The 1,016,934-nt window shown below is 38.7% G+C and overlaps 6 protein-coding genes and 2 long non-coding RNA genes across 11 annotated transcripts; 5 read left to right on the plus strand and 3 right to left on the minus strand.

Annotated features, from left to right (window-relative positions):
- The first annotated feature begins 153,110 nt into the window (after window positions 1-153,110).
- On the plus strand, window positions 153,111-154,599 carry LOC5565685 (lipase 1). The gene is made up of 3 exons (XM_001649986.2): window positions 153,111-153,856; window positions 153,919-154,074; window positions 154,139-154,599. Exons 1-3 carry the CDS (start codon window positions 153,179-153,181, stop codon window positions 154,520-154,522), a joined length of 1,218 nt encoding a protein of 405 aa, XP_001650036.2. The 5' UTR covers window positions 153,111-153,178; the 3' UTR covers window positions 154,523-154,599.
- Window positions 154,600-206,732: 52,133 nt separating this feature from the next.
- LOC110675783 lies at window positions 206,733-207,695 on the minus strand. Of its 2 annotated transcripts, none has more exons than XR_002499792.1 (3): window positions 207,396-207,695; window positions 207,220-207,330; window positions 206,733-207,160 (listed from the first exon to the last, which is right to left on the minus strand). It is a non-coding gene; the product is annotated as an uncharacterized LOC110675783 (long non-coding RNA). The 2 variants fall into 2 exon arrangements; XR_002499791.1 differs by having other exon boundaries at window positions 206,733-207,163.
- An 84,425-nt stretch (window positions 207,696-292,120) lies between these two features.
- On the plus strand, window positions 292,121-292,378 carry LOC110676697. The gene is made up of 3 exons (XR_002500630.1): window positions 292,121-292,170; window positions 292,232-292,295; window positions 292,353-292,378. It is a non-coding gene; the product is annotated as an uncharacterized LOC110676697 (long non-coding RNA).
- A 34,105-nt stretch (window positions 292,379-326,483) lies between these two features.
- Window positions 326,484-934,594, plus strand: LOC5577732 (mucin-2). Of its 3 annotated transcripts, XM_021845835.1 has the most exons (14): window positions 326,484-327,757; window positions 906,466-907,016; window positions 907,074-907,279; window positions 907,461-909,878; window positions 910,185-910,354; window positions 910,421-910,626; window positions 910,694-910,740; window positions 910,933-911,136; window positions 912,130-915,642; window positions 930,350-930,448; window positions 930,512-930,931; window positions 931,001-931,293; window positions 932,143-932,486; window positions 932,557-934,594. In XM_021845835.1, exons 1-14 carry the CDS (start codon window positions 327,697-327,699, stop codon window positions 932,725-932,727), a joined length of 8,703 nt encoding a protein of 2,900 aa, XP_021701527.1. In that variant the 5' UTR covers window positions 326,484-327,696; the 3' UTR covers window positions 932,728-934,594. The 3 variants fall into 3 exon arrangements, with proteins under 3 accessions (XP_021701527.1, XP_021701529.1, XP_021701528.1); XM_021845836.1 differs by lacking the exon at window positions 912,130-915,642 and having other exon boundaries at window positions 326,510-327,757; XM_021845837.1 differs by lacking the exons at window positions 910,933-911,136; window positions 912,130-915,642 and having other exon boundaries at window positions 326,508-327,757.
- Window positions 563,777-565,344, minus strand: LOC5577726 (lipase 3). Its single transcript, XM_001663452.2, has 2 exons — window positions 565,263-565,344; window positions 563,777-565,206 (listed from the first exon to the last, which is right to left on the minus strand). The coding sequence occupies exons 1-2, from the start codon at window positions 565,341-565,343 to the stop codon at window positions 564,127-564,129; spliced, it is 1,161 nt and encodes a 386-aa protein (XP_001663502.2). The 5' UTR covers window position 565,344; the 3' UTR covers window positions 563,777-564,126.
- On the plus strand, window positions 572,293-573,755 carry LOC5577731 (lipase 1). The gene is made up of 2 exons (XM_001663454.2): window positions 572,293-572,465; window positions 572,524-573,755. Exons 1-2 carry the CDS (start codon window positions 572,385-572,387, stop codon window positions 573,592-573,594), a joined length of 1,152 nt encoding a protein of 383 aa, XP_001663504.2. The 5' UTR covers window positions 572,293-572,384; the 3' UTR covers window positions 573,595-573,755.
- A 42,270-nt stretch (window positions 934,595-976,864) lies between the features above and the next one.
- Window positions 976,865-995,402, minus strand: LOC5577727 (ionotropic receptor 21a). Its single transcript, XM_021841554.1, has 5 exons — window positions 994,314-995,402; window positions 994,094-994,255; window positions 978,604-978,845; window positions 978,209-978,542; window positions 976,865-978,146 (listed from the first exon to the last, which is right to left on the minus strand). The coding sequence occupies exons 1-5, from the start codon at window positions 995,387-995,389 to the stop codon at window positions 977,114-977,116; spliced, it is 2,847 nt and encodes a 948-aa protein (XP_021697246.1). The 5' UTR covers window positions 995,390-995,402; the 3' UTR covers window positions 976,865-977,113.
- An 8,209-nt stretch (window positions 995,403-1,003,611) lies between these two features.
- On the plus strand, window positions 1,003,612-1,004,118 carry LOC5577728 (astacin). Its single transcript, XM_021839604.1, has one exon. The coding sequence runs from the start codon at window positions 1,003,612-1,003,614 to the stop codon at window positions 1,004,116-1,004,118; it is 507 nt and encodes a 168-aa protein (XP_021695296.1).
- Window positions 1,004,119-1,016,934: the final 12,816 nt, after the last annotated feature.

Genomic DNA, 1,016,934 nt, shown 5'->3' on the forward strand with positions numbered 1-1,016,934 from the left:
AAATTTTGGTACAATATTTCTGCACATCTTAGTGTTACTTTCAAACAATATAATGTGAAATGATAATCATGAAAAATCATAATCCAAACCTCTGATAGAACGATTTTTTGATGGACAATGTGTACTTGGTTCGCTCTGACTGAACTAAAGACCACCATTCAGTGAGTTGGTTCACTCTGACTGAACAATTTCTAGAAAAATAACAATCATTCAATGCTTGTATGGTTAAACTGGGTGCAAATCTCTAATATAAACAGATTATCAAGACCCTTCGACACAAGCATCGTAAATTCTTCAATAATCCATATCGTCAATACCAAAATCAGTGGCATTACGATAGCTTGAAAATTATGGTTTTGCAGGGTCAGTGCATTGAAGACCAGAAATATTCAATAATGCGTTCAATCAGAGTGGACCAAGTGAAAATCTTGTGTACCGACCAAGATACGCTGATCCAAAAAGCGGGTTCTACGACATTCCATAAATACACCATAGAACTGCCATAAACTTCTATCGGACTCTGAAATCGACTCAAAAATGCGTCGCTTCGTACCAAACCGTTACAGGCTTGGCGTAATGGCACGAAACGAGATCCGGCCAGAACAGCGTGGGACCACGGCGAGAGTGGAGGAAGGGCAGCAAGCACTTCTGCAAACATTCCTCTCGATAAATCTACCCGTTCATGGTACCAGTTGTAACGAACGGTTTGCTGTACCGTCCGCATTCGCAGATTGTCGGCCACAACAGGTACTTCTTCGCGAATTAGTCCATTTTTTTCTTCCGGAAACTCCATGCGGGACGTACCGACAAAAAAATCGAGGGTGGGGATTTGTTTGGTGTCCGCCTTGATGTATGTCTCGTCGTCCATGACGAAACAGCCTGGCTTGATCAGCCACTCACGGTACAGCTTCCACGCACGCAATTTGGCCACCGTGTTTTGCTGGTCAGTCCGGTTTGGCGCCTTCCTGATCCTAAAAACATTTAGCCCAGACCATTTCATGGTCTGCTAAACGAAGCACTTCGACGAATAGATCTCTTTGGTCACGTCTCGGGTGAACGGTTCGGATTATTCTTGAAGTTCTGCCTTTTCTACCGCGCCTTCTCTGGGTATTTCGTCTTTGGTTTATTGCCGCTTCCAGCGCGCCGCTCCTGGAACATCTTTACAACACGGGACATGATGGAATGTTGAATTTCAAGCCATTTGCCAATCCATCTGTGCGACTGACCAGGATTATCTACCACAGCGCCCACGATTTGCTGACGCATCGCTTCTTGTTTCGAATGCATCTTGAAAACTACTTGACAGATCGCGATACAATTTTGCGCACATAAACATAAAACTCTAAACCAATATTACCCAAAATTTAATTAATTTTTACCCACGCGATAAAAAGCTACACCCAAAACAAAGTGTCGCATTTTTTCCGAGTCCAATCTTTAGTCTTGAAATGACAGTATCGTGCCCATACTTTCAAGGATACCCTGTTTGAAAATATTCAAAAGGAAACCGTTTAGCATATTGACGAATAAAAGTTGGGTTATGTTTCTGAATATTTGGAAATTGAATTAGTTAATTCTGACTTGCTGTCGCCTTAATGATGGAAAATTTGTCAAGATTCTAATGAAAAACAATTTTCCCACATTTTCATCACAGTTTAAGTTGTCTGGAAAACGCTAATTTTGAGTTTTCAAAATAGATTTTGCAAAACTTAACCTCATTCTTATTTGTCAATTGAATCATTCGTGCCAAAAAGAATTTGTGAAGTAGTTCATAAGGCTACAGCTCTAAATTTTCTAAATAAATTTCTGAAAGAATAGCTTTAATAATTCTCAAAGTTATTCGCGAAGGAGCATTAAAAAATGGTAATTCTTGACAAGTTATGCCCTAGAGAACTGCTTGAAGGTTATTTTGGTGAATTTCTTTGAAAATTGGAATAAAAATATTCAACACATTTTCGCAAGAATTGCTGGTAAAACGTTTCAATTGAAAAGCGTTTTTATTATTTCACTAATTATATTGAATAATCTTCGAAAAAATGTTCAATGAAATTGCTAAAAAAAACTCTTGAAAAATCCAGAAGCAAAATAAGCAGAACTTCAGGAAAATGTGCAATTAAAGAATTAGTATGTCTCGAAAGTATATCTTATTTATAAGAGAAGAAAAAAATCTGATTACAACATTAGCAGCAGTAACTCCAATAACTTTTTCGACGGTATTACTATGAAGAACAGCGTTGAGTTGTGTTTGATCCTTCGACCTTGACGCTTGCTTCTGCGGGAGCCGGCGATGAGGGCAGGATCAAACATGTCGCGCGTCGGTCGAGTGAAATTGAAAAAGTGGCGTGATCGTTTAGTTGTGTTTGATCCTTCGACCTTGACGCTTGCTTCTGCGGGAGCCGGCGATGAGGGCAGGATCAAACATGTCGCGCGTCGGTCGAGTGAAAGTGAAAAAGTGGCGTGATCGTTTAGTTTTGTTTGATCCTTCGACCTTGACGCTTGCTTCTGCGGGAGCCGGCGATGAGGGCAGGATCAAACATGTCGCGCGTCGGTCGAGTGAAAGTGAAAAAGTGGCGTGATCGTTTAGTTGTGTTTGATCCTTCGACCTTGACGCTTGCTCCTACGGGAGCCGGCGATGAGGGCAGGATCAAACATGTCGCGCGATCGGTCGGGTAAAGTGAAAAAGTGGCGCTTTCGATTAGTTCTTTTTGATCTTTCGAAGTTGACACTTGCTCCTGGGCAGTGCAGCAAGAAAGCCCGAGCAGTCGTCAGTTGTTTTCCCTCTCGGGTCGTGCGCCTATTTTCTCTGAGTGCTTTTATATAGCCGATCAAATGAGTGAAGCTGAAAGTGGATTGTTGCTGCTCAAGGATGACGGATCAATTGGTGAGCTTGTTTCATGCTACTATTTCTAATCTATAAAATATGTATGACTGCACCTTTAATCGTTACAACGGTGAGACGTAAATATGATTTTTCAACAAACTATGAAAGGTTCGTGACGAAAATGTGTCGACATAAACTCTGATTCATAAATTATTAATGTCTAATTTTTTTTTTCAAAACACCTTTTTCCTTTTACATTTATTTTTGTAATTAAAAAAAAAACTTTGAATGGTTCGACACTACGAGTGTAGACTTGCGAAAGGTTCACTTTATTCAACAAACTTTGAAAGGTTCGTCACGTCAAGTGTCGGCATAATTGTTCATATCAAATGAAAAAATAATATTTACATATAAGCATGTTTATATCTCACCAATAATTATTTATCATGGTCTAATCGCTTATCAAAGTGAATCCTGTGACCCAACGATCCTCCCCATTAACAAACATCCCTCCCAGTAACCTTTGTGGAGATGCAGAGGCAAACACGGTCTCCAAATAGTAAAGGTTACACACTAACATTCCTTCCCCCAATCCCACCTGACTGCAAGGACGTGGCCGGCGCCGTTATTGACCATGTATAAATAGAGGCACTGAATTATGCACACTGAAGAAGATTATGGCCAATCCCAGCCGATCTTCTAGTTGATTCTTTGTGCATTTTCACTGACTCCGGTCAATCACGGAATAGCAACCATTGATATGTGTAGTCAGTCTAAGCTAAGCTAAGCTAAGCTAAGGTATTACTATGAAGAACAGCGTTCAATTTAAAGGAGGGATAATTTCTGATGAAAAATCAACCAGTTATATGAGTACAAACAAACTCAAAAGATGAGCAGCAGATCATGTACAGCGGCGTCGTTCTCATTCTTGGTATTACGCCCCAACACAAATTCTTAACTTAGTGTTCTAGGATCACTTCCAAAGTTATTAATCAGCTATGTATTAATGCTTTGCCAAAGTAGCCATATTGCATCCTTATTTGTGCACGAAGCAAGCACAATTGTACTTCATGCCCAAGGAAGTGAAGAAACGGAAGAAGTTCTGCATCGACTAGGAAACAAAATGAGATACCTTTGGCATGGCTTTGCAGAAATAGAAATTGAACTAAGAGGATTCACAACTATTTATGGGACGACTGCAAGGCAATCGCATTTTAAAGGACACATTTTTGAGCAGACTTTTTTGATAATAGTGAAGGGTAATTATCTAAAAGTCTGCTCACATTTCGCATAAACGATTTCAATTTTCATTTTTGAAATTATGCCTATCGTCTATTATGCCTAACATCCGTTATGCCAAACCTCCATTATGCCTATTGTATTTATGCCTATCGTACTTATGCCTAACATCCTTATGCCTAACGTATTTATGCCTGACGTCGTGTACCCGAGATCACAGGGATGTCCATTTCGCCCCGTTTGTCCATTATACCCCTACGCAAATTTAATCTATAGAAATTTGTAAACGTTTCTCTCCAAATATTTCGATCGATAATCTAAGAATAATATACTTAAATCATGGAAATTAATTCAATTTCATTACAGCAGTGTTATCAATTTTCATTGTGCTTTGAAAGGTATTCTGGATATATCTCATTTTTTTCTATTGTGCTTTAAGTATATGTGGGGACTTAATAAGCAACTTTATGGAGGCTTATATGTTAATTTTCATATAAAGTTTGTACGTACGTCAGGACGTACTTTTAATCTTTAAAAAACTATTCATTTCAATATCTGTTCTGTTAAAAAAAAAATTAAGTAATCGGTGATAATTGTATGTATGATACTTGATATGATATCTGGAAAACGATTAGTCCAAAAATTAGTCCTAAAATTTTAAATGAAATCTTGTTTTTATTCAATAAAACGAAAGAGCATCTTACTGCAATTACTTTAGCAATTTTTCCCGCTCAAATAAGGGCTATATCATGTTTAAACTTTAATTTAAAAATTGGGTCCATAAATGAACCTTGACACTTAAGATCATGTTTGACGTTCGCTTAGTGGACAAAAACACCACAGGGGTTTCAGTTTTAACACTGGGGTTGTTCCTATCTGACATTTCGGAAGGGGCACGGAAAACAAAATACACCCAAAATTTGAGTTTAAGCCAAGGGGTGTGACAAAATCTTTAAACAAGTTTTTTTGGGCTCAAACCAACATTAGAAAACATTAGAAAATTGAGTAAACCTGTGTTTTTGGCATAAACTTAAGCGTTTGGCACTAAAATTGGGACAGGGCTTTAGGACCCTATTGTATGTATGATACTTGATATGATATCTGGAAAACAATTAGTCCAAAAACATTTAATTTTTTTTTAGTAGGCTACTTATTGATGATGCTTTTGAAGAACAAAAGCAAAAAAAGATTGTCGAATATTTTAGTCATTTTCAAGTAATCATTGATTTTGATAACCTTTCAATAGTCGTATGAAATTCAAATATTTTGGTGGTTTCATTGATATCGAAACATCGTACAATACAATTCGTCGAATGATGTACTTAAAATCAATAGCGATTACACTAATAAATTTTGGAAGTTGTTAGACTTCCAAAATTTAATGTGGATTTTATAGAGCAAAATAAATTGACATCGGTTCTACATGCATGCGTGTGATTTTACTGGAAGGTGAGAATCGCTGTGAATCGTTTGCAAGAAAAATGGCAATCTCGCGAAAAACGTATTTTCTACATATGGTCTCGTCTGCAAATATTTTCCAAGGCCAAAAGTTAACTCAGGAAACATCAACAAGGTCGATGGTAGTGGCAGAAACGGAAAACATGTTCCAACAAGAAAAAAAAATCACCGTGGACATGCAAACCAGTTTCACCAAAATTTCATTCATTCATGAGTCCTGTAAACAGTTTCCGCAAACATTTCAAATTTTTTTATATTTTGTTGATGTTGATGGACACTGAAGAGTTATCTGTGTGTGAAACGCCTTGAAATATACATCAGACGTTACACTCCCATCTAGTGTCAAACAATCAAAGCAGATATCAAATCGTTCGTTCATTGCTGGCTGCACTACAAAATATTACTAGTATGATGATAGTGGTTGATATACATTTTTGAAATAAAAAGAAATTGACTTATTTTACATTGAAAGTGTGTTATTTTACTAAAAAATGAATTATTCATGAATAAAGAATCATTATTAATGTATAAAAGGGAGTCAGAGAGAAAAGTAATTTTCAAAGTTTTAACAAGATGATCCAAGTGAAAATTTGTTAGGGTGAGAACGACTTTTTCTTCTTCAGTCACAGTGCTGGTGAAGTAGCTGCTCAAAGTAAAATATTGTTTGGAAGATATTAGATATGGTAAGGCAGTGGCAGTTTTATGATACGTTTTGCACTATCGTGCGGATGCATATTCGATTGTTGGCAATTATGAATCTAGTGAATGTATAAAAGACCATAATTGGTATGAACGTCTTTGTGCATTGAATTTATGTTAATATTCATATTCGCATTCACGATACATTCTCTTAGGGGTCCGAATCTCCGCAGGGGTAAACGTGCCGCCAGCAAGAACATGCTGAAGATGGCGGGTTCGAATCTCGTCGTTCGAGTATATAAATGGATTTGAAATGATATTGACTGCCCAGTATCTTTGTGCTTGCCACAAAATGCTAGAATGTTTTTTTTTGTCCAAGAAAGCTCTCCGTTAACAGTGCACTCAACCAAAGTAACCATACAAAATTTACATTTACAAAATAGTCAAACAAATTCCCGGTTATAAAACATAATGTTCGTAATATTTTATTTGTATGAGTTCCTAAGAAAGTGCAACAAATTTACTTTATTTTTACGTGGGGTTCCGGAAATTCACGGGAAATGAAAATTTTATTTCCCGTTTCCTGGGAAGTCGATTCCCAGGAATAATAATTGGAAACCCTATTAAGAATGTCTTAAAAATACCTTATGAAAAATGTTTATTACTTTTCATAAGACAATAAATCTTTGATTATGTGTCTCTAGTAAATTTTGGGTTACTGAATGTGTTGCAGATTTCAGGAATGTTCCAGCACGTCACTTTTTGAGCTACAGGTCGTCAAAATTGTATAAAGCACTAGTTCTATGGGTGTATCCTTGAAATTTCAAGTATGGTTTATCATACTTTTTAGTGATCTAGTCCCCCAAGCATGCAAAATAGGACTTCAAATTTAATTTAGGATACAATTAGCATTAGCATTAGCATTAAGCAATTTGCACAAATTCGTAGGTGGTACAGTCCTAGACTGTTGTATCAGGGTTGCCTCCTACCCGTCCGTTACCAAAGTCAAAGATTTAGGACTAATCCTTGACTCTTAGGCAAGATTGACGCATCCTTCAACAGTTGAGAGCTGTCTTGCCCACGTTCTTGCGATAGCTGAGGAATGGGAAGGAATTATAAATTGAACAGCTACTTAAAAAAGATGCTGAGAACTCTACGACCTCTCATAGGTGTTACGGGATATGAAATGTTAATGGGATGGGAAAGGCCATAGGATACGTTTGGTAGACGTTCTGGCACATATAGATAACATTTGGACATTGGTTCATATTGGAACAAACGCAACGAATTCTGCATTTGAAATCTATCTGTGATGAATCGACCGTCCAATAAAACATGTCCTCCCACGGGTTTGTGTAAACGATCCTGATGGCATAGATTGCGATTTACATAAAGGATTCAAATGATATTTTGTCAGTATACTGGCTCACATATCTTATTTTTAAAAGTGACCAGAGGATTTCAGGAATGTTCCTGTGGCCGGAGTTATTCTAGTGGGTTACTTGGTCAGGTCGGGTGAAAAGGGTGCCGTGGTTTTCTGCCCCTGTAGGTAGGCAAATTTCACGTCACAGATAATTTCCAGAATCGATTATAATGTGGCCACTATATCAAGAAGTTTTAAGTAAAACGCATCAGCGTAAAACTTTTAAGAAACGATTGAATTGGACAACCATATGTCCTGCATTTGTTTAATCCTTCAAATGATCATTTTCGGATCCTCGGGCGCCTCAAATTTACAATAAAGTGACCAATTTGTATCTAAACATCCGTGTTAAGATTATGGGAACGCATTGAAACGGTTTAATATCCAACAAATCTATAGCCGTTTTTTTCGGGCATTAAGTCCGAGTGGCCACATCTGGTAAATTTTAAACGGTGAAAAACTCTTCATTTGAGATGTTGATTATCAGTTCTTAATGATTTATGCAAATTGAAATGATTGCCATTAAAAATAAATAAAGCTAACTTGGCATGTCCCAAAAATCGCTCATTTTTACCTGACTTTACCCAGTGACCCACTGGAATAACTCCGTCCACATGAATATTCCCGAGTTCCTCTGGCCACTTTTAAAAACTAGATAATTGAGCTCGTATACTGACAAAATATTATTTGAATCCGTTATGTATTCGCTGAGCGGTGAGAGTTTTAGTATTTTTGCTTTCACTCAGGCCTATACGGGTTAAATTTAGAATAAATCGACTTTTTTCAACATGCTGGCAGTCTCCTCACAAAATTCACCTTTTCTCTTAGGCGCCATCCACAAATTACGTAACGCTCAAGGGGGAGGGGGGGAGTAGGCTCAAGCGTTACGGCTCATACAAAAATTTAAAATTTTTCATACAAAAAGCGTTACGGAGGGGGGGGGTGGGGTCAAAAATTTCCAATTTTAGCGTTACGTAATAAATGGACGCCGCCTTATATGACAAAATACAATAGGGGAAGTGGTGGCAAAATGATCAGGGGTGGTAAAATGAACACCGTGCCTTTTACCGAGAAAAAACAAATTTGATTGAATTTTTATTACGCACTGACGATTAAGAGCATAAGTCGGAGTGTTCTAGTTGATACAAAGGTCAATTGAAGTGAAAATGTCAACGAAAGCTAATATGTTAGAAGACCCCGCTTAAAAATTAGAACTGGCGTAACTTTTAGCTCGGGAGTCTTGAGGTTTTTCAGTGAGGTAAATATTGTTATGATATGTTGCCAAATCTGATACCTTTAGATTTATTTTTAAATGGGATACAATCATTAATGGTTATGTTTTCTGATATGCAATGAAAATTTTCAAAAATATTTGTTTTGCTCACGTTTTTTGCATGATGTTCATTTTACCCACATAGTGCAGATAAAATGAACAATGAACCAATGCACGAGTTCATTTTTTGACATTTTAGCGGTGCAGTGTTATTTGTGTAACCATGACAACGAGTGAATTCGGCACCGCTCAAACGTCAAATTAGTGAATTCGTGCATTGGTCCATTGCATCATTTTTTGCTAGCGATAAAAATATGTAAAAATTTAATTATTTCAGTCTGAATTTGTGTCGCTGCTATAGATAACATCCCTATGTTTGATGTTATGCGATAGAACTGTACAAATTTTACGCTTTTCTATCAGAAACAAGATGATATCCTTAAGGTGTTCTTTTTACCACCCCGTCCCCTACTTTTCTTACCGTTCAAAAAATAACTTTAGAGCATCAAAAGTAATATGAATTTTATTGATAAGAATTTGATTGATTGTGTAAAGTGAAATTAGAATGCTGTGACTAATCAAGCAAAGAGATGGCAAACTTGCAAGCAAGTTGACTGCAACCGTCAAATTCTATACTTTCAACAGCCAATATTTTTGAAAACAGCAACGGATTCAGCAATCATATATTAAGTTAGCAGCGGTATTTTAGTGTTTGAGACAAAAAAAAAACAAAACAAAAAAGTTTCACATGGTAAATTTTAAAAAGCGTGTATTAAAAAGACGTAGTCTCCCCAATTTCAAAATATTGTATTTTCTAGAAAAAAAAACTTGCGCCCTTCATTTGAGGATTGACTAATATAAAAAATAACAACTACCGAAAAGCTTTGGATTAAATGGACAAATTGATGTGAAGTTTTGCGAAAAAGTTACACGTCTTCTCAGTGAGAATAGAATTCACGACTCCCTGATCTCTAGTTAGGGCGCGTTACCCCTACGCCATGAATATTATAAAAAAAATATAATATTGGTTTTTCTTCCAAACTCAATTATCTTTCTTTTAGTAAATTTGTTAAAAGGGGATAACATTTCATTAAAACTTTTTTGATTGCTTCTTAAAACATGTTTTTTAGTTTTGGTAAGCTTATCAACATTTTAAAACTATCCCGTAATTAATAACATCGCAAAACATGTTCACTGGAGAACCTGTGCAAAAATCTCGTCAAATTTAAATTTACCTGCAGAATTGCAACTGCATTAAGAAAAAAGATCAAATCTTTCTATTCTTCCTATAAAATATTTGCAACGTTTAGTTAGTGTAATTATATATGCAATTTTTTGTTAAAATATTTACTATCATTAATTAGATAATACTTCTTAAGCTTCCTCTATAGTCACACTAGTTTTCCAAATCATTTGCTGCTTCATTCTCCATTACTTTCCCGCAATGTTCGATTAACTGAAAGTCCCCAGTCCTCTTACATAAATTAGCATGCATAAGAATGGTCACGTTTTGCTGTTCCACCCGCCCGCATTATCGCCTATCAAAGCCGTAGGTCCGCATAATACCCCTCGTGCATAACTTCCTCTCCCCGGTTGAGAAAGGTCCTGGACCACAACTTCAATCAAGTCAACCTTTGAGGGGAATGACGTCGATTTCCAGCTCCCGAGTAAGAGCACGGGCGCTAATAAACGACCTGAACGTTCCCCGATTCATGCAAAAACCAAAGTTTTGTGGATATTCGCGCACTCTCGCATAAATATTACGTAAGCGAATGTAGAGCAATCAACAAACTAAACTAGCAGTGTTGAAGCGGGTGCAAAGAGACCAGTAGTAGCTGGACCAATATGAAATTGGCATTTTTTGCGCGCTTTCTCATGCCTACCGGCGACTTTCCTGTTCTGTAGGTTCGTGGACTTTCCTCCCCGGTTGTTGTTTGGTTGGGATGTGAGAGCTGGAGAACTGGCACGGGCTCCCTGGCGCATGCCGCGCCGTTTCGATTTGAGTGGAGTGAGGAAATTATCTCAATTTAAGCATAAATCTACACTCGATTTTGGCCTCCCGCGTGGAAGCTGGATCATTTAGACTGGTTTGGGATGTTTGTGGATTTTAAAATTGTATGCATTAATAAAACAGGGTGTAGAGATTAAACATAGATCAGATATTCAGTATTAATTAAAATTTCGTCAAAATTGCGGGTCATGATGTCTAGCAAAATTGTTCAGTAGATGAAGGCTATACTGCGCTGGTCATTGAAATGCGGAATTCTGCCACTAGGTAGTGCTAGTGGGAATCGAAATTTAGTTTTTTTGATATACTAGTGGTCCCGGCAAACTTCGTCTTGCCATCAAGTAGGCTGTTGAATGCTATGGATCGTCCCATACAAAATGACATATCCGTTCACACTTGTTTTTCCGACTTTCCCGGTGAATATCCTGGGATTTTTATACACGCAAACACGTCGGAACACTTGACGAACAAAACGGAAAAATAATCATTCAAATCGGTTGACCCGTTCGGAAGCCATTTCGTGACATACAAACACCACTCCATTTTTATTTATATATAAGATAAGGATCCTAAGTTCTTAGAAAGATAATATCTTCGGAATTTTGCGGTACTAGTGAACATAAAACTTTTGTTTTGCAGATATCTCAGAATCCTACCAACTTAGAAAGATGATGCCATCGGAATTTTTTTCAGTAACTAGAGTTTCCAATCCCGGGAACATTTCCCGGGAAATGAGATTTCCCGGGATTCCCGTTTCCCGGGAAATGATTTTCTGTTTACCGGGATTCCCGTATTTCCCGGGATTTCTGTAGTTCCCGGGAAGCTCTATTTAAATACAGAATTGACCATTTATTTTCAAATAAAAACATCGCACAATTTACTTTTCATATCATATCAAACAATGTCCTCACTAGAGATGCGACGTGTTTGTGAATTAAAATTTTGGGTAAAATCAACCGAAAAAAGGGAACAAATCGGGATGCATTTCACTGACATTTTGTAGGTGATTTTTGCATGGTTTATTTCACAGCCTACTACTTGGCAGTACAAGTTTGCAATACAATATAAAGAAACTTTTGAGGAATCTATTTCATGATTTGAGTAGGGTTATAAAGCTTTCAAGATTTCTATTTGTTTGTTTTTTATTATAGTGTTGAAAAGATGTTTTAAATGTTTGCAAATATTATAACTTCATACGATTGGGTAAAAATGACCTCCACATATAATTTTACTTAATTTTATTATTTTTTGGTTATAAAGCCTAGCAAAAAACAAAGCCAACATTCTTTAGGAGAAAAAAAAAAATGACTCAGATCCAATACTCTGAAATTGACCATTTTGTATGGAAAATCGAAAAAGCAAATGTTTTGTTCAATACTGTAAATAAATTACTCACAAAAAAAGAGAAAAACAATCGTACAAATGCAATGGGCTAAAATATAATAGACATAAAATATAAATTATTTGAAAAAAATTTCGAACATTTCGAAAAAATAAGCCGCACCCTACTGACCACTCAGAACAACGGCACTTCGGCAACTGATAGAGACGTCTAGTCAAGTTAGAGGGCAAGTAAGTAATGAGGTTTATTATTCAAATTTAAATCGTCGCTTACTATGATCTAACATCCCCCCTTAAGCGGAAATTTTATGAATACCTAACATTTTTCTATCTTCAAACAGCTTTGTGTTTGGTAAAAATATCTGCTGCCTGAAGATCCGATGATACATGGTTCAAGCAAATGGCCCTAGATGCTAATTGTTCCCGTACATAATGGTGTCTTATATCTATGTGCTTGCTCCTTGAAGAGTAGCCCACGTCCTTCTCCGCCAGGTTGATGGCGCTCTTGTTATCGCATTTGATCGGCTCTGGCATTTCCGCACCATGGAGTTCTTGACGGAATCCTCTCCACCATGCCGCTTCCTGGGTAGCCGAAGAAAGTGCCATGTATTCAGCTTGGGTAATGGACAGTGCTACGGTGGATTGCCTCTTCGAGCTCCACGAAACTGCACCGCCGCTCTGCATGAACACGTACCCAGAGATTGAACGCCGAGTCTCGACATCATTCGCCCAATTCGCATCGCTGTAGCCTTGGAAATCCTGTTCTGGGTCAGCTCGGTACACTAGCTTGTGATCCTTCGATCAAATATCGTAGAATTCGCTTTGCTGCCGTCCAGTGTGCTGATCCCGGGTCGCTACTAAAGCTGCTGACAACACTCACCGCGTAGCTGATATCCGGCCGAGAGCATTGGGCAAAGAATTGCAAACCACCAACTAGCTCCTTGAACGGAATACTGCTCATCTTTTCTCTTTCTTCCGCAGATGCCGGCTTCATCGCTTTGGTCAGCTTCTGATTGACGTCCAAGGTTGTCGCCACAGGGTTTGACTCCTCCATCCGGAACCGTTTCAGAAGCTCCTCGATCTAATGCTCCTGATCAATGGCCACCATGCCATTGGATCGCGTAACCTGCATTCCCAAGATCTGCTTGACCTGCCCCAGGTCCTTCATTTGGAATTCGGAGCACAGCTGCTGCTTCACCTCGTCCACCAGCGCTTGATTGTTGGAAAACAGCAGGAAATCGTCAACGTAAACCGTTACACAGTGAGAAAATCGGGCTCCAAAACGCGACCAAATGCAATATCTCAGCTGGGTAACGGTTCCAGGAAATGATTTTGGCCATTCTAGATCGGAAAAAGGCTGCTGAATCGATTGGTGGCTGTCCCATTGACCGGAGACTTCGCCCTGGCCACCTAGAGCCCTGGAATCATCCTGAGTTCCTTACAGCAAGTTGAATTAATGGAACTGAAATAAACTGTCATGATTATGTTTTGCTGTGAAGCCGCACACGAAAATATTCTTACATGGGGGATTTAGTGAAATGAAGGATTGACCGTTATGGCCATTTTATGGTTCCGGAGCAAACCCGGAACATCCGTAAAATTGGAAATATTAAAAAAATATATTCTGATAGTTCCTTTGTCTCTTGTTTGTTAGAAATAAGAATTCTTACAATTCGTAGTTAATAATCTGAATGTTTGCCCATTACGACCATTTTATGGTTCCGGAACTAACCCGGAACATCCGAAAAAATGGAAATACTGAAAAAAAAAAATTTATAGTTCCTTTGTCTCTTGTTTGTTAGAAAGAAGTACTCTTACAATTCGTATTTAGTGATCTGAATGTTTGACCATTACGGCCATTTTATGGTTCCGGAACTAACCCGGAACATCTGTAAAATTTTCCATATTGAAAAAAAAAAGATTATTCATATGTTCCTTGTTGATTAAAATTAAGTATTTTTTCATATTGGATTTAGTGATATGAATGTTTGATCACTTTGACCATCTTATGGTTCCGTAATTATCCCGGAACACCCGTAAAATTGAAAAAAATGTTTTGATAGTTTCTATGTTCCATGTTAGTTTTAATGAAGCATTCTTAAATGTCGAAACAAGTTATTTGAATGTTTCATCATTATGGTCATTTTATGATTCCTAAACTAACCCGGAACAACCGTAAATACTCCATATTGGAAAAAAAATCTGATAGTTCAGGAAGAATGCTAAGAGAAATCTTTGAAAGAACTCCTGGAAGTATTCCTGGAATAATTCCTGAAGAATCTTCAGGAGAATCCCTGAAGGAACCCCTAGAAAAACAACTGGAGAAATCCATAAAGTAAAATCTCTGGAGGAACTTGAAGAAATCCTATGAAGGATTCAAGGAAGAATTGTTGGAAGAACTCCTATGGGATCTCTAGCGGAACTCCTTTAAGAATCTCTCATGAAACACTTGGAGGAATCGCTGGAGAAGTTCCTGGAGGAATTTTTTAAGGGACTCCTGGAGTAATTCCCGAAGTAAATCCTGAAGGAAAATAACTCTGAAGAAATTCCCGAAGGAACTCTTGGAGCAATATTTGGAGTTATATTCAAAAGAATACTTAGAGAAACTCCTGGAGGAATTTTCGAAGAACCTCCTGGAGGAATTCCTGAAAGAACTCCAGGAGGAATTCCTGAAGGAACTCCTAGAGAAATTCATGAAAGAATTTCTGGAGGTATTACTGAAAGAATTCCTGGACAAAATCATGGAGATACTCCTGGAGGAAACTCCAGAAAGAACTCTAGAAAAAAAAAACCTGAAGGAACTTCTGAGGGAATTTTTTGAGGAACTGGATGAATTCCTGGAAGAACTCTTGGAAAAATTCATGAAGGATATATATATATACATATATATATTTTTTTTTTTGATATGAACTCCTGGAGGAATTCCTTAAGGAACTCTTGGATGTATTACCGGAGAAACTTGGTAGAACTCTTGGTAAAATTCCTGAAGGAACTCCTGAAACCCTGTAGAAATCTCGTGAAGGAATTTCTGAATGCACTCTTAAAGAAATTCCTGAAGGATTATCCTAAACGAGCTCCTGAAGTAATTCCTGAAGAAACTCCTGGAGGAATCCCATAAGGGTTTCCTAGTGGAACTCTTGTAGGAATTCCTGAAGGAACTTCTAGAACAATTCCTAAAGGAACTTTTGAAAAAATTCCTGAAAGAACCCCTGCAGAAATTCCTGAGAAATACCTGAAGAAACTCCAGTAGAAATTCCTGAAGCTACTACGGGAGGAATTCCTGAAAATAACCCTGAAGGAATTCCCGAAGGAACTCCTGCAGGAATATTTGGAGTAAATTTGAAGGAATATCTGGAGGAACTCCTGGAGGAATTTCCGAACAACCTCCAGACGGAATTCCTGAAAGAACTCCCGGAAAAAATCCTGAAGAATTCCTGGAGGAATCCCTAGGAAACTTCCGGAGGAATTCCCGAAGGGTTTCCTACAGGAAGTCTTGAGGAATTCTTGAAGGAACTCCCTGATGGAATACGTGTAGGAAGTCCTGAAGTAAATCATCGAAGATTTCCTGAAAGATTTCCTGGAGTAAATCCTGAAGGAACTCCTGGAAAAATTCTTGAAGGAAATTATGGATGAATTCCTGGAGGAATTGTTGAAGGAAACCCTGGATGATTTCCTAAAAGATCTTCTGGAGGAATTCCTGAAGGAACTTCTGGAAGTATATTTGGAGGAATTCCTGGGTGAATACCTGGAGGAACTCCTGGACTAATCTCAGAAGAAACTCTTTCAGGAATTCTTGGAGGAACTACTGAAGGTATAACTGAAGGAACTCCGTGATGAATTCCTGGAGATACTCCTGGAAAGGCTCCTGAAGGTGCTCTTGGAATAATTCCTGAAGGAACTTCTTAAGGAATTCCTGTAGAAACTTCTGATGCAACTCTTGAGGTATTACAGAAGAAACACCTGGAGAAATTCCTGAAGATTCTCTTGGAGTAATTCTTGAACGAACTCTTGGTAAAATTCCTGAAGGAACTCCTGGGGCAATTCATGAAGGAGGAAATCTTTATAGATCCCCAAAAGTAATTTATGAAGAAATTGTTAGAGGAATTCCTGAAGATATACCTGTAGTATTTTCCCGAAAGAACTCATAGAAAGACTTATGGAGGAATTTCTATAGAATTTCCTGGAGGAATTCCTGAAAGCACTTCCTGCAGAATTCCTGGAGAAATCCCTTAAGAATTCCTGGAGATATCCCTAAGATATTCCTGGAGCAATTCCTAAAGGGTTTCCTAGAGAAACTCTTGGAGTAATTCCTGAAGGAACTCCTAAAAGAATTTCTGGGGGTATTCCGGAAGAAAATCCTGGAGTAATTCCTGAAAGAATTCCTGAAGTAAATCCTTGAAGATTTCCTGAAAGATTTCCTGGAGTAATTCCTGAAGGAACTCCTGGAAGAATTATCGAAGGAATTCATGGCGGAATTCCTGAAGGAGTTTTTGAAGGAAACTCTGGAGGATTTCCTGAAAGATCTGCTAGAGGATTTTCTGAAAATGCTCATGGAGGAATTCTTGAAGATACTCCTGGATGATTTTCTTGAATGAACTCTTGGAGGAATCCTAAAAAAAACTTCCTTCAGTAATTTTACCAAGAGTTCGTTCAAGAATTACTCCAAGAGAATCTTCAGGAATTTCTCCAGGTGTTTTTTTCTGTAATACCTCAAGAATTACATAAGAAGTTTCTACAGGAATTCCTTAAGAAGTTCCTTCAGGAATTATTCCAAGAGTACCTTCAGGAGCCTTTCCAGGAGTATCTCCAGGAAATCATCGCGGAGATCCTTCAGTTATACCTTCAGTAGTTCCTCCAAGAATTCCTGAAAGAGTTTCTTCTGAGATTAGTCCAGGAGTTCCTCCAGGTATTCATCCAGGAATTCCTCCAAATATACTTCCAAAAGTTCCTTCAGGAATTCCTCCAGAAGATCTTTCAGGAAATCATTCAGGGTTTCCTTCAACAATTCCTCCAGGAATTCATCCATGATTTCCTTCAAGAATTTTTCCAGGAGTTCCTTTTGGATTTACTCCAGGAAATCTTCGATGATTTACTTCAGGACATCCTACACGTATTCCATCAGGGAATTCCATCAAGAATTCCTCCAAGACTTCCTGTAGGAAACCCTTCGGGAATTCCTCCGGATGTTTCCTAGGGATTCCTCCAGGAATTCTTCAGGATTTTTTCCAGGAGTTCTTTCAGGAATTCCGTCTGGAGGTTGTTTGGAAATGCCTCCAGATATTCCTTCAAATTTTACTCCAAATATTCCTGCTGGAGTTCCTTCGGGAATTTCTTCAGGGTTATTTTCAGGAATTCCTCCCGTAGTAGCTTCAGGAATTTCTACTGGAGTTTCTTCAGGTATTTCCCAGGAATTTCTGCAGGGGTTCTTTCAGGATTTTTTTCCGAAGTTCCTTTAGGAATTGTTCTAGAAGTTCCTTCAGTAATTCCTACAAGAGTTCCACTAGGAAACCCTTATGGGATTCCTCTAGGAGTTTCTTCAGGAATTACTTCAGGAGCTCGTTTAGGATAATCCTTCAGGAATTTCTTTAAGAGTGCATTCAGGAATTCCTCCACGTGATTTCTACAGGGTTTCAGGAGTTCCTTCAGGAATTTTACCAAGAGTTCTTTAAGGAATTCCTCCAGGTGTTTCTCCGGTAATACGTCCAAGAGTTCCTTAAGGAATTCATCCAGGAGTTCAAATCATAAAAAAATATATATATCCTTCAGGAATTTTTCCAAGAGTTCTTTCAGGAATTCATCCAGTTCCTCAAGAAATTCCCTCAGAAGTTCCTTCAGGTTTTTTTTCTAGAGTTCCTTCTGGAGTTTCCTCCAGGAGTATCTCCGTGATTTTGTCCAGGAATTCCTTCAGTAATACCTCCAAAAATTCTTTCATGAATTTCTCCTTCAGGAATTCTTCCTGGAGTTCTTTCAGGAATTCCTCCAGGAGGTTCTTCGAAAATTCCTCCAGGAGTTCCTCCAAGTATTCTTTTGAATATTACTCCAAAAATTCCTCCAGGAGTTCCTTCGGGAATTCCTTCAGATTATTTTCCTTCAGGGTTTACTTCGGGAATTACTCCAGGAGTCCCTCAAGAAATTCCTCCAGGAACTTCTCCAGCGATTCCTCCAAGCGTTTCACGAGAGATTCTTAAAGGAGTTCCGCTAGAGATCCCATAGGAGTTCTTCCAGGAATTCTTCCTTGAATCCCTTAAAGGATTTCTTCAAGTTCCTCCAGAGATTTTATTTTATGGATTTCTCCAGTTGTTTTTCTAAGGGTTCCTTCAGGGATTCTCCTGAAGTTTCTTCAGGAATTATTCCAGGAATACTTCCAGGAGTTCTTTCAAAGATTTCTCTTAGCATTCTCCTGAACTATCAGATTTTTTTTCCAATATGGAGTATTTACGGTTGTTCTGGGTTAGTTTAGGAATCATAAAATGACCATAATGGTAAAACATTCAAATAACTTATTTCGACATTTAAGAATACTTAATTAAAACTAACATGGAACATAGAAACTATCAGAACATTTTTTTCAATTTTACGGATGTTCCGGGTTAATTACGGAACCATAAGATGGTCAAAGTGATCAAACATTCATATCACTAAATCCAATATGTTAGAATACTTAATTTTAATCAACAAGGAACATATGAATAATCTTTTTTTTCAATATGAAATATTTTACAGATGTTCCGGGTTAGTTCCGGGTTAGTTCCGGAATGGCCGTAATGGTCAAACATTCAGATTACTAAATACGAATTGTAAGAGTACTTCTTTCTAACAAACAAGAGACAAAGGAACTATAAGAATTTTTTTTTTCAGTATTTCCATTTTTTCGGATGTTTCGGGTTAGTTCCGGAACCATAAAACGGCCGTAATGGGCAAGTAATTGTAAGAATACTTATTTCTAACAAATAAGTGACAAAGGAACTATCAGAATATATTTTTTTAATATTTCCAATTTTACGGATGTTCCGGGTTTGCTCCGGAACCATAAAATGGCCATAACGGTCAATCCTTCATTTCACTAAATCCCCCATGTAAGAATATTTTCGTGTGCGGCTTCACAGCAAAACATAATCATGACAGTTTATTTCAGTTCCATTAATTCTACTTGCTGTAAGGAACTCAGGATGATTCCAGGGCTCTAGGTGGCCAGGGCGAAGTCTCCGGTCAATGGGACCGCCACCAATCGATTCAGCAGCCTTTTCCGATCTAGAATGGCCAAAATCATTTCCTGGAACCGTTACCCAGCTGAGATATTGCATTTAGTCGCGTTTTGGAGCCCGATTTTCTCACTGTGCGTTATAATGACCGCCTTCCCATCTTCGAATCGGTAATAAACGCACGAGTCATACTGCGATCTCTGGAATCCAATCGCCTTGAGCTTTTGATTGAGCTTCTGATTCCAGACGCGACTGGCCTGCTTCAAGCCATATAAAGCCTTCTTGAGACGGCATACCTTTTTCGGAGCTCGTGCGTCCCGGAATCCCTCCGGCTGCTCCATATAAATCTCCTCTTCCTGCAGCTCGCCCTGCAGGAATGCAGTCACCGCATCCATTTGGTACACCAGGAGATCGTACTTGGCTGCCATCGCCAAGAGGTACCGCACGGTCGCATACCGTACGACGGGAGAGTAGATCGCATCGTAGTCCACGCCTTTGACTTGTGAGTATCCCTGTATCACGAGTCGAGCCTTACGACGCTGGATGGAGCCATCCGCACTGGTCTTCAGTTTGTACACCCACTTGCTCTTGAGTGCTTTCCGACCTGCCGGTAGATCGACGAGAGACCACGTGTAGTTGTCGCACAACGATCGATGCTCGGACTGCATAGCTTCGATCCAGCAGCTACGGTCTGGTCGGTCCAACGCATGTTGGAAGGTGTCCGGCTCTCCAGAAATCTGTGGAATAGATGACGACGAAAGCATACCACTGCAGATCGAATTATTATTCCACTTGCCTCCGACTGGGCGCTCCCAGTCACTGTGCCCAGAATCGTGTTGCGGCCATGGACGACCACGCTGGGTCTGGACGATTCTCTGAAAGTGCAAGTTTCTGAGGAAGGATACTGTACGTCACCTTGAATTCAGGATACTTGCCCTTGCGCTCCCTCGCGTTACGCCTCGTGGTAGGTTGTGAAGCGTTCCGAGTGGGTTGCTGCACTACAACTGGAATGGGAACCTCTTCGTTCTCTTCGAAGATGGCCACCGGGGATGGCACTGTTGTCGGATCCAGATCATCAATCATCTCGTCATCTTCACGCTTCACATCTTCACTCAGGATAACCACGTTGCGGTTGTCGAACACTTGTTTGGTCGCCGGGTCGTACACTCTGTAGCCTTTGGAACAGTCGGCGTAGCCAACTAGAATACACGGCATGGATTTCGGATCCCATTTCTTCCGATTCACTTTCGGGACATAGGCCATCGCACTCGATCCGAACACCCGCAGGTCTGAAACATCTGGCTTCCGTCCGGTGAATTCTTCAATCGGTGTGACTTGCTTACCTTTTGTCGGCGATCGGTTGATCAAATACACAGCCGTGGACGCCGCTTCAGCCCAAAATCGCTTGTCTAGACCAGAATCGAACAACATGCATCTGGCACGTTCTTCAATCGTCCGATTCATCCGCTCTGCTATCCCGTTCTGCTGCGGATTGTAGGCCACAGATGTCTTATGACGGATGCCGCTTGCCTTCAGGAACTGTTCAAACTTATTACCGACATATTCGGTTCCGTTGTCGGTCCGGAAGCGTTTGATGGACCTACCAGTCTGCTTCTCGACGTACGTCTTGAACTCCACAAATGCGTCAAAAACTTCTTCTTTGGACTTGAAAAAATACGGCTGGCATCGTCAATGAACGTGACGATATATTTGCTTCCTCCTATCGATGGCTTCTCCATCGGTCCGCATAGGTCTGAATGAACCAGACTCACTCGACCGGTTGCCAGTTGCCTTGAATGGAAGTTTGTGGTGCTTACCTTCAGCACACCGGTCACATGCGGGGATATCCTTCTCACGGACGTCGATACCAGTCACCATTGACGGCAGACGCTTCACGCTGTCCAAGTTGAGATGTCCGTATCGTCTGTACCACAGCCCAAGGTTCTCTCCAGGTTTTGCAACGCACGCCTTTGGTCGGTCGTATTGCTTCAGCTTGTACAAACCGTCCTCCACTGTACCGGTTGCGATGGTTTCACCGGTGGATTCGCTGCTAACCTCGCAAGAGTCCTTTGAAAAGCTTACACGGAACCCTTTATTGCATATACGGCTCACCGAAAGCAAGTTGACCGCCAGGTCTGGAACATACAGAACATCAGCAATATATAAAGTGCTACACGTACCTTCAACATCAGCATCAAGTTTGACCCTGCCGACGGCCGAAACGGGAACTTCGGTGGCATTCGCTACAAAGATGCTCTCCGTGACTTCTCTCTTGTCAATCAGCGCTCGCTCAGTCGAACACATGTGCCGACCTGCTCCAGAGTCCAGAATCCAGTCTTCCCCTTCGAGCTTCGGTTTCTTGCACGCCAACAACGCCGTTTGCTTTCCGTGGAATCCTTTTTCGGGCTTCGACTTCGGCTTCGCTTGACATTCGGACGCGTAGTGCCCGAGCTTGTCGCACCTGAAGCATTTAACGCTGGACTTATCCTTCTTCTTCTGGACCTTCTTCGGACGAGTGGCAAGTTTTCACCATGTCCGCTGTGAGCTTGATCCCTGAGGCGTCGAGCCCCATGATCATTGGCTCGTACTGCTTCGGTAGTCCCATGAGCAGGATCAAAGACAGCCATTCATCGTCCAACACGAAACCGATTTCTTCCAGCTTGTGGCTCGTCGACACGATCTCATCAACGTACTCCTCGACTGACGATCAATCCTCCAACTCCAGCCTGGTCAATTTCCGCAGCAAACTTATCTTCCTGGACCGTCCACAATCTTGAAACGCTGTTTTCAAGCTGTTCCAGGCTTCCTTTGCTGTCTTGGACCGCTGGACGAGGCTATAGTTATACAGCTCAATGCTGAGGCATATGGTTGCCAGCGCCCTGTCTGACAAATCCGGATCCACTTGATAACCCTCCGGGTGATCCAGCGCGCACCAGGTGCCCTCGCGGATCATCACACATGCGCATCGCAAAGGTCCACGTTTCGACATAGTTCTCCCGTCCTTTTAGTTTAGGCACTGCCGGAAGCGAAATGCTGCTGCTTGCGATTTTCGGTTCACTCACCATCTGCACATGCTGATTCCCATCTTCATGTCCTGCGGCCTGGTTTCCTGGAGGATCCATATTCTCCACGGAACGCCGGATCCTTGGCATCGCTTCTGTTCTTTAGTGGCTTCTAGAAAAAAAAACTTTCGGCCGATAACAACTTCCGTTGCTACGGAAACATGGCCGGGCTCATAACCTGATAGAGACGTCTAGTCAAGTTAGAAGGCAAGTAAGTAATGAGGTTTATTATTCAAATTTAAATCGTCGCTTACTATGATCTTACAGCAACGTTGTTCAGTTACTCAAGGTTTTTAACTATTTGTGCCAAAAGTCTCTAGATTAAGCCAACAGGTGCCGCTAATGAGTATAATAATTTTGTTTCTTAGATATCTCAGAACCCTGACTGGCGTTTTTAGTAGAGTTGTTCAATTGGTTACAAGACATTATTATTTTAGTAAGTAGATTTGAAAAACAAAAATTTTATGCTCACTGGTGCCACTTGGTGGCGAAATCTTGGTTCTCATGGCCGTGCGTCGGCTGAACTGATAACCCTTGGGTTACTGAGTAACTTTGCCGAAGACACCGCATTGGGAGGATCGAAGTGTGCCGTGAAAGAAAATGGAAACGAAAATTTTTCTCTGCCGTCAAAAAACTGTTTCATTCTGCTTATTTATGTCTTTAGAATGTGTTTTAATTTAATTATTATGTACCAGAAAAATATAGTGGACAGAAGTGAAAGTGCAGCGACTTACTTAATTTGGGTTTCTGATGCTGAGATTCTGCTGGATTTTGGCTGCCGTAATGTCTAAGGCGGAATGTAATTCTGCATCCAGAGGCGAAAGACGATTACAGCAAATCAATCCGGTGAGTTTGGTCCATTATTTTAGCTACGGATTACTTGAAACTAGCATTTTAAAACCTGTTTGATTTTTGCCTTCCGGTATGCATGACGGAGTGAAGTAATTTCGTTTTTTTCGCGTCTTCCGTGTGTTGTTTGTTCGGTATACGCGTTTCAACAAGTCATTGTCGCGGAACTGGTTGTGTGTTGTCGTTTCTACCCCAATATTTTTTTCTCGCTCGTTTTGTTTTTTTTTTCACGCTCGATTGTGAAAATGAAAATGTGGTTCGATTTGCACGTTCCGGACGATTTATTGTTAGGCAGCTGATGAGCGATCTGCTTGCTTGATTTTTGATCGCGTATATATTCAGAATGTTTCTTTTTCTTTTTGTTCGTCACTTTTTTTGTTTTTTGGAACCATCCGATGACCCTGGAGAATCTGTTCTGCTCTGTGTTCAATACTGAGTAGAAAACTAATTATCATCACTGTTAATTCATTATTTTTATCTCTTTTGATTGTCGGTCATCAAAAGATTAAATTGAAACCACTTTAACAACAAATGTCCTGGGTCCATCGCCAGCTTTCAAAGTGGATCATGACCTAATAAATACCTCTCCCAACTTCCTCCTCCGTAACACTTATGAGGTCGTCGCTGAGTCGGTGGCCTCTCAGTAAGTGCTACATCAACAAACTCAACCCCTATCCCAAGTTACGGTAAAGATGGGCGTGGCCAAGAATAGCAATATTCATGCGCTTGGTAATATTGTTCAAGATTGGGTCAAAGTTTTCTCAGCCTTGTTACTGAAAGCAGTCTGGATGAGAATATCAAACGAAACATTAATGTTGCTACAGTCGACTCTCCACATCTCGATGTTCTACATCTCGATATCTCTCCCTATGTCGATGATTTTTTCGGTCCCTTCATTCTGCATACACTTCCACTCTCCATATCTCGATATCCTCCTTATCTCGATATCTCCCTTTCTCGATGTGATTTTCGTTCCCATTTTTCTCTCCGTATGTCGATATGCCCAGTAACCTTTGATACTAGACTAGATTTTAGAGATTCAAAACAATTTGCGAAGACGAAATGACATCTGTTTGTTTTTGATTTTCCTGGCAACGGAGTGATTTTCAATCTAGTATTCGTTAAAAATTTGTTCTATGTCTCGATCTCTCCCTATCTCGATGGTCCCTTCGATATCCAGATGTAGAGAGGCGACTGTAGTATCCAATCTACGAAGTATACCGTAACTACGCTAACGCTAGCTTTGCCGAAGACGCCACATTTCTTAGTGATCAGGCTCCTGATATCTGCAAAACAAAAATTTTTCACTGGTGCCGCTTGTTGGAAAAATTTTGAATCATCCGACTCGAAGAATGCTGTTCCTTGATTTACTATATAAGTTTGCCAAAGACGCCATCTTGAAAAGTTGTCTTGATCTTGAAACATCCGTAAAACAAAAGCTTTATGAACACTAGCACTTCCTGGTGGTCAAATTCCGTATCTGAATGTCCTCCGCATATCAGCCTTTGGCCGATGAAACAACTCTTCTCAAGACACCAACCTTCCAAATCATCAGGATCTAGAGATATCATATGTTCCAATGATTACCTTTTTATCCCACAAGCTTCATAGGGTGCAAGTTCGACAAAGCGCCCCTACCGGCCAAAGTCTCAATTAAAAGTATCATCTTCAACTTCTAAAGGTAGACCGTTTGGAGTACTGAAAATTCACCGAATACAGTACAGTCCTAACAAATAGGGTATCCGTTCTATTATGGAGGACCTAAGCATGGTGTTAAAATTTAAATCGTATTTCAAGGTCCAAAACCTAAATATTGTAGTATTATGCAATGTGAAGTATTGAAACTATCCTTTATCTGGATTATAATGAGGTAAAGAGGGGAATTTCAAAATCAAGCAAACATTTTTTTACTCAAATCTGAAGCTCTTACTTTGTTCTATTATTGCAGTATTTCGTCCCTATCCCCTTTTGAATTCCGGCGAACAATTTATTCGAAGAGAAGAAATTTTCTTACATTACGCACCTGCAAGAAAATTTTCTTTTCTTCGAAGAAAATACGCGTCGGAATTCGCCTACTGGTCACTAAAATAACTTTTTTCAGCACCATTTTTTGCTACTAGCCCTGACCACAGACAAACAGACGTAATACTAATAGGCATTTCACGGCGAAATAGGGTCCTAAAATGTTCAATGAAATCTTGTTTTTATTTAATAACACAAAAGAGCATGTTACTAAAACTACTTTAGCAATTTTTCCCGCTCGAATAACGGCTATATCATATCTGAACTTTAATTTAAAAATTGAGACCATAAATTAACCTTGTCACTTATGATCATGTTTGACATTCGCTTAGTCGACAAAAACACCACAGGGGTTTCAGCTTTAACACTGGGGTTGTTCCTATCTGACATTTCGCAAAAATATTTTTTGGACTTAAACAAACAAAAAACATTGAAAATTGAGTAAACATGTGTTTTTGGCCTTAACATAAGCGTTTGGCACTAAATTTGAGACAGGGCTTTAGGACCCTATTCTCTCTCTTTCGCTCCTCAACAAAACGAATGATTGTTTATATTCTGATTCCGTTCGAGTGGCATTCGGGTTTGAGTGCTGATGAGCGTTCACTGATTGGCAATCCACACCACGGAATGGTTCAGTGAGGGGGAATCCGCTCAGTCAGTTCAATGCATTCGACGAATGGATGCCAAATACGTTCACTCGTGCCTCGCAGATACAAGTGTAGTGGTATTAACTTTACTTCGTGTTACTTCCGATTCTCGCTTTTACCCAATCGGTTTCGACTCCACCCAGTACGGGTCAGCTATTACTGAGTGTTCGGTAGCAGCAGACTTTTTGCTATTTTTTGTCGGTGGCGTTAGGGTGAGTGAGTGAATTTTCCCAGGATTGTTGTCAGCTACGACAAAATTTAGAATCTTTCATGAAAAACTGCATTAGAGTTGAAGAGAATCCTTATTTTCTTTTTTATACATCTTTCAGTTATTTAAAACATATTTTGACAGAGTCTGATGTGAACAATATCATTTTCATGTTAACTCCATTGAGAAATCTTAGATCCTCAGTGTTTAAAGTTACATTAGATCGAAATTCCAAACGTGAGTTCATAATTGTTTCTTTCTTGTGATGTTATTGGATCAATCAACCTCCCTATCAACATAAATACTAAATCTAACTTTATTTGTTTTTTTTTTTCTTTGTATTTAGTAAGATGTTCATTATACCACCCCTTTTAATTTTACTACCTCTGTTCATTTTACTACCAATGTTCATTTTACTACCAATGTTCATTTTACTACCAATGTTCATTTTACCATTCATTCCCTATTCAAATTAAAATAAATCCAAATTACCATTTCAAGGATATTTGGAACTTTACATGGAAATATCGAATTGGTCGCGTTGCGTTGTAACGGAGTATTTCGTAGATTGCATACTGCAAACTGCCATGTTAATTACTGTACCACTCTAATTCCAATTGTTTATGAACAACTATTTTCCGTTACAAGGAAAGGAGGAAGGATAATGATGATATGACACTTAAAGAGAGGCCAGCAACTCACCGGCGCCCTCATAGATGTCAAGGAAATGGATGATTGGGAAGGGAATGGTCTAAGATTCACTATAAGCGAGTGATACGACCGGATTTTAATTGTTGGGAGTGACGTTGCTAAGAAATTTAATGTCGCTCCATGCGCGTGTTCTCCGAGGTTGGGGCACAGGTATTTCCACCTTGTGCCCGAGCTAATGAGTTTTGGTTAAAGCACCATTGCTCGCTCTCTGAAACGAAAAACAAATTGACCCTACCCTCTGAAATGGCCCTAGTTTCAGTGAAAGTATGTAATTCAATTGGAACAAACTCATCAAATCTGATTCAAGCAAAGATTCCACTAGTCACGCGATTGATCATCGCCAAAAGCAATGCGTTGGTCATTGAAGTTCATTTATTTAGTTAACATCTAGACAGATAACACTGAATCAACAATTTCACGCCACACTACTCGGTTCGTGGCCGCATCTCTCCATCCGCGGTTCTGCCCCACGCTCGCCAAATCGTTATGCGCTTGATCCGCCTACCAAGCTCGCTGCGCTCCACGCCTTATTGTACCAACCGGATCCAAAACGAATAGGGTTGCTGTCCGGTATTCTTGCAACATGCCCTGCCCATCGTATTCTTCCAGCTTTGGCCACCTTCTGGATACTGGGTTCGCCGTAGAGTTGGGCGAGCTCGTGGTTCATCCTTCGCCGCCACACACCGTTTTCCTGCACACCGCCGAAGATTGTCCTAAGCACCCGACGTTAGAAGACTCCAAGTGCTTGCAAGTCCTCCTCGAGCATCGTCCACGTTTCATGCCCGTAGAGGACTATCGGCCTTATGAGCGTTTTGTACATGGTACATTTGGGCGGGCGTGATTCTTTTTTGACCGCAGCTTCTTCTGGATAGACCTGTGCGCCGAAATAGTTTGATTCGGCGGCAGCGTGAGAGCATTTTTATACCGGCGGCGGCGGCGTGATCGGCGCCACGCCGTTAACAAGATTCGGCGGCGGCGGCGGCGGCGGCGTGCAACGGCGTGGAGAAAATTGGACATCAAAATGTTTGAGTTTGTCTTCTTTTTTCTGGCGTTACGTTCCTACTGGGACAGCTACTTCTTAGCTTAGTTTTATACAATCACTTTCACAGTTGTTAAGTGAGAGTTTTCCTTGCCAAAGTTTCCATTTTCGTATAAGTGTTTCGCGTGGCTGGTTCGATGGCACTTTATACCCAAGGAGAGTATGAAAATTTCCTAATATACGAAAAAATCCTGAACTCGCCGGGGACATTGCCATTAGCCTAAGAAAGGCCTCCAAGAAACTTTATGTATTTAAATGTCAAGAAAATCAGGATTCACCTTGGTAAGTGATGCGATTCATGTAAACTGAAACATGTAAACTGAACCGGACAGCTTGGGCCTTCGCAAAGCACTATCCAAGCAAACGAAGCCAACCGAAAAAAAACACTCCGAGCGCGCGGAAAACGAATCGGACAGCTTGGACCTTCGCAAAGCACTCTCGAAGCGAACCGACAAAACACTCCGAGCGCGCGAAAAACAAATCGGACAGCTTAGGCCTTCGCAAAACACTCATAATACTACATTGATACAGTATATATACTATGGAAAATAACCGAAACTCTAGCGAGAATGCAAAATTGAACCAGCTATTGACTTTGTTGTCATGTTATTTCATAAGAAAATTGTTATTATTTTCTATATTAACAGAATTCCTAGTTCAATAAAGTCAAGTCAATAACAAGTATAGAAATCTATCATTCAACCGCTTGGATAGAACGATAAAAATGTATATAAAATTATATGTTTGAGTTTATTTAAAAAAAAGTGGTATTTTTAGCTTGTGAAACCACTGTTTAACATTTTTCTGATGGAAAACAAGCTGTGTTTAGTGAATTACTTTCTTTAGCAGTGTTAGCTTATTTAGTTTATCAATCCATTAGAAAATTATGAAATGAAATTTTTTGAAAGAATTTTCGTTGAAATTTGCAAAGGAATTTTTGAAAGTACATTGGAAAATCGAGTTAAATTTACTAGATAGTTCTAGAATCCTAGAACAAGCTTTGAAGTATTTTCCTTGGAAATATTTTTGAATGAACATTTGATGGATAAAATCGAAGAAGTATCTTCGGTGGTATCCCGGGAGAAGTCGATGGAGAAAATCCACGTGAAAATTACTGGAAAAACTCTAGGTGATTTGATTGAGAATGTTCTGAATAAATTTCAAAAGTGATTCTCAATGGATTACCTACTCACAAATGAAATTGAGAAATGTAGGCATCCTATATCCATGATATCCTTTGAGAAATTCCAGACTGCTGGCAGAAATCTTGAAGACATCTTTGTAATAATTTCTCGATAAATCCCTATAAAAACGTTCGAAGTTATTACTAACGGAATTTATGAAGTGTTTCTTGATCAAATAATTGGAGGAATAAGTGTCGAAATATATGAAAAAAAATCCCGGAAGAGTTCTTTTCTTGTAGGTTTATAGAAGTATTCCTAAAAGGTTTTTTTTTTGAAGAAACCCCTGTATTATTTGCTATAACACAATTGTTTAAAAAAAAATATTGTAGGGTAAATCTCTGAAGTAATTTTTGAGAGAATATTTAGAAGAATTCCTTCAGTTTCCCGGAAAAGAAATTTCAAATCAGTTCTATAAGAAACGCCAGGGGAATCTTAGAAATATATGTGAAATTATATAGGAAGAAATCAACAAGCATATGAGGGAAAACTTTGAAAAAACTTCTTTGGCAATAATTCCTGGGCAAATATTTGCTTCAATTATTTGAGAAATATTTGATAATCTTCCTATGGGGCTGTCCATTAATTATGTAAGGGTTTATGGGGAAAGGGGGGGTTTGAGATTTCTTACGCGCCATACAATTTATTTTTAACTTTCATACAAAAAATCTAACCATGGGGGGAGTGGGGGGGTTGGTTTGAAAAACCTCGAAAATTGTTTTACATAATTAATGGATCGCCCCTATAGAGTTTCCTGAGTAGTGTCTTGGAGTAACTACTGGAAAAAAAACAATTGATTTTTATCGAGGATTTTTTTGAGATTCGTTGAAAGCTTACTGATGGAATCTGTGTAAGCATTCTTAGAGTATTTGCTGGTCTTATAAGAATTCTAAAGTAATATCTTGAGCAATTCATACAAGAAACTCTGAAGGAGTTCAACTAAAAATCCGTGTATGTGTTCCAGGATAAATTCCTGAAGAATCTCTGGATGGTTTCAAGATGGAGTTGATAGATAAATTCCTGAAGTTCCCAAAGAAATACATAGAGGTATTCTTTGATTAATTCCTTGATGAATGTCTGTAAGAATCCCTATAGGAATTCCTTAAGCAACATTGAATTATTTTGTAAAGCATTTTTTTGAAATACAATTATCAAATTTTACGAGCCGAATTATTTATCGGCGTGAAAATACAAAATTGGCGGCGAAGTGCTTATCGGCGTATGTGACGTAAAATTGATCGGCGGCGGCGGCTTGGCGCGGCGGCGCACAGGTCTACTTCTGGAGGCCATAGTAGGCCCGACTTCCACTGATGATGCGCCTCCTTATTTCACAGCAAGGATCCAAGGTAGACGAACTCGTCGACCACCTCGATCGTATCCCCGTCTATCGTAACACTGCTACCTAGGCGAGCCCTGTCGCGCTCGGCCCCACCAGCTAGCATTCACCACCAGTCTTACTTTTGCTGCCTCGCGTTTCAGGCGGGTGAACAGGTCTGCCACCTTTTCAAACAATGTCCACATCATCCGCGAAGCAAACAAATTGACTGGATATCGTAAAAATCATACCCCGGCTGTTAAGCCCGGCTCTCCGCAATATTAAACAACAGGCACGAGATTCCATCACCTTGTCGTAGTCCCCGGTGGGATCCAAACGAACTGGAGTGTTCGCCTGAAACCTTCACACAATTTTGCACACCTTCCATCGTCGCTCTTGTCAGTCTCGTGAGCTTCCCGGGAAAGCTGTTCTCGTCCATGATTTTCCATAGCTCTACGCGGTCGATACTGTCATATGCCGCCTTGAAATCTATGAAAAGGTGATGCGTTGGGACCTGGTATTCACGACATTTTTGGAGAATTTGCCGTACAGTAAAGATCTGATCCGTTGTCGATCGGCCGTCAAAGAAGCCGGCTTAATAACTTCCCACAAACTCGTTTCCTACAGGTGACAGGCGACGGAAGATGATCTGGGACAATACTTTGTAGGCCGCATTTAGAATGGTGATCGCTCGAAAGTTCTCACAATCTAACTTGTCGCCTTTCTTGTAGATGGGGCATATTTCCCCTTCCTTCCACTCCTCCGGTAGCTGTTCTGTTTCCCAGATTGTGCCTATCAGCCGGTGCAGACAAATGGCCAGCTTCTCTGGGCCCATCTTTATGAGTTCAGCTCCGATACCATCCTTACCAACAGCTTTACTGTTCTTGAGCTGATGAATGGCATCCTTAACCTCCCTCAAAGTGGGGGCTGGTTGGTTTCCACCGTCCGCAGTACTGACGAAGGCATTTGCTCCGTTGTCCCATCCTACATTACTGGTGCTCTCAGCGCCATTCAGGTGTTCATCGAAGTGCTGCTTCCACCTGTCGATCACCTCACGCTCGTCCGTCCAAATGCTCCCATCCTTATCTCTGCACATCTCGGTGCACGGCACGAAGCCGGTCATCTTTGCTTATGCTTATTCGCAGCGTTAAGTGCTTGGTGGTTATTTGGGTAGTTTTAGTTGTAATTTAGATAACCTTATACGGAGCAAAACAGTGTGGCCAGCTATCTACTAAATCTCTAGTCCTATTTATCCACTCCTTCAAACAGTTTCGATAAGTAGTTGTTATTAAGTTCATGGTTATTGGTTTAAAATTATTGAGATTTATTCAAATCTAATGCTAGAATGCTTATTAGCTCGAGCTTATGGTACAAAAAAAATTGGGTGCTTCATTATGACCCTATTCGCTCACAAAACGAAAATTCGTCCGCTGGGGTGTGCTGCTATCGTCATGATTATGGTTTCCGAGGGCAATGTCAATGTCATTCATTGTTTCAAAACATTCGGAACAAAATATTTATCTTCACCGCTTAAATGAAGTATTGTATGAAATTGAATGAGATACAATGGTGGAGAATTCTTTTCTCTACCCAATGGTATTTTTAGAGGTGGCGAAGAATGTTCCAAAACGTGTTTTATTCAAGGGCAAACATTGCTCAGGCAAAAGTTACAATGAAACTAACCTCACATATCCTGGTTTTCGAACCTCAAACTAGTGCTTTTACCAGCAGGATCTTAATTTTTATGAGAGTAGTGGAATAATATAAGAAACAAACGAATGTAGAGCTTAGAGCTTGTATATTTCTATCTTTTCAGCTGAACCGTTTCACTGTTGACCGCCTTTTATCAAGAAAATAAAACATTTCCCCCCACAGAGACATGTGATGAATTCGTGAAAAATCAAATATCTCATCCACTGACTAGTTGCGCTACTAAAGTATAGATGGCTAACAGTATGTTGCACAGTATGTTATCACGAAACATTGGAGGCGTATTTGCGTGTTTCGGTTGAATGATATACTAATGTTGGCCAGGTCAGTCGACAGCTATCGTTCGTAGCGTACGGTTGTGCTTTTCAACCTGCCTGAATAGAGTGCGAGTCTATTGTTTCAATACAGTAGTGATATAGTAGAGCGGTGCCTGTAGGTAACAATTGTGACTCGGTGCTCCCCAAACTACGGGGCCAATTCATTTCAACGTTGCGAAAAGTTTGTTGGGACTAGCGGGGCCCAAAGCGTAACTGCCTGCTGTGGAAGTGCAAGTCATCATATCATCACCAACGATCATCCGAAGTGTGCAAATAGGATACACCACATAAAAAGGTCATCCCGTTCGCTAGCATGGCGCTAGCGAACGGTTTCCCACCCCTTCTGGGGGATCCAGGGGGACCTGGAGGAGGAGGAGGTACAGGTCCATCAAATAAAATCAATGGTGAGTACACTGGACGTTTACTACCAAGCTTTATGGACCATGCTGGAACGTCGGGAGAGTTACGGTTCTTGAAGATGGAGGCGGTTTCCGGCTCGCTCCCACAGGATCCGTTTCTTTTGCGTCTATCCGTGGAGAAATTTATCAATGGACCAATCGACGGCGCGTACAAGGAGAACAAAGGAATAGCATATGTCCTCAAGGTCCGGAGCAAGGCGCAGGCTGACAGCTTGCGTCGCATGACGAAATTGGCCGACGGAACATCGATTCGAATCAACGAACACGATACTTTGAACCAGCGAAAATGCGTGGTGTCTAACTACGACACCATTGGTCTTACGGAGGAGTACTTGCAAAGTCAATTATCTGCGCAAGGTGTTAAGGAAGTCCGCAGGATCAAACGCAACACACCAACGGTGATTCTCACAATATGTGGTACGGTAATCTCCTCGCACATTGACTTCGGTTGGAATCGATTTAAAACGCGCAATTTTTACCCTGCTCCCATGCTTTGTTTCCGTTGCTGGGAGTACGGGCATACGGGCAAGCGATGTCGAGAGCCTCATCGCATATGTGGGAAATGCAGCAAGGTGCATCCGGAGGACAGGATCGTAACCACAGCTCCAGATTTAACTGAAGAACCAACAGTCTTAGCTGGCAGTAGTAACCCGCAATCCGCTATTGAACGCAATCGAACGCCATGTCTTGAAGCTGTTTTCTGCAAGATCTGCCAGAGCGACGATCATTCAGTGTCGAGTAGAAAATGCCCCGCGTACGTTAGAGAATGCGAAATTCAGCACATTCGTGTGGACATGGGCATATCATATCCCCAGGCCCGCCGTGAATATGAATCCCGTCAATCTGCTAGTAGTTGCAGTACCGCATATACCGGAGTAGTTAATGCCAGTAAAGACAAGGAAATTGCCGATTTAACAGCGAAGGTCCAGAAACTGCAGTCTGACACAAAGATGAAAGAGCGACGCATAGAAGAGATGGAACGCCAACTCCAAAACAGAGGTGTCGGAGATAGACTGGAGACAGTGCAGCAAAACGGAACAATTGAAGATTTGATCCGGAAAGTGACAGCTCTTACGGCCACCGTGGAGAAACTAGAGGAAGCATTAGTGAAAAAGGACGAGACTATAAAAAGGCAGAAGAAAGAAATAGCGCTATTCCGAGCCATGGAAACTAAGTCTGAATGCTCTAACGTCACCATTCCTGAAACACAGTCGTCAACGGAGACAGAGTTGATTATTCCAGGTACCGTCGAACAAGAAACAACCGAACAAGTTGCCGAATGGGTCAAATGTAACTCTAGAAAACAGCCAGAAAAAAACTGCCAAAAATCCCCAAAAAATATAGACAATAGCCTCGCTGTGAATTCGATGACGGACTTGCATGGAACGCGGAATTTGAATACACCACACGCCTTAAACCTCCCAAAGAGAAATCGCGAAGAAGAATCTAGTGGAGACTCATTATCCATCAAAGCCCCAGCCATCAAGCGAAGTATTAGAGCTCGCAAGATGAAGGGAAACCAAAAGTAATCCGATCCTTCGATACGCTATGAACAGTCCAACCTTAAACAGCCTCTTGATAGTCCTCATAAAATCTTCACCTCCGACGAAGAAGACGAATGCTCTACAAGCAAAGAATTGACTGAGCAATACGAGACACAACCTGACAAAAACGTTGCGACTTTTGTAAAAGAAAGACACCACGAGAGCAATACTAATACAAACAATCAGCTACTTCCCGACCAAACGAACCACAGCACTGGTGAAACAATGCCAAGACGATACCCACTGCGTACTCGTCGTAAGCCCCTGCGTCTCAGATACCCCATCCGTGAAACAAAAATTGCTAAATACTTTCCCCCCCTTGGTGAAGATGTTTCCAATGCCCATTGATATGATGTACTACATAAGACCCGCTATGGACCATCTGCGTCTATTATACCAGGTACGTCTAGACTTACTCACAAAAAAACCAATGCCCCATCGTTTTTTCCAGCTGCAGATCCCGGATGGAATTCTTTTCCTGACGAGACTGTATGCTATACCCAGATTACAGAACATGCTCCTTTGCAAGTATCAGACTGCTGTTCAAGGGATGCGTTGCAAGGACACAGTAGTAGAATCTCATCCGGCTCAAGCAAGCATAGTCGAACAGTCTTAGCAATACAATGGAATATTAACGGGTTTTTCAATAACTTGGCTGACTTAGAACTGCTAGTTAATAACATGAAGCCTGTTGTCCTAGCCCTACAAGAAATACACAAAGCGTCTGTATCTTCAATGAATAATAAGCTAAGGAAGGGATACAACTGGATAGCAAAATCCGGTAACAATATATACCATTCGGTCGCGCTGGGTATTTCGTCCGAACTCAAATTTACTGAAATCCCCTTAGACACCGATCTTCCTATTGTTGCAGCAAGACTAGATTGGCCCTTTCCGGCATCGGTAGTATCCTTTTACCTACCGAATGGAAATATTCCAAATCTAGAAAATCAGCTAAGAAATGTAATACTATCAATCCCTACACCGATCATTATGCTAGGTGATTGCAATGGGCATCATCAAGCATGGGGAAGTCATGATTCCAATGCTCGTGGTTCACTTGTAGCTGAACTAGCCAGTTCATGCGAACTTTCGATTCTAAATGACGGTTCACCCACCTTTATCAGAGGTCTAGCTGAGACTGCTATAGATATCTCTCTTATTTCGACTGGAATACTAAACCGAATTCATTGGACGGCAGGCACTGATCCGTTGGGAAGCGATCATGTACCCATAACCTTGTATTTGGACACAGCAACTCCAGAAACGTCTCGTCGACCTAGATGGTTATATGAAAAGGCCAATTGGGCTGAATTTCAATCTTCTTTTGAAGCAGCGATTGAAAATTCCAAGCCAATTTCGATAAATGAGCTTACTGATTTGATTATTGAAGTCGCTACAGCTACAATTCCTTAGACGAGTAGTACACCTGGTCGCCGAGCCCTTCCTTGGTGGTCGGACGAAGTGAAGGCGGTGGTGAAAGCTCGTAGAAAAGCTCTTCGAGCTTTTAAGAGGCTGCCTTCTAGTCACCCTGAAAAAGAAGCAGCAAGCCAGCGATACCGTGAAACCAGAAATCAATGTCGACAAACAATTAGGGAATCAAAGGAAAAATCGTGGTCCGAGTTCTTGAACGGTATTAACGAACATCAATCCACCACAGAACTGTGGAGTCGCGTAAATAGAATCCATGGAAAAAGACGGGTGAAGGGCATGGCTTTAAAAACAAATGGAATAATGACCAGGGATCCGGCATTGATTGTAGACGCGCTTGCTGACCATTTTTACGAACTTTCTTCCATTAAAAGATATCCTGAAACATTTCTGAGAAAACATCCTTCACCTGATAAGGCGATAAAGAATTTTGTGGTTCCACCTGGAATGGGTCAATGTTTTAACCTTCCTTTCACAATGACGGAATTGGATTTTGCCCTCCAAAAGGCATCAGGGAAGTCGGCGGGTCCCGATGAAATAGGCTACCCGATGCTTAAACATCTTCCAACAGAAGGAAGAATAGTGTTACTGAATGCAATAAATAAAGAGTGGATAGACGGTACCCTTCCCGATGGCTGGAGGCATGGTTTTGTGGTGCCTTTACCCGAAACCTGTGGTCCAGCAAATGACGTCAAAAGCTACCGACCAATTGTGCTCACGAGTTGCACTGCAAAACTTATGGAACGAATGGTTAACAGGCGACTCGTTAAATATTTAGAAACCAATCGTAAGCTTGACCGAAGACAACATGCATTCAGACCAGGCCAAGGTACAGGAACATACCTGGCTACGCTTGGACAAGTCCTCAACGATGCTCTATCACGGAACGAACATATAGAAATCGCATCATTAGATTTATCAAAGGCTTACAATCGAGCCTGGACTCCAGGCATACTACGACAGCTAGCTCAGTGGGGTATCACGGGAAACATGCTGACATTCATAAAAAATTTCCTGAATGAACGTACCTTCCAGGTAATGGTGGGCAATAGTAAATCAAAATTAGTAGCAGAAGAAACCGGTGTACCACAAGGCTCTGTTTTGGCGGTAACCCTGTTTCTTGTGGCAATAAATGGGGTTTTCAAAGTTCTCCCCAAAGGTATTTATATATTCGTCTATGCGGACGATATTCTTTTGGTAGTTTGTGGAAAATACCCAAAAGCTACTAGGAGAAAACTTCAATCCGCAACAAACGCAATCGGTAAATGGGCTGACCTCTCTGGTTTTGATATTGCATCTGAAAAATGCGCCAGACTTCATATTTGCTCCAGCAACCACATCCCTCCCCGAAAACCAATCACAATCCACGGGAAACCAGTCCCCACGAAGAAAACATTGAAAATCCTTGGAGTAACACTAGATCGTAACTTCTGCTTCAAAGAACATTTCGAAACAACCAAGAAAAAATGCAAAAATCGACTTAATCTCCTAAAGGTTATTACCAACAGATGTACCAAAAACGACAGAATGACCCGAATAAGAGTTGCGGAGGCGATTATATGCAGTCGGCTCACCTACGGCATGGAAATAACCTGCCGGGCTTCGGACCGTCTCATCCAACAACTAGCGCCAGTATATAACAATGCCATAAGAACTATAGCGGAGTTGCTGCCATCAACGCCGGCCGATGCGGCCGTTGTGGAATCCGGTGTCCTTCCCTTCAGATATAAAATAACCATTGCCATCTGCAATAGGGCAGTTAGTTTTCTGGAACACACCAAAGATGACGGATCGGTGGCTTTCATTGCCATTGAAGCCAACCGAATCCTGGATTCTGTGGCCGGTGTCACACTCTCCCCGGTGGTAGGACTCCACCGCAACGGACCAAGGAGTTGGCAGGCCAATCTTCCTAAAATTGACAAAAGATTGAATGTCACGTCACCCCTCTGCAACAGTTCAACTGTGGGCGATGAATACTGTGGACACCACGGTGGTCGATTGTTTCGACCAATGCAGTGACTGGAGGTCTGATGATAGCTATCGTAAAGAATCATAGGAGAATGAGATGAGGAAAAAAACAATGACTAATAGATTTAGTGTACACAACTCAATTTCACATGCAATTCTTATCCTTACGTAAAGTTAATTAAAATACTAGTGAATTCATCTAAATTAGGCTTAATACTACTTGAACTATAACTAATTGTTTATCCTATACATGAAAACTACAAGTGAATTGAAATATTTATTATTACGAAGCAAAATCAGCATTCATCTATCTGCTCATAGGTAAAATGCAACTATCAATGGATTTCATTATACATTTAACCTAAAACAGAACTTTTCAGTTCGACGGAAAGACCCGAGCGACAGTATAGAAATAAAGCACAAATAAGCCTAAAGTACTGGATTGAAAAGTAAGACATTACACCTTATTTTCTAAACATGCAGTTTTGTAAAACTTATAATTATAGTACGGATAGCGTTGTGTCTAGGCCTGAGGAGTTGAGATAAGATACCTCTAGAACTTGGAAGTTCACCAAAATATGTAAGAAATTTGTTACACTATCATATAACATGCTAATAAATATTCGTTTTAGCTTTAAGCTAACCATTCATAAAAACTGGTTTGCTATTCAGGACTTTGGACGACTTCCCCACAACAATCTTAAAGATATTTTGTACGTGGGTTGAAACGATGGATGTACATCACAACCGATCAGAATTTACGTGCAAATTATGCCAAAAGCCGGATTCGTCAGAAGCACACATGATCGCCTGTGATCAATGCCGCCGGTGGGAGCACTTTGATTGCGCGGGAGTAACTGAATCCCTGCAGAGCCGTCCGTTCGTCTGCCCGCAGTGCAGAAGTCAGGGTGCAGCAGGCTCCACTATCTCCACCCGTCTACGGTCTCACACGAAACAGGCATCGTCCGGTAAAGTATCGGTAAGCAAAACCACTTCGAATGTAGCAAGTAAGATGTCTTCGATTGCCTCAAGCAGTCGATCGTCAATTGTAAAAGCGCAGTTAGAATTGATCGAAGAGGAAGCAAATATGAAACAAATCGAGCTTGATGAAGAAGAAGCACTCAAGAAATTGGAGCATGAGGAAGCGCAACGTCAGCTGGAAGAAAAGAAGAAGCAGCTCGAAGAGCAGAAGAAACTTGCAGAGGAAGAAACGGTTTTGCGACAACGGCAATTGGAAGCGGAAAAGATGCGTCTACGGAAGCAACAATCGATCCGAAGAGAGTCGCTTGAGAAGAAAAACGAAATTGTGCTACAGATTTCCGAACGCGGCAGTGTGGTTGAATCTACAACGAACTCCCAAGAAAAGGTTTCAAATTGGCTGTCGAGCAACATATCCCTAGGGACGACCGGTGGGAAAACTTTGGGGAATCATATCAGACCTCAAATTGAAATGGTTCCTCCGGCCCCTAAAAAAGTTCCGACACTGATAATTGAAGCGCCAATCGGCTGTACAAGTAAACCAAAACTACCGGCAGTGGAGTCCCACAATCGAGATGTAACGAATCTCCAACGTTCGTCCCAAGCGCCTCCCTATGGTCGAACTACCGCTTCAAATCGAATAGTCAGCGGTCGGGAAATTCGTTCAGCCACCATCAGGGAGCCTTTCCAGCAGTATGTGTCATCTTCGAGGCCAGTCGCAGCATTGCCCGCTACAATATATTCCTATCCACCAGGGAATTATTCACGCGAACCACATGATAATGGAAGTGTTCACGCTTGGCGATCGTGTCATCAAGAGCCGTCTTGGAGTACTCCCAATCGGTACGGCAATCTACCCAATCTCCAAATGGAGGCAGATCATCCAATGGAACCGCACTTTGTTCAACGCAATTCGCAACAGGAACGTGTTCACTCTGGGCACGGTCTGGATATAGAATCTTCGCCGATACATGCATCGTTAGTTGCGAATCCCACAAGACAGAGCGAGATACCCGGAGTTCTCAGCTCGCAACAAATAGCTGCGAGACAAGTTGTCGGCAAGGATCTTCCACACTTCAGTGGGAATCCAGCCGACTGGCCACTGTTTATAAGTAGCTTTGAGCAGTCTACGCTTTCATGTGGATACTCTGATGCGGAGAATTTTGTGCGTCTTCAACGGTGTCTCACAGGACATGCCCGAGAGGCAGTGCGAAGCCGACTCCTACTTCCTGCCAATGTGCCACAGGTAATCAACACACTCCGCACAATCTACGGTCGTCCAGAGCTGTTGGTTCGAGTATTGCACGAGAAGATACGACGGACTCCAGGCCCGAGATACGATCGTCCCGAATCAATCTTAGAATTCGGGTTGGCCGTGCAGAACTTCGTTGACCACCTACAAGCAGCTCATCAAGAGGAGCATCTTGCAAACCCTATGCTCATGCAAGAGTTGGTCGAAAAGCTTCCGGGGCCCATGAGAATGGATTGGGCGACCTTTAAAGGTAGACAATTACGGCCTACCGTTTCTACGTTCGGCGATTTCATGGCAAAGCTCGTTTGTGCAGCAAGTGAAGTGAGTTTCGAATTGCCGGGCCTACAAAAAGGAGCGCACACCGAAGGCCAGCAGCGATCGAGGGAAAAAGCAAGGATACAGACGCACTCTAGTGAGAATCTTCCGTCGCTCAAATCAGCGCCACCGATACGAAGCAATCGCAAACCATCTAAGCCATGCGCAGCTTGCGAGCGCGAGGGACATCGAGTAATCGAATGTTCCAACTTCAAGCAGCTCAACTTAGAGGAACGTTTGAAGAAAGTGCAGGATAAGGGTCTCTGTCGAACATGCTTAAACAACCACGGCAAATGGCCATGCAAATCATGGCAAGGATGTGCCATTGAAGGTTGTCGACTCAAACATCATACCCTTCTTCACGCGCCTTCCGCTCCAGTCACATCCACCCACTCTGTTAATGTATCAGCAGGCGAATTGGCATCGGATGATGGCTATACGCTTTTTCGTGTGCTGCCTGTTGTTCTCTATGGGAATGGTAAAAGTATGATGGTTTTCGCATTTATCGACGAAAGCTCCCAAATAACAATGCTGGAAGAGAAGATTGCTGAAGAGCTAGGCGTCTTTGGTACTAAAAAGCCGCTAACTTTGCAGTGGACCGGGAACGTACACCGTAATGAACTAAGATCAGAAGAGATTAGTTTGGAAATAACAGGGAAACATAGTAAAACTCGCTACGAGCTCCGCAATGCGCGCACAGTCAGCTGTTTATTACTACCAGCCCAGCGGCTGAACTACAGGGAAATGGTAGCACGTTTCCCGTACTTGAGAGGTCTACCGATTGAGGATTATGATCTAGTGCAACCAAAATTGCTTATCGGCCTAGACAATCTTCGTCTCGGTGTTTCATTGAGGATTCGCGAAGGTGGCTCATTCGACCCCATAGCCGCCAAATGCCGGCTTGGATGGTGTGTTTATGGTCGGGCTTCTACAGCTACGATTCCAAGGGTGAACGTCAACTTTCACACCGCTGCAGCAACGACTAATGACGACATGCTAAATGCGCAGTTGCGCGATTTCTTCACCTTAGACAACCTAGCTTGAATCAAACGAAGACAGGAGAGCGAGGCAACTACTTGCTGAGACAACCCGGCGTACAAGGACTGGGTTTGAAACAGGTCTCCTGTGGAGGGTTGAAGATCCGTTGTTCCCAGATACGTACCCCATGGCGATTCGAAGAATGAAGTCACTAGAGAAGAAGTTTTGTACAAATCCAGCGATGATGCAACGAATCAGCGAACAAATCCACGAGTTTGAACGAAAAGGGTACATTCGTAAGGTCAGCGAATCTGAGGTAGCTACAATCGACTCACGGAAGACTTGGTTCCTTCCCTTAGGAGTGGTCGTCAACCCTAAAAAAACAGGAAAAATACGACTGATTTGGGACGCTGCAGCCAAAGTAGACGGAGTTTCGTTCAATTCTTATTTATTGAAGGGTCCGGACTTACTTACTCCTTTGCCGAGAGTGCTGAGTGGCTTTCGTTTATTTCCGGTGGCTGTATCAGGAGACATCAGAGAGATGTTTTTGCAGATCAAGTTGCAAAAAGGTGATAGAAACACTCAAATGTTTGTGTTCCGTCACAATCCCGCCGAACCAGTGCAGATCTACGCAATTGAGGTCACAATGTTCGGTTCTACCTGCTCACCTTCCTCCGCTCAATTTGTTAAGAATGTAAATGCCGAACAATATGCTCTTCATTACCCTCGGGCAGCTGCCGCAATCAAGGAGCACCATTATGTTGACGACTACCTGGACAGCTTTAGGACAATCGAAGAGGCAATACAGGTGGTGAATGACGTTAAGTTGGTGCACGCAAAAGGAGGTTTCGAAATTCGAAACTTTCTGTCGAACGAAAATGAAGTTTTAAAGCAAACTGGAGACAACGAGCGAAGCTCGTCCAAAGATTTTGCTCTTACCCGTGCTGAATCAGTAGAATCAGTTCTGGGCCTACAATGGATCCCAGACGACGATGTCTTCACATACACGTTTGCCATGCGCGGTGACTTACAGCCTATTTTGCACGAAGACCATGTCCCAACGAAGCGCGAAGTCTTGAAAGTGGTCATGAGTCTCTTCGACCCTTTGGGATTCGTCTCATTCTTTTTGGTACACGGCAAAGTGCTAATGCAAGACATCTGGGCCTCGGGAATCAATTGGGATGAGCATATCAGCGAGCAAATCCACGTCCGTTGGCGACAATGGATTACTTATTTCCCCCGACTGGACACCTTGCGAATACCTCGCTGTTATTTCAGTTCTCCGTTCCATAAAAACTTCGGCCGACTGGAGCTTCATGTGTTTGTTGATGCCAGCGACTCTGCTTACGCCTGCGTAGCTTACTATCGGCTGGAAACGGAGAATGGCGTCCAAGTGTCACTAATCTGCTCCAAATCCAAAGTAGCGCCGCTCAAAGTGCTATCTGTTCCCCGATTGGAGTTGAAGGCGGCGGTTCTCGGAGTTCGGATAATAGAATCCATCGAAGGTTACCACACTTATGCTATTAGCCGTCGATTTCTGTGGAGTGATTCTAGCACCGTACTGGCCTGGATTCGATCAGAGCATCGCCGGTACAATAAGTTCGTGGCAGTCCGTATCGGCGAAATCCTCACCGTAACCGACGTAAAGGAATGGAGATGGGTACCATCCGGGATGAATACTGCTGACCTTGCTACCAAGTGGAAAAGTGGACCAGATTTCAGCTACGGTAATCCTTGGTTTAATGGGCCGTCGTTTCTGTACCAATCGCAAGAATTTTGGCCTCAAAAAGCACATGTCACAACAATGTGCGAAGAACTTCGTCCAAGTCACTCTCATGCTATGGTTTTGCCGTTGATTGATGCGTCGCGTTTCAGTCGGTGGTCCCGTCTTCAACGGTCGATGGCGTTCGTGTTCCGATTCATCGATAATTTACGTCGCAAGCGGAATGGTTCAGCTCTACAGATAGGTGTATTAAACCGAGACGAGCTTAGTCGAGCGGAAGTGGCCCTCTGGAAGATAGCACAGGCCGAAACCTATCCTGAGGAAATCGCTGTTCTGTTGGAAACTCAAGGGAGCTCTGATGGTCGTCATCGTCGTGTCGCTAAATCTAGTCCGATATACAAAAACCAGCCTTACCTTGACAAAATGGGTGTAATACGACAACTCGGACGAATCGGTGCCGCAAAATTTGCATCCGAAGAAGCAAAATATCCCGCAATCCTGCCGCGACAACACCGAGTAACCTACCTGATCACGGACTGGTACCACCGTCGTTTCCGCCATGCTAATCTAAAAACGGCCACCAATGAAATGCGGCAACGCTTTGAAATTGCCAAACTACGTTCTCTGGTGTCAAAGGTTGCGAGGAACTGCATGATGTGTCGAATAAAGCAAGCTCTACCAAGTGCTCCAACAATGGCACCACTACCTGCAGCCCGACTACAGCCTTTCGTCCGACCTTTTACATTTGTTGGAGTGGACTACTTCGGACCAATATTGGTTAAAGTGGGAAGGAGCTGCGTAAAACGATGGGTAGCCTTGTTTACTTGTCTAACCGTTCGCGCGGTTCATCTGGAGGTAGTCCACCGTGTCATGCATTATGGCAGTGCGACGGTTCATAGCACGCCGTGGGTTTCCGGCTGAGTTCTACTCGGACAATGGAACTTGTTTCCAAGGTGCGAGTAAGGAATTGAGAAGGGAAATGGAAAATCGCAACAAGTCTCTAGCTACAGCGTTCACGACTGCTAAAACACGCTGGTGCTTCAATCCACCGTCTGCCCCACACATGGGAGGTGTGTGGGAATGCCTCGTGCGCTCCGTTAAGGTAGCCATAGGTACCATAGCAGACGCCTCACGTAAACCGGACGACGAAGTCTTCGAGACGATTTTACTCGAGGCCGAAGCTCTAATAAATACTCGACCACTTACGTACATTCCACTTGAATCAGCAGACGAAGAAGCCCTAACACCCAACCATTTTCTCTTGGGAACTTCTAACGGAGATAAGTTACCACCAACCGAACCTGTTGATTCATCAGTGATACTGCGAAGTAGCTGGAGACTGGCACAGGCCATTACACAACGATTTTGGGCACGCTGGGTGAAAGAATATTTGCCAGTGATCACGCGTAGGTCCAAGTGGTTCAAAGATGTTCAAGATATAAAGGTTGGAGATTTGGTGTTGGTAGTAGGTGGGATATCGAAGGATCAGTGGACTCGATGACGAGTGGAAGTGGTGATCCCTGGGCGCGATGGAAGAGTCCGTCAGGCTCTGGTCCGAACAGCATCTGGCATTCATCGACGACCAGCAGTAAAGTTGGCAGTACTCGACGTTCTTGGAAGGAGTGAACCTAAGAAGGAGATCCCAGATGAACAGGAAGTTACTAAGGTCCACGGGAGGGGGGATGTCACGTCACCCCCCTGCAACAGTTCAACTGTGGGCGATGAATACTGTGGACACCACGGTGGTCGATTGTTTCGACCAATGCAGTGACTGGAGGTCTGATGATAGCTATCGTAAAGAAGCATAGGAGAATGAGATGAGGAAAAAAACAATGACTAATAGATTTAGTGTACACAACTCAATTTCACATGCAATTCTTATCCTTACGTAAAGTTAATTAAAATACTAGTGAATTCATCTAAATTAGGCTTATTACTACTTGAACTATAACTAATTGTTTATCCTATACATGAAAACTACAAGTGAATTGAAATATTTATTATTACGAAGCAAAATCAGCATTCATCTATCTGCTCATAGGTAAAATGCAACTATCAATGGATTTCATTATACATTTAACCTAAAACAGAACTTTTCAGTTCGACGGAAAGACCCGAGCGACAGTATAGAAATAAAGCACAAATAAGCCTAAAGTACTGGATTGAAAAGTAAGACATTACACCTTATTTTCTAAACATGCAGTTTTGTAAAACTTATAATTATAGTACGGATAGCGTTGTGTCTAGGCCTGAGGAGTTGAGATAAGATACCTCTAGAACTTGGAAGTTCACCAAAATATGTAAGAAAATTGTTACACTATCATATTCGTTTTAGCTTTAAGCTAACCATTCATAAAAACTGGTTTGCTATTCAGGACTTTGGACGACTTCCCCACAACATTGAAGAATCATTTCCGCAAGGGTAATAACCCAATCGAGGCACGAGCGCTGTTTTTTGAACAACTGAGAAGCCGATACTCAAATACTGAAATCAGATATTCTGATGGCTCTAAGGCTGTGGGTAAATTAGGAATTGGTGTGTGTGGCACAGGACTGCGCGAACACCGCAGTCTGGCCGATCAATGTTCCGTATTTTCAGCCGAAGCTGCAGCTTTGTTTATAGCAGCGCCCAAACCGAGTGATAAACCGGTTCTGATTGCCACTGACTCGGCTAGTACTCTGCTTGCACTGGAATCTCCTAGAACCAAACACCCATGGATTCAGGCAACCCAAGTACTTATCGATGACGAAACTAAGAATATAACTTTTACTAGGGTTCCGAGTCACATTGGCATACCCGGTAAAGAAGATGCGGACAAACTAGCAAATATGGGGAGATCGAGCCGTCGTCTCACACGCAAAGTTCCTGGATCAGACGCAAAGCTTTGGGTAAAAAACACCGTTCAAGACGCATGGGAAAGAGAATGGAGAACGAACCGCCTTCTTTTCATCCGAAAAGTTAAGGGAACAACCAGAATCTGGGACGACAGACCGGACAGAAGGGAACAGGTTGTGCTATCTCGACTCCGCACAGGGCATACGAGGTTATCACACGACTACACTGGAGGCCTTCCTTTTCGGCCAACCTGCGAGACGTGCGCGGTTCATAACACGGTGGAACATATAATCTGCGAATGTCCCACCCTGGAACAACTCAGAACGCGCTACCAACTAGGTAGCATCCGAAATGCTCTTAACAACGATAAGGCAGGTGAGACCAGCTTAATATGTTTTTTAAAAGATGCAGGCTTATTTTCACAAATTTAATCCCAAAACAAACAGCAACACACCTCACCGGATGTGGGTCCCATTTGGAACCTACATCTGGCAGCCACGAAACGAACCAACAACCAGCGAAAACAGACCTATGGCATGAAAATGGACAGCGATAAGGAACCAAAGATACCCACGACACAGATGAGGATTTATTTTAGTTTAACGCCAGATAAATCAAATAATGACTGTCTCTTTCTATGCGAAGGTCCTTCTGATCTTCTTATCTCTATTTGTACCATTATATAATATGTTCATTTGATTCAAACAAACTCTGTACATACACATTATTCGCGAGGTTGAATCCTTCAGGTTCCTCCTCCTTTTTTATATTTTTGTCGAGGTGAACCAGCCACGGGCTGAAAGCCTCGTTAATAAAGACAATAATAATAATAATAATGTTGGCCAGGTGTCGGTCAGGTGACTTTTAATTTATTTATGAACCATCCTAATCCCGCTCATACAGGTCCGCATTGTCCACGAAAAAGGCTTCTACACTGCGCTACGCGAATCATGCTGGGCAACATTATGTTATGATATTACAGCTTTGTTTGCCGTTTGGTTATGTCGGTATACTACAGCTCGTTCTACTTGGGTGCTGTCACTTTTATGTGTCATTTCGGATTTTAGTAGGTACACAGTTACAGTCGCGCGAATTGGTAGTAGCCGACAATGAAAAAAAAAAAAACCGTAATGACAACCAGCAACGTGTTACACTTTTAATCCTACCCGGGGACAATCGATTTTATCAGTGAATGTGGAACGATTGGAAATCTTTCTGAGGCACGAACCCTATGCTCTCTGTCCGGCGTAACATATTTACTGCCTCAGCTAATTGGAGCGAAAGGGTGCATAAGCAAAGTATCCCTCTGGGTGAAATTGGGGGAGTGCATATTGCTGCCTGTGAAGCTTAGCCAATTGCTAAACGTTAACCGAGGAAGGAACGGGCTATTTAAAAACTGCCATTAGAAATAGTTTAGCTCATTATCTGCTCTGCAGAAATGTTTTGTATGAGCGTAATTTAAAGTGCACTTTTATTTAGTAGAATATGATTGCTTTTGCCCTATGGCTTAAGTTATGTAAATAACTTGCTGATGGAGATCCAAGTGATAATCAATTGATAAATTCATTCAATTTCTTGCTCAAGATTCCTGTGTTTGCTCTCACTTTCAATCACGTTTTACTGTTTTGATTTCGCTATGGACCGCTATGGTCTTTCGATTCCATGGCATGCTCTTGCAGGGCGAGCGACGGAATCAAGACCAATTGTTTTCGGTCCACGTGGCGCGAGTGCGAAAAAAGATTCGCGTTTCTCAGTTAGTATGTATGCTTCAAATAAAGCTGAAAATTGTGGCTGCTCAATCAAGGATGAAGGATCAATTGGTGAGCTCGTTTCATGCTTTTTTTATTTAAATCTAAAAAATATGTATGACCGCACATTTAATCGTTAAAACGGTGGGACATAAATATGATTATTCAACAAACTATGAATGGTTCGTCACTGTAAGTGTCGGCATAAACTCTAATTCATTTTTTTATATATAGAATCTCTTGCCTTTTACCTTTATTTTTTATAAAAAAAAGCTTTGAATGGTTGGGTCTGTTTGTCTGTGCTAGAAGTATAGACTTGCAAAACGTTCATTTTATTCAAAACACTTTGAATGGTTCGCCACTGTAACTGTCGGCATAAGAATATTATGTGATGGTCCAGCCAATCGATTTATTTTTTCAATTTGAGTAGAATATTGTTACACATCTTTCGTCCTAACAGCTGTAGGAATGTTGCTTTTAGCTATTTGTTCAACAACTGTTGAATGGTTCGTCACTTCAAGTAACGACATTATTTATTCCTATTTGGAAATTTTCCATGTCAATTGAATATTCCTAAGCATGTTAACAAATAATCGTTTATCATGGTCTAATCGCTTATCAAAATGAATCCTGTGACCCAACGATCCTCCCCATTAACAACCATCCCTCCCAGTACCTTGTAAGATGCAGAGGAAAACACGGTCTCCAAATAGCAAAGGTTACACACTAACATTCCTTCCCTCAATCCCACCCGACTGCAAGGACGTGTCCGGCGCCGTTATTGATCATGTATAAATAGAGGCACTGAATTATGCACATTGAAGAAGATTATGGCCAATCCCAGCCGAACTTCTAGTTGATTCTTTGTGAATCTTCACTGACTTTGGCCAATCACAGAATAGCAACCATTGATATGTGTAGTCAGTCTAAGCTAAGCTAAGATCATTTTTTGATTCATTTTAAACATTACGTTTATTTCTTATATTAAGGTGTTCTGTGTCAGGCAACAATATCTTCCTTATTTGGTCAAACCAAATTAAGATTTCATTAATATTTTGTTGACAACATATTACATTTCATTTACCGTAGCAGTTTAGATTTTTTATAGGTGAGTTGATTTCACCTGCTGATAAGTGACAAAAAATGCTTGCAATTAACTTATCCTAAAAGTATAACATTTATCGTGGCAATAGACAATTGGAACTTTTTTTCTCTAAAATTATTAATAATATTATTCGACGTTTGTTCCAAAGTTTCAACAATGGATATTTTATGTTATTCATCAGTCATACAAGGGCGGGAGCTTCAGAATCATTTACAAAATTTTATTTTGCAGCCTATGCTTCCTGGTACTACCTTGGTATTTCTGGTTGGGGAAGGGGTGGTAAAATGAACACCTTAAGGAAATCATCTTGTTTCTGATAGAAAAACGAGAAATTTGTATGTTCTATCGCACAACATCAAAAATAGGGATGTTATCTATAGCAGTGACATGGATTTAGACTAAAATAGCTAAATTTTCACATATTTTCATCGCTATCAAAATGCTATACAAATGTTCATTTCACCTGCACTATGTGGGTAAAATGAACAGCGGTTGGTGGTAAAACGAACACCATGCAAAAAATCTGTGCAAAACAAATATTTCTAAAAAATTTTAATGCCCCACCGAAAATACATCCATTGATACTAGTAACCCATTCAAAAAGAATACTAATGATATCAGATTTGACATCATATTATAACGATATTCACCTCACTGAAAAACCTCAAGTCTTCCGAGCTTAAAGATACGTCAGTTCTAATTTTCAAACGTGGTTTTCTAAAATTTTAGTTTTTGTTGATATTTTCACTTCAATTGACCTACATGTCAACTCGAACACTTAGATTTATGCTCTAAATCGTCCGTGCTTGATAAAAAATCATCGAATTTTGTTTTTTCTCGGTAAAAGGCACGGTGTTCATTTTACCACCCCTGTTCATTTTACCACCACTTCCCCTATTATGAGTGAAGAACTAACCGAACGAGTTAAAATTCAAACCAATAAAGTAAAAACAATTCCTGGTATTACAACAGTTGGCACATATTGGTACAGGTACAACATGGAAATTTGTTTGAAGATCAAAAGCTTGTCCGTACGACTAAGTATCAATTTCCTGTTAATGAGTGTATACTAGGGCGATTCAAATTTTAAAAATGTTTGAAAATCCAACCTCCCATATGCTCCTTACCATCGTTACCATAAAAATAGTGTTCTGTTAAATCTTAAGCTTTCTAGGTGGTGATTTAAAGGTGGCCCAAAGACAATGTAGGTTTAGATGTAAATTACTGTGGAGATTTGTTTCTTCAGCAACATCCTCCATTAAGGTTTGTAGAATGAGTTTTCAATATGGGATGATAAGTTTCTACTTACATTACAGTTGTTGGATAGTAACTCTATCACAACTTTCCCTTCGGATACGAATAGCCAGCGATTGAGACGTGAGAATGTACATCTCTCTCTTAGGTAGATCTAAGTTATTAAAAAGCAGTTCTTTCAGTCCCGGTTAGGTCTTCGAGGCAAAGAGAACGTCCTACCGTCTCATATTTTAATGTGTTCAATGTTCATTTTGTTATAACCGACAGCTTCGTAAAGCTTCGTAAAGCGCCTTATGTTATTACATAATAATAAGAACTGTAAGTAACTGAAGAAAAGTGATTTTTATGTGTATCACCTACTGGCAGACTCAAGTGGGCTGGTCGCAGATTATGAATCACTTAGAAAATAGGTTGGTCCCTAGTTGAGATACTGGTGGAGATTAATGACCTCATACGTTGCGAATGCATGACCAATGACCATCCCGAGGTAATTCAGCACGTACGTTAGACCTTAGCAGGGGTATAGGATAATATGGGATTTAGGGACGAAGATGGAGCTCTGGAATGTATTCGGTTTGTTGCTGACCTGTTTTTTTATTCAAATGATCAAGGCAACATACACGATGACATATACAAAAACATTTTAATGTTGTTCAAAAATGTTGCCAAAAACGGAATCCCATTGTATTTTATCTTAACTAAAGATCGTTTTAGTTTTGGAAAACTCCAGGAATTCCTCAAGAACACATAGCAACCATTATATTACCATAATCATTTTTTTTAATGATTTAAACATAAATATATAGGGTGTCCCAGAAAGTATGGGCGATACTTCACCATACTGCCATTTCAAGACTAGTGAAGATAAAAATCTGATTTTTACATATTTGATTACTGTATCCAATGAAAGGAGATTGCGATTTATTAAAGAATATTTTTATTAGGCCGGAACAAAATCAAAAAAAAAAAATTTTTTTTGTTTCCCCCCCTTCAAAATTTTCAAAAAGTCAGAAGGAGAAAATACCGTTTTGACTCATATTCCGAACACTTGAGGCCAACAGTGACTTCAAATGCATCTGATAGGCATAAATTAGCTGATATTTGTGAAAATTTCAAATTATTCGCTAAGTCTAACTGTTAGTTGTTGGGTGTGACAATGAAATTGTTTATTTTGGCTTACTTAGTATTGTGTTTACGTTAAAGTATGCAACACCATTTTGATTCAAATGCCGAACACTGTGTTCATTCTGTCTCATATTCCGAACACCTTGATTCAAATTCCGTACAGCACGAATAAATCGTAATCAAATGAATAATTTCGCAAATAAATTTATCTGAGCTAGTTCTACTGGTCTCAAACTTGAGAATCATCACTACTCCAGAGGTATAAAATAGATTGGAAGACGTTAAAATTGAATTGCAATTGACTGCAATTTATTTGTAATTTGATGACATATTTCAGCGAAACATTTCAACCACATCGCCATACAAAAACCGAGTGTTCGGAATATGAGTCTGTTCGGAATTTGAGACAAAACGGTAAATAAAATATCTTATTTTCAGTGTAGATTTTTATTATTCTTCGTGTTTTTTAGCTAGCTTTGTAATTGTTTTTTTTGTAGCTTAACTGTATTATATGAGATAACAGGTGTTATTGGATTACAAGTTCTCAATCTGTTTGTTTTACTGTACCAGTGTGGCCTATGAAAATAGATTTTGTTTTATGATATACATGAATTCTTCTTCTTCTTGGCTTTACGTCCCCACTGGGACAGAGGCTGCTTCTCAGCTTAGTGTCCTTATGAACATTTTCACAGTTATTAACTGAGAGCTTCCTTTGTCAAAGTTGCCATTTTCGCATTCGTATATCGTGTGACAGGTACGATGACACTTAATGCCCAGGGATCTTAAAATCCTTACCATAAAAATAGAGTTCAGTGAAATTTTCAACTTTCTAGGTGGCCCAAAGACGATGTTGGTTTATATGGAAATAACAATGGAGAAATGTTGAAAAATGTTCTAAGCAGGTTAGTACTGGAATGTAAGTACAAATTTATCACACCATAATAAAAACTCATTCTTCAAACCATAATAAAGAAGTTTGTTGAAGAGAGCAATTCAATCCGACCGATAGGAGAAAAGATATTCATGAGTTTGTTAGCTATTACTTAGATTCACAGCCCTACAAACATCTACAAAAATCCCAAACAAAATAAGCTCAAAATGCATTTGTTTCTTCAGCAACTTCCTTCATTAAGACTCGAAGAATAAGTTTTCCCTATTGGATGATATGTTTGTACTTACAGTAATAACGTAATTTTCAGACTTTCTGCATATTGATTTTCATATAAACCTACATCGTCTTTGGTAGGTGAATCACCACCTAGAAAGCTGAAAATTTCACAGAACACTATTTTTTTTGAAGATTATGAGGAAGATGGATGAGAGATTGGATTTTCAACATTTTTAAAATTTGAATCGCCCTAATGTTACATACATGTTGGACCAAATTGATACAATCAAAATATGATTTCAAGTTGCATATAAGTGCAACATTTTTGCAGTCTTCTTGAAATTGGTAATAGCTAGAGTACAATTTGAAAGCCGTTTTATGAAAAATGTTATGCCATCGATGTTACGAACAATTAAAAATTTTCGTGTTTAATATTCAAACATTTTGATTTGACGGATACATGTGGCAAAACATGGTTTTTCACCATATGAGAATAAAAAATGATGAATTTCCCTGAATTTCCATTTTATTATTTTTGTCCCCCCCCCCCCTCATTTTGACACATTTTGATGGAAGGTGACAAAAGAAGATTTTAATATTTGTTCCGGCTTTATTAATGAGCTGATTACGTTACATTTCTTTGAAGCATCTTTTATCAGTCTTGCACAAATCGCGTTATTTTTGAGCGACTTTTTTTGTACAAAATTTGTTGTATGAGCGGTTCCATTTAAATTCGAATGTCGGTTTACTTTTGTATTTTTTGATTTGGCTGAAATTTGGCATATGCTTCCTTTATACTCAAAAATGCCTATTTGCATCATCGCACTGTGTTTTATTTTCTCGTTTTCATGCGCTTTTTGAATAGCGCCCTAACCGTTGATTTAAGCGATATAGTTTGTTCGGAGATGTTTCTTGGTATATTAATGCGCAACTTTTGACGGAAATAGTTTTGTGATCAATCCACCTAGCAGTGAGATAGAAAAACTATTTTTTCAAAACATTTAGATAGACATATGGTGTCTTCGGCAAAGTTGTAGAATTGGCAATTTGAAACAACTTTGTCGAAGACACGATTTTTCTATCTCTTATACTTTTTGAGATATATGCCGTTGTATGTGAATGACCCCTAAAATCATATTTTTTATCATAACTTTTTTCCAAGATTTTTAACATTTTTTGTGTTTTGTACAAAGTTGTTTTTCATAGAAAAACCCGTGTTTTTGCTGAACATATCATCACCCTATCTTTTGAAGTAACAAAGTTATTCATGAATTACTCTTTTTTCAAGGGGTAGTTTAGGCCTCTATAACTGGCTTCGGCGCAAAATGGCGCAGACAACTCTTACAAATCATGAAAGTACCATATCTCCCCTTTCGGCAGTTGATAAAAACTTTTGTCTATAAGCGTCTTTGCATGGGTTTTTACTATCAAACAAATAAGCCTTATTAAAACGAATTCGACTGATTATTATTTTACTTTAAGAGATAGAGAGGTGCGATGTTCAGCAGAAACACGCTTTTTAAGATGTTTAACAACTTTGTACAAGACATGAAAAATGTTAAAAATATTGTAAAAGAGTTACGAATTTTTTAACAAATTTGTATAAAAAAAATCGTAAAAAAACATTTTCGTTTATAACTTTTACTTAAATTTTTAACATTTTTCATGTCTTCTACAAAGTTGTTAAACATCTCAAAACGCGTGTTTTTGCTGAACATTGTTCCTCTCTATCTCTTAAAGTAAAATAATTATCAGTCGAATTCGTTTTAATAAGGCTTATTTGTTTGATAGTAAAAACCCATGCAAAGACGCTTATAGACAAAAGTTTTTATCAACTGCCAAAAGGGGAGATATGGTACTTTCATGATTTGTAAGAGTTGTCTGCGCCATTTTGCGCCGAAGCCAGTTATAGAGGCCTAAACTACCCCTTGAAAAAAGAGTAATTAATGAATAACTTTGTTATTTCAAAAGATAGGTTGGTTGGTTGGTTGGTTTGACTTTATTAACGAGATTTTTAGCCCTGGGCTAGTTCATCTCGGGACCAACGGCTTTACTTCCCTTCCGAAGGAAGTCGTCGCTATAACTTTTTACGTCATAAGTGACTATGTCGGGGATGGGATTCGATCCCAGGTCCTTGGCGTGAGAGGCGAGTGTTCTAACCACTACACCAGGTCCGTCCCCTTCAAAAGATAGGGTGATGATATGTTCAGCAAAAACACGGGTTTTTCTATGACAAACAACTTTGTAGAAAACACAAAAAATATTAAAAATCTTGGAAAAAAGTTATGATAAAAAATATGATTTCTAGGGGTCATTCACATACAACGGCATGTATCTCAAAAAGTATAAGAGATAGAAAAATCGTGTCTTCGACAAAGTTGTTTCAAATTGCCAATTCTACAACTTTGCCGAAGACACCATATGTCTATCTAAATTTTTTGAAAAAATAGTCTTTCTATCTCACTGCTAGGTGGATTGATCACAAAACTATTTCCGTCAAAAGTTGCGCATTAATAAACCAAGAAACTTCTCCGAACAAACTATATCGCTTAAATCAACGGTTTGGGCGCTATTCAAAAAGCGCATGAAAACGAGAAAATAAAACACAGTGCATCGGTTCGCCATTTTCACCCTAGCGTTACTCTTGAGAAGTGTCTAAGAAAAAAAGCCTTACCAATTTTCAAAAAATTAAAACTATTTGTCTGATCGGTTTGGTGTCTTCCGCAAAGTTTTAGGTTATTGTTGGAACTATCTGGAAAAAATATACACTGTAAAAAAAATGTTGTAATTTTTTTTTTATTTCGAAAATAAAGCTTAAAAATTCATTTTCTCAAAAATCGTAATTTTGTTTTTATTTTATTTTTTTTTTTATATTTTAAAGTAGACAAAAAATGGAGTCTTTTGCACAGTGGGTCAAGATAGAGAAATCATAAACAAAAAAGTTATGATATTTTTTAAAGTTGATTTTTCAATATGGTCTAAATAAACTTTTTGAATGCTTTTCGACTCGATTTTATGAAAGTACGCAAAATTTGCAACAAAAAAGGTATATGAGAATTTTTTTTTCTAATTGCTTATCGTTTCCGAGATACAGCGATTTTAAAATTAAATTTACTGAAAATTCACAACTTTTGGTTGTTTTCGGATGTTTTTCACAATGTTTTTACAATGATGGAGCGTCCTATTTTGATACAGATTTCTTACTTTTTCATAATGTTTACAATATTTTTACTATCATTACAGTTTGAAAATTTCCTAACTTGTCTATCTAAATCATGTGGTATCAATTTTTCTAACTTTTGAATGAAATAGGAAACAAACTCCTCCTTCTGTTTTGTGAACGTCTCTATATAGCATTTATCAGTTGTGACCCATTGTTTCATCCATTTCTTCTAATAACTTTTTTTCTAAGGAAGTTGTGTCAATGCAATTTTCACATCGGCGTAAAAAAAAAATCTACTGTTGCATTTTCACAAGTCAAACTTTCTGTAAACACTTTTAATTCATTAGATAAACCGTATTTTTTTAAGCTGTGGGTTATGAGATTCACATTTTCGTGAATGGTACATACACAAACGTTGTGAGTTACCGAGCTAGTTAAGAGTTTACAGTTTTTAGGCCGAAGTGTAGCAAAGGATGAAAATCCGATTTGTATTTCAGTGTTCAATTCCTGGAATCGGTTGTAGGCCTCTCGCAATGTGGTAGTCATGAGCCTTTTCTGAACAGCTTGGCGTTTTTCGTCCTTCCTAATTGTTACACAATCACGCTGACCTGGCATTGCTCGACTGGTTTCATCATCCGCGTAAAATTGCATAACCGTGTGCTTGATATTTTCATCCAGTCCAGTGGTTGCCCTCGGACCAATAGTAGAATGCACGCCGCTTTTGTTCAGTAATATTTAGTGATATTTTTTCGTGACATATTTAGTAGAACTAATTTTTGACTTATCGATCGGCGCTACGAGTAGTACTTATTGAAAATATCGATATTCACTTTTTGGATGTATTCAAGGACGTTGGAATCCGTTGTCTCAATCGATGTTGCTGACTTTGCTTCTAATGTCTCCTTACTAGAAACATTCAAGTTGGAGTTCGTTGATTCTATTAAAGTTGCTGACGTTGCTTCCAATGTCTCCTGACTAGGAATATTCATGTTGGAATCCGTTGACTGTATTGAAGTTGCTGATGCTTCTATTGTTTCCTCTTCCATGCAAACATCTTCCTCTTCACTACTTGATAAGTCATCACTGCTTGATAATGCTGTTCTTTTGGCCAAATGTAAACGACACGAATTGCAAATTTTAAATTGTTTATTACGCTGATTTTCATCTGCAAATCCTAGTTTAACTAATTTGGCAATATTACTTTCCGTGAGATTTCGGTAACTTTTTGAACACTTTTTTATGAACACATTTACACAACCTTTGTTGATGGTGTTCATTTTATACTTCATTGTTCTAAGCTATCTTTTACCTTTCACTTGATTATCACTTGCTTGTGTCTTTGCTGCATTAGCTCTTTTTTATATCAACATGGGTACTTGAATCAACTATTAGGTACGTTTCTGTCCGACCACAAAAATATACCAACGTGCTGTACTTTAAGAAAACATCAGGTATATTTGTGTGAGATAACTGGGCACGTTACTCCTCTACTAATAAGGCTTTTGTTTTCGAATGGAAATATTTCATTATCTTAAATCGATATGAAAGCATTACACGTATTGATTGCTTTATATTCGTTATTTTGTTATTTGTTAACATTTAACATTTTGTTCCATATTTTCTTGATAATTACATATCAAAATATCACAATGTTGAATGTTGAAGTTGTGTTTCGTTAAAAAAATAAATAAATCATTTTTACATGGCACATTTTCTATTTCGCCTCATACCATGAAAAATTACCAAATCAATATTTTTTCAAACATTTTAGTCAAAAATTATCTGTTCTTTCAGACAATCAACAAATTTCTAGGCTTATGAGCCTCGAAAAACATTCGAAAATGACCGAAAATTGAAAATTATATCATAATTTTGTATTAAAATCGCTGTATCTTTAAAACGGTAAAAGTTAGCCTTTTTTCCGGAATATCTTTTTTGTTGTAAATTTTGTGTACTTTCATAAAATCGAGTTGAAAAACATTTAAAAAGTTTATTATGACCATTTTCAAAAATTCACTTTTTTTTTTAAATCATAACTTTTTTGTACATGATTTCTACATCTTGACTCACTGTGCAAAAGACTTCATTTTTTGTCTACTTTAACATTTAAAAAAAAAAAATCAAAAATACGATTTTTGAGAAAATTGATTTTTAAGCTTTATTTTCGAAATATAAAAATTACAACATTTTTTTAACAGTGTATATTTTTCCCAGATATTCCCAACCTGGGAGGGAGGCACCGATACTACACACGAAATATAGAACAATGTTTGTTTGAACTGCAAGATAATTCCAGCTTGCCAACAACAATCAAGGCATGCTTGGGGAAAATCGCTAGTTTTCTTTTGTTGTGTACTTTCGATTTTTCCTGACAAACATGCAAAAAAGGCCACAGTTTTATATGCACTAAATATTCATTTTTATTGGAAAAAGTAAAACGATGCGTTTTTCATTGCATTATATTCAATCCGATTGAAAGGTGCTCACGTAACATTACTTGCATTGTGTGCATGAATTGATTTTCATTCTATTTTTGTCGCTTTTGATGAAATGCGAAAATGTGTTAATCAGTTACGCGCTTTTTCCATGTTAGTCCAATGTTTGAGATCTGGTCTCACAGTGCCAGTTCGTGACAGCGGAATCCCGGCTCACTATGACGTACAGAAATTTTGTATTGGTTTCTCCCTCCCAGGTCCCAACAATAACCTAAAACTTTGCGGAAGACACCAAACTGATCGGACAAACCGTTTCCAAGTTTTATTTTTTTTGAAAATTAATTAGGAATTTTTTCTTAGGCCCTTCTCAAAAGTAAGGCGAGAGTCATAATGGCGAACCGATGGTGCAAAGAGGCATTTTTGGGCATGGTGCAAAATTTCATCCAAATCAAAAAATATAAAAATGAAATTTGGGAAAAAAGTCGTCATTTTCTGTGGAACCACTCGTATGTCAGAAAGTGCGTATGATAAAAATCTGAAAAAATATATTTATCAGCGACAATATGATAAGTGATCGGACTATCACTTGTTCAAATTGAAATTGAAACTTAAGCATGTAAAATTTGTATTGGAACTAAAATTCCAGTTCCAGCCGTGGTCGATTTGAAAATGGTCAAAAAGAAAATCCGTATGTTTACGTAAAAACATGAATGAATCAAAAATTAAAGTTGCCTATCCAAGAGAATAAAGATCAACCTTTCGTAAATCTGAAATGTATAATTTTTATTACTATTTAAAATGCCTGAAGAGTTATAACTTCGTGATGTTGTCTTATGTGGAGGGAAAAATACGAGATTTTTAGAATTTTACCACTTTTTCAAGTGGTCTCTAACAAAGCCAAATAAAATTTTGAACAAAAATTTATGTAAAACATCTTCGATACGAACAACAAGGTGGAAGATTTTTATAAAACACATCTTTTACTAGTTATTTTTCAACAAAAACGAAATGAAAGGTCTGTGCTGACCAGGTAAGAATTGATTTTCTAAAATCAAAATCTTCAATATAAACGATTATTAAATCAAACAAATTTATCATAGATGCTGGTTGAAATAGCCTATAGAAAAATACAAAAATATAAAATTATTTGATTGTTTGGAAAAGTACAACAATTTTTATTGTCAAAGTCGTGCCCATACATTCTGGGACACCCTAAAATCATCTCGAACCTTTCGAAGATTACTGTTGCTTGTTGGAAAACAAAAGGGATTAAGCAGTTTTGGAAATACAAAATGAGTAATGGGGGTATACGAAATATTGATAATCTGCAGATTACACATATTGAAATGGACAAATTAATTTGATGAGGTATAACACACATTAGCTTCTGCTTACGTCGTGAAAGGCACATAGGTGACATATGACACCTATGAACCTAATCACGGTCTAGACAACACCTTAAGATTTTTTTCATATCGAACTACTCTCATTGCTCACCCGCCATCCGTTGCCTAGAGCGATCGCCGCCCAACATTATTGACATTAAAATGAGCTATGCAACTAAAACTACGCCTCGTGGTTTGTAAATTAGGTAAAATAAGAAACCAACCGAATCAGCCACTATGTGTCCTTCCATACGCTGCAGCCCATAAGGTCTGTGTATCTCCCCGATAGGCAATTTTCTCAGTCGATTTAGACTTAGGCTCCAGCGATCGTTGGAGCGAGCCCGCGTCGCACTTTTAGGCGATCTCTCTCTCCCTCTCGATCTGGAAGGCGTGTGCCTTCGGAGGAATGTGTTTAATGTCGCGCGCGGGCGCGTGGTTATGCTCTCGCCTCACCGAGGTACATACATAGGAGGGAGGCCCCCGTGGCTGCCGTGTCAATACCGCTGCTGTCACTCTTGTCAAAAGTCGTGAACATAATGTTGCACTCGTTGTCTCACGTCGCCGTTGTCGCGCTGCGCTAGTATCCATATAAATGTGGCTACGGATAGTAGCATAGTCGAAGAACGTGTGCGCTATCAAGCTTTGCGAACGGCATTAGCTCGGGATTTTGCATCATTTACATTAAACCTCTGAGAGGCCTTGCATTTTTGGCGCGGCTGATTTACTGGCGCCTCGAAGTTCGGAGTGAAGGGACATGCAAGTGAGGGAAAAAATCTGTGCCAAATCGGCCTCGCTTGGTGGGATGACTAATGTTCTTGGCGTTCGAGGCGCGCGTGCTGATTTTAAATTTTTGAAAACATGAAACAAGAAATGCTCAAATAATAGCAATAGGAATAGGAATAGGGATATGAATAGAAATTGGCGCTTCAAAGTTCGGTGACGGGATTCACAAGTGAGAAAAATATGTTAAGGGAAGACTTATGTTGTTGGCTTTCGAGGCTAGTGTGCTGATTTCAATTTTTAAAACCCCCAGGGCGAAAAGGTCTCAAACAATATTTGTTTCAATTCAGCGTAGGTGTACGACTGACACCTACCAATTTCCTCCTCACGTTGATGGGCCCCCATTAGTGTGTTATGCTACTCGATTACAACTTTCGCTGACATAACGCTTCTGTTCCTTCTCCAGCAATTCACATTGACGGAGCATTTTTCAAGCGACCGCTATCGAATAACACAATTCACACACATGGCGAGGCACTCTGCAGAGCAAGACGAATTAATATATGTATCATTGATGATAATAATAGGAACCCGCTCTCACACACGCCTCCGCCTTCGTCATTCATCTTCCGATAGTGCACTGCGCATTCATTCAAAAAGGGGAGTAATTATGGGTGGGCGCCACTTCGCCATCCACCTTCTTGCACTGCCTTCGATCAAGTTAGGCGCGGAGCTCACATTTCACGCATTGCTTTTGATCTTCTGCAGTCGGCAGCAGCGCAAATCATTAATGAGCCGCTCGCTGCGATAAGATTGGAGGTTTGCTCTGCCACACATGCGGTGTCGCAGTGCTCCCTAGGTCAATACTATAAGAAAAAACTCTCCATCAGCATTTTGGACCAATATTGTACACTTACATCTGACTTACCATCAAGCTACCATTCACCGTGCATTTAAGATAAATCAGCACTACAAAAAATTATATGATTTTTCCAAATAATTTCAAGTGGACTAGAATACCAATACTGAAGTGCAAATATACCATAATTCAGAGGAAAATAAGTGACGCATAACAAAACAATACTCAAAAAATGTGTTCATAAATCTCATGTTAAGGTCACCTCGTACCGTGCTATGCAATCATTTACCGTGCATGTTAGAGCACCATTTAAGGTGTGTCTAAATTTTGGTCACTATATAATTGCGAACCTTGAAAAAAAAAACGTTGTTGGTGGAACAATTATGACGCTAGTAGTATGCGCACTAATTTTTAAGGGTATTCAAATCACAATTTATAAGAAAAGCCATTGGGCCTTCCTTAGCCGAGTGGTTAGAGTCCGCGGCTACAAAGTCAAGCCATGCTGAAGGTGTCTGGGTTCGATTCCCGGTCGGTCCAGGTTCTTTTCGCAACGGAAATTTCCTTGACTACCCTGGGCATAGAGTATAACCGTACCTGCCACACGATATACGAATGCAAAAATGGCAAGTTTGGCAAAGAAAGCTCTCAGTGAATAACTGTGGAAGTGCACATAAGAACACTAAGCTGAGTAGCAGGCTCTGTCCAGTGAGGACGTTAATGCCAAGATGAGGAAGAAAAGCCATAGAAAGTTAAAAACATGGCTAGACCGTTATTTTTTTTTATTAAAATCGTTATGGGAGGTTTAACTGTATTGTCCAAACCATTTCAAATTCCCCCAGAAACTAAATATGAAGTAGTCAACCCCTGTACCGGCAGTTTTTTTTACCATAATAAAAATATTCAACCTTGATAACTTTTTTGTTTCTCTATATTTTTGCACCATTTTTTCACAAGTAGGTTTCCAAAAAACTCTTATAGTTTAAGAATGTATGTCGATATTTGTCATTGCACTATGGGCCTCGAGGTGAGCAATTTATTTTGTGAATGAGTTACTTTTAAAACGGAAAATCAAATATTAAAGCATATTCTTATCGATATCTTAAAATACTAAAATTTCAGAGCTTACGATCTCTTGTCCGGAGCTTGTAGATTTGTTTTAAAGCGGGAAATTAAATTTTGAGCTTCCGAAAAATTGTGACAGATGAATTCGAGATGAAATCCAAAGCCAGCTTGTACTGTGAGCAGATATAATAATTTCATGAAATAATAATAGTTATTTATGCAACAAGTTGCAAAATGATGATTTTTTCAGCACGAGTTGTACATTTATCCAACGAGGCTCGCCGAGTTGGATAAATACAACGAGTGCTGAAAAAATCGAGTTTTGCAACGAGTTGCATACAACATTTTTTGCTATTTCGAAAAATGCCGTTTCAACTCGATGAACTCTAAAAGCACAAACAAACATTGCAAGAGAACCCACATGGGCATACAGCCATGCGTAGTTTCTATTCAGTATTTTTCAATCACGTAGGCTGTAACACAGTAGTACCCATGAATGTCACAATTCTTCTCGTTCCCATCGGTATCATGCAGATCTATGAACCAATGCACGAGCTCACTAAATTGACGTTTGAGCGGTGCCGAATTCATTCATTGCGATGGTCACGTAAATAACACGGCACCGCTCAAACGTCAAATAGTGAACCCGTGCATAGGTCCATATTCCCTATTAGAGGAATGAACAGGTAAGAAAGCACAGTGACTACAAATGCTGGACGATCCGACCCCTCATCAGTATCGCCAACCTGTGTCGGAGCCTGATCGCACAACGGATGTAGACTCTAGTGAAGTGACGCATCGTGTAAACCAAATGGAAAGTCACTCCGCTCGAGTCGACAATTCTCACCTCACGCCAGACATAGAACAAACTCAAGAATCAGATGCAATTGTGCTTTTCCTGTGCGGCATGTAAGGCAAGACGAGTCGGTGAGGTGTCGACTCGCTACCATTTGATTAACATTAGTCGCATCACGTCACCCGAGGTGAGAACGACTCGTCTCGACTCACACGCCGCGCACAATAAGCATGGCATGAAGAGACTAGGACACTGGGTTATTTGGTTGACGCCTACCAAAACAGTACTGAAAAGTGCTACTTTTCAGCACCGAAAAGAGTGCTAAAAAATAGCACTTTTCAGTACTGTTTTATTTGGTAGGAAAAGTAGGCCGTTATGTTGATCAACTTCTCAATGAAAAGTTGATTGATTTGCAACGGAATTGCAAAAAATATATTTTTCTGCTAATTTTAAAATACACTCAAATATTTGCCACGAAAACATTAATTGCGTAATGAAAATAAAAACGAAAAAGAAAATTAAAAAATCTCAAAAACACCAAAATATACCTCTCTGAAATTTTGACATTCGTTTCATCAAGTATTGTTTAAAGTTGCCTCAAAATTTGAGCTTGCAATTTTTTGCGGTTTTGAAGATATTAAGGTTCAAAAATTGCTCTATTTTTCGAGTTTTTTTCTTAGGAAATCGGGTTTTCACTTTGAAGTTTTTAAGACCTTTATTTGGCCAGCGTGCTACCAGACACATGAATGCCCATTACTCAAAGATACCATGCCCACACAGTTACGGATCACCCACAGTGACGGATCACTTTGGCGTTCAACATCGGATAACTCGCTCGAAACATAAACGTTGACGTAAAACATATTTTTCCCATGTTATACTATTTGTCTTCTAGCATTTGTAAAGTTAAGCACAACATTCAACCGCTTAATAACGGTGTATTTGACAAATGTTTAGTTGGTACCACACAGCTATCATTATATGGTCGTTTTCTGTAAGAAGTGCCGTCAGCATTCATAAGCTCCCACAAGTGGTAAAATTCATATGTTATAGCATAAAACATGCTCTTTCGCTTCGATTTAGTGTGAATTCATCTTTAGAAAACAGTTTTCTTGATTCTTGATTCTAAATACCGAATATTAGCACTTCTAACTAGTGATCCATAATATGGACCAGGAAATGATTGTTTACCACGGTTATGGATCACTTCCAAAGAATGCAGATTTCTACCATTTTAAGCATTGGATTCGACATTTTCAGACAATAGCACTAAGGATAAAACTAATACAACTTCAAGGTTGGTAAATTTCATTTTAAGCAGACAAAAATGGGTGGAAAACTTGGTGTTGAGCGAAAACAGTTCATGCCTCAGTTACTACAATGCAGTATATCACAAAAAAGGGCATTTTACCCTTGTTTCCAGCTCTAACAATGCTATTTTTTGCAGTAATATGTGACACATTGTTAACTTTCACCAAATCATGCAATACAGATGCATTGAGTTTAAAATCTCTTGATTTTGCGCACTGATCCGTAATATGTCACAATTTGATCCATAATATGAAAATTGATCCATAATATGGTTTTCAGAAATCAATGCAATTTTTAATTTTTATGTAATCCTATGTAAATATTACACTCAAAACAGTTTACTAACCGAAGTTCCAATTTGAAACGATTCAATTTGTGCTTTTCAATTACAATTTTACGTTTTCCATGTCGTTTTATTGAATTTTATAGGTTGGACTCTACACTATTTGATCCATAACTGTGGGGTCATGGTATCTGCACCAAATTGTTTCATTTTTTTTTTTAATTTTGCCCAAACATGCAGCTTAGTCATAGAAATCCACTGGTGATTACAGCTCTGATGAAGATTTTTCCTGATTGTAACGGTCTGAGGAGCACCGTGGGTGTGAATGGGCAAATGTTAGCAAGAAAGTATAAGTAGATGCCCCTCACCTTTACCGAATCATGTAACGTTTTGCAGAGGGCCCATAATTAGGTGCCTTTTTGCGCTTATCAATTACGACGACGACGATCGAGCGTACGATGATAGTTGTAATCATTGTTTTGTATGGGCGGGGGGCTTCTCTCGCATTGATTGATTGCTCTTCGGTTGCTGGGAAAAATCACCTGTGTGTTACACACCGAGAGCAATGCAATATCTGCTGACGAGGGTTTTACACACCACCGGCTGGAATGCGCATCATGACTGACTGAGACTCCCGCTGTCAAATTCGTACGAAGCTACCGTTTGCATAATTGTTTGAAAGTGAATTCCATTTCGTTTGGGGGGGAAAGGTAATCAACATCTGCACAATTGGTTTCAATTAGGTGGTATCACTGCCACGGAGTTGGTTGTTTTTGCTAATCAGTTGTAATAACATCTGCCATGTGTATGATGAGCTAATACCTGTGATTGATTCACGTGCACCAATGGGTATTATAATTGAACTTCCTTACTTTGCTTTCTCAAAGGGGAAATTAGTTACTTTTTGATTTTATTAATTGATTTATTAGCTGTGATCTGCATAATGTTGATGTAGGCATCCGAAAACCTGATTTAATCACTCAACGGCAAAAATGCCTTTTTACTGAATACACATGTGAAGAGTATTAGAATGACATTTCATGCTTAGAGCTATGTTTTTTTTATTATTTTAAACATTACATTCATTTATTATTTATTTATTTTATTATTTATCATTAGGTGGCAAATAGGCAGCTTCTTCTTCTTCTTCTTTCTGGCGTTACGTCCCCACTGGGACAGAGCCTGCTTCTCAGCTTATTGTTCGTAGCACTTCCACAGTTATTAACTGAGAGCTTACTATGCCAATGACCATTTTTTGCATGTGTATATCGTGTGGCAAGCACGAAGATACTCTATGCCCTGGGAAGTCGAGAAAATTTCCAACCCGAAAAGATCCTCGACCGGTGGGATTCGAACCCACGACCCTCAGCTTGGTCATGCTGAATAGCTGCGCGTTTACCGCTACGGCTATCTGAGCCCCAAATAGGCAGCTATGAAAGTATATTTACCTAGCTTTGTTTCAACAGAAACGCTCACCTTTTCAAAAACTTTGGTTCAAATAACGAAAAATGTTGATGTTTTATATGAATGATGATTGCAACTCCCTCACATGCCCCATCAAGTGGATCATTACGATAATTTCTTTTGAGTTTAAATCCAGGTTTCGAATAAGTTTCAGTTATAAATGCTATATGTATGTTAGCTGTTCGAAAATTAAACAGCTCGTCCTGTTTACCATTCGAAGAACGAGCATTCCAATTCAACATTTAACATGAGTTATCTTTAAATGCGAATAAATTTGCTCAAATTCAACCTGTTTTGGAATGCTAAGTTTTGCACATTGCACCCATTTAAGTCCAATACGAACATTCGTCAAAATATCCCGTCCAGCCGTAAAAGGTAACAACCTGTAAATTTCAGTTTCTACTGACACACCGATTAGCCCCCGCATGAGAGTTTAGCCTTCCGCCTTCATCAGCAGCACTAAACCAACGAATGGCGGTCTGCAGCTTACCATGACGAACGATGGCGACGAGCGACGACGGTTCAGCTCAACTGCATTGGTCGTCGACTATTTGCCAATTTTAATTTCAATTTACAACTCTCATTTCGAATTGCAACAGCTAAACTGCTGCTACCCGGCTGCGAACATAAATATACAATCCGAATCAACAATAACAACAACAGCAATACCAAACTAGCAAATGCATATTTCATGCATCAATCAGATCAAATAACAAACTTTGGTCTTACGGACGGGTGCTCTGGTTTTACTCGGAGACCAACCGGTGGTGCTGGTCAATTGACATCAATCTGTTTCGGGTAAGGGATGGTGGTTCAAAATGCTTACTTAAGTTCAATCGCATATTACAGAGATATAACAAAGATTTACTACAAACGTGGGAATGTTTCAGAGTAAATTACAATGTTTCGTATGGCAGCATTGAATATGTTTTAAGAAAAAAAAAAACAAACAGTTTATTCAATTTTTGCCAATGAACAGTTCGGATTCCGACATGTACATTCGACCACTCATCAACTTATACATGTAACAAACTTAATGCGTTCCAACAAATGTACTGGTCTTGCTCTTCTAGACATAAACAAAGCATTCGACAGTGTTTGGCACGAAGGCTTCATTGTAAAATAAAAAAAAAAAAATTCCAATATACATTGTTAGTACACTTCAGATTAATTATCAGAACTTCAAGTCTGAAAGACTTTCTATAAAAGCCAATATAATATAAAATTTTCACATCTGACTTACCTGAGTTACCTCAGGGATGTCAAAAATCTTTGATTGCTGATGACACAGGCCTTTCCGCCAAAGGATGAAGCCTGCAAGTCATCTGTTACAGTAGTAGATTGCAAAAAACTTTTGGATATTTTTTCTTCATACTATCCAGCATTTTACGCTAGCATGCCATAATTTTTGAATCACTCCTTCCTGACATTTCTTGCAAACACTATAATTTTTTTTTATATCTGAATCAAAGTAAGCTCTATTGTTGTTTTGACACTGGAACGCGAAAAGTTTTCACTTTTGTGTTTTGAGAACGACAATTGAAAACTTAATTCATACTTTATTTTAATTAATTTAATTAATAATTAAATTAATTTAATTTTAATTTTTATTTCCCTCTAATAGAGCACAGAAATAAATGCAACCTATGTAAATGAACGTTGTTTGTCTTAACTATTGTCAAATTGCATGTTGTGAAGCTTTTTGTGTTAAGGAATATTTATTTCTATGAAAATAATTGAAAATTCCATAATTGTTCCATAATACCACACAGAACTGGTATTGGCACACATCAATAAACTTATAGTTTTAAACAAGGACTTGGACATGGTGCCAACCTGAAAATTTGTAAGGATGCTTGAAATATATCCCCAAAACGAATTTTATCACCAAAATTCGTACCAATTTGTTCATTTTCTTGTAATAATTGAATTTTTTATTGATATCAGAAGATTCCTTCAGAAATTGCCTACATTTAGGCGTTTTCTGCGATATTTCTGAAAATTAATTGTTTATTATTTCCATAAATTATGCATTGTTAAGAATTTGGCAAGCATATTTGGATTCAGGAGGCTCAAATTAAATAAGTAAAGTTGTTTTCAAAACTAACAATAATGGTTTTGACAGGTGATCAATTTCACCCCGAAATGGAATTCCTTGTTTTTTTTTTTTATTTTAGAGACGATTTTCAGCACTAAAATCACAACTGTATGAAAATTTGAGTATATAAATCAATGAGGCTCACTGTCGTACTTGTTTTCCTGCATTAAGTTGTTTGGAATTGGCAAAATCATAGAAAACAGACATGGAAAACAGTGAAAAGTGATCAATTTCACTCGAAATTACGTATGCTCTTTTAGATTCATTATATGCGGACATTAACGGAATAAAGGATCGACTATGGATACAAATTAATAGGAATCATATTTGTGGTTTGAGAACTACAAACATAATCCTGGACTAATTGAAAAGCAAAAGGAGTTGAAGATTTATGAATACAATTCAACAATCTGATTTCTGTTAAGATGCCATTTCATAAGATTTTTCCCGCTTGGCGATATACCATATTGCGATTTTTAATAACCATTTGTTGAAATAAACATGTGAACCTCTCGTTTCCCAACGGTTGCGCATTTTATTTGTACTCAACATATTCACAACCACATTTCTGTGCAATGCAACTAATGGAAATGCCCATGCCTGAAAACCCCCTAACTTTGCGTGGTAAAATATTCGTCATATATGGATTATCAATATGCGTTGCTGCTTATAATATAAGATTGAATTAAGCTGGAAAAGTTTTAAGCACCTGATTTGTCTATTTACGAATTGCTCTAGAGATTTTTTCACAACTTTATTAGCTAATATTTTCTGTAATATATGTTTTTTGTATGCAATTTTTAGAGCTTCATTAAGACAGCTGTCCGGTGTAGCAATAAACGTCGAGATGGTTGGCAGATAGCATAACGATGGAGTATACTGTTGTTCAGAGGAATTTGTCTTTGTCATATTTACTTCTTTCACAAGCTTCGGGATTTTTATGATGCCTAAAACTGTACTATACCTAAAACTGTACTATACCTAAAACTGTACTATTAATTTGAACATCTAGTCACCCTAGAATCGTGTGTCTGGTTACCTTTTTCACTGATTTCTTTTGATTCTGCGCTCCGTTCCACAGCGTTCCATTTCACTTCACTACGTTCCATGAGCTAAATGACGTTTGAACCATTTTTAATCTGAACGATGTGCAAATTAGCGGGGTACAAATTAAAAAGTGTTCAGATTAAATGTGGTCAAACCAACGGGGGTACCCGGTATTTTAGTAATTTATAAATTTATTATGAATTTTAAGGTGGTTCAAGGTGGTTTTAAGGTTTCCAGATCCGTGCTCTTGAAAATTTAAAGTTTGACTTCGATTTATCTTTGCCTTAAAGAGTTAAAATTAGCTGCAAAACAAATGCTGTGGAAACACGAGTGAAAATTTTTGACAGTCGAATCAACAATCTCAATACATAGCCTACTTTGACCAAACTATAAAATTAGTACGTAAGAAATGTCAAAATCGAAGCACCCCCTGTCGTTTTATAGCTAGCGTAAAAAGCTGGATAAATAATACAGTGAAACCTCCATGAGTCGATATTGAAGGGACCATCGACTCATGGAAATATCGAGTCATGGAACAGCAATCCTTTGGAAAGCTGTTTGAAGGGACCATCATAGTAACCATGAAATTTTGTTTCCAGTATGGTTCCATGAGCCGATATCGAGTCATGGAACATCGACTCATGGAGGGATCACTGTATTAATATCTATGTAAATTAAAAATGGAATGATGTTTGTATGTCACGAAATGGCTGGAGAACGGGTGATTAGACTTACATGATTCTTTCACTGTTCGTCCAGAGCTCCGACGTGATTAAGAAAGTCCCCGGAATAGTGGGGAAAACGGGAGAAAACTAATCTGACATTTTCTACACGGGACTTGCATAGCGTTTTTCAACAGCCTACTTTATGGCAAGACGAAGTTTGCCGGGACCACTAGTTTTCATTAAAATGTAAAATAGGCCATTTCACCCCATGAGTGCATTTTGAACAACTTTGCCCTACTGCTGAGTGTTACGCTAACAAACCTTCTATCAACCGTTGTTTTAATAGCTCTCCCCCTCAGCACTGGACTCGGGTGCAACAATGTGTCAATTTGATAGCCACAAACGAGGAAAGGTGCATTTCAGCACATGCTGCGAGAGCTGAAACTGATTTGATTAGGACAATTTCTGCACCGCACAGCATATGGATGACGAACGCGCCCTCCGGACCCTTTCGGAGCATGCATTTCGCGCCGCAATCAGGAAACAAAGTATAAGACGAGGCTTCCAAGATGCCGCCAAGACTTCGGAGCTGTCAACACCTTCTCGGTTGTTGCTCTTTCGGCGAAATTTAAGCTACAATGGAGGTTATGCAATTTATAATTGGCGCATCGTTGCCTATACCGAACACGCACGCATAGTTTTTTTTTCCACGCTTCCTACGAAACTGGCGAATTGTTCAAACCGGCAACCGAATGATGCGTGAGTGTATGAAGTGGAAATCGAGTTTAATAGGAGGTGAGTTCATTTTTTGTTTACCCAAAGATATTTTAATGCAGATCAAAAATCAGTCATAACTTCACTCCTAGGCTGTTCACTGTCTATGAAATGTATAAAATTCGGTAATTGACCCTAGCTTAATTTGGAACTAAAGGCAGTCATGGTCAAATTTTCGGCCTGGGGCTAGTTTATCTTTGGTACCGCAAAGGATGTTAGGTACCTGGGGCAAGTGGGACCTAAACACGATATTTCAAACAAATTGTTCAGTAAAATTTTCAAATGTTAATATTTTGCAAATCCTACAACACAGTCACATTTTGGCAATACCTTTGCTGGTGTGTGCATGAATTTGATCGAATAGTTTCGGAATTCTGGAAACCTCAGAAGAAAGTAGTAAAATGAGCCATTAGACGCAGTTACCTCGCTAAACGGGACAGTTTCATGCGTCAATTCTCATCAGTAAGGCAACCACTGCAATAGTAGGATTAATAAAACATATATTTTTAATTTTGAGTACATACATAAACATTAAAGACCAACCATAAAATACGTATTGCTTTAGGATGAAAACGTTATTTTGATAGTATGTCACATTGCACTTAATATTAACTGGAAGTTCCATATTAAAAGCGTAAAGAGGAAAAGAGCATGAGCATGATTGACTACCAGCAGATGCTACTCTGTTATTGCAAGAACAGCTGTACTTACACAGGGAACCAACAGACACTACTCGGGATCAGAAGCATCCTCAATGTGTAAGTACTGGTGCTCTCATTACACAGCGCAACAAAAATGACATTTTCGCGTGTCTCATGAATCAAACTATGTGTCTCTAGTAGATTTGGGGTTGCTGAATCTGATACCGTTTTCAGAAATTTTCCAGCACGTCACAATTTTTAGCTATAGGTCACCAAAGTTGTATAAAATATTGGTTTTATTGATGTTTACCTAAAATTTGAAGTATATTTTATCAATTTTTATTGTGATCTTATCCACCAAGCATGTAAAAGAGGACTTAAACTTTCGTTTTAGATATATTTTGATTGAAATTTCACGATTAAATTTAGATCAGTGGTCACCAAACTGCGGCCCGCGGGCCGCATGCGGCCCTCGTAAAGGTTTTGTGCGGCCCGCGAACACATTTTGAATGTTGATGTGAAGTGGCCCGCGTGTTACATAAAAGAAATAACGAGACTTGTATTCTTTTGTCTTTGCAACTATGTTTTCGAAAGTTGATCATTATTATATGAAAAATTTTCCTGTAGGATATAATTAGGTATTTATCAGCTCAGATATGCTCAGATATAACCAGTAAAGTGACAGAAGCTCCTATTCGATGCAAAAATGAGGCGGTTTCGAGGTTCTCCTGATAATTAAAAATTTAACTCACAATTCTCAACACGAATCCTCAAACGATTCGAGTGGGAGTGCATCGATATGTGAGGATTTTTGCTGAACTCTTCCTCTCTTGTTTCTATGCTCATTCTTACTGCCACTTTAGGATAACACTTAAATGACTCGTCCAAACAAAACAGGCCTCGTGGAGTAGCGATTGCACTCTTTTTTGATGGGATTTTCCTGCGTTATGTTTTATGTCGCATCTTCCTCGGTCATTTTTATTGCCTCTCTGCTTAGTATATTTTCGCTTCCTTACAAAGAAGCAATGACAGCACGCTAGTCTAGAGCATGCTTTCGAACTCTGGTGATGCTGCGGAGTATTATCAAGCCTGGGGATAACTAGAAATCTGTTGAGACCCTATCTCTTGAATCTATCTTGAATCGAGAAATCTTAGATAAGCCAAGGGTTTAAAATAAGCTTCAAGTGCCTATAAATGTCTTCGCTTCGCGAAAAATCTTCGCATCGGTTTAGTGATAAAATTTTAGTTCTTTTGAAGCAATGTAAGCATCCAAATTTAAGGAAGGATTTCAGGGAGCCCAACCCGTATTTATTTGGAGTCTGATTTTTTTATGGGACAATACTTTCTGTATTGTTTTGGTAAAGAACTTCTTGTACAAGAGATTCTCGAAGGATCACAAAACTCATTTCCGTGTTAATAGAAAAAGGTTCATAATTTTGCACTCTCATTGAAAATTTCAAAAATAAATTCTCAAATACGTTGTGGCCCGCGTTATGTTTTGAAAACACCTAAGTGGCCCGCTTAAACATACAGTGAGAGGCAAAATAAAGTGCCCACCTTACCAGTTTTCGAATTTCTCTCATTGATTTGGTTCAAATTAAAGTTAACACACCTAAATCTTTTGTGATATTTTATTTTTGATGTTCTTTTAAAGTTGCACTTACGAAATTTTGATAAAAAAAATAATTTTACTTAAAGAAAAAGAAAATCAATTTGTATTGAAAAAAAAGTAGTGACAAAAATAAGTGCCCACTTCCTTCTTGGCCCCAGAAAAGATGATTTAAGAAAAATAAAAAGCAATTTAATAGTTAATGTGTCCTCCTTTGGCCTTAAGGACTTGCTGGAGGCTCTTCGGCATGCTTTTCACCAGGTTTTGTAGGTGTTGTGGATCTAGTTCTTCCCAGGCGCGCTCCAAGGCTTCAAAATAATTATTTTTGTTGGTAACACCAGTTTTTTCAACCCTGGCATCGAGAATCGCCCACAAATTCTCGATGGGGTTGAGGTCTGGGCTTTGTGGAGGCCATTCCAGCGGTTTAATCCGACAAGACCGGAAAAAAGACTTGGTCTTCTTTCCAGTATGCTTCGGGTCGTTGTTCTAGAGAAATATGAATTTCTCTTCAAGGCCCGTCTGGATCAGCGAAACCTCCAGATTTTCCAGCAAGATGTTAATGTAGGAATCTGCCATCATTATTCCGTCGATTTTCACGAGGTTTTCTACTCCACTCCATGAAAAACACCCCCAGACCATCACATTTCCTCCTCCATGCTTCACCGTTCCTTGGATGTGGTGCTCTGCATCACACACGAGCCCGCCGCTCTCGGTTAGACAGCTCGAGCTTCAGGAGCGCCACATCCAAGGAACGGTGACGCATGGAAGTGTGATGTGATGAAATGTGATGGTCTGGGGGTGTTTTTCATGGAGTGGAGTAGGAAGCGTCGTGAAAATCGACGGAATAATGACGGCAGATTCCTACATTAACATCTTGCTGGAAAATCTGGAGGTTTCGCTGATCCAGACGGGCCTTGAAGAGAAATTCATATTTCTCTAGAACAACGACCCGAAGCATACTGGAAAGAAGACCAAGTCTTTCTTCCGGTCTTGTCGGATTAAACCGCTGGAATGGCCTCCACAAAGCCCAGACCTCAACCCCATCGAGAATTTGTGGGCGATTCTCGATGCTAGGGTTGAAAAAACTGGTGTTACCAACAAAAATAATTATTTTGAAGCCTTGGAGCGCGCCTGGGAAGAACTAGATCCACAACACCTACAAAACCTGGTGAAAAGCATGCCGAAGAGCCTCCAGCAAGTCCTTAAGGCCAAAGGAGGACACATTAACTATTAAATTGCTTTTTATTTTTCTTAAATCATCTTTTCTGGGGCCAAGAAGGAAGTGGGCACTTATTTTTGTCACTACTTTTTTTTCAATACAAATTGATTTTCTTTTTCTTTAAGTAAAATTCTTTTTTTAATCAAAATTTCGTAAGTGCAACTTTAAAAGAACATCAAAAATAAAATATCACAAAAGATTTAGGTGTGTTAACTTTAATTTGAACCAAATCAATGAGAGAAATTCGAAAACTGGTAAGGTGGGCACTTTATTTTGCCTCTCACTGTATAAGCTGAGGACCACTGATTTAGATTAAACCGATTTTTTCAACATGCTTGCAGTCCCCATACAAAATTCTTCGTTACTCTTATATGGCAAAATACAATACTTTTCTAAACCATCCAAAAATAACTTTTCCGCATGAAAAGTATTATGAACTTTGATGATAAGTATCGTTATACACATAAATATTGAATTCTGTGGCAAATTAAGCAAATAAATTTGCTTACAAGCTGGCAAACTTGCATGCAAGTTGGCTGAGATAGTCATTTTTTGCATTTTCAACACCTAATATCTCAAAAACTAGACGTGCTATGATAATTCTGTAAACGGCAATGGATTCAGCAACCCTTAATTAAGTAAATAGAGGTATTTTGATGCTGGAGACAAAAACGTGTTCCGCAGTGTTATTATAACAAACAATAACGGCGCCGGCTGCGTCCGAATGCAGGTCAATAGGGTAACGACTGTTTATTTTGATCTTAATCGCTAACAGTTGGCGCCAGTGGCAAAAAGTACAGACAACAACCCTTCGAACATTCAGTTTATCTGTGCTGGCCGCCTAGCGGCGACACTGATGTGTGTATTCCTTTCACTGATCGCGCTACGCTAGATTCTCAAATTTCAAACACAAGCGCATGGAAGAATGGTAGTCGGTGAACTGTCAAAATGTATGGAAAATAATGAAAAACGTAAATTACTTGCAATTAGGAAACTGGATCGAAAAAGTAGTGATTAGAAATCAAGCGTAATATGAATACATAACTTTTTGTGTTTAGTTCATCTTCCATTGTGCTTTCTTTGCTTCAGGATTTCGTTTTTACTACCACTGAAAAAGAGTCATCTATTGGCTTTTCAGTTTTGAATATCGCCCTATTAGAGTATGGGAGGGAAATGTTAACGTTTAATTGCTTTATGGAAGCCGAGGAGTCCTCTGCACTTTCACAAGTAGACACTAGGAGTTTGGATATGGAAAAGGTTTGGGTAAAGGATTCGTTTTGGTAAACGATAAACATATAATTTGAAATGAATGTGCCTAATCGGATTCGCGATAATACTCGATAAAAGCATTGAACGCCGAACAAGTGTTCGTCGCTCGCCCCACAGGAGTAAGCGACAAGATTAAAGGATCAAACACTACTAACGCGATCTATGATACTATTCCATCATGGTAAACTCGATACTGTTGTTTGCGATACTGCTGTTATTTTTGTGCTTTACTATTGAATTAGCTTCATAAGCCAATTAGACTGCAACTATTGTTCATTGAATTCATGTCCAGAAACTTAATTAGGTTAGGATACTTCATTGATGATACTGTTTCATATCTGCTGCGACTGTTATATGGGTTTCTTTTGAAGTTCGTTCTATTTTTCGTATATGATAATGGCTAATTCACATAACAATACCTCTGCGTCTATGTTGATTCCAAGAGCAGTTTTTAACACAATTTTAGACAAAAATGCAATAAATATTTGCCATATAAACGTACAAAGCTTATGTGCTAGAAATTTTTCCAAGTTTCATGAACTCAAAGCTAATTTTTTCAACAGTAAAATGGATATAGTATGCATGACGGAAACTTGGCTTGGTAATGTCGTTACAGATCAGATGATTTCTATTGAAGGATACAACTTATTGCGAAATGACCGTGATCGACATGGTGGAGGTTTGTGCATATATATTAGAAACAATTTGTCTTTCAAAATACTACAATCGTCCATTCCATGCAATCCAATGAATTCTACATCAACAACTGAGTTTCTGGTGATTGAAGTGCGGAGTGGCTTAGAGCCATTCTTGTTATCTTTGTATTACAATCCTCCCAATAATGACTGCTCTGAACTCTTAAGAGTGCATTTCGAACAGTATACCGTCAAATACAATCATACATTTTTTATCGGAGACTTCAATACAGATCTTTTAAAAAATAATTCTAGATCTCATCGTTTTCGGGACACGTTGTCTTCCATGTCGTACACATGTCTCAATAGTGAACCAACGTTTTTCTATACAAGTGGTTGCTCTTTACTAGATCTTATCATAACTGATTCTCCCAGCATAGTCTCAAGTTTTAACCAAGTTTCAATACCATTTGCTTCCAGGCATGATCTTATTTTTGCTTCGTTAAACATCGCCAAGGCTGATGATAAGATAGATATTTACAGAGATTACAAAAATTACAATGAACGGAGCTTGCATGACGCATTTCATAATATGAATTGGGATTCCTGTTATAGCATCACAGATAGTAACATTCTTCTTGCTGTATTAAATAATCGTTTAAAATTCTTACATGATGAATTCATTCCTTTACGGAAGCAAAAACATAAAACCAATCCTTGGTTTAACCGGGATATCGAGCTTGCTATTGTAGACAGAAATATTGCTTATTCTAACTGGATACGCAGTAGGGATGCTTCTGATGAGCTCCATTTTAAACGACAAAGGAATAGAGTAAATCTGTTGATACGTGATGCCAAACGACGATATGATTCCAATAAGTTTAACGCAAGTTTGCCTTGTAAGCAATTATGGTCTAATATAAAGAAATTAGGAGTTTCAAAAACTAATTCTTCGGAAAAAAATCTTGACTTTTGTGGAGATGATATTAATAGCTATTTTACTGAGAATTTCACAGTAGATGATTTATCTACACCGACTGTAAGTTATAGATCTGAAGGATTCAGATTTCGCTTGGTGGATGACACTGAAATAATTTACGCCATCAATACAATAAAATCGGGTGCTGTAGGTTTAGATGGAATTCCTATAATATTTATCAAAATAATGCTACCACTTATGTTGCCGTATTTTAAGCATTTGTTCAATACTATAATTTCTAGTTCAAAATTTCCGAGTGGTTGGAAAGCAGTGAAAATTATTCCTATTAAAAAGAAACCTAGACAAAACTCGATCAGTAACCTTCGGCCTATCAGTATTCTGTGTGCTCTTTCCAAAGTTTTCAAAAAACTGTTAAAAGCGCAAATTTCTGCCTTTGTTTCTGAGATGGAATTCCTACACCCATTTCAATCAGGATTCAGACAACATCATGGTACAAATACAGCCTTAATGAAAGTTCATGATGATATTGCCAAAGTTATAGATAAAAAAGGAATCGCTATTTTGCTGCTGATTGATTTTGCAAAAGCATTTGATCGAGTGTCGCATCGAAAGCTTCTATTGAAATTAGGAGAAGTGTTCCAGTTCTCTCATGCGGCAACTAAGTTAATGCATTCATACCTAACTGATCGATCTCAGGCTGTTTTCTGCAATGACAAGTTATCTCGCTTTGAGAGTATTGTATCTGGAGTTCCCCAAGGATCAGTACTAGGGCCATTGCTTTTTTCATTATTTATTAATGATTTGCCCTCCACCTTACGCTACTGTTCAGTTCATCTCTTTGCTGATGATGTCCAGATATATTTGTGTGAATTGGAGCCAAGTAATTATGGTTCCTTGGGAGAGAAGGTTAATTATGATCTACAAAGAATTTTAGATTGGTCACAGCGAAATTTGTTACCAATCAATCCAGCAAAAACTAAAGCAATGCTGATAAATAGAGGTAGGAATATTTTTGAGTGTCCGGATTTGGTAATGGATGGAGAAAACATAGAATTTGTTGATCGTGTAGAGAGTCTAGGAATAATCATAACGTCTAAACTTAATTGGGATGATCAGATAAACTCACAATGTGGTAAAATATATGGTTGCCTAAAAAGATTAAATTTAGTTACCAGACATTTTAGTATCCCTATCAAACTTAAACTTTTTAAAACTTTACTTCTACCACATTTCATTTATGGTGATTTTATTAATTTGAATGCGTCGGTTGCTTCGCTAGATAAGTTGAGACTTGCTCTAAATTCTTGTGTAAGATACGTTTATAATTCGTCGAGATTTTCAAGAGTGTCTCATCTCCACAAAGAACTCATTGGTTGCAGTTTTTCAAACCTTTATAGATATAGGTCATGCATAACAATATTCAAAATTCTATTGTTGAAAAAGCCAGAATATTTGTTTACAAAACTTTCTCCTTTGCGATCCGATAGAAATAGAAGCCTTTTAATTCCTCAACATCGTTCTGCATATTACAGTCAATCTTTGTTCGCAAGAGGTATTGTCTTCTGGAACCAATTGCCACTACATATTAAAACAAATGTCTCAATGGTGAATTTTAAAAGGGACCTAAAACAGTTGTTGGCAGCATGATTCAGGGATTTGATGAAGTATAGTTTGAATTAACATTGAAAATTAAATATTAGAATATCTTTGGCGAATTATTTTCTTATCAAGTGTAATGATTTACAAGGCTTTTAGCCTTATATTACATGAATTCACAAACAAATAAATAATAAATAAATAAATAAATATGCGAACGACGCGCGCACGACATGTTTGATCCTGCCCTCGTCGCCCGCCCCCGCAGGAAGGATTAAACACTACTGTAAAGAGGAAAAAAACATGTTCAAAGTTATTTTTAAGTTATTAATTAAAAAGAAGCATGTTAATTTTCAATACTTGTAGAAATTGTAAAGATGTTCTGTTATTATTGTTACGCATGGCAGAAAACCACTTAAAAGGAAAGAATTTTGTTCCACAACTACTAAATTTTGTAGAAATTACAAATAAAGTTTAAGTAAAACAAAAAAAAAAATGAGATGTATTTTAAATTTTATCTATCTTCTTCTTCTTCTTGGCATTAACGTCCTCACTGGGACAGAGCCTGCTTCTCAGTTTAGTGTTCTTATGAGCACTTCCACAGTTATTATCTGAGAGCTTTCTCTGCCAAAGTTGCCATTTTCGCATTCGTATCTCGTGTTGCAGGTACGATTATACTCTATGCCCAGGGAAGTCAAGGAAATTTCCATTTCGAAAAGATCCTGGACCGACCGGGAATCGAATCCAGACACCTTCAGCATGGCTTTGCTTGGTAGCCGCGGACTCTAACCACTCGGCTAAAGAAGGTTCATCTATGCTTTTGTTGAATTTAGAATTCGTAAACAAAAACAAAAAATAAGTAAAAATAGACATTCTTGCTTCTTTTTAAATAAATACGTAATTTTTTTTTATAACATTCATTTTTTTGAATGTTTAAGTTCAAGTCCTTCGGAAAACTTTTGAAACATGTAGGAAAAGTTTTGATTCTGGTGCTTGTTTTTATAGGTCCCACTTACCCCGGGTATAATGATACTTTAGGATAATTTTGACTATAGAAATTTCCATATGAAATGGAATCAAAATTGCTGTTTATTGTAAGCAGTTTTTAAAAATACTTAAAATTAGCTTACTGATGGTAACACAATTATTTTTGCGAGCCAATGCAAAACGTGAAACGTGTCACAATTTATCATTTAGGTTAAAAAAAGGTGTTCGATATCTGTTACATGGAGCATATGGTATTAGAAATAACAATATTTTTTTAACTAAACACATTCGGTATCATTGTACTTTTCAAGAAAAATACCCCCTTGGAAAAATGTTTACTAAATGAGCTATGACGGAAGGCTACACTTACCCTGGATTTTCATTTGCCCCGAGGTACCTAATTTCCCTTCCGAAGGAAGTCATTACTTCTCGATCATATGTGACTATCTCGGAAATCGGATAGAATACCAGGTCAATTTTTCGGAGGAATATATTCAAGGTAATAACCTATATTAGCTTATTGAATCATACTCTTCCAAGATTTGAGTTCAACGGCAGCCTAAGTTTAGCGAAGAACATCTTGGAGTACTGATCATCAGATCTACAAGCGTAACGAATGACTTTTCAGAACATTGCGAACTTGAATAGTACCCGTAGGGTAGCTAATGTATTCATGCATATTGGACAGATTACATAACGGACTTATACATTATTACCAGTGGCATAGCCTAGGGTTTTCGGGGCCGGGTGTGGAGTCAGATTTGGAGGCCCTTCTAAATATTAGTATGCGCCGCTAGGCAACAATTGAGAAACCAGACTGGTAACGCCTAGTATTTTAAAGTAAGAACTTGGAGACCTCAAGCCTGAAAACTTGATGAAAAGGTATTGATCTGGAATCACGTTTCAATAAGGATTATTTATAGAATCCAACCAGTCATCTCTCTGTGTCTTACTAAGAAGTTCTCGTGACGTTACGCCAAATATTACTATCTGTATTTAGGGGAATGTGGGCAGTTTGGCCACCTTAAGGAAAAATCGATGAAAGTGCTGGAAATATTATGGTATCTTCGTATTTTAGCATGATTTCTATATCCGAATGATTTACGTTGTCTAATAAAGGTCACGAGTAAAAGAATAAGTTTTCAAAATTTGTCATTTTTCGTTTCAATTTTTTACTGATGGGGTGATATGGACACCCTACAAACTGAGTCTAAATAGATTAAACAATACAAGTAATGAATAATATTTTTGTTTCATTCACATTTTCTATGTAAAAACTACCATACTGACCATTTTCGCATTTTTTTATGGGCCATACTGTATGTTTGGTTGTAAAATTATCTCATATAATCTATAAATTAAATTATTTTTCACTACACTTGAAAGTTATTAGTATACTCTTAAAAAATAACATGTAAAATTAAATTCAACAAGATGCACATAAAAGAAGCGAAACTTTTGACTTTTTTTTATGTCCGTTCGTAAAATTACATGATATAGAAAAACCAAAAAAAATACACGTCATGACATAAAAGTAAGATTTAAGACTTGCTTTTACATCATGACGTGTTATTTCTCTAGAAGAGCTTTTGTTGTCACATTATGCATACAATGTAAGAACAGAAAAACTTACCTTTCACTTAATAATAGCATATTTTTTCCCTCGCGGAAATGCAGCCTGTATTCACTACCCACTTACGAACCGCTCCTGCAGAACACAATTTCGAGCAGCACTTGCAAAATCGCGCCAATATTTTCGATCACAGAATAACACTTTAACAACCTCACGTAATTTTTCACTTCAGTAATGCAGAAACTGGGATTCTCCTGAGATCAGGCCGTTTATGACACTCCAAAAAGCACATTATTTAGTTTATCCAAATTGGCTTCGATAATTCCAACAGCACTTTAATTCTAATGCCATTTCCGTTATGGTCTTGTATACACATATTTTTATATAATTGCTTCACGATGGCACCTTGAGACGAGGTCTCCAGGAAGTGAAATCCAGATGAAAAAATGCAACTTTCAATTTATTGCATTATGATTGTCACCGTATTTCTTCGACCATTCGCGATAGCAAGAAAAACGACACAAGAACTACCACAAATGAATTATTTTGCAAACATTATACATTTTATTAATGAAAATCACTCAAATAAAGATGCATTTATTGAATAATAGCTTCTATTTAGAATTGAATCACTCGAGAACGTCTTACCGCGGCCATGTTTGAAAACGGACTTGACGATTTGCATGACGCCGTCAGCATGTTGAGAATCATGTAAATTCACGTTCTTATGCATACAAATTTAAGTGTAACAATGAACTCTCAAAGCTTAATATATCTAATTCAAAAGATCTATGTTTATTATTTATGCTCATGTAAAAATAGACATAAAACAATGAGATTTTCTGATACATCAATAAAAACGTAAAAAAATATCGTTTTTGAGTTTAGGTCACAAAATATTAAATTATATTGTGTTTTACATCACCCGTAAGTCTCATTATTTTTAAGAGTGTAGTTATGAACACTCCGTAAAAAAAATAGAATTTTAAAGCAGTTTTAATTTTTTTCTATCTATAATTCGAAAGAGCCATTCGGGGCAATTTGGGCAGTTTTTTAGAATATTATTCATTTCTTTTTATTTGTATTTTGAACACTAACTTATAACATGCCTATTGCTTCATTACCTTGTCAGTTTTTTTTCAGATAAAATTTCAGGAATTTATGCAGTTTTCAAGGGATGCTCATTCCACCCCATTGGTGGAACTGCCCCGACTACCCCTAATGATTTCCTGAGAAGAGAAGAGAAGAGAAGAGATTTCAGATTATCATAACCTTTCCGCATTACAAATATCGAATAATTGAAATCGTCCCTCGTTGTTTAAATTCATTCTTTTTATCTGGCAGGATACTGCCCATAACTGCATGTTTGCCACATTCGACATTTTTGACAATTTCGAGTTAATACCGGGGAGAGTCATCAAATGATAAATACTTTCGATCAACTTACTGAAATCTGTGAGATTGTTCTAGAAAATTCTAAAAAAAAAAACAAGTTGTTTGTCACATTGGTAAGTGTAACCGCACAACAGTCACATTGAGATTATACATGAGCCTCATAATGTAGTAGCAATGAAATTTCTATCAGAATTATTTTCTAACTCTTCACCCAGTGTGTGATATGAGTTGTACAAAATTTCAGCCTCAAATAAGCACTTTTGAGTTCTTGGTAATTTTTAGAAATTTTAGTTTCCTCCCATACTGCCATAAAATGCAAACTAGGTATTCCATTTACTCAAAACCTACTTTGTCGAATGTTACAAATATGCAGTTATGGGCAGGATATGTAAAACTGAAATTGTAGCCAACCAGAGCGAACCATAAACCTAAGCTTGTCATTGGAGGTAATTTCAAAACGGCATTTTTTTTTCAAATTATTTCCAAAAACATTGCACACTGGTCATTCCGGACAACATACAGGTCCAACACCAATGGATTTTAGTATGTAATGTAAGCGAACGACTATGTAAAATAAACTATTGTTTCGGTGGTGCTGATGTATTTTCATTGAAATTTTGTTCAGCTACACCGTACCAAGTACCAATTATAAAGTAGTGTTTGCTCCTTTGACCTTGACGCTTGCTCCTGGGCAGTGCGTCAAGAAAGCCCGAGAAGTCGTCATTTGTTTTCTCTCTCGGGTCGCGCGCCTATTTTCTCTGAGTGCTTTTATATAGCCGAGCAAACGAGTGAAGCTGAAAGTGGATTATTGCTGCTCAAGGAAGACGGATCAATTGGTCAGCTCGTTTCATGCTACTGTTTCTAATCTATAAAGTATGCAGAACTGCACCTATAATCGTTACAACGGTGAGACGTAAATATGATTTTTCAACAAACTTTGAAAGGTTCGTCACTGCACACTGGGCCAGGAGCAGAATTTAGCCAGACAAAACCTCTAGCGCTTTTGGAGTGCATCAAATCTTAACTGACGCAATGTGTCAAAAATCTTGTAGTACAATGATAAAATTAATAATAAGTCCATTCTGTTAATATGAAGAGATGGTATTTTTGAATTTAGATAACTCAAATATATCAAAATATACATCTGGCAAACTTTGACATTTGGTAGATGAAATATAGCGTATTTCGGAACATTGATAAGTTTTTGCAAAAACTGGCAACTTTTTGAGTAAAGTTATGTTGAAAATTATGATATGTTTACAATAATTTGTTCCAAAATTCAAATATTCATATAAAAATACGATTTTTTTTTCCATACAGTACATGCATGTTATTGAAATTAAGCGACGCATGGTTTTTAAAATGAAACATTTTATGGTTTTGACGTAAAAAGTCGAAAAAACGTAAAATTTAAGTGATTTACACATTTTTTACCTTAACTTTGTTATTTGAAGTCCTAGAACTTTGGTGTCTTCGACAACTTGTCGTATTTTTACACGTTCTAAAACATTGCCGAAGACGAGAAAGCTCTAGGACGCAAAACAAAAAAGTTTGCATCGCAGCGCCACCTTTGCGGCGAAATTCTCAACTAACTTTTATCATCAAATTGAAGAACAAACAAATTCAAGATAAGTCTCCTTTGACACCAACCCAAAAAAATGCACTCCTAAAGCGCTAGAGGTTTTGTCTGGCTAAATTCTGCTCCTGGCCCAGTGTGCACTGTGAGTGTCGACATAAACTCTGATTCATAAATTATTGATGTCTATTTTTTTTTTTCAAAACTCCTTTTTCTTTTAATTTTTTTTTGTAATTAAAAAAACTTTGAATGGTTCGACACTACAAGAGTAGTCTTGCGAAAGGTTCACTTTATTCAACAAACTTTTAAAGATTTGTCACCTCAAGTGTCGGCATAATTTTTCTCTTCATAGATATTGTTCATGTCAAATGAAAATATTATATTTACATATAAGCATGTTTATATCTCACAAATAATTATTTATCATGGTCTAATCGCTTATCAATGTGAATCCTGTGACCGAACGACCCTCCCCATTAACAAACGTCTCTCCCAGTAACCTTTGTGGAGATGCAGAGGCAAACACGGTCTCCAAATAGCACACTAGCACACTAGTTACACACTAACATTCCTTCCCCCAATCCCACCTGACTGCAAGGACGTCGCCGGCGTCGTTATTGACCATGTATAAATAGAGGCACTGAATTATGCACACTGAAGAAGATTATGGCCAATCCCAGCCGAACTTCTTGTTGATTCTTTGTGCATTTTCACTGACTTCGGTCAATCACGGAATAACAACCATTGATATGTGTAGTCAGTCTAAGCTAAGCTAAACTAAGCTACACCGTACCAAATATCATTTATATGAAAATCGTGTTTTTGCATGAAGAAAAGGTATCAACATACGCTAAACGCTAGTCTCTGCTTTTTATATAATATGTTGATGGATCCATGTAGATCCTATTTGCCTCAACCTGCTATTTAAAATTGCTTGATTATCGACCTAAAACTAAAGGAAAAGCGTGAAATGATTGAAAAAAAAAAAAAGATTGTACGCCGTGTGTTGGTGTTGTCTCGCTCTCTCTCTTAAGGGCAACAGCGCGCACAGTAAAAGTCAAACGTTTTATAGCATGCATAGGCTCATTGGAAGTTAACCACAAAGCTTGCTTGCTTGAGCTTAAAAAAATTATAGTGTAAGCAAGAAATTTCAAAAGGGGCTGATTCAAAATTTATGGCAAGCTAGCGTAATCTATCGAATTTTCATTAAGACCACTGTTTAGTTTTCTAGATTTTTGCTTTTATTGTTCTCGACGTTATGGTGGATGACGAAGCACAGTTCTGTCAAGTCGTATATACACAGTGTCAAAATCTCGATCATTATTGAACTTTCACGTACCGTAATCCGATGCAAATTTATAATATTCAACTGCCTTAGACGTCTCTTTAGTGGCTTGACGACTTAAACTGATGATTTGACTTTTCTATTAATGATTTCCATGAGCTGTCCGGTATTGGAATCAAAGTGTCCGGATTATGAGGCAAAAGTGAACAAGTGTCCGGAATAAGAATCATGAAAAGGCCACACATTTTCATTTATTCAAAATAATTCAACTTGCGGAAGCGTATTCTTTACCCACCATTCGAAAGCTAAGGGTTTCCGACGCTCGATAACGCTGAAAAATCATACAGAATGATTTATTTTGTATGCTCTATGCTGAGTCATACTTCACTAAGGCCTTAAGTGTCCGCAATATGAATCAAAACGGTTTATTCATGAGCAAAAAAATAGGCTTTTTGAAAAAAAAAAATGAGTTTCATTCATACGTAAATTTTTCAACTTAAAAAAAACAACAAGGATTTCCATAATTATCGATGACACTACCTAACATTCATGTCTCACGTGAGTTCTGCAAATGATGTAAGCAAGGAAAATGTAATTTTTACTAAAAATGGCATTGCCAAAAACGTGGTCCTCCGGAAATCTAGGGGGTTGGTGTCAGGCCCTGCAAGCCAACCGTAAAAAATCAAGCAACGAATAATCAACGAGAGAATACGAACCGGGACAATCGGCGAAGACCACAGCGACGTAAAGGGACTAGCAATTGGAAGCTCGGTAGGTGGAACTGTAAATCTCTCAACTTCATCGGGAGCATACGCATACTCGCCGACGTGCTGAAGGACCGCGGATTCGGCATCGTAGCGTTGCAGGAAGTGTGTTGGAAGGGATCAATGATGCGAGCATTTAGAGGTAACCATACCATCTACAAGAGCTGCGGCAATACACATGAGCTGGGAACAGCTTTTATAATGATGGGCAGGGATTGAATCCTGAGAAAATTGAGAGAAGCAACCGGATGTTGCAGTGGCATACGCGCAGCAACTCGAGGCTGCATTACCGGAAGAGGGTGAGCTGGACGAAGCCCCTCTTGAGGACTGCTGGAGAACAGTAAAAGCAGCCATCAACGATGTAGCTGAGAGCAACGTCGGGTACGTGGGACGGAGTCGACGGAACGATTGGTTCGACGAGGAGTGCCAGGAGGTTTTGGAGGAGAAGAATGCAGCGCGGGCGGTCGTGCTGCAGCAAGGGACCCGGCATAACGTGGAACGCTATAAACGGAAACGGCAACAGCAGACCCGCCTCTTTCGGGAGAAAAAACGCCACCTGGAGGAGACGGAGTGCGAGGAGATGGAACAGCTGTGCCGGTCTCAAGAAACGCGTAAGTTCTATGAGAAGCTCAACGCATCCCGCAACGGCTTCGTGCCGCGAGCCGAGATGTGCAAGGATAAGGATGGGAGCATTCTGACGGACGAGCGTGAGGTGATCGAAAAGTGGAAGCAGCACTTCGACGAGCACCTGAATGGCGCTGGCAATGAAGGACGGGACAACGGAGGAAATGCCTTCATAAGTACTGCGGAGGACGGATACCAACCAGCCCCCACTTTGAGGGAGGTTAAGGATGCCATTCACCAGCTCAAGAACAACAAAGCTGCTGGTAATTGGTTTATTGGTATCGGAGCTGAACTCATAAAGATGGGTCCAGAGAGGCTGGCCATTTGTCTGCACCGGCTGATAGGCACAATCTGGGAAACAGAACAGCTACCGGAGGAGTGGAAGGAAGGGGTAATATGCCCCATCTACAAGAAAGGCGACAAGTTAGATTGTGAGAACTTTCGAGCGATCACCATTCTAAATGCGGCCAACAAAGTATTATCCCAGATCATCTTCCGTCGTCTGTCACCTGTAGTAAACGAGTTCATGGGAAGTTATCAAGCCGGCTTCGTTGATGGCCGATCGACAACGGACCAGATCTTTACTGTACGACAAATCCTCCAAAAATGTCGTGAATACCAGGTCCCTACGCATCACCTTTTCATCGATTTCAAGGCGGCATATGACAGTATCGACCGCGTAGAGCTATAGGAAATCATGGACGAGAACAGCTTTCCCGGGAAGCTCACGAGACTGATAAGAGCGACGATAAAAGGTGTGCAAAATTGTGTGAAGGTTTCAAGCGAACACTCCAGTTCGTTCGGATCCCACCGGGGAGTACGACAAGGTGGTGGACTCTCGTGCCTGTTGTTCAATATTGCGCTAGAAGGTGTTATGCGGAGAGCCGGGCTTAACATACGGGATACGATTTTTACGAGATCCAGTCAATTTGTTTGCTTCGCGGATGATATGGACATCGTCGGCCGAACATTTGAAAAGGTGGCAGACCTGTACACTCCTGTACCGGTAGTCCTCTACGGGCATGAAACGTGGACGACGCTCGAGGAGGACCTGCAAGCACTTGGAGTCTTTGAACGTCGGGTGCTTAGGACGATATTCAGCGGTGTGCAGGAGAACGGTGTGTGGCGGCGAAGAATGAACCACGAGCTCGCCCAACTCTACGGCGAACCCAGTATCCAGAAGGTGGCCAAAGCTGGAAGGATACAATGGTCAGGGCATGTTGCAAGAATGCCGGACAGCAACCCTGCAAAGATGGTGTTCGCTTCGGATCCGGTTGGTACAAGAAGGCGTGGAGCGCAGCGAGCTAGGTGGGCGGATCAAGTGCGAATCGATTTGGCGAGCGTGGGGCAGATCCGAGGATGGAGAGATGCGGCCACGAACCGAGTATTGTGGCGTGAAATTGTTGATTCAGTGTTATCTGTGTAGATGTTAACTAAATAAATGAATGAATACCGTCAAGCTACCATTCACCGTGCATTTAAGAAAAATCTGGACTTCAAAACATAGTATAGTTTTTCCAAATAATTTATAGCGTACTAGAATACCACTACGAAGCGTACATTTATACCATAATTCAGGAAAAAATCTAAAACTAGTGATTCATAACAAAAAATACTCAAAAATTATGTTTACAAATATCATGTTAAGGTCGCCTCGTACCGTTCTATGTCACCATTTACCGTGCTTACTAGTGCACCATTCACCATGCGTATAGTTTGGTGATGATTTAATTTTGTATCTTGAAGATACGTTGTTGGTGAAACAACTATGTCGCTAGTAGTGTGCGTACTCATTGTTAAGAGTATTCAAATCGTTACTTGCAATAAAAACCATGGAAAGTTTAAAATATGGCTAAATCATTAATTTTTCGTTAAAATCGTTATAGTGGGTTCGACTGTATTGTCAAAACCATTCCATATTCGCTCAAAAACTGAATATGAAGTAGTTAAATCACGACATAACAATAAATCTAATATTACCCAATAATTTCATGCCTTTTACACTAATGCACGGTAATAGGAACCATACATATTGAGAAGGGTCCATTCACAATACATCTTGCTTGTAGTATCCACAGCGAAAACTTGTTGAAATTATGGAAAATTTGATACTCTAACGTTAAAATGAAAAATGCGTATTTTTGGCGTTTCTACTAAGAGTGTTAAGAAATCTCATTATTAAACAGAATTCACATGATTTTGACTACTTAAAATAAGTTTTTCAAAAAGCATTGTTACAAGAACTACTTTATTTCATCAGTTTTGTATTATTTTGCTAACAAAACAATAATTTGAATAATTTTTATAAATATTCTGTAGGAATTTGTATATGTGCACGGAGTAGTGTGTGATCCTTTGACCGTGCCGCTTGCTCCTGCGGGGCGGGTGAAGCGGTCAAGCAGGATTAATCGTGATTCGCGCGCAGTGCAGTGGGGGGGGGGAGAAAAGTGGCGTGATTCGCGGAATTATTTAGTAGTGTGTGATCCTTTGACCGTGCCGCTTGCTCCTGCGGGGGCGGGTGAAGCGGTCAAGCAGGATTAATCGTGATTCGCGCGCAGTGCAGTGGGGGGGGGGAGAAAAGTGGCGTGATTCGCGGAATTATTTAGTAGTGTGTGATCCTTTGACCGTGACGCTTGCTCCTGCGGGGGCGAGTGAAGCGGCCAAGCAGGATTAATCGTGTTTCGCGCGCAGTGCAGTGGGGGGGGGGGAGAAAAGTGGCGTGATTCGCGGACTTATTTAGTAGTGTGTGATCCTTTGACCGTGCCGCTTGCTCCTGCGGGGGCGGGTGAAGCGGTCAAGCAGGATTAATCGTGTTTCGCGCGCAGTGCAGTGGGGGGAGAAGAGTGGCGTGATTCACGGGATTATTTAGTAGTGTGTGATCCTTTGACCGTGCCGCTTGCTCCTGCGGGGGCGGGTGAAGCGGTCAAGCAGGATTAATCGTGATTCGCGCGCAGTGCAGTGGGGGGGGGGGAGAAAAGTGGCGTGATTCGCGGAATTATTTAGTAGTGTGTGATCCTTTGACCGTGCCGCTTGCTCCTGCGGGGGCGGGTGAAGCGGCCAAGCAGGATTAATCGTGTTTCGCGCGCAGTGCATTGGGGGGGGGGGAGAAAAGTGGCGTGATTCGCGGAATTATTTAGTAGTGTGTGATCCTTTGACCGTGCCGAGTTGTGTTTGATCCTTCGACCTTGACGCTTGCTCCTGCGGGGGCTGGCGATGAGGGCAGGATCAAACATGTCGCGCGTCGGTCGAGTAAAGTGAAAAAGTGCCGCGTTCGAATAGTTCTTTTTGATCTTTCGACGTTGACGCTTGCTCCTGGGCAGTGCGTCAAGAAAGCCTGAGCAGTCGTCAGTCGTTTTCCCTCTCGGGTCGCGCGCCTATTTTCTCTGAGTGCTTTTATATAGCCGAGCAAACGAGTGAAGCTGAAAGTGGTTGTTACTGAGGATGACGGATCAATTGGTGAGCTCGTTTCATGCTAGTATTTCTAATTTATAAAATATGTATGACTGCAGCTTTAATCGTTACAACGGTGAGACGTAAATATGATTTGTCAACAAACTTTGAAAGGTTCGTCACTGTGAGTGTCGACATAAACTCTGATTCATAAATTATCTATGTCTAATTTATTTTTTCAAAACACTTTTTTCCTTTTACCTTTATTTTTGTAATTAAAAAAAACTTTGAATGGTTCGACACTACGAGTGTAGACTTGCGAAAGGTTCACTTTATTCAACAAACTTTGAAAGGTTCGTCACGTCAAGTGTCGGCAAATTTTTTCTCTACATAGATATTGTTCATATCAAATGAAAATATTGTATTTGCATTTAAGCATGTTTATATCTCACCAATAATTATTTATCATGGTCTAATCGCTTATCAAAGTGAATCCTGTGACCCAACGATCCTTCCCATTAACAAACATCCCTCCCAGTAACCTTTGTGGAGATGCAGAGGCAAACACGGTCTCCAAATAGCAAAGGTTACACACTAACATTCCTTCCCCCAATCCCACCTGACTGCAAGGACGTGGCCGGCGCCGTTATTGACCTTGTATAAATAGAGGCACTGAATTATGCACACTGAAGAAGATTATGGCCAATCCCAGCCGAACTTCTAGTTGATTCTTTGTGCATTTTCACTGCCTTCGGTCAATCACGGAATAGCAACCATTGATATGTGTAGTCAGTCTAAGCTAAGCTAAGCTAAAAATGGCATTGCCAAAAACGATTCCGTTGTCAAAATTTTCATAAACATTTTCAATTCAGCAAAATTGACGTAATATTATAAAGAATTCAGAAATTCCTTAGGGAATTGTCTACCTGTAGGCGTATACCGCGGTTCATGGTGTTTTTATTTTTTAAATAACTTATAAAGTAAATAACTTAGTTTGAAGTAAGAGTTTGGCCTTCATATTCGGTTGCAGGGGCCAAGATTTTAGTATGTAACGTCATTCCCCGTAATACTGATCATTGTTTACTTGAGTGATCAATGTCACCCCATATCAGCAACATTAAAAACCTCATAAAACGTTATTTTCTCAACTTGCTCAAATCTTTCAGAAAACAAAATATACTATATAGTCACGAGCGATGGGTGCCAGTACTAGTTTCAAAAATATACAACTTCGTACATTTGCATTTTCAAATGAAGTTTTTTATAAATATCGAGAAAAACTGATTAATGTTACCCCGGATTATGGTACTACGTATATTTTCCAAAATCGTTCAATATTTGGGCTAATATTTTGTAATTTGAAGGTAATCAATATTCTGCTGGAGGATATTTCCCCATGCAATTTGTATGGGACAGTTCAAGCTGCAATTTTTTTTTAGTTTGTTGGATGGAAAATAACTCCTGAAGTTCAAGCAATCCAATTTTTCGCGTCAGAATATTCCAAGACTTTCAGAGTGTGAAGTTTTATCGGGAGACTTATTCTCGTCGAATATAATGTGAGGAACATGCTACTTCAATAATAATTGCTAATAAGAATCTATCACGAAATTTATCTAAATAATAGATATCTCCGTGAGTGCTTATGGTTAATCCATTCAAGCACATCAATAAACCTTAAAATATTTTCCATAGAAACTCGCTCAGTTGTTCAAGCGAGGACTAAAGACACTAATTTTGGAATATCTGACGTGAAACCAAATATAGTTTCATTTAGATATTCAACTCTCACAAGTTTAGTCTTTAAGCCTGAAATTGAAAGCTTGCTTAATAAAAAAAGTCATTTTTGATTAGATTTAGAAATTTAAAAAAAAATCAAAATTAAAGCCAAACCTCAAATTTGCTCGTGCAATATTCTGAAGATCCGAACATCCTTTTTAGTTGAAAACTTGATCGCTAAGTCACCAACAGCAAGAGCCCAATCGATCAAATTATCAGCTTGAACAAATGTTTGGTTCTCCAGGTTTGTCTTCTTGAAATATGCTTCGATTATTCTTCCTCTAATGAAAGATTGGCCAACATAAATGTTTCTTCACGATTTTTCGTGGGAAATATAGGACCGATTTAGGCGTGTACTTCCCCTACTGTACCTTATATGTTTTGAGGATGAAAATCTATCCGCCATACACCATGTTATCGAAGCGATTCAATGTTGAACTTAGCCAAATCATTCAACATTTGGCCAAGCTCAATTTCCCACCACCTCTAGGCCGTTTGAAAACCTTGTTACTAAATTCTGAACACTTCACAACACTTTGGTCATAGCCTTTAGGTCGAAAGGCTTGTAAAAATAAAGAGCCGGTACTCATCTTGCCTCGACCGCTTATCTTTTCTCTGTCCTACTCTAGTCCCTATACACGCTAACGAAAGGTCTGGTTTCGATTACCCAGCAGCTGACCTCATCCCCTGTTAGGTCTCAGATGTCTCAAAAAGTTTGCTAATTTCAATTGACGTTAACATCAATAGCGTCTCGTAGACAAGACCTACCTCCACTTTAATTCTTTTGTATTTCGTCAAGCAGGTCAGCTGGAGCTCGCGCGCGCCCATCATCGAGTGCAACTAATGCTCATTGAAAAAAAAAAAAAAATAACTCGATCTCTTGTAATGTACCCTTACTGAATTACATCTGTCAAGTTTCAAGTAGGCATCGACGACGACGCTGGCCACTCGATCTTGCCGGTCAGACTCCGACTGAATTGGACCATCCAGTTCGACGCCGATTGAGAGAAGGTGTGAGCCCATTTTCGTTCCCGTCTCTCACTTTGAAGTGGCAAAAGGTTTTGGCGACTTTAAAAAAAACTTAAAAAAAAACGTTACATTCATTTGTTATATCTAGATGTTCTGTATTAGAAAACACTGTCATTCCAATTTGGTAGAACTAAATTAAGCTTTTATGAACGTTTTGTTAACAACATATTATATTTCATTTACCGTAGCAGTTCAGAATTTTGACAGATGAGTTGATTTCACCTGCTTCTAAGGGAGAAATAAAAAACGCTCTCAATTTACTTAACCCAAATTAAACTAAATATATGATGGAAATTTTATATGACATTTGTTTCAATGTTTCAACATTAGATATTCTATGTAACGCATTAGTTCTATACCAGGGAGGAAGTTTCAGCATAATTTTCAAAATTTTATTTTGATTTCTCTGCAGATCTTCATTCCTGGTACTACAAAAACTAATCCATATTGGTAAAGCATACAACATGGCTGGCCTGAAAATATGCTTGAAGCTTGTTATTAAGTTTTGATTTTCTGTTAATGAGTGGATAAAGAGATTTTATATGCTTGTTGAATTTGGCTTGAATTCCCTCAATGTGATTTTTGAATGTTAAGTTTAAATAAATGCATTGTTTTACCGGTTCCATTGAAGTTATTTACGGAGTTCTTCTTCTTCTTCTTGGCATTAACGTCCTCACTGGGACAGAGCCTGCTTCTCAGCTTAGTGTTCTTATGAGCACTTCCTCAGTTATTAACTGAGAGCTTTCTTTACCAAAGTTGCCATTTTTGCTATCGTGTATCGTGTGGCAGGTACGATGATACTCTATGCCCAGGGAAGTCATGGAAATTTCCGTTACGAAAAGATTCTGGACCGACCGGGAATCGAACCCAGACACCTTCAGCATGGCTTTGCTTGGTAGCCGTGGACTCTAACCACTCGACTAAGGAAGGCCCCATTGATTTTTTATGGAGTTACTTTATTTAGTTTTGGAACTATTTTCGAATTGTAATGCTGAATTACTGATTTTTTATGGAGCGGTTTCTAATATTTATTTATTTATTTATTTATTTATTTGTTCCATCAACAGGCTAATACTAAGCCCTAATGATATTATATCTACAAAAAACTCTTTTAAAATTTTGCTTGATCGCTTCTCTAGACAGATGGAAATCGAAATAATCTGCAACTCTATTAAAAAGCCTTAGAAGACCAACAATGGCCCCATAAGATCCGTAATTCGTACGCCGAAGGGGAATTTGTAGAAAACTCCGGTTTCGAAGGGTTCTTGGTTGGTTCTATGCACCATTTTCATTTTTTTATTGTTGCATTTTTTAGGCTGCCCTGTAGAGTGCTCTGGCTGGAAGCCTTTGTTTGACGCGTGAAACGGTAAAAGCATCCACCAAAGTCCCCATCCATTTGGCAATCCAGGTCAAATTACAGTTCAGATTAGTTTGTTGCAAAAACAGTTGACGCTGGAATTTTTTTTTTTTCTTTATTAAAGTGATTTTAAGTGATTGACGCTGGAAATGTCGATCACATGAAAAGAGCTGTAACGTATGGATAGAAGCCACATTTTAATCTAATTTCCGTGAAAATGTCGATACAAACGATTTGCCTAATAATGGTCCATATCTGAAATTAGAAGCACCACTGCATCGGCGTGGGGCTCGCTTAGTATCATTATGCATAGCGAAAATGCCCCCGTCATTAGCAAGTGGGCAACAATGTTCGAAGATTGATATCGCCCGAATGGTGGAACCTACATGGCGATCCTATAGCTTGCAATTTAACTCTTTCACTAGAGCAACTAAAACGAATCGTCGACACACTGAAGAACACAAAACGTGGGGGCCCAACCCTTCGCGGCATAGCAATTAGTCGCTCTAATATCAGCGTAATTTTTCTTCTCGTGCTTTGAATGAAGTCGCGGAATGGAACCGAACGACAACAGTGTTGCACTTTTCATATTGTGAATGTTATACCTACATATCACTTTTAGAGTGAGTAGGCGGAAAAAAGACCCCGTGCGAAAAACTCTCGTTTTCTTGACCAAACTTCCGGTACGATTCGTGGTAAAATTACATCGATGTCGTGTGGCGAAGTTTTGCTAGCGCTTACTCCATGAGGTCGTACGTATAATGAAAATCACAGTAAATTCAACTGTTCCGACGAGTTATTAGTAACAACTTATAATACATAAATCAAACTAATTGTAGTTGCATCTTCTATTTATTATTTTTCTGCATGGCATTACTTTTCCACTGGAATAGAGCCTATGCTTCTCAGTGCAGTGTCCTATGAGCACTTTCACTGATAGTTTGGGAAGTCAACGAAATGTTTGCTATGAAAAGATCCTGGAGAGATCGGGAATCGAACCCAGTTATCATGGCTTCGTTACCAATGACGTTACCACTAGGCTAAGGAAGGCCCCACCTCTAGAGGCATCTGTGTATTAAATTCAAATCAACTACGCTGCTATTAAAGCCTAACTGTCCCATATGAAAAAAGGAAGCGTTGAAAAAAAAATAGCGTTCTGTTTGAAGCTTGCCTTCTCATAAAAATGTACCATGCCCACACAGTTACGGATCACCCACAGTGACGGATCACTTTGGCGTTCAACATCGGATAGTTATCCATCGCTCAAAACATAAAAGTTGACGTAAAACATATTTTTCCCATGTCATACTATTTGTCTTCTACCATTTGTAGTGTTAAGCACAACGTTCAACCGCTAAATAGCGGTGTATTTGACAAATGTTTAGTTGGTAGCACACAGCTATCATTATATGTTCGTTTTCTGTAAGAAGTGCCGTCAGCATTCATAAGCTCCCACAGCTGTGCACAGGTGGTAAAATTCAAATGTTATAGCATAAAATATACTCATTCGTTTCGATTGAGTATGAATTGATCTTTGGAAAACATTTTTCTCGATTGTTGATTCTAAATATCGAATATTAGCACTTCTAACTAGTGACCATAATATGGACCGGGAAATGTTTGTTTACCACGGTTATGTATCAGTTCCAAAGAATCTAGATTTCTGCTATTTTAAGCATTGGATTCGACATTTTCAGACAATATCACTAAGGATAAAACTAATAAAACATCAAGGTTTGTAAATTTCATTTTTTAGCAGACAAAAATGGGTGGAAAACTTGGTGTGGAGCGAAAACAGTTCATGTCTCAGTTATTACAATGCAGCATCACAAACAAAAGGCATTTTACCCTTGTTTCCAGCTCGAACACTGCTATTTTTTGCAGTAATATATGACGCATTGTTAACTTTCTTCAAAACATGCAATACATATGCATTGAGTTGAAAATCTCTTGATTTTGCGCACTGATCCGTAATATGTCACAATTTGATCCATAATATGAACGTTGATCCATAATACAGTTTACAGAAACCGATAATTTTTTTAATTTTTATGCAATCCTATATAAATATTATACTCAAAATAGTTTACTAACCGAAGTTCCAATTTGAAACGATTCGATTCGTACTTTTAAATTACCATTTTTCGTTTTCCATGTTGTTTAATTGAATTTGATAGGTTGGACTCCACACTATTTGATCCATAACTGTGGGGTCATGGTAAATAATTTTGTAGTACGATCTTGTTTGGGAGATTGTACGTGTAAATCTTTGGGCGAGCCACGAGCCAAATCAAGGACTCATGGGAGACGGTGACCTCAGTGGGCCGCCAGATCGAAGCTGTGAAGGGATACGAGCGACTAGTCTACACCGTCCCAATCGAAACGTCATCAATATCAGCTAAGCGATTGTGCTGCCATCTCTACCTGGAAGTTATAAAATATTGATAAAGATAGGGTTTAAGAAACGCAAAATGGCAAATCAATGTTCTGCATGTGAAGTTGAATTTTGCGCTGAAGACATGGTATAGTCAACTTTTATCGTTGCACTAAACCGGTAGCCCACCTAGTGAAAGACTTTCACTAATCAGCTGAGTTTTTAGCTGTCAAAATATTTAATACAATAGAAAATCAGGGCTACCAACATTGATAAATCGTGATTTATGTCAAAAAGTGACGTTTGTCTTCGTTTTAAGACGAAGTAGGCCGTCATTTTTGGCATAGTAAGCTCTCAGTTAATAACTGTGGAAGTGCTCATAAGAACACTAAGCTGAGAAGCAGGCTCTGTCCCAGTGGGGACGTAACGCCATAAAGAAGAAGAAGAAGAAGAAGAAGAAGAAGGCCGTCATTGAAATTTGTACGCGTCGTTGATGATTGTTGCTATACGTCTAACGTCGAATGTAGAATCGTTGCAGCGAAGACTAGAGTTTCACCACTGAAATTCGTCAATATTCCCCGATTAGAACTACAGGCTGCAGTAATCGGTACTAGGCTGGCCCATACGATCATTGATGCACTGTCCATAAAAATAACTAAAAAGTATAATTGTACCGACTCTCGTGATGTACTCTGTTGTTTGAACTCTGACCACCGGCGATACACACAGTTTGTGCTTTCGGTGTAAGTGACATTTTGGAGACAACGGAAACATATGAATGGTACTCCAATCATACTCCATCCAAGATGAATGTGGCTGACGACGGTACCAAGTAGAGCCCTCTGCCAGATCTCTCTCCTGACAGCAGATGGTTTGTAGGCCCAGAATTCTTACGTCTTCGTGAAATAGACTGACCTCGGCAGGCCACAAAGAACATCGCCCGAATTTCCTTGCGTATCAAGTCCCCTGCAACTCTACAATCGATCCAAAAGACTTTTCTAGTTGGAACCGTATGTTGAACGTCACTGCCTTCGTCTTCCGATCCCTTACTAACTGTCAGTATGAACTATGTGAAAAAACCAAAGGTTTTCGGCCTACTTACCGCGGAAGAACTAGTTTCCGCTGAAGCTTACATCCAGCGTTCAGCTCAAAAAGACGGTCGTCCAGAAGGAATGGCAAAGAAAAGTCACAGCATAACACCAATAGCCCAAAACCTATTCCAAAAGAGAGAAGCCTTTACCAGTTAACGCAAATCGCTAGATAGCAAAGGACTAATGCGAATGAGGACGAGGATTGCAGACTGCCAATACGCCACAGAAAACGCAAAGAAACCAATTATTTTGCCTCGTGATCACCCCATCACCAACTTGATAATTCAGCACTACCACCAACAGTTCCATCCTCAAAATCACGAGTCAGTAATTAATGAACTGCGTCAAAAATTCAGTATTTCACACATCAGTGCAGCGTACACCAAAGTAAAGAAGAAGAAGAACTGTGAACGATGTAAAATTGATCAAGCTGATCCACGCCCACCGATCATGGCCGACCTTCAGACTGCCCGGCTTGCAGCGTATTCACCGCCATTCACACACACAGCCCTCGACTTCTTCGAACTCTATGAGGAAATGCTCGTTACGTGCCTGACAGTTCAGGCGATTCATATAGAAATTGTACATTCCACTGATTCCTGCATAACAGCGGTACGGTCGTCTGGTGCACCATCAAGGGAAGTCGGGCCTGCTATGGCCATCAGAAGAAGCTGCGCTCAAGAAAGATTCACACCCGCACCAAATGACGATCTTTTGCGGCGTGCAGGAGAACGGTGTGTGGCGGCGAAGAATGAACCACGAGCTCGCCAAACTCTACGGCGGACCTAGAATTCAGAAGGTGACCAAAGCTGGAAGGATACGATGGGCAGGGCATGTTGCCAGAATGCCGGATAACAACCCTGCAAAGATGGTGTTCGCTTCGCATCCGGTTGCTACAAAAAGCCGTGGAGCGCAGCAAGCTAGGGTAAGTGTATCAAGTGCGTATCGATTTGGCAAGCGTGGAGCAGAACCGAGGATGGAGTTGCGGCGTGAAATTGTTGATTCAGTGTTATCTGTTTAGATGTTAATTAAGTAAATTTAATGATTGAATATAGAGGGTCGATGTACCAATAGCCGCATATTACTAACACATATTGATTTCTCATTGAATTATATGACAAATTATCACTTTTTGAATGATTTTTCTCACTACGTTAGTCGATAATTATCTTATCTTTCATTACATATCGGAAAATTTAAAACTCCGTGCCAAATTTCATTAAAAATATTGATATCGTTGTCACGTGTCTTTGTGCCTATAGTAGCACTAATGTTCCTATAGTCGCACTAATGTGTTCCTATAGTAGCACTAGTCGAAGTACTTCAAATTTATTTAAATTGCCGTCAATAAACTATTAAGGTACAAGTGACATTCGATTATTCTTCTTCTTTTTAGCAAAACGTTCTCACTGGGACACAGCCTGCTTCTCAACTTTAATTAACTGAGAGCTTGTTTTTGCCAAAGTTGCACGTTTTGCATTCGTATATTGTGTAATAGGCAGTGTCGTAAAAATTCAGCCGAATGATACCCGATCAGTGCGAAAAAGAACAAAAACAAACTCCGCTAGCAAGAAGCCAACCTGACTTCGAGTGCGAATGCGACGAGAAAGAGAGTGGGTGCAACACACGCACACATTCAGTTTCACCCACTGTTGGTGTCATTTCAAAATTCAATTTCACCTAAAGGCGCTGAAATTGAAAATTGAATATAAAAAAATGCATATGAATTTTATATTACTGGTTCAAGAAAACGGCAATATGATGCCTCCAGTTGATGAATCATGAGTGTCTTTTAATAAAAAATACAACTTTTGCAATTTGCGAATGTTTTTGTGGGGTATTCTGAAGGAAATGATATTTTTCACTAGCGGAATTGAATTTGCTGTCAGTAGGTGGATGAGAATCAGTGGGGAAAAAGTAATTGAAAAACTGAATGCACGTTATACCATATTCGTGCATGTATTGTCAAAAAAACATTCACACAAAGAAGAATTCAACGATGACGGATCCTACTGAGGATCGGCGTTGTTGACTGTATATTGAAATATGCAGACACTGGTAACAGGTACACTATGCCAGGGAAGTCAAGGAAATGTCCATCACGAAAAGATCCTGGACCGACCGGGAATCGAACCCAGACCCCTTTAGCATGGCTTAGCTTTGTAGCCGCGGACTCTAAACACTCCGCTAAGGAAGACATTCGATTATTCAACATTTTAAATTGCCCTTTGTTGTTTTTTTTTGCCGGATCAGGTACATTTGATTTAGTTCCGTTCGGAAACATTTTTTAGTTTTTTTTTATTTTATTAATTCAAACAATTTTGAGGTTCAACGTAACAAAAACGTCATTGGGAGGAACGCCTATCCCAATTTAAGCGATTGTAACAATTCCTTATTCTTACGTTTCTTGAAATCAGTTTCTGCATATTTTTCTTTTTTGAAATTCTCTTTCATTTGTTTCTTCATCAAATTTTCTTGCTTCTTCCGTTCACGCATTTCAACCTTCAGCTTCTTCCACTTTTCAGCTTCTAATTTGGCGAGCCTTCGCTTTTCTGCTTTTGCCTGCTTTTCCAAAATGGTATTTTGCTTCTCATCCTCGATTCGTTGAATTTCCTGAAGTCTTTCTTCGGCAGTTAGGATTGGGTGGTATTTTTTCTTATAGTTGCGGTGTTTCACATTTCGTTTTGAGGTGGATGGAGTTTTAAGGAAGTCTGAAATGCTCATCTTGCGTGCTGAAATGTTCTGCTTGTTCCTTCCGTCTTGAAATACACCACGCTGATCTTCATTCACCATTTTGTTGCCCACACTAATATTATTGGTGTGCTCAGTGATGTTTTCGTTATTTTGAAGACCATGTTCTAGTAGTGTGCTGTTAAATTCTACACCTACCAAACTCTGATCCATTACAGGCTCGCTACAGTGTTGTTCCAGATCTGCACAGTAAACGGTATTCTAAGGAGCGATATCTTGAACGGGTTCCTCTAACTGATCATCACAATCACGCTGTTACACTTTCCGGAGTTCACATCGTGATTTCACCTTTGTGTCTGTCGAGAAATCCTAAAAACCTTTTACGCCCTACCATTTTTTGGTTAAAAATATTGTTTCAAATAAAAAATAACTGAAAACATACCAGGGACATTGTTCTTCAACGGGTTCACTTTTGCGCTGTTTTCAAGGTACATTTTGACCTTATGTAGGAGTGATTCTTGAACTACCGGAAAACCCTTGCATTCCATCTCCTTCAGCCACCGAATAATCTTCATCTCTTCTTCCGGGAGCAGCACTGTTGGAGGTCCCTTTCGAATATTTTTGGTCCACTTCTCGCTTAGACGATAACGAATCAAAGATACTGGAATTCCGAATGCTTTGCTGGCGCCGTACATCGATTTTTCTCCGCTTGTAGTCGAAGCCAGGCATCTCTGCATCAGGTTTTCATCGTAAACGCGATAAATATTCTGGCGGGGATTTTTTTCCGTTTCGCTCATTCTATAACGGGGAAATCGAGATAATGCAGTGTTACTGTAAGAAACTTAATGTTACTTACATGAAATTCACCAGCTTTTGTTAGTTGTAACACCAGTTTAATTTTTTTTTTTTTTTTTTAAATCTTTATTAGAGTGTATTTTAACGCACGAGGGCTAGTTCTACACTTACACCAGTTTAATGAAAATTTAGTAAAATTATCGTATGTCAACAAAACTGCCCATGGATTTTGCAAATGAATGTCAGACGATCAACATAACCTCACTTTTGATTTGGGAAAATAGGGCAATTATAGGAATACAGAAGCAAATAATAAACCAATAGTGGCACATCGTAGAAAACATAACAAAAACATATTTGTTCTTGATACCGTCGATGGGGGTGACAATGGGTCTAGGGGGTGAGATTGGGTCAAAACGGAAAAATATGATTAATGAAATATTTCAGCTAATAACGCTGATATTACTAAAATTAATAATTCATGTGTTAGGGAACATATTATTACACATAATTCATCACAATACACATTTTTAGAAATAATGGTTTTTTTTTACTATATCAATAAAGTTGTATGTTGAAACTAGATAAAATTTACAACATTAAATTTCTTCTGTGCAAAGTATCACGCATGTACTGTAAACTCTATCGTTATATTAGTAGAAGGTTTAAAGTCTTTTCATGACACTTCACACATATTTTCCGGAATCTATTTGATTTTTCCACAAAAATTTCATTTTTTTCGGTACGGTGTCTAAAACATCGAAGATGGGGGTGAGATTGGGTCAAGCTAGAACGATAGTAAATGAAATTGCAAGTCCACTTTTTTGACATTTTACGGTGCCGGGTGTTCTCTTTTTTCATTAAGATGTTGTTATTCTATCGAAATACAGCATCTCTGAAACATCAAACAAGTCTACTTGAGTATTCCGTGCATTGAATAACAATGCACCGCATTTCGACAACTTCTCAAACCAGCAACTGTGTTTTGTGCCCAGCAACATCGTAAAATTTTATCAAATGGATTTTTTTTAAATTTATTTATTTATCAGTGTTTCCATATTATAGAAACATCTCACGGAAGTACAAGTGAGTTGGATCGCAGAAATACCGGGACTATGACGTCAATATCTGCCTGAAATGTATTGATCGTGGAATGTCGCACCGAACTTTAACTATTTGCAAAGGTTCAAAATAATCACTGTCTCAGTACACCTTTGGGGCAACTGAATAGGCTTTATGGCAATGGGGATGAGATTTTGAAGACAATTTGAGGGAAAAAAAACAAGAAAATTTATGTAAACTTGTCGATAAATGTTGGGTTTACATATTTTTTCTCATAGCTCTTTAATTTTTTGGTATAATCGTTCTTTTAAGTGGGTTTATCATACTTGTGAAACATCTTAGATATCTTTTAGTCTTGTTTGCATCGTATTTCATCAATATTTTTCAGCTTTGAATGGTTTTGCAATCATATTCGCAAAAACAAGTTATTTTAATTACAGTGACCCAATGTCACCCCCTCTATGGGGTGAGATTGGGTCATTTTTCATTCACTTGTGGTGCCGCTGTGAATAAATATTTTTCTTTAATTTTTTGAATAGTTGTTAATGTACCATCAAAGTACATACACACCAAATTTGAAGTTTATTGGAGATAAATTGCGATAGTTATTCAACAAATAAATTGTACATTTCTCTTTTTGACCCATTGTCACCCCCAACGACGGTACCATTTAATATTTGATTATTTACGAACGTGGCTGCACATTTTTCTAGCTGATTGAACTCGAAATAGAGGAGATTTTTTGTTAGGAATCTAGAACACTTTTTTTAGGAAGATGGACCGGACACATATTTTTACAAATTTCAATATTAAAGGATGTTATGTAAGCTTTGTACATTTTTAACTCTAAAAATGTGTAAAAATACATATACAATGGCAAAGATTTTTTGTAATATTTTTTGGAGTTCCAATTAAAAGCAAATATTTAGTTTTATTACGGTAGTGCCACTATTGGTACACATCTACTAAGGGAGCTCGCACCCTAATAAGCCGAAAAAAAGTACAGAAAACCGATGGCAATTGCATTGATAAATCATGAAGATATAGCATGTACCAGATACCCACTTCATACAATGAACAGATTGTGCTACTTTTCCCCGATTGGCCCGTTTCCTCGAATGTTATTTCCCCGAATAACCCGTTTCCCCGAAAAGTGGTGCAGTTTAAATGGGCGCTGTTATAGTCTTCAGTGGCTAGATGGTGAACTAGGAAGAACGATAAGCAATCAAAAGAAGGAGGTGCTTTCATTCTCGGTTATACATATGTTAGAAAAAGTGCTGAGGACGGTAAAACTCGAAAGAACCACCAACCAAATAAAGAAGGGTGTATATTAGATGACCAGTTCGTTCACCACCCTGAAATTTATAAAGGTGCGACAATTATGAGTGCCAAAAACTTTCGGGGAAGTGGGCTGTTCGGGGAAACGGGATATTCGGGGAACTGGCATTCGGGAAACTGGCGCTCGGGGAAACGACATTCGGGGAACCGACATTCGGGGAAAAGTAGCACAACCCAATGAACAATATGATCCGTTGCAGATTCTTCACGAAATATTTTAATGATTTTCGACACAAACCAAATTTTTTGTTGGGCAAGATGTTCATATGTTTTGCTTTTTTTAAATATGAATGAATATGTGAACCAGTTAAACAAAATACATACCTTCGTTACAAACCATTTCATTTTCAACATACTTTCTGTCGCCCAAGAATGTAAACGCCCGCCCCAAGGGCAATCTGTCAAGTCCACCCACAACAGCCATAAATAGATTTAATCCTTCTGCTGATAATATTAGACATTGTTGTGCCGTTGGCAATCCACACCCAGATTGCACGAGTTTCGATAATTTAATTTTGAGGAGAGTCCCCTCGAGAGAACATGTGTCAAACGCTTGCTTGGCGGGTACGACACCTTTCGGCTATCCGAAATCTGCTACTGGCAACGCCCAATCCCTCGAACCATGTTTTGTTGGGACAGGGCTTGAATCAACTTCGCACCATTTTGCTGTCACCATGTTTTGTCACATTTCACTTAGATATAATACAATATCTACCCGTGGGGTGGTAAGCTTCGGTTTTAGATTGGAACCGTTTCATCATACCCTCGCGCCATGATCAGGCGAAATTGATACTCACGATTCGAAAGGATGTCTGGTCTGGGGTAACTGCCAAAACCGTTTAATCGGGACAATCGCTGATACCGGAGACCCGGAGTCGATGTCCATTTCAGAAACACATTTAGTTCACGAACTGTTTGCAATGTTGTGGGTATGCATACATAATTCACAATCTCGTGCCCAAAACGTCCCACATCTCGGTATGGGTTCGGTTCAACGCCGCACTATGGGGTATTTGGTGAATTTAGCTGGACAAATCTGTTTTGACATTTATAAGGTTTAATCACCACATGACTTTATTATTATGAAAATTTATTGGCTTTTTTCGGTGAATACAATACCTATACTCAGAGTGAAAGGGAGTAACGAAAGTAATGAAATGACAAGATGGATAGAATCGCAAGCGAGCGACGAGAGAAGTGAATAGAAGTTGAAAATTAGTTTTAACAGAGTGCCATATGTGAACAACACAATCGAAACGACAAATCGTTGCCTAACGTCTTGGTCTTGAACGGCTAGATGATGTAGTGTTGGTCACTACTAACACTAGACAGGAAAAAATTTGTCGCCTCGACCTGTTAACTATCTTGTTCGGCGTATGTAACAGTTCTATCGATCGTTGGCATATTTTCGGAGATTGATACGAAATTGACGTTACTTATTGGATTTTTTCGCGTCTTATATCGCATACCCCTAATTTGCCCAAGTGATCATTCGAACTGAAGTTAGATTCCTTTACCAATTATATTCTACATTTATAAGGTTTAGAAATGACTTCTGGCCAGCTAGACTCGCCAAATACCCCTTAGTGCTCCGTTCAAAGCGTTCCAGTCTGGATCACGGCGCAATGATCAATTTAGCCAATAAACCAAACCAAACGATCTCGCGGCGATGATGATGATGGCAATGCGCATGGACAACACTTCTTAAGAAGGTGCTTTGAGTGTCGCGCTGTCATATGGGGCCATGCGGAATTGAAGCGACCCAACAGAGCCGAAGCCCAGGAATGTAACGCGCGCGCTGCACTTCTGGCCCAACTGTACCAATATCGCCACTTCAAAATGTCTGTTATTAAATTTAACCTTTCGCGATCTACCAACAAACCTAGTATGCGGTACTTGAAGGAAAAAAAAATCGGAGCATAGTACTAGGGCGACACATCGGCAATCGATCGCTGGACAAGTTTTGCCGGTAGAGAGATAGCGATGCATTTAAATGCGTCACCTTTGGCGTAAGACCGCGCCTCTGAAGACGACGAGAGGAATGAGTCGAAAACTTTTGGGCGGTTCGTGTGACACTTCAAAATCGCCAAATGTAGATCTTTAGACCGTAAGTTAATCTTTATTTAATTTCACTCTGGCGATTTTTGATTGAATTAATGTTTTGTGGATATTATTTTTTTGAGTACCGTGGTGAATCAAAATCCGGACGGTACCAATATCCGGACACTCTGATAATATTGATTAAATGAACGAAAAGTTATATGTTAATATGTTAAATTGTGTGCTTCACTTTTACCTTAACATTGTTTATCATTTTTATGAAACATGTGATCTAGTAATCATTACCAAACAATTGATAGAAATAAAAACAGAAAAGTTGTTCCAGTCAGACACTTTTTCTTCGCAGTGCAAGTTCTTCTCGGTTAAGCGTCGATGGAAGCTCCATCAAGTTCGGATTGAAAATATTGTGATCAATTTCAATTATTTGAATGGAGTATTTAGTATAAGTGCAAACGGGACTATACATTAACAATACAGTGACACAAAAATGGATAAATATGGTGAAAATACTACTTTATAAGTGTTGGAATAGACTGTCCGGGATTGAAGACCAGTGGCTCGAAATCCGGACGAGAGGAAATGTTCCTCAATTTGCATATGTTAAAGAACATTTTTAATGTGATATAAAGAGAAAACTTGAAGCTATTTCAATACAAGTGTTTTGTTATGTGTTCACTTCGTTTTAATTTAAAATAAGATGTGCGATTTATGTATTGCTGCAGCTTAAAGACACAAGCGTCTAACCGGATATCTATGACTTCGACTGAGGTAAGTAAAACTCTAATTTACATACATTTCACATTTTGTGAGCAACGTAGAGTAAATGAGTGCATCAAAAGCGTAACAATGTGGAGTTTAATTGGATTAAGGTAAGCCTATTATCTATTTTACACAAATATTTCATGATGTAATTCTGCTGTCCGGATTTTGATTCACAAGTGTCCGGATTTCAAGACAAGGCTTGTTCCAAGTGTCCGGATTTAAGGACAAGACAAGCATCATTAATTTGACTATTTAAACGATAAAATCTTCATTTTCAATCAAACACACATTATCGTCACTTAAACAAGATGTGAATGAATGTGTAGCAGCACAGAACATTATATATTTCTAGAAAAAATCTATTTAAAATAGAATTTGAACATTGGTCCCAGCTTAAGCGTCCGGGTATTGATGCAGCACGGTAAAGACCTAGTTGGTGATCGATAACCTACTTTCTGCAATTTTCTTAATGAGGATTAGAAAATTTCATCATTGCCAAGGGATGTAATACTTTTTTATACTATTCACGCTTCTTTGAAATCAGTCCTTTAAGAAATGTCGAAAATATTATTTTAATTGAGAATGATTTCAAAATCTTTAGCAATTTAATTTTCAATTGAACTACTGTGACCTAAATTTAAATTGTGCACAAAAAGAGTATAGCAAGTTTTTGAGCTTTTCCGCAGTAATAAATTAATATATTGCAGTATTTCTAAAATATATCTTTGCAAAATTTTAGGTTATTTCCAAAAAGGCATAAGACAAAGATCCAATTGTGATATTTTATTTTATTTTTTTTTATTTTTCGAAGCAGAAAATTGTTTTTAAGTTGGATTAAGCATTTAAGATCATCGTCTATAACAACTGATTCAAATTTCACTTCACGTTTGGGTAATGCTCAGAGTATGGATTTTTTTTGAGTCGATACAAAACGAAACGATACGCGGAATATCTTGCACTGCTAATGACCAAATGGAAGTGAAACGCATTACTAAAATGTTTCATGATACTCGATACGTAATCAAATACGGCATGGAATTTTTCAAAGCGAAACGAAATTTTGATTTAGTTTCACGGAACACATTTATTTATTGTCGTTATTTCTGGATTTTTACAAAAGGAAAACACCTTTATTAATCCTTCAACCAATGGCTTGTAATTAAAAATGAAATCTCATTTTCAGTACGGATATATGAGCCGTAGCCGTATTTCAAACTGTTGAGCAGGAAAAGACTCCGGAACGGTGTCTGATAATAGAATATTATTTTATATAAGAATAACCAGCCCACCAGAATGACAAGACATTCCGGACAGTGTGGGACGACAGTCAAAGATCCGAAAACCCCAAGTTGTACATCAAGTGTGTATTGTTACTCCACTTTCTGCAAATCATACCTCAAGTTTTTAACAATTCAAAGTCCAAACATTACATAATTACGAAGTTCTGCTGCACTCGGCACGACCACCGACATCTGAATGGTAAATGGCTAAATGTCGACCTACAATCGAAAGCAGACCCCGTTCTCCATTCGATTCTATTTCCTTCGAAATCAGGCCCTCGGACAAAGGTAAAAGGGTAGCCGTTTTGTTCGTTGCGCTGGCTGTCTGTCTTGAAGGCAACCAACGGCAAACGCCTTTCTGACTGCGATCAGGTTAACTGTGGTGCCGGGTGGTGTGCAACCTTTGCACGAATCTCGAACCGCGCCCAAAGACACCCCAAACAAAGCTAAATACCTACCTTTCGACAGCCCAAAGGAGTAAAACGGTGAGCACTGGCAACCCACCCTATCTGGGCTTTGCTCCATATTGATAGTTGTTTATTGCTTTGCACATAGGACTGAGACACACTCGAGGGTTTGCGGACCAAAGGGATCGCCGCTGAACCACCTGACTGCACAGTGGTTCAATCTTGTATGAATTTCGGCCAATATCTTATGGTTTTATTTAAACGGTAAATATTATTGTACTTTTGTTTGACTTATATATATGTTTATTTCTTTCATATTTAAGCATTTGAACTTCTAGTTTTAAATACTTTTTGTTTAAGAATAATATGATTCTTACATATACCTTTTGTTAGTTCGAATATAAATCCTCAATCCTGAACATTGTCACTATCGTTCTGCTATGATAATTTATTTATTTATATGTATTTCTTCATCTGACGTAGGTCTTAATGAAGTATGGCTGGAAAAGCCTGAAATAGACATAAAATTCGCATCTTTATGAGACAAGTAACTCAACAACTTACAAGAAAGGACACTTTTAATCTAATACTAACAAACAAAGTGTTGAAACCTAATATTACAACATAAATACATTAAATAATATCAAACCGTTTGGAAACTCCATTGAGACGAGCAAACATGTGTCTAATTGGATCATGTTGCCCATATCGGCTATTGCGCGCATCCATACTGAGAAGGTTGCGTCGTCTCAAAGGGCATTCTGGGACATATATACGCAACTCGGAGAGAAGCTGGAGCATCAACTTCGCCATTGAAAATCTTGTCTATTAAACTTGATTGCATTGAAACTCTCCCACTTTCCAAAGTATCCAGCCCAAGCAGCATTTATCGGTGCTCATACGGAGGAAGATGAATTCTATCACGCCATGGAAGATTCCTGAGAGCTAGACGCACGAACTTCCGTTGTACAGCCTCGAAACGATCGATTCATACTCTATTGTAGGGCAAAATGGTCCAAAATGCCACTTTAAGGATTTGTGTCGTTTTCTCCTAATGAGATCCACATTTTAACGCCATTCGAAGTCCTCACAGTAACTTTACAATATTTGCTAGCTGCCATCATGAGAACATTTCCCAAATTTGAGTTTTTTAATCGTGTAGAAAAGTTGGTTGAAAAATGGGGGTGGTTCAAAATGACCAAATGGATGGGGTAGAATGCCATTTAGTATGGAGAACTACTAGTTAGCAACCATGTTTCTCCATGAGTTTGCTCTGTGGTATGGAAACGCTTATTCCTTTATGAAATCATCGGAAAACCTTAATGTTTAGGCAAAAAAAGGAAAAATGTTGAATTTCACCGGAAAATTGAGGAAAAATCTATAAGTTTGTGTTCAAGGGTTGTGGCGGCAACTTTTAGCTAAACATATTTTAACTTCGTTTGGCAAAGAATACAAATTGAATAGATCTAGGAATGATTTAATGACGTGGGCCATTTTGCCCTATCAGTGCGTCTTGGACCATGTTCCCCTACGGGTACTAAACTATTAAAGCAGCTTCCAAAATTGAGCGACCTAAGGCACAGTATAATGGGTGCACGACGCACACTGGGGCAGATCGCTGTTTTCGACGGCCAAAGCCTCTAGTACTCTGGATATGCATGCACCCTACAGGATTGGAAAGTGTTTTGGAATAACTTGTACTATGTTTTGACACATTCAGATTTGATCTAGATAAACTGATCTAGATCAGTTTTATCTTTTGATAGGAGCGTCGTAGCAAAATTTTTTCTTCTGCAAAGTTGTTCATTGAGGCATTTTTAACATTTCTTCGGAAGACACTTACACTCTATCACTGACGTGGATTGCGATAGATGACAATTTAGTAAAAACAGTCAAAAAATCGATTTTGACCATTTTTTCATACAAAATAAATTTTAAAAAATATATTGTCATCAAGTATGAGAATCTTAACTATAGCATATCTAGAGTACTAGAGGTTTTGGCCGTCGAAAACAGCGATCTACCCCAGTGTGCGACGTTAGGCATAAATACGTTAGGCATAAGGACGTTAGGCATAAGTATCATAGGCATAAATACGATAGGCATAATGGACGTTTGGCATAATGGATGTTTGGCATAATGGATGTTTGGCATAATGGACGTTAGGCATAATGGACGATAGGCATAATTTCCAAAATGAAAATTGAAATTAATGATGTGTAAAGTGAGCTGACTTTTCTGATGCTTGTGAAGGGCTTCAGAGATCAAAAGTGCGTCCTTTGGAATGGGGTTGCCTAGCAGTCATTCCATAGTTGTGAATCCCTTGAGGTCAATTTATAACACCAAACTTGATGAAATGACCAGCATGACAATGCTATACAGGGTCATCATTACCTTTGTAATTAGTTCCGTGATTATAAAGCTAAGCTATGCTGGAGGTTTCTGAGTTTGTTTTTTAAACGATCCCAGTACGCTTTGGCAAAGCAAGCTTTTGGTTAATAAGTCAGGAAGTGCTTATAGAACACTAAGTTACAAATGTGTACTGTTGGAAGGTTTTGAAGCTTACATGTACACGAAAAACACATTTCATATGTACAAATTGAAATTGAAACTGCGAAAAGCAACCACGTGCTCCGGTGGGGATCGAACCAACGACTCTTTATTCGCTAGATGGGCGCTTCAACCTACAAGCTGTGGAGCTTCTGGAGAGAACCCGATGCTCGGGGAACAAATTTGTGTTGAGCGTAATACCAAGAATAAGAGGAAGAATAAGAACAACGCTGTACACGACATACTGCTCTTTCAAGTTTGGTTGTACACATATAGGCTAACAGGCAATTTTCCCATAAGATATTATCCCTTCTTTAAATTAAAGGCGGTTCTTCATAGTTAGACTATCGACATTTCATGAACTCATGTCATTATTGCTGTAAATGTTTCCATTATATAGGGAAAGTGTACCAGTTATGGCCATAGTGGTTCCCTATTTGGCCATATGCGAAATTCGGATAACTTTCACATTTTTAATCTTTTCGATAGTTTTAACATCAAAATATATCCTATATCTTACTTCTAAAACACAAAAAAACTTTTCAAAATGTTGAGACATTCAAGTTATCACGTATGGCGAAATAGGGAACCACTATGGCCATAACTGGTACATCTACCCTATTATACCTTTTTTAAAACATATTATTTATACTTTTAAAGACTGTAGGAAAAGGCTGTTTAAAATTCACCTTCTTTCATTATTATGCTGTTCTTTGGATTCTAATAGTTATAGGAATTAAACATGTAAACATTTCCATCAATAACTTTCACATTGACTAGCTCTTGAATGATTCTGTGGATGACTTGGAAATCCTAAGTTGTAGGAGCTCTATGCAATAAAATCAAGAATATAATTTGAACCTGAATGCCATGCTTAATGCTGAATAGTATGCTACGTTTAATTCGAAATTGACTTCTGTATCTAAAGTATTTACTTTATCAAATTATTTTTTCTAACTCGACGAATTCAAAATATTTTTAAAGTGATTTATGTAAAACTGGCATAATGAAAAGCGACTGATAAAAATTGATTAATAATCGTCATAAATGGTTTGAAGAAGAGGCAAAGGCAAAGGCACTTAATTGATATGCTGACTCAGAGCAGGAATGTAACCCCACCACCAGATTTTTTTTTTTTTGAAAATTGTGTCACTAAACATAACATTAATTTTTGACCTGATTCTTGATTGTTGTCTTTGAATGAACCATTTGCATTATAATTACTTATATATTTATGGAAGATTTACCCTTCTTTAGAATTAACGCAAATATGCAATAGAAACATAACAAAACATCATATACTCACTAAAATAAACATCTACTAGAAACAAATAACATATTAATTGCGCATCGCAAATATAAATGGGTATTAGCAAAAATAGATTGAGCTAGATTCTATAATGATGACAATGAACATGATAACAATATTCTTCCATGTCTAGCGATAAAATTCTCAAATTTCCATTATGCCTAACGTATTTTATGTCTAACATCCGTTATGCCTAACGTCAATTATGCCTAACATCCTTATGCCAAACGTCCTTATGCCTAACGTCTTTATGCCTAATGGGGTATACTCCAGTATAATTATTTGAAGCACAAAGGATTCGAGATACCTTCTGCCATCTTGAAGATTGAACTAAGCTGCTTGTTTGCTCTAGAAAGAACGTCCTCATAGTGCGGCCTGAATATCAGCTCTTTATCCAGTGTAACTCCGAGATTCATAACTTCGTTTTTACGTTTGAATGTTTGACCGGACAACGAAAAATTAAAATGGATTGGATTACGTTTTCTGCTAAAAGTGACTGAGTTGCATTTCCTTACACAGAGCTCATGGTTATAACGCCTGCTCCAGCATTCGAAAGAATTTGAGGTCACCTGCAGTGCTGGGACTGGTAATAGTAGTAGGCTTTAATTTCGAGAAACTCACGTGGCTCTTCTCAGTACATTGCCGTTGTACGCATAATTGTCCCATGTTCCAAAATATGCAATCGAGAAAAACGCATTTAAAGATTTTTAACACGTTTAGGCCTCGTATTGACCAGGTGTGTGGTAAACTAAATTAAAATCTTTACAATAGTACAAAGAATAGCGTGTTCATTTGAGTCAAGAGTTTGTATTATGGGAATAAAGTAAATTTAGCTACGAATTTTAAAGTGGGTCTGTTATGCCTAGAAATACGGGGTTTTTGGTGAATTTCTACGCATAACAGTCCCACTGACAGTAGTGACCAATTATGTGCTAAGCATACTACTGTAGATGACCGTTCTTACGTATAGATTGTACCAAATATAGAGGACGTATATCCTCAAGACTACGTTAAGGAACCTAATGAAGGCGCAAGTGACATGTGCCAAGCGGAGCCACGTGTGAAGAAGTGAAGAAATACGATTTTACAGCTTGGGATGGAAAGCAAAGTTTTCTGTATGTGTGATAATGAGAAAATGTATGAATTTAGTGAAAGAAAGAGTGGATGAGTAAGGTAGAGAGTTTATAAGATGTAATAAATTCCTATATCGACTCTTCCAGCTGCAGTTTTGACAGAAACTCGTCTGCGGTTATTCTGCGGAGTAAATATTCAACTAAAAAATCACGACACCAAATCTTCACACGATTTGACATTTCTTTGGACTTAGTTTGAAAAATCAAATTTGATACATCAAAAATTAAGTTTTAGAACCGCCAACATATTTGCCACTTGCACCGAAGAACCAGTTATCCGGAATATCCCAGTATGTGGCCAGGTCATCCAAGACCACTTGAACTTTTTTTTCTTTTGACTTGGTTTGCAAACTCATGAAGTTTGATGTGGCGCAAGATAGATCTCAGAACCGCCAATATAATGGCCACTTCCTCTGGGGAACAGGGTATCCAAAACAACCTGGTATGTTATCAAGTCATCCAAGAACGTTTGAATTACCCTTCTTTAGCCTTGATTTGGGAATTTATGAAGTTTAATGTTGCAAGCTAGTTTTCAGAACCGACAGTTTAGTAGCCATTTCCCCCAGGGAACCGAGAATTCGGAACAATCCCACATGTGGTCAAATCGTTCAAATACATTTGAACCACCTTTTGAACTGATTTGCAAATTCATGAAAATTGATACATCGCAAGCAAGGTTTCAGATTCGCCAATATAATGGCCACTTCCACCAGTGAACCGGTATTTGGAACAACCCAGCATGTGGCCAAGTCATCCAACAACGGCCAAAATATTTTTGCTTAGAATTGGTTTGCTTGAATCATGAAGTTGATTTGATAAGTGTGATAATTTGGCTTTCTTTCTTAGACCAAATGCGTTGGTTGTTAACTTCAGACTGACTATTTTTTATTACACTACTCTTATTTATAACTTCTTATGACTATTTGGAGCACATATTTGAGCGTCCCTTTTGAGTTTGGCTTGCACGCTGTTTATTTTCTCATGCTTCGTTTTCATCATCATGTTTATCCTCTCGTCCTTCTAAGAAAAGAGAATAAACATCTAACGCATAACCGTATATGCATCTACGGTTGCATCTGGCTTATTTATGGTGTCGTAAAGATAACGAAAGTCAAAGGCAAAGATAACGACACCTCAAAACCGTTCGAAATGCGTGAGAATATAATGCGGCTCGCCACATAAGTCATGGACTAGAAATTAAAGTGGTTACTGATTCTTCAAGTGGGATTACTTCAGTACTCCCCGTGATGAATCCAAAATTACAGTAAAGTTCTAATCGATGATCGCGGTTCCACAAACTAGAAGAATTTTGTGATCGACCCTGAAAATTCAACTGAAAATCATTGAAAAACGGATGAGAAATAATATTTTGGCTCGCTTGAACACATAAAACAGGTTGTGTTCCACATGGGATGTAAAGCCAACGTAAGAAGATGTTCGAAACGATTTTCTCAAACACCAGCTAATCAAAAACTGCCTACTGAACATTTTGTTCGAGATCAGCGCAGCGAATTGTATAGTGTGACAATTATGCGTGGAAATTCAACAATGGGACAATTTGAATTGGGTTGCTTTTCATTGAGTTTCCGAACAAAGTTAATTTTTGGTAAGTGTTTTCCAAAACTATGCGTAAAAATAAACTGTTTGATGACGAAAAGTCTAAATGCACAAAAAGCAACATGGGACATTTATGCGTATAACGGCAGTACAGTAGTTCAAAAACGTGAATCTCATCAAGTGGCCTATTTTGGGTGCATGAATTTTCTAAAATATTAGTGTCATTGAAGGCTCTAAACGCGGGAAATGCGGCGGAAAATAAAACATTTTTCTACAGTAATTTTGCGTTGCCCTTAGCAACAGATGTTTTGCTATTTTCAAAGCTTTTTGCCTACAGCAGCGATGGGCGTGAGTTTCACTGGATTTGTTGACTGTGATTAGTTTTGCTTGGCTACTGTAGAGTGAACTTCAACATTTTTCCCAACCCTGGTCACCTGTAATGCCAAACAATCCTCAACGCTATTGACCACCATGGAAATTTTAACGTCATCTGCGTAGAGGACTCGTTCTCCACGAGACACAATAAAGGCAACATTGTGGATGAACAGAGAGAACAAGAGAGGTCCTAAATTGCTTCCCTGTGGCACTTCTGAAGGAATAGCAAAAGAATCCGAATGAACTGCCCAAATCCGTACTTTCATTGATCGGAACAGTGGATTCTTCGTACTTGCCTGAGTTGTTACTGGCAACTCTTCATAACTCAATATCCCTTGTTTCGGTATCAAATTATATAAATCCATAGGCCTCTGCACTGTTTTCATTTTGTATGGGATTTTGACTTTTACTGGCCTTGTTGTTTACAAATTTCATGAAAGAGTGTGGAGCTCCCAGACATTTTTAAAAAATATGAATAGTTCTAACATAGACTGACGCGTCCTCCAAAACCGAGCAGGCTTTGTAAAATTTAACGATCATACGAGCCAGTGCCGGATTTGTGCTTCGGGGGGCCTGGGTCAGATCTCTTGACAGGGCCCTTGGTACAAAATGAGCGGGAAACGCTCAGTATAGAATCATGAACATAAAATATCCGGAAAACTACAAAAAAAATATAATGTTGCTTGAATTAGGCTAATAACATTACTTCGTGCAGGTTGCATATAATAAATCATCTGTATAATAAACTTTAAAAGTCGTACATAATCGATGATAAAATTGAATTTTGGATAAATCGTTCTCAATCAAGTCTAAAAACAAAAATGTTCCAGTTGGAAAAAGACTGTACATTTCATAGTCATATTTTTTTTGTTTCGCTGCAGATATATTGGAGCAATATCGATTAACTATTTTATTACATTGTGTAGAAATGTTCAACCTTTAAGAATGTCCCTCCTCCCCTCCGAGACTGGATTAAACAATACGAATTTTATTACTCATGTGGAATTTTTTAACGGTAAAGGAACAAACGATTGTCTAACGTTGCTTTAATCAAATATTCAACTAGTCTTTGGGGACAAGGAGCAATTACTTTCAGAATAGCACTTGACCTTCTTTTTCGGTTAACTAACAACTTCCAAAATTTGTTATATGAGCTAAGGCTCATCACTTTGTTCCATGTTTTATAATTTGAATATTGTGGATATTGACAACAGTTTGAAAGAACTATGCACGCTTAGACAAATTGTAGATGATGCTTTAGTCTCTGTAAACAGCCATCGAGAGGAAATCATGCAAAGAATGTCCGCCAGAATTTCAGATGTTAATTCATTAAATTGTGTTTCACTTTATTTCACTTCTCAGGGCTCCCCTTGATCGGGAGACCCGGGGAATTTGCCCTCTAGGCACAGCACAGCTAGATGTTGACTACGCTAGAAGTGGGCCTGGGAAATTCACTCACTCACCCGAATCCGAAGTATCTGCTGCCACCGAATGTTCAGTGAATACCGAACGCTACTAGGGTGAGCGCAATTCGCTCTGACGAAGGTACGGTGCTGCCATTTTGAAAAAATTTACTCTGTCCATGAAGCGTCAAAAATTTTACCCGACAAGGTATAGGAAGTGAAATTTCAAATGCTTATATAAAATTTGAAATCTTTTCAGTACATGTTGGCAAACTTTTGATGGGCTATATTATAGACATAATATATTGATTTTTATATTTTCTCCTCAATATTCTGCGGATTCTATAGCTTATCATAAATCTAACCCCGTACACTTAACAGAATTTAATTTAATTATTTTTTGAATCTTTTAGAAGCATTTGAAAATTGACTTCCTATGCTTTGCCACGTAAAAAAATCCGAGCTTCACGCATAGGGTCAACTGTAGTAATTGCCTTCGTCATCGCGAATCTCGACGAATCGCAAATGATTGAGATAAACCGAAAATCTAAAGATTCACGGAGTGAAGAGAGCACCAATCCGCTCTTAAATGGGAGACACGAAAGAACGCGTTCGCCGTTCAATCACTGAATGCTTTCTGCGGAATGTATGGATTTCGCGTTCACTGAATCATTTTGCCGGGTGTATTACCAGTTAGTGAACGCTCATCAGCGCTCAAACACGAATGATACTCGTGCGGCATCGGAATGTTAAGAATAATTTTTTTTTTAATTTCTTTATTAGTATCATTGCAAACATTCCATTCATTTCTTATATATTCTGTGTTATTAGACAACACTATCATCCTAATTTGGTAAAACAAATTTAAGATTTTATTAACATTTTGTTAACAACATATTACATTTCATTTGCCGCAATCGAATGCCTTCGGCACACGGAGTCGGTAGTGAATCATTCTGTTGCCGTTTTTGTCTAACTTGTCGCTCGGCGAACAAGTAGAAAGCGCTTTGGAAATTGAAATACTCAGATTGGTTGTAGAAACGTCAACCTCGCTCTTAACTGCGTGTGGAAGTGAGCGAGAGAAACGCAATAATCGAGTGAATGTTTCTCATGCTTGGCCATAATTATATCCCATCTATCCACCTGCATTCACACAACAAGCACGATATTTATCGTTTGTGGTAAATAACTGTTAGATTTGTTTTACTAAGCCTATTTGAACTTTAACTATGGTAAGATAGATCAAGGTCCGTGACTGGTTTGAAGGTTTAGGAGATAGACAACTGTTTCTAGCTAGCACTCGAATAGTAGGGCAAAATGGTCCAAAATGCCACTTTAAGGATTTGTGTCGTTTTCTCTTAATTAGATCTACATTTTAACACCATTCTAAGTCATAACAGTAACTTTACAATATTTGCTAGCTTTCACATTGAAAACATTTTCCAAATTTGAGGTTTTTAATAGTCTAAAATCGTGTAGAAAAGTTGGTTGAAAAATGGGGGTGGTTCAAAACGACCGAATGGGTGGGGTAAAATGCCATTTAGTATGGAGAACTAGGAGTAAGCAACCATGTTACTCCATGAGTTTGCTCTGTGGTATGGAAACGCTTATTCGTTAATAAAATCATCGAAAACCCTTAATATTTAGGCGAAAAAGTGAAAAATGTTGAATTTCACCGGGAATTTAAGGAAAAATCTATGAGTTTATGTTCAAGGGTTGTAGCGGCAACTCTTGGGTAAACATATGTTAACATCGTTCGGCAAAAAATACAAATGGAAACGCTGTAGGAATGATTAAATGAGGTGAGCCATTTTACCCCATCAGTGCGTTTTGGACAATGTTCCCCTAATGATTTATTTCTCTTTTCCGTTTGACCAACAGACCTCTCGTTTGTCGCTTCTGATTGTTCTTGAAAACATCGCATTTCGTTTAAATCAGAGTATGCGTAAGGCAAAATGGATACACTCAAAATGGAAACACATCAATAACAAGCCACGAAAGGAAAAAAAAACGATAGATACAAAACACCCACTGTTTGGCGACGATCACTGTGTGTCAACACAGCTGATAGGTACATTCTTATTCTGATCAAGAAATAGTTGCGAATATTTTCCTTTTTCAGTGCTATGTTTGCAAACAAAGGAGTGTTCGATGATCCAATAGATTAGAATTAAGTTGTATAAGGTTGCATTTCCAGAAAATATGAAAGTTATTACCAATTTTTTTGCAAAACTGAAACCCGAATGATTCGATACCGTTGTAATCTGTGAGAGTTGGTGCTCTTGAACGCTCTATTGCTACGTACCAAACGAGAGAGTGAATATCAACATTCAAATGTAATTTTGTGAAAGCTATTATGGTTTGTACACTTGTACACCAAAAATGCAATTAAACTACTGTATTTCGATAAATAACTTCAGTTCAATTACCCACTTTGCACTTTTTGACTGAAATCGCATGAACGAACACGATTTTTGTTTGAATATCAAAAGCTTGTTTTTAAAACAATGTTTTGATTTTCTATTAATGAGGGGATGAAAACATTTTATATATTTGTCACATGAGCATTAGATACTTAACTTCATCTGACCAATTTATTGGATCCCCTCTCATCGTAACAACATGTCTACTTAAAGGTTTCGAATAAAGAGCTTTTGGTTTATGTGGAAATATTCTAATTTGAGTTTTGGAAGCATTAGTAGAAATCTTCCATTGTTGCAAGTATGAAGAAAAAATATCCAAACTTTTTTGCAATCGGCTACAGATGACACGCAGACTTCGTCCTTTGGCAGAGAGGCCTGTGTCATCCAAAAACAAGGATTTCTGACATCCCTGAGGTAACACAGATGGTCCCAAAATGCTGCCTTGAGGAACACCAGCTCTTATAGGAAGTCTTTCAGATCTGGAGTTCTGATAATTAACCTGAAGCGTACAATTTGACAGATAACTTGAAATAATTCTAACAATGTAGGTTGGAAAATTAAAGTTTTTTAATTTTACGATTAAGCCTTCATGCCAAACACTGTGAAATGCTTTTTCTACGTCTAGAAGAGCAAGACCAGTAGAATAGCCTTCAGATTTGTTGGAACGGATCAAATTTGTTACATGTAAAAGTTGATGAGTGGTCGAATTCCCATGGCGGAATCCGAACTGTTCATTGGCAACAATTGAATTTTCGTTGATGTGGACTACCATTCTGTTCAAAATGACCTTTTCAAGAAGTTTACTGATGGAAACAAACAAACTGATTGGACGATAGCTAGAAGCTTCTGCAGGATTTTTGTCTGGCTTTAAAATTGGTACAACCTTAACATTTTTCCATTTGTCAAACATGAATATGGAAAATATGCCAACTAAAAATATTTGTCAAATATATCAACTAAGAATGATAAGCTACTTTCTGAAAGTTTCTTTGTGATGAGGATGTAGAAAATTCCATCATCGCCAGGAGCTTTCATACTTTTGATATTTTTAATAATAGTTCTCACTTCTTCAAAATCAGTCTACCTGGAATTTTCGAAAACGTTCTCTTGATTGAGAATATTTTCGAAGTCCTGAGTAACATGATTTTCAATTGGACTAGTAAATCCTAAATTAAAATTGTGCGCGCTTTCAAACTACATAGCAAGTTTTTGAAATTTTTCGCAATTAATTAGTAATAATTTGTTTTCCTAATAATTTGTTGCCGCTATTGGCTCCTAAGGTTTTTAAAAAATTTTAAATGAGAAATTTAATTTTCAAAATTTTTGTTTCTTAATTGTGAAAAGCGTTTCATGATTTCTTTCTGCAAATCCTGCCATATAATTTTCATAGCAGGATCGCGAGTGCGTTGAAATTGCCTTCTCCTCACGTTTTTGAGACGGATCAAGAGTTTAAGATCATCGTCTATAATCACGGATTCAAATTTTACTTCACATTTTGGAATTGCAATGCTTCTGGCTTCAACAATGGAATTTGTTAAAGTTTCAAGAGTATTGTCAATATCAAGTTTCGTTTGTGAAGAAATGTTAACAGCTAGATAAGTGTCAATATTTGTTTGATATATATTTTAGTCGGCTCCAAAATAATTGAAAGTGGAGCTGATAGGATTTAGAATCGCTTCATATTTGAAATGTAACAGGGACATGATCAGAATCAAAATCAGCATGAGTAATCAGTTGGCTGCAAAGATGACTAGAGTCGGTTAAGACCAAATCAATCGTAGATGGGTTTCTAGAAGAGAAAAATGCAGCATCGGTTTGTATCAGCATTATTCACTGCAATACTGGGAAAATTGTAGGTTCTCACTGATCAATGCTCAATACGATGGATATCCTATACATTTTAGATTTAACTCATAGAAGTGTTAAAAAAGCCGAGAAAAAAAATTACCGTTTGAAGAAAACTACTTTGATTCGAACCACTGTGTGGACTGGGCGCCCATGTGGAGTGATACAGTTTTACCTTTTAATGTCATTTCGTCACTTGATCATTCGGGCAACTGGGGGTTTGAGAAGGGCCTTCTCAGCCTTTCGTTCGACCTGTTGGATTTGAATGAGCTGCTGCTGCAGTGCACTGACAGATGTTGGCGGGCGGTAGGTCCAATCCTAATGGCAAAGGTTTCGGCAGCTCATAAAACTGACCAACCGCTGTCTATTAGCTGCCACTAACGGTGATTACATGAATCTTGACAATGTGTCGCATAAACAATCATAGGTACAAACATTGAAGTTCATTCCAAGGCACCAGTTGCGCTGTCGTGAAACAAATGAGCTGGAAATTGGTTAGACGATTTATTCGCTTAATTCGTTGACAAATGTTGACAAATCGTTGGGCAGTGCAGGTTTCATAAATGGAAAGCTTTAACACTGAATAAGACCGCTGATTAGTGAAGGTCTAAGATATCTAGGTTGATAGGTTAATGACTGTTATCGATGCATTTAGGAATTACTGACCTAGCTTCAATGGAGTTATTTTTTTTCTAGCAAAGGTTCAAGATAGAAACCCCTATCATAATAAATAAAAACAATGTTCAATAGACGTTCCTTAAAGCAATCATGTCGATTAGGTCCAATTTCCTTTTCGTTTAAAAAAAAAACTATGCGGAAGAAACTTTAAAGGAATCAAAGCTGGAAGGATACAATGGGCAGGGCATGTTACAAGCATACCGGGCAGCAGCCCGATTTGACGAGCGTTGGGAAAAACCGAGGTTGGAGAGATGCGGTCACGAACCGAGTATTGTGGCGGGAAATTGTTAATTCAGTGTTATCTGTTTAGATGCTTACTAAATAAATTAAAATGGGGGCGTTTTTTTGAGGCATTTTTCGAGAAAGCAACAAAGGAATAACTAAAAATCCCTAGAAGAATCTCCGAATTATTTTCTGAAGGAATAGCTTCATGTATTTTGAACATCCATGATATAATACAGGAATTTCTGGAAGAATGTAAAGAAAAATTATTGTATAAAATCTTGGATGAACTCTTTGGCAGATCTCTTGAAAAATTCTTATGTGTAATGGAATCAAATTGTTGAAATTCCTCAAAATAAATTCGAAAACCATTTCGTGAATGTAATATATTTTCGTTCAGAATCCCTGGAAAATCCAGTAGGAATTGAATAGAAAAGAATAAATTAATAGATACATTGCATTTTTCTACAAATTTTAACATTTCCATTCAAACTATAATTGGCATGTGTATATCAACTTTACTTCTAAATCAATTGAATACGTCAGCATGAAGGATTAATGATTTCAAAATTTGCATTACTCTGCATAATTGCTCAAATGCAGGGAAATGCGCTTCAATTGAAAGTGCACTTCTCCCCGAAACGATTGCCACATAATATTTCTCAAGGAACTACGTAATGGAAGAGAAGTGACAATCCAACACGTTCCTAACTGACCCTCGTTTACTCACCGTTGGAAGGCAGAAAAATATAATTGAAGTCGGAAATCTAATTCATAACAATCTCCAACCCGAGTGCTTTCCTCACGGCCAGCGTAAAACAATCTTTCCATTAAAGCTCACAGGGCGTGTAATTACGACTGCAGTTCCTCATCTGGAGAGTACTGTCTTTCTCTTTACACATTGTCGAAGGAGTTGTTTGTCATTGACGGACAAACGGGGTACTTCGATCCAGAGTCCATCACATCCGATACATCAACAGGCACTGACCAAAGCCGGCCCGGTTGAGGGCAATTTGTTGTGCTACAGTTTCAAACCTCTGCCACCCGCATGCAAAAATTGCTCGGTGCGAGATTTATGAGACACGTTCGATGCTGGAGTAATTTGTCTTTCACTTTCAGATAGATAGAGTGTCTCTTTCGCTACGTTTGAAACCGGATAAGCGCAGCACCGGCTTCTAGCGTCGGCATTGACTGGTTGGAAGGAATATTTTAATAAAGACATACGATAAGCGCACAAATAAGGCCGACCTTGCTCGTTTGACGGTTTCTGATTTCACAATACGCCGCTGAAAAGGTTTAGAATTGGTTGAAGAAAAGCACATAAGCACTGCTTATTCCAGCGGTCGTAGATTCAAGAATGCTCCGAAGTTGGTTACACTAAAATCTCGTTTTACGATGTCTTTTTTACGTAAGTTCAATTTACTATTGAACACCATAATGGAAATTTCCTTGTCTTCCCTAGGCATAGAGAGTATCATCGTACCTGCCACACGATATATGAATACGAACATGGCAACTAAGACAAAGAAAGCCCTCAGTTAATAACTGTGGAAGTGCTCATAAAAACACTTAGCTGAGAAACAGGCTCTGTTCCAGTGAGGACCTAATGCCAAAAAGAAGAAGAAAAAGAAGACGGCATAAGTTCGTTTTACAAACTTATTCAATTTACGAACCCTCGACCCAATTCGTAAAATGAGGTTCCAGTGCACCAGTTTCTAAAATAGCACGCCACAGGCTGGTTATTGAATTGTTGCTGCGATTTTTCCTTTCGCCTAGAAGTGTGCATTCAACGCCCCAGCTCGAGAGTTGGAGTAGGTCGTACCGTATCATGTTCTTACCAGCCAACAACTTCGTCTGCGATCGATCGCTCAGAAGGATACTGCATGCTAGTTGAAAGCAGCCCTCGTCTCGGTGCATGCCTAATAAAATTGTTCTAAATTCGTGACATGAAGTTTTAGTGTTTTGAAGCAGTCCGCCCCTTTCGGCTCTGCGGGTTTGTGAACACTTATTGGAAAAAACAAGCCTCAGCTCAGCCAACGGAACCCGGCGTCGGTTTATTGCTCATTTTAGCACGAAATTTGCCAGATGGGCCTGTGTTGGGCGGTTATTAGCGTGGCAAATCACCTCCGATTAGAACTATATATTTTTTCGCGTGACCGGCGTCAAATTGGGTTTGGGTTTCGTCAGATGAGAGTTGGGCGATCGCCGCTTTGTTTGAAACCAATCGGGGAAGGCGTGTTTCAAAATTGAATTTGTAAATTGAAGACGGCCGTAGGTTGTGGTTTATGACCGCTGTTTAAGTTTGAAATGACCTGGCACAATGCTATAGCAGATTCTAATTGAGATTCTCTATGGCGCATTCGAATAACAATGATCTATTCTTATTTCGTAGGTATTTTTTCCAAAAACAATTTTTTGAATTTTGTACACTAAATTTTAATAGAGACATTTTTCAAAAAACACACTAAAAACATGGCTTCTTTCCTCAGCAATGGATCGACCAAAATTTTAAAATCAATAGTTTATTAGAACGCAATGTTATATTCTTTGAAGAGCACGTGCGAAATTTTGACGGAAAAATCTGAAAACTATTCAAAATCAATTAAATAAACATTCAAGTCATCGTGCAGAAGTTTGGGTTCATCTGAACTTACTTAAAACACGAAAAAGCTCACTGTGCAGACTTGGGTATGAAGATAATCAAAAAAAAGACGGCGGTCAGATTATTCACGTATGAATAACGTGATAGACGAAAGTTTTTCAATTTTATGAGAGTAGAAACGGGGACAACCGTACCAACCGTTCTGTTTAAGGGGAGGTAAGTGAAATCGTTGGAAGTGCCTTTGCTAAGAATATTAATGCACACTTCTTTTTTGCTTCTTTCCAAGAATGGGACATAGGTATTTCCCCCTCATGTCCTAGATGAAAAAGCCTTAGCTATAGCGCCATTGCTCGCTTTACAAAAAAAAATGTTGCTTGCAAATCGTTGCAAAACTCGATTTTTTCAGCACTCGTCGTATTTATCCGTATGTACAAATCTTGCTGAAAAAATCTTCATTTTGCAATTTGCTGCTTAACTCTTGAAAGGCGTGGACGACTTTGTTTCACGTTTTTGATCATATCTATTGACTCAATAAACTAATTCTCAAAATTTGAACAGTATTGTGGAGGTTTTGCACCTTCATATGCATTCAAAAGGATTTGGATACCGGTGGCCAATCCGGATACATGGCCGGAAATGTAGTGTACACCTCGTATTCCAAGATTGATTCTTGGTAAAATTTCATTATATTTTGAATGTATTTATGTATTTCAATTCATCCATACATCATTTATACAATTGATCTGAATTTCGTAATGAGGTCAACTAGGTTCTGGTCTTATATTTGTTTGACGAACAGAATTGAGTCGGATTCGAATCGTAGATTCGTATGTAGAATCAGGAGTTAGTTGACTGTGAGGGATTCTGAGTTGAAATTGGACGTAGAGGAGACAGTAGAATACGTAATTTTACTACAAAAACAGACAGGAGCTTTATGTGATGAAAGCCAATTTAGCACACGAGTTACTAATGATATGGCTGAAAATTGTATACGGCCTCTTATCTTACCTTATTGAGAAATAACGCATGTTACTACGCATGAATGCCCATGTAGGTTTTCCTGAAATATGTTTGAGCTCCAAGAACAAATCCAACTGTAACGGCATTTTTGCTATTTCTTATCGTAATTGGCTGTTTTTTATCACGCCAGTCTGTCATGGAACGGCCTACTTTCCTGCACTGAAGTATGCAGTGCGGCAATAGTCATTACGCAACTGAAACCAGTGCTGTAATGATTCATTACGCAATGCTTTCTCATTATGCAACTGTTTTCAGTTGCGTAATGAATCATAACACAACAATTTTTCAGAAATTGTAAAATAATGGTGAATGCATTCCGATATAATTTCTGATACCCTCAAGTGGTCTTCTATGAAGTTTCAAAGAATGTTGTACTCAACTCGTTTCAGAACTCGACTGTTATTGCTCTTGAGGTAATTATTCAACTCGGCAAGCCTCGTTGGATAAATGTACGACTCGTGCTGTAAACATCATTATTATTCGACTTTTTGCGTAAGCTACTATTTTGTGATTGAAAAAAATGTTGTATACAACTCGTTGCAAAACTCGATTTTTCAGCATTCGTCGTAACGTGCGACTCTTGCTTGCAAATTCATTTTGCAACTTGCTCCATAAACAACTATTTCAAAATTTTTGTTTCTTCATTGAGAAAATCGTTTTGCATGTGTGTTTGAATTACCTTCTCCTCTCGTTTTTAAGACGGATCAAGAGTTTAAGATCTATAATCATCTATAATATTTCAACAATGGAATTAGTTAAAGTTTCAAGAGCATTGTCAATATCAAGTTTTGTGTGTAAAGAAATGTCAACATCAAGGTTACTATCGATACAAGCTTCATATGTTCTTCCATCTCGGCTCGAAAATAATTGAAAGTGTAGCTGATAGAATTGAAAATCGCTCCATGAGATATTTGAAATGTAACAGTTGGCTACAAAGGTAGCTAGAGTCGGTTAAGATCAACTCAGTCATTGAGGGGTTTGTAGAAGAGGAAAACCAAGCAGAGCTCAGGGTATTGTATTAAGAAATATCCTGAAGAGCACTCATCAAGTAGAATTCTGCAGTTGGAATTGCTTTGCGAATTATTCCATAAGCGATGTGTGGCATTAAAGTTATCAATAAAAATACAATAAACTTATTGCGAGTCAATTTTCGCAAGTCAGTTTGGAGAACATTAACTTACTGTCCAGAATATTGAAAAGGCAAATAGGCAGCTATGAAAGTATATTAAACAGAATCACCAAAGGTTCAGAAAACTTAAGTTTTAAATGACCAAAAAAAAAAAATGATGTTTTATATGCCTATGAATTATGATTACAACTTCCCCACATGCACCATCAAGTTGATCATTACGATACACAGAAAAGTTTTGATCTCTTTTGAGTTTGGATCTTGGTTTCTTTATGCATGTTATTAGCTGTTGAAAAATTAAATAGCTCTCTTTACCATTCAAAGGTCGAGCATTTCAATTGAAAAAAAAAAGTTGTGTTTATCGGAGAAACGTAATCCGTCAAAAATTTATTAAGTTAATTTTACACCAACTTGGACTGCTACAGCCATTGTGGTAGTTTTTAACTTTGCGTCAATCATTTGATTCAATTGTTCAGTTAAAAAAATCAAAATCAGAGCCAGACATTTTACTAGAAGTAGGTGCATTTTTTGTTGGGGTTATCCGTTAAAGAAGAGATGGAATTGAAGTTGCCTGCGGCGGCAGGGGGTTTTCAATTTAATTTAAAATAATTAGAACGGTACCGTAGGACAATTTGAAGAGAAGAGAGAATATGAAACTGCCTTCTACAATATCGGCATACGAGTTTGCTTCGGTAAATCCGTTCGAAAATAAAAGATTCAAACGGCTACCCGACGGAAGAAAATAGGCTTGTGAATGAACATGATTGTCATTTACCTGATGGGTATGATTCTTAAGGGGGGTGATCCATTTCGCATAAAAACGTTTCGCATAAGGACGTTTCGCATAAAGCAGTTTCATACAAGAACATGTAGCATTTTAAAGAAGGCATATTATTATGATTATGCCAAATGTCCATTATGCCAAACATCCGTATGCGAAACGTCCTTATGCAAAACGTCTTTATGCGAAATGTCCCACCCCCATTCTTAAGCAAGTGATCGTTAACTCAAGCGTGTGCTAGAATAAGGGCGTAAGTCGCATGATCGATTTCTCTTCATCGATCCTCTCTTCTGCGAATAAAGGTGACAAGACGCAAGTTTGTCAGCATTTTTTCAACTCAGTAAGTAAGATTGCATAATTGACAAGCGGTCTGAAGTGAAAAAATGCTAACAAACCTGCATTTTGTCACTTTCATTCACAGAAGAGAGGATCGATGAAGAGAAATCTATCATGCGACTTTCGCCCTTATTCTAGCACACGCTTGAACTGAAAAAAGAGCATTGTTGGAGATTCTGCCTGGGGAATTCCGGAAACTAAAAACGTTACCGTTAATTTGCCTGGTACGAGTCTCGACGATTCGTTCACGCGAAGGCAATCTCAAACGTTAGACTTATGGTTGCCACAACCCCCCCCCCGCAATTTGCATTACAAACTTTTTGGTATCTCCCTTCATAGGACAGACGTCCTTAGCGTGAGAAGAATCTCCACAAATCATGCATTTAGCATCTATGCGGCAATTTTTTGTTGCATGACCCCACTTTTGGCACCGACGGCACTGAGTGGGATTCTAAAAATTTCCTCCAGGTTTCTGGTCTTGCTTTTTCTAAAGCTTGCATATTATTTAGAGCTTTTTTGTTAAAGTGAACTAAATAATATTCTTGAGAAAGCCCTCTCCGAAGAATGCCAGATTGGATTCTCTTTCACATAATGATTACTTGAACTGGAGAAAACCCAAGTAAATCATTTATTCCATTTTTGATCTCTTCACGTGACTTGTAGTTACTTGAGAGACCTTTCAATCAAACTTTGATCAAACGTTCAGCTTTGCCGTCATAAGTGGAAATGTGCTTCTTCTCTTCATGATGTTTGAAAAGAAGTTTGCGATCTTTAAGAGTTTCCGGCAAAACGCGACAGTCTCCTTTATTTTCGATTTGGAAGGAAACCTTGATTCCCCTAATGGAGTTCAAGATTTGTTGCCTAATTTCGTTCTCCAAATTCGGAACAACTGATTACGATAGGCAGCACCCTTTGCTTCCTCCCTTGAATCAAAGAGCCTGGGCTAGAGGCTGCTTCGAATTGGTGTTCGGAAAATTGGTCTAGAGCCATCGAACTCATTTCAATGCAATTATCAACATTGACCATTTCACCCTTGGAAGAAAGCGGGCATTTCGGAGAAACATCCTTGCTTCCATTTTTCGCATGTTTATTTTCAGTTTCAAATCCACTTTTTTGGAAGGAAGTTGTGAATTCAGAGATTCACCCTTCCTTTTGTTTGTGGTTGCAACCATGTTTAGTGAATAAACGGAAGAAGAAGAGATCCTCTAAGAATGTTTTCTCCAATACGATGTCCAAGAAGGATTACCACCGCTAGCTCTCATTAACGGATTCATCGAAAAATTGAAGGCACGTGTCCTAACAAGGGTCGTAAAGAGATCAATAGTAGAAAATAGTACTGTTTTAGTAGCAGTATTTTTTGTAGCACTGAGAAACACTATTCTATTGCTTTAGGTAGTTTTAAAAATTTCCGAGAGCAGAGAGAAATTTTGTACGCACTTCGCGAAGGTACGATGCGCACTGCGATGTCAAAAAACTTTGTTTGCGGATAACACAGGCCAAAACTTAAAAAAGAATGCCAAGGGATGACCAAAACACGGGTCCATGGGTACTTTTAATTAAAAAGTACTAATTGCCAAATGCATTTCACTTCAAACCTATTAGTCGATTGATACCACGGAGCCATAGTTTAGTTGCTTCCTTCCGAATATCTCGAACTCCAACGATTTCATCAGCCGGCAAGCGACCTTGCCGTCAAACTTTTCCAAACTATTTGCTTAGCCCACCCATACTCGACTCGACAAGTGGTATGCAGGCTTCTCAACCGAATTACCCGCAAATGTTCCAGTTGATCGCATTTTGCTATTTCAAGAATTCTCAGCTCATTATGCTTTTTATTTCGAGCTGGAGGGCGGCACCTACCACGTGCATCCACTCTCGAAACACTTTTGGACCGGCGGCGGTGTGATCGGTCAGTCCGTTGAATGCCATTCCACAATGAGCGAAAATTGCACACTGCATTATTTCGGAAAGGGCCGCTCAGAACCTCCCAGTAACGGAACCAACCGAAACTGTCCCACTTAACCCTATCAAGACGGATGTCTCATAATGGCCCAGCTGCTATATTTGGCAGTAAAAATCAGGGATGAAAGATAGCCCAGTCAACATATTGGTTGGTATAACTTTTGTTATACATCATTCTATATGAATCAATTCAATCGTATAGAATGCATGAAAAGCCTATATACCTACCAAAGTGGAGGCTATATGCGTACTTGGCACGACTTTTTCAGACTTTCTGCGATCAGATATACGATGCCACAAAATTTGGATGAAAATAAAAAAAACCTCCAGCGAGTCTCGAACGCTGGACCTCTGGATCAGGAATCAGACACCTTACTACTGTACCACCAAAGGTTTCATGGGTGATGAGTGATTATTTGCCAATATTAATACATGTTCCATGTAAAGCGACACATACTTTGTTGTTCTTTGAGGCCCATCGTCAGCAGATACCTACCAAGTTTGGGTGGTAATTTTTGCTAAGTTATTGCGATTTCATACGATGATTTCTGGATTGATATATGATCTGTCAGTTTATATAACTTAACGCGATTTTAGGCTGCACTAATTACGACATGTTTTGTTGTCAACGCAGATTGTCGTTTATGAATCGTATTGGGGATTTATATACAACTTGTGTTGACATTGATAACGCTTCATTTGGCATCTTGTGCGAATTTGATTTTGGACGCATGCATATGTGATTTTGGATGCACATTCTTATACGATACTCACTGGGAGATGTCTGCCTACTTTTTTTTTTGGCAAAGTTGTGGTTTCAGCAAAAATATGAACCAAAATGCATAAGAAACATTCGGAATTTTTTGATATTGGAGAAAGCATTTGAATGTTATATGTAAACTTATGTACACTTGAAGAGTAGCCCATAAACTTAATGAATCTACATTTAATGTTCTAATGATTCAATGGGACTTCCTCTGCATACTTTAGTAGAATAGAAGTTGTTTAACCATATTTCATTTACCTATATTATCGTTGATACTTCAGAACAGTTTGGACGTCCCTTAAAATCTACCTGAAATTTATCTAGAAAAAAGTCGCCCTGAAAGGGTTAATGGGGGGTGTTTCTCTCGAAACGTTTGTTCATTGTCACGTGAAAGGCGTTGGTCAGCGCAGCCGTGGCAGCGTTGTTGCTCCAAATGACCAGACACAAATATATTTTTTTATCGCTTCTAAATAATGAACAAAATCGAAGGTTTCTGGTGAAGTGGACGCGCGCGTGTCTGCCTTCTCCGTCCTGCCGCGCGTGGACCTAATATTTTATAATGACCGCAAATGTAAGTGCGTAAGAGTCTGCGACCGAGGGCTGCCACAGTCACACCACAGAAGAAGGTGACTCGAAATTAACGGCTCTCGGGGAATCGGTTTCAACAGCATCATTGAGCTGTCAATTGTGTTCGGTCGTCGATTTGGAAGAGTTTTTCTGCTGCTCACAGAGGAGTAACTAGAGCAAACTGTGGCCATAATTCCAAACTGGAAGAGTTGAAATTTTTGATTCAGCTATGTATTTTGACATAGCTAGTTTTACATATTACATATTGAGAAACACAATAATAAAACTTTATCCAAGAAATCCTTTATACAGCGCTGGTAGCAAGTCACTTTTTAGTGACTTAGTACTTTTTCCAACAAGTTACTAAAGTCACTTATTTAGAAAAATGGTCACTAAAGTCTTTATTTTTGTGATCTGATGATAATGGAAGTGAAAGCTGGCTTAGCTATTCTAACCGAAACAGCGAGAAATAGATATTTATTATTATGAAGACAAATATTTTCCAGGGGCTTGATAATTTAATGACGTATGATCTAAATTTTTCTATAGAATTACTTCAAGTGGATACGAGTAACTGGAACTGAAGAAGACGGCAAGAGGTACTCGTAATGCGCGTATCTGTCTAAGATAAGCATTTAGGGCGGAATTAAAAGGTACAAGGTACTCCAATCTACTATTTAGTATAGTCTCTATTTAGATTCTGCTCAGAGGATTCGAATACAGCCAGTCAACATTTTAGTTGTTATAACTTTTGTTATAAGTTAACTCTCCCTTACTCGATATTCCGTATCTCGATATCGAGTTGGAGAACCATAGTAAAAGTTGATTTTCGTGGCTAACTCGACGGTTCCTTGGATCGCAGTTGCACTGGTGTTGTGTTCTATAACTCGATGGTCCCTTCAATATCGAGTTAGGGACAGTTGACTGTACATCATTTTGTATGAGCCAATTAAATCGTATAGAATGCATGAAAAGACTATATGCGTACTATGAACGACTTTTTCAGACTTTCGGCGATAAGATATATTGCCGTGAATCGCAAGTCAGTCCCATCTGTAAAAAGTAGGCATTGAGAAAATGGGCTGTGAAGTTTCCAAACTCGTTTTCTATACGAATATTCTAAAAATTACAGACCATTGGAACATATTCATATCTTAATGAAACTTTCACAATTTGCTTTGAACTACGATATCTTTCTGAGAAAAATATAAAGATGATCAAAACATGGTTCATTTTTGTGTTACAAGGTGCGGAAATATGTAGTGGGACTGATATGCGGTTACTTTTCATTATGGGACAATTTGACTTGCTGTTTTTTTCCTACTTTTTCTGAACAAATCTTATTATTTCATTAGGACAGCTGAAAGTGTATAAGAACATATATGTTAAAAACTAAACTTAACTCAATTTTGACGAAAATGCAGATAGGACTGACTTGCGATTCACGGCAGTATACGATGCCACAAAATTTTGATGAAAATAAAAAAAAAGTTTCCAGCAAGCCTTAAACGCGAGACCTCTGGATAAGGAACCGGACACCTTACAACTGTACCACCAAGGGTTACATAAGATATACGTGATTAAGGACTGTTCATTTAAGAAAGTGGACACCTAAATATTAGCATTTTGGTGTAAAAATTCCATAAAAACAAATAAAATTTTGTTTCAGTTTGATCTCAAGTGTTTATTTTGACAGCAGACAAAAGTTGACATAAAAAAATTATAAATTCTAAACGACGGGTCGAATTGACATGGCGACTCTCAATTTTTTTCTACACAAATGGTGTACAGAAAAACTGCCGTTCCGAGATTTGGCTTAAATCGCGAAGTGTCCAAATTGAATTTTTTCAACGCTGTGGCCAAAACAGATATTCCTGACGACGTACGATACATCCCAACAGAAAAAATTGGGAAAAATGATTTGGTATGGCAAGCAATTTGCTCCTGCGGTATGAAAGTACTACATATTTCACGACGGGTTCAATCAACGGCGAAAATTACAGAACTGAATGCCTGAATGCTTCTGCCCATCTACTGAAAGCATACCATGCCTCCATTGTTTTTGCCAGACCTAGCATCGGCTTACTATGCTTCTGCTACTTTGGAGATGCTCAAGAAGGAATAAGTCGAATTTGTAGAAAAATGATCGAATCCATCAAATTGCTCAGAACTACGCCTCATTGAAACATATTGGGCAATAATCAAACGGCATCTTAAGAAGGATGGAATAGAAGCAAGCTCCATCGATTTTTTCAAGAAAATGTGGTCAGCAGTTCAAAAAGCAGTTCGAAAAGTTCCGAAAAAAGTTGTGCAGAATTTTATGGGAGGTATCAAAAGAAAAGTAAGAGGAATCTCCAGCAATGCTCAATAAATGTTCAAATTTATGTGAATTTGATCGAAATTACGTTGATTTCCATGTATTTTAGGTAAACTCATGAATTTGTTCGAAAATAAACAGTTTACTGTAAAAAACACGTGTCCACTTTCTTAAATGAACAGTCCTTATTTGCCAATATTATTGCATATTTCATTTACAGCGACACTTGCTTTGTTGTACTTTGAGGCCCATCGTCAGCAGATACCAAGTATAAGTGTCAATTTTTGCTAAGTTATTGCGATTTCATATGATGCTTTCTAGATTGATAAATGATCTGTCAGTTTATACAACTTAACGCGATTCTATGTTGCAATATTTACGACATGTTTTGTTGTCAACACAGATTGTCATTAATGAATCGTAGTGGGAATTTATATACAACTTGTGTTGACATTGATAACGCTTTATCTGGCATCTTGTGCGATTCTGATTTTTGACGTACGAATATGTGATTTTGGATACACATTCTTATACGATTTGTGGTTCACTGGACATTTAAAAAGAGTAACTTCAAGTGATTCCTGCAGGAATGTCTCCTACGGAATTCCTCAAGGAATATCTACAAGGAGTCTTCTATGAATCTTGCCAGGTTTTCTCTAGGGATTATTTCAGGTATGCTTATAGGAATCCCTCCAAGAATCGTCTAGGGATTTACCCAGAGTGCCCTTAAGCAATTCTTTCAGAGAATCTTCCAAATATTTCTTCAGGGATTCTCTAGGGTTCTCTTCTTCGATTCCACCAACAAATTCTTTTTTTTTTTATTCTCCCAAGTATTCCTTCGGAAAGTCTTAAAGGGAATGCTACATAAACTTGTCAGGAAATACCTCAAGCGATTTCCCCAGAAAGTCACGCAGGGATTCTTTAAGACCTTCTATGAATACTTCCATGATTCCATCAGGAATTCATCTGGCGAATTCCTCTTAAGGTTTCTCCAGCGAATTTTCCAAGAATTCCTCCAATTGAATCCTTGTCCTCTAAATATTCTTTTAGATGTTCTCTACGAATTCTTTCAAACAGTCATCCTTTCTTCAGGGATTCCTAAAGGGATTATTTCACAAATCCCTGGATTTTACCAGTACTTTCTCACAGTTTCCTTAAAAATCCATCAGGGATTTCTCCAAGTCCTCTTTTCCCTAAATTCCTACAGAAACTTTCCAAGGAATTCGTGAAGATCCCACTGAATTTCTTAGAGAAATCACTGGAGGAAATACGGTTTTTAATAATGCTTGAACAAATACATGAATATCTGGATGATTCTCAAATCAATCTCTGATGATTGTTTGGATGAATTTTAAGAGGAATTCCTAGAATGATTCCTGAGGAAAACACGGAATAATTGCTATTGAAATGCGTAGAGGGATTCTTGGAGATTTTTTTTATGAAAAATCTAAAGAAATTCCCGGAGCTTTAATAACAGGTCCGTCCCACTCGGGCTCGGATTGGGTACCACTTCTAGTACTGCATTTGGTCCCTCGGTAGTGCAAAAGGTACCCAAGTTTGACAGATCGCAGTACACTTTTCGCGGCATTCTAGATCAGTGCTGGGAATGGTAATAGTAGTAGGCTTGAATTTTCGCGAAAATCACGTGGCTCTCCCTGTACAGTAGTTTAAAAACGTGAATCTCATCAAGTAGCCTATGTTGGGTGCACGAATTTTCTAAATCATGAGTGTCATTGAAGGCTCTAAATGCGGGAAATGCAGCGGGAAATAGAACATTTTTCTACAGTAATTCTGGGTTGCCCTTAGCAACGGGTGTTTTGCTATTTTCAAGGCATTTTGCCTACAGCAGCGATGGGCGTGAGTTTCACTGGCTTCGCTGACTGTGATTGGCTTTGCTTGGCTACTGTAGAGTGAATTTCAGATTTTTTCCCAACCCTGTTCTAGATTACCTTATGAGCCATAAAATTTTGGGCAACTGCATGGGACATGGAGGTCTTTAATGTGTCTTTGGTAATAATCTGGAGTGCGTGGAAAAATTTGGAAAGAAATTCCCATAGGAATTTAAAATGGAATACCTTATGAAATTTTTCAACTAAGGTATCGCTATTCTCTAGGAATCTCTGGAGGAATTCTTGCTGAAAAAAGCGAAATTGATGTCAGCAAGCTGAATTCCTGAAGAATTTCTGTAGAAATTCTCGTTGGAACTACCGGACGAATGCTTGGTGAAATATGTCGTGGAATTTACGATGGAGTTCCTGGCGAAACAGTTGAAGATATTCCTGGGGAATCCCTGGAGGCATTTCTGGCGGACTTAGGAGTTCTTGCTGTTTGCGTAGTCATCTGCTACGTAGTGGAACAACTGCCGGAATTTATCGTGACATTTTCGGAGGATTGGGATTGTGACTTAGGAATTATTGGAGGTAGTCTTAAGGAATACTTGAAGGAGATCCCAATCAAATTTTGAAATGAACTTCCGGGAACGATATCCTCAGAAACTCTTGAAAGATCTCGTGAAACTTCAGTGGTTCCGAAGGATTTTTTTGAGGAACTCCCGGAAGAATTCCTGGAGACCTCCTGGAGAGTCTCGTGGAGAACTCTCTGGGGCAATACCTGTAGAATACCCGGGATGGTTCCTTTCCTGATGGAACTCTCGGAACAGACAAATTCTTGAAGGAACTCCGGAGTTATTCCTGGAGGAACTACTGGACATACTCTGAAGGGTTTCCCGGAGGAAGTCTGATGGGGTTTTTGGAGGAACTTTTAGTGTTTTTGTTTGGAAAAACTTTGCAGGAATTGAGGTGCTAGAGGAACTTCTGGATGAATTTGGAAGGTATTCCCGGACGAACTCTGGAAAATTTCCTGAAAGAAATCGTAGTGAAATTTTAGGAGATGCTCCGAAGAAAATCCTGGAGGAACTCTGAAGAAATTCTTGTTGGAATTCCCAAAAGAACTCTGGAAGAATTCTCGAAAGAGATGTTGATAATTTCCCGGAGGTAGTACGGAGGAATTTTTGGATAAACTCTGGAAAAAAAAATCGCGGAGGAACTTTGAAGGAATGCCCACAGCCCTGAAGGAACTCAAAGTAAACCCTGGATGAACTCCAGATTAATTGTTGAAGGAACTCTAGAGGAATTGCTGGAGCAACTCCGGAAAAATTCCTAGTGGAACTATGGAAATCCTAAGCAATTTCCGGTGTAGCTGAGATTGAATTTCCGAAGGAAATTTGTAAGAATTCTCCGAGATTCTTCAAAGGAGTTCCTGGAGAAACTCTGAAACAATTTCTATTGGAACTTCAAAGAATTAAGTGGAACAACTCCGGAATTGCTCCTGGAATCGCTCCAGATTTGGTCCAGGATTTTTTTTCTAGTTTTTCAAACAATTCCTCCGGAGTTTCTCCAACAATTCATCCGGAGGTGCTCCAGCAATCTCTTCGGAGTTCCGCCAGAGATTGCTCGAGAATTCTTTGTGTATTTCTTCGGAGTTTTTAAATAAATTCCTTGAAAATCATTCCTTTCAATTTCTTTCAATTTCTGCCAGGGATCACCCCGTATGTCCTCCAGAAATCTGGAGTTCTTCCTGGAATTCCCTTGGAAGTGCTTCAGGAATTCTTCCGGAATTCAAGGAATTCATCCCCATTTCATCCAGAAATACCATCCAGAAATTCCACCTGGAGTTTAGCTGGTGTCTTCAAGAAATCTAATGGAATTTCTCTGAAGTTTTTTCCCACGAATTCCCTCCGTGAATTCATTCAGATATATTCAGGAACTAACTCTGGCTTTGCTTCAGAAATTCCTACAGAGATCATTTGTGAACTCCACCCTTGGAAGATCTTCCGTGGATTACTTTGGAATTCCCAAAGTAATTTTTTTTGAGATCCTCTGGGAATGCGTCCGAAAGCCCTCCAAAAATCCTAAGATTTCCCTTCCGGAATTCCTGTGGATTTCCTTCAGGAATTTTTGCGGATTTCTTCCAAGAATTCTTGCAAATTTCCTCCGGAGTTCTTATAGGAATTTCTTCGGAGTTTCCACAAGAGTTCTTCCAAAGATTCTCCGAATTTGTCTTGATTCCCCAGAAATTTCTTCGAAGTTCGTGTTGGGATTCATCGAAAAATCCTTCAGTAATTTCTCCTGAATTCGTTCGTGAGTTCATTCGGATTTATTACAGGAATTCTTTCAAAGCTGCTCCAGGAATCTCTCCGGTTTTTTTTTTTCTAAGAAATCCTCCAGAGTTCTTCCAGGATTTCTCTTAAACGTTTACAGGAACTCTTATGGAGTTCATCCAAGAATGCCTCAACAGTTCCTCTAGAAATTGCTCGGGAATTACTCTGGAGTTCTGTTATGAATAACTCCAAAGATCATTTGGAAAGAATCTCCGGAGGAATTCCTGGGTGAAATTTCTGAAGAAAATCCTCGGATTAATTACTGATATAAATCCACGAAGGAATTTCTGTAGGAAATCCCCAGAGGAACTCTGGACGAAAGTCCCCGGTGGAATTCCTGGAGAAAATCCTCCGAGGAATTCCTGAATAAAAATCCGGCGGAATTCCTGGAGGGATTCCCGAGAGGAAATCTCCGGAGGAATTCCTGTTGCAAATATCTGAAGGAATTCCTCGAAAGAATTCCTGGAGTAAATCCCCGGAGGAATTCCTGGATGAAATCTCCGGAGATCCCTGGAGGAAAGAAAATTCAGAAGGAATCACTAGAGGCAATCTCGGAAGGAATTTCATGACAATATTCCTGGAGGAATTAATTCCTATAGGAAATCCCCGGCGGAATTCATGGAGGACTTGACGAAATCCTCGGAGAAATTCCTGAAGGAAAATCCGTAGCAAATCTTCGGAGCGATTTCTGGAGGAAATGTCTGGAAGAAAATCCCGGAGTAGTTTTTGGAAGGTATCCCCAGAAGAATTTCTGGATAATACACTCGGAGGAATTCCTGACGGAAATCCCGAAAGGAATTCTTAAAGAAAATCCTGGAAAAAATCATCGCCATTTTTTTTCAAAGGAGGCATTCTTGGAAAAACTCCGTCTAATATTCAATATGGATTAAAAAATTTACCAAACCGATGATTTCACCAGTGAAATTGCCCTAAGAATGTCTCAAGGAATTTTTGGACAAATTTCAGCAACAATTTTGTTAAAGAATACTCAAAGGATGTCTCTGAGGATTTCCTGAAAAATGTTTAAATTACTTTCTGGAGAACTTCTACTTGAAAATTCTTGGAGAAATCACAGGAGATTTTTTTTATAAAAATTTTAGGAGTTACTCCTGGAAGAAGAGTAAAATGAATCTTAAAAAAAAACTGTTAGAATATCCCAGCAGAAACTTTTGGGAAAAAAAATCCTCGAGAGTCCTGAAAGAAACCCTGTTAAAAATAAGTTGAAGATTCCCTGTAGAAATCACTTGTGGAATATCTAGAAGAATCTCGGGAAATTCTAGCAGCAATAACTAAGAGAACTATTCTTGGAAAATGGATAATTTCTGAAGTAACCTTGTATTAACATCTTAAAACTTAAGAGGAATTTGTGGAGGAATCTCTAGATATTTTTTTATCAATTCATATGAGAGATTCCTCAGCAATTCCCAGAAGTATTACTGGTGGAATCTCAGAAAGAACCACCAGCAAAATCATTAGTAGAATCCTATGAGATTTTTTTACAGAATTACAACGAAACATTCCGAGAATTATTGAAAAAACCTTAGTCAAGGTCCTTATTTAAGTTCTACAAACATTCATGGAAAATGTCCTAAATTCTTGATCTTCAATGATTGTAATAGAACGTCAACCGAAATTTGAGTTAACCCACGGAATAGCCGAATTGAGTCGGAAGAAGTCAAAGTTAGGTTGATTTGTGGCTTCGTGTATATAAATAAAGACCTCAATGCGACGGCGCTCGGACATCAAAGTCAGTTTGCATTTTTGCCAACTGCAAACTGATCTTCATATAAATACTTGGAATGTAATTACTTCGTGAAGATTTGTTGGCCATGGTACAGAATGGGACATTAGGGTGATCTATCATAATTATTATGCCATGTATCCGTTCGAAATTATTCCTAGTTAAGCTTAACCCTATTTTTAGGCAATATAAAATATAAAAGGATCATCAAGGGCATAAAATAATTTCGGCCATGATTGACTCAAACTACCCCCTGTGTGCACGTAGAGAATTAATTTCCAGGCGGTTGTCTCTTAAACTGCACGCGTTTAGCCGATGGAATGTGCCACCATGGATGGAATTTTTTGACGTCGATTGATTGTCCGTTGGGCAAAATCATAAATCACGGGCTGTTGGAGTTATTTTTTTTTGTTTTAGCAAATGAGTTGATTGTGTTGTGCAGTCGTTGAAGGGGGTGTGAAGTGCTCTGATTGCACGCGCAGGAGACACTGTCTGTGAATGTGGACCAAAAATAAGTCGGTTGTTTCAATTGCTTGATTGGACACACCTTGGGTCGAATTGTTTGTGGACATTAGCATGGCGTTGGGCGTGGAAAAACTGATTGTTGAATGATTTTTATGAGATCTTAATGATATATTGTTTGTAACACTTGGTTCATTAATCATAGTTGGGTTGTTTAGAAAATCGCAGGAAAAAATAACTTAAAGTTTTTATAAAAGCCTTAAGGCAATGATAGATTTCTCCTCATCAATTATGTATTTCATTATTGTGGCTGATACTAAATTTGTTAGATAGTTTATATCATTTCGCTTGAAAAAATCAGCAGGTTTTTAGAGTACATACTGAAATATAAATGTTTATCAAAAGTAAATCCATTCTCGGTTGAGCCTCACACTCGTCAAATCGTTATGCATCAAGCACTCAACGCTCCACGACTTACTGTTTCACCGGATTTGAAGTGGAAATCGTCTATAGGGTTGATGCCTGGCAGACTTACAACGTGCCCTGCCCAGCGTATCCTCCTCGTTTTAGCCAACTTCAGGATACTGGGTTCGTCGTAGAGTGAAGCGATCACCACTCCTGAAGATCATTTTTGGTCTTACACAACACAATTAACAGAACGACCATTTGTTTTTCAAATTCCTTCAATAGTATGATTTTATATTTATATTTATATTTATTTATTTATGGCAACAGGTAAAATATTTACCTCAGTGACTAGTTAAGCACGACATTAAAAGTAAAATAATAAAATTACGAACACGAAAAAAAAATAACAAAAAATTCTACGGAAGTTACACTTATTTGTTACGCGGGACATATTGAAGTCAAAGACACGATTACATTGATTGAAAACACGGCACATGCTACGCATAGGTTCAGGCGATCCGCATTAATTTCTTATATCTAGGTGTTTTGTGTTTGACAACACTGTTATCCAAAATTGGATAAACTTAATTACGCTCTTATTAACACTCGTTAAAAAATCTTGCCGTAGCAGTTTCGAAATTTAAGAGGTGAGTTGATTTCACTTGCTCATAACGGAAAAAGATCGCTTCCAATTAACTTAACCTTTCTTAACCTTAATATATAAAATTTTAATCGTGGCAATGGAAGATTGCAAGGATTTTTATCTTATTCGACATTTTTTTCAATGTTTCAACATTCGATATTCTATGTAATTCTATGTAGTGAGTTACAATACCAGAGAGGAAGGATAAGTATCATTTTCAATATTTTATTTTGAATCCTTAGCATAGCTTTTCTTCTTAAGCTTGTTCTTAATATAAAGTTTTGATGTTCTTGTAATAAGTGAAGAAAGACATTTTATATATTTGTTACATTTGGCTTGACTCTTGGCTTGAATGCCCTCAATTTGATTTTTAAAGGTTTAATTTTTATTTAGCATGAGTCCTAGATACTGATTTAGGTTATGTTTCAGATAAAGAATTTTTGGTTTATTTGGGAACATCATAAGTTGTGTTTTGGAAGCATTAGGAGAAATCTTCCATTTTGGCAAGTATGAAGAAAAAACTAGCCACACTTTTTTGCAATCTACTACAAGATTTTAGACATCCCTAGGGAAGCTCAAAAATGCTGCCTTGATAAACATCACCTCTTACAAGACTTTCAGACTGGGAGTTCTACCCAGTCAACATATTGGTCGCTATAACTTTTGTTATACATCATTTTATATGAATCAATTCAATCGTATAGAATGCATGGAAAGGCTATATACCTATCAAAGTGGAGGCTATATGCGCACTTGACACGGCTTTTTCAGACTTTCTGCGATCAGAAATACGAAACCACAAAATTTGGATGAAAATAAAAAGTTTACATCAAGCCTTGAACGCGAAACCTCTGGCTTATAAATCGGACACCTTACCACTGTACCACAAATAGGTACATAACTAGTGATTATTTGCCAATATCAATGCATGTGTCATGTACAGCGACACTTGCTATGTTGTTCTCTAAGGCCCAAGTTGATGCGATTTCATATGATGCTTTCTGGATTGATATATGATATGTTAGTTTATACAACTTAACGCGATTCTATGTTGCACTATTTACGACATGTTTTGTTGTCAACACAGATTATCGTTTATGAATAGTAGTGAGGATTTATATACAAGTTGTGTTGATATTGATAACGCCATATTTGGCATCTTGTGCGATTTTGATTTTTGGTAGAAGTACTATACCATTTTTAGTTTAAGTACTGTACCATTCAATTCCACTAGAATGTAAATCCTTTGACAGACACGCGTATTTCGACCTCAACTGTAAGGCAGTCTTCAATGTCTTGTACTAGACTCGATTCTTTTGGCTTATTTTAACAATGTATGTTGGAAAATTCATGGTTTCAATTTCACAATCAAACCTTTATGCCAAACACTGTATAATGCTGTTTCTATGTTTAGAAGAGATAGATCAGTTTAAGATTTGTAGGAACGAATCAAATTTAACTCTCAAACCCCCAACGTCTGACTTTTCATTAAAAATGAACTTTAAAAAATCATAACTTGGCCAATTATTAATCAATTTTGGATCTTTTGGTCTCAAACAAACCGCATACTCCTCAAAATTTATTGTGTTCTGGAAGAAATGGGATTGGCCACTTGGTTCCGGAGTTATTCCGGATTCAAATGGGGTATATTCGTTCCGGAAGTGATAGTTCCCTTAGATTTTTCAAGATTAGCGGTAAGAAAATTATTCATTGTGTACTTTTTATAAGTAAAACGCTGCCACAAGGTCGAATGACATTGGTTCTCATTGATTCTGGCCATTTCGGATACCCGGTTACCTGGCACCGGTTCCTGAATGTACCCAGAGAGGACATTTTCTGAAACTCAAAGAATACTACCGTGCGACGGCTCAAAATTCCTGATTTTTTATCCGGTACATCATAGATATAATGCCAAAGACCAATATGAGGTTCTGGCCACATCCGGAAACCCCGGAATCGGTTCCGGGAGGGCCTCAGTAGGACACTTTTGTAATTTAACTCACTCATATCGTGCGACGGCTTAAAATTCATGATTTTTTGTCCGGAACATCATAGATATTATGCCAAAGACCAATATGAGGTTCTGGCCACATCCGGATACGCCGGAATCGGTTCCGGGAGGGCCTCAGTAGGACACTTTTGTAATTTTACTCACTCATATCGTGCGACGGCTTAAAATTAATGATTTTTTGTCCGGAACATCATAGATATTATGCCAAAGACCAATATGAGGTTCTGGCCACATCCGGAAACCCCGGAATCGGTTCCGGGAGGGCCTCAGTAGGACACTTTTGTAATCTTACTCACTCATATCGTGCGACGGCTTAAAATTCATGATTTTTTGTCCGGAACATCATAGATATTATGCCAAAGACCAATATGAGGTTTTGGCCACAGCCGGATACCCCGGAATCGGTTCCAACAGGACCTCAGTGGGACACTTTTGTAAATCTTCTCCATCATATCGTGCGACGGCTCAAAATTCATGATTTTTATGCTGCACATCATAGCTATTATGCCATGGATCAATATAATATTCTGGTAACATGCGATTACTCCAGAATTGTTTTGATAAGACTCATATGCACTCTGTGTAATCTTCGTTGAATCCATTGAGATAGCTTTGGATCCTTATTGATTAGTCCATGAGACATTTCTGGCTAACCGTTTTTGTCAACATAAAAAAAAACACGATAAAAAACCGTGTTTTTATTTTATTTCTTTTATCGCGGATTTAAATGTTGTTTTAGCGATTCGATTATCGAGTCCGACCTGTATTTGAATCTACAGACATATTAAGATTAGTTTGTATTTCATTACACAATGCAACTAAATTATCTATTGATACTACAGATCGGACTCGAGTATCGATTGTTTTTCACTTCGGATAATCGAATCCTCCAGATAATCGAATCACTAAAAAAAGTTGGAATCTGCGAATAAAGAACTCAAATATTTTTCATTCGTCATTATATTTATATGATGCAGTGGCGTAGCAAGATATTATTTCTAGGAACATTTGGGGGTCTTGAGAAGAAAAAACATTTTTTGACCAACGTACACAAAATAAAACTTTTTCAAACCACCGTTGTGTTTTTTTTTTTCAAAATAATTAAATTTAATCCGTGTTTATAAATACAAAAGTATGAATAAAAACAACTGTTTGATTTTGACACGGTTCGATATTGGCAACATGATTTTTTTCTGGATTTCTGACAAAATCAAACGGCACTATACCTTATCAAAATTTATAGAGTCCCTTTCATAAATGTTGTTGAAAAAAAATAATATTTAGAGAAAATTCTAAGACATGTGCGCTACAAATTCTTTTGACTATTTCATCCTATATATCCTTTATGACAACATGTCGTTTTTAAAAGACAATTTAAAGATTTCGTTCGCAATGCTCAATACATTCTTATACACTTTATTGTTTACCTTGATGCAATTGACTAGAGAAAAGTATAATTTTATTTTTAGAATATCAGTTGATCTTGGGGCAGAAGTGCTCCAAATTTAAATAATAAAGAAATTTTAAAATGTCTTTGAAAGTCATATAATGAAGCTTTGATGCTGGTTCATAAACTACATCATTTTATTAATTTGTATTCGTCCTTAAAATGAAGCCATTTTTTTACACCTTCAAACTTAATTTAGAATGCCGAATCTAGGCTAATTTTAACCAAGATCCGCACAGCCGAGAAGTCGGCAAACAAATTTCCTGGGATCTCAGTAAATAAAAGCCGAGTATCAGTAAAGCATGCTTCGTTGTTAAGCAACCGGACAAACTGTTAGCTGAGTCTCGGTTAAGATCGGAAAACCGAAATTCGCACAGCCGAGCTCGTGAAAAAAAATCTAAGTGTGTTGTATCCCTTATTATACAGTCAACTCTCCACAACTCGATGTTCTATAAATCGATATATTCTATAACTCGATGAATTTTGCGGTCCCTTCAAATTCACATACATCATGCTCTCCATAAGTTGATGTTTCTATAACTCGATGTTTCCACTAGTCGATGTCACGTGGGAGGAAAACTTCCCTCCATAACTCGATATTCATCTAAAACCCATTTTCATACAGGCAGACATGGACCATTTCTGGTTTGGCTTTGAATAAAGGACTTGCAAGTTGTAATAAAAGTTTAAAAACATAAAAATTAAAAAATATAGAAAAAATAAGGGATTTTTCGAATATTTTGAAAGTGTACAAAGATATTTTTTCAAAATACTATCAACAAAATGATATTGTCTGCTTGCAGAAGTGATCATAAAAGTAAAGGGAATATAGAAATTTGAGCCTTTGATTTTAAAAGTTTTGTTATCGGTATGTTCTATAACTCGATAATTCTATAAGTCGATGGTCCCTTGAATATCAAGTTATGGAGAGTCGACTGTAGTTGCTAACGACAGTATTGAAATTAGTTGCCAATCTCTTCCGTGAGCTCCTCCCAACCAAATTCACCTAGCATCAATTTTTCCAGACTACCAAGTTACTTCCAACACTGTTGACCAGTTCCTTAGATGAGTCAGCATTCGCATCACGCTGAATTTGTTCAACGCGTATTGACCTTCAAATCTATATTAGATTTTCGTCCATGCTAACTCTTCCTCCACGGCTCAGCCTCCAGGCTATATCTCCACGAAGAGGTTCTGCTTCCGCGTCCAGGCTCTGTGTCTTAGTCCAGGTTCTGTTTCCTTCGAACCAGCCTCAGCATTTCGCTAAGATTTCAAGTATCTAGTCAGAACCTTTATATTGATTTATGGAGTGATGCTGTTGGATAAACAATTCGGGGTATCCGGATGTAACCAGAACCTCATATTGGTCCACGGCAATATAGCTATGATGTGCATGATGACAATTCATAAATGTTGAGCCTTCGCACGATATGAGTGAGTAGGATTACGAAAGTGTCCTACCGAGGCCCTCCCGGAACCGATTCCGGCCAATCCGGATGTGGCCAGTACCTCATATTGGTCTTTGGCATTATATCTATGATGTTTCGGATAAAAAATCATGAATTTTGAGAAGTCGCACGATATGAGTGAGTAAGATTACAAAAGTGTCCCACTGAGGCCCCACCATAACCGATTCCGGGGTATCCGGATGTGACCAGAACCTCATATTGGTCTTTGGCATTATATCTATGATGTTCTGGATAAAAAATCATGAGTTTTAAGCCGTCGCACGATATGAGTGAGTAGGTTTAAGAAAGTGTCCTACTGAGGCCCTCCCGGAACCGATTCCAGGGTATGCGGATGTGGCCAGTACCTCATATTGGTCTTTGGCATTATATCTATGATGTTTCGGATAAAAAATCATGAATTTTGAGAAGTCGCACGATATGAGTGAGTAAGATTACAAAAGTGTCCCACTGAGGCCCCACCATAACCGATTCCGGGGTATCCGGATGTGACCAGAACCTCATATTGGTCTTTGGCATTATATCTATGATGTTCTGGATAAAAAATCATGAGTTTTAGGCCGTCGCACGGTAGTCTTCTTTGAGTTTCAGAAAATGTCCTCTCTGGGTACATTCAGGAACCGGTGCCAGGTGACCGGGTATCCAAAATGGCCAGAATCAATAAAAACCAATGTCATTCGACCTTCTGGCAGCTTTTTACTTATAGAAAGTACACAATGAATAATTTTCTTACCGCTAATCTTGAAAAATCTAAGGAAACCATCACTTCCGGAACGAATATACCCCATTTGAATCCGGAGTAACTTCGGAACCAAGTGGCCAATCCCATTTCTTCCAGAACACAATAAATCTTGAGGAGTATGCGGTTTGTTTGAGACCAAAAGATCCAAAATTGATTAATAATTGGCCAAGTTATGATTTTTTAAAGTTCATTTTTAATGAAAAGTCAGACGTTGGGGGTTTGAGAGTTTATGAGTAGTTGTTTACCGTCAACTCTTCCTTACTCGATATTGAAGAAACCATTGAGTTAGGGAGGTACCGTTAGCAAACTGAAATATTTAACATCGAGTTAGAGAGGTCCAAGTGAACCACGTATCGTATAACAATGTGCGGTAAAAATCACATATTTGTACACCGAAAATCAGAATAGCTCAATATGCCAAAATAAAATGAATAAATGTTAATACAAATTGTATATACTTATCCATTACTATTCCATGCCGTTAATAGAATAATCTATGATCGTGCCAAGTTGTACAAACTAGTTGTACAAACCTTTATCAGCATACAATAGAATCGCAGAAACTTAGCCAAAACTTGTCATTCAAGCTTAATATCTTTTGACGATTGGCTACTTATGTCGAATTAGTTTTTGAACCCAGATTGGAACTAGCGAAATCCGTCCTTATTCACATTTTCAACGATTCCCGATTCAGGTTCGATCGAACAACAATGTGCAAGTCGTTGATTTTTTACGTGTTGATTACCGACCCAGTTCCCAAAATCGAAAACTACATTTGAATGACAAATCAAGTATCGCTGTATAGGCAACATGCATTCATATTGGAAAATAATCGCTTTATTATGATGTATCACTTAGTGGTTTAGCGGTAAAGTAGTGGATTCTGAATCCAAAGGGCATCCCCGAAATTTTGCGGCATCGTATTGCTGACCAAGGAAAGTCTGAAAAAGTCGTGTGAAGAGCGTATATGGCCTCCACTTTGGTATGTATATAGCCTTTTCATGCATTTTATACGAGTTAGCTGATTCATATAGAATGATGTACGGCACGTCAGTTTCACTTCTCGGTCCCCTACACCTAAAAATGTAGACCCCTTTTTCCCCTATGGTTTTGCCACCACATTGTGGTGAATTTAAGATCAGCTGGCATGACCAGATGATTTTTGTTTATGTTTTCATTCATCATAATGGGCTCCGCTGGGTTTCACTCCCTCCTTCCTTCACGGTTCCTGAAGACTCCGTAATCATCGCTTCGGCCGGTTATGACCGCACCCGGCGAACACTACACGGTTCTGTAACGCAAGGATTATAGCCAACCGATGTCTGATCTCTTTGTTTTGAACCGACGACGATTGAATGAGTCGGAAGATTCCCGCCTAGAGGCAGCAACAGCCGCTCAAAATTTCCTTGCGCGGCTGTTGCTGTCTCAAGGCGGTAATCTTCCGGATCAACATCCAACAGATAGATTTAGGCATTTGCCGGCATAAATAGTTAAAATAGCCTCTAATAGAACTAGCGGTACCGTAACTGTTGGGTGGATGAGAGATTAGTTGTTAGGGGGTGGTTTTGAATTTTGAATCTGTGGAGGAAAATATATTTTCCTAAACCTGAGTCGGGTTGGAATTGAAACTGTGATTCAAAACGGGTTGCGCCAGTTCCAACCTGGTTCAAATACGTTTGTTTGATTAATTTCAGGTTAGCTTCGTTGGCGCTCCTGTTTGGAGCACCCTGACCGGGATTATGGTCAGTTTGAGCGCGCAACTGATTTGACGTTTCCAAATGTAAACAAGCATCCCAATGCAGGGGTGGAATCGAAAAACTGTTGCATAATCACCACGCTGATACCCATCCTGACTAACCAGTCTTCATAATTCTTTATAGATCTTTAACCAACGATGGCGATCGCTAACGGTTCAAAACGAATCTATATCGATCGCTATCGAAAATCACTGACTGGTTGATCGGGATAGGGTTGAACAAACTGTGCCGCATCTCGAATTACACCCGATTCTGTTTTTGCACGGATTTTTTTTACACGGCCGTGCAAAAAAAGTTTCCATACATTTTTTTCCGCCAAAACCATATTTATGCATGAAACGTCGAAAATGATGTTACTTTTTGCACGGTTTTTGAAATTTTGAACTGAAAACTTTTTTTGCACGGTACGCATCCCCCGTGCAAAAACAGAATCGGGTGTATTTATCAAAATGTGGTGAGTATCCATTGTTTTTATTCCAAATTTTTTTAAGAATATCAGGAGCGCATATAAACAAAATCTGAAAGCGTTAACATTCATTGAAAATGATTGTCTTTCGAAGAAAAGTACAAAAACTGGGGGTTAGATCTGACGAAAATGGTCTATTCTCCTACGGGATGTTACACGTTTTCAAAAATAATACGAAAATTATTTTAAAAATTTTCTCAAAAATTAATGTAAGGTTCATCAATTTATCAAAAATTGTTATTATGAAGTACTATTGATAAACATTTTTGGATTCTGACGTACTTGTCGACACCATTTTTCAAAGATTTGTAATTGGAATTTTTTTTAACTAAATGAAAGTTCGCCTGAAAACATTAATAAGACTTCTTTTGGGGATTGTTCAAGAAACTGGTTGGTAGACATACACTCAAATCTCAATCAATGGATTCTCCTGAGAGAGCAGACTCAATAGCTTCAAAAATCTCATACAAAACCACTCAGTTACACGTCGAAAATTATTGAATTTACAAAACTTCTGAAAATCATGGCTTTGTGCGAGAAAACTGTGTATATTCGATGGAATAAATCAAACAGGTAAGGTATCTATGATTTATTTTTATTGCTGAGTTGTGTGATTGGAAAATTTCAAGCATGAGACATGAGAATTTGAGTTTTTCGCAATACAAGTACAGTAATTATTGTTATTTTGTAATTTTATAATCTTGTAATTTTATTTTTGGTTACTGACGAATTCCATCCAAATTGAGTCAAAATTATTAGAAATCGTGCCCGATGATCTTCGATATTGATTAAATTTCACCATACAATTTAGATAGCAAATAGGACAACATTTCAAAATAACAACTTTTTAATAAGAATATTTCGTTACTAAGAACTTTTGGTCAATTTTCATAATCTGAGGTTTATTTAAATAAAGATTAATATTTGGTCATAAAAGAATCTTAAAATTATCATGAACCATAATAATGATCATGATCACTTTTCTTGAAATAGTCATTTACGTAAATTACAGTAGACGTAATTCACGTTATGCCTGAATGACACATGATGTTTGTGTTGAAACGACACAAAATGAAAATGGCCTATTTTGAAGTTTAATTACTGTCAACGCTCCCTTATTTTGTATCTCGATATCGAGATAGAGAACCATAGTTAAAAATGATTTTCATGGCTACCTCAGTTTCCTTTCTCATTTGCACTGGTTTTGTGTTCTGCAACTTGATACCTTCCTAACTCGATGGTAATATTTATGGTTCAGAAAAAATACAAGATTCCTATTTAATCTTAAAAACGTATTTATTTTACCAAAAATAAAAAATGGAAATCAATCAAAAGTTGTTAAAACGAAATCTTTTTTGTTGGCATTAAATCGCATTTAATAAAAATTTCCGAAACCATAGCTCGAAATAGTCTTCCAATAAGGGGATTTTTTTTATTTCCGTACGGATTTGGGCCGAAAGGTCTCAGATTTTCATGAAACTTTTTCCACAGGCAGGGCTCATCAATATATGAATAAAAAAATAAATTGAGAAAAATTCAATGTCGCCTATTTTCCCGGAAAACTCAGTTGGAAAATTTTTTGTTTTCCTCTGACACTACTTACTTTGAAAAATCATAACTCAAGAACGAAGCATCATAGAAACAAAGTTTTTTTTATGAAAATGAAAGCAAATTAATAAAAAAAATATATTAACTGGAAATAGTTTTCCGCAAAATTTTCCACCGTTGAGAAAATTCGTAAAGAAAAGCCGGAAAAACTATGTACCAATTAGTGGAAAACTTTCAAAAATATTTTTGAGAAGGTAATTTCATAAGCTTTAATCGCTGAAATTTTTGAAACGTTTTTTATTTTCGTTTTTGAGTTATGGCCAATTTTGTGGAAAATGACCATATAAGGCAGCGTCCATTTATTACGTAACGCCAAAAATGGAAATTTTTGACCCCCTTTCCTTCGTGGGTGACGCTTTTTGTATGAAAAATTTATTTTATTTTGTATGAGCCGTAACGCTTGAGCTTCCTCCCCCCTCCCCCTAGAGCGTTACGTAATTAATGGACGATGCCTAAGCCTTTTCTTTGAAAACCCATATTTCAATCAAAGCATCGGAAAAACAAAGATTTTTATCAAAGCAATTGCAAATTTTTTAAAACATTTGAAAAAAGATATGGGATTGGTTTTAATGAAGTATAAGTTGGAATGGATGATATTTTTCCTGAAAAATTACACTGCGAAGAAAAACTGAAAAAAAAACTGTTACTGCCTCAATTTTTCATTGAACTGAAAAGGGATTCTTTTTTTTCTATGGAACAAATAAGATTATTATTATTATTTTTAAATTTTATTTATTCAATTATTCAGTATATAACTTACATTTTCATCTTAATACTATCTATTTTTTCAACCCAGTCGGCAAGTTATTCTTCCGGAATTTATCTAGGAACATTCGCAAGGTAAACATCTGGTCCGTTATCGAGCGGCCCTCGCGAAAATCAGTTTAATATTCGCTGACGAAGAACTCCTCGAGCGGTCTCAGTATGTTAAATAGGATGCGCGACAGAATTTTGTGCGCCGAATTCAACAGGGGGATTCATCTGCAATTGGCACACTCAAGCCTGTGCCTTTTCTTGTAGATTGAGGCCATCCAACCAGCTAGTGAGCACTGGGCATTTCTTCATCCTTTCATACTTTCAGAAGTACTCAGTGGATCGACTGGTAAAGCTGCTCACTACCGAGCTTCAGAAGCTCGACCGGGATCTCGTCTTTCCCAGCAGCCTTACAGTTCTTCAGCTCACTGATAGCCTTTTGAACCTCTTTTATGGTCGGTGGGTCCAAAGCTTGGTTGTCATCATCATAGTTCATCCTGTTTCTCGTTACATTTTTATTTTCAAGGTTCACCAATTGCTGAAAGTGCTCCTTCCTTCTGGCAGCCACCGCCATTTTGTCGGTCAGCAAATTCCCTTCTCGATCATTACACATGGCGGGCACTGGTACGGTATTGTGCCGCTCGCCATTGACCGTTGCATAAAATCTCCGCATATCGTTCCTGTTCATGCTATTCTGGGCTTCAGCTACCATATTTTTTTCGAGCTACATTTTATTTTGGTGGTGGATTCGCTTTTCCTTAGCTCTCGCTGCCCTGTACCATTCTGGCACTCTTCATCTGCCACTCTCTTGCACTCTTTATCGAACCAGTTGTTTCGTCTTTGGTGTTGACCAGTGCCAATCATTTCCCGCGTCATTGTTGTCACAGATTCGTGGATAGGGTCCCACAGGCTGTCGACATTTACAGAAACCTTGATTCAACCCAATTGCTCGTTCAGCTGCTGGCGGTACTGTGCAGCAACCCCATCAGTCGACAAGCGTTGGATATTGAAGCGCAGCGTTCTGCTAGTTCTGGAACTCGTGACACTGGTTAACCGTGCCCGAATTTTTCTATGACTAGATAATGATCCGAGACAATATTGAGGATTCGGAAGGTCCTAACTTCCATGATATCTGAGAAATGTTGGCCATCAAGTGGTATATTTGGGACCAGGTATCGCACCTCGGGTGTCGCCAGCTGTGTTTGCGGATATTCTTACGTGCGAAGCAAGTACTGTTAATTGTCATCCCTCTAGTAGCAGCAAAGGGTACTTGTCGCAAGTCGCTATCATTGGTAGCGGAATGGAGGCTTTCCTTTCCAATAAACAAGTGTCTTCTTTACCGATTTGCACATTTGCGTCGTCGATGACTATCTTGACATCTTGTTTTAGGCACTCTCCGTAGGCCTTATCTAGGATCTCATAAAACCCATCCTTCATGTCATCGGGCTAATCGTACGTGTGCCCTTCATTTTCAACAATCAGATTTAAACGCTTAACGGTTTCCTTCGAACAGCACACGCGCGGGCTCATTCAAAGTTCTCACTTTCCATGATCCGACTTTCCAATCGTTGTCCTTTATAAGTTTTCGAGTATGTTGCCGTAAAATCAGTCACCTTTATCAGAGCTTTGGACCTGTAGCTTCTTCTTCTTGGCATTGACGTCCAAGACAGAGCCGGCTTTTCAGCGTAGTGTTCTAAGAGCACTTCCACAGTTATTAACTGAGAGCTTCTTTGCCAAAGTTGCCATTTTCGCATTCGCATATCGTGTAGCAGGTACGATGATACTCTATGCCCAGGGAAGTCAAGGAAATTTCCATCACGAAAAGATCCTGGACCTACCGGGAATCGAACCCCGACATTTTCAGCATGGCTTTGCTTTGTAGCCGCGGACTCTAACCACTCGGCTAAGGAAGGGACCTGTAGCTCTGGTTTTCAATAGTTTCAAGTTTTATCGGGCATGCTATTATGGTGAGCCGTCATGCGCTAGCGCTGTTAGTGATCTTAATAACTTTGTCAATTCTCTGCCAGTGTTGCTACTGGTACAAATAATTTCATGAGTCCTATGAAATAATAATGAGTTGAGAAATTATTCTCAAGTAGTCGTAGCGTTAAACGTCTTGTGTTGTTTTATCTACCAAATTTCATCTCATATCCACGCAGTCGATCAACATTCAAGCAGATGCCTTTTTTGGAACGATTCATCCTGCTGAAGCCCCGTGTCCACGGAATCCTTCGAACGCCGTAGTGCCGGATGACAAATGAGAGAAAACCGAGCACTTTACAAGAGAAGCACGCTTTACAAATATAGAGATGGTGGGTGTGAGCGGTATTCTTCTTAATTCAACACTATTTGAAGTGTTATCTCTTAAGAGAAACACTTATTGAATTTCCAGTTAAACCTTTAGAAACTTACTTCAGAAATGTGCCCTATTTATGGAATTTGTTCCTGCCCTTAAGTTCAAGTACCCCTTCAATCGGACAACCTTGATTGAAAACTGATAATGAAAACATATTCGGAAGCACTTACTATAACTGCAAATTGATAACCATAGATAATGCAAATCTATATCTTGATACGATCGGGGTTGTAATCCAACTGCAAATGACTGATAAGAACACGTTTTAGTTTATTTTTGATCGCTCTAAGTAGTTTAAAGAACAGTACGAGTTAAGCTAGTGTTGACGACAGTTGTCATATTTAGAAATGTGGTCTCTCGTCATTGCCATCTCCTTGCTTGCTCTTCTAGTAAAATTGGAAGCATTTGTTCTGCTCGATGAGAAAAGTCTTCAGGTTGAAGACGCAGACGCAAAGTTGAGTACCGTGGAACTTGCCACGAAGTACGGTTACCGAATCGCGACACATCACATCCAGACCGACGATGGATTCCTTCTGGAGTTGCATCGCATAACCGGAAGTGGATCAACGATGTACGACAAACGGCTTCCGCCGGTGCTGCTGATGCATGGATTGTTCGCTTCCTCGGCTGACTGGGTTCTACTTGGACCGGGGAATGCACTGGCTTATCTCCTTAGTGATATGGGATACGATGTGTGGCTCCCGAATGTCAGGGGAAATAGGTACTCACGGAAACACATCAGCTACACTCCGAATATGAATAAGTTTTGGGATTTTTCGTGGCACGAAATCGCAACGTATGACCTTCCCGCTATCATTGACTATACCTTAAATGTCACATCCAAGGAGAAGCTCCACTATATAGGTCATTCCCAAGGCACGACGGTGTTCTTCGTAATGTGTTCCGAGCGACCGGAGTATAATGAGAAAATTTTGTTGGCTCAGGGACTGGCACCGATAGCCTTCATGGAACATATGAATAGTCCTTTGTTGAAAGTTATGGTTCAAAACCTTGATGCAATTTCAGTGAGTATATAGAGAAGCAATATCGAGAAATAATGTACTTAGAAAAACCTCAAATTTCACAGACTATTGCAGATTTCTTCAGTTTAAATGAATTCAAACCCATTCCATCAGTGGTCCTCGAAGTAGCAAAGTATCTCTGCCCGCAATCAAAACCTGACAACCTGTGCGTGAACATTCTTTTCCAAATTACGGGTGCCAATCCCGATCAAGTTGATCCTGTAAGCGTGCATTGCTTAGCTTAAAATGTATATTGGAATCTAATTTTTATCTCCTGTTTTACAGAAAATGGTTCAACTTCTTTTGGGGCATATCCCAGCAGGATCATCCACCAAGCAGATACTTCACTTTGCACAGGAGGTGCGATCGGGCCTTTTCCAGCAGTATGACTACGGAAAGTTGAAGAACATGTTTGTGTACAATCAACCGGAACCACCAGTGTACAATTTGTCTGAGGTTGTGGCGACTGTTAGCCTCCACTATGGACCCTATGATTATTTGTCTGTCGAGGAGGATGTTCTGCGGTTAGCGAAGCAGTTGCCCAATTTGGTTGAACTCAATCGGATAGATATGGAATTGTTCAATCACTTGGATTTTCTGATAGCTAAAGATGTGAAAGAAATATTGTATGATAAATTGATTTCAAATATTGAACAATACAATTATTGAATAGTAAGTTCTTGATTTACATTCAATATATCGGGTCGCAAGGGTATCCAAAATGTATGCCTTTTTCGTGTATTGCACGAGTGGATCATGTTTATGTCATTTTACTTCACTACACCTACCCAACCGCAAAGCTGTCTAAATATTTAGCGACCTTGTAAAGGAAACTATAATCATATGACCTATCATGAACTTTCAACGATTTTACTTCCCCAATCTCCAGAACATTTTTTCACGCCTCGTTTAATGCCCATATTTGCCAAACGGTACCAGCCCCGATCGATCGACAATAAAACTTTAATGTCACTAATCCATTCACCTTTCGTCAAAGTCGCAACCCGTTGAAGTGTCGATGTTTGTCCAATCCAAAATTAGATCATGTGCCATGCTCTCGCGTATGCCGTTGTATTGTTGAACTACACGAAAAAAAGAGATTATTTGATCGTTCGCGCTTTTGAGCAAGGTCTCCGACTGCGAGGCGTGTTCTTTAGCCAAATCAATTGAACTGTGGCAGTTTTTTGTGTGTGTTGAAACAAATAGCAGCGACCAAAATGGCCTTGATTTAGCGCCACCGCCTTCATCACCGTCACGAGAGCTAGATCACAAGAGATCATTATTCGATGGTTCAGGCACGTTCCTCAGATGTCCGAGTTTTGCAGCAGGCCAAGTGGCCAACTAACCGTGCGTTTCTGACCTCCTACAGGCTTATGTATATTAACAGTAGAGTCTCGCCAATGAACATTGGGTCAGATCGCAAAATTTGGAGGAGAATATTATTTTGAAAAATGTGCCTTTGGCAAAATTATTAAGGTACCGTTGGGTAAGTGGATACAGAAAAATCAATAGTCAACATCATTTTTATGTACAGCTAACTTTAATAATGTAATTCAAACTTTTTTCTGTGGATGACAAATGAGGGACTATTATACTTCAAATCGTCAATTATTTTGATTTTTCTGATTGTTATGTATTGAGCATGAGGTACTTGAAAATTTGCGTCAAATGATCAACTTGCTCCGCCATGGTGGGGTAAGTGGATCACCTATAAAAAAAACTCTATTCTCAAAACAAATGTGATGTAATCATGTATAGTAAGAATGATATTACTGTCATTCTTGTTATAAGTGCTATGTTATATATTTTGATAGCTTCAAAATTAAAAAAATACTTTATTTTATCAAAATATTATGGGAAATATTTGTACATTAGTTTACACTTATTCGAACAAAAACAAAAGATGTAACTAGAATATTTTGGAGAAAATTCATCAATTTTATACACCTGAGTTATACAAAAGAATTGAGGATTATTCCAAACGATCTTTTCGAAAGACACTCGTAGTTTAAAATATTAATTACATTTACTTTTGTTCAACATACTGAAATCTTATAATTCTATTTATGGACATATTTATATCATCTGTCTAGAACAATCAATATGGTCAAAAAACGTACGATAATATGCTTTTAGCTGGAGAATTTGTATATTTTGCTCTTCTGCATTTCAGCTTAGGAAAACCACGAAAAATTTTGTTAGAAGTTTTCAATTTTCATTTTTTTGTACTAGAAAGACTGTACAACACTTTTAGGTGGATTGATTGAAATTTTCTCAGGTCAATTTGGCAAATTTAGGCTAGAAATGAAAAATGTAAAAAGGAAAACAACACTTGATGACACTAAAGCTTATTCAAATCCGCGTAAGTAGTCTGCCAATATTCGATAACAATAGTTGATCCACTTACCCCATCCCGTTAAAAAGTGCGGGTAAGTGTACAATGACCAATATATCTGTATTTATTTACAAAAATTACATTTTTTTCATTGTGATTCATACAATTAGAACTGAAATGTTCATCATGTGTTGAAAAACTATTAGTTTTTGATTTTAGGCAGAGATACAATGGATTTTTTATCGACAGAAAACAACTTTAAAATGAATTGTTTTTTGCAGTTAGCAAGTTTGCTTGTATTAGTGCACGTGTAGTATCAGTTTTGCAGTAGTATCAGTGTGTACGTGAGAATATAACCTTAAATTAAGCAAAGGTGTAAAAACATTCGAAATATTAGAGTATTTATTCTTATTACGGACAAATGATCCACTTACCCCACTGCTACACTTCCCCCACGGTACCTTACATTGAACCTTCTATCTGTGCGAAAAATAGTTACATTACCCAAATTTGAATCGCGTTTTTCAAAGTAATTTTCATGAAACTATTTTTCTACTATTGATCCCTTTACGATCCTTGTTTGGACCCGTGCCTACGATTTTTCGTTGGACTCGTTAGTGAATGCTAGCGATGGTCATTCTTTCTCGGACACCGTCTTGGAAAAAAACCCTCTTAGAAGGTCTTTTGTTCTTTCGTTTATTCACTAAACATGGTTGCACAACTTGCTTCTAGATAAAATCAGGATGTAAAACTGTCACTAAACTTGGCAATGATGGAAGAAAGGACGTATCTCCGGAATGAGCGCTTTCTTCCAAGGGTGAAATGGTTAATGTTGATAATTGCATCGAAATGAGCAATCAGACAAATTTTCAAATGTAGTATTTCCGTCTAATTTTACGATCTGGCCCAACGTGCAGTGTCAGATCTTGATGCGAGCGCGCGAGGGTGCGGTCGTCATCGGATGAAGCGGGCGTGAAACGAAAATTGGAGCACCCAACTTGGTGATCGTTTTTTTTCGGCAACGATGATGATATTCTTAAGCGCGATTGCGCTACACTTATCCGCGCCAAACATTCATGCGGGGTTGGTCTCTTTTATCGCTGCGCTCCCAACGTGTGCATTATGGCACCGTATAATTACCGCCCTGGCGGAGTGCTGACTCAAACGTGACACGGACATGTTGCGCCTGGGTTCAAAGTGCTAACGGGAATGTGTTGCTCTGTGGTCAAGATCTAGATCGATCGCTCAAATTGTGCGGGGTGACTCAAGACCTCACCAGAAGCGGCGTTGAGGGTGGCCGACCGGCACAGAAGAAAATAGCCGGGTTCGAAAAACAATGTCGATTTAAAATTATGGTACATGATTCGTATGGAGTCGTACCGTTGTTGATGAGGTGATCAATTGGTTACGGTTCATTCAAGGTCAGTTTCGTTGAGTCATGCACATCGAGTTGCTGTCGTGATTATCCGGTGTGTGAGTATAGGTACCAGTCGGAATCAGATTTTGAACGCAGGCTTGAGGTTCTTAATGTCTTCGAGTTAACATGGTTCAGACCATCAACTACAACCACAAATTAATGGAATAGGAAATACAGGCTTCCATCAGTTTTTGTAAGATTTCATCTCAAATTCCTTACACTCTCATGGGGTTTGTCACCATTTCAAATGTTCGCCTGATATTGTCCATATCATCTGCGAAGCAATCAAATTAGATGGGTCTGTTGAAAATCGTACTTAAGCTGTTTAACTTAACATTCCGCATAACACCTTATAGGGCAAAATTGATCAAGAGACAATTTAGAAAATCAATTCTTATCTAACCTGCACAGACCCTACTTTTGTGGTTTGTTGAAACTTAACTATTTATTGATGATTTTTTTCAAAATCCTTCGATGTGGTGAGTTCAAGTACATTGTATCAAGGACGTTCCACAAGAATGTTTGCTTAAAATTTCATTTGGCCTTTCTAGAAACCATTTGACAAAATTGTAAAAATCTAAAAAATCATATTTTTTTCTCTCCACACGATAACTTCACCAAATCATAGTATTTCAGGTGTTTTTGATATAAATAAAATTATTTAATTTCAAATTTACTTACGTCAAATATCTATACTTTTGGATAGGCAACAAAAATTTTAGGTTTTTACATGTTTTGTTGGATATACACGGATTTGGTTTTGATCCTTTCGAAAATCGACCACAGCTGAAATCGAATTTCTTTTTTCTATTCACATTTCATATACTCAAGTTTATAATTTCCAATAGAATAAGTGATACTCTGATCATTTATCGTATCGGCAATGATAAATATAATTTTCAGATTTTTATTGTACGTACTTTATGACCCAGTACAAATTTAGTACAACAAAGTCGCTCAGAAATAACGCGATTTGTGCAGAACTGATAAGAAGAGCTTCCTGAAATGTTCTTCTTCTTCTTGGCATTAACGTCCTCACTGGGACAAAGCCTGCTTCTCAGCGTAGTATTCTTTATGAGCACTTCCACAGTTATTAACTGAGAGCTTTCTTTGACAAAGTTGCCATTTTCGCATTCGTATATCGTGTGGCAGGTACGATTATACTATATGCCCAGGGAAGTCAAGGAAATTTCCTTTACGGAAAGATCCTGGACCGACCGGGAATTGAACCCAGACACCTTCAGCATGGTTTTGCTTTGTAATGTTACACCATCTAAAAACAGGTAGCAGGAAAAATCGTTGAAAATTCAAAATCGACTCTTGATAAGTAAATGAATGAAATGTGTGAAAATCTTATTTTTATCTGCATTAGTCTCGAAATGGTAGTATGGTGAAATTGTGCCCATACTTTTTGGGACACCCTATATTATGTATGGAAAAAAACATTGGAGCTTAGCTGAAACTATCTTTCGCTTTGAAAATCTTGTTGGTTAATACAGGCAACCAGAATCAGTTTTGGCCAGATATTTAGCCTCGGTTTCTAAATTGACCAAACACATTGATATTTCAAACTCATAAAACTCACGATGCAGCACATCCATAAAACCGTTGTTTTTTGTTCTTCAGGGTAAGAACCTCATGCTTGATTAGTTCGATATTCTACCACTAGTTTCCAAAAAAAAAGTTTATTAGACCAAGAGTTGTACGCTGTTCATCTAATATGTTCCACATAAGTAATGCCGCTTGGAGGCGCTAGTGAGTACCAAATTTCTGCTCTGAGGTCATATTGATCCGTAAAACTATAAGTATTATTCACTCAAATGCATGATTTTTTTACTTACCTACTACACTTATCTTGCTCCCTATTGCAATTTTGCTATTGCACTCATACATTGGTTAACGCTAAATAAAAGCTATCGTATAGTGAAGTGCGCGATCCACATTGCTCTCGAAATTTCACGGTCCTAGAATCGAGTTCTTGACAGTTTTCCGCGGTCAAGCCCAGCTTGTCCGTAATCGAAGCTCTCCCACACGTGTCCGAAAGTGTCGACGGCCAGAGTCCGGTCGTTTTCGTCGAATTCGCAATTGTAACACTTTGTAATAATCAAAAGTTAATGTTTCAATTCTTCTATTTATAAACTTCCTCATCAGCTCAGAACAAACAAATAGACAAATGTAATAATAATAGTGAAATTCATATTATAGATAGGATCTTAATATAGAAAAGTGCCTGTAGTAGACTCACCCTTAAATAAAAAAAAAGTTGTAAATCTCAACGGAGCACCCTTAGATATGTGCCATAGAGTTAGAAAAAAGCTCTCTCAAAATTTCAACTCAATTGGTTACTCTATCTGCTGGCGCATTCAATTCGAATTTTGTATAGAATATTAGTTTCAAATATATTGAAAATCGACTCTATTTCAAAGCGAGTGTTTGAGTGTATCATGTTTCCTACATTTGATTGATCCTAACCCTTGCATTACCAACCCCCCTGAACAAGTGTTGGAAAAAACACGTTTTGGGCTGTAACTTTTTTGTTTTTTTGATATTTTTAAACCAAATTTTGACACAAGAAGCGCATATTTTTCTAGTTTGGAGGCTTGGACAAAATTTTAGGATTGGTCACCTGGTTCCGGAGTTATTCCGGAATCAAAATGGGTGTTTCGAAATGGCCACTTTCGAAAAAGTGTATTTGCAATATGAAATCAGCTGATTTTTTACAATTATACGATCATACGACACATCAAACTTCATTATTGTTCAAATAATTGCATACTATGACTGAGCTGCACAGTTCAGAACCCATTTGGCCACTTTGGAACTGGTATCTGGGTTTCCGAGGAACCGGTTCCGGGGTCAATTATCAAAAATCAGCAAACACTGTCATGCGACACATCAAACTTCATGATTTTTCAAATGATTGCATTCTATGACTGAGTTGCACAGCTCTGAACCCATTTGGCCACTTTGGAACTGGTATCCGGAGTTATGGAAGATTAAAAAAATATATAAGACATCGATTAAGTTAAAATTCATTTCAAGCCCTCAAACTAGAAGGATATGCGCTTCTTGTGTCAAAATTTTGTTTAAAAATATCAAAAAACAAAAAAAAATACAGCCCAAAACGTGTTTTTTTCAACACTCGTTTAGGGAAGTTGGTAATGGAAAGGGTAATGGAAAAAAAAAACATTTTCGGGTCCCGGGACAGCTCAAATTTCAGATGAAACGACCAATTTTTATGTAAACATTTGTGCCAAGCTTATGGGAACGTTTTTCAGTAAAATATTATGCTTGATCTCTACTTTTCGAGAATTGAAAAGCTTCAGTATCCAAGAAATCTATAGCCGGTTCTTCCGGGCATTAGATCCGAATGGCCACATCTGGTACATTCTAAACGGTCCAAAACTCTTTATTTATAATGTTGAACATCAAATCATAATAATTTTTGCAAATTCTGATGAATGCCATTGCAAATAAAAAAAAGATTATTAGGCGTGTCCCAAAAAATAGCCGTTTTTAACACGACTTGACCCAGTAATCCACCGGAATAACTCCGTCCACATGAATATTCCCGAATTTCTCTGGCCACTTTTAGAAACTAGAAATGTGGGCCAGTATACTGACAACAAATCATTTCCATCCGTTAAGATTTCGCTAAGCGGTGAGTGTTTTAGTATTTTTGCTTTCACTCAGGCCTAAACGGGTTATTGAAATCTCTGAGCAACTTCGATTGCTCTGGTCAATTACGCTACTCCGTACTACGAATTGTGCGATCATCTATGCTCATACTCATGCTTATGCTCACAAGGAGAGTGTCATCCTTTTGCTTAAATTCCTAACTGTAACGAAGTTTAAGACTTGGTTCGAATGCAATTTACGTATCTTAAAAAAGGACCTAATTATTTAGATATTTATATTTATTATGAACACTACTCTATCGATCACACAGCAGAGCTGGTAGTGTTTAAATGCCTTGAATATAGGAACTTTAAAAATCTCTAGTTTAAGATTAAAAAAAAAAAGATTAAAAAGATACTGAAAATGGGCCAAACAGAAAAAAAAATGTTAAAATGAACCAGAAGATAATAATTTGATTGTTCGTCATAGAATCAGTCAAATCCTTAGAATCTTTTTTATTCTAGGTGACATTAGGAAATTATTACTCCGGATATTACTGTTTATATGTTTTTATGACTTTTTCTAGGAATTTCGTGCGAATTTAGGTACTTTTATATGTGATTATGTCTCGTTAATTTTCCGAAGGAATTTCTCTAAGAAATTTGTTTCGAATATCTCAAGAATATATCCTTCATTTTTCCCAGAGATGCCATCCGGAATTTCTCCAAAGATGCGTTGAATATTTTTCAAAGTAGGCCTAAGTCCACCAGGATTTTATCTGGTGATTCTTTCATCCATTTTATCAGTAACAACTGTAGAATTCGGATGATGGAGTAGTGAAAAAAATATCAGGAGAAACTCCTAGTATAGCCTTTGGAAAAAAAATAAATGGGGTAATCCCTCAGGAATATAATGGAGATAGATACTGGAGAGATAATTTTGGACTAAATCCTCTAAGCATCCTTCGAAAAATCGCTGGAAAAGTTTGTGATAGAATTGGTAGAGGAGTCTCTAGATAAATCTCTAGAGATATCCCTATATGAGTCCTTACGGTATTTCAGATGAAATCTCCGAACAAGTTACAAAAAGATTTCTCGAAGCTTCCTTGCTTCTCTTGTCTCATGAGAACGAAATTCTTAAAAAAAACTGGCTGAATAGCCGCGTTGAGATCCCAATAAGAAGAGAATATACTACTTATCTAATGTTTTAAGTTACCTTGAAAATCGCGTAACAAATATGCATATAAAGCCAGTATAACAAACAACATTTTGCGTTGATTCAAAACCGAATGCACCTATCAACTGTTAGTTGTAGTAAAATGATTTATTAACTTCAGTTTCATTCTAGAAATTCAATTTCCGGTAAAAATTGAGAAAACTGATTTTAACTTAGTAGACTAGTTTTGATTTTAGATATATGCCCAAAATGGTGTTCCACAAACTTTTCATAAATTTAGATCAAAGGGCATAATACTGAAAGTTTTAGAATTGATTGAAAAATAATGAAAATGTGTAAACTTCAATAAACGTCATATATTACTCTATTTTACTCTATGTTCAGGGAAGTCAAGGAAATTTCCATTACGCAAATATGCTGGACCGATCGGGAATCTAATCCAGACACCTTCAGCATGGTTTTGCTTTGTAGCCGCGGACTCTAATCACACACTAAGGAATCGAGCTAGAAATCTTTAAAATAAACTCTTACCTTACTTGAACATTTGCCCCTCTTTACTCTAGAATTACCCCTATATAACCCAATTCAATATTGAAATTGACCATCCTATCAAACTTGTTTGCTAGGAAGATGCAAAGCTAAGTTTCTTATTTATTTATTTATTTATTTATTTATTTATTTATTTATTTAATTTCATCTGACTCTAAGTCTTACTCAAAGAAGCATAAAAAACCCCATATCTTTTCTTCACAAAACAAGCATTCTTACAACTTATATCTAACAATGACAATTAAGCACACAAAAAAACATATTAAAATCAATTAAACATAATACCAATCGCCAAACAACTGTATCAAGAGATCTTGCCCTTCGGTACCGTATTACGTTGCAAGCTATGTCGAAAGGCGAGAGCTGATCGGTTGAAGTCAAAATGCTCGTAGTACTCGTTGAATCTGGCTGACATAAACCGTATTGGATCGTGCAAGCTATAGTTGGCGGATCGGTGTCCAAGGTTAAGAAAAGCTCTGGAACGGAGATTCCTGGTTGGAGCGTATACCTCGAATTCGTCCAATAATGCGGGAGCATCTAATTCTCCTAACAAGGATTTAGCTGCAAACACTGCTTGGCTGATAGCTCTTCTCTTCTGTAGAGTTTCAAGGCCCAAAAGCTGACATCGGTCTTCATTAGGTGGCAAATTAACAGGATCGTCCCAGGGTAGCGAGCGTGGAGCATAGCGAATAAATCTTCTCTAAATAGCCTCAATTCGAGTAATCCAGGTTATTTGATATGGACACCAAACTACATCACTAAATTCTAATATTGACCGGACGAGGGAGCAATATAGAGCTTTCAAACACAATGGATCACGAAATTCGCTAGCAATTTTGAAAATGAATCACAGTTGCCTATTTGCTTTAGTGATGATGTCCGAGTAGTGAATGTTGGAAGTCAAAGCTCTGTCGAGATGGAGTCCTAAATCACGAACGTTATCAACTCGTTGTAATAGTTGACTGCCAATCCTGTATTCATGTAGAATTGGCTTCAGCTTGCGATGAAAGGTGATAACATTGCATTTTGATGTACTCAATGTAACGAAGTTAGAAGAGCATCATTGCTCAAAGCAGTTTATCATATTTTGCAACCGAAGGCAGTCTTCAGCGCATCGAACTACTAAATATAATTTGACATCGTCAGCATAGAAAGAGCGACACCCTCGTGGATGGTCCTAGGTTACTGCCCTGAGGCACCCCTGACTGATTAGTAAATGTGTCAGACTGAGCAGAACCAAGTTTCACACAAAGAACACGATCAGTTAGGTATGCTTTGAACCATCGAACCAACTGTGAGGACACGCCTAGTTTTTCTAACTTTGCCAGCAGTATCACATGATCAACACGGTCAAACGTTAACGATGATTTCAAACACTTTTGAGCAGGCGCTAAGTGATGTGATGCCTCGGTAATTTTCTACGTTTTGCTTATCGCCTTTTTTTGTATACTGGGAACATGAAGGATGTCTTCCATTGTCGCGTAAATTCGCCATGCCGTAAGGAGAGGTTGAACAACATCGATAAAGGTTCGGCTTACTCTGTTGAACACTTTTTCACTATACAGGATGGAACACCGTCAGGACCAGAAGCATAAGAACTTTTCAGCTTTTTGATAGCAGATTCAACAAGAGCTGGAGAAACTTCAAAGACTGTAAAGTTGAATGCATCAATAGGAGTTGCTCTTGTAGCCTCCTCAGCATAAGCCTGTGTTGCAAAGTAATCGTTGAATACGCTTTTGAAGTGTTGAGCCAGAAGATTGCTTTTCTCCAGCGGCGTCTGAGCCACCAATTGTCCCAGATGAATTTCAGTTGGGAGGCCTCCCTCATTTCCTTTTTTCATTGACGAACGACCAGAACTGCTTGGGGTTTCGTCGGAGATTTTCCTGTGTGCGACGTGTGTAAAGCATATACCGTTTTGATTCATATTACGGACACTTAAGGCTTCAGTGAACTTCAACTAATCGAAAAATATATAAATTGAATTGTTCCCTATACAACTTTAGCGTAATCAGGCCTTGCAAACACTTAAATTTCGAATGCTGGGTAAAGATTTGGATTCCACAGCTTTAATTCACTTTAATCAACAAAAATGTTCGGCCTCTTCATGATTTTAATTCCGGACACAATCACACTTTTGCTTCATATTCCGAACACATTGATTCGAATTCCGGACAGCTCATGAAAAACACAATTAGAATAGTCGAATCATTACCTAAATGCACTAATCCGTTAGAAAGACGTCAAAACTAGTTGAACATTGTAAATTTTCATGGATTGCTATGTAAATTGTTTATAAAAATCATCTTTCAAATTGGGAACTTTTTGACGGCCCATTTTGAAACATTACGAGTGAAATCTTTCCCATACAAAGTAGAGTGTCCGGAATTTGAAGCTGTCCGGGATTCGAATCAAAACGGTACCGGTATCTGTTGTATATCCGATATTCATTGCTGGACAAAGAGAACACTCGCTTATTGTATGGGTTACGAGATTTACAGTATTTTCGTAGTGCTTTAGAACACTGACGCCGCAAATGACGTAGATGACTATTGCTCCATTGAGGTTTCGGAGCAGGTCTGCGCGCAGAGGGGTAGAAATCGAAATAGCTTGCATTAAAACCATAACAAAGTACCGTTTTTATTCATATTACGGACAGCTTCAAATTCCGGACACTCTACTTCGTATGGGAAACATTTTACTCGAAATGTTTCAAGTTTTGTAGTTCAAAAGTTCACATTTTCAAGGCTCGTTTGAATTCATTCCTTGCTGTGCGCTTGAACAAGCCAGTTCAGTTTTTGGCAGTCGGTAGTTTTTTGGTTTTTTCTTCCACCGCCCGTGTGGTTTTTACCAGTGCAGTATTGTACCGTAGTGCTTTAAACCGCGCATCGTGAAGGAAGCGAACCAGATTGGCAAGGGTCAACTGGTATCGTGCCACGAGAAGATATTGTCACCCTCATCCCCCGGTGATTGGATCCCCCGTTTGCATCAGCAGCGAAAACGACGACACGTTTTTTCTGCCTACCTACGGTGTAGAAGACCAGCTGCGGTCATCGAACGGGAACGGATAAGTATCAATTGTATACCTACTCCACATCCTTTTGAATTGCTTTCGCATCTCCGAACAAACAAGGTTGAGTTCAAGGTTGTTTTTCGGTTCACTTCTGTCTCTCTCCCGGTGCCAGTTTTGCCCGAATAGGGGAGGCTTGTACAAAACAGCCCTAATCGGTTAAGTTTTTTTTTTCTCGATATTTTTTTTTTTTTTTGTTATTATTTTTTTTGCCCGTATAGGGGAGGTGCGTACAAAATAGTCCACTGATAAGTTATCTTTAAGCATTTTTTTGTTTTTTTTTTTTTGTACTTTATTATTATTATAATTTTTTTTTTTACTTTTTTGTTTTTTTTTATAATTATTTGGTTGCGGTTGATTCTTATCCCGCATGGACGAATCGGATGGAGGCGATACGCCTCCTAAAGATCTCGTTGCTCGAACGCGGTTTTATCAACCGTCTTCGGCTGGGCCTTGGGTTGTCTATTTCCGGCGCAAAAATAAGATTTTGAATGTGCTCTCGATCTCTAGAGAGCTGACGCGTAAATATCCTGGGACCGTTATTCACCAAGTGAAGCAATCCAAGCTGCGTGTAACTGCACCTAGTTACAAAGCAGCGAATGAGATTGCTCAGCATGAGGCTTTTACTGTGGAGTATTTTATCTACATACCTGCCAGAGAGGTCGAGGTGGAAGGGAAAATTATCGACGTGAGTCTGACATGCGAAGACATTAAGACTGGCAAAGGTGTTTTTGAGAACCGGTCCATTCCTGATGTGGCTATACTGGATTGTAAACAATTACAATCAGTTTCCATGGAAGGAAATAAAAAAGTGTTTTCGCCGTCAGCCTCGTTTCGTGTAACTTTTCCTGGTTCCGTCCTCCCGAAATTTGTTTGCATTGATAGTGTTTTTTACCCAGTGCGCCTTTACGTGCCGAAGGTATTCAATTGTACCAACTGCAAACAGCTTGGTCATAGTGCTAGCTTTTGCGACAACAAGCCCCGTTGTGGCAAATGCAACCAAGCTCACTTGGAAGATGATTGCACACAGGAAGCTGAAAAATGCAGCTACTGTCGTGAGGATCTTCATGATTTGCAGAAGTGCCCGGCATACAAAAGGCGCATTCGAAATGAGAGTCGCTCCATTGTGAAGCGCTCCAAGAAGACGTATGCGGAAATGGTGAAAGCTTTAAATCCGCCTGCAAAAGAGTCTTCATCAGCCATCCCAGTTGGTAACTCTTTTCAAGAGTTGTCTTCCGACGAAGCGAACGACGACGAAACCGATGGGGGAGATTCTTCGGAGGTACACGCACCCGGAAAACGAAAGTCTCCATCTTCTCCGGGACTGCGCCGTAAGGTAATGAAATCTTCCCTCAAAAGTTTGCCGAATTCTAAAGGAGGTGGGGCAAATTTGAAATTGCCGAAGAAACAGGTCTTTGCTGCTTCCGTTCCGTGTTGCAGCAAAGATCTGCCGCCCCCGCCTCCGCCGATTAAATATACTTCGAAAAGAAGCTCTAGACAAGATAGCAAGAAAAAAGCTACTGAAGTTCCTCGCTCTTCCTCGAAAACCCCCCGGGCCAAGCGAGGACTGATAACTTTTACGGCCCTTGTGGATCGCATATGTGATGCCCTCGGAGTTTCAGACTCATTCAGAGGCATACAGGGTGTCCGCAAATTATCCGTACAAACTTTGAAGACATGGCTCTATACGATCAAGCATAATAAATTCAATATTCTTGCATGGTTGTAAACATTGGCTTATTATATTCTTATGAAGTAAGTTTGACACATTTCCGATTTAAAATATTTGAAAAACCAAGTCAAATGTATTGAGGTGTCTTAAAAGGAACTGTTTTTCGAGCCTTATGACGGAAGAGAAATGTCCATAGAACTCACTGGATTTGAACCGTATAATTTTCTATTTCCAGTCGAACTTGAAGCCTCTAAACTGCAGGTAACTTCAAATAATAATAGGACATTTAGATTCATCTCTTTTAGATTTTAGGGATAACACATCTCCAGTATGACTAGCGGCCCTCAGGAAAAACGTCTACGAGAAATTTCAATTTGCCTATCTCAGTCACAAGCAATCGTTTCGAAATTATTTGAAGTTGTATTTTGTGTTAACATATTGATGTATTGTAAAAGGTACATGAACATTGATTTTTCATTGTTTTCAATGTGAGATCATCTTTTCAATATTTTGCTGTTCGGGTAATTTGCGGACACCCTGTACTCGACCTTTTTCTCCCCGCAATAGAAGAGTATCTCAGGGAATTGACTATCTCGTGGCCCCTCCTTGCTTCGATCATATCTTTCGATGGATAATTCATCGAGTGAGGTACAAGATATGATCACTGTGTTACAGTGGAACTGTCATAGTCTAAAACCTAAATTAGACACATTTAAGTTTTTGCTTCACAATTCAGATTGTGATATATTTGCACTTTGTGAAACATGGCTTTCTTCTGAAGATGATCTTAACTTCTACGATTTTAACATTATACGCCAGGATCGAGATGATAATTACGGGGGTGTGCTTTTAGGGATCAAAAAGTGTCACTCATTCTACAGAATCCCCATCCCGACTCATCCAGGCATAGAAATCGTTGCTTGCCAAATAAGCGTAAAGGGTAAAGACCTTTGCGTAGCTTCTGTTTATATTCCTCCAAGAGTTTCAATAAACCGCCGTCATCTCTGGAATGCAGTCTCCATGCTCTCATCTCCAGTTTTAATACTGGGTGATATGAACTCACATGGTACTGGATGGGGCGAATCTTATGACGATTATAGAGCGGCTATTTTCTATGACTTATGCGACGATTTCAACTTGAACTTTTTGAACACAGGTGAACTGACACGTATTTCATCCGACGGCAAAGGAAGCCGTCTTGACCTGTCTTTAGGATCAAGCTCACTATCATTCGATTGCATGTGGAAGGTTATCGATGATCCCCATGGTAGTGATCACTTGCCCATAATAACCTCTATCAGAACTAATTGTGAAAGGTCAGAACAGTCAATTCAGGTTCCTTTTGACCTCACTAGGAATATCGATTGGCAAAAATTTGCATCAGCGGTAACTTTTGGTAATCATTCAACACTCTCCCACCGTTGGATGAGTATCGATTCCTAACAGAATTGATTTATAAAAGTGCATTAGAATCCCAAAAGCAACGAGTTCCAAGTGCATCCTTCAAAAGACGACCAGCCACACCTGGTTGGGATGATGAATGCACTCAGTTGTATCGAGAAAAATCTAATGCCTTTAAAGCTTTTCGTAGATATGGTACCTCAGAACTTTATTTAGAGTACTCGAAGCTCGAAAAAAGACTGAAGAATCTTATTAAAGCGAAGAAGCGTAGCTATTGGCGACGTTTCATCGATGGCCTCTCACGAGAAACTTCAATGACGACGCTTTGGAGAGTGGCTCGCAACATGCGAAACCGCTCATCCTCAAATGAGAGTGACGAATACTCCAATCGTTGGATATTCAACTTCGCAAAAAAGGTCTGTCCAGACTCAGTTCCAGCTCATCCGCCTTTTTGGGAAACTCCAAGAGACGATGCTTTGGATAGACCATTCACTATGCTGGAATTTTCTATGGCTCTTCTTTCATCAAACAACTCCTCTCCGGGAAGCGATATGATTAAGTTCAATCTTCTTAAAAATCTCCCTGATATCGCTAAAAGACGGTTGCTTGACCTGTTCAACTCATTCATGGAACACAACATTGTTCCACCTGAATGGAGACAGGTCAAAGTAATAGCTATTCAAAAGCCTGGGAAACCAGCGTCTGATCATAATTCGTACCGCCCGATCGCTATGTTATCATGTTTAAGGAAATTGTTAGAAAAAATGATCCTATCCCGACTCGATCATTGGGTCGAATCAAACAACATGCTTTCCAGTACACAATTTGGCTTTCGCAAGGGCAAAGGAACAAACGATTGTCTAGCGTTGCTTTCATCAGATATTCAACTAGCCTTTGCGGACAAGGAGCAATTGGCTTCGGTTTTCTTGGACATTAAGGGCGCTTTTGATTCAGTTTCCATAGAAATATTGTCAGGAAGCCTGCACAATAGTGGACTACCTGGAATGTTGAATAATTTCTTGTACAATTTGTTGTCAGAAAAACACATGAGCTTCACTCTCGGTCAACTGACAACTTCCAGAATTAGCTATATGGGTCTTCCCCAAGGCTCATGTCTAAGTCCCTTGCTTTATAATTTTTATGTTAAAGATATTGACAACTGTTTGGAAGAACCATGCACGCTTAGACAACTTGCAGATGATGCTGTGGTCTCTATGAAGGGTCCACGAGCGGAAATCCTGCAAAGACCATTGCAAAATTCCCTTGATAATCTATCCACTTGGGCTAGAAACTTAGGGATCGAGTTTGCTCCGCAAAAAACTCAACTGGTTGTATTTTCTAGGAAGCGGAATCCTGCCCAACTGAAGCTTAAGCTTTTGGGAACAGACATCGACCAGTCTTTGACTTCAAAATACCTTGGGGTCTGGTTTGATTCAAAAGGCACTTGGCGAACCCATATTAGGTATTTAACGGAAAAATGCCAACAAAGGATCAATTTTCTACGAACAATTACCGGAACATGGTGGGGTGCTCACCCGGAAGACCTCATAAAACTCTATAAAACAACCATTCTCTCTGTTCTAGAGTATGGCTCTTTCTGTTTTCTCTCAGCAGCAAACTGCCACCTGATTAAATTGGAACGAATTCAATATCGTTGTTTGTGTATCGCCTTAGGGTGTATGCACTCAACACATAATGCGAGCCTAGAGGTTCTGGCAGGGGTTTTACCGCTACAGAACCGATTCTGGGAGCTCTCGCTAAGAATACTGATCAAGTGTGGAGTGAGCAACACACTCGTTATCGAAAATTTCGAAGAATTGCTCAAACTGAATGCTCAGTCAAAATTCATGAGAGTTTATCTCTACTACATGTCATCTGACATTAGCCTTCCATGTTACAACCCCCCACGTGTACGCTTCACCAATGACAGTTCCTCTGTTGAATATGATCTGTCCATGAAACAAGCTATTCATGGAATTCCAGATCAACTTCGATGTATTACTATCCCACGTATTTTTAACGCAAAGTACCAGAATGTCGATTCCTACAGGAGATATTTCACTGACGGGTCCCGTATAAATGGATCCACTGGCTTCGGTGTCTTCAATGAAAACTCTTCCGCCTTCCGAAAACTTCAGGAACCTTGCACGGTTTATGTTGCTGAGCTGGCAGCAATCACCTTCGCTTTGGGGATGATCTCAAACATGCCCGCAGACCACTTCTTCATCTTCTCGGATAGTCTCAGTTCTATTGAGGCTCTCCGATCGATGAAACCTGTAAAGCATGCATCTTACTTTCTTACAAAAATAAGAGAGCAGATGTGTGCACTGGTCGAAAGATCATATAAGATTACCTTTGTATGGGTCCCCTCACATTGCTTAATTTATGGCAATGAGAAGGCGGACTCTCTCGCAAAGGTGGGCGCTGAGGAAGGTGAGATTTATGATAGACGAATTTCACACGATGAATTTTTTCATTTAGTACGTCAAAATTCTCTTCACGGTTGGCAAAGCGATTGGCTAAATGACCAACTGGGACGGTGGTTACATTCCATAATTCCTAGAGTTTCCTTGCGAGCCTGGTGGAAAGGTTTGGACATAAGTCGAGATTTCATTCGCGTGATGTCAAGACTTATGGCCAACCATTACTCGCTAGATGCACATCTACACAGGATTAACCTCGCGCTGAGCAATATTTGTAGTAGGTGTGGTTCCGGTTATGATGACATCGATCACGTAGTTTGGCAGTGCCCGGATATGGACGCCTCCAGAGCGCAACTTTTGGATACCCTTGCGGCCCGAGGTAGACAACCCTATGTTCCAGTTAGAGATGTGTTGGGCACCCGCGATTTCACTTATATGGTCGCAATTTACAATTTCCTTCGCTTGTCTTGTATAAAAGTTTAATTCTCTTGTGTTCTCTTCTCCAGTTTTTTTTTCTCTGTGTTGTCCCTTTTGTGTTGGATTGAGGATCCTGGCCATCCGGCAGACGAATACCGGCAAGAAATTGGTACCAACGCCATGACACGATAATAGAGCTACCACGCTTTACCTCCCGGATGAGCTGCAGAGAACCCTAAACCCAATCCTTACCATGTCCTTCCCTTTCAAAATTGTGACCATTAACCTCGAGTTGCCACGAGTACCCTGGCTCCATCCCATACTAACTTTGGTAATGAAAATGTAAATAAATTGTAAATAGTACAAAAACGAACTTCGGCTCCGTAAAGCGTTACACGCATTTGAGCCCCAAATAAACGAACTAGGAAAAAAAAAGGCTCGTTTGAATAAACTTTTTCCATAAAAATGTGTGCAAACTTATAATACCTAACTGCGTTAGACGTCTCTTTAGGCGTTGAATGATTTCAATTGATGATTTGACTTATTTATTAATGATTTTCACGAGCTGTCCGGAATTCGAATCAAAGTGTCCGGAATATGATGCAAAAGTGAGGAAGCGTCCGGAAAAAGAATCAATAAAAGGCCATACATTTCGATTTATTTAAAATTATTTAAGTAGCAGAAACGTATTCTTTACCCACCATTCGAAAGTTAAAGGTTTTCGAAGCTTGATAACGCTGAGGAATCATTCAGAATAATTTATTTTGTATGCTCTATGATGTGTTATACTTCCCTGAGGCCTTAAGTGTCCGTAATATGAATCAAAACGGTAATCTACTGCTTCATTAACGGAAGTGCACATTTCGAGTGCATGCCAGTCAGCATTGTTGAGGATACGTTTTAGGGATTCGTAATCTGTTCTGTGAAAGTCCAGTTGAGGCAAATCAGCCATCTCTACGAATTGAGTAGGCAAGGGCAACCTCACAGACGTTTCTAACGCAGGATGATCTAGATCAAGGCTGACCAACGGTTCTAACGCTTCGAAAACTGTGCAGAATGGTAGAACAGATTCATTCGTAAGCACAAGACCAAACATACGCAAATTTCTATTGAGAATAGAATTGATTTGTGTTAAACCGTTGAGATTAAATCCGTCAAGGAGATTGCTGCAACCAATTGGAAAGTGTGACCGCAAAACATCAATGGAAGGAGCTTCGTTCGGTGATGTGTTCCACAATAATCCAGATTGGTTGTAATCGCCAAACAGAAGCGCGAAATCATTTACTTCCAAATGCGAGAGTATAGAATTAATCGAATCAATGTGGCTCTCAATGATGCGCACATCGGATTTGCGATCAGGGGGTAAATGCATAACACCAATACTTGTAGTTCTGTTCGGGGTCTTGATTTTGATCCACAAATGTTCCAAAGAAGAGCTAACCGGTGTAGGATCAAGACAACAACTTAGTCGCCTGGACACAGCAATCAGGACACCCCAACCATGAGTTTTAGTACTGTTGAGATGGTTCCTGTCGTTTCTAAAAACCGTGAATTGATTGTTGAATAGCTGGGCCGAAGTAATTCTATCGTCGAGCCAGGTTTCGGTGAGAACGATGACTTCGTATTGCGAATCAGTTACTGCTAGGAAAAAATCCTCAATCTTAGTACGTAACCCACGAATGTTTTGATAGAACATCGTTAGCACGTTCACTGGGGCACTGGGTTGAGGTGAATGATTGCCAGAGGGTTGACTGAAAGTCGAACAACGATCAAGCAGAGCATTGTTTCTTATGGACGGATACTTGCCTGATAAGGAAGCTTGGAAGACCTCGTCATCGATCTCAATCACAGGACCAGAACGACTTGGAAGAACTGCATCAGGAAGCACGACTAGATTGAGTGGGTCAGAAGCTTCCTCAGTGCGGCAGGCAGTGCGTTCACCTGAGATTTCCGTTGACCATTCGAAAGCAGATGTTGTATTTTCCACGTCATTGATGAAATATCCAGGGCATGAGACAGCGTTGGAAGTCGAATGTTGGAAGACCCCATCTTTACTTCCGAACACATCAGTGATGAAGCTGAAAGCCGGAAAACTATTGGACGGCCAAAAATCATGATGGAATAGATATCCACCTGCAGAAGGGTGTTGGAAGCCCCGTCTCCACATCCGACACTAGGACCGGGACGACTGTGATGACGGGAATCTGTTGAAAGCTCGACTAGGTCGCAGGGATAAGGGGCTTCCATTAAGCTGGATACAGTGCGCCCCGGTGTTGAAACGGAGAGTAATGTTGAGTTCAAATCGGCGACAGTACTAGGAATTGAAAACTTTTCAGGTGTCGATTGAATGTCATTAAGCGGGTACTTGCCTGCAAATGGAGTTTGGAAGACCCCGACACCATCCTCGACCTCAGGACCAGAGCGACTTTATTGGCATAATGACACGAGCACGACTGGGTCGGGAGGATTAGGGGCTTCCATAAAGCTACAGGCAGTGCGCTCTGGGTTGATTGAAGGCGATTCTACTGGACTCCAGTATTCGGCGGGGCTGCCGCGGTTGCAACCTTGACTACTTGCCGCTGGTTTTTTGAATAGCTCACGGAAGTGCACATTTTCCGGCCAAGTGTTATTCGATAAAGCGATTTCACGAAGGTTTTTGCTTAGTCCAGTTTTGAACGTGATGAAGCTTAGTGTAGACACGTCTTTCACTTTTGGAACCAGTTTGACAACTTTGGGGTTCACATTAGAATACATACCCAGGCATTCTCTCGCTAGGTTCGTAATATCACTATCGCTGGTGCTAGGATCAAAAGCCGATAGGTACACTACCCGCCATAAGTATGGAATCGCATCATCTAGTATTGCAACACCTCAATTGAATATTGCAGCACCCCCCAAAAAGTTTAGCATCACCCGTAAGCTATTACACTAATGACGCAATATCTTGGAAACCTTACATTCTAGAAAGCTGCGGTCTTCAGCAAAGTTGTTCAGAAGCTATACGGCGTTCATCAGCTGAAATTTTTAATGCGCCATTTTGCCGCTACGTGGCGCTAGTGTGCATGTAATTTGGTCATATTTTAGACGGCTCTAGCTCATGAACCTGACCACTTAGAATGTTCGTGTCTTCAGCAAAGTTGTTCAGAAGCTTAAAAGCAATCTGCATCCAAAGCAGATCCTCTGGTGGTGAAATAGTTTTCACTGTTGTTGAGGCTGTTTTAGTACCACATTGGACGGGGCGTTCGATAACCGGTTGTATTTCCATTCTCGCACGTTTTGGTGTATTAGGTGAAGTACGTTCAATTCGACCAACTGCTCGCCAAGGATTTTTGAGGGTCGGAGTACGGGGATTGCAATCAACTTTAGCCGAAAGTTCACAGAAAGCATGCTTCAGGCCTGCGATGTCATCCTTGATAGACTTGATGGCGGAAATGTCTGGTATTTCATTATTGCTGCAACCTGCAGTAAGTTGACGAAAGTGGTCTCGGGAGAATAAATCAGCATAATCATTACACATCCAGAAAAAATTCCGCTCGTGAGTAGCCAAAACCTCACGAAGGTCGTAGTCAGCATTGACGCAATTCATATGGAATGACTTGTCACAGTAGCCGCGACACGAAAAACGGTCCGAATCCGAAACGGCTTGATGACAAATGTTGCAAACCATATTTTCTGCTTCGCACAAACGCCTTTAGGTAGGCTTCCGGTAATAGCAACAACTTGCGTTCAATACGAATAGAAGATGTGACGTAAGCAAGTCGACAGAACGTTTGTTGAATATGAGAATGAATCTCAACTGTGCACAGAATACAAGAGATCAAGAGATTACTAAACTCGAGAATCTTAATCAATCAAACAATCCTCTATGATGTTTAATAAACGAAAAAAAAACACAAAACATCGGAAAAATGCTTCAGGTAAAAAATTGTCAACAACTATTACGACAGTGATGCCAAGTTACTTAATAATAGGCAGTATCTCTGAAAATACCATGCGTCTAAGACCGAAGAGAAAAAAGCTCCTTCTGCCAAATTGCTCAATCGGACCATTGTGCAATAAGGTTGATATTGGTGGTCACTTATTACGTATCCAACTCATTTGAATTCCCACATGTCTCTGTATTACAAGCCGAAATGCCCTTACAAGCCACCTACTAGAGATACTTATCGTCCGATCTCATGTTTGATAGCAACACAAAGCACCAGCTCATAATCCGCACAAGCCAGCGCCAACCTTTTCCCTCTGGACCACACTGGGCGCCATGAGAGCCAACTTTACCCGAAACGTTTGGAGCCCACACGAAGCAGGAAGAAATATAAATATCGCTAACAAAATGCTGAAAAAGTAGCTTAGATTAGACGTGATTATGAATAACCAACAATCAGTCTTTCTGGAAGTTGTTAGGGCAGCGGTTGCCAATTACTGCCGGCAATAAACTGCTCGACTCATTGCAGTTGCACACGACGCCTCACATTATCCCAAACGAGGAAGTAATAACCGACAGCAAAACTGTATCAAAAAATGACTGCAGCTCTCGAGATCATAAAATACATGCTGTGGGGGAAAACGAGATTCGATTGTTGTTGGTAGCTCGGTGATGATCATGCTATTGGTACTTGATGAAAAAATCTATCTGTTATGTGATTTACACCACAGTCAAATGTTTGCTATAAAGGAGAAAATGGGGCAAGATCGTCCATCTAGGCAAACTATTTCAAACGTGGGATTTGAACTTCTACGTGTATTATGCCACGGATTTAAACATTGTTAACAGAATCACTTGCGAAATATGTTGTTATAGGAAAACAAATTATTTCGAAATAATTGCAAAAAAGCTCTAAAACTTGTCATATACTTTGAAAGCGCGCACAATTTTAATTGAGGACTCGCTATTCCAATTGAAAAACAAGTTACGTAGGCTTTAAAAAGAATTCTCAATCAAGAGAACATTTTTGACAATTCCTGGGGAACTTAAGAACCTTCCAGAAAGTAGTTCATCATTCTTGGTAGATATATGGAACAAATATTTCAGTTGGATTTTTTCCAGACAAATGAAAAAGGCCAAGGTTGTACTAATTTCAAAATTGGACAAAACCCCTGCCGAAGCTTCGATAGCTAGATAGTTTGATTAGCTTGCCCTATCTATCAGTAAAATTTTGTTGAAGACGTTTCAAATTTTTATTTTTACCAGCATACAGTTCGGATTTCGTCATGCACATCCGACCACAAATCAACTTTTACGTGTGACGAATTTTATTCGTCCCAAAAAAAACCTGAAGGCTTTCAAACTGGTTTTGCTCTTCTAGACATAGAAAAAGCATTCGACAGTGTTTAGCATTTTAGATGTAAAAAAAACTTCAATTTCCCAACATACATTGTTAGAACAATTCAAAGTTATTAGTCAAATCGTACACTTCAGGTTAATTATCAGAACTCCAAGCTAAGGAAGTCATTTATCCTGTAAGATTTGAATATTATGATAGAAATGACACTAATTGAGGAATTAAAAAAAAATTGATTGTGTTTCAATACGACCTGTGCATCTTGCCTCATATGGTGATTTTGCCCCACTCATCCCTATTGCCTATTGACTCGTTAGATATCCAGTGGGCTCAGAGATTGCCAGGTAAGTGTTCGAAATCATTTGCAAATTTCAAACGATGTGAAAGCAATCTTGGACCTGCTCGTCAGATGTCTTACTCCGCTCTTGATCGCCATCAATTTTTCAATCGACGTTAGATTTGATGGCGTTTTCCAAATAAATATTATGCCACTTTCCGCGTGGCCAAAACTACGTAAGCTTCAACGATCGAAAAACCAAAACACTAGCAGCAAGCGAAATCGAAACAATGGCAGATCAACATAATCAACGGTCTGACCAAAAATTACCCAAACCCAATCGCCCAATTCACCAGCGGCTGAGATAGGTAAGCAGATATATTTTTGCCCAAGAGAGCTTGTCCAGCTCAAAACGCAAATAAAAGTGGCGGTTTCAGACCGACTATTTTCAATCTTAATGAAACTTTGCGCATGCATTCGATATGACATTTCCCATCGAAGTTTTACTGAATTCTAAAGACTTCGTTTCGAAAAGAGCCAATCTACTAAAAAAGATTTTATAATTTGAAAATGTTAAACTCAAAAACGTTCATGTTTTCGAAGAAGTTTTTAAGTAAATAACAAGGGTAATTGGAAAACCATATACTGACAGAAAACACCAAAGAATGTTAGAAAATACTTACATGAAGCCGATTTCATCAAATCCAGACTATTCATTTTTTTCCTTTGGAAAACTTAAGTATAGTCCTAAGTTTGACCAAATAGCCTAGGATGATCAGATGCTTAAAATTATTTAAGCAAATAGTTTGAAATAGCAGATCAATAGTATGCTTGGTGTTGAAATTAATTATATTTTGATTCAAATTTGTTGTATTATTTTTCGTCTATCTGTTACCGTTTCTAAATTTCTTGGATAATCATTATTAGAACACTGATAAACCCTCCATTGCAGTTCTACAGCAAAAATAACAAAAATAGACTTGGAGAACATGATATTGAACAACTATTTTACATATTGTCTTCAGTGCTGGGAATGGTAATAGTAGTAAGCTTAAATTTCGTGAAAATCACGTGGCTCTCCCAGTACAGTAGTTCAAAAACGTGAATCTCATCAAGTAGCCTATGTTGGGTACTTGAATTTCTCTAAATCATTAGTGTCATTGAAGGCTCTAAATGCGGAAAATGCAGTGGGAAATAGAACATTTTTCTACAGTAATTTTGGGTTGCCCTTAGCAACGGGTGTTTTGCTATTTTCAAGGCTTCTTGGCTACTGTAGCGATGGGCGTGAATTTCACTGGCTTCGCTGACTGTGATTGGCTTTGTTTGACTACTGTAGAGTGAATTTCAGATTTTTTCTCAACCCTGATTATCTTACACAGTTTTACGATGATTGATTTTATTAATGTATAACTTGTTTTTCAAACTCTCATAGCTTTTTTTTTGAATAAACTTCTAGATTTGCGGCTCAATTGCAAAATGATCCAATAAACCTACATCAGTAAAGAACGTGTCTCGTGGCAGTTTAATAAGTTGTATAGCATCTAAGAGATGAACAGAGTAGGTATTATGCAGCATAGTTCTCCACAGCTCATTCGAAAATTGTGTCTCATTCGTCGCAGGGTGTACGCAATTGACGTTTTGAGTTAAAAATAATTTTATTTTTTAATGCGTTTATTTTCAGCACAAAATGTGAATCTCTTAGAAACATCGTGAATATCTGTTGCTATCCATAATTATATTGGTTATTGAACCACTGTCAATTTCCTAGAGTATTGTGTTTGTTTTTAAAAACAAACTTTTAAAAATTAAATTTGTGTATTGACACTTGTTAAGAATAGCTCATTCCCAAATGGAACGCCAGGAATAAGAAGAAATAAATCGAAATAAATTGACTTTTGCGTTAACGAATTTCAGTTTTGTTTTTTTCAAAACACAGTCGGCTTGCTTAAACTGTTAGAGTAGGGCGGTTCAAATTTTAAAATGTTTAAAAATCCTATCTCCCATATGTTCCCTACCATCCTTATCAGAAAAATTGTGTTCTGTGAAATTTTCAGCTTTCTAGGTGATGATTCAATGGTGGCCAAGGACAATGTAGGTTTATATGGAAATTACTATGGAGAAATTTTGAGAAATGTTCCAAACACGCTAGTACTGTAATGTAAGTATAAACTTATTATCCCATAGTGAAAACTCATTCTTCAAACCATAATTAAGAAATTTACCGAAGAGAGGAATTCAATCCGACGGATAGCAGAAGAGACATTCATGAGTTTGTTTGCTATTATTTAGCTCAATATGGGATTATAGCCCTGCAAACATGTACAAAAATCCCAAACCAAATTAGCTCAAAAGCTATTTGTTTCTTCAACAACATCCTTCATTACAGTTTGAAGAATGAGTTTTCAATATGGGATGATAAGTTTCTACTTACATTACAGTACTAGCGTGTTTGGAACATTTATCAAAATTTCTCTATATTTATTTCCATATAATCCTACTTTGTCTTTGGGCCACCATTAAATCTCCTCCTAGAAAGCTGAAAATTTCACAGAACACTATTTTTATGGTAAGGAGCATAAAGGATATTGGATTTTTAAACAATTTTAAAATTTGTATCGCCCTACTGTAAGAGGCATGACAACCCTAGTTACGGAAATTAATTTGTTTTTTTTTTTTTGCATCCAAATAATAACTACACTAAGAATAAATAACGTGGATCCACGCTTAACACTATATTAAGTCTATTTTCTCAAAACACATCCTCCAATGACTGATATTGATAAATTTTGATTTTTTTCAATACATTTGTTTTAGAGTGTTCTTCAATTCATAGAATTGAAGTATGTTCCCTTTTTAGTGACGCTTGGATTTTGTCGCGTTTCGATTTCTTCATCAAATTATTTCGTATTTACCAACACACAGAAATTGTTTTTTATTTAATTTACAAAAATCCTTAGAATATAAACTTAATTTGAAGCAATTCGAATGTATATTTTTTTTGCAAGTAGTTTTGGTTGCACCTACGATACATGGTAGGCAGGGTTCTGAATTTTCATATCAATGATGCGATATCTACGATTTTTCGCACGTAAAGAGAATGCATTTTTCGTTTCCTCTCGTGAACATCTTTTTTCGCTCACACTAATTTTCCATAGAGCAACGATGGAGGATAACCGAATATCATTCCACTCTGGGGATAATTTATTTTTCACTCCATCATATTTTCGCACACCAACTGCTCCTGAGAATTATCACTAGAGTGATGTGCTAGTATCCATCGTATTAAGCATTGATCAGTGAGAACTGCAATTTTCCCAGTATTGCAGTGAATGATGCTGATACAAACCGATGCCAAACAATTGTTTCTCAAAACGGCTTAAACGGCATTGTACAGTATGATTTTGATAAATATTGATTTCTTTTTGGAAATAATGCAAATAAAATGCGCCTTGCCGAATTCTCAATCCGTCCTATCGTTTTCTTTTCTGTCGCAATTAGTTTCCAGATTTGTCTCACAACTTACGGCTTACTGTGATATAGTGAGGGGTCAAAACACATAATATCAATGCTACAATAAAATTTTTTACTAGAATGTATAGATCTACGGGCATCTTCCTTCATTCCTTCAGCATGATGGAATATACTAATTTCCATTGAAATTCATTGATCGTCATCAAAATTCCGCCAATTCCTTTTGACCGTACAGTTATGGCATTTACCCACAGTGCAGCGAAAACAATACAATCAAAGGAACCGTATTTTTTCGTCGAGGAAAGCGCACACATAGATGCGCACTAGCTTTTTTTTTTCTCAATACGACGGATTTAACTTTGTTTACATTCTCAATTTTACGCGGTCGTTGAGTAAATTTCATAAAATTTCGTGAATTATAGAAGTTTTACGGCGTATGATTGGAATGAAATCCTTCAGTGAAAAAGTACGAAGGTTTTCTATAGTGAAAATAAGTGCCCGGTGAAGCAAGTCACACAGGGGGCGGGAAGAAGCACTTGTATCATAAAGTGGTGTGACTGGTGTCGATCGTTAAGCATTCTTCTCAAATCGTGTTCGTCCATGCGATTTCGGTGAAAAAGTGCAAAGTGGATAATTGAACTGAAGTTTGGTAACGAAATACAGTAGTTTAATTGCATATTTGGAGTACAAGTTACAAACCACAACAGCTTTTACAAAATTACACTTTCAAAGTGAATCTATGTTGAAGGTAAGTTGGAATATCCGCCGTAGTGGAACATTTTAAGTTTGATACGACGAATAATAGAGCGCTTACGACGAAGTAGAACGAAACCCTATGTGGATAGACAAAAATTAGTGCCGGCGACGGGATTTGAACCTAGAACATTGCTAGAAACAACCGCGATGCGCGCACGCTATCCATGCTACCACACCAACTTGACGAAAGGAGTGGATAACTTGGTGCATAAAAGCAACTGCTGCTCGTGGCGACGGATACAGGAAAAGTTCTCCATGGATCGGAGAAAGAGAAAACAAACTTTTTACAGCTGCGGAAATGTGTAATTATCTATTTTCGCTTTGTTTTGTGGACGGATAAAATTGCAAGGCAGCTTATCGCTGAAAATAGTTGTGAAGGATAAATCCATTATCAGTGCGCTCTTGGAAGTTTTTTTAACAACTACCTAAAGCAATAAAACAGTACTTTTTGTAGTATTGTAGAGCAAATAGAAAACTAGTAGTAGATTATTTATGATGTATGATTATCGGAACAAACAAATTTAATTTGTCATTGTATTACTTCACAAATTATAATCGATATTGAATATCGTTCAGTGCAATCTTAAGCATCACACGACAGTTTCTACGTCCGGTCCTATCACAAGCGATAAAAGATGAAAACGAAGATGCAGAGCGAGTGAGCCCAATCGAAGCGGTAATGAAATACGTCCAAAGAGCCACGACTGGGAGTAGTGAGAGAACCGAAGAGCGAAAGAGGAAAGGTGATGGAAGGTTTTCGGCAGCGCACTCGCGTTGAGATCTGCCGGTGCGCATCATCAGTCAATTGACGAATTTTATCGCGGACGGTTTGTGGTCGGGTTTGTTTTGAAAAGAAAAAATATACGAAATACGTCCAATATCGCGAAAATTAACAAAAAATAGTTTTAATTTTGAAAGAATACGACACTTTTCAGAGAAAAAAAAATTCAAAACGATACTTTTCAGTGCTACTAAAACAGTACTTTTCAGTATTTTTTTTTATACTATTGATCCCTTTACGATCCTTGTTTGGACCCGTGCCTTCGATTTTTCGTTGGACCCGTTGGCGAAAGCTAGCGGTGGTAATCCTTCTTGGACACCGTCTTGGGAAAAAACCTCTCGAAGGTCACGTCTTCTTTAGTTTATTAACTAAACATGGTATCAACTAACAAAAATAAGGGTGAATCTCTGAATTCACAACTTCCTTCCAAAAAAGTGGGATTAAAAACTGTCACTATACGTGGCAAGAATGGAAGAAAGGACGTTTCCCCGGAATGCGAACTTTCTTCCAAGGGTGAAATGAATAATTGTATCGAAATGAGCAATCAGTTCGATGCTCAAGACAAATTTTCCGAACACCAAATCGAAGGAGCCTCTAGCCCAGGCTCTTTGATTCAAGTGAGGAAGCAAAGAGTGCCGCCTATCGTGGTCAGTTGTTCCGAATTTGGGGGATTTAGGCAGGAGATCTTAAACTCCATTAGGGTAATCAAGGTTTCCTTCCAAATCGCAAAGAAAGGAGACTGTTGCGTTTTGCCGGAAACTCTTAAAGATCGCGAACTTCTTCTCAGGCATCTTGAACAGAAGAAGCCCAATTTTTTACTTATGACGACAAAACTGAACGTTTGTTCAAAGTTGTCTTGAAGGGTCTCTCAAGTGACTATTAGTCACCTGAAGAAATCAAAAATTGAATAAATGATTTACTTGAATTTTCCCCAGTCCAAGTAACCATTATGAAAAAGAGAACCCAATCAGGCATTGTTCGGAAAGGGCTTTCTCAAGAGTATTATTTAGTTCACTTTAACAAAAAAGAACTAAATAATATTAAAGCTTTAGAAAAAGCAAGACTTATGTTCGATGTTCGTGTGACATATGAACATTTTCAAAAACCTGGAGGAAATTACCAGAACCTCACTCAGTGCCGTTGGTGCCAAAAGTGGGGTAATGGTACAAAAAACTGTCGCATGGATGCTAAATGCATGATTTGCGGAGGTTCTTCTCACGCCAACGACGTCTGTCCAGTGAAGGAAGATACCGATAAGTTCTTATGCGCCAATTGCAAGGGCCCTCACAAAGCTAACTTTTGGGAATGCCCTTCACGCAAAAGACTCGTTGAGGCTCGTGCCAGGCAGATGAAAGATAATATCCGTTACGATAACGGTCGTTTCCGGAATTTGCCTGGTAGAGTATCGAACAATACTCATTTTTCAGTTAACGATCGCTTGATTAGGAATCATACCCATCAGGAAGATCATAATGATGCTCATAATCCGTCGGGTAGCCGTTCGAATCTTTCAATTTCGAATGTATCTACCCACGGTAAATCCTTTGCCGATATCGTAGCAGGTAATTTGGACTACTTCCATATTCGTACTATGAGTACCTATTCTACTTGTTTCAAATCAAATGAAAAAAATCCCTATCGCCACAGGTAACATTTACTCCGCCTCTTCGTCTACCGAAAATTCCAATGGGAAATCATTAGACAATGTACACCCTTCAAGTGATATGTCTGCCTCTGATTTTAATTTTCTATCTGAACAATTGAATCTAATGATTGATGCAATTGAAGCAGTCTAAAGAGGTGTAAAATTTACAAATCACATTTTTATTGGATTGGAATAGTAAAGAGGACGAGCTGTTTAATTTTCTTACAGTTAATAACGTGCATATAGCAGTTATTACCGAAACGTATTCAAAACCTGGATCTAAACTCAAAAGAGATCCTGACTTTTTTGTTTATCGCAATGATCGACTTGATGGGGCAAGTGAGGGAGTTGCAATCATCATTCATAGGCGTATAAAACATCAACTGTTTTCGTCATTTGAAATTAAAGTTTTTGAAACTTTAGGTGTTTCAGTTGAAACACAACTTGGTAAATACACGTTCATAGCTGCCTATTTTCTTTTTCAATGCTCTGGGCAGCAAGTTCATTTGTTCCAAACTGACTTGCAAAAATTGACTCGCAATAAGTCAAAATTTTTTGTCATTGGTGACTTTAATGCCAAACATCGGTCATGGAATAATTCTCAAAGTAATTCCAACGGCAGAATTTTATTTGATGAGTGCTCTTCAGGATATTTCTCAATTCAATACCCTGATAGCCCTACATGTTTTTTCTCTTCTAGAAATCCATGTACGATTGATTTGGTCTTAACCGACTCTAGTCATCTTTCTAGCCATCTGATTACTCATGCTGATTTTGATTCTGATCATGTGCCTGTTACATTTCAAATATCCCATGAAGCGATTCTCAATCCTATCAGCTCCAATTTCAATTATTTTCGAGCCGACTGGATTATATATGAAACATTTATTGACTCTAATCTTAATGTTAATATTCCTTTACAAACAAAGCTTAATATTGACAATGCTCTTAAAACTTTAACAAATTCCATTGTTGAAGCCAGAAGCATTGCAATTCCAAAATGTGAAGCAAAATTTGAATCCGTGATTATAGACGATGATCTTAAACTGTTGATTAGGCTGTCCCTTATTTTTCGAAAATGCGAAATGTTACAAGTTCGTAATTGTAAAGTGCTCGTTTTGGTAAGAAAAAAATCAGGTAAAAATTCGAAGTCCGTACGTGAACGCTAAGTGGTCCCCCAACGACCCTAAAGGTATTCGGTGTAGATGACCCCCGTGCGCCAAATCGAGCTCGCTGCTCTAGTTCACGCAACATGGGTATGAAAAGCCACCAGTTACAAACTGTTCTGCGCGCGTTGATAATCAGCATAGAAGTTTGTTTTCTTTGGGATGATTAAAATATTACGCGACGTAAAATTTGCCAATTTTAGACCCCTTTCCTCCCCCACGTAACAGCTTTTGTAGGAAAAATTCAAAATTTTTGTATGGACCGTAACACTACGGAAGACCCTCTCCCTCCTCCTGTTGCGTTACGTAATATTTGAACGATCCCTTTATAGTTATGAATTTTATATCAGCGTACAGTGTTATGAAGCTATCCACAGTATAAAATATTATTTTACTGAAAGTTATATGCTTAATATCAATTTGTTACTATTCGCTTTTCGTACTCCTGTTGCGTACACTAGAGCAGCGAGCTCGTTTTAGTGCACGGGGGTCATCTATACCGAATACCTTTAGGATCGTTGGGGGACCACTTAGCGTTCACGTACGGACTTCAAATTTTTACCTGATTTTTTTCTTACCAAAACGAGTACTTTACAATTACGAACTTATAATAATTCGCATTTTAGAAAAATAAGGGACGGCCTACTGTTGATCCGTCTTAAAAACGTGAGGAGAAGGCAATTTCAACGCACTCGGAATCCTGCTATGGAAATTATATGGCAGGATTTGCAGAAATAAATGAAGAAACGTTTTGCAGATTTAAGAAACAAAAATTTTGAAAATAAGATTTCTCAATTGGACCCTTTTGGAAATTATCTAAAATTTTGAAAAAAAAACTCAGGAGCCAATACCGGCATTGAAAGAAGACAACAAATTATTACTAACTAATTGCGAAAAAGCTCAAAAACTTGTTATGCATTTGGAAAGTGCGCACAATTATAATTTAGAACTTACTAGTCCAATTGAAAATCAAGTTACTCAGGACTTCGAAAATATTCTCAATCAAGAGAACGTTTTCGAAAATGCCTGTGAGACTGATTTGGAAGAAGTGAGAACTATTATTAAAAAAATTCAAAAATATGAAAGCTTCTGGCGATGAATTTTCCACATCCTCATCAAAAAACTTCCAGAAAGTAGCTTATCATTTTTAGTTGATATATTCAACAAATGTTTTCAATTAGCATATTTTCCTGGCAAATGGAAAAATGCTAAGGTTGTTCCAATTTTAAAACCAAATAAAAACCCTACAGAAGCTTCTAGCTATCATCCAATCAGTTTGCTTTCCTCCTTCAGTAAACTTTTTGAAAGGGTCATTTTGAACAGAATGATGGTCCACATCAACGAAAATTCAATTTTTGCCAATGAACAGTTCGGATTCCGCTATGGACATTCGACCACTCATTAACTTTTACGTGGAACAAATTTGATCCGTTCCAACAAATCTGAAGGTTATTCTACTGGTCTTGCTCTTCCAGACATAGACGAATGCTTTCGATAAAATCCCACATAAACCAAAAGCTCTTTATTTGAAACATTCAAGTAGACAGGTTGACACGATGAGATGGGTTCCACTGAATTGGTTAGATAAAGTTAAGTATATAGAGCTTATACCAGATATAAATTTAACATTTAAAATCACATTGAGGGTATTTAGCCAATTCATATAAACTCAATTATTTAATGGGTCATTATCAAAACTTAATCTTGGAAACTTGGTAAAATTTTGATGGAAAGTGACTTATAGAATAGCTACTACATGCGCAAAATTTTGATTAGGTCCTAAAAGCGATTTGCGTTTTGAGCTGGAACTACTCCAAACGGAGAGGAGAAACAATTATCTAGCCATGGGATCCAATCGTCAACGTTTGCACACCAGCACCAGCATCACCATAGTCATCGTCGTCCAAGTTGAGTGTTTTCGGATATGCTGTAACCGTCCCGAAAAAACGCTTATGGACCCGCTCTCAAATTCCGATAGGCTCAACGCCAAAAGACAACAAAAATGAACCCGGCCGGCCGAATCGAATATGATTTTAAAATCAATTAACGTTTTTTTTTGTATGTGTTTTTCGGTTTTTGCACGTCGATTCGATTGGCGATTGTAATCCAAAGTGTTCCGAGCGAATTGCTTGTTCGAAAAACCTGCGATGCGTTACGAAAAGGTGAACCATGTGAGTGAGTGGCGTTGAGCTGTTGCTAATCAGCTATTCAGCTGCGATAATGGCTCATTTTCCGGCTCGATGGACCCAGAGGACCGTAGACAGACCGTGTGGTTGCAATCAATGCAGTTGATTGGGTTTGACAAATTCTGTGTTTGTGTTGACGGGGTCCGTGAAAAACCTTATATCCTCAATTCATGTATATTTGGCTGTACTAATCAAGGTGAATTTGCTGCTATTGTGGTCAATTTTTGTATCCGATGTGTCTACACGACAAATACGGCGATCGACGATTAAACAGCTTTGCCAAAAATACTTTTACTAATCTGTATCTTTAAATAAAATCATCGGCTTACCCTTATTACACAAATCAAAAATATTGTTTTTTTAGAAGATTGCAATGAATTTTGTCTAGGATTATTGCACATTTTTTTCGACATTTGCTTCAATGTTTCATTTTTTAACATATCTTTCGACACAGTACAAGGGCCTTATTATTGAAAACGAAAATAACCTTACACCCAATATTGAAACAAGTGTTGAAACGCGGTTACCTTCCCAAGCACATATCCCTTTCCTTTCACCGTCGTCGTCTGTCGTCAACCGGTGTCATTCGTTGTCGTCAGTGGCCCACAGCAATGTCGTTTATTCGTTCCTTTGGCAGACCTATGGTGCCAGTTTTTTAATTGAGATTTCAAGTTTCTAGAAAACATATACAACATAAACCAGAAATCAGAGCATTTTTTTTTTCTTCGAGCTCAGATTTCTAGTTTCGTTGATCGGTTTGTGCGAGATATGGTCCTATTGGTGATACCTGTGCTATGATATAGACCACCTTTCCGCCTCATGTGACTTGTGGACCTGTCTCGAAAAAGTGTCCGCAACTTTGAGCACTGTGTGGTGTAAATATGAGGTAATGGCTTTTTAAGCGGTTGTTGGTCACAATCGGGTGCTAGGTGCTCCCATATTACAGCCACAGGGAGGATAATAAAATACAATCTGGTTTCCGAAGGGGTACTACTTTCGATTACAGTCAGGGTTGTTTTATATGGCTTTCGTAGTCATATTGTGCTCGTAAGGTTCTTCAGGAATTCTGGTATAGGCCAACGATATAGGTTGGAAATAATTGTGCCGGAAGATTAATTCAGATAGTTAATTTTATAATAATGTTCATGATTGAAACTTACAGATTAGCTTGGATCAAGATTGTACAGAGAAAATTGATGGTCTGGAACTAAATGAATAAATTGATATCACTGGAAATATGGTATTTATGCATTAGTGTAGAGGTATCACTTAAAATTTTATAGAGCGGTGACTAGTTATCATTGGCGTAGGAACAGAGGGGGCCAGGGGGGCCTGGACCCCTCCAGAATCATCCAGCCCCCCCCCAGAATTTTAGGTGATAATAACAAAAAAAAAAACAATCAAACATGAAACAAAATTTTCAGAATCATGATATTGACAAAAATCTCTTAAGTAGTTACGTTATTTTATGTTGTAAAAATATAGTGAGAAAACCTCGCTTGTCTTACACAGCATCAACGTGGCGGTTCTGACTTCGGTAAATCGCACGACAACCGAAAGCTTAACCGTTCGCTGTCGATCGATTGATTGCTGTTAGAACTAGCTTCTTGTTGTATGCGATAAGCGCAATTTTCCGAGTGCAACGAACAGTGGCAACAGCAGCAGCCAGAGCATCCAAGCAAGCCAGCAGTTTCTATCCATTCGTTAAGTAGAAATTCTATTCCATTCGCTCTATTGTTTCCCCCATCCCATACCACGTGGTTGTTGTTTTTTCTGGCAAAACTCTCAGTGGTCCTCAAACTACGGTTCACGGTTCAAGGTGACCAACTTATTTTTTTTTCTCGATTTAATTTTTTTTCTCTCGATTTTTTTTTTATTATTATTCTTATTATTTTTTTTTTGAATTCAATAATCCCCCTAAAGTAATAATCAACATTTGAATTTTTTTTCTCGATTTTTTTTATTATTATTCTTATTATTATTTTTTTTTTGTTGAATACAATAATCCCCCTTAAGTAATAATCAACATTTGAATTTCTTTTTTATTATTATTATTAGCTACATTAGTGATTTTCAGGCCGTGGCCTAAAAATAAGCCTATATTGCATTTTTTTTCTTTCTTTTTTACATTTGTGTTCCATCTCCCCAACTACGGAGCTATTAGGCTATTGTAATGGACACAGTGGATGAAGGCGGGGGGCCGAAAAGGTCCGATATTTCCGACGATGAAAACGGGTCACTTAAATCTCCCTCGTATGAAGTCTTGACAAAGACACAAGAGTCTATGGATACTAGTCCCGTCAATGACAATGCTATGATTCCCACTACTTCTGGGACAAATATTGCTGGATCGCCAAAACATCCTATGGTTTCTCAGGATATCGAACATTCTCAAACAAATGGTTCTTCTAGTACTTCCTCCTCAAAGACCCCCCGCCTTAAAGCTTACCCACCCGGATCTAAGGGCCCCTTTCTGGTTTTCTTTCGGCCCAAAGGTAAACCGTTAAACAAACTTCAAATCCAAAAGGATCTGGCAAAGTCGTTCCGAGACATTATCGAGGTGTCTTCCCCTAGTCGTAACAAATTGCGGGTCACCGTCAGTGACCGTGAACAGGCCAACAAGATTGCTGCCCACGAGCTTTTTCTAAGGGAGTACCATGTCTATGTCCCAAGTCTTGAAGTCGAGTGCTCTGGTGTGATTACCGAACCGTTTTTGACATGTTCAGACATCATGTCTGGCACTGGAGGTTTTAAAAATCGTGCCGTTCCTTCAGTACAGATACTTGATGCCAAACAAATGAATAAGGTGTCATCTGATGGCTCCAAAACGCCCTCAAACTCGTTTCGTGTAACCTTTTCTGGGTCAGCTCTTCCCGATGTCCTCGAGATTGGGCTGCTTCGTTTACCTGTCCGTCTCTATAAACCGACGGTCATGCATTGCGAAAAGTGTCAGCAATTGGGTCACACCTCTGCGTATTGCTGCAACAAGCCCCGTTGCAGTAAGTGCGGAGAGCAACATGTGGAGGGCCCTTGCCCACAGGAACCGAAATGTACCTGTTGTGGGCAAGCTCCCCATGATCTTTCCGTTTGCCCGAAGTTTATAGAGCGGGAGCAACATACCATTCGGTCTTTGCAGCAGCGATCGAAGCGATCTTACGCAGAAAGTCTGAAAAAGATTGCTCCGACTGCTGTTCCACCAGCTCAATCTATTGCTAGCAATAACCTCTTTTCTTCCTTGCCTATAGATGATCATGGCTCTGGCTCTGAAGATGGAGAAGAGTACACTGTTATTAACACAGGAACTAAGAGGAAGCGAGCCGTTGCAAAACGACTCAAGCAACCCCAGCAAGCTTCTCAAAATGTCTCCGATCAACAGGCTCTTCGGCCATCTCTGGAAAAATCAAGAAGAGATAGAAACCGTGCCAAGGTTCCACCTCCAGGTTTTAAATTCTCAGCTGGAGACTTTCCATCTCTTCCAGGGCCATCTAAAACCCCAGATGCCTCAATTTTCCGCCCAGAAAACGAACAATCTTATTAACAGGGAAGTAGACATGAAAATGTTAATACTTCCGGAAAGATGACACTTTCTGGGTTAGTGGATATCATCTTCGAAACGTTGGAAGTCTCACCCGCTATAAGAACCCTCATAAATATGATGCTTCCTTTGGTGAAACCTCTTCTGAAGCGACTGGCTTCAAACTGGCCGATTCTTGATTCTTTCATATCCTTCGATGGCTAATTTATCCAACGAGGTCGGGGATATGATCGAAGTACTACAGTGGAATTGTAGAAGCATTATAAGAAATTTAGACGCGTTCAAATTTTTAGTTCACAGCACCCGCTGTGACATATTTACTCTTTGTGAAACATGGCTAACTTCTGATAAAGATGTCTCTTTCCACGATTTTAATATTATTCGCCTAGATCGAGGGGATGGTTATGGAGGGGTGCTCTTGGGGATCAACAAGCTCCATTCCTTTTATAGAATTGACTTTCCCCCGATGACTGGCACTGAAGTTGTGGCATGTCATATTACTATACGAGGCAAAAGTTTCAGCATAGCCAGCGTATACATACCGCCTAATGCCAGAGTATCTCGCAGAGATCTATTGGCCATATGCTGCGCTATGCCAGCGCCATGGTTAATCCTAGGAGATTTTAATTCTCACGGTACAGCCTGGGGGTCACCAAAGGACGACCACCGCGCTTCCTTGATATATGACCTCTGTGACAACTTTAATTTGTCAATTTTGAACACTGGGGAAGCAACACGAATAAAACCTCCAGATCCTCCAAGCATGTTAGACCTCTCAATCTGCTCGAATTCGCTATCATTGGATTGCACGTGGAAAGTTATTCAAGATCCCCATGGTAGTGATCACCTGCCGATCAAAATTTCAATTACCAATAGTTCGTGTCCAGTTCGTCAGATCAACCTCGCGTATGACCTCACCAAGCACATGGACTGGGAAAAATACGCTGAGATGATCTCTAACGGCGAACAGTTAGTTGATGTGCTTCCTCCGTTGGAAGAATGTAACTTTCTCTCCGGGTTAATTATCAACAGTGCCCTTCAAGCACAGCGCCGCCCTGTCCCAGGGTCTACGGTACGAAGGCGTTCTCCTACCCTTTGGTGGGACGACGAGTGTACCAAGGTTTTTCGTGATAAATCCGCCGCGTTCAAAAAATATCGGAAGCGCGGCTCTCGAGAAAATTACGAGCGATATATCGACCTCGAGCGTACATTTAAAAATCTCGTAAAAGCGAAAAAACGTGGATATTGGCGTAATTTTGTTAACGGACTATCACGGGAAACGTCGATGAGAACACTTTGGACCGTCGGGAAAAGAATGCGAAACGCTTCAACGGTTAATGAGGATCGCGAAAGCTCTCCTCGGTGGATCTTCGATTTCGCCAAGAAGGTCTGCCCGGATTCCGTACCAACGCTACGAACCATTCGTGACGTTCAAACAAATAGGAACGATATGGATACACCTTTTACGATGGTAGAATTCTCACTTGCTCTTCTTTCATGTAACAACTCTGCCCCAGGGATGGATAGAATCAAATTCAACATGCTTAAAAACCTCCCAGACGTCGCGAAGAGGCGCTTGTTGAATCTATTCAATATATTCTTGGAGAGCAATATTGTTCCGGATGAATGGAGACAAGTGAGGGTGATAGCCATCCAAAAACCCGGTAAACCCACGTCGGATTATAATTCATATCGTCCTATCGCGATGTTATCATGCATTCGAAAGTTGTTGGAGAAAATGATTCTCTTTCGGCTTGATAAATGGGTTGAAACGAATGGCCTTCTATCAGATACACAATTTGGTTTCCGCAGAGGCAAGGGAACGAGCGACTGTCTTGCGTTACTTTCTACAGAAATCCAACTGGCCTATGCTCAAAAAAAAACAAATGGGTTCAGTCTTCTTGGATATTAAAGGGGCTTTCGATGCAGTATGTATAGACGTCCTTTCAGACAAACTCCACGAGTGTGGTCTTTCCCCGATTTTAAATAACTACTTGCATAACTTGTTGTCTGAGAAACGTATGAGCTTCTCTCACGGAACCTCAACAACTTCACGAATTAGTTACATGGGTCTCCCCCAGGGCTCATGCTTAAGCCCCCTTCTTTATAATTTCTATGTCAGAGACATTGATGACTGTCTCGTGGAAAATTGCTCGCTAAGACAGCTTGCAGATGATGCCGTTGTTTCTGTAACAGGACCAGGGGCGGATAATCTGCAAAGACCACTGCAAGATACTTTAGACAATTTGTCTACTTGGGCTGTAAAGCTGGGTATCGAATTCTCTCCGGAGAAAACTGAGTTGGTTGTCTTTTCTAGGAAGCGAGACCCAGCAGAGATCGAGCTTCAATTCATGGGTAAGGGACTCACTCAAAGCATTTCACATATGTATCTAGGGATCTGGTTCGACTCCAAATGCACCTGGGGAAAGCACATCAAGTATCTGCATCAGAAGTGCCAGCAACGAATCAACTTCATGCGTACACTCACCGGAACATGGTGGGGAGCTCACCCGGAAGATCTGATAAAGTTATATCGTACAACAATTCTCTCGGTCCTCGAATACGGAAGCTTTTGTTTTCTATCCGCCGCGAAAACCCACATTTTGAAGCTCCAACGTATCCAGTATCGCTGTCTTCGGATAGCCCTAGGATGCATGAACTCGACACATACAATGAGTTTAGAGGTGTTAGCAGGAGTATTGCCTTTATCAGATCGCTTTGCGGAATTATCGCTCCGGTTTCTCATCCGCTGTGAAGTGTTAAATCCATTGGTAATTGAAAACTTTGAAAAGCTAATCGAACGAAATCCTCAAACAAAATTCATGACACTGTACTATTGGTACATGACTCTGGAGGTTAATCCTTCCTCGAACACATCCCACGGTAGTTGCTTCCCAGTCTTCTGCAATTCTACCGTATGTTTTGATCTGACCATGAAGCAAGAAATCCATGGAATCCCAGATCCACTCCGTTCGGAGTATATACCACTAATTTTTGCTAACAGATTCGGCCAAGTCAGCAGCGACAGAACGTTCTACACCGACGGGTCAAAAACAAATGATTCCACTGGATTTGGTGTATTTAATGAATTTCATAGCGCCGCATTCAAACTTCAGAGTCCTTGTTCCGTATATGTCGCAGAATTAGCGGCAATACACTACGCATTAGAGCGAATTGCCTCTCTTCCCTCTGATCAATACTTCATTTTCACGGATAGCCTTAGCTCAATAGAGGCTATTCGCTCAATGAGGCCGGTAAAGCACTCGTCGTATTTCTTACGGGAAATACGATGCACATTGAGTGCTCTATCGAATCACAATATCACCTTGGTTTGGGTCCCTTCTCATTGCTCAATTCCGGGCAATGAGAAGGCGGACTCGCTCGCCAAGGTGGGCGCTATGGAAGGTGATATTTACGAACGGCGTATCATCTTCAGTGAATTTTTTACAATTGCTCGCCAGCAAGTCATGGTCAGTTGGCAACAAAAATGGGATGAAGGGAATTTGGGCAGGTGGTTACATTCTATTCTCCCACAGGTATCGAATAGACCATGGTTTAAGGGGTTGGACATGAGTCGAGATTTTATTAAGGTAATGTGTCGCCTGATGTCCAATCACTACTCCCTAGGCTCACATCTCTTTAGAATAGGTCTCGCAGATAGCAATCGATGTGGTTGTGGCGAAGGTTACCACGACATAAACCATGTCGTCTGGTATTGTCCCGAACACGAAGTTGCTAGAATTGATTTATGTGAATCCCTCAGGGCCCGAGGAAAACCAGACAAGGAAGACATTAGAGATGTGTTGGGTAGGTTGGACTTCGATTACATGTTCCTCATCTTCAAGTTTCTGAAGAAAATTGATGTTTTCGTTTGATCCTTTCTGTCTTTCGTTCTGCTTGTCCACCTCGTCTCCCCCTCTAGTTTTTGTTGTATCGTTACAGGTCGTTCAAGTCCACTCTTTGATTGATAAGCAGCATCATACCGCTACATCGCTGCTGAATGTCATCAATCAAACCCTCGAATCCCATCCTTATCCACACAAAATTGTATTCCCTAACCTCGACCAAACCGCGAGTCTTACGGTTCCCCAAAACTAACATAGTATGATAAGAAGCAACACGAATTTGTAAAACAAATCAAAATGAATTCGGCTCCGTTATGCCTGACGGCGCTTGAGCCTTTTAAATAAACGTATAAGAAAAAAAAAAAAGAACAAGTTTGTATGGGGTCATAAATATTCGTCGTGGGAGAAAAAAGTTATTCCGCATGGTTTGAGATGGATTTTTTATTTTTTTTATTATTTTTGTGCTATATTTTTTATCGGCTAAAAATTAAAACATATATTTTTTTCAGCACCTTTATGATGATGAAAACCTCTATGCTTTAAAGAAGTGCATTAGAGCTTTGATTCAGAGATGAAAATATTACATGGTGATGTTAAACCGTAATAACTTTAAAATCGTTATAAAATATGTACGTATATTCAGTTAAGTTTTCTTCCAGACACTGCACAGTGGTCCAGGAATCAGTTTTACGCGGAAAGATGCATTTTGAGCTTTAGAATGAAACATTAGACAAAAACGGTCTTCTACAAAGTTGTTTGTATTAGTTAAGCCCTTTGTTTGGTGTTATTGAAAATTAGGGTGGACCACATTTTCATAGAAATTGTGTAATTAACTTTCTTATTTGTAGAAATTATATTATATATGCTTCAGCAAAGTTGTAGACCATTCAATTTCAAGCAACTTTGCCAAAAAAAGTTTTTTTGTATCTCTTAAATTGACCGATTTAGAGCTTTTTTCCTGCAGTGACATAGGGTGGTCCGAACAAAACTGGTTTTCAGGCTCTAGAGTTTTTAATTCAAATTTCTCATCAAAGTAGTCTATGAGACACTTTTAGAGCTTTAAAAAATGCGTAATTTGGAGAGTGAAGAAACTCGCTATCTCCTTCCATTAAGGAGTTATTGTTGTTTTTCTCTCAAAAACATGCCTACTTTGATTGTGAATATCTCTGATTGGGGCAAACATAAAAAATATCTTTTGACGGCATTCGAAAGACAAAATGAAATTGTATATTATATCAAAAAATTACAGATGTGTTATTTTTGTAACTCTAATAAAATGCCTTGAAAAACAAAGGATTTTTATCACAAAAACTTTAATATCTTTTGAACAAAAATAGATATCATCAATATTTTTGCATGAAAATTTGCGTTTTGTCAAGTTCTTAAAGTCGTTCATAGATCGTTTTGACGAGTAGTCTGAAATAAGAAAGATAAGGCTCTAAAACTATTTGAAGATCTTCATAGTATGTATTTCTTTATTATTTTGCATTTCGAGCCTGAAAATGAAATTTTAGACAAAAATGATCTTCTACAAAATTGTTTTTAAAAATGTAAGCTTTTATAACGTGTCATTTGAAACTAGGGTGGTCCACAATATCACACATATCATATAATCAATTTTTTTATTTGCAAAAATACTGGTATATGCTCTTAGGCAAAGCGGTAGAACTTGAAATTTTGATCAAATTTGCCAAAAAAAGTTTTTCTGTAGCTCAAAATTTGACCAATCTAGAGCATTTTTTCCTAATCATAGCAGGGTGGTCCAACAAAAATAAGTTTTTCAACTCTAGTTTTTTTAATATTATTTTCTCGTCAAAGTCGTCTATGAACGACATTTAGAACTTGACAAAACGCAAATTTTCATGTAAAAAGATTGTTGATATCTATTTGCTTTCAAAAGTTATTAAAGTTTTTGTGATAAAAAATATTTGAATTTCAAGACGTTTTATTAGAGTTACAAAAATAACACATCTTTAATTTTTTGATATAATATACAATTTCATTTTGTCTTTTGAATGCCGTCAAAAGATATTTATTATGTTTGCCCTAATCAGAGAAATTCACAATCAAAGTAGGCATGTTTTTGAGAGAAAAACAACAATAACTCCTAAACGGAAGGAGATAGCGAGTTTCTTCACTCACCAAATTACGCATTTTTCATAGCTCTGAAAGTGTCTCATAGACTACTTTGATGAGAAATTTGAATTGAAAACTCTAGAGCCAGAAAACCAGTTTTGTTCGGACCACCCTATGTCACTGCAGGAAAAAAGCTCTAAATCGGTCAATTTAAGAGATACAAAAAAACTTTTTTTGGCAAAGTTGCTTGAAATTGAATGGTCTACAACTTTGCTGAAGCATATATAATATAATTTCTACAAATAAGAAAGTTAGTTACACAATTTCTATGAAAATGTGGTCCACCCTAATTTTCAATAACACCATACAAAGGGCTTAACTAATACAAACAACTTTGTAGAAGACCGTTTTTGTCTAATGTTTCATTCTAAAGCTCAAAATGCATCTTTCCGCGTAAAACTGATTCCTGGACCATAGTGCACTGTTAGACACATTAAACTAATTGCAGTTTATTGACCGACCAATCCTTTTTTTTCGCAATAAAGTAACATTACGACTTGTATATTCAAATAAAAAAGTCAGATTCATTCGATGAAAAACAATTGGGAGACTGTGGTGAAAGAAAAGTGTGTGGTGTCTTATAAGAGAACTGACTGTAATTGTTTTAGCTAAAGTACATATTTCTCCAGAACGGATTTTGCAAAGAGATCAATAAAACCATCAGCTCAACCTCAATGAACAACATCATCAGCCTTAAAAAACGTTAAATGTGAATTGAAATGCTCATTTGAACTTATCAATAACATATGCGAAGTTTTAGGATTTCATGTGTTTAAAACAATGACAATCTAGCTCGCTACTCACGCTGTATACTGCATACGTGGATGTTTAGTGTCACATGTACTCCTACATTATCCTACCAGTCTTAAGTTAAAATGTGGCGAAATCCTTCTACTTCAATCGTTGAAGGTCACGCTGACTGGCGTCGGTACCGTTCGTCGTTAATGACAGGGAGTTTTAAGCGCATTTTTCTTACTATCAGGTAGAGGGTAGGCTAAATGTAAGCACCACGATAGATTATGATGTTGATTATGTCGGAGATGTGCAATTCATCCATCAATACCTGGTCGATTCGGGTCCGTTTGCAATGGTGATCGCCAGTTATATTAGTACGGGAGATTATCGTCCATCTCTATTCCTTATCTTGGCGTTCTAATCTCTCATGATGATCTTGACGTGGAAGCTTGGGCGGCAGGCCTACTTGCGTTCCAGTTGCATCTTTGTCATCATCAGTGCCGTTAATCGACCGTTGATCCTCAACCTGCACATTCTTTTGTTGATCGACCACCATCCGATTTCATGTTTTTGCATGTCGTTCATAACGATGAAAGCTGTTCCCAGCTCAAGTGTGATTACTTCTGAACATTCACATTATTGAGTATTTAGCGATCTTAGCGAAGCATTTGTAAAGGTACATGTGCTTAGGCGTCGCCAATGGAACTGACATTGATAGCAAACTGAAATGGTTCTGCTCGGATTATTGGCAGTTTGTTCACAGCAAACAGTCAAACACTACAGTTACTTCCAGTTCAAATGATTCCCTTCTCTGAGAAGCAATAGCATGACAGTATGATGTTATTGAAATCAAAGATAGAAGTGTGGTAACTGTCGCGCAGATTTCCAGCACGCTTAAGCTGTGAACGACAAGCGAGGTATTTCCACCAGCGTAGAACAGAATCCAACAACGCAATCACTGTAATGTTAAAACGTATATAGTGTGGAAATTCGTCCCTGAGTACATGAACCGCTGGTTCATACAAACATATTACTAGAACACTGAATAAGGATAATACGATTTGATATTTGTGTCCAACTGTTACCTAAAGCGACGTGTTTGTCAAACGCACATACCTATATCCTTATTATTTTATCTCCGTATGTTTTTAATATTAACATTGCAGCAATATAAAACGTCCTGCAATCTGTGTCAAATCACAATATTTGAAAACGGGGTAAAATAAAAACATGCATAAGTACAAACATACGCACGAGTTCAAAACATTTGCGCAAGAAAATATTAATTAATAGAAAACTGTTCGAAACATACCTCTTTTCACATCTTTCCAGCTTACATAACTTTTTTCTCCCACGACGAATATTTTTGGCCCCATATCAACTTTTTCTTGTCTCATTTAAATCTTTCAAATGATATATGAATCATACGTGTACATTCCGGGACCAAACCCCATACATTTTTGCCCAATCTCCTTTATCCGAATTATAATTTAGCTGCAATTATAAAAAAAAAAAAAAAATACCAACAAAAATCTTTCGAACCCATAAAAAATATTGAAATGTTCCTGGAGTAGTTTTAGAACCAAAAAATGGAGAATGGATGAATACTTAAATAGTTTTTTATTGAAGAATCTTGAGATTAGCATTAGTCAAAAAAAATCAGTTTTTGCTTATTTCTAGAACCTGCAAGAATACTTGATGGAACTTTAGGAGAATTTTTTTAAAAAGTTCAAGAATTGCAAAATCTTGGTAAATCTGGTGGAATTTTTTTTTAAATCCCAAAAGAATCGTTAGTGCTTTTCAAAGGAAAAAATATCTGGAAAATTCTTAGATGAATCTCTGGTATTTTTTTGTAAAATCCTTACAATAATATTCTACAATCCTAATATTCTAACAATAATATAATTCTCTAAGAAATCCATGAACGGATTACTCGAGAAGTGTTTGAGTATTTTCTCGGAAAAGTTTTTGAAAGAACAGTTGAACGTATTCCTCTAGGAACTTTATAGAAATTGACACTTATATTGAGCTGTTTGGTAATCCAATCCGCATGGTTATTAAATTGCCATCCCAGCCGAGCACGTGGATTTTTTTTTCATAATTTCACCCATAATTTGTCCATCTTTACCACGCGTAATGATTTAATTTATTTATAGAAATGTTAGAGTTCTTCAAACATGTCTCAGTTAGGAATTTTTGGAAAAATAAAATTAATAGAGTTTTGAAGGAATGCGAGATGTTGCTCCTAGATTTTTGATAAGTCTAAAAAATAATTACCTGTGAAAAACTACAGATAGGCGGAGAACTTCTCTGAGAAATCATGAATAACATATTACCAATTGGATTCTTTTTAATTGCTCATTAAATGCTTGTGGAATATTACGAGGAATCCTTACAGTAACACCTGGAAGAGTAATTATTTTTTTTTGCAGGAAGTTGTTGTTGCATATTTGTTGTTGTTTTTGTTTTTGTTGCGATTTTTCCAACAATCCTATAGAGAAACTTTAGAAATAATTTGAAAAGCAAAGTTTGAAATACTGTTGGCGTACTCTTTGAATAATTCGTAGAATGAATCCTTGCTTGGTGATGTTGAAGACAATTTTGGTGAGGCTCCTAGAATTTTTGTATTATTTTTTGGAGAAATGTTTAGTAATTTCTGAAAACCCTAAACTAATTATTAATGAACACAGTAGGATACTTTAAACTAACAATTGGAATTAATATGTAATAAGTACCCAGAGGTCCTTCCAGGAGAAATGATTAAGGCAAAGTAGGCCGTCATTGACATTTGTACGCGTCGTTGATGATTGTTGCTAATTCATCTCACGATTCCTAATCAAAGAAAATCCGTTGGGTTTGCACTGACACAGCTGACAAAATACTTTATGCATGTTAGCACGTACAGTGATACTTTATCAAGTCAATATAAATTATCAACACTGAGTTTTTTTCACTTTGAAAAGCAAGCTGAAAAGTCATCATTTTTGCCAAAACGAATGACGGGCTACTTAGCCTTAAAATAATTTCCAATACATTCTCTGGCGGAATTCTTCAAGAGATTTTTTAAGCAATTCGATAGAGATTCTCCGAGAAATGTTCTGGTGAGATCAGAAAGTCTGAGAATGATTTTCCATGCGAATCCTAGGACAAACACAATTGAAATGGGTAAAGGAGTTCTTGGAGAAAGAATTGAAAAGTAAGAAATAAATTCATGAAGAAATTCCTGTGTGAATTCTCAGAGTTTATTTGTTGTTTGTTTTGTTTATTTGAGACAATTTACACCAAAACGGTACATTCATGTCTAATTCTCAGAGGAATCTCTTCAAAGCATATGGTTGAATACCTGAAAAGTTCGTAGAAGAATCACAAAGGACATTCCTTCTGAGTTTGTTTGCTTGAATTCTTGAGATTTTTTACTGGATTACAAAAAGAATGAATCTTTTTTGTAGCAAAAATTGAAATTTGCAAATATCTCTGATCTGCCGCAAAATGAGACAAAATAACAAATAAATAAAATCAATACAAATCTGTCAAAACGACATAACTTCTATAAAAGCAGTATTTTCTAGGCCCCTCCTGGGCCCCCTCCAGAAAAAAATCCTAGCTACGCCAATGCTAGTTATGCGTAGGCGATTAAAGCTTATAATTGCTGAAGGAAGTTGAATGGTGAAATATGATTGGTTCAAAAATTGTTAATCGTTATTATAGCTTTTTTTCTTCTTTGTTACCCAAGTAACCACTAGCCCGTAAATTTGTCTTTTTGGGCCTATAGAGCTATTATACGACTCTTATTGGGCATGTATGCATTATACGCAGGGCGAATTTAAGTGCTATTTGCTTACTTGAGTAGAACACAAAAATGTATTATGAAAGTATTTTAAGTTCATATATTAACATTAGCATTGTTTGTAACTAATCATCAAAAGTTTCGAATCGACACATAGATGATACTGTTCCGTCCAATTGCTCAGCGTTTAATCAGAGGGGACTAAGTAGAGAGCATGAAAAAATGATTATTTTATCATTAGATGCAAAAGGACCTTAGCTCAAATTCACTTTGATCAGATCTGACGAACGATGTAAATTGCGAGAATTATGTTAACAATTTTCTTTAGATAATCAATAAAAATCGATAAAAGTATGCAGTCCGAGTGGACCAAGTGCTTTTAATGTTTTTAACCATAACAACAAAAAAGGATCAGCGTGCTAAAGCATGTAAAAATGCAAGATATTGCATACCAGTCAATGAAAATTTGTATTTTTTACGTTATATGATGCATTTGATTTTTATTATACAGTTAACTCTCCCTTACTCGATATTGAAGGGACCATCGAGTTAGGAAGGTATCGAGATACAGAACACATATTTTTCAAATTTTAAACTTTTCTCTATTTTGACTAAATACATTCAAAATAGTAATTTTAACGTGAAAATAATACATTTTTACCACATTTACCTGTGTGACACTTTTTTACCGGTCTGCAAAAATTGAAAATTTTGTCACCCAGAAATGGGCAGTAAACCTATATTTTATTATCAATTTAATCATAATATTTAAATTTATGAAATTTATTAACATTTGCAGGACATTTGCAAATTTTCATAAAAATATCGAGTTAGAGAGGTAAACTCACTTGGGAAACGGAAACAGATAGCATCGAGTTAGGGAACATCGAGTTAGAGAGGTATCGACTTACAGAGGGATCAAAGTACCGTTTTGATTCATATTACGGACAGCTTCAAATTCCGGACACTCTCGTTTGTATGGGAAACATTTCACACGAAATGTTTCAATTTTCGCCGTCCAAAAGTTCTCATTTTCGAGGCTCGTTTTATTAGGTTTTTTCCATAAATATCATTGCAAATTTATAATGCCCAACTACCTTAGACGTCTCTTAAGTAGTTGAACGATATTAATTGATGATTTGACTGTTCCATTAATGATTATCATGAGCTGTCCGTAATTCGAATCAAAGCGTCCGGAATATGAGGCAAAAGTGAGGGAGCGTCCGGAATAACAATCATGAAAAGCCCACACGTTTTGATTTATTTAAAATTATTCAAGTTGCGGACGCGTATTCTTTACCCACCATCCGAAAGTTAAGGGCTTCCGACGCTCGATAACGTTAAAAAATCATACAGAATGATTTATTTTGTATGGTCCAAGCTGGGTTATACTTTACTGAGGCCTTAAGTGTCCGTAATATGAATCAAAACGGTATGCTAGATTGAAGGGACCGCGCATTCCATCGAGTTAGGGGAAATATCGAGATACAGAATATCGAGTAAGGGAGAGATGACTGTAGATAGTTGGTCAGAAATTGGAACAATGTCTGTGCAGACAGAGCTGACCAAGTGTCAAAAATCAAATAATCGATAGATTGTAACATTTTTAGTCTATTGCAGAGTCAGATGTAAGCGTTTGGTAATAATTATATACACTATTTTAACAATCTCCGAAAAGAAAATACCAAGAACAGGCAACGTGAAAATCTCACTGAAATCGTTAATATTTTTTTTAAAAGACACCGACACGTTAATGCTTCCAGTGGACGATTTTCCCTTTGAAGGAAGCACCACACTAGACAACGGACTAGCATATTATTGCTTCATGATCAACCTAAAAAAAATATTGAGGTCTAATTTTGTCGAATTTGCATTTTGTTGTAATACCAGTAAAGATTTGTTAACTTTTGGTGCGTTAAAAAAACAATCAATTCTAGATGTAATTAAATGGTATCGTACTTGATTCGGTTCTCATTCATTTATCAATTAATGTTCGTATTACCATATAAATTCTCTGCACAAAAAAAGAAAAATAAATCAATGTATAAAAATCAATTCAACTGCTGGATATCCTGATTTCTTTATGTGATCCTGAATATCTGAATATCCTGTAAAAAAAATTAATGAATAGATTCAATGCAGGTACTTATTTGACAAAAGAATGAGCAAATCTTTAAAGAATAAATAATCAACTAATGGAGTAACGACTGTTTACCGTTTTGATTCATATTACGGACACTTAAGGCCTCAGTGAAGTATAGCACAGCATAGAACATTCAAAAAAAATCATTCTGTATGATTCCTCAGCGTTATCGAGCGCCGGAAGCCCTTAACTTTCAAATCATGGGTAAAGAATACGCTTCCGCAACTTGAATAAGTTTAAATAAATTGAAATGTATAGCCTTTTGATGATTCTTATTCCGGACGAGTCCTCACTTTTGCCCCATATTCCGGACACTTTGATTCGAATTCCGGACATCTAATGAAAATCATTAATAGAAAAGTCAAATCATCAAATGAAATTGTTAAACCACTAAAGAGACGTCTAAGGTAGTTGTGCATTATAAATTTGCATAGATATTTATCAAAATAGCTTATTAAAACGAGCCTCGAAATTGAGAACATTCGAACGGCAAAAATTGAAACATTTCGTGTGAAATGTTGCCCATACAAAGTAGAGTGTCCGGAATTAAAAGCTGTCCGTAATATGAATCAAAACGGTACATCGTCCTGAAAAAAACAGCAATTGGCTCCAGCAGCGAAAAATACAGGCAACAACCTTTCGAACATTATATTCCTATCACCGCTCCCTGAATGGTGACACTGTTGGTTGTATCCCGCTCATACAGCGCGCTTCGCCCAATTCTCCAGATTCTCAACCATCCACCACAAACTCATGAAATAATGGTAGACGAGAACTATCCAATCGAATGTACAGTTATAAAAAACGTTGGTAAATAAGATGCTGTGACGATAAAGTAATGAACATTTTGGTTTTACCTTCCGTAGTGTTTTCTTCGTTTCAAATTGTTGATTTTGCCAAATAATGGTTAACATCACTTCTGCATATCTCAGGATACAATTTCAGTATGCTTCAAGTGTTGCATTGCTTCTTTTCTTTTTGATGGTTGTTTGACATTTTTGGAAAATTGATTCCATGCTTGCTGTGATGAAAATTGATAATTTTGCTGTTTCCAACGCGTTTTGCATCGCAACCATAACAACGCTAGATATCCAAGAATCTTCGCTAGAAAAATGATAGCTTTCGACGTTTTGTCCATTCGACGTTTTGTCCCTTTCGACGTTTTGGGACTCGACGTTTTGGCGTTCGACGTTTTGGATTTCGACGTTTTGTCTTTCGACGTTTTGTCCCTAAACCATAATGGGCAGGGGTGTCAGATTTTATCGAATTCAGGTAAAGATGTGAGACGTCATGGTCGTAGTAAGGGGTAGATATTTCACTAAGGCTTATGACAAAGTTTTTCTTCTACTTTTTCTTGTTGTTTTCCTGAAATATTTGGTGTTACCACTGCAATAAAGCTTCTATTACACAATACTACTTGTATTTAATTGGATCCAATGTATCGGCAACAACGCTTGACACATAGGCTGTTAGTTAGTTTATCCCCTGCCATAAAATTACATTACCCGTATACCTTCCCGCATTAACTGTCGTAGATACAAGGGTATGACCGGACTACTGTGGACCAGTTTCAACATCAATTTCTCTCCCTTTACTTCTCATTGGTCTGTATTTTGAAGTGGCAGGCGCCATTATCACCCAAAAATAGAGACACTTTTACACTGAATGTGCTGTTAGCCCCACACATGTATCTGGTTGGTTCCTTGTATAAATACAGCTGATCTGGCGATACTGGAGTAGCAATCATAGGCCGTTAATCAAGAGAATCAATATATGGGTTTTAGAGGAATTTACTACTTATACTGATGTCTGAACTTATTGATAATCTGTTTATTTTAAATTTTTATATGACTTTTTAAGCTTTAAATGATTGTTATTTTTCCATGAATTTTTCAGTCAGAGTGAACTTTATCTCTAAACGATGTTCTTTAGTTCAGCCCAAGCATGGGGAAATCCACTCGCTCACCCGAACGCTACCGATAAAAAATAGCAAAGTATCTGCTGCCACCGAAAGTTCAGTGACAGCTGAACGCTACTACACGGAAAACATATTTTACCTAATTTTTGAGTTGACTTTACCCAAAATTAAGTATATCTGTTATTCTCTCAACCCAAAATCTCTCGGTATTCTTATTCTTCTTACTGTTGTCAAAAATAGAGAGGGAACCCAATGGGCCAAATAGAGAGGGAACCCAATGGGTCAAATTTGGGTGAACGCATTATTCTCAAGCTTGGATTGAATGAACTCAATTTTGCGTTGAATCAATCCAAATTTTTTCTATGGTTTCAAAGGCAGAATACCTAATGAAGGCTTTGAAAATTTAGCCAAATTTGGGTTGCTGGGCTCATCTACGGTTTTGCGTTGAAACAACTCAAGTTTGAGTGGATCCGCGTTGCCGTGTAGGGTCAGGGTGAGCGCCATCCCGACGAATCGCAAACGATTGAGATAACCCGACAATGAAATGACTCACGTAGCTGAGAGGGAGTCAATCCGCTCTTAACTGGGAGACCCGTAAGAACGCGTTAATCATTCAATCACTGAATGCATGCAACTGAAAGTACGGATTTCGAATTATTCCGTCGGGTGCATTTCCAGCCAGTGAGCGCTCATCAGCACTCAAAAACGAATGCCACTCCAGCGGAATCGGAATGTAAATAATGATTCGCTACTGCAATGGGGCGGTCCATTTATTACGTAAGACAATTTTCGGGCTTTTTCAACCCCCCTCCCCCCCTGGTAAGATTTTTTGTATGAAAATTAAAAATAAATTATATGGCGCGTACGAAACCTCAGACACCTCCTCCCCCCATAAGCCCTTACGTAATTAATGGACCGCCCCCAATCGGAAGCCTTCGGTACATGGAGTCGTTGGTTAATCATTTGGGTTTATTCTACGACTGGCGTGAGGTGACAATTGTCGGTCTCGTATTGCGAGGTGACAATTCTCGACTCGAGTGAAGTCACTCTCCATTTGATTTACACGGCGAGTCACTTCACTCGAGTCGAGAATTGTCACCTCACGCTAAGGGTATGTGAAATACACGGAGAGGCGAAACTACCTAAAATTAACTCTTTTGTACTCATCTTGACAGCTAAGTGGAATGATTCAAAATTGAGTATTTTGCAAAGTATTCAATTTCGAGTCATTCCACGAAGAGGCCGTTTTAAGTAAAAACTAACTATTTCGGGAATAGCGATTTTTGGGGTAAAACTACTCAAAATGGGGTTCTTAGCAGTGGCAAAATTGTTCGAAATTTTGATCGCGATTTCTCTTGAACAACATACAGGCTGCATAAATTAACTTATGAATTATATTTTATTTTCCACTATTATTAACACATTCGGCTACATAATTAATTAACACATAGATATCTTAATGATCTTCAGAAAATCCGCAACCCGTGTTCCGTGACGAATGTGTGGGGTGTGATTAATCCTCCCGAGATTTCTCCTGCTCCTGTGATGCATCTGTTATGTGAGGCTGCCCTGCTAATATTTTAAATATTTAAGTCTTGTTTTCAATATAACATTGCACCGATTCTTACCTGTGGAATTCAAGTTTTACGGATTTGGAATTCCATTTGATTACGGGAATGATTTTCCGGTCCTCTTTCTGTTGGTGCATTTTTTCCAACGCTCGTGCACGTTGTATAGATCTGCAATAAAATAATGAAAGTTCATAGGAAAACGACTTCTATGTAATAACAACATGGAAACTTACCTGAATATTTCAATAAAATCTTCCTATCACCTATCCTAATGGAGTCGTTTTTATTTTTCATCCAAAATAGAGTGCGGTTTCAACACTTCGATTTGGGTACTTTAATAGGACAAAAAGTAAACAAAATAAATTATCGAAATCATAATTCTCAAATAACTCAAAAATAAGTTATATCGATAGTACTCTGAGAATAAGTTAAAACTACTTAAAACAGAGAACATAAAATTACTTATTTCAACGGTGCTGGCAATGTACTTAATTTTAGGTACTTTTTATGTCAGCTTTGAGTTATTTCGCCTCTCCGTGTACCGAATGATTCCGTCTAATACGCTTCGAAACGAAATTCCGCGGAATTCCACGGAACTCGCACAGGCGAAATTTGTATTTTGCTATTTCTTTTCGTTTCGCCAAATTGTTAAAATATTTCCACGGAAAATTAAAAACAAACGGAATAAAACGGAATTTCGCGAAATTCGAATTTAATTTCGAACAAAAAGAGCAAAGCGTTCGCTTTTACTCCTAGCTACAGTCAAAAATGGGTCCGTATTATTCGCTCCCAATATGACAATTCGTCCGGTGGGGTGTGCTGCTGTCGTCATGATGATGGTTGACGAGAGCAATGTCAAACTCATTCATGGTTTCAAAACATTCGGAACAAAATATTTATTTTCACCGCTTACTTCACTTATGTATGGAATTGAATAATATCCAATGGTAGAGAATTCATTTATCTACCCAATGGTATTTTTAGGGGCAGCGGAGAATGTCCCGAGGCGTGTTTTATTCAAGCGCAAAAATCGCTCAGGCGAAAGTTCTAATGAAACTAACCTCACATATCCTGGTTTTCCAACCTCAAACTAGTGCTCCTACCAGCCGGATCTTAATTTTTATTATAGTAGTGCGATAATACAAAAAAAACAAACGTATGTAGAACATAGAGAATGGATATTCCTACCTTTTCCGCCTAACTGTTTCACTGTGAACCGTCTTATATCAGGAAAATAAAACATTTTTCCCCATAGCGGCATGTGATGGATGCGTGAAAAATCAAATCTCTCATTATTTGACTAGTTGCGCTACCAAAGTATAGATGGCTAACAGTATGTTGCGTTTTGCGATTGGAAGCGTATGGATCAAATCGACTCATATCATGGATCAGAACACTATAACAGCAAATTATCTGCGAGGCAAACGAATGGTGTGCTAGTGAAAGCATACGTTTTGGCGTTTCTTTAGGAATCGTCTTATCTTAGATTCATAACTGTGGTATGGGTTTCAATGCCCCACAAATATGAATCAACTCTTCTAGGCATATGTATGACATTTTATTTCCTACGAATGGAACAAAGGTGATTATAAAACGAAGCCAAACTTCGAATTTTCAAGTGCACAAGACGAGAAAATCTGACAACAGTTCGATTTGAAAATTAATCAAAATGCTTGCTTGTTGGTGTTGACCAATGGGATAGATTTTCAACTGCGCATCGTTGTTTGGTGTGGCTTCGTTCTATAATCACCTTAAGCATGTTATTGTTGATTGCGATGCTGTATAGTTTTATGGTTCACGTAGGTAAAATGGATTCTGCGTAATTGCTACTCTATTTGATGAGATATTCTCCGTTTAATCCAACATTGATCCATATCTGTGTGCTATTCATAACTGTGGGATGACTATAGCATTGACTGGTCCGCAGGATATGGTAAACTGCACTGCCGTTGTAAAGTTACCAAAAACGCTCATTTGCCCTAAATTCCTCGCGGCGAATAGCCCAGGAAAGGAACAACTGCGTTTGATGAACTACCCCAATGTTATCATCTATAAGAATGAAGAGAGCAAAACCACGGTTCCCTCCGGGGAACATCGCGTGTCCTTTTCAGCAAATCCGTTAATATATCGCAAAAATTGTTTGTACACAAATGTCAAAAAAAGCTGCGGAGAGTGAGTCCCTGATGTTCTGGATTTGCTCAGGTGGTGCAGATTATTGGTGCGCGCATTAGTTCTCTCTCTTGCTTTCCCGCTATGACGTCACTTTTAACTCTGCATAAGAACAGCGGGAGAATAGAAGAGAAAACAAATAGCACGCATCAATGAGTAAAGGCTCTCCGCGATTTCGTTGTGTCATAAAATTCTACATGTAGCAGCGAAACCGCAGCGATTGTTTGTCGCTGTCGCCGTAAATCGCGTTGATTTGGGTGATCCAAAGCCACACCTCAAATCTTCAAGAGCACAAATCTAGAGAACCAGACGTCCATTCAAGCTGAAAACTCTATCGTTTGGTTACTCGATGACCAATCGATCAAGTGTTCAGCTTGAACCGCTGTCGCGTACGTTAGATTTGTGCTCTTTAAATTCTGAGGTGAGCCTTCTATTTATATTCACCTTAAACAAGGAAGATGCATACATTATTTTTTTATATCGAAAAATGAATCTAGGTTTATTCACGCTGTACCACACCACCAACTCCCTCTCTCCTCTTATAACGTGACACATTTCCTCACGACCCCCAATTAAAAAAAATGCGAATATTGATAATATATCATTACGAAATTCTCTAGGTTCGCCATCTTTCGATCGATTTTGATGATTTGTTTTAGTAAAAATCACAAATCAGTTATAAATTTGCATGCACCATCAAAATTGGTTCCGGATTTAGATTCAAGTTTGGTCGGGTACCTAGGGTATTTCACAATGGAAAAGCGCAACAATTTTTTTTTCGATTATCGCACATCTAGATCTCGAGTAAAAAAAATAAGCCAAACATTAAATTTAGCTCATTGAAAGACGGATTGTCTGAACGAACATGGGTGAACTTGTCAATCTTATTTGCGGTTCCTCTATGCTATGTAGTCCAGGTTCAAAACTTTTTTTTTCGAAATTTTCAAATATTTTTTAAAATACTCTCGAGGCTAAAAATTTAGTGAAAATGTGATTTTGTAGTCAATTTTAAACAAAGATTCTGAAAATGAGATTATATCAACAATCCTTAATTCTTCCAGAAATCACAGATTTTGGAATAGGATCATTTTTCCAGTAAAATAATAGAAATACCTTCAGTATTTTCTACAAGGTTTACTCTAAAAGTTCACATTCATCCAGATTTGATCCCTCCAAGAATTAATTCACAATTTATGCAATGCTTTTCCAGAAAACTTATTAGGAATTTCTAAATTTATCCCAACAGGCAATCCTGGTTAAGTTGCTGTCGCAATATTTCTTGGAGTTTATTACTTTTGCAGTTCTTTTAAATTATCTTGATAGATTTCTTAGGTATGTGTTGATGGATTTTTTAAAATTTAATTTAATTCAATACTCCAGCAAATACTAAAGCAAACATTCCAGTGATTCCCCTGTTCTACTTATTTTTCTCCTTCTTTCTGGCGTTATGTTCCAACTGGGACAGAGTCTGCTTCTCAGTTTAGTGTTTTCATGATCACTTATCGACTTGTGTCCCCAATCACATTCATTCAAGTCACAAAGCATAAAGTACAGCAAAAAAAATGAATATCATTATTCCATGTTTTATGGTACCGTAAAACGGGGTAACTTTGATAATGCGAGACTCTCAACATACTAAACGAAATAACAAAGTTCCTATTAATCTGTTAAGCAAAACGAATGCAAAAGTAAAGAGTATTAGTATGACACTTCATGTTAAAGCTATTTCCGTTGGAATCAAGTACATTTGAGGATTTATATGCAAATATGGAAAATTTATAAGATTTTAGCAATTTTGAAATGCTCTCAAACAATCTGTTCTACGATCACTATTTGATGAAGTCATAATGAATTCGTCACTTATACTTGACAGCCTAGTTATAGTAGAACTCGAATTCGGACTCAAAACTCTTAGCGAATACTATTTTTACAAACTGGGGCCATTTTTGTAATCTAAGTCAGAAATTTCCATATAGCGTTAAACGCCTAAAGATATGCAACGCCCTACAAATGTTCTATAATTCATTCAATTTTGTTCGAGTGATGCTCCATTATCAAAGTTACCCCAAAACAGAAAACCGACTTTCGATTATATGAAAAATTATATATCCATTAAGAATAAATCTTTTGGAAATCTATCAACTGGAATCGATAGTTAGGATACCAGTACTTGTTTTAAAAATATGAATTAAAATTCTTTGAAACAACATGCATAAATATTCAAGTTTTCTTCGAAAAAACTATCAAAGTTACCCCGTTTTACGGTATTAGCATAACATCACATCCACATGATTAAAACAATTGTAAGGCATTTCTAAAAATCAAATTAGTTTTGGGCTCCTCTCAATATTTTTGAGATTGTTTTAAATTTTTTTAAGTGCTTCTTCCCACTTCTTAGTTGTAACATTTAAATTAACCCCACCCATTGCCTTGTGTGAGTGTCAGATATATTGAAATGAAACCTTATAAAGTTATTAAGATGATTTCAAACAAACAGAAAAAAGTCTTACCAAAACATGTAAGGATTCCGCTGAGCAACGCCAAGGTTTCCATAGGGGTCATGCACAAATTACGTCACGCTTCAAGGGGGGGGGAGGGGATCGAGCCAAGCGTGACAAGTCTTACAAAATTTTCGGAGGACTCATACAAAAAGTGTGACAAAGGGGGGGGGGGCGAAAAAGTTGAAATTTAGCGTAATTTGTGTACCATCCCATATCCCATAGAGGATTTAAAAAGACGTTTTTTATGCCTATTGTCAAATTTCCAGCTTTTGACAAGAAAAAAAAAACTTAAAGGTGTATTCCGCGAAACAAATTCAAAAATTTCTTTTCGTTTCGAAAATTCCGTGAGATATTTGATTTCGTATCGAGTTACACGAAACATTTTTAAATTTCGTTTCGTTTTGTCATTATCAGCGCAAGATATTCCGCGTATCGTTTCGTTTCGTATCGACATGGAAAAAATCCATATCGCATACCCTTACCTCACGCCAGTCGTAAAATAAACCCAATTCTGTTTTTGTCTAACGTGTCGCTCGGCGAAGAAGTAGAAAGCGCATTGGAAATTGAAACACTCAGCTTGGTAGGAGAAAAGGCTACTTAAGCGAGGGGAACGAAACAATCGAGTGAGTGTTTCTCCATCTTCGGTATTACCCCACGCTCACCTAGCTCGGTGCGCTCCACGCCTTCTTGTACCAACCGGATCCGAAGCGAATACCATCTTTGCAGGGTTGCTGTCCGGCATTCTTGCAACATGCCCTGCCCATCGTATCCTTCCAGCTTTGGCCACCTTCTAGATACTGGGTTCACCGAAGATCGTCCTACGCACCCGACCGTCGAAGACAACCGGCCTTATGAGCGTTTTGTACATGATACATTTGGTGCGGGTGTGAATCTTTTTTGACCGCAGCTTCTTGTGGAGGCCGTAGTAGACTTCCACTGATGGTACGCCTCCTGATTTCACGGCTAACGTTATTGTCAGCCGTCAGCAAGGATCGAAGGTAGACGAACTCGTCGACCACCTCGAACGTATCCCTGTCTATCGTAACACTGCTACCTAGGCGAGCCCTGTCGCGCTTGGCCCCACCAGCTAGCATGTACTTTGTCTTGGACGCATTCACCACCAGTCCAACTTTTGCTGCCTCGCGTTTCAGGTGGGTGTATAGGTCTGCCACCTATTCAAATGTTCGGCCGACAATGTCCATATCTTCCGCGAAGCAAACAAATTGACTGGATCTCGTAAAAATCGTACCCCGGCTGTAAAGCCCGGCTCTCCACATAACACCTTCTAGCGCAATATTGAACAACAGGCACGAGAGTCGATCACCTTGTCGTAGTCCCCGGTGGGATCCAAACGAACTGGAGTGTTCGCCTAAAACCTACACACAATTTTGCACACCTTCCATCGTCGCTCTTATCAGTCTCGTGAGCTTCCCGGGAGTAATGATTAACAAAACATCGAATGACCCTATTCTGCTAATCGTAGCCTACTTCAATTATCTAATACCTCATTGCCTACTTAAATCTCCTACAGAATCACGATTGTGCGATTCTCTGCCTTAGTACTTTTCGGAGAAACTTAAGGGAACATGAACTGGAGTGTTGCCAACCCATAGCGACCACCAGGCGATTGGCTACCGCATTGACCAATGAAACACTGCAGCAGCACTGTTAGAAAAACTTGCGAGCGTGGAAGACGACAGTCTTCAACAAGAAACTATTCACATCTCAGGGTTTTTTGTGAAGGATGGTTACGGCTTGTGACTCCTACAATAAGTTGATCCGTAATGCAAGTGCTAATGGGCTGTTGATTAATTACATATCTAAGATAAGTTTAGTGGTTTTTAGACCCTTCTTCCCGCATGATAAGATTTTATGAATGAAGGCTACGGAAAATTGTATGGCGCATAAGTAGTTTCAAATCCCCCTTCCCTCCACAATCCCTTACGTAATTAATGGATGACCCCTAAACCAAGTGGAAATACGTTGTGAATTGGAAATCACTCTCCCTTTTCATCTCTATTGCAAGACCGACCGAGTTAAGATTATTTTTAGCTGTTGGATAATTATTCGTCGGAGCAAATAGTAGATAGATCCACCGCCGAGGACTATTTCCAGATGTACGGGGCCTATTACTGGAATGGTATCGGCTGGTCAGTCACGGAGCAAGAATAAGAAGTGAATTAATTGGTTTCGAGAAATGTTTTTTTTGCCGAAGAGCTCTCAGCCAGAGTAGGATAGCTTCTACCGTTGGAAACTGTTTCATGCAGTATTAACCCTGTAATATCCAACCCCGCATTTAGACGGGGTACATTCTGGAATATTGTGTATTTTTTCGTAGCTCGGAAATCAAAATGGTTTTATTTTTGTCTTAAACCTTTACTCATAACACGCATACAAGAAAAGTTTTTTATGACTTTTTTTTAACTTTTTGTGTTTTTGAAAATTGTTTGAAAAATTGTGCTCTTATATAATCTACAAATGCATGGGGTATAAAATTTTATATTCTTAAAAATATCGTAAAAACTTGAATTTTTATTATTGCCAAAAATCAGTAAGAAGAGGCTTCAAGAAAAAATGAAAAAGGATAGGAATGTTCGAAAATAAAAATTAAAAAAATCGAAAACCAAAATTCATAGATTTGTGAATAAAAAAAATCATAGCCCAAAACGTATTTAGAACGAATTTAGATAACTGAAATTGATATTTGGATCTAAAATAAAAACTTGGGCAATAGAGGATTAATCACGACGAACCGCTAGCTTTGGATCATCACACTCAGAGGGTACGCACGAAGTAGAGAGATGAATAAGAATTAAATACAATACCCCTGAAATTGTTTCAAATATTTCGATTGACAAATTATTTTAAATTAAAATTTTTGACATTTTCAAATTAACAAAAATTTAATTTTGCTTGAAATTGCTTCTAGCTTGGCTAAATTATAACTTCAATTTGTGGTCAATACTTGGTTCTTCAGAAGCCGATATTAAAGCCGTCAAATTTGACTGTTTTGTACTAAAACCAATGTGTCCGATTGTGCTACTTTTCCTCAAATGTCAGTTCCCTAAAAGGCGCATTTCCACGAAAGCGAATACCTCGAAACAACCGCTTCCCCGAAAAGTGATGCAGCTCTAAAAGATGCAAGAATAGTCTTTAGTGTCATGGTCCTGAAAAAGTAGCAACAACTATTCTGTCCAATAATTTAAGTGTTCATACGTGAATCTGAACAAAAAAGAGGGACGTGTAACACATCAAATCGTCAGTTCTCGAAAACATTTTGAATGGTAGGCGATTCATATCTTATGTCACGTTTATAGACATTGAGGTAAAAAAGCTCTTATGAGGTCAAAACCAAATTACATCAACCATTTCAAACTGCCTTCAAACTGGCCCCTATCTCTTATGGGCGTAGTCCCTTATTCTAAAGACTCGCTCGAACCTTACCACTGACCATTCGAGTTTATCGGCTTCCTAGTTTCATACATATTCAATAACTTGAAAAGAAAAAAAAGTACATGTAAAATCAAACTCCTTTCCTTTTTTTCTCATTTCGCAATGTACATGAGGTAGCGGTTCCAGAATTGACTGGATCGACAGCTTACAAACACCTCGCTTTATTGGTTATTATAATTCTTTCGGCATTGGCTAGGCTGGGGCATACCGACAGCACTAGCAGTGTGTAGTGTGTATCAACCGGCCGGCGAAACCAAAGCGCAAAAACTGAAAAACCCCTCGAGGGGGACATTTCCAATCGGTTTGTTATCAGCCCGGCGGACCGCTGCCTGCTCTTTTGATAGGTTACAAGATCAATAGCTTATGAAATATGAATTATGGACTTAGGGTCGCACTCTCTCGTCGAAGAGTGAGTGCTACCCCGCCTCTTGAGTTGCTTCCTAAGTCTGTGCCGTGCGGTCGGTGAATGTGTAAAGTGACTCAAATTCATATGCGTACAGGGCACTACATAATGGACCATCATTCTGTTTAAAATGATATTTCCAGAAAGTTTACTGATGGAGGAAAACAAACTGATGTGGTGATTGCATAGTTCATTGATGTTTGATAATAAATTACACTTATGACCCATATTATTGACAATGTATTTGAAACTAGATTATCCTTTTGATAGTTTCCTCGCAGTCGATGTAAAAAAAAGCCCTGTTCACATATGAAATTGAGTCACTTTAGTTGCTCCGGTTGCAGTTGCAATCATCGCTAGTTATTCGCGTGAAGTGGCTTTTCTTCAAAATCGATAAGCTGGTCAGAGTCGAAGCCTTGTTCAAAGAGCAAGGAAACAACTAGGTAAGCAGAGCAAAGTCACCACCATTGATAGCTATAGCTGGAGACTGATATTTATTATCTGTGGATACGAATATCTAGTAGGGGCGTGTTCGATTCAAACTCGACAGTAACCCGTCACACACAGAGAGCTGGGATTAATGATTCGGGTGTACTTGACTTGTCACGTTCACTCCGGTAAATCCGGCTCCTGTTACAGTAGAATAACTATTGGGTGGGGAATAGATTCTGATACGTATATGCACCTGTGAGCTGTAGGTATGACAATTATCAAAAAACTTATCTCGATCACAAAACCCTTTCGACCGTGACCTTTCGAAAATGACTGAAACGGTACATGTCTTCTTAATGACTTTCCATAAAAGACCAAACCTGAATAATTTGTCTACTAAACATTCAGTCGCAGCAATTCGAAGCGTTATCGTACGGCATACAGTCTGAGAGCAAATAACGTCAATCATTTACACCAGCCAAAACAATTCGCCAGACATGCTGATCTGCCTTCTTCCGATAGGTGATTGCGGAGATTTTGCAGCGGAAAAATACTCCACATAATCATAGTGAAGACGACGATGAGCTGCAACATATCAGGCAGACAGTGCTGTTGCAAACGGAAGCTGTAATTGCGTGATTGTGAATGATGCGCGCGCGATGATAATCCGTCGGAAGTTATTTCATTCGTTTGCACGCTGACTGTGTGGTCAGTCGTATACAGATATCGGCATTATCTCTATTGATGCTTTTCGATGATTTCTAATCGAACCGTTTTGACTCATATTCCGAACACTTAAGGCAAACAGTGACTTCAAATGCATCGCATGAGCATAAATTATATGATATTTGTGTAAATTTCAGTTTCTTTGTACAGTCTGACTGTTAGTTGTTGGGTGTGCCAAAAAAAAAAGTTTATTTAAGCTTGTTTAGTATTGTTTTTATGTAAAAGTATGAAACAACATTTTGATTCAAATGCCGAACACTGTGTTCATTTTGTCTCATAATCGTATTCAAATGAAAAATTCCGCAAATTAATTTATCTGTGCTCTAACTAGAGAATCATCACTACTCCCAAGGTCTTAAATAGATTGGAATATGTTTAAATTAAACTGCAGTTGACTGGTAATTCGATGACATATTTCAGCGAAACATTACAACCGAATCGCCATACAAAAAGCGAGTGTTCGGAATATGAGTCTGTTCGGAATTTGAGACAAAACGGTATGCTGTATGCGCTAATTGCATACAACTAAGTACCATGGGTGATGTACGGTTCTGGAGAAGGTTGTGGCCCCTGCACCTCGGGATCTCTACGGGAAGGATCATCACGTCTTTCAACAGGACGGCACACCGGTCCAAACGGCGAATGTCGTCCAAGCCTGAAGTCGAGAGTATTTGACTGATTTTCTCGATAAAACCTTGAGGCCTCCCAGGTCCCCGGACCTTAATCTCTGTAACTTGTACGTATGGTCGTACGTGCTGGCCAAGCAGAGCGAACAACAACATTTTCTAGATCTCAGATCCCTTCGAAAGGTTTCCAACTGTAGCTTAAGACTAAATAATTTCAAGACTAGATCAGAGGCTCGTTAATTGAATTAATGCGTAAATCGTTTGTATTGTCAGATCCTAGTTTTAGTAATTAAGTGAGTGCAACAGGTGTTCTAGTTCATCCAAAAACTACCTGGAATATATACATGCAATGTACGGGCGTATTTAGCGATCCTTCGATGTTTTTTGGTATGTCACAGGCTCCTATCTATTCATATCAGTAAAATGAGTATTGTTGTACTGATATCCTAGGTCCTCTAAGGATTTCATCGATTATAGGCCTTTGGATCTACAAGCGTGATTATCAGTCTATCGATAGTTTTTTTTAATACGGCACAGTTTTTAACAATACATTTAAGTCATCGAAATATTTTATTAGTTTGTACGGATGTTTTTGGTCCTCCAAGGACTCCATTGAATATAGGCCCTGGGATCTACGACCGTAATAAGTGATTAAGAGTTAGTTTCCAAATACAAATACTCCAATTATATGGTAAACGGTATTCTGTATTAATTTTGTTACAAGCGTACCCAATTTTCAATAGATAGTTCTTTAATATTGCGAAGACCCCTAACTTATCCGTATATTATTGAGTTGCATCTAGACCAGGCATTACAATCTCATCTGATCAAAGAGATCATCTCTGTATGATTCAAAGATATTATCCCTAATCCAAGACCGCATTGAAATGATTTCATCTTTTCATCTTGATTATCTTGACAGCTTTTTGGTGATATGATTACATTTCCATTTCAAAATGAATAATTCAGTAACGTAATTTTAAGTTAGTACACTGCTCACAGTATTATGGGTCACCTAGTCACGATTATTAGTCATTCTATTCCACATGTGATTTAAATGCAAATGACCCATAACAGTGGGTGACCCTTGATAGTGTAGCCACTGTAATTCTGAAGTGATAACTTTTTTCAGTAATTGGTGCTCAGTAACGTTTATGAGGCTTATCATGCTAAACTGATAATCTTTGGAAATAATAACATTTTGCGACTCCGGGAAAGGCTATTGCTTAGAACTGATTGAAAAGCTATAGACTAATCCTTGAGTGTTCCGACAAATTTGAAGACTATAAAGTTAAAAAGAATCGTAATGGTTTGATTGCAGTGAGCTTTGGAACTTTTGAAAGATGATAACAATTGCAAGTTTTGTCTGACACGTTTTTTACAGACAAGAGCTCGTCACCAATCAGAGGACACTTGAAATACCCAGTAGATCAGCGAAAAGTTTTGCATTACCAAAACGAACGTTCAGCACCCACATGCACCTAAATAATTACAAACGCTTATTGCAATTTTCCCGGTGCCGGTAGAGCGGAACTACCAAAGCGAACCCTCAAATCAGATACTGGGTCAGGTGGTACTCACCGAGCAAGTCCTGCAGCCGGATGGCTCAAAACGTGGTATTTTCCACCCACCGCCGGATGGCGACGGTCACCTCGTCGTGTGCGTTCGGCGTGAGGAACCAGCGACTTCCTACAGGTCTCGGATTGGGAACGGTGTCCCCTTTCGACGCGCCCCAACTCTTTGCACTTTTTCTCACTTTCAGCTGCTTCCTATCGGGCCTTGGATGAGCTGGGAACGGTGTCCCCGTTCAACGCGCCCCAGCTTATTCCTTCTGATCACTTTATGTTTCCCACGCGCCCAGCCCCGTTCTTTTTCACAATGGCGGATATCCGCCAAAAAAAGCCAGAATACGACTGACTTCCTCCAGCAAGAATCTTCTCTACCCCGTCGAACGATTGCTCGTGTGGGTGAGTCCGATGAAAAACAGATCGCCAGCAAGGAGTGACAGTTGTGGCGGTTGTCGGATTCAATCGAATGTCCGCAATGTGCGAGGGGTGATTCGCATAGGCCGTCGTGGGCGAAATTGCACGGAGCGGAAAATTGCTTCTTTCGGCGACTTTACATTTTGCTTATAATCGTCTAACTATCGTTCAGTAACGAATCATACTTAAACGTAACACGCTGAACTCAATTTTCCTCCAAATCCATGCGTAAGACAGAAGATCCGGTATGCCCGTAAAAATCGAGAAAAATAGATTTATAAAAATAGCGTTTACTTTTGCAAATCCAATAGTGTTTTATTTTATTGTAATTTATTATATTTATTCATGAGATATTACATTGGCAACACTCCGAAAAGTTTTGAACCACTATTACAGCGACTTGCGTTTACTGGTGATTCTAATTTTTTTGGTTTTTGCAATATTGACAACTGTTGTTGCATTACTGGGGACTTTTGGCAGCACTGATTGCGGCAAGTTGTGAAATTCATCGGTGCTTATTATTTTTAAAATTTTGAAGGTTTTGCCAGTGATAAATTGTTGAAAATACAAATTGACATGTGGTGCATAGGAATATTGTGAAATTTTGACAGTGGAAGTGATTTTAGAGCCAGTTTTGGACATCTTACTGCGGTCCAGTTTTTTTTTCTCCGCTACCAAGTGTGTATTTGGCATCATCAACACAGAAGCAGATGTATACGGCAGATTGAGGATGTGATGCAGGAGCATGAAAGCGATAATTTGGTGAGAAGTTTCCAATTTTATGTTTTGTCTAATTTACGGAAAACGGGTAAACCGGAACTATTTTGTGGTGTTTTTTTTTCAAATTCGGTAGATACTGGAAGCCATATTTTTTTTTGTTTTTAAGTAAGCGAGAGTGTACGAGGAGAGCAATTCGGGTCAAGGTGTGCATATTCAGTGTTGCCACATTCCCATATTTATCGGAGGCTAAAAAAATCTCTGATCTGTATCAGAGATTCAAAAAAAAGTGTATACCACAACCATCATAAATTCCTGATGAAGCCCGTGGAATCCTAGATAATTATATAAAACAAAATAGTTAGCATTGAAATAATAACATTTATTGTTTGAAATTGGGTTGGGGAGCATATATTAGGGTAAGTGTTCCCTTAGTTGTGGGTGTTCCTATAGTTGCGGTAGTGCCGTTTTCACTGATTTTATCACTTTAGCCACAGAACCGACACTGCCAATCGACGTATTGGCTTGTTGAAACATGAAATAGTTAGAGCGTTCAAATTGCTTTAAAACTGATGAAATATCACTATAATTGCTAAAACTGTTCTTACTTGTACCAATAGTTGCGGTAAAGTGTTCCTATAGTGGAGGATCCCATAAGAAAACAACGGATACCACAACTATAGGAACACACATTAAAAATATACCGCCACTAAAGGAACAGTGTACCAATAGTGGAGGTATTATTTTTCACTGACATGCCGTGGATTACTGCGATGAAATCATTTTTTTTCATTAAGTTAATGGTCGTTACTTCTCGTTACAACACTAACATGTACATTAATTGCGCTTCTTGAATTTAGGCGGTTAAATGAAGTTCAATCGTGCTTAGTACCTCCACTATTGGTACAGCTACTCTATATAAAAAAATAATTTTTCAAAATATTCGTTTTGTGAAAATATTGTACTTTAATTCGTAAATGGTTCATCTTTCTTCAACCAAGCCTAAACTGTTCATTGCTTGTTTGCCATGAAGGAGTAAAGAAAACTGGCAGCACTGTTAGCATTGAGGACGTACGCGAGAGTGAGTGTATCTAGACCATGGTCTAATCCACCGGTGTACTAAATTCACTCGGTCTTTTTTTTTTTTTCTTCTAAGCAATGGGGGGATAATCTGCTCAACAGACGCCGTGTGGGGTTAGGGACCATTTACTACATGCAAGCAGTAAACAGGACTACACCCCCGACCCACTAAACCATTTCCATTGCCGCCAAACCCTTCGTCTCTCCGGGACCACCAAGAAGGCATTGCTTCGGAGAGGGGCTATTGCACATCGCATCCTCCAGGTTAGCTGCGTAGCCATGCAGCAACGAACATCGATGACACGCTTAGGGGGGTCCACCAAGGTAGCATGCTGGCGCTTTGCCAGCTTCCCAGGTGGTCCTCACCTCCCGTTGTCCGCTGAAAGCGGGCAGGGTCGACCACTACGCCCGCGCCCAGCTGCACCGCAGGTATCAAGAACTGATACTGCGGGCTTCGCAATTTGACCTACTGAAGGCTCAGGCCCTATCAGCTAGCACCAGCTGGGATTGCTGACGAAGGGGCCTCCACCTGCCCCGAACAACCAGAGGCTCGTACCAACCCAGTAGGCCGGCGCTACGACAGCAGCGCTACCAGGATGTTCTTCCCGCGGCCACTTAATCGCTGTAAGGGTCGATTTCGACCGTAGGGCACCGGTATGACCTACGTAGCCGACTGCGAACCCTTGGACCACCTGTTGTTTAGCGTCTGCACTAGCCACTCCTCGAGTCCACTCGCCACCTCCTTTGCAGTTCCGAGACGATGTGGGTGATAGCCGATGAAACGGCATTCCAGCCAAACTCGTCTTCACACATCCTCTGGACCAAATTGTCCGGAGTTGTGTCCCGACCGCATGTGGCTAACATGCGGTCACGCATTGTGCGGAAACGCGGGCACACGAACAAAACGTGTTCCGCCGTTTCCTCTAAACCTGCACAAACTGGACATTCGGGAGAACCCGTATGACCGAAACGGTGTAGATACTGTCTAAAGCAACCATGGCCCGAAAGGACCTGTGTCAGGTGGAATGTTAGTTCCCCATGGCGCCTATTGACCCAGATATCTAACCTCGGAATCAACCTGTGAGTCCACACTCCCTTGGTGGAACTGTCCCACGCACGCTGCCATTTGACCATGGAGGCCAGTCTGGCAGTCCTGCGTATGCCTCTTGTGCCGCGCATTTCGAAGCACTCTATGTCTTCCATGATAAGGATACCAATAGGCACCATACCGGTGATGACGCAGAGTGCATCGTGTGACACGGTACGGTACGCGCTCGCAACCCTCAGGTACATTAGCCTATAAGTACTCCCCAGACAACCAGAAATCGCATGAAAGTTCACGTTACAAATCGTTTGTTCATACTAATTAGATCAAACCCGCAAAACACCGTGGATAAACTCGTCAGATTGATGACCTTCCTCGCATAAAACACTTCTTTTCTGAGTTCACTTGTACATTTTGTTTCGTCTCGTACACTCGTACAAACAAAATCGGATCACTCCGTAGCAGCTGTCAAATCAACATTTGTTATCATAAGTTAAGTCGGATAAGATCACAGGTTAGTTCGGTAGACAATTTATACACTCGCAATGTATGTTATTATTCATCACATAATGTATGTACGCATATCGCCTCCACTTTTGTACGTAGAAGGCCTTTTCGCGACATCTTATAAGTGAAATGTTGCACATACAAAGCCTCCAGGTGATTGCGTTATACGTACATTCTGGTTGTCTGGGTCTCTAGCTTGCTACGGTAGCTCTTGGTACTTAAGGCCGTGCCCCAAGCCGGGCCACCATACCTCAGTATGGACGAGGCGACACTGGCCAGAAGCTTTCGCTTGCTGGCGTACACCGCAGAGCTATTGGACATCATCCGGGACAGTGCCACAATAGCTGTGGAGGCTCTCTTGCAGGCATAATCGACGTGGCTACCGAAGGTAAGCTTATCGTCGATCATCACCCCCAAGTGTTTGACGGAGCGCTTCGAAGTGATCGTGCAGTCGCCTACACTGATCACCGCTTGCTGCACCGACTTTCGGTTGTTGACAACAACCGCCTCAGTTTTGTGGTGAGCCAATTCCAGTTTCCTGGAGCTCATCCACTCCTCCACAATTGCGATCGAGTGGGCTGCAGTCAATTCCACTTCTTCGATCGATTCACTGTAGACCTCCAGCGTAATATCGTCGGCAAAGCCAACGATGATCACACCCACCGGGAATTTTAATCTCAACACCTCGTCGTACATGACATTCCATAACACCGGGCCCAGGATGGAACCTTGCGGGACTCCTGAGGTTATGTGAAAGCACTTCCGACCCACCTCTGTGTCATAGACTAATACCCGATTCTGGAAGTAACTTCCGAGAATCTTGTACAGGTACTCGGGTATTCCCAGACGCAGGAGCGCATCGGCAATAGCCGCCCAACTGGCACTATTAAATGCGTTCCTTACATCCAGAGTCACTACTGCGCAGTAGCGAATACCCCTCCTCTTACGCTGGAGTGCTATCTCAGCGGATTTCTTAACCGTCAGAATAGCGTCTACGGTGGACTTCCCTTTCCGGAAGCCGAACTGGTTGCTTGAGAGACCATTTACACTCTCAGTGTACCTCAACAGTCTGTTGAGGATGATCTTCTCGAGCACCTTCCCCGCCGTGTCAATCAAGCATATTGGTCTATACGCCGACGGGTCACCAGGTGGTTTCCCCGCCTTTGGCAATAGTACCAGGCTCTGCCTCTTCCACGCATCTGGAAATACTCCCTCGTCCAGGCATATCTGCATAGCAGATCTGAACATACCGGGAGCCTCCAAGATTGCGACTTTGAGGGCCAGGTTTGGAACTCCGTCCGGACCTGGTGCCTTCCCCATGCTTAGAGATTTTGCAATCCCTACAAGTTCCTCATCGGTTACTCTATCCTCATCGCCAGCCCCAATCCCCGGCTGTCCTACAAAAGGAGGCCATGGGCTAGGGTTGTGGCGCGGAAAGAGCCCCTCGATGATCCCCTCCAGCATCTGTGGAGATTGCTCCGTAGGAGCAATTGCACCTCTTGTCTTCGCCATAACGATCCTGTAGGCATCACCCCACGGGTTCGCGTTGGCACTCTGACAGAGTCTCTCAAAGCAGGCCTTTTTGCTTGCCCTTATCTCGGACTTCAGCGCGACTTTGGCAGCGGTGAACACCGCCCGTCGTTCTTCACGCTCCTGCTCGGTACGTGCTCGCTGCATCCGCCTCCTGGCCCGTAGGCAGGCACGGCGCAGGTTCGCAATTGCTTGAGTCCACCAGTACGTCGGTGGTCTCCCATTTCTAGGGTGGACTTTCCTAGGCATGGTCGCATCGCACGCACGCAAATTCACTCGGTCTGAGAATGGACCAATGCACGAGTTCACGAATTTGACGTTTGGGCGGTGCCGAATTCACTGGTTGCCATGGTCACATAAATAATACGGCACCGCTAAAACGTCAAATGGTGAACCCGTGCATGGGTCCATGGACCAGTGCACGAGTTCACTATTTGACGTTTGAGCGGTGCCGAATTCACTCGTTTCCATGGTCACGTAAATAACACGACACCGCTCAAACGTCAACGAGTGAAATCGTGCATTGGTCCATTGTGACATACGCTCAAATTTTGAGCGGGGCATGCTCCCGTATGATCCCCACGTGATCTGGTCCCGCTCTAGTGTCTGAGTTCTTCGACCGAGTTAGTTTGATACACCGGTGGATGAAATCATTGGAGATGCCTATAGAGCAGCAGATGAATTGCATAATTATCCGCAGAGCATTTGGAAGATTACACACTTAAATTATTTTACGGATTCCTGTGAAGTCTTAACAGCTGAACAATTCGGTAAAATGAATTAACGGAGTACGGTAAATCCGTTAAATTCCGACGAACTTACGGTGTTTTATTTCATCGAACTGTTCAGCTGTTGAGATTACGGTGAAATTCACCGTAAGAGCTTAGTATGTAGGTGCGTGTTTGATGGTTATCATGAATCGTTTTAGGGTCCAAATTTGCGCATTATTCAAGGCAGACAGAAAGAATTCCGTCTGAAAGGCGGTTGCGTAGGCAAGAGGGAGGGATGAATACTATTTTCATTCTTTCTCACTTCTCCGTTTTTGCGACCGATGAGTGCCAAGTGTGGTGTTGGTGGCAGTTTTTTCGGGTGATGTTAGTCATGTTCAAAACAGTAGGAAGAGAGGAGAGGGAACATAAAGCGGCTGGATGTTGCCATGGACAGTCTTGGGAACTGTGACCACAATTCACCACAGTTCATCGATTCTGCCATTCCACCAAAACACAAAGCAGCAGCAGCATCAATACCATCAGGCGTTGCGCTGCCAACGGTTCACACACTGCTTGACTGTTTTTGTCTCTCCACTATGACCATTTTCGGGCAGCCATTCCAAGCTGAATGATTGAAAAAAGTGTTAAATCATTCAATCGCTAATATTTTGCTTGTGTTTTCAACTAATTGAAATCTATTAGCTCTAACAGAAAGACCACAATCATTCCGTTACGATACATATAAACAAGTTCAATTTCATACTGCCTTTATCGAGCAAAAATGCAAAACCCCGAAAACCGCAAAAATCGTGTCACCACTGTGCTCGAGTCATTTCGCATTCGTGGTTGAAAAACGTTAGGAAGAAGAAGATTACATTTTTGAAGAGCCGTGACATTTTTTTGTTTTGAACCGTCATGGTTTGCTTTGGATTTTGATGGTCGTGTAGAAAGATGTAAATGTAGAGGCGGTAAATGTTTGCTCCAGTACTTTTCTCATCCCTGGCCATGGAATGATGCATTGGGCAACGCGAGATGCATTAGTCTTATCCACCGGTGTGCGAAATTCTCTCGGTTCAGGAGTTGAATGCGTTGGTTTAAGGTGAAACATCTCGGAATCCAAAGATGGCCGGCACAATGGCCGACTTCTCACCCTACTCACGTTTCCAAAGGCACAAAACTGGAGAAATAGTTGGCAAACGTTCCTGATCTTCTTATTTTAAGCTTTCTGCTGGTGCACAGAGCCAAAATAAAGAGTGCACTGTTGTGGGATGCTTTCTTCGCGAGATTTGTGCCTTTGGAGTTTTAGTGCAGTCTTGGAAGTTGATTCCAAACTGTTTCACCTCAAAGAGTGGAAATTTGCCGTTTTCTCCGATACAGACGAGGTTTAGCGAACCTCAAATCTACAAACGTAAATAATAAACAGAAATGAATGGACCAATGTACGATTTCATTGTTTGACGTGTTAGCGGAGCCATGGAAACCAATGAATTCGGCACCGCTCAAACGCCAAATTAGTGAGCCTGTGCAGTGGTGCATTGGTTGATGTTCAAAACTTGAACGTGTATGTGATACTGTAGATACATCGATGAAAGGCTCAGAAGGAAGCGGAGTGGGTGTCAGGAATGAAAAAGCGGTTTTCGCCCTTGAAATCAACAAGTCGAGAGGAATGGTCTTTTTCGATTTTTCAGTTTCAACGGCTTTTGACATTTGCTCCATTTTTACGTGGCAGTTGCAACTGGTTAGCTTTGGTTCCTTGAAACGCGAATAAGATAAATAAATAATGAATGGTTCGTCACTCCGTGTGTCGACAAAAACTTTCAACAAAAATACTCATCAAATAAAATAAACCTATTTTTTTTTAATTAATAATATTTTTTGGAGTAGTTCGTCACCACAGGTGTCGACAAACATTTGTCAACATTTATGATGAAGCCATAAACAAAATTATATTTAAACTCAAAGTTTCATGAGTCGCATCACTTACCAAGGTGAATCCTGATCATGTAACTTTTTAACCCTTCCCACTAACAAAAATCCTTCCTGTGACAACCGTGGAGATGCAGAGGTGATCTCGGTCTCTAGTAACAACGCTAATCACACTAACATCCCTTCCCCTCCTCGATGACCGTAAGGACGTGGCCGGCGCCGTTATTGACTTCATTATATTCTGAGCTCTCGAATTGTGCACATTGAGAATGGTTAGCTAATCCCAAGCCCCGTTCATTGGTTCTCTGTGCAATTACAATAATTGTTCTAGTCAAACACGGAGTAGCAACTACGAATTGTACGGTCATCAATGCTTATGCTTATGCTTATGCTTATTGACAACAGTTGTTGCATTACTTTTTAGAGCGATTTCATACTTTTTAGCGGGTAGTAAAGCTATGTGGGGAACTCAGAAAAAAATCCTCTGTAGTAACCTCTTTTCAGACCACGGAAAGACTTCAGTTAAGACTTCTGAATGACTTATGTGTACAGTTCTAAGGAAACTTCTGTAAAAACCTCTGTAGAGTGCCTTGTGGACACCAAAGATCCATGCAATTCTATTTTAATCAAAACAAGTATTTGCAAAGCAGATGCCAAGAAACTTCAAGAAAATCTCCATCTGATCGATCTTGATATCATGATCACAATTATTTACATTTACACTGTGTAGAAAAACTTGATTTCATAAACTTATTTTAAGCTCGTTATTTCACACCAAATGCATTTTTTTACTCAGAATTTGATCTCATACGCGTTGGTTTTACTATCATATTTTTAGACGTTCCTCCAGCGAGGACTGTATAAAATATTATGGGTGTACTTATTATAAATGAGTATAAGTAAAAAAAACAAACAACAACGAACAAGAAAGATTAAAATTACATCAGATTTTGAAAATTAATGCAAATAAAGCTAACAAAAAGTTGAGAACATGCTTCAAATCTTAGTTGGCTACCATTGTGTGGAATCGGCAGTTGCTTAATATTTTTCCATCGCAAATTGCTACAATAACTCCACCGTCAACCGTAATCTGCAGCCATTAATGTAGAACCGAAGCAATCTGTCGATCTGATTGATATTTATCTCACGCCCCATTCAGCCGCGGTTCAACAATATTTATTTCGCACAGTTTTCCCTTTCACATTCCCGCAAGTTGGACCTTGATTGCTTGGGCTCTCAGACTTGACCGCTTTGGCTCTCGGCTCAGGGCAGGAACCATGCCATACGTAGGGGAACATGGCCCGATATGCACCGATGGGGTAAAATGGATCGACTTATGGAATCATTTCAAGAAGTATTCAATTATTCAATTCAAACCCGAGAGATGCCGTTACAAGCCTCGGAGATAAACTCATAAATTTTCACGCAATTTCCCGGTGAAATTCGACAATTTTTCATTTTTTTACCACTAGTCCTCAGCTTTTCTAATGATTTTATTGACAAATAAACGTTTAAATGATAAGAAGCAAACTTATGGAGAAGCTTGATTGCTGGCTTCTTGTGCTCCTTACTAAATTGCGTACTACCCCACTCACTGGATTATCTTGAAAATTTTTCAAATTTTCCGCTAACTTTTCGACGCAATATAGGATCGTGAAAAAGCTCAATTTGAGCCTAACTTAATTGCCTGGCATGTGGATCTTACCATGATAAGTAAAACGACTCAAATCATCAAAATGGCATTTTGAATCATTTTACCTTACCTTCTGTATCCGATCTCCTCGGTTACTCCATAAAGCGTGCTGCGAATATTGCGATCTTTACAGCACGGCTGATTATTTTTATATAAATATTTATTGGACCACACGAGAACCAGATTCTACCGAGGGACACCAGAACCTGTGTTCGGGCGGTGATTTTTTATATCTCAATTGTTCCCACAGATAAACGCAGGCAGGCATGGTATCGGTCTACATTACCTTCCATAGCGAGTGTTGCGCGAACTTTCGCTTTCGTCCCGCTTGACAACAGTGAACGATACCGGTGCGTACAGTAGTTTCTAGGATGTAGCGGTTTGAAAATATCGATCGTGGTTTGTCATACCTATAGATATGACAGGGGCTCAAATAGCCGAAGTGATAAATGTGAATCTATTCTGCAAGACCATGCTAAAGACCAAATGCTACTAGGAATTCCCACAAGAGTTCCTCCATTTCTCAAAGACTTCTACCAGGGGCTCCAGCAGGAATTCCTACAGAAATCGCACTACGTATTCAACCAGGAATTCCATTAGGTACCGTAATTTCGGGTGAAATTGATCATTTTTCACGGTTTTTCTAGTCTGTTTTCTATAATGTTAACAATGCCAAACAACTAAATGCAGGAAGACAAGTACGAAGGTGAGCCTCATCGACTTATGTACCGAAATTTTCTAACAAATGTCATTTTAGTGTTAACAAATACCTCCAAAATAAAAAATCAGAGGATCTCATTTCGGGGTGAAATTGATCACTTGTCAATGCCATTAGTTTCCAAAACAACTCTATATGATAAATTTGAGCTCCCTGAATTCGAATATGCTTGTGAAATTCTTAACAATGCAATATTTATATAAATAACGAATAGTTAAATTTCAAGAATTACGCGGAAAACGCCTAAATGTATGCAATTTCCTAAAGAATTCAATTATATCTAACAGAAATTCAATTATTTCAACCAAATGAGCTAATTGGTACGAGTTTTGGTGATAAAATCTGGTTTGGGGGTATATCTCAAGCATCCTCACAAACTTTCAGGACTATTCCATGTTCAAATCCTTGCTTAAATAGAAGTTCATAGCTGTTTGTCAATACTGCACCGTGCATGATTTTGAAATTTTACGTTATTTTCATAGTAAAAAACATTCTTTAACGCAAAAAGCTTCACAACACACAATTCTACAATAATTACGACAAGCAACGTTCATTTACTGCAGCTTACATTGATATTTGTGCTCCATTACGAATAAATAAAATCGTGTGGTACGATGATCAATTTCACCCTTCTGATCAATTACACCCGATTTTACGGTATCTAGGAAATCTACCAGAGATTCCTACATTGATTCTACAAGGGGCCAAAATGTCGAATCCTAAAATTTCGAAAATTACATAACGTCAAAATCAGATTGTTTTCAACTGTGATTTTGGATTGTTTTCTACTCTTCTTTTTTATGTGGTGTTCAACTCAAAATTCTTTGAATAACGTTTGGCTCAAAGTACACCATTTTTCCCAGAAATTTTTAACTCTTTACATTTTTTTCTTTTTTCAATTTTTCCCTTCGACGTTTCAGTCACCCAACCCCTCCAGGGATTCTTCCAGGCACTCCACCAGGGATTTCCATGTGTTCTTTCTGAGATTTTTCCAGGAGTTCCTCTAAAAGTTCCTTTAATAATTTCTGAAGAAATTCTTTCAGTGACTCCAAAGAGTCCTGGATTGTTTAGTGAGTTTCTGCAAGGATTTCTCCAGAAGATTCTTCTCTATTTCCCTTTAAAATTGTTTTCATAGATTCCTCCAGGAATTCCAACATGATGGTATTCTTTTAAGAATTTCTCAAGAGATTTCTCTGAGTATTCCACCATATGTTGCTTCTGGTATATCTTCAAAATTTTTTTCAAAAATATCGAAAGGACTTTATCTTGGGTTCTTTTTCTCATTTCTAGGATAAAAATCAAGCACTCGAGACTGAGGAAGTCTGTAAGTAGCAGACGAAATAGATCTATTTATCACAAGATAAGTAAAACATTGATGTTTAACGGAGTTTGCAAGTCTAACCTACCTCGTACTTTGATGGTAACAGTGTAGCGTCACGTCATTGCCGGGTGTATTATAGTAGAGCTCCATCTTCGTCTGTCTTGGGCGATATTTCTCCAGTAACCCGAACCTTAAGGTCGCAAGATCCTCTTCCACTGCGTACAGCCAACGTATTCGCGGTCTTCTACGAACTCGCCAACCTCTACCTGATTCCTGGCAGAATATTATTTTCGTCATTCTTTCTTCCGACATTATGATCAAGTGATGTTTTCCATAGTTTATACACTTAATTATATTAGCATCTTTATACACTTGATAAAACTCGTGAGTCATGCGTCTGCGCCACACACCATTTTTTAGGGTCCCACCGAAAATTTTACGATCAATAAGATTGAAGGTTTTTCGGTTTACCTCTTCCAACGTCCACGCTTCGTGCCCGTAGAGAGCCATCGAAAGAGTAAATGTTTTATACAGGGCTAATTTTGTTTTAGTTTACAAGTTGCGGTATTTTCGTAAATTTTCTCGAAGATCTAGGCATTCCTTCAAAGGCTCCTTATATGATAACTCCAGAGATTGTTACAGAAATTCTTCCAGTTATATTCCTGGGATTCGTTCAAGGATTATTTTAGAGATTCTTTCAGAGAATTCACTACAAGGCTCTCCAGAGATCACTATAAGATTTTTTCTGATAATTCCTCCAGACACTGCTCCAAGGAATTCCCAAACAAATTCTTACAGTTTCTTTATTCTGAGATTATTTCTAGAGTTAATACTTCAGATTTTCTGTCATGGATTCATTCAGGGGTTAGCTTGGTATTCTACAACCTATTTTTCTTAGGGAATACCTCTTGCGATTTCTCCAAAACTTTCTTGGTAATATTCAGGGGTTGCATGAATTCCTTCAAGAATTCCTTAAAAAATTCGTCTAGTAATACTATTCGGGATTTTCATGGTATTTTTTCTCGAAATTCCTCCAGTAATGGCAAGCTGTTCTTCCTCAGATTCTTCCAGGCGTTAATCAAGAAAATCCTTCAACTATAAATATAATTCCAAAAGATCTACCTGGGATTCCTTCAAAAGTTCCTTTATGAATGCCTCCAGGAATTTCAACTTAAAATTTTCAAGGTATTTCTTTTCGTATTCCACCACTTTTCATTCTACAGGAAGTCTTCCTGAAATTTATTATTGAATTCCTTTTGGATTCTATCTATTTGGTCCTCCTAAAAAAAATAAAGTTAAAGTTGTATAAAAAACTGGTTCGATTAATCTTTAAGTTACATTTTAATCATGATTTAAAGAGCATTCAGGGATCAAATCCAAATTCAAATTGTGATGTAGAATATATAGTTTTGTGAAAATTGCCAGATCAAATTTTAATTATTATTTTTCAACATACTTCTTCAATTTCATTGTTTGGTTAACTTGAATGCAATTTGAAAAGCGAATTCATATTGAAAACTAAACGTCTATACATCCCTCTAAACATATTCATAGGGATTCTGTTGCGAATAAAAAAAATATTTCCTGAGATTGCTTCAACAACTCCTTTCAGAGATTTCTCCAATTATTCTTTTAAGATTTTTTTTCATAAAATCCTCCAGTTATTTCTTTTATGATTTCTTCAGGAATTACTCCAGATGTTCCTTCAAGAATTCCATCAAGTAATCTGAAAATATGTTTTAGGAGGAATCATTGCTATATTTTTTTGGAAAATCCTCGAAGAAATCGCTCAAGGAATTCCTAAAACAATTCTCCAGGGTACTCTCGCCAAAATCTCAAACGGATTTATTTTGGAGGAAATTCTGGAAGAATTCAGAGACGAATTCCAGAAGATGGAATCTTGATGGAATTCCTATAGGTTTCCCAGTAATAATTCATCCGAATTCCCATAGGATTTCGTATGCAAAAACTGGAGGTGAGCATGAAGGAATGAATATAATAATGCGTAGAGGTTTACTTGTAAAAGTTACTCTAGGAGGAACCGATGAAAACATTGTTCGAAGAAGTTCCTGGAGATCTGTTCTGAGGATTTTTTGGAAAACCTTACACAATAATTTTGGAGGGAATTTATATCAAATTTGAAATTATACTTCCAAGATAAAGTAATTGATGGAAAATAAGCTTATTTTAAAGATCTCTCGTGTTGGAACTTCTTAAGGAATTCCTAGAGTCATACATAGAGAGTCCTTTCCTGAAGATATACCAAGATATCTTTCATGTGATACTCCCGCAATTATTCTTGGGGCAGTTTTCAGAATAATCGGTTGAGGCATCCCTGGAATACACATGCAGGTGTTAATTGAGGAAATCGTATTGCAGACTCTGGAAGAGCTTCTATAGGAATTCTTGAAGGCCTATAAAAAAATCAAAGAATTCGGTGGTCCATGCTTTACTTTTTTTCTACTTTTGTCATTATACGTATGTGTTAGGTATATTATCACATTGTACTGATTTGGTAGGATTGGAATCGGTTTAAAATTGTCGGCTGAATATGTTTATATTTGGTCGACACGGTGCTTCGTCTACAGTTATCATCAAACAAAAATAGCCATCAAAACTGTAGACATCAGATTGTTTATATACCTTTTCTACATCTCTGGGGAGATTTAAAACAAATCCTCAGACGAAATTTTGAGTTACGCATAGAGTTAAGCCATTTTTAAAGCGAAATCGTCAAAATCTTTGATTTGTAACTCATTAACAATGTATTTTATTACCAGAAGTTCATCTGGAATATTTTAAATAAAATCATTAAGTTTTTTTTATAAACTTACCGTATTTAAGGTGAAAATAAATCGAAGGCAAAGCACAAATTTTCGGGAGCACAAATCTGGAGAAACAAACACCCGTTTGAGCTGAAAATTCAATCGATTGGTCACCACCAGCTAAAGACCCATCGATTAAGTTTTCAACTTAAACGGATGCTTGGTTCTTCAAATTTGTGCTCTTAAAAATTTGAGGTTTGGCTTCGATTTATCTTCACCTTAACTGATTATGTATTGGCTCAAGTGCTACGACGCACTACGAGGCTAAACCCGTAGCTATCTAGCAAGACCATACTTTAGCATGATAGACACTTAGGATGTAGCACGCCAAAATCGTTTGCGAACAAATGGCGGTCTACTCCGAAAGAATTCTGTATATTACCCTATTAAGCAATCTAGGGACTACCGCACCGTATTTTATTATTAGGCGAATGGTTTACGCACCACCTCGATTGAGGGCCATTCGCACGTGTTGAAATGCCCGTTTTGAGACCTAACCTCAGGTAGGTTCAGTTCGATCCTAGAAAAAGAAAAAAAAAAACGGTTCGACTGTCCCCAATTTTACCCACATTAGTCTTACTAAATGCTACTCTTCTCAAAAGACCATAATTGACGACTCTCTCCTAATTGAAACGGTTCAGAAGTTCTCCATGAAAGCTTTCAAGTCTCATCATCGGAAGTTTACCCATCACTCAAACCGAATGTCGAAATCGTTCTGGAAATCGGTCTACCCTTCAGACTAATCTTCATACCTCCGAATTAAAATTTCGGTGCGCGCAATGAAGTCTTTCAGGGAGCTAACCATCAAGCTTCAAAATTTGGATAAGGATTTAAGCGGGAATTTATTGAATAACACAACTTTAAAAAACGGGGTTCTAATTCACAATTTATATTCAATTCTCGCATCTACTAATCAACGTGCTATACCCTATCCTATCTGTGCGTGTCTTACTCTGCTGTATCCAATCGTCTATTGTTCTCCACAATAAAAACGGCAGCAAAAGCCCGTAGGCGAAATTGAGAACGCCGCAAATCACTGCTGGTCGTTCATTGACGATTCTTTCGTCGGTCACTTGTGCACACGGAAAAAAAAATATTGAGCTCCAGTGGTACTTACAGCTACAGGCGCCTGTTTTTGGTGATGATGAAGCTGGAACAATCGATTTCGCTTTCTCGATCACGTGCTGTCTTGGTCTTGCTGGATGGGAGGCGCCAAAACTTCTTCTTCTCGCGTTGCACGCTACTAGGGCTGTTGATGGCCTCCTAGCACGACAGAAGGCTGCCTCGAAAGGCTACTGACGAATTCCTCCTCGTTGATCGATTCGCTTGGGCACTAGGATGACGTTGTGGCCCCTTCTGACCTAAGGGGACGGATGGTCAGGGAATTTGCACACCGGAAACTCGATGGAGCAATGTGGCTTGGATGATAGCGGTTGATAAAAAGCCGTCGTACGACAAATTTTAAGACACGCACTTTGGACGCACAGAATCAATTTCTTTACCTATCTGCTTTTCTAACTAGCTCACAATTTATTATTCTAACTTTTGCTAACTGATTTGGACTTCAGTTTTTGAAATGAAGCAGAACTTATTAGCACTTGAAAAACTTCAATAATTTCTAAGCACTACTTTGAACGTCGCGATCACAGGCAGAGCCACACTTCCAACATTTTTTCGAGTCAACGGGCAAATGACAGAGCCTACGTTTGTCCTCAGATAGGAAAGCTAAGAATCTAGATTAACCGGAAACCCATCCGTCTCGAACAGTTACGAAAGAGTCGTTAATTATAATTCTTAAGAGAAGAATGCATCTCGCTCTTGTGAATTCCATTGAATCTTGCTTTCCCTTTCCCTCGTCAAGTCCAAGGACACGAACTGGAACTTGACCTTTGGACCTTGACCGAACTCTTAACCTCGGAATCGTTAATTTCTCTTATGCTTCTTGACCTCGCGAATCGTGATACATTGCGCCATGTCCTATCAATTGCATACCTATCAGGCGCAGTTCAACTTCTTGGCTTCCTTTGTGCTAATAATATCCTACAGTGATGACCTAATTTACTGAACCATCGTTTCTTGATGAATTCAATTTAATTTTATTCTTTTATTAAATATTTACAAATTTTATGTACAAAAAATAATTGAAATATGCACATAGTAACAGACGCTTGGTTTACCTGTTACAAGGTCGTGTGTTCAACTCCCGAAGATCAAGAGTCTTTTAGTTTTAGACATTTTCACGACTTTCCAGGATGTATAGAATATTAAAACGAATGCAAATATGATCATTTTGCAAAATATGCTCTTAATCAATAACAGCGGAATGCTTATAAAAATAACTGATAAGCAGGCTCCATCTAAGTTAGGACGTAGCGTAGAAATAAGAAGAAAAAAATAATATCAAAAATAGTCCATTGCTCGATTACGTCATAAGGAAAATCTCCTTCATTCCTTTGGGAAACTAGGAACCAACGTTGTTAATGCCTTTCATATTTGACAGATAGCGACACCGCTATTTCAAATATTCTAGGAGAGCAATACCCATTTAACAATTTGAAACTGTTCAAACGCTTTTATAACTAATCTTATTCAGCCTTTGTTTGAACAAAAGAAAGATAATTCTATTTTTAGAACAGATGGCAACCTTCGAAAGCTTAACAATCGCTTATTCATCCATTATTCAACAATAAACCAAAAAATGTTAAAATATTTACAGGTTCATAGTTTTGGATTTTATCAACGCAGCTAACAATTTCAAACACATAGGGGAGATATGTGCTGGAATTTAAAGACGAAGATTAGTAAATATTAACAATTGAGAATTGAACTGGGATTCACTGATTTATAACCACTTACCTTGACATCTGCTCCACATGAGACTGTTCTTCTTTCGTGCGTTACGTTCCCACTGGTACAGAGCCTGCTTCTCAGCTTAGTGTTCTTATGAGCACTTCCACAGTTATTAACTGAGAGCTTACTATGCCAATGACCATTTATGCATGTGTATATCGTGTGGCAAGCACGAAGATACTCTATGCCTGGGAAGTCGAGAAAATTTCCAACCCGAAAAGATCCTCGACCGGTGGGATTCGAACCCACGACCCTCAGCTTGGTCATGCTGAATAGCTGCGCGTTTACTGCTACGGCTTTCTGGGCTACGTTGAAGGTTGCATTGAGGCTGGAGAAGTGACATCAGTGCTATGCAAAAAAAAAACTAACTTAAGTTAGAGTTTAATGTGTTGTGATTTTTGTTTCAAAATAGAATCCCCGATAATGTTCAATTACTGCTGTTTAATTGATGTCAACGAAAGTTGGTAATGATTACGATTTCGTACAGTTAATTGAAAATGTGACGAAGAAATCTTTGTGAGCGAGAGTATTGTTCTATCTTGTTTTCACCCATGGTGTTTTTTTTTCGACAAACGCTAGGCACGTGTGTGTTTAGGGCATGTCCGCTTCGGGATGTGAAAACTTATTGATCTCACCGATGAAATAGATTTTCAATAATTAATTTAGTTTTAATTAACTCATTACGCGTGGTAAAGATGGACAAATTATGGGTGAAATTATGAAAAAATTCCACGTGCTCGGCTGGGATTTGAACCAGGACCCTTGTATGCTAAACCAGCGCTTTACCAACTAAGGTACCGAGCCACTTGGTGACCCAATAACTGAGTTGGTTACAAGTTAAGAATTCAAATCCCTACAGACCACGCGGACCCCTTTCATAACCCATATCCATATCCCATATCATGGTAAACCATGCGGATTGGATTACCGAACAGCTCAATATAAGCGCCAATTTATATTAGAGTGCTACTGCCTCTCTGTAGTAGTTATGTCGCCACTTGAGTGAGAACGACACGTTGATAGCCTTCCCACATCTTTACTCTTCCACTATACAGTTGTTGTGAAAGCGATGTAGGTACGGCAAACAGTTTCAACACTAAATAAATCGCACTCGCTCTTTCCGCGTGTGTAGTAACATGAGATGGATGGATAACTCAGTTTTTGAGTCACGCTTTACCAATTAAGCTACCCAAGTTATTGGGTAGCTTAGTTGGTAAAGCGCTCGACTAGCATACAAGAGTCCTGGGTTCAAATCCCAGCCGAGCACGTGGAATTTTTTCATAATTTCACCCATAATTTGTCCATCTTTACCACGCGTAATTAGTTTATAAATTTAATAACCATGCGGATTGGATTACTGAACAGCTCAATATAAGCGTCAATTTAAATTAATTTGGTGTTTTACACTAACGTTGGTGTGTATATTTTTGTCAACCTACAGCTGGACAATTTTTCGACAATGGCTGTTGATTTGATTAAAGCTTTAAATAACCTTCAATCAATGTCATTTAGGATGGCTGAACAAAAGTTAAAATTGTAGATGGAAAATAGTTTGTTCAACTTGATATTCAGCTTTGAGTATACTGCTGAATAAGAGTGTTGAATAAGCTTTTCTTCAAATTATTGTTCAGCTGTCACGGTATTCAGCCTTGTACACCATTAATCAGCCATTGTTCAGCAAATACTCTAGCTGTTCAGCTTGCATTGTTACTTGGGTAGAAAAATAATTTTGCCGTTAAATGATTTATTGAGGGCAGATAAAGCGGAACTGATGAGACGTAGAGAATATTTTTAAATGATATCCGCCGAGCAGAATCTCATTATAAAAACAAAACGTAGATTGATGTACCGTCACACGGGGCTACTTCTGATTCTGGACATTCGTGTTTTTGATTTATTTGCAGCATAAATATTAATCTGAGCTGTTTTGTGTCTTCAGCACTTTTATTAACCAAAACATACTCTACAACCAGATATGAACATTTTCTTGAACAACATCAACAATAACAGGATAAACAGGAAACTATATTAAAAAATTCCGAACACATTATTCACAAGGCACAAAACATTTGGTATGTAAACATTGTTCGAATTTTTCACATATCGTGGAAAGTTGTTGGGAGCGTCACAAAACTATCGAATCGTCATGTTTCATAAAAATGTGTAATTATTTTATGTTAAAAATTGTTGTGTTTCAAAAATAATTGATCAAAGGTCTTAATATTACGGCTTTTGTTTTATGTTAAAGTGGACCAAGGATTCAGGAAAGTTAATAGTCATCAAATATCTATATTTTATTACGTATTGGTAGTAAACTCAAACTATATCCCTTGAAAAAATAATTCTCGGTTATATTTTACATGAATCCGTAGTACAAAACAATTTCATTCTTCATCTGCTAAAAATAAACTACCATTAAGCCATCTCAAAACTATTGAGAACCGAAATAATTACAGAAGTAAAACATGAATTGCTTACAATCTTGCGAGACATTATTCTTGGACTTCGTGCATTGCACTTTAAATAAAAATTACTTTTAGTTACAGGAATTGATGAGATCCTTCTACATATCATTAATATAACATTAAGAATTTTAACGGATGTTAATCATTATTAATCAGACCTTATTAATCGTCGCAGTATTTGGTAATTGCATCATTCAATTGTGTCAACTTAAACAATCAAGCATTCGTAGCTGAAAGTTTTATTCAAAAGAAACTTGAAATTTAATATTAGAAATTGAAAACTATATTTTGCTGAAAAGTGTTATATAGCGTGCAATTTTTCGCGCATTACAATTTTCTTAATTATATGTATTAACGAAAAAACGTTCAACAACGTCATAGTAGACGTTAATCTAAAGAATCAGTTCAAAAGTTATGCGAAAATAATCATTTTATTATCAAATCGTATTGCTTTCTAAAAGTGTCGTTTATATCTTCAAGGACACATATTTTTCGCTATTTGAGCATTTTTTGTATTTCTTGATGGATTTGCTTCATATTTTGCACATTTGTTACGTACATATACAACTAAGATACATGCAAGAATTATCGAAATGCATCCATAATTCTTAGAGCTACAAATCCTCAAAGTTGAAGAATGTGGAAATAATGTCAAAAGAAGCCCCGTTTTACGGTAACTAAAAATGCCCAAATATTTTGACACAAGTTTGTTCAACGTCAAATTAGTGAACTCGTGCATTGGTCCATATTACGAGGCTCATGTATAACCTCAATGTGACGGTTATGCGGTTACAAATACCAAAGTGACAAAACAACTTGGCATTTTTCGAATATTCTAGAACAGGGTTTCCCAACCGGTGGTCCGCGGACGCCTAGCGGACTGTGGAGAATACTCGAGGGTCCGTGAAGCTATTTCAAATTAATCCCATTTTTGTATTGATGAGTAAAGAAGAAGATTTCAAAAGGATTCGTGCCCGTTAATCGTTCAAATTAAAAATGGTTCCAACGTCATTTAGCCCATGGAACGCAATGAAGTGAATTTTGTGAAACAGGACACAGAATCAAAACAAACCAGCCAATGAAGTGGCTAGAAACACGTTTTTTTGTGCGTAGGGTAACTAGAAGTTCAAATCAAAAATAAACCCCTATGGTTTGCATGGAGGACCGTTCAAATTAGCGGAGATGTGCAGTATAACTTTACCTCAACAAATTTGCATGTTTTTTTTTTTTAGTGCAAACTAGAAAACAAAATTAACGTCATTTCTATAGGAGTGTTTTTAAAAAATCCTTGAATATTTTCCTTGACCTAATCCTGCAAGCTTCTTAATAAGATCCTCGAAAAGCTTCTTGGCAGTTCCTTGGCGAACTATTGATGGGATTGAGAAAAAAAAAATGAGATTTTTCACTGTTTCCATCAGGATAATTCTTGACGGTTATTCGACAAGATTTTTGTAGAGTAAATGATGAAAAATTTAACGAAATTTTCCAAGCGTTGTTATCTGGTTCCAAAACAGCTCATTAGCTAAGATGATTGAATGACTCATGGCAAGATATTTAGTGAACTTCGAATGAACTTGAAAGAAATCTTACATCGTCTGTGGATGATTACAGACAAAACATTTAGGTGTGTCTTTCAAAGATATCCATTGATTCATAATGAATATTTCGAAAGTTTTCTAAAGTTTTTGGTGCTTATGATCTCTCAAACTCTTTTAGAGGTCCGTGGAATGTTTGTTAAACTTCATAGGGGGTCGCAGCCTCAAAAAGTTTGGGAATCACTGTTCTAGAACAATCTCATGGGTTTCAGTAAGTTTATCGAAAGTGTTTATTATTTGATGACTTTCCATGGTATTAACTCGAGATTGACAAAAATTTCGAATGTGACAAATATGCAGTTATGGGCAGTATAGTTTTTCATTGATGATTATTGCACTAAAATCGAACTTTTTCCCCACCTTATCTTAAATGAAGTCATATATTTCGCTAAGCATACAGTGCTAATGTAGAACTATTGCACTGCTTGTAAGCTTGCACTAGCACTACATCGCTAATATGAAGCATTGATTGCTTGGTGATTACTCACTCTCTTAATGACAAACCAACTATCTCACATTATCAAGATGAACTATTCAAGAAGCTACTGTAAGCCTGTTAATGTTGATCACCCTAAGCGATATGTGGATGTTCTACCATTCAGAGCAACCTACGCCCGAGCACGATTCCTTTGGCAATCGCGAGCTAGTGCTGAAATAGGTCCAACAAATTAAACCAAATGGCTCCAAGTCCGAGAGAATTTACCACAACAATGGCCACACTCCAGCAAATGAAGCAACAACAATAGTCAAGGATCATATGGGAAAACACACCGTGTGCTGCGTTACAACTGGATCAAACTCGAGTCAGGAATGTGGCAGCTCGGGGTACTGCCGACGAGTATTGCAAATTATTAATGTCTTATATAAGTGGCAGTTGATTTGATTTTCATTCACATTCGCTCGCCACCACAGGCCGTGGCAATTTACAATTACCGCTAGTTTCCCTTGTCCCGGCAGTTGAAAGCTGTGGATTGCGGCGAAGATTTGACGCTTATCCTGGTGCCTACACTCCCGGACAAACGTTTGAGGACTATCTGGAAAACGCTGAAAAATGTACTTTAGATCTTCTTCCTGTTCTTGGAATTACGTCCTCCTTTGCCGAATGGGTCAAGTCCGCGGCTACAAAGCAAAGCCATGCTGAAGGTGTCTGGGTTCGATTCCCGATCGGTTTAGGATCTTTTCGTAATGGAAATTTCCTTGACTACGAATTGCTTGATATACGAATGCGAAAGTGGTAACTTTGGCAAAGAAAGCTCTCAGTTAATTACTATGGAAGTGCTCTTAGAACACTACGCTGAGTAGCCGGCTCTGTCCCAGTGAGGACGTTAATGCCAAGAAGAAGAAGATGCTTTATTCAAATGTGAATAATGAAGCGTTCGTATAAGTGACTCTAAACTTTTGCATGATACACCATGAGGGACCTTACAATTTTGAAAGGTGGCTTGAATAAATGTTTCAATCATTTTGATAAGTTTTCAGATTTTTCTGGAAAAGTTTTGCGAGTGCTCTTCAAGGATTGAGATAATAGTTTTAATATTGGTCGATTCAATGCTGAGAAAATCTACTCAGTTTTTTCAGTGAAACTTTTGAAATATGTCAACAAATTCAAGTGAAAATTCAATAGGAAAGATTCAAAATATGTACTTGTCAAAAAAAAAAAAACTACGTAGGGTAGAAGCACCGGTTTTGGCCATACGCCAGTTGTAGCCATAGGGGATTATACACCGTTTTACATTGCCAATCCGCATGAAACCTTTTGTGTTCAGTAGATCACATTCACATGATAGAGCTACATTCATTTACTCGTCCGAATTGATTCATTTACTCGTCCGAATTGATTCAAAAGAAAAACAATTCATTTTCCTTATAATTTTAACTCCCATACACCTAATGTGGCCAGGGCACTCCTAATTTGGCCACTCTCATGAGAAATCAATGCGATTGGCCAATTTAGGAATCGAAGTTAAATCTCTGGCCGAAACTGGCTCCGTTGGCCTATATTGACCAACGGGATTTTCAAAGTGAAAAAATGGTTATAGATTGAAAGCTTGCATTTGACATATTTGTAGTATAAATACGGCTTTCCATTTAATTTTTATTGACAATTTCTCTTATGCTGGCCAAAACCGGTGCTTTTACCCTAGTAGATTAACACACTGCCTTTTAACGTAGCCACGGAGAGTTTCATAAGGAAGTTTAATAACAGAAATATGGACATGACACATTTTGTGTGTTTTCAGGGGGCTACTCAAGACTTTTGCTCGGGAGTGTAGCTAGTAACATACTCGGTGCAGGTTAAACGGTTGATCGTGCCACAAGGAACCGCAGATTCTATGTTTGTAAAAATATGGCCGGCCATACCGCACCGTGGCATGTAAGCTACGATCGGTAAAGGCTCCAGCAATAAAGACTCCGTTTCAAAGGCGCGTGGGGCTAAGGCAGGGTTTCTCCAGCGTATGATTGCGAGGCACGATTTCAACCATGGACAGAACCTTACGTTCAGGGTTGCAGTCGGTTCAGTTGAAGAAATCAAATGCAACTAATCTTATACTTCTGCTAAAATCTTACCAGAAGTCGTTCAAAGTTTGTTAAGAATAAACAAAAAATCTTTCAAAAATTATTAGTTTTTTCAGACTTACCCAAGTTTTACCAAGTTAAAATAAAAGAAAGCTCAACATAAATCGATTAGATAATTCTTGTAACGTTTTTAGTGAAATTTATCTCAAAAATGTTTCGAGCAATATTTCTTATGTGTTCAACTACTTTTCAAAGTATTTGTTATGCATTTCTCAAAGTTTCCTTCCAGACTATTTTTCTTGAATCTCTCGCAGAATTTCTATGAAAATCCGGGCGTATTGTGCCAGGAGGTGTGGGTTCGATTTCCGCTCCAGGTGGTGAAAACTTTTCGAATATCGAAAAATTCATCACTGGGCTACTGGGTGTCCGCGTTGCCCGTTGCCTAATGTTAGTGATCGTTCAGTCTGTGCAGCCTTTGGCTGATGATGGTGTAAATTGTCTTTTTAAAGATTATTTCCCTTCTAAAAATCATTTCTAAAGATCATCTCCAGCGTCTAGAGATAACTCCGAGAAATTCTTTAAAAAGTTTCTTAGAGATTCTTCCAGAAATTTCACTTGCACTTATACCTATGCTTACCAAAATTAAACACGTCAAACAACCGAAAGGAAACTCTGATGAATTTTGAGCAAAAGGACTATTTTTGCAATTTGTATGAATTTTTCACCCTGGTTTTTCTTCCACAATGTGGAGTTTCAAACATGAAATCTAAAGATATTCTTAAAATATTTGTGTGGATACTGGCATCACTTCTGGTCACGACACTGTGACGGCTGGAACAGTCGTTTATGTACCTGTCAAGCTGACAGGTCCGAAAGGGAAAGACAGAAAGAATTGAAAGGCTTTATCTATCTTTCAACCATTGTTAAAGTAGAACGTGAATTTGATAACGCTAAGGTGAACATTATAAAGCAAAATGCACAAGTAATTGAACTAAATCTAATTTCCTTACAGCTAAATTACGAGCTTAAATCTGTAAAATCTAAATTAGTTGTTCCTTTCCTAAATTGTTAGTGGTTTCATGTAAATTGTAAGTAACTTAAACCTATTGTTAGACATAACCTAATTTGAAATGCATGATCAAGGAATCACACAAGACATAAAGAGTACGGGAGAATTGTCCTTAAATCTACACATGCAAACCGATTTATGTAAGTTAAACTTCAAACAAAACAAAGATACCGTTTTTATTCATATTACGGACACTTAAGACCTCGGTGAAGTATAACTCATCAGAAAGCATATTAAATGAATCATTCTGTATGATTTCTCCACGTTATCGAGCCTTTAAAACAATTATCTTTCGAATGGTGGATACAGATTTTGATTCTGCAACATGAATAATTTTAAATAAATAGAAATGTGTGGACTTTTGATGATTCTTATTTCGGACGCCTCACTTTTGCCTCATATTCCGGACACTTTGATTCGAATTCCGGACAGCTCGTGAAGATCATAAATAGAAAAGTCAAATAATTAATTGAGATCGGAAAACCATTCAAGAGGCGTCTAAGGCAGCTGAGCATAATAAATTTTCATAGATATCTATGGAAAATGTTGACTCAAACGAGCCTAGAAAGTCAGAATGTTTGAACGGCAAAAATTAAACATTTCGTGTGAAATGTTTCCCATTCAAAGTACAGTGTCCGGAATTTGAAGCTGTCCGGAATTTGAAGCTGTCCGTAATATGAATCAAAACGGTACTAAAGCTAATCAGAAAATAAATTTTCCAGCAAAAGCTACGTTACAACAAACACCAATACCGTTGTAATTTGCTCGACAAAAATCGACCTTGTGAAGGACGTTCTTAACCCCTCAAAATTTTGGGAACAATTTGCCAGACATAGCGCATGGTATTTCTTTTTGGACTTTGCAATAAGATTCACCAAAAATCTTCACTTGTAACCTTTCTTGATAAATTACGCTAGAGATCCTTACCGGAATGTATTCGAGGATTTCCTAAAAATTCTTCCTGATATACCTCTGAGAACATCTCTGAGTATGCTTTTAAGGTTTTCTCAAGATATTCTTTCAGACTTCTGTTTTTACTTGATCAATACCAGCTTCCATACCATAGCTCATATTTTATATTTCAAATTTTCTTCCTGGAGTTTCTAACAAAATCACGGACACCGTCTTCAGCCATTCAACTGCCCAGACTATAACTTTATACTAGACAATGGACAAGCCTGCTCCAGGGGCACAGTCGAGAACATTTCGGTCGAAAAATTTCAATGGCTGAAGCGGGAATCTAACCCACACCTGACGACACTAACCGCACATCCACGAAGCCCACATTTTTATACTACAAGGCTTGCTCTTTTTTACTATCCTGTAAGCCTCACGTTTGGCGATAGGAATGACGATACATGTTTTGATTGAAAACCGTTGTTTATTCGTGGGAATAGCCTACCTTGTTGTGTATACCGTGATAGTTAGCATTTATTGGTTTTTCTCGGTAAACGCGATATTACTAAAGGTGGAAGAGAGCAAGGAAAGTTATTCCTTGTTCCCTTCCACTTTGAGTAGCATCGCGTTCACCGAGAAAAGCCAATAAATGCTAATTATGATAAAGTCATGCGGTGATTAAACTTAGGAACTACACTTTTTTTTTGAAATTACTCCAGTATTTCAAATTGGAACTTATTCAAATATTTTTCAGTGGAGAATATCTTCAGAAAACTTTACAGTAAGAGCTTGTATTAGACTTTTAAGAAATTCTTACACGGATTTCTCATCATTTTTTCAAGCCTACTTTGAAAGATTATTCTAAACATGCTTCAATAATTCTGTCAAAAGAATCTTCAAGATATCCTCTGAAGATTCCATATAAGTACCGTAATCCGGGGTAACATTGATCAGCGGGGTATCATTGATCGGAATGGCTCATCTCGTTAAAAGTTCAAATAAACATTTATTGATAAAACATTTTCGAATCATGAATGGTGCCTCTCTTTCTCATATTCATGAGCTTATAAAAATTAAGGTTTTTGTCAAAATTGCGTTTAGTTCATGTGTAAATTTATCAACTTTTTGAAACCATGATTTCTGTTATTTTTACGGACACTACCGAAAATTCATGTCTCGCATGTGTTTTGCAGACGATGTGATCAATAAAAATGCGGTTGTTACTAAATATGGCATCGCTGAAAACGAATCCGTTGCCAAATCTTTTATAAGTTTATTCAATTAGGCATCATTAACTAATTACTGTTAAGAATGTAGAATTTCTTTAGGAAATTGCCTACTTTTAGGCGTATTCCGCGGTTCAAGGTGTTTTTAATTTTGAAATAACTCAAAAAGTAAATGACTTGTAAGAGTTTGGTCTGCATTTTCGGCTTCAGGGGCCATGATTTTAGTAAGTAACGACATTCTCAATATTACCGAACATTGTTTACTTGGGTGATCAATGTTACCCCATATCAGCTGTATGAAAAAATCACTTAAAACATTTATTTAAACATGATCAAATCTTTCGAAAAACAAAATGAAGTGTATAGTTAGGAGCGGTGGGTGCCAGTACTTGTTTTAAAAATATAAAACTTGTAACTTTTATATTGTGAAATGAAAAATTTAAGAAATTCTCAAAAAAATGATCAATGTTACCCCGGATTACGGTATTCCTAATCGTTTCCTCAAGAAAAACAGAAATTCATGTATTGCAATTACCCATCGTAATAGGCTGTTTTTCATCACGCCAATCTGTCATGGAACGACCTACTCTCCTGCATGCAGTGCAGGAATTCAGTGCTGTAATTATTCACACGCAACGTTTTCTCATTACGCAACTGTTTTGAGTTGCGTAATGAATTATTTCTCAACAATTTATCAAAAATTGTAAGATGATAGTGATTGCATTCCGATATAATTTCTGATACCCTGCAGTGGTGTTCTATAAAATTGCATATAATGTAAATTGCATACGTAACTCATTGCAGAACTCGATTTTAACAGCATTTGTCGTAATTATGCAACTTGTTCCGTAAACTACTATTATTTGTTCAAACAATTCTTCTGCATTGTATTTATAAAACATTCCAGGAATTCTTTTTTTTGATTTACATCACACATTTTCAGCTATTAACTAGAATATTTCAAGCAGAAATCATAAAACAATCGTTAGAGTGATATGTGTCAGAATTTACAAGAGAAAATCCTGAAACAATTTCTTAATTTTTTTTTGAGAAAACTTGCTGAATGGATCCCTGAAGAATACTTGAAAGAATTTTTAGAGAAGTTCATATGGAAACAACTTAGAAATTTTGAATAGAGAAAAAGAAACCATTCGCTCATAAAGTTCAGATGAAATTAAGTCCAAAAAATTCTGCAGAAGTTTCTGAAGAAATAACTAAAGCTATTCTTAGAAAAATTGGGGCCTGAAATCTGTAAACAAGCAGAAATCTGTAAATGAGCAGAAAAAAAAACGAAAACCGTGCTCGATAGTATTCGATTTGGATAAAGTTTTATACATGTTTTCACTATGGTAGTGTTTGCCATTGATGAAACGTTTTTTTTGCTCAAGAATAATTTTTTAAAATGGCCTATAAGTTTTTTCATGTAATTTTTTTGAAACATTTTAGTTCCGATTCTATAGATTTAAGAAAATAATGTTCTATGGAGGAATTGTAGGGAACTGCTTGGACTACAAAAAAATGCACTAAAAAATATTTTATTTTTTCCATGAAAAGTAAAGAAAATGAAACTTAAATATTAAATTACAAAAAAAATCATTTCTGGTATTTTTTTAAACTTTCACCATAGAATCTTGATAGGAAAAAAAGTGTTCCGGACTAAGTTTCACGATGAAGAAATTAAAAAAAAACAGTTCTTATAATAACAACTTTTGATCAATTTTTTTTTTGTCAAAATAACTACGCTTGGTTAATAATATGAGAATCTTGAAATTATTTTTAATTATAATGATTACCACAATCACTTTTGTAAAAACAATTATTTTCAAGTTTAAAGACCAAGTAAAAATGGAGCAAATGTCAAAATGAAACTTTTATTATCAACAAATCGAGAAAAATAATAACGAAGAACTGTTTCATTTGCAAAATAAAATAACTGTTTGTGGGGACGGACCTGGTGTAGTGGTTAGAACACTCGCCTCTCACGCCGCGGACCTGGGATCGAATCCCATCCCCGACAGAGTTACTTATGACGTTAAAAGTTATAGTGACGACTTCCTTCGGAAAGGAAGTAAAGCCGTTGGTCCCGAGATGAACTAGCCCAGGGCTAAAAATCTCGTTTATAAAGTCAAACCAACCAACCAATAACTGTTTGTTTTTATTCGTCTCGATTTTTTGATTTCACGGGCAAAACTGCTTTTTTATTTGGGACATTTGCTTCATTTTTACTTGGGCCTTGATGTTAAAACATATTATTGAAACATTAAAATAGGTCATGTTGATAAGTTATTCGTGAATCTTCATCAAGTTAAACAAACCAGTAGAGAAAAATATGGCATATAATTTCGAAAACCTATTGTACTTGATGGACTAATGAAAATGGCCTATTTCAGTATTTAATTAATTATTGATTGCATTAAACTGGAAAATGGCTACTTCTGATCAGGATAATCATTAGGGTTAAGAATAAATCGAAGATTCTTATCTTATCATCGAAACGTATTCATTTTGACAAAAAAAAAAAACAAACTTTTGAAAATCGGCCAGAAGCTGTTATTAAAAAAAATTAATTCAAAACTATTACATCATGAAACTTTGTCCGAAACTTCTATTTTTATCAAGATTCTATGAGGAATATAGATAAAAATAATAAAAATGGGATTTTTTGTGTAATTTGAAATTTTGGAATTATTTTTGAATTTTTCATGATTTTTTTTCAGTGAGTACTTTTTTCTTATAGTTCAAACGGTTCATTAAAACTTCTCCTCAGAACATTTATCTCTTAAATTAACAGTTTCCGAACTAGAATTTTTCAAAAAAAATTGTAAGCAAAAATGTATAGGCCATTTTCAAAAGTTGTTCTTCAGCCAAAATAACTGATTTAGCTATGGAATATACTTATTCTACTATACTGAAAACATGTGCAAAATCAATACAAATTGAAGATGGTTCAGTACTGTAACTGCCCGATTTGACATGGAATTCGTCTGATAACAATCGTGCACTGTTTCCATCTATTATCAGAAAACTTGAATGGCCATTTCGGAATGCTCTCAATCAGTATTTTTTTTTCATTTTTTTAGGGATCAAATATGAGGTTAGTTTGCGAAAGTTTTGTATATTCAAATTTATGTATATCGCAAGTAACTTATTCAACTAAAATGCTGTTTATAAAGCTTCTTTTCAGCTGAAAATATCAATGTTACCTGTTACCAGGACCGGATGTTTTTATTCAACAACACGAAAGAGCATGTGACTGGAACTTCTTTAGAATTTTTCCCGCTCAAATAACGACTATATCATATCTAAACTTCAAATTTAAAATTGGGTCCATAAATGAACCTTGACACTTTACACTCAGAAACACGGGTAGTCACAGAATGACTAAATTTTAGTAATTTATCACTATTTTCTATCTGCCTCTCTTTCATTCTGAAGGGAATTTTATTCCTAATTGTCAATTCGCCTGGGTTGAAGCATCGCTAAGCTTCAACCCAGGCAAAATGACATTTAGTGTAGAAATTCACAGCAGAATAAAAGAGAGGCAGATAGAAAATAGTCATTAATGCATAAACTTAAGTAATCCTGTGACTATATTTATTTCTGAGTGTAGATCATGTTTGACGTTCGCTTAGTCGACAAAAACACCACAGGGGTTTTTGTTTTAGCACTGGGGTTATTCCTATCTGACATTTCGGAAGGGATACGGAAAACAAAATATATCCAGAATTTGAGTTCAAGCCAAGGGGTGTGAAATAATCTAAAAAAATAAAACATAAAATAATGTTTTATGGACTTAAAACGACGAAAAACATTAATAATATGAGTAAACATGTGTTTTTGGCCTGAAGTTAAACGTTTGGTCATCAATATTTTTTTAGCTATGACTCACTGGGAATTCTTTTGATACATGTAGATTTTTGTTATTTTAAAAATAAACTTTCAGAAATTCTACAGGATTTTTGGAGGAACTTGGCTTTCCAGTAAATCCTAGAAGCAAAGATGATTAGAAGGAAAAAGATAACCGACTCCTGTCTTTTCTAGGAGACATGAATAGCGCCGCTCTGGTGAGTCAAAAGCTAACTAATATGTAACATTCTCCTAGTGACCACCAGATGTTGAAGTGTTCGTTTGTGACATTCACGCTTAAGAAAAGCAACACAGCTCAATCGGGGATGTTCGATATTGCCAATCATTTATAAATGTCATAATATGTAAGAGAAGAAGAAAAAAAAAACAGCACAGGAATATTTTTTTAGTTTGTGTAAAAATTCCACCAATTTTGTGTTGGTGCAGAAGAGCCTGATTTGATGTGAGTTGTACTCATTCCTGTGTAAATTTTTTAAAGCGTGTTTGTTTTGATTCATATCATCCATATCATCGTTTTGTAATTGCACGATGATTTCAATTTAGTCTAAAATAATATTTACGCGCTTTTCACTCAACAGATGGCAGTAGTGTTATATGAATAGCGTGTCGTCGGCAAAATGTATGGCAAAATAAAGAGTCGATCATCTTTTTCCTTTTATCCATCTTTGCTAGAAGAGTTATCAATACCAATTTCTCAATAAATATCTTGAGCGATTACTGATGATATCCGTATGTAAGAACTGAATAAATTTTGCGATAAATTCTAGACAAATAATGAATGGTGTTCCGTGGAAAATTCGTGGAAATGGGTTTGTCCATGAGAATAATTTTTACATTTGCAAAAAATCATGTTATTGAAGAAATAGAAAAGTTTTAGAAGAAACCGTAAGGGTGGGACATTTCACATAAGGACGTTTTGCATACAAATGTTTGATATAATGAGAATTATGTGCTTTCATTAAAATGCTATCTGTTTTTGTATGAAATGGCTTTATGCGAAACGACTGCCAAACGTGCATATGAGAATCGTCCTTATGCGAAACGTCTTTATGTGAAATGGATCACCCCGCGAAATGGGTCACCGTTTAGCCCTGGGCTAGTTGATATCGGGACCAGCGGCTATACTTCACTTCAGGAGGAAGTCGTCACCATAACTCTTACGTGATAAGTGATGCTTCTTGAAGAGTGTACCGAGGAATTCCTGAAGGTGGCAGAAGTGGCATTCTCAATCGAATAAGTACTCTAAGGAAGCCCCTAAACATGCCTAGTGCCTAAGAATCACTAGTACGTAAGCGATCTTAAAAGTTTATTCACAAGTTCCCAATTTTTTTGCATGAATCGTTAGAATATGAATTTCTCCAGGCCTCTCGCAAGTATTCCTCCAATATATAAACAGAAACCTTTAAAAGAAATCTGTAGATCTAGCAGAGGTATTGCTGAGTAGGTTTCTTCATCAATACATCCTTTCCATTTTCGCTGGAATTATTTAATGATTTTAATTTGCATTATCCTTCAAGTATTTGAAATGATGTATGTAATTTTTTTTTTTTTTTTTTTATTTTCGACACTTTACACCTTTAAGGTGCATTCGTGTCGTTTTGAAATTCAACAGAACTAACGATAAAAAATACAATTTGTTAATTCATTATTCTACCTATTTCAACAGAAGTTTCCATTCTCTTACACTTTCTAGATCGGGTAACTCTCCATCCCGATTCCGCTGGTACGCATGGATCTTTTCCTTCTTCATCTTTTGCTATCTCCGGACCCTTACGCTCACGGTGTGTTTGATCATTTTCGTCGCTAGATGTTCGAGTTGACAGTCGCCGCTTCGTGGTAGTTTGATGGTCATCGTTGGTCGTACTATCATCGATCGAACTATCGTCGTCGTCGTCGTCTTCGTCATCATCGTTCATGTCATGTGCTATTGTTGTTGTTGGGTTATCGGGCTTCGCGTGGTTGATAACAGCCGAGCTGGACGTTTGCTGTTGCTCATCTTTTTTCTCGTGTACAGATGCTGTTTTTTGTTTCTCGTTTTTTGGGTACGTAACGAGGGACGGTTGGTTGTCGATTGTAATATGCGACGGCACCGGCTTCTTCATCTTCATGCGTACCACTCTTACCCCGTTCGGTACTCCGGCAAAATAGTTCTTCCACACTTCGTTGGTGATGGAGACAACTGTGCCGTACTCCTTCAGATATTCGGTGATAGTAGTATTTGCCATCTGCGGGGATAAGTCGTGTATCCTGATGGTGGTAGTAGGTCCATCCACGTAAATTGGGATGTGGTAGACAGCTCCGTTATGCTCGAGCCAATATCGTAGATGGTGCTGCTTTGCTAGGCGAGGGGGTAAACCAGCGTTGTGCATTTCAATGTATACACAATTTCGCAGAGTGTGCAGCTGGAGGTTCCGTACATCGGCCATATCGAGCTTAACGAAATCCCGGAGGAACTCCTCCACCTGATCCGTTGGGGGACGTTTCGGCAAGACGCTGAAATCCACTACAAGAGTGTTCTTCCTGTACGAAGACATCTTGTGTTTCACTCAGTAGTCGCGAGAGGCTTGTGCTATGAAAAAGACGTCGTTCGCGCACGAAAGGCAACTGTCAACTGGATGTATGTAATGATAAAAAAAAATCATACTACTATGTGTAGAACGAATGTATTATTGAAAATCGACCGTTTCCGAATAAAGTACAGAAAAAAAACAATTTGGAGGATTAATTTAATTTTTAAATGCTCCATACTTTTTTGTACTACAGCCCTGCTTCCACAGAAAAGGAAAGCCATGAGAAATCGCCCGAACAAAGTTGGTCCACTCGTATGCCACAACAATGGTCCTAATAACGTTACCATCATTATTAATAATAAGAGCAATAAGAAATAAATTGCTCGTTTTCCGTGCCCAAGCACGTTCGGGGGTTCTTGTAGTCCTCATCAGCGTCCGAGTGAGTATTTTAAACAGACATTCCAATAAGTACCGCAAATGTGGTGCCAAGCCCTCACACATCGCCCCGGTACTCGGCACTTCATTCTTAAGCAGGGGCATGACTCCAAATTGACGTCCTCCGCCCACCCACCACACACACGAACGGACCTCAGCCCCTCAGTCAATGGGGCACAACGAGCGGGCGAACACGAGATAATTATGTGAATTGGACGAACGAAATCGAATCACTCTTGCTGCGACTTGGTTTGTAATTCATTGATTGGGTCGTTACCGATCGCGACGATGGTTTCCATTGGCCGTATTCAAAATCGATGACGCTACTCGCTACCTACTTGGGCGAAGCTAGGATTTACACAAGGGAGGGGTTTAATTCACACTGTTTGAAAACAATCAAATTATCTTCAGGAGCTAAAAACATAAATCGTTGGGTACCGTAATCCGGGGTAACATTGATCATTTTTTTGAATATTTCTTAAATATTTCGTTTGAAAATGCAAATTTTATATTTTTAAAACAAGTACTGCCACCCATAGCTCGTGACTATATTCTGCATTTTGTTTTTTTGAAAGATTTAAGCATGTTTAAAAAAATGCTTTAAGTGATTTTTTGATTTAGCTGATATGGGGTAACATTGATCACCTGTGTAAACAATGTTTGGTAGTATTGAAACTATCGTTACTTACTTAAATCATGCCCTCCGAAGCCGAATATGAAGGCCAAACGCTTACAAGTCATTTACTTTTTGAGTTATTTTAAAATTAAAAACACCTCGAACCACGGAATACGCCTAAAGGTAGGCAATTTTCTAAGGGAATTCTATATTATTTACAGTAATTCGTTAATGTTGCCTAATTGAGCATACTTATGAAAGTTTTGACAACGGAATCGTTTTCGGCGATGCCATTTTTAGTAAGAACCGCATTTTCCTTGCTCATATCGTTTGCAGAACTTATGTGAGACATGAATCTTCGGTAGTATCATCCATACCCATTGAAATCATTGTTTCGAAAAGTTGTCAAATTTACGCATAATGTAAACGCAATTTTCGCAAAAATCCTCACTTACATTAGTTTATGAATATAAGAAAGAGAAGCACCGTTCGTGATTTGGAAATGTTTCACCAATAAATGATGATACGAACTTTTTACGAGATGAGTCATTCCGATCAATGTTACCCCGCTGATCAATGATACCCCGGATTACGGTATTCAAAATTCACCTTGAGGTCGCTTGTGCTAACCTCATATATAAATATTTTTGAAAAATGTCACAACTTTAAGTGAAAATTGGTGTACAAAATTCAAAAAATGTTTTTGAAAAATACCAACGAAGTAAGATTAACTAATTTCATATCGAATGCGCCATAGAAAGTTTCAATTGAACGTGTAACCACAGAGGGGATGAATCCAAACTTTTGCACGGGAGTGTATATAGAAAAATGGAGATATTGTTTTGATGGACTTCTTAGGGAAATCTGTGAAGCTTACTCCTAGAAGATTATGAGTTGAATTTTTTTAAAGAATTCCTGAATGGATTTATTTTTATGTAACTGATAGCAATATCATTGGCAAAACTTTTTGAGTTGCGTTTCAGAAACCTTTAAAAAAATAATGGACTCACCAAACCATACTCAAATGAATTCATCATGCCGCAGCAAATATTTTATAAATATAGGTGCTGGCTATACCGTTTTGACTCATATTCCGAACACTTAAAACCAACAGTGACTTCGAATGCATCTAATTGGCATAAATTGGCTGATATTTGTGTAAATTTTAATTTCTTCGCAAAGGCTAACTGTTGGCTGTTGATTGTACCGATAATAATGCTGATTTAGTTAGTTTTACAATTGTTTTTACTTAAAAGTATGGAACAACATTTTGATTCAAATGCCGAACTCTGTGTTAATTCTGTCTCATATTCCGAACACCTTGATTCAAATTCCAAACAGCATGAATAAATCGTATTCAAATGAGTAATTTCGCAAATAGATTTATCTGAGCTGCTTCTACTGGTCTCAAACTAGAGAATCATCACTACGCCCGCGGAATAAATGATATTGGAGAAGTTAAAATTGAATTGCAATTGACTATCATTTCCTTGTTATTTGGTGACACATTTCAGCGATACATTTTAACCAAATCGCCATACAAAAACCGAGTGTTCGGAATATGAGTCTGTTCGGAATTTTAGAGACAAAACGATGATTTTTTAGAAAAAAAAAACAAAAACAATATCAATTCCTGTAGCGATTATTTTTCTTCCGGCTAGAGATATTGGGGCAAGTCCTCCTTCCCTGGTCCCCTCTGGCGACGCCCATGTTGTTATGTGGATTTCGTTTTCGAGGGTCTCCACTGACTGACAGCGGGATTGGCTCGGGCTTGACTCGACGGCGGCGGCGGCGATGGACCTATGGTGAGTGCTCTTCATTGTTCCAAATTAGAAAATTAATATAAGCATCCTCTTGAGGTCGCACGCGATCGCGAATTTACACACCTATTAACTTACCGTTGATCCAATTGACTAAACGGTATGATGGCCAGCGAAGGAACGCTCCGTTGAATGGCGAAAAAAAACTGTAAGATCGAAACCGAACTGAAAGGTAGATTTTTGAGGGGAGCCATTGCACATTATTCCGCAAAGCGATTAATCGACTGCTCGGAAAATTAACCTTCTGAAAGAAGCTACCGTTGGGTGTGAAATTGAGATGGAATGGCGAGGGCTCGCTCATTTTGGGGGCTTTCCCGAACACGTGTTGAACGGACGGCGATCGGAATAAGGATGGCCCAGAAATCGGCGATCAATCAGACTGATACTTGCCCAACAAATGTGCAATACGGACGTGGCATTGAAGCGTCGTGAAGCGTTTAATGACAAATTGAGTTTTCTCTGCATTTAAATGGACATGTCCTTTTGTTGGGGTTTTATTGCACTTCTCATCAGGGTTGATTTGTTCGATTGGTTGGTCAATGCCGTTGGGGAGTGACAATAGAAGGCAACGGAGTTTCACATTCTATAGTTGGGTCTTTTTGGATTGTACCGTTTTTGGGGTTGATGAAAACCGTTGGATTAGGCAAGAAACAATTTAATTGGGACAACAACAAAAGAATGGCCAAAACAATTGGGATATTTTCCGTACTAGAACAATCTTAACCTTCCTTGTGCATTGCGGTAATATTTGGCCAATCGGCACGGTAAATGAGTTGTAAGTTTGTAGAGAAAAGAGATAGAAATCTGAAAATGTCAGACTTTTTCTAACTTTTAAAAACGAACATTTTTGAAGAAGCTTTCAGCAACCTCTAGGAGTAGCGCTATAAAAAAAGACACATTATGCATTGAGCGTCATAAATGACCAATGATTTAAAAATGCTCCTAAAATCCACTTTTTGTATCAATTTTTGTTTTTTTAGCTTTATATGAAAGATATGGAACCCTAGGAATAAGTTCCGGATGAGTATGACCATTCTAGGCAAAATGTCATAAGGGCATCTGGAACATGTTTTAGAAGTCATAATTCATGTTTTTATGTATGATTAAATTATCATTCTATTGCTGATAAATTTCAACTTTTGACAGAATTAGAATTTTTGGAAAATAGCGCTCTAGTAAAGATTTTCTTTAAGATTTTCTCTCAAAATACTCCAGAGATTTCTCCAGAAATTCTTTCAAAGATTCTTCCAAGGATTTTACAATAAATTCATCGAAGATAATCTCTACCGGAATCCCTATAGCGACTTCTCCACGGATTCCACTAACGATTTTGTCAGAGATTCCTCCAGGAAGAACATTTGTTCGCTCTTAGATTTTCTTGACTGGTTCCGATAGGGCTCCATAAAAACGTCCAGCAATTTGGTTAGGAATTTTGCATGGAGTTCCTGTTGGGATACCACCAAGGTATATTTCAGGTTTTTTTTTTGCATGTATATTTCTACAGGGATTCGTCATGCGATTTCAACAGGGTTTCTGCCGGAATGCCTCCAATGATTCCTCCATAGATTCCTCAGGTAGCATTCTCCAGTTTCCTCCAGGAATTATTCCTGAGATTTCCTCCAGGGATTGCTCCAGAAATTTCATCAGGAATTCTTCCGGAAATTCCACCAGAAATTCATCTAGGCATTCTACTAGAAATATTTTTATGATTTCCTTTAGCAATTTCTCAAGAGTTTCCTTCGGGAATTCACTGAGGAATTCCTCCAGGAAAATTGCTACGTGAATTATTCTAAGGACTTTTCTAGGTAATCCTTAAAGGATTCCCCTTGAAATTGCTTCCAGAGTTCCTATAAAGATTTACCCATGAATTCCTGCAGGAATACCAGCAAAGAAATAAGAATTTCTCGAGAATTTCTTACGCAATTTTTTTTAGCGATTAGGGAAGAGCTCCTGGGGTTTTTTTTTCTGATGAAGATTTTTGAGGAATCCCTGGATAAGTTCCTCGACGTATTCCTGGAGCAATCCCTGGAATCTAGAATAATCTCTAGAGGATACCACGGTTAAATTCCTAAAAAAATCCCTGGAGAAATTCTTGCAGGAGCCTATAGAGGAATTCCCGATTATCTAAGTTAATTAAATTTTGGAGACATCTATGAAATAATTATTAATCGTGGTTTACGGCTAACCAGCCGAGTGGAAGTTTAACAACTACCGAAAGCTAAACATTACATATATTTTGCAATTGGATTAAATGGACAAATTGATGTGAAGTTTTGCGAAAAAATTACACGTCTTCTCAGTGAGAATCGAACTCACGACTCCCTGATTTCTAGTTAGGGCGCGTTACCACTACGCCATGAGAGGACTCATGAACGCAGAAGTTAACCTGAATTCGATTTTAGCTCAATAATCACGTGGTCCTTTTTCGCAAAGTGCACCTCTTTTGGAAGAATAAGATGCCCATCCAAACACAACGCTTTCTATATATATCCAATGCCTAGCCCGAGAGCGCATTATATTTTAGGTATGGAAATAGCACACTACACTAGCCAGCAACTGCGCTGGCTGAGGTTTCTATTGTGTGGGCTTCCAATGGGTCGCGACGTTCTCAAACGACCGGTTACGGAACATGAGTCCGTTGCTCGATAAATACTTGCTTTCAATTATGAATCGTGGTTTACGGCTAACCAGCCGAGTGGAAGTTTTTAAGAACTAGATTAACTTCTGCGTTCATGAGTCCTCTCATGGCGTAGGGGTAACGCGCTCTAACTAGAGATCAGGGAGCCGTGAGTTCGATTCTCACTGAGAACACATGTAACTTTTTCGCAAAAATTCACATCAATTTGTCCATTTAATCCAATTGCAAACTATATTTAATGTGTAGCTTTCGGTAGTTAGTAAAATTTGTTTTTATCAAAATCTTTCGCCATGGTGAGTTCAAGTACATTGTATCTAGGATGTTTTACATAATTTTTTGTTTGAAATTTTATTTGGCTTTGTTAGAGAACATTTGTAAATATGGTAAAATTTATTCATGTTTCACGCAAATATAAGGATTTGTTCTTTGACCATTTCGACCACGGCTGGAATCAGACTTCTAGTTCCAATACAAATTTTACACGCCTTAGTTTAAAATTTAAATTTGAATAAGTGATAATCCGATCAATTATCATGTCGTCGCTGATAAATACATTTTTTTTTCAGATTTTTATTCTACGCTCTTTCTGACATAGAAAAAATTTTGTAAAGCAAAGTCGCTCAAAAATAACGCGATTTGTGCAAGACTGATAAGACATGCTTCAAAGAAATGTTACGTAATCAATACATTAATAATTAAATTATTCATTAAAAAGTCGCAATCTACTCTTGTTGGGTACAGTAATCAAATGTGTAAAAATCAGATTGTTATCTTCACTAGCCTTGAAATGTCAGTATGATGAAGTCGTGCCCATACTTTCTGGGACACCCTATATCACTTAACAGGATCGTGTTCAGAGCCGGATCGGCGCAGGTCGGGATTGTTCATTCGAACCTAGTGCTCATCACTTAAGATGGTCAGGTTCCAAACGTATACAGAGCCCTGCCAAGGATTTAACGGGACGGAGGCAGCCGCGCCATGAACCTTCTCGGCGTTTCAAGTTGGTATCACCTTTCCTTACATCGGGGAGTAGAATGACACGACTGTCAGGCCAGAATCGCTGTCCAATCCGAAATTTTTGTCTTGTCCTATTTGAACGCCGTGATCAGTATACCGTAATCAGGATTTACTGGCATCCATTCTGATGTGCTGTTTGGCACTCCAGGAGGCAAAGGCACTTTGAAACCGGTACCAGATCGCTTGTTCAGAACCAATGTGCTTTAATAGAGGTGAGGAGATGGTTTCGTGTGATACACAACTGTTTGCATGTGTCAGTGAATTGTTTAAGATGCCACACAGCAATCCATTGCGGTGGAATGCGTTGCGGAATGCGGCGTGACGTAAAACAGTTTTTTATCCGTTTTGTTTCGAGGTATCGTTGCTAGCACGGCATAAAAATCAACAAGGCAGGCTCTTTACTGGTGTAAATATTGAATTTGGTTGTGAAAATGTGACGTCACTCATCAATTTTTATCAAAAAATTGTTCGAGATGGGTAGGAATGACGTTGTCAAGTAGCTGCCAGTTTTCGGAATATATCACCTTCTCAATATAGTAAACCGTGGTTGCTAGAAACCTTGTTGATATCAAGGTTGTCCGGTGTGATGTTGTTTAAACAAAAACATGAATGGAATCTTTTGGAATCTTTTCATACGACTTTCAGTCTAAATGTTAGCAGCTGCAGATATTTCCAGTGGGATCTTGGTTTATTCCAGTGTTACGCCTTCCTTAGCCGAGTGGTTAGAGTCCGCGGCTACAAAGCAAAACTATACTGAAGGTGTCTAGGTTCAATTCCCGGTCAGCCCAGGATCTTTTTGTAATGGAAAATTTCTTGATTTCCCTGGGCATAAGGTATCATCCGTAGTAAACGAGTTCGTGGGAAGTTATCAAGCCGGCTTCGTTGACGGCCGATCGACAACGGACCAGATCTTTACTGTACGGCAAATCCTCCAAAAATGTCGTGAATACCAGGTCCCAACGCATCACCTGCAAGAATGGCGTTCGCTTCGGATCCGGTTGGTACAAGAAGGCGTGGAGCGCAGCGAGCTAGGTGGGCGGATCAAGTGCGTATCGATTTGGCGAGCGTGGGGCAGAACCGAGGATGGAGAGATGCGGCCACGAACCGAGTATTGTGGCGTGAAATTGTTGATTCAGTGTTATCTGTGTAGATGTTAACTAAATAAATGAAATGAATGAAGGTATCATCGTACCTGCCACACAATATACGAATGCAAAAATGGCAACTTATGCAAAGAAAGTTCTCAGTTAATAACTGTGGAAGTGCTCATAAGAACACTAAGCTGAGAAGCCGGCTCTGTCCCAGTTGGGACGTAAATGCCTAGAAGAAGAAGCATCCACTCACAGCATTTCATTGAAACCCCTCAATGTTTGTTTTGATTCTCAACTATACTAATACGGTCACACAACGACTTTCTCCTCACCTCTTATAGATCGCATTGATTCAGAACTACTTGCAGATATGCGGTTTTTGTGTTAAGATTCAACAGAGCTCACTGTTGAACCCCCGCCACACCCTAGGCAGCCTGTGCTTGAGTTCCAGGTCCGATGGACCAGAAGCTTGACCACTTCCCGAAGGAAGTGCCAAAGGTGGCAGTTCGTACGTATGTATTTCGCTTGGGACAGGAAAAAAATCCCAATGCTCCCACCCGTGACTCTTAACTCTACTCCACTATACTCTACTCTACTCTACCCTTTTCTACTTTTTTTCTACTAGCTTATAGTCATTTTTGAAGTTAATTCATCGGATTGATAAGTAAGTTATATTACTATCTCGATAGTCAATTGAATTGAAAGTACACTTATAAAACTACTACAATATTAACTCTGAACTGAAATTTGAATTGAGAAGATACCAATAATAGACATTAGACACGAATACGCTGGAAGTTCAGCGACTACTTCAAAAATCTCATGCTTGAAATTTTCGTGCAAAATCACTAAGTCATACTCAATCCGATAAAAATGTTTCAGTCATGCATAAAAAATTTCAATCGTGAATTATGAGATTTTGAGTTTCTCACAACACTGGGAGGCGGGTAGCACATTGCACTATTGCAAATATATGTTTTGAAATTCAATATCTCTGGATGCCGCTATGATAGAATTGATCTTTATACCGTGAAAGAAATATTTTTTCATGGGCAAAACAAAAGTGAGGTGCTGTGCGGCACGTGGTTTTTTTTGTACGGTTCTGGCAAGTTAATGGACATTTTACTCTATTTTCAATGAAAAGTTCCTTCTCATGAGTCTATTTACACATTTCCATCAAATCACGTTCCGTGCATACGTGACGTTTCCCATGTTTTGCGGTAAAACTAACGTTTCCATCCCAGCAGAATCAAGAGATATTGGTTTATAAATATATCATGTCTAATAAAATTGTGTGAAATCACCTTCAATTGGTCAAAACAGTACAAAAACAAAATACGTGCAGTAAATGCTCGACTCACTATAGTTTTGCGTATGAAAATATCTTTTATTTGCGGTAAAAATATCAATTCTATCCAGAGATATTGAAGTTTAGGACATTTTTATACAAAGAAGTTCAGAGACGAATGCCCAAAACCGTGAACTTTTTCCTGTAGCGTGTTAAACGTGCTTTTATTAGTACCCTACTGGAGGCATATAACAAAAATAAAATAAAATTTTATCAGAATATTATTTCCATGTCTTATTATGATATAATTTTGTTAGACACTGTTATCCTTCTTCTTCTTCTTCTTCTTCTTCTTCTTTCTGGCGTTTACGTCCCCACTGGGACAGAGCCTGCTACTCAGCTTAGTGTTCTTATGAGCACTTCCACAGCTATTAACTGAGAGCTTACTATGCCAATGACCATTTTTGCATGCGTATATCGCGTGGCAGGTACGAAGATACTCTATGCCCTGGGAAGTCGAGAAAATTTCCAACTCGAAAAGATCCTCGACCGGTGGGATTCGAACCCACGATCCTCAGCTTGGTCTTGCTGAATAGCTGCGCGTTTACCGCTACGGCTATCTGGGCCCCATATACTGTTATCCACACAAAATATTATAACAAAAATATATCATAATATGTTTTATTTATTTTGAACATGTTCATATTTGTTTTTTTTTTAACAGTTTTTAAATAAAATTGGGCACATATCAGTGCATTTCAACCAGGGCAGACAATCGTCAGGTTCGTCACAGTGCGTTGACGAAATAAAAAAAGACATCGTCTAGTATAATAACTCTGGCAGGTCGTCGTCTCGTCATCGACGAAAGAATGCACGACTAACTGCAATCCAAAATGGGTTTACTGTTTATTCGCTTGCTCCGCACCAATCAACGAATTCCATCACATAATTGCTTGTATTGGCAAATGAACCGACTCTTATCATGATTGTACAGTAGCTCTGTTGGTAAGCGCGTGGAGTTGGCGGTTCAGAGATCGTTTGTTTGAATCCAAACGTGTTTTGTTTTATTTTTCATAAAATGCTCTTAATCTGTCGTAAAAAACGATTCATATTTTTAGTCGGCTCAGTGCTCCCGAACGAAGATTCGCCTGTAACGATGGAATCGTATTTGTTCGTCATGACGTCGTGCCTATTTGATCGGATCTTTGCGGCAATTCGTCATCCAACGCTGGTCGAGGGATGATGACGATGCGTCTTTTAGTTTCGTCGCCGACTTTTTCTATCTGACGGTGATAATTGTCTAGCCTGATTTCATCAAGTTTTAGTATTTGTTCTAGACTTACGATTGTTTGTTTTTAATTTTTTTTCATCTATTTCATTTCAATCCTATTCTATATTATTTCAACATTTACACAAAATGTATATCTATATTGTTGTTGATCATGTTTTGTAAATATTAACTAACTTATGATAAAAATAACTTACAGTGGGGATTCGGTCGTTGGAGCTCCGCTACATGGAATGACTCGATGGATGGATGTTCGCTGGTTGGAAAATATTCCAACTAAAAAACACTCGAGTGTCAAGAGTAAACTTTAAACTGACATTGACGTCTGACCACCGTCGCATTGAAGTCTTCATATATAGAACAAACGTGCATGCAAATGTGCAAATCGTGACTATTTGCTCTCCAGCTGCGTGGGTCTAGAGCATTTTCAGCAGCTATCAATCGTTCCAACTAACGGATCGGATTCGCTAGATGGAAGACAACCCGGTTCCAACCAACGAATCCTCGCTGTATTTTGTTTTCATTTTGGGAGAATAAAAGAAAAATCTCTTGTATTTGTTAACAACATAACCATGATCATAACCATCATTTAATGATTGCAAGTGATTAAAAATTAACTTGTTGCTAGACAATTCCAATATAAAATTGCTTGCTTTATAGCAAAACATACAACGTATTATAATTATATTTATTATACAATTCATATATTTTTTTGTTATTATTTTAGTTATTTTAACAACACCCTGCTTAAAAATTGTATCAACCTATGTTTGAGAAAATCTTCTTATATTAAATTCATAAGGCGATATAATTTTGTTATGTACCCAAAGTCGGGTATGGTGTCTTAGGATGACAAATTTCTAATAATATGGCGTATCGGATAACCAGAATAAATAGTTTGGAATTCCAACATATGTGAAGCTGCGAATTTTAACTGTTTTATTTGAAAAATTTTGAATATGGCGTATTTGACAAAGTTGTAAATAAGTTATTTGGCGCGGTAAAGTTGTTATAAGTTAATTGGCGCGGTAAATGGCTGGGCATGGCGTACCATTGGTACCTCGCGTACCTGCAGGAATAAAATAAACCCCTTTGTGCGGTCCTTAGCCTCTTGCCCAGCAACTCCTATTCCTACCTCCTCGTGGTACTGGCCGGGGTACGAGTAACCTTGGGGAAGATCGGGTAACCAACCCTCGGTGCTTTTGCGGCTCACAACAGCGTCTGTTCCCCATGTCAGGGGCGGCTGATCATCGTCCGAGTGCCAGAGAAGGACTCTAAGCTAAAATGCGCACTATAGCCCGCCGAACATTTAGGGGGAATGGTCCTCCGAAAATCTAGGGGTTTGGTGTCAGGCCCTGCAAGCCAACCTTAAAAACACATCAGCACAGGAACGTCAACGAAAGAATACGGACCGGAACAATCGGCAAAGACCACAGCGGCGAAAAAGGACTAGTGATTGGAAACTCGGTACGTGGAACTGCAAATCTCTCAACTTCATTGGAAGTACTCGCATACTCTCCGATGTACTGAAGACCCGCGGTTTCGACATCGTAGCGCTGCAGGAGGTGTGCTGGACAGGAGCATTGGCGCGAACGTTTAGAGGTAATCATACCATCTACCAGAGCTGCGGCAACACACGCGAGCTGGGAACAGCTTTCATAGTGATGGGTGATATGCAAAGACGCGTGATCGGGTGGTGGCCTATCAATGAACGAATGTGCAAGTTAAGAATCAAAGGCCGATTCTTTAACTTCAGCATAATCAACGTGCATAGCCCACACTCCGGAAGCACTGATGATGACAAGGACGCATTTTACGCGCAGCTCGAACGCGAGTACGACAGTTGCCCAAGCCACGACGTCAAGATCATCATAGGAGATTTGAACGCTCAGGTTGGCCAGGAGGAGGAGTTCAGACCGACGATTGGAAAGTTCAGCGCCCACCGGCTGACGAACGAGAACGGCCTACGACTGATAGATTTTGCCGCCTCCAAGAATATGGCCATTCGTAGCACCTATTTCCAGCACAGCCTCCCATATCGGTATACCTGGAGATCACCTCAGCAGACAGAATCGCAAATCGACCACGTTTTGATCGATGGACGGCACTTCTCCGACATAACCGACGTCAGAACCTATCGTGGCGCTAACATTGACTCCGACCACTACCTGGTGATGGTGAAACTGCGCCCAAAACTATCCGTCATCAATGATGTACGGTACCGACGCCTGCCCCGGTACAATCTCGAGCGGCTGAAACAACCGGATGTCGCCAATGCGTACGCGCAGCATCTTGAGGCAGCGTTGCCGGATGAGGGCGAGCTCGATAGGGCCCCTCTTGAGGACTGCTGGGGGACAGTCAAAGCAGCCATTAACGACGCTGCCGAAAGCATTGTCGGATATGTGGAACGGAGCTCAAGAAACGATTGGTTCGATGAGGAGTGCCAGGAGGTTTTAGAGGAGAAGAATGCAGCGTGGGCTGCAATGCTGCACCATGGTACGCGGCAAAACGTGGAACGATACAGACTGAAGCGGGAACAGAAAACCCGACTATTCCGGGACAAAAAGCGCCGCCTGGAAGAGGTGGAATGCCAAGAGATGGAGTTGCTGTACCGTTCTCAAGAAACGCGGAAGTTCTATCAGAAGCTCAACACATCCCGCAAAGGCTTCGTGCCGCGAGCTGAGATGTGCCGGGATAAGGATGGGAGCATCTTGACGGACGGACGCGTGGTGATCGAAAGATGGAAGCAGCACTACGATGAACATCTGAATGGCGCAGAGAACATAGGCACAGAAGGTCAGGACAGCGAAGGCGATGGTTACGTCAGCACAGCGGACAGTGGAAACCAACCAGCTCCCACGATGAGGAAGTTAAGGATGCCATTCAACAGCTCAAGAACAACAAGGCCGCTGGCAAGGATGGTATCGGAGCCGAACTCATCAAGATGTGCCCGGACAGGTTGGTCCGCTTGTCTGCATCGGCTGATAGTCAGAATCTGGGAATCGGAACAACTACCGGAGGAGTGGAAGGCGTTATATGCCCTATCTACAAAAAGGGCGACAAACTGGAGTGTGAAAATTATCGTGCAATCACCGTCTTCCGTCGTCTATTACCTATAGCAAACGAGTTCGTGGGAAGTTATTAAGCAGGTTTAATCGACGGCCGCTCGACAACGGACCAGATCTTTTCCGTGCGGCAAATCCTCCAGAAATGCCGTGCGTACCAGGTCCCTACACACCACTTGTTCATCGATTTCAAGGCGGCATACGATAGTATCGACCGCGTAGAGCTATGGAAAATCATGGACGAGAACAGCTTTCCCGGGAAGCTAACAAGATTGATCAGAGCAACGATGAACGGTGTGCAAAACTGCGTGAAGATCTCGGGCGAACACTCCAGTTCGTTCGAGTCTCAGCGGGGACTACGACAGGGCGATGGACTTTCGTGCCTGTTGTTCAATATTGCGCTTGAAGGTGTTATGCGAAGAGCCGGACTTAACAGTCGAGGCACGATTTTTACGAGATCCAGTCAATTTGTTTGCTTCGCGGATGACATGGACAACGTCGGCCGAACATTTGAAAAGGTGGCAGACCTGTACACCCGCCTGAAACGCGAGGCAGCAAAAGTTGGACTGATGGTGAATGCGGCCAAGACAAAGTACATGCTAGCTGGTGGGGCCGAGCGCGACAGGGCTTGCCTAGGTAGCGATAGACGGGGATACGTTCGAGGTGGTCGACGAGTTCGTTTACCTTGGATCCTTGCTGACGGCTGACAATAACGTTAGCCGTGAAATACGGAGGCACATCATCAGTGGAAGTCGGGCCTACTATGGCCTCCAGAAGAAGCTGCGGTCAAAAAAGATTCACGCCCGCACCAAATGTACCATGTACAAAACGCTCATAAGGCCGGTAGTCCTCTACGGGCATGAAACGTGGACGATGCTCGAGGAGGACCTGCAAGCACTTGGAGTCTTCGAACGTTGGGTGCTTAGGACTATCGGCGGTGTGCAGGAGAACGGTGTGTGGCGGCGAAGGATGAACCACGAACTCGCCCAACTCCACGGCGAACCCAATATCCAGAAGGTGGCCAAAGCTGGAAGGATACGATGGGCAGGGCATGTTGCAAGAATGCCGGACAGTAACCCTGCAAAGATGGTATTCGCTTCGGATCCGGTTGGTACAAGAAGGCGTGGAGCGCAGCGAGCTAGGTGGGCGGATCAAGTGCGTATAGATTTGGCGAGCGTGGGGCAGAACCGAGGATGGAGAGATGCGGCCACGAACCGAGTATAGTGGCGTGACATTGTTGATTCAGTGTTATCTGTGTAGATGTTAACTAAATAAATGAAATGAAATACCTGATCTTATTATCAATTTGTTATCAGTAGAACATGCATGAGATATTATTTGAGGTGTAGGGCTTATGTAGGGCTCATTCATAGCTCATTCAGGTTGTTAGTATTGGAAATTATCTGGTATGTAATACCTCAGTTTGGTATTCAGTAGCACTTTTCTTATCGTCTTAAAAACGTGAGGAGAAGGCAATTTCAACGCGCTCGCGATTTTGCTATGAAAATTATATGACAGGATTTGCAGAAAGTAATCAAGAAACATTTTGCAGATTTAAGAAACAAAAATTTTGAAAATAAAATTTCTCAATTGGACCCTGGCTCTAAGCCTTTTTGGAAATTATCTAAAATCTTGAAAAAACCTCCGAAGCCAATACCGGCATTGAAAGAGGAAAACAAACTATTACTAACTAATTACGAAAAAGCTCAAAAACATAGCAACAGTTTGAAAGTGCGTACTATTTTAATTTGGGACTTACTAGTCCAATTGAATATCAAGTTACTCAGGAGTTCGAAAATATTCTCAATCAAGAGAACGTTTTCGAAAATGCCTGGGAGACTGATTTGGAAGAAGTGAAAACTATAATTAAAAAATTCAAAAATATGAAAGTTCCTGGCGATGATGGAATTTTCTACATCCTCATCAAGAAACTTCCAGAAAGCTTATCATTTTTATTTGATATATTCAACAAATGTTTTCAATTAGCATATTTTCCTGACAAATGGAAAAATGCTAAGGTTGTTCCAATTTTAAAACCAGACAAAAATCCAGCAGAAGCTTCTAGCTATCGTCCAATCAGTTTGCTTTCCTCCATCAGTAAACTTTTTGTAAAGGTTATTTTGAACAGAATGATGGCCCACATCAACGAAAATTCAATTTTTGCCAATGAACAGTTCGGATTCCGCCATGGACATTAGACCACTCATCAACTCTTACGTGTAACAAATGAAAAACTTTAATTTTTCAACATACATTGTTAGAATAATTCAAAGTTATCTGTCAAATCGTACACTTCAGGTTAATTATCAGAACTCTAGATCTGAAAGGCTTCCTGTAAGAGCTGGGGTTCCTCAAGGCAGTATTTTGGGACCAATATTATACAATATTTTCACATCTGACTTACCTGAGTTACCTCAGGGATGTCAAAAATCTTTGTTTGCGGATGACACAGGCCTCTCCGCCAAAGGACGAAGCCTGCGTGTCATCTGTAGTCGATTGCAAAAAAGTTTGGATATTTTTCCTTCATACTTGCAAAAATGGAAGATTTCTCCTAATGCTTCCAAAACTCAACTAATAATATTCCCACATAAACCAAAAGCTCTTTATTTGAAACCTTCAAGTAGACATGTTGTTACGATGAGAGGGGTTCCAATAAATTGGTCAGATGAAGTTAAATATCTAGGGCTCATGCTAGATAAAAATTTAACTTTCAAAAATCACATTGAGGGCATTCAAGCCAAATGTAATAAATATGTAAAATGTCTCTTTCCCCTTATTAATAGAAAATCAAAACTTTGTCTTAAGAACAAGCTTTTGATATTCAAACAAATTTTCAGGCCAGCCATGTTGTATGCTGTACCAATATGGACTAGCTGTTGTAATACCAGGAAGAAAGCTCTGCAGAGAATTCAAAATAAAATTTTGAAAATGATTCTAAGGCTTCCTTCCTGGTATAGTACCAATGAGTTACATAGAATATCCAATGTTGAAACATTGGAACAAATGTCAAATACAATAATTAATAATTTCAGGCAAAAATCGTTACATTCTTCTATTGCCACGATTAATGAGTTATATGTTTAGGTTAAGTTAGGTTAAGTATATTGAAAACGTTTTTTTTCTCTCTTATAAGCAGGTGAAATCAACTCACCTGTAAAAAATCTGAACTGCTACGGCAAATGAAATGTAATATGTTGTTAACAAAATGTTAATAAAATCTTAGATTTGTTTTACCAAATTAAGATGATAGTGTTGTCTAATAACACAGAACACCTAGATATAAGAAATAATGAATGTAATGTTTGGAATGATACTTATAGAGTAAAGTGGGGCAAAAGTTCGAGTGGGGTAAGAGTTTCTTTTTAAGATTTCTAGCTCAATTCAAAACAAGTCTTATAAATGTCATTGTGGTTCGAATGTTATTCAAGTAAGAGACTTTTACTCCAAATATCATAAAAATCGATTGAGATTTGGAAAAGTTATGGCTATTTGTTGTTTTTCGACGTGAATATTGTAATTTTTGGTCAAACTTTCGTTGCATGGAACCAATTGAAGATAAAATCTTTTTCAATATTTTATATAAGGGCGTTTCTAGGCCTATCATAAGGTTGCTTTGAAGTGTATTAGATTTTGCATAAATGCTTGAAAACAATTTTTGGCCCATAGTGGGGCAAAAGTTCGAATCAGCGGGGCAAAAGTTCGACCCATGTATAAAATCACGGAAAAATTTTCAAATTGCCTAAAATCCACATATTATCTTCAAATTTAGTTAAATTTGTCTGATCATGTGAAAACTGTCACCAAAATTTTACATTTCCACTTAGTTTTGCGAAAAACTGCTATTTTTGAGTATATTACAATTTACCTGGTTTTGGGCAATTTTTTGATGAAAATTTAGTGTGTATTTTTCGGCAAACTTAAGTTTACGGCTGGTGTAAAGTATGCCTGTCATAAAAGGATCGATATTTAGTGTTTTAGCCAGCGAACTTTTGCCCCACACTAGATTCGAACTTTTGCCCCACCGGTGGGGCAAAAGTTCGAATAAGACAATAAATTTTGAAACTGTTATAACTAAAAATGGGTAAATATTTGGACACAAGTTTGTTCAGCAAAATTATAGCCAATATGATGAAGGTTCACTGTATGGTATTTGTTTTGTTTTAACTGCTATTGTTTTCCTGGAAATTATGATTATACCACTAAGGTCGAACTTTTGCCCCACCTTACTCTAAAGAAATTAAAAAAAAAGCACTTTTCTTCTGCTCGGGTAGTGCTTCCAATGGAGGTTATTTTCTTTGAAGCAAGCACCACACTAGACAATGGACTAGCAGGCAACGCCCAGTGGCACAGTCAAAATACATTCCTGATGAAAAGTTTTCCAGACTGAAGCGAAAATCGAACCCACACTCCTTCGATCGATGCGGCTAAATGCTTAGTAACACTAACCGCACGGCTACGAATCACACTTGGTAAAAAATAATGCAAAAATATTGAAAAACAAAAAAGTTATCGCAATATGAATATTTTTTGTTGTGAAAATGATGCTATTTATAGAGGGGTTGATATTGGTTGACCACGTAAAATAAATTTCAGTTTGTAACAAAAAGTGAGAATTTTTATAAAAGATATGCCTTGCTGAAACTCATTGGAAAATATTACATGTCTTACAACAAGGGAGAGGAGTCCAAAATTTTAGAAAAAGTGCTTACGTTTTTAACCGAACCCTACTCTCATGACGAAAAAAAAATACACAAATTTGATCTCTTCTGGATCAACACATCTGTGTGTAATTTTTACCCATGCGAAACTCGATTTTGAGCTGATTTATTCTTTACTAGTAGTCCAGGCAAACTTCATCTTGCCGTCAAATAGGCTGTTGAAAAAGCTATGTCTCATACAAAATGACAGTACCGTTCACTCTCGTTTTTTTTTTATTTTCCCGGGGAATATACTCGGATTTTTATACACACAAACACGTCGGAACCTTTGACGAATCATGCAAATCCCTTGACCCGTTCATAAGCCATTTCGTGACATACAAACACCACTCCATTTTTATTAATATAGAAGATTCAAACTTTTTTTTATACTTTTTTGTCACGAGGCTTAATATTTTAAACCAGCTTCACGATGTACTCATATGATCAGCTAATCACGAGAAAAGTATTTTAGGTGGATAAATAGGGTTTTTTTTAATACAGACGTTAAGGTCTCAATGGAAGCACAACATTATCTAAAACACTACACCAGGCTCTTTCAAATCAAAACTGGACCAAAATAGTACCGATATTTCTAGCTTTGCGCTATTTGTCAAACACCAATCACCAAAATAATAAAATCAAATTCATTCCTAATGAAAAACATCACCGATCCTAATGAGTTCAGGTACAGCGAGCGAATCAATCATTCCGTCGTCACGACGGCGATAAATCATTATCACTTTTTCTGCCAACATCACACGCAGCTATTTCTGTCCCCCAATCGGAGAGGCGGTCCATTTGCTGTACCCAAATTTGCGTAATAACCACCTGGGGAATGCTGCACCACCACTTCCACCTCACCGCCACAAGCTGATAAAACTGCACCTTACTCCGACTTCAACATCCTCAAAGCAGCCCACACTCGATCGCACGACAAGAGACAAGATCTCGTTCATAGAGCTTAGACCTGGTACCTACAGCGTTGATCGATCGATCGAGCTAATTCAATCATTTAAAAAGCAGTAAATTCGCGTCCTGTTGCTTTTGCCCTGGAAAGCTACCCGGCAATTTCGATAAGTGCCTGCATCGCGATGTTGCTGCTGTTTTCGAAAGGCGTTTTATGGGTCAATTGAAAAATTAGATCACATGCATTACGCATGCGGTTTTGATTAGAAATTGCCCCCATAGTTGACCCTCTGTCTGTGCTGCTTACAAAAGCAAGCCTTTCCGTTAAAACATTTATCCGGGAAAAATTCTTCAGGCATACCGTCATCTCAAGAAATTCATCAACAGAAATTCTGCCCAAGGATTTTACCAGGACTTTTTACAGGGCTTCCTCCTAGGACTTATCCTTTTATTCTAAGAGGAGTTGCTTCAGAAATTCAAAAGGAATTGGTTCAGCGATTATTTATTATTTATTTATGCTTTTTCTACAGAGTCCTCCAGAGAATTACCCAAAAACTTCCCAAGGGTTTTATTATGCTTCCTTCAAGTATTCTACCAAAATATCCTCCAAAGATTTATTTAGAAATCTCTCCAGTGAAACTTCGGGAATTTCTAAAAAGATTCAATATGGATTCTCTTATCCTGAGATTCCACCAGAAATTCCAACAAAATTCTTAAAGAAATTGCTCGATGAATCCCTCCCAAGAAATTGATACAGGAATTCCATTTGCTCCTATCAACAATCTTCCAGTGATTCTTTTAGTGATTTCCCTTGAAATACCTTCAAAATATCCCTCAGCAATTAATCCAAACATTCTTGTAGGCATTGCTTCAGAGGGTTCTACACGATTTTCGCTAGAAATTCCTTCCATTATTCTTAAAGAAATACATAGCGAGATTTACTCCAGGAACTCCTACAATGATTATGCCCAGAATTTCTCCAAGGATTCATCAAGGAGTTCCTCCAGGGATTCCACCAGGTGACTTTCAGGGAATTCCCAAGAAATACTGCAAAAGAGTTCATAAAAATCCTTCACGGGATTCTCCCAGGAATTTCTTTAGTGATTCCGCTTGCAATTTTTGAGAGGTTCCCCCAGGTTATTCTCAGGGAATTCTTTTAAGTAATCTCCCATAAATAAATTTATAAATTCTTCCAGTTTTTCCCTCATATATTCTTCCTTGTATCCCTGAGAGGACCCTACCAGGCATTCGACCTGGGATTTTTGAAGGAATTACTTCAAGAACCTACCAGAAATTTCTCCGAGGATTTCTTAACGAATTCATCCGTCAATTCCTACCAGTATTTCTTGAAGGATTTTTTCCAAGGGATCCACCTTCGAGAATCTGTAATTGCCTTAAATATTCTTCCAGAGATATATTAAGGAATTTCTTCAGGGAATTCTTTGTGAATTTATCCAGTAATTTCTTTGGTGATTCCTCCAAGGATTTCAAAATAAACTGTTCCATGCATTTTTCCAGAAATTTTCCAATAATATCTTTCCAGGGATTCAACTTGAAGACATTCAGAGAAATGCTTTGTTTAATTTCTTCGTTATGGGACCCTTGGAGATCATCTTTGCGCAACCCTTGGAGGGTTTTTCCAGAATGTTTAAGAAGAACATTGTGAAATCCTAATAAGAAATATTTGATAAAATTGCCGGAGAAATTCCTGAAAACTCCAAGAACCCCTGGAGACATTCCGCGAGAAATTCCTTGAGAAATTCCGGAAGGAATCTTTTGAGTAATTCCGCTAATCAAAATTTCTGTTAAAATCCCAGGAAGAATTCCTGATAACCTTGGAGATATTAATTTCTTATAGAATTTCGGGAGGCATCCCTTGATTAATTCCGGGAGGACTCCCTTGAAGAATTCTCTAGAAATACCCCTGGAAGGAAATTCTGGTAGAATCCCTTAAGAAATTCCAGAAGGGAATAGTAAAAGCCTGACGGAACCCACAAAAACTCTAAACCCCCTTTAGAAGAATTCCTGGTAGAATCCCTGCCAAAACTTCCAATGGAACCCTAGACGGTGTTCATGATGGAGTCCCATGAGGATTTTATAACGAAATCTTAGAAGTATTTCAAAAGGAATCCATGGAAGAGCTTCTGATGTAATACCTGGAGAAATGTTTTATGGAATTCCTAGAGAATCACTTGATAGAATCCCTGTAGGAATTGCAGGTAGAATATCTGAGAGAACTCCTAAAGGAATTCCTACAGAATCTTTTGAAATTCTTGAAAAAGCTTCTGAGAAAACCATTGGAGGAACTCTTGATAAAATCTCTAGAAGGACTCCTAAAGGAACCCCTAGAAGAACTCCTGTAGTAATCTCTAGAAGAACTCCTGATGTAACCTGATCCTGGAAGAACTGCAAATGGAATATCTGAAGGTACTCCTGGCAGGATCCTTTTAGGAACTCCTGATGAAATCCCTAAAGGGATTCCTGATAATATGCCTGAGAAACTCCATATAAAATTACAAGAAGAAATCCTGATGGAATTCCTCGAGGAATCCCTGATATAATCTCTAGATAAATTCCAGGTGCAATCTCCGAAGGAACGTCATAGAATCCCTAGCAAAACTTCTGAAAAAAAAACCTTGTAGGAATTCTGGGTGGAATTTCTGAAGGAACTCCTGAGAAAGTCCCTTATGTAATCCCTTTAAGAATTTGTGATGTAATCTCTGGAGGAGTTCCAGGTGGAATATTTAAAGAAACTTTTGATGTAATCTCTACAGGAACTTCCGAAGGAATCTATCTCTATGGGAACTCCTGTTGAAATTTCTGAAAAAAAAATGCCGACAGTATTGCTGAAGAAATTCCTGATGGAATCCCCGAAGAAACTCTTCATGCAATCCCTAACAAAAAATCCTGATGCAATCTCTAGAAAAATTTCAGGTGGTATCCCTGAAGAAACTTCTGATGGAATCTCGAGAAAAACTCCTGATGGAATCCCTATAGGAGCTGCTGCTGAAATCCCTGGAGGAATTCCTGATTAGATTCCTGATAAAACTCCCGATAGAATCCTAGAGGAACTCTTTATGAAATCTGATGGAATTTCTATAGGTACTCCTGATATATTCTCTGGGTAACTCTTGATAAAATCTATGGAAGAATCCCAGGTGTAATCTACGAAAGAACTTTCGATGGAATTCCTGGAGGAACTCCTGATGTCTAAAGGTACTCTTGATAGAATCCATATAGGAACTCCTGATGGAAACATTTAAGGACTTTTTGATAAATTCCCTGAAATTCCTATAGGAATTCCTGATAAAATCCCTGATTAGATTCCTTATAGAACTAAGATTTCTGATGGAATCCCTGGAGAAACTCCTGATGAAATCCCCAGGAGAACTCTGATGGATGCCCTTAAGGTACTTTTGATTGAATCCCTGGAGGAACTCCTGATGGAATCTCTGGAGGAAGTCCAGGTGGAATCTCTGAAGGAACTTTTGAAGGAATCCTTGGAGGAACTCCTGATGAAATCCTCAGAAGAACTATAAGAGGTACTCCTGATAGAATTCCTGAGGGAATTCCTAATGGAATCCTTGTAGGAATTCCTAGAGATATTCTCGAAGAAACTGAAGGAACTCCTGATGGAATCTCTGGAGGAATTTCTGATAAGATTCCCGATGGAACTCCTAATAGAATACGTAGTGGAACTTCTTATGATATCTTTAGAAGAAATTCAGATGCAATTTCTCGAAAAACTCCTGAAATAATCTCTGGTGGAACTTCTGATAGAATCTTCGGAAGAATTCCAGGTGTAATCTCTGAAGGAACTCTTAATGGAATGATGAAATCCCCAGAATAACTTTGATGGAAGCCCAAAAGGTATTCTTGATAGAATGCCTATAGGAACTCCTGATGGAATCCCTTGAAAAACTTCTGATGGAATCCCTATAGAAAATTCTGATGCCAGGGAGAATTCCCGATAAAATTCCTGATAGAAATCCTGATAAAACCCCTAGAGGATTTGTTTTATGATTCCATAGAAATAATACTGATTGAATTTCTCGAGGGACTCCTGATATAATCTCTGGAAGAACTCCTGATAGAATTTTGAGAAATTCCAGATGAAAGCTCAGAAAGAACTTTTGATGGAATACCCGGAGGAGCTCCTGATGAAATCTCCAGAAGGACTCTGATGAAAGCCCTAAAGATACTTCTGATAGAATCTCTATAGGAACTCCTGATGGAATCCCAAGAGGGATTCCAGATGGAATTCTTGGAGGAATTCCTAAAGATATTCTTGAAGGAACTCCTGATGGAATCATTGGAGGAACTCCTTACGAAATCGTTAGAAGAACTCCTGATGGAATCCCTAGAGGAATTACAGATGGAATCTCTAGAGAAACTTTTCATAGAATTGCTAGAGAAACTTCTGATGGGATTCCTAGAGAAGTTCCAGTTGAACTCCCTGAAGGAAATCCTGATAGAATTCCTAGAGAAATTCCAGATGGAATCCTTAAAGGAGCTCCTTATGGAATCCCTAGAAGAACTCGTGAGGAATCTCCCTACCCATGGTCCGTTGAAATTCCTAGAGGAACTTCCGACGGAATACCAAGAGAAACTCCTAATGGAAACCCTGATGGAACTTCTGACTTAATATTTTTGTGGAACTCATGATTGAATTTTTAGAAGTGCTCCTGATGAAATTCTTCTGGAAGAAATTTTGATGGAGTTGGAATCTCTTATGAATCCCTGGAAGGACTTTAAAGAGAATCCTATTACCTGGAAGAATTCTTGGTGAAATTCCTGTTGGATTCCTTTTAAAAATTCCTGGTACAATGCCTGGAGGAATCCCGTATTGAACTATTGGTGGAATCAGCGGTAGAACTGCTGGTGCATTTGCTAAAAGAATATATTGAAGACTGTGGGAAAACGCCAGTGGAACATATAGAAACAACTCTGGAGCGCACCCCAGACAACCAGAATGTAGGTCTAACCAAATCACCTTTCGCGTTATGTGATGCTTATATAAGCAAAGCTTCACGTATGAGATGACGCGAAAAGGTCCTATACGTACAAAAGTGGAGGCGATATACCATGCATATTTTATATGATGAAACATTACATGCACTCTACACACTCGCAGATTTTCTTGCGAATTAGTATGTTCTCTTATGCGACGTCATTTATGATAACAAAATTTATTTGAAAGCTGCTACGGATTAATCCGATTAACTTTGTAATTGACGAAATGGAATGTACATATGAACTTATAATGTAGTGTTTTATAAGAGGTAACTCATCAATCGAACGATTTCATCCACCATATAGTGCGGGAATGATGCAGTTTGTACAAATAAGCGACTTTGTCCGTATACGGCTGGGCAGCACTGGCTGAGGGAAGGTTGTGCATTTTTAACGTGGTACTCAAATAGTGAAAAATTGTGGAAATATCAATGTAAAATCGACGAAAAATACATATCCGAACGTAGAAAAGAGCAAAGTCGCGAGTGCAATTTAAATTTCAGTTGGAAAATGGATTAAAAGTTAATAATTTAAAATTTAAAAAAGTGGAATTGCAGTGAAAAAAAAAAAAAAAATGATTGGCGACAGCATGCGCGGGGGAAGCGATTAGTGTATGAGTGAACGCGGTCTCAGTAGTAGTGGTAGTGAAAGGTAGGACGGGTGGATGTGGTGTGGTGAGAGAGGTGAACGTGTGGAGAATTTTCGCTTGCGAGTATAACCCACACCAACTGATTAAAGTGATCTTTCGGAAGCGGGAAAGAGAAGCGGGTATGAGCAAGATGACGGTACGATTAGAAAACTGGGCATGGACAGTGGTGTTCAATTGGAGTGTTGCAAATTTAATACAGTGCCCGTTCGATTTTGGCAACTCTACCGTTTGATCTTCTTTTGCTCCAAGCAAGCGGGTACAGTTTTCGCATAGCAGAAGTGTTTTTTTTGGCTTTCGGTTCGTCGGAATGGAAGTTTTTTTTTTCGATTTTCGGGCAGTGCAGTTTGAGAAGCCCAACAAGTAGATTTGATTTTCGTATCGCTTTATCGGAGGAGTGGAAGTTTGTTTTTTTTTTTCTCGGTTTTTGAACAGTTTCGCATAAATGATACTTAATAGCTAGCGGTGAAATAGTTCGACGACATCGTTGCGACGACCAGTTTCAAAATACAACAAGGATAAAAAAAAAAACCGGTGAGATCTTTCCATGATGACTTGTGTTATTTGATTATATTTCCAATGTTATATGCATTTTGGGTTGGGTGGGACCATCAGGGCACCCGATTGAAGCGAGATGGATAGGAAGAGTGAAACTGTCAACTTCCTATCGCTAACATTTCGTGGAAAAAGGGCGGGCTCTTCTTCCCATCTATTGGGTCTTTCTGACAAGCAAGGGCTTGATTGTACGACTGTTCGTGTGAACTTACTTTTGGAAGGAGATTCTTTTTCCTTGCGGGTTTCGCGTAAGTGTCTCTGCTTACGGGTCCGCCATTCGTTTTTGGCCCTTCAGACAGGAGTATGATTGAATACGAATAGTCATACAATCTTGAACAAATTGTTTTGTTAGAATAGGCCATTGCTACCGGTGGATACCTTGCTACAATAGATGGTAGCCTATATCATCATCATCATCATAAGCGACTTTGTCCGTATACTGCTATGCGACTTCTGGTTGTCTGGGACATTTGCTAGATTATCATGTCGTCTATGATGTGTAAATTCACGCATTTTTGACTTGCCACACATCTGCATCGGCAGTTCATGGGACGTCGAAGGTTCGATTTGGCATGCTGACGTAGATGCACGTACAACATCCCCACAGACGGAACGATCTGTTCGTCAAACATTTGGCTCCACCCATCGGTGGTTTGAGCAAAATAAAACTCGTTTGATTTTGGCCGATCGATTCACCAACCGTCAAATCGGTTTCACAAACTGTCAAATTGATTCGTCAAGCAGCATCACACACGGTCAAACATAGCACCAACATTAGCATCAAGCTGGGGTTGGAGTCAATGTTGGTCCAACTGTCTGAGCGTCTGTGAGCTGCATTAATCCCAAGCAGTCCTATGGTTGGTTCCTTGTGCAAGTGCAGCTGATCTGGCGATACTGGAGTAGCAAACACAAGCGGCCAATTAAGCTCAAGCTCGATAATTTTATAAAAAGTTTGCTAAATATTATTTCCAAAACAGTTGGAAAAACAAAAATTCGTGCAAATTTCGTGAATTTATCCCTATTTGTATTTTGGGGTTAATTTGACCCCGAGGCACAGACAATGTACAATTAGCAAGAAAATTATGTTTTCAAGATGCACAAATAAAGAAAACCGTGGACATATAACGTATTATAAATCGGTTCATTGCTTCAAAGTACTCTGAAGTTGACCCCATAATACAGACAAAGGGTCACAGAGGGACGTTGGCAAATTTGCGTAATAGTCGCAGATCGAGATATCGAGCATTGGGCGAACTCTGCGATCCAGAGATAATGGTTGGCGACCTTGGCTAAGAAAGAGAAAAAAACCGTTTCCCCGAACCGGTTACTTTCGCTTGGTGCGACATGGTTGCTACGCTGAGAAACCACCCGCCGACGCCGCCCCACAATCGACAATCTGTGTGAATTAACCAGACAGTAAGGCAAGTAATTGTGTCAACCTGATATTCAATTAAAGCCGCAATCATTTCGTTGGAATTGAATTGTTAAGTAAGCTTTTACGGCCGTAGAGCGGGCGGTTTTTCGTTGAAGTAACTTTCAACGGGTACGCTCCAAATGATTGTCATTTCGAGCACTGGCAATTATTAACTAATCAACATCGGTTGTTGTGCTTTTATTTAATGTCGATTCAGGGAGGTAGAGTTAGTTTTTCTGATGAGAATTTTTCGGGGGTTTATTGGTGCGAATTGGTATGGTCAAACAGACATAACGTTTTACGTCACTATGGAATCAAGCGACAATGTCGCTGAATTAATCGATTTAACTACCCACTTTTAGGATTGGTGCAGCAATTGGTACACATTTTGGTAATTAGATTGGCCGACTTTTTGTTGCTTGCAGCATAGAAATTCGAATGCATAATGGGTGGTCGAATTTTAGCACGTGTCTAGTATTGTATTATGTAGAAGGTTTAGAAACCCGAAAAATGCTTTTTTTTTTTCGTAAAACAACAAAAGAAATATTAACAGTGTAATTTTTTGGTTGCCTATGACTTGAGGTAGATCGACTGTTTTTTATTTTTTTGAGTTAGATTCCAACACGTTTCCCTTCACCCTGACATAGCTCCTCGACAATCCCTTTTTTTTCTCAGGTTAATGCTCTTTTCAATGCATTGCAAATCGCAAGACATGACAGTGAATAAACGAACAACTATTTTACCTTGCCGGAGTTCATCCTGTGCAAACATGAACTGCAATAAAAATCAGCCTTTTATTGACGTACACATGTTAAACATATTAACCACCCGGGTTTGTACCTCTAACAGTTTTGAGCAATGGGTTGCACACCGATCAAATTAGTCCACTAGCGCGTAAACCACAACCGACCAGCGTTGGTCGCCACCTTCGGCCGGTCGATTAGTGCGGTCATGTTAGAGCAATTAACGGCGAACTTAATCCGACTACCGCTCTGAAAACGGCCAAATTCCACCGTGCCAAATCGCAATTCCTGTCTTGGCCACGTGGTTAGAGTCCGCGGCTACAAAGCAAAGCCATACTGAAGGTGTCTGGGTTTGATTCCCGGTCGTTCCAGGTTCTTTTCATAGTAGAAATTTTCTTGATTTCCCTGGGCACAGAGTATCATCGTACCTGCCACACGATATACGAATGCGAAAATGGCAACTTTGTCAAAGAAAGCTCTCAGTTAATAACTGTGAAAATGCTCACAAGAACACTAGGCTGAGAAGCAGGCTCTGTCTCGGTGAGGACGTAATACTAAGAAGAAGAAGAAGAAGAAGAAGAAGAAGAAGAAGAAGAAGAAGAAGAAGAAGAAGAAGAAGAAGAAGAAGAAGAAGAAGAAGAAGAAGAAGAAGAAGAAGAAGAAGAAGAAGAAGAAGAAGAAGAAGAAGAAGAAGAAGAAGAAGAAGAATTTGCATTGAAAAAAATTTGGGTTCAACCATCAAAATGGTGTATTCTGCAATAGTTTTGGGTCACTCAAACTTACTTATAGCACGGAAATTCTGTTAAATCTTATTTCAATTATATACGTTTAAATCGATAAACAGACAGAGAAATCTTTCTTGTTTCGATATTGGATCTGTGCGGACACGATTTTTGGTGCTCTGCCTCGTAATCCAGAAGAAGCGTTTTACAAACAATTCTATTGGACACTACTTGGCGACATAGGGTTCCCATCTATCTTCTGATCCTGCAAGTACAATCGACAGTTTTCGCTCGAGCTTCTGAGTCCGCGCCGCGTACTTTCCCCCACGCTCTCCCACCTTCTCCAGGTGGCAAGAGTAAAGTCAAAGTTGACTAAGCTGGCCGCGAGTGCATCGTTGCCCATCGCTGAAGAGATGGGCAACAAGAAGAAGAAATCAGTGTCTCGGGACGCGACGAACGACTACACCAAAGGCGTTAAGCGCCTGCGGCATGAAGAAGCCACCCCATCCGGCTTCAACAATCGCCTGCTGGCGACCAACCCGTTCGTCACGCTGAGTGCGAACGATGGCCACCCTCCGGCTGCCCAGCAACAACAAATCAGCCCTGCCTCCCAGCGTCAAGGCAATCACTGCAACCTCCCCCAGCAACAAACAAACCAGCCGCCGATCCCCACCAAGTTCCGCCGCTGTTCACGACATCGAAGATGGTCGACAGCATGAAGAAGGACCTGGCTGGCATGAAGATCCACCCGCTATTCAAGCATTGCTTGACGGGTACGAAAATCATCTGCTCCTCGTTCGCCAACTACAACGGGGTCAAACAGTACCTGGGTTTGAAGAACCTCCCCTTCTACACGCATGACGTCCCCTGAACGCAACCGTTAAAGGTCATCATCCATGGCCTCTCCAAGTACACCCCCGCTGAGATAATGGAGGAGCTCAAGGCGGCAAACCTGAAGCCGGTCCAGGTGTTTCCCATCAACCGTGCGGAGGGAAAACTGTACCGGGACCTCCTTTACCTGGTACACCTGGGGAAAGGCTCCATTACCATGGCCGACCTCCAGATGAAAAGGGCCCTGTTCCAGACGATAGTGGATTGGGAACGCTATCGGCCCAAACAGAAGGACGTCACGCAGTGCGCAAGCTGCTTAATGTTCGGCCACGGGGCAAGAAATTGCCACATGGCCCTACGCTGCGGGAAGTACACCGGTCCCCATCTGACGTCGATGTGCCAGCCCATGGAGGAGGCAGAGCAAAAGTGTGCCAACTGCGGCACCAATCACGAGGCCAAAAATAGAAGATGCCCCAAGCGTGAGGAATTCATGGAGGTCCACAGGAAGGCGTCCTCCAAGAACCAGCACGGACGTGAACAGCGTGTCCGAAGTTGGTCTCTTGGTCTATCGGCATCCAATCACGCGACGCAACTACCACCGGGTCAACTGAGAGCGGTTCCGGCGGTGCATGGACGATGGCATCGACTACGAGGTGCGCCCTGTGACGACAGAGGATATGGATCGCCAGCTGTGCTCCATCGAGGAGGCGATCTCACAGGCCCGGGAGCAACATGTACCAGCGTCCCTTCAGATAAGCAATACCCTTCCTATCGATGAACTCACTAAATATTTGATCCGCTTACGTAACACCACTCGAAGGCAGTACCAACGCACTGGCCTGCCGTTGTTGAAAACCGACTTCAATCACATGTCGAAAATCATCAAGGCCAGAATGGTGGACCTCAGGAACAATGACTTTTCTAATAAAATCCGCGCTCTCTCAAACTGTGCACGGCCGTTCTGAAAGATGACGAAAATTTTGAAAACCATACCTTGACCCATTCCACCGCTGATTCCATTAGACAACAATGGCTCTATGGATCGCTTGATAACTCCTGATGAGAAGGCTGAAGAGTTAGGTCGGCACTTCGTTAGCTCACACAATCTGGGACAAAACATCTTTAGTCCCCACGAAGCTGCCGTCAACGAGCATGCTGCCAATCTGCATCTGACCCCCAATGACTTTTCGGAGGAGTTGGAGGTCACCGCTGACAAATTGTCGATCTATATTAGGTCCTCTAAAACATGAAGGCCCCAGGCTTTAACAAAATCCTTAATTTGGAGCTTAAACACCTGAGCCGCGAGTTCTTTGAACATCTCGCGGAAATCTCCAATCAATGTCTCAGGCTTAGCTACTTCCCCTCCGCCTGGAAGTTAGCGAAAGTCATCCCAATTCAGAAGCCTGGGAAGGATCCTTCCTCCCCCAAAAGCTATCGTCCCATCAACCTTCTCTCAGCGTTATCATAGTTGTTTGAGAAAACGATTCACAGTCCACTCCTATCTTTTACCGACCAAAACAATATCTTGCTCGAGGAACAGTTTGGATTCCGACGCGGTCGGTCCACCGTGAACCAACTGACTCGAGTTACCAACATCCTCAAGCGGAACAAGTCTGTCTCCAAAACATCTGCCATGGCACTGCTAGACATTAAAAAGCCCTTGGACAATGTCTGGCACGATGGCCTGGTGTACAAGCTACACCGATTTAATTTTCCCAGCTACCTCGTGAAGATCATCAGAGATTATCTCTCATCACGGGCGTTTAGCATGTATCTGAACGGTGTGGTACGGCTTGAGACGCAAAGGATCTCCGCCTGGCGTCCCCCAGGGAAGTATATTAGGTCAACTTCTGTTCAACATCTTTACCTCGGACATGCCCCCACTCCCTGATAACGGAACTCTGTCGTTGTTCGCCGATGATACCGCAGTCGTCCACAAAGGTAGGGTAATACGAGCGCTCACCTCCAAACTGCAGAAAAGCCTAGACGTCCTAGCAGAGTACCTTCACAGCTGGATAATTAGTATCAACGCGGCGATGACCCAGGTCATCCTCTTCCCCCATTCCAAATCCCCGAGACTTGTTTCACCTGAGGATTGTAAAATCATCATGGACGGTACAGCGGTGGAATGGTCTGACACTGCTGATTATCTTGGCTTGACCCTAGACAGCAAAACGAACTTCAGAGCACAGGTCGACAAGACGGTCACCAAGTGCAACATCCTGCTAAAATAGCTTTATCTTTTGATCAACCGAAAGTCGACCCTGTCTCTGAAGAACAAGCTTGCTGTCTACAAGCAAATTGTCCTTCCTGTCATTGAATACGGCATGCCAGTCTGGGAGTATTGCGCCAGAACACACCATCTGAAGCTCCAACGAGTTCAGAACAAATTTCTCAGGATGATCCTGAACGCTCCCCCGCGGATGCGCACCACTGAGGTCCATCGTCTGGCCGACATGAAAACACTCGAAGATCGCTTCAGTGAGTTCAAAGATAGATATAGGGCACGTTGTCAGTCATCTGACCAGCAGGTCATTAGGGACCTGTTTCCCACACCCTAGGTTATCAAATTGTTATTGCTTTTTATATAGTAGTTAGGAAGGTTATCAAATTTTTCACAACAAAACCAATGCTCAAATGAGCCAAAATATAAACTAATTTCCAAATTAAACTACAAATTTAAATGTAAAACTAAAAATACCATATCTGTAGAGCCTGAGGGCTGACCAGATAATATTGTATATAATATTGTAACTGATACAAAAATGTTTAAATAAATATGATTTTAATTAAAAAAAGACAGAGAAATAAAAAAAAAATGATTTGCATGCACCTTATGTAAACCCAAACTTTTACAGGATAAATACATTATACTGAGCATTATGCAAACTTTTACTAGATGACTTAAATAACTGTTTTGATTATTATTATTATTATTATTATTATTATTATTATTATTATTATTATTATTATTATTATTATTATTATTATTATTATTATTATTATTATTATTATTATTATTATTATTATCTTTATTAACGAGATTTGCAGCCCGAGAACACTGTTTTAATGATTTTGAATTGTTTTCAAATTTTTCCACCAAACTTTTGCAAATGCTTTTTAAAGATTTTGAGATCATGGTTTTAATGTTAGAATGGTTTGGAATTTTATTCGATGTAATTCTGCGAAGCATTTGAAGGATTACAAGATGTACAGGGTGGACTCAATTATCCGAAAAATCGATAATTTCCTCGGATAGATTGTGATTAGATCACAAACAAAATTAAACCTATGATAAGAAAAAACATCACCGGTATAATGCATTAACGTAGCCAAAAAATATTTCTAAGTGTAAAAGAATCGTTGAAAAAAAAAAAACTATCGTAATATAGTTCAAAAATAATCTACAATCTTAAAAAAAAAAAACAAATAGTACTTCAGTGTTTCCACGTCCCATCGCAGGTAGTGCTGCATTAAAAATGTGGGTTGCTGCACCACGGCGCTTACGATGATATAAATTGTAACGTGGTCATTTGAATACGCTTCGCGGTTAAATGTGTTTGTATTTTATGATCCATGGTACATTTTAAACATGGTCTTTGGTGGATTCCTGTGCACAAGTCAAGTGAAATCTTTAATGAGAATTGAGCACATTTCTAGTGGAATCCTTCATGAACTCCTATAAACATTCCTTGGTAAATTTTTGGGGGTTTAAATAAATACTTCCAGGGAAAATCCTTCACTATTTTCATGCAAAATGTTTCGAATATCTCTCAACACATTTAAAGAATAATTTGTAAGAGAATCCTTTCGATTTTTTTAAATGATCATAACTTGCGAATACTTGGAGAAATCTCGTTGGAGTAGGTTGAATAGTCTAACCACCATTTCTTAGCAGAAGGTCAAGAGTCCCGCTCTGAAGATTGCATATTTCTTATCAGATATCTAACATAAGTCGAGTTCTTTTAAGCATATTCTTGGATGTTTGGTGAGATGCTAGGCGGAATCTTACTTGGACCTTAATTTATTATCTTGTAGAATCCGCAGGTAATTCTTCACAGATTTTGGATATGATGTTTATTGGAATTTGTGGTAAATGTTTGACAAATTCTTTTTCAAAACCTTAGATGATGTCTAGTAGAAACACCGACGAATTGCTGGGCAAATTTTCGATAAAATCCTGGGTGGACTTTTTATAGTTACTATAGATGCCTATATGTTGTAAAGTTCTACTCTGCTCCTTATGCAACGGCTTAAGCTCCACCTTCGACTTCCAAAGGACTGTTACTCTGTCTACACCCGGTATGAGACCACCCTCCTCAAGGCAGGTCGCAAAAAGTTTAACGCAGAAGCAAAAACTTGCCAAAAAGGCACACACAAATAGACAATTGAACTGTATTATTGCCATAAACCAACTGAATACCGGTAACTAAACTAAAAAAGAGTCAACCAGAAATAGTCTTTAGTTAAGGAATCAACAAATCGAACTAATTAATAAAAATAAAACGTGAAAGAAAAATAGATTCTTTTCTAATCTGAATTCGAAAAAAAATAATAGAACAAAGTAAATTTGAACGAATTTATCATAGAAAAATGAAATGAGAATGTTTTTTGCACCAGACCTTTTGAAAAAATATGCAATTTATTGCTCTCAATTCATTATGCAAAATCATTTATCCTAGTATCTAGTTTGGTGACCTCACGCATTTAGCTTGTTTATTCCATATACATTTTTCGAATACTTTCAATCAGTTCAAAAGCTAGTGTGAATCTGACTTTATAACCGCATCGGCGTGGTGCTCCTATGGTTATAGATTGAACGTCCCTCAACGGCAGAAAAGCTTCCTCGTTTTCTAGTTGGCTTAACGTGTGCTAGTCGGTTGACTCGCGCATGGGCTCGATCATTAGAGTAGAATTAGAATCCCTGGAGGTTGGTGGAGTGAGAGCGGGTTGCTGTTGCTCTACGCCGCATTTTAGGGCTGCTTGGGTACGTCAGGAGTTAATCATGAATATTAATTTCCATTTCCGGAGCAGCCTAGATAGCCGCGTAGTGTCGGTAGCGATTGTTTCAATTGGCTTAGAATTAACACTACGGACTGCCTGTTCCGGTGGTAAAAGTCAACCTCACAGGTGACCCCTAATTTATGGTGTGATGCGTACCGTGCCAAGGAATGAATGGATAGGGGGGTCTAAATAAAACCTAACCGCAAACGGAGCCTGTGAGGTACCAGGGCGCCCTCCACAGTATTGAGTCCTTCTTGTGCTACCCAGAGCAATGGTGCAGGTGACCTTGTGTTTCTCCGAGATACTCGGCTGCCCTTCTTCAGTCTCTATCCTGAGGCCTAATAAGGGTGGGATTATGAATATGTTGTTATTTAATTTAAATTATCACCTATATGGACTCGCATCATGCGTTTTACACAGTGTATTCTGTGCTCTTTCGCCTTTGGCGACTTTCAATAGATACCGATCTGTTTTTTTTCGTTGCTGGTCTTTTTCTTGCTGAGATTGCAAAAAGCTTAATCCTGCTTAGTTTGGGTAGTGGCTACGGTAAGAATAGCTCAGATCAATCTTCAGCATAAAAGAACAGCAACGAGAGGCTCCAGTCTGATGGAATACTTAAGTAGTACAGACCTTGGATTACTTAACATAGGCAATCGCCTAACCTCCATGGTTTCTAATAGAGAAGAAGTGTTAGACATAACGCTCTGCTCGAATAGAATCAGTCACGAGTTGACGAATTGGCATGTATCAGATGAGGAATCATTATCTGATCATCGCTACACCCAGTGAACACAAACTCGTATATGATAGCGCATAAGAGTACAAAAGTGGAGGCGATATACGTACATGCGCCATAAGGCTGCATGCAAAATGTGCGTATATCGCCTTCACATTTGTACTCTTATATCCTATGCTATACGATCGTGTGTTTACTGGGCATCTTCTTTGAACATTCAAATGTAACTGCGCAGACTTTGCGTTTTTGGAATCCCCGATCAACAAACTGGGAACTCTATATTGAATTGGTTGCGACCAAATTTCATGGATATTCTCCGTCCATTGAAAATCCAAGTGATCTGGATGGTGCCGTTGATACTACAACATCCTACATTATGGAAGTTTTTGAAGAAGCATGTCCTCTGTGGTCTGTAAAGACTACAAGAGGGACCTCATGGTGGAATTCCGTTCTAATTAGACTCAGGAAAGAATGTAGAAGGAGTTGGAACAGACGCCGTTCAGCTGGATCAGAGTCGTTCAAGTTGGCTCGCAAGGCTTACAAGAAGGCTCTTTGTTCTGCTGAACGATCCGGCTGGAAAAATGTTGTACAAATGTTTCCAGTTTGAGTGAAGTTAGTCGGCTGAACAAAATCCTTGCAAAATCTAAGGATTTCCAAGTGAACGAAATTAGCTTACCTAATGGTGACTTTACTTCTTCTGACGAAGAAGTTTTAGAATATTTATTCAATACACACTTCTCCGGATGTGTGGATATAGCATCTACGGATGAACCAAATGTCTTTTCATGTAGTTACGAGTCTCTAGCCTCGGCTCGCAGTATCGTAACTACTGAATAGATTCAATGGGCACTTAATAGTTTTGCTCCTTTCAAATCTCCAGGAGCGGATGGGATTTATCCTGTTCTGCTCCAAAAGGGATTTGAGTTTATCAAACATGTTTTGAAAAGCTACTTTTAAGCAGTTTTGCTACCGGGTACATTCCCAGATCCTGGCGTGATATTACTGTAAAGTTTATCCCAAAAGAAGGACGTGCGTCGTATGAGGAAGCGAAGAGTTTTGGACCAATCAGTCTGACCTCTTTTCTTCTGAAATGTCAGGCAAACTTTATGTGAATCAACATGCTTACCAATCTGGAAAGTCCACAGTGACTCTTTTACACAAAGTTGTATACGATATCGAGAAACCATTCGCTCAGAAGTAATCCTGCTTGGGTGTTTTCTTGGATCAATATCATCAATAGTGCCTTTGATAAAGTGTCTTTCGATGCCATATTGGAAGCCGCACTAAACCATGGGCTAGCGGTAAACGCGCAGCTATTCAGCAAGACCAAGCTGAGGGTCGTGGGTTCGAATCCCGCCGGTCGAGGATCTTTTCGGGTTGGAAATTTTCTCGACTTCCCACGGTATAGAGTATCTTCGTATCTGCCACATGATATACGCATGCAAAAATGGTCATTGGCATATTAAGCTCTCAGTTAATGACTGTGGAAGTGCTCATAAGAACACTAAGCTGAGAAGCAGGCTCTGTCCCAGTGGAGACGTAACGCTAGAAAGAAGAAGAAGACCACCAGCTAGAGACCAATCGATTAAGTTTTCAGCTTAAACGGATGTTTGGTTCTCCAGATTTGTGCTCTCAAAAATTTAAGATTTGGCTTCGATTTATCTTCACCTTAACAAGCGGAAGGATACAAATTTTATCAATAAGCTTAGGGTGTCGGTTTTACCCCGATTTTCCCTAAAAGGGACGATATGCCATAAAACTTGAAACAGAAATATTCCTTTGGCTTGTAGATAAAGCATCATCAATGTTTCCAACTTATTTGTGCTACAGTTCTCAAAACAAGATCTAATTTGCCGTGAAATGCTTCAAAATGAATCCAATTTCATCTTATTTTTTAATTTGTACACTACTCACCATAAGTATGGAATCGCATATTGCAACACTCATACTTATGGTGGGTAGTGTATGTATTTGAATGTTGGTACAATTTTGCCTATCTCAATCATTTTTCCTATCCCCTGTAACTTACACGCAACATTCTACGGTCGTCTGGTATCCTAAACACTAAACGGCACCATATTTTGTCTCCCAGTTAAATGTCAAACTATGAGTCAGCACGCGGACACTCGCCGGAGATTATTCTTGCAAACTATTTAATAATCACAACCCGTAGCACCACCCAGATCCAAGCCAACCCACATTCTGCCGGCGGCGGCTTAACCTGAGACAGTTTGGTTTGCGCCCAACGCAACAGCCAGCAGCGGTAATAAATAGTTTAACCAGTGCGGCTCAAGGTTGCTCATAAGTATTGTCCATCTCGTGGCTCTGACAGATTTGAGAGCCACCTTCCGTGTGGAGCACACCCATAACTGGCAATTGCGAGCCCCACCCTCTCGAACTAGGGGAAGGTGGCGCAAAATGCCAACATAAGGGCAATTACACATAACAGATATATACAGTCAGGTCACGTATAAGACACGTTAGTACTGTTTATGTATATTAATAATTCCATTAAAATGTATATTGGGACATTTTGCCCCATGAATGCGTTTTAAACCACTTTTCCCTACTTGTGACTGCGACTATGATCGGATCACGTTCTCAATGTTCGTCCAACAGCTCGACCTTAAAGAGAGAGGGTTCCTAGCAACCATGCCTTCATGCCACCAATCCCAGTCTAGTTTACCAATCTGCCCGAGGAGCTCCGTCCAATCGACCGGTCGTGGCAATTAAAATTTTAAATTTACGGAAATCGCAGAAAAAAAAAGTGATTGGCTTCGCCCGTTTAGTTGTTAGAACGCCACTCATTTGAGGTGCTACCGGCTGGCTGGCCACAGAGTGCAATCGTAATTCGGTTGATTCAGTTTCAAGCATTTCGTTAAGGGTTGGCAAATCTACGCGAGACGCTCGTAAAATGATTTATTGTTTCTCGAGGGGAATGTTTTCTGGTCGATGATGTTGTTAGAACAAGCGGCGAGTGGATCGAAACAACTTAATTAGGCACATCGCGATCCAAAGGCTCAATCGAGGGACAATGGTCATCGACGGTTTTGATTGAGTGTACGGCTTTTTTTTTTCGTTTCATGTATGCCGGAATTCAATTTTCAATTCTGCTTGTTTGGTGTTGAAGCATCATAACGATCAATTTGAAAATTTTAAATCGTAGGTATGCTTGTTCAACATTACGAGCAGGTGAAAAAAGCTTAGCAGTTGCAAATTTTGATTAGAATATCTGAAAGTGATATTAACTTGATAGGTATAAGAGACAAAAGATCTGAAATCGATCCTCAAAATATTTTTTTGATTACCTTCAGATTTTTTATCTCTTATGTCAATCAATCCAATATCTCAATTTGATGGACAGAACTTCGCTTCTGCGCATGATAGTACAACACAAATTATTACCGTGATATAAAGTGTTAGCCAATCATAAATAGCTTGAATTGTTCATTAATTTAGATCGGGATAAATTATCGGCCATTCTTGTTTATCTCTCTGACTATGCGTTCCAACTGAGACAGAGTCTGCTCTTCAGTTAAATCTTTTGTGAATACTTTTTTTTCTAGGGGATACTTTAAGTTTGCTAAGATGGTAAATCACTCGCTTCATGATAGCCTCTCCATCCTTGGTTACGATCCACGCTCTGCACCTAGAAAGCCGCGTGAACATGTTTTTTACAGGGTTGTTGTTCGTCATTCTTACAATATGTGCTACCTAGTAATCCTTTACAAGAGAGATTCGCGGAAGCTGACATTTCTGCCAAAGTGTGAGCCAATCGAGCAGCGAGAGCTGTCAAAGTGTGAGCCAAACGAACATGCGTTATGTTTGTTTTGAACTTTTCTTGAAGAGTAATGTAATCCACTTGAAATTATTTCGGTAAAAGTAATTTTGCATAAAGCTAAAAAAATGAAATATTTGTCTTTTTAAAATTTTTGTCAATGCGATTTTTAGTTATTGATTTTTAGTATGGATATGTAGCTCAAAGATGTATAACGAAACAAAATACACTTTTTAGCAATGAGAAAGTCATGCCCGTGTTACAATATTATTCTCGTTGCCGAGCAAATTCAGCACAGCTGGTCAGTTGCCAAATCATTCCATTTTACTTCCGCTTATCTCTCTATATAGGATCACTAGTGCTACCAAGCGTATTCTTCCGGCTTCGACTAACGTCAGCATACTGGGTTCGTCGTAGAGTTGATCACGCGTGGTTTATTATTTGCCTTCACACACCGGTTTCCTGTAAACCGCCAAAGATGATTCCAAGCACTCGTTGGTTCACTACAAGCCCAAAACAGCCTATTTCGAAAAGAAGGGTGAATTTATTATTAAAATAATAGCTATAATATGCACACAATTAGGATGTAGTAAAGTCTCTTATTGGACGTTGGTATCCACTTCTGTTACTCATTTTTGTGGGTGTCGGGTTACCAGCATTTAGATCTTCTTGAAGATTTTGTTTCGTAAACGATGGTAAAGGAAGATCACTGAGATAGTCGCTGCAAGTTTTGTTCTATGGAACCCACTTGTTGACCAACCTGAGAAAGGGAAAATTTCTGATTAGAATTATAGCATGATTAACTTTAGTGAATGCCTTCAGGATATATTCCTTGAAAAAAGTTGTTTTATATGGAAACATTGATGACTAGCTAATCCAACGAAAACTTGAAAGAACAGCCTATTAAAGAAAAAAAGGTGAAATGTTTGCAAATATGACGTAAATGATCACTGTAACAACGTGATGCTATGGCACAACTTGTATTCATAAGACACGAAAATATTTGTGTTGCCACAACTGCGGACGATTTGGCATCCCAGCCACATACACCAAATACGTAGCACACCATCATGCGTTATCGTTGCATCGTATTATGCGAATTGTCAGATGAGTTGAAGTAGGTACCTATCGTATGACAGAGTGACTAGCAAATTTGTGCAAGGTAGATGAAACCACAATATTAGATCGCAATAATCCTATTGAGTTCGTTTGATTAAAGTTTAGGTAAGTGGCACAGAATGTGAAATACTGGCCATGAATTACAATAGATTTGATCATGGTCAAATAGCTATTAGCAGTATTTCCTTATGAAACTATTCCTCATCGTAAAAGCTTGAAGAAGGTAAAAAATAGTTACACGTTTAGAGACATTATGATACTATTTATCACGTACGATTCAATAGGTCTTGAATTGAATTTATACAGAACGGAATCGAAGTCGGTACCAAATAGTTGTCCCACTGAATTGTTAGTTCAATATAATAATCGCTTCATTAGTTTACCAACTTCCTATTTGAATTTTAGCTTTGAAGCACTCAATAAACGGCTTTGAAAATCACCCGAGGAGGAAAGAATAACTCGCAATAACTTATGCATACCATATTTTGTTATCATACCATAATTAGGTATTGTTCAGATATCAATACCTCATTTTGGTATTATAATGGTATTTGAAAAAAAATTAAAACAATTTAAAATACTTCATTTTGGTATTCGATAGCTATTGAGAACTGCTGGAGGTATTGAGCTACTATTGAAATTTATTTCACTTTTATATGAAAATCCATCAAGTATTATTTAGGTATTACAATACCTGATCTAATTATCAGCTTGGTATTTGTAGAATATTGAGAAGGTATTATTTGAGGTATTTTACCTCTTATGCAGGGCTAATTCATACCTCATTCAGGTTGTAGGTATTGGAAATTATGTGGTATGGAATACCTCAATTTGGTATTCAGTAGTTATTTTTTTCTGCTCGGGAAGTGTTCCCGGCTTCTCATTTGGTCCTGTTCTCAACATTTTTTTTAAAAACAAAATTGAAATATGAACAAATACCGGTGATCACGCAGCTGTTCAGCAAAAACAAATTGAGGGTTATCCCAGTGAACCACGTATCGTATAAGAATGTGCATCCTAAATCACATATTCGTACGTCCAAAATCAGAATCTCACAACATGCAAGATTAAGCGTTATCAATGTCAACACGAGTTGTATATAAATCCCCAATACGATTCATATACGACAATCTATGTTGATAGCAAAACATGTCGTAAATACTGCAACATAGAATCGCGTTAAGTTGTATAAACTAACTATGATCTGTTATATATCAATCCAGAAAGCATCATATGAAATCGCAATAACTGTCACGCAAGTGTGAGAAAAAAACCCTCGTAGACGACGGTGACCCCAAAACAGCGTTTAACGGACGTTTAAAAAATCATAACTTTACAAATATTTGTCCAAATGCTGAAAAATTTTCACTAGCGAAAACATTGTGGTTACACGCTTATAGAAAAATAACACACATGGTCGTAGCAAGGTAGACGGTCCGTGGGGGGCTGATCAAAGATGGTCAACCTCATAGAAAACAGCGTTACAATGGTTCAGAGCCCATATCTCAGCTATCAGACAAAATTATCATATTATTTCACCGTTGGAAACATTCAAAACCAGCATTGCAGGGAAAAATATCAAACAGAGTCGTAGCAAGGCAAATGGAGAATGAGGGGCTCCCATTTGGAATGTTTACCAAACCTTTAAAAAAATATTTCGGCGCCGCTATGCAATCAATTTTCGATTTTGTTTCACGATTCGACACTTCTAGTGTAGATCTTCAATAGAAAAATACTAAACATGGTCGTAGCTAGAAAAAACAGAAATAAAGGGCTTCCATTAAAAAATCGTTCAATATTTTCAAAAAAGTCATAACTTTATGATAAACAAACGGATTTTTTATTTTGTTTTTTACCATTTGAATGCTTAAATTTATGTCTTTCAGAGAAAAATAATATTGCACATAGACGTAGTAAGATATAAAGTTTTTGAGGGGTATGCACTATTTTGGTCTCATTTGCCTGTAAATCAAAATTCAAAGCGGTGCCATCAAGTTTTTTTTCTCCATAAAATTGATTGTAGAAGTCAAGTTAATAAACTTGAACAGAGACATACATTTTTGAAAACACTCAAAATTGGTTTTACCTGAAAACTATGGAAAAACCTTTTTTCTCCTGTTTGTCTGTAGCTTAAGATTCAATGCAATTACATGTGTTTTTTTAACATAAATTCAATTGTTGAAACCATTTAAACCTATTCGAATAAGAAAAGAAACTTCTGATTACACTCAAAATTTATTTTACCTAAAAATCTGCTGCAAACCCTATTTCATGAGTCTGTTTGCCTGTAATTCGAAATCCAAAGTAATGACAAGTAGTTTTTTCTGCATGAGCTTGCTTATAGAAGTTAAGTGAACACATTTGAGAAGAAACGGACATTTTCTTTTAACACTTCAAATTTATTTAACCTAAAAAAACTACGAGAAACCCTATCTCATGACGTTTGCCAGCAGCATGTTTGCCTGAAAACCAACATTCTAAGCGATGACATGTTGATTTTTAGGAATAAATTTGCTTGTAGAAGTTAGATGAGCATGTTTAAATAGAAATAGAAGCTTCAAATCACACTCAAAAATTGTTTAACCCTAGAAACTACGTAAAATCTTGTTGAATAAACACATATGCTTCTGAATAAAAATTCAAATCGATAGTTAGTTATGTTTTCAACATAAAATTTATTGTAGAAGTAAAGCGCACATGTTTGAGAAGTAATACAAATTTTTGGTTACACTTAAAATTTATTTTACCCGAAAAACTATGTGAAAATTTGTCCAATAGATATTTAGGCTCATAAAAAAATAATCATAGCATAAATATACTATTGTTTTCAACTTCAAATTGGTTGTAGAAGCTAAGTCAACCATGTTTGAGAAGTAATGTTAATTTTTGATTACACCCGATATTTATTTCACATGAGAAACTAAGAAAAACCCTCTACCAGCCTGATAGCCTGATAATTAAAGGCGATGATTTTTTTTTTTCGTTCGAAAATTATTTATAGAACTTATATTAACATGTTTGGTTAAAAAATATAATTTTGGATTGCACTAAAAATTTATTTTACTTAAAAACCTAAGAAAAATCCATTTTAAAAAATTATATGTATCTAAATCAAAATCGAAGGCAATGATATGTAGCCTTTTTTTATATTAATTTGATTGAAGAATTGAAAAATTTTCTTTTGAAAATTATTGAGTAGAAATAGAAATACACTCAGAATTAATTCTAAGCAATGACACGTAATTTTTTCGGCATGAAATTGCTTACACAGCGTAACAAAAATAACATTTTTGCGTGTCTCAAGAATCAAATTATGTGTCTCTAGTAGATTTAGGGTCGCTGAATCCGATGCCGTTCTCAGAAATATTCCAGCACGTCACAATTTTTAGCAACAGATCGCTAAAGTTGTATAAAACACAGGTTTCATTGATGTTCACATAAAATTTAAACAATGATTTATCAAAAGATGTTATGATCTAATCTATCAAGCATGCAAAATAGGACTTTAACTTTCATTTCAGATATATTTTGATTGATTGCATGATCAAATTGATGTTAAATCGTTTTTTTTTTTATTATGCTTGCAGTCTCCATACGAAATTTTTCATTTCTCTTATATGGCAAAATAAAATACTTTTCTAAACCACTAAAAAATAACTTTTGAGCATCGGAAGTATTATGAGCTTTGTTGATAAGTATTGTTATATATATGAAGTTTGAGTTCTGAGGCAAATTAAGCAAATAAATTGCAATACAAGCTGGAAAACTTGCATGCAAGTTAACTGAAATAGTCAATACTCAAAAACTAGACGTGCTATGATAGTTCTGTAAATGACAATGGATTAAGCAACCCTTAATTAAGTAAATAGCGGTATTTTGGTGCTTGAGACAAAATCGTGATCCGCAGACACTTCAAATTTATAAAACCTAATAAATTACGAAACTCTATCTCACGAGCTAGGTTGCTTGTGAATTGAAAGCGATAACACGCAGCTTTTTTGGAATAATCTTGCTTATAGAAGTTGGGTGTACATGTTGAAGTAGATATTGAGATTTCTGAATACATTCAAAATTTATTTTCCTTAAAAGATTACGTAAAACCCTGTTAAATAAACATATATGATAGTAAACAAAAACTCATATCGATGGATTGTAGTTTTTTCAACATGAAATTGATTGTAGAAGTCAAGTAAATATGTTTGAGAAGTAGTAGAAATTCTGATCACTCTTAATATTATTATTTGTTAAAAAAAAAAAATACGTGAAACCTAGTGCAAAAGACATTTGTGCTTGTAAAAAAATGATGAAAGCAATAATATTATGTTTTTTTCATCAAATTGATTAAGGAATTTGAGTAAATAGGTTTAAGAAGTAATGGAAATTTATGACCACAATCAAAATTTATTTCACATTAAAAACTAAGGTAAACCCTCAATCATGAGCTTGTCTGCCTGTAAATCATAATTCAAAGCGATGCCATTTAATTTTTTTTGTTGTTATAAATTTACTAATAGAAGTTATTTTAACATATTTGAGTTTAGAATATAATTTTTGATTGCACTCAAAATTTATTATACTTAAAAAGCTATGATTAATCCCAATTTTTCAAATTTTATGCCTCTAAATCAAAATCTAAGGCGACGATATGTAGTTTATGTTTACATTAAATTGATTGTAGAAGTCAAGCGAACATTATTACGATCTTAATTCATATTATCTAAAAACTAAGAACAACAATATTTCATGAGACTTTTTGCCTGTAAATGTAAATTCAAAGCGATGACATTGAGTTTTTTCAAGATAAATTTCTTTAGAGTATTGAACATATTTGTTCTAAATTTAAATTTTTAATACACAAATATTGTTTTACTTAAAAACTATGAATATCATAGCTTTAAGTGAATTAAAGTTTAAGTATAATCAAACATTTTCTTTCTACTCCAACATGTTCACTTGGCTTCTACAATCAAATTAATGTCAAAAAACTGCATATTGCTTTAGATTTGTGGTTTTCATTGAGATTTTCATAGTATTTTAGTAAAATAATTTTTGAGTGTAATTGAAAAAAATATTTTTTCCTCAAACATGTATACATAACTGCAATAAAGAAATTTATATCGAAAAAAAACTTGATGTCTCCGCTTTGATTCTTGCTTTAAAGGCAAAGAGGGTTAATAAAACACATTTTGTCTTAGTTTCCTAGGTAACAACATTTATGTTAAGTGTGCTATTACATATTTAATATGCTCACTCAACTTCTTTAATCAATTTCATGTTGGAAAAACAATATATCATTGCTTTGAATATTTATATACGAACATATATATTTTTAAACAGAGTTTTACGTAATTTCTTGGGTAAAACAAATTTTCAGTGTAATCATAAATTTGTATAAGTCCTCGAACATATTTTCTTAACTTCTATAAACAATTTGTTGATGCCAAGGTTACAAATCCACCTCCGCACATCTGCCGTGCGCCCGAAAAAGAAAATCTATATTTATTCCAATAAAAAGCTTCGACATTGATCACATCCGTTAATCGCATGCTTTTTAAGCATGTTCCTCCAATTCTCGCTGCGTGCAACACTAATGTGATCATTTCCATAGTTTGTAAGAACGCATGCACTGAAACCGGACGCAAGAACTAAGCCAAACTAACGTTGATTCCGGTCGGACCTTATAAAGTTTTCGTTTTTCTTAAAGCTCGAAATGCAAGCGGTGCGTTTTCCACGCTTCTACGCCACTAATCGCATGGTGACCGTCATCTTCTACTTACAATGGCCACCACAAGTCAAAGCCACACACCACACCGGACGGACTTCGGTAAGCTGGTCAAGATCAATGGAGCTGGGTAGCCACTTTGACGGTCAAGATAGGCTGTATAGGCTCTGCTAAATAGGGAAACGCTCAGACAACAATCCTCAATCGGATCGAGACAAATCGACACGGCGACGCGCATTCAATGAGCTAGCTATTCTTGGTGCCTATCGAAAACCCAATTGCTGGTGAAGAGGTCTCTTTTGATCAAGATGACATTTTCGATTGGATGTTGTACTCCATTGTTGAGGGACAGCGTTTACCAATCGGTGGTTCGCGGACCCCTGTTTGCATTAGATCATTTTTCGCTTCATTTATGATCTTGCCCTAAAAACCATTGGTCATGCAAACTTTGAATGTATGAATTATTTTGTAAGCTAAAGTGTGAACCATTAAACCCGTTTTTCAAATAATTCTAGATAACAAAAAAAAGTTTTTTTATCATAAAACCGATTCCTCTTGGGAAACGCGTTTATTTCATAGGAAATTGCTTACAGGTGATCGCATCTTCAATAAGGGTTCGGAACCACTGTTGTTTGGGGCTTGTTAGCGTTGACAAGTACCTGGGCGATCGATTGAGAATTTGATGCCACTGGCATAACCAACCGGCGACCGGCGAGACGCCATTCGAGTGGGAAGTGGGCGCGTAATTGATCGCTATTGATGGACTGTTGATGTGCGGAATTGTGATAATGCGTTTGGAACTGCAGCAAATGAGATGATTGGTGGAGTTCTTTGGGTAGCCGAATTTGAATAATTGTTGCGGTTACGATGGTAGTAATTCCTTGTGGAACGACACAAATTGGGACGGCTACTGATGTAGGTATTTAACATACATCTGAGGGCTAATTTTCAGAATGATTGAATGAAATGATAGACTGATGCAAAGTAATGGCTTGAGTTATCCTAACAACGTAATGATGGAGATTAGATTTTTAGGTTTATGTTGTTTGTAATTTAGATCAAAAATAATAACTACGATAATAAAAAAAAATGATGGTATTTATATACAAATCATCGTTTGATTTCCATGGAATTTCATCAATCATTATTTCCTGAATGATTATTTTAAAATAAATCCCCAGGTATAGATCATTCCACCTACCCTCTCCCCTTTTTTATTAAAAAACATGTTCCAGTCTTTCGCGGACACTTGTCAATAGTATTTAGCTACTTAAAATGAAGCAACTTACAGAATGGATGCGTGTCACTTTTTCCGCTCATGACTCAAGTAAAATCTGTAAACCAAAAACTTCTCATCCTGTCAATTCTCACATTCATCAAAACCGATCTAACACACACTTGACATCCATTAACAAGTTCTTCGTCGCCTCCAGCAAACAACTGGTCTCAATTATTGCGTGACTCCGGCAAGTGGCCCTGTTTCGCTGCAAAGTGCCATTTAATGCACCCAGTCAAGTTTTTGCTTCGTCCTCGATCCTCAATAACCAGCCGACATTGCTCCAGAGTAGAGTGGAAAACAAGACAAGAGAAGCTCGAGCAAATCCTCTTTCCATCCAGTCAGTGAGCAAAAACAATAACAGTTGCACAGACCAACCTATTTGCGGAATAAGGAAAAGTTTAAGGTCAGCACGAGATGCTCTTCCAGTTTGGCGTATCGCTGTCGAAGTCGATGTCGATAAGTCGGTTGAGCTACGGCCTGCCTACTACCGGAGACTGACTATTTTGTGTCGTTTTGTTTTCCATCTCGGAACGAACAGTGGAAATCTCTCTGGCAAGATCAGAGCGCTTGCTCCGAATCGCATATAGGAGTAGTTTGGGACAATTATGGCCAAAATTGTGTTCTGCCCTTAATGTCCTAATATTGATAAGTATCTTCTTCTTCTTCTTTATACTACGTCTTCACTGGGACAAAGCCTGCTTCTCAGCTTAGTGTTCAGTGAGTACTTCCATTACGAAAAGATACTGGACCGACCGGGAATTGAACCCGGCCACCTTCAGCATGACTTTGCTTTGTAGCTACGGACTCTTACCACTCGGCTCAGGAAGTATCCACCCAGCAAATGAAAGAAAGGGTTCAAATTGTTGCCATTTAGACAATTTTGGATTTGCTTTATTTCAGTTCTAATGGAATCGTCCATTGATTTTTAGCAAATATCCACCAGTTTTGGGTCATTACAGTGGGACACTGGGTCGGATCTAGTATGAATGACCCCAACTCCCATTTCGTCAACATTTACGCTACTATATATTTGGAAGAAGTTTGACTTGAACTATTTTTTCATAGTTCCCACTACGAATGATATGTGAGAATTAAATTAGACAACTGAATCTACTTTAGCCTTGAATATTTTTTCTATTCATTATCGGGCGTCCGTGGAACTGGTCCGCATAGGTCAATTCCAGTTTTCCTTCTAAAATGATCAACATTGGTGACAAATTTCATGATTTAATAAAAAAAAAATCTGTTCTGATCGAGACAAATTATTTGAAAAGTACTGGTAATCCATAAATTAGAAAATAATCTACTATAATTCCTGAATTCGGAATCTCAATTCGGCGCAATCGACGAAACGCTGCGAGAGGAGTAGGCCAAGGTATTACAGCTCATCCAATAAACAGTAATAAGTAAATGAATGCTGCCTTTTGTAAAATAAATCTTGTTTACAGAAAATTTACTGGATCTGTCGTCTTGGCCATGTCTGAGTTAATTTTTGAAAGTTTACAGTTTAAAAGAAAAGCAAAATTGACCTCTTAGGGACCGGTTTCACAGGTCCGATATTGAAATGCAAAACTATCCAAGAATAAAGCTGGTCCAATCATCGAATTAAGTTCTCACATGACATTGGTGGTCGAAACCTTGAGAAACAAGATGAGTTGGAGTCAGATTTATATCAATTAGTTGGGCAAATGTGGATGATATAAAATTTAGGGTTGTATTTTCCCGATCTAACCCAGTAACCCAGCATCTCACCGCATCAAGGTAAGTGCCGCGTGGTGTATGCACGGGTCTTTAGATCGTAAGGTTGTTCGTTTGATTCCAGGTTGCCAAGAAAGCTTTTCTTAAGTGCAGCAATATGACCCAATCCTTTAATGCATCCAACTACCCAGTACAAAACATTTACCATATTCTTATTTTTTTCACTACCTAAAAAATAATGTGCTCTCGGGCTAGGCATTGGATATAAATAGAAAGCGTTGTGTTTGGATGGGCATCTAATTCTTCCGAAAGAGATGCACTTTGCGAAAAACGGACCACGTGATTATTGAGCTGAAATCGAATTCAGGTTTACTTTTGCATCCAGGAGTCCTCTCGTGGCGTAGGGGTAACGCACCCTAGCTAGAGATCAGGAAGTCGTGAGTTCGATTCTCACCGAGAAGACGTGTAACTTTTTCGCAAAACTTCACATCAATTTGTCCATTTTAATCCAACTGCAAAGCATATGCAATATTAAGCTTTTCGGTAGTTGATTTACCAAATTATCTTTCATCCATTACAAAGCATTGCTCGTCATAAATTAAACACTCCATGACACTGCAACCCAAACTCCAATCCAACAAAACATGACCCTCGAAATAGCACGGTCTGCACCAAGACCCTTTCCGTCTCTATGTTTCAACGACAACCACATGTCTAGTCCAAAGTAACATTTGAAACTTATTTGAGAAGAAGAAATCAAACCAAAGCTGACTGACAAATTCAGTCAAAGGATGGCTTCTCGGCCATCTGTTTCCCTTCTTGATTGTTCTAATCCATGGGATAGAAATTAAGCATTTTTCATTCGGTCTGTCCTGAAATGTCGTAATATTGACCTGAAGGACTGAGATTTCGAAATGCCAAGAGGTTACGGGAAGAACATTTGAGATTAACCGGCTTCGGGATTTTCCTTTCAATAATTCAAAAATAACGTTTCACTAGCCTGGTACACTTGCTCTCGGTAGTTGAAATGCTTACACGTTGGTACTTCCGTAAAATATCGTCATCAACTGATATTCGACTTTCGACACAATTTGTTTTTTTTTTTGTACAGAAAATGATACCTTCTAGCTAGGAATTTGAATTTTTTTTCTTTTCTCCTTGGTAACGATAGCTGCATGGAAGCAATTTGTTTATCTATGTAGCGAAAATTTTCCATATTAGGTACAAAGCTATCAACGGCTTGATTAACATTATTCGTTGACGTTGATTCAACCCAAGTCGTTGACGTTAACGTTAAAAACCATTGGAATCAACGAAACGCTGTTGACGTTGATCTGAAACAAAATTAACGTTAACGGCGTTAATCGTTGATTAGCATTAACAACCCTGCTCTGTTTACACGATTATTCGCTAAAAATTCAGTCACAAATGGTGCACATAAAAAGAAATACTGCTCGATCATTTGATGTTCATCATGACAGAAGTTTCAATTTTGAATCACGTGAACGGAGACTTTTAGCTTGCAACGTTGTTTAAGAGAAGATATGTAACGTTCATTATTTAGGATTACGTTAGAAATGTTGGATATAATAACCATGTTTGTAGGATTATTCATTGAACATTCTATAAAATATGGCTCTACGGCCACGTTTTTAACGATCGATTCAAATATATTGTAGGTGGGCAATCCACCATCCGCAGTGCTCGCAACGATTTTGTTCGTGTTTGACTTTTACACACTACCGCCATCTGTTGGCCCATCGGTCAAACACAGTGATTTTAGTATTGGGCGTACATGTTCTCGCGACTATGATTTCGGTCGCGATTTGTTCTTAGTGTCACGTCTGTTTGTCTGTGCTGAAGGCTTTAAAAAACAATAACTTGAACAACTTTCGATAGAAAATTGTGCCTATTGAAATCAAAATCGCTGTTCGATAAGTTCGAATATACTTTGAAAATGTGTTAAAAATGAAAATATAAGATATTCTTTACTAAATCAATTTCTATTGAAACATTATGTGTGCATAATGACGAGCTTCAGACGTTTCTGCACGCAAAAAAATTGTGCGGTAAAAACTACCATTTCAGGGGGTTAACTTAAGTTCTTCGGCAAAGTTGTTCAGTAGGTCAAGAATTCAAGTACGATAAGGCGCTTGTGTCAGAATTCTGCCATTAGTTGACGCTAGTGAGCATGTATTGTATTTCGATATATTTTCTCTCTTCTGAATTGAAACCACCTCTAAATTCCGAGGCGGAATATAAAAAAGTCAAGCTGGTTCGAATGATTTTTTTTTTGTTTCCGATTATCACAAAGCGGTTGAGTAAGTTAAAAGAAAACTGACAATCTCGCGGCAAGCGTTTTGCCAATCTTTGTTGTGGTGTCAAGGTGGGGATACAAACAAATAAAAATCAACCAAGATTCTACCCAGCAAGCGTCAATATTGGCGAGGGTAGATTAAGTATTTTCGTCCCTGGTCATAGTGATGGTCAACTTTGGATTCTCCTTAACTTTCATCCAACCAACATTTTTTTCACATGCTGAAAAGCACACTTAAATGTGCATTATATTTTTGTTTTTCAATAAATTTTGTTGAAATTTTCAGAACTTTACGAAAAACCTTTCTTGTTTCTGGTCGAGGAAACTTGGGAATATGGCCTTAGTAGTTCCGGAGTTAATCAGGATTGTCTTGGGTTACCAAAATTGGCCAAATCATCCATACAACGGATATCTCAAGACCCAGATGAGCTAGACAGTTGGTGTCTTCGGTAAAATTGTTGAGCAGATCTAGAAACCTAATAGAGTATTCTCCGCTACCCGAGCAGAAGAAAATACCTACTGAATACCAAATTGAGGTATTCCATACCAGATAATTTCCAATACTTACAACCTGAATGAGGTATGAATGAGCCCTGCATAAGAGGTACAATACCTCAAATAATACCTTCTGCATATTCTACAAATACCAAGCTGATAATTAGATCAGATATTGCAATACCTAAATAATACTTGATGGATTTTCATATAAAAGTGAAATTTTTCAATAATAGTTCATTACCTCCAGCAGTCCTCTATACCTATCGAATACCAAAATTAAGTATTTTTAATTGTTTCAATTATTTTTTTCAAATACCATTATAATACCAAAATGAGGTATTGATAACAGTACAATACCTAATTGGAGTATGATACCAAAATATGGTATGCATAAGTTATTGCCGAGTTATTTTTTCCTCCTCGGGTAGGTGGCACTAGTAACAAATTTTCTTCAATCTTTTATACCTCAAGATTCTGATAAGCTAGAAGGTCGATGCCTTCTACAAAGTTGTTAAGCAGATCATGGGCTATATGGCAGTGACAAACCTAATTGAGAATTACTCCGTTAGATGACGCTAATAACAAATTTTCCAGAAACTGTGGGCTTCGTGGCCTTGCGGTTAGTGTTATCAAACATTTAGCCACATCGAGTCAAGGAGTGTGGGTTCGATTTCCACTTCAGGCCGGAATACTTTTCGTCAGGACCATATTTCAACTGTACCATTGGGCGTTGCATTCTGGTCCGTTGCATTCTAGTTCGTTGTCTGGTGTTTTGCTACCTTCAAAGGGCAAAATCATTCACAATAAGCATTTAGATATCCTGATAAGCTAGAACGTTTGTGTCTTCGGCAAAGTTGATCAGCAGACCAAGGGCTATCGGGCAGTGATTGGGAATTCATGCGCTAGGTGACGTTAGTAACAAATTTTCTTCAATCATCTACATCACGAATTCCTGATAAGCAAGAAGGTTGGGGCTTTCGGCAAAATTGTTCAGCAGATGATGCCTATTTGATTGAACTTGAATTCGCTAGGTAACGCTCGTTACATTTTTTTTCAATCTTCTGTATTCTAATATCCTGAAAAGAGGGAGGTTTGGAGTTGGGGTTTTCACCAAAGTTGTTCAGCAGATCAAGCTTTTTTCGGCGGTGTCAAATCTTTTTGAAAATTCATTCCCTAGGTAGGTCTAATAACCTCAAAATTCCTATATCTTGAGATACTGTTAAGGTGACATGGGAGACTGTGTTATTTTCCATATTTTTTGTTTCATTGTAACAATTATCATCAAAACTTTGTGGAAGCAAATCTCAAGTTTTAGTGAGCCGATGCAGCTGAAAATTTATTGGGTTGTGCACTACATAAATAGAATCATAGTGATCATTTTCGCATCGATATATGGAGGGGTTCCTGGGAAGGCTGGCGTTTAAAACTGTGAATGTAAATTCATTTGCTACGGGGCTATTGTTACTATTTCTTTAATTTTCTCCATATTGAGTTAAATGTTCGGCAATGTTTTTCAGTACGATAAATTCAGAGTTCGTTCGATTTTGGCTCGGTTCGTTTATGACACGGTTCAATTTTGACAACTTGTGTTTGTAGATTGGCACTCAAATCTCAATCATAAGGTTTTCCCAAAAAGCAAAATCATTTGAGATCTGCTTCGAAATACTCACGAATCATATTTTGATGCGAAACCAATGGCTCACGCTTATGCCGCCAAAAACGATTCAATCATAAAACACATCGGAAGTCTGTCGAAATTCAATGTGATTGTTTACATTAGAAAGGTTTGTTATAGTTTTAGCTGAAGAACAAATAATAAGGCTTAGAGTAAAAAAATGTCAAAAAATCAGAGTCAGATTGAAGATCTAACTCATGTATTTTGGCTGTTGAACTGCATAAGATAAAATTCAAGCGTGAAAAATCTCGTGCATAATATATGGGAATTTGAGTTTCTCGCAACCCTGTGGACAACATTACTGAAGACTAGCTTATCAGGATCCGCTACATAAGATTGAATAGAATTTGGTACTAGCGTTACAAAACAAATGAGTTCCCCAGAGGATTTCAAGCTCATCAACGTTACCGAAGACACCAACCTTCTAGCTTATCAGGATCTTGGGATATAGAAGACTGAAGAAAATTTTATAAAGGGTGTACGGAATTAAATTGCACCACTTATTAATGGTTGTAACTTTTTACCGGTGTAGTATATTCTATTGAAATTTTGGGTGTAATTTGTTCAATGTGTATTGGTTTACGCTGCGTATGTTTCACTAGCAGATGTGCAATCGTTGTGAAGATGGAGTCGGAAGAAGAGCAGTAGCGCAAAGAAATTTTGCGTACGTTCCTTGAAAATCCAGATCTATCTAATCGTGCCAGCTGGGAATGGTATCACGAACGTTTGACCATCGATCGGAAAGAAAAAAGTGGCAAAAATGGATCTCTGAATAGTGTTAAGGATCACAAACGGGTAGTTCAAGCTTTCAGCACTCCATTCGTGACAACTGGAACGGCCAATGGGCAGGTGTACCTAAAGGAATGCCTGCAAAAGCGTCTACTTCCTCTTCTGAGGTCACACGATGGTCCTACGATTTCTACGAACGCACCGGAATTGCGGCCAACTGAAAAGTACTGGACCACCATGAAGCAATCACTTCGGAAGCATCCTAAAGAAGTGAAATCGGAGGAAGATGTGAAGAAAATATGGACTGCCACACAAAAAATGTTGATCCAAAGGTTGCAAAGGACCTTATGAGTAGTGTGAAGAGAAAAGTTCGTGCATATTGATATGAAGTTGAAATTGAATAAAACAAACGCGGGAAAATATTCATAACATGTTTTATTTACTCCATAAAAGTTTGAAGATGATTGGTTTAACGTGCGAATTTTGTCAATTATTTGTATATGACTCAATTTGATTCCATACACCCTTTAATAACGCCAACTAGTGGATTAGTTTCCAATTAGATTTGTTATTTCCGAATAGCCCTTGATCTCCTTAACAACTTTGCCGAAAACACGAACCATCTAGCTAATCTGGGTCCTGAGATATTCGCAGAATGTGGCCAATTTTGGTACCCTAAGACAATCCGGAATAACTCCAGAACTACTTGGACTATATTCTCAAGTTTCCTGGAACATAAAAAGGAAAAGCTTTCAAGACCAGATGCGATGTCAAAAATATAACAAATGTTATTATAAATGTGTTGCTAAAAATATAACAAATTGAGAACAACGTCATTTTGATAACGAAATTATATCAAATTCTGTTATTTTTAACTGCTGCTGATAGGAATGTGTTATAATCTTGTTATATGGTTCTGGTCGGGATCGGATGTTATTTGCAACAAACTTATAAATGCTATGTCAAAAATATAACAAATGTTGTCATAAATGTGTTACTAAAAATATAACAAGTTGAGAACAAAGCTATCTTGATAACAACATTGTATCAACTTCTGTTATTTTTAACTGCTGCTGATAGAAATGTGTTATAATCTTGTTATGAGGTTCTGGTCGGGTTTCCGGAAATTCTGAAAATTTCAACGAAATTCTGCAGGAAACAAAAAAGTTATGCATATTTTAGTGTGTGTTTTTATCTTATGAAAAGTATGTTGGCTGGATGAAGGTTAACTATGTTTAAAAATATAGTAATATCAAGTAGGCTCGATGTACTAATATGTAGCTGCATAGCCAAAAACAAATATTTGTGTAAAATTGAAAATAAGGCCAGCGTAATTGTTTTTACATCATCTGAAAGCTTTTTATCTTGGTTTTGTGGAAAAAATATGAAAACTACCAAAACTCATATATTTATATTGATTATCGCTTGTGTCTCTTTAGGAACACATGTGCGTTCAGTAGCACTATTTCTATGTTTTGTTCCTATAGTAGCACTAGCTTCAAGGTATAGGCTAAATACTAATAAAAACCGATTTTCTACACACCTTTTATATTTTTCCTTTAAAGTGTGGATTAAAAGTTTTTGATTGATGTAAAAACAACTTCCTTATTCATAAGTTATTTTGTTTAATAAAATGAGTCACAGTGAAAATCGTCCACCCTCATATTTTCCTTTCAAAGTTCTGTTATTATTATATATAAAAAAGCTGTGGTTTTCTAATTCATACAACTTTTTGCATATTTCCATTACTTCATTGTGGCACTGTTTTTATAAATATTAAAAACAAAATGGAATCGAAAAATAATAAAGTAAATTTAAACCTCAAATATAAGTCACAGTGAAAATCGTCCACCGATATCAATTAATAGTTGCTCTAAAATAATTGTCATTTTTTCAGGTGTCAACCCATAAACTAGTATCGAGTAGGTAAGCCTTTGCTCTTTAAAACTTTCATGAGACGATTTGGCATAGATTGCACAAGTTTCTCAGTTTAAGTTTTAGCGATCTTAATCCACTCAATAGTAAGCGCACTTTTCAAAGTATATCTGCTTGTTATTTGATTTTTCCTGATTTAAACATTCAACAGATGCCACAAGTTCTCAATAATGTCGAGATTTGTAGATTGTCTCGGCAGATTGAAGATTGATGGGCATTTTTTAACCAAGCTTTCGGTTTTGCCGCTGTATGTTGCAGATGTTTACCCTGGAAGATGTAATGCCCATTTTTTGAGATAAGGTAGATAGGTAAATTAAAAGCCATTTTTTACACTAGGCTTTCGATTCTTCTTCAATTAATTGAGATAAACGTATTGAGCCATGATCCCGTCGATAAAGTGCCAGTTACTAACATCAGATGCTGGCATGAAGCCTTAAACTATCACGGAACTACTACCATGCTTAGCAGTTTCACAAAGATTTTTCATTTACAGGTCTTCATTCGGTTTCCGGCAAACTATAACCCTGCCGTCAGATCCGAAAATATTAAACTTGCTCTCATCTGTGAATAGTAAGTGCTTCCAGAAGTTGAAATCCTTTCCAACGTGGGTTTCTGTAAACTCCATACGACATTTCACGTACTTCGGTGATACAAGCGTCTTCCCACTTACAACTCGGCCATGAAACGTTATGTTTTCGAAGCACTCTACGCATAGTTTCTGGCTTTATGAGATACTTTTTCTGAGATACCTGCTTCCTGAGATACTTTTTCGCTTCAATTGCGAGTTTCGGTGCACTTATCTTGGGGTCAGCATCAACCTGGCGAAGAAGCTAACGCTCAACCGCTCCATTGATAATTTTCTTCAACGATGTTTTGGGTTTGATTTTACTTCAATGCTTAATTTTGTAGCGATTTATTATACTCTATACGGTAGTACACCCTTCTCCAACAAATTTGGTGATTTCAGTTGATTTTTGCCAAATTTAAAGCTTTATTTATTCTTTTAATATTCAATGACTTGAATTGCATACAATTATCAAGACCCTTGCCGAACTAACGTAACGAGCCATTTAATTTGAATTATTGTTCTATACATGAATAAGTACGAATTACTTTTCTGGTAATGTTCAAGGTGGACGATTTTCACTGTGACTCACTGTAGATGCAAGCAAGCATAAATTTTAAGCTGAATTATTTATTTCGATAATTTTTTGAACAAAATCGAGCTGTGTATAAATGGTACCTAATAACTTATAATAACTACTGACCTTCAAGTCAAAAAATATTTTTCAATGATTTATAGCAAAACGGCCGTAGAAAGCCACTTCAGCGACTATATGGGACTGTCCTGAGAGGGAGAAACCGATACGAAATTTATGTGAGCCGAAATTCTGCTGTCACGAACTGTCACTGTGAGCCCAGATCTTAAACAATGGACAAACATGATAAAAGCGCGTAATTGAACAAGACATGTTTTTGCATTTTATCAAATATGACAGAAAGTCGATTAAAAAGTTATTCGTGCTTATTCAAAAGTAGTGTCTCGATAGCACCTTTTACTCTGATTGAATATAAAATATTCGAATACGCACCATTTTACTTTTTCCAATTAAAATGAAAATGAAATGCATAAAAAACTTTGGCCCTTTTTCCATGTTAGTCCAGAACGATCGAAGGTACACAACAAAAGAAAACTAGCGATTTTCATAAAGTCTGCCTTGCTTGTCGTTGGCAAGCTGGAGTTTTCTTGCAGCTTAAAATTACTTTGTGTCATATTTTGTGCGTAGTATCTGTGCCTCCCTCCTAGGGACTGTCTACTCAGGGAACACCGACCCTATATCAATTTTTCAAATATGAAGTTGTTGCCACGAGTTTGTTCTAAGTACTCCTCTGTGCGCCGCACCGCAAGCCTTTGATGTAGGGTAGGTTCGGTTGGTATTGCATCTTTCCTCAGGCCAGTCAGGCAGGAAGGGTGAGGCACAAAAGACGGGTATAAATGTCGGTTACCTGAGCAGCAGTCACGTGAGGTCCACCCGAAAGGGCACCCGCGGCAAGGTCTTTCGGACTGATAAGATTTATCCCTGGCCGCGCGCAACGAGTCTGCTTCGACAGATTCACGGATTCACTTTCACGGCCGCCCCGTCTACTAGAGCGCTACTGTTTCAAGAGTTTGCAAGCTTGTTGAAAAGTGTAAGGTCAAGTTCAGGTTGTAACTTTGGGCTAGTCGGGTGGATGATGAAGATGATGACGGTGATGGTGGTTACTCGAGGCGTGAGAGATTTGTTTGCTCAAGACTAATTGCGGAAACTTACCGTCGTCATAAGCGTTTGGTTTGACCCTAGCTGTCTGCCCCAGTGGCGTTTTTTTTCTTCCTGCGGTTGAACTGATTTATGTGTGTGGGGGTTGGCGCTTCAAAGTGGATTGGCGCTTCAGATGAGAGTGCCAAATTAAAATGAAAACAAATTTTACGAGTTGCCATCGTCTTTCGGCGGCGGAATGCATTGTTTGCCCAACTGTTGTTGCTCCGGAAGGATTTTACGACGCTTTGAGTGCATTTTGATATATTGAAGTGGTTGCCTTGCCGGGCCTTAGTTTGGAAGCGCTTTTGTTCGCTGAATAATTAAATCATTTGATGGATTGGTGGTTTCGAGGGGACCTTGTCGATCTAAATAAGATGTAAATTTCTCATTTGGATTGAATGGGTGGAAGTGGAATCAGAATAAGTTTTATTATTAGCAATTCAATGCAGTCGACTTGATTTACAAATTTTAATGATGCTAAAGCAAACATTTTATAATAATTCGTCATTTTCAAAGCATCATGTACAGTGAATTGATTGACAAGGTCATAATTCAAGGCAAATGACGGAAACCATTTATCGAAAATGCGTGTCTCATAGTTTTGATTATATTTTATCCCCATATATTTTTTATTTCATTTATTTAGTTAACATCTAGACAGATAACACTGAATCAACAATTTCACACCACAATACTCGGTTCGTGGCCGCATCTCTCCATCCTCGGTTCTGCCCCACGTTCGCCAAATCGATACGCACTTGATCAGCCCACCTAGCTTGCTGCGCTCCACGCCTTCTTGTACCAACCGGATCCGAAGCGAACACCATCTTTGCAGGGTTTCTGTCCGGCATTCTTGCAACATGCCCTGCCCATAGTATTCTAGTTGGGCGAGCTCGTGGTTCATCCTTCGCCGCCAAACACCGTTCTCCTGCACACCGCCGAAGATCGTCCTAAGCACCCGACGTTCGAAGACTCAAAATGAATAACAGATACGAAATTCCATGACCTTGTCGTAGTGCCCAGTGGGATCCAAACAAACTGGCATGTTCGCCTGAAACTTTCACACAATTTTGCTTAACTCCCATCGTTGCTCTTATCAGTCTCGTGAACTTCCCGGGAAAGCTGCTCTTCCATGATTTTCCATAGCTCTTGATACGCGGTCGATATTATCGTATGCCGTCTTGAAATCGATATAAAGGTGATGCGTAGGGACATGGCATTTACGAAATTTTTGGAGGATTTTCCGTACAGTAAATATCTGGTCCGTTGTCGATAGGCCGTCAATGAAGCCGGCTTGATAACTTCCCATGAACTCGTGTACTGCAGGTTAGTGTTCTGGGGAAGATGATCTAGGATAATACTTTGTAGGCCGCATTTAGAATGGAGATCGCTCGAAAGTTCTCACAATCTAACTTGTCGCCTTTCTATTAGATGAGGCATATTACCTTTTCCTTCCACTCCTCCGGTAGCTGTTATTTTTCCCAGATTTTGCCTATCAGCCAGTGCAGACAAATGACCATCCGCTATGAGTTCAGCTCCGATACCATGCTTACCAGCAGTTTATTGTTCTTGAGCTGGTGAATGGCATCCTGAACCTGGGGCTGGTTGGATTCAATCGCCCGCAGTACTGACGAAGCCATTTCCTCCACTGTCCCGTCCTTCATTGCCTGTGCTCTCAGCGCCATTCAGGTGTTCGTCGATATGCTGCTTCTACCTTTCGATCACCTCACGCTCGTCCGTCAAAAGGCTCCCATCCTTATCCCTGCACACGAAGCCGTCCTTATCCCTGCGGCACGAAGCCGTTGCGGGATGCATTGAACTTCTGACAGAACCTACGCATTTCTTGAGACCGGCACAGCTGTTCCATCTCCTCGCACTCCGACTCCTCCAGGCGGCGTTTTTTCCCCCGAAAGAGGCGGGTCTGCTGTTGCCGTTACCGTCTATAACGTTCCACGTTCTGCCGGGTTCCTCGCTGCAGCATGACCGCCTGCGCTGCATCCTTCTCCTCCAAAATCTGCCTGCATTCCTCGTCGAACCAATCGTCCCGTCGACTCCGTCTCACGTACCCGAAGTTGCTCTCAGCTGCATCGTTGAGGGCTGCTTTTACTATTCTCCAGCAGTCCTCAAGAGGGGCTTCATCCAGCTCACCCTCTTCCGGTAATGCAGCCTCGAGGTGCTGCGCGTATGCAACTGCTACATCCGGTTGCTTAAACCACTCTACTGCCCATAACTACATAACAGTCACATTCGACATTTTTGACAAATTGGAGTTAATACCATGGAGAGTCATCAAATGATAAATACTTTCGATCAACTTACTAAAACTTGTGAGACTGTTCTAGAAAATTCGAAAAAAATACCAAGTTGTTTTGTCACATTGGCAATTGTAACCGCATTACAGTCACATTGAGATTGTACATGAGCCTCATAATGTAGTAGCAACGAAATTTCTATCAGAATTATTTTCTGACTATTCGCCCAATATGCAATATGAGTTGTACAAAATTTCAGCCTCAAATAAGCTCTTTTAAATTTTTAATGATTTTTTGAAATTTTACTTTCCTCCCATACTGCAGTGAAATGCAAACTTGGTATCCCATTTACTCAATGCCTACTTTTGTCCAATGTTACAAATATGCAGTTATGGGCAGTCTAGGTCATACAGGGGCGGGCGTCGTTACCGTAGGTTGTTAACGACGGAGAGTTTTGGGCGCAGCTTTACCATTACCAGATATTGTTCGGAGTCGATGTTGGCGCCACGATAGGTCATGACATCATAGAAGTGCCGTCCATCGACCAGTTGATTTGTGATTCTGTCTGCTGATGTGATCTCCAGATGTACCGATACGGCAAGCTGTGCTGGAAGTAGGTGCTACGAATGGCCATATTCTTGGAAGCGGCGAAATCAATTAGTCATAAACCGTTTTCGTTCATCAGCCGGTGGGCGCTGAACTTCCCAATATTCAATCTGAACTCCTCCTCATGGCCAACATGAGCGTTTAGATCTCCTATTATGGTCCTTTGATCCACAATTTGCACATTCTCTCATTGATCGGTCATCACCCGACTACGCGCCTCTGCATATCACCCATCACTATAAACTCTGTTTCCAGCTCGTATGTGTTTCCGCAGCTCTGGTATGGTTCCCTCTAAACGATCGCAACATTGATCCCTTCCAACACACTCCCTGCAAAGCAAAGATGCCGAATCTGCGATCCTTTAGTACATCGGCGATTATGGGTGTGCTCCAGATGAAGTTGAGAGGTTTACATTTCCACGTACCGAGCTTTCAATCGCTAGTCCCTCTACGTCGCTGTGGTCTTCCCCTAAATGTTCAAAGGGCCATAGTGCACAGTTCAGCTTAGATTCTTTCTCTGGCACTCGAACGATGATCAGCCGCCCATGACATGGATGCTGTTGTGAGTCGTTCTTAACCTAGAGTACAGACGCTCCAGGTAGACCTCCCCCTCTCCTGTCAGCAAACGACCAAAGTTCCCACCGGGTTTGGTTACCCGATGATCCCTAAGGTTGCTCGTAATACTGCCAGTACCAAGAGGAGGTTGGAATAGGAGTTGCACAATGGGGTCTATTTTATCCCTGCAGATAGGGGGACTGGTGGCATAACGCTCATCAAAGGAAGGAAGCAATTCAAACTGTGAAATGCAGTATTATAAGCTCTTTTTAATCATCGTGTGGACAAACATGTTTTCTATCATATATTAAAAACAGCCATCTATTTGCATTTTTCTGAAGTTAATAAAACAATTTGAAGTAAAATGCTTGCTTATCTTCATTTTTATTTTTTGCGGGGTAAAACGAGCCACCTGAGCTCGGCGATGGCTTTCGTAAACATTGCATACATAAGGGGTCATGCACAAATTACGTCACGCTCCAAGGGGGGGGGGTCACGCCAAACGTGACAAGTCTTAGAAAATTTCAGAAGGACTCATACAAAAAACGTGACAAAGGGGGGGGGGGAGGCTAGGTAAGCGTAATTCCGCTCCCGCCTGCTCGGGACAACATGTCAAAACAAGTAGCATCAAGCTCGGGAACGTTTACTCGCGAGTAACCGAGCAAGTTATGAAGTTATGATATTATGGTTCTGACAGTCAAATTAATTGCATAACCATCAAGTCGATAGTAAACTACTAGTTTGTAGTCAAAACCCCTTGGAAACCATAAATCTTGGAGGGGAAGCAGCTTTTTTCCCAAAACACAATTTGACTCTGAACAGCTCCGAACACGTTCGCGAATCACTTTTAGCTTCGGTTACTCGGGAGCACGACGGATGCGAGTAAACCAGCGCTCTGACGCTCGGGAGCGTTTGGTTTTGTTCAGCAGAAATGATCGCCACTTTCCATCACTGCACTGCCACTACTGTGCTGGAATCAGTTCATCTGTATCTTCTTTATCGATACAGATGCATACAACCTGAAAAAATACGATCATATATCAAACTATAGGAAGGCAATACTTGGATGTGAATTCACAACTCATCTAAAGTTTAGAATGTGCATTCAAACTTACAAAATATTGAATGATCCTCAACCTTATTTACAAAACATATTTACTTATGCTCGATCATCACGTGTATCTTTACTGTCAGTTCCTCATTGTTCCACCAATTATTTGGAGGAATATTTTCGTCATCGCGCTGTAAAAATTTGTAAGGAATTGCCAAGAGATTGTAGAACTGAGTTAGGATTCATTTCATTTAGTCGAAGAACTAAAATTTACTTGAATTCTGTACATTGGTATTAGAGGTTACTTAGATTAAAATACAGGCATATGCTTTGAAAAGCAATAGATGATTATTTGTGCTATTGTAGTTTAAATAAATAAATAAATAAATATATACATCTTTTTCAACTGAAATCGAAATCAAAACAGGGCGAGAGTAAACGGCGATACTGCAAACAAAAAAATAAATAAGGCGTACATGGCGGGCTTAATTGAAACCAGAATGTAAACACGGTGCAAAAGTAATAGGCGACACTGAAAATTTTTCGAGTACGTTTTAGACGAAACCTTATAATATTTATTTAGTACGAAATAGCTAGAGAAATTGTAGAAGATGTGTGTGGTATTCATGAATATTTTAAAACTAGGTTTATGAAATGTGTATTAAAGTGAAAAGGTTTAGTTTTGACTATATTTTCTCCAAATGGGATAAAAAATTGCACATGAGAATTTCATTGGTTATTTTCTCATTATTATTGATTTGTGAGATAAGCCCTTATCGCGAATCCCTCTCGACATGCTGATTCGAAAAATATGCATTTGTAAGGTTCAAACTACTTGTCAATTCGAGTGTTGTCTAAAAATTAATAAAGGATCAGAAGAGAAAACAAATGGCAATTCGATTTGAAGTGCAATTTGAATAAAATGAACATGGCAAACTTAGCAAAAATGATTTGATTGATACTCTGAAATTTTGAAGACAACAGGTTAAGAGATGGATGTTAGGCGATTCATTGATTGTGTTGCAATTTTTACATGGGACCCCTCTCATTGTGAGAATGCTCGATGGTTTATATTTTGAAATAAAATAAAAATAACCTGTTTAATATCATACCGTGGAGCCTTCCTTAGCCGAGTGGTTAAAGTCCGCGGCTATAAAGCAAAGCCATGCTGAAGGTATCTGGCTTCGAATCCCGGTCGGTATAGAATCTTTTCGTAGTGGAAACTCCTTGACTTCCCAGGGCATAAAGTATCATCGTACCTGCCACACGATATACGAATGCGAAAATGGAAATTTATGCAAAGAAAGCTCTCAGTTAATAACAGCGGAAGTGCTCTTAGAACACTACAGTGAGAAGTTGGCTCTGTCCCAGTGGGGATGTCAATGCCAAGATGAAGATCATACCGTGGCGTACCAGATAGAAGAATTCTTCAAACAATTCAAACATATCTCCGTCAAAATCAATCCATATCTATTTTCACTATGTAGTTTACGTTGGTAGAATTAACAATCAGGCCTTTCCGCGTTGATTTCAATTGGGTTTTGAGAGGTGTTGAGAAGATGTCATTTTCTGATTCTTCATTTAAAACTGACTCCAAAATCAAATTTTAAAAAATATAAGCCCTGGGAGTATTTGAGGAAAAGGGTCGTTAAGACAACCTGTGTTTATCATCGCACCAAAAGGCCATCCTTTACTATTTGCAAACAAACTGTGAAACAAGCACGATAAACAGTAATTCCTTTAGTATTTGGTAAATAGCGAGCTATCATTATGGTATCCGTCTACCAATAGGCGAAATTTTTCGCGATTTAGGAGTAGTGTGTGGTATTTTGATTATGTTGCTTGCGTACAAATATTCGTGTTCATTCTAGGGTAAACTACCAACTGGTAACTCGTTTCATGCTTAAGATAACACATGTTCTCGCGGCAACGGACAAACTATGGATGGTTCATCACTAAAAGTGTTGGACTCGGCATGAACCTTTTTAATGTACCGTAAAACGGGGTAACTTTGATAGTGCGAAACCCACAACATATTTAATGCAATAACAAAGTTCCTGTTAATCAGTTAAGCAAAACGAATGCAAAAGTAAAGAGTATTAGAATGACACTTTATGTCAAAGCTATTTTTGTTAGAATCAAGTGCATTTGAGGATTTATATGCAAATATTAAAACTTTACAAGATTTTAGCACTTTTGCAACGCTTACAAACAATCTGTTCTAAGATCACTATTTGATGAAGTCATAATGAGTTCGTCACTTATTCTTGACAGCCTTGATATAGTACAACATGAATTTGGTCTCAAATCTTTCAGCGAAAACCATTTTTACAAACTGGGACCATTTTTGTAATCTAAGTCAGAAATTTCCATATAGCTTCAAATGCCTACAGGTATGCAACGCCCTATAAATGTTCCGTAATTCATTCAATTTTGTTCGATTTATACTCCATTATCGAATTTACCCCAAAACAGAAAACCAACTTTCGATTATATGAAAAATAAAATATCCATTCAGAATAAATCTTTTGGCAATTTATCAAGTGCAATCGATAGCTAGGATGTCAGTACAGGTCGGACTCGATTATCCGGAGACTCGATTATCCGGGGACTCGATTATCCGTGATTCGATTATCCGGAATTTTAGTCTCGATTATCCGGAATTTTTGATGTTCTTGTTTTTCATTTTTATTGCATAAATCCAAGATAATTTGGTATTGCAATATACAATATGAATGGTGTTGCAATTTTAAACGTATTTAAGAAACGGGGGGGTTTGAAAAAGTGGTTGTTGTGTATGCTGGTCAAAAATTGTTTTTTTTTTCTGTAAAGGCCCCTACTGCTCCTAGAAATGATTTCTGGCTACGCCACCGCATCATATAAATAAAACAACGAAAAAGGTAATATTTAAGTTCTTTTATCAAAGATTTCATTTTTTTCTTAGTGATTCGATTATCCGGAGGATTCGATTATCCGGAGTGAAAAAAAAATCGATACTCCGGATAATCGAGTCCGACCTGTACTTGTTTTAAAAATATAAATTGTAACTCTTTGAAACACATCCATAAATATTCAAGATTTGTCCGAAAAAAAAACTATCAAAGTTACCCCGTTTTACTGTAATTGTTATATGCACAAACTTTTCTATTTTCGTCATTACTTGAAACAACCTGTGAATAATTCAAAATCATGAATGTCGACATTTATATCGTCTACCAATATTTTTTTCATCGCGAGATAAAAATTCAAAACTAGTATAAAATAATAAAGTGATAAAATGTTTCCACTTTATCCATGGATCGCATCACCGGCTCTCAGATGACTCCAGATCTTTTTTATCCATCACTAATCAAAATCCTTCCAATGAGGATTGTCGAGATTTAGAAGTATTTTCGGTCTCTAGAAGCAGCAATCATTCAACACTATCATTCTTTCCCCTTCCCAATTGAATGTAAGGACTTGATCAAAAATATGTGATCTGCAAAAATGTGCAATTCGAGAATAAGCGGAAAGTTCCATCCCTTATTCAATTGGGTCAAAGTGCTACTCTTACCAGTTCCGATCAATCACAGAGTAGCAATTGTTAGAATGTACTCGATGTAGTCTCTGCTATGCTATTCTTTTATTGATTTCTTGCGATTCGGACGAAAAATGGCTGTGCTTAGAAAACGATATGCTACAATGTAGAAAACAAATTTTGACAACTATTATAAAAATGTGGAACCCATTTAAGTCGGTATGTTCCCTTTCCTTTCTACGGCAATCAAGGTTACATCAAATTACATTGATAATATGAAGCACAGATTCCTGAAAGAATTCCCCCACTATATCTGCAAGGATTTTTCCAAGTTCTTCCATTAGAAATAATTGAAAGAATTTTCAAATCATTATTTATAATTTCAAAATTTATCATGTCTTACATTCAAATCATTTCTTCATCCATGCAACAATTAGTTTTTTAACTTACTTCACGTTAAAAGCAATCTTCATAAGTTTATACATATTCCGAGCTACCAGTCCCGCAAGGGGCAATCACTCCGCGCGCGCGAGCAGCTCCCAGTCACCAATTCTCTCTTTCGCGCTCTCCTAGCACCCCATTCCCGCTGTGTTACAATTCAATTTAATTACGTCAAGCCGTGTGAGACAACGGTAGCGCAAAAGCCCAAACACCAACACAGCCCCAAACGCGAACCCTCACAGAGCTGGATTGGAGCACGCGAGTGCGCTCGAAAGTGAAACAACCGGTGCAAGGTCTTCGCTGCGCTCCGTGAATGGGGCCTCCCACCACCCACCGCGCGCGCACACGATCCAGTTCCGATCGGTGGGCGAAGTTCGAAACTCACCACTTTGGGGTTTCGTTTTGCGTTCGCGATTCGCTCAGCTGATCTCCCGAGCCATGGCTAGGCCTAGATGCAATTCGATGAGCGAGCTTTTCCTGTGACGATGATCGTGGTGAATTTGGGGCGGTTTCGTGTGTAGAGCTTTCGGAGAGTGTGAGAAGGCAACGCGATCGGGTTGGTTTGGGGGAGGATTTGTCGGGTGGTGGAAAAGCCATTCTCTTCGCAGGGCTCGGTGTTTTTTCATCACTTGCGAGGCATTCCTTTTCCTTTCGGATCAGGGATGCCAGGTGATTTCTTTCAATTGCTTCCAATTGCACAGAAAATGTCTCCTTCTTTTTGACATAACGTCATCACTGGGACAGAGCCTGCTTCTCAGCTTAGTGTTCTTATGTGCACTTCCACAGTTATTAACTGAGGGCTTTCTTTGCCAAAATTGCCATTTTTGCATTCGTATATCGCAGGTCCGGCTATGCCCAGGGAAGTCAAGGAAATTTATATTACGAAAAGATCCTGGACCGACCGGGAATCGAACCTAGACACCTTCAGCATGGCTTTGCTTTGTAGCCGCAGACTCCAACCACTCGGCTAAGGAAGACCCCTAAAATGTCTTCTAATGTCTATCAAATCATTATCATTATAGTTTTCTATTATCAGGCCAATTCGCTCAGTAATCCAAATGAAGTGTTCACATTTTTGGTCTGCTCAAGTTTTCCTTAGTTCACTAGAGAGGTTCATTTGCCTTCCTTAGCCGAGTGGTTAGGGTCCACGGCTACAGAGCAAAGCTATGCTGAAGATGTCTGGGTTCGAATCCCAGTCGGTGCAGGATATTTCCGTAATGGAAATTTCCTTCACTTCCCTGGGCATACAGTATAATCGTTCCTGCCACATGATATACGAATGCGAAAATGGAAATTTTGGCAAAGAAAGCTCTCAGTTAATAACTGTGGAAGTGCGCATAAGAACACTAAGCTGAGAAGCAGGCTCTGTCCCAGTGAGGACGTATAATGCCAAGAAGAAGAAGAAGAAGAAGAAGGAATTCATTTACACCACAAAAATGTTAAAATCAAGATAACTTTTCTGTTTCTCAATATTCCTGCATGTTATTTTTTCGCAAGAATTCAAACAATTCAATACAGTACCAGAATAACGGCCTAACTGACAATTGTAAACAAACTGAATGTTTCGTCCAGGATGAGACGGCCCTACGTTGTGTTTAATATTAATCCGACGGAATTCCGGGCGACGGGGAAGAAACAAGCTGAACTGACTACTCTTAAACGATTTTTTTCTCCCCACCGAGAGGCATTGCTCCTGCTCGGTGAGGGATATGATAAGCACACTAGAAATACATTCATTCGCTTGCACTTTATATAGGTGCAAGCAGTACGGTAATGACAATGCGATAAAGGAAAACAGTGCGCAGCAGATGACTTCACTATGCCTATCGTTGCTCTCGGCGAACAATAGTGAATGGGCTGGGCTGCTTTGTATAGCTCACATTTATTTGCACCAAGTGCATTTTTCATGTCAAAATTCAACCTATCTGTAACTTTTAAACCAATAGTTTCCAAACAACTTTTTCAATAGTTATCGAAAATTGAGGAAATTTGTAGTTCGTCACAGAAAAAAAATGCAAAAATCGGTTGAGAAACAGCGGAGATATAGCACTCTGAAGTTGACCATTTTGTATGGGAAAACGGCTATGGTGAATTTTATATGTCCGATACTGTATTTAATAAAAACAAAATGACGGCCAAAGACAATTCATATAGGAATGTTGGTTCCACACGGAATACCGGAATATCTTCAAAACCAGCTGACCAATGGTCAATATTGGCACTCATTCCAAAAATAGAAGAATTCAATACAGAGTCAGAATTAAGGCGAATGTGAAAACTCATACATTCTCAGTAAAATCGGTTTGAAGTTTAGCGGATATAATTTCAATTCTATATTATTTTCCCAACCGATTTAATCGCATGATGCATTTTTGTAGGATCCATTACAATATTACTTTTGTAGCAAAACATTTAATTCATTTTCATATTATAAACAATTTGTTAAAATAAATAAAAATGCATCATGGGGCGTTCACCAAAAACTAGAACTATTGCGCCCTTGATTATACGTTTCCTTCAGTTTGACAGCAGCCATTGCGCCTTTTGACCTCATCCTTTTGGTTTGACTATCATCAGCTTCGCGGTTTTACTACGCTCCTTCATACGAGCCTTCGTCACTATCGCCCTTCTACCAGTTATGGAAAGTGGGAATCATTTCTGCTGAACTGGAAAACAAAACCAATTGCTCCCGAGCGTCAGAGCGCTGGTTTACTCGCATCTGTCGTACTCCCGAGTAACCGAAGCAAAAAGTGATTCGTGAACGTGTTCAAAGCTGTTCAGAGTCTATTGTGGTTTTGGGAAAAAAGCTGCTTCCTCTCCGAGATTTATGGTTTCCAAGCTTTTTTTTTTATTACAAACTGGTAGTTTTCTTTCGACTCAATGATTATACGATAAATTTGTCTGTCATCTGTCCCGAGCTTGTGCTACTTCTTTTGGCATGTTTTCCCAAGCAGACGGGTGCGGACTTACTCACACCTAGCCAGTTCGCAAGTCTGCCATGTTTTAATTCGTTGATATACACTCGTGAGCTGCTTCGTGATGCGTACTTTTCCACCACTGCCTTCTACCCACTCAGTTTCAAATGCACCCTGCTGCCACACTCAATCTCAAATGCGCCCGGTTACCGCAAAGGGGAAGATCAAATGCGCTTTGTGTTTTTCTCACTTGTTTCGTGAAAAAAACGTTATTTTTAAGGTACAGCTGTACATTATATGATTGTAATTTATCAATTAAACTGTTAGTTGAACAAAACTCAGTGTTCGCTCTCGCATCACAGTCGGCGTCATCGTTGGCTGCTTCAATTACAATGTCAGGTAAAAATAAGCTTTTCATAGCCGGTGTTGTACCAGAACATATATGGTCAGTATTCAAAAACGGTTGCACCAATTTGTATCATATTTCTTAATCAAAGTAGTATTTCTAAAAGCGAATAACTGAATACGGAAAAAATGTAGCATGAGATATTTACGTGAATTATGGCTACGCGTCGAGCTTTATAAGGAACCTTGTAAAAGACAAACTGAAGGCCAAATAATATGGGATGTATTTTCAATATCTGAGGGTTTTTTTTCCTAAAACAGACCCTTAAAGAATTGTGGAGGTTATTCCTGGAATAATTCAGATCGGAATGTTTGAAACAGTATTTTGAATAATCTTAAAAAAAAATTATCAAAAAGTGATAAATTTATTTTTTGAAAAACTCATAGAAGAGTCATTGAAATAGATTTTTTGTAACTATCTCTCTAGAATGTTTTTGTCAAAATACTGTTATACTTTCTCAAAAGTTCATGAAGGTATTTCAAGTTGAACTCATGGAGTGGTTCCTCCAAAATTTACTTCGAAACTGTTGAAAAAATTTGAAATTGTACAATCCTTCATGAATTTGCTCAATAATTTCACTATAAAATTTACTAAGAAAAAACATTGAAATAGTTGATTCAATCATTCTTGTATCATGAATATAGTTTAAACCAAAAGAGTACTTTTGATTTCACTATTTGAGTAATACCAAAACTTTCTGAAACTCAGGACTTTTTGGGCTATTTATGTGAGTAGTACTATAATTTACTCTACAGTTTTTTTTTCAAGGACTCCGCAGAAAATACCGTTGGATTTTCTTGAACTTATTTGAGAATTCCGGTAAGAATCTCTATACGTTTTGAATAGAAGCCCTAGAAATTCTTGCAATGATTAATCTACAATATCTTTCCAAAATTCCTTTTGAAAATCCTTTAGTGATTACTTAAAGAATTTTCAGAAGGATTTCTGTAGATTTTTTTTTCAAGAATAATTCAATTAGATTACTCTAAAAATATTTTGAAATATTCCACGGATATTCAGGTATTTCTTTAAAGATCCCTTCAAAAAAATGGAGAAAAAAATGGGTGAAACACTAAGAGTTACTCTTGAACTAATCTAAAGGAATTGTCACGAAGTCTATTCAGGATACACCTCTTCTTCTTCTTTCTGGCGTTACGTCCCCACTGGGACAGAGCCTGCTTCTCAGCTTACTGTTCTTATGAGCACTTCCACAGTTATTAACTGAGAACTTACTATGTCAATGACCATTTTTGCATGCGTAAATCGTGTTTTTTTTTATGCAACTAGGAGTTTAAAAATCTTCATAGACTGGCCTGTATATGTTCATGCTCATGCCAGTGTAATTTTTGGCGCGGTGTGGGATCCACAAAATGCTTTCCCCACTAAAAACACTCTCCTAGGTTTAGTACCTTAACCCTCCGGAACCACCTTCCGGTATTACTTCGGAGGGGAGGCTAACGTGCTGAGCGCACCTCTTCAATTTGTTATTCTACATGCTGAGCCCTTCGGCTCCTGTTAGCAGTTTTAAAACCGTTCAACGTTGTGCCTCATGATGAGCCCTTCGGCTCCTCACGTTAGTAATTTGTTAGTACCTATTTTCGCCCATTGGCGACCCGTCAATTTGTTAGTACCTACATACAACATTCTGAGCCCTTCGGCTCCAGTTTGTACACTACTCTGCACTCATTCAGAGCGCGTACTCACACAGTTACGACGACCTTCTCCTTTTCTTTGTTCAGCTGGTAGGATGCCGAGGTCGGTCCAACGATTTCGGTTGAGCATAACTTCCGGTTCGTAGGCGCCTCGACTACCCATTACCAGCGTCCCGACGTACTCTACTCGACTAGTCCCCGACGGTGGACCTAGTCTACACCGACGAAGAATTCCCCGGCGGTGAAAATTCTCCCGAGACCGATTCTTCTTTTTCTGCGTAAATCGTGTGGCAGGTACGAAGATACTCTATGCCCTGGGAAGTCGAGAAAATTTCCAACCCGAAAAGATCCTCGACCGTTGGGATTCGAACCCACGACCCTCAGCTCGGACTTGCTGAATAGCTGCGCGTTTACCGCTACGGCTATCTGGGCCCCACACCTGCAGATACTTAAAAAATACGAATCATATACGAATTTTAAAAGAAATATTTTAATTTTCACGGGTTCCAAAAAAGTTTAAGTGTCTCAAATATAACATACATTGAGGAATATTGACGGAAAATTATGCTCAAATCATAAACGATCTTTTTAAACAATTTTAACAGGGCAAGGTTTCATTCATATGGATTGCAGACATTTACCATGCAGTGAAAAATTATTCTAGGAAATAAAATTTGACAGCTATATCACATAAATAAACTTTTTGCCTAAATTTTGAACCATTTTTCCAGTCTTATTATGGTTTTTTAAAATGTTCCAAAACGACAAAATAGATAAACAGTTTCCTCAGGGAAAATCAATGGATGGCTTCTGAAATTGTTGTACAATTTTTTGGAAATTATTAAAACGATTTTGTAAGATTTGTTCATACTTTCGTCATGATTTTTTCAGAAGGTTCATTTGTTCTATTTATACTTTTTAGCCATCAAAGGATTCCGAAATTTCTCGGATTTAATTTGAAAGTATTACAAAACCTTTCAAAAGTTCGACGATTCATTTTGAAATTCCTCCAATTAATTGAGTTTTTTTAACGTACCGAGATATTGAAGATCTATCAGAAAATTGTCTTTGTATTTCTTGAAATACTTTTCCCAATAAAAGTACTAGAAATTCTATTGCAAAGTTTATCAGAAGCCCTCTATATATTTTTTTAAATATTACACAAATTCGTCAAATGTAATTCTGCTTCATATTCTCGAACTATACAAGTACTATATGGAGAAATGTGTTGGGAATATGTCCCTATTATTTTCATTCGAATCATCAGTGGAAATTCATGAAGAAATTTGTTGAAAATACTCATAAATACTAATGCATACCAAATAAACATAGCGTTAAGGAACATGTGAGAATAAAAGGTGGCGTAATTACGTAACGCTAAATTTGGAAATTTTTGACCCTCTTCCCCCGTCCGTAACGCTTTTCGTATTGAAAATTTCATTTTTTATGTGAGCCGTAACGCAGGAGCCTAAACACCCCCCCTCCCCCTAGAGCGTTACGTATTTGATGGACAGCGCCAAATTTCAAAATAACTGAGAATTTCAGTTTCTTGCTGGAAGTTCAACATTATTAAGATCTACATAAATTTGTGAGAAATCGTTCTCAAAACATTCTTGGAGATATTGTTTTTGCAATAATTGTCCAACTATCACGCGCGATACCGTTTTTGACAAATTTGAAGGGGGGGGGGGGGGGGTATTGCAAGGTCAAATTATAAATAGGTTCCGGCCTAATGCATTTTCAATGATTGATATCTCCAAAAACCAGTGAAATTTCCGAAAACAGCATTGAATTTAGCGACCTCAAATTACCTGAATAACAGAATTCTGGTGCTTGAAACAAAAGTTGCTCCGCTGTCTAATCACGACTTCAAAAATTCTCTATAAACTTCCTGTAAGTTGAACATAATAAAACAAAAAAAAAAGAAAGAAGCAGAAGTATAAGAAACAAAAGGAGAAGAAGAAAAACAGAAGAAAAAAAGTTAGCACTTTTGATTTCGCAACCTTTTGCCGAAGAAACCACTGTTCTATCTTTATGGTTGCAGAGTTATCAGAGATTTTCTTCGACAAAATGTTTTTTTTATAATGTCTTTATCTCTGAATTGCGCAAACAGATACTTTGTACTAGAAAATTCTAGAACTTTCAATTGTGCACATTTTTGCTGAAGCCGCCAAGAACTATATGTTATTTGTCAAGATATAGACGTTTGTTGTTCAAAAACATATTATTTCAAAATTAAATTATTCTCTTGAAACAAAAAACGTCCTCTCAGGTTTCTCACCATTAACAGAAAAAAATATAATCTTTCTAATGGTGTCAAAAGATTTAAAATCCTAAACCACGTGGGCCACCTTAATTTCACATCACTGGAAAAAATGTCTGAAGAATATGGAGAAACTTTCCCGAAGACACCACATTTCTTAAACTGACGGTTTAAGCGCAAATATGTTTGGCTTCCTTGACATGGCATTGGGACCAATGTGCATTGGTAACATTTTTTTAATCTACAAATTGTAAAATAAATAATAAATAAATACAGATAACTTTCCCTTAATCGATATCCCGTATCTCGATATCCCGTATCTCGATATCGAGTTAGAGAACCATAGTGAAAGTTGGTTTTCATGGCTACCTCGATGGTCCCTTGGATCGCAGTTGCACTGGTTTTGTGTTCTGTAACTCGATACCTCCCTAACTCGATGGTCCCTTCAATATCGAGTTATGGAGAGTTGACTGTAATTGAAAATTGTCTAACAAGTCATCCGTCTTTCGCTCTCCTCAAATGTTTTTCAATAAAAAAACTATGTCTTCCAAACTGGCATCCCTGCTACAGATTTACTCGCAGTTACCTTCAGCACGCGAGCTTTCGGTTTCAGCCGTCGTCGTCAGCTGTCCTCCGCAAAGTTGGGTTCGATCGCAAAAGTGAGCGAAGTGCTTTCAAGTGAGAGAGAGGTTTCCTTGGCCATCGTCGTCGTCGTCGCCGTCGTTTTCACCACCGTCTTCGTCGTTTCTTCGTGGTTTCCGATCGACATTCGGGTAGGTCTAGGCGCAACCTACCCAAACTAAGCGACAGGGAGCCTGGCAGCCAGCAGCACCTCGGAAAATTACTTGCAATAATGAAATTAGTTTAAGAGAAGTGCTCGCATGAGAAGCACTTGGAGCGGGTTTTGTGTTTCCCCTTTTTCCAAAGCCGTTTTCGGATTTGCCAGTTTTCTGTTCGACTAGAAATCATATACTAGGCTCCCAGGACCCCAACAGGGAGTTTGAGTCCAAGTGCTAACAGTTTTATTTTCGAATCGGTCGACCACACAATCCCAACGCCGAGTGTAACGTTGAAGTTTCGTCTGATAAGTTCGGAAAAGTTTAAGTTCTGGAAAATAGTTTGACACAAAGTTTCAAAGTTTGATCTGTCGGTTCGTAGAGAGGAAGAATTTTTCAGGAAAAAAGTTAAATCGCATCGAATCCCTTAGTGATGTGACACAGTTCTGGAGTGAATTCCATCGAAAAAAATTTTCCATCCCAGAAACGAGGATATTAAGACCCCATCGAACACCCCTCGAAGAGATGCTGCGCTGAGTGCGTTCGTCGATAATCCACACACGCCAAACAGAGCTGCGTCGAGAGTTTGGGAAAGTTTTGCAAAAGTGCGCGCCAATCTATCGGGCCCCCCTCAGTCGAGAGAAATCCCCGCAGAAAAATACCTTTTCTTCCGTCGTCCGGTCCAGTGAGCTGGGATTTTAGCGCCACCAGGAAGGATTTCCCTGCCAGCGAAGCGTAGCGCAAAATCTGAATAATCTGGATCAACTCCAAACGGATGATAGCAGTGAATGGTAGTTGAGGGTGGATGAGTGGATCGCATGAAACCAAAAAGGGCGTATGTGTGTGATGGCGGCAGGTGAAAAAGTGTTGTGAGGAATTGAAGTTATTAGAGCTACCCCCAATTGAAATCTTTCGTTGAAGTGAGGGGAAAAGAGAAAAATTGTTGCACACAGTGATTTTCGTAGAAGTTTGAAGATTTTTCCTTGACGGTGCAAAAAAGAGGTGTGAATCTGAAAGTGCTTCAAGAAAAGTGGAACAAACAGGATTTCTACAGGTTTTGTTGAAGCGGGAGAATAGTACTTGCTAGTTTATAGGGAGAACGGAGAGTCCAGGAGGACATCCGAAGTGTGGAACGTTTCCTGCTAAGAAGACAGAACAGTCCGATGATGGAGTTTAGAGCAGGAGTATTCTGGCTTTCGTGCCTGGTTCTGCTGTTTAATCAAGGTAAGGCTACGATACATTTGGGTTTTGGGCAAGGGAGTCTTTATGATGAAATCAATAAGTTCGTCGCTTATCGCGTTGAAGTCTTTTGAATGGATCTTGTTGAAACTGTAATAATTTCGTACCTTGTAGCACAAAACAATACAATGAGTTGCGATCTTTTGATCAAGGTTTTATTAAACATTTATCTATGAATTCACATGATTCAATTTGATCACAAATATGAGCAGGCGAAATATATGAAATTAACTAAAGTTTTTTTTTAAGTCTTCAGGATCTTTATACTGCCAGAACGGCACCAAGTACATAAAAGCTCATAACTCAAAAATGGTTACATCAATTCGGCTATTTTTTCACAACAGACTATCATCAACCTAATGGCTTGAAAAGCGTGTAACCGAACATGAGCCTAAGATATGGACGTGGGTTATTGCTACGCGTCAGTCCCTCAAGAAATTTCGGAATTCTACTGGACCAAATAACCAATTTTCAAAACTGATACATATTCTTAAGGCAGAAAAGCTCTTTGAGAAATTGTGAAAAAATCGAGCAAAAATATCTTTAAACATAAACGGCATGGTGATTTGAATATTGTTGATTAATTATAAAATGGTGCTGCTAGTAGAGGGGTTAATTCCATTTTGACTCGCGCAAGAGTTCGAATCGACAATTTAACAGGAAAAAAGTTTTTTTTTTCGTTCTCGTTGATTTTAGATGTGTGATGTCTTCAGATAAGTTCGTAATTGAAATTAGCAACCCCTTAGAAAAAAATTGAATAAGGTGGTGCTTATGAAGGTTTAAATTTTACTCCATATATTTTTATTTGAGGTTTTTGTAATTGCATTCTTCGGCAAACTTTAAGAAACTGTTATTATGAGCTTTGCCGAATACATTTTTGATCTAACTCTTCATTATAGCTCAGTTAATTGACTCTGATCGTATTAACGTTGGGTGGACCCAAAAAAGTTAGTTGTTTCGGCCAAACTTTTTGTTTTCAGTTTTACGTGAATATGATTTTCTGAAAAGTTGTAGAGGAAGTATTAGTACATATTTTTGCTGAACGTAATCATTTGGAAGTTGTCGGTAAATTTAGGTGAAAAACTATGAAATCTTTAGATGTCTATAACTCGTGGAGTTTGTTCGACAAAATTTTTCTTCGAAGGCATTCGAAAGGCCATACATGAGGCAATTTTTGCTGCAAAAACTGTGAGAACGTTTTTTTTTTTTTTCAAATTCCGAAAAATCACTTCAAAAAAGCGAAATTCGCCTGTAACTCACACTACTTCAAAGTTATCAGCGTGCTGTAGGCTTTAACTTGATTCACAACTTCCCCATATACAACTTTTGGAAAAAGACGACGCGAAAAATGTAGAAAATATAATGCATTTTTAGTTATGATAGTTTTCCCCAAATTTCGATTCCCCGAATGTCGTTTCCCCGAACGCCAGTTCCCTGAAGGCTAGTTTCCCGAATACCCCGTTTTCACGAATAGCACAGTTCCTCGAACATTTTTTAGCACTTATAATTGTTATAGCTTTTTGCATTTCAAGGTGGTGAACGTTTATCTGATATGCACCCTTCTTTACTTGATTGGCGGTGCTTTCGATTTTCAATGTCCTCAGCATTTTTGACAAGATGTGTTTAGTCGAAAATGGCGAAATACCACGAAAAAATTTGATTGCTTACTATTCTTTCTATTTCAGCATAGTCTCACTTAAGACCAGTGTTTCTCAAACTTTTTTGACTTTCACCCCCTTGAAGCCAATATTTTCTGGAATCGATCCCCTGATATATTGTTATTATTTTTGGATGTAAATGCTTTGTAGAGCTGAAATTTTGATCAATATGCTTGTTGCATGCGTGCACCGAAAATAAGTCATATTACAAAGATTACAGCAGTAGTATCTGGAAAATGAAATAAATATGTTAAACATATGAAAATTTAAGGCATATCTAAACGTAATTAACCTCCACTCAAAAGTGCATCATAGATTTCTACGATATCTTTGATGTTTGGTTTATTGATCTTTAGGGACAAATTTGCTATATTAGCAGATTTCCAGGGCATCCTAAGTAACCTTTAGCCCGATAATTCACCTTTTTGACCTTAAAGGGCTATTATAGGCTAATATCTGACATATCAACTGTACAATAGCACTCTATTAGCTATATTGGATAGTCATTTGAATTCCGCATGAACTTCAAGTTAATTTTTATTAAATAGCAGTCCGTCGGGCTTACATTGGGAATCACTGCTCAAGACTATTCTTGCACCTGTTTGAACTGCATAACTTTTCAGGAAAATGGGTCATTCGGGGAACTAGCATTCGGACAAATGACATTCGGAGAAAAGTAGCTCAATCTGCATTTTTCTATTAGTTTATCAATAATTAATTCAAGGAGCAACAATTTAATTTTACTCATATTATCTCAAGAATTTCACAAACCTGAACGCTTTTTGATAACCAAGTTTTTTTTTTTTTAATTATGTTCGATTGTTCCACCCCTGCCACAGTCTTGTATTCCATGACACTGCTGTATAAAATTGGTACCAATAACAGCAGTCACAATTACCTAAAGATTTTGAAGTATCATGAGCACCATTTTTTTTTGTATTGAAATATATGTAATTTAAATCACTGACCACTTATAAAATTATAATAAAATCGCAAAATGACATAATATATAACAACAAATTTATGAAATTGGCTATTGAACAACTTTAAAACATAACGTATTGCAATCAATATCAGGTGACCTACATATGAATCGTATCATAATTTCTAGTCGGTTCATGCAACTTAAGAATAGGCAAATTTCCATCGTATATCGTGTGGCAGGTACGATGATACACTGTGCCCAGGGAAGTCAAGGAAATTTACATTACGAAATGATCCTGGAACCTTGACACCTTCAATATGGCTTTGCTTCATAACCGAGGACTCTAACTTAAGGCTAAGGAAGGCCCAAATTCTTTAAAATAATATACAACTGAATTTTGTCTTATGAATGCCGTCAAAAGATATTTTTATGTTTGCCTCAATCAGAGATATTCGCAATCAAAATAGGTGTTGTTTTGCATGAAAAACAACAATAATTTCCAAACAGGAAAAAGATGGTGAATTCGTTTACTTATCTAATTACGCATTTTTAAGGTGAAGATGAATCGAAGCCAAACCTCGAATTTTCAAGAGCACAAATCTTGAGAACCAAGCATCCGTTTAGTCTGAAAACTTAATCGATTGATCACTAACTGGTGGTGACCAATCGATTAAGTTTTCAGCTCAAATGGGTGTTCGGTTCTCCAGATTTGTGCCTTGAAAATTCGAGGTTTGACTTCGATTCATCTTCACCTTAAAGCACTAAAAGTGTTTCACAAACTACTTTGATGAGCTATTAAAATTGAAAACGCAAACCAATTTTCTTTGGACCAATCCATGTCACCATACGAAAAAAAGCTCTAAATCGGTCACTTAAAAAGCTACAAAAAAACTTGTTTGTGCAAAGTTGCTTCAAATTGAACGGTCTACAATTTCGCTGAAGCATGTATACTATAATTTTTACAAACAAGAAAGTTTGTCTACTTTTTCTTTGGAAATATGGACCACTCCAATCTTGAATAACATCAAAAAAGGGTATTACTAATACAAACTACTGTTGAGAAGACCGTTTTCGTATAATATTTAATTTTTTAAGCACAAAATACATCTTTTCACGTGAAAATGCTGTGTAGATTATAATGCACTGATCAACAAACTTTTCCGACCGATCTTGCAACAAAAAAAAATAGAGGTATGCTTGGATCAAACAGCAAAGTTTTCTGGATGACGTTCGACGTAATGACGAGGTAATAAGACTAATTACGGTCAAGCACACAATCATACACGTTTACAATAATTGGCATTTTTCATCTTAAATTTAAAAAGTTGAGAGTTCTGTGATTTTTTGTAACAATTCAATGTAAGATCCCAGACAACCGGAAACATCTTTCAAAAAATACCTTGTCTCGTTTTTTTTGGATCAGTTTTCTTTGAACCACCGTATGTCACCATAGCAAAAAACTCCATATCAGTCAGTTTAAAATCTACAAAAAAAAACTTGTTTTCTGCAAAGTTGCTTGAAATTTAATGTTCTACTATTTTGCTGAAGCACGTATACTACAATTTCTATTTACAACAAAGTTATTTATACTATTTTTAAGGAAATGTGGACCACTTCAATCTTGTCCTATTCAATACAAACAACATTTGTAAGAAGACCGTTTTCGTTTAATTTTACATTTTAAAGCAATAAATGCATCTTTCCGCGTGTCCGTTTCTGGACCAAAATGCACTGATCATACTAACCTTTCGACAAACCTTGCTGCAAAAAAATATGAAACTTTTGTGAGCATTGTGGAAATGCAGAGATATGCCTGGATCAAACGGCAAAGGAAATAGGATGACGTTAAGACTAATGAGGTAAGAGACATATCAAGGTCAATCTTACAACCACACATGCTTAAAATAAGTAGCATTTATTATCTTCAATGCACAAAGTGGAGAGTTCAGACAATGTTTGTAACAATTCAATGTAAGATACCAGAAAACCGGAATTTCCTTTCAAAAAATCCCTTGTTTCTTTATGTTGACTAGTTTTCTTTGGACCACTCTATGTCACCATAGCAAAACAGCTCTAAATCGTTCAGTTAAAAAGCTACAAACAACTTGTTTCATGCAAAGTTGCTTAAAATTGAATGGTTTACAATTTTTCCGAAGCAAGTATACTATAATTTCTACAAACAAGAAAGTTTGTTATAACATGTCTATGCAAATGTGAACCACTTCTCTCTTGAATGACATCAAAAAAGAGCCTAACTTACACAAACAACTTTTTTGAAGACCGTCTGCGTCTAATGTTTCATTTTTAAGCATTTAATGCATCTTTCCAAGTGAAACTGCTTTCTGGATCATAATGATCTGATCATACTAACATTTCCTACAAATCTTGCTACAAAAAACATGAAACTATTGTTAGCTTGTGGAAATGCAGAGGTATGCTTGGATCAAACAGCAAAGAATTTTGGATGACTTCAAACTTGATGAGGTAGTAAGACTTATCATGGTAAAACACACACTCATACTCGCCCAAAAAAATTTGCATTTATCATCTTGAATTCACAAAAGGGAGAGTTCTGAGAATTTTTATAACAATTTAATGTAAGATCCCAGACAACTGGAATTTTCTTTCAAAAAATCCCTTGATTCGTTTAATTTGGACCAGATTTCTTTGGACCACCCTATATCACCATGACAAAAATAGCTCCTAATCAGTCAGTTTAGAAGCTACAAAAAAACTTGTTCTCTGCAAATTTGCTTAAACTTGAATGGTCTACAATTTTGCTGAAGCATGTAAACTGATTTTTTTTACCAACAAAAAAGTTTGTTCTTAAAGTTTGTGCATTAAAGCTGTAGTTAAAAATTATCAGTCAAAATAATGAAAAAAAACCCTAACACTAGAGCTGTTGCCAAGATTTGATAAAATAATTATTGTAAAAAAACTATTTCATGGAATTTTCATCATGTGTTTAAAAATTTCGCCAAAGGCTTCACATTTTTTTTAACAGCAGCTCTTACTTCTTCCTAAGCAGTCCACAAAGAATTGTCAGATCGACTTTTGGAGATTTATTAAAAATTTAAAAATGTAGACAAATGGGTTAGAGCCATGTCCTGAAAGTGCTGCATTATTTTCAAAATTTTGGTTTGTTGATTGAGAACTGCTTCGAAGATTGTTCCACGAGCGGTGTTCGACATTCAAATCTCAAACGTAAAATTTGAATTCCAATTTCCACAAGTCAGTGCATTTGCTTTAAATGAACTGACTGTATAATGCATTGAAATGGCAAATAGGCATTGAAAAATAGCATTTTGTAAGTTGTATTTCAACAGAAATACCAAAAACTTCGAAAATTTTGTTTTCAAATGATGAAAAAAATATATTTTATTTGACTGTAAATGATGATTACAACTCCATCACATGCTCCATATAGACGATCATTACGGTTTTAGAAATAACTGCGAGATGTACGTTACTTGCTGTTAAAAATCAAAAAGCTCACCATGTTCATCAAACGAGACTCTCAATTTATTTGGATCCGATTCCTGATCTCTGCAGTACGATGCTTTTGTGAAATTTTAAACTTTATTCATTCAAAATACTATGAATAATTATTCAATTAAAGCTTAACTAGTGCTTATATGTCAGAAAGGATATTCAATAATTTATAAAAGCACTAAAAAACTTGGATTCAACCTACCTAATTTAACTTCAAACCTTAACTCGATCATAGTAATCTCTCTCGAAATTGTTTAAATTTACTTTTGTCGATAGTGACAATTAAGTCCCCAATTTTTGCACCTCGTTTTGCACGAATAGTCTTCAATCCAAGAAGAAACCCCTCGCGTGCATCCCATCACACACACTTCTTCTTCTTTCTGGCGTTACGTCCCCACTGGGACAAAGCCTGCTTCTCAGCTAAGTGTTCTTATGAGCACTTCCACAGTTATTAACTGAGAGCTTACTATGCCAATGACCATTTTTGCATGCGTATATCGTGTGGCAGGTACGAAGATACACTATGCCCTGGGAAGTCGAGAAAATTTCCAACCCGAAAAGATCCTCGACTGGTGGGATTCGAACCCACGACCCTCAGCTTGGTCTTGCTGAATAGCTGCGCGTTTACCGCTACGGCTATCTGGGCCCCATCACACACACACGTTCCACAAATTACAGTCCACAGCATCAAAGCCCAAAAACGCTTGACGACGCTCGCCGTGTTAGTTGTAATGAAAGACCCCCCTTCAAAAAACTGAAATCCAATCCCAATTGGTAGGACCACAGTGCCACCAAATCTCGCCACATGCACTGATTAGATACTCATCATGCAAACAAGTGTGACAGCAGGCGACCCGACCAATATGTCGTGTGGTATCGTCGTCGTCGTCGTCTGATCGTCATTCATCATCATTTGCGCGAGTCGCGTCGCGGTGATCCTCGAGACAATTGGTGAGCTCCAAAGCAGCTGGTGCGCGCGATACCCCCTTACCTGCTTATTAGACAGTTTGGTCGCTTTTGGTTACGCATTTAATGGCTTTGCGGAGCGTCGTCGTAACACGCGGATCGGTTTTTTTTAGCTGTCATTTTTTTTTTCTGAGTTTTTCACTTCATTTGTGGCTGATGCACAACGGGACGAATGGTCAATATCTGGAAATTTTTCCGATAATCGTAGATCAGAATTTTCAAAACGTTTGACATATGAGATATTTTAAAATGGTTTGGCTGTTTGGCATTTTGTGACTGGAATATTAGATTCGAAAATTCGCCATAGGTTGTTTCGAACTGTTTCATCTGACGACTTTCAAATATATTTGTAAGTAAACTCTTTATCGCTCTACCGAAGTGTTTTGTAACATTACCCAAAATGTTTTTCATATATTTCCTAAATTTCTTGTTTTCAAAGATTACATTATTTCACAAAGTCATGTAAATTTTCAAAACCAACAACTTTGTGACAGCGAAAAGGACTGTATGAGGAAAACAACAAGTTGTAATCAGTTTTTAGTAAAATTTTATCCCTTTCATGGTGCTGTGGTCATTAGACAGGCAAATTAGTGCGCCATTTTTTTTTTTTTTTTGAATTTTCATCTGAAGACACCACACCAATAAAACACGTCTACTGAAACAAAGTTCACGATTTCGAGCATCCATCCCACTGTGCTATGACGCCTTTTTCGGTGAGGTGCTCTGAATGTAACTGCTCCCGCTAACTGAACTGACACCGAGTGCAAATTGATGGGCAAATTTTGGGTCACCGAATAGTGGCACCCGGGGTCGGTTGGTGTCGAATCAGTCGGTCGAACAGGTTTCCAAATCCGGTTCACACTCGCGGAGGTAATTGATGATAGAGTGTGTTTTGGCTTCCTATGTGGGGGCATATGTGAGTATTTTTGTGGGGCCCGGTCCGTGGCCAATTTGTAGATCAATTGATCTGTTGACCTCACTTTTTTTTGGGACCGTTAGGAATGCACAGAAAGCGAGCCAATGTCGTCACATTTGACCTGAGCTACTTGCGAGGTGATGACGCATATCGTTTGAGAAAATGGATGGATCGGACCATCAATTTGTCACTTATGAAAGTTCTCATTTAATTCAATGACTATTTTTAATAATCCTCTAGAAAAATATCTTTTCAGTTTCTTTATTCGATTATTTATTTTTTTATTTTTTTATTAGTATCAGCTTTTAACATAGAGTTCTTAGAAATTTTCCATTTTTGCAAGTATGAAGAAAAAATATCTCAACTTTTTTGCAATTTATTACATATGACATACAGGCTTCGTCCTTTGGCGGAAAGGCCTGTGTCATCAACAAACTCAAATTTTTGGTTCAACTCAGGTAAGTCAGATGTAAAAATATTGTATAATATAATGGCATTTGGAATAATGGCTTCATAATGCTGTCATGAGAAACACCAGCTCTTACAGGAAGTCTTTCAGATTAATTTTACAATCAAACCTTCATGCCAAACACTGTCGAATGCTTTTTTTATGTCTAGAAAAGCAAGACCAGTAGAATAGGCTTAAGATTTGTTGGAACGGATCAAATTTGTTACACGTAAAAGTTGATGAGTGGTCAAATGTCCATGGCAGAATCCGATCTGTTCATTGGCAAAAATTGAATTTTCGTTGATGTGGACCATCATTCTGTTCAAAATGACCTTTCAAAAAGTTTACTGATGGAGGAAAGCAAACCGATTGGACGATAGCTAGAAGCTTCTGCAGGATTTTTGTCTGGTTTTAAAATTGGAACAACCTTAGCATTTTTCCAATTGTCAGGAAAATATGCTAATTGAAAACATTTGTTGAATATATCAACTATAAATGATAAGCTACTTTCTGGAAGTTTCTTGATGAGGATTCCATCAGAAAATTCCATCATCGCCAGGAGCTTTCATATTTTTGAACTTTTTAATAATAGTTCTCACTTCTTCCAAATCAGTCTCCCAGGAATTAAAAAAAATGTTCTCTTGATTTAGAATATTTTCGAAGTCCTGAGTAGCTTCATTCTCAAATGAACTAGTAAGTCCTAAATAAATATTGTGCGCACTTTCAAACTGCATAGCAAGTTTTTGAGCTTTTTTGCAATAATCTGTAATAATCTGTTTTCCTTTTTCAATGCCGGTATTGGCTTTTATGATTTTTTTTCTTCAAAATTTTAAATAATTTCCAATAGGGCTAAGAGCCAAAGTTCAATTGAGAAATTATATATTTCAAATTTTTTGTTTTTTAATTGAGCAAAACGTTTCTTGATTTCTTTCTGCAAAATCTGCCATATAATTTTCATGGAAGGATCGCGAGTGCGTTGAAATTGCCTTCTGCTCACATTTTTAAGACGGATCAAGAGTTTAAGATCATCGTCTATTATCATGGATTCAATTTTACTTCACATTTTGGAATTGCAATGCTCCTGGCTTAAACACAGGATTTTTTTTAAAGTTTCAAGAGCATTGTCAATATCAAGTTTTGTTTGTAAAGAAATGTTAAAATCAAGATTAGAGTCTTTATATGTTTCATATATATTCCAGTCAGCTTGAAAATAATTGAAAGTGGAGCTGATAGGATTAAGAATCGCTTCATGGGATATTTGAAACGTAACAGCGACATGATCAGAATCAAAATCTGCATGAGTAACTAATTGGCTACAAAGATGACTAGAGTCGGTTAAGACCAAATCAATCGTAGAAGGATTTCTAGAAGAGGAAAAACATGTAGGGCTATCAGGGTACTGAATTGAGAAATATCCTGAAGAGCACTCATCAAATAAAATTCTGCCGTTGGAATTACTTTGAGAATTATTCCATGACTGATGTTTGGCATTCGAGTCACCAATGGCAAAAAAATTGACTTATTGCGTACTATGTAAGTATATTTACCAAGCTGTGTTTCCACTGAAACACCTGAAGTTACAAAAGCTTCAGCTTCAAATGACGAAAACAGTTGATGTTTTATACGCCTATGCATGATGATTGCAACACCCCCACATGATCCATCAAGTCGATCATTATGATAAACAAAAAAGTTAGGATCTTTTTTTTAGTTTAGATCCAGGTTTTAAATATGTTTCAGTAATAACTGCTACATGCACTAGAGTGGTTCAAAAAATCGTTTTTGCTCCACACCGCTCATTCGATCCTAGATCAAATTCTGAGTGTCCTCCCAAAATTTGAGTTCTTTCGGATGAAACTGAGACTCCCTTTGAAGTTTATATGGGAATTACTATGGGAAAAGCAAGCAGTTCATACAATCGGTCATAGTGTTTGCCAATGGGGATTAGAACTACGTTGATACTGTGAGATACAATAGTCAGCTACAACTTTGCCGAAGACCGTTCTTAAATCGGACCCCCAGTAATAAGTTATGATTTTTGAATGAGTTGTAAAACTTTGGCTATAATTATTGGGCTGTTCTGCGGGCATCACTGGATACCGTTTTGATTCATATTACGGACACTCTCGTTTGTATGGGAAACATTTCACACGAAATGTTTCAATTTTCGCCCTCCAAAAGTTCTCATTTTCGAGGCTTGTTTTATTAGGTTTTTTCCATAAATATCATTGCAAATTTATAATGCCCAACTACCTTAGACGTCTCTTAAGTGGTTAAACGATTTCAATTGCTGATTTGACTGTTCCATTAATGATTATCATGAGCTGTCCGTAATTCGAATCAATGCGTCCGGAATATGAGGCAAAAGTGAGGGAGCGTCCGGAATAAGAATCATGAAAAGGCCACACGTTTTGATTGATTTAAAATTATTCAAATTGCGGACGCGTATTCTTTACCCACCATCCGAAAGTTAAGGGCTTCCGATGCTCGATAACGCTAAAAAGTCATACAGAATGATTTATTTTGTATGGTCCAAGCTGGGTTATACTTCACTGAAGCCTTAAGTGTCCGTAATATGAATCAAAACGGTATATGCAGTAAAACATAGTAGCCATGATTTGTGCGTGCTATCTTTCGCGCCAAGTGCAGAAATGTTGCCTGTTCAGAAGTTAAATGAGCACTGCTGAAGAATTTGTGACTGGATATAAATCAATATCTAATTACTGAGGCGTCCGATTTGAAAACGGTCTTCAGCAAAGTTGTAGCTGATGAATGTATCTCACAGTATCAATGTAGCTCTAATCCTCAAGAGCACATGGGCAAAAACTATGACGGATTGAATGAACTGCTTGCTTTAGTAATTCCCATATAAACTTTAATGGACTTGTGCAGTCTCAGTTTTGGATGAATGAGTTCAAATTTTGGGAGGCCACTCAGAATTTGATCTAGAATCGAATGAGCAGTGTGGAGCAAAAACGATTTTTGAACCACTCTAATATGCACGTTATTAGCTGTAAGCAAATGAAACAGCTCAAGGAACGAGCATTCCAATTTGAAATATTTAAATTATTATTTATTGGATCGATAACAATTTGATTAGAAAATTTTACACCGACTTGGATTGCTTCAGTCATAGTGGTGGCTTTGAACATTGCATCAATCATTAGATTCAATAGACCATTTCCGTCAGATCTAACCCCCAGTTTTTGTATTTTTCTTCGAAAGACAATCATGTTTAATGAATATTACCGCTTTCAGATTTTGTTTATATGCACTCCTGATTTTCTTATAAATTTTTGAAAACCTGTATATTCACCACATTTTGCAAAATAAAACGAGATGCGGCACAGTTTGTTCAACCCTATGGGTATACGTATACTTGTACATCGTGGTGATTTTGGATCCCACCCCTGCATTGGGATGTTTATTTACATTTAGAAACGTCAAATCCGGTCTGCGATCAGACTGACTGAGATCCCGGTCAAGGCGCCCCAAACAGGAGCACCAATGAAACTAACGTCAAAAAACTTTCTTTCCTAACCTTAACTTAGCATTTTCATTAGTCGGATCTCAATTTTCCTGAAATCAGTGCAACAATATGGAAAACATGCAAATGTAGAACATTAAAAATCACTTTGTCCACCCTTTTCTCTAAACTTTAACATTAAGTCGTCTTCCGGCAGGAATATATAACATTCCAATCCACAAACTCAAAATCCCGGAAAAAAACAAAACTATGATCCACCCAACACGTACGGTAATCGCTATTTTTCATTATAAACGACTTTAAATATCACTATGTTTGCTACTCATGCCGACAAATGCCTTATAGAACTGTTGACTTATGATCCGGAAGCTTCCCGCCTTGAGTGAGCAATCTTCCGGATCATTCAAACTTCGTCGGCAGAAAAAGATCAGACAAGGCGTCTATTCTGTTTGGACTCCGTAGAACCTTCAACGGTTGCGGGAGAAGACTAAAATGAATCCGGTGGTCAACATTCCGCAGTAGAGGAAAAACCTTGGAAGACAATTTCTACAAAATAAACAACAAACTTGCTCTTATACTCTTTCCTTTATTCATCCTTTAGTATAGGATTTATGGATTTGCTGTTACACAGCAATCTAAATATCACAACCCGGAACTATATCGGACCGGACATAGTAAGTCAGCCACTCTCCCGTCTTGATTCCAAACGGAAACCGCTCAGTTCAGTGCACTTCTCTAAATTTTCTGGTTTTGCATTCGGATTCCAGCAGCGTCAGGCAGGATGCCATCTTTCCGTACCGGACGTTGCGGATGATTTTACGGTTCTGCTCTCTGAGAATTCCACCTTCACCTGGCCTACTGGCCCTGGGAACCGGTGCGGCTGAGGACCTTGATGACGTGAGCCAAAACTTATCCATGATTTTGTCGGTGATTTTTACGGAGCACTAGCAACAAAAAACGGCAAAAACGATGATGACGATCGGGTGGTATGTGGTTTCCATATGATGAATGAAAACATAAACAAAAATCATCTGTCATGCCAGCTGATCAAAAACCCACCACAACCAACAGTTAAAACTATAAGGGACAAAGGGGTCCGCGTTTTTTTTTTCGAGGTAAAATAATTTGTGGGGGACCGAGGGGTGAACTAACGTGCCGCCAGTTTTTTATTGTTTTCCAATAGTTAGAGGCTTCAAAACATGTGGGTTCCTTAGGCAAGTTTGTTCAGTATAATGACAAAAATCTTATAAGCCAATAAAAAAATTTAACGAAAATGGTCTATTGTTCAATTAGAAATTTAAATTCAAAGGCAGACATATCACTTGAAGTGGGTACATTATCTGATGATTTTTCGTTAGAATTTTCGGTAGACGAAGAAGCGGAGTAGATGTTACCTGTGGCGGCAGGGTTTTTTTTCCATTTGATTTGAAACAATTGGAATAGTATGAATAGGGGAGAAGTTCAAATTATCTACTACGATATCGGAAAAGGATTTTCCATGAGTAGAAACATTCAAAATTTAAAGATTCGAACGGCTACCCGACGGATTAAAATTGGTTTGTGAATGAGCATGATTATGATCTTCCTGATGGGTATGGGATCGTTAACTGCAAAATGAGCATTGTTCGATACTATACCAGGCAACTTCTGGAAACGACAGTTATCGTAACGGATATTATTGTTCATCTGCCTGGCACGAGCCTCGACGACTCGCCTACGCGAAGGACAAGCCCAAAAATTGGACTTATGATTGCCCCCGCAATTGGCGCATATTAACTTATTGGTATCTTCCTTCACTGGACAGACGTCCTTAGCGTGAGAAGAACCTTCGCAAATCATGCATTTAGCATCCATGCGGCAATTTTTTGTAACATGGGGTCATGTTTTGGCACCGACGGCACTGAGTGTGGTTCTGGTAATTTCATCGAACATAAGTTGTGCTTTTTCTAAAGCTTTAATATTATTTAGTTCGTTTTTGTTAAAGTGAACTAAATAATATTCTTGAGAAAGCCCTTTCCGACAAATGCCAGATTGAGTTCTCTTTTTCATAATGATTTCTTGGACTGGGGAAAATCCATTAACTCCATTTTTGATAACTTTCGGTGACTTATAGTCTCCTGAGAGACCTTTTCAGACAACTTTGAATAAACGTTCAGTTTTGACGTCGTAAGTAAAAAAAAATATGCTTCTTCTCTTCAAGATGTTTGAGAAGAAGTTCGCGATCTTTAAGAGTTTCCGGCAAAACGCGACAGTCTTCTTTCTTTGCGATTTGGAAGGAAACCTTGATTCCCCTAATGGAGTTCAAGATCTCCTGCCTAAATCCCGCAAATTCGGAACAACTGACCACGATAGGCGGCACTCTTTGCTTCCTCACTTGAATCAAAGAGCCTGGGCTAGAGGCTGCTTCGATTTGATGCTCGGAAAATTTGTCTAGAGCATCGAACTGATTGCTCATTTCGATACAATTATTCATTTCACCCTTGGAAGAAACTTCGCATTCCGGGGAAGCGTCCTTTCTTCCATTCTTACCACGTGTAGTGACAGTTTTAAAACCCACTTTTTTGGAAGGAAGTAGTGAATTCAGAGATTCACCCTTCCTCTTGTTTGTAGTTGTAACCATGTTCAGCGATTCAAATAAGTTTCAGTAATAACTGCTATGTGTATGTTATAATCTGTTAGAAACGAAAGTACGATGCTCACTGCAAAGAAAGTTGTTATGTGTGCATAGAACATTAAAATAAGAGACAAGCTCTTTGTCTAGTGGGGACATGAAATAGAATACAGGTTTATGCTAGAAAAACCCACGTCATACAGATGACGATAAAGAGATCAATTTAAATCAAGAGTATCTAATTTGAATATTTTCAAAACTTGTTCTTCCCCCGTCTTGCTCGTCCACCGTCCGTCGATGATTAATCGAATTCAACACAAAAATTTAACCTCCTCGCGGTAGATTAACAATTCATCCGCGCCAATGTCGAGCTTGAATGCAAACGCTAAGAACAATTCATCCGTCACCGCAGCACCCATTATAAATCAGTCAATCGTCAAACGGCGTTCGTCGTCTTCGCCAGAAGTGGCCCTGCCAGAAGAAGCATTCAAATTAGAGATCCCTGAGGGCTTTGCGGTGGCCTCACTTCCCCCTGTCAAGAACCACCCTACTAACGCAATTCTGCGAAACACAATGTCAAATAGAGACCGCAAACGATCCGGCGTCGCACAGTGGCTGCACTTGATACAAATGTTAGCCAAAAGTACAAATCTTACTCATTTTGATCAGAAGCCTAATTCATTGACAAAACATAATTTTGGTGATTTTATGGAAATTGTCTTGGTAAAATGTTTTGAGGTCTGGTTCCATTCAGATGCTGGTAATGACAAAATATGCTATATTTGAAAGAAGTCTGATGAACTGATGGTCTTATTTGATGTGTAACAAAAATATAAATTTTCAAATCTTACCGCAAATTGCAAAAATGAAGCCATGGCATATTTGTGACACATTGAGGATTGAATGAGCATTTACCTGCGTTTCTAAGATGTTTTATAAAAGCTATAGAAATGTTCCAAAAAAAAAAAAAATTGGCGAATCTCCATGGATATTGGCCTTCTCAAACTGCGAGTATGAACGGTTCAAAACATCTTGAAAATACAAAACTAAAATCCTTTCTTTCGAATGAAATTGGTTTTGTTTGATTTTGATGGTATTTATAACAGAAAAAATCGTTTTCATTGGAACGACAAGAAATTTTGAAAATGAAAAAAAAAAAAATGGTTTAGGCTGACATTTCTACAGTTCTCATAACGTCAAAAAATCTAGATCGTTCCCAGACTTTAAGGAATTGATATTTGGCAAGCTTTGGACCACTGTGCGTCGCTAATAGCTATGAATCCGCAACGCGTGCTGAGGGTCACAGTGCATCGGCCCAGCATCCGCCTAGGGGCGGGTACACAAGACCCAAGACCGGGCGAGGCGGAATAGATGAATTTTCAAACCGAGAGTCAATCTAACTTCGCAAAAGACGACGACGACGGCGCAATGTCAGTGTTTGTGCGAGGGAGTTTTTGTCTCATTTGAAACCATCGTCGTAGGAGTTGTTTCAATATCACTCGACAACAACGGACCGCTCGCTAATATATTGCCACATTGTTCTATTGAAAAGCATTGATGACGACCAATGTGCCTGAAGTTGGATAAGGGGGGTGGTGGAGGTTTCCGCCATTTGTTCGCCTCCAACAGCGACTGAAGAAAATCGAAATTTGCACCAAATTACAGCGATTCAGATCGGTCTCCTATTGTGGAAGTGTCGCTCAATTGAAGTTGCTCCAAGTTCAGTTGACAACTAGATGATTCCCATCGTCATCGTCACGTAAGTTTCTGCGTTGCAAAATTTCGCGCAAAACAGTCGCTGGGAAATCGTCCAATTTGGGAGGACTGAATTTTAAATTGTGTCATAACCTGAAAAGTGCAATCGTTCATAAATCAACTTGTGAATGGATGCTCCATTCACTCGCAATTGGGAAGCTTTAAATAGAACGTAAACGTGATTGTTCCGCTAGTTAGGAGTCGTGACCCCTACGTGATACGACACCTGATTGGTATCCGAGTCTCAAGATCGCTCCAGTGGCAGTTAAATCTGCACAAATGAATTCTTCACTCAATGGAACCGATTGATATTCTAAGCATTGCACTTAAACTTGTTTGAACGGTTGTTTAAGTAACTGCCGATTATCGACGTGGCAGGTTGAATGTCTTGTTGTTACCACAATGCGAATTTAATTGAGTTCATGAAAATCGAAGTCACCTAATTTATGTGGTGGGAATGATTCACTATGAATACCAATTTCGATTCAGTTAGATTGAGCTGAATTGAAACATGCTTACAAGAGTATACCGATAGAATGCTAATCAAAATATTACGGGAAGCAAAAAAAATGCTTGGTTAGTTCTGTTGGACGTTGGTATTTTAGATGATATTGAGTAACAAAATCGAGCGATAAGAACTGAGAACCAAACCAGAGTTTTGCCTAATCTTCTATCAGAATGAAATGAAGCACGAAATTTTCTAACAGTTAATAACATACTTAAAACAGTTATCACTGAAATTCATTTGAAACCTGGATCCAATCTCAAAAGACAAACTTTTTTGTATATGGATGGAGAATGTGGTGGTGTTGCCATCATTATTCATTGGCGACCCGTTCGGCCAAATGGCATTTGGTCAAACGGCATTCGGCCAAAAGGCATTCGGCCAAATGGCCGGACACCGAAAGGAATGATGGTCCACATCAACGAAAATTTAATTTTCGCCTATGAACAGTTCGGATTCCGACATGGACATTCGACCACTTATCAACTTTTACGTGTAAAAATTTTGATTCGTTTCAACAAATCTGTTGGTTATTCTACTAGTCTTGCTCATCTAGACGTAGAAAAAGAATTCGACAATGTTTGGTCTTGATTGTAATTTTTTTTAGTATCCAACATAAGAATTATTCAAAGTTATCTGTCAAATCGTACACTTCAGGTTAATCATCAGAACTCTAAGTCTGAAAGACTTCCTGTAAAAGTTGGTGTTCCTCAAGACAGCGTTTTGGGGCCAATATTCTACAATGTTTTCACATCTGACTTACCTGAGTTACCTTAGGGATGCCAAAAATCAATGTTTGCGGATGACACAGGTCTCACCGCCAAAGGACGAAGCCTGCGTAGGTTGCAAAAAAATGTTTCAATATATTTTCTTCATACCTGCAAAAATGGAAGATTTCTGCTAATGCTTTCAAAATTCGACTAATAATTCCTACAAAAATCAAAAGCTATTTATTTGAAACCTTCAAGTAGGCATGTCGCGATGAAAGGGGTTCCAATAAATTGCCCAAGCAATTGTATAATTGAGTATTATCAACTTATATATCACCAGATCAGGTTATATAACAGTTGATAATGCTTAATCATAACATGTGTGCTGCTCGAGTGGTCAGCTGAAGTTAAGTATCTAGGGCTCATGATAGTTAAAAATAAGACTTTCAGGGCATTCAAGCCAAATGTAATAAATATATAGAATGTCTGTATTCACTTGTTAACAGAAAATCGAAACTTCATCTCAAAAACAAGCCTGTGATCTTCAAACAAATTTTGCTCAATCGGCTTGTTGTCAAAATTTAAAAAAAAATATTATTCTTGTTTTTCGTCAGGACTTCCGATCAATTACATTTACGTTACTCTCGTGGTAAGGTGTTTTGATAATAATAAGAGAAAACAGCTAAATGTTCCAAGCGTTTTTTGCGTACCTACTCAATAACTACACCATTGCCTAACCAACTAATTTCCACGTAGCTTCCACACCCGAGCTTCGGTTTGGAGTAAACTCAATAAATATGCAAATCCGACTTCTTCGATTATCTCTCTTATCTCATTCGTGAAACAACTTCCGATTTGCATAATACCAAAAAACACGGACCGAAACTCGTCTACCAAAAAACATTTTCCCACATTAAACTCGCATCAATCGGAATTTCACTTTCTGTTAGCTTTCATCCAAAAAACCAACCCCGATAGCATCCAATCCATCAACCAACGAATTGATATTCCAATGCCGTTCGCAGTCGCCGTCGAAGTGATAGCAAACTCTGCTACCGATTCCGGTGCTGACCTCCAACAACGAGATCCCTGTAAGACAACGCGAACCGACAAATGTAACTGCGTAGACGCACGCACCGAAGCAATTGTGCGTGCGTGCCTTAGACTGTGATAGCCTATAGGTACCTCCGCATTGAGTGGGCGTTTTCTAGTGGTGTTCGACATCACCTCGCTACAAATTCACCGTTCGACCGGAACTTGAACGAACATGCCGGAATCGATGGATGTTCCACCGAATGAAGGTCCGTTGATTAGGATTTTGCAACTGTTGATCGCAAACAAGGACGGCGGAGAATCGACGCCGCCACCGACGGATGCCGTCGATTTGCGAAGGTTGAACAACGGCCGCAGGCCGGCGATTCTCAGAGGTTGTTCGAAAGCGCTGATCGAAGGAGACGGAAACCTTGAACCGGGGAAAAAGAACCGCAAAAGCCAAAAAAAAAAAAACGAAAATCAAGAATGATCCAATAACGATATTAGTGGGGTGGACCGGCTGCAGAAAGTGAAATGAAACCGGGCCGCCATCGATCGACCGAGCAGTGATCGATCTTCCGGCCCCGGGTTCGGATTGAGTTCGACGCCGAGACGACGTCATGCGGTTTTAGTTGGAATTTCAACTTTTACTCTCTGCGCATGTTTGTACCTGGTTATGCGTGTGTCCATGTGCGTAGCCAGAATTTGCATTGGGAGGGCGAGCGACCTCAAAACCTCAAAAGTTAATACATAAATTTGAGCATGAGCATAGATTACCGTACAATGGATTACCTGCTTTGCTCTTGTTCACAGTTGATCAGCAGAAGTTTTCTCGTTTAATTTTGTATGGGGAAAGGCATCTTACTTCAAACTTCTCGTAAATGAAAGCATGAATCGAAAAAGTTTTATGCGTGATAGTCATTATCATAACGTACGTTTTTTCGAAAAAAATTCCCAATTTCGAGAAATTATTCGTTAGATACATTTTGCCTTAAAAATATTTTTGCGTTACCTTTTAGCGATTTTTCCTGCATAGACACTAGCGCATGTGCGTTACTATGTATCCAATAATTAACAGAATCATGCCATGCATGTAATCCATTCGTAAATCTTTCTCCATGATTGACCAAGAACATCGAAGTTCCACAAAGAATCAACGAATGGGGCTAACCATTCTGAATGTGCACAAACCGTAGGTTTATTTGATCAGCACGGATCAGACAAAAAGTGATCCAAAAATAGTTCGAACCGATTCTTTCCCCTTATTCTCCTTCGTTCGTTTCTTGTTTTTATTATAACGCATGACACGTGGCTTGCTTTGCGCGCCACGACACACATGCAAACTGCAAACACAGTTTGCGCTGCAATTCCACACTCTCAGCATACATAGCCAAACAACTAATTTGCCCCGCCCACTTGCATACAGGCAGATGATAGACAGAGAGAAAGAGTGCCCACATCTTCCTTTTAGTTCGGGTAGGGGATATTGGTAGCGTATATCGTGAGTTTCTGGGGAAGAATGTACGAAGAATGAAAGCAAAGGATTACCAAGGCATGTCGCGTAACAGAGAGTGAACTACTATTTTTCCCGTTCTCTCGGTTCAGTTTGCTCTTTATTTGCGATTCGCTGAGCTACTGAACCAAAGTGCGGTATTTAGAGTTATGGTCGAACATCAAATTAGTATTTGTGATAACTTCAGTTTAGAAGTAGAAGTTTTGCAATGTCAACTTTGCAATGCCCATCTCTACTGGCAATCAACACATTTGTCAATCCTGTGTGTTCTTTGTTGTACACGATTGTTGTATAATATGAGAATTTCACACAGTTCCTCCAAAATATCTTTGAGTAAGATTCTATCTGCACTCAATCCAGGAAAATATCTTGAACTTCACCAGATATCCCTCAAAGAATTTTTCATAGTATATCTTCAAGGAATCTAACAGGAAATTTAATAGGAATTCGTATCGAGATTCCTCCAGGATTTCATTCAGTTATTCCTTTGGGATTGTATTCTATCAAATGCATCAGTTCGAAAAAAACTAAACACAACCTCATGAGTGCCATTTCAAGTTGTTTTACAAATATTATTCTATAATGAGTTAAAAAAAAGTTCTTCTTCTTCTATTCTTATGACATATGCAAGAATTTATCAGTAGATTCATTTAAATTTTCATCTTGATTTTTTTTTCAGGAATAACATTTAGAACTTTACGTTTGTTTAAGAATCATTTTAACAAGTTACAAGTTTTTTTTTTATCGAAGATTTTTGTAAATTAATTTATCAAACTTTATCTCTATTTTTTCTCGTAGCACCCTCAAGATATTTCTTTAATTATTACTATTTATGTTTATAGGGCTCTGCCACAAATATGTCATTGAATTTCATCACTGATCCCTCCACTGGTTCCTCTTTTTTCTTTTTTTATATTTTGAATGATACATCTCATTTCTCCAAATGTTCGTTTAGAAATGTTTCTATTTACAATAGATTCTATCTGAAGTAACATCCAAAATTACGCCAAACGTCTAAGAAATTCCCTCAGATCACCGAAATTCGTGCATAGATTTATATTGAAATCTCTTGTTTTTCTTGTAAACTACTGAAAAATGTCAATTACTGTATTCTTAGAAATGTTTATTGAAGATCAAATAATTCTTCTTGAAACTCATCCTGTGGTTTTTACAAACACATCTTGTCTAATATTTCTAACAGAAATTTGAAATGTCCGAGAAGTAACTTTTTTTTTGGTTTCATAAATTATTTTGTTGAGACATTCTGAGTGGATATTCATTCATGAATATATGGATGAAGCCTGAAGAAAGCGCTGGACGAAGCCCTGAAACAAATCAAAGAAATCATTCCTCAAGCATCTTTAGCAGAAATGAATATTTGGAGAGAACGCAGGATTAAATCCGGAGTTCTTTTATATGACATGGTTTAGATAGAGTTTGCAGTAATTCCTGTCGGAAATAAAAATATAACACTTATATGAACACCTGATAGCCCAGATAGCCGTAGCGGTAAACGCGCAGCTATTCAGCAAGACCAAGCTGAGGGTTGTGGGTTCGAATCCCACCGGTCAAGGATCTTTTCGGGTTGGAAATTTTCTCGACTTCCCAGGGCATAGAGTATCTTCGTACCTGCCACACGGTATACACATGCAAAAATGGTCAATTGGCATAGAAAGCTCTCAGTTAATAACTGTGGAAGTGCTTATAAGAACACTAAGCTGAGAAGCAGGCTCTGTCCCAGTTGGGACGTATCGCCAGAAAGAAGAAGAAGATGAACACCTGAAACACCCACCCCTGACCGCGAGTTGTCAATAACATTCTACATTAAAACCTTCAAAATATTGTATTATATCGTTGCACATTGAGAAAATGTAAGGGTGATTGCAGACCCTTTAATATTGTCGATATGTCTGCAAGATATTTTGTGAAACTTATGAGAAATTCTGAAGAGCTGGAAGAGTTTTCAGATTAATCTTTCTACAAATAGCATCAATGTTGTACCACAAAAATGTATTTAAATCATGATCACATTAAAAGTTTCCATTATTTTTGCACCATTTCTCTTATAAGATACCAAATATCTATTTTTTTCTATCTTTATTAACGAGATTTTTAGCACTGGGCTAGCTAATCTTGGGACCAGTGGCTTTACTTCCCTTCCGAAGGAAGTCGACAACATAACATTTTTGTCATAAGTCACTATCTCGGGGACGGAATTCGATACCAGGTCCTATTTTTTAATATGTAGGTATATCACAACAAGCTCAAAGATACTCTTTATTCTGATATGTAGAGTAAATTATTAAATTATTATTGAAACATCTTCCGACAGACCACGAGCTTTAATAAGTTATGCTCACTAATGTAACAACAATTTTTGACATGCATGGTTGACAGCTATCCACGATCACTACATAATGGCTGTTTGGCATAAAGGCCGTTTGGCATAATGGACGTTTTGCATAATGGCGTTTTTGCATAATGAGTGATTTAAAATGAGCATATTCAAACACAATATTCATATATAATTAGAGATTTTTTTAATCCTTTGAAGATTTACACACTTTTTTAGATAATTGTCGACATTTTTCAAAGCTTTTTTTTTTAATGAAATTAGCTTTTTTAATCAAATTAGTTCAGAGCAAAAATTCCTGACTAGTTCTCAGCAAACGTGGTACTAATTTAGATATTTTCCAACCACAATAATGTCGAACGAAACTTATGTTGCATTTATGTACATCGCAATGTTTAATCCAAACAAATAAAAAAAAATCTATAAAACAGGCAATAGAAAAAACTGAATACCATGAAGAAATTTCCATTAGTAATAGTGGATGTCGAAAATTGATTACTTTATACATTATATTTCGATCGAATACAATTTGATTGGGAGCAAGTTGATGTATGACTGAAATACAAAAAAAAATTTGTTTCTAGTGATTATTCAAAAAACACTAATGGGAAAACCCGTGACTTGAAAAGCTTGGATAAAAGTACATAACACTTTAGAAGGAAAACTTGGAGAGAGAAGTGAAAAATGATTTGCAAAATATTAAAAGCTATGATCCAATAATTGTGAAATGAATCAAACATAGCATATACATGAAACCCATTTTTTTGTTTAAAATATTCTCAAGCTTTGTTGTCATATTTTACACAGCAAAACTCAAATGAACAACACATATTAAAAAGTTACAACGATCCAATATTAGTTTTAATTTCTGAATTGTAAATCCAAAGAACCGGCAATTATTGAGATATGCACTCTTAAAATTAATGGAAATTACTGTGGACGTAATTTATAGTATGACTGAATGACACATGATGTAAATGATAAAACGACATAAAAATGTGATTTTGAAGATGTATTGAACAAAAAATGTAATTTTACACGTTAATGGGAATGAAAACGATGGCCCTATGATTGGCATTTCCCGAATCAGATACTATGGTATTTGAAATGTGACATAAATTCACGTCATTCGGCTCGCTTCTTTTATGTGCATCCAGAAGACGTAAAATCACATGTTTTTTTCGGAGTGTGTGGTAACATTTGTGATTGAAATATTTATTTTTAGAGCCTATCTTGAAAAATGATCATGTGATTGAGAAAAAAAAACTAATTGTGTGGTGAAATATTTGCAAGATTCAAAGTGATGATTGTTCTTATAGCTCGGATTTAACCCCTTTTTGGATTTTTTTAGGTTGGAAATCAAAATGATTTTATTTCTGGTTTTATTTTGGGCCACAACACTCATATTGGGAAAGTTTTATACGACTTTTGAAACAATTTTGTTGAATTGAAAAATTTGTGATAAATTTATCAAGAGACTCAGTATCTAAAGGCATTCCGATAGTGCAATTAAAATAAATAGCTAATATATTGAAAGGAGGGTAATTACTAGGTAAATAATAGAATACTATATGCAAAATTTTCTCCACTGTCAGAAATCAATGATGTCTTGATGGGATGCAAGAGAAACGTAAAAACGATTGACACCTTCAGAAACCCTTAGTTTCACACTCATTATGCCGAACGACCGTTATGCCATGTTATGTTATGACTTTATGTCAAATAATCATTATTCCAAACGACTTTATGCCAAATGACCTTATACCTTTGATTTTGATCATTTGTCACCTGGTTTATAGAAACTTCTGATCTTTTCTCGAGAAACCGCAACTCCCCGTTAAAAGTTTCTTCGACCACCATTGCGTTTTAGATTATATCCCGCTAGACCGAATGCCATTAGGCCGAAAATGGCCGACAGTTTCAATGAATCATAAGGTCTAATGGGTAACTAACAAAGGCAGGTCAAGATAAATTGCATAACCTAGAAGCCGCCGAGTTTAGGTCATTTGATAGTTGATTGTCAAATCAGGATTATTTATATTACTTTTATGCTCACAATATCCACTGTGAATCACAACTAGAAAGGACAGCCTTTGATTAAAATAAGGAAAATCTCTGATGAATGTGTTAGCTATTTGATAAAGTAGTAAATGATCAATTTTTTTTTCGGTTTGGCCTAACGACCTGTTCTCATGTTTTTTGTCAATTGTTTCTAAGAATTCTGATCTAGAAAAATGATTTTGAAAGTTTTTTTTTTCTTAGGAATCTCCGGTACTAGATGCCTGATGATCAAGGTTAACACTGATTCTAAAAAGAGAAGAGTTTTTCCTCTGAATTGGAGAAATGTTGGTGCAAATATAACGAAAATAGTTATCGCAATTGGAATATTTTTTTTTTGTGGGAAAAAAACATGATGCTGCTGGTAGATATGATAAGTTTTTGGAAAAACCTGTCTTGAAATTTCTGAGAAATTCCTGAAGAAACAATTTGATTGATTTGTTATGCACCTAATGCTTGGAAAAGGTTCCTAGTTGAATTCAAGAAGTAATGTCCGGAACAATATCCAAAGAAAATTGCCCGAATTTCAATTATCTGGGTTATTCTGCAAACTTTTCGTAGGAAGGCATAAAAGAGCTCTACGAGCAATTTCTAAAATAGTATCTTAAAACAACTTGAAGTAAATTACTGCAAAAATCCTTGTGATTATTTTGATTGAATTCTAGAAGAAATGCTTCCTAAGAAATGACCGGTTTTATCTTGGTAGGCCAAATGCCATTTGTCCGATAGCCATTAAGCCGAAAAGGTTATTAGGCTGAAAAAGTTTATAGGCCAAAAGGGTCATTAGTCTGAAAACGATTGGTAGTTCTGATGGGTCGTAAGGCCGAATGAATATTTAGGCGGCATGAGTTATTGGGGTTATGGTCATGGTATCTGTGTTACCTAGAAGCCCAAAATAGCCACTGTGAAATATATCAAGAAATAACAGCCTTCGTTTAAAGGAAGGAGACACACTGATGAAAGTGTGCTATTTGAAACAATGGTTTGTATGTTGCACCTTAAATAGTCAAATATTATTTCTTCCTAAGAACCTTGCGGTCTAACAACCTATTTGGCCTAACGACATTTGGCTTAACGGCCTGCTTTCAAATCCCTGGAGTAATTTTTGAAGGACTTCATGAAAAAAATGCTTGGTAAACTCTTTCTATGAATTTCTAGGTGAAAACCTTTCAATGTACGGAGATGTTTTCATTGAAATTCTTGGTCGAATCCTTTGAAAACTTTTCGATAGTCTTAGCATTAAATAGAGGAAAAGAAAAATAACAGGAATTTTTGAAGTTATCTCTAAAAGAGTGATTGTTGTCAAAGGTATCAAAATAAATGGCTTTTATATGTTCTAGGTTCCGTTTCATCCAAAATTTTCAAGCGAAAATTGAAAAAAAGGGTTTCTTTTAGGGAATGTTTGAAGAGTTTATGGAGTTTATGGCATAATTACAAGAGAACTATAATTAGCAATTTCTAAAGGCATATCTAGGGAGATTAGTTAAGAAAATTCTGGACGAATTTTGAAGGCGTAAGGAAATACATTTTTTTAAGTAACTCCTTACAAAGAAAATTCCCTAATAACGAATTTGAGTATAATTCCTGAAGGAGTTCATGAGACAAAGGTTGAAATTTTTGAAACATATTTTGTGCCTGTAGTCTTAAGGACCGAGTAATGGCGCTCAAATCAAAGCTTTTTAGCTAGGGCACTAGGTGGAAATACCTGTGTCCCATCCCTGGAAGACGAACGCGCATTGAGTGACATTAACTTTCTTAGCTGCGTCACTCCCAACGATGATGAAACCATTACATTCACATTTACACCCAATTACAAAAAGTATACTTAACTACACCTACACTCAATTTCAACCCGGTCACATCACTCGCGTATAGTGAATCCTAGACCATCACCCTTCCCTTCATCCAACTCCTTGACATCTATGAGGGCGTCAGTGAGTCGCTGGCCTCTCTTCAAGTAGGTGTCATATCATCATTTTCCTTTCCTTTCCTCGTAACGGAGAAGATGAGCGTGGCCGGCAATGGACATTGTCATGTCTTTTCATTTCTGACTTCCGATTGGATAGCTATTCCATCCAAAATAGTTCTCCATGAGCAATTGGAATAAGAGTGGTAAAGTAACTAACATGACAGTTTTCAGTATGCAATCTACGAAATACTCCGTTGCCACGCAACGCAACGCAATAAGGACTGTTCATTTAAGTAAGTGGACACCTAAATATTAACATTTTGGTGTGAAAATTCCGTAAAAACCAATAAAATTTTGTTTCAGTGTGTACCCAAGTGTTTCACAACGAATAGCAGCACAACGAAAAGTTCCGAAAAAAGTTGTGCAGAACCTTATGGGAGGTATAATGAGAAAAGTAAGAGCATTCTCCAGCAATGCTCAATAAATGTTCAAATTTATGTGAATTTGGTCGAAATTACGTTGATTTCCATGTATTTTAGGTAAACTCATGAATTTGTTCGAACATAAACAGTTTACTGTAAAAAATGTTGGAGGAATAGTGGATGCTGTTTTCATGTAGGTTGATGTCCGACCCCTCGCATTCGCTGCTGCCACGTTTTTGGCGCCAAGGTTTGTTATTGTTGTGCGGTCGAGTGAACTAGATTAAAGTTGTTATAATTTTCTCGCGAGTAATAAAATAAGTTTGCACTATAGTTTTGTTCGAAACCATCAGAGTTTTATTCTTCTGAATCTTCTCAACACGCGAATGTCCCTGCTGTTGTTTTCTGCCGGAAAAGCTGCTTGAGATTGCTGTTTCCAACAAAAAACACGTGTCCACTTTCTTAAATGAACAGGCCTTATTAAGTGCCTGTAGTCTTAAAGTGTCACCCTAGGCAAAAGTAGGTGTGTAGTAGTAAGAAATACTTGGAAGAATTCAGTTGTCAACTTCTAGCTGAATTCTTAGAGACATTCCCAAAAATACTTTAAGCTTTTGTCGAGGGCTTACTAAAGAAATTCGTAATACTTCTAGGAATGATTTTTTTTTAAATAATCCTTGCAGAGGATATTGGGAAAATTCCTAGAATAATCCTCAGAAGAGAAGAGGAATATAAAGTGTAATCTTAAGAAGATGTGGAACTTTCTCTCGCACCCCCCTCTGGCTACGCCCATGCGAATGTCCCCATAAGCGAGAGTCGTCCACTTTTGGGCTATGTTTATACTTCAACATATAGTGCTTGTTCCAAGGTTGTTGCGTGAAGTGAATGCGAAAAAGATATTAATGCTGCCGGTTGTACCCCATATCCAAAAGGAAAGGAGTAAAAAGTGACACGATTAAAATCGTGTTTTGACGGCATGGTACGAAGAATGAGTTGGGACTTGAAAGTGGCGGCCTTTTGCCAACTAGCAGACCGTCATTCATTGGATTTTTGATAGAGTTACGCTTTTAGCCTTAAGGGTTTGATCGCGTCGTCGTCGTTATCGGGACTTGAGACAGTTTCGAGGACCGTGTGTGTGTGGTAACAGTCGAAAATTGGATCACTTTGGAGATCGTTTGCGGTGGCACAATTTTCAAGCCAGCCCTGATTCGGAGACGGGTTATGCAATGTCTGGAACCGCTGAATGACGTGCTTTTCACCCTAGGAAAACTTCCGCCACCGTCGTCGTCGCGACCATGAGTTTCTTATGAAACCGTTCAAAATGAGAAAAAATAATCGGAAATGTAATGACGATCCATAACCAATTAATGCGTGTTGATTGAATTCATCGAAATCCATAAGTACCGGCCATTAGCCGCACAGGCAGATAGATACGTAACGCATCACGAATACGGCGGCCAAGTCAACGCGATTACAGACCGTTTCAACAGAGACGAGCACGCGCTCCAAAAAGAAGCTCCTCCACGTTTATTGAAATCGAAAGCAAAACAACCACACTTCGATAACAACCTGTGCGCGTATTGCTCATAAATTTAAAATCACAAACCTCCATTGGCGAGTGTTTTGGTAGAGCCAGGGCAGTCAGTGGCCGCAGCCGGACCCTAAACCTAAATTTTGAAGTCTGCGTCGTCTTCATCGATTGAGACTGTTTTGTGGCAGACGAGCAGACTTTGGGAAAGGGAAAGCCAGGCGATTGGATCAATCGCACGCGGAGGCCCATGGTGTAAGCTAATAAATATTTTTTTTCGAAATTGACGCCGTGCGGACGTAGGGCAACATTAATATTGCTCGATCGATTGGCGATCGTTTCACGACGATAAGGATGAGCATATCGCACATTGGTGGTGCAGCCCTTTCACCAAGGAACAATGAACGAAATTTTTGGGTGAAATTGAAAGCGGATTTAAAGACAGGTTCAATACTTGGATTTAGTGAGACGGACCTGCTTCAGAGATTCAGACGAATCTCTATCAGAGAGTCAGAAGAATCTCATTGGAAATTCAGTTGAATGTCTCATTAAGATTCAGAAGAATCTCTCTTTAAAAAAAACTCTCTTAGAGATTCAGAAGAATTTCTCTCGAAGTTCAGAAGAATCTCTATGGGTTTCAAAAAAATCTCTCTTGGAGATTCCAAGGAATGCTTTCTAAAGATTCAGAAGAATCTCTCTTGGAAATTCAGAAGAATGTCTCTGAGAGATTCAAAAAAAAAACTCTCTTAGAGATTCAAGATCATCTCCCTCAGACAATCAAGAGAATCTCCCTCATTCTGGCGAATCTCTCTTGCAGATTCAGGAGAATCTCTCCTACAGATTCAGGAGAATCTCACTTACAGATTCAGGAGAATCTCTCTTACAGATTCAGGAGAATATTTTTAGAGATTCAGAAGGATCTCTTTCAAAGATTCAGAAAAAAATCTCTATTAGAAATTCTGAGGACTCTCTTAGAGATTCAGCAGAAACTCTCTTAGAGAAACAGGGAAACCTCTCTTAGAGATTCAGGGGAATCTTTCTTAGAGATTTAGAAAAATCTCTCTTAGAGATTCAGAAAAATCTCTCTTAGAGATTCAGAAGAATCTCTCTTAGAGAATCAGAGAGAGTTATGTTAGAAATTCAGTGGAATCTCTTTTAGAGAATCAAAGGCATCTCTCTTAGAGATTCAGAAGAATCTTTCTTAGAGATTCAGAAAAATCTCTCTTAGAGATGACGGATTTCACGCCAACACGACAAAGGGATAGGCAGTACCCCTTCAGGATTCAATGAAACTTTCTGGGTGTGAAGACTTTGTGAAACTAAGATACTTTACATACTTTGTTTTTTCAAAATCGATCTAGACTAACATTTGGAAAGGGTCAAAGTTTTTTTTTACTTTTTTTTTTAACCCGTATAAGACGATAAGACGATAAGACCTACAAAAAAGTGTTGTATGGGGGACTGTCGTGAAATTTCCTATCGTTTTAGAGAAAAAAAATTGAAAAATAAAAAAAAATAAAAATAATATTCTTTCAGTGTAGAAAAAAAATATTCAAAACTTCATAGTCGATTTAAAAAAAAACGGCCATTTAAGATTTTGATCATTCTTAAGCAAAAAGTTTCGTAATTAAATTTACTAAAAGTCATCCATACATAGCGAATTGGGCATATTTTAGGGAAAAAAGTTTTTCTAACATCGATTTTTTTAAGACCCAAAGTTTTTTCTTTTACTTTCTTTTATAAACCCGTATAACTCGAAAACGGTAAGACCTACAAAAAAGTGTTGTATGAGGGACTGTCGTGAAATTTCCTGACGTTTTAGAGAATAATATTGAAAAAATAAAAACACATTTTCTACACTGAAAAAAATTATTCAAAACTTAAAAGTCGATTTAAAAAAAAAAGGTTATTTCAAATTTTGATCATCCTTAAGCAAAAAGTTTCGTAATTAAATTTACTAAAAGTCGTCCATACATTGCAAATTGGGCATATTTTAGGGAAATTTTTTTTTCTAACTTCAAATTTTTTAAGTCCCAAATTGAAATTTATTTTTTCAAAGATTTTGTTTTAAACCGTCAATTATGATTGTGTTTTCAAGTGATAAATGAGTTTGAATCAGAAAATAGATTGTATTTTTTATTGAGAATAGTTAAAAAACGGAATTATACAGTGATTATGTTTTTTAAATGCAGGCAATCAATGGACTTCGCCTCTGCCTATGAGAAAATCAACTCCTTCTAACAATCCGACGGATTTTTATGGTTTGAAAGGTATCACAACAGTATTGCAAACATTGAAAAGTAACAACCCTATCCATACCCCATTAAATTCTTTTCTAGAAAAAGTTTTGTGAAAATATACTTACTAAACATAACTAAACTTAACTAACGTAACGTAACTAAACGCCAGATGAATAAGAAATAATGAATATGTTTGTATTGTTATCTACCTAAAAAAAGTTGATAAGCTCATAACTCATGATTTTATTTGCAAATAACAGTCTGCTCTTCTACGAAGCAAAAATGACTCCTTAAAACAAGGTTAAATACTGGTAATTAGCGACTTTTCTGAAAATTATAACGCTGCTCAAGGATATCACTGGAATAATTCCCAAGCAACGATACACCAATTCTAAATTAACCATAAAAAAGATAATAAATTGGAAAATGTTAGTTTTATTATAACATCAGACCCATGACACAGTAGCAGTTCAGCTATTTATTTCAAAATTGATAAATTTTGTTAAACAAATCAAAAGTTATTTTTAATTCAGATGGAGCTGCAGCTCATTATAAAAATAAAAAAAAAAATTGTCAGCTTATGTAATTTCAAGAAAATACATGGATTGGAAGCAGAGTGGCACTTTTTTTCCACATCCCAAGACAAAGGCCCCTGTGACGCTATTGGTGGCACTCTCACGCGAATGGCAAAAAGAACAAGTCTTGCAAAATACTATGAAAACACAATCGCAACTCCGCGAGAACTATTCGACTGGGCAGTGAAACAAACTGATACATGTTTCACCAAATTAAATTTTTGTTATGTATCTAATGAACAATATGTTAAAATGTCAGAGGAATTGGTGGAATTTTTGATAAGGTTAAAACTGTCCCTGGTACCCAAAAATATCATTGTTTTATGCCTATTAGTGATACACAAATTGCAGCCAAACGGTATACCAATTCAGAAGATGCACCAAAAATATTCAATTTATTCAGTAAAGCCCAAAAATAATGTAAATATTCATGTGCAGATACTACGTTTTAGGATATATAGCAATAATAAAAATAAAAACAAACCACGACTTTTTTCATAAGCATAATATTGACCCTTTCCAGACACCTGTTAAGGTTGGCTTTGACCAAATAAGAAATTAAATATTATTGTGATATCTTTCTAACCATAAAAAACCCATCGGATTGTTAGACGGAGTTGATTTTCTCATAAGCGGTTTGGTGCGAGATCAATTGAATTTAATTAAACAAAACTCTGTATAATTCCGTTTTATTTATTTTAACTACTCCCAATAAAACATATATGATCTATTTTATGATTAAAACTCATTTATCACTTAAAAATATCATCATACTAGACTATTTTAAGCGAAATAAACAAAAAATAAAAAAATCATTTTGGACTTAAAAAAAACTTTTTTTTCCTAGAATATGCCCAATTTGCAATGTATGGACGACTTTTTTTATATCGACTTCATTTCTTCATTTATTATTCAGTGTAGAAAATGTTTTTATTTTTTCAATTTTTTTTCTAAAACGTCAGGAAATTTCACGACAGTCCCCCATACAACACTTTTTTGTAGGTCTTACCGTTTTTGAAATATACGGGTTTATAAAAAAAAGTAAAAAAAAACTTTGACCCTTTCCAAATGTTAGTCTAGATCGATTTTGAAAAAAACAAAACATGCAAAGTATCTTAGTTTCACATACTTTTGACATCCAGAAAGTTTCATTGAATTCTGAAGGGGTGCTGCCAATCGCGTGTCGAGTTGGCGTGAAATCCGTCAGATCCAGAAAAATATCTCTTAGAGATTCAAAGGTATCTCCTTTAGAGATTCAGAGGAATCTCCTTTAGAGAGTTAGAGGAATCTCTCTAAGAGAAACAAGGAAATCTCACTTAGAGATTCAGGGGTATCTATCTTAGAGATTCTAAGGAATCTCTCTTAGAGATTCAGAGGAATCGCTCTTGGAGATTCAGGGTAATTTTTATTAGAGATTCAGAAGATTTTTTTAAGATTCAGAAGAACTTTTTTTGAAGATTCAGAAATATATATTTTGAAGATTCAAAAGAATCTCTCTGAGAGATTGAGAAGAATCTCTCTGAGAGATTGAGAAGAATCTCTCTGAGAGATTGAGGAGAATCTCTCTTAGAGATTGAGAAGAATCTCTCTTAGAGATTCAGAAGAACCTCTCCTAGAGATTCAGAAGAATATCTTTTAGAGATTCAGAAGAATCTCTTTCAGAGATTCAGTCGAATCTCTTTTAGAGATTCAGATGAATCTCTTTTAGAGATTCAGATGAATCCCTTTTAGAGATTCAGATGAATCCCTCTTAGAGATTCAGATGAATCTCTTTTAGAGATTCACATGAATCTCTCTTAGAGATTCAGATGAATCTCTCATAGAGATTCAGATGAATCTCTCATAGAGATTCATCTGAATCTCTCTTAGAGATTCATCTGAATCTCTCTTAGAGAATCAGAAGAATCTCTCTTAGAGACTCTTATCGAATCAGAAGAATTTCTCTTAGAGATTTAAAGGAATCTCTCTTAGAGATTCAGAGGAATTTCTCTGAGAGATTAAGAGGAATCTATCTAAGAGATTCAGAAGAATCTGATCTACAGATTTAAAAAATCTCTTCTACAGATTCAGAAGAATCTCTCTTAGAGATCCCTCAGAATTTTAGAAGAATCTCTCTTAGAGATTCAGGAGAATATCGCTAAGAGATTCAGGAGAATCTCTCCAAGAGATTCAGGAGAATCTCTCCAAGAGATTCAGGAGAATCTCTCCAAGAGATTCAGGAGAATCTCTTCAAGAGATTCAGGAGAATCTCTTCAAGAGATTCAGGAGAATCTCTCCAAAAGATTCAGGAGAATCTCTCCAAGAGATTCAGGAGAATCTCTCCAAGAGATTCAGGAGAATCTCTCCAAGAGATTCAGGAGAATCTCTCCAAGAGATTCAGGAGAATCTCTCCAAGAGATTCAGGAGAATCTCTCCAAGAGATTCAGGAGAATCTCTCCAAGAGATTCAGGAGAATCTCTCCAAGAGATTCAGGAGAATCTCTCCAAGAGATTCAGGAGAATCTCTCCAAGAGATTCAGGAGAATCTCTCCAAGAGATTCAGGAGAATCTCTCCAAGAGATTCAGGAGAATCTCTCCAAGAGATTCAGGAGAATCTCTCCAAGAGATTCAGGAGAATCTCTCCAAGAGATTCAGGAGAATCTCTCCAAGAGATTCAGGAGAATCTCTCCAAGAGATTCAGGAGAATCTCTCCAAGAGATTCAGGAGAATCTCTCCAAGAGATTCAGGAGAATCTCTCCAAGAGATTCAGGAGAATCTCTCCAAGAGATTCAGGAGAATCTCTCCAAGAGATTCAGGAGAATCTCTCCAAGAGATTCAGGAGAATCTCTCCAAGAGATTCAGGAGAATCTCTCCAAGAGATTCAGGAGAATCTCTCCAAGAGATTCAGGAGAATCTCTCCAAGAGATTCAGGAGAATCTCTCCAAGAGATTCAGGAGAATCTCTCCAAGAGATTCAGGAGAATCTCTCCAAGAGATTCAGGAGAATCTCTCCAAGAGATTCAGGAGAATCTCTCCAAGAGATTCAGGAGAATCTCTCCAAGAGATTCAGGAGAATCTCTCCAAGAGATTCAGGAGAATCTCTCCAAGAGATTCAGGAGAATCTCTCCAAGAGATTCAGGAGAATCTCTCCAAGAGATTCAGGAGAATCTCTCCAAGAGATTCAGGAGAATCTCTCCAAGAGATTCAGGAGAATCTCTCCAAGAGATTCAGGAGAATCTCTCCAAGAGATTCAGGAGAATCTCTCCAAGAGATTCAGGAGAATCTCTCCAAGAGATTCAGGAGAATCTCTCCAAGAGATTCAGGAGAATCTCTCCAAGAGATTCAGGAGAATCTCTCCAAGAGATTCAGGAGAATCTCTCCAAGAGATTCAGGAGAATCTCTCCAAGAGATTCAGGAGAATCTCTCCAAGAGATTCAGGAGAATCTCTCCAAGAGATTCAGGAGAATCTCTCCAAGAGATTCAGGAGAATCTCTCCAAGAGATTCAGGAGAATCTCTCCAAGAGATTCAGGAGAATCTCTCCAAGAGATTCAGGAGAATCTCTCCAAGAGATTCAGGAGAATCTCTCCAAGAGATTCAGGAGAATCTCTCCAAGAGATTCAGGAGAATCTCTCCAAGAGATTCAGAAGAATCTCTCCAAGAGATTCAGGAGAATCTTTCCAAGAGATTCAGGAGAATCTCTCCAAGAGATTCAGGAGAATCTCTCCAAGAGATTCAGGAGAATCTTTCCAAGAGATTCAGGAGAATCTCTCCAAGAGATTCAGGAGAATCTCTCCAAGAGATTCAGGAGAATCTCTCCAAGAGATTCAGGAGAATCTCTCCAAGAGATTCAGGAGAATCTCTCCAAGAGATTCAGGAGAATCTCTCCAAGAGATTCAGGAGAATCTCTCCAAGAGATTCAGGAGAATCTCTCCAAGAGATTCAGGAGAATCTCTCCAAGAGATTCAGGAGAATCTCTCCAAGAGATTCAGGAGAATCTCTCCAAGAGATTCAGGCGAATCTCTCCAAGAGATTAAGGAGAATCTCTCCAAGAGATTCAGGAGAATCTCTCCAAGAGATTCAGGAGAATCTCTCCAAGAGATTCAGGAGAATCTCTCCAAGAGATTCAGGAGAATCTCTCCAAGAGATTCAGGAGAATCTCTCCAAGAGATTCAGGAGAATCTCTCCAAGAGATTCAGGAGAATCTCTCCAAGAGATTCAGGAGAATCTCTACAAGAGATTCAGGAGAATCTCTACAAGAGATTCAGGAGAATCTCTACAAGAGATTCAGGAGAATCTCTACAAGAGATTCAGGAGAATCTCTACAAGAGATTCAGGAGAATCTCTACAAGAGATTCAGGAGAATCTCTACAAGAGATTCAGGAGAATCTCTACAAGAGATTCAGGAGAATCTCTACAAGAGATTCAGGAGAATCTCTACAAGAGATTCAGGAGAATCTCTCCAAGAGATTCAGGAGAATCTCTACAAGAGATTCAGGAGAATCTCTACAAGAGATTCAGGAGAATCTCTACAAGAGATTCAGAAGAATCTCTACAAGAGATTCAGGAGAATCTCTACAAGAGATTCAGGAGAATCTCTACAAGAGATTCAGGAGAATATCTACAAGAGATTCAGGAGAATCTCTACAAGAGATTCAGGAGAATCTCTTCAAGAGATTCAGGATAATCTGTCTTAGAGATTCAGAAGGATCTCTTACAAAGATTCAGAAAAAATCTTTCTTAGAGATTCAGAAAAATTTTCTGATTTCTTAGAGAAGTTGTGTTAGAAATTCAGTGGAATCTCTCTTAGAGATTCAGAGGATTGTCTCTTAGAGATTCAGAAGAATCTTTCTCAGAGATTCAGAAAAATCGCTCTTGGAGATTTAGAAGAATCTCTCTTAGAGATTCAGAGGAATATCCTTTAGAGATTCAGAGGAATCGCTCTTAGAGATTCAGATGAATCTCTTATACAGATTCAGGGGAATCTCTCTCAGAGATACAAGGCAATCTCTCTTAGAGATTCAGGGGAATCTCTCTTAGAGAATCAAAGGAATCTCTCTTAGATATTCAAAGGAATCTCTCTTAGATATTCAAAGGGTAATCTCTCTTGAAGATTCAGATGATTTTTTTTAAAGATTCAGAAGAACTTTTCTTGGAAGATTCTCAAAAATCTCTCTTTTAGCTTCAGAAGAATCTCTCTTGGAGATTTTTAAGAATCTCTCTTGGAAGTTGAGAAGAATCTCTCTTAGAGAATCAAAAGAAACTCTCTTAGAGATTCAGAAAAATCTCTCTTAGAGATTGAGAAGAATCTCTCTTAGAGATTCTTAAAAATCTCTCTTAGAGATTCAGGAGAATCTCTCTTAGAGATTCAGGAGAATCTCTCTTAGAAATTCAGAGGAATCTCTCGTAGAGTTTCGAAGGAATCTCTTCTATAGATGTAGAGGAATATTTGTCAGAGATTCGGACGAATCTGATTTAATACAATTGATGCTACAATAAATCACAAAATGTTAGCATGTCTGGAGGCGGGATTGGGTATTAGAGGATTTATCATGGTTTCGAATATTTGGTTTTCTAATAATAGTTTGAATGGTTTTATTGAAAAAGTCATAACTAACTATTTTATTTTCTTATTTTTCAGGTATGTTCATAACATAAGACGAAATGCTAATTGCTGCCTTATTTTAAAATAACCAATTTTAAGAGATGCGTTCATGTAAGTAATCGTAATAATTATTTGTGATCTATAGATCGTTCCCTGTCTTGGAATGTAATTTTTAATGTACCTTATTTAAGACATTTTCTCAAACCACATATCTGAGTGGCGTTCATGTCTGCATTTGGTACGGAGAGCGTTCCTTCAAATATCCAAAAGCATCCTTTTTATATCGTGATGCTATCGAAAATGTGTTGGATTTATCGATAACGTCAGTTTTCCACCATTAGTTTTGAATTTTAACCGGCAGCAACCGCGTGTTTACATAAGCAACATAACTAAAGACCAATTTTCCATCGATTGCACTGTTCAAAATTCCTACTGTGCCTCAGCCACAGCCTAAGCACCACAAACTACCACCAGTACAGTGACCCCTAAAAAAACATCCAACTACCGGTGCCGTTTTTTTTATTTCGATTATTTTTTATGTTTGCAATGTTTGAACAAACGAAACAAAAATAGTTGCACATTTTGTAAACCTGTTGCCTTCCTATAACAGGTCGTAAACGACTGCCCATCATCATTGCGGTGGTTTGCGCACTGGTAATCCTCCGAAAACCAACAGTGCGTTTAACAGCGGCCAGTCCAAGCAATTGAGGCAAAGCACCAATAAAGGAGGAAAAGAGGCATCAAACAAAACAAGCCGGAGGCTCTTGCGCTGAAGTGCCAATCCGAAAGCCGCATCCGAATCGTTAATTTCCTATCTACAAGTCCGCCAAGTCTATACGGAAAGCGATTGCGGGGAACCACACCGAAGAAGTCGTGCGATACGAAACGAAAGTGAACCTGAAAATCAAGTTCAATTATGAACAATATGTTAAAAATCGAACCAACTCCAAACCGGGTTGCTGACGGAACAACGGAGAAGTGTCTTTGTTTTGCGCTATAAAGTCCTGACTCCTGAGTTTTGGTGACTCTCGACTAGAGGTGGAAAGTTTCGCACTTGAATGTGACCGTATTTAAAACCGATTGTCGTAAATTAATTCATCCCCGGAAGTTGACCGGTAGGGTGGTCCATAAACGATCAAAGCACAAAAATCTTATATAACTCCAAAAAAATTGTTCAGTTGGACCCCCAGAAGCTTCGTTTTTAGTTAATTTATCGAAAAACATAAATGCTAACGATAAAGAGTCAGGTAATAAGAACCTTCTTTGAAAAAATCATGGAAATCGGTTGAGTAATCTTCAATAAATCTGAAAATTACAAATTGATAATTTTTTAAGCTTTCAAGATCTTCATACGGCCAGCGCGATACCAGAAACAAAAATGTTAATTACGCCAAAATGGTTGCACCAGTTTGCTTCATTTTTTCACAACAGACTCTTATTGAAGTATTCAAAATATCTTCGGATCCAGATAGCCAATGATCAATTTCGAAACAGATTCCTAAAATAGAAGAGTTTTTTGAGGTCTTGTGAAAAAATGTTGCAAAAACATCGAAACACAAAAAATATCGTTGTTTGAACATTTTTTGTTGCAAAAAAATGAAGCTTTTTTCATACAAAATGGGACACCTTATTGCCCAGAGTCCAGCCGCAACGAAATTGCGACGGACAAGTGTTGTCAAACTTTCTCGCGTCGAATCAGGAAACCTGAAAACTGAAAGCAATGACAGGAACTCTTCTGCCGAGGTGATGACGGGCCGCTGAGTTGATGACGACGAAAATAGAAGATTAAAATCTGCGCGGCGAAATTGGCGCCGATTGGATCGGATCGGAACAAATGGAACTGCGGCGTTTATTGTCAATTCGCAAATGAGCCGACACGGGGATTTTTTCTGGCACAGCCGAAGAGAAATTCGGTCGTTAAAGGGAATCGCGCCAGGTTTTTTGGCGGTGCGAAACTGGATCGGATACCGATTAACGGTTTTCGATCGGATTGGTTAGTGAGGATGTGAAATTTGTTGTTCCTTTGGGCTATAATTCACGGCTCGAGCTTTTAGCATGTGGTTTATTGGAGAAACTTGCAATTTCTCAAAATTGTCATTGATGAATAGAAAGTGCAATGTAGTGATATATTTTCATCAATATTGCTTTAATTTTGACCAAAAAAACTGGTTTTCAAATATATGAAAACGATTATGGATATTATCCTTTTGAGTCTTCCACTTCAATTTCAACTAAGCTTCTTGAAAAAATGATAATTAATAGTTTCGTGAAGATATATTTCAGTCAATATTATTGTTTAAATATCTTTGATCGAATTCCTTTCTTGTTGCATAAGTAATACCTATCTTATAAAATTTCTTGCTGAAATTGTGCAAAATTTTTTTTAGTGCTTTACGTGAGCGGCAAACAATGAACAAGTGTACTTAACGAAAACATTTTCTTATGGGAAAAGGGTCAGATTGGTGGCAGCTAGAGCAACCACTAACCTGGTTGTACGTATTTTTGGACTTTAGTAAATGTCCCATACTGGCACACAGGATAAAAACTATTCCATTTGGTTACTTTGTGAACAACATAATTGTAGATTTTTTCGAATTTCAGTTCAGACTTAAGTTTTATTCTCAAGTTAATTTTATAAGGGTTTTATTAATCAATTGTTTGTGCTATACACATATCGACCCAAACATATATTTCCCTTGTCAATCAGCGCAAGCAATAAAATACATATTATGTAGGTCAGGTCCGCGTAAGTGCGAACGATGGCCTCGGTGCATGCAGTTTGCATCGAGGCACTCGAGTGCGCCACATGTTTTGCTGATTGTACTTTAGCCACGCTGGTGGTCGTCTGTTTGGACGATGCGCTAAGGCTCAGGTTTCAACCCAAAAATGCTATCGCCGAAATATGGTCACCGCCGTCCCAGGCGTCTCCATCTATCTGACATTGTAACCAAATTGTAACTGATCAATTGTAAAGGCAAATAAAAGGAACCCATGTCAAAGGAACAAGTCAGTCTTGTTCTGACTCCATGACTATGCGTTTCAATGTACTCTGTACATACCGAAACATCCTTTAGCACCCTGGTCTCCGGGTACTGCTACTCCCAAGGGTAGTAATTAGAAGTCAAGAACTAATGTCAAAGAACTTAGTCTCCGGACAGATTATGTTATGTTTGTTTCAAGTCAATAAGAAGACCATAAAAACCCGAAATATTACTCTGGATGTCAAAGTACAAGACTTAAGAAGCAGAGAGTTGTGAATGCACAAATGAGATTATCTTGACGAAGTCACCGTGATGCGAAACAAGTTGATCCGAATCACACTTGTCAGCGCCGGCTGGCAGAGCCACCGAGGAAAAGAAAGTTTTCTTAAAAAGTGATTCCACCCTCTCACTCAAACCAATCCCGGCAACAGCATCCGTTCCATTGCCTAGGAAAACGAAAATCACTGGCTCATAACGGGCCAAACATGTGTTATTACCATTTTCGAACATTTGCAGTATTTTTCCTTCATTATCGGTGCATCCATTTCTCCACAAACAAACAGCAGACAACAACAACAACAACAGAAAAAAGCTGCCCATACCGGTAGGAGAAGTTGTTTGCTCACAACTCATAAACTTAAACCGACGACGACTTGGGCTGGTTACAGTTATCCCTCCGTGCAGGACGTTACCACCCACTCGCTTGCCACTTTTTTTTGCTTTTGCAGGATTTTTGTTCAGTTTTAAAATTGGTTGTACCTTGGAGTTTTTCCATTTGTCTAGAAAATATGCAAATGAAAACATTTGTTAAATATATCAACCAAGAATGGTAAGCTACTGTCTAGAGTCTTGATGAGGATATATAAAATTCCATCATCTCCAGAGACTTTCATATTTTTTTTATTTTTAACAATAGTTCTCCCTTCTTTCAAATCAGTCCCACAAGAGTTTTCGAAAACGTTCTCTTGATTTAGAATGCGTTCGAAATCCTGAGTAACTTGATTTTCAATTAGACTAGTGAGTCCTAAATTATAATTGTCGTTGGAATTGCTTTGCGAATTATTCCAAGTCAATTTCGCAAATCAGATTGAAGCAAATTTTCTTGCTGCTCAGTGCATTGATAGGGCAAATACGCAGCTATAAAAGAAAATTCACCAAGCTGTGACACCTAAAGTTTTAAAAAAAATTGGTTTTAAATCTCGCATAATCTGAGATAACGCCCTAAAAGCCATTGGTAACCTCGTGTGTAGCTCGTTATTTCTGAGCAAATAAATAAATAAGCATCTAAACCAATACCACTGGCAGGTGGAGAAAGATCCTTCCTTCACGATAGAGGTTTTAAATAACGTGTAGATCCATTTAAATGCTCAGAAACAACGAGCAAAACTCATGGTTCTTCTTCTTCTTTTCTGGCGTTACGTCTCCACTGGGACAGAGCCTGCTTCTCAGCTTAGTGTTCTTATGAGCACTTCCACAGTTATTAACTGAGAGCTTACTATGCCAATGACCATTTTTGCATGCGTATATCGTGTGGCAGGTACGAAGATACTCTATGCCCTGGGAATTCGAGAAAATTTCCAACCCGAAAAGATCCTCGACCGGTGGGATTCGAACCCACGACCCTCAGCTTGGTCTTGCTGAATAGCTGCGCGTCTACCGCTACGGCTATTTGGGCCCCCTGCACTCATGGTTACCAATGGCTTTTAGGGCGAGATCATAAGTTATGCGAGAAATGACAAAAAAAAAATGATGTACTTTCAGTATGGAACGTTAGTAGGTGGTTTGCGCGTAGATGGAGCCATTACTGTAGCTGCAGGTAGACAAACGAGGATGCGGTTACTTTACATGACTACATCGTCGGTGGGTATCATCTGCTTCCTCGGCGGCACCGGCAAGGCAATGCCACGCGCCAAGGAACCTCCCGTCGTCGCTTCCCAAAGCTTGTTTTCCGTTTCTCCCCACAGACTAGCTGCAACTCGGCAGCGCATTTGTTGATTTCTGTTTTCACGTTCCACTGAAGAGAACCAGTATCGCGCATCTTCCACAAACGTCCGAAAGGCACGATGCACAGTGGATGCAAATGTTGGCTAAAACTTCAAATCTCACTCAAATTATCCAAAATTCTTAACTCGTTGACAAACACAATATTTGAAACAATTTGATGGAAACGAGTTGAAAATTGAGATCTTTGAAACAAGTCTGATGATCTGATGGCCTGATTATATTTAGTATTTTTCAAAAGCTTCGAATATAACAAAATGTGAAGCTTTGTTTTGTAGACAATCTTAAATGATGAACGTCAAATAAGATTCAACACACCTTCAAATGAAACAAATATGACCTTTTCTTTCGAATGAGAGCACTTGGTGGGCTAGATTTGGTTGAGATATAGTACAGAAACAGCGTTTTCGATAGAACAACATCCAACAAGTTTGAAAATATTAATTTTAGTTCGCATTTATACAATTCACATGATGTAATAAATCCAATTTCAGGCAAATCGTTCTAAAACTTTTGCGAATTGGTATTCAATAGGAAACTTTGTTAAATTGAAATTCAGCCTGCTTTTGACCACTGTGCGATGACTAACATAAGCGTATTTTCAAGTTTTTATTATACGGCTTATTTTGTCCATCGCCGCTCGCTCCGTTGAATGGCTCTTTCTCTTTATCATTCGCGCGCGCGCGACTTCTCCACAACACTTTCCTTCATAGCTGGACACACTTGCCCGGGCTCATATAGAGGCATCTCCTTCGGCTTATGATGAAGATGATGGGGCCAATCTGGTTGGGTTGGGGCGCGTAGGAAGGACGGGTTGGGGAACGTTGTTGGGGAAAACAAACACTCCGCAGGGAGGCTTGTGTGGTGGGGAAGGTGGTTCAAAATGCATCCCGTGGATGTGGTTGGTAGGAGCTTTTTCATTCTCTTCATGGCATTATGTACATACTTGGACAGAGCCTATTTCTCAGCTCAGTGTTCTATGAATACTTCTACAGTTAATGATTAATAGCATTTTTTTCCAATTGACCACTAGTACATTTGTTTGTCGAGTATCAAACACTCTGGCTTGGAAAGCCTTTCCAATTTTAGCCCGTATCCGCCTAGCATATGGAAAAAAAAGTTCAAATTGCTATCATTTAGGCAGGTCTTGACGAATTACCTTTTTTTTAGTTCGAATGGAATCGTCAGAGTGTATAGTTTTTCGATCATTATTGGAATTTTTGGAAATGTCCATCGGTTCGAAGTTCCTGTGGGTAATTGGGTCAAGTCGGGTGAAAAAAACCAACTTCCTTTTCATTCAACTTTTACTACACTAACTGATATAAATCTGACTCTATTTTCGTTAGTTTTTATAGTTTTGACTTCTGCAGTCATTTGATAATTAGATTAGACAACGGGACCAGCTTTTATTGGTATTTTTTCGGTTACTTATGGAGTCTCCGTGGAACCGACACCAAATAGGCCAATATCATTTTTTTTCTCAATTGGAAAATTTGGGTATTGAACATTATCATTTTAAAAAAGCAGCTCAGACCTGATCGAACAGGATCATTTGATTGGCATTAGCCATTTACAAATAGAAGTATGGTTGACAATGAGTGATTCTCGAAATTCTCCCACTTTCTGTTATATAGGAGACCAATATCTTTCAACTGTTTTTTCACCACCATGTCTGAGTTGGCTTATGGAAATGATAAAGTTTAACACCCAAATTTCGACAGGAAAATTAAACTCACCCATCTTTGGTCGATTTCAAGGAGGTTTCACAAAAAAAACGAAAAAAATGCCCATGGCCAATGCTAGTGTTTAATTTACTTCTCACATAACGTCCATAGTCGAAACTGTAAAAACAAGTTGAGTTGTAGTCAAATTTATACCAATAAATTCAATGAACGTTTATGGAAAGGGAGTTGGAATCATTTTCACCTGACTTAACCCAGTAACTCACCGGACTAACTTTGCTCCTATGGGTATTTCCTAAAAATCCAATAATCGTCGAAAAACTAGTCATCCAGACGAATCCATTTGGACTAAAACGATGAGAATCCGGTAAACACAGCAGAAATGGTAGTAATTTGATGTTTTTTTTTTCATTTGCTGTGCTGATACGTGTTAAAGCTTTCTTGACCAGCTGGATTTGAACTCACCACCTTCAGCTTGCTGCGCATTAACCGCTACGGCTTATTGAACCTGTGAGTTAATTAGTTCTCTAAACTTTGGTAAGTCGGTTACAAGTCTTTGAGATACAACTTGATACTTGATGAACCACAATTTTCTACGATGAATCTACACCAAATGGATGATTCTCCTCCACTGGGCCAATCGCTTCCAGTCTCTCTGAACGTTAAGTGCCCTAAGTCCAGTTTCTCTGTGAAATATCGCAACCTAGTGTGTTTTATACGTTTGATAGTATCCACCTTTTTATACACTTGGTACAACTCATGATTCATGCGATGCCACCGGATGCCTTTTTCTTATTATTCGCTTCCTATTATTAAAGCAGCTTGTGTAACGCGAGGAACTCGTAGAAAGCTAGACTTTCAGTTACAATACGTATTTTTACCTAACTATTGCACGTCACTAGTGTTCCAAGATATACAAATTCTTCCATCAGTTTTTCACCACCTAGCAGCATTTCCCTACCACTTTCACGCTTTCATGTTTTAATATTTCATGACATTGATCGTAACTGCGATCTTTGCTGTCTCCTCCTTGAGAGGCAAATACAACTTTTCCACTCCTCGACGGTCAATCCCGAAGATGTCGTCACCCTGCTTCAGTTCATCTAAGGTTACGAACGATGTCGAAATTTTGTGCACCATTTATACAGTGTTGGTAGACTCACACTCAAATCTCAATCATTGAGCTCTCCTGCGAGAGCAAACTTATTCGAGACCTGCTTTGCAAAACTTACGCATGAGTTTTTGATGCAAAATCACTTTCTCATGATAAAATCAGCGAAAATCTGTCTAAATCCAATTTTATTGTTCACAATAGGGAGGCTAAAAATTAATAAGTGCTTCGCGTGAAAAAAAAAACTGGAAATACAAGCCTATTAGTCAAACAAATGAGCCAACTCATTCATGATTATTTGACTGTTGGATTGCGAGAGCTACAGCTCAAGCGGGAAAAATCTGAAGCATGAGAAATGAGAATTTTAGATTTTCGCAACGCTGCACCCATACACTTGATTTTGATCCTTCAAGTGTTGCACGAATCAGTCCAATCATCTTTGCCGGAAAACCATGTTCAGCTATAATTTGCCACAACTCGTTTCTCTTCATTGAATCTTACGCAGCTTTGATGCTACAAACAAACGATGAATCTCTACAAGTTGTACTCCCGGAATTTTTCAAGGATTTGACGGAAGGAAAACATTTCTCGCGTATCTTTTAAAAAGAGCCTATCTAACATTGAAAGGGCTATCTTCGTTTACTTTCTTTTCAATCATTTGGCGATCTAACTGGCGCTCTTCTAGAATAGAGATAAGTGCATATTAATCAAAATTTCTAGCGATAACTTTGGAAGAAAAATCTGCACAATCATTTATCTTAAAAGATTTTTGCAATTAAAAGCACAAGAAACCGTAAATATTTATTTCAATTTGAAAAACTTTCGCAACCTAACTTCACTTTTGATCGCCAATAACGGAACCACATTAACCTCTTATGTTGCGTTAATCATGGACATTGTCTTGCGATCTTTAGTGAAAAACTTCTCAAAAGGTTTAGCTTTTGCACTGTTATAATCGAAAGAGAGCGAGAGAGGAGAGAATCCCTCATTGTTACATAGGTCCGGTAATCAGGGATGCCAAGTCATTTTTACAAAAATCTGGAAGATTTTGGAAATTTGTCTGGAAAAGTCTGGATCTCCAATGTGGTATATGGAGAACCTTACAAATTATTTACAAAACCTTACAAATTTTATCTGGATCTTCCAAATTTTTGTAAAATGGGGCCTCAAAAATCTGGAATATTCCAGACAAATCTGGAAGGTTGGCAACGCTGCCGGTAATGCTAATTTTGACTGGATCTGGAATGCTACTTTCAGATGGCTTTCACATTCTGGTAGTCGGAAAACGTTTGTGTTTCGAAACAGTTGATAATTAGCGTATTGTGTGTGTTGTGTACCATCCCTTAAATGCTAGGCCTTCAGAAATTTCGTATTCGGCTGTTAACACTCCAGCAAGCGGGACATACCACCAGAGATACAGCGGTTATTGAAATCATGGACACCACGGCTCTAATCAACCATGCAGCCAGAGAAGAACACACATTCAAGCTTGACGAGACGAAAATACTAGACACAACAAATAGAGGGGGGAATCTGCCGAATATCGAGAGCTGCCACATCAACAACACATCGAAGACGATCAACAAACGGACAGACACGGACAATCTACATGTAGCATATGCAGGAGTTCTACACTGGCTGAGAAACAATCAGCCGGACCGGAGAGGCAGAACAAGCTAATCAAAACAAACATACAAAACAAATTTTGAATCCCCACACGCCACACTGTAGTCTAGACTATAATTACATAATAGACAAGAAATCAGCTGTACCGGAGAGACAGAACAGATCGATCAAAACAAACATGAAAAACAAATTGTAAATCCCCACACGCACACTGCAGTTTAGATTTTGATTACACACACTGACAAATACGACATGCCACACGAATACTACAACAAAAAACGAAAAACAATGGTGATCGATATTGGATCAGGTACTAAATTCCGGTGCGCAGCTTTAAGTTCGATTTTCCCACCGAAAAAGCATCCTAAACTGGCTGCGGTCGTGCGGGAGTAAGTACACGGAAAGAATGCGTAGGCGTAAAAGGAGTGTCGATATTAACTTTTTGTAATTCAAACAGATAATCGATCCACCAGACAGTTACAGGTTCTACCGAACCACACTGGACGAAAGAACTGTAACAATTGGTAACAATTCAATATTATTAAAACTAAACAAAAAAAATTATGAAAACATAATAAATTTCCAGAGTCCCTGATGAAGGTTCCAAACGGACCGAAACGTTGGACAAAATAAAATAACAGTTTTTAATTTTGTCAAGACTGAAAAGCCAATATATCACCAACAAGTTAAAAATGATAACGCCCAGAACGTAACGGATCACGTGGAGCAAAACAAAAACTAGCCCTTCCTCTCTTTCCGCTTCATCTTCCGTACTGGTGTTGGTGTGACGCGATTGATTGAACGACGCGATATTGAAAAAGTTATTCAATTGAGAAGGATTTTTTTCTTGTTAGTTTGATCCATCGTAAATTGGTAGAAGAAGAGAAAACGAATGGTTTTTACCATGAAAGTAGTACTCCTTTGTACGTCAGCGGCGGCTAACGCTTTCTTGTCATTCATGAGAATCTTGGAAATCGGAGGTAGAAAGTGTGTAACGTATTTTTTTTTGCTATTTTTGTACTTAATATAATATAATAAGCTAATAAGCTAATAATAATCTTAAAAACTATAAAACTAGAGAAAAGTAATTTGAATATATAACACTAATTTATAGCTTTTCAAATTTAACCTAACATAAATCTACTGGATACCTGTTTTACCTTTTTTCATTTCAAAGCAACTAAAATAGTTTTGACGATTCTATTTGTGTCATTTTAAGTTTACACAATCACATGTATCTGATAAAAATGTGATTCATTATTTATAGCGACCTTTTTCACTATTTCAATGTTGATTTATTATCTATAATAGCATTATGTTCTCGTGATTTCTCTTTGAAGGCAAGAAAGGGTGTCTTCTTGGTCAGCAAGAAAGATAACAGTATTGTAGCTTACGAATATTTTTGCATCTTTTAGCAGATTCGTGGCAGTATACAAGCAATCGAGATTCTCGAAAGTAAAATCAATCACACAACAAACGTTGTGATTCTGAAATGCTGATTAACAGTTATGAACTTTTGAATTGCAGTGCTTTTTCTAGTTTAAGGCAGCTAAGCAATCAGTGTGCTAAATTAGGGTAGTGAACATATGGAATGCAATAAGTAGACTGATCTGTGGCTTATTCATATGCCTATTAGTTTCCTGGGTCCTTGAGCGGTCATAATATGCTAATCAGAATTTCATACATGATTTTGTACGCTGAATTAAAGACTTGAGCGCGCAAAAATTGGTCAACTTCAAATTGATGTGTTGCTATTGAAAATGCATTAAAAAAACCTGAAACGCTGCATTTGAAAGTTGATTGTATATACAATGCACATTGCGGAAATCGGAACGGAAAAAATGATAACTTTCTTAATAAAAGGTTAAAAATAAGTTTTATAGCTCATTCGAAAGGAAATTTTCTCAATCGATTGGTGATGGTTTTATGTACATGGGACAGCTCTGAGATAAGCTATGGTGCCCGTTTTGTCCCGATTCCTAGGAAAGACTAGATCATCATGTTGTTTTGTGTAAAACTGTTTTACTGTGGAGAATATTTTCCATGAATTTCATCATTTCTGATCCATTCAACAATGTTTTATAGAAATCGTGATAAAAAGATGGAAATTTAGGGGATTATGGGGCCAAATGTGCAATGAAATATTTTTAGAGAAGAATTTTTGTTTTAAATTTTTTCAACCTGTTTTTTTATTAGAATAAATTAATGATTGCATAGCTAACCTGAGCCTGAGTAATAAGTTTCATAAAAAAAAACTTTAAATAGTTTTTCATGTATTCAATTTTATTTCATATTATTATTTTTTTTTTATTTATGTATAAAAGGCTAATCAATGAGGCTAGCGGCAATCGATCATGTAGATCAATATCGGGTACCCAAACTATAGCATATCGTTTGGAAATGTTTGGAATTTGTAATATAAGAAGGTAATTATTCACAATATTTTGTATAAACAATAATTAATAACCATACATTTTGTACAAATTTCACTACAACTTCTTTCTGCGAGCTATATTCATGATTACCTGACTATTTGAAAATTTATTTAAACAAAAAAAACAGGTTGAAAAAGTTTAAAACAAAAATTCCTCTTTTAAAATATCCCATTGTACATTTGGCCCCATAATCCCCTAAATTTCCATCTTTTTATCACGATTTCTATAAAACATTGTTGATTGGATCAGAAATGATGAAATTCATATAAAATATTCTCCACAGTAAAACAGTTTTACATAAAACAACATGAAAATCTAGTCTTTCCTAGGAATTGGGGCAAAATCGATTCTTGAGAAAATTTCCTTCGAATGAGCTATAAAACTTAATTTTAACCTTTTTATTAAGAAAGTTATCATTTTTTTCCACCTTTGGGTTCAGATTTCCCCAATGTGCAATGGTTGCTATGATGTGTTTTCACCTTTTGCTCTCTAGTTTCCAAAATGACGTCCAAGTAAGAGGAACAGCTTGACAAAATTTTGCTCGCACAGCAAGAGAATCCAACGTTGTCGCATGAAACTCATATGAAAGCAGATTACAAGCAGCTTCCGGGACAGAAGTTTTATACCGCATCAAAAATGGGAAGGCGGCCTAAATTTTAAAAACCATCAAACTATTGCAATTTTCGAAAAAATACCTCGGTCGATATTGGGCCTTTGTCAGATGGAATTTCAAAACAACTAATAAATCTATGGAAAACGAGCAGCAGCTTAAATCAAACTGACGTTCGGCGGAAAATAAGGTCGATGAGCCCATTGTGCAAAATTTTGTGAAAGGGGTTAACCTGAAGGCACAGCAGCTCGAATTTGGCAAACCAAAATAATAAACAAACCTTTTTTTCCTTTAAATATATGAATTAAGTTACCAAAAGATAATAGGAAGGTATTGTGAATTTTGACTGAAAGATACGATATTTTTGTCGACCGATTTTTGCGCGTTCCAGTCTCAAATGAGCTTTATTTTTTCTCCGTGATTGACATATTCCAGTCGTTCATGTAGGGGACTTACGGCTTCGGCACCACTCAACTATTATCGGCAACCAAATTTCAAACGCCAAATACACAGTATTTTTCTATCAAAACACATCAGTGGAAACATTCAGATGATTCTTTGTTCTGCCCGCTTCCCGCTGGCGAGATTTCTGAGACTAAACAAACGATATCGCCGGAAATATCATCAATTCAAATGAGCACGCCTCAAAATGCGACTGATTTGGAGCTGCCGAAGAGTTTCACCAGCAGTTGTTATGGGAAAGTTGCCGAAGAGAGTGAGGCTGCCGACAATAGTCACACTGACAAGGGATGTTCGCAGCGTTGTAAAAACGTTTTCAAAAGCATTTTGACAAGTCTGTCGGTGTGAATCGATAGAGGATTGAACAACGCATAAATGTAAATAAACAAACGCGGAATTTGTCAGCTGATGTCCGAGAAAATTACAAAAGAAGCAGAGCATCGGCTTAAGCTGCCGAGAATACGTAAGTTCCCCTACAAAGGATAAATCCTATCAACTAGGTAGTAGGCAGTTGTTCTTTCTTTCATATCTTTGAAATGATTCGGTGAAAGAGCTCAAGTTTAAGAAGCTCGGCCATCCCAGAAGCCATGCTGTTCTTTAGCCCATTATGAGCTTTCTGTACCTCATCTAACGTTGGGGGTTCCACAGTCTGTACAACCACCACTACTGCTAATAAATCCCTCCCGCTTTTTTCTTCGCACACCATTGAAAATTTTGTAAAACCATCGAATAAAAGAGAATAACGATCCATAGCTACTTGGACCTGAGAAATTGTCGCCTCTTTATATTCATTTTCGTCTGCGATTAATACGTACTCGTTCGTTGGTCTTCGGAGCACTACCTAGCACTTCCCGTACTATACTGCCCATAAATGCATAACAGTCCCACGTAACTTTTTGTCAATTTTTAGTTAATTACGGGAAACGTCATTAAATTGCATGTACTTTCATTGTATTATAAGAAAATAATACGTTTGTTCTAGGAATGTTAAAAACAATATCGAATTTGGTCTGTCTCACGTTACTAATAAATGCATGTCAGTCTCGCGACTTGTATGATAAGGACTTGCTACAAATTGTGTTGATAAGTAAGTCAATTAAGGAAAATATACTTATCCACAATTGTTGCTGTAACCCAGAGTGGTCAGAAAAAATCTACGACACACTTAGACGAAAGAATCGTTTGATTTAGCCAGATGAAATACAAAGCTATTGGATTTCCTTGGATCGTCTTCCTCGTACTTGTACCGACGCCGTCTTTGAACATCCACACGTTCCCCTCGTTTCACGCACTGGTGAATATAGCTGGTTTGCTCTCGTGAATCCAATGCCTAGAGCAACGTGTTAAAACGAATACGGATTTTCTTCGGTATTTTAAGCCCGTTGTTCATTATACAGCCACAAGTGACAAGCTTTACTTGGTGCGATAATCGACGCTTCTTGACGTTGTGTGTCGCTTTCATTTTTTTTTTGTTCTCTGGCGTTTTTGGCAAATTCATCAACGACTGTTTGACTTCCGTCTGAGTTCATTTCATCAGTCTACGTCACATATACAGTGTCCTCCAAGGATTTCAGATAGCTTACCCAATGCTACGTCTCCGGTGGAAACTGAAATCTGCCGTCTCCGTCAGCATTGCCGTCCTTATCGTCGAAGCCAGCGAAGTTGTCTTCACAGCCAGCGTCATTGTCCAACGGGTCGCCATCGGCCAAATTCCTGCACTTATCCTCGGAACTATCAGAAGTACCATAACTTTTCAAGTAATCAAGAGCAGACATTTTCGCGACTTTGAATGCGGACACTAAACTGTCAAAACAACAATAATACACATGTGAAGACCGATGCATCATAGTAAGCACTGATACTGTTATGCGTTTATTCCCGTACATTCAAGAGCTAATAAACGCATATCAGTCACGCGTACATTTTCTCGTATATTAACTAAATATTTGAGAAAATTAATGAACAAAATGTATGTAATACTGTAATCAATAGTTCATTGAACCATTTGAATGCAAATTTGGGTGCGAAAACATCGCATTTTCAATAAAATTGGAGTAAAGAAAGCATGCAGGTGTTCACGACTTCTATCGCGTTTTTCTTGGTGCGCTGTTTTGCTAGTGTGACTGGTATGCATTTATGGGCATCACGCCATGGGCTGACTCCCACAGATCGTTGAGGTTGACGTTCTCTTCGGATGGTAGTCAGCTACTATACCATCTGCTGTCAGGAGTTGGGTATTGAAACTCATTGATTACCAATTTCTAGAACCCGAAACGGTTGACAATAGCGCTCAAATATCTCTTACAACGAGAAAGTTGTCCAAGTCTTTATTAGAACCATTACCATTTCTAACATCGATGACGTCTGAGAAGAGTTGGCCGTCCTCTAGAACGATGTCGATTGGGTTGCAAAGTTTGCCATTTGAGTGACTCCAGGCGTGCTTAAGGAGATCCTTGCATGTAGAGTTGGTGCTGCTGGTGGCCATCTCTCTGGTGGCAGAGAAGTTCACAAGTTCGTTAGTAACAGAGTGAAGGCTCTCCATACTAATCATAGGACGAAAGAAGGCTTTTTATCAAACCTGCGCAATAGCGTCAAGGATAACTGTTTTCACGTCGTGTTCTGGATATTCTTCTTAGATCGTGCTAAGATATTCGTCAAACATATGCTCGATGTCATCGGGGTTATCAATTATCGACGTATAGACGTTGCTCAGACTGTAGTTGAAGAGCTTGCCCTGAATCCTCAATACGCAGGTTTGCTTGTTGATAGGCTTTCGCCTCATAAAGCGCTCCATCTCTTTCACGATCACTATAAATCCGACTCCGTAAACAGCCTTTTTGCAACTAATGTGGTAGATATCAACTCGTTATGTCGTTAGAACTAACATTTTTATGCAATTTCGGCTTATGGCATTACATTCACTCACAAAGCCAATAAAATATACATATTATTCGAAATTCTGCTGATTTCCAGGATTTTCAGGTAGGAAGTGCATTCGACACTACCCTCCTCCACAAGCAATAACTCGCCAACAATAACAAACCGATGAAAGCATTCGGACGGAGGCTCGTCTTCGTTTGGGCTGGCTTTAGGAGCGCTGCCGCCAAACTGGCTATCATCGTTGCAACCAGTCGAGTCGAGACGAAAGTTGTTGGGCGGGTTTTGGCCCGAAACCAGCCCTCGCTCGGAAGACTGCCTTGCGCGTCGGTCGGAACAGCTGAGCTTCGTCGAGGGGTTTTAGGAAGAAGATGTTTATCCCCTGCGGCAAAGGGAAAAGGTTAGCGCCAGAGGAATACCTGACCTTAAGGCAGTCACGCGTGAGGATGAGCTCAAAGCACCGGGTGGCGCTCCGTGACATTGAACTTGGAGAGGTTATGCGTAATTCGAAGATGGGCGTTGCGAGAAACGAAAGTTGTTTTTGGGGGGAAATTTGTGATTGGTCATCGGTAATTTTGAAAGTGTATGTTTCGGTGATCTGTACCGTAAAATTAATTTGATAATGGAAATGTTCAATTCAATTCATTCCATTATTTAATTTCACCGATCAAAACTCATGGGATTCCTAGTGATCTCTAATTTTATCATCACAGATACCATAGAGAATTGTACAGTGTTGCACACTTTTCACAGGGATCTTAACAGTGAGTAAAGTGTTTTCCTTACTTTCCGATGAAATTTCCACAGACATCTTTACAGAGTACTTCGATAGAATCTTCTCAGGGCGCTCTACTGAAGTATTTATAGAGGCGTTCACAAAGTCTTCATATAAGTCTCCACAGAGGTTGAAAAGTACATTGCAAATAAATGGTGAACTTGACAAGGGCAAAAAGCTACGTTCATAAAGATGGATAATAATAATAGATATGAGCTCTGAGCCTTAAATTATCTAAAACAGAATTGAAAGCCTCATAGGCCGATTCCAGCATTGAAAGATTGTAAGATATTATGAATCAATAGCAATTTGGAGAATGTTTTCGATAATGGTAAGGGTACTGATTTGAAAGAAGCCAAAACTTTTTCTGTAATTTTTGACTTGTTCGAGAAGTTGAACATTTCGAGTTCAAAACGCGCTACACTGATAACTGCTCGAATACAGCGTGGAAAGTGTTAACCTCTTACATATTCGCCCATTACGACCGACGCTGAAACATCCATAGCAAGCATCTGTTTTCTTATCTTTCGCACACGTTTCGTGTCTGTTTGAACCAGCCTCCCATTCTGTAAACACTAAGAGCAGGTTTCCAGCCACATTACAGTCGTCCAATTTTAGGAGACTGTTGTTTAACTATACTTGTTTCACACAACATCATCGTCGTCGTCATCGTCATCATGGACCACGTAGTGCACCTTCTCAACTCTATTTTCCCACAACTAGAGACACATCTAATGCACCGCAGCGGGGTCCAATCCACCCACATGCGAGGGATGACGTTGTGGTCCTCGTCTCCAACGTCGCAGCGAATACCCTCTGCTCTGAAGCTGCCTAAAGCTGAGAACGTAAATCTCGTTACAGATTTACCACACTTTCATTTCTTTGTTTGTCGGCAGTTTGCTGGCCGTGGTTCAACACCAGAGCGTCTATGTGAGGCTTTGGCGGCCACCGCTAAATCTACAACAACGTTGTCTTCTATTGCTGAACTGTGCGTTGGTAGACCGCAGTGCACTACAGTGGACTATAGGGTAGACAGTGTTGTCAATTTTCGAATTTAATTTTTAGCATCAATTGTCACTGTACTCAGTTAGTCATATAGGGTCATATTACAGTGCCAATTCGTTCTATACAACATTTTTTCATCTAATTTCTGAATACTCGTCAATGACATCAAAGTGCAGTTAACAAAGTACGACTTTGCTAATCTTCCATATGCAATTTGAAGTTCTTTATAAAAAATTTCAAATCGTTGTTTACTCCAACCGACTTATACGAGGAACAGCTATATTTACAAAAGTGTTTTTACAAGCATACTATGTAAGAGGCGGGAGTTAACTTCAACAAAGTACAAAAAAATACACCCGAACCCCTCCGCGTGTAGATTTTGCAACTCCAACGCTTGTCTGCGCTGCTGTTGCAGTACCTTCTATGAAACTGCACCAGATTGTGACGCATACCACCTGCGCCTTACCGTTGCCGTTTGCTATTGTACCGTTTTGTCCCAAATTCCGAGCAGTGGCGATTTCAAATGCATCAATTTATATTTTAAAAATTTCAATTTTTAGCCAGTATTCATTGCTCAGAAATCCCTTAGGTACGTACAAGTAAAATGTATTAGAGTCATAGGCAAGAATAATGAATTTCATTCGATATAGGTAGACATGGCTGTTTTCTTTAAAATGTTTTGTTAAATGTCGAGTATACTAATTATTCATGCTATAGGCGTTTGAAATGTGAGGTAAGTGTGTTGTATTTGAAGCAAAATGTTGCTGTACATTTTTGCATGAAAGTGATATTTAAAATTTTAAATACACAAAAATAATGTACACTTAACTGTTTACCGTTAGGTTTTGAAAGGAATCTAAAATTTTTCACAAATATCTACTTATGTATACCTCTTAGCTGTGCTTGAAGTCACTATATGCCGAAGTATGAATCGAAACGGTACCACCAGTTCATCATAGGACAGAGGACTGGTGGAAAACGAGTAGGAGGCCTATTACCACTTCATTTAGTAACAACCAGTAACGGCAGCAGTGGCGGTGGCGGCGCGTTTGCTTGGGAAACCTCCATCGCCAACACCAGACCTTTTGCTGTTGCCGTTCGACAATAGACCACTTGTACCGCCTCCCATTAGAAATAGAACTCCACGGCTTCGGCTTGGTGGCGGCTGCTGCTACTGCAGCAGGTTACGTAAAACGAGAGCCACTTTTGTACCAAACCAGCCGTGTTCAGGTGATCGGGCAAGTCTTTGCTGGGAGATGGCGGGCGTCTGGGTCCTTCTCTTGGAACAGATGACTTCCGGTGCGGTGGTCAAAGTCGTGCCGGTGTGCTGATGCTGCCCTACCGTCGAAGCACGAGGGGGGCCGCGATACCAAGGGCTGTTCAGAGCGACGATGGATCTATTATTGATTTATTACCGTATATGCAACACAGCTGTTCGTCAAACTAGAGAAAGGAAGTGAGCTTGTGTCTAGTATTGGCTTCTCTTTTCGTTGTGCTTCAATCCTGCTTAAATCTAACCGTTCTTCTAGACAGGAAGTATAAACTTCAGCCAGCCATTCCATGAAAAACCGATCTAGTGGGACTCCGAATTCCGTGAAAATTTGCTATTTTGTTCCTTATTCAAAATAAGGATACAAGTATTTTTGGATTTTTTGATTAGGGTGACCATTTCCGAAATAGGGTGACCAGGAAAATCGCGATTTTGCAAAAATTTTGTTTAAAAAAAAATTATAACTTTTGAACCGTTCGACCGATTTTCAATCTTTTTGGACGAAATGAAGCTTAAAAATTTTGACTTTTCAGGAAAAATATAAAATTTCACAAAAATTGTGTTTTTTACATGAAAAAACTCAATAGTTTCCGTTTTTTTCGTGTTTTGAAGGCCTCGGGACCAAAGGGGCTATCGCTGTTCTCATTTTTTCTTGAAAGTTCAGAAAATCTTACGTATACTGTCAAATTTTCAGCGATGTATGTTTTTTAGTTTTTGAGATATATTTTTTTGAAAATAAAAAATCAGTCATTTTTCATCGGCACACACTGTAGATCTCAGCGCATTAGATTTGTAATATTTAAAAAAATATAACTTTTGAATAGCTTAACCGATTTCCAATATTTTTGTATGGAATGAAAGCTTAAAATTTCAACTTATAATACTGCGTTATAATACTGATTCACAACAGAAAATATTTTGGCAATATTTCAGTTATAAACTTATTTTATGAACCCAAGACTTTAGGAAAATTGTTTCTAACGGAACGCTTCCTAGTCAAATGCAATCTGCAGTTATCGCACATCTATTTATGAAATCTTAGCAATATTTGTCTATTCAAAAAGCAATATGATTAAATTGAAGTTGCTGATTTTTTTTGTGAATGCTCTTGTTTTTACTTTATAAACCAGACCAATATGACCAGAAGAATATTTTAAGTATGAAACACGACTTCAATGGATATTTCATCACATATCATAGCAATTCATTGTTCTACTTCATTGAACAAGCTATTCTACTGAATTACTAAATCAAAGAATTATTCTACATTGAGTAAAATTATACCAGAGGAAAAAAAGTGTATACGAACCACGGTGAATAATTTGAATTAAGACGATCTTGGTAGTCCGAAAGCTCGTCCCTTTTCTCATTCTTTGTGTTATATCTTTCACTTGCTTTTATCTCTCACTTATAATGTATCACACTTAAACTTTTCGTTAATAGCAATCGTAAGAACCAAAGACAGTCTAGGAACCGTTTTCCTACGCTTCAATTCTTTCATCATTATAGCACGCCTCTCCTTACGCCTGATGAATTGGCAGTCTGCTAACCTAAAGAAATCTTCTCCGCCATAAAATTACCTTACCCCTATACCTTCCCGCATGAACTGACGTAGATGCAGAGGTATGTTTGGCCTATTATTAGCCAGTTTTAAATGCAACATCAATTTATATATATATACTACTTTAGCCAACACGTGAAGTTTCCACCCCAATGATAATTTATCCTAAGACTTAAAGCACAAATATATCGAAACGAACATTTCACATGAATTAACATAAAAATTGTTTAAAATTACTCTTATTTGTTTCACGCGATACATTGAAATGAAACACATGATAACAACTATTAAACACATAGCATGTCCTATGTTGGTCCCACGTGTTGGTTCGTGAAGGCCAAATTTTGTGCTTGCTGAAGGAATGATTAGAAATGGATAAAACCGGAGATTTCAGCGATGAGTGTTGATGTCCAATTAACTGAGCAGCAGAGGGCAATCTTTTGATCCTTGCAAGAGGTCAGACATGGAGCACGCCTTCGCCACAATGCGTCTGGGCTCAAGAAGGTCCAGATCAATAAGTTTTCAGCGGCTTTTATAGCTTGGAAAGTTCAGCTCTCCACCTAAGTTGACAAAGGGTGAAGCATAGAAATTTGCGTTGAACGTCCATAATTCGTTAAACCACGCTCCTGTAGAATACCGGACCATATTAACAATGAGTATTTCAGGATAGGGTGAACAATTGAGCAGTAGAAAGCTTTCAGGCAATACACATCGCAATACACAAATGTTCACTTTGCCGAAACGAAACAGAAATCCCAGCTGCGTTAGAGCTTTCGAGACGATGTAAGCAACATGATCTTTAAACGTCAGTTTGGTGTCGATTGGAACGCCCAAGTTCTTCATAATGAAACTGGAATAGTGTGCGTCGGTGGCCAAATGAAATCACTGAGCACATGTACACATTTAGGGACATCCTGTTGATATTACACCATTCTGCGAATATTTCCAACTGATGTTGCAAAAACGCGAAATCTTGCGGTTTATTGATTGTATGGTAAAGCTTTAAACAGGCCGGACTCGATTATCCAGCGACTTGATTATCCGGGATTCGATCATCTGGAATTTTAGACACGATTACCCGGATTTTGTTTTTTAATATTCTTATAATTCAATTTTTATGCATAAATTTGAGATAATTTAGTATTGGATTTTTTGCGAACTACTTCAGAATTTAAAGATGTGTTGAATACTATTGCCAGCTGCGATGCAATTAAATTCATACAGCGTTTGAGGACTACAGAAGGTATGCCATCTAGGCCACATCCGATAGAAGATTTCAATTCCTTTCCAGCCAAGATGACCATGTTGTCAGTGATAGTGAACTGCTCTACTGATGCAGGTAGTCGAGGAACATTCCTGGTGGCAAAGGTTGGAGATTCTCATTGGTAAAAACGTTACTGAACTGGGTGCGAAATAGATTTGCAATATCCGTGGGGGAATTGACTTCGTTCAGGCCATCAGTCGTCGTAGAGGGCTTCCTTTGCTTATTTACATAACGCCAGAAACTTTTAGGTTTAGTTTTGAGGCGGTTTTGCAGGCGATTATGGAGAGAGTTGTACAGACGATTCAACAGGATAACAAAAATGACATGTTTGCGTGTCTCAAGGATCAAATTATGTGTCTCTAGTAGATTTTGGGTCGCTGAATATGATCCCGTTCTCAGAAATGTTCCAGAACGGCAATGTTTTTAGCTGCAGGTCACCTAAGTTGAATAAAACACTGGTTTTATTGATGTTAATATGAAATTTAAGGTATGGTTTATTAAACTTTTTTGTGAAATAATCTACCAAATATGCTAAATAAGAGTTGAACTTTCAATTCAGGTACAATGTAGTAAAAATAGCGCGATAAAGTTTAATTTAAATTGATTTTTTTCAACATGCTTGCAGTCTTTATATTGAATACTTCATTTCTCTTATGTGGCATAATACAATACTTTTCTAAACCAGCAAAAAAATACATTTTGCCATCGAAAATATTATGAACTTTGTTGATAATTATTGTTTTTACATGAAATTTGAATGAATTCTATGACACATAAAGCGAATAATTTGCCGTACAAGCTTGAAAACTTGCATGCAAGTTATCTGAAATAGTTAAATTTTGCATTTTCAACAGTTAATATCCTAAACACTAGACGTGCCAAGATATTTCTGAAAACGGCAATGAACTCAGCAACCCTTAATTTAGTAAATAGCGGTATTTTGACGCTTGAGACAAAAACGTGTTCCGCAATGTACTTGATATGTCGCTGAAGAGCAGATTGTTTTATTATTCTCAGACGTTTAAGTCCGGTTTTTTACCACACTGGCTTGGGCGTATCGCGTCTGAATTTGACTGTGACGAACTGGTCAATAGCATACAGCAGTATACCTGACATGGTTGACGCAGCGAGATTAGCGTAAGAATTGTGGAGAGCTTCGTCCGAATCAACATTCGTAAGAAAATTATCCATTCCGGGTTACTTGTCTGAAAAAGCAGGCTGGAAAACCCCTTCCACAGATTCGACAGCAGGACCACGATGACTCCGAATAACGATGGCTGCAAATGGCTGAACTGTGCCGATCTGAGTAGCGGTCTTCAATGTGCTTTCTACGGTGCGTCGCGGATTATTAGTTTTTTATTCCTCCTTCTTCCCCTCATTGGTCTGCATTTTGACGCGGCAGGCGCCATTGTTGCCCAAAAATAGAAGATAACCAGCACTTATAAACTAAGGGTGTCTATTAGTCCTAGGAATTAATCTGGTTGGTTCCTTGTTTAAGTACAGCTGATCTGGAGATACTAGAGAAGCAACCATGGGCGGCCAATGAAGCTCAGGCATAATATCGATACAATCTGAATAAGTTTTTGAACTGCTCAGTTCACTCAAGACAAATACTTGAGCTCGTATGGCAAAATTGGACTCTCTTTGAAGTTAGTTTTGTTTCAATTTTGATTCATACTTAATTAACTTCGATTCCAGAATCAACGCGAAGCGAAGGCGCAATCATCCCTATCGAAAGAGACAGAAAACTCTTACGAGTTGCTTACAATAATTGTGAATCCCCATTTAATGACCTGTGGCTAAGAGATGGGAGGTAAATATTATCTTCTTCTCTTAACAATAAAAAAAAATATATTATGTTGGACCGAATACCATTACTCTGAGCTCGAGAAACACCCCTTTGATAGACATTGGAGGTGGATTACTCTGTAAAAGATAAAATTCAGTTTTAATTTTGTTTTTTTTTTCTGAAGCAAAAAGCTTAAAAGAGACATCAACGGATTATCCGATTCTTCTCAGAATTTTAGTACTTATCCAATGGAAAATAAATACTTTCATAATATTACCGAAAGGTCGTTTCAGGGAGCATCAATTAGTTAAAAATTTTGCCACTAGAAGGGTTGAATGAACATCATATATTTGAAACTCATAAAACAAAAGATACTTATGAGTTTTAAGGCTTGTGTTTTCGGAAAAGCTCTTCATTAGCCCATATCACTAGCTTAATGGTAGACAATAAGAATTCACTATCTTACATGATAAGTTTTGGAAGTTTATCTTAAATTCAAGTGCAGAGATATTTCTTATATTTTATTGACATGTCTTATGAAATTAGTACAACTTTTTTTAATGAGCTTATATAAAGCTGTTTGTCCTTCTTCAAAATATTTCCATGTATTACGATTTACTTACCATTTCGTGAGATATCAGTAATGTTGTTATCAAAATGCTTTGATCTTTCATTATATAGATTCTCATCAGCAATGGAAATTTCAAGTCTATCAGAGCTACAATATCCGAGATAAAGACCACTTAACTTGATCATTGTGCATGAATAATCTAGTCCATTGACGTTAAGGATAAGACCAAGCTAGATCTTTCTAGGAATTGAGCTAGAGCTTGAGCTTGATTGGCCGCCCGTGGATGCTACTCCGGGGGCCCAGATAGCCGTAGCGGTAAACGCGCAGCTATTCAGCATGACCATGCTGAGGGTCGTGGGTTCGAATCCCGCTGGTCGAGGATCTTTTCGTAAAGGAAATTTTCTCGATTCCCAGGGCATAGAGTATCTTCGTACCTGCCACACGATATACACATGCATAAATGGTCAATCGGCACAGAAAGCTCTCAGTAAATAACTGTGGAAGTGCTCATAAGAACACTACTCTGAGAAGCAGGCTTTGTCCCAGTTGGAACGTTACGCCAGAAAGAAGAAGAAGAAGGATGCTACTCCAGTATCGCCAGGCACCCTCAGTGTATAAGTGCTGGTGATCTTTCATTTTTAGGCAACAATGCACATTGGACCGAATCGACAATTTAGCTGGAAAAAAGTGTTATCTCTGTTTTCGTCGATTTAAGACGTTCAATGTCTTGAGAGAAGTTATTCGTAATTGAGTTTTGCATCTTTTAAGGAAAAATTTAAATAGGGTGGCCCATATTTAAGCTAAAATTTTGACTCAAACTTTTTTGTTTGATTAAATTTGTGGCTGCGCTCTTCTGCAAACTTTTAGAAAATGTTATTTTGAACAACTTTGTCGAAGACACTTTTGATCTAACTCTTCATTTAAGCTAAGTAAATTGTTTTTGAAAGTTTTAACATAGGGTGGACCCAAAAAATCAGTAATTTTGATCTAACTTTTTTGTTTTCAGTTTTACGTGAATGTTGTATTCAAAAGAGTTGTAGAGGAAGTAAAGATACACATTTTTGCTGAACACCGCAAGTTTGTAATTCTTGTGATTTTGAAGTTATAAGCAAATTTAAGTGAAAAACTATGAAATCTTAAGATGCCTATAACTCATGGAGTTGGTTCGATAAAATTTTTCTTTAAGTGGCATTAGAAAGGCCATACAATAGGCAACTTTTGCTGCAAAAACTGTGAGAACGTATTTTTTGTAAATTGAGAAAATTCACTTCAAAAATATACTTAAAAAACTCGAAATTCGCTTGTAGCTCACAAGATTTTAAAGTTAACGGCGTGCTGTATTCAGCAAAGTTGTAGAATTTAACTAGATCTACAACTTTCCCATACACCAATTTTAAGAGAAATGTGAAACAAAAATATGTTGAACTTATAATACATTTTACTATTAGTTAATACAAAATTATCAAGTAGTAGCAATATAATTGTACTTTTATTCTATCAATAATTTTCCAAACCTGCACACTTTTTAATTACCTTGACTTCTTCAATAATGTAAGATTATTCCACCATTTCCACAGTTCTGTATCCCAGGACACTATTGTATGTATTCAGTCACAATGACGAAACAGTTGAAATTTCTTATAGTGCATTGGCATCATTTTACATTTTGAATTATACGTGAATTATACCACTGAGTACTGATAAAATAATAAAAAAAAAATCATAATACCATACAAAGTTTACAACAGCAAGTATATGAAAGCGACTGCTGATATACTAACTTAATGTTTTATAGTAATTAATATAAGGTGACCTACATTTGAATCGTAATATAATTTCTACATATTTTGTTTCACATTTCTCTAAAAATTGGTGTATGGGAAAGTTGTAGATCTAATGAAATTCTTCAACTTTGCTGAAGATAGCACGCCGTTAACTTTAAAATTTTGTGAGTTACAAGCGAATTTCGAGTTTTTTGAGTGTATTTTTGAAGTGAATTTTCTCAATTTACAAAAAATACGTTCTCACAGTTTTTGCAGCAAAAGTTGCCTATTGTGTGGCCTTTCGAATGCCACTAAAAGAAAAATTTTATCGAACCAACTCCATGAGATATGGGCATCCAAAGATTTCATAGCTTTTCACTTAAATTTGTTTATAACTTCAAAATCACAAGAATTACAAGCTTGCGATTTTCAGCAAAAATGTGTATCTTTACTTACTCTGCAACTCTTCTGAAGACCACATTCACGTAAAACTGAAAACAAAAAAGTTAGATCAAAATAACTGAGTTTTTGGGTCCACCCTATGTTAAAATTTTCAAAATTAATTTACTTAGCTTAAATGAAGAGTTAGATCAAAAGTGTCTTCGACAAAGTTGTTCAAAATAATATTTTCTAAAAGTTTGCAGAAGAGCGCAGCCACAAATTTTATCAAACAAAAAAGTTTGAGTCAAATTTTTAGATTAAATATGGGCCACCCTATTTAACTTTTTCCTTAAAAGATGCAAAACTCAATTACGAATAACTTCTCTGAAGACATCGAACGTCTAAAATCGACGAGAACAGAGATAACACTTTTTTCCGGCTAAATTGTCGATTCGGTCCAATGTGCAATGGTGTCTGTCACGTCAGAATGCAGTGGAAATGTGGGGAAGGGGTAGGAAATGATATTGCACTTATACTGACCCACTGTAGACCGTGGAATCCAACTGCATCTACGCCAGTTCATGCGGGAGGGTATGGATTGGGGGAAAGGCATGGCAGAGAGGTTTGTTTTTGTGGTTAGGCAGCGTCCATTTATTACGTAACGCTAAAATTGGAAATTGTTGACCCCCGTAACGCTTTTTGTATGAAAAAAATATTTTTTTATGAGCCGTAACGCTTGAGCCTACCGTTTTGATTCATATTACGGACAGCTTCGAATTCCGGACACTCACCTTTGTATGAAAAACATTTCACGCGAAAAGTTTCAATTTTTGCCGTTCAAAAGTTCCCACTTTCGAGGCTCGTTTTAACAAGGTTTTTACAAAGATATCTATACCAATTTATAATGCTCAACTGCCTTTGACGTCTCTTTAGTGGTTTGACCACTTCAATAGATGACTTGGCTTTTCCATTTGTGATTTTCATGAGCTGTCCGGAATATAAGGCAAATGTAAGGGAGCGTCCGGAATAAGAAACACGAAGAGTTCACACATATCTATTTATTTAAATTTATGTTGCGGAATCAAAATCTTCACCCACCATTCGAAAGTTAAATGTTTTGAAGGCTCGATAATGCGGAGGAATCATACAAAAGGATTTAATTTATATGCTTTCTGATGAGTACTACTTCCCTGGGGCCTTAAGTGTCCATAATATGAATCAAAACGGTACTCCCCCCTCCCCCTAGAGCGTTACGTAAGTTGTGGATGCCGCCTTAGCAGACTGCGTATGTACAGGCGTAAGGAAAGGTTTGCGCGTGAAAGAACGGAAGCGTTATGGAGACGGTTTCTTGTCCGTCTCTGGTTCTAGCGTTTGCTATTAACGAATAGTTTGAGTGTGATAGATTAAGGTGAAGATAAATCGAAGGCAAACCTCAAATTTTCAAGAGCACGGATCTGGAGAACCGAACACCCGTTTGAGCTGAAAACATAATCGATTGGTCACTCGCTGGTGGTGACCAATCGATTAAGTTTTCAGCTCAAACGGATGTTTGGTTCTCCAGATCCGTGCTCTTAAAAATTTGAGGTTTGCCTTCGATTTATCTTCACCTTAAGAATGGAAGATAGAAGCAAGCGAGAGGATATACAACTACAAAGTATGATCAGACCACCAACCCCGTTATCAATCCAGATCTTTTTAAGAATTTATGAATAACAGCCAAACTTTTTGAAAGATGGAATCTGCGAACAACCTTATGAAGAACTCATCAATAATAACCGGAAAATGCACCAAATATCTGTCTTGGAATCGAAAATAGGAAGATCCTTGGTAGTTTTTCGGCAAGACTGTCAAAAGAAATCCTCCATAGATCCTGAGAGGTACCCCCTTGATAGCTACAGCGTACGCCATTGCCGGGCGTATTGTAGAGATCCATCTTCGTCGATCTTGGGCGATACTTCTTCAGTTGTCCCGAACGTTTAAGGTCGCCAAGTCCTCTTCAACTGCGTACAGACAGCGTATTCGCGGTCTTCCACGAAGTTGCTATCTTTACTTGGTTCCCTGCCGAATATAATTTTCGCAATTCTTCCTTCCGACATTCGCTCTTAGTGACCAGTCTACTGAAATCTACCTTAATTTACACGCTTGATAATATTCGCATCTTTATAACTTGATGCAACTCGTGATTCATGCGTCTGCGCCACACACCATTTTCGAGTTTCCCACCGAGTATTGTCCGCAGAACTACGCTCGAAAACATCGAAGGCTTTCCGTTGCCTCTTTCAACGTACAGGCCCGTAGAGCGTCACCGAAAGAATCAATGTTTTATACAGAACGATTCTCTGCCACATCTAATTTCTTTTCACTGAATCGTACGCCGTCTTAAAATCAATAAAAAGATGATGAGTTTGAAAGTTATAATTCCGGAATTTATCTAGGATCATTCGCAAGGTAAACATGTGGTCCGTTTTCGAGCGACCCTCACGAAAACCAGCTTGGTATTCACCGACGAAGAACTCCTCGAGTGGTCTCAGTCTGAAATTTTAGATATCATTATAAATTCGATAGTGATAGAGACATTTTGTAGTAATGGTTTTATTCAAACTGTCGCAAAAACTTGTATAACTAATGAGGATTATTACTTGATAGATACGAATTTCGGGCAGCAATAAACTTCAAGGTTCAAGAACACAATCAACAATTAGATCATCTCACTTCTGGGCCACTTAAAGCCAATTTTCGGCGCCATTCGCACATTTGCCACTGGGAAACTCCTGTCCCACTGTTATTATTTCGCTTGAAAAGTATATCCAACCAAGAAACCCAGTCCCCGCATTGTGTCACTGTTAGTCCCAAAATCCATTGCACTACATTGCTTCTTTGAAAACCTCTGTGCTGATGCATTTCGTCGGCTGTTACGTATGTCCACTCGGTGCTACAATTTCTGATGCAGCAGAGCAGTAGCAAACGACAGTAACAGATGCTGATGCTGGGTTGTTACCGTTTTCTCCGGCAAAGTCTCTTCTGTTCGATGCGGTGCACCCGCTTTTTCTCTCCATTTCGTTTAAATAGATCTACCGGGGTCTGACTGGCATGCATCTACACCGCAGCACACGAGTGACGCAACTTCAAGACCAGCTTTTGCTCTGCTTTTTTTCTTGGAGCCTCAGCGCCAGTCGGCGAATGAAACGCAATGAGTGATCCACCCAAAGTGGGTGAGTGATTTTCTCTTGAGTAGGGTGAAATGCAATTCGAGATGTAACACTTATGATAAATTTGAAGAATTTTCGGGCCCGAAAATGTTTCTCACGAAAAAGATGTCAGATTTTCCTTCCAACTACAATTCCATTAAAGCAAGGAAAACGACACACAGTGATTTTCCTTGTCTCCGAGGCTTGAACCACAAGCACGCCAAGTTATGTCCTCGCCGGACCGGGTCCACGAGTTGCACTCCTTCAAGGTGGCACTTGCTCGAGCCAGCAACGGGAACCGGACGGTGATGAGGCATGAAGGCATCGAACGAGTTGTAACTAGCTTTTAAAAGCATGTCGTTTGTCGTCCGCGCGTTAGAGTTCCCTCCGGAGGCCAGTGCTCGGCTCGGACACAGACGACATTTTGTGGAGTGGTACTCGTACCGTAGTTTCCAGTGAAATAGGTAATTTTCCACAGCTTTAATAAAGGATTTTCGCAATACTGTTTCTATAACTAAAGTTCTCTACATTTGAAAGTTGCGAAAATATCAATTCTTACCATTGAAATCACTATCACTATCACTAAACATCGCTCATTGTTTGGAATTTGAGAAAAAAATGGTAGATCAATTCCACTCAATTTCACAGTATGACAGCTGAACTGAATTTTTCCCTTATTTTTCTCCTCTATTTCAGGTACGGTACCACACGAGAGAGTGCAGTCCTCCTTCTTGCATTACTGTAGGATACGACTGACCCGGTCAGGGACCGGTTCGCCCCCGAAGAAGGGTGCCACGAGAAAAGGGAAGCCGGGAGACAGTCTGACCCACTGAACCGACACCCGAGACCCGACCAAGACGAGGGAGCGAGGTTCGTTTCTTTCTCCGGTCGTCGGGCGTTTGAATCTTTCCGCGTGTCTTAATACCGTGTCTCATCGACCGGCTGTTGCTGTTGCTACCAAATTCTTAGAGGACCTTTGTTCGGCAGTTCGTCGACGTAGTCTTTGTGGTGAAAGAGCTCGAGGATGAGGAAACACTCTCTGTGGCAATTATTGTTAAATGGTTGCGTTTTAGGAACAAGCAAAAACAAACGATCGTGAGTTGTTAAAATTGGTGGCTAACAGAGAGTTTGCCACAGAAATCGGTAGCAGCTATTGGCATCGACCGCGTCGTTGTTGGTCAAAGGGCAGGTTGGTTTTGTACCAATTGCCTGGTAGCAGCAACCGATGGACGAGTAGCAGCTGATTGTTATTACTGGAGCGGTTGGCGTGTTTGTTGGGATTGGGAAATGAGGTTAGTCGATGCCCTCTGGCTTGGCGGTTTAATGAAATGGATGTTCGATTTGGCCTCCTAGAGTTGAATCTACGTAGGTATACGTATTGATGTCATCACCGAGCTGTGTTATTATGGCTGAAATAGTCAATTATAATGAATTGTACTCACTCTGTTCCTCCTTTCTTTAAAAAGTTGCATTGCATTTCAAGCATTTACAAGCCATTAATGTTAATTATTATGTTAAAAATACCTATTATCTTGCTGAAAACTTTTCCAAAAACAGAAAAAAATTAACACACTGAGAATCAGCAGATAAGTATGATGTTTATTTCAATTGTCTCTAAGAATAAGTGTGAAGAGAAAGTAATAGTTTCATTTACGAGCCAATTTCAATAAAAATACATTAGTTTTCAAATGTATGTTTCAGAGTTAACATTCCAAATATCTTTTTCCTATACACATTCACCTGCCACATTAACCTAAGCTGTATTCTGGTTTCAATATTTCTACTTCACATTGGAACTTGTAAGCCATGTAACCGTCAAGATTTGAGCTCACTTTTCTTCACGTAATCAATATAATTGCCGAGACGATATTTCCCACAATCTGCTCATCGATCGATAAACATCCCCGGTGATCCGTCAATAGCCGAAGATCCTGTTGGTAAGAGAAAAACCACCACCCCCCAAAAGGTACGTCTATCATTTTCATCAAGTTCGATTTTCCACACACAGTTCGTTTACCGCAAGTGCAATCTCTCCTCGGGGCAGCGAAAACACACACAGACACTCTCATAGTATCTATATTCGCCGTGCATTGAGAAAACCAGCTCTTCCAATTTCTAATCCATCTATAAACAACCCGCACAAACAACGATGGATGCAATAATCAGCTGCAAACCTGACGTAGGCTGTTAGCTAGTCTTCGTCATCGCCGCCGCCGCCGTCGCAGCGGTGAATCGTAATTGATGAGCCTTGAGCTGTGCCTAACTTGGATTCCTCACACATAAGTGTGACCGACGACGACGACGACCGAACTTGTCCGATGAGTAACAGGTGTATTTCTCTGATGCACAAGTGCAGCATCCACTCATAAACACATGTGCATTAGGGTGAGGCTTATTTTTTAGAAGTCTCAAAAGCTAAACCTCTTCTGAATAGAAATCACGTGAGAAAGAAAGCTCAAAGTTTGAACCAGCGATATTAAGATTTAAAGATGGTGTAAGCAGCTTGAAGCAGCTCCAGGGCTTGATTATTTTTTTAATATGTTTCAACTTTGTAGCACCTTTCTTTTCTTTTTTTTTTGTGGAATATAAAATAAGGCTAAAACGGCAGGGTTTTTTTCCATTTGATTTGAAACAATTAGAACGGTTACTAAGAGTATCAAAAGGGGAGGAGTTCAAACTACCTGCTACGATATCGGCAAAGGATTTTACTGGGGTAGACACATTCGAAATTGAAAGATTTGAACGGCTACCCGACGATTTAAAATTAGTTTGTGAATGAGTATGTTTATTATCTTCCTGATGGGCATGATTCTTGATCAAGCGATCTTTTACTGAAAAATGAGCACTCTACCAGGGAAATTCCGAAAACGACCGTTATCATAACGGACATTACAGTTCATCTGCCTGGCACGAGCCTACGCGAATGGCAAGCCCAAAAATTTGACTTATGATTGGCGCATATGAACTTATCGGTATCTTCATTCACTGGACAGACGTCCTAAGCGTGAGAAGAACCTCCGCAAATCAAGCATTTAGCATCCATGCGGCAAAAAAAGTGGATACGAGTAACTTACACTGAAGAAGACTGCAAGTGGTAGTCGAAATACGCGTATCTGTAAACATTTAGGAGCGGAAGTAAAAGGTATACGGTACTCCATCTACTTTTAAGTTTCTCTATTGAGATTCTGCTCAGAGGATTCGAACATTTAAAAGAGGTATAATAGATGTGTTTATGGGTTTTATCATTGAATAATACATGAGAAATAGCTTTGCATGATTAAGGCTAGAATTACGTTACGTGTAAATCTAAGGTTTTTTTGGTGTGTAATATGCTTTCAATTAGAGATTGAGTGTATTATGCTCTTTTTTAAATTCAACACCAAAAATTTTTGTTGAATTTCTCAATATTTTTTTATAGTAGAAAGACTGTAAAAACTTCTAGGTGGGATAATGAAAAAAAAAACCTCTAGTTAGTTAGACAAATGTACTACCGAAAAAAAAATGTGATTTACGCTTTTTGAGATGCCATAAGGAGCGAAAAGAATGATGTAAATTTGAGTCGAATTTCAAATTCGTTAATGTCTATTCGGGAAATGTCAATCACATTACCATTGTTTTCGTGTCCTTTATCATGTGAAATTACATTTTTCGTTTGATACATTATCGGTGTCCCGTCATTTGGCCGTATGCCGTTTGTCCGAATAACGAACAAAAATAAATTTGCTACAACGCTGATGCATAGGATTCATATATGTGGCAGAATAACCGATCAACTAATTAATTTGTTGATTTTTATAATATTAGATTATTGAATTTTCATTAGATATTTTTCCTTATTTTGATCATAGGCTGTTGTTTCAAGAGAAAAGAATTTTTCATAGATATTAATTAAGGCTTATAATGCATTCATAAAGAGTCTTATTCAAAACATATTTGTTTAGCACTAGGGTCAAGTTATGTGAGATATCATTCTCCTCCAAAATTAAGATTGCAACATGGTAATTGAACTCTGCACCGTTGCTTGCGTATAACACCGAACTACTCGGTGAATACTTACGTCAAAATAGCCCACTCTTTTCACGTTGTGAAAAGAAGAATCCAAGACTTGTGGTTGCTAGAACTATGATATTTATTACTTAGTACGATTTGAGAGACCAAAGCAAACCGATCAAGCAGAACGATGAATAAGTCTTAAAGTATTTAGTTACTGTCAAACTATGACTACAAACGAGATGCGAAAACTTTTTACTTGTGGCTATTAACTCTAGAAGGGAAGTGAATAATTGCTTACATTTAGGATGTTCTTCTTTCAGCACTGATTGTTTATTGAACTAGCACTGAAGAGCTAATTTGTTGTTTATCAATGATGACAATGATGAAAATGACAAATGGCATTCGGAAAAATGACCCTTTCGGTCAAATGGCGTTCGGCTCAACGGCATTTAGCCAAATGGCATTCGGCCAAATGACCCGGAACCACATCTACAAGGACATGTTTTTGTGTCATTCCATCATTTACATCATGTATCATTCAGTCATAACCTATTAAAACTGGAATGTTCACCATTAATTGAAGAAAAAAACTGATGATTTCGATTAAAGGCATAAGCATATTGAATTTTTGATTACCAGAATAGTTTTGCAGTTAACAAGTTTGCTTGTGTTAGTGCACTTTTAGTACCAGTTTTGCAATAATTTCAGTGTGAACGTGAGAATGACTATGGAATCGTGTCATCTAGTATTTCAACACCCCAGTTGAATATTGGGTGAAGTTTTCAATGCTCAATTTTGCCGCTACGTGGCGCTTGAGTGCAAGTTAGTTTGATCATATTCTAGTAGGCTCAAGCTCATTATCCCGACCACCTAGAAAGTTTGTGTCTTCATCAAAGTTGTTCAGCAACCTGAAAGCGATTTGATACAGCACTAATTGATTAGCAATTTTGTCGCTACGTGGCGCTGGTGTTCATGTAGATTTTGTCGTATTTAAAAGGCTCTAGCTCATGATCAGGCTTGATAGAAACTCCTCTGCGATGCAAAGAGGAGGTGATTTTGCCGTATTTCCGAGGAGAAAAAACTGAACTCAAAATTTTTCAACACAGTTCCTCAAGCGATTCGAGTGAGAGTGCAAAAAAAAAATCGAGGATTTTTTCAGAAACTGTCTCTCTCTCTCTCTCTTGTTGCGATGCTCACCTTTACTCACACTTCAGAAGGACTCTTAAGTCTGCCACCCGAACAAAGCAGTCCTCGGGTAGTTGTGAGAGCACCCTTTTTTGATGGAATTTTACTCTGTTGTGTTTTGTGCTGCATCTTTCTCGCTCATTTGTTGTTGCCTCTGTGCTAACCGTTTTTTCGCTCCCTCGCAAAGAGGCAAAGGTAGCACGCTGCTCTAGAGTATTTCACCAAACTCTAAAGACGTTGAGGAGAATTATCAAGCCTGCTCATGATCCTGGCCACTTAGAAAGTAGTGTGCATGAAAATTTGGTCAAATTCTAGCAGACTCTAACTCATGATCTCGACCATTTCGACCATCAAACAGTGCTGCCTCAAATTGCTTTCATGCTTTTGAACAACTATGCTGAAAACAGGTACATTCTAGGTGGTCGAAATCATGAGCTAGAGGCTGCTGAAATATGTGAAATATGCATATTAGCTCCACATAGCGGCAAAACTGAGCATTACAAATTCCATCCAATGAAAACCACAAGGCTTTTGAACTTCTTTGCTGAAGACCGCAAATTTGTATAAAGTTAGGATACTCCAAGATACTCATGATTATTATATTTAACGGATGATAGCTACAACAGCTAAATTTCGGGGTTGTGCAATATTCAACTGGGGTGTTAAAATACTAGATAATGCGATTTCATAGTTATTCAAGCGAATTCAAGTATTTATACTTAACTTAATTATTTATACTTAATTATTTATACTCCACTGGTACACTCCCCCCACTGTACCTTACCTATTTTCAACATGATCTACCTTAAAGATTTGTGATTTACCCTTGATTCATTTTTTATAAATACTTTTATGTTCGATATTTTTTTTATTTAATTAAGTTTTGAACAACGAGTAAAATTTATCATGATATATTTGAAGATTCGTTGACAAGAAAAGCTTTATTTTTTTTAATTATGTGTTTCCAAAAAATAACGGTTTAGCTATCATAATCGAACAGTAAAGTTGTTAAAATCGAACCGTTCCAAAATCAAATGGACACTGTATGGCATTTTCGTTGATTTTTTTTATATAGTTGCTATTAAATAACTTAGTCAACACAATTTTGTAAGTAGTTTTTATTTATTTACTGTTCTGTTCTCACTTTTAAAGAAAAATCAGAAATCTGTTAAAAGCTTGTGAAAAAATTGCAATCGGTTGATTTTTCATGGAGTTAATGTCAAACAAAGTTATTGTGGGGGAAGGGTTTGTTTGTTTGTGTATTTACGACACTTTATACTAAAGAGTGCATTCGTGTTGGCCATGAATGTTTGTTGAATTACAATTTAAATTTCATTTCAACTGTCTATATAGTCCAGTATCTTGTAAAAATTTCAATTTTTTTTGTGTTCATTTCTTCGGTGCTTAAGGCGTCTTAAAGGCTAGTTATGGTTATTTCATTTCCTGTTTTTCTTTCTGATACTTCCTACACTGAAGTATCAGGTGTCGCACATCTTGAACTGTCCCACAGCATTCTCAAATTGATGACGGTTCCTTCTTCAACAAGAAAGTGTGGAGGAATGGTGCTAAGAGATTGGATGAAACATATTGATCTACACTACAAGTGATCCACACTAAAGGTCATGCTTCAAAACTTTAAAATTCACCTTCGTTTCGTTTGCGCCACTTTAATGTTATAACTTTATAATCTTAATATTCGACTCAAACTTTGAGTTTCCACTTTTAACCCCTCTACCGGCAGCTTCATTTTTTACTGCCAAAATATATTCAAATCGTGATAACTTTTTTGTTTCTCGATATTTTTGCACAATTTTTTCACAATACTTCAAAAAACTCTTCTAGTTTAGTAAACCGTGTCAATATTATTCATTGGTGATCTGGTTTTAAAGATATCCCGATGTTCCTTGGGGGACCGACATTTTCCATATAAAATGTCTTTGGCGGCTATTTTGATTTTGATCAATTTATCAAAAAAAAAAAATGTGTACTATACAATTCCAGGTAATAAGGAGCTACTCTGAAAAAAAAAATCATACAAATCGGTTCAGTCTTCTTGGAGTAATCTGAAAATTACGATATGAGGTTTTTCAGAGTTTTCAAGATCTGTATTTGTTCAGCGTGGTACCAGAAACATAAACGCTCATTACACAAGAACGGCTGCACCAAATAGCTTCATTTTTTCACAACATACTCGCATTAGTGTATCATTCCGAGGAGTGAATATCCGAATGTGATAAAATTCTGTAGCCTGAGATATTTACGTGAATTATGGCTATGCGTCGGTCTCCCAAAGAATTTTGGAATATCTGTGGATCCAGATGACCAATTACGAATATCGACACATATTCTGAATCCAGAAGAGTTTCCTAAAAACTTGTCCAAAAATGGTAAAAAATGAAGCTGCCGGTAGAAGGGTTAATTTTGAATCGTTCTTAATAAAGTCTAAATGGAAAACCTCACTAGATGGTTCATTGAGATTTTAAATACAATAGCCAAGATTATATTCATTTTTTAGGTATGAGGGCACCATTAATTTAACTTCTGCATAATATTGAACTACCTGGACTACTGAATAATGTTTTGTCAGAGAAACACATGAGGTTCACCCCACCAGAAGAAAGCTGCATGGGCCAAGCCCAAGGCGCATAATTAAGTTCGTTGCTTTGAAATTTTATCTTGAAGTCATAAGCAACTGCTTGTAAGACCAATCCACGCTTAGAAACGTTCAGATGGTAGTCACCGTGGATTCAGATAATATGTAAATAAAACCTTGAAAATATTAATACAAAATTTTAAAAAATCTGACCAATAAATGAAAAAAAAAACTGTTGTGGAATGTGGCAATGATGCGTTAATAACTTCAGTACCCTGATAGTAAAACCAAGATAATGTGTACTTTCGTCAACTTTAAGAGTTTTGTCGGTATCATTCTAGAGCATAGAACACTATAATTTTTGCTGTATCTATCCAGAAAGCTATGACATTATGACAGTTGGCTATATATTGACCAGGGAAGAGTTTTAAAGCTTTTATATAACCTTAAAAATCTCCGCAGGAAATATAAGAATTTTAATTGAAACTTAAAAATTCTTACAAAAATCGTGTGAAGTTCCGTACTTTCTACATATTTTGTACACAGAAATAAATCCGTTCTCATATCCGTTAACAGCAGGCGTGAACTCGTCAACAAGCAAAAATACCCCGTGAACTAAATCATGTATACGAGAACGTTCATGGTAATTCACGGTGTATTTTTGACAGTTCACGTTTTCCAGAACGCTTTTTTGAGCGTGTATAGAATTATCTCATGTCATAATATTAATCGAGTGTTAATCCTTTATAATATTTATATCTAATGGAAACCGCATCAGATTTGGATATGTAAAATATAATTCATTGAATAATGTTCCACTTCTTTTCAAAGCTCGTGCCTCTTGATCAGGGGGCGAGGGGCATTTGCTCCCTTGGCAGCCCCCAAATCCGGGCCTGAGCACTGTAAGTGTTGGCATTAGGGTGTTCTATGATTTTCCAGCCAACCAAATTATTTTCATATAAGTAAAAGTAAGTCCTAACAGTTGTAGGAAATGTTGCGTTTAGCTATTTGTTAAACAAACTTTGAATGGTTCGTCACTTCAAGTGTCAACCTATTTTTTCTACCCGGAAATTTTTCATATCCATTGAAAATATCATACTTAGAAGCATGTTTATTTCTGACAAATAATTGTTTATAATTGCTTATCAAAGTAAATCCTGTGACCCAAAGTTTTTCCCTACTAACAAACATCCCTCCCAGTAAGCTTTGTGGAGATGCAGAGCTAAACACGGTCTCCAAATAGCAAAGGTTAAACACTAACTTCGATCCAATCTCACCTGACTGCAAGGACATAGCCGGCGGCGTCATCGATCCTGTATAAATGGGGGCACTGATTTATGCACACTGAAGAAGATCATGGCCAATTCTAGCCGATCTAGTATCAAGTTGATTCTTTGTACATCTTCACTAACTTCGATCAATTACGAAGTGGCAACGTGTGTTGTCAGTTTAAGCTAAACTAAGCTTAAAATTAGGGAAAAATAAAAGAAAACTATTCCCAATACTATTTACTGTTTTAAACAACTTTAATATTAAATTTGCTTTTCACAAATTTTTATTTTCAAGAGAATGGTTCCTAATAACTCAATATTTGTTTAAAAAAATAACATAATTTAGAAAATTGAACTGATGAACACATTCTGTCACATTGAAATTCACATTGAAGTCGCTTATTTATTCTTCTTCTTCTTCTTCTTCTTCTTGGTTCTTACTGAGGTCAGAGCCTGCTTCACAGCTTAGTGTTTAAGAGTACTATTACAGTTATAAATTAAGAGCTTTCTTTGTCAAAGTTGCCATTTTTGCATACGTGTATTGTATGGCAAGCACGATGATATTCTATGCCCAGGGAATTCTAGGAAATTTATATCACTAAAAGATCATGGGCTGACCAGGAATCGAATCCAGACGCCTTCAGCATGGCTTTGCTTTGAAAAGGCGGATTTTACCACTAGGACAAGGAAGTCACTTACGCCACCTCTAAATTTAATTGTTTTCAGCTTAAATTTTGAAATTTTCTCGTTTAATATGATTTTATTTCAGGGAAGCATACACAATTTTTGTTTTTGAGGCCCCTCGAAAGACAAACCCCACCCTAATGTGCATCCATCCAATGTTACGCGAGATGCGAGCAGAAATTTCAAAATTGACTTTAGTTTCCATCTATTAAAAGTTGCCTCCACGCTGCTCACACACAGGCCCGGCGAGCTAGGTACGGCTATCTAATCTGCACCGTCGTCCATGGTGTGTGTGTGTGTGCTGCTGAGAATTTGCGATCAGCGCCGATTGAAGCGAAGAAGCTCTCGCCGCGTAACCGTTACCGCGATTACACACCGATATGGGAATATGTAATAATGTCGATTTAAATGCACTCGCTTCTCTTGGCTTCGGGTGGCTGTTGAGGGAGAGGAGTGATGATCGAGGGGGTGGAGAGGAGGGTATCGCAGTTTTCGGGTGGATACATTCCGACGAAAATTGGGCGTATGATGAATACGTAATGTAGCTTGAAGTGTGGTTGCGGAGCTTACATGGTCCACTGATAGGAACGAGGTGTGGTAAGGTGAAGCAAGACGGGCTGGGAAAGTGCTGGTGACTGCAGCTCTTTTTTTATCTAATTGGGTGAGATTGATGATTCAATTCGACGGTCGCCTCGATGTGAGGCGATGTACGTATTGTGATATGATGCGTTGATCTTTGTACGCGTAACCGTCGTAATACGCTGAGTGGGTTCAATCATAATTCACATTGCATAGCTACGATGTTAATGAGTACATTTTTGACTCGGAAGACGAATATTTCCAAAGCAAGTGAACGTGATTTGATAATTATAATGGGGTAAAGTAATTTGATGGAGCAATGTTTGCGTGGTATAAGTGGTATTAATACAGTATGAGTTTCTTTATGCTATATGATGGAAAGACGTCAAAAAGGAACGGGAACAGAGCATACTGGGAAAACACTAAGAATTGCTGATATTTTCAGAAAACAAATGGTGGGTGAAAATTTGAGTGATTTCGTATGAAATCTTTAAAAAGCAATTTCTGGATAAATTGTCTAAAGAACACAGCTTTTCTTTACAAACATCACACGCCTTCGACGACGAAGCTTCCAAACGGCTAGGTTTTCCCCAACCTCATTCCTTCTCATCCCAGAGTATCACTTTCCTCCACCTAAACGCCAGGCCTTTTAATTGACTCCGTCCGAAGGAAATCAAAAGTTGTTTTGCTGTTTTCTTTTGCTTTCCACCCATTTTCTGCGAGAAGCACACGCGATTCCCGTCGGCTGAAGACGGCCAACATACCCCAAAACCGGTAATTGTAGCTAGCCGAATTGGGTCAGACAGTTGCACTTGAAACCTGCCTGGAGTTAGGTACCCTACTCTTCCCAAGCATGCCAGAGGCTCTCTGATAGGCGGGAAAATTGGGATCCCGCTGAGTAGCCAGCTTCAGAAGTGGCTTGGAGCACCACCTGCGGGAGGAATAGTGTTTTGTTTCGCTTTCAAATGAGTTCACTTTTCTCGGAGGAATGTGCTTTGTGGAGAATATCGGTTCGGATTTTCCCCCTGGCTTGGAGTGGCCTTCTCAACGATACTCGATTTGGGAAGCGACTCTTGAATGAGATGGAGATGTAAATTAACTCATGAAACATTGAAAGTTGGTGGATTTTTTTTTCGTGGGTAGGCTTCTTTGTGGCGATGGAGCCTCTCCAGTTTATGGGATTGGAGGTAATTTGCAAAAGCAGGGAAGGGAAGCTGGCTGTCAATCGTCGAAGCTGGAAGATTGATTGATCGATCGAATCGATATCGTATCGGGTCCGAATTTACAGCGCTCTCTAGGAGATCTGAATTGCAATATAATTTACTTTTTTCTCGACTATAACCGATTAGCAACTTTGTTGTGCTATGTTGCTCTTTTTTTTCAAGATCATTTCCACAACATGGAAGTTACCAAAAAGAATTGTTGCTTGAGACGGCATTTCATGGGGTTTTCAGAGGTATCCAAGAATACTTTCAAATAGAAAAAAAGCTTTCTATGGGCTTTCAGAGGTTCATAGAGGACTCATTCAGGTGTTTCCAGTATAATTCTCAAGGTGTCTTGAGGAATTCTCCAAAAAAATACATGGGTATCTTTGAAAACCATTTTTGGAAACACCTAAAACCCAATTGAGAACCCCTGATAGTCTCCTAAGCTACTTGACGTTTTGTGAATTCTCGGGAAACACTGAAACACTATCAGCAACACCTGAAAACACCTTGGAGCTTCTAGAAGGTGAACCCCATGTGAATATTGCGAATGTCTTCCAATTCCATAGAAAAAGTCATTGGAATGTGATTTCCCTGGTGACCAATCTGAATTAACTACTATCGGTTTGCCATATTTGCTGATGCTGATTCCGCATGGAAGAGAACTATTAGCATTTCAATTCAACTTCCAGCTTTTGACGCGGACCCTCCTTTTGACGGCTTATGGGAACATATTGCTTTGGAAGTCCAAATTTCTCGAGTTTCCGAAATTCTATGGGACTCATAGGCTCCTGTGAGAACCACAGGGAACCCTGTGAAAACCTGATTCTTACAAGTCTCTTGATGATTGCATGCAAGCCCCTTGAAAACCCTTTAAATGCTTGGAAACCTCTGTGAAACTCTTGAAATCGTGGACTTTTCGAGAGCCTTTGTGAATCCATTCCAAATTATCCCAAAACAGGTTTTTACATCTATCTCTGATTATGTTTGCAGATCATAAGACCTAAATTTCAGGATGTATCCGTTTAATTCAATACGTTTTAGTATTATTTTTTTCGAATCACTGGTAGAATGACTAGGATGACAGTGACCAATTCTATTCCATATAGTTTAACTCAATAAGTATTTTGGACAGAAAACTCGCATTGATATCTAAAATTGGCACAAGCTAGAACAATATCTGAATTCTTAAGCAATTTGTAGACTCTAATGTGCCTCACGCATGTCAAAAATATATGAAGACGACTTCAAGCATGTTTCTATCTTTTGTTCTCAATTTTTAAAAACAAGTTCTTCAAATAGTCCAAAATCATCTGTTTCTGGAAACAAAAACTATAAAAACAGTAAAATATGCTCTACGCCTAGCAAACTCATACATTGATCAGCTTTTCTTTTCACTTAAGCCCCACAATACCGCCTGTCTACTGATCCCAAACCCCAAACAGGTTAGATGACTTGCATTCCAGCGCGATGATCTGCACGTTCAATTCTAAGCATGCTACGTAGGAACCTTAGATGCATGAAAAGTGAAATAGAATTCCAATAACTCTACGTGATGGCTGCGCCCGGCTAAACCACGCTCACTTGCTGTCAAACAAATGCGGATTTTTTCCCTCGTTCCACTCCGTTCGCACCAACCTGCACATCCAAGGGCACTTCTGCAATGCACAGTGGTACCACCCATAGGCCAAATTATGAGAAATTTGAGTTGTCTTGTTTGTCTCTCTTACTTTTTCAAGGATCATTTTTTACCGCTAAACAAAAATGCAAAATTAGTTTTAAATAAGTCTCGTATTTTCTCTTCTTATCCATGAATAGCTTCATCGACCAAAGGTGACTCCTCCCTCACTCTTCAACTCACCTTACTCCTCCCTCACTCTTCAACATCCTTCCCGTGATGATTGTGGAGATGCAGAGGTATTCTCGGTCTCTGGAAGCAACAATCATAACACACTGATACTCCTTTCCCATCCCAACTGACTGTAAGGACTTGGCCGGTGCAACTATAGATCAATAATATGATGGCTGCTTTAATGTGAAAATTGAAATAGTTTTGTGTGCATCTGCACGCTTCTTGACTGTTTGAAGCAACCGTGACCAGGAACTGTGTCAGGTAGAAGTTCACTTCGCCATGCTCCCTGTTCACCCAGGTCGGCCCTTTGGGGATGAGTCTGTGGGTACACCTACCTTTCTCAGAGGCATCCCATTCTTGCTGCCACTTGACCAGCGAACCGATCTTCGCCAATTTCCTAATCTGTCTTCGACGATATTGTTCTGTATGCGCTTGCTACTCTCATGGCCATGAGCCGGAACGTGCTGTTGAGTTAGTCGCGATTGCGCTTGGTTTGCAGTGCTGCACCCCAGGCTGGAACTCCGTATATCAGTATCTACGTTGATACGCTAGATAGAAGAAGTCTCCTACTGCTTCTCGGACCATGAGCGTTCGGCATGATCCTTGTTGCCGCCTTCTGACACGCGTAGTCGACGTGGCTGTTGAAGTTTAGCCGATCGTCTATCATCACGCCCAGGTGGCTGAGCGACCGCTGTTATACTATGACATGTCCCTCGATGGTAATTCCAGCGTGTTGAACCGCTCTACGATTGCTGACTAGTAGCACCTCAGTTTTGTGGTGGGCTATCTTCAGCATGACTCCATTCATCCAGTTCTCGACCGTGCCCATTGCCTCTGTGGCTAGCACTTCCACTTCCTCCAGCGCACAGTGGTCCAGATAGCAAGTTTACGCGGACATGAACTTTTCGACGTCATTTTGTGGTTTTAGAGTATAGGTTGCTTCCCAGAAGTGTCTCGAAATTAGTTGTACTACAATTCGTACGAAAGGGATTTTTTTTTCTGCACTGATCGCAATAGTGTCCTATACGCCAACTTTTTTATGTTAATAGATAGCAAGTTGGTATATTCAGCAAAGTTGTAGCATATTTTAATACAAAAAACTTTGTAGAACAATTTTTTTCTCTACCTCTTATACTTTCTGAGATAATTGACTTTTTGTATAAAAATTAAGAAAATCACTTTTTCACTCATAAGTCATTTATTTACATATTTTGGCAGCCTACTATGTTCTACAAAGTTTTTGGTACTATTATATTCTACATTTTTGGTGAATATACTGGTTTTCTTATAGTAGGAGATATTATTTTGAAATCACGCCGTATTACAGGCCAAATAACTCGCAATGATTCACTTGAAAATGAACCTACCTGTCACACCGTGGCTGTACATACCTTAAAGAGTATTTGAGTGAAACTTGGTAAATACATTATGTTTATATATATTTTTAAGACTATTTTCAATGACGGGTGATTTGCAATTAAAACACATTAATTAGTCATCTTTTCTATAAAACACACAAAAGTCATGGCCGCCGCTATTCAGCATGAAATAATCAGCACCTGTTTAGATTGTGTACAGTGTACTATATTTGTTAAAAAGCATAATTTTCAAAACTTTTTCAATAATTCTTGCTCTTTTTCGTGCAATTTCGAATGCTTCTGTGCGATTCGACGATTTGTCAGTGAGATCACTGGATCTGAGGTGAGTAGCAGTCGCAATTGTATTTTTTGACATGGTTACTATGACTGTTTTCAATACGACTTTAACTACTGTAATAATTACTGCTATACATAAATCAAAGACTCAAGATAAATAAATTGATTGCCTCTCAACTCTTGCAACATATTACCATTTATGACTACGGCATGATTTTAAATTGAAATCTTCTTTGAGACGTTACGCCAGGAAGAAGAAGAAGAAGAAGAAAATATGAAAACGAGAAGAAATACAACTGTGGTATATTCACCAAAGTTGTAGAATATAGCAGTACCAAATACTTTGTAGAACATAGTAGGCTGTTAAAATTTGTAAATAAATGACTTATGAGTGAAAAATTGATTTTCTTCATTTTTTTCATATAAAAAGTCAATTATCTCAGAAAGTATAAGGGATAGAGAAAAAGTTTGTTCTACAAAGTTTTTTGTACTTAAATATGCTACAACTTTGCTGAATATACCAACTTGCTATCTATCAACATAAAAAAGTTTGCGTATAGGACACTATTGCGATTAGTGCAGAAAAAAAATCCCTTTCGTACGAATTGTAGTACAACTAATTTCGAGACACTTCTGGGAAGCAACCTATACTGTAAAACCACAAAATGACGTCGAAAAGTTCATGTCCGCCTAAACTTGCTATCTGGACCATTGTGCAGCGGTTCGCCTATTACTGTTAGTACGACGTCATTAGCAAAGCCGACTATCTCGACGCCCAAGGGTAACTCCAGTGATAGGACCCTGTCTACATCCCATTCCGCAGCGTCTTACCCAGTATGGTCCCTTGCGGAACTACCGGCGTTACTATTAACTCCTTTCGGCCGGCTTCGGTTGCATACACCACACCCAATTCGCAAAGTAGCTCTGGAGAATCCGGCACAGATAATCAGGCACCCGATTTATACGCAGCGCTGTGGTGATGGCCTCCCGACTGGCGCTCTTGAACGCGTTCTTAACGTCTATCGTAACTACGGCGCAGTAACGATGCCCTCTTCGTTTTTGCTTCGATGCCTTCTCGGCCCTCTCCAGGACCGTCCGAATTGCGTCTGCCGTTGTGTTTCCCTTCCGGAACCCGAACTGCCTTTCTGATAATTCGTGTTTGCTCTTCGTACATTTGGCCACCCTGTTTAGGATGATCTGTTCCAAGAGTTTGCCCAGTGTATCCAGCAAGCATATTGGCCTTTATATGCTATGTATATGTAGCAGCACCTGGAAGTGGCATTCATCTAGGCATTTCTGCATCACCTTCCGGAAAAAATCTGGGTACGCTAGGATTGCCACTTTAAGGCCACATCATGCCTTGGGAAGAGACCCCCGACAATAACCCTCAGCTATTCAGCACACGTTTCCCTAGACTTTTGCCATGATCACTCGATAAGCGTCCCCCAGGGATTGGCGTCAGCTGCTCGGCACATCTCCTTATTGCACTCAGACTTGCTCAGCAATATCTCGCGTTTGAAAGCAGCCATCTTTCGCTCCTCTTTGACTTCTACGTTCCTTGCTCTCTGATAACGCTTCCTGTGTTTAAGACAAGCAGCTCGGATGGCATTGAGTGCCTTGTTCCACAAGTACGCGGAACGTCCATCGTCGCGGGGCTCCCGTTTTTATGTATCACATGCTTTTGCCATCGCTGTTGTCAGCCCTACCGCATCCAAATTCAGGGCATCGCTGCCGGTGCGAAGTGCCTTAACGAAGAGATCTTTGTCGAAAGCCTTCGTCTTCCACTGCCGGTCGCCAACTGTGTTCCTTTGCACTGCCGCAGTGTTCCGCTAGCCAATCCTGCAGCGTATCGCCTGGTAATCGCTGTGGGTGAACTCTTCGCTTACCCTTCAGTTCATGTTGCTCGCCAGTGATGGGCTACAAAATGTTAGGTCAATGATCTACTCCCGTCCGTCTTTCCGAAATGTGCTTACGATGCCTTCATTGCACAATCGTACGCCTAGCTTTACTAGGTTGTAACCTCTGGCATTGGTTACCTTGCTACCCCACTCCACGGCTCATGCATTAAAGTCACCTCCAATCAGCACTGGTTTCCAACCAACTAGCTCGTCAGTCAACTCCTCCTACATCTGATCAAATTCTTTGGGCGTCCATTTCCTTCCTCCTCCACCAGTTTGTTTGCCCTGTTAACTGGTAGCCGAATTATTGTCGCAGACAGTGTGCCCTCGTACGACTTCCTCAGACAGATTACCACGGCTTCCTCTCCAAGGCTGCAATGCTTACGCAGCTCCTCACTCACCTCGTCCACGGTTGTTATCTCGTCCAGATATCTGCACTCAACAACTGCTTCCTGAGTAATTGCTCTTACGTCCGCCTCGATCGCCAAAGATTTCGCGACTAGTTTCTGATAGGCCGAGCTCTTGATGGCTGGGTCGATCTTCAGCTCAAATCTCTCCTTTCTAGGTGCGTCGCGTTCTGACCACGTTTTTTCTGAAGTCCTTCAGGTTCGGATCGTCCTCAACTTTTCGAAGGATATCTGCGTTAACAATTACTACTCACGCTGCGGGCGTCTCTTCGCTCTATTCTTCCCGTCCATCTTTTTCCGAATGTTTTTCTGTTGTTTTTATCCTTGGCGTTTACGACGGTTTGCCATCCGTCATTGTTACCGTCCTTTTCCGGCACACTTCTTCCCAAGTAACACCGAAAACATAAATCCAAATTTAAAAATACACAGTTTGTCCTACAATGATTGCTAGAAAGTTTTTGAAACATGACATGTCTCACGTAAGTCGCTATTTTGTTTTGTTAAACCTTTCAATATTGAACTTGAATGGAGATGTTCTACTAAGGCATATTATTTGTTTTGCAATACAAATCTATCATTTTGCTGAAAATGTTCTAATTATGTTTACTATGTTTCAACCATAACATGTTTTATATTTGTCTTCTTATGTTTATCAAAACATGTGTTTGGTTATATGTCTTATTTCGGTTGTTTTAGACATGTACGACAAATAAACAGTCTCAATATGTCACATTCATGTTACATGTATGTCATAATATATACTCTTTTCAAACATGTTCTGAATAAACTAATAATGTTGTATAAGCTTTTCTGGTTGTCTTTAAAACAAATGCAACAAAAGTGACATTTAATACTTTTGATAACATGGATGATACACTGCCGGCTAAGAAATTCGCCATATGGTGTTCACTGAATACTTTTAAAGCAAATGTTTTGAGTAAATTATTATTTTCATGGTATGCTCTAAATGCCGATTTATCAATTTATATGAATGAATAGAGTGTGGTGGTTGTTTGCCACTGTTTAGTACGAAAAAGGTTCATGCAGGGCCAACGTGTTTTTGTGAAAAATTGTAGGAAAAAAAAATATAAATACTTAGAAAACACTTCATATAGTCATTTGGTATAGGAGTTTTCCGTCAACAAAATTGTAACATAAAGTTTTTCCGGAATAGTTTTTGGTAATAACCTGATAAGACTATTTTATTTCGGGTACGAATCAACTACGGTTCGTGAGATATGAGAAGCAACTTCCATGGTACAACTTCCATTCATGCTGTCATAGTCAAGTGATTTATCAAAATTATAACACCCTGTAAATTTATGATCACACTTGTTGTCCCTGAAAACTTTTCACTGCCTTGAATGAAACAATGGCAAATGATTGGCAATGAAATTTTTGTCTTTTCCCAAAACACTCGTCATGCAGTGTGTCTAAGGGGACCATCTTTAATTTTTGAATTTAATTTTGAATATTTACCATAACAATGAGATTTTTGTTCTGAAGCTTTGAAAAAAGTAATAATAGTTCAGTAAAAGTTCAGTGTTTTAGTAGAAAACAAAATTATGAACTATTTTGCAAAATGTGATGATTTCTTTTTGGAAATATTTACTTGGCTTGATGTCGAAAAATGTATATTGAAGTATTTATAAGGGCGAATTGATTTTTTCGAAGCATATGCACTTTTGACCATAATTTTTGATTCGCATATTAATTTAGTGTTAAATAACAGTTATCAATCAATAACAGTTATGCAATCAAAAATGAAGGCTTGTCAATTTTTGCACTTTTACATTTTTCATTGTCGACCATCCATTGGATTTCCACTACCAAATGTTCTCAGTATTTTGTTGTGTTGATGGTTTGTTGGACAAAGTATAATACATAATTATGTATACCTAAACCCATATGATACATAATTTTGACAACAAAAATATGTTGCACAAACTCCACCTTCTGCGCTTTTTCAGTCATATATAAGTATGAATTCCAGTTTTTTCGCTATGAAACAGAACATTCTCATTAGTCATATTGAAGTCATTGTGATTTATATGAGACATGTTGTGTTACTTGGGTTCCTTGTTCGTTGGATTGTACGACATTTCCCAGAAAACCATTCCCCAGAATGACATTCCCCAGAACGCCATTCCCCAGAATGGGATATTCCCCAGAAATCCATTCCCCAGAATGGGACATTCCCCAGAAAAAAAAAATAATATGAGATTTTTGGGTTGTTGAAATCCAGGTAAATAGTGAACACATTTAACTGAAGAATTTGGGGAAAACCAAGTTTTAGTTTTCATAGGAAAAACATTTTTGTTTTTTTTTTTTTTTTTTTTTTTTAATGACAAGACTTTCTGTTTTTTGCAGTCTTTTATTTACTAAATGGAGAATCTTTAAATCAATAAATCATGATATTTATTAAACACTTTATCAAAGAATCGTTTTGACAATTTTAATTTATTTGGATAACTTTCTCCCAACAAACTTCAAGCTCGATTGATTATCCTTAGAATGATTTTCGTAGTGTAGTCAAGTTGTCACAGCAGTAGTTTGCTGTAAAAGGAAATAATCAAAGACAAGGGAAAATTTCTAGTGTATTTTTGTTTCATTGTTCTTCATAATTACGAAGACAATAAAGCTAGAAAGAACAGCCAATGATCAAAAGAAGGGAGAATATGCTATGAAAGCGAAAACAATTTCGATCAATTTATTTTGTGGATATAAATAATATTATACTAATTTAAATCACCTTTGGAAAATACATTTCAAAAGAACAGCCAATTTTAAAAAAAGGAATAATAACTATGAAGATAAAACAAATAATTTTTCGAATTGCTTGGGTCAAGTTTGATCGTAAAACATAGTATAACATATGTAAGAGTAACTGATCTTAAACAGTTTTGCTACTTTTCGCAGTAGCCAGTTCCCCGAATACCCCGTTTTCCCCAATAGCCCAGTTCCCCGAATAGTTTTTAGCTCTAATAATTGCTATAACTTTTTGTGTTTCAAGGTGGAGAACGAACCGGTCATCTGATATGCAACCTTCTTCACAATTTTGGCAAGATGTGTTTAGTCTAGAATGATCTTATACTTTATAAAATCGCCTTCTTTTGATTGCTTATCATTCTTGCTAGTTCAGTACCCAGTCCCTACACTCTATTCTTGTACATGTTCAAACTGCATCGCTTTTCGAGGAAACGGGTCATTCGGGGAAATGGCTTTCTGTGAAACGGGTCATTCGGAGATCTAGCATTTGGGGAATTGGCGTAGTCATTTATTTGGATTTTCAAGACCACCTCATTCCCCTTGCGTGATCTTTTGTTCATACAAACGTTTTGAAATTTGTATGGGCCGAAGTCTTTGGCCTAAACCTTCTCACCCCCATATATGGCCAAGTGGTTTATTGGCGGCCCCTTAGATGGTTTGCCTGAGACAAATAAAACCAAATTTATTTCTCTTTAAAAATGATTAAAAACGATTCTTTTCCTAATGTCTTTTTCTGGGGAATGTCCTATTCTGGGGAATGGATTTCTGGGGAATGTCTCATTCTGGGGAATGGGATTCTGGGGAACGTCATTCTGGGAAATGTCCTACAACCGTTCGTTGCGCTGCTTTTTTGGGACTTCCTTTTCTCCTGGTGACTTTCTGTCTCGCTTTTTAGTAGGTTTGTCACCTCGTACCCTTGGGGTCCTAAACTTGTCAGCCGTTGGTTGCTTCGTAACCTTTTTCAATGCCTTTTTGGCAAGCTCTGCTCTCATGCTCAGCGCTTTCTGCTCGTGAGCTTTCAGGTTGTTGTCCTCCTTGAGCAGAGTTGTTGCTCGATTTTGGTGTGTACACTGGACTCTGAATGCCTAATCCTCCTTGTTACACAATTGTGTCTCACATTGCTTCGAGCTACTACTATACGTCGGTAGATTCTCCGTGGTATGCACCGGCGATCGTGGCACCTTACCGCTTTTCTACAACGCGACTGCGTCCTCGACTCCTGCTGTGCTGAACTCCATTGTATCGGCATTGTTTTGGAAATTCTCCAATTTAGTGGGTCCCACTCTAAGCCGCTATTCTCGCCCGTCGTAAGTAGTCGCCTTCGTGATCCCATGGTGATATATGCAAGCAGCAAGGGATGTTCTATTGAGACTACCTCCACCAGCTAAGATGGCGGGTTTAGAACGTACTTGAAAATTGAAGTGATGTTAATGGTAACAATCAAGAGAATCAAAACATAATTGATTCATCAATTTCTGATGGTGATTTCCATCAGATGTTCTGCAAGCTGATTTATGACCGATTCGTACAACAAATGAAACCACTGTGCAACGGAACGAAATGTGGAATCGATCCACATTTGGCGCTCGCGTGGGGTTACTTTGGACCATCTCCGTGATCCAAGTGAATCGCGAACATGCCAACAAGATAAACCGGTTAGGCCGTTATGCACTAGAAGGGACGAGTGGGTGGTGGCAAAGGAGTCACTCAACTGTGATGAACTCGCTATCAATTTCACGACAACGACAACATCTAAGTACGTCTTTTGAGCAACTGCCATTCGTCGCGTTGATGAGTTGGTGAAAGGAGTTGCGATCATCTCCCCGGCTTGGGCTGTGCAAGGTGTCAATCGATCAAATATCGCTCCGACACTCCGATCGGTCAATAAGTGGCCATTGAAAACCCACCAGTTGATGACCAAGTGCATTTCATGGGCCGTTTGCACGAAGTGATGATCTGCTGCCATGTGGTAGGTCCGGATTCGGATTTCCAATGTGGAAATGTGAGAAGCTGTTGGAGGCGGTTTACTGCAGAGCAGGTGCAAGGTTGCGAAAATTCAAGTTGGATTCAAGACGTGATGGGAGCTGATGCTGCAACAGTCGGGTCGAGTCCATTGCAGTCCGTTAATCGATTGGATGTGCCAATATGTGTATTGGACGGATGGATAGAGGGACAACGAACTTTGCAGATTCGATGAGATATAGCAAACTGGACCGGTGGTCGGTGGATCGTTTGATTAATTACTTGTGCCACAGTTTTACAAAGATACAATGAATGAAATGCAGCGTGATGCAATTGAGACCTTCCGAGGTTAAAAGGGGCGTCATATAAAATCCAACATTAAGTATAACTTATTTACATACCCACTGGATACACTTATATAGATTCTAAAATATACCGTGCCAAGGCAATCCATAACTCTACCTAGCATGCACACTGTCCCATCACCACAAATGTTACATCTCGATCACTCGATCAAACTCGAAAAACCGAGCATCGTCTATCGCCAAAACTGAATGAAAGTAGCATCTTCCACTCCCACTCACTACCTCCGCCCATTCGAAAACAGAGATTCACTTTCCGAGCGTGCATTTTCTCTTTCGTCATCGATGAAATAACAATGAAATCGATTACCTCTCTGCTTCAGGCCTAATTAGCATACGATTGGCGTAAAGCACTAGGAGGTGAGGTGGCCGGCTACTGCTACCATTTACTCATTCGATCAGCCAGTAACTACAAAACCAAAAAACAAAAAAAACGTGCAACTTTTCCTTTCGAACTAGTAGGAGTACTGCAGACCGTGTTGAGTTGACCAATCTTTCGCTACTTACTGGCGCACCAAGCATTGAAATTGATTAGTCTACGCACCCAATTGCCATCGAATTCGTTGTTATGTAGCGTGGTTAAGGGTATGCGGCTTGCTGTAACTAAAGCAATTCCTTCAGAGCATCCTGCAGGATGCTTTCTAGGGATTCTTCAGGATATTCTTCTAAAACTTGCTGGATCAAATTCTACACGAAATCCTTCACGACTTGTTCAGATCAAACTTCCAGGAATTTCTCAAGAGGTTATTGCGTTTTTCCTAGACTCATTGCAGATTTTTCTTCACAAGTCCAGAGATGTTGTACAGAGTTCGCCCAGGGATTTCATCAGATATTCCTGCACGGAGTGCTTCTAGGAAAATGATAGATTTATCTAGATGCGGGATATATTATTTTTTCAGCGTAGGAAACGCTGATGCTTCAGGAGTTCACTCGATAATCTCCTCATGGATTTCTCAAGGGCTTTTGTACGAAAACCTTCTGGAACTTATTCTACCAAAAATTGCTGCTGTTTTCTTCAGGATTTTTCCAAAGATTCCTTTTGAACTTCCTCCAGAGAGCTCACGAAAAATTAATACTGGGGTTTCGTTTAATATCAACCCGAAAAAATATCATATCGCATACCCCTAAGTTCGCTGGAGCAGATTAGAGTCGGACGCGTGAAAAATTAAGTCAGTTTCATTCACGACGGCTGGCCACCACTGGTCATGGAAGAACGAAAGTGAAAAGCTTTTCACCGAAGACGGTGACGACGAAGGCGCGGGGAGTCTTAATTATGCCCGGATCCCCGCATATGAAGATTTAATTGATCGTTAATCTTCCTATTCTTCGGGCAACTGCCTCAAGTGTGGTAAGTTAGGGGCACTGATGGTCAGTTTAATGTGGCTCTTTCGTTAACCGCACCCGGGAAAGACGAGGAGGGATTGCCAAATGGTGTAACGTTTAGATGTTTAGTAGGCTCAACTTTGAGCCGAAGCTGCAGCTGTGCAGGCAACACCAACATTGCTAAGGTGATGAAAGGAAAAAGGCGAAAGGCTAATCGGATTACCGGACGGACAATTAAACGCGAAAGCGGTGATTGATAATTGTTTTTAAGTGAGCGCATTTAATTTTTCGCGATGGGTTAATGGGCACACGATTCAATACAGCGCTGAAATGTACACACACAGTTCAAGAAACGGTTATCCGAAGATAGAGAAGCTGATTCCGGTATCAGCTGTGGGTCGTTTTGTAAGATTTTGAAATTTCATTTGCCACTTTTCACAGAGATGATGATTAATTTCCTTTTTTGTTTCTTTTTTTTACAGGTACGTCAACCTGACATGTCGAGTTCATTGTGATAATTTGTAGATAATGTGATTCAAATTGTGGTGAGTTCAATCCATTTTGGTTTCTTTGAGTAGGGTGTTCGGAATTCTCTTACATAGAAAAGACATTCGATTTGCAATATTACTATCCAAATGATCCGGATTTCATTCGATTGAATGCGTTTAAATGAAACTGTTTAGCAACGACATGCTTCAAGATTCCAAACGGAAACCTTTCTAACAGCAACAAAAAGGTAGGAATGCGTAATCTCAAGATTCTGTTGGAATCCTGTCTTCAATTCGTAGAATGGCTATGATGATTAGAACTGCAAAAATCATTTTTAAAGCTTTTTTTCAGGTATTTTGTAACGAATCTATCAAGTCTGTTGTAAAACTATGCTAAGTTTTTTAATCCGTATTCGCCCATCAAATAGGAAAAAGTTAATTTATTTTCAAATTTCAGCAATTCTTGGCGGATTGCTTTCGTTTTGATTCGAATGGATTTGAGTATGTTTCGGTTATTTATGGGACCTCCGTGAAACCGATTCTAAAAAGGCCAATTTTATTTTTCTTATTACTTGGCAAATTTGCTTATTAAGCATTGTTATTTTGAAAAAGCAACTCATACCTGATCAAACAAGATCGTTTAAAGGATATTGGCGGCTTAGAAATAGAAGAAAAGTTGATAATATTCCCTAGGCTCGAAATTTAACCTTTTTGTAAAAAAAAAATTAGTTCACAACTAAGTCACTGGACCTGGAGGCCAATTTACTTAAAACTATTTCCCCACGCCCATGTCTGAGCTAAGCTTAAACAATGAAGTTTAACACCCAAATTTCAACAGTTAAGAAGAAAAATTGATTCATCTTCGGCCGGTTCTAAGGAGGTCTCATAAACAATTGAAAAAATATCCAAGGCCAAAGCTAGTCTCAGTGTCTAGTTCAGTTCTAACGCGACGTCCGTAGTCGAAACATAAAAAACAAGGTAACTGTAAGTCAGATTCATGCCAATAAGTTAGACAAAAGTTGATTGAAAAGGAAGTTGGGATCATTTTTACCCGACTCGACCTAGTCATCCATCGAAATAACTCCAAACCGTTGGACATTTCCAGAAATTTCAATAATCTTCATAAAACGACATCCAGACGATTTTTTTTCGAACTAAAACGAAGGCACTATCCGTTAAGAATTGCTGAAATTGTAGCACATTTTTTCCATTTGCTGGGTGGATAACGGGTTAGGCATTTTTTTTTTGGTTTTGAAGCAGATATTAAGTCGTCTCACAGTGGGACTTTGAGTATCAGTTTAAAGTCGGCAATCGTGAAATATTTTCAGTGTATCAAAACGTGTTTTTATCGGAAAGGTGTCTTGGGATGAACATTTTCAAAATAACCACAACATTAAGTTTGGAATCTCGCTACAGATGGCGATTTTCAAATATGGCTTTTTTGACAGAGTTGTTATTTAATGAAATTAAAAAAATATCTTAAATGGACCTCAAAAATATCATTCGAATATTTCCAAATCATTAATTTGGGATGGTAACCCTGATCTGCAAAATAATGTTGAAAATAAAAATATGAATCCTTGTGAAAGTTAATAGGGTTCCAAGACACAAACAAGAAAAAAACATGTCAATTTTTAGTAAAAATTATTCATGATTTCGTTGTTATTAAGGAAGCAAATGGAAAAATTTTCGATTTAAAGTGGGCACAGTTTTACTTCATATGATGTAAATAGTTAGAATATATTACTTTTTTAGAGACAATAGGGTTCTAAATGGTATAAAAAGGTACAGAAATGTTAGATATCAGAACAGAGGCCCATGATATTTGAACTTAGTAGTTTGGATACTGATGGATACAGATGACACTTATAGAATATTCATCTGATTAACATATAGTTTAAACCCAGAGAGGTTCTATCTACATCCATTCGCCTCCCTTTTATTTAGCAAAACCGTAGAAAGTTACCATATTTGGCTCTAAATTGGCAATATTTTTTCCTGTTTGCGTTTCAGAGCCCTATTAACTTACACAAAGTAGTGTAGATTGTGTATTTAATTAATTTTGTAAAACATCGTAACCATTAAAAGCTTCAATTTTTGAAAATATTCGAATAAAATTTTATTTTTTGGTCCTTTCATAAATACCTTTGTATTTCAATAGGGTGACCAGATAGAGAGATGGTGTATTCAGCAAATTGGTTTTAATTCCATTGATTTACAACTTTATGAATATTTAAAAATCATCAAATAAGAAATGTTGAATTTTCAGCACCACCTGTGGCAAAATTCCGAACTAAATGTTCTGATCACCCGATACACCATATATTTTGGATATTTTCTTCTGAAGACACCATACCGATAAAAACACATTTCGAGTATTCGTCCCTCTGTGGCGTTTTTTGGATTTTGTGGCAGTAATATAATAATTGTAAATGTACACTGTTATGGGAGTTATTTTGTACTCCTGCCAGTTCAAGAAAATTTCAGTCGGGTTTTTGACGATTAATGGATGGAGGATGGAGTACCCAGGATTCTGTCAAGAATCTTATAGAGAGTCTGTTTAAGAATATGGACGTGAATCTGTTGTCAAGCTGTGCAAAAATCAACTGGTTCTTCTTTTAAAACTTTTTGTGTCAATTAGATTTCTACGCTATGAAATTATTGAATCTATGACAAAAAGTCGAAAGACAAATGGTCGAAGAACAAAAAGAAGGGACAAAAGGTCGAAATTCTATTTTCAAAGAAGGGAAAATTTCCCAACAAGCAAATCATTTTTGACCTTTAGTCCTTTCGACCTTTTGTCTTTCGACCTTTTGTCCATAAACCGAAATTATTGACTCAACCAAAAAACTGAACTTTGTTGAATATCATCTATGTTCTAGGCAAGACCTTCACTAACATCTCGCCAATGGTTTTAATACTCTTAAGATACATGGAAGATCCAGAATCAATGTCCAGATAAATTCTAAGAAGATAAATGAAGAATTCCTTGGTGCACTTTGGAAAAGATTTTTATCAGAATTTTTCTGAGCTCACCACAAGACTGGTAGCAGTTCTCGTTTTGGAGAAATGCAAATCATCAAACAGTCTGTATTTTTTAATGAAAGCGAAGACCTTTCAAGTTGCATATTCAAAAATTTTTCCTTCATTCTACTTTTGATTTGTCCATTTGCTATTCCGAGGAATATTTCAAAGATTCAAAGAGGATTTTTTTTTTTCAGGATACCCCACAACGTTTAATTTGAAGATTTTGAAGGAATTCTGATTTTTGAGATTTTTTAGTGAAATCTTAAAACAATGCTACAGTATTCCTACTGCGATTACTGTAATTGTTAAAGCCGTTTTCACAAAATTATTAAAGAAATCATCCTGATTCTTCTTGGTGCTGCCCCAGAAGCATTTCCAGGAAACTTCACACCGATTCGGCATTCAATTACAATAGTATAGGGTAATAGGGATCCGTATAGAAATCTCTCAAGATTTTTTGACCAATTCTTTCGACGATTCGTTGTCAATTTTCTTCAGGAATTTGATTCAAAGAGTTTTCTCGGTGATTGTTCCAGTACATTTCAGCGAAAGAGTCCAATAATTTCAGCAATTTATCCAGAGAATGTTCTAAGCTTCAGTTTAACTCATGTGAAAAATATTGAAAAGTTTTTAACTTTCATCAGAAAATTAGGTTCTTGCTTTCCTGAATTCCTGGATGATTTATTTGAGTAATTATTTAAAAACTTTCTAGGAGAATCTTTTAATTAGCACCTAAATTGTTTACTGAAAGAAATTATGTAGGAATTTCTGTAGAAATAAGTGAGTCTTAGTGAAGTTTTTGTTAAGATCTTACAAAAATCTTTAACATACAGTCTACAGGAAAATTTAAAAATCCAAGCAAAAATGGATTAATTTAAGAAGAAATTCCAAGACAAAATCGTGTAAAAACAATATTTAAAGAAGTATTCAGCGAAAATATTAAAGCAAATCAAACGACAAACAAAGAACTCGCAATAAAAGAACACTGCATAGAAGCTTAGATAAAATAACTTAGGACTTTTTGGAGACCAACTGGCCATTTAGATGATAAAAATAATAATAATAACATGTAAATTACCTTTTTTTAACAACCGATTTCGGGCTTGATGTTGCCCATCATCAGGCCGATGTCCAACTGATTGTATAGAAGGAAAACGCACATATACAGCTTCATACTTGGCTAAGTACACATTGAAGGGGGGGGCTAAAATCATTTGATTTTTCGTCTGATCAGCTAAAATAAGGATGATGTTATTGGGGCTTCATCTTCGTTCATCAATGGTTGCTCAGCAGTAGCGATGTACATGGTTGGTATATGAAATAAAGAAGTACCCCGTTACCCAGGGAAAAGCGTTAAAAAGTTTCGTTATTATTTTTTTTTTTCGTTTGGCCGAAACAACATTTGATCATATACTACTATTTCATACAACACATTAATCAGTGTTTTTGTGTTTTTTTTTAATCAAAGGCTATTCTTTCGAGTTATATTTCACAACGGATATCGTGGGCTTCTAGGTAATGCAAATTATCCTGATGAAAAACTAACGACCCATTCTACCTGAAAATTCATTCGGTGACTTCTACGTAACGCAACTTATCCTTAACTATCCATGTTAGTTATCCGTTCGACCTTACAGTTCATTAGAAATTTCGGTCATTTTCGGCCTAATGACCCTTTTGTCCATTCGGCCTAACGAAATTCGGCCTAACGGGATAGCACCAGCGTATTAGGAGTCGTGGGATCGAAGCCCACTAGAACGATACTATTATTTTTCACAATTTTACATCTCAATTTGCCCAAATTGAGTTTTGTGTCTACGACCTTCGGATATTTTCACTTTTGGAAAGTTTTTCTCTTAAGATCGAAAGACAATGTCCTTGGCTAGCGTTTCATACAAAAAAAAATCTAACGGTAGAGGTTAACGTGGCTCAGTTATTGATTGAACTGATAGTAAACCAAGAAAGCCTCACCATGTTAGATAGGTTCTTTTGAAAAGTTACGTGAGAACTCCTTATTCCTAAACCTGGCATCGGAAGGATTTTTTTTTCATTTAAGATGAACTAAATCATGCCCTTTCATAAAAATCACCACAGAAGCTTCCTTCCAATAAAATCAATTAGTTATGCAGTCAAACTGCCCATAAATCGATTATGCCCAATCTCATCTGCATAATCATCCTATTAGAGCTGTCATCCGCCATGTCCATATTAGCATCACAGATTAGGCGCCCGATCGCTCCCAAACAACACCGAAAATCAATAAAAAGCCAACAAATCCATAATTTGTCACCGACAGCTTCTTCGGGAGAACACCGAAAGCGTGCGCCGCCGCCGCCGCGATCCTTTTGTAATCATTGACACGACGCCGCTCGCTCACCGTTATTGCTTCGGATGGCACACGCCTCCTTTCGCTCGAGCCGCGATCGGTATTGTTTATCCGAATAAAGTCATTAACTTTTATCACCCCGGGACCATCTTCGGCATCGCACGGGTCAAGTGACAGCAAGCAACGATCATCCGAACAGCAGCGAGCGCCACCAATAAGGTGCTTCTGCGATCGTCGGACATCTGTTTTGCATTAATGAACTACCAGGCATACCGTCTCGATTAGGTATCGACTTCATCATCGTCGTCGTCGTCGCTGTTCGGCTGCTGTCGTTTGTCCCCCCGAAGCACGCGATCATGATCGATGATGGGGCTTCTTGAATTGATTCGCGCGATAGCACGAGGTTGAAATTTGGGAGATCGTACCGGCAGAGTGCTGATCCATGTTGCGAAGAGTCTTCCCCCCCCCCCCCCCCCCGAGTGCCCTTCGTGACGAAAGGCAGGACCAGATAATAAATCACCTTTTTTAACTCGGTGAGATTCGAAAGGGTTGAAAGCTGACATCTGCGTGAGAGATGGAAGAAGCTTCCGTGCAGTGGCACGAAATTGATTGACGATCGTTTGAGTGGCAAACCGACAACTGAACTCGATGATATGAATGTTGGCTAAAGCTAGACTCGTGACTAAACGTGGGCTGATCGGATTGTTGTTGATAGAGATTAGGGGGATGCGGGTCGAAATGTCAATCTCATTAGCAGGGGAGTTTTGGTTGGCAAACAAACGACATTGTGCCTACAAGTTGTGATGGATGTTTGAAAAGACTGGAATTTCGCTTGTATTCATTATTTGAATAAGCAGTCTGAAGGTCACGATCGGAACGTTGACGAAGCAAATGAACAAATCTTGTGCCAAATACTGGATGTCTTTTCAAACAATAGCTGGTTTGAGATTCAACCTTTTCAGACCAGCATTTCGGGATTTTGATTTTTTAAATCTTGACTCTGCCCTGAATGTGTATTTAGGGTAACGGTCGTATTTTGGACCTCCTAAAGAAGTGATTTTAGTTTTTTGTCCCAATTAATTAATTGCACAACGTAACCAAGTCAAAACACATGCCAAAATGTAGAGAAGAACTTCCTCTATGAGAAAAAAATGCCCATACGGTCATGCAGGATCCAAAAAAGTCGAAAATAATTAAATTGCGAAGCACTGTTTTTCATTATTTTGGACACACCAATACATTTTTGACTCTCAAAGTATATATTTTGGGCCCCCGGCATTTTTATCGTTTGGTGACAAAGTCCACGACACTGGTTGTGTAATATACTTGTCCACAGTCTAATCAATCGATTGACAATGAAAAACCGAAGAAATTCTACGCTGCTAGTTCAGAAATTTGAAAAAAAGTTTTTGTTAACTTTTGTTAAAATTCTGACGGCTTCAATTTCTGTATGTAACGTGTTGTAGCGGTTGTATTGATAAACCGATTTTTTTCTTTCTTTCTTTTCTGGCGTCACGTCTCAACTGGAACAAAGCCTGCTTCTCAGATTAGTGTTCTTATGAGCACTTCCACAGTTATTAACTGAGAGCTTTCTTTGCCGGTTGACCATTTTTGCATGTGTATATCGTGTGGCAGGTACGAAGATACTCTATGCCCTGGGAATCGAGAAAATTTCCTTTACGAAAAGATCCTCGACCAGCGGGACTCGAACCCACGACCCTCAGCATGGTCATGCTGAATAGCTGCGCGTTTACCGCTACGGCTATCTGGGCCCGATTATATTAAATTAATTTCAGATAGAATACACACATTTTCTATGTAAAACAGTTGATACAAGGATTGTACTCCGTTTGGCATAAAGTCGTTTGGCATAATGACCATTTGTCATAATGATTGACTTAGAATGAATATCGGTATTTTTATGCTTTTACCGAGATTAAAACCACCGAGCCCATAGCACAAAATTTTTGGTAGCTTCTCAACAAGCGTGGAGCTCGTTCTGAGATTTTTTAAGCTATGAATGTCAAAAATTGTTGTGACATTAGAGAGCATTACTGAATAAAACTCGTGGAGGGTCTAGTGAAAGATCTTTTCGGAATATTTTTTTTCTACAAGATACTATATCAGAACATAGATTATCTTTGAGCTTTTTACGATATACATATTTGAAAATAGTAGATCGGCAAAGAAAGTTCGCAGTTATGAATAATTATTATGAAAAATAGAAGTTGAAAATTTGTTTTAACAGAGGGCCATATATGTGAACAACACAATCGAAACGACAAATCGTTGCCTAACGTCCTGGTCTTGAACGGCTAGATGTTGTAGTGTTGGTCACTACAAACACTAGACAGGCAAAAATTTGTCGCCTCGACCTGTTACGCCGAAGCATATAGTTAACAGGTCGAGGCGACAAATTTTTGCCTGTCTAGTGTTTGTAGTGACCAACACTACAACATCTAGCCGTTCAAGACCAGGACGTTAGGCAACGATTTGTCGTTTCGATTGTGTTGTTCACACATATGGCCCTCTGCTAAAACAAATTTTCAACTTCTATTCATTTCTCTCGTCGCTCGCTTGCGATTCTATCGATCTTGTCATTTCATTACTTTCATTACTCCCTTTCACTCTGAGTATAGGTATTGTTATTCACCGAAAAAAGCCAATAAATTTTCACAATAATAAAGTCATGCGGTGATTAAACCTTATAAATGTAGTTATGAATAAAGGGAACGCTCATAGAATATTTTGCTGCAGATCAAGCTCTGTCCCAGTTTGGACGTAACACTAGATAAAAATTACTTGATAAAAGAAGAAAAATTTGTTTGTAAAATATTAAAAGCTCTATTCCAAAGATCGAATATTGCAGCATCATGCAAAAATAGCCTATATACGAGAGCAGATTATTTTTCGTTCAAAATGTTTGAGGCTCTTAAGCAAAAAATCTTTCCACAGCAAAACTTTTGAACGTTTCAATATAAATTTTAATTTTGGAAGTGTACGTCAAAAACACCGTCGATTATCGAAAGAAGGGAAATTTGTGATTGAAATTTTTTTCCAACATACCTATCTCGAGAGCAGATCATGTGTTTGCAAAAAAAGGGAATATTGGCAGATTCCAAAGTAATTATCATTTTAACAGCATGTCTTGCAAGATATAAAAATGGTTAGCCATTATCTTTACTAAATAATACTAAAATTTAAAACAGTATAAATATAAAGAACAGCCTTTTTTAAAAAAAAGGCAAAATTTATTATTAAATCAATAGAATATTGGACGCCAATATAATAAAACAAAAAAACATAAATATTGTGTTCAGAATTATCGAAGTGATTGTGCTACTTTTTCCCGAATGTCGTTTCTCCTAATATCAGTTCCTTGGATGCCATTTCCCCGAATGACCCTTTTCGCCGAATGCCATTTCCCCAAAAAGTGTTGCAGTTTAAATAGGTGCCATAATAGTCTTTAGTGGCTGCATAGTGAAATAGAAAGAACGATAAGCAATCAAAAGGAGATTTTCTCTCATTTTCGGCTATACACATGTTGGCAAAAATGCTGAGGACGTTAAAACTCGAAAGAACCGCCAATTTAATAACAAAGGGTGTATATTAGGTGGAACTGGCCACCCGGAACCACCCTGAAATGTATAAAGTTACTTCAGTGCTAAAACAATTTCTGGAAAGTGAGCTAATCGAGGAAACGGGACATTCGGAGAACTGGCATTCGGAGGAACGACATTCGGGAACCGATATTCGGGGAAAAGAAGCACAACCCATCGAGGTAACTGCAGTAATCGATGTCTCTTTTCGCTGATAACTTGAGCAGATAAATGTTATCGAAGGCACGCCAAACGACTATTATGTCAAACGACTTCATGCCAAATGACCATTATGCCAAACGACTTAATGCTAAACGACTTTATGCCAAGTGACCTACCACCGATGCAAGAGCGGAATAGTCCAATCTTTCCAAATGGCATGCGAATTGAGTTGGTCTTTCGATTTAAACAGGGAAATTTGCAGGAAAATGAACCAGGGGGTTTATCTCAGTCGCCCACCAAATACTTCTTGATAGATTACTTAAAACGTTCCCCTGAAAACTTATCGACTTGTTCCACCAGGTGCTCCAGTAGCAATCATTGAATCAATCTAAATTTCTCTTCAGAAATTCATCCCTGCTATCTTTCAGAAGTTTGGTCAGAAAATTATTGCGAAGTAAATCAAGAGAATTTTTCGACCAGCTCTACTAAAAATGATTCAGTAGTTTTCGTACAGAAATGCTCTAAGCAATTTTGGAACGGTATTCTGAAAATCTATTTACGATAATTCCTAAAGAAAAAAATTGGAATTGTGATTTTTATCGTCAAAATACGCTTCTCATTGAATGTTAGATGCTTTTTTAAAGCACGCCAAGGTAAACTCTGGCATGGTTGAAAAATATGTTTTGGAAGAATCTACAGGAGAATAACTATAACTATTTGAGGAAAAAATTGCTATAGAATAATATCATAAATTCTTCTCAGAGTTTCAAGAAAAGTGTCGCTTACGCTTAATACCTCTGACAATCTCTTGACGAGCTGCGATTTATTGTAGACTTAGTGAAATTGATTCTGGAAGAATCAGAAGCTACGTCTGGATTAATCCATTTTCTTCTGCACATGATTAGCTCAGATAGTTTGTTCCGAAATGCTCAAGGAAAAACATCTGTATGGGTACCTTCAGAAGTAATTTCTGGATAATAAAAGATTTTAATTCTAGATGGCTATTGAAATTTCAAAAACATGGCTTCAAAAAACTTCTTATGGATTTCCTTGAACACTACTTCTGGATGGGTGGTAGGTCATTTGGCATAACGTCGTTTGGCATAGTAGTCGTTTGGCATAATGGTCATTTGGCATAGTAGTCGTTCGGCAAAATGAGTCTGAAACCAAGCATTTTATAAGATGACATTCGTTTTTACGTTTCTATTGAATCTTTCTCTTCTCTATTTTATTATTTATCCGGAAATTAACGTTCTTCCAAGTATAAATTCTTCCTTTGAGTTTCGCTAGTGGAATAAAGTTTTGCACTGAAGATTTTGATATATTTAGCACACATTTACCCTTCTTTTAAACATTTTATTTTTTTTCCAAACATAACGTAACCATAATTATAGGTATAAAAACTGTTGATTTTATATCTAAATAAATTCCACCTTCTTTTATACATAGGCTCTTCTTTGGAGCTATAGTTGTCAGATATATTTTTGTTTCCAACTGACAAAGCTCAAGTTATCAGCGAAAAAAGAATTCGATCTCCGCAGTTACTTCGATGGATTATGCCCGAATGTCGTTTCACTGAACCCAAACAGTTCTTGGCTCCAATAATTGTCGTAACTTTATACATTTCAGGGTGGAGAACGAACTGGCCACCTGATATGCACCCTCTTTTATTTATTTGGCGGTTCATTCGAGTTTTACCGTCCTCAGCATTTTTACTAACATGTGTATAACCGAGAATGACAGAATACCTCCTTCTTTCAATTGCTTATCGTTCTTTCTCGTTCACCATCCAGCCACTGAAGACTATTATAGAACCTTTTTTAACTGCACCACTTTTCGGGGTGCTGTTTTATTAATTCTTACACGTGCTGTTAGTATGATAATTACTTTAGAACCTGCCAATATTCAACACATTTTTTTTTCCATACGCATGATCACCTTTCGAGAAATGCTGGGAGAAATATTATTTCAATCACAAATTTTCCCTTTTCCGATAATAAACGGTGTGTGTACAACAACAATTCAAAATCTATATTGAACCGTTCAAAAGTTTTGTCCAAACTGGTACAGAGCAGCGAAATATTCTATGAGCATTCCATTTATTAATAACTGCTAACTTTCTTTGCCAATTACTATTTTCAAATATGCATATCGCAACAAGATAATCTATGTTCTGGGATGTGGAGAAAATTATTATTCCGAAAAGATCTTCCATCAGATCCTTCACGAGTTTTATTTAGTTATACTCTCTAATCTTACAACAATTTTGACATTTAGCTTGGAAAATCTTTGAACGAGCACCAAGCTTGTTGAGAATTTGTCATGGGCTCGGTGGTGTTGATCTTGGTAAAAGCTTCGAAAATGCCTCTAGTTGGGGCCACAAGATACTTCTAGATTGATTCAGAAGCCACTTGCTTATAGATGGATCCAGAAGCTAATATATCCAAGAGCTACTAATAGATGCCAGTAAAACATACAACTAGATGTTTCCAGATGGTTCTTCTGGATGGATCCAGAAGCTTCTACTGAATGAATCCAGATGCTTCTTTTGGATGGAACCAAAAGCTTCTTCTGGGTGGATCAAAAAGCTTCTTTTAGATGCACCCAGAAATTACCTATGGATAGATTCAGAATCTTCATCTGGATAGATTTAGAAACTTCTTCTTTATGAATTCAGAAGCTTCTTCTGGATAAATTTATTAGCTACTTCTGCATGGATCTAAAAGCTTTTTCTGGATGCATTTAGTAACTTCGTCTGGATGGATTCCAAAGCTTCTTCTGGATGGGTACAGAAGCTTCAGCTGGATCGATTCTGATGTTTTTTTTTTTCTGAATAGGTTCAGCACCCTTTCCGAAGAGATTTAGAAGTTTCTCTTCGATGGATTCTGAAGCTTCTTTTGGATGGATCCATAAGCTTATTCTGGATGGATACAGATACTTCTTCTGGATGGACCCAGATGACTCTTCTTGACGGATCCAGAAACTTCTTCCGGATAGATCTAGTAGTTTCTTTTGGAAAAACGACTTCCGGATGGATTCAAAAGTCTCACTAAAGATGGATTCCAAATTTTACTATGGATTGATCTTCAGGATTTATTTTGTGCAACTTTGGTGAAGATATCCCTCTGTTAAGAGAACTACATGCTAAGAAATATGTCCTGCCCAAGTGGAAACGTATTTCCATGAAAAAAAACATCTGAAGAACATACTTAAAGCATCATACGTTTTGAATTCGATTCTGCCGCAAACGATAAAATCATGATTAGTATAATTGAGAGCATGATGAACCCTTAAAGAATTTGGAAACAATCCAATACAAAGAGTTAGCAGCGTCCAAATGACTATAATCCCCCAAGGTTCAAATTCATTCATAAGTGCGATCTCAATCAGCCGAAGAACAAATATATGGGCAGCTCAGCCGTAAATCACAAACATCAATCAAACGATCCAATTCAATTAGTGGACAAAAATATGGCGCACTTCTCGATCTGAGGTGTGTTGTGTGTCGAAAGGCACGTTCCACTACAACTGTCCGAGCGAGGATCGTGCTATATCCACAGTTTACGACCCGGCGATCAACGCCGGCACTTAGTTGCGTTGACGATGATCAAGAAGTCCACCTCCCCAAGTGGGGAGTTCTTTACGATCTCTGCCAATCACATCTGGCGTGATTTATTCACCCAACAAGAAGACAAAAGAAATTCCAATGGTGCCCTCCGCTACTGTTCGGTCGACTTGAGTTGTCAACTGCTGATTCAGCCGCCGCTCTCTTAGACTCGCTGAAGAGTATTGCAACAGTGTAGTGGCTCCAGAGGCTCCACCCTTCCGTCGGTTCAAAATTGCCCGTTACCATAATCAAATTCATCAACCTTGGGCATCTGTCACTGGCGGCGGGCTATCAACTGGATTGTTTACCCAACGCATCATTATTACCGGCGATGACAATGCGCTAGCGATAGGGACCCCGAGGGGAGGAGCACGTGGAATGTCGCACCTTCCATTCGGTTGACCCGCGCAACTCGCCCCAAAACTGTTATAGTTATAATTACAATTTCCATTTATACTTTATTGCCCAGGCAAAGCCCCTGATGGGGCTTTTAATAATAATCAACTAAACGGCGGCCGCAGTCTCTGCGCGGTTGACCCAGATCTCAAAGACATTGTTCGACAGGCGATCTTTGTCCGCGTTTGGTTGAGGGTGACCAGGGGGGAGGCAGCTCCACCTCGGTGCTACAGTTTACAGATCGGGCAAAAAGCTTCAGGCATGCACCATTTGCAAGCCAGAGCGTTGAGATAGTGAGCCGAGGGTTGACCTTCAACGGTGCGCTTGTCACTGACGACGACGACTGCCGATCGCTTCAAGAGCTCTAGATCTAGGCGTGAGTACAGAGGCGGCGGTCGGCGGAGGCGTGGTGCTGAGTTCGATCGTGCGCCTTGATTTGTTTCTTTGTAGTTCGGACGACCACGCGGATATGTCATTGTCGGAGTGCAAAGAGTGTGCTGGGTAGGATAAATATATAATTGTCCGCACGGTCAATTGGAAGCGGTGATTGGCTTTGGGCTTCAGACCCAGAGTAGAAGGTTTTCTGTTGAATGATAAGTGGATTGGTGGGAAAAACTTCGAGTTCGGTGTTTCGTTTGCTGCTAATGATGATGAAGTGTGGAAGTTGAATTCTAAACCGTTGGAAGTCAATGTCAAGAGGGGTTGGGTGTCTCAATGGAGTGCACGGCGGGCGGTGTCAGTTCTAGGCTAGGGAAGTGTTTAGAGAAGGTGGAAGTCGACAAGGTTCGCTGGGATTGATTTGTACGGAATGTGAATTGTTGAAGGAAAAAAGTAATGATATGTAACAGATAAAAACGACCAAGAATGAATCTAGGTTTATCCGTCAGTTCCACCCCATTGACGAAATTATCTCGAAATTTCATTCACGAATTTCACGCAAATACATTCTGGAATTACTCCAGGCATCTGTCGAAAAGTTTATTGAAGAATTCTTTGCAAGAGTCCAACTAGAACTACCCTAGGAATTGTATGAATAGAGATTCTCTCAAACAAATCTATCGATTATTTCTCTGAGTAATTGATATTCTACTAGAAATTTCGCAACGATTTCACAATAAACTATTCCAAGAAGTTCTTTATAGTTTATTCAAAGAGATCCAAGTTTCAATTTGTTAAATAATTCCACTTATGGTAATGGGAAAACTGTGATTCAGAATTCCTTTACTGATGAATTTCATTCCAGATTGTTATTTGAATGCATCTCAGAATTCATTTTAAGGTTCTTCTAAGGTAATCTCTTGAATATCTCCAGGCAGTGGCGCAACCAAGGGGGGGTTTTGGGGGATAAATCCCCCCCCAGAGCCAGAAAAAAATATAATTATAGAATTATATATAACCAAATATATATAACCATATATATAAAAATTATAATAAATACCAAATATATTTTTGAAATTCAACACTACAAATCGTACAACTAAGAACAACGAAGTAGTAATTAATTAAAATTGTGAAATTCAATGGTTTTCACAGTTATATTCTCCTAAAGTGTTTTCTTATTATTTGTTGACCCCTGTATAATTTCAAAATTACATGCGAAATTAATGAAATTTTGTTGCCTTTTATGGAAAACAAACTAAGGGCTTTATGTGAGAAGTTTGTTAAACATTCAGATATATGGGGACCTATTTAACAGAAAATTGACGCAGTTCTCGAAGCATCAAAAACCCTTTGTCAAATTTTACGACTTTCAGAGCATATGAATTCCCGAAGAAGCTATTCTTCGGTTTTTATAGATTGAAAATCTCAGAATGCATTAAGCATCTGGTGGAAACATCTCTGCCTTATTGAGCGTTCTAACATTTTCGATATTTTGCAGGTGTTGATAATGAATAACATTGAATTTTTAGGAAAAAGGATGCATGAAAATTGAGTCTTTTTTAGTGAAATTGTTGGTAAAATGTGATTCCGACTTGTCCCATTTAGATAGGAGGAATACGCGTCCCACTATAGTAGTTGTTTAGTCTGGTTACAGAGTCATCCTAAAACGAAGTTGGTCGCATTGAAAATTTTGAAATATTACACATTTTTGTTCATAAAATCTTCACAATGAAAGCAAAACACTTTTCTGACCCTCAACTCAATTTTTTGGATTTACAAGTCAAGTTCTCCAATGCTGATTTACTTCTGACCTACTGCAAGAATCGTGGCAATGAGTGCTATTGTAAATTGCTGCGGTCATTGTAGAAAAACTTGAAAACATATTTAAGCAGTAACACAGATGAAGAGCAATTGAATCGTATCATGCAAATATATTGTTATATTGTTCAATCTATTTTTGATATTGTGTTAAAAAGGTGTAATATACATGAATTTCTCGACTAATTTTTAAACATAACTACGATTTCAAAAATAAACCTTAAAGTTTACAAAACCCCCCCTAGAACCAAATCCTGGTTGCGCTACTGTCTCCAGGAATCCTATTCAAACCTAGAAATTATTCCTGATTTACCTGCATACCTGATACATCTTCCAGAAACAATATAAGCAACTGTGTTTTCCCGTTTTAAGACAATGACGAAATATAATAAAAATTTATGAATAAATGTCTGACAGCTTCTAGATCAACACAGAAGTAGCTTCTGGATCAATTCAGAGGTAAAAGTAGCTTCTGAATCCCTCCAGAAGTACAGTATCGGTTATATAAAATTCACCAAAGCCGCTTTCCCATACAAAATGATCAACTTCAGAGAGCTATATCTCCGCCGTTTCTGAACCGATTCTTTTCTGTGAAGAATTAAAATTATCTCAATCTTCGAAACCATTGAAAAATTTGTGTGAAAAGTATTGATTCAAAAGTTACAGATAGGTTGAATTTTGACATAAAAAATGCACCAAGACACAAAGTGATATAGCAGAAAAACTACGCGTCCTAGCATCTTAGTGTGTTCAGCGCATTTGTTTTTTGTGTGATAAGGACCAAATGCGCTGAAGACACCGAAAAGATACGACGCGGTTCCGGGTCATTTGGCCGAATGCCATTTGGCCGAATGCCGTTTGGCCGAAATTGAAATCAATAGTGAACTACAGTTAGCAAGAATTTGTAATAAATTTCAAAGAATTTATTCTGCTTATTCTGGAAGAAAAATTAATCATCATTGGTTATTGTTAACGACTGGATGGTTTAACTTTGAAACTACCTTTTGACCCCGGGAGAATATTGCGTCGTCCCAGACGGGGACGTGCCTAAGCCCCAAGCTGCTGGTACTAGCCAACGGCAGCTTCCAGGGTGGGCACCGAAGGCCTCTTTTGCCTCCCGGGTCCCAGGGCGTTATTGGGTGGGGGAGTTTTCGGCGGGGAAGTCCTGAAACAAAATTTTGTCAGCAATTACCTTATATTTTCTCTTCTGGGGGTCGTCGTACAGCGGAGTGATGCGACACGTCGAATACAGGCCCAGCTTACCGGTGGTGGGCGGGCGGATGATAACAAGTGGGCCTAGAGTGTGGCTGGAGAGTGGCCGATGATGTTGCCGGACGCTGGCCGAGTGAATACTCTGCGAAGAACTTTCGAGGTCGTTCTGGTTGCCGTGGAGCAATACCAAATTAGTTGGAGTGCCCAATAACGTTGCAGGGGTGATCGTGGAGCGGAGCCCAACGGACAACCGTCCACGTGTCTGGATGCTGCTTGCCGGGAAGCCGGAAAGTGGCCAAGTAATTCCAACGAAAACCGGCGAAATATCCGTTGAGGCTGTCGGGGAACGGCTTGAAAGCGATTGATGACGAATTTGGCGCGGGATCGCAACTGACGGAGCCACTGGAAGCGTGGAACGGCCCAGCGGCGGTAGTTGGAAGGTGAGACAGCCGACCTTCGGTCCGTAACAAACGTGGTGTCGTTTCAACGGAAAATGAACGGTTCACTCTTTTCCTGGCCTTGTCGAGGAGATTTTACGGGCCTGGAGGAAGCTTTCGGCACTAACGCACAGGATGTGTGCGATTCTACTTGCACCACCGTAATACGCGCTACTTTGGAGGTTGTCTTCTATAACTTCTGTCGGCTGGAACGAGCTTCTGTAGACTGATCCCGAACCTTCTCACACATCGCACTCTTAGCCCCAATCGTCCGATCTTCTCTCCCAAAATTGCTCACTCTCCGTGTTTCCGCCCACATCGCCACCCACTTCAGACTATTGCTCAACTTCACCACCCAAGATGTCTATCGGGTGGCATTAGGTCAACTCGCCGACGCCCCCTCATTTAAATTGAACGTTAGTCTAGCTATATAATATTTGGCCCTACATCCCCACTCTTTTTATCAAGTTACCATTCGGTAACATCCCCCTCTGGTCAGGGTAGCAAAAAACTAATATACATTTTTTTTGCTTAACAAAAGAATTAATGTTAAAGAAAACTGAACAAAACTCTGGAAACAGAAACATAACATTTAAACATAACAGGCTAAACCACTGGCTAACCGTAACAAAACTCACATCTTTTCCGACCACAACGCTGGTGTCGAGGGACTATATGGTCAAAACCTTCAACTGTCCACTCTGTCTGTACCTCTCCTACACCCCTGCACTTCTAGTTGTGGCCATCTAAACAAAGCTCTACCATTCCACACTATCTTTCCGTGCTATCGCGATTATGCCGTGGTCTACATCACAAAACCGGAACCGACTGTCACGCGGGACAGTTCTGATTCGAACGAAGTAATAAACAATACTGCCGAACGGTCGACAATCAACAAAACTGGCTATCAAATGTATGACTTGAACAATAGTAGTCTGATTATGTACTGAGTACGAGGACATACAAAAGGTTTTATTACTCTGAAGTACATACGGGTAACAATAAAGATGATGCTATGTAACAATGCAACAATGAATATGGATACGAATTCAAACGTATAACAGTTTCCGACTTGCTGTCGATCAGCTATAGGATCAATCAGTTTAAAATCTGGCCGTAGTTCTAATTTGGCTCTCGTTCAATTAGGAACAAGACCAGCGCGCGCGAGTTTGATTTTTTTTTTCGTTATTGGAGGACGTCTCCCCCTAGCTACCAAGCTGACTCATCTATTCTCCTATCCTTCAATAATTCCCTTTTGCCGATATATCGTCGTGATTAGCCCCGCGGAAAGCTTATATCCGAGAATCAGAGGTAACGGGACGGAAGGTACGGATTCCAAATGAGCCAGAGAAGGTCGTGAATTTTTGAATTAATCGTATTGAATATTTCAGATTTTACTTCCAGAGACTGGAAACCTTACTCCCCTTTTCATCGAACTGATCGTCCACACGCAAACGTGTGCTAATGACCGGATTTTAAAAGATTGGCTGGCCATACGCCGATATTGCGGCCCTGGCTATCTATCAGCTCGTATGACGATGACCCGTGCCGCGCAATCACCGTGCAAGGTAAATATTGAGCGCCGAGTTTGGCATTATAAAACTCACTAGCGTTGGACAACTTAGTATTCCTTTTGAAAACCGTGTCACCTACAGCGAATGGTTTAGCGGGCCTACGGGTTCGTAAATTGTAGGTTTTAGAAGAAATGTTATGCGCTTTTTGGAGTTGTTTATGCACCAGTGCATACAGCTGGGGATTTTGTTCCTTTACTCGTACGGCCCTTTCCCTCAGGGTCGATTCTTCTTCGCTCTCAAACCTAGAATGATCGGTACCTTTGAGTACGATTTCTTCCCCCTTTGCTACGCGAAACGGGGTATAGCCTGTCGACGAGTGGATCGTGGAGTTAATCACAACCTCGATTTCAGACAGTCGAGAGTCCCACGTCCTTTGATTGCTTCGGGCGTATGATCGGATGGCGGTGTTGATTACACGATTCACGCGCTCAACGGGGTTAGCTTGCGAGTGGTATCGCGAAGTAAGCCACTGTTGAACCTCGAATCGATGCATTAGATCGCGAAATTCACGGGATGTGAATGTCGTTGCATTGTCCGTGAGCACAATTGCTGGCACGGAATTCCGGTAAAACCAGTGGTCTACCAATACTGAGCTCAAAGCCTTGGCAGAAATGCTTGAGAAAGCATGAAGTTGAACCCATTTGCTAAAAAGATCTAATGTGACAAGAATATATTGCTTACCGCTGGTTGAGCGTGGGAGGGGTCCAATGAAGTCAAGGGCGATTATTTGCCATGGACGACTGGCATCCCGCATATCACCCATAAGCGGTGTGGTGGAAGAGTTAGGTGGTTTGATTTGTTTACATTCGGTACATTTCCGGACGTATTCTCGGACATCTCGATACATATTTGGCCAGAAAAATCTCTGCCGGATTTTCCCAACGGTCTTATCCACTCCAATATGGAGCATATGGTCATGATTCGATTTTATGATATCCTTGCGTGTCTCCGGGCTAGGAAAAATTTTCCAATCAAATCGGTGATCAGCCAGATCATCATTGAAAGCGTATTTTAAAAGTAGCCCATTGTGAATACGAAAATCAGGGTATTCTTCTGGAGATTCCTCGACCTGTTTCCTAAGTGAGTTGTACCATTCAGAATCGGATTTCTTGGATATGACCATCACGCTTCTTGACAGGGCGTCCGGGACAACATTGTCTCTACCTCGGCGATGGACGATGGTCATATCGTAGTTCTGAAGGGCCAAGCTCCACCGACTGAGACGCGATGAGGTTCTCCATTTCGATCTCATTATAAACGTTAGTGCCGAGGAATCCGTTACGAGGACAAAATGACTGCCCTCTAGATATCCTCGAAAATGCTCTATGGAGAGAAGAGCTGCTAGTCCTTCTTTCTCCGTGGCGTGATACGATCGTTCAGGAGTAGTGAGCTTTTTGGAGAAATACTCTACCACTCGCTCTTGCCCATCCACCTTTTGCGTTAGAACGCCCGCTATAGCATAATCACTAGCATCGGTGTGCACCATAAACTCGTGATCAAAATTCGGGCTAGTCAAGATTGGTGAGGTAATCAATTTCTCTTTTATACTCTGGAAAGCTTCCTCGGCTTCAGGAGTCCATTTCAGAGTCTTCGTCTTTGCTTTAAGAAGCTCTGAAAGAGCAGCGGTAGTCCGGCTATAATCGGCTATGAATCTCCGATAGTAGTTAGACATACCTAAAAACCGACGGAGTTTAGTTATGGTCGTTGGTCGTTCATATTCGACTATAGGCCTAATCTTCTCGGGATTTACCCGCAATCCTTGGGAAGACAAGATATAGCCAAGAAACGGTATTTCTTCCAGACAAAAGTGAGACTTCTCCAACTTAATTGATAAGTTGGCCTCGCGCAATCGCCTTGCAACCTCTTCGAGCAACCGTACGTGTTCTTCGAATGTCTCTGTCACTATGACGATGTCGTCTAAGTAGACAAAGACATACGGTTCCAGTGCACCCTGACCTAATACCCGGTTCATCAACCTGGCCAACGTAGCCGGGCTGTTGACTAAACCAAATGGTAGGCGGGTGAACTGGAACATCCCCTTTCCTTGCACACTGAACGAACAATATTTGCGTGATTCTCGCGCCAGCGGGATCTGCAGGAACGCCTCTGAAAGGTCGATAGTTGATAAGTAACGCGCTCGTGGAAGGCGACTGAGTATTCGTCCAGGGTGCGGAAGGGGATAAGCGTCACGTACGGTTCGCTCGTTGAGTTTGCGAGCGTCCAGACAGAGACGAATTGCCCCGGATTGTTTGCGTATAGGCACAATGTTAAGGGACCAGTCCGAATTTGATTCCTCTATAATCCCTCGGTCAAGTAACCTTTCTAGCTCAACGAACAAACCTTCTTGGATTTTCGGGGCGATGGGATATGGGTACAATCGTACGGGCTTAGAGTTCTTGAACTCGTCCATGAGTACGATTTGATGCTCACACCAGTGAGTAGTGTCCAATGATTCTCCTGTAGCAACTTTGAAGATCTTCTTGGTCTGTTCCAAGATTTCTCGTTGCTCAGCGGTCAGGCATTCTCTGGATGATTCTAGAGTCGGTATGGACTCCGTCGAAAGAGAGGTAATGGAAGCGATGGCGGGGTAGATTCCGAAGATTCGCCAAAAATCCATGCCACAAATACATTCTTTGGTCAACTCAGGTGCAACTAAAGTCGACAAGACCCTGGTTTTTCCATTGAATGTATACGGAACAAGGACTTCTCCGATAACTTGCAATTGTGATCCATCCGCTGTTAGTAGCTCGACTGGATCAGCAGGCTCTCGGATTTGAATTCGTCGGAACTTGTCGAATAAAGACTGATTTATAAAGGTCAAATTGCTTCCACAATCAAGGAGAGCAGTGACTTGCACATCAAATATTTTAATATTGACGTGGGGCCGATAGTCTTGAAAGTAATTGAGAGTGATTTTGTGTATTTGAGATGGAGTCGTTTCTTCAACTGTTTCATCCGTGCCAGGTTCGTAAAAACGGCCCAGCTCGGATAACCAGTTGATAAACTCGGCTTCATCTTGCGCTTGTGGAAGTTCCAACGACTTTAGGACTTCCTCATCTGGTTTTTTAGACAGAATGGGCAGTTTTTGCGGGTAAAGCCTTTGAAGGCACAGGCGTCACAGAACACCCTACGTGGAATCGTACAATCCGAAAGATCGTGCTCTTCACCGCAATTGAAACATTGGCCCTCTTCAGGCGGGGAGTAATTTGAAACCATTTTCAAAAGAGCACTGGTCTGATTTGATCCTGGTTGCGGTTCTTTTGAATAGGCAGATGTTTTCATTTCCTTTCCACCTGATTTCGGCTCAACCTTTTGGTTTTGGTTGGTGGGCTTGGAAAACAGACCTTTTGCGCTGTTAGCATTAGGTTTAGAAGCTTTCGGAGGAAAGTTTGTCATTTTTCCCGATGGAGCAGACTGACTCCGCGAGTAGTACGTTTTAGAACCGGTAGTCCCACTGTTTCCTGTGTTAATAGCACAGGTTTCCCTTTTGGATGGTCCAAAAACCTTTGAAAATGCCGAGAAGTCAGTAGCATCCAGCTCTTTGCCGATGTTTATAAGATCCTTCAAGGATCGAATACTTTTCCCCACTAGAGCCTTACGGCAATCATACCGCATGTTCGTTTTAAGAACTTCAACCTTCTCACTTTCTGGCATAGTCTGATTCATGGCCTGAAAGAGTTTCTCGATCTGCAAAAAATATTGCTGGAATGATTCTCCTTTTTGTTGCCGGGTTTGATAAATTTTCGTGCGTAGTACGGAATCCAGATCTGGGTGTCTGAATTCATTCTTGAGTTCTTCAACCAGATGTTCCCACCCAAGAAGAGAATTTCGATTTCGACATGAGGTGTACCAGCTAAGCGCTGCACCCTCGAATAAATGAATCGCCGAATCGAACAACTCATCGGCTGAGACATGTTCAGAGATGGCCAACTGTTGAACATGTGATAGAAAGTCGTTCAGTCCCAACCCTTGATCGTTTCCGGAGTATCTTTTTATTTTCCACTGGGAAACCGGCGTAACTTTACGATGCTGAGCTACAGGGTACGGTACATATTGAATAATTGGGGCTGAACGAGTTTGCTCGGTTTAATTTGCCGCATTCCCTGCTTCCGAAGTAGTGAACGATAACTCGTCAATCCTCCGACGGAAAGAGCTATTCATAGCTTCCCCGTCTACCAAGGTAGACTCTGGAAAACCCACACTCCGCTTTTGTGGTTGTTCAGGTCTTGATGAGGGCCTCGTACCACTCTCGAAATCGGCCCAATTTACTCGAGGCGCAGCCGGAGCTACCTCTGGTACTTCCGGAGGTTCAATAAACGGATTCGTACTATTGAGCTTTGGGAATGGAGAAGGGGAAGATGTTTTACTAATCTCTTCTCTAAGTCCACTGATTTGAGCGGATAAAGCCTTAAATAGGCTACCAATATCTGTCATGGCTTGATTGAACCGTTCATCGGTCACGTATTTTACTTGCTCCGATTGTTTGGGAATCGTACCTGTAGTTTGATTAGTTCTTTGAACGGAGACCGGAGATTCGGCAGGTCCGCCAATGGCTTCATCCATTAGCCCAGTTTCATCATCAGTATCTTGGTCGGATTCTGCGAAAAATACATCTTCTGACCAGAAGTGTTCAGAAAAGAGGTTCAGAACACTTCGAAAAGCTTCTGCAGCTTGAACTCGGAGCTCACCGATTGAATGATTTTTTATGACCGCGAGTCTATGGCCTAAATGTAATAACCGGGCTTTGAAAACGGTTTTTGCTTGCGAGGAAGTGATTTGATTGAGTTTACGTTCGATTCCTTTGAAAATGTTGTCACACGCCTCAAGATCTATCTCGGGGTCTTGATCATAGTGTATAATGAATTCATGACCTTCTCGTTCATCCTTGAGAATCTGTTTCAATCTCCTACGACGCCTACACCGCGAATCGTCATCCGCGATAAAGACGTTGCGAAGAAAAAGTTCATAATCCAGTTCTCCCGATTCTAAATGATCTACTCTCATTCCGCGATACAGGACGCTGAAGTCCGGCCCAGAAACGGAAACGCGCGGCGACATTGTGACGGCGGACGCAGCAGATGGATGATAGTGTGGTGGATAGCAAAAAGTCAAATTTTAATAGACGGAACGATTTTCTTGTAGGGTCTAGCCGGTGCAAAAGTGTTTGAGAGACCGATCAACAAGAGTTTGGTAGTGAAAGTGACTAATTGGTTTGACTACTCATGTTGTTTTACAAAAGACGAATTCTGCGTACAAGCTTCACCAATGTGCATCGAGATTAACCTATATGTTTCCGCTCCTAGAGCGACCAGAGTGGATTTTAATGAAATGCTAATTCTTGAAAACCCCCCCAACGCTAGTGAGAAAAAATATTCCTTACAGAATATTTTTTCCTCCTAGGAACCACTGATGGTTTCTTTTTTTTATCGTTGGGCGCCAGTGAAACTACCTTTTGACCCCGGGAGAATATTGCGTCGTCCCAGACGGGGACGTGCCTAAGCCCCAAGCTGCTGGTACTAGCCAACGGCAGCTTCCAGGGTGGGCACCGAAGGCCTCTTTTGCCTCCCGGGTCCCAGGGCGTTATTGGGTGGGGGAGTTTTCGGCGGGGAAGTCCTGAAACAAAATTTTGTCAGCAATTACCTTATATTTTCTCTTCTGGGGGTCGTCGTACAGCGGAGTGATGCGACACGTCGAATACAGGCCCAGCTTACCGGTGGTGGGCGGGCGGATGATAACAAGTGGGCCTAGAGTGTGGCTGGAGAGTGGCCGATGATGTTGCCGGACGCTGGCCGAGTGAATACTCTGCGAAGAACTTTCGAGGTCGTTCTGGTTGCCGTGGAGCAATACCAAATTAGTTGGAGTGCCCAATAACGTTGCAGGGGTGATCGTGGAGCGGAGCCCAACGGACAACCGTCCACGTGTCTGGATGCTGCTTGCCGGGAAGCCGGAAAGTGGCCAAGTAATTCCAACGAAAACCGGCGAAATATCCGTTGAGGCTGTCGGGGAACGGCTTGAAAGCGATTGATGACGAATTTGGCGCGGGATCGCAACTGACGGAGCCACTGGAAGCGTGGAACGGCCCAGCGGCGGTAGTTGGAAGGTGAGACAGCCGACCTTCGGTCCGTAACAAACGTGGTGTCGTTTCAACGGAAAATGAACGGTTCACTCTTTTCCTGGCCTTGTCGAGGAGATTTTACGGGCCTGGAGGAAGCTTTCGGCACTAACGCACAGGATGTGTGCGATTCTACTTGCACCACCGTAATACGCGCTACTTTGGAGGTTGTCTTCTATAACTTCTGTCGGCTGGAACGAGCTTCTGTAGACTGATCCCGAACCTTCTCACACATCGCACTCTTAGCCCCAATCGTCCGATCTTCTCTCCCAAAATTGCTCACTCTCCGTGTTTCCGCCCACATCGCCACCCACTTCAGACTATTGCTCAACTTCACCACCCAAGATGTCTATCGGGTGGCATTAGGTCAACTCGCCGACGCCCCCTCATTTAAATTGAACGTTAGTCTAGCTATATAATATTTGGCCCTACATCCCCACTCTTTTTATCAAGTTACCATTCGGTAACAACTTGCTGGAAATATTTTCGGCACTGCAGTCTTAAAAATAAGCTAACACGTGTGTTGCTCCTACGTCCGACGTTTCGGTTATTTTATTTAACCATCTTCGAAGGGATAGGATTTTGTGTTTTTGTTATTGTGTGTAATGTCCTACATTTGGTTGTCTGTAATTTGGTGTAATGGCGTCCTCTATGGTGCATGCGTCGCGATTTGTTCGTACTAATTGTTCTATTTTTTCCTGCTAGTTTAGATAGTTTTAAAACAAGCTTTTGTGCGATTAAGCTTTTATAGCTTCGTAACACAGTGCCGTACGAACAAATAGCGACGCATGCACCATAGAGGACGCCATTACACCATATTACAGACAACCAAATGTAGGACATTAAACACAATAACAAAAACACAAAATCCTATCCCTTTGAAGAAGGTTAAATAAAATAACCGAAATGTCGGACGTAGGAGCAACACACGTGTTAGCTTATTTTTAATACTGCAGTGCCGAAAATATTTCAAGCAAGTTAATCATCATTGATATACAAATAATTAGCTCTTTAGTGTTATTTCAAGAAACAGTCTATGCTGAAATAAGAACGTCCTAAATATTTAATCATTCACTTCTCTGCTAGGTGTGGAAGCTACCAGCAGAAGTTTTCGCATCGCGTTTGTAGTTTTGAAGGCCTCTGACAGTAACTAGGGTAGTTGTACCAGTTATGGTCATAGTGGTTCCCTATTTGGCCATATGTGAAATTTTGATAACTTTCACATTTCAAATCTTTTTAAATGTTTTAACATCAAGATATACCTTAAATCTAACTACTACAACACACAAAAATTTTTAAAATTTGAAGACATTCCAGTAATCACGTATGGCGAAATAGGGAACCACTATATCCATAACTGGTACAACTACCCTACAACGTTTTACAACTTAATCGTCCTTCTGCTGGATCGGGTTGCTTCGATCCCTCGAATCGTACTAAGTAAAATTTGTTATATTGAGCATTTTGCACCTCATTAGACTATGGTGCAGATTTTTTTTGCACAGTGAACATTTGCACACCTCACATGACCGTTTGACAACGTGCTTGGATACTAACTTTTCTATCTTTGTTTTGATTTTTCGCGAACGGTTAGCATAACATAATTGACTTATACACCAATTAACTAAATTTACCCGGTCCAGGAATACAATCCGAAAATTGACAGAAACGCCACCGGAACAATGCTCCAGTTCCCATTACATAAATCATACATAACGATGAAGGTTTTCGTTCGGCCCTCAACGTGGAGTACCTGGGTGAACCGATAGACTAAGGTTCATTTTTGACACCTACAAACCTCCACTTTTTGTAATAACTGTAACATTTGGGAACAGTTGCCCACCCCCGTTAGCGTTGAGAAATTTGTGAATAAGCCCAAAGATCTTCCGTTAGGAGGAATACTGAATCGCTAATCGATTACGCCATGAATCTGCGAGAAAAGAATCTGATTCAGAAGAAGATTTTGATGATGATCATTCTGGATTCAGCAAACAATAGTTTCTCAAAGAAAAAACTTCCCAATGAGCTTTACGGCTGCTCGCTATTGGTTGCCGTTCACGATTTCAAGGATCATTCGTGGGGAAAATAAGTATTTTAGTGGGGTGAAGCTGGCAATACGGTGGATAATTTTCACTCCAATGCTGGTCGCTTGCAAATAAATACAACAATAAAGAAGTTTTGATGCAATCTGTTAGACTACTTTGAATTCAAGTTTGAATTAAATATTTTGAAACGTCATAAACAGCTTTCAAAGCATACGCCTACTGATGTTAGTGGGTGTGCAAATTGAATCTCTTTCTTGAACAGTTTCATTAAAATCTAAAAATTCGCGCAACAGTCAATAGTTCTAGCAATCACAAGTCTTTGTTTCTTTTTTTTTTCACAACGGAGAACCAGTGAGCTTCTTCGACGTAAGTGTTCATTGAGTCGTTCGATTAACCGCTTTACGCAAGCAACGTTGTAGAGTTCAGTTCACACGTTGCAATCTTAATTTTGGAGGAGAAAGACATCTCATCTAAGTTAACCGTTGTGCTAAAAATATATGTCTGTATGAACAAGCCTAAATTCCATAACTTTGAAAAATACTTCACTGTTAAAAGAACAGCCAATGATCAAAAGAAGGAATAATCTCTTATGCAAATTTAAGCAAGTGTAATGCAAATATTAGTATTATCAATATAGATACAAAGAACTGCCGATGATTTAAAGAAGGTAAAATTCCCAATGAAACATAAGCTGAATTATTGCCAATATGAAGAAAAACCAGTTTAACTCGAAAGAATAGCCTATGTTTAAAGGAAGGAAAAAAATATGATGAAATCATTAAAGACAGTTGAAACCTTAGAACACAATTGATAACCCAGAGACGAATCAATCTTGTACGATGTGTGGAGCCCACAACTTCGTCCTGAATAGACAGTTCAATTTTATGGTTATCGTCCCGCCACATCATTCAAATCAACAGTCAAAGCGTTGTAGCAATTCAATGTTTTTTTTCGTAATTCGGCCAAACGGCATTCGGCCAAATGGCGTTCGGCCAAACGGCGTTCGGCCAAATGGCCGGACACCTAAACCAATAGTGTTCACTCAACTTTTTCAATAGTTTTCAAAAATTGAGGTAATTTCTAGTTCTTCACAGAAAAAAAAATGAGAAAAATCAGTTGAGAAACAGCGGAGATATAGCTCTCTGAAGTTGACCATTTTGTATGGGAAAACGGCTTTGGTGCATTTTATATGTCCGATACTGTAGCTACTGTATCCATGCAGAAGTAGCTTCTGGCTGCCTCCAAAGAAGCTTCTGGATTCTTCCAAAAGTAGCTTATGGATCCCTCCAGAAATATCTTCTGGATGCCTTCAAAAGAAGCTTCTGCATCCCTCCAGAAGCAGCTTCTTTTTTTTTTTTTTTTTTTTTTTCTTCTAAGCAATGGGGGGATAATCTGCTCAACAGACTCCGGACCGAGGTCCGGGAGTGTGGGGTTGGGGACCATTTACTACGTACAAGTAGTAAACAGGACTACACCCCCGACCCACTAAACCATTTCCATTGCCGCCAAACCCTTCGTCTCTCCGGGACCACCAAGAAGGCATTGCTTCGGAGAGGGGCTATTGCACATCGCATCCTCCAGGTTAGCTGCGTAGCCATGCAGCAACGAACATCGATGACACGCTTATGGGGATCCACCAAGGTAGCATGCTGGCGCATTGCCAGCTTCCCGGGTGGTCCTCACCTCCCGTTGTCCGCTGAAGGCGGGCTGGGTCGACCACTAAGCCCGCGCCCAGCTGCACCGCAGGTATCAAGAACTGATACTGCGGGCTTCGCAATTTGACCTACTGAAGGCTCAGGCCCTATCAGCTAGCACCAGCTGGGATTGCTGACGAAGGGGCCTCCACCTGCCCCGAACAACCAGAGGCTCGTATCCACCCAGTAGGCCGGCGCCACGACAGCAGCGCTACCAGGATGTTCTACCCGCGGCCACTTAATCGCTGTAAGGGTCGATTTCGACCGTAGGGCACCGGTATGACCTACGTAGCCGACTGCGAACCCTTGGACCACCTGTTGATTAGCGTCTGCACTAGTCACTCCTCGAGTCCACACGCCACCTCCTTTGGAGTTCCGAGACGATGTGGGTGATAGCCGATGAAACGGCATTCCAGCCAAACTCGTCTGCACACATCCTCTGGACCAAATTGTCCGGAGTCGTGTCCCGACCGCATGTGGCAAACATGCGGTCACGCATTGTGCGGAAACGCGGGCACACGAACAAAACGTGTTCCGCCGTTTCCTCTAAACCTGCACAAACTGGACATTCGGGAGAACCCGCAGGACCGAAACGGTGTAGATATTGTCTAAAGCATCCATGACCCGAAAGGACCTGTGTTAGGTGGAATGTTAGTTCCCCATGGCGCCTATTGACCCAGATATCTAACCTCGGAATCAACCTGTGAGTCCACACTCCCTTGGTGGAACTGTCCCACGCACGCTGCCATTTGACCATGGAGGTCGTTCTGGCAGTCCTGCGTATGCCTCTTGTGCCGCGCCTTTCGAAGCACTCTATGTCTTCCATGATAAGGATACCAATAGGCATCATACCGGTGATGACACAAAGTGCATCGTGTGACACGGTACGGTACGCGCTCCCAACCCTCAGGCACATTAGCCTATAAATACTCTCTAGCTTGCTACGGTAGCTATCGGTACTCAAAGCCGTGCCCCAAGCCGGGCCACCATACCTCAGTATGGACGAGGCGACACTGGCCAGAAGCTTACGCTTGCTGGCGTACACCACAGAGCTATTGGACATCATCCGGGACAGTGCCACAATAGCTGTGGAGGCTCTCTTGCAGGCATAATCGACATGGCTACCGAAGGTAAGCTTGTCGTCGATCATCACCCCCAAGTGTTTGACGGAGCGCTTCGAAGTGATTGTGCAGTCGCCTACACTGATCACCGCTTGCTGCACCGACTTTCGGTTGTTGACAACAACAGCCTCAGTTTTGTGGTGAGCCAGTTCCAGTTTCGGGGAGCTCATCCACTCCTCCACAATTGCGATCGAGTGGGCTGCAGTCAATTCCACTTCTTCGATCGATTCACCGTATACCTTCAGCGTAATATCGTCGGCAAAGCCAACGATGACCACACCCGCCGGGAATTTTAATCTAAACACCTCGTCGTACATGACATTCCATAACACCGGACCCAGGATGCAACCTTGCGGGACTCCTGAGGTTATGTGAAAGCACTTCCGACCCACCTCTGTGTCATAGACTAATACCCGATTCTGGAAGTAACTTCCGAGAATCTTGTACAGGTACTCGGGTATCCCCAGACGCAGGAGCGCATCAGCAATAGCCGCCCAACTGGCACTATTAAATGCATTCCTTACATCCAGAGTCACTACTGCGCAGTAGTGAATACCCCTCCTCTTACGCTGGAGTGCTATCTCAGCGGTTTTCTTAACCGTCAGAATAGCGTCTACAGTGGACCTCCCTTTCCGGAAGCCGAACTGGTTGCCTGAGAGACCATTTACACGGTGTACCTCGACAGTCTGTTGAGGATGATCTTCTCGAGCACTTTCCCCACCGTGTCAATCAAGCATATTGGTCTATACGCCGACGGGTCACCGGGTGGTTTCCCCGCTTTTGGCAATAGTACCAGGCTCTGCCTCTTCCACGCATCTGGAAATACTCCCTCGTCCAGGCATATCTGCATAGCAGATCTGATCATACCGGGAGCCTCCAAGATTGCGACTTTGAGGGCCAGGTTTGGATCCGTCCGGACCTGGTGCCTTCCCCATGCTTAGGGATTTTGCAATCCCTACAAGTTCCTCATCAGTTACTCTATCCTCATCGCCAGCCCCAATCCCCGGCTGTCCTACAAAAGGAGGCCATGGGCTAGGGTTGTGGCGCGGGAAGAGCCCCTCGATGATCCCCTCCAGCATCTGTGGAGATTGCTCCGTAGGAGCAATTGCACCTCTTGTCTTCGCCATTACGATCCTGTAGGCATCACCCCACGGGTTCGCGTTGGCACTCTGACAGAGTCCCTCGAAGCAGGCCTTTTTGCTTGCCCTTATCTCGGACTTCAGCGCGACTTTGGCAGCGGTGAACACCGCCCGTCGTTCTTCACGCTCCTGCTCGGTACGTGCTCGCTGCATCCGTCTCCTGGCCCGTAGGCAGGCACGGCGCAGGTTCGCAATAGCTTGAGTCCACCAGTATGTCGGTGGTCTCCCATTCCTAGGGTGGACTTTTCTAGGCATGGTCGCATCGCATGCACGCGTAAGCACCGCTACCAGTTAGGCCGAGTAGGTTACGCTCACGGCGAAGCGCCTTCATCATTGAAGTACGATGTCTTCCACCTACGAGGGCTTGGCCTTGACCTAGCCGCTTCCTCAACCCGCTGCCTGCTGTTGTTGTAGTCGATACTGTAGCGAACCGCCAGGTGGTCGCTGTGAGTGTAGGCATCGTCTACCCTCCAGTTCGAACTACTCGTTAGGCCAGGACTACAAAAAGTAACGTCGATAATCGACTCCGCTCCGTTACGGCTGAAGGTACTTTTGGCACCAACATTAGCCAGATCGACATCTAGCACGGCCAGTGCCTCTAGCAGGATTTGACCTCGCTGGTTCGTGTTACGGCTTCCCCATTCCACGGCCCAGGCATTGAAGTCACCCGCTATTACAACTGGCCTTCGCCCTGTCAGCGCGGTCGTCATACAGTCCAGCATCTGCGTGAACCGCTCGGTCGACCAACTTGGAGGCGCATAGCAGCTACAGAAGAGGACCCCGTTTACCTTGGCGATCACGAAGCCCTCGTAGGTAGAAGACACCAACTGCTGGACAGGGTATTTACCCGTTGTCCATATCGCCGCCATTTTTCCGGATCCATCCACGACCCAGTTGCCGTTGCCAGCGGGTACTCGGTATGGGTCCGATATGATGGCGATGTCCGTCCCCCACTCAGCAACTGACTGGTACAGCAGTTGCTGAGCTGCGTCACAGTGGTTCAGGTTCAGCTGCGTTACCTGCACTGTGACTTTTCGTTGATGGCTCGTTTGAAGGTCGGGCACCTTGAGCCTCCCGTTGGGTGATTGTTGTTCACGGACTTGCAGGAACAAATCAAGCACTTGGGAGGGTTCTTGCAGCCTAGTGCCTTTTGACCTTCCTCACCACAACGCCTGCACAACTTGGTCCTATCAGGGCCTTTACAGCCCCAGGACTTGTGTCCAGGTTCCCTGCACCTAAAGCAGATCACTGGTTGCTCATGTATGTTCAGTGAAAATACTGACCAACCAACCTTGATCTTACCTACCTTAGCGGACTTATTTGCGTCTGCCACAGGTAGGTGTACTAAGGCCACCTGAGTACCTGCCGGACCTTTCCGTAGCTGAACGGCGGTGGTGGGCACCTGCACTTCGCACTGTTGCCGCAGTGCCGTGACGAGCTCTTCTGCGTTGGTGATCTCGTCAAGGTTCATCACCTTCAGAGTCACTGACTGCGTCAGAGCCCTCACTTCAACACCAGCGCCAAGGACCTCTTCCGCCAAACTTTTGTAGGCGGCGCCCTTGCGCTCCTTGTCGCGCTTAAGCTCGAGGATCATTTCACCTGTACGAGTGCGTCTGACACTGCGTACGTCGGCTCCTAGATCCGCAAGCTTTGCGTCACTGCGCATCGCCTTCAGGACTTCCGAGTACTTGGACTCTTCCGTCTTGATGATGATCGCATCACCCTTTTCGCGCTTGGCACCTACCCTCCTACCTTTCTTAGGTCTGGTATCCCCGCGCTCCTGATTCTCCTGTTTCTTCTTCTTATTCTTCCTCACTACGGTTGTCCAGGGGGCGTCCCCCCCTGCTCCGCCCTGACCTGTGGTGATGGAGGACCTCTCAAAGGTCGCAACCCCCTGTTCCCATCACTCCGTGAGGGGCCAGCCTTTTCGGGCCCACCCTTCTCGGCTTTCCGGGACGCCTGGCTGGGGTCCGATTTTCCGGCACTTCTGCCGGTTTTCGGGGTCAGTATCCGCCTGGCCTTACGTGCGCCGCCGGGTAGCTCCTCCCCTGACGGCTGCCTCGTGCGCTTCTGCGATTGCTTGCTGTAAGCATTCGCTTCCACGCTTTTGGGGCTGCCCGCGAAAACGAAGGGTTCCGTCTGGGTAGACTTCGGCACCTTCAGTTCCACGGGTTCTGCCGCAGCCACAGTCACCATGGGTTCAGCATGGTTCTGCTTGGCCGCCAACATTGACTTACGAAGTCTAAGCAAGGCCTGCTTGAGGTCCTTGCTGATGTTAGACTTCGAGGACGCAAAGTCAATTATGGAATCGAGCTGCTGTGCAGCCACTTCCATCGCAGAGAGCCCATCTCTACTTTTATTGATGGCCCTCATCAACCACGCTCCATCCATAACTTCACCCGATGCGTTAGCCGGGGATGAAATATGGGTTCCAGCACTGGCACTACGTGCACTGCTGCCTCCTCCTGCTTCTGCTCTCCTCAACGGAGATCTAGCTAGCCCACTTCTTGCGAAGGGGTTCGCTTCCCTACTACTGCTACTACCTGCACTTCCACTACTAATCTGATTGTTGTTTGAATTTGTACTCATTTTGGATCCCACGAGTAGCACGGGAAAAGAGGTCAACCACGCCAGAGCCCTGCATTAACGCGGTAAGGGACAAAATACTGTGAGGGGTGCCCAGGTGCCCCACAGGCTCCGTTAATGGCCGAACATCTTTTTCACCCCTTCGACCATTCATTCCTCAGCACGGTTTTTCGCATCACACCCTGAATTGGGGTTGCCCCGTTTGGTGGACACTTACCACCGGAACGGGTTGTCCGTAGTTCTATTCTGGACGCCGGAACTACACGGCAACCAGAAGCAGCATCTGAGTTCCCCCAAAAGTAGTTTCTGAATTCCTCCAGAAGCAGCTGCTGGATCCCTCCAGAGGTAGCTTCTGGAACGCCTAGTAGCTATTTCTGGCTCCTTCCAGAAGAAGCTTCTGAATCCTTCCAAAAATAGCTTCTGAATCACTTCAGAAGTAACTTCTGGGTCCCTTCAAAAGTAGCTTCTGAATCCCTCCAGAAGTAACTTCTGGATCCCTCCTGAAGAAGCTTCTCGATCCCTCCAGAAGCAGCTTCTGGATCCCTCAAGAAGTAGTTTCTGGATCCTTCCAGACATAGCTTATTGATTCCTCCAGAAGCAGCTTCTGGGTCCCTTCAGAAGTAGCTTCCTGATCCCTTCAGAGGAAGCTTCTAGATCCCTCCAGAAGTAGCTTCTGAATCCTTCCAAAAATAGCTTCTGAATCCCTCCAGAAGTAGCTTCTGGGTCTCTTCAAAAGTAGCTTCTGAATCCCTCCAGAAGTAACTTCTGGATCCTTCCTGAAGAAGCTTCTGGATTCCTCCAGAAGCTGCTTATGGATCCCTCAAGAAGTAGTTTCTGGATCCTTCCAGAAATAGCTTCTTGATCCCTGCAGAAGTAGTTCCGTTTAGAAACAGCCTCTGCAATATTAGCATTTAAATCTATGCAGGAAAAACTTCTACACTTATCTAGAAGTAGCTTCTGAATCCTTTCAGATGTAGATTTTTGACTGATTCTTGAGGAAAAGTAGCCCAATTTTCCTCTCAATTAAGATATCCGATGACCCAATTAATCCATAAGAATCCCTTGATTTGGCCCGGTCTCGTAACGGCACCGCCGATCGGATCACCTGAAAACCCACGCTTAAGGTCGATTACCAAACAGTGAGCTCCACCGACCGGCATGACACCATTTTAATTGAAAAAATGCCCTTCACTTATGATTCAACGATTACAAACAACGGAGCACTGCTTTGACTGCTGGCTGCTTCATCGCTCTCCACGGCGCAGCACGGAGATAAAAACCGAAGCACGTGGTCGACGATGCTGTTCTCGCATAATGGCAAGGCAAACTGGAACCATTTTAAGCACTGTAGTACCGAACCCTGCCACGGAGCGATCAAGTTTTTTTGCCCTCTTCGTCGCCTCCGACCTCCGACACCGAGCTTCGATTGCTCGATCACTCCGAGTCGGTGTAGCAGCAAAACTCGAGCACTTTGCCCAACCACTCGTCGTGTCGCCGTTTGCTGCTGGAACATAAAACTTGATTCAAGAGAATTGATATATGCATACATTTACAATCGGAGCACAAAACGCGTGGGGCTGCCTGCCTCATTATTACAAAGAATTGGGTGTGGTGCTCCGCCACCCCCGAGGGCTTCCAACCGATCACGATCCTTCGGAATATCTCCGATCGAACTACCTTCACTTCTGCTGCGGAATCTAGTTGGTTGGAACACCCGATACGGGGACTCAAGCCCAAGACCTGATTGTTACCCCTTCTCCATGAACGGTGTGTGTCACTGATGCTGGTTAACCTTTACGTTCCCAGACAATAAATGCCTGATATTTTCATATTCTTTCAATTTTACGAAGATTACGACTTCTCATGGTATATTTTGCTCATAAACATTAATGTCCCCAAAGAAACCCTGGCGGAACCGGTGCCAAGTGCCAGGTGCTCGGGAGCGACCACATCAGTTGGTGCCGAGTTTATTCATCGTTTGTAGACCAGTTCTTTTGATTTCACGAAGATTGAGACGTTGCACGGTATGTTTTGGACACATGAAAGAAATGGCCCTAAAAACGCCTTGGCGGAACCGGCAACGGTGTACCGCAATGCTTTATTTGTTCAAATTATCTCAAAAAGTCATTTCCAACAGTTTCACATAGAAACTACAGTCTTGTATTTGTATCAGATCAAAAACTGATCACTTTTTTGGAAATGAATCAGCCGTGGGCTGAAAATCTCTCTAATAAAAATATTTTAATAATAATAATAATCGGTTTGCCGATATTTCGCCTTATCGTAACCCCAGAATCAGAATCATCGCCGGATCGAACCTAAAATTGAAAAAAATGGCGGCTATTTGAAGAAAAGTCTTGTCGATGGTTACGTAAAGTTTAAAACAGAATATGCTAGTTGCTATATCATTTGACGGCAACGCGACCGGTGTAACCTTTGAACAAATCGGAAAACTACACGCGCTCACGACTTGTGCGCACCCAAACCTGAGACCCCGAACCGAACCGTTCTAATCTGTAGCAGTAACAATTCAGCCAGCCAGAGCACGGATCGTAATCCTTCGAATAGGAAAAAAATGACATGTTTAATTACTGGCCCTGTCGAATGTCGCCCGTTCACAAAGCGGCCAGTGGAATGGACCTGTTAAATTTCCTGCTCCACCGATAGAATGTTGCCGCCCAATGTGATCTGGATTTTTTTTTGTTGTTCAACATTTAGCTAAGTGCCGTGCAAAATGATACATCGATTAAAAGGCCGCAGCAGGATCTCGATTCTAGATTACCTAGAGGGTTTAAAAATATCTAGCACCTTGTGTCCGAATGGTCGACGGATAGCAGAGGCGGAAGCCGAAGTTGGGTGTGAGCCTGCTTCCTTATGGCGATCGTTGAGGTCCAACTGCAGAAAGGAATTTGATTGATTTAGCAGCATGGAAATTGCTTTGCTAATTCATCGTGTGGCATTTTAGGAGCCAAGGCCACATCGGCACAAGTTCAATGACCATCACTGCTGACTAGTAACCAGTTGATGATGGATTGCTTGGACGGAAAGGACTTACCATCATTCAATGAACTAGTCATTAAGATTGGCGTTTAGATCATATGGTTTGACATTTAAATTTTTGAAAAGCGTTTGCCTCATGAATTCAATCTTCGGAATGTGAATTCTACCTAACTAAAGAGCATGCTTTATAGAAGACCTTGCTCTCTAAACATTTTTATACAGATTGAAATACTGAGATTATTTCTTAGGGGAAGTGGTGGTTAAATGAACACCTTGACTTTTATCGCGAGAAAGCAAATTTCGATGTATTTTTATCACACACGAACGATATATAGCATAAATCAGAGTGTTCGAGTTGATACGTAAGTCAATTGAAGTGAAAATATCAACGAAAACTAATATTTTAGAAAATCACGTTTGAAAATTAGAAATGATGTAACTTTTAGCTCGGAAGACTTGAGGTTTTTCAGTGAGGTGAATATCGTTATGATATGAGGTTAAGTCTGATACCTTTAGAAGTCTTTTTGAATGGATTACAATCATTAATGGGTATATTTCCGGTAAGGCAATAAAAATTTGTTGAAATATTTGTTTTGCTTACGTTTTTTGCATGAGGTTCATTTTACCACCAATAGCTGTTCATTTTACCCACATAGTGCTGGCGACAAAAATATGTGAAAATTGAGCTTCTTTAGTCTAAATTCGTGTCGCTGCTATAGATAACATCCCTGTTTATGATGTTGTGGGATAGAACTATACAAATTCCTCGTTTTCTATCAGAAACAAGATGGTTTCCTTAAGGTGTTCATTTTACCACCCCATTCACTGCTTCTGCAGAGATTATCATAGTATCTTCAAAATAAACATGAGCATGTTTGACTCCCTACAGTTGCAAAAACAGCTACACTTACACAGGGAACCAGCAGACGCTTAGCAGCATCCTCAATGTATAGGTACTGGTGCTCTTATTATTATAACAAACAATAACGACACTGGCTGTGGCCGAAAGCAGGACAATTTGGAAATGGGAGGGAAATAATGACGTGTAGTTGGCTTCATGGAAGCCGAGGAGTCCTCTGCCCTTCTACAAGAAATACTGGGAAAGTATTCGTTTTGGTAAACGATAAGGATATAATTCGAAAAGAATACGTGAGCATATACAAGCAGTGTGGATACAACGTGAACCGAACATAATCATGATTTCGTCGGCTGCTCACAAAGCAACCTGCCACAGATTAAACAGATCATACACTAATGTATCCTAGTATCTTCGAAATGTATACTGAAACAATGTTTGAGTAAATTGATACATCTTTCTAAAAGACTCAAAAGCGCATTCTGGATTTGGCCTAGGAGCATCTTCAAGATGATCCTATAATTCTCTTTTTGTTGGGTTGGAATATTCTTCTGGATTCATCTAAAAGTTTTTTTCCGAATCATATCATATCAGAAGATTATAAGAATCATTCGTATGGATTTGGTTTACTTGCTTGCATTACATCTTCACTCAGATAGAGGCTGCTTCTTAGCTTAATGTTTTAAAAGCGCAACCACAATTATAAACTGAGCTTAATCTCTCTATCAATATTGTCATTGTTTCAACCTAAGAAGAGCTTCAACCCAAAAGTATCCTGTACTGTACCGTATTCAGGCAACTTCAGCATAGCTTCACTCTCTCTAAAATCAAGGTATGGCTCTGCTTTGCCATAAGCAGTAGTGGAAATATTTGCATTACGAAGCGACTCACGAGTATGAACGAACGCAAAACAAGCATAACAGACTCGCGAACAGACATGGTGTGAGTAAATTCACTCTCGCGTGCTCGGGAGAGCATATCACGGAGAAATATTTTTACCTAATTTTTGAGTTTACTTTACCCAAAATTAAGTATATCGATTATAGTTTCCAGCCAAAAATCTCTCTGTTTTCTCTTTCTCCCACACGAATGTTGTCAAAAATAAAGAGAGCTGCATCCACCCAATGAGGGTACTTTGGCCCAATAAGCCAAATTTGGGTAAATTCAACTTTTCAAGGTCGAAAGAACTCAATTTTGCGTTGAATCAACCCAAAATTGAATACATTTTTCTAATGGAATTAAAGCCAAACTACCTAGTGGGACCTTGTAAATGAAGCCAAAATTGAGTTATTGGGCTCAACTACGAAATTGCGTTGAAACAACCCAAAATTGAGTTGAATTCCGTCTCCGTGTACCAAAAGAAAAAGGTGTGATTTGTTATGGTTTTGATAGACTTATCAATTTTATATTCATCAAATCAACAGTAAACTACCAGTTTGAAGTCGAAAACCATTGAAAACCAGAAATCTCGGAAAGAAAATTGACTCTGGACAACTTCGAACACGTTCATAGATCACTTTAGCTTCGTTTACTCGTGAGCATGGCAGATGCGAGTAAATCAGCCCTTTAAAATGATATTCAGCGTTTTCTTCGAAAAATATAATATTTTATTCATCACACAAACATTTTCCATTACATCCGGAAGAATCTTCTTGTAGAGGTCATAAGCTACTCTCGAATGGCACAAGTAGCTTTCCTCGGGCACGTTCCTAAGCTTCTTCAGAATAAATACATAGCCTTGAAAAACTTCATATAATTAGATCAGATAGGAAATGATGCATATTTAGTCACAATATGTACATGAGATAATAAAAAAATCATATGAAATTTTCCTATTAGCTCCAAATATAAGATTAAAAGAGTCAGCTTGTTTTTGGAAAGTCCAATCATTTAACCAAAGACACTGTTTTGGAATGTGTTTTGACCCAGCGGCAAAAATCTGTTTACTGGGACTTTTTTTATGAAAAAAAAACGATTCTCTTGCAAACTTTTGACCGTCAAACACTTCAAATGCAATACAGATTTCATGCAGTGTATGAACTTTTGATGAAGCATGCATATTCTCAGAGATTTAGGGGGTGTCCATTTCGCCCCAGGTGTTCATTATGCCCCTAATCCCCCTATAAATCGATATCGAGTGAGTTATAAGCTAATGCTAAAATCAACATTTCTTCATTGTTGTTTATTTGTATACATCATTCTTCTTCATTTTTTTGCATTTACGCTCCCACTGGAACCAAGCCTGATACTCACTTCAATTTTCTATGAAAACTTTAATAATTGCATTCAAAAAGACTAGATTAAAATCAGAGAGACTTGTGTGTCACCGGGTCAAGCTGCCATCGCCGATCCATTTAACGTATATTTGATATTTTTTTTTTCTTAAAAATGCTTGAAGCCCTTTTGGAGAACAATCCAGTTATAATTCTTGGAGTGCTCTAAAAATTATTCCAAAAAATCATACAGGTATTCGTCTGAAAACCTGAAAAACAATTTACTTGGCTGTTCTCCAGCAATTTCATTATAATTTTCTGCAGAACTTTCTCCAAATATTTGTGCGAAAAATATTTTATGTACTATTTCCACAAGAATTCTATGTGGAAAAAATCCTTCATTGGTCTAGAATACCGCCTATAATTCCACCACGTATTCGTTCAGGAACTTATGCATGGTAAATTCCTCAAATATAGTTCTTGTTTTTAATGGAGTATTCTAATGATTTCTTCATGAATTCTGAAAAAGAAACATTTTTAAAGAATTATTGGGACATTCATCCTAACATTCTGTCGAGAAATTGTAGAAATATTTGCTTTCTGAAAGATTTCAATAATTTCTTTCATAGTTTCTCCGAGTGAGTTCTTCCAAAGATTCTTAATGAATACATTTTTTAAAGATTACTGCAATGAAGAGGTAAAAATGAAAAAGAAAAGAAAATGAAACGAAAAATAAAAAAAATAATGGGAAAACATATTGAGATAATATGTAAGATAAACTGAACAGCCTGCTAGTTCAATAATATCAATGTAAGATCCATTTTCTCATAAAATGTTGAACGAAATTAAGAAAAAAAAAATGCCTCGATATAACGTAACGGAAATAAAAATCGAGTTACGTTATATCGAGGTATTACTGTATTATAAGAGAGTGTTGCAACCTCCGAATATTGCATAGCGAGCCTTTTTTATAAGGATTTTCCGTTTATATAAAAACATCTGATTAAACACACTCGCTTATTGAGGTTTATGAAATTCTGAGATGATTGTGACTTTCACTTATTTAGTTTTGTTCGAAAATGAAGCGCTAAAAATTATATAGGACAAGAAAAAGTTTTTTCCATGAAAAACTTGTTTTCTTTAAACGAGTTCATCTCGCGTTGTATGGACGGTTGGTAGTAAACATAATTACTTATCTTGAGAAAAAAAAATGTTAAAATAAATAACGACTATTTTTTTAAATCGAATTCAAATTGTGATTTTTTTCCAGTTAAGGTCATAAATGAGATTATTTTTTAGCATTTTTATTCAAAAATTTAGACATTTTTTTTATCAACAATTTTTTGATTTTTATTCAAAATTGTGACAGCTATTTACAAGTTATCTTTTCAACACTTCTTTGTAGGATTTTTTTCAATAAAATTATTTAAAAAAAATCGGGTAAAGAAGTTTGACCCCTTTTTAAATGACAGTCCAGATAATTTTTTGGAAAAACTAAGTATGTAAAGTCGCTTACTTAGTCAAAGTCTACATATCCACAAAATTTTTAATCGAAATCTGAGAGGATGCCGCAAGCTTGGAAATCGATTTGGCGTGAAATGGGTCAATTAGAACATATTCTGTTCTAAAATAGTGCGAATCAAGTAACAACGTCTGTTACAATTCTTTTGTTATTCACTGGTCAGGAAAGCAACACCAACATTACCCAACTAGTGGATTACAACAGAGCTGTAACAGGTTTTGTTACTAAGTTAACCCGTTTTGTCTAACAAAATATGTTATAAGTATAGCTGGTTAGTAGTTATATAACAAAATTTCATCAACATTATTCAAAATTGAAACAAAATATGTAACAATTTAAACAAAAATGTAACTCATTATGTTTCAATTCAAACAAAAAAATAATTAATTTAGCTTTATTCTATAACTGAATTATTACAAAATTAGTTATGAGCAATTGCGCTCAAATCTTTATAACAAATTTTGTTACAATTATGTTTAAAATTGAAACAAATTTTAAACAGGTTTTGTTAATATAACTTATTTTGTTTTAATTATACGATAATTTCTTCATCAACTCAAAGCGCTTCTAACAAAAATGAAACAAAATTTGTTATTTGCACCAAGTTTTGATATAATCGTGCTACCATTTTGTTGTAATCCACTGCTCCAGTAACCATGACTGATTTATAACATAAAATGTAATTTTCTTAACCTGCATTCAAGCTGTCCATGTATAAGTAATTTCTCTCATATTGTTTAAAAGTAATATTTTTTTAATTACGTTTTAATTAATAACAAATTGAAAATAAATTTTGTTACTGTAACTTACTTTGCTTCAATTATGTCGTAATTTTCTCCATGAACTCAAAATTAAGGCACAAAAATGAACCAAAATTTTTGATTTGTTGCAAATTTTGAAAGATTTTGTTTATATGTGAGTTTGCAAGGAAAACCAAAAGGGGATTGGAAGAACCCAGAAAAACTTAAAGGATTTATATATTTCCTTAAGCATTCTTGGAGCATTTTCAGTGATATCAAAAAAGTTTATAGGGGTTCACAGTGGCTTCCAAATTGTTTCCAGAAAATTCCTTAGAGGTTTAAAAACGATTTCAACAGTTTTCCTATGATATTGCGAAGGAAACACTAGGAATTGCCAAAAAGTTTCTAGGGATTACTAAGGGGTTCTCATGAATCATCATAAAAGTTTTCAACCCCTGGAAACTTTCATGATGATGAATATGAAACTCATAAGATTTCAGAATTCCCAGGTTTTTCAAAAGAAAATTATTTCTTGGAAATTACTAGATATTTACTAAGGATTTTAGAAGATTTTCCAGGGGTTTCTCAGAGGTAATTTTCATCAGTTTACCTGTGCAACACATATTCCAAAAGCAGACGGGGGAGGGACGTTTCGCATAAAGACGTTTCGCATAATTTTATGGGTGGACGTTTCGCATAATGGACGTTTGGCATAAAGAGAATTATATGCCTTCTTTAAAATGCTACCTGTTCTTATATGAAACTGCTCTATGCGAAACGTCCATTATGCCAAACGTCCATAAGCGGAACGTCCTTATGCGAAACGTCTTTATGCGATATGGGTCACCCCTAAAGCAGACATTGAAGAGAATTCTAAGGGTTAACAAGGGGTTTGCGATACGTTGAACACCTTGGAAACTTTGGAAAATATGTGAAGTCTTTTTAATAGCCCGTTTTTAATCCCACGGAGTACTTTGGAAACCCTATTGTGAACTTTGAAAATCCAGATGTATCCAGCTATTCGAAACCTTATCAATGAGAACCCTGTGTTTACCGATTGAAAACTTAAAAAACAAATGTGTAAGCACTTAGAGCCCTCTAAACACTCGTTGCAAACCACAGAAAAGTTGTAAGGAATCTCTGAAAATATCTATCTCACTTTTGAGAATCTATCTGTGACTTTCTTAGTAATTTCTAAATATTTCTGAGAACTCTTAGGAACTGCTAGGACACCTCTGAAGCGGCTTCCAAAGGGGTTTCTGAGAGGTACCCCTCTGGAAGCCACTACTACACTAGGGTGCAGCTCTTTTTTCAAAAGTCAAATTTAAAAGTCAAATCCAAAAATTCGTTTGCTATTCTGAATTCAAATCACATTAAAAGGAAAACCTTTGAATTTGGATTGAAGAAAATAATTTTTGTGGTAACGCAAGCGTATTGATGGTGAATTTTCAAGTAATAAAAAATGGCCTTCAGTTAAACCCCCATAACTTCGATGTATTCCAACCAAAAATTGTGGCACCATTATTCAAAAATTCTAACACCATTATTTTCAAAATAAAATAAATGAAAACTTTCTATAACATCTGTCTAAAACCAAAGCACGCTTTAGATAAAAATAGTTTTCTTCAATTTTTTCCCCAGTTTGCTTAAAAAAATCATCTTCGTTTGACCATTACTGCATGAGTACTCAAGCGATTCCAAATCTTTTTACATGTTTACAAGCAAATTTATATGTTTTTAAATTGTCCATACAACATATTTTTCTAAAAAATGGGTTTGCCTTAGTTGTTTAACAAAAACTACCCAAAAACATGAATAAGTACGATACAAAATTTTTTGTTTATTATTTATGTTTTTTGTCGGAATATGCATTTTTTCTATAAAACTTAAGTTAACAAAGCATCTTGTTTAAATTAAGAGATGAATAGTGTATGTATGTTTTAAAATGCGCAAAAATATCATTGTTTCAAAATTATTGCAAAGTTCATTTCAAAGGTTTAAGAAATGAGAAAAACCAGTTTCAGCTTTAGAGATTTTGTTTAACTGGCAAAAATTTGAAAAAAACTGGCATTTTTAGTTAAAAATTATGTTTTGTGGAATAACTTGGTCAAAAAAATTCTTGAGTGAAATGTGATGTATGGACAGTTTGGGAACAATTGAATTAACTTTATCATATAAAAAGATTTGGAATCGGTTGATCATTCATAAAGTTATGTTCAAACATAGATTGAATGTTTAGTGAAGTGTGGAAATTTTTTGAGTAAACTACTTGTAACTAAAATTAGGTTTGATTTTAGAAAAATTTGGGGTACATATACTAAACAAAAAAACTTTGTAGTTTTTATAAATTTAATTTCAATAGCATGATGCTTAAAGTTTCAAAATTGGGTGGAAAATAACAAAGTACTTCACTTAAGGTCATTTTTTATATCTTGAAAATTCACTCAAATTTTGAAGTTTCTCTTTTTGTGTGATTTGAATTCATAAGAGTACACGAATTTTTGGTTTTGAGAACTTTTGAAGAATAAGCCGCACCTTACTGGATTGGAAAACTCTCAGACTGCTTTGGTTAAACCTCATTTCACGAGATAATTAATCAATGGATGCCCGTTTTGGTTCGTAGATGGAGTTTTCATTAACAATATTAAAACACGCGTTTGACAAAAAGTTCTCGTATTTAGTTTAGTTTCGTTTTTATTCCTCTCAGTCATAGTCATAGGACTGTTTCAGTAGTTAAACTATTGATTAATAATCAATTTTACATTAACAAATAATTTTTTTATCTAATTTCTAAAATTTTAGTCCATTTTTAACATTGTTTATGCAAGCAATTTTCTTAAAAAAAAACTTTTCATGAAGAAAAATTCGACAAATGTCATGATAAAGAAAAGGGTTAACGGCGATGAAAATTCCGCATGTCGTTTCGTTTCGTTATTAAATCCAAAATACATATTGCACACTCATATTGAGTACAGCACTAGACTGAGTATTGAATACTTGATGAGTTCATTTCAAAATTATAACTGTAGGGACTTGGTGTAGGGGTAAGAATACACACCGCTCACACCGAGGACCCGGGATCGATTCACATCCCCGAGATAGTCACTAATGACAAAAAAGTCATAGTGACGACTTCCTTCGGAAGGGAAGTAAAGCCATTGGTCCCGAGATGAACTAGCCCAGGGCTAAAAATTTCGTCTATAAAGATTAAAAAAATATAACTTTTTGCTTTTTTACATTCACATTTTTATGAAATTTTTGAGGCTTGTTGCAAAAACCAAACGAACACTGTGTTAGATGTCAAGTAGATACAATCCTGCGAACATCTAAAGCTTAGTTCGCATCTCATCTCCATCCATTCAAACTGATTACCTGACCCCAATCCATGCAATTAACCAATTAACTAGCTATCGCTGCATTAACCCGGCCCCTCAATTGGATCGACCCTGGGAAAATAGCCGGCTGATCTCACCACTTCAACGTCCAAGTCACCCGAAAACCACTTAGCACCGGCATGGATGATCTAACAATTTGCCAGTCTCCCCGTGAGAATCCCGCCGATACACCCGCACCTAGCTCTAATGCGCCAAAATTGCGTTTCGCCAAAAACCCCACCGAAATGCAAGTGGGGCATTTGTCACAACCCTCTGTGATCTTGCACTGAACTTCTCAGCCGGTCCATTGTTTGCGCCTTGAACTTTATGTAAACTCCCTCGTTGAACACGAGCCATCGTCGTCGTCGTCTTCTGAGATGACAACCGTCGTCGTAACAGGTTCCAGGCCTCTCAAAGGTCGCTCAAAGCGGCTACCGTTCAAGTGTTGCAAAATGTGACTCGAGTTGGATTCCCCCGGCAAACAAAAACAAATCGAGACAAAAAAAGAATCGGTACAGAGTTTGTGCAAACAATCGCCGATTGAACCTGCTGAGCTCAAGAGCGTATCGATCGGTTACCAAATATTCGGACGATTTATGAGACCGAAGAACTTGAAAATTGAATTTGCACGAAGGTGCTCTTTGGAGCGATCTTCTTGTGCAAGCTGGTCGTACTCCATACAAATTTGGGCCGAAAATGCAAATCTAACTTGAAGCGCTCAAAAATCCTAACTTTAAGATAACTACACAAGTAAATTGCAATTTTTTAGGGATGCTCGATTCTCAAGCGTTGTTGATAATCCCAAATAATAAACGTGTCGAATACGATTCATACATCTACTAAACAAAAAATAGGTCTTTTCTTTCAAATTAGATTAGTTCAGCTAGATTTGGTTTAGATTTAATACAGAAACATTAAATAAGAAAAACATACAACATACAACATAACAAGATTTTTTGAAAAAAGCATTTTTTATTTAAACTGACATTTTGTCCTAAAACTTAAGAGAACTGATATTTAATACAAAAAAAAAAGCCCAAAAATCTATTACTAAAGGATTTTGCATGGCTTTTTTAAATCTATTCAACTTTGAGCCACTGTGCTCCGGTGGCTCCCGGTATGCAACCTATTCAGAGCTAAGAAAAAAAATCAACAACCACTTAACCGGAATGGATGGGTTGTTTGTATCGATTGGAACGCTGCCGCGCCGCAATCGAATGGCAAATCGTGACAATTTGCTGGGAGAGTGCACTTCGCATTAAACGCTACCGCGCGCTCTCGGGTCATGTTTATTTACTAGTAGAGTTGAGTCGCATCCAGGGATGCCAGGTTGGATGACATGTTTTCATTGGAGGACATGTTTGAGTAGAGTGGATGATAGATGGAGGACATTTCATAATATGTGATGATTTTGGGAACACATTTGATTCAGAGTCGCTTCCAAAAATCCTGATAAATTTTTTTCGTTTCAATTTTGATGCAGAGATTTTTTTGGAGAAATTTTTCAGGGTTTCCTACAAAAACATCTTCTAATAATCTATTTTCTCGGAATTCAGTACAATATTACCCTCAAAAATTCTCATAACAATTTCAAATAGGGCTCCAAAAAGGTTTGCTTCTGAAATTATCCCACGAGTTTCTTAAGAATCACCCATTGTTTTCGAAAAGGCATTTGCGGAGTTTTTTTTTTGTTCTTTCAATGATTCCTCCTGAAACTACTACGAATTTTTTTAAATATTCCAGGATACTAGGATCCCTTCCAAAGTATCTCAAAGATTACCAGCAGTTATATATTATGTGATCTGTCGTCTTGTCAGTTTGTTTGTCTGTCTGTCACTCTATCCATTTATCCCTTTATCTGTGATGCTTGCGAGCAAGGTTATATAACTTGCATGCAAGTTGAAGGCGGGTAGAATACCTGTAGGTGATAGGTGAAACATATGGACAAAAGGCAAGGGAAGAAGAAGAAGCCAAATGATAATAAGAACGAATATAATAACAATAATCAAAAGTAAACCACGCATTACAAAAATGTTTTCTTTGGGCGCCATGACGTCCACATACCCACTAGTTCTTAATATTATATTTTTGAAACTATTCGATTTGTGCAAGAATCCTTAAAGGATTTTATCCAATCTTAAATTTTTTTTTTTCGGGTATTCCTCCAGAGATCTCTGGAATAATTGCTGGACGAATCCAAGGAATATATCAAAAATTGGAGGAATTTGTTTAAACCTCACAAAAGATATGCAGAAATTCTTAAAATAAGAATTATCGTGTAGATTTTGTGAATAAATTGTTTTTAAAATTTCCAGAGAAATTAATGAGGAAAAAAATATAAAGTAGAAATTTGTACCGAAATTCTTGGAAAAATCGCTGAGGAATCTAAGGGTAAATAATTTGAGGATCTTTTCGAAAGAACCCTATGTAATTTTTTTAACATTTTGCTAAGGTTTTATCCACAATACATTATAAAAAGTGCTTACTTCATGAGAATCTTCATTAAGGTTCTTACTGTTCACAAAAACTATAGGCAAAATAAACGTGCAAAATAGTCCTTCACAAACTGCATGAACCGTACCAGGAATAATTTTAAGGTTTTTTTTTTCTAGAGACTCACAGTTTTCCAAATATAACAAAAAAAACTTGAACTTTCTAATAATTCCCCCTTAAATACTGATTCTATAACATTCCCCCGAAAACCATTACACCAAAAACCCGAATACCGTTTTCTCGAATGGACCATAGTTCAGAATTTTCTTGCCAACAAAATTTCAGAATTAGGATGCGACAAATAAACACCATATATTTTATAGAATAACATGTTGAAGGATCCCACAACATTTCTCCCAAATACCATTACCCCAGATATCCATGACCCCGAATAGTCAGTTACTTTGAATAGTCTGTTACCCCGAATAGAGCATAACCCGAAATTTTCTTCCCACGAAAAATCCAAAATGAGGATGCGACAAATAAACAACATATGGTGTTCATTGAATAATAATTTGAAGGATCCTATATCAGTTCTAGGAATATCATTACACCGAAAACCAACACCCCGAAAGTCAAGACCCTCAATATCAAGATTCCGAAAACCATTACTTCATATGTACCATAACCCCGAAGTTTCATGCCACACAATTCCAAAATGTAGATTCGACGATATTTTATGGAATAACAAGTTAAAGGATCATACAACATTTTTCCGAATACCATTACCCCGAAAGTCAATACCCAGAATGGTCAAGTACCCCGAAAACCTAGACCAAGAAACCCGTTATCCCGAATAGTTCGTTATCCCAAATGGACATAACCCAGAATTTTCTTGCCATGAAAGTATTGTACGACCGGAAAACTTCCCAATATTTTTCAAAAAATATATGAAAATAGACATTGAAATCGCTAAATACACTTCTGAAAACCTTGATTTTCAAGTATTTCTCTAAGCGATATCTTCCATTGATCATCAATAATTTCTTAAAATATTCGTTCGAGAATCCCACTGATCAAATTTTTGATATTTTATTTATGGATTTTAGAAGGAATTTTTTTAGGCATTAGTCCTATTTTTTCCAGGTATAATACTCAAAATTTCTCTAAGGGTTGTTTCAGAAATACTGCCTAGAGTTTTAGAGGAATCACAAATCATCAGTGTTCATCGGATTTACTTTTGTGGAGTCCACCGAAAATTCTCAACATAAGAATCCTCATTGATTTTGTCTGGAACCATTTTCTGATGAGTTTCTGCATGAGGTTCTTATGGAGAAATTCCATAGGGCAAAACCAAAAAAAATCTCAGATTATTATTTTAAAAATGCTTGCGTAAATTTTTGAAGGTATTTTCGAAAAACTTGTATTCATTCTCTAGAAAAAATAACTAGAAGAATGGAATGAAATTCAGCTGAAAACATTTAAGAAAAGAAGATGAAAATTGTAGAAATCGTAGAATCAAAATCAACGGAAAAATTTAATATTTTGAATTTTCTGGAGATCATTATGAAATAATGTATGGAGTGATGAACTCCTGTAGAAATTTCTGGAGGAATCTCCAATGGAGAAACTCATAGAAGTTTCATTCTTAAAGAAACATATGGAAAAAAACTAAGAAGAAATTTTTGGTGGAATATCAATGAAACCTTGATGAAGTACTTGAAGGAATCCTTAAGAACCCATTGTAAGATTTTCAAATGGAATCATTATGACTCCTGAAAAAACATGGTTTCTAGTAAAAATTTTCGTTGTAGATTTAAGATTTTGGATCTAAATGAATTATTTCCTGAATGCTTAAAGTAATCCAATCATAATATTTTGGGAGAATCGAAAACGTTGTTAATTAACATTGTTAAACATGAGTGACGAAGTTTATTGAAGAACAATTAGCGAAATACTTTGTTGCTATGATAATGCTAGGATAAACAACAACACGAGGCACCATGGATTTTGTCATGATCACTAGATTTCCATCCTTGAGCGTTACCTATCCATGTACCAAAAGTCGCATTCGTAGAAGATGGTTCATCAAATATCACCTAAAGGAGTGGAGATATCTCAATTTTGAGGTTATTTTTTGCCCTTATGGGTTCTCAAAATCATCAAATCAAGCTGAAAAGCATATCAAAATTTTTCTGAGTCACTAAAATCGAAGAAACTACACTAACGCCCTACGCGCCATCTCTAAACCTTTACCAAAAATTCTCATTTTTTCACAGGATGTCATTTTGAGACCTATGATCATTTTTCGCTTTGTAAATTTTGACTACGAAAGATTTTGGGAAACAAGCCCCACCCTACTGAAGGGACTTATGAAACCATCCATACAGGGAGAGATATCGAGATATAGAGTGTCGACTGTAGTAATTTAAAACATATTGAGTCATAATATTCAGTTTAGATTTTGTTTATTGAAGATGAAATTATAACAAAATAAGTTTTGTTATTTTAGATACACATCAGCCAAAATTATTACATATTTTAAAAGAAAATACATGCTATCTGAGTAACAAACTCTGTAACAATGGTAATAAATCTTCGAGCTGTAACAATGCTGTGGTAGCATATAACAATTTATATCAAAATTTGTTACAAATAACAAAGCTTGTTACATGTTTGCTACAGGCACTTTGAGTTGATGGAGAAAATTATAACAAAATTTGAAAAAAATCAGGTATAATCACAAAGGCTATTTCATAATTATAAAAACATAAACATAATAGAGAAAATAACAAATTTTGTTATCAATCAGTTTCGGAAAATAACAAAATAAGTTAAACTTTTGTAAGATTAAAAACTTAATGCGTAACATTTTTGTTTTAGTTTTAACACATTTTGTTTCATTTTTGAATGAAAGAATCGAATGAAGAAATCGCTTTATAATATTTGTTATTATTAATACTAAACAGCCAAAGTTATTACATATTTTGTTAGAAAGTCGCGCTAACTGAGTTACAAAATAAGTTACAACTCAGTCAGATAATCACTTATACATAGTCCGTTTCATTTCATGTCAAGAATTTTTTTTTTTTTTCATAAGTCAGTTATAGAAGATAACACCATAAGTCATATGTTTCTAAATTTATAACATGAGTTATATGTTTGTTTCAATTTTAACAATCCTCTAAGAAAAGAAAATTTTCTTGCTGATGAGTAATGGAAGAAAATTTCTTCTCTTCGAAGAAATTTTTCGACGGAATTCACCTACAGCATTGAAGAAACGAAAAATTTGATTGACGTACCTTGTAACATTTTATTCCGCCCTAATTGTTAACCTTTGTCAGATACGCGTATTTTGATTACCACTTGTAGCCTTCGTCGGTGTCAGTTGCTCGTATCCAGAATTCAGCTTTGTTTTTTTTTTTTTTTATAAGGGCTTATATGCAACCAATGATTTCTTTTCATCGTAGTTTTCTTTGCCTTATTGCAGAAAACTGAATCGTAATATATGTTTGTGCTGTAGGATGAATAATAATCTGGTTTAGCGAAAGAGAGGATCGATGAAGATGAATCGCTCATGTCAGTTCATCCGAAACGTTTTCATAAAACTCATAAGCTTTCTAATCTTCTTTCTAAGACCATCAGTACCACGCCGGGATCCTTAACTATACAAAAATGTCGTAATTTACTCAATCAGCGAATAGCTGAGAAGTAAGCTAGACAGAAACTCCTCTGCGATGCAAAAATGAGACGATTTCGAGGTTTTTTGGAGAGGTAAAACTTGAACTCAAAATGTACAACACGAATGCTTAAACGATTCAAGTGAGAGTGCATCGAAATGCGAGGATTTTTTTTTCTGGTTCTCTTTCTGTCTTGCTTCTATGCTCACGCTTACTCACACTTCAAAAGAACTTTTGAGTGACTCGTCCGAACAAAACAGGCCTCGCGGAGTAGTGATTGTACTCTTTTTTGGTGGAACTTTCCTCCGTTGTGTTTTGTGCCGCATCTTCCTCGCTCATTTTTCGTTGCTTCTCTGCTTGGTATTTTTTCGCTCCCTAACAAAGAGGCAAAGAAAGTACGCTTCTATAGAGCATGCTTCCAAATTCTGGCGATGTTCAGGAGTATTGTCAAGCCTGCTGAGAAGAGCTTAACATTCTAATTCGACCTATAAATCGGACTTCATTTACGTCGTTTGTAAGAACTGCACTGATGATAAAAATTTTGGAACTGAAAGACATTTTCCATTGAAATTGTAAGACATGGCACCCCTGGTCGCATTGCGTCGTCTCAAGTATTTATAAGGTATCTGGCGGAGATGATCTCCGAGCAATCAGGTGAACTGAAGAAGCAGCCGCTGAAGCTGAAGATCGTGATGACGGGTGGTGGAAGGGAGCACCTGCCATAACAATCAAGCGCTCGGTTGAACTATTGAGCAAGGTACCTACCTCTTATAGTTGGTTGCTTGATAGTGTTTCAAATTATGACTACAATTGCAGCGCAGTTAAAGTGTCTTTAATGGGTCAAGACGTAATTGGATGAGAATTGATTTGCATTCGAATCAATTGACGTCGAATTATCGTTTGCTTTACTGCGAACAGATTTCTCATATCATGGGAGTGCCACCAAGCCAAGAGGTGGCATCCAGGTGCTGCTCTCCTGGAACAGATCTCGGCGCATCTGGTGTAGGAAGATTCCAACGCTTCGCGTAGCGTTCTGCTTTTGATCTTCACGCCTCGATCGATCACGATCGAACTTTACCTACTGGAAGATGTGGTAATAAATAGCGAGCAGTTGTGTGAACAAGCCTCCTTCCACACGTCGTCGTCGTCGTCTTCGTTGGCGTCAGCGATCGTGGTATAGCTTTATTTCTAATTACATATTTAATTTACGATTATTAACCAGCATGCAAAAATTATAATATTTATTGAAATTGAGCGCGATTTGATCGTGGCTCACGAGTGTGCACACTGTGTGAACAAAACTGATGATCCCGAAGTGATCCGTCAGTCTCCGCGCGAAGTTCTTGAAGAACAAAGCCTAGTGGCACTTGCTCGGCTTCGCAAGAGTTCGTGTCTTTAGTAGCTGGCGGGAAATGCCACGAACTGGAACTGCTATCTGCTATGAGATTAACCTTCGGTCGGAGGCTAAGGTGCCATCACGAGGATCGTGGATCGTGCTTTCGGATCGGAAGCAAGCCGATTGACACGCGCTGGAAATGGGTCGCCGACGTTCTGTAAAATTGAAGATAGATGTCTTTTAAATGTATTAGTATTGAAGAGATCTGGCCTTCCTTAGCCGAGTGGTTAGAGTCCACCTCTACAAAGCAAAGCCATGAAGGTTTCTAGGTTCGAATCCCGGTCGGTCCAGGATCTTTTCGTAATGGAAATTTCCTTGACTTCCCTGGGCATAGAGTATAATCGTACCTACCACACAATATACACATGCAAAAATGGCAACTAAGGCAAAGAAAGCTCTCAGTTAATAACTGTGGAAGTGCGCTTAGAACACTAAGCTGAGAAGCCGGCTCTGTCCTAGTGGGGACGTAAATGCCAAGAAGAAGAAGAAGATCTGTCCTTCTCGGTCATTATCATTGAAATATATATGATCATCTAGGCTATCAAAATGCTCATTTAGACCACTTTAGAGTTGGACTTCAAGCTTGACAACCACTCATGATAATGTTTTCAATGTTTCAGCGATGTATATGCACAACATGTGTCAAATGTCCAAATTCAAGTTGAAATTGCGAATAAGATCAATTTGATCCAGTGGGGACCGAACTCACAACAGCTTATTCGCTAGACTTCTGCTTCACCTATAAGCTTCGGAGAGCCACAAACAGTGTTGTAAGCAATCACGGTGATCTACACGTTTTTGTTGATATTTGGCATTTGCGCTGCAAAAGAACAGCGGGACAGTAAAAGAGAGAACTAGTGGCACAGCAGGAACGATCAAACGAACGTAAGGAAGAAAAATGTCAATTGAACGCTTTTTACCATGCTCTCATGTTTTGCTACCATGGAACAGTTTTGCTCATTTCTATCTCTTTAGATAATAAGAGTTGCTCTCATCGTATGAATGCTACACACTTAAAATATATCGCAGTATGACAGCCGCACTGGCAGCCATGAGCTTCCTTTTGTTTCAGTTATTTTTCACACCACTTAAAAGCAGTGAAAGTGAAAGCCTTCTTGATCGGTAGGTCGGGAATTCAATTCCCGGTCGAATCATTTTCTTGTTTTTTTCTTTATGATTTTGCTCAAAGATTTTACAGATTGTTCGCTGATTTTTCACCTAACCTTCAACCGTATTTTTTAAAGTGTGTACATCCAGCATAACAAGTAAAATTAAACTATTGTTGTTGTTCCTGATCATATATGTCTGAATTACAGGTAAAACTTTTAATTAATGAAAATGTCGTCTTATTAGACAACATTCAACTCACAGTTTATTGTGTTTCTCGATGTTTATTCTAGCGCTGACCATGATACCGACGCGAACGTCGCGAAAAGTGACGCATGTTTACAACACTGCAAAATAAATAGCATTGAAGATAACTATTCTTAACCTCTTTTAAATGGATGAGATGTACATTTGACACAGTAAAGTCTGCATGATTGTCTAAACGACAAGATATTATTTTTATCGAATCTTGCTCGATTTCGAGCGGTGGGATCTGTCAAATGGGCTCTTCAGCTTGTAGGTAAAATAATCGTCCAATAAATAGGGCAACAAAGATTCAATACCCGTTGTAGCACTAGTTAATTTTTTTCCAAATTTCAACTTTGTAATTGTAATATTTCATCAAATTTTACGAGTCTCTTCAAAAATAAAAATATTTTGAATTCAAAACTAACATATTATTATTATTATTAAGATATTATTATTATTATTTCTTCTTTACAGGTAACTTGTATATCTAATACTGGTAAACGGAACGCCAAACTTGGACATGGAATGAAAAACTTTTTTATACAAGACAAAACAAGCATCTGATGCAATGGTAAGGTATCTCTAAATTTCAACTTTTTCTCTGGTACAGTTGATTGTCGAATCTCCGAGCCTTCCACTACGAAGTGGATTAATGAAATGTTATTGGTACCAGACTTCAGTTCAATTTGCATGAAGATAAGTGTGAGCGTACCGTTGGATACTCTCTTACAATGTGGAGCCATTAAGCTCCGGGTCATTGGCAACTGCTCGTAGTTGCCAATCAGTAGAGCTTATCACTTATCATTATTTTCTTCAATGGATTACAATGTACTCCATCCAGACTTCTACTTTAGGGTTTCATATCTTTCGTATAAAGCTATGACAAATAAAATCGGCTCACAAATTGATTTTTTTAGAACATTTCGAAGTCTTTGGCCATTTGTGAATAATGTGTCACTTTTTATAACGACACTCCTAGAGGTCGTTCAAGCTTCTTTTAGTACGAATATTTTCGTTTTTAGGAGTTCGGAAAAGTCAGTAAATTCCAACAGTCTATCGCTATTTGTTATAAAGAGATAGCTCTTTTACTTTGTCAATTGGTCAAAAATGATTCCAATACATAACACTGTGTTTTATTTTCTCGATTTCATGCGCTTTTCGAATAGCGCCCAAACCGTTGATTTTAGCGATATAGTTTGTTCGGAGAAGTTTCTTGGTGTATTAGAGCGCATCTTTTAATGCAAAAAGTTTTGTGATCAAACCACCTAGCAGTGAGATAGAAAAACTATTTTTTTTTTCAAAACATTTAGATTGACAAATGGTGTCATATGGCAAAGTTGTAGAATTGGAAATTTGAAACAACTTTGTTGAAGACACGATTTTTCTATCTCTTATAAAATGGCGCAGACAACTCTTACAAATCATGAAAGTACCATATTTCCCCTTTCAGTGTTTGATAAAAACTTTTGTCTATAAGCGTCTTTGCATGGGTTTTTACTATCAAACAAATAAGCCTTATTAAAACGAATTCGACTGATAACTCTTTTACTTTATGAGATAGAGAGGTGCAATGTACAGCAAAACTTGTGTCTTCGACAAAAGTTGTTCAAATTGCCAATTCTACAACTTTGCCGAAGACACCATATGTCTATCTAAATGTTGAAAAAAAAAAAGTTTTTCTATCTCACTGCTAGGTGAATTGATCACAAAACTTTTTACATTAAAAGATGCGCTTCTATACACCAAGAAACTTCTCCGAACAAACTATATTGCTAAAATCAATGGTTTGGGCGCTATTCGAAAAGCGCATGAAAACGAGAAAATAAAACACAGTGCAGTGATTACTTCAAGCGCAACATGTAACATTGGCAGTAACAGCGGGATCCATGATCCAGGAGTTCAAAAACATCAAACGTTGGTACACTACTGAATTCTGGTGAGATCGTTTTTAACACTCAATATTTGAATTTGATGAAATTGTACTCATGGTCTTATATTTTGTGAGATATATCATGTATTCTTTTTGTTCTGCACAAATGAGTTTAAATTTATAGGAAACGGTTTTGGTTCTTGTGTAGGGGAAAAAGGGTAACATAACTTTCCATCTCGTTTCAGAGAGCGATCAAAGGCGCTTAAACCTAGGCTCTAGAGCCAGGACATGAGGAAGAAATGCCTATGTCCCATCCCAGGAGAACAGCAATGGAGTGTGCATGAACTTACTTAGCAAAGCCACTCCCAACGATTTTAACCATAACCCTGAATTGAAACGGTTGGTACGGTTGTCCCCGTTTCTTCCTTCCTTGAATTGAAAAAAAAAACAAATGTCCATTAGTTCATTCATGCGTGAATAACCTAATAGTCATGATTTTTTTCAATTTTCTTCAACCCCAAAGTCTGCACAGTGGGCCTGGCCATTTTAATGTTTGTATCATATCGCTGATATTCTGCAAATATTAATACTGACAAGAAAATACCTTAATATATTTAGGTATTTCCAGGATGCTTTTCAATATTGGCTGTGCATGCGCTTAGATTAGATAAGATTAGATTAAGGAATTCTTGTAGAGATTCATTTAGAACTTTCTCCAGAAATATGTACGAAAAATTCTCCAGGGATCCCTTTCAGAAATTGTTGTAAAGCTTTCTCTAGCAATTCTCCGATTACTTGGTCTTAAAAATCCATATAAATAAAAATGTTGTGGTTTTTTTTCTTTATTATTGAAACTTTCAGCGCTAGGCTGGTTCATCTCATATGGTATGGTGTTTATAAGTCACGAAGTGGCTTAAGGTTCATGGATTTTCACAAATCTTTCACTGTTACATTGTCCAAGACTCCGTTTCATCTTCCGTGTTTGAAAGGAATAATATTTGTGTAAATTTATCGAGAAAGTTTAAGAAAACAAGAAACACAAAATTGAAATTTTCTTAAAGGGATTTTTGGCATAGCCTATTGGGTAATATAACGTTTGCCGGGACAACTAGCCCTTACATGCTATTTCAAGATATGCCTAATGAAATTCCTTCAAAATTTTCTCCAGAAAATCGTTCAGCAGTCCAAAAACAGAATTACACCGAAAGTCTTACAGGACTTCCTAGAATTATTCCTTCAGAATTTCTTTCGCCGATTTCTCCAAATATTGAACTGAGTTATCTAGAAAATAGTCCTACACAATTTTTTTCAGGAAAATAACAATAGTTTGTTTTAGTAAATTCGTGTAAATTCGCGTAAAGATTGTAGAAATTTGTGTTAAAATTATTTCTAAATAGAAATTCCTCGAAAAGCTCTCATGGCATTTTTTTTTTTCAAAAATACTACCAGTTGTTTTCACAACCAATCTTTCAAATTTTTTCTCACAGATTATCCCTGGAATTACTTCATAAATCCTTTCAGGGATTTTTCCACAAACATAATCTTAAATAAAACTCAAAAACGGATATTTGCTTACATCCGACGTTTCGGACACATGTATTGTGCCTTTGTACTCACAGCTAATCCTTGAAAAAGGCACAATACATGTGTCCGAAACGTCGGATGTAAGCAAAAATCCGTTTTTGAGTTTTATTTAAGACTGAAAACCATAACCTCAAACATCAACATAACAGTCGTACCTCCAAGAAAATCCACAAACATATTAATTCTTCCAGAAATTTCACACCAGGAATTCCTTAAATTTTCTCCAGAAATTTTCCTCCAGAGTTTTTCCAAAGGTTCCTTGATTTTTAAAGTGCATTCTACATTTATTTTTAAAAACTACAAAATGCTACATTCATTATTTTTGTGATTCCACTCGAGGTTTTCAAGGAGTTTCTTCTAGGAAATTTGCGTTTGAAAAATTTTCCAAAAACTGTTTTATTAGTTCTTCTAGAAACTCATACAAGACTTTCTCAAGAATCCTGCAGAGATCTGGGGATTTTTGAAAGATTCATCTCTTGTAGGAATTTATCATACAATTCATCAGGATCTCTAGTGATTCGTTTAGAAATATCTCCCAGTTATTCTGGAATGTCTTCCAATAATTTCTGAAAAAAATCCTTGGAATCTCCTTGGATAAATTCATAGAGAAATCTTGTAAGAATGCTTTGACTTCTTTGGAATATTTTATGAATATCATATAAAAATTCTTAGGATATCGTTGAAAAAAAAAACTGGATGAACTCCTGAAGAAATCCTCTAATTAATATGATGAAGAAAATCAATAAAGGGGTGGGGCTTTTGGAAACACGCTTTGAGAGATTTCCGGTCGGATTATTTGAGGAGTCCTCATTGAACCCTTATTTTTCAGACTTGAGATCTATCAAAACACTTGACCACTGTCAGCTTTGAAGTGGTCTTATTGGCATATTACTCGTCAAAATCATTTATATTACTAAATAAAAAATAAAAACGACTCATACAATAAATGAACACAAAGTCCATTATTTTCAATCACAAATCCTCATGTTGATTGAAAGAATAGTATTTTGATCAATTGACTGAAGGGCCCCTGAATTTGACTCCTCACCGGGCCCCGAAACGCCTAGCTACGCCACTGACAGTACCCTTAGACAAGTATGGGAAAATTCACTCACTCACCCGACCGCTACCGAAAATAAAAATTAATGCCACCGAAAGTTCAATGACAGCCAAACGCTACTAGAGAGACCGCACGTATATGGCAACCCTATTCCCACCTATAGGGCACTTGCAGCCTTTGTTTAGTGTGCCCAACGGACCCCTTTGATTTGGCTGGGAAACGTTTCGTAACGTGTTTTCCGTTTCAAACCGTTACACAGCAAAATCAAAGGGGGCTGTTGGGCACACTTTTGTTTGCTGCAAGCGCCCTATTGCATTTGACAGAAGCCAAGATCAATTGAGTATCCGCATCACAATGCATTTAAGTATCAAACGGTTGCTTAGAACATGTTGGAATCTGAAAGATGGCGGCTTCGCATACTGGTGGAAGAGCGCAATCCCGACGAATTTCAAGCGTTTGAGATAACCCGAAAATCAAAAGACTCACATAGCGGAGAGACCAATCCTCTCTCAACTGAGAGACACGTAAGAACACGTTCACCATTCGATCACTGAATGCATCCAACTGTATGTACGGATTTCGCGTTCACTGAGTCATTCCACCGGGTATATTTCCAGTCAGTGAGCGCTCATCAGCACTCAAATACGAATGCCACTCCAGCGGTTGATTATTTACATCATTCGCTATTGCAATCGGATGCTTTCGGCACACAGATTCGGTAGTGAAACTTGTCGCTCGACGAAGAAGTAGAAAGAGCATTTGAAATTGAAACACTCAGCTTGGTTGGAAAAACGGCAACCTTGCTCTTGACTGCGTGTGGAACTGAGCGAGAAGAAACGCAACAATCGAGTGAGTGTTTCCCATGCCCTTAGGAATACAGGTTTATTACTGGACAAATTAGGACACGCCTTAAATAAACTAAAGTTTTAGTCAGGCTTGATAATACAGTTAACTCTCTCTTACTCAATATTGAAGGGACCATCGAGTAAGGGAGGTATCGAGTTATAGAACACACAATCAGTGCAATTGCTATCCAAGGGACCATCGAGTTAGCCATGAAAACCAACTGTAGAGCAGCGTGCTGTCTTTTCCTCTTTGTGAGGAAGCGAAAAAATACTGACCAGAGAGGCAAAGAAACATGAGCGAGGAAGATGAGAAAGAAAATTCCATCAAAAATGAGTGCCATCACAACTCTGCGAGGCCTGGTCATTCAAGAGTTCTTTTGAAATTTGAGTAAGGATGAGCATAGAAGCAAGAAAAAAAAGAGTGACAGAAAAATCCTCGCATTTCGATGCACTCTCTTTTGAAGTTCTTTTGAAATTTGAGTAAGGATAAGCAAAGAAACAAGAGAAAGAGTGACAAAAAAATCCTCGCATTTCAATGCACTTTCAATCCAATCGTTTGAGGATTCGTGTTGTGAATTTTGATTTTAATTTTTACTCCCCAGAAAAACCTTGAATTTGCTTTCATTCTGTCAAGACAAGTTTTCGTACAAACTTGTGCGCAACTTATGAGAATTTCAGAAAACTTGTATCTTGAACATTTTTTTATTGTCATATGGTACGTAAGGTGCCACTCAACTGTATTGGAACTGAATTTAAACAAACAAATTTCTAGCTGCCAAACACGTAGTTCAGTGCAATTTTCGTGCAACAGAGATGAATCTTCTTGAGTTGTGGCAATGAACGCAAGTTCCAGATGCTTCAAATGAAAATAATTTGAAACATAACATTAAAATTGGCTACTGACCACATCATGATAAACTTTAATTCCTTGCAAATCTCGTCGTTTGAAACATGGAATGGAATGCAATCCAGATGGAATTGCAATGGAATTTTATGAGCTTTTAATATTAATTTGCAACGGAACTAGAACTAGTTAAGTCTCAGAAGTTTTTATTGATACATCTTTAAAAAATATTTTTGGAAAGCATCACTTTGGAAGATGTTTCGCATGCAACTTGAGATGTTTCACAACGTACTTTCTGTGTATTATGACTTAAATGAAGGCTGGGTCTGAATGGACCAGAAAAACCATTAGAGTATCTAATCTCTGCACTCTGTAGAAATTCCAGAAATTTGAGGAAACCCAACACCGTATCTTCAGAATAAATTTTAAATCTTCTAAAACTGCACATCTGTGACAGTTCTTTCGGTAATCGATTCTAATCAACCCAACGCATGACTGGCACACTTCAAACAAATCCATTATTTCAAACTTCAACTTCTTCTTCTTGACATTAATGTCCTCACACTGGGACAGAGCCTGCTTCTCAGCTTAATGTTCTTTTGAGCATTTCCACAGTTATTAACTGAGAGCTTTCTTTGCCAAAGTTGCCATTTTCGCATCGTATATATCTTGTGGCAGGTACGACGATATTTTATGCCCAGGGAAGTCAAAGAAATTTCCATTACAAAGAGATGCTGGACCGACCGGGAATCGAACCCAGACACCTTCAACATGGCTTTGCTTTGTAGCCACGGACTCTAACCACTCGGCTAAAAAAGGCCTCTTCATCATTTCAAACGTCCATTCCTCAAATAGTTGATCTCCGAGTGCGTTGAACGGAACACGCTCATCATTAGCCGATTGACTTTTCCTTCATTAGCGAAACCCACCCGCTGCTAAGCCACTTGACTCCGCACCAAATTTGGCATGTAAATTGCCCGTTATTATCTGTTAAAACCATAACGTTCAGCATCATCATCGTTGTCAGCCGGTAGCTTTTGGCCATCAAGCCTGTGACCACCGCGCGCCACTCAATTACCATACTGAGTAGAAACTCATCTTCATGGGTGAGACCCCCCCCCCGCTGGCACTGCCGTACGGCAGAAACAACAGAGACAGTCTATAGACCCTGAATCGTCTCGGAGAGTTCACAAGGTGGCATCCGTCCAATATAAACGCCCCTCGGCCCATGCCATGATCAAGTGCACGCGAAAGCGGCGAAAGAAAGAAACGTGAAAGGGTGCTGCGCGTCTTCAAGGTCGTCATCCTCGCGCGCTAGCGGTGTTGCTACCGAAGTTAGGGTTGAGCGTGTTTGTTTTGATTTTTTTCTCTTTATCATCGTTTTTCAATTTAACCTGAAAAAAACTGTGTTCAAACATTTTTAAATTTAACTTTTTTGTAAAACCAAAATATGCCAAATGATTTTAAGTTTGATCTCTTGATTTCCGATCTCAACCAGATGGTCACCCTAACAGTAGCCCCCTCGTATAAATCTCCTCCTCGGAGTATCTCTGGGCGTGTGTGCTCGGCTCATCAACTGATCCGGCGGTGCGCTTGCTACCGATACATCAACTCCTCACTTAATGTCGAATTTTCGCTGAATGGTTCTTCAATCAATACGATGAGAGGTGTCGGTCAGACTGCGGTAGTCAGTTAAAGATGATCAGTTCTTCCTAATTGAGCCGCGCCGACGTTTGTTGCGGTAGCCACCTTGCTGTTGATTGCCTTCAAGTGTGGCACGTACTGTTGCAAGTTTGATTTGATCAATTATAGAAAATTCAGGCAAGGTCGCTGTCAGCATCCAATTAGACGACGACGACGACGACGACCGTTGCTTCATACTTCATCAAGATTCCATCAAGTCCAGCCCGCCGCCTAATGGCCGGATATTTTCAATAAGATTTATGAGAATCCACTCGTCCGAGGAGGCAAATTTCACAATTCTAATAAGCAATCTAGCCAATCACCATAATTTCCTTCTCCACCCTCATTCAAACGGAGCCAATCACCAGCCCAATCGAAACGATTGCAGTTTCTGCAAACGGCTGAAAGGTAAATGATCCCTGTGAATAAAAACCGTTTCGCTGTCGGTCCACATTCTCGCAATGCTACTGCGCTATCATTTGCTTTGAGAGGGTTGTAATATTTCAATTAAAAAAGTGAGAAAACCACCACCCAAATGTGAACCGACGACGACCAAGACGACGACAGTCGTAGAAACTCGCTCTCCGGGCAATAATGTTTTGCCATAATTAACGTAATTGAAGCTTCGTGTGTACGCAAGAGTTGGGCCCCGCTGCCAACCGTTCCGTTCCGTTCTCATGACAAGGTGTGAACGGCGAACCGTGGAATGGTGTGGCTTTGATAGTTTTTTGGAGGGAAATGTGATTATTTCTCCATTTTAATTATGCTATCATGCCTATTTAATACAATATGAAAATCATGATTTTCGAGTCCTCACAATATGGTAATGTAATAATATAATATAATAAATAATAGCAATATAATAAATAATAAACAATATAATAAAAGTCAATAAGTGTCCCATTTTAGTCCTTCCGTAACCAATATCGGAACATCCGAATGAGGTCATGTCCTGTTATTGGACTATAGCATCATGTCTATTTTCTTAAAGATGAAAAATCATAAACTTTAAGCCATCGAAGGCTAGCAATATGAAACACTCCCTAAGTTTCCCCTTGTGTTCCCTATCAGAACCTGTACCAGATGACCATGTGGCCACAATGGTCCTGTATAGGCTTAAACTGCTCAGAATTGTATCTTTATATCGAAGTGTCCATCACATGTAGAGTTAAACGATGGTTTAAAGCGATTCAATGTATTAGCTATTGAATATCCCTTTTTGGCTGCCTTAGGGCAACTTCCCCGGTGGTCCAAATCATAGGTTTGGTCCATATTTTTGGAACATGTTAAAAATTAGAACTTGCACCTGTGTTGCAAATAATATCCCAATTTTTATTTTAAACCAAACTTCTGGTCTAATCCTTCATCCGGGGATTTTCTCCAGGTTTCTCAGGGGATTACCAGTAGCATACCCTCCGAGGATTTCGTCTAGGAATTCCTTTGGAGATTTCGTCCAGAAATTCTTCAGGAAATTTTCTCCAGCAATCGCTCCTCAAGGAGTACTACCAGGGACGTTCTCAATAAATTGATCCGGAGATTTCTTCCATTGATTCTATCAGGGATTGGCTCCAGAAGTTCCTCCAGAGTTTTATCCGGAGTTCTCTTCCAGAAATTTCTCTGGGAGTTTGCTCAAAGGATATTTCCGGGGATTTCCTCCTAGGATTTCTCCGGAGATATCCCCAAGAACTCCAGAGATTTTTGTCAGGAATTTCTCAAGAGATTTTCAATAGCAATCTCTCCGATATTTCCCTCCAGAAACTCATCTGGCCGTATGCTCCAGGAATTTACCCTGGGATTACATCCAGGAATTTATCTGGGGATTTTCTCCAGGAATTTCTTAAGGGATTTCTAATAGTAATTCCTCTGGAAATTTTGTCCTGAAATCCTTCTGCGGATTTCGTCAAGGAATTTCTCCGAATATTTCATTAAGGAATTCCTCATGGGATTGTCTCGAGAAATTCCTTCGGTGATTTTTCAGACAATTTCTCTGGAGATTCTCCATGAATTTCTTTGGGGATTTGCACCAGGAATTTCCCCGTGAATTTAACTTCAGCAAATCCTCTTTGGATTTCCTTCAGAAATTTTTTTCCTCCGGGAATGACCCCCAAGAACTCATCCGGAGAATTGCTCAGGGGATTTCCTATAGAAATACCGCACTGAAATTATTCCCAAAAATTCCTTCAGTGATTTAGAGATTTCCCCCGGGGATTTTCTGTGGGGATTTCTTCCGTGACTCTTCTAGAGGTCTTTTTTTATTCTGATGATTTGCTGCAGGAAATATTCCGGAGATTTTTTCCAAGATTTCCTCCGGGGAATTTCTCCAGGCATTCCTCAGGGGATTTCCATTAATTCTTTCAGGGATTTCGTCCAAAAATTCATAAAGAAAGATTATCTCTAGAAATTCCTTCGGATTTTTTTCTCAGAAAATTTATCCGGAGTTTTCCTCCAGGAATTTCCTTTGAAAGTTGAACCAGTTCCCCGGAATTTTACTCCAGAAATTTCTTCATGATTTCCTCCAGGAATTCAACCAGGAGTTCCTCCGGGTTTCCCGATGTCCTCCGAGAATTTCAAAAACTTTACATTTCATCCGGGCTCCAATGTACCATAGGCAGTTTCTCTTGAATTCCTCCGGAGTTCCTCCTGGATTTTGTTTATATTCTTTCAGAAAATCCTCTCGATTTCATCTAGCAATTCCTCCAGATTTCAACCGAAAATTCGTCCAGAAACTTCTCTGGAGATCTTGCAGAAACTTCTCTGGAATCCTTCCAGCGGAAAAGTTCCTCCGGAACTCCACCAGGAATTCCTTCATATTTTGTTTTTAGTTTCTGCAGGAATTTCTCCAGAGCTCCTCCAGAAACGCCTCTGGAGTTCCTCCAGAAACGCTTCTGAAGTTGCTCTAGGAATTGTTTAAGAGTTGTCTAGATTTCGTTCTTCCTTTGGAAATTCTTTCAGAGGTCCTTCAATTCCTCCGAAGTTCCTCTTAAGCTCCACCGATAATTCCTCAGCAGTTTCAACCAGCAGTTCTTCGGAATTTTCTTCGGACTTCCATCGAAAATTCTTCCAGAGTTCTTCCAGAAATTTCTCTGGAGTTCCTACAGCGATTCCTCTGGATTTCATCCAGAATTTTCTGGAAAGTACCCCGAAGCATTTCCTTCGAATTTCTCTCTTAGTTTTTTTTTCAGGAATTCCCCCGGAGTTCGTCAAGCAATTACCCGGAGTTCCTCCAGGAACACATCCGGAGTTTCTCAAGGGTCGCGCCCCCGGATACCCTAAAGAATTTTCTTGGGAGACTATCTAGGAAATTCCATTGGAGGTTCTACAGCAATTACTTCGAATTTCCTCCGCAAATTCTTTTGGAGCTTCACGGGACTTCCTTCGGATTCCCGCAATAGTTTCTCCAGGATTTCTATCGGAGTTTCTCCGGGAATTCTTCAGAGTTCTTCCAGTAATTCCTCGGTATTCCTCCAGAGTTCCATTGGGAATTCATCTAGATTAACTCCGAGAATTCCCCAAGATTACCTCCGAGATTCTCCTTCACAATTTTTCCGGGAATTTCTCAAAACTTTTCCTTAGAATTCCTCCGGAGTTCCTTCAGAGTTTCTCCTGGAATCCCTCCGGAATTCCCCAGCAATTTCTTTTCTTTCAGAAATTCCCACGGGGTTCGTCCAGCAATTCCTCGGAAAATCGTCCGAAGTTTCACAGGGAATTGCTTCAAAGTTCTTCAACAAATCCCAGCAATTCCTCTAGATTTGATCAAGCGATTCCCCAGTAGTTCTCATGGAGCTCCACTGGGAATTATTTCAGGGTTCCTCCACCGTAGTTCCTCAAGCAATTATCTTAGAGTTCCTATAGGAATGCCTCCAGAGTTACTCTAGGAATAGCTCCGAAGTTCCTCTAGGATTTTTTCAAATATCCTCCAAGAATTAATTTGGTGTTACTTCTGGAAGTCCTTCGGAGCACCACCAGTAATTGCCTCAGATTTTCTTCATTATTCCTCCATGGTTTTTCAAAGAATTCCTCTCGAGTTTCTCTGAGAATTTCTTCAGGCTTCTTCCGAGAAATCCTCCAGAGTTTCTCCGAAAAATCCTCCAGAAATCCTCAGAAATTTTTTCAAAGTTCCTCTTGGAATCCCTCCGGAAATCTTCCAGGAATTTCTTTCTCCCAGAAATTCATCCGGAGTTCCTCAAGCAATTCCTCCAGATTTTATCCTCGGAAGATCCTCCGGAGATTTACCGGGAATTTCTTCAAAGCTATTTCAAAAATTCTTACGCATTTGCTCCGGCAATTTTTCTGGACTTTATCGGGCAATTCTTCCGGATATCTGGAAATGTTTCCAAAGTTCTTCCAGAAATTCCTCTGGAGTTCCTACAGCGATTTTTCTGGATTTCATTCAGTAATTCCTGTGAAGTTCCTCCGGAGCTCCATCGGGAATTCCTTCGAATTTATTCCTTAGTTTCTCCAGGAATTTCTCCGGAGTTCGTCTAGCAATTACCCCGGAGTTTCTTCAGAAACACATCCGTAGTTTTTCAAGGAATGCCTCTGGAGTTCCTCCAGGATTTCTTTTGGAGATTACCTAGAATATCTTTCAGAGTTCCGGAGCTACTCGAGGAATTTTTTTGAATGCCCTCTAGCAATTCCTGCAGATTTCCTCCGGAAATTCTTTTGGAGCTCCACCGGGACTTCCTTCGGATTTATGCCATAATTCCTCTAGGAATTTTATCGGAATTTCTACAGGAATTCTTCAGAGTTCCTCCAGTGATTCCTTGAAATTCCTCAGAAGTTCCATTGGGAATACATATGGAGTTCCTCCAGAGTTGCTCCAAGAAATCATCCAGGATTTCTCCAAGAATTTCACAAAAGTTATTCCTATAATTCCTCCGAAGTTTTTTCAAAGTTCCTCCTGGAATCCCTTCGGCATTCACCCAGCAATCCCTCTCTTCCAGAAATTCCTCCAGAGTTCCTGCAGCAGTTCCTTTGGATTTCATCCAGCAATTCCTTGGAAGATCCTCCTAAGTTTCTCCTGGAACTGCTTCAAAGTTCTTCCATAAATTCTTCCGGAGTTTTTCCAGAATTTCCACTAGTTTGGGTCCAGCGGTTCCCCGGTAATTCATTTGGAGCTCCATAGTTTCTCCAGGATTTTCACCGGAGTTCCTCAAGCAATTACCTTGGAGTTCCTACAGGAATGCCTCCGGAGTTATTCTAGGATTTTTCAGATATCTTCCAAGAATTAATTTGGAGTTACTTCTGGAAGTCCATCGGAGCACCACCGGTAATTATCTCAGATTTTCTTCTTTATTCCTCCATGGTTCTTCCAAGATTTCCTCTCGAGTTTCTCTGAGAATTCATTCAGGTTTCCACCGGGAAATTCTTCAGAGTTGCTCCGAGCAATCCTTTGGGAATTTCACGACAGTTTTTTCTGAAATTCCTCCGGAGTTCCTTCAGAGCTCTTCCAGGAATTCTTTCTTCCAGAAATTGCTTTATGGTTCTTCCAGGAATTTCTCTCGAATTTCTCTGAGAATTCCTTCAGACTTCCTCCGGGAAATATTCCAGGGTTCCTCCAGGAGATCCTTCAGAGCTTCTCAGGAAATTCCTTCAAAGTTGATGAGTTGATTACTCCAGGGTTTCTCCACGAATTCCTCCAGATTTTTTCCAGGAATTCCTCATCACCCCTCCAGGAATTCCTCCGAAGTTCTTCAGGAGAGCCACCAGGAATTTCTCAGCAGTTCTTCCGGAAAAGTCTCCGGTTCTCTACCAAGAATTCCGTCGATGTTCCGCCGATAATTGTATCGGCATTTCTCCGAGAATCCCTTTAGAGCTCATCCAGGTACTCCTTCGGGTTCCTGCTGGTTCAATCAATTTTGCTTTAGAATTCTGCTGTTTAATTCACTATTTGTTTGTTTTTATTGATCTCATTCGAAATGGATCGAAATAAAAATCAATGGTCGGTGAATGCACGTGCGATTGGTCTATTTAATTCTGACAGGTCAGTTTTTGGTACAAATCTAGACCAAACAATTGACCACCGGCGAAGTCGTCCTTGAGTACCCTTCGCGACTTTGGCCCTTTTTTGAAACTACCCCAGTTTTTTAAACTATCCATATATTTCTGAAAACTATATTAGATTCCCGATCTAACCGTGGTGGAATCATCAAAATTGGTTAAGAATTGGCAAAGTTATTGCAAGTTAAAGAAGAAAAAATTATCATGGTACTGTGAAGGTTAATTGTAACCCTTAAAATCAAGGGACGCACCTTGAATTTTCAAATGGCCACAATGCGGAAACTGGTAAATTAAATAATATTTAATAAATTGTGAAGTAAATGGTGTTCGATGGTCTTACAGTTCTTGGGTTAGACGCAAGGTGGCGCCAGTGACAAATTTTCTTCAATTGTCTGTATCTTAACATTGGTGGTGTTAGTGACAAATTTTCTTCAATTGTCAGTATCTCAAGAATTAGTTAGAAGATTGGTGTCTTCGGCAAAGCTATTCAGCAGATTGAGGTCTATCTGGCGGTGAAGAGTCTGAATGAGAATTTATCTACTAGGTGACGCTAGTAACACATTTTCTTTACCTTTTTGTATCTTATGATCCTTATCTGATAGAAAGTTAGTGTTCTCGACAAAGATATTCAGCATATTGAGGGCTGTCTGGAGGTGAAAAATCTGATTGAGAATTTATCCACTTGGCGGTGCTAGTAACACATTTTCTTTAATTGTATCTCTAGATCCTTATCAGCTACAAGAGCTTGAAGGTTGGTGTATTCGGCAAAGCTGTTCAGCAGAAAAAGAGCTATCTGGCGGTTAAGAGTCTGATTGAGGATTATTCCGCTGGGTGACGGTAGTGACGAATTTTCTTCAATTGTCCGTATCTCAAGATCCTTCCCAGCCAAAAGGTTGATTTTTTTGGTAAAGCTGGTCAGCAGATCAAGGGTTATTTGGCGATGAAGAGTCTGATTGGGAATTTATCCGCTAGGTGGCGCTAATAAAATAAAATCTACAATCTTATCTACATCAAGATCCCTATCAGCTATAAGATTGGTGTCTTCGGTAATGATATTCAGCAGTTTGAGAGTCCAACCGCCAGGTGACTCTAGTAACAAATCAATCGTAGGAGGGTTTCTAGAAGAGGAAAAACAAGTAATTAGGGTATTGAATTGAATATCCTGAAGAGCACTAATAAAATTCGGACGTTGGATTTGCAAATTATGCATTCAAGTCACCTTATTAAATGACTTATTGCGAGACAACTTTCGCAGGTTAGTTTGAAGCAAATCAACTTGCTTTCCAGTGCATTGAAAAGGCAAATAGGTAGCTATGAAAGTATACTTACTTACTTACTTATTTGGCTTTACATCAATTATCTTGATAAAGCCTCGCCAACAATATTTCGCCAATTCCCTCGATTCATGGCCGCTTCTCTCCATCCTCGACTGTGACCCACGCTCTCCAGGTCCTGGTGTACCTGGTCCATCCACCTAGCTCGCTGCGCCCCACGCCTTCTTGTTCCGACCGGATTCGTGGCGAACACCATCTTTACAGGGTTGTTGTTCGGCATTCTTGCAACATGGCCTGCCCAGCGTATCCTTCCAGCTTTAGCTACCTTCACGATACTGGGTTCGCCGTAGAGTTGAGCGAGCTCGTGGTTCATCCTTCGCCGCCACACGCCGCCGAAGATCGTCCTTAGCACTCGGCGTTCGAAAACCCCAAGAGCTTGCAAGTCCTCCTCGAGCATAGTCCACGCCTCATGCCCATAGAGGACTACCGGTCTTATGAGCGTTTTGTACATCGTGCATTTGGTGCGGGCGTGAATCTTTCTTGACCGCAGTTTCTTCTGGAGCCCATAGTAGGCACGACTTCCACTGATGATGCGCCTTCGTATTTCCCGACTAACATTGTTGTCAGCCGTCAACAAGGATCCGAGGTAGACGAACTCGTCCACCACCTCGAAGGTATCTCTGTCTATCGTAACACTGCTTCCTAGGCGGATCCTGTCGCGCTCAGTTCCGCCAACCAGCATGTACTTTGTTTTCGACGCATTCACCATTAGCCCGACTCTTGTTGCTTCGCGTTTCAGGCGGGTGAACAAATCTGCCACCGTTTCAAATTTTCTCCCAATAATATCCATGTCGTCCGCGAAGCAAACAAATTGTCCGGATCTCGTGAAAATCGTGCCTCGACTGTTAAGTCCGGCTCTCCGCATGACACCTTCAAGCGCAATATTGAACAACAGGCACGAAAGTCCGTCGCCCTGTCGTAGTCCCCGACGAGACTCGAACGAACTGGAGTGTTCGCCCGAGATCTTCACGCAGTTTTGCACACCGTCCATCGTTGCTCTGATCAATCTTGTGAGCTTCCCGGGAAAGCTGTTCTCGTCCATGATTTTCCATAGCTCTATGCGGTCGATACTATCGTATGCCGCCTTGAAATCGATGAACAAATGGTGCGTAGGGACCTGGTACTCACGGCATTTCTGGAGGATTTGCCGCACGGAAAAGATCTGGTCCGTTGTCGAGCGGCCGTCGATGAAACCTGCTTGATAACTTCCCACGAACTCGTTTGCTATAGGTGATAGACGACGGAAGAGAATCTGGGATAGCACTTTATAGGCGGCGTTTAGGATGGTGATTGCACGATAATTTTCATACTCCAGTTTGTCGCCCTTTTTGTAGATAGGGCATATAACGCCTTGCTTCCACTCCTCCGGTAGCTATTCCGTTTCCCAGATTCTGACTAGCTATGAAAGTATATGTACTTTAAAAACTCTGGATTAAGTTCTAACAAAAATGCTTGAATCTCTCCCATGTTTGATATTTGATATACGAAAATAAAGCCTCAAACGTTCTCGATTCCAATGAAATAGTTCTGACTTAAAGTGTCATACTAACGCTCTCAACTTACTATTCATTTAGTTCTACTGATTACCAGAAATTATGTTATTTCTCTTAGTAGGTTGAGAGTCCCGCACTATCAAAGTAACCACTGTTTTCAAAGAAACTTCATTTCACGGTATTCATCATTCGCTAGTTGATTAGTTCAGTACCTTACCTCGCGAACCTCTGCGCAGTGCGCTTATTGACTTGTGAGAATTCTGTTCACACCATTCAGAGAGCAGATGGTCACCGAACTTATCTCAGGTTGCCACTCTGTACAGCTCTGGGGGAGCCTTGATTGACTCGATGCTCATGCAGCAAACCACCGAAGGGCCTTGTGCCGAGTTACATTGTAGTTTTGTGTAATGTGGGTTCGATGGGCGCGGAGGTTTCCACAAATGTCTAGCGGATTGAGGTGTGATAGAGGAAATTCGATACCAAAATAGGTGCTAATAACTATATGAACATATGAACTGTGTCACCCGGGAAAGGCGTGGAATGCATCGCGAACCACATCAAAGCGTTTAGGGGCGATGACAGGTGTGGTGAGGCAGTTATTAACTTGAAGTATTCGTGAGATAACCTAATGACGAGCGTGTTTCTGACAAGTTTTTCAAATTCTGTTTCATTATGAAGACATACAACAATGTTCCAATGGATTACAAGAGGTTCTCGATGGGTTCCAAATGGTTCTTAGGGGAAAAAAGTAGAAGTGTTATGATCCTTTTTTTGCCGTTTCACTTTCGATTCTTCCTAATTTAACACATGGTTTGTTCTGGAAATTTCTCACCGAAAATAATCTTCAATAATTTTGCTTAATCTTGTTCTGTAGACAGTGGCGCATAGGTCTAGCTCTAAGCAGCTTGTTTAGGAGAGGGCCTATTGGCAGTCGCAGCATGTATTCTCACTACACGAGCAACGTCATGTTGTCCAAGGTACACATATTCTGTCTTTCCACTCTTCTGTCCTTCTTCAGTGAATTAGAAGCCGTTCATTGCAAAGATAGATATCCTTGGAAATTTTACATTAGACTCTTTACAGTAGGCTCTTGGTTCAAAATACCAATCTGCAATCCAAAGAGTTGATTTTGAATCATCTAGCTTAACACAAATCACCCTGATTTGTATCGCTCGAAAAATATGTTCAGATGTTCACTGCTGCTGGAGTAATTTCTCTTAACATAATCGCTGCCTTGAAATCCGTAATCGGATGATGAGTCTACAAATTGCACGCTCAGAATTTATCCAAGTAGGATCTTCTTCAAGGTGAACATCTGGTCCGATGATGATTGGCTCTCACAAAACCCTACCTGATATAAGCCAACGAAGGGCTTCTCAAGCCCTTTGTTAGCTCTTCGATATCTTGGGAATTAGCCTTTCTACCAATAACTTTGTTAAGAAACTTAAGTATATAATTTCACAAGCAAATTGCACTGATCTTCCCATATTCACATAAAACGAATTGAACCTAATTGCTACAATCAACAATTTCGTTTAAAGATCCCTAAATGTCTTCAAAATATTAAAAAAAAAACCTTTTTCGGTATATCATTTTGACCGTCACGCAAATCACCAAATCCAAATTTCCTCCTCAAGTCAAACCAATCAACTTCGCCCTTTAAACCTGCCCCTTTGCACTGCCATCGACTGCACCAGGCCCCACTGACGACAGCTACATAATTGCGCTAACAATTTTATTACACAAACCATATTTCAAGCTTAATTAGAGAACCGCATCATCATCATCATCAGCACAATCATCCACTTCTCTCAACGATGCCAACTTCCCACTTCACCACGCCAATCAGTGTCATTTCCACATTACATACCTGCGTTGTTGTAGTCAATGATGATCAACTGGGCAGGTACTCTGTGTCCGCTTACACCCGGCGGTAGTCAATGGATGTTGGCTTGGTAGCCGTAATCGGGCAAAGCAATCTTCACCACTTTGGCACTATACGCAGCGAGGCACTATGGGCCAGAAAGCCAAATTTGGGAACAAAATTCCTAACAGTTTCATAATGCATGGATATCGATCTAACTGTAATACCAACTTACGTATAAGTGAAAAGTTCGCGTTTGGGATGACTAAGATGTATAGAATGAAGAATATCTGAGGATTCTGATTGATTGTCCAGATCTCGTACAAGATTGATTTAAAATTAATTTATTATCGTCAAGCATAAGTAGACTGCATACAATAATTTCTTACATGCTATGAATTATTTCGATTGTCCTTAAGTCGTATTTTAAGCTACTCTTTGGACAAAGTGATGGCAATGAATTCGCAATATACATTACATACAAATGGGCAAATCAAGTAAAATTCTTAACCCCTATCCGTCTGGAAAACGGAAAAAAGTGCATATTGTTGGTATTTCGGTAATCTTTGACTGATTGTTTTTGTTTTATAAAATGTCTGGATGCCTTTGATGACGGTTATAGGAAGTTTTAAATTGGTCAGCCGTTTTGAACTGATTCCGTTGAGTCACTTATTAATATCTGGTGAAAGTGACCCCAACTTCCTTTTCATAAACTTTTACCCAATAAATTAGTACAAATCTGACTCTTATTCATCATGTGAACTAAATTATATACAGGACCAGCTTTGGCCTGAAGATTTTTCGGTTGTTTATGAGACCCCTTTAGAACCGGCTTTCTCAATAGCGAAATTTGGATGTTGAACTTCATCATTTTAAAAACCCAATTGAAACATGGAAGGATTTTGGTCTTCACCCTCTAATACCCAACCCTGCCTTAAGACGGGGTACACTTTGGAATATTGTGCATTTTTTCGTAGCTAGTAAATCAAAATGATATTACTTTTGGCTTAAACCTTGACTCATAGCACGCATATAAGAACAATTTTTATGAATTTTAAAACTTTTTGGTATTTTTGAAAATTGTTTGAAAAATTGTTTTCTTATATAACCTACAATTGCCTGAGGTTTATTTAACGTGTAATATAAAAACGTATATTTTATAATTTTCTACTATCGACCTATAACAAAAGAAGAGCTTGGTGGCATTAAAATAATTTCAAACCTGCGTTTCTGTTAATAACACGAAAAATAAAAATATTTCCAGAAAAATATTTAAAATTTATTATTTTTAAAAGAACCGTAAAAACTTGATTTTCTTTTATTGCCAAAAACAAGTTACTAGAAGAGGCTTCAAAAATAAAAATTATAAAAATCAAAAACCAAAGTTCATATATTTCCGAAAAAACAAAAATGAATCATTGCCCAAAACGTGTTTAGTACGATTTAAGATAACTAAAAATGATATTTGGATCGAAAATAAAAATTTGGGTATTATAGGGTTAAATATGACAGGTCCAGTGACTTAGCTATTAACTAGTTTTTTTTTTTAAATGTGATGATTTCAAACTTATTACGTTATTAACTGTTCTTCTATTTCTAGGTGGCCTTAAAATGCTCTAGCCAGTGGCATAGCTAGAGTTTTTGGGGCCCTGTGCGGAGTCCCTTTAAAAAAGGGTTGTGTGCTGCTAAGTTAACATAAAATTGACATGCGACTAGTCAAGCAATACAAAATAATAATACGCTTCAATCAATATTAATATTTGCTTTTGGAAATAATAGAACTTGTGATCATCTAATTATTGAAATCGTTTTTAAACTTTTTATTTAGGAATCAAAATGTCAATCAATGAGTAGTAATAAGACGATATGAGTACCTCAGGGCTGGTTGTGGCTAAGTGTCTTAGGGACCTCACGAAAGAAAAACGTGACCAAGAGGTGACTGAATAGCAACCACTTTTTAATGAGAATTTTTCAGGGAACTCAGCAAAAGAAATTTCATCAAAATATAATCTGGGTATTTGATAGAAGTTTCGTTCAGCTCTTAATTCAAGCATTTGTTCAGCAGTTCAATGAGCGATTGCTTCTCAAATCCCTAGGGAATTATTTCCAGAATTTTGTTTGAGATACTTTAAAGGATTTATCCAGGAATAATTCCAAGGATACCCTTAGAATTTGAATCAAGGTTTCTTAAAAGATTCGTTCCAAAATGTCTCTTAATAATGATGCTTCATTCATCTAGGGATTCTTCCATAGGTTTCAGAGGTCATTCCAGAGATTCTCTCGATTTTTTTTTTTTAATTTTACCCTTATGTTCATTCAGAATTTCTTTAATATTCCAACTATAGTTTTGTCCAAAGCTATCTTAAGCGATTTTCCCCAAGTTTTCTTTAGTATTTCTCCAATAGTTTCTTCAAAACAATTTCAGATGATCTATCCAGAATTTCTCTTGGAATATTTCCAAGGGAATACTGAGGAAATTTTTCGAAAACAATGTGGGCTATTCCTAAGAAAAATATCTGGGAGATATTTCTGGACAAAAAACGAAAAATATTAAGAATCCATGGATAATTTACCTACTTTGAAAATTTTTCAACAAATTTTAAAATTTCAGGAGAAATAATTCCTGAAAGAATTAATGGAGTAAATCATACGATAATCACTGGGGTAATTCTTGAAGGAGTGGTTCTAAAAAGACTAAAAGCATTACAAAAAACGACATGAGAGCTTTTCGAGGAATTCTCATATGATTCCTCTGAAAACTATCAACACATTTTTTTCAACTTTAAATAAACCTTAGTAAATTTTCCTGCAAGCAAACTTGTAGGAATATTTCTCCAATTATTAATCTGATTATGTAATACAAACTTTAAAAAGCGGTAGAAGAACTTTTGAAAGAGTCTTTCTCAAAAATCCTTTAATTGTTGGACTGCTGAAATTAATCTTAACATATCTTGACATATAATTTTCCAATTTTCAAAACATATTTCTGGAAGAATCGTTAAAGTAACCTTTTTAACAACTTATGAAGAGACTCCTGAAGAAGACAAACAAACTGAAATTGAGTCAGATTTTTACCAATTAGTTGGGTTAAAGTTGGTTGCATTTGATAACTTTGACATTTGTTAGATGAAACATAGCACATTTCAGACCATTGTAAAGCTTTTGCAAAAACTTGCAACTATTTGAGTGAAATGACATTGACCATCACGATTTTTTTTTTTTGCAATAATGTAGTTTTTCGATTCAAACAAGCATTTTTTTAAATACAACACTCGAAAATTTATGGATTCTACTGACAGATTTCGTTTGAAATTAAATAATTAAAGACTTTAAAGTAAATACAGTGCCTGTTCGATTTTGGCAGCATAAATTTTAATAGCGTGTCAAAATCGAATTGTTTTCAAAATTTGTAAGTATTTGCAAGCATTATCAACAATTTTTAGAATTTAGTCAAAATCATGGTCGAGGGATGACTTATTTACTCAATTCACAATAAGTTTTGTAAGAAAAATGCTTCATAAAAAAACCGTTCGAATTAGGCAACATGAATTTTTTGGTAGTGTAGCCAAAATCAAACGGACACTGTAATACAAAAAAACGATAAATTCCTAAATTCTTTACATTTTTACCATAACTTTGTTATTTGAATTCTTATAATATCAGTGTTTTTGAAAACTTTTTCTATATTTTGCTGTTCTAAAATTTTGCAGAAGACACAATATAAAAAAGTTTGCTTTGCAGGATAACCTATGCGATAGAACTTCCAACTTTTTTCGATCATAAAATTGAAGAAAAAAATTAATCCAAGATAAGTATCCAACGACATCAATCCGGAAAAATGCACTCCTAAAGCGTTAGAGGTTGTGTTTGTGTGAATTCTGCTCATGGCCCAGCGTGCATTGTGTTTTGTATAGAAATCAAGTATTTAAAGATTGCTGCTTTCGTAATTATTAAGCCAATAAATATAATTTAAATTTTCTCAATCATCCACAAATATATACAAAAACATCTGGTAGCATGTCGAAAGGAGAGTCCAGTCTTCCACCTCAAACTGATTGCAAACTGAATATTGCGGAGCACTTAAATTTTTAAGGCATACTGGTAAAAACAGAGTAAAGTACCATATGGAAGCAATGGTTAAATATGTTACTTCCATATAAGACATGTAACATTTAAGATTGCTTTCCAAAAATGTACACACAAATAATTGTGTGTACATTTTTGGAAAGCAAAATAATTTTGCAGCATTCACTACCAATTTTTTTACGCATACTGATAATGATTTTTTTTCCGTTTCAACTAAATAAACTCCATAATTCCGCAATTAATGGAATAAACCTTTTTTTGTTAATGGTTATTCTTACGATAAAATCAAAACGGTATGCTTCTTAAAAATTCAACGTTTTGGCTTATGGACTTGGACTTCTCTAGTACTATAAAAGATTATTTGGAAATGGAATAGAAATACCTTTTTTTTTTCGTGATGCTTTAAGCTAAAATGTCATTTTATTAGAAAGGAGTTCAGTTCATTAAAACAATCCTTACTCACAAATTTTGTTTGCTCGTAGGGTCTAAACATTCCGCAAACAAATAGACTTGCGGCTGGGTGTATTGTGAGTCTACAAGAGAATTTTGTCAATAAAACTAGTCCAAACTAATTAACTTAAGATCATATTTAATTTACTCAAATCAGCTTTCAGAGTAAGATATGCGTTTGGCTGGAAATGGCTTCTGAGATGGCTATGGGAACATAGTTTAATTTTTAGAAAATCATTATTATAATCTACAGTTAACTATAGATGTTAATATATTCAATTTTAAGGATAACTACTGAACTGCATATGTGATTTGCTTCACGTTTTCATTCTCTATACATTCGATCTCACCATCTCTCCAAATGAGAAGCGGCGTTGCCAACAAGGATACTGTTTCTTGTAACACTTTTAAAGCTTTGCGATCGGTTTTCGCTTCGATACATAACCAAACGTATTCTTAAAAATGAGAAGTTCATTTTAGTAAAAACAAAGTTTTTGGACTTTTCTCGCAAAATTATGACTTCTAGCCCACAGTGCGATGGTGAGGCGGAGCATATCTCCTCCGATTAGCATCTTGCACATTAAAGCAAACAACGACATTCACACGTACACGTGGATCGATCTTCGATCCCATCGACGTTGATCGAGGACCGGCGGGCGATGCGTCTTCACAGGTAGTTTCACTAATCATCCTCAACGCATAGGGGTCGTTCAAACATAACACAACATTAAGTTCTTTTTGTTATGTTTAATAAGTCAGAGTAGGGGTACTTCTTAGCCAGATTACGTAACGCGTCGAGTTTTGTACCCATCCTACGAGTTGGGTGAAGTGAGAATTATCGACTCCCTCCCATTTGATTTGAGGTTATGCCACGAGTGGCGTGAAGTGAGAATTGTAGGTCTTGTATACTGCCCATAAAAGCATAACTGTCTCATTTTGATTGTTGAACCTTTTTGTTGCAATATTCATGTTTTAGTATCTATTTTACTATACACATGAAAATAAACACACTTTGTTTGAAAATATATTGGAAAATAATGAAGTAAGTGTAGTCTCATATTGAAAAATAAAGGCATAACACTCCCTATATGAACTTCCAATCCCAATAGCAGCTGCAAAACTTGATTTATATTAAATTTTTATTTTTTTTGCTGATCAATAGTAGCAAATTGAGTAATCTGGACAGTTGTGCTAAATGAATATGGCATGCGGAAATTTATAAGAAAATTATGAACATTTGTATGAAAAGGTAAATTTCAAACTTTGATCATTATATTCTCAATGCCTACTATTTCCATATGGGACAATTATCCCTTTATGCGCAGTATAGCTAGCAGACAATTCTCGACTCGAGACAAGCGACTCACCGTGAAAATGAAATGGAGAGTCACTTCACTCGAGTCGCTTATAGTCATAATGTTCTCAACTCAGGTCACTGTTAGAATAAATCCAATTAACATACAGTATTGGACAAAACATTTGCAACTTTTTCGATTTTTCATACAAAATGGCCAACTTTGGTAAGCTATATCTCAGTTATTTATAAGCCGATTTGAATAAAATTTTGACAGAACATCAGACATAACTTGAATTTTAAAATATATTTTTGAGTAATTTTTCCAATTACAAGTTCAAAAGCAGTAACGGTTTGACTAAAGTCAATTTTTTGACGATTTTTTATAAATGACATAACTAAACATATTGAAGGAATAGCTTCATGGTATCTTCAGCAAAGTTGTAGATTTTAACGAGGTGAACAAGTTTGCTGAAGACAGTTTTTGTGTAGGGCTATCAGATTTTGAGATAAATAGTTTTGAATTTTTCGTCAAAAATTACACTTTAGATAAACCGTTATAATTTATAAACCCGTGATTGGAAAAATCACTCAAAAATAGATGTTACAATTCAAGTTATATCTGATGTTCTGCGAAAATTTCATTCAAATCGGACGATAAATAACTGAGATCTAGCTTACCAAAGTTGGTCATTTTGTATGGAAAATCGAAAAAGTTGCAAATGTTTTGTCCAATACTGTAGATCGTCTCACGTCACTCAAGGTGAGCAGTGAGCACGGTCTATGTCAATACACCCGGCACGTGGAATTGACCTGTTTGTTAAAATTTTAAGACTTATTCTGTGATTCTGGTGAGTCGGGATGAGTCGATCTTACCAAGTGTGACGTGAGACGACGGAGCTTATTCTACGAATGGGATGAGGTGAGTAATCTCGGTCTCGTATAGCGAGCTGACAATACTCGACTCTAATGAGATGAGATTCTGTTTGCACAACGAGTTACTTTACTCGAGTCGAGTATTGTCGTCTCGCTATATGAAACCATGAGCTCTCACCTCACACCATTCGTATGGTCTAATACTACGAGTGACGTGAGGTGAGATTTCTCGATCTCGTATAGTCATGATAATACTCGACTCTAACGAAGTGACTCGCCGTGCAAATCAAAAAATTGAGATTGCGATCCGTAATTTTTGAACGATCCCACAGCGGAGCCCGCTGCAGAGCCGACTCGTCGTTATCATGCTGTGAAAATCGACGAGTTGTGCCAATTGACGCCGCCGCGGTTTCGTCGGATCTAGTAAATGACCATCGGAGTCGTCGTCGTCGTTGGTCAGCTTGGTGGGAAGGAAGTGGTAGTGGTGCGTGCCGAAAATCGCTTTGACAATGACGGACTGGGAAGGACGCCCCACTGCATTGTTTGTGGGACCCCGAGAGAGGCAATTGGGGTTCTGCAAATGACCGTTGCATGCGGATGGCTTGGATTATTGCTAGGGGTTTCGCCGACATTTGTTTTCCCTGTGTGACTATTTCGGTGAAGATTCGATTTTTATGGGAAGGTAAAAATTGTTTTTTTCCGACGACGGGCAAGAAACGTGGGAAAATTGCTTAATTTATTAAGGTAATTGTAGTATTCAAGGGCACAACAGTTTATGAAAGCTCCATAAATTAAGTAAAATCTATAGACATCTACAGAAATCTCCTCTGAAAGGTAAAGTGTCATAGATGATTCTAAAGAAGTCTCCATAGAAGACTTCATAGAACAGAACAGACAATATAGTCTTCCACAACACTCCACAAAAATTTCAAGTTTTCATTGAGGTCTTTTTTTGAAACAGAGCCTGCTTCTCGGCTTAGTATTATTATGACCATTTTCAAAATTATTAATCAAGAATCTTTGAGCAAGCTGCAGAAAGATTTGGTCGGAGATTTCCTGAATGAAACTTTCGTGAGAAATTCATTAAACAGCTTTTGAAGAAATCAGAAGCTTATCAAATTAACTTGTTGTTAAATGCTAAAACAATGAGCTATTTTTTAATTTTCTTTCGGATTGCGCATAGTTCTGAAAAGGTTTTTCAAGGTTCTTTGAAAACAAATAAACTAAATTAAACGTAAATACATAGATCACAAACTCGCAGACGATAGTTTAAATGAATTTCCCAGCTTTATCTTCCATTTATTTTAATCACTCCGTCATTCAATTAAGTCAAGTTTCAAAACCATTAACTTGCAGCTTAAATTTCAATTCACTTAAGTAATCAAACCAGTTTCTCTCGAAACAGCTTAAAACCATCAAATTAAATTGACCCTCACTTCGCACTAAATTCGTTAATTATCCAAAATCTCACGCACTGTCCCCGTTTGGCGCAAGGTATCGTCTGCATCATCATCTATTCCTGCAGTCCCAAAGCCCCGAGAAATCGCATTGCCAAAAACGTATCAAATTTAATAATTATCCACTCAAACGATCATAATAACGTCAAAACCAGCTCTCACCGCCACCAACGACGATGAAGAAGCTGACAGACTCAGCGGAAAGTCGTTCACGACAAACCTTCGAAGCATCGCGGAGCATCCATGTTCGATCTTTTGCCATCGGATCTCATCACATTTTAAATGACGCTAATCGGCAGGAGATTGGCAATACTAATTATCTGTCATCATTCGTCACGTGATCTGGCGACTGTGCGATTTTTGCAACTAATCGTCATCACACATCGATCATCATAATAATTTTGTCGGATCGAATCGCTCCTTTCTCGTTTCCTGAGTAGATCGTTCAGTCCCAGGGCTCAATTTTTCAAAAATCTTCTTTGGGAAATGCGCTCGTGAGTGATTCGTTCAGCGACGCGACAACGCTCGGATTGGTCCAATTATGTTGTCATCTTCAATCTTCTGTGCTTCCATTTTGCAAACGAACGGATTGGTTGGACCTCAGTCGGAGCCGAGGTCGCACTGAGTCCATGGTGCTACGGCAGCGAACACTTGACTCTCAGCGCCCGATTGGATCTTTCGAAGAGTTGACGCGCGCGCACATTGATTGGTCGTGAGTGACCTTGCCTAGGTGGAAAACGAACCTGGTCGGTTGAGCACTGAAGCCGATTGTAATCAACCAATTTGGATGCTCGAGTGACCGCGGGAACTAGAGGTGTTTGTTGGGCATTGTGTGAGGTAAGGAAGATTGGAATTGTTGGCGAGATGATTTCAACGGTTTTTGGATAGTTTTTTAAGATGTCTGGCCTTGGGAATAAGCATTCGTACTAGCATCACTTTGAAGACTAGAACGTGGGAAAATATGAGCAGCTAAAAATGTAAATTTGACATATGTTTGTGAGACTATATCTATTTGACTGTCTCTATATCGATTGACAGCATTTTTATGCTACATGCTATTAAGAATCGTGTATTTGCGAAAACTAAAAACTCAGTTTTCTTCCAAAATGACAACAATTGTAGGAAAAACGTCCGATTCTTTATTTCGTCAATAATTCGATGAATAATTAAATAAATGTTCGACTCGTGCTGTAAAAATCATAATTCTACAACTTGTTGCGTAATCTACTATTTTGCAATTTCTCATCGCATTAGGCTGTTTTTCATCACGCCAATTTGTCATGGAAACGGCCTACTTTCCTGCACTGAAGTATACAGTGCGGGAATAGTCATTACGCAACTGAAACTAGTGCTGTAATAATTCATTGCGCAACGCTTTCTCATAATGCGACTGTTTGAGTTAAGTAATGAATCATTACACAACAATTTTTCAGAAATTGTAAAATGATGGTGAATGCATTCCGAGTGGTCTTCTACAAAATTGCAAAAAAATGTTGTACGGAACTCGTGGCAAAAAATCATCATTCTGCAACTTGTTCCGTAAACTACTATTACCGAACTGTTCAGCAGTTGAGATTTTACATGAATCCGTAAAATAATTCTAGTGTGAAGGTAGTACAAAACCTCATCCATTAACGTTAGGTAGGTAACTAGCCGTGCTTGTAGATCTGAAGACCAATATTCAAATAAGTTCTTGGATAACCCAAGTAACCAAATAGCACTTCAGTTCGCCCTGCGTGTTAAAATAGTTCTATCATAGAGCTGAAATGCCCTAAATTAGCCGTACAAGCCCAAAAAGGTGAATTAGTGGAAATTGGTTATGTTTCTTTGTGTTTCCTTTAGTATGAATATTAATCATAAGCTTCTAAGAAGTAACCGAATGCAAGATAAGCAGGATTGTACTCAAAGTAGTTTATACTATCATAAGCAATCATTTGACTTAAAATTTGACAGATTTTGTTTGTTTGTGCCAGATTATATACGAATCCCATTCAATAACCTGACAGCATGGTCAGGTGCCCAGATAGCCGTAGCGATAAACGCGCAGCTATTCAGCAAGACCAAGCTGAGGGTCGTGGGTTCGAATCCCACCGGTCGAGGATCTTTTCGGGTTGGAAATTTTCTCGACTTCCCAGGGCATAGAGTATCTTCGTACCTGCCACACGATATACACATGCAAAAATGGTCATTGGCATAGTAAGCTCTCAGTTAATAACTGTGGAAGTGCTCATAAGAACACTAAGCTGATAAGCAGGCTCTGTCCCAGTGGGGACGTAACGCCAACAAGAAGAAGAAGCATGGTCAGAACCGAAACTTCGATCAACATAATTGTTTGGGCTTTCATCAGGCTTTGGATAATTTAGCGATCATTGTCACGCGAGCCATAATGTCATCTTATTTATCCGCCTGCATTCACACAGCACGCATGATATTTATCGTACGTGGAAGATAACGAGCCACGAAAGAAAAAAAAGCCCGACACACACCACACCCTGTTCGACGCCGATCACTGTGCGTCACCACTTGTCACTGACACACTCGCATTCTGGTGAAGGAACAGAGGTGAATATTTTCATTTTCTGTGCAATGTTTCACGTTTTCCAGAATTCTTTTTTAAGCGTGTGTATACATCAAGTATACCGTAATTCTGGGTAACGTTCAGAGGCGCGTCCACGTTCAAAACCATGGGTAGAACGAACTTTGGCAAATATTGCGTGCACACTGAAGCAAACACAAATTGTAACCCTATGGATTCCTATGCTGGAAAATGAAAAGGGCTCAAACGCAAAAGGTGCCTGTCGTTACCACAAGACTAAGAAAGCTTTTCGTCTTTACTCGGTTACTGAGTACCTCAAAAATGTGATATTGAGAACCTGTTGCCTGAAATAAAGAATCCTAAGAGGAATCAAAAAAAAGGAGGAAAATAGACCAACAAAGAATCACCAAAACAAAACGAAACCTAATAGAAGTTTGATTCTTTACCATCAGAACTCATATTTCTCTAAGATACAAGATTTTTTTTGAGAATTCTTCGTGACACTACGACAAGTATTACCGTATGCTTTGTTTCATGATCTTCTCTAGGATTTTCATCAGAAATTAATTCAGGTATGTTCAGATATTACATCGGAAATTTCGAGAGGTGCACATTTAGCTATTATTTCCCAAGGAATTTCTCCACGAATATTCCCTAGAATTTTGCTTCAGATATCTCAAGAGTTCAGCCTAGATTTTCTCTAAAAGTAACACAGAAATGGAATTTCTCCAAAGATTATTTCGGAAATTATAAAAAAATACAACTTCTTTGAGATTTTTTTCAAGAAAGTCCTAGTTTTTCCAAGATTATATCCAGTGACTCATCCATAGATTTCCCTGGGACATCCTCCAAGATTTCTGACCGTCAGGAATTTCCAGGGATTTCCTACGAAATTGTCTTTCGGGAAGGACAGGCCGAAGAACTCTTACTGGGTTTCTTGAAAAACCCTTTAAATTAAAAACTCTGCAATAAACCTTTATGGATTTCTTCTGGAGAAATTATGTGAAAATCTTTGGAAGATCTCCTACTGTAACAACTGAAGAATTCGGTTGAAGGATCAGTAAAAAAAAAATTGTGAATTAAATTTGGGAAAAATGAGGAAACTTCTGAAGGCAATAACTTTGGAGTTCTCATAGATTTCCTGGAGGAAATTTTGGAGACATTTTTCTAACCAGTATTCAAAAAATCGCTAGAAGAATTTCTGGGGAATTGGCAGGGAAATCTCTTGATTAATATCAGAAGAGATCCCTTAAGGAGACCCTAAAGATTTGAAATAACTATGATAATTTCTGAAGCTTGAGGAATTTGGGATGAAATTCTTGAAGAGCTTGTTGAATCCGATATGGTCTTTGAAGGTTTGTCTGGAACCTGTACAATTTTGCATCAGGATTCAATGCAAGCCGAATAAGAAAATAAAGAGACTTTAGAGACCATTTTGGTTAAAATAGGGACTTCCAGAAATCTTCCATGAAAGTAGAAACTTTTTAGAGACACAAGAAAATAGAGACCAGAAAATATCAGGGAGAATCTGATGAATATTTTTTTAATAATTAACTTGGGACTATTTCCACAAATTTCAACGGCATTTCTGAATCAGCATAGAATTTCTTGACGCTCTTGGACTTCTACATATAAATTGTTCTGAAAATTGTCTAGAGATTCAGCAATGCTTTGACAGATTATATCATGAGTGATCGCACGTTCAGAAATCGTTAGCACACTCGTGCCTTATATAATACAATTCAACTGGTCTTAGATTAATCCATAGCTTCTTGCAAAGATTTTTAAGTATATTTGATAATTCTCTATAGATTTTTCAAAAAATAAAAAAACTTCTCATGAAAAACTTCCAGAAATGCTCACGAAAGAATTCTCCAAGAACATAAACAGGGTTGCTCGTTGATATTTTTAAGAAACCACCCGTTCATTCATTCAGATATGTCATAGAAGATTGTTCCTTTTTTTCCAACGATCAAAGAAGTTTCTAGTAACAAATCTGACAGTCAGTTTCCCGAGATTTTCGCTATAGATATTCTCAATCGTCTTCACACGAGCCAGAATCATGTCTTCCATTCTCCATAAGAATAAAAATAGGTACGACGTTTATCGAATTTGTATGTTTATAGAACAGATTTTTTTAAGTGTAGAAATGGAAAATAGTTTAATTTATTTATTTTTCAAGCTTCCAGTATATTTTGTTTTTGTTAAATCGTGAGTAGGACAATCCTTTGACTGTCTGGGTACCCAGGTTTTTTGTGCGTAGAACATTTCCTACTTGTTCTACCCACTTCCCGCGCCACTGGTAATATTGATAAGTTTTTTGGATATTTATTGAACGTTGAGCAAGTAATAAACTTCGTTTTATTCCTCTGAAGACTGCGTAGCCGTGAAATCAGAATGATCAAGTGTTACAGTCGAACCCCCACCAGATTGGAATTTATTTTTCAGATTTCATTTCATGCGTCTTAGAAGTGTCTTGTGCTTTTGTGTAGGGTTAATATGGATAGTAGGTATTGGAATTTTCGATCAAAAACTTCAAATCTACATTTCTTGAGAATCCTCCTAGGGATTTTTTTTTAAATTGGATCAGAGGTGCAGAATGAAGTTCTTCTTCTTCTTTCTGGCGTTACGTCCACACCGGGACAGAGCCTGCTTCTCAGCTTAGTGTTCTTATGAGCACTTCCACAGTTATTCACTGAGAGCTTACTATGCCAATGACCATTTTTGCATGTGTATATCGTGTGGCAGGTACGAAGATACTCTATGCCCTGGGAAGTCGAGAAAATTTCCTACCCGAAAAGATCCTCAACCGGTGGGATTCGAACCCACGACCCTCAGCTTGGTCATGCTGTTTACCGCTACGGCTATCTGGGCCTGTAATGAAGTTACAGTAAACAGAAATGATGTAAAAGAAGTATCAGTGTATTTTAAACAAATGTCTTCGCGAAGTACTGGCTTTCAAAACATGATATCACAAAATATAAATGATCTAAAAATAATGTCCAAATTTTATTTCTGGAGCTTCAGAATCAAATCAAAGTTTAATGTATGCATATTAAATGAATCGCTCACTGCTATTGGTTCGATCTAACAACAGGGGATTTTTTTTTATTATCGTACAAATTGGGCCGAAGGGTCTCAGATTTTCATGAAACTTTTTCCACAGGCAGGGCTCATGGATATATGAATAAAAAAAAAATTGAGAAAAATTCAGGGTCGCCTATTTTTCCGGAAAACTCAGGTGGAATTTTTTTGTTTTCCCTTGACACTACTTACGTTGAAAAATCATAACTCAAGAACGAAGCATCGTAGAAACAAAGTTTTTATATTAAAATTTAAGCAAATTTTCTTAAAAATCCAAAAAAAATATGAACTGGGAAAAGTTTTCCACAAAATTTTCCACCGTTGGGAAAATTTGTAAAGAAAAGCCGGAAAAACTATGCCCGAACTCGTGGAAAATTTTCAAAAAAATATTTTTTTGAGAAGGTAATTTTATAAGCTTTAATCACTGAAATTTTTGGAATGCACTTTTTTTTCGTTTTCGAGTTATGGCCAATTTTGTGAAAAATGTCCAGATGTGCCATATAAGACTTTTCTTTGAAAAATCATAACTCAAGAACGAAACATTGTAGAAACAAAGTTTTTATATGGAAATTTAAGCAAATTTTCTCAGAAATCCAAAAAAAAATATGAACTGGAAAAAATTTTCCACAATATTTTCCACCGTTAGGGAAATTCATAAAGAAAAGCTGGAAAATCTATGCCCGAACTCGCGGGAAATTTTTATTAAAATATTTTTGAGAAGAAAACTTTATAAACTTCAATTCTAGTAACTTTTAGGATGTACTTTTTTTTTGTTCCTGAGTTATGGTCAATTTTGTAAAAAATGCAAAGATTTGCCATACATGCCTTTTCGTTTAAAAATCATGACTCAAGACTCATCATGACTTGTCGAACCGGTAATGGAGCACTTCACGCAAATTTTCATCTTTTCCGTAATCCACCGAACTCCATTCGAATGAAGCTTACTGATGAGGCCTTGGCTGATCGATCGTAGATTTGTCCTTACTGATTTGTGGCCGTCCAGTCCGAAGGGGTTACAGCATAATGAATTGTATTCGTAATATTGAACTTTGTCCATTTCAACAGCTTCGGGAAAACTTTTTTTACTTTCCAAAAATTAATAACGAGGAATATACAGCTGATAGACAACACTTGCACTTTCTCACTGCTCTTTGTTAGTTTTTGGTAAACTTATGATTCTCAAGCCATTTCAACGCTTTAAACTTGAATTGGTAAATACCTATTTGTCATATTGTCTACCCATTTATTTAACTGTCAATTTTGTAGTTACCTAACAGGAAAAAATTGCCTACATTCTGATTGAAGAAAACTTTGTTTCTAAACTACGTTCTTAAGAAATTTTGCTTATGAACTTATAAATTTGTAAATATATGGTTCAAACAGCTCATCCTAGCAATATTTGATCATGTTTTAGGAACGAAAAATGAGCGTATTGAAAAATATTGTAGGATTGGATCTTATTGATCGCTCTTTTCATACTTTGTTTGAAAGCTGGAATAGCTAATCGGGTTTTCATTATTTGTTTTCATAAACAGTGAAAAATGTCCTGGGAAACTGATTCCATTTCAAAAATTTCATATTTTTGAGATAATTTGAATCCGGTTCGACAAGTCATGATGAGTCTTGAGTCATGATTTTTAAACGAAAAGGCATGTATGGCAAATCTTTGCATTTTTTACAAAATTGACCATAGATCAGGTACATCCTAAAAGTTACCAGAATTGAAGTTTATAAAGTTTCTTTCTTAAAAATATTTTATTAAAAGATTTCCGCGAATTCGGGCATAGATTTTACAGCTTTTCTTTATGAATTTCCCCAACGGTGGAAAATTTTGTGGAAAACTTTTTACAGTTCATATTTTTTTTGGATTTCTGAGAAATTTGCTTAAATTTTCATATAAAAACTTTGTTTCTACAATGTTTCGTTCTTGAGTTATGATTTTTCAAAGAAAAGTCTTATATGGCACATCTGGACATTTTTCACAAAATTGGCCATAACTCAAAAACGAAAAAAAAGTGCATTCCAAAAATTTCAGTGATTAAAGCTTATAAAATTACCTTCTCGAAAATATGTTTTGAAAATTTTCCACGAGTTCGGGCATAGTTTTTCCGGCTTTTCTTTACGAATTTTCCCAACGGTGGAAAATTTTGTGGAAAACTTTTTCCAGTTTATATTTTTTTTTGATTTTTGAGAAAATTTGCTTAAATTTTAATATAAAAAACTTTGTTTCTACGATGCTTCGTTCTTGAGTTATGATTTTTCAAAGTAAGTAGTGTCAAGGGAAAACAAAAAATTTCCACCTGAGTTTTCCGGAAAAATAGGCGACCCTGAATTTTTCTCAATTTTTTTTATTCATATATCTATGAGCTCTGCCTGTGGAAAAAGTTTCATGAAAATCTGAGACCCTTCGGCTCAACCCCGTACGGTAATAAAAAAAAATCCCCAACAGTGAAATGGTGCGAATGGTATAGGAATTAGTTTCAATTATCATTTCCAGATATCTTCATTATTTGGTTATTCACATCAAAATATAACATATTTTTCCCATCTGCTCGGATAACCATACGACATATTTAAGGACAAGGTTTCTCTCTGGTAGACATCACTAAATCACAAACTCATTAGCATCTAGTTGATGGTCCTCAATGGGAATGACATCGGAACGGTACCTGGTATTACATACATTCTAAATCACGCTCAGCTCAAAACTGGAATCCAATTTGCCTACCATTTATTTGCACACGGTTTTCGGGCAATTAACTGTGACATTTAAGCGTTGAGGATGGGTTCAAATTTAGTAACGGTTACCATTGCCCCTGTATCAGTAGCAGAAAATCGATTTAAAAACTGTATACAATGTTCTAACGATGGTTTTATTTCGTTTCGTTTCAGGTGAGCCCCTCTCAGATGATTTATGATGCTGATGAGTCGATAAGCCGGCGTTTGTGTAGGTAGCCGTTAGCGAATGCCAATTGGAACGAATTGAGGCTAAATTGCCCACATCGGTTGGGTGGTTTGTTGGATGCTGTGCTGCCGATCTGCGTGGATGATGTTGTGACACGTTTTTAGCTGAGTTACAAATTAATGATGATGGGATTTTAAGGGTAGTAAGCGGACGTTTTGTAAACGAATCTCTGATTGAATAATTTAAAGCTGAGGGGACGGACCTGGTGTAGTGGTTAGAACACACGCCTCTCACGCCGAGGACCTGGGATCGAATCCTATCCCCGAGATAGTCACTTATGACAATAAAGTTATAGTGACGTCTTCCTTCGGAAGGGAAGTAAAGCCGTTGGTCCCGAGATGAACTAGCCCAGGGCTAAAAATCTTGTTAATAAAGAGAGAAAAAAATTAAAGCTATTGGTAAATGAAATTAGATCTTTCTTGAGATGGTGCATATTATCCCTAGTTTTCCTTGTAGGAAATCTTTAGACTCTATCCAGCTTGATTTGTCGGCCTATAAACTCAGAGTGAACTTTTGGAAACCACCACACCAACGGAACTTGATTGGTTCTTTACAATCCTCTGCTAAATTTAACAAGTCACAATGATCGCAAGAACATGCGTTAACACAACCCAATTAACGTGGAATTGAAAAGGTCACCCCGTAGAATCGAATCGGACAGCCGACGCGATCGGTTCCAAGTCAGTTCCTGCTCCATGACCAAATACGGCGAATGGCTATTTACGAATTTAATAAGTTTAACTTTATTACGTTCCTTTTCCATCACCTCCACCGGCATTCTTCAGGTGAATAACACGTTCACGCCCTTCACTTGGCGTTCGATCGAGGCAGCTGGCTCTGGTATCGTGCAGGATTTCAAGCTTTTAGCAATTTCTTGGATGGCAACTGCTAGTTCTTGTTCCCCATACAACGATTGCAATAGTTTGTATCCGAGTGTGTAAGAAGGAAGTAAAAGTGATCGTCCTTAAAACCCAGTTTTAACGTTCCGTGAAGGTCGATCACTGGCGTAGGAACTTCACGATCGACGTCTTCGAGCGTTCCACCGTGAAACAATGAATGTTGACCGGCGATCATTTACCAAATCGAGGAAATGCAAACAAATCGCTTGCATCCTCACGTAAGCTCACAATTTATAATTAACCGGAGCTTGACATGGTGACCGTGACTTGCCAGAGAACCGGTCGCGAATTCCTTATTTGCGAGATCCGGGCGAATCCTGAATTCTTGTAGCATCCACCCGACAACAACACACGATGCAAATCAAGCGAACAATGACCGAGCTCGAGTCATTCCTGCTCCCCGAAAGGCGCATTCGAGTATCATTAATCATAGGGATAACGATCACCGTCAGTTTGATTGCCGCCAGTCAGAAGCTGTGTGCAAGCTTCTGAAGACGAAGACGTTGGGTGGGCGTTGCAACGTATTGGTCGTTGACAGGATGCATACATCTGTGATTCTCGGTGCGATTTCATCCAATCGTATGTCGTCTGAGATGATGAAGCATTCTCATTAACGTCAGCTTTGATTGACTTGATGATCCTCCACCTCGACCGTGTCAATCCCCGGTTGATTGCATCTCGAGCTTAATTTGTAGCTTGTGTAAAATTGGATTTGTTGCATATGTTTTATTGTATCACATTTGGCAGAAAACCTTTTGCCGGAATCAATATTCCAGAACAATGTTTGTCCATTCCATTCCCCAGAATGAAGCATTTGATAAAGAGCCATTCCCCGCAATAAACCATATTTCTCGGAATCGTGTTTTTATTAATAATTTTATATCTTGGAAGGAAATGTATTGATCAACAAAGTTATAAGAATTTTACTATAAGTAGGCTTCTATCTACTTCGTTGCAAGCGCTATTATTCGTTGTATCAAACTTGAAATGTTGCATTACGGTGGGTATTCGAGCTTACCAACAATGAAGATTCATTTTCTAAGTGTAATATGGTCGGCGTTAAGTCAGAGTGGACCAAGTGACATTTTTGATATTTTGAGAAAAATGGGTTTAAAGTCTAACGCTCTGTAATTTTTGAACTCGTTTAAATTTCGGTTCAATATTTTTACACGTCTTTATGTTACTTTCAAACAATATAATGTGAAGTGATAATCATGAAAAATCATAATCCAAACCTCTAATAGAACGATTTTTTTATGGACTATGTGTACTTGGTCCACTCTGACTGAACCAAAAACCACCGCTAGGTGAGCTGGTTCACTCTGACTGAACAATTTCTGGAAAAATAACAATCATTTAATGCTTGCATGGTCAAATTGGGTGCATATCTCTAAGATAAACAGATTATCAAGACCCTTCGACACCAGTTTCGTAAATTCTTAAATAACCCATATAGTAAATACCAAAATTCGTGGCATTACGATAGCTTGAAAATTAAGGTTTCGCAGGGTCAGGGCGTTGAAGACCAGAAATATTCAAATATGCGTTCAGTCAGAGTGAACCAAGTGAAAATCTTGAGTACCGACCAAAATATGCTGGTCCAATAAGCGGATTGTAGGACATGCCATACATACACCATAGAACTACCGTTAACTTCTATCAGGCTCTGAAATTGACTCAAAGAATGCAGTAATCAATCATTTTATTGCTTTTCAACACTTGGTCCGCTCTGTCTGCACAGAATTTGTTGCAATTTCTGACCACCCATCCGAATGTGGTAAATTGTCCAAAATCCTTATCAAATGCATCGAATCATGTAATATTTATAAATTTCTATTGATGGATAAGTAGAAGAATGAATCGATGTCGAAAAATCTGACAAATCTCCTGAAATGTCTTTCATTTCCTCGCATTCCTAAGCGCGCTGATCATTTTCGCTGTTATGGTAATAAGCACTTGGTCCATTTTGACTGCACACTTTTATCGATTTTTGTTGATCATCCAAAGTAAATTTATTACATATCTCTCGAGTTTACAGCATTCTTCAAATCTGATCAAAGTGTAACGGAGGTAAAGTAATTTTGCATCTAATGAGAGAATAATCCAATTTTCTCATGTTTTGTACTTGGTCCCCTCTGACTTAACGGCGACCATATGTCCATACTAAAAAAACAAAATTGTACACATCACTGTGTGCGTGATGTTCAACGTAGAAAACGATTCTTTTGATTGTGTTGGTTTTCGCTGCACTGTGAGCCGTCATGCATTTGTTCGGTCAAAAGTAATTATATTATAATATCACTTTAAAAAAAAAATGAAAACTACTGCAGACGTAATTCATATGGTGACTGAATGACACATGATGTTAATGATGAAATGACGTAAAAATGTATTCTGAAAGACGTATTGAACGAAAATTGTAATTTTACATGATGAAGGTCATGAAAACGATGCCACTATGACTGACATTTCCCGAATCAGACACCTTCGTATTTAAAATGTGACATTCATTCACGTCATGCGACAAAAAACATAAGACCCCTGTGAGAAGAGAAACTGTGAATTACCAGAAACAATATGCAATACGAGGCTGACAAAATATCCTGTAGCAATGTAGTGCAATTTATAAGGTAAACATTTCGATAATGGTATGGAATATGCTTATGAGTTATCTATGTTTTTCATCAAGATTATTAACAGTTTAATATAATAGCTTCGTTAAGCCAAATGATAACATTTTCTTGGTTTGATTTAGTGTCAGAAGAGTTGAATTATTTTTACACAAAATTCTCTTCATTTTTCTTGACCAATATTACCATCATAATCATGAAAGCTATTGTAGTACTCCCGCCATAAATTCAGCACTCGCTCAAAATTCTTTTCATTCAATTCCTCATGAAAAATATTAAACGAAAATATTCCATCATTTTGATCAGATTCAAACACTTTGAAATACGTATAATCAAAATATAAACCTGTACTGAGCACCACGGAGGTTGAAAAAAAAAATGTTAAGAATGGTGGTTACAGAGACCACGAAATATTCCTTTTAAGCAGTATTTCCATGAACAGAACCGATGTTCAACTTTGGTTCGAACCTTGCAACTTGTGGTGAGCCACGAACGCACTTCGTCTCTGTACCAGTGTACCACGCCAAACCCGGTACATAATATGTACTGCGGTTCAAACTTAAGTGCAAATAATGACACAAAGCAGACAAGCAGAGAAATCCACGTGGATAAATTTCTACGATCATATATGGAATTTTTGGTACTAGTCTCATGACCCTTGAAGTTTGAATAAGCATATCAACTAAGATCGATCTTATAATTAACATCTAGCGGTAACTTTATGAAAAAAAAATTAAAAAAAATTACTATATTATACAACAAGTCACGATAAATAGAAATTGATAAGCGTGGATTTCAACTGTTTTCTGTCTGTTTTGTGCTATCGTTCTGAACCTCGGATGCAACCGAAGATTTGTACCAAAATTCAAACCGCGGTTGCAATCAGTGTTGCCACATTTTTTTATTTTTTTTATTCTAATCTCTGTTTTCAGACGAAAAAATCTTTTTTTTATCTTAAGTCAACCTCCAAAAATCTTGGTAAAAATTTTTGTTGTTCTAAAATCCAAAATTAAACTTTTTAAGATCAAAAAGAACCTTTGCAAACGTATAATGACTGTTCTTGGCACATCAACAATTTTTAATTGGAGCTAATTCATCTTGAAATAAGTTAAAAATAAATAATATTTTTTTTAAATAATATACTTAAGTATTCCAGAAAAACCAAACAAAGGGATGGCTTTTCGGCTTCATATCTTCAAAAAATCGTGTCCTAAACAGGTGTAATATCCTAAAATCTTGAAAATATTTTTTTATCTTCAAAATATCACAGATATCTGTAGGCAAGAACAGGAAGAAGTCTGTGTAATTACAGATAAATCTGTGTACTGGTTGCAATCGGGGTACAAATGAACCGGGGTTCAAACCGATGTTCACTTTACACATGTTTGGGTAGGCTCAGGTTTGAGCGTTTCGATTCGAGCCCTAGAACAGAGTACAAGAAGTGTTCGAAACTGCCTGAGCCAACGTGTTGGGTGTTTGTTTAGGAAGACTGCTTTTAGGGCATGGTATAAGAAAGTTTTTCTATTATGTACATAAACTAGTTTAACACCTGGAGAACTCATTGTTGTTGCAAAATACAGCCAAACCTCTTTTTACACCCCTAACTGGGGGAGCGTAAAAATAATTGGATCGTAAAAAGTGGGAGCGTTAGTTGAAATCCAGAGCATGTAAAGAATTGGAAGCGAAAATAAGCTTTTCGTTTGTCCTCGATGGGTTTTGCGAGGTGGGATGGAGTTTGTCCGTGGTTCTTCTCAAGGGTATCAATAGGGATGACGAAACCATAGTCTGACGCCATTTTGGATTCCAAGATGGCGATCTCCGCTTTATAAAATCACTTACAACGCAATATGGAATTTTTGGAATGGGAACAATGAGTTGATTATGAAAATCAGACATCGATTTCGCCTTGAAATCCAAGATGGCGCCTTCCGGTTTGTAAAAATATCTTGGAACCTATGCAATATAGGAATTTTCGGAACGGGATTAATGAGTAGAAGGAAAATGTCTATGTTTGACGCCATTTGATTCGTATATTGTATGGGTTTCAAGTGATTTCCACTGACCGAAAATCTTTATCTTATCTTGGATTTACAAATGGCGTCAAACATCGATTTCTGGCATCTCCTCATCGGTTTCTTTCCAGAAATACCCATATTACCTTAGTTCTCGTGGGTCATCATCAGGCAGAAGCGTATGTTGGAATTTTTAGAGCGTGAAAAGAGGGGCATAAAAAGAGCATAAAAAAGTGAGCGTAAAAGAGGTTTGGCTGTAATTAGAATTTAAAGAAAGTAGGTACTATTATTTAAAAGTCTTAAAATCATTTTTACAATGGTTTGTTGAATTAAAATGACTTCAAAACTAGTGACAAAAAACTAGTGCTCTCGGCAAACTATGTCTTGCCATCAAAGTAAGCTGTTGAAAGATGCTATGAAAAACTCTCATACTAAGGGACAGATTAGTTTTGTCCCATTTTTTACAAGTATTCCTGAGACAACTCCTAAACCTTTTCTTCGCATAAACACGCTGAAAACGCCGAATGTAACACTGAAAGATTCATGTAAGTCGTCCAAAAGCCCGTTTTCAAGCCAAATCGTTGGTTGGTTTGACTTTATTAACGAGGCCAAATCGTGACAAACAAACACCATTCCATTTTTATTTACCAGAAATACGTTCTAGGCCGTTTGATCTGAATTTTGGGTACAGTTTTAGGCATTCTTTTAATTCCAACCTGACTCAGTAGTTTTCATTCCATACAAATTGTATGGGGTCCAAACAAACAAACCAATCTTCTACGAATTATACTATTTTTATGTCATATAAAAATATCACTGAGAAATATCGCTAGAAAACAAGAAAAAAAAGTTTAATAATCAAAATCAACAAACATGTCGCTTACACCCCTTTGCATTTGGGCCTCTAAAATTATGTTCTCAATACCACCGCACAGCAACAAACTTTGGAGCACAACACAGTTAGATAGGATGATACCTCCCCAAGTAACCACGAAGCTGTATATGAATTTTTTATGTTTGCTCTATAGTGTGCTATCAGATTTTGTTTTAAAGTGACATAACCTTTAAGAGCTTTATAAAGCATAATTAAAGTGGGAAAGGGCCCCACAACAACCAAATTAATGCATTACTTGGTAAAGTAGTTTTAATGCACAAGCCCTACTAAAGCATTTATGTTTTTATATTTAGGGTTCATGATGTATATTAGCTTAAAATAATGTATGTTAAGGCTAAGTAGCCCGTCATTCGTTTTGGCAACAATGATGACTTTTCAGCTTGCATTTCAAAGTGATAAAACTCAGTCTTGATAGTTTATATTGACTTGAAAATGTATCACTGTACGCGCTAACATGCATAAAGTATGCTGATACTTTTTCAACTGTGTCAGTGCAAAACCAACTGCATTTCTTTGTTTCGAAATCGTGAGATGAATTAGCAACAATCATCCACGACGCGTACAAATTTCAATGACGGCCTACTTTGCCTTAAGGGCTTGAGTTAAAAATAAACAAAACAATGAATCCATTGACTACCTTTCAATGGTTTTCTTTACCAGCTTAATGAATTTTTTTTGTTTGAATCAGGATTCGAACCCACAACTAAGATGATGGTGTAATGGATGCCTGGCGCGTTGGTGTCCTGTGCTAAAGCTGCTGATGTAATAAGGTAGGATAAAAGTTCCTTATAAACGAAGCCACTGTGTGTATTAACATTACTATTCGCCCAGTTATTACGAATAGAAAGAATTCTCTTCGGCGATTGATTTCCTTTCCTCACCAAATGAAACATCAATAGAAAGAATTTGATCACCATTCTTTCTCGTAGAGGAAATAACAGAACAGAACCCACAAAACAAAGCCCTAGCGCATTAAACAGATTTCAGGGGAGAGAAATTGATCGACATTTCCCCTCGCTCCTTATGAATAAAAGAGTCTCATAGATAAAATACAACAATTCTGAATGAATACACATATCCTTAGATCATGAAATGGGGCTTCGAGATGAAAGAAAGTCATTTCATTATTCTTCCATATCCCATAAAACGTAATGAGCGAGTGCGAACGTGTTCGATCGTCTTACTTATTAATTACAGATTCGAGTGCGTTTAATGAAATTATAACAGCATAACTGTATATTCACTCTAAACGCTTAGCATAATGCTATATTAAAATAATGCTACAAAGCATTTACAATGTTAATCAAATGCATCATTGCTTGACAGTTATTGAATAAATGCATGATAACATTATTGATGCAAAAAATGTTGAATTTAGACCAAATTAATGCAATGGTATAATGCTTGTGGTTACTTGGGTCATTACACATAAACGACATCAGGCACAACGACGTTAAGTCGAATGGGTCGTTTTTTTTTTTTTTTTTGTTGGGATTTAATTGATCTGTTGTGGTATACCCCTGTTTACTATCGCAACGTGCTCAGTACGGAGAGTTACCATTTAGGATAACTGCCGTTATCTGATGATGCGTTGGGATACCTCGGATACCGGATACCAATCCGGAATGACCTTTAAAATAAATTTAACTACTAGGTTAGGGTTCTGTAACCAAATTTCAGAAGGATTTAGAATGCCCTTGTTGAAATATTTTTTTTTTCTACTTGCAATTAATGCTGGACAGTCACAAAGCAGATGTTGAGAGGTCTCTTTTTCACAGCCACAAAACCGACAGACATCAATTTGAATCGACTTATCTTTTTCAAATGATATCTTGCCGGACAGTGTCCCGTAAGCAGCCCAATAAAAATTCTTAGTGATTTTTTATTTAAATTCAAGAATTTTTCCATTATTTGTTTGTTTGGAGTTATGAAGAGTTTTGATTGCCTTAAATTTTTTATTGCTTTCCAATTCAACTGAATCATATTGTCCTTCCATTGCTTTAATTCCAATTGTGTTACACATTTAGATATTCCACAGAAAAGTTCTGGTCCTACAAACTGAGAACTTGCGCCTTGTCTGGCAAGTAAATCGGCTTTCTCGTTTCCTTCAATCCCACAATGGCCTGGCACCCAGTACAGATGGACCTGGTTTTTCATAGCCCATTGCTTCAGAATTGTTATACATTCCCAAATCAATTTTGATTGGCATGTGAAACATTTTAATGCATTCAGAGCCGCCTGACTATCTGAAAATATGCAAATCCTTGCATGTCTGCAGTTTCTTTTCAAACATATGTATGCACATTCTAAGATGGCGTATACTTCTGCAAAGAAGACGGTTGTCCATCTTCCCATAGGTATTGAAACATGAATCCCCGGGCCTATAATACCAGCTCCGGCACTATCATTCATTTTGGAACCATCTGTGTAAAAAATAATCGATCCTGGTAAAATAATAGGCCCTCCTGATTCCCATATTTGGCGATTCGTATTAATCACTTCATATGGTTTATCTAGGTTCAGGATTTTTTCCATCCAGTCTTCTATCATCTGTACTGATTTATCAATACGAAAATCTTTCAGTATACTAAGATGCCCAGAAAAATTGCCTTATAGAAAAATGGTAGTTCTTCGCAGCTTTAACGCACTCCTTTCAGCTTCCATTTGCACGTATTGATGTAATGGAAGCTTATAAAGAACTGCCTCTAAGGCTTTTGATGGTGTACTGTGCATTGCTCCTGCTATAGCCATACAGACCAAACGTTGAAATTTCGCTAACTTTTGTTGGGATGTAATTTGATTTGTTTTAGGCCACCAAACAAATGAGGCATAAACAATTCTGGGTCTTACAATAACTGTGTAAATCCAATGAATCATTTTAGGTTTGAGTCCCCATTTTTTACCAAATGTTTTCTTACTCACCCAGAGAGCATTCGTGGCTTTACTTATGACCTGCTCTAAGTGTAAGCTCTAGGTAAATTTATCATCTAGAATGACCCCTAGATACTTTACACTGGATGAATATTGTAAAATGGATCCATTAATTATCAAGCTTTTGAGTGTAATTTTCCTTTTACGAGTAAATGGAACTAAAACTGTTTTTGATGGGTTTATATTTAGCCCTTCGTTTTGGCACCACTCAACAGTGCAGTTTAGTGCAGATTACATTCTATCTGTGATGATATTATCAAATTTTCCACGTACTATTATGGCTATATCATCAGCAAATCCTATAACTTCGAAGCCTCTTTCTACTAGTTTATTGAGAATGTCATCAACAACAAGGGACCATAATAAAGGCGACAATACACCTCCTTGAGGACAACCCTTAGCAGTCCTTATTGTTATCGATGATTCCCCCAATTCGTAAGACACTTCTCTACTTTTCAGCATTTTCATTATCCAAACTCTAACACTAGGGTCAAAGTTTCTTTTTTCCATTGATTTTTTTATAGATTTGTAAGTCTTATTATCAAAAGCACCTTCCACATCAAGAAATGCAACGAAAGCAATTTCTTTTTTATCAAGAGCACTTTCTATTTTTGTAACTAGATTGTGTAATCTACTGTCACAGGTAGATTTATATGGTTGATAAGCAAATTGAAACCTATTAAGAGGAATTGTGCGCAAATATTCTGATTTAATATATTCATCTATAATCTTTTCCATGATTTTAAGCATGGTAGATGTAAGACTTATCGGTCTAAAAGATTTTGGATTTGTTTTGTCCTTTTTTCCGGCCTTAGGAATGAAGACAACACGAACTTGAGTCCATATCTTTGGTATATGACCAAACGTTAAACTAGCTTTGAAAATATTTGTTAGATAATTAATCAGTGCTTCTCCACCCTTTTGTAGAAGTGCAGGAAAAATACCGTCCTTCCCAGGCGATTTGAACGGTTCAAAGGAGTTTATTGCCCATTCAACTTTAGATCGCGTGAAGATGGTATTAGGTATGGATGAATTGCTTATAGTCCCGGTTGGCCTACAACTCTCATCAATATGAGCACCCCGTTCATCTTCACTTGACGCTAAATATGATCCTGGTAAATGCGTCTCCATCATTATTATAAGAGTTTCCTGTGCATCAACAGTGAATTTACCGTTTGTTTTCCGTACAGTTCCCAAACCATTTGAATGGTCGTTAGAAAGCACTTTTTGCAGTTTCGCTACATCTGAAGTTTTCTCCATGTTTTCACAATAAGACCTCCAGGTTCGCCTTTTTGATTTTCGAATGGGTCGTTGGTCGAATAATGTATCTTTGCGGAACATTGCGAAACGGAGATTGTTCGAAATTCCTTTGAAGACCTCCACTTTGCCATAATCCAAGGTTAAAATCTCCGGCCAAATTTTTTTTCTTATATTCAGTAGCTTGCATTTCGTGCTATACATTTCTGGTCTGGAAAAAAATGGATTTGTTGCAAGCTTTTGAGTAATGAGGATGTTTGTTCTCGGAAACATTTGTGCCGTTGAAGATCTTGGAAACTTCAGAAAACATAATGATATAATTTTGCAATTTTTTGGAGAAAATTCAAACGATTTGAATGAAAATTGAAGAATGCTCAATATTAAAAAATCCATACATCATTGTTTATATGAATTTATAAAATGTAAAGCAAGGTCACTCAAGAAACATTAGAATATCTCTTCTCCGGATCAAATACTTTTCAAATCTGGTAGAGTTTATGTGGAAGTGTCAATAACGATTTAAGAAAAAACTAAATACAACACAACTTTAAGATTTATTTGCAGATATTGCCATTACCTTTGTCGTAATTTCTACGATTTTTTCAGTAATAATATTCCTCGCTTTTGCAAAATAGCTTTTTGCAATTTCTCATCGTAAAAGGCTGTTTTGCAAAACACGAACCGAACATGCAGGCCTTATTTGCCTGCACCGAACAATACAGTGTGTTGAATGTTATAACGCAACTAAAATCAGTTGCGTAACAATTATTACGAAACGTTTTTTCATTACGCAACTGTTAGATAATGGATCCTAACACAACAATTTTCAGAAATAGGGAAATAATGGTGAATGCATCCCGATGTTATTTCATATTTCCTCAAGGGGTCGTCTACGAAATTGCAAAAAATGTTGTATTGCGGAACTTGATTTTACAGCACTCGTCGTAATTATCCAACTCGTCAAGCTTTGATGGATACATGCACAGGAAGGAAAGTCTGGAATGTAAAAACGTCGTTTTTCGATTACCAGATTGAGAAAGGCATCCGAAAGTAGTAACCATTATCATGTTTTGAAGATCTGTTATCGATATTTCCTATAAAGCATATAAGTTATCATATGTGAGTGTTTATCAATAGTTGAGCATACATCACAGAAGAAACAATCACTAGAAGAATGTTGAAAGAACAATTGTCTTCAATAACTTGTGTTAAACGCTCTGGAAGATGATAATGAAAAACACGTTTTCTCAGAAACTATTGAACACTCGGAAGCCTGTATAATCATAGGAAAATAAAAATATAGAAAAAGAATAATCCTACAAAATTTTTATATTTGAAGTGTGTTGAAATGTATAATAATCAAAAGGTTGTATATGCCTTGGCTCATCGTTTTCTGGTAAATTATCCATTCTGACAAATAGATTCCGGTAAACGACTTTCTGACAAATGGCGTTTTCGGAAATGCCATAAAACCGCATGTTCCGTCGCTTCCCCCAATCCAAATAAATGGATTACTCGAATCATAAACCTGACTGATATTAATCCGGCAATTACTCCAATCATAACAATTTAACTCCGACACATACGACAGGGCCAATCGAGTTCAACCTTGAACGGAGCTCTTTTCGCATCATGTACCTGTTCCCCGTAGTCTCAATGGGTGATCATTTCTTCGTTATCGAAGGTCCGCTTTGCAGAGCTTGTCAGCCGAGTGGAACCACCTACCTTAATAATTGGCTCAATCATCGGACCCATAAAGGTGCCAGTCCAGTCAGTGGTGGCAACAATAAAAGGCCACAGCGAAGGGATTTATTTGGACAAGTCCGGCGAAAGGTCAGTCCTTCCTTGTAGAGAGGGAAGAGAGACCTCCCACCGGAGCTCCGTGGAGCGTGGATGGCATGATGTTCAGTTGACTGGAGGATTCAGGTCTCGGTCATCCGCAGTCGACAATTGTTTTGCACTCCACTTGACGCGATTTGGGTCAACCGGAGATATGCAAGACGTTGAGGTGTTGTGCTTCGTGGATTAACGCTGCTAAAGGTTGAAAATATCCGACAAGGAATGGTTGTTGCGTTATTGACGATTCACTTTATCGTCAGAGTTGCGTAATCTGATTGTTCCGAGTCAAGGGAAGCAATTTCGCGCTAAATGGGATTCGTACGAATTGAATTGATGCCTTCAGATTAATATCAATAAACTCATAACATTTAACATTGTGGCCTATCGTTTTCTTGGTTCGTCTTGTATTACTGTATTCTATTTAATAGTTGGCTTTACTTTGTTGGATTGTTAATTTGGACTCCTCAACTACGAGAAGGGATTTTATGAGCAAGAAAGCAGAAGGTATTCATACACTTTGCATTTTTTTTTTCATCTGAATCATTTTCGGTACTGATACTATCCTCATAGTCCTAAATCAAACGCATTCACCAATTTTCGATAAACACTCAAATTGTGCAATCCTCCTCCTGACACATTTCCCAAAAAAAAACCATTAAACGACTGACTGGCTGACTGACTTAATGTCGAGCGGAAAGTACCCTGACATCAACCACCCCCCTTACGAGAGGCGGGCACGTGCTAATCCAAAATCGAACACCAGACCGAAAAAATAGCAGTCAAATGAGCCGAGCATGTTCGGTAAATTTTAATGAATCCATTAGAAAATGGGTTGGCAATTGTGTCATACAGTGGAGAAGAAAGTGCTGCCTGCCGCCATATACTGAGCGGGTCCCCCCTGGTAATGTGCAATTTGAGACAATCAAAGCCGGAGTTTTTCTCCTCCGCCGCTTTTGGTTTTCGTATGAGGGGGCTTCGTTTCGAGACGTTGTCGTCGTTGGCGTATGTGAGACATTATGCAATACGCCGTTTTCGAACGGATTAAAGTGAGTCAAATGAATGAGTAATTGGCCCGGTTTGGTTGGTGCTGCGTTCGATCGGTGGATATATGGGGCGATTTTGTAATGGAAATTGTAGGAGAGAAAGGCACGGGGAATGATGGTCCTGACGAGATTTTTTGGGCATGACATGACATAAATGAGCAATTTGCAATGATCCTCAATCTAATTGTTTCAATTTTCTATTTTCAGGTAATTCACAGTCTATTAGAGTGTCCATCCCGGGACATCCCGGGACAAGATATCCCGGGATTTGTTACATTTCGGGATTTCCCGTTTCCCGGGATATTAATGATGCCGTCCCGGGAATCCCGGGATTTCCCGAGATGAATGTAAAACTTGATGGAAACCAGTATATTTTAATACAAAACATTGATATTTTTATCAGACTCAAATTTTATTCGATAAAAAAGAAAAGTATCATAAAGTAGAACAAACAAAAAGGTAATAATTTTCATAAAAATAGTAAATTACCAAATTAGTAAAAGCGATTTTTGTTTTATTGCGTTACTTTACAACATTTGTAGTTATCATAACTGTGAGCTAATCTGGTTCCCCTAATTATAATAATTAACTTCAAGTACAGCAGTTTCAATGAACTTCAAAACGTTTCTCTTGTACTTGATGATAATTTTTTAAATTTTCTGGACCAAATTGTAGACTTAAATGTTTAAGAGTCAGAGAAAAATAATATATGATTATTTTCAAGGTTTTAATTGTACTATGGTCGGTGTTGAGACATACCGGACTAGATGATATTTTGACATTCTAGAGAAACTTTAAGAACGCCATCATTTATGATTGTTTCGATGCTATTTTTAATAATATTTTATATCATAAAAAAAAAATTCCTGGTGTCATAAAAAAAAACATTTGGTATGTCTGGACACCTACCATATAGTCGACCATTTTATGTATTTTACACAAGCAATTTCATATGCACTATATTAAATATTTTACCCATATCTTATTTTGCTATTTGTGCATGCCATTGTTCCAAATACCGTGCATCTGATCCCGTTTGACAGGTGACTATAAATTAAACTAACGAAATTCATCATAATTAAAAGATTTGAATCAGTCATAAATTTCATTCAGCTATTTTGCAAATATGGCCGAAAAACGGAATAAGGAACTCACAGTTGCTTATGTCCTAATACCGTACGTTGACATCATGCGATTGCATTCTTAAATTATGTGTGATTGTTCGTGTGTGCAACTTTAGTTTACATTTGTCATGGCATTCTAAAGACCAATTAATAGGTATGCTAAAGTTTGTCTGAATCATTTTGAAAAAAAGAGTAATAAATACGTAAGAAATCGACATAGTTCTCATTTTGAATCAGAGTCGGCCAAGGTAATAGAGAATTCCTTAACTTTCCCAACAAAACCATAATTAATTATCTAATTTTTTTGTAATTTCATTAGAATAAATGTGTTGTGATTCATTTTTTAATTCAACTGTTCATCTTAAAAAAATCTCTCTTCTTTTTAAATTCAATTGCAAGCACATTGTACAGTTGAAATTTTACTTTCATTTCAACGAAAATACAATTTTTAACGAAATTCTAAGAAATCCCGGGATCCCGGGATTTCCCGGGACAAGCATCAATGTTTGTCCCGAATCCCGGGACAACCAAAATGGCCGGGAATTGGACACTCTACAGTCTATGGATTCATGAAGGAATGTTACACGGATATATTAGATATGTAAAAATGGTTTCTCGTTGAACTTTGAAAAAGGACCTATGAAATAATAAGATATTATCTAATCTCGATTCTACCCCATTACCCCGATTCCCATTACCCCGAATGACATCAACCCGAACGCCATTACCCCGAATTCCAAAACCCCGAACGACCCATCACCCCGAATGACATTACCCCGAATTTCTATATCATGGGGAAATGTCATCAAAATCATCATGTGAAGATAATTGTTAATTCGGGGAAATAGCATTCGGGGTGATGGAATTCGGGGCAATGGTACATTCGGGGTAATGGGGCAGAATCTACTGGGTCAAGTCGGGTAGAAAAAGGCGTTTTTTGGGACATGCAAAGTTATCTTTGTTTATTTCCAATGACAATCAATTCAATTTGCAGAAATCAGTAAGATCGGATATTCTACATTATAAATAAATAGTTTTGCACCGTTTAGAGTGTACCAGATGCGACCACTCGGATTTAATTCCCTAAAAAACGGGCTCTAGATTTGTTAGGCATTAAACCGTTTCAAATCTTTATAAGTGTAGATCGAACATAATAGTTTACTAAAATGCGTTCCCATAAGCTTGACACATATGCAAAGATACAAATTGTGCACTTTATCATAAATTTGAGACATCTTTGGGACCCGAAAATGGTCATTTATAGGATCAATCAAATGCAGTTGACATAATTATTCAATTTAATCGATTATCAGAAGGTTTACGCTGATGCGTTTTTCTTAAAACTCCTTGATATGGTGGGCACATAATAGCCGGTTCTGGAAATTATCAGTGACTTGAAAATTGCCTACCTCCAGGGATACAGAAGAACAGAACCCTTGTCCCCCGACCTGACCCAGTGATCCACCGCAAGAACTCCGGCCACATGAACATTTCCGAAATCCTTTGACCACTTTTAGAAACAAGATATGTGTGCCAGTATACTGACAAAAAATAATTTAAATCCGTTGAGTACTCGATAAGCGGTGGGATTTTTAGTAATTTTTCTTTCACTCAGGCCTATACGGGTTAATGAGAAAATCAGGGGTTTCAAAGTTCTTACAGCTATGAAACCGAACACTATTGAAAGAAAAAAAAAACAGATGGTGTGCTCAAAGATATTGTGCGAATGGAACTTCCTATTTTTATCTCGTACGCATTTTTGGAACTTATTCAGCATTGTGTTAAAATTTAAATGATATACAGTTGTGTTCAGCATAATAGTAGTGAAAGACGATTTTCATACTAAATGCTCAACTTTGATATACTGAAACTTTGTTTCCGTATGAGTAATCTGTTAAAAAGTTAAGCACCAATTAAAAATGCTCAAAATAATATTCGTTACGAAAATTTTTGTGCGGCTTGAGTGAAAGTCATTAGAACTATTTGTAAAGAAAGCATTTAAGGTGACGATGCATCGAAGCCAAACCTCAAATTTCCAAGAGCACAAATATAGAGAAACAGACTGCGGTTTGAACTGAAAACTTAATCGTTTGGTCACACGCTGGTGGTGACCAATCTATTAAGTTTTCAGCTTTAATGGCTTTTTAGTCTCTAGATTTGTGCTCTTGAAAATTTGAAGTTAAACCTCAAAATACTGCTGAAATTGAAATGATTAAAACTGATATTATTCTTATCAGTTTTATCTGGTGCTTTACTTTTTACCAGTTGCTTCGGAAATTTTTAAAATGTTGAGTACTTTAGCATATTTATAGTTTTCGGTCTTAGATCTGAGCTGATTGCTCATGCGGAAACTATGTTACAGCATGTCAAAGTAGAGAGTTTTCAATGAAAGTTGGCTTACACTACTTTTATTCTGAACACAACTCTATGGTTGTCAAAAATAAATAAATTCAAGCGCGCTTCTAAACATGTTTACAAGAACTTTTTGAATAGATTTAAAAAATTCACTCAAAAACCTATTTGAATACGAATTGAAATTCAATTCGATTACAGGTAGTTTTTTTTTTTTGTTTCGAGTTGAATTTGATTGTAGAAGTCTAGTGAAAATGCCTGGGTAATAATGTTTTTTTTTGTTGCTCTCAAAAGTTCTGAGAACTTGAAAACTTCGAAATAAAATCGCTTTTCAACCTGTTATTTTTCAAACCAAAATAGAAAATGATACATTTCTCGACTTACATTTAATTGTAGAATACTAGTGAATATAAAATTGAAATAGAATGTTTGATTAAACTTCGAATTCATCTTCATCAGTAAAGATCGATAAATAATGGGTAAAAATATGAAAAAAAAACATCCACTTGCTCAACCAATAACTTAGATGGTTACAAGTTTCCAATTCAAATCCCCACATATTTGTTGCTCGGTAGCTTTGTTGGTAAAGCTCTCGTCTAGCATACAAGAGTCCTGGGCTCGAATCCCAGCCGAGCAAGTGTTTTCAAGCCAAGCAGTTTTTTTTATAATTACACCCATAGTTTATCCATCTATACCACGCGTAATGAGTTAATTAATTTAATAATAATGTGGATTGGATTACCGAACATCTCAATATATGTGTGAATATACTAAACTTTGTTACCCGGATTATAAACCGTTCAAGGACACTATAAAGTATGAATCGCTTGACGTTCATTGAACCACTTTCCGGTAACTTATTCTAACGACTGTTGAACTAGCTATAAGTTAAAAACCACTAAAAAAAATCACTTTGAAAGGATCTGAAGAAACCTCAAAATTAACTTAGAAAATAATGGAAAAAGCTCAATTTCCTTAGAAACTAATGCTCCTTTGGGATTGTACCCCGTTTGGCATAAAGTCGTTTGGCATAATGGTCGTTTGGCATAATGTCCGATCGGCATAATGATTGACTTAAAATAAATAAGTAGATGAAAAAACCGAATTTAGTACTATACCATTTAATTCCACTAGAGTTTGTATCCTTTGACAGATACGCGTATTTCGACCTCAACTGTAAGGCCGTCTTCAGTGTCGTGTACTAGACTCGACTTGAAGAAAACCATCGTATGCACACATTATATATTAACACTAGGTATAACCGTATTTCCCTACCCATTATTATTTTTTAACTTAAAATTTATGAGCTTTAGGTACATTGCATCCCTCTTTTGTTGAAACTTTAAATGCTGAAAGGTACATCACGGGAACGATTAGTAGGTACCAAGTTGAATAGCCATGTATTGCCGTTGCCGTTGTCTCTGTTGAGTAGCGTCGTAGGTACCTGTTTGCAAATTTCCAGACTCTCCGCCACATCCAGTTTCCAAGGAGAAGAAACATTTCTCAAAATTTTGATATCGGCCGTCGTAATTGTATGTCCTTCTGAAAAGATATGTTCTGCCACCTTAGATTTGAAATCGTATGTCATCCCCTTGTCTATCGTCTTCTGAGCTTTTCCTATTTCCGCTAAGTGTTCCTTGAATCTAACCTCGAGAGACCGCTTTGTTTGACCAACGTAGACCTTATTGCAGTGGGAACAGCTGATTTTGTAAACACCAGCCTTGTTTAGTGTGTTTACCGGATCCTTGGTGGAGCCTAACGAAGTTCTAAGTTGGTTGTCTCTGCTGGAAAATACCAAATCGATTCCGAAATTCCTTAGCTTTGGGCGGAGCTGTTTGCTGATGTGTACGTCGTATGGGATGGAGACTCTCTTCATGGGTTCGGTGATAGGGGTTAGTGTCGTCAAAGCATTCCGAATTCGCTGTCTTTCCTTTTTGTCGATGATAGCTTTTATCGTCCTTTCCTTGTATCCGTTGATCCTTGCCGTCTCGTAGATATATTCCAGTTCCTTGGTCTTTCCGTGTTCGCTGAGGGGTAGAGTCTGCATCCTGTGGATCATGTGGTGAAACGCTGCCATCTTATGCTGGAACGAATGATTCGATGTGTAAGGGATAACTCGCTGGGTGTTTGTAGGCTTCCTGTAGATTTCGAAATTGTAAGTTGAACTTTCTTCCCTGGTGACAAGTAGATCCAAAAATGATAGTTTTCCATCCTTCTCCTCTTCGTGGGTGAACTTGATATCCTTGTGTACGCTGTTGATTGTATCCAAAATTTTAGCCAGATCGTTCCGCTTGATAACGCTGAAAATGTCGTCGACATATCTCCACCATTTATCCGGTAATACTCCTTGTTTCTTTAAATTTTCCTCAAAATTCGCCATGAATAGTTCGCACAAAAACGGGGAGAGAGGGTTTCCCATGGGGGCTCCTTTCGTCTGTTTGTAGAAATTTCCTCGAAATTGATAGTAGTTTTCGTCCATGCACAATCTTGCCAACCTCATGTATGTCCTGACCTTTCCTTTCCATGCTGCATCCGTCCTTTGGGGTAATAACCAGTCCTCGAGAAGATTTAGGGAATCCTTTACTGGAACGCTGGGGAAAAGTGCCGCTACGTCGAAAGAAACCATCATCTCGTCATCCTCGATGTGTCCTGACTCTAATAGTTTCTGGGAGAACTCCTGGGTGTTTTTAACTGACCTAGTGGGGAATGGATTCGGCATACTCTGGAATTCCTTGACTAACCATTTCGCCAGTTTATGAGTGGGGGATCCGTCGGCCGAGATGATTTCTCGCATTTCCTTTCCTGGTTTGTGAATCTTCGGTAGTCCTTTAATCCGTGGAAGAATGGGGTTTGACTCTTTCAAACGAGCCTCGCCAATAATTGCCTTGCAGTCCTTCAGGGTTTTGTCCGTGAGCTTGATGAGTCCGGGTAGTGGATCCACTCTCAAATGTCGGTAGGGGCCTTCGTTGATCTTTTTCGCCATTTGTTCGTCGTAATCCGTCTTGTCCATGATGACGACTGCGTTGCCTTTATCCGCCTTGATGTAGAATACTGGTTTATCCTTGAGTTCTTTCACGATCCTCGTCTCGTCCTTGTCTGCCTTGCTTCGTTGTCCTGTTGTAATGGCCTTTGCTACGATGTTCCTCGTTGTGTTCTGGTCCTTTATTGGTACGTTTTGGATGATTGCTGTTTCCATGTCTACGATTATTTTCTCCACATCAGGCTTCGTAGTCACCGCATATCCTAACCCCTTGTTGAGGTGTGTCAATTGCTCTACTGTGAACTGCTGCGTCGAACGGTTAACTACGAAATCTTCAATGGGTTCTATAATCGGAGCAGGAACGCAGTTAACTTCCGTCGTCTTGGATCGCATGGAGGCTAGTTTTTTCCGATGTAGCCTGTTCTTCCTGTCGGCTTCGCATTCTTCCGCTCGTTTAACCTTGGTCAGGAATAATGGGAATCCTTCCGGATATTCCTGAGCCAATTTTAAATGCAGAAAATAACACCTCGTCGTCAGCTTGTCCAGTTTCGCATAGTGCGAATTAATCGATGCCGTGATGTACTCTTTCTCTGCTGTCTTCTTGATATGTTGTGGGATATGGGGGCCCATCTTAATCCTATGGCTAACGGGTGTTAGCTTTTCCTTCAGACATTTCTTCAGAAATGCCACGTCCTTTTGGGTGCTTACGATAGATCTCTTCAGGTCGATGAATATACTGTGCTCCGTCCGCTTGGTAGCCATGATGATAATAAATCTTCGAGCTGTTTAGTAGAATACCTATAAGTAGATGAAAAAACCGAATTTAGTACTATACCATTTAATTCCACTAGAGTTTGTATCCTTTGACAGATACGCGTATTTCGACCTCAACTGTAAGGCCGTCTTCAGTGTCGTGTACTAGACTCGACTTGAAGAAAACCATCGTATGCACACATTATATATTAACACTAGGTATAACCGTATTTCCCTACCCATTATTATTTTTTAACTTAAAATTTATGTTATGTACATAAATTTTAAGTTAAAAAATAATAATGGGTAGGGAAATACGGTTATACCTAGTGTTAATATATAATGTGTGCATACGATGGTTTTCTTCAAGTCGAGTCTAGTACACGACACTGAAGACGGCCTTACAGTTGAGGTCGAAATACGCGTATCTGTCAAAGGATACAAACTCTAGTGGAATTAAATGGTATAGTACTAAATTCGGTTTTTTCATCTACTTATAGGTATTCTACTAAACAGCTCGAAGATTTATTATTAAAATAAATATTGGCATTTTTGAAGCTTTTACCGAGATCAACACTACAGAGCCCACAGCAAAAAAAAAATGGTAGGTTCTAAACAAGCGTGGTGTTCGTTCAGAGATTTTCCAAGCTAATAATTTAAAACATTGTTGTGACATTAGAAAGCATTACTAAATAAAACTTGTGACGGCTCTCTACATCTCAGAACATAGAGAATCTTTGAGCTTGCTGCGAAATACATATTTGAAAACACTAAATTGGCAAAGAAAGTTCACAGTTATTCATCAAGGGAATGATCATATAATATTTCGCTGTAGATCATGTCCCAGTTTGGACGTAACACTCGATGAAAATTTCTTGATAAAAGAATGGATTTTTTTTTGCAAAATATCAAAAGCTCTTATCCAAAGATCTGTCAATGCGACTTAATGCAAAAATAGCATTACGAGAGCAGATTATTTTTCGTTTAAAATGTTTAAGGCTCTAACGCAAAAAAAAAATCTTCTCGCAGCGTAACGCAAATGAACAACACATCTTTAAAAGACAATATTTGTGGAAAAACTTCAACGGTTCAATATAAATTCTAATTTTTGAAGTGTACATCCAAAAAAAAATTCTATTTAAGATTGAAATAATATTTTTCCAGTCCCAAAAATGTATATGTTGAATATATGCAGGTTCTAAAGTAATTACCATTCTAAAAACACATCTGTCAAGAATTGATAAAGCAGCAAAAAAAAATTGTTAACATTTAGATTTACAAAATCATAAAAATTAAAACAATATAAATATAAAGAACACCCTATTTTTAAAACAAGACAACATTTATAATTAAACCGATAGAAGAATGGACGCCAAAAATTATTGCGATATAATAAAACAAAAAGACATAAAAAAGTGCGTTCAGAATCATCGAAGTGATTGTGCTTCTCTTCCCCGAATGCCATTCCCCCGAATGCCATTCCCCCGAATGCCATTCCCCCGAATGCCATTCCCCTGAATGACTGGTTTCCACGAAAAGCGGTGACAAGAGAGAACGATAAACAGTCAAAAGAAGAAAGTTTTCTGTCATTCTCGGCTATACACATGTTGGCAAAAATGCTCGCCAATTGAAATGAAAGAATCGCCAATTAAGTAAAGAAGGGTGCAAATTAGATGGCCAGTTCGTTCACTACCCTGAAATGTATAAAATTGATGAGTGCCACAATTTTTTCGGGAAAGTGGCCTCTATCAAGGAAACGGAATATTTGGAGAACTTGCATTCGGGGAACTGGCGTTCGGGTAATCGACATTCGAGGAAAAGTAGCACAACCCATCAAAGTGACTGCAGTAATCGATTTCTCTTTTCGCTGTTAATTGGAAACAAAAAAATGCTTTGAAAATATACCTCCAAAGAACGGCCTATGTATTAAAGAAAGAGAAATTTATTGAAATTTTAAGTCAACAGTTTCCATACCTATAGTTATGGTTACATCATATCAGACATCATATTTAGAAAAAAAGAGAACAATTAAAAGAAGGGTACATTTGTGCTTAATAAATCAAAATCTTTTCATGTGCAAAAATTTGTTCCAATAGCGAAACTCAAAAGAAGAATTAATATTTGAAAGGAGGGTAATTTCTGAATAAATAATAAAATACTATCGGCAATTAGTTTCCTGATATGCTTAAATTTATTCAAGGGCGAATGATTGTTGAATAAAGTGTCATTTTGTATCAATCGACTCCAAACAAGCCAGAAAGATTCTGTTACGATGAGACCCCTCGTAGAAGCGGCGCCTCTACAACAGTGCCGTCAAATTCATGCAAACCGACGAAACGTCAAGCATCCACGTCAACGACTGCTGAACTGTATGGAAAGGCGTAAGAGAAGAATGTGATGTGCTCAAAAACCACATGAAGTGAAGACTCCAAATTATTGAATTATTCTAGTTTATATTGAAAATCAGTGAATTGAAATCTTTTATATATATATTTATTCACACCATAGTTTCGAAAGCATATAGGTAAAGACCGAATCATTTATTAAATCTGTACAAGATAACTTACTTCTAAATTTTAGTTGTATTGATTGCACTAATAACCTAAAAAGGTGTCCCATCATTCGCTAATTTGTAATTCCTAACGAATTAGTCAAATAGTAGGTATGATATATGAAGATTCAATGAAATATTGCTAAATTTGGACTTAAATTTTAGATAGGCTTACTAGTAGACCGGCTGAAGCGAAAGAATCACTCTGTGCTTGCATAGATTCACCAAAATTTGTGAGTAAACCAACCAACAGCCAAAAACTATGAACTAATCTAAATAAAATTTCAGCTTGAAGCTTACTATCACACAAATACGGAGTTTGCTATCGAGACTTTGGTCGAATATCCCCCACAATTCTTCAAGAAATTTTGTTTGTGGGAAGCAAAATGGAGAGATCTCGCACCAACGATGGGCTCACCTATACCTGCCAATCCTGCGATCAGCCTGATCAAGCAGAACCTCGCATGATAGCCTGCGACAACTGCCGCAAATGGCAGCATCTGAGCTGCGCCGGAGTTGATCCTACTATCGAAAACTACGCTAATCTAAAATTTACTTGCAATGGATGCAGGTTGAAGATTTCTTCCCTTCGGAAAATCCCTCCTACGGACAGGTCGACACGATCCTCCGTTAAGAAAGGAGTAAACGTTCCTAGTCACGTCTCAAGTGAAAGATCTGTTCTCGAAGCACACCTGAAAGTTGTGGAGGAGCAACAACAGCTCGAGGAACAGGTGTTGAAAGAGCAGACTGAGATTCAACAGCGTGAAATAGATGAGATGCAACGTCGCCTCGAAGAACGTAAAAGTTTGTTGGAAGCGGAAAGGCAGCTTAGAGAGAGACAGCTGGTTATGGACAAAGAAGTGTGTGCTCGCCAACAACAGATTAGGAAGGAATCCCTTGAGAAAAAAACCGCGTTGATTCGTCAGATAGCTGAGTCGAGTAGTAAAGGTGGTTCATTGGGTGGTTCGGTTACTAATTCCAATGATAAAGTAACGAAATGGTTAGAAACGGCAGCCGAGGGGCCTGAACGTGCATCCAAAGACTGGAGGGCCAGCAATTCGATTCGGTCAACACCTCCGTGCAATCCGCATCAGCATGGAGAACGACTCCCATCACCACGCCGACAGACAGGTCCTGCCTCTTTACCCGCTATGCATCATCTCGAAGCTACGCTAGAGCAATTGTCGGTGAATGAAACGGGTTTTCCGCCGGGAAACGCACATCAACAGCAGCCAGCTTTACAAGAGCACAACGTTAATATTTTTCAACAAGCAGCAAATATTGGCCCAGCCTCCCTACGTCATATTGCATCACCACACCCTCGAGAGCACGTCGTCTCGAATCCAAGGGAAAATAGCTACACAGAGCCAGCACCTCGTGCTGCCGGTGGGTTAACATTCCCTCGTCGAACGCCGGAAGCGCTGCCACAGCAGGGACTTCAACCGCCGGTTCAATTACAAGGAGTGAATATTCAAGCAAGGCAGTCGCCGCTACAGCCCCAAACGACTGCAGCAATTCATCATAGAGTACTAACGTCAGAACAGATCGCCGCTCGACAGGTGCTTGGAAAAGAGCTTCCAGTTTTCAACGGAAATCCTGAAGACTGGCCACTCTTCGTGAGCAGTTTCGAGCAATCCACAATTGCTTGTGGATACACGGATGCTGAGAATTTGATACGCCTCCAAAGATGTTTGCGAGGCCATGCCTTAGAGGCCGTCAGAAGCCGCCTTCTGTTACCCACAAATGTGCCATACGTTATTCAAACGCTGCGCACGTTATACGGACGACCCGAGTTGCTGATTCGTTCCTTATTAGCGAAGATTCAACGAGTACCACCACCCCGTCAAGATCGACTGGAAACGCTGATGGAGTTTGGCCTTGCTGTGCAAAATCTCGTCGATCATCTTGTTGGGGCCCAACAAGAGAATCATCTCTCAAACCCAGTTCTCCTTCAAGAGCTTGTCGAGAAGCTACCAGGATCACTTAAACTCAATTGGGCGGTCTACAAGAGACAAGATGTAATCGTCACCTTAGCCACCTTCGGAAGCTTTATGTCCGAATTAGTATCGGCTGCAAGTGAGGTCACAATGGAGATTCCCGTCTTCAGCAGAGCGCCGCGAAATGAGCATCAAAGGAGTCGAGAAAAAGGGTTTCTTCAAACACATTCCTCAAGAACGCTGCCATCGGGTTCTAGTACGACGGTGAACAATGGTAAAGATGGTCATAAACCAGGTAAGGCGTGTTCCATATGCACCAAAGAAGGTCATCGCGTTGGGGACTGCACACAATACAATTTGATGACCGTAGAAGAGAGGTGGTCAGTTGTTCAAAAAAAGGGTCTCTGTCGGACATGTCTCAATAACCACGGTAAATGGCCGTGCAAATCTTGGAAAGGTTGCGGCGTAACCGGATGCACCATGAAACACCACACCTCGTTGCATATTCCAAGCGCTGGCCCGCCGTCGGTGAATGTGTCCACTAGTCATTTCAGTTCCAATAGTGAAGCACTTCCCTTGTTCCGAATTCAACCCGTGGTCCTTTTTGCAAATGGGCTCTCGTTAACCGTCTTTGCCTTCATCGACGAAGGTTCGTCATTGACTTTGTTAGAGGCCGACATAGCCGAACAACTAGGTGTATGCGGACCTAAAGAGCCTCTAACGTTGCTGTGGACTGGAAATGTGAGTCGCGAAGAATCCAAGGCTCAACGGATTGAACTCGAAATTGCCAGCGCTGGTTCGCAGTCTCCATCGCATTTAATGCAAACTCATACAGTCAATAGCCTGGTTCTCCCAACACAAACATTGCGATATCAAGACCTGTCCGCTCGATTCCCGCATCTGCGAGGATTGCCTATAGAAGAATATGAAAATGTTCAACCAAAGCTTCTCATAGGAATCAATAATTTGCACTTATCAGTTCCACTCAAAATACGTGAAGGAGCGCCTAGGGATCCTATCGCTGCGAAATGCCGACTCGGTTGGGGCATCTATGGATGTGCTCCACGATGTTCTCCTAGGGTAGTTCCAATTAACTTCCATATTGCGGCTGCTTCAGATTCCGACCGGGAGCTAAACGAACAACTTCGAGATTATTTTGCCGTGGAATCAATAGGAACACCGAATTCTTCTACCTGCGTTTTAGAATCAGAAGAGAATAGGAGAGCGCGAACAATTATGGAAGAGACAACTCGTCGAACGTCTTCTGGTTTTGAAACTGGACTTCTTTGGAGAATGGACAACGTGGAGTTCCCGGAAAGCCACTCGATGGCGGTACGCCGTCTTCAGTCGCTGGAGCGAAAGCTTGAGCAGGATAGTTTCTTGCGGGATTCTGTTCGACAGTTGATTTGGGATTACGAACGGAAGGGATACGCACATAAGGCTACAATGTGTGAATTGGATTCCATGGATTCGAATCGTATGTGGTTCCTACCTCTGGGTGTCGTTAGAAATCCAAAGAAGCCACAAAAAATAAGGCTGATTTGGGATGCTGCTGCCAAATCTCACGGAGTTTCCTTCAACTCAAAACTACTTAAGGGGCCAGACCTATTGACTCCCTTGGTCGCAGTATTGAGTCGGTTTCGTCAATATCCGGTGGCGGTGTGTGGAGATATCCGTGAGATGTTTCATCAGATCTCCATCATACCCCAAGATCGTTCATCTCAATGTTTTCTCTGGCGTGACGAACCAACAGACCGAATCCAAACCTATGTCATGGATGTTGCTACATTCGGGTCTACTTGCTCCCCCACATCTGCTCAGTTCATCAAGAACCGAAATGCTGAAGAATTTGCGAAGGAGTTCCCCCGAGCTGCAGCTGCTATAGTAGACAACCACTATGTGGACGATTACCTGGACAGCTTCAGAACTGTCCAGGAAGCTATTGAAGTGACAAACGATGTGAGGTTAATCCATTCCCGTGGTGGATTCGAATTACGAAATTTTTCTTCGAATTCCGAGAAGTTGCTTCAAGGAATTGGTGAAACCCCTGATAGAACGGGCAAAGCATTGGTTCTTATGCGAGGTGAGGTAGAATCAGTGCTTGGAATGCAATGGCTGCCTATGGAAGATTTGTTCACCTATACGTTCAACATGCGAGACGATCTTCAGCCGATACTGGCAAATGACCACATACCTACCAAAAGGGAGGTTCTAAAAGTGGTCATGAGTCTATTTGACCCACTAGGTCTGATCTCGTTTTACCTTGTACATGGGAAAGTTCTAATACAAGATATCTGGGCGGCTGGCTGTTCATGGGACGAAGCGATCGGAGATGAACTCTACGCTAAGTGGCGACAATGGATAAATCTTTTTCCAATGCTGCAGAGCATCAAAATTCCACGCTGCTATTTCAATAAGCCACTTCCAGAGGATTTGAAGGGAATAGAGCTTCACGTATTCGTAGATGCAAGCTCTTCGGCGTATGCATGCTCTGCCTACTTTCGACTGCCTAGCGAGACTGGAATTCAGGTAACCCTAGTTACCGCAAAAACTAAAGTTGCTCCCATCAAAACGCTGTCTATTCCCCGACTTGAACTGAAAGCAGCAGTTCTTGGAGTTCGTTTAACGGAGTCAGTTCAGAGTCATCATAAGTTCTCAATTTCACGCAGGATTTTCTGGACTGATTCTTCAACAGTATTAGCTTGGATTCGTTCTGATCATCGCCGATATCAGAAGTTTGTAGCCGTACGAATTGGAGAAATTCTAAGTTTTAGTGACCAGGATGAGTGGCGCTGGGTGCCCTCTGAAATGAACTCAGCTGATAAGGCAACTAAATGGAACGGCGGTCCTGACTTCAATGTAGACAACTCTTGGTTCCGCGGTCCATTGTTCTTGCGAATGGAGGAGGGACGTTGGCCGAAATTTCCCAAACCATTCACCACTAGGGAAGAATTACGTCCAAACCATTCTCACTGGATCTCAGCACCGCTAGTTGACATATTCAGATTCAGCCGGTGGACGAGACTGCACCGTATGATGGCCTATGTATACCGCTTTATCGGTAATCTACGGCGGAAGAAAAATGGTCAGCATCTTCAAAAGGGACCGTTGACTCAACATGAACTGAAATTAGCTGAGATAGGACTATGGAGAATTGCGCAGAAGGATGCCTTTTCTGATGAGATGAAGGTTCTACGGTTGACGCAAGGACCACCAGATGCACGGCATGAAGCAGTAAAGAAATCTAGCCCGCTGTTCAAAATATGTCCCTATCTCGATGAACAAGGAATATTACGAATGCGAGGCCGCATAGCTGCCTGTCGCTTCGCATCCTTTGAAGCAAAATTTCCTTGTATCTTGCCTCGTAGACACCGTATTACACAGCTGATCGTTGATTGGTACCATCACCACTACCGTCATGCAAATCGCGAAACGGTGGTAAACGAGCTGAGGCAGCGATTTGAAATAGCCAAACTCCGAGCGGTGGTGGAAAGAGTTGAAAAAGACTGCATGAAATGTCGTATGAAGAAGGCGTCTGTCCGTTCACCATTAATGGCACCTTTGCCACGTGCAAGACTGGAGGCGTACATCAAACCGTTTACATCAGTTGGTCTCGATTATTTCGGCCCAATCCCTGTGAAAGTCGGAAGGAGTCAAGTGAAACGTTGGGTAGCGCTCTTTACATGTCTATCCATCAGAGCAGTTCATCTAGAGGTCGTCCATAGTCTAACTACGGAATCATGCATAATGGCAGTACGCAGATTTGTAGCTCGCCGAGGACCACCGGCGGAAGTATACAGCGACAACGGAACTTGCTTCCACGGAGCAAACCGGGAGCTGCAGTTACAGATGCGAGAAACCAACGAAGCAATGGCACTAACCTTTACTAGCGCTCAAACACGTTGGATTTTTAATCCACCAAGCGCCCCCCACATGGGTGGCGTATGGGAACGATTAGTTCGTTCAATAAAATCAGCCACTAATGTTCTCCTTGAATCTCCAAGAAATCCAGACGATGAAACACTACTGACCATTTTATACGAAGCCGAATGTATGGTCAATTCAAGGCCTCTAACTTACGTTCCCCTGGAATCAGCAGACGACGAGGCCTTAACGCCAAATCATTTTATTTTTGGGTGTTCTAATGGGACAAAGGTGCTCCCTACGGAACCTGTGGACATCCGTAGAACGCTTCGAAGTAGCTGGAAATTGGCGCAGCACATTATGGATCAGTTCTGGTGCCGATGGATTAAGGAATTTCTACCAGTGATAACAAGACGGTGTAAATGGTTTAAAGAATGCGAAGATGTGAAAGTCGGAGATCTTGTTTTAATAGTTGGCGAATCAACTAGAAACCATTGGATTCGCGGAAGAGTGGAACAGGTGATCGTCGGTAAAGACCATAGAGTTCGTCAGGCACTGGTACGTACGTCAACCGGCATACTACGCAGGCCAGCATTGAAGCTAGCAGTGCTGGACATCTTGGAGTCTAGTAAACCTGATCTGGATGACGTCAGCAATATGGATCTTGACCAAGGTTTACGGGAAGGGGAGTGTTACGATGAGACCCCTCGTAGAAGCGGCGCCTCTACAACAGTGCCGTCAAATTCATGCAAACCGACGAAACGTCAAGCATCCACGTCAACGACTGCTGAACTGTATGGAAAGGCGTAAGAGAAGAATGTGATGTGCTCAAAAACCACATGAAGTGAAGACTCCAAATTATTGAATTATTCTAGTTTATATTGAAAATCAGTGAATTGAAATCTTTTATATATATATTTATTCACACCATAGTTTCGAAAGCATATAGGTAAAGACCGAATCATTTATTAAATCTGTACAAGATAACTTACTTCTAAATTTTAGTTGTATTGATTGCACTAATAACCTAAAAAGGTGTCCCATCATTCGCTAATTTGTAATTCCTAACGAATTAGTCAAATAGTAGGTATGATATATGAAGATTCAATGAAATATTGCTAAATTTGGACTTAAATTTTAGATAGGCTTACTAGTAGACCGGCTGAAGCGAAAGAATCACTCTGTGCTTGCATAGATTCACCAAAATTTGTGAGTAAACCAACCAACAGCCAAAAACTATGAACTAATCTAAATAAAATTTCAGCTTGAAGCTTACTATCACACAAATACGGAGTTTGCTATCGAGACTTTGGTCGAATATCCCCCACAATTCAATAGAAACGTAAAAACGAAAAATTGAGAAATTCTTGGTTTCAGACTTATTATGCCAAACGACCATTATGCCAAACGACTTTATGCCAAACGGCTTTATGCCAAACGGCATTATGCCAAACGACTTTATGCCAAATGACCTACCACCCTCCTCTGGGGCTGTCCATAAATTACGTAAAGGTTTTAAGGGAAAGTGAAAGTTAGGAAATTCTTATGTGCCATAAAAGTTTTTAAAAATTTTTATACAAAAAATCATGGGAGAAGGGGGTTGAAACATACAAAAAAATAGCTTACGTAATTAATGGACAGCCCCTTTGCAGTTTTTAAAGTGCAAGAAACTTTAGAGGGTAACATTTAATTACCCTTTAATACAAGATATAAATATAGGTGCACATGTACCATAAAAAACTATGTAAACTAAAATTTTGCGTTTTCAAATGTGATTGGAAAAATCGTTTTTTGCTCTAATATGTTCTCAAATTGATTTTAACTTACAGGAAAACATGCTGAAAAAACATGGTTTTTCGCAAGTAGAATTTTGAGTGTTTCGAAACAAAATGACTGATTTTCAATTTTATTTTATTTTTAACGCAACAAGGAAATTACTTGAATTTGTGAACTTTTCATCACAGCATTTTGAGCACCCACTTTAAAGTTACCGCAAATGCCCCATTATGTAAAAATGCTGAATTTTTCATTTCGAACAATTAATGAAACGAAAGGATTTAAAGCAAAAATGTTTGATTCAACAGGAGAAACAAGTGTGTAGAACCATTTTTTTTTTTTTTGTAAAATTCAGGCTTTTGAGAACATATCAAAACCTAAATTTTGACATTTCTTTCAATATGGGGCATTTGCGATAACTTCAAGGTGTGTGATCGAAATGGTGTGGTTTTTACTGCACAAATTTTAAGTTATTTCCAAGTGGGGGTATAAATTTTCATTCAATCGAGCTCTAAGAGTCAAAATTCAAGATTCCAAACTTGGCCATTTTGTATGAAGAACGATAAAAGGACCTTTTTTCGCCGGTCACTGTACAGGAAAACTGTTATGAAACTTAAGCCGAGCAACCTATCGCTTTTAGTTTGGATATCTAATCAGTAAAAGAGATTTAAGATTTATTGTAGATTTTTACAGTTAGAATTTTTTCAGTTTGATCCAAAACTTTTCTTTTTGCTAAAGCATAATCACTGTTCTTGCACTTACAATAAAAATTGTGTTAAATTCTACATAGGGGAACTTAATTTTTTTATCAAATGAAACGTTGAGTGTTTTCAAAAGCTACTATCTTTACCCAAGTAAGTTTATTGGATTGTGCAATAAGTTCATTCCTTAAGAATACATTTTATTACTTTGAATATTGATTTCCAGGCATAAAGATTGAAGATTTGGGGTATCTTGAAGATTTTCAAGTAAAATAAAACTGGGGGTAACAAAAAATTGCATGTTACCATCTTTTATTATGATTCACAGGCAAACAGTTGAATAAGTTTCGTTGTTTATAAGAAGTTTTGAGTGCAGGACTTCCAAGAGATAAAATTCTCTGTTTTTACTCAAAAATGTTCACAGGACTTCTGCAATCAAAAAATCGTCGGAATCATGTCATTTCATCACTTTAAGTTAAAACTTATGGGCTAAAGTTCAAAAAAAGTTTTAAGTAAAATAAACTGTAAGTGCAAAAAAAAATGATTTCAGATCAAACATGTTTTTTGGGCTTCATCCCATTCCGCCACTACCCCGAATGGGTCACTACCCCGAAAGCCATTACCCCGAATGGGTCATTACCCCGAACGCCACTACCCCGAATGAGACATTACCCCGAATAGTATGAGATACAATGTAGTTTCTTGTTTTGCGGACAAAAAATGATGACCATACTGTTATAAAAGATTGACCATTCATGTATGTGTCTCTTATGTAAACTTAATGGTTTTCATCATATATTTTCAATTCTTTCATATGTGAGCTATTCTTTCGAAATATTCTGTTGGCAACTATTCTCTTTTTATTTTTTTTCTGGTACAGAACCTATTTCTTAGCTTAGTGAGCACTTACCCAATTCAAGGGTCCATTCACAATATTCATAAAACCAAAAATAGCCAGTTCCGACACCCACCCACTGTGGAAATTCAACATATTTTGTATGAGCTGTAATATTTTGACAACAACCCCCTTGATCGTTATGAAATTTGTGAATGGGCTTTTAATAAAATAAGCCTTTTATTTACTGAGATCATTCCTTGTCAATTTACCATTCTTGTACATGTGTCTCTGTGCCAAGGGAGTCAAGGAAATGGTTAATGCAATAAATTTACTCCGCCACCAGAGGAATTCGAACCGAGAACATATAATCTTGCTGAACAGCTGCGTGCTCACCGGTATTTGGAGTCCTTGGAGGTGTTCATAATTCAATTATGTTTTTAAACAGAGATTTCCCTTTCTTATGAATACAGGTTGTAGCATAGAATCACGTTGTTAAAGTGATTATTCACGTCATAGCTGTAAGCATTTACTAGAAATTTACCCTTATTTTTTTAGAAGGCTGTTCTTTCAAGTTTTCGTTGGATAATCTAGTCTCTAATATTTTCGTATGGAACAGCTAAGTTTATGAAAAGCAGGATATCCTTAAGGCATTCATTGAAGTTAATCCTGCCTTAATTTAATACAAGAAGATAAGAGAAAGGATATTCCAGAAATTTTCCCTTCTTTAATCTTTCTAATTAAAACAGTCAGGTCTCTTATCGAACTGCTCACCATTTTTCTGCCATCATCATTTCTTCATTGTCTTGAATCAAATACAACTAATTTTTTTGTGATTATCTTATTGCAATTCAGCTGATTGACCATCAAGCCAACAAAAGTTTTTACTGTAGCGGCCATCAGAGGCCACCGTTTTTCTAATATGTACAAGTATATGAGCGTTTCTATGGCACAGCGGAACATTTATCTATCAGGTTGGTCTTTAAGCGGGTTCCATTAGAGTTTTCAAATTTCCCGGGATTTGATTTCCCGGGAAACGGGAAATTAATTTGTCAAAAACGTGAAAATTGAGCAAATTTGATGATTTTTTTTAATTATTCGTATTTTTGTTATATATTTTTTATGGCTCCATCCCATTACCCCGAACGCCATTACCCCGAACAACACTACCCCGAACGCCACTACCCCGAATGGGTCACTACCCCGAAAGCCATTACCCCGAATGGGACATTACCCCGAACGCCACTACCCCGAATGAGCCATTACCCCGAATAGTATGAGATACAGTACAGTATCTTGTTTTGCGTGCAAAAATGCGTCTCTAATGAAGGCTGGTAATTAATGGCACGTAAAATTCGTCGGTGAAATGTTCATCATATATTTTCCCTTCTTTTATATGCCAGCTATTCTTTCGAAATATCTTGATGGCATTCTTTCTGAGACAGTGCCTGTTTATCAGCTCAGTGGGAACCTTCGCAATTCAAGGGTTCATTCACAAATTTCATTTCGCCAAAAATTGCCATTTTTAACACCTATCCACCCCCTCGTACTTTTTTTTGTATGGAAATTCTACATATTGTGAATGGACTGTAACATTTTGAGGACAACCACCCACAAACTTTTTTGCTCCCTTTAGCGTTACGAAATTTGTGAATGGGCTTTAATGAAATAAGCCTTTTAATAAAAATAAGGAATTCGAATCCATAACCCACAATATGGTATTGCTTAACAGATGCGTAATCATTGGTATTTGGACTTGTTGGTGGTGTTCATATTTTAATTTTGTTTTTGAACAAATATTTTTCTTTCTTATGAATATAGGTTGTGTCATAGCATCACGTTGTTACAGTGATCATTCACGTCATAGCTGCAAACATTTCACCAGAAATTTGCCCTTCTTTTTTAAATAGGCTGTTCTTTCGCGATTTTGTTCGATAAGCTAGTCACTAATATTTCCATATAAAATAGCTTTTTATAAAGGAATATATCTTGAAGGCATTCACTAAAGTGATTCCTGTTATAATTCTAATCGGAAATTTTCCCTTTCTTTTATCTTCTTGTATTAAAGCAGACAGGTCTCTTATGGATTTACTTACCACTTTTCTGCCATCATAATTTCTTCACTATCTTGAATCAAAAAAAAAATTTATTTGTGGTTATCTCGCAGAAATTCAAATTAATGATCCCACAAATCAACAAAAGTTGCTTACTGTAGCGTCAATCAGAGGCCGCCGATTATTCTAACATGTACAAGTGTACAAGTGCGATAGCGGAACGGTCGTCTATTAGGTTGGTTTTTAGGCGGGTTCCATAGAACAACACTTGCAGCGGCTATCTCAGGGTGAACTTCCATTACCATCGTTTACGAAACAAAATCTTTAAGAAGATCTTAATCTTAATGCCCGACACCTATAAAAATGAGTAAAGGAAGTGGCTACCGACGTCCAATAAGAGACTTTACTACATCCTAATTTTGTGCATATTATAGCTATCCTTCTCATAATAAATTCACCATTCTTTTCGAAATAGGCTGTTCTTCAGAGCATTGCAATGTGGCTGTGTGAATCTTCTCAAAATTAGAGGACAAAACTTAGTGTGTAAAAATTATTTGCTGAACAACTAGCTGCTATTTTATCCTCTAATATTTGAAAAATACGTTTTTGACCCAAACTCGTTAAATACTCAAAAGGAATCGTACAAGTATCTCCCCACTCTCTAACTAGGATATGTCTCAAAATGTTATCCATTCGGGTAATGGCGTTCGGGGTAGTGACCCATTCGGGGTAGTGGCGTTCGGGGTAATGACCCATTCGGGGTAATGGCTTTCGGGGTAATGGCGTTCGGGGTAGTGGCATTCGGGGTAGTGGCGTTCGGGGTAGTGTCATAGAATCATTTTTTATAACAGTAAACTTGTATGGTACCTACACTCTCTTTTTTGTAAGTAATTTATTAATGTTTCTCAAAAAAATATTGATTTCGTTGTGTACGGTAGGCTTCAGAACAACACAAATTATGAGATTGAGTCCATGCGGAGATTCTTGACAAATCGTATGAAGTTCATATAATATGTACAGGACGGACTCGATTATCCGGATTATTACACTCTTTTATCCGGAGTTTGTCCTATGATATTCCTGTTTTTGAGATTTTATGCATAAATTTTAGATAATTTGGTATTGCAATATACGATATGAATGATTTTGCAGCTTTGAATGTTGGTTAAAAGAGGGGGTTTGAAAAAGAGGTTTTTTGTTTGCCGGTCAAAATAAGTTCTTCCCAAGATCACTAATGTTCCTAGAAATAACTTCTGGCTACGCCACTGCATTATATAAATAAAACAACGAAAAAAGATAATATTGAAGTTCTTTTAATGCAGTTTTATTTTTTCTTTTAATGATTCGATTATTAGGAAGATTCGATTATCCGGAGTGAAAAAAAATCGATACAACGGATAATCGAGTCCGACCTGTACCAATATTAAATCAAACCTTTCAAGCACTAGAATAAAAACCAACTAGAGTCTAACGATGGAAAATGTGGTTAAATCGATGAAAACTTTATGAGCATACTCAATTTATGGATGATCCATCGAAAAATCCTGTATTTTGTATAGCATATAATCTATTTTGAAAAAAAAAAAACATATCGTCAAAGAGCTATTTATTTTATCAACAATTGTTGGATTACAAAAAAAAACAACAAAACAATATCGATATAGTTATACAGTGATCTAGTAAGGTCATTGGTTAGAATGATATGAGAAGTAAATTATACGATAGTTTTGGTTTGAAAATGGATGGTCAATCCTTTTTTAATAGAACTACCCGGGAAATACAGAAATCCCGGGAAATACGGGAATCCCGGGAAACAGGAAATCATTTCCCGGGAAACGGGAATCCCGGGAAATCTCATTTCCCGGGAAATATTCCCGGGATTGAAAACTCTAGGTTCCATAGAACAACACTTGCAGTGATAATATCAGGGTGAACTTCAATTGCCAAAAAATATTTTGGAAGATTCCAATGCTAGTAGACTGACATCTAAAATAATATTAGTGAAGGAAGTGGGTAGCAGCGTCCAAAAGGAGACTTTACTACATCCTAATTGTTTGCATATTATAACTATCCTTTTTGCGATTCCGTTGCAAATCAATCAACTTTTCATTGACAATTTGCACTACATAATGGCCTGCTTTTCCTACCAAAAAAACAATGCTGAAAAGTAGCACTTTTCAGCACTGTTTTCGGTGCTGAAAAGTAGCACTTTTCAGCACTGTTTTCGGTGCTGAAAAGTAGCACTTTTCAGCACTGTTTTCGGTGCTGAAAAGTAGCACTTTTCAGTACTGTTTGGGAGGCGTCAGTCAAATATTCTAGTCTATTCTGCCCTTGATTCTGCCATAGCATCTGATTCTATAGCTGATGCGCGATACAGATGCAAGACTGGTGATATTGTCGGCGCGATAAAAAGTTAGAATCGGTTTCTCGCCTGAGTTGGAATTTTCTCAGAATCTATACGAGATACCTAACATCGGAAGTAGTGCATTCGATTCGCATCCGGATATGCACTAATGCACTCTACTTACGATGCAGGGTATCTTGCATGGATACCGAGAAAAATCCGTTACCTGCGAACTGCATTTTCTAACGATTAATCAACAATACTGGTTCGGGAACGGATCGTCCGGGTAGAGGATTCGTAGGAATGGCAGCAGAATCTACTACTGTACGCGTCGTCTCACCTGTTCTGTCCTAAAGAATATATGTCGGTGAGCGAGAAAATTTGTGACATTCGTAGATATATACTACTAAGTCGCAGCCTATGCGATTGAAAAATACTGAAATGACGTAGTAGGATGTATGCCCACGTGGTTTCTGTTGAAATGTTTGTTTGTGCTTTTGGAAATGATTCAGCTTAAACGGAATTTTCCGTAATAGCAAAAAATGTTGTATGCAACTCGTTGCAAAACTCGATTTTTTCAGCACTCGTTGTAATCTACAACTCGTGCTGAAAAAATCATCATTTTGCAACTTGTTGCATAAATAACTATTTCATAATAAATTCATCCTTCTTTTTAAAGTAGGCTGTTCTTCAGAGCATTGCAGTGTGGCTTTGTAAATCTCACCAAAAATAGAGGACAAATCCAAACGAAACTTTTTTTATCTCATAATATTTGAAAAATACATTGTAAAGCTAAAATCGTTTAATACTCCGTACAGTTATCTCCCCACCTTCAAATCAAAATTAGTCTCAAAAGGTTATGCATTCGGGGTAATGGCGTTCGGGGTAATGGCGTTCGGGGTAATGACATTCGGGGTAGTGGCGTTCGGGGTAGTGTCATAGAGTCGTTTTTTGGCGCTTCTACATGCAAATTTATGTCGAAGAAACTGCATGTAAGGGGTCGTTCCATTAGTACTCTAGAATTTTGACAAATTGCCTTTAAAAAAATTAGAGTTACGCAGTGTCAAAGTTTGACTTTCGACTTTTCAAAACCAAAAGTTCAAATGCTCTTCTCAATTCAAATCACATGAAATGGGAAACCTAAAATATCAAGCCAAAAATATTAAGAGTCAGAGAAAGCGCAAGCGACTTGAAGATGATACTTTAAAGTCATGAAATATGTTCTCCAGTAAAGTCTTCATAACTTTGTTATTTTGGACTAAATAAATCATCTTTGATTGACCATAACTTTATGAATACGATTCCAGATCTGTTAACATGCTTCTGATGCTAATTTAGTTACTTTCAAACTTATTAACAAATCTGATGAAAAATTATTTTGACTTCGTTAATAAACAAAAACTACCCAGAGGAATGATTTTTTTTAATGAACAAGAATCAAATTTCTTCGAATTAATATTTATTTGCGCCGGAAACTACATTTTTACTATTCATCTGAAGTTTATAAAGCGCCTTATTAAAACAACGAGTTTAAAAAATTGCTTTCAAGATTATTTTAAAGGATTTACCAATGAGAGAAACCAGCTTCTACTGAAGTATTTACGTTCTACTGACAAAAAAAAATTAAAAACAAATTATTTTCCGTTGAAAATTTATGTTTTTGAGCAGTTTCTGTTAAATAAGTAAATCAAAAAATTTTTTTAAATAAATTTGTTATAAACACAGTTCAAAATCAACTAAATTTGCTTCAAAAGCATGTAAAAAATGTTGAAATCGTAAATAAATTCATAAATTTAATTTCAATTAGGCTAAGAACTTCAAAATTGGTAAGAAAATAACAAAATTATGGAGACTTCACTGAAGGTCAACTTTAATAACTTGGAAATCCACCTTCAAGTTGCTTGTGCCACCTCTAAATATCAATATTTTTGCCTCAAAATTTGTGGTTTCCCTCTTTATGTAATTTAAATTCAGAAGAGCACATGAATTTTTGAATTTGAGAACTTTCGAAAAATAAACCACTCCCTAGTGTACAGGTATTAAAAAACATACATCTGATCATGCTACCTGGTCAGTGAATTCCGAAGTATAATGTTCACTGTGTTGGAGATACCTTAAAGCAAATTTGTTAAACGTAATTCTATCATATTTCGTGTTATCTTCCAGTTATTTGCGCTACCCGAGCAGGTGGAAAAAGCTGAGCAAGATCATAATTTGTTGTTCTAAAATAATTACTGACGATCATAATCAGCTATTGGTTTGTTGGAAATAAGAGATAAAAGATCAAAAATAATATCAAAAATTAGTATGGAGAAGTATTGATCAATATCTTGTTTAGATATTATAAGATCAAAACAATATCTGGCAAGTTCCTTGATTGACCAACCAAAAAAAACGGCAACAAGAATCGAACCCTCGACCTTCAGATCTACACACAGAGATGTTGCCCATTCGGTTATGCCTCTTAGATAGAAGAGAAGGGAAATAAGAGCATCAGGTTTTTCGCTTTCTGAGACTACACTTTGCTCCACGAGGTTGCCCCGACGTCTCACTGTTCCGTTCGGCCATTTTGTGTTTTGTTCCATGTCAAAGAACTAATTTTGATCTTGTTTACATATTTTCAGATGTTGAACTATAGCGATAAAATTTTCGAACATCTTTTCAAAATCAAATTGAGATATGCGATCATAATTTGTTCTTTCTGAGCTGTGATTTTGATTTTTCCGTCTGCCCGGGTACAAACATTGTCCTCATTTGTGGACACTGGGTGTTTTAGCTTATCTGTTCTCTAAATAAAAGGCTGGGCGTTAACGGGTTAAGACTTAAACATACCACTTAAACTATCAGAGTATCATACACCATTAACCGTTTACATTTCGACTGAATCTTCACGCTCAGTAATCACAAATTCGTGGCGCAAATATGGTCGACCTAGTATGCCCATATTATTCATTTGATCATCAACTGTAATGTCACTTGCGTGGAATTTTCTACTACTGCCGTTGTCGCTGTTGCTTCCATGCGTGTCACCAATCGATCAGAACTGGACAAGATATTTGGTACCTTCCCCTTATCTGTCCACCAAACCATCACAAATCATTATCTGATTCCACATCTTCTAGCGTCGATCAATTGAGAAGCATGGATATCCAGCTGAGCTGCACTCCGTAACGACCAAAGATGGCTACATTCTCACGATGAGCCGCATCCCTTCACCCCGGAAAATCCCTATTCTGATGATGCACCAAGTTTACGGATGCTCGGTCGACTTCACCATCCTTGGACCCGGGAAAGCCCTCGCATTCCTAGCTCACGATCAAGGCTATGACGTCTGGATGGGTAACGTTCGAGGGAACATGTTCTCCCGGGGGCACGTCAGCTTGGACTCCAACAAGAGCGCCTTCTGGAAGTATAGCTTCCATGAAATCGGATTCTACGACGTCCCAGCTATGGTGGACTACATTCTGTACCTAACCGGACGCGATCGACTACACTACATCGGGCACTCGCAAGGTTCCGTAGTATTCCTGGTGATGACGTCGTTGCATCCGCAGTACAACCAAAAGATCACCAGCGCACACCTATCGGCTCCTGCAGCGTTCATCTCCAGATCAACGGTTCCGGTGACTTCGATGAGCGGTGAGATCCTCTCAGCACTTCAGTTGGTAGACAGTATGGGCTTCCACAGTATCGGCGATCGGTTTAACAGCGAACCAATGCTGTACGTGAAGAAAGCCATCGACGCGAGTGTCATCCGCGAGGAGTGGATCATGGAGACGGCGTACTATCTGGCCGGCGAGGATCGCGAGGGGTTCAACATGTCAGTGATGCCTGATCTGACTTCGGCCTTCCCAGCAGGTGGCTCGATCAGACAGCTTACGCATTTTGTGCAGAGCTTCCGATCGGGTCGATTTGCGCAGTTCGACTTCGGCCGGGAGGGAAACCTTAAACGATACGGACATTCTACTCCACCGGCCTATCCACTGGACCTGGTGACGGTACCGGTGGCGATTTACTACGGCAGCAATGATCAGTTCGTGGCCGTGGAGGATGTGGATTTGCTGGCGAAGAAGCTGCCCAATGTGGTGTTGAAGTATCTGCATCCGAACGCTAAGTGGAACCATATCGACTTTTTGTACGGGAAGGAGGCTCCTGCGGTGTATCGGAAGCTGTTGGCAGTGATTCATTCCTATGAGAGAAGATGATGGTGTTTCAGTGTCGTGTACTAGGCGAAACATCTGATGATGAATGTTGTAGATAAATAGACGATAGTCAAAAAAGAGACAATCAAAAAATTTGTTTCAAAAAAAGAGCCGTTGATAAAAAGGAAAACAGTTTGAAAAAATAACAACTAAAACTAAAAGATAATCAATGAGCGAATCTATTTTGTCAACTCCATCTTCGTCAGTCTTGAGCGATACTTCTCCAGTCGCCAGCTCCACTGCGTACAGCCAGTACAGTAGTGGTCTTCCACGAACTCGCTGACATCTACCTGGTTTTCTGCTAAATATTATTTTCACAAATCTTTCTCACGACATTCACACTACTTGACAAGCCCAATCAAGTCTGCCGTATTTCACACTCTTGATGTGATTCGCATCATTGTACACTTGACGCAACTCGTGATTCATGTGTCTGCGCCACACACCATTTTCGAGTTTCCCACCGAGTATTGTCCGCAGCACTTTACGCTCGAAAACACCGAAGGCTTTTCGGTCTGCAAGTTGCAAGACCTAAGCTGGTTACATAGTCCATAAAAAGCCCTATTCGCTACCGCAACACGTATTTATACTTTGCGGTAACGTCGTTTTCTAATGTTACAAGAGTACAAGGTGCACAAATTCTTCAACAACTTCAAACACATCCCCATAGAATACTACCTAAAAACATACTCTATCTGCAATCATGTACTTCGATTTGGTAGCTCCCTATTCAGAGGTACTCCTCCAATGACCTAAGATCAATTCCAACAAGGTCGACATCGTCCGCATAGCCGAGGAGCATGTGCGACCGTGTGATTCATTCCGTCTTACGTCACGAACGAGGCTGATACCTCATCAGCGCTCCGAGCTCTTGATTTCGAACCAACCAGCGTAGCAAGTATCAGCCTAATAAGGTTCGCCGGAAAACCATTTTGGACATTCGGAATATCGAAAGCAATATACGTACATTTTACATGCAGTCTACTGGCGTATATACGTATATCGACTGCTATTCAGTACTCTTATGTGCTATCGTATATCAATTTGTGTTTACTGTGTCGGGTGCGTGGTATTTAACCTAACGAAATTGAGTCCTACATAAATCGGCTTAACGATTTGATACATTGTTTTACCTTTCGGCTTACCGACCTTATCAGTCTAGCGATTCTCTCAATTAACGTCCATTTCAGCCTACCTACCATGTCGATCGTTTATAATTAATTATTATTTGCCATTTGGAAAATGACCCTTCTGGCTTAATTACCCTTTCGAATAGTTTTGATTTTAGACTAATTGATGCTGCACAAACTTTTCATAAATTTAATTTTGAAGAAAATTATGCTAAGAACTTTAAAATTTATTAGAAAATAACAAAGTTATGGAGACTTCACTGAAGGTCATATTTCATTGCTTGAGAATTCACTTTTAAGTTGCTTGCGCCACCTCTAAATATTAATTTTTTGGCTTAAAATTTGAGGTTTCCCTAGTCCCTTATGTGGTTTAAACTCAGAACAGCACAGGAATTTTTGAGTTTGAGAACTTTCGAAAACTAAACCTTTTTCTAGTTTACAAGTATTTAAAACACAACTTTAACAGACAGCCCTGTCGTCCTGCTTAGTCGCGCTTAGTCGACGACTAAGAAGCTTTTCTTAGATTTTTTTTACAATTTTCATCCAAATTAATAAAAAATGTAAGCAATGTGATAGAGTTTTGCGAAATCAGATACAATCTAACGCTCTATAAGACGTCAATGAAAAAAAAAATCATGCCTGTATCAACGCCCTGGAGTTATATGACCTTTTGCATGCAAATCAGTGTCATCTTAACGCCCTGTAAGACATCAAAATAAAATTTAAAAATCTATCAACGACCTGGAATAATTTGTCCTTATCCTTTTTAAATCAGGTGCATCTCTACGTCCTGTATGACATCAATGAAATTGTCAAGATATATCAACGCCCAGGAGCATTTTTACCTTGTTTCACGTAGATTCGGTAATTTTTACGCCCTTTATGACATCAATTTAAAATTCCAAGCTGTATCAACATCCGGGAGAAGATTAACCTGATCTCATTAAGATTAAGTGCATTTTGAAATGTGACTTTATTCTACTAAGATCATATACATTTGAACGCCCTGTATGACATCAATAGACATTGCCATGATCTACCAACTACCAGAAGTAATTTAACTATTTTCACATTTGACAATTTCAAACTCTATCAACGTCTTGAAGAAATTTTACCATATCTGATTTGGATCAGGTGCATCTTAACGCCCTCTAGGACATCAATTGAAAATTATAAGCTGTATCAACGCCCTGAAGTTATTGATCTTATCTTATGTATGATGAGGTGCATCTTACCGCCCCGTAGGACATCAATAGAAAATTTCTAGTGGTATCAACGCCCTGGAGTTATTTCACCTAACCTATCAATATCAGGTGCATATGAACATCTATTTGTCTTGTATTGTATTGTATTGTCTTGTATGACAGCAAAATAAATTTGATAACATGTACCAACGCTCTCGATTAATTTGATTTATTTCACGTGTTAACAGATGTTAACGCCCTTTCGGACATCAATTTTAAATTCCAGTCTTTTTCAACGCCCTGAACAAATTTAACCTTATCTTATTTAAATAAGGTGCATCTGAATGCCTTGTATGACATCAAAAGAAATTGTCAAGCTGTATCAACGCCCTGGAGTAATTTGACCTTTTCTTATGTAGGTCAGATGTATATTATAGCCCTCTAACATATCAGTAGAATAATTCAAACTGTATCAATGCCCTGAAACAAATTGATCTTATCTTTCGTAGATTAGGTCGTCTCAATGTACTTTAGAACATCAATTAAAAATTTCAACGCCCTAAAAAAATAAACTTTATCACATTTTTATCAGGTACATCTTATGTATGGATGTTGAAAGAAATAAGCAATATGTATCAACGCCCTGGAGTAATTTGACCATGCCACATGTTGATCAGCTGCATCTCAACGCCCTCTAGACATCTATTAAAATTTCCAAACTTTATCAACGCACTGGAGTAATTTGACCATGTTTCACGCAGATCAGGTCATCTTGAGGCTCCAGTAAGAATCGAGCATTTGTTAAAACTGAATAAGCAGTTTTCATTCTAATGATCAACAAATCAAGAAAACCAAAAAATTCTTATGATAAACAGACGTTCTTGTTCTTTTACAATTTTTGTCTGTTCGTGAGAAAATTTCTGTTTCAACTTTGTAAACACCGATTCTAAATAGAACCTTAACGCCCTTAAACAATAGAAAAATCTATGCTGTGCCAGAACCCTAGAGCAATAATATGTTATCCTATTTAGATCAGCTCCATCTTAACGCACAGTATGATATCAATCAAATTTGTCAAGCTACATCAACGTCCTGAAGTAAATTGACTTTGTCTCATGTAGATGAGGTGCATCTTAACGCCCTGTTGCACAACAGTTGAAATGTCCGAGCTGTATCAGCGCCCTCCAATATTAAAGTCTTATCTTACGTAGATTTTGGTGAAACCAGGTGCATCTCAACGCACTGCAGAATATCAATCAAAAATGTACAAACTATACCAACGCGCTGCAGCGCTGTGGAATAATTTGTTCTTATCTCACGGAGTGTTTTCTGAGGTCATGAACATGTTAGCGTCTTAAAACAGTTCAAATTCTTTTGGATATATTATTGCATTTCACTCCACAAGGATCTTCTTCTTCTCCTTGGCATTAACGTCCTCACTGGAACAGAGCCTACTTCTCAGCTTAGTGTTCTTATGAGCACTTCCACAGTTATTAACTGAGAGCTTTCTTTGCCTAAGTTGCCATTTTTGCATTCGTATATATCGTGTGGCAGGTACGATGATACTCTATGCCCAGGGAAGTCAAGGAAATTTCCTTTACGAAAAGATCCTGGACCGACCGGGAATCGAACCCAGACACCTTCAGCATGGCTTTGCGCGGACTCTAACCACTCGGCTAAGGAAGGCCCCACAAAGATCTACGTAAGGTTATATTATTTCATGATACTGATAAGTTCAAAATCGTTGTCTTGCAGGGCGAATATGGTATGCATCTGTAGGCGAATTTAAGTGCGAATTTCCTTGAAAGAAAAGCAAATTTTCTTCCTAATGAGTAATAGAAGAAAATTTCCTTTCTTTGATGAACTTGTTTGACTACTATTCCTTCAATGTGGTTTAAGGATAACCCCTTATTGCTTTGTAGAAACGCAGGAGTCCTCGTTGATCCACATGCAAATAAATGCACGAGTTGTTCGAAGAATATTGAAATTTTGAAGACAATTTTGAAACAGCATTTGCGTTATTTCTGAATTTAATGAAACTATTTTAAAAACTAGAAAAATTAGTTATGAATACAGTTGTGTTTTCCATGATGTTTATTTTTGAGCGGTTGTTTTACAAAAAACTAAGTGAAAAACCTGCGCCAGATTTTTTTTCTATGCATAACAATATTCTACATTATGGTTCGTATGGTCATAAAACTTCGAAGAACATTAAAACTTGTTTACGTCGTTTTTTTGAATAACGCGGTTTTCTACGCGGTACGTCAACTGACGTACTGAAACATTGATGTATGGGGCAATTGTGCACACTTGGAATAAATCGCATTACCCTGTCAATTAAATCACCGAATTATAATTGGAAACAACTAAATTACAGATTTTTCTGTTAAGTCATTTATTTTACCGACAACATCCGTGAAATCTACTAGTTTAAAAAAAAGCCGTGAAACAAACAAATTTACTATAACCCTGTGAAATACTAACGATCAGTTCGGTAACAGCATTATTTTTATCCAACTTCTGTCAAATCGTTTGACAGCCCCTCTGGCAGGTACGAGCTCTTTTTGTTTCAGTTTTTGCACATCACTTATAAGCAGTGAAAGCTGGTTTAGTGGTAGCAAGCCTGCTTTCTGATTAGTAGGTCAGTAGTTCGATTCCCGGTCGAGCCGTTTCCCAGTTTTTCTTAATGATTTTGTTCAGGGATTTTACAGATCGTTCGGTGATTTTTAACCAAGCCTTCAGCTGTTGCGATTGCGGTATAATTTTACAGAGATCTGTATTTTTTAAGTGTGTAAGATACACTAATGCATCTTAATACAAAATGTAAAAAAATGTGCATGAATCTCAGCACTAACCTCGTTGAGAATTTGTTTTCAGTCGTTTATAATATTTCAATCATGCCTGAAAATGATGAAGTCGTAAAACATGAATGTTGTTGTAATGATTCTAGAATTAAGAAAAAATGTTTAGAGATCAGACCTTACTCAATATTTCTCCAATCATATCTTATCGTTATTTATTAAAACGTCAGGTGGGCGATGAGGGCAGGATCAAAAATAACGTGCGTCGGTCGCGTAGCACTTAAAAAGTTAAGTGATTTGTTAGTAGTGTTTGATCCTTTGATCTTGTCGCTTGCTTCTGTGGGGGCGAGTGACGAACACTTGTTGGGCGTTCAATGCGTTTATCGAGTAATATCGCAAATCCGATTAGGCGCATTCATTTAAAATTATATATTTATCGTTTACCAAAACGAATAGCTTCCCCATATCCAAACTCCCAGTGTTTACTTGAGGAAGTGCGAGTCCTCTGCTTCCATAAAGCAAGTAACACGTCAATATTTCTTTCTCATTCCAAATTGATCTGATTCGCACGCAGCCGGCGCCGTACTTACACATTGAGGATACTACTGATCTCGAGTAGCGTCTGTTGGTTCCCTGTGTAAGTACAGCTGTTCTTGCAATAACGGAGTAGCATCTGCGGGCGGTCAATCATGCTCATGATCGTTTATTCAAACTTCAGGTAGTGGCAAAAATGTTCATACAAACCGGTTCTTAATTTCCAGTCAAGAATAATGTTCTTATCAATTTGAGCTGTGTTTAACAAATCAAACGATAATATCAGTAAATATTGGTCACGTAGCAGCCTTCTAAAAAATATCGAAATATTTTTGGAACCAGAAGTTCCAAAAAAAATACAACACGTCGATTCTACTTAATTTTACGCTCATAATTTGCGTTTCAAAATTTCCTTATCATGAGAAGATAAAAACCTGGCTCTGTTTTTGTAGGAACGTTACACCAGAAAGAAAGATGATGCCGGTAAGTTTTGTTGTCTGTTGTATGAAACAGTTCCAGCGAGTTATAAAATGTTTTTCCTGTAAAATAATTCGATAATTTCTACTAAATTCAATTCATTAAGAAACTATAACACTTTTTCTGAATTTGAGTACTTCTTGTATTACATTGACATATAGAGATGTCGTACATCTGTTAAAATAATTTGTGGTTAATTTTCAGACCTAGTTTTTGAACTAAACAATGTTGAAGCTTAGGAGATCTCTTCGATCCCTATTTTGGATTGGAACACAATCGTGTAAATGCATATTGATTCTCTTGTGAATGTTCCAAATATTGAAGTATCTGCGAAAATTTTCCTTTGAAACGCCCCATTAACTCTTGGAAGTAGAAGCGCCCTATGGGTTATAGTAACGCCCCCCTCTAAAAGGGACGACTAAGAAGCTCAAAATTTACGACGACAGGGCTGTTAACAGACCATTGTTCGCAGTTTTCGTTATTTTCAACTATTGATGTATGTTTTATAAGCATTCATGTCAGCTCTTAAATAATTGGAAGCGAAACTGATAGCATAGAAAATCGCTTAATGGAATAAATGGGATGAAACGTAACAAGGACATGATCAGAATCAAGGTCAGCGTATGAAGCCAATGGCTGCAGAGCTGACTAGAATTAGTTTAGATCAAATCAATCATGGAAGGGTTTCTAGAAGAAGAATTACAAGTAAAGCATTTGATGTATCGAATTGAGAAATATCCGGCCGAGCAATTATCTTATAAAATCGTACTATAGAAATTGCTTTGTATCGTGAATGATGTTTGTAAGAAATCTAAAGAAATCTAAGTGATAGGATGAGAGTAGAAGTATTACATTTGCGTCTTGATGCCTCTGAATACACTCGAATGAGGTTCTTCATAATTAGATAAGTTCTATACACAAACGACAAGTTCTTTCATAGGACTGCTTCACCATTCACCTGATCCATCAGCTGGTTGCACTTTGCTCATCCATACGGAGCAAGAGACAAACCCTTCTGCTGCGACTACGACATAGCAAAGATGGTAGAGATGGTGGCTGCAGCAAAATGTCAAGGATAAGTCACACGAAGCGCAAACAACATCGTTAACTACGGTCGTCTGTAGCATAGAATGGGAGCACCTGTTCAAGCGATGATGGTATGGTGGATGCTACTTTGCGTCTCGTTCTGTGCCGAAGATGATTTATGGGAGCGCAACATCCTCCCTGCTTCCAAGAGACGATCATCGATTTCGCGAAGATGGGTTGGTCCGCCCCCTAAAAGGGCATCGCTCATTGCGCAGTGATTTGACATTTTCCGTCGTCGATTATCTCAAGAACGAACATCATGATTCTTCTGGTTCACCCAAACCGAGCCATGTCTGAAATTTGTTCGAAAGCATTCTTCAACGGATCGTCGTCGGTGAAATCGAAACCGCACCTCTTCACATTCGCCATTCGGACGAAAGACCTCAACACTGAACTAGAAAACCAACACCGCCTCGCCTCGCCCTCGGAATTGCTGACGGCGGCTGCTAGGCGGCGATGGCCCTGGAGCTCATCTTGATGCCACTTGATCTCCACCCCGGAGAGGAGGCTCCACCCGACCGACCGACGATGACCATCAGCATCAGCGGAGATGTACGCCTCGAGCACAGAAAAAAACTGGGTCTCTTCTACCGGGCGACGGTGGCCGCATAGTGGATAATAGTTGGCCAAAACTAAATAAATATTTTTTTTTTTTTTTTCATTTTTATTTTTCTGAGTCTCTTAAAAACTCCCAAAGGTTTTTCAAATTATTGAATTGTAGAACTGTGAAAATTTCAATTTCTTGGATGTCGTTCCATCAAAGTGCTACTGCACTACATTTGAACTGAATCTAGCTCAATCGGAGAAAATATTGGTATAAAAATAATTGAATTACAATAAAATTTACTTTATACTAAGAATAAAAAATAGTGTTTCGTTTGTTTCAGTGGCATTTTCATAAAATTGCTTCCAAATATCTTGTTTCGTTAATGTATACCGTTTTGTCTCAAATTCCGAACAGACTCATATTCCGAACACTCGGTTTTTGTATGACGATTTGGTTGAAATGTTTCGCTGAAATATGTCACCAAATAACAAGGAAATGGCAGTCTAGGATTTTTGAATTTGGCTTCGATTTGTATGAACTGCTTCCACTGTGGGCCGGGGGGTGATCTTGGAACTGCAACCGCAAGGTTACCGTTACGCACAGAGACGTCGACGACGACGCGGTACCGCCAATTTCGACAGCCATTGGAGTTTGGCCGCCAAATGTGGCACGGATAATTGTTCCGATTTTCCTCGGCTGCTTGGGCAAAGAGACGATCCGCGCCGATGACTGACGAAGATGGATGATGGTTCTTGAGGAGGAAAATTGCACCATTTAGAGGTGCTAATTGTGACCAGGGGTTAGGCGTTGCGGTTCACTTTTTTTCCTGGTGTGATCTTTATGCGATTCGAAACGGCGATCTGCTAGTTTCACAAATTGGAACTTTGAGTCTTTCGGAGGATTGGTTAAATTAGGTTTAGTGATCCGCTTATTGTTTGCGAATGGCGGTCGGTGTTGGGTGGTGCTAATTTGCTTAACTGGCCTCAATTAGGCGGATCATTGTGGTGATGATGATGATGATCGAAAGGTTGGGTGGAAATCGCCGAACGTTAGGCTGAATCGGGGAAGATGGTGAAACATTATTTGAAAGTGAACCATGAAATTAACGATGGAGTCGTAATGTGGGTCAAAATCTGGAGAAGATTAACAATGGTTTGACAGCGATTCCCGATCATACAAATTATAATGGAGGACACCTGGGCACATCTAGCACATCAGTGCCAAGAATTTTCATGGATTCCACACTTATTGTTTTTGAAAGAATCTTAACCGAGATCTTAATCAGCTTGTTTCTGGATTTTTTAGACAGTACGATCTCTACGAGTGCTATGACAGTACGAGTACTCTCCAAGATATGTGTCAATTCGGTACCATAAAAAGCCTTACTGGGTTTTTCTCTTTTTGAAACCCTTCTTCGTTTGATTTGGTTTTAACTGACTCTAGTCTGCCTTGTAGCTAACTGATTACTTACGCTGACTTCAATTCTAAACATGTATCTGTCAAACCTATTTCATATTTGCCTTAAAGTGATCCTGATCAGTATAATAGATAGGCTGAAAAAAGGTTCGCAAGACTGATAAGGTCAGTATGCCGAAGGGTCAAAAACAGGTATCGAATTGTTAACAGTAGTGGAAATGTTCGCCTCATGAAGCACCTCACGAGTGTAAACCAACGCAAAACAAACATGACAGTCTCGCGAACAGACTTGGTGTGAGGAAGTTCGCAACCGCCTGCTCGGTAAAACATACCAACAGAAACAGCAGAAAGCTCCCGATCCTTAACTCGCGAGTAACCGAACAACGAGTGGTTTATTATGGTTTAAACAGATAAATTACTTGTATATTTATTATATCAATAGTAAACAAGCAGTTTGTGGTCAAAAACCCATGGAAGCCAGAAATCTTGGAGGGCAAATAGCTTTATCCTGAAAGCACAATGGACTCTGAACAGCTCCGAACACGTTTAAGAAGCACAAGCTTCGTTTACTCGCGAGCACGACAGATACGAGTAAATTAGTACTATGATGCTCGCGAGCGTTTTTCTTTTTAATTTTCAATTATGATTTCATCGTTTTACGGCTAACCGGCCGAGCTTAAGTTTGAACAACTACCATAAAACCATACATAATATATACTTCGCAATTGGAATAATTGGACAAATTGATGAAGATTTTGCGAAAAAGTTACGCGTCTTCTCGGTGAGCATCGAGCTCACGACACTTGATAGGGCTGCTATACCACGAATGACTGAATGGACGCAGAAGTTAACCTGAATTCAATTTCAACTCAATAATCACGAAGTCCTCCAGCCAAATTTCGAGTATTCAAGTTCTCAGATCTTTAGCTCCTGACCGTTCGCGTTTAAAATTCATTGAAACGTTCGGCTATTGGTATGTTGGTGATGATCAATCGACAAATTTTCAGCTCAGAGCACTGAACTCTACACTTGACTCTAGACTAGTGCTCTTCAAAATTCGATTTTTGGCTTCGTTTAATAATAATCTTAAACGAACCTATGTAGGACAGAATACTACTAGGTCTAATAGCATAAAAAGAATGTCTCAAAATGTAGTTAGATAAACGAGACGCTTAATCTGAAGGTTATTACACTTTTGACCAAGCCACAACAACAACGGAAGGGTCGGTAGATTGATTGGATAGATTAGCCCAAACCTTCGAGTTTTAGCTTATATATTTTTCATTAGAAATGTTCCTTTTATTCATCGACTGTTCTTTTGACCATAAGGTCAAAAAATTGTAGATAAAATCTTGTTTTTATTGAATAATACGGTCTTGCAACTGCTTTGGCAATTTTTCCCGTTCAAATAACGGCTATCCATATTTAAATTTTAATTTAAAAATTGATTCATATATTATGTACCTTGACACTTCTGATCATATTTGACGTTCACTTAGTCGACAAAAAACATAACAGGAGCTTTTTTACACTGGTGTTGTTCCTATCTGACACTTCGGAAAGGACACGGAAAACAAAATACCTCCAAAATTTCAGTTTAAATCACAAAATCACAAAAATCATTTAAAAAAAAAGAATTTCTGCCGTAAACATACGAAAAGCATTTGAAAATTGAGAAAACCCGTTTTTCTTGCCTAAGCTTAGGCGTTTGGTACTAAAACCGGGACAGGGCTTTGGGTCTCTATTGCTGTTACGATGATCATTGTCACTTAAGCTGCCAACTGTAGAGCAGAAGATTTCTACTTAGAATATCGGCTGTTGTTATGTTGAGTGTTTGCCATTGTTTAAGTTATAATTTTGGATCTTCTCTTAAGTTATGTTAGTAGAAATCAATAAAATTTCAGCTGCAATTCATTTTAATAGCAGTATTTCCTCCTTTTCAACACCAGACGATCTTTCAATTTTTATTGTGTTTACTTTCCAACATTTAAATTAGTAAATATCTCTCATTTTGGACAAAAAATGCCTTGTAATATTAGAATCCTATTTCATGAGTGATAGTTTAAGGCTTTCTACTAGTTTTATTTATAACAGATGTTATTCTTTCCCGTAAATATAAAATGTTTTGCTGGTTTTACAGTCATAGCAATCATTAGCATTTTGACTGCCAACAGTTTCTTCAAACATTTAGCCTCTTTTGAATATCGGCTGTTCTTTCTTGTTTCATTTTTCATTATTGATATTATTTTACCTGTTATACCATTTCGATTCAAATTCCGAACACTCGACTTTGTATGGGAAATATTTCAATATTTCTCGTTCAAAAGTTCCTACTTCCAAGGCTAGTTTTCATAAACATTTTCCAAACACATTTATTAAAATTTTAAATGCATAAATGCCTTAGATGTATCTTAACTGATTGGGCGGTTTTAATTGATGAATTACTTTTTCCGATTATGATTTTCATGAGATTTTTAGAATAAAAGACAAAGGAAGATCCGGAATGAGAATCATGAAAAGACCACACATTCCTATTTATTGAAAATAATTCATTTTGCGGTATCAAAATCTTCACCCATCATTTTAAAGTTAAGTTTTTTTAATGCTCGATATTGTTTAATAATCATCCGAAATAAAAATTTTACATGCTTTTTGATGAGTTACGCTCCACTGAGGCCTTGAGTGTCCGCAAAATAAAAACAGTATTTTTGAGTATAGATTTCACAATGTCCATACATAGAATGTTCATTCTTATTCCATGTTTCCTCATTTAATTGTCCAATATTTCAACTTGTGTGTAGCTCTGCTGTCATATTATTCGTTGTCTTTTAGGTTGTAATTGTTTCATCATAGTTCTTCTGTATAACTATTTGAAGCAGTCCTTGGTTTGAATCTTGTAACTTGTGTTGAACCCCAAACGCGCTTCATCTCTGTACCAGTATACCACGTTATACCCGATACATGTGTACTTCGCTGCCCATAACTGCATATTTGTAACATTCGACAAAAGTAGGCATTGAGTAAATGGAACACCAAATGTGCATTTTATGGCAGTATGGGAGGAAACTAAAATTTCTAAAAATTACCAGGAACTCAAAAGTGCTTATTTGAGGCTGATATTTTGTACAACTCATATTGCATACTGGGTAAATTGTCAGAAAATAATTCTGATAGAAATTTCATTGCTGTCACATTACGAGGCCCATTTATAATCTCAGTGTGACTGTTATGCGGTTATAATTACCAATGTGACAAAACAACTTGGTATTTTTTTTAGATTTAAGTAAGTTGATCGAAAGTATTTATCTTTTGATGACTCTCCATGGTATTAACTCCAATTTGTCAAAAATGTCGAATGTGACTGTTATGCAGTTATGGGCAGTTCGGTTCAGTGTCGTAAAAAATCAGCCGAATGATACCCGATCAGTGCGAAAACGAACAAAAACAAACTTCGCTAGCACGATGCCAATCTGACTATGAGAGCGAATACAACGAGAAAGAGAGTGGGTGCAATACACGCACACATTCAGTGTCACTCACTGTTGGTGTCATTTCAAAATTCAATTTCACCACTAAAATTGAAAATTTAATTAAAAAAAATACAAATGAATGTTATATTACTGGTGTAAGGAAACAGCAATGTGATGCCTCGAATTGATGAAATATGATTGTCTTTTAATAAAAAAATATAACTTAAGAAATTTGCGGGTGTTTTCTGATGGAATTGATTTTTTTCACAAGCGAAATAGAATTTTTTATATTTAACCAGATCAACTAAGAACAATATTTTAGGTAACATTAAGTGGTAACTTCATGAAAAAAAAAACAAGAATTCTACTTTATCATACAACAAGACGCAATAAGTAGAAATTGATAGGCGTGGATTTCAATTGTTTTCTATCTGTCCGTTCTGAAGCTCAGATACAACCGAAGATTTGCTTCAAAATATGAACCGTGGTTAAAATCAAGATACATATGGACCGGGGTTCAAACCGGTGTACGAACCGATGTGCACTTTACACATGTTTGGGTTTAGGTTCAGGTTGAACACGAAAAGAGACTTCAAGGAGAGTATGAAACCGCCCAAACCATCATTTTCCGGTTTCGTTTGGGAAGACTAATTTGGAGCAACTGTTAAGTGCTCAGCCAATTTTCAACACTTAAGCTATCTTTCCAGCCTAAAAATTTCTTCAACGCTCTGAGCCTTTGAATCTATTCAATCTTAGAACTCTTTCACCCAAACGATCGCTTAAGTCAATCGGTTCTGTTAACCGTAAGCCTCTTCTGTTGGATTAGTCCATTCAGCATAGAAACTTTTCAAGTATATCGACATTTTTGATCTAGGTTGACTCTGTCGGCCTACCAATCATGGTAGCCTTCGAACACTAATAGTTCAAACGAGCCTTTTATTCTGTTGGACTTTTCAATTAAGCTACCTTTTCGGCCTAATAACCGTTTCGACCTTACGACCATTTCAGTCAAACGACATTCCTAGCTTCACGATCGTCTCGGCTTAACGGCTCTTGCCAATTCTTTGAGTTTAGACCACATGGCCCTTGGCCTGACGACATATTTCTCCAGGATACAGTTTAGTTTACAAATTACTTTAAATGTTCCTCCAAAAATTCCTAAAAGCATTTCTCTAGGACCTAACAAATATTTACCCTAGAAATATTTCTAGGAATAATTCGACATTATTGATTCCAGAACCTTATCTAGTGATTCTTCCAGGGAATCCTAAAACAGTTCCTCCAGAATGTTTTAATATTCATCCATGATTTTGTCCATAAATAACACCATAAAAATAATAATCTTGAAGCAATCCCCGAAACATTATCTGTGAATAAAATCAATAAGGATTGCTAAAAGGAAATTGATTGAATCGATTCCTGGGTTACACTCTTGAGAAATTTCTCTAGGAACCTACAGACAAATTTATAGGGTTATATCTAGAGCAACTACTACAAACTGTCTGTAAAAAAACCTGGTGAAATCTCTTGAAGAATATTTGTTATCACCAAAATGAATGGATGATCAGATTACACTTTCTCTACAAGGTTTTTTAGGGTTTTGAACTGTGAAACTATAGAAGTTTCATAAATTCCCTTGAGAACCGTGTTAGAGCTTATGAATAAGCATGGGAAAATTTACTCACTCACCCGAACGCTACCGGCAAAAAATTGAAAGGCAAAGGTTCATTCAAACATTACGTAACGCAAAATTTGGCAATGTGAAACCCCCTCCCTCTTCCACGTAACAGCTTTTATATGGAAAATTTTAAATTTTTGTATGGACCGTAACACTAAGTGAGACCCACTCCCTCCCCCTGTTACGTTACGTAATATTTGAACGATCCCCAAGTGCTGCAACCGAATGTTTTGTGATAGCTGAACGTTACTGATTTCAGCGCAATCCCGACGAATCTCAATCGATTGCGATAAACCGAAAATCAAAAGACTCATGAATCAGCATTCAATCACTGAATGCATTCAGCTGAATGAACTGATTTGCACTCACTGAATCATTCCAGTGAGCGCTTATCAACACTTAAACATGAACGCCACTCGAGCGGAACCAGCATGTGAACAATCATTCGCTCTTGCAATCGGATGCCTTCGGCACACGGAATCGTAAATGATCGGCAAAGAAGAAGAATGTGCAGCTTGGTTGGAGAAACGGCGACCTCGCTCTTGACTGCATGAGGAAATGAATGAGGAGAACGCAATGTGCTCGTTCATAGGAACACTAAGCTGAGAAGCAGGCTCTGTCCTAGTTGGGACGTACTACCAGAAAAGAATTCAGATTTTCTGGAGAAATTTCTGAAGTGGATCTTGAAGGAACCGATGAAGGTACTTTTAGGATATTTTTTAAAGGTTTTATGATGATATTGCTGCAAGGTTGCCTGGAAAACTAAACAACAAAAATCTAGACAATTCTGAAGAAAATTTGGTTTCAGAAATCGCTGAGAAATTTTCTGAAGCATACCTCGAAGTAATTCTTGGAGAAACTCTATGAAGTTCTGAAGCATTATCGAATGAAATATTTGCAGGAACTTTAACAGGAATCCCTATTAGTATCATTGGTGAATCGTCTGATTAGTAGAAAAGAAGCCTTGAAGCATCTTTGGGTGACATTTATGTAGAAATCTTTTTAATGCTCCTGATTAAATTTGTAGAATGACCATAAGTAAGCTTGGAGTTCAAAGTGGCGTCTATATTATATGGTAACCCAGAAAGATTTCATATAAAAGATATTGCAGGACTCCCTGAAGGATAAACTTGAAAAACTCATGGAAAAATTTCTGGGGAAAATCATTTGACACTTTCGGAATCGGAAGTGAGCTTCCAAAATTTCTAAGAAACTTAACTGCATACAAATTAGTTTCTTATTAATGAAATTTTTTGAATTGATATATTCGGCCTTCTGCTGCATAATTGTGGATCCATATTCTGGAGGTATAATCGGCATGCTTTATTTCTAAGTAATGGCTTTTGAACTAATCAGTAATTTTCCTGCAAATTGTATTCTAGATTGCCTACTGCCTGATTAAGTTTATTCCTATTAGTTTATTGATAAATTGTTTGGTACATTTACGACTTTTTCAATAAGTCTTTGGCGGATTAGCTTGAGTGTCCTCATCAGGGTCACTGTTAGGTTCCTTGTGAGATTCTTTGCGGATTTATGGCAAGATAATATTGTGAGCAAGAACCTATGCGGTGATTAATGCATTTATTTCTCTTGTTTCAATTTCAGGTAATTGAAAACCATTCCAATTCTGATTGATGATCTGATATCACAGTAAGTATCCCAAAATCCCCTAAGACTCATACTCTTTGGCCAATTTGAGCACCAACTGATGTGCCTCGTAGCCACGCGATCCGAAGATGAAATCGACGTGATTCCACTTCGGATCCGCCATTTTATGTTTCAAAACCACATTTGGCAACTTCTCCACCAGAACTTCCAAGTCCTTAATCGCAACAAACGGATCGTTCATCCCGTAGTACAAAGCCACCGGTGCCGTTATTTTCCCCAGCGAATAGCTCGGAGGCACATTCTTCCCATAGCGCCTCAAATTTTCCTGTTCCCCATAGTCAAACAAACAGAACCGCTCCGATTTCATCATCTGCAAAAAGTGCAATCCCTGTCGGATCGACGCCCCCGCAGGAAACACCTTCCTCACCGCTTCGATTGTAGTCTTGTTCAGTGTCTCACTATGCTCTCCAACCACCATCCAAAGCCCCAACATCAGCATATCCTGCGAAATACAACCCCCATCGATCGCCTTCTCCACGTACTCCATCATACTGCCCGCTGACCTTCCACCAACCTCGTACAACCCGATCTGATCAAACATCGCGATCAACGTCATAAGTTCATCGTACAGATAACTCATAGGCGTCGTATTCCTGGACCAAAACGCCACCGGTGAAGACAGATGCGCACTTGCAATTTTCTCATTAACATCTGGCCGCATCGACGCCATCACCAGAAAATTGGTCCCCCCTTGCGAATGTCCAACGTAGTGCACCTTGCTCCGACCGGTCGCGTTCAACACGTATTCGATCATGGCCGGCAGGTCCAGGGTGGCCACCTCGTGGAAGCTGAAGTCCCAAAACTGCTTCTGCGAAGGGTTCATCGATCGGTGCGCGCGGGAAAAGGTGTTCCCCCGGCCGTTGGCAAGCCACACATCGAAGCCTTCGTCGAAACCGGAGAAGGCTAGGGACTTGCGGGGGCCAAGGACGGTGTAGTCCGAGGAGGAGCTGAGGAACGAATGCATCAGGAAGAGGACCGGTCGGTTTGGGTTCGGGATGCGAGCCATGGTGAGGTGATAGCCATCGGGCGAAGTGACCGGGTGCAGCTCCACCGGGTAGTTGTGTTTGGCGATGGTGGATTTCTAGAACGATGAGATTGATTTGAGGGAATGCTTTTGAATGATTAGGATGGACTTACCAGAAACTCATTCGGATCGATTGCCCGCACGAGAACCCTTCCAGCCAGCAGAAGTTGGATACAGCTCAACCAGTTGGACATTCTGCACGGGTGGTGTATGACTGATGGCGATTTTTCGGAAATGGTTAAATACTGGAGATCGTTTTTCCGGCTGGGTGGTTCCGAAAACGGGGGTCGTTAGCTAAATGCGACATCTAATCTTAACGAGCTTATGGTTAGGCACTAATGAGTTGCAAACTTCACCCCATCAAATTGTGGCGTAGGCTAGTAAGTTTTCTCCACAGTATTCCACAAAGGTGTTTTTACAAGAGCCTGAATAGAAAATTCTTAAGCAAGCATAGAGGTTTATGCAGTATTCGTCAAATCTTCTCAGGGGTCTCCACAGATATCTCTACAGATATCTTAACAGAGGTTTCCAACAAAGATCTCCACAAGAGTTGTCTTAACGAGTCTCTAAATTGATTTACTAAGGAGATATTAGAGTTTCGATAATAATCTGCCCAGGAGCCAAAAAGGGTTCTGCTCAATGATCTTCACAATACTAGAGGGTCGTGCCTAAAGAAAAATGTTTTAACATAATTCTCCACAAAAGTTTTAATTTTTGTCTGCGAATGTTTCCTTAGAGTTCTCATAACAATTTTTAACAGGGTTCTCCACGAAATTCTCTATAGAAGTCCTTACACTTTCTTCCCAAAATTCACACTTTCTTCCCAAAAAGTCTCCTGTTGGTCATCCCAAAAGACTTTACAGAAGTTTGCGCAAGAGTCTCCATTGAAATTTCCACAATAGTCTCCGTAAAAGTCTTAAAGAATTCTGATTAGAATTTTTGACAGAGTTCTCCACCAAATTCTCCACAAAAGTCCCCACAATAAATCTCTCTCATCGAAGTTCCTACTGTGGTCTCTATAGAACTTTCCACAAAAGTCTCCATAAAAGCCTCAAAGAGTTCTCTTTAGAATTTTTGACAACGCTCTCCACGAAACTCTCCTAGCAGTCTTCACACTTTCTTTTCAAAAATCTCTATTCACTACCGGAGAATTGACAGAGGTCCTGCCAAAATCTACACAAATGAATATACAGAGGTCCAGACAGAGGTTTACACAGATGTCTTGTCAAAGGTCTCCTGTTGGTCGCTTCAAAGGTCTTTACAGAAGTTTACGCAAGAGTTTCCATTTAAGTTTCCATAGTGGTCTCCATAGAAATTTTTACAAAAGCCTCCATAAAAGTCTCAAAGAGTTCTCATTAGAATTTTCAATAGAGTTCTCCATAAAATTATCCACAGAAGTCCTCTCCATTGCCTCATGAATCTCTATTATCTACAAGAGAATTTACAGAAGCACTGACAGGGTCTACATATATGTCTTAACAAAAGTCTCCATATTGATCGCTCTAAAAGACTTCACAGAAGTTAACGCAAGGGTCTCCGTTGAAGTTTCTACTGTGTTTTTAACCCGTATAGGCCTGAGCGAAAGCAAAAATACTAAAACCCTCACTGCTCAGCGGTTACTAAACGGATCCAAAAATATTATTTTCAGTATACTGGCCCACATATCTAGTTTCTAGAAAGGGCCGGAGGAACTCGGGAATACTCCTGTAGCCGGAGTTATTGCGGTGGGTCACTGGGTCAAGTCGGGTAAAACCGCGATTTTTTTGGGACATGCCAAGTTATCTTTATTTGTTTTCAATGACAAACATTTTAATTTGCATATATCATTAGGATCTGATATTCAACATCGTAAATGAATAGTTTTGCAACGTTTAGAGTGTACTGGATGCGGCCACTCGGACTTAATGCCCTGAAGAACCGGCTCTAGATTTGTTGGATACTAAACCGTTTCCATTCTCTAAAAGTAGAGATCGAGCATAATAGTTCACTAAAATGCATTCCCATAAGCTTGACACAGATTTCAAGATACAAATAGTCTATTTTATCATAAAATTAAGGCGTCCCGGGGACCCGAAAATGGTCATTTGTAGGATCAATCAAATGCAGGAAACATGTTTATCCAATTTAATAGTTTGTCAGAAGGTTTACGCTGATGGGGTTTTTCTTAAAACTCCTTGATATAATTGCCACATTATAGCCGATTCTGACAGGGTCTATACAGATGTCTTAACATATGTTCATGAACTCTATGTTGAACACCCCAAAAGGCTTCACTGAAGTTTATGCAAGGGTCTCCATTGAAGTTTCTATAGTGGTCTCCATGAAAGTTTCAACGAAAGTCTCCAGAAAAGTCTCAAAAAGTTCTCATTAGAATTTTCAACAGGGTTCTCCACAAAATTCTCTGAAGAAGTCCTCACAATTGCCTCATGAATTTCTATCACAGGAGAATTTACAGAGGTCCAGACTGGGTCAACATAGATGTCTTAACAAAAGTCTCCTGTCAATTGCCTCAAAGTTGTTCACAGAAGTTTACGCAAGGATCTCCACTGAAGTTTCCAAAGTAGTCTCTATAGGAGTTTTCAGGGAAGTCTTCATAAAAGTCTCGGAATGTTCTCATTATAATTTTTGGCAGGGTTGTCCACCAAATTCTTCACAGAAGACCTCACACTCTCTTCCCAGAAATCTCTATTATCTACCGGAGAATTCACAGAGGTCCTGACTGGGTTTGCACAGATGTCTTGAAAAGTCTCCATGTTGGTCGTCTCAAAAAACTTCACAGAAGTTTACCCAAGGGTCTCCATTGAAGTTTCTACAGTGGGTCATAGAAATTTTTACGAGAGTCTTCATAAAAGTCTCCCCAAAAGTACTGCATTGGGTCTTGGCAGGGGTCTACCTAGATGTCTTGAGAAAAGGCTTCTAGTTGGCCATTTCAAAGGTCTTCACAGACGTTTACGCAGGGGACTCAATTGAAGTTCATGTCATCCTCCATTCTCCACAGGTTTCCTCAGACGTCCACAGAATTCTCCATAAAGCTCTTCACAGAGGTCTTAGAAAATCTTCGAAGAAATTTTTACAGAGGTTCACTCTGACTTCAACACAGCAATCTTCACAAAAGTTTCCATGGACGTCTCCACAGATATTTCTACAGAGTTTTTCACAGAAGTCTCTGTAAGAGTTGCCGTAGAAGTCTCCACAGAGGTATTCGTAGAAGTTTCCATGAAAGTCTTCATATAAGTGTCCAGAGGAATCCAAAAAAGAAGTTTGTGATCTTCGCGGATTTTCCACAGATGTTGTAAAGTCTTCACCAAAACGGTTTCCGCATAATTCTCTACAGAAGTTCATACAGAGAGCCTCGAAAAGTTCTACATAGAAGTCTTCAAAAAAACAGTCCAAATAGTCATTTGAAATGTAGATTATTATAGAACCTACATGTACATCAGATTACATTTTCGACAAGGATTTTATCAACCAGAGATTGTTCACAACCTGTGTCCGTTTTAGTCTGCACAGTATTTTCCACAATTGATACTAGTAGTATGTTAAGAAGTTTTCATTGAAGTCTACCCAGAAGTATCTTTTGCTCAGAGTAGCTTTGGAAAACCATCATTTATAATTGAACCCAATATTGATGGACCATATTAATTGTGAAGCTCAGAATCGATGTTGGCAAGCGGGAGCCCCACGAAAAACCTTTCATTCCATTCTGACGTTACTATAGGAGTGAGGCGTCAAAGTTGTGCCATGCCTACTAGATCGTTTGATGTTCGATCCGCTGCTACATTCTCGGATATCTTTCAGCAGGCTTTTGATTGTCAGCCATCATAACAGGGTTGGAAGACAAGATCTATGACAATGTTCATTCAGTACCACACATTAATTCCATCACAAGTGAGAACAAATCACGAAAAGAAAGTTGTAAGAAGTCACCGTAGTGTAGTTCGTAGAAATCTCCACAAATACTCTACCGTAGCATACAAATGTTCCCATCAACGTCTCCATAAAGGTATCCACAGGAGGCATACAGTCTCTCCACAAAAATCTCGGTAGAGTCTAAAGTTGACTCCTAAAAGACTATCGAATTAGAGAATACAAAACCTATGCAACTGCGATCCTAGGGACCAACGAAGTAGCCATGATTTTGCACTCAAAACCTCCTAGATCAGATCCAATAGGAAGCAATTTCGAGGTTTTCTTGATGGGTGAAAATTGAACTCAAAATTCACAACACAAATCCTCAAATGATTCGATTGAGAGTGCATCGAAATGCGAGGAGTTTTCCTGGTACTCTTTCTCTCTTGCTTATACGCTCACCCTTACTCACACTTCAAAAGAACTCTTGAGTGACCCGTCCGAACAAGACAGGCCTCGCGGAGGTTTAATGGCACTCGCTTTTGCTAGAATTTTCCTCCGTTGTGTTTTGTGTCGCATCTTCCTCGTCCATATTTCGCTGCCTCTTTGCTTAGTATATTTTTCGCTCCTTCACAAAGAGGCAAAGACAGCAAGCTACTCTGGAGCATGTTGCCGAACTGTCTGATCATATCTTTAAATTATTTTTTATGCTATGATATATCAGTTGACAGTCCACAAACGTCTAAACATAATTATTCACTGGTTTTCTCAGAATCCTGTACAAAATGTTCCACAGTGCACTATATAGAAGTATTTACATCAATCCTCACCGAAGCCTTCAGAAAAGTCTTCTTGCAGGTCGCCAGGGAGGTTTCTGTAGAAGTCTTCATGGAAGACTCCATAACAGCCTCCACTCAAGTCTTGGTAATTGTCTCAACAGAAGTCTTCAAGAAATTCTCATCTGAGTAAATCATTAACTTAGATGAGAATTTCTTAAAGACTTCTGTTGAGACTTGATTGGAGGCTGTTATGGAGTCTTCCATGAAGGCTTTTATAGAAAGATGCAGATTTTTGAATAAGTCTTCCCAAAACTTTAACCAAAGTCATCAGAATGATCTTCACAAACTCGACAGCCACCTCCAAAGAAGTCTCTACAATAAATTATCAACAGAAGTTTTTCTAGAAGACTCCACAGAGGTCTCCACAAAACTCTCCATAGTGTTTTCTATCGAAGTCTCCACAGTTCTGTTAATAAGAGTCTCCACAGATATATGCACAATGGTCCCTATAAAATTCTTCACAGAAATATCCATAGGAGTTTACGCAGAAGGCTAAACTGAAGCCTACACAGAAGTCTTCATGGAAGTTTCTAAAGAAACATTCAGAAAAATACGTCAATATTTTTTTAAATAGAAAGAGGCAAACCCACAAAAAAAACTTATTAGATTAGGTTGAACGCAGTCAATGAATGTATTTTTGTTACTCAATTGGCAGTGCCGCACAAGAATTTAACACAGTAGGGCGCAGAGCCACTTGGGCACTTCCATGATTCACTATGCAATGGGGGGTTTTTATCGGCCGAATGGTCTGAAACTTATAAAAAAACGCACTGCCCAAGTGAATCGAAAGTGTCAAGAATAGGATCCGGCTCCTTATGATACCCAATTTTCGATAAACTTCCATCAAGGCGGACCCATCTTGCCCAGAATCATCCGGTACAGCCGATGAGCACTGCTACCATACAGAAAATCAAGATGATTCCAGCGTCGGTCCGGTATCTTGTACCGCAGCCGTAGATTCGGAAGCTGATCGGCCAAGGCGTGCACGTCCGGCGGTTGAATAATATTATCCGATTCACCGTAGTACACGTAAGTCGGAGTCGTAACTTTCTGAAGCGGGTAAAGTGGCGGTCGAACTGCGCCGTAGCGCTGGAGATTCTCCGCCGAACCAAAGTCGTACTGCTGGAAGCTTTTCGCGTTATACAACTGGATGTAGTGGAGTACTTGGTAGACGGAACCACCGGCGGGACTGTATCGGAGCAGATCCAGGAACATGGTTCGGTTGACGGAGTCGTGGTAGCCCATCACGTACCAGACGTTGATCAAGATGAGATCCAGCGGAATGAATCCTTTCCGAGTTGCCTGCACGATGGCGTCTACGTAGGAGTCGTTTCCTCTGCCGCTGATTTCGTACAGTCCGGTTAGTCGAGCGCCTGCTTCTATTTCTTCGGGACGAGTGGTGAGAATGACCGCCGGACTGGTCGCGTGATGCAGGTAGGCCACGGGTGAAGAGAGATGTGCACTGATGAACACGTCGTTGTACTCGGGACGAAGTGTGGTCAAGACCAGGAATTGACCACCTCCTTGCGAGTGCGCCAGAAATTGCAGCTTCTTACGCCGGGTTTGTTTGAGGACGTAGTCTACGATTGCGGATAGATCGTACAATCCCAGCTCGTGGAAACTGAAACGCCAATATGCTCGGGACTTCAGATCCAGAGATTCATGCTTCTTTGAGTAGGTTGTACCGCGGTTGTTTCCCATCCAGACGTCAAATCCGGCGTCGTGTGCGAGGAACGCAAGAGCCTTTCCGGGACCTTGCGCTGTGAAGTCTACCGAACACCCGAAAAGGCCATGCATGATCAGAAGAGGAGTTTTCTTAGGGTTGGGAATCCGAGCATTGGTGAGGATGTATCCGTCCTCGGTGGTCACTTTGTGCAGCTCCACCGAATAACCGTGCTTGGCAATCGATGATTTCTGGAAGCCAGATATCAAGAAGTTTTGAAGTAATTGAAGTACTGTGACAGCGTCTCACCAAAAGTTCATCGGGATCTTCGCAATTTGCTGAGCAACAAAGCGTCAACAAGAGCCACCATAACCATCCACGTTTAACCATGTCCAAATATTGAAGTTGACTACCATTAGCAGGTATCAGCAATGCAGTAGATATGAAGCATGTTCGTTGGATGTTGGTTCTAATTACCGTGGTAATTACTATTCAAACGATTCCAATTACTGTGCGCTGGTCTACACACAAAACTATCATATCGTCCAAAAACAGAGATGACACGCATATTTTAATTACCCATTGATCAACTATGAATGAATTCGTTACAGAGCTACATGGTAAAACTTGCATTGGTGATTTGCAGTTTTTGATGATATAATTCATAATTTGAAATACTCCAATTATCCCTTCGAGCGTCTTTTGGAGTTCAAAACCCTTTATTGAGATTTGCATTCTTCGTGAAACTGTTTTCAAAATTATACACACGCAACATTCATTATTGCAATACAGCATGCTATCGAAAGATAATATCAAACATTCACTTCTTCCGCTTTGCTGCAGTTTTCAGTGCATTTCCAGCCATTCGTAGTTCAGCTTTCAGAATGAAAGTATACAATTTACGCTGCTGGCTTGTGTTGGCTCATCTAAAATTAATTAGTAGCATCAATCCTGATGCTCTGCTCGTAATTAACTTCTGAAAACTGTTCTTTATTCTAAATTAAAATTCACTTATCTACACAGAAAACTTCAATCGCTCAGCATGACTACCCGGTAGAGCTACACAAAGTCCCGACCGAAGACGGTTTCATTCTAACCGCTACCCGTATCCCCAAACCCGGCCATACACCCCTGCTGATCATGCACGGCCTCTTCGGTTGCTCGGTAGACTACACTGCTCAAGGTCCCGGGAAGGCTTTGGCTCTGCTCGCACACGACGCCGGATTTGACGTCTGGATGGGAAACAACCGCGGAACAACCTACTCCAAGAAGCACGAACATCTGGATGAAAAATCGCAAGCTTATTGGCACTTCAGCTTCCACGAGCTGGGACTGTACGATCTATCAGCTCTCGTAGACTACGTTCTAAAGGTTACTAATCAGAAGAAATTGCACTACATTGGTCACTCTCAAGGTTCGACCCAGTTCCTGGTTCTGACCACACTTCGTCCAGAGTACAACGACGTGTTCATCAGCACTCACCTCTCAGCTCCCGTGGCGTACATTCATCACGCCACTAACCCAGCAGTCATCCTTACCAAGCGTGCCGATGAACTGGAGGCCGCTTCTCGTCTCACCGGAATATATGAGCTCGGTGGTAGAGGAGCCGGCTCCTACGTAGACGCCATCATACGAGCTAATCAGCTCGGGTTCATCCCTCTGGACCTTATCCTCCTCAACCTGTGGTACGTGATGGGCTACCACGACTCCATCAACCGCACCATGCTGCCAGATTTGTTGAAGTACAGCCCCGCTGGTGGTTCCATCTACCAAGTGCTCCACTACATCCAGCTGTTCAACGCGAGAAACTTCCAACAGTACGACTTTGGTTCGGAGGAGAACCTCAAACGCTACGGCACTGCTCAACCTCCATCGTATCCGCTACACAAGATCACAGCCCCAACCTACATCTACTATGGTGAGTCCGACAACCTCAATCAACCAGCGGATTTGGACGCCTTGGCAGAACGACTCACGAATCTACAGTTGAAGTTTAAAGTGCCGGTTCGGCGCTGGAATCATGTGGATTTTCTGTACGGAAACGGTGCCCACCGACTGTATCGCATGATTCTGGCCAAGATGGTGGATTCGTGATTGGGGTTATACATATCTCTGGGTGTGTGGGTGAATTGGGTTTAAATTACGGTTCACAATAAAATTGCACAATATGAAGTTCTATCAGTTGATTTTGTGTATATTTAACAAATGGTTTGAATGAATCTGGCGTTTTTAATAGCTGTTGGGCGTATCACGTAGTTCTTTATTTGTTGATCTTCGATGATTTTCCGTTGGATGCAACTTTAAAGCTCAGGTTTTCAGGTCTTCGGGTACACAGAAAACAGCGTGATCTCTTATGAACCATCAAGCTGAGCAAGTCTAGCTGTTAAATAAAGCTTATGGCAAGCCTTATGGTGAAAGTCAAGAACCCGTAGACGCTAGTCCAAATTTGTGCGGACGAGCTTAGGGTCATCTTCGAGCATGATTCGAAAACTTGGCTAGTTACTTCATATGACTACAACAAGCAAGACGTCGAAGTTGGCCAGGAACTACCCCCTGGAACTACCTCATGGTATTACTTCCGGGGGCAGCGGGTTCGTTGATGCCTCTACGCCTTTTCGTCACATCTTGCTCTATTCGATCTAGCTACATTTTGGGGCCGGCCACACGCCTGGGCCATGTGAGACTTTTTTCGATAGATTCTACTGCATTTGTTGGTGCGCTTGACTCCATTACTCTGCTCGTTATGCCCTATGGGCGGACCGGTTGGATGCCGAGGTCGGTTTTGCGATTCCAGTTGAGGATTGTCTTCCGGTACGCAAGCGCCCCAACGACCAAAAGCCTGCGGTTCGTCGAGTATCGATTACTCGGCGTAGTTCCCGACGGTAAAGCTAGCCTACTTCGATGGAGAGTACCTCAATGGAGGGATAACACCCGAAACATTGATCATACTCAGTTGTTGGCCGGTAGAGTGCCGAAGTCGGTCCAGTGATTCCAGTTGGAGGATGGCTTCTGGTTCGCTGGCGCTCCGACGACTCAAGCCAGTGATACGCTCGTACTACTCCAACGGTGAATTCTCCAACAGCGGAAGTACCGATGCTATTCAGGCAGATGCCGAGGTCGGTCCTGCGATTCTGTTGGAGCGAAACTTCCGATTCACAAGCGCCCCGACGACCATTTGCCGGTGCAACTACGCGATCTACTCAGTTAGTCCCCGACAGTGGATTTAACCTACTCCGAAGCTGGCCGGGCAGATGCCGAGGTCGGTCCTGCGATTCTGGTGGAGAGAAGCCTTCTGTTGCACGGGCGCCCCGATGATCATTTGCCGGTGCTGTTTCGCGATCTACTCAGCTAGTCCTTGGCGGAGGATCTAGCCTACTCCGATTTTTTCGTTCCGCGTACCTTGGACAGTCAAAAACTACACGTTGCGGTAACTCTGCCTTCCCGAATGTATGGAGATACTTTCTGAAATATCCATGACCTGGTAGGAACTGTGTCAGGTAGAAGTTTACCTCTCCATGCTTCCCACGTCGTAGGTTAGGGATGAGCCGGTGGGTCCATCTTCCTTTCTCCGTACATTACCTCTGTTTTGTGGTGAGCCATCAATTGCGTCAATTGTTTCCAACACTGACATCTCCACTTCTTCCAGCGTCTCGCCCAACACCGTTAGTGACACATCTACAAAACCAACAATCTTCACCTTCCTGGGTAGCCACAGTGTCAAGACTCCGTCGTACATCTCGTTCCAAAGAGTTCAGCCGAGAATGGAACCTTGAGGGACGCTCACTTTCACTTGCATTGACTTCAGCCCTTGATTTGTTTCTTGCACCAAGATTCTGCTCTAGAAGTAGCTCTCCAGGATCATGCACAGGTAATCGGGAACCTGCATTCGTTGCAGTGCTGCGGCAATGGCCTCTTAGCTGGCGCTGTTGAATGCGTTTTTCAAATCTATCATGAACACGGTGCAGTATCGATCTCTTCTTCGTTTCTGCTTCAACGCCTTTTCAGCATACTCGAGTACTGCTCGAATTGCGTCTACCGTCGATAAGCCTTTGCGGAATCCAAACTGCATTTGCGACAAACCACGCTCACTCTTCGTACACTTCTTCAGCCTGTTAAGGGTGCTTCTTTCTAGGAGTCTTCCGAGCGTATCCAGCAGTAAAATAGTTCTAAACGATGCTGGATCCCTCCGTGGCTTCTTTGGCAGCAGTACCAGTTTCTGGATCATACGTATTCCTGGAAAGTTACCTTCGTCAAAACACTTCTGCAACACCTTCTTGAACATGTCTGGATATGCCAGCATTACAGCTTTCAGCGCTACGTTCGGTATTCCATCTGGACTAGGGGCTTCCTCAGATTTTGATCGTTATGCCGCTTCTACAAGCTTGTCGCTGGACACTTGCCGGTCCTCAGCGATTGCTTTTGCGTCTCCACCGTACGGCGTTGGTGGCCAGGAAGCTGGATCGTGCTTCGGGAAGATACTCTCCACGATCAACTTCAGCTTGCCTGGACACATCTCAGCTGGCGTCGATTGGTGTCTGCGTTTCAGTACAGCCCGTTGTAGCAATTATATTTAGCAAACTTGATCTCCCGTTTGACTTCTTGGATGCCGACTTAGTAGAGACCTCTACCTGACCCCCAATGGGGTTTATGGAAATTTGAATGATGGATGCTTGATAAAACCATAGAATACGTTTGGTCTGTGTTAAAGATTCTTCCATATGAGGACTTCAGAAATATTCTTTGGCATATTGTACTCCTAGGAGATTCAACTGCCATGGTTATCGATGAAGTTATGATTCAAGTTGTTCTCAATCGCTAGTAGACCGCTAAGATCTTCCAATGTCTCCACACATTTTCTATGATGATGAAGCACGTCTACTCTACCGGAACCGGACTTCTGCGACCAGCTCAAAGCCATCTCCAATCTTTCCATACCAAGTTTGTAGAGCAGAAAACATACCATCTAGCCACTCTTGTGTAAACACATTCCGCCGCATCATCCAGTAGCGAGCAAACAACTTCCAGTTTTGGACTCCTCTCTTGCTCGTATCACATCACAATTGCAGTTTGATTTGATGGTTATTTTCATAACTGCAATCATCACGGATAGCTCTCGCGGACTTACCGCGCTGCCACCATTCGAAGGAGTCGTCCTGCTGCTGCCACTAGCCTGTCGCTAGTCAAACAAGCTTACCGCATTTGCCGCGGTTATTTGCTTAATTTGCTACCGCGCGCTCCGGAGAGAAGAAAGGAAAAGTACCGCTTGCGCCCGGCGATAATTGCACGGTTGCATCGAGATCGACTGATGGGGGCTGGATGGATAGATTGTAGATGGATGGATGGACGCGAGGAAAAAGTGCAATAAACTTACAAACTAGAGGCAGATTTGTCCCAGAGGCGCTCACCTGATCGCTTGCGTCCAGGGTGACCAGAGTTATCGATTTCCAGATCATGTTTATAAGCCGTGAAATACATAAATTGGTTAGGTCATGATATCAGGACCATAAATCATGGTTCCTGCAGGCGAATTACGACGCGTATTTTCTTCGAAGTAAAGATAATTTTTTTGCTGGTGAGTTATGAAAGAAAATTGTTCGCCGAAATTCACCTACTGGAGTCATGATCATGATTCTTCATAAGCGTAACAGCCAGAGCGTAAACATTAAGCGTTGCTTTAACTCATTCGTATCAATCACCCGCATGTGGTTGTATGGTAGATTCGTGAATCGGAAGGTTCTTGGTTCGAATCTCGCTCAAGCATTATTTTTTTCATTTTGTCGATCATAATTATATGCGCGAGACATGAATATAGGCACTTGAATTATAATTCCGAGCAATCATCAACCAAAACATAACACGTGTGTTGTGTTCCGGCAATAAAACTCATGATATTATGAGTCCATATCATGGTGAAAATACACAGGAATCAAGATATCATGAGTTTTAAGATTCGGATTTCTATCCGTGTAGGCTTTCATACCAAATTCCAGGCCTGATTGAGTCCATAAACTATCAAATTAAATGCAATTTTCGCATTAGGTCAGAATGAACTTTATTTTTAGCTTTAGTGACCATACGTCCCGGATTATCCGGGACAGAGCAATTTTTTAACTTGACTGTAGAGTGTCAATACTTTTTATTTCAATTAACTTGGTATGTAGTACGTGTCTTAGCTTGAATATGAATTTAAATTGCACATCAAACATAGGCAGCGCTTCATTGGGGTTGAGATCTGACAAGCGTCCCGGATTTTTTCCGGGACACATCTGGTCACATTATTTTAAGCCTATATTTTTGAGTAATTTTCCAATCATTGAGTAAAAACTAATACAGCAGGGCTTTGCCTAGACCCAAGTTGTCGAGCTCGTTCTTGGGCGCCATCGGAAACATTTTGCGTGTTGATTCTGACATTGTGAACGTTTAGTCGAGTAAGGATTATCAACTGGTGAGCTCGTTCAATGTCTGTGATAAAACACATTGGGATGATTTAATAATGACGTACATCGATTTTCAGGATTTCACGGTTTTTCTATCACGCTTTTTAAATACGTAAACACGTATAGTGGCAGGTCAGAAAACCAAAACCCACCACCCTATTTACCCCTAAGACGATAGGTGTCAGTTTGTGCTCAATTTATGAGTAAAAAATAATAATGATGGTTTTAAAGTTCTCCATGAAACACTTCAGGAAAGTATAAATAGGTTTTTTTTTGTCAAATATGTTTACTGCTAAATTAGTGATTTATCTGCGATTGTGAAAGAAATAAAAAAGTGGAGCGTCTACAAATGAACAATTTCAAAAAGAAGTTAGCTTCGTAACTGAACTATGCTATTTTTTTCAATCATACGTCTCATCCTCAGTGAATGAAATTATCGCGGTAATGAGACGAATTAGTTGCCGCCTTTATCTGCGATAAACGAAAAGCCAAGATCGATCCGATCATATGCACTAAGGGCAAGTGTACCATTAGTGGAGCACCTAATGGAAAACTGCTTAAACACGGTGTTAAGATCATGAAATATATGATTTTAACGTATCATTCGATAGATCTCAAATTCTTCTATCATTCAAATGTATAAAAATCACGATTCATTTGAAATTTCCCTGCAAAAAGTCTTGCACCAATAATAGGAACACTGTTCCTTTAGTGGAGGTATATTTTAAGGATGGTTCCTTTAGTGGCGCAAACCATTGATATCTTATGGGACCCTCCACTATGGGTACTGATGCACCACTATAGGTACAAAGGAGCAAAAAAAATAAGCAAAATAATTGTTTTAAATAGTTTTACGGTTAAATTTCATGAATATTATTCGATTACTTGTATCATTTTCGCATCGTACATAATACAAAAATATCACATAATCATTTATTAGCGCGAAACATGCCAAAACACACTACCTCCACTATTGGAGCTACCTCCACTAAGGGAGCGTTTGCCCTATCCAACTTTATCGGCTCTAAACTTATCGCGATAATTATCACAAGGGAAATAACAAAAATGTTTGCCGCCGACGGGGTTCGAACCCATGTCCATGAGCAGAAACGTTTTCAAATACGCTCACGCTCCATAACCAATCGACCATGCCAGCTGAACGAAGGGGGAGAAAAATTTGGTATATAAAAGCTACATGTAGAAGCGAAGGACACTCAAAACGACAAAACAAGAGTAGAAAAGAAGGAAGCCAACTACTAGTTGCTGGTGATAATATAAATTCGCTGCTGCAGATCTCGTGAGAGCATAATCTCGCAGTGCTGGACGGGTAGGATATTATGGCACGTCTCTTTCCTCCGGAAAATCGGCAAGAGCGATAGGCTTATGATTATCGCCGTGATCGATAATTTCACTCCCTGCTTATCATACGGCCGGTCAAATTTTGACCCAAATTATCCAGCTGTCATAACAGTCTCGATGACATATAACGGTTTTAAAAGAATATTGTAGATTTTAGTGAAAAGGACATCTAACCTGAAAGGAATTGTCTAGATATTCAACCCATGAACAATTTTTTAGCGGCCATCGAGCGTGAATTTGAGAAATATTTCAAAATGATGAAAAAGAGCTCGATTTAGAGAAACTCTAGAACATGATAACAGAACTGTGTCAATTGTAGATGGCAATCAATAAAGAAAAAATCAAAACTCAACAGGAAAGCTGGCAAACATTTTTTCTTGTTGTTTTTCAACAAAGCTTAATAAAAATGATACAAACTAATAGGATTTTTTGTTCTTGGATAAATAACTAATTTTGTGCTGCCAAAGAGCAATGGCGCTTAAACCAAAGTTCTCTAGCTAGGACACAAAGTGGAAATATCTGTGTTCCATGCCTGGAAGACACACGCATGGAGTGACAAATTTCTTAGCTACGTCACTCCCAACAACTAAAATCCGGTCGTATCATTCGCTTATGGTGAATCCTAAACGCAGCGAACTGAACTATCGAAATTGATACTTCTTGCCTTACGAAAGATGGAACGATTATCGATATACAAACCAAAGACAAATTAAAGACCTCGATGTCCCTTGCAGTTGCCCAAAATTTTATGGCTCGTAAGGTAACCTAGAATGCCGTGAAAAGTGTACTGCGATCTGTCAAACTTGGGTACCTTTTGTACTACCGAGGGACTAAATGCAGTACTGAAAGTGGTACACAATCTGAGCCCGAGTGTGACGGACCTGTACAAACTCTTTATGTATCGTTTTAGCATCAGGCCACACCAAGGCGTCGATAGGCACGGGGTGAACGCACGAGCCTATCGATCCCAAGGTCCTCGTTTCGATTCCAGGTTGTCGCGAAAACTAATATTGTTTTAAAATTTTGGTTTCATAAGGCAAATTTATGAATTTCAACCCGATTCGTTGTGGTGAATTTTCAAAAGGGGTTCCTATGTTTATCGATAGTCCATTTGCCTGAGTTTAGATCATTCCTTCCTTATCATCCAACTCCTTCACATCTAAGAGGGCGTCGGTGAGCCGTTGGCCTCTCATAAAGTAGGTGTAATATCATCACTATTCGGCGAAGATAGGCGTGGCCAGCAATGAAAACGGTCATGTCTATTCATCTGTAACTTCCTATTGAACAGATATTTCATCAAAAATAGTTTTTCATAAGTAATTCGAATAAGACTGGTAATTGTAGTTTACGCAACAAGTTGTAGATTGTAGAATGATGATTTTTAAAGCACAAAGCGTACATTTATCCAACAATGAAAAATAATAACGACCAGTGCCGTAAATATCGAGCTCTGCAACGAGTTTCGTAAAAAACAGACTTCTCGAAATGTCACTACATGAACTTCTTACGAAAAATCTTAAAAAATATCATAATTTCTCAATGAATAAATAACAGAGAAACTGCCTTAAAGAACCATTAAAACCTTAAACCTTAAAACGTTGATGGTATCTATAACCCCTTGATTGAGAATTATATATAACTTACTTGAAGAATTTTCATGATAATCTAGTTTTGTAAAATCCACAGTATTTCTGGTGTGAAATTGCCCGTTGAATAAGTAGCTGAAGCAATTATTTTTTTAACCCCTAAAAATGATTGAACAAATTTTAAGCAGGGTTGGCAACCATCATTTTTGTCACTGATCGATGATGAAAAACCAGTGATGACTGCCAAAGACACCACAACGAAACAAAGCCGCAAAAAGTCAACGAGCAATATTTTTCGTCACTCCTTTGTGGTGACCAAACACAAGCTTCTAATCTGTACGTAGCACACAATTTCAGGCAAAAAAAAATTCTGAGCTACGAACTGCTAGTCAACAAAAAGTCTTGTATTGGCAGTTGGGCAACCACTCTCTCAAAATGTTGAGCTGGCTGTGTTGGTAGGCGCGTGCTACAAATAATCCGAAGGGCTTGTTCAACTCCGGAACAATGCTGATGGTTTTTCGTGTACTTTCGTTGTGGTTTGGTCAATTTATTCACACTCTTTCGTTGCCTATCGTTATGGTCAAGCTCAACTTGTTCAACGAAAATTGGTTTACGTTTGGCTCATCAGTCTTATTCCTTTAATTAAACAAAATAATGTTGTCTCTCTCCGACGTTTCGGTCAGTATTTTCGACCTTTTTCAGGGATCTTAATGATTGAACATAATATATAATATGGAAAACAAAAAATATAATGAGAAAAAACTAATGAAGAATAGATAGCTCTTGCCTAGTTGTTTGTGTTGTTGGAACATTTAAAAATGCTGTTTTGACGAAAGCGTTGGTAGAGAGAAATGGCAACGATTTTTCGTCGTGACTGGGAGCTTGATTAACGATAGTTAAGTGTCGTTGGTCACGCTGAGCTGAGACAGTGACGAAAACTTTTCATTATTCGCCACTGTCAAATCCGGCGATCAATCACAACTCTGATTGTAAGAGTAAGTCAATAATGTAAACTAAAAAAAAACCTTTGAGGAATCCTAGAGCTAAATCTTTGGTTGTATTTCTTAAAATAAGCTTATTTGAAATAAAAAAAATCATATAGCATAAAACAATATTACCAATTTAGATGTCCTTTACTTTTTATGAACATTAAGTAGTCGAGTTACCGCAAAACGAGATATCATTGATCATTGGTATCTTAAACACGAAGAAAGAATCTGTTGACGCTCTGTTGAGCAATTCTTACTGAACTCCCGTAGCAAACTCTGTAGAAGTTTTTCGTTGAATTGTTGCAAGATATTTTGTTATTATCTCCTAGAAAATTATTAGATTATATTTCCCATGACTCATTAACAGAGAGTATATTTCGGATAATTTTGAAGGAATTTCTGTCAGAAACGTTAAAAATGCTTGCATACTTGTAAATGAAATTTCACCAAAATATTTAAAATTAGGCAAAATAAAGTACAGTACAGTAAAGTACATTTTAATGCTTATTTTTAGATAGGGAACTGACATGCGACCCACGACAGTCCAGAAATAAATTGTTTCTACCAAAGCTAAATTAAGTTTTTTTTTAAACCTAAAAAGAAAAAAAAACAGACAGGTTCAGAGCATTTCGAAGTTTAAATGAGGAAATTATGAAAAAATACTACTGGCTGTTAAGTTTTACAGTTTGTTCCTATATTTTCCAAATCTATCTGAGTCCAAAAGAGAATATAAATTTTAAACAAATATTAAGTCGCTAATGATGTTGATCTAACCAATGAACTTGAAACTTTATCAGTCGCGTCATAGTGATCAGCAAACAAAGGCATAATTTGCTGTCTAGGATTCCATGATTTAAAAAAAAACTTAACTTCCTTGAATATCAAGATTTTGCCAATGTTCGGCCTACCCATGGTTTTGAATGTGAACGCCCCTCTGGTCATTACATAGTAAATACTTATTATAAGGTATTCCTGGAATATAAGAGCAAGATCTTTTGTAGTTTCATCAATACAGTATGTATTAGTTAGAATTTTTAAGAAAAGACAGAGAATTCAATGCAAACACAAGATTTCTAATAAAATATATAAAATTTTATACAAATCTTTATGCACTAAACGAAAGTATACTTAAAATAGTTATTTATTTAAATCTTAGAATAATGAAAATTCGTAATTCGAGTATATGGGAGTACTACTCCGGAAAAAATATTGTACTTGATTTCTCACCGAAATTTTAAACATCACATACTTTTTCGTCCCAAGTTGTCCCAGGCTATAACTTATTTGCAAGGATACTAGAAGGTATAAACTAACGGACAAGGAACAATTAAGCTGCACATATTTGCACTTTTTAATATAGTAACTTTCTTCAGTATTTACAGTGTTTAATAACTGCTAAATAATCACTGGATATTTTAATATCTCAATATGATTCATGTCGTCATAACTAGACAAGTTCTAATAATGATAATGAGTTTCACAATAGCTCATATGCATATTTAGTAACAAACCTCATTCCTTCACTCTTGGCCCTTTCCAAAAGCTAGTCAAGATAACTTGTGTTTCGGAAACAAAACATCTATTTTGCATCATTAAACTCATATATTTGACATGAGATTGGTCTTCCTGAAACCAATATGATATTTCTTTTTTTTTAAAGATGTTACTTAAAAATTATATCCAACACTTTTCAATCTGTTTGATGAGTCTACCGATTTACACAGATAACGCAAACAAACAACCTGGCAACCCTGCTTGCGTCGTCATGTGTACCGTCTCTTGATCATTTTATGTTGATCGCTGATCAACGATCGACGCTGAAAGCTTCTGATGATGATGATTAAAACGAGGAACAGGGAAGACCAATCAGAAGGGGAGCTCATTTCCAGTCAGAAGACATAGAGCGATAGAGAGTGAGAGGGACATTCCGAGCCGAAGCAGTGCGCGATGAAGGGGCAGGCTCCCGTCTATCATGCAATCGTTTACTTACACACACTCTATAATCAGTGCACTCTCGATCGGTTCGATCGGTCCGCGCCGGTTTCTTCAGGTGTCTTGGCAAACACGATAAAAATCGATAATCGATCAAAAACTGCGGCTGTGTTCGCGAATGCACGCGTTTGTCGGAGACCGTTGCGTAAGTGCAATCGATCGATGGAAAAATCGCACGGAGAATCGATTACGCGGCGCGATCGGAGGTTTTTTTGGATCAACCTGCACAACGTCTAGGAATTGATTTTGAGGTGATGGGAGCACAAAAGAATTTTGATGTCTGCAAAAAGCCTCCAAAAATGACGTGACAGGTACCTACGCTGCGGTCTGGATTTCGAAAGATCGAGAGTGATCGTGGGAGGTCAACGCAAAATGGATGGCAGGTGAATCACGATCATTTTAGGAGATGCAAATCAGATATTTCTGAAAAATTTCCCACCGTCTGGACGAGCTTGGAAATGGGGCACTACGTGAACCGGGTCATTCCGAAAGAATTCTCAATCCACCGCTTCCGATTGCCGCAACGTTCTTGAAATAGTCATAGCAAATCGCTCGTTTTAAAATCGCATACCGGATTTCCCGCTCAGAACGATCGTCAGCGAGCACGAACGAGTTCATAACCGTTGATCAGCGAATCTTATAAGTAGATACCTAGTCATGAGTAGTGTAGCGAATCGGTGGCTTTGGCCAGTGGCTAAAGAGTGTGATTTCAACACCCAATAATGCCCTCAGCATTGGAGCATTCGCAGATCGACCAAACAGTCACTTATGGGCCATAAGTTATGGCTTTTAGTGGCAGACAGCGGCGACCCTAATGTCAGGTGTCAGTTTTGCGCGCAGCCGATAGAAATGAGAGCGCGTTCTTGACCAAGCTTGGTCCGCGGATGGCGACGTTTGCAAAGGGCTATGCCCAAGGGTGATGTGACACATAGTTTAAGTTCAATAGTCAAATCACGTTTGCAGAGTATAATGACTGTCCGTGTAATGCGTATGATAATAAAAAAAATGAGTTATGTATGCTCAGTACAACGGAATGCATTAAGGGGACACGGGAGACCGTGTTATTTTCCCTATCTTTCGTCTCACTCTAACAATAATCATCAAAACTTTGTGGAAGCAAATCTCGAGTTTTAGTGAACCGATGAAACTGAAAATTTATCGGGTTGTGCACTACACATATAGAACCATAGTGATACATTTTCGCATCGATATATGGAGTGGTTCTTGGGATTTGCTTCTTGAAATGGATAGGATGATTATGATGACGTCCCGTGCGGCCTTAAGGCGAAGTAGGCCGTCATTGAAATTTGTACGCGTCGTTGATGATTGTTGCTAACTCATCTCACGATTTCGAATCATCAAAGAAAATTAGTTGGTTTTGCACTGGCACAGCTGAAAAAGTATCAGCATACTTTATGCATGTTAGCGCGTACAGTGATACTCTTTCAAGTCAATATAAACTATCAAGACTGAGTTTTATCACTTTGAAATGCAAGCTGAAAAATCATCATTGATGCCAAAACGAATGACGGGCTACTTAGCCTTAATGCAATTTTTGAGAGATAGAAATCACCAAACATAATTAATGATGGTTAAAAGACTGAAACACCAAAAAAGTATATTTTCCAAACAGATAAATCCAACTAAAATATACCCCAATACTGAAAAACTGATTAGTTACTGCAAAACAAATAAATTTTTAAATGATTTCAAACGAAAATGAACTCAATATTGAAAACACTTTATAAAAGTGGGGTTATTTTAAGACCACGCAGCTGCAATACTGACAGCGCATTTATGCACCCCTAAGTGGCACAGAAACCCATAAATTTCCCATAAAGCTGAATTCACACCAATGATCTGCATTTGTTTCCAGGAAATCATTTCTCAACATCGAACTCACATTGCCTTTTGAAAGGCAATTTAGTATTTACATAAATTACAAACGACAACTAACAATTTCCACCTTTCCTCTCCATTTGCAGGTATGCGCGATTCAACCTTCACCCATAAGGCACCGAACCCCTTTGGACCGTTCTCTGATCAAAGACCTCCGTCGCTCCAGTTGTGGGGGCCTAACCACACACATTGAGTTTAATGGGTCCACATCCATTGGACCGCCTCGGATCAGGCGTTTGATCCGCCATGTGCAAATGCTACAATTAATTCAACTGTTTGTATAATTTCTGCCAGTCGTTGGTAGGTGCTTACCTTACCGCTTGACGTCAGGGCGTGCTGCAGGGTCATTGGCAAACGCAAATCGGATAAATGCATGTTTCCGCAATTAGTTCACGGATTCGGTTGCCACCACAAGTGTGTCGCTGACAAGTTATTCGTGGGAAATATTTGAGAATGGGTTGAATCATGCATAGTTTTTACAATGCTTGAAATCGAAAAGAAATATTTGAAATTAAGCTATCACAATCCGATTCCAGAAAAGTTTATTTATTTATCCTAAGGATCTTCTCAAATAACACCAATCGACAAAATTAAAGCTTTTCCCGAGCAATATGACCATTTGAAATGGATTCAATGATTTAGAAAGCTCTCTCAGAATTTTGCAAACTTCTTTTTCTTCTTCTTGATATTATGCCTTCACTGAGACAGAGCCCGCTTCTCAGCTTAGTGTTCTTATAAGAAATTCCACAGTTATTGACTGAGAGCTTTATTTGCCAAAGTTACCATTTTTTTATTCGTATACCGTTTTGACTCGAAATCCGGACATTTAAGCACCGGGTCAACTTCAAACATCGTTTTGCTAATTGATTATATCTATTTTCATATGGCACTGTGACTTATTATGAAATTATATGTGTATTATTTAGAATGGTGTAATAAAAAATGCGATTAATTATGAAAAAAAGGATTAAATAAGCAATTAAAAGTGATATGTCTTGCTTCGAAATCCGGACACTACTACTAAATTGCTTCGTATTCCGGACACTTCTTTTTGACGATTTATTTGCATATTTTGTAAGAAATTCAACTCACCAGCTTTAAGTTTGAGGATTCTGAACAGTTTACTATACAAAATCACAAAAGTCACAAGTCTAGAAAAGCACTGAGTCGTCACAAAAAAAAAAACTAGTGGACTCACCTCACGCTAGCGTCTGATTTCAGTCCAACAAACACTGGAATGTGTAAAGTATCGATACACATTTTGACTTTTATTTTTAACTAGTGGTCCCGGCAAACTTCGTCTTGCCATCAAGTAGGCTGTTGAAAAATGCTATAGATCGTCCCATACAAAATGACAGTTCCGTTCACGCTTGTTTTTCCTACTTTCCCGGTGAATATCCTGGGATTTTTATACACACAAACACGTCGGAACACTTGACGAACAAAACGGAAAAATAATCATTCAAATCGGTTGACCCGTTCGGAAGCCATTTCGTGACATACAAACACCACTCCATTTTTATTTATTTTTAATATATTGCAGCCTACTGCGATGCAATAAAATCAATAACGAACAATCAAACTTAAAGAATAGTTTTGTGCATAATAATTATAGAAAAATTTAAATTTAAATTATTAAAAACGTAATAATAGTCGTATTGTCGGCTTTCGAAGCGTCCGGCAATTCGAAGCAAAATGGTACCATGTGGCAAGTACGAAAAGAAAAACCTCAAAGCTCGAGCCAAATATATTGGCGCAACAGACTTAAAGATGAATTCTCAAGTTATGATATATGATCTTCAATGAAGTCTTCATAACATTCTTATTTTCTTATCAATGTGAAAGCTTTTAGCATTTTTGTCTTCAAAATTAAATTTATGAAAAGTTTATTGAACATCAAATTTGTCTGAACTAAAAACAAGTGTTATTTAAAGCGGTTTTTTCCAGACTTCTCCTCTTTTGACTAAAAACAATCATTCTAGATTGACCAAGATCTCAACCGATACAGAGCCTTTTTGCATGATTATAAAGTCAATTAAGTTGTTTTTAAACACTCTATACAACGCTTTCAAATAATAATAAAAAAAAAATTAACAGAATTACCCCAAACATGATTTTATTCATGAAAAAATCGCTTTTTTTCGAAATACATCATTCCTTTTAAACTGAAATGCTGTTATAACTACAAGTCGAAATGTGCACACAAAATGACGATGAGCTGAAACTGGTTTTTCTCATTTGGTGAACCTTCAAAAAAATCTCAAAAGGAATTTTTGATAAATTTTGTAATTAAAATATATTTATTTTTTAAATATATGTTCTGTTAAACTCGTAGTTTTAACAAGATGCTATATAAATTTCAACAGGGTCCTAAGGTCCTGTCTCAATTTTAGTACCAACTGCCTAAGTTTAGGCCAGAAAGAAATGTTTACTCAAATTAAAAAAAAAAATCGTTGGTTCAGGCCCAAAAACATTTTTTTTCGGTTTTTAAGATTTTGTCACACCCCTTGGTTTAAACTCAAAGTTTTAATTATATTTTGTTTTCCGTGTCTCTTCAAAATGTCAGATAGGAACAACCCCAGTAGCAAATGCCATGTGGCAATTTTGTCGACAATGTGAACGTCAAACATGATCAAAAGTGTCAAGCTTCATATTTGGAATATTTTTTATTATTAAACTTTAGATATTTTATAGCCGTTATTCGAGCTGAAAAAAAATGCTAAAGTAGTTGCAAGAACATGCTCTCTCAAATTAAGGACTGTTTCTTTAAGAAAGTGGACACCTAAATATTAACATATTGGTGTAAAAATTCCATAAAAACAAATGAAATTTTGTTTCAGTTTGTACTCAAGTGTTTATTCTGACAGCAGACAAAAGTTGACATAAAAAAATTATAAATTTCAAGCGATGGGTCGAATTGACATGGCAACTCGCAATTTGTTTCTGCACAAATGGTGTACAGAAAAAGTGTCGTTCCGAGATTTGGCTAAAATCGCGAAGTGTACAAGTTACAGATATTCCTGACAACGTGCGATGCATCCCAACAGAAAAAAATGGGAATAATGATTTGGTATGGCAAGCCATTTGCTCCTGCGGTATGAAAATACTACATATTTCACGACGGGTTCAATCAACGGCGAAAATTACAGAACTGACTGCATTCTGTTCATCTACAGACCATGCCAGACCATGCATTCTGCCCATCTACAGACCATGCCTCCATTTCTTTTGCCAGACCTAGCATCGGCTCACTTTGGAGATGCTCAAGAAGGAAAAAAATCGAATTTGTAGAAAAATGATCGAATCCATCAAATTGCTCAGAACTACGCCCCATTGAAACATATTGGGCAATAATCAAACGGCAACTTAAGAAGGATGGAAGAGAAGCAAGCTCCATCGATTTTTTCAAGAAAATGTGGTCGGCAGCACAACGAAAAGTTCCGAAAAAAAGTTGTGCAGAACCTTATGGGAGGTATCAAGAGAAAAGTAAGAGCATTCTCCAGCAATATTCAATAAATGTTCAAAATTATGTGAATTTGGTCGAAATTACGTTGATTTCCATGTTTTTAGGTTAACCCTTTCGTAAGCCATTTCATGACATACAAACACCATTCCATTTTTATTTATAAAGAAGATTATAGGATCCAAATAGGAATAGTAAATATGTAATTTCTGGCAAAAAAAAACATGGTTTTGGGTAGAATTTGTCAAATTACTAGTTTTTAAATTGAATGTATTGTATTCATTGTGTCATGGGGTGTGGGTTCTATTCCCGCTGCAGCCATTGAAACTTTTCGACAGGAATGTTTCTTTGCTGTACCATTGGAGCATGCTTGCCCGGTGTCTAGTGTTAAGTTACAGTCTGTGCCGCTAAATGGCTGAAGACGGTGTGAGTGTCTTTTAACTAAACAAAAACAACATAATAAGCTTCAGAAGCATGCATAAATATTTGGAATCGGATGAGTATTCATGAAGCAATGATCAAAATATGATATTTTTAGAGGACAAAATTCAGCAAACTACTTTTAACTAGGATTAGTTTTGGTTTTAGAAATACATATTTGATATTCAAAAAACTTTTCATAAAATTAATTTTGAATAGAATGATGTTGAGAGCTTCAAAATTAATTAATAACCAACAAAGTTATGGAGACTTCACTGAAGGTCATATTCCATATCTTGAAAACTCACCTTCAATTCGTTTGCGCTACTTCTACATCTAAATATACCGCGGAGATTTGCTGATTGGAACACGGCTGCCTTCCAACTAGCGTATCTGACCCGCTGGGTTGACTGACAGATTGTGAAAATGCTCCAGACTCACGCTACATTATACGATTATTTCAAAATAAAAACACATTTTATTACTTGTAAAACTTTGGGTTAAAACTAATTTGTGTTTATTTACTAATTTTTGATGCAATATTTTCGAGAGCTTTACTATTATTTCTTTGAATATCACCAGACTTGATAGAAACTCTGCGATGCAAAGATGAGGCGATTTTGCCGTTTTTCTGAGGAATAAAAACAGAACTCAAAATTTTCAACACAGATCCTTAAGCGAGTCGAGTGAGAGTGAGAGTGCAAAAAACATGCGAGAATTTTTTCAGGTACTCTCTCTCTCTCTCTCTCTTGTTGCGATGCTCCCCTTTACTCATGCATGCTACTCTAGAGTATGTCATCGAGCTCTGATGATGTTGAGGAGTTTTATCAAGCCTGAATATCAAAATAGTTAAAAAATTCGACATGCAAAAAAAACATGGTTAAGACGGGAATCGAACGACACTGCCTCTACCATTATGATTATCAACGAACATGAGTGAGGAACTGATATGAATCGAAACAGAGATGTCTGAGGAAGTGATGGAAAGTGGCGAACATCTCTGTTGAACCGAAACAAAAACTAAACAAAATGCTTGCGAGCATCTGAGTGCCGATTAACTCGCATCTGTCGTGCTCGCAAATAAATGACGCTGAAGTGATTCGTAAACGTTTAGGAGTCATTTGTCATTTGCGCTTTTGGTAAAAATAAGCTATTTCCCGTATAAGATATCTGTTTTTGAAGGGTTTTTGACTGGTACAGATACTGGTAATTTCCTGTCGATTTGATGGATGCGCAGTTTATATGTCAAAACCATATTAAATCGCTCCTTGTCGAGTCACTCGCGAGTATATGTTGGCGCACTTTTTGCTATTTCTTTTGGTATGCATGTATGTATATGTACCGTTTTGTCTCATATTCCGAACACTTAAGGCCAGCTGTGACTTGCATCTGGGAGGCACAAATTAGTCGATATTTGTGAAAATTTTAATTTCTTCGCAAAGCCTTAAAGCTTTTAAGTGTATCGTTAATAATGTTTATTTTAACTTTTTTAGTATTGTTTTAACGCAAAAGTATGGAACAACATTTTGATTCAAATGCCGAACACTGTGTTCATTCTGTTTCATATTCCGAACATCTTGATTCAAATTCCGAACAGCATGAATAAATTGTATTCAAATAAACAATTTCTCAAATAAATTTATCTGAGCTAGTTCTACTGACCTCGAACAAGAGAATCATAACTACTCCCGTGGTCTAAAATAGATTGGAATATGTTTAAATTGAATTGCAGTTGACTGCCATTTTATGGTAATTCTATGACATATTTCAGTGAAACATTTCAACCAAATCGCCATACAAAAACCAAGTGTTCGGAATATGAGTCTGTTCGGAATTTGAGACAAAACGGTATCACGAGCAGGTGGGTAAGAACTTACTCACACTGTGCCTGTTCGTCAGTCTTGTGAGGTGCTTTGTGATGCGTACATTTCCACCACTGGTCTGAGGTAAAGATGTCTGACATCTCAGCATATCTATCCCCCACTTCAGATGATCGTGCACTGATGGGTGGAGGGCCGATGAATTCACAAAAGGGAACATACACGGAGAAATCAGACAAATTTGGTTAAACTGCATGTAGTTTTTACCTACGGTTGGGTTGTTTTGCCGCTCTCGTAACCTCATCTTTTCATCAATCCACTGGGATTTGAACATACGACCCTACACTTGTGGAGTGATGATTGTTGATGCGCCGCGCTACAGGATGATGTAAAGATGAAGTGATAATGTGGATGATCAAATGAAATAGATATTAAAAAACGTATTCATTTGAAAAGAAGCTTTCCCATTGTTGTTCGATCCATCGTAAGTGAATAGTAGAAGAAGAGAGACGGAATGATAATGGGCATTAACGTGCCACTCATCAGTGCGCATCGTACCTTCGTGCTGTGCGTACACGAATTCTCTCTGCTCTTGGAAGTTTTCTTAAAAACTACCTAAAGCTATAAAACAGTACTTTTCAGTGCTACACAAACAGTACTTTTCAGTGCTAAAATTAAAAACGGTACTTTTCAGTGCTACTTAAACAGTACTTTTCAGTACTATTTTTTCTACTATTGATCCCTTTACGATCCTTGTTTGGACCCGTGCCTTCGATTTTTCGTTGGACCCGTTGGCGAAAGCTAGCGGTGGTAATCCTTCTTGGACACCGTCTAGGGAAAAAACCTCTCGAAGGTCACGTCTTTCTCGTTTATTAACTAAACATGGTATCAACAACTAACAAAAGGAAGGGTGAATCTCTGAATTCACTACTTCCTTCCAAAAAAGTGGGTTTTAAAACTGTCACTACACGTGGCAAGAATGGAAGAAAGGACGCTTCCCCGGAATGCGAAGTTTCTTCCAAGGGTGAAATGAATAATTGTATTGAAATGAGCAATCAGTTCGATGCTCTATACAAATTTTCCGAACACCAAATCGAAGCAGCCTCTAGCCCAGGCTCTTTGATTCAAGTGAGGAAGCAAAGAGTGCCGCCTATCGTGGTCAAGTGTTCCGAATTTGGGGGATTTAGGCAGGAGATCTTGAACTCCATTAGGGGAATCAAGGTTTCCTTCCAAATCGCAAAGAAAGGAGACTGTCGCGTTTTGCCGGAAACTCTTAAAGATCGTGAACTTCTTCTCAAACATCTTGAAGAGAAGAAGCACAAATTTTTTACTTATGACGACAAAACTGAACGTTTGTTTAAAGTTGTCTTGAAAGGTCTCTCAAGTGACTATAAATCACCTGAAGAGATCAAAAATGGAATAAATGATATACTTGGATTTTCCCCAGTCCAAGTAATCATTATGAAAAAGAGAACCCAATCTGGCATTGTTCGGAAAGGGCTTTCTCAAGAATTTTATTTAGTTCACTTTAACAAAAAAGAATTAAATAATATTAAAGCTTTAGAAAAAGCAAAACTTTTGTTTGATGTCCGTGTGACATGGGAACATTTCCAGAATCCTGGAGGAAATTACCAGAACCCCATTCAGTGCCGTCGGTGCCAAAAGTGGGGTCATGGTACAAAAAATTGTCGCATGGATGCTAAATGCATGATTTGCGGAGGTTCTTCTCACGCCAAAGACGTCTGTCCAGTGAAGGAAGATACCACCAAATTTATATGCTGTAATTGCGGGGCTAACCATAAGTCCAATTTTTGGAATTGTCCTTCACGCAAAAGGGTCATTGAGGCTCGTGCCAGGCAGATGAAAGATAATATCCGTTACGATAACGGTCGTTTCCCTAATTTGCCTGGTAGAGTATCGAACAATGCTCATTTTTCAGTTAACGATCGCTTGATCATGAATCATACCCATCAGGAAAATCATTATCATGCTCAATCACAAACTAATTTTAATCCGTCGGGTAGCCGTTCGAATCTTTCAATTTCGAATGTATCTACCCACGGTAAATCCTTTGCCGATATCGTAGCAGGAAATTCGAATTCCTCCCCTGTTCGATCCATGGGTACCCATTCTACTTGTTTCAAATCAAATCGAAAAAAACCCTACCGCCACAGGTAACTCCGCTACTTCGTCTACCGGAAATTCCAATGGGAAATCACATGACATGTCTGCCTCTGATTTTAATTTTCTAACTGAACAATTGAATCTAATGATTGATGCAATGTTCAAAGCCACCACTATGACTGAAGCAGTCCAAGTAGGTGTAAAATTTACAAATCAAATTGTTATTGGATTACGTTTTTCTAATGGATCCAAATAATAATTTAAATATTTTAAATTGGAATGCTCGTTCTCTGAATGGTAAAGAGGACGAGCTGTTTAATTTTCTTACGGTTAATAACGTGCATATAGCAGTTATTACCGAAACGTATTTAAAACCTGGATCTAAACTCAAAAGAGATCCTAACTTTTTTGTTTATCGTAATGATCGACTTGATGGGGCATGTGGGGGAGTTGCAATCATCATTCATAGGCGTATAAAACATCAATTGTTTTCATCATTTGAAACTAAAGTTTTTGAAACTTTAGGTGTTTCTGTTGAAACACAGTTTGGTAAATATACTTTCATAGCTGCCTATTTGCCTTTTCAATGCTCTGGGCAGCAAGTTAATTTTCTCCAAACTGACTTGCGTAAATTGACTCGCAATAAGTCAAAATTTTTTGTCATTGGTGACTTTAATGCCAAACATCGGTCATGGAATAATTCTCAAAGTAATTCCAACGGCAGAATTTTATTTGATGAGTGCTCTTCAGGATATTTCTCAATTCAATACCCTGATAGCCCTACATGTTTTTCCTCTTCAAGAAATCCATCTACGATTGATTTGGTCTTAACCGACTCTAGTCATCTTTGTAGCCAACTGATTACTCATGCTGATTTTGATTCTGATCATGTCCCTGTTACATTTCAAATATCCCAAGAAGCGATTCTCAATCCTATCAGCTCCACTTTCAATTATTTACGAGCCGACTGGAATATATATAAATCGTATGTTGACTCTATTCTTGATGTTAACATTTCTTTAGAAACTAAACTTGATATTGACAATGCTCTTGAAACTTTAACAAATTCCATTGTTGAAGCCCGGAGCATTGCAATTCCAAAATTTGAATCCGTGATTATAGACGATGATCTTAAACTCTTGATCCGTCTTAAAAACGTGAGGAGAAGGCAATTTCAACGCACTCGCGATCCTGCTATGAAAATCATATGGCAGGATTTGCAGAAAGAAATCAAGAAAAGTTTTGCTCAATTAAGAAACAAAAATTTTGAAAATAAAATTTCTCAATTGGACCCTGGCTCTAAGCCCTTTTGGAAATTATCGAAAATCTTGAAAAAACCTCAGAAGCCAATACCGGCATTGAAAGAGGAAAACAAATTATTACTAACTAATTGCGAAAAAGCTCAAAAACTTGCTATGCAGTTTGAAAGTGCGCACAATTTTAATTTAGGACTTACTAGTCCAATTGAAAATGAAGTTACTCAGGAGTTCGAAAATATTCACAATCAAGAGAACGTTTTCGAGAATGCCTGGGAGACTGATTTGGAAGAAGTGAGAACTATTATTAAAAAATTCAAAAACATGAAAGCTCCTGGCGATGATGGAATTTTCTACATCCTCATCAAGAAACTTCCAGAAAGTAGCTTATCATTTTTAGTCGATATATTTAACAAATGTTTTCAATTAGCATATTTTCCTGACAAATGGAAAAATGCTAAGGTTGTTCCAATTTTAAAACCAGACAAAAATCCTGCAGAAGCTTCTAGCTATCGTCCAATCAGTTTGCTTTCCTCAATCAGTAAACTTTTTGAAAAGGTTATTTTGAACAGAATGATGGCCCACATCAACGAAAATTCAATTTTTGCCAATGAACAGTTCTTATTCCGCCATGGACATTCGACCACTCATCAACTTTTACGTGTAACAAATTTGATCCGTTCCAACAAATCTGAAGGCTATTCTACTGGTCTTGCTCTTCTAGACATAGAAAAAGCATTCGACAGTGTTTGGCATGAAGGTTTGATTGTAAAATAAAAAAAACTTTAATTTTCCAACATACATTGTTAGAATAATTCAAAGTTATCTGTCAAATCGTACACTTCAGGTTAATTATCAGAACTCCAGATCTGAAAGACTTCCTGTAAGAGCTGGTGTTCCTCAAGGCAGCATTTTGGGACCAATATTATACAATATTTTCACATCTGACTTACCTGAGCTACCTCAGGGATGTCAAAAATCTTTGTTTGCGGATGACACAGGCCTCTCCGCCAAAGGTCGAAGCCTGCGTGTCATCTGTAGTCGATTGCAAAAATGTTTGGATATTTTTTCTTCATACTTGCAAAAATGGAAGATTTCTCCTAATGCTTCCAAAACTCAACTAATAATATTCCCACATAAACCAAAAGCTCTTTATTTGAAACCTTCAAGTAGACATGTTGTCACGATGAGAGGGGTTCCAATAAATTGGTCAGATGAAGTTAAGTATCTAGGGCTCATGCTAGATAAGAATTTAACTTTCAAAAATCACATTGAGGGCATTCAAGCCAAATGTAATAAATATGTAAAATGTCTCTATCCCCTTATTAATAGAAAATCAAAACTTTGTCTTAAGAACAAGCTTTTGATATTCAAACAAATTTTCAGGCCAGCCATGTTGTATGCTGTACCAATATGGACTAGCTGTTGTAATACCAGGAAGAAAGCTCTGCAGAGAATTCAAAATAAAATTTTGAAAATGATTCTGAGGCTTCCTCCCTGGTATAGTACCAATGAGTTACATAGAATATCCAATGTTGAAACATTGGAACAAATGTCAAATAAAATAATAAATAATTTAAGGCAAAAATCATTGCAATCTTCTATTGCCACGATTAATGAGTTATATGTTTAGGTTAAGTTAGGTTAAGTATATTAAAAACGTTTTTTTTTCTCTTATAAGCAGGTGAAATCAACTCACCTGTAAAAAAACTGAACTGCTACGGCAAATGAAATGTAATATGTTGTTAACAAAATGTTAATTAAATCTTAAATTTGTTTTACCAAATTAGGATGATAGTGTTGTCTAATAACACAGAACACCTAGATATAAGAAATGAATGTAATGTTTGGAATGATACAAAAAAAAAAAAAAAAAAAAAAAAAAAAAAAAAAAAAAAAAAAAGTGCCACTCATGTAGGCCACAGGAAAACCATTTCCTGTCACTCAAGAAAACCATAAGACTAGAGATAGAAAAAGTAGCGCATTTCTTCTTGCTATTGTTTATATTTCAAACAAGTGGTCTCGGCAAACGTGGTATTGCCTGGTAGTAGTCTATTGTTTTTTGCTCTGAAAGATTACCAATGACAATTTTGTATTGTCCCGTTTTTTTCCGATTTTCCCGTTGAATATCTACTACTATTTATGCATTCTAACCGGTCGGAACCCTTCACCAAAAATTTGATGTTTTTTTAAACCGTTTGTAAGCTATTTCGTGACATATAAACATCACTACATTTTTATTTACATAGATAGATAGATAGATAGATAGATAGATAGATAGATAGATAGATAGATAGACAAACTACAGAGCTAAGTGATTAGAGAAAAGTAATTTGAATATATAACACTGATTTATAGCTTTCCAAATTTCACCCAACAATGATCCACTGCATACCAGGTTTGCCCTTCTTTGTTTTCCAAAAAACGGAAATAGTTTAAAAGATTTTTTTTCTGTTTACTCAAACACATATATCGGATAAAAATATGATTCATTATTCATAGTGTACTTTTTACTATATCAATGTTGAATGATTATCTATTACAACATAATGTTCTCGTGATTTCCCTTGGGGTGTCCTGTTGGCCAGCGAGAAAGATGACAGTTTGGTAGCTTACGAAAATATTCGCCTCTCTTAGCAGTTTCGAGGCAGTATGCAAGCAATTGCGATGATCGAGAATTAATTCATGTTATGCACATTGCCGATTAACTGTTACAAGCTTTTGAATGGCACTGCATTTGCTATTTTAAAGCAGCTAAGCAATCAGTCTCCTATATTAGGGCAGTAAGCATATAGAATGCAATTATAAGACTGATTTACGGCTTAATCAAATGCTTATTGGTAACCTGGAAACTATGCAATTATTTTGAGGAGAAAGCTTTTGCTTATCATTCTAGAGTAAGAAATTTGTTATTCAAATGAAATATAGTATAATGTCAATAATCCTAGTTAGTCTCATTTCAATCTTGTATTTGAAGTGCAAAGTTAATCTAATTTTAAACAAACAGTCAACTCTCCATGATTCGTTATTCCATTACTCGATATCGACTCATGGAACCATAGACCCTGAAACAGCTTTCCAACAATTATCAGTTTGATGACGCTATATATTCATGAGGTGATGGTCCCTTTTGACAGTATCGAGATCTTATGGGATGAAACTTATAGTTGCAGACCACAACAATGAAATTGAGGGATTCCACGGAGGCATGCAAGTCGATTCTGATCGACCATTTCAAACATATCTGAAACTTTGCACAGTTTTTCAGTTCCATCTAAATCGTCATTTTCCGATATCAAATCTTCAAGTTGAGTCACGACTAACTTTTCAAAAGGGTGTATGTGAAAATGGTTCAAAAATATTCAAAAAGCTGCACAGCAAAAACGGTTCGTTCGATTGTTAGACAACTAAAGAAACAAAGTTAGACAACTAAATAAAGATTCCAAAAAAAAATACACACAGTAAAAAAAAAATTTTTTTTGCATTAAAAAACATAATTTTTGACACAAAAACTCAAATATCTCAAAACCCTATCGGAATACCAACGTAATTTTTTGAGGGAAAACGGTCCATTATATTAGCTATCTACCATAAAAATTTGGTGATGGTAAGCAAATAAACAAAAAAGTTATGACATTTCAAATATTTCACAAATTTGACACTTAGTGAAAATTTTTTTTTTTTCATTGTTAATTTTTTTTAGGACCGCAGTTTGTTGCTGAATTTTTTGTTAAGGGTACCACATGAGGTTAACAAGTTGTTTTCATGATATTTTATTTAATTATTCATAACTATTATAGCATCTATTAGAAAGTTAGACGCGATCCAGTGTTGTGATCTAAAGTCTTGATAGTTTTCATTGTACGTAACTGAAGAAAAATTCTCTCAATAGTGTTGAAACCTTTTGATAAAAGAAACCTATAAGAAATCTAATATTGAAGACAAAAGCTACAAAAAAAGTTTTCTATACAGGTATACGACTAGTTTACCTGCAAAAAGTTTACCTCGTAGAGAACAAGGCGGGTCTATACCCAGGTGATCTAGTATACGTAAAGCAGGTCGGTTTTCTCGGCGCTGGTTTTCTCCACAAAGTTAAAATCTGATTACACCTGGGTATAGACCCGCCTTGGTAGAGAATAGACTTTGTTAATCATATTAGGGAGAAAGCGAGTAACTTTAACAACATCAAAAACATGATAGGTACATACCATGAACATACTCACGAAAAAGCTAAAAATATACTACCACTATGGTTATAAAAGATTTAATTGTAAAAAATTTCTTCAGTCAAGCAAACGACACCAAACTAGTCAGTAAAAACTTAAAAGTGATTTTGTTTATTAAAATCTAACGAGCAACATGAGTAGTCGCTTTCTTAACTGTTGCAGGCCGTTTGCAGAAAAAAAGTGTTCGAAAGAGCTACGAAATCTCACCGAAAGCACCATAGATAAACTGAAAGCGGCTGGTTATGCTACAATGGTCTACATTGAATACAAATTTATGCATTTGTACGTCCTGCCGTTTAAACGTTGACAAACGGGCAATCTGTACATCATCGGTGGATCAAGTTGCAGGAAGTTCGAAAACAACAACAACTGAGGAATTACTAGATGCACCGACAACAACTTAGGAGTTACCAGAAGTACCAAGTGCAGATAGTCTTGCCACGGTACCATCAGCGACATCTGTTTCAACAAATTAATCAGAAGATGAGTGCATCCAGAAGGTCAACATCGAACGCTTCAACGGAGGGATAGCTGGAATAAAAGTGACTCCGATTAAATGGACGAAGATGGGTTACGTCAATTATCCCGAGAAAAAATACCGTGAAATCAACGAAGCTGTACGAAGAAACCTCTTCAAATTAGGACCTGAGGATGTGGAAAATACAGACTACGATGAGGTAATTATGAATATGAAGGAAAGGTTCTCGAATCTAGCCATGACAAGGAAAGAAAAATTATTGATTTTGTCGATGCTGCCAAGCTCCTGGTCTATTCAAGACGCCATTGATGAGTTCAAAACCAATAGAAATACAGCAAAAGAGGCAAAACAATTCAAAAATAACTGTCTTGCAACCAAAAATGCTATGTCGAGTACTTCATTAACAGATGAGACAAAAGAAAAAATAATTCAATATTTTGAAGACGATGAAGTAAGTAGAGCTATGCCTGGCCAAAAAGATTATGTATCTGTAAAAAAAGATGGAAAGCGTCAAGCAATCCAAAAACGATTAATGATGACTACTTTGAAAGAAGCGTATAAACGCTTCAAGGAAATTAACGAAAATATTAAGGTAGGTTTTTCCTCATTTACAAGCCTTCGTCCAAGGCAATGCAAGCTTCTATCCAATTCAGGAACACATAATGTTTGTGTGTGCACAACACACGAAAATATTAACCTAATCTTACATAGTTTGAAAAGAATCAATTTATCAAAGGATATTAAAATGTTAACTGGTAGTCTTTTGTGTGAAAATACAACATCAAATTGCTATCTACGATCTTGTTCGGATTGTCCAGATTCTTCATCATTGGAAAATACTTTATTCGCTGAGTTTGAAGAAAATTATATTGATCAGTTATCATTTGAGCAATGGGTGACCACGGATAGGTGTGACCTAGAAACTATTGTAAAACCTGTAGATGAGTTTGTGTCATTTTTTTGCTTGAAATTAGAAAGTTTAATTCCTCACGACTTTATTAAAACAGAGCCATCCCGCTTTTTAAAAAATATGAAAAATACATTACAAGATGGTGAATTTTTAGTCATTTGTGATTTTTCTGAAAAGAATTTCTGATAAGAATAAAGAAATCAGAAAGATATATTTCATGTCTGATGGAGCAGCATCGCAGTACAAAAACCGTAAGAATTTTTCGAGCCTATGTCAATTTAAATCAAAGTACGGAATTGATGCAGAATGGCATTTCTTTGCTACGTCACATGGCAAAGGTCCTTGTGATGCTATTGGAGGAACCATAAAGCGCATGGCCACAAGAGCAAGTTTAGCCAAAGAACGTGAGCATCCAATTAAAACTGCAAAAGAACTATTTGATTGGGCGAATCGCAGAAAAGAAGAAGATTTAACAAAATTATCATTTTGTTTTACTACTACTGAAGAGTACGAATTAACGGCATCAGAGCTCAGCGAACAATATAATAACGCGAAAACGATCCAAGGAACCCAAAAATTTCACTGTTTCATTCCATTGTCAGAAAATAAAATTAAAGCAAAACTATACTCAAACTGTACTGATAATGATGCAAAAGTGTTCGATATTGTAAAAAAATTGAATAACAATAAATAAATAAATAAGTATTAATAAAATGTTTTCATGATCTCATAACGCATACCCAAATCCAAAACTTTTAAAGTTTATATATAACATTTAGAAACTCATCGATCATACTCTAAAAAAAAATATCCTGGTAAAAAAAAATTTTATTTTCGTTTAATCTGTTAATTCATTTTAATTTATACATATATACATATACATATAATATTTATACATATACATAATATTTATACATATAATATACATAATACTAATGAATACATGAAAACGACTTGTTTAATTCACGCAAGGCCCTTAACTATAAAATCAGCAACAAACTGCGGTTCCCGTAATAATTTACACCGAAAAAAAAAATTTTTTTTCTACTAAATGTGAAAATTGTGACATGTTTGAAATGTCATAACTTTTTTGTTTATTGGTTTACCATCACCAAATTTTTATGGTAGATAGCTAATATAATGGACCGTTTTCCCTCAAAAAATTACGTTGGTGTTCCGATAGGGTTTTGAGATATTTGAGTTTTTGTGTCAAAAATTATGTTTTTTAATGCAAAAAAAAATTTTTTTTTACTGTGCGTTTTTTTTTTTTTTTTGGAAACTTTATTTAGTTGTCTAACTTTGTTTCTTAAGTTGTCTAACAATCGAACGAACCGTTTTTGCTGTGCAGCTTTTTGAATATTTTTGAACCATTTTCACATACACCCTTTTGAAAAGTTAGTCGTGACTCAACTTGAAGATTTGATATCGGAAAATGACGATTTAGATGGAACTGGAAAACTGTGCAAAGTTTCAGCTCAATAGAAAAAATGAATTAAAAAATTTACCAAATTTTGGTGCTGTTGCTTGGAATCACTCAATTTTGTAAAAATAACTAGTTTTTCTAAACAAATGCATGCAAAACTCTGTCTAAGTTGGAACGTTATGCAAGCAAAACTCTGTCTAAGTTGGAACGTTATGCAAGCAAGAAAAAAAAAGGACATGATAATAAAAAGATGATGTGTGTTCAATATAATGAATACTATTATTTTGAAGAACGGAACTAAACTTTAAAAAAAAATGTGTTTTTCGATAAAACTTTTTTTTTCTTAAAATTTTGATAAGGATATTTTATTAATTGTTGCGGAACAAAAACATTAAATTTCCATGGATATATGAAAATTTGAGTATAAAACCATGTTTCCTCAAAATCTGCATTTGTTATGAAAATTTTGAAAACAGATTCGAAACTCAGCGGGCCATAATATATTAAATCCACTGCAAATGGCCGAAGTACGTGAAGCAGTATAATCCGAAAGCAAGTCAAAATCTTTGGACACGAAAAAGCAATCTTCAGCACATCAATTTGATTGTAGTTAGTACCACGTCGCAACGAGAGTAGTGATCGTTAATTTCGATGTAAAACCGCGATCAATTTTTGTTCAGCTCGTCCAGCGTCAAATGACTATGATGTGAGTTGCAATTGGTTAATGCGTTTTTCCAGTTCCACCGTCCAGGCATTTCAGAGACCCTATTGGCGGTACGGATCGATCGTTCGTTGATCGAACTGTATGCGGAAAAACCCCGATCCGATCCGAACCGTACGTAACAACCCAAGGGTAAGGTACCCCCACAGTAAGTGCAGTATGATTTATGAAATTGTGCGTGAAACGGCAATTAGATTATTACAAAATAGCGGCGAAGTTTTTCGCGATCGAATTTGTGGAACGAAGCGGAACGGTTTCGGTGGCCATGTGGAGCCGCCGCGGATGGGGGAGATTGTTTTCGAACAGGTTGATCGATGATCGATGGCTAATGACAGTTTGATGGTTATTAAAGTGCAGTATGTACCGTACATGTAGTATAAGTAATGGATAATTTGAGACAATTGGAGGGAAAGGGCAGCCCGAGCGTCATAGGGAAATTGGTGTAATTTGAATTGGTTTCCGTATGTTGTGTAATTGAAGGGTGAGATTTTTGCAACTTTAATTATTTCGAATTTTTTGAAAGTTTTGAAGTAAAACACCTAACACATATGAAATTGTGGTTCATTCTGTGGAAAAAAAAACCTATCATGTACAGTACTTCTTTGCACAACGCAATCTTCCCATACCCTTCCAGTGACAAATACCAAGTCTCTGAAAATTTCCATCACACCCAAGCAAGAGAAAAAACCTTCTCTTCAAAATTGCCACCTTTTTCTTCACATCCAACGTAACGTTCGCAATTGTTTCCCCCCGGTTCGCCCCTGAACCGATTCCATGTGTCGTTATATCATTTCAATTCTAATTGCAAATTACACTAATTTTTTGCTTGTTTTACATGCAACAGGGTTTCGCAACCCTGAAATGGCCTTTCTGCGGATCCCAACATTCCACGTAAATTCCTCTGGCTATGACGACGACAGCAATTTGGTCTCAAGACGGTCGCCCTATAGTCACTGGTGGTGTGTGAGGTCGCCGTGATATCTTCACATGGAGCAAAGCAATTGTTGTTGTTGCTTCATGTGTTCGAAGCATTTTCCGTTTTTTTTGTGTCTTTCTCGCGCAATTGGCGGACAATCACTCTTTGGCAAATAATCACTCTTTGGTCATTTCTCAGAGGTTCGACTATTGGTGGGTTAGCGTGTTCATGTGAATGGCCCAATGTACCATATGTCACAACATAAATTGGTCGATCGATGTTTTGCATCATGGTTTCGACTGTAAATGTTTTTTCGATCATAATTAGCACAGTAATCGCATGCCTATCTAAAATATTTCAACATAATTTTATTTAAAGGAAAATAAAAAAAAACTCATGTATGTGTTCAATTTTAGTGGAATGCAGAATGATTCCCCAAAAATGCATTGATCACCGCTAGATGCACCTCGCCGGTGCTGTGTACGAGAAGCGTACTTCCTTATCTACTGACTCATTAACTTACTTAATCACTTACTTCAATTTACGTTCTCACTTACTAAGTAAGCAAGTAAGAAATAGTAAAGTAGGTATATAACATGAGCGATCCACTTTTAAAACCTCGTCTTGCGCATAATGTCACAACTCCTCATCGCAACCATCTCTTAACATTGCGTCAAATTTTTGGGCCGTTTTCTGGGTCATCCCATAGCGAAAACCTAAGCCACGTTCATGACGAATGGAAACTAATCCGAAGTAGAAAAAAAAATGTCCAAACAATCGTGACCGTTGGTCGTTTTAACGGCTCCATATTTCAAGTTCGTTTCATTTTTTAATGCTTCCCAGCGTTTCTATTGAAAGGGAAAATATGGCGTTCGCATGACCGTCAAGGGTCATGCGTTGCCGCCGTTGTCACTTTGAGTCCCTGAAGGGGCGGATTTTCCGGCCTAACTCGTTGACTCGGGTTGGGTTGGGTCACACAGGCCTGGAAATCTCGTCAGAGAGTCAAACAAACTATTTGAAATGACCAATCGCTTTGAGGCAGTAGATAATTGTCAGGTCATCATCATCGCACCCCATTGCTACCGTTGTCGGTTGGACAACAGCTTCGTGAGGAATCGCGTTTTCACTTACCACTAAACTGTCGCGGAATGGTAGCAATTTGACTTAAACACTTTCTTTGGGGCGATTCCCATGCAGTTGAATGTCACGAAATGGGTTTCACTTTCAGGCTGAGAAAATGTCGAGCAATCTGAGGATGACTGGACAATTTTGTTTTTCGTTAGGTGTACAAAATTAAATCAGATAAGGGAATTGGCTTCGAGATTTGGTTAATACATCGTACTTTGCAGTAGCGAAACCAGGATTTGGTTCTGAGGTTTTTTCTCAAGTTTGTTAACTTTATGTTGAAGAATTAAAGTAAATTGGACCTGTTTAACACGCATGATAAAAATGAATTAAACAAGACAACAATACAATTTGGTTGTATCGTGCACGCTTCATGCATTCTGTGCAATAGAGGATGTATTTTTATTTAAAAATCAGGTTTATATTTAAAAACGGCGAAATTTTAAGAGAAAATTGACACAATTTACATTATATTGCTTTCAATTACCTATTTTTAATTCATTTTATCATTGTAGGAGCATATACGGTAAACCTAACATCGAATAAAAAAGGATTTGATTCTAAAAGATTCCGTGAAAAATTTTCAATTTTTCGATAAAAACCCTAATTTATCAACTAGCAACACGGCCAGGATAGCAACAACAGCCCTGTTGCAATCCAGCTCATCGATGTGAAAGCAGGCCTTTGCCAAAACGACCAATGAGAAGTGATCTTTTTTGACAGGCAATTGGTTTCGTTTTTGTACTTTGATCTGACATGTTTTGTCTTAGGTTCATACTAGTAATCCTTTATAAGAGAGATTTGCGGAAGCTGACATTTCTGTCAAAGTGTGAGCCAATCGAGCAGCGAGAGCTATCAAAATGTGAGCCAAACGAACATGCGTTATGTTTGTTTTGAACTTTTCTTGAAGAGTAATGTAATCTACTTGAAATTATTTCGATAAAAGTAATTTTGAATGAAGCAAAAAAATTAAATATTTTTCTTTTTTAAATTATTGTCAATGCGATTTTTAGTTGTTGATTTTTTCGGCTGTTTATTAGTTTGGATATGTAGCTCAAAGATCTATAACGAAACAAAATACACTTTTTAGCAATGAGGAAGTCATGTCTGTGTTACAATATTATTCTCGACGCCGAGCAAAATCAGCACTGCTGATCTGTTGCCAAATCATTCTATTTTACTTCCGCTTATCACTCTATAAAGGATCACTAGTTCATACAATCTAGTGCTCATCCTCGCACCATGGCCTCCTTTGCCATCCGTAAACAAACTGTACACGATAAACCGATGGTAAAAAGTAAGTTGTCTTTATGACACAGTGCCAGTTAGATTTTTGCGCGGGTCGTTTTGACAACAAAACGGAAATGCATATACAAAAAAAACAGTGGATCGTAGATCATGCATCAATCTGCTAATCTGAAAGCTCCGGTGAGCCTTGTTCAAAATAGGCCTGTTCATAACACGTTTCAAATCAGCTGATTTTGAAGCCCTTTGACAATTCTTCTATGGACATGACAGTACCGTGTTAGCACCGCGATGCTCCACCACTGTAAACAAATGCATAGACAACCCTGTCACATGGAAAAGCGAATGGACACTACAGTAAATTCATTACCTTCTAGTCATTTTCCAAAGAGTTTCAGAGGGTTGTTCAAAGACAAAAGTAAAGAACCGACGGTTTTTTTAGTATAATTCAATAAACGGTAAACTCTGGGTGGTTGGTCTGTCCGGCAAAGCTGTTTATTTTCAGAAGTAACACTAATTTGCAAAACACACAATCCGTCCACAACCTATCGTTTTTTAAATTAAATTATAAAAACAATGACTCAAAATGAGATAGAATGCGTTGACACTGAACTGCTTCAAATAAATAGTGCTTGAAATTTCGAAGGAAGAAAAATAATTCAGTAGTATATAATTGAAGTAATTTAAGACATTTTAATTGTATTGCTTTGAAAAGTTAATGGGAACTCATGCCCCAATATCAAACAAGTAGCAACAACTGTCATCTACAAACTAGAAATTTTACTTGAAACCAAATGAACGCCACAATCACATACAGCTAACACTCAGAAAAATACTAGAGTTTCTTGCATGTTGTCAAGTTATACTGTTCAAAACTCATTGAATCATTTTTAAATATTAGATAAGAAACACAAAACATAGCTTTATTTATGACTTCGTAATTATTTGATGAGATGCCTATTGTTTATATCTGTGAATTATGAAAACATTATTAGGTCAAATGTGTCAAATCTGTACAGTGTTGCCAGGCTCTCTCTCACAAGTGCTGAACAAGACGCTCTGCGAACTTTTGCACCAAATTGTGGTTTTATGGGATGTAATGATGACTTCATTTTCAAATTCGCCGTTCAAAATTGACTCCAAAACCAAAATATTTATAGGGTTTTATCTCTGGTATTAGGGTTTCATTACTAGTAATGTACTACTTAGTAGCTAAAATTCATTCTCTACGCTTTTCTGCAATGATATCTCCGACGGATATACGTTTTGTGCAGCCTAATGCTACGTTCAGACTAGAGTTGATATTACGTAATACAAGCTATCTTGATATCAAACGTCATACTTCTTATTTCCAGTGAAAACTAGATGTATCGTTCCAGTGAAAACTAAATGTATTTGGAGAACTGTTGTCCCGATGATTATTATGGACACCGCCAGTGTTCATAATAGGACTGTTCACAAATTTGACGTTTCCTGTTCTGGACCCTCCTTTTGATATGTTATATGGCTCGCTGAAGACGTGCCTATTATGGACCTGCCTGGAATTGCTAATTCCTTGCTCTTGTGTACTTTAATTATTAAAACTGCTCAAAAATCTGAATTCATGCACCTCGAATCAAATATTTTGGCTGAAACTGCTGCCTAACAATGGAAACGAAGTTCTCCCGGTGGATTTTTATAGGAATAAGGATTCGTTGGGTATTAACTTAATGTTTTTCTATAGGAAGTATATAATACTCTAAAGGTCCAGGGGACGGACCTGGTGTAGTGGTTAGAACACACGCCTCTCACGCCGAGGACCTGGGATCGAATCCCATCCCCGAGATAGTCACTATAAATTTCAGTGACGTCTTCCTTCGGAAGGGAAGTAAAGCCGTTGGTCCCGAGATGAACTAGCCCAGGGATAAAAATCTCGATAATAAAGATAGAAAAAAAAAACTAAAGGTCCATAACTGGCATAGACTCTTTATTTTTAAAAACTATTTTTGAATTAAGAAAAAAAATAAAGGATCAACACAACATAGCATTGATGAACTGCAAACTTTTCGTTCAGACAACCTAGAGCTCATTCTCGCACCATGACCTCCTTTGAAATAAGGCAATGCATGAGACAGCTGCGATCAATGTGATGGATTTTACTAAGGTGGCGCAGATGATTGATGAGTGACACTAGTTCTCTCTATTGTTCTTTCGCTGTTCTTATGCAGCGCAAATAGTGACGTCACTATTTGCGCTGCATAAGAATAGCGGGAGAATGAAAGAGAGAACTAGTGGCACGCTTCAATCATCTGCGCCACCTTAGTAAAATCCATCACATTGAGCTGCGATCAGCTGGTTTTTTTGTTTACCATGTGCTTTTGACGTTTCGCGAACGGAGTGACCTTCGATTACAAAGGAAAATGTAAAGCTCCGATGACACTCGCATGATTTGTTTACTCTTTCATTTCGGTTGCATTCACACTTTTAGTTGTCAGTCCTATCACGAAAAGTCCTCATGGATAGCCTTATTCGTAAACAAACTAAACCGATACTAAACACGATAAACCGAAATCATTCAAATTTATGGCAATAAGTGAGTTGTTCACGATTTAGAGGTGGCAAAAATCTGAAAAAAAACTATTGTGCTCAGAAAATATTTAGCTATCATATGAATACCAAATGTGATACTTTTTAGAAAATAAAAAAAAAATAATTGTTCTTATAGGAATGAAAACATCGATTTTGGAACGTCTATTTAATATGGTCCAACGGTAGTTTTACACAGTGGTCTATCACCCCTATTTTTGTTTACGTTCGAATACTCTTTCGATCGAAAACCGTTTTGCATTCCCGTTTAAGCCAGCAAAATCAAATGAGCCGTAGATTCGAACGAATAGGATTCGATCGAAAGTTGGATCCGCCGTAAACAAGTATGTTCGCGTTCGAATCGACCGCTTCGGTAGATTTCTCCAACGAACCACAGAGACAACCTGGCTCTATGAAACATGCACGATTTTCCACCCATTTTGGCTGCCGATTCACTCAGCTGACAATGACAGCTGACGGTAGGTGAACGTCATCCGGACGGCACTCAACAGGGGTGTGTACCGAATCACAGAGTGGGTTATTCGTGAGTGACTCTCTCTGGCAGTGAAGCCAGAGGAGCAGACTTTACCCAAATGTTGTGGAATATTTCATAAGAGATTATTTCATAATAGAATAGAGCTGGCTAAAGCTCAAGTAAAGTATAGTGTAGAAGTGAAATGAATGAAGTGTTTAGTGGAAAGTGAATTCCACCCGTGTTTCTTTCACCAAGAAAGAATTTCCCGCATGAGGCACTGCGACGCCTCAACAGACACTGTTAAAAAAAAAAAACATGAGAAAAATTACACATTCTTACTATTTTACAAGTTATGATCATGCCAGGTGTTGAGGAACATGTTTTGGGGTTGCAGACCCTATTTTGGGCATACCCTTCATTTTTCAGTTCTCACAAACACAATCTTAACAATATTGCTGGTGTTCATACATCTTGAGACTCTCAAAAACGAATGTCTAGGCAAACTTAAACAAGAGGATTCTTCTCTAATCGGTTTCTAAAACTTAAAAGATCATTTGTATATATTTGCACGGGTTTTGGTAAAGATTAAATACCTAGTTGAGTTTTAAAATGAATATAAATCGAAGCCAAACTTCAAATTTTCAAGAGCACGGATCTGAAGAACCAAACATCCGTTAAAGCTGAAAACTTAATCGATTGATCACTAGCTGGTGGTGACCAATCAATAAGGTTTTCAGCTTAAACGGATGTTTGGTTCTCCAGATCCGTGCTCTTGAAAATTTGAACATTGGCTTCGATTCATTTTCACCTTAAAGAAAAAAAGAAGATTTATTGGACCAGAATTACCAACAATTATTAGATCAAACATCCATACCAAAATTATAATGTTGTTCACGAACACAGCTACAAAATTTCGAAATTGTTGAAATGCCCAACGAGATAGTTAATACCTGTAGGTACACCAAACTTCCCTCAGAAAATCGGAAGTGCAAATTTGACCATGAATATATCTGTCGTTTTCGAAGCGATTTTCAAAAGTACTTCAATAATGGAACCGTACACTATGCAATATTGATGTTCATTTTTAGGTTTCTACCAAAAGTTAGGGTTTCGACTCCCCTATGTTTTTGAAAAACGCATTTTTATTTTCACAAATTCAACAATGAAACAAAATTCAAAGCAGTGACATAAATTTGTTTCGACTTGAATTTGATTGTTTGAGTGTAGCATATTCACTGAGCAGAAATTGAAAGTTTTGATTACACTCAAAATTTATTCCACTTAAAATATTACAAAAAAGAAAACCTATTTTTGGAACCGTTTAGTTTTTTCGACATAAAATTGATTGCGAAAGCCAAGTGAACATGTTTCAGTAAAAAAATAAATTTTCAATAACGCTTAAAATTTATTTCCCGAGTTTGTTCGTCTGTAAAGAAAAACTCAAAGCTATGACATGTAGTTTTTTCAGAATAAATTTACTAGTAGAAGTCAACTGAACATGTTTGAGCAAATTGAAACTTGTGTATACACTCCAAATTTCTGTAGCCTAATATACTACGAAAAAACCCTATTTTCGGACCAATTTGCCTGTAACTCAAAATTCAATACGATGACCTATAGGTTTATCGACAAGAATTTAATTGTGAACGTCAAATGAAATTTCTGAGTAAAAATAATGAATTTTCAATAGCACACAAAATTTATTTTACCCAGAAAACACAGAGAAAACGTATTTTTTGAGCTTTTTTGTCTGTAAATAAAATTAAAGGCTATGACATGTAGTTTTTTTCGGCATAAATTTACTTTAAGAAGTCAAATGAATATTTTTGAGCATAAATAGGAATTTCTGATTCCACTCAAAATTGTTTTTACTTGAGATATTTTTTGGAACGTTTGCTGTGATTCTAAATTCAAAACGATGATATGTTGTTTTTTTTTTCAACATAAAATTGATTGTGAAAGTAAAGTGAACAGGTTTTGAAAAATAAAAATAAGGTACCGTGGGGCAAGTGGATAATGGAATTTGCATAGTTGAGATTCTTCCAATTCTAGAGACTTGGAATTGAAACAAATGAGGTCGTGTATATTTTTTAGCTTGACTCCCACCAAATATAAGCAGCATGCTGAAATTAATTTTTATGAAAAATTGAAGAAAAATATACAGAAAAAGTTTTTGAAAAATGTCTCCTTACTTTTCATTTGCCCTAAAAGTGGGGCAAGTGAAAAGTTTACCGTTTTGAACAATAATTTCAAAAACAAACAGTTATATTCACGATTTCTATTAGCTTTAACATTTGTTAAGGCTTCCCAATGAACAATAACACAAGTAACATGTAAACAAAGAAAATGATATTCTTTTCACTTGAATTTTCTTCTGTTCAGTTATGTTAGTTGAAATGATTCGACAACATTATAACTGCAACATTTCCAATGTTAGTTCTTACATTATAGGACAGCAATTGCATTTCTGCTCTGTAGAATTTCCACCGCTCGTTATTTGTTTTTGAGAAAGTCGAATATGACGTCGGGTAACTCTTCGGGAGAAATCAAACAGAATTCTTCAATAACGTATTTAGAATATTTTTTTTAGACCTATACCCCATTTTTATGTTTTGAACTAGTTTACATAGACATTCCACGAGATTTCCGTGTGTTCTCTAATATTGCAACTTTTCACTCAACGTCTTCCTTTTAATTGGCTGCCCGAAGTAGACATATTAATATTGTAAAGTTTGGCAACATCTTTTAGAGAAGTTCCATGATTTCTATTTGCTTTTAACGCTTGAGTATAGTGTTTCTTGAATTATCAGCACGTTATGTTTTTCTATGATAATTGCGAACCATGTTTACTTATGGTTACTTAAGTACGAAAACTCAAGTTCAATCTCTAATGATAAACTTTTCACTTGCCCCACCTGATAAGAAAATTGACGGTGTTTAAATTTAGTTATTTTTAGGTCTACGTCGAATTATTTCTAAAACTTTTTTTATTGTGGTTTGAAACTGTCACAGAGGACAACTAAGAAGTGGTACAGGAAATTATTTTCCGCAACTTTTTTCCACTGAAAAAATTAAAATAAGATTGTACGCCGCCAACTTGTTACGGAGTAAGAGTTGACAGGTTAACAATTTTTCGCTCTATTATGCAAAAATGGCTGAAAAATCTCAGAAATCTCTTACCTATCGTAATGTTCTGAATGGCCTCAAAGGTTTACGCATGAATTTAAAACGTTAATTCACATATTCAGTAAAATATATCAATTGTTTTCACTTACCCTATTTACCCACTTACCCCGCGGTACCTTATATCCGATTACACTCAAACTTCAAAGTATTCCCTGAACTTGTTCGTCTGTAAATAAAAACTCCTCCCAAAGTTACGCCATTAGTCCTATACGTTTCCCCTGAAATTTGGATTAATGTGGGATTGAGCAACCTGGCAGTTGACTGCTCACATTCCGACAAAGAATTTGATTCACCAATCTGCAAATTCGAATCAATCGAATGTTCAGTCACAATGAATATCGATCGAATTACTTGATCTCCGCTCATCGAGATCAACGTAAGTGCGCTAATTCAATAAATCCACTTTTATGTAAACGCGCCCGATCACCAACGGTCACTTTGTTGGGATCCGCACCCAAGCCTTGTACCCAAATCCGACCCCACTAGCAGCACATGCAGCAGTCCCAGAGCATAATTATGCCTCACGATGACGACGATTGCAGCAATGGTTCCGTATGACTCATCGATCGCAGAATCGTGGCTGCTTTGGGGTAATAATACCGCTGGGAGGGATGAAATCGGGCCAAGCCTAACCTGATTATTGCACACGGTGGGCACGAGAAATTTAAATATTTATTTATCCATTCATGACATTCTTTAGGGGGGCAGCAGCGGCTGCCGGATTAAGGTCCACCCGCACCACGAGCGGCACGCTGTCAAAGCCGCAGAAACTGCTGCGTTGAGGTTTGCACGAGGGCTAATGGCCGTTTCATGACTGGGTCATATTTTTGTGTGGCCGCGTGTCTAACTAGAGAGACGTTGTTGACGCTACATTGAGATTGCCCAAGTTGTTGTTGGGATTCGGAACGGGGTTGTGCAATTTGCGCCATCAGCCAGCGTGGCTGATGCAGTTATTGGCAGCCGATTGTCGGATCAATTTTCGGCCGTTCTGGTTCGGTCACCCTTACCCTTGTATATTTTTCTCTGTGAATTTGTTGCTATTGCATTTATCATAAGTTTGCCAAAAAAATTTCATTAATATTTTTTTCCAGATTTTCCCAGAAATCAAACTTTAATATTTTTTCAAAATTTTTGTATATTGTTTCGTTTAAATCTTTTCTGTACAAAATTCTTATCAAGTCTATCTCATCTCATCTCATTCGAAACAATAGACCCTATTCATTAGTTTGAAAGTAATTCGAATCATATTTGACATGTTTACCGTTTAAGAACATCTACAAGTGTATCAAATGAAACTTTTGCAAACACATTTTAGAGCATCTGTAAGATATTTAAAAAGCACTTAAATGATCGATTATCCCTCAATGTATTACAAATGTTCTATAACATTTTGTGTTCTATGGCTTCATTTGTGCTCCATCACAGTGAGTACGTAATGCCAAGAAGATGAACCATTAAGATCAATTTTCTCTCTCCTAACTGTATCTTCCCATCTCCATCTCCCGGTTAAATTTCACTCATCATAAGATAAACCAACATCGTAAAACCAATAAAATCATCACACCCACAATCGCCATCAAATCTCCCGAACAACCGAAATCCGACCGTTTGCATAAATTTATGTCTTCATCAGCAGACGAACCCCGCGCTAAATAGAGCTTGACAAACGGATTCCAACAAATCACACACCCCCGCGCCCACCATTTCCCACATTAAGATCACTGGTGTTTCGAAACCACCTCGTCGTGGTCGTCCGCCGTCTCTCGGGAAATTAATCACCAATTTATCTCGCGTTCCACTGTGCTGCTGCTGTCGCGGTAATGAACATATTTATTGGACGTCTTCCCAGCCAGTCAGCGGCTCTTGTGGCGTCTCTCTTCCCTCGTGGCTGTTTGCTTTCTTCATCTTCATCGTGGAAAGCACAATAATACGGAGTTCAAGGAGAAGGAGGCGGTTGGAGAAATTGAGACTTTGGTTGGCTTGGGGAGATCGTTCATTGGTGCTTTATCGGGTTTGTTGGAAAAGTAGTTGGGAAATATTAAGTCTTTTGTGGCACATTGTTGATCTAGCAGTAGCTTGTTTAGATTCGCTACCGGGGTTGATGGCGTTGGGGAGGAAATTAACTTTGATTGAGATAGTAATTTCTTGATAAATAAACTAATTTTGATGGCGGAACGATGGGGGAAACGCCAAGCGGATTTTGGAATCCGGATGCTTTGAAAGAATTTAAATTGGTTGGGTGCATTCATTGAGCTTTGCAAGTTGGATTAGGTGATGATCCTTCTAATTTGGAATTTTCTCACTAGGGTTCGCTAGGGAACATATAGACTTCAAACTAAAGCAGTTCACCATTTGTTTAGTTGATCCATAAGAGAAGATCTTATTTTGATGTTTACAGAACTCAAATCTATCAACTTACATACTCACTTACTAATTTACTTACTAACTTACTTTCTTACTTACTCACCTACTTACTTACTTTACTTACATACTTACTTACTTACTTACTTACTTACCTACTTACTTACTCACTTACTTACTTACTTACTTACCTATTTACTTACTTTACTTACTAACTAACTAACTTACTTACTTACTTACTTACTTACTTACTTACTTACATACTTACTTACTTACTTACTTACTTACTTACTTACTTACTTACTTACTTACTTACTTACTTACTTACTTACTTACTTACTTACTTACTTACTTACATACTTACTTACTTACTTACTTACTTACTAACTTGCTTACTTACTTAGTTAGTTACTGCCTTACTTACTAACTTACTTGCTTACTTATTTACTTACTTACTTACTTACTTGCTTACTTACACCTACTTACTCACTTATTTACTGAGTTATTGTATTAAAATACCTATGTACTTAATTCAAAACTTTCTTACTCATTTACTCATGTAATCAATTATATGCTAAGTATCACTCCACTTACTTTACTTTACTTTTGCTGGCTCTACGTCCTTCAAGACATGACCTGCGCCACAATGTTACGCCAACTAACTCGGTCCATGGCTGCCAACCTCCAATTCCTCGATCGCCCCACACTTCCAAGATCCTTCTCCACTTGGTAAAACCACCTAGCTCGTTGCGCTCCCTTTCGTCTTGCACCGGCCGGATTTGAGGTGAACACCATTTTTGCGGGATTGTTGTCCGGCATTCTCATAACGTGTTCCGCCCATCGTACCCTTCCAGCGACTTTCGTGATACTGGGTTCACCGTAGAGTTGCGCAAGCTCGTGGTTCATTCTTCTCCTCCATACGCCGTTCTCACATATTCCGCCGAAGATCATCCTTAGCACACGTCGTTCAAAAGTATCACTCCAATGTTCTCCCAATAATTTCTTTCAAAAGCTCTTACATACTTTTGACTATAAAGGGCTGTACAGTATGACCCATAAAAAAATTGTTTTTAAACATGAATTTAGCATGCACAAGCGTTATTTTCTTCGTGAGTGAATGAAATTTCTGATTGCTGTAGTATATTCTAATATAACTTCTTCATATACAATCATTTTTGATTTTTTTTTATTCTAGGTAATGTACAAAGGCAAAAAAATTTGAAAGGTTTACTGTCCAAAAATTAAAAAAGCGTTTGCTAATCACATTAATATAGAAAATCACATTTAATTGTTGAAAATATTAGTTTATTTGGCAGCAGAAGATAAATGAGGTCTTGAAGAACGTGTTTTTCATGGTCAAAATAGAATATTTTGCTTTAGTCATGGTTTTGGGAGAAATTGCGACCAATAGATTTTATGTGCTTTGATTTTGGTTAAAGTTTAATAAACAATAAATTCAGAGGTCGTTGAACTTTTTTTTTGCAGAAAAAGTTTGTTCCTCAAGTTATAGACATCCAAGTAACAAAATCAGCTCAAAGGATTTTTAGCAAAACAAAGCCGCTTATCACAGTTACATGAAGGTTCAACCACGGCACTTCAGAATTAGTCGTTTATTCCACAATATGTTTAAGTCTCCATCGCACCAGGTATAAGTTCATTCAACCATTTCACATTTGATCATTTCGGAACAAAGCCTGTGAAGAATCTTACCCCATCGTTGACGTTTTAAATTTTTTAATAACAAAGCTCATAAAACCTTTCATATTGAGATCGATGAAGGCAAGATAAATTTTGAAGGCTTGCTTGCAATATCTCTCTGGTAAGGAGAAAAGGACAGATAAAAATCATGTCCAAAGCGAAAAACAGAGTCTGAGCAGGTTATGCAATGCAAACAATGAAAAAACTTTGGTTTCATTTTCATTTTTCATATAAAAACTACCATGTAACATTATATGACAATTTTCGCATTTTTGAAAGGTTTTTATTGGTCATATTGCAGTAATTCAAAAGTGTATCTAAACATTCTTTCCACATTCCTTAGGGATTTATCAAGAAACACAACAAAAAATTCTTAGAAGTTGGCACAAGGAATGCTTTACGAATTTCTCAAGAAGTTTGTAAAAAAGTTTTACATTCACATAATTATTCCAATTATATTTTTTCCAATAGTTTCAGATGATATTTCAAAAATTTTATTCAGGGGTGCTAAAAAAAAATCAAATATTCTGATTACTGAACCTTTTCTCCATTGATCTCAAGTCATAAATGTTCTACGCATTTTGCGGAAATTTCTTCAGAACAGTTAACTCAGATCTGCTAATTCGTTCAAAAATTCTTATGAATTCATATCATATATAATTTTTACATTTTTGCAAGAGTCCTTCCAGAGATACTTTAAAAAACTCGATGCCTTCAGATATGTGTGCTCGGAGTACTGGACGTGCTATGCCTTCATAACTTTTGCAGATATTTGTGAAGTGTTGCTTCAAAATATTAACCCATCTACCGGCAGCTTCATTTTTTACCGCAAGACAAAAAATCAAATCGCGATATTTTTTTTGTTTCTTGGTATTTTTGCACCATTTTTTAACAAGTTCTCAAAAAACTCTTCTAGTTTAAGAATCCGTGTCGATATTCATTATTGGTGATCTGGTTTTAAAGATATTTTAATGTTTCTTGGGGGACCGACATTTTCCATACAAAAGGTGTTAGGTGGCCATTTTTTTACGTCAACTTATCGAAAAAATAAAATGTGGGCTGTAATAAGGAGCTACTCTGAAAAAATCATATAAATTGTTTAGGTATTGTTAGAGATATCTGAAAATTACGATATAAGGTTTTTCGAAGTTTTCAAGATCATTATTTGGCCAGCGTGGTACCTATAACGAAAATACTCATTACTAAAAGAAGGCTGCACCAAAATGCTTCATTTTTTCACAACATACTCTCATTAATGAATTGTTCCAAAGAGTGAATATTTGAAAACGATAAAAACTCTGTAGCCTAAGATATATACGTGGGTTATGCTTACATGTCGGTCCCCCAAGGAATTTCGGAATATCTCTGGATCTAGGTGACCAATGATCAATATTGACACAGATTCTAAAACTAGAAGAGTTATTTGAGAACATGTGAAAAAATGGTGCAAAAATACCGAGGAACAAAAAAGTTATCACGATTTGAATTTTATTTTTGCGGTAAAAAATTAAGCTGCCGGTAGAGGGGTTAAAGGCTGCCTTCTCCAGAAATTGAAAATTATTCCATAACTTCTTCTAAAGATTAATCAGAATTATTTTATTCAGAGTTGCATCTTAGGACTGCACCATACATCTAAGAATCCCTTCATGACATTTAAATAAATTCTTACATTGTTTTTGAAAAATCTTTGTTTGCTTTTTCAAACATCCTTAATTCATTTGTACATCTATCTATATTTGTAAATACAAATGGAATGGTGTTTGTTTGTCATGAAATGGCTTAAGAACGGGCTTATGGACTTACAAGATTCAAGAATCCATCTAAACCATGTTAAATGATTCAGAAATACTCACATTATTTTTTTCATCATTCACTCCTTCATATATTTGTTTCACAAAATTCAGAAATACCGTAAAACGGGGTAACTTTGACAATGCGGGTAACTTTGATAGTGTTGTGGGTCTCAACATATTAAACGAAACAACAAAGTTTTTGTTAATCAGATAATCAAAACGAATGCAAAAGTAAAGAATATTAGTATAACACTTCTCAATGCTATTTTCGTTGGAATCAAGTGCATTTGAGGATTTATTTGCAAATATAAAAAAAAATATAAGATTTAAGCATTTTAGAAACCCTCACGAACAATCTGTTCTACGATCACTATTTGATGAAGTCATAATGAGTTCGTCACTTATTCTTGAAGCCTAGTTGTAGCAGAACAAGTATTTGGTCTCAAATCTCTTAGCAAAAACCATTTTTACAAACTGTGACCATTTTTGTACTCTAAGTCAAAAATTTCTATATAACGATAAACGCGTAGAAGTATGCAATGCCCTATAAATGTTCGTAATTCAATTTTGTTTGATTCATACTCCAGCTACCCCAAAACAGAAAACCGACTTTCAACTATATGAAAAATTATATATCCATTCAACATTATTCTTTCAGCAATCTATCAACTGCAATCGATAGCTAGGATGGCAGTACTTGTTTAAAAAAAATCTTTGAAACAGCATGCATAAATATTCAAGTTTTCTTCGAAAAAACTATCAAAGTTACCCCGTTTTACGTTACCTTCAATATTTGAAGCACTTTGATTTCTGTTTGTAATAGAATCATTTCAAACTTCCACGCATACATATTTTCAGATTTTGTTTTTCTAAGATTTCTCTTAAGATTTTAAAAAGTGAGTTCTTCAGAGATTTTTGTTTTTGCAAGAAACTCCTTCAGGAGTTTATCTAGAAATTCATCTTATGACACCTTCAGAAACGTCCACAGCTATTTCTTCATAAATTTTCCTAATATTTCTATCAGAATATATTCCCGAAATGCTCTATTCCATTGTACAACTGAGATTTTATCAAATGATTTGCAATAATTTTCCCAGATTGGAAAAAACAACTTTAAAAGTGTTTCATTCATGAATTCCTCCGGAATTTTGTTGCATTTTTAATTATTAATTTAATAAATTTAATCATCTGCTGCGTTTTGTTAAATATTCTCATAAGAATTAACTTTCATACTTCCTCCATTTCTTGTCTAAATGTTCCAATAATTTCTTCAGAGATATATCCAGGAGTATTTAAAAGACGCTTTCAGAAACGTCACCATTAATTTTTTAATTCTTATTTTATCACTAACTATTCTTCCATAATTCCTTCTTAAAATGAGGTAAGCTTTACTTTTCAATTATGAGTTCTGTACACTTAAAAATACAATTATTGCAATAAAATTCAGTAGAAGCTTTGAAAGGAATTCCTGAAAAAAATTGCTTGGGAAATCTCTGAACGCATACTTGGAGAAATTCTCCAAGGAAAACCCAAAGGACTTCCATAATTTTTTTTTGCAGAAATTCTTCCAACGATTTCGTTAAGGATTCTTGAAAAGTTTTAATGGTGCCTCTTTCAAAACCTTTGGAGTCCCTCCAGAAATGGAATTCCTATAAATTCCTAGGGAATACTTTCATAACTTTTTCTAAAGCGCATCGAGGGGTTTTTCCAGATAACCTTATATAGCTTTTTCGAAGACTTCTTCAAAGATCCAAAGACCTTTTCATGCCTTTAGATGAAATTGTTACAGGGTTTTCGAGGAAATCTACACATATTTTTTTTTTTTCAAATGTCTTGAATAAATCACACATTTTTAAAATTACTGAAAATATTAATTATCAAATAATTGCACAGAATTTCTATTTTTTCTAAAATATTGGGATTGTGAACTTTCTACATAATTTTTTCATTACTTTTTGTCCGGTTATTCTTTCAAAAAGTACTTTTGATATTTGAAGCAAGTTTTCACATGTTCAAGTGGTTCCTGTACGAAATTCTTCAAAATCTTCCTTCCAAACTTCAATACAAATTTTTATTTTTTTTCTTCAAATGCTCTTTCTAACCATCTTTAGAAAATTCATCAGAGAGTTTATGACACCTTCAGAAACGTCTTTAGCATTTTTATATCATTAATTCTCGTAAAACTTTCCATTAAAATTCGTTCAGAATCGCTCCATTTCATAAAAAAATGTCCAGTTATACAATTGAGGATTTTATTTAGTGATTTCACAGGATTTTTTCCAATAACTCTTTTATACATCAGATAATATGACACAAAATGTATTGAACATTATCTCAATATTATTCGAGAATCTCTTTAACGACCCCTTCCGAATCATCTTAAACAAATTTATCGTGAATTCCATCAAAAGTTGTTCATATATTATAAAAAATGGGTTTAGGAGGTGAACCAGCGTTCGGCTGAAAGCCTCTTAAATAAAGACAAAAAAAAAATGGGTCCTCTAAATCATAAGAAATATATTCCTTCCTTCCACTTCTTGTCTTAATGTTCCAAAAACCCCTTCAGAGACTTATTTAGGACATGCACGGAGCCACAAATCAACCTAACTTTGACTTCTTTTTATGCAATTCGGCTCTTACATGGGATAACCCAAATGTGGGTTAACTGACATATAGCTATCATTAAGTAGTTTCGTTTGACATCATCGAAATGAAAAACTCAGTGCAAAACAGTCTACCCAGCGTTAGCTTTCAAAGTCTCCATAGTGGGTTAAACAACTTAATGTTAGGTAAACTCGAAAGAACCCAAATTCGGCTTATTCCATTGATCTTCGACACTGGATCGGTGCGTTTTTGACAACATTGCTGTCGCGAGAGAGGCAAAACAACGCAACCGTGGGTAATAACTAAATGCAGTTTACCCAAATTTGAGTTTAAATAACTTATATTTTGGGTACTCTGATTTCTCCGTGTGCTCAAATGACATCTTCAGAAACGTATCCAGTAATTTATTCACGAATTCTTCTTTCGAAGTTTGAAAAACATAATCACCAGAAGCACGATTGCTTTACTTTCCCGAGAATATTGTTTCCCCGAAAGCCAGTTCCCCGAATGCCAGTAACCCGAATACCCCGTTTCCCGGAATAGCCCAGTTCCTCGAAAAGTATTTAGTACTCATAACTGTCATAACTTTTCGCATTTCAAGATGGTCAACGGACCGATCATCGGATTTTCCCCCTTCTTTATTCAATTGACTTCTTTTTGAGTTTTAATTTTGTAAGAACTCGTGAAATATTTGTTGGAGATGATTTAGAAGGGATCGTTCGAGGGTGGTAAATTTCTGCGAATTCGACGGATAGTTAAATTTATGTGAATTACTTTAATAAAAACACAGTTGTACAACTGGATCGTTTCGTTAATGAAATGAAGCGTTTCTGAACGAATTCAAATAAAAAAACTTTTAGGATAATTAATAACGCATCGCTATCGAAAATCACTGACTGGTTGACCGGGAGGAATCACGTCAAAATGTGAAAACACAATTCGATTATCATGAAAAAACAATTGGAGAAATGAAAATTGAAAAAAAAAATCAAGCAAAATCATTGAAAAGTTCTCAGTAACCTTTTTGGTACAAATTCTTGGAAAAAATTTGAAAAAATATTTACAAATCATTGAAAATTAATATTTTCAGATATTGAAGAAATTTGTGATCAACTCAAAACATTTGGAAATAAAACGTGTTGATTTCCTGTAAATCCCTGTTGAAAATTTTATCAAAAGTCATGAATTGATTTTTGGATCTTTGAAGGAGTCCTCGAAAAAACCATAGAGGTTTCTCTAGAGAAGTCCTTGGATAAGCTCATGAGAAGTTATGGAAGCACTCCCTTGGAATTTATAGCAATTCCATTTCTGGAGGGGCTTCGGAAAGAACTTTTGAAGGAGACACCAATATTTTTTTTTTGAATCCTTGACGAAATTTTTGGAGGAATTTCTGCAAAAATTTAAAGAACAATGCATGTCTATTACTTAGAGCGCAGTTTTCTAATCTTGCAGAAATATGAAGTCAGAAATCTTGGTAACATTCTTGAAGAATTGATGAATAAATACCAGACCAGTGGATTACAGCAGACTTGTAACAGGTTTTGTTACTCAGTTAGCGCATTTTTTAACAATGTGTGTAATAATTTTGGCTGGTTAGTAGTTAAAATAACAAAAAATATAACACAATTTCCTCCACACTAAACAAAATATGTTATAATGTAAACAAAAATATAACTCAATAAGTTTCAAATCAAACAAAAATATAACTCATTTTGTTATTTAACATAACTGAATTAGTACAACATTTGTTGTTTTCTCCGTTCTCAGATTTTTTATAACAAATTGTGTTATAATATAGCTTAAAATTGAAAGAAATTTGAAATGGTTTTGTTTATTATAACTGATTTTATTTAAGGCGAAGTGGGCCGTTATTGAAGTTTGTACGTGCCGTTGATGATTGTTGCTGAATCATGTCACAATTTCGAATTGAAGAAAATCAATTAGTATTGCACTGATGCATCTGAAAAAGTATCAGCACACTTTCTGCATGCCAGCGCATATTGTGATACATTTCCGGATCAACATGATCTATGAGGACTGAGATTTATCACTTTAAAATTTCGAGCTATTATGTGAACATGGCTGCCAAAACGAATGACGGGCTTCTTAGCCTTAAATAGTGTTATAATTTCCTCCATCTACCCGAAGTGTTTCTAACAGAAATAAAACAAAATATGTTATTTGTAACAAACCTTAATATAATTGTGATATAATTTTGTTATAACTCACTGGTCGGGTAAACAAAACTAAGAGGGATTTTCTGAAGAAATTTTCCTAAAAATGCCCAGTAAAATTTAAATTGAAATACTTCGAGAAACATTTCCCGGAGAGGACTTTTTCAAGAATCGTCAATTGAAATAATTTTTAAATCATCTGTAAACATTCTTTTGGACATATTTAAACCAAATAATGCTGGTAGAAACATTCATAGGGAATATTTGGGAATATCTAAAAAAATCATGGAAAAAGTACAAATCAAATAACAAAGACAGTTCTTGCACTTTTTTGAATTGCATCACTTTTCGGGGAAACGGATCATACATGAAAATGGCTGTAGGAAAACGGTTTTTTTGGGGAACGACGATTCGGGAAAAAGAAGCACAATTAGAAGTACACCTTAAGAAATATTCAGGAGACGCCTGCGAAGGAAATTTCTGAGCGAATAGTAGGTTAATTTTTTATGGAACTCCAAACATTTTGCATAATAAGTTTTCGAATGATTACCTGCGGTAATTGAAGGTTAAACTTCCATTGAAATCCCTGAGTATAATCTTGGATAAATTTCCTAAAACCACAGAAAGTATCCATAAAAGAAATTAGAGCAAACTTAAGAAAAATTCTCAGAAATATCACAGCCATTTTTTTTGCATAAAAAACCCTCCCAGGCATTCCTTAAGGCGAAGTAGGCCATCATTGAAATTTGTACGCGTCGTTGATGATTGTTGCTAATACATCTCACGATTTTGAATCAAAGAAAACCAGTTGCTTTTGCACTGATACAGCTGAAAAAGTATCAGCATACTTTATGCATGTTAGTGCGTACAGTGGTATTTTTTCAAGTTGAAGTTATATACAAACTTTCAAGGCTGAATTTTATCACTTTGAAATTGCAAGCTTTGAAGTAATCATGGGTGCCAAAACGAATGACGGATCCCAAGCGAAATTCTCACAGAAATCTCTGAACTTGTTCAAAAACATTTCAATTTTTCTGATTATATTTCAATCCTAGAAGAAATACTTAAAACAATTCACGGACACATTCCAGAAGCACTTAGAGAAAATCCTGGAATAATTCTCAATGGAAACTCGGAACTCAACCGTATAGAATTCCCTCTAGATTTTTTAGACATATTTTTCCTATGTAGGACTTCTAGAGGAATGGTTGAAGAAATTTATGGAATAATTGTAAGACGCAGAAAGAGTTCCTAGAATAATTTTGGAGGAATCCCTGGAATAAAACTCTAGAAGGAGTTTGCGAAGAAATTCATAAAGGGAAGATGAATCTCATGAGGGATATATATAAAAAGAATTTTTTGTTGAATATATTCCTGGATTTCCATCAGTGAAATTCCGTCGTAACCTTCCTGTAGGGAGCTTATGCAATTCTAAAGATTTTTCTGTTTTAATCTCTAAAAAGAATCTTTAAATAATCTCTGGATAAATACTAGGAGAAATCGTAGGAATTTCTGTGGCAATCTCTTGAGGAATAACTGAAAGAATTTCTTAAGAAATTTTTGAATAATTCTGCAGGAATTCATAGAGGAAAATCTACCAAAACACTTTGCGAAACCTTTGGGGGAATTCTAGTAGAAAATCTCTAAGAAAACTTAGAAGAGGGGAAAGTTTTATTTTTTTAGGAATTTCCTTCAGGGAATACTGAAAACTATGAGAAAATAGCTAGAGCCATCTTTAGAGGTTTTCTTGGATGAATTAATAGGAGGATATGAATCCCAAGAGGATTTATTCAAAAATACTGATGATTTTTCTTGATCAATCTCTGGAGGGAATCATTAAGTAATCTCTGGATAAATTTTTGGAAGAATCCCTGAAGCGATTTCTGTAGAAATCCATGGACGGGATTTTTGAATTATCAGTAGAGACTTCCTTGAGAAACCTCTAGATAATTCCATACAGGTATTCATAGAGGAAATTCCACCAGAATCTTTTGAAAAATCCATATAGGAGCTATAATAGGAATTCTGTAAGGAAACTTAAGAGAGTTTTTTGATCTTAAATGCACTATTGTGTCAAATGTATATCGGATCACCAATAAAAAATGTGATGTCTCCATCGCTTTCCCTATCTGTAAAACCTAACAAGATTTCCAAAATATCAATCATCCCCACAAATATCCCCTACAATCTCGCAACAACGAACCACCCAAGACGAGCTTATCAATCATCCCACAAATTTGCTACCCGCCAAAAAACACGCCTCAACGTCGTTCCAATCATCGCCTTATCCTGCATCGTTTCACGCCCAATAATCGGCTCTAATAGCTGACCAATCATGACCAACATCGACAGACAGACCTCTCTTCAGACCATCTTGAGCCATCTTCCAAAAACAGCACAAAAACAACCCTCGAAGCAAACCAAGCCAAGACGACGATCTCGTCGGAATAAATTATAAAGCACTTCATTTATCTGCCCCGATCGATGATCATTATTCAAATCACCACCACCATGCGGATCGGTTCGATGCTGGCCTAGGATTTGTTGGGGGGCACGACTTTTGCGGGAAGATGACTCTCGAAGAACTCGATGACTTTGACGGTGTGGGAGGTCCCTGCCGCCGCCGTGAAGATGTTATTTGGCGTTTGGTGTCAGTTTGACAAATGGACCGCACGATTTTCGCACCCACTCGGAGAAGGAATTCGGATTCTGTGCGATATGCCAATGAAGGAAATTCTTCACAATGCACAATTACAAACGTATGAGTTCTATGCAGTAAATAAATTGATGGGGTTTTTGAACGTGCATAAAGTATGATCTGTAACAGACCCCAACCCAAGAACTTGTTCCGTGATTTATGTCGCTTTACAAGCACCCCTGTAGAACTCGTGCAGATCGCATTTATGAGCTTACACGATTCCTAGAAGCCGACCTCCAAGTAGACAAGAATTTCGTTCCGTTCGAAGGCGAGTAAATTACTGTCGATTAAGATACCAGCACCTTACCGATGGAGACCCAAGACCGTCACCGTGTGCTCTCATTTAATCACACAGATCACGATCCGAAATCGCTCACAGGTGACATGCAGGCCGACAGTCAGTTCAACATGTGCCTCAACCTCTCTAATGAATTTTGTTAATAATTTGAAATATTTCAGTCATCAGTCCCCAGCCACCCAAATGGCTGCTGACAGGGCATCAAAATCAAGCAAGGACGCACGAATTCCTCCAACTGCTGGACCGACCGACTGACGGGTTTGGGTGTCCGTCGTCTGTGCATTCCTCGCCGAAGGTCTCCGGGTTGGTTTGGCAGAGCGTTAAATTATTTTGTAGTTGCAGCAACATTTACAACGCGCTCTCCATACGTCACCGCAGTGCCCAACCCTGCCGCCCCATAGGAGCAAAAACATGCACCGTTCATATAAATTTTATTAGCAAAACCACATTGACGAGGTCGTTAATTGGACGGCAATTAAACGAATGTGTGGCAGGGAGGGTGCCAGGTTGTGTTTTTCCACCTTATTAGAGCACGGGGTGGCAAATCGGACGACGCGACGCGCCGTGCAACATATTCACCAGTGCTTTTCGACGGCAACCGAATCGAATCGACGGAGCGTTGGAGTTAATTGTGATCGAAAATTCGCATAATTTATTGGCTCGTCGATGTTTTCCGGAATCAGCGTTAATGTAGTTATAAAATAAAGCTAACTTTTCAGAAGACAATCAGAGGTAAACGCCTTTATTTCATGCTGTTTTGGAGAGAAGGTGCATCGAAGCAAATCCTCAATTTTTCAAGAGCACAAATCCAGAGAACCAGAGAAAAATTGAATCTTTTACAAAATTGAGTATGAGCTCTAACGAGACCAATAACTTTATAAACAAAAGGCAACCTAGCGAAATAATTCTAAACTTAAGCAAATCAGAAAATTTCTAAAAACTTAAGGTGATTATAGAACAAAGTCACACCTCAAATTTTCAAGAGCACAAGACTTGAGAACCAAACAGTGCTCCGCGTTTAAAATGTATCCCATTGGTCACCTCCAGCAAGCAAGCAATTTGATTGATTTTCTACCCAAACTGTTGTCAGATTCTCCAGTCTTGTGCACATGAAAATTCTAAGTTTGGCTTCGTTTTATAATCACCTTAAGTTCTAAAAATATCATGACGAATAGTTTTAACAGCCTGCAATCAATATTTCATATTTTGTAGTGTCTCCCGTGTCTTTCGTTCAGTACATGTCTTGTTACTTTGTCACTATGGAGAAGTGATGAAGTATTTTCTTACAGATGTTATTAGTAACATGATCTTATGAAATGAAATTCATTGAGAGGTTCAGCTATTTACACCCTTCCAGTAGTGAGGGCACATTTTTCAAAGGTGCGTCCGTCTATCAGTCAAAATCGGATCCCTTGAGAAGTTCAAGAGTTAACATTTATATTATACATGCATCAGAATCTTAGTCCCTACTCTTGCAAACTTACTAAATAAAAGATAAGAACACAAATAGTTAACAAAGACTTAAAAGGGGTCCTCGGAAACATCCTCAAATTGCCGTATTGTCGATTATTCGTAATAAATCAGATATTGTATGATGCTACGAGATGAATTAAGAGATTATAGCAAGTATGTGGTAAACACAATAGGGGTCATGCACAAATAACGTCACGCTCCAAGGGGGGGAGGGGGTCGAGCCAAGTGTGACAAGCCTTACAAAATTTTCGGAGGACTCATACAAAAAGTGTGACAAAGGGGGGGAGGGGGTCGAAAAAGTTGAAATTTAGCGTGACATAATTTGTGTACATGAACCTTTGATGCCTAGTATTTCGATTGAGGTGCTTATCAAAGAATTTCGTTAAGCCAGCAAAAAGTTATAAACGATTAAAATAGTTCATGCCAACGTAACGCTCTTGGTTTTGAAATTCCAATTACACTTCTGTGTAGAGAGGAAAGACGTAGTCCTACGTCAAAAATTTGAAAAGTATCGGACAAAATGAACACTTGCGTGGAATTTTGAGAATTAAATAAATAAACAAATTTTATACAATCTCCTATCTATCTATATAAATAAACATGAAATGGTGGATGTATGTCACGATATGGCTTGAGAACGGGTCAACAGAATTTCATAATTCTCGCACTGTTGCATTCGACAAGGAATGCGACGTGGAAGTGTGTAAAAAGGTCTAGAAAGTCTCCGATATAATCGAAAAAAAACTGGAAAAAACTAATCTGGAATTTTTAAACAGTCTACTTGATGACAAGCCGAAGTTTGCCGGGACCACTAGAATATACTTTTTGGATTAGATATGCATATTATCATAGGTTTTGCCCGTGTATTCATTACGCCCTTAATTCCCCTAAATGTTCCTTTGAATACAAATATACAGCCATTCCATGAAAAACCAATCTGTGGGTCACCGAATTCCGTTAAAAATTTTTTTTTTTGTTCCTTATCCGAAATAAGGATACACGTGTTTTTGGAATTTTTGATTAGGTTGACCATTTCCGAGATAAGGTGACCAGGGGAATCGCGACTTTGTATTGTTTTTATTTTTTAAAATAACTTTCATAACTTTTGAAAAGCTTGACCGGTTTTCAATTTTCTTGGACGAAATGAAAGCTAAGAAAAATATAAAATTTCCCAAATAAAATAAAAATCAAAAATTTCCTTTTTTTCGTGTTTTGAAGGCTTTGGAACAAAACTCGCATAACTTCTGATCTCGCCCTAAAAGCCATTGGTAACCATGTGTGTAGCTCGTTGTTTCTGAGCATTTGAATGGATTTTCATTTTATTTAACAACGCTATGGGGAAGAAAGGATCAATATCTACCAGCCCGTGATGTTGGTTTGGATGCTATTTCTTTCATTTGCTCAGAAACAACGAGCTACGCTCGTGGTTACCAATGGATTTTAGGGCGTTATCTCAGAGTATGCGAGAAAAGGAGCTATTGCTGTTCTCATTTTTTCTTGAAAGTTCAAAAAATTTTACGTTAACTGTCATATGTATGTTTTTAAGTTTTTGAGATATATATAGTTTCTTGAAAATAAAAAATCATTCATTTTTCATCAGCACATACAGTAGGTCTCAGCGCATTAGATTTTTTTAAATTATAACTTTTGAACAGCTCAACCGATTTTCAATATTTTTTATGGAATGAAAGCTTAGGATTTTAATTTTTTTTAAATATAAAACTATGAAAAAAAACCATTATAATATAAAAATTTCCTGAAGGACTGCAAATTGTTTTTATTTTTTCATGTCAAACAATTTTTTTTTCAGAGTTCTAATTTTTTGAAAAGTTAAAATCTTAAGCTTTTATTCCATAAAAAAGATTGGAGATTTGAGCTGTTCAAAAGTGATGATTTTTTTCATAATAAAAAATCTGATGCGCTGAGACCAACAGTGTGTGCCGATAAAAAATGACTGATTTTTCAATTTCAAAAATATATATCTCAAAAACTAAAAAACGTACATCGCTGGAAATTTGACAGTAACCGTAAATTTTTTTGAACTTTCAAGAAAAAATGAGAACAACAATAGCTCCATTTGTCCCGAGGCTTTTAAAACACAAAAAAAAACAGAAATTTTTATTATTTTCCATGTAAAAAAAAACATTTTTGTGAATTTATACTTTGCTTGAAAAGTTTAAATCTTTAGTTTTAATTTTGTCCAAGAAAATTGAAAATCGGTCAAGCGGTTCAAAAGTTATAATTTATTTTTTAAATAAAAATTTTGCAAATTCGCGATTTTTCTGGTCATTCTATTTTGTAAATGGTCACCCTGATCAAAAAATCCAAAAACACGTGTATCGTTATTTCGGATAAGCAACAAAATAGCAAATTTTCACGGAATTCGGTGACCCACTAGATCGGTTTTTCATGGAATGGCTGTATATTTTCTTATCTTCTTTTGGGTGAGTCAGAACTTGGATACATTGGTAGATCTTAACCGTATAACATGGAAAGATGATTTACCCGCGTTATGGACCAAGTAAATGCGTACATTGTTATGTGGCTATTGTAGTGACAAAGTCAGAAGTGGTTGCAAGCGGATCAAGTCAAAGAGGTCTCAAATTTGAAGTAGATAATGTATGGCTTTCAACATTTCTGCTCGTGATTTGAGCGTTCTTAAGGAAAGCTGTGACTTGTCGCTATTATAGCTTATCGTATTTCGCTCTAGCAAGAAGAGCAAATTTTAGCAAAACTTTTATTCTTAGATTTTTTGCTTAAATATGAAATCTCTCAATGCATATTTACATAACCACATTATTTTACAAACATTTCGTCGATTTCAGTAGTACTAGTGTGCTTTTGATTTAAGGTGATTATAGAACGAAGCCACACCACAAATTTTGAGCACAAGACTTGAAAACCAAAAAGCGCTCCGCGTTGAAAATCTATCCTATTGGTCACCACCAGCAAGCAAGCAATTTGATTGGTTTTTATCGCGAACTATTGTCAGATTCTCCAGTCTTGTGCACTTGAAAATTCGAAGTTTGGCTTCGTTTTATACTCACCTTAATCCAAGAAAAGAAATCATACAAGATTATTAATATTGTTTTCTTTCTTTCTTACAGGTATGTCTCTTCAACCATCTTCATCGAAGCTCAAAAGGTTCATGTAAATTGACATCCAGCACCCTTGGAAGATGCTCCAGACACTCTTCAAATGAGTTTTCAATCACGCAGATGTCTTGAAAGTAACATAAAATTTATGATATATATACCACTATCAGAATATGTCTGTAAAGGTAGTATAAAAGATTACAAAAAATTGGTGCAATTACTAACAAAAACTCTTGTGCAGTTTGTCGAAGGTTTTTTTTTTCAGAATAACAGTGGGGGACCGACAGGTACAGGTTCAAAATCCGCACACTCCATACAAAAGTAGGCGTTTTGTATGAAGTGGACAAATTTAGATTCATTTTTTACGGATATCGTTCCCGTACGGTATCCAGCGAAAAATTATAAGAGATTTTTCTAGGAATTTCTAACAAAAAAACAAAACACCTGTTGAAAAAGTTTTAGGCACTTATCTCGGAAATTCCATTTTTTTCGGAACGTTTGTTCAACGATTTATAAAGTAATTAGAGAATTGAGACGAGGTACTTTCGGTAAAGGGACATTTGAAAGAATGGACGTTTGGCCGAATTTTCTACACCTAATGCAATTTTAAGTGATTCTTTTGAGTTGTTTTGTTAAAATATCAATTGGTGCTGAGTTGGTAATTTTTCTATCAGAGACCTGTTTCTTTGAAAACATTCAACGAATTGCATGGATTCTTTCATAAACTTATCCAAACATTTTTTAAGTTGGTTTTTAGGATGTCATTCATGTTTTTTTTTCTCTCCATCGATTTAAATGAATATTCTTCCAGGAACTCTAAGAGGTACTTCATTATCAAATTTATTTGAAATTTTCACGTGGAACAACGCTTCTAAAATTCTTGGAGTAAGTTTGTTAGTTAATTTGTCCCGTGCGATATTCATTGAGCCCATACATCCAGTGTTGTTAGGCTCACACTCAAAATCTCAGTCAATACGCTCTCCCGTGAGAGCAAACTCATCAGAGATCTGGTTCGCAAATCTCACGCTTGAGATTTTGATGCAAAATCAACTCAATCAACTCAAACCGTAAAAAATGATTCAGTCGCAAAACCCGTCAAAAACTCGTGAAACCCGAATGTTGTTGTTTACGTTAGCAAGGATTAACATAACTTTACCAAACTAACAAGAAATTATTGCCGTGTGTGAGTAAACTGTGGAAATATGAGACAATGAGTTAAAAAGGTGAGCCAACTCATTCATGATTTTTTTACTGCTGAGTTGCATGATTGACAACTCACGTATGAAAAATCTCAAGCGTGAGTTGTGAAAAATTGAGTTTTTCACAACACTGCATACATCTAAGCCGTGTTGGTGATGAAATTGAACGTGATTCGGAACTACTCTTACGACGATGAATTATCCATTAGTGAGCTCGTTCCATGCTTCTATTTCAATGGAGTGAAACATTCCTTCATCGTGAAAACGAAGTGAATGTTGCGTTTCTTTATTTATTCAAAAGAAATCTCTTAGTGAATACCATTTTTACAAATTGGAACCATTTTTGTAATCAAAGTCAGAAATTTCCATATAGCGTTAAATGCCTAGAAGTATACAACGCCCTATAAATGTTCAGTAATTCATTCAATTTTGTTCGACTATCAAAGTTACCCCAAAACAGAAAACCGACCGATTATATGAAAATTTATATATCTGTTCAGAATAAATCTTTTGGCAATCTATCAACTGCAATCGAAAGTTAGGATACCTGTACTTGTTTTAAAAATAAAATTTATAATTCTTCGAAACAGCATGCATAAATATTCAAGTTTTCTTCAAAAAAAACTATCAAAGTTTTTTTTTTACCCGCCACTTTCCCCCACACCAAAAAGCTCACATGTAGCTTCCTGGTAGTGGACGCAACTATCTCAGCTCACTCTGTGCAGCACGTGAACAAAAAAACTAATGAAAAAGCAAGCAAAATATGAGCTGAAATTGAAATTAACGTTAAACTAAATTTTAATTAATTTAAATAGAATTACATGGCGTGATGTCCCAGTGGAACAAATGTTCCTTTTAAGGGACCCACTTATGATATAATTACTAATTAACTTTAAACAAAAAAGAAAGATATTTACGAAAAAAGAATTTAGTTAATCGATGATTGGTTTCTGGTAGTTGACATATTGCTCAAAATAAGAATATTATTTTTTATCCAAGAATGTCGTGAAGATATCGTTTTCAAACATCTATTCTGGAGAGTTTGGAGATTTTTTAAAGAAGACTTCGAGGCACGACCCCATGCTATAATTAGATAGCTCAGGCGTGAGTGAATATGAGCAAAATAGAAGTTTAAAAGTATTCTGTGCGATACAAAATGACTTACTCTTCGCATAATTCCACATAACGATGATACCTTTTTTTCTACATTTTTAATGTGATTTGCCCAGCTTAGGGTAGAATCCAGCATCAAACCTAAGTATTTAAATGATGATACTTGTTCAATACAGGAAGAATTGAGTAAGACTTGGTTTCGTTGTTGAAAAATCTTTCTAGATGACTGAAACATCATATATTTGGTTTTCATTACATTTAAAGAAAGTAAATTAGAAGGAAAATATTGCGACAGACTACTCAAATCTTCGGTCATATGCTCCACAATTGCATCTGCATCTAAGTGCGGATAGAACAGAGCTGTGTCATCAGCAAATAAACGTGGTGTTCCCTTTAATTGCAACCTATTTAGGTCGTTCACGTACAACAGAAACAATAATGGACCAATATTGCTACCTTGAGGTACACCTACCCCTAAGGACTTTAACGAACTCTGTGAGTCACCAATTGTGACGAACTGTTTTCTATCTTGCAAATAGCTGCGCACAATTTCATTTGCTATACCTCTAATTCCGTAGGCCTCCAATTTATCTAAGAGTATTGCATGGTTCAATGTGTCAAAAGCCTTGCGTAAATCTAAAAAGAGCGCACCGACGATTTGCTTTTCATCAATCCCTTTTATTATATCGTCAACCAATTCAACAGTCGCCGTAGCTGTACTGCTGCCTTGACGAAAACCATATTGAAAACTGTACAACACGTTGTGCTGTTTAAGAAAAGGAATAAACCTATTAATAAGCAATTTTTCTAATAGTTTATTAAATATGGATAGTGTTGAGATCGGTCGGTAGTTGATTGTATCACAAACATTACCAGATTTTAAAATAGGAATGACTCTAGCAATTTTTAAACAGTTGGGATATGAGCCAGTTTCAATAATTCTATTGAAACAATCAGATAGTATTCTGGAAAAGTGATCAGAATTGCTTTTGATGAGATCAACATTGATTTTATCGGGCCCCGGACTTTTTTTACGCTCCAAATCATTAATAATCATTGTCACTTCATTAGCTGTAGCTGGATTCAAAAATATAGAACTAGACACACGTCTTACATTTGAAAGTGGGTTCACTCCAGCATCCACCTGAATGCTATAGGCTAATTTTTGGCCTATGCTCGAAAAATAATTATTGAATATTTCACTAATTTGTTGATTGTCAGTGATTTTTGCACCATCTTCAATTAGGGTAATTTTATCAGTTTTAGCATCTTTCCCAAAAATGTTGTTTATGTGCTTCCACAACTTCGAGTGTGGTGTATTGTTTAAAATGTTGTCGAAATACAATTTCTTGCATTGCTTCTAAGCTATGATAACTTTGCTCGAGACGTGTTTTAGGAGATCTTTTAGATGTGTGTCTTGTGGGTTTCTTTTAACTTTTTTGATGTAGTTATTTTTAAGCTTTATTAACGACCACACATTGAAATTCATCCAAGGACAAAAACTGTTTTTAGTGCTTACATTCTTGATAATAGTTTTGGAATATTTCACAAGTAAATTCTTATAAGTAGATACGATATTTTCAAAACAAAGGTTGACATCTGTTACTTCACAAACACTACCCAGAAAATTATAAAATTCGACAGCAATTTTTCGATAGTCTACAATTGTTTTCGAAATAGTTATTTTTTCTCTTTTGTCAGCTAATCTAAAGGAAGCGATGATCATAGAATGATCACTTTCACAGGTCGAGATTGTGCCATTCCTTGAGTTCTGAATGTCATTTAATCTACAAACTACATGATCAAGAATGTTCATGCTGATCGGTCTGGTAGGCATTGTATTTGTGCAAGCAAATCCATACGACTCGAGCAAGGACATGTATTTGACAACCACGTTATTATTTTTTGCATTAATAGGTATATTAACGTCACCAACAAAGAAACAAGAGCGGTTATGATTTGAATTATCAAGACAATCTTCTAATTTATTCATTAAAACATTGACATCAAATGACGGAGGACGATAGAAACCATGGACATCATACATACGGCCATTGATTGCAAGCTCGACAGAGATATGGTGAAATCCATCTGAATGAACGTTACGCACTGGAGTGAAGGTGATATCGGTCCTGATGAACATAGCCAATCCACCATTGGAGTTATCTCTGCATGAAAATACAGAATTAAAGCCAGGAATATAATACAATTGTTTGTGTTCCTCCTTTACCCATGTTTCTCCTATAACGATAACATCGATTGGCACATTGCATTGGTCTAACGTTTCTAGAATTGTATCGAACTTCGCAAGGTCATTCATGCCTCTAATGTTCCACTGGAAAATACGTAAGTAATTGGTATTAGACTCCACGGTATGAATAGATTGATTGAATTCATCTATATTATTGTGAGAAAAGTTATCTACGAGAGCCATTTTAAATAAGAAGTGATAAAAAATACATAAAAAGCTACACATATAGAACTCACATAAAATGTTTATCCTGTCTCTCGCTTCTTTTGCGCTTAGGAGATGGAGTTACTTGCGAAGATGAATTGGATGCGCTCTCATTCACGAAACAAGCCAGGTCATTCCTATCCCTAATAACGTATGGTTTTGACTGCTCATCTTTTTTAACCAGAATTATTCCGTCCCTTCCAAATATACAAATTTAATTAAACTACAACACAGCAGAAATTATATACAGGTTAAAAAAACACATATCAGTAAATATAAGCGTGCACACGTTAAAACAGATTAAAATCAATTACTGAGACCCTTCAATACAACCGAAAAATGAGAACCATTCGCATGGATAATAAATATAAGCAATAAAAAGGACTTATTGTACTAAAAAAAGCTCTTTGGATGGTTCGTGATCGCAGGTGTCGACATTCAGATGAACAAAATAAGGCCTGTACTCGAAAAATGCAACAGACAAAAGTGTTCGCCAACAATTTATTTTAAGTCGGATTTTCTTGAAACTTTCAGAGAATGAACAAATACATATGGATTATGTTTCGGCATAATTACTTTTCATCAATGTCCTTTCCTTTCGCCCGCACCTTTCTCTTAACCTTCCGCGGATGTTAAGAAAAACAACTTAATAAGATACTGGGGTCATTATGACCCAGAAATGTATACCCCTATAAATCAGCGAAATATCAGCCGAATAATGAAATTTATGCCGCATTCGAAAGATATACTCCTCAAGACTCTGATCAGTACCTGGAATACCGGTTCCGGATCCAGTGGCCACCGGGAATCGGCTACGAAGGGGACCATGTTGGCCACGTGGAATTTCAGTACACTCAGTCCAGAAATCTGCAGTCATCACCAAATTGTATAAGATGCAGGCCATATAGGAATGTACTGTCTTCGGCAAACTTGTTTCGGGGACCAAGAACTTCCACATGGGATACAATTTAGTTCAGAACTCGACCGCGACGTGGCGCTAGCGTCGATATGAACTTCCGGTAGGGGCTAATTATGCGATAACTCGAGATTGCGAGCACATAGAAGGATGCTGTCTTCGGCAAAGTTGCTCAGGAGGATAAGGACTTTCACATGAGATACAATTTAGTTCAGAACTCGACCGCTGCGTGGCGCTAGCATCGATATGAACTTCCGGTAGAGGCTAATTCTGCGATAACTCGAGATTGCGAGCACATAGAAGGATGCTGTCTTCCGCAAAGTTGCTCAGGAGGATAAGAACTTCCACATGAGATACAATTTAGTTCAGAACTCGACCGCTGCGTGGCGCTAGCGTCGATATGAACTTCCGGTAGAGGCTAATTATGCGATAACTCGAGAATGCGAGCACATAGAAGGATGCTGTCTTCGGCAAAGTTGTTCAGGAGGATTAGGACTTTCACATGAGATACAATTTAGTTCAGAACTTGACCGCTGCGTGGCGCTAGCGTCGATATGAACTTCCGGTAGAGGCTAATTATGCGATAACTCGAGATTGCGAGCACATAGAAAAATGCTGTCTTCGGCAAAGTTGCTCAGGAGGATAAGGACTTCCACATGAGATACAATTTAGTTCAGAACTCGACCACTGCGTGGCGCTAGCGTCGATATGAACTTCCGATAGTTGCTAATTATGCGATAACTCGAGATTGAGAGCACATAGAAGGATGCAGTCTTCGGCAAAGTTGCTCAGGAGGATAAGCACTTCCACATGAGATACAATTTAGTTCAGAACTCGACCACTGCGTGGCGCTAGCGTCGATATGAACTTCCGGTAGGGGCTAATTATGTGATAACTCGAGATTGCGAACACATAGAAAGATGCAGTCTTCGGCAAAGTTGTTCAGGAGGATAAGGACTTGCAAATGAGATACAATTTAGTTTAGAACTCGACCACCGCGTGGCGCTAGCGTCGATATGGACTTTCGGTAGAAATTACACAAATATTGTCCGTGCATCAGAATCATAGTCCCTACTTCTTCAATCTAGAGAATCAATTGAATGAAGGATTATGAAACAAATTGTTCAATTTTTTTTCCTTGTTTCGATCATTGTCAGATCATTCTCTGCAACTGGAAAAACCGAGACTTGTCACTTTCAACAAGGTTTAAAATGTAACAAGGACTAATAAGTGTTCCTTTCATTACTCGAACATCCTGTTCTCTTCGTTTGAAGCAGTCAGGACTAGGGTTCACTGGTATATCTTTTCTCCATAACGCACCATGAAACTGTGACATACCCGCGTTATGGGTCATTTAGAAGGATGCTGTCTTCCACAAAGTTGCTCGACCACCCGGTGGATTTGACGTCGATTTGTATTTCCGATAGAGGTTAATTATTAGAGAGGGGTTTCACATTTTTTGAGCCCAAACACGACCCGTACCCGACTTACTTTATTTTTTTTAAACCCGGACCCGACCCGTACTCAGACCTGACCCGAACTTGAAAAAAAAATCCGCTGTTCAAATCCAAATCTGACTCGAAACCTAAGCATTTTTTGTAAGAAAAGACCGAGTTTTAAATATAGATAAATTCATCGTTTCTGATGCATAAGGAAGCTTTTTGGTTGTTACTCTAACTATAACTCTTACTAAAATCCACCTAAATCAGAATTTTTAGAAGCCCGATTCCGACGTACTCGAAAAAATGTTCTAGCCTTTAAATCCGTCCCGAACCATTCGAGTCCGGGTTTGAAAACCCGAGACCCGGCTTATAGAAGGATGCTGTCTGCGGTAAAATTGTTCGAGAGAATAAGGAATTAGTCATGAACATACGTTCAAAATTTAACCAGCATGTGGTGCTGGCGTCTATATGTATTTCCAGAAGGAACTCTTTTTTGAAGGTTTTATCTTCGGCAAAGTTGTTCAGTTTTTTTTTAATTCTGCGTAGTAAATTCCGCGTGACGCTCGTCATTATATTGCTCTTATATGATATGAACTCTGAACTTGTGGGCTTCGTCGCCGTGCGGTCAGTGTCGTCAGGCAATGAGTGCATCGTGTCATGGGGTGTGGGTTCGATTCCCGCTGCAGCCATTGAAACTTTTCGTGAGGAATGTTTCTCGGCTGTACCATTGGAGCATGCTTGTTCTTTGTCTAGTGTTAAGTAACAGTCTGTGCAGCTAAATGGCTGAAGACGGTGTCCGTGTCCGTGTCTTTTAACTACACGATCCACGAAATATTAATCATTTATTTAGTTAACATCTACACAGATAACACTGAATCAACAATTTCACGCCACAATACTCGGTTCGTGGCCGCATCTCTCCATCCTCGGTCCTGCCCCACGCTCGCCAAATCGATACGCACTTGATCCGCCCACCTAGCTCGCTGCGCTCCACGCCTTCTTGTACCAACCGGATCCGAAGCGAACACCATCTTTGCAGGGTTGCTGTCCGGCATTCTTGCAACATGCCCTGCCCATCGTATCCTTCCAGCTTTGGCCACCTTCTGGATACTGGGTTCGCCGTAGAGTTGGGCGAGCTCGTGGTTCATCCTTCGCCGCCACACACCGTTCTCCTGCACACCGCCGAAGATCGTCCTAAGCACCCGACGTTCGAAGACTCCAAGTGCTTGCAGGTCCTCCTCGAGCATCGTCCACGTTTCATGCCCGTAGAGGACTACCGGCCTTATGAGCGTTTTGTACATGGTACATCTGGTGCGGGCGTGAATCTTTTTTGACCGCAGCTTCTTCTGGAGGCCATAGTAGGCCCGACTTCCACTGATGATGCGCCTCCGTATTTCACGGCTAACGTTATTGTCAGCCGTCAGCAAGGAACCAAGGTAGACGAACTCGTCGACCACCTCGAACGTATCCCCGTCTATCGTAACACTGCTACCTAGGCGAGCCCTGTCGCGCTCGGCCCCACCAGCTAGCATGTACTTTGTCTTGGCCGCATTCACCACCAGTCCAACTTTTGCTGCCTCGCGTTTCAGGCGGGTGTACAGGTCTGCCACCTTTTCAAATGTTCGGCCGACGATGTCCATATCATCCGCGAAGCAAACAAATTGACTGGATCTCGTAAAAATCGTACCCCGGCTGTTAAACCCGGCTCTCCGCATAACACCTTCTAGCGCAATATTGAACAACAGGCACGAAAGTCCATCACCTTGTCGTAGTCCCCGGTGGGATCCAAACGAACTGGAGTGTTCGCCTGAAACCTTCACACAATTTTGCACACCTTCCATCGTCGCTCTTATCAGTCTCGTGAGCTTCCCGGGAAAGCTGTTCTCGTCCATGATTTTCCATAGCTCTACGCGGTCGATACTGTCGTATGCCGCCTTGAAATCGATGAAAAGGTGATGCGTTGGGACCTGGTATTCACGACATTTTTGGAGGATTTGCCGTACAGTAAAGATCTGGTCCGTTGTCGATCGGCCGTCAACGAAGCCGGCTTGATAACTTCCCACGAACTCGTTTACTACGGGTGACAAACGACGGAAGATGATCTGGGATAATACTTTGTAGGCCGCATTTAGAATGGTGATCGCTCGAAAGTTCTCACAGTCTAACTTGTCGCCTTTCTTGTAGATGGGGCAGATTACCCCTTCCTTCCACTCCTCCGGTAGCTGTTCTGTTTCCCAGATTGTGCCTATCAGCCGGTGCAGACAAATGGCCAGCCTTTCCGGACCCATCTTTATGAGTTCAGCTCCGATACCATCCTTACCAGCAGCTTTATTGTTCTTGAGCTGGTGAATGGCATCCTTAACCTCCCTCAAAGTGGGGGCTGGTTGGTTTCCATCTTCCGCAGTACTGACGAAGGCATTTCCTCCGTTGTCCCGTCCTTCATTGCCTGTGCTCTCAGCACCATTCAGGTGCTCGTCGAAGTGCTGCTTCCACCTTTCGATCACCTCACGCTCGTCCGTCAGAATGCTCCCATCCTTATCCCTGCACATCTCGGCTCGCGGCACGAAGCCGTTGCGGGATGCGTTGAGCTTCTGATAGAACCTACGCGTTTCCTGAGACCGGCACAGCTGTTCCATCTCCTCGCACTCCGTCTCCTCCAGGCGGCGTTTTTTCTCCCGAAAGAGGCGGGTCTGCTGTTGCCGTTTCTGTTTATAGCGTTCCACGTTCTGCCGGGTCCCTTGCTGCAGCATGACCGCCCGCGCTGCATTCTTCTCCTTCAAAACCTCCTGGCACTCCTCGTCGAACCAATCGTTCCGTCGACTCCGTCCCACGTACCCGACGTTGCTCTCAGCTGCATCGTTGATGGCTGCTTTTACTGTTCTCCAGCAGTCCTCAAGAGGGGCTTCGTCCAGCTCACCCTCATCCGGTAATGCAGCCTCGAGTTGCTGCGCGTATGCCGCTGCGACATCCGGTTGCTTGAGCCGCTCTAGGTCATACCGGGGCGGCCGTCGGTACCGTACGTTGTTAACGACGGAGAGTTTTGGGCGCAGTTTGACCATCACCAGATAGTGGTCAGAGTCGATGTTAGCGCCACGATAGGTCCTGACGTCGATTATGTCGGAGAAGTGCCGACCATCAATCAGAACGTGGTCGATTTGCGATTCTGTCTGCTGTGGTGATCTCCAGGTGTATCGGTACGGAAGGCTGTGCTGGAAGTAGGTGCTACGAATGGCCATATTCTTGGAGGCGGCAAAATCAATTAGTCGTAGGCCGTTTTCGTTCGTCAGCCGGTGAGCGCTGAACTTTCCAATCGTCGGTCTGAATTCCTCCTCCTGGCCATCCTGAGCGTTTAGATCTCCAATGATGATTTTGAAGTCGTGGCTTGGGCAACTGTCGTACTCGCGTTCAAGCTGCGCGTAAAAAGCGTCTTTATCATCATCAGTGCTTCCGGAGTGAGGGCTGTGCACGTTTATTATGCTGAAGTTGAAGAACCGGCCTTTGATCCTCAACTTGCGCATTCTCTCATTGATCGGCCACCACCCGATCACGCGCCTCTGCATATCACCCATCACTATAAAAGCTGTTCCCAGCTCATGTGTATTGCCGCAGCTCTGGTAGATGGTATGGTTACCTCTAAACGTTCGCACCATTGATCCCTTCCAACACACTTCCTGCAACGCTACGATGCCGAATCCACGGTCCTTCAGCACGTCGGCGAGTATGCGTGTGCTCCCGATGAAGTTGAGAGACTTACAGTTCCACGTACCGAGCTTCCAATCGCTAGTCCCTTTACGTCGCTGTGGTCTTCGCCGATTGTCCCGGTTCGTATTCTCTCGTTGATTATTCGTTGCTTGATTTTTTTACGGCTGGCTTGCAGGGCCTGACACCAACCCCCTAGATTTCCGGAGGACCATTCCCCCTAAATGTTCGGAGGACCATAGTGCGCAGTTTAGCTTAGAGTCCTTCTCTGGCACTCGGACGATGATCAGCCGCCCCTGACATGGGGAACAGACGCTGTTGTGAGCCGCTCCTAACATGGAGTACAGACGCTCAAGGTTTGCAGAAGCAAAAACAAAAGCAAACCCCCCCTTCCCTGTCAGCATACGACCAAAGTTCCCACCGGGGGTTGGTTACCCGATCTTCCCTAAGGTTACTCGTACCCCGGCCAGTACCGCGAGGAGGTAGGGATAGGAGTTGCTGGGCAAGAGGCTAAGGACCGCACAAAGGGGTCTATTTTATTCCTTCAGGTACGCGAGGTACCAATGGTACGCCATGCCCAGCCATTTACCAACCATCCACGAAATATATGTTACGATATAAACTACAGTCGACTCTCCATAACTCGATATTCAAGGGACCATCGACTTATAGAATTATGGTATAATAGATTATACCGAAACAAAATCGAAGGAACAAATTTTTGTATTTCCAATATTTTTATTATCATTTTTGTAAGAAAGCAGTATTATTTTGTTGATAGCATTTTACAAACTATTACCGTTTTGATTCATATTACGGACACTTAAGGACTCAGGGAAATATAACCCAGCATAGAGCATACAAAATAAATCATTCTGTATGATTCCTTAGCGTTATCGAGCGTCGGAAGCCCTTTACTTCCGAACGGTGGGTGAAGAATACGCTTCCGCAACTTCAATAATTTTAAATAAATCAAAATGTGTGGCCTTTTCATGATTCTTATTCCGGACGCTTCCTCACTTTTGCCTCATATTCCGGACACTTCGAATCGAATTCCGGACAACTCATGATAATCATTAATGGAACAGTCAAATCATCAATCAAAATCGTTAAACCACCAAAGAGACATCTAAGGTAGTTGGGCATTATAAATTTTCAAAGATATTTATGGAAAAAGTTTACTAAAACGAGCCTTGAAATTGAGAACTTTTGAACAGCAAAAATTTAAACATTTCGCGTGAAATGTTTCCCATACAAAGTAGAGTGTCCGGAATTTGAAGCTGTCCGTAATATGAATCAAAACGGTATTTGAAAACATTTTTCGAAGTGCTCGAAAAATCACGTTATTTTTACTGACAATAGTTTTTATCATTTTCATGTCATTACAACTTGTAAGTATTTATTCACCTTCAAACAAAAATTAGATCACGTTTCCCCAAAAAAGAAAAAAAAATTAAAATAGATATCGAGTTATGGAGAGAAATTCACATCTCACGTAACATCAACTTGTGGAGGTATCGAGTTACAGAAATATCGACTTATGGAGAGCACAATGTATGGAAATTTGAAGGAACCGGAAAATCCATCTAGTTATAGAGTATATCGGGTTATAGAATATCGAGTTGTGGAGAGCCGATTGTATATAATATAAAATAAGCTCTATGATATGATATGAACTATATTGTACTCACTTCTAAAATTCCAACAAGAGTTCAGATACAGATAACGTCATGAAGTTGCAAAAACAATTACTTCTAGTTTTCTTTAGAAGTTGTTGCAGTAACTGTGCACTTTAGTTTTTAACTGGATCCGCAGGAATCTTATGACTTTATACCAGTAATTCCTTCTGGATTTCCTCCAAAAAGTTATCTAGATCTCAAGACGTAGTTCACATCGGAGTTATTCAAAGGATATAGTCCAGTAACCTTAAATGTTTTGTATGATGGATTCTACAGTTATTTACCGAGAGCTCATCCGATGGAATACAAACCCATGCCCTTCTGTCCTCATCCTCTCGAAATATCTCCAGAGACTCTCCCAAAGATTTTTCCAGGAAATCTTTCGAAGATTCCTCCAAGTATTTTACCAGAAAATAATCCAAGCTATTCTGTACCTTAATCTCTACAATGATTTCTTCTGGGGTTCCCTAGGACTTTTGCCAGAGATTCTTTCAGGAAGAACTTTTGTTTGCCATGCATGGAATAGCTTCCTCCAGGAAGTTGACATGGAATTTTTACAAGGATTCCTACAAAAAAAAAATATGCATAAGGATTTCTTCAGAGATTTCGCAAAGGTTTCCAGCAGAAATGTCTTAAGTGATTCCTTCGTAGATTCCTCCAACAAAATCTTTATTGGGATTCTTTCAGGATTTTTTCCAAGGGTTCCTCCAGGATTCGTTTTAGGAATACTTCGAAGTTTCTCCGGAGATTTCTCCAGGGATTTTTAAAGTTATTTCTTCTGGTATTCCTCTTTAAAATTTTCCGCAGACTTTTGCAAGGATTTTCTCCAGGAAAGTGTCTTCAAGGATTCTTGCACAGATATCTTCAAGGCTTTCTCCAGGAATTCCTCCAGGAGTAACATTTAAAACAATTTCTTCAAGGATTACTAAAGATGTTTCTCTAGTTGTGAAGCTCAGAATCGTTGCTGGCAAGCGGGAGCACCACGAAGAACCTTGCATTCCATTCTGACATTACTATAGGAGTGAGGCGTCGAAGTTGTGCCATGCCTACTAGATCGTTTGATGTCCGATCCGATGTTACATTCTCGGAGTTCTTTCAACAGGCTTTTGATTGTCAACCATCATAACAGGGTTGGAAGACAAGATCTATGACAATGTAATTCAGTACCACACATCCTCCCTCTTCTCAGGAAAAAAAAGTTTGAAGTGATGAGTTTTCACATCGTTTCCGTCATCACGAAAGCTTTCATGAATTCAGGATGTATATTTCACATCGCTAAGAACTTCACCGATGTATACTGTTTCATATTTCAACTGTTCACTTGTACATGCGACTTTGAAGCATTTTTTCGATGTAGAATACCCACGCAATCAGAACGGCGTTGAAATTATTGATCGGTTGAATGTCGTTCCATGCATTAGAAACGGCAAGCTAATTATATGAAATGACATATCTAAGATGAATTTTGGACAAAATATTGCTATTAATAAACTGACATATATGCGTTCAACAGAGTAGCATCAGTGTTTGGCTTCCATCTTGTTGTACATTCAATCCACCGTACTTTCACGGAAATACTCACTCAAAGACTTGTTTGACTGTTGTTACTTGTTTTGATATAACATATCTACTAAGTTACTAGCCATCATTGGGCTTACATATCTTATTCTATAGATACAGTCGCGCATGCATGTGAACATCACTTTTATTAGGAACCAATTTGTGACCACTAGTCGCGATAGCAAGTGTACACCACCATTACTTAGAGCAAATATACGACCACCAGTCGAGTTAACAACATCAATAGCAGTTACTATGAACAAGTATGCGACCACCAGTCGCAATAGCAAGTGTACACCACCATTGCAAAAAACAAATATACGACCACTAGTCGAGCTTACAACATCAATAATACTTGCTAGGAACAAGTATACGACCACCAGTCAAGTTAATAACATCAATAGCAGTTACTATGAACAAGTATGCGACCACCAGTCGCGGTAGCAAGTGTACACCACCATTGCATAGAACAAATATACAACCACCAGTCGAGCTTACAACATCAATAATACTTTCTAGGAACAAGTATACGACCACCAGTCGAGTGAACAATATCAATAGCAGTTACTATGAACCAGTATGCGACCACCAGTCGCGGTAGTTAGTATACACCACCATTGCTTAGAACAAATATGCGACCTCCAGTCGCGCTAGCAATATCAATAACATTGATTGCTAGGAACAAGTATGCGACCGACAGTCGAGTTAATAACATATTCATTGTAACCATCTGTCGCGTTAAAGACAACCAAATACCAAACCAAATGCAACCACCAATCGCGGCAATAATATTTTTTTAATTGCAACCACCAGTCACGTTAGGGACATATTTTTTTTTTTGCATTGCATACACCAATTGTGTTAAGGGCATTTTTTCAGAGCAACCACCAGTCGCGTTGAGGATATTCTTTTCGAACATGTTATTATTTTTTTTTACATGGCATTTATTTAGAAATTATAATGAATTAAGTAGATTTGAATAGTTTGCATCTCACCGGTTATCGACACAAAATTCACAAATTTCACCGATTCAGTATGCTTCACACTTAACTTGTTCGTTAAACATTACGGGATACACAATGTACTGAAGCAAATAGGAAAGAAAACAATCATGTGCATTATAGGTCAAATTTGACCAAAACATCGATAATATTGAATCGATTAAAATTCGATTCGTCCTTTGTATCGATTTTATTCAAATCGATTCGATTTCTTTACTCGTAAGCAAATTTACAAGAACAACGACTCAAAATAAGATCAAATCCCTTGTATTAGGATTTCATGTTGTTTCAACATCAAAAAATCGATTAACGGAACGAAAAATCTACTTTTGGAACACCAATTCAAAATCGCCATGGTTAGGAATATTTGCACACACTTACATTCATTTTTCACTCTATTTTATTTTATTGAAATTATTTTGTTTTTTATTTGAAAGCAGGAGAGATAAGATATAGAAATGTGTGTATCATCACAGAAGAAACGATGAAATGATAACATACAATCAAAGCGAAGTTTTATTATTATTTATATAGAAATTTGCACAGTTGATAAATGTTACGGGAGTTTTTTTTTCGATTGAAATTACTAATTGATAAGTTATACAAATTGATTAATATTCATGAAAACCACTAATAACTTTAATACTTCACTTCTCTTTTGCAAAATCACATTATTTTACAAATTATACTTAATTATACGATATTTTTTATACACGTTTTGTACGGATATGTTCAATTGACTTCTGCAAAAAAATAGTTCAGTTCCTAACGTTATTCTTTTTTCCGTTCAACCTATGCAGAAAATAGGTCCCTGATAAAAGCAGAATGCGCACTTCATAACTTAGATGAATCAGCTCGAAATGATCATAATCTTTGAATCGGATAAAATAGATGAAACACTTTCTATTACATTCAAATATTTCCATCGAAGCAATCTGTTTGAATTCAAATGCAAAACAAAATATTCACTTCAAAGCCTGCATCGCGCAACTCAAATAGTTGAGGTGATGCTGGTGTTCAATAAGAGCAACAACAAGAACAGAGAGAAACATTGCTGCTTCAGCGAGTAGTGAAGCGGCTAATGCATATTAATGTCATATTTCCTTTTCAATCAGTTTTCTATTATTCATAGAAAATACCACATTGCTGTTTACTTACAGATGCCTTTTTATCAGATTCAAACTTCACTCCACAATCACTCTGAATACATATTTTCACACGCGGTTTAAGAAGCACTCGACACAAACACATTTCCTAGTGGACACTCCCGCTTGCTATCGAATCCAGGCTCTCCAGGAAAAACGAAAATTTATTTAAAACTCCTGGCAGGATCGCCAAATGTGAAGCTCAGAATCGTTGCTGGCAAGCGGGAGCACCACGAAGAACCTTGCATTCCATTCTGAGGGGGCTCTTGCAAGAATTTCTCCAGCGATCCCTATAAGAACTCATGAAATAATTTCTTGTAAAATCCCCAATTGAATGATAGAATCTCTGGAATAATTCGTTATAGAATTCCTGGAGCGATCCGTAGAGGAAATCTTAGAAGTAAGTCCTAGAGGAATCTTGAGAGGACTACCAGCGGAATTTCTGGAGAATTCACTGTGGAAATATTTTAAGTAATCCTTGAAGAAATGTTTCTTAGAGAAACCTCTGACATTCTGCAAAAATCTCTGTAGAGATCTTCTTGGAGGAATCCTTAGGGGAATCTCTTATTTTTTTATTAGAGGAATGTCAGGAGAAATCGCTTGAAGAATCTTTGGAAGAATCGCTGGAGAAGTGCTTGAAGTAATCTATGCAATAATTCCTGGAAAAGTTCCCTGAGGATGGATTAATTCCCGGAGAAATCTATCTGGAGTGAATTCTTCAGAGTTTTTGCAATTCCCTCACAGGTCTTTTTTTTATTGAATTCTTCGACGATCTGATTTTAAAATTATTTTCGGTATTTCTCAAGTTATTATTTTTGGATTTGACGGAATAATAGTCTGATTTTTTTCTAAAGGATAATTTTGAATTTTCTCAAGAGGATTTTTTAAAAACACTTCATAGTACTTTTTAATAATGCGTCCCAATGAAGCTATTTTTGGAATTCCTCCAGCTGTTCTTTCTAGTATTAGTCCATAAGATATTTCCAACATTCGTTCGAGTTGATGTATGAATTCCTCCACGGTCATTTATTCAATCTAATTTGATTCTTCTAATCTTTTATTATAGAATTCTACGAGAAATTTGGATTTTTGGGATTTTTTCATTGGTGTTTGCGAAATTGCTTAATTTTTTTACAAACCTTTTTTCAAGATAATCTGACGAAATTTTTCTGAGTTCTTCCTGCCAAAATTGTTATCATACAAAACCTTTATGCAAATTCTTGTTGAAATTTCTGCAGAAGCTGATTCAAAAGAAATGTCCAGAAGTTAACGGAGAAGAATGTTTTATTTTGGCGTTACTATCCTGTTAATTATTATAACTTACGCAAAAAATAACTGATTCTGAATCAAATCAACTACTTCAGCACTAAATTTTACTTTAAATCAAATTCACGCACTCTATTGATTTTACAGTAATACCTCCATGAGTCGATGTTCCATGACTCGATATCGACTCATGGGATCATAGTAAAAACAAACTTTCATGGTTACTATGATGGTCCCTAGAAGCAGCTTTCCAAAGGAATGCTGTTCCATGACTCAATATTTCCATGAGACGATGGTCCCTTCAATATCAACTTATAGAGGTTTCACTGTACTATAAATTTTTAATTCTCTCAATAATAATATTGATAATTATCACTATCCGAACACATTCACATCTTTATACTTCAAGTCATGCTCGCAAATCTACTTACTCTAACTTGCGAAGAATAGTGTAGGTGATTAGATAATCACAACTCAAGCAGAAGATTACGTTCAAATTAAAGTTTATGACGTGCACTTTTTAAGTGGGGGTAAGAAAATGTAGGAAGTTTCTTATGAAATGTGCTAAAGAGTTTCTTTCGGAATTCTATCTCTTATTTCTTCTAGGGATACGCCACAGAATTTTTTTTCGGGGACATCCTTATAAATTATTTCCTAGGAAAGACACCTCCAGTTCTCCTCATTGCGTAATTTTATCAATTTATTTATTTATCCAATGATTTTAAAAATTACTCCTTAAATTACTGTTTAGTTCATTTTGGAGTTTTCAGCAATTTATTTCTTTGTTTACATTGAAAATTAGCCACGTGGTGGCCGTGTTCTAAACTAAATTGTGACTTATGTGGAAGTCCTTATCCTCCTGAGCAACTTTGCTGAAGACTGCATCTTTCTATGTGTTCGCATTCTTGTATTATCGCACAATTAGCCCCTACCGGAAGGCCACATCAACGTTAGCGTCACGCGATGGTCGAGTTCAGAACTAAATTGTTTCTTATGAGGAAGTCCTTATCCTCATCAACAACTTTGCCGAAGACTGCATCTTTCTATGTGCTCGCAATCTCGAGTTATCGCATAATTAGCTCCTACCGGAAGTTCATGTCGACGCTAGCGCCACGCAGCGGTTGAGTTCTGAACTAAATTGTATCTCATGAGGAAGTGGTCATCATCCTGAGCAACTTTGTCGAAGATAGCATCCTTCTATGTGCTCGCAATCTCGTGTTATGGCATAATTAGCCCCTACCGAAAGTCCATATCGACGCTAGCGGCACGCATCGGTTGAGTTCTGAACTAAATTGTATCTTATGTGGAAGTCCTTATCCTCCTGAACAACTTTGCCGAAGACTGCATCTTTCTATGTGCTCGCAATCTCGAGTTATCGCATAATTAGCTCCTACCGGAAGTTCATATCGACGCTAACGCCACGCAGCGGTCGAGTTCTGAACTAAATTGTATCTCATGAGGAAGTGCTTATCATCCTGAGCAACTTTGTCGAAGACAGCATCCTTCTATGTGGTCGCAATCTCGAGTTATCGCATAATTAGCCCCTACCGGAAGTTCATAGCAACGCCAACGCCACGCAGCGGTCGAGCTCTGAACTAAATTGTATCTCATGTGGAAGTGCTTATCCTCCTGAGCAACTTTGCCGAAGACAGCATCCTTCTATGTACTCTTAATCTCGTGTTATCGCATAATTAGCCCTTACCGAAAGTTCATATCGACGCTAGTGCCACGCAGTGGTCGAGTTCTGAACTAAATTGTTTCTTATGTGGAAGTCCTTATACTCATGAACAACTTTGCCGAAGACTGCATCTTTCTATGTGCTCGCAATCTCGAGTTATCGCATAATTAAATCCTACCGGAAGTTCATATCGACGCTAGCGCCACGCAGCGGTCGAGTTCTGAACTAAATTGTATCTCATGAGGAAGTGCTTATCATCCTGAGCAACTTTGTCGAAGACAGCATCCTTCTATGTGCTCGCAATCTCGTGTTATCGCATAATTAGCCCTTACCGAAAGTACATATCGACGCTAGCGCCACGCAGCGGTCGAGTTCTGAACTAAATTGTATCTCATGAGGAAGTGCTTATCCTCCTGAGCAACTTTGTCGAAGACAGCATCCTTCTATGTGCTCGCAATCTCGAGTTATCGCATAATTAGCCTCCACCGGATGTTCGTATCGACGCTAGCGCCACGCGGTGGTCGGATTCTGATCTAAATTGTATCTTATGTGGAAGTTCTTATCCTCCTGAGCAACTTTGCCGAAGACAGCATCCTTCTATGTGCTCGCAATCTCGAGTTATCGCATAATTAGCCCCTACCGGAAGTTCATATCGACGCTAACGCCACGCAGCGGTCGAGTTCTGAGCTAAATTGTATCTCATGTGGAAGTGCTTATCCTCCTGAGCAACTTTGTCGAAGACAGCATCCTTCTATGTGCTCGCAATCTCGTGTTATCGCATAATTAGCCCCTACCGGAAGTTCATAGCAACGCCAACGCCACGCGGTGGTCGAGCTCTGAACTAAATTGTATCTCATGTGGAAGTCCTTATCATCCTGAGCAACTTTGTCGAAGACAGCATCCTTCTATGTGCTCGCAATCTCGTGTTATTGCATAATTAGCCCTTACCGAAAGTCCATATCGACGCTAGCGCCACGCAGCGGTCGAGTTCTGAACTAAATTGTATCTCATGAGGAAGTGCTTATCATCCTGAGCAACTTTGTCGAAGACAGCATCCTTCTATGTGCTCGCAATCTCGAGTTATCGCATAATTAGCCCCTACCGGAAGTTCATAGCAACGCCAACGCCACGCGGTGGTCGAGCTCTGAACTAAATTGTATCTCATGTGGAAGTCCTTATCATCCTGAGCAACTTTGTCGAAGACAGCATCCTTCTATGTGCTCGCAATCTCGTGTTATTGCATAATTAGCCCTTACCGAAAGTCCATATCGACGCTAGCGGCACGCGGTGGTCGAGTTCTGAACTAAATTGTATCTTATGTGGAAGTCCTTATCCTCATGAACAACTTTGCCGAAGACTGCATCTTTCTATGTGCTCGCAATCTCGAGTTATCGCATAATTAGCTCCTACCGGAAGTTCATATCGACGCTAACGCCACGCAGCGGTCGAGTTCTGAACTAAATTGTATCTCATGAGGAAGTGCTTATCATCCTGAGCAACTTTGTCGAAGACAGCATCCTTCTATGTGCTCGCAATCTCGTGTTATTGCATAATTAGCCCTTACCGAAAGTCCATATCGACGCTAGCGGCACGCGGTGGTCGAGTTCTGAACTAAATTGTATCTTATGTGGAAGTCCTTATCCTCATGAACAACTTTGCCGAAGACTGCATCTTTCTATGTGCTCGCAATCTCGAGTTATCGCATAATTAGCTCCTACCGGAAGTTCATATCGACGCTAACGCCACGCAGCGGTCGAGTTCTGATCTAAATTGTATCTCATGAGGAAGTGCTTATCATCCTGAGCAACTTTGTCGAAGACAGCATCCTTCTATGTGCTCGCAATCTCGAGTTATCGCATAATTAGCCTCCACCGGATGTTCGTATCGACGCTAGCGCCACGCGGTGGTCGGATTCTGATCTAAATTGTATCTCATGTGGAAGTTCTTATCCTCCTGAGCAACTTTGCCGAAGACAGCATCCTTCTATGTGCTCGCAATCTCGAGTTATCGCATAATTAGCCCCTACCGGAAGTTCATAGCAACGCCAACGCCACGCAGCGGTCGAGCTCTGAACTAAATTGTATCTCATGTGGAAGTGCTTATCCTCCTGAGCAACTTTGCCGAAGACAGCATCCTTCTATGTACTCTTAATCTCGTGTTATCGCATAATTAGCCCTTACCGAAAGTTCATATCGACGCTAGTGCCACGCAGTGGTCGAGTTCTGAACTAAATTGTTTCTTATGTGGAAGTCCTTATACTCATGAACAACTTTGCCGAAGACTGCATCTTTCTATGTGCTCGCAATCTCGAGTTATCGCATAATTAAATCCTACCGGAAGTTCATATCGACGCTAGCGCCACGCAGCGGTCGAGTTCTGAACTAAATTGTATCTCATGAGGAAGTGCTTATCCTCCTGAGCAACTTTGTCGAAGACAGCATCCTTCTATGTGCTCGCAATCTCGTGTTATCGCATAATTAGCCCTTACCGAAAGTACATATCGACGCTAGCGCCACGCAGCGGTCGAGTTCTGAACTAAATTGTATCTCATGAGGAAGTGCTTATCCTCCTGAGCAACTTTGTCGAAGACAGCATCCTTCTATGTGCTCGCAATCTCGAGTTATCGCATAATTAGCCTCCACCGGATGTTCGTATCGACGCTAGCGCCACGCGGTGGTCGGATTCTGATCTAAATTGTATCTCATGTGGAAGTTCTTATCCTCCTGAGCAACTTTGCCGAAGACAGCATCCTTCTATGTGCTCGCAATCTCGAGTTATCGCATAATTAGCCCCTACCGGATGTTCATATCGACGCTAGCGCCACGCAGCGGTCGAGTTCTGAACTAAATTGTATCTCATGAGGAAGTTCTTATCCTCCTGAGCAACTTTGCCGAAGACAGCATCCTTCTATGTGCTCGCGATCTCGAGTTATCGCATAATTAGCCCCTACCGGAAGTTCATATCGACGCTAGCGCCACGTCGCGGTCGAGTTCTGAACTAAATTGTATCTCATGAGGAAGTGCTTATCATCCTGAGCAACTTTGTCGAAGACAGCATCCTTCTATGTGCTCGCAATCTCGAGTTATCGCATAATTAGCCCCTACCGGAAGTTCATAGCAACGCCAACGCCACGCGGTGGTCGAGCTCTGAACTAAATTGTATCTCATGTGGAAGTCCTTATCATCCTGAGCAACTTTGTCAAAGACAGCATCCTTCTATGTGCTCGCAATCTCGTGTTATTGCATAATTAGCCCTTACCGAAAGTCCATATCGACGCTAGCGGCACGCGGTGGTCGAGTTCTGAACTAAATTGTATCTTATGTGGAAGTCCTTATCCTCATGAACAACTTTGCCGAAGACTGCATCTTTCTATGTGCTCGCAATCTCGAGTTATCGCATAATTAGCTCCTACCGGAAGTTCATATCGACGCTAACGCCACGCAGCGGTCGAGTTCTGAACTAAATTGTATCTCATGAGGAAGTGCTTATCATCCTGAGCAACTTTGTCGAAGACAGCATCCTTCTATGTGCTCGCAATCTCGTGTTATTGCATAATTAGCCCTTACCGAAAGTCCATATCGACGCTAGCGGCACGCGGTGGTCGAGTTCTGAACTAAATTGTATCTTATGTGGAAGTCCTTATCCTCATGAACAACTTTGCCGAAGACTGCATCTTTCTATGTGCTCGCAATCTCGAGTTATCGCATAATTAGCTCCTACCGGAAGTTCATATCGACGCTAACGCCACGCAGCGGTCGAGTTCTGAACTAAATTGTATCTCATGAGGAAGTGCTTATCATCCTGAGCAACTTTGTCGAAGACAGCATCCTTCTATGTGCTCGCAATCTCGAGTTATCGCATAATTAGCCCCTACCGGAAGTTCATAGCAACGCCAACGCCACGCAGCGGTCGAGCTCTGAACTAAATTGTATCTCATGTGGAAGTCTTTATCCTCCTGAGCAACTTTGTCCAAGACAGCATCCTTCTATGTACTCTTAATCTCGTGTTATCGCATAATTAGCCCTTACCGAAAGTTCATATCGACGCTAGTGCCACGCAGTGGTCGAGTTCTGAACTAAATTGTATCTTATGTGGAAGTCCTTATACTCATGAACAACTTTGCCGAAGACTGCATCTTTCTATGTGCTCGCAATCTCGAGTTATCGCATAATTAAATCCTACCGGAAGTTCATATCGACGCTAGCGCCACGCAGCGGTCGAGTTCTGAACTAAATTGTATCTCATGAGGAAGTGCTTATCCTCCTGAGCAACTTTGCCGAAGACAGAATCGTTCTATGTGCTCGCAATCTCGAGTTATCGCATAATTAGCCTCCACCGGATGTTCGTATCGACGCTAGCGCCACGCGGTGGTCGAATTCTGAACTAAATTCTATCTCATGTGGAAGTTCTTATCCTCCTGAGCAACTTTGCCGAAGACAGCATCCTTCTATGTGCTCGCAATCTCGAGTTATCGCATAATTAGCCCCTACCGGAAGTTCATATCGACGCTAACGCCACGCAGCGGTCGAGTTCTGAGCTAAATTGTATCTCATGTGGAAGTGCTTATCCTCCTGAGCAACTTTGTCGAAGACAGCATCCTTCTATGTGCTTGCAATCTCGTGTTATCGCATAATTAGCCCTTACCGAAAGTCCATATCGACGCTAGCGCCACGCAGCGGTCGAGTTCTGAACTAAATTGTATCTCATGAGGAAGTGCTTATCCTCCTGAGCAACTTTGCCGAAGACAGAATCGTTCTATGTGCTCGCAATCTCGAGTTATCGCATAATTAGCCTCCACCGGATGTTCGTATCGACGCTAGCGCCACGCGGTGGTCGAATTCTGAACTAAATTCTATCTCATGTGGAAGTTCTTATCCTCCTGAGCAACTTTGCCGAAGACAGCATCCTTCTATGTGCTCGCAATCTCGAGTTATCGCATAATTAGCCCCTACCGGAAGTTCATATCGACGCTAACGCCACGCAGCGGTCGAGTTCTGAACTAAATTGTATCTCATGTGGAAGTCTTTATCCTCCTGAGCAACTTTGTCCAAGACAGCATCCTTCTATGTACTCTTAATCTCGTGTTATCGCATAATTAGCCCTTACCGAAAGTTCATATCGACGCTAGTGCCACGCAGTGGTCGAGTTCTGAACTAAATTGTATCTTATGTGGAAGTCCTTATACTCATGAACAACTTTGCCGAAGACTGCATCTTTCTATGTGCTCGCAATCTCGAGTTATCGCATAATTAAATCCTACCGGAAGTTCATATCGACGCTAGCGCCACGCAGCGGTCGAGTTCTGAACTAAATTGTATCTCATGAGGAAGTGCTTATCCTCCTGAGCAACTTTGCCGAAGACAGAATCGTTCTATGTGCTCGCAATCTCGAGTTATCGCATAATTAGCCTCCACCGGATGTTCGTATCGACGCTAGCGCCACGCGGTGGTCGAATTCTGAACTAAATTCTATCTCATGTGGAAGTTCTTATCCTCCTGAGCAACTTTGCCGAAGACAGCATCCTTCTATGTGCTCGCAATCTCGAGTTATCGCATAATTAGCCCCTACCGGAAGTTCATATCGACGCTAACGCCACGCAGCGGTCGAGTTCTGAGCTAAATTGTATCTCATGTGGAAGTGCTTATCCTCCTGAGCAACTTTGTCGAAGACAGCATCCTTCTATGTGCTTGCAATCTCGTGTTATCGCATAATTAGCCCTTACCGAAAGTCCATATCGACGCTAGCGCCACGCAGCGGTCGAGTTCTGAACTAAATTGTATCTCATGAGGAAGTGCTTATCATCCTGAGCAACTTTGTCGAAGACAGCATCCTTCTATGTGCTCGCAATTCTCGAGTTATCGCATAATTAGCTCCTACCGGAAGTTCATATCGACGCTAACGCCACGCAGCGGTCGAGTTCTGATCTAAATTGTATCTCATGAGGAAGTGCTTATCATCCTGAGCAACTTTGTCGAAGACAGCATCCTTCTATGTGCTCGCAATCTCGAGTTATCGCATAATTAGCCTCCACCGGATGTTCGTATCGACGCTAGCGCCACGCGGTGGTCGGATTCTGATCTAAATTGTATCTCATGTGGAAGTTCTTATCCTCCTGAGCAACTTTGCCGAAGACAGCATCCTTCTATGTGCTCGCAATCTCGAGTTATCGCATAATTAGCCCCTACCGGAAGTTCATAGCAACGCCAACGCCACGCAGCGGTCGAGCTCTGAACTAAATTGTATCTCATGTGGAAGTGCTTATCCTCCTGAGCAACTTTGCCGAAGACAGCATCCTTCTATGTACTCTTAATCTCGTGTTATCGCATAATTAGCCCTTACCGAAAGTTCATATCGACGCTAGTGCCACGCAGTGGTCGAGTTCTGAACTAAATTGTTTCTTATGTGGAAGTCCTTATACTCATGAACAACTTTGCCGAAGACTGCATCTTTCTATGTGCTCGCAATCTCGAGTTATCGCATAATTAAATCCTACCGGAAGTTCATATCGACGCTAGCGCCACGCAGCGGTCGAGTTCTGAACTAAATTGTATCTCATGAGGAAGTGCTTATCCTCCTGAGCAACTTTGTCGAAGACAGCATCCTTCTATGTGCTCGCAATCTCGTGTTATCGCATAATTAGCCCTTACCGAAAGTACATATCGACGCTAGCGCCACGCAGCGGTCGAGTTCTGAACTAAATTGTATCTCATGAGGAAGTGCTTATCCTCCTGAGCAACTTTGTCGAAGACAGCATCCTTCTATGTGCTCGCAATCTCGAGTTATCGCATAATTAGCCTCCACCGGATGTTCGTATCGACGCTAGCGCCACGCGGTGGTCGGATTCTGATCTAAATTGTATCTCATGTGGAAGTTCTTATCCTCCTGAGCAACTTTGCCGAAGACAGCATCCTTCTATGTGCTCGCAATCTCGAGTTATCGCATAATTAGCCCCTACCGGATGTTCATATCGACGCTAGCGCCACGCAGCGGTCGAGTTCTGAACTAAATTGTATCTCATGAGGAAGTTCTTATCCTCCTGAGCAACTTTGCCGAAGACAGCATCCTTCTATGTGCTCGCGATCTCGAGTTATCGCATAATTAGCCCCTACCGGAAGTTCATATCGACGCTAGCGCCACGTCGCGGTCGAGTTCTGAACTAAATTGTATCTCATGAGGAAGTGCTTATCATCCTGAGCAACTTTGTCGAAGACAGCATCCTTCTATGTGCTCGCAATCTCGAGTTATCGCATAATTAGCCCCTACCGGAAGTTCATAGCAACGCCAACGCCACGCGGTGGTCGAGCTCTGAACTAAATTGTATCTCATGTGGAAGTCCTTATCATCCTGAGCAACTTTGTCAAAGACAGCATCCTTCTATGTGCTCGCAATCTCGTGTTATTGCATAATTAGCCCTTACCGAAAGTCCATATCGACGCTAGCGGCACGCGGTGGTCGAGTTCTGAACTAAATTGTATCTTATGTGGAAGTCCTTATCCTCATGAACAACTTTGCCGAAGACTGCATCTTTCTATGTGCTCGCAATCTCGAGTTATCGCATAATTAGCTCCTACCGGAAGTTCATATCGACGCTAACGCCACGCAGCGGTCGAGTTCTGAACTAAATTGTATCTCATGAGGAAGTGCTTATCATCCTGAGCAACTTTGTCGAAGACAGCATCCTTCTATGTGCTCGCAATCTCGTGTTATTGCATAATTAGCCCTTACCGAAAGTCCATATCGACGCTAGCGGCACGCGGTGGTCGAGTTCTGAACTAAATTGTATCTTATGTGGAAGTCCTTATCCTCATGAACAACTTTGCCGAAGACTGCATCTTTCTATGTGCTCGCAATCTCGAGTTATCGCATAATTAGCTCCTACCGGAAGTTCATATCGACGCTAACGCCACGCAGCGGTCGAGTTCTGAACTAAATTGTATCTCATGAGGAAGTGCTTATCATCCTGAGCAACTTTGTCGAAGACAGCATCCTTCTATGTGCTCGCAATCTCGAGTTATCGCATAATTAGCCCCTACCGGAAGTTCATAGCAACGCCAACGCCACGCAGCGGTCGAGCTCTGAACTAAATTGTATCTCATGTGGAAGTCTTTATCCTCCTGAGCAACTTTGTCCAAGACAGCATCCTTCTATGTACTCTTAATCTCGTGTTATCGCATAATTAGCCCTTACCGAAAGTTCATATCGACGCTAGTGCCACGCAGTGGTCGAGTTCTGAACTAAATTGTATCTTATGTGGAAGTCCTTATACTCATGAACAACTTTGCCGAAGACTGCATCTTTCTATGTGCTCGCAATCTCGAGTTATCGCATAATTAAATCCTACCGGAAGTTCATATCGACGCTAGCGCCACGCAGCGGTCGAGTTCTGAACTAAATTGTATCTCATGAGGAAGTGCTTATCCTCCTGAGCAACTTTGCCGAAGACAGAATCGTTCTATGTGCTCGCAATCTCGAGTTATCGCATAATTAGCCTCCACCGGATGTTCGTATCGACGCTAGCGCCACGCGGTGGTCGAATTCTGAACTAAATTCTATCTCATGTGGAAGTTCTTATCCTCCTGAGCAACTTTGCCGAAGACAGCATCCTTCTATGTGCTCGCAATCTCGAGTTATCGCATAATTAGCCCCTACCGGAAGTTCATATCGACGCTAACGCCACGCAGCGGTCGAGTTCTGAGCTAAATTGTATCTCATGTGGAAGTGCTTATCCTCCTGAGCAACTTTGTCGAAGACAGCATCCTTCTATGTGCTTGCAATCTCGTGTTATCGCATAATTAGCCCTTACCGAAAGTCCATATCGACGCTAGCGCCACGCAGCGGTCGAGTTCTGAACTAAATTGTATCTCATGAGGAAGTGCTTATCCTCCTGAGCAACTTTGCCGAAGACAGCATCCTTCTATGTGCTCGCGATCTCGAGTTATCGCATAATTAGCCCCTACCGGAAGTTCATATCGACGCTAGCGCCACGTCGCGGTCGAATTCTGAACTAAATTGTATCTCATGTGGAAGTGCTTATCCTCCTGAGCAACTTTGCCGAAGACAGCATCCTTCTATGTGCTCGCGATCTCGAGTTATCGCATAATTAGCCCCTACCGGAAGTTCATATCGACGCTAGCGCCACGTCGCGGTCGAGTTCTGAACTAAATTGTATGCCATGTGGAAGTTCTTGGTCCCCGAAACAAGTTTGCTGAAGACAGTATATTCCTATATGGCCTGAATCTCATACAATTTGGTGATGATTGCAGATTTCTGGACTGAGTGTACTGAAATTCCACGTGGCCAACATGGTCCCCTTCGTAGCCGATTCCCGGTGGCCACTGGATCCGGAACCGGTATTCCAGGTAGTGATCAGAATCTTGAGGAGTATATCTTTCGAATGCGGCATAAATTTCATTATTCGGTTGATATTTCGCTGATTTATAGGGGTATACATTTCTGGGTCATAATGACCCCAGTATCTTATTAGGTTGTTTTTTTGTGGCGCCATCTTAGAATCACCTTAAGAAAAAATTTTTTTGGTCTTGCGCTTCGTTTCCACAAAATATTAAAAGTCAGGGAATTTCAGAAAGATCCGTTTGATAACAACAGAGATATTGCAGGTTGAAATTCGATTTTGGGTCATTATGACCCCAGTATCTTACTAAGGTTAAGACCTCTCATTACATTTTGTGCAATGGTGGAACCAACGTTTTTGGCCACTTTAATTCATGCTTTCTTCAATTCCAGCTCGTTTTTAAACACCTTGGACGATTTTCGAACTTTGGCCTTCATTCTAGCCCAAAATCTTTCTACCGGACGAATTTCTGGTGAATTTGGGGGGTTGGCGGTTTTTGGTACAAAAACAACGTTATTGTCTCTGTACCAATCCAACGTCGATCGCGTGTCATGGCATGATACCAGATCCGGCCAAAATAAAGTCTCGCCTCCGTGGGACCGCAGGATGGGCAACATACGCTTCTGGAGGCACTCGGTGCGGTAAATTTCGCTGTTGATGGTACCCGCTGTAATGTACGGTTTACTAAGTTCACCGCATTGGCATATGGCCTGCCAGAGCATGTATTTTTCGGCAAATTTGTCCATTTTTTCTTCCTTATGTCTTCCGGAGCATCAAACCGTGATTTCGCAACGTAGAACTCCAGCCCCGGTATCTGCTTTGCATCTGCCTTGATTTAGGTTTCATCATCCATAACCACACATTTCGGTTTCATTAACCACTCTCGATACAGCTTTCTTGCGCGGGATCTGGCCGCCGTGTTTTGTTGATAACGCCGGTTCGGTGCCTTCCGGACCTTGAATACACGAAGCCCAGGTCGTTTCATGGTTTGCTGAACGAATCAAGCGGAACACTTGGCCTTCAGAGCCGTGTTCAGAATTGAAAGGTTCGGATTGCGCTTGAAATAATCCAACACCTTCCGGGCTTTCACAGGGTCAGCTGTCTTCGATTTTCTTCCACTTCCAGCCCGCCGCTCACGACCACCCGAGAGACAGTTGTATGGGTGATTCCCAATTGTCTTCCGATCCATCTCATGCTCGCAGTCGGATTTTCTATGACGGTGCGCTAAATTCTGCGGCGACTTTCTTCTTGTTTCGATACCACCTCAATAATCACTGAACAGATTGTTATGAAATTGTGTACATGTAAACAATACACTTCAATCTAGTTATACCCAGATTTTCGTCATTTTTTACCCACGGGCAAAAAAATTACACACGGATAAAAATGGTGCATTTTTTCGAGTACAGGTCTTAAGATGAATTAAGAGTGAAACAACGGACATGCATAGGAAATGTAATGATAACAAAACATAAAAAAATCCATTGAAAAAAATAACAAAAAAATATGTGTATATGAATATTTATACCTATGTAATTAGATATAACGATAATAAGACATATCGAGTCTCTCCAGTTACCTCTCGAAAGTAAAAGTACCCAACGCATGATATAACACTTCACCAGATGACGTATTTCATGACTCTCACAATAACCGCAATAACGTCTTCAAATTCCAAGCGGAAACCTGAAATCAATTAGCAATCACTGAAGACGACCTGCATACCTCAACCTCAACCTTAACGTTCTCTTCCGTCCAATACGTGACTCAAGCATGATCGACTTTCTACCAGATGAGGCATTTTTTTTTTGCAGCAAATTTACTCACCGCACACAGCCATCTCCTCCGACTCGACCAGCATTATCTCGGTTATGCGTGCCCGGGTGTTATCGAATCAAATGAACCTACTTACCTACCGCATTCATCTTCGTCGTCATCTCACCTGGTGGGCCGTGAATTTTCAGCCGAGATTGCGAAACGTCGACCGAAGAATTTTCCTCATCACCTCCGCTCATTTGCATCGCGAGAAGCTTTATCTTAGGCAGAGGCTCGTGCCAGTTCCGTCTTTGGTAATCATCCGACCATCCATCGCTTCTCGGCTTGTACCAATCTGCTATCAGATTTGCTGAGTGTTGCTGTTGTTCGGTAGCATTTCCACGAATGCCGCCGCTGGGGGAAAATCTCGTTATCTCCAGTGCATTCATTCATCATCTCGCCAATAAGGCTTCTGCTTCTGCTTCTTCTACCCACATCGATCGTCGGATAGTCGGATCGCGAAGAATATTTTGTAAGACATCAACGCCGTGTCATCGCGCGCCAGCCAGTGCGAGGGTGATCGCGGAATCGTTTTCCTTTAATGGGAAAATTGCGGCTGGCATCATGAGTCGCGATACCGACGAACAGTGGCCCCAAGTTGCACAATTGCCAAAAAAAAGTTGGTCATTATCGGTTTTCCAAAGTTTTAGAGCAATTGTATTATGTATGAATCTTTGATATTATGCGAAATGTAGAAATACATATCAGCTAAAATTAACTTCTTCGAATTTATCAAATTTTTTGGTTGTCGTCCCATTTAAGCTGCTTCTGTGCTGAATTTCCACCAAATTTAACCAACCAGGCCTAATTAGAAAAAGGCCTAATTTCTTATTTAAAAGATGCTTTAATCGTATTTGACATGTTTACCGTTTGAGAACTTCAACCAGAAGTGTGCATGCAGATTCTTCAAAATTTTGCAATTTTTATAGCTTGAGTAAAACATCTAGGAAACGTACCAGATCAATCCAACTTGTTTTGAGGAACTAAGTTTTTTTATTATCATCAGCTACCAACAATCGGAAGCCACAAAAAGTTGGCCTATGGTATCCTACTCCATTTTGGATTTTTTTTTTGTTTCAGTGCATATTTCAATTGAAATGCTTTAAAAATTATGTTTGGTCGATGAATCAATTTTTTTTTTTTTTCAACTTTAATGATTTGAGTGAGATTTGTACTTTCAGCCAACATTTGTATCGAATGTGACCACTCTGTGTGCCCCGCTCAGCTCTTCGGCCAATAAATTATTCAACCCTAGGCTATAATTAAAGGCCACTGATGATGGTACAATCAAATGTGAATGGGATGAAGTACCTAGTAGAGCGCACGCGCGTGCGCCAATAATAGTGTGGATTCGACGTTTTATGAGAGAGGTGTCAAGCTGCGGTGGCACTCAACGCTCTGTCGATGTTACGCAAACTTCTTGTTAACTTCAAATAAGGCGTCCATTGTTCCTCGCAATGATCTCTTCTTCATCGTCTTGGCATTCTTCACCGCGTCTCAATTCGATCCGATTGAATGCTGATTAACTGCGAGCGGTGCAGTGACGAAATTGATGGGGCTCGCGTACTTCTTGCAGCCGGAGGTGTTGATTTAGCCATCTGATTGACGAAGTTCCTCGGATAATCCGGCTTTAATTTTTTAATCCTATATCCGAGTCTACGGAGGTGGCGTCTGGGGGCGTCACTAAGTGATCTAATTTAGACCAAGGGGGATCATAAACGAAAGGTTTCAGTCGTCAAATTCGTTCGTCATAATGTTTTAGGACCAGAAAAATAAGTATACATTCGACAATATTTCACCATTACTCGAATTAAGATCCTCGAATGAAATTACCCCGAATTCCATTATAACGGGAAAATATCCAGTCCAGTCTTTATAAAAAATGCCAGTAATATGGCCTGATGGTATTGCAAAAAAGTTTGATTATAATCCCCCACAATGGCGTAGCGAGGATTTTTTCTTAGAGGTAGCCTAGGGGAGGCCTCATAAATTATTGTTATACAGAAGTAATATTCTCGATTTTTACACATTTTATAGTTGATTTATTTTTATTGATTGTATTGATTGTATTGTATTGTATTGATTTTACTTGTCTATGATTTTGTCTCATATTGCTGCACATCAGTAATATATGTAAATTTCAACTTTCAAAACGGTAAATATTAATTCTTTGTCTAGACCAGTGAAAAAACCTTCAAGAATTCCTACAAACTCACGAGCAGTTTTCCTTGTAACACTACCACAAAATGTTTCAGGTATTCAATTATATGCTGTTAAAAGATTCCTATCATGATTCTCACGGGGATTTTTTCTCATGAATTATTTCCGTACTTTTCCAAGGCTTTCTCCAAGATCTCCTTTACCAGTTTTCATAGATTTCATCCTGGGATTCCCACGGAAAATTATTCCCGGGATTTGCAGTTACTATTCAACAGATTTTTCTTGAAGTTTCTTTAGACTAAACAGAAATTTTCTTGAAAAAACTCTATCCATTTGCTTTAAAAATTTCTTGAACAATTCTATCAGAGAATGTTTAAGAAATTATTTTCAACATTTCTCCAGGAAGTACGTAGACTTATTACATCTTTGTTCCAATTGATGATTTGAAATATCATGCAATTGTTCATTTAAAATTTGTTCACCTTTTTCTGGAATAACTGAGGATTAAAGTTTCTCTTCAGAATTTTTAAAAATTCCCAACAAAAGTTATTCAGAATTTCCTGCAAAAAAAAATTAAACGATTCCCCAAACAACCAGAAGTCGCATAACAGTTAACTAAAGAAGTCGATTATTTATACAAATTTCATTATACCCGCACTGCATGGTGGATAAAATTGTTTGATCGATGAGTTTCCTCGCATAACACGCTATTTTATCAGTTCATATGTACATTTAGTTTCGTCCCGTAAACTGTGATCGCGCAACGGATAGGACCCTCTTTACGTTGTGATATAACGGATGACAAGTAATAATACACGATCGATTATCAGGCCGTCCTGCCATGGCGGAGGCATAAGAACTTCTGAATATCTTTATTTGATACTACACTATCTTTGGTAACATGCACATGTGAATGTGAACTGGGTTGGGTAAAAACACATATAATAGACGTTTTGCACAAACAAGCTGTTTAAGTACTTTCAGAGAAATTCGTTCGATAATTTCAGCTTAAATTGAATTCGGAAATTGTCCGTAAATTCAAGAATGCACCTTAGAATTCCTGAAACTTTTTGACGAAACTCCTTGAAATATACCTCACTGAAAAGCGTGAGTGGTTTTTGTAGGATTTACTACAAAAAATCTTGTTTATTTCCTTTGTCTTTCATAATGGATAACGATTGTAATTTTTAGTAGTGGTTTTTGTATCTGACATCTCAGTATTGTGAATGAAAAATAATTTTGAGGTAGAAACAATTTTCATGCTGCAGATATTTTGAACAAACTTTGTTGAAGGAACTATTTTTAACTGTTGTGGTATAACTGATGAACTTTACCGAGAAATAATTGGCGGTGTTTTTTAAGAACCTTATTTATTTTATGGTAAAAATCGAAATGTAAGATTAACTTAATTTAAATCTTGCATTAATTTCTAAAATGTTTCAAAAAATTGATCCTTACATTTTTTTTATGATTATCCTCATAAATGCCTGTTCCATTCACCGTTGTTTTGCTCAAATTTTCTTCACAAAATCTTTTGCTGCAATTCTAACTTCGGAAGTGAAAGTATTCCTGGAGCAAGACACATTACACAAACTTTTTTTGTAGGCAATTTTTGTATAATCCAGAGATTTTCATTTGAATCCCAGAAAAAAAAACTAGAAGAATTTTGACGCATTTGTTCTGTATTTTGGAAATATGTCTGAAAGACTTTCAATGACACCTTTAGCAGAACATCCTCTAAAAACCAAAGATGCATTTAGAACAGAACATAAGCTTGACTCTTGAACAGAATGCAGTTTGCGGCGTGTTTAACTAGAACATAAGCAATGAGCTGAAAAATATTCGTTCATGATTTGTAGGCCCAAATATTGAAATCAATTTAAGTTTACCGACTCCCAAAATGCACCAATTCCAACCTTCTTTTTTTTTTGGTTGGCTTCCCCAACCGAATTACAAACCCGCTAATAGCGTCAATTAATTAAATGAGAACCCCGCTGCTTCTGCTGCCTTTATCTGCGGGCGGCATGCAACCGAATCTCTTACGCAACTGGGTATACCCGGCTTCACTACACAGATCACACGTCCCACACTTCAAAAGCGAAATAGGTACAGTATTCGACAACACAGTTGAAGCTTTTTTGATTTTACTTTCCTTGGTGGACAAGATTCCAGACAGCCATGTCGTCCTGCTTAGTCGCGCTTATTAACGCCCTGGAGTAATTTGACCTTGCTTCAGTAGCAGATCAGCTGCAACTTAACGTCCTGTAGGATATCAATTGAAAATTCCTAGTCGTATCAACGGCATGGGATAATTTTACTTGCCATATGTAAAACTGCTGAATCTCAACGCCCTGTGGGACATCAATAAAAGTTGTCAAGATGATCTTATGTAGACCAAGTGCTTCATTATGCCTTGTAGGACATCATTTAAAATATTCAAGCTGTATTAACGCCCTGGATTAATTTGATCTTATTAATATTTATCTTAACACCCTGCATGACATCAATTGAATATTCCATGTGTTGTATCAAAGTCCTGGAGTAATTTGAACTTGCCTTACATAGATTGGCATTAAGATGCACCCATGTAGTATATCAATTATGAATTTTAAGTCGTGTCAACACCCTGATGTAGTTTGACCTCATTATACATGGAATCGGGACATCAATTAAAAATTCTAGTAATTTGGCCTTATTTCACGTAGTTCAGACACATTTTAATGCTTTGTGTGACAACAATCCATGAAGCTTTATCAACGCACTGCAGTAATTTGACTTCTTTCCACATTGATCTTTGCGAGATTTCGAGCATATTATTGCCCTGTTGAAAATCTATTAAAATTTTCTAGCCGTATCTACGCCCTAGAGTAATTTGACCTGATCCTATGTAGATCAGCTGCACCTTAACGCTCTGTATGACATCAATCTAAATTGTCAAGATATATCAACGCCCTGAAGTAGTTGAACTTGTCTCAAGTAGATCATCTTAATGCCTAGTAGGACATCTATTGCACATTCTATGCAATATCAACGCCCTAGAGTATATTGGCCTTATCCTATGTAGATCAGGTACATCTCAATGCCCTTTACGACATTAATTGAAAATTCCAAATTTAATCAACACCTGACAGTAATTGAACATTAGTTCTCATAGATGAAGTGGATCCTAATGCCCTGTATAAATCAATCAAAATTTTCAATCTGTATCAACGCTCTAGAGTAATTTAACCTTATTTCACGTAGATCAGGTGCATCTTAAGGGGACACGGGAGACCGTGTTATTTTCCCTATCTTTCGTCTCACTCAAACAATAATCATCAAAACTTTGTGGAAGCAAATCTCGAGTTTTAGTGAACCGATAAAACTGAAAATTTATCGGGTTGTGCACTACATATATAGAATCATAGTGATACATTTTCGCATCGATATATGGAGTGGTTCTTGGGATTTGCTTCTTGAAATGGATAGGGTGATTATGATGACGTCCCGTGGGGCCTTAATGCCCTGTTGAAAACCTTGTGTTTGCTTTACTGCCGTGAATCGCAAGTCAGTCCCATCTGCATTTCCATCAAAATTGAGTTGAGTTCAGTTTTCGACACATCTTTCTGCACTAATGAAATAATAAGATTTGTTAGGAAAAAATGAAAAAAAAACAGCAAGTTGAATTGTCCCATAATGAAAAGTAATCGCATATCAGTCCCACTACAGATTTCCGCACTGTGTAAAACAAAAATGAACCGTGTTTTATTTATCTTTATATTTTTCTCGGAAAGATATCGTAGTGAAAAGCCAATTGTGAAAATTTAATAAGGATTTGAACTTGTTCCAATCCTCAGGATTTTTGAATATTCGTATGGAAAACGAGTTTGGAAACATCACAGCCCATTTTCTCAATGCCTACTTTTTACAGATGGGACTGATTTGCGATTCACGGCAGTTTATTATCTAATGTAAGTCAAGCAAAGAGTAGTGTTTATGTCATCTGCTCTTGCAGGTACGAGCGATGCAATCAGGATCAATTGTGGTTAGCGTATTATGCATGTCGATTAATTTATTTATCATAAAAACGTTTTGGGGAAATAAACTATTCAGGGAAACGGGGTATTCGAAGAACTAATATTCGGGAACTAGCGTTCGAGGAAACGACATTCGGGGAACCGATATTCTGGGAAAAATAGCACAACCCCTTCAGGCGGAGTAGGTCATCATTGAAATTTGTACGCGTCTTTGATAATTGTTGTCAAGTCATCTCACGATTTCTAAGTAAAGAAAACCAGTTGGTTTTGCACTGACTTAGTTGAAAAAGTATCAGTATACTTTCCACATGTGAGCGCATATAGTGATATATTTTCGAATCAATCTTTATCATGCAGACTGAGTTATATCAATTTGAAATTGCGAGCTGCAATGTCAACATGGCTGCCAAAACAAATGACGGGCTACTAAGCCTTAAGTAAATGGATATTACGATCCATGAATCATTAAAAGTCAATGAATGTGATTTTGAAAGAAATATAAAGTTCTTGAAAAATAATCCTTGCAAAATTGTCAATCTAAGCGCAATTGTTGAAGAGTTATTTGAGAGAATACAAGACAAATACAGTAAATTAAAAAAAATGAACGTTGTCCAAATATTCACCAGAACGCAGCAAACCCGTGTTTCCCAATAAATTTCTAAAATCGCCTACAGGCATGTAAACACTTTTTTGCAGGAAAAGGAAAAATATGTTGAAACTATAACGTACACTTAGCATGAGTGAAACAATATTGGTTGAATTACCGCAACCAACTCTAGAAGTTTTATGTTTAAGTTGTATGTTATATTATTATTATTGTTATTTTTTTTTTTTTTTTTTTTATAAGGCACTCTGTGCTCGTGGCCACAACTGTGCCGGAATCAGTTGATCTGTACCTTCTTTACCGATACAGATCTATTTTTAACTTATCTATATTTACATCTTTTTTCACTCTCTCCTACTCTTTTACTCTCACACCGAGCAGGTAGGAGAGAGCTCTGCTGTTAGTGAGGCTAGCTGCCTGTGAAGAGGGTCAGTTTGTCTCAGTCACCATCTGATACTGACGGAGGATGGATGTGCTCCCCAAAGTACAGTCCTCCGTGAAGCGCCTTCTGGTGGCTGGACGGGTTTTTTTGTGGAGGGGCTGGGAATCGAATCCATGACCTTCCGCTTATGACGCGAAAGCGTAACCTCAAGGCTACAGACCCCCCTGCTTGTTCATTTTGGACCAATAATTTTCATACGAAGCAGCAATTGGGTCCTAAAATGTTTAATGAATTCTTGTTTTTATTCAATAATACGAAAGAGCATGTTCTGGCAACTACTTTAGCAATTTTTCAAGCTCCAATAACGACAATAACATATTTAAACTTCAATCTAAAAAATGTTTCCAAATATAAACCTTGACACTTTTGATTATGTTTGACATTCACTTTGTCGACAAAAATGCCACAAAGCTTTTAGTTTAAACACTGGGGTTGTACCTATCTGACATTGCGGAAGGGACACGGAAAACAAAATATACCCAAAATTTGAGTTTAAACCAAAGGGAGTGACAAAATCTCAACAATCACGAAACATGGTTTTTGGACTCAAACCAACGAAAATTATTTAAAAATTGAGTAAACATGTGTTTCTGGCCTAAAATTGAGCGTTTGGTATCAAAATTGGAACAGGGCTTTAGAACCGTATTTCATGTCCTGCTTTTAAGCAGTTGAAAAAAATCTAAACTACATTTTTCGATTCAATTATTTTTTGCAAACAAAAAATATACATTTCAGAAGAAAAGATGTGTCTACAATTAAAAGAAGAAAAGATGTGTCTACCATTTCGGTGACCTTTTCTGACGAGTGTTGAACTAGCTTTAAGTTAAAAAAACACTAAAATAAAGAAAGAAAAAAAAATACAATTAAAATAATCTAAGCGGCTATTTTGAATTTTTCCTCTATCTTGAATTTTATCAGAAAACTTTTCACCATTGGCGCGACACTCGTTTTGAATTCTAAGGTCATTATAAAAAAAAGCTTAGAAAAGAACTGAGTTAGAGCAGCTGCTAATACCTAGCTTAGATATTTATTGAAAGAACGATATTTAAATCAATATTTTACTATAAAGTAACAAGTTTTCAATTGCTGATTCTTTCTTCGTCTTCTTCTTCTTCTTCTTTCTGGCGTTACGTCCCCACTGGGACAGAGCCTGCTTCTCAGCTTAGTGTTCTTATGAGCACTTCCACAGTTATTAACTGAGAGTTTACTATGCCAATGACCATTTTTGCATGCGTATATCGTGTGGCAGGTACGATGATACTTTATGCCCTGGGAAGTCGAGAAAATTTCCAACCCGAAAAGATCCTCGTCCGGTGGGATTCGAACCCACGACCCTCAGCTTGGTCTTTCTGAATAGCTGCGCGTTTACCGCTACGGCTATCTGGGCTCCACACTTCTTTCATCGTGTCGATTGTGAAATGCAAAATTTCATTTTAAGTAAAAAAATCTAGTGGCAATCTTTCTTCTAAGCAACATAATGTGTTTTTTTACCATGATAGTACTCATTATGTTAAATTGAAATTGAAATTGAATTGAAACAAGCACTCTTCTATTCTGCAAATCTACTTTGATGTAAATGTTATATTTCTTATGAAACGACATCACTGACGCCTGGGAGTAGAAGCGACCTCTTTGCTATAGCAACGCCCTCCCTCGAAAATGAAGACTAAGAAGCTCAAATTTCACGACGACAGGGCTGATTCCAGCTCTATAGTCCAATTTTCGAACGTTCGTCTCATGTATTCAATATTCCGAAACCATTCCTTCTCATTCATACACCAATTTGCTAATGTGGAAGCAGTACTACGACGAACACCTGAATGGCACGGATGGCACAGGCGCAGAGGTTCATAAAAGCGAAGGAAATGACTAAGTTGGTACGGCGGATAAAGGAAACCAACCGGTCACCACAAAAACAACAAGGCAGCTGGTAAGAATGATATTGGAGCTGCATTCATCAAAATGGACCCAGTGAAGATGTTCGCCTGTCTGCACTGGTTGATAGTCAGGATCTAGGAAACGGAACAGCTACCAGAGGAATTGAAGCAAGGGGTCTAACAAAAAGGGCGACGAACTGGTATGTGAAAACAGTTGTGAGATCATTATCCTGATTGCCGCCTACAAAATTCTATCGCAGATTATCTTATGTCGTCTATCACCAAAAGCAATGAGTTTGTGGGAAGTTATCAAGCTGGTTTTATCAACGGCCGCTTGACGGCGGACCAAATCTTTACTGTACGGCAAATCCTCCAGAAATGCCGTTAATATCCCAATTCATCACCTGTTCTTCGATTTTAAAGCGGCGTTTGAAAGCATAGACCGCAAACAGCTTCGGAAAATTATGGGTGAGTACAGCTTTCCTGGGAAAAAACACTAATCTGAGAAGCTAGCTTTGTCCCAGTTGGGACGTAACGCCAGAAAAAAGAAGCTTTCCTGGGAAGCTCACAAGACTAATAAAGGCAACAATGGACGATGTGCAAAACTGTATGAAGATTTCGGTCGAACATTCCAGTTCGTTTGAATTCCGCCGGTGACTTCGACAGGGTTATGGGCTTTCGTGCTTGCGTGTACAACATCGCGACAACAACCGATGTACGATTTTCACAAGATTCAGTCAATTTGTTTGCTTCGCGGATGACATGGATATTGTCGGCAGAAGGTTTTTAACGGTGACAGATCTGTACACCCGCCTGAAACGTGAAGCGACAAAAGTCGGTTTGGTGGTGAATGCATGTCACGATAGACGGGGATACTCTCGAGGCGGTTGATGAGTTCGTCTAAATACCTTGGATCCTTGTTAACGACTGATAACAACGTTAGTCGTAAACGGGTGCTTAGGACCATCATTGGCGATTTGCAGGAAAACGCGTTCTCCAAGCTCTACGGCGAACCCAGTATTCAGAAGATGGCGAAAGCCGGAAAGGGTGCGTTGGGCAGGACATGTTTCAAGACTACCGGGCATCAACTCTGCAAAGATGGTCTTCGCGTCGAATCCGGTTCTTACAAGCAGGCGTGCAGCATAGCGAGCGAGATAGTTTGAGAGGATCTGGAGAGCGTGGGCCAAAATCGAAGTTGGAGAGGCACAGCCATGGATCGAGTAAATAATTAAGTGAGTTAAACTTCAAAAATTTGTCAAAATTTGCCTTAGCCTAATCGTTATAACCTTTGAACTAGTGATTGTGAAAATCGATCGAAAATATTTATTGAAGAACTATGAAAATTTCATTGAATTCGACACTTAATCAATTCCGAGTCAGCAATCTGAAATTGGCCATTTTGTAACGAAAAAACGAAAAAAAAAATGCAAATGTGTTGTCCAATACTGTAAACGCATTACTTGCGATCCACTGTCCAGTCCTCCGAACAGATCTGCTCCAGTTTATAGCGACGCCGGCGACGGCACTACTTGATACAATTTCGTGAACGCCGTAGGCCACCTTTAACCGCTGGCCGCTGCCGATTTCTCGCAGTCCAGCCTCGGTAGGCACATCAAAGATCCCAAGTGCCGTGGCCAGCATGATACAGAAAGGGCCCGGCCACACATTCCCTGGTGGGACGTTCAGAGGCACAACTTGCCGCATTGCCTGGTCGGTAGTAAACGGACAGTTGCCGAAGTTCATCGATCAGGGGTTCGAGTTTCTTCAGCATCAGTGGTCTCGGTCAGGCCCGCGGCCAGGAGTGTAAGTCGGTGGTCCGTCGCAAGGTCAGGTGTTCAGCATGCGAACGTTGGTCAGGTATCTGTTTATTTTTGAGTACTGTTTTTTTTATGTAATCGGTGAACCGACCCGGACTCCATAGCAGCTCTGGAGGGTTTGGTCAGCGCAGCGTAAAACATAAAAGTGTTTATGAGGAGTGTTTTTATTTGCTCTTCGTCGGCTGTGTTTGGACAGCCATTCCGATTGTAAGGGTATGCGGTATTTCGAATGATTCCGTAAAACATCGCGGAACACAACGGAATGCTATGAATTTTCGATTTCTAAGCAATGCTACTAATCAATAACTAAGCAATATTCATATAAAATTCTTGAAAAAAAAATCGCTTTAATTAGTATCAGTATAAGAATTGACATGAAAACATGCATATCGCACACCCATACCCGGTGGCAGTTAAAAAGCCTTTCACATTGAACTTGCTCTCCGTTTGCGTTTGAAGAGGTAGGTACCCTTAACTGATGGCGGCGGTCGGTTCGCGCCGCAGGTGAAGTTGCTCTAATTTTGATGAGCTTCACTTTACATAATGACAAGTACTCGAGTGGCGACCGCATGTGATGGGGAAATTTTCTAGTTTCAACCTGTTTATAGCTGAAAACCCCTCGACGAGGGCGATTTATGGGCTAAATTAAAGTTCGAATTCGGCAGGTAGCTGAGCGGCATCTGGCGGTTGATTGATGGCTGCAATCTCATTTCGGTTAAAAGTTTATTACGCGGTTCAACCCTCGCTCTAGTGGCGAGCTGCAGTTGCCGCAGCCGCCCTACAAAAAGGTGAGAAATCAGAGTGCAAATACCGACACGGGGGGCGTATTGTTTTAGGAGCAAAAAATGTGGCAAAATGTGGGGTTTTGTATGCGCAGCGCGTTAATTGCACATGTTCAAGCCGTTGCACAGAGGCGCGGCTTAATATAAAAGTCGGATAAAACCACAAAAGTTCTCAAAATCGATTGTAAACCATAATTTACCAACTATATTAAAAATAAATTGAAAACATTAAAACCAGAAAACAAACATGATCGATCGGAATTTTTATGGAAACCTCGCTAGAAGCCACTGTGCGTAGCACCTCTTGAAAGCGCGGGGCAAAGGCGGAGGTTCTTTGACTTTAGTTTAACCGCCTACCACCCCAGCCACTGAGCTAAGTGAAGAGTGCAAATTATGATTCAAACAGGTCGTCGTGCAATCCCAAATGAAACAGCGCTTTTCTGCCGCCTATAAGCTGCGGCAGATGGAACAATACCGTAATTTGTTTATTGTTTTGCGTCTTGTTGGTGCTGCATTGTGTTGTTATCTAAGTGTTACTATCGAATTTCACAGTAACTTGATTAGTGCTTGGGTTAAATTGAGACGTTTTCATTCCCTGCATTGGAACAGTGGGTCACATGCGATGGGTGTGAAATGTCGCAAAAACTAGTGTTCAGAGAAGCAGAAATGCGATCAACATTGTGAATAAATTGTTATGGTAGGGTGACACTTTAAGGGAATTGTTTGTCGTAAATGGTTTTGAACGGTCAAATTGTCAGTGAAAAACTTCAAGATTTTGGAACAGCAACAACAAATGACAAGTAATTACATAGCATAACAAAAACTAAATTTTGCATGTCTCAAGGATCAAATTATGTGTCTCTAGTAGATCTAGGGTTACTGAATCTGATGCCGTTTTCAGAAATGTTGCAGCACGTCACAATTTTTAGATACAAGTCGTCAAAGTTGTATACAACACTGCTTTCATTGTTGTTTACATTAAATTTAAGAAATGATTAATCAAACTTTTTTGTGATCTTATCCACCAAGCATGCCAAATAAGACTTTTTATTTCATCATGCAATTTGGTTAAAATTACATGATTAAAATTTGAATTGAATCGATTTTTTCAACATGATTGTTCAACATTGCAGTCTTCATATAGAATTGTTCGTTTCTCTAATGTAACAAAATACAATACTTTCCTAAACCATCAAAAAATAACTTTTGAGCATCGAAAGTATTATGAAGTTTGTTGACAACTATTGTCATACAGATGAAGTTTGTACTCTGTGACAAATTTGGCAAATAAATTTCCATACAAGCTTTTCTGAATATATTGTTTGGATATGTACTAATTTTAGAGCATGAAACATGGACAAAAATCAAAATTGTTGACGTAGTCATGAGGAACAATGAAACTCTTATCTTCATTAACAATGCGCAATAGGAAAAAACTAGAATAAGCAAAATGTTCAAGTGCGGGTAATACTCCAGCGCTGTAGGGTGATTCATAAGAACCGTACAACTTAAGAATTTTTGCTTAATTTTCGCTTACGGTATATGATTTCATCATAACTTCAGTATACAACTATCCTTGATAAGACACTACAACTAAATTTTTATGTTGGTCGTCAGGTCCATCTTTTTTTTTTTCTATGCTGTAACAAAAAAGGAGCAATTTCACAAGTACACTGAAGTTAATTTTCACGTGGTTTATCAATGCGCGGTTTATTAAGCGTATTTTAACAACCGACTTAAAAACAATTTGTTTCTCCATACAAAACAAAATGCTACATAGGAATCTGGTCGAAAAGCGTCGAAAAACATGAAGTATTTTTTTACATAACGCGGCTTTTTTCACAGAAGTCTCGACATGAATATTTTGTATTTGTATATGATATGCAAAACTATCCTAAGTTACTACAGATCTAATTCGATTTACACACCGTTCAGTTGGTTCATCAAAATTGAACAGATCTTCAACAGCCGTAAACCCACGAATACATGTAGTTAGTTATAGGCACATTATACCCAAACGCGATCCTATGAAATATTAGCTGCAGCAACGTCGTGGTCCAGCAACTCTATTTTCCAAAGTAGTCTCCAAAAAAAATCGCCACAAGGAACTTCACAACAAGAATCATGATTTTTGCTGAACTCCTAACGTCAATCTTAGCAGATGTCTAATAAGAAATACCTACAAAAAATTTCCACCGAAGAAAAAACCGATTTTTGCAGGAGTTCTCACATTGGTCTTGACCGAAATCTCAACAGAAATCTTCACTGAAGTTTTCCCAGAAAGCATAATAGAAATTTCGGCATAAAACTCTAAAACTCGAATTTTACCAGAGGTTTCCAAAAAGTTCTACAAAAACGTCCCAAAAATTGATTTAAAAGTGGTTGGTTGGATGTCTGGTTAATTTCTCGATTCATCCAGATGAGCGTTCTTGATCCATCCAGAAGATGCTTCTGGACCCGTCCAGAAGAGGTTCATCCAGAAAAAGCCTTCAGAACTCACCCAGAAGAAATTCTGAACACATCCAGAAGAGAATTCAGAAGATGCTTCTGGACTTATCCAAAAGAGGCTTCTGGGTCCATCCAGCAGAGGCTGGTAGAGGTTTCTGAACCCATACAAACGAGGCTTCTGGATCCTCGCTGAAGAGCCTTCTGGACCCATCCAGAAGAGGCTTCTGAATTCATCCAAAAGAGGCTTCTCGACCCATTCAGAGGAGACTTTTGAACTCATCCAGAAGAGGCTTCTGAACCCATCCAGAAGAGGCTTATGGACCCATCGTAAAGAGGCTTCTGAATTCATCAAGAAGAGGCTTCTGGACCCATCCAAAAGATACTTCTGGGCCCATCGAGAAGAGGCTTCTGGACTCATCAAAAAGAGGCTTCTGAACCCATCCAAAAGAGGCTTCTGAACACATCCAGAAGAGGATTCTGAACCCATTTAGAAGAGGCTTCGGGATCCATCGAGAAGAGGCTTCTGGACTCATCAAGAAAAGGCTTCTAGATCCATCCAGAAGAGAATTCAGAAGAGGCTTCTGGACCCATCTAGAAAAGTCTTCTGGACCCATTCAGAAAAGGCTTCTGGACCCATCCAAAAGAGGCTTCTGAACCCCTCAAAACGAGGCTCTTGGATCCATCCAGATGAGACTTCTGGACCTACCCATAAGAGGCTCCTGAACCCATGCAGAAAAGGCTTCTGAGTCCATCCAGTAGAGACTTCTGGACCCATCGAGAAGAGGCTTCTGGACTTACCAAGAAAAGGCTTCTGGACACATTCAAAAAAGACTTCAGGACTCATCCAGAAGAGGCTTCTGAACTCATCCAGAAGAGGCTTCTGGACCCTTCTAGAAGAGGCTTCTGGACCCATCCAGAAGATACTTCTGGACCCATCGAGAAGAGGCTTCCGGACTCATCAAGAAGTGGCTTCTGAACCCATCCAAAAGAGGCTTCTGAACACATCCAGAAGAGGCTTCTGAACCCATTTAGAAGGGGCTTCTGGACCCATCGAGAAGAGGCTTCTGGACTCATCAAGAAAAGGCTTCTGGACGCTTCCAGAAGATAATTCAGAAGAGGTTTCTGGACCCATCTAGAAAAGGCTTCTGGACCCATCCAAAAGAGGCTTCTGAACCCCTCAAAACGAGGCTTTTGGATCCATCCAGAAGAGGTTTCTGGACCCACCCAAAAGAGGCTCCTGGACCCATCCAGAAAAGGCTTCTGAATCCATCCAGCAGAGACTTCTGTACCCATCGAGAAGAGGCTACTGAACTCACCAAGAAAAGGCTTCTGGACACATTCAGAAGAGACTTCTGGACTCATCCAGAAGAGGCTTCTGAACTCATCCAAAAGAGGCTTCTGGACCCATCGAGAAGAGGTTTCTGGATTCATCAAGAAAAGGTTTCTGGATTCATCAAGAAAAGGCTTCTGAACCCATCCAGAAGAGACTTCTGGATCAATCCAGAAAAGGCTTCTGGATTCATCAAGAAAAGGCTTCTTTACCCATCCAAAAGAGGCTTCTGAATCTATTCAAAAGAGCCATCTGAACCCATTTAGAAGATGCTTCTGGATTAATCCAAAAAGGCTTCTGGACCCATCCTGAAGAGGCTTACGGACCCATCCAGAAGAGGCTTCTGGAACCATCCATAAAAGGCTCCTGGACCCGTCCAGAAGAGGCTTTTGGGCCCATTCATAAGAGGTTCTGAACCCAACCAGAAAACGCGTCTAGACCCATCTAAAAGAGGCTTCTGGACTCATCCAGAAGAGGTTTCTGGGTCCATCGAGAAGAGGCTTCTGCACCCATCCAAAAGAGGATTCTGGACCCATCCAAAGGAGGCGTCTGGATCTATTCAGAAGAGCCTTCTGGATCCATTCGAAAGAGGCTTCTGAACCCATCCAGAAGAGCCATCTGAACCCATTTAGAAGAGTTTTCTGAACACATCCAGAAGAGGTTTATGGACCCATCCATAAAAGGCTTCTGGACTCATCCAGAAGAGGCTTCTGGATCCATTCAGTAGAGGCTTCTGGATCCATGGAGAAGAGGCTTCTGGCTTAATTGAAAAGAGGCATCTGAATCCATTCAATCCATTCAGAAGAGGCTTCTGGGCCCATTATGAAGAAGCTTTTGGATCCTTCGAGAAGAGGCTTCTGGATCTAGCCAGATGAAGCTTCTGGACCTAACCAGAAAAGGTTACTTCTTACCATTAGGTTTCAAGATCTTTGGTGAATTCCGGTTTGGATTTTCGAAGATTTCTTGGAGAGATCTTGACTCATTCATTATGGCATCTTTTTCAAATTCCTGATAAAACTTTGATGAAGGATCAAAATTTCCAAGGTTATTGGCTTCCTGAGATCATCAGTGGATTAATTCCAATTTTCTCAGCAAATTTCTTCCAAAATCCTTACAGAAGTTCACACAAAGTTCTTGGCGTTCTTTCTTTGCTGAGAACTACCTGGGTAAATCTCAACTTCTAAGTAAAATTCATCAAAATTTGACACGACTAAATCATTTGTAAGATGATACGTTCAACCAATAAAACTACTCTACCCAAAACTCATAAGCCCAGCCAATGAAGACATCAAACACCAACTACCTTGTCAGAAACCATGTTTTTTATTGATGTTGAACCCAAAAAACAAGTATCGCACTCGATGAACAACAACAACACCCTTCATCCGAACAAATTTACTTCACGCTGCGTCCCATCCGTCCAGGCTGGGCCCATCCGCGGAGACAACCGTAGCGAAAAACCCCATAATATACGCCTAAAAAACGGGGCCCTCGAGATGGGCTTGTTACAACCGACCTACCGATGTCCGTGGGAAACCAGTTCCCTTCGTACGAAACGAAAAATGGTGCAACTTGGACGGTAATCGTTGGAGAACATGTAACCTTTTATGCAAAATGGGATCATTTGGGTGACCTTGGAGATTATGGGCGGAGGGTCTGGTGTGAGTTTGATTGTATGTAGATGCTTATCAGAGCAGATCGTTATGATCGTGATCAGCTTTGTAATTAGTATGAAGAATGGTTGCTGCAACAGCAATTAAGCCGAAAGGTGATCTGATTTTTATTCAAGTTGAACGCTGATCAAAGGGCACATGGCCGGAATCATAAATTGAAAAACTTTCTTCATGACAAGAAGCTTGAATTATCGAAAATTGATCATCATGGTATCTTGGGTTTGATAGTTCAGCTTCCTAATTCATCCAGAAGTCCTAGATGCATTGGGAATTAGCTTCTGGATACATCGAGATAAATCTTCTTAATCTATTCAGAGGAAGGTCCTGGATCCGTCCAAAAGTAATTCCAGAAGAGGTTTTTGGATCTATCCAGAAGGGGCTTCTGGATTCATCCAAAAGAGATTTCTGGATCCATCCTGAAGAAGCTTCTGGGTACATCCAGAAGTGTCTTTTGGATCCATCCAGAAAATTGCTTCTGGGTGCATCCAGAAGATGGTTTCTGGGTCCATCCAGAAGATGGCTTCTGGGTCCGTCCAGAAGATGGCTTCTGGATCCATTCAGAAAAGGAATCTGAATCCATCCAGAAGATACTTTTTGATTCATCTAGAGAAGGCTTCTGGATTTATCCAGAAAATGCCTCTGGAACTATCCAGAAGAGACTTCTTGATCTATTCAAAAGAGGCTTCTGGATCCATCCAGAAGAGGCTTCTAGATCCATCCAGAAGAGACTTCTGGATTCGTCCAGAAAAGGCTTCTGAATACATCCAGAAAATGCTTTTGGATCCATCCTGAATAGGCTTCTTGGTCCATCCTTAAAAAATTGTTGGATTCATCTTGAAGAGACTTCTGAATCCATCCTGAAGTCCATCCATGATTGTTTCTCGTTAACGTTATTGAACTGATTGAATTTGTTACACTTACAAAACACAGAAGCCTGGCTATATTTGATCATTTTCCTCATTGCTACAAGAGCTCTATGATTATCAATCATCGAACGTCTACATCACTCACAAAAACCGCAGAATTGCTACCAATAGTGCTCCCAATTGAGTTATAAAAGCACCCAATTGTCTCAGTTTTTGCACCGCTCACAAGGGCACTGAGGAAAGGAGGATCGTTAGAAATCGTGCAATCGTGCTGTGGAAGAAAAAAATTCTACCACTCGTTTGTGCCACATTTTCCATTCCAGTTGAGACGGTAAGGCACCCGGTTCATAACGTTTAAATGCCAACCACCATCACGGGTCTCTCCGTGTCTCTGGGTGTGGTTTGGCGCGAACAACCACCGACCCAACGAACAAATCTAGGTGAGCCAGCAAGGTTCTTTGTGCAAAAAAACACAGAATAACAGCGCGCAATTACTTCTTCGTCGGGTTTCGAGATTTGAAACAAACCTTCGGTGCTAAATGATCACGATTTTAGGTTGGATGGTTGGATTTTCGCGCTCTCCATCTCTATATCTAACGAGTCGAGGCTAAGGTCGGTCTGAATGCGAACAAAAAAAAAAAGTTGTTTTGCAAGGTAGCTACAGAATGGAAGAGATAAAAGGACCCCTCTGGGCTGGGTAGGGCCTGCTTAATTAGTGGGAAAATGATTGCCACGGTGTCTTTGTGGAGTAACTTTATTACAAAAAAATAGGTAAGTCTGAAATTTCGAACTAAAAACAATTAGACTTTGCTCTTTCATTTGCGACCAAAATCAAAAAAATCGGTCGGGGGGTCCAGAACATTTTTTTTTTATTTTGTGTGAAGTATTCATGGATATGTGTTTTTATACCGACACACATTGCGTTGAACATAGATACGGGACAAACTGCAAGATCAAACCATTTGAACACCTTGGCTTGGAAGATAAAGTTGTTCTTGCTCAAAAGAGCTGTAATAAGAATATATGACATATGATATACGCATAATTGCAAAACTGTCTCAAACGTCATTTCAATTATTTTCCACGAAAAACCTTGAAAATCGTACTTAAATTGGTCATAATGATGTAAGAAGTTATTAGGAAATATTTTTAATAGGTGAAGATGCATCGATATCAAACCTCGAATTTTCAAGAGCTTGTTTGTAGATTTGTATCTTGAGAACCTGACAACCTTTTGCGTTGAACATTTTATTGATTAGTCGCCACCAGCGAGTGACCAGTGAGTTACCGGTTGTCTGCTTCTCTAGACTTGTGCTTTTGAAAATTCGTTTGGCTTCTATGTATATTCACCCTTAAAACCATTGATAACCGAGTGTGTAGCTCGTTGTTATTAGGCAGATAAACGGTCCAAAATAAAAACTGTTACCGCTGGGAGACAGAGGAGGATCTTCTCTTCGTCGTAGCATTGTGAAATAAAGTGTAAATCCATTCGTTTGCTCAGTAATAACAAGCTATGGCTTTTAGGACGAGATCATAAATTATGCGAGATTTATCTTTTTACTCGTAGGGGATGGTACACAAATTATGTCACGCTAAATTTCAATTTTTTCGACCCCCTCCCCCCCTTTGTCACACTTTCTGTATGAGTCCTCCGATAATTTTGTAAGGCTTGTCACGCATGGCTTAACCCCCCCTTTGGAGCGTGACGTAATTTGTGCATGACCCCTAGATACAAAAGTGACTTATCCGCCTTTCAAACAACACAATTTCAGTTATTCGAATTAACTAGTAGAGGGCTTCGCATGTGATAAACCTTGTTATAAGCCAAGGTACTTGTTTGCAGTACTATAACCCCATATTAACCCCTCTACAGGTAGCTTCATTTTTTCAAAATATTCAAATCGCGATAACATTTTTGTTTCTCAATATTTGTGAAAAAAATTTTCACAACTTCTCAAAAAACTCTCTAATTTTCAGAATCTGTATCGGTTTTGAGCATTGGTCATCTATATTCGGAGATATTTCATAAATCCTTGGGGGACCGACGCATAGCCATAACTCTCGTAATTATCTCTGGCTACAGATTTTTTCTCATATTCGGTTATTCGCTTTTAAAACTAAACTTTGATGAAAGTCTATTGTGAAGAAATTAAACAAATCGATGTAACTGTTTTTGAGCAATGAGCTTTTATGTTTTTGGTATCACTCTAGCCGTAACGAGATCTTGAAAACTTATTAAAACATCATATTGCATTTTTATATGGGAAGTGTCGGTCCCCCAAGGAACACCAAAATATTTTTAAAACCAGTTGACCAATGGTCAATACCGACATAGATTCCAAAAGTAGAAGAGTTTTTTGAGAAGTTGTGAAAAAATGGTGGAAAAATATAGAGAAACAAAAAAGTTATCGCGATTCAAATATATTTTTGTGCTGAAAAAATGAAGCTGCCGGTAGAGGGGTTAAGCAAAATAATAGCAAACAAACTCATGAATATCTCTTCTGCTATCTGTCGAATTGAATTTCTCTCTTCTGCAAATTTCTTTATTATGGTTTGAAGAATTAGCTTTTACAATGGGATAATAAGTTTGTACTTACACAACAGTACAAGCGTGTTTGGAACATACCTCAAAATTTCTTCATAGTAATTTCCATATAAACCTACATTGTCTTCGGGCCACCTTAAATCACCACCTAGAAAGCTGCGAATTTCACAGAACACTATTTTTATAGTAAGGATAGTAAGGAACATATGTGAGATTAAATTCTCAAACATTTTTTAATTTTGAACCGCCCTAATGTACATAAACACATAGATAGGCAAATTCAAACATATGTGCAAGTCTCTCGAAATCAAACAAAAAAAAATTACTCTGGACCCCCCGACCGATTATTTTGGTTTTAGCAGCAAATGAACGCGAGAAACCTAGACTTTATTGTGGAGAAGTTTCAGACTTACCTATTTTTTTGTAATAAACTTGTTCTACGAAACACACCGTCAATATTGATCTGGGCGATGTGAGAAATACGAGCTGATATCGATCCCTTGTAAGAAACCTGATTGGAGCTGAGTGTAGTTATCACATTTAAGTGGGCCCTTCAATTACTGCAAATGAGCTTTCAGAGGTACGATACGGTTTCTAAATGTACAAGTTTATCGGCAAATGATTCACATATTGATGATTGATTGGCATGGATCTGTGATTTGAACAGGAGGGCAATTAAACCAATTAAATGGGATTGATAGTGGGTAATTTAGGTTAGCCATGATACTTATGATCATTGTGCATCGTACCTTCGTGCTGTGCGTAATCGAGTTCTCTCTGCTCTTGAATTTTTTTTTTAATAAAATAGTACTTTTCAGTGCTGAAATTAAAAACGGTACTTTTCAGTGCTACTAAAACAGTACTTTTCAGTACTATTATTTTACTATTGATCCCTTTACGATCCTTGTTTGGACCCGTACCTTCGATTTTTCGTTGGACCCGTTGCGAAAGCTAGCGGTGGTAATCCTTCTTGGACACCGTCTTGGGAAAAAACCTCTTAGGAGGTCTCGTCTTCTTTCGTTTATTCACTAAACATGGTTGCAACTACAAACAAAAGGAAGGGTGAATCTCTGAATTCACTACTTCCTTCCAAAAAAGTGGGATCTAAAGCTGTCACTAAACGTGGCAAGAATGGAAGAAAGAACGTTTTCTCCGGAATGCGAACTTTCTTCCACGGGTGAAATGAGTAATGTTGATAATTGTATCGAAATGAGCAATCAGTTCGATGCTCTAGACAAATTTTCCGAACACCAAATCGAAGCAGTCTCTACCCCAGGCTCTTCAATTCAAGTAAGGAAGCAAAGAGTGCCGCCTATCGTGGTCAGTTGTTCCGAATTTGGGGGATTTAGGCAGGAGATCTCCATTAGGGGAATCAAGGTTTCCTTCCAAATCGCAAAGAATGGAGACTGTCGCGTTTTGCCGGAAACTCTTGAAACTTCTTCCCAAAAATCTTGAAGAGAAGAAGCACACATTTTTTACTTATGACGACAAAACTGAACGTTTGTTCAAAGTTGTCTTGAAAGGTCTCTCAAGTGACTATAAGTCACCTGAAGTGATCAAAAATGGAATAAATGATTTACTTGGATTTTCCCCAGTCCAAGTAATCATTATGAAAAAGAGAACTCAATCTGGCATTGTTCGGAAAGGGCTTTCTCAAGAATATTGTTCTTCTCACGTTAAGGGCGTCTGTCCAGTGAAGGATAATACCACCAAATTCATATGCGCGAATGGCGGGGGCAATCATAAGTCAAATTTTTGGGCTTGCCCTTCGCATAGGCGAGTCGTCGAGGCTCGTGCCAGGCAGATGAAAGATAATATCCGTTACGATAACGGTCGTTTCTGGAATTTGCCTGGTAGGATATCGAACAATGCTCATTTTTCAGTTAACGATCGTTCGATTAGGAATCATACCCATCAGGTAGATCATAATCATGCTCCTTCACAAACTAATTTTAATCCGTCGGGTAGCCGTTTCGAATCTAACCACGGAAAATCCTTTGCCGATATCGTAGCAGGTAATTTGAACTCCTCCCCTATTCATACTATGAGTACCCATTCTAATTGTTTCAAATCAAATGAAAAAAAAACCCGCCACAAGAAACTTCTACTCCTCCTCTTCGTCTACCTAAAATTCAAACGGGAAATCGGAATAATGTACCCACTTCAAGTGATATGCAAGCCTTTGATTTTAATTTTCTAACTGAACAATTGAATCTAATGATTGATGCAATGTTCAAAACCACCACTATGACTGAAGCAGTCCAAGTAGGTGTAAAATTTACTAATCAAATCGTTATTGGATTACGTTTTTCTAATGAATCCAAATAATAATTTAAATATTTTAAATTGGAATGCTCGACCTTTGAATGGTTAAGAGGACGAGCTGTTTATTTTTCTAACAGCTACTAACGTGCATTTTTGTTTATCGTAATGATCGACTTTATGGGGCATGTGGGGGAGTTGCAATCATCAATCATAGGCGTATAAAACATCAACTGTTTTCATCATTTGAAACTAAAGTTTTTGTAACTTTTGGTGTTTCTGTTGAAACACAGCTTGGTAAATATACTTTCATAGCTGCCTATTTGCCTTTACAATGCTCTGGACACCAAGTTGATTTTCTCCAAACTGACTTGCGAATTTGATTCTGATCATGTCCATTTTACATTTCAAATATCCCCCGAAGGGACTCTAATTTAGATGTTAACATTTCTTTACAAACAAAACTTAATATTGACAATGCTCTTGAAATTTTAACAAATTCCATTGTTGAAGCCAAGAGCATTGCATTTCCAAAATTTAAATCCGTGATTATAGACGATGATCTTAAACTATTGATCCGCCTTAAAAACGTGAGGAGAAGGCAATTGCAACGCACTCGCGATCCTGCTATGAAAATTATATGGCAGGATTTGCAGAAAGAAATTAAAAAACGATTTTCACAATTAAGAAACAAAAATATTGAAAATAAAATGTCTCAATTGGACCCTGGCTCTAAGCCCTTTTGGAAATTATCTAAAATCTTGAAAAAACCTCAGAAGCCAATACCGGCATTGAAAGAGGAAAACAAATTATTACTAACTAATTGCGAAAAACCTCAAAAAACATGCTATGCAGTTAGAAAGCGCGCACGATTTTAATTAAGGAGTTACTAGTTTAATTGAAAATCAAGTTACTCAGGACTTCGAAAACATTCTCAAGAAAATTCCTGTAAGACTGATTTGGAAGAAGTGAGAACTATTATAGAAAATCAAATTATGAAAGCACCTTGCAATGATGAAATTTTCTACATCCTCATCAAGAAACTTCCAGAAAGTAGCTTATCATTTTTAGTTGATATATATATAACAAATGTTTTCAATAAGCATGTTTTCCTGACAAATGGAAAAATGCTAAGGTTGAACCAATTTTAAAACCAGACAAAAATCCTACAGAAGCTTTTAGCTATCATCCAATCAGTTTGCTTTGCTCCATAAGTAAACTATTTGAAAAGGTCATTTTGAACAGAATGATGGCCCACATTAACGAAAATTCATTTTTTTCCAATGAACAGTTCGGATTCCGCCATGGACATTCGACTACTCATCAACTTTTACGTGTAACAAATTTGATCTGATCCTATAAATCTGAAGGCTATTCTACTGGTCTTGCTCTTCTAGACATATAAAAAGCATTCGACAGTGTTTAGCATGAAAGTTTAATCATTAAATTAAAACATACATTGTTAGAATAATTCAAAGTTATCTATCAAATCGTACACTTCAGGTTAATTATCAGAAATCCAGATCTTAAAGACTTCCTGTGGTGTTCCCCAAGGCAGCATTTTGGGACCAATATTATACAATATTTTCACATCTGACTTACCTGAGTTACCTCAGGGATGTCAAAAATCATTGTTTGCGGATGACACAGGCCTCTCCGTCAAAGGACGAAGCCTGCGTTTCATCTGTAGTCGATTGCAAAAAAGTTTGGATATTTTTTCTTCATACTTGCAAAAATGGAAGATTTCTCTTAATGCTTTCAAAACTTAACTTACAATATTCCCACATAAACCAAAAGCTCTTTATTTGAAACCTTCAAGTAGACATGTTGACACTATGAGAAGGGTTCCAATAAATTGGTCAGATGAAATTAAGTATCTAGGGCTCATGCTAGATAAGAATTTAACTTTCATAATCACATTGAGGGTATTCAAGTCAAATGTAACAAATATGTAAAATATCTCTATCCCCTTATTAATAGAAAATCAAAACTTTGTCTTCTGAACAAGCTTTTGATCTTCAAACAAATTTTCAAGCCAGCCATGATGTATGCTTTACCAATATGGACTAGCTGTTATAATATCAGGAAGCAGAGCTTTGCAGAGGATTCAAAATAAAATATTGAAAATGATTCTGAAGCTTCCTCCCTGGTATAGTAAAAAAAAAGCAGATGAAATCAACTTCCCTGTAAAAATTTTGAATTGCTACGGCAAATGAAATGTTATATGTTGTTAACAAAATTTTAATTGAAACTTAACGAAGTTTTACCAAATAATAATGTTTGAAATGATACTAATAAAGGAAATCAAAATAAAAGTTACTCATTGCGTCATATTGGCACCGTTTGATCGAAATAAAGCGACACTTTCGGCGAACTTTAGTCACACCAATCCAAATGCTCAACAGAGTGTTTCCAATCTTCAATAAAGGCAACCGCTTTGTACCAAAACAGATTCGAATCTCACCATATTTGTAATTTAATCTCTCTCCACGACAACTTTCGACACCTAACTACCAAAGCGCATGGTTTCCTGTCAACCACGTTGCAACCTGCGCCATCAAAAAACCCTTCATCAATCTCACAGTAAAAGCACCCGCACACCCTCCAAAAAATCCACTCAAACTAAACTCTTTTTCTGTTTTCGTTTTCATTCACAGGTTAGTTTGATCTCATCGTCCACTTGACATCACCGTCAAATAAGCCTTCCACAATTGAGTAAGTGTCACCCCCGTGTTGAGGGGACTGCCCGCTGTGCATCTATGCAGCAGGCTAATTACCAGCTCAGCATATGACGACGGATCTCGAAAATCATGGATCAAAGCTGGACGCCGCCACATCATTGGCCACAACGGCAGTTTTATGATCAGCGGCTGATTTTGATGTGACGGAATCTGAGCTACATCGCCGGACCCGGGTTTGTCGCGTAAGAGCAGCGATACAACACGTGTTCCGTTGACAATTCGGCGCAGAGGTTTGTTTGGGATCAGTTTTGATCGATGTGCTATGATTGGCCAATTTATCTGGATCTGCGTACATCGGTAGAATGTTTGTGATACTAGATGTTAACAGTTTTATACTACACCAATTTAGTGAGGTTTTATTGTGGACTTCATCAATCCAATTTAAGGCTTGATTTTTTGATGAGTGATGAATTTTGAGTTATTTATATAATTGTGTGTTGAAAATAAGTAGAAGCGACGTAATCGACAGACTGAAGATTGACAATTTCAAAAAATATTATAATGGATGTTCAAGCTGTTACGTCTGTTTGTCTGTGATGTAAGTTCAACTAGAGTTTGTGTCCTTTGATAAATACGCGTAGCTGAACCTCAACTGAAGATCGTCTTCAGTAAAAGTCGAGTCTAGAACACGACACTGGAAATAGCCTTACAGTTTAGCAGGCTTGGTAGAAACCCCTCTGCGATGCAAAGTGGAGGCGATTTTCCCGTTTTTCTGAGGAGAAAAAACTGAACTCAAAATTTATTCATATTAACTTCTAGTGATTAAACATATTCATACAGATCAATCAATGCTTGTTTACGTTAAACGATTCAAAATCTTTTTTCTCTGGTCCAGCAAATGTTTCAAAGACTAGATTTGTGGTCGAATGGCTACCGCTTCTGCTTCATAAGCAGAAGGTCATAAGTTCAATCCCAGGCTCGTTCTCTTTCTTCGTACTTTGCAGTTGTATCTTTCATTTGCTTCTATCTTCAAGTCTTAATTTGTCAAAGTTGATACATCACAGTTCACAGCATTTTCTAGAACAAGAGGCGGACAAATCAACTGTTTCCCTACGCTTCCATTCCTCCATCATTATAGCACACCTTTCCTTACGCCTTCTACTTAGGCAGTCTGCTAACCAAACAGCAAACCTCTCTTCCATACAATTATACCTGCCCTACACCTTCCCGCACAAACTGGCCTAGATGCAGGGGTATATCCGGTTTACTGTGGGCCAATTTGAAATGCGTCATTGATTCCTTCCCCTCATTGGTCAGCATTCAGACGCGGCAGGCACCATTGTTGCCTAAAAATAGAAGATCACCATGGAGATCTGGCGATACTCCAACCACGGGCGGCCAATCAAGCTCATGCTCTAGACCAGCAAATGATTCCGTTACATTAGAGTAGATGTCATTCTGAATAACGCCCAAAAAAAAATGCAAAATTAGGCAAACGCAGTGTTTGGCAAACAGTTTTTGAAGGGCCTCATATAGGTATATGTTCGAAATCAGCTCTTAGGAATCTTCATTAGATTCTGAATGAATGAATTTTCTTTATTTGAGAGACTTTCAGCCCTTGGCTGGTTCGTAGGTCCTTGAGGACTATCATAAGGTTCTCAAGATGTTTTTCTGAATATTTTTGTTGAAGTTTTTAGAAAGTTTAGAGTGTTTCTCGTGTGTTTTAACGGGTAACCTATGAGCTTGCAAGTGGTTTTCGAAAGTTTAAGCTTCTTTTGAACTAGAAACCTGTTGAGACCACCTAATAAACCATTTAAGCCCTTTTAAGAAGACTATGAAAACTAAAAAAAAACTCTTGGGACTGACAACTTTTTAAAAAACCGCAAGAAACATTGTAGAAACTTTAGAACCTCTTGAATATCTTATGGAAATTTCTGCTTGAAACTTATCAGATCCTTTTGGACACCTCTGTGAACTCTTCGAATCTCTTTGGAATCAGTTGAAATCCTTTGAATACCCTAAGAAAATCTTAGAAAAATGAGAAAATCCTTGAAACAGTGTTTGGATTTTGATCCGAATAAGTGGATCGAATCATATTCAGAGAGTATAACAGTTCGTGAAACCCGACAGTCCGTGGCACATCACAATCGGAGAGCCCTATGAATGTTGACATTCACTCTCTCGTTTGATGCGTGTCGAGAGAGCGTTCGAGAGCAGCAACTCTCACAGACTACAATGGTATCGAGTCATTCGGATGGTTTATGTATTTATACATTTGTAATGAATTTCCTATTTTCTGGTAATTCAACCTTAAACAACTTAATTATAATCTATTGGATCATCGAACACCCCTTTGGTTGCGAACATAGCAAAGACAATAGAAAATATTCGCCTCTGTTTCTTGATGAGAATGAGAGTGAGTCAGCGAATGTTACGTGATGACACACAGCATAGGCGTAACCAGGATTTTCTCCGGGGAGGAACAAGCCACCTCAAAAGTTCATTCAGGAATTTCGCCCAAAAAGATCATCATACAAAACATCTTTAACCTTTTTGCACGAAACGTTAAGCTATTACGGTCATCCACCGGCCTTTTTCTTTCACAGATTTTTTCTTTTTGAGATTAGATAAAACCTGAAGATTTCTACTGATCAGTAACATCATCCTAGCCAGTAGTTGAAATGCGATATAATGATTTCACATAGTTCGTCAAAGAATTCCTTAAGATAGAGTCCAACAGCTTTTCTTCCAGGAATAACTCCCGAATTTCTCCAAACATCTTTCTTCAAGAAATCCGACAAAAAATCCCCTATGAAAATGTCTATGAATTCTCTCCGGGTTATTGGATTCTTAAAGGAGTTCTTTCAGAAACTTCTCAATGTATTCTACCAAATGGATTGCTTTAAATACACATTGCACAAGAGCATGAGTTATATACTAACATTTGATTCAAATATGACTTCAAATATTTCCGTAAGGATTTATTCATGAATACTGTTAATATTTTTACAGGAATCAATTTAGGATTTTTTAAATAGTTGTTTCAAATTTTATTTTTCACTTTTCTTAAGACATTCTCAATATATTTCTTGAAACATTAATCTTAGTAAATTTTCTGGAACTCTTCCATAAAGTTTACATAAATTTAATCAAAAATTGTTCCGTAAGTTTCGTTTTTTACGAGTTCATATAGATTATTGATGAAATTCATACAAGAATAATATCAAAACTTATTTGAAAGATTTCTCTGCGAAAATTTTTTAACATTCTTTTACTACATTTTTGAATTTCGTACAAAAGTTCTGCATGGCATACAATCTAGGATTATTTCATAATAAAAACCAAGAATCTATGAACTTCTTTCAAATCACATATAGGGTAGGTGCACCAGTTATGGACATAAAGGTTCCCTACGGTCACCATACGTGATAATTAGTTTCACTCCATTTTTTATAATTCTGTATATTTAAGTAGTTTGATATCAAATATAACTCGATGTAAATTCGGGAGAAAGTAACACAACCCCAATAAACTGTCCATTGAAAATAAAAAATTATCTGGTAGTTGTACGAGAAATTCTGTACAATACAATATTCTGATAAAGGACAGCTCGCGGTGACAGGAAATGAAATTCTCTTAAAACAAGGTAAAACAGCTCAGAATATTGAGCTTGAGCTTGAGCTTGATTGGCCGCCCGTGGATGCTACTCCAGTATCGCCAGATCAGCTGCACTTATACAAGGAACCAACCGAATGACTGCTTGGGACTAACAGGCATCCTCAGTGTATAAGTGCTGGTGATCTTCTATTTTTAGGCAACAATGGCACCTGCCACGTCAGAATGCAGACCAAAGAGGGAAAGGGGGAGGAATTGATGATGCATTCAACTGGCTCCCACGTAGACCGTATATTCCACTGCATCTATGCCAGTTCATGCGGGAGTGTATGGATTGGGGGAAAGGCATGGCAGAGAGGTTTGCTTTTGTGGTTAGCAGGCTGCCTATGTATCAGGCGTAAGAAAGGCGTGCGCGTGGAAGTGGGAAGTGTTAGGGAAACGGTTTCTTGTCCGTCTCTGGTTCTAGCGTTTGCTATGAACGAATAGTTTGAGTGTGATATATTTAGAATGGAAGATAGAAGCAAGTGAGAGATATACAACTACAAAGTACGAGGAAAGGGACGGGTCTGGGATTGAACCCATGACCTTCTGCATATGAAGCAGAAGCGGTAGCCATCAGACCACCAACCCCGTCTATAGGTAAAACAGCTCAGAATATTGTATCAAAACCTCATAGCCAAAAATCTCGCAAGAGATGTACAGTATCGGACATATAAAATGCACATTTTGTATGGGAAAGCGGCTTTGTTTCCCATACAAAATGATCAACTTCAGTGAACTATATCTCCGCCGTTTCTCAACCGATTCTTTTTATTTTTCTGTGAAGAACTACAAATTACCTCAATTTTTGATAACTATTGGAAAAGTTGTGTGAAAAGTATTGATTCAAAAGTTACAGATAGGTTGAATATTGTATTGTCAAAATTCATCCTATCTATAACTTTTAAACCAATAGTGTTCACTCAACTTTTTCAATAGTTTTCAAAAATTGAGGTAATTTGTAGTTCTTCAAAGAAAAAAATGAGAAAAATCGGTTGAGAAACAGCGGAGATATAGCTATCTGAAGTTGACCATTTTGTATGGGAAAACGGCTTTGGTGCATTTTATATGTCCGATACTGTAGAATAACAGTGTTATATTGTCTCCGCTCTGTGTACTTGCAGAAAGCATAAAATGAGAAGAACGAGATAGTTACCGTACTATTTGTACAATTTAGTGCTTTTGAACATGTGAAAAGTGGCACAAGTCGAATATTGTGACGGCCATCCTTGTATTCCGAGATAATTCATGATCGAAATCGATAAGAAAAATAATTCTGGGGAATGGTATTTTCTGGCGAATCGTACATTCTGGCAAATTGTTTTCTGGTAACTGGTACGTTCTGGCGAATGGTTTTCTGGCAAATATCGCACAATCCAAAACAAATAGTTTTCAATGTGATCTCAGTATTTCAGAAAAATTTGCTTTTAGCATTCGGAATCAGACATTATTTGCTGATTGGGTAAACTTAACACTTAACACTTCAGTCGTCGCACTGTTGTATTTTGAACAACAGTGATGAAAAAACCTCGCTTATCGTACACAGCATCAGCGTGGTGGTTCTGACGGTGGTAAATCGCGCGACGACTGAAGGGTTAAACTTCCTAACCATTAGATTACAAGAATTAAATCAGTTTCCATGATTTCACAAGCATATTTCAAGGGTTACTAATAAGTTTTGAAGGTTTTATTTAATAGTCTACCAAGCTGTTCACAGAAGTTTACACTTTTCAGTCATGTTCAAGACAATCATGGGGATTTACCAGGTTTTTCAAAGGTTACTAGACATTTTAACGATTTCTAAAATGTTCTTTGGAGTTCCCAGATTTCTTATGTGTTTCCATCAGCTTACCAAAGAGATCAAAAGTGGTTTTGTTGCAAAGCGATTAATGGATGTTCTTGAAGTTGTTCGCAAGGAGTTCCGCAATGAGAATTCTTATGATATTTCCGGGATTCTTCGGAGCTTACAAAGTGTTCGTAACGTAACCTAAAAAATCTTCATAATCATTGTTAAGTTCTTGCGAAGCATCCAAAAACAAGAACAAATCCTTTGATATCCCCTAAAAAAAACTCAGAACTTGCTGGAAATCCCTTGGATACGGAAAGCAAATTGTGTAACGATTGAAATGGAACATTGCGTACCTCAATTCTCTCTTCATAATGCTTTCAGTATGAAAATTATCATATTGTGAGGATCATATGGTGATTTGAGTGTATGATCCAAGCAGTTCTTGGATGTTTTAGCAAGTCTGAGACTATTTTCCCTGAGTCGCCTGAGCATGTGTAAAATTTATTGTCCTTCAATATATTTTTGATTTCGTAAGTCTGAAGACCTTTATTTTGAGTATTCTGGGCTTCAGCGCAGGTATGCATAAAAATATTAAGAATTAAGGTAGAATTACTGAGAAAATAAGCCAATTTGAATTATCAGTTTAAGCCTTCTTTTATATAGAATGACAAACCTTGTTGGTGATCGTAAGTTATTGAAACATTTTTGTAATTTGAGTAAAAAAAAGAGTCGACTAGATACATGACACAGTTAGATCATTGGAATTTTTGAACTCATGTACGTGGAATGACCGTCCTTACGCAATGCAAAAAAAAACTTTTGAATCAAAAACCCAAGATAGTCAAACGCGTGCCCAGCGTAAATACGTGCCAGCAAAAGACCTTCCGCAGAAAAAAAGGTCCGAAACGCGAATCGCGTCTTGTAACCGCCACACATCAATCTGCAAATCGCTCTGATCACACCTTAGGATCTAGACGTGCGCGCACCTACCATCAAAGAGGTAATGACGCAGCATCATTCGCAGAAGAAATAAAAAAAAAACCGGTGACCCTCTGAAACGGTTTGGCACCAGCCAGCATGCGAAAGACAAGGGGCAAAAACGCTTGAGCTGGGTCATAAATTTGGGTGAAATTACCGACCTGGCTCGGCCGCCGCCGACAGTCAGTCACAGGTGTCAAGGAAAAGAGGAAAAGGAGGGGCGATTTGGATTTGGATGTGTCTTACTTGGGTCAGCACCAACATGTGTAATGACTGGCAGAATTCGACATTTTGAGAGCGATTTTTTTAGGGAAGTGTTGTAACATTGAAAGTTAGACACCAATTTTGAATTTCATGCTTAGATTGACTCCTCATTCGGCGGCACAGTTTTTCGATATTTTATCACTATTTATAATCTTGAATTATTAAAACTCTTCTATTTTCAAATTTGCGTACCCATCTAAGGGAAAAGCACCTATAGGTCTAAACTACAAGAATTCTGTGCCGAATCGTATGAATGGGTCGAAAATTGGTGCTCTTTCCCTAGCTTGGGGGTATTCATGTTATGAATATTAACAACAGTATTCAAAGTACAGATTTAACTGACAAAATCCAATGATTTTGTGTGTTTTAAATGCGTAATATGAAGAAGAGACATAAAACTGGTTGTCAGGCTTCACGAAGCGCTTATCGATACAGGACACCTTAGCCAAAAAAGCGTCAAGAATGAATCTCAGCTACTAAAGGGTGCATTACTAGCAAAGAAAACCCTAAATTTTCTTCACGATCTTCCCTAAAATTATTGTAAGGGATTATCCAGAATGGATGCAAAATTATGATAACTGAAAAATGGGTTACATGCACTTATGGTAAAGGGATTTACAACACGATTTGATACGGTTTAGAGTAGTCCTAACGTCGTTCTGATAAACTTTGAGATAGAAAAGACACAATATCTTCAAAGATATGTAGAGATTTCCACGGCCTCCAAGTTGAAGACTTGTGCTAGAGGAAACCACCCGGTAAAGTTTTGCATTTCCCCATTTCATAAGGAGCTACCAATAGAAAAAGCAACCATCAGGAAATCACCTGTCACGCTGTTATCATTGATGACTGTCACCGTGTGTTACCTTGTCAAATCCGTCCTGGCCATTAAGCCTAAAGCCTAAACCATTGCACCGTCGTAACCGAACCAAACATTAAGCCAGGGCTGCAAATTGTCAATTTTGACACGGCCCAATCAGGAATCGTGACAAGTGTCTGTGTCTGGCCCGGTCGCGTATGTGCGCCGTCGTGCACTTTTTGCGCAACTCTACAAGAAAAGCCCCCATTCACCTTCACCGGAGTAAGTTTGTTTGCACTTTCATTCATTCAGGGCAAATTTTCCTATGGGCTCACTCGTATCTTAGCAAGTTGCCTATATGCAAATCATCATGTCTGTGGGTTAGCGGGTAAATAAAGTGGAATAAGAGCAGATTAGAGGCTCGAAACTGTTCAGGAGGCCTTGCCTGTGTAGGCAGGCATATTGGGACATACGTTGCTGGTTGGTACCAGTCAAGCAGCTAGCTGTGTCTGACAGGACAGGTGAGTGGGTTTTGCGTTTGGAAATGGGCTTTGCGTGAAGCGTGAGCATTGATAAGTGATTTGAGTCGGACAAGCGCGAAGTTGCCCTGGTTTGGAACAGGTGTTTTTTTCTTAGCAAAATGGAATGAGAGCGGGGAATAAATCGAAGCTTGTTTTGCAGTTGAGTTGGCGAAACTGTGAAATTGTCAGCGAGTTAGGCCCATTTGGGTCAAAATTTGATAAGGTAGTTGGAAATGTACTTTTACTTTTTGGATTTAACAACCATGTTTTGACTGAATCATGTTCAATATTTAGTTAGAGTCTCATGATTTCATGCTGTTCCAAAAAAGTACCTTGATGGTCCATTTGCGTTTCCTGTCTTTCAAGCTATACGTGATCCGTACCTAATAAAATAATTAAATAATATGTTTTACCCGATTGGAAGTCGTTTCCAATGGAATCAATTTCCAAAATCTCATTTCCATTTTGTTTCTAAAAAAGATTTGGAACCATTTCCAACAGTCACTATTTGACTACTCATGTAAATTAAGTGCTCACTGATCATTGTCAGTGATGATCCAATGGCTCACTCTTGAAGCTGTAATAGTTTGAACCAACCTACCGTCCCTAGTTTTTACACCACATCAGATTCTCTGTGAAAAATCCCACAGAAAACAAAGTCCTTTCTATTTTGTGTATCTTTAAGGTTTATCTCTTGGTATCAAAAAGCTTGTATCACAAACTTGTATTTCGATGAGAACGTTTGTATCATCGAAAACTGCGAAACATCTTTTTCATTTCACAGTAGGGACGGTGGGGCAGAACAAAACGCGTCTCAAAGTGGACCACCCTGGGATTCATTCAGCAGTCAAGAGGCAGATGGACGAAGAGGATAAAGATGAAGAGACCTAACTGTTTCTTAAGTAGAGGATGAATGACTGAAGCGCCACCACATTGACTGTGTGGTGAGTGGCTTCCTCCGAAATGTTCACACTATTCATTGTTTAACGAGTGTCGTGTGTCTTCCATGGTGCCGCCACACCGTTGTCATCATGCTTGTTCAACATTAGCATATTTTTGTCGCATCCATCGCCAAGTGGTCCTCTGGGGTTATTCAAATTTGTACACGCCTTTCCAGGCAATTATGTGACTTACACGTGGTCCATGTGAAGACGATTGTTTAGTTTAATTGCTCGTGAAATGACACATGTTTTCGACTCGTTCAATAAGTCTTTCTATTAGTATTATTATTACTATTTCATAACTATGTATGAGGGTCCAGTAGCCGCAGCTATTCAGCCAGACCAAGCTGAGGATCGTAGGATCGACGAGAAGAGCCTTCTAGATCCATCCAGAAGAGATTTTTGGATCCATCCAGTAAAGATTCTAGATCCATCGATAAGAGCCTTCAGGATCAATACAAAAGATGCTTCTGGATCCATTCCGAAAAGGCTACTGAATCAATCCCGAAGAGGCTTCTGGAGTCATTCAGAAGAGGCTTCTGGAGTCATTCAGAAGAGGCTTCTGATCTACCCAGAAGAGGTTTCTGGAACCATCCAAAAGAGCCTTCTGAATTCATCACGATCCATCCAGAAGAGGCTTTTGGATACTTCTAAAAGAGGCTTCTGGATCCATCCAGAGGAGGCTTCTGAATCCATCCAGAAGAGACTTCTGAATCCATCCAAAAGAAACTTCTGGATCTTTCCAGAAGATGCTTCTGAAGCCGTACAGAAGAGGCATCTGTAGCCATCTGCAACTATCCCGAAGAGGCTTTTGGATCTATCCAGAAGAGGCTAGTGGATCCATCCAGAAGAGGCTTCTGGATAGATGCAGAAGAGGCTTCGGTATCCAACAAGAAGAGGCTTGTGGATCCATCCAGAAGGACCCTCTTCTGGATGGATCCACAAGCCTCTTCTTGTTGGATACCGAAGACAAAAGAGGTTACTGAATCCATCCAAAAGAGGCTTCTGGCTCTATCCAGAAGAGGCTTCTGATGCCATCGAGAAAAAACTTCTAGAGCCATCCAAAAGAAGCTTCTGTATCCATCAAGAAGAGGCTTCTGGATCCATGTGACAAGGTTTCTGGATCAATCCAAACGAGGCTTCTGTATCCGTTCAGAACAGGCTTCTCGTTCTATCCAAAACAGGCTTCTGTAATCATCCACAAAAAGCTTCTGGAATCATCTAGAAGAGGCTTCTGGATCCATCCTGAAGAGACTTGTGGATCCATTAAGTAAAGGCTTCTGGATCCATCAAGAAGAGGCTTCTGGATCCATGCGACAAGGCTTCTGGATCAATCCAGAAGAGTCTTCTGTATCCGTTCAGAACAGGCTTCTCGTTCCATTCAAAACAGGCTTCTGGATCAATCTAGATCCTCTGAGAAGAGGCTTCTGGAATCATCCAGAAGAAGCTTCTGGAATCATCTAGAAGAAGCTTCTAGAGTCATCCAAAAGAGGCTTCTGGATCCATTCAGGAGAGGCTTCTGAATCCATCCTGGAGAGTCTTCTGAATCCATCCAGAAGAGACTTGTGGATCCATCAAGTAGAGGCTTCTCGATCCACCGAAGAGGCTTCTAGAGCCATCCGGGAGAAGCTTCTGGAGCCATACATCAGAGGCATCTGGAGCCATTGAGAAGAGTCGTCTGTAGCTATCGAGAGGAGGCCTGAAGCCATCCAGAAGAGGCTTCTGAATATATCCAGAAGAGGCTTCTGAATGTATCCAGAAGAGGCTTCTGGATCTATCCAGAAAAGGCTTCTGTACCCATCCAGAAAAGAGTTCTGGAGCCATCGAGAAAAGGCGTCTGTATCCATCGAGAAGAGGCTTCTGGAGCCATCCAGAAGAGGCTTTTGGAGCCATCCAAAAGAGGCTTCTGGAACTATCCAGAAGAGGCTTCTGGATCTATCCAGAAGAGGCTTCTCGATCTATCCAGAAAAGGCTTCTGTAGCCATCCAGAAGAGACTTCCGGATCCATCCAGAAAAGGTTTCTGGATCCATTCAGAAGAGGTTTTTGCATCCATACAGAAGAGGCATCTGGAGCTATCCAGAAGAGGCGTCTGTAGTCATCGAGAAGAGGTCATGATGTATTAAACTTCTAAATTTATGATTCCTCAAGTAATTTCCTAATGAACTTTAAGAGTATTTTTAAGATTTTTTCCTAGAATTCATTCAGATGTTTTTATTTAAAAATTCTATTGAGACTTTGTTTAAAATTTCACTGGTTTTTGTAATCAAAACATAATCAAGATAATATTAATACTTAAAATAAAAGAAATTAGGGATTTCGTTAAGATTTTTTGTTTTGTTTATACTTTAAAATTAGTTGTCCACGAGTGTCCTCATAAATTTTTAAGATCGTTTAAAATTTCTGGGAACAAAGTTGAAACCAAATTTGCATCCAAAGTTGCACCATGTTATTGTTTCAACTTCATTATTCTTGGAAAAGATCGTCAAAAATGCCTAGAAAAAGAAGGTTAGAAGTTGTCGTATTTTTATCACATTTTCCTCAACATGAGTTTTCGGTTAGGAAAAAAACAGAGACATAATTTAAAAAAAAAATTGTGTTTATCACATTGAATTAAGCCATCATATAGAATTTTGCATTCACCTTTAAAAAAGAAATAAGTATTCGCATTGACTTTGTCTGAAAAACTATTTCTCAAGATCTAACACCCAAAGTACTGTCAAAGAGAGAAAATGATGAAGCATTCTTAACAGAATAACAACTTTTACAGAGCGTAACGAACAACTTCGAAACAAATTTAACGTGCTTATGATAAAACGTTTAATTCTGAAATGCTTATCCCAGGCAGGCTTGATAGAAACTCCTCTGCGATGCAAAGAGGAGGCGATTTTGCCGTTTTTCTGAGGAGGCAACATTGAACTCAAAATATTCAACACCGATTCTCAAGCAATTCGAGTGAGAGTGAAAAAAATTGCGAGAATTTTTTATTTTTTCTCTATATTTCTTGTTGCGATGCTCACCCTTACTCACGCTTCAAAAGAACTCTGGAGCATCCCGCCCAAACAAGGCTATTCTCGGAGAGTTGTGAGAGCATTCTCTTTTGATGGAATTGTACTCTGGTGTGTTTTGTGCTGCATCTTCCTCGCTCAGTTTTCGTTGCCTCTCTACTTAGCATTTTTTCGCTCCCTCGCAAAGAGGCAAAGGTAGCACGCTGCTCTAGAGTATGTCACCGAACTCTGATGATGTTGAGGAGTATTATCAAGCCTGAACCCAGGTTGATAGTTTTGGTTTACGCCTGTCAGGAATTTGAACAAAGGTAAACATAGAAATTGTCAAGTGAGGTCTTATGAAGATCTGAATAATTGATATAATCTCGTGCAGCCAAAGTTCAGATTAAAAAGCAATTTCGGAGCTAGGCAACTTGATTTCAAATTGATTTGTAGCAACCTTAATTGTCTATAACAACATGTCTGGTTTCGATTCCCGGTCGGTCCAGGATCTTTTCGTAATGGAAATTTCCTTGACTTCCCTGGGCATCGAGTATCATTGCACCTGCCACACGATATACGAATGCGAAAATGGCAACTTTGGCAAAGAAAGCTCTCAGTTAATAACTGTCGAAATGCCAATAAGAACACTAATCTGAGAAGCAGGCTCTGTCCCAGTGAGGACGTTAATGCCAAGAAGAAGTAGAAGAAGATTTTTAAGAAAGTCTATGACATGTGAAAACTTCAAGCATCTGCGTCATCGAATGAAAAATGACCCCTCTTGAAAGTCCAACTAATCTTTTCATCACATTTCCAATATCTAATTAGAGGCTTTCTGCTTCCCAATCTCCCACGAATGACCTGCTTTCAAACTCTTCCCATGAGTGCCAATTTTGAAACAAACTCTAACCAGCAAAAAAAAATGGCCAACATCGATCGACAAGCGGTTCGCTAATTATAATATTATGAGCTTAACTATGATCCCCTATAATGACTAGTTTCACAGTCTCTTCGTGCGCACACACACATGCTCCACATCCTCTTCCAAGCAGAATCCCGTACCCTTAGGGATCACGACCTTCGTCACCATCATTACCCATCTAACGACCCGTCGTCGACGACCACGTCAGAGACAAAACCCACAATTACCCCTGTGAGAGGGTGCCGTCTTTGTTCAACTGGATGGATCATGATTCCTTTCGGCAAAAAACGATTCCGCACCAGGTGATCATCGCGCTCATCGCGCGCACATTTGAAGCAGATCGAATTCCGAAAATTTACGATCCGGGTCCCAGTTTTCCTCATCAACATAACTTGCAAATTCCTAGTGCAACATGTTGCTGTATCAGGCTATCCCCAGTGCAGTGGTATAAATCTGGCAAACTGGCTCACCTTTCCCTAGTTTTTCCACCGAATCGTGCCAGTCAGCGGGTGAGCGAGTGGGCTCACTAAGGGGTGTTTGGTCCATCTAGATGGTCAAAAGTGTTTTGAGTTGTTTTTTGCATGTTTATGTGCAGTAAGTAGCGTAACACCTACAGTACTGGACAGAATAAAGTACGGATTGGCCGTTTTCCCATACAAAATGGTCAAGTTTGGAGATCTGAATCTCAGCTTTTAGTGTTCCGATTGATCTGAAATTTTCACCACAGCCTAGATATAACATAGATTTTACTCAATTAAAATATCACTGCATTTGAAACACAATCTTTTAAATTATTGAAAATTTCTCAATTTGCAAAAAAATGCAAAATTTAGTTTTGAAAATATTTTGAAAACAATCAGTTTTACCGAAAAATGATGTTCTGCAAATTTGTGTGTCTTATCGAATTGTACATTTTTGCAGAAGGACATATTGCTCTAAATATTTTCATTTAAAAATTATTTTTACTTTCAAATTTTGTCATTTTTATCAAAATTTGAGATTTGCAATAACTTAAAAGTTCGTTAATGAAAAACTATGAATTTCTAGCCTAGCAAATTTCAGGTTATTTTCAAGCTGCGGTGAAAATTTCAGGTCAATCGGACAACTAGAAACCGAGATATAAGACTCCAAACTTGATCATTTTGTATGGAAAAACGGCCAATGCGTACTTTATTCTGTCCAGTACTGTAGCTCGCAGCGCTCCATGCCTTCTTGTACCAACCGGATTCGAAGCGAATACCATCTTTGCAGGGTTGCTATCCGGCATTCTTGAAACATGCCCTGCCCATCGTATCTTTCCAGCTTTGGCCACCTTCTGGATACTGGGTTCGCCGTAGAGTTGGGCGAGCTCGTGGGTCATTCTTCACCGCAACAAACCGTTCTCCTGCACGCCGCCGAAGCCTGTCCTAAGCACCCGACGTTCGACGACTCCAAGTACTTGCAAGTGCTCCTCGAGCATCGTCCACGTTTCAAGCCCGTATAGGACTACCGGCCTTATGAGCTTGTTGTACATGGTATATTTGGTGCGGGTGTAAATCTGTTTTGATCGCAGCTTCCTGTGGAGGCCATGGGTCACTGCACAAAAATCACCCTCTCTCTTTCACTCTTGCATAAACTTCGTAAAAAACAAGGCCAGTAAACGTCAAAATCTCATACAAAATCAAAACAGTGCAGAGCCCCATAGAAGGCCCAACTTTCACTGATGTTGCTCCTCCGTATTTCACATTAAAGATTATCATCAGCCGTCATCTTGGCGACCACCTCAAATGCGACTACCATTTGCTCGTGCTATTTCGCGATCTACTCAGCTAGTCCCCGGCGAAGGATCTAGCCTACTCCGACTCGATGGTGGTCGACCAAGTCAAAGGGTCGGTTCTGTAATTCCAATTGAGGATGACTTCCGGTTTGCAGGCACCTCGGCAACTTATTACCGATACTACGTTACGCTCGTTCTACTCGGTCTAGTCCGCGATGGAGGACCTAGCCTACTCCGATTGCACCCGACGGTCTCCTTTATGTTCTCTCTTCAACAGACTGACTTGTCGAGTGCCGAGGTCGGTCCGACGATTCCAGTGGGAGGTTGGCTTCAGCAGTTCATCAGCGCCCAAACGACTCCACGTCAAGCACTACTCTCTGCGTCTCGTTACGCTGCTCTCCTCGCCAGTTGCACTGTTAGCCAGACATTATTTGCATCACCATGTAGGTCATCATGTTCCAAAGATCGGGATCGCTTATCATTCCTTGTACGGTACCACTCCTTCTACGCTGAAGTACTCATCACCCAGGTGTTTCAGCGTTCGCTGTGATGCTATGGCATGCCCCCCTACAGTTATTTCGCCGTGTATGACAGCTTTGCAGTTGCTTACTAGTAGCACCTCCGTTTTGTGGTGAGCTATCGTTAGCGTGACTCCCTTGACTTCGACCAGACCAATTTCCTTCATTGCCAGCATTTCCAATTCCTCCTGCGTCTCACCTATTAGTATTAGGACGACGTCATTCACAAAGCTGAAGATCTCGACCCCCTTGGGTAGCTCCTGCGATAGTAACCCGTCGTACGCTGTGGAATGGCGTTGAACCCGGTATGGAACCTTGTGGATATCCAGCAGTTATTCTTAACTCCTTCAGGCCTGCGTTGGTTTCGTAAATCATTTCTCTGTTTTGGAAGTAGTTCTTAAAAATCTGTCACAATCTCTAGTGCACAGTTTAGCTTAGAGTCCTTCCCTGGCACTCGGACGATGATCAGCCGCCCCTGACATGGGGAACAGACGCTGTTTGAGCCGCTCCTAACATGTAGTATAGACGATCAAGGTTTGCAGAAGCCAAATCATCTCCCACCCCCTTCCCTGTCAGCATACGACCAAAGTTCCCACAGGGATTGGTTACCCAATCTTCCCTGAGGTTGCTCGTACCCCGGCCAGTACCGCGAGGAGAATAGGATAGGGATAGGAGTTGCTTGGCAGGAGAATTTTTTGGTATAGACTTCTTGCACTTCTAGAAACATTCACCATCCACACGTTCTTCACGTCTAGTGTGATCACCGCACAATGACGGTTTCCTCTGCTTTTCTGCTTCTGAACTGTCTCCATGGTTTCCACAACAGCTTGAATGGCGTCCATAGTAGACCTTCCTTTCCGTAAACCGAACTGCATATTCGACAGCCATTTCTCGCTCTCTGCATGCTTCGTAAGCCTGTACAGGATTACTCTCCCGAGCGATTTACTGGGCATATCGGCCTATACGCCGAAGATTCACCAAAAGCGGTTTACCCGGCTTTGGCAGCAGCACCAACTTTTGTCACTTCCAGGAGTCTGGAAAGCTGCCATCGTTTATGCGGTTCTGCAGTGTGGTCCTGAACATATCGGGGTTCTCGAGGATCGCTGTTTTCAGAGCCCGATTTGGGATTCCGTCTGGTCCTGGGGCCTTCTTTGTGTCCTAGGCTTTCACCACACCAATCAACTCCTCATTTGTTACTCGAGTGGACGGGCAGGTTGTGGTTTCGTTGTGCGGGAACTGTCCGTCAATAATGACCTTCATTCTCTCTGGGCCCTTTTCCGGTGGCACGGTTTGTCCTTTTAACTTCGCCATGGCTACTCTATACGCTTCGCTCCACGAATTCGTGTTTTCTTTGTCGCAAAGTTCTTGAAGACAAGCTTGTAGACGTTGTACGTTCCTCTCTTTCAGCGTAGTTGCAAGCCCGCTGTATCCTCTTTCTGTCTCGGAGGCAGCTTGGTCCTCCACGTAGATCGTCAATGGTCGAGTTTCACCACCAGTCTTTCTTAACGTCCGCCATTTTCCACCTTCGTACGTCTGTCTGACTTTCGAAATATACTGGCTGGAACCTGCCCCCGATGCGGTACCGGATATTCTTATGGTCGCTGCCGGTATACTCTTCACACACTCTCCAGTTCATGTGTCTTGATAGCCCCGGGCTGCAGAAAGTGCGGTCGATGATGTACTCTCTGCCTTCCCGACGATATGTGCTGATGGTACCTTCGTTGGCTAGATGAACACCTAGCTTTGCTAACGCTTCTAACAGACTGCATCCTCTTGCGTTGGTTGCTTCCCCACTCGATTGCACAAGCATCGATGTCGCCGGCTATGACGATTGGTCTACGATCTGTAGGTCCTTCCGTTAATCTGTCTAGCATACGGTCAAATTCTTCTAACGGCTATCGTGGAGGTGCGCAGCAACTACAGATGTACACACCATCAACTTTGGCGATTGCGAAGCCTTCTTCTACGCATTCCACCACTACCTGAAAGGAGTATCTTCCCACCATCCAAATTGACACTGTTTTACTTACATCTGCTACCCAATGCCCATCTAGAGGTGGGATTCGGTATGGCTCAGAGATGATAGCTACGCTGCACTTCATTTCCGCTACGGACTGCCAAGGCAAATGCTGACCAAGCTCACAGGGTTCAATTTTAGTTGCGCCATCTCCACTGTGACTTGTTTGCAGACGCATGTTTAAAGGCCGGACATCTTGGGCCTCCTATGACGTGCTCGTTGTCCTCGTTGTTGGTACAGATCAGATATTTCGGTGTTTTCTGGCAGTCTTGCGCCTTATGGCCTTCTTCTCCACACCTTCTACACAGTTTGCTTCTGTCTGGCCTATTGAAGAACCGTGCAATATGACCAAACCCGATACACTTAAAGTACGCTACCAGTTGATAGCGTTCAGACACACTAAGCGGACAAACCGACCAGGCTACTCTGATCTTGCCTGTTTTGAGGGCCTTCTTAGCTGCGTCAGCAGGCTGTCTGACCGAGGCTACTTGCATCCCACTGGGGCCTTTTCTCATGCGAATTGTCATTGGAACGTTACCCAACGCGCACTGCTGCTGCATGGCTAACCTTAGATCTTCCTCCGTTGAAATCTCATTCGAGAGTCGCTTCCGGGCACACGGCGCTTACTTTCACCTTATCCCCCATGGCTTTTTCGGATAGCTCTTTGTTCGGTCCAATAACTAAATTGAGAACCACTGTTGATCTCTTTAGATTACTTTCGATCTAGCTCCCGCTCGCGATAAGAGCTATCGGGTCTCGCTTCCCGAGATCCACCCGAGAGCGGGTTTGTGTATGTTACCAATAAAATCAGTTTGCACCAACCTTCAAACAGACAAGTCGTGTATCCCTGTCGGTCCGCGAAATAAAGTTGCCTTGAGTCCCAGTACGCCGCGTTGTGATTGTTTACTTGGTGAGAAAGGTCAGTGATCGGAGGTCGGGGTCAAGAACCTCGGGAAGACCCGTGTTTGGGCGGACCCTCTTTACAGTCCACTCCCAAGGTTCGCGCCAAAACACTCTTTATAGAAAGAGCTGCTTGCCTTTGACTTTTTTCTTAACTCGAGGATCATCTCACCATTCAGGGTACGTGTGACTTTTTGCACGTCTTCTCCTAGCTCTTTGAGATCTGGGTTCGACCGCATAGCACGCAAAACCCCCATGTACGAATCGTCACTTGCTTTTAGAATGAGCGCTTCGCCCTTGTTCCGCCTCTTAATGGACACACGATTTTCGGATGGGTTCTGTTTACTCGTCTTCTCTTTTTTCTTTCCGACTACTTGGCAGTTTTCCGCAGTAGCTTCCTCGGTAGTTGGATATACCCCAGTACCAGGGATGTCCTTGTGCTGTTTTGAGCCACCTGGTCTAACAACTTCTGGTGACACTCTTGCCCTCTTTGGCGTGAAGAAGAGCGTGGTTTGCACATATTTATTCGACACGGCTGCTTGCCCCGTTACAGTACTCATTTCCACTTTTCGCGATGCTGAGGCTTGCATTGTTTCTAACGCGGACTTGGTCACCGCCAGCTCTTTTTCGACTGTATCAGCCCTCGCCTCCAGGGTTTTCCATCCTTTGGCGGCCGCTCCAAGGGCATCTTGGATCTTTGTCACCAAAAAATTGATGTCGACATACTCGTGCAGCTCCTCCACAAGTTTCTTCGCTGTAACTACCTTCGCTAGTTTTGGTACTCTCGACCACATACTATACAGCTGCTGTTGCTGCAAGGTAATTTGCTCCTGCTCGTGCTGGTGCTGCTGATGCGCGTGCTTGGTTTGAAGCTTTGGTGAACTTACCAACCCGCTTCTGTCAAACGGATTTGCCGCACCTTCTCCGATGTTAAGGGTCCCCCCTCCAGACTGCTATCGCCAACCGCCGTACGTGGTCGCCTTTCATGATCCCATGGTTATCTATGCAAGCAGGGAGGCCATGCTAGGGTTGACACGATCCCTTATCAGGATCGTGTTCAGAGCCGGATCGGCACAGGTCGGGAATGGTCATCCGAGCCTAGTGCTCGTCACGTAAGATACACGGGTTCTGAACGTATTCAGAGGCCTGCCAAGGTTTTAACGGGCACTCAAGGGGGCTAAGGCACTTTGAAAGTGGTACCAGGACGCATGTTAAGAACTACTTGCAGATACGTGTTTTTTGTAGAGATTCAACAGAGCCCACTGTCGAACCTGGCCCACCACACCCTAGGCAGACTCTGCTTGAGCTTCTGTTCTTATGAACCAGAAGCTCGGCCACCTCCCCGGAGGGGTGCCAAAGGTGCTATTTCATCCGGATGTATGAATGTGTTTCGCTTGGGACAGGAAAAAAAACCCAAGCTCCCACCGGTTGGGCAAGAGGCTAAGGATCACACAAAGGGGTTTATCCTATTCCTTGAGGTACTCCAAGTACTAATGGTACGCCATGTTCAGCATTTTGGCCAGCTAGATTCGCCAAATGCTCCTTAGTTCAGCCGTGGATCGATCGATCTCAACGCGGCGGGGCTCCTCCACCGTACTCGCACAGGTAATTTATTTGCGGCAGAAAAGCACACATTCATCTCGCGCGTTCGTGTTGCATAATCGCTTTGCTGCCAGTCACCGCCGCCGCCGCCGTCGTTTGGTCGCGATTTTACTCCACTTTACTTCTGCCTCTGGAGAGGCTTTCTTTATCTCCGCGAACGCGAAGGAGGAAGAATGGGACCATCAGCAGCCGGCTGAGAGTATTAGGGTTAAATGGTTCAAAACGCCACTTAAAAGTTTGTTTCATTTTATCGTTCTGACATCCATTCATAGTGTTAACAGTAACTATACAATATTTGCTAGCTACCAGCATGAAAACACCTTCACAAATGTGGGCTGTTCTGCGGTTTTAAATCATGTCGAAACGACGCAATTTAGTATGGAGAACAAAGTGACAGCAACCAAGCTTCTCCATGAGTTTGCTCTGCTGCATGGAGACGCTTATTCGTAAATAAAATTATCAGAAAATCGTTTGAGTGAGACGAAAAAGTGACAAATTGTTGAATTTTACCGGGAAGAAATTCAGGGTAAACCTATGAATACATCTCCAAGGCTAGTTGAAAACTTTTGGGTAAATCGTATTTCAACATCGTTCGGCAAAGAATACCAATTGAATCGTTCTAGGAATGATTCAATGAATCAAGCCATTTCACCCCATCAGTGTCGTACTAAGCCCTCTTCCCCTACCTTTACACACGATCAATGAATTTATAACTGGAGCACGGCAATCGTGTCCATCGTCTCCGTCTGGTCAAAACACATTGCATTGCCAGAAAGACTTGGCTGCCTGAAAGAGGCGACGAACCTGCCACTGTGCAGCGATGATGACGATCAAACTGTCGTCGCTGTCACTGTGTGGAGTTTTGCATGTGTATTTGTGGACCTCAGATTGCGACTGGGAGTCTGTTGGTGCAATTGTCGTTGGAAAAAACGAAACCGCGATGGTTATCGGGTTGGAAGGTTTTCATGCTTGACGAGGGGTGTCCTTTTGAAGGTGCTCCGGTTGATGATGATGATGGTTTGTGCGATGGAAGAAACGATTGCTGACAGCGGTGTGGGGAGGGTTGGGCCGTGGTGCGACGCTCATTCACAATTTCCCATGAATTTAGTTACATTTTGCGACACAGGTCCAAAAATAGATCGAATATTCTTTCGACGTTGCGAAATGCTTTAAACTATCGCATTCATACGCAATTCAAACAAACAAAAGCTTTTCGTGCACTATCATAACCAGGCATTGCAGAATTCGCTCTCATTTGAGTATGAAGCACGATCAAAGCAAGCAAAGGAAAACATCCCATCTGTTGCGGTCCACGATCGTCGTTGTATCGCAAGGTGCAACAAGTCTGATAAATGGAAGCAGCGAGCGAGAGCCCCAAAAAGAGAGCGATGATAAAATCCGTTTTTCTCGCTTGTTTACCGTTGGGGATAGATGTTTTTCTTTACTGGCACGATAAACAATCCACGAACTTCCAATAGCAATAGTGTCCCCAGGCTTGGGGCATGTTTAGAGGGGTTTTATCATTCACTGCTATCCCCCCAATCTGATCAAAATTGTAGCAGTATACGATAAACAGTCTCTCATAATGTGCAGCATGTTATGATAGTTACAGAGAGCGATACGTGAGAGATTCTTTCAATTTTCTCAGGATTCAATCCCTGATCATAACTCAAATTCAACCTTGAGCAGATGTAGGTGGAAAATTACCCCATGATTATGGTAATGCCCTTTCATAAAACGCCCCTGACGAATCGACGACGACCACTGATCCAAACCATCATGCCTCAGAGCGAGCAACGCGACAGCCTCCGGGTAATTATTGCTCTGATTATTCAATTTGATTGGGGGTGACACAGTCTCCCCCGTATATGCCGTAAAAATGGTAATTACCATCCGAGCGACGGTTCAGCGCTGATCGTTCCGATCATGCGACTGCACTTCATTCAAATGACCGTTATTTTTCCGCGCTACTTTTAATAACATTCCTCGACCGATCGAATGTCAAACCAATTTCCGGCGTTTCAAACTCTTGGGCCCCTCAAATTGCGGAAACAATCTGTGGTGGTGAGCAATTGGGTGCATATTTTAAAATCGTTGGATAACCGTCAGAAGAAGCTCAATTCGATCGAAATCCAATCAACGGTGATGTGCAACTCCCAAATCGACTAAAACAAATCGAATTTTTCGGATCGAATATTGATTCACTCTCACTTTCATGTGACTGCCCAAAATAGAAAACCGCAAAAATAGCTCAACCGACGATAAGTGCCAAATCAACATCGATCTGAGATCGATCGCGCTTGACGATCGTATAGTCGTGAGACTCCGCATTTTTGCGTAACAGCCGATGCTAAAATCAGAGCTAAACAAACAAAATGTGCTGAAAATTGATCTTTTGTTGATCGGAGGGTGTCATGCGATCCATGCATGTTTATCCATGCTTGTTGTTTTGTTAACCATGCACAGAAGGAAACGCCTGTGAGAAATAAAGCGTATATGATGAGCATTAGACTGATGCAAATTTTGAAATTTTTGCTCCCCTACGCTCAAACGGTGTCAATTATGATAAAAATCATTCTCCCATAATTTGAAGTGATTTGGAAGAAATTTGGTAGTGCACACGCAATTTGAAATTTATATGGAAATAACTATTAAAAAGGCAACGCTTTTGTGTTCAATCATCTAACTGCTCGAAATAATAATAATCTATGTAGAAGTGAACAAACTCTATTCATGTAAAATTTTCCCAGCTACAACTTTGCCGACCAAAGCAACACAGATGTTATAATAGAGTATTTTTAAACTGTATATGACCAGATTTAGTCATATATCAGTTGATCAGTCAATTATAACATGTGTGCTACTCGGGGAAGACCACATTTTGATGGGACGTAAGGATAATTTATTATAATTGATAACAAAGTCTAAACCATGCTGAGATGATCATTTACTTACTTTCAGAGCAACACTGCTTTTTTGCTGTAGAACATAGTAGCCTGGATTACTTTGAACAATTCCAGCCACCAGGAGCACCGCTGTTGCCTGCCGGGCAGATGGTTCAACATGCAAAATGCATACCGTTTTGATTCATATTACGGACACTTAAGGCCTCAGTGAAGTATAACCCAGCTTGGACCATACAAAATACATCATTCTGTATGATTTTTAGCGTTATCGAGCGTCGGAAGCCCTTAACTTTCGGATGGTGGGTAAAGAATACGCGTCCGCAACTTGAATAAATTTAAATAAATCAAAACGTGTGGCCTTTTCATGATTCTCATTCCGGACGCTCCCTCACTTTTGCCTCATATTCCGGACGCTTTGATTCGAATTACGGACAGCTCGTGATAATCATTAATGGAACAGTCAAATTATCAATTGAAATCGTTCAACCACTTAAGAGACGTCTAAGATAGTTGGGCATTATAAATTTTCAATGATATTCATGGAAAAAACCTAATAAAACGAGCCTCGAAAATGAGAACTTTTGGACGGCGAAAATTGAAACATTTCGTGTGAAATGTTTCCCATACAAACGAGAGTGTCCGGAATTTGAAGCTGTCCGTAATATGAATCAAAACGGTACCCAGTTTATGATTATGAATAGCAATTGATCCTGACGTCCAATCAAAATGTGGTCTTCGGCAAAGTTGTGGCTGAAAGGATTTGACATGAGAAGATTGTGTTCACTTCTCCATAAAACATTATGACGAAGAGATATAGGGCTGAACACAAAAGAATAGCATTTTCCATAGTAATCTCCATATAAACTTGAAATCATCTGTGCACAGTCAAATTTCTTCCGATTCATTTCAGGAGGGGGAAGATTCATTTGGGAGGATGTTAATTACCACAAAATAAGCCGTTTTGAGCAAAGGGGAGCCAAAATTTCTAAATTTGCATCACTCTATTGAGCATACTTATTTTGAATTTTATTTACACAATGCGAGATGTAAAATACCATTTTTTTGTCGGTTCACGTATGACACATACCATCCACAAACGAATTTCTTTTGAAGCAATATTCCCTCGGATGAGTTTCCGATGGCAATGATTCATCAAAATTGTCTCCGGTACGTTTCATAACAGTTGAGTAGCACGAAGAAACAAAAACTTAAGCAAAACGCTCTCAGATAATCAATAACCATTTCATCTCAAACGCCTAATTTTTCGTTCGGCGGGCTTTTTGAAATTGGTAGAGTTATTCGGGCCATAAGAAGAGCGAAAGACAGTGTACGAAAACTGAGCAGGATGTGGTGAACCGCCACGACGAAGGTCACGTTCCCGATTTGTCTGTGGAATGTCGGCCTTTCGGAGGTCGATGGTTTATTGACGGAGAACTCAAATTAGGTACTGGGATAATATGTGTCTTTATGAAAGCATTTATATGATTCTGTGGGAAAATTCAAATTTCGTCGAGCTTTCCATCACATTGAAAGCAAAGCCAAGAACAGTGAATTATTTTTTTATACTTAAACTTAAAATTTCACGTCTTTGTTACTAGAAATTTAAAAATTAGATTAATTTTTGGTTGTCTTCATGTTATTTCATAGAATCATTGATATCATTATATAAAAGCTAGGGAAAGTGTACCAGTTATGGCCATAGTGGTTCCCTATTTGGCCATATGTGAAATTTCGATAAATTTCACATTTTTTATATTTTTGAAAGTTTTAACATCTAGATACATCCTTTATCTTACTGCTAAAACACACAAAACTTTTCAAAATGTGAAGAAATTCAAGTTAACACGTATGGCGAAATAGGGAACCACTATGGCCATAACTGGTACACCTACCCTATAGGTTATTTGAACAATACACATGAACAGGTCGATAGGCATTAAGTTGAAATTATATTTGATCAAAGGAAAATTAGGCCAAAAGTACATTTAAAAAAAAGACACTACACGTTAATGCTTCCAGTGGGCTATTTGCCCTTTGAAGGAAGCACCACACTAGACAACGGACTAGCATGCAACGCCCAGTGGCACAGTCGGAAAACATTCCTCTCGAAAAGTTTTTCGACCTGAGACGGGAATCGAACCCACACTCCTTAGCACGATGCGGCTAAATGCCTCGGTGACACTACCCGTACGGCTACGAAGCCCACATTTGGCTCATGGGAGATAGACGAAGAAACAATTGGTCGAAGGTCTTTTCAGGTTGACTTTTGCCTAGTCCATACTATGCTCTTATTTCGAAAAGCATTATGCTGCAGTTCACAAGAAGATGTTACACCATCTATGAAAAGCTTTTAAAGCTTCTAAGAGATGATTTTGAAGCGTCCAAGAGAAGCATTTACATGTGCTAGAATTGCTTCAAGGAAAAGTTCCTCCAATCTTTTGAGAGATTGTTTTTCAAACTGCAGAAAGAAGTTTTTCCAACTTATTCAATATTTCACAAGTAGTTTTTCTAAGATAGTGGAGACAGATTTTCCGTCTTTCTGTAAGAAGCTCCTACCAGATTCTGGAGGAAGCCTTTTCAAGCAGCTAGAACAAGCTTTATCACCTTCCTGGAAGAAGCTTATACTTATAGCTTTTCGAGCTTTTTGAAGAATCTAGAACTATTTTTCAAATTTTCTGGAAGAAGCTTTTTTGAGCTTCTTGAGGTAGCTTTTTCAAACTTCTGGAGAAAGTTTTTTCATGCTTCTTGAATATGGTTTTTCAATTGTCTGGAAGAATATTTTCTTTACTAATGAAAGAGGCTTCGAAGGATCTGAAGAATCGCTTTCAGGCTTGCGAAAAAGGCTTCTGGAGAAAGCTTTTCCAAGCAACGGAAGGGAATTTTCCGAGCTTCTGTTGGTAGCTTTTTCGAATTTCTCGAGGAAGCTTTTAAAGCATCTAGAAAAAGCATTTTCAACATTCTGGAAGATATTGACAGCTTCTGGAAAAATCTTTTTTCAACTTCTGAAGGATGCTTTTTCAAGCTCTTTCGAGCTTGTGAAGAAGGTTTTTTTTTTCAATTTTCTGTTCAAAACTTTTTCATGTTTCTGGATGAAGCTTTTCCATGCTTCAGAGGGAAACTTTTTCCGAGCTTCCAGAGGAGGGTTTTTCAAGCTTTTGGAGAAAAAAAATTTCAAAATTTCTTGAGGATGATCTGAAAGAAACATTTCCATGCTAATTGGAAGAGACTTGATAGCTTTTGGAGGAATCTTTTCCTAGCTCCTGATGGAGGATTTTCCAAGCTTCTGACGGAACCATCTCTAAGTTTCTGAAGAAAGCTTTAACAAGCTTCTAGAGATAGTTTTTTCGAATTTCTGGAAAAATGTTTTCTAAAAACTGGAAGAAGAATTGTTAAGTTTCTTCTTCTTCTTCTTCTTTCTGGCGTTACGTCCCCACTGGGACAGAGCCTGCTTCTCAGCTTAGTGCTTCCACAGTTATTCACTGAGAGCTTACTATGCCAATGACCATTTTTGCATGTGTATATCGTGTGGCAGGTACGGCTATCTGGGCCCCTAATTTTTAAGCTTATGGATGTTGATTGATAGCTACAGAAGAAAGCTTTTTCATGAATAGAACCTTTTCTTCTCCTGGACGATGCATTTTCAAGCTTCTGGCTGAAACTTTTAACCTTTGGGCTGTCGCGCTGTTGTACTTTGTACAACAGTTGTGATTTATATGCTATCATTTTGCAACAAAGATATCTATCGACACCAAACCAAAATGTATTCCTCAAGAGTCTTTTTAAGAACAATACTCCACAGTTTTTATTTACAGTTTGGCTCTTTATAATACGGTAAAATCAATAAATGTACATGGAAGTCGCATAATAATGAACGCACTATGTGCGGTTCGATGAAACCACAGTTTGAAATCGTCATATCTCAAAACCCAGATAATATAGATACTTGGGGTCTTTTTTAAAGTTGTTCTGGAGGTGAAGCGCTATCTGATGGTATCTCATTTAATTCGGAATTTGACCGCTAGGTGGCACTAGTGGGCATGGAAGTTTTACTTTTGTTTTGCAGATATTTCTGGATCCTGACTATTTAGAAGGATGTCGTCTTCGGCAAAGTTGTTTAGTAAGTTTAGGGCTGTCATTTATCGAGCTATCTGATTCAAAGTTTTGCCAATAGGCGGTGCTAGTGAGCATGAAACTTTTATTTGCAGATATCTCAGGAACCTGACCACTTAGAAAGATAGTGTCTTCGGCAAAATGGTACAGTAGCTCAAGGGTTATCATTATTTGAGCCAAGAAATAGGGTATTTTGACACCAGGCGGCGCTAGTGAGCATGAAATTTTTGTTTTGCGAATACTGCAGGATCTCGACTTTTTAGACAGGCACCTTCGACAAAGTTGTTCAGAAGCTCAGGGACTATCATTATTTTACAAAATCTCGAACTTTAAGGATTAAACAAAGAAAGAATTTGAGCTACTGAACAACTCTGCCGAAGACACCATCTTTCTAAGTGATCAGGCTCCTGAGATATTTGCGAAACAAATGCGTTATGTTCAGTAGCGCCGCCTAGTGGCAAAATTTTGAATCAAATAGCTCAAACAATGATAGTCCTTGAGTTACCGAACAACTTTGCCGAAGACGTCATCTTTTTAAGCGGTCAGGATCATGAGATCTGAGAAACAAAAGTTTCATTCTCACTAGCGCCGCCTAGTGGCAAAATCCCGAATTTCTTGGCTATAATAATAATAGCCCTTAAACTACTGAACAATTTTGCCGAAGACGTCATCTTTCGAAGTGGTCAGACTCCTGGAATATTCGCAAAACCAAGGGTGTTGTATTATGTATCCGGTAGAAATCAAGACCAACATTTATTTATAATTATTGATTTCTTGGGCCCCGTGCGTCGCAGCTAATATGTGAATAGTGCGCTGTGTTCATAAAAGTCGTAAGAATGCAGCGCCACACTAAAAAACTGATTTCAAAATCGCGCGAGTTGAGGCGCGTCGCGAGTCTCACTGGCGCGATTCGGTTTGGTGGCGGTGCGACAATACAAAGTACAACGCGTGACTACTCGCGTTACAAAAATTCGCGCGACGACCGAAAGGTTAAGGCATCCAGCAGAATTTTCAGGCTTATGGAGAAGGCATCTGGAAGATGCTTTTCCAAGTTTGTATTTTTCGAGCTAGTGGAGGAAACATTTACAAGCATTTTCAAGCTTTTGTAAAAATCATTGACATCTGTTGAAGGAAGCTTATCGAAACTACTGAAAGATGCTTCTCAAGCCTCTTTAGGAAGCTCTTTTGAGCTAATGGAGAAGGCTTTTTCAAGCTCCTGTAGATAGCTTTTTCTCATGCTTCTGCAAGAGGCTTTACCAAGCTTCAGAAGAAATTTTTTTCATGCTTTTGTAGGCAGCTATTTCAAGCTTCTGGAGAGAACTCTTGGATCTTCAAATCAAATATCTAAAAAAAAACTTTTCCAAGCTTTTTCAAGCTTCTGGAAGAAATGTTGTTAGCTACTGGAGAAAGATTTTCCAAACTTCAAGGGGATGCTTTTTCAAGTCTCTTTAAAAAAAATTGTCTAGCATCTGGAAAAAACTTGTTCAAGCTTTTGTACAAAGTTTTTTCTCATGTTTTAAAAAAGCTTTTCCGTGCTTCAGAATGAAACTTTTCTATGCTTCTGGAGGAAGCTTTTTTGATTTTTTGGAGGAGACTTTTCAAGCTTCTTGAGGATGTTTTTTAAATATCTAGAAATAATCCGGGAAGTTCTTTCGAGTCCCTGGAGGAGGCTTTTCAAGCTCCTGTAAAAAGTTTTTTCTCATGTTTTTGGCAGAAGCTTTTTCATGCTGCAGAAAGAAACTTTTCCAAGCTTCTGGTGGAAGCTTTTTCAGGCTTTTGGAGGGAGCTTTTTCAAGTTTCTTAAGGAAAATTTTCCAAGAATCTAAAAGAAACTTTTCCATGCTTATGAAAGATCCTTTGATAGCTTGATTGGCATCTGAAAAAGGCGTTTCCAGTCTTATGGGAGAGGCTTCTGAAGAAAACTATTCCAAGCAACTGAAGGGAGCTTTTCAAAGATTCTGCTCGAGCTTCTGAAGGAAGCATTTTCATGCTTCTGCAATAAATTTTAACAGCTGCTGAAGGAAGCTTTTCCAAACTTCTGGAGGATGATATTTTAGGCTATTTTAAGATGCTTTTTCAAGCTTTTTTGAGCTTGACTTTTGGTTCAAAGCACATTCGATTAAATGTACACTTCTGACGTTGAGTATCATTACACCGTATCTGGAGTGATCAACTGCTCTTCAATGAATTTTTTGGAATTAGTACACGCTTATCAATCAATTTCATTAGTTTTTGCAATCCATTATTAAAAACGACGATTAAGACTTCATACTGAAACAACATAAACAATAAAATATGGCCAGGAAAAGCTTCTGGCAAAAAACGATAAAGGCTTTCGTATATTTACTCGTAAGGAAAACTCGGACAAATTATTTTTTTTTTCGTTCTAGCGTTATTCGAATGAAAGTTCATTTGGTCGACTGTACTTTTGATCGATGGGAGATTCGGTAAAAATGACAAATAGTCGAATGATCGTTTTAATTTCTGGTCAGCAATTTGTTTTTAAAATTATTAAAAAAAATATCTCCAATTTCATTGAAGCATATACTGAAAAGTGAAATCATTTGTTTAAAATTTGAATCGATAGATAATAAAATATAATAATGTGGCGATAAGCACGTCATGAGCCTTTTTTATATGGAATTTTAGATAATTCAATGTAAACCGATTAGACAAAAAAGACTCACGTATTGAGCTTTTATGCACTTTGAAATGGTTGATACTTTCTTTTGTTAAGTTTCGTTTGAAAATGACACGCTGTAAAGATTTATTTGAGATAAGAAAAAGTTTTTGATAGAAAAACTTTTTTCCATAAAAATGCCCATCTCGCGATGGCTGGACGATTGGTAGTAAACATATAATATTTTGAGACAAAATTTCATTAAAATAATATATAAAAATTTCCTTTAAATCGACTTTAATTTTAGGTTTTTCTTTTTCAGTGTAGGCCACAAATAAGACATGGACTTTGTATGGAATTCCCGATAATTTAGAGTAAACTTGTGAAACCAAATTGACTCGCTCAATAAGCTTCATTAAATTCTGAGATAAGTGTGACTTTCACTTGTTTAGTTTTGTTTGAAAATGACACGTTATGAAAAATTGTTTAAGAAAAGAAGAATAAAGGTTTCAAACACTTTTTTTTTTCTTAAAAGTGCCTATCCCACGATGTATGGATGATCGGTAGTAAACATAATTATCTAGCTCGATACAAGATTTCGAATAAAATATGACCATTTTTTTATATCAATTTTAACCATTTTTTCCAGTGCAGGCCCCAAATGATTTTTCAGTATTTTGCCCATAAACTAAAAATGTTATCTACAAATTCATCATTTCCATACAACACTTTATTGTAGGAATTGCCATTGTTCGACTAAATTAGTCTGTAAAAAAAATCGGGTGGCTCTTTTCAAATGATAGTCCAGAAATATCTTGGGAAAATTAAGCATGTAAAGTGACTTAGTTAGTCAAGGTCTACACATTCAGAATGTTTCATTGAAATCTGAGAGGGGCCAGCTAGCTACGATTTGACGCGAAATGGAACGATATTAGAAATTGACAGATATAATGAAAATTAACATTTTTACACATTTTTTTCACAGAAAAACTATGCTAGTTTTACAATCTGCGTCGATATTGATCATTGGTCATCTAGTATTTAAGTTATTCCGATGTTCCTTGGGGACATTTTGTTTTTAGTCAATTTATCAAAAAAAAAAAATAAACATAGGCTATACAACGTAAGATAATAAGGAGTTTCTTTAAAAAAGTAAAAAAAGTAATACAAGTCGGTTGAATTGTCTCTTAAAAAATCCTAATATTACATTATAATGATTTTTGAAGTTTTCAAGATACAGTGGGATTCCGTTTTTGGCACCCCCCGATTTTGGCAACAAAATGGATCCGTTTTTGGCAACATTTTTCAACATCATTAAAATTTGTATTTTTCTGTAAATATTATTGTGTCGTTTGTTTTAGTCATTTGAAAAGCAATCCAGCTTTACGTTTGCCGCATACCAGAGTTCAATTTTCGCCGATATTTCTCAAAATGTCACCAACTTCTAGGAGCACCGTATGCGCTTATTTAATTCTAGATGGCCGTATAGTCGCAACGTTTCATGAAGTCATTAATCTCTATGAGTATCAACTAGAGCTCCAACATCTTTTCTCAGGCATTCACGCTTTATGACCAGCTCACTTAAGTATGCCGGTAGATAATTGTAATTAGTAAAAGTCAGTTTTCTTCAGGTTTGGAACAGCTTTTCTTAACAAAGCAACATTAACAGGAACAAAAAGTCTAAAACTCACACAGAGTTTTCATTTACAAATTCGTTTCGCCATTTCAGTTCACTGTTCTTTTTATTGTAGAATTACATGCATTGCTTATATAGAACATACCACAGCAAAAGATGCAAATCTCTTTTTTAAGAAACGATCCAACATAATATTCTAGTATTACTCAAGTTAGAGTATACTACGTGCCATATCAAGATTTAATTCAAGTATGCCTGTCGCATGAAATTGTCAAAATGTTCCTTACGAGATCCTGGTGACCCCTGGCTGGGTCTAGGGGTTGTCTAACTGGATTCTGGAGAATCCTTACGTTTTTTGACTCTTTTGTTTTTAATATCAGCTTCTAAGAATTTTCTGTGAATTCTTGAAAATTGAGCGAAATTTGAGAATTCCTATCGGTAATAACTTAGGGATTTCTCGCGGGAACCTGAGAATGTATATAGTGGATGCTGTGCAAAATTTGTCGATTCCTTGGTAAAGTTTCTAAGGCAGCCTGTGAATTTTTAGAGGAATACTGCGGATTCTTAATTGTATTTTGAATATCTTTAGTAAGATCTTGAGGATTCTGAATAGGTTTCCAGCGGAAGTGGGGATTGCTAGTGGCACTCTGGAAAGTCCTTATGAACTTTTGACAATTTCGATCGGAAACTTGAGAATTTTCGGCAATATCGCAGCGGAATCTTGAAAGTTTAAGCACTATCTTCAAAATTATCAGCAGGCTCTTGAGTAGATGTGAATTCCTATCTGGCTCCTAAGTAAGATTCAAAGAATACTGAGTAAGATTCTGTGGATTCTTAGCAAGCAAGTATAGAACACAAACGGGTTCTATACTATTTTGTAATAATTTTCAGATGAATTTTTCATCCATATTTGAAAGACAATATACACCGTCTTAAACCAAAGGCTGCACTTATATTATACAACGAACACACGGAACAACCATTCAATGAAGATGAAGATTTTTTTATTCCTGAAATTGAAAAGATTCCTCCGACAAGGGGCGAACCTTCACGAAATCGAACCTACACTCCGTAGTACAATACGCCTAAACGATTGACGCCGCTGACCTCACGGCTACGAAGCCCACATTTCTATGCAAATCCCATTGAAGGCTTTGTCAATATTATGTTCAAAAAAATATAATAGTTTTTTATTGGTACAGAATATGATTTCAGCTGTCTTTGTGTACTCTTTGACTGTAGTCAATCATTTGATATCAGATACCTTACTATGCAAGAAATTTAATTTAAAATAATCATTTTCAAATTATCGAAGATATTAAAATTTGACGCTTGGGATTAAAATAGAAACCGTTTTTTTTAAGTTTTCTTAAGAAGAATCATTCAGTTTTGAAACACCAAGAACTTTTTTTTGTACATACGTTTCAATGAAATTTCTTACACTACTTTGAGGAATTGTTCTGTTCTTGAACAAAGGTCGCTTATGCGATTATTGTTCTACATGACCTACACGGGAAAAAATTCTGTGGTAATAATTACTATTGTAGCTGACTACGCCCATTCTTGAAACTACCATGGAATTTTAGACCAATTTACTATGTTTACGGTACATCCTACCATATAACTGGTACATTTGACAGAAATAATTTACAACACTCTAATTTCGACTACAAACATGGTAAAATCAAGCGCATTTCTGGTCTGCTGAAAATTTCCGGTGCGAGCGCTTAAGTTAACCCTCTAAAATAGTAGTTCTTACCGCACATTTTTTTTGCGTGTAGGTATACAAATAGTATACGTAAAGTTTATAAAACATCATTGAAGATATTTCAGCTATAAAAAATGTGTAGAACGCCTGTCAAAATAAATCTGACGAATCTTCAGATTTATAACATAATCCTATCCTACGGAAATCTACTTCGAAAAGGACCGTTCGGAAATCTGGTCATCATTTGGTTCCATAATTATGATGGAACAACGTCAAAATAATATTTTTGAAATTGAAAAAATGGGTTCCGATTTTGGCACGGTTCCGTTTTTGGCAACTGAAAATTTCGACTTTGTTGCCAAAAACGGAATCCCACTGTACTTCTACGACCAGAAAGGTACCACAAACATAAATGGCTGCTTGATAAGCAGAAGATCACGGGTTCAATTCCAAGCCTCTTCCGTATGTAAAGTACTTTTTAATGTGTCTAAGTTGTGCATTCTTTGGCTATCGACTCCTTTCAATCCTTCATCTTTCACTCATTCCACGCTCATTCATATGTTCGAACAATCGTTAGAACCAAAAATGGACATAACACCGTTTCTCTATCTCGCTTTGTGATTCCTTCCTCAAACCCTTGTAACAGGATCTTTCAAATATGTTTGTTTCGTCTGAGGACCGGACCCTACGCTGTGTGTCGTCGGAATTCTTCAACAGCAACGGCAATCAGGGAAACGGATACTTCCCCAGGTGTTTTATTGGGTCCGAGAAGGCATCCTGCCTATTCGGACAGATGGCTAAAGACCACAAAAATATAACTGATTTCTGTTTCTTATCTATACGTACTGTTTACAATAAACCGTATTTACTATAGTAAATAGTATATGGTCAATGTGTGGTGAAAGAGTGTGCGTACAAATTTGGTACCATAATCCGGGGGCAAATTGATCACTTTTTACAACTTTTGATTGTGTTACCCTTGCGAATTCAAATATTGTCAAATAAATTTCGACAAAATCAGTACTCCATTGATCTTTATTAGTTTATGTAATCGACTTTTCATAAAATAATATTTAACATATCATAAAAATAGTTTTAATATCAAAAAATTAAAATGACACACTGGGGCGAAATTGATCACCATATTACAAAGCAGGCTTAAGAATGAAAAATGTCCGTATCTAATAAATTTAGGTCTCCTGAATCTGAAAATGATGTCAAAATTCTTACAACTCAAATTTTTGATCATTTTATTGCAAAATTAAACCTTGAAAATCTGCTGAATACGCCTAAATGTAGGCTATTTCCCTTGAAATGAGCTCATTTATTTAGAATAAACGGTTTTATGAGCAAAAAACTATACATGCTATGCTGTATGATATCAAAAATTAGTTCAGTAGTTCATACTTAAGCTTACGCAACATTTTAAATACTCAAAGTTGACATGTACGCATAGCACCAGTAGATTGTTTAGCTACGACATTTCCAATGGTGTTGCTTACACTTTCAAAAAGTGTGAATATTTCTATGCAAAACTGAGCCTAATAAAAATGAAATAGTGCAACATCATCATTAGACATCCATAAACTAGAAAACATTGAATATCTTTGGTGCCAACGAAGCTTTCAGCATTCTTCGGAGGAAATGTTTTTTGGTACCGACCTGATCAAACTCGCCCCACTGATCAATTTGCCCCCGGATTACGGTATGTGTAATGTGGATCACGTTTGTCGGGGAGCATTTCTTAATGCAATTAGGGTATTCAAATCATCAAATCTACAAAATATTTGACGAAGCCTTAAAAAATTGAGAATATCTCTCACATATCGCTCTCTGTAACAATCATGATCAGCAACAAATCATGACACCTTGTTTATCATCTTCTGCTACAGCTCTGATTTGATCGGAGGGTTAACAGTGCAAGCTAAAGCCCATCTTGACAAGCTTCAAACCTAGGAGACACTTCCGATATCGGTTGCTCGAGAATTTTTTATCATGCCAGTAAAATAAAACACTAACCCACAGTGGTAAATGAGCGAGAGAAATGGGTTTTATCATCTCTTTGTGGGGCTCTTGATCGCTGCTGTTATTTATCAAGCTTGTTACAACTTGCGAAAGATTGTCTCTCATAGACCGACACAAATGCATTTTTTTTTTCTTTGCTTGCTCTGATCGTGCTTCGAAATCAAATAATAACTAATTCTGCAATGCATGTCTACGAGAAATCACTAGTTACGCATGTAGATCAGAAAATTCTTACACCAAAGTTTTCATGGATCAGCCAGAAGATAAACTAATTACTGAGATGTCCGATTTGAATACGATCTTCGGAAAAGTTGTAGCTGACAAACGTATCTAACAGTATCACCATTGCTCTAACCCTCAAGAGTACGTGGGCAAACACTATGACCAATTGAATGAATTGCTTGCTTTCCCCATAGTTATTCCCATGCAAACTTTGAAGATCCTGTGCAGTCTTAGTTTTCATCCAAATTAGCACAAATTTTAGGAAGACACCAATAATTTGATCTAGAATCGAACGAACGGTGTGGGGCAAAAACATTTTTTTAACCACCTTAGTATGCATACTGAAAATAAGTGAAATGAAGTAAAAATAAGTTTCCAATCCATGTTTCCGAAGAAAGATATCATGAATTGTTTTCGCATTGGCCAACTAGACCACCTGATGGCCGAATGTTCATTAATGTTGGTATATCCTTCGCTAAATCTCAAAACTTGGTGTTGATTTATCTTCTTTGAAGGCAAGATGTCTCAACAAATCATAAGATACGTTTCACAACAGATTCGAAAGCGCATCTCCCAGCATCAATCCATATGACGATGTTGAAAGCTAAAACACTCCCAGTACATTTTTGTACAGTAAAGTTAGTCTACAAGTTGCATTACTTGAAAATTTTGAAGGTTGGTTTGCCTACTCTGCGTATTTAATCCTCCGTAGGTCGGCTGTAACACTGCATTGACGCTCATGGCGCTGCGTTTCTCCGCATACCAATGTCAGTTTCATAAAATTTACGCACATCGTTCTGTTCTTTACAATTCGAAGCTATGACACTCGGTCATTTTATAGCGGATCAGCACTCCACGAAATGAACCCTACATTTTTTTTTGAGTTTGTTGTCAAGTCCACTATTCCTTGTACTGAAAAGTGCTTAGTTCGATTATATTCGAAATCAATATACAGAACTCAATAAAAATCTAAAGTACATTTCACTGAAAAATAAGCTCTGTTCCAGTTAGTAAGGTAATGTAACAAAGAAAGAGAAAAATATATTCATCTACAGCTTCGAATTCCCTCACCAAACATAAGAGATCCCACAAACAATCAAATCAACGTCACCAACAATAACAAATCGACAACCAATTTCCGCTCCGAGAACCCATCGAGAGGAAGACTTTCAATCACCGGTACTGTCCACACCCAGCGCTTGTACTTGAACTCATCGTCAGACAATTGATCCACCCACCCCTGGCGCGCATTTGGTCGTGAAAATTCCATTTCCTCAGTTTTTTTTTTTCTTTCAGCCAAAATCCGTGGAGGACGCGGCTCCGTCGCTCGTCAACGGAAATTGGCGAAAAACTTGGAAACCGCACCAAATTAGCGGGGCCGTTACGTAAACCCTCGGTTACAGTTTTGTGCCCGGGCCATTATTACGTCGTTGTGACTCCACCGAGTTCGAATTGAAATGCTCACGTGGTTCACATGTCTGCCCGTTTGTGGGTTCGAGTCGAGAGGTCTCACTGTCATCACAGCACTAGTTTGCCGTTGTTGTTGCTCTGATTTTGTTTCGCCGCGACCCTGGCGAAAGGGAAAATTTTGCCTAGCACCAAAGAAGAAAAAAAAAGACTTTCCCTTTTGTTTTTCCCTCGGACTCAAATTGGTCGGTGTTTTACCGGCAAGTCGTTGTTGTCGTCGTTGCTCGTCCGGCATGTGACGTTAAGTTGCTTGGTCGGTCGGTCGGTTGTGTCCAATTGGTCGGTTCGTTGGGTGCCAACAGCCAACATGCATGAAGTAACCCTGGCGGTGGTGTGGCGCGGAAGTTTTGCCCTGTCGTCGCGTTTGTCGGAGAAATAATCCGTCATCCACTTCCGCTTTTCTTGCGGTTTGTTATCTCTGTTTGCTGTTTGTCTTTCTAGAGCAGCTAACTGCGGGGGCGCTGCTGCTATCACGATAGCAATAACCAGGTTTCCTGGCGGGTGTTTTATGGCTTGGGTTGCAGAATGTACTTATAATGGGCGATACGTAGCTTGAAATATAGTTCAACAATCAAAGAAACAGGTGTCCGAGATTACATAGCATCTAAAATATGATCTAGCAATTTTAAAATAAAAATTTTCACAAATATCGTATTTTCCTCCAGTTGAAATTCAGGAATATAATGACAGTGTGCTAATTGTATTTAAAATATCGTATACACAATCGGTTCACAATTCGGCTGTTTTTGAAACAAAAAAAGGAAAATTTTGCTACACTGTTATTAGTAAAAGCAATTTTTAAGAAGAATCGTGTCGTGTACGCATATTGAAACATAGATTTTAATATCTTTAACGGTCATAATACGTTTCTAACATATATTTCTTTTTCATTGCAGGTAACCTAATGTTCTGGATATCCACCGACATCAAATAAGGTTGTCTTATCAAACTGTTAAGTATGCGACTACATTAGTTAACAAAGTCAATCGAAGACTGGGCTTTAGTTAAGCCAAATGCAAGAATGAATCCATCAAGAGTTCCGATATCTGAGAACTGCCAGGAATGCAAAAAAGTAATCTTTCATTTTCATGCACTTTTACTTTCTATATTATTTTGATATTCATCACTATGCTGTTTCATTTCAAGAAAATCCTCTCATGCATTTGAAATGCCCACTAAACTTCCTTAGGCTTTATGTAGCAATCAAATCCTAAAATGAATACAGTTTTCTCAGAGTTGCTGTTCGGCATTCTCATGATAGGCCCTACTCACCAAGTCTTCCAGTTTCCGTTAACTTGTCGGTAATGTTAACTGATTGATGCTCTCTCTAATTCTCACTGCATTCCACAATGGTTCAAATCAACATTATAGCATGAACATGTGTTTTCTCTGTTCTCGTTTTGCATGTTCCAAGAAAAAAGTTGAATAGGTTGACCCTTATTTAGGATACCATTTTGACTCAAACTGTTTTGTTTGAGGAAATTAGTGCGGATTTTTCTGCGGACTTTTAAAAAACGGTTTTATAAACAATTTTGTCGAAGACATATTTGTTCCAGCTCTTAATTTTAATTAAGTTAATTGATTGTACAAGTCTTGTAACAGGGTGGATCCGAAAAATCAGTTTTTTTGGTTTAACTTTTTTGTTTTCAGTTTCACAAAAATGTTGTCTTCAGAAGAGTTGTATAGGAAGTAATGATACACATTTTTGCTGAACACTGCAAGTTTGTACCATTAGACTGACGCAAATTTTGAAGTTTTTTCTCCCCTATGCTTAAACGATGTCAGTTATGATGAAAATGATTCTCCCAAAGTTTGAAGTAATTCGGAAGAAATTTGGTTGTGCACACGCTATTTGAAGTTTATATGGAAATTGCTATGGACAAGGCAAACCTTTTGTGTTCAGTCCTCTAACTGCTCGTCATAATAATCTATGGAAAAGTGAACACACTCATCTTATGTGAAAACTTCCCATCTACAACTTTGCCGCAGACCACATTTCCATGGGACGTAAGGATAATTTGTTATTATTGATAACAAAGTCTAAATCATGCAGAGATGATCATTCAATTACTTTCAGAGCAACACTGTTTTTTTGCTGTAGAACATAGTAGCCTGGATTACTTTGATCTATTCTTCCCTCCAGGAGCACCATTGTTGCCTGCCGAACAGTTGGTGAAGCATGCAAAATGCAAACCAACTTTATGATAATGAATAACAATTTATCCTGAAGTCCAATCAAAAAGTGGTCTTCGGCAAAGTTGTAGCTGGGAGGATTTCACATTAGAAGAATATGTTCACTTTTCCATAAAATATTATGACGAAGAGATAGAGGGCTGAACACAAAAGATTGGCGTTTTCCATAGTAATCTCCATATAAACTTCAAATGGCGTGTGCACAGTCAAGTTTCTTCCGAGTCACTTCAAATTTAGGGAGGATTCTATTAACCACTGTTGAGTTTTGAGAAAAATGTCCTTTGAAGAAGTTGTAGCAAATCATTTGGGCTACAAGAAAATTATATAATTTTATTTATTTTCATGAAACATTCTAATATACAGTTATATTTTAAATTACACAAAAATCTATTTTTAATATTCTGAAATTTTCACCAAAGAATCTTCAAAAGAAACAGATGTTTGGGACAGAGTTTCATGATAGAGAAAGTTTTAATATTTTTTTTCTAAGAACAACTTTTGGAAGATATTCAAAATTTTGATTTTTTTTTTGTCAAAATAAATAAGCTTAGATGAAACAATAATGATCTTAAGAGCATTCTAAACCACAATGATTATAATAATAACTTCTCTAAAAGTAGCCATCAAATGCAATGCAAAAAATGATAAACAAATATATCAATAAAATAACAATAAATAAGTAATTTTCATTAGTTTTTCGCTATTCTTCATCAAGAACGATGCGTTTTCGAGAGAATAGGTCATATGTTTCCCCACCTACTTATTTTTCTTTATGGAGAATCGCGAATAATTAATTATTATGACCTATTGTATTATTAATTTAATATTTTTTGCATTAAACTTAATATAATTCGAAGTAGGGTTACCCTGAGAGAAGTTATCATGCATCATCAGAATGTATTTCTTTTGACAACAAATCAAAATTTTGAAAATCTTCCAAAGGATGTTCTTAGCAATTCTTTTTTATTCAAAATTACTCCATCATGAAACTTTATCCCAAACATCTGTTTCCTATTAAGATTCTGTGGTAAAAATTTTAAAAATATTAGAAATGGGGGTTATACGTAATTTAAAATTTAAGCTTTATTTTTGAGTTTTTCATGGAAATTAATAAAATATTTTTTCAGTGTATATATTTTTCTTATAGTTCACATGGTTTACTACAATTTCTTCATAGAACATTTTTCTCTTAAATCAATAGTTTCAAAATTAAAATTTTCCAAATAAATAGCGTGCAAAAACTTATAGGTAACTTTAAAAAATTATTCTTGAGTCAAAATGATCGATTTTTCTATGGAAAACACTTATTCTAAAACATGTGCAAAATTTAATCCAAATTGAAAATTATCGAGCACGATTTTCATTATTTTTTCGACTCATTCTGGATGAAGTTCGTCATACGCAAATTCAAATGAAAATGTACGAAATCTGTAGATGCCCATTACGCATGGAGTTGGCTCGATATTTTTTTTTTTTAATCAAAAAAGTTTGACCGAAAAAACTGATTTTTCGGATCCTAAGTTAGAACTCTCGGAATCAATGAACTCATCTCAAATGAAGAGTTATATCGAAAGTGTCTTCAACAAAGTTGTTCAAGATAACATTGTCTAAATGTTTACAGAAGAGCGCAGCTACAAATTTCCTCAAACAAAAAAGTTTGGTCAAATTTTAAACTTAAATAAGGGTCACCCTATTCAACTTCTATCTAAAAAGATACAAAACTCAATTGTGAATAACTTATTTGAAGACATCGAGCGTCCAAAAGAACAGAGAAAAAACTTATTTCCGGCTAAATTGTCGATTCTCAACACTTTCTCTTATTTGTATTCCTTTTCATCATTTTCTTTTTCACCTCTGCTGCTGCGTCCAGCTTTTTTTTATTCATCAACCTCTTGCTAAAAATTCGCTGTCAAAGTTCAGCTCTTTTTGATTACACACCTTCAGCCCCTTATTTTAGTCTATGTTTACAGCTTTTTATTTATTTTTCCTTTTGCTTATTTCCTTATTTTCAACTACATATTCTGTTATAAAGTTAATTTCATTAAAAAAAAATAAAAATCTAGTAGGACTAAGATTTTCTTTCATTTTGAATAGCTATTAGGTAATGCCATAAAATAAACATTGATTAATTTTCATAATTGAATATTACCGAATGAAAGAGTAGGGATGTTAAAAGATTTTTAATACAAAATTTAATAGGAGGTTAATCGAGGAGTATCGATTTTAATTTATCTAATTAAAAACAGTCCTCTGAGAGGAAAACTAACAAAAATTAAGTCCCCTGAGCGGGTAGTCTACCAAAAGCGAGTCACCTGAGTGGGTAGGTAATAAATACGAGTCCCCTGAGAGGGTATCTAATAAAAATAAAGTTCCCTGAGAGGGTAGTCTACAGAAAGTGTGTCCCCTGAGAGGATACCTAATAAAATGAGAGTCCCCTGAGAGGGGAGCTAACAAAAAATGAGTCTCCTGAGAGGGTAATCTACAAAACGCGAATCCCCTGAGAGGAAAGGTATTTAAAACGAGTCCCCTAAGAGGGTATACAATGAAAAGTAAGGCCCCTGAGAGGGTAGTCTACAGAAAGTGAGTCCCCTGAGAGGACAGCTAGCAAAATCTACAATTACCCTTGAGAGAGTTATCTACAAAAAAGTGAGTCTCCTGAGAGGATAGCTAATAAAAATTGAGTCCCCTGAGAGGGTAATCTACAAAAAGCGAGTCCCCTGAGAAGGTAGGTAATAAATAGTAAGTTCCCTGAGAGAGTAGTCAACAGAAAGTGAGTCCTCTGAGAGGGTAATTTACAAAGAGCGAGTCCCCTGAGAGGATAGTCTACAAAAAAGTGAGTCGCCTGAGTGGATAGCTAACGAAAAGTGAGTTTCCTGAGATGGTAGATAATAAAAAGTGATTCACCTGAGAGGGTTGTCTACAAAAAAGTGAGTCCCCTGAGATGGTAGGTAATAAATACGAGTCCTTTGAGAGGGTATCTAATAAAAAACAAGAATTCCCTGCCAGGGTAGTCTACAAAAAGTGGATCACCTGAGAGGATAGTCTACAAAAAAGTGAGTCCCCTGAGAGGGTAGGTTATAAAAACTGAGTTCCCTGAGAGGGTATCTAATAAAAAGTAAGTTCCCTTAGAGGGTAGTCAACAGAAAGTGAGCCCTCTGAGAGGGTAGCTAACAAAAAGTGAGTCGCCTGAAAGGTAATAAAAACGAGTCCCCTAAGAGGGTATCTAATAAAAAGTGAGTCCCCTGAGAGGGTAGCTAACAAAAAGTGAGTCCCCTGAGAGGGTAGCTAACAAAAAGTGAGTCCCCTGAGAGGGTAACTAAAAAAAACTGCGATGCTAACTAATAACAGCAGCTAATCCCCTAAGTATGTGGGTAATAAAAGACCAGCGCGTCCCATGAGAGGGCAGTAAATGAGAAGCGAATCTCCTGAGAGGGTAGCTAATATCAAAGCGAGATCTCTGAGAGGGTAGCTCATGAAAAAGTGGGTCCCGCGAGGCAGTCTTCAAAAATCTCCCAGGATCCCAGGATTCAATCCTTGATTGATGAGTTGTTTCTAAGTAAGAAAAGCAGAAGTCCTTGTTTTGAGCAGGAGGTGTGTTTTGAGGAAAATAAACGTGATTCTGTAAAGCGAGTGAAGATAAATGTTTGAAACAAATAGAATTACCGTGACCGTATGAAGAATTGGCCCGAGAAAAAGACAATTCACTGCATGGCAACAACTCAACTTTGTAAATCTGCATAATACGCCTAAATGCAGACAATTTTCCTTTAAATAAGCACGTTATTTGAAAATAAACGTTTTTATTAACAAAAAACTGGAAATACTATTTGGTACCGACCTGATCAAATCCACCCCAATGATCAATTTGCCCCCGGATAACGGTATCACAACAATTATTCTAATTAATATGAGGATTCAAAAACTAGGTTTTAGGAATTCCCTGAAAGTTTCTTAAGCACTCCATCGCTTTCCAAAGCTTTTAAAATGGTGCCCTGGTAAACCCCGAATTGTTTCTAAGGAGACCCTATTCAGAAATTATTCGTAAATTTTACAGAGTTGGCTGATATTGATGAATTTATCATAAAATTGACATAAAATATGAATATTCGGCACAGGAACGCAATTTCCACAACGTGTCAAAATAACATAATAGTAGTTACATGATTAAGTGCATAGTTTCCCAAACCTTGGGTTGCGACCCCCAGGGGGGTCGTGAGCTGGTCTCTGGTGGGTCGCGAAAAAATTCATGATTTGTATTATTTTTCTTAGATTTTTTTTCTACATTTTCAAATGACTGCTCAAATCTAGATAAATGGTTTGAAATCGTTCTCATTTATTTATTTCAGCCATTATTTTAGAATGCCTGACAATCATTAGGTACTGATGATCAAGACACTTGATGTGGCATTTGAAATTTTCTTAGAAAAATGTTAGAACATGGAACACGGTGTGCTGGAACACACATATTATCGAACTTGCATGAACCTCCGATCTTTTTCCACTAAAAGTTAGCCTTGATAGTCAAGAAAAGCTTGTGGAGTATTAAAAAATCTTTCATCGGCAAAAAATTTAAAAAAGTCGTATTTTGTATTTTTACCCTTCTTCCATATATGAGTTCATACGAGAATATTAGAGTTACACTAATTTTGATGCATTGCAATAGCTCAATGACTTATTTGATATACCTTGATCACGAATCGATTACAAGACGTTTCAAATTGAGCATAATTTCTACCTACATTCACACAATGTGACCAGCCCATGGTGGTATGCCGTTTATTAATGACATCGCATTTTTACATAAATTTATTGAGGTAAACATACTACAACTTATCAAGTTTCAATCAATGTTTCCTATTCTACTGAATAATTGACATCATTGGAGTTCGTTATTGAACATGAAGCTTTTTTAAGATAACAGACAATTGTATAATTACATGCAACCATTAAAATAAACCGCCATACAATTATATAGGGCAATGTACTGTTTCAATTTTGTATGGTATGTTCATTCTAGCTGGTCTTGTTATTCACATTTGTTTTGATTGAAAGATGGAGGAAGATTTTACGCAAACCTGTATACGGTATGTCTACATCCAAAACTAGAACGCATACAAATATTGTAAAATATCGTTACATATACAGGGTTTATACAGAAAATCTAAGATGTGAAAATAAAAAAAACCTATGATAGTCTTATATTTCTTTTATGAGTAACAATATCATATAATATTTGTAAAGTTGTCATGCAGATTTATATTGAAATCTTGCAGCCGCTGGTTGGGTGCGTTTTCTAAAACCTCACATCATTAACGTATCCTTAGTTACATTCACCTACTTAAAACTAAATACATACCATAAACGGGGTAACTTTGATAGTTTTTTGAGAAAAAAATCTAAATATTTTATTTTTTATTTGTAAAACAAGCACTGGTTTGTTAGTTTTTCATATAATCGAAAGTCAGTTTTTGGTAATGGGGTAACATTGATAATGAGTAGATAAGCACATGAAAATCCAAAACAAACTATTGTTTGACATCACCACAGTTTGAATTGGATTGGATAATGTTATTAGAGAAACTGGATAAGATTTTATCAATTAAAGTACAGAATTTATTGAACAAAAAACATCTTTAAATGGGCTTTTAGTCAAAACAAACATGATAAACACCATTATAAGTTGACAATAATGGGTATAAAATTATATATCTGAATAGATATCTACCGATAATCATGTTTCGGCATTGAATTCACCATAAATCAATCGTTTTTGGAATGAATGAGTATAATTCGAATGAATCCCGTAAAGTACCTTGCATACCGTTGCATACCTCTAGGCTTTTAATGTTATATGGAAATTTGTGACTTTGATAACAAAAATGATTCCAAATTGTAAAACTGTTTATCGCTATGAGGTTTGATACCGGATTCATGTTCTACTATAGCTAGGCCATCAAGCATACTTACCGAACTCATCATAGTTTCATGAAATAGTGATAGTAAAACAGATTGTTTGTGAGCGTTTTGAAAGTACCAAAATCTCATCATATTTTAATATTCGAATATAAAGCCTCATATACACTTGATTGGCACAAAAACAGCTCAGAAGTGAAGTGTCACACTGATACTCCTTAGTTTCGCATTCGTTTTGCTTAACTGAATAACATAATTTTTGTTATTTTGTTCAGTACGTTGCGGATCCCGCACTCTCAAAGTTACCCGCATTTCCAAAGATACCTCGTTTTACGATACTAAAATTTATGTGTCCATGTTGGTTATTGAAATTGTTGTGACTATTTCGCAAAATGTGCCCTCCATAAGTGCGAAGTCGTGAATAAAAGTGCGTGATTACGTTGGATCGATTTGTTATCGTCGCCACATTTATTATTCATCCTATGACAAATAATTGGAGTGATGACATAATGTCGATCCGAAGTAATCCAGCTGTTTTACTCAAAATCAGGCACTTCAAACCCCAAATATAATGTGCGCATTTCATATGAGTAGATTAGTGACTGCACAAAACTTGTATCACGATGAGCTTGAGACCACATTAAGGCTATATAAACCATCTACTGTTATTCATGTTATAGTGAATCCTCTTTCAAGACTTTTGCGCGTATAAGCACATGAATATAGCCTATACTGCCATGTGCATCCATTTCTGGGAATTCCTATTCTGATTAGAAAACTATACCGCATACGTAAAATATTACTGATTTGATTCAGAAAGAAGAATACAAAGCGTTCGTACGAGCTTTTCTGAAGTGAAAAGTGAAATTTCCATTATATAAAATACGGCATACCACCATGGGCTGGTCATATTGTGTGAGTGTATGTAGGAAATGATGCTTAATTCAAAACATCTAAAAATTAATTCATGTTAAAGATATGTCAAATTGGTCATTAAGTCGTTAAAAGTCATCATATTAGTGTATCTCTAATATTCTCCTTAGAACTCATATATGGGAGAAGGGTAAAAATACAAAAATCGTCTTTTTTCAATTTTTTGCCGATGAAAGATTTTTTAATATTCCGCAAGCTTTTTTTGACTATCAAGGCTAACTTTTAGTGGAAAAAGATCGGAGGTTCATGCAAGTTCGATAATATGTGTGTTCCAGCACACCGTGTGGAAGCTGTCAATGATAGAGCACCCAGATGTCAGTTCAGTGCTAAATGCTCAAATTTTCAGCTCAGAAAAAAATTGCTGAATATTGTTGATAAACAAAATAAACAGACAATTAATAACATTTTTTCGTGATTCCTGAATTTCTATGTAAAACTCATTTATGGGGAGCCGGATCTTGTTCTTGGCACTTAACTTCAATAGTTTTTTAAAGCTATTGTACTTTTATATGGTCACAATATGCGTCGTATTAAAGTGTTTTTAATTGAAAATTTTCAGAAAATTGGTCCGCCCAAAAAAACCGCCCATGCCAAAGTGTACCAAGGAAGTGCACAAGTAGCTCTGCACTATATTTCCATCAAAAAAGTATTGTGGTGCAATATAATATTGCTATTTGAACAATATTGTTTGAATAGAATTAGTGACATTGATATGTTAGCAACATCGTAAAGTCTGTCATAAACGCGCTTGGTGTATGCCCTTGACCAAATACTGTATCCGACAAAGAAAGTTTTAGTGGAAAACGAATTCCTAAACATTTTCCATTTGGTGGGTCGCGAGGAGTATGCCAGACGGCTAGGTGGGTCGCTTACTCGAAAAGTTTGGGAACCTATGATTTAGTGGCTCCAAAAATCCCAATTTTTGTAAATCGTGCTCGATGTTGTATATTCAACGTAACGGCTTTCGAAAGGCTTCTAGAAATACCTAGGAATAGTAAGAAGTTCATAGAAGTTTACAAGAAGTTCCAAAGGGTTTCCACTGACTCCCAATGGGGTCTCAAAACATCTCATTTGTTTGTAAGAATTCCAATAGTGTTTTCAATTGTATTCAAAGAGCTTTCAAGTAGTCTCAATGGTTTCCAAACGGCTACCAGATGTGCTCGAAATGTCTTCAAAGAGTTTCAGAATTTAGCGAGGGCTCCAAAAGATCCTTTGTTCTCGAAGTATTTTCAAAAACTCCCAGAAGTTAACAAGAGTAGTTAGCTATTCTTAATAGGGGTTAAGAGATTCTAGAAATTCACAGATATTTTCAGATGTATCCAGGTTTCACAAACGGTTTTCAAAAGGATTCTCAGTGTTTCTTAAACATTATTAGATGTTTCCAGATATTCAACTAGAGTTATCAGAGGATTCCAAAGGTTTCCAAGAGATTCTAGGAGTACCCAAGAAGGGTTCCCGAGGGCTTTTTTGAAAGTTCCAAAGGGCTTCACTATGGTACTCAATAGTTTTCAAAGACTTCTCAGAGCCTCCAAATAAAATTTAAAAGGTTATCTTAACCTCGATGGGTTCCTAGCAAACCGCACACTTTTAGAACTTCTTTATTAAGCTATCGTAAACAAAAAGCCTCTTCAAAAGTCCAGGAAATTCCTGGGGATCCTGAAATAACTTTGCAAACCCTTCGAAACTCATAAAAATCTCTACAAACTCCTTGAAAATGTCTCTGAAAACCTAATTGAGAACTTCTAGTAACCTTTTAGGATAACCTAGAAATGTTAAATAAAATATTAAATATTTACATTTTTTTCATATGCAATGATCTCATACAATACTGATCAGGTTTTCACGCAGAGTTGTATTAGAATCTAGCAGCAACTGATAGCGTGCACCTACCTTGTACCTTGCTAACACTGATTGCGAGTACTTCCTAGTACAATTATTAAAAATGCTTTGAATATTCCTAAAAAATCTCTTGCGGATGCTTATTGAGATTATTTGAACACCATTTCCAAACAACTTGACTAAGAAGTCTTTGTCTCAAGCACCAAAATACCGCTGTTTACTTAATTAAAGGTTGCTGAATTCACAGCTGTTCTCAAAAATATCATATCACGTCTAGTTTTTGAGATATTGGCTATTCAAAATGCGAAATTTGACTATTTCAGCCAACTTGGATGCAAGTTTGCCAGCTTGTAAGGCAATTTATTAGCTTTATTTGCCACAGATTTCGAACTCCATGCGTATAACAATACTTATTAACAAAGTTCATAATGCTTTCGATGCTTAAAAGCTATTTTTGGTGGTGTAGAGTTTTCCATATAAGACTAACGAAGAATTTTGTATGATGGCTGCAAGCATGTAGAAAAAATAGATTTAATCTAAATTTTACCATGCAATTTCTACCAAATTGTATCTGAAATAAAAGCTAAAGTTCTATTTTTCATTTTTGGTTCATCAGATCACAAAAAAGTTCGATAAATCATAGTTTGAATTTTCTTTAAATGTCAATCAAAACAGTATTTTATATTACTTTGACGACCTGCAGCTAAAAATTGTGACGTGTTGGAAATTTTATAATAACGGCATCAGATTCAGAAACCACAAATCTACTAGAGGCACATAATTTGATTCTTGAGACACAAAAAAAGTGACATTTTTGTTACGATGAGTATTTATTGGAAAGCTCATAATGATCTATCATCTATGTCACATGTGTAGACATTTAAGAAATAAAAAAACAACTTTCACTCTCGCAAAGCTCCATTCCATCATAGAGCACAAAACTTTGCGCAACAAAGATCACCGTTCATTCCACATCAAAACCGTTTAGCTCCAAATCCGTGCCAAATGGCTAAACGTTCCAACAAACCTTCCAGGCATTACAACCAAGGTGGCAAATGTGACCATAAGCAACGCAGTGCGCATCGTATATCAACCAGAAAAGAATGAGCTGCAAGCTAATCCCTCTGCGCCACCACCCCTAAACTTCGCACACGAGCCACGAGACAATGGAATTCTCGCAAGTCAACAAATCAAATTTCTTCTTGCTTCACGGATCACGGTGTCACGGAGGGCGCGATGGCGGTTTGAACCGAATTCTTTCGTAACATCCATACTCCCCCATTTCGATAGAGCCGAACTCCTTACACGGAAGGCTCAAACTTTCCTTTCATGCTGGCGCTCGACTCGGCCACAGGCTATAGCTAATCTTTCTCTCGTTTTGCGACTTTCCCGACAGGGAAAAATGTCCTCACGATGCTGCTCTCGATATTGACTTTTCGTCATTTTTATATGGCCCCGGGAGGGTCGATCGCCTTCCCCGCGATGACATAATAGCGGTCCCGTCATCTCGGGCACGCGACTCGTGGAACTGAATACACTGAAACCTCCATTGAAGTGATGGGTCCGGGGGTGCGTAATTAGAAGTTTGTGTAAATTAATTTGTATTACATAAATGGAATTTTCGACCTTGACATTCAGTTTGTATGAAATGAGACTTGTGTTACAAAGCTTCAACAGGGTTGGTGGTCTAATGGCTACAGCTTCTGCTTCGTAAGCAGAAGGTCATGGATTCAATCACAGGCCCGTCTCTTTCTTCGTATTTTGTAGTCATATCTTTCACTTGCTTCTATCTTCCACTTTTAATGTATCACAGTTCAAAGCATTTGCTAGATCCAGAGACGGACAAAAAACCGTTTCTCTACGCTTCCATTCTTCCACCATTATAGCACGCCTTTCTTACGCCTGGTACATAGGCAGTCTGCTATCCAAACAGCAAGCCTCTCTGCCATGAATATACCACCCATACACTTTCCCGCATAAACTGGCGTAGATGCAGGGGTATATCCGGTGTATTGTGGGAGCCAGTTTAATGCCAGGGACGGAAATTTCCATTACGAAAAGATCCTGATCGAACCCAGACACCTTCAGCATGGCTTTGCTATGAAGGCGCGGACTTTAACCACGCGGCTATGGAAGGCTCCCTATAAGTTCATAAGTATATGCTGAACGAATGCCGCGAAAGCATTCGCCGCATTGGAATTTACGTAAATGAAGGTTTCAGTGTACTGTTGTTCTATCACGGGTGACTACACGACAATGACGCCGTTTAATGCTAGGTAAAGTACGGGGAACAGTACGCGGATCGCGAGCTCGGAAAACAAAAACCCATTCAATTGCAGTTATGTTGCAACCGGGAAAGAGTTAAAAAGTGGGTATGGAATTATGTTAGATAGGTTAGCAAACGCGACCACCGCAACTCGTCATCAAAATGTGATCGCTGGCTGGTTGGTGATCGCGTCATCGAGGTCGTCGCGGTCGGTTACGGCAGGTAATTGCATCCAGGGCAGTCAGTCAGTCGCAGCCATACGGAGCGCGGATTGTCTCATAAATGGAAATGGCGAAAAATGGTACCTGAGCTTTCTGTGTACCATGAGGAAAACTATGGGCACAGACAAACAGACTTAAAACTGGCGAAGCTTTCATCGATCACCCATTCAACGTCCGTTTCAAACATCACAACCAGAGGCGCACGCATCGTTTTTCTTCGTGTTTGACGTTTCACGCCAACGCCATCTGTAGGTCTTGTTGAACGAAACTGAATTTTGTTGAAAATGCTCATCAGATGCTAGTGGATGGATTTTGAAGACATTTGTTCCGTCTGTTCATCCATGTTATGGGTATATGCGCGCGCACTCGCCCCGCCGTGGGTGTTTAGTTCGAGTGGCAGAGGGCACATGGCTGACTGACGACGACAACGCGACATATTGCTACAATGATACACAATGAAGTTGTGTGATTTGACGCAATCTTGCCCCCAAAGTGGCACGTTGGCAGCTGAACCGAAAGAAAGTGAAAGCCTTTTTTCCGGGGAGTGGAACAAAAAAAAACTGTAATTAGTTGGTATACATATCGATAATGCAATCTGACGAAGGGGAAGTGGATGAAAACCGGAGCGGAAAAGTGTGTAATTTGAGGTTATTGTTTTCCTAGATGACACCCAGATGGTGTCGTTAGCGGTTTTGTGATCTAATTGAGATCAATAAGGCTTTGTTTGACATTTTAAACATCATCGTTAATCAGTTAGGTAGCTATGAAGAGCTTTTCTCGCTTCTAACGCTTCAAAGCTACAGTAACTGCTTTCAAATTTTCTTATTTTTCTTGAAACGATGTCCCAATAAGACAGAGCTTGCCTCTCAGCTGTTCAATGAATACTTCCTCAGTCATTGACTGAGATAATGCTTTGACAAAGGACCCTCTTAAATGTATGGTTTCTATAATATAAACATTGCAAATGCATTGCTAGTCGATTTAAGCCATTTTCCATGCAAGTTTACTAGCTTACATAAAATAATTTGTCAGTGCGCATCGTATCTTCGTGCTGTGCGTACACGACTTCTTCCTGCTCTTGGAAGTTTTCTTAAAAATTACCTAAAGCAATAAAACAGTACTTCTCGGTGCTACAAAAACAGTACTTTTAACTATTTTTAATATTACTATTTTTTTACTATTACTCTCTTTACGATTCTTGTTTGGACCCGTGCCTTCGATTTTTCGTTGGACCCGTTGACGAAAGCTAGCGGTGGTAATACTTCTTGGACACCATCTTGGGAAAAAATATCTTAGAAGGTCTCGTCTTCTTTCGTTTATTTACTAAACATGGTTGCAACTTCAAACAAAAGTAAGGGTGAATCTCTGAATTCACAACTTCCTACCAAAAAAGTGGGATTTAAAACTGTCACTAAACGTGGCAAGAATGGAGAAAGGACGTTACTCCGGAATGCGAACTTTCATCCGAGGGTGAAATGGATAATGTTGATAATTGCATCGAAATGAGCAATCAGTTCGATGCTCTAGACAAATTTTCCGGACATCAAATCGAAGCAGCCTCTAGCCCAGGCTCTTTGATTCAAGTGAGGAAGCAAAGAATGCCGCCTATCGTGGTCAGTTGTTCCGAATTTGGGGGATTTAGGCAGGAGCTCTTGCACTCCGTTAGTGGAATCAAGGTCTCCTTCCAAATCACAAAGAAAGGAGACTGTCGCGTTTTGCCGGAAACTCTTAAAGATCGCTGAGAAAAAACTTTTTCTCAAACATCTTGAAGAGAAGAACCACATTGTTTTACTTATAACGACAAAACTGAACGTTTGTTCAAAGTCGTCTTGAATGGTCTCTCAAGTGACTATAAGTCACCTGAAGAGATCAAGAATGGAATAAATGATTTACTTGAATTTTCCCCAATCCAAGTAATCATTATGAAAAAGAGAACCCAAACTGGCATTGTTCGGAAAGGGCTTTCTCAAGAATATTATTTGTTTCACTTTAACAAAAATGATCTAAATAATATTAAAGCTTCAGAAAATGCTAGACTTTTGTTCGATGTCCGTGTGACATGGAAACATTTCCAGAAACCAGGGAATTAACAGGACCCCACTCAGTGCCGTCGATGCCAAAAGTTGGGTGATGGTACAAAAAAATTGCCGCATGGATGCTAAATGCATGATATGCGGAGCTCTTCTCACGTTAAGGACGTCCGCCCAGTGAAGGAAGATACCAATAAGTGCATATGCGCGAATTGCGGGGGCAATCTTAAATAAAATGTTTAGGCTTGCCGTTCGCGTAGGCGAGTCGTCAAAGCTCGTGCCAGGCAGATGAACAGCAATATCCGTTACGATAACTGTCGCTTCCGGAATTTTCCTTGTAGAGTATCGAACAATGCTCATTTTTCAGTTAACGATCGCACGCTATGTCTGAACCAGACGATTATAAAAATCGAATGTACATCGGATTTTTTCTCGCTAGAGATCAGTATTAGGTCTATATTTTCATTATAGGAAAGTTTTAAAATATTCCTTCGGTGAAATTTTGTTTTTTTTTTCATTTTTTAGCCATTTTTCATACAAATTCCCATGTAAATCACGTTTTCGACGCATTTCAGCCCATACAACATGTATGGAAAAAAAAAATCACCGATAGAATATTTTAAAACTTTCCGATTATGAAAATATAGACCAAATACTGATATCTAGCGAGAAAAAATCCGATGTACATTAGATTTTTATAATCGTCTGGTTCAGACATAGCGTGGATCGCATGATCAACAATCATACCCATCAGGAAGATCATAATCACGCTCATTCACAAATTAATTTTAATCCGTCGGGTAGCCGTTCGAACCTTTTAATTTCGTATGTATCTACCCAAGGAAAATCCTATGCCGATATCGTAGCTGGTAATTTGAACTCCTCCCATTTTCATTCTATGCGTACCCATTCTAATTGTTTCAAATCAAATGAAAAAAAAACCCTGCCGCCACAGGAAGATTGCAAAGAAGGCCCGAGAAATTGTTCCCGAATCCTCTCAAAAGATATAAAGGTGTGCTTAGAAGTCTCCACATAGCTCTCTAGTAAAATTTCTACTATAACCGTCATGAATTCTTTGTAGATGTATCCACAGAAGAATTTACAAAAGTCTTCACATAAATCTCCACAGAGTTTTCTACAAATATCTTGGCGGGAATTACTTCAGAATGCGATGAAGAACGGGGCGTTAAAAAAGTAGATATCTATAGCGTCAAAATAGGAAGCATAAAAAGTGTGTTGTCATACGGTTGTACTGTACTAGTAAGAACGAACAATACTGAATTCTGTAGAACACATTTTGGAACCAGTGAGTTAAATTTTTAGCACATACGGTTGTCTGGTTCTCTAGGTTTGTGCTCTTGAAAATTCGAAGTTTTTTCACCGTATTTTTTCCTCTTTGTCCATGGCTCGCAACACCGGACAGAGGTGACACTCAGATCATTTTCCTCCCTCACTAATCAACACCCTTCCCGCAGTGATTGTAGAGATGCAGAGGTATTCTCGGTCTCTAGAAGAAAAAAAACACACACTAACATTTCTTTCCATCCCAACTGACTGTAAGGAGTCGGGCGGCGCAATTCTCTCTCTCTTTCTGGCGTTACGTCCCCACTGGGACAGAGCCTGCTTCTCAGCTTAGTGTTCTTATGAGCACTTCCACAGTTGTTAACTGAGAGCTTACTATGCCAATGACCATTTTTGCATGCGTGTATCGTGTGGCAGGTACGAAGATACTCTATGCCCTGGGAAGTCGAGAAAATTTCCAACCCAAAAAGACCCTCGACCGGTGGGATCCGAACCCACGACCCTCAGCTTGGTCTTGCTGAATAGCAGCGCATTTACCGCTACGGCTATCTAGGCGGCGCAATTATTGATCAATAATATGAAAGCTGCTAAAATGTGCCCTTCGATAGTAAACGGATAATAAGGGATGGTATTCATTTGGGTTGAAGTGCAAGTCTTCCCATTTGCGATCAGTCACGGAGTTGCGAAATAATTCCGTAATAAATCGAATTGAGGTTCTAGCATACAATCCCACAAGCATGAGAGTTTCCACATCGACATCCACAGAGGTCTGTATTGCATATTTTAAAGACGAGTCTACAGAGGTCAAAAGAAAAAGCCCCACAGAAAATTTTCAGGGAACTCAAAGTCCTCCTAAAAATCTCAACAGAGCTTCTAACAGTAATCTTCACAGAAGACTCCACAGAAGACTACAGAGAAGTCTTGAAGGTATTCACGAAAAGCTTCCCATAAGCCTCTTCTTTCTAAATACTTTTATAGAGACCCCTACGAAGGCTTCTGTGGATTCCTTTAGATACCTCTGAAGAATTTTGTGAATGTCGTGAAGACTTTTATGATGCTTTCTATAAAGATTTCTGTGAGAAGTGCTTTGCAGATTTTCACAGAAATCTTCACCGAAAACACCAGAGAAGTCTCCATATAGCCCTCTACAGATGATTCAAATAATTCAACCGTAGTATTCACATAGGTCTTCCCATAGGTCGCCACAGAAGTCTTCTTAGAGTACCGTAATCCGGGGGCAAATTGATCACTGGGGTGAATTTGATCAGCTCGGTACCAAATTGCATTTCCTTTCAAGGATGCTTAATACTCCGTTGCCATCACAAACATTCCATGTTTTCTAGTTTATAGATGTCTAATGATAGTTTTAAATTATTTCATTTTTATTTAGGTCAGTTTTGCATAGAAATATTCACAGTTTTTGAAGGTGTTAGCAAAAATGTTGGAAATATCGGCACTAAACAATCCGCTGGTGCTAAGCCTGCATGTAAACTTTGAGTGTTAAAAATGTTGTGTTAGCTTCAGTGTGAACTGCTGAACTCATTTTTGATATCGTTCAGCATAACAAGAATAGTTTTTTGCTCGAAAAAACGGCTTTTTATTGAATAAAACGCTTATTTCAAGGGAAATTGCATACATTTAGGCGTATTATGCAGATTTACAAAGTTTAATTTTGCAATAAAATGATGATATACACAAGTTGTAAGAATTTTGACATCATTTTCAGATTCAAGAGATCCAAATTTAGTAGATAGGGAAATTTTACTTTCTAACATATGCTTTATTATACAGTGATCAATTTCGCCCCAATGTGTCATTTTCAATTTTTTGATTTCAAACTAATTATATGATATGTTAAATTTTATTTAATGAAAAATCGATTACATAAACTGATAGAGATCAATGAAGTACTGATTTTACCGAAATAAATTTGACAATTTTTTAATTCCAAAGGAAATCATGACGAAAAGTTGTGAAAAAGTGATCAATTTGCCCCCGGATAACGGTACTTCAGAGAAATTTCATCAAAAGTCTTCACAGAAGTCGTCACAGTTCAGTGATTTGTAACCAGTAATGCTCTAAGGAAGTTCCTCTAGAGATCAGGCCTACAGATCTTTGCGGAGAACTCTGAATAGACTCATGGGAACATTTATGAGAATACCATTAAGATTTTTTTAGATCTCTGTGAAAATTTGTATCAGGAGCGCTTTGAAGATCTTCACAATAATCTACACAAAAAACATCAAAGGAGTCTTCTACAGCCCTCCACAGATGATTCGAATGATTCAACCGTAATATTCACACTGGTCTCTCCAGATGTTTCCATAGAAGTCTTCTCAATGTTCTCCACAGAAGTTTCCACAAAAGTCTTTACGGAGGTTTTCATAGAACTCACCAGTAATGTTCTAAGGCAATTCACCAAAAGATCTCCCCTAAAGTCTCTACAAAGGTTTGCACAGAAGTCTTCTTATTAGTTTTTATGGAAGTCTCCTCAGAATTCTCTTCAGAAAAATCGTCACAAATGTCTCCACCGTACCTTTCACATTGGACTCCCCATAGATCGCCCCAGAAGTAGTTTACACAGAAGTTTACACAAAAGTCTTCACAGAGCTCTTCACATAAGTCTCCTAAAAAAAATCCCAGGCTTCAATATTCCATCAAAAATCTAAATGAGAACTATAATGTCAAAGGACGGACGAATGTACAAAGTGCACATAAATTCCCATACAATTTTCCGATATTCTTAGGGGAAATCTATGACAAAAGATCGAAAAAAGTGAAATGTGATCGAAACACAAAATATCTGAAAACGTCATCGTAATCTCTTGGAGAACATAAAAGATATTTGATTTTATTTTTTTACATCTGAAATTGTCTAAGAAAGGGGGTTTCTTTCTGTAGATACTTCTGAAGATACTTTTGCAGACCTAAAGGTCATTATGGAGACCTTTAGAAAGACTTATGTGAATGCCATGCAGACTTGTATGGATCCTCTGCGAAGATTTCTGTGAGAAGCGCTTTGGAGACCTTCACATATATCTTCACAGGAGACACCACACAAGTTTTCATAGAGCACTACACAGACGATTCGATTGATTCAACCGTAGTATTGAAACTGGTCCCGCACAAAACTCTTCTTAGAGTTCTCCACGAAAATTTCAATTAAAAAATTAAATCTTCACAGAAGTCCTCACAAAAGTCACCAGCAATGCCCTAAGCAGTTCCCCAAGAGATCTCCTCAGAAGCCTCTACAATGGTCAGAAGTAGTCTTATTAATTGCTATGGAGTCTAAACAGATATCTCTAGGAAAATCTTCAAAAATGACTTCACCGTGGCCTTCACATTGATCTTCCCATAGATCACTCCAGTAGTAGTTTACACAGAAGTCTTCCTAAAGCTCTACACAGAAGGAAACCCTCCAACATTCCAGAAAAAAAAACTCAATAAGTATTATAATGTCAAAGGCAAGACAAAACCAAGTGCATATACGTTCCCATACAAAAAAAAAAACAAAATATCAGAAAACGTAATCGGAACCTCTCGAAAAATATAGATGATATTTGAAAATCTTGTTGGGAACATCTGAAAACTTCAGAAGTACCCTTGAGAATAACAGCGATTCCCCTTTGAAACTATTCGGGAAAAAAGATCGAAGGTTAAAACGTTGAAAAAACAAAAAAAAATTGAAACGACACACGGTCAAAAAAACAAACATTGGAACAAATAGGATAGAAATAGGAAAAAGGAACAAAATTCTTGGTAGAAAAAGTTTGGAGCTTTTGCCTTGTCGACCTTCAGTCCTTTTGACATTTTGATTTTGATTATTTTTCCTTAAGACCCTGCGGTTTTCAAAGCATAACCTGGGAATATCAAGGAAATGTTGCTCCAAATACTTGACTGAGGTTTTCAATGAGTTCTTATATAATTTTTAGGGGTTTTCAAGAGTAATAAAGGTGGAGGTACTCATAGAACACTGATTTGAGCACCAGGCTTCTATCCCAATGTGAATGTAATGACAAGAAAGTACACAAGAAGAATTCCATTACATATCTGTAGTATGTAAGATCTTTCTCAGACCTCTGGCTCACATCCGTCTCGAATGGCTCAATGCACCAATTTAAATTGAACCACATAACCACACATATCGGGTACATTGCGTAAGAAACTCAACCAGGTTACACAATCGTCTCGAAAAACTCATCATTCCAGTGTGAAGACGATTAGCAGTGCCACATTCTTCTCGCGTTGCCCGCATTGCAAACAAGAAAGAAGAAAAAAGCATGAATGCCCTCCTATGACCCCAAATAAGGCATTGGATATAAATCCGTGCTCAATTACCTTTGACAGGTAGCTAGTTCGAGCAACGTCACACCGAGCTATTTTTTTGCTCGGTAATACAAAAAACTCAAATCAGGTGAAATGCAAACCAACCGTTTCGACCGGCACGAAATTTCAAACCCCCCTTAATCATCATCGCTACAAATATGGAGCACACAAAAAAACATCTTGTCGCAGAATCTTCGTTTCATCCCGCATTTCGCCGGTTTCTGCGCAAAAAGCGAAAAGTTCCAACTGAATTTTCCGATCGTTTCACGCTCCGGTCTAAGTCTAGGAGTACCGAAAGAGTGTGCATAATTCGTGCCTCGCCATAACGAACAGCCGCTTCTGTGAGAAGCTTTCCAAAAGAAAGCGAAGCCCTAGACTAGAGCTTGCGAGATGCTCAAACAAACGAAAAAAAAAAGATCTTTAAACGAGCTAACAAGTGAATCGCGCAAAATTGGAGTAACGAGAGCCTCCTAGCAACTAAGGGGTACAGTCTTGGGCGATATATTTGGAATTTTTTAGATTGTCCATGCAGAATGTTCGACTCTAGAGGGTTAGACCTGAAATATTTATGGACAAGTTTGGATGAAATTTTCACAGCTCTTCAGATGAAACTTGTTTTTTAAGTGATTTTTTTTCGAATCATGCGGTGAAAAGCAATAACAGCTAAGTTCAAATTGGTTTTACAATTGGCATAACATGAAAAAAATGTGAGAGCTTCTTTCTAGCATTATATTCAAACTGGTAGAGAGCCAGCTGTCTTCTGAGCACTTCCACAGTTACTGAGAACATTCTTTGCAAATTGACTATTTCTTCATGTGTGCCAGGTACAAAGATACTCTATGCCTTTGCAAGTCGAGGAAATTTCCTTCACGAAAAGATTCTTGACCGGTGGGATTCGAAACAACGACCCTCAGCTTGGTCGTGTTGAAAAGCTGCGCGTTTACCAACGGCTATAGCAAAATCGAAAATGTTGCAAATCTATTGTCCAACACTGTAAGTACCTAAATGCAGAGTCAGAGTCTTGGCACACAGCGCATTTCTTCATTGCGATCATCATTTTCATGCTGAGTTGGTAGTAAACTGCCGCTCCGAAGCGTTTTTGCATGTTTTATGGTTTGCAAATAGTCGGATCGGTGTTAGAGCAGTTGTGTAGTAGTCGATAGTGCGAAATTGTACGGGAAGTTGCGTTTTTTTTCTTTCGTGGGTATGAAGGGTGCATTTTATGGTTTAATGGTCACAGTTGAAGAACGGAGGGCAATTTCTGATGATGATCATCGTTTGGAACCCGGAAAAGGATTTGTTGGTAAACGTTTTGACGTGGGTACTCTTGCAATGTTTGAAATTAAATTCAAGCCTCAGAAATCGAAGGATTTATTTCATGGGACTCCAATAACGACTTCTTTCCTTTGTATACAATTAATAATTCTTCTTCTTCATTTAAATTGCCTTTTTCTCGTTCTTGAATGCATACTGTTTCTGATTTAGTTGTTCAAACTGCGTCTCCATACCGTGATTGCCAACGATATGCTTTGCTAGTGCATGAGAAAGTGAAACACAGCGCTTCCGCATCTGAATGTAATTATCTTAAAATTTCGCACATTTCAAATCTCCAAGCGAACTTTTGCCCTCGCGTGTCTTGGAACGTTGCCAGAAACAACGAGCCGCATTTTCACAGCTTCCAAACAACCTACCACGCTGTTTTTGAGATATGATCCAATTTCGTTGCTCATACTTAGTTACGTGACTCCGGTTGGCTCTGATTAAATTCAGTTTTTCTCCCAAACTGACTTACTTATTTGCAAATTTGATGTTGCATTACCTATACCTTATGTGGGTAATGGTTTCTATGCTCTGGTGTGACGTGATGGATAGCTGACTTTTAAAATCACCTTTGATCTAAATGTTTCCGGGTTGGTATCGTGAACATTTGAAAATAGCTAAGAGAAAGTAAATTCAAGTAAAATCTCACTCAGAGCTTAGTCTTATACTCACCGTTCTCAGTCGGATCTGAAACTTCGAGCACGAGCGTGAGCATGATTGACCGCCCGCAGTTGCTACTCCGTTACTGCAAGAACAGCTGTACTTGCACAGGCAACCAACAGACGCAGGACCAGTAGCATCCTTAATGTGTAAGTTCTGGTGTTCTCATTATTATAACAAACAATAACGGCGCCGACTGCATCCGAATGCAGGTCAATTTGGGGGTGGGAAGGAAATATTGACGTTTAACTTGCTTTATGGAAGACGAAGACTGTACTTCCACAAGAAAACACTGGTAGTTTGGATATGGGAAAGGATTGTTTGAAGGATTCGTTTTGGTAAACGATAAAGATGGTAATTTGAAATGCATACGTGAGATGTTTAAGATGATTGATACTGTTTTCGTAACTTCAACACGCGAACCGGATATGATCCTGATTTTGTCGCTCGCTTAACAGGAGCATGCAACAGATCCAAGGGATCAAACACTACTGACGCACTTCAGTTTTTTTCACTCGCTCAACGCGAATTGGCCCTAATGGATCTGGTTTCCGTCTCCCGACTGCAATAGAGCATGCAACAGGTTCAACGGATCAAACACTCCTCGGTTCTAAAACTTCTCAAACATCCAGCACAAACTCATGTCTGATTGATAGCAGTGTAATCTGTGCTAATTTGCATCTGGAGTCTTTTAATCGAATCAATGTTTTTTTCATTCGTCGCTGTTGTTTGTTATTATGTAGCAGCGAAACGCCTTATAAGTTCAACTAATGGCAACCCAAGGTTTGGATGATGCTCAGATCAACCTTCAGCATGAAAGGACAGCAACAATAAATCTTTGAAGCCGCATGCAAAATGACTCGATCGCAGATGCAATAGCTCGAGAATCGTTAATGTTGCAAAAGCTTATATGCAGAATATTAAATGACGTGGATGGAACTAAATGTGATTTGAAAACTGAATAAATCTTCAAAAAGTTTACATTTTGGGAATTTCTGATCACAAATTGGAAATGTCATTTTAAAGAAACCGAGTTGCATAGATGCTTACCATTCATTGAAACGAAACTCTAAATGGCTTGGATACAGTCGTTGATAATTTCTGCTTTGAAGAGACAAATCATGAAGAACAATATTGAAGCAATTCAAAAATAGGTTTTTTAGATCACTCGAAAGCTTCTTTTCTACTTTTTTTTGTCGTTACGTCCAAACTGGGACAGAGCCTGCTCCTCAGCTTAGTGTTCTAACGAGTACTTCCACAGTTATCAACTGAGAGCTTGCTTTGCCAATTAACCATTTATTTGCATGCGTTTATCGTGCGGCAGGTACTAGGATACTCTTCGTCCAGAGAAGTCCATTACAAAAATATCATCGACCAACGGGATTCGAACCCACGACCCTCAGCTTGATCTTGCTGAAGAACTGCGCGTATACTGCTACGGCTATCTGGGCCCCAAGTTGAGGTACGGCTCATATTATTGATCATTAACGGCGCCAGCCAAGTCCTTTCAGTCAGTTGGGAAGGAAGGGAATGTAAGAGTGTGATGCTTCTTGCTACTAGAGACCAGGAATACCTCTGCATCCCTACAATCACCACAGGAAGAGTGTTTATAAGTGAGGGAGTGATAAAGTCTGGGTGTGCCTTTTGATAGATGAGCGATACATGAGTAAAAAGGAAAAATGTTACTTTTACTTAAGACTAGTTTTTGAGTTGTGAAAAGATATTGGAAGAAGAATTAAAAAAAATACGTTGGCATTCATAATGTCGAACTATTCAAAGATTGTGTTAGTAAAGACAAATAAGAAAAGTATGTGTATATTAAAAATTTACGAAACAGGTATAAGGGCTCTAGTCAATGATTGGCATTTTGGCATCTCTGTCGACCATGAAGATTTATTCAAAATGATATCGAATCTAAGATTCTTTGAATTTTAATTTCATTCAAAAATCTGATACCATTTTGATAATTTATTCATACATAAACTGTAGCACCCTAAATTTTATCATTTTCATTACAATTTCCAAAATTTCAACCCGGAACGGAAATGATATAAGCTCTCTGAAGCGCCAACATAAAAATTGAATAATTGAATCGATAATTGAAAGCGAAAATATGGAGGATTCCTTCAAAGTTTATTTTTTATCCATAGATTCACACCGATATATCCTCCCAAAGTTTACTAAAAAATATTTAACCCTTCGAAAGTTTAAAGTTTTTCCTCACAATTCCTAATAGACTGCTACATCTTACACTGAGTTATTTCGCTTAAAGTTCTAGTTCTGTTTCTGAAATTTTTCATATCTTAGAATCTTCAGAGGAAATTTTTTACAAAGACCATAGTATACTTTTGCTTCTTAAATGGTCGCCGTTAAGTCAGAGTGGACCAAGTACAAAACATGGGAAAATTGAATTATTCTCTCATTAGATGCGAAATTACCTTACCTCCGTTACACTTTGATCAGCTTTGAAGAATGCTGTAAACTGCGAGAGATATGTAATCAATTTACTTTGGATGATCAACAAAAATCGATAAAAGTGTGCGGTCAGAATGGACCAAGTGCTTATTACCATAACAGCGAAAATGATCAGCGCGCTGAGAAATGTGAAGAAATGAAAAATATTTCACGAGATTTGTCAGATTTTCCAACATCGAATCATTCTTCTACTTATCCATCAATAGAAATTTATGAATATTACTTAATTCCATGCATTTGAATTTGATTTTGGATCATTTACCATATTCGGATGGGTGGTCAGAAATTGCAACAAATTCTGTGCAGACAGAGCGGACCAAGTATTGAAAAGCAATAAAATGATTGATTACTGCATTTTATTTTGAGTCAATTTCAGAGTCCGATAGAAATTTACGATAGTTCTATGGTGTATGTATGGCATGTCCTAGGACCAACTTATTGAGCCAGCATATTTTGGTAGGTACTCAAGATTTTCACTTGGTGCACTCTGACAGAACGCATATTTGAATATTTCTGGTCTTCAATGCCCTGACCCTGCGAATCTTTAATTTTCAAGCTATCGTTTTGCCACTGATTTGGTATTTACTATGAAATGTTCAGTCAGAGTGGACCAAGTACACATAGTCCATCAAAAATTCGTTCTATTAGAGGTTTGTATTATGAGTTTTCATGGTTATCACTTCACATTATATTGTTTGAAAGTAACATAAAAGCGTGTAGAAATGTTGAACCAAAATTTAAACGAGATCAAACACCACAGATCGTTAGACTTTAAACCCATTTTTCTCGAAATATAAAAAATTTCACTTGGTCCACTCTGACTTAACGCCGACCAAATGAGCATAATGGTAAAGATATCTGTAGAGAAACATTTAGCAAAATAACTGAGAAGGGGGTTGAAAAGATATTTATAAAGAAATGCGTAAATATCTTCCTTAAAGCATATCTCTAGAAATATTTTTTTTGAATTACTGACAGAATTCTTGTACTGGGATTGTGAATTTCTGGCAAAATTCTGGAGAATATAAAAGTTAAGGAAGGTATTCTGTTCGGTTTCAATGATATCTTTCAAAGAAAATTCTGATGGAACTTAATAAGATTTTTTAAACTGACACTTATATTGAGCTATTCGGTAATCCAATCCGCATGGTTATTAAATTAATTAACTCATTACGCGTGGTAAAGATGGACAAATTATGGGTGAAATTATGAAAAAAAATCCACGTGCTCGGCTGGGATTTGAACCCAGGACTCTTGTATGCTAGACGAGCGCTTTACCAACTAAGCTACCGAGCCACTTGGTGACCCAATAACTGAGTTGGTTACAAGTTTAGAATTCAAATCCCTACAGACCACGCGGACCCCTTTCATAACCAATATCCATCCATCTCATGTTCCTACACACGCGGAGCGAGCGAGTGCGATTTGTTTAGTGTTGAAACTGTTTGCCTATCGTACCTACATCGCTTCCACAACAACTGTATTGTGGAAGAGTAAAGATGTGGGAAGGCTATCAACGTGTCGTTCTCACTCAAGTGACGACATGACTACTACAGAGAGGCAGTACACTCTAATATAAACTGACACTTATATTGAGCTATTCGGTAATCCAATCCGCATGGTTATTAAATTAATTAACTCATTACGCGTGGTAAAGATGGACAAATTATGGGTGAAATTATGAAAAAAATCCACGTGCTCGGCTGGGATTTGAACCCAGGACTCTTGTATGCTAGACGAGCGAATCGCACTCGCTCGCTCCGCGTGTGTAGGAACATGAGATGGATGGATATTGGTTATGAAAGGGGTCCGCGTGGTCTGTAGGGATTTGAATTCTAAGATTTTTTGTTTGTAGATTTATTGGTTAGGTTTTAAATATCGTGTAATCATTCAACTGTAGAGGAAAACTTAGAAATAATCACTAATATTTCATTGTTCCGTTATGTTTTTTTCTACCTGCTTCAAATAACGCCTCAGAGAATCTAAAGAAAAATGGTAAATTCTTGGAGTTTTGCAAATTTGAATTCTGAAAGCCCATAAGGCATTTATTCAAAGTATTGCAGTAATATTCTCCAAGATATAAATTTAGTCAAATCTTTCATTGCTAATTTTACTATGAAACATCTTTGGCAATGATCTTAAAAATACCGCCAATGTATTTGCTTTCTGTAAGTGGAAAAAAAACACAGCTTAAAAACAGACGAAAAAAAACTTCAGAGTTCATGCAAAACATTTTCTGGCATTTGAGATACCTATAGATACTTTTAGTAAATATTCCATCCGTTTTAACGCGAATAACTGTGCATTATGAGAGACGAAGAAATAAGAACTTTTTTTTAGTAAATCTAACAAAATCAACAAAAAGTTTTAGAAAGTCCACGTTGAATTTTTGAACTTTTTGTCAATAATGTAGTATTTTTTTCCGATTTCAATTGAAGTTGAACTGATCAAAATTTCTTAAAAAGTTCTTTTAAAATTTGTTTGTATGTGTTACTTTACATAGGAGAAGGTTTAGCATTTTTTTCTGCTTGTGGCCACTACTGTGCCGGAATCAGCTGATCTGTAGCTTCTTCTTTACCGATACAGATATATTTTTAACTTATCTATATTTACATTTTATTTTCACTCTCTCCTACTCTTTTACTCTCACACCGAGCAGGTAGGAGAGAGCTCCAGTTTGTCCCAGTCACCATCTGATACTGACGGGGAATGGATGAGCTCCCCAAAGCACGGTCCTCCGTGAGGCGTCTTCTGGTGGCTGGACGGGTTTTTTGTGGAGGGGCTGGGAATCGAACCCATGACCTTCCGCTTATGAAGCGAAAGCGTAACCTCAAGGCTACAGACCCCCCTAGGAGAAGGTTTCGACCGTGATTGTTTTAAATTATTATTGTTTTATGGCGTACGCTTCGATGCTTACTGACTTTAAAATGGCTTGCTCAATTTTCACCACCTAATTAAATTTCAATCTTGTCGCTCCCTTGCGACGCCTATGCACCTATTCGTTTCCATCATTTGCTTCTATAGACTCCCTTTACCTTTGAGTCGTATGACCGATATAACACTGTGGTAAATTGTGGTCACAGTACCCAAGCCTGTTCGTGAGTTCTTTGGAAGAATTCTGGAAGAACATTTTTAAACGGATTAGACAAAGAATTTGTGTTTGCCATACTGAAAATTTAAATTTACTAGTATCACTGGTGTGCAACGATATAAGACAAAATCACAAGCGAATAAAATCAATAGATCTACGCAAACTTCGAAATTTGTTAAAATAGTGATTATTGCGACCGACATTGCTTTTGTAAAACAAGAATTTTTTAAGACCCCTTTGTCTCCGTCCAGAAAAAAAATCCTAGCTACGCCAATGCTCATAGTTTTAAGCAACTGTTCAGCTGTTGAAAGTTCTGTATAAAAAACAATAGACTGTACAAGTAATGATTGAAAACCAATATCTCTGGATACGTGTTATGGTTTTTCTTATTAATTAAAACATAAATAAAACATTCTCCATAAATGAAAAGATCATAATCTACATTTTTTGGAATTTACAATATCTAAAATTTAAGTCTAAGATGATTCTAAAATTTTTATGGGAAAAAGTAACAATAAATATTAAATTTTCATTTAAAAATTGAGTTTCAGCATTATAAAATGAAATAAAATGGTACTGATATGAAAAACTAAGGAGTCACAAACAGTGACGAAAAAAATGGGAAAAATTCCTCAAAACTAGGTTCTGGTCACTTACACCAAAATTTCAAACCCTACACAACTTCATATACACTCCCTCGCAAAATTTTGAAGTCATCCCCCAAAAACCGAACAAAAGTATTTGTTACATATCACGGCGATAAATCTGATTGTACCCCGTTTGGCATAAAGCCGTTTGGCATAAGGTCGTTTGGCATAAAGCCGTTTGGCATAAAGTCGTTTGGCATAATGGTCGTTTGGCATAATGGTCATTTGGCATAATGGCCGTTTGGCATAATGGCCGTTTGGCATAATGATGTAGTTATAATGAATATTGGCATTTTTGAAGCCAGATATTTTCCAAGCTATGAATGTCCAACATTGTTGGGACATTATAGTGTATAACTAAATAAAACTCGTGACGGGTCTGGTGGAAGATCTTTTGGGAATCATAATTTTTTCTACATCCCAGAACATAGAGTATTCTTGAGCTTGTTGCGATGTACATATTTGAAAATAATAAATTGTCAAAGAAAATTCGCAGTTATTAATAAAGTGAACGCTCATAGAATATTTCGCTGCAGATCAAACTGTGTCCCAGCTTGGACGTAACACTTGATGAAAATTACTTGATAAAAGAAGGGAAAATTTATTTGCAAAATATTTAACCATTTTTATCCAAAGATCTATTAATGCAGCATATTGGAAAAATAGCCTATATACGTGAGCAGATTATTTTTCGTTCAAAATATTTAAGGCTCTAACGCAAAAAAATATTCTCAATGCATAATTGAAATGTACAACACATTTGTATATGAAAATAATTGCGGCATAACTATTTAAATATTCAATATAAACTTTAATTTTGAAATTGTACATCAAAAACACCATCTATTATCGAAAGAAGGGAAAATTTGTGATTGATATTTTTACAGCATACCTAGAAAGGAGATCATACGTCCCAAAAAAAAAGTTGAATATTGACAGGTTCTAATGTGATTATCATAACAACGTCTTGCAAGAATTGATAACGACTAATGTGATTATCATAACAACATCTGCAAGAATTGATAACAGCAAAATAATAAAATGGTTAACATTTAGCTTTCCTAAATAATAAAATTTAAAACAGTATAACTCTAAAGAACAGCCTATTTTTAAAAGAAGACACAATCTATTATTAGATCAATAGAAAATTGGACGCCAAAAATTATTGCTGCATAATAAAACGAAGAGGCATCAACAATTGCGTTCAGAATTATCGAAGTGATTGTGCTACTTTTCTCCAAATGCCATTTCTCACAATGACTGGTTTCCCCAAAAAGTGGTGAAGTTTAAATAGGTGTTATACCGAACGATAAGCATTCGAAAGAGGTATACTATCATTCTTTGCTATATACGTGTTGATAAAAATGCTGAGGATGGTAAAACTCAAAAGAACCGCCAATTAAATAAAGAAGGGTGCATATTGGATGGCCAGTTCGTTCATCACCCTGGAAAAGTTACGACAATTATGAGTGCTAAAAACTTTTCGGGGAAATGAGCTAATCGGGAAAACGGGATATTCGGGGAACTGGCGTTCGGGAAAACAACATTCGGGGAAAACCCATCAAAGTAACTGCAGTAATCTATGTCTCTTTTCGCTGATAACTTGAGCAGATTAATGTTATCGAATGCCGCTCCCCTGTCAGTTGGGAACAAAATAATATTAAAAAAATATAGCTCCTAAGGACAGCCTATGTATAAAAGAAGGTGAAATTTATTTAAATTTTAAATCAACAGTTTTTATACCTATAATTATAGTTACATCATATTTAGAAATCAAAAATAGAACGTTTGAAGAAGGGTAAATTTGTGGTAAAAATATCAAAATCTTCAATGCAAAAATTTATTCCAATTGCGAAATTCAAAAGAAGAATTGATATTTAAAAGAAGGGATAAATAAGAAAAAACAATTGGTAAAAACTTTTCTAATATGCTTTATTTTACCGAAGAGCATATGATTGTTGAATAAAGTTTCATTTTGTGTCAATTAACTTCAAATTAAGCCTGATATCATCAGAAAGATTCAAAAGGAACGTTAAAACGAATGTCATCTAAAGAAATTCTTGGTTTCAGACTCATTATGCCAAACGACTATTATGCCAAACGACCATTATGCCAAACGGCCATTATGCCAAACGACTTTATGCCAAATGACCATTATGCCAAACGACTTTATGCCAAACGGCTTTATGCCAAACGGCTTTATGCCAAACGACTTTATGCCAAATGACCTACCACCGATAAATCTCATGAATCATTCGAAAGGCAATGAGTTAATCTTACTTCATAGGTATTTTACAGAGAACATTTTCTGAATTTTGTATACTAAATTTTTACTTCAAGGTGTGACATTTTTTAAAAGTTATGCTGACAAACTAGGCTGATTCAAAAAATTTCAACAAAATCTCATTATCTTTAAAAAAGCACTTGAGAAATTTGGAAACTGGAAAAATCTAAAAATAAATTGAAATAATTACAACATGGTGTAAAAGTTTGAGTTCACTAAAACTTACTTAAACTAAAAAAAAATCTGGCAAATCTTGGTATCAATGTCAAAACTATACGTAAAAATTTAGCACACAAAATTCAAAATATGCTTTTTCTCAAAATGAATATGAAGTAAGACTTACTCATTGCCTTTCGTATGTACCATAGAGAGTTCAAATTAGACGTGTAATTACCAGGGAGGCATTGCAGAGTTCGTTCTCAATTGATTTCCAAGCACAATCAAAGCAAGCGAAGAAAAACATCGCATCTGTATCGATCCATGAATCGCAAGTTGTAACAAGTTTTAAAAATAGCAACAGCTAAAAAGATCCCAAAAAAGGATGGTAAACACAATTTTTCTCAATTATTTACCATTGGGGTTAATGTTTCACTTCACTGTCATGATAAGCAATCCCCGAACATCCTATAGCCATAGTTCACCCCAGGTTTGGAGATTGTTTAGATGAGTTTTATCATGCACTGTAATTACCCCAATATAATCAGAGATGTAGCATCAGACGATAAACAGACTCTCATGATGTGTAGCTAGTCATGATTGTTGCAGAGAGTAATAAGTGAGAGATACTCTCAGTTTTCTCAGAGCTCAGCCCCTACCATGAAGATATGGACAAAACACTATTTTATGTTTTAAACTTTTGCGCGGGAATGTATTAGATTAAATATTCATGGATATAGAACAATCAGCTTTACATATCTACTTAAAGAACCATAGTTGAAATTAGTTCGAGATAATACAGAGCTCGATTTAGAGCATAAATAGGAGTATTCGGGTTGATACGGAGGTCAACTGAAGTGAAAATATCAACGAAAACTAAGATTTAAGAAATCCAAGTTTAAAAATTAGAACTGATGCAACTTTCAGCTCGAGAGTCTTGAAAATTTAGCTATTTCATACTGAATTCGGGTCGTTGCTATAGATAACATCCCCATTTTTGATGCTGTGCGATAGAACTACTCAAATTCCTAGATTTTCTAACAAAAAGAAAATGATATCCTTAAGGTGTTCATTTAACACCCCTTCCCCCTATGGAGAATTTACTGAATATTAAATGAAAAGTCATTTATTGCAGAACCGAATATAATTTTCATATTATTGACTTTGTTTCATCATCATTTCATCTTCAAATCTAAACAACTACTAAAATTATGAAATGTTATAACATTTTCCTTTTTGTCATTTCAGGTATGCCCCTTCATTCACATGTGAGTTGAACAAAATAGTAGAAAATTCTGGAAGCTATAAAATCATCAAAGAAAAAGTTATATGATACAAATTCTTATTGATGTAAGTTATATTTTTTCCACTTACTAGTCGTAAATTAACCTATAAATATTTGGATATTTGGCACACCGCTTCTGGAACATTTCCGCATAAAAAGTGCAATGACGTCATTACTGAGTCCACCAAAACCTTAAGATAAAACGAAAGCAGGAAGCATTCCTGCGAGTGCGTGGCTCTCTTCGTTAATGCTTCGATCGCAAATTACCATGTTCCCACTATGCTTCGATAATGATTGTCTTGATCGGTCGGACTAAACCACAAACCGGAAGGAGGTTTTAGCCTTATTCCCAGCGAAAAGATCAAACGGGAATCATCAACCATATCAATTTCCATTGCGCTGGGGATCAATCCTATCATCACGTCGTCGTCGTAGCGACCGTAATGGACGTGTAGCTGTTAACATTTTCTCATGGCCTGGGCGCAGGTTAGTGCGATTGATAATGATGATTATTTATGCCACGTTCAGTCGGTAGCAATCGGACGGAAAACGGCAAATCAGATCAATATTGGTAATTTAGATATCGAATGGTATCTATGCCTAAGATATTACTTGCCGGTTACTTTCGATTGCGTCAATCCTAACCCTAGCCTAGACACTGACTACAGAGACTGATCGATTGGCGTTTGCTGAAGGTCTATAATTAATTATCGCGCCCTCCTGACAGCAAGTGTCTATCACTGAACGAGGATTGAGATGATGATCATCGTCGCGATCGTGAAAGTCCAATCATTCACGTTTCAGTCCGCGACAGTCATCTGATAATGGTGTACTATGACTTGTGCTCATCGAGGGTTGGAGAAGGTACTCCGTCCAAGTCCTTCCTTAGTGCGGTCAATATCGGGACATTACGGTATGATTTATAGCTTTCTTCGAAGGGAGTGAAAGGTGCGGAGCAAAAGACATTCATCCAATGTGAGCTAATTGAAATGAGCAGCTCAGTGTTATTCAATTTCCAGCAGCTCCGATCAATGAAATCAAAGCACAATTCAAGATTGCATATCAGAAAATGTGCTTTGATTATAGGTCAAAGCCTCCAAGCTAAAAGGCGACACAAATTACAAAACCCAATAAAAGCCATTAAATCTAATCGGGTTTCCCGTTCCAAGCGGGAGCCATTAATTTCACGTCTCAGATTTCAAGATTTGGTCGGTCCTCCTCCTCCACCACGCACACACACGTTGTCTCAGCGGTGGTGGCCAAGGTCCTTTCAAAAATGACAAATTTCGCTGAAAAAGTAGGTTATTAGCGAATGTTGGGTGGATTTTTTTTTCCTGCTGCTTTGGGAGTGTGCCACCCCTGCGGGTAAAGTAGCCACACAGCCATCAATCTTAGAATCGGCGCGCTGATTGGTCTCAGTTAAAAGTATGGATTTTTTGCCAAGCAGCTATTTGTGGCGGGCGGTTGACTTCATTTGAATAAAATTGCTCAACCGCTGCCTGTCAGATTCAACGATTTGGCGCAGCATTTCGAAACCGTTGATTGGCGTTTGCGATAGGGAATTATGACTTTGGGTTATGCCCTTGGCAGTCATTAGGCACCAAGTTGTAACGAAAAGTTGTAGATAAAGGGAAACATAAAATTAAGAGCAATATGAGTAGTAAGCCACATTCATATCATTCGCTATAGGCTTTATGGTGACATAGAATGCAAGAATCATAAACACAATATACTGATGAAACAAATAAATAATAATAGATTTCAAAGCAGATAATGTCTAATGGCCAAAACGTCAGCATCATAAGCAGAAGGTCGTGAATTGAATCCCATGTTCGCCCCTTTTCATCGTACTTTGTAGTTGTACCTTCCACTTGCTTTTCTCTTTAACTATTTATCAAACATCACTTAAACTATTTATTCGTAGCAATCGCTATAACCATAAACGGACAAGAAACCGTTTCCCTACGCTTTCATTCTTTCATCATTATAGTACGCCTTTCCTTACGCCTGATACATAGGCAGTCTGCTGACCAGAACAAACCTTTCTGCCATAAAAATGCTTTACCCGCAATTACCCATTGCCCTCCCGCATGAACTGGCTTAGATGCAGGGGTATATCCGGTCTCAGGGAGCTAGTTATAAATACAACATCAATTCTTCCCCTTCCCCTCATTGCATTGGTCAACAACCTGAAGTAGCAGGCGCCATTGTTGCTTAAACATAGAAGATCACCAGCACCTGTACACTGAGGGTGTCTATCTGTCCCAAGCAGTCATCTGGTTGGTTCCTTGTGTAAGTGCAGCTGTTCTGGCTTTATTGGAGTAGCAACTAAGGGAGACCAATCACGCTCAAGACCAAGCTTCAAGAAATTCACAGTTCCTTGTGAGGCACTTGAAACTACTCTATCGATATTTCTGGCAATACTTTACGAGGTGGATTCCTTCCAAGGCTTGAGAGTCTAGTCTAACGTATGATGGTGAATTCATGAAAAATCTATCTATAAAAATAAAATGGAATGGCGTTTCTATGTTCACGATATTGAGAACGGAATGGATTTGCAAAATTCTATCACTGTTGCATTATCATAGGAGTTCGGACTTGTTCGTGCGGAAAAAACGTTTAGGACAGTCTCCAAATAATCGAACAACGCGAGAAAAATATTCTGTCATATTGTATGGGATATTCTATGCGTTATTCAACAGCCTATCAGGCAGTCAAAGTTTGCCGAGACCACTAGTTACTAACAAATTTGTTGAAGGATTTCTGGGAAAACTTTTACTGCTTATCTATAATAGCCTATAATCTAAGAAATGAGTTCGGAAGCAGAGCTTTAAACCCTTTTTTTTTGCAAGTAATCGTTTTAATTTATTTGTTTCCGAAAACCGAAAGAAAATCCTTAGTAAAATCTAGATTCCATAAAATATTATTAGCAGATGTTCTGAGCTAGGTGTACACCTTATTCCTTGGTAAGACATTTTTGGAGTCCAAATTGTATCATTCTTGTAAAATCTCTTGATTTACTGAAGAGATGGGATGATTGATAGATCCTACTTGATCATCTCCTTGCTGTCTTCTGATGGGTTATGTCCTCAGTAAACTTCTAAGTGTACTCTTCATCGAGACATTCTACTGAGAAATTCATCGGATAACAGTGCAAATGCTCAGTAGATTTCTAAAAGTGTAAATGATAGATTTTTTAAATATATACAGTATTGAACAAAACATTTGCAACTTTTTCAATTTCCATACAAAATGATCAACTTTAGAGGATTATATTCTGAGTAATTTATGGTCCGATTTTGAATGGCATTATCACATTCCTTCAGAAATAATTTTCATTTCTACACATATTTTTGAATGATTTTTCCAATCACTTATTCAAAAGCAGTTAACGATTTGACTAAAGTGAACTTTTTGGCGATTTTTATAATTGACATAATTAAACAAATTAAAGGAATAGCTTCATAGTATCTTTAACAAAATTGTGGATTTCGATAAGATGGACAAGTTTTGTATAGAGCTATTAGATTTTAAGAAAAACAGTTTTAAGATTTTCTACGAAAATTCATCACCAAAACAAATTTGAAATCTATTATGAACTTTATTTAAAGGCAAGATCATTAACACCCAAAGGCCAAGGTTAAATTTCGGGTACCAAATTTTAAAATTGAAAAATTCATAACTCAGGTGAATTTCAACCGATCTTTATGAAAATTGGAGACAAGGTCCAGTTTTTATTTCTAGTTTTGATCAAACGGATGGTATGGACCGAAATTGCGGATGGTTCCGGATTTATTTCAGATTCCCTTGGGGTACCTAGCTTAAGCCATTTGGGGATATATTTCAATCAAAACTATTTTTTTCTTCTATGGAATCACATGAAACCAGTAATTATAAATCGAAGCGTTATCAATTGGTGATTCTAACAGAGAATATTCTGAAATTTTCTAGAGAACCTCCGGATGTTCGAGGACCTCTTGGAGTGCCCCGGGGGAACCAGAAATATTGCGACACTTGCATTTGCCTTTGCGACAGCTCATTCTTCATGATTTCTCATAACTAGATGTCCCGTTACTGCTAAAAGGGTCTTGGACCAGTTTGGCCACTTCCGGAACCTCCGGGGTGCCCCAGCGGAACCCGTCATAGAGGACATTGTCAATTTATTCCAAACCACATCGTGTGACAGCTCATTCTTTATGATTTCTCAAAACCAAATGCCCTGTTACTGTAAAATGGTCATTGGCCACTTTGGTCGCTTCTGGAACCCCTGGGGTACCCCGGCGGAACCTGTAGTAGGGGACAATCCCGGTTTTGCTCAAAAGTGCATCATGCGACTGCTCATTTTTCATGATTTCTCTTGCATAGGCTATCAATCGGCATAAAAACAGTCATTGGCAACTTTGGCCGCTTCTGGAACCCCTGGAGTACCCCGGCGGAACCTGTAGTAGGGGACAATCCCGGTTTTGCTCTAAAGTGCATCATGCGACTGCTCATTTTTCATGATTTCTCTTGCATAGGCTATCAATCGGCATAAAAACAGTCATTGGCCACTTTGGCCTCTTCTGGAACCCCTGGGGTACCCCGGCGGAACCTGTAGTAGGGACCAATCCCGGTTTTGCTCTAAAATGCAGTTTTCCAGCAATATCTGTAGAATTTCTGTTACCTTTTATTACCAGGATTTCCTTTGTAAAAAAAAGAGTCGTTTCTGCTTGTAGACATAACGTGAGATATCCCTTTTATTATTTTTTGAATGCAATTTTTAAATTATTGTAAGATTAAGAACTTCTATATTGTTCTCTACAATCGTTGGACCAAACAAACAACTGTTTTGCATCGATACAGAAAACGAGATTTTTTTGATAATTTCAAATTGTATATATTTTCTCTTTCTTGTCACTTACAATTACAAACAATTAGAACAAAATTTCATGGTCTGTTCTTCGTGCTCATGAAGAAACACACATATTTTTTGCATACACAGCAGTATACGCTGGTTTTTCGATCTTTTGAGCTATGGCAAAGCTGACAACGCTTTTTTCCAGAGGTTTTGGAGATCTTTGATGGAGTTCCATTTTTGCAGTCTGCACATTTGTAAACCTGCTTTAGTTTTGTATGGACGTTGCAAGTCGTAATTCTGCATTTTGAGCAGCTTGCCATCTCTCCCTGTTGTCCGCACACCCCACATTTTGCGGTTGGTTTCGAACATTCCCCATATAAACCTTCGTAATTTTCAATAAAAGTTTTTATGTTCTTTCTCAGCTCTTTGTCATGGCCAATGGTGTCCATCTGCTTCCTGACGTGCTCAATGGCTAAATCCTTAGCCAGCCACTCCAAAAATTTCCGTTTTCGGGATGGGCAACCCTTTTGCAGCTTGGATTCGCTGATGTGAATAGTATATATGCATTATGCACACATAAATCGACACAATTTTCCATCAGCGCCAAGGTCCACCTCCTCGTCTTTCGCTGACAGGTATACTCTCCAGTATGCCGGTCAGTTAGGTCCACTCCAGCCTTGTATTGGTTGTATAATAACACCACCGTGGTTTCTTCATGTCCTTCAGAATCTTATCCTAATAGTTGGAATATATGCAAATGATGTACTAGACAGTCAACCTTCAAGTAATCGTCGAACAACCTTCGCTTTCATCGTCGTTTTAGTTACCGATCGTTTCGAATCAACAAGACCAACAAGTAACGCACATATACGCATCCAGTTGGATTGTACATTGAATGCAAGGTGCGTGCTTCTATAAAAGTGCCATATAACTGACGTGTGAGTATTTATTTTTCCACGTTGAAAATGTGCACGAGAATCTATTCGTCAACAAAACGAACAATATAAACAAGGCTGTCACAATGATCAACTTGTACCTCTACACAGATAAAAATATGTTAGAAATTTAAGTTTATTTTCATGCAAATGTCAACGATCAAACTCTTATTTTTCAATCGAATTCACTTTAAATTTACACGATCCTGTAACATTCAGCATACTTTGTTGAAAATTGAACAAAATGCTGTAACAATAGATGACTTTGGTTCATGTTTACTACAGGCTTCTGTTTACACTACATTGAAATTTAAATATTTTCATCTGTGTACTCACGATTTCAAAGGCACTGATCTGCCGAAAAAAAAACGTATGAAGTCGTGCTTCTTATTTTAAACTGTCTGATAGTGCACAAAGCTAAAATATAAGTTGCACTGTCGATTGATGTTTTTTTTTCTTCATACCAATCCCTAAGGGAACATCTGTTAACGTCACTTTAGAAACCACTGTGGAAATCAACATTGTGAGGATTCTTATGAAAAACATTGTTACTTTCCACCATGTGAAAACATGATATAACTGTTTTGAGTTCCACTCTTCTTCAATTGGTTGGTTGAGCATAAAGTCCTTTAAGTCCATTGATATCTCAAATAGTTGCCAACAACCAAAATTTTAGTGTTGTTTCATGCGCTTCTCTGTGTCCTTCTGAACTAACTTGTGAACCGCTGACTCGTAGAGTCCAGGCAGTTACTGAAGATCTTTGAATGCATAGGTCGTCTCATGAAAAAGATTTTATTTTCTTTCTATTTCTACACCAATGAAATTGTCTTCTGGTGCTGAAAGGTTCAGTCATACATTCTGATTTAATCCTCTATCTTGGCACTAATTTTTATATGAATTCTAGAATTCTTTACTGAAGCAGCTTAACGGACAACATTCGAATTTCTAACGTTTTTACTAGAATTCTGAAGCTTTTACAGAGTTGTTGATGTTTCGTCATAATCTTCAAACATGTTTCTTGCTGTGGAGGCTTCCTGAACTGTAATGTCCTTTGAATATTCGTTGAAATCTTGATGTCTCTGATGAATGTACATTGTTCGTAAAACTTATTTGAATGTTTGACTTTTGTCCTCCGTAATAAAGTATCGTATACCGTCAGCACTAAAGTGGTTGTTCTAAATCCTAGTTGTACAGAATTTTCTTCAACATTTGGAAATATACCAATGGAGGATTTCGGAGGTCTGGTATTATTTCGTGCAACGCACTATCAGTTTTACATTATCGTAAAACTAAGTATAAGCTCTGATGTAGAAAATACATAGCGAATTTTCGAACGCTTACTGCACAACTACGGACGAACATTATCGACCTGATCATCGATAATCCCAATAAAATTCAATAACGTTCGATAATTACGCCAACTCGCTTTCCACCCTGTTGTAACCCCGATGCCCATGGCTGGAATAGACCCGTGATCAAGGTAATATCGTGGGCCAAGTGTTTTGTAATCGAACCGTCGCGTCGTCCATGGGCCTGCACGTAATTGACCATTTCTTTCGCCGCAGCCTCATTTCTTCGAGTCCCTCCGTTGAGCTTTCGTGGAACGTGTCCCCTGCAATTGATCGATATAGCGAGCAATTACCATTGATTTGTTTTATTTGCTCGTTTTGCATTCAGCAAATGTTCTATCAGCAGCAGTAGCAACCATTAATGCGTGATCCTTTAGATACCGACGGATAGCTTGTGGAATGACCGACCTTTCACTTCCAAGGCACCTTCAACCTGGTTGGTATCCCTTTCTCTTGAACCCCCGTGGACTCGGACCACTATTGCTGGGGAAGCGTTCTTTTCCCTTACAGGGTCTGACCTGACACACTGACATCGGAACGAAGTTGATAACCTCCGACGGGTGCGGATAACAACCATGGGCGTAGCCAGAAGGGTTTGCTACAAAGCTGAATATTTTGTTTAATTTCTAAAATGGTCGCCCTGAAATTTGTTTAAAATCAACAGCTTGTTCTTAAGACAAATTTTTGATTTTCAGTTAATAAAGAGGATATCGACATTATAATATGTTTTACATTTGAAAGTTAAATTTCTAATTTAGGTAATCACTTTATCTGAACAATTTATTGAAACTCCTCTCATCGTGACAAATTTCCTCTCTAAAATTTTAAATAAAAGCTTTTAGTTTATGAGGGATGTTATTAGTTGAGTTTTGGAAGCATTAGCAGAATCATCCATTTTTGCAAGTATTGAGCTTCTCGAGAATTTTTAGCATTTCGATACTTCTTCTATACTTCGTGTGTTACGCGCCACGGTCTGGTACTAGTTGGGCACTTTGCGAATCTTTTCTCAAAATCGCTTACAGTTGAAACAAGAAGGTACGAACAATTTTATTCCATACGTTTTTTATCGATAGATCATTGAAGGTAGTTTTTGCAAGTGCTCACCGATCAAAACAAAGGCGCCACTGTATATGTGATTTAACATGGTGACAGCATTGCTGTTATGTCAAACACACAAGGCTACGGTGGCGCTATCTATGCTTTCCATAGTGGCCGTTTTGGTTATTTTAATGATCATTAAGGCGAAGTAGGCCGTCATTGAAATGTGTACGCGTCGTTGATGATTGTTGCTTATTCATCTCATAAGTTCGAATCAAAGAAATCAGTTGGTTTTGCACTGCACAGCTGAAAAGTATCAGCATACTTTATGCATGTTGGTACGTACAGCGATACTTTTTCAAGTCAATATAAACTATCATTATCACTTTGAATGCAAGCTAAAAGTCATCATTGTTGCCAAACGGATGACGGGCTACTTAGCCTTAAACAATTATGCTCACTCTCCAGTTTAGGACTCGATCCCTAAAAGTGATTCACTTCCTCGGCGAGATATTTTGACACTTCTTTATTTACTTTTTGGCTGGCGCAACTCGGCGCATGGGCCACGGCGCGCAACTTGTTGGACAGTCTGCGGATTTAAGTAAAGATTCGCATATAAAGAAAAATATCCAAATTTTTTTGCATTCACACAGATGACACGCAGGCTTCGTCCTTTGGCGGAGAGGCCTGTGTTCCCGCAACAAGGATTTTTGACACCTTGCGGTAATTCAGGTAAGTCAGATGTGAAAATATGTATAATTGGTCCCAAATGCTGCCTTGGGGGTACACCAGCTCTTACAGGAAGTCTTTCAGATCTGGAGTTCTGATAATTAACCTAAGGGTACGATTTGACAGATAACTTGGAATTTTCTAGCATTGTATATTGAAAAAATAAAGTTTTTAATTCTACAATCAAGCCTTTATGCCAAACACTGTCGAATTCTTCTTCCACATACTCTATCCAGTAGATATTACGGTAAACAAAAAAATGGGATCTATTTTGAGTTTGGATCAAGGTCTCAAATGAGCTTCAGAAATAACTACTGATTTATGAAAATTATACATCTCGTCCTCTTTACCGTTCAAGAACAAGCATTTCAATTCAAAATATATAAAAAGTTATTTGGATCCATTAGAGAAACGAAAAGGGAGCTGGGTTATGTATAATGATCGTTCTGCATAAATTTCGGAATGAACTTTTAAGGTCGTCAACTCCTCCTGACAGTATCTGGCTAGACCATGACAAAACCGGTTTTCACGGGATACATTTCTTGTCTTCCACGCCATTCTTACCTACCAGGTTCGCTTTTTCCTATGGGTAAGGGGTCCAAACCACATCAATTCCCCCCGCAGGCACCCAGACAACGCAGCGGTTGTTTATTTCGGTGAGTTTGCTTTTATTTTTCAAGGTTTACCCTGCCGCCCGTGCCGCCCTATTTGTCCCACGGTGCGAGAGAAAACAGGTGGAAACCGGGCAGGGCCATGAAAGTGAAAGGATTTTGGGCCGGTCCTTTATGATCCCGCGTTTTGCGATCGATTCGGCCCGATGGCGTAACGGATCCTGTCCCGTGGGACATATTAGCTTTTGTTTCTTTTCTTAATTTCGGGGTATAGCTTCTGGTTGGATTTTAGCAAAGGCGGTAAGAGGAAGAACAATATGAGCAATAATGGCGAGTCGAACGGAACTTGAGTGAATTAGTGACAGATACCTAGTATTACGCAACGAAGGTATGTTTTTCAAAAGGCCGGCACCCGACGCCTTTCACTTGGACCGAGAGAGGTTCGTTGCTCGAAGGTCGTTGAAATCCTTGGGAGTCTCGATGATAACGTGGGAAGGTTTTCCTGCATATGCATTGAGCAGTTGCTTAACCATTATAGTGTACTTATAATCATATTCGACAGTATGGGTGGAATTTAATTCAATTCATAGCCTTTTCGAACAATTCGATGACTTAGACAAATTCTTGGTGGTACAATTAAAGCGGCTTTTAATCCCAGTTCAACGATTCAAGACAGGAAGCAAAGCGTCCGCAATCGTGGTCAGCGTAGCCAAATTCTCAGATTTAGAAGGTAAACTCCATTAGGGGAATCAAGGATACAATGAAATCGCAAGACAGGGACTGACGCGTTTTGCCGATCCATATCGTACGCTCGTGGCATGAGTACAAAATTTATACCGTTTTGATTCATATACGGACGCTTAAGGCCTCAATGAAGTATCACCTATCAGAAGCATATAAAATAAATCAATCTGTATGATTCTCGGCACTATCGAACCTTCAAACTTAACTTTCGATGGTGGGGGAAGATTTTGTTTCTGATACATGAAAAATTTTAATAAATAGATACGTGGACTTTTCATGATTCATATTCCGGACGCTTCCTTACTTTTGCCCCATATTCCGGACACTTTGATTTAAATTCGGAAGCTCATGAAATTGTAAAAAGACATGTCAATCATTATTTGAAATTGGCAAACCAATAAAGAGCCGTTTAAGGCAATTGATATCATAAATTTGCATAGATATCTATAGAAAACTTAGATTAAAAGAACTTTGAAAGTGTGAACTTTTGAACGGCAAAAATTGAAATATTACATGTGAAATGTTTCCCATACAAAGTAGAGTGTCCGGAATAAAAAGCTGTCCGTATATGAATCTAAACGGTACTTATGACGGCAGTTTTAAAACTATCCAATGAAAAGAAACAGCACATCTCGATTCTACAAAAACATGATTTTTTTTTATTTTTATGCTTCCAATTTCTTATGGGATCTTCTGGCGGAAGTACAATTTTATTGGTGGTGGTTATCTCTCGTGGACACATTCCTAGTAATTAACCATCAAAAAGGCTTCTTCTGTGAATATTGATGCCAATACCAACAAAAGGAAGGATGATTCTCTGAATTCTCTAAAAACTTTCTTCCAAAAACTTGGATTTTAAAACTGTTGCTGAACGTGGCAACAATGGAAAAATGGCGTTCCTTCGGAATACTAGCATCTTTACAAAAGTGAAATGGATAACGTTGAAAATTAGATTAAAATGAGCAATCAATTCTTAGATGATTTGGACAAATTTTCCAAGAAAAAAATTGACACAGGCTCTTAACTTCAAAATGTAGATGCAGGCGTGGTAAGATTTCGAATTTGCTGAATTCGAAATTCAATCGCAACAAAGCAGATTGCGTCGTTTTTCCTGAACCTCAAGCATCGCGAACTGCTTCTCAACATTTTGAAGAGAGAGTCACAATTGCTTTCCTAATGACGTCAAATTCAGCGCTTATTCAAGCTGTCCTGAAAGGTTTTCAATGCTCTATTTCACCTAAAGAATTGGATTATAAGATTTGATTTTCTTCAGTAAAATGAAAACGATGAAAAGATAATTCATTCTTACCATCGCCGGGAAGGTTATTCTCAAGAAATTTGATTAGATTGCTGTTCAAAGTTTGCTTTTGCTTCTGCAAACTTGAGCGTCTGAATCCATGTTAGGAGCGGCTCACACAGCTTCTGTTCCCATGTCAGGGGCGGCTGATCTCGTCGAGTGCCAGAGAAGGACTCTAAGCTAAACTGCGCACTATGGCCTCGAAATTTAGGGGAATGGTCCTCCCGGAATCTAGGGGGTTGGTGTCAGGCCCTGCAAGCCAACCGTAAAAAACATCAGCCAGCCAGGACGTCACGAGAGATACGGACCGGAACAAGAGTCGGGCTAATGGCGAATGCGTCGAAACAAGTACATGCTGATTGGCGGAACTGAGCGCGACAGGGCCCGCCTAGGAAGCAGTGTTACGATAGACGGGGATACCTTCGAGGTGGTGGACGAGTTCGTCTACCTCGGATCCTTGCTGACGGCTGACAAAAACGTTAGTCGGGAAATACGAGGGCGCATCTTCAGCGAAGTCGTGCCTACTATGGGCTCAGAAGAAACTGCGGTCAAGAAAGATTCACCCCGCAACCAAATGCACGATGTACAAAACGCTCATAAGATCTTCGGCGGCGTGCAGGAGAACGGCGTGTGGCGGCGAAGGATGAACCACGAGCTCGCTCAACTCTATCGTGAACCCAGTACTTGAAGGTAGCAGAAGCTGGAAAGATACGCTTGGGCAGGGCATGTTACAAGAATGCTGGACAACAACCCTGTAAAGATGGTGTTCGTTACGAATCCGGTCGGAACAAGAAGGTGGAGCCGCAGCGAGCTAGGTTTGACCAGGTGCACAGGGACCTGAAGAAGCGTGGGTCACAGTCGAGGATGGAGGGAAGCGGCCATTGAATCCGAGTGAATTGGCGAAATATTGTTGGCAAGGCTTTATCAAGATAATTGATGTAAAGCCAAATAAGTAAGTAGCTTATTCAAAAGTGATCCAATAATATGAAAGCTTTCGATATCTTGCTGAACTTTTTACAAACAAGTTGAATAACAATGGGAGATTATCTACTCTTTCGTTCTCTTTTGATAAGGACAGTGCCAATATATGCAGCTATTGGAAAAGTATTGACTAGAGACACATACTGACTAGCGATTCGTACATAAAACGCTCGAAAGCAGTGGTAGAAATGTTGCATCACGAAGCAACTCACGAGTGTGAATCAACCCAAAACAACTCACAAACTAGCGAACAAGCTTGGTGTGAGTAACTTTGCATCCGCTGCTCGTAGAGCGATACCAAAAGGAATAGCTAAAAAAATCGCGAACTTTAACCACGCGAGCAATCGAACAAGGTGTGATTTAACTACGTGTTTACCAGGGTGTATCCATCAAATCGACAGTAAACTATCAGTTTGTAGTAAAAAAAAAAACATGAAAACCAGAAATCTCAGAGAGAAAATAGCATTTTTTTTTTCGAAATCGCCATTGACTCTGAATAGCTTTGAATCACTTTAGCTTCGTCTATTCGCGAACACGACAGATGCGACTAAGTCAGCACTCTGGCTCGCGAGCATTTTGTATTGTTTTGTTCCAGTGAAATAAACATGTGCCGCTATTTTCCATCCCTGATCAGAAGATATCAATACGGCTTAGATATTATTAATTAAGAAAGTAAACAAAGCGAGTCTGAATAGAATTGTTTTCAGTACTATATTCGGCTTCTCGTACTACGCTCGGTACCATAGTTTGGCCAACTTGTGTTACCTTGCACTTGTTAAATTGTTTACACTCTCAGTATTTTATATGTTTTGTATATTGCATCACCTTTTATCCAAATTTTAGGCAAGTTTTGGAATTCATTGGCTGCAATCTCATATGCTAACGAGTATTCATGCTCACGGTATGAAAAACTGCCCAACATAGGGGAAAGCTGTACAAAGTTTGACAATAATTAACTGCAAGAATATTCATCATTATTTGGAACTGTTTTAATTGAAAAAACTTCTACTTTAAGCCTGTTTATAGCTTAGCCAATTTCCAGACAACATTGAAAAAATATATAATATATTATGCCCTTTGCAAAACTGAAAATTAATGCCTGGTTGTTCATAAGTTGATAGCGATAAAACCCTGCTCGAACTTAACTGATCACAAGAATAGCCTATATACAACGACCCTGATTTTTAAAGAAACTTTCTTAAAATAAACAAACAAACAAACAGCTCTGCTTTTATGCCCAATAAATTTGACATAGGCCATAGGAGATATATGGAATTTAAAACTGATAAATTACAAGCAAAACTTACATATAACAATAAATATTTTGAACAAAATTTCTAGAAATTTTGTCAGTTTTTCAAAAATAGTAGGCTTTGAAATATTACATCTTTAGGAATTATTTTCAGCATAAAATAACGACCAACTTTTATTCCTACCTAAATATCAAATCGACCGAAATGGTTTGACTTAATTAAATCTGGCGCTTAGGGCATTTTTGCGAATAGAACATACATAAGCGATATGTATTTGACAAATATTTCAGTAAAGTAAACCGCAAAAGATGTTCATTATTATTTTGAACTTTTTGTTTTTATTGGAAAACTGCTACATGTTTTATAAGCTTAGCATACTTCCAGATCGCAAGAATGGCCTATACGCAATATCCCTGTTTTTTGGGAAATATTCTTTATAAAATCAAACAAAATTTTATTTTTACCATCAAATTTTTACCAGACCTGCTTCATGCCAAGAAATGACATAATCATAGGCGATATATGGCATTTTTAATTGAAAAAATACAAGCAAAACTCAAATATTACGGTTTTTAGCACAATTTTCTTAAAAAATTGTCTATATATTTAAAATAGAAGGCCTTGGTAAATTGACGTCTTCAGCAATATTTTTAGCATAAAACAATAAACAACTCCGCTGAAGAAACCATATACCTACAATGCGTTTGACCGAAATGGCATATGAGCCATTTATGCGAATAACACAAAAATATGTGACTTTATCTCAAAAACATCGGCCTCATTGAAAAGATCATTTTCGCTGAAGACAACCAAACGTCTATTTCTACATTCCGAAGAACTACAGGTTGCTTCCGCGTTTTTCAGATTCTGCCCCATTGTGCGCCATTTTGGAATCCAAGATGGCGACTTCCATTAATGCAATATGAGTATTTTTGGAAAGGAACCGATGAGTAGATGACGGAAATCGATTTTTTTTTCTATCTTTATTAACGAGATTTTTAGCCCTGGGCTAGTTCATCTCGGGACCAACGGCTTTACTTCCCTTCCGAAGGAAGTCGTCACTGCATTTTTAAGTGACTATTTCGGGGATGGGATTCGATCCCAGGTCCTCAGCGTGAGAGGCGTGTGTTCCAACCACTACACCAGGTCCGTCCCCACGGAAATCGATGTCTAACGCCATTTTGGAATACAAGGTGGATATTGATTGTCGGCATCTTCTTATTGGTCCTCGTAAATACCCAAATTGTTTGAGTTTTCAAGTGATTTCTACTTATCAAAATCGCCACATTGGATTTCAAAGTGGCATCAGACATCGATTGCCGGCATCTATTTATCGATACCGTCTCATAAATACTCATATCGCATTGGTTTCAAGTGATTTCCGCACACCGGAAATCGCCATCTTGGATTTACAAAATGGCGTCAAATATCGGTGTCCGACATATCCTCATTGGTTTCGTCTCGTAAATACCCATATTGCATGGGCCTCAAGTGAATTTACAAACCAGAAATCGCCATCTTGGAATCCTAAATAGCTTCAGAGTTTGATTTCCGACATCTACTTATTGATTCCGTTCGAAAAATACCAATAGTGCTTGTATTTTCAATGATTTTCACAAACCAGAAGTCACCAACTCGTTCCCAAAATGTCGTCAGACATCAAACCGGAAGTTGCCATCTCGGATTCCAAAATGGCGTCGGACATCAATTTCCGTCATCTACTACTGGGCCTCTTCCCAGAATACGCATACTACATTGATTCTTGTGGGTCGTTATCAGGCAGGAGCGTAGGTTGGAATTTTTGGAGCGTAAAAAGAGGGAGCGTTATTTGGAAATTCGAGCATAAAAGAAGGAGCGTAAGTTGGAATTTGGAGCGTGAAAGGAGGGGCGTGAAAAGAGGAACCGTAAAAAAGAGTTTGGTTGTATAAACACGAACACGAAATTATTGCGACACCGAAAATGTCATGCCAATTTTCTTATAATGTTTTAGAATCAAACCAAAATTTCAGGGTACTTCAAAAATCGAAAGAAAAGTTAATCGATGGAGCCTTCAGTGTAAAATTGAATGCATATTCGCTTGATGCCCTCCATCAAAGTCTTTACAGTATCAATCCAGTACCAGTTTCTCAGTTTTTTTTTTTTTCATTTTCTTAATATGTCCTTCTCGTCTTTGACTGTCTTCTTGCTCTTCCGAAGCTCCCGCTTCATTATTGCCCAGTACTGCTCCACCGGGCGCAGCTCCGGACAGTTTTGGCGGATTCATGTCCTTTGGAACAAAATGGACAGAATTGGTCTCATACCACTCCAGGACACTTTTAGAGTAGTGGCATGATGCCAAATATGACCAAAAATAGCGGAGTTTCGTCGTGCTGCTGCAAGAACGGCAGAAGGCGCGTCTCGAGGCACTCAGATTTGTAGATCTCGCCATTTACTGTGCCCTTTGTAACGAAAGGCTTACTCCTCAGTCCGCAAGAGCAGATGGCCTGCCAAATGAGATATTTGGAGGCGAAACTTCGACATTTTTTTATTCTCAAATTTGTCGTCCACATCGAACTTGCTCTTGCCGGTTGAAAAACTCCAAACCCCGGAATTTGCTTAAATTCGGCTTTATATACAGTAATACCTCGATATAACGTAACCTCGATATAACGTAACCTCTTTATGACGTAACTCGATATAACGTAATTTTCACCTCGATATAACGTAACTTTTTTTTTGACCCCATTTATTTTTACAATTTTATCAAAACATGGTTTAAACATTTTTCAAGATTCAAACACCAACCAATACTAAATCAAAGCAATTCAAGCGTTTACTATCACTGAATACAGTCATAAATCGATATCGAAATTTCTCGACGGATTCTGAGGATGCCTCCAGATATTCCGACAATAATTGCTCCATGGGTTTATCTTAAACTGTCCTGGTATTCATGTATAAACTTAAAACCTATTCTTAAAATAATTCCGAGAGGGATATTCCAGAAATTCGACAAGTTGACCCTCCAGATATTCATGTGTTATTTCTCCAGGATACAAAGTGGATTCAACTATGCATTCTACAAACAATTCCACATATGATACCTTATACTTTTCCGGAGTCTAGAAATTTATAAATTATTCCAGCATTTTTTCATGAATTCTTCCAGCGGCCTTTTTTAAAGAACAATCTAGTTATAATTCTTGGATTGCTCTACAAATTATTCAAAAAACCGTACAGGTATTCTTGGCATTTCTCCACCAATTTAATTATGATTTTCTGCAGAACTTTTTACAAATATTTATGCAGAAACCATTCTATATACTACTTGAGGTTCTTCAAGGATTCTATGTGAAATGAAATCTTTTCATTGATTCCAACACGAATTTCTAAAGAAAGATTCCAATGATTTCATTGGGTTCTTCAAGTAATTCTTGAAGACGATAAGTCTAGAAATTTTTCTATGGATTTTTTTTTATTACAAAAATATATTCAGGGATTCCAAAAACTGAGCATCCTCCTCCGGAGATCCTCCAGAAATCTCTCCTAAAATACTACCGAAAATTCACAACGTATTCATTCAGAAACTTTCGTATGAAAAATTACTCGAAGATAGTTCTTGTTTTTGACAGTTTTCTAGTGATTTTTTCATGAATTCTAAAAAAAACATTTTTCAAAGACATTCATTCTAAAATTCTGTTCAGAAATTACAAAAAGATTTGCTTTAAGAGTTTTACCACAAGTTCCTCATAACAAAATTCTTGAAATTCCATACCTGCTTGCTAGAAATGTTCATGGATTGCTCAACATTAACATTTTTAAAGATTTCTGAAAGATCTCATTTATGAATTTATTGTATAGTTTCTCCGAGTATTCAAGGATTCCTCCAAAGTTTTTTCCTTATACATTTCATCAGGGAATACTGAAATAAAAAAGTAAAAGTAAAAAATAAAACAAAAAGAAAAATATAAGAAAATTTCATACGGAAAAATATTTAAAAAAAATATGTGAGATAAACTGAAAATGCCTGCTAGTTCAATAATATCAATGTAAAACCCATTTTCTCACCAAACAATACATGATGAACGAAATTCAGAAAAAAAAAATATTTTGCTTCGATATAACGTAACCTCGATATAACGTAACGAAAATAAAAATCGAGTTACGTTATATCGAGGTATTACTGTACGTTTCGTCGTCTATCACTTAGCAGCCATATTTTGTCAGCATCTACTCGTAGAGCTTCCGTGCCCGAGTTTTAGCAGTCGATTGTTGCCGCTCATCGCGGTTTGGGAAGATCTGTACCTTGTATGTATGTAGTCCAGCGCTCTTCTTTGCATTCTGGACGTAGCTCTGCGACATGTCGATCTTTTTAGCCAAATCACGGCTTGAAACGTTAGGATTTGCTTTTATCATTCGCTTCACCTTTCCTTCCATCTTTTCGTTCTCCGGTCTCGGTTTTCTTCCAGCGCCTTTGCCGTCTCCAATGTCAAACCACTCCTGGAACCGCTTCAACACTCTGGAGACGGTTGAATGGTGAATGTTCAACATTTTTCCCAACTGCCGGTGCGACAGGTCAGGAAATTCCAGGTGTTTGGAAAGAATTTGTTCTCTCGACTCGCGTTGGTTCACCTCCATTTTCGTTGAATCGAAAAACACGACTTCGAGTTTGACAGCATCAATGAGAAAGTGTAAAAAATTTGGTTGATTTTTACCCAATGGTAGAAAAAGTTATGCCCTGTTGAATGTGTCGCAATAATTTCGTGTTCGCCCTTTAATAAAGATCAGATAAAAAAATAATACTATTACTACTACTTACATGAATCACAAATTCATTAATCTCAAAAATGATAGGTAAACACAGCTGTAAGTTTTACTCATATCTAATTTCAGCAAATGAAACATAACATACCTATAGTTACTTATTCTAACATTATAATTGATAAATAAGTTCAGAAAAGTGACAAATATTTTGTGTAATGGGTTTGAATTTTTATTGGCTCCCATTTTGATGTCCAGTCAGATTCAAAGCCTTAAGCTTCAAAACTATTAAAACCATTTCCTCCCTGCTCAAACTCGCTTGATCGAACCCCAACTAAACATCGCATTAATAGCCTCAATTTCAGTAACCTTTCTGACAAAACAGCCCAGCACCGGGCCATAAATAATACACACCGCAGCATAAAAGCATACTTCACACATCAATATTGTAGTAGTGCCCCTCAAAGTGCAATCGAGCGCACTAATCGTTTGTGTAGAAATTGGCCGGCCAGCCATCGGCCAATCGGCGTCCGTTCGCAGCCAATATCGATATCGACGGATCAACGGAGCGTTAACATTTTTTAAAGCGTTTCCTCATAGTTTGGCCTGCCTTTGATGGCGGCTCACATCTAAACGCAGATTTTTCATATTTTCGCAAACGCTATATGGCTTCCTTGTGGTCATAAAACTGTAGTGCCTATCGTACAATGCACAGTGGAGAAAAAAGGACCCAAAATTGCCGCTGGTTTAAAACTATTTCGTGTAAAAAACCACGAGGGATCAATCGATGATAAGACGAGACTGGTGCAAACTTCGGAAACTGCTCAATTTTTCCCCATTTTAGCCTTTTTACTTATGGTTCATACAAAATCAGATCAATTAAGTATATTCAAATTATTGCTGCTTATCTACGATCAAAAAAAAAACATTGTTTCTGTTAAATAGATACCGACGAGCTATCTTGGATCATATTCGTCTGTGTATACTAGGATAATACCCCATTTTACCCCTTATATCCGAACATAATCAGTCATAAATTTCCCACAATTGTCGTAATCTACGGATTCATTTGATTGTATTTGATGTTTTCTAGAAGTAACAATCAATTTCACGTGTCTTTTTATATTTCTTTTTTTTTTGCGAGAAACAGGTATACGACACAGTTTTATATCACTGGCTTCAGAAAATTTTCGGGATTGAATCCATTATTGCCCACTGTGCAATATATCGAGGGTCGAATCCGAGCATAGGGGAACGAAATGCTCTGAAGCAAGATTTTCGAGCGATCATCATTGTTACCGACAACGTACGGAAAATCGACGGTTTGTCGGAGGTAAACGTTGTCCATAAAATGCTTTTACCGCCGCTCGGTGCGTTCAGCAAATAAATATCAATTTTTCAATAAATAATAATTAGAGGTTTACGCGAGAAATGTGACATCCTGGCAGAACGTGGCATACGCACTGCCGAAGCTTCTGAGTTTGCGCTGGAGCTTTGAGGTTTGACCCAAACGATCTTACCTCCCGTGAAGATCATCGGCTCTCCTTCATCCGTTCGTTTGGAGCGGACTTCGCGTTTCTTAGAAGAAATATGATTTACGGTTTGAAGGTGCACTGTTTGTATCAATTTGCTCATACATGGCGGCTTATTGCAGTTTGCAACAGGTGCTTTTCGAACAGAGGCCACCAGCAGAGGTGCAGCAGTACCTACAGGGTGAAGGTACAAATTCCTTTCGATGTTCGTAGTGAGTGCTTTCAAGCTGCCTTGGTGACGCCTGTGCTGTGGGTGCCCGGTGCACCATTTTGCGGTAGACATTGAGGAATGACTGCTGCAGTCCAAGTCGTCCGTGGTGTAATTAGAAGTGATGTATGAAAATAATGTACATGTGTGCCGAACCGAACGATTGGAATAGTTGTGATTTATCGATTTGCCTTCCGTCGTCGGGGTAAAAGAAAATTAATACTTGTGCATGTTTGCACAGTATGATTAAAATTTTTCTATTTGTGTAAGGTAATGAGCAATCGTTTGAATTAATTTGATTGGAATCAATCGAATGAGACTTTTATTAATTTCTTCATTGGTATAATTTCTAATATCACATTAAATTATTATTGCCTACAAACTGAAAACATTTTTTTTGATTACCGTCGTTGGGCGTGAGATTGGACCAAAAATGTGTGTGTTCTGATTGATTGCTGAACAACATTCGAAAATTGAAATGAATTCTTTTAATTATGAGAATGCATGTATTTGCAAATGTTGATAATAGAAATTAATTATTTAATGAAAAATGTATGTTAATTGGCCCATTCTCACCTCACGTTAAATTAAAGCTCCATAAAACTATTTATATACAAAAATACATTAAAAATTACAAGATAGTAGAGCGGTTCCACGCCGTTTGGCAAACCCGATTATTTTTGTATTTTTTGAATCGCCTGAAAATTTGCAAACAGATTGTTTATGACCAAAAATGCCATTATGCACTTTCAGACCGCCATTTTGAACCTTGCCTTATTTTTTTAGAAGGGCGTATCGGAAAATGCATGGCGGATCTTTAAAAAACTGTAACTCGAAAACGGTTTGTCCGATCGATTTGAGATCTTCTACAAAGTTGTAGGTATTGCTTAGGACTATATGGAGAAAAATATGCACGGTAAAAAAAAGTTACAGATTATCTTTTATTTCAAAAACAAAATTTTAAAATCGATTTTCTCCAGAAACGCAGTTTTGATTTATTTTATTTTTGGATATGTTTTAGGGGACAACTTATGTAATTTATTGCACAATGTTTCAAAATGGAAAAATTATGGACAAAAAATGTTATGATTTTTTAAAAAAATTACAGATTTTGAAAAAAAAAATCTAAATAGAGGAATACAATAATTTTTATGTGATTATTGGAAAGTACAGAAAAATTGCAATCGAAAAGTACTTGAGTAAATTTTTTATAGGTTGCATTAATTTCGATATATACTCATATTTATATAAAATTTTCAAATAAAAAAAGAAAAATAGGCCCTTTTCAAACATATTTCGTGTTTCTCCATTCCAGTAAAAAAAATATTTTGATTGAGCGAATCGTAGCTAAATCGTTTATCGTTTGATCAAAACATTTATGCTTAAGTATTGAAAAAAGAGTGCACGGTAAAAAATATAAACCATATTTTCAAATGAAAATTTGAAGCTAATAGTTCATAAAAACCGCAACATTGATGTTTTTAATTTTTGGATAGGGGGAGATCCCCCAGTGCCGGACAGCACCCACTACCGGACAAAGTCGAAACATTGAGAAATCATGGTCCAATCAAGATGGTGTATTAGTAGAAAAGAAAGCTTTTGTGTAGACTAATGTTTGCGTAGAAAAACACATCCTTGAAATATGCATCCCTTTTTAAAAAAAGTAGAAAAGTTTGAAAATCTTTAAAAAATTGACGTATCTTCTTAATTTTGAGCCTATTTAGTAATTATTTTGAAAATGAAAAAATACTTTGGATCCCGCAAGCATGATCGAACACAATCCTAATTTGATAGTATGAATGTATTTTGTACCATACTTGAAGTAAATATGGACAAATTACAATTTTGGTTAAGCACCTCCTGTCCCTCAGTTTCGGACAGCTTGATTTGTTGTATGATATCTTTGTAATTATTGCATCAGTGTCTCAAAATACTTTCATTTTTCATGGGTTCCGTCGACCATGGTATCAAACAAGCAATAAAATTAAGAAGAATGAACAATTCATAACAACATCGTAAAATATGCTGTTTTTCATCATATATGAAAGAGGTTTTTGATAGGCATCTTGCAAACTGAGAAAAATTCAAATTATTTTTGTAAATGTCGCAATTGCATTGAATTGGTAATTATAAACTATTTCTATAGTGTACACATTCAATGATGTTCAAATTTACAGAATTCGAGGCATTTCCAGATCGTGTCCGGTATTGGGTGCCACCTTTCAAGATCGATCAATTTGGTACTAAAATACATCATCAAAACTCAATGTCAAAATTCATATTTATATTTTCAAATTTATTTTTGTACACTATAAAAATGATAATATTTATCATAAATGGGTAACACGAGCCCATCAAATCAATATTTTTCGAATTATGAATTTAGTGGCTTAAGTGTCCGGTACTGGGGGATCTCCCCCTATATTTTGCGGTTGTTGTTGGTATTGTTTAGGACTATTTGGAAAAAATATGCACGGTAAAAAATAATGCCAGATTTTTTTTTAATAAAAAAATTAAAATCGATTTTCTATGAAAATTCATCTGTGATTTTTATTATTTTGGACATGTTTTAGGGGACAACTTATGTAATTTATTGCACAATGTTTCATAATGTAAGAATTATTGACAAAAAAGTTATAATTTTATAAAATATTACAAATTTTTAAAAAAATCTAAATAGAGGAAAACAATATTTTTTATGTGTTTATTTGATAGTACAGAAAATGCATTGGAAGAGTACTTAAGTAAAATTTTTCTAGGTTGCATCAATTTCGAGATATACTCATACTTATCTGAATTTTCAAATAAAAAAAGAAAAATAAGCCCTTTGCAAACATATTTCATGTTTCTCCATTCAGGAAAATTTTATTTTGATTTCAACCACACAAACCAAGTCAAGTCAAGTACACAACACTGAAGACGGCTTTACAGTTGAGATTGAAATACGCGTATCTGTCGAAGGATACAATAGTAGAATTAAAATGAACAGTACTACTCATCTTTTTGTATATTTACAGGCATTCTACTAAACAGGCTCCACAAGGGTTTTTATCTCTTTTGCCTGTGTTAGTAGGTATGATGAGCAAACACGTTTTTCCCATACCCATACATTTGGACATGGTAAATGAATAAAAGAAAAACGATGCTTTTTTTTAAACGTACCTCATGGGTACAAAAATAATGCGCTATGTTGTCAAGTTTTATCACTGTAGCAATCATCATTGAAAAAAATGCGGTACAAAAACTTCGTGGTGTGAAGTACTTATGTAGTTTATAAGGTAAGTCTGAAACCGTGAGAGCATTAGTGTTGTATCAACAGTGATTGTTCAGTGATTGTAGGTGACGTTTATTTGCCTGTGAAATTGACGTGCTACGAAAGAAGATACAGCATTATATTGTGGATTAATGAGGCGTTTTACAGAGGTATTTGTTTTTGTTGTGCGTGAAGCTATACAAATATCATTTTTTCGCAATGAGTTATATCAGTTCAAGAATATCGTTTTACATAAATTCGTTTTATTTATTTTTTTTAAATAATTTATTTTTATCCAAAAATTTTCCGTTTTGAGGCATTGTGCAAGAAATTACAAACAATATGCTGCAAAACATATCCAAAAATTAAAAACATCAATTTTGCGGTTTTAAAGAACAATGAACTTCAAATTTTCATTTGAAAATTTCGTTTATATTTTTTTACTTTTTTAAATACTTTAGTATATAGGTTTTGATCAAACAATAAACAATTCAGCTACGATTCACTCAATCAAAATAAAATATTTCTTTTTACTTAAGTACTTTTCAATTGCAATTTTTCTGTACTTTCAAATAATCACATAAAAAATATTGTTTTCCTCTATTTCGATTTTTTTTCAAAATCTGTATTTTTTTAAAAAATCATAACTTTTTTGTCCTTAATTCTTCCATTTTGAAACATTGTGCAATAAATCACATAAGTTGTCCCCTAAAACATATCCAAAAATAAAATAAATCGAAACTGCGTTTCTGAATAAAATCGATTTTAAAATTTTGTTTTTGAAATGAAAAATAATCTGTAACTTATTTTACCGTGCATATAGTCCTAAGCAATACCTACAACTTTGTAGAAGATCTCAAATCGATCGGACAAACCGTTTTCGAGTTACAGTTTTTTAAAGGTTTGCTATGCATTTTCAAAATGGCGGTCTGAAAGTGCAAAATGGCATTTTTGGTCATAAAGAATCTGTATGCAAATTTTTAGGCGATTCAAAAAATACAAAAATTAAATTTAAAAAAAAATCGTCATGTTCGGTGGAATTGCTCAGTAGCAAGATCGCTGCTAAGGATCACGAGTTCAAATCTTATTTGTCGAGAATCTTTTTGAATTTGAAATTTACCTACCTCCCAGGTCATACACACTTAATTTAGAATGCCGGATCTCGGCTAATTTTAACCTATATTTGCACAGTCGAGTAGACGTCAAGTAAATATCCTGGGATCTCGGGAAATAAAAGCCGGGTATCAGTTGAACGTGCTTCGTTACTAAGCAACTGGACAATTTGTTAGCTGAATCTCGGTTAAAATTGGGAAACCGCGATTCTCACAGCCGAGCTCGTAAAAAATCCTAGTTTGTAAGGCACACAAAGGAAGGAACACAAAAAAATATATAAAAAAGCGAAAAAAATAAAAGTGATAAAAAAGGTTTTGGAACATAAGCTATAAAATAAGCTGCAAATTTACGATGAAAAACTTTTAACTTATAACAACTTTCAAAGATATGCTGTAAATGATGGAGAAACTCTCTATGCGTATTCTAAGGGAGTATTTCTCAGAAGAGAGTTGTGTGTGGTCTTTTGATTCTCTTTCATGCTCTTTTCGGGTGGGCAACGGAATCAAGTAAAAATCGTTCCGGTTTGCGTTATGCGAGGGCGAAAAGCTATTCGTGTTCAGTCGACAATGGATTACAAACTGGTGAGCTCGTTTCATGCTAATGGTAACACATACAACATTGCGATTAAGTAATTTTCAAACAAACTATGGGTGGCTTGTCACTACATAAAGCCTTATTCCTATTTTATATAGTTTTAAATATATTATTTTTGTCCTTACTAAAACCAACCTTTGAGTAGCTCGGCATAATGAATGCCGACGATTTTTATTTACCGACTGAATTTATTTACTCTTCTACCAATATTTTTCCACTGCGATACATGTACAGTCAGCCTATGTTTCGCTTTAAATGTTTCCCTGCAGATTTTTAATATTTCAAATATTTTCATGTTGTAGTTTGGAATTATTTTTATTAGAATCCCTAATGAATTCTTAGAAAAATCTTCTGGATAATTTCCTATAAGTATACCTGACAGATTTTCTAGATGGGATTGTGTTCTGATGGACTTTGTCTGAATTCGCCAAAGAAACACTGACGAGAGCATACAAAGTCACCATAAATCCATCGTGATAACTTTACAGACCGCCACAGGCACATTTATCACCGCAATTTACAAGTAAACTCTCCTCACCTTCGTACCGGAGTGCAATGAGCACCACTAGCACACGCTCTCCATCCCTCATCACTAACGAATTGGTCCATAAATCTTCCTCTTCTGTACCTCTGTACTATCTCCGAGCCCCACCCAGCCTTAGCAGCTATGATTGATATGAACCCATCACCCATGCTCACGTGCCAAACATCGAACATTATGGGGAGCCTTTTCCGCCTTCGGGGGGAGCCCGACAGAAGCCCTAACGCGCAAAAACAGATCACCGACCGTCCGCAGCGTTTGAGTTGCTGCGGGGGATATGCCAGTTTTGAATCAATGCTAGGGACCGTAAAATGTGGTTACTTTGACAGTTTTTTGAAAGAAAGTTTGATAAATTTCACATTCTGTTTTCGCTATAACAAGTTTATGTATGAAAAAGTTTTTTTTTTTAATAAATGAGAGTGGGTTATTTAGCGAGATGTGATTTAAAAGTGATTTTCAAATTAACTTCAAACGCGTTTTCAAGATAGAGCACCAAACTTTTTGGAAAATTGAGTTCTGGTTCTTTCTTTAACGTAGATTCAGAATATGTATAAATCTTTATACCCTTCAACAACCCAATTAAGTAAGTCAAATATGGCATTGCATACCATACTTGAGTTCTTTAACGTCATATTAAAATATCTTACTTTGGTTACAACAATGGCTTCAATTTGAAAAAAATGCCTTTCGCTAAGAGATTTAAGATCTAAATCCTATTTTTTTTCATTCAGTGAGTTATTAGACCCGCACTATCAAAGTAACCGTTATTATCAAAGAAACCCCATTCCTCGGTGCCTCCTAATGCCTTCCTCGGAGGCAAAGTGGACGACCAACCGTTCCATCACTTGGCTGCACTTTTCGTTTCATTTCTTCTGACAGTCGTCGGTGCCAGTCTGATGGCTGCCAAGGTCCGAAGAAAGGTGCATTTTTTCACTTTCAAATGTGCTCATTACTATGAGTTATTAGTCGTCGAGAGACCCTAGCAAGGCAACTCCTGGGCACGACGAGTCCGATCTCTATTAGTCATTACGGGCACGTCACCGTTTGAAAAGCGGTTCACGTCTATGCAAATCAACACTGTCTCCGTCTCCAGGTGTGTATTTTGCTCTAGAAATCCTTTAATTACAGCATCGACTAAAGGTTTTTGCGTTCGGTTGCACGTGACACCTTATGGGTTTTGCTAATTTTCACGCCCCAGCAGAGCCTCCGGAGCAGCAGTTGCCAGTCAAGCCTCGGCGGCGTTGATGGGGTCCTTTTAATGATTTTAATGAGTTTTTGCACACGACTGCCAGGAAAAAAAACGTGCAGAAAGATATGCAGAGATTTTTCCTGCACATGAAAAGATTAATATCAAGCGAAATGTTGGCGAGCACTTCCTGAATTGACTGTTGGTTGGTTCGAACGCCAACGCGCTTATGCTGGATGGCAGTTACGAATGCAGGGTGTCCATTGATGGTAGGGAACGAAACCGCCCACACGAAGACGGTGGCGATGAAGTATTGGCCCATAAAATGTGCCCTATTGGCCACTTGTGGATAAATGGGTGCTCAAGTGGCAGTTGGTCGAGATAGGTGCCCATTGTAGGAATGTGATTTTGAGTGGTTGATTGCAATCTTTGAGATTTTTTTATGAAAGAGAGTTGTTGCACAGATTTGAAAGTGGGAGTTACTACTCGATCTTCCGTATATTGTATCAAAATTTATTGGCCTTTGGCTTCCATATCTACAAGTTTTTTTATTTAGCTAACTTCTGTTCTTATCGTTCCATTCAACTTCTATTCAAGATCCTATTCTTTCTACATTTGATTCTCATTTTCCTTCTTCCTATATTGAACTACTATTACACTTCTTCCTCATTCAATTTCTTTGTTTTCGGCCATCTCTTCCCTCGACTCAAACTTTTTTCGACTTTGGTTTCAATTTTTCGTACTCTAACTTCTTTCTTTCATTTTTTCCCACTAACCTCTCTTTCTTCTGTTCTTCTATCGTTGAGCCAAATTTAATTCAAGCTTTCAATGAATATGAATATGTATATCAATATTCATATTCATTGAAAGCTTCTTATCCTTAATCATGTCATACAACGAATGCTCTTGATTAACGTAACGACAAATTCATATAATTTAAAATTATTCCCTCGCTCCTCTAAGATCTTCTGTGTGTTCTACTTGGCGTAACTCAAAAGTTTGCTCTAAAAACACTCTCAGGAATTCCTTCCAGAATAAAATCTGGGACTTTTGCTGAAAAAATCCTTAATGCCTTTTTCTGAGAGTTCCTTGCCGGAAGACTTTAGACATTTTCTCAATGTTTGATTCAAAAAATCCTCAACATTCAATGGGAAATACTCCAGAGATTCATATTCAACAAAATTTTGCCTCATCGAAAGAAAAGGAAGTTAAAATAATTTGAGACATAATTTTGTATTTGTAGGTTCAAAAAGGGTAACATTAATTTCAATTGTGTGCATAACAGAGGAAACGCTGTTTCACGTTAGAAACATACAAAGGTATAATAAACTGTATCCAGTAAAAAGCTTAAGGGAACCCCACAGGGATTTTTATATGAATCCTCACCAACGTCTCCACCGAGGTTTCCTGAGAGGTCTCTAAAAAAGTCTTCATGAATTGTTGTTTTCATCTTTGAACTCTTCTTTTTACGTTTTTCTTGACAGATTATCTCTTCTAAGTTATCTTTTCACATTCATTCCTTCTTTTTGCATTATTCAACTAGTTTGCCTCATATATTTCATTTCTTCTTTTTTTCTCTCTCAATACTTTTGGACTTTTTTTACATTTCCTTCTCGTCCTCACAATCATTCATGCGGAATTCTAATTCTACTTTCTTTGTATTCTTTTTTTTCAATCGTTTGCATTTTTCTGTTTCCCTTTTATTCTTCTTTCCTATGTTTTAGTTCTTCTACCATCCATGTTTGTGTTTTTTCCTCTTTTGTTATTTTTCTTCTTCTCACGCTTCTTATACCGTTCTGATATCCACCTTACCTTGAAGGTGAAGATGAATCGAAGCCAAAGTTCAAATTTTCAAGAGCACGGATCTGGGGAACCAAACATCCGTTTGAGCTGAAAACCCAATCGATTGGTCACCACCAGCTAGTGACCAATCGATTTCAGCGAAAGTTTTCAGCTTAAACGAATGTTTGGTTCCCCAGATCCGTGCTCTTGAAATTTTGAACTTTGGCTTCGATTCATCTTCACCTGAAGGCTTTAAATAAGCTAAACATAAAACTGCTTTAATATTTATTTTTGAATTCTACCTACAATTTTAAGAGGGTTTGCTTTAGAAATTATTCCAATAGAATCCTCTTCAGAGACTTCTCTCGAAATCTTTCCAAGACTTTCATTATAATTCTTCACGAGAAACCTTTTGAAACTCTTACGAGGATTCATCTTTAATTTTTTTTCTCAGTAATTTAATGAGGGAAAACTTCTGGAACTTCCTCCAGAGGTTGCCTCGGGAAGTCATTCGATAATAATGTATAGTAGTATTTTGTTTTACTAAATGTAGTAGAATTTAGAAGAGGAGCGTTATTTAATGCTTTGAGCTTCGCAAAACACAATATGAATTCAAATTTTGAACGAAAACAAGAAAAGCTGGATCACAATAAGACTTTCCTGATAGAGGATAACTGACTCCACATGAATCTCCACAAATGTCTCCAAAGTGGTTTCCCAATAGTCCAACGCATAAGTCTTCTCAGAGGCCTCCCCGTAGAGAAGTAAATATCACAGAGTTCTCCACGGAAGTCTCCTCTAAGGTCTCAACAGAGGCCTCAATGAATCCTTTGGGCATCGCTTCGGATTCCCAAAAGAGGATTGTGAGCATCTGAAGATTTCTGGGAACACCTTTGAGCTTATTGATGCCTTCTGAAACATCCTCAAGTACCTCTGAATACTCTTAGAGAACCTACGAAATATTTATTAGTAAAAACTGATTAAAAACCACTGAAACCCCCATTTACTCATTCGATCCAGATGGATCGTATCTGATGAAAGCACAAAGCATTTTGAATTAACAAGAATAAAGCAAACAGTAGACAAATAAAAGTTTTCAAAGTTTCCTCAATTCGATTCAATCACGAACTACATTCCTTTTCTTTGCATTTTCTTAACTTTTTTGCTTCATATATGTTTCTTCTGATTTTCTCTCTCGACTCTTTTGGACTTTTCTTTTCTTCCTCACAATCATTCAAGCGGTGTTCTAATTCTGCTTTATTCTGCATATTTTGATTTCCATTTCTATGCTCCAATATTTGTTTTCTATTTCTCCAAATTCCTTCGTCTTCTCCTTTCTTCAATTATTTTTCCTCAACCCAAAATGTCTTCTGTTTAGACTCCGCTCATTTTTTTTTTTACTTTTTCCTGTCTATTCTTCATACCCCCTTTGTTGAACTCCTGCTCCAATTCTCTTCCTTTGCTTTCCAGTTCTGCATTATTCTGTTTCCCTTTTTTTCTCCTTTCCTCTATTTTTGTTGTTCTGCTATCTATATTTGTGTCTTTCTACTTTTCACGCTCCTGATACCGTTCTGATATCCATCGTGCTTTTGTGAATCCAACTTGGAATTTTAGAGGTTTTTTTTCAGAAATTCTTTCAATGATTTCACTAAAATCCAATAAACCGATGTCTCTCGAAATCAATCCTTTTATAACGATTCTACATAGTTAGTCTTTATACATTATGTGAAGCTTCTTCGTTGACAGCTTTAGTGGTAATAATCTGCACCAGAAGCATGGCCTGCTTATACACATCCAGATCTACCACATCTCCTTTTGTTTAACACAAGTTGTGCTTTTTCCGTATTGATCGAAGCAATTTATACAGCAGATAATTGAAGCAACAATGTTTCACCTACCGTCGGACGGTATTTACAACATCGGTGAACTGTGTTCAAGATCTTTTGCATCACGTATCGCTAAGTATTTCAAAAAGTTACTCAACTTTTGAATCAACTCATTTACTTATATTGTCATGCTTTTGTTTTTGAGCCAAACCGATTGCATCCGCTGCTTCGGATGATTTTCCCAAGACCTAACCGTTCTGATTATATTTGTTTTTAAAACGCCTCCACGTGAGGCGAGCGTTCACATTTTTGCCGAATACTACGGATCGTACCCGTCACCCTTGTAGGCGAGCATTAGACTTTCCACCAAACCCAACAGTTCGGAACTGTTGCTTCGGCTGTTCCCTTCAAAGGCGAGCATTCCAGATTCCTCTGAGCCCAACAGATTGTGTTCATTGCTATGACTGCTGCTTCCTTCTAAGGCAAGCATTTCCGCCGGACCCGACAGTTCGAAACTGTCGCTGCGGCAGCTCCCTTCTAAGGCGAGCATTTCAGTATTGACCGGACTCAACGGATCGTATCCGCACCGGTTGCCCCCTTCTAAGGCGAGCACTCTGTTTCCTTTTCTGCCGGACCCGACAGTTCGTAACTGTCGCTACGGCTGCTCCCTTCTAAGGCGAGCCATTTATTGCTATAAGTTTCCTTTTAAGGTGAACTTATTTTTCGACAGCCTGACCCGACGGATCGAATCCGCCGCTAAGGCAACTTCCCTTCTAAGGTGAAGTTTTTTTTTTTAAGAACCTACTTACACATAGCGCCTTTTTACTTTGAAGCGAACATCATAGTAGAAGAATTTGGTGTCGTCAAATGAAGGAATTCTCGTTTGCAATATACATCGTAATGGTCCAAACTGCTGCTGTTTTCTTCACTTACTCTCTTCCCCGCTGTATAATCCAAGATATAATCCTAAATCTGATGGCCATCGCAAACGAAACTGGGTTCACTCGTCGCCAATGTGAAGCTTCTTCGTTGACAGCTTTAGTGGTAATAATCTGCACCAGAAGCATGGCCTGCTTATACACATCCAGATCTACCACACATTATCTTATGCATCTATGAGTTTTTTTTCAGTAATTTAATGAGGGAATACTTCTGGAACATCATCTAGAGGTTGAGAAGTCATTAGATATTAATGTACAGTAAAACTTTTTATGTAATTGAGGATAACCAACTCCACATGAATCTCCACAAAAGTCTCCAGATTTCCCGATAGTTCATTGCATGAGTCTTTAAAAATGTCTTCTCAGAGGCCTCATCGTATAGATCGGTGAGTAATCAGCTCCCCGCGGAATTCTCCTCTAAAGTCTCCATAAAGGTCTCAACAGAGGACTCATCAAAGATCTCCACTGAGGCCTCAGTGCATCCCATGGGAACCTCTTCGGATTCCCAAAAGAGGATTGGAAATACCTGAGGATGTCTGGAAACACCTTTGAACTTATTGAAGCCTTCTAAAGCACGCTTAAGTAACTCTGACACTCCTTGCAAACCTATGAAATTGTAATTGGTAAGAACTAATTAGGAATCACTGAAAACCTCTTTAACCTATTCGATCGGGTTCAATCATATCTGATAAAAGCACAAAACAAATTAATAAAAAAAAGCGTGAATAAATCTATGGTATTGAAAAACAAACAGTTGATAGAGGAAAGCTTTCAAAGTTCCCTCAATTCTATTCAGTCACGAACTTGATGCTTCTGCTCCATGCCGGTCCATTCATGAACCAAAATGCCACACGCATCCAATAAAAAAAGACAACCATTTATCGTGGCCACGCATCATTGGGCAAGTCTTTTCAAAAATCGTTCCCACTTTCGACAAAAAAAAAAATGAGAAGCAAACAAACAAACTGGACATGTTTATTAGCCTCCTTCGAGGGGGATGGGTACCTGCCTCCGCTGTCACTCGCTTCTAGTAGTGTCAATGTCAGTTTGGTGTGTCGTCGCGCTCATGCGAGGCGATGATGCGTTTATTTATTCCTTTCATTTTAATCACCGCACCGCACCGCCGTTACACGCCAGTCTGTCGAGGAAGCGCACCGCATTCATTCTCAAAGAGGACTATATGGCTATGGCTAGGTAGGTAATGAAACATGCTCGTTGCTCAATTAACTCATCGCCGTAGTCGGTTTTTGGCGCCGTCCAGCCTGCGGCGACAGTGACAACCCGATGTAGGTGTGAGTCAGTGTTTTCCAAACTGCGGCCCGCGGGCTGTACTGGATTTAAGTCCGATGTGTCCCGCTTGTGGTGATTCCATGACAAAAGGTTTATATTTTATGGCTGCTTATTACGTTTTGGAATCAAAACCGGATTGTCCACTGCTCAACAGTTCTCCAAGTCTTGATCAAGCATAAAAAATGTCTTGGAAGCGCTGAAGTATTGCTGAATCTGGAAATATAGCTCAACTATAAAAGATGGTTCTTAGTTCCTAAATAGCACGGACAATTTACTGTTCGTGATAATGTGGCTACCAATTGGTATTTATTTGCGTGTTGCAGATTTCAGGGAATCCTTGACATCTTGTTTGCTCAATTCTATGTTGTAATTATTATATCTTAAGGAGTTGAAATATTGTCTTAAATTAGTTCGTGAAATGGTCAAACCAATAACTTCGCAGTGCTGATTGTAAAAAGGTATCATTCGATTGGGTAGATCAAATTTTGCATAGTCAGTTCGATGATTATTTGATGACAACAGATTCCGATTTCTTAGCTGTCTATTGGGAGTGTAACAATGCAAGCTTGATAATAGATTGGTGAAATCAATACGATGCGTTACAATACCATCAAATGAAATCATAACTCATAGAGTGACTATGTGACGCTCATTTAAAGTTTAAATGTCAATGAGCATGCATCGATCCGTCATATGATGGCAGTAGAGATGTTGTTTAGCCCAATTTGCGTAAATCGTATAAGATAAATTGCTTTTGAACAGATTCGATTCTATCTCCATGTGTTATTGGTGGCGACCACACAATACTACAATATTCTATACTGATCAGACATTAAAAATGTACAAGGTTTTCATCGTATATGAATATCGAATATTGTAGCTAAAATGCTAATTGAAGCTGAATTTAGTTGTTTCTGTTTTACGGATAATGGTATTATAATCAAGGGATTGCTACGAGGAGCTTTTTCTGTTGCCTCTTATAAAACGATAGCGTAGCTCACCCATACTAATGTGCACGTCAACAAAGTAGCTGATGCGAATGTGGGGAAATGAACCACGGCACACAAATTCAACGCATTACTTGCGTTTCATTCTAAATAAATTGATTCACACTTCCTTTTTTGTCTATTACTTATTGTTTGATTATCCGAAAAAAACTTTTGCTTGCCTAGCTCATTACCATCATACAGCTTTAGCTGATTTTGTTGCATTCCATGCATGTTTGTACTGTTTTCTTTCGTAGGAAAAGGTAAACATCCGAAAAAAATACGTGTGTGAGTGGAATTTGATTCTGGAGTAGAAATTATGCTCCCGATAAGGAGGCACAGCTCAAGCTGTCAAATTCCATAGTGAAAAAATAGGACACCATCCCTCTGATTATAATGGTCAGTAAAGTAAATCTCTGCTTAATCGCACTACTGAACAATTTGAATAGGTCGAGCTGTCCACCGACGAAAGTAGCAGAAACGCATCAAACGCACCCTTCAAAATGACGCGTCGAAACAACGCTTCAAAGCGAAACGTCAGTGATGACAGACGTCAAATTTGACAGCTCTCAGGGAGTATAGCGATATGCACAGCATAAAAGTAAACAAGAGCCTGCTCTTTACTGGTGTTTAATTGTAAACATATGACGTCACTCCTATCGTACCATATACCTTCCGGACCACTAGATCATTTATTTCACAAATTTGTTCGAGATGGATAGGAATGACGTCGTCAAGTAGCTGTCAGTTTTAGGAATATATCACATTCGCAATACAGTACACCGTGGCGGTAACCACTCTCAATGGCATGCATGTCCTAGTGTAGATGTCGCTGTGAGTCTCAGAGGAAACAATATGCACTCTGTCTCACAAACACCCACAATCTGGATGTAAATTTTTCGAATTGGTAATATTTATCAATATATGCACTTTGATGAGCCTGGAAAGCGTGTGCAAGTTTCTCCGCTAAAAAATAAAAACAAACTGTGTATAAGGAGCGTATGCGAGTGTTCGTGAGTTCAGTATGAGTTGTGATGCACTAGGTACATGGTGTACGAGCGCTGGATTTTTGCTTTTTATTTTAATGTGTTTTGTGTGAAAAATATTAGTGTAATTATAATCAATTGACGAAGAATTCGAATCTCTATGTTTTTATGTGACTTGTGTGTGATTCTCATAAATATATGTTGAATAATCTGTGAAAAAAGAACATAACTATAAGGCTACAAATCATTCGGTTAAAGCTATTGTTTCATCAGAGCAGAGCGAAAATGCCTCTTGGTGAGAGGATTGGTGACGATGTTGCTTCTGATGTAGAGGCAAATGTGAAAAAGAAAACATCGTTGAAATTGTGCGCGCGATGTGATGAAATTATTCTAGAATCGGATCCATACACACTTGAATGTTTCGGTCGTTGTAAAGAAACGATACACTGGAATTGTTTTCCGAACGGCACTCATGAGGAGCTAGACGTACTTCGGAAGATGAAGAATGCTGTATACGCATGTGATACGTGTATTGCGTTGCACGAGTTTGATGATACAGAAGAGATGCAAACTAAAATGAATGAAGTGTTGCATGGTGTAGCGAAACTACAGAGAGTACTCGATTTTGTTGAAGGCTTTGATGTTAGGGTGCGCAAAATTGTTAGAGAAGAATTAGTCGAAAGCGGGAAAATTCCTGTAACTCCTACTTGTGATCCTGTCCGGTATAATTTGCGGTCGACAAGTAAGGCTAAGCGGGAAAATGGAAGGATGGAAAATAGAAATAATCCGCCAGTAAACGGTACTGTGGTGAATAACAATATTAATTATTCTTTTGCTGACGTTGTGAAAATTAGTAAGCCTGTGGTATTATCGAAAGATACTCCCAAGACATTGAATTCCAAAAATGAAGAAAATAATAATAAAGCTATTCATGCTGTATCACCAAAGAAACCAAACTCAAGAATAGTAATCAAACCGAAAACTGGTAAAAATGCGAGTGAAACGAAAAAGTTGCTTAGCAAGAAAGTCAAGCCATCAAACTTTAGGGTCAAAGATATATATACACGGAAAGATGGTAGTATTCTTGTAGATGTACAGGATCACTCCGCGATGTTGAAGTTAAAGGAGACGATAGAAAAAGAATTGTGTGATCACTGTGAAGTCGAAGTGAGCGATACTTTAAAACCAACATTGAAGATAGTGGGGATCAATGAAGAAATGAACGAAGACGAACTCAAAACAACGTTGATCGAAAATAATGAAGTTATGGAAAACGTGAAGCATTTCAAGGTAAAAAGTATTGTTGCAAAAGATAAAGAAAATAATGATAACTTTGATGCAATTATTGAGGTTGATGCGATCACTTTTCACAAGGTCCTGAAACAAAAGAAAATTATGTGTGGGTGGGAGCGATGCCAAGTGGTAGACGCCTTAGATGTTGTTCAATGTTACAAATGCTGTGGATTTAATCATAAATCTGTAAAATGTACGGCGAGAAAAGAAGCTTGTCCACGTTGTGCTGGTGAACATTTGATAAGAGAGTGCAATTCTTCTGAGGTGAAGTGCATTAACTGCGAGAGATCAAAATTGAATGGTGACAAAGATGCGGATTCTAATCATTGTGCGTGGAGTGAGCGTTGTCCGCTGTATATGAGAATGAAGGAGCGCAAAAGGCAAATGATTGACTATAGTGTATAGCAATCATCGGTACAGGTGTTGTATGCGAATGTAGCGATATGCAAACACATTGAAGAGATAAGGTTATTGTTGAAAAGACGAAGACCCGTAGTGACTATATTAACAGAAACGCATCTGACAGGTGATCATGATATTAATCAATTAGAAGTGCAAGGATATTCTATGATAAATTGTCTATCAACATCACGGCACACTGGGGGAGTAACTATGTTTGTGAGATCTGGAGTCAAACTAAAAGTGATTTCAAACGAGTCAGTTGCCGGTAATTGGTTTCTCGCGATTGATGTATCGACTGGAAATTTTTCTGGGATTTATGGTGCAGTATATCACTCACCGAATGCAAGTGATGCCGCATTTCTACAGCATCTTGAAGACTCGTGGCTGCCGAACGTATTTGACGACGAAAGAACAAACTTGATAATTGGAGATTTTAATATTAACTGGATGAAGGTAGGTGACAGACGTGAGCTAAAAAATGTAATGGATTCTGTGTCATTGAGACAAATTATACAATTCCCCACTAGAGTAAGTATTAGAAGTAGTACTATGATTGACCTGGCATTCACGAATGATGATAGAATAACTGCTATTGAATTGATAGATGACAAATTATCTGACCATGAAACAATTGGACTCAAATTCAACATAACGGACCAGCTAAGACAGTCGACAAAAATTAGCGTTAAAAGCTGGAGACAATATTCCAAGGAAAAATTTTGTAGCAAACTGCAACACAAATTGCGTGATTTCAATTTGCTTGATTCAACTGACGAAAGTGCAGCACTTCTGGGATGTTCTTTGGAGTCTGCAGTGAATGAAATGATAATAGATAAAGAGATTGAAATATATGACGATTGCAATTGGTACAATGGAAAGCTACATAGAATGAAGGAATCAAGGGACAGGGCATATGCCAAATTTAGAAGGACAGGTGAGAAATAAGTACGTTATAGAAATCCGTAAAACGAAAGCTGAATACATAAGCAAAGACTTACAGGAATGTCAAGGTGACTCGAAAAAAATATGGAAAGTTTTGAAAAAGATGATGAAACCTATCAGAAATCGTGATCCAGGAGTAGAATTTGAAAACGCCAGCGATGAAATCGACGCAACAGTGAAATCAAACAAATTGAATGAATTTTTCGTTGAGAGCATCAAAGATATTCATAACAGTATTCCAGATGTACCAATAGTTGAAGGAAACGTTGAGTTGCCCCAAATTGGAGTTGTAGAGTGGAACGTATTTCATGAAATAAGCATGACCAATTTGGAAAAAGTAGTAAATGGGTTAAAGGTTTGCGGAGGTGTTAATAATCTAAGCACAAAAGTCTTTTGGGATGGATTTCAAACAATAAAGAATGTATTTTTATGTGTTATAAATAAGTCGTTGATGCGGGGAGAATTTCCTTCATCTTGGAAAAAATCTTTGGTTGTGCCTTTACCGAAAGTGGCTCAATCAAAGAGACCAGAAGATCGTAGGCCTATCAACATGTTGCCACTATACGAAAAAGTGCTAGAGTTAGTCGTAAAAGAACAGCTATGCGAGTTTCTAGAGAATAAAAACATTTTGATTAATGAACAATCTGGCTTCAGAAGAAATCACTCGTGTGAAACAGCACTCAATTTATTATTATTGAAGTGGAAACGAGCAATTGAAAGCAAAAAAGTGATCTTAGCAGTGTTTATAGACTTAAAGCGAGCATTTGAAACTATTGATAGGACTAAATTGTTAGGGGTATTGTTCAAGATTGGCGTGAGAGGTTCAGTCTTGAAATGGTTCGAAAGCTATTTGACCGGCAGACAGCAAACAACCTTGTATGATGGAAGAGAATCAGCAGCCATTGACGTGGAGTTGGGAGTTCCTCAAGGAAGTGTATTAGGACCCTTGTTATTTATTATTTATATGAATGATATTAAGGAGATTATGACGAACGGTGAAGTAAACATGTTTGCTGATGACACAGTAATATTCATCATCGCTAATGATTTTGTTGAGGCGTATAATGCACTTGAAGCAGAACTGCTCAGAGTAAGCAATTGGCTGAAATCTAAAAAGCTTTTGCTCAACGTTAAGAAAACAAAATATTTAGTCATAACTAACAAAATTAAGGAAGGAAATATTCAACCGCTACATATCGATGGACAAGAAATAGAAAGAGTGGATAACTTAAAATACTTAGGAGTAATTCTTGACGATAAGCTTTCATTCAATGATCACGTGGACTACACAATAAGAAAAGCTGCACAAAAGCTAGGTGTTATTTGCAGAATTAATTCATTTCTAGATGTCGGATCAAAAATCATGCTATATAAAGCAATCGTGGCGTCACATTTTGAATACTGTCCGTCTGTGCTGTTCCTTGCCAACAGAAGACAAAAACGTCGAATGCAGAAAATACAGAACAAGTCTATGCGACTTATACTAGGGTGTCATCGTACAACTTCTTCAGCTACTATGCGTGAGTGTCTCCAATGGATGAATGTCGAGGAGAGGATCATTGTAAGAACATTAGAATTCGTATTCAAAATTAAGAATCAATTACTACCAACGTACTTGACAGAAAATATTCAATATGGAACGGATATACATAATTATAACACAAGAGCAGCATCGGATCTACGACTACCGAACTTTAAGAAAACTGGAACTCAAAACTGTCTCTTTTTCAAAGGATTCCAACTCTTCAATCGACTACCTACCGAAGTAAAGCAGGCAAACAGCATTTATTCATTCAAGAGAATGTGTATAAGATGTGTCAAAGATGGATTGATATGAATCATGATGATGGACATACGCGGGAGCAAGAATGAAAGTTAAAAAGAAAATGAAGAAACATGAATTAAAAACCAAATATCACTATGATAACTCGTCCAATAAGCCTCCCAACTACTAACGAAGCGTATGGGGTGGAGGTGGGACCAAATACGGCCCAATGGGACCATCAGGAAAAAAAAAAAATGTCACTAAGCTCTATGCGATAGACACGTTGCTCATTGTGCGTTGAGATAAAGTGACGATCAAAAGTGTGCCTAAGGAAATAGTGCATTGATCGCTCCTCAGTGGATCCAGAGGATTGCAAGTGAATTTGGGACAGTTTAGCCAGAAATAAGTCGTTTCAGAATTCCTCGCTTACCAATTGGAAGTTAAGGTTAGATTTTCCTCAATTATAAGTTGAATGTCCATTGAAATCGTAGTTCGCATCCTAGAGTAGTGGCTTGCTCCACCCGTTGTATCCTGAAAAAAAAAGAAAAATAAATGAAACGAAACCTGAACGAAAAGAGAGAAAGATTATTGATAATTGATACTTATTGATAGTCAATTAGAAGAAATTTAGATGCGTCAATTAAAAGCACATAAATTCGACTAGTGGTGTGAGCTAAGGCCCACCGAATTGTAAGGATAGGAAGTGAAATTTTGTACCCAGTTGTACTTACTATTCAATGTCCATTCTAGCTACAGCTTAAATAAACTACGAAGCTCGCTATCAAAATGGAACGCTTCTTGACATGTGGTGTATTTCGATTTCTGTAGTGTGTGATTATATTATATTTTTTCAGTTCAATTGAAGTAAGCTTCTACTACACCATTAATCATTTATACTAATTTTATTCAAATAAATGTCTCAGTTTCTTTCTATGGACTTCCATATAACGATATGAATTCGTAACAAGAATTTTTAGGTGCTTAACACCTCAAAGCATTTGTGAGGTGTATACTATGCTTATTCTCTCAGTCTCCGAAGCCACCTACGAATGAAACGTTTTTGACAGTTCAATTGTTGGCGCGATGATCGTGTCAGTCGTCAGCATTGATGCAGAGCCCGAATGCGACTGCTTTGCGCCAAAGTCAGTAAACATTGGAGCCTCCAGCAGGCAAGACGCTGAGTGAACTTATGTGTTCTAATGTCGAATGATTTCTCCAACATTATGTATTAGCAAATGGATTCCCCGTCCATTATAAGATATTAACAATATTGTTAAACACAACATAAACAGAAATGGGCTTTTTGGTAGAATGAACCTAATAAATGGGGAGCTCCTGATGTAACGTGAAAAGGTTTTGACGGTTTTCCTTTAGTTTTTACTATTTTTGGCGATCTGTTAAATACGATTCAATTCAGTTAAGGATTTTCTAAATTCTATGTTCGATTTGACTGAACATGTTTTTAATAATGGCTGGTTCAAACATTTTTAGAATGGATGACATAATAAAAAAATTCTGCCGTAATTGGGTCCTAAAATGTTTAATGAATTCTTGTTTCTATTTAATAATAAGAAAAAGCATGTTCTTGTAACTTACTTTGGTAATTTTTCAAGCTCAAATAACGGCTGTTACATATTTAAACTTTAATTCAAAAAATAATTCCATACATGAACCTTGACACTTTTGATCATGTTTGACGATCACTTTGTCGACAAAAATAGGGCTTTCAGTTTTAACGCTGGGGTTGTTTCTATTTGACATTCCGGAAAGCAGGGGGGTCCGGGGGTCCGTAGCCTTGAGGTAACGCTTTCGCTTCATAAGCGGAAGGTCATGGATTCAATTCCCAGCCCCTCCAAAAAAATAACCCGTCCAGCCACCAGAAGACGCCGCACGGAGAACCGTGCTTAGGGGAACACATCCATCCTCCGTCAGTATCAGATGGTGACTGAGACAAACTGACCCACTTCGCAGGCAGCTAGCCTCAAACGACTCTGGAACACGGCAAAACGAACCACCGCAAGAGCAATGTACTATGGCTTATAGAAATCGATTGGACCAACAGCAGAGTACTCTCCTACCTGCTCGGTGTGAGAGCAAAAGAGCAGAAGAGAGTGAAAGCAGATGTAAATATAGATTAGTTAAAAATAGAACTGTATCGGGAACGAAGATGCAGATAAACTGATTCCGGCACAGTAGTGGCCACGAGCACAGAGTGCCTTAAAAAAAAAAAAAAAAAAAAAAAAAAAAAAAAAAAAAAAAAAAAAAAAAATCGGAAAGCACACGGAGAACAAAATATACCCAAAATTTGAGTTTAAACCAAGGGGTGTGACAAAATATGAATAACCATAAAAAATGTTTTTTGGACTTAAACCATCGAAAATCATTTAGAAATTCAGTAAACATGTGTTTCTGGCCCAAACTTAAGCGTTCGGTACTAAAATTGGGACAGGGCTTTACGACCCTATTTTGAACATCCGATTTTTTTTACCAGACTTGTAAATGGGCGTAAGAATTAAACCTTTTGGAAATCTGCTGCTTGGGGCCCAGATAGCCGTAGCGGTAAACGCGCAGTTATTCAGCAAGACCAAGCTGAGGGTCGTGGGTTCGAATCCCACCGGTCGAGGATCTTTTCGGGTTGGAAATTTTCTCGACTTCCCAGGGCATAGAGTATCTTCGTACCTGCCACACGATATACGCATGCAAAAATGGTCATTGGCATAGTAAGCTCTCAGTTAATAACTGTTGAAGTGCTCATAAGAACACTAAGCTGAGAAGCAGGCTCTGTCCCAGTGGGGACGTAACGCCAGAAAAGAAGAAGAAGGAAATCTGCTCATTTTCAGTGACAATTTGAACTGCCAAAATAATAGCGCAGTAAATTCATTGGTTAAGTTCTTCAATAAAAATAGATGGGGTTCCATACGGTCCTGATCTTTTGGTGGAATCTATTTTTTTTTCCTGTTAAAATGTCCTGTATTAGTATTGAACTGACACCGCTTGTAAAATCAGAAAATTTTAAAAAATGTTCAAAATTATGAACATTATCTGAAAAAATAATCAAAAAGATTGCATATATTCAGATTTTCAGGTCTAGAAACTTTTTTAATGCTTGATTAAGATGTAATTAAGTGTTAGGAGCGCTTTTGACAATTTTCTGAGAGCTTTTAAGTGACCCGCTTGGTCAGTTCGGTTGAGAACCCCTGATGTAAACGCACCATATGAAAAGACGATGGAGATGCTAACGGATGAGACGGGGTGAAATTCAAGTGTCATCTTTAATCTTCTCGCGTTGTCAGCAATGTCGTTGTCGCGGATGGTCGGTGGCCACTCGTGATGTTTTTTATGATGCGCGATGCTTCTTTTGGCTAGAAAGGATGCTCCACCACCGACGAAAACCGTTTAAGAAACTACCAATGTGTCGCTATAAACATGCGGTGACCGAAAGTAGTCATTTTTTATGAGGCAGACAAAGTAAAGCTCGTTTATGGAATATTTACTGCTCTGTGGCTTCTCAAGGTAATTAAATGGTAAAATAGTAGCGGTTGACAGCTCATCCTCTAGGTTGGGGTCAATACTGGATGACAGTCAGTAAATTAAGTTTAAAGTATGATGTCTCAGCCAAGACTTCGACGATATGTGCTATGACAGATTTAAATTGTTTGCTGAGGTATAGAAAGTGATCGTAAAACCAGTACATACAATGTTGCACACAAATATTAACGATCCATTGATCGCAAAGATGACACTTTCTAGTCAATATTGCTATAAAAGTTACGAGTTTCTTTGAGTTTGTTACTTGAAGAAGAACTAAAGACCTACTTATAAGCTTCTTTTGTATGGATCCTAATCCAAAAACTACTTCTGGATGGCTCCGAAATCATCTTTCTCATGGATCCAAAAGTTAAGAAGCAACTTCTAGATAGCTAGATGGATTCGAAAAGCTACTTCTAGATAGATCCATAAGCGTCTGCTGGAAGGATGAAAAAATACTTCTAAATATCCCACAGACTACTTCTGGTAGATTTAGAAGCTTCTTCTACATGAATCTAGAACCCATTTTGGTTGGATTCAGAAACTTTAACTAAATGGATGCGGTAGCAACAACTTGTAAATCCACAAGCTATTCCTAGCTGGATCTAGAAGCATCTTCAGGATGGCCTTTCAGGTCAATTCTTAAGATTATACGAATCGTCCTTCCATGTATGCCCGTATGGTGAAGGAAAATCATATAACATATTTTCAGTATACAAGAGGCTTCCAGTAAACTGAAAGTACGTATTTTTCCTTAAATTTCTGAAGGAATATCGACGTCAGGGTAAAACTTCTTTCAACACTCTTACACTTTTATATTCTCTTATGGAAATTTTGGGAAATCTCTGAGAATTTCTGAAGAATTCCTGAGCTTGTTGTGAAATTTTTCGTCAAGTTACGTTTCTATAATTTTTTGGAAGAATTTTGTCAAAAGTTTATTGTTTTCACAATTTGTGGACTGTTTAAATCTCTTTTGGGTATGCACCAGTCACTTTTGAAAGACTTTCAGAAACCCAATCATTTCTGAAATTCTTGGATGGGATACAACATATCAACAGCATTCTATTGAGTTATGAAATTTTCAAATAAATTATAAACTAACTTTTTGTTTTAATTTTCCTTTCAGGTAAAATAACCCCACGCAAATAGTTTGATCAGCGATCTACACTATAGACCATACACCGATGACTCATCTCCAGCCGATGAAATTAGTCTGCAGTCGGTAACTAAAAACACGTTCTCAACCCAAACCGATGACATGATTGACGCTTGAAAGGGCAGAAGACCCTTTCTCAAATTGGCGCTTCTTCACTTGAACCATAGAAAAGCCCATTCATTCGGACACGATTCATTTACTTTGCTCATTGTGGTCCCACGAAAACATCCATTAACGATTTCTCCGAGAAAAGCCGCCATCAACAAATAGAAAAACATAAACCGAAAAGACGACCCTTAAATCGAACATGAACCGCATAATTAGTCCACGGTGGCCGCAGTTCATGTCAAGCTAGCCGTGTGAGAATTCTGCTGGTATGGTGCCCCAAAGCGGATTCCGCCCCGAAACCACCACTTTTCGCACGATTAGGGCACGCATCGTTCGTAATGATTTCCTTCGATTGGTTCGATGATTGAGACCACGCAAAGATGCGGGTGCGGTGGCATCTTTTAGCTTAGCTTAGCTTAGCTTAGACTGACTACACATATCAATGGTTGCTATTCCGTGATTGACCGAAGTCAGTGAAAATGCACAAAGAATCAACTAGAAGTTCGGCTGGGATTGGCCATAATCTTCTTCAGTGTGCATAATTCAGTGCCTCTATTTATATAGGGTCAATAACAGCGCCGGCCACGTCCTTGCAGTCAGGTGGGATTGGGGGAAGGAATGTTAGTGTGTAACCTTTGCTTTTTGGAGACCGTGTTTGCCTCTGCATCTCCACAAAGGTTACTGGGAGGGATGTTTGTTAATGGGGAGGATCGTTGGGTCATAGGATTCACTTTGATAAGCGATTAGACCATGATAAACAATGATTTGTGAGATATATACATGCTTATACGTAAATATATTTTCATTTGATATGAACAATTTCTATGTAGAGGAAAATTATGCCGACACTTGAGGTGACGAACCATTCAAAGTTTGTTGAACAAATACCTAAATGTAACATTCCTACAGCTGTCAGGACGAAAGCATGTGTTATTATATTTTACTCATTTGAAAAGAAACAAAAAACTCGATTGGGACATCACTCTTATTCTTATGCCGACACTTACAGTGGCGAACCATCCAAAGTTTGTTGAATAAAGTGAACCTTTCGCAAGTCTACACTTGTAGTGTCGAACCATTCAAAGTTTTTTTAATTACAAAAATAAAGGTATATAAGAGGTGTTCTGAAAAAAAAAAAAAATGTTAAACATAAATAAATCATGAATCAGAGTTTGTGTCGACACTCACAGTGACGAACCATCCATAGTTTGTTGAAAAATCATATTTACATCCCACCATTGTAACGATTGAATGTGCAGTCATACATATTTTATAGATTAGAAATAGTAGCATGAAACGAGCTCACCAATTGATCCGTTATACTTGACTGAGCAGCCACAATCCACTTTCGGCTTCACTCGTTTACTCGGCTATAAAAAAGCACTCAGGAAAAAAAAAAAAATAAGCGCGCGACCCAAAAAGAATAAAAAAAAAAAAAAACTGTTCGGGCTTTCTTGACGCACTGCCCAGGAGCAAGCGTCAAGGTCGAAGGATCAAACAGAACTAACCGATCGCGGCACTTTTTCACTTTCTTCAACCCACGGCATAAAAAATTAACAAGGCAGGCTCTTCACTGATGTAAACATCAAGTTTGGTTGAAAACATGTGACGTCACTCCTATCGTACCATATACCATCCGGATCACTAGATCATTATTTTTGAAAATTTGTTCGAGGTGGATAGGAATGACGTCGTCAAGTAGCTGTCAGTTTTCGGAATATATCACCTTCTTAAATATAGTACACCGTGCTTCAACCGAACTCATCGATCACGCCACTTTTTCACTTACGAGACCGACGCGCGACATGTTTGATCCTGCCCTCGTCGCTTGCCCCGGGAAAAGCAAGTGTCAAGGTCGAAAGATCAAACAGAACTAACCGATCGCGGCACTTTTTCACTTTCTTCAACCGAACTCACCGATCACGCCACTTTTTCACTTACGAGACCGACGCGCGACATGTTTGATCCTGCCCTCGTCGCTTGCCCCGGGAAAAGCAAGTGTCAAGGTCGAAGGATCAAACAGAACTCTATATTATTTTGGCTTACTTTACATACCAATAAGTCGACGAGTCTGTACATACAAATATATAATATTAGGGCAAATGTACCATTAGTGGTGCACCTAAGCGAAAACTGCTAAAAAATGGTGATAAAATCAAAAATTATATGATTTTAGCGTATCAATCGCTAGATCTCAAATCCTTCTATCATTCAAATGTATAAAAATCACGATTCATTTGAAATTTCCCTGCAAAAAGCCTTGCACCAACAATTGGAACACTGTTCCTTTAGTGGAGGTATGTTTTAAGAATGGTTCCTTTAGTGGCGCAAACCATTGATTTCTTATGGGACCCTCCACTATGGGTACTGATGCACCACTATAGGTGCAAAGGAGCAAAAAATTTAAGCAAAATAATTGTTTAAAATAGGTTTATGGTTAAATTTCATGAATATTTTTCGATAACTTGTATCATTTTCACATCGTACATCATAGAAAAATATCACAAAACCATAAAAAAGTGCGAAACATGTCAAAACACACTACCTCCACTATTGGAGCTACCTCCACTAAGGGAGCGTTTGCCCTATATGATAATTAATCATTAAAAATTACTTCGGTTATCAATATTTCTATAGGAAAAGAATGTTATTACTAATAGGTGATTGTGCACCACTCGATGCGGGTGCGGTGGCATCTTTTTTCCATAAAGTCGGTTACTCTCCATTGACTCATTACACGTTTAATGCGATCGGGTCGTTCAGGACGTTCTTTATGTATCCTGTGATGGGGCTTACTACCGCCCAGTAGAGTATAGAAAAGGTCATTACGGTGTTCCACTGACCGTTTTTATCAGAAAAATTTTCCATCAAATCAACGCTCATCAGTCGTTTTCCTTAGCTGAGCTGCATGCTTACGTGTAATAAATTTCATTCGTTCCAACAAATCTGAAGGCTACTCTACTGGTTTTGCTCTTCTAGACATTGAAACAGTGTTGGACAGTGTTTGGCATGAAGGCTTGAATGTAAAATTAAAAAACCTTAATTTTCCAATATACATTGTTAGAATGATCCAAAGTTATCTGTCAAATCATACACTGCAGGTTAATTATCAGAACTCCAGGTCTGGAAAACTTTGTGTAAGAGCTGGTGTTCCTCAAGGCAGCATTTTGGGGCCAATATTACACAATATTTTAACATTTGACTTGCCTGAGTTACCTCAGGGTCTGTGGAACACGGTGTTCAACGGTTAGAAAGGTCCGAATCGGCGTTCAAGACCGATCAGAAAAAACGGAGGATATTGATGGTTATGATTTGCACGCGGGTGGCGTGGTTGGGCGATTGAAATTTATCTTTATTGACCCCAGTGAACGACCAACGACGTCAGTTATGCTCCTTGCCATCGAGACCCCAGATTGGTCGCGTGAATGTAAATGATTTTCGCACGATTCACATTACCCAATTGGTATTAAATTACTAGCTTAATGGTTGGGCTCGTAATTTTTACTGAATATTAACGCCAAATAATCCTCAAGGGCGAAGCGATCATGTAGGTATATTAATGGTTGATAACTTTTGCAGTGTAATTTTCATATTTCTTTCAACAAGAAGTCACGTTTATAAATATATAGAGAAATACAGGTTATAACATATCATTTATGAAAAGTACAAACGTTAAACACCGTCAAGCTTCTTATTCTTCTTCTTCTTGGCATTAACGTCCGCACGGGGACAGAGCCTTCTTCTCAGCTTATGAAATGTTATCGTACGACGATACTCTATGCCCAAAGAAGTCAAGGAAATTACGAAAAAATCCTGGACCACTTAGGCTCAGGAAGGCCCCTTCTTGCAACAAAAAGCCACGTTTATAAAATTATAGAGTAATGTAGGCAACAACATATCATTTATGAAAAGTGCAAACATTACCTTCAAGGTCCAAGCCACATTTCAAACCTCCAAGAATACAAATCTGGAGAACCAGAAAGCCGTTTAGGCTGAAAATTTGATCGATTGGTAACCACTAAAGAGTGACCAATCGATCAAGATTTCAAATCATTGACTGTCAGGTTTGCACTCTTGAGGATTTGAGGGGTGACTTCGATTCATGTTCATCTCAATGAGAATGAAGAGACCTTTTCCTCATAATTTCGTTGCTACCTTGATGCTTCAATGTGCACACTTATTCAAATGGCTATTGTCTTTGAAGTACAAAGTAATTTCAATTTACACACCCTGGCTTATGTCACATATCGTCATCCATCAACTGAATAATTATTATTCAATTTTCAATTAAATTGAGATAAAACTTCCCACAATCCACCAAGACTTTAAAAAACACAAACCCTCGATTCATCAATCGCCCGTTCGACACTGGTGACACTGACATTCACCTCCCCAATTGCTCCGGCGTCAGGGGTGGATCAAGGATTGTCCGTAATAGCTTTGGCAGTTAGCCATTTAAGTTCCCCCCCATTAAATTGGTCACACCGATTCGATTCCCATTCATCGATTTGGCCATGCGGCGGTTAAGCCATCCACCGTGGAAAATATTTGAACTTTAAACCCATTTTCGAATTATCACGCTCGTTCGTCTCCACGCTGCGTTTCGTTTAGTGATTGATGCGAAAAAACATCAGTGCTTCTATTTGTTCGCTTGACTTGGAAGGAATACCGACACATGAGGACCGTATGCGAATACGCGTGTAATATAGGAGGATTTGAAGAAAGAAAGGAGACGTGGGGTGGTCTAAATTTGTACTCAATGCATAAGTACATGCTGGTGGGCGGAACTGAACGCAACAGGGCCCGCCTTGGAAGCAGTGTCACGATAGATGGGGATACCTTCGAGGTGGTGGACGAGTTTGTCTACCTCGGATCCTTGCTGACGGCTGACAACAATGTTAGTCGGGAAATACGAAGGCGCATTATCAGTGGAAGTCGTGCCTACTACGGTCTCCGGAAGAAACTGCGGTCAAGACAAATTCACTCCGCACCAAATGCACGATGTACAAAACGCTCATAAGACCCGTAGTTCTCTATGGGCATGAGGCGTGGACTATGCTCGAGGAGAACTTGCAAGCTCTTGGGGTTTTCGAACGCCGAGTGCTTAGGACGAACTTCGGCGGTGTGCAGGAGAATGGCATGTGGCGGCGAAGGATAAACCACGAGCTCGTTCAACTCTGCTGCGAACCCAGGGGCGCAGCGAGCTAGGTGGATTGACCAGGTGCTACAAGATCTGGCGAGTGTGGTGCACAGCCGAGGATGGAGGGAGGCGAATCGAATTGTATGGCGTGGAATTGTTGACGCGGTTTTATTGTAATATCAATGTTATATCAATAAATGTAATGTTATGCATAAGGGTCATTCGATACCACAGGTAATCACATGGGAATCGTTTCAAATTTTAATGAAACCCTTCTTTGGTTATTGTAACATCTACTTTTATGACGATCGGATCATCCCTCGGCAAATAGAACCTCGCTAGATAAATTTTTTTGAAAACTGACGAAATTTCATGTTTTTTCTCACATAGTTTTTATTTTTATTTCTGAAACTGTAGTATATATTGGACATCACATTTGCAACTTACTTGCATTTTCATACAAAATGGTCAACTTTGGAGGGCTGGTTCTTAGTTATAGACCTACCTATAGTTATAGGTAAGGGAAAGGACAAAAACCAAAATCTAAGACATCCCCCAAAATCAAAAGTTGATGATCCGCAACATCCAAAGAAGGACGGCAAACGTCCGGAAAATGCGGAACGCCTCAGCAATGATTAAAATCCTCCAAGTGAATCTCCATCATGCTCAGTGCGCAACAGATGTGCTTTGCAGGAGGTTCACAAAAGAACACCTTTCCGTGGCACTGATTCAAGAGCCATGGGTCAACAAAACTCGAATACAAGGTATTCAACTAAACTCGTGTAGGTTGGTATATGATGACAGCCAGCTCTCTCCCAGAGCAGCTATTCTAATACGCAATGATACTAAATGTTTTCCAATTACAGAATTCATCAAAAGGGACATCGTGGCGGTCAGGATGGAGGTTTCTACTGCTAGGGGCAGTACTGAGATCATTATGGTTTCAGCGTATTTCCCTGGCGACGCAGAAGACATTCCTCCTCCAGAGATAGCTGCTCTTGTCTCTTACAGTCAAAAACACAACATCCCCTTCGTCATCGGTTGTGACGCCAATGCTCATCACCTTGTATGGGGAAGTACAAACACAAATATCAGAGGTGAGCATCTTTTGCAGTTTCTTTCCTCCAAAAATATTGACATATGCAATGTCGGTGATAAGCCTACATTTGAAAACATCTTACGACAAGAAGTCCTTGATCTGACTTTATGCAGTCAATCCATCTCGGATAAAATAAAAAACTGGCATGTTTCTAATGAAATATCTATGTCAGACCATAAACATATAGTCTTCGAGTGGGAAGGGGGTCTAATGATTCAAAAGTCGTTTAAAGATCCCAAGAAAACTGATTGGGAAACCTACTCAGCTATTCTCCGTTCTGAAGACTATATAATAGAGCCGAATATTCAGACTATTATACAGTTAGAAGCAGCTGCGGATTCTATTAAAAACAAAATTCTAAATGCTTATCAAGAGAGCTGTCCGATCAAAACAGTTAGTTCGAACAGAGATGTTCCATGGTGGAACTTCAACCTTGATAAACTCAGAAAAACTGCTCGGAAGGCCCGAGCCAAACGCACTTCTGATTGGAGTCTATACCGAAAGGCTCTGACAGAGTATAACAAAGAAATGAGACGAGCAAAACGGAAATCATGGGTTCACATGTGTGAAAGCATTGAGAAAACTCCCGTAGCTGCTCGACTTCATAAAACTCTTTCGAAGGATCACTCCAATGGTTTGGGAAGTCTTCAAAGGACTGACGGTTCACTCACTGTGGAACCTCATGAAACACTGAGTGAAATGCTAAGAGTTCACTTTCCTGATTCAATCCCACAAACGAGTCTAAATGCTGAAGGTGCCAGACTTGACGTCTCAGTTCCACACGGGTTCCTATCAGGGGACTCAGGAGCAAAAAGGTGTTGGAGTAGAGTAGTGGTAGCCCCCTGGTAAGATGAGCAATCATTGAGATGTGTCAGTACCTTGGATGATGATGACAGTTAACGATGACATTGTGTCTGAATATGTATGTGTATGTAGAAGTTTGACGTAGCATAATTGTAAATGTGTGATATTAATGTTTATTATTATTGTAGTCCGTACTAGTCCGCAAGAAAGTAAAGTTGTTTAAAAACTTACATCCCGTGTAATCTTTCTTTGCTGTTTATCACGCGAACCCCGGGACGGATATTATCCGGTCGAACGGTAGTGTAACCGTGTCCGCTGCGCCTGGGTTTCCATCAGGTAATGGGCTCAGAATGCGCGAAGAAAGTGGGATGAAAAAGTGTTTGTAGCGAGAAGCGATATTGTTTGTTGTGCGTTTTATCGACGATCTGAGGAATCGTCTCTTTTATCCCGGATGATGCAACTGCAGAAAGTTATGTTGGAAAAAGTGTCGTCTACGGATTAGTACGGACATTTGTGATTGTTCTATGTTCGAGGAGGAGCGAGATTTGCTGTTGCGCCAATAGTTGTGAGGAAACTTTGCGTAGTTGTTCCATTTTGTTTCTTGGACTGTGCGTTTCGTTGTGTTTTGTTTGTCTGGACAACTACATGGACTAGTATTGGATTATTGTGGTGTTGATAAAAAGAAGTAGTTTGTTGTGGAATAAGAAAGAACGTTGCACAGTGGTCCATAAGGAAGGTTTTTTGAGACGAAACGAAAAAGTTAAAAAGTGACCGAAAATGAGTGAGGCAAAAATTGTATTCGATCGGCTTAATGAATCGAACTGGGGAACATGGAGATTCCGGATGGAGCTGATGCTGATGAGAGAAGATTTGTGGTCGACTGTTAAAGATACTAAACCAGAGTCAGTGGATATAACATCAGCGTGGACGAGAAAAGATGAGAAAGCTCGAGCGATGATTGGATTGGCTTTAGAAGATAGCCAGTTGACCCACATTTTGGATGCTGTGAGTGCTAATGAGATGTGGGAGAAGCTCAAGGGCTATCATGAGCGAGGATCGTTGTCGAACAAGATCCATGTTCTACGTCGACTGTGTTCAATGCGACTAGATGAAAACGGAAGCATGTCCGATCATTTAGTGAGAGCTACGGAGTTGGTCCACCGCTTGCAACGGATGGGAGAGTCGTTGAAGGAGCATTTGGTTGTAGCGATTCTTTTGTCGAGTTTGCCGGAATCCTACAATCCGCTTGTTATCGCTCTTGAAGGTCGTCCAGAAGAGGATCTCAAATTAGACTATGTGAAGGGGAAGCTTCGGGATGAATGGCGGAGAAGGTGTGTAGACCGAAGACAAGAAACGAGTGAAGAGCAAGTAATGAAGACGTCAGTGTTGCCAGAAAATCGGAGAATTTCTCGAAAATGCTACTACTGTGAGAAAGAAGGTCATATTCAGCGGTACTGTCCTGCCTACCTAAAAGAAAGAACAAAAGTGAAGAGACAGCAGGATCAAGAGAAGTCGATGGCGGTTCAGCATCCGGATTCAGGCAGTAGAAGTGATAGAGGGGTGTGTTTTACGATAACGACTAAAAGTGATGAGTCTGTCGACGAAAAGTGGATTATCGATACAGGTAGTTCAAAGCACATGACCAGTTCTACGGCGAGCTTGGGTTGGTGGAATCCTTGTGCTGAAGAAGTGTCCTTGGCAGATGGAAGAACAGTAACAGCAAAAGGAAGCGGTCAAGGAAAAATCGTTGGTCGCGGATTAGGAGGTGAATCCGTTGATATAAAAGTGAGAGAGTTGTTGTTTGTACCTGGACTGTCAGCGAATGTGCTATCAGTGAGCCGGATCACTGATGAAGGTTATTATGTCAAGTTTGGTCCGAAGGATTGCCGTATTATGGATGCTGAAACTGTAATAGCTGTTGGTGTTAAGAAGGATGGTGTGTACTACCTTGTGCAGTAGATTTTTAATCCAGGAGGAGTCAGGTGAAGATCAGTGGGCTGCACTAAGGAGGAGTGTTGGAGTAGAGTAGTGGTAGCCCCCTGGTAAGATGAGCAATCATTGAGATGTGTCAGTACCTTGGATGATGATGACAGTTAACGATGACATTGTGTCTGAATATGTATGTGTATGTAGAAGTTTGACGTAGCATAATTGTAAATGTGTGATATTAATGTTTATTATTATTGTAGTCCGTACTAGTCCGCAAGAAAGTAAAGTTGTTTAAAAACTTACATCCCGTGTAATCTTTCTTTGCTGTTTATCACGCGAACCCCGGGACGGATATTATCCGGTCGAACGGTAGTGTAACCGTGTCCGCTGCGCCTGGGTTTCCATCAAAAGGGACGCAATAAAGGTTGCCAAAGAAGCTTTTACTCGCGATAGGGTTGTTAGGGCAGTGAGATCTTTCGAGCCATTCAAATCTGCTGGCATGGATGGAATCTTCCCAGCGCTTATCCAAAAAGAGGAAGAGACACTGATTCCACACATGGTAGAGATTTTTAAGGCAAGTTTAGTTCTGGGACACATTCCAAATGATTGGCGTCAAGTTCGAGTTGTCTTTATTCCAAAAGCAGGAAAAAAGGACAAAACCAACCCTAAAGCATTCCGACCGATAAGCCTATCCTCGGTAATGCTTAAAATCATGGAGAAGGTATTATGCGAGTATATAGATTCTAAATTTATGAAAACTATGCCTCTTTCTAAATCCCAATTTGCTTATCAAAGCGGAAAATCAACGGTCTCAGCACTGCACACGCTAGTGAACAAGATCGAGAAAACCTTTAATGCAAAATAAATCGCTCTTATAGCATTTCTTGATATTGAGGGCGCGTTCGATAACGCTTCTTATTCGTCTATAGGTTCGGCAATGTTGAGGAGAAACTTCGACCCATGCATTGCAACCTGGGTACATGCTATGCTAGCAAATCGACAGATCTCATCTGAGCTGAGTGATTCGCGCATTACTGTAATGGCTACAAGGGGATGCCCTCAAGGGGGAGTACTATCTCCCTTATTGTGGTCATTAGTGGTGGACGAACTGCTAGATAGCTTAGAAAGAAGGGGTTTTGAAGTTGTTGGATACGCAGATGACGTAGTCATTATTGTACGAGGCAAATTTGACAGCGTTATTTCATCAAGGATGCAAATTGCTCTCAATCACACACTCTCCTGGTGTCAAAAAGAGAAACTAGGAATAAACCCTTCAAAAACAACAATTGTACCGTTCACAAAAAGACGAAAGGTACAACTCCACCCTCTTTTCTTGAACCAAATACAATTAGTTTACTCAAATGAGGTCAAGTATCTTGGCATCACACTTGACGCAAAACTAAATTGGAACACCCATCTTCAAACAATCATAAATAAAGGTCTCAATTCACTCTGGGTTTGCTCAAAGACCTGTGGTAAAACATGGGGACTAAAACCCAGTATGATCATGTGGATCTATAAAACAATCGTGCGGCCTAGAATAACCTATGCGTCCCTTGTTTGGTGGCCTAAGACAAAGGAAGCTACGGCTAGAGCCAAGCTGAACAAAATTCAACGTACTGCCTGTATTGCCATAACCGGTGCAGTTCGTAGTACCCCCTCGTTTGCCCTAGATGCTATACTCAATCTGCCCCGGCTTGATCAATTCATAAAGCTGGATGCTGAGAAAAGTGCTCTTCGGCTAAAACGATCAACAGTCTTACTGTCAGGGGACTTAACAGGTCACCTCAGTATATTAAACGAATTTTCAATAAATCCTATTGTTGAAAAATGTAGTGACTGGATGGAAAAAAAAAAAAAAAAAAAAAAAAAAAAAAAAAAAAAAAAAAAAAAAAAAAAAGTGGTAAACTATGACTCGCCATTCACGGTGGTCTTTCCTTCTCGTGAGGAATGGGAAGGAGGTGGACCCACCATTTCACCGGGATCTATTAAATTCTACACAGATGGTTCAAAAATGAATAATTTGACAGGGTCTGGAGTATACGGACCGAAACCCAAAATCTCTGTCTCTCTTGGACAGTGGCCTACAGTATTTCAAGCAGAAGTCTATGCAATCAAGGAATGTGCGCAGCTGTGTCTAAAAAGAAATTACAGACATGCCACCATCTGTATTTTCTCTGATAGTCAAGCAGCGCTTCAATCTTTGAAGGCTTTCACTTGCAACTCAAAACTTGTGTGGGAATGCATTCTTGCACTGAAATCCCTAGCTGAACGCAATCGAGTTAAACTATATTGGATCCCAGGACATACGGGTCTAGAGGGTAACGAAATTGCCGATCAGCTAGCAAGGAATGGATCCACCAATATGTTCATTGGTCCAGAGCCATTCCTTGGCATTTCAAACTCTGCACTAAACACGGAATTGAACAACTGGTTGTTCGGTCAAATTCAATCAAATTGGAATACAGTTTCCAATGCGAATCAGTCCAAAAGGTTCGTAACAATAAACACGACACAAACACAAAAACTTATAGGTCTCAACAAAAGGGATCTCCGAACATACATCGGTCTAATAACTGGTCACTGCCCAAGCAGATACCACTTATACAAGATCGGTGTCGTCCAAAACAAAAATTGCCGTTTCTGTGACGAGACGGACGAAACCTCACAACACCTTCTCTGCTCTTGCAGTGCACACATCCATCGTAGGTTCAAAATATTTGGCAAGCACTACTTACAGCCAGCTGATATTTGGAACGCATCCCCCAGGGAGGTGGTTAGCTTTATTAGGCTGATCACGCCAGATTGGGGGAACTACAACACTGCAACCTAGGACTTCTGCCCATCAATGGCAGATGGTTCAAAGTTCAGTCAAATGCGCAAAGTATTCCGGAGGCACATTTGCTACTGGAAAACATTGTGTACATAGAGTAATAGGGTATATCACAATAGTCCTAAAAAATGGACGCAGTGATCCCACACCCGACAGAAGAAGAAGAAGTTATAGACCTATTTGATTGACATTTTCTCAGTACGTCGTACATAACTTGAATTTCAATAAATATTTTCGAGTAATTCACGGGGTTGACTTTGAAAGTAGTAAAATTTCTGACAAAAAATTATGAACGGTTAATCTCAACATGTAGAAGACCTAGACAAGAATAATCTTCAGCAAATTTATTCATTTTGACTAAATACACAAGTTCGCTGAAAGTACTATCAAGCCATTCCTTTTTTTCAGTTATTTTTAAAGGCCAAGTAGCCTGTCATACGTCTTGGAGGCCATGTAGACATTGCTGCTCGCAATTTCGAAGTGAAAAAACTCAGTCCTAACGATGGATATTGATCCAGAAAAGTGTCACTATTTTCGCACACTTGCAGAAGGTATGCTGATTTATTTTCAGCTACATCAGTGCAATACGAACTTTCATTAAGTGGAATTGTGACATGATTTAACAACAATCGTCTACGACGCAAACAAATTTCAATGACGACCTACATCGCCTCAAACCGTGATTGCTTTTAAACTCATGATAAGAAACATAGCGAAAAATATATGTTAAAATCAAGCTGTCTGAGGGGCTGGGTAAATTTCATTGAAAAAGGTTCATAATAGGATGTCCCAAACTTGGTAAGAAAACTTGGAGGCTCAACCTCCGAATGGTAAAAAATAATGTAACAATCAAACTTTTGAAAGGGGGAAACTCTGAGAATGACGTTCAGAGGTTGCCGCATCGAAAAAAAAGTCCGGTTTTTATGAGTAATGTCAAACAAAATGCTAAGTGCAGCAAAATTCATCCAACCCATAGTTTTTATGTTTTTTGCAGACCCATTGGAGTCCAAAATATTTATGAAAAATAATTAACCTTTTTGTTTTGCACGAAAATTTTGCACACTGATTTTTTTCATGTTCGAAAACCATGATTTTTCCAGTACATATATTTTGATATCGTTAAGGCTGGGTTTACAATATAGTGGATAGGTTTTAGCTATTTAGTTTCTTACAAGAACTAACTGTTGAAATAATATAAGAGTTATTTTTTTACTTCATGTTACACGTCCATCATGTCAAATGTATTATGCGAAACGTGCTATATAAAATATCTTACTTTGAAAAAAAAAATGACCCTCGCACTGTTCCCATCGTTCTAAATACTTTGGAAATAATTTTACAGCTACTGTACAGCTTAGAGGATAGAAGTTTAAGCAATAATTATTCAAATTTTTAATTTTGAATTAACTTAAAATTAAATGTAATAAATGTGGTTTTCTTGTGAAGTTAACCTAAACTTCAAATTGTTTTGGTTGATTTATAATATTTTTTTGAGGTCTATAAAAAAAACATCGAGTATGTAGTGAAAAAATACAAAAAAAAGTTGCATTTGTGCCAGTAAATAACTCCAAAACACAAAAACTAAAGGGCATCATGTCTTCGGGAGAGTATTTTGCATTGAATTTCACATCTTCTCATAAGTAATTGTAGCGTTAAGTTTGATATCCATTTTTTACTGAAAAAATCATGGTTTTCGAACAATCAAAAAATTAGTGTGCCAAATTTTCGAGCAAAATATTTAGTAAACGATTTTTTTTCCAAATAGCTTGGACTCCAGAGGATATGCAAAAAAATATAAAAACACTGTGTTTTATAAAAATTTTCTGAGCTAGAAATTATTGTTTGACATTTCTCACACAATCCTGATTATTTTTTTCAAAAATCTCGATGGGGCAACCTCTAAACGTCATTTCTCCATACAGCCATTCCATGAAAACCCGATCTAATGGGCCACCGAATTCCGTGAAAATTTGCTATTTTGTTCCTTATCCAAAATAAGGATACACGTGTTTTGGGATTTTTTGATTAGGGTGACCATTTCCGAAAAAAGGTGACCAGAAAAATCGCGATTTCGCTTAATTTTTATTTTTTTAAAAATTATAAGTTTTGAAACGTTTGACCGATTTTCAATCTTTTTGCACGAATTGAAAGTTAAAGATTTCGACTTTTCAGGAAAAATATGAAACTTCACAAAAATTATTTTTTTACATGGAATAAAATCAATAATTTCCGTTTTTTCGTGTTTTGAAGGCCTCGGGACCAAAGAGGCTATTGCTGTTTTAATTTTTTCTTGAAAGTTCAGAAAATTTTACGTTTACTGTCAAATTTTCAGCGATGTATTTATTTAAGTTTTTGAGATATATTTTTTTGAAAATAAAAATCAGTCATTTTACATCGGCACACACTGTAGGTCTCAGCGCATTAGATTTTTTATTTTTCAAAAAACCATAACTTTTGAACAGCTTAACCGATTTTCAATCTTTTTTTATGGAATTAAAGCTTAAGATTTCAACTTTTCAGACAAAATTAAAAAAAAAACTAAAATATCTCAAACAAATTTTTGAATTTTTGAAATTTTAGGACACCCTAGTCCATAAACCACTCAGATCTATGTTTCCGAAGTTGACCATTTTGTATGGAAAACCGAAAAGCTTGCAAATGTATCGTACGTACAAAGAAACAAAAAAGCACGACCCTTTTTTACATCTTCAGGATACTTGGTCAAATCAATTTCGGAAGAATAAAGTTTGGGCGAATGACATTTGCATGAAAGTACATTTCATCGGAGGGTCGTTTGATAGAATGGATAATTGGTCGAAAGGATTTGAAACAATGGTTTGAATGACATTGGGTCATATGTCGATTGGTAAACGGACTTTCTGTTTGGTTCAAAACTGGATCATTCTTTGATTATATTATTAATTCAATTGTTCTACACTATAAATTATATGTAATAAACATACTTAAAACTGAATGAACATTCAAACAAATACCTATATCTGAAACGTTCTATTTGTTATAGAATCGAAATGGGGGAAATTTAATAATTTGCTATTCTATCAGAATAAACTCAAGTCTTATATTTTCCTGAAAGTTTCCTCAAATTAATGAAAATATAAAAAAGTTGTCAGCCAATTTGAAAAAACATTTTAAAAATAAATATTTGGACCACCTTTTGTTGAAATTTTTTCACCCTAATGGCAAAATAAGGATACAAGGCCCATTTGATTTTTAATTTTATCAACAACTACTATAATTTTCGGTAATCACCTTTCGTTCGTTGATTCACAATGAATAGAGTCCTAAAGCTGCCCAGATAGCCGTAGCGGTAAACGCGCAGCTATTCAGCAAGACCATGCTGAGGGTCGTGGGTTCGAATCCCGCTGGTCGAGGATCTTTTCGTGAAGGAAATTTTCTCGATTCCCAGGGCATAAAGTAACTTCGTACCTGCCACACGATATACACATGCAAAAATGGTCAATCGGCAAAGAAAGCTCTCAGTTAATAACTGTGGAAGTGCTCATAAGAACACTAATCTGAGCAGCAGGCTTTGTCCCAGTTGGGACGTAATGCCAGAAAGAAGAAGAAGAAGAGTCCTAAAGCTATGTTCCAATTTTGGTACCTAACGCTTAAGTTTAGGCCAAAAAACACATGTTTACTCAATTTATAAATGTTTTTAGTTGGTTTAAATAAAAAAAGCAGTTGAGATTTTATCAGACCTCTTGGTTTGAACTCAAATTTTGGGTACCGTTTTGCATCGAATTCCCGGACGCTTCGAAAGCCGGACACTTAGTACAATTTTAGCTATTTTTACATTCAAATGCATTTTGATTTTAAACAATTATATACGAATCGGAGCCCAATTTTAAGTTCTACATGTTGACACAATTTTCATCACAGTAACCTGGTAAAATGATTGTTAAGCTTAGCTTAGCTTAGACTGACTACACATATCAATGGTTGCTATTCCGTGATTGACCGAAGTCAGTGAAAATGCACAAAGAATCAACTAGAAGTTCGGCTGGGATTGGCCATAATCTTCTTCAGTGTGCATAATTCAGTGCCTCTATTTATACAGGGTCAATAACGGCGCCGGCCACGTCCTTGTAGTCAGGTGGGATTGGAGGAAGGAATGTTAGTGTGTAACCTTTGCTATATGGAGACCGTGTTTACCTCTGCATCTCCACAAAGGTTACTGGGAGGGATGTTTGTTAATGGGGAGGATCGTTGGGTCACAGGATTCACTTTGATAAGCGATTAGACCATGATAAATTATTTGACGCGAGCTAAGGATCGAACACTACCAACCTGCTTCGCGAACCGCGCCACTAATAAATCATGCCACGCGAGCGACGCGCGACACGATTGATCCTGCTCACATCACCCGCCCCCGCAGGAGCAAGCGACGCGAGCAAAGGATCAAACACAACTAACCTGCTTCGCGATCCGCGACACTAATAAATCATGCCACGCGAGCGACGCGCGACACGATTGATCCTGCTCACATCACCCGCCCCCGCAGGAGCAAGTGACGCGAGCAAAGGATCAAACACAACTAACCTGCTTCGCGAACCGCGCCACTAATAAATCATGCCACGCGAGCGACGCGCGACACGATTGATCCTGCTCACATCACCCGCCCCCGCAGGAGCAAGCGACGCGAGCAAAGGATCAAACACAACTAACCTGCTTCGCGATCCGCGACACTAATAAATCATGCCACGCGAGCGACGCGCGACACGATTGATCCTGCTCACATCACCCGCCCCCGCAGGAGCAAGTGACGCGAGCAAAGGATCAAACACAACTAACCTGCTTCGCGAACCGCGCCACTAATAAATCATGCCACGCGAGCGACGCGCGACACGATTGATCCTGCTCACATCACCCGCCCCCGCAGGAGCAAGTGACGCGAGCAAAGGATCAAACACAACTAACCTGCTTCGCGAACCGCGCCACTAATAAATCATGCCACGCGAGCGACGCGCGACACGATTGATCCTGCTCACATCACCCGCCCCCGCAGGAGCAAGTGACGCGAGCAAAGGATCAAACACAACTAACCTGCTTCGCGAACCGCGCCACTAATAAATCATGCCACGCGAGCGACGCGCGACACGATTGATCCTGCTCACATCACCCGCCCCCGCAGGAGCAAGCGACGCGAGCAAAGGATCAAACACAACTAACCTGCTTCGCGATCCGCGACACTAATAAATCATGCCACGCGAGCGACGCGCGACACGATTGATCCTGCTCACATCACCCGCCCCCGCAGGAGCAAGTGACGCGAGCAAAGGATCAAACACAACTCCTAACCTGGTAAAATGATTGTTAAAAAAAAAAATAAACAAATCGTGTCATATTCAACGTTAGTTTTCGCGTTGGTTAGGTCGAAGCCTTAGATTCACTGCTTGAACGAAGCTTGTAATTTCAAAGTATTGAAGCGCTTTAAAGTGATATTGAGCATAATTGAGCTATATTATTGTGTCCAGTGATGTTTGCAAATGGTGAAAAGTGACAAAAACTGCTTATGTTTCCAGTATTTGTTAAAAATAATTGGTGTCCGGCTTTTGAAGCATGAAATCCTACCGTTTCGAAAACCGGACGCGTCATACTTTAACTTTCTATTCATAGTGTTTGTTGCAAGAATATGATAAAAAATGCAATAATAGTGTTAATGACTGTTTTATAGTGGCTGAAAACATTACAAAGCTTATGGAAGTGATGGATTGTGAGTGAGTGAGTGTTCAACTAAACACAAATAGTTGTTTAAGTCCTGCACTATATTTCGTGATGGTGCTGTAAATATTTTGCTTATATTTTGTTTTTCAAATTCCAAATCAAACGAATGTATGATGTGTAAAAAGAGGTAAGGAATGAATATTTAAAAAGTGCCATTTGGCAGTCATTTCCTCATCCAGTAAGAAAAAAAAAGAATAAAGCTTAAACACCTGTTATATGTTTAGGTTAAGTTAGGTTAAGTATATTAAAAACGTTTTTTTTTTCTCTTATAAGCAGGTGAAATCAACTCACTTGTAAAAAAACTGAACTGCTACGGCAAATGAAATGTAATATGTTGTTAACAAAATGTTAATAAAATCTTAAATTTGTTTTACCAAATTAGAATGATAGTGTTGTCTAATAACACAGAAAACCTAGATATATGAAATTAATGTAATGTTTGGAATAAGATAAAGGAATAAAGAATTGAAAAAAAAAAACGTAAACACCTGGGATTTGATTCGTGCATCAGTTTAACTAATTCTATTGATACAGAGGATACAAAGCTTTCCATACACTTGAATGCTTACTGCATAGGAGTAGTACACATTTTAAAATAATCAATTTTAGCTTCAATCGAATTTTATTCATTACTAAGCGTTAACTGCTTAGATTAAAAATTACTTTATTATAGAGGCATTAAACTTCAAATAGGTTCTTATCTTAGCGTGAACTGTTCTTTCTTGTCTAAAGTTGATATATTGAATTTTACAGTACATCAATTGCCTTTTTATAATTGTATCAAATCTCTATGTTGTTTGTAGATCATGTCAAAAAACTTTCTCGCAAATATCCATAAAATTCAAAGAATTTATTGATAATTTCAGAGTGTCCGGATTTCGAAGCAAAAGTGTCCGGGATTCAAAGCATACATTATTCAGTGTCCGGATTTCGAAGCATGACATGCCACACATTTAGTGTATTTTTAGTGGTATATATCCTATTACTCGTTATTTTTAACGCATTTTTGCTCTCAAAAGACTGTTGTCTTCATACTTCAACAAAATATTTCATCCCTTTATTTAAATTTCCTTGAAAAATATTAGGTTGAAGCAGCCCAGGTGCTTAAGTGTCCGGCTTTCGAATCAAAACGGTATATTTTGTTTTCCGTGTCCCTTCCAAAATGTCGGATAGGAACAACCCCAGTGTTAAAACTAAAAGCCCTGTGGTATTTTTGTCTGCAAAATGAACGTCAAACATGATCAAAAGTGTCAAGGTTCATATTAGGAACCATTTTTTAAATTAAATTTCAAATACAGTATTGGACACAACATTTGCAACTTTTTTGATTTTCCATCCAAAATGACCAACTTAGCTAGATCTCAGTTATTTATGGACCGATTTGAATGATCACAGAACATCAGACATAGATTGAATTTTAACATATATTTTGAACAATTTTTTTAACCACGGGTTTAAATGTAATAACGATTTAACTAATTTGATATTTTCGATGAAAAATTCAAAACTATTTATCTCAAAATCTGATAGCCCTACACAAAAACTGCCTTTAGCAAACTTTTTTATCTCGTCAAAATATACAACTATGGAAAAATATTGACTTAAGCCAAACCGTTGCTGCTGTTAAACTCGTGTTTGGAAAAAAAAATCACTCAAAAATATATGTCAAAATTCAAGTTATGTCTGATGTTCTATGAAAATTTCATTCAAATCGGTCGATAAAAAACTGAGATCTAGCTTACCAAAGTTAGCCATTTTGTATGGAAAATCGAAAAAGTTGCATATGTTTTGTCCAATACTGTATAGCCGTTATTTGAGCTGGAAAAATTGTGCTGAAGTTGTTGCTCTTTCGTATTATTCAATAAAAACATAAATTCATTAAACATTTCAGGACCCAACTCTGTTAGAAAAAAATGCACCCCCAAATTTTCTGTTTTTTTTTTTTTTTGGTACAAAACGTTTTGAGCGTATTGTTTGAATCACAAAAACACTGTTAGTCTTATTATTTTCGTTATGATTGATGTTTTCGATACCCTTTTTTCGTACGATTAATGTATATGTGGGTATCAGAACTTCCAGTATAAATATAATGGATAATTCAATTTCATAAAACTCATAAACATTTGTTTTTCTCTGATTTGATTGTCTCTTCAAAGTTGTTGTAAAAAGTCTTACAAAAACAACACCATGAATGAGTCTTATTTCATGCAACGAGCTACTTTTCATACCAAGGTCGAATGCTTATCAAAGTCGTTACTCTCAGTAAGAATCCTCAATTACGTTTTGTATGTATCAAACGTTTTGAATATTAAAAACTACTGTTCTATTTCATACCACTGATCAATATCGGTTAACGTCATACGAGATTCTATCGGTTTGGTAAAAATTGTGTTTTAATCGTCTTTGTAAATCAATATGCTGTATTGTTCAACAAATCGTATTTTGTTCCAGCTACAAATTCCAGCAAAACTTATATGTGTAAAGCAAAAGCAATTTATGATAATTCTATTCTATTTTATATTTTGCACCCATTTTTCCAAATCTTTTCTTAAAAGTGGATGGTCCTCAAAAATAAACTAAACATTCTTCCATTTGTTTCAATTTAATTAAAGTAAATACAAATTAAATTACTTCTATTTATTCTAATTCCTTTTTTTAACGCAATCTCGCTAAAAACATAGGCGTGATTCCTACAAAATTGTAAGTATGATTAACATACAATTGTCGGCTTGGATCCAGCACAATCCTGAATTTGCAAAACATTTTTGACAGAATTGTTGCAAAAAATTTGGCTGGGCGACATTCTCATATTATCAGGGACGTGATTATCACAGTATGTTAAAATAATGATTATTGGATAAAATAGCAAACAAAAATGAAAAAGAATAAATGCTGCAAGGTAAACTTGTGGCAAAATTAAGTTGTAATAAAAAACTGGAAGATGAAATATCAACAAATCAAAATAATTAACTCATTACGCGTGATTATGATGGATAAATTATGAGTGAAAAATACCAGATGAGATTTGAACCCACGACTCTTGTATGCTAGACGAGTGCCGACTAAGCCACTGAGCCACTTGGTAAATAAATTAAAAAACCATTCGGATTGGACAAATCGAACAACTCTTTATATGTGTCAATTTCAACAAATCATTTAACAAATCTGTGAAGCTTCAATATGCAAAAACTTCAAAATATCAATGTAGACATTACCAACCTTTCAATTTCCAAAGTTTTCGAAAGTACAGATTTCGACCGCTCCATGCTCTTCATCCGTTTATTTGCATGTGTCGTTCCTCGCTAAAGGCTGATAAAATTCAAATTAGTCATGTTGTTTGTTGTGAGCTGAGCTGTGAGACCGACCCGTGCAATTTCCAGAGACGGAGAAGAGACCATGAATGGCTAGTGTTGGTCCGACAGGTTAAAGTAAAAGGTAGTCGAAAGCATTGTCGCTTTGTGTAACTAAATGTGTGGTGATTTAAGACTTGCTGGCTGGCTACCACTGACTGCCAACAAACGAGCTTGTCGTTTTGCATGCGAAAACCAGATAGGTGCCTAATAAAAAGCACCTTACCTGCTTGGACCCTGTGCTCCTGCGGCAGAGATATGGTCCGTATCTTTATGGGATGCTTGTAATTGTGATCAGAGCAGAAAAAGGACCCAAATGGATGGCAGTTATTGTCCAGGAAATGGCCAGCCGATGGCCATTTGGAATTGAAATTTACATTCACTGCGATGACCTATCGAGATTCGGCACTTTGCACGGGAAAGGTTTGTCGCTTGACTTTTGGACCGAACTGACGACGTTTGTGAAATATCAATTAAAATCGTTTTGTTACCCCGGCTAAATCTGTCCACCCGGTGATGATGAAGCCATTTAACTTATGGTCAAAATTAGTCGGTACGATACCATACGTTGTTGTTGGTGGCGTTGGCCGTCGTCGGTCCTGCAGACGAAAATGGACACTAGTCAGTCAAGAAAGGGCTTCTGCACATGGAGTGGACTCGAAGGTAGGTGGAACGTGTCCACCATAATGGGACGAACGCCGCACCGACCGCAGCTAGACCTCAAACTATGGGCTAGATATAGAAATGTCTCGACGAAACTAAAACCAAACTTTTTTTAATTATTTCTATAAGACGCAAGCGGACAAGTTTACATAAAGTGAGTGATTGTTAAAAATATCCAATTATAGCTTCGAGCTGTCAACAACAAGACTGTTCAGAAGACCGTTTGTAAGGTGCTTGGAATTTTGTCGCGAAATTCAAATTTCCGTCCCATAGTTCCCCGGGTGAAAGAAAAAGTGCATTCGTGCTGAGCCTCGGAGCCGTTAGAACCTGTTGGTCGGATGACGACCGGCGGTGGACACCCGAGAGCGAGTGTGATACACTTTTGCTTTTCTGTTACAGTTTGTCTTGAAATTGTAGCAAGCAAAAAATTAATGGAAAAAATGGCAGTCACGCCGAGGCGCGTTATGGCTTGCACTACTGCTCTGCACAGTATGTTTTAACACCATCCTAAACTATGCTGCTAGGGACCAGTAGGACTGGGTGGAGGAAGGACGAAGAAAAATGAATTTATGCTGCCTCTAATGGAACGGTTCAGTGAGGGGGTGTCACACACCAAACCGGCCACACGGGCTAATGGCTGTAATGAAGTTTAACGAACTAATGCATGTTTACATAATAATTGGTATATGTTTCTTTTTTTCGCGCGGAATTTATTTTGCTGGTGTTTTAATCGATTCGGAGAAGTTATGATCGAATATTGATCGATGGTAGAGGGCAAGAGATCGAGTCTTTTAATTTTGCAAATGTATTTCGAAGAGAGAATATTAAACAGCGTTTATCATAGATTGAATGCAGAATTATTTGAGGAACCAAAATTTTTCGTAATCCAAAGGTTACCGAGATTTCATAGAAAAAAACGATCAAAAGTAAAGAAGAATCTTCTATGGGAATTGAATGATTCACATATTAACGAAATGAAAAACGATCCTTTTAGGATCCGCAAAAGACCCTTTTAGGATCTATAGAAGGATTTCAGCATCCAGGCCAGACTTTTTAATCCTCAAAAATAAGTGGACCCTTTCAGAACCCGTAGTAGAATTTCAATTGAAACCCAAAAAAGGAAGACCTTCAAAAGGATCCTTTCGGAATTCCCATCTGTACCCTTTCATAGGATTTCAAAGAAAGATCATGATGAATTCCGAAGAAGGATCCTCTCAAGATCCGTACAAGATCCTCTTAGGATCTGTAGATGGATCACTTCAAGATTCATAGAAAGATCCACTAAGGATCCATAGAAGATTCTTCATACGAGCAGAAGCAGAATCCTCGCAGAAGAATAATCCTATTAGGGCCCAAAAAGGGTTCCCTCAAGCACTGTAAAAGAATCCTCTCAATATTTGAGCAAGGATGTTCTTACAAGTGTTCTTAGTTAGAAGGATCTTCTCAGGAAGAATTTTCTCACTTGTATGCAGAAGTATCTTCTCAGGATGCGTAGAATAAACCTCTGATGATCTATAGAAGAATCCTCTGAGGATCCTCTTCAAATCCGTAGGAGGATCCTAACAGGATCCGTAGAAGCATCTTCCCAGGATCCGTAGAAGAATCCTCTCAGGACTTAGAGGAATCCTTATAAGATCCGTAGAAGGATTTTTCTAAGATCCATTGAAGGAACTTCCCAGGATCCGTAGAAGGATCTTCCCAGGATTTATAAAAGGATCTCACCATGATCCTTAGAAGAATCATCCCAGAATCCGTAGAAGGATCCTCTCAGGACGTAGGGAATCCTCTTAGGATTCGTTGAAGGATCCTGTCAAGATCTGCAGGAATCTTCACAGGATCAGTAGAAAAATTCTCACAGCATCCTCTCAGGGCCCTGAAAGGATCATCTTAAGCTCTGTGGAAGAGTCATATTATGATCTGGACAAGAATATTTTCATGATCCGTAGGAGATTGTTCCCAAATTCCATGGGAGGATCTTCTTTCAGATTCATAAAGATCCTCTCAGGACCCGGGGAATAGTCCTGTAAGAATAAGGAAAATGATTTATTCACAATCCAGAGGAGGGCTCTTCCAGAATCCCAAGGAAGATTTTTCCAAAAACCGTTGAAGAATGTGTGACTTTCAGAATGTAGTATAGAGTCCATGTAGGATTCGGAAAAGTATTCTTTTTATTATTTATAGAGGATTCTTAAGGATTAAAAGAAGACTTCTCTTTGGAACCGAAAAAAGTCCCAAACAAATTAAACCAACTTTACAAGGTCATCATTTTTCAAACGATTTTCAGCCCATTTTCGAATAACACAACCTGCCCCAAAATCGCACCATTTGTCAGAATCTATCCGACCCACCGCAGTCATCTCTTTTCTCAATTACGCTCAACTCACGATCTCCCAAAAAATCTCACGGGTGAGGTGCTCATTGGTTGGAACTACACACCAAATGCTCGTTCGCTTCGAAAAATCCAAAGAAAAAAACATGATCACGAATTAGTCAAATTTTATGTGTTCGATCATGTTACAAACAGCGCCGCGCCTTTGGGTTTTTGGGACTCAATCGTTTGCACATTGAGCCGTCCGGATGGAATCGATTAAGGGGAGGGCGCAAATCGTGTGATGGTCCGCACTAATGGGGTCCCTAAGTGATCATTTAAACACCAACGCATTCCGAGGGGGGCGATCGATGGATGGCGGTGACGAAGACTATTACGATCCGAAGCAAACGACGACGAGATGTTATAATTTTGTCCGAGTTTTGTGGCAAAACGATGCGGAGGAATCAATTAAAGTAAACGGGAGGTGACTGAGTGGGCAGTTGTTATGGTTAACGAAGCTGGATAAATTTGAACTACTGAAGGCCGGGGCTTACGAATAAGCTACTTCTGTAGTTATGCAAGTCTTGCGAATTGGGACCTCTGAATTACATAAGAATCTGGTACAGCGGTTTTTGGAAATGAATTCCGCAGGTACCACAAGGTATTAAGATAGCGGAAGACGATTAGCCGACGCTTGAAAGTCATGCATCCAGCGGCAATTAATGAGTCACGATCATGAACGCAGATCAACAGGTGGTTCAAATTGGATCAATTCGAGTTAAATTGGATCATGGAAGTGTGGCAGACACGAATTTCTTTCTAAAGTTATTAACCGCGATCCAATTATAAATTCTTGTAATTGAGTCGATCAACGACCCAAAGCGCTGCACCCCCGTTTAGGGACAAAACGAGACCTTCTAATTGGTGGGTTCTTTATCTCGTTGTTGCGACGATGGATTGCAATGGTGAAATAAATTGGCCGAGTGACGGCTTGTCTGAAACCTGGATGACAACTCCGCTTCGCAACACGGGTGGATATAGCAACCGAGAGTCTGGCTCCTAAGCCTTTGGCGATCGTTCAACTCGATTGTGTCCACCAGCGAAGCAAAGTACGAGTAGCAAGTGAGATATTTGGCATTTTGTCGTTCAACGTGGTGACGACCACCTGCCCACAGTTTGATCTAGCCTAACAGCCTTGCGAGGAAAAGGCGCAATTAGAGCACGGGAGATAAAATTTCAACTTGATCCGTTCAGTTTTGCGCCATGATCGTATGACCGGCCAAAAACTGGTTTCCTCTTGTCACCTTGCCGCGCCGATCTCCTTCAGGGGAGGAGTTGTATCTGGGTAATTCTCCTTTCAAATGGCCACATTTTAAGACGCTCGGCGAGGACTTGTCACCCGTTGTCGGACGGACAAATCTATCGCTTTTAATTAAATTTGTTTATAGATCTAATTAGGCCCATTTCGACCGTCGCGACTTAAGTGCAGTGCAGACGTTGTCAACTATTTGATCTTAACGGTCCGGGCCCCTCAGATTCCATTCCAAGAAAGGGAGCATTTTTGCCAGCAGCTGTCTCTCTATCACTCGCGCTGTCAAACGTCATAAAGTGGCTAAATGGTCGCGAGCGAGGAAAAATGACAATTATTTTTCAACGCTACTCAACGGGCAAGTGGGCATGGGGTGGTGGCAAAATGGTAGAACCTCCGCCTGATGGCCATAAAATCGGCCTCTTATGGCGGTGATTGGTTCTGGTTAATAGCATGCAGTGACTTGGACAAATAATATGTCATGCTTTGATCGCAAAATAAGGCGAATTAAGTAGATTTTGAAATGGTTTGGGGTTGAATGTTTCGATTTGACAGCAGTATGTCTTGAAAGTAAATTCATTGAATTTTAAATTCTAGTAAAGTTTAGCCCTACAATAATGTCCAAGTTTTTATGTTCGATCTAAGTTTAATGTTTTGCTATCGGAAAAACAGTTTTGGAATAAATTTATCATCATTGAACCAATGTTGGCTGAGCAGTCTTCAAGGAATTGAAAACGTTAATTTTTGTTTGCATTAGCGTTTTTAATTCCTTGAAGACTGTTCAGCCAACATTGGTTCAAAAACATAACCTTCGTCGAAGCTCATCCATAAATTTATTATTATAAGGCTCTTCTTGTTTGACAGGTTGATTGTGGGAAAACATTATTTGAGCCTCCATTTAGAACGATTTACAAAACAGTCCATCTGCGGAATCCAAGAGAACATATTTGAAAATACCTTAGGATTATAAGAAGTCCATTCCTTAAATACAAAACGGACCCACTTTCGGCATTGGAGAAAATACTTCTTCTCATCCAGAGAGTGAATCTCCCATCGAACTTAGGAAAGTACTGCCTAAATAGCTGAATACCTGCAAAATGAGCTCCATTTCCAGAAAGCTCTGTTTTTATATGAGCATGAGCGTAGATGCTACTCCGTGATTGACCAGAACAATCAAAATGGCACAAGGAAACAACAGACGGAACTTGAGAGTTGCTTACCATCTTCAGTGTAAAGTTTTAAAAATTCCAAACATTACAGAGTCAACAACGGCGCCGGCCATGTCCTTAAGGTCATCGGGGAAGGGAAGGAATGTTAGTATAACATCCATTATTACTAAAGACCGAGTATACCTCTGCATCTTCGTGGTTGTCGGAAAGGATTTTTGTTAGTGGGAAGGATTCAGATGCATCACAATCTGGATTTACTTTGGTACGTGATGCGATTCATGTAACCTCAATGGAAAAAGTCATCTATTGACAAATGTGAAGACTAAATATAAAGTAAGTCGACACCTATGGTGACGAGGATTCACAAGACACATCATATAGTTTTGATAGATAGTCCTTTATCAGTTTCTGAAAAAACATCAACACTTTCAGTACAGAACCTTCCAAAGTTTTTTTTTTTTTTTTTTGAATCACAAAAACTGTGCTTTTGTTTGATTAATTCAATTTGTTATGTAAAACGTGCATAACAATATGTCGACACTTGGAGTGACGAACTTATCAAAGATTTTTTTAAATAATAACGAACTAATCAAAGATTTTTTTAATAAACATAGCATTGAAAGCGTTGTCAAAAAAAGATCTGTTTTTTTTAATATAACTTATTTAAAATGGAATCAAGTAACGAGCTCCCCAATTGATAATCCATCGCTGCCAGTTATTTTCAATTTTGTTACCAGTACTGAACAGAAAAACAAAAATGTCCGGCGGTGAAAACAAAGAAACCGCTTGCTTTGGTTTCGAAAGCGCACTCGAAAGATGCTAGAAAAACTTCTCTTCCAGAAGCTTGCACATGCTTGGAAAAGCTCTGTGCAGAAGCTTAGAATAACTTCTTGGTAAAGCTTTGAGTACAAGCTTTTCTAGCTTTTTCTTGAACATTGGAGAAGTTGTTTTAAAAAGCTCAGAATAGCTTCTCCTATAATATTTTAAAAGCTTCTTCCAGACACATAACAAGTTTCTGTTGAGAAACTTTCGGGGGTTAAATTGAAAGAAAAGTAGAAATGTAAAGACAAAAAATGTACCAGAAACTTGGAAATATTTTAAGAGCCTAAAAAAACACTTCTCAAAGACATGTTTTTTTCAGCATGTTTTGGAAAAAACTTTCAAAAGCAGAGAGCTTATGCTCCCAGCAGCTGGAAAAGCATCATCCTCATAAACTAGAGAAGTTTATTCCGTAGCTAAAAAAAGCTTTTTCTGAAAGCTGAATAAAGTTCTTTTGTTTTCGAAACTGAGAAAAGCTTCTTGTAGAAACTAAAACAGCTTCTCCCAACAGTCTTCCTAAAGAAGTTTCGTACAGGTAAAGTGAATAGTTTCAACCTGAAAGATACTTCCCCGAAATTTTAAAAATCCTTCCTCGAAACCGTTGCGTATTCTTTTCCGGATCATTAGAGGGGGAAGATCCGTTATGAACCTTGGGAACATCCGTTCTAGATCTTCTGGAATTGAGAAAATTCAATATTTAGAAGAACCGTCTGTTTTGGATGTTTGTAAGAACCGCACTGGGACTCGAGGAGATCACGAAAGGATCCTTCTGCAGATTTGGAAGTGTCTTCTCCGGTTCATGAGAGCATTATTTTATCGTTTTATCAGTCCCTCGAAATAATTTGATCTGGACCTTATTGAATCCATTTCAGGTTTTATTTCCATATCATATTAAAGAACAATATCCAAAACCCTTAACCAGTGTTCAGTGTTCACTAGCTTCGAATCCTAAGAGTATCCTTTTCCTTTTCCTTTTCCTTTTCCTTTTTTTTTCCTTTTCCTTTTCCTTTTCCTTTTCCTTTTCCTTTTCCTTTTCCTTTTCCTTTTCCTTTTCCTTTTCCTTTTCCTTTTCCTTTTCCTTTTCCTTTTCCTTTTCCTTTTCCTTTTCCTTTTCCTTTTCCTTTTCCTTTTCCTTTTCCTTTTCCTTTTCCTTTTCCTTTTCCTTTTCCTTTTCCTTTTCCTTTTCCTTTTCCTTTTCCTTTTCCTTTTCCTTTTCCTTTTCCTTTTCCTTTTCCTTTTCCTTTCCCTTTTCCTTTTCCTTTTCCTTTTTCCTTTTCCTTTTCCTTTTCCTTTTCCTTTTCCTTTTCCTTTTCCTTTTCCTTTTCGAAACCTAAGAAGAATTATCACTGGATTTTGAAAGTATATTTCTCAGGATTTTAAGAGAATACTCCCTCATATCTAAAAAAGAAAGTTTTCAGATCAAACTTTTTCAAACTTTTTGAAGATTGGATTCTAGTATCTGGAAGAAGGATGCTTTCTTAAGCCTCTTCAGGATGCTTTTTCAAGCCTCTTTAGAAAACTGTTTCGAGCTTCTGGAGAAGGCTTTTTCAAGCTCCTGTAGAAAGCTTTTTCTCATGTTTCTGAAAGAAGCTTTTCCATGCTTTAGAAGGAAACTTTTTCATGCTTCTGTAGAAAGTTTTTTCGAGCTTCTGGAGAAGGCATTTTCAAGCTTCTGGAGGAAGCTTTTTCAAGTATCTAGAAGAAACTTTTCCATGCTCATAGAAGTGATTTGAATAGCTTTATTGACATCAATAATCGTTTCCAGTCTTATGAAAGATGCATCTGGATGAAGCTTTTCTTAGAATTTGGAGAGAGCTTTTCTAAGCTATTGTTTGAAGCTTTTTTGGGCCTCTGGAGGAAGCATTTTCAAGCATCTAGAAAAAGGTTTTTCAAACTTCTGCAAACTTCTGGAAGATGATTTTTTGAACTTCTGGAAGATACCTTTCTAAGCTTCTTTAGAAAGCTCTTCGAGCTTGGTGAAAGCTTTTACACACTTTCTCAAGCTTCTATAGGATGGTTTTTCAAGTATCTGGAAGAAACTTTTCCTTGCTTATGGGAGAGGCTTTGACAGCTTAAGGTGCAAGTAAAAATGAACCAAATGTCAAAAATGAAAAAGCAGTTTTCGCCCTTGAAATAAACAAATCGAAAAAGATAAAAACACACAGCCTTTTTATTTTCGAAATAAAACAGCTGTGTGTTTTTATTTTTTTCGATTTGTCGATTTTAACGGCGAAAACTGCTTTTTCATTTTTGACATTTGCTCCATTTTTACTTGGGCCTTAATAGACATCTAGAAAAAGATTTTGCAGGTTAATGGAAGAAGCTTCTGGAGGAAGCTTTCCAAGCAACTGAAAGGAGCTTTTCCAAGCTTCTCTATGAATTTCTTCAGCTTCTACAGAAAGCGTTTTCAAGCATCTAGAAGAAGCTTCTGGAAAGAGCATTGGTAGCTTTTCTTAGCTACTGAAGGAAGCTTTTTTTTAGTTTCCGTTGCTAGCTTCTTCGAGCGTCTGGAATTAGCAATTTCAAGCATTTGGATGAAATTTTTTTAAGCCTGTTTAGAATGCCTCTCCAAGCCTCTATAGCGAGCTCTTTCGAGCTTCTGGCGGAGGTTTTTTCAATCTTTTGTAGAAAGCTTTTTCTTATAGAAGAAACTCCATGCTTTAGAAACTTTATCATGCTTTTGGAGGTAGCTTGTTCAAGGTTCTGGAGGAAGCTATTTCAAGCTTCTGGAGGAAGCTGGCGGAAGCTTTTTAAAGCTTCTGGATGGTTTTTAAAGTATCTAGAAGAAACTTTTCCATACTTATGAAAGAGGCTTTTATAGTTTGATTGATAGCTTGAAGAAGCGTTTCCAGGCAAATAGAAGAGACTTCTGGAGAAAGCATCTCCGAACAAGTGAAGGGAGCATTTCCAAACTTTTGGAGGATGTTTCTTCAAGCCTTTTTAGGAAGCTCTTTCGAGCTTCTGCAGGCTTCTTCAAGCTCCTAATGAAAGTTTTTACTCAAGTTTCATGCTTCAGAAGGAAACATTTTTATACCTCTGGAAGAAGCTTTTATGAGCTTCAAATAGAGCCTTTTTGAAGTTTCTTGATGGAAGTTTCTTGTAAGAAACTTTTCTATACATAAGGATGCGGCTTTGCTAGCTTGATTGCCAACTGGAAGTAGCTTTTTCAGGCTTATGATAGAGGCATTTTGAGGAAGATTTACCAAACCAAAGAAGAAAGCTTTTCCAAGCTTCCGTTGGTAGTTTTTTGAGCTTCTGGAGGAAGCATTTTCAAACGACTAGAAGAAGCATTTTTGAGCTCCTGGAAGAAACTTTGATAACAACCAAAGGAAGCTTTTCCAAACTTCTAAAGGATGCTTCTGCAAGCCTCTTTATGATGTTTTTGCAATCGTCTGTAGGAAGCTTTTTAAAGCTTCTGTAGGAGGCTTTGTAAGCTCATGTCGAAAGCTTCCTCATGTTTCTGGAAAAAGCTTTTAAATGCTGCAGATGGAAATTTATTCATCCTTCTGGAGAAAACTTTTTCTAGCTTCTGAAGATTTTTTTTTTTTCATTTTCATTGAGATTTTCAGCCCTAGGCTGGATTATTTCTTGAAGATGGTTTTTCAAGAATTCCGGATCCTGCAAGAATCTTTCTCAGACTCCTGACAAGATCCTTCTCTGGATCCTGAGAACCCATTCTCTTTATCTTGACAGAATTTTTCTACGAACCTTTCTACGCTTCCTGAGAGGATCCCTCTCTCTCCGGATCCTTAAAGGACTTTTCTTGGATAATCCTTCACCGGAGCGTATTATACCTAAAACCTTCTCCGAATGCTGAGAGTATCCTTCTCCAAGCCCTGAAGGAATGTTGCTCCAGATTTTGTGAGGATCCTACTCCACATGCTGAGCAAATCCTTCTTCGAGTCCTGAAAGGATTATTTTAAGGATTCTTAACTTATACTTCCCTGAAACACGAGGGGATCCCTCTACAAATTCTAGAGAGATCATTCCACTTAACTTTAAAGCATCGGTCTTCAGATCATCAACAGATACTTCTCCATATTCTGAGAGGATCCTTCTCCGGCTCCTTAGAAAACTCGACTCCAAGCCCTGAGAAGAACCTTTTCCAGATCCTTCTTTGGATTCTTAGGGGTCCTACTCCGGTTCCTGATAGAACCTTTTCCAAATCCTGAAAGAATCTTCCTCCGAATTCTGAAAAGATGCTTTTACAGATCCTGAGAAGATTCATCTTTGAATCATGATACGATTGAACCGATTCTAAAAGAATCCTTCTCTGAATTCTAATAGAGCCCATGTCCGGATACTTAAACCTGTCTCCGAATCCTGGGTGGGTACATCTCCGGATTCTGAACGGATCAGTCTTTGGGTAATGAGACGATCTTTTTTCAGCTCCTGAGATATTACTTCTCTTTTTCCTAAATTCATCTTCGAATCCTGAAAGGATTTTTCTGTAGACCCTAAGAGTGAATTTGTCCGGATCCTGAGAGGATCTTTCTTTATATCCTGATAGAATACATCTCCTCAATGGATTCTTCTCCAGATGCTGAGCAAAACCAACACTGGATCTTCACAAAAATGGTTGTCATAATTCTGAGAGCATGCTTTCATAGATCCAGAGCAGATCCCTCTCCAGATATCAAGTATCCTTTTACGGATCCTTAGAGGATCCGTTTCCGAATCATAAGAGAATTCTATATCGAACCTGAAAGAATCCTTCTCAGGATCCTGCTTAGAATCTTTGAGAGAATCCTTCTCTGGATTCCGAGAGGATTCGTTCCCAAACCATGAGAGCACACTTGTCTGCAATCTGAGAAGTTTCTTCTCCAGGTTCTAAGGTAGAAGTTTCTTCTTCCGGATACTGAGTAAATCCTGAGTTTGTCCTGAATAGACCATACTGAGAAAATTCTTCTCCGAATCCTGGGAGGATCTTTCTCCGAATTCTGAAAGAACCCTTTTCTAGATCCTGTGATAATGCTTCTTTGGATCCTGAGAGGATCCGTCTCGAACTGATTCTGAAAGACTCGTTTTCCGGATCCTGAGAGAATCCATAATCCGTTTCTGGATTCTGAAAAAAAAGTCTTCAAGTCCTGGATCACAAAAACCTGAGAGGTTCATGAAATGATCCTTCTCCGGATTCTAAGATAATCGTTCTCTGGATCCTAAGATCACTCTTCTTCGATTCCTGAGAGAATCTTTCCACAGATCCTAAGAGTGTATTTGTCCGGATCACGAGAAGATCTTTCTTTATATTCTGATATAATCCATCTCCTAGACTGTTCCTTCTTCGGATCCTCAGCGAAGCCTGAAAACCGTTTTCCAAATTCTAAGAGGATCCTTTATCAGATCCAGCGAGGGTCTTCCATAGATCCAGAGTAGATCCCTCTCCTAATTTCAAATATCCTTTTCCGGATCCTTAGAGAATCCTTTTCCAAATTATAAGAGAATTATAAATCGATCTGAAAAGAAAACCTTTTTCACGATCCTGCTTGGAATAATTCTTAGAATCATAAGAGAATTCTTCTCTGGAAATCATGAGAGCATACTTTTCTGCATCCTGAGAAGTTTCTTTTCTAAATTCTAAAAAAATCTTCTTCCGGATCCTGACAGAATCCTGAGATTGTCCTGAATAGATCTTACTTCGGATTCTGTGAGAATTCTTCTCCGAATCCTGGGAGGATCTTTTTCCGAATGCTCAAAGGGTCCTTTTTCAGATCCTTTCCTAGATCCAGTAGATGTCACTCTAAATATCAAGTATCCATTTCCGAATCTTTACAGAATCCTTTCCCGAATTATAAGATAATTCTATATTGATCCTGAAGGAATCCTTCTCAGGATACTGCTTGGAATCATTCTTAGAATCCTGAGAAAATTCATCTCTGAATCTAAATCCTTTCTCCAAATCCTGAAAAAGCCCTTTTCCAGATTTTGTGATGATGCGTCTATGGATACTGATATGATTGTTTTTGGATCCTGCGAGGATCCGTCTCAAACTGATTCTGAAAGAATCCCTCTTCGGATTCTGAGAGAATCCATAATCCGTTTCTGGATTCTGAAACAAAAAGTCCAAAACTTGAAAGGATCATGAAAGGATTTTTCTCCAGATTCTAAGCTAATTCTTTTCTGGATCCTAAGACCATTCTTCTTCGAATACTGAGAGAATCTTTCCACGTATCCGAAGAGTTAGTTTTTCCGGATTCTGAGAGGACTTTCCTTCATATCTTTTTTTTTTTTTTTCTTTCTTTATTAACGAGATTTTTAGCCCTGGGCTAGTTCATCTCGGGACCAACGGCTTTACTTCCCTTCCGAAGGAAGTCGTCACTGAAATTTTTAGTGACTATCTCGGGGATGGGATTCGATCCCAGGTCCTCGGCGTGAGAGGCGTGTGTTCTAACCACTACACCAGGTCCGTCCTCATATCTTGAGAGAATCCATCTCCTCAACGGATCCTGAACTAAACCATTGAAAGATCCTTTCCTAGATCCATATAGGGTCCCCTTGTAATATCCTTTCCCAAATAATAAGATAATTCTATATAGATTCAGAAGGAATCCTTCTAAGGATCCGGCTTAGGATTGTTTTTAGAATCCTGAGAGAATCCTTCTCTGGATCCTTTGAGGATCAGTATTCTAACCATGAGAGAATACTTCTTATACGGATTATCAAAAGATATTCCTCTGGATCCTGAGACACTACTTCCTGTGAAAATTTGTCTCCAAACCAAGAAAGAATACTTCTCTGCATCCTGTGAAGTTTCTCCCGAAGAGAGCCATGAGATTGTCCTGAAAAGATCTAACTTCGAATGCTGAGGGCATTCTTCTCCATATCCCAAGAGAATATAACTCCTGATCCTAAAAGAAACATTCTCTGGATTTTATCAGGACCCTTCTACGAAAACTGGGAAGATCTTTTCAGAGGATTCTAAATGATCTTGTTCAATCATGGGTCCTGAGAAAAAAAAACGAATTATGAGAAAACGCTTCTCTGTATCCGGTAAAGATTTTTTCTCCGGATTCTGCGATAATCGGTTTTCCGGATCCTGAGAGAATCTTTCTCCAGACTCTGAGGGAATTTTTTCACAGATGCTTTGAAGATTCTTCTCTGGGTCCAGTGAGGATTTCCCTTGGGATCCAAAAAGATACTTCTTTTTAAGTTCGGAGTTTTTACGACTTCTGACAAGATCCTTCTATGAAACCTAAGGGAATTCTCCCTTAGGCCCTTAAAGGATCCTTCTACTGAACCTGATAGGGTATTTCTCCGGATGCTTAGGAGATCCTTCCCCAGAAACTGGAAGAATTCGTCACCCCATCTTAAGAAAACCCATCTGAGAGAATTCTAATGTATTCTAATCCTAATAATTGTTGTCAATCTTACGTATGCTAATAAATGTCTAATTTCTTCTCCTTTCAGGTATGTCCAAATCCACAGCCTCGTTTAGTCAACCCCGCCTTCATCGTAAGTGCAATGTTCTGAAACCCTCCACCAAACTTGAACTCAATAACGTACACCGGAGAAGACTCTCACTTTCAACCAGCAACGGCAAGCCCAGTTTTTCAAGCTTACCATAGCATAACCTAGCCCTACATCGTGTGCACACGCGAACATTGACCATGATTTGAATACCAATGGCCATCATTAGCATCCTTCTGACTCCGCGCGTGGCGCACCCCCACAGAACAACAACCACGTTCACACGTCGATTACGTCGTCAACTTGGCAGAGAAACCGTTGTTTTTTCCCTCATGTCACAACCAAGGGGTTCGACTCCGGTCTCGGTGACTAATCGAGCGTAGAATTACGGCTCCACCCGCGCACACACACAAATACATGTGAAGCTAAATTGGTAAACGATTGTTCTCTGGATATTGCGGTGGCATTGGAAGCACCGAAGTGCTACCATGATTGAATGCCTCGCCGAAGATGTCCAGTGACGTTACTTGGAGAGTTGAAAATTTAGAAAATTTAGAATCTTCTGCTTCTAAAATACCTAGGGCGACCTATACTTTCTAAATTTCTAAAACCGAATATGTAAAGGTTCTAAGAAAAATTTCTGTAAGTTAATGGTATAAGTATGTTTTGAAGCTTCAGATCAGAAGCCCTTGAAGAATTGAAGCGGTAATTTACATTTTAAATGAATTTGATTACATATACATCCATATGGCGACCATCACAGCTTAATACATAGCACATGGCGACCGTACAAGAAAGGAAAAACGTATCATCAGTGCAAACTTCTAAAAGTTTTGTAGTACCACAGCATTGTAAACCCAGTAGTAAAAGGAGAAAAATTAAACATATTTAACCCCCTTTCACAGCTACATCACTGGTCAAGTCTCTACCCAAACTGACGTAAAAACACAACACATGATTTCGATCAAGCGTGGAATTGTTACGAATTTTGCATATAATGCACTTTGCGTCGTCACCATCGTTGAAGTCGCCGTTTCTTGAAAGCCAAAGCCGACCAAGTGTGAAGTCCATCAATCTTTCCCAGCCATTCAGAGAGTGCTTGAGCGGGACAAGCGAGGAACCTTAAAAATGAACTTTTTCAGCATTGTGTGCGAAACAATTCGATGAATTCGTTGTCACTGCCAAAAGACCGGAACCAACTAAGCGAACTAACGCATAGTTCCGCCTGTCTGGAGGTTGAATCCGAGCACCATGTGAAACACAGAAAAAGCGATGGCGTTAGATAGAAAGTATCACCTTTCTTCTTCGAGATTTAATGATGATTAACAATGGAGCGGTTTTTTTACTCTGAAACAGAACCTCAAGTCAGTGAAAATGCTTCACGCATCTTAGAAAGATGAGCTTGATTTTGAGGAGTTTCCAATTCACGGATCAGCTTAATACCTCTAAAATTGCTACCGAAAATAATCATTTCGAACAAAAAAGTTAAACCTGCTCAAACATTCGTTGAAGTGCTTTCTAACCTTTGCTAAATTTGGCACCTTGGAGTCTGACAGCGCGAAACAGTTTCGATTCGACACAAAATCGATTCCCCAATGCAAACAGTACTTTACATAATCTGCACATCATGGCTATGCAACTACCCAAGAGGCAGTTAAATTTTTATGAGCTTTTCCCGAGCAATTATCTTAACACTTTCACGCTCATCTGACCCGCCGCCGTTGATCGACTTACTTTAGAGCACTTCCCGAGCAGGAATGAATAGCTCGTCCCTATCTATTCATACCATATTTCGATATTATACCATAATAAGGTATAGTTCAGCAGTCCAGGTATTGTTCATTCCTTGATTTTGACACATTATGGTATTAGAAGTATTATTGAAAAAATACCACATTGAGTAACTCAAAAGCTATTAAAGAGTGCTTAAGGTATTGAGCTACTATTGAAAAATTTCACTTTTACACGAAAATTCACCATGTACTATTTACGTACTGCAATACTTGATTCAATTATCAGTTAAATGTTGATGTGGAAATTTTCTTCTGCTCGGGTCCGGAGTCAATCGCGCACACACGTATTCAACTGTCCCTATTAATTTCAGTCATGCGGATGACGAAAGCTCATAATTTATAAAAGCACTTTTACCCGATCGAATATTCATTGCGGTTTCGTTGTAAAAGTGCAACGCGTCCACCCCCTCAACTGACGGCGACGGTGCAGTTTCTTCCATCGCTGCAGTTTTTTTTTTGTGTAAACAAGAAGTGTTCGTCGAACGGAAGGCCGCGCGGTGTTGCTGTTGGACGTGCGCTGCATAGCTGATTTTTCCGTTTTCGGGGGGATATTGAGTTCACGCGTGACTGACTGCACTACAATGTAGATTGTTCGTATCGTTGCCTACCGGCCTGCTGCCAACCCTTGTGGAGGTCGTTTCTTTGAGCGACACAGTTGGCCAATCCGTAGATTGCGATGGTGGTTGAAGGCTTGTGCCTAGATCATACGGTGCACTTATTTCGAAAAGCATGATGCTGCAGGTCACATGTTGATTGTAGTTTAATACATCAATTTGATAAATATTCGGGAAGAATTGATGGAAACAAACAATTTCAAGCTACTGAAAGAAGCTTTCCCAAACTTCTAAGAGAAACTATTTCATGCTTTTGTAGTAAGTTATTACACAATCCATAAGAAACTTCCGAAGCATCTAAGAGAGAAGCTCTTATAGCTGCTAGGTTGAATTTTTCAAGCTTCTGGGAAAAATTTCTCCACTCTTCCTAAAGATAGAATTTCAAACTGCAGAAAGAAGCTTTTTCGAAGTTTTCCAAGATTTTATAAGTAGTTTTTCTCAGATTCTAGAAGAAGCTTTTCCACTTTTTCTGGAAACAGCTTATATTAGATTCTGGAGGAATCCTTTTTAAACAGCTGGTGAAATCTTTTCCAAGCTTTTGGACGAAGCTTTTCTAAATTTCTGGAGAAACTTTTTGTAGCTGCTGGAGATAGCTTTTTCAAGCATTTGGAAGAAGCATTTCAAAGCTTCTGAAAGAGGCATTGGTAGCTTTTCTGAGCTACTGAAGGGACTTCTGGAAGAAACTTTTTCTTGCTTCTGGATGATGCTTTTTTAAGCTCCTTATGGAGCTTTTAAGGTACTTATAAGAAGCGTTTACAGGCTTATGCAAGAAACATTTGGAGGAAGCCTTTCCAAGCAACTGAAGGAAGCTTTTACAAGTTTCTATTGGTAGCTTTTTAGAGCTTCTGGAAAAGCATTTTTAAGCATCTAGAAAAACAAATTGGAAGCTTCTGGAAGAAATTATGAAAGCTTCTGAAGGAAGCTTTTGAAAACTTCTGGAGGATGCTTTTTAAGCTACATTGGAAGATCTTTCTTTTCGAAGTTCCTGTAGAAAGCTCTTTCTCGTGTTTCTGGAAGAAACCTCAGAATGAAACATTTTTATGCTTCTGAAGGAAGCTTTTTCAAGCTTCTTAAGAATGGTTTTTCAAGTATCTGGAAGAAATTTTTCCATGTTATTGGAAGAGGCTTTGATAGCATCTGGAAGAAGCGATACAGGCATATGGAAAATGCATCTGAAGAAAGCTTTACAAGCATCTGTTGGTAGCCCTTTCGAGTTACTTGAGGAAGCTTTTTCAAGCATCCAGAAGAAGCATTTTCAAGCTTCTAGTAGAAATTTTGATAGCTACTGAAGGAAGCATTTCCAAACTTCTCAAGGATGCTTTTTCAAGCTATTAAGAGCTCTTCCAAGTGGGGAAACTTTTCCAAGCTTATGAAGAAAACTTTTGTATGCTTCTGGAGAAAGCTTTTTCAAGCATCGAGTTTCTGGAGGAATCTGTTCGAACATCTTGAAGAAAAATTTTCAAGTAAATGAAAGAAGTTTTGAAGAAAGATTTTCCATGTTTCTGGAAGATGCTGTTTCGCACTTCTGCTGTAAGGTTTTTCAAGATTATGTAGAAAGCGTTAAGAAGCTTCTGGGAGAAACTTTGACGGCTTTTGGAAGAATCATAATCTGGAAGAAACTTTCACAGCAGCTAGAAGAGGCTTCGACAGCTTCTGGAAAAGGCGTTGACAGCATCTGGAATATCCTTTTACAGCTTCTGGGAGAAGCTTTGACAGTATCTTGAAAAACGTCTCAGTGATTTTGAATCATCTCAGACAGTTTATTGTGAAGTCTTAAAGCATATTGAGCATTGACTATTTGATAATTGACGCATAAATGATCTATCAAAATTGGATCAACAACTAGAGAGAACAGAAGTCAATAAGAAGAAAGATAAATTCAGTCATTTTCGATTCAAAAATCCAAAAATTTCAAAAATTTGTTAATTTTATGGTTTATGGTGTGATATTTATTCGCAAATTCGCAATAGCATAATGAGTGATTCTCGTTGAGACCTGCTCACTATTTACGCTTGGTCTTTCAAAATGTTGAAATTTACGCTCATTCGAAAGCTTCTGTCGAGTAAGTAAAGAAACTGCGTTCGGTTGGTCAAATTGATGGGCCTCTCGAAAGTTAAAATTAAAACAGTTTTTGGGGACCCCTGGATTTTTGACAATTCTTGGCTCACTCAAACTGCCATAACTCAGAAATTTCTTTGACAACCCCTTGACAATAACATAGTTTTGGAAAGAGAAAACGTAGGAACTTCATTTGCAAAACTAAATATGTTTGGCGGCCATATCGAATTTGGCCGCCATATTGAATTTCATCGGAAAAACTAAATTTTCATGGTGCAGTTTCTTTACTTACTCGACAGGAGCTTTCGAATGAGCATAAGTTTGAACATTTTCAAAGACCAAGTGTTAATAATGGGCAGGTCTTAGCGAGAATTACTCACTATGTTCACTACAAAAACATATTTCCGCACAAAAACTAATTCTATCTGTTAGATGAATCTAAGTAATCAACGATCAGTCAACGTACATAAGTAATATCCCAGAACCAGTTGCCTCAGAATAAGTGGCCACACGTGAAAGAGAAGAAACCCCTATCATGCGGACAAATGTTTAGTCTCAGACTATGAGGCAGTCGAAAGTAGTACTAAAATGATACCATGTGTTTCGAAGGAAGTGGAGGAGAACGAAAATGAACAAAATCCCAGCATGACACTCATCAGTCTCAGGACTTAATGGCATTATTTTTCGGTGGCTTGATGGGTGGTGGTAAAATTCAGGCCTATGAAGACTGCCTGAAAATTGTTTTATTTAGAAAACTTCCTCGAGATTTTCTTGATAAGATGGAAAGACTTCTTTCAATTGACAATCGATTGAAATTGAATGGTTCATCATTTTAACAGGAGTAGGTTATTTTTGATCCCAAGCACAAGGACAAGTTTTCAAACCTTTCTCAGGACTTATAGGACACTGCCCAGGTAACAATTTGAAGCTGCTCAAACGCTTCTATAACTAATTCAAATCAGCCTTTGTTTGAGCAAAAGCTGTTCATAGCCTCCACACACTTTCATTCAGCTTTTAAACATCTAATTCTGGCGATTTTATTCAGCCTCAAGCCTAATTGAAGCTATATGGTCGGCGTTAAATCAGAGTGGACCAAGTGACATTTTTCGTATTTTGAGAAAAATGGGCTTAAAGTCTAACGCTTTACAAATTTTTAACTCGTTAAAATTTTGGTTCAATATTTCTACACATCTTTGTGTTACTTTCAAGCAATATAATGTGAAGTGAGAATCATGAAAAATTATAATCGAAACCTCTGATAGAACGATTTTTTGATGGGCTATATGTACTTGGTCCACTCTGACTGAACTAAAGACCACCGTTCAGTGAATTGGTTCACTCTGACTGAACAATTTCTAGGAAAATAACAATCATTTAATGCTTGCATGGTCAAACTGGGTGCATATCTCTTAGATGAACAAATAATCAAGATTCTTCGACACCAGTATCGTAAATTCTTCAATAATCCATATCATCAATCCCGAAATCAGTGGCATCACGATAGCTTGAAAATTAAGGTTTTGCAAGGTCAGGACATTGAAGACCAGCTATATACAAATATGCGTTCAGTCAGAGTGAACTAAGTGAAAATCTTGAGTAACTACCAAAATATACTGGTCCAATGAGCGAGTTCTGGGACATTCCATACAGACACCATGGAACTATCATAAACTTTCTATCGGACTCAGAAATCGACTCAAAAAATGCAATAATCAATCAGTTTATTGCTTTTCAACACTTGGTCCGCTCTGTCTGCACAGAAATTGTTGCAATTTCTGATCACCCATCCAAATATGGTAAATGATCAAAAATCAAAATCAAATGCATCGAATTAAGTAATATTTATAAATTTCCATTGATGGATGAGTAGAATAATCATTCGATGTCGAAAAATCTGAGAAATCTCTTGAAATATTTTTCATTTCCTCGCATTCCTCAGCGAGTTGATCATTTTCGCTGTTATGGTAATAAGTACTTGGTCCACGCTGACTGCATACTTTTAGCGATGTTTATTGATCATCCAAATTAAATTTATTACATATCTCTCGCAGTTTACAGTATTCATCATATCTGATCAAAGTGAAATGGAGGTAAGATAATTTCGCATCTATTGAAAGAATAATCCAAATTTACCAAGTTTTGTACTTGGTCCCCTCTGACTTAACGCCGACCATATGGAAGGCTTATTCAAGCTTCTTTCAATAACAATAGTTCTATTTTTAGAACAGATGGCAATTATCAAAAGCTTAACAATCGCTTATTCATCCATTATACAACAATAAACCAAAAAAATGTAAAAATATTTATAGGTGGATAGTTTTGGGTTTTATCAATGCATACAGCAATTAACAATTTCAAATAGTAGAGATGTGTGCTGGAATATAAAGACGAAGTTTATTAATAATGAACAATTGAGATTTGAGCTCAGATTCTCTGATATATAACCACTTACCTTACCTTACCAACTACCCCACATGAGACTGTGTGAATATTATTCAGAGCAAGGGAATAACTTTTCAACATGTCTGAATAAGAGCTATATTGAGGGTTGCATTGAGGCTGGAGAAGTGATATCAGTGCTATGCGAAAACACTTTAGTTAGCTGTCAAAAGTGTGTTGTGATTTTTATTTTCAAATATGATCATCGATTATCTCTAATAACTGCTGCAATTAAGTTGATAATGATTACAGTGGAAACTCAATTGTTTCTACCGCTTCGTTCAGTTAATGAAGAATGTGACAAAGAAATCTTCGTGATCAAGTGTAGTAATTCAACTTGTTGATTGTTGGTACCCAAGCTCATTTATGCCGAATTTAGGAGTATTTTTTTCGACAAAAGATAGGCCAGTGTGCGTTTAAAGCATTTCAGCTTCGTAAAGAGATTTGTTGTTCGACTTAAAACTTTTCTAAATGTACCTCTGAGACCCCAGCCAACAATTTGACTGCTGTATGAAATTTGGAATTGAGTTATTCATGCACATATAACACCAAATAAATCGTTTTAACCACACAAAAAAGGCAAATATATACTAAAATTGAGGCTATATTGCAACGATTTCGTACGACATCATTAAGGCTCTATTCAAAAACATGTAATTTAACCGATTTTGCTAATCTGAATATACGAAAAGATTAAATTATATTTTAACGATTCTATGTAACCATCATATACAACAAGCTATCGCAAAGATAAAAATCTGTCCGGATTCGAGCCAGATTCAATTGATCAACACCAGCGTCCTTACTGTCTGTGTCATTTCAACTAGTTGAATTGAGACTGATTGAATTGAAACAGTAGAGGAACAATAGGCAGGAGAGTCGTTGTCAACAACTTGGGTGTTGGTGCAGCATAATGATAAACTCCATAGAAATCCCAAAACATTCAATGTGTTTTTGCAAACTGCTGCTATTCTAAGGCGATTTTTGACTGTAAAAATATTTTATCATTATTTATATTCAATATAAATTTCGCTTTCAAATGTATCGTTCTAAATCTGTTATACAAAATAACCACAAATTTGAGATTTACAAGGGATACAATCATTTTAGTTCTATAAAATTGCGATATCATTACCGACCACAACGATTGTGGTCGCATTCTTCAAGAATTGGTTGAAAAGTAATTTGTGCATTTATATGATTTCATAACTTTATATACTTTATATGTGCTCATTCCATTGTAGTATAAAAGAGTTCAGTATGACAGGTTTGGTAATTTACTTCATTTTTATCGTTATATACGATTGGTTTGATTTCGATTGCAATAACAAAAATGTCGTGGTCATGCGATAATAGCAAGGTGATTTTCATAATCAAACGTGATCAGATATACGACCTTCATAGTTGGATCCGTATGCTAACTAAACTGCTTATCTTTTAACGACTTTATTCGATTCCATCATTTTCTTATAATATTTGATACGATTCTGATAAACATAATCGTTCAATGATCTCAATTGTCAGAAAATATTATTTTTGATCATTTATGAGAGTTTCTATACATATCAATATGGGATTCCAATAAAGTTTATCTAGATATATGATTTTGGTTGTACATTGATATACGATATCTGGTTTGGTGATTATAAAACAAAGCCAAACTTTGAGTTTTCAAGTGCACAAGACTGGAGAATCTGACAACAGTTCGCGTTGAAATTCAATCAAATTGCTTGCTTCCTGGTGGTGACCAATGGGATAAAATTTCAACGCAGAGCGCTATTTGGTTCTCAAATCTTGCGCTTTTAAAAATTGGAGGTGTGGCTTCGTTCTATAATCACCTTAATAGCTTTTACTGCATTTTATCTAGCTCAGACATGTATCTTCAAAATCATTATTACACTTGCCACTGAACACCTAGGAAAATACGTCGATAATGATTATGAACTTTACCACAGGAACATTTCTACGAAATTATTCTCTGATAATGCAATTTCAAATCTTACGAACTACCATTCACACGTCTTCAAAACACCTCTTGAACTATACTTTTGGGAAGAAAAAATGTTGCATAACATTGCGTATATCCACTACTAGTGGTATTATTCCAACCGGTCAACCAAAGCGGAAATCCGAGGAAATAACTTACGTAATGCAAATAAGTAGTAGCTTAGGCGATTGAAAGCTCCAATCTTTCTATTATTGAATCAACGACTCACACCTACCTATTGGAACCATCGGTGCGGACAACAATACCTACCGGTCCATCTAGCACGTGGTTTAATTAATCATTCCACGGATTAATTACACAACCGCCTTCCGAATGAAGGTACCTACACGCACACGCGGTCCTTTCAACACCTCATTCAGCAGCAGCAGCAGCAGCTGATTAGCGACCGATGACAACGACGCGCATAATTAACGACCCAAGTGCCAATCTGCGAGCCCCAAGGGAGGACTCTCGCGAAGCCAATCGGACACAGACAAACAGACGTAAGTTAAAAATCGATCGACCATTTTACACTATCAACGTCCGGTGGCGATAGTCTACGATATACAACTAGAATGCACGTATAACCAAATCTTCTTTTCCATTATTCGATGCTTATATGTGCAAGGATTCCGTTTAAGATGTCATCAAACGGCCTTATACGTACGAAAGTGGAGGCAATAAATGTTCATATTTTATTAGATTAAAAATGGCATACAATGCGAGTGTGAAGGTTTTACAGCGCAATAATCCAAAATCTTATGTGACTTTATTTATGATAACAAAGTTTATTTGACAGTTGTTAAGGATTGATTCGACTTTGTACACAAAATGCACCACAGAATACAGAAAATAGCGTTTTATAGTTGAAATTTAATTCTTATGCTGCGACTTATGGTAATCTAGGGTGCAACAACGCCTACAAAAGGCCTTGTGTAAAACGTCAAACACGAAAAGAACGATGCGCGCGCCTCTGGTTGCGAAGTATGTAACGAAACGTGGTCGATGAAAATTTCGCCTGAGTTACGTCTGTTTGTCCGTGATTCAGCTATCGAAGATTGGATTATTGGTGAGTGGTGGCAGCAGTAACTTGATTAGGTCGCCCGGTCACGTGCCACCGTGTAGCTCGAGACCGGACCCGGTTAGCTTTGAATGAATCCAATCGAATGGGTTGGTATGCCATCATCTGCCAGCAGCTAGCTGCTGCTGTGTAGTTTTTTTTTTCGGGGGAAAAGTCCATTAATCTCAATTGTGGTATCGCGAGGGTTGAATTGAACATCTCTGCAGGAATGATGGGCTGGGAGTAGGATGGTAGAGGTGGTTTACGTGAAGAAATGCCTAGGTGACCTTATCGGGGAATCAAAGTAAGAGTATTATCTATTAGTCCTTTTGGAGAATTGTGTATTCGTCTAATTGCTTGGAACACGTGGTTGACAACGTCCTGTACATTGTTAGAATTCCGCTTTGTTACTTCTTGGAATTCTATAATTATATATAGTTCTAGAATAAGTCATTGATACTCAACTTCATCTGTCAACCCCTTTCGTCATGACGCTTATTGTGGTTTATGTGGAAATACTATGATTCAATTTTTGGAAACTTTTTAACAATCTACTGTAGTTCGTGTTCACTTTTTAAACGTTTAATACCGGGATTTACAAAACGGCGTAAGTCAGATTTTCAACTTTCGCATCCTTACCATTACTTTCGCCGCTCCGATGTATGGAGAGACAAAATGGCTTAGCCGCGAATCAAAACAATACACTACTTTAGTCGATTTTACACTGGTACCAAAACGTCGTAAGTATCTGAATAAAGCGATTTATCGGAATAAATCGATTTATAGAAACTACCTAGTAGTTGAACGCGAGCTGATTGCATTCAATATTTAAGCAATGTACACGGCAAAAAAATGTTTAAAATGGAATTCGTTCTAAAACAGTTTTTGAAGACAGGTTGTGATTCTTCTTAATTAATGTTCCAAAAACCGTTTGAAAGTTACTGACGTCGAATTGAAAAAGTTATCGAGATTTAGTTATTTCGCATCTTTGGAGCACGTTTTCTTGAAACCAATAGAAACACTAAACACCGACCATATGAAATCTAAAGGTATCTAATGCATCAATCATCCATCAATGATAACTATGAATGATTCTATACTGCAAAAAATCTCCCAAGGAATCCACTAAGAATCTTTCCAAACTTTTAAGATGTTATAAGAATTTGTTTCAAACCAATCGTCAATAATAAATTATCAATCTACGTCAAAAGTATTTCCAGTTTGGATTTTTAAGAAATGAACTGAGAATTCCAATAAAAATCAGTAACAGATCTTCCATTGTATGTACCAATTCACTTAAGAAAAATCATGACTTTTCGAAGTGGACAAAAAATGTGGACAGATTACTTCAGAACTCTCTTAAAAATCTTTCAAGAAATTTTTAAAAATTTTATAAAAAAAATCTGCTGAATGAAGAATCCATGCGACAGTTTAAGACACCATGAATGGAGTTTTGGGAATAACTTCCAGAAATGTTACCATTATAATTAATATAGAACATAATTTTTATCGTTTCCAAACTTTTCTCGCGTAACTTTACAAAAGGACTTAACATTGAAAGAGATCGTTTCTCTTTTATCAATAACTGAGCCAAATTAACCTTTTCTGTTCCGTTTTTTGTGTGGAACGCTTGCCAAGGACATTGTCTTTCAACCTTTAGTGGAAAAACTTCCCACAAGTTTTAATAGAAATAAAGCGAGAGAGGAGAGAATCTCTAATGGTTACATGGGAACATTTGGAAAGTTACGCGAGATTTATATCATTATAAGATCAGAAGAAAACTAAAGGGGGCCTTCCTTAGCCGAGTGGTTAGAGTCCGCGGCTACAAAGCAAATCCATGCTGAAGGTGTCTGGGTTCGAATCCCGGTCGATCCAGGACCGTGATGGAAATTTCCTTGACTTCCCTGGGCATAGACTATTATCGTACCTGCCACGCGATCTACGAATGCGAAAATGGCCTCTTTGGCAAAAAAAGCTCTCAGTTAATAACTGAAGAACACTGAACGGTAAGCTGAGAAGCAGGTTCCTCGTGAGAATCTAATGCCAGAAAGAAGAAAAACTTCCTGGATCAATAGATCTCTCTTGAGGATCTGGGGATCACATTCTAGAGTTTTCTGCTGATATCTTGATTCCCCAGATTGATGGTGTTCAAATTTGAGAAGTTGCGAAACAACCTACAAAGTCTTCTTGAATTTTGTAATGGCAATTATAAATCATCTAAAACGAACTCGAGTAACATTATTCAAATTTTTCGTCCGCAATTCCAAGGAATGTCATTAATTGTGGGCTCCATTACGGTGACAAGTGCACCACAATCCGAGCCGTGCCGACCTCCGAATTCCAACGGTTAATACCGGGATGGCATATCAGTTGCAATGCAATCAAATCGGGCTGATCTCTAAAGCTGAGCGAAAATCTCACCTCACCAAGTAGCTTTGGCATCCATTACTGGCCGCTAGTGGTTGCGGAACTGCACCTGGATGGCACGTCGAGGTCGTAAAACCATCCCAAGAAGCGCAGTGCTTCTGCGCTACCGCACTTTTACGGCCTCCGCAGAAAGTACAGATAGGCAGACGTGGCACTTTGAACAAATTCCATTGAAATCCATCGCCTAGGTTGTTGTTACAAGTCCTGCAGATGGCACTAGTGTGAAACGTCAAACACGAAGAAAAAACGATGCGCGCGCCTCTGGTTGTGAGGTTTGTAACATCCGAAATTGATATGACCTCTGAATGAGTGGTCGATGGAAATTTCCCAAGTATTTCGTCTGTTTGTCTGTGCCAAAAAGACTGCTGCTGCACCTTGTGAAGGTTGCGATTAGCGACAAGTGGTCTGTCACGAGCGTGCGCTGGAATTTGGCAACTTGGGATCGGATGGCGAAGGTATGCGGAACTGGAACGTATGATGATCTCGGTAATGTGGCCCAGGGAACTGTACCCACTTGCGGGCTGTCACAATGACACATTGTGGGCCAAGATTGCGTCCGAGACCACGCTCACTCTCTCGGTGACATGCAAATATGGAGCAAGTGGCCTTTGTTCGGAGGATGCGTGGTCGGCTTGGATCGGCGTATCAGATTAATGCTGCACGCATGGGGATTGTTGAACAATGACGGCCGGGGCCAAAGCGCTCCGGAATGTTCATAATAAGCTCCGTCCATGAGCTACTCTGACATAACAACGACGAGCGACGTTGCAAGAAAACTGACGTCATAATCAACGTGGTGCACTTTATTGGCATTGGAGCGTGTGCCGTACTCACTGTAGTCGTCGTATAATGGATCAAAACTTTTGTTCCAATCCGTAACTAACGAGCCGATCCGGCTGAATGGGCGCTGGGTCCACCTGGTTTCATATATTTGATTTACAAAACGTCTGATGTTTCCACCTGATTGATATCTCCTAGTTGAATGGGTCCGCCTGCCATTTACAAAGTCCGCCTCAATCGACAGTAGTGTAATGATACCCAAATGTAGGCAAATGCCGCCCTCCTCAGTTCCGTCAATGTATGCGTTGACTAGGAAATGCTTTCACCGTCCTTGTCGTCTTGATGTCTGAAGCTTGATGCGTCGTCAGCGGCAGCGAACTTCGGACAAAATGGGCAATCAAAACAAAACCTGGCCGCGATCCGATCGACGACCGACGCCCATTAAACTGGAAGCGACTCCGACAGACAGACAACTTTGGAAACGAGGACCAATGTCGATAATTTGAGATTACCTATACAGGTTGCCATGCCCATTCAGTTGCATTGCAGCCATAACCTCGAAAAGAAAGTGAAACCCATTGGTCGGTCGGTCGCGTCGTCATCGATCGCCAAGTGGACATTGATACGCCGATCACGAGGTCGAATAGCGATACCACTAATTGGACTCCGAAGCTATGTATTTGGTGCAGTGTCGATATTGCCGCTATCATCGGCTAACTCGTGCCAAATTTGACCAAATGTGAGCCCGGTATAGTCGAAAATGATTGTAATGCGTTATGTGTCTGTACTATTTCCGTGTCAACACAAATTTGTTGGTGACACACATTAGCTTCACAGCTACGGAACAACTATGTATTATATAATTCCCAATAAAATTCAAGAATGTCGAAGGAAGATTCTGGAATAAAGTACCAGAGGTATTCTAGATTGAAATTTCAATATTGATATTCGATATCTTTATTAAAATCCTTCTTATTTGAAGATACTTGGTCTAATTCTTGTTCAAGGGTGATTAAATACTTGCAAGTTGTAATAAAAGTTAAAAAATATGAAAATAAAAAAAATTATAGTCAATAACAATAGCGTGATGTTTCGAGCATTTTGAAACACTTTTTCGAATAATAGTTTGTAAAACACTATCAACAAAATAATATTACTTTTTCACAGAATTGATCATACATGTACTAAAAATGCAGAAATTTGTTCCTTTGATTTCATGATTTTTTGTGTCGGTATATTCTATAACTCGATAATCGATTGCGAGCCCAATCCTGGACAGACCCCACACACCAAAAAAATCTTAGATTTACACGTAACGTAATTTTAGCCTCAATCATGCAAAGCCATTTCTAATGTATTATTCAATGATAAAACCTATAAACACATCTATTATATACAACAATGTTACCAAAATCCTTAATATTGAACGTGAAGCGTCTTCTCTCGAAGAATGTTGCATGCAAAACGGCTCGGTTTAGGGGGAGATCCCCCAGTACCGGACACTTAAGCCACTAAATTTTTAATTCGAAAAATATTGATTTGATGGGCTCGTGTTACCCATTTATGATAAATATTATCATTTTTATAGTGTACAAAAATAAATTTGAAAATATAAATATGAATTTTGACATTGAGTTTTGATGATGTATTTTAGTACCAAATTGATCGATCTTGAAAGGTGGATGTTGTTATGAATTGTTCATTCTTCTTAATTTTATTGCATGTTTGATACCATGGTCGACGGAACCCATGAAAAATGAAAGTATTTTGAGACACTGATGCAATAATTACAAAGATATCATATAACAAATCAAGCTGTCCGAAACTGAGGGACAGGAGGTGCTTAACCAAAATTGTAATTTGTCCATATTTACTTCAATTATGGTACAAAATACATTCATACTATCAAATTAGGATTGTGTTCGATCATGCTTGCGGGATCCAAAGTAATTTTTCATTTTCAAAATAATTACTAAATAGGCTCAAAATTAAGAAGATACGTCAATTTTTTAAAGATTTTCAAACTTTTCTACTTTTTTTAAAAAGGGATGCATATTTCAAGGATGTGTTATTCTCCTCAAACATTAGTGTACACAAAAGCTTTCTTTTCTACTAATACACCATCTTGATTGGACCATGCTTTCTCAATGTTTCAACTTTGTCCGGTATTGGGTGCTGTCCGGCACTGGGGGATCTCCCCCTACATGATTTTAACGCTGAAAATTCAATCATAAATAAAGCACATGACAAGCCGTCGATCCATCCATGTGCATTATTTTTGACAGAATATTCAGCGTAGAATCATGTAAACTGAGCATTCTTGTTTGCAATTTCAGTCTCAATATGCAAGAAAGCATGCGAATGTTGGATAGAAGATCATGAAATGTTTCAGTTTCACTCAAGATTGCAAGCATTTTCGAATGCAATGAGGCAGTTTACATTATTTATCGTTGAATGTTCAGTTATAACTCGTTTTACATGATTATCATGTGTCACGTAAATTTAAGATTTTTTGCTGTGCACGGTACCTTCGTATAAATCCCAGTACATGTCACAAAACTTGAATATTTATTGTGGTGTTGTTTCAAAATGTTATTAAAATCGGTTGAAAATTATGGGCATTAGAGCAAAAAGGTTACGAAAATTTGGTTGTAAAAAAACGGTCAGTGACCTAAAGTTAAATGGTCATCGCAGATCTTTCATTACTTTCACGGACTTCTACAGATCTTCACCAGCTTTTGCCGATCTTCGTGAGCTGAGTGGATCTTCGCAGACAATCGCGAATCTCCGTGGATGTTCACACATGCAAGTTGATTTTCATCAACCTTTGCTGATTTTCATAGACAATCTAGATCTTTGCAGATCTTTAAAAACCTTTATGAACTTAACCGGTTCTAAGCGGTACTTAGCTAACCCTCGCTGACGTATTCAAATCACTAAACAACCCGCTTATTAGACTTACGATCCTAAGCTTATTACCAATAAGGTTCTTACAGCATGATTACACAGAGAACGTTACTCGGGATCAGTAGCATCATCCATGTGTAAGTACTGGTGCTCTCATAATTAAAACAAACAATAAAGGCGCCGGCTGCGTCCAAATGCAGGTCAATTTAGGGATGGGATGGAAATGTTGACGTGTAACTTGCTTTATGGAAGCCGAGGAGTCCTCGGCATTTCCCCACGAAAACACTGGGAGTTTGGATATGGGAAAGGATTCATTTTGCTAAAGGATACAGATATAATTTGAATTAAATACATGAGCACAAACAAAGATGACCGATACTCATTTCGTAACCGCAATACGCGAACCGAACACAATGCGTTGAACTTTACTACATGTAGCATCTACTCAAAAACAAAATCCACAAAGTTTACTACACTTATGGTATGAATAAAAACATGAATGAATCGAACATGAGCAGTGACTGATGCTGCACGTTAAGAAAATTCTATTCAGAGTGCAGAGTAATTCTGCACGTAAAGAAAAAACTATTCATAGTGACGCTTAAAATTAATGCAATCATGACAATTTGCACAAAATCATGAAGGTGATGTAATTTGACAAGATATGTAGTGTAATATTGCGATTAGCCTGGTATTCTCTTTATGTGTATGATTTCATGTTGATGGTACATCAAAGAATTTTCTGGGTGGTTTTCGGTCTTCACAAAAGCCAATGATTGACATTTTTTTGTTTTAGCTTAAAATATATGAAGAGATCTTGAGATTACAGCTATCAAACTTGGAACCACATATTTCCTAGCACCAGTACTGCGATTCTGGTGAAATTGCGGTAGATTTTTTATGCTCCCCGTGTGTTTTCTTAACAGCATGTTGAATTTCGGAAATACTAAGTGTTTCTGTGATATTCTTGTTATTTCAGTGGGATTTCTGATAGTATCCTTAGATTTTCTAGAATGTAGAGATTTTTATGGAAATTGTAGTGACTCCGTTGGTAGTCGTTAGAATTCAATGAGAATCTCCCCTAAAACACAAGGGTTCCCTTCATAACCTAGAAAATATTTACCGACATTAAAAAGGTTTATATTGAAGCTTTGCTTTGAAATTCCAACTAAACTGGAGATCAACGGAATCTTAAAGGTTTTTCCAATAATTACAAAGATTGATTTTCAAACTTACAAATATTCACACAATAATTCGCAGGAAATCGCACCGAAATCTCATAGATTCTTACAGAAATACCGTCTCAATGATACCCACAGACTTCCAAGAGATTAATAACCGGCATCCCATTCACACCCAAATTATAGAGTTTTTACCAGATTTCTAATATTTCCGCAATATTCCTAGAATGACTTCAAATATTCCAGAAATATCATTAAAAATCCGACATCTCTTTCGAAATCCCAAAGTTAAGAGATGTCAGAATTTACACGTAAAAATTAGAATTACAGTATAAATATCTCAATTCCTACCGACATCCCAAAATTCCAAAAAAAATACCATGATTATCGTAAAGCCAGAATTCACACGGATATTACAAATTGCTACAGCCGGTAATCTTACCGGCATCTCAGAATTAATGGGCGAATGTTTTCGTAACCTCAGGATTCCTAAGCAAAACTCAAAATACCTTCCGAAATATCAAACTTTATATCGTTTTCCCATGATTATTACTCAAAAGTAAATTATTCCATTCAATTCTGCAATTTCAAAGCATGTGTAGCAACCTTTATTCATAGCAACGCGTTGTTTGTAGTATGTTCGAAAAGTGTAGAGAGGAAAATGACATAAACATGTTCCACTCGTGTTCCACATATAGCGTTTACTACCGACAATGTAGTAAACTCAACTTTACTACATTTTATTCATACCGCCCAATAGATCCAGATCCGTTGCTCACCTTGAAGGAGTATGCAACAAATTTAACGGATCAAACACAATCAATAAGGTTCTAAGAGGAATCAAACTACTCGTAGAATACAATATTCCGTTTACTTGTATGACGGGCTCAAGGTGGATGTCATTATGAAAATCTTCAATAGATCCTAAGGCCTGTATCTCAAGATATTCTTAAAATACCTATAACATCCATACCATTCAATATCCAGTCTCAAAGGCCCAGATAACCGTAGTTGAGAGTCTTTCTGGATTAGTTTTTTTTTTCGACTTCTAACGGCATAGGATCCGGATGAGGCTTCCTCTGGCTATTCTTGTGGGTTCTAATGGTCACCAGTGAAGACTTCTGAATAAATAACATGCCGTGGAGTTTCAGTTGGTATCCCTTATAGAGATACTGGGGCATTTATTGAAACCTCTGGATGGATACATTTTTGCGGAATTGTTGTCCGGCATTCTCGTAGCGTGTCCCACCCATCGTAACCTTCTAGCTTTGGCGACTTTCTGGATACTGGGTTAACCGTAGAGTTGCACAAGTTCGTTGTTCATTCTTCTCCTTCATACGCCGTTCTCAATACTCCGCCGAAGATCATCCTAAGCACACGTCGTTCAAACAATCCTAGTGCCTATAGATCCTCTTCAAGCATTGACCACGTCTCATGCCCGTAGAGGACTACTGGTCTTATCAGCGTTTTGTACATGGTACATATAGTATAGAGGTTAAGTTTACCAGACCGCAAGGTCTTGTGGAGTCCGTAGTAAGCACGACTTCCGGCAATGAAACGTCTTCGAATTTCTCTGTTGCAGTTGTTATCCGACGTTACCAATGATCCGATGTAGAACTCATCCCCGTCGATCATCACACGTCTGTCGATGCGAGCTCTATCGTGCTTGGTTCCTCCAGCCAGCAGATATTTCATCTTCGACGTATTTACCTTCAATCCAATCCGTTCTGCTTCACGTTTCAGCCTGGTATACTGTTCAGCAACAACCCGAACCGTTCTTCCGACAATGTTCAAGTCGTCAGCGAAACAGATGAACTGGCTGAATTTATTGAAGATCGTGCCCCGCATGTTGAAGCCCGCCCGTTTCATAACACCTTCTAGCGCAATATCTAACAGGAGGCAGGAAAGACCATCGCCTTGTCAACGTCCTTTGCGTGTTTCAAACGGGTCCGATAACGCACCCGATATCTTCACACGGCACTGTATAGTATCCATCGTTGCCTTGATCAGTCTAGTCAGTTTCCCGGGAAACCCCATCTCGTCCATAATTTTCCAAAGATCTTCACGGTCAATGGTATCGACTTGAACGCTTTGAAATCACTGGTGCGTATAGACTTGATATTCGCGACACTTTTGGAGGATCTGCCGCAACGGCTTAAGAGGAAAAAAACCATCATAGTTTTACAAATTTTCAAACCCAAAGCAAACTTTTTTTTGCTCAAGCTCGAAGCAAGAAAGTCTATCATTGCATTACACTTACTATTTGAAATGCGATGATAGATTTTCATAAGAATTGTTATAAATTTGAACAAAAAAACTGGTTTTTAATTTTTGATGATTGCTGATGACTGAATGATGGATTCTTGAGCTTCAATAGCTTCCCATAAATCTGCTTGCTAGCTGCGATAGACGGCGGAAGATGATTTGGGAGAGCACTTTATAGGCTGCGTTAAAAATGGTGATCGCTCGATAGTTTTCACATTCTAACTTGTCACCCTTTTTGTATATTGGGTATATTACTCCCTCGTTCCACTCCTGATGAAGTCATTTCTGCTACTACCTTGGTCTTTCTCCTCTGCACCATTCAGATGTTCAGTGCTGCTTCCACCTTTCAATCACCTCTCGTTCGTCCGTCAAGATACCTCCATCCTTATCCCAGCAAATTTCTGCTCGAGGCACAAATGCATTGAGTTTCTTGTCGAACCTACGCGTTTCTTGAGATCGATACAGTTGCTCCGTTTTTCCAACTCTTCAAGGCGGCGCTTTTTATCCCGGAATAGATGGGTTTGCTGTTTTCGCTTCTGTTTGTATCAGGCTTCCGAATTCTCACTCACTCTCACGATAATGGATTTATCCCTCACAGCAATTTTCAGCGATCAGCTGCCTTGCGATTTTATCCGTCCACAAAACAAAGCGAAAATAGATAATTGCACATTTCCGCAGCTGTGAGAAGTTTGTTTTCTCTTTCTCCGATCAATGGAGAATTTTTCCTGTATCCATCGCCACGAGCAGCAGTTGCTTTTATGCACCAAATTAACCACTCCTTCCGTCAAGTTGGTGTGGTGGCATGGTTAGCGTGCACGCATCGCGATTGTGTTTAGCAATGTTCTAGGTTCGAATCCCATCGCCGGCACTAGTTTTTGTTTATCCACATAGTGATAATTCTCCGGATCAGTTGGTGAGCGAAAATATGATGGAGTGAAAAACAAATTATCCACAGAGTGGAGTGATTTTTGGTTATCCTCCATCGTAGCCCCAGGGAAAATTAGTGTGAGCGATAAAAGATGTTCACGCGAGGAAGCGAAAAAAGCATTCCCCTTACGTGCGAAAAATCGTGGATTTCGCATCATTGATACGAAAATTCAGAACCCTGGTTTGTATCGTTCCACGTATTGACGGGTGCCTTGCTGCAGCATAATCGCCTGCGCTGCATTCTTCTCGTCCAAAACCGTCTGACACTCCTCGTCGAACCAACTGTTCCAACGATTTTATTTTTTTTTTTTCATGAACCCAATGGCACCTTCCACTACGTTGTTGATGACTGCTTCGACACTACTCCAGCAGTCCTCAAGAGAGGCTTTGGTGAGCTCTCTCTCATCCGGCAACGCTGCTTCAAGACTTTGCACGTAATCCGTTATGACTTTGAGTAGTTTGAGCCGTTCCAGATTGTACAGTGGCGGGCGTCCGTACTGAATGTTGTTCACAACGAAGTCTTTGGCGCACTTGAAACATCACAAAGTAGTGATCCGAATCAATGTTTGCGTCGCGATAGGTTCTGACGTCGATAAGGACCCCAAACCTTGTAAAGGTTTTTTTTTTTTGTATAAAGATGTACAGACTCCTAAGAGGCCTCTTCGAGACTATCGTGGAGATTTCTGTGAAAAATTTCATGAATATCATTGTAGAGATCCATGTGAAGATGTTGGAACTTCCGCTGAGACCACTTTATACTTGGAGAGACTTTTATACGAAAGTGTACATTTCAGAAGTAAGCTCTTCGGATACACCTTTTCTATGTTCGAACCACGGCAAAATTCTGTCAGTAGCTTCTTAAGAAGTATCTGTGATAGATATCTGGTAAGAACTTTGCCGTATTCCTGGTGAAATCTTAGCTTATGGTTAATTCTTCTCACGAACCTTTGTAGTTTCCACGCGAGATCCCTGGCCCATAAACCCGAATTATGTAATCATAAATAATCAACGTAACGAATCCAAAACACCAACCGTTCCAGAAATGCGCTCACGTACGTTGTAATTACTCAATCAACAGATTCTCCGTCCTCTATCTCCTCACAAGAAACATACAGAAAACTCATGATCTAGTTCGGTTGCAATCGGCAGATAAAGACGGAAGCAATCGCTTTGAAATCTGCGACTTCGACGCCACCGTTACACGACAACCACATGTATTTGATACATTAATCTTCTCACGCAGCCGAGCGCGCAGGTTACACATCTCTGCGATCCCGCCATCACGGAGGATTGGTATCTCGGTGCGAAACATCTCCGTATTCCTACGATGGGAATTTCGTTCCTAAATCGTTGAACCACGGCCGCATGCACCACAGGCCAAGGGGCTGTAATTCCTTTGATACACAAACCGTCGTCTGCAACCCATTGCATCCATTCAACTGTCTTGAAGAAGTGTATCTTACAAAAGTTATTATCTAATCGGTCCACATCCCTTGCGCGATGAATAGCCCACACGGTCCTAGAGGGAAAAAAACCGCCACACGCGTATATCTGGCTGGATCACGTCCGCGCGACGAGTGTCTTACATTTTGCAGCGCATTTGTCACTTTTAATTTCTCCGAACGGTGAAAAAGTGCATCTGTTGAATGAGGGGTTTCTTATGAGGGGGCAGGGAAGTTTGTATGCAGTAGCCTACAAAAACTTTTTCTCTTCAGCACCGGGTCGGAGATGTCTAAATCTATTGCACACGGGCGGATGGACGGAGACTGTGTGACAATGACAAACGGCCGTATTACCAATTGGATTCAGTAATTTTACGCTCCTTGAGTAATGGGTTTCCGTCGGATTAAGATTTGCGGGTTGTTTACTAATGAGGAGGTGACGAGGTCGCTGAATTGGATGAGGGTTTTGAAAGAGGTTTTGCTTAAGGTTCAATATTTCATTTCTTGGAGTGAACTAATAAATTGTACGGCAATAGTAGCAAAGCCATGCCGAAGGTGCCTACGTTCGATTCTCGATGCGGTCAAGAATTTTTAATGAGCATAAAGCTTCACCATGTACAAATAAAAAAGTGTCAATTTCGACAAAGAAAGCTATTGATTAATAACTATTAAAGTGCCCATCATGGTACGCTAATCTAGGAAACAGAATCTAATGCACTGTTTCAATTCATTCCGAAGAACTGTCTCCAAAACCTGTCTAAAACATTTTTATATTTATCTCTAAATTTTTCGTAATTACTACTCTTTCGCTAGCTATCGTAAAGCTATGTCAACTCTTCCCCGAGAATTTATCGATTACTTGTTTACTATACAAGTTAATCAAGATCATCCAGATGTCCAATATTGCTTTACAGGTCCTTTACAATTTGTCAGCCCTATTGGTTTCACCCAAGGGTCTTAGAACGAGTTTACAGTGGCTCAATTTCATATTCGTACACGATACTGATTCCACATCAAGTTAGTAAAAAACTATTAAATGAAGTATTGAGCTACAAATACTTTATCCACATTGAAGGTAATAGGTGTCATCTATTGTTTGCCAATCACAAAATGTTTCCATTTACATTCATCTTTGGATTAATAGAAAAGTATTGAATTGATGTCTAAAATTCACCCAATTCCATATTCGTACACCTACCAAAATTCAAACGCACAACGTTCAAAACTAAATGTAGAAGCTCTATTTGATTACTGAAGTGCTTTATTATGATGTTCAGATGTAGTGAAATACATTTGGACAATTTATTAGTGGACATATATAAAATTTAGGTAAAATTATGAGAAATGCCAGTTTTCCAATGATTTTTGCTATAAAATCCAATAATTCGAACAATTACGTTTATTTTTGTCATTGGATCCAATCTATAGATTATACTCGTAAGCTCTGATAGAAATTTAGTTGAATTATATACACTTTACAGAAATCATAAACAGTTTTTATCCCTTTTGAGTTCAAAAAATTGTTGTGCCATAAGTTCAAAACTCTTCTAAAATGATATTTTTAATCAATGTAAACCAAATTTTCATTCTAAACAACAGGTAAATGTTAATTTCGAATTTGTCTGTAAAAATAATTTGAACTACGAACTTCGTTTTACAATAAAGTACCCTTAACTACGCTGTACATACCTCCACATAATTGATGTCATCGTAATATTCAATTATCTTTGAAATAATATTTAAATTATATTCAAAATAGCACCCTATTTTGCAATTTATTGATTTTATAAGAAAAATACATAATAACTTGAATGAGCAGAAAGCATTGATACACTATTTAATAGAATATATCCTGTTGTTTTCATCATTTTAAAAACACGTTTGTGTTGCGGTTATGGCAATAATATTTATTCTATAAATCTCTATAATCATGTTTGGTAGTAAAATGTAAATTAAAAATGATAATTATGCAATGTTTTGATAGGAACATTAACTATGGATTATGTATATACATTTAGGAGCCAAACATAAAGAAATTGACTAAAATTTTTGGTTTTGGATTTGTTATAAATATTATATTACCTAAGATTCAAAAGTATAAGTTGTCGATATCCACTCTTAGCTACTCTAAAACTGATTATAATTTTTTGAAACTTGTGCAATATTCGCAATTATCATTCTTAAGGAAGTGATGATGAAAAAAATGCAATTTATTGTTCGACTTACCGAATATTTTAGCAAACAACATGGGAAAACTGGTATTTTTCTTAAATTTACTTAAGTTTTAAATATATCCGTTTATAAATTTTCCAAATGTATTCTACTGCATCTGAACAACACAACGAAGAGCTTAAGTAGTCATCTAGTCCATTAAAAATTAGTTTTGAATGCTGTATATTTCTTTTTTGTTAGGTGTACGAATATGGAATTGGGTCAGTTATAGACACAATCTCAATACTTTTCCATTATTACAAAGATTTAAGCAAATGAATACAGTTTGTCATTGCCAAACAATAGATGACACCTATAACCTTCATTATTGATAAAGTATATCGAAGTCCATGCACCATTTAATAGTTTTATACCAACTTGATATGAAAACAGTGCCCCGTACGAAAATGAAATTGAGCCACTGTAGATCTCTTTGTGCGTTGATTTTTTTGGATATTTCCAGATATCGGTCGACGATCTTGCCATTAAATCTTTTAACTTCACCGAATTGTCCTTATCTAATTTTTCACAACCATGGAAATTCACAATGTTCTAACAACGTACCTTTTCTTTCTTCTCTTTCTTTCAGGTTTGCATCGTCCAGAAGCGGGACAAACATCACGCCAGACTTCAACAGACTTTTGTATAAAGCCTTTATTTGCAATGTGAATTCCTGACGAACTTTTTATATCGATTCTTAATGGATTACTTCCGAAACTCTTGACTAATACCTCCCAAAATATATGCAAATTCAAATTGTTTCGTGCAGAAATGCAAAGGTTGTCTGGAGAGATCTTTGACAGTTTTTATAAATACAGTCGAAGCTCGTTATAGCGACATCGCAAGGGACCGTCGGTATACGGAGATGTCGCTATAAAATCGTCGTTATAAAGAGGTTGGATGTCGTTATGGAGCATGGAGGAATAAAACGATCATAATATGTACTAAAATAGATAAACGAATGTCGTTATATTGAGTGACTATTGAATATAACACTAATGTCGCAATAGAGAACGGTCGAAATGTCGCTATAAAAGTTGAAATTAGTATGGGTATTTGAAAGGACCATTGGAAATGTCGTTATAGAGAGATTTGTCGCAATAAAAGTTGTCGTTACAACGAGCTTCGACTGTAATCATAGGTAGATGCACACACCAAAAAATCTTAAATTCACATGTGACGTACCGTGAATTCGGGTGAAATTGATCACCGTGCTTCACGATTTTAGTTCTTCTCAATGGAGCTCAAATATCAAAGTAATCTGCATCTAATGAACTTGGTTTGTTAAAATCATTGACTAATTGTGCGTTGTGAAGTTTTTTGCGTTAAAGAATGTTTATTTCTATGAAAATTGTGTAGAATTTCAGAATCCTGTACGGTGTAGTTTCGACAAACATCCATAAACTTGTATTTTTAGACAAGGATTTGAACATGATATCAACCTGAAAATTTGTGAGGATGCTCAAATATATCCCAAAAACAGATTTTACAATCAAAATTTGTAGCAATTTGCTCATTTGGTTAAAATAATTGAATTTCTTTTATAAATAGGAAATTTATTTGGAAATTACCTACATTTAGGCGTTTTCCGCGTATTTCATGAAAGTTATTTAATATGTCATGTATTTCATGAAAGTTATTTAATATGTCCACAAATATTTTATTGTTAACAATTTAGCAAGCATATTCGGATTAAGGGAGCTCAAATTAAGTATGTAGAGATGTTTCAGAAACTATCAATAATATCATTGACAAGTGATCAATTTCACCCCGCAATAGGATCCCTCGATTTTTTTTTATTTTAGAGATGATTTTTAGCACTAAAATAAAATTTGTTAGAAAATTTCGGTACATGAGCCAATGTGGCTCACCGTCGTACTTGTTTTCCTGCATTCAGTTGTTTTACATTATCAATATTATAGAAAACAGACAAGCAAAACCGTGAAAAATTATCAATTTCACCCGAAATTACGATACTATTAGCGTCAATCATGTAAAGCCATATCTAATCTTCTTCTTCTTTCTGGCGTTACGTCCCAACTGGGACAAAGCCTGCTTCTCAGATTAGTGTTCTTATGAGCACTTCCACAGTTATTAACTGAGAGCTTTCTTTGCCGATTGACCATTTTTGCATGTGTATATCGTGTGGCAGGTACGAAGATACTCTATGCCCTGGGAATCGAGAAAATTTCCTTTACGAAAAGATCCTCGACCAGCGGGATTCGAACCCACGACCCTCAGCATGGTCATGCCGAATAGCTACGCGTTTACCGCTACGGCTATCTGGGCCCCTATTAAAAGCCATATCTAATGGAATGTTCAATTATTATTGTAACATACACGGTAATTATATCCAACATTGCTAACAAAATCCTAAATATTGAACAAAACATGTCTTCTTTTAACACTAGGAGCCCCGCGATCAAACATGTAACGCGGAGTCCCCGGAATCAAAAACATCTATATGGATTATCGGCTATATCTCAGCGATGGTCCAGTCGATGTCATATGTCCATATCTTCAAGTTTTGAACAAATAGAATAATCTATTCCTAGGGGTGTTCAAATGTTCCCTAGAGAAATTGACCATTTTTTGGGAACTGAAACTGCATGAGAATCGTGTCTAATCCTACCGAAAAATTAATAACATTCAGTTTAACGGTTTTTGATCTAGATTATTTAAATCTTTCATTATGGATGTCCCAGTGCAAAACATCATTCTTCAATGTTGTTCAATGAGACATAGTTGACATTTTTTCAAACAAGTTTGAGCGGAAATAGATTTTTTTATTACATTACAAACCTATACTACTGATAAAAACTAAGAAATTCCTTTTTTTAACTGTTTGCCTATGAATCGAAATATAAAGAAATTACATGTACTTTTTTTGGACATTAACGCTCCGTCATCGTAATCATCGTCATCATCGAAACTTCAAAAGCAGTTTTTCTTTTCAAAACTAAAAGTTAATCGGTGAAAATGTGTTCATTGTGTTTCGGTTGGAGAATAGAATACAGTGAACACATTTTCCTGTAAATTTTCTTGATTTTGAACGAAAAAACTGCTTTTGAAAATTCTGAAATCAATGACGGATCCTTCCCCCTTAACGAATACAGTAGTTCAGAGCAGTGATGCATTTGAACGCGTTCCAGTTCATTTTATTGAACGCAGCGATCAAGTAGGCTTGAACATTGTGCATTTCAAGAATATGAACCCGTGCGAGCCGAAAACTGAACGCAATTAATTTTGACTGGCTTACGACAAAAATCTATGTTAAAATTATGTTTTAGATATGCTGTATGCTTTTTCTATCTATGATAAATTACGACGATTAATACATGAATTTTCCAAGTGGAAGCTCCAATCATATTTGCGAACTGAACTTAAGAACGGCCCTAGCAACGGCAGGCTCTTGCTCGTAAGTTCATTGACTACATGTAGTTTTTCGGCATAAACCATATTGCGTCGATTTAAATTCTGATTCACAGGCAAATACGCTGTTTCGTTGTTTTTCAGGAAAGACATTTTGAGTGTATCCAAAACCTACTATTTCTGCCCAAACATATTCACTAGATTTCTACAAAACAATGCATGCCAAAAAACTACATTTTTTTTCCTTATGTTTTATTTTAAAGACACTTTGTGCTCGTGGCCACTACTGTGCCGGAATCAGTTGATCTGTAGCTTCTTTACCAATACAGATCTATTTTCAACTAATCTATGATTACATCTACTTTCACTCTCTCCTACTCTTTTACTCTCACACCGAGCAGGTAGGAGAGAGCACTGCTGTTAGTCCAATCGATTTCCATAAGCCATTGCCCATTGCACGGTGAAGTCATCAAAAAATCGCTCTCTTTCCCTCCTCCGGGAAATCTGAACACAACGGTACCAGTTCCTGTCAAAGTTGACAAGTACTGGCACCATTGTTTTCAAGTTTCGTTAAAGAGCGAAAGAGAGAAAATTTCACCGTGAAATGCCTAATAATCCATTGCTCTTGCGATGGTTCATTTTTTCCGTGTTCCTTAGTCGTTTGAGACTAGCTGCCTGCGAAGAGGGTCAGTTTGTCTCAGTCACCATCTGATACTGACGGAAGATGGATGTGCTCCCCAAAGCACGGTCCTCCGTAAGGCATCTTCTGGTGGCAGAACGGGTTTTTTGTGGAGGGGCTGGGAATCGAACCCATCCGATTATGAAGCGAAAGCGTAACCTCAAGGCTACAGACCCCCCTTAAAAAACAACAAGTCATTGCTTTAAATATTGTTTTACGGGCAAACGGTATGAAAATTTAGGGTTTTATAAGTCATAAGTAAAAGAAATTTTGGGTGTTATCTGACATTTCAATTTCTGCTGAAACATGTTCATGGGACATGTAAAATCCAATTTATGCCAAATAAAATTCGAAGTTTGATTTTTAGGCAAACAGGTTTAAGAAATAGGATTTCTTGTAGTTTTTGAACCAAAATAAGTTTTAAGTGTAATCTCGAATTCTTTTTTCTATTCAAAAATGTTCTCTAGAATATTGTTTTCAAATTAATGTAGAAAAAAGTACATGTGAGTGCTTTGAATTTTGATGTATTGGCAAACAGTTAAGAATAAAGGTATTTCTTGATTCTTTTCAGTAATATACATTTTGAGTGGAATCAAAAATTTATAGTTCTGCCATTTTTTCTGCAATTCTGTAGGCAAATGTGTATCGAAAAAAATGACAAAATTGTATCTTTGAACAACATGACAGAAGGAAGTTTTTTATCTAGGATGTTCCTATCAAGAGATAAAACTAATCTAGATCAATTGAAAGCTATTTAGATCAAAACCAAAGGAATAAAAATGTAACTTAATCCAAAATAATTTGTCGAAGATTGCAAATCTTCAGCAAGCATAACCAGAGCACGTAAGGTTTTGGTATGCGAATTCCGCGATCTACAAAAACCTACACGTTTGGGATGCTCGGAATATTGTTTTGCTTCACATGCATTATTTGTCTAGGTAACTAGGGTCATTCGTGTTTGAAAACCATTAAATAAAAATGTGTTGGTTTCATTGCTCACACTTTTTTCTTACCGAACTAAACTATCATGAGGTACGAATTTTGAAAATCGGTTGACCGTTGCTGAGATATGCCAGATTGAAATTCAAGATACAACTGATATTTAATTCCAAGACACCTAGTGTTCAGGAATGTTGTCAGCAGAGTCGAAAACTGACAAAAAAAAATGTCAAAATAAACTGATGTTCACATTTTCTATTAACGATTTAACTTTGGAAAGAATAGCCAACTACAAAATTGAACATCAGAATGATATAGTCAGGCTCACCAATTATACTTTTTCAGCGGGTGATGAAATTCATAAATTTCAAATGTTATTTGAATTGAAATTCACTGACATTTGAAGGCTGATTACCAGCAAAACAACTGCGTTCACATGATTTGTTGGGTCCTGGAATGAGCTTTTGGTGAGATTCTCACAAGATTCCTTGAAACACAGATAACAAATGTTTATTCTACAATTGAAATCTCCCACAAACCTGTGTAAATATTTAAACTCAAACACAATGAAATCACTAGCGCCGCCACACAGCGTATTGCGTCAAACAATGGTGAATATCAGTATCTTGAAATATTTCATATTCATCACCCCAGACAAGCAAAATGTACGTACCGTTTTGATTCATATTACGGACACTTAAGGCCTCAGTGAAGTATAACTCACAAAAAAGCATGTAAAATAAATCACTCCGTATGATTCCTCCGCGTTATCGAACCTTCAAACCCCTTAACTTTCGAATGATGAGTGAAGGTTTCGATTTCGAAACATGAATAATTTTAAACAAATAGAAGTGTGTGGAAATTATATGATTCTTATTCTGGACGGTTCCTTACTTTTGCCTCATATTCCGGACACTTCGATTCGAATTTCGGACAGGTCAAACAAATCACAAATAGAAAAGTCAAATCATCAAATGAAATTGTTAAACCACTAGAGAGACGCCTAAGGAAGTTGGGTATTATAAATTTTGCATAGATATCTATGGAAAATGTTTGTTGAAATGAGCCTTGAAAGTGAGAACTTTTGAACGGCAAAATTATAAACATTTCGTGTGAAATGTTTCCCATACAAAGTAGAGTGTCCGGAATTTGAAGCTGTCCGTAATATGAATCAAAACGGTATAACGAAATCACTTGGAGGCTTTGTATGTGCAAAATTTCACTAACAAGATGTCGCAAAAAGGCCTTCTACGTACAAAAGTGGAGGCGATATACGTGCATACATTTATAATAATAATAGCATACAATTCGAGTGTATAAATTTTCTAACGAACTAACCTGTAATCTTATGCGACTGAACTTATGATAACAAATGTTGATTTGACAGCTGCTACAGATTGATTCGACTTACTTTGCACGAGTGTACGGTACGAAACAAAATGCACAAATGAACTCGGAAAAAAGCGTTTTATGCGAGGAAATTCATCAATCTGACTATTTTATCCACCGTGTTTTGCGGGTTTGATGTGATTTGTATCAATTAACGACCCAGACAACCAGAAGTTGCATAGCAGTATACGAACAAAGTCGGTTATTTGTACAAACTGCATCACTCCCGCACTAAATGGTGGATGAAATCGTTTGATCGATGAGTTTCTTCGCATAAAACGCTATTTTATGAGATCTGATGTACATTCCATTTCGTCTCGTGTACTTGTACAAAGTAAGTCGGAACAATCCGTAGCAGCTGTCAAATAAATTTTGTTATCATAAATTAAGTCGCATAAGACTACATACTGATTCGCAAGAAATTCAACACATTCGCATTGCATGTTATGTTTCATCATATAAAATATGCACGTATATCGCCTCCACTTTTGTACGTATAAGGCCTCTTCGCGACATCTTATACGTGAAACTTTGCACATATAAGCATCGCATAACGCAAAAGGTGATTTAGTTATACGTACATTCTGGTTGTCTGGGGAGTTATTCCGTGATCTTTAATGCGACTTCTGGTTGTCTGGGACTGACATCGTCATGGGAACTTGGCGATAACAGCGCCACAACGACATTGCTACTTGTGTTGCTATTTTAAATGACTGTTAATTGTCTTACACAGTGCACAAGGTTTGTCCAAAGAGTTCTCTGATGATCCTCTCAGAAATCAACAAACAATCTCACGGATATTCGTTAACAATATTCGAACAAAAGTTCACGAATCGTCTTTCAGATAGAACTCCTCAATGCTCTCCAAAAGAGTTCCTAATCTAGATCCGGGGAGCAACCCGTTAGGTCGAATGCCGTTAGACCGAAAGGGTCGTCAGGCCGAAAAAACATTTTATTGTTTAACCCTCTAATACCCAAATTTTTATTTTCGATCTAAATATCATTATTAATTATCTAAAATCGTTCGAAACATGTTTTGGGCAATGATTTATTTTTATTCGCAAATCTATGAATTTTGGTTTTTGATTTCTATAATTTTCATTTTTGAACATCCCTATCCTTTTTCATTTTTTCTTGAAGTCACTTCTAGTTATTGATTTTTGGCAATAATAAAAATTCAAGCTTATACGGTTCTTTTAAAAATATTAAATTTTAAATATTTTCCTGGAAACATTTTTATTTTCCGTGTAAATAACGGAAAAACAGTTTTGAAATAATTTTAATACCACCAAGCGGTTCTTCTATGATAGGTTGATAGTAGAAAAATATAAGAGGTATGATTTTAATATTACACGTTAAATGAACCAAAGTTTCAAAAGTCATAAAAAACTTCTCTCATATGCGTGCTATGAGTCAAGGTTTAAGACAAAAATGAAATCTTTTTGATTTCCGAGCTAAGAAAAAATACACAAAATTCCAAAGTGTACCCCGTCTTAAGGCGGGGTTGGGTATTAGAGGATTAAGGTGAAAAATACAAACTACTGTTTCAAAAGGCTAACACATTTTTCAGTGTTTTCCTTCTTTTACAAGAAAAGTAATTATTTGCCAAGTAACCACTAATCGCCTTTTTGGGGCTTACAGGGCTGATATACGGGTAATATGGAGCATGTCAGCTGTGTCAAAGCCCTATAGTAGCATGGAGGACAAATTAAAGTGCTATTTGGTTTCTTCGGTGTAGTTATATCTCGCAGCAGATATTGTTGACTTCAAAGTAATACAGATAACCTTGACCAAATTCCTAAAAATTCATTCACCTAAAAGTTCATTCGACCTCACGACCCATCAGAATTATCAATCATTTTTGATCTGATGACCCTTTCTTCCTAACAACCTTTTTGGCCTAACGGTATTCGGCCTAACGGGATAATACCGTTCAGTACATATTGAAAGCTGGTGTTCTTGTCTCGATGGTCTCTTAACTCACAATTTAACTGTTGGTTTTTAATGACTCGAGTTAGGGAGATACTCGATGGCCTCTTAATATTGAGCTATAGAAAGTTGTTTGTATATAGTTATAAATTTAAGGTAATAAAATCAAATAAAATATGCTACCGGTAGAGGACATTAAAATAATAAATTAAAAAGGCTTTTCTTTTAAATAAACTTTCATGCATTTTTAGTGCACTCTTCTCTCTCGTATGCTGGTTGAAAAATTTAAAAAATAAGTTTTCTCGAAAACATATGTTTTAGTATTCCGTATTTTTTGTGTATAGAATGATGAAATTGTTCATAATTTTGGCAAAAAACAATAGATCAATTTAATAATTACATAAAGGAACACTTCATTCAAATATTTGAAAGTTACGACTCATTGCCTATCTTTATATATTGTTTTTGTCATAAACTTTGATTATTAGTTATTTTCAAACATTTGCTTTACTTAGATGTAAGGTAAAATTTACCACACAAAAAATCTAGAAATATAAAACTCATGTTGAGTCTATTAATCGAATCTACGTCTCAGAAGTTTAAGGTGAAATGCTTTAGGACCCAACTTAAATTTTTGTATTAAACTTTAAAGGCACTCATCTCACGAAGAAGTTCAGTTGTTTCATCTTAACTGCATAAATAAAAGGAATTACTAATAAAATGTTCAACTTGTTTGGTCCTCTGGTTTTATATAGGTCAAATTAATCAAGATATGACATTATAAATAAAGAGTGTATATGATGAAAAAATCTTATTTTGATTCCTAAATTAGAACTATTATCAAACTAAAGACCAGCCAATTGGAGCAAGCCAAAAAAAAACTCAAAAAAGTATTGCCAAACTCCCGTGACAAATTGAATCGACGCACGATTACTTCAGACAAGACAAGGGGGGACCTCCTAAATCGACATCCATTAAGAAAATTATCTTTATGGCCCATTTTGTATCGCTACAACAATCGCCCGAGCAAAGCTTCCTCCGCCCACCGTTGGTTGCGTTCCCACCATAAAAAAAAACTATGTAAAACCTTGAACCAATTGCGATTGGCCGACCTTGGCAGGGCTAAACCACCATTCGACTGACCAAGTTTCAGCCCATTTTCCATTGTAATGTATCCCGAAAATGGGGGGCTTGTCATATGCATTGCAATAAATTATCCACGCCGCCAATAATCGTCCAGTCTAGATCCCTCGCGGTTACGTAACCAAACTGACCCAAGTGACCCAACCGCGGAACACGAGCCCTAATTAAAAAGTTTAATTTAAATTTCCAAAACTACCCTCTGGGCCGTCGTCTGGTTCGTTTCGCTGAAGTCGATTGGAATTCCTTATCCCCGATGACCACTTACCTCCGTTATGCCTGTATTGCTGGGTCCCAAACGATCACGGTGCAATATTGATCACCTTTGGGGTCTCTCGGGTAGCGACACTCCCGTGCAAAAGTTTGGGGTCACTTTCTGAAAAGTGTTTTGTCTACATCTCTGTGATTACATACTCTCTTTATAAAAAAATCATACTCCAGATATTATTAATAATTAGAGAGTTTTAATATGACAAAATACTTTGTATGTTTTCCAAGGGTTGACCCCAAACTTTTACAGGGGAGTGTACCTACTGCTTGGCCACAGGCGTACTCGACAATGCACATGGATTTACATAACAAGTCACCAGAGCAATGAGCATCGAGCATACTCCGGCGAGGTCTCAGAAAGAACACATTTCGCGATCCTTGCGACAGGCAAACCACGCGCGAGCAAATTGAGAACAGCTCATAGCAACCAACAAGGAGACAAAGGAGAACACACCCTCCTCTCGCTCTCTGGTGGGCTCGATCATGGTTTAATTGAACAACGAAACTCGCTTGAGAATGCTGGTACCTAGAGTCGCTCAGGATAGTTAAAGTTGGGCCAATGCTTGCCCAATTGAACTACATTCGAGGCGAGCTGGATCATAGGCGTAGCCAATGCGTTATGATATGCTTTTTAGAGACCAACTGAAAATCAAGCTTCTACATAAGATCATTCGGAGAATTCTCCAAGAACCAGTAAGGGTTCTTGTGAGAAATCTGCTGAAAAATATGTTCATAAATAACTGGAATCCCGAATTTAGTACTATAACATTTAATTCCACTAGAGTTTGTATCCTTTAACAGATACGCGTATTTCGACCTCAAATGTAGGGCCGTCTTCATTGTCGTGTGCTAGACTCGAAGTGTAGTACTAAATTCGGTTTTTCATTTAGGGGAAGGGGTGGTAAAATGAACACCTTGAGGATATCATCTTGTTTCGGATAGAATACCGAGGGATATGTATAGTTCTATCGCACAACATCAAAAATAAGGATGTTATCTATAGCAGCGATAAGAATTCAGACTGATATAGCAAAATTTTCACATATTTTCATCGCTATCATAAAACGATGCAAATGTTCATTTTACCTGTACTATGTGGGTAAAATAAACAACTGTTGGTGGAAAAATGAATATCATGCAAAAAACAATGAGCAAAACCAATATTTTTGAAAATTTTCATTGCGTAACCGAAAATATATCTAATAATGATTGTAAACCACTCAAAAAGAAATTTAAAGGTATCAGATTTTATATCACATCATAACGATATTAACCTCACTGAAAAACCTCAAGTCTCCTGAGCTAAAAGTTACCTCAGTTCTAATTGTCAAACATGGTTTTCTAAAATCTTAGTTTTTGTTTATATTTTCACTTCAATTGACCACCGTATCAATCCGAACATTCCTATTTTTGGTCTAAATCGTCCGTGTGTGATAAAAATTTAACCAAATTTGTTTTTTTCTCGGTAAAAGGCACGGTGTTCATTCTACCACCACTTCCTCTACTTATAGGTATTCCACTAAACAGATCGAAGATTTATTATAACCACATGAAACCGATTCGGAAACTGTCGTAAGTTCTCTTTTTTGTGGAAAATTGATGAATCATGCCCTCGGATGAAAATCCCGACTACGCCCTTGGACTGGATGTCGAGCAGAAGGAAACGTGAGTCCGCTTTCGGAACGGTACACGGATCGCAGACACGATCAATGGGCACTAATTGTAAAATATGCAAGGCTGGATTTCGGTATTCGATTAACATTCGAATTTATGGGTCATTGAGGAACTTACCGACATTGATGTGGGGACAAACCCTAGAACATTCAAGAACTTATGTTTAATGTCGCTAGAACGCTGCCATTTCCTCCCAGTGACAACAACGTGGGTTTCGACAATGTGAGCCATAAATCAATCGTCAGATCAATAGATATCGAGCTGCACATAAAACTTCTTAAATATCACTCACCGGCAACACCCTTCTAGTGTTTCAAGCTAAACATTGAAACAGTCAGACCTAGCAGCAACACTTCGTCGAAGTTGGCTATCGAACGCAATAGATCTTTCTATGCGAGGCAGTGGTTTCTATCAGCCTTCGAGCGGAGAAGCAAAAATGCGTGCGTGGGCTTGCGAGAACAACTCCATTGGAAATAGTCTAACAACTCTGCTCGGAAATCGTGCTGTTACACACCTTTTCAATTGCAAACCTCCCCATCTCGATCGAGCTGAACCTAAGCTTTTATTTATGTTTCAAAGCATTCGATAGAATGCGTTGATTGGGCCCTTGCCACGCTAAAACGGAATTCCAAAAGGAAATCTAATTCGAAACGAGGGACTTCAATCGCTTAGCAAATGACGAACCTCGAATTCTCAAAATTAAATCCGTCCGTCAAAATCCACGTATTGCTACAAAATGTCAAGGCTCGACGATCGTCAAGTTCATCTTTACGTCACTTTTCCTGGCAACGACTGCGTTGCTATCGCGATAAACTTGACCTAGGACAGTTTAGCCCCTCAGTCTGAGCCGTGTCAGGACCTTTACCACTGCTGTTAAATAGGTAGTCGGTGCCGGTTCCATTTTTTTTTCGGTTCAACTTTTTATGCTCATCCAAACTATACACGCGAAGCTTATCTCGACGTGCAATGGCAAATAAAATGTCATTTACAGCACACGGTTACTGCACCCAAATTCGCCACCAAAATATGGTAATTCCATCAGCGACTCTGGATGAATGGAACGTGCTGTGATTCGGAGTGGGATGAACATTTGCAAAAATTGGTCGAAATGATCTCATCCTTCTTTTCTGCTTTTATTCCTTTTTATAATTATTATTACACATTTGGCTTGATCAGCCCTACAAAAACCGAATCTGCTTCATAGGTTTGTGTTGAGAGAGAACGTCCGTAGTTATTTGGGACCTTCTTAAACAAAGTTAAATCATTTTTCAATCAAACGACTTTAACTGTCATAAGCCCGAAACGAACCTTGAATTTTCAAATGGCTATCTTTTGGAAACCAGTAGATCATTTATTTGAAATAAGTTTTGAAATAAATGCAGTTAGTTAGTTTTACAATTCTTGGATGAATCGTCCCGAAAAAGCGTGGACACGAGGGGTCCAAAATTGGCATTGGCATCAATTCAACGGATATCTCAAGATATGTATCTTAAGATCCTGATCATTTAGAAGGTTGGTGTCTTCGGCAAGCTGTTCAGCAGATAAAGAGCTATGTGGCGGAGAAGAGTCTGATTGAAAATTCAAAGGTGATGCTAGTTACAAATTTTGTTCAATCGTATGAATTTCAAAATCATTATCAGCCAGAAGGATGGTGTCTTCAGCAAAGCTGTTCAGCAGATCAAGGACTATCTTGTAGTAGAAAATATGATTGGATATACATCCGCTAGGTGGCGCAAGTAACAAATTTTCTTTATTCTTCTTTATTTCAAGCATGTCTTTAGCTAGAAGGTTGGTATCTTCGGCAAAGATTGTTTAGCAGTTCAAGGGCTATCTGGTGGTAAAACATATATTTGAAAGTTCATCCACTAGGTCGCCATGTGATAGTTTTTTTTTTTTTTTGTTGCAACATTCCTGAATAGGTCTTGAGAGACAGCTAGAAGATTGTTCTACGTAGGGGAACATGATCCAAGACGCACTGAGGGGGTAAAATGGTCCACCTCATTATATCATTCCTAGAACGTTTCAATTTGTATTGTTTGTCAAACGTTATTAAAATATGTTTACCCAAGAGATGCCGCTACAACCCTTGGACATAAACTTATAGATTTTTCCTTAATTTTCCGGTGAAATTCAACATTTTTCCCTTTTTTGCCTAAACATTAAGGTTTACCGATGATTTCATTAAGGAACAAGCGTTCCATACCACAAAGAAAACTCATGGAGAAACATGGTTGCTAACTACCGTTTTGATTCATATTACAGACAGCTTCAAATTCCGGACACTGTACTTTGTATGGGAAACATTTCACACGAAATGTTTCAATTTTTGCCGTTCAAAAGTTCTCATTTTCGAGGCTCGTGTTAGTCAACATTTTCAATAGATATCTATGAAAATATATACTGCTCGGCTCAGACGCCTCTTTAGTGGTTTACCGATCTCAATTAATTATTTGACTTTTCTAACTATGATTTTCATGAGCTGTCCGGAATTCGAATCAAAGTGTCCGGAATATGAGACAAAAGTAAGGAAGCGTCCGGAATAAGAATCAAGAAAAGTCTACCTCTATCTATTTATTTAAAATTATCTATGTTGCGGAATCAGAATCTTCATTCACCATTCAAAAGTTTTGATTGTTTTGAAGGCTCTATAACGCGGTGGAATCATACATAATGAATCATTTTATATGCTTTCTGATGAGTTATACTTCACTCAGGCCTTAAGTGTCCGTAATATGAATCAAAACGGTACTAGTTCTCCATACTAAATGGCATTCTACCCCATCCATATGGTAATTTTGAACCACCCCCATTTTCTAACCAACTTTTCTACTCGATTTAAACCTGTTAATAAACTCAAATTTGGGAAATGTTTTCATGATGATACCTAGCAAATATTGTAAAGTTAAAAGATTTTGAATGACGTTAAAATGTGGATCTCACTAGGAGAAAACGACACAAGTTCTTAAAGTGGCATTTTGGACCATTTGACCCTATATATCAAGATCGCGAGATAATATGTGGATTTTAGGTAATTTGATAATATATCCGTGATTTTATAAATGGGTCGAACTTTTGCCCCGCTGATTCGAACTTTTGCCCCACTATGGGCCAAAAATTGTTTTCAAGCATTTATGCAAAAACTAATACACCTCAAAGCAACCTTATGATAGGCCTAGAAACGCCCTTACATAAAATATTGAAAATGTTTTTATCTTCAATTGGTTCCATGCAACGAAAGTTTGACCAAAAATTACAATATTCACGTCAAAAAACAACAAATAGCCATAACTTTTCCAAATCTCAATCAATTTTTATGATATTTGGAGTGGAAGTCTTTTACTTGAAAAGCATTCGAACCACCATGACATTTATAAGATTTATTTCGAATTCAGCTAGAAATCTTAAAAAGAAACTCTTACCCCACTCGAACTTTTGCCCCACTTTACTCTATTGTAATACCATTTAACAGCTTTTGCTTCAAAATTTATTTCAAACTAACTGATCCGTTGGTCTCCAAATAGTGGGTACTTTTGAAATTCAAGGCACGTCCCAATACAGAAATTTTAAACTACAATTCGTAGCTGTTTCTGACCAGAACAACCAACATTATTCAAAGGTCCAATAACATGGCTTTAACCACTCTACCGGCAGCTTCATTTTTTCACCACCAAAAAAACTGCGATAACTTTTTCATTTTTCGATGTTTTTGCACCATTTTTTCACAAGCCCTCAAAAAACTCTTCTATTTTGAGAATCTGTGCCGATATCGATCATAAGTCATCTAGATCCAAAGATATTCCAAAATTTCATGCGGGACCGACTTTTTTCTACAATCTACGTAAATATCTCAGGTTACAGATTTTTTCTTATGTTCGGTCATTCGCTGTTCGAAACAATACTTCAATGAGAGTTTGTTAAGAAAAAATGAAGCCAATTGGTGCAACCGTTTTGGAGTAACGAACATTTTTATGTCTGGGCCGTATGAAGATCTTAAAAACTTCAAAAAACATCGTTTTGTAATTTTCAGATTTCTTGAAGCCTACTCAACCGATTTGTATATTTTTTTCAGTGAAGCTCATTATAACCTGACATAGTATAGCCCATATTTTAGTTTTTTGATAAATTGACTAGAAACAAAATGGCGCCCAAATAATTTTTGTATGGGGAATGTCGCTCCCCAAGGAACATCTGAATATCTTCAAAACCATATGACCAATGATCAATATTGATACAGACTCTTAAAATAGAAGAGTTTCTTGAGAGCTTGTGAAAAAATGGTTCAAAAATATCGAAAAACAAAAAAGTTATCGCTGTTTGAATATTTTTTTGTGGTGAAAAAATTAAGTTGCCGGAAGAGAGGTTAATCACCCTCGATATGTACTAGAATGATGCAAATTGGTTGAAGTAACTACTATTGTTAAGGTGAACAAAATTGACTCGTCATTCACATTTTATCCGTATCTCCTAAAGAGAAATTCACAATTCAAGCTCAAACTTTTCAATACTCAAATAAATCGAGTTGGTTTAGAGCGGAACGGGTTGAATTTCGTCTGCAAACACGTAGAATTGATAGAGTAAGTTTGTTAACATTTTATGACTTAGGTTTGTTTGAATAAGTTTTCGAGATTTCGTTGATTAACAGACGGAGAATATGACAGCTAGTTTTTACCCACAGGCCTTTTCTCAAGACGATTTCAATCAGATAATTCCGAAGCACTTTGAAAGTTCTTCTATGGAAATGACAGTCCCGTGTTTGCACTGGTCCTCCACCGATGTAAACAAATGCATACACGGACCTGTGATATAAAAAGGCCTATAACTTTAACCGGTTTCAGTTCATCATGAACACTTTGTTTACGAATTGTAAATAAGGTCATGATGAGAGGATTAACACTAGGTTGCCAGGACGAACATGGTGCTGTTTGTCAATGTCATGTTGCCTGATTTTTTTCCTAAAATAGTTCAGGTGTTCAAAAATTATTATTTTTCTTATTTTTTGGTTTATTTTAAAGGACAAATCTGAAAATGAAATGATCTCAACACCCCCAAAAAGTCCAATTGCCCTTTTGCAAAAAAAAATCGTGCAGGTAGGAAAGGCACTTTCGGTTCTTCGTTCAGCAATTCCACCAAAACAAAAAGCTATAGAATTTCGAAGAACTTTTGAAAATGTGTGAAAAACCGTTGGTTTCTGAAAAGCTTTCAACCCCAATATGAAATATTGAACAACTTTAAGGTTGATCAAATCTTTCAAATAATAAAAAAAATAGATTTTGCTAGTTTGCATTCATTTTTAAAAATCAAACCTACGATAAATGGACACAAGTTTTTCATAACAAATAATTCTTAAAGATAATTCTGACGGAATTTCTTAGGATTTTGTTTATTTTCAATTCATAACAGAGGATCTATTTATTCTGTATTCATTCACCTCTAGAGAAAGGTTCATGAACAATTTCTTCAAAGTAGTGCAAAAAATTCCTCCAAGATTTAAATTCGGTTTTTACAAATTTCTCCATTAGCCTTTCCTGCAATTTGTTAGCTTTTACAGTTCTACATCAATAATTAAAATAGTCCCTACAAAAAGTTTGTTTGGATGTTTAGCAAGTAGCTAAAAAAAAACATCAATCTCTTCACCTTAGTATCATGAAGATTTGGAGTTCATTCAAAAAAATTTCTGATATGTTAGATACAAATACCTTCAATTGAAATTTCATTCGTTTTTATCTGATAGAGAGGATACAGCTAGCTTAGATTGCGAGCTCCCAAAAATCAAGGGAACCTGTCATCAACTGTCACTGGAAAACCCGCACATTCGTAGGGCAGAGCGAGCAAAACAGTCAAAACTTAAGTAAAAGTAATAGAAATTTCTAGGTGTTTTTCGATGATTTCACACTTTAAAAAGTTGAATACTTAAATATACAACAAGAAGTGAATAATTTTGAAAAGTCAAAGAAGGCAAGAAAGCATGCCAACTGTCTGCTCTTTCTCAGGTTTGTATGTCCATTGTTGTGAATTATAAAAGAGGCAGCAAAAAGAACGAGAATTTTTGTAGTAAATCCTACAAATCCTACTTAAGCTTTTCCTTGTGTTATATCGTCAGGAATCTCGTCAAAAAGTTACACAAATTATACCGTAAATTGGATTTTTTTAAAGAAATTAAGTATATTTTCCAAATTTATTTTAAGCTGAGTTTATCCTACAATTTTTTAGAAGTTCTTCCAAAACTTGTTCTGTATGTGTACTCAAAAACCTGATACAAATTGATAAGATGATTCGTAAAGTATTTGGTAAAGAAATCCTATAAAAAAATGTTGGAGGAGTTTTTGAAGCAAAAATGGATTAACATTCCCAAAAATTTCTGGAGCTGTTTCCTGAAAGAAGACCTGAAATCCCATCAGTTGGAGCAGTTTTTTGAGTAGTTAAAGAATCAACTACTTTAACAGGCTTTAGCTAAGCTGTTGAAAAATTTGATTAAAAAAATTCTCAGAAGAAAGGAAAGAAATTGATTTTGAAGAAATCCAACGAAACACTTGAAGTTACTTTGTGAAATGAAATGTGGATATATTTGCGAAGAGCTTCTTTGAGAAACTGCTAAGAAAATTTTCCAAATTGAATCATGTTTAATTGCTTATGAAAATCTTGTAGAACACTAGTGGGAATCCTTAGATTGACTTCTGGAAGAATCATTTTATGTTTTTTGTTTGCAAGAATTCCTGGAAATTTTTGCTGTGAATTTTTCAACAATTGTTAAGAAATTTCCAAGGGATTTTTCAAAAGATTTGACGAAAGAATCTAAAGAGACATTCTGGGAAGAAACTGAAAGGCAAAGGTTGAAATACTTAACTGAAACATGAAACTCTCTGAATAATCCTTGTTCAATGATCTTGAAGAAAATTGTCTTGTGAGAATCTTAAAATAATTTGAAATATTTTTTGAACAAATTATCAATAGTTTCAGAAAACTCAAAACAAATAAATAATAAACAACTGGATGATTTTTTTAATCTAATAATAGGAATTGTTTATGCAATAAGTACATAGAGGACATTCCTGGAGAAATGTTTAAAAGAATTTCTACAGCAGTGTAATTTTCAAGGGAATTTTCACGCGATTTGATAAAGGTTATTCGCGAAATATTTTGATAAGACAGAAAGCCTAAGAAAACTGCAGGAAAAATCTGTTGAACAATAATTACTTACCCCGAGAATGTTTTTTTTTAGTGAGATTCAAAGGAGGAACTCAGTGAAACCTAGTCCATGAGTCCTAGGAGCACTAAATAAGTGCGGAAATAATTCTTGAATAAATTGCTGTGGAAATTGATATGAGAACGTCGTGGCGCCAAAAGACAACATTTTTTGTAATGTGTGCTTTACTTTCGATTTTTCTTATTACTTTTTTCTTCTTCCTGTGCCTTTAATCCATATGTTATCGCCTACAATTATACCACCCGTCTCCAACTTGTATGCTACCTTGCTTACGAAGCATTACAGACAGAGCGACAGACAGATAGATAGACAGACATGACGACAGATCACCGCTTTCATATATGGTAATGATAGTATGTAAAACTTTTTCTTCTGTATTATAATTGATTTAAGTTCTAATTATCGGTACAAACAAACCACTTTGGCTAAGGCCTGGTTCTTCTCCTAGAAGATTCAACTGAAATTTAACATAGCTAATATTTTTGCTCAGCAAAATCGTATATTTTTTTTTTCAGAATTTCACAAACCAAAATATTTGTGAAGTTGAGTCAATCACATCTAATTCAGAAACAGAAGGTAAATAATTCGTAAAGGCTTTGCAATCTGTTACAAAACTTACTGCCAAGATGTTTATAAGTTTACGTTCAAACCTTTCCATACATCTTACAAAGTCATTTTTCGGCTGTATATGAACACAATATAGAAGCTCCAGTTAAACATGTATCGACATACGAGTGGAACAAAATTGTCCCTTTCAAAACGGGACGTTTTTATGTCGAAAACTAGTTGATTCACAACGAGTAATTCAAATGAAAGTTCGAATCATTGGTAAATTTTCTTTTTAAAAATGAATAAGATTTTAGTCCCTGAAGAAGACACCTACAACAATTGAAACGTAGGCGAAGATTCAAAAGCATCTTACAAAGTTTTTGCTTAGGAATAGCTTCTCAATCTCCTCAGAAGAATCTTCAGTCAATATTTATGACCGTCTCGCTCTACAAATGACCCCACTATGCACTGCGCACTGCAAACCCATGAACATGCACTTAAATTTCAGTTATCGTTTGTGCGTGCTTTCGGTATTTTCCGCAGTTTGATGCACTTGACATTTTAGGCAATTTGACTGCTAGGAAGAGCACCGCTGGCAAACACAAGAAAAATGAGAATCTTCGTCACGTGATTATCTACACACCGCCGTGATTGATCTCCGCAAGCACAGATAACGGCACATTTTGCGTCGTGGTTCCCACGATGGATTGGTTGTGCATTCCTGCACCTGCCACGATTTGCGCAGCAATCCTGCACGTAGGAATCCACCGAGCGGCGCCCCCAGTAGTGATTGATCTAGATTTTGCGGTGCAGAAGCCCGGGACATATCTTCGGTAGTTTGTCATAAATGAAGCTTCTACCTGAGGCGAATGATAAATCATATAATATGTTATGATTTTTATTAACCGTGCCGCCACTGGCTGGTGCTGAATGCGGTCCCTATATTATCACAATTCGGACCACCTAACGACCTCTCAGTCGATGTGTTTGACCACACCGTGAGTGCAAGTCCTTAGAGTGCCGCCATATGTGTGGTGTCCGTTGGAACAAAATTCTGCCCATTGCTGAAATGATTTCACCCTCCTCGAACTTATAATCTGCGGCTCTACGGCGGGTTTGGCCGAGAGTGATGACGGCCCGGTACAGTTTGGAATAAATTGTCCTGCAACTAACTGGTGTCGTATGTCACCAACTGCACTGGGCACTAACGCTAGGTCGTCGTCGATGGAGGGTTGGATGACTGGTTAGTTTTGTGTATAATTACCGGTTGGACAGTTTTGCTACAGTCGTTAACCGTGGCATAGCTTTACGGCAGGTAGAAACATGGTTGCAACAAGTGGAAAAGTGAATCGCTGGCTGCAGGGTGGATTATGGGTTGTTATTGCAACAAAGTGGATAAGAGGTTTGGAAGAATTTATTCTCGAGCTATTAAATTTTATCGAAATCGAGATAGATGTTTTTATTTAACATGATTCTCATGCATGAACATTTTTTGCGAATCAACTTTTCATCATTTTATCGCTGCATATGTCCAACTCTATATCTTTATCTATTTGTCTCTTCATCGTTTCATTTATGCTCTATTTCTATATATCTCTTAAACTTTTTTTTCTACATTCTCTTCATTTCTTCAATTTCCCAACTCTTTGTTTCATTCTTTCTTTTCATCTCTTCATCACATCATCTCTTCATTTCTTCATATCATCATCCCTTAACATCTTCATGCCTTCATCTCTTCATCTATTTATCTCTTCATCTCTTTATTACTTTATCTCTTCAAATCTTCATCTCTTCATTTTTATAATTTTTTTCATTTTTCATCTCTTTATCTCTTCACCATCTTCATCTCTTGATCACTTGATCTCTTGATCTCTTGATCTCTTGATCTCTTGATCTCTTGATCTCTTGATCTCTTCATCTCTTCATCCCTACATCTCTTCGTCTCTTCATCTCTTCATCTCTTCATATCTTCATCTTTTCGTCTCTTCATCTCTTCGTCTCTTCATCTCTTCATCTCTTCATCTGTTCATCTCTTAATCTCTTAATCTTTTCATCTCTTCATCTCTTCATCTCTCCATATCATCATCTCTTCGTCAGTTCATCTCTTCATTTCTTCATCTTTTTATCTCTTCATCTCGTCATGTCTTCATCTTTTCGTCTCTTCTGCTCTTCATATCGTAATCTCTTCATCTCTTCATCTCTTAATCTCTTAATCTTTTCAACTCTTCATCACTTCACCTTTTCGTCTCTTCATCTCTTCATCTTTTCATTTCTTCATCTCTTCAACTCTTCATCTCTTTATCTCTTTATCTCTTCATCTCTTCATCTTTTCATCTCTTCATCTTTTCATCTCTCCATCTCTTCATCTCTTCGTCTTTTTGTCTCTTCGTCTCTTTGTCTCTTCATCCCATCATCTCTTCATCTCTTTATTACTTCAACTACTACTACTTCAACTCTTCATTTCACCATTTTTTTTTTCATTTTCTCATCTCTTTATCTCTTCATCTTTTCATCTCTCCATTTCTTTATCTCTTCATCTCTCCATCTCTCCATCTCTTCATTTCTTCATCTTTTCATCTCTTCATCTCTTCATCTCTTCATCTTTTCATCTCTTCATTTCTTCATCTCTTCATCTCTTCATCTCTTTATCTCTTTATCTCTTTATCTTTTTATCTCTTCATGTTTTCATCTCTTCATCTCTTCATTTCTTCATCTCTTTATTTCTTCATCTCTTCATCTCTTCATCTCTTTATTTCTTCATCTCTTCAGCTCTTTATCTCTCCATCTCTTCATCTCTTCAACTCTTCATCTCTTCATCTCTTCGTCACTTCATCTATTCATCTATTCCTCTCTTATTTGTGCAATGAATAATGTAGTGATGATTTGAATTACTTTGCTAGTTTTAAGCACTACAAAAGAAGAATCGAACAAAACACAATATCTTAGTATTGCAAAAAGTTTAGTATTACAAATCCAATGCATGAAAAGAATCTTGAATGTTAAATAATGTTAAGAATGTGTAAGTTATTCAAAGCTATCTGTATGATACAAATTTTGGGAAGCTGGGTACATGTCTCGAGTGGAACCAAATAAGGAAAGTTGAAAAACAAGTTCTTTCTCAGTTAAGATTGAACGCCAGGAAGAAGAAAGGAATTGCATAAATATTACAACAGGAAAACTCATATCAACGAATTGGATATCTTTGATAAAAAAATCTCATTACCATTGCCACGAAACCCATTCCCACAATCGTATCAACCAAGCATATAGGTACTACCTGGCCTCATGACACTAATCTTCAAATCACAGCCACACTTCCGTCTCAATCCGTTCATGTCTTTCTCGCGAAAAAACGAGAGAAAAAAAAAACGTTTAGCTACGTCATGTTTTTGCCAACCACACGTTGCATAATACAGTTACTAGGGCGCGCACATGCGCACAACAGAATCGATTTTGTTCATAATGGGCCCATACCAGAGTCTCTGTAAGACCCTTACCACGTCCCCCTCCTCACCCTCTTATGCTACGATATCTAGTTTAATCAATCGAAAAGTCATAAACAATGGCTCTCTTTCATCGGCAGCCACTGCCAACCCTCGACTAAATCTCCAACCAACCAAACCGTAAGCTGGGTACTAACCGATCACTTTGTTTTCTCCGTTTCTCTTTACAGGTAACGTAACGTAACATTTCCATCAACCGAAAGATCACAAATCCACGCTAGCCGAGTGGAAACCGAGATGTAGGTCCACCCCAACCACCACAAAGCCGAAAAGGGCATACAATGGACTAATGCACGCCCAAGCCCTCTCAGTTCTCAATCGGGCTAGAGCTAGATCGACTTCTAACCTCCAGCCTCGATTCGAACCGACCGATCTTTGTCCATTTTTGTTCTTTCGAAGTCCCCGGAGCACGGATTCATCACGGATGCGATTCGATCACTGCACAATGGTCGGAAAAAATACAGTTTGGTCAAAACTTGTTTAATCGCCTTAAGCGGATTCGATTTTTCGTTGGAACCGTTAGCGAAAGCTCCTTCCAAAAAAGTGGGTTTCAAAACTGTCACTAAACGTGACAAAAATCTAAAAAGGACGTTTCTCTGGAATGAGCGCTTTCTTCCAAGGGTCAAATGGTTAATGTTGATAATTGCATCGAAATGAGCAATCGATGCCTTAGACACATTTTCCGAACATCAAATCGAAGCAGCCTCTAGCCCAGGCTCTTTGATTCAACTGAGGAAACAAAGAGTGCCGCCAATCGTGGTCAGTTGTTCCGAATTTGGGGGATTAAGGTAGGCTATCTTGAACTCCATTGGGGGAATAAAGGTTTCCTTACAAATTGCAAAAAACGAGACAGTCGCGTTTTTCCGGAACTCTTGAAGATCGTGCACATCTTCTCAAGTATCTTGAAGAGAAGAGGCACACTTTTTTTAATTATGACGACAAAACTAAACGTTACCTGATAAGATCAAAAATATAATAAATGACTTTATTTAGATTTCTTAAACATTGCTTCAATACCGAACAAAAAAGAGTTTTAATAATTTCTAAAAAGGTGATCAAAATTACCAAATTTTAGAGGTAATTTTGACCACCAGTTTGTGTAGATCCCATTATGCGCAGCTTGTTCAACTGGCATTGCGATTTCCCCGTTGTCTGGAAACAAAACCCGATTCAGCCTAGCGAACGAGCGATTCGATTGAGCAATCACTGCTGAATGGCTGCCTGTTTGGCGCGATAATCCTATCAATTTTAAATTACCATTCACGACAACTCGTTCTGGAGCAGTTCTAGTCGCTGCTGTGCTTCTGCTACCGGCTTAAGGCAAACGGCGACCCGTTAGCTGAGCTGCAATAAAAAAAAAGTTGCAGTTGCAATTTCAAGGTGAACCAGTTTCCAATGTATCGCTATTATAGTGCCGATCATCGGTGGAGAGCCGTTTGTTACACATTTTAGCGGAACACTTGCGGTTTCACTTTTTACGACGTGTCGTTTAAGTAGCAGAAATGAGATCAGAACGTTAATCAGTCCTTGCCCAGACCAACCCAGTCAAAGTTACTCAATTCGTCTGGGATATGGAGATCGCATAAGTTAAATTTCACGAACACCAGATTGAAAGAAAATGTTTAAAATAGGTTTGCATGAAGACACTTTATGTCTATGAGCTGTCACCTTCAGTCATCAAAATTTGAGTGGTTTTAATTCAAAAAGGATTTCCCTACAAACTTCATGAAATCATTCGAGATCAGGTCTGGACATCTAAGGATTGTAGTAATAAATTTTATAAGGTTTTTGGAAGGATCCACTTCGAAAAAGCTAAAGCCAATTCTAACTTCGTAAAAGTGAAAGCCTCCATTCCGCACCAAGCTTATCAAGTGCTCCAAAATAGTTGCCACGGGTTCGTAAACTACTCTCATAGTTCCTAAAAATAATTATAGGGTTGCCTGGGGATTACAATGGTACCTCAAAAAATGCTTAACCTTTGTCTGTATGAGCGAGATGGATCAACTAGGTCCGAGCTCTATAAAGAAAGCAAAGGAAAAAAAACCTTTGTATGTAGCATCTTAGTAAATTTTTAGGGGTTTTTAAAACGTGTTCTTCATTTAAGATATTCCAATGGATTTAGAGAACCTCTCAAAGATTTTTCATGACATTTTTCAGAAAGCTTAAATTGAAACCCTAAAAATGGAGCTTTCGGTGCTCTTTCAAAATTACAGGCCTTTAATAAATTCCTTAGCAATCTTGAAAATACTTAGTAAACACCTATGAGCTCATTGAATGTCCTCGCTGCAGCCCCTCATTACTCTATGAAAGCCACTGAAGTTATAGTCCTATGATTAGCCTGGGAAAATCTGGACACCGCTCAGTATCTTCTTTGGTGTTTTTTAATCAATGAGAATCATCTTCTTTGGAACCAATGAAAGCCTTTCAGAATGTCTAAAATCCCGTTTAAAACCCCATTGAAAATCGTAGACATTAAAACACTATAGGGAACCTCGAAAACCGGTCGGGAATCTCACCAAAGCTCTTTGATGAAGACCTTGGAAGACCTAAAAACCTATTGAAACTTATTGAAACTCCGAAATCCTTGGGCCTCCTCTGAAGTACTTGAAACCTGTGAAATCATCAAAGAATTCCTCCTGGGAGCTCCACGAGAATCCCTAAAACCAATTGAAACGTTCTGGAACCCCCAAGAAGCTTCAGCATAGCTCTAAGATACCGTAAAATGTCTTAGAATTTGTAGGATTCTCGATCGTGCGGTTAACGTCATCAGGTACGTTGTGCTAGGAACGTGGGTTCAATTTTTGCATCGGTCCGGAAAAGTAGGGTGGTGTTTCATTCAGGACAAATAGTCAACTAGAAGCATTGAAGTATTGGTGATTATTTTTTATTTAGTTGGTGTTACATCAATTAATTTGATAAAACCTCGTTAACGATGTTATGCCAACTTACACGGTCCATGGCTGTGTCTCTCCAACTTCGATTTTGGCCCACGTTCTCCCGATCTTGTTGCACCTGATCAAGCCACCTCGCTCGCTGTGCTCCATGCCTTCTTCATCTCATTCAGGTTGTAAGTATTGGAAATTATCTGGTATGGAATACCCCAATTTCCCAGTAAACACAAACTCGTATTCGTTAGCGCATAAGAGTACGAAAGAGGAGGCGATATACGTACATGCGCCTCCACATTTGTACTCTTATATCGCATTATATGCAATCATGTGTTTACTGGGTTGGTATTCAGTAGTTATTTTCTTCTGCTCGGGTCGTTTCATCCTTTTGTCGTAGACTACAATGTCGGGGCGGTTGGCACGGATGAGGACGTCCGTTATGATCTCACGATCCCAGGACAGCTTTATGCAACTATTTTCCAGAACCCGGTTGAGAGCCTTTACCTTGTTTCTACACTGTTGCTTGATGAATCACCATTGTCAATTTGCCCTGTATAAAACGCTTATTATTGGCTCTGAAAGCACATTTATTTGAGAACAGGAGCGAAAACTATTGTGTGAATAAAATAGGCAAACTTCAGTGAGCTGGTCATTTAGTGAGAATGCCGGAGGAAAAGGTTACATCATCCAGGTGGAGGTCAGCGGCCTCGTGGACGACATTCGTGTATGTTCATTCTGATATTGGCGTGAGCGTACCAGAGCTACCAAATCATTCCAGATTTGAAACAAATGATTGATACTAGCTCTAAATCGACTATACAAGTATAAAAACTATATAAATCTATGAAAAAAAAATCTTAAGGCACTCTGGTAAGTTTAGTTAGTTGTTAATGTCTAATTATAACAACGGTAACAATTTTATACTTGTTGAGAACAGTTTGGCCAACTTTTTGAGCGTTTTTGTAGGTATTTTCAGTGATATTGCAAAATTTTAATGAGGATTACATTGAAATTTTAGTTCTAAAACTTCAAATCAAGATTTCTCGATATTCCTCCTAGGGATTTTTTTAAAAATTGGTCCAGAGGTGCAAAATAACCTCAGAAATCGAGCCCTGTGTTCAGAATTGATGGACAATTTTTTTGCATAATAACGATCTGTCGGGGCACCGTGAGGCAGACAGATAGCTCTTCAAAATACAGTAGTAGCTATAGTTGCGTTAGTTGAAAGCACTCAAAGCTGAGGGAGTTCTTGGCCAGGCAAAACCACAGCGGAGAGAAGTCCTTTATCCTGATGCTGAGAGTCCTGGTCCGTAACACAGCTGTACCATCGGTAATGTGTAGGGATATGCTCCAAATCCTCATTACATTAACCTGATGACGACGTTCCCGTCTATCTTATATAACTGCAGTACCTTGAGAAGGTACGAGTTCGTTACTGAGTCGTATGCTTTTTTGTAGTCGATGTACGCCATACTCAGGTTCCTTTGCTTTTGAGTAGCTTGCCCTACAATGACTGCATCTACGATGACCTGATCTCTGCAGCCTTACTTGTTTCTGTGACACCCTTTCTGTTCCTCGGTCCTCGCAATTGTCTTGCACCCTCCTCGCTATTACCGATGATAGCACTTTGTACAGACTCGAAAGGCACGTTATTGGTCTGCACTTCGCCGGGACAACTGTGTTTTGGTCCTTTGGCAGAAGAAATGTGACGCCCCTGGCAATGAATTCTGGTAGCTGCGTGGAGTCTCCTAGTACCGTATTGAAGTATTCCATGGATCGTTGTGAGTTTTTTATACCAAAAATTGTGCACAAAATCAGGTCCTAGTGCAGTCTGATTCCTGGTATACCGGGTAGTCTCACGTATATCCTGAGCGCTTACCACGACACTGTCTCTGCAAACCACATCCCATCGTCGTTGTGTTCGGTGAGGTTCTCCCATAAAATGGCCCAAAATTATGTAACGTCACTAATCTCCGGAAGTCCCTCGCCTTGTAATTTCGGATGCGGTTGTAGAACTCCCTCTCGTTTATGTTGAACATCCGTTTTTATTCCTTCCACTTTGAACATTCTCCATAACGACGCAATCATTTCGCAAGAGCATTCAACCGCTGTACATGGGTGTCGAGGATCTCAGTAATGTCAACTTCTCTGATATCTCGGAGCTCTGTAGGCCTAACAGTTTAAGCCACATGACGAACTAGCCATTTTCTACTTGCGGACGCTTTCGCAAACTCGTAGTTACGACGTTGCAGCTACTGCAGCTGAATACACGATAAACTGCAGAACCTCAAGGTTCTCCATGGCTTCCAAGTACTGTGGCAGAATATCTTGGTTCAACTCCGTACATCGTCTGAAAACTTCTTTGAGTTTCGCTGAGATCCTTGATTGATTGATTCTTGTTCCAAGTTTTCAAAAGGAGTCTTATCAATATTTGAAGAATTTCTCTCGAGATATCCGCAAAGAATCTTGAGAGATATCTGATAATTCCTTGAATGAACTTGTAAAACTCTTCAGGATCCTTTAAAAAAAAAACCCTTGTAAATCAACTGGCATTGCTTAATACTCCCTTAAAATCATTGGAATCCTTTAGAGTCAGGAAATATAGAGAAGTTTTGTCGAAATTCTTGATTGGTTTCTTTTCTTGTTTGAATGATTCTATCAAGTATTTTTCACAAGCCCCTGGGAATGCTCGAAAACTTCTTAATACACCCTAATACCCCTCGGAAAAGTTTAACAAACTCATGAAATTCTTGAGCGACCTTGCGAACCTTCTATTTCTTTATTCTAACGCTACGGCCTTCCTTAGCCGAGTGGTTAGAGTCCGCGGCTATAAAGCAAAGCCATGCTGAAGGTGTCTGGGTTCGATTCCCGGTCGGTTCAGGATTTTTTCGTAATGGAAATTTCCTTGACTTTCCTGGGCTTAGAGCATCATTGTACCTGGCACACGATATACGAATGCGAAAATGGCAACTTTGGCAAAGAAAGCTCTCAGTTAATAACTGTGGAAGTGATCATAAGAACACTACGCTAACTAGGAGCTCTCTTTGCCAATTGACCATTTTTGCATGTGTACACTCCCGTGCAAAAGTTTGGGTTCACCTTCTCAAAAACATACAAAAGATTTCTGTCCATATCTCTGTGATAACAAGTCCAATTCAAACTTTTTAAGCCGCATTCGAAAGGCAAAGAGTTATTTTTAATTCGTATGTATTTTTCCAAAAACATTTTTTTAATTTGGATACTAAATTTATACTTAAAGTTGTAACATTTAAAAAAAAACACACTGAATAATCATATCTAATTTCCTCAGCATTGGGTCGACCAAAATTTTAAACCAAAATTCCATTAGAATCGTAATCTTATATTCTTTGAAGAGACCCCACGAAAGTTTGGCGGAAAAATCTGGAAAGTATTCAAAATCAATGAAATAGTCGATCAAGTCATCGGGCAAAAGTTTGGGTTCACCCCTCAGTATGATGCAAATCGTGCAAAAGTTTGAGTTCATCTGAGCCACACGCACATCTTTTTTGTCAATATCTCTGCCATTTTTCAATCGATTTTAATAGTTTAAAGCTTTTTTGAGCGCAAATAATGGCGCGTACATGATTGGTTTGAGATTTTTCAGATTTAAGTAAGTTCAGGTGAATCCAAACTTTTGCAAGATACACCATACTGAGGGGTGAACCCAAACTTTTGCACGATGACTTGACTGACTGTTTTATTGATTTTGAATACTTTTCAGATTTTTCCGCAGAAATTTCATGAGTGCTCTTCAAAGAATATAAGATTGCGATTCTAAAGACAACTTGTTTAAAATTTTGGTCGATCCAATGCTGAGGAAATTAGTAATGTTTTTTCAGTGTGTTTTTTTGAAAAATGTCACAATTTTAAGTACGTATTTAGTATACAAAGTTCAAAGAATGTTTTTGGAAAAATACATACGAAGTAAGAATAACTCTTTGCCTTTGGAATGCGGCTTAAAGAGTTTAAATTGGACGTGTAATCACAGAGATATGGACTGAACACTTTTGCATGGTTTTTAGGGGGTGAACCCAAACTTATGCACGGGTGTATATCATGTTGCAAGTATGAAGATACTCTATGGCCTGGGAAGTCCACAAAATTGACCCTACAAAAACATAATTGACTTGTGGGATTCAAACCCATGACGTACAGCATGGCCTTACGCATTAGCTGCACATTTACCACTACGGCTATATATGGGCTATATATGCAGTACTGGGATCCTCTGGGAAACTCAAATCGCTCAGATTGGAAACATGGAAAATCTCCGTAAATTGCTTGAAAACGTCACCCAATGGGAATCTCAGAATCCTCATTGGACCGCTGGGATCTGGGTACTTCTGTATACCTCTTTAATAAAGAAGAAACTTTTCGTAAAACCCTGAAAATCTATGGAACCCTTTCGAAACAACTGGGATCTTTTTGAAACATGTTGGAAACTTTTGGCAAATCCATTGGAAGTTCAAGTGACCATCTATGAACATATTGGGAACTTATCGGAATTCCGAACCATTATAACCACCTAAAACTCTTTGGAGATATCCCAACAATCTCACGAAATCTCCCAAAATCCTGTGAAAATCTCTGGTAATCACTATAAATTTATGTGATTTGTGCTAACGTAAGAACAACACGACATTCACGAAAGCGCGACGTGAGACAAGACATAGCACTTATAGTTCTTACTATCATCAAAATAACTTAAAAATTACCTTTCTGTCTAACAACGTCGCGTTTTCGTGAATATCTCTGGTAATCTCTTAAAATAGCGATCATGGGAGCAGATTTGTTGAAATTCTTGGCTAATAGCTTTTCTATGATGATTCTTATGTTTTTATGAATATTTACAATATTCGTCAAGCCCCTTGCTAGCTTATGAATATCTCTTGGAAACTCTCGGAATGTCTTTGCGATCTCCTGAAAATTTCCATGAGACCTCCGAAATTCCCGAAAAACCCATTGTAATCCATTGGGATCTTTTAATAACATCTAAGAAACTGTAGAGCTCGTTAACATCTTTTACATTCCTTTAAAATGTCAACCAATGGTGACTTCTAAAATCCTCGCAATGGTGACCTCTAATACCTCTAAACCTCTGGAAGCACCTTAAACAATGATTACACAACCAGTAATCATACGAGGAGTTTGTCTAGAACTCATATAAAACAATATGCCATGAAATTTGCATGACATCCACCATCTTTCCAAAAACCCGAATTCTGTCATCCCCTAAAAACACTGAAAACTCCAACAGGAATCTATCAAGTACTTCTTCTTCTTCTTCTTCTGTCTGGCGTTACGTCCCAACTGGGACAAAGCCTGCTTCTCAGATTAGTGTTGTTATGAGCACTTCCACAGTTATTAGAGCTTTCTTTGCCGATTAACCATTTTTGCATGTGTATATCGTGTGGCAGGTACGAAGATACTCTATGCCCTTGGAATTGAGAAAATTTCCAACTCGAAAAGATCCTCGACCAGCGGGATTCGAACCCACGACCCTCAGCATGGTCATGCTGAATAGCTGCGCGTTTACCGCTACGGCTATCTGGGCCCCTATCTATTCTATATCTAACAAGTACCTACAAACAATTAACAAGTACCCGTCTATTTCATTGAAAGTTTTCACAAGCAATCACCAAAAGAGGTTGTGAGCAGTTCCCTTGAGAATTTTAGGAAAATTTACCAAATCTTGCAAGGAAATCGTTTGGAATCTAAGAAACTATCTATCAAGATTCTTGTAAGAAATTTACCAACGATTTTGAGAGAAACTTGTCAGACTTGTAATCCAGCATACCGCAAAAGTCTCGAGTGTAATCTAATTGCCGATATTCGTAATAAAATTAAATACCTCTTTCAAAATGTCCACAAAATTCTTTAAAAAAAATAAGTTATTTATGATCTGTTGCAACTAGTTTATATTGCCAGGCAATAAGTGTCACCATCGCGCACATCGTACACGCCATTGTCGCGCACAGGGGCACTTTTTTGCATTACGCATTCGGCGTATAAGTCTGATAAGCGGTCCAAGGATTAACGATCGCTTGAGGTACTGCTATTAAGCCAAGAAATGTCTCCGAAAAAAAAAATGTGGAACAAGATCTGACGCGTTATTTATTCGTGTTACTTTTATATGGGCTGGGCGCGGTGTCAGTTGAGTGGCTTAACGTCTATTTTGGCCATTTTCCATTATTGCCCGATGTCGAAGGTCGATAACGATAGGCATGTATGACGATTTGCGCAAAAGGGATTAAGGCGAGAGTGTCGAATTTTAAACGAAATGAAATGCGAAGTTTATTAATGGCTTAATAAACGGGGGTTATAATGGCGAAAGGAAATTGAATGACAATCGGTTAAAAGTTACGTGAATGGCGAAATGAGGTGTGATAATTTTGGATTAATGTAGCAATATGTGTCATAAAAGGTTTTAATTATTACCTGTGAATGTAGGACTATTAATTACAGTTACTAATTCGTAATTCCTTTTTGAACAGACGTTGAAATGACTAACGGACCGAACATCTGTACAACATAAACAACCGTCATAACAATTGACATGGGGCAAAATCCGTAGCAACTAAGCCGGACATGAACACTGAACAAGCCATCTTGCAGTCAATAAACCACTCGATCCCTTTGTCTGAGATTTATGCCCACAATAAACCGCAATATAAAGTCAGACTTGCATCCTGTCCCGTCCTTCAGCTATACACCATTAGGGTGGTTCATATTTGAAAAAAATGTCGAAAGTCCCGTATTCCATATCTCACTTGCAATTTAAAAAACAAGAATTCTGCTAAATTTTCATCTATTTCAGTGAGTATTTTATATGAAAATTTATATGAAACAACTTAAATTTTACTTCTAACACCGGTAAAACTATTATATCCACATTGATGCTCAAATACACCACAAAACTTCATTACTCATTTTTTTTTGAAAAAAAAAAAGCTGAATAGACAAATTAATTTTGATCTAATATTTTTGAAGTTTTTGTAGAAGTTCTCCATAGAACTGTCCATCTGACCTAAATGTATTTTTCTGTATTTCGTATTTCTGTATTTTGAATCACCCAACTGCACCATTCGACCGCTGGCACGTATTAAATACCGACACCGTAATTCTTGGCTTGGCTTGATTGGCAACCGATGTCACCCGGAGGCAGAAGAATGACCATTGAATTTGTGCACTGCCGTTCTAAGAGAATCCATTCTATGCCCGTTTGTTTGATTTCCTCGAAGGAAAAGAAAAAGCGAGATTGCTTCCTCCGTTGGACTCGGAGGAACGGATTCTCTGTTTTACAACTTAATTGATGTGATTTGTTCACTGGTGCCGACTCTAGAATAGGGCCCTGCGGTCGTAAACTTTTCCACGTTCAATAACAAACATCGAACGATTAGGATATACGTTCGGATGCTCGTTTTTCCACACATGGAGATTCAGGATATGCGATATGAATTTATTCTCTTTTTAAAACGAAACTAATAAAAAACGAAACTAGATTTTTCCTAACGGAGGTTTAAAAAAGTTTACTCAGAGTATTTGATAAGGGTTCCCAAAGTGTTCCCAAGAATTTCATAAAATTCTGCCCAGGTTCCCAGTCATTTCCAAGAGGATTAGAGATATTATCAGATCAAATATTATATTTGGGGCTTTTCAAGGTATCTAAGGAAAAACAAAAGCGATTCATCAAGTGGTAAGAGTAGTTCTACATTTTCTTAGCAGTTTCAAAGGCATTCACTTGGGATACCGAGGAGTTTAGGGTAATGCCCTTAGACCATCAGAGTGCTCAGGGATTCTGAAAGGGCTTTCGACTGACTTCAAAAAATCACATTAAATTTCATGTAGGAAATCTCTCGTGCATAGTGTTTTTATCCTACTAGTTCTACACTGTGGATTAAATTAGTTTTGCGGTGAGAAAAAATGCGACTTTTTGAATTAATTCAATCGTGTGCTAGAATAAGGACGTAAGTAACATATTCGATTTCTCTTCATCGATTCTCTCTTCAGTGAATAAAAGTGACAAGATGTTTGTCAGAACTTTTTTTCGCTTTAACTTGCTTTAGCTCCTAAGTAACCATGAGCACTAATAATAATCCCCAAATCAGCATTAAAAATTCAAAAAGACAAGCCAAATAACAGCATCTCCAGCGCTTAGAAACCCAATTACTGCACCATAACTGCTTCTAAACCTGATGGATATAGGCATTGAATTGGCTGCATATTGAGAAACATGTTGTTCTCTCGTGAAACTTTTCAAAAAGACTCATTCAACATTGAGAGGTTCTCTTTGTTTACTTTCTTTTTATTCAATAATTGAGCTACATTAACCTATTCTGCTGCGTTTCTAGCAAGAACGCTAGCCAAAATCATTGTATTTCGAACCAAAATGAAAAACGTCCCAAAAGCTTTTTTATTGCCCTGTCATAATCGAAAGAGAGCGAGAGAGAAGATAATCTCTAATTGTTATATGTTTTTTTAGTAAAGTTCTGCGAGGTTTTTAATAGCCTATTTTCTCCACAATAATATCGGGTACCCCTGTTGCTTTGACAACTTTTAATCTGAACACATTTAAACTTGACCGTCGACACATCGTTCAAATTGGTTCAAACGTCATTTACTTCATGGAACGCATTGAAGTTTAATGGAACGTAATCAAATTGGACATAGAATCGAAACAAATCAGCCAATTAGGTAACCAGAAACGCGTTTTTTCGTTGTGCGTAGGGTAAATAGAAGTTAAAATTAAAAATGACCCCCGATGGTTGGCATGGGATAGTGTTTAAAATAGCGGGTGTGCACGGTATTCATTCTCTGTAGCTGAAGACGCAAAAGAGCAGGACTTCTACATTTCAACATTACGGATGTAACTTATTCGAAACGCAAATGAGGAATTTCCATCACCATATAACAAGAACCAAAATGCTGTCAAAAGAATTGCATATAATACACAGAACTATTTATTCATGTGCATTGTGTACCAGTGGTTTAACTACGCGAAAACTGTTTGGCTGCTTACGCGAAAATACAAAAATTTCGCCCGAAAATCGGTTGAAAATAACTGACGTTTCTCAAATGGTCTAATAGTGAGAGCATCTCTCTCACTAACAGCTGGCATGTTTTCTTGCCTTTTTTGATTTGTTGTTTTTTTTTCAATTTTGTTTTTAGGTTCAACTATTAGATTAACACCATCTGCGTCAAAATTATTTTCGCGTTACACTATGAAAAATGATATGAATATAAAAAATTTCAGTGTCAGTTTGGTAACATCTAACTTCATTTGAGTTTTCGAAGGTTTAAGATCATCGGAAAACATATTGAAACGTTAGTAAGTTACATGTTTGAGGAACTTTGCTGAATTTTTCTGCTCTGCTCTTCCTTTGTATGGTTTTCAGTGACAGTTTGTGACAGGTTCTCCTCGACGTTTAGGAGCTCGCAATCTAAGCCAGCTCTCTCCTCTCGCTCAGTTCTAATATAGACATGAATAGTGAAAAAACGCACGGTTACATCTTGGTATTATAATGGCTCGCTATTTTGCCTTTTCGTGGCATTTTAATGCGCATATAAAGCTAAGAGGCATTATAATTTTTTTTTTCTATCTTTATTAACGAGATTTTAAGCCCTGGGCTAGTTCATCTCGGGACCAACGGCTTTACTTCCCTTCCGAAGGAAGTCGTGACTCTAACTTTTTTGTCAATGACTATCTTGGGGATGGGATTCGATCCCAGGTCCTCGGCGTGAGAGGTGTGTATTCTAACCACTACACCAGGTCCGTCCCCAGGCATTATAATGTAAAACATTATTTGGGAGTTTTCAACCCTCCTCCCACCATGGTGAGATTTTTTGTATGAAATTTTCAACTAAATTGGGTTGTTTAATGATGAAAAATTTACAGTTTTTTGTAGCTTCATCAAAAAACCACATTTGTCTAAGAAACAAATGAAAATCTGATTCAATGACATTTTAATTTACATAATCACAGCTCGTCCCGGGGTAAAACTTGGCAAGGTGATTCAAAAATGATTTCCATACTAATTTCAAACGTGTTTAAAAAATAGATCCAGGTCACAGAACATTGTGAAACTTTGAATTCTAGTTCAATTTTTAACGTAGATTCAGAATATGTAAGAAACTGGATACTCCTAAACAAGCCAATTCTATGGCGCGTAAGAAATCTCAGAACCCCCCTTGTGTAACTAATGGACGACCCCTTACTTGAGTAAAACGAATCAATCCTTAGAACCTGTCGTATCAATTTTATACAAAAAATGTCACATAAGGTTGCAGATCAGTTGAATCGCAGTTCATACTACTATTTATCAAACAAAACACGTAAAGTTTCTACTTTCATATGTATAAGGCCACTAAACAATATCTTATGCGTGCAATTTTTTGTAGTCTGGGTAAGTGGGTCGAAATTCCCTTAAAACCACTTAAAACCTAACTTCAAAATGAGAACCTTGAAAACCACTGGAAACCTCAAGAAATCGCTTAGAAATATCAGAAAACTCATTGAGAACTTTATAAAAATTGCAACTTTGATAGGAGATACAAAATCCGGTTTACGAGGTTTACAAATCATTCTTTCTGTGTCGCAGGTAGTGGGTAGGACAGGTAGGACATGTATCATGCACAAACATTCCTACAGGATTTCTACAACCAGATGTAGATGTTCTAGGATAAAAATTGCCATGGGCATTCCTGGAAGTAATTTTTGGCATCGATGTTACTGAATCAATTCAAATTATTGGAATATGCACTGTCAAGAGTTCTAAAGAATCTTTGGAATATTTCATAGATTAACCCACATCTTAAACAAACCTCACTGATTTCTGTGGTTCAATCGCCGCGAACTTGATTCTTCACTGGTTCATCGATTGGTTTTCGGCGAGAAATAAACACAAATTTTATTTGCCAGACTGTCCGGACTTTTCGGTCGATTTACTGGCTTTCGACCATCTTCTGCGGATTCTAAAATATATTTTTAATTTATAAACATGTGTTTTATCATCAAAACTAAAAAAACTCACAATCTTCCAGCCGTTTGCTTACATTCGACGGCTATTACTTCCACACTAATTACAGTCCCTACATACATTACATACAAACATATCTCAACCCGCATAGAGAATCACAGTTCGCCTTACATTCAAAACAATTAATCACTTTTATCTGTTAAGGTTAATGTACTCCGAACAGTTGGTTTTATGTTGAACTGTATTCAGTCTAAGGCTTGAGACGTTTAAAAATGGTTTGCGTAATGTATGCCAAACTGTAACAATAACAGATACTGTCCAGATATTGTAAAATTATACGGAGTTTCAAATCTCCAAAAAATGGTAAAATTATTACTTGACATTCTGCGAAACGGTCATTATCACAAAACACTAACACATTTACCTTTTACCGTATACAACCTATTTTTAACAGTTTGGCAAACAGTGGTTCGCTTTAGTGTTTGTGAGCGAAGTACCTACAATATTTTCATCGTTTCGCCATTTGTTTTGTTTGGTTTAGGAGTGAAAAAAAAACTCGTGCGGAAATAAATTTTCAAGTGGCGGATCTTTATTTGAGAAGGATTCAAGCTTTTTCCCTCTGGTTTAAGGCTTATGAGCTAGATCCCAAGTGACCCGTTTCATATCTAGATTTCTCAGGTAAGAAGAATTTATTCCGTGTAACTTAGATCCGAGTTCTAACGGGCACCAATTTGTTGTTTCCAGGATGTGTTGTTGCAGTGACCTAGAAATAAAACCAACAAATTATTACCGTTACCGATCTTCCCGTAATCTTCTAGCTGAGAAATCGTGCTTCCAAGGCCCAGGATTGTGTGAGCAAGAACCCCCAGAGTTTGGAACGGCGAAAAAAGCAGAAAAAAGTGGTGGAATAGGAAACGCAATCTGTTTTACAGTGTGATTGCTCTAATATGAATAAAAATGCATAAAAGATCAAATTCATTCATCTTTCATTGATTAATCATAACAGGGATAATTCTTGAATTAAATACTATACTTCACAATTAAACGATAATTACATATACAGTATTTGTTTTGATTTTAATTATAAAGTTCAACCATTCTCTACCTGTTTGGATTATAGTAGATTGATCAAAAAATGGAAGGTATGTGAACAGTTTGGCAAATTGTAATGAAAAAAATTTGTTCGACAAAATCGGCCTTTTTAAATGGTTACATAACTTCACCGCCTATTCGTCACATTGTAATTTGTGCAATTACCATTCCCCGAACTGTAAAACCCGTTTATGGTACTGTTGGTTTATTGTTATTTTTAATTTTACACCTAATTATACGAATACTGTTGTTAATTGTTGTGGATTGAATGGGAAACAGTAGATGTATGGTTCATAATTATGCGGGAACACAATTGTAACAGATGTGGTTACTCAGTAAGTACATTTTTTAAACAAATTTTGACATAATAGGGATACATTTTTGTTGTAATCTACTTTTCGGGTTACTTTTTGCATATGGATTGACTTACAATTCATGATAGTCCAGAAATTACAATCGAATGTCCGCAATTTGATATTCTAGGGGAAAAACACTAATTTTCGACCTACAAGAATTCGTTGTCAATTTCTAAATTGTCGATGTCACGTGTGAGGTAAATTCATTTCCACAACTCGATATCTATACGAAACTCTTTTTTATTTGGGGAGACATGGACTACTTTTAGTTTGGAAGTGAATAAAGACGTGCAAATTGTAAAAGTGGAAAAACATGAAAATGAAAATATTTATTGTCAGTAATAAAGGATGATTTTTCGAGCATTTTGAAACAGTTTTAGAAATAATATTTTCTATTTCTTAATGACATGATCATAAAAATAATGGAAATTTCGAGTGCTATTAATCAAACAAATAAAATGGACTCTCCCATTTTATTTGTTTGATCCAGTAAGCTCAGTTAAGCTTCTTCGGGAATCTTTATCACACAAGAATGCGAAGAATCCAAAAAAATAGACAGATTCACAGCATTTTGACGTTTAAATAAGGAAATTAAAGAGCAATACCATTGTCTGTTAAGTTTCGCAGTTTGTCCTAGCTCTTGTCAAATCTGTCTGGAAAATTGTTATGAAAAAGGATATAAATATTGATCAAATATTAAACCGCTTACGAAGTTTATCAAGCCAATGAAGCTTTTTCAGTCTTGTGTTAATGACTGTCATAAAAACAGTCGATTTGCTGTTTAGGATTCCATAAATTTGAAAAAAATATATGGTTTTGAATGTGGACGCGCCTTTGAATTCCTTACTGCTAATCCAGAGCACACTCCAGAAGTGTTGATAAGAACATTATACTTAGGAAAATACTCTAAATGAAAGGTTAGTATTCTTCTGATTCATTTGATACTGGGTCACAAAATAGACAAATATTTGGAGCTTTGTGGACAAACTTATTTAATTTCCTGAAATGTTAGGTAGGGTATTAATCATACAAGCTTTTTGGCAACAACATATTTAAGCACAATAAATGAACATACCCGTGATTTAGGATAAGGGATGACGTCGTTTTAGGGATTTCCCAATTCCTTATACACGCAATTGGCAAATGGTCCCAGGGCTCACAAAATGCTGGTGGATTGCATGAGGTTTAACGATTCTGCGGATGTGGAAAGTAGCACTGGAGCATCCGGCTGCCGGCTGCCGAAGACCTTCTGTGAGCTGCTTTGTTATAGGACGTGGGAAATGCATCACATCCGAACAGTTAAAATCGTCAACGAGCTTGTCAAGCAAAATTTTCACTCAAAGTCAAACATTGCCCGGTTGTGCATAATCAAGATGAAGGCTTGCAAGTGTATATCGGAACATCTAACAGCTCCAACGGCTCCATGCCAAGAATGTCATCGATATGATGGCAAGGTTCCGAAGAGCATTGTCTTCAATTTAAACTTTTTCAAAAACAAAACTTTATAATTTCACTAGAACACATCACCGATCGCCATGAGACGCGTTGACTAGACTGTCACTTAAAGAAAGTGACAGTTAGATTTGTGTAACGCCCTGAGCATACAAATTCTTGCATAATATTCACGATTTCATGACTTTTAGTCATGATATCATGAAACATAAAGTTTTGACTTTTTGTTCATGAATACGGCAACGGATTTTTTTCCGTGTATAATAAAACTCTATTCATTCTAAGACCTTCTGAAAATCTAGTAACAATCTACATAGGTTCATGGATAATTTTGAACCATATAATGACTACAATTTAGAAGTTACGGCATAAACAAAGCCTTCACAAACGGTTGTAATATATGAGATCAGATGTTAGAGGTAATCCCAATCGTACTGAAGCTCGGGTCCTAATGATCTACTGACTCTACTACTATCCATACATATGCAATTCTTGTAATACACTTCCATTCTAATCCAAAGAGCCTATATATTTCCCAAAAAGTGTATTGTTATGAATATTGTTAGTCTTAAGGTCCCTAGAACAAACTGAACTTGAGTTCATCATATTCTATATGCATCATGAAACATATGAAAATATGAAAATATGATTCAAACAAAATGTTTGAATCTATCCGCAATTGTCAATTATTGTCTCCGTAGATATTGGTGAGACTACAACATTCTAATTGGTTTTCATGAAAAAAAATAAGCATAACCTTATGCTCAAATACGAGTAGTTTGAAACCTCCATGTCAACCCCATGACCTACGGGTATAATGAAATCATTCCAAATCTCGCATACCCTTAGAGTAGACACCCAGCCCACGTGCGGCTTTCATCCTCAGGCAGATGCGTGATCAGAGCAGCTCAACTGCACCGCTGGCCACCGCAAGAAGTTCAAGTTCAAAGACATCTCTCGTTCGCCGGGGTCTTCTTTCAGGTTTAGCCCGCGGTCAGCGTCCAGCAATGCACTAGAGATGATGATGCGGTGTCTTGCAAGTTGCGTGGGGTACACGATTCGTGGTATCATCAATTTGTCTCTTACCGGGACCAGTACTGCCCATGAAAGCATGACTGTCCCATATGGATTTTTGAACCGAAAGTTTTCTTCATGACAACATTCATGTTGAAATATTACTGAATTTATAAAAATTACACACTTAGGTTGCAAATGTTGTGCAAACTCTATATGAACTTTCAACCCAAACATCAATTACAAAACGTAAATAGTGTTTATGTTCATATTTTTGCTGATAAATAAAAGCAAAATGATTAATCTGGTCGGTAATGCAGATGAATATGACTTTCAGAAATGTACTAAAATACTTATATGAACATTTGTGTGAAATCAAACTTCAAACTATTTTCTCAATGCCTACCACTTCCATATGCGACAGTTATGCCTTCATGGTCAAAGCAGTGAGGGGGGGGGGTTCTTCCTCCTTCCTCAACAACGGTCAAGAACGAAGGAGAGTATCAATTTTTCACGTTCCAATTGGAGAATTATTGCGCCACGATTGCGCTGGAACAAAGTGCGATTGTAGTGTCATGTCAGCCTAGGAGTGCTATTTCATGAACGATTGGCTAGGCTGTGTGGGGCTAGGTTCATAAATTGGTACCGGTAGATATCATTAATAAAAACAACAGGAGAAAGAACAGGATTGGAACGAGGAAATAACGTCAGAACCGTGTGGCTTGTTAGTTTGCAACTCGACCGCAAGGAGCTACCTTTAGGGACTCAATAAGAATGTACCTACATATACACGGGATTTATGCTATCTTATGGGTGCAATCTTGAGATGTGTCAATTCTTGTGCGGTGACAAGGGGCTGTTCCGAGAATAAGGAAATCGTTGGTGGACATCAGTTCATAGCATAGTGTGAAAAATGCTGTGCACGTCAATGGCCAATGGCTACCAGTCAATGAACTTTTCTGTGTAAAACGGGTTGAGCAGCAGAATAAGCTTTAGGATGGCTAGAAGCCCATGTATTTCACAACACCCTGACGACCGCCAAGTAACTGATTGACATTAAAATTATCTAACTGTAAAGAAACCCATTTCACTGAACGGAACCACTTACTCCCACATCGCAAACGTATCCGTCACTGCAATTAACTACCTCGGTCCCCCTAGGTCTTGTTCTGATCGGGAGAAATTAATCCCCAATAAAATGCGTCACAAGAATTATCAATCGGCAAGCTCTCGCATGACAGCGGTATATTTCGCCTTTCACCAGCCTCCGACACCGGGTGACACCGGTTTCCTACCAACCAACGACATCCGTAACTTAATCTCCCTTCGGGCCAGTCAGCTGGACATGACATGTATCATTGTGTACGACAAGCAAGCTGGAGTGGGTGTCCTGCATTAGCGCGCTATTGGCAATTAAAATACAAACTGCCGGACGTTTGCCGCAAACAGCAAAAGGGTCTTTTACCATCGGACATGTTGAGTCAGCGGTTCTTAAAATTCCGACCACACATAACAGGATTTGAGTTCCTGGCCTGCTACTCCTCCGCGCGACCAAATGTGGACATTCTGCTCTGCGTTCTGAGCCAATAACCTCTCGATGTGATCTCCCGTCAGAAACGATGGACGCCGTCGGTTTGACGTATAAGGACACGTCCCACTAACTACATTACAGCCCGCGATGCCGCCGGCAGAATCGATTCCGTCTTTTTTGTCGAGTTCTGAACTTAAGAAAACTGTGGGTGTGGGACCGACAAAAATTATACTTTAATTGCAATGCCCCTTTTGGACGTCCATCAAGATTTGTGCGACTTCGGTAATCGTTGTTACATACACGATGCGACGGACCAAGTTGGACTTGTTGCTGCTGGGCGACGGTTGAATGTCAAGCACATGGCATCTTGTCTGCCGACTAAGGCAGGGTTTCCCAGCTGGTGGTTCGCGTGTTATTTTTTATCTACAATATTACTGAAAAAATATGAGATTGGGGGATCATGGCCCAATACGAACCGATAAGGCAAAATGGTTCGGCTTATTAGGTCATTCCTATAACTTAAAAAAAAAGACATGGACACCGTCTTCAGCCATTTAGCTGCACAGACTGTAACTTAACACTAGACAACGGACAAGCATGCTCCGGTAGACGTTCCACTTTGTATTCTTTGCCAAACGATGTTAAAATAGTTTAACCCAAGAATTGCCACTACAACCCTCGAACATAAACTCAAAGATTTTCCATTGATTTCCTGGTGAAGTTCAATCATTTTTACTTTTTTGCCTAAGCTTTTCCGATTACTTTGTTAACGAATAAGCGTTTCCATGCAACAGATCATACTCATGGAGAGGCTTGGTTGCTGACACTTCGTTCTCAATATTATATAGCATTCTACACCATTCATTCGATCGGTTTGAACCTTTCCCATAATTCAACAAATTTTTCGACACGATTTAAAACCGTAAAAATGCTCAAATTTGGGAAATGTTTTTTTTATGGTGGTACCTAGAAAATTTTGTAAAGCTCAACCCTCTAATACCCAACCCCGCCTTAAGACGGAGTACAGTTCGGAATTTTGTGTATTTTTTGGTAGCTCCGAAATCAAAATAATTTTATTTTTGGTTTAAACCTTGGCTCATAACACGCATATAAGAGAAGTTTTTCATGACTTTTGAAATGTTTTGTATTTTTGAAAAACGATTGAAAAATTGCATTTTTATATAACCTAGAAAAGCCTGGGGTTCAATTAACGTCTAATATAAAGAATCGTACCTTTCATATTTTTCTACAATCAACCTATCACAGAAGAAGTGCCTTGTGGTGTAAAAATAATTTCAAAGCAGTTTTTCCGTTAGTTACACGGAAAATAAAATATGTTCCAGAAAAAAAACTAAATATTCTCAAAAGTACCGTAACAACTTGAATTTTTATTATTGCCAAAAATCAGTAACAAAAAAAATTCAAGAAAAAATGAAAAATGATAGGGATGTTCAAAAATAAAAATTTATAGAAATCAAAAACAAAAATTCCCAAATTCGCAAATAAAAATAAATCATTGCCCAAAACGTGTTAAGAACGATTTTAGAAAACGAAAAAAACATATTTAGATGGAAAAATTTGTGTATTAGAGGGGTAAAATATTACGAGAAAACATCACAAATCCAAAAAGTGGCATTTTGGAACATTTTATCCTAACTTCATCGGCCTATTATGACAAAAATGTTTTTGTGTGAAATTTAAAACGCAACTAACAGGAGGTATCATTAGTGTACTTAAAATACACATCAGGGTGAAGCGACTTTAAAAGTTCTTCTCTGAAATTCACTTTAAACGATAAGTATACTCAACTTTTGTAGGCTTTATATGTGGAACGTTAAACTAAATATGAAGATTATCCACATCCTTTTTCAACAGTGAGCAAAGTGAAGTCAGACACTCGCTTTTTTTCATTTTTTTTTTTTCGCTGAAAAAACTAGACTAAGCCCCGTCTGAAGACTCGATTAACAGAGATTACATTCACCACCAGCCAGCCTAGCCAGTTATTAAAGCGGGATATAAGCATTTTATGCAGTTCATTCAAGAATTCCCTAAAATAGATTCCAGAAACAACTCTCGACATTTTCTAGGCATCTCGCAAGTATTCCTTTGAGGAATCAGACATACATTTTCCCAGAATTTTGTCTAGGGTAACTTTTCTGGGACTCTGCCATAAATTTCCCATGAATTACATCACGAGCTCTGCAATCGATCTCCTTCTTGAGGAATTTCTTTAGAAATTTTTATTTCATTAAGGATGAAGACCAAAAAGTCTTATCTCATTCGTACAAGAAGTAAGGAATTATCAAAAGTTGTTTCAGAAACATCTTTGAGAAGAACTTCAAAAACCCTTTTCGTATATGCTGAAGAAATTCATCATGACTTACCTCATTTTAAAACTAAGGCCCATAACAATACTAGTTTTCGAACAATATATTCTCCTGTAATCTACTAAGGATAAATTACTCAAAAACTCTTTTTGGAAATTCTTTGTATATTTTGAAAAAAATCCTCCAAAGAATCATTCAGATACTTCTATATTAACTTTACGAATCTTCGACAGAAAGTCAAAAGACAAATGTTCGAGGAACGAAAAATAAGGAACAAAAGGTTGAAGAGCTATTTCCAAAGAAGAAAAAAATTACCATATTTTATTTTCGATCTTCTGCCTTTTCGGTTTTTTATCCTTCGACCTTTTATCCCTAAAACCTAATTTTATATATAATGCTTCGAAATTACATCCAAGAGATTCTCATTGAATTCCTTCTTGAAATACTCCAGAAATTTTTTTCAGGAATAGGATTTGTCCTGATTTTTGTTTAAATATCACATGCAGAAACTTGTGGAATACAAGACGCAGTATTCTTATGAATTTTTGGTGTTTTATGAGGTATATAGATAAATTATAGTAATACCTGGTATCTAACGTTCCGTTTAGATGAAGTTCTGTATAAATCTCTGAAAAACTTCCTGATGCATCTTTGGAAGATTTCCCGTTCAAGTGCTTGGTGGGACCCAGTGAAAAACCATTCCATTTTTTTGCTACGAAAATCACATGATTAACCCTTTAATACCCAACGGGGTACCTTTTTTAATTTGGCGTATTTTTTCTTAGCTCAGAAATCAAAATGATTTTCTTTTTGGCATAAACCTTGGGCCATAACACGCATAATAGGAAAGTTTTATACGGCTTTTGAAACATTTTTGTATTTTTGAAAAATGTTTAAAATACTGTATTATCCTATAACCTACAAATGCCTGGGTCTAATATAAAGTGTAATACGAAAATTTGTACATTTTATATTTTTCTACAATCAACCCATCATAGAAGAAGAGCTTGGTGGAATTGAAATGATTTCAAATCGATTTTTCCGTTAGTTACACGAGAAATTAAATATATCCCAGAAATATAAATAAACAAAATTTATTTTGAAAAGTACTGCAAAAACTCAAATGTTTATTATTGTCAAAAATCGGTACCCAGAAGAGGCGTCAAGAAAAAATCAAAAAGGATAGGCACGCTCAAAAATAAAAATCAGAAAAACCAAAAACCATCTTTCTTCTTTCTTTCTGGCGTTACGTCCTAACTGGGACAATGCCTGCTTCTCAGCTTAGTGTTCTTATGAGCACTTCCACAGTTATTAGCTGAGAGCTTTCTTTGCCAATTGACCATTTTTGCATTTGTATATCGTGTGGCAGGTACGATGATGCTCTATGCTCTGGGAGTCGAGAAAGCATTTTGTTTTTATCCAAAAAGTTACACATTTTTTATAATAATGCATGCTGAAAACAATCATTGAAAAATTCAAACCAACCTCGCCTGGTTAAAACCATTGCCAACATCTTCTCAAGTCTATCAGCGAAGTTTTGATGAGATATTCGACAAAACATGGTGAAAACTTGAAAGAAAAGAAGAAATCATTCAAATCTTTTGAAAATCTTTTGGGATGCTTCTCGTAAAAACCTTTATCGTACATCTGTTTTTAGCAAATTGCTTCAATGCTTCTCAATCTCATATACAGTGCACGCTCGCTGATTTGAACAATACCTCATGTAAACTAGTGATCCTTTATATGAGAGATAAGCGGAAGTAAAATGGAATGGTTTGGCAACAGACCAGCAGTGCTGAGTTTGCTGGGTGCCGAGAATAATATTGCAACACGAACATGACTTTTGAGCTACATTTCCAAACTAATAAACAGCAGAAAAAATCAAGAACTAAATATCGCATTGACAAACATTCAAAAGAGGAAAATATTTCAATTTTTTTTGCTCTATACAAAACCACTTTCACTGAAATAATTTCAAGCGGATTACATTTCTCCTCAAGAAAAGTTCAACACAAACATAACGCATGTTCGATTGGCTCACGCTTTGACAACTCTCGCTGCTCGATTGGCTCATACTTTGACAGAAATGTCAGCTTCCGCGTATCTCTCTATAATGGATCACTAATTTAAACCATCGGGGTCCAATTTAAATTTGAACTTCAAGTCACTCTACAATCGTGTTTTTAGTTACCTCTTTACCTGTAATGTTTTGATTCTGCGTTTCATTTCGCGGCATTCCATTTCACTTTACTTCGTTCTATGAACTAACTGACGTTTGAACCATTCATAATTTAAACGATTTATAAAGCGGAATACAAATTAAAAAGTGTTCAGCAGGGCTGGAAAGCGTCAATGTAAATAGAGAACGTCGTTTGGTAATGTCGGACGGCGAGACAATGACAGAGATTTTTTCAAATTCTCTTTCATTTTTCCGTTGCTACGGAATTAATAATATTTAGTTCATTATCTGGTATGTTTGTTATTTATATCGCTGGAATCATGGAAGGATTAAATAACACATTACTTCCCGACATTTTCCAACATGAGATAGACATGTTAATAGCAGAACAACAATAAAATTGCTTTCCTGGGAGCTCCGTCATTGCGACTCGACGAAGTGAGCAAATGAAATACAGCTTCGTCTAGTGACAGTGAGAAGACTCGTTTCGTCAGTGTCGCAAGTCGATAATGATATTTAACAGCCCTGGTGTTTGTTGTGAATTTCATGGACTACGAATGATCTTAGCAGAATTCTTGCATTACCTGCATACAGACACGAATGAGTGATTGTAGAGTACTCTGCATCTTCTTAAGCAAGTCATTCTACTTAATAGAGTACTCTGCATCTTTTTTTCAATTGGTCATTCCTTTCCATTCCCAAGATGTCGCCAGTTGACTGTTATCTGACTTCGGAATAGACGGGTAGAAGGCAAATCTTATACAACAAGACTGTACATATTACCTATAAATTTGTGCGAATTGATTAATGATAATGCTATCTGTGGTAGAACAAACTTGCTTCAGAGATATCTGTTGATTCAAAGAATGAAATCTGGATAGCTTCCAGAAACTTTAATGTCGAGAACACCCATTTTACGGGTCCTCCGGTTGTTGATAGAATGTCAAAGGAAGTTGCAGCTCCAAAAAGGTTGGAAATCACGGGGCAACTGCTATTTATACCCTTGTCATTGACATGGATGCATCACGGCTGATAAGCATTTAAACCAGTCACTTTAATGACACCAAATTTTCTAATTACCAATTCATCACTGTTGGCCAGCCAGTAAGTACCATCCAAGCCGAGGTATACGAAAAAGGGAGATGGCTATCGCCCTTCGCGCAAGCACTAGCGCCATCATTTACCGGCGAGTTGCGCGAAGTCTCGTAAATTCACATCTCATTACTTACTAGCTACTGACTTAAGACCAGTACCGGAGTTTCTCGAGACTTCCACCAGCCCCCCGATGAGCCACGCACATTTCTAATGAATTAACGTTGCAAATCACAAAGGCTATCTCGATCGCGTCGGGCCCGGCTGATAGCGATCGGTGTCGATGGTGGATGCCCGCAGCCCATTCATATATCTTTGAGCCCCATCATCATCGTTAAACGCACATAGGTCTAATTTTTCTTTGGCAAACACCCAATTATCAAGCATGGTTCAACGTTGAATTACAAAGTCAAACACTCATCTAGAATAAAACAAAAAAAGTCAATAACACGTACGATAATTTAAACAGAATACTATTTTTCTTCATGTTTGGACTTTAAATATGAATATTGTATGTTATGAGTTTACAGTTTCCAATACGCTGGTAGATTTTGAAATTCCTTTTGAAGAATGAAAGAACCAAATCCTTAAGTCTTATGGATATCAACCTCAAAAAATAAAATAACAATCGATAAATTTTAAATAGTTAAGTGCTTGGATGACTCAGAAGATCAATTGATTGATCAAAAAAAAGTTCGTTAAGATAAGATCAAAGTCTTACAATATTATCACAATAATTGGTACATTTACTTGATTTGAAAGGCTTAACTTATTGACTACACGTAAAAGAGTATAATAATTTAAGCATTCAGTATTTTCTCACAAATCACTAATTAACCATCCGTATTGTATCCCTTCCAGGAAATGTACTCGCACAAACGAAACGCACATTCCGAACCGGAGCTGCTCAGCCTCGTGCCCTCGGGTCCAACCCCCGGTCCAGCCACTCATCTTCCGTGGATTTCAACTGCCCGGAAGAGTTCGGCTACTATCCACACCCCACAGACTGCTCGCAGTACTATGTATGCGTTTTTGGTGGGGCCCTGCTGGAAAGCTGTACCGGAGGGCTGATGTACAGTCACGAGCTGCAAACCTGTGACTGGCCGCGTAACGTGGGCTGTGACCTCCCGGCGCTGAGCAGCCCTTCCGCACCAGAACGAGCAGCCGTTACTCCACGCGTTCCGCAAGTCCTTTCGCGGATCCGTTTCTCCAGTGTTCCATCGGCGCCTTCCGCACCATCGGCTCCGTCCGGACCAAGCGGTCCTTCGGGACCTTCCGGCCCTGAACCCTCGGCACCTGCACGCATCCAACAGGTTCATTCTCTGCCACCACCACCACCGCCAGCAAATCTCAATCCGGTGATCACTACTCGTGGACAACCCAAGAACTCCCCACAGGAAGATATTGCCAAGGTAAGTTGTCGAGTTTGTCTTCGGTTGACCAAAAATCAAAAACGACACCCTTCTCAGCTCTACGAGGAAGCTCACGACACTCTGCCACCCGTCGAAGAGGAAGAATCCAGCCGTCCACAGCGTATCTACCGTGGTCAGCCTAGCACCGTCACTCAGGTTCAGCGTGATCGGGACGGAATCCTGCAGCAACCGAGCGTAAATGCTATTCCAACCCAGGCTAAAGTAGGTTCCTTTGCGTACAGTGCCCAGCCGCAACCTTTCAGGTAAGCATAAGGGTTTCTTAGCCCTTTCCTTATTACCACACCACTAGTACTCAAATCTCAAACTGTATCAAAACTGAACTTCAGCACACAACTCATCTCAATGTGTCAAACCTACAAATCCTACCAACTGTGTATTCCTAAATTGTTCAACTTCAAAATTTCATTTCATACTTGCGCACAGTGACGAAGACAAACTGCAAGACCTAGACCACGAAGCGAACACCAAAACGCACGATCGCAAAAAACGTGACGTTCCTTCAGACGAACTGGCCAGCCAGGACAAAACAATCGATCCTATCGATACCGCAGATAAAACAAACGAAAACCGACATGTCAAACGTTCTAACCCAGATGAAACCGCTCAAGCTGGAGAACTTCTGGTTCCAGCTGATCTGGAGGTAACCGCTGATGGAGTGGAGAGTGGTCGCAGTGCTCGACAGCTAAGGCCATTGGGAAACTGGCAGTACAGATCGTTGGACACTGCACTCTCCCGTCAGAATGCCTATCCCCAGAGCAGCTATGACCCGTTCAGCTATACCGCTGGACCAACACCAGCGATCCATATCAAATCTGGAGCGCGCTACTACCAACCTCAACAGTACAATAAGAAAGAAATCACCAACAACTACAACGATTACCTCGAAGCATACGCCAAAGCCAAACAGGGCTCACAATATCTTCGGCCAGTAGAAGTCACCCGCCATAAGACCGCTGGTCTACAAAGCTACAAAACAGTTACCAAAATAACGCCACAGGACAGCCTGATCCCGTTACTGATCTCCAACCAATCGCCAAGACCGCAACAGTATCAAACCGCATTTACAGCAGCCGCTTTCGTGAATAATCATAACAACAAGAAGTACACCACCCCGGTCCCGGACAGTGATGACGAAACCATACCGGACAACTTCGCTTTCTTCCACTTCGGCAACACTTACTCATCAACGCCCATCTCGGTCAACAATCATGCCAAACCATCCGCCAGTAATAATCCTCAACCCTCGAAGCAACCCTCCCTTCAGTCTTCCCAACCACAACAACCACCTCAAAAGATCTCCCCGTCCACCCATCGAAGCCCCTACATTGCGTTCAGCTCCGTCGGAGGCTTCTTCAATAACCAACCCACGTCCAATCCCATCAAAGAATCCTTCGTTCCCATCCCCAAACAATCATCCCAATCACCGTCAAACAAGCAGAAGATTCTCGCCGGACCAAGCACCCCTGCACCGGTATATGAAAGCATCAGCAACTCATTACCTCCCAGTAACATCCGGTTCACGGCCACCACTCCCAAGTCCCTGGACTACTACTCCCCGAACATCTACGTCAACAGCAAGGAAAAGGTCTCGTCGAACAATTCCCCCTCCTTGGTCACGTTTGCCAGCTTCAACGACAAACCGCTTTCGATCTTCGAATCATCCACATCGAAACCACCGGCGTACTTCTCGACCAAATCGACCAACGGGTTCCAACCGATCATCATATCAACTACCCCTCGTTTCTACCAGTCATCCGTGAGTCCGGCAAAAACGGAGTACAATCGGTTCTTCGAGAGCATCAAGAACACGCACATCCAGCAAGTTGGTAATGGTAAGTTTAACGACGGTTTGCAGGATATTGGAGTGCACTACGTGAAAAATGGAACAACCAATTTGCGACCAGTCCCAGCAGTGCAGCAGTACCAGAAACCGTACTACGGACCTTCGACTGCAAGACCGCTGAAGCCCGAGAACGAGTATTACTACGATGATGATGAGATTGAGGATGATCGTGGTCATAAGTACGTAAAGAATACGTTGAACGAAAACAGAAGACCAAGTTATTTGAACAAGCGTCCAACCGAGAATGACGAAGATGAGTACTATGACGATGAGGATGAGGATGATTACGAGTACCGATATCCGGTTAACAAGTCAAAGTATACTCCGATGACGGAGACGATGGCACCGAGACCGTTGACCAATTTGACTACCCCGAGACCAAGTGGCGTTTCTGGACATATCATGTATCACAACCACAGATATGAGACAACCACGTGGAGACCGAGTACCGTGACCACGCATTCGCCAACGACCAGTGTCATTCCACCAATTATTCACTTCCCGGATGATGTATTCCAGGGAATCAAACCCTTCAGTGATATTCCTCGATACTTGAACAAATCTAGCTCGCGACCGTACGCAGTTAGGCAGCGACTTCGCCCTACTGCGATTCCCAACGCTAACCTCATTGACGAGACTACCTCCAAGGAACTGTTGCGGACAACCGCCAAATCACTTAGTTCTAAGAGCAGTGTGTTCAAGACGACCACTACGGCTGCTCCAAGGACTACGACCACGACAACCACGACAACGACGACGACGACTCCGACACCTCCGGTGACTCGGACTCGATTCCTTACGACAACTACTGTCGCTTCGACCAGTGAGACGACCTCGCGCAAGCGGTACACGGTCCGACCGAATCGTGGCCAGCAACGCTGGCGCACTACCGAGACTCCCGAACAGGAACAACAAACTATCCCTACGATTAGCATCCGACCGAACAAGAACCAGAACCGTAACAATCGATTGGAACTCGATGAACGGCTACCGAACAGGTACGAGTATTGTTTCCATTTCTTGCTGCACCCTTTGTGTTTTTCTTCTTTTTTTTTTCTTGTGTGTTTGGGAGTGTTACTGAGCGAGCCCCCTACAACTTATCACTACTTTCCGGTGGACAAGGACGTTTGTAAATATGTTCTCACTAACTGTGTTTTGAGTTTCTCTGTCTGACGCGAGCAGCACGCTACGAGCCTGCTTGAGTGATCTTGTAAATACAATTGGTCTCTAATTGCAATGCGGTTTTTGAGTAAACTATGCAATCGAATGTGTACTGAAACGAATTTGCTTTGGATTCCCTACAGAGTTGAAACGTCATCGCCTGCCCCAAGCAGATACGTGCCCGAACAGCCCCAGAAGACCGTATTGTCTCAGAGCAACAAGAACTATTACAACACCAGCAACTACGATCCATCGGGCTACGATTCGTACTACGCTGTCTATGATGATGATGTAGAGCTTTACAGAGATGTCGGTGAGTAGACGGATGGGTTTATAACACTGGAGGCAGGTCGTCTGATGATCACTTCTATTTTTGTAGAATATCAACCGCAGTATAACCAGAACAACCAACAGTCGTCTCAGCAGCCACAGAAGCCAATCGTGTCGTCAACCTACCGGCCAACCGTGGTCACAACCATAGCTCCAACTTCTCAGCGAGATCAGTCTTCGTACGTCACTTCTCCCAGAACTACCTATCAACAGCGCCCGACCTATCAGGATTATGATGATGCCCTTGTATCACAGGTAAGTATCGGCAATGGGATTCGACAGTCTACAGTAATACTAATGTAATCTCTTCTCTATTGAACAGCTTGAAGATGATCGTTATAATCAGAAACAAACGCACACGCAACTCAGGTATTTCCTTTCAGTTTTTCTATTCTTAGTTCTTAAACTTATCGTAAACGAATTGCTTCCAAGATCTACCATATCGAACCGATATCTAACCAAAACTATCTTCGCATTTCCTTCCCTTTTACAAAACTTATCGAAACGTAAACCAAATCCTTGCGGCTGTCCAAATCCACCTTTGGGAATTCAAAAACACAGAAACGAATTGAACTCAATCTCAGATCGTCCGATTTTGGTATCGTCAACGATTCGTACCTTTAACAGTCCAAAATACCAGACAGCCTTCGTAACATCACCCGAACCGTTCTCACTTCCATCAACAACCACAACAAGAACCACTACAACCACCAGATATACCACTACAACAACAACACCCGCTCCGCCACAGTATTATACTACAAGGTACCACTTTCCAAGGCCATCCAACATGAGCTTCGTTCGTTCTTACCCGGTTGCGACACAGCACGTGATACGATCGGCCCTTTTTGTTTTTGTAGCTGTCAAAATTTTAATCATCACGTGCCAAAACAAAACCCAAATCATCATCGCTCTGCTTCAAGCTCTTTACTCTAAACATCACCACCGGTCAACTGGAGTAGTTGTAGTGGGATCATTCTAGAACAGGTCGAATGAATGTGGGAATTGTAGTGCTTTCTGCATCATTGAATGTTGTTTGTTGTATCTACTAGGAAATGTCACACGCACACACATACCATAACTGCCTCACAGCATGTGTACGTGTGCGTGAGCGACTTTATACGTAAATGTGTTGTTTTAGAGAAGCTTCATCCTCTGCAAAAAGTCCTTCTACTATCTTCTCCGCAATATATGTTCGCTTTGATCTTTTTCTATGTTCTATTACTGTGTAAGAACTGTTCCTTGAAGTTTCAAGGACGTCAGGTCTGCTTTTGCTTATTTTATCATCATCAATTCATTTCGCCGCTGTCATCCGCAGAGAGCAGAACATCAAGACCACGATACGTACACGAATCCAGAAGGAATCGGAATTCAATGTTTCCACGGTTATCCGTTCCCCTTCTTTTCAAATCCCATCTGTGTCTAAAATCTTCTAAACTCCGTCTTCCATTAGAGCATGCTACTAATGAAAAATACTGTGGTTTCCTGTCTCCCAAATTCCGGGAATCTAGTTCCTTTAATGTCTTAACCTTGCGGAATTTATTAGAATAAGCTAACCCCCTAGATTGTCTCAATTTCGGAAGATCTTCGAAGTATTGCAAAGACACGATGAAATCCCTTCAAAGCTCTTCCGAATGATGGACCTTTAGACCCTTTAGCTGTCGCCTGTCGCTAACTCTTAATTCTATGTTGTCCAAAAACTGATTTTTCAATTGTCATCATTTCTAAAATTCCAACCAATGCTATCTATTCCAACAGATCATCACAATTGGATGAAAAAAGCCAAAAATCAACCCCCAAATCAATTATATTAACACTCGCAGCACGCGCGGGTCCCTCTACCACTACGGAAAGTCCCATCCTTGTGTCCTTCTCCCCACTTTCCTACAACTCGGCCCGATCGGCCAGTACAGCCCACTCAAACATTTACAGACCATCAAAAACCACAACGACCAGGACTACACAATCCTCTCCCAAAAACCCCACACCCTTAGACAGTGACGCCAGTGACAGTAAAGCCCTCAGAGTCCCTCCCGAAATCAAATTCCATCCCATTCCCGAAGACAGTTACTACGACGACGAAGAATACCCCCTCAGTAAGACAAGGTACGAATACGGCGATGAACAGCAAAACGATAGCAGCAATGATCCGTCGGACAAGAAATATATCACCCAAAAATTAATCCCCGTCAATCCTCCATCCTCTAACTTCGGTTCGTCTGGAATTCGCGGTGATTCTCCCTTTTCATACGATCCTCCCCAGAACTACTTCTCCTATACATTCAACAAATCTCCGACTACGACAACTTCCACGACAACCACCACAAGTACTCCAAAACCCACAACAACTTCAACCACCACTACCACGACCACCACCACCACGACCTCCACTACTACTCCGAGTCCGGTAACTCAGCGTCAAAGAATTCAAAGCTACATTCTGTCAGACATTCAACCGGAAAGTTTCAAACCCCACCGAACTATTCCTACGTCGAAAGCTCCGGCCATACCCGATTACGATAGCTATCTAGGTCCGATCGTTACTCGAACTCGCGGTCAAAACACTTTTCTCAAAGCTCTTGGCACTACGCTTTCTGCTACACAACAATCCACCATCGCAACATCCACCACTGCAGCACCTGCTTTCGCGTACTCCTCAATTGCACCAGTTCAGGCTAAGCCAACCTCCCAATTTATTCCAGACCAACCAATCCGACTGACACTGAGTACCAGTCTTGGAAACTCGCGTCCAGAAACCAGCTATCCAAGCTCCACTCAATCTCCAAGATACGTAGTCAGCCCCGATCAGTTTGCAGCAAACAATACAGTTCGACTTACACTTAGTACCTCATTGGGTCATAGTTCTACTACGACACGTGTCCCTTTCTCGCCATCTTCTCCTCGCTACGAAGCGCGACCGGAGCAGGTACGCTATTCCACCGAAAGCTCAAGACCTGAAGAGCTTATTATGACCACCCCCAAACCCGTCATCCAATCAACGCGATACGAAATTCGACCTGAACATTTCGACAACAACAAGTCCATCAGATTTACTTTAAGCGCAGGTATCGGTGGCCGTTCTACAGTTTCGAAGGGTACCGTCGAAACGGTGGAATTCACCTCCGTCAAACCTAGATATTCACACTTTACTGAATCCGATGCGATAACGACGACGACCACCACTGAACCTAGCACAACAGCTTCTACCAGTAAAGTTCTACGGTTGTCTCCCAGTTCGACACTGTCTCCTACACGTCCTCGTTACTACCCAAGTTCAACATCAAAACCTACGAAGGTTAGCTTCCGTGACACTGATCCAACTTCTTCCAGCGAATGGGTCCCATCCTACCCGGACAATGTCTTTTCAAGTCCTCAAACAAATACTCTTCAAGAAATCGATGAACAGGAATCAGATGATTCTTTCATTCCCTCTAAATCTGAACTAAGCTATCAAGACCAATTAAGTGTAAAAACTTTGCCTCCAACGCGGTTCCCCCCACGAACTACCCCTCCACCAAACGCTGCTGCCGACAGTAAACGACTAGCTGAAGTAATACAAAGTTCAACCACCCGAAGTCTATTCCTCAAGGAAACGCTGAACAAAACATTTGAACCTACTACTTCTTCACGTCCTGTGGTGTCCCCATTCAGAAGCCTCGAAGTTCAACGCCAAACCCCTTCCTCTGATAAGGCATTCGCTTATTCGACCTCAAGGGTATTCTCTAACATCTTCCGAACCACCACAGAAACTCCCAGAGAGTCTCCCCTAAGAAATTACTTCCTGTACACAGGTGCTTCCAAGTTTTCGACTGTTGCTCGAACTTTTACAAGCACTACCCCTGAAAGCACAACTCCTACTACCAGCACCACCACCACTGAGCCTCCAACGACTATCAGCAGCACGACTCCTTACACTACAACCACCACTACTACTGAACCAACCACCACTACCACAGCACCACTAACAACCACCACTACTCCGGTTTCTACAACCTACTCCACATACATCACCGAAGACACTACATCGACTTCGGTCCCAAAATCCACTGAAGTCTACCGTGGACGATACAGGCCTGTCTTCAACCTGCCTAAATCTTCCGAAAACTCCGAGGAAGTAACCACTCCTCGCTATCGCCTCCGGAATCGTGGTCCCTCGAGACGGACTTACACCCGGCTAAGGCCTACCTCCCTCAATGGTGCCTATCGTAACAATAATACTCTCGTACCTTTTACTAACACTGAAAGCACCGTGCTTTCAATATCTACCGAGTACTCCGATCGTCATGCGAGCCCAACCGCGTTGCCTGTGATCGCGTCCTCGACTAGTTCATATTTGAACGGAATCCGGACCACGGATCGGTCCGGTCACGATAGTGATGACGCACCGGTCAAAGCGTCCCACTATAAGTCGCGTTTTAGTGACAACGACAATGAAGTGTTCAAAAAGACCACAACCCCGTCGGAGAATGTGACCGAACACGTAAAAATTGTTGAGATTACCGACAAGCCCGTGTACTACACTAGCTACCATATGACCTCGACTGAATTGAACTCTTTTGGACCTTCCAGCAAGACTGAGTCTACGACGAAGAAATTCCGTGCGACAGTAGAGATGCCAGAAATGAACATTCCCACCGAAAAGGAGCTGTTGTCCTACCAGCAGGACGACAGCGCCAGTCGCGAAGAAGACGAAGAGGAGGAAGAAGAAGAGGATGAGGGAACTCCCGAAGTAGAGTTTACGGATTATTCATATCTTGAGACGACCAGCGCTGCTACGACCACGACGACATCCACCACTACCGTCCGGACAGCCAACTCCTACAAACCACTGTATCGGTCAAACAAACGATACTCCACGACCATCACTACCGAACTACCCACGGCACGCTATACTCCCACCACTGTGATAACGCAACGACTCAACCTGACCAGCACAACGTCCACGGATGTTCCGAGTTCCCCAACCACCTCCACCACAACCACCACCGAAGACGTACCCTCGACGACCACCGAAGACCTTGGACCAAGGACTACTTCCATGTTGAGCACCAGTACGACCTCATCCACCACCTCCACAACCACCTCTCGCTTACCCACAACACTCTCCATAAACAAGCTCCCACCGCGCGCATCCAGGGTCAATAATGCCATAAAGACCACGATTGCGGCCGCACAGCTGCCACGCCGATATAGCAAACCGTCGTCAGCCGGGAAAAGCATACAATGTACAGAAAACTCACTTTCCGCCAAGTGCAACGAAATCCCCTCGAGGTACTGAAACAATTCAAGCAAATCAATCTACGCTCTCATTTATTTGTTGTTGTTTTCGTTTTGTTTTATCTTCTTCTACTTCTATTGCGCATAACCAATACCAAAGCAAACAAAAGCGAACAAAAATGCCATTGTACGCATACTTAGAGCATCTCATAGAAAGCAACGAACCAATTTGCTAAACCCAAAACATATCTACTCACGTTTGCAAGTTGCCGCTAGTTGATTGTTTCCATTTTAGTGTGTACTAAAACACCACCCGCCAAATCACCACCAGCTCTGCCAAAAGTTATCTAGTCTAAAAACCAAAAGCCACCACTTACCATATAATTCAACAACACTTTCACATCTTTTACTACCCCTTTTTTCTTAATCTTGTCTTCGATATTTTCACCGTTCTTAGTAGAGCTCCCTGTCAGCCATCACCTTTTACAGATGAAGCTCCGTAGTTACTCAGTTGAGATGGTTTAGTTTGCTAAATTGGTGATTAGTTTTGTTAGAAATCTAGATAAATACGAATCAGACTAGGGAAGAAGCTTCAAAAGGCTACCGCTTCTGGAGATTGTGTAGCGTTGTAGAGTAGTCCATATGGTAGAAGTTCACTCAGTAGAAAAGATATTAACTGGACAGTATATTTAGCGTGTAAACGGATCTGGATTAGGGACTGACGGAATGTTGACTGAATCTTTCCGGAAGCTGCGAAAGAAAACCGAATCTAAGAAACAACATGACGGCAGATGATTCTGGGCTCTGCTTCACCACGCTTTTTATCGCTCGCTACCATCATTTGGTGATTGTAAAACAAGGTTGTCACTGAGTACGGGTATGGGTGTAGTTACATGAGAGTGCATCTTGCGTATATTCATTGCATTTCATTAGATAATAGTGAATCGAAATTTATAACTGCATGATTGGAACACTTTTTTTCTGCATCGCTTAAAAATGTATTGATGACATGTTCTAAGAGATCGAAATAATGATAAACTTTCTGGTGGGTCTCCAAAAGTCTTGAAAGTGTTGCAAAATTCAAGAAATTTTGCATCTGAAGAAAGATTTGAAAAAGCATGATAATAATCAATACCACGCTCCGAATTAGAGATCCCTTGTTAAGGGTGAAAATTTTATGGGGAGAATGTAGTATATATAGCTCTTCAGTTGGGAGTGACCAAACTCTCAAATCTCCAAAAATCCTTAAAGATGTTGGCATGCGTACACAGCAAGAAATAAATTAATATCGATAGACGTAATTGTTGGCTATGTTACGTTGTACTACAATATTCCGCTCAAAACTTTATCGGATTCGAGATCAACGAAGTTGCTAAGGAACTGTAACAACTTGAACTCACTTCTCTTAGCGTGATGAAATGACCGAGAGCTATCGGACGCAACTATCAAGACTAAGAACAGGGTTTAAGGTGAAACAGCTTGGAATTAACTTCTGATATTGCACTAAAACTTCAAAGGCACAAATCTCGCGAAGGAAGCCTCCAACAACAGTGCACTTTTTATTTTGGCTTTGTGCACTAGCAGAAAGCTTAAAATAAGAAGATCAGGAACGTTTGCCTACTATTTCTCCAGTTTTGTGCCTTTGAAAACGCGAGTAGGGTCACAAGTCGGCCATTGTGACGGCCATCTTTGGATTCCGAGATGTTTCACCTTAAATCCTGGTCAAACTTTTACATCTATTTTGCAAATTTCTCAAGCCGGTTCCATCGATTGCAAGAGTCCGGTTTTCAGGAGCGCAAGCTGGTTTTGTGCACTTAAAAAAATGTAATTGTATCATATGGTATATGCGATGAAACTGAATTGGAGCTAAATAACGTGATATTACAATTTATGTTTGGCACTGTAGTGTTCATCGTAGTGTCAAGTGGTCCAAAATGCACTCATGAGGTAAAATGGACCTGTTTGCTTTTTAATGAAATTAGTAATAATGTGCTGTACGGGTAGGAAATATTTGAAAACACTCCATTGCACAATGGTCGAAAAAAAAGAAGTTTGGCCAAAACTAGTTTTATCGCCTTAATTGATGAAATATGTAATCTGAATATGTTATTTGGCGTTTTTATTGTTTCAGAAGGGGTTTTTCACATATTACGTAACTTTTTTTCATTAAAGTTTTTTTATTAAAAATTTGTGTTGTTTGTGTGTGATCAAAATTTGTATAAAGAGTGGTTAAACATATTTTGAATGAACTTTGTATGAAATATATCATCAAAGTATATATCAAATATTGTATTATTCAAATAGCTCTAACTTGAAAATCAGTAAATTTCTTCTTCTTGGCATTGACGTCCCCACTGGGACAGAGCCGACTTTTCAGCTTAGTTTTCTTATGAGCACTTCCACAGTTATTAACTGAGAGCTTTCTTTGCCTAAGTTGCCATTTTTCGCATTCGTATATCGTGTGGTACGATGATACTTTATGCCCAGGGAAGTCAAGGAAATTTCCTTTACGAAAAGAGCCTGGACCGACCGGGAATCGAACCCAGACACCTTCAGCATGGCTTTGCTTTGTAGCCGAGGACTCTAACCACTCGGCTAAGGAAGGCCAGTAAATTTCTGCAAAAATTTTAAACGTTTTTTATAAGATATAAGGATGCTTTTTGATGTGCAATATTCGAAATGGCGGCGACATGGCGCGACACAAATTGTTTTTCATGTTCAAAATCATCAAAATTATCAAAGTGTAATATTGCATGGTATTAAAACTTCAACATCCTCATGCTCGATAAAAGTGTTAAACCATAAGCTTCCAGATAGTGCGTTACTTTGGGAAAATATTGCATTTCTAAAATATAAATTTTGTACTTTATTTTATTGTTACATTTTTCAATTTTTTGACTTCAGCCGATTTGCCACCATAAAAGTCATAGAAATTTAAATTTTAGTTCAATTTCAATTAAGGAACATAATAATATAACACACGAGGTATATCTTAAAATGATAGAAAACATGAAAATCTCAACAACATTTTGGTAGTTTTGCCCGCCACTTTAAATGGAACCCGACAATGTGCATTGGTAATTATGATTCATAGAACTATATTCTCTTGTTCTTCCACTTCAAGACAGAATTATCACAGAAATTGGTAGCATTTGGCGAATCCGTATCAAACACAGATCTCAAAATAAGCTTTTTACACCAGTAAGTATCAACTCCTATGCGACCATCAGAAAAAATAGGTCGTAATGTCGATACGTTTCCTTGGATATTCAAAACTTTTTAAATCAAACTGAGAGTGGATAAAATCAAATTCCAGAACAGTTCAAGGTATTTTTCATGGATACCAGTGAATGCATAAGGGGGGAAGAAGATTATTTATTTATTTCAACATCTCTCATTTTTATCAATATTGTTTTGTTTTTTCAAATATAATTTTGCGATTCATATTATTTTTATTTTTCTTGTTAACGCATGAACTCGAATATCGAAAATTTTTAAACATCTGAGCATTCCCACAGCATGATGTCAATCCAACAGCGCCCAGACAACCAGGAATATTTTACGACGAATAAACTGTTTTACTGTTAAAAATCTTATTGAAAGACCTAAACTTTAATTAACTCATGGGGCAAAACGCCCATCCCAATTTCATAACACCAAAACAGCCGTTTGAATTAAAATTCTACCAAACGTAATGCACGTTGAAATTACGCACAAATTGGAACCTTACAAATGTACATATTTCGCATTAGCATGTATACTATTACCGGGGTTTCCGTTGGTTTGACCACATTTAATCTGAACACTTTTTGATTTGTACCACGCTAATTTGCACATCGTTCAGATTAAAAATGGTTCAAACGTCATTTAGCTCATGGTTCGGAGCAAAGCGAAGTGGAACACTGTGGAACAGAACGCAGAATCAAAACAAAACAAAGAGGTAACCAGAAACACGTTTCTATGGTGGCTAGATGTTCAAATTAAAAATGAACCCCGATGGTTTACATGAAGTACCGTTCAAATTAACGGGGGTGTACGGTATTGAACAATAACATCTTAAAAAACGCCCTGATGTATGCAACATATAAACAACATGATTGGGTGCATGTGCGCCGAACTCAAGCAGGGCGTTTTACCCTGCAATACAATACATATACAACTAAGCAAACTTTTTTTTTTAATTAATTTATACACCCCAGAAAAGCTCAAATGGATAACTGTTTCTACTATTTGATAGAAAACATGTTTGTTTATCCGACCACAATTAAACAAAAGCGTAAAATAATATTATTCATATATAAAATCGCTGTTTTTCTCAACGTGGCAAATTACCCCCAGTCCCCCTACCACGTGATTACTCATTCTGCAGTGCTTATGATCTAGAGTGCGATGTCGTATCACTGCAGTTCGTTGTCAAATCAAAGTGATAACTCACAAGAGATAGTGATAGTTTTAGTTCATCAGCTATCAGCTGATATAACTGATATTGAGGAACTCTGATTCAAAAGCCAAAATCAAATAGTATATTAGGGTGAAAGCACCGGTTTTGGCCATCCTAAGGGAAAATGTCATTTAAAATTATATGAGAAGCCCTTTTAGGAAAGCAAATAAGGAAAATGCAAGGTTCCAATCCGTATAATGTATGTAAAATATCGGAACTGAGCTAAAACCATATTTTAACTTCAAAAATCTTGCTGGTCAATATAGGTCACCAAAACTAGTTTCGACCAGAGATTTAGTTTCGATTCCTAAATTGGCCTATCACATTGATTTCTTATGAGAATAGCTGGCCAGATTTGGTGTATAGGAGTTAAAATTAAAAGGATAACAAATTGTTTATTTTTTTGAATCAAATCGGACGAGAAAATGAATGTATCTTTATTATGCGAATGTGATCTACTGAACACGAAAGGTTTCATGCTGATTAGCTGGCGTATATCCAAAAGCGGAGCTTCTACCATATTGCAGATGTGTTATTTTTGCACCTCTAATAAAAAAATCTTGTAACACCAGAATTTTTACCAGAAAAACTTCAATAGCCTTTGAAAATCTTTATCGTATGTATTTTATTATTATTTTTTATTTTTTATACAATTTTAGACAAAAACGGTCTTTTACAAAATTGTTTAAAAAATTGTAGTATTTTTTCAGTGTTCTTTATAACTAGGGTGGTCCAAAATATGACATAAACAATATCATCAACTTTCTTATTTGCAAAAATAATGGCTTATACTCTTAGTTAAAGTTATAGAACATCATATTTTAATCAACTTTCAAAAGTTTAACTGCAGCTTAAAATTTGACCGATTTGGAGCATTTTTCCTCAATTAACGTGGGGTGGTCCAAGAAAAATGTGTTTAACTCTATTTTTTCTGATACCAACTTTTCGTCGAAGTAGTCGTAATGGATGACTTTTAGAACACAAAAATGCAAATTTTCATTATCAATTTGTGTGATTTGTGCTAACGTAAGAACAACACGACATTCACGAATTTTCATGCCGAAAGATTGTTAATATCGATTTTAATTCAAAAGTTTATTTTCTGATAATAATTCTCTTTTTCTAGAAATTTTATTAGGGTTATAAAAAATAATACATTTGTAATTTTCATATAAACCTGATATGGTTTGGGTTGAAATAATCAAAAACAACTATATGTTTTCGTTGTCCGGCGTTTCGACCTATATTCGACCTTTTCCAAGGATCGTCAACAACAGTCATTTTGAAAAATTGCACCTGTGCTAAGAACAGTGGAATGTATTCCGATCAATCTGATAACTAAATTAATAGAGAAAACCAATCCCTAATGAGGATTGAACGTTTAAACAAACATTTTAACGATAAACAACAAAACTTTCGAATCATTGAAACATATCCAATGACAACGAAACATATACCGTAAAACGGGGTATCTTTGATAATGCGGGTAACTTTGATAGTGAGTACCGCACCACATACTAAACGAAATATCATAATTTCTGTTAATCGGTTAAGCAAAACGAATGCAAAAATGAGGGGCAGTGCGTCGAGAAAGTCCGAGAAGTCGTCAGTTTTTTCCCTCTCGGGTGACGCGTTCTTTTCTGCCGGGCAGTGCGTCGAGAAAGTCCGAGAAGTCGTCAGTTTTTTCCCTCTCGGGTGACGCGTTCTTTTCTACCGGGCAGTGCGTCGAGAAAGTCCGAAGAGTGCATCGAGAACGCCCGAGAAGTCGTCAGTTTTTTCCCTCTCGGGTGACGCGTTCTTTTCTGACGGGCAGTGCGTCGAGAAAGCCCGAGAAATCGTCATTATTTTTCCCTCTCAGGTGACGCGTTCTTTTCTGCCGGGCAGTGCGTCGAGAAAGTCCGAGAAGTCGTCAGTTTTTTCCCTCTCGGGTGACGCGTTCTTTTCTACCGGGCAGTGCGTCGAGAAAGTCTGAACAGTGCATCGAGAACGCCCGAGAAGTCGTCAGTTTTTTCCCTCTCGGGTGACGCGTTCTTTTCTGCCGGGCAGTGCGTCGAGAAAGTCCGAAGAGTGCATCGAGAACGCCCGAGAAGTCATCAGTTTTTTCCCTCTCGGGTGACGCGTTCTTTTCTGCCGGGCAGTGCGTCGAGAAAGCCCGAGAAACGTCATTATTTTTCCCTCTCAGGTGACGCGTTCTTTTCTGCCGGGCAGTGCGTCGAGAAAGTCCGAGAAGTCGTCAGTTTTTTCCCTCTCGGGTGACGCGTTCTTTTCTGCCGGGCAGTGCGTCGAGAAAGTCCGAACAGTGCATCGAGAACGCCCGAGAAGTCGTCAGTTTTTTCCCTCTCGGGTGACGCGTTCTTTTCTGCCGGGCAGTGCGTCGAGAAAGCCCGAGAAATCGTCATTATTTTTCCCTCTCAGGTGACGCGTTCTTTTCTGCCGGGCAGTGCGTCGAGAAAGTCCGAGAAGTCGTCAGTTTTTTTTTCCTCTCAGGTGACGCGTTTTTTTCTGAGTGCTTTTATATGGCCGAGCACACGAGTGAAGCTGAAAGTGGATTGTGGCTGCTCAATCAAGGATGAAGGATCAATCGGTGAGCTCGTTTCATGCCTTTTTTTTCAAGTCTATAAAATATGTATGACCGCACATTTAATCGTTACATAAATATGATTTTTCAACAAACTATGAATGGTTCGTCACTGTGAGTGTCGACATAAACTCTTATTCATAACTTTATTGTTTTATATTTTTTGTATTAAATCACTTACCTTTATTTTTATACATAAAAAAATGCTTTGAATGGTTTGGTCTGTGCTAGAAGTGTAGACTTGCAAAACGTTCATTTTATTCAAAAAACTTTGAATGGATCGCCACTGTAAGTGTCGGCATAAGAATATTATGTGATGGTCTAGCCAATCGATATTTTTTTTCAATTTGAGTAAAATATCCTGTAGGAATGTTGCTTTTAGCTATTTGTTCAACAAACTTTGAATGGTTCGTCACTTCAAGTAACGGCATTATTTTCTCTTACTTGAAAATTTTTCATGTCAATCGAAAATTTTATATTTCTAAGTATGTTTATATCTCACGAATAATCGTTTATCATGGTCTAATCGCTTATCAAAGTGAATCCTGTGACCCAACGATCCTCCCCATTAACAAACATCCCTCCCAGTAACCTTTGCGGAGATGCAGAGGCAAACACGGTCTCCAAATAGCAAAGGTTACACACTAACATTCCTTCCCCAAATCCCACCTGACTGCAAGGACGTGGCCGGCGCCGTTATTGACCCTGTATAAATAGAGGCACTGAATTATGCACATTGAAGAAGATTATGGCCAATCCCAGCCAAACTTCTAGTTGATTCTTTGTGCATTTTCACTGACTTCGGTCAATCACGGAATAGCAACCATTGATATGTGTAGTCAGTCTAAGCTAAGCTAAGCTAAGCTAAGCAAAACGAATGCAAAAATGAAGAATATTAGTATGACACTTCATGTAAGAGCTGTTTTCATTTGAATCGAGAACATTTGAGGCTTTTTATACAAATATTTAAAATGTACACAATTTTAGCATTTTCGAAACGCTTACAAACAATCTGTTCTACGAGCACTATTTGATGTAGTTTTAAATAGTTGGCCGCTTATCGTTGACAGCCTAGTTATCATAGAACTTGAATATGGTCTCAAATCTCTTAGCGAAAAGCATTTTCACAAACTGGAACCATTTTTGTAATCTAAGTCAGACATTTCCATATATCGTTAAACGCCTAGAGGTATGCAATGCCCTACAAATGTTCGTAATCCATTCAATTTTGTTCGATGCATACTTCATTATCAAAGTTACCCCAAAACAGAAAACCAACTTTCGATTATATGAAAAATTATATATCAATTCAAAACAAATCTTTTGGCATTCTATCAACAGCAATCGATAGCTAGGATGCCAGTACTTGTTTTAAAAATATAAACTATAATTCTTTGAAACAGCATCCATAAATATTCAAGTTTTCTTCGAAAAAACTATCAAAGTTACCCCGTTTTACGGTAGTTGTTTTTTATTAAATCAGAAGACTGAATTGTCAATTTTCAACCATAACATTCAATATACAGTCGTGCAACCAATAAAATACCTAATATTTTTAATGTTTGGAGCTGAGATATTCACAATCACAGTAGACGTGTTTTCGCCAGCAAGAACAACAATGGGGCTCTGTACTGTTTTGATTTTGTATGGGATTTTGACGTTCACTGGCCTTGTTGTTTACTAGTTTCACGAAGGAGTGAAAAAGAGAGAATAATTTTCGTGCAGAGCCTCCCAAACGGAAAGAGATAGCAACATTCACGAAATTAAGCATTTTTCAAAGCTCTAAAAGTTTTTCATTACCTACTTTGATGGTATATTAGAATTGATAACGCTGGAGCCAGAAAACTAGTTTTCTTTGGACCACCCTATGTCACTATAGGAAATAAGGGTCTGTCCATTAACCACGTGGTCATTTTTTTGAATTTTCAGTAACCCTCCCCCCACCCCCTCGTGGTTATTTGTGAATTTGTATGGACCGTGGTCATTGACTAGACCCCACCTCCCCCCATAAATGTCCACATGGTTTATGGACGACCCCTAAGCTCTAAATTAGTCAGCTACAAAAAAACTTTTTCAGGCAGAGTTGCCTAAAATTAAATGGTCTTCAACTCTGCTGAAACATGTATACTATAATTTCTACAAAGGGGAATGTAATTAGAAATTACATCACGCTCTTAGGAGGGGAGGATATTAAGCGTGACAAGTCTTACCAATTTTTTGGAGAGTAAGACATACAAAAAACGTGACAAAGGGGGAGAAGGGGTCAAAAAAGTTGAAATTTAGCTTGACATAATTTGTGTACCATCCCAAATAAGAAAGTTAGTTATACCATTCCAATGAAAATGTGAACCAACTTAATTTTCAGGAACACCAAAAAGGGCCGAATAGTACGAACATCTTTGTAGCAATATATGGTGCGACTCAAATCTCTTTCGATATTACACGCGCTGCTGCGAGACCGCACCTTAAATTCGAAAGAGACGTACACGAGTACATTTTCTGCACTGCACCCTGGCAGTGCTGATTCGCAATATACAGTGGAGTGCGTGGTATCTAGTTGTCTCATTTTCATTCTTTGCGTTTCGTACACCGGTCGAAAATACCACCTGAATTCATTTTTCTAATATGTGATTGTCAATACTCTTAAACACAATGAGCATAATTCATTATCACCTTACGTTTCTGACTTTACCAAATGTATTAATGTCCACAACTATAAGTTTTTGCAGAGCACTTATTACGCTTGTCCGCTTTCAAAGCATACCTCGCTGAATTTTTTCTAGATGGAATTTCTGTGTTGAAACGAAAGAGTAGTGATTGTGCTTCGCTTTGTCTCGCACAAAAACAAATTGTCTCCTGCACCCTGTGTAGAGTTTACTCGCAAGAAATGGGAGACGCACAATTAATTCCGGAATGGCACGCAAGTTTTTTGTACAGCACTGGGTTTTCAGACATTCCCTGCTTTTTAATAGACCGTTTTCGTCTAATGTTTCATTCTAAAGCTCAAAATGCTTTCCACGTAAAGCTGCTTTCTTGACCATAGTGCATCGCTGTTTTCAAAAATCATTTGAATCGTGGGGTTTTCTAAAAGGAACAAACGATATAAACTCAAAGTTTGGATTATTTGAAGATCATATTTGAAAATAAAGCTAAAAAGTTTTTTTTAATTTCTGAACTACTTCAAAACAAGTTTTCCTGCGATCTAATTATTGATACATTTTTTAATTTTTCAAATTTCAGCCCAATACGACAGCTTTAAGTTTGCTCTTTATTTTTTATTTTTTTGGTAACAGCTCGTTTTAAAACTCAAATCTGAGCAATTTTTGATGTGATAGAGGTTTTTGAACGAAACTTGTGTGATTTTTTATTCTTATATGCCATCGATGGATATAACAAACAGCGGAACAAAAACTCAAAAACAAAAACAGTTTCAAAGATCAAATTAGATGTCTCCAGTAAATTTGGGATTGCTGAAATCGATGCTGTTCTCAGAAATGTTTTAGCAGGTCACAATTCTGTCATAGATGCAGAAAAGATTGGTTTCATTGGTGTATGAGTGAAATTTTGATTAAGATTTATTATTTTTTGGCATTTCAATCCACCGATCATGCAAAATACGACTCAAACTTTTGTGTAAGACATAGTTTGATTGAAATAGCTTCATTTTTCATCATGTTTGCAGCAATTGTTTCATCTTTATGGCCAAATACGATATATTGCTGTTTGCATTTGAGATGCAAATCTCGACTAAACGTCCTTCGAATGCGGTAACACAAAACAATCAAAGGACACCTAGCAACGAGTATATGAATCACCGCCGCCCTAGTAAGAAAAATCTATCTTTGACATCGCATTGCTTGTGAAAAATCTTACCGCGTTTGGTGTTCCCGCACGTAAAAAAATCCGTTCTGATATTCGTGAACAAAATATCATAGGAAACAGAACACACAGCTTATGCCGATTCGTGATTTGGATCCTGTCATCGTGATTCAACCCATCTGATTTTCGTGAACTGTTTTCACTAGTTCGGGAACAAATTTCTCGTCTGCATTCTGTCACCTTCGTTTCGTAACGCTTCATACACCATGATTTTAAAATCACGATATCGTAAAACCTTAAATTCATATTTGTGATTTGGTTCCTGGCAGTGTGAACTCTGTTCACGCGCGCTGTCAACAATAATAACGCATGCGCAAAACCTAGTAGTCAACAAAAGAGACCCGAGTGCAAAACTGCAGTTCATTTTCTGGCTGAAACTTTCTTTTTTCAGCTTTATGTTTAGGTTCAGGTGAATTATTGCTTAAATATTACTTATCCAGACGTCGCTCCTGCTAAAAAAGCTGCCTGTTGCTCAAATGGAATGATTTTGAAGCTGATATGTTTCGTTTCGATAGCGTTGCGGCTTGTTCAATGAGACGGACGATGGAAATTTGTTTTGCTATTCCTTCAAATTATACAGTTTCTTGGGCTGTTTAATGTTGTACTAGCTGTTTATTTACAACCATGGTGCTATAATGGAAATTTTTGTGCTTGTCCTAGTTTGAAAAACATGTCCAAAACATATCTTTCATAAAATGGGCAATGAAAGGGATCTTAAAATTTGTCATTAAAATAACGGATTACCAGAACGCGATCCAGCACAGCGTTCTTGTTTTCGTGAATGGAGTTCTTATTTATCAGAACAAATATCACGTTTCTATGATTTCTTCAAGCGGTCAGTGATCACTTCAGCAGGCGTTACGTATGTTTTGTGGAACTTTGTTCCCGATACTGTGATTTTTATTCATGGTGTATTTTCGTAAACCGAAAATAAGCTTGTTCCAGGATTCGTGACTGATAGTGCCTATTTTTGGGAACGGTTTTATTTGCGTGCGCATTAGATATTTGCATTTCAAACACACACAGCAATATTTCAAAATCATAAAAAATAGCTTATGACTGACGACATTAATACAAACTTTGTTGTTCCGTATGCTTCAGAACCTAAAATCTGATTTCTGTAGTAAATTAAGCACATAAATCAGCATACAAGCTGGAGAGCTCGCATGCAAGTTGACTAAAATCAATAAATAATGCATTTTCAATTGTCAATATGTCAAAAACCAGACGTGCTACGACTTTTTTTGAAAACGGAGATAGATTCAGCGACCTCAAATTAAGTAAACAGCGGTATTCTGGTGCTTGAGGCAAAAAATTGTTCCGCTGTGATATAAACATACATAACTTGCACACAATATTCTATTCAAATGTTTACATGTAAATACGAAATGACTGTTGATTAGTTAGAGTAGTGACCCACCATATCAAAACATTTTCCTGTAAGTTTTTTGTTCGATTAAATTAATAGTAAGTAATTTTTAAATTGTATTTTGTACGTTTGATTGTTAAATTGTAGAAAATTGATGGCATTTTGTAAAATTTTGACGATATTGAATGTGTATAACGTCCCACGTGATAAAGAACGACCTTTTCTGTAAATTTTCATTTCTTGATTGTACATCTTTGTGACCTTTTAAATGTACAGTCAAAGCTTGTTATAGCGACCACTTTTATAACGACAAAAGCTCTCTATAGCTACAATTTTTCGGACCCTTGAAAAATATTTTAATGTTATCACTATTCTCTATAACGACATTTCTCTAATACGACGGTCCCTTGCGATGTCTTTATAACAAGCTTCGACTGTATAAATTGTTTTTAATTCGTTAATAGAACCCTTGAGAAAGATGGCATAGACCATTGAAATGTCGGGTATAGAACACATTTTGTCGTTTTAATTGCTCCTAAGACTGCATTGCCAAAAAATCCCCCAATGCGAAACATACCAGTCGAAAGCATCAAAAGGATAATCAGATACATCTTATGTATAACACTCAGAAATTTACTACTATGTTTCTTTTTTTTTATCATTCAAAACTCTTATTGAACAATTTCCAAAAAGTACACTGCCCTTCTAAACCTATTTGTCCCATGTTCTATGTAAACTTTATGGACCGCGGGACAAATATGCATAGAACGGCAGTACAGTGTTGCCAGGGTTGTTTTTTTATTCTAGTCCTTGAAAAAATGATTGAGTGCTGGCAAATATTATTTCAACTTCATGCGATTTGGCGAGAATGAACTCGATTTGGACTTTTGCTGAATAATGTGAACTTTTTTCTTTTGCTGCCTAGCTTTCAAAACGAAAACAGCAGATTTTTTGGGGAAACTGAAATAAATGACTTATCAAAACGATAAAAACAAAAAATAAAAATTTACGAGAATAAAATATAATATACTTGAAATATGCTTTTCACGGTTTTAAGAATTTCTCGAAAATTATTTCCCGGGAAGTCGAATCTCGAGAAAATTAGAAACTCTCGTTTCGGCAAAAAAATCTAATTATCAAAAGTATACACTACCTAATTTTTAAAGTTACGGGTCTCTGTATTTGCATATCTTGAGCCAAACATTATAACTTCTCAAAGAAGGCAGCTTCCACCTGAATTTCCAGGTGCTATCTGTTCAGTAGAACCACCTCAGTAATATTTCAAGCATGTAACTGAAGGATAAAAGGGAAGGGTAAAAATGATGCGGGTAAACGAACCACGAAGTACTCCACTATGACACCACGTACTTCCGTCAGTCCCAGATCATGTATATCCAAAGAAAAAAAACTGTCCGTATACGTCTAACCCTATTGTTATCCATCACGTAGCATCACAATCACCACTAGCCAAACCTCAGTCGCTGAGGAACTCATCTGTAGATTGAAGGCCGTCAAAGTATCGTACTTGCACCCGAGGACACTTATTTCCGGCAACTACTGTCGTCAATACCATCCGTACTGAAATCTCCAGTTCACAACGGAAAACTATCCAAAAGACATAACGCCTCAAACGCTTTCTCAGATCAAGCGAATTTCTTCATAATACCTTAGTACCTCTCGATCTACACTTTCGTTTTTTCCATCTAGTTTGTGCGGCTGGCTAAAACCATCACCTCCTAATCGGAATTTATCCACCCACACTCGCCGGTATCTCCTATACACTGCATCCTTTTACTGTTCCAAACCGCCAGACACCAAACACTACTCCCCACCACACCGAGAAAAAAAACACTCTTAACCTCACATCTCATCGATCCTGAGAATATCCCACCTCAACGACCTTTCCCGTTCTGACTCACCCATCCTTCTCACTTCCGCGTGCAATCCTGCGCTCTTCTACTCTCCCTCCGAATCGTGCACTTGTAAGACATTATCTAGTCTTTGCTAACTTTTTTGTACCGCTCGTAATCCTAGAAACTCAATCAGTAGCATTAGGAGTTCGACAATAAGTATCGACATTGATTTGGATCGACCACATCAAGCATCGGCTTCGTTCCACGCCACAACTCTGACTTATATTCACCAAACATCACCACCGAGCCTCCTAATACCTTAATACCTTTACGTAGATTATCTACTTGCGCCTCCTCTGTCAGCTTATTAGCTCTCTAACCTGCAAGCTCATGCACCGCCGGCCTTCTTCGCTGTAAGTGATTGGTAGCAGGCCTGTACTCTCATGCCGTAGCCGTAGCTGATCCACAGTGGTCCCAATGTGTAATCTCATTCAGTGCTTCGTACTAATCTGCAGTAGATGTTGTTGAACAAAAAAGCTTGGAAACGAATTATGCGGAATGTAAAGGGTAGACTTTCACTAATTGCCGTTCTTGTTCTCTATTTCCTACGTATTGCCAACCTTATTCACACGAATTTGTAGAGGTAGCAGTAACAGCAACAGCAACCGTAATCGCGGAAACCAGCAGTACATCACCGATACTCAGTCGACTGTCTCCGCCAACCGAGGAACCCATCCACCGTAAGTTGAGCCACTACGTTGGAGACCTCTCCGATACTAACCTTATACCTGTATTCGTCACAGACGTGCTCGCCCGACGCTGAAGCCCGCACAGAACATCGTTTCCAAGGCGCAGGAGTTCATCGACATCTACCGCTATCCACCGAGCCGCCCAGAACCTCTATACCCACAGCCGACCCCGGACAAGACTGCTGCCAAGTGCCGCAAGGACGTGTGCCTGCTGCCGGACTGCTACTGCGGCGGAAAGGACGTCCCCGGAGAACTTCCGGTCGAACATGTGCCCCAGATTGTGTTGCTGACCTTCGACGATTCCGTCAACGATCTGAACAAACAGCTCTACCAGGATCTGTTCGAGCGCGGCCGTGTCAACCCGAACGGGTGCCCCATCTCGGCCACCTTCTACGTGTCGCACGAGTGGACCGACTACAGCCAAGTACAGAACCTGTACGCCGATGGACACGAGATGGCATCCCACACAGTGTCGTAAGTTTCGCGATTCGATTCAAGATTATGAGTGTAGATTACTAATTCGGACTTTCTTGTTAACTACAGGCACAGCTTCGGTGAGGCGTTCTCGCCGAAGAAGTGGGCCCGTGAAATTGCCGGACAGCGGGAGATTCTCTCTGCGTACGGTGGCGTTAAGCTGGAGGATGTCCGCGGAATGCGCGCTCCGTTCCTTTCCATTGGTGGTAACAAGATGTTCAAGATGTTGCACGACTTCAACTTCACCTACGACTCGTCGATGCCGGTGTACGAGAACCGCCCGCCTAGCTGGCCCTACACGCTGGATTACAAGATCTTCCACGACTGTATGATTCCTCCTTGCCCTACCAAGAGTTATCCAGGTGAGTGTCGGAACATCAAAAATTCTACGAGAATCTACGAAAATCCAGATTCAATCCAAATCCAATCCGAATCCAATCCAAATCCAATCCAAATCCAATCCAAATCCAATCCAAATCCAATCCAAATCCAATCCGAATCCAATCCAAATCCAATCCAAATCCAATCCAAATCCAATCCAAATCCAATCCAAATCCAATCCAAATCCAATCCAAATCCAATCCAAATCCAATCCAAATCCAATCCAAATCCAATCCAAATCCAATCCAAATCCAATCCAAATCCAATCCAAATCCAATCCAAATCCAATCCAAATCCAATCCAAATCCAATCCAAATCCAATCCAAATCCAATCCAAATCCAATCCAAATCCAATCCAAATCCAATCCAAATCCAATCCAAATCCAATCCAAATCCAATCCAAATCCAATCCAAATCCAATCCAAATCCAATCCAAATCCAATCCAAATCCAATCCAAATCCAATCCAAATCCAATCCAAATCCAATCCAAATCCAATCCAAATCCAATCCAAATCCAATCCAAATCCAATCCAAATCCAATCCAAATCCAATCCAAATCCAATCCAAATCCAAAATCCAATCCAAATCCAATCCAAATCCAATCCAAATCCAATCCAAATCCAATCCAAATCCAATCCAAATCCAATCCAAATCCAATCCAAATCCAATCCAAATCCAATCCAAATCCAATCCAAATCCAATCCAAATCCAATCCAAATCCAATCCAATCCAATCCAAATCCAATCCAAATCCAATCCAAATCCAATCCAAATCATCAATCATCATAGAAACCCCTTTAAACAAAACCACATTCCCTTCGTCTTCGCAGGTGTTTGGGAAGTTCCTATGGTGATGTGGCAGGACCTGAACGGCGGCCGCTGCTCGATGGGTGACGCCTGCTCCAATCCGCCGGACGCCGACGGTGTCTACAAGATGATCATGAAGAACTTCGATCGGCACTACACCACCAACCGAGCACCATTCGGATTGTACTATCACGCAGCCTGGTTCACGCAGCCGCACCATAAGGAGGGCTTCATACAGTTCCTGGACACGATCAACGCCATGAAGGACGTCTGGATCATCACCAACTGGCAGGCCCTGCAATGGGTCCGCGACCCGACTCCTCTGTCCCGCGTCAACTCTTTCCAGCCGTTCCAGTGCAACTACTCGGTAAGTGATTGTCGCTGAACTCACGAGGGCGTGGCCTAACTGACATTTCGTTCTTTGTTCTTCTCAACAGGACCGTCCCAAGCGCTGCAACAACCCGAAGGTATGCAACCTGTGGCACAAATCTGGCGTCCGTTACATGCGCACGTGCCAGCCCTGTCCCGATATCTATCCGTGGACCGGCAAGACCGGAATCCGCTCATCGCGGATCGATAACGACATCGAAGTGGCCGACACGAACTAAGTCATAGACGAAAACCTGTACTGAGACACCGCCCCGCGAAACAGATGAAACTTTATTTTGTTTGTGTATAAGAGAGAGAAATTTTTATATGGATTTGTTAGAGCGAGAAGAAAACGAGTCAAGAAAATCGGTTGTCATGCGTGGAAAAATGCTACTCGAGGGGGTCCACCGGTCGAACAGATTGAAGTTTTTCAAAAGTCTAGCTGATTCTTTTCTTTTCTCCGGTAGAAGGCTAAAAGAAATGCAATTCAACTATGAGCTTTTTGTTTGAATTTATTCACTTGTATGTTAGGCAGTGAGATTTCCCAGAGACTGCAATTCCGAGCGATGACGATGAAAAAACTGTTCACGAAAGCCTTAGGTTAAGTGTTTAGAGATAAGTAACGATCAATACAAAAGCTTCGCACTCACTTTTCCACCACTTCATAAAGATTGGTAATTTATTGAATAAGACTACCATCGGGAACACCTTCCCGGAAACTTCATCCTCCATCACCAGCGATTCAGGTGAAGTTTTTCTGATATTATATTCTTTAAGTTTTTCTTTATAATTTTACTAGTGTTGTTTTCCTGTAAATACGTTTTCTAAATCATTTATCGCAAACCAAGAGGAGAGTTCCGCGAAACAAATACATGACAAATACTCACTCCATAGTGTAATCTAAATCCTCATCGAAAAATATGTAACCTATAAGACTATTCGACCTACAATTCAGACACAAAACATCAAACCTGAAGAAGTGGTGAAACGTAGCACATTGCCATAAAATATCAACGGGTTTGCCCTTCCAAAAGCCCACAAGCTGCACTCATCTATATTAATTCGTCGCTACAAAATATCCAAATATTAAGTCAATTGCCAGTTAACTAGGTGTCCGGATCCATCGTCGTCATGGAAATTTTCTTCAAATTCACGTTTTGTATAAACCTCAAACCTCATTTTATTGTAAATTTTATTCCCTCTTTCGACTCGATTCACTAAAAAAATCGTCCGATGATGGATTGCATACCTGGATAACGGCACACTTAATTCTTGAAAGGGAATCCGAATTCAAAAAAAAAAAGTAACGTAGCTTATTCTACATTTGAGAAATCAGTTTGGGCAGACTTGATCGAGACACTTGTGAAACGATTCGGAAACAAGAAAAAGAATGACACTAAAATTGAATAGTGATATATTTATAGCTAGTTAGACAATAAATTATAGTAAAAGAAAAGCTGTTGCTAGGACAAATCTCTAATCGTAAGACTAAAGAAAAAGCAATCTATTGTACATAGGTAAGGTTTATTCAAAAGATTCCATATATATTTCTACACCGCTAAACTCTTTCACATGAATATTCTATGTATACTTACTATTAAGACAAAAACGAGTACAGTGATCGACTTCTTGAGTAATCGACTTTTTTCAGCAGAACAACCGCACCCGACGAAATCCAATACGTTAATTTTTGCCACAATTCAATAAACTGCCTCTGCTTCCCAAGAGATCCTTATATTCTATCGTTAGGTAAGATTTTCTCTGCAACAACCTGTACTATAGTGATATTTGTAGCGAGTGAAGGCGCGAGAAGTTTATCCGTAACAAAGAAAAGGGAAACACTATTTTCAACGAATGTCACAAAATCGAAAGATACGTTCCAGAGAACTTAAACCTAAAAGTATCTTTACCGAAAATGTATTGTATAGAAGAAACAAACGTAGTACCACGTTGTCTGTCTGCGCACATACACACAAAATGGCACTCAATAGGGAACTGGTACGACTATATCGGTGATGTGATAAGCAATAAAATTGGACAAAAAATGTTGATACGAAAAAAGTGAGTGTACCGGAAGTGAATCAATAAAATATGACAAATTTTTAAGTCGTCGCTTTTTTTTTCGAAGAAAGAAATTTTCGTATATAAAATATGTATTTGAATATAATATTGAATGTAGATTTACAATACCTGAGAAGGTAACTCAGGGAATGTGGGGATGCCGCACCAACGACCTACTAAAACCAGCCCATTCTCGTTGAATTGCTCAAGTGGTGTACAGAGTGCACAGACATTACCTTTGGCCTCAGACCCTTATCTTCACGGAACCACCTTGCGCTTGAATGTACGAGAATAAACGCATAACAGTATCAGTGCTTACTATGATGCATCGGTAAGGGGGGTCCGTAGCCTTGAGGTTACGCTTTCGCTTCATAAGCGGAAGGTCATGGATTCAATTCCCAGCCCCGCCAAAAATAACCCGTCCAGCCACCAGAAGACGCCGCACGGAGGACCGTGCATGGTGGAGCACATCCATCCTCCGTCAGTATCAGATGGTGACTGAGACAAATTGACCCACTTCGCAGGCAGCTAGCCTCAAACGACTCAGGAACACGGCAAAACGAACCACCGCAAGAGCAATGGACTATGGCTTATGGAAATCGATTGGACCAACAGCAGAGCACTCTCCTGCCTGCTCGGTGTGAGAGCAAAAAGAGCAGAAGAGAGTGAAAGCAGATGTAAATATAGATTAGTTAAAAATAGAACTGTATCGGTAAGGAAGATACAGATAAAACTGATTCCGGCACAGTAGTGGCCACGAGCACGGAGTGCCTTAATAATAATAAAAAAAAAAAAAATGATGCATCGGTCTTCACATGTGAATTATTGTTGTTTTGACCAGGGACGAAAATAATCAATCTACCATCGCCTACATTGATACTTGCTGGGTAGAACTTCGTTGATTTTTATTTTACCCTCACCTTGACAACACAACAAAGATTGGCAAAGCGCTTGCGCAAGATTGTCAGTTTCCTTTTAACCTGCTGCTACTCAATCGCTTTTTGATAATCGGAAACAAAAAATGATATTCATTCTAACCAGCTTGACTTATTTACATTCCGCTTCGGCAAGTTGTAATTTTTGCACGAGGCACACTAAAGACGCGTCAATATAATCCATTCCGTGCATCGGATAATTAATAACATCCTAACGCCCGGATAGATTTTCGGGATTCTTGCACCAATCGATTGGAAATCTTTCTACGAATCGACTCCAAAAATGAAAACTATTGATTTTCATGACTTAACTATTGATAAATGGGCAAATATCGAGGCATGCCTTATTTTCCAAAGAAGAGCACATTTATCTTGCTGTTATAAGGTTTTGACGTTTTGAAGTTTACATGTACCGTAATTTCGGGTGAAATTGATCATTTTTCATGGTTTTGACGTTGGATAACGTCTTACGGCAACATATGGGGGTACAATTCAGAAAAACGAAAAATTGAGCATGTAACGAAAAATGGTCAGGTTTTGACCGCTAATAACTCAGTCATTTATCGATAGATTTTCAATATTTATCCATGAATCGATTGGAAATTTATCTACGCGTCGATCCAAATGGAGGACACTATTGATTATTAGCAACAAACTATTGAAATATCGTAAAACGTTGACCCCTTTCTTATCTAACCAATCACGTTCAAGCACATTTTTCGGTTCCGCTTCCCACTATAAAAGCGCACCGCACCCTGCTTCTTCCCTCATTCTTCTTTTTGCCGTCAGACTGTGAACACGGTCGGCGAGCAAATTTCGAGAGTCATTCGCGTCCTCAGTTCAGTTTTCAATAGGACGCGAATACAACACGCATTAGAACCGAAGAACCACGCATTTCGGAGCCGCAGCAACTGAAGCCGCTCATTTGAGTGCACCAGCCAGCATAATCGTTTTCGGCCAGAAATCGTCGCTACCAGCCAGTGCTCCGCTGTCATTGCCATGCGGGAGGCTAGCGCGGTCATTCTGGTTCATTAGATCGAGCGGCACAGCCGTCACCGTCCGTGTAATATTCCCTAATTTGTTCGAGATGGCTGAAGAAAATCGACCAAAGCCGCTTGTTGAAGCGCACATCGTCATCCGCACCGCTAATCTCATCGGGCGAGGAGGATTGAAACCAGTGCACCGTCAAAATATGTCCGTGTTACGCAAATTCAACAACTCAATCGGCCCTTTTGAGAGCCAACAAATGTGTTTTAAAGAGTTATTTGTATAATATTCCCTAATGTGTTTACCACATACTTGCTATAATCTCTTAATTCATCTCATAGCATCATACAATAATTGATTTATTACGAATAATTGACAATACGGCAATTTGGAGCTGTTTCCGAGGATGCTGCTGCAGTGCCGTCGGGTTGCAATAACAGCATAATGCTAATCTGTACATCCCTTACCCAGACATCAGTTTCATATAGCCTATTTCCCAGATAAGAAAACGAAGAATATGAAAGGAGGAGCATCATCTGCTATTCTAAGGGTATAAAGCATTCCTCCTTCGTTGAATCTGGTTTCATTCTGTTTTCGCTTTCGAGCTGGTAAGAGCTCCTCCAAACCTGCTCAGCTCCTCGCCACCAGAGGCAAGCTGTTGTACGAGATGGCTGAAGAAAATCGACCAAAGCCGCTTGTTGAAGCGCACATCGTCATCCGCACCGCAAATCTCATCGGGCGAGGAGGATTGAAACCAGTGCGCCGTCAAAATGTGTCCGTGTTACGCAAATTCAACAATTCAATCGGCCCTTTTGAGAGCCAACAAATGTGTTTTAAAGAGTTGATTGTGTAATATTCCCTAATTCGTTCGAGATGGCTGAAGAAAATCGACCAAAGCCGCTTGTTGAAGCGCACATCGTCATCCGCACCGCTAATCTCATCGGGCGAGAAGGATTGAAACCAGTGCACCGTCAAAATATGTCCGTGTTACGCAAATTCAACAACTCAATCGGCCCTTTTAAGAGCCAACAAATGTGTTTTAAAGAGTTATTTGTATAATATTCCCTAATGTGTTTACCACATACTTGCTATAATCTCTTAATTCATCTCATAGCATCATACAATAATTGATTTATTACGAATAATTGACAATACGGCAATTTGAAGCTGTTTCCGAGGATGCTGCTGCAGTGCCGTCGGGTTGCAATAACAGCATAATGCTAATCTGTACATCCCTTACCCAGACATCAGTTTCATATAGCCTATTTCCCAGATAAGAAAACGAAGAATATGAAAGGAGGAGCATCATCTGCTATTCTAAGGGTATAAAGCATTCCTCCTTCGTTGAATCTGGTTTCATTCTGTTTTCGCTTTCGAGCTGGTAAGAGCTCCTCCAAACCTGCTCAGCTCCTCGCCACCAGAGGCAAGCTGTTGTACGAGATGGCTGAAGAAAATCGACCAAAGCCGCTTGTTGAAGCGCACATCGTCATCCGTACCGCAAATCTCATCGGGCGAGGATTGAAACCAGTGCGCCGTCAAAATGTGTCCGTGTTACGCAAATTCAACAATTCATCAATCGGCCCTTTTGAGAGCCAACAAATGTGTTTTAAAGAGTTGATTGTGTAATATTCCCTAATTTCCCCTTTTCAGGGCCACAAAATCAATGAAAAGAGTTATTTTGAATTAATACATTTGAAAAACAATTCTTCAATATAATCTCCCAAGCTTCTGAATACATGTAAAGTGATTATTTTGTATTAACACAAAATAATAACACACAATGTCTATAATAAATCAGAATTGACATGCAACAAATAGTGTGAAAATTAATTGGATTTTTAGCAAAAGAAATGTTTCATAAGTTTGTGACTGTCTCAAGCCAGCAAATAGAAGAAGCTAACGTTATCCAACGTCAACTTGGCGGTCGTATCTCGGAAACAACCTCTTACTTTTTCTTGTCTGTTTTCAATCATGTTGAAAATGCCAAACAACTGAATACAAGTACGACGGTCAGCCTCTTTGGCTCATGGGCCAAAATTTTATAACAAATGTGGTTTTAGTGCTAAAAATCATCCCTTAAACAGAAAATCGGGGATCCCATTTCGGGGTGAAATTGATCACTTGTCAATGCGATTATTGTTATTTTGACGTTGGATAGCGTCTTACGGCAACATACTGGGGTACAATTTCGAAAAACGAAAATCGCTCGCGTCACGAAAAGTGGTTAGATTTTGACTGTTAATAACTTACTGACGCCGGGATAGATTTTCATGGTTCTTGCACTAATCGATTGTAAATTTTTCTACGAATCGACTCCAATAATGGAAACTATTGATTTACTTAACTAAACTATTGAAAAATGGATAAATATCGAGCCATGTCTTATATTCAACAGAAAAGCACATTTTTCTTGCTGTTATAAGGTTTTAAAATTTACATGTACACGGCGAAACACCTGTCAAAGACACACACGCTTGTTCAGATCTACCGTAAAACGGGGTAACTTTGATAATGCGGATAACTTTGATAATTCGAGACTCTCAACATACTAAACGAAATAACAAAGTTCCTGTTAATCTGTTAAGCAAAACGAATGCAAAAGTAAAGAGTATTTGTATGACACTTCATGTTAAAGCTATTTTCGTTGGAATCAAGTACATTTGAGGATTTATATGCATATATGGAAAATTTATAAGATTTTAGCAATTTTGAAATGCTCTCAAACAATCTGTTCTACGATCACTATTTGATGAAGTCATAATGAATTCGTCACTTATACTTGACAGCCTAGTTATAGTAGAACTCGAATTCGGTCTCAAAACTCTTAGCGAATACTATTTTTACAAACTGGGACCATTTTTGTCATCTAAGTCAGAAATTTCCATATAGCGTTAAACTCCTAAAGATATGCAACGCCCTACAAATGTTCTGTAATTCATTCAATTTTGTTCGCGTGATGCACCGTTATCAAAGTTACCCCAAAACAGAAAACCGACTTTCGATTATATGAAAAATTATATATCCATTAAGAATAAATCGTTTGGAAATCTATCAACTGGAATCGATAGTTAGGATACCAGTACTTGTTTTAAAAATATGAATCAAAATTCTTTGAAACAGCATGCATAAATATTCAAGTTTTCTTCGAAAAAACTATCAAAGTTACCCCGTTTTACGGTACTCAAAAGTGAGCAGAATTAGACTTACTTTGGAACAAAGTGGAACTGCTCAAAAGTGAGTAAAACCATTGTTACTCACTTTAAAGTAACATTGTCAAATGCCAATATTAGAGTATCACATACTCACTTCGTTTGATCTGAAATGTGCGCAAGTGAGTAGATGTTACTCACTTCAAAAATAATATATATGAAATAAATTTATAGTTTGATTTATAAAATCAGAAAACTATATACAAAAAGCATAACATCTATTTTATTATCTCGTACATAAATATCTGAATAGTACATGACACCACAAGTAATGAAATTGTTATATTTGTGTCCAAATATTCGCTGCTCTGGAATGGATCCCCATAGGTTATAAATCTGGGGATGGGGTTTTAAATATCTTGGGGATTGAGGGAAGTCATGAAGGATGTAGTTTGAAAATATGTTTGACCGAGCCTGTAGCATTTCCGTTATAGACTGTAAAGAATTGATAATTGGTTCAATTAAAAGTACGACGGTAAAACTGTATCTCAACTTTTTTCTTGTGGTTGTTCAATCAAAACAGGAATTAGTCATTTTTACAAACTCCGACCTCGCTCCACTTGATATCAGGATAAATGATCCACATTTTAAAGGAAAAATATAAAAGTGTTGTAAACATACGGTTTTGATTTGTATTTTGTCAACGACGTGATGCTAGTGCTACTATAGGAACACAAATTAGAAATAGTGCTACTATAGGCACATGTGTTCCTTTAGTGGCACAAGCGATAATAAGTACAAACATATGAGTTTTCGTAGTTTTCATATTTTTCTTACAAAACCAAGATAAATAGCTTTCATATGATGTAAAAACAAGATAACGTTATTCAACGTCAACTTGGCGGTTGTATCTTGGAAACAACTTCTTACTCTTTTTAATTAATTTGAACCTCATTGATAATCAATTTTCTAAAACTGACACTCTTCTGCTTCTGATATTCAAAAACACCAACAACATAAGGGCATCGTTGTTTGTTTTGCCCATCTACTTTTGTGCCATCTTCATTGGTCTGACGGGGTTGGTGGTCTGATGGCTACCGCTTCTGCTTCATATGCAGAAGGTCATGGGTTCAATCCCAGGCCCGTCCCTTTCCTCGTACTTTGTAGTTGTATATCTCTCACTTGCTTCTATCTTCCATTCTAAATACATCACACTCAAACTATTCGTTCATAGCAAACGCTAGAACCAGAGACGGACAAGAAACCGTTTCCCTAACGCTTCCTACTTCCACGCGCACGCCCTTCTTACGCCTGATACATAGGCAGTCTGCTAACCACAAAAGCAAACCTCTCTGCCATGCCTTTCCCCCAATCCATACACTCCCGCATGAACTGGCGTGGATGCAGTGGAATATACGGTCTACGTGGGAGCCAGTTCAAAGCATCAATTCCTCCCCCTTCCCCTCATTGGTCTGCATTCTGACGTGGCAGGTGCCATTGTTGCCTAAAAATAGAAGATCACCAGCACTTATACACTGAGGATGCCTGTTAGTCCCAAGCAGTCATTCGGTTGGTTCCTTGTGTAAGTGCAGCTGATCTGGCGATACTGGAGTAGCTCAAGCTCAAGCTCTACTTTTGTGCCATCTTCATTGGTACAATCATATGGACCAGTGTACGAGTTCACTAATTTGACGTTTGAGCGGTGCCGAATTCACTTGTTCCCATGGTTACGTAGATAACACGGCACCGCTAAAACGTCAAATAGTGAACTCGTGCATCGGTCCATTGGTGGTGGTGCGGTTACTTTGATGGTGGCATAAATTCAGTGAATTGAGTATAGTGAGCATGATTTTTTTCGTCCCTGGTTTTGACAGTTTAGTGTCCGCATTGAAAGTCGCGCAAATTTATGCTCTCGATTATTTGAAAAATTATGATACCGTAAAACGGGGGTACCGTAAAACGGGGTAACTTTGATAGTTTTTTCGAAGAAAACTTGAATATTTATGCATGCTGTTTCAAAGAATAATAATTTATATTTTTAAAACAAGTACTGGCATCCTAGCTATCGATTGCAGTTGATAGATTTCCAAAAGATTTATTTTGAATGGATACATAATTTTTCATATAATCGAAAGTTGGTTTTCTGTTTTGGGGTAACTTTGATAATGGAGTATGAATCGAATAAAATTGAATGAATAACGAACATTTGTAGGGCATTGCATACCTCTAGGCGTTTAACGTTATATGGAAATTTCTGACTTAGATTACAAAAATGGTCCCAGTTTGTGAAAATGCATTTCGCTAAGAGATTTGCGACCGATTTCAAGTTCTATGATAATTAGGCTGTCAAAGAAAAGTGGCCAACTATTCAAAACTACATCAAATAGTGATCGTAGAACAGATTGTTTGTAAGCGTTTCGAAAATGCTAAAATTGTGGTATTTTTTTAAATTCGTATAGAAAGCCTAGAATGTTCTTGATTCAAATGAAAACCGCTCTTACATGAAGTGTCATTCTAATATTCCTTAGTTTTGCATTCGTTTTGCTTAACTGATTAACAGAAATTATGATACCTATTTCGTTTAGTACAGTCGCCTCTCCACATCTCGATATCAAAGGGACCATCGGGATAGGGAGAGATCGAGACAAAGAACAAATATTTGATGAATACTAGATTGAAAAACACTCCGTTGCCAAGAAAGTAATACACAAACAGCCGTCATTTCGCGCTCCTAATTTGTTTTGAATCCCAAAACTTTGGTCTAGTAGCCTTCGATTTTGGTCATATCGACATACGGAGAGGAAATTGAGAACGAAATCAACAGAAACACATTGAGATATGGAGATATCGAGATAAGGAGGATATCGAGATATGGAGAGTGGAAATGTATGCAGACTGAAGGGACTAATGAAATCATCGACATAGGGAGAGATATCGAGATGTAGAACATCGAGATGTAGAGAGTCGACTGTATGTGGTGGGTTACGCACTATCAAAGTTACCCGCATTATCAAAGTTACCCCGTTTTACGGTACTGCTTATAAAAGTCATGTCCTGACAGAAACTGCGTCAGGTGGAAATTCACTTCCCCATGATTTTTTTCAAACCAATCTGATACATTTGATATTAGCCTCTGAACTTTGCCTCTTTACACGCGTTGCGGACTCCTCTGGCACCTCTTTGATTGAAGCATTGAACATCTTCCTTGATAATGAGCCCGATGGGCGTCATCACGGCTATGATGCCACGGTCTCTTTAGAAACCGTATACGGTTGCTACTGTTATCACATGATCATATAGTGCTTTCCAACCGCTTTAGGTTTTGCTCGTTCTAAGCGTTTTTGGCCAGATTGGTTCTCCATACCTCAGTAGGTTTGCTCCACGCCTGCGTTTGCTGGCAATTACAGTAGAGCTGTTAGACATCATCCTCGAAAGCGAAGCTTTTACCGTACACACCCTTTTACAGGCATAATCAACATAGCTAGCGAAGCTTGTCATCGATCATTACCCCAAGATGCCTAAGGGATCGCTTGGACTGTATGGTGCAATTACCAACCAAGATAAGCACTTTCATCGTACTTGCGGTTGTTGACATCCATCACCTCAGTCTTGTGACGGGCCAGTTCTTGTTTCCTAGACTCAATCCACTTCTATGGAGATAGAGTTCGCTGCTGTCAATTCTACTTCCTCCATCGATTCGCCACAGACCACTAGCATGATGTTGTCGGTGAAACCAACAACTCTAACACCCTTCAGTAGATGCAGCCTCAGTACGTCATCGTACATAGCATTCCAGAACATCGGGCCCAGGGTTGAACCTTGAGGTACTCCCGCGGTAATTCAATTGCTTTTCTGCCCCTCCTCTGTGTCATTCAGTACAATCCTACCATCGAAGTAGCTTTCTAGAAGCTTACACAACTGCACTGGTACAGTCACCCCACAGTTATGGATAGCACACAGATATGGATCAAAGTTGGATTAAAACGGGAATATCTCATCAAATAGAGTTGCAATTACGCAGAACTCATTTTACCTACGTGAACCATAAATCTTCACAGCATCGCAATCAATTATAATATGCTTAAGCATAATTTTGCCGTCCATAAGAAATAAAATGTCAACCGTATTCCCAGAAGCGTTGATTCATAACTGTGGGGCATTTAAAACCATACCGTAAAACGGGGTAACTTTGATAATGCGGGTAACTTTGATAGTGCGAGACCCACAACATACTAAACGAAATAACGAAGTTTCTGTTAATCAGTTAAGCAAAACAAATGCAAAAGTAAAGAGTATTAGTATGACACTTCATGTCAAAGCTATTTTCATTGTAATCAAGTGCATTTGAGGCTTTTTATACAAAAATTAAAAATTGATACAATTTTAGCATTTTTGAAACGCTTACAAACAATCTGTTCTACGATTACTATTTGATGTAGTTTTGAATAGTTTGCCACTTATCTTTGACAGCCTAGTTATCATAGAACTTGAATACGGTCTCAAATCTCTTAGCGAATAGCATTTTCACAAACTGGGATCATTTTTGTAATATAAGTCAGAAATTTCCATATAACGTTGAACGCCTAGAGGTATGCAATGCCCTACAAATGTTCGTTATTCATTCAATTTTGTTCGATTCATACTCCATTATCAAAGTTACCCCAAAACAGAAAACCAACTTTCGATTATATGAAAAAGTATATATCCATTCACAATAAATCTTTTGGAAATCTATCATCTGCAATCGATAGCTAGGATGCCAGTACTTGTTTTAAAAATATAAATTATTATTCTTTGAAACAGCATGCATAAATATTCAAATTTTCTTCGAAAAAACTATCAAAGTTACCCCGTTTTACGGTACCACAGTTATGAATCAAAGATAAGGCGATTCCGAAACAAACGCCAAAACGTATGCATTCACTAGCATTTACCTCGCAGGTAAATTGCTGTTATAGTGTTTTGATCCATAATATGAGTCGATTTGATCCATAATAGGGATCCTCTTCTCCCACTGATGCACATCTGTGGGATGGACATCGTTTGAAATTTCTATTAAAATCGACACTTTTTCGTAAATAACCTGGTATTTTGAGGTGTATTCTCAAAAACAACTATATTCTGCAGTGCCAGGGAGGTAATTTTGTTTTGTACATCGTCACCATATTTTTTAATCATGTTTTGTTCTGAAAAGTGACCCTTAGTTGATCCATAACTGTGGGGTGACTGTACCTTGATGCGAGGGTGAAGTGCGAGGACTATTGCTTCCCAGCTTGCGCTGTCGCACACATTCTTCACACCCAGAGTAACAACCGCCCACTAACGGATGCCCCTCCCATTTATGCTCGATTGCCACCTCAGCTATCTGAACTATCGACTGGATAGTAGAGTGATGCAAATTTTGAAATATTGGCTCCCCTATGCTTAAACGATTTATATTATGGTAAATATCATCCTCCCAAAGTTTGAAATGATTCGGAAGAAATTTGACTGTGCACAAGCCATTTGAAGTTTATATGGAGATTACTATGGAAAACGCCAACTTTTTGTGCTCAGGCCTCTATCAACAACTTGCCCGTCGTATCTAGTAGACATATAGGTCTATACGCCGATGGGTCACCTGGTGGTTTCTCCGCCTTTGGTAGTAGCACCAATTTCTGTTGCTTACATACATCCGGAAATAGGGTGGGGCTTATTTCCAAAAGTCTTCCGTAGTCAGGATTTACAAAGTGAAAAATGATCATCGGTCCCAAAATAACATCCTGTGAAAAAATGAGAATTTTTGGTGAAGGTTTAGAGGTGGCGCAAAGGGCGTAAGTGCAGTTTTCCCATTTTAGTGAACTCTGAAAAATTTTGGCATTCTTTTCAGCTTGTTTTAGTGATTTTAGGACCCGTAAGGACAAAAAATCACCTCAAAATTGTGATATCTTCACTCGTTTAGATATTTGATGAAATATATTTTATGCATGCGATTTTTGGCCCTTGAATAGGTTACGCTGACTGATTACTATGAACCCGAATAAGCATATGAATAGCTGGGGAGAATTCCTATGCCAGTAGAATAGAACATATAGCAAAGAAGAATGAGAGAAAAAGCAAAGAACACAGAAGAATGTAAGGTGGGGTGGGTTGCTATATGGAGAACCTTACAAATTATTTACAAAACCTTACAAATTCATTTCAAATTTTATCTGGATCTTCCAGTTTTTTGTAAAATCGGGAATATTCCAGACAAATCTGGAAGGTTGGCAACGCTGGCCTCGATTCAGCCTCGATATTTAATTTGCTGTTGTAGGGCTTCTTTCGAGGCTAACTACAAATCGACAAAGGCTAAGGTTTTGGTGCATTTTATCAAAAAAAAATCGATAGCTGCATTGAAAAGATCACGTCTTTTCCAAGAGGAAAACATATAAAAACCTTTGGGCTTGACCACTTATTGCTGTTTTAAATGCGAAAACAAATTTTGCCATACTGACTTGCATGCCAGTTCCGATGCTAACTACAGAAATCGAGGCTGAGAGGGAAATCAATTCAATCAAATAGTAAACGCAATAATATTCGTACAAATGCAATAAACTTATTGTAAAAGACCATTAAAAAGTCCCCAATAATAGTACATCCAACAATAAACGGTAATAAAAATTAATCAGCAACACTTATTATTAAAATCTAATAAAAACTGTATCAATCATGCGCCTCACAAAACCACCGAGGCTAAGGTTTTGGCAAATCTCGTTCACAGCAACATAGATGGGATCCATATGAAGCGATTGGTGCATCGGAATTGAGAATTCGTTTTAGTTTTCTCACATAAATCCGCAAAATTTCCATTAAAGCGTGTGCTAGAATAAGACCGTAAGTCGCATGATCCATTTCTCTTTTGGGAATAAAGGTGACAAGATGCAGGTGTGTCAACATTTTTTCACCTCAGGATGCAAGATTGCATCCCTGCTTAGCGTCCTGAAGTAAAATAAATACTAACAAACCCGCATCTTGTCTCATAGAAGAGAGGATCGATGAAGAGAAATCGATCATGCGACTTACGCCCTTATTCTAGCTCACGCTTGCATTGTCTTATAAGGGGTCATGTTCAAATTTAGCGTGACATAATTTGGGTACCGTAATTCGGGGTGTAGTTGATCAGTGGGGAGAAGTTGATCATTCACATACCCACATGTATGAACTGTCAATAGAGCTATAATTTGATTTCAATTAGCACAATTTCTGTGATGTCGCATAACCTGACAGCTGCTCTTGATATTCCTAAATTCGATTTGACATTCAAGATAATTATACCACGGAAAAAAAGATTTTGAGGGAAATGTTTGATGAACTGTTGAAGGGTTCTTCTTCAAACAATCGATTATGACCAAGGCTATATCGTCCCCTTGATGCTACAACTAGATAACTCGAAATTTGAAATTTTTGACTTCAATATGTCAAAACATTTTTCTTAATTAGATCTGCAAAATATCCACAGGTCTTAAGCGTGTGATTCAAAATATACAAGTTAAAGATTATTTTTCAATCATAATCTCTGCGATTAACCATCACCTTGTTAAACGGTCATACTTTCAAAGTTGCACATCTCAAAATTTTGATTTTCGAGTTATCTAGTTGTAGCATTAAGGGGACGATATGAAGACACCGTTTAAATGGTCTGAGAAAAATCTTCTTCCGATAAATCCATCAAAGACGAAAGTCATGTTTATTTCTAGGCAACAGGCTCGTTCACCTTTACCTAATTTGTTGATCAACGATGAAATCATACAATATGCCGAAAAAGCTTCTAACCTAGGAGTGATATTCCAAAATAATCTTGGATGGAATGTCCAAGTGAACTCACAATGCGGGAAAATTTACGCAGGTCTTCGTCACTTAAAACTTACAGCTTCTATGGTTGCCGTTTCTACTAAACTACGATTGTTCAAATCGCTTTTGTTGCCTCATTTTTCGTATGGTTTAGAATTGATTTTAAATTCATCGGCTTCAGATTATGACCGTTTAAGAGTTGCTTTGAACCACTGTGTACGCTGGATATTTAATCTTAACAGATATTCTAGAGTAACGCACTTACAACGACAACTTCTGGGGTGTTCCTTTTACAATTTCTTCAAATTACGTTGCTACACAACATTGTTTAAGATAATAAATCATGGGCCAAAATATCTTGCTGATAAGCTGCAACCTTTCAGAAGCATCCGAGTACGACACTTTGTGTTATTGCAGCATAACTCGTCGCACTACGGTAATACTTTCTTTGTACGTGCAATTATACTATGGAATCAATTCCTAATGAAATTAAAGTTACGCGTTCAGCAACAAGTTTCCGTCGTAAATGTTTAAGCTGGCTTAATGGGGGAAATTAGAGTGAACGATGCAGCAAGTCAACGAAAAAGAGAAAAGTTAATGTTTGTATTGTTTGAATTTATTGAATTTGTAAAGAATGGAAGTGGTAAATTTGAAGAACAAAGATATTACCGATTGTAGTAAATTTATAAGGGAAATACCCTTACGCTACAAGTATTTTCATTAATAAATAAATAAATAAATAAATAAATAAATAAACTGATTCATACATTCAAGATATGTTCTGTGAATCCAGTTTTGAATTTGCATTGTGGATAAAAAAAATATTCTACGAGAAAAAATTGTATATTTTGTGAGCGAGTCCCTAATTTCAAAGAAAATTGCATACCTTTAGGCGTTTAATGTGGTGTATTCTGTAATTCTTAACATTTAAATCTAAAACTGATCGATAATTCAACAAGTTTTAAGATTTTTGAGACTTGATTCATATTCAGTGACCCCAAATTTAGTGAATAGCATATTTCTTTATTTTAGGAAACCTATCACAATAATTGATCAACTTCACCCCGGAATCAAAAATTCCAATTTTTGATTTCTAAATATTTTTTTGTTTTTACGAGAACATTTCGTCAAAATTTCGTATGTATAATTCGATAAACATTCAACCAGTACAGGTTTTAAAAATATTTGGATGACAATACACGCATCCACTAGAAGTTACAGAGCAGAATCGCTCAAAAGTGATCAACTTCCCCCCATTTTACGGTACCATTCCTAGTTTCTCGAATGAATGATTATTTTATACATTGATTAACTAGCTCGAACTTATCTTTTCTTCGCCACCTCGCGCATAATCCGGCTGGAACGAAGGTTCCAAAACTTCCGGACACGCTTCTGTCTTCGGCCGCAGGTGATGCTATGACAAAATTTTGCCGAAGCGGTGAACTTTGCGGTGGCAGTCAAAGCGCATTGCGTGGCCGCAGCCCTCGCAAAACATTCGAATGCGGACCATCTCGCACTCAACACAAACGTCGCCCACTTGGCCGAACTCATCCTCCATCATCGTTGTCATTTTCCGGAGGGTTGTTGCTGTGAGCGATATTTGCATATTCATTCAGCCAAAACCTTAGCCTCGGTCGTTTTGTGAGCAGGGATGCCAAGTCAATTTTTCAAAAATCTGGTAGATTTTGAAAATTTGTCTGGAAAAGTCTGGATCGCCCATATCGTACATGGAGAACCTTACAAATTATTTACAAAACCTTACAAATTCATTTTAAATTTAATCTGGATCATCCAGGTTTTGTAAAATGGGGCCTCAAAAATCTGGAATATTCCAGACAAATCTTATTTAGGAAAAAGTTGAGAAAACTAAAACGAATTTTCAATTCCGATGCACCAATTGCTGCATACGGATTCCATCTATGTTGCTGTGAACGAGATTTGCATATTCATTCAGCCAAAACCTTAACCTCGGTCGTTTTGTGAGGCTCATGCTTAAAAATCTGAGTATTTTTCTAAAATCCGTAAATTTAGGAAAAAGTTGAGAAAACTTAAACGAATTTTCAATTGCAATGCACCAATTGCTTCATATGGGTCCCGTCTATGTTGCGGTGAGGGAAATTTGCATATTCATTCAGCCAAAACCTTAGCCTCGGTGGTTTTGTGAGGCGCATGATTGAGACAGTTTTTATTAGATTTTAATAATAAGCGTTGCTAAATAATTTTTATTACCGTTTAATGTTGGATGTACTATTATTGGGGACTTTTTAATGGTCTTCTACAATAAGTTTATTGCATTTGAACGAATATTATTGCGTTTACTATTTGATTTTCATTGATTTCCCTCTCAGCCACGATTTCTGTAGTTAGCCTCGGAACTGGCATGTAAGTCAGTATGGCAAAATTTGTTTACGCATTTAAAACAGCAATAATTGGTCAAACCCAAAGGTTTTTATATGTTTTCCGCTTGGAAAAGACGTGATCTTTTTAATGCAGCTATCGGTTTTTTGATAAAAAAGAATCGAAAGAACCCTACAACAGCAAATTAAATATCGAGGCTAAATCTAGGCTAACTACAAATCGCTCCGATTTTTTCCTTCCGCTGTTGTTTATATACATCGATTTCAAATACAGATGTAGAACGATTTATTGAGCTTCAACTGCATTTTCGTTTGTCTGAAGTTATGTTGAAGGTATTGTGACGGAAGTAAAGTATTGGAAGCCCAAGCCGCTATTAACTGCTGAAATGGCGTCCTGAAGTAAAATAGCGTCCTGAAGTAAAATAAATACTAACAAACCCGCATCTTGTCTCATAGAAGAGAGGATCGATGAAGAGAAATCGATCATGCGACTTACGCCCTTATTCTAGCACACGCTTGCATTGTCTTATAAGGGGTCAAGCCAAGCCTAACAAACCTCACAACATTTTGGGAGAACTCATACAAAAAGTGTAACGAAGGGGGGTGGGGGTGGAGGCGGTCGTAAAAGTTGAAATTTAGCGTGACATAATTTGTGTACCATTCCTAGTTTCTCGAATGAATGATTATTTTATAAATTGATTATACTAGCTAGAACTTACCTTTTCTTCGCCGCCTCGCGCATAATCCGGCTGGAACGAAGGTTCCAAAACTTCCGACACGCTAATGTCTTCGGCCGCAGGTGATGCTGTGACAAAATTTTGCCGAAGCGGTGAACTTTGCGGTGGCAGTCAAAGTACATTGCGTGGCCGCAGCCCTCGCAAAACATTCGAGTTCGGACCATCTCGCACTCAACACAAACGTCGCCCACTTGGCCGAACTCATCCTCCATCATCGTTGTCATTTTCCGGAGGGTTAATAAAGGGGGAACACTTATCGATACGGGACAGCACTTTTCAAAACGAAAAAAACGATAACGCAAATGTCGCGCACAAACAGACCGGTCGCTGTTAATCAGGTTGACAGAATGACCAAATTTGATATTTAATTTGCTGTTGTAGGGTCATTTATTTTCATTCATTCATTCATTTTATCAAAAAACGATAGCTGCATTGAAAAGATCACGTCTTTTCCAAGCGGTAAACATATAAAAACCTTTGGGTTTGACCACTTATTGCTATTTTAAATGTGAAAACAAATTTTGCCATACTGACTTGCATGCCAGTTCCGAGGCTAACTACAGAAATCGAGGCTGAGAGGGAAATCAATTAAAATCAAATAGTAAACGCAATAATATTCGTTCAAATGCAATAAACTTATTGTAGAAGACCATTAAAAAGTCCCCAATAATAGTACATCCAACATTAAACTGTAGTAAAAATTAATTAGCAACGCTTATTATTAAAATCTAATAAAAACCCGCATCTTGTCTCATAGAAGAGAGGATCGATGAAGAGAAATCGATCATGCCCTTATTCTAGCACACGCTTGCATTGTCTTATAAGGGGTCATGCACAAATTATGTCACGCTGCAAGAGGGGGGGGGATAGGGGGCCAAGCCAAGCCTGACAAACCTTACAACATTTTGGGAGAACTCATACAAAAAGTGTGACGAAGGGGGGTGGGGGTGAAGGCGGTCGTAAAAGTTGAAATTTAGCGTGACATAATTTGTGTACCATTCCTAGTTTCTCGAATGAATGATTATTTTTTAAATTGATTGTACTTGCTAGAACTTACCTTTTCTTCGCCACCTCGCGCATAATCCGGCTGGAACGAAGGTTCCAAAACTTCCGGACACGCTTCTGTATTCGGCTGCAGGTGATGCTGTGACAAAATTTTGCTGAAGCGATGAACTTTGCGGTGGCAGTCAAAGCACATTGCGTGGCCGCAGCCCTCGCAAAACATTCGAGTGCGGACCTTCTCGCACTCAACACAAACGTCGCCCACTTGGCCGAACTCATCCTCCATCATCGTTGTCATTTTCCGGAGGGTTAATAAAGGGGGAACACTTATCGATACGGGGCAGCACTTTTCAAAACGATAACGCAAATGTCGCGCACAAACAGACCGGTCGCTGTTAATCAGGTTGACAGAACGACCAAATTTGTTAACGCACACTAAAAAAACGCAAATAAAACGCAAGTTAACGCAAATAAAAAAAACAACCATTTGTATACATATCCCGTCTATGTTGCGGTGAGCGAGATTTGCATATTCATTCAGCCAAAACCTTAGCCTCGGTGGTTTTGTGAGGCGCATGATTGATACAGTTTTTATTGTATTTTAATAATAAGCGTTGCTAATTAATTTTTATTACCGTTTATTTTTGGATGTACTATTATTGGGGACTTTTTAATGGTATTTTACAATAAGGTTATTGCATTTGAACGAATATTATTGCATTTACTATTTGATTTTAATTGATTTCCCTCTCAGCCTCGATTTCTGTAGTTAGCCTCGGAGCTGGCATGCAAGTCAGTATGGCAAAATTTGTTTCCGCATTTAAAACAGCAATAAATGGTCAAACCCAAAAGGTTTTTATATGTTTTCCGCTTGGAAAAGACGTGATCTTTTTAACCTTAGTTAGATACTGGGGTCATAATGACCCAAAATCGAATTTCAACCTGCAATATCTCTGTTGTTATCAAACGGATCTTTCTGAAATTCCCTGACTTTTAATATTTTGTGGAAACGAAGCGCAAGACCAAAAATTTTTTTTCTTAAGGTGATTCTAAGATGGCGCCACAAAAAAACAACTTAATAAGATACTGGGGTCATTATGACCCAGAAATGTATACCCCTATAATTCAGCGAAATATCAACCGAATAATGAAATTTATGCCGCAATCGAAAGATATACTCCTCAAGATTCTGATCACTACCTGGAATACCGGTTCCGGATCCAGTGGCCACCGGGAATCGGCTACGAAGGGGACCATGTTGGCCACGTGGAATTTCAGTATACTCAGTCCAGAAATCTGCAGTCATCACCAAATTGTATAAGATGCAGGCCATATAGGAATGTACTGTCTTCAGCAAACTTGCGTCGGGGACCAAGAACTTCCACATGGGATACAATTTAGTTCAGAACTCGACCACCGCGTGGCGCTAGCGTCGATACGAACTTCCGGTAGAGGCTAATTATGCGATAACTCGAGATTGCGAGCACATAGAAGGATGCAGTCTTCAGCAAAGTTGCTCAGGAGGATAAGAACTTCCTTTTGAGATACAATTTAGCTCAGAACTCGACCGCTGCGTGGCGCTAGCGTCGATACGAACTTCCGGTAGGAGCTAATTATGCGATAACTCGAGAATGCGAGCACATAGAAGGATGCTGTCTTCGGCAAAGTTGCTAGGGAGGATGAGCACTTCCTTTTGAGATACAATTTAGTTCAGAACTCGCCCGCTGCGTGGCGCTAGCGTCGATATGAACTTCCGGTAGGAGCTAATTATGCGATAACTCGAGATTGCGAGCACATAGAAGAATGCAGTCTTCAGCAAAGTTGCTCAGGAGGATAAGAACTTCCTTTTGAGATACAATTTAGTTCAGAACTCGACCGCTGCGTGGCGCTAGCGTCGATATGAACTTCCGGTAGGAACGAATTATGCGATAACTCGAGATTGCGAGCACATAGAAAAATGCTGTCTTCGGCAAAGTTGCTCAGGAGGATAAGGACTTCCACATGAGATACAATTTAGTTTAGAACTCGACCACTGCGTGGCGCTAGCGTCTATATGAACTTCCGGTAGGAACGAATTATGCGATAACTCGAGATTGCGAGCACATAGAAGGATGCAGTCTTCAGCAAAGTTGCTCAGGAGGATAAGGACTTCCTTTTGAGATACAATTTAGTTCAGAACTCGACCGCTGCGTGGCGCTAGCGTCGATATGAACTTCCGGTAGAGGCTAATTATGCGATAACTCGAGATTGCGAGCACATAGAAGGATGCAGTCTTCAGCAAAGTTGCTCAGGAGGATAAGAACTTCCTTTTGAGATACAATTTAGTTCAGAACTCGACCGCTGCGTGGCGCTAGCGTCGATATGAACTTCCGGTAGAGGCTAATTATGCGATAACTCGAGATTGCGAGCACATAGAAGGATGCAGTCTTCAGCAAAGTTGCTCAGGAGGATAAGAACTTCCTTTTGAGATACAATTTAGTTCAGAACTCGACCGCTGCGTGGCGCTAGCGTCGATATGAACTTCCGGTAGAGGCTAATTATGCGATAACTCGAGAATGCGAACACATAGAAGGATGCTGTCTTCGGCAAAGTTGCTAGGGAGGATAAGCACTTCCTCATGAGATACAATTTAGTTCAGAACTCGACCGCTGCGTGGCGCTAGCGACGATATGAACTTCCGGTAGGAGCTAATTATGCGATAACTCGAGATTGCGAGCACATAGAAAGATGCAGTCTTCGGCAAAGTTGTTCATGAGGATAAGGACTTCCACATAAGATACAATTTAGTTCAGAACTCGACCACCGCGTGGCGCTAGTGTCGATGTGGACTTTCGGTTAGGGCTAATTATGCGATAACACGAGATTGCGAGCATATAGAAGGATGCTGTCTTCGACAAAGTTGCTCAGGAGGATAAGGACTTCCACATAATATACAAAACATAGAAGGATGCTGTCTTGGGCAAAGTTGCTCAGGAGGATAAGCACTTCCTCATGAGATACAATTTAGTTCAGAACTCGACCGCTGCGTGGCGCTAGCGTCGATTTGAACTTCCGGTAGAGGCTAATTATGCGATACCTCGAGATTGTGAGCACATAGAAGGATGCAGTCTTCAGCAAAGTTGCTCAGGAGGATAAGAACTTCCTTTTGAGATACAATTTAGTTCAGAACTCGACCGTTGCGTGGCGCTAGCGTCGATATGAAGTTCCGGTAGAGGCTAATTATGCGATAACTCGAGATTGCGAACACATAGAAGGATGCTGTCTTCGGCAAAGTTGCTCAGGAGGATAAGCACTTCCTCATGAGATACAATTTAGTTCAGAGCTCGACCGCTGCGTGACGTTGGCGTTGCTATGAACTTCTGGTAGGGGCTTATTATGCGATAACTCGAGATTGCGAGCACATAGAAGGATGCTGTCTTCGGCAAAGTTGCTCAGGAGGATAAGGACTTCCACATGAGATACAATTTAGTTCAGAACTCGATCACTGCGTGACGCTAACGTTGATGTGGCCTTCCGGTAGGGGCTAATTGTGCGATAATACAAGAATGCGAACACATAGAAAGATGCAGTCTTCGGAAAAGTTGCTCAGGAGGATAAGGACTTCCACATAAGACACAATTTAGTTTAGAACACGACCACCACGTGGCTAATTTTTAATGAAAACAAAGAAATAAATTGCTGAAAGAAATTCGTGAGAAACTCCAAAAAGACCTAAACAGTAATTTAAGGAGTAATTTTTAAAATCATTGGATAAATAAATAAATTGATAAAATTACGCCTTGAGGAGTACTGAGGGTGTCTCTCCTAGGAAATAATTTATAAGGATGTTCCCGAAAAAAAATTCTGTGGCGTTTCCCTAGAAGAAATAAGAGATAGAATTCCGAAAGAAACTCTTGAGCACATTTCATAAGAAACTTCCTACATTTTCTTACCCCTACTTAAAAAAGTGCACGTCATATACTTTAATTTGAACGTAATCTTCTGCTTGAGTTGTGATTTTCTAATCACCTACACTATTCTTCGCAAGTTAGAGTAAGTAGATTTGCGAGCATAACTTGAAGTATAAAGATGTGAATGTGTTCGGATAGTGATAATTATCAATATTATTATTGAGATAATTAAAAGTTTATAGTACAGTGAAACCTCCATGAGTTAATATTGAAAGGACCATCGACTCATGGAAATATCGAGTCATGGAACAGCATTCCTTTGGATAGCTGCTTCTAGGGACCATCATAGTAACCATGAAAGTTTGTTTTTACTATTATCCCATGAGTCGATATCGAATCATGGAACATCGACTCATGGAGGTATCACTGTAAAATCAATAGAGTGTGTGAATTTGATTTAACGTAAAATTTAGTGCTGAAGTAGTTGATTTGATTCAGAATCAATTATTTTTGCGTAAGTAAAAATAATTAACAGGATAGCAACGCCAACATAAAACATTCTTCTCCGTTAACTTCTGGACATTTCTTTTGAATCAGCTTCTGCAGAAATTTCAACAAGAATTTGCATAAAGGTTTTGTATGATAACAATATTGGCAGGAAGAACTCAGAAAAACTTCGTCAAATTATCTTGAAAAAAGATTTGTAAAAAAAAATTAAGCAATTTCGCAAACACCAATGAAAAAATCCCAAAAATCCAAATTTCTCGTAAAATTCTATAATAAAGGATTAGAAGAATCAAATTAGACTCATGTAGAACTTCGAGGAGACCTTCAGTAGATTTCTGGAACAATTGAATAAATGACATTAACTCGAACGAATGTTGGAAATATCTTATGGACTTATACTAGAAAGAACAGCTGGAGGAATTCCAAAAATAGCTTCATTGGGACGCATTATTAAAAACTACTCTGAAGTGTTTTTAAAAAATCCTCTTGAGAAAATTCAAAATTATCCTCTAGAAAAAAATCAGACTATTATTCCGACAAATCCAAAAATAATAACTTGAGAAATACCGAAAACAATTTTAAAATCAGATCGTAGAAGAATTCAATAAAAAAAAAGACCTGTGAGGGAATTGCAAAAACTCTGAAGTATTCACTCCAGATAGATTTCTCCGGGAATTAATCCATCCTCAGGGAACTTTTCCAGGAATTATTGCATAGATTACTTCAAGCACTTCTCCAGCGATTCTTCCAAAGATTCTTCAAGCGATTTCTCCTGACATTCCTGTAATAAAAAATAAGAGATATCCCTAAGGATTCCTCCAAGAAGATCTCTACAGAGATTTTTGCAGAATGTCAGAGGTTTCTCTAAGTAACATTTCTTCAAGGATTACTTAAAATATTTCCACAGTGAATTCTCCAGACATTCCGCTGGTAGTCCTCTCAAGATTCCTCTAGGATTTACTTCTAAGATTTCCTCCAGGGATCGCTCCAGGAATTCTATAACGAATTATTCCAGAGATTCTACCATTCAATTGGGGATTTTACAAGAAATTATTTTATGAGTTCTTATAGGGATCGCTGGAGAAATTCTTGCAAGAGCCCAAGAAAGGATTCTCGAGGAAAGCTCTGGAGGAATTTCTTACAAAAATCCCCGGAACAGCATACATGCTTTTCAGTTACGCAGTCTTTATTTTTTTCAACGTTCTATTTATGATGAAGACTGCGTAGACGAAACTCATATTTCATTTATATATACAGTCAAATCTCTACCAGTTCATTCCTGAAACGATATCTACAGGAAACCATGTAGAGATTTTTCTGAAGCGATCTTTGGAGAAATTCCTGAAGAAAAAGCTGGAGAAATCTCTGCAGGAATTCCTGTAAAGATTTGCATAGAGAAATCTCTGTAGGAGTCTTTGGATAGACTCCTGTACTGCCCATAACTGCATATTTGTAACATTCGACAAAAGTAGGCATTGAGTAAATGGAATACCAAGAGTACATCTCATGGCAGTATGGGAGGAAACTAAAATTTCTAAAAATTACCAGGAACTCAAAAGTGCTCATTTGAAGCTGATATTTTGTACAACTCATATAGCATACTAGGTGAATAGTCAGAAAATAATTCTGGTAGAAATTTCATTGCTGTTACATTACGAGGCTCATTTATAATCTCAATGTTACTGTTATGCGGTTATAATTACCAATCTGACAAAACAACTTGGTATTTTTTTTCGAATTTTCTAGAACAATCTCACATATTTCAGTTAGTTGATCGAAAGTATTTATCATTTGATGACTCTCCATGGTATTAACTTCAATTTGTCAAAAATGTCGAATGTGACAAATATGCAGATATGGGCAGTGTAGGCTTCCACGAAGGACTCTTGGAGACATCTTTGGAGGAATCACTGATGAATTGAGGTATCCTAGGAAGAATCGATGTAGAAATTTTGCAGGTGGAATCGCTAGAGAAATCCCTGGAAAAACCCCTGTAGATTTTTTGCTGGAAAAACCCCTGTAGAATTTTGTTGGATAAATCCCTGAAAGAATCCTTATAGGAGTATTAAAATAGAAAAATTTCTCGAAAAATCTAAGGAGAAATATCTAAAGAAATCCGTGAATAGATTTAAAAAAAAATTATAGAGATTTTACTGTAGGATATGTAGAGATTTTTTTTTAATGAAATCCATGGAGAAATTTTTAGCATAAGTTCTGATAATATTCTAGCAGGAATTAATGGGAGAATCTCTAGAGAAATTTCAAGAAGAACTCTTGGGGGAATCCATGGAGTATTATTGAAGACCCAGTACGAATCCCTGAAGAAATTCTTGGGGAATCCCTGGAAGATTATCTTGAGAAATTCTTGAGGCGTTTCATGAAATTTCCTTGAGGAATTCGTGAATTTTAGAACACCTGCAGAAATTCCTTGTGGAATCCTTGTAGAATTTCCTCGTAGAATCATCCCTGGAGGAATCCCGGAATAACGAATCTCGAGAGAACTGCTTGGGGATATTTTTGTTAATATCCGTGGAGGAATCCTCGGACAAAATTCTGAAGATATCACTAGAGAAACATCTTTAGTAATCTTTGAAGAAATTGTTTTAAGTGTTACTCCTGGAGGAATTCCTGGAGAAAGCCTTGAAGATATCTGTGCAAGAATCCTTGAAGACACTTTCCTGGAGAAATCCTTGCAAAAGTCTGTGGAAAATTTTATAGAGGAATACCAGAAGAAATAACTTAAAAAATCCTAAAATGAATCCTGGAGGAACCCTTGGAAAAAATCCTGAAAGAATCCCAATGAAGATTTTTCTGGAGGAATCTACGAAGGAATCACTTAAGACATTTCTGCTGGAAACCTTTGCGAAATCTCTAAAGAAATCCTTATACATATTTTTTTTTTGTGGGAATCTTTGTAAAAATTCCATGTCAACTCCCTGGAGGAAGCTATTCCATGCATGGCAAACAAAAGTTCTTCCTGAAAGAATCTCTGGCAAAAGTCCTAGGGAACCCCAGAAGAAATCATTGTAGAGATTAAGGTACAGAATAGCTTGGATTATTTTCAGGTAAAATACTTGGAGGAATCTTCGAAAGATTTCCTAGAAAAATCTTTGGGAGAGTCTCTGGAGATATTTCGAGAGGATGAGGACAGAAGGGCATGGGTTTGTATTCCATCGGATGAGCTCTCGGTAAATAACTGTAGAATCCATCATGCAAATCTTTTAAGGTTACTGGACTATATCCTTTGAATAACTCCGATGTGAACTACGTCTTGAGATCTAGATAACTTTTTGGAGGAAATCCAGAAGGAAATACTGATATAAAGTCATATGATTCCTCCGGATCCGATTAAAAACTAAAGTGTACAGTTACTGCAACAACTTCTAAAGAAAACTAGAAGTAATTGTTTTTGCAACTTCATGACGTTATCTGTATCTGAACTCTTGTTGGAATTTTATAAGTGAGTACAATATAGTTCATATCATATCATAGAGCTCATTTTATATTGTATACAATCGACTCTCCACAGCTCGATATTCTATAACCCGATATACTCTATAACTAGATGGATTTTCCGGTTCCTTCAAATTTCCATACATTGTGCTCTCCATAAGTCGATGTTTCTGTAACTCGTTATCTCCACAAATTGATGTTACGTGAGATGTGAAATTCTCTCCATAACTCGATATCTATTTTAATTTTTTTTATTTTTTGTAATGACATGAAAATGATAAAAACTATTGTCAGTAAAAATAACGTGATTTTTCGAGCACTTCGAAAAATGTTTTCAAATAATAGTTTGTAAAATGCTATCAACAAAATAATATTGCTTTATTACAAAAATGATAATAAAAATATTGGAAATACAAACATTTGTTCCTTCGATTTTGTGTCGGTATATTCTATTATACCATAATTCTATAAGTCGATGGTCCCTTGAATATCGAGTTATGGAGAGTCGACTGTAGTTTATATCGTAACATATATTTACTACGCAGAATTAAAAAAAAACTGAACAACTTTGCCGAAGATAAAACCTTCAAAAAAGAGTTCCTTCTGGAAATACATAGGGGAAATCAGGGTAAAACCGACACTGTGGGTAAGCTCGACACCCTTTGATTTTTCATGTTTTGAGCAGATTTTCATGCAATTTCCACCACGCTCTATCTTAACTTGTGAAATGTTGTGTTTCGAATGACATTACAACTGACGCTACCGATAAACTGCCAAAATAAATAACAAAACCATATTGGATAACATAGAAGCAACAGCAGTTGCAATATTTCGCTGTTATTCTTTAACTATTTCGCATGTGAAATTTTTATAATGTCATTTTTTGTTCTGCGTCTACATCATCATTTACTATTATTACGTTGATACAACATGAAGGAGAAATTATTTTTTGGTTTTTCGACAGCTGAAAACGCTATTGAAAAATAAATGTCCACTCGGGGTAAGATCGACACTTTCATTTGGGGTAAAATCGACACCTTTCTTTGCTTCATAATCTAACTTCAAGGAATCTTTCTAATCGGATGACTATCTCTGTAGTTTATGTGAGTCTTTATTTTCAAATTACAGTGAACTTCATGGATGGCGAATTTGTTAACATGTAAAATATGACACTATATGACTTGCCACAAGCTATCATTAAGTATTAAAACAATATTTTTATGTTATCACGTTTCAAATAATTTGATGAAGCTTGAAGAAATTTTTCTCATTTTAAATTGCAGAATTAACAGAATTTGAAATGTTTTCACATAAATTGATCTTATTGTTTATTTACAAACTATGAGGTTCGACAGTTTTTATCATCTAAAAATAATAACACTTTTCTGTTTTGTTGTAATAAAACAGTATTTATTTCCACAACCAATCATTCGCTAAAACTTCATCTTCGTAAGCATTCCATGAACACAAATTAATTATATCCATGTGTATTCACCCCAACTTTGTAACCTTAGCATGGGGCTTTTGAAATTTTCACATATATTTAGTGGATCTTTGGCCTCTCCTCAATAATTTACGTAATATGTGATTAATCCTTTGGAGTAAGGGGTCATAAATGTCGAAAGTCACGTTTAAAGCATTCTTTTAAATATGCATTGTGATGGTGATGTTCACAACGTATAAATTCTACTCAAAATGGAAGTGTCGGTTTTACCCCAACAGGGTGTCGATCTTACCCGCACTCTTAATTCGTCCCCTTGATGCTACAACTAGATAAGTCGAAATTTGAAATTTTTGACTTCAATATGCCAAAACATTTTTATTAATTAGATCTGTAAAATACTTACAGCTCATAAGTGTGTGATTCAAAATACACAAGTTAAAGTTTATTTTTCAACCATATCCTCTGCGATTAACCGTCACCTTGTAAAACGGTCATATTTTCAAAGTGGCACATCCCAAAATTTTGATTTTCGAGTTATCTAGTTGTAGCATTAAGGGGACGAATTGTCTCACCTAAAAAGGATGAAATTTCAATTTGATTTAAATCACTATATAAGCTAAATATATCATCCAGCGATCGCAAGGATTGATAGATTTATAACCAATATGTGATTCTACAACAATTTTAGGTTCGTTTGACAAGCGAAAGTACACAAATTTTATCAATAAGCTTAGGGTGTCGGTCTTACCCCGAATTCCCCTATAGACGCCAGCACCACATGCTGGTTAAATTTTGAACGTATGTTCATGACTAATTCCTTATTCTCTCGAACAATTTTACTGCAGACAGCATCCTTCTATAAGTCGCGTCTCGGGTTTTCAAACCCGAACTCGAATGGTTCGGGACGGATTTGAAGGCTAGAACATTTTTTTCGAGTACGTCGGAATCGGGCTTGTAAAAATTCGGATTTAGGTGGACTTTAGTAAGAGTTATGATAAGAGTAACAACCAAAAAGCTTCCTTATGCATCAGAAACGATGTTAAGGTTTCGAGTCAGATTCGGATTTGAACAGCGGATTTTTTTTTCAAGTTCGGGTCAGGTCTGAGTACGGGTCGGGTCCGGGTTTAAAAAAAAATAAAGCAATTCGGGTACGGGTCGTGTTTGGGCTCAAAAATGTGAAACCCCCCTCTAATAATTAACCTCTATCGGATATACAAATCCAACGGGTGGTCGAGCAACTTTGTGGAAGACAGCATACTTCTAAATGACCCTTAACGCGGGTACGTCATAGTTTCGTGGTGCGTTATGAAGAAAAGATATACCAGTGAACCCTAGTCCTGACTGCTTCAAACGAAGAGGATGTTCGAGTAATGGAAGGAACACTTATTAGTCCTTGTTACATTTTAAACCTTGTTGAAAGTGACAAGTCTCGGTTTTCCCAGTTGCAGAGAATGATCTGACAATGATCGAGACAAGGAAAAAAATGAAGTCGAATTGAACAATTTGTTTCATAATCCTTCATTCATTTGATTCTCTAGTTTGAAGAAGTAGGGACTATGATTCTGATACACGGACAATATCTGTGTAATTTCTACCGAAAGTCCATATCGACGCTAGCGCCACGCGGTGGTCGAGTTCTGAACAAAATTGTATCTCATGTGAAAGTCATTATGCTCCTGAGCAACTATGCCGAAGACAACATCCTTCTATGTGCTCGCAATCTCGAGTTATCGCATAATAAGCCCCTACCGGAAGTTCATATCGACGCTAGCGCCACGCAGCGGTCGAGTTCTAAACTAAATTGTATCTCAAAAGGAAGTCCTTATCCTCCTGAGCAACTTTGCCGAAGACTGCATCCTTCTATGTGCTCGCAATCTCGAGTTATCGCATAATTCGTTCCTACCGGAAGTTCATATCGACGCTAGCGCCACGCAGTGGTCGAGTTCTAAACTAAATTGTATCTCATGTGGAAGTCCTTATCCTCCTGAGCAACTTTGCCGAAGACAGCATTTTTCTATGTGCTCGCAATCTCGAGTTATCGCATAATTGGCCTCTACCGGAAGTTCATATCGACGCTAGCGCCACGCAGCGGTCGAGTTCTGAACTAAATTGTATCTCAAAAGGAAGTCCTTATCCTCCTGAGCAACTTTGCTGAAGACTGCATCCTTCTATGTGCTCGCAATCTCGAGTTATCGCATAATTCGTTCCTACCGGAAGTTCATATCGACGCTAGCGCCACGCAGTGGTCGAGTTCTAAACTAAATTGTATCTCATGTGGAAGTCCTTATCCTCCTGAGCAACTTTGCCGAAGACAGCATTTTTCTATGTGCTCGCAATCTCGAGTTATCGCATAATTAGCCTCTACCGGAAGTTCATATCGACGCTAGCGCCACGCAGCGGTCGAGTTCTGAACTAAATTGTATCTCAAAAGGAAGTCCTTATCCTCCTGAGCAACTTTGCTGAAGACTGCATCCTTCTATGTGCTCGCAATCTCGAGTTATCGCATAATTCGTTCCTACCGGAAGTTCATATAGACGCTAGCGCCACGCAGTGGTCGAGTTCTAAACTAAATTGTATCTCATGTGGAAGTCCTTATCCTCCTGAGCAACTTTGCCGAAGACAGCATTTTTCTATGTGCTCGCAATCTCGAGTTATCGCATAATTAGCCTCTACCGGAAGTTCATATCGACGCTAGCGCCACGCAGCGGTCGAGTTCTGAACTAAATTGTATCTCAAAAGGAAGTTCTTATCCTCCTGAGCAACTTTGCTGAAGACTGCATCCTTCTATGTGCTCGCAATCTCGAGTTATCGCATAATTAGCCTCTACCGGAAGTTCATATCGACGCTAGCGCCACGCAGCGGTCGAATTCTGAACTAAATTGTATCTCATGAGGAAGTGCTTATCCTCCCTAGCAACTTTGCCGAAGACTGCATCCTTCTATGTGCTCGCAATCTCGAGTTATCGCATAATTCGTTCCTACCGGAAGTTCATATCGACGCTAGCGCCACGCAGTGGTCGAGTTCTAAACTAAATTGTATCTCATGTGGAAGTCCTTATCCTCCTGAGCAACTTTGCCGAAGACAGCATTTTTCTATGTGCTCGCAATCTCGAGTTATCGCATAATTCGTTCCTACCGGAAGTTCATATCGACGCTAGCGCCACGCAGCGGTCGAGTTCTGAACTAAATTGTATCTCAAAAGGAAGTCCTTATCCTCCTGAGCAACTTTGCTGAAGACTGCATCCTTCTATGTGCTCGCAATCTCGAGTTATCGCATAATTCGTTCCTACCGGAAGTTCATATAGACGCTAGCGCCACGCAGTGGTCGAGTTCTAAACTAAATTGTATCTCATGTGGAAGTCCTTATCCTCCTGAGCAACTTTGCCGAAGACAGCATTTTTCTATGTGCTCGCAATCTCGAGTTATCGCATAATTAGCCTCTACCGGAAGTTCATATCGACGCTAGCGCCACGCAGTGGTCGAGTTCTAAACTAAATTGTATCTCATGTGGAAGTCCTTATCCTCCTGAGCAACTTTGCCGAAGACAGCATTTTTCTATGTGCTCGCAATCTCGAGTTATCGCATAATTAGCCTCTACCGGAAGTTCGTATCGACGCTAGCGCCACGCAGCGGTCGAATTCTGAACTAAATTGTATCTCATGAGGAAGTGCTTATCCTCCCTAGCAACTTTGCCGAAGACTGCATCCTTCTATGTGCTCGCAATCTCGAGTTATCGCATAATTCGTTCCTACCGGAAGTTCATATCGACGCTAGCGCCACGCAGTGGTCGAGTTCTAAACTAAATTGTATCTCATGTGGAAGTCCTTATCCTCCTGAGCAACTTTGCCGAAGACAGCATTTTTCTATGTGCTCGCAATCTCGAGTTATCGCATAATTAGCCTCTACCGGAAGTTCATATCGACGCTAGCGCCACGCAGCGGTCGGGTTCTGAACTAAATTGTATCTCAAAAGGAAGTTCTTATCCTCCTGAGCAACTTTGCTCAAAACTGCATCCTTCTATGTGCTCGCAATCTCGAGTTATCGCATAATTCGTTCCTACCGGAAGTTCATATCGACGCTAGCGCCACGCAGCGGTCGAATTCTGAACTAAATTGTATCTCATGAGGAAGTGCTTATCCTCCCTAGCAACTTTGCCGAAGACAGCATCCTTCTATGTGTTCGCATTCTCGAGTTATCGCATAATTAGCCTCTACCGGAAGTTCGTATCGACGCTAGCGCCACGCGGTGGTCGAGTTCTGAACTAAATTGTATCCCATGTGGAAGTTCTTGGTCCCCGAAGCAAGTTTGCTGAAGACAGTACATTCCTATATGGCCTGCATCTTATACAATTTGGTGATGACTGCAGATTTCTGGACTGAGTATACTGAAATTCCACGTGGCCAACATGGTCCCCTTCGTAGCCGATTCCCGGTGGCCACTGGATCCGGAACCGGTATTCCAGGTAGTGATCAGAATCTTGAGGAGAATATCTTTCGATTGCGGCATAAATTTCATTATTCGGTTGATATTTCGCTGAATTATAGGGGTATACATTTCTGGGTCATAATGACCCCAGTATCTTATTAAGTTGTTTTTCTTAACATCCGCGGAAGGTTAATGCAGCTATCGGTTTTTTGATAAAATGCACCAAAGCCTTAGCCTCGGTCGATTTGTAGTTAGCCTCGAAAGAACCCTACAACAGCAAATTATATATCGAGGCTAACTACAAATCGCTCCGTTTTTTTCCTTCCGCTGCTGTTTATATACATCGATTTCAAATACAGATGTAGAACGATGTATTGAGCTTCAACTGCATTTTCGTTTGTCTGAAGTTATGTTGAAGGTATTGTGACGAAAGTGAAGTATTGGAAGCCCAAGCCGCAATTAATTGCTGAAATGGCATCATAATCCAGAAATTCTAAGAGGAAGTGTTATTGCTAGAAAGCAGAAATCGTTTATGGATGAGGATATATCGTGCGGAATCAAAATCCGAACAACTAAGAAATGAATATAAACCCTTCCACTTCATATAAAACTCCTTCTATTTGTATGGAGTGTACGGATTTTGAGCCTGTATGGATTAAGGCCCCCTCTGTATTTTTTTTTTCAGCTTATAAATGCAATTGTTTTGCTCTTTGTTCCATTTTACTAGCATAGGAATCCTCCCCAGCTATTCATATGCTTATTCGGGTTCATAGTAATCAGTCAGTGTATCCTATTCAAGGGCCAACAATCGCATGCATAAAATATATTTCATCAAATATCATCTTAACGAGTGGAGATATCGCAATTCTGAGGTGATTTTTTGCCCTTATGGGTCCTAAAATCACTAAAACAAGCTGAAAAGCATGCCAAAATTTTTCAGAGTTCACTAAAATGGGAAAACTGCACTTACGTCCTTTGCGCCACCTCTAAACCTTCACCAAAAATTCTCAGTTTTTCACAGGATGTTATTTTGGGACCGATGATCATTTTCCACTTTGTAAATCCTGACTACGGAAGATTATAAGCCCAACCCTAATACTATATCCAATTCATTCAACTTGAGTTTTTGATTTACAAATCTAAATATATTTTGATGCGTGTCCTTGATCATCATTTTTCTTTGTTTTAACATTTACACAAAATCTAAATCTATATTGTTGTTTATCAAATCATATAACCTTTCGATAAATATTAACTAAATGAAGATAAAAATGTGTTGTTTTGTTTCATTTGGGAAGGAAATTCTTACAGAATGTTATGATCATCATTTTGTTTTTGACTTATTGCAAGTGATTAAAGATTAACTCGTAACTAAATGAGTTACCCCGTATATTACACAGTATGATAATTTTGATACATTTTTTTTTAATTATAACATAGTTCGATATGTTTTTGATAGATTTGAAACATATTTAATTATATTTATGCATATTTAATTATATGAATTGTAATATATTTTTTTGTTATAATTTTAGTTATTTTAACAACATCCTGCATCAAAATTGTATCAATCTATTTCCAATAAAAACTTTTTATTATAATATCATAGGGTGATATAATTTTGTTATGTTATGGGACGGGTAGGAATGTTCTGTACAGTTGACTCTCCACACCTCCATGTTCTGTATCTCGATATCTCTACCTATACCAATGATTTCGTCGGTCCCTTCATTCTGTATACAATTTCTCTCTCCATAACGCGATATCCTCCTTATCTCGATGTGGATTTTGTTCGCTATTTTCTATTCGCATGTCTACTCATTTTCAAAGGATACTAGCTCAGTAGGCGAATTCCGGCAGTCATTTTCTTCGAAGAGAAGAAATTTTCTTTCATTTCGCACTAGCAAAAAAAAATCTTTTCCTAAGAAGAAAATACGCGCTGTAATTCACCTACAGGTTTAATTTATTGAAAACAATTTGGAATCACGAAATGACTTCTGTTTGTTTATTATTTTTCTGGAAATGGAGTGTTTTTCAATCTAGTATTCATTAAAACGTGTTTTTATTCTTTTTTAGTTTCATTCCAAACATAACATTCATTTCTTATATCTAAGTGTTCTGTGTTAGAAAACACTATCATCCTAATTTGGAAAAACTAAATTAAGTATTGATTAACATTTTCTTCACAACATATTACATTGCATTTGCCGTAGCAGTCCTGAATTTTTACAGGTGACAGGGTGGCCAGTGAAAAGTCAATTTCAAATTCCCGGTTTTTTCCCGGTATTTCAAAAATATTCCCAGTTTGATGATATGCTAAGAAACATTATTGCGATTTTTTTACCATTTAAAAAGACTTTTAAGTACGAGTTTTTTGGTCATAAACCAAAGCATTTCTATTAGGGGTAGACGGAAATCAGATATTTTGCTGGGCATTCAAATTTTCTGGGCTTATACTGATTCTGCTAAATTCCAGTTTGATATAATAGATCCGGCAGAAATAAGGACAAACCTTTTTTTACTTATTATTTTGTCAATCTTCCAGCGTCGCAACTAATATTTCAATAGCGCGTTGTGTTCATAAACATCGTAAGAATGCTATGCAGCGCCACATTTAAAAACTGATTTCGAAAAGCGGCGACTTGAGGTGCGAGTCTCACTGGCGCGATCCGGATGGGTGGTGACGCGACAATATATGAAACGATATTTTACGACGATCACTTTAAGTAATCGTGGAATTTGTTATAAAAAAGTTCAGTGTTAAAAAAGTTTGACCCTTTTTTATATGATGGGATCGAGTCAATCTTTGAATGAAACATAGTTTAAATTTCAAACGGTCACAGATTTGGTAGACATAAATATTAATTTATCAATTGTTCAACATTTCGTTCCATGGTCATCAGCATAGATTTTTTTTGTTATGTTCGATCCCCACAAATCTGGAACATTTTCTCAGGGCAATTATTTCTGATAAAAAATAACAGTCATAATTCTGAAATGAATTAGAATTTTACCAAGTTGAGCAAGCCATTTTAAAGTCAGTAAGCATCGAAGCGTCCTGTATTTTGCCTAGCTTCGCTACTCTACCCTTTTCCAGTAGAGAAACTAGGCAAAATACAGGACGCTTTGATGCTTAGTGACTTTAAAATGACTTGCTCAACTTTCACCACCTAATTAAATTTCAATCTTGTCGCTCCCTTGCGACGCCTATCCACCTATTCATTTTTATCATTTCTAGAAAGATTCGCGAACTAGGCGAAACTGACAAAATGTACACAATTTAAGAAACTATAGCGTTGAAATTGTAGCTTTTTTTTATTCTCAATTCACCTTTATTCTAATTGGAAGCTCATTTCGCCGTACGAAAAAATAACATGCAGTGAATTCTCACCGTATATCGTTTCGCCCATGAAAAAATCTTTCTTTTGCGGTAAAAAGATCGATTTTATTCCAGCGGAATCCATAGATATTGAATTATGAATATATCATTTCCAATGAAAATAAAGTAAAATTATCTTTAATAGGTCAAAACCGTAAGAAAAATAACTTGCAGTGAATTCTCATTTCACTATTGCTTCGCTCATGAAAAAATCTTTCTTTTGCGGTAAAAAGATCAATTTTATTCCCGCGGAATCCAGAGATATTGGATTATGAATATATCATTTCCATTGAAAATAGGGTAAAATGACCTTTAATAGATCAAAACCGTAGGAAAAAAATAGCGTGCAGTGAACACTCACCTCACTATCGTTTAGTCCATGAAAAAATCTTTCTTTTGCGGTAAAAAGATCGATTTTATTCCAGCGGAATCCAGAGATATTGGATTATCCAGATATCATTTCCATTGAAAATAGGGTAAAATGACCTTTGATAGGTCAAAACCGTAAGAAAAAATAACGTGCAGTGAATTCTCACCTCACTATCGTTTAGCCTATGAAAAAATCTATCTTTTGCGGTAAAAAGATCGATTTTATTCCAGCGGAATCCAGAGATATTGAATGATGAATATTTCATTTCCAATGAAAATAGGGTAAAATGACCTTTAATTGGTCAAAACCGTACGAAAAAATAACTTGCAGTGAATTATCACCACACTATCGTTTAGCCCATGAAAAAATCTTTCTTTTGCGGTAAAAAGATCGATTTTATCCCAGCGGAATCCAGAGATATTGAATTATGAGTGTATCATTGAAAATAGGGTAAAAGTACCTTTAATAGGTCAAAACCGTAAGAAAAAAAACGTGCAGTGAATTCTCACCTCACTATCGTTTAGCCTATGAAAAAATCTATCTTTTGCGGTAAAAAGATCGATTTTATTCCAGCGGAATCCAGAGATATTGAATTATGAGTATTTCATTTCCATTGAAAATAGGGTGAAATGACCTTTGATAGGTCAAAACCGTAAGAAAAAATAACGTGCAGTGAATTCTCACCTTACTATCGTTTTGCCCATGAAAAAATCTTTCTTTTGCGGTAAAAAGATCGATTTTATTCCAGCGGAATCCAGAGATATTGAATTATGAATATTTCATTTCCATTGAAAATAGGGTAAAATGACCTTTGATAGGTCAAAACCATAAGAAAAAAAACGTGCAGTGAATTATCACTACACTATCGTTTCGCCCATGAAAAAATCCTTCTTTTGCGGTAAAAAGATCGATTTTATTCCAGCGGAATCCAGAGATATTGAATAATTGATATTTCATTTCCATTGAAAATAGGGTTAAATGACCTTTGGTAGGTCAAAACCGTAAGAAAAAATAACGTGCAGTGAATTCTCACCTCACTATCGTTTAGCCTATGAAAAAATCTATCTTTTGCGGTAAAAAGATCGATTTTATTCCAGCGGAATCCAGAGATATTGAATGATGAATATTTCATTTCCAATGAAAATAGGGTAAAATGACCTTTAATTGGTCAAAACCGTACGAAAAAATAACTTGCAGTGAATTATCACCACACTATCGTTTAGCCCATGAAAAAATCTTTCTTTTGCGGTAAAAAGATCGATTTTATCCCAACGGAATCCAGAGATATTGAATTATGAATGTATCGTTTTCATTGAAAATAGGGTAAAAGTACCTTTAATAGGTCAAAACCGTAAGAAAAAAAACGTGCAGTGAATTATCACTACACTATCGTTTCGCCCATAAAAAAATCCTTCTTTTGCGGTAAAAAGATCGATTTTATTCCAGCGGAATCCAGAGATATTGAATTATGAATATTTCATTTCCATTAAAAATAGGGTAAAATGACCTTTGATAGGTCAAAACCGTAAGAAAAAAAAACGTGCAGTGAATTATCACTACACTATTGTTTCGCCCATGAAAAAATCCTTCTTTTGCGGTAAAAAGATCGATTTTATTCCAGCGGAATCCAGAGATATTGAATTATGAATATTTCATTTCCATTGAAAATAGGGTAAAATGACCTTTGATAGGTCAAAACCGTAAGAAAAAATAACGTGCAGTGAATTCTCACCTCACTATCGTTTAGCCTATGAAAAAATCCTTCTTTTGCGGTGAAAATATCGATTTTATTCCAGCGGAATCCAGAGATATTGAATGATGAATATTTCATTTCCAATGAAAATAGGGTAAAATGACCTTTAATTGGTCAAAACCGTACGAAAAAATAACGTGCAGTGAATTCTCACCTCACTATCGTTTAGTCCATGAAAAAATTTTCCTTTTGCGGTAAATATCGATTTTATTCCAGCGGCATCCAGAGATATTGAATTTCAAGACATTTTTTTGCAGAAAAGTCCAATGTGCACTGTATTGATTACGCGTGTGTTTTTGTTTATCAAAGTGATGGGCGCATCTGAAATCTAAATCAAAACATGGCGAGAGTAAACGGCGACACTGCAAACAAAAAATAAACAAGGCGTACATGGCGGGCTTAATTGAAACCAGAATGAAAACACGGCGCAAAAGTGATAGGCGACACTGAAAATAATATCGATTACAGGCTCATAACATTGGGCGATACTGGCATTCTTGAGTGCGTTTAAGGCGAAACCTTAAAATATTTCTTTTTATTACGAAATAGCTAGGAAAATTGTAGGAGATGTGTGTAGTATTGATGAGGATATTGAGACTAGGTTTATGAAATGTGTATTAAAGTGAAAAGGTTAAAGTTTGAGTATATTTTCTTTAATTGGGGTTAAAAATTGCACATGAAAATTTCATTGGTTATTTTCTCATTGATATTGATTTGTCAGATAGGCCCTTATCGCGAATCCCTCTCGATTTGCTTCTACTCCCTTTAGCTTTGAGTCGCATGACCGCTACAGCCATGAAACAAAATAATATATAAAGAATATGTTCCTGACTTTATTGATTTATTCGAATTCAGAAGCTTTTGTAAATATCTACTAAAGTTTAGATCGTGCTGGTAAAAACATTACTTGGTATGCAAAATTTTCCCGGTGCTAATTGAAATTCCCGTATATTTCCCGGTTTTCTCCCGGTGATTCAAAATTCCCGGCTTTTTCCCGGTTTTCCCGATTTCCCGGTGCGCTGGTCACCCTGAGGTGAGTTGATTTCACCTGCTTGTAAGAGTAAAAACCGCTTTCAATTTACTCAACCTAACGTATAGAACACCTAGCAACGATTTTATAAATCACCGCCGCCCTAGCAAGAAAAATCTATCTTTGATACCGCATTTCTTGTGAAAAATCTTACCGCGTTTAGTGTTCCCGCATTTGATATTTGCATTTTAAACGCACACAGCAATACAACAGCTAGTCCATATTGGTACAGCATACAACATGGCTGGCCTGAAAATTTGTTTGAAGATCAAAGGCTTTTTCTTAAGACAAAGTTTTGATTTTCTATTAAGGCTAAGTTACGGCTCACGCTATTGTTCATTATTAGAGGAGCGACAAATTGCAGCCGATTTTCGAAAAAGGAATTTGGTGAGTTTGTTCTGTTCAGCAGCGCATGATCACAATGCGTAAACACTAACCATTTGTCGGTCAGAACGTCTACCGAACGTATCCTATGGCACTATACCCTTTCCATCAACAATCCACAACATCCCGTAACACCTAGGAGAGGTGGTAGAGTTCTCTGCATCTTTCTTAAGTAGGTGTTCAATCAATCATCCTTTCCCATTCCGCAGCTTTCGCAAGGACGTGGCCAGGACAGCTATCGATTATTGGAGGATGCGTCAATCTTGTCTAAGAGTTAGAGGTTAGTCCCAAATCTCTGACTTTGGTAACGGACGGGAAGGAGGCAACCCTCATATAATGGTCTAGGACTGTACCACCTACGAATTTGTGCGAAATGCTTAATGCTAATAAGAAGATAAAGACATTTTACATATTTGTTACATTTGGCTTGAATGCCCTAAATGTGATTTTTGAAAATTAATTTTTTTCCTATCATGAGCCCTAGACACTTAACTTCAGCTGACCAATACATTGAAACCCCTCTCACCGTGACAACATGTGTATCAAATGAAAAGCTTTTGGTTTATGTGAGAATATTATCAATTGAGTTTTGGAAGCATTAAGAGAAATCTTCCATTTTTGGAGGTATGATAAAAAAAATATTCAAACTTTTTTGCAATCTACTACAGATGATACGGAGGCATCGTCCTTTGGCGGAGAGGGCTGTGTTATCCACATACAAAGTTTTTTTTTAATCCATGAGGTCAGATGTGAACATATAATATAATCTTCTTCTTCTTGGCATTACGTCCTCACTGGGACAGAGCCTGCCTCTCAGCTCAATGTTCTTATGAGTACTTCCACGGTTATTAACTGAGAGCTTTCTTTGCCATTTTCGCGTTCGTATATCGTGTGGCAGGTACGATTATACTCAGGGAAATCAAGGAAATTTCCATTACGAAAAGATCCTGGACCAACCAGGAATCGAACCCAGACATCTTCAGCATAGTTGTGCTTTGTAGTCGTAGACTCTAACCATTCGGCTAAGGAATTGTATAATATTGATCCCAAAATGCTTCCTTGAGGAACACCAACTCTTACAGGAAGTATTTCAGATTTGGAGTTCTGATAATTAACCTGATGTGTACGATTTGACAGATAACTTTGGATTGTTCTAACAAAGTATGTTGGAAAATTAGGGTTTTTTTATCAAGCCTTAATGCAAAACACCTTGAAATGCTTTTTCTATATTTAGAAGAACCAGTAGATTAGCCTTCAGATTTGTTGGAACGAATCAAATTTGTTACACGTAAGAGTTGATGTGTGGCACGGTGTGCTGAGAGACAAATATTATCGAACTTTCATGAACCTAAAATCTTTCTTCACCCAAAGCTGCCCTTAATGTTTAAAAAAAAGGTGCTGAAGATTAAAAAATCTTTCATCGGCAAAAATTAAAAAAAAAAATGATTTCAGTATTTTACCGTTTTTCATTCATATATACTCTTATTGTTTTAAAACAGCATACAAACATTTGTAATTTTTCATCAATAAAAACCATGTAATGAAAGTAGTATGCTTAAACAATAAAAAATAGTAAATAAAACTATATTCCATTTGTATAATATTTGAATTTTCCCAAAAGTAATATTTTTATTAACGCTGTTATTTATCTTTGTGGTACATGTTAATCGAAGAACGATTTAAGCCATTTTTACTTACGTTATGTTGCTCATCATCATTACTAATACGTTCCTATAGAAACGCCAACAAACAATCAAAAGAATCGTTTCTTGATTTACAGTCATTCTCAGCAAGAAACTTGTTCTGTGAAGACACGAAGATGGACCACGAAAATTGTCGTAATTTGGTTTGCGCTTTATGTTTCTCAAAAACAAAATCGCCTAGAGAAATTCACAAGACATGCAAGCAAACAATAACTCAACACCTACTCCCTAGTTTCAATGAATTGGAAGCAATTTATCCGAAAGTGCTATGCGCCAAATGTTACATGGTTGTGTATAGGCTCTCAAAAGGTAATAATGAAATAGTTTAATTCGAATAGTAAAAATAACAAATTTCTTGTATCAGGATTACCGTACTCCACTATAAAATTACATGATTATAGTAAGGATGAGCCAGCAGTTACGAGAAGACAGGCGAACGCCGGACACATGTGTAGCATTTGTTCGGTTGCCCGATCCAATCCTTTGAGTAAACCGGTAAAAAAACTGCAAACGCCAAGTCCAAACCAACTTCGTTCAACATCAAAAACTCTTCAAGTGTGCTCAAAATGTTTGTCATCAATTCATCGGGGAAAACCACATCATTGTACAAAAGAAATGAAGCTCAGAAATCTAGTTCGTTTCGCCGGAAATGATACCGATGATCTACTTACAAGCTCGTTAAGAATCAAAAAATCCCCAAAAAGCGAAAGAGTTTTTAAGAACTCAAGAGGAAGACCAACAAGAGTTAAAGTTCTGAATATCGGGGACAAACTGTCCGAGAAAAGCAGCCTTTCACACGATCAGGTCTTTAAGATCCAAAATAAATTGAATCTCAGCACTAGAAAGGTAATTGTTTATTTGTTTATTTTAATTATACGTTTCTATATTCATCATATTATTATTTAGACCAAAAAACTTGCACAAGCATTGCGAGAATCGGCATCCGTTTCAATTCAGCCCGGACTACAAAGCGCTTTAACCAGCTCAGCTCACGAATTAGACGACTTCTTTCTAGTTGAGCAAATAGTTTTCAAAACGTTCAGCGGTAATGTAACAAGCGAAACCCAGCAGCATTTAATATATTGCCGTAGTGTTCTTGGTCTGATTGAATATGTCAAGGGTCGACGAAATGTTCAGGACGCTCGACTGCTCATAGGAATTGATGGTGGTCAGGGTTCCTTGAAATTCGTTTTGAATATTGAAGATGAGCGACGAACCAACAAGTCAGACTTTAAGGATTCTGGAGTCAAGTGAAGTTTAATTATTGCACTGGTGGAAAATGTACAAAAAAATTATGAAAACGTTTCAAAAATATGGACAAAACTTGAGCTTCAGCGAATAAATGCTGTTGTAACAGGTAGTTAATAACGTTCATTTTTAATTTTCAAATCGATTTATCGAGTCTATTTCAACATAGGTGATCTGAAAATAATAAATATAATAGCTGGAGTGATGAGCAATAGTTCAACCCACCCTTGTGCTTTCTGTAGAATCAATAAGACGGATTTGGGAGTGAAACATGGACTATTACGAATAATCGGTACTATTGCTCAAAACAGTACCTTATGGAAAGCACAAGGTGGAACCAAGAAGACTGCGAAAACATTTTTCAACTGTATTAATGCTCCCCTTTTCCACGGTAATGAGGCTACCCGGATTCTTGATGTATGCGCGCCTCCATCGCTACATATCCTCCTAGGTTTGATGAATACATTGTACAATGCAGTTGCTGAATATAACCCTGAAATTGCACAATCATGGGCAGCAGCATCAGGTGCAACACGTCATGCTCAGTTCGGCTTCACTGGGAGGCATTGTTATAGTTTATTGGCAAAGCAAAATATACTGAACAATGGTGATGCGACACTAAAACAATATACAGATGCTCTCGACCAGTTTCGGAATGTAATTGATTCTTGCTTTGGAATCAATTTACTAGAGGATTTTCAGCGAAATATTACAGAATTTTGCAAAGCTTGGAAAGCGGCTCGCCTGCCAAATACATAATGGATCAACATGTTGCAGAATTTTGTGAAAGTAAGCAAGTCGGATTATCGATCTTTTCGGAGCAGACAACTGAGGCTATTCATAAGGATTTTTCGAAGAAGTGGGAAAACTTCAAAGTTCCCAAAACTAATCCAGATTTTTCGAAGAAATTGCTTAGTTGTATTGTTTCCTATAATAGTCTTCATGTTACATGAAACAGTATTCTATAAGGTGTTATACATTCGTAACTATATAAAATAAACTAAGAAAAACATAAATTACATAAGCCATGCATTTAATTAACAATCACCAAATCGATGATTTTTATTAAGATATTTCTAATAAATAAAATTTGGCAGACTATAGTGGGCTAGTTACATTACGGCAGTTAAAATAGATTTGACTTTTTCAAATAATGTTTTATTTTTTAATGTCCAATGTTTAATGTCATCTATCTTCATTTCTCTAGTTGGTATGCATTTGAACGATCAAAACTTTTTTGAATTGTTCGGTCACAGTATTATATATGAGCAAAAGAGATCAAAAACACTAAAATCACTTTTATTTTAATTTTTGCCGGTGAAAGATTTTTTAATTTTCAGCATCTTTTTCAAAATCATTAAGGGCAACTTTGGGTGAAAAAAAATTTAGGTTCATGAAAGTTCGATAATATTTGCCTCTCAGCACACCGTGTGTGGTCGAATGTCCATGACGGAATCCAAAATTTTAATTGATAAATATTGATTTTTCGTTGATGTGGACCATCATTCAGTTTAAAAAGACCTTATATGAAAATTTACTGATGGACGCAAGCTTCCGCCGGATTTTTATTCGGTTTCAAAATAGGAACAACCATGGCATTTCCATTTATGAGGAAAATATTCCAACTGAAAACATTTGTTAAAAATATAAACCAAGAATGATAAGCTACTCTCTTGAAGTTTGTTGATTTTGTCCAAGCATTTTACAGCTCCTGGCGCTGCTCGAAACCATTGTAATAAGGAACTACATGCTTATGAAATTTTCACTTTTCAAGGGACCCCAACTTATATTTCCTCTCATCTTTCCCTTTTGCTTTCCTATCCCAACACCCAGGAATAGGTTAAATGATTATACCTGATTAACCATCATTGATTACGCTCGAGGATTTGAAGACCACTTTTCCACTGTCCTCGTGTTCAGTAAGGGTTCTTACTTTTTGACAAAGATCACACATAAAAAAAAGCTGCAGCTAATCATGCATCGGAACTTATTTTCTGTCTTCAATGAAGCAACTTCTCTCCGAATGGAGCCTCCAAACTGGGAACACGAATAGGTTTCGGCATCGAACCCAACTCCGACAGCCCAGGATGATTCACTTCAGCTTCCACTTCGATGGATTTCTTCATCGATTGCTGTCGGCGATGATGCTGATGGTGATGATGATGATGCCGTTTTTCCGTTTGGTCTCTCAAATCCTCTTGCGTTGTTTTATGATCGTCCAGGTATTTGAAGAGTCGTGTTACTTCATGCTCAACAACCGAGCTCAAACTGGAATGATGCTTCTGTTTGTTTTTATTAGTTGCAGCGTAGATACGCGCTTCATCTTCCGACATCATCTTGCCATCCATGTAAACGATAGTGGAATGCCTGCGATTAGGTCCGTCATACAATTCCTTCAACGTACTCGGACTGACATTGTGAATGCTTTCAGACAAACTTCTTTTGTGAAGACCTCCATCGCTACCATCTGAACCAATGCTACCAAATTCAGCTTCTCGTGGAGTCAGTGGATTTGTCGATGCGCTTTCAGCCGTATCCAACAAGCTGTATTCCTTCCCTGAGGGTCTTCGTCTTTTCCGTGGTGAATTTTGGTTGGCAGAAGAAATGTTTGACTGCGGTACGGTACTACCAGGGCTAAGGAAACGGTCCTTTCTAGCTTTGATGATTTCTCTGCATTTGTTGGTACAACCCCCGACCCATTCGGATATAAGCACAGCTAACCCTATCAAATAGCCGACACCCATCAACAAGAACATACCTTCCGTGTCACCTAACGTTAGACCCTTTTCACCAGCGGTAGGTACTTTTAAAACTTTACCAACCGAAGCCTGACGAAAACGTCCATTTTTAGTTTTCTGCATGTCCCAAGAAACGTCTTTAGATAGTTTGGTAAGGATCCCAGCTTCCTGCATATACAATATAGCATTGTTAAACTTGTCCCGATACACTGAGTTCAACTGGAAAATGTAAGAAACACCAAATAAAGAGAAACATTGCTTGCTCACATGCAACGTGTATCGTTTGTTGGCAGATCTGAAATAAGAATATCTTGTTATATATGAACTATTCTAATCTACAGATAAAAAGCAACTTACTCATCAGAGAAATTCGACTGCACCAAGTAGTTCAGTTCAGCTTTCGATCCAATAAACGCATACGAAATGAGGAAAGCTTCCGTCACATTTCTAATGCCTTCGTCAAGATTAGAAACGAACTTCAACCTCTGGATCAACTTCTCCGTCGTCTCATCGCTGGAATTCAAGAACCACCGTTCCCAACCTCCACGATCAAGCGTAACGAACCGAAAGAAGCCACTTTTCAATTGTTCCACCGAGTCGATTGTGTCCGGGACCACGGGCATCGTTACAAACGCAATGATCGATCCCGTGTAGCACGATGTGATGATAATCGTGAATACCCAGTAAATGCCTAGAGTAGTACAAAATTCAGTTGTTACGTAAATTCATAAAACTGACTGCGTTATACTCACCGATCAGCATCCTGGTTGAGGTTTTCTTGGTATTACTCCAGGAGTTCTCGCCGGTGAATGTCAAACTGTTGGTGAACGTTCCAAACACGTACCAGAACATGTTCTCGATTTCGGTCCAGTTTCCAATCAAGTGACGCAAACTCAATTTGTCCGAGAAAGCCAGCGGGAAGATGGCCATTAGGTAGACGAGCGTCAGGGCCAACCATACGGGCCACTGAAACGGACCGAGAATAGCTCGGTATCTTAAAGTAGAGAAAGGGTGAGTTAAATTTCACATGAATAAAGAACAAATGTCGGTTTTTGTGAAAGGTTATCCAAATGAATGATTATTAGAACTTGGCTTAAAAAATCAACCATCTATATTTTTCATTTTGAAGAACCTAAGATGGTCCACATTGTGGCGACTGCAACCAATGGTACCATTTCTCATGTGCTGGTGTTGGCGATAGCATAGCAGCAGAGGATCGGAGCTAGAAATCTTCGAAACCGTTAGACCATGTCATCTCACCAACTGAACCAGGTGGAGTTTTGTAATCGTTTGACAACGTCATCTCTCCAGTAAATAGCGGGCAAACAGCAGAATTCTATCGTGCTTCGAACTGGAGGGTTGCATCTCATCCACCGTTTCAATCAACGCCCGTGTCAATGAATATGCCAGTTGTGAAGACGACAGCGCCCGCTCCGTGGCAGCCGAACATAAATCCATCGGTTTCGTCTTTCATCAAACAACCAACGACAGCGATTGCATCATCACACCATATTCCGGCGTCGGTACCCTGTACTGCCTCTGGTTCATCGATCAACGTAAGGTTCATTCCTGAAGATCCTTGAGTTGATCAGTACATTCCTTATGTTTTACCTGGTTCATTTGTGGTAAGTACTACCGATTTAGATTCCCTTTGAAGAAATGCCGTAGACTCAACCAGTCGAAGATATGTTCACCAAGCACAAACACTTCCACTATCGACGCAGCGCATAGGGTATCAACCGTGAAGTGAATCACAATTGTGCTTAAGTGAAATAGTAGATTTGGGCTGTAAAACGGTGAGTCGACAACTAGGAAGGAGCGTTCAACACAGCTCTGGTCCTCACAAGTTCCTACCTCACGCTTCCACGGGTCAAACGATGACAAAGACCGCCAGCTAAGGGTTGCATACTTAGCTGGTAGTGCAGCCTGGGCACTGTTGTCCTTCTGACATCAGCTAGATTGAGGAGGTACGTCTCGAGCGTCTGTTCACCAGGAGGTGCGGCTCAAACAGCGTCTGTTCTGGTATCCAGCGGCTGAGTAAGAAATGCTGAATCGCGCACAGCTAAATCCAAGGTGGTAGCCCCATCAGCGCGATCGTCCTAGTGTTAGTTGGGACGTTAAACAGAGCTGGCACAATGGCGCTCCGGCAAGACAGGAGTGTTGGCGTAGGCCCAAAAAGCCACCCGTAAAAACCTTATTGCGAATAACATAGGAGATAATACGACCCGGAACAATCGGCAAAGACCCACGCGACGAAATAAGGATTACGATTGGAAACTTGGAACATGGAACTGCAAGTCACTTGGTTTCGCAGGTTGCGACAGGATAATCTATGACGAACTACATCCCCGTAACATCGATATCGTAGCGCTGCAGGAACTTTGTTGGACTGGACAGAAGGTGTGGAAAAGCGGGCATCGAGAGCTAGGAACTGGCTTCATAGTGTTGGGCATGATGCGACAACGCGTTATCGGGTGGCAGCCGATCAACGCAAGGATGTGCAAGATGAGGATAAAAGGCCGTTTCTTTAACTACAGCATCATCAACGTACACTGCCCTTCGTGAGACCCGACGACGAGAAGGAGACGTTTTGCGCGCAGCTGGAGCAGATTTATGACGGATGCTCGCCGCGTGACGTGAAACTCGTTGTTGGCGATATGAACGTCCTACCGAGAGGAGATGTACAGACCGGTAATCGGTCGGTACAGTCTGCACGCCGTATCTAACGACAACGGCCAACGATGCATCAACTTTGCAGCCTCTCGTGGTATGGTAGTCCGAAGCACCTTCTTCCCCGCGAAGATATCCATAAGACCACCTGGAGATCACCCGATAAGCTAACCGAGAACCAAATCGACCACGTTCTAATCGACGGAAAATTCTTCTCTGAAATTACCAATGTTCGCACATACCGCAGTGCGAATATAGATTCGGATCACTACCTAGTTGCTGTATGTATGCGCTCAAAACTTTCGACGGTGAACAACTCGCGTCGAAGCCAAACGCAGCGGCTTAACATCGAGCGGCTACGGGACTCAGCAGAAGTAGCCCAAGAATACGCGCAGCAGTTGGAAGTGGCCCTACCAACGGAAGAGCAGCTTGGCGCCGCCACTCTTGAAGATGGCTGGATGCACATAAGATCCGCCGTAGGTAGCACCGCAACAGCAGCACTAGGTCCAGCGGCCCCGAATCAGAGAAACGACTGGTACGACGGCGAATGCGAGCAGTTGAAGAATTAGAAGAATGCAGCATGGGCGAGAATGCTGCAACACCGCACGAGAGCGAACGAGGCACGGTATAAACAGGCGCGGAACAGACAAAACTCGATCTTCTGAAGAAAATAGCGCCATCAAGAAGAACGAGATCGCGAAGCGATGGAAGAACTGTTCCGCGCTAAAGACACACGGAAGTTCTACGAGAAGCTTAACCGTTCGCGCAAATGCTTTGTGCCACAAGCCGACATGTGCAGAGACTGTGACGGAAATCTTCTCACGAACGAACGTGAGGTGGTCGAAAGGTGGCGGCAGCACTACGACGAGCGAGCACCTTAATGGTGATGTGGCCAGTAGCGGAGGTGGCACGGAAATAACTTTGGGAGCACTCGCGGACGACGAAAGACTTCCGCCTCCAGATCTCCAAGAGGTAGAAATGGATATTAGACGGTTGAAAAACAACATAGCCGCTGGAGTGGACCAACTTCCGAGCGAGTTGCTAAAATACGGTGGTGATGCACTGGCAAGAGCGCTGCACTGGGTTATTTCCAAGATTTGGGAGGAGGAAGTATTGCCGGAGGAGTGGATGGAGGGTGTCGTGTGTCCCATCTACAAAAAGGGCGACAAGTTGGATTGCGCCAATTATCGTGCGATCACAATTTTGAGCGCCGCCCACAAGGTACTCTCCCAAATTCTATGCCGCCGTCTATCACCAATTGCTAGAGAATTCTTTGGACAATATCAGGCAGGATTTATGGGCGAACGAGCAACAATGGACCAGATATTCGCCATCCGCCAGGTGTTGCAGAAATGCCGCGAATACAATGTATACACACATCATTTATTCATCGATTTTAAATCGGCCTACGATACAATCGATCGAGAACAGCTATGGCAGATTATGCACGAATACGGTTTCCCGGACAAACTGATAAGATTGATCAAGGCGACGGTGGAGCGAGTGATGTGCGTAGTCTGAGTATCAGGGACACTCTCGAGTCCCTTCGAATCTCGCAGAGAGTTACGGCAAGGTGATGGCCTTTCGTGTTTACTGTTCAACATTGCCTTAGAGGGTGTGATAAGAAGAGCGGGGATAGACACGAGTGCCACGATTTTCAGAAAGTCCGTTTAGTTACTTGGTTTCGCCGACGACATTGATATTGTTGCACGCAACTTTGAGACGATGGCATCCGACTAAGGGCTGAAGCTAGGCGAATCGGACTGAACATCAATGTGTCAAAGACGAAGTACATGATAGCGAGGGGCTCAAGAGAAGACACGGCATGCCCTCCACCTCGAGTTCATATTGATGGTGATGAAATCGAGGTTGTCGAAGAATTCGTGAACTTGGGCTCACTGGTGACCGCCGACAACGACACCAGCAGAGAAATCCAGAGACGCATCGTTGCTGGAAATCGTGCCTACTTTGGACTCCGCAGAACGCTCCGATCGAGCAAAGTTCGCCATCGCACGAAGTTGACCATCTACAAGACGCTGATTAGACCGGTACTCCTCTATGGGCGCGAAACATGGACCCTACGTGCAGAGGATCAACGCGCCCTTGGTGTTTTCGAACGGAAGGTGTTGCGGACCATCTACGGCGGAGTGCAGATGGAAGACGGAACGTGAAGAAGGCGGATGAACCATGAATTGCACCAGCTGCTGGGAGAATCAACCATTGTCCTGCTCGCAAAAATTGGGAGGCTGCGGTGGGCCGGGTATGTCACCAGAATGTCGGATACCAACCCAGTGAAAACAATCCGACCGGCACAAGACGACGTGGTGCGAAGCGAGCAAGATGGGTCGATCAAGTTGAGGACGATCTGCGGACCCTTCGCAGAATGCGTGGCTGGCGACGGGCAGCCATGGACCGAGTCGAATGGAGACGTCTCCTACGTACAGCAGAGACCACCCAGGCCTTAGTCTGACTGGTAAGGTAAGGTAATAGTCTCCCTTGTTACTCAAAGTCTACGCTACTTTGTGGCTACAACGAATCGGATAACTTAATGAGACTTCAGCGCAGTTTGAAAGGGGACACGAAGAAAGCAGTTTGTAGTCTGCTTCTGCGTCCGTCTAACGTCCCGGATATAATCAAGACGTTGAATGTTCTTTACGACCGGCCAGAGGCAATAATACTGGCTGAAATCCGTGCCGCGCCGACTCCGCGCTCTGAGAAACTAGGCAACATTCTATCCTTCGGCTTGGCTGTCCGAAATCTTTGTGCCCACTTAATCGCGACTGATCAGCAAGTTCATTTAGCGAACTGGTTGAAAAGCTGCCAGCTAACATTAAGCTCGATTGGGCTTTATACAAGCAACGGGTGGTAGATGCAAATCTGAAAATCTTCTCAGACTACATGGACGTTATTCTGACGGCAGCTAGCAGTGTAACGCCAGTTACGGACAAAACCGACAAGATGAAGGGAAAGCCGTGATGAATTCTCACACGTCTGAGGTGGTTAAAGTCAACGGTTAAAGTTCAAGATCCAAACGTGCCGAGAAAGTCTGAAGCTCCAAGTCAACCAAGAAGCCAGCATCCTTGCATGGTATGCAAAATTGCTGGTCACAAGCCGAAAGATTGCAGCTCTTTCAAATCGAAGACTTTGGAGAGCGCATCTCTGAAGGCGGTGCTTGTATCCGCACGGAAAATGACCGTGCGGAATGGAAGGATGCGAACAAAAGCATCACCGGTTATCACACCTGAAGTTCTACACGCAAACGGTCGTTCGGTCAAAAACATTTTTTTATGGTGGCTCTGATTCGACACTGTCTAACAGCTCTCTGGCAAAGCAACTGGAGGTGCAAGGTGTGATATCCCCGCTGTGCATGCAGTGGACTAACGGCGTCAAGCGTGTAGAAGAAGAATCTCAACAAGTTCAACTGAATATTTCGGGAAACACTTTCAGGGAAGCAATTTTCGCTGCAAAAAGTCCAAACAGTTGGTGGACTTGAATTACCGAAACAATCCGTAGATTTTGCAGAACTGCGGATCAAGTACCCATATTTGAATGGAAAACCATTTGGAAGTTTCGAGGACGCAAAACCGGGCATCTTGATAGGTCTTGACAATATCAGGCTGAAAACCACGCTGAAGCTATGAGAAGGTCGTGAACACGAGCCAGTGGCGGCGAAAACCAGACTTGGTTGGGTGATTTACAGCCGTTCTGGAAGAAGCGCCAATACTGCTTGTCCAAGCGTTCTACACATTGGTACGCAAAATCACAAGGACGATTTACACGAGCTGGTAAAAAGCTTTTCTTCCACGGAAAGTGTTGGAGTTTCAGTAAAGCAAGCCGATGATCAACGAGCAAGAGAGATTCTTCAGGCAACTACAAAAAGAACCGAAAACGGAAAATTTTAAACAGGGCTTTTGTTGAAGTTTGACACGTCGAAATTACCAATAGCAAGCCTATGGCTGAGCGGAGGTTGAAGTGTCTGGAGCATCATTTGATGAAATCACCCAGTTTGTATAATTTGACGGCTGTTTGGGCACGTCAGGAGTTAATCATCAATATTAACCTCCTTTTCCCGAGCAGCCTAGATAACCGCGTAGTGTCGGTAGCGGTTGTTTCAACTGGCTAAGAATTAACACTACGGACTGCCTTTTCCGGTGGTAAAAGTCCACCTCACAGGTGACCCCTAATTTATGGTGTGATGAGTACTGTGCCTAAGAATGAATGGTTAGGGGGGTCTAAATAAAACCTAACCGCTAACGGAGCCTGTGGGGTACCAGGGCGCCCTTCACAGTATTGAGTCCTTCCTGTGCTACCCGGAGCAATGGTGCAGGTGACCTTGTGTTTCTCCGAGATAATCGGCTGCCCTTCTTCAGTCTCTATCCTGAGGCTTAATAAGGGTGGGATTATGAATATGTTGACATTTAATTTAAATTATCACCTATATGGATTCGCATTATGCGTTTTACACAGTGTATTCTGTGCTCTTTCGCCTTTGGCGATTTTAAATAGATACCGATCTGGTTTTTTCGTTGCTGGTCTTCTTCGTGCTGAGATTGCAAAAAGCTTAATCTTGCCTAGTTTGGGTAGTGGCTACGGTTCAGCATAAAAGAACAGCAACGATCAATCTTTGCAGACTCATGCAAAATGGTGCAGCCCAAGTGGCGCTAGTTCAAGAACCCTACTTTCGTAGAGGGAACTTCTATCTAGGTAACCTTGTGGACCCAGTTTTTGCTACTTTCAGCAAAATTGAAACGGCAAACTCGCGCTCCATGCCCCGCGCATGCGTGCTCGTTAATAAAGCAATCGTTGCTACACTCATTTCTGAGTTAACTACTAGAGATGTATGTGCTGTCACAATCGATGTTTCTGTTGGTGACCTCAACAGGAAATACGTCTATTGTTCGGTATATTTACCACATGATGAACCATCCTCAACGGATGACTTCAAACGAGTTGTCGTACACTGCGTAACAAAAGACCTTCCGCTGATTGTGGGCAGTGATGCCAATGCTCATCACATCATCTGGGGCAGCTCAGATATCAATTTGAGAGGCTCCAGTCTGATGGAATACTTAAGTAGTACAGACCTTGGATTACTTAACATAGGCAATCGCCCAACCTTCATGGTTTCTAATAGAGAAGAAGTGTTAGACATTACGCTCTGCTCGAATAGAATCAGTCACGAGTTGACGAATTGGCATGTATCCGATGAGGAATCATTATCTGATCATCGCTACATCTTCTTTGAACATTCAAATGTAACTGCGCAGACTTTGCGTTTTAGGGATCCCCGGTCAACAAACTGGGAACTCTATATTGAATTGGTTGCGACCAAATTTCATGGATATTCTCCGTCCATTGAAAATCCAAGTGATCTGGATGATGCCGTTGATACTACAACATCCTACATTATGGAAGCTTTTGAAGAAGCATGTCCTCTGCGGTCTGTAAAGACTACAAGAGGGACCCCATGGTGAAATTCCGATCTGACTAGACTCAGGAAACAATGTAGAAGGAGTTGGAACAGACGCCGTTCAGCTGGATCAGAGTCGTTCAAGTCGGCTCGCAAGGCTTACAAGAAGGCTCTTTGTTCTGCTGAACGATCCGGCTGGAAAAACCTTTGTACAAATGTTTCCAGTTTGAGTGAAGTTAGTCGGCTGAACAAAATCCTTGCAAAATCTAAGGATTTCCAAGTGAACGAAATTCGCTTACCTAATGATGACTTTACTTCTTCCGATGAAGAAGTTTTAGAATGTTTATTCAATACACACTTCCCCGGATGTGTGGACATAGCATCTACGGATGAACCAAATGTCTTTTCATGTAGTTACGAGTCTCTGGCCTCGGCTCGCAGTATCGTAACTACTGAATCGATTCAATGGGCACTTAATAGTTTTGCTCCTTTCAAATCTCCAGGAGCGGATGGGATTTATCCTGTTCTGCTCCAAAAGGGATTTGAGTTTATCAAACATGTTTTGAAAAAGCTACTTGTAAGCAGTTTTGCTACCGGGTACATTCCCAAATCCTGGCGTGATATTACTGTAAAGTTTATCCCGAAAGGAGGACGTGCGTCGTATGAGGAAGCGAAGAGTTTTAGACCAATCAGTCTGACCTCTTTTCTTCTGAAATGTCTGGAACGCATTATCGATCATCACATCCGTGATGTTTATTTGGCAAACATGCCTCTTCATGTGAATCAACATGCTTACCAATCTGGAAAGTCAACAGTGACTCTTTTACACAAAGTTGTATACGATATCGAGAAAGCATTCGCTCATAAGCAATCCTGCTTGGGTGTTTTCTTGGATATTGAGGGTGCCTTTGATAACGTGTCTTTCGATGCCATATTGGAAGCCGCACGAAACCATGGGCTACCTACAATGATTACCAATTGGATTCATCAAATACTCAAAAACCGACATCTCTTCTCGACATTGCGTCAAGCAGCGATTCGAAAATTGAGTGTTTGCGGATGCCCCCAAGGGGGAGTCTTGTCACCACTTTTGTGGAATTTCGTAGCAGATACGCTATTGAGGCAACTCAATAATAGCGGTTTTCCAACATATGGATTTGCCGACGACTATGTAGCTCTGATAGTTGGTATGTGCATAAGCACCCTATTCGACCTGATGCAAAGTGCTCTTCAGGTAGTCGAGAGTTAGTGTCGCCAATATAGCCTTTCGGTTAACCCGAATAAAACATCTATTGTTCTGTTTACGGAAAGACGAAACCGCGATGGAATTCGACCTTTACGTCTTTTTGGCACTGAGATTAATGTGACTGATCAGGTAAAGTATGTCGGAGTCATTCTAGATTCCAAACTTTTATAGACAGCTCACATTGATTTCAGAGTCAAAAAAGCTTGCATGGCCTTCGGTCAATGCCGGCGAACCTTTGGTAAAACTTGGGGCCTCAAACCCAAATATATCAAATGGATTTACACAACAGTTGTTCGACCAATATTGGCATATGGATGTCTTGTGTGGTGGCAAAAGGGCAAAGTGAGAACAATCCAATCAAAATTGGGTCATCTCGAGAGGATGTGCTTGATGGCGATGTCTGGTGCGTTCTCTACAACTCCCACAGCAGCGCTTGAGGCCATTTTCGACGTTGCGCCTCTACACATATATCTTAAACAAGAAGCACTTTCTTGCTCTTATCGTTTATGGGTACTGGATCTACTGGAGAAAAATCCAGTGAATCGTAGATCTACACACACTTCGTTGTTTCCACTTTTGGTGAATTGGGAGAAAATTGTCCTTGCTCCAAGTGATCTCACAACTGCTTGTAACTTTCCTTACAGGACATTTACCACACAATTCCCTTCACGGGAAGAGTGGACGTCTGGCTATTTGGAAAGAAGTATATCAAACAATATAGTATGTTACACTGATGGCTCCCTTCTTGAAGGTAGAGCTGGTGCAGGAGTATATTCTCGTGAGCTAAGGCTGAATCAGTTTTACTCACTTGGTAGAAACTGCACCGTTTTTCAGGCGGAAATATTTGCTCTTATGTGTGGAGTGCAATCAGCACTTCAACAGCGCGTAATGGGTAAAGTCATATACTTCTGTTCAGATAGTCAGGCTGCTATAAAAGCTCTCGCTTCGGCCAACTCAAGGTCGAAGCTTCTTATCGCATGTCGAACTCAAATTGAGGAACTGAATTCAGTCAACTCTGTAAACCTTGTATGGGTACCAGGCCATTCTTCCATCGCTGGAAATGAATTGGCTGATGAGCTAGCTCGCGATGGAGCATCGCATGACTTCATTGGCCCTGAGCCGGCTATTCCAATTTCGAAGTGCTGGGTGAAGCTTCAGATAAACTCTTCGGCGGCAACTCAGCACAAGCAATATTGGAATAGTTTGGAGTCATGTCGTCAAACAAAATTGTACATTACTGAGCCATCTCCAAGGGTGGCGAAGTATTTAACAAATCTGTCAAAGCAGAATTGCAGTCTCTTGGTCAGAGCGTTGACAGGCCACGGCCGACTCAACTATCACATGGCAAATATTCAGCGTGCTGACTCATTTGTGTGTGATAGTTGTGACTCCGATTATGGAACTTCGTATCACCTGATATGTAACTGTCCAGTTTTTTCGCAAATGCGATTCCAATTACTTGGTAAACACTTATTGAGTGAAACTGAATTCAGAAGCCTGAATCTTCAGGACATTCTGTTATTCTTAACCCGCTGTGGTAATGAGCTATAGACTCTCTACGCTCATGCGTTTTGTAGTGCCCTTTTTAGGGCGCTGTTCGAACCCATTGTGGTATGGAGCTACATGCTCTCATTTCGCTTTTGCGATCTTCCCTCTTCAAGGGACCCCATTCCTATTTCCTCCCATCTTTCCCTTCCCTTTCCTCTCCCATCGGGTAGATGATGAAATAGGCTCAAATATGGCGATGGCACAAATCTCCCAACTGGTGGGGAACGTGCCTTTGGAGCCGGCCTTCTGATACCTGATACCTATGGCTGAGCGGAGGTTGAAGTGTCTGGAGCATCGTTTGATGAAATCACCCAGTTTGTATAATGGCGTTCGACAGCAAATAGCGGATTACGTATCTAAAGGATATGCACATAAGGTAACTGAAAAATAATTAGCAGAGACGGACCCGAAGCGGACATGGTATCTACCACTAAGTGTAGTGGTAAACCCCAAAAGGCCCGATAAGGTGAGAGTTGTGTGTGCTGCTGCATCTGTGCAAGGAGTATCCTTGAAATCTGTACTTGTCAAAGGCCCAGATTTGCTTACGTCGCTGCAAGCCGTTTTCAGCCGCTATCGCCAGAAAGCATTCGCTATCAGCGGCGACATAATGGAAATGTTCCTTCAGGTACATATAACTCGTCAAGATCGTTCAGCCCAGTGGTTCCTATAGAGGGACCAACCATCCGACTCGATCCAGGTATTCGTCATGGACGTCGCTATATTCGGGGCCACCTGCTTTCCGAGTGCAACACAACATGTGAAGAACTTGAATGCAGAGGAGCACGCCACCAAGTTTCCGAAAGCTGTTGTAGCAAACAGATAACCATTATGTAGACGATTATCTGGACAGCGTCGATACTGTCAAGGAAGCAGTCCAGCTGGCTGTGGATGTTAAGGAGGTACACGAGAAGGCTGGATTCCTGGTTCGTCATTGGATGTTGAACTCTTCCGAGGTACTGCAGACAATCGGAGAGCAGAACACAAAGGCGATAAAGAGCTTTACCATGGATAAAGGGAGCAATATGGAACGGGTCCTGGGGATGGTCTGACGACCGCAAGATGACGTATTCGCTTTTTTGTTGACGCTGCGGGAGGACTTACGAAACTTAGTTGATGGATCCACAGTTCCGACTGAACGTCAGCTTTTGAGTCGGTTCGCGAGAGATCTGTGCGAAGATAGAACACACTGGAAAAGTAGCTAAATATTTTTGTGTTAGATTCATTATTCAATACTATCTGATATGCTCCATCCATTATACTACAGTTATGAGTGCGTATGATCCGTTGGGATTAGTCGCACCGTTTGTGATACACAAGAAAACAATAATCCAAGAAGTGTGGAGGTCAAGCATAGGATGGGATGAGCATCTTCCAGCCGATATAGTTTGCAGGTGGGAACAGTATATCACACTTATGAAAAGCTTAGATAATAATTAATAGCTAAATTTTCTGCTATATTACCCAAGAACCACTACGTTACAGAACTGGTACTTGGTACTACAGAAAATACGGACATGCCAACAATGAAATCGTGATAAACGAGGTGAGTCAGAAATTCCACGTCTCTGAACTACGAACAGCTGTTAAAAGGACCGCCAATAACTGCAATTGGTGCAAGGTGTATAAATCCAAGCCACAAGTGCCACCCATGGCACTACTACCATCTGTTCGCGTTACACCGTACGCAAGGGCTGGACTACTTTGGCCCAATCACGGTGCGTTTCCGTCGAGGAAGTGCTAAAAGGTGGGTCGCTCTTTTTACCTGCTTGGACACGAGAGCTGTTCATTTGGAGGTTGTCTTTTCGCTTTCAATAGAATCCTGTAAGTTGACCATACCAGGTTCATCTCTAGACGTGGGGCACCGCAAGAAATCTACTCAGATCAAGGAACCAATTTTCAAGGAGCGAATGCTGAGTTTAAGTTGCAGATGAGAAGGGTTAACCAGGATCTGGCGGAGACTTTCACCAATGCGCACATCCAATGGATGTTTAATCCTCCGTACGCTCCGCATATGGGAGGAATTTGGGAACGGCTGGTGCGCTCAGTCAAGGCAGGTCTTTCCAGCATGTCGTAGTACCGGAATCCAGATGAGAAGACCTTGATTACTGCAGTCGTTGAAGTGGAATCAATTGTCAATTTTCGTCCCCTGACCTACCTACCTATCGAAGGTCAGGAAAACGTAGCCTTGACACCGAACCATTTCCTTCTATTAAGCTCGAACGGTGTAGTTCAGCCGACAGTACGACCTTCGGATGAGGGCGCAGCTCTACGAACAAATTAGGAACATATCCAAGTAATGCTAGACAGATTTGGACCCGCTGGATCCGGGAATATTTACCCGTTATAGCTCGTCAACCAAAGTGGTTCGGTTAAGTTGAACCAAGCAATGTCGGAGACCTAGTAATCGTGGTGAACGAAGAGATGCGGAACAGTTGGACTCGAGGAAAGGTTCTACACGTCTACCCTGGGTGAGCTGGACGAGTTCGCTGTGCGGACATGCAAACTGCTGCAGGAGTCATGTGGAGACACGCAACGAAACTTGCTGTTCTGGATGTTGCCAGAGAGGAAGCATAGCTCCAGGAAACCTTAAGCAATACGAGCAGGGCGTGTTAGCAACCCGGGCCAGTGAGTTCAGTACCTGCGGTTCAGCACCACCCGCGGTTGTGACCGACAGGACAAGGAGAGAGAACTGTCATACTGCGTATTATTATTGGCGAGTCAGAAAGTGTATTATAACGATTTATCAAAGTAATAAATTCGTTGACATCCTAAATTCATTGAATTATAAATTTGTTAAATACAAAGTGAATCAATTGTAAGTAAGACTACTTTGTTTCTAAATAAATTTGTTATTCTAAGCATTAAAATTATAGCACAGATATTGGAATATACCATTGCTACAAACGAGACGGATGAATTGTACATGTAGGACTATCAAATGTAAGCTAATCTTGTATTGTAGAACTCATGAATTGAAAAAAAAAAAACAAAATTATTTCAGCTTAAAGCTTACTCAGAAACATAAGTACGTGTTTGTCCTAAAGAGGTCCGAAAACGTCGTCCGCTCCTATAGCAACAGTGTTCCTATAATAGAGGATTCCAAAAGAAAACAACGAATACCGCAATATAGGAACACAACTTGAGAATATACCGCAACTAAAGAAACAGTGTACTAATAGTGAAGGTATCATTTTTCACTGACATGCCATTTGTTACCGCAATGAAATTATTTTTCTGATCAAGTCAATGGTCCATGCTTTCCAACAATATGTACATTAAATATGCCCCATCTACAAGAAAGGCGACAAGTTAGATTGTGAAAACTTCCGAGCGATCACCAAGCTAAATGCGGCCTACAAAGTATTATCCCAGATCATCTTCCGTCGTCTGTCACCTGTAGTAAACGAGTTCGTGGGAAGTTATCAAGCCGGCTTCGTTGACGGCCGTTCGACAACGGACCAGATCTTTACTGTACGGCAAATCCTCCAAAAATGTCGTGAATACCAGATCCCAACGCATCACCTTGTCATCGATTTCAAGGCGGCATACGATAGTATCGACCACGTAGAGCTATGGAAAATCATGGACGAGAATGGCTTTCCCAGGAAGCTCATGAGACTGATAAGAGCGACGATGGAGGGTGTGCAAAATTATGTGAAGGTTTCAGGCGAACACTCCAGTTCGTTTGGATCCCGCCGGGGACTACGACAAGGTGATGGACTTTCGTGCGCTAGAAGGTGTTATGCGGAGAGCCGGGCACAACAGCCGAGGTACGATTTTTACGAGATCCAGTCAATTTGTTTGCTTCGCCGTTGATATGGATATTGTCGGCCGAACCCAGTATCCAGAAGGTGGTCAAAGCTGGAAGGATACGATGGGCAGGGCATGTTGCAATTGTTCCGAATCAAAAATAATTGCAGCCTAATCACTCCACCATGTCACTTTGCTTTGTATATTTCTCGGCTGCAATTTCTTGGCAGTCTTCTTGGCAATCACGTCCTCACTGGGACAAAATCTGCTTTTCAGCGTAGTGTTCTTTATGAGCACTTCCACAGTTATTAACTGAGAGCTTTCTTTGCCAAAGTTGCCATTTTCGCATTCGTATATCGTGTGGCAGGTACGATTATACTCGATGCCCAGGGAAGTCAAGGAAATTTCCTTTACAAAAAGATCCTGGACCGACCGGGAATTGAACCCAGACACCTTCAGCATGGCTTTGCTTTGTAGCCGCGGACTCTAACCGCTCGGCTAAGGAAGGCCCTTGGCAGTCATTGGGATGAAATTTTCACAGAATTATTTTGATCACTAGAATACCGTAATTTCGGGTGAAATTGATCATTTTTCACGGTTCTTCTAGTCTGATTTCTATAATGTTAACAATGCCAAACAACTAAATGCAGGAAAACAAGTACGAAGGTGAGCCTCATCGACTTATGTACCGAAATTTTCGAACAAATGTCATTTTAGTGTTAACAAATACCTCTTAAATAAAAAATCAGAGGAACTCATTTCGGGGTGAAATTGATCACTTGTCAATACCATTATTGTTAGTTTCCAAAACAACTCTATATGATAAATATGAGCTACCTGAATCCGAATATGCTTGTAAAATTCTTAACAATGCAATATTTATATAAATAACGAATAGTTAAATTTCAAGAATAACGCGGAAAACGCCTAAATGTATGCAATTTCCTAAGGAATTCAATGATATCTAACAGAAATTCAATTATTTCAATCATGTGAGCAAATTGGTACGAGTTTTGGTGATGAAATCTGGTTTGGGGATATATCTCAAGCATCCTCACAAACTTTCAGGTTTATACCATGTTAAAATCCTTGCTTATTAATTAAAGTTCATAGGTGTTTGTCAATACTGCACCGTGCATGATTTTGAAATTTTACGTTATTTTCATAGTAATAAACAGTCTTTAACGCGAAAACCTTCAAAACACACAATTCGACAATAGTTACGACAAGCAACGTTCATTTACTGCAACTTACATTGATATTTGTGCTATATTATGAATAAATAGAATCGTGTGATACGATGATCAATTTCACCCTACTGATCAATTACACCCGATTTTACGGTACATATTTTACGAAGCAACATTTTAAATTCCTGCCTTTTCTTTTTATATAACACTTTATAAGATTACACAGAAGACAGTTAGAACCAAAATGAAGGAGCGGTCAAGGATCTTTACAGTTTTGTAAATTTTCACTTTACTTAGTGAATCGAACATCTGCCACTTAAAATGGTTATTTGGTCGAAAGTACTCTCAACGAAACTAATAATAGAACATTAGGCTGAACAGCAAAAATTGAAAAGGAAGAATCAATCAACTGTATTATCATACATTACCTCGGCAGTGACGAAGACATGAGGGTCACAAAAGCCGCACAATCCGTCGAATGAGACACCGACATCTCGGCTTTGACATTTCGTTCGCTCGTCACAAAGGCTCCGGCCAACCCAATATCGGCTTGCTTTCGCTCTACTTCATCCGTCACGGCGTCTCCCGAGCTAAATGAGTCTACGATTAACATTCCCTTCTCATTCGAATTTCGATTTTATAAATTACCCAAGATACGGCTTAGAAGGTTCCTTGATATCGAACGTGAAGTTCAGATAATTTCCCAGCGTCCTCAGGACTCGCATTTCAAGTCCATCCCAGCGAATGGCAATATTTCCTACCCCATCCGTAGACATGATCTTGAACACGAATGGCGGTTGATGAGCTGCGGATACCGTGAAGCGATGCCCGGAGAAACCTTTTCGGATTTTTGGTGGGAATAGATCCAAATTTGGGCGAGAAAACTTCCCGTTTATCCAGGAAGTTAGCACTATAGGTCGATTCGAACCCAATCCATCGATGTACAATTCGTGCGTGTACAGAACGTAAGCAGATTCACTATTGATTGATTTCTCGGTTGAATATGATTCACCAATAACTAGAAGATTCAAGATGTCTCTGGATTCCTTGGAGGACAGAAAGTCTTGAAGCTTCCACTGGCTAGACCGCGGAACGACGACTACGCGATTAGTCAACTGAGGTCCAAGTACCTTCCGGGTCATCATTACGTCCGAAATGAACAGAATATAGCTTCGACATTTTGAAGTTGATGGTGTCAATAGTTCTGGATTTTGAAGAGTATAGTTTGCACTTATCTTGCCACATACGTAAGTTGTCGGGAACTCCTTGAACAGAGCTTCCATTACATAAGTTTCCTTCTGTTCGACATACATGTCGAACAAAATGATTGGGATACATGAACTCAAATATTTGTTAACGATACGGATTAAAAGCTTCACTAAGGACATGGACTGTTGATCGGCCATCATTACATGGGCAAAATTCTTAGCCCAAACCTGTTCCCGAGTTTTGGGATTCCCTCGGAATGTGGGATCGTTGTAGCGTTTGACTCTCGTCTGGTCATCTCGAGCATCACAAGTATCATTCGTCGACACAAAGCTCCCGGAAACGTACTGTTCACTACTCAATTCGTAGTACCGATTCCGACGTGCCTCAACATCGTACGACTTGTACGCAATCAAGGCCCCATGAACAGGGTTCTCATCCAAGCGAATGCCTTGCAAGGCCAACAGCAATTCCAACCACAAGAAGCACAACAGACTAATCAGGATAACACTTTTCATTTCGATTTCGATTTCAGCACTGCCAGCTGAACTACCGCCCGACAACTATAAGAGCATCGGAAGAACCTGCCCTTTCTTTTATAGGCTCGCCTTCGTCAAAACAGGTGTGCCTCCCGCCCGATTCGGTGTTAGAAATTTATGAAACGCAATCACCTTTTGAACTCCGGCTGCGGTCGATCATATGGGGCTTTCACGCGAAGGAGAAACGGTTATGATTCCCGGGAACCATTCTGGGACAGCGGACTTTGTGTTATTGGTTTTGTAGGTTATTTTGGAAAAATGAAAATTGATTTTCCTCATCATGATATGCAAGGGGCACTTGTTTGGAATTTATTTTTGGGTACCGTTAAACGTAAGTTTGATATTTTTTCTGAAGAAAATCTGATTATTTCTGCATTCTGTTACAGTCACTCCACGCAGTTGAATCACCCACAATTTATGAATCAGCTGATTTCAAAAGACAAAATTATTATCAAACTTATCACAAAACATCAGAGAAGCTCTTGATCGCGGTATGAATCAACAATATTACTGAATTCTTTTTGTAGCTATTTGGGCTGTATTTTTTGCCGTAAGCCGTGTCCCTATTGACGCCTAACTAGAAACGACGTTTTAAAATTTGTTTCAAAGATTTTTTGTGACAGATTGAGCCCCAGACAACATTTAAAAAAAAGACACAACACGTTAATGCTTCCAGTGGGCTATTCGCCCTTTGAAGGAAGCACCACACTAGACAACGGACTAGCATGCAACGCCCAGTGGCACAGTCGGAAAACATTCCTCTCGAAAAGCTTTTCGCGGTCTGAGGCGGGAATCGAACCCACACTCCTTAGCACGATGCGGCTAAATGCCTCAGTGACACTAACCGCACGGCTACGAAGCCCACAGATTCAATAAACATAGCTATGAGAGATAAATGCGTATTGATTCGGATTTGGCTGAGATCTTTGAGAAAAATACTTGCTCAATAAAATGTGGGAAATATACACACCAGTCACAATTTATGAATCAGCGTTCAAAATACGAGTACTTAGTATTTTAAAAATGATTGTTAGTTTCAAATAATTTCCAATGTAAAATTTTGTTACGGAAAAGCAAAAGTGGTTTGAGACCGTTCCCAAACTACGAAAATTGGTTTGTTTTGTGGAAAAGGAATCAGAACATTATTTAGGGGGATTATAGTCGTATATGGCCATACAAATTGTGGATGTTGTGTATGTGAGGCCTCAAAGATTATTATGTTGAGTAAGTTAAGGATAAATAAAAAATCCTAACTTTGTGAGGAACAAATAGAAACAGTATAGATGTAAAAAATGTAAAGAATTTTTTAGTTACACCCGATAGATTCTTCCTAATGTTGCTATAAAACGTATTTTTTTAGATTAACTCCCAGGCTAAACTGTTGGCTCTTCTATCAGACACATGAAGAAGTCCAAGGTATTCACACTTTTCATAAATAATAAAAAAGATCAGAGGTCATGGAACATCCGCAGACAGACGTCCAAGTTAGACTCAGCCACTTGTGTAAAAACATGGCCGCCACAAATCGCCAAGTGGCAATCAGCTAACAGATGGCGTTAGTGGCGAATGCGTCCCGCCACCACCCCGATCACATTTCGTTGACAGCATGACACTAAAATGATGATTGGTAAAACTGCAGCAGTAATACTTGAATGAAATTTCTACAAAAAAAAAAATAGATTTGTTCGAAGAAACTCTCAAGGAATTTTGGGATGGGATGAGACCTGGAAGAAATCTTGGAATAATCCACATGAACATGGGGAGTAATATTTGCAAGGTTTGTTGAAAACCTTTAAGTTATTTATTATAAACACTAAAAATAAACCTTTCTAAAGTTTCTCGGAAGAAATTCTGTAGAAATCTTTGGAAGATCTCCTAGAGTAAAAACTGGAGAATACGGTTGAAAGATTAATGAAAGAATATTTGGAAGAAATCGTAGGATAGTTTTGGAAAATACTTGAGGAAATTACAGAAAGTATTATTAAGGACTTCCTGGAATAAATGCTGGAGAAATTCTTCTAAGCATTATTTGAAAAATTGTTGGAAGATTTCCTGGAAGAGCTCTGTATGAGACACGGATAGTATTTTATATCAAATCCTGAAGCTTCTCCTCGAGGAATCTGAGCCAAAATTCTTGAATAGCCTGTTGACCCGTTATAGTCTCTGAAGGTTTATTTGAAGCCTGTACAATTTTGCATCAGGATTCAATGCAAGAAGAATAAGAAAAAATGATATTTTAGAGATCATTTTGGTTAAAATAGATACTTTAGGGACCTTCAATTGAAAATAGAGACTTTTTAGAGACTTGCATTAAATAGAGACCAAGTCATGAGCATTCATTGGTACAACTTTTGTTATCGTTCGTATTCAAAAGATGAATATCCTTTATACAAATTTGACATAATTAGAGCAAACTGCAAGGTTGTTATAATTTCCTCTTCTATTTTTATATAACAAATGAATGAACAGCAAAAGCGCTCCGCGAAAAATGAATCGCTCGGCATGTGTGCTAACGATCAATTGTTCGCAAACCAAAGTCATAACTTTTGGGGGATTTTTACGTTTTTTATTCCACGATCTGCCTTGTGGTATGTCATTTAAGATTCGAATGTCAATCGGGTATGCTTTGAGTGAAAAATTATGCCATGAACGCGTTCTGATTCATGTTAATCGCGGCTTGTTACAACATCCGACAAACGGTTTGTTCGATTCTATACCATTATCCGGAATGCAATTTACCGGAAGACCATTTACCGGAATGTACCATTACCCGGAAAAACCATTTACCCGGATGTACCATTTACCAGAATGCACCATTACCCGAAAGCCAAATCTCCCATTTTCGACGACCTTTCATTGATGCGCAGTACAAATTATGTCACGCTAACCATGGACATTCTCGACTTCCTCGGTTTCATAAACACTATTTCAATAGACATCTCCAAACAGCTATGGACCAAATATGTTTTTCTTCGTGTCAGTGTTACGACTCAACTGGTACAAAACCTGCTTCTCAGCTGTTCTAGGAGCATTTCTACAGTTATTAGCTGAGAGCCTATGTCAACCGACCATTTTTGCATTCGTTCATAGTTTGACAAGTATGTTAGTACTCTAGCTCTGAAACGTTGTCAAATATGTCAACCAGAAATAGTTTTGAACCGGCGGTATTCAATTCTACCAACCTCAGCTTGATCTTTCTAAATAACTTCACTTTGCCGCAACGTAAGCTTTAAACTATTAACGAATATCACGATACCAAAATTTGATTGACCATGTAATTTTGTTGGCGACCTAATTAGAAAAGAATCGCCTGATATAGATCGGGAAACTATGTCTTCAAATTTAGGCTATAAAACTAAACATTACAGGCAAGGACAGAAAGAATGAAAAGAATTTTTAATTTTCTTTTATGTCTGAGACCATTTGGAAGGTACCATCACTATAAATCGAAATCAAAAAAAGCCTAACAAGTTAGATAGGTTGCATTTTAGTAAATGGAACATCCCAGCATTTAAAAATGTTTGGCGTTTTGATGGTTTTCTTATTTTCTTACGTTAAAACAGATCAAAATCCAATTTCAATATTGTATCAAAATATAAAAAATACTTATCTTGCGAGGGAAACAACATACAACAGTTGAATTCTCATGTCAGCTTTATGGTTTGGGGAAAGTTAAAAAAAATCAAGACAAAAACTAGGAGTGCCTTGGTGATTTAAAGTAGAGACACTATTCGCCATTGTAACGTCCATCTTTGGAACCTCAATAGATCTACTTTTCCGCTGATTCTGATTGATTGTGCTATTTTTCTCCGAATGTCATAACTCTGAATGTCTGTACCCCGAATTCAATATCAGTGTAATAAACAAGAAAGAACAATAAGCAATCAAAATAATAAGATATTTGGTCATTTTCGACTAAACACATTTTGCAAAAAATGTCGTGATCGGTGGAACTCGAAAGAACGCCAACCAAATAAAGAAGGGTGAATAACAGATGACCCAAAATAGGTCATTCTAGAAAAAGGGATATACGGGGGATTATAATCGGTTGATTGTCGTTTGCTGAAACGACATTCGGCGTATTGACACTCGGCTAAAAGTATTAAAATTTCTAATCATTGCTTATTTATTAACATTTAGACACTTGGAGAATCGACGGTGGAATATTGAACGTAAAGTAATATAGTTGTAGCCAAATTAAGCCAGTTCAGCCAAGACAAGCTGAAAATATAAGTTGAAAGAACAGCTTATTTTTGAAAGAAGGGTGAATCATTTACGAAATGCAAATATATGAAGATGGTGCATATTGACATGATCAAGTATGAAGATATCTTAGACTCCTCTCTGGTGCTTATGTGTTTTGAAATAAGAACCTAATCGTTGGTAGTCATTTTAAATATTTTTATGTTAACATACTGACCTGAATGACTGTTAAACGGTTACAAGGACGGTAATGAAACAAGTCGAAAAATGGAGATATAATTTTCCGGTAAATGGTCCTTCCGGGTAATGGTTTTCCGGTAAATGGTTCATTCCGGTAAATGGTTTTCCGGGTAATGGTCTTCCGGTAAATTGCATTCCGGGTAATGGTTTTCCGGGTAATGTCGGAGAACCGTTTGTTCTGCGACAAACAGTGCATCGGATGTTCCATTTGTCCTTACTATGCGCGCGTGATGAGCTGTTCAAATCATGCTGCTGCAAGAGCAACGGCCCTCTTAGACCATTCAAATACTATGTTTTTAGTCGCTAGAGGCGATTTTTTTCCCATCCTTGGTCCTACCCACTTCCCATGCCACTGATTCAAATATTAGTCGCGACGCTTGGAGATTGAGGAAAAATAAATTTGAAAAAAAATAGTCTTTATTTTTGCTGGATCCATAATATATAATGATTGACTCTTTTGTTTCGACATTAAATTCAACATAAATCTATAGTTCTCGAAATATAAATAGGTATTTTTCGAACAAAATTTAATAAAATTCATTTAAAAAAAAAAAATTAATTATCTATCTAAAACATACATCGCTGAAAATTTGACAGTAAACGTAAAATTTACTGAACATTCAAGAAAAATGAGAACAGCAATAGCCCCTTTAATCCCGAGGCCTTCAAAACACGAAAAAACGGAAATTATTGATGTTTTTTATGTAAAAAACTAATTTTTGTATAATCTCATATTTTTTTATGAAAATTCAAAATATTAAGCTTTTTTTTCGTCCAAGAAATTTGAAAACGGTCAAGTGGTTCAAAAGTTATATACAGTGGGATTCCGTTATTGGCAACAAAGTCGAAATTTTCAGTTGCCAAAAACGGAACCGTGCCAAAATCGGAACCCTTATTTTAAATTTTATTTTTCAACTATTGGTTTTGAAAACATCATTAAAATGTTATTACATCATCCTTGTAGAATCATATGGCATCAAGACTTCAGAACGGTTCACTTCGAAGCAGTTTTCCGTAATATTGTACTATGCTCTGAATCTATAGCGCCGTGATGTTAATTGTGACAAACGTTCTACATTCTTACTTTTCACGCCTCAATGTCTCAAGGATTTTCAGAAGCTTTATGTACACTATTTGTATGAGTGGACCATGTAAAATCAATAATCGCAAAAGTGACCTTTATATAAGAACTGAGCATTTTCCTAAAACTGTGTAAGAATACGAAAAAAACAAAATTTAATACTGTTTTCATACAAAGACGTATTTACAAAACAAATGCGCTGAGTATTGCAAAACGGCATGAGTTTTTTTATTTAATGAATATTGAAAATCAGTTTAACTTTAAGGCTTTAGCGTAAAATTTTACAATATTCGGTAAGTTTAGAAAACCCTCCTGTTTGCACAGGTAATGGGATTTCGGACCATCCGTTTAGCAAAACTCGGCTTTGTGGTAGAGTTCGCTTTTAGCTGAAATTTCATTTTAATCCATTAGATTTAAGTTCACATTTGGTAAGTTTAGTTCACTAATTTTAAGTTAATGTTGCATGATTAGTTGTAAGTAGCGTAAGTTGGTTAGTGTAAATATTTGCATGACTGTTTGCCTTACATTTTCAGTCCTTTTTCGTATTCTGACTCCTGACCTGTCCAACAAACTAACAATGAATAGGTAATTTACTTTTCGTACGTATTTTCGTCCAACTAGCGTGTATGATTGCTGTGCTGTCTCAAATGATAGTGAGTGTGATATGTGTGGTGTGCATAGTCAGTTTCGCTCGTTAAACGGCCGGTCACTCAGCCGTTGCTGGCGCTCGCCCCGCAGCTAATAATTCGGACGACTGGGTGCCGTCCTGAACACCTCCTTTAATTTATGTTTCTGATAAAGTAAAGCATTTCATAATTAATGAATGACTGCAATCAAAAGGGCAAACATAAACAACTAATCAAAAAAAGTAATCTACAAGAAAACGCTAGGGCTCTGAAGCATTTTGTTAGGAATATTGCTGCGATATTTCCGAAAATTCACAAGTCTTCAATAAATTTTAAAAAAAAAATCATTATTCTTAGGCTACCACTAGCACTCCTCAAATTTCTCTGGAAACCTTTCCAAAATCTACAAGATTTTGCCAGAAATTTTCAAAATACCACTACAAATCCACATTATCCAGCTAGGAATTACCAGGATGCCATAGAAAACTCAAGAGCTTATTAGGAATCACAAAATTTCGGACTTAATCCTCAATAACCAATTATATATTCTCAGGATCCCTCAAGAAACCCTCAGTGTTCGCTAGGAATCTGCGGACATTCTCAAGAATCCGTTAAAATTTCTGAGAAGTCCCTTATGAACTAAGAACTCCCTAAGGATTTTCCAGGGTTCAGTTAGGAAATTAATAGTCCCAGCTCGCAAGGAATATTTTAATTATATTGAGACCCGTATCCTAGCTTTTAGTAGTTAATGATATTTATTCCTCCAAATATAATCGACGAAAACAGAGCTCTAGTATGTAATCGGTTCGTATTTTACCTGCCATTCAGATAAATAAAGCAACAGAAACGATAATATTCACAAAAAATTACAAATTTGTATGGTGTTCAAAAATGTTGCCAAAAACGGATCCATTTTGTTGCCAAAATCGGGGGGTGCCAAAAACGGAATCGCACTGTATTTTTAAAAATAAATTTTTTGTAAAATTGCGATTTTTTCGGTCACCCTATTTTGGAAATGGTCACCCTAATAAAACATATCCAAAAACACGTGTATCCGGATTAGGAACAAAATAGCCAATTTCCACGGAATTCGGTGACCTACTAGATCGGTTTTTCATGGAATGGCTGCAATATAATTCCAAATCACACAATAATTCAATTCAAATACTTTTAAAACATGTAAATGGCTTTGAGCTAAGAAAATACCACTAATTCGTAAATATTGAGGACAGTGCTTGTTAAAATAAATAAATAACATTTAACGTTCGCATTGCAAAAGAATAAGAAAAAGAACTGATAAATGTTACCCAAGTAGACAGTAATTTGGGATAAACGAAGTTTAATGTCTTCCCTTAGACATGTCGCTGAATTATAATGATTTAAGTCCATTTGATCATTTGCACAAACTAACCCATATTGTGTTGTTAGCTATCCAGCCAGTTTTAAATACCTTTGACTGTAGACTGATTAATGTCAGCCGTCCAGAACACGATAAGCAATGAAAATTTATAACCACCGAATTTTGCTTTCCATTGCTGTCCCACTTTGCTAATGTATATAAGGCAAAATAGTAACCCAAGTGCAACATTCCCAACTTCTATAATGCAGTGTTCAAAAGCAATTGCGTTGCTCTATTGTCTGTTGGCGGTGCAGTTCGTTTGCTGCATTTATCGTCCCCAGCATGCAGTTGGTAAGAATGATTTATCGCTTAACGGTGGAATAGATACTTTTGAAGTCGAAATATTTCAATAAAGGAAAAAAGCTCAAGCAGGCTTTTCAATCCGGCAACAATCATGAACGTGGCCAAGTTTACCCGATGGAACATGGACTGGGACACTATTACCAGGGGGACATTATCTTGAATCCCGGGCGTTCTGGGCTCATATTCAAGGAGATGAGATGGCCCAAAGGAGTTGTGCCTTATAAAATAATGGCATCAAATTTTTGTAATTATTCATGTAATAATCTGTTCAGCATATTTTATATTTATTTTGAGAATTACAGCTACAACGGATTTACAAACCATCCAAAGCGCGATTGATCAATACACGATGCTGACCTGCGTTCGATTTGTTCCTCGATCCAATGAGACGTACTTTGTATCCATCTGGAACAACCAAACTGGGTGTCACTCGAACGTTGGATTCTACGCAGACAACAACTACCATCAGATAAATCTGCAATCGCCAGGATGTACGACTTTCACGGGTACACCGGTGCATGAGCTTATGCACTCACTTGGAGCATTTCACGAGTTCACGCGAACCGATCGTGACAGCTTCATCAGCATCAACCGTTCGGCCTTACTGCCGCAGTATCAGACCGATGACTTCTTTGACTCTAACTTCGGAATCACACCGCCTCAGTATGTGTCCACCTATTCCACGCGTTACAACTTCAACTCGGTGATGCATTATTCGCGGTATGCCGGGGCAGCTAGCTCGGTCACTCCAGTGATGTCCCCGAAGAAGTTGTGGTTCACCGATTTCGGGAATAATTATGGATTGACGAGCACCGATGTCCAGTTGGTGCGGGCGATGTACTGTCCCTTGGGATAATCTAACCAATGATGGGTTCCGCAAAGGTATGAATCATTTGGTATAAAAGCTGTTCTATCTGAATATTATAGATTTAAAGACTTTCTCAGCTGTACAATAAAGTGATGAGACTAAACTAAGACCATCGCCAATTAGAACGATACAACATACAAACCATTGGGATTCACTTTAAATTTAAACTTTTAGTCACCATGTTTCAGGTTATCCCCTTGGCTGTTGTTGTTGTTCTGCATTTCGTTTCACGGCATTCCATTTCGCTTTACTCCGTTTCATTAGCCGAATGACGTTTGAACAATTTTTGATCGTCCAATGTTCAGATTAGCGAGGTGCAAATTAACCCGTATGGGCCATTATAGGAGTAGTGGCTGTCAAGTGGCCAAAGAATTTAAATAACGCATCAGTTTTAACCTTTTCAGAAACGATTGAATTGGATGACCATGTTTTATGTATTTGATTGATCCTACAAATGGTTATGTTCGGGTTCCCCGGGACACGTCAAATTTCCTATACAGAGGTAAATTTGTGGGGTGTTGTTATCCGACATTCTAGTGACATGCTCGACCCACCGCAACGTCCTAAATTTTGTGAGATGGAAAATGGTTGATTCTCCCAGCACCATCCGCCTTCTCTACGTTCCGTCTTCTATCTGCATTCCGCTGTAGATAGTCCGCAATATCTTTCGTTCGAAAATACCTACGGCGCGTTCATTCTCTGCACGTAGGGTCCATGTTTCGTGCCCATAGAGGAGTAGCGGTCTAATCAGCGTAGATGGTTAACTTCGTGCGACGGCGAACCTTGCTCGATCGAAGAGTTCTGTGGAGTCCATGAATAGGCACGATTTCCAACAACAATGTGTCTTTGGATTTCTCTGCTGATGTCGTTGTCAGCCTAAGTACACGAATTCTTCAACCACCTCGATTTCATCACCGTCAATATGAGCTCGAAGTGTCCTCTCTTGAGCACCTCGCTACCATGTACCTCATCTTCGACACACTGATCTTCAGTCCGATTCGCGTAGTTTCAGCCCTTGACGGATGTAGATATCCGCCATCGTCTCAAAGTTGCGTGCTACAATATCAATATCGTCGGCAAAACCAAAAGCCTCACGGACTTTCTCAAGATCTTGCCACTTGTGTCTATCCCCGCTCTTCTTATCACACCCTCTAACGCAATGTTGAACAGTTAACACGAAAGACCATCATCGGCAATATTCTTCATCGTAAAAATACCTATCGAGGTCTATGTTCAGAATTTTTATAGAGGTCAATAGGCGACCTCTGGCGATTTTTCTTTGTAAAAGTAAGCTTTCCCATAGTAAATCACATACAAACTTTGAACGGCTGGCGTAAAATATAGTTTTAGCAAATTAGTGAAATTTGGCACAGTTGTTATGGGACCTAAATGCAATCCAAAAAGTGGACTGGAGCGAGAATTTAAATTTTGTCCCACACTACTCTACATCCTTCAAGACATGACCTGCGCCACAATGTTACGCCAATTAGCTCGATCCATGGCTGCTAACCTCCAGTTAGCCACACACTTCTAAGATCCTACTCCACTTGGTCAATCCACCTAACTCGTTGCGCTCCCCTTCGTCTTGTACCGGCCGGATTTGAGGTGAACACCATTTTTGCGCGATTATTATCCGGCATTCTCACAACGTGTCCCGCCCATCTTACCCTTCCAGCTTTGGCGACTTTCTGAATACTGGGTTCACCGTAGAGCTGCGCAAGCTCGTGGTTCATTCTTCTCCTCCATACGCCGTTCTCACATACTCCGCCAAACATCTTCCTAAGCACACGTCGTTCAAAAACTCCTATCGCTTGCAGGTCCTCCTCGAGCATTGTCCACTCATGCCCGTAGAGGACTACCGGTCTTATCAGCGTCTTGTACATTAGTACGGAAGTGAAGTTTACCAGACCGCAAGGACGACTTCCGGCAACGATGAGTCTTCGAATTTCTCTGCTGCAGTTGTATTCCGACGTTATCAACTATCTGAGGTAGACAAGTTCGTCCACCACCTCGAACTCACCCCCGTCGATCAAAAATCGTTCAATCTTCGTTTCTACCTCTTGGTGATCTGGAGCCAAAAGTTTTTCGTCCTCCGCGCGTGATATATAAGATATTCCCGTGCCACCTTCGCTACTGGCCAGATCACCATTAATGTGCTCATCGTAATGCTGCCGCCACCTTTCGACCACCTCACGTTCGTTTGTGTGAAGATTTCCGTCACAGTCTCTGCACATGTTGGCTGGTAGCACAAAGCCTTTGCGTAAGCGGTTCAGCTGCTCGTAAAACTTCCGTTTGTCTTTAGCGCGGAACAGCTCCGGAAGACCGAGTTTTGTCTATTCTATTGCTGGCCTATTTATACCGTGCTTCGTTCGCTGTCGTGCGATGTTGCAGCATTCTCGCCCATGCTGCATTCTTCAAATCCTTCAATTGCTCGCATTTGCCGTCGTTTCTCTGATTCGGAGTCACTGAAACTAATGCTGCTGCTGTGGTGCTGCCTATGACGGATCGCATGTGCATCAACCCATCTTCAAGAGTGGCGGCGCCATGCTGCTCTTCTGTTGGTAGGGCCACTTCCAATTGCTACGCGTATTCTTGGGCTACTTCTAAGTCCCGTCGAAATGTTTTTTTTTTCTTCTAAGCAATGGGGGGATAATCAGCTCAACAGACTCCGGACCGAGGTCCGGGAGTGTGGGGTTGGGGACCATTTACTACATGCAAGCAGTAAACAGGACTACACCCCCGACCCACTAAACCATTTCCATTGCCGCCAAACCCTTCGTCTCTCCGGGACCACCAAGAAGGCATTGCTTCGGAGAGGGACTATTGCACATCGCATCCTCCAGGTTAGCTGCGTAGCCATGCAGCAACGAACATCGATGACACGCTTAGGGGGGTCCACCAAGGTAGCATGCTGGCGCTTTGCCAGCTTCCCAGGTGGTCCTCACCTCCCATTGTCCGCTGAAGGCGGGCAGGGTCGACCACTACGCCCGCGCCCAGCTGCACCGCAGGTGGCCAGCTTCCCAGGTGGTCCTCACCTCCCATTGTCCGCTGAAAGCGGGCAGGGTCGACCACTACGCCCGCGCCCAGTTGCACTGCAGGTATCAAGAACTGATACTGCGGGCTTCGCAATTTGACCTACTGAAGGCTCAGGCCCTATCAGCTAGCACCAGCTGGGATTGCTGACGAAGGGGCCTCCACCTGCCCCGAACAACCAGAGGCTCGTATCCAACCCAGTAGGCCGGCGCCACGACAGCAGCGCTACCAGGATGTTCTCCCCGCGGCCACTTAATCGACCGCAGGGCACCGGTATGACCTACGTAGCCGACTGCGAACCCTTGGACCACCTGTTGTTTAGCGTCTGCACTAGCCACTCCTCGAGTCCACTCGCCACCTCCTTTGGAGTTCCGAGACGATGTGGGTGATAGCCGATGAAACGGCATTCCAGCCAAACTCGTGTTAACACATCCTCTGGACCAAATTGTCCGGAGTCGTGTCCCGACCGCATGTGGCAAACATGCGGTCACGCATTGTGCAGAAACGCGGGCACACGAACAAAACGTGTTCCGCCGTTTCCTCTAAACCTGCACAAACTGGACATTCGGGAGAACCCGCATGACCGAAACGGTGTAGATACTGTCTAAAGCAACCATAGCCCGAAAGGACCTGTGTCAGGTGGAATGTTAGTTACCCATGGCGCCTATTGACCCAGATATCTAACCTCGAAATCAACCTGTGAGTCCACTCTCCCTTGGTGGAACTGTCCCACGCACGCTGCCATTTGACCATGGAGGCCAGTCTGGCAGTCCTGCGTATGCCTCTTGTGCCGCGCCTTTCGAAGCACTCTATGTCTTCCATGATAAGGATACCAATAGGCACCATACCGGTGAAGACGCAGAGTGCATCGTGTGACACGGTACGGTACGCGCTCGCAACCCTCAGGCACATTAGCCTATAAGTACTCTCTAGCTTGCTACGGTAGCTATCGGTACTTAAAGCCGGGCCACCATACCTCAGTATGGACGAGGCGACACTGGCCAGAAGCTTACGCTTACTGGCGTACACCGCAGAGCTATTGGACATCATCCGGGACAGTGCCACAATAGCTGTGGAGGTTCTCTTGCAGGCATAAGCAACGTGGCTACCAAAGACAAATTAAAGACCTCCATGTCCCTTGCAGTTGCCCAAAATTTTTTGGCTCATAAGGTAATCTAGAATGCCGTGAAAAGTGTACTGCGATCTGTCAAACTTGGGTACCTGTTGTACTACCGAGGGACCAAATGCAGTACTAGAAGTGGTACCCAATCTGAGCCCGAGTGTGACGGACCTGTGGCTACCAAAGGTAAGCTTATCGTCGATCATCACCCCCAAGTGTTTGACGGAGCGCTTCGAGGTGATCGTGCAGTCGCCTACACTGATCAGCGCTTGCTGCACCGACTTTCGGTTGTTGACAACAACAGCCTTAGTTTTGTGGTGAGCCAATTCCAGTTTCCTGGAGCTCATCCACTCCTCCACAATTGCGATCGAGTGGGCTGCAGTCAATTCCACTTCTTCGATCGATTCACCGTAGACCTCCAGCGTAGTATCGTCGGCAAAGCGAACGATGAGCACACCCGCCGGGAATTTGAATCTCAACACCTCGTCGTACATGACATTCCATAACACCGGACCCAGGATGGAACCTTGCGGGACTCCTGAGGTTATGTGAAAGCACTTCCGACCCACCTCTGTGTCATAGACTAATACCCGATTCTGGAAGTAACTTCCGAGAATCTTGTACAAGTACTCGGGTATCCCCAGACGCAGGAGCGCATCAGCAATAGCCGCCCAACTGGCACTATTAAATGCGTTCCTTACATCCAGAGTCACTACTGCGCAGTAGCGAATACCCCTCCTCTTACGCTGGAGTGCCATCTAAGCGGTTTTCTTAACCGTCAGAATAGCGTCTACGGTGGATCTCCCTTTCCGGAAGCCGAACTGGTTGCTTGAGAGACCATTGACATCCTCGGTGTACCTCAACAGTCTGTTGAGGATGATCTTCTCGAGCACCTTCCCCACCGTGTCAATCAAGCATATTGGTCTATACGCCGACGGGTCACCGGGTGGTTTCCCCGCCTTTGTCAATAGTACCAGGCTCTGCCTCTTCCACACATCTGGAAATACTCCCTCGTCCAGGCATATCTGCATAGCAGATCTGAATATACCGGGAGTCTCCAAGATTGCGACTTTGAGGGCCAGGTTTGGAACTCTGTCCGGACCTGGTGCCTTCCCCATGCTTAGGGATTTAGCAATCCCTACAAGTTCCTCATCGGTTACTCTATCCTCATCGTCAGCCCCAATCTCCGGCTGTCCTACAAAAGGAGGCCATGGGCTAGGGTTGTGGCGCGGAAAGAGCCCCTCGATGATCCCCTTCAGCATCTGTGGAGAATGCTCCGTAGGAGCAATTGAACCTCTTGTCTCCGCCATAACGATCCTGTAGGCATCACCCCACGGGTTCGCGTTGGCACTCTGACAGAGTCCCTCAAAGCAGGCCTTTTTGCTTGCCCTTATCTTGGACTTCAGCGCGACTTTGGCAGCGGTGAACACCGCCCGTCGTTCTTCACGCTCCTGCTCGGTACGTGCTCGCTGCATCCGTCTCCTGGCCCGTAGGCAGGCACGGCGCAGGTTCGCAATAGCTTGAGTCCACCAGTACGTCGGTGGTCTCCCATTTCTAGGGTGGACTTTTCTAGGCATGGTCGCATCGCATGCATGCGAAAGCACCGCTACCAGTTCGTCCCCGCTTAGGCCGAGTAGGTTACGCTCACGGCGGAGCGCCTCCCTAAGTATTTCGTCATTGATGTACGACGTCTTCCACTTACGAGGGCTTGGCCTTGACCTAGCCGCTTCCTCAACCCGCTGCCTGCTGTTGTTGTAGTCGATACTGTAGCGAACCGCCAGATGGTCGCTGTAAGTGTAGGCATTGTCCACCCTCCAGTTCGAACTACTCGTTAGGCCAGGACTACAAAAAGTATCGTCGATAATCGACTCCACTCCGTTTCGGCTGAAGGTACTTTTGGTACCAACATTAGCCAGATCGACATCTAGCACGGCCAGTGCCTCTAGCAGGATTTGACCTCGCTGGTTCGTGATACGGCTTCCCCAATCCACGGCCCAGGCATTGAAGTCACCCCCTATTACTACTGGCCTTCGCCCTGTCAGCACGGTCGTTATACAGTCCAGCATCTGCGTGAACCGCTCGGTCGACCAACTCGGAGGCGCATAGCAGCTACATAAGAGGACCCCGTTTACCTTGGCGATCGCGAAGCCCTCGTAGGTAGTAGACACCAACTGCTGGATGGGGTATTTACCCGTCGTCCATATCGCCGCCATTTTTCCGGATCCATCCACGACCCCGTTGCCGTTTCCAGCGGGTACTCGGTATGGGTCCGATATGATGGCGATGTCCGTCCCCCACTCAGCAACTGACTGATACAGCAGTTGCTGAGCTGCGTCACAGTGGTTCAGGTTCAGCTGCGTTACCTGCACTGTGACTTTTCATTTATGGCTCGTTTGAATCCAAAATGTTTGAGCGCATACATACGGCAACTTGGTTGTGCTCCAAATTTATATTCGCACTGCGGTATGTGCTAACATTGGTGTATCAGACAAGAATTTTCCTTAATTAACTCATTACGCGTGGTAAAGATGGACAAATTATGGGTGAAATTATGAAAAAAATCCACGTGCTCGGCTGGGATTTGAACCCAGGACTCTTGTATGCTAGACGAGCGCTTTACCAACTAAGCTACCGAGCCACTTGGTGACCCAATAACTGAGTTGGTTACAAGTTTAGAATTCAAATCCCTACAGACCACGCGGACCCCTTTCATAACCAATATCCATCCATCTCTTGTTCCTACACACGCGGAGCGAGCGAGTGCGATTTATTTAGTGTTGAAACTGTTTGCCTATCGTACCTACATCGCTTCCACAACAACTGTATTGTGGAAGAGTAAAGATGTGGGAAGGCTATCAACGTGTCGTTCTCACTCAAGTGACGACATGACTACTACAGAGAGGCAGTACACTCTAATATAAACTTACACTTATATTGAGCTGTTCGGTAATCCAATCCGCATGGTTATTAAATTAATTAACTCATTACGCGTGGTAAAGATGGACAAATTATGGGTGAAATTATGAAAAAAATCCACGTGCTCGGCTGGGATTTGAACCCAGGACTCTTGTATGCTAGACGAGCGCTTTACCAACTAAGCTACCGAGCCACTTGGTGACCCAATAACTGAGTTGGTTACAAGTTTAGAATTCAAATCCCTACAGACCACGCGGACCCCTTTCATAACCAATATCCATCCATCTCTTGTTCCTACACACGCGGAGCGAGCGAGTGCGATTTATTTAGTGTTGAAACTGTTTGCCTATCGTCCCGAGCCGTGCACGTGGATTTTTTTCATAATTTCACCCATAATTTGTCCATCTTTACCACGCGTAATGAGTTAATTAATTTAATAACCATGCGGATTGGATTACCGAACAGCTCAATATAAGTGTAAGTTTATATTAGAGTGTACTGCCTCTCTGTAGTAGTCATGTCGTCACTTGAGTGAGAACGACACGTTGATAGCCTTCCCACATCTTTACTCTTCCACAATACAGTTGTTGTGGAAGCGATGTAGGTACGATAGGCAAACAGTTTCAACACTAAATAAATCACACTCGCTCGCTCCGCGTGTGTAGGAACAAGAGATGGATGGATATTGGTTATGAAAGGGGTCCGCGTGGTCTGTAGGGATTTGAATTCTAAACTTGTAACCAACTCAGTTATTGGGTCACCAAGTGGCTCGGTAGCTTAGTTGGTAAAGCGCTCGTCTAGCATACAAGAGTCCTGGGTTCAAATCCCAGCCGAGCACGTGGATTTTTTTCATAATTTCACCCATAATTTGTCCATCTTTACCACGCGTAATGAGTTAATTAATTTAATAACCATGCGGATTGGATTACCGAACAGCTCAATATAAGTGTAAGTTTATATTAGAGTGTACTGCCTCTCTGTAGTAGTCATGTCGTCACTTGAGTGAGAACGACACGTTGATAGCCTTCCCACATCTTTACTCTTCCACAATACAGTTGTTGTGGAAGCGATGTAGGTACGATAGGCAAACAGTTTCAACACTAAATAAATCGCACTCGCTCGCTCCGCGTGTGTAGGAACAAGAGATGGATGGATATTGGTTATGAAAGGGGTCCGCGTGGTCTGTAGGGATTTGAATTCTAAACTTGTAACCAACTCAGTTATTGGGTCACCAAGTGGCTCGGTAGCTTAGTTGGTAAAGCGCTCGTCTAGCATACAAGAGTCCTGGGTTCAAATCCCAGCCGAGCACGTGGATTTTTTTCATAATTTCACCCATAATTTGTCCATCTTTACCACGCGTAATGAGTTAATTAATTTAATAACCATGCGGATTGGATTACCGAACAGCTCAATATAAGTGTAAGTTTAAGAATTTTCCGTCGATTAGAACGTGGTCGATTTTGTTTCTGGTTTGAATATCGGGCGATCTCCAGGTGACCTTATGAATATATTTGCACGGGAAGAAGGTACCTTCGGACTACTATACCACAAGAGGCTGCAAAGTTGACGCATTGCTGGTTGTTGTCGTTCGATACGGCGTGCAGACTATTTCGCCCGATCACCAGTCTGTACATCTTCTCTCATATCCGTCATTGACTTATAGATCTGTTCCAGCTGCGCGTAAAACGTCTCTTTCTCGTCGTCGGGTCGTCCTTCGTGAGGACAGTGTACGTTGATAATGCTGTAGTTGAAGAGACGGCAATTTATTTTCATCTTGCACCCGATAACGCGTTGCCGCATCTTGCCCAACACTGCGAAGCCAGTTCCTCATTTGTGGTACCACAGCTTTGGTAGAAGCTAGCCGCTCGCTAGTCCAACAAATGGGCTTATTCTACAAGTGGCACGATGTAAAAAAGATCTCATATTTTTCAACGTTTCATGACCATACGAATCACAATGTAGCACATTGTATCGTATGGACAAAAATATTTGACTCACGTTTCCTTCACGGCGGTTTTTTACGCGATACCACGTAAAACAAAACTTCAGTGTACACAATTCAAACGGGAGAGTTTCTTTCATCAAGCAATCAAAAATCTGCCTTTTTATGATTTTCATAATTTATTCTTACTACAATATAGTGTATTGCCGATTCATGTCACGAAACTAAACCGTTTATACAATCGTTTCCGATGGTCGCTTCGCTTGCAGTGGATTCATTACTTAATATAAGGTTTTTACCATTTTATGACCTTTGTTTAGTGAAAGTGCTTGCTTTCGAAGAAAATCTTCTGTCCAATTGGCAATGGATTCCAATGATCGATCGTTACGTTTACACACATCCTATTTAGCGGGGCAAACCCGTTGATAATAGATGTGTAAGTGATCTGCTCCATTCCGCACCAATTACGAACGGGCTTGCATATTTATACACATTCTATGTCGACTTTCCTGTGCAAAATGGTGTTATCCTTCCATGCATTCGACATCTGTGTTTTCGTTTAATGTATAGTTTCTTTGATGATAAATAATATTCAATTAAATAAGATTATTTCCGTTCTCTGCTTATGTATCTCTTAGACGCTACACTAAAAACTGTCACGATTGATTACTAAATTAATCAATTCAATGCTGTAAACGTATCTTTTTTTTGCGATATTTTATTCTCTTATGTTTCGACCTTCTTAAGTAATTTGATGTTTCAATTTCTTCTGTTTTGTTCCATATTTACAAAGACGTTTCTTTATTTTCTCTGAGGTATGTTTTTTTCTTTATTTCTTGTTGATTTTTTCCTTCGTCTGAAACTGTTTCCTCTATATACAACCGAAAATGAACGTCGTTACAACAGCAAACACACTTAAAACAATAAAAATGTCTGCTTTTGTTCTAGTACTACACACTTTCAAACGTGTGTTACTACTTCAAGATGGCGGCGCTGTTTTGCGGATCGTTGATTCAAGTGGGGGTGTGTTTGTGGGTTTTTGTGAATGAAAGTAGCCTGGTCTCTTGCGTTTCTGCCTCTGAATGGGTAATGTGTCTGTGTAAGTGCAAAAATCCTGCAATGTTTTCCTTATATGATACGCTGAAAGACATGTTTTTCATCTGCATCGTGTATTATCGAATTACTGTTTTCCACTTCGGTTTATCGCTTATTTCATTGAATTTTTTTTCGATACGTTCTTTACTATAGCGAAAGTGTCGATTAAGGTTAGAGTTTCCAATTATATAATTTTACCGATAAGAATTAAAGGGGTTAATAATCAACTTTTTACACACGAGATGCTACTCATATTAATCGAATTCCAATTGTACATTCTTCCATTCCAATTAGAATTGGTGACATTTGCCCATTCTCTCTCGTTCATTCGGTCAACTTTCTTGCTGGTTTGTTCAATCCGTTACATTCTTTTTTAATCATTCGAATTAATTCCGACTCGTCGGATCCGTATCGCATCGCAATGCAGGAATTAATTCAGTTTAAATTGGCAGTGATAGACTGGTCATTCCTTATTATGCGATTAGTATTATAACCTCAAACATGCTTTATACACAATTTACTCCGAGAGAAAATGCTCTTTCCTCTGGCGAATGGAGTTCACCTTTTTCTTGTTCCACTAAGTTGATTCTAATAATTTGGTTTTGAAAAAAAAACTAGGTAAAATTTTGAGACACAGTTTTCCAACTGCTAATTTTGGCTCAAATAATTTTGTTCCGAGTAAAGAAAAACATGACTTTGCTGGATGTCCCGTCGCTCCGTTCTAGTACTTTACATTCACAAGTGATTGGGCGAAATGACTGTGCTCGGGGAAGTGTATGATTGAAAACATCCTTCATGTGTGAATTACATAATTTTCTCATCTAAATTAAACCTACACCGGTACGATACACCTAACCTAAACTTCTTCATTTAGACTCCCAGAACGGGAGATATCCGTTTTACTAAAACAATCATTCCTTTCCTAATCGTTACTAAATCGTGCTAACTTTCTCCTGGCATTTTACGTGCCGAATTACCCTCCTAACGTAGCTCCTTATGTAACACACCTAAACCTATTACACCTGGCTAGTTACACATTCTAGTACTGCACACTACATACGTGGTCATACACATACATACAAAACATGCAAGCGCGCCAAGAATGTTATCCTAGCTCCAAACTAAAGCACCTTATGGATTATCATCGAATTACAACTCGGTATCTGCTCTACACAACCTCCTTGCTACGCCACTCTAGTCTAAACATACTTCCCCGTCGCCATTTTCCTATACGCAATTTTTGATGCACACGCACACTCACACATACAACACATAAGCCAACGACTGACGATGAATTTCACTAAACCTAACTAAAACTCTTCACAATGAAATGATTTTGTCTGCCCCTCTCTTTGAGGGTGCTCCGGATGAAACAATTCAGATTACTCTGTAGCCAAGAGGGAGCAGCTTTGTTCGCTGAGAAATATATACTTTTCGACAGTTTGCGTCCGACCTGACGACTTTTGCGCGTGCAGTTCGAAAACATCAAATGAGATCAATATTGGGACCACTCGCCTCAAGTAGTTGTATGTTTGTACGCATGTGAGTGTGTGTATGCTTGTGTTGGTTGGTTTTCAGTGGTTTCATTGCTCTTTTATGGCGCCTTAGGTGATAGGGTTAAAACGTAGAATGGAACGAGCTCACCAAAACACATTCATTTAGCGTATCTGCTACAAGATTCCTCAAATGTGGAAGGATTTTGCTCCCCTTTGGAAGTGCCTGCAGGCAATCAATCTCCAAATCGCTGCTTGACGCATTGGTTTTGAGTAATTAGTGATTGTTCGTGCAGCTTCCAACCTGAAATTTTTTCATCGAAATCAGGTAAGCGAATTTCGCAAGAATTTAATTCAACCGACTGACGTCACTCTATCTGGAAACATTTGTAAGGTTTTTTCTTCAGTCGAAAGGTTTAGCAGATCAAAGAGACTCCATGTAGCCTTGCGAGCCTACGACTTTGATTTATTTAGGCTGATTTCCAAACAACAGATATCATTCTGGATTTGACCAATATTCTTAAAATTACATCCACTCGGACAGGCTCCAGTAGTGCTGGACATCGCTCCCTTCTGGCGCTACGTCCCAACTGGGATCTGCTTCAGCTCAATTCTTACGAGCACCTCCGCAGCTATTAACTGAGAGCTTCCTTTGCCAATAGACCATTTTTCGCATGTTTATATCGTGTAGCGGTACGAAGATACTTTATGCCTTGGGAAGTCAAAAGAATTTCCAACTCGAAAAGATCCTTGACTATTGGGAATTCAAAACCGTCTTTATTATCAAATTTGATTGTACATTGAAAATGTCAATTTCTAGGTTATTCCAGCCTAAGGAATTATACTGTTGTAAGGTTTTGATGTCTACATGTACACGAAGAACACGTGTCAAATATACAAATTGAAATTGAAACTGCGAAAATAAACCACATCCTCCGATGGGGATCGAACTCACGACTCGCTATTCGCTAGACGGGCGCTTCGACCTACAAGCAGCGGAGCCCCTTCAGAGAGACCCCAAAGGTCGGAGGCGCACTGAACTCGATTAAGCCAAAGCAAAAAAACTGGAAGAATTTATGGTTCTAAGAATTCTAGCAGAATTATTCAATGAAGAAATAATTAGAGATATCCACAGACACTTTCATAAGGGATTTTATTTAGAAAAATAAGGATTACAATTCATCGGCAATTCCACCAGAAATCCC

Source organism: Aedes aegypti, chromosome 2, assembly GCF_002204515.2.
Source record: "Aedes aegypti strain LVP_AGWG chromosome 2, AaegL5.0 Primary Assembly, whole genome shotgun sequence".
NCBI lineage: Eukaryota > Metazoa > Arthropoda > Insecta > Diptera > Culicidae > Aedes > Aedes aegypti.

Bases quoted from the DNA above. Each gene is read 5' to 3' on its own strand.
- LOC5577726 (XM_001663452.2), bottom strand. From the start codon at position 565,343: ATGTCCAACTGGTTGAGCTGTATCCAACTTCTGCTGGCTGGAAGGGTT. The intron at 565,207-565,262 runs GTAAGTCCATCC...TCATCGTTCTAG, and splicing joins TCGATCCGAATGAGTTTCTG to AAATCCACCATCGCCAAACA.
- LOC5577732 (XM_021845835.1), top strand. From the start codon at position 327,697: ATGATGGAGTTTAGAGCAGGAGTATTCTGGCTTTCGTGCCTGGTTCTG. The intron at 327,758-906,465 runs GTAAGGCTACGA...TATCCCTTCCAG, and splicing joins GGTTCTGCTGTTTAATCAAG to GAAATGTACTCGCACAAACG. The intron at 907,017-907,073 runs GTAAGTTGTCGA...CACCCTTCTCAG, and splicing joins CACAGGAAGATATTGCCAAG to CTCTACGAGGAAGCTCACGA.
- LOC5577728 (XM_021839604.1), top strand. From the start codon at position 1,003,612: ATGCTGACCTGCGTTCGATTTGTTCCTCGATCCAATGAGACGTACTTT.
- LOC5577731 (XM_001663454.2), top strand. From the start codon at position 572,385: ATGAAAGTATACAATTTACGCTGCTGGCTTGTGTTGGCTCATCTAAAA. The intron at 572,466-572,523 runs GTAATTAACTTC...TTATCTACACAG, and splicing joins TCAATCCTGATGCTCTGCTC to AAAACTTCAATCGCTCAGCA.
- LOC5565685 (XM_001649986.2), top strand. From the start codon at position 153,179: ATGTGGTCTCTCGTCATTGCCATCTCCTTGCTTGCTCTTCTAGTAAAA. The intron at 153,857-153,918 runs GTGAGTATATAG...CAAATTTCACAG, and splicing joins AAAACCTTGATGCAATTTCA to ACTATTGCAGATTTCTTCAG. The intron at 154,075-154,138 runs GTAAGCGTGCAT...CCTGTTTTACAG, and splicing joins ATCCCGATCAAGTTGATCCT to AAAATGGTTCAACTTCTTTT.
- LOC5577727 (XM_021841554.1), bottom strand. From the start codon at position 995,389: ATGAAAAGTGTTATCCTGATTAGTCTGTTGTGCTTCTTGTGGTTGGAA. The intron at 978,846-994,093 runs GTAATGTATGAT...CTCTACTTTAAG, and splicing joins ATGTCTTCGTCACTGCCGAG to ATACCGAGCTATTCTCGGTC. The intron at 978,147-978,208 runs GTAAGTTGCTTT...TTCTTATTTCAG, and splicing joins CAGTCGAATTTCTCTGATGA to ATCTGCCAACAAACGATACA.